Source organism: Coturnix japonica, chromosome 14 (assembly GCF_054131305.1).
Source record: "Coturnix japonica strain WE chromosome 14, WE-NBRP24, whole genome shotgun sequence".
Taxonomy (NCBI): domain Eukaryota; kingdom Metazoa; phylum Chordata; class Aves; order Galliformes; family Phasianidae; genus Coturnix; species Coturnix japonica.
The window spans coordinates 9628839-10768272 of record NC_140676.1 but is presented as its reverse complement, the minus strand read 5'-3'; the positions used below and the strand labels follow the sequence as shown (position 1 = coordinate 10768272).

At 39.4% G+C, this 1139434-nt stretch overlaps 17 protein-coding genes and 8 long non-coding RNA genes across 108 annotated transcripts; 12 read left to right on the top strand and 13 right to left on the bottom strand.

Moving 5' to 3' along the window:
• Positions 1 to 38399: 38399 nt before the first annotated feature.
• LEO1 (LEO1 component of Paf1/RNA polymerase II complex) lies at positions 38400 to 48300 on the bottom strand. Of its 2 annotated transcripts, none has more exons than XM_015872813.3 (12): positions 48221 to 48300; positions 46608 to 47333; positions 46231 to 46344; positions 45430 to 45524; positions 44625 to 44770; positions 44037 to 44121; positions 43599 to 43693; positions 43244 to 43378; positions 42567 to 42702; positions 42048 to 42234; positions 41682 to 41779; positions 38400 to 38673 (listed from the first exon to the last, which is right to left on the bottom strand). In XM_015872813.3, exons 1-12 carry the CDS (start codon positions 48276 to 48278, stop codon positions 38569 to 38571), a joined length of 1980 nt encoding a protein of 659 aa, XP_015728299.2. In that variant the 5' UTR covers positions 48279 to 48300; the 3' UTR covers positions 38400 to 38568. The 2 variants fall into 2 exon arrangements, with proteins under 2 accessions (XP_015728299.2, XP_015728300.2); XM_015872814.3 differs by having other exon boundaries at positions 46237 to 46344.
• Positions 48301 to 48549: 249 nt separating this feature from the next.
• LOC107318689 (tropomodulin-3) lies at positions 48550 to 71401 on the bottom strand. Of its 8 annotated transcripts, none has more exons than XR_001557444.3 (11): positions 71297 to 71401; positions 66531 to 66717; positions 65117 to 65273; positions 57877 to 57999; positions 57188 to 57277; positions 56592 to 56722; positions 55306 to 55413; positions 53924 to 54067; positions 53411 to 53555; positions 52194 to 52331; positions 48550 to 51527 (listed from the first exon to the last, which is right to left on the bottom strand). XR_001557444.3 is itself a non-coding variant. In XM_085515562.1 (10 exons), exons 2-10 carry the CDS (start codon positions 66654 to 66656, stop codon positions 51493 to 51495), a joined length of 1059 nt encoding a protein of 352 aa, XP_085371688.1. In that variant the 5' UTR covers positions 66657 to 66717; positions 71297 to 71401; the 3' UTR covers positions 48550 to 51492. The 8 variants fall into 8 exon arrangements, 4 of the variants coding, with proteins under 4 accessions (XP_085371688.1, XP_015728303.1, XP_085371690.1 ...); XR_001557443.2 differs by having other exon boundaries at positions 71335 to 71401; XR_001557445.2 differs by lacking the exon at positions 71297 to 71401 and adding an exon at positions 67005 to 70726.
• Positions 71402 to 73944: 2543 nt separating this feature from the next.
• TMOD2 (tropomodulin 2) lies at positions 73945 to 102850 on the top strand. Of its 6 annotated transcripts, none has more exons than XM_085515560.1 (10): positions 73945 to 74388; positions 82219 to 82424; positions 84165 to 84321; positions 93638 to 93760; positions 95097 to 95183; positions 97044 to 97174; positions 97791 to 97898; positions 98163 to 98306; positions 98611 to 98755; positions 100383 to 102850. In XM_085515560.1, exons 1-10 carry the CDS (start codon positions 74175 to 74177, stop codon positions 100415 to 100417), a joined length of 1350 nt encoding a protein of 449 aa, XP_085371686.1. In that variant the 5' UTR covers positions 73945 to 74174; the 3' UTR covers positions 100418 to 102850. The 6 variants fall into 6 exon arrangements, with proteins under 6 accessions (XP_085371686.1, XP_015728310.1, XP_015728306.1 ...); XM_015872824.3 differs by lacking the exon at positions 73945 to 74388 and adding an exon at positions 74505 to 74549; XM_015872820.3 differs by lacking the exon at positions 73945 to 74388 and adding an exon at positions 74505 to 74562.
• On the bottom strand, positions 80925 to 81923 carry LOC107318691 (uncharacterized). Its single transcript, XR_004308586.2, has 2 exons — positions 81800 to 81923; positions 80925 to 81495 (listed from the first exon to the last, which is right to left on the bottom strand). It is a non-coding gene; the product is annotated as an uncharacterized LOC107318691 (long non-coding RNA).
• A 12157-nt stretch (positions 102851 to 115007) lies between the features above and the next one.
• On the top strand, positions 115008 to 122929 carry LYSMD2 (LysM domain containing 2). Its single transcript, XM_015872997.2, has 3 exons — positions 115008 to 115272; positions 119422 to 119759; positions 122145 to 122929. Exons 1-3 carry the CDS (start codon positions 115075 to 115077, stop codon positions 122194 to 122196), a joined length of 588 nt encoding a protein of 195 aa, XP_015728483.2. The 5' UTR covers positions 115008 to 115074; the 3' UTR covers positions 122197 to 122929.
• A 4135-nt stretch (positions 122930 to 127064) lies between these two features.
• SCG3 (secretogranin III) lies at positions 127065 to 151349 on the bottom strand. Of its 4 annotated transcripts, none has more exons than XM_015872994.3 (12): positions 151066 to 151349; positions 150410 to 150462; positions 149792 to 149837; positions 149494 to 149709; positions 148343 to 148485; positions 147093 to 147254; positions 146608 to 146785; positions 144640 to 144756; positions 133354 to 133437; positions 132979 to 133107; positions 131705 to 131785; positions 127065 to 127612 (listed from the first exon to the last, which is right to left on the bottom strand). In XM_015872994.3, the coding sequence occupies exons 1-12, from the start codon at positions 151148 to 151150 to the stop codon at positions 127494 to 127496; spliced, it is 1413 nt and encodes a 470-aa protein (XP_015728480.2). In that variant the 5' UTR covers positions 151151 to 151349; the 3' UTR covers positions 127065 to 127493. The 4 variants fall into 4 exon arrangements, with proteins under 4 accessions (XP_015728480.2, XP_015728481.2, XP_015728482.2 ...); XM_015872995.3 differs by having other exon boundaries at positions 131717 to 131785; XM_015872996.3 differs by lacking the exon at positions 149494 to 149709.
• A 1069-nt stretch (positions 151350 to 152418) lies between these two features.
• LOC107318722 (uncharacterized) lies at positions 152419 to 154864 on the bottom strand. Its single transcript, XR_001557456.3, has 3 exons — positions 154730 to 154864; positions 154197 to 154294; positions 152419 to 152885 (listed from the first exon to the last, which is right to left on the bottom strand). It is a non-coding gene; the product is annotated as an uncharacterized LOC107318722 (long non-coding RNA).
• On the top strand, positions 154844 to 172580 carry AP4E1 (adaptor related protein complex 4 subunit epsilon 1). Of its 6 annotated transcripts, none has more exons than XM_085515527.1 (22): positions 154869 to 155081; positions 155273 to 155344; positions 155873 to 155996; positions 156775 to 157063; positions 158174 to 158247; positions 159533 to 159654; positions 160492 to 160651; positions 161112 to 161278; positions 161823 to 161896; positions 162938 to 163060; positions 163150 to 163259; positions 163541 to 163680; positions 164266 to 164378; positions 164503 to 164621; positions 165048 to 165350; positions 165790 to 165904; positions 166900 to 167035; positions 168096 to 168351; positions 168726 to 169286; positions 169653 to 169837; positions 170233 to 170390; positions 170740 to 172580. In XM_085515527.1, exons 6-22 carry the CDS (start codon positions 159566 to 159568, stop codon positions 170898 to 170900), a joined length of 2970 nt encoding a protein of 989 aa, XP_085371653.1. In that variant the 5' UTR covers positions 154869 to 155081; positions 155273 to 155344; positions 155873 to 155996; positions 156775 to 157063; positions 158174 to 158247; positions 159533 to 159565; the 3' UTR covers positions 170901 to 172580. The 6 variants fall into 6 exon arrangements, with proteins under 6 accessions (XP_015728364.2, XP_085371653.1, XP_015728369.2 ...); XM_015872883.2 differs by having other exon boundaries at positions 154887 to 155081; positions 156775 to 157028; positions 158174 to 158272; XM_015872878.3 differs by lacking the exon at positions 156775 to 157063 and having other exon boundaries at positions 154844 to 155081.
• Positions 172581 to 174209: 1629 nt separating this feature from the next.
• TIPE3 (TNF alpha induced protein 8 like 3) lies at positions 174210 to 211546 on the bottom strand. The gene is made up of 2 exons (XM_015872889.3): positions 211383 to 211546; positions 174210 to 177138 (listed from the first exon to the last, which is right to left on the bottom strand). Exons 1-2 carry the CDS (start codon positions 211432 to 211434, stop codon positions 176576 to 176578), a joined length of 615 nt encoding a protein of 204 aa, XP_015728375.1. The 5' UTR covers positions 211435 to 211546; the 3' UTR covers positions 174210 to 176575.
• A 47-nt stretch (positions 211547 to 211593) lies between these two features.
• Positions 211594 to 280421, top strand: GLDN (gliomedin). 6 transcript variants are annotated; one of them, XM_085515530.1, is made up of 11 exons: positions 211594 to 211689; positions 264454 to 264541; positions 267810 to 267861; positions 269103 to 269120; positions 269529 to 269636; positions 270436 to 270582; positions 271409 to 271528; positions 275189 to 275269; positions 275353 to 275478; positions 276167 to 276317; positions 279221 to 280421. In XM_085515530.1, the coding sequence occupies exons 2-11, from the start codon at positions 264503 to 264505 to the stop codon at positions 279678 to 279680; spliced, it is 1302 nt and encodes a 433-aa protein (XP_085371656.1). In that variant the 5' UTR covers positions 211594 to 211689; positions 264454 to 264502; the 3' UTR covers positions 279681 to 280421. The 6 variants fall into 6 exon arrangements, with proteins under 6 accessions (XP_085371656.1, XP_085371658.1, XP_015728372.2 ...); XM_015872886.3 differs by lacking the exon at positions 211594 to 211689 and adding an exon at positions 263647 to 263827; XM_085515532.1 differs by lacking the exon at positions 264454 to 264541 and having other exon boundaries at positions 211672 to 211689.
• Positions 232984 to 253081, bottom strand: CYP19A1 (cytochrome P450 family 19 subfamily A member 1). Its single transcript, XM_015872888.3, has 10 exons — positions 252958 to 253081; positions 247653 to 247817; positions 246397 to 246547; positions 243763 to 243917; positions 242378 to 242554; positions 241633 to 241747; positions 240818 to 240932; positions 240052 to 240214; positions 238202 to 238443; positions 232984 to 235496 (listed from the first exon to the last, which is right to left on the bottom strand). The coding sequence occupies exons 2-10, from the start codon at positions 247792 to 247794 to the stop codon at positions 235248 to 235250; spliced, it is 1509 nt and encodes a 502-aa protein (XP_015728374.1). The 5' UTR covers positions 247795 to 247817; positions 252958 to 253081; the 3' UTR covers positions 232984 to 235247.
• A 1231-nt stretch (positions 280422 to 281652) lies between the features above and the next one.
• Positions 281653 to 327070, bottom strand: DMXL2 (Dmx like 2). 8 transcript variants are annotated; one of them, XM_085515523.1, is made up of 45 exons: positions 326870 to 327070; positions 320749 to 320874; positions 319082 to 319153; positions 318540 to 318618; positions 317773 to 317926; positions 317017 to 317083; positions 315232 to 315410; positions 314341 to 314524; positions 313840 to 314014; positions 312731 to 312967; positions 311881 to 312158; positions 310982 to 311678; positions 310497 to 310618; positions 310180 to 310269; positions 308679 to 308796; positions 308011 to 308130; positions 307380 to 307607; positions 304939 to 306618; positions 304515 to 304625; positions 303638 to 303807; positions 302187 to 302284; positions 301868 to 302033; positions 301361 to 301625; positions 299554 to 300650; positions 298744 to 298935; positions 297211 to 297287; positions 296523 to 296653; positions 295663 to 295911; positions 293869 to 293907; positions 293058 to 293239; positions 292580 to 292710; positions 291601 to 291686; positions 291150 to 291351; positions 290243 to 290360; positions 289371 to 289433; positions 288890 to 288976; positions 288687 to 288808; positions 287805 to 287943; positions 287588 to 287648; positions 287375 to 287502; positions 286271 to 286348; positions 285607 to 285698; positions 284969 to 285021; positions 283754 to 283971; positions 281653 to 283126 (listed from the first exon to the last, which is right to left on the bottom strand). In XM_085515523.1, the coding sequence occupies exons 1-45, from the start codon at positions 326954 to 326956 to the stop codon at positions 282917 to 282919; spliced, it is 9258 nt and encodes a 3085-aa protein (XP_085371649.1). In that variant the 5' UTR covers positions 326957 to 327070; the 3' UTR covers positions 281653 to 282916. The 8 variants fall into 8 exon arrangements, with proteins under 8 accessions (XP_085371649.1, XP_085371650.1, XP_085371651.1 ...); XM_085515524.1 differs by having other exon boundaries at positions 296523 to 296650; XM_085515525.1 differs by lacking the exon at positions 289371 to 289433.
• On the top strand, positions 297670 to 304515 carry LOC107318721 (uncharacterized). The gene is made up of 4 exons (XR_001557455.3): positions 297670 to 297801; positions 299048 to 299115; positions 302659 to 302725; positions 304381 to 304515. It is a non-coding gene; the product is annotated as an uncharacterized LOC107318721 (long non-coding RNA).
• A 61432-nt stretch (positions 327071 to 388502) lies between the features above and the next one.
• Positions 388503 to 389074, top strand: LOC146758461 (uncharacterized). Its single transcript, XR_014934386.1, has 2 exons — positions 388503 to 388557; positions 388961 to 389074. It is a non-coding gene; the product is annotated as an uncharacterized LOC146758461 (long non-coding RNA).
• A 38543-nt stretch (positions 389075 to 427617) lies between these two features.
• On the top strand, positions 427618 to 916293 carry SEMA6D (semaphorin 6D). 23 transcript variants are annotated; one of them, XM_085515489.1, is made up of 27 exons: positions 427618 to 427714; positions 432905 to 432952; positions 437997 to 438082; positions 538133 to 538224; positions 568671 to 568798; positions 642079 to 642240; positions 661111 to 661211; positions 788536 to 788616; positions 873159 to 873303; positions 900774 to 900930; positions 901304 to 901415; positions 902001 to 902061; positions 902643 to 902705; positions 902788 to 902889; positions 903110 to 903200; positions 903482 to 903601; positions 904033 to 904121; positions 904870 to 905087; positions 905196 to 905327; positions 905567 to 905722; positions 905809 to 905982; positions 906715 to 906855; positions 906962 to 907039; positions 907883 to 907974; positions 908319 to 908375; positions 910211 to 910378; positions 912485 to 916293. In XM_085515489.1, exons 10-27 carry the CDS (start codon positions 900822 to 900824, stop codon positions 913786 to 913788), a joined length of 3267 nt encoding a protein of 1088 aa, XP_085371615.1. In that variant the 5' UTR covers positions 427618 to 427714; positions 432905 to 432952; positions 437997 to 438082; positions 538133 to 538224; positions 568671 to 568798; positions 642079 to 642240; positions 661111 to 661211; positions 788536 to 788616; positions 873159 to 873303; positions 900774 to 900821; the 3' UTR covers positions 913789 to 916293. The 23 variants fall into 23 exon arrangements, with proteins under 23 accessions (XP_085371615.1, XP_085371617.1, XP_085371622.1 ...); XM_085515491.1 differs by lacking the exons at positions 427618 to 427714; positions 432905 to 432952; positions 437997 to 438082; ... (2 more) ...; positions 642079 to 642240; positions 661111 to 661211 and adding an exon at positions 704344 to 704432; XM_085515490.1 differs by lacking the exons at positions 427618 to 427714; positions 432905 to 432952; positions 437997 to 438082; ... (2 more) ...; positions 642079 to 642240; positions 661111 to 661211 and adding an exon at positions 704828 to 704940.
• Positions 692369 to 705001, bottom strand: LOC146758460 (uncharacterized). The gene is made up of 3 exons (XM_085514911.1): positions 704312 to 705001; positions 699328 to 699395; positions 692369 to 692621 (listed from the first exon to the last, which is right to left on the bottom strand). The coding sequence occupies exons 1-3, from the start codon at positions 704999 to 705001 to the stop codon at positions 692369 to 692371; spliced, it is 1011 nt and encodes a 336-aa protein (XP_085371037.1).
• Positions 916294 to 916372: 79 nt separating the features above from the next.
• LOC146758459 (uncharacterized) lies at positions 916373 to 1035602 on the bottom strand. Of its 2 annotated transcripts, none has more exons than XR_014934380.1 (3): positions 1035352 to 1035602; positions 1034817 to 1034893; positions 916373 to 916539 (listed from the first exon to the last, which is right to left on the bottom strand). It is a non-coding gene; the product is annotated as an uncharacterized LOC146758459 (long non-coding RNA). The 2 variants fall into 2 exon arrangements; XR_014934381.1 differs by lacking the exon at positions 916373 to 916539 and adding an exon at positions 1020647 to 1020745.
• LOC107318752 (uncharacterized) lies at positions 924868 to 926588 on the top strand. The gene is made up of 3 exons (XR_001557478.3): positions 924868 to 924923; positions 925515 to 925644; positions 926364 to 926588. It is a non-coding gene; the product is annotated as an uncharacterized LOC107318752 (long non-coding RNA).
• A 1709-nt stretch (positions 1035603 to 1037311) lies between the features above and the next one.
• SLC24A5 (solute carrier family 24 member 5) lies at positions 1037312 to 1045278 on the top strand. Its single transcript, XM_015872956.3, has 9 exons — positions 1037312 to 1037581; positions 1037656 to 1037832; positions 1038876 to 1038959; positions 1039042 to 1039145; positions 1039474 to 1039574; positions 1040329 to 1040612; positions 1041330 to 1041536; positions 1044277 to 1044378; positions 1044910 to 1045278. The coding sequence occupies exons 1-9, from the start codon at positions 1037482 to 1037484 to the stop codon at positions 1045230 to 1045232; spliced, it is 1482 nt and encodes a 493-aa protein (XP_015728442.3). The 5' UTR covers positions 1037312 to 1037481; the 3' UTR covers positions 1045233 to 1045278.
• Positions 1039230 to 1062987, bottom strand: MYEF2 (myelin expression factor 2). 13 transcript variants are annotated; one of them, XM_015872945.3, is made up of 17 exons: positions 1062696 to 1062987; positions 1058447 to 1058673; positions 1057196 to 1057248; positions 1055927 to 1055934; positions 1055722 to 1055815; positions 1054701 to 1054892; positions 1053878 to 1054031; positions 1053411 to 1053460; positions 1053261 to 1053324; positions 1052487 to 1052588; positions 1052245 to 1052295; positions 1052101 to 1052169; positions 1051752 to 1051850; positions 1049458 to 1049529; positions 1048354 to 1048556; positions 1048193 to 1048244; positions 1045589 to 1046124 (listed from the first exon to the last, which is right to left on the bottom strand). In XM_015872945.3, exons 1-17 carry the CDS (start codon positions 1062890 to 1062892, stop codon positions 1045961 to 1045963), a joined length of 1851 nt encoding a protein of 616 aa, XP_015728431.1. In that variant the 5' UTR covers positions 1062893 to 1062987; the 3' UTR covers positions 1045589 to 1045960. The 13 variants fall into 13 exon arrangements, 11 of the variants coding, with proteins under 11 accessions (XP_085371640.1, XP_015728431.1, XP_085371648.1 ...); XR_014934363.1 differs by lacking the exons at positions 1058447 to 1058673; positions 1062696 to 1062987 and adding an exon at positions 1045066 to 1045108 and having other exon boundaries at positions 1045909 to 1046124; positions 1055927 to 1057248; XR_014934364.1 differs by lacking the exons at positions 1058447 to 1058673; positions 1062696 to 1062987 and adding an exon at positions 1045066 to 1045108 and having other exon boundaries at positions 1045909 to 1046124; positions 1052101 to 1052142; positions 1055927 to 1057248.
• Positions 1062988 to 1068108: 5121 nt separating this feature from the next.
• On the top strand, positions 1068109 to 1073236 carry CTXN2 (cortexin 2). Its single transcript, XM_015872955.3, has 2 exons — positions 1068109 to 1068246; positions 1072782 to 1073236. Exon 2 carries the CDS (start codon positions 1072836 to 1072838, stop codon positions 1073082 to 1073084), a length of 249 nt encoding a protein of 82 aa, XP_015728441.1. The 5' UTR covers positions 1068109 to 1068246; positions 1072782 to 1072835; the 3' UTR covers positions 1073085 to 1073236.
• Positions 1069753 to 1113885, bottom strand: LOC107318751 (uncharacterized). Of its 13 annotated transcripts, XR_014934377.1 has the most exons (15): positions 1113682 to 1113791; positions 1093219 to 1093447; positions 1092215 to 1092287; positions 1091605 to 1091701; positions 1089356 to 1089551; positions 1088702 to 1088899; positions 1082156 to 1082245; positions 1081290 to 1081393; positions 1079567 to 1079679; positions 1078799 to 1078841; positions 1074208 to 1074312; positions 1073771 to 1073835; positions 1073375 to 1073421; positions 1071615 to 1071681; positions 1069790 to 1069926 (listed from the first exon to the last, which is right to left on the bottom strand). It is a non-coding gene; the product is annotated as an uncharacterized LOC107318751 (long non-coding RNA). The 13 variants fall into 13 exon arrangements; XR_014934370.1 differs by lacking the exon at positions 1073375 to 1073421 and having other exon boundaries at positions 1069753 to 1069926; positions 1092215 to 1092284; positions 1093219 to 1093404; positions 1113682 to 1113885; XR_014934371.1 differs by lacking the exon at positions 1073375 to 1073421 and having other exon boundaries at positions 1069753 to 1069926; positions 1092215 to 1092284; positions 1113682 to 1113879.
• Positions 1075771 to 1122915, top strand: SLC12A1 (solute carrier family 12 member 1). 3 transcript variants are annotated; one of them, XM_015872942.3, is made up of 28 exons: positions 1075771 to 1075963; positions 1078091 to 1078671; positions 1084154 to 1084288; positions 1084499 to 1084574; positions 1088982 to 1089077; positions 1089733 to 1089828; positions 1091056 to 1091195; positions 1091614 to 1091724; positions 1092682 to 1092793; positions 1093283 to 1093410; positions 1095937 to 1096021; positions 1096871 to 1097022; positions 1098604 to 1098711; positions 1099436 to 1099559; positions 1100318 to 1100419; positions 1102250 to 1102405; positions 1103944 to 1104043; positions 1104127 to 1104238; positions 1106922 to 1107062; positions 1109161 to 1109267; positions 1110160 to 1110242; positions 1112820 to 1112963; positions 1115286 to 1115417; positions 1115639 to 1115750; positions 1117206 to 1117292; positions 1119130 to 1119265; positions 1121160 to 1121227; positions 1122228 to 1122915. In XM_015872942.3, exons 2-28 carry the CDS (start codon positions 1078261 to 1078263, stop codon positions 1122361 to 1122363), a joined length of 3390 nt encoding a protein of 1129 aa, XP_015728428.2. In that variant the 5' UTR covers positions 1075771 to 1075963; positions 1078091 to 1078260; the 3' UTR covers positions 1122364 to 1122915. The 3 variants fall into 3 exon arrangements, with proteins under 3 accessions (XP_015728428.2, XP_015728430.2, XP_015728429.2); XM_015872944.3 differs by lacking the exon at positions 1089733 to 1089828; XM_015872943.3 differs by lacking the exon at positions 1088982 to 1089077 and having other exon boundaries at positions 1075790 to 1075963.
• Positions 1122916 to 1127422: 4507 nt separating this feature from the next.
• On the top strand, positions 1127423 to 1135864 carry DUT (deoxyuridine triphosphatase). 2 transcript variants are annotated; one of them, XM_015873016.3, is made up of 7 exons: positions 1127423 to 1127551; positions 1127970 to 1128132; positions 1129008 to 1129099; positions 1129973 to 1130017; positions 1133779 to 1133853; positions 1134337 to 1134407; positions 1135308 to 1135864. In XM_015873016.3, exons 1-7 carry the CDS (start codon positions 1127545 to 1127547, stop codon positions 1135362 to 1135364), a joined length of 510 nt encoding a protein of 169 aa, XP_015728502.1. In that variant the 5' UTR covers positions 1127423 to 1127544; the 3' UTR covers positions 1135365 to 1135864. The 2 variants fall into 2 exon arrangements, with proteins under 2 accessions (XP_015728502.1, XP_015728501.2); XM_015873015.3 differs by having other exon boundaries at positions 1127423 to 1127728.
• LOC146758458 (uncharacterized) lies at positions 1131573 to 1133246 on the bottom strand. The gene is made up of 3 exons (XR_014934384.1): positions 1133112 to 1133246; positions 1132222 to 1132283; positions 1131573 to 1131695 (listed from the first exon to the last, which is right to left on the bottom strand). It is a non-coding gene; the product is annotated as an uncharacterized LOC146758458 (long non-coding RNA).
• Positions 1135865 to 1139434: the final 3570 nt, after the last annotated feature.

The window sequence follows — 1139434 nt, the reverse complement described above, 5'->3', positions numbered from 1 at the left end:
CAAACAGAACTCAGCACTGTTTTTAGAATGAGAAGATTTTTCGCCCTTCTTTCTTTGTCACTGCAGCAATGTACCCTGGGTCGACAGATTTTAATATCTCTGTGGTAAGGAGATATTGTACATTAAATGGAATTCCATGCAAGTGAGGACTCATGACTGAGAAGCTGTTGTTTCTTGCCCAGACGTTTAATTAAAGCCTATAAAATTTCCATTGTTCAAACCTGAATTGTCTCACAGAAGTTGCATGGACAAGGTGAATCCCAGACCCCCATCAGCTGCACTGATATATGGTTCCCAAACATGGGGATGGAAAAGTAACCCAAGACTGCCATAGTAGCAGGTTCTGTCCCTCAGTCTCTGATGGAGGTTTTAAACCCATTAATGGAAGTAAAGACATGGAGAAGTGAAGTCACTTGCCTTGAGGCATGCAGCAATTTAGCTGCAGAGCTGGAAATAAAACTGAGGGATATGAACATGCTGGACCACGCTATCATCAGCAGATGCTATTGCTTCCAAGTTCTAATTAAAGAGCTGTCATTACACAAAAAGCATTTGTAGTGTGCAGTAAAAGCTGATAAAGCTCAATAGTCTGGAGGACTGAAGGGAAGGCATATGTTTTTTAAATCTCCCAAAGATGATAACATGCACTTATTTGTTTATCCTATTTACTTCCCTGCTCTTCAGCCCATCTCAGCCCCAGTAGCTGTTGACAGCCAGGAGGTCTTTTTCTGCTCTACCAAACTCAGGACACTGCCATTCCAAATTAAGAAGTACTAAAAATATGTATATTCTACTGAACAATTTCCTACCTGTGACTGCTTGAGTGAAATAAACTGCATTCTGACACTCTTTGGAACTAGACAGAACAACCAGTGGGAGAAATAACATGTTAGGGGGAAACAGAAGCATTCAAGGTGATGCAGTCATAATTAACACAGCTGGCAATGTTTAAATGCAAGAGAACAGATCATAAGGCAAATATAAATTATCCAATTCGATGTCTTGGTCATACAAGCGTGCACACAGACATGCATGAATTCAGATTTTTCTCTGCAAAGGCAGCTCCTGCTGCAGCTGGCCACCATGCTGAGCACTGCTTCAGCAAATGCTTGGCCTGCCTTTGTGCTGCTGCCTTGTGCTTAGAGCAGAGCTATGCACTGAGCCTTCGCTTCCCCTGCTTGCTGCCCATGGAGGTCCGCAGCTGTTTCCTGTACCTCAGCAGTCGGCTTTGCCGTGGGGAGCACCCAGCCTGCCCATCACAGTGGAACACAGCGTGCCTTCCACCTGTAGTGCCAGGGGATCAGAGCCTGCCAGCCCCTGCTGAACAGCCTGTACTGTGGATGGACCATTTGCATATAATTCACTCTTTCCTGTTCTCTGATTCATAGCCAAAGTCTTGTCTGTATCAGAAGCCTGCCTCTGAACATCAAGACAGCACCTGGGCACATTCCCAATTGGAGGCACAAAAAGCCCAGGTTTCACGAGCTGAGCTCATTCAGACTTCTGCCAGCACAACTCCAGCTTCCCCAGCAGTAGCTAAGGAGGGATGAACAGACAAAGCCTATGACAACAGAGACTGGGGACCCAGAATCTTTGCCGGGAGCCCTCCTGCCACATTCTCAAACCGCACCTCATCTCTTTTGCACAGCAGGGCTGATGCTGTTCAGAAGTGATGGTGAGATTGGAACTTTAAGCCAGAGTTACGCATCCCTGCTGCCATGTGCCACGGTGACCAGAATGCAGCCTGGGCAGAGGGGATGAGTAGGGCATGGGCCTCCTGCAGCTCCCAGTTCAGGATGAAGCACTTTGTGGGGTTGTTCAGGGGAACTTCTCATGGGCATTGCCCTCCATCTGCACAGGGCCTGGGGTGCAGAGAGGGATGGGGGCAAGAGAGAGAGGGATGAGAATTCCTGACCTTGCATTACCGCTATCAAAACAGAAGGCACATGGGAAAATGTATGGAAGCATGTGACTGAGCAGAGCCCTGCAAGCACCATATGACAGCAGAAAGGAAGAGAGGGGAAGGGTGCTGGGAAACAAAATGAAAGTCTCAGGCTGTGCTGGTTGGTTTACTAAAACAGGGCAGCAGTGACAGAACCTTTGCTGAAGCCCGAGTTCAATCTGGAAGCCATCCTGCAAGGGGAACTCAGGGGAAGTGCCTGCACAGGATTCACACAGTAGAGCAGCCCCCATACAAAGAAGCAGGTGGGGGTCATCCCTATTCCAGAGGAGGGGAGCAGTGAGGGACACAGCCTGCCCTGCTGGTATGTGTGCACTGCCAGTCCAGCATCCCTTCTGGAGCTCAGTAGCCCCTGGCAGAGCAGCTCTCCACTGTGCCTCTGCACCGGCCTTCTGCTTGCATCTGCACTGCTAGAAAGTGCCCAGCTCCAGTCTAGAGCCTACAACACCTTGGCTGCAGAGAAGCCAGCTTCTGCCTCTGCTCCTATTTTCTCCCTGTTTGATTGAGGCTGACGCAAGCTGTGCCAGGAGCAGATCTGAGCAATGACTCAAGCTCACGTCAGCCCCGCAAGGCGCAGCATGGGCATGTAGCACCGGGCAGCATTCAGGTCCCAGCGAGCAATCCCACAGCGCTGCCAGCACACACAGCTGAGCTCTGGACACCTCCCCCTCACCTGGGGTTTTATTGCTGGCACTTCAGGAGCACAAGGAAAGACATTCTAGAAGGATCTTTCCAATGGCAAAAGCCCGTACCAGGCTAGAGATTCAGCCAGTGTTTCAATGGGGCTCTACTGATGTTTACCATGGAAAGAAAAAGAAAAAAATGACTTGAAACAACATGACCAGACTTATCTCTAAGGTTCTCTGTGATCAAAGTGTTGTCCTTCTTAAAAACAAGTGGCTGGGCCCATCACAGACTCTAGGAAATAAAAGGATTCTTAAAGGCAAAAAACCACCAAACCCCAAGAACAAACGAACAAACCCAACCCTACCCCCAAACAGGTACAGCTGAGGTCTTCAGCAGAAAAGAGAGATGAGATAAAGGGTTGTGTAATTGCTCTTTAGACAGTGAGAGCAACTCAGGGCAGGTCTCGGTGGAAGGAAAGCCAACCCGCTGCAGTGACACCGGTGAGGTGCAGGTCTTTGCCCTCCAGAACAGTTGGCTCTGACAGCTCTGCTCTGCTCACAGAAGGAGAAGAGGCCAATGGGCAGTGCAGGATATCTTCAGGGAGGCAGAGCTGAACTCCTCACTGTGCCTGGCAGTGCTCATGCCATGACTGCATCACGATGAGCAACTGTTTAAAGTGATAAAAGCTTTTATTCTGAATTAGACAAGGCATAGCAGCAATTCTATCTATACTCGGTCAGAAATCTCCCTCGAGCTGCTGGTTCCAGGGCTCTTCCTACTGAGAACTGAACATACGCATTGCTTGATAACTGCTGTAGCTTTTGGAGACTGTCATGGTTGATCTCAGCCACGTCACAGCCTGCTGCAGCCATCAGGAAGGGGACACAAATCTTTGTATTTTGAGGATATGCAATACCATTGTATTACTATTTTATATGCATGACCAGTGCTCTGTCCACACACCTGCAAATAAATCAGGGCTGCCTGTAGGAAAGTTCATGCTTGGCAAAGAGAATGAGGAGTTTGGTTCTTGCAGCACTGTTTGCTTCATCAGATGAGGGCATCAAGTGAAAGTTACCGAGAGATTGCAGCAGCCAGCAGCACACTCACCCTTTGAGCAATCAAAAGCAGAATGTCTACATGGTCTGCACTCCAAAAAAGGCTCTCAGAGAAGAAAGGACCTTTTCATCTGCCCACTCAGAAATGAAGAGCTCAACCACAAAATCCTGACTGAAGTGCAGTGAGCAGGACTTTGTCCACTGATTCCAGCAGGTCTGGCTTTTCACCCTGAGAGTCTGCTCCGGTGTTGAGTAAAGAGAGAAACTGCCAGCAGTAACATTCTGGCCTCGGAAATCTGGAGGGGTTTGTTGGCTGACTGTGGGAGCAGTGAATGCACAGCTCACCCACAGTGCAGGTGTAACCTGCATGCCTCCTGCTTTCAGAAGAGCTGAGGGCTCCATGTAACCATGTGCAATAAGGAGTCATTAATCATGCCTGGCGATGGTTAAGGGTGGAGATAAAATTCCCTATTATCATGGATTATCGGTTTGTCAAAGGGGATGCCAGCAGAGCTGTGCTGTGATGAGGTTTGCATTTCAATAAGCAAGCTGCACAGAGCTCTCAGCTCCTCCACAGAAGCAGAGTTGTGCTGAAGCATCCTTTCAAGGTGTCCTGCGGTCATCGGGGGAGCCCGGCTCCAGCCAGGTCATGGCAAGGCTCCCAGGGCCAGAAATCATTGACATCCTTAACCTGAGAAGGCACTGCAGTGCTGTTTTAGCAGACATCTCCATACTGTGCAGCTCCTTAGCCCTGCACAGTGCCTGGGAGTGGAATACTCTGAAACAGGTGATTCTTTGAGAGGCAGCAGTACCAGGACAAAACTTCACACGGATCAGAACTCAATACTGATGCTCAGCATGAAAACGGGATTATCACCCTTCATGTGATTTGCTGTAGGTCTTTCTACTCATACCCACTCCATCTCAGAAGTGGTCACAGTTCTACAGAACAACAGTGAGTTCCTCTTTGGCTCCTGACTTTCTGCTTATGTCCTTACATGTTTTCAAGTTTCTCTCAGCAAGCACAAGGGCCTGGAACACTGCTATTCTTGCTTTAAAGAAACATACTGAAGTTGCCTGACATTGCTCATTGAGCAGCTGTCTCTTTGCAAAGCCACCAAGCACCTTGGGTCCCACAGTACAGTCCTAAGAGCTGCTCAAACTGCCTGTGCACGTGGCTGCAGAGTCTCTGAGGGATTAAAGGCAAAGGCATCTCCCTGCTCTGTGCCTTATTTCTACCATCCATGACACCTGCAGAAGACACAACCTTGGCTGCAAAAATTCTTGTGGCCCCAAGGAGCTCAGCACAGGAGCCTTGTAGATAACAAAATAAATTCTTCCCCATGTACATCAGTGCCCCTCTGCCACACTTTAACACATGCTGGAAATGCCAGCAGCCACACCAGTACAGTCCCAAAGCAAACCACGGGCTGCTGGCCAGGACTCAGGCACAAGGCAGCATGGCTGCACATGCAGGGAGCATCTGCTGTGTGCGCACACACCACCACCAGCTCCACACATGCACACACACTTCATGTGCACACACTCCCCATCTACAGTCTTATACTGTAAACACAAGCTGCTGCTCGAGTGCAATGCTTGGCTGAGCTTCCACCTCTATTTCACTCAAGTGTTTCAGAAACAGGCAGACTGCTGGGATAAAAGCAACCAGCCATTATTTCTTCTGCTGCGGGCCTCCTCCTGCAGCTTTAATACCTGACATTTGCAGCGCCGCTTCCCACGGGGCCTCTGAGTGCTACAAAGACAGTCACGCACAGGGAGAAGCATTTGTGCCCATTTCTCACGTGAAGGAAAGCAGCACTTTGCACAACCCTCGCAGAGTGCGTGTCCTGCAGCAGAAAACCAGGAGTGGCAGCTCCCGGCTGCCCCTGCACATGTCAGTCCCTCCTGCTGCCCCCTCTGCCCATTGCTTCACGAGCCACCCATCACTGACTTGCAGAGCAAGTCCCTCTTTGTGACCCTAACTGCAAACCCAGTCTCTTATCTCTCCCTGTCATTCCTCACAGTTGAAGCTGGATACCTCATTTCCTTCAGCTGAACTGGGTGGGAGAATTACTTGTCTGATTCTGACCGGCTCTGTTGCTGTCAGCCTGTACCAGCTGTCCCTGTTGTGCCACAGGGCTCCATGCAGCAGGTGAACATCCAGTTCCACTTCATGGCAGTGCAGGCAATAGGAAACACACAAGCAGGCGCATGGGCTGTTCCATGGTCGCACCACCATTTTTCCCACCTGGGAGAGGATAAGCCCTTCGTAAGCTGCCTGCTGCTTGAAAGCCCCTGGAGAGCTCAGCCCAGTGCAGCTGCCACACCAGACAAAGGGCAGCAATGATTGTGGCTGCAAGTGATACTCTGAGGCAGCAGAGCCTGCATACATTTGATAGGCTTAAACCATAATAGACAAAGCACACAGTGTGGGTTGACTGCTGCCACCCTGTTCCCTATAGCGGTTGGAGCACTTATGGCTGGCAGCAGCAATGTTCAGTAGCAAAGCTGCCACCTCCCTTCACCTGCACCCAGCACCTGGAGGCCAGGGTCATGGCTTGGCCTGTCCTGCTCCCCCTGCCTGGCAGCAGGGCCTGCTCCCAGTTAGCACCAACCATCAGCACGAGTTCCACACTGCTGGTCTTCAGCCAGCCTTCACAGATGGCCACAGGATGGAGTTTTCAATACAAGAAACAGTTGAAACAACAAAAGCCCTGCTGAGGCTGATTCAGCTCATGAGCCTGCATCCCATTATGGCACTCATTTTTTCCAATTGTTCAGCGCAGGAACCGCATGGCACGGCTGTGCACACAGCTGACCTTGTGACACCTCCCCTAGCTGGGGGCAGGCAGTGCTGCTGGGGGTACTGCCTCCTCCTCCGAGGGACTGCACCAAGGGGAGCCTTGGAGATGGGCATCGGGGCACAAACGTGTGTGTGACTCCTGACCTGATGAAGGTCTGAGCAAGGAGATGGGAAGTAAAGGGCTGGACGCATTCAGGAGGCAGACATCAGCTGCAGGTCTTCTCTTGCATTATGCTCCAGAGCCAGAGGAGAAAAATGAAAGCCATCATCTCTCCATCCTTTGCACTGTGGCCTGGGCTTACTCACACTCCCTTGCAGACAGCTTGACATAAACATTGCCCTTTGAGACACCTTAACACAGAGCACCAAAAACATCCTCAAATCCTAGGAAAGCCTAGAGCTGGTAGAACGCCTCTACAGCTGTTTCTCTCTGGAAATTCACTGCTGGGAGACTTCAAACAGGCCTTCCCAAAATAATGCACCTATTTAAGGTGGGTGGACATCCCCAGGGACTGACAAAAGTCTCATAGTAAATTAGGATTGAAATTGCCATCCAAACAGATAGGTGATACGAGCTGAATTCAGCTGCATCTTTAAGTGATTGGCTGCCTTTGGAAATACGTCTGTCAGCCATTTAGATCAAGCCACAGCTGCTTTTAATTTAGCTTCAGGAAATAGCCAGCAATTACTACTGACATATATACTGCTCTCTGAAGTAAGACACACTGAACTGCGAGTTTTAGTAATAATAGAATAAATATTAACTGGCTGAACATTTTGCAATTGTCAAGCAGAGTCGAGTGATATGAGAGTTTGCTTAATAAAACAGTTCAGAGGAGTTGGCCATAGCCCTGGATGCCCTTTCAAGTGAAAGCCATAACCTGAAACTGCTAACCACGTTGCAATGGAATCACATGAAGATGATGGTGCTAGAATTACCAAACCATTTGAGGATTTGACCTCTGGAGCAGACAGATGGAGGTCTTTGAATTGACAACGAAGGCTTTTATCCACTATGCAAACACCTACTTGTTGGAAATGTTAGAGTCAGATAACTCTGCCAAATCTGATAGAGATTAAAGAGCTGATTCAGACATAGATACATGCAGGATCCTCTGTGTTCTGGTATGGTGTGAAATGATGGCCATGAAGCACTGGATGTCCCTGGGGTGTTTCACCAACCTTTCAAAAAACACACTTTCCTGCTTGCTCTCATGGTGCTTGGACTCAGTCCCCAGAGGTTTCTGTTGCCATTTTTTTCCTGTTTTCTATTACATTTAATACATCAAAAGAAGACAGTTAACAGTATATAACAGGGAGCACCCACGTAATGCCAAATCACAATGCTTTGAGTTTGAACGAGCGAGCATCACGTTACAGGACACCATCTAATGTAAATAATCTAAATCAGAAGCAGTGCTAATCTTACACTGAATCCATGTAAACACTCCTACTCACGTCTCCCGAGTTAAGGAACGAGGCACTTTCCCTTCAGTCTGAGGTCTGACCAAAAAAGACTGATACACCAAAGAGACGCCGTCAGAAACTGTAATTAAAGATGAAGCCATCACAAAACCAGCCCTGCGTAAGAACTAGACCGTGCTCCAGCCTTTAAGCGGTCACTGCATTATAACGATTGAGGAAAAGGAGTACAATATTTATCAGCACCACTAGGAGACGGTTACGTTTGTTCCACACCCCCACCACAAAGCACAGGGCTCGCAGGGAGCTCAGTGAGGCTACGGAGCATCACAGTAAAATGAATCTTGGCAAACCCTCCACACTCACAATATTTTTACTTCAACCTGAAACCAAGTTTTACCAATTTCCTGGTGCAGGACAGGACACTTTCAGCCCACGCAAAAACGCACATATTTATTAGCTATAAACTACACAACATTTGGACACTGGGATAAAAACTGAAACACCTCAAGTATTTTTCTTCCTTTGAGTGAAGTGTATTTTGGAGATGATCCATCCGCTTTCCGGTAAACAGTATACTTCACAAAATGAGCTGTTTCCTCCCCATGAGGCCATGCCGTTTAAAGGAGATGTTCGTTTGCTTCCTGTAACTGACACTCATGGAAGAATTTTCCATTGTGAGGGTGTGAGGAGCCAGCAAGGCGCTCTGCAGAGCTGTGCAGAACCCAAGCAGAGGAGCAGGGCAGGGCTGCTGGGGTCCTGCACAGCTCGTCCTACAGCAGCAGGCTCTGAGAGCTGAGCAGCAGAACCAAACCATCTCCGGTGCTGATACATCAGGCAAATTCATTCCTGCTGCTCCCTGCTTCCAGAAGTTCTCATAAGCTCTGCTTAGTCTGTCAGCCATGTGCACCCCTAATCTTCTCCAGGGTTAGCTTGACATCAAGGAAAAATGTCAAATCCTTTGCAGTGCCAGGAATGATGCTGCTGGTGTGCGAGGACTGTTGGCACCACAGCAAAGCATATGACCTTAACAGCACTCAGCCACAGCAGGTCCAGCTGAGTCGGACCAACAGTCCAATCTAGTGTAACCCTTTTCTGACACTTGCTGGTATGCCACAGATGCCAAGGAAAGAGCAAGAGAGGTGGATGAGCACACCAGTACTCCTCCTGAAATAATGAGAAATTCAGTGAAGGGTTTCATCATTCTCTTGGAGAGATGATGCACAAAGACTGGACTACAGAAGAAGGTCCGTAGAGAAAGTACATGATTCACGAAGCTAATCAGACCCTCCATTTTCACCCTGCCTGTCCCCAGTAGCTGCTATTAGGTCAGACAGCAAATGCCCAGCAGACATTGAACAGTACGGTGTCATAGCCCTCGGTGTGTTTGTGGGAGTGTTTGGACAAACCTTGTGAAATGGGTCAAGACTCTGAGCCAACCTGAGGTACAATGAAGAGCGACAGGTCAATACTATTATAATAAAGTTTAGCAGCACCCAGAGATCTGACAGTACTCCTAAATTACAGACAGAATTCAACAATTAAGGCTTTGCAGCGTAAACCAAGAGACACCACACCTTGTCTGCAGAACACTTTCTTCTGTCCAGGATAATGCTCTTAGTCTGCCTTTGCAGCTTTTCTTCCTCCATGAGCAGATTTCATCCAAGCTGTAGCCTCACTGGGGTTGTGATGTGGTCAAACATAATGAAGAACAGCTACAGCAACCTCCAGTGTAATCTTACTGGCATTTAAGTGAAGATCTCCATACCAGCTCAGTGGCTGATGGCAAAGCTAAAAACTAACACAGCTTTTAAAGTCACTAATGTGAAAAGGAGCTGGTAGATAGTTCTGCAACATTTTGGGGAGATTAATGCCGATTATAAAAGGCAGAGTTATCTTAAGAAACATAATGCAAATAAAGATAAACAGTTATAATAGAAGTCAAGAAAGCAGCAGTTCTAAAAACTACTTTAATTCTGTTGTAGTTACTGCTGAACATCAAAGCTCTTTTCCAGCTTTGTTGTCTCAAACAGAGACGTAAATAATATGTTGTGCTATACCATTTGTTCCTCAGGACAAACATGGAATATTATATTTTCATTTGAGATCTGATTTTGAACTCTTCTGAGGTGTTATTCACAGGGAGAAAGCAGGAATAGTAAGAAAAGGCTTACACTGGTAATGATAAATAAAGGAAATATGTCTGAAGTGTTAGAAAAGACTTGCGCAGCTGCAAGGAAAGGAACCTAAATCTTGAAGCATTTTCTGAAAGATTCTTAGAAACGCACTTACAAATACAACCCAATAAATGAGAAGCCTGATTTTCAACTTGTGAGAAAATAATCCTAAAGGAAACATCCCAAGGCTCTGAAAGATGCGTGCTTGTGGAAATAATCCAGTTGTGATCACTACGAGAGAGGCAATATACTCTAAAGAAAATACCGAGCCTATCAGTCTCTGATTTAGGTGAAAATTTATCATCCTCACATTCACTACTAAATAAGTTTCATTGCCTCTTTTGTTTAGATCACGGCTGCCCAGCTTAACCATGCCGCATTGCCCTCAGGAAGGAGGACTGAACCAGAATATTTGGACAAAACTGCAGTGTTTACACAGGGCTTCTTGATATCGTCTCTGAACCCACAGAATCCAGCTGGATTTCTGCTGCCTGCAACATCTGCCACAAGTAGTTTTAGAGACTAACATCCACAAAACCAACCTGCAGTTCTCTGCATCTCACACTGCCCTCTCTGAGTTAAGGGCCCCGTCAGCTGGCGTAGCTTCAAAGAACTTCTAGAGAAAAACTTTATACCCACAGAAGCTAATTACCACAGTCTGCATCCAAGATGAACTCTCATGTATTATTATGTTGTCAAGGAAAAAAAACACTGTTACATCCTTAAAGATCTGAAGAAATTCTCAAACAAATCACTGTTCTATATACCAAGTTACACACTGCAGCATTAAAACACTATGACATTTCAAAGTAAAAAAAGTTTTAAAAAGAAAACCACTACCGATCTAACATAGAAATTCATTATAACACATCAAAAGCAGCTTTAAATTTGATGCTGCTCCACTGTCCTCCCACACACACACTAAGCACACGAAGCCCCTTTGCTGCCAGCCGCCATCCCAGACCTCACCCATCAACATTTAATGCCCATCTTGAAATAGCCTTCCCTTGCCTCAGATAGAACAGCTACACTGCAAGCCACACAAAAGTCACACTCTTTCCTATTTTAGCTTACATACCTCCAGAAGCAGCAGCAGGGAGAGCTGAGGGCCTCGTCCAACTATAGCACTTGCTAGTGATTGCCACATCTCTTGTGCTCCGGCTCCATTACTCTTCACCAAGCACACTGCAAGAGACACAGCTCCATAAAACACACAAGCTCTGCAGCAGAGGTATTAGTGGGTATTAATGTGCTGATTTCCTATGTCATGCATCCAGATGGGGGAAGAAATAGGAAATCATTGTTCAGACTATTTGTAGACTTTGTGTGCATGATACTGCACATTGCAACTTGTGCTGCCCCGTGGCTGAGGCTTTGCTGAGGAGAACATGATGCCCATTGTAGGTACTGAGTGCAGTATTTGCCCCAAGAGAATTCTCTTTATGAGGGTTACTCTTTGCAGCACATTGGAACCAGCAGAGAGAGCAGACAAAATGTTTGGTTTATTCCAACATCAACCCTGACCATCCACTATCAAGGACCAAAGCAGAGCTGGCAGTTTGATACATGGCTCTAACCAAGGTAGATCAGCTCTCCAAAGGGCTACTTAAAAAATATAAGGCAAACAGAATTATATATATACATATAGTTGCTATCAGGTCTATCTATCAAACATAACAGGACAGGATTTACGTTTCCTCACCAAAGCACTGATATCCATCTTTTGAAAATAACTTCTTAATCAGCTACTCAGCCATCTTTCAGTGCAGAGAAAAGGCACAGGGCGTACAAGCATCAAGTTCATTTAGTAGGAAGCAGGACTTCTGCCTGCTTTGTATTTGTGTTCTCCTTTGTTTGTTTCAGGTTACACAGATCAGCATTGTCAGTGGATTATTTTCAACACTGTCTAAAGATCATCCCTGGAGGGGATGGAAAAAGGATCCTCTGCAGCTGTCAACAGCCATAACATAACCAATCTGGAGCTACTACAACTTCCAGAATAAGCAGAGCACAGCGCACAGAGAGAAAGAATTGCAACTTTTTTCTTCCTAAAATGTATTTATCAGAAACATACAAAGTCATGTCTCCCTTCACATAAAAGGAACTTGGCAGCAGCCAGATTCTGTGCTCCAATAAGCTTTCTGAAAGTTACCCATTAACCCAAGAAATTCCTTTTCTTTGGGGAACGTGACTGAAATTAAAGAATACTGCAGTTGTAAAGTGAAATTGTTATTTCTGTTTAATGGTAAAGAGATTGCTGTTCTAGAGGGAAAACACCTCCAGAAACACATGGAAACATTAAGGTTGGAAAGACCACTAAGATCACCCAGTTCAGCCACTAACCCATCCCCACAAGGCCACTCAGTGCCTCATTTACCCAGTCCTTGAACACCTCCAGTGACAGTGACTCCACCACTCCCTGGGCAGCCTGTACCAATGCAGCACCACTCCAGCTGAGCAGAAATTGATCCTAACACCCAACCTGAACCTACCCTGGCATCACTTAAAGCCATTCCCTCTTGTCCTAGAGGACAAGTTCTAGGCTAATCAGAAACAAAATCCACTCAACTTAGAGAATGTCAATGAGACAAGTTAATCAGCAATAGCTTCAGTGGGGCCATCCTTCCAGAATAACCCTTTGAACTCCTATGCCAGCCATAGTTACTTTTCTGCTTCTTTTTCTCTGCCTCTTCTCCTTTAAGCATACAGAATGTTCACATAGCACCCAGCAAATCCTTTCCACGGACCTGTCCTGATTTCTGCATGGTGATACATGTTACATAAGTGGATCAACTACTGCCCCATACAAAAGCTGAACTATTCCCTACAACCTTCTCAAAGGACAATGGCAATATTTCTCTTGAGGCAGCATGGTATCAGTGCTCCAGTTTTAACAGAAGGAAATAGAGATTTCACAAATTCATTTTACATGAAATGACACAACAAGCTGACGTCAAACAGGATTACCACCCTCCTATCTTTGTTCCTTGGTAAATACTTTTAACTAGTCACTTGTGCTAACAACCTGAATTCATTTTTGAAATCATGGGAAATTTTGAAGTGCTTGGGCATAATTCATGATGAAATTAATCTCCTACACACCAAACCCTGAGTAGTAACACACGTGGAGAATACAGAGTGAGGAAGGTAACATTAACCTCCTGGTATGTGAAGGTACCAGCAGCACCAAACCCCAGCTCAGCTCATCACATCAGACACTTCCAGCTGAGCAGACAGCAAGCAGCCTGACCAAAAACCTTAAAAACCAAGTGGAAAGAAATAAATCTACGGCCCCAGCCTAAAAGGAAACAAGACCAAGATGACAAATGTGCTGTGAGTCACATTGAGTCACGTGCCAGGGACTCCCCAGCATTTCTTTTATTAGAGATTTGCATACAGACACACAAAAGGGACGCTCCCTCTTTTGCTCTAACAAGCACCCACTGCTGATGGATGCCTTATGAGCTGTGAGATGCAAATGGCCCTCAAAAGGCTGTGGGCCCATCTGCAAGTCATTTTCCCTGCAAGGGAAGTGACTTACAGCAGCAGTTGTTCTGCTGCGGAGAACAAATCATGTTGCAATCATGTCTCGGTCCTGTGTTGTAATCCTTCAAAACAAAACACACAAAACCCGACAACCTGGGAATTCCAGTGAAAATGCTTTAATTTCACCTGCACATGCTGGAGCAGGCTGGGACAGACAGGGCAGTGCTGTGCTGGGGGAAGGAGTGTGCCAGGAGGTTCTTCTAAAGGCTCCAGCCACACTCATATTGCAAATACATTGCCAGAGCCTAAGGAAAGTGCTGGACAATGGGACATTAATTTACATCCTGACATGCTGTAGTCGTCAAGCAAGAGCCTGGGAGGGCAGTGAAAGCAACCAGAGGGAAAAGTTGCTCAAGGAAGACTTGATGGTTTTATGACTTGCAAGTCCAAAGGGAACCTCACTGCTGAGCAGTTGTTGGCATGGAGAAGCAGAGGAGAAATCAACAAAGCCTGGGAATTACTACTTGCCAAGGCAAGGTAGAAAGCCAGAAAAAAGCTGTCTGCAGCAGAGCTCAGCCAGCCCAGTTTGAACTAAGACAAAAGTTTCCCAAGACATCCATTTCAACTGCTTTGTCTCCTGGGCTTCTGACCCTACACAAAGCTTATCCAACTGCACCGTGCTAGTTCTTTATAAAGCAATTAATACCGCTCAGTTTGTCTGAAGGCAGAGAAGAAGACCAGGTGCACCGAGCTTGGCCTTGTTAATTCAAACAGCAGCAAAGGCTCAGGCAAGACCATGTCAGGTTAGCATTTTTCTGTTTAATGGAAAGTTGTGCTGACTTTAGCAGCCACGTGCATTTATCTCACTCGTAGCCGTATCAGGTTGCTACATGCCACAGAAGAACGAGGCAGAAGGCAACGTGATGCTCGGTGTCACGTTGTGTTGCCGTTCAGTGAAAGTCGACTTTGTTACAGGCAGAAGCAATTAGCTGGGAACAATGGGTTTGTACAGTAACTGAGGCTGGGTGGGAGTGCTGGGCTGGATCCAGCGGCAGCTGTGAAGGCTGACTGACTAGAATAATGCTTGGCTAGTTAGGACAGGAACAGTAAATTGCCTTATCTGGTACTTTTACCTCTGAACGTTACCTCCAAATAATATGTCAACTCATTTTAGTTTTCTTCTTAAAAAGAGTTAAAATTCCTAAATGCCAGAACACCCAGCAGAAGGAAGCAGTGACCAGAGGGCTAAAGGATATTGAAAAGCACCAACATAACTGGATGCAAAGGCAACTACAGGAGCAGTAAACTCAAAATAGCACTGTTTTACAGGGCACCGTGCACTAGGTCTCACTTACACTGCAGGCTCCTCTCACACAAGCACAGCTGCTGGGGTTACAGTAGAAACTTACTGCAACAACATATGAACATATGTTTGTATGTAATTACTCAGCTATTGAGGCCGATTCCAATCACCTGTGCTGAATACCAGGCCGTTCATATGAACTAGAGAGCTATCCTACCTGCACAGGCAGTACAGAGCAGCTGAACTATGCCTGCACTTATAGCTGCCAGGTTGACAACTGCTGACTTATAAGAACACGGGTCTTTTTCATCTTTTGCCTGCTCAGACACGCTGGAAGTGACTTGCTGTATTTCATGCAGCTCCAGATGAGGCTGTAACAGCAAAAAAGGAGTTTTCGTAATGTCTGGTAATGACTGCTCTCGGCTCAGCACAACCCTCCTGATTTGACATATAATCCAAAAAGATTCCTCACAATACTGAAATCAGAGATTAACTGATTTCCTTTTCTTCCTCTTTTCTCAGGAGCCTCACATGAGTTCATCCCACAGTGACAGTCTCCGTACTTACAAAGCACCACCTCGGAGTCTGTCATCACCTACAGAGCAGACTCAGTGTGACAGTGAGGAAGGCATCGCTTGTGAGTCTTTACCAAAAGGGAAACCAATACAGTCATGAGCTCTTTTCCCCAAGTTCATCTACTGAAACCAGTGTCCACTTTGGTGGGAAGAACGTGTTAGCTACTACCTATTCAAGGGTTATGGGTGGGATATAAGTTCATTTGCCAGCCAAGACCACTCTCCCTCTCTACCATTTTGTCCCAAAGCCTCCCACTGCCCTGCAGATGTTGCTTGCACCAGGCAGAACAACCCAGGTCAACGCCAGCATTTGTCCCCACCATGTACCAGGCCTGGACAGGCCCTGATGCACAAACAGGACTTTTCTTTGTGGCAGCACAATGCTTGCTTTGAAGCACAGATCAAATACAAGCCATGATTGTTTCCACTAAGAGCAAAACCTCAGTGCAGTGACAGGAAACGAGATATTCAAGCACAAATTTCAAAACCCGTTGCCACAGAACACTTCCACAGCTTTCCAGCTGCAACCAAGGCTGTCTTAGCTCCTGTAGCTCACCACAGCTCCTGCTCCCAATGAGCACAAAAACAGCCTGGACAGGAGTGCATCGCCTCATGCTGTTTGCAAGGAGCAGACTTAGCAGCTCCAGATGGCCAATTGTTCCTCACCTAGATCTCCCTGGGGCTTATATTGCTTGAGAGGGGCTGATCCTTGCCTGCAGTGTGCAGAGTGGGCCGTCAGCTGACAGCCAGCTTTCTGAGGGCAGCTCTCACATCCAAGCACAGAGGTCACGCTGGGAATGGAAAGCCATGTGAGAGGGGCTGAGGCCAGTTCACACCAGCTGAGTTTTGGACCTTGGAAGCACTTTAAGAAATCTCTGTTTCCTGTTAGCTTAAAAGTGGGGGGCACTTCAGTGGCTATTGAGCTGTATTTGCCTGGATCACAAACAGCAGCCCTGTGCTCCCCCATGGCAATTCATCCAAAGCAAACTAATCCAAACTGATTTTAGGAAGGCTCCGCTATCATGATTCCTTCTAATCTCAAGCTTCGAAATAACAAACCGTGTAAAGCGTTTCTGTGCAAAACCATCAGCAGCACAAGAACTTATTTCTGATGTCAAGGCCATCTGAAGCCACAGGCTAACAGGAGTTGAGCGTGTTAGCTAAAAAGCTCTCTGGTTGTGTTTGCATGAAATAGAAATAAAAACTAAATGTTAACAAAAAGAAGGAGGATGCATTCTGGGAAGGATTTCTGAACTGGCAGACAAGAAAGTGCAATTTAGCACTGAACATAATGGTAACGCAACAAGGAGATTCTTGGAGAGATTCTCTGAGAGATTCTCCAGTTACGCCGATGGGCATTGGAAAGGAATCAAAGAGACAGATTCCTACAGGAGCAAAGCAAACCAACTGTTGAGTATCTCACGTAAATCGATCCTGTGGGCACAAACAGAGCTACTGAATGCAAAGCGTTTGCAAGAATGCAAGCTAGGGCTCTCAGAGGCCCAAAGGCTGCCTGCAACCCATCCAAGACCTACTCAGCGTGCTGCACAGCAGTTCCCATCCTGCATTCACAAACAGGATCTTGGCGGCTCCTCCTGCTAAGGGAGGAGGTCTTTCCTTTAATCAGCCCCTTCACTGCCCTTCCCAGGGTTCAGACAGGCCCGTGTTTTTCCTGAGCACTGATCAGAACTGAAAACACAGACAAACTGCCATTTCACCAACTAAGCAGAACAAAAACCTCCTTCAGTGGGATATGATTTGTGGATTAAAGTTTCTTTTCCCTTGAACTCCACAGAACCCAAAAATCCTTTCCGGTGGCTTATCACAATTAGCTAACCCCAATCCTTAAAAGACTGCTGTATCTCAATACGCCAAGGAAGGTCTTTGTTAGGGACTTTCCAAAAGCCCTCAGCAAACGGGGTATGGCACAGGCCTCTGAATTTCACAGAACACCTGAGGTGTCAGTGAGAACTGGTGGGTTGGATGTCAGAACAAGCCTGGGCACTGCCTCACTCTGAAATCTTCTGCCAGTCATCTGGGAACTCATCACGTTGTTCCAGAAGCATGGAAAACAGAGGACTTGTAATGGAGGATGCTGCTCCTCATATCCCACCTGTATGAGGTCCTCGAGAAGTGGTGGCAGATCTCTTGGGTAAGCTGGAACAGATCAGCGAAACAGAAGTGGCAGAAAACAATTCATAAAATCCCTCCTGACTTTCAGCTGCTTCTTCACAAATGACAGTTCTTTTACCCTCTGAGATATGCATGAAGATGAGATGGTTCAAAAGGGATTATCCAAAGGATGCCATGAATTTGTTAGAAGAAAGCAGAGTAAGCTTGCAGTAACAAAGAACATGACGATACTGCTATTAAACACTGTCACAGGTTTCCTTAGTCATTTTTGTCTACTCATGTTAGTTCTGTGTCGTGGCCCTCTCAAACAAAAAAGAGCACAGGGGAATAATCTTACCAGTTTCACAAAGGAGACCACATTCACGAGAGCACTGGAAAATGTGGATTGGCAAATGGAAGATTTGCATTATATTCAGCTGAAGAGCAGCACACAATGTGTGCACATTAACTTAGTGCAGTGAAGCTATATCTTGCTAATCAAAGATTAGCTGCTGCCTGGAGCTCTCTGAAAACATATCTATGCCTCCTTGTGTAAGTAGAGCAGAACACACAACTGCTCACTAGCACTCACAGAGTTAACCTCTGCGCACTGCCCTCTTGAACAGGACTGGTTTCAAGATGTATTTGTTTAAACAAGTTAACAGAAATGTCAGAGGCCATTTCACCAACTGCCTATGACGACAGCCTTCTTCCTTCTCTATCAGCAGAGAACAATTACACACTCAGAGACAGGAGTTTACTAATGTTGAGTCAGAGTAGGAACATTTGTCCAGAAAACACATGCAAAGGAAAGAAAGATGAGCCTGAATGCAGCAGTCTGTCTCCCTATTCTTCCTCTCCTCCCTCAAATAACGTTGGCTAAGCAGAGAATGCCAATCCAATTCTGGCTTGAAAAGACCCATGGAAGAATTTGGCACATCAACAACCTCATCTGTTCCCAGAGCTCAACATGAGTACTGAGATTAAACTGAAGTCTGGATGAAGGCTAGTGAGGGCTAATGATGGCTGGTCATATCGGTGTACGGGACAGCTTTCCAGGAGCATCAGGAAACAGCAAGCCCTTCAGAGGATGGGCTTGTGCACAAAGCACGGGAGATCTTGGATCTGCTCCAGAATTAGAAGCTCTGAACTTTCTATGACAGCATAGACAAATCACACTGGCATTTCCTTCAAACTGTAGCGGTGACCGCAGGGGATTTGGGTGGCTGCTGTTACTCCTCTTTGTAAAGGGCTTAGGTCAAACAGCCTAAGTGCTGGGCATGGTAGGGGCCTTCACGCAAATCAATCTGATCCAATTGTAGAAGTCATCCCTTCAATGTTTAATGACACATACTCAGTAATACCAGTGCAGAAACAGGAACTTACCAGCACCAAAACCAACCAAGAGCTGCACAACTCCAAACTCTCTCCCTCATACATCTCTCCTCATCACCTGCCCTCTTCTCTAACCAGACGGAACTTCTGCAAAACTTCCATACTACCAACACAACTGACATGTTTCCTCCCAAAGGTTCCTGTTGCAGATGGGCCCAGACCTTGGCCAAGCTTGGCATGCTCCAGCCTCCCACCTTGCCTAGTGAGGTAACATGCAGAGGACGCATTGGTCCAACTCACATGCTTCATCTGGCCTCTGACATTGTGCTAGAATATCAGTGTGATAAATCAACGCCCCTCTTACCTCTTAACTCTCCCCAGGGACCCACTCTGCTTCTAAAACGGATCTCATCTGTCCCAGTAGGACATCACGCTGATGAGGCAGTTAATGCTTGTGAGATGCTTTGAAGATGAAAAGTGCAAAGTACTGGACTAAATGATCTTCTAGGTCTTTTCCAACCTTGATAATTCTGTAATTCTGATTCAGTCATACCATGGGCAGTCATACCAGTGGACTTCAGAGCAGGTGATGGTTTCACTGCAGTTTCTTACCCTTTTGCCTCAGCCTCTAGCACCTGCCATACACGGCCTGTCTTGTCTTACGGCTTAATTACTGACAAGTGATGGCTCATCAGTCATGCACTGAGAATTGCAATGGGGAAAGTCAGCCACTGCAGGCAGAGGGACATGCATTAGACACTGCCATTGTGCACCAGAGCTACCATGCTGCCACCAGGAGCCAGGTGAGGCTGAAGAACAGCAGAGCCCTCTGCCTTCCAGATACGTGGAATAGCAAGACATAATTTTGCATTTCCTTGGTAACCTGGGAAACCCATTAAAACACTTTCCTTCTCCCTGCCAGTGCAAAATTGTTGCTTATTGGTTTTATATAGCTACGCCCTCTTTCCTATGTTTTCTTTGAACTTCCTCTCCTAAAAATATCTCAGCTGCTATTCTTTATGTATGGCACATACTCCAGAGGAAGCAAGCTGCTTGTTGAGCTAATAAACAGGTACATCTGTTATCATACCTTTATTGTAATGAGCTAGGAAGCCTTTTTCAGAACCTGTGATACTACACAATTCCCTAAGACACCGAGCTGCTTTTCTCCTGCTTGAGCACCAGCCTTACAGCACAAGCTTCATGCTGAATTAAGCGACAGAACAAGCAAGGGGAAATTTATTAACAAATGAATTCCTGCTATTACAGACCACTTCCACTGAGGCTTTTAAAGGTTCACAGCAGGGTAAGACATCTCCTTTCTTTCCCAAGAGTACAACTCAAGGCTTGATTTCCATGATTACTAAGCTCTTACCACAGCTCCCATTAACTATGCCAGAAGCTGCAAGTACTCATCTTCCCCAGGACAGCGCAGTTTGATGCGCAGAGAGGGGTTAAGCATCTCCAGCTCTACTGCGGACTCAGAGTGCATTGAGAAAGCATCTTTACCTGATGCGAGGGCAATGTGTGAATATGTACTGAGGGGAAATGGTTATGCACTGTACCAGCGGACCTCCTGCATGCAGAGGTGGCAATGGGTGAACCCTGCCAAAAAAGCTGTGCCTCCACTTCTTGCCCCTATACAAGTAAGAAGGGCAGCCAGAGGGATGCACACACCGGGTCTGTGGCACTTTAGGATGTGCAAGGAGCAGAAGACTGAGGCAGCAGTCTTACCGTGTGCTTGTGGAGGGCTGGACCTCTTGAAGCTCAACACTAGCAGCAACTGCAGCCCTGAATTTGATTGGTGAGAGGCAGATTTGATAGTCATCTGCCCTCAGCAGAAAATACTTTAGAAAGACAGCACATTCCACAAAGGAATTCTCCCGCATCACGTTACAGTCCCTCCTTCTTATCTAAATGCAGCATTAGGCAGACAGATATTGATTCTCCCCAGGGATTTAATTATTTGCAAAAAATCAGTCTGCTGCTGGGTGAGGTCTGCTGGTATCAGACACTGTGCTGTCTTATGGCTTGACATGAGAAGGAGAGCACGTGAAAGTTAGCCTAATTGCACATGATCAGATAAATGGAGTCTCCAGGCAGAGCTGAAAGCTCTTCACTGAAGAGGAGCAGTGTTTTTTTTCTATTGTTGTGGTTGGGGTTTATGTAAACTATTAAGTTAAAATCAAAGCATAAAGAACTTACTTCATCTCTAGTCTCTACTAGATTCTTACAGACAGCTGTGGGAAGACTGTTTGAGGAAGGCTTTTTTCAACAATCCACCTGGAAAAAGATGGAGAAACGAAGAGGGTTTTGTTTGGGCATAATCCATTCCCACCGCATGATGCTGACTGATCCGTGATAAAGCTTTCAGAGCTCGGCAGGTGCTTGGGGAGAGAGAGCAGCCACCCATTCAGAACAGCAGGCAGCCACGAGAGGGGGATCTGAAACAGAGGCCAAAGGAAAAGAACTGTAGGAGGTCAGATGTGAAGGCTGAAGCTAGGTAATGCTTGTGGCAAGTATGATTTACCATAGAGAAATGACTCTGTGTGTGCTAGGACTGTAAAGATCCTCTAAACATGTTTCTCACAGAGGCTGGGTTCATGTTTGCACAGTGGTGAAATGATTTCTGCTTTTCTTTGTCCCGGTTAGTTCCTTGAAAGAAGCACTCAACTCAAGGGGCTGAGGATGACAACAGCAAACTTGGCAAGTCAAGGCCTGAATTCTGTGCATTACATGTGCTGCGGACAAAGCCTGCAGTTGCAGGCTGAAGTTGCATATGTGGCCATCAACCTACTTGCTAGCAACTGGGTAACAGCCTGAGAGTCAAAAGGTACTGACACCTGGGAAAGAAATGAGGGATACTCAGAAAAATGCAATACAAGTCTCTTTCTGGGGGTCAGAGCAAGTAGATTTGTCACTGCTCGAGTACTTCTCTTTGTGGCTGGGAGCTTATGCATATTCAGACACCGTTCACAACACGCTTTGTCCACTTCTTCCACATCAGCATTACTACATTGCTTGCAGCAATGGAAAGCTATTTTCATTCCCTGAGTTCCTATTGTCCTCGAACAGTAACAGCTGAGAAACAACAGCAGGACGATGACAAATACACAGAGAATCAGTTCCTGGCTGTTTATGGAGCCCAGACACTGATTACACAGGAGGAAGTTTCAGCAGTGCAGCTTTAATTGCTGTAAATAATCAGAAGTCAAAGGCACCGCGGCCCAGACCTGTTGGCTGTCAGATGTTTCAGAACCTCATGCTAAGGATAGTAATGACCCTAAATGCACCCCACGTGCTGTCTGCACAGCACAGAACACTACACGTGGACCAGCTCGGTAGCTTTGTATCAGCACTGGTGTATGTGGAGGATAAACAATACCTGCTTGTTCCACACTGCCACACTGGCTGCTGTGCTGCAGAAACCGCATTTCAGAGCTAACTACAAAGAAAGAGGAATTCAAGAGGCAAAGTTGCTCCAGTCTAACCAGCACAGACTAAGTGACATCAAGGAGATAACACAGGCTCGAATTACCAGACAGGAAAGAGGATGGATAAAGAGTCCCTGAGCATAAGCTGGCTTCCCCCTCGGAAAATACAACACGCATCCTTTTGCACTACTCCCTCCTGACTGCTTTGGACACAGAGCTTCCCAACACGCAAGCAGAAAGGCCCGTGCAGCCCAAGGCAGAACATGTCCCCATTCCCGACCTCCCAGAGAGGTGATCGCACCAAACACAAACCTAAAAATCCTTTTTAAGGCTTTCACATACCAAGAGCCTCTTGGTCAAAGGGCAGCAAGTTAAGCTTGAAGGTTTTCCCCACAGAAACTGGGGATCGGGGATTTGTGATACTTAGGTCCTTTGACTTTCTGTATAAACCATTCTCAATTCTTGCAAACCCTGCCCACTTTATTACTGAAATTGGAGCAGCATCTCCCAGGGGAAACAGAGTCAGTAGCTCACCGAGTTCTGCTCCTACAAAGGGTAAAAGACATTCAAATCAAAGAGATTATTTCCTACAAAGAGTGACATTTTTGTCTGAATATGGAATACCAAATATATTAAATGCTTTGGAAGATGTCTAAGTGAATTGGCATGGAAATCTGTTGGTTGAAATGTGACAAAATCATGTTTTTTTGTCTGAATCCTCAAAGCTTTGTGCACTGCTCTATTTTCCAGCATAGGGAAAAACAACTACAGGGAAGCAAACAAAGAACTGATGGCAAAAGCTGGTCCAAAGAAATCTGTGACAAAGCATTTGATCAGCCTTCATGAATGCTGCACTAATTACTGCCATGGCCTGCATACACAAGCCCTTTAAACGTGATTGCTGCTGTAACAACAGGCCATTGCATAACCAAAGTGTCATTTCCAAAGGGATCACCCTGTACTGCTTTTTCCTTTCCCTGCTCGATTTTTCATGGCTGTAACTCAAGTCCCTTGAGAACTATCAGTAATACCCCTAAGGTAATGACCTAGCTAAACAAGGCTGTATTTATAGCACTATTATTTCCCCCGGTAGAACATTTCAGTGCACAGAGAAAGCAGTGGGGTCCCTTGAGGATTATATCTAAACATATCTACTATTAAAAAAAATAATCATCGGAGTGAGTTAATTTTAGCTTCACCTGGGTCCTTCAGGGACACACAGAGGGCCTTAGCCTGGGAAACCAGAGAAGCAACTCAACATGACCTTCTCGTTTTCAAGCCAGTTTCCCCTTGCTATTGCTGGGTTAAATTACCAGTGATTAACCTATCTGGTATGGCATTTTGGTGTCGTTGCTTTCTGCAGAATGAATGTCAGGACTCTCAGTCCTTGCTAGATGCTGCATTTTTTACAGAAGTTGATGGTGGAGAATGTATTACATTTCACCTTATTTTTATGGCATGCCAGACCATCTGCTGTGACACTGAAATGCCTGGTGCTGCCCAAGTTCATTCCATTCCAGAGAGGTAACTCCTTCCTCTCTAACACAGATAGGGTACATTCTCACGTGAGAGAGATGTTCCTCTCTCACAAAAGAAAAAGAATCCTGATTTTGGTACCATCTTGTGGTTGGACTGAATGATCTCAGAGGTCTTTTCTAACCTTGGTGATTCTAGGTTTCTGTGATCTTGGAAGTAAGCTGCAACTGAGGATAACAACATACCTTTCTGGGTCATGAGCGCTGATTTCAGGTGTCTTACAACGATGTGTGCTTCTGTGCTTCACACCTCATCCCTTGAGTCTTGCAAACAGGTGTCTTCTCAGGCACGCTTTCCCAACAGATATTCACACCACCTTGCTTGGAACATCTGCCTGGAACAGCACTGAGGTTTGTGGGAACACAGCCCAGGTTTCCAGCACTGTTCTTCCTGGAACTGTCCTTCCTCAAACAGCCCCAGGGACAGATGCTTTTTTAACCCATCACTGCACATCAATTGTTGGCACAGTGTGCCTCTCCATTTCATGCATCAGATGTTTTGTTTCAAGCATTTGATTTTGGGCAGCCTTTGGGATTGACTGAGCCACACATAAAGGCTGTAGAAGAAGCCAGCAGAACTGCATGAGAACTGCTGCTGTGATTGCTCCCCTAGCTGCTGTGTTCTGAAAGGGAGAACTAGTACTGCACGGTGAGACAATACTGCAGCGCAAATACAAGTTCAACAATAGCTCCAAAACGTTTACCTGAGGGGGCAAAGCTTCAGCTCCAGCCCTGATAAACTTCTGTGGTGCTTTTTTAAGGTTATTACCTGTCATTAACCAGCCTCAAGAATAAACTGCTGTCAGAGCTGGGCTTTTACAGCAGTTTTCCCCAACAGCATTAGGAGCAGCACCACTGACCTGAGGGTGCTGAGGTGGTGTCCTAACAACAAACTGACCCTAGCAATTAAATTGAACACTTGCTCTGGGACAGATATTTAAGTACTGCTTCACTGGAAGGAAGAAAGATCAGGAAGGATCTCAGCTGTTAAACAAAGCAATATTTAAACAGTCTCATAACTGTTTCCCCACTCAGTACTACACAGCTCTGGGGAAAAAGTGGAACTGTATCACTTGGATTTGCCACTGCAGGCAATTTGTCTTAGTAGAACATGTAAACATGTGATGGAACCTTTGCCAAACATACACTGCCTCTCCCTCCATCCTCTCTTCTCACTGGCTTCAGGGTGAAGACAGATTCCTCAAACACACTTGCAAGGCCAGCGATAATCTCTAATGCTTTTCAAGACTGTGAGATGCCAGGAATGATAGAGTTCACAGAGGAAGGAGTTTAGTACAAGAAAAAGCCTTTCTCCTTTTAAGAGGATTTTTTAATCTTTTTAACTCTCTGATTATTTCAATAATCATGGGATTATATGCTGTGGCCTCACAGGTAGATCTACTGGTAAAGCGATGTGAGGGAAAGACCAGGACATTGGAACGGGAATTATTTTTGTCAACTCTTTTTGGCAGAAACTTTTGCTATTAAAGAAAACACGGCATCAAATTACCTTAAGGTCACATTTTGCTAGAGCAAAATCAAAAGTACACCCACATTGGCTCTGTCCTCCACCCCACAGCTTCCCACAGAACAGCCATGAAGGCAGTGGTGGTACTGACTGGGCTGAGGCTCAGATTCTCTGCTGAGCAAGCCAGAAAGGGCCCTCTCAGGCAGCCAGTGAAGCAAAGATCTCAGACTGCAGCAATGTCTTGACTGACTTCAAGAAAAGCCTCATCTCCTTCTTCCAAGTGGAGTAGGTAAGGATGGGAAAGAACAGCAGCACAGGAAGCAGTCATGCCAATGGTGCCTCCTATGAGGACATTTTGGGGCACTACCAGCACTACAGACTTGGGGTTCTGGGGGAACCCTCAGCATGAAAGCTTCTCTCCACTTCCAGAGAGCCAACACTGAGCCCAGCAGCAAGTCTTAAGCAGCTGCTGTGCCCTTCTGCATCCCTAGGGAGCTGTGAGGCAGCTGGGAGAGCTGTCCTGCTGGGAGGACCAGGGGCTAAGTGGTACACAACAGCCAGGAATGGTCAAACACATTACGTGATCAGAAACTGCAACAGGCACTGAATAATGTATGGGATAAACTATTCCTGAAGCGTTTCATCGGCTCTACTGGCTATCATTGCTTTTGCTGAATCAACAGCCCCCATCAAAGCACATGCTCTAGAGAAAACAAGCAGCACTGTGACAGGTTAGGAGAGACATTTACTAAATTAAATTCACGGCCCGCTTGCTCCTCTGAGCCATAATGCAGTGCATACATGGAAATCCACGCAGCTAAACGCAGCTCTCTCTGAAGTGGCTGTCTGTGCATACACAATCTGTCCCCTTCAAGGTTTTTCCATTAACATACCCACATGTAGAGCTATAAATCAAAATGAAAGAGAACAGCACAGGCCAGCAGAAAATAAAGGGAAAGAAATCACAATGCAGAATGTTTAGCAATAGGTGGTGATTAGCTATTATCAGTTAAAAGAGCAGACATGGAGATTCAGAACCTTAGCGGCCAGCAGCAGAGGGCTAAGTGGAAGGTTAGGGGAAAACAATGCTTTCAGCCAGTCCTGAAAACAGAAATGTGTCTAAAAAAAATTAAAACCATTGCTGAATTCACAATTATACGCACAATTTACAGCAAACAGCAATAAGGAGACAACAGCATGGACTTCCTTCACAGTGTCAGAGGACACAAAGGCTGGCAGGGCAGTGCAGTGGTGACCAAAAAGCAGGAGGAAGGCCCTCACAGGTGCACGATAACCTCCTGGGGCCAACCAAAGAGCTGATGTGACACAGCAGGCTGCCCAAAGCAACACAGGAAAGGGATTAATGTGAACGATTCCTGTACTTCACTGAGTAGTTCCTGAGATGCGTAGTGAGGAAATTATCAGGTCTGCACTACAAATACTCCCCACAGACATCACTCACCACAGCAAAAACTTAAATCCTTCCTCACCACCACGTTGCTCCAAATGGCAACTGTTGCTTTACAGGCTTGGTGGATTTACAGAAAGAAAACCTGCCAAGAGGAGTTGTTGCTGAAGAGATGACAATTTGATCACCACAGTGATGAACAAGCTCCTCCTGCTAGCAGATGTGCACCCATGGCCCACAGAGCCCCACACTTAAGCCATCCTGTGGGATCACCTTTGTAGGCCTGGCAGAGATCGCTGCCCAAATTGTTTGCATTCCAGCACATGCTGGGCTCTACAACTCAAAACATGATTTCCTTTCAGATTCAGGGCTAACAACGCACAGGTTCCTGGCTACCAGCTGCACTCAGAAGGCAATCTCACTTCATGCCCTCAATCGCACTGCGATGCCAGCAGGGCTGACAGCAGCACAGCCCATTTTTGGGGCGGTGAATCAGCCCATCGGGCTGTCAGAGCTGGTGCCAGCACACATGACAAGGCAGGAAAGCTTCCAGCTGCCGTTCGGTGCAGGAGCAGTTCCTATCTGGCAACGTCAGATTTTACACTGCTCAGCACTGCTGTTAAATACAGGAATCATTTGAAAGCACTACAACAAGGTTACGCGTAACAGGTTTAACCAAAGCTGCATATTTTCCTGCTATGGAAACCAGTCACATGAACCAAAAAGCTGCCCAAAACAGGAATTTCATGTGCTACTCTCTCCTAATCTGCCCTGTTCCCTTCTGAAGCCCTAAACTGATGAGTGACGACATAGACTGGTTGCAACCGGCCCAAAGCAGCAATCTCAGCTTTTCACATTAAACACTCTGCTAATGCGCATTATCAGGGGTCACACTGAAGTACAAAGGTGTTTCCCCTGCTACTGCCAAATGACCTCCTTAAATACACAGCCATTGCTCCAGGGTTTCCAATATACAAACAGACAATAGAGCAGTCAAGCTGTAAGGCCTTAGGACAGGTTGTTTTTCCAGAAGTGGTAATAATCCACCTTGCTCTAAGTAAATAGGCTCAGCGGTCCACAATGGATTGAGAAAGGCATCATAGAATTTAGAAAAATTCTCAAAATCCAAAAATAATAGCCATAAATTGGCAGTTCGTTCTTGTCTACTAAAAGCAGAAAACACACTGACAAAATGCAACAAAAGGTAAACAGAGACTCAGAAAAACATTAGAAAATTAAAGACAGCTAAGCAGCACAACTGTCACAAAGAGATCACAGATTAACATCTGCCAGGAAAGCCAGAAAGCCAATATCTAGTTAATCCTCTGTCAGAGCATTGAGGTGGACTAGAGAACCTCTCAAGACTTTACGGCTGTAGCAATTGGACAGATCAATACGACGGGAAAGGTGTTACAACAGAGGTGTGATGATAGAAAGGTGCTGTAAGCGAATGGAAGAAGATTGCTCACCCACATCAGAAGATCCCAGGTTTGCAGGGAAAAGCTTCACCAAGGAGGGATCACCAGAAAGAGATCCTTCCCCACTGGCAGTCAGCCCTTAAATGAGGTCTAAGAGAGGTGCCGCCAGGCTCCACCCCTTCTGGTCACTCAGGTGAATTGCCTTCACCTGTGCTCCCTGGGCTGACTGGGTCCTTTCCCCAGGTGCTCCATCAGTGGGTCAGGCTGTGACTCAGTAGTTACCATACAACAGCCATGTCAGTTCTTCTGTGAACCTAAAGTCACTGGCATTTTGTGACAAGCACCAAGAATCAAAGCACTCAGAACTGTATACTGCACAATTTTGCTACATTAACAAATATTTTTCTGCTTTTTAAACACTGAAGTAAATTCTTTACAGGGTTTGTAAGCCATTCAGGTCCTCCAGCTGGTCTTCTTTTGTCACATCACACAATGGGAACCTCTTGAGTCTTCCCTCCCACACAAGGCAAACCCCACTGTTGTCAACAGACAACAGTGTCCACTCAGCCACAGAATAAAACTGCATTCGTTAAAACACCTGGGAGACTTTAACTTTGGTAACATCCAAACATTTTTTGTGTGTAAAGCAGAACGTAGCATTGCAAGATCAGAAATGCACCGCCAACACTGAGCCATTCAGATGGAACAGCTGATGAATGATGATGCACACAGGCAGCCCTGCACCAGGCAGCCCCTTGCAAGAGCAGGGTGCTGCACCAGATCACCCCACGTCCCAGTGAGTGCAGAGATCACAGAATTGAGTTGAAAGGGTCATCTAACCCAACTTCCCTGCACTGAACAGGGACACCTACAGCTCCATCAGGTGCTCAGAGCCCCATCCAGCCTGACCTTTGGTGCCCCAGGAATGGGACATCCACACCTCTGGGCAACCTGTGCGAATGCCTCACAGCCCTTATCATAAAAAAATCCTTTTTCCTTATATCCAATCTAAATCTCACCTGATGCACAGCTTGGCTGAATTGCTGCAGTACAAGGGCATAGAACACCTGTGTGCACAAATACATGAGAAAGATCATGTATTTTATTTGTTGAATCCAAATAACTTTTCAGACTAAATTACACTGCTGTGTGTTCTAAACATTATGCAAGTTTCAGATTTTCTGTTTATTTTAAGATTGTCTTTGTTACTGGTCACAACATACATGTATTTATATCGTCTTAAAAGTACCATCTGGAATCGCATCCCAGGAAACATTCTCCTGGCAGACAACCTGTGTACTGCTGAGTAACGAGTATGCGTTTCAGAAAGACAGAGCACATCTGCTGGTGGTTTTTTTTTGGTTTTTTTTTTGTTTGTTTGTTTTGCTTGCTTTTTATTTAAAATGCAAGCCCACTCTCCATTAATTACATTTCCAAAGAGCAAAAAGTAACATCATGCCTCTCTCAAACCCAGCTACATCAAACCCCTGTGCGCAAGGCCAACACAGAACATATGCTACAGATGCCTCCTGTGCCTTTGCCTTTTGTACAGTTATGCTCCAGCTCTGCCCAAGGGAGGGAGCTTCCTGCAGATGGGCAGTGGCTGGAAGCACTGCAGCTCTCAGGGAGGCCCCTCTGGCTAGATTAAACATCTGCAAAGAGCTCTGCCATTTCTCAGCTTTCAAAACAACACATTTCCATCCATCTATTCCCATACAGACAAGAACTAGTTTTCAAAGTACCCAAGTCCACGCCACAGGGTGGATGTGCGGACTTAGAGAGCCACATACTGCCAAAACAATATGGCATCTAGTACTGAGAAGGTACCAGAAGAAATATCCAAAGTTAATGTACCATGTACACAGAATTCGACTAATTACTGCAGAGATTCAGCATTTTTCAGATCTCCTTGAAATTTAAAACTCTTCCACTTTTCAAACACATACGCAACCTGCTGAAAGATCGATCTAAAAGCCAGACCCCTTCTGGAGCAAAAGTTGTCCAAGTGCCAATTTGCCTAGAGTTTTCTAATAACGCTTGAAATCCATATTTCCTTTTGAAATGTTAAAATCACACATTTAAAAAATAATGCCTTTTTGCTTCTCAAATTCAGGAACCACAGAGAGGTAAGAGCAGATTGTGAATCCCTTCCTATTTGCACCCAGTGCTGAGAATATTTCAGATTTTGATATTCCCAAAGTTGAGCCCCATAGCATGGAATGCATTTTAAACTGCAAGATCTCCAATCCAAACATGAAATCTTGGTTTCCTAACTGTTTTGAAAAGTCTTAAGACTCATCTCTAGGTTCCCTGCAACACAAGCCAACCCACCAGCACACCCTGAGTGATGTTCTCTAACAACAAAACACATTTGTGTAGGAAAGCTTAAAGAGATTTAATAGGACACTGTCAAAAATGAGGGGGAGAGGAGGGATGCAGGGAGGCTCAGAAGTTTACAAAACATGCCTCACAGTAATTTGCTGACTTAAAATTTCCTTCCAATCTACCTGGGAATTGCATCTTCCACAGCAGAGAGATGTATTTCAGCTGCAGGCTACTTTCACACTACGCACAGAAACATAACTATCCCTTGCAGCTGGCTCAGTAGCTCTTCACCTTTTCCAGAATCAATTCTTAACTGGTCTCCCACACACCTGACATAAGCTTTTCATAGCAGGCCAGCTTTTCTTAGTTATGCTGTGTGGATTACTTGCAAAGAAGTTCAAAGACAGAATCAAGTTTTAAACCACTGTTACATGAATATGAGCTTTAAAAATACAGCAGCAGAGGTAGTAAATAACTAAGAAAAATTATGGTCCTGAAGTCCACGAGCATCAAATCACAAAATGGCTCCAGCCTTCAAACTAGCAGTGCTGCATTCATAGATTTAGTTTTCCCCAGCATCTAGTAATGTCATGCTATGGAAAGATTAGATCCTAAGACAGACAAACACACATACGGTGCTGCCTGCCAAATGCTAGCAGCTACTCCGGAGTCAGCGTTTGAGAAAAGTATGAGAGCCAGTATAATCCTATTTAGTTCTGAGAGATCAAACGGGGTTGGTAAGAGGGTAACATATCCACAGATTAGTGAAATGTTCTCAATTTAAGCACGGTCACTTTGAGATCATGTTCAGAAAGCACTTTCATCTGGAGATACACAGTTTTTGACCATATCCCAGACAGATTAGATTTATATATGAATTTCTGAATGTCACATTTAAAACCTGGAAATGGTACTCATAAAACACCACTCCCTCATATCAATCCCTCATAAAAAACTGTGACTCGCTTGTTGATACAGGAAGGCTGGCTCTCCCATAGCCACATAAACAGAGGGAACACACCATTTTTCTTTGCAGTGAAACCCTCATTAATATCCTCCAGCAGTGTGTTTTTCTAAACAAGATCAGAAGGAACAAAATGGTTAAAGACATTATAAAATGCCAATTGTTTAAGCAAACAAGCCCATCCTGGTATCATCTACAATTAATTCTTAGAGAATGTGAAATGATGCACTGATCCAAGTGCTCACAACTCAGCAGATAGCTGTCTGCCTAGCTGAACACACAATTAAAACTGTTAACAGTTCTAAGGAACTGCCCAGAATTCGCTGTTAATGAGGTCCTTAACGAACAGTTGAGACACGAAACTATCAGGTCTTTGCTCTAGTCCCTTGTGCTCTGCCACTGCCCTGAAAACAGCAGTATCACTCAGGTCACAACAGAGAAGCCTTCACTCAAGGCAACCATGAATGAATGGCTTCTGAAAGAACAAGCTGTCCACAGGACTGAGCTGTCTGCTTGCAGCACCTGCCCACACCACTGAATGGTGAGGAGGAATCCTACTGAAGGACAGGAATAAGCCTTCCACCACTGCCTACTCCAAGAGCAGAAAGTCACTGCCAGTGGAGATCCTGGGGAAATGTTATCTAAATGGTTACAGCACACACATTCCTTGTGATCAACCAGAGAAGGATTGTAAGTAACCAAAATAGATACACAGATGTTACTTACGTGTTAAGAACACAGGCAGACAGGGCTGCAGAAAACTCATTCAGCCCACATCAGTCAATTCCTGCTATCCCTGAACATCCCCCTACCCGGTACAATTGAGAACATTTATTGTTTAATATCCAAACAAACATCTGTATTTACAGCAGTATCCCATCTAACACGTACACAGAGTAAAAGCAGCCAGATCAAGACAGCTGGTTGTCAAGATAAAAATCTATTCAGTGTTTATCCCACTACCCATGACTAAGCATGACTGTAAGAGAAAAAAAGTACTCTTGTGTTTTGATGAAGATATAACCCCATATTAGGTCACTTTGACTCAGTGAATAGCAATGTCCTAAGAGTACTGTGGTCAACTGAACTTCTCTTTCCTAAACTAAATGTTAAATAAGCTGGGAGAAACCGACAGGGAGACAGAAATCACTTTATAAAACTGCATTCCTCACTCTGGACTGCAATGGACAGCACTGAGAAGCTGTCGATGCAGTATCTATATTGCAGGTTGCTGGCTCATTCTGTATGTTCTCAGAGAAGTTTCAATACAGAGCTGAAATTAATACTGACTGTGACCAGGCATGTCATGGAACTGCACGCTTTGCTGGGCGCTGAAATTAGGACCAGTTTGTCTTGATAGCTTCAGAGGACAGTAATAAATTCCCCTGTTTTCTATCAAATACATGTGTCTATCTTTTCCTTCCAAGCATGTTTTATTTGCACATCCTACTTAAAATCTCATTTTCTCAGGGAATCTGATCCCCCCTCTTATCTGAAACAAATAAATCTCCTGTTTCTATAGCAATGCCTAATCACACAGTGACAGGTCAAGGCTTCAGTTAGCATTCTACTAGACAACACTTCTCTTCAGCCTTTTACAAACATCCATAAATACTCACAGTGTCTTTATAACATGCTTTATGCCACCCTCATTGGATGAATAGACAGATTTTGTTCCCTAGGACAGCCCTCATATCCTTGACTGTGTTCTTAAAGTTCACTGGGCTAAGAATCCCGTGTGTTTATTCTGGAAGCTATTTCATCTCAGCAGTACTTTAGTTTAGACTGGCTATCGTCACATTACTCAAAGCTTCTATCCTGCTTGTAAATCATAAGGAGGGTTCAGTAAAACGGTTTAAGACTTCCAAGAAAAAAAAAACATCAGCTACATCACAAGAAAATTCACAGAACTGTTGGGTAGAAAAACAGACAAACACTTTTAGTCAGTAAGCTAACACTCCTCTATTTCTGTCCTTGCTATTTAAGCCTCTTGTTTCATCATCAGTCGTGAAGCTGCAAATTATCACCAATACTTTTCAAAATGATTGTAGGTATTCTGCCTGTTTTCTCCAAGGGAAAAATGTTCTCATTTCCTTTCCTGAGCAACAGAAAAAAAAAAAAATAATTAAAAAATGGAGTGCCAAGACAGGAAATTCAATCCAATCTGACACATAACAAGTAGGAACGAGGCTATGGAGAAAGGATAATAACTCAAGTCGTGCTGATGTTAATGTGAAAGATTTATCTATCTACAGACAGATACATTTCAGAGTCTGGATTACGTGTTTCCCTTAAACCTACACTGATTAACTTGTTTGCAAGAAAGAAGAAAACCTCTAACGTTGTAAACTGCTGCTGGTTGAGTTTTTTCCAGTTACTTCTGTGAGGGAAAAACAAGTAAGAAAAAACAACCCACCATGTTTTAGCCATGACACTTTGGCGTGATCCTTCCTTATCTGCTGTGGGATGCACTCCTCCCTTCATAAACAGTATAGTCTGAGTAGCAGTTTATTTTAAGCTGAAAAATAAGACTGGGAGATGACAAGTTTGCATAGTCTAAATACAGTAACCTTATTCCATATTTGTAAACAAAACTTGATGCTGCTGGCGTTAAATACAACCAGCACCAGCACTGGACTTAGTTAGTAGGTTACACATCTGACAATACAACCCTCAGCCAACCAAGCAGGACAACTTCTCAAACACGAGCACTGTGTACAAGTGTACTGAACACCTGAATGAAAGATGCTGAGTACTGCCACTGCCAAAAACTTCAGACTATTTCTGTTACATATGAAAATGAGAGTGGTCCTTGAGTATCCAAGCAAGATCAGAAAAAAGATTTACTGTAGAGCTCAACAATGAATCCTATTCTAAGAGCCCATTCTGTACTGAATGTGTGTTGTGCACCTTTACATTGACAAAGGAGAGAAAAACCCACAAATTAACTGACAAATCATCACGCTAGGATCAGCGTGTCTTTTCCAGTTACATTATGAAGTGTTTTGAGGAAAACAGGAAAAGCCTGAAAACACAAACAGTTATTCAGTCATGGGATAGAAAAAAAGAGGGTGTGATAGTTGATACTTTCACCATTTTTAGGATTTTATTTATGTTTAATTTACAACATGTGAAGAATATAGTGTATATGTGATTCCATGGCTATCAGTAACTGCAGGAATGCCATTCTTTCCCAGAAAATTTCATCATAACTCAAAAGACATGAGGTTGATTTTGTTGGTAAACTGGCTCTACTATCTCTCATTTCTTCACAAAATAATGGAGAAAACAAAGCAACAAATAAGAACTTTCTATTTAAGTTTCCACTTCAATAACTCCTTTTTTTCCCCCCAAGTATCAGTCCATTACAGTTTTGAAACCATAAAAACTCCTCTAGAAAAAAAAAAAAAAAAAAAAAAAAAAAGAAAAGAAAAATGTCAAGAGTCTTGTGAAAGGATTTTTTTGGTCAGATTCTGTCTGAGAATGATTTCAGCAGGGATTTACTTCATTTTATGTCATTTTCTCAGCTACTTAAGCTTATATAATTCATCAGAATGCCCAAGAGTTTTAAAGCAATTAAAGATACAAGCTAGCAGTCAACACTTGCTTGCAGCTTTTCTGTAAGTCTTTCATGTCCAGACAAGCACTAAAAAAACCCCAGCTCAAGTGAAAGGGCATCACTAGGCAACACGAGGTGTTAGTCACATTGCTCTCCACAAGCACTTCCAAGTCAAGCCACAGGCAGGTGTCTAAGTGTTACAACAGCACAGCTACATTTCACACATCTAACATGTAAATACATCTTACAACTAATATTAAAAGAACATTTAACAGAAACAAAATCTTCTCCTTCTTTGCCATGTAACAATCTCTTGATTGAGAGAGACCTTGACCAGCAGCATAAAGCTGTTAAAGAAAAGCAATCCACTAGAATGGGCTGACACCACGGGCTCCTATGCCCACTGCCTGAGAAATAAATACCTATGACTTCACTGGAAAGTCACCATCTCATGTTTAACACATTCCTGTGGCTGCAGTTTCACATCTGAGCTGAGTTAAAACTTGCTGCCACACACAGAACTGCCCTGTTCTACCCCTTGTACCACCTCCAGTCACAACTGACACATAAATGTGCCAGCTGAGGCAGCTACACCAGTAGAAAGCTATCTAAAGTAGACCCTCTACACGGTCCAGCTAAGTTTTCAAAAGGCAGCCAAGTAAATGTTCACAACTCTGCCGAAGAGAGCATCCTTCCACCATAACCCCTTGTGTCTTCATGACACGCTATCTTACTGAGCTGGTCGCCATGTTCACATGGCCAATGAGGTAGTTCTGTTGGCCCATCTGGCACAAAACTCCAGCACGGCAGAAAATTAATGTCCTGGGAGTTTAGCAAATTTACTCTGAGCTAAGCCAGGTATTGCCAAACCTGCTGCTAAAGAGAGGACTGCATGGGCAGCTGCACCCTTCTGAGGGCAGCCCCTGATCCACCAGGCTTGCTTTAGCATGAAAACTGTGTCGACTTGCATGTCTAAGATGGAAGAAAATGCTAGTCAGTGTTAGAAAGAAAATTCCAATCCAGCAATTGGCAAGTATAAAGTTGAACAAGATAGCTGAAACAACAAAACTACATAGCTAGGGACACCTTTCAGTGATGGTTTCAAGACAATTGATCTTACACTCTACCACTGGCCAGAAAATCTAATACTCAGCTCATTATCAGCTCTTCAAACAGATTTTTATGTTTGGAAATTGTTCAAATCATAATCTTTCAGGAAGAAATACTCTGGCCAGTTTGTACAAAAGTCAATACGGTTCATCTACTTGTTCTTTCCTTCTCCTTACACATTTTAGTTTCAGCTTTGTATTTCTGATTTGGGTAAGAAAAAACAATTCCAAGTAATTTTCACATACTTGGAAGCTGGGAAAAGGGAGAGCAAAAAAAAAGTGCCTATGAGTGAAACAAAGCTGTACATCACACTCACAATCAACAAATGTGGATAAGACAAAGTGTGTCCAAGTGACTGTAATTAAAAGGTGATTGTTAAACCAATTTAGGCTGAGAAAACACCTTCTAAAATTCCACGTTTTAATAAGACTTTAAAAGAGCAATTTACAAAAGAAGACAGTAGAAAAAAACACTGCTTTTAATCTTTTAAATCCACAAAAGCCTCATTTTTGGAAGCTAAAGTAGCCCATTTACTAAGTAAAGGCTTAGTCAGCATCAGACCTATAAGAATGATTAAATCCTTTGGAATACAGTAAAAATAACCAATGCTTTAATTAAACTGACATTAAGCAAACACATCAGCAGTAAAAGGTGGTGCATTTCCATACTCCTTGCATTGCTGCTTAGGAGGCACCTGGGAGACTTTGACATGAAAGCTTAGCATCCATATAGCATAAGAAACAACTCCCTTTTTCTACAGCTTCCTGAGCAGGTTACAACAGAAAAGCAGGTAACCACATGTGAGGAGCCAGACTCCAAGCCGAGGTCTAACCTAAGAGGATTACAGGGTCAAAATTCGAGCAGATGGAGAAAGGTTTTATCTGCACGGGGAAGAGAAGCAGGATCTCTTAGTAACAATGACAACAACAACAATGGAACAGTTTCTCAGCACTCAGACTTCAGAGTAGACATTTTTCACTTTGTTTTCGTATTTGTGAGTGTCTACACCGCAGTCAGCTGCTGAGCAGAATATATTAAGGCGTGCAGAGCTCTGTGCCTCTGCAGCTAGAGTGCTTCCCACACAGGCAGGAAAAATGGAGGTAAGAGTACTTCAGTAAACTGTTTGCCTAATTACACATTTCAAAGGCAAGACAGCCAGGTTAAAAGCTGTAACTCAACAGTTTTTATAGAAAAGCATAATTCATCTGGGCAGGAGAGAGATGAGTAACATTTATTCTTACATAACTCTTAGCTACTTTATCTTACGAAACATAAATCCACAAAGCAAACTTTCCATAGCATCACTCAATGCATTTAAAGAGGCATTAAGCTGTACTTTCTGCTTTCTTCCTGCTATCTCTATGAAGCCGCAAGCTTTCTAGGACTATTTGAAAAGCCAGTTAGAAAAACAACATAGATAACACAGAAATGTTATCTCACCAGCAAGGGAAACTACATGTGGGAAACATAATCTTAAAGAGTGGAAAAGATAGACATTTCTTGTAGCCTCTTCTAATCTTGCAATGCTATTTGCATAATCAAATAAGGTGTTTAAAAATAGCATAAAAGCAGCAATGATCTGTCCACAATATTCTCCTCTGCTGTCTTTTCAGCCAAGTAGGAACAAGAGGAAAATGCATCATTAAGGCCTGCATGAGATTACAAAATGGTATTACGAGGGTATGTATTCAGTGTGGCTCACTGCAGTTGTTAAAGAAACCTTTCATGAATTTGAAGAAATTCATTAGTTTTGTATAAACAAGTGCTTCTATTCTGAGTTATGTTGCTAATGTGATTGTTCTTATTGATGCTAACATTCAGCTAAGACCTGGATTTTCGTTCAATCTATGAAAAAATAAACTTCTTACATGGTTGGTTTACTATTCTAACTACAGAAACTTCACAGTTTACTCAGAGCAGATATGATAAGAAAAAATTTCAGTCAAAAATATCAAAATATAACAGCATAGTAACATACCGTCCACAGCCAGCAGTAAATAAGGAAAGAGCAGGAAAAAACAGGATGGCACTGTGCTACTCACATGTTATTCCAAATCTTCTGTACAAATGGTAACCTTCATCTCCATAACTTGGCTGGGAAAACTTATCATTTAGGCATTCTGTATGAAGATTATGATTTTTCCTAATAAACTCAGTGAGACCACTATTTTATTCAGTTTCATTCCATTGTACAACCAGTTTGTATTACAGTTTTCAAAACTGAAATGTTCTGTACAAGATTTAAAAACTGGCGCCGTGATGATCCCTGATCCCCATTGCAGCAGCTGCTGCAGTAAGATGTAAAAATATGAGAAAGTAAAAAGAAAGAAACCGACTTTTATTCACACCAGAAACACAAATTTCAATGGAATTTGCCTGTATCAAAATAACCCCAATAAGGCTACTTACATCTTTCCTGTAAGAGAACTGTACAATTTATATATAAATATGTATATATAAGAAGCAACCTTAGTGCTCCCTCAGTGTTAATCATCATCATCTTCCTCTTCATCACTGATGACATACTTCTTATGCTTCTTACTTGCTTTGTCATCATCCTCTGCTTTTCTCTTTCCAGAAGGCTCCCCTTCCTTGAGGCAAGAAAGAAGAATAAAAAACATACTCAAGCTAAAATAAAAAACAGCTTCAGAACAGACAACAACAAGGATTTTTTTGAAGGAAGAGTAAAATTATTTGTTCTAGTACTTCCACCTCAAGCCTCTCTAGTGCTGCACTTCACTGGTTAGCACTGGTTCCAGTCTCAATCCCCAAAGCCAAGAGGGTCCACAATACAGCTGCACCCCCATTCACCTCAGTGGGAATGCATCAATATCTGCTTCAAAGTAAACTACCGTGCAAGAGTAATTTCCCAATCTGGGTTTATGGCGTATGTAATATCACTATCAGCAGTTAAGAATTAAGGAGATAAGCATAACATTTCCCTGAGATTCCTAACACTGGGGTTCTAAATATGCTCTTCAAAAAGGATGCGCTATTTATACAGTGACAACAGCCTACAAGGCCTATGAGCATGGGTAATTCTTAGAATTCATAGGGAAATTTTCAACACAGAGAAGCTTTCTCTTCAGACAGCCTGGAGAGCTCCCTTCAGTTTTCAGACTGCTGACGCTTGCAAACCTTAAGCTAGAGCTACTGAGAAAAAAGCAACACAAAAATCCCATGAATTGGCAGGTGTTTTTGCCTACCGCATCCTGGCATTAGGGAGAAAGACTGATAAGGAACCACTAGTACTGAGAAACAATCCCACAGCTTATAGACCTAGAAATACAGAGTAGGAGGCTTCAAAGGGTTGGTCATGGGAACTCCAATCAGTGCAACTTCAGTTACTCAGAGGAATTCACAAAGAACCTGACATGAGCCGATCACTTGAGATAACCTACAGCCTGTTTTGTTGGTTCGCTGTTAAAGCACCTCACACCATTTAATTCAAGTGCTAAAATACAGTCTCTAATGCATGATGCAAACTAAAATCTGGTGTTTTCCTACAGATCATAGAATCATAAAATGGACTGGGTTGAAAAGGACCATAAGGATGATTTAGTTTCACCGCAATACTGTGGGCAGGGCTGCTAACTACTAGACCGGATAAAATAGAATACTTGTACATCTCTTTTATTAAATCTTCAAACTTGAGGAAAAACATCTAACTTGGTGACACAGGTCTCGTGTTTGCTGTAAAATCAACCCAAACAGCAAAAACAAGTGAGCGGTTCACAATGCAGGGTGAAAATACTGAAATTATGGAAAAACTGTTTGTGAACAAAAGAACAGGCAAAAACCCAGTTAACAGATTCTGATTAACCAAGTAGCCTACAATACAGGCCCAAATTGCTTCTGGTCACCTTATCAATATATAGAACTCAACTTCTTTTTTTTCCAGTCACACTATTTCTAGATAATCTCCTGTTTGTAACAATACTGCAATGACTTTTTGCAGGCTGGATGACCAATTCCTAACACTTAAACACAGAGCCAACAGTTTGATTGTTAATCTAAACACATTTACACCAGTTCTGTTTAAATCAGCCTGCTAGGCATCACCAGTTCTGAAGACACTTGTTCACACTACAAGTCATTAATTGCTGATGCAAAACTCATCCATTTTGACACAAAGGATGAGTGGCAATCAATTACAGTTTAAAAAGAAGAGTAACTTTGAAAATACCCTCAGGCATAAGTAACCTTATCTCCACTTCCATTAGTTAGTTTTATTTATTAAGAGCAACACACATTAATTGGATTTTAAGAAGCAGCAAGAGACAATGTAGCCTAATTACTTATCACTCAAAACATTTTATTCTATATTAATGTTGAATTAGAATGGTGAGAATCTGAATCAGGAAGGAAATTTAAGCATGGAAAACAAATTAGTACGGGTGGGAATCTCAATCACAGCTACTTCCTCAGAATGTTTGTTCTCTTATAATTTAGCAGGGCTATTGTTAATGACTCACCTTCCTATGTGCAGAATATCCTCATTAATTAGAGTAACGGTAACTTGCCACATAGTGATAAAAGGTATTAATAACAGCCTGACATTCTCAGCACTGCTAACCAACTGCTAGCAGGACAAAGATCTGTGCTGTGCTGTTGACTGACAGTACAGAAAAGCAGTGCTTCATATATACAGATACTGTACTTTCACTGAGCATGTAGGAAGTAAGTTGTGCTCTACTGGCTGGGTTTCATTAACTAGAGCTGCAGCACCCCTCTGTGGTTCTGACAGGAATACTGCCTTTACAGCGTGCAACTGTAAAATGGAGGCTACCATCCTCAAGCAGCAGAGAAACACGGTTAACAAGGCCTTTCTTCTGAGAGACTAGAATTGCAAAATCCCAACATTGCCACATTACAAACTAACAGCCAGCAGTGTCTTGTCCATAAGATGAAAAATAAATCTGCCAGCACCAACAGAGCTCTCAAAATTACAGTTTGGTCCAGCACGGTAGATGTGACTAAGGGGAAGTGACTGAAAAATCCTGGACAAGGGCTGAGATAAAATAATCTCTTAAGGGAAACAGTGATGTAAAACCAAAGTTGAACAAAGCATTGAAAAGCATTCCATAAATTAACACCGACCTACCCAAACTTCTGTTTTTAAACTTCTGTTCGTTATTCTACACATAAACATTTAATTGAAATAAAATATAATTTAAAGTAAAACAGGACTGGAAGATGAATCAAACCGGCATGCCAGCACAAAAACACCTCTTGTAACCTACAAGGTAGCAGGTAGTAAGAATCTAATTAAGCTTAGGAGACAGCACTGCATTAGTGTTCTGGTGCTGGGCCTTCTTCCTGCCTGCATGATTCTGTTGAAGTCACTTTACATTGTACAGCACCTGCTCTTCCATGCAATCAGCAGTGACAATAAGGATCTCCTCCAGGTATCACTCAAATCTGTGAACTAATGCAGTAAATAAGAAATCGGCATGATTAATTAATCAGCCTGCCAACACAAATGTTATGCAAATCACAGCAAAACTGAAACTACAAAAACGTCAGCTTTACAAACTGTATAAAGTGCATGTTCCTGGCTGAAAGCGAGTAGCTTTTTAAGAACAAAGGCATTTTTTACCTCATCACTAGTAAGTTTCTTTGCCTTGAGTAGCCTTTGTGTTTTATCTTCATCTGAGCCTTCGTCACTGTCTGAAGAATAGATTCTAGCACGTTCCTCTACAGAGAAAAATGAGAAGATAAATATTTATCTGAAATTGGTGAGAAAAAGAAAGTATGAAAAATATTCCTCATACATTTAGTCCCAGAAAAAAACAGACAGGATCTAATTTAAATATTATTAAATGACGTAAACTTGCATGAACTGAATTCACATCTCCTCATGTATCAAATTAAGTGGCAAAATGTAATCTTAAAAGGATTCTGTGAAATAAGTCCACCTGAATTGCAAAGGCCCTACTTCAGTACTGGTAAGGTTTACTATTACCTCTGATGCCACCTTTGTATCTGTTTTTGATAGCTGCTAGACTGATGGCATCATCTCCCTCATCCTCTTCTTCATAGCGATCGGGCTCTAAATAATTTGCACTCAGACCACGCTGATGCTGCTTCTCCCTCATTCTTCGCTGCTGAGATTCTCTGCGAATGGAAGCTCTTAATCTCTCCTCTTCTTTCTGTCCAAAGAAAGCAGCAAAATACAAAGGATGAGTCAAACATTATAAAAATCTCAGTAGTCTACTGCAGCTTTTGAAATCCTCTCACAGCAATGGGAAGAGTGTATGTGATTCTGATGTTTTCTGGTGATCTATAAGATTAAGCTATTTTAAACAAGGGAGCTGCACGTACAAGCAGCACACACTGCTAACAATTACTGCTCGTTACTCCAAAATACACCGTATTCCAGAAACGCATCAAAAGTTCTGAAATGTTCAGCTACATTCCAGATGTTTTTCTTTATTTTTGAAACGATTAAATCAGCAGATAAGGAAGTTCCATGTCAGGATACCTTAATCATTTCTGTGCGCTGAGACTCCGGATCACGACCTGCCATTGGCAAAATACGAATTTTCTGGGTCTTTGAACATCTGTCTGCCAGAGACAGAGTCATCTTCCTGTGGGTGGCACTGTCTGTAGAGTGTGGCCTGTTGGAAAATTGCTTTGGGTTAAATACTTATAAAAGGAATCTATCTGTTTTTAAGTGTCGATCACAAGGCAGGCACACTTAAGATTTGAAAGATTAACCTATGCAAGAGTAAAAGCATTACTACTGCTGTGCACAATAATAGCTATTTGAGACATCACTTCCTCTCTCAGCACCCTGCCTGCAGTCCATTACCAGCCATAAAGTCATCCTCACATTTCACTTCAATATCCCAAGTCATAATCACCACCCTGACAGCCACCACTCTGATTCAGATGGAGACCTGCTCTTAACAATACAAACTAAAATACATTAAAAAAGTAAATGAATACATGTTGCCTCGATACTGCACTGAATAACACATCAGCCTTTCAAACTGGGACATCCAGCTTAGGAAAAATCTTTCCCAAACCCTTCAAAAATAGCACATACTTAGTAAACAGCTGAGCTCTGAATGCTTACTAATCGCTATGTCTACGTAGTAGTTACAGTACTTAATTGGAAAAGAAGTAGGACCATTTGATACAGAGGATCATGTTTACCTGAAGGTTAACTTTGTCTTGAAAACAGCCTGTCCTTGCAGACCTGTCCCTTGTCTGATAAACAGATGGTTGTGATCTCCCTGCAGCGGTGCCTTGTACACATCAAAGACCTCATTTCCCAAGTGAAGAGACATGCTTAAAAGAGATTAATGTACCCGTTACTTGATAAAGTCACTACAGTCTATTTTTTGCCTCATTTATAAACAACAAAAGCCTCTGCATTCCCATATACAGCCAATAACTATATTTCACTGCAAACAAAGCAGAGCAAAGCATTTTCAACGCACTGAGACTACAGCATTCCACTGTGAAAACAGGAGCTGTATTCCTCCAAAAGCAAAAAGCTCAAACCAACCTTCCATCCGACCACTTGACTATCCGGGCATTGCTTTCTCTAATCTCATTTCCTTCCTCATCTCGCCGCATCCGCCACCGTATTGTGTTTTCTACCTGTTAGAACAGCAACTTTTTGTTAAGCTCATAGTGGAGTACTGTAAAATACACCCTATGCTTGTCAAGAATTGCAGCTAGAAGGGCTAAATGATTTGCTGTATAATACAAAGAGATGAAGGTGAATGGAACGGCTCTTACAGGGGAAAGGTAGCTGTTAACAGGTTGTTTTTTTAATTTGTTCTTTTTTCAGCATTACTAAAACTCAGCAATATTCCAGCAGTGAACTCACCCATACCCTCGTAACTTAAACCCTAACTCAAAACACCATTATATAATACCTGTAACAGGCTTTGATAACACGTGGTTAGGTGAGCACAGAGAAGGAAAATTCATGTTATACCTTTAGTTTTAATCTCGTTCTCCCTTCTTCATCAAGCATCTCCTCATCTTCAAACTCATCCTCATAGTACTGGGGATCAAATGGTCTGTAATAAATTATACAACACAGTATTAGTGCTCCCACAAGTTAATTTGGATTATTCTTGTGCAAAATAACAGGTGCTTGTGAAGTTTAAATTATACACTGCACACAACAGGAGGCACTGTGCCCGTGAGACAGCCATTTCTGCAGCAATGTAATTTACTGCATTGATTCTGCACTGCAGGAGGCCAACCCAAGTATCTCCACCACCCTCAATTACAGCCACTTTAACATTCACACCCTCTCAATGGCTCCACCTAGAAAAAGCAAGCCTGCTTCAGAACAAAACGTTTCCTCAGAATCAGGATGAAAAGGTCAGGGTTAAGTCTGGAATTAAATGCAGGTAATTTTATAAAAAGGCCCACTCACCAGCCTACATCCTTGACCTTAGTGTGCACCCTAATGTTAACCATTTAAAATACAGCCAGTATAATTGTACTGCTAAAACAAAAGCAAAACACTAAAAAACCCAACAACTTATCAACTGCATATTTAATGTAGAATTACCTGGGCTCCACACTGAGGAAGTTGGGCAGCTTCACAAAATACAAATCGTTACCCAAGTCTGTGTTTACTTTTGGTATTTCTACCTCTATTCTTGTCTCTGGAATAGGCTCTTCCTCCTGCTGTTCTTGGCTCAGCCCATTCTCATCCTAATGGCAAAGGAGCACAATAGGAGCAAAAGTGAAACATATCAGTCTGACTCCTGTTGCTGGAATAAGCGATTCCATTTTGACTGAGAACAATTCCACTGTCATGTAAAGAGAGATCAGAAAGCTTCTTATAAATGCACTCAAACCTTTTCAGTAAAACCAATCCATTTTATATGACACTGAAAGCCATTTCAAATACCAGAGGGAACTCGAGAAAACAAAGATAGAAAGGAAGCAGCAAGAGAGCTGACATACAGTTTTCAGCAAGGAATGAGAAAATAAGCATGGGATGAGATAAAAAAACAACAACACAACAACGTTCTTGAATATCTTCAAGGCTCGAAATGATGATATTTGTCTAACAGCCCTAAGTAGGGTACCAAGAAGACCTATCAATTTGTATTTCACCTGATGGCAATCAAACCTGTAATTTTTTCCATATGGAAGAAGTGCAGCAGGGCTGGGGAAAGGCATATCAATACATCTAATATTGCTGTACATAAAATTTCAATCATTCTTTTGGCCAGGGCAAAATTACCTGTAGGTTCTTACTTAATGCTGTTAACACTTTTTCCAATAAAGTACTATCAAACCCCATTGCCACTGCAGATCCCCAAGTGGAACAATGGGTTCATTACTTCAAAAGTCAGTCTACTCACTATGGGCTGTCCTGGAGTTGGTGGCTTGTCTTCCCCATCGCTCCCTGAAGAAATGTCATCAGCTCCTCCAAACAGGTCCATGACGTCAGCGTGCTCTGGAGAGAAAAGTTCCTGTTTTAAGATACACATACATGCAAACGTACACAGCCCTTCATGCAAAAACAAACACAGAAAAAATAAGCCTTCATTTTTATTACCACTTAAAATCTCCTACAAAGTTTAAGGATCTCTAATTGCTACGAAGCAAACATTATTCTCTTATCCCAAGAAATAAGAAAAAGTTTCCCCTTGTTTTGAAGCTGGAGGGTCAGTGCTTTTCTGGAAAGGCTCCATTACTGAAATTCCAGGTGAAAAATGGCAACAGACAAATCAAGAGTTAAAGTTCATCCTTTACACAAGTGAACAGTTTAAACACACGACAAGCAACCTCACTGCATGCTTTGGAAGTTTTACTTCTCATTAAAAGCAACATGTTCTCTTGGACAGCAAAATATCATGACCAGTAGAGGGTTTCTCAGGCTCCTGTGATAAGGTGCACCTTGAGCCCTGACAACGGGGTGTGAACTAACACTCACAAAAGAAAAGCTCTGTCCCTCGTGGAGGATGGCAAAGCTAAAGAGAAATCACCAGGAAAAATAAAGCACGTGCTGCCTCACAGAGCATGTTTTCTGTGCCACTCTGCCATGCCCATGGCACTGCAGTTACATCACAATGAGAATGCTATCAACTGTATCAAGTACCATAGCAGATGAATGATGGATTAAAAGACAAATGAGCCAAAAGCCATCAAACCAATCCCACCTTTACCTTTCTGGCGTTCTGTATCACTATCTGCCTCTGAATCTGATGCGATTGGTTTCTTCCGCTTCATTCGCAAAACTTCATCTTCGCTATCGCTGCCTCTTGCAGACTCTCCTAAGAAGCATAATTATTCTCAGCAGATTAAGAATTCTGCTTCATATGTTTCAAAATTCCTTTTATTAATCACACTGTTTCAGATTAGGAGTAATTTAAACACACTGTGTAAAAAAAAACATACAACCCATTAAAAAGATGTCCACATTTGAAAGTTGTGCGATTAATGTTTAAGTCTGAATTTTTCAAGCCAATGTAAATGAAACAACAGAAAACAAAGCAGGCTGCAAGAAGCAAACCATTACAACTGCACTGGATCCTACCAGATTTATGCTCCTGCTCCTCCTCATCGGAGTGCTGGGCCCTTTCATCATCGTCAGAGTTCTGCATCTTCTCCTCATCAGAGTGCTGGGCTCTTTCATCATCATCTGAGTTTTGCACCTTCTCCTCGTCTGACACCTGCGGCCTCTCCTCGTCGTCAGAGTTCTGCATCTTCTCCTCGTCAGAGTTCTGGAGCCTCTCCTCATCGTCAGACATCTGCGGCCTCTCATCTTCATCAGAGTTCTGTGCTTTCTCCTCATCGTCTGAGTTCTGCTGTCTCTCCTCATCATCAGAGTTCTGCTGTCGCTCCTCATCATCCGACTGATCGCTTTTGTCCTCCTTCCCCCACTTCTCATCCTCTGAATGGGCCTTTTCTGAACCATCTCCCTCCGAATGGTGACTGCCCTCATCAGACCCATGGCCCCGCTCATCCTCCTCATCGTCATGAGCAGCTTCTGAAGCGCTGTGCTGGTCCACGTCCGACTGATCGTTGTCTTCGTGCTCAGAGTGACCTGAAGCTTCGGAGCGATTGTACGACCTCTCGGAGTGGTTGTCACTGCCCGTGTGATGGGAGGCTCCTTCGTCCTCACTGTCATCTCCAAACAGCTCCTTGTTGCTGGGCTTTGCTGCCTCCCGCTCGTCATCCTGCTCGCTGTCGCTGCCTGAGGCGTTGCTGCCGGAGCCCACATTCTCCTGGTCAGAGTCAGAGTCTGAACCAGAATCACTATCTGAAAAACAAACATAGTCTCTCAAAGTTAAGCCATCCCTATGTGGGGTCAAACAGGGACACAGGCATGCATTACCCAACAGCAGAACTACACAAGGCACACAAGTTACCTACAACAATAAAATGCTTACCAACAACAACGCAAAGAACGACCGCAGGTAGCACCCAATACACCCAGCCAACAGCTATTATCTAAGATTCTAGAGCTGTAGAAGGAATAAGCCGTTACACAAAGCTAAGAACTCCGAGGCAGCGCCCGTAGCCAGGTGCTACATGGCTGTCCCTTATGATGCCAGTTAGCACTTTTCACCTATCACAGAATCACAGAATGACACAGGTTGGAAGGGACCTCAAGGATCATATAGTTCCAACCCCCTGCCTGGCAGGGCCACCAAACATACACCTTTACTAGATCAGGTTGCCCAGGGCCCCGTCCAACCTGGCCTTGAACACCTCCAAGGACGGGGCATCCACAACCTCCCTGGGCAGCCTGTTCCAGGGCCTAACCACTCTCCTAGTGAAGAACTTCCCCCTAACATCCAACCTAAATCTTCCCTCTTTTAACTTAAAACCATTTCCCCGTGTCCTGCTATTGTCAGCCCTTTCAAAGAGTTTACTCCCCTCCTGGGAGTAAGTTCCCTTCAGATATTGAAAGGCTGCAGTGAGGTCACCCCGCAACCTTCTCTTCTCTAGGCTGAACAAACCCAACTCCCTCAGCCTGTCCTCATAGGGGAGGTGGCTCCAGCCCCCTGATCATCAATGAAAAGCAAGGAGCCGGCAGGCGGCACACCCCCACCCCACCCCGGCTGGTAACCCGACCACAGCCCCGCGTTCCGCCCTGCTGTGCCGGAGGGCCTCGGGCCGGTACACAGCAACCTACGGCCGCACCTTTCTGCTCGGCCTCCGAGTCAGCGTCGCTGCCGAACAGCTCCTCCATGTCGGCCATGGCGGCTACACGCGCCGGCGCCGCGCAGTGACGCGATGCGGAGCGCCGGGAGGAGGAGAGGCAGGAAGGGCTCCCTGTGAGCAGGGCCGCGCCCGCAGCTCCCACCGCCCCCTTCCGCCCGCAGAGCTCCGCCCTGAGCTGAAGCGCGGTGCGAGGCGGGCCGCCATCTTGTGAGCTGCGAGCTCTGAGCTGAGGGAGAACTGCACCTCCACACACCGCCACCCCACAATACCGCAATGCTATTCAAGAAACAAACAAAGCGATACAACAGTTTAATCATTCGAAAAATTTTACTGCTTTACAGTCTGACAGCATATAGTGCTGATAAGCTAGAAAACTCAATTCACATTTCCTCAATGGAAATTTAAATTGAATACATGCTCGTTTATAGCCTACAAGGTGTAGAGAGAATGAGGCTATTTCTTTAAAATACGACAGTATGTAGATAATTGTTTTGGAATATAGTCTACATTTCCATGCTTCGAGTGGAGCCAATGGAATCAACAATGCATGGTTATTTGGCTTCTGCATTAAACCTGGAAAAGAATCTAGAAGAGAGTACCACCTCCTTTGGAAAAAGACCTTGCATTTATGTAGCTAGTTATCAAAGTAATACCACTTCTACACTCAAAGTTGTATGCTACACTTGAAACCATTAAATCCCAGCACTCAGCTTGGCTTAAGACTGTTTATGATTCCTGGCTACGGACTGAATTCTTTCATTTATTCCAAAATGGTTATATACTGTAGGTACAAAAGTGTTACAGTCATTTTAACCGTTCCATATTCCATGCCAAATGTCTTTCAACAGTTGAGGGGAAGTTTTCTATGCCCATTGTCAGATACCTACCTTGAAAGGGCCGACAAACAAATTCTGAGCAGTTAACCAGTTAAGAAAGGTCCTCTACTATTGCCTACGACAGGACACCTGAGAGAAATTAGAAGCCTCTACCCTTGGGGTATTAACCAGCTCAACTTGATTCTATAAAGTAATAAAAAAGAGATTTCAGCTATCATTTCCATAATCCAGCCATTCATTTTTCTCCTTCATCTTCAGGTAGGACATAACTGCATAATCCTGTTTTATAGTATAAAACAAGTTGTCACAGAATCACAACACATGAAGAGATTTCATGGACATGCAGCCATTCAGGAAAAGAAGGAAAACATCATAGACTATTTTTTGACACAAAATTATTATGGTGCCTGGCGAATGAGAAGTTCAGCTTTAGGCAACTGAGAACATTACAGGCTTTGGCCATGTTTATACATCATTCCTGTCTGTAAAGAACAAAAAAAAACCAAAACCACTTAACTTGTGAATATACCCATAGTATGTGAGACTTAACATCTAGGAAGCTCTTGAAAACTCATAGAAGCCAAAATCAGAAGCAGCCTTTTTTATTGCTACTAGTCAGATCATTCTTGGTTGCTTCAAACTTACACTCCGTAAAGTCTTTGGTTTTAATAGAATTGATTCCAATAGCTTTTCAGAGCACACATTTATTTGTAATTAGTCAATAAAAGGCCAATTTTGAAACAGGAAAAATATGTTCTTCCTCGGTTAAAAACCAGTTAAATACATCTTCATTGAAGGCACTATAGTTTGGAATTTGCTGTACATGCTGTACAGTTGCAGTAAAATTGGAAGTCATCTGCAGAATAAGGCCTGTCTAAAATCCAAGACATCATTCACAGAAAATTATAACAGAGGCACAGTGTCAGAGGGTTGCTCTGTTAATTCTTATAGTACATACAACGCGATGCAAAAAAAGTTTCAGTCCTATACATCTCCTATATATAAAATGCTCACTGCATGATGATCCTTTGATGAAGAGTTGTCAGTTGAGTTCTCATAAATATATCTGAGCAGTCCTTCACAATGTTTTGTTACTTTATGGTCTCGTGACATAAAATAAGCTTGGTACGGTACAGTCCAAAAGACCCACAGCAAAAAGCCCCTAGATTTTCATTATTTCAAATACGTGTACTTTGATTATGTACAGAAATTTAAGTGATTCTTGCGGCCTTAGCAATTGGCATAGATACAGGCCTTGAAATGCTTGAATAAGTACTGTATTATGCAAATTTGACACTACACATTGGTTAATTTCTGTGAGTCGTAGTGTTCCAAACATCAAGCCTTTCAAGAAAGCGTTACTTCATTGTTTCATGAAAAGTTATACATTTATATGAAGCACTAACAATTTAATGCAATAGCTTGTAAAAAAGAATTTTCCATTTGCCAGAACCCTAGGACCCACTGACTTTTATAATTAAGGTTGTTTCTCCTGTACTAAATTAGGCAAATTTAACAAAAGCTTGTCCATGACATCTAGAGAAATCCATAATAGTTATGCATGTCAATAGGAATTCTTAAACAAAGGCTATGAACTAAATGCTGATGAGCACATGGTAGTCTACAAGTGTCCAGTTTAGATACAGAGCAAGTTACAATTTGGGGACATTTAAAAAGGCTTTTAGGACTTGAGCAGAATAAGGAAGAACCCGATTTGCAGGGATTTTACCTTTTTTTTTTCTCAAGGCTCCCACTTTTTTTTGTTGTTTTTTTAGTTAGTCCCTCAAATCTCTTGGAAAAAAAGTCTATTTTTGCCTGTTTTTAAGGGATGTTTACACTTAATCACAGTATCAAGAACAAATCAAAACAACAAAAAAAAATACAAATAAGACAATTGTGAAAGATTTCCCTTCAGTGCATATGAACAAGGATGAACAGCTCTAAACAATGAGTCCAACTATTGTGTGAAGAATCCGTTATGACTACAGCATTGTTCTCCAGAACATACATACCCCTTCATGTAAATGAGCACCCCTAGATTATCTAACATTTCAATTGGGTCATTATATGCCCAGTGATCTTGAAAGTCCCATTCTTTGACTACAGACAGCTATACAATTGATTTGCGATTACAGTTTTAGTAGAAAGCACAGCCAAGGTCTTAAAATACAAAATAAAAAGTTCTTTTAAAAAACCAAACAAAAACAGTCACAAACTGGATCTGTACACGGATTGGTGTGGTTATGAAAAACGTGATGCATACCAATAGATTATTAATATAGCTTTGCTTTAAAGGAATGGGGTTTCCAGTCTTTTCCCTTCTAACCCAGGTAAATGCAGTCCAAGATTGCCAAAGCCCACCGTGAGGAGCGTGCTTTGAAGACCCTTGAAATCTTCACACAGCTCTAACAAGATCTACTGACTGTCTCCTTCGACCCTTCTCTTGCGAACTGGAACAAAACAGAAAAAGATGTATTTTAAACTATTGTTGTTACTATATTACATATTTCTGCATTATTGGTATGCAGTATGGTTCCCTATTTTGCTGCATAAAGGCTCATGCGGTACAGTCTCAAGTCATCAGCATTTAATATTATCCACCATTTCCATAAGAACAGATTAAAATATTTGTTAGGAGAATCATATAGGAAACATTATTCATTTTACTTTAAGTAAGCAGATGTAACCAGTTAGTCTTTGTTTTTATTGCCATAGTTTACTTGGCTTTGAAGGAAACAATGTAAGGCTTTCAAAAACACCCAATAAGATTTACACACATTTAAACTTATACACACTCAAAAGAACAAAACTAAATTAAAACACCTTTCATGATGCTACGTTCAATAGCCTAAAGCATTCCATTTATTAATACAAATATTCAGTTACCATAAAATGCAAAAGCAACAAAGATCCATGAATAAAATCACCAATGCTCACATGCTGCTCTGGCTTTATGCAGGATTCCCTGAATGCCTTCTAATTCTCCACTCATGCAGTTAAAGGCAATATGCACGCAGTTTCAGACAGAGAAGGAAGGGGAAGCAGTACAGCACAGTGCAGACAAAGGAGAAAGATGCAGAGTTCATTTCTTGTTTTAATATAAAGAAGTCACGTACAAAGACAACTGAAAGAATGAGCATCTCGGTTTTCAGTGCTTGACACCCAAGTGGGCACTCCGAGTAACCTGTCCGCGCAGCTTCAGGGCTGGAGAGGTGAAAAGGTATTTGCAGAATTTTTTACTTGGATACTCCAGACTGAGAAAGCAAGGAAAAACAGGCAAGATATCAGTAGAAATATGGATTTCCAGCAGTCAAACTCCAGAATGAGAACTAGCCAAAAGAGAAGCCTTAAAGGACAGAGACACAGAGAGTGACAAGAAAAAAAAACTCCTCTCTTTCTTTCAGAGATGTTTGCCTCCACTTTAAACTTTACTACAAGGAAAGCAGATCAGGAAACCAAACTCTGACTTCCTAAAAGCATTCTCTGTTATTAGATCTCTTCCTGAGTTCCTGCTACTCCTACTGACCAGCCTGGCTCATTTTTGCACCAAAGGGATGTGTGTCCTTACCACATCACAAAGCATCCAACCCAACAAAGTTTAATGAAATGGAATTTTAAGATGCAATTCTATTTTAATATATTGACCTCCTTTTGCTTGTCATAGTTGAAACCCTTCAAGTATTTGACACTATTATATTAGAGATTTCCATTCACGTGCTATACTGTTAACCAATTTTCTGTTGCTTTGTTTAATTAGTGTTCTAATGTGAGCTCCAAACAAAACTAAATGTAGCAAATTAAAACAGCACTGCTACCATGTATACTTAAGAGAGACAGGGAAGGCACCAGTGCATTAATGGAGCTGTAAGGGAAGAGGTGACTGTGCCAACTTCTGCACATGACTGAGTTCACCCCTCCCTGCTCAAGCATTCCAAATGAGACTGGGCATACTAACATGGAGGAGGGCATCTCACACTAATAAATTTAAATACAGTCTTTAAAAAGGCAATTAGTCTTATTTGAATAAAACCAAATAATCAAAATTTTTTCTTCCCTTGCCACATCACATCTGGAATATGAATGTTCTTCCTGTCTCTAGACTATGATAAAAGTTCTCAACTCATGCATCTGGACATCTTGCAATAACATAAACAGGGAACGTCGAGAAGCAACAGAAGAATAAGAGTGAAAGCACAGGAGAAATCTGAAACTGGTTGACTTATTTTTTTCCTCTCCTGCTTATGTAAAAGGAAAATCTGGAAAAAAACAAACAGCTTTAAATGATTGTGTGTGGCACAAGTTTTAAGAGTTACTCTCGACTGACAGGTCTTACCCAAGTCATTGTTTTTTGTGATAGCTGCAGCTGCCCTGGCTCGAGGTCCCTGTTGTGTGAAATGGTATCCAAATTTAAGGATCTTGGTGTTTTCTTCAAGCATCTTGGCAATTTCTACTTCTGCAAGAGTACCCAGCTGCTGCCTCTATTTAAATGAAAGACACACAGACAGCAGAGCTTAGGTGTATTCACCCCTCATAAAAAAGCAATCAGTATTCCTTCATCATATTAGCCAATAAGTACCTATGTATTTATTAATCTAAAAGGCACAAGCTCATTATTGTATCTTTGTGCACTTTAAAGCACAAAGAAGCACAGAAGTGCTTCTTGAAATAAATGCCTGTGAAAATCTTAAAGACAAACACATACGGCATGAGATAGTTATTCAAAAACATTTTAAATATCACAAGAAACCTAAAACTACTTAGTCTGTCAACCTTACTACTTGTCTGTCAACAAGGACAGGCAGCATGTAAGCACTGATTTTAATTATGCTACCATAGTCTCACTTACCTGATTATCAATTTTGATCTCTGTCAATGTTTCATTGTCTTTCAGTGCATCGACCAGCGCCAGAATTCCAACTCCGGTGATGAAGTTCGATTCTATGTTTAAACTTTTTAATTTTGTGTTTACTCTCAGCATATCTGCAAGAGCCTTTGAATGCAAGAAAGTACCATTAAACTTTTGAACTGTGCTACAGTGCTTCACAGTACAGAGCAATGGCCACTATCACTAACTCATTCAATAGGAGCAATACCTTCACAGACGCATAGTGTAACTTTGCAAGTATTCACTTCTTGAGGCTGAAGTGAGTTTTCAAACCAGGAATTAACTACATTCTCTTTTTAATAGTACTTAGTCAAGAAAAGGCCTGTCTTACTCTTGTTACAAACTAAAAAGCTACACGGAATATAAATTGTCTGAAATTAGCATATTGGACCAATTCCATTTTGTAAGCTTTCACAGCACGCAATAAGTAATGCAAGCTGCTAAGTAGAGGTCACAGAAAGGGGGTTAAGCCAACTGAAGTGAGAATTAGACATGGTTAATTTGTAAACAGGAGATCTGACTCAAAATGCTTGTGTCTACAGGTTTGGTAGGAAGCAAGAACAAAAAACATGTAAAAACAATAAAGTACCGAACCCCAAAAGTCAACCCTCTACGTATGACAAATGTTTCTGTTCCACTGAAAAGGAACCTTTTAATTGACTCAAAACAAAGGATTTGAATGTTTATTTATTTGCTTAACTGAGCAACTGAAGCTAAAACAAGTGCAAAGGATTGTCCCAGCGCATTTGTTAGTGCTGTTTTCTTACCTCTTTATGTGCAAATAAGTATGGAACTACTTTTGATTCTGAGTAGAAAAACAGGACCAAACATAAAGACTTTGGTTTCAATTGTGTTAAACTAAATACTGTTAATGCCAATGCACTGAGCCCATCTGTGGTAGCAGTAAGACCAGGGAGATGGGTATTTTACTATTCTCTTCAACCAAAACTCTACTTAGTTGAAAAATGCAGTGAGCATTTATAGCCTCAGTTGTATTTCCTTTGAAGTTAATTTTGAGTATGCTCCTAATTCATGGCATGAACATTAGTAATTAAACCACTAGGAAAGAAAGCAAAACAGGAAGGAGCTTAGCAAAATGAAATTCCCGTTTATCTCGTGATCTGATGCATTGCTGTATAGTCATCAAGTAATTGTTTACCAAATTTGATACAGCAAAGCTTTGCTAAAGTAAACATACAATACAGAGTAAAAGAAATTAATCACTTTCATATTGAAAATTATACACACACACACACAGAGAATTCTGTTCTATCCCTTACTGACATCTTTCCACCCTAACTTCCCCTTGTATCCCACTGAAGCACATTTGCACAAGTACTTACAACAGCAACAGGATCATTACTTCGGGTGGCTGCAAGGCTAAAATTCTTCACATGTGTGTTGGTTTCTAGTGCCTTTGCAAATTCTTTCAGTGTTGGAATTGGTATGTTCTTGAAATAAAAATAGCATGTCAGTCTCTTGAGATGCATAAGTTTAACCCCCACTCTCCACCCCAAATTCTTCCATTGCCTTATTCTCTTCATACCACAACACACCATATTATTAACCACTGCTGGTCTCCAGCAGTCTCACAGTAAAGGCTTAGATGTGTAGCAGAGCTACATGCAAGATGCAGTAGCAGCCAGTTGGCAACTCTATGAGGCAAAGTCACCTTTATTAAACTAATGCCAATGCCACAATGGAAGGGTTAAAAGATATTTGGTTGTCTTGGAAATGTTACTGAGCTTACATGAACATTCTCCTTACTATCACTACCATAGTAATCTCTCACACAGAGGAAATCACTTAAGAGCTCTAAACTGGCAAAACCAATAGAATTCTATTCTCTGTGTTATACTAAAAATAACCTCAGAATTCACCAATTTACGAAGTAGTACCAACCAACTGTAAAAGGAATACTTTTAGGCAGTTAATTACACTAGCGAGTTTCTCAGTTCAATATAATAGCAGTTTTGTTCTGTTACCTTTTTAAATACTCCGGCCAGTACTTCACTGTTGTGCAATGTTCTTAAACCATGCATTTTTTTAATAGCAACAAATAGCAACTGCCAGTGAGACAGTGCAAAAGCAGTGACAAACAGCTGGTTGCAGCAAGTCAGTTGTGTTACAGTTCTTTTTTCTTACAGGTATATACATATATACACACACAAAAATGTTCAGTCACATTGAAAAGCAATTCTTAAGAGCTGATAATTGCTGACAGCTCTTCTGTACAAGAATCAGAAGAATATTAGGTACAAACACCATTTTGTTTGCACTAGCAGTAACTGAGAGCACACTGCTTCACAAAGCACAAAGGATATAAAGTAGTTAATTCCATGATGGTGAACTGCTGCAACTGTCACCAGCTTGGCAGCAACAGGAACCTGGTTTGACAGTAAGAAAATCTGAGACTTTTAGAGTATGTATTTTGTGAAAGATACCAAGATGGCTTACTGCTTTATCTCAGACCAGAAACATGCAGCTAATGCACACTGCAACATTTTGCAGGAAGGCTTCTATACTTACAATAAGCCCATTGTATCCACTCATTCATAGAGCTGTATAGCTTTAAGTGTCTTCTGCCAAAAAAAAGGCAGCCTATTTCCTGCATAATTCAGGTAATTACCTTGATGTTATTTAGATTAACTTCAACAAGACGGGAATCATTATCTTTAATCCTTTGCAGAGTCTCCTCCACATTTGTGGGATTTGGTGGTTCATCAAAAACAGGTAACATTTTTTCACCTTTTACTATATCTGAAAAGTAAGGGATACAATTGCAATCAAACAGTTGCATACATTCACTGTGCACATGTGATACATATATCAAATGTTTACTGTATTTAAAGATCACTTCCTCAGTCTTCACATCTCTCCCTCACCCAAGAAGTATACCATCATTTCTGACTATATTTTTTATCAAGTTCAGTCCTCCTCCAATGTTCCCACAGCCCTTCTCCTTTTCTTGATCACGAGCTTTTTTCCAGAAAGCACACAGGATTTGAATTACAAACACACACATTAAACCTAAAAGCAACGGCACACAAATGCACTTCTGTGCCCACTTCCATCTCTCCAGAGATATCTCTCCATTAACTATGGAATAGATTTAAGCATAAGTAAGTAATGCCACTCTTGCCAGAACTCAACTAGTAGTTAACACTACAGTAAGGGTTTGCAGTACAAATAACACATTTATTTTGCACTTGTGTAAACACTTACTTGAAAAGCTGTCTTTGCCAACCCCATTACTGGTTCCTACTATATCACAGAACTGATTGTTTGTTATCAAGTTGGACATTCCCAGTATAGCTGTTAATAGGGAAAAAGAAAGAACAATTTTAGTGTCCCTGGCTAATTCAGCTTAGGGGCAGAGTTCCTTTAAGTAATAACAACTCAAGTCCATAAAACACCAGATCACCAGTACAATAACCCACTGAATCTCTTAATTCAAAAAGAAGTAGAAAAACTTCTCATGTGGTAGAAAAGGCTTTTTAGTTAGCTTTCATGCCACAGAAAGTTTCAACCACACCAGGTTCAGGCATCACAGCTGTAAGCACAGTTCAGCCAAAGCATTCTTGTCTGAGGCTTTTGGAATATAAGCACATATCAACACATATGTATGAAAAAGCAGTGATGAACACTAAACAAAAAGCAGCCAGGCCTGAGGAATGTAATGAAAGAGTCTGAGTTTTAAAATTGGGAATCTTAAGCCAAAACGTTCCTATATATCAGCACGAAGCAATAAAGATGATACGCTGCAAATAGACTAGCATTTAATTTGACCTACATAGTAGTTTCTACTACATTTCAGACAACAAACACCCTCTAACATTAATTGTACATCTCTACTTTCTAAACATGCAGCGGCCCAGTCATACTTTCAACATAAAGAAACGCACAGCACTAACCTGCGAGGTCACACAGCTCTGTGTCTGTGGCACTTGTCAAGGCTTCCTCCAGTTCTGGATCAAGAGCAATTTTTTCTTCCGCATAAGACTGGGCAGGCTTTTGCTTTGGGATAAATATTTTCCCTAGAGTAAAGAAAGTGAAAAGTTCTATATTACTTTGCATTTAATAGTTACTTTAAACTTTTCTATTCATAAGGGATACATATAACATTTTAGAAATCCCAAGATAGTGTGGGCAACAAAGGAATGATATCTGTTCCATTTGCTCTTGAAAGCCAGAGATAAGGCTTTAAGGGCATCTTATTAAAGACAAGGATGATCCACCTTGGCTGTCACCATCTGGGCATGTTCAGCCTGCCCGCCTGGGCCACCAGAAGCCAAAGCTGAGGACACAGCTTGCAGCAGCACTTAACTGCTCCCAAGGGTGGAAGGTGATGTCCATAATCCAAGACTTCTCAGTTACTTCAGGAATCCACCCTTCCATACCCACGATAAGGCATTTCCACATCTCCCACGGAGCACTCTAGTTCATCCCCCACCCAGCAGCAGGCCAGCTGGGCAGGAGCCAGGAGCAGAGTATTTTGTTCCTCATACACATACAAGTGTATTTTGTTACATGTTTGGACTAAAACTAACTTTAGCATTTCTAAATGCCTCCCAGCGACAAGATGCTTTAAAGGAATCTTTCAGTTTAAGGCACAAGTGATAAATGCATCTGACTACTTTGATACACCCGACACAGTGAATCTTCTACTCCCATTTCAATGTATCAGTATCACCTTCTGGGGCAGGAATAATTTTCAGCTTAAACTGGAATTTTTAAAAGAGATAACACGTGATAAGGTGTCCACCATCCTCTGAAGCGCTCTGAACAGCACCACACAACCTAAAGCCCTTCATCATCTGCATCTGTGTTGTTTTCCCTCAGTCACATGGACTAGGAAATAAGTGAGGCTGGCAGAGCATGAGAAGGAAGAAAGGGAAATGGTGAGACTGAATGCCCGAGCCTCCACTCACACCACTTTACTTGCAGCATCAGTGCATCTCATGCTATTCTTAAGCTGGCTTCTTCTGTGAACTCCATGTGTTCAACAAAAATAAAAAAATAAAAACCTTACAAGAATGAGAATGAAATTCTGCCTATTGTAAGGTGACCAGTCCTACGAATTCTGCTGTTTAAATTTCTCTTTTACTTTCCAGATGAGAAATGATAATTACACTATGCAAGAAGGCCTGTCAAAAATACCAGGTACAGACTTGTGGCAACAAGTGTCTACACAGCACTGTAAGAAAGCATCTTATAGAACACTTTTCCAAGCCGAGACACTCTGTGATTTTGCAAAAAGCACTGAATGACATTTTCTGATCCTGGCGATGCCTCTTCTGATTATTTCCAGTTAAATCAAACTAAAGATTCTCAAGTTTTCAAGATTTCTGCTTTCAACACGTCTTACAGTGCAGCGTAAGCATCCAAAGAGTGGGTGCTTTGGCAGCACTGTGGGATCTCCCCCAGCCTTAACATCAGCTCTTGACTGAGCCTTCTATTTCTTTTGGGAAAAAACCCAGGAAGGAGCACAGCCTTCTATCCCCAGACCTGTACTAATGCTTTAGTTCCACTCACACTATGCCCTGTTGCTGAACAGTCCAAACCAGAGAAGTTTCACAATCCTTTTTATCTTCTCAAATCCATTCAGCTACTGATTCTTATTCCTCACCACAAGTAGCTGTGCAGCAGATAGGGGGTGGGGGGAGAAGCAACCAGGGCTCAATTAAAAGCAACTTCCTAAATGTTATGCTTTTTAAAACCAACTTCACTTTAACCTAGCTCAGCCCCCTGTCTAGCACATCACACAGTGCCCACAACAAAAGAGAACTACTTCTGATGTTATCTTAAGTAATTCTTCAGTTCACAGGTTAGGACCTTCAGATTCCAAGCATTTACATCCTGAAAAAATGAGACTAAATTTACCCATACTTGTCCAGCTCTTGGGACAAGCTTAAAAAAAGAAGATAAAAAAAAAGTTTCTCTTAAAACCAAAATGTTAAAAGCCGCTCCCTTCCAGAAGTACAAATTACAGCCAACTCCAGGCACATGAACTGGGTCAGGAGCAGTTTTTGTTATAAACCAGGTCACACCCTTGTGTATACAATCTCTCATTCACTCGCCTTAGCCCAGAGTTCAGAGATTCACAGCATGTACATGAGAGCAAGTCCTTCCCTGCTTCCAGCAATCAGCAAATGCTTCAAAAAAACACCTCCCCACCTCTGGGGACCATGATGTAACTCAAAGCCTGCTGCCAAGGCACTTTGGAGATCTCCTCCCCCCACCTCCTCCTCCCCCCTTTTCTTTTTGTTTTGCTTGGTTTTATAATACACATCTGCACAGTCTATACAATGAGCAGCTTCCTTGGCTTTTAGGTGGAACATTTCCAAATAGCACAAAGAAACATGGCATCCTCCTTGCTCTTCAGCCAACAAGGACGCTGCAAAGATTAAACACCACAGCACAAAAAGGCAGGTTTCAGACATGTCCATATGAGCTCTGTAATAATTATATATTCAGGTGTTTCATGGCTTTGGCTAACATCTTAAATGATCTCCATCTTGGGATTAAGTCACAGCCTTTCTTTGCAGCAGAATGAACTCACAGTTCCAAGTTACCAAGCAGCATAACCCACTAAAGGCAGGAGAGCTGAATGATGTGTGTTGAAGCACACAAGACACTGCTTGCAGTACCCAACATGGCATGGAAGGCCTTGAAGAGTGTTCAGGAGTCCTCAGCGCAGCCATGCACTCAGCACTGCCAGCACCATTCCCCCACAGCCCAGGAGGCACCCAGTGACCACGAGCAGGAGGCCAGAACAAAGCTCCACATCAGTTTTGCAGCTCTCTGACGAGGAAGAGGAACCAGATGTCACCTGAGAGCAACCTCCTGTCCTCGGCGACTTCATGAAGAAGGGCGCACAACATCTAACATATCCAATATACCTTTCATTCAGTAAAAATTCAGAGGAACAGAGGTTGTTTTGATCCACAACTCAATCACCAGGTGTTACCACACAACAGGCTCATGCTCATCAACTTGCTTACGAGTGTATGTAAACATTAATCTTCTTGAAATTCAGCTTAGAAAAGTTGTTTTCCTCAGTGTCTTACTGAGGAAATTGCACTGTTATCCATTATTTGTCTACAGAACACGTGGCTGTGAATTACAACACTGTTGTACATTAAGACTGGTATATCACATGCTATTTTGTTCCAGGGCTCTCGTATGGTGAACATCAATTGGACAAGTTGTTTCTTCAAAGCTCATACAATATATTAACTTCATTTCACAACATGTAACACATTTCCTTTAAAGACCAGTGATTGAAAGGCAAACAGGGGAAGCAGCATCCTAAATTCAAATAGTGACCGAGCACAGCACAAACCAGCCAGGCAGGTCAGCACCAAAATAGCTCACACCTATGTCAACCTAACAATACATTCTGGGCAATAGAGCAGAATAAGAAAAAGCAGAAGTCACACAAAAAGCAGAAGAAACACAGCCTGAAGGGAACACTGAGAGAAAGCTGGATAAGTACAACGAGATGAGGGCAAAGTCTAGAAGTAGAAACCTTGATTTATTTAGTACTTTGCTAATGCCTTACACTGCACAGCTGAAAGTACATCACAAATGTCAGGTACACTTCTGCTTTGTATCAGTTGCAATAATTGTCACATTTTGCTGTTCATAGAAGCATGGAACCTGGTTGAGCTGAGTGAGGAGCGTGGGCAGGGCACCAGTGCCCAGAGCTGAAGCCCCACTCCTCTGTTGGGATGGGGCATCCTGCTCACTGCACTGTGCCTTGGGAAATCCTTCTGGCATGGCATGCTCATGGCCACATACCGAGACAAAGCCAGTTCTGTTTAAATTATTACCCCATTGGTTTCATGAATCTCTTGCCTGAATTATTCGTCAGGCAACAATAGTTCACTGTATGGTTCAACACTTAATTGGAATGGAATGTGACTGAAGTCATTACATCTTGTTTAAAAACAAAGTATGTTTTAAAGGATGCTTCTTGAAACCAGGCCAGGAACTGGAAAAATAAAATATAACAATTTAGGGATTGTTAAGCATCACATTCATTCAGCACTATTCATCTCACTATAACAGGGCACTTTATGTGATTTTACATCTTCCACATCTCACAACACAGCAAAAAAACAGTTAAAATCTGGAGAACTCACATTGCCTAGCAGTTAAAAAGATGAACATTGTTTTAATAATATGTTAACTTAAAACGAAGTAGGACGACTGGAAGAGGGAAGTAGGGAAACAAGGTCACCAGGGGTGGTAACAACCCAGGCTGAGCTGCTCGGATAAACCTGCAGGCAGTCACCGTGATAGACACTGGTTCTACTGACAGAGAAGCAGAGAAGGATAGATTCCTCCTTTCTTACTCCATGGAAGGGGTAATTAGACCACATTAGACCAGCGAGAGCAGCCAGACATACACAAATACGATAGCCAACCCTGCCTCACAAAAATGGCACCGAGAAAGTAGCTACAATTCTGATCCCTCTCTCTCCTGAGATCCTTTCTGTCTGAAGCTTAGGGTTGACAGTTTTCTTCTGAATTAGCAGCATAACCAAGCAAAATGTTCCACCCACATCATTCCATAACTTGCCAGCTGCACTTATCTAGTCAAACAGAATAGTAAGGAGCCGGCCCTTTTTTCCCTCCTCTTAACATTACAGAAAATTACATAAGGATGGTTGTTAGTTTTTAGGTTTTTTATCCGCACAGAGTCCTTACCCTAATCCTTACTCTCCTCCCTTTCACACCTTGATGAGAGATCACGAGCTCCTGATTTAATGGATTAAGTGATATAGGATTGCCATTTTTGCACAAACCTGACATGAACGCTGCAACAAGTCAAAACCAAACTGCAGAATTTTCAAGGGCGGAAAAGATTATCCCTCAGCTACCCTGCAATGCAGCCAGCCTTCTTCCCTCTCATTTAACAGGGGCGTGAATTTCCACCTGTATTCACATTATTTCTGTTTGGATGAAAGCAAGCGACATTTCATTTTCAATGTCATTTTCTTCCTTCATGATATTAAAAAAAAGTAGGAAGTTACTATAGTAAATCCTCTTCAAAAGATATGGGAAATTTTATTAACTAAATTTGCATGCCATATTGCAACACCCAGCCTGCTGTTTAGTAATACTTTATTACATAAAGGAAGTGACATTTGAGTTTTCTTAACCAAGATGTGTTACAGTCGGACCCTTCTATTTTCCTACGCAGTTCTCACAGATTTTATCAACCAAAACAAGTAGCTCTGCTGTGTGCATGTATATATAAGCAGGCTTTACAGAACCACAAAGTGGAACGAAGCACTAGTACATCTTGATGGGAAAAGAAACATATGTGCAAAACAACAAAGTGCTCATTAGATGAAATTCTCTCTGGCCAACCTTAGTCCTGAAGGAGCTGAAAGGGATTGCCAAACACCAGAGGCAACGCCACATACTTGGACTCTCCCATCAGACCACTGTGCTGTCTCCAGCACACACGAGCAGGTCTGTCAGGCAAGAAGCTGGCTGGGATGGAAACACAGGAGCCTAGATACTGCCCATGGAGGCAGCAGCACAGGGAGGACCAAAATGGCAGGTACTTTCCTCTGCCATCTGCACCCAGTGCTACCCAGCATCATTCTTTACTTGGGTACTTGCATAGATGCAGTCAGAAAACTCTTCCATCAGCAACTAAGAGCCACAGAAAAGTGTTAAGCTAGACAAGAGAACCATAGAATGGCCTGGGTTGAAAAGGACCACAATGATCATCCAGTTCCAACCCCCTGCTATGTGCAGGGTCACCAACCAGCAGCCCAGGCTGCCCAGAGCTACATCCAGCCTGGCCTTGAATGCCTGCAGGGATGGGGCATCCACAGCCTCCTTGGGCAACCTGTTCCAGTGCGTCACCACCCTTGTGCATGTTATAAAGTGACAATCTCTGTAATCCTTCAGGAAAGAGACTAATGTTGAACAATAGCTACAGCTACAATGCAAATACCCCCACAAAAAAAAAAAACATCACTGGATCTACTGCATGATTACAGTCATGTATACAAATTCAATAATGAATGAGGACTCAAGTCTCAAATAAGCAATGATTCACAACAAATTTCTGCAGAACTACAGGGCTTGGTAGCAAACCCTTACGAAAGGAGGAACAGTTCTTAAGAGAGGAGCCTATTCATCTTGAGCAGTCAGAACACAGTTTATAAGGCAGCTTTGTCAGTTCTTACTGCAACAGACCTGCCATGGCGTGGGGAGGGTTCAGATAAGCTAGGACTCAGGAGCAGCACACAAACACTGGTGAGAGCCAAAAGCCTCCTGCTTTGCATGTGGGGCCAGTGCAGGACTGGGAGCTCCTGTCCCAATCAGTGATACTCAGTAAGGCACAGTAAGTTTGGGAACACATCTTGTGAAAACATAAATGTTGTAAGAATAGATTATTTAAGTGTGCATTCTTTTTTCTTTTCTCCTGAAAGTGAATTCCATTTTGAGCCAGTGAGAATCCTAGAGACCAGAAGATTTAGAATCCCAGGCTTTAATGATGCACCTATTCCATCAGGTCTGTGTTTCCACAGCTTTTACATCATAAGCCACTGCCAGATTTCAAGGCTTCTTGCAATGTTAAGTATATACTTAACTAATAATAACTATGCAGTCTTATTAAAATCTTTCACTAACAATACCAGGAAAACAACATGATTGCTTACACCACTTGCTCAAAAATGCTGTAGGCTAATAATGCCAGACATTACTGGGTATCTACCATGACGCATCATTCTACTGCTGTGTTTCAAATTCAGTCCAGTATTACAAATATCACTGTCTATACTCAGAACCATGAGGCATAAGCTAGAGGCACAACAGTATTCGTTACTATTGAAACAAATCCAGGAGTAGCTCTTATTTGGAAAACGTCATCCCCATCGGAACTTGACAACCTTTGGTAAAATCTTTTGAGTTGTATTTTTTTTCCTGCACTACACACACAGCACACCAGCCCCAGTGCCACAGGAGGCAGGAACAGGAAACACCCTGCCTCTGCACAAAGGCACTCCATGGACTACAAAGCAGTCGAGCTGCCATTGCTTTGCTAAACTTTGGTATAGAGTAGCTCAGGCTGGCCCACTTCACAAATTTCCTAACTACCTACACAGGCAATGGTGTTGTTACCTTTCTTTTCTTTTGTAAAAGGCACGTAGTCTTCCCTGTCTTTGTACTCAAGAGCTTGCTTCTCCAAATACGCAAGGAGACGTTCCCTGTCAAAAGGACCCGAGGCCTTTTTAGCAGTCTGATCCTTCTGTCGGAAGCCTGCAGGCAGAAGCGCATTCTGCAAAACAAAATGGAGCAAATAAATACAGCTTAAAAAGTCTGAGCGAACCTGTTCAGATTCCTCTCCTTCCTCCCCCTCCCTTTCCTCAAAGTTCAAACTCAACATCCTTACATACAACAGAACCCAGTACGAGGCTTGCTAGTTATTTAGTGCTTCTTCTCTAGAATGGGCACTGTTTAATTGAAGAACAAATAAACTTCTGCTATTTACAGTTCTAGACAGTCAGTAAGCAGACTTCTTCCTCCACCGCTAATTTCCCTGTGCTTAAGACAACTGTCCATGCTGCTCTCTATTAACAGCACCAAGTATTTTTACTTTTGACCTGATTCAAGTTGCTGTTTTTTCCCATGGTTTTGCTTTTTTTATTCTTGCTACATCAACATATTTCAGCTAAAGAAAAAAAAAAGATGTGCAAACAGAAATTCAGACTCATAAGAAGACAGTCAATCCCATCTGCCAGTTCTCCTCTAGTAAAACATCTAGAAACCAAAGCAAACCAGAATATCAGGAATAATTTGCTGTACAACAAAATGAGTAATCACAAAATTCTTAAGCAACCCCTGAAGATCAAGTTGAAAGTTAAACCTGGTGCTAAATAAACAAGAACAGAGAGAATCAGGTGCTGAAAATACTGGTCTTGGATTCAGACACTTCCTGCAGAACCTATATAAGACGTCATTCAGCCAGAAGGCTAAAATATTCTTTAACATCCCACACTGACAACTGTCCAGCTGTTGAGAAATTTTTTGCTTCCTCTTTGCAAAGTCAGCAAGGTACAAGAATGGCAATAGGCTGCTAGATACAGGATGAGGAATCCTCCTTTGGAAGAGTTTAGTGCCTTCTCTCTCCCATCCAACAGTAGAAGTAACAAAACTGAAATGGATGCAAAGGGCTGTTTACCATCCAACACCAGAAACAGGAAAGTTGAACAGGTCTTTCTAAGTAATTTCTTTCAAGAAGATCACTTAAGAGCAACTTTTCCTGTATAAATAAATCCCACACAGCTCCTCCTGACAAACCCCTATTTTATTTTCCTTTACTGTGGTTGTGTTCACATAGCAAACAGGAAACAACCCTGTTGAGACATTATATACACATACGTATCCGTAAATAAGACTGCTAGCAGACTAGGAAAAAATTCCATCCAAGACAATACTAACTACAAGCTGAGCTGAAGTAACAGAAAGTCTCAAGTTATTGCACACTAATTTATGAACTAATGCAAAGAAATAACTTCTCTGTGCTAATACCTACCTCAGGGTCGAGATCATCCAAAACTGTTTCCAGCTGTTTCAGTTCTTCTTCTGATAATTTGCCAAGAATGTCATCCTCGTCAAGATCTTTGTACTTGTCCAAGTCTTTTCGAAATGGGAGCGTCATGACTTGGGCAGTAGCAAGTTGCTCAAATGCTTCAGAACCCAACTCTTATTCTTAACCAGACCTATAAAAGGAGGGAGGGAAAAAAGGATTATGAAAAAAATAGCCATAATTAATGTAAATATCCCAATTAAAAAGCATATTCAGCTTCTAAATGCATTTCTGAAAGGTAAGTTGTTAATCCCTTATTCATACTGATCTGCTGGTCTATGAAAGACACAGAGCACTCAGAAGTCTTGCTTCTTCCCTGAGCAGAATCCCACCCTGCAAAGCCCACTTTTCCCATCACATCAACAGCTAAAACAACAACACAGAAGCAAGCTGAACATATTTTAAGATTCACAGCCATACCTAATTCTCTTGAGAACTCCAAAGCTGTATTTCCCACAGAGCAGGGCAGGACATGGGGTGGGAAGGAGACAACAGTTATACCCCAATTTATAAGCCCAGCTTAATGCCACCAGTTTTTACAGATACTCAGTCAAAAGAGCAGCTGTTTTATACTTGCTGCTGCTGTTCAAGGCCAGTAAAGGAGTACGTCAATACAAACAAGATTTGGTTATTAGTGATTCATATCCTCGCCCATTACTTACAGGGGAAGCAGAGGATGTTTATTAATTATATCACTGCAATTGAAGTACCGTTCTGTTCTGTCAGATGAAAATTAAAGCACCTTGATGCAAAGCTTAGGGAACACGATGTCTATGAAACAGCAGTACCAAAAGGACATAACAGGCTGCGTAATTGCTCACTAATATTACTATTGGAAATAGCAAATGCTATTTGTTCTATGGAGCCCAAGTTCCAGTTTGGATGATCACATCACATATAGTAGCTACATGAATTCTAACCTGGGCTTACCCTGTACTTCAAAAGCAGATGAACAAAGTTATTACCTCTTAAGTAAAAAGGCTGCATAGCCATGTTATACCAATGGACTGGGCTTACGGGATTCCTTCTCCTCATTTGTTTACCCCCAGAAAGGTCTCTCTCTGAATGCTGGCAGTGACACAGCCATTGGGATATTTTAATTCAGAGACACTGAACAGAGCTGAGCACGTGAAGGTTCAGCCATGTGAAGGTTCAGCCAGGCCGTCAGGCTGTTCCACCTGTAAAGTCTATCTGGCTTTAGCAGGGGTGGTAAATTTCCAGCTGCCACCAACATCTGCAACCCAGCGAGGACCACATTTACAGCTAATTACCTACTTTTCAAAGTAGTGTTCCATAAGTAACCAGAGAAGCATCTCTGCTGGCTGCTGCACCACGTCCTATAGCCCTACAGTATTTGCTTCTGGAGCTGCACGCCAGCCGAAGAACAACTACACTGCAGCTGCAGCACATGCCACACAATCTGCATGCAAACTTCTCATTCCTACAGCCTTAATGTTTTCCTCTTCTGCACAATTTAAAACACTAAACACTATCATAAGAGAAAAACATTTCCTGCAGCCGCTTACACAGCATTGTCTGTGACCAGGCTGCACAGCCCAAGCCCTAAATCAACGTGCTGCCATTTACCACGTTTCTGCATGGCCATTTGCATCCAAATATTAAAAGGTGTCAATTTAACTGGTAATTACAAGGAGCAGAGTAGTTAGCATGCTGCACGGTAATGCTCCCCTTACTGTGACCGAGGGTAGCACAGCACAACCATACATTACATCCAGGCAGGCTGTGTTTCCGCTCTATAAATAGCTGTAAAATGCTGTCACTCTGAATTAATTACCTTCTATTTACTGGATTTACATCTTTCATATTAGAAAATGACTCATCATTAATGCCCGGGTCATAACCCATAGCTTCACCTGCCTCTACAGCATAATTAAAGTGTCCACTTCAAATCCTGGAATGCTCACACACACACACACAAAGAGGGGAAAAAAAGCATTATAGCAAAAAAACCACATTAATTTGTAACAGAGACTCTTCTTAGCAAGAAGAGAACCACCTGTGACCCAGCAAATTCAAGGCATTTTGGACACGTTTCCTAATATCTATCAAAGTATCAGCCATACGTATGTATAACGTGCTAAAAATCAGGTTTTAAAGCATGGTGCCAGGAATTCTCATTGCCTAAAAAGGACATGAAGGGCAGCCAAAGTCATCAGCAGATCAAACCATCCCCTCCACCTCCCACCAAACACATCTGGTTTTCTCACTTGCCTTCCATTATTCACGGTAACAGTGCTGCTGAGAATCTTTTTATCACGTATATAACAATCATGGAGAGTAAGTGCTTCATTGCAGCAACTTGAGAGTCACATAAGAAACATCTGAGGTAGTGGAAACAACCATCTCTTACAATCAAACAAGTTTTAACTTGCTGGCTATTAGAGAAGATATATTAGAAAGGAAGATATTCTGATGAATCAATGAACAACTGAGGAAGTGAGAAGAGAGCAATTACCTTATTGCAGGCTGTTTTATAACTACCAGACTCATCCCTTGAAGGGCCGTCAAGCAACATCCACGCACTTCATCTACAACTAAGATATTTTTATCTAAATGCACATTAAAAACAAATGAACAAGTTTAAAACCAGTCACTCCCCAGTTTTCTTTGCAAACTTTTGTTATATGTAAGGACATCATTTCTTGCGACCCCAACATGAGTAACTGTAACTGTGGCAAAGCTACATATTAACTGTTGATGAACTGCTTTGCTCTTGAGGTATCCTCATGCACCAAACCAAGAGGAAAAATGACTTTATCTAACTGAATACTCCCACAAGCTCCCTGGGACATCTCGCAGCACCTGAGGACACTGTGGCCAGGCAGCACCACACCAGAAGGCTCTCAGATACCCCCCAGCCCTCTGTGCCCACCTAGCACAGGGCAGATGGACCTGGCACTGCAGCTGACATCCCCTGGCTGGGTGACACGGAGCCAGCAGGTGGCATCTCTCCTGTGCCTGCAGATGTGTCTCCAGGAAGCGAGGAAGAGCTGTTCTGGGCTATTTTCCTACATAAACAAGCCTGAGGCTTCATTCTGCTCACACAAACAATCTGCTCAGTTCTATATGGAGCAAACAGAGCCCTCACAAGTTCACGCATGTCAGCACAGCCACACGGGGACAGAGGTGAGCAGAGAGCAGCACTGAATAACTGAAAGCACAATGAGGGATAGACATTTCCATAGCAAAGGAGATGGGAGAACATCTGCATTCCCGCTCAGTCCTGCTCCATATCAGAGGGCACCCGGGATGCACACAAGACTCGTGACTATGATCTGCATTCCTGTCCAGTTCCACAGCTGTGTGATATTAAGGCAGTAATCTTGCTAACAGGGGCCTGCAGCAACAGCGAGGTCACCAGCTGGTGCTGCTCAATGCAACCTACTCCTGCACACCTTGGGAAAACCTGTCACCTACTACTTGGCAGCAGATCCATGCCCTTGTTGGCCTATGGGATACCAATAGTGGCAGCTGGAGACTAGGAGTGCCTGCCCAGCAGCTCAGCACAGAGCAGAGGTGATGCCCTGGCAGTGCACCCACCTGCAGAACACTGCCAGACCTGATCATCCAACACCTGCAAGGCAGGTGCTGTGATCAGAACCAAACACAGGGCACGGACAGGAGAACAGAGGGATGAACACCTCAGAAGCATCCCAAGGAGGCCTGCTACGTGCCACATACTGGCCAAACGCCCCATTATCACCTATCAGGTGGACATTCCTCCAGCAGAAATCACAGCCCCAGGCAATCCCTGCTCACAGTGCAGCACTGCTGCTGCAGGAGCCTTTGACCTCAGCTTTTCAGGCAACCCCTGGACTCTCTTCACCTCTTCAGAGGCACTGATTCACAGCACTCCATCTCAGAGAAACTTCTACAGACCCTTCAATTAAAGGGAAACAAATCAGCTATACAAGCTGTCTGAAGTCATACATTTATGCTTACTAAATAAAAAAGCTTGCAAAACATACGAGCCTACAGCTTAATAGCAGAAGGAATTCACATATTCACGTTACATTGCTTGTTTTCCTGTCGCCTTTCACCTCGAGCATCAGATGTCACGTTTCTGTGCTCGTCTATCATATGTAATGCTTTAAAGCCCCAGCAGCACGGTGCTCGCTGCCGGAAGACTCTCATGTCAACTCCATTCCGAGCACCCCTGTCAGCCACCGGAAAAGCGTCCTTCCTCACCGAGTGCCACAAACGCTGTGTGAGCTGCACAGAACACACAGCGAGTTGACAGACGCGGCCAGTCCTCCATGCACAGCTCCCACAGCCGCAGCTCAAGGCCCGCACGGCCGAGCGGGGCAGCCCGCAGCGCACCCGGGCCGAGGCAGTCCCCGTTCGGCAGTCCCCGTTCAGCCGCCCCGGGGCCGCCCGGCCGAGAGGAGCGGCGGGAGCCGCCCAGCCGGGCCGGGGAGCGACAGGGAGCGGGCGGGTGCGGCTGGGAGCGGTGCAGGCTGCGGGCACCGCGGGAGGGACGAACGGAGCGGCGGTCGGAGCCGCAAAGGGCAGCGGGGCCCGAGCACCGACCCACCCGGCCCCCTCCCTCCCTCCCTCCCTCCCTCCACGGGCGGCGGAGCTGCTGCAGCGGCCGCTCCCGCTCCCGGGCCGCGCACTGAGCGCTCCGCTCACTCCTCTCCCTTCCCGCCCCGCGTCCCCTTCTCCGGCGCTGCCCGGACAGCACAACCCACCCCCGGCTCCGTCCCGCTCCCGGCCGCTCCCCACTCACCCGGGCGGGCGGCAGCGAGTGAGCTCCCACAGCCACCTCCCAGCACCGCACCGCACCGCGCCTGCGCAACGCCCCCGGGTGTGACGGGAGCTGTAGTGCGGAGCGGGCCGGGCCTCAGAGCGGGGCGGTGCGTCAGGGCGGGCAGTTCCCGAGCTGACAGCGCCGTGTGTATCCGAGGGTTCACAGAGTGTTCTCAAATGGATGAGCACAGGGATGGCTGTTTCAGAGGCTGAGACACGCTTTCATTTAGCCAGCAGTGAGGAAAGCGTGGCCAATGCAACGCAGCGCTGAGCGGACCCTGTGCACGGTGGGAGCTCCACAGAGCTGAGGTGACCCGGTCCCAGCACAGGCAGCGGCTCGGCCCTAATCCTGAACTGATTAAATCGTGCTGTATTTACTGACTGCCTGTGGGGTATAAATGGAGAGCGCCAGCTCGGTGACCGCGGGCTGACACGGAAATATCTCCCTGCCTGATGCAGGATGTAGAGAGGAAGGATACTGCCAGTAAAAGTGTAATGAACAAACACAGCACCTGCACCCTCAGCCCTATAACTCTTGGACCCTCAATCCTTTATAATCTGTGATGAGAGTGGCTCAGTGCAGGCTGAAACAAACCACGAGGGAGGAAATCACGTTCCTTCCAGTGATTCCTTCCTGGTGACTCCATTTGAGATGCAGTTCCACAGATCAGTAAGTACAGGTATTTATTGTTACCATTACTGCCACAGCAAGTGTCATACCCACATCTAAATGCGTGTCTTTAGGATCCAGTGTGCTATGGATACAGAAGGGCTCACAGGAATTAAGCTCTGGAGAAACAACTGTTGAGTTTAAGTTAGTGTTATTCAGTTATCTTGGAGGTCTTTTCAACCTTGTACAATGCTGCCTCTGCCCGAGGTGTGAGGCTTGCTGATCAGTCTCTGAACCAAGAGCTTCTAAGTACAGGTCACTGCATTTGATCAACAGCTGGCCTTAAGAGAAGGGATCAGAACATGCACAGCACAGTAATCAGGAGCAGATGTTGGTCTAAAAGACATACCCCAGTTCAAGCAGGAATTAATTAAGCAAAGTCTTACAAGCCATGCTATGAGGAAAACAGATGAAAAGATCACAGGAGCCCCTCTGCTTTTTTATTAAAAGGAAAAACAAAACATAACAGTTTAGAACAACCGACTGCATTTTGGCTACAAATATCAAGGGAGAGGAGGTTTGCTTTTGTATGCTCCAGTTAGAGATCTGCATAGATGCAAACTGCTGGCATTCAGCTCGGTGCTGGAGAAGCATCAAACCTCAGCACTCACTGGGTGATGGTTTGGTGGGGAGGCAGCAGCCAGACTGCTCGGGGCCTGGAGGCAAAGTGCTGTGTGAAGATTTGTAGCAGGGAGAAAGGAGCACTTTGGGGCTGTACCCTCCAACCAGCACCCTGTGGTCAGTCTTGACAGTCACAGTCATTTGATGCAGGTGTATCTTAGCAGACACCACACATGGGGTATAACACCTCTCAGATATGTGAGCAATATCGTATTATTTTATCTTCTCATAGAATGGAATCATAGAATTGTTTGAGTTGGAGGCAGCCCCCAAAGGCCGTCTATCCCAATTCCTCTGCATTGAACAGGGACACCTACAGCTCCATCAGCAGCTCACAGCCCCTCCAGCCTGACCTCCAGGCATGGAGCACCACCACCTCCCTTGGGCAACCTGTGCTAGTGCCTCACCACCCTCATAGTACAAAGGGTATTTTCATTTTGTAGGTCTAGAAGAAAGAGGGATAAATTATAACATAACCCCTGCTCATGGATGGGACTGAGATGTGATGTGTTTTACCTTGTGTGCTTTGTTTTAAGGAGAACGTTGTTCCCATACACGTCGGTGTGCTGCTGCTGTGTACATTTGTTTGTCAGCAGGTACAACCTAAAGGAAAGGCTGCCATGGGGGGGGCTCTTCCCATTCACTGAAACAGAGTTTCAACTCAAATACATTTTAAGGCGACAGGAAAATCTGAGTACAAAACTCACCCAAGTTTATCAAAAAAACAAACACCCCGAAGCAAACTTCTGTTCTGTGTTGATATCGTCCATTTCCCTTTGCAGTGTTTGTGTAATATGAGTCACTTTCAGTAACTCATTCAAGCCCTGGTCCTACAGGCTGGAGAAAACCCAAAAGGAGTTTTAATCCACATTAATGACAGAGTCCACATCTCCCTGTCTCATGCCTGGACTGGACCATGTTGGCAGTGGAGCTTCTACCCAAACCGAATGATTTTCCATAGGAAAATTCAGCTTCTTCACAAGGGAATGTCTCATTTTCTTGCCAACACGTCATGAAACTTAAAGAGGTTTTAATCACAGGAGCAGTTTTCCTGCTGCTGGTGACTCACTGCTTGGTGCTCAGCACTGACAGCCTCACTTGGACTGAGCGTGTTGTCCTGTGGTTAATTTGCTTGTGGACAGACTGATTGCAGGGGCCGCATTCAAATTGTGTTACGTATTATGAAGGCAGCTTATCAGCAGGAAGGGGGCTGACTTTTGGCATGGTTTGATAGTGATAGGACGAAGGGGAATGGCTTTAAACTATAAGTGGGGAGATGGAAGTTAGATGTTAGGAGGAAAGTCTGCACTCAGAGGGTGGTGAAGCCTGGGCACTGCTGCCCAGAGCTGCGTGTTCCCCATCCCTGGAGGTGCTCAAGGCTGGGTGGGCCCTGGGCAGCCTGAGCTGGGGGGCACCCAGCACCCAGCAGGGGTTGGAGCTCGATGACCTTTAAGGTCCCCTGTAACCCAAGCCATCCTATGAGTCTATGATTATAAGGTCCCCTCCAACCCAAGCCGTCCTATGATTCTATGATTACACACAAACTCCTGGTTAATGATGGCACGGTGTCAAAGCCCAGACAAATTAAATCATTCAAAGGAATGAAAAGAAGAGCAGAAAAGCATCCAAACGATCTCGTCCCTTTCCACCTTCACTCTCATGACAACGATCCGAAGGTGACGGGCAATAACCGTGCTCTGGACATGACTCGGTTGGCCTTTATCGTACAGGGCCGGCAGGCAGGTACCCGGGGGCTGCGGCCGGTGATGCTGCTGGTTGCGGGCGGCCGAACTACGAGTCCCATAGTGCCCGGCAGGGCCGCGGTCACGCTGCGCAGCCGCCGCGCCGGGCACCCACCTGCCGCCGCCGGGCTCGGGGCGCGGAGGGGCGCAGGCGGCGGCGTGGTAAGGCGGCGTGGTAAGGCGGCAGCGGGCGGCGGCTCGGCGCGGTGCGGTTGCGGTGCGGTTGCGGTGCTGTTGCGTTGTGGTTGCGGTGCGGGGTGGCGCGGCGCAGTGCGGTCGGCGGAGCATCCCCCGGTCGGGGCGCGGCTGCCCCAGCGCGGGGCCCGGGCGGTGCCGGGGCGGTGGGGGGGGGGGTGCGGAGAGCACGGTGCGGAGCTGAGCCCCGTCCGTTCGGATGGAGCCGTGGATGTTGTTTTGCAGATCGTTTTATGAGGTGATGCATATGTGTTTATTTCGGTGCTCTCACATCCTTTATGCCGGGCGTTAAATGATGAAGCCGGGCTGAAGCAATGTAATGGAATATGAAGAAAGGAAGGTATTTTTTTTTTGTAAAGGAAGGTGAGAGGGGAGCACAGTGTGTTTGTATGGCAGAAAGGCTGCGGCACCGGAGGAAGGCGTTGCGTTACGCTCCAGTGCGGCAGAGCAGCCCGGAATAAATGTGCCAGCGCCGGGGTGAGGAACAAGATGCTCATCTGGTACCACTGCTAAGCTCTGGGTGAGCAAAATGTGTCCTCAAGGTATCACGAGTACCATTCTTGATCATCTTCTGATGATAAAATGAGCATTAGCTCCTCTGCTAGCTCAGGGTTTTTTAGTTTGATGGAAGCTTTGAGGGAATCCCTATTGCTGGGGGAAAATCTGTAGTCAACCATTGGGAGATATAAGTGAGGAATCCAGCAATGAAAAACGAATGAAAATGGTGATTCGTGTGACTGCACTGCTATTAAGAACAACAAACTTAGGGAAAGCATTGCAACATTAATAATGATGAAACAAACCCAGAAATGCAATAATATAAAACATCTAATAATAATTGGAACGGATCCTATTTTTCTACCTTGAATAACAGACTGTAAATCTACACTTCTAAAAGCATTTGGTAGAGGGAAGCTTCAGTAAGGTGTTGTGTTGTGTTTGAAGTAAATAGATCCGGACTTTGCGATATCTCATCATACAAAAGCTTTGCTTTAGCTGATTATTCTCAGCAGTTGCCCTTGAATCTCTGTTCTGCCCGGAGGTAGGAACGTGTAATGGGAAAGAACACCTGGGACCAGCTGGCCTAATATTGCAGGCATCACCTCCTCCAATCCCTTGTGAGGGAGACGTGAACTCAAATCCAGTGCTGTAGGGAGTTCCTGTGTATGTATTCTAATGACATTATCACCTTCGTGGCATTATTCCACACCCCTTTGCTTGCTAATAGACTCTGCTGTGATGCTGTGTGTTTTCTCCCATTCATCCGGTTCTGTTGGGTTTATCTGAACTTATCCTGTAGCGTCTCATCTTCACAATCTAAATCACTTTGTCCAAAATGGTGCACTTTGCTCTCTTGTTGCATAACTCCCCTCCCCAAACTATTATTGTTTATTTCCTCTGCTTTACTACTTCTGGCAAGCAATGTTTATGCATTCCTGCTGTTACTGATCAGCTCTAGGGTTTTCTGTAGCATTCCTAAGTTACTGAATGTCCCAGCCTGTTGTTTTCCATGGCTGGGTATCCTTTGGGCTGAGGCTGTGGCAGCTCTGCAGAGCTTGGCATTAAGAGGGACCAAGCAGTGTCCTTTAGCCATGTGTACCAACACGTCAGGTTATGGAATGGAACACACAGGTGTAGCCCTGTTTAACTTTGGTTAAATTTGGTCTTTTGGTTTACACAAACCCATAAACTTACTTTTAAAATCCTTCTTAATCTGGATTTTTTCTGGGGGTAATTCCTGACCCCAGCACATGCTTTGCAGAATCAAACCTGCAGGGCCTGGTTGCTATCAAACGAGGCTGAATTATCATAATCATGATGCCAGTTTCCTCCAGTTGCTCTGCCATAGGTTCATACCCATTCAACCAGCATCGCCACATTGGGATCTTGAATCTTAGCCCAGTGGCGCTGGGTGGCAGCTACGTATGGCTCAGCAGCAGGTGCTTCTGGTGCACATCACAGCCAGAGCTCACAGCCTTTGGGTGGGGCTGCCATTTCATAGTCCAACTGTATGAGAAGACTTTGCTCTGCAGGATTTCAGGCTCATGCTTTACACCACCCTTGGTTTCAGACAGTAAATATTTGATGTTTATAATTGTAGAAAAGCTAACTAATAGCATGATTTTATAAAAGAGTTATGTGAGGACAGTAAGGTGTGAAGTTATGGTGTTTTCCCATGGATCTGTTCTGGTCAAACAGCTGCAGGGTGCAATGCAGAGTTCCACTCTGTGCCATCCACTTGGCTGCTGCTGGCTGCAGCCATTGTTCGGTCCAAGCAGTGGTGCAGTCTGAGTTACCCCCCTGCATGGATTTCCTAAGTAAGTTCTCCAGTTCTAAAGATGCAAGAAACCTACATTCCAGTTCTGCAGAGTCACCAGTCACAGTGAGCAGAAATAGAAGCTGTTTGCTTTGTTATTTTATAACCAAAGCTTTACCTCTCTATGACCATGGCAGGGAGTCTTCCTGCAGGAGACGTGACAGAGGGACAGGTCTCTGTATTCCTTCCCATTTCTTACACCTGACACATCACTGGTGTGCCCAGACACCCTAACAGCAATCCCGCTGCTGGCGGGGATGGTTACATTTGTTTGGCCATTCTGTAGGTGGGAAGTGAGCAATTTGTGGTTCGCTGGTTATGGTCAGTGGGCTGCAGACTATCATATGGTCACTGCCTAATTGCTCATTATGTATTTGGTATGGAAACAATTCTAGTGATTATGATCTAAAAATATAACTTCATCCAGAAATAGGCCATAAACTCATCAGCCATTGTAAAGAAAACTAGTTTTTTTCCTAGGACTTGCACTCATGCTTTGAACAGTTATGAGTAGTACTGTTAATGTTATTGTGGAAAGAATCGGAAATTACCGATCATGAAACTTTATTCTGTATTTAAATGGGAGAAGCATGAATGTTTCATCCTCCTCTTATTGCCAGTGAAAACACTCTCATGGTATCTGAATCAAAGGGTCTGCTTCTCTTTATATCGTCAATAATAATGGCACAGTCATATGGATAATTTTGCAATTTACATGATGGCTATTTACTTATAAAGGGCACAGTCAAACTCCAATTGAAATGAATTGATGTCTTGCATTTTGTTGGGTTGTCAGTCTCTCAGTAAAGGAGCTCACTGTAACATAACCTACAGAGTGGCACAAGAGTGATCAATGGCGAGAAAGGCTCACCCAGTTATGAAATGAAGCGTCTGATCACTGCCTGATCCTCCTGAAGGTTCAAGACTAGACTAATATTAGACATCGTAATTGTTAATTATTTACTGGTCTCTTTATTGGACTAAAGCAGTTGCTAGGAACAGAATGTGAACTACCTCTAGATTAGCCCTGGGGAGAAAAAGCATTTATATAAAGTGACATTTTCTGCCAAGCAGGTTTTAATCATACGAATGGAAATGTAATGAGATAATTTGCCAAACATAAAAGCAGGGACCACGCATCATTTTATAGATGAAATATATCCTTGCTAACACACTGCTAGCATTTGGTGGCAGTTTGGGTAATCAAATGGGTATCTAATCTGTTGGATTGTTAATACAGTAGTAAATTAGGATGAAAGGAAAATGGTGCTTTACAGACCAGATAGTGCAAATCTAGAAACTGTACTGGTAGGCAGTAACAGTAACTTGTGGAAACAAACAAATCCCTTCTGTAGTCCTGGGCTGGGCATCTAGAACATTTGTATTGCCTGCTTTGAGCTGGGTGTCTGTAGGTGAAAGGCACATTGCCTCAGCTGACCAGCTCAGCCATTCGTCTCCAAGTATTTCCAGGTGAAGAAGACAGATGTGTGAGGATTTTTTCTGCAGCAAATGAAGTTAAGGACAACTTCTGCAAAGCAGAGAGGTCATCAGCTTGGAGCTGGATTTGAGGCAGTGTTGCTGGGATGGTGCAAAATGATCACCTGAATCTCACAGCATCTGCTTGTGTGGCACAAACACTGCTCTTAATCACAATGGCCCCAATCCTATTTATTTGTTCCAGTATCAATTTAACTCGGGATTTATTCTACCTGTTCCTCACGCTTGTGCTTGGCTACTTGACATGAAACATTTACAGATCAGCTCCAGGGCTGTTTTTCACACAAATAGTCATCACTGTCAATGTGGAGAAAGCTCAAAGGAGATTGTACATTAGGATTTCCTTTATAAATAACAGTTGCTGTGATTTGCAATTCTTGATCACTTTGGAGCAATTTCTTAAATTTGATATATATATATTTTTTTTTTTCTATAGAAATGCAAAGAAGTCTCTAAGATTATTTCCCATCCAGCACATTTCTTGTTAGTTAATAAATGCAGATTGCCGTGCAACTTCATTCTTAGCTTGTGTGCATTATCACAAACGAGGAGCTCACATCATCTGGACCGCAATATTCTCATCTCTGTGATGCTTCAGAGACATGATGGCTTTGTAGGTGTATAGCCTGTGTTACAGGAGGTGTGAGCCTTTGTAGCTGCTGATCCTGGAGGCCAAATTGTTCCAACAAATTCCAACACTTCTCCAGTAGCTTCTCCAGTGGACCACTGACATCAGGCAGTAACTTAGCGGGGGACTGATTCCATCTCGCAATGAAGAGATATCAGCAGTGGAAAATTTTGGCAATGCTGTGGTGTCAGCAGAACCTCAAGCCTATGTACTCTACAGAACCTTTCAGTAGCACATAAGGGTTAAAATAAAAAACTACTTATATAGCATAAGAAAATATAGGAGTTACCGCAGCGTTGGCCACGTAGAGCTGTAATGATTTTATGCAGACTGTGTAATGACACCTCTCTTGTCTTTGAAAATATGTTCTGAATCTTCACATTGATAGCAAAGGGTGAAAAAGCTGCCCCAGATTAAACAGAAATAAGTATTCCTTTCCTTAGAAGCAATCAAAGGCAAAATGATGGCAATGGAGACTTTGAAGCTCTCTATGAAACATCCGTGCTCCACAAATCTTTGCATGTAGCACAGTTAGCAGAAGCACTGCTCCATACAGCTCCGCTCTGCTCTGAGGGCACAAATGGGATCTGCTGGGCATCTAGCAGCATGGCACGCCTTGCAGTTTAGCAATGGGTCTCTGAGCTGTTAAATTCTTCCTCAATACTGAAACTAAATGGAAAAACAAATAGAATATATGCTTTTCTATTCCTTATTCTCAGTGTTCGCTCTTCCCTGTGAGTTTGAACAGAAATTCTGCAGTCTTAGCTATGAACTCTCATTCTTCCCTCAGTATCCCTGATGCAAGGCCATGCTGAGCAGCGCAGTGCCTCTGCAGCTGGATGGAACATCTCCTCCCTTTGACACCTGATCTGCCTTTGCGTGCTCCAGATAAGGGCAGTTAGGAGCTGCTGCTAGTTATGTTTGCTTTTCTTCAGTTTTCTGTATGTTTATTTCCTATGGTAACCATAACAAAGCAACCCACGTGGATATCATCTGTAAAAAGTAAACACTAAGTGTACACTCACAAAGTCAAACTGCACTAAGCAGCACAGACAGCATATGGCCTTGTTTACATACACAAAATTAAGAGAATGGAATCCAATTAGGAAGGTGCAGATAGCAGTCATCACATTACAGCGCCATTTCCAGGGCGTGTGAACTCAGGACTTCAGCACTTCCTTTGCAGACTGATCAATGCTGACTTGTTAGATTCATCTTGTTCCCTTGGTTCCTGATAACACGACTGTGGTGAAAGGTTGAGGCTGAATATGAAGACTGGCACTTCAATAGGGCTCCCTGTGTGAGGGGCAAGCTACTGCCTGCAGGGACTGTGGGCAAAGAATCTCCTTTAGCGGTTCCTTTGCTTTTTGTTCAGTCATTGAAGAGTGAGATGCAGTTGTGAAAGGGAAAGTATCAAGGGAATTTCTGTCATAAACACAAGAAAAGCATCATTTTGAGCTCTTCCATGCACTACTAACATTAACGTGGATTATCGAATAGTGCTTCATGCCACGACAGAAGTGAGACTGATATGTTGAAAAGCGCCTCCTGGCATGCTGCCCTTTATGACTAAACCCTTAAATAGTTCTCAAGGAAATCAGAAACATCTCCAAAACAAACCTGACTCTGCAGTAATTACCCATTAGCGCCTGGGTTCAACTTTACAACCTTTTTCAGGACAGCCCTTATATCCCTTATATCTTATTTTGCTGATAGTGGTAAAACCACTGGAAGCTGCTCTCCGTGCAGAGCAGTGCTGGGCCCAGGCAGGGCAAGTCATGCCGTGTACTTACCTGTTACTTTTCCAACTGTACCCACCAAGCCTGACCTCAGGATTATGCGTCTGTTTTTCCCAGGGTCATGATTTGACTGTAATGAAAGAATCATTTAAACCATTAAAGAGAGTTTTAAGAAGCTTTAATCCCCTCAAATCAATGTTTTCAGCCCTCTTAATGAGTGCCGAGCTGAAATGCCGTGTGTTTAATGAATTTATCCAAAGGAACTTTGAGAAGGCACCTGATCCCTTAGCAGTGCTGTACCGCTCCTCAATTTGTTTTCACAGCTTCTTTTTAACTTGAAATTTGAAATGGTGCTGGTTATTCTCTTCCCTTCCTACAGTCAAATAAATAGAAAAACGAGATATGTTTTAATAACCTGCATGTATTTTGGTGGTGTAGGACAACAGAGGACCTGGCTGAAGGACATCCTGGTTGAAAGATCAGCCATGTGTAGTGCCAGCTGGCTGCTTTCCATCTCAGCCATAACTTAAATCTGTTCATGCAGGAACTCAGCTGCCAAACCCCACCGCTGGCTGTAGGTAATCCACAGAGCTTTGTGCGGAGGTGTGGAACTGAGCACGCTTGTGAAGGCCTGGATCCCATTTAAACTCTGCAGCTGATGCTGTGTCTGATCATGCATTAATTCCCTTTCACTCCATCCACTTTCAGTGGGCTCTAGCTCTCAAATTGCATCTGGGAGGGAAAAAACAAGAGTGAATAAAAAGAGAGAGTTCTTAGTCATATGACAAAGTACGTGACAATGACTAATTGTTGTGCCCATGTGAATGGCAAATGATCTCTTGAGCTCCGAGTAGCACATCCCCCATGCAAGACTTATTTTGATGAGAATTGCTACCATTTGTAGCCAGAGTTTCTGAAATAACACTGCAAACCAGCATAGTCTAAAGCTGCTTAGGTAATCAGAATGTTGGAAAGCCAGCTGAGATGATACGGGTAAGCCTTTAGCCTTCGGCAAAGCTGGAATAAGATAAAATACCTCAAGGCGTAACGTTTTGTTTCTTCTGTATCAGGGCTGGGCTGCTTTCTGTGGCTGCCTCTTTCCTCTGATGCTTTTCATTCCTCTGGCCAAAAGAACAGCAGGTACTGCTGGTTCTGAGCAAATGAAAGAAAACAGATTTATCTCTGCGGAAGGGATCAGTTCCCGATGGTTTTTCTTACATAGGTCTCATAGCTTGTCTCTGCCACTGCACCTGTGAGGCTCCCAAGTGCCATCTGGTCCCTTAGCATCCCTCGGGTAGGGCTGCACAGCCCCAGCGCATCCCACTCCTACAGCTGAGCCAGAGCATCGTGCTGCTTTGTTTTCCTTAATAAACTGTAAATGTGGCTCTCAGCATGCGGGCTCTTCAAGGCTGCAGCAACTAAACCGAGATGCTCATAATGCTTTATTGTTAACAGGGAGTGAAACCGCGAGAAGCTCTGTAGTCCTGCATGGTTGGATACTGGAGGGGAAGCAGCTGAGCAGTGCAGCAGGAGCCATGTCTCTGCCTTTCCGAAAAGAGCTGGAGAAATATAAGAATATCAACGAAGATGAAATTCTCAGCAAACTCTCAGAGGATGAACTGAAGCAGCTAGAGCATGTTCTCGATGACCTTGATCCTGAGGTTAGTAGTGGGGTCAGGGGCTCACAATTGGGAGCTGTTGCTTATAAATGCTGCAGGCTGGGGCACTCAGTGTCTGTAGATTGTCATGGGAGGGGCAGCGCACTCTGAAGGAGGAGCAGCTCTGCTGGGGACATGCTGGTTTCATTCCTGCTGTGATGTGCTCCTTGCTTTTGTAGGAGTCACTGTGTTCCTGTGTTAGACACGAGCTTGTCTGCACCCTAAATCTTTAATCACATTTGCCCACTGCTGTGTGCTGAGAAGTGTTTTATGGCTTTTTATGGCTGCTGTTTCTGAGCACAGAGCAAAAACCAAACAGAATGGGTGTGCGTGAAAATCACGTCTTTTGAACTTCAGAAATCTGTTGTCTGTGTCATTCATCACAGATATATTTAGCAGAAGAGAATATATTTGGGCATGATTAAGGAAAATAAGATTCAGCAACAGAGCTGTCATTTTCTAGAGAATGAGGATAATTTGGATACTTGAAGGCACCCTGACAATAAGTTTAGGGATCTCTGGCCTGGGTACCACCAGTGCTACAAACCTACAGTCACAGTAGGTTTATCTTGCTGGGATTTCTGGTTGTTTCTACCCCCAAACCTTCCAAACTAGTGTAGGAGTTTGGAAATTGTCCAGTAAACTGGCAGATAAAACCCACTCGCTCTGAAGGCAAAAATAACTGGAAATATAACAACATACAGACTGTGAATTTATTGCACAAATTTACCTGGCAATTTAAGGTTGGGCTTTACTGTTCTGAGCCTCCATATGCTGCTTCCCTCGCTACTACCACACACATATAGCACTTTCTGTTATTTCCAGGCATCTCAGATGGAAACAGGAGATGTAAAAAAAAGCCAAGCTGCGCATGTGCTGTAGTTTTGCAGCACTCTGGGCACGTTTGTGCAAGCAGAGATGAAATGTTTGATGTCTGGAGTTCACTTGATATGCTCTGAATTTGATGGTTGTTTGCCATGGAGCAGCTTTGCTGTGCATGTTCTGGCCAGCAGTGAGATGTTCTGTGCTACTCTGAGGGCATCTTCAATGCATGGGCTTTGCTGGGTAAACACAGCCGTGTCCACTTACCTGTATTCCTTTCTGGGTTTTTCCTGGGCAGAAATGTGGGAGCTCTGTGTATCTTCCTATGTTGCAGGAGGCAGAGACAGCACATGGTCATGCAGCTACATGTTTAAAGTGGGGCTTTGTATACTTGCTTCTTGCGTGATCTGAATAGCTGACATCCACATCATTTGCCAGTTACTTTCTGTGCATTCCATTAATTTCTGAACTTCAGGAGAAATCTGCATTAGCTTGAAAAGAGTTCTGGAAAAAACAAAGAGAGAGAGAGAAAAAAAAAGGGAGGATAAAAAAGTAAATAGGGGGAAGAAAATGCAGAGGAAGCTTATCTAGTCTATTTGCCTGGGCTGTAATGTCTATGTATATGTATGTGTAACAGGAAGTGCTCTGATTTTGCTCTGTTCTCTGGTATTATGGCTGTAGATGTAGTTAATGAAGATATTAAGAGGTGTTCCAAATGAGAAGCCTGGATGACACCCTGGTTTTATTGGCTACATTTAGGTAACGTGTGTTACCGCTGTCCTCAAGGAGCACTATATGAAGAAACACGCAAATAATGATTCCACTTAAAAAAATAAATAATAAGATTGAATAACTTGGAAAACTGTATGAGATTGCTTCATCTCCTTTACATGGCACCTTCTGTTCCACATACCTTCACAGAACGCCTTGCTTCCAGCTGGATTTCGGCAAAAGGACCAGACCACCAAACCTGCCACGGGCCCCTTCGACAGAGAACGCCTGCTTTCATACTTGGAGAAGCAAGCGCTTGAGCACAAGGACAGGGAAGACTTTGTTCCATTTACAGGGGAGAAGAAAGGTACGGCCACCTTTTGTGTTGGGGTTGAATCACAGCCTACACCTACGACCCAGCCCTTCAGTCAGGCTGGCAAGGACAGGGAGGTGGAGGCCACAGTGCAGGGCAAGGCTGGTGAGTCAGGCTCGGGGCTGCTGTAGGAGGAGGTGACACGGTGGCTTTGCCCATCACATGGTGTCTGCCTCACTGCCCCATGGCTGCAGCCGCAGGGTTAGGCGTGCTGCCGGCCGGGCCTTGGCTGGAGGCGGGTGCAGGCATGGCTGGCCTCATGCTCAGCACACTGCTCCCAGGCCTTGTGAGGGTGTGTGCTGTGGGAGGAGTTCAGCAGGGAAAGAGATGCCTTTGTACATCAGTACTGCCCGCAGCTACTGTGTGTGATAACTCAGGGAACACGCTTGCAAAAAATAAGTATTTTTCCACTTGTTTACTAGCACATCTGGTAACACTATTCATGCAGATAGCTTCATTGTTTCCCCTTGCCCTGCAGTTACAGGGAAAAAAAAAAAACCAGGAAAACCTAATTCTAAACACCTAAACATAGGTAGGATAACCTGAGGGCAGGAACAATTGCGTCGTATACCAAGCAGTTTTGTATGGAACCATTTCCTCGTCTCTGTGCAGTGGATACAAAGAGCTGCCTGCAGCCACCCCTGCATTCCAGCAGGGACTCAGCCCGGGTCATTCCTGACCATCAGCCCCTGGTTCCAGTGAGACCTGCTTAAAGAAAAGAGGGAATTTCAAGACAGTGGAGTGCAACATTTTTTAATGTATGTGTCACTACTGAAGATACAAATGTTCCTTGCCAGGCAGCAATGGCTGTTACTGTCATTACATTGTATTTTCCTTCTGTGGAAGAATGGTTTCAGATGAAGACAGTTTCCAGCTAGATCTGATCACTGCATTATTTTATCCTGCAGCATATTTATTCATCTCCTTTGTCCTCCATCCATCCCTTGAGCTCCATGCTATTCATTGGGCTGATTCAGAGCCCTGTGGAAATGCAGGAATGCTCCAGAGATCCTGCAGGTAGCAAGGGATCAACCATGTACTGTGCAGAGAGGAGAATGGTTTATTGTTGTGTGGCTATATTGCCAAATGTTTCAGTTTTCCAGTACCACTGTCCCAGAACAGGGTAAGTTACTACTCGCAGGCTGCTGCACATTTGTACCAATGCCTTCAGTCAGGTCTCACCTTATTGATACTTTACTGGCTTTGCCATTTTGCACTGTGATCATGTCTGAAATCTCACACGCAAATACACAAAAGGGTGTTGCATGGAGACGCATGCACCCACAGGACTGGTGCAGCAGCTGTGTGAAGCTGATCCCAGCACCATCCATGGCAGTGAGACTCACACACTGCTTATTCTACTTGAGTTTTCTGTCTATATTACTCACAAGCTTTAAGTAATGATAGTATTCTTCTAAAGCTCAGTAATTAGCTTGGGTTAAATAGCTTACATTTTGAAACTGCATCTTCATAGGAAACTGAGGAAGATAGCTGGGGAAAAGCTTGTTCTTCACCTGCAAGTTGGTGGGCTTCAAAGTGTATTTACAGTTTGGTAAATATTTATGTAATTATGTTATATATGTGCCCGTTAAATCACTTTTTACACTATAGCAGCACGGTAATGCAGGCATATTGTAAATAACCACAAATATATTTTACATCAATTCTGGTAGTTTAAATATTAAGTTCTGGAACAGTTCCAAGATGCCTCTAGTTATGTCTAAGCAGTGGGAGGTGTCGATGCCTGTGTAGCATTTGGCATTATTTACCACCTGAGGATGTTTGCCTGTCAGCAGGGTTAGAAGATGTGAAGTGTTGCTTAAGCTTTTGTTACTCTTTCATATTTTGATATTTGTCATACACTGGGAAATGGTTTATTTTTCCATATTTAGAAAGTGGGATGCTTCTACCAAGTGTTAAATGATGTTTCTACCAGTTCCTATCTTTGTCATGCAGATCTGATACTGACTAGAAAATGTGGTGATGAGCTGAAAGAAGGCAGCATTTAAAATGTCCTCCTTCCAGAACAGTCTGTGATACAGGGTTATTTTGTACATGCTGTCTCTGCCTCTCTTCTTCTGTTGTTAATGTTTTATTGGGGTGTTCTTGACCAAAAAGCAATACCACAATTCAGTTTTGTGTGTGGGTCTCTATAAGCTCAATACAACCATAAGGTTTTGATTGTGCCAGAGAACAAGGCCAAACAAATTCCAAAGCGAAGGGGGATATTCCGAGTGGTTGGAGCACAGGAAGTGTTAAATATGAACTCAAGGTGGGGGGTGGTTGTGTGGGGAATTGCCTTGGTTTTGATTATAATCATGGTTTTGAGGGACTGGAAACGCTTGGCAAAAACAATCAAACATGTGGCATGCATTAGAGCTTTGGCCTTCTGCCAGCTTTCAGCCTGTTAACTTACGACATTAATTGCAGCACAAAAAGGTTTCAAGGCTTGGCTCTCAAATTTCAGTGAAACCCCCAAGTTTTGTGCTGAGCTCGGGGCAGAACATTCCCATCATGGTGTCTGTGTGCCCAGGCTACCACTGAGCAGGTTTGTCAGATTGCTTTGCCCCACATCTTCTCTAACACATGTCGGGGATGGACACTGTCTGAGCGTCCCCATCCAAGTGCTCTCTCCCATGGGCAGCTTTCAGGAATTGGTGCATAACTCTGCTGTTAGTCAGCCGTTCCCACCAGCAGGGCTCATTTCTAATAAGCAGCAGAGGTGTGGGGAGTTAGTGCTGATTAGTGTAGCCATAGTGATTGGCAGCTTCTAAGTGTTTATTTTATGGACGTTTGGATTAGTTCCTGCTTAAGACAGACACTCTAGAAATCCCTACATGGAAGCCAGCGAAATTGCTCAGTGACCCACTGCCCTCTATGCGTGTAGCTGGGACAGCCAATGGTCACACAGAGGTCTCTCTGAAGCCTTTTTATTGTGGTCCGGAAGTAAAGGAGAAGATGAAGAGGGTAAGGGCTGGTGCCACTCATTTCTAAGGTGCAAAATGATAAGTAGCAATATAATAAGAGGAAGCAGGATTGAGACTCTGTATAAGAAAGAAAGTCTGAGAAGTGGAAATGGTGCACTTTGTGTCCTAGGATCTGGACTGGCACTTAAGACCTGCCCCGCTGTTCTCACAGCCCTGTCACCAGTTTTTCCAATCCATCCATTTCAAGAAGGGAACATTATCCTCTGATCTGCACTTACCTTGTTTACTGAGTGGGCCAGCAGCTTTCTCTCACTGAATTTGTACAGCTGACCTTAGTTAAGTACTGCTGTAACACAAGCATGCTCTATTAGCAACATTTCTGTTTCTGCTTTGTTGCAGTGGTTCTCTTACTACATGATACTAATGAAACATAATTGAAAGAAGTTCTATTGTGAAAGATGATCAGATACTAAAAGCTGGCTGCGCCCTTTTGGGTTGCTGTTAAGGATTGCTGTTTCACCACTGTCTCTGTTTTCTGCAAGGTCTTCCACTCTTGGCCAAACCATTTCAGCCTGGATCCAATCCAGTTCTCCTCATGGAAAAACTCCAGTGAATTGGGCTATTATTATTTGTGTCTGGAAGGGGAAGGGGAAAACGCTTGTGTGTGATTAAATACTAACATTTTCAGCCAACTGATAGAAGGAAATCAGGAAGAAAAATGATGATTAGCTGAGAACTTTGGGGCAAACCCCTGTTTTCAGATGCTCTGGCAGAGACCGTCTATCTTGAGAGTTGTGCTGTGCCACGCAGAGTATCAATATTCAGCCTAGTGATAATGAGAATCATTTTCAGAAGGTCAAAGTATTAGAACAGATGCTAATGAGTTCCCATCCTCTGTACCAGACTCTACCTAGAAACATTAGGGTTTAGTTTAGGGACATGGTTTCTTCTTGGACTGACAAAAGCAGTCTTTTCACCCCCAAAGCCGTGATGTTTGTTTCAATTTTTGCCACCTTCTTCCCATTCTTCAAGTCCTTAATTTAAAACTGATGTTTGTCTCTTAAAGCACAAAAAAGGTGCTGCTGCTGACAGTAATTCATGCAGCCAATGTCTTTCATTGCTTGCTTTTGTAAGACCCTGTTTTAGTTGCTCGTGACTTTGCCAAACTTGCACAGTTTACACTGAAATTTCCCATGCTGAGAGTCTGCCTCGGGCTGGATTTTTGGAAAGTGTCAGCAAAAAGGACTCAGCTGTTTCCAAGAACAAGGTTAGGAGAAAACACATTGTTTTAGTCATCTCAAGTAAATTTTTCCAGCTGTTTTTTGTGAGCTACAGTGTCTCCATGCTTTGAGGATGTGACCAGAAATGTATGCGCTTTGCAATCCCCAAGGAAACACTCCTGCATTTGGAATCTTAGTGGTATTCTACTTTTGGCACCTCCAGTTTGTTCCAGTGCTCTCCACATATGCATGATTACCACTTGTGTCCTCAGAGCTTCTGCCTACATGCATAGAGGGCACACGTGCCAACACAGCAGCAATAAGGTGGCAAAATCACTGCGTGCTGACTGAAGCCAAGGATGCTGCTGCAATTTATCTTTGCTCTGTATATATGCACAATAGATTTAACAGCTTTGGAAAGCTGAACTTTGCAACCTTCCTGTTGCGTTCTCCTGATTTAAGGCATGGATGATACAGTCAGTAATCCAAGAGTAACTGCAGCAGCAATTACAACACTGCATTTTAATCTAGCTTTCAGCTTCACACTTACTTGAACTCAGCTGCTTTCTTCTTCATAATACACATTTATTCTCAGTAAGTTTTAATTTAGCTCCATTTTCACAGAATATCTGGAGTGGGAAACTGAAGTAAGCCTCAAAAGAAAAAGAATGGTGCAAAATGGAAAATGTGAATCAAGTGTCTGTGATTTATGCAAGGCAGATTTCCAAGATCATTGAATTTCACTGCTAAGGTCAGTGCTCTGACCTCAGAATTACAACATTCTGTAATGGAGAATAAACAGACACTCACTGTAGTCAGTGATTCACTGAAAAAGAAGAAGCAATAAGTGTAACCAGATATTTTCTTGAAAGTACAATAATCTGAGTTAGAGTTTATAGGAAGAGAAAGTAATTACTTTACAATTATGGCAGAAAATGCCTCTGTATTACAAAGTTAAGTAACTGTCCTTCATGAAACCAATAGAAAGGACATTTTAGAAAAGGCACTTCAGTAAAAACGAAGTTATTTCTCACCGTTGTTCACTTTGTTGAGTTCCTTTGGCTTGTGCACAGCGGGAATAAATATTAAACACTCAGTGAATAAAAATGGTGGCAATTTACATGTATTCACAAGAGCCTGATGAAGGCTAAGAAACAAGGCAAGGAGCAGATACACCACAACACAAGTTGGGTGCCCTGAATGCTGTGAACTTCACGTGACAATGAAATCCTCCAGATGCCTTTTGAGTGTGCTTACTACTACAGTCCCATCTGCTGTGCTGCTCAGTTTTCCCCGTATGTAACAATAAGCAAATATACTCATTTTACCACAATACACTTGACATAGTCACCTCCTCAGTTTTCCTATAGATGTGCATTTGTGCTTATGTAGTTAACTACTATTGCATAAGGAGATGGAAACAGGGATATGTCTCATTTCCTTGCTTTCCTTTGACGTTGCTTTAGGGGAGGCATCAGAGCAGTGCAGGAAATCACAGCTTCCTGAAACCAAGTGACAGAACTACGTCCATGGATTTATGACAGTACCTGGGAGTATTTTTGTTTCCAGAGGGTTTGCTTTCCTTTCATCTCACTCTGCATTTCTAAGTCTGTCTGTGTTTGATTCAGTCCTTTTTACTGAATCCTTCTCTTTGCCTTTCAATAGGCTCCTTTCTTACCCTGAACCTCTTTTGAGTAAAACGTGAACTATATCCTATTTCAATTTGAATAGAACTTTTGCACTGCTTTAAAAAGAATAGGCCTGCTGTAATGCTGAGCCAGTACAGATCTCTGCTCCCCACACTCACAGTCACAAAGTCCCCTGGGTTATAAGCATCCACCCCAGTTGTCATCCAGGTCACCACAGCCAGTTATCCCGGTTTGACTGAAGGAAGGAGAGAATTCCATTGAATGGCGTGTGGAATTTCATGTCAAAAAAAGAGCACTATAAAAGATAAAGATATATATATAATATAATAAATATAATATCATATATATAATATATAATGTAAAATATAAGCTATTATTGTTAAGAAAGACATGAACATATTCTGGAGGCAAAGGTAACCCAGCCAACATTAATCATATCTAAATTCCAAATCACAGCATGAATAGAAAAAGCTTTTTCTTCATAAATCTAACTTCAAAATAATGAAACAATTCCTCCGAGGCTTGGAAGTATTTACAAATAATCCATTTTAAATCTAAGCTGGTCCCCTGGGACAGGCAAGCCTTAATCCTTATTTTTTTGTCAGTGGATTCCACAATAAAATGAATTGCGCTGTAAAATGAATTTACAATGTAGGAATGTGGGACAGGAGGGACCTCCTGCATCTTTGAACTCTGTCCTTAAAATAAAGCAGGAAAATGGACTGACGACTGTCTGTAAACACACACACGCAGTTTTGCTGCTGATGGAAAGGTAATGAATTCTTAATGACATGCTAAATGCATAAGCTCTTCTAAATACCTTTGTGCTGCAAAATCTCCTCCCATCAAGCTAATGCAAAAGAATGTCCTTGTCTAGATAGCAGAAAGAAGAACATTTTTACAAAGCCATTGGATGCCAAAAAGGCTGCCATATATTAAAGATATATATTTTCATCTCTGACATGACCTCACCCCTTTAAATATTTCATATAACCAGTAATAGAATATTCTTTTTCTAAAACATTTGCCAAGAATGCTTTAAATGAAACTCTCATTGAGAGTCATATACACATTTAGAAAGGTTCGGGCTGCCAACCAAGAATTATATATGCCTAAAACAAATGCTTAAGAACTATATTCCTGTATATGTGAAACGTATGAAAAAGGGTAAACCTGTATTGGTTTCTGCTTTCTTTCTGCACAAGGTACTTGGCCTACCTGCTTCCAGAGCTCATAGAGAAGGTCCAACTGAAATATATATCTAATTTACCCAAGACTTGAGGCCCTGTGTCCATTAGCAAGACTTCAGCCCCACTTGTACCAGTCTGAGATTCTGAAATGGAAGCATCACTCTGCCCCAGACAGCCCCACCATTGGGTGCTGACACAGCATGAGGCCTTTCCAAGGCTGCTCACAGGAGCTCTGAGGACCAAGCCAGGCTCCCTTGAATTGCAGAGAGATTCAACCCAAAGACAGCGTTCTGTTGGTGCCTCCAGGAGGTCAGGCTGGGCTCCAGGTTCCCAGCACAGCACTGCCTGCCTTCCTGAGATGGCTGGTACCAGGTGCAGCTCTGAGCATGGCTGGCTGGAATAATGCTGTCAGTCAGGATGAAGATAAGCAGGATTCCCTCTAGGTCTTAAATGAGCTACTGATTACTGAGAACTCAAGGAACTGACACTGATCTGAAAGGAGAATATTTCACAGCCAGTGCTCCTCGTTGTTGATTGTTTACTCAGATTTCCTGGCTCGTTTGGGTCTTGTAGCTTCCAATGGAGTCATGAAATTACTCCTGAGGCATTATCCTAACCAGTCAAGTTGCTTAACTCCTGGTCTGTGGCATCTGGAAGCTGCCATCCCACACTTCAGGTTAAGGAACAGTATGGAGTGACTCTGAAATTGCAGCATCTGCTCCGTTCTGAGCTCTGCAGAGTGTGACTGGTCTGTCTTCACCATACAAGCGTTCCTCACCCCAAGTCTGCCACTTGACTTTGCTGCTGTTGGGACAGCTGTCCATGATTCACCACTGAGTGCAGGCTGAAAGTGAAAACAATCCCTACCCTTGGCCCACAAAGGCTTTTATCTTATAAATGAGTCAAATTCTGCAACAGAAAACCTCGACTGCTTCAGAAATGTCCATTTTTATGTTTGTTTTTCTGAGCCTATTCAGTGACCTCATTCGTGGAAGGTGACAGTACAGAAATTGCAGTAGAAAAAGCTTGTATGAAAGAGATAAATGTGTTGGGTATTATCTACACAGAAATGATGCTTTGGACCATTATGAAGGAGTGGTCAGGTGCTGGATTGGGCTGCCCAGAGAGGTGGTGGAGTCACTGTCTGTGGAGGTGGCTGAGAAACATGTAGCTGTTGTACCAAGGGATGTGGTTTAGTGGGCGAATACTGGTGGTAGGTAGCTGGTTGAACTAGATGGTCTTGGAGGTCTTTCCTAACTGTGGTCATTCTATGATTCTATGATAATGGGAAACAAGCTGTAAGGATGCCAGTGTTGAAAAAAACAGGGGCAGAATGTCTGTAGTTGAACACAAAATAGCAAAACTGCATTTATTAAGGGTAACAATATCACCGAGACCGTGCTACATAAATAAGGCAACTTGAAATTGACAACCGGCCAAAGCCTCCTGCATCCAAAACTCATCCCCGCTTCATTCCATTGGAACTTTAATTTAAGGGATCTTGCTCTGCTCCAGCATCACAGTATTGCTGTTGGCTACAATAATAGCTGAAGGGAGTAAGTTTGATCTCCTGTGTTGTTTCTGGATTTCTCCTGCAGTCTTTTTCATTTCATCAGCAGGGCTGATGGTCTTCATGTGATGCCACTAGGAACCACACACTAACACCCATATGCCGGTTGGGCACGAGGAGGGATGGAGCACAGGAAACAAGCAGGGAACAAACAGGCCTTGGGGAACACAGGGCTTAGTTCAGCCTTTTCAGGCCTGCACAGGTGATCAAGAAAAGGCTGTTTAAGTGAATGATTATCAGGAGATGGGGGGGAAATATTGACAAAAAGGCTGGGAACTAAACTGCGTGTCTGACAGTGATCAGCTTTGCAGAGCTTTAAGGCTCTTGGACAACATTTGTAAACTGAAAGTTACTTGCAATAGAGTGGTTTTAATTGCCTCTGGTGCCTCAGTTAAATACGAGGATGAAATTTCTGCAAGCTTTTGGTGTGGACCTGATTCTGCCTAATATAAGCTCACAGAAACTTCAGAAAAATCCCAGCTGTCACTGCTCCTGGGGATTTATTTTAGGAAATTCACTTCCATAGTAACAATCACCAACACAGAGCAGGAGTCTTCACTGTTTATTTTTAGACCCTTATTAAGATCCTGGTGCTGAGGATAGCATCAAGTAAGAAACAGGAAAACATGCACTTGAGACTTTTCCAAGCAGTTCCATTGTCACAGACCTATTCCCTCCACTGCCAGGAGGCAGATGAGTTGTTACAATAATCCATTAGTCACTCTGTTGGTTTTTTTTTTTTTTCTTCTCCTAGGAAAAATATTTATCCCTAAAGAAAAACCCATAGAAACTCGTACAGAAGAGAAAGTGACCCTGGATCCGGAGCTTGAAGAAGCCCTGGCCAGCGCTTCAGATACGGAGCTCTATGACCTTGCAGGTTAGATGGTACATGGGCACAGTCCCCTGACATGTCCAGCTCTCTGCCTGGACCTGGCACTGGGGTCAGGATCCTCCCCAGCTGCTGCTGTCTCACTGCAGGGACAGGCAGCCAGCCTGGGGCCACGCCGTGCCCATGAGCACCTTGAGCATGACCCGAGAGCTGCTGCAGACCTTTCACCTGTCTCTAATTGATGTGGGGCAGGCAAATGGAGGAGAAGAAGCAGCTAATGGGATCTGGGGAAGGGTCAACAAGTGGGAGACTGCGTGTGCTTTGTTAGAGACCACTGATGTTACTGTGTGCTGAGATGCATGGCCAGTGCTTCGTGGCTCTAATGCATATGAAAACTTTGGTGGGAGAGCTTCAGCTCCATTGATACCTTTCTGTTTTTAATTAAGAAAATCTAAATGAAATATTTCAGTGTTTTCCACTCAGCTGAATCTGTGTTGGATCAACATTAAACCCAAACCTCTTATAGCTGCTCTGTTATCCCATCAAAGGACACGAGCTCACCATTATCTTCTATTAGCTACACCGCACATTTTGGGATGCATTACTCTTGGCTCTGACTGATATGTGGCGCATCACAGGAATCATAGGGCTATAGTTCAGCTGGCATTTCTCATAGAGCCTGAAGTTTATGGAATGAGTTCTGAGTGTTGCTCAGCTCTGGTCAGCATCCAGCCATTCGTGAGTGAGTTTGTAGGTCTCAAAGTCTAACAGAAAGCAGCAGCACAACTACTGCTGAGAGTATGAATGGTGTCTGTAACAGCGAGTATCACCACTTACAGAACAAAGAGTTTCTCTCAGAAGGAAAATATCGTAATAAAGGTAAAAACTGACATTAAGAGCATAAAGCCCAGGTAGATAATTTATGGGAGAAGCATAAGGAAAAAGCACAGTTTATCCTGTGAAGTCAAAACCATCTCCAATGTGCCAAACAATACAACAAGGAGCAGGAAGAGGTTTGGGTTGCGCATGACAGAAAATGAATAAATAAATAGATAATTAGGAAGGTAGCACTGCAACGAGCTACCCAAAGAGACTGTGGGATTTTCATGCCTGGATGCTTTCAGGACCCAGCTAGACAAAGCCATCACTGACCTGATTAATGCTGGCAGCACTCCTGTGAGGGAGGGATGCTGGACAAGGTGACCCTTTGCAGTGCCTTCCAGCTGGCTCTTCCCTGAGTGTAAGCTGCAGCACGCTCAACTCTGAGCTGAAATTCTGTAAACTCTTTGGGGAGCTGAAGTAGAATTTGTAGCATACGTTTTTCTGTGATCTCTTTTCCTGCCATTAACATTGTATCCTGTTGCTGATGTTTACACATTTATAGCTGTTCTTGGTGTGCACAACATGGTCAACAACCCAAAATTTGATGAAGGAGGAGCCCGCAGTAAAGATGGAAAAGGAAGCGTGAGAAGTAAGCAAACATTTCTTTGTGGGTTCTGTACCTGTTATGTGACTCCTTAGGTACACTGGAAGCACAGTCAGCCAAGAAACCCAGAAGCATTTATACTAAATAAAGCAGACCTGCTGTATATAAAATCTCAGAGGTGAGAGTTACGTTTGAACCCCAGATTTTTCTCATCATGGGCTTAGGAGCTGCCAAGCCTCCATCCAGTGCTCAGTGTGCTCTGGGACACCAAGTAAAGTAACTTTGCTGTTGGAGACAAAACTGTGGAATGCTCTTTGCCATGGAAGTGGGACTCAAAAAGCACTTTCTTCTTGCAAGGCCAGGAGAACCGCAGCTGTCCTTACGAAGTACTTTCATTTCCATCCCTTATTACCAAAGAGGAGGTGGGAAAGCAGACAGAATGCTGTGTCACTTCATTTTTCTCAGGATTAAGGCTCTCTGTGAGCCTCCTAAGTGGGGCCCTGTGTGAGCTGCCATCTATCTCCTAGCAGGCAACTGCATATTAGTAATCCACACAGATTTCAAATTATTTTTGTCGCTCGGAGTCACAATGTCAGCTATGTGAGTCAGCTAAACTATGCTCCAAGCACAGACTTACCAGCCAGAAAATTGCCCTGTCACATTGCTTTATTCTTCGGTCCAAAAGCAATGCCTTTCCTTGGCCAGCTGAAAAGGTTCAATACAAGAAAGAGACACAGCTCAGAAGTTGCCTGTCAGTGTGGTGAAACTGCACCATGATTAAAGAAACAAAATAAAACTCATGGGAAGCAACAAGAATGTGAAAAAGGAGAAGACTGCTTAACTCTAGGCTGAGTGACATGCTGTCAAATGTGAGGATGGGGGTGAATCCATGCCCAGGTCCCAGCTTGGCATGGCATTGCTCTGAGTGCAAACTCACTTTGCTGGTTTTACTTTGCTTTCCATCCTTGAATCCAAAGTACAGCAAAGTCTCCACCAACATCCTGATCTTTAGGAAGGCTGGAGTATTCTTCAGGCACATTCATGGTCTCTCAGGGAACTGGTAAATAAGTAAAAATGATACAAAGAGGAATGGAGTGAAAACCAGCTTCAGGTTTGTGAATGTATTTGTCTCTGTTTAGTTCTAAAGTGTATTTGGTTTTGTTTTGGCCCATGATGTGGGATGAACTTTGCACTGAACAGAAGAGCACAGTACACCAAGGCTTGAGAACAAGTCTTCTAAATAACTCACTATGACAAAGTGAAAGGGTTTAAATACATGTCATCCAAAACATACTCCTTTGTTTCCTTTAGTGGCTTGGGTGGTCAGGGCTTACAAATTAATCCTCACAACTGTGTATCTGGAAAGTAGAAGTACTAATTAAGTTCTAAGCTACAACTTTTATGCATTTCAAAGAATATATGTAGCTTATAGCTGCCAATAGTCAAAATTGTATCTCAGAGCAGAACCTGGAGGAGCCTCCTGATCCCAGGCTGTTCTTTTAGCACAGTCTATCTGTAGATGTGGAGGTTTGCTCACTAATGCAGTGGGAATGCTCTGAGCACACCTTCCTCACAGATGTCAGACAAAGAACAAAGCAGCCCTTGCTGTATATTACATCCTATGCAATGATCTTAAAAGCTGCTCTGGCTCAAACTGGTTGTATATACACAAGGGAGGAAGTTGCCCATGATGATACCTCCCAGCTGCTCTGGCTGTTGATGTGCTTCTGGTATGGGAAGGTGCCAGGGACATGCAAGGACACAGGGCTAACACTGCTGCCTCTGAGCTCTGTGATTCATGCCAACCTCTTCCTGAGTGCAGCTGTCCTAAGCAACAACTGAAGAGCCAGGCTCACCCACCGTGCCTGGTCCTGATGTCAGCATTCGATGCATCTTCTATTGCAGATGTGGTCAAAGGTGAAAAGGTGAAGCCCATTTTTGAGGAGCCACCTAATCCAACCAACGTGGAAGCAAGTTTACAAAGGATAAAAGCAAATGATCCTACTCTTGTAGAAGTTAATCTGAACAACATAAAGGTAGATGTCATGGTTTTGTATAAATCCTCACAGATGGGTTCATTCAAATATTTCCAGCACCCTTTTATCTTTATATTTTTACTCTCTGTACTGTGCAGGGAAAGCAGCACACACAGGAAAGGGCAGGAGAGAGAAGTGTTTTAAAGGCTCCCAGGTCATCAATGCCTGATAATGAATTAGAAGCCAATTAAAAGCCAACCGGGTGATTCCCTCTGGCTGCCCTTCTTTAGCAGCTCCTAAAGGAAGACATCTCCTGTGCACTGCATGATCATCACTGCCCTAATTCAATTAGCCCACATATGGAAATGGGGAGGAGCTGGGATGCAGAGACTGAACAGTCAGCAGCAAAATGGGAAAACAGCTCAGATCAGTCACGTGCTGGCCCTGGCCTGACCCAGATACAGGCAGCGCTGACACAGTGTGCCAGCACGGAGCCCCACATGGCTGCTGAGCACCCTGAGCACAAGCGGTCCTTCCTGAGACGCACTTACGGGCGCTGGGGATGGTTCAAGCACACAGTCTGTGGCTGTTAATCCATCAGTCTGATGATAAATAGAACCAGTGTCTACTGACGTGACTGGCTTTCCTAACGATTCACTTTATCTTCTTAATGTAGAATATCCCTATTCCAACACTGAAAGAATTTGCAAAAGCCTTGGAAAGCAACGTACATGTGAAGACATTCAGCCTCGCTGCTACTCGAAGCAATGACCCTGTAGCTATTGTAAGTTACAATGCAGTTTGGAAAATAAAATACAATGTTAAAGTAGGTCTGTATATACTTTAGGGTAGATCCTTCATCTTATCTAGCAGAATTTCCCTGCTACTATGTGTAATAGAAGCATAGTCTATTCTGATCTACCTCCATGCTCTTTTAAGCCTGTTTGTGTTTTATTTCTTTGTACATACTAAGCCATGTTTTGCAGATTTACAGTTATTTCCCTAAGCTTTCAAGAACTTGATCTGTTCCCTCTTTCTAACCCCTCAGGCGTTTGCAGATATGTTGAAAGTGAACAAAACACTGAAGAGTCTGAATGTAGAGTCCAATTTCATCACTGGGACGGGTATTTTGGCACTGATTGATGCGCTGAAGGAGAACGAGTCCCTGACAGAGATTAAAATTGACAACCAGGTAATGAGGCAGCATTGAACTGCAGTCCCCTTCTGTCTCCTTTCTGTGCAGATTCCCAGCAGGCCCTGGGCAAAGCCAAGGCAGCCTCTGGAGCCGTTCTGCAGCTCATGTCCCCTGGAACCACACCATGGAAAACATCCAAATAAAACTAGTCAAAGGAAACATAAAACCCAGAGCTATGTCTCCAGGGAAGGGATTCTCTTTGTAGTTTGAGCACAGTACTGAAATATAAGCTCTTATTTTCTGTGCTTTAAGAACAAATATTTTCTTTTCTTTTGGGGACATTTCACCATGTCTCCAACAGAGGCAGCAGCTGGGGACAGCTGTGGAGATGGAGATTGCCAAGATGCTGGAGGAGAACTCCAAGATCCTCAAGTTTGGATACCAGTTCACAAAGCAAGGCCCACGAACCAGAGTAGCAGCAGCTATCACTAAAAACAACGACCTGGGTAAGATGCTTCTCCATTCACTCCTCATCTGTCCAGGTGAGCCAAGCCTTGGCCTTTACACTCTTCCAGTCTGTACATAAGATTGAATATTAAATTCACAACATCCAGTCCATATGTGAGGGGGATGACATTCAACTCCACAGGCTCTAGAGCACAGAACTCCTAAGGTCTTACTGTGATTCCCCAAGTTGTGCTGGGGAGGGGAGTAACTGCACCCTTTTCCAGGCAATGCCCTGGATCTCCAGATGTCCCATCAGCTTTTCTGGCCAGTAAATAAAGCCAGCCAGCCCCACTGCTTGCTCAAGGACCACAAGATTCCTAACTCTGCTACAGTTGAGCAAACCTTGACGACTAAGGGAAAACAAAAGACTTTGCTGTGACAGGAAAGGATAAGAGAGCTTTGCAAGTTTTAACCTGAGTGTGATGCTCTGCTCTGTGCTTGACTAGGAATAGTTTACAGTAAAAGGAAATAGAATAAAAATAAGCTCTAAGAGGTAGAACTGATTAATAACACAAAGTGTGGTGTCAAACCATGACGTATTTGGTTGGGTTTTACTCTCAAAGAGCAAAGATAAAAATTGAAGTAGAACCTACTTCTTTCCTGCCTAGTGTTACTTTTAGCAGTACTGAACCATCCTCAAAATACACTCTTGTTCCTGAAACTATTAGTTTCCTTAGAAGCTGTCCCTGCTATTTAACCAGCTGCTGTTGGGCACGTATCTTGAGGGTAATCTTCATTTTCCATGGTTTGCACTGTATTATTTTCTTCAAGGTTTAGCAGGGCAGAATATTTTCAAAAAAGAAAATAACTGCAACAAGACACTAGGAGATAAATGATGGATTGTACACTGACAGCCTTGGAGTAATGCAGTGTTTGCCAGGAAAACACTGTGAAATAAACCTCCTGATAGCAAAGTGATGGGATTTTTGCAGTTATATATTATTATTGACTTTCTGTAGTGAAAGGTGAACATTCATCCAGTTTTACTGCCTTTGTGGTCTACTCCAGCAGTTTAATATCAGGTGCAGGACACGACAGTTCAGTGCAACACCACCTGGTATCACACAAACAGAACATCCCTAATCTTACCTGGCCAAGTCAGAGATTTAGTGTTTTTACTGGGTTGTGAAGCAGCAGGTGGGGCCCCATGAGACCTGCTCTATACAGTCTAATGCATCTCAAGTGCTGTGGAAATTCACACGTGTCTCCTTGTCACCCGAATCCTGCCCATAACACCAAGCTGATCACTCTTTGCTCTGCTTACTGGCAATCTCAACCTGCTCTGTTCAGAGTGAGTTAATGCTGGTTAACATTAGTGGCTGATGTCATCATAGCACATGAAGTTTAAACAGAAACTTTAAACAGAAGCTTTGAGGTCTGGTATGTTTTCCTGGTTGCCGGTACTCACTGATATCAGTACTTCAATTTATTTTGTAAAAGCTTACAATTGTTGCTTATCTACAACAGCGACACCTGCAACTAGAAATGTTAATTGTGGCACTTATGGACATAACAGTGCTGAGTATTTGTTAGAAGCTCCCTGCTTCCCGCTCACGTCATGGGAAGGGAGCAGAGAGAAGTGCTCTGGTTGTCCCTGACTGCTCTTTTCTTGTCCTGCCATCCCAGTTCGCAAGAAGCGCGTGGAAGGAGAGCGGCAGTAGCCACACACAGCGGATACACGGCAGAACTGGAGCCCTCCAGCACTGCGATCCCAGAGCGTTCATGGGGAGGGAGGGAAGGCGCTGGAAAACCACTGCAATGGGAGCTGCTCCTTTCTGTTCATGGCTCCTCTTAACCTTAAAAACGCAGCCTGATTGTTTTTAACATCCACAGTTCATTTAATTTTCGTGAGGGAAGATTCATAGTTGGTTTGAGTTTAATCCAGAAGTTTCACAGTATCTGAAGCCAATACGCAGAACCTTAACTGTGTTACTGGGCATAACGTGTAGTGACATTGACCCTTGTTATAGGCACTTTTGGGTATGCTAAAGTATGACCTTGTGTATGGATAAGGGGTTCTCTGCTGAAAATAGAAACCTTAGGGCCAAGTCCTGTAATGCCTTACATTGCAAATAATCCTTACTGGGTGTATCATCTGCTGAGCTGGGTCCTGTAACGGGGCACTCCCATGCACAGAGCTAGATAGAAATGGCAGTGCAGCGTTGCAGGGTCTCACCCTGGGTCCTGCATCGAGCCCTGGGGCTGTGCAGGAGAAACCCTTGTGCAGGGCTCTGCCTGCCTGACTCCACGTGCAGGGTCATGCCTGGATGTGTAAGCACTGTCAAAGCACATCTGTTTACATGAGCTTGGGTTCAGTGGGACGTGTTGCAGTGTTACATTGGTGCTTGTTGTCCTCATCCCAGACAGTAAGTAAGCTTAGTGCTGCCAATCCTATATACTTTGAATGGTAGGTTTTTTTTCCTATGCCAACAAGTTTTTATTTGCTCATAGAATCCGCAGTTTACAGCTATTAATCTGAACAAGCATTTGTTTTGCCTTGAGCCCTGTGTTCTGCTATTTATATATATATATATATATATATTTGTTAGTTTTATAGCAACATTCTCAGGACCTTTTTGCTGAAGGCTAATTAAGTAGTTAATCTCCAGCTGTAGCTGCGCTTCCAGGAAGAACACCAAGAGGGTCTCTGGACCAACTGCAGAACTCACACATACCATATCTGCTGAAGCCTTTCTTTGGAGGTGAAACAACACGGGGGAGTCTTGCTGAGATCTTCCCTGGATACACTGAGGATTTACTGTAGAAAAACTTTGATATTCCTTTAGAAAACAGCAAGTTCTGTGATACAGTCATAACTCTGCAGGGTCTTAAATAGACAGCCCTTAAAAGCCACCTGGAGCAGCAGGGTGACGCTGGGCTTTGCATTCCTAAAGGCAGAAGATGGCTGCTGACCAACCTCAGATCAGAATCACGCTGCCCCTATTTTCTTGTTTTGTTCCAATGAAGGGAATCCCAACTTGTCATTTTTAAAATGCATTTAATTTTTTTTTACACTTTTTCATTAGTAAGGATGGTACGTGCATGTGTGTTTAAGGGAAACAAGTGCAATCCATTTCTCATCTTAACTGCCATTTCAGTGTTGGTGTGTGCATGCAGCGCTCCATAAGGATGGCTGGCGTGGCTGCCCCAGTGCCTGCAGCATGCTGCCCTGTGTCGCTTTGTGCAGAGCTGCACATGTGGCCTCACTGCCCCACGCTGCCTTCAGCTCACATCATGGGCCAGGAACAGTTTGGGAAGGCCCAGGGTCACCTCCTGCCCTTCACATGCCATGTCTTTTGCACCAGCACATGTTCTCCAGGAGGAGGGGTGCTCAAACACTGGGTATCACCCCCAGCCCTAAAAGCTGAGCACCCCATGGCAGGGACCCAGGCTCCTTTAGCATATGGGGGGGGGGGAACCCAGCAGCCTGGCCCTCTGCTCCAGGCGGCCTCTGCCAGCTCTGCTCCTGTCTGTGAGGGATCAGGGACATCCATCCCGCCTCTTCTAAGTGCTTTGCACAAGAGTTTATCATCATCTGGCCCTGAGCATCACATATCAAACACTGCAGCAGTATAAGGATCCGTTCAGTACAATGACAGCACGGTGGTGATGCTTGAAGGAAGAATTTTGCATTTATAGCTCACTTATAGGGTGATTTATCCAGTGGAAATCTCTGCAGGTAACATGAAGGGGTGAGGATGGGACAAGTCCCTGTTAAAGCCACACTTCCCAGCAGCACTGAGCAGGGGACAGGGGCAGAAGAGGCTCTTTTTCTTAAGCAAACCTTCAGGAGTATCTTCGTCTACTTTTGCACATTGCTTCTTGAGTTGACGGCTTCAATTTGGCTCGTGTTTTTTATACAGTTTCCTCATGGAAAAGCTCAACCTTGTGTGTGTCCCAACATGTACGTGAGTGGTGGTGCTGAGGGCAGCGCAGTGTTCATGTTAAGCTCTAGATGAGATGTTACCGTGGGACCATAAGTTGCCGCATGCGCACAGCGTGGTGCATATTGCTCAAGGGGAAGGGAATTGCCGCCCTACGGAACATTGTGACTCCCCAATATTGTGGTTTTTGTAAATAAACCTTCACAAAAATTTGGCTTTTGTGATTTCCTGTAGTGTTGTTCTTCAGATCTGTCAGCATTCACCTCCTCTCCCCACATGACACGCTCAAGTCTGGGGCTCTTTGGTTTATTGACATGACACCCAGAGCACACACTGATTTACTTGCACACACAGCCCTCCAAGCTGCAGGGGAACCAACACGTTGCCTGCTTGTGTCTCCATAGAAGCCTAAAGCCTAGTGAAATCACCACACTGCTGTACACGGACACAAATAATGCTTTCAGTACTAACACCAACATGTCACGGCATCTTTCTACTTCTCTTTTCTTGCATAACCCCCCCAGAAAAGGAAAGCAACAGCAACACAAGGATAAGACACATGAAGAGAAGGGGGAAATATCCCAGTGAGAAAACACAACACGTGTGTGCCCACAATGCAGGGATTGCTCGTGGGAAATAGATTGCAAAATTCCCAGATGTTCAATTAGAACTGAATCAGAGCATACAGCTGCAGAGACACTTGTGAGGTCACGCACTGCATTTCCCATCTCCAAGACAGGATTTGATTTCTACACACTTCTAGCTCTAGCAAAAAGGGAAGGGCAATGTGAAGAGCAGGTCTGCTCCTGCATTGCTGCCTTTACACTGCTCGCCCCGGCCCTGTCATCCCCGCCTTCGGGGGCAGAAGGGACGGCCCCGCAGCCCCGCAGCCCCGCAGCCCCGCTAGGCGGCAACGGCGCTCCGTCCGTGCCGCAACAACCCGCTGCTTTCGGGCTGCGTGGGGGAGGTGGATCAGATCCATTGGAAATTGAAGGATAGCAGCTCAACAACCGCCTTCAGATCCCAGACTGAGCCGACCGCTGTACGGCTGCGGGTTGAAGCTCTCCTTAAGCTCTCCCTTCCATTACGCTGCAGACGCGCAGCGGCTGAGCCGGGTTATCGACTGTGGCATCTTCTTACACGCAGCGCCCGGAGGAGGATGGCAGCGCTTTGCCCAGGAGTGATGGAGAGACACCGGGCAGCTCCGGCACCTGGCAGCAGAGCTCACCTGGAGATCAACTCTGAGATGAGAGAGAGCTCAGTTTATACAAAGCGATGTGACATGTTAATGAAATGCATCTACTTCCTTGAGCAGACATCTTCCATAACAGCAGAACTGCTGTACTTAATATTATTTCCTGTTCTATTTTGTGTCGATGAGAAAATCCAATTTGAACACTGGATTTTCCTTTCCTTTCCTTTCCCTTTCCCTTTCCCTTTCCCTTTCCCTTTCCCTTTCCCTTTCCCTTTCCCTTTCCCTTCCCCTTCCCCTTCCCCTTCCCTTCCAAGCTGTCCAACCGAGTCCATAATTAACAGAGCAGGTCAGACCAAGCTGCCTTCAGCACTGGTGCACTGATAGACATGCAGCTCCCAAGGAGAAAGGCCGTGCTGCTGGGTGCCCCAAAGGTGGAGGGGCTCAGACTTGCAGGATCAGTGCTGGGAGCAGCCACAGACCCCAGCAGCCATAAGGACCTGCAGTGCTCCAAGATCCAGCTGGGTTGTTGGTTAGTGCAGCACTGGGATGAGTAGAGAACAGTCCAGGAGGAGCTCCGGGTGCCGAGGAAAACAGGAATAGACTTGTAAAATAGCTCAGCTTACTCTTTTCCCACTAATGTGCATAGTTATTGTAGCACCCAGCTGTGGTATTCAGTGCCAGATGAGTTATTCCATATCCATGTGTGTATTTGGTCACCCTGTTGCACAGGTCACTTCTTTGCTGTGTCAGTCGCTCCCTTTGCTTGCAAGCAGCCCTTAAACTTCATAATATGATTTTTTGGGGTCATGTTTTTCCATAACATGGGCTATGGGGCCAGCTTGTCCAGCCTATTGTGCATCTGTTGTCCTTAATTTAGCCTATAATTCAATCAGGACAAACACTTGCATCATTCAGAATAAAATAAAGAAGCTGACAGTGTAAAACTGTTGCAGAGAGTAAGCAATACAACGGCAGGAATGAATGCTGCAGAATACATGCAGCTATTACCACATGGTGACAGCAGAAGTGAAAGGCCCGAGGTCTGTGAGCCCAGCAGGGTGCAAGGATAGCAGAGCTCACCTCCGGACACAAGTGGTTTGGCACTCAGGAGCTGTCAGAGATGCTATGAAAGCATTGGCACTGATGGGTCATTCTCTGCTCACACTGAGCTCAGTCATTTGCTCTGCTTGGAGCTTCACAGAGGAGACCTCAGCAGGGAAATTCATTTGAAAACCCTTAAGCTGGTGCCAAGCTACCAGCCCTCTGGCTGACCCTTGGAAATCTCCTCCCCTGAACAAAGCCGTTCGGAAATTCAAGAGAAACTCATCCCCCAAAGAACTCAGATACTAGCCACCTCACAGCAGGCACCTACCTGATGGCACCCAGCAGTGTCAGAGCATGCGGCATCCTCCTTTTAGGGGCTGAGAATGAACGCAGCTGCTGGGCTGAACTAGAGCCTCTCCCATCTATCTGCTGCACAGGACACGGACAGCACTGCCATGTTCAGAAGCAGAAGCTCCCAGCTGTGCACACTGTTGTGCCCCCATGAGGATGTTGGGGCAAGGACCAGGGCTCACCACAGGGGAGGCTCACCCTGCACATACCTGTCATCTTTACAGCTCAGCAACACCTCACTGAGTATTCCAAACAGTCACCATTTACACGTAATTAGGATTGACTCCTTGATTTCTTTATGGAAGTGTTGGAGGGATCCAGCTTAAAGTCATTACGTTTATCACAGCTCCATGCATCCCAAGGGACTCATTCAGACAAAGCACTGAAAGAGATCTGCAGAGCTCTCATCTCCTCAGCAGCTCTTAATGCTTCCTTCCAGGTAATAACTGCTGCTCCCAACCACTTTCACACCACCAGGGAAGGAGCTGCAGATCTACTAGTCATGGCAATGGAGCTGCATTGAGAAACTGCTTTATCCTCAAATAAAAGTACTCAGGTTGATCTCTGCTTTACACATACATAGATCTTATAATAAATGGTGCTGCTAATAGAAACCAGGCCTGTAACAGGATACAGGAGAGCAAGGGCAGCATTTCCCCCTAATTGCCGGATGGCAGCGGTGGGAGGGATGCGCAGTTTGCAGGCAGGTGGCCAGCAGCTGCTCAGGGTGAGGGATGAAAGCAATGCATCTGCGCTTGTAAGGCTTCACAATTCAAGGCTCAGGGTCTGAAGTGCTTTTTTCCCCTGAAGGCAGATGACAAAAGACTTCTGCAGATAAAACCAGGCTTTAGCTAAAAGCACTGACTTGCACAAAGCCGCGTGCGGGGAAGGTGGAAGGAGAAATCGCTGTAAGGTCATCTGAGCACATAAGGAGCAGAAAGCTGACAGGATACAGCCAGTAAGGGCAACGTGGAGGTGCCAAGGTAACAGCCAGAGCCTTAACAGGAAATTTCATGGACTGTCAGTGAAACTCTGAGTCGATTCTGTGCACAGACAAAACACTGACAACAGATGACTAACAGAAATCCTTGTGATGTTCCAATATGGACACAGGGACAGCTCAAGTGAGGATAAGCAGCGGTACCTGCTTTGGATGTGCGTCAAAACCAACCATCACTGAGAGGCTTGGACTGTTAATCTTACGATCTGCAACGCTGTTCAGTTTCAATCATTCAAGGACACAGAGTTATGATTCATAAAGAGGCTTTTAAGATGATGAGTCTGAGCCCCGCACTAGAACAGCTCAGGTAGCACTCACACCATAGATAGATAATCACTCGGGTCAATTAAAGGCTGTAGAACTTAGCTCTAAATCTCACATGTGCATTTGTGGCAGCAATTACATTTTACAGAGCCTGGCAGTCTCAGCTGGATGGGCAGCCCCAGTGTGCTACACAGAGCACAAATGGGAGCAGTGCTGAGGTGCTAGAGGACATCATCCTCTGTATTCACAGCATGGATGCTAAGCAGAATCCAAGATCAGTACCTGGAAAATAACATTTTCTTTAATTTGATTATTAGGTTTTGGATAGAAGCATTTAATTCTTTAGTGGGTATGTCCACTGCTGCAGGTGCTTTCTAGCCTTGAAGCAAGTACAGCAGCTACAAACAGCCCGGAATTCAAAGGTCGCTGCATCATGGAGCCTCAGTGATTACCATTATTTTTCTTTGCAGTTATGACTGTGTTAAAGTTGTGATCTCAATTCATAGGGCCATTAAACACATCCATTCCTGTTGTTTCAGGCACCACTGCACCACTCAGCTGATGCTCACAGCACCTTTTCCCTCATGTAGGTTAATTTCCCAGCTAAGAAGCCATGGTTTTGTTTAAACTCAGTCTTGCACTTTTCAGAGCAGTGACAAAAGATTCCAGTTTTAGCCTCTATTGAGCATCACAGCCAGCGCCTCAGAACCGCTGCTGAACGCTTCCTTCTGCCTGCTGCCAGCAAGGCACAGATCCCTGCCATAGCGGGCAGTCCTGGTTTAGTACAGGAGTTCTCACACTGCCTGAGCCTTTGGTTCAAGGGTGCACTGACACAGCTAAGTGTGCCTGGGACGTGAAAAACACCACAGGAGCCACTTCGTATCTCATTGTTTTTCCTTAAGAATCAAGATTTTAGTGTATTTTTCTCAGTTTAATGCATTTCTCACCAGCACTGGTTTGATTACATGAACTGCCATCTCCCTCAGCCTGAAAAGTAATATGTAATAACCTACCTTAATTAGTTAAATGCCGTACTAATCAATCACTGGTGAGCAGCAATACAGTGGTTATACAAAATCCTACTCTTACCAAAAGATTAATACTCTTACCTGTGACAGATGACTAAAATGATCCTTAGCAGAAGCAAATGGCAACGAGGTCTCTTACAGCACTGAAGAAATTAATATATTCAAATATACCTTGTTTCTCAGCTCATGTATTAAAGTGGCAACCAGCTTGCTGAGTTTAATCTGTGTGATTAAATACTCAGAGCTGCATTGGGGAGAAAAAGAGTCAGGTGGGATCTGTCTGTAAGTCATGCAGAAGGTCTGAACACCCAGATCCCCACAGAGTGAGTGCCAAGCCATAACAAACCCTGCCTCCTCTCTCAGAGCGGCACAGACATGGCTTTACAAAGCATCCATCTCCAGAGGGCTACAACAGTTCCAGTCCCAAGGTGTGCCCGAAGCCTCTGAGCTTTTGGTTCCAGCTCTGAAGAGTCAGGGATGAGTTGTACATTTTGTACTCACAGGGAACAGATAAATCCTCACGGCTTTGCTCTGCAGAGGGATTCTATGGCCCCTGCTCCCTCTCCTTCACCTTCTCTTTCCTTTAGATGGCATGTTCTTCTAGAAGCAAGGAACATACTGCGACATGTATAATGGAGAAAGGCATCTTGCTGCAGTGCCACAATAGTCAGCAGGGAGCAGATGACCCTGAAAACCTGAAGAAAACTTTTTGACCTCACTTGTCTGCTCAGGTGACGTGGAATTTAAGAAGTAGTTTAAAGCAGCCTGAGAAAACTGCTTAGCAGGAACAAAGATGAGGCAAGTTTCAGCAGAACTCTATGACTGAGAACAATACAAGCAGTGCATAAGATGTGTCTGGGTTCTCTATTCATCTCTCAGTGGCTCAGTCACTCTTCTGGAAACATTTGTTCAGCTGCTGAGAATGCCTCAGCAGAGAGGCAGGGCTCCCCACTTGGCTCAGGTGAGTTTGCAACCACGGCAGCTGCTCTGTGCTCCTTCCACTCCATCAGGCTCAAGGCCAGCAGGTTCATCTCAGGGAAATGAAAACCCCCGATGCCAAGGAATAAAGTGACAGATTGGAACAGTCTATTTTAGAAGAGAGCTGCCATGTCTAGTTAGTATCATACACAGATTGGCTGCACACTAAAACATGGGTGCTGGGCTGAGCTGGGAAACCAAAGCCAGAAGAATTGAGCATTTCAGCCAAGAAATAGAAGGAAAAAATAGTCACAAGCTTTTCTGCGTTGGATTGCAAGGAGTGAGCAATCATGTTTTGCCAATGTTCTCCAGTTTTCTTCCATCATTTACATTCAGATGATCTTCCTAAAGGCAAGACACCACTATGATGCTATACATCACCACATTTGAAATTCAAGGGAAGCAACAGTTGTTTGTTGCAAGCAGCAAAGAAATCGATGGATTTCTGTTGCAATTCAAGTTTCTATCTAAACTCCAGCACTCAGAGCATAAGTCTGAACTGACCCACAGCCATAATCTTCTGGACATTTCCTTCCTGTGCTCTCACATTTGGTGCCAGTGCCACAGACAGTCTTTCCATATCTCACTTGAGTTTGGTGGGACTTCAGACAGCACAGGCTATAACCACGAGGTGCCAAAATGATCATCTGGTAAATGCTGTTTTATGGCCAGTACTAGAGTATTAATTAAGGAGCTCTCAGCAACCAGAAAGAGAAATGCAAATCATTTTGAGAGCCCTTCAGAACAGACTGTCATCAGCTGAGCCAAGTCATCACAAAGATGATTTTCCTGGCAATATTTGACAGATATTTCACAGACCGAGGCCTTTGTACACTCATACACACTATATTTCTTATACACAGACACAACAATTACAAAGATTATCAAAGGATGGTGAGCAAGAATGAGCTGCTCATGTCAGCGAGTGCTCTACAGGATGAGTGTTAAGCAATGAGGGCATGGGGAAAACAGCTGAAAAAAAAACCCAACACATTAAACTGACACATAAAGAGACCTAAAAGTAAAGTGAGGCAGGGAAGACTCAGGCACTGAGATGATCAGCCCTGAAGGACTCCCTAGAAGACACTCTGCAAGCAAAATTCTTTGAGGAGAAAGAAATGGTTTAATTATAATGAGCATATATATATTTATGTCTGACTTCACAACCCTCACTGATATTTGAACAAACAAGTCTGTTGCCAATTAGATGTGCTGGTGCAGAAAGTGCAGTGTTTGGACACAGTGCACCAGAATGACAGAGTATTACACTACCTAAGAGCACTACCTTCTGTCCTTCAGAAAACACGAGGACACAAGAACATTTTTCATCATGACACTGGCTCCTCTGATAAATACCAAGGAAAACACGTGGGCAGGATATATATAATCTCTCGGGACAACTGGACTACAGTGGAGAGTGAAAAAATGCAATACACTTTGAATATACTGGAAACATTAAAACAAAGCCCTCCCAAAAGATTCAACTCGCTTCACATAAGGAACTCTTCTCACTTCCTGTTTTTGACTTTCAACTTACAAAACAGGTCACACACTGACACATTTCTCAGCAGCCCAGAGTTAAACTGCTGCACTAAGCTGAGGTCTACTGAGTGAGGAGCCAGCATCCTTTTGCTTCCAGCAACACTGCTCCAGAGACAGCAGCCTCCAGCAGAGAGGCAAAGTATACAGCAGAGCAGCACTGCTGCAAGTTGTCTGCCTACAGGCCACCATTACCCTATCATTAACTCTTCATCTTGTATTCTGGCATAGAGTTGCTTTGGAGCTCACTCGGTGGCCTCCTGCACACCCGAACACGGCTACAGGATGTTTCCCCTGCAGGCGTCACACTGTTGGAGATGTCAGACTTGAGCCTGCTCAGGGTTCAGAATGGGAGACCATGAAATACTGTGGTAAGACCCAGAGAGTGCAAGGGGAAACACTGCTTGGACAGGCATAGGAATCTGAACCTGTTACAGACTAAGTTAAGGAGCAGTACCCAAAAACACTCAGCTGGTCAGGCAACAACCTGCTTCATCCACCACCACTTCTCACTTCCAAGAACACCACTGTAATACCTTGAAGTCCATCTCCTCATTGTGCTGGATGAGAAGCACACTGTGAGCACTGCTGGTTTTGTGCCCTATTTGCAGCTGCTAAAAATAGGCTCAGACCAAAAGCACATTCCTATTTTTGACACCAAGTGACAACATCGGCCACAAGGCTGATTAGGCCCAATTAATGTATTCCCACAGGATGAAAACACACACTAGTAAACAGCTCAGAGGGCACAAAGCTCTTGGAATAGAAACTTGCTGTGCAGCTCCAAACACACCCATGTCACATCTCCCTGCAGTGGGATAGGCAGAAGCCCCACAGGGGTCCTCAAGGTACTGCTGCAGGATGAAGCTCTGAGTCACCTCCGAAATTACCCAGCTGGAGTTGCTCTTTCCAAGTTCAGCTTTGCAAGCACTTTTGTGCGAGGAAAACAAACAAATCTCCCTTACTTTCAACTGCTGCTCTTTATAAGCACTTGCCTGCCCCCTAGACAGAGCAAGCACATAGAGCTGCAAGCACACATGGCAAGAACAAGCATCTGTGTGCTTGCCTGAGCCCTTCTGTCAGCTGGGCAAGGGGCTGGTGGGACATCTGCAGGCTCCAGAGTTGGAGGGTATGTGAAAGAGGCTGCAAGCTCACAGCTTGCATTGTGGAGAAGCTGCACTTGATCACTTGAACAAACTGAAGCAAACTGGAGCCTGGGGGACTGAGCCTACAGGTAGTTCAGACTCTGCCTTGTATGAGCATCTTTAGCTCAGAGCTGAAGCCAGATCCACCTTGAGGATAACAAATGATAGAAATGCGAGATGAGGATGGACAGCTGAAAGAAATAGGGTCAGTGAGCAGGAATAAGGATGAGTTCAGTAGTGCATGGAGGGGAAGGGTTCGATAAGCTGCTCTGGATTTTTGGGCATCAGCTGACTTCATTCACATGTTTAGGGAATTCTGGAGCTTCCCTGGATCCTTGACTGATTGACCGTAGGTACAGTTCAATAGAGGACACATAAGCTATAAGCCTGTGTAGATTCAATGAGTTACTCTTGACCTGCTGAAACAGGACACACAAAGCTGACTGTAAAAAAAAACAAATAGCCTAAAAGTAATCACAGCGATATATAATGTCTTCTCCTCTGTGCTCCTTCCTTTAATTAAGAAAGCTCCCTTTAGCTCAGCTACAACTGGAACTACTTTGGCAAGTGATGCACGTAATGACACTAAAGAAAAAACACCTACTCTGACAAATGAATATTGAGAATATTTATTTCTGTCTGAATAAAGCATTTCTGGTGGTGAATCATCTGTTTACAGGTCTTCTGATAAAATATCCTCCAACCAGAACTGCTCAGACTGAGAAAGCCACACACGGGGAAGCACTGGGCTGAAAAATGATGCTCACTCATTACCAGCCCTCGGCTGCATTGCTCACATCCTTTGTGACAAGGCTGTCTTGCCTACACTTATTGCTGGGTATACACGCCAGGGGAGGTGCCACCAACTATCATATTACAGCCAGATTTATTGTATTCACTGTTTCTTTAATTAAAAGGCTAGAGCAGGGGCTAGCTGTGCTGAATCTGAATTCAGCAGGGGAAGGCAGGCGGTGTTGTTCACTCAGCACACCAGCTGCCGAAGGGCTCAGCAGAGGCAGCAGCTATCACTGCCTGCAAACCTATAAGCCATTTTGGGAGGCAAAAGGTGTGCTGCTAATATCTCCTGTCACGAGCACTTTGAGTAAATGTGAAAGGGACCATTTAGTGATGCACTAAAAGGTAAGTCAACATCCATCCATCCATCCCTCTGTGTCTGGAACAGCAAACTCGGTATAGCAATCAGCAAGGCATGAATTGAGGTTGCAGCCTGATGTACTAGCTGTAAAGTGAGCACATTTAACCCAGGTGTCATTGAGGACAGCAGACACCGTCCCAGGGTGCCATCCTGACAACCACTGCAGCGTAGCACAACGCTTTATGATGCTAATGTTGCGGCTCCAAATGCTTCCTCCTCCTGTGCTGCTGAACTACCTGCCTGACAACTCACTAACCAAGCAGGGCTACAAACAGCTTGATTTCCAAGGTCTTCATGACCTAAAGGAAAAGTTGAAAAACAAGAAGGCTTAAAAAAACACAAACACACCAAAACCTGAACAAAGCCACAGAGTTTGATGGCCAGAGGCTGCCCCTCAAGTCATTGGATAGCTTGCCCCCCACTCCTCCAAAGCAGCATCAGCTGCAACTCCCTGTCTGCGCAGTGCTCTGCTGGGTACAGCTTCTGGCCCCATGATCCAAAGTCTAATAAGGCCACAGATGGTCCACTCCAACATGCAAAACAGCAGTTCCATCGTGCACCTTCACCCCACCTGTTTGCAGTGGAAGTAATGGAGGATTACTCAAAGGCTGCCTGCCTTTCCAGCACACATAGAGAACAAACATCAGCCAGCCGGCACCATCCCCCTCCAGCAGCTCACACCAGAAGGTAAAAACACTTTGAGGAAATGCAGCACCCCTGTGGTAGCACAACCAACCCTTGCCGCAGGACCCAAACCACTTGCACGCCTTCCTGTGTAAGACTGCTTCAATCAGCACAGGGCTTTACAAGACTCGTTACCAAGCAATGCACAAAAACAGCTGTAGGCAATGAAGAAGGCAATGAGAGCCCTTGCACGGATAGTCACACACCTAGGATGCAGCTGAGAAAGACATTCAACTTCTGCAAATGATGAGGAAGGGGAACAAATGAAACTTCACTGGCACTTCATACAGGAAGCCAAAAAAGCTCTGAGAATGTAAACTCGGTACATGGTATTGTAACACTCAAGTAACCTTATTACAGAAGCCCATAGTAACCCCTGCTGAGAGCATTAAATATTAATGCAGGCTCACAGAGGCTACTGCTACATAATGGGCTTATTTTGATGAGGAATACACACAGCTTAAGTAACGTGCATCAGCTCACACAAACCTACTTTCCTTTTGAAATTTATTCAGATCCTTCTCTCTTTGCTGCAATTAATTAGAGAACCCGGGGCTGTTATTTTTAAAGGGCAGGATTTGCCTCTGATCTCTGTCCTACATTGCACTGTTTTCCAGCAGAGGCTGCAGCATGAGCAGAGGCAGGCAGTGTTGCTCCATACAGCTCCATCGCTGGGGGCAGCCCTATTTTGATCTCTTCTGTCCTGGCTGCTGTGAACCAGCCAAACCTTATATGTTCCTGAAGTTAAAGCAGCCCTATTGTGGCTGATCCCTGTACCCACGTTGCTACAAGCGTTATAAGTTGTGAGGTCTCTAACTTGCTTGGTAAGTAACATCAGGTAATGCTCCATTTCATTTAACACCTCACAAGGCAAATTCTGCCCGACACTTCTTTTCTGGTAAAATAACTGCTGACTATCTAACCATTAACAGAATGATTACCCAGCTAAAAGGCACTTTCCTCTCCACTTGGTCATTAAGTTATATGGGCTGTCTTAATAAGGTTCAGCTGATACTGATCTCTAGTTTAGAAGCTTCCTGATTTCAGCTTGTTGACCTATAAAATAAATAAATCAAGACCACTGTGCACTAACTGACCTAGATATGGATTACTTTCGGAGATAAAAGGGCAGCCAGGAGCCCCCAGGAACAGGCAGGCAATGGACTGCATACATTTAATACTGCTAGTTGTGCAGAAAGATTCATCGTGTTCTACTGAAAAGAGAAATATCCTCAGAACTACTTTAGGAAGATGAGACCAATCCCTGCCACAGACACATCACTCATTTCTAGAATTACTTTTGTGAGCAAACACTAAATTACTAAGCTGTAATTCCAGGTAAGTTTGTCCTTAGCCAGTTCCTATACAGTGGTGTTACAGGAGAACACAAGGCCTGTTATCTAGGTCTGAATGCCTCCCAAGGGAAAAAGCAAAGAGAGGTTTCCCCTTCTCCCCACCTACAGCTCTGGGAAACCCTCAGGTGAAGCAAACACTTCACAGAGCTGTGTTGAGGGCTCTGAAATGAAAGCTTTCACTTAAAACAGCTACATTTAAAGCTGGTACAGCTGCAGCAGCAACCTCCATGTGAAATGAGGAATGGATGTAATGATGTCAGCAGACTCAGAGTGATGACTCAGGGGAGGGAACTCCTCAGTCACATACAAGTCTGATTAGAGCATCAAGTCCAATGCCCGATTAGGTGACATCAGAATTACCACTTTAGCTCAAGAAATAGGTCTGGGCAAGCACAGCTCCGCTGAACTGGCAGCTCAAGTGGCAGAGGTCACTCCAGGCTCACACACAGGCCGCAGTCCGGCTCTCAGCATTACAGCGTCTCATCGCTCCCGCCGTGCGGTGCTGCACTGAGCTCACCGCACACCGCGCCTCACACACGGCTGGGCCCCGCACCGCCCCGCTCCAGGCCGCACTGCGCACGCTCCCCGCCGTCACGCAGGCGCCGTTACCGTCACGTTACCGCCGGCCGGGGGGGAAAGATGGCGGCTGCCGAGCGGGCGCGGGGCCGCGGGCGCTGAGACGCGGCGGGGGGAGCATGGCCGAGTCACAGCGCGACGAGCCGCCCGGCGGGCCGGAGTCGGAGGCCGAGCTGTCCCAGCGGCTGGCCCTCATCAAGGCCCGCTCGTACGGCAGCACGGCCAGCGTGGCGGCGCCGTTGGCGGAGCGCTACGTGGAGCATCGTCTCAGCGCCGGGGACACGCTGCAGGGCATCGCCCTCAAGTACGGCGTCACGGTAAGGAACGCGGCTCTGCACGGCGCTGGGTGCGGTTCCGTATCCCCGGCAGTAACGGGATGCGCTTCTCCCCCTGCTCACCCGACTCGCAGCTGGCTCAGGAGCGCTGCTGGTTTTGCATCCCCTAGAAAGGACAGCACGCTCTCATGGAACACATTAAAGGCTTCACTCAGTCTATTCCATGAGGTTCACCAGCAGCCCCGACACACCAGGCTGCTCCCTACCGCACTGACCTTCCCACACACCTGAAGCCCAGCAGGCCGGCAGGATTGCAGTGGTACCAACATACATGGGGCGAAGCAGTTGGTGAGCACAGCCAGCAGCACAGGCATACAATGAACATCAGCTGCAGAGAGCACCCAACAGTTGGGCTCTCTCCTGAAGAGGTACAGCACAGTCCCACATTAGTAGGTTGAATATAATGGGTTTCCTTTCCCTCCTCTAGCTCCAAAAATTGCAGTTCCCTCTCAGCTGAAATGAAGTTGTGGATCAGACCTGTCCCATCTAAAGTGCTTAACTTACAGATGATAACTTTGTACTGTGAGGCATTAAATGAACTTTTGCTGTGCTAATGACACATTTCAAGTATAAATGCTGGTTTTAAGACCTCCTTTGTTGTTTCTTTGTTGCAAGTATCTTGCCTACAAACCAGCGCTGCTTCACTGTAGACTCCAATTCAGAATGGTTAAACTGACATGGAATCTCCCTCAGGGTACTGCCAAGTTAGCTGCAATCAGTCATTTGTTATTGCCCTAATGGTTTCATCCCGAGGTATGAATGCATGCAAACATGCTGGCTTTAAGCAAAACGAAGGCTCTTACACGTTCACACAAGGACAGGGACTGACTTCCTCTGAGGAATAGCTACATTTGCTTCCTACACCCTGTATAGTTGTGTAGGTGCTGAGGGGTGCTGTGCAACATCAGAATTATCTCAGGCTGTCCTTGCCTCCAGCATTACTGTTTCTATAAGTTTCCCCATGTAGTTTTCCTCAAGGGGAGTTACTTTGTAGCAGAAGACATCCTGTCCCATGCCTGAGAGGCCATGACACATAAACAATTTGAGATAGATGGAAATAACATTTTGGAGAGATCTGTATGATTTGTTTGGCCTCACTGACTGCTGCCCTTCTTCCTTCCCCAGCTGCTATTAATCTTGCATGGCTGAGGTTCATGAGATATTCCTTTGAACACTTAATTATTTAACTCTGGGAATTAGTAGCTCACGTGTTCAGTATCATATTTATGGTTCACATAGAGTACCATTTTATTTCTTACAAAGGGGTCCCTTTTAGTGGGGGAAGAATGAGGTCTGCTTGTTAAACTGTGAAGCAGTTTTGATGAATTCAGCACCAGTTTACCTATTAGTGCTGCTTCACATTAAGAGGAAAGGCTTTTTCTATTGCAGATCCAGCTAACAGAAATCAGTTTGTTTTCTAGCACAGAAAAAACTGGCGTTAAATTCAGTTCTCCATACATCTATGAACGTAGGAGTTACAGTTGTAAGAGTAGAATGTAGCACATTAAGTAATGTGTTCAAGACTCTAAAATGATATTCACTTCAGAGACATATTTCTTATTTCATTGTTACTAATGCAGGTTTGCAGCCTTTCCAAATGTCACCAGATAGTATTTAAAGGGTGGTCCAGGAAGAATTAACCAGGGATAGTGTTGCACTGAAGTAGGATAGGGAGTAGCAGTACAATGCATTATTTATCAGCTACTGAAGCATCAGCATCCTAGTTCCCTTGTTAAAGGAATCAAAGGTTGGAATAGGATTTTTTGTCTTTTATTGTTGTTTTCACAGAATAGCTTTACCTTGCATTTTAGATGTGAGTTTTTAGTAGCCTTCAAGAAAGCCATTGACTTTCAGAAGTGTTGAAAATTGTCATTTAAACTTGCACCTGATGCTTTATGAATCTTGCTATCAAGCCAGGCAAAGCTTCCTTTGTGGCATTCCAATAGTACTTTGTTTGGGAGAGAGCTTAGAGATATGCCCTTTACTACATAAGGGACACTAAAGAGAGTTTCTAGTCTTCAAGAGCTGGAACAGTGATGATCTCCTCTTTGAGAGTTTCTCAGACTCAATGCTAGTTACTCAGCTTTTGAAAGATATTAAATCCACTTGTGCCTTCATCTTAGCTAATTACTGCAACTGGCTGCATCATCTCTGAAGATGAGACCATTTTTTTTGTCTATTTGATAGGTAGGAATAATTCAATGCTGAGTTTGATTTCATTGTTCTCTATATTCTCACTGATACACAACCTTTCTAGAGGCAGCCTCTTATTTTGTTTGGCCAGTATTTCATCAGGCTTCCAAGATTCAAGCAAATCATCCACATACAACATAACAGCTGTTACTACTGCACAAACGTGTAACAGCAGTAGAGCAGATGGTCTTATTGCACACAACAGATAAACTTTTCACGTGCAGTAGTTTATTCTAGCTCTGCCAGTGGCCACACATCACTTAGCCTGGAGCATATGAGCATGCTGAGAATTCACATCCTCACCCTTCACTGATTTTCATATGTAAACAGAAGCAGTCTCTGGCCAGAGCAGAACACCTGGAAGCTCTTTCAATTACATCTTTCTCCTACATTTTCTTCTTAAATCTGCTGTGAGGTAGAGCACATTCAGAAGAGGCAGATTAACATCTTCGCTGTAAGAAAGGAACAGGTTTAACACATCAGCAGAGTTGTTCTCTTTTGCCATTGGAAAGGACACCAAGCAGTGGCAGAAGAACGTTTAGAAGAGCTTAAAAATGGTGAACGTAAGATAAGAAGAGCAATTTTTCCATCATCCTTTAGGTAAATTCCAGTTACTTCAGACTGCAGCAGTGAATGGCCAGTGCTTGCAGCTCTCAGCACTTTTCTGGGGAGAAACTGTAGCAGTAAAGTTCCTATTATGACAAGACTTAACATTTTTTTATTCTTGCACAGTTTCACTCTCTCTAGTTTAATAAAAAGTTATAACGCCGCCTCTCTGCACTAGAGGAATATTTGCAGTTTTCTTTCCACTTGTTTTCAAGCAGGTTTTATTCAGAGCATGTCTATCATTGTGCTATAATTATGAATCACTGCCTATTGCAGTCACCAGGTGACTACGACTTTTGCTGGTAAAGTCATTTAATTGTAGACAGTCAATTCTGGTGTGAGGTTTTTTTCTTAATAACTTGCAGTTGAGAAATAGAAAGTCAGCTTAACTCACTGACTTAAAAGGAAATTTTGATGAGTGAGAACTTCATATTCTATACAGGGAGGCAATAATAAGCATACACTACAGCCTTTTCTTTGTAGAGCAACCCAAGATGGTATTATGAACTCACATTAAGTATAGAACAATTGAGGTTCCATGCACATTAGTACTTAGAAAGGTGTGTCTGCTTCATGCTTCTGTTATAATATGGCATTTGATGATGTGTAGGTTACAGAACATTCCAAGAAAAGTTGCATAGAAAATACTTAAGTTATGTAGTTGTTCCTATGCATTCTGATGTAGAAGTGTTTGTTAACCACACCACTGAATTCAGTGTAATGGAGAAGTGTAGCATATAGGCTATTTAGTTGTATTGCAAATTGCTTAGAGGGCCTTGTATCCTTTTCCCAGCTTCTCAATGAATCTTCAGCTGAAATCTGAACTTAATATATATTAACGTTGGGGAAAAAAACAACGTGATGAGGCATACACTGCTCTCCCAGTGTTTGTAGTGCTCCCTGTTCATGACTAACACATCCTAGGATGTTTGATGTAACTATCAGCCCCTTGTTTATACTATGCATGCTTTTCACCAGAATAGTTTCCTTGTAGCAGCTGTTAGCAGCTCTGAGCCTTACTCTAATGGAAATCCAAACCAGCAGCTCTTCTGCTTTTTCCTAAATGTTCATGTGAGTCTGTAATGAGATTGGAAGAGCATTTGAGAAATAGGACTTCAAGAAGGACCAGTAGCGTGGAGTCAATTCTGTATGCAAGGGAGAAGCTACAATGTTGGATTTCTAAAGTCACTTTGAATGTGAAATAATATTTTTGAAATCACTGCTACTGTTAAGTGTTGTCCTATTGGAAGTAGAGGTTACTGCAGTGCCTTAGAAAGGTGACATTTTATACTTCACCAAAACCTAATTTACATTTTTTCCTATCTTTTTCAGATGGAACAAATTAAGAGGGCAAACAAACTGTTCACTAATGACTGTATATTTCTGAGGAAAACCCTGAATATTCCCGTTATATCAGAGAAACCATTACTGTTCAATGGACTTAATTCACTGGAGTCTCCTGAGAATGAAACGGTTGACAGCTCCCCTTCTTGTGAAGAAGGGCCATTGACAGTTCAGGAAGAAAGTAGCTCTTCTCCCAGTCCTCAAGAAGCTGACAATCAGCCCACTGCACCGGAGGAACTGTCTGCCAAAGATTTTCTTCAGAGATTGGACTTGCAGATTAAATTATCCAAACAAGCAGCCAGAAAACTAAAAGATGACAGTGTCAGGTAAATGCCACTTTCAGTATTAAGCATCTTCATTTCATCCTGGAGGCTTTTCAGTCTAAACTGAGCCTTCTTTGTGGTGCATCTCAGACAGCATATATAGTTTTCTCCACAGCATGTCTACATTATCATCATGCACAAGATATATATACAGTATATCACTAGTAGGTGCTTCGACATGGTGGTTAAAGGCTGCCTCAGTATATATTGTTCACAGAATTTCAGTACTACTCTATGGAACCTACAGCGCCAGCATTCTCCAAGATGTTATGCTATGTAAGTAGGCAACTATTTAAGCAAACCTAATTTGCTGCAGAGTACTAAGCCAAAGCCTATGTGGAAGCTGACACAGGAAGCCATTTCTCCTGTCCCAAGCCAACTCACAACATGCTCCACACTACAGTTTCTTTCATTTATTGGTCTTACCTCCTTTCTCTATGCAGTCCCTCCTTCATGGATCCACCTATGTAGACTTTAGTATTTTATACTGCAACCAGAAGTTCCTATGTATTTTAATCCTACAAAAAGTAGTACCTTTTAACATTTGCCAGTGATAGCATTTCTCATGACAATAATAGAAGGAACCCCTGCAGGGAACTAGCACCTCTTCTCTTGCTATGGGGATCTGGAGAGAGGTTGTGCCAGCAAATACAAACTTTGCTTTTGCAAACTTGTATAAAGCAAAGCTTCCACTGTCATCCCAGCTCACTTCAAATACTGATACCTTCAAGGATCAAATCTGTGGAGCTTAGAAACTGAAATTTGGCTTAGCAATGCTTTTGGTATCAGACAGTTGAACTACAGAGATCTAATAGAATCTCTTTGTACTTAATATTTTAGGGTAGTGCGGTAGGCTAGAACACTTAAGGCCATCTGTTGTGCTTCTGGGACAGGTCATGTCTTTCTGCAACTGCATTTCCAGTGACAGATTTGGGAAACACTATAATTGAATACAGCCACTCTAATCGTTATTGCTTATATGAGCCAATGTAATTAACCAGCATGCAGCGCTGGAACAGAGCCTTATGTTGTTATGTGCTCAGTTGCCTAGAACTGAGAGTAGAAAAGAACATGCTGAAGATTTGAAATTTATAACAAGTTCATTTAATTTGTCCAATAATTATTAGCCACCAGCTAAGAAAACATAAATGAAACCTGTGGAAAAAAAATAAATAAATCACATTTTCAGGTTTCTAAAAGCTGAGCTCATGAGCTTAGATTGCTGCCTTGTACCTGTGGATGCTAAAAGCATCTAAGGGTTGGATTAAAGTTTCTCAGTCACAAGTGTGCTACAGATATAGTTATTAGTATGCATCAGCCCATAATAACATGCAATAGCTTGCAGCAGATCTCCTGTGCTTGCATTCTGCTGGGTTAAGTGGCAACAGCATACAAGAAGAGACAGCACTACAAAACATTGTAATGTTTTGCTGTTCCTCTTCCTGAAGGGGGACAGTGCAGTGACTTAATCACTTTGCTGTTTTAAGCATCTTAAAGTGAAAGACGAAAATTGCTCAGTCACTAAACATACACACACTGCCTTGTTGTTGCTTATGGGCTTTAGACCAAAGCTGCTACTATATAATCTTTCTTCATGTAAAGCTTCTTTTTTTGTTGTTTTTAAACCACCTGTAATAAGTTGTATTTACTACAGTACAGTTCTAAAGATCTACAACAGTAGTATTTTCTGACCATTACTTGGGAGATAAGTGTTGTCAGTCTCTTTGTTTAGCACAGTCCTGCAGCCTGAAATAAAAGGCTAGAAGCTGTTCTTGCTAACCCATATCACAGTAGACCTGAGCCTTGGTTAGAAGATTTTTTCCCCCCCTCACATTGTTTCAAGCAGTCCCCTATTTTATGTCCCTGCCACAAAGAGGAGCCTCTCAAAGTTGGCTGTGACCCAAATGCCAGTCTTCTACCAGAGATGAACAGCTTGGACTAGTTTTGTGGTCTTGTTACTTTGGTAGGCTAATTATTTTGGTTCTGCCATCACCACACAGCCCTGCAATAACTACACGTTTAACGAAGCCCTTTCTTTCTTGGAGGCTTAATTTTTTCAGCAAGTTGTTTCAAGACAAAAAGCAGTATCTTGAGAAGCTTTTGGCTGGACTACTCAGAAAAAGGGAAGGTTTGTGCAAATGAGCATAATTTACTAAACTGCTTGATTACTCATTGTTCCCCCTCCCCCCCCTCCCCCCCCATTTCTATTCTGAGAGGATAAGGTATATGAAATTTGAGTTGTAGCTAATGATGTTTAAGAAGTTCACACAAAAGTCTCATCTATTTTGACCCACTGGGAAAACTGGCTATTTGCATTTCTGAGACAGCTTTACTGTTGAAGTATGATATCTGTTCCTAATCTGATGCTTATGGTCATTCTCTTTCTAGAGAGGAGGAGAATGAGGAAGATCCCTATGCAACTTCTTCATATCACCAGTAGAAGACAGATGTGACGACCTGAAAACTTCCCATGAAATCAGTTCTTAAAGAACTAAGTGGTCAGTAATTCAAAAAAGTCTTTTGGACTCATCATCATGATGTACTTTGTATAAGTCATGAATGGGTAATTGCACTGAAATTGACCTCTTCTGCCTTCCGTAGGTTAATGTCCGTATGCTATATCAACAAAGGGTTTAAGCCTTCCAAATCTAGCAATGGCCTTTATGCCCCTTCTGTGCAAACTGTAGCATGGTAGCAACAATATATCCTTGAGGTCACCCTTTAAGCAGGATGTTGATCTTTAGTAAAGATTTTGTAAATACTTGTTAAAGTGAAATTTGTTTTAAGTATTTAAAATGTTAAATAAGTTTGCTTGTAAAAAAACAAACCATAAACAAAGATTTACTTACTCTGCAGACACAGAAAAGTTTGCTGTGGAAGCTGTGTCTACTTCAGGGCGGCAGAAATTGCCTCTGAACTGTGTGTCTGTGTGGGTATAAGAACACTGGTTTATTGCTTGAGAGGGGCATTTGACTTGTTTTGTTTAGTCAAAGCCTTTATCATTACTGAACTGTCGGCAAACTGGATTTTTGCTAATAAAATGGAAGAGTTACAGCAAGAGAGTTTTCTTTTGTGAAATACAGCATTGGAATATCAGATGTGTGTTCTTGTGTGCAGCTGTATATTGTGTGGTTTTAATTTAATAAATAAAGAAATTCCAGTGTGTTTGTTCATTATGAAGTCAGCTTGATTCTAGTCTGGCTCTTGTGAAGAATGACTTATCCAATTACATGACCCGTTAGATGCTAATTTTATGGCAAATATGGTCCTTTACCATACATGAAGCTCTGCCCCTGTTTCTTCCTCTAAATACACAGAAGTTTCTTAACCTGTGGGTTTACTGTTTATGAGAAATATTTACTGCTAATGAGACTCCCAATGACTATTTGATCTACGTAGTTGTGCAGTCAACCAAAACCTTTCATTAAAGTTAACAAGAAACGCTGGGAAGCCTTCACTATTCACTGTGCAGATTGACCCCACCTGAGTTCAGGAAGACAGAATGCAGACCACATTGAGTCTTTGTCCTTTAGCTGACACACGAGCATCATCTTAATCATACAAGATATTTCCCTCAGTCATTCAATAAGCTTTACTAATCTTTTCAGTAAAGAATTGCTGCATCCCTACAACAACAGATGCCGCTTCCTTTTTATTAGCTCCCAGATCCACTAAGACTAGAAATAAGCTGTACCAAAATAACCAACCCCAAACAAAAACGCACATACACCTCGAAATAAAAGTTTTGATCCCAACAGGGATTGGTATTGCCCCAGAGCTTGCAGTAATTCACATCCAGCAGGTTCATTCAAGCTCTCTCTTAACACTGACACTGCAGAAATCTGCAGTGGCACACAAGCTACCAAGGAAGAAGGGAACTTCATAGTAAAGAAAATAAAGCATTGACCTTTAATGAAAGCAGCAATAGAGTTTTAAAATCAGTTTTAAAAAAACGCAGTAGATATTTTGATTGTTGCTCAGAGACACTCATTTCAGCTGTTGTCAGTTGAGTCTAGTAGGACATATCCACATCCAGAATAAACGTTTTCAAAGAGGTCCAGGTTTAAAGATTGGATACATTTTGCAGCCTTTCAGAAAAAAAATATTAAACTTCTCCTTCTGAAGACTTGCAGTTTCAATACCTCCTCCTATCCAGCCCACAGCCCAGGGGTGTTCTGTTAACAGGTCAGAAACACAGGCAGACAGCCATCCCCCACACCTTTCTCCACAGATGGGAGCAACCACAGGTTTCAGTTGGGCCTCAGCACTCTGACAGGGCCCTCTTCTCACAGAGCTGTGCAGAGACAGGCCTCACAGCCACAAAAACACATCTTCAGCACTTGAATCCCCAAACTAGAGAACGCCATCCAACCAAACCATGGGACAGAGTGCTTGTTATGACTTCTTGGGCCTCCTAGCAGGCCATAGGGCCTACAGAGAACAGTTGGGCCTAGCCAAGCCCTCAGGGCTCTATTAGCTCTCCTCAGTGGTGCTGGGAAGTCAGAAGGCTACTCTGTACAGCCAGCTCCTGCCTGAGGCAGCCCTGAGAGAAGCAATGACTGAAAACAATACATCTGCAACGTGTAAAGATTAATACAAGATGGAGTTTATCTACTCTGTAAACAACAGATCCTAAAATAAGCGATTTCAGCATTCCTTGTTATAATGCAATGGAAAGCACAGCAGAGACAGCAGAGCAGCAAGATCCCAGGATGCAGCAGTTAAGGATTAACTCAAACACAATAACCACAAGTAAAGAAATAAAGGAAAGCAGCTGCTTACCTTCAGAAGGCCTCAGGTACGTAAGGATATCCAGCAAAATACCCCTGCTTTCACTGCCAACACTTAAATGAGGTGTGGGAAGGGGTGGATCCTGGCTGCGCCCCTTCCAGTCACTCAGGTGCATTAAATTGCATGCTCCTGAGCTCCCCTGGGTTGGCTCTACTTTCCCACCAGGTGCTCAATCACAAGCCATGATTTAGCATTTCCCCTGCTCCTATTTGGTTTCTGACTCCCAATCTTCCTACACTTGCAAATTCTTTAAACCCTTCTGCCCAACCGACTCAGCTATCAGGTGCTGCAGTTCACCTGGATGTTCTCAGAGTGGGCCTCCCCCTTTCTGCAGCTGTCAGTGAGCAACTCCTATTGCTCTGTGTCAGGGCCTCCTCCAAAGGCTGGGTATTGGGTAGAAAAGATGCATTCTCCTTAAAGCACAAAAGCAGCCTTGTACTACCATGGCTTGTAGTAAAGTGTTTAATAAAGTACAGTATCAGACACAGTAGTCTAATAGAAAAACTCAAAATGTGAATACCATATAAATTGTTACATTTTCAGTGATAATTTTGAGAGTGAAGGCTTTCTGAAGGATCCCGCAGAGATACAAACAACATAGAAACTGCTTTTTGTCATTTTAGAACCAGGGTTGTGCAAGTGTTGAACATACCTTTCTCACCAGGAAAAAGGAAAGCGCTGACAGGATCTGATTTACTGTTTATATACTAAATACCCAATAGCAGACATGCAGTGTTAGTGTGCCTTCAAAATAAGGACTAACAAGGGCTGTAGTGCAGGTTGAAACTCAAGTCACTGCATTTGATTTTATTTAGCATAAGTCAAAGCCTTTCAGAAACGCAGGGTGGTTTATCAGGCAGGCTGTACATTTACACACCAGTTCTGAAAGGTAACTGATAGATATTCATTTGATGTACAATCAAACCAGTATTTGAAGCATTCAAATAACAAGTTCAGTGTCTGGGCTTGGGCAGGATGGAAAGTGAATCTCACCTGAAGAACCATTGCTGGGATTGCTTATCTGAACATCAGAGGACTTGATCAGTTCTCACCTAGACACTGCGTTGGTGGAGTCATGTCTACATATGTTCTAAGTTGTACAGAGCAGCAGGGTAAGCACTGAACAGGTTCAAGAATATGCGTACTCTGAACTGGGATTTGGTCACACCCATTGTTTGGATTTTTTGGTAAATGATGTCATATACATTTTGTTGAGGTTGTAACATTTGACAAGTTGAGAGGTTAAAAATATTGGTCCAGCCTTTGTGGACACAAACTGTTTTGTAATCACAGGTTGTTGGTAGATTATATCTTTCCTTTAGTTTCAGACTCCTGCATTGATGCCTGAGAGGTCAAAGTGAGAAACTAACATGAACATCTAACAAAACTTAATTATTATACTACACATTATATTGACAGAAAAGGAAGCTTGGCATTTTACCAACTATCCATAAGGTTGTTTTGACCACATTTCTGAATACTGTTTTAACAAAAGCATCACCATTAGTGACTGATACTGTAATTCAGTGATCCATATTGGGATGTACTTTTTGGATGCTAGGAAGCATTCATTAGCTTACATGTCATCTGTTTTGAAAGAACTATGTTGTTTCACCTCATTGCTATCACATTCATTTAATGTTTGTTACCGATAATGTTCTATTGATAAAATTCAGTTGATAATTCATGTTTTGCTAGGATACCAAACAGTTGGCTGTGAAACACTCTTCCAATCTTCCCCTCAACTTCAGAGTCCAATTGTGCTGTGGAAACAGGAAACAATCCACTTACTGAACATTGTGCTATGCAGTCAGTACTGTAAGTCTCCCTTCAGTGCTCTTACTTTGTGAGATCTTCAGGCATAGAATCATCCATTCACTTAAATGTGAAAAGATTTCTTACACCGTGATCATAAACTCTGCAAGTTGAGGAAGAGTGGAATTTTTGTTTCCCTTTTTCACCCTTTGCGTACCAACTAATTGCCTACTGACAGCAAGTATGTGACAAGAAAAAATAAATAGTTTTCCAACATGATAGTTACTACTTCAAAACAGAGCCAAGTCAGTAAGCAGACCACAGACTTGATGTTCAGAGATACTGAGATCTGATGGCTTCATTCAGTCCTTCAGAAAAACAGAAAAAGCATCTCCAGTTGCAAACTACTTCCCTGCAAAATGGCTTTCATTGCTATCCTTTTATTCTTTTTATTTTTTTAAATAAGAAAGTAATGGTTATTTACAGTTGGTATCAGGAAACTCACATCAGGAATCCAACTAACGCATGCACAGTCATAAGATGGTGCACTAAAGAGAACTTCTAGACATGCTGAATGAAGCCACTGGGGAGAATGGAGCTCTTTAAAAAGAAAGGCAGTTGTGTCAGGGATGTGTCCATTAGCCTGGGACACTGTGCTCGAAGTTAGAGAACACTATGCAGAAGTCAAGACATGCTATAGGATTTCAAAACAAGATCTCTGGGTGTAAAATATTAAGATTGATAAAAACTTTAATAGGTAAATTATTTTCAAATATTTTATTTAAAGATCTATGAACTATTTCCTAATAATGCCCTTTACATAGTTGCATCTATAGAAAGCTAGTGGAGTGAGAGCGAAACGGTGCGGCATTAAAAGACTTCTCCATAAGAAATGATAGGTTCATCTACAAAGTAAACCAAGCACAAATCAAAGAGAGCATTACGTAAATATTTACCCTGCCAAATAGAAAGTCAGTGTCAGAAGTTGGTGTTTAGATTTGATTTGTGAGTGTAGGAAAATACCGTATGCAGTCAATGTACAGAGCACTATAGCTCTCCATTTCTAAAAAGTTATCAGTACAGTGTAAAGGAATTTCTAACGATATCTTCAAAACAACAGACCATAAGTCATCGAGCTGGGATGGGGAAAAGCTACACTAGTTTTCTACATGGTGGGCAGCCACCAGCTTTTTACAGGCTGCCATATATGCGTTTAATTACATCAGCCTCTTCCTTGTCCAGGATGCCCTTGTCCACATATGCATCTGCTTGCTGATCAATGAAATCTCTCAGCTTTGAAAGATCATAATCTGAAAAATAAGAATTAATTTACACAATTAATTATACCTGTAATATTGCTCTGCTTAATAAACAATGCCATTGAAAATCAGCCCCACGAAGGCACTTATCTAACACAAAGGGAATTCACCACAAGTACAACTTCTGTAGCAGTAAAAAAGAGAACCACCCACACAAAGTCTTCTTCCATCTCTTGGCTGATTTACTACTCAACTCAAGAGCAATAATCATCTCTTGCTCTTGCTTGTTTGATGATAAATACTCAAGTAAGAATATTTTCTGGTGCAGAGATTTGGTGTTCTATTCTGCATGTGAAAGCTGGTGTTAAAGCCCTATTATTTCCACAGTTGTCATGGATTTAAATGAAAGTATTACACTGTTTCCAGTAAAATTCTCACTGCAGACACCTGCATCAAACATGGGCTTTTTAGAAGAGTCGAGAGATTAACCTCCTGAAACTAGATGGCAACAACATAAATATTTACACCAATACAAAACATAACATCCTGATTTGAAAGATATCGCAGAGTAGTCTTTATGACAGTGTTACTGTCAAAGAAGCCTTAGAGAGTCCGTATGTCAATCTGCAATACAGTACAGGAAGATCCTTTCTCCTTTTCTTATAGATGGTTGTATCTGTGCAGCATAACTCATCTTCTATACATTAAAAATATTTTCCTGTGGTAGAAAACATCACTTTTTCCCATGAATAGAATATAAAGCTTCATCTGTTAGAATAACAATTTAGTCTGGAAAACACTGATGTCTTAGGGCTTCATACCAAGTTAAATGAGTTAATATCTTACACAAAACCAGATGCATCCTGAATATTTCAGTATACGCTATGTTAGTACTGATTTTGTAGCATAGCCCAACGCATTTCACCATATAACAACACATGGAAGGACTTCCTTTCAGACTGAATATGGCTAACACAACAAAAAATTATTTTTCTGACTTTTTATAGCTAAGTGGCCAAGAATGTGTAGAAGTGAAAAGATGTTAAATAAGGAAATTTATGTTTGTGGTCATTTTAAAAACAGGACGAGGCAATAACAAGTCACTAATTCAGAAAACATATATTCAAAGCTCCCCAACGTGCTTCATGGATATCTTCTCCACATCTGAGCTAGAAGGAATTTTGCCATTTGCTGCACTGAGGCCAGGATTTAACTTTCATTCTGTTATGGGCTTAAGAAAATTTAACCCATTTGTGGCTTCATCTTATCTCAGTAATATGGCATGAAATAGCAGGTTAGTAATAGCACCGTGAGATTTGATTCAGGCTGACTGAGAGACTCCAGCAAAAGATACCATGGAATCGTGTAATAGTAATGAATGGAACAGAAAATACTAAATTAATTTAACATCCACATTACCCACATCACAATTCCTAGGCTTTTTTTTCCCCATATAGAATTATTAACAATTCCATCATTAAACAGATATGTGAAGGTTGAATTTCAAACACCATCTACATGGGATCATATCCATTAAGATACCAAATTCTGGCTAATTTGTGTATTTTGTGGCAATTTAATTTGATTATTTTTCCAGAAGTCTCTTAATTTCCAATGCTTATTTACAGGCTATTAATTTGTACAAGTAATGAGATAAATAGCCACACCAGCTGCAGCATTACACTGAGTTGTTGAAACAGCTACGGTATATGAAGTGAGGTCTTATTTGCATATTCAAATCAACCCATTTGCTATGCATCCTGCAATTAATTGCAGTCTTTATTTTTATTCCTAAATGGCAACTCGGTGTCATGAAACTACCTAAGTATTCTGTGAAAAATCCAAACGTGCTATTTGCATGTGTTAGATGAGTCACAGCTGTGCTCTTTGGAGACCACGAAGTAACAGAACACACAGCAACTCACAGCCAGCAGTGGGAGAGATGTTATTTTCACACCAGAGTGAAGCACAGGTCTTTAAGGAGTACAGGTTTCATAGATCAGTCCAGGTCTGGGAGACAGGAAGAACAGCAATAGAAACCCAGAGCATCAGAGGGACAGAGTTCTGTTCTTCCTGTATATGCAGACAAACTCTGGACACAAAAGATAGTCAGGCCAACATCTGGGCCTGTGGCACATTTCTCTTTCATGCAGCCAGACCACTGAGGATAACTTGCCTTCTAATGAGACAACTGATATTTTTTAAATGGGAAAATGAAAATAAATGTTTCCAAGGTCATTAGTCATTGAATGAAATCTAACTTCCACTGAAATTCATATATTGATCTACCTGCCTGAAGAAACCTAAACCTCTTTAAGTATATCCAGGGAGTAAAACAATCTATAAGTAAGAATAGAGAAGCCTGGCTCTTTTAATACATGAATTACTTTGTAAATCATCTTCCTGCTGGCTCCCAGATGCTAGATGATAGTAGAGAAGTGATTGATGGGCACAGAAATAACACCTAATCTTGTACTGAAGGAACACACCAATGCATTCACTGACTTTACTTCCCTTATCATCATTGCAAGAGAACTGAATTAGCATTTTACAAGAATGACAATTATGGAAAAAAAATACAATAACTATGATGTATTGAAGACTAAGGACTGTTTTCTAATCTGGTCATAACTTACACTCAATTTAAGGCTCATTTCCATTGCCAGAGGACAGTAAAGATATCTTAGTGTAGATGAAAATCCATTTCCACAGAAAGCCGTGCATTCAGCACTAACCCCGTGGATCCATTTGCTGGAAGTATTAACATCAGTACAACTTAATGCATTTCCAAGCAGATAAAATGCTATCGATCTGCACAGCCATTTTCAGGCTGCAGCAGCACGAGAGGTTACTGATTAGGAAAGGTTACTGATGAGGAGGGGTGAGGGGCTGCTCTGTCAGTATGTGTGATACAGAGGAATAACGACATGTGACTGAGAGCTAATTATTATATTATCATTTTTTAAACAGACATATGTATTAGGAGTGGAAGGAAATATTGAGCAAGAAGTACAACTGTAGTTGTTGCCATTGTGTGGAAATGGTTTTAAGATGGGAAAAAAATAACTGTAGCCTCAAATGAAAAAGTCCTTCCTATTAAATTTCCTGTATAAGAAAATGAACGTGCTGGGCCGTAGGCACACCCTTGTCTCTGAAATGTGATTTATATACACTGTGGCTCACAGAGGGGAAGGCTAGATTACCCCAGGCTAATCTTATCTCAGATCCCCTTCTGCTCGGCTGGCACATGAAGGATTTTTCTCGCCAGGCTCCACTCATACCCGAGGGATGGATCCGTTAGCAAGGAACCGTCACTTACAGAGCGGGTGACAGCACCAGTCCCAGCAATAGCAGAAAGAAAGGATAGGAGGTTTCACAAAAGATCTCAAGGGAAAACATGATATTGATAAATAAAGGTCTGTGAAAAATAGCTAGAAATCCTGCAGCTGTTAGATTCCTCCTTCCAGCTCTCATACAGCCATGTCTCCAAGGAAGAGTCAAATGGTGGAGCAGCTGGTGAGCAGACCCTGTGCAGCTGCTTCAGTCAGTGCTCTCCTTCTACACAGCTTTGCATGTGAGAGATACAAGTCATTAGCTTAGATTTGGGCTGCAATCCAAACTAATATAGTGCTAGTGACATAGATTTTTATTTTAACCACTTAATTCACAATTATAAATCAAAACTCAGTATTTGGGATGGCATGCACAGTGGTAGCCAGATGCAGAGCTTTTCTAGACATATCCAGGCATTTAAACAGATGTTTGCCTCCTGTATAAAATCATAATGAAAAGATATTTTGAACTAACAAATGAAACACTTGATGTGATTAACATACAGCTGTCTACCTGTCACCAACTAATAGTATCTATCTGGGTGGTACACGATAACTTCCAGTGTAGTCACTGCACTTTTTGTGGGCAATGGCAGTTTGAGACAGTTTCCAAGAGTTTGCCTTAGTCTGCTATTTTCATGTATTGATATAAATAACACAGGTCATGTAAAAGTTAACATGTAAGGTAACCCGTCATCACTGCAGTTGACATGCAGTTTTACATTACTGTGATTTAACTGGTAATACAGCGCTAAGTTACACAATTTAAGTTATATGTTTTGCAATGTACATGGTGCATTTTACTTCATACCTTCTTTGTTACCTTGTTTGTTGTGCTTTTTTAGCCATTCTATGTTCTTCTTGATTGCTTCCAAATATGCTTCAGTTTTTCCTAGAGGAAAGGACGAGAGAAATTAAGCACTTACATCAATGATTGATGCAGCCTGTTTAACTGAGCGAAGTTGGTTACAGCAAAGGCAGATTAAAACTATTCTTAGTTTCTGTTTAAAAGCTGAGTCCTGTCAACCTTAGTCAGTGAGAATTCCCACAGACAGCTATGGGTTTTATCTGGACAAGATTAGTCACCCACCAACTTAGAATCAGGTCTTTTTTCCATCTCTGTGCATAACTTTTGGCAGCAACCCCAGGTACTGTGTATGAGAACTGTAGGCAAGCTTTATCTTTTAGATCATAACAACTGTTAAGCAGAAATGAAGCTGTTAAGACAGTAAGAGATGATTTAATAAGACTGAAAGCATTGACTGTCTGCTTGTATACAATGTGTCAGAAATCTTCATTCATCAGTACTAACAGTGTATCATGGATGTAAGATTGTGAATGTTGTGTGAAGACAAGATGAAATACAGCTACTTATACCTGCTGAGAGAAAGGAAACACTAAAAGCATTAAAATGATCATAAGTCTTTTTTATAGCCGAAATTTTAAAGTATGGCTATTTTTGGACCAGAAAGCACACGCGATAGAATTAGTTCCGGGATTACCTAATAAAGCCCCTAAGGAAATATTCCAGCTAATGGATTTTGAATTCTTAACTTGGCTGGAGCTTTATTGATGTAATGCTCTCACATTTGTCAGGGAAAAAATGGAGTGTGATTAGCCTGTAGAAAGCTGCTCCATCAGTAAGAGGGTACAGTACCAGATAGACTGCAAAATTTGAGCTGAGAGCACAGAGATAGCTTTATAGTAAGTCACTCTATGGAAGAGCGTGAGACAAAGAACCAAACACTGAGCTAATTTCAACGTCTAAAAAGGCTGGATGTTTTTGCTTGTTGTTTGTTTGTTTGTTTTCTGAAGGTAAAATAACCCGAACCAAACTGCGCAGATAAATCTTCAATAGACTATCTTCAATATCTTTTCTTATAAGCTTACAAACAAGCCACTTCTAAAGATTATTTCTACTACAAGCTGAGAGAGAGAGAAAAAAAATGTAAGTAGGTATTTGAAAGTTGTGCTGGACGCCACAGAAACTGAATATACTTTTAATGGAAAAGAAGTACTGAAGATAAAAAAAAGATTCTAATCACTTCAGGCACATGTAGCAAAAACAATGGCTATATTTTGTACCTCTGGGCTCTTCGCTGTTTTCTGCTGCATTTTGTTCTTCATTTTTTGTGGAATCCTTTGAGATTTCATATTCCTTCTCCATTTTAGCTGCTTCTTCCTTCGTACTATCTGCTTCTTCACTACTCTTGTCTAAGGAAACATAAATAAGATTAATTTTGTATCCTACATTCCAAAAGCATTTCTACATTAAGTCAGTTAAGCAAAAGTTCTTCTCTTGTCATTTAGACATCCACTCTATGGTTACAGGTCCTTGAGAGACCACCTCTCTAATTAACAGTCTACCTTCTAATGTAACTTACGTGTTTTTAATTGAATGGATTAAACAATGTGTTATTAAATAGCAATTTTTAGGAGAGAAAATTATAGAATAAGTACCTGCTGGTTGCTTTGGTTTGCTTTTAGTGGAAGGATTCTCAAGTTTCTTCTTTGTCTGCACAGCTATCATTGTATCTAAGTTTTCTAGAAATGAAGGCAAAACAAAACCAAACTCCAGTTATTTTTCATCAGATATGATACAGAAACTATACTAGGTTCTCTGCTACACCAGTTTGAATGGTGAGTGGAACTCCATAAGAACAGTTTTCATTCTGTTCTGTAATGAATTAATGCAGAGCTTACACTAAATCTTGATCAATATTTAGTGAGAAAAAACACTAAATCATGACAATAGAGTACCAAATACGGCCAGTATGCATAAATAGAGTGAAACTGTGGATGAGTTATTTTTTAAATCACATCAATCACAAAATTTATATAGCAATCTCTGTTGGCAATTTACTCAGGTGAAAGCAAAGAAGGATTTAACACCAAGACTGTGAAATACATAGTTCATCCTGGTAGGATAATATTCTCCTATTCTCCCATACTGCACCTCTAATAAAAGGTTTTAAATGATACTCAGATTAAATAAATACTTAAACTGAACTGATTTTCAGAGTTCCTGAGGTCAAGCATTTAACTGAACACCCAGAGGATGGTGGAGGCCATACACCCAAAATTTAGCACATCTAAAAACCCCAAATCACCTAAAATCTAGCAAATATTTTTCTATGCTAGTTTTAGGGCTGAACTCAAGTAAAAGCACTTTGTCATCAAAATGTATTTTTCAGATACAATAATCAAATGTCTATGTGGGAAAAAGTCCTTTTTATACAACACATAATAAATCTCAGTCATATTATGCAGAATTTTCGTTTGCTTTATCAGCATTTTTAATAGACTTGATTAAACAGAGGTTGAAAATTTGACAGCAGGTATTTGGTGGAACATTTTTACGATACCTTTTTGAATCATCAGCATTCCCTTTACGCAAGCGGCAGAAATATTCAGTATTAGAGATAGTAACTGTGGCAGAATGGATATTACAGGGATAGTAAATGTTTTAGATCATCTTATGTATTGGGCCAACCTTTCATCCATTGGTTAGAAAAGTGCTTTTCCATCAGAGAGACGCTCAGCACTGAAATGTACAGATTAATTCCCTCAGCAAGCACAGTTCTCATGGCAGCTCAATACAGGCAATTCTGCTTGGCATCTGATGAGAAGTAACACAATCCTGTCTGCCTGCATCATCTACATTTTGTTATTTACATAAAACTGAAATGCAAGCATTTTTTGCTGGCAAGCTGCCTAATTGCAACCTGTCAGTTCCACATCACACTGGATTGGGGCTTTATTTTTGTGCATGTGAAAACAATTTGAATCTGGTACGTGTCATTTTAATGTGATTTTTGACCTTGTGTTATGCCCTAAGCAAAGGTCTGGGCTGGGTTAAAACTGGATCAGGCATGTTGATAAAGAGAAAAAAATGAGCTAATGTTATAGTGGTGGTACTGGTGCCTCACTTATCACTTGATCCAGAGCTTATTGAAAAGACTGTAAACATTTCTTTCAGCTGAACTTAAGATTCTATTTTTTAACCTGAATCAGTACCATACTAACATTCTGGCAGGTATATAAGGATTCCTGTTGCAAAAAGCACAGCATTTAGGATAAGATTACACAGCTAAGAACACTGTGCTCCTTTAAAACATCTTGATGAGTACCAGGCTAATATTCTGCTTTCATTATGTAAATATATTCACTTAAAAACCCTTTCTAAATCCAAGTGAATACATTATTCTCACTAATTCATGCAAATGCATAAATGTCACTCATTTTATGCTTTAATCCAGCAAAATCTGTTAAATCAGGCAAAATGTAGTAAATTAGCCTTAAAAGTAGATGTTAAATATGAAGGAGAATTGAAATGTTTAAAGTGGCACGCATAGGTAAGCACATTGATTGTGAGTGCCTGTCAGATTCGGCCCCTGGAGTAGTCACATTTGGGTGCTGATGCAGAAAGAAACACCTTCACAACTAAAGTCACAGCCAGGCTCCACTATAAGAAGGACTAATAACCCACTTACCAGTCTCTAAATATCTGCATAATGATAGTTTCAAAATATAACGATACAACTGAGAACTGTTTAGTTACAGACTGTGATGTTTAAGAGATCATTATATCCACATCCACATTCCATTTCTGAAGGGAACGGGATTCATTTAATTACTTCTACAGACTCCACCAGAAATTCTACAGTTCCCTGTGCCTTTTTATCTGGCTAACAATTTTGTTTTAGTTCAATATATGAGTGCTAATATACAGGACTACCTCGCCAAGTACAGTAAGGTGGCAAAATGCATTGAATTCCAGGCATATCCATTGAACATCTGTGTATGAATAATACAGCACTAATTGTCCAAGCTTTGTTACTAAAGCCAGACTGAATATGATAACAAAAATATTATATTTTCAAAGTTCCATGTCAACAGTAAAAGTATGGACAAGTTTATACGAACAGCCTTTTAATGAGGAATACATTTTATAGGAGAAATATTGAAGCTGTCCTACTAGCTGGATGGCACATCAGCTTCAAATTCATGACCTCACAAGCAGCTCTATTTCCTGTGTAACAGTGTTCTCTCTGTAAGCCTGTTTATATTTATGGAGATTTACATATATACTTAAGAAAATTTTCCCAGAGAACCCCAATTCTTCTTACTGCTGTTTTTCCCCCTTTAGAATTAACGCCTCTTACAGCTGGTATTGCTCCAAAACGTGTTTGTACTTGACATATGGGGTGAGGCCATAGCTGAACATTTGCTCTGAGTTCCACTAATGGTGTGAGTCATCTTCTGAGCCAAGATGTGCGTGGCAAGCAGCTAAGCAACCAAATGCAGTATCTGGAGGCCTAACAAGAACTGATTGATTACTTTTCCAGTATCATCTCCTTAGCAACACAATTTTTACAGAGTAAAAGTTCAGGAAGGTAATGACCTTTCTGCAGAGCCGGCCACTTATTTGAGATGGCACTAATTAAAACAACGGAACAATAACAAGGGAGCTAATGGAAGCAAACTACGTCAGTAAATAGGTCACGGCTGTGGCGGCTGGCTTTCCGAGGAGCAGATCATCTCATCAGTGGAACCAGACAGCAGCAGTCAGAAGATCTGGTTTCCGCCTCACCTCCCTTTCTGCCTGCTGCTTTGATCTCAAGTGACTCACTCAGGCATCCATTTTTCACGAGGACTCCTATTTTGGGGAGGTGCTGTGAGGCAGCTGAGGCCCAATTTCTGCAGGCACTGTGTGCTGACAGATCCCCTTGACTGAATCTGGAAATGCAAACACCCATCACTTTGGAAACTCTGCTGAAGTTTTTCAAGTGGGGGGATCAAAAAAATCTGGGTCACATAAAAACAGAATGCTTATCTTTGGGAGAATGTACTGTGGTAACACCCTTCAAACCTGTGGAGAAAGATACTATGTGAAAAAATGTACAAATTAAATGACTTTTTTTCCTCATCAGAGAGGCAGAAATTAATGTACTAGTTTGAGTATTGCCATTTGAGTATTTAATGGAATTGGTAATGGAACTCTGACACAGACTCCTCTCTACAGATTCATGGTGTTTTCTGGACTACTGGTAATTTTCCAGCAGAGACTTTTTATCTGCATAATTTTCTTGTGCCCAGGAGGCAGTTTCACATTCTATCCTTGTCAAACTGACTGATGCTGAGATTTCATGTCATTAAACTTCCACAGAAAGGCCTGCTAAAAGGCTACATTTATTAAGGAGCCAAAAAGGATGGCCGTGCAACCCAAGATCAATCTTAACGATAGCTACAAAATGAGTTTACTTAATGAGTTCACACAGTACAGCAGCTTCAGATGGAAAGCTTTGTGCTGATGACTGCTTATAGGAGATGCACATATTTCAGGCATCAATTCTGCCTCCTGCAGTAGGTGATCCTAGAGAGCCCACAAGGCCTTTTTTCAGTGGTGACAGAACTCAGGGTATCAGTGTCTGCTTGTGACTGTTCCATGGGGAATAGCACACCAACTTAATTCTGGGGCCAAATCCTCCTTTTACCATATGAGAGTGTGGGAACTGTCAATATCCAGTGGATTTCCACTAACGAAGCAAAAAGCAATTCAACCTTCAGTCGTCTCCTACCTTAATCCTTCTCATTGCTAGTCAGAAAAGTGGGGAGCTGCTCTACCAGATGAGGCTCACAGTTCATCTGATCAGTATATTTTCAATCACCATGACGGCTCCTTACAGAATTGCCAAGAAGCACAGAAAGATGTTCATATAGCAAACCTTACAAATTTGCCTTGCAAACACCCTGTTCCTTTCCAGCTTCACATCTTACATGTCAAGATATGGCATTTTCTTTTTGAGTCCTTCCATTTGACTGAATTGTCACAATGGTGTGCCATTGATGCCATGAGAAACAACATGCCAGATGACAATCCCCAGGTAGTGGCAAGACTTGTAAATGGGTTACAGGAAGATGGTTGGAGTGATTTGAAATAAAACAGCAGCAATACCACTTGACAATCAGATGAAAGGCAATTTAAACAATAAAATACAATATAGAGAGGGATGTTTTGAGGTAAACAAAGCTCTGGCCATTTATTTCCCTACTTTACAGACTATTTCTCAGGTTTATCTCTTCAGTTCTAGAGGCATTTCCTTTACACTATTTGAGGTCTCCTAGAGCTCTGTGGTACAGCCCTTCCTTAATCCTTGCCCCACCTGAGATTGCCACAAGACCTGTGCACCCACTTTAAATGCTCTGACGTTATGCATTTTATAAACACCATGGTTTGTGGCTACAGCAGCACACAGATGTCTGCATTGCAGGAGTGGGCTGGAGTTTAATTTTAAGAGTTCAGTGACAACTTATGCACCCCACACACATATAATCATCTCAAATCATAACTTAAGATCTCAGTGCTCAGCCATCAGAGAGAGAGTAAATGCAGAAAGTAATTTTTAAAATGCAGATATTAAATACGGTAAGAAAAATAAAGCTTCAGCCTCCTTTCCATAAAAACTGGGTGATATACTTTTTTATCAGCAGACATCTCCAGGAAACCATGACTTCTAACAAAGCTGAGGAAGAACAGGGGAGACAGTAAAGGGATACAAAAGAAGAAGCGAAACATTTGCAGGAACCAATTGCAGATTTAAAGTGTGAATATTGATTAAGAAATGAACTGTAACATATTTGTTGGTTTGCAGACTCATACACACGATTTGATAGTCATGCTATGTGATGAGAGGAAAAAAAACAACCCAGTAAAACTAAAACTACTGAGTATTCCTGAAAAAAGTAGCTGAGAAAATTTAGATCCTATAGATGTTGGAAAGACTATGCTATCATGTACATTGTCCTGCTTAAGTGATGCCCAAAATAACTTACTGTAGTGAGTAGTGGCCCCACTTATTAATAACTCTGAAGTTGTTGGACTCTGTATATCATAGATGTCCCTTTGTTTTTCTATGCAGTCTGAATGAGGGAAAACAGGAGATGACCAAAATAACAGGGGCCAGAAAATCATTTGTGTTTTTGTGCAAATGCAGTAGTAGAACAGGATAGATATGGATGAGGCATAGATGAAGCTACAGAAAGACAAGTTTAACAGCTGGAATGGTGTCTGTGGTTAACACACTTGCTAGATTCCAGTCCCATCAGAGAGCTTTATACTCTCTTTCCGCATTCTTTTATCTCACCTCCATGCAGATTCATCTTGGATTCAACTATTCACATATACTTTACACAATCACTGCTGCTCAGTATTTGGCCCATTGCCCTCATGTGAGGTGCCCTGACTTCTGTTTCTCAGATATTTGAGAGTCCTTGGTTTTTCTAGGAACCATACAGTGCACTGAAATCTGTCACTTGAGTCCATCAGAAACAAAATAAATAACAGAGAAAAGAGAGCTCAATAACTCCCACTGGTCGTTGTGTGTATCAGTCATATGATAATGTAATACTGGGCAAGGAAAATCACCAAAATGAAATTCATATAAAGACAACAAATCAGAGGTTTAAATGCTTATAAAGAAAGCCCACAGTGTGAACAAATGTCTTTGAGAAAAAGGATATTACAAAAAAAGGAAGAAGAAAGCGTAATTATGCATGGATGGTTCCCTGCACTTCATCTTCCAGGTCAAATTGAAGGAACGAACAGAAATTCCACCTGACACTGTCCATATATCATGTGCAACCTCTGGCACTGAACAAGCCACGCCTTCCCTCACCCTTCTCAAAAATCACAGACTCTGTATCAGGAAGCATTTGATTTTGGTGACTGAGAAGGGATGTCACAGATCTGCTCTTTGCCTCATGCTCTTGGCTCAGTGCCTGATCTTACCCAACTAAACAAATATCAGGATCAGACCTTTGGCCTGGAGCATCTGTGCTGATGAGAACTTCAGGGATTAGTCACAGGATTGAAATGAATACTCCTGCCTCCCAGGAAAACTCCAGAATGTGGCTGCTGTGCACTGCTCTATACTAGAGAAACTGAGGAGCTCTGCCTTGCTCAGAGGTGGATCTATGAAAGGTACCAGGCATGAATGTGAGACAGAGCAGCTATTCCACGTGCCTCAGCACAGAGGAGCAGGGCCATATTAAATCAACATGGGGACTGTTTGCCTCTTCTGCTTCCCTCAGAATTCTGCCATGCAGCCTTAGCCTGGCTGAAAGGGAGTATGCCTATGGAATGATATCCCAAAAGTATCTTTAAAAAAGGACCAAACTAATAAGTGCATGTCTACCCAGGCAACAGCTCACCACTGAACCTTCTCTCTGGCACTGGTGTATCCTGCAGATTGTACTCTTCAATTGCCCATGGAAAGCAAGTGACAAGAGGGCAGAAGAGGTAAACAGAGACATATGTCCATGTCCATTTCTAAGCAACACAATCTCCTACTCTGCAGTGGGGGAGAGAGAGGCTCCTGACAGTGAGTCAGAGCTCAGGGGATGCAGACAAGAGGTGGCTTCGGTCTAGGGAAAGAGGCGTCTGTGACTCAAACAGTGCATACTGATGAGCTGCAGCAATCTCTCCATTTCCCCCCTAATTAAAGGAGATTTTGTTCCCAAACCAGTTTGCTGTGATCCAATGAGCTGTACACTGTGGCTACACTAAGCTAAACTCTCTACAAGGAGGTGAGAAGTGGAGTCCCCCTCAGAGACAGCAAATCTCCATGCTTAAACTTAACTTTCTTCCCACAATATTTTCCAGTTGTAGATAATATGGAGGCTTTGATTTAGAAACTGGAAAAAAAATCCAACCCCAAATGGCCAACATCAGTCATAAGATGCAATAAAAAATTCATTACACACAGTATCAAGGTGAAGTCTCTACATATGTGAGATAAAAAAAAAAAGTACCAAGGGCAACAGTTGGTGCTACATGCACTAGTAAATAAATGAGAACTCTGTGCAAGAATAAAATGTGCACACAGCTGATTTACATTTGTAGGGTAACAGTTCATTGGGTAATACAACTTGCATTTGGAATGGGGCGGCCGTGGATAAGTTTGCAGCAAACATACTCTTTTAAGCAGTGTACAGCAGCACAGTATAATCACTGCACTGTGTAAAAAGAATTCATACGTATCTACTGGTGCCTCTGTCTGTCATGTCTGAAAGATCTTTGTTTTAGTTTACCAGAGTCTAATATTTAGATAGGATTAATAGAATAGTTCTAAAATTCACTCACTATTTTGGTCTTATTAGTGGGAGATGATTTACAAATGTATCTGAACAAACTGGCAGAAGGCATTTGTTTCTGTTTCAAAGCTGACAACAATGTTATTAACATTAGTGTATTACAAAACTAGTTTGCTTGATGCATTTAGGCTAAATGGAGCTTTTACTAGGAGGGTAGTGGACTGATACGCCTTCATTTTTAAAATCAGCCAAAAGACAGCTTGGCATGAGGGAAAACTCTCATCACACAAAAAGTTCCTCTTCTCTCTGCAGTGTAGATGGAGCATTTCCTTAACACTTAACTGGCCTGTGATAATTCTGATTGGAACGCCAGGAGTGAAGCTCCACCGTGACTCAAGCACTGAGTACAAAACCAAAGGAAAGCGCCATATTATTCACAAACTAATACTCTAACAGCAGAAACATGTTTGCAGCACATTTCTTACCCTGCTCTACTGAAATCAAAGTGGAGTTTTCCTATTGGCCTGAACAACATTCCCTCTTCTCTCAAGGCACTGAGCACCATGAAGGACACAGACCTCAGTTCTGCATGGGAAATTCAGCATCACCCATTTATTCAAAAGCAACAGCATGAACACCATAAACAGTGAAATAACTTACACTATACCAGTCAACTTCCCTGAGAGCTTCTTGCTGCTTTCTGCTGGTCATTACGTGGAGAGATTCCAGCTCTTTCAGTCTACTCACTTGCCAACAGGAATCATTACTTCAATAACTGACATCCTCTGAACCTGTTCAACAATATCCTGTCCATCCAGCAGGCTGGGGCAAACTGGAAGGATTCAACTGCTTGGGCAGCATTTTCCAGATTCTGAGAAGCTGCCCAAATGCAGCTCAGTTGATACCACCATTGGATTTAATGTACAAGCTACTGGTGTAACTGCGATCCCATGTCATATGACCTTATAACTTCTGTACCAACAGTGTTTGTCCATTCTTATAGTGCAAAAAGACTGTGAAGCAGATTTCTATCTTCAGAGTGCAGACAGGCTTTCTAGAAAGATTTATGAAACCCTCTGAATAGTCTAAAAACGTATCACAGGGCTTCCATTCCACAGACTTTGCTCCCAGTATATCAAAATACATCACCCAAAGCTAAGAAAGTGACAGAAGATAGCAGCATTACACCATCAGCAGGGCACTTATCAAATGGGATGCAATTTGGCTGAACGTACAGTTTATGTCAGTTTGTTACAGCCTCTCATTAACGCTCCCAGAGCTATACTTTCTGAATACAAGCTACAAAAGACAGGTAGTAATTTTTCTCATTTCATATATATTAATGCATTGGTTTCTGCTTTCTGGGTTTTGTGTTACAGGCTATATTTAGCATTTGGAAAGCTTTTAAATACTTATTACATTATACTGTGTGTATTAACACATCAGCTTCCTTTCTCTTGCATTTGTATGAGTACTTGCATGTTTTTCTTGTGCACCACATTGCAACTAGATCCTTTGTACTTAAAGCTAAACCTAATAACATCATGCACTGCAGCAGCAAGATATTTTCCTGTAGAGTAGGACACAATGATGATGACATAATGCTGTGGTATTCAAATCCCAAGCCAGCTGTTACTGGTATATGCATTCAAATTCACTGTTCTCATGTAAAAGGCACAAAAGCCTGTGACTTGATCTAGTAAATGATTTATTATTTTGAATATATAATTCTGGGACATAGCTTATGCATGGCTTCACCCATAGAGCGAGGAAAAATAATTCAGGCAGTTTCCTACCATAATGTAACAGAGTATACTTCCATTTGCCCAGAAACAGTAGTTATTTTCTGCCAAGTAACATGGGATCTGCTAACTAATTCCAGACTGAAGGAGCAATTAAAAGCTGCCATTTTTTGGTAATTATTTATTCTCCCTGTCATATATTCATACTAATTCCTTCATCTGCTGCAGATGAACATAGCAGTGCATCAGTCCCATAACCTAGACTGCACTAAGTGACAGTATGTATACAAGTACTACTAGGTGTATTATATATTGTGAGTTTTAGACAAATAAGGATACAAAACAGCTGAAGCACTTATGGGTGTTGCAAGAAACTGAATTGTTTCTGTGCTTTCATCTCATGAATATTTGAGAGTATTAACTCAATAAATGAAGGTCAGTTTCAAAGTCATTTCTCAACAGCAAGTCTAAAGAAAAAAAATACCACAGAAGCAACTTGAGACCTACGAGAAAGCTTTTTTCACTACAGTGAGTTGCTTGGATGGAGTACAAAATCCACCTCTCCTTAAATCACTAAGTTGCAAGCCAGTGTCTGGCTACATCAGTTGATAGTCTTGCTTTAAGACCGGACTAAATCAGACCTCTTAAATTCTTAAACTAATCCCCACCTTCTGTATTATGTCATTACAGCAATTTGACTCCAAAGTTACAGTATTTATTTACTCAAAGCAAAGATAAATGGAAGAAATATCCTGAATTTTATCAGGCAAAAATGCTTCCCTAGTGTAATTCCATTATCCTGTTACATCAAGAATGAATTCAGCCTATTAAAGTTTGACAACGCTATTAGTGAGAGCAGTATCTACTCAAGTTATGTTGTCTTCCTTTGTAGATTGACATCACTTGTAATCAAGCATTTAATTATGTGCAACTTTCCTTAAGCATACAGGTAGGCAGAGGAATAGAAAATGAACTGTAGAATAAAATGTCCAAATCTTCCAAAATTCAAGGACTTCTCAAAAAAATGAAGAGACATACTTGAGTGCTTTAGAGGGGAGGTACAGCCATGCACTAAATGTGAATCATGAATCACTGGATACATTGCAGCCAAGTAATTGCTAATCAATCTGTACAGTTAGAGTAGCATCAATCAATCCTGCAGCTGCAACCATCCATATGAAACAAGCCTACAGAAGTCATGAAAGATCATCACCAGTCCTGCTGCCACGACAGATTTATTACGACTGATTTATTAAGCTTTGAAATTACCTTGATGTAAACAAAAATTTATCAGGCTAACCCAGAACAGGAATACTTCAGAAAAATAAAAGGGTTGTACAGAGCTTATGCAGGTGTGCTCTTCTGTAGCTCTGCTTCTATAACTAGAAAGGCTATCAACAGTCACCAGAAGAGTTTGTAGAAACCAGAAAGAGAGGTTGGTGAGAAAACAAAACAAAAAATGATGAAAAACAAGACCAGGCTATTCCTAAATCTATCTTTAGGAAATTACAACAATTTTATAAAGTCTGCTCAACCACAGACCCTACCAGATCCAGGAAAGAGCTACAATAGCTCTCACCCAGGTAGTAAACTCCTCCTTCTGGTGTGATTGTTCCATATTTAACCATCATCTTCACAAAATCAATCAGGGTTTTCATGATTTAAGGTCTCTTTCTCTTTCGCCTCTGTCTCTGCATGAGGGGATAAATCAGAATTTGCTTTCCATACATGGAGGGAGTTTTACTTGACACAACCTGGTCAGTCATTTAGAAGTAGAGCTATAAGATTTTGAATGAATAAGTCTGAAACAACACTCATAAGAGCAAGGAAGATGACAACATAATTATCACAGTTGGTAGAGTAAGAACATAGCATTAATAATGCTGCTGCAAAAAGTATGTACTCTCACCCAGGTAGGAAACTCCTTCTTCTGGTGTGATTGTTCCATATTTAACCATCATCTTCACAAAATCAATCAGGGTTTTCATGATGGTTATTAAGGTCTCTTTCTCTTTCGTCTCTGTCTCTGCATGAGGGGATAAATCAGAAGTAGTTCAGAAAGCAGGTCAGTGGGCAGATAAAGGCACAGAACTACTTAGTAGACCGGTCTGGCTTCATATCACAAATAGTTCAGAGACCTTTTGGTTCACTAGAAACGTCTCAGATGACAATGCACCAGATAATGACCAGGGTACTGTGAAAACAGGTAATATGACATGGCTGAGAAGATTGTGACTTCAGAATAGGACAAAAAAAATGTTTTCTATGATAAAAAAATGTTTATTGAACATACTATTTCTGACTATCCTCATGAAAATTGGTTCTTAGCTTTCTTTTTCTACTGTATTTATCTGCTGAGCAATATTACTGCCATTTCTGCATTAGCAGTGTAACACTCTTCCACCACATTGTTGCACAAGCTTCTTCTGCATCTCAGGTTGTCACTGAAGGATCCAACAGAGTCAGGTGCTCTGTTAGACAGGGACAGTCAGAAACATATTCTCAGACTGGCAGAGGACCAATCCCTTTGGAGAGATACTGAAGAGGTTTTTGTATTGCTCTCTGCAATTTTACACAGGTCTATAGGATGCAATTGAATCTCTTCACCTCCAGCTTCTTAAAAGTTGGCAGATAAATAGGATAAAGCAGGAGACAAGGCAATCAGTGGAACCCAGTTTTGTTTGCTTGATAACCTCTTAAATTCAACACGCCTTTCTGCTTTGTGAATAGAAAAAGGGGAAGGAATAGCATGCAAAACTACTAAGGGAAAATGAAAAGAACATGAACAAAATGAGGTTTCTAGACTGGATTTCAGCAAAATATGCCTACGGGTTTTTCATTCTACTTCTCCATTCAAGTGTTTATAGGGACAGTCTCAGGAAAGACTAAGGCTCCTGCAGGACAAGAGACCTACAGAATAAATTGCAGCTGACTGTGCTGAAGGTATGCTGGCTAAAAGTAAGAGTTAGTGTGTGGTAGAGCATGCTGACAAAGGGACTGTGGCAGGGTGCCACAACCTTGTCGGCACTAATTGGAAGGCAATAATGCCTAGCACCGGAATAGGAAGAGACATGCAGAGCTTTCATTGCAATAAACAGCAAACCTGTGGTTTGTGAAAAGGCTGGGAGGCTCAGACTCATTTACTGGTAGCATGACTGCAAGAATTCTACTTTGACTTGCTTGTATTTCTATTGGCATAGAAGACAAGGACATTATGGGAAAGATCTCAGGAGAAAACAATTCTCCAGTTTTTCACGCCATTACAAGAATTAAAAGAGTTTAGGATTTCTGAATCATGTCTCTCAAGATGGGATGGAATACACAGGCATCCCATCATGCAGTTTTGAATACCACTGCTTCTAGTGTTTTGCCATACAAACAAAATGAGTTTCTGCTATGTAACTTAGAGAACATTTAAAAAGAACATGTCTCTAGCAACTAGGGAAGCTACAGGAGAGAAGAGATGAAGAAAACAGAGAATCTCAATATAATGCTATAATGGGATGATAATAGCAGGGTGGTAAAGTCTTTGGCTACAGCAGAAGAGAACGAGCCCAAGTACAGCTGCCACAGATTCAGAAATGAAGGAAAAGAGCTGCTTACCTTCAGAAAGCCTTAGATAGGCAAGGATCTCCAGCAAGAGAGGCTCTTGCCTCCCTTGCCAACCCTTAAATGAGGTCTGGGAAGGGGTGGATCCTGGCTCCACGCTTTCCAGACATTCAGATGCACTGAACTGCATGCACTTGAGCTCCCCTGGGTTGGCTCTACTTTCCCACCATGGGCTCAATCACTGGTTCAAGCCATGACTTAGCATTTCCACTACACTCGGTTTCCTAGTTTTTCCCCAAATATGACTGTAAACACATGACAAACTCACCTGAGTTAAGACTTTTTAATAATGCATAAAAGTTTGGAAAGTACTGGAGGTCTTCAAAATCATCTTCAGAAGGCAGCTCATTTCTTCTTTCCAAGACATTAGATGATGGCCATGTGTTATCCAGGGTATCATCAATTTCCCCATTGGTGAAACTATCCTGATCAGATTTGCTTGATGTCTCCACAACAGACATAAAAATAAATAAATCTGTAAGCACATTGCTTTTAGTGACAGAGTTAATAGAGCAATGAATAGCATCATAATCTTATACTTATGTTTTCCTATTTACCAGGTGAAAATGAGACTTTTTTCTCAAACTTATTACAATTTGGGGTCCGGCTTTAACATTCAACATAATTCACTATTTGTTTTTAGGTCTCATGGTATGTTTTTCTGAACACTGAGCAATTAATTGGCTAAAGCAAAGCAGTTTGTTGGGCTATCTGTATTGTTTTGTGAGTCCAAATTATTAGCTAAGTGATTACCATTTTTTCCTGTTGCTTTTCCTTTGAATCACTGTCTGCTCTGCTTGGAGGGTAATCAAAATCTTCAGGCTCCTTCTCACGATCCTTTGCTTCATTTGCAATTAGCTGTTGTAAAACCTCTGCCACTTCATCTTCCAGAGTATAGGCCTGACTCTCTGTGATCTGTTAAAACATTTGTGCAGAGCACTTATAGAGCATTGTGGTTTTCTTAGAATTAAGATCAATATGAAATCTGAGCTTTTAAAACAAGTTGCTTCTAATCTGTTTGCTGCAAAGTTGAATATAGCCAGGGTAGGTGTAGTAACTTCTCTGTTATGCGTATGTATACACATACATATATTTATATAAAGATATGGACACATGCCTATATATAAATATATGTATATGTATACATATGCAAACACATATCAAATATATGTACATACATACAAACTACTACCTACACATACAGCCTCCAAGAGGAAAATACAACCCCACAGGTGTAAAAGCAATGGAGTCCAGCTTGAAGAACTGCCTGTTTAGTATAACAAAGTATATACATACGTAGTTCTGCAAATGAACATCTATCTCTGAATAATAACAGAATATGGTAATAGAGAAAGGGAATAGCTATGTAGAAAGGTAATAGAGAAAGCAAATAGCTTTCTAGGTCATCTTCAAAATGTTTTGTTTTAATTCTGTGCTTTGTAACAGCTGTCCCTACACACGTTCCTTTGTAATCAATAATCAGCAGTTGCTGATTGCAAAATCTCATGCAGAAAATATAACACTAGTAGATTGAAATATAAGGATTCCATATTGCAGTGGCTAAAACCATTGAGACATCCAGAAATTAAAGTCAAAGTACAGACCAGCAGCAATGAGACATGTACCCTCAGCTAATCACCATGATCATATGTCCACTGATTGAAATAATTAGTAGGTGGGCAAGAATGAGCTCAGACCTTTAATAGAAAATAATGAGAAGAAATAGACATAATGAGGGCAGATATGGGAGGAGTAGAGCTGGTATTTTCTCCACATCGGAAACATTCTGCAGTTTTGCATACTGTGCTGCAAAGCCAACCCATGAATAGCAAAGCTGTTGCAGAAACTGATGTGCCCAAATACTGAATATTAGAGCTTGCTTTGAGTCAGAATCCCATTAATTTTCTCTCAGGTTCACCGGATAGAGTTTGTGCCAACTGTTTCTTAAAAGAGCACTAAGGCATCCCACAAGACAGATTCATGGATATGAACAAGACACTTACTAGCCCCAGATTCAGAAGTTTAGAAACGATCTTGTCAAACACTCCTCTGTCGTTTTCCTCATAAATCCTTGTAGCAATTTTTTGAACAATGTCTTCAGCAGTCAAGGGAGTGCCATCTAATTGATGAAGGCCATCCGGATCATCTAAAAGGATCACAGTTTAACCATGTACTAACTGTTCTTACTCATTTGGATTACATTTCTTCCAAAAATGTCTGTATTTTTTTTTCTTCATCAGAACAAAGCCATGCTCATTAAAACACATTAGGAATACTGTTTGCTACATGCTTTGCAAGGCATTACATCAGTATCAAACAAATGGTGCTCAGGTCCATTTAGTACAGCTGAAAAAAATATCTTTAAGACTGGCTCTTTAGAAAAAGCATAGAAAAATGTCAGGAACAAACCATAAGAAAACTTGTAAGAATGGGAGAATACTGTTCACCCATAGATAACATATCAAATAATATGCTTAACAAGCAGCATATTACAGTCTTATTTGGATCTCAGCAAATTGAGTTTTAATTATTGAATCATTACTTATGGGAAATAATATCATCATGACCACTGAGAAAGTGAATGTGATGAGTAAGCTTTGATCTGTGATTAGCACACCTTGATATAATTAAAAATACCTTGAACTAAATGCTTCTCCCAGCTCTCAGAGGACTCACTTAAACTACAAGTCAATTAAATACTCCCATAGTAAAGGCACATTTCTTTGGCCTTCACTAACTGCTTTTCGCTATAAGATGAGGAGAATCACTTAACAGACTTAACATTTGTAACAAATGTATACAATTTAGCTTTATGTAAAAGTGCTTTTCCCTCTCAAACCAGAATAATCATATCTACGTTTTAAAATGTCCTATCTTTTCCCCCATCAGATCTAAAGCTCTAAAAAACTTAGTGCAAATTACAGTTGGATTTTCCTCCATGAAGAAGACTGTAATAATCAACACTAGCAATTCTTTTGTATTGTATTTCAAAACAAAATCGCAATATGACTATCCTCTACAACTGGAAATAACTGAAATGTCACTGCTGCAATGAATAGAATTCGTGGTTAGTGATGAATGCAATGGCTGTGACTGTAATTACTTTGCAAGAGAAGTCTAACCTAACAGTTACTTAAAGGTTTGTACAAAATACCTTGAAATTTATAATCCAGCCCACTTTTAGTAGAGTCATAGTCATCCACGAGCCTGCGGTTCTTGGTGGAGTCTGCATCATCAATGGCCAATTGCTGTTCATACAAAGAGCTTCTAATTGACTCCCTCTCTTTTTCATTCCTCTCTCTTTCTGCTACTGACTTTAGCAGGTTCAAGTCATCAACAAAGGAATAATTCCTGAACTCTGGCTTATTTTCTGGAAAATACATACAACATGGATTCTTATACCTCTTTGAATACCATTATGAAAAATAACAAAAGATGGAGAGATGCTTTACCTGTGGGAGCTATCTTTCTATTCTTGTCTGCCTCGGCTTCAGCAATCTGATATACAAAAAACAAAGATAATTTAAAAAGCAGAGGCTGAAGGAGTAAATAGACTAAAATGTAAGACATCTTACTTTATCAATAGCAGCCGAAGCCTTAATGCCTGATCTTCATTCTTAGTATGAATTTGGCTTAATGTATTGTACACTCTTAATCTCTTGGCATTTCTTGACAGTAACAAAGCACACGCTATGACTAGAATCAGATAATGCAAGAGACTGCATAGACTTTCAGCTTTAGGGTAAATACCAGTTATGTTTTCCATCTTTAACCCAAGCTCTGAGTGTACTCTCCTTGGATGTGAACACAAGGGAGTTCCTCACATGTGATCAGTTGGAGCTGATGACCTGCTTTGTGGAAAATGAACAGCAATATATATATACATATATAATCGCATACAAATTATTGAAAATCTATTTTGTTCCTAAAATACAGCACTATTTACTGATGAATCTACTTGTTTGTCATTTGCTACGCCAGCAGAATATTCATGCATATTTCATCTGAGTGCTAAAAAGGTTTTGGAAATACAAACAGGAAGCATGTAGAATATCTTTTATGGTACGTACCTGTTCCTCCAAAGGTCTTTCTACACTTAATTCCCTGTTGTGTACAGCTTTATCTAGAATAAACAAGTGTATTCAGTTACATGATGCACACGAATCTCAGGAGGCTGCACATCTTTTCTTAATCTCTACTTTTCTTGCATAAAACCTGGTATCTTAAGTATGCTGCTAACTGCAAGTGCTTGTAAAAATGTCTTGGGGTTCAAAAATAAAAGAAGTCAAACATTTAAACAAAGCACGATTGATTGGGACAGAGAGAGAGGTTCTGAAAACGAGGTAACAGAAACACAGTAACCGCTTTCTGATGAGAAAACTCATAAGGAAACTGGGGGGAGGAATGCAGTAAGAGATTGACTAAAATAGCAATAATCGGATCGGCACAAGGAAGGGCTCAGAAATCTGATAATCCAGAGTGTCGGGAGAGCCGAGCAGAGCGAGAGCCGAGCAGAGCGCCGCAACTCCGCTCCGTGTGCCACCAGCTCTGTCCTCACTCCGGTATCACACTGCAACTCCAGCCACTCACTGGTTTGCTCCGCGAATGATATTCCTCAGGATCTAATCGCTTTCAGCCAACCGAGGGGAAAGTTTTTGCTTTCCTCCACCGATACCCCACAAAACTTTCCTCATCTCGGAGACAACGGGTTCTTGAAGAAGCTTACCTCTTCCCGCCGGCTTCGGGAAGCCGTGAGCCCGGCTTGCCAACAGCGACAGCACCTGCAGCGTGACCACCAGCTTGAGGAGCATCCTGCAGCCGCCCAGCCCCGGGGCCAGCCCGGCTGGGATCCCGCTTTCAGCACCGCACCCCGCACCGCACCGCACCGCCCGGCAGCCGCTCAGCGCCGCGGAGCCGCAGCCCGCCGGGCGCTGTCCAGTGCCGCGGTGCTGAAGCCGCAGGAGCCGCTCCGGCACAACTCGGCCCCGCTCTCTTCCTCGCCCCGCGCCCGCGGAAATGGTGGAGGCCGCCCCGCAGCCCGCCCGGCCGGGGGAGGAGACGGGGGAGGGCTGTGCCGGCAGAGCATGCGCGGCCCGCAACGCGAGCGGGGGGCGGCAGCCGCAGTCACTGGCCGCCCCTGCTTGCTGCCGGCTGGAGGCCTCCGAATGGGGCAGCGTGCCGAACACCGGGGTACACGAAGCAGAGTATGAGGTGGCCTACCCTGCCCTACCCTGCCCTGCCCTGCCCTGCCCTGCCCGCCTTTTGAACAGTTGAAGGCTTCGGAACAGGCCACGATCAAACATCAGCTGGGACACATTGATGCAGAGGCTTTGATGTATCAAACGGGAAATGCTGAGATGCAAACCATGAAAGGGAAACCTGGTCCTGTGCTGAAGGCCAAGGAATCACATACATACCAACGCTTTACAAGGGTTCATTGGCGGAGTAAAGGCACAGCCTTCAATGAATCTTCACTACACAGATGACATCAGAAGTTTAACCGAAGCACATCTAGTTCTGTCAAATTTAGAATTAAAAAAGCACAGATGGCAATAAGCACACGGGCTAATTCTGAACATTTCCATAAATGAAAATGCATCCCTCTGAGGCACAGAGGAGCAGCAAATCCCCAGAGACCTGGGGAAGACATTTTCCCATCTTACAGAAGAACAAAGGATCACAGCAGTGCTTTTCAGAACCGCAGGATCTGCTTCCAGCATGAAAGATAAACAATGGCAGTCGTTCTTTAAAAAAGATCTTTCCACTTTGTAGTCACAAAGACAGACATGCAGGGGTCAGCTGGAAACGTTTTAACAGAGGAATCTCACAGTACCACAGTACTTAGTGCAGTGATTGCTAAAAAATAGCTAAAACTGGCCATATGAAGACATGAAGGGCATCAGTGCACATATAACTGGAATCCAAGACTACAGCCTAACCATTCAGTCTCTTATAATATCATTATAATATAAGTTGGGAAAAACAAAAATTGGGAGAATGAAAGTTAGTTGTACCAAAAAAACAAAAACAAAACAAAACAAAAAACCCAAGCAAACAAAAGCCCAAACAAAACTAGAAATCACTGCAATTCCTTTATTTTCCTGCTAGCAATCACTACGCTTAATACTCATGTCTTTCCATCTTGTTTACATTAGATACTGGCAAGATCCAATGCTCTAGGTTATGTCAGGCTTGCTTTATTAAATTGAAGATCCACAGATTCAGAGGAAAGGAAAGAACTTGCAGTAATAAGTCACGGTCCTCAACTATAGAATAGCTGCTATCTGTGAAGCTGTACCAGAGTTAGAAATTATTGGATATCATAGGTAAGAACATCTCAAGCATGGTTGTATGTAAACATAAAAAAGCCTTTTTTATGCATTGCCTGACAACTCATGGGGAAAATTATCATATTAAACTGTTTTTTTTCCTCTTCTTTGGAGCACAGAAAACAAGCAGATTTCAAAGGAAAGTGTTGTCTTCTTACTCTGCCATCTTCTGCATATATAGACACATCAGCAGAAATCCTGGAAGTGTAGAATGTAACTGAAAAATGAAAACACCATTTTACTTTAATGTGGCTTGACTTTCTACCTCAGTTTTGTATTAATTTGATAGTTCACTGCCTATCAGATGTTCTCAAGAGTCAAAAAAAAAAGACTTTCTCTTTGTTTACTCTTTCTGCCATTTATTTCTATCCCACTTCCAACATTTCCCACCATACATTGAAAAGACACATCCATAAACCTTTAGCCATTCAGAGAAATGTCACCATGCCATACCAAAGCAGTAAATGTACTTTAAATATAATGAAATCAGGATAGCCACAAATATGTGAGATCAGAAAAGGAATTCTAGTTGATAAGAATACTGCAAAAAAGTTGTTGGTTAAAAATACACCTTTTTGTGTCATGTGTACATTTGGCTTTTTGTCTATATTGATATGTCCAAATGCATCCTAATGCATGTTTTATATTATACATTTATGTTTATAATTTAAATGTATCTATTTCTATAATGTAGAAATCTTTTCCACATTATTCCCCAGTTCTACAGTGTCTGTTATTTCCCTGGAGCTAAATCACCTTCTGCTTCGCTGAGCCTCTCTAACAAGAACCAGTGCAGAACTCTGCAGCAGCTGGGAGTGACAGTGGGGTAGAGAAAGGAATTCCAAACCTGCCTTCATCGAAGCCAAGCCTAAGACTTGAGACACTAATCATTTCTGCTCCAGCCAGGCAACACAGATGGTGCATAGAGGTGTACTCAGACACATCTGAGGCAAGCACTGAGCCCATCTGCAATGCCATGCTCTATATTTGCATATCTGACTCAGTACTCCTTTGTAGTGCCTTGGTGAGCTGGCATGACATTATCACTGCTAATTACAAGAAAATGCATTCAATCGTCATAGAGAAATGACAAGTTAAAAGCGCTGTCTTTAGCTCTCGCTATATCCGTTTTTATTTGGCACCATTTACATCACGTACTGTTACACACTCCACAGTGCAGAGAAAATCCAGTGAAACGCATAAGCTCTTCTATTTTTTAGACTCTATTTTGGCTCAAGCGGAACCAACCCTTTTTCTATTCTAGATCTATGTATTCCCAGTAATGACTCATGAGCCAGAAAGAATACTACTCGATATCAGATGCCAAGGAGAGCTTACAAGAATGGCAATTAGAATGTTTTTATTGTGGTGAACGCAGTTGATACAGAGCCTTGAGAAATAGCTGAAATGCAGCTGCTCAGTGCTATTTTTACCGTTGTTTTATAACCACACTTCAAGGCTTCCCATCCAGCTGACGAAAACAGAAAGGAGATGAAAGAAGAAAAAGCAACAAACGCTGCCAATCCACCTTGCCAAGAGCGTGCCTGGATGGTAACATTTCCATCCTGCTGTGGATGTGCTTCTTCTGCTTTATCTCAGATTATGATGTTTCAAGGACTCCATTGCCTAATAGAAAATGAATAAAAAGAGCTAATGGTGATTTTTCTGCGAGGCGTTAGGAATATCTGTAACACCTAACATGTGTCTGCACTATGAATAGCCCTCCTGATTCCAACACAGCCAGCAGCAGCACCAGGAATGAACCCAATGGATGGTGGAGGGCTCGGGCTGTCCTTCTGCAGGGGGTGCTTACTGAGGCACTCGAGGCTCAGAAAAGGATCTGACATAAACGCCAAGCTACTGACATGTTGACGTTTATTTGAGCTCCATCAGCTGCACCACAGCTTTTCCTGGCTGCCTGAGCTCATGTTTTTTGTCTGCGAGGCTCACAAGCTGCTCCAGCTGTGTCTCTGAGTAAGCAATTTTTAACAGAGCTGCAAGCAGGGAACTGTTAGAATGGCATGGGATGGAAGGGGTATCCTCAGCCACCGCACTTCTTACAGGGGAAAAGCTTTACAAACCGCCAGCACAAGCCTTCCAACAAGCAGATCACAGCACGGCACACAGCCGCGATACCCCCTGCCGGACAGCGGTCGCGTAGCACTGCGGGCGCTTCGGAAGTGCGTGTGAGTTGGGCGGCGCTGCGCCCTGCGGTTCCGGCCGTGGTTTATCGGGCAGTGTTGGTGCTGCCATGAGCGACGTGGTGGAGCGCACTCTGGGCGCGTTGCCTGCTTTGCTGGGGCAGCACGAGCCGGGAGTGGGGCCGGGGGGTGCGAGCGGCCCCCATAGACTGTCGGCTTCCTCTCGGCTCGGGAGCCTCATCCGGAACATCACGGCGCTCACCTCTAAGCATGTACGGGCTGCGGGCGGTGCTCCGGGGCGGGCCGGGCCTTTAGCTCCTCCCGGGGAGTACGGGAATAATTGAGAATATTGAGTCCCACTATGTGAATACGTGTCCTCTGATTTTTATGGTTTATTTTAAATCATATCTTGTCTCAAAAAATTACACAGAATTAAGGCAAGTTTAATTATTTTTTTTTCTAGGAGGAAGAAAAATTAATCCAGCAGGAAATAACCAGTTTGAAAGCAATGGTTTCTGCCCCCACCACCTCACTTGTAAGTTCTGTCAGTGGTTGCTTTCGTTCTGCTGCTTTCCCTGCCTATAAACTCTGAGCTTCACTCTTATTGCCCAGTGGAGTGTCTGGTTTTTTACTGCATAGCTGCTCAGTCATCAACGTGAGATGCTGCCAATGTTTGCAGTGTGGTTGTACATTCAGGACACTGTGATTTTGTTCTTTTGCCTCATATATAATGATAACTTAGGACGATGTGGTGACTGGTTAAAGAATGTGTTAACAGTGAGATTGTTTAACACTTCAGGTAACTCAGTAAGTAATTCCGTGCTCAAAACTAGGTAATATCTTTGAGGGAGTTATTGGAAGAGTTCTGTTCTGCTCAGAAATCAATGTTGAGTCACAAAAACATGTTCATAATGGAAAAAAGCGAGAAATAATCTGATGTTAGGAAACTTACAGGAATGTTCGTATGTTCCTATTGCACTTTTTTTGCTTGCATTTTGTTAAAGTGGTGGAGAAAAGTATGAAGCGAGACTGAAAATCTTCAATAATTTATTTGTTCTTCTAGAGACTGATGAAAGAATGTATGGTGAGGCTCATCTATTGTGAAATGCTGGGATATGAATCTTCCTTTGGATATATACATGCAATCAAGCTTGCACAGCAAGGGAATCTTCTGGAGAAAAGAGTTGGTACGTGTACATGGCTGTAGCCTCAATATTTTCAAACAGTGTTATTGACATTTCTTAGGACTTGTAATTCATTTAGAAATACAACTTATTTAAAGTATTCTGATTTCATTGCCTTGTTTTGTAGTCTCTCCTCTTTCTGAAAATAACTACATCCCTAGTTTGTGAGTTTGGAGAGCAGGAGGCAAGAGAAATCACTTTCAGTCACCAGATCTTTCAGTGATTTCGGTGGCAGCACTAATAAGTCATTTACCACAAATGTGGTTAACAACCAGCTCCAAGCTAAATACAAGTTTCTGTCAGGATCTGCCTTTTGTTTTGTTGTTTGTTTTTTTTTTAAGAATTTTGTTACAAAATAAGAAAGAAACTGTGAGTGGAATCATTTCCACAAGCATGGTACTGCCTTCCCAGCATTTCAGTTACAGATAACTTCTTACAGTTTTTATAAGGACCTTGGGCCCTCTTTGCTAATGGCAGTAAGGTTTCTTATTGTCTGTTTTGGTGACGCTGGTATTCTTTAGTTTAGGAACAGCTGTAGGAATTGAGTCAAACTGGGAGATCCTTAGAGTGTGGGTGCACAAGTTCTTGAGGAAATCTGAAAAGATATTTCAGATTTCTTTGAGATTTCATGGGACTGATTTCCTTGCCCTGCCAGCAGCGTGGCTATAGAACTTCTTGCAGTAGATTTTGTTTGAAGTAGCAGTCAGCCTGTCTTGTCTGGAGAATTTTCTTGCAGTTGCTGATTCAACTGCCTAGTGAAGACATTTCTTCTTGTTTGCAGAGCAAATGGTTTAACTCCAAGCAATGCTATGTCTGCATACACAGAAGGAAGGCAGTGTCTTGCGGGATATACTTGTTTGATATCCTTTGTTTGAATTTCATCTGGATCATCCACTCAAGTGTTGGAGTTTCTGAGGAAATGCCTTACGAGTGATGATTTAAAGTTGCTTTTTCCCTGAGTAATGCAAACCAGTGCACAGATGCTCTGGTAGTGATTAAGAAAGTTAATCTTCAGCAAACCTGGGAGGGCAGGTGGTAAGCTGATTTGAAGAAAACTTTGTATGACCTCTGTAAGTGTCAAGAACTGGCGTGTCTTATTATTATCAGTTTGAGACCTTTCCATACCAGGAGTTCCTCTAAGTAGGTTTTGGTGAAGAAGCATTTTTTAATAAAGTTGGCTTAAAGTTCTCCAGACACAAAGTGCATTTAAACTTTGATCTGGTAATAAGATATTATTGAGAGTGTATGTGGGTTTGTTGTTCATTTTATTCTGCAGTTAAATGCGATACATAAGGTTGATCTTGTCTGTTCTTGTTACCATATACCAAAGTCTTTATCAAAGAATTGTTGTCAGCTGATCCAGTCAAGATACATTACTCCCTGTGTTAACCTGAATATGTTTCTACAGGTGTGCTAAACTGATGAAGTGTAGTTTCACAAGCAGATAGATTTGGGACTCTGATAGTCCAGATAGTGCAATTTGGCCTAAGTTACTCATTTTTATATTTAAATTCTAAATGAACCAAGCCCTTTCTGACTAAGATCCATTTCTAAGACAAATAGTAGCACTGTATTTCTGAGTAATGGCACACTCCTCAAGCCTCTGTTTTTTACCCCTTTAGTTTAACTTGAAGAGGGATTTCTTTTTCTGAAGGAAAGGTTTCTGGCATGTTTCTTATCTGGAGTTTGAAGTTTTTTTCTTTATTGTTAAGTAACAAAGGAGTTCTGGCATAGGAAAGGGAAATAATTTTATATTCAACTTGGAGTGCAGAATTATATTTGAAACCAACCTCTAATTTTTAAAGAAAGAGAAACAAATGTGAGGAAGTGCATTTGCAGCGTAGGAATGTGATCTTTGTCAGCAGACAAGACACTCACTTTCCAGGAACTGCTTTCTTACGATGTTCTTGGCTGCTCTTTAGCTCTTAACAGTGTCATATTTCTCACAGGGTGTGATTTCTTGGCTATTATTTATTGAGCTTTATTGCAACTCAAAAATGTTTGCTTGGAAATAAAGTTTTGATATTTAAAACATGAGCTACTTTACCAACATTGGCTTTTTTTTTTAAAAAAAAAAAAAAATTGTTTGAATTAACTCTTCTTGTATTACAGACAGTATTAAGTTTTCTATCTTGAAGTTACTTATTGAGAGTAGTAATGGAGGCTGCTTTTTTTTGTAGGTTACTTGGCAGTTTCTTTATTTCTCCATGAAAATCATGAACTGCTACTTCTGCTTGTGAACACAGTTGTGAAGGTACAGTGTTTTTGGAGGTTTGGAGGTAATCTAACCTTGGACCGCTTCTTCCTAATTTATGTCGTACAATATCTCAGCTGTTTACTCATAAGTTAAATCTTGCTCTCTTAAAGTTCCTGTTTCTTTGGTTAGATCAGAATTTGAAATGTGTTTTTTTTTTAATCTCAGTGCCTCTGAGCACTGAGATTTAAAATTGTAAACAGGTGATAACTCCATTAAAAAATCCATTTGTAAGATACGCTGTTTGTATATTTTCTGAACTTCAGAATGAACGATTCATACATATTTCAGTGTAAAAGTTTGCCTTTAGCCGACAGCAGGTTTCTGTTGGCTTCTTTGAGTTCTTAGAGTTCTTTTGATTGTTTTGATAGAAACTGGAATTATGCTTTGGAATGACACTGAAAATCCATCACAGAGTGATGGTTCATTGTCTTCTTTTCCAGTACCTTTCACAGTAATCAGTTCTAACTTCTTATGTAAGGATTACTTCTACATTACAGTAAGCTCCATTATAGACTGAAAATGGTGCTTGTTTTACTGTTGTGATAAAAAACTTAAGATCCTTAAAAATATAGTTTGAAACTGGTGATATAGAAGGAAGTGAGAAATGAGACTCTTCAAGTAACTAAACCAAAACGAGCACCAAAACTATGTGTTTTGGTGAGCTGGGCATATTAAATGTGTTTAATTTGTTTTGATAAAGGATTCTGATCTTATTTCATGACTCCATCCATGTTTGTATGCTGGGGGGTGTTTTTGGTGTTAAGTTACAATGAGCTGTATCTTCTGTTTTCAGTTGTACTGGGGACAGGTTGTGAATTTACATTCTCTTCTGAGGGCGTGGATAATTACAGTGTAAAATATGTAATTGCCAATATAACTGGGCTTGCTAGTATTCTCTTTTTAAATTCTTGGGGCTAGATAAAAGGCACTGGAGAGAATACTGTTGGCTTCAGTATAAAGTGTGGCTCACCCCACCGATTCAAGTGGGAGCTTGGCATAGTTTTATAATGATTAAACTGTTCCAGTAAGCAAGTATTGATTGTTGAAATCATGTACATTTAAAATATGAGGAGCTCCTTATTCCTACATGAAAGAAGGGAAGAGCTCGGTTAGCTCAGTGAGAGCTGTCACTTCTCAAACACAAGCAGACAGCAGGCTGATTACCAGCAGGTTGCTTGCTGTAGTGGGCTAGATCCATCCTGCTGGCTGAAGGTGGGTGTGTCTGTACAGAACTTAAAGGTCTACATGACAAATGATGGTCTTATTTCAATGATTTCAATAGGACTTACAGAGCACTAATCTAGTAGAGGTGAGCATGGCGTTAACCATTGTCAGCCAGATCTTTCCACGGGAGATGATTCCAGCTGTTCTTCCCTTAATTGAAGACAAGCTCCAGCATTCTAAGTACGTATTCATTTACAGAATTGCACGTGGCCTTGTAAGGTTGAATGACTTAATTTTGTTGGTGGTTTTAGTAAACTGACGTTTTTTCTCTAATTTGGCCTTTATAGTCATTACTTTCAGAAATGGTTCCTCTCCATTTTTCTTTTGTATTTTTATCTCATTTATTTGTACTCTTTGTGGACCAGTATTCATTCCTTTTATATCTGCTTTGAATAGGTCAATATAATTGTCTGCTGGACTCCTTTTAGTAAATATGTGGTTGAAAAGGTATTTGTAGAGTATATGGGGAATCAGATGGGGGGATCCTTGTAGTACTTCACTGTTGCTTCTTTTCTATGAAACTCTTTATTGAAACTTTCTGGTTAAAAGTGTATCTGAAGAGATCCAAAACCTTTATTTGTTTGGTGTATTTGTCATTCCCCACACCCAGAAGATGAAACATTATAAGTGCTGTATTAATTAGAAAGCTCTAAGAAACAGCACAGTCACTCAGTAACTCCTAGGCTTTCTCTTTGAAGCTGCACATGTGACCACCGTGTATTTGTAGTTGTGAATTTCATGGTTTATCTGGTGGCTGCTTTAGTGAATTGTCAGACATTAAACATTACTCAGTTCTTAAGTTTGCTGTGTTGTTTCTTCACTTAGATGGTATTTACAAAGTCATCCGGTCATGCAACTGTAAAACATGGATTCCCCTCTCTATCCATGTCATACTGTTCTGATGGCTGATCCTGTAATTTTACTTTACTGTAGAAATGAGAATAAGTTTTCTGTTTTTCTGAGTCAAGTTCTTGAAATACACAGCTTTGGTTTGTGAAAAATCTTGTTTTCCTTCAGGGAAATTATCCGAAGAAAAGCTGTTCAGGCTTTATATAAATTCTATCTCATTGCTCCTAACCAAGTACAGCATATTCACGACAAGTTCCGGAAAGCCTTATGTGACAGAGATGTTGGAGTCATGGCTGCTTCTTTGCATATTTATCTTGAAATGATTAAGGTAGGCAAAGGATCGTCTCTCAGAGCTACTTATGTATCTTTTGTTTTAAGCAGACAGTGTACTGTAGTTTTGTAGCAAAATATTACGCCTAATTGTTAGAAAAGTTAACGTAGTGATGATGGATGTTATGTTTGCACTTGCTCTCCATTAAGCTTGATTGACACTTCTTGCATATCCAAGTACTTCAGTACCATTGGCATCCTTAGCTGGCAACAAAGTTTGACTTCTACAGAACATTAAAGAATTCAGTGTGTTTTTTTTCCTGTTGCTTTAAAGTTATATTCGCTTTTTTTTTTTGCAAATGTCCAAGAAACTGGCATAGGGAGATGTTGTGGGAAGAGACTAGAAGTTGGGTTTAAAGAAATCAAGTGGTGGCTACTTTGACTGTATTCAAGTCTGTAGATTGTGCTTTTGAGGTGCTGTATTTAAAGTATTTCTGTTGTATTTCTTTGTTACACAGGAAAACTCATCTGGGTATAAAGACTTGACAGAGAGTTTTGTAATCATCCTGAAGCAGGTAGTTGGAGGGAAGCTCCCTATTGATTTCAATTACCACAGCGTGCCAGCGCCATGGTTACAAATTCAGCTTTTAAGAATACTGGGACTGTTAGGAAAAGATGATCCAAGGTAATCAGCTCTTTGTAATTAATATTATGGAAGTACAAAGAATACAGCTGTGATCATTATCTCATAGATAACTTGTCTGTCTTTTTTGTAAGAGGATTTTACCTGAGTTGGACCTCCTATGCATTTTTTTTAATTATTAACCAATATGCTGAGCAAATACCTTCTACATTGAAAAATTACTTTGAGAAGCTGAGAGCTTCTGAATTGGACAGGAAATTAATTATTATGGAATATGCTTGAAATATGTTTTTGCTGGAGTTTCTGTGACTGGGTTACCAAACAACGGGGTGAAAAGCCACAGGAAAGAGTACCTAGTTGTTTGGGTTTTTTTTCTCCTTCTTAGATGCTTTTATTCTCATGGTAGTTGTTTCTTCTGAAAACTGTAAACATTTAGGTGTCATTTAGAGATGGCCTATAGAACTCTTAACACATTAAATTGAATCCATAATTTCTTGTTTTATATTTTTAATTCTGGTGTGTTGGTTGCTCTGAAATTGAGACTACATGCTGTAAATAAGAACTGTAAATGCTTCTTGTTAAACAGGACAAGTGAGCTGATGTATGATGTTCTGGAGGAATCTTTAAGAAGAGCAGAGATAAATCATAATATTACCTATGGTAGGTGAGAGTCTTTATGCATGCTAAAATACGTGTGCAACACTTCTGAAAATCTAGTTGTGTTCTTAGGTGTCTGACTAGTAAATGATGATACAAGTGGTGTCTTCCTTTACAGCATATCTGGTATCCTCATGGCCTGAGAGCTGTTTCATAGTATATTAAGGACCAAAAAACCCCAAACATAACAGTCCTGTTATTTTACCTTTTAAAGTAAAGTTGCACGGATGTTGGCAAAGTACCTGTGCTAATGGAACAGAGGGAGAATTTAAACTTGTTTTAAAAATGACTTTAAAAGGGAATGTGGTCCAGACCTCCACTTCTTGTATAATGCCTACTTCTGTTTTCTAAAACATCGTGTAAGCTCTTTTTCCACAGAAAAGGGAAGTTAGAGAGCAGTACTGACTTTCAGTAATATATGAGGAAGCCTCAGCCAGATGTTCAGTTTATTCAGTTTAATTGCTTCTGTTAGACAAGAACAACAGCAACAAAAAATGGAGTCAATGTGCAACAAAACTGGTCCCCATGTAATTCTCTATTTTATCTTGTTCTCAGTTCATTCCTTTTTTTTTGTATCGAGCTACAATAAATTGTCTTACTCCAAGCTGTTCTGCACTTTTGTGGCACTATTGATCTGTACTGCGTTTTAAACCACCCAAGCCAGAATAATCATAATTTGTTCTTTCACGTTTTATGAAAATGGATGGTAACAAAAGGAATAGTTCTGCTAGGCTGTGTAATTAAAGCTGTACAGCAGCAGTAGCTGTATACTTTCAAGTTTGAGTTGAACACAATGAGAGTATCATTTGTTTGTGAAAAGGGAATCTTCTTGTATACAGAATATCTGCTTGAAAGCCAAGATACAGGTATTTAGTTCTTTAGAAGTAGATGCTTTACTAGCAAGGTGTAAGACTACTTTAAAGTATTCAGTGAGCAGTGCTCAGTCTCATAATGTTATCATACTAGCGTGTATACTTGTGTGCTTGTTTGATTTTGCATAATATAATCATTTCTTACCCACTTACTATGTTTCTTTTCTCTTAGCCATCTTGTTTGAATGTGTCCAAACAATTTATACAGTTTACCCCAAATCTGAATTACTTGAAAAGGCTGCCAAGTGCATTGGAAAATTTGTTTTGTCACCCCAGATTAATTTGAAATACTTAGGTAAGGAAACTGGATTTCATTAAAGACCTTTTAATTTTGTCATGTTAGTGTATACTCTTTTAGATAATTTCCAATTGCTTATATTCTAGGTTTAAAAGCTCTGACCTGTGTTATTCAGCAGGATCCTAATCTGGCACTTGAGCACCAGATGACAATAATTGAATGTCTGGACCATCCGGATCCCATTATTAAAAGGGAGGTCAGTGAAGTTTTAAACAATGCAAATTAAGTTACTTCTAGAGTAGGTAGTAACTTTTCTAAAATGAAGAGTGGGAAAGGTGTTTTATGTCTCAGGTACTGAGAGTGAGCAGTTATGAACAATGTTAATGTGACTCTGTAGATAAGCAGAATGCTTCAATTAAGTCTCATTAAGCAAAGACAGTTGCTCTCACTCTGGTATTGTACTGAAGTGTTTCTATTTCCCTGATTACTGTTTTGAGTCATTAGAACTGATTAAATGTATCTTCCTTTCTCTTTCAGACTTTAGAAATTCTTTATAGAATTACAAATGGACATAATGTGATTGTCATTGTTCAGAAGATGCTTGACTACTTAAAAGAAACCAAGGAAGAATATGCTATTATCACCTTAGCTGGCAAAATAGCAGAACTGGCTGAGAAATATCCTTTTGTTTTTCAGAAGCCTTTTGGAACCTTTCAAAGCATCTTCCATGATCTTTTGAAATATGAAGTGTTACAGTTGTGCTTTTCACTCTTTAAAATGCAAACAAATGAGTGCATGTATTCTTTTTTCAGTACTGTTGAAATTTTCCATTCAGTAAAGTGCATTTTGATTCCTTTGTGGAAAGGCAGAAACAAATAGTTCTTAAACTACAGAGTTAGCAAGTGCTGTTCAAATTTTAGATATAAGGAAGCAGCATTGCTTTCTCTTGAGTACTTCACACCGTTTATTATTTAGTAAAACGGCTGCAGAACTGCTGAAAAGAGCTGATCTATCATTCATTAAGTGCTACTGGATGAATAGACTCTAAAGAATATGTCAGATGGAGCTTGTGTGAGCTTCAAGTATTGTAGAGCAGGTTTCCAGATCTAAATCCTTATAAGCAGGTCTCTTTCTATTGTGTGAAGCCTCATTAAAGCATTCTTTTTCACACTGCCATTTATTCACTCGTTTACAGTTTAAGATGTGCTAATGAAAAGAAGTGAAGTTAGGCCTTAGCGCTTCATTCCTTAACATGTGGACAGGTATGCTCCTAACAATGAGTGGTTCATCCAGACCATGAATGCAGTGTTTTCAGTTGGAGGTGATGTTTTGTATCCTGATATCCCTAACAACTTTCTGAGGCTTTTGGCTGAAGGTAAATCACCATCTGATTTGGAGCATTAAACATGTTATGTAATCATTTGGCTTTCTGAAAACGTGCTTTGATAATAGCAAGTGACATTTGTGTTTCAAGCAAAGCATGCTTTTTTCCATTCCAGGATTTGATGATGGAAAAGAAGATAGACATCTGCGAACATACGCAGTGCGGTCTTATTTAGCTTTACTCGAAGATGAAAATGTGTTCTACCCACAGAAGTTCCTTCAAGTCATGAGTTGGGTAAGGTAGATGTGTGGTCAAAAGTGAATACACGGTTGTGAGTTTAGCAACATCATCAATCTGCCTGCATGCTGAGAGCTCTTCCATCTTTATCAGTTAGGTTATCAAATGCAGTTTTAACCTTGCAGGTAATAATTATCTTTTTCTCTATCTTAGTAAATAGCTTTATCCCAATCCACAAGTTCTACTTTTTTCATCCCCCTCTTCCCCACCCAATTCTTTTTCCCTATCCCATTGGGAGAATAGGGTGTGAACTAACGACTGTGTGGTGCTCAGCTGCTTTCCAGCTTAAACCACAACATTTCAACATCAGTGATTGTTTGCACAATGCATTTCATTTTGTTACTATTTGATACTACACGCTAATTTAAAAACTGAAAGCTCTGCCATGAGTGATAGTGTATTTTCTCTGTTACTTACGCTTAGGTTTTGGGGGAATATTCCAGCCTTGCTACAGATGTTGATCCAGAAATTATTTTGACAAGGTTGCACAACTTGCTGAAGAAGACTTCTGTTACCTCTGAAACTAAAGCATGGATTATGGCTGCAGTCACCAAGATAGCATCACGTGCCTCTTTTTCCAAAACAGTTGACAAGTTAATCCAGGAATTCAGTGGCTCTCTAGATACATGCATGAGACAACATATCTTTGAATTGAAGCATCTGTGTGAAGACAAAGTATCGATGAAGGGCTTGCTACCGTTTGATGCTAGTTGTAATGACATGGTGGTAAGAAAGCTTGTTCTTGAACCTTTCTGTAGTTCTGAGAAGTTAAATATTTTGCTAAAAGGTGGGAAAATAGTATTGATATGGATGGTATCCTTGAGGTTTTTTCCTTCGGTGTTTTCATATAATGGTAGAATCTATTGCTTTAGGACACATCCACTCTGCTTTTTTTTTTGTTTGTTTATGTAAGAAATCAATATTGGACGGGTTGATTTAAGTTACGTATCTCTAGCTCAAAGTTTGTTTCAGTATACTTGAAAAACAATTTCTGTATGTAAAACAATTTTAGTGGATGTGAGGAATACAGCAGTTTTACTGGTAGATATGGCATGTGAGACAAAAGATCCTAATCTTGCTGATAAGACAAAAATATTCTGATAACATCAGGCTTTTGTATAGAAAATGTATTCATCACTTTCTCCTTTTCCTTAATGCTTTGTAGGTGGATGCTTCCTTATCTTTTCTGGATGAGTTTGTGGCTGAGGGACTTGGCCGGGGTGCAGCACCATATAAGCCCCATCACCAGAGACAAGAGGAGAAGCTTTCTCAAGGGAAAGGTGACTACAGAACATCCCTTTCACAGTCCAGCATTTGCAGTGTTCTTAAAATTATACAGAGAAACCACCGTAGGCTGTTTTTTCTCTCAGTTATCACGAGTGTTGATTGGCATCTTCCACTGGTTCAAAAATAACTCTAGGAGATAAGGTGTAGGTTAGGCAGAATGTTCACGAATATTTTACTCTACAAAATTCATTAATTGGAATTTTATTTTTTAGGTAAGTAATTTTTATGTGGTGTTAATGCTTGTATCTGAGTGTTGTTTTTTCAAAGACCTTGTGTCTTTTTAAAAAGTCAAACAAATAAAAAACCAAGAAAGAACAGACATTTTATTAGCTCCTGCATCAGGAGACCTCTTTCTTCTCAGATCTCCAACACTTCTACCCTGCTTCTTGGGAAGGAGGCAGCGTAAGGCTGAGTGGAAGTGAGAGAAAGTAGCCCTGTATAGTTTCAGGGCTGCAGTGGAGGGTCTGTGCTGTATTTCTTGCCTAACCCTGACAGTTTTTGTTAAAGTACTGTTGGAAACAATTTTTAGTAGTTACTCAAACTATATTTTGTTCCAGAAAGCATAGCCGAGGTGGGTGGCCTGAATCCTGATTTGCCAGTTTTGTTGAAAATAAATTTATAGCCCAAAGTGTCAAGAATGCTTGTAAAGCAGATGGTGGTATATGGACATGTTGATGTGAACTCAGAATGTGTTATGTAGGTGCATGAGCAAACGGAAGAGCATAGATCTGATAGAATATTTTGGTCTGCAGATATTAAGAACTGGCAGATATTTTAGTGATATTTGATAGAGTTCATTTATGCTGTTTATCTCACATGTCTAAATGAAACTTAAGTGGACAAATTTGTTTTTAATGCGAATATGATCCGGAATAGGATAGCATGGGAAGTGTAGTAGTGCATTGTATTGATTTTTTTCTTTCAGAAAGAGTTCCTTCTTATCTGTTTGTGCCTTTACTATAATTCTAAAAGATTGCTTGTATTGCAGCTCTGAATTTTGAACCCTATGGATTGTCCTTTGCTTCAAGCGTGTCCTCATCTGGTATTGCTGGTAGACAGTCCCCCACTGGCTTATCATTTGGATCTGATACATCTGGTAATAGTGCTGAGATGGGGCATAAAGAGTGAGTTAATTTGTTTTTAAAATGAAATACATTTAAATTTGTGTTCTTATTGTTTTCCACTTGCTTGTGCTTCATTACATAGAGCTATAAAGAATGCAGTTAAACTTGAAAACTTCTGTCACATAAGAAGTTTAGGATGGTATCTTCTTTGAAATAACTGGAAGCGTAGAATATTGTGAGTTGGAAGGGACCCACAAAGATCGTCATGTCCTACTCATGGCTCTGTACAGGACTACCCAAAAATCAAACCAGACATCAGAGAGCTTTGTCCAAATGCTCCTTGAGCTCTGGCAGGTTTGATATCAGAACCATTTCCTTGGGTTAAACTGTTTCTCATTCTTGGTGAACAATAGATCAAAGCAGAGTTACTGTAATAAAATTGAGACAGGATTAATGGATGGAGTACTTTACTGGCTTTCAGTTTTTTTATAAACCACGTTTACTTTTTATGGAATTAAAATAACACGCCCTTTAAGGAAACCTTTTTAGATTGAAGGTTAAAATAAGCAGTGTAAGATGCTCTGTAAGTTTTAGAACACTGCAAATTTCATATCTGTATTTCCATTAAAAAAATAATAATTACATAAACAAGAACACTTCTTATACAAAATGGCAGCACTTTCTGGGTCTCTTTGATTTTTCCGCCTTAATTTACATTATTGTTGCAGAATCTGGAGTAGAGTCATTTAAAGATGAGTAGGGATTCCTGGAAAGAAAGACTCTGTTGCTTGTGTTCACTTTTAAATTGCTATTCAAATATGTTATAAATATAACCTGAAGCTCTGGATAGAGTTGGCAGACAAGGTTTCTACTGCTGGCTGCAGGAATCTATGCAGACTTTACAGTGTAGTTTGAATTTGTGTTTGCAGGGCGTTGTAAGAGGTGAATAACATTATTAACGCAGAACTTCAAGCAGATTGGAAAGCATTCACTGGTACTCCATTATTCACTGTGTAAATTAAAGTGCCAAAGTGGCAAATGGTTTTTAAAGTAGAATGCTGGCATGCTTTTATGAACATGATGTTCACATAGTTAGTCCTGCTTTTTTTCTCTCTTTTAGGACAAATACTCTGAAATTGGAAGGAGTAAGGAAGCTCTGGGGCAAAGAAGGCTATCTTCCAAAAAAAGAAAGCAAAGTAGGGAAAGAAGATGAGCCGCAGACTGTGTCTTGTAGCAGCTTATTAGCAGGACGGGTGGCTGAAACGCCTGTGTCACAATCTGATCAAGTTTCCAGCCTCTCTGAGGAAGAAAAAGAAAAGCAGCAGCTGGCATCAACATTGTTTGTTGGGCTGGGATCAAATGCTGGTGTCAGTCTGGTAAGTGGTTCTTTGACTTGCCAGTTAGAAGTTTGTATATAACCTTATTTACAATTAGAAATACTTATATGGAAATAGAGATCAAATTGATGTTTTTGGTACAGGTGACATCAAGACACTGGAAAACTATTGGAAATTACCAGTGTAATCTGATCATTTGTTAAGTATGAAACAGGTCGGATATTGATTAAACAATCTCAGGAATACATCCCGTTCAGTAGAACTTCTTTCTTTTTACCTGCTGTTTTTGTTACCAGTTTTCCCTAAGAACTGTTCTTTCACTAGTTTTGTTGTTCTTCTGTTTCGTTGTTAACATTTACACAGCTTATTGGTAGGAGCTCCTTCCATCATCAATTTTCTTTTTCGCTTTTCAGATGGGGAAAGTGGATTTGTCTACTCAGAAGTTCAAAAGAAAATCAAAGGTAGATGAAGCCCAAAGTAATGAGGAGGCACTGGATATGCAAAATAGCACTGCATCAGATTTTGGTCCCTTACTTGATACTGTATCTATTACCAAGGAAGACTGTGATGGAGATAAACGCACAGTGTTAAGGAAACCTTCCCTTTGTTCTTCAGATACTGTGGAAGAAACACTTCAGTCTGTAAAAAAGCCTGGGCTGGATGACAAGCTTTCAGATAGCAGACTGTCTCCACTGTCTTTGTTTGCTGATAGTAATATTGAAATTCTTCAGCCTTCTCCAAGTTCTCAGTGTGAAAATGCCAGTAAAACAGTGCTGCTCCCTTCCTTAGCAGAAGAACTGGAAGAATTACCTCACTCTGAAGTAACAGAACTTTGTCAGAGTGACACCTTAGCTCTGTATTTATGTAAGGTGTGGAAAGATGACTCTTTGCTACTAGTTGTGTTTGTTTCAAATAAAAACACTTCTGCACTTAATGCTGTGAATGTAGTGTTTGAAAAAGAAGAACATTTTAAGGTAAGAAGCTTTCCATTATATTTCGTATTTACTTGGAAGTTCTCGTTTCATTTGCATTTGTGTGTCATATTTAGTTCAATATAGCAGGCATGCCTTTTTCTCTGATCATTTCCTTCATGCCTGTGATATGACTGTTAGGCTTCTCCTAAAAGGTGATGACAGAAATCCCTGTACTAAACTCATAATGTATTTAAATGCTACATCTCATTTTTCCTATTCATCTTGATTTGATTTCCCGCTGCTTTCCTCTCTAAGGAAATATGCGTGAATTTTCAGTTCTGAATTCACTGTCTTCCTTTAGATTGAAAGTGACTGCAAGTCTGATCAGTGATACTCAGATGCTGTTTCTTTTAAAAAATGATGCAGATTTTGGAGAGCCCTGCCTGCCAGTTTTCTGTGATTGAAGCTCAGAGCGTGGGGTGCTGTCAGAAGTGCGTGTGGATGGACAAAATCTGCACACAGGGAGCTATTTCTGGCTTTGTTAATTATCAATCAGAAATGGAAACTCACCTTGAATTTTCAATACCTTTATCACTGTTGGATTTTATCAGGTAAATAAAACTGCAGTTTTAAAGGTGTGTATACTCAAATGAGCACTGGACAATGCAGGATTGTATGAGTGTGGATTATGAAAACACAAGGCTTCATCTTTGGAATTACTTTTAATAACTGTAGTTTAACTTCATGCTTAAAGAAACAACAACAACAAAATGAGGGAGATCTTTTATCTACATAGAATAATCTGTTTTTTAATTTAGAAACCCAAAACAAGACACAGAAACTTCTTAATGATATGTTGGGAAGAGGAGGGCTTTACTTAAACTGCTCTGCACTTGTTTGTTGCTTGCTCTATTCAATTAGTTTTGAATATGGAATGTTGTTTTAGGAGACTAAATTTATTCAGAACAGTGTATCTTATCTTATTGTGATCTGTGGTGAACTGTAGGCCAATGGAAATGACTACAGAAGACTTTGGGAAGCTGTGGTTGTCCCTTTCCAATGATGTGAAACAGAATATTAAAATGCCATCTTCTCAAGATTCCTTCTCAGCAGCTCTCAGTGTACTGCACCAAAAGCTGAAGCTTCACATCGTTGATATTATAGGTGAGTGAAGGTTTGCTGTGAGGCTGTTTACGAACCTATATGTTCTAGAAAAATAAGTACGTGGAAACAGGTAACTTACAGTTCAAAACTAAACATTTGGAAGTGTGGTAAACACATGGACGCATATGAGGATTTTATTGGCCTTATTCAGCTCTCTGCTAAGGTTGCTGTGAAGGTGTAAGTGTAAAACAGTACATTTTACTGGGGAGTGAACTTGTAATTATATTGAAGAGATCTGGAAAGGATGTGAATGTTTGAGGAAAAAAAATCAGAGGTTTGTGAACGATTCTATATCTGTATCTAATTGTTACTTCTTTTTTTTTTCCCCTGTGGCTTCTGTTATTTTAAGGTAATGAGGGAATACTGGCATGCCAGCTGCTTCCATCCGTGCCATGTCTGCTGCACTGTCGTACTCACTCAGGGATGCTGGCTTTGTGGTTCAGATCACCTTGTTCTGCTCTTCCAGATGGTTTGCTCTATCAGTGTCAAAAGGTGATGGAAGAATCCTGATAACAATAGTACCTGCCTTAATATATTTGGGGTGAGAAAAGAAAGCGAAGGATTTACAGAGTCACACTGATAATTACCAAAGTGAATTTAAGGTATGCTTCCCAGAAGTGTTCGTGGCTTTCTTCCAACTGGCACTTGTCTTGGACTTGGAAGGATGATGACCTAAAATATGCCTGCAAAAATGTGCTCAGGACTGTACAGTGACTACCAAATAATCCATTAAAGTACCGTTCTCTGTTTAAGTGAATGTATATTTATTTTGTTGTAAGTGACTGAAAGTATTTATTTTCATTATGCAGCTTTTGTAGGTATCAACAGTCATTCTTTGTAGCGATTATCTAAAGATGACTTTAAAGCCAACAGATCTGTTTTATGCACTCAGACTTGAATGTTTACTGGGGGTTCATCTGATTCTTTTGAGAATTTTTCTAACATTGTTTTTTAAACACTGCTGGTGGCAACAAGCCCCACGCTGGTGGTTGTACAGAGTAACCTATGTAGCAACAAGAGCATGTTTTTAATGAGCACCTGCCATGATCTTGACTTACCACTGGTGTGTAAGTGGTGACATCTGATTAGGACTTTGGTAGGTGACAGGCATGTGGAATTGTGTGAAAGCACTTCATGGGATGGGATCTAAGACACTTCAGGTTGCTTCCTGTCGGCAGTTCTCTGTTCATGTTTCAGTCCTGTTCCCTTTCCTTAGGGGTCAGCAGCACTCCCAGTGTCTGGACCATCTCCACGATCACATTTCATGTGGACCTCGTGAGATCATGGAGGTATCTTTCAGACACCTGTGTATTTAATCTGGCTAGATTCTCTGTCCAAGAAAATTAATGTGAGGAAAACTTCATCTACACTGTAATTATGAATAGCTTGAGTATGACAGATGTGGCTGTACTGTATGTGCATGACCAGGAGCTGCAGTAAGGCACGTGAGGTCTGAGTTGGTCCATGTGGTTTTATTGAAGAACGTGAAAATTGTCCAGATGATTCAGATGTAATGTAAATGGTGTCTATGGAAGGATTCTGTCCTTCATGAATGTTAGTATGGAATTGAGAATTAACAAGCAAGTTTTAACTTCTAGTTTTATTGATTCTTACCCAATAAGCACTGGTTGTAAAGGAAAATAAAGCACTCTTTGCTGTGGTTTGGCAAATGTTTGTGAGACCACCATATCAATGTTAATGTGCTGATAGTTCCTTTTTTTCTTTAAGTCACGCTGCTTGTATCATCACAAGCAAAGCTCCTTTCCTTTCATATTGCTGTTTCAGTACCTTGTTGAGGAATCTGAAGTGCACTGAACCTGTAAATATATTTAATGTTCTGCATACTTTAATGTTTCCTGGTAACTTCAAGAAAGTTTCTGTAGATGAAAGTGGATCAATAGTGGGATAATATCCAGCAAATGATTTTTCTTCTGGTAAATCTGACTTCTGTTATACAGTTGGACTTTTGTAATCATGTGAAATGCGATGGAATATGTTTCTGGCCTATGCATTCAAACTGTTTCAGCATTTCAGTTGTTTGGCCTAGTATTTAAAAAGAGAAAAAACAATGCCTTCTATAACTCATGTAAATGCTTTCTGACCTTTTCCACTGTATGATAATGTATGGTGAGCTACAAATATGCGGTTCTAAGAGAATTATGCTTATATCACATAAAAGGTTTTGCAGAATTTGTACCCTTAGTCTTTATTTCTAGACTGCCAAGCTTATAACTTTCTTAATCTCTCACAGCCTTTACGTTTCTTGTAGTTTAATTAAAAAGCAATCAGTTTGTTTGGTGCCTCGCAAACAGCACCAGAATGCAGCAATGTGGAGCCTTGTTCATAGTTTAAGTGGTATTTTCTGGCCCTTCCCTTCACCCCCACTGCATCGCTTGGCAAAGTGGGGGTGCAGTCCACTTCTGGCCTAGAATTATTAATGACTGTAGATGAGGAAAATGCAGGCATTTTTTTACTTAGGGGAATGTGTGTGGCTTGGTTTCCTTTCTTTGTGACTTAGTGGGTCTGGAATGGCTAATGTGATTTCTGGGAAAGCGAAAGGTGTGTAGAAGTAGGCTGGAAGGAACTGAGCGTGTGATGTAATTAGCATGAAGGGTTTTACTTTCAAGGGATGACTGGTGGCTGCTCAGAGTGTATTGACTTTCTGAACAGGTGGATCAACAGCATTTTGGAGAACCTGAGGGGTACCAGGAGGCTTCACTGGTTCACTCTGGTGTGCTGTGAGCATCTTAGAGTTCAGGGCAAAATCAAATCAACAGAGAAGTTTCATAGGATCAGTATTTTTCCTGTTTTTATCAGCTTGCTCACTCTTGCAGTTCTGTTGCTGTGATGTGAGGAAGTTGTGTTTTACCTTTTGGTCTTCTCAGGGTCATTTGTTTGCCTTTCTATGAGTGTGTTTCTCCAACACCAAGATCACACGCCCAGTGCAATGTTCTGTTCTGTGGTACCTCTGCAACTTCACTAGGATGGCAAACGCAGTCACTCCCGAGGATTTCTTCTGTGTTAATGTCTCTATGTTATAAAGTTGGCAGTGATAAAGCAGAGAATATCAAGTCCTGCCATGGTATGACTAATAAAGTTAACCTAAGGTCAATGTTTTACTGGAAGTGTAACTTAAAGTACCACTTAATAAGATTTCCATTAACTTTTCTCTATTTGTGCCAGCTAGCTTGCAAGTCCTGAACTGCTGACAGTGTATTTTTTGGGGGGGAATAAGGAAAGAAGAACATATGCTTGCTGTTACAGAATTCAGGTAAGTTCTTGCATCTACATGTTTAGGGTTGGGATTTGAATTGTGCCAGGAACATCTTCTAACCTAAATCACATGTAGCTAAACAGGAACTAAATGAAATGATGAAATAGTTGCAAGACATGCTTGCTAAAAAGTCTTAAGCATGTTACAGCTGCTCTGGCCCTGGCACAGAGGTATCTTCTTGGCTGTACCTGAGATGAGACTGGGCCCAGAAGGCAGGTCTTCTGTGTGGTTTGCAGGGAGGTTCTTAGGCTGAAAGCCCCTGAACCACTCTGCAGAACAGATGGTGCAGTATCATCGTTGGCTCATGTGCTAACAATGTACAAGTATGAAAAACAGGGATTTCCTTTGTTGCTGCTTTCCAGTTTTCTTTTAAACACCTGATTTGTCCATCTGCCTTCCTCCTGCATTCACAAAATATGGTTTTCAAACAGCATTGCAGTTGCAAACATTGAAGATGACAAGATTAAACAGATTCCCTCCTCTTGCTGTTTAATTTCAATTTACATCGGGTAGTAGAACAAAGAAATCAAATGAAAGAAAAAAGAGGCAGTAATCACACATTTTTAATCCACAAATATGATAATACATCATATACTGAAGATGACCTGAACATTGCCAGTACTTAGCAATGTTGTTACATACCAAGCTACTAGTACAAAAGTAAACAATGAATATACTGGATATGCAAGTATGATAAATACTCAAAAACATCTTTCCTTAAGGCTACTCTGATTTATAAATAAGATGGCAGATGTTTAGCTGGCTCATCTAAAATATCAGAATCTGGAATATTGGTACTTGCAACACACGAGAATGAAGTCACGATACAGGAGATATCCCTTTTGTTTTGGACATCTTCAGTGTTGAAAAATCTTTTGCTCTGACTTAAAAAATCCAACCAAACCAAACTTACATATTTGCCACAAGAGAAACAAACACGCAGATGTGACCTGTGCACTGGAACAGGAGTGTTGGATATAATAACTACTGTTCAGAAGCATTGGTTGACAGATCCGTGCTCTAAGAAAGAAAGCAGCTAATGGTGTGTGTAAATATGGCTCTGCAAATGTTGGAACTTGCAACCTTGTAAGGCAACTCTTAATAGACTTACAATCCCAAAAGTTCATGTCTCATTATAGTGCTGTGCTGTAAAGGAATAGTCTCCATTCACTGCTACTAAATATACTATATATGGTTGTAGGAAACATGACGGAAAATTACGTCATTATCAAACTGCTCTGGTAATGTTTTGTGCTGCCATTTTCCCTTGCTTCCAAATGCATTCTTTTGGGAATGGACACTTCTAACTGCAGCGAATACATAGTCTAGGTATGGGTGTTCTCAACTGTATGAAGGGAAGTTCAGTGGTTATTCTCAGGGTGAGAAAAGGCAGAAGAATAAGAATAGAATTTACCTCTGTACTGAAGAGTTTAAATGGGAACACCATTTTCTTTTGTTGTCTTAAAATGGTAGGTGACAGTGCTTGGAAGCTCTTAGAGAGGAATGGCTTTCGAATATATGGGATTGTCTGCTCCCTGTGTCATGAGGAAGGAGAAGCCCTGAATGAAGCCTTGGCAGACTGAGGTGAGCCTAGAAGATAAGAGATGGGGCACAGAGAGATTTTTGCACATACTTCCCTTATGTAGGGTCAGCCAGCAGCATCAACCTGGTTGTAAGATTCTGCAAGCAGCAAACTGCCTTATCTACTCTGCTTCTCTTAATCATAGCAAAACTTGACAGAAACCAGTGTTTCTTTGCAAAACATTTTTTTGTTTCAGGCCATCAGTGTATTTTGCTTAAAAAAAAGGAGAACACTCTTAACCCATGGGTTGTTTATGAAGCTCACCAGAGTTAGTAGTGTTCTCATCAAAGGGCTGTGCATATACTGTGCATATACTGCGTTCAGATGGCACTGTGAGCATAGCAGATGGGTTTTTTCTTTGTCACTGTTAGTACAAATTAATACTGCAGACACATTAAAATGTGAGCTTTACCGAGGCTGAATGGTATCGAGGATTTGAGATGTTAATGTTGCTTTGTAGAGCAAGTGGTTACTTAATTGTGTTCCTCTTCCAAAGTGCAAGGAATATTTTGCTCTGACTGACAGAACAGTACGAGTGCAAAGAGCAGCATAACATCCAGCCTAAACTCATCCAATGTTATCAAACACACAGCACCTGAGGCAGGGAGAACTAAGGTACTACTTCATCTGTTTTTTCTGATTGCCTTTGAGCTTCAATCACTGAGCTGTTCTGCAAAATTCAAATGCAACTTTTTAATGAGTGGGTATAAGCCAAAAATTTCTAATGAAAATACTGTTTTATAGAGCGGCTCTTCAAATTTTCTTCTGATTTACTTGTTTGTATTGTTTGTTATCCCTAAAAAGACTTCAGTACCATGTGAATCCAGAGGTGTGTTCTCACACTGATTCCCGATCATTTTAAAAGGAGAGAGCTTAATGCATCTAAGCCTTTTCACTTACTGCTGGAATAATAACAACATACACACCCAGGGCAGCCTGGCTAAATTCCATGCATTGCTCTGTTGCCATCACCTATTTTAACACAGCCATGCGTTTGAGCTTACTTTCTTTTCATGTGTTCAGCCTCGAACACAAAGCTAGTGAGATCATGATGTACAGCAATCTATTTCTGAACAATATATATCAGCGGTTTTTTTTCATGCCACGCCTTGGGAAAGACTCAGTTATCTGTGAACGAAACATTAAAATCAATAGCTTTCTGGTTTAGGGTTTTCCCCTTCATCTTGAGCCAAGTGAGCACTTTCTGGCTCCTACTGGAGACTGCAGTAAGAAGAGCAGGAAGGAGGCTCTCATGCTCACCATGGCCCATGAAGGATGGCCAGTTCTAGACAGAAGTTTTTGGCTGCTTTCTTGCTTCTGAGCACAGTTTCAAAGGATCTTCTCATCAAGTAGTTTGTTGATGCCATCACAGATCTTTTTGAGGTATGGCCGACAATCCCCATCAAGACTGTACAGGGCAGTTAGAAACTCCACATCTGCAAAGTGATTGAAGACGTGGTTGATGCGCCCATGGGATTTCGGGGTCAGGTGCCGATCTACGAGTTCATGCACAAGGTCTTTACACTCATTCAGAAGTTCTGCAAGAACATTTCTGTCAAACGTGTATTCCACCTCATAGAAACTGACAATTGTCATGGCAGTTTGGTTCAGCTTCTTCCGGAACTTGTCTACAATTTCCATCTCTTCGTGGTTGAACTGATTGTTTCGATAGAGGATCCCAATTTTTATTGCCACTTTAATCAGGTCTTTCATAATTTTGTGGGCTTCCTTTTTGTTTCTGGTGTGTTCCTTTGTTACCTTATACAGCTCATCGAAGATTTCACTGCTTGTGTCATCGATGAGCATGTTCGCCATGGTTTTGGTTGCCATTTTACTCAGGATCTTTTTCTGGGCTTGCAGTGCAAGGTTCTTGGAACTGAAGCAATCAGGACCTGTTTCAGGATAGCAGAAAAGAGGGAAAATGTCGGTTTTACTTGGCGAATCATTTTTACCATCAGGTAAAAAAAGCAGCACCCGTGTGTTTAAGCATTAACTATGTTACAGGTCTTGCTGTCACTGAAAAACTGGATGTCCAGGTTGGGGATACCTAGGCCAGGTCGTTGCTAGCCATTGGTTCACTAGCAAAGCTTTTTCTAGGCAGTAGTTCAGTGTTAAAGCTTGCTTGGCAGAGAGATCTCTTGAGATGTTGTGCCTATGGAGCTAAATAAGAACAAAATAATCGCAAATATTTACTCAAACCGGAGGGAATTTTACCTCTTGCCTTTGGGAGGCACTGTTGCTCCACGGTCAGACTGAGCACTGCCCATGAGGGCTACTATGGCAGTCACAAACGTGCATTTGGTTTGCTGCATCTCCAGTAATTGTGCCGTTCTAACTTGCTATCGACTTGCAAAACTCTAGGCTGTGATTATTTTTTTTCCCTCGTGTGATTCCTGCCAGCTGAAAATACTTCAGCTACTTTCTGTACAGTCATCAATAAATACAAGAATAGGTGTTCGGGGAAGTTTTTCACAGAGAAGAGTGGTGAGGCTGTGGATGCCCCATCCCTGCAGGTGTTCAAGGCTGGGCTGCGTGGGGCTATGGGCCACCTGATGTAGTGCTGATGTAGTGATTGGCATGGAATCATGCCAATATATATATGGAATCCCCATAGCAGGGGGTTGGAACTAGATGATCTGTGAGGTCCCTTCTAACCCCAGCCATCCTATGGTAATTACTGGTAGTGATTAATTTGAGCTTTCCCTGCTTTTTATCTTAAAGTTGTTTGTTTTTAACAGACCCTGTGTGGACAAAATAGAGTAAATGAAAAGATTTCATCTGAAATAGGCCCCAGTTTAGTACTGTGTAGTGGAGTTCCCGTTGGCTCCAAGGGCACATTGTCATTGATGAGCATGTGTGTAGCTTGGGGACCTTGGCCTGATGTGAGGCACAGAGCAGTTGGGCCCTTTGCCAGCTGCTGGGGAACCTGAATGCTGAAAGGTTAAAAAAAAGAATTAAAAGCTAACAGTGCTGATTTGATTTTGGAGCCCGAGTGGGTTTTTGGCTGAGCTCACGAGGCCTTTTCCAGCCATTAGCACATTGGCAGTGCCTGCAACAGCAGTGCTGTAATTCAGTTGTGCAGCGGGGATCTGCCAGTGGCTGTGGGAAGTCCAGGGTTTTATATCTATGTACTGGTGTTCTACATGGCCCTCACAACTGTTGTGGTTCACCACAGCCTCTTCTTCCTCTCAGTGCTTTCTACTTTGTCATATGAGGCTGCAGTACTTATGTGCATTTAAACAGCCTTTGAATCATAGATTTGTCTGAGTTGGAAGGGACCCTTAAAGACCATCTTGCTCAATTCCCCGGCACTGAACAGGGACACCTGCAGCTGATAGATCCCCTCCAACCTGACCTTGGGTTGCCCCAAGGTTGGGGCACTCATCACCTCCTTGGGCAATCTGTGCCAGATCCTCACCACTCTTATTATAATCCTCCTTATATCCAATGTAAAACTCCACTCTTTTAGTTTGAAACCATTCCCCCTTGTCCTAGCCCCTCATCCTGTTTAAATTCTGTTTTCCAAGTTCACTAGAATGTCACGTTGAAGTTGTCATCGTTCCTGGTGCACTGTAGCTGTACTAGTGAGCTATACAAAAGAATGCCATTTAATTTCAGCTGAGCCACCACCTGGAAAACATAATTCAATGCGCTTAAAAGAATGGCCTGTCATTGGGAGAGCAAATTGTGGGCCCGGTCTGCTGACTGGAAGAAATAGAAAAACGGTGATTTAATCTAGAAATGATAAAGGCAGGATGAGAGCATTCTTTCACTTTGCAGCATCTTGGAATATAAATAGTATCCATGATGAATAATTATGTGCATTTGACAAAGGAAAATGGAAGATTAATATTAGTGTCTGTTTGCAAGCGTTTGCTATTAATTAAGTGGATGCGGTTGCCCGGTATCTGTTCTGATCAGAACCTGCAAATAATTATGCAGTGGGTATGGAATGGATCCCCAGGGCAGCTGGCACAGCTCTGAGCTGTTGGAACTCAAGGAGCGTTTGGACAGTGCTCTTTGGACAGCAAGAGGTTTGCCACATGAAATCCTAGCTCTCCTGAGGACTGCAGGTTTACGGTGAGACTCTTCCTGCAATACGTTTCTCTTTAAACATCTTTGCCTCCTACAGACAGAGCTTCTATTTTCTGCTTTCTTTCACACAGCAAAATAAATCAGCAACAGCGTTATAGATGCTATTAGCATTCAGAAACATTACACCAAACCTGAAAAAGAAAACCCAACCTCCCAGCACAGTGCTTTGCTGGGTAGTGGTTAACCTCCATTACAGTAATTTGGGTGTCTTAGTTTTCATTTAAATAAGGACTGATTCTGCCTCAGGTTTATTTTTCTCCCTGTTTAATTCACCTAAAGGCCTTGCAAAGGGATTGACCCCTCAGCGCCTTTCTGCTCAGCTCCACAGACCTGTATTTTCATGGCAGGGTCACCGGGGCCTGACCAGCACCAGGCTGGGGGCTGCCTGTATCCAGCCCAGCAGAGCAGCGCTGAGCCCAACTCACTGCACCACCATCTGCTCCTCACGGGGTTGCCTCGCATGCACTAACCCCAATGACAGGGTTACTGGATAACGGACTGCCTCATGGCAGCAGTGTGAAAAGAGTTTGGCAGCTGTAGGGAGGGGAGATAAGATTTTTGTAAGAATTTTAAGAGTTTTTGAGATGAAGAAGTGAGAGCATCTGTAATATTCTCAAAATAATACAATTCCAGATGGCTGTGCCAAGCACAAAATGGCTGGAATTAAATGCTCAGCGACTGCATTTCTGTGTACATATCCATCCAGCCATTACATAAGTGACAGCAGACGTAGCACCTGCCCCCGCTATGCACGGCTGAGGACATATCTGATTATGTGGAAATGAGGATGTGGAAACGACCACCCCAAGCAGATGAATCCAATTCGCCACCTCTACGCCAAAGCCTTAATAAAGTTCTGCAGCCGAGACATTTTCACCCCTGGCAAAAGGCTGAAGTGACATTGCCTTGAACTCTGGAGGGAGTGTTCATTCACAGGTAAAGATCTACTGAGCAGGAGCTGGTCTGCAGAGTTCCTGTGGAGTTTGCCAAGCGCCATTTTAAAAAGTTCTATTAGCTTGCTTGAAGAGCAGGGATATGAAGCAGTTTTGCCCCACCTGTGGAGGTCAGATTGTGTATCTGACACCAGGAGCTGTTACTGAACTGCCTGTTACAGCTTTTGTGCTAATTCATCAATTAGCTGAATGCCAACTCTGCCTCACCTGAAGCAACGACGCCTGCAGCTGTGTGTTACCTCCCTTTGGAACTGGGAGCACCTGACTCTGAGCTGTACTGCTGGCTGTAGGAGCTGTGCTGCTGGACCCACACAGGCCCCATGGAGGTGAGCAGGGCTGCTGAGGGCTGGGAGGTGATGTGAGTCAGGACAGGCCCCTACAGCTGTGCTGCAAGTTACTGAAGGGCTGCATCTTGAACTGAAAAAGAGGGAAGTCCGCAGGAGAATGAAGATGATGAGGAAGCTGAATTATTTTTAATACTCCTGAATCCTCATTTTTTGTTTTTTAAGTGCATTGCAGCCTCTGCAGCAGGAGGCAGCCTTCAAGGAGTCAGCAAAGCTGACGGAAATGTGGGCACCCATCCAGCTGCTGGTGGGCAGCCAAGGGACCGGCATGGCCTCTGATCCGCCACTGTCTGATAGAGCTGCAGTGTGGGAAGTGCAGTGCGGTTGGGCACAGCTGTGCACAAAAGGAACTCACTGTTTTCAGGGCTTGAATGCTTCATGTGCTATCTGTGTATCCTCATGTTGTATGTGTGCACCTGCCCCAGAAACTGTAGAGTTTGGGTGTGATGATGGGAATGAATGGAGCAACAGCATCAAAAGTTGTGGCATTGCATGGAATGTATCATAAGATGTGACTTAGTGGTAGGACTCTTTAGGTCAGGGTGACTCCATAACGCTCCTTCCAGGAGTAAAATAAGCAGCAGGTATCTCTGTGTCTGCTTAAATGTTGCTGCTGTTGTTGATGTCTTGGGCTGACAGCTTGTTGTGGTTACCTGTAATGTCTCTTTATCTGGAGATAAATGGCTTACAAAGCATGGGTAACCTCTGCTGAAAATAAGGGCAGGAAGTTTCATTTGGCTTCTATGGGCAAGAGAAAGCTCGTGTGGGTTTAGAAAGGAGAACATGTAAGAACAAACAAGAAAAGCCTCTGTTGCTTGATTTGCAGCCATTGTATAAAACGTTTAGTGGTATAAAATGCTATACATGCTAGCAGCAAACGCGTGTATTGTACTTATCCTTTGTGTATCATTCACACTATGAAACAGATGAGTCAAAGTGGAAGGCAGAACTTAGGATTTCAAAATAGCTCTCAGACCAGGCAGAAAAAAAGGCAGGAAAAGAACTTCTCCCACAGCATTTTAGTACTGAGCGACCAGCGGAGCTGCTGTAAGTGTGTGTGTTGCTCTTGGACAGCTACAGGATCTGCAGGAGAAACATTCAGTGTTTCCAGTAACTTTAAGCCAAGAAATCCGATAGACCAGATGGAATACATCAGCATTCAGGGAGGGCCAATTTAAACACGTGTAAGCACAGGGGGCCCAGCGCTCAAACTTTTAACACTTCTAAATGGTTACTATGTACATAAGAGGGCTGCTCATTTCTGCGGGGGGAACAGGAGGTTGGGGACTGGTAATTGCACAACCCCAGGGGGAAGTGCTGGTATCCCAGCTTCAGAAGTCAGGCTGAAAATGGCAGCAACAGCTCCAGACAGATGGAATGTAATTGAATGGAGGGGGAAAAAAAAACAACCAAACAAAACAATCCCACTTTTTCATCTTGATACCTCATACAAACAGCAGTCATTGCAAAGAAGCACTTTCTGGCAGCACAGGAATCAGAGATGCTCAAATATGATCTTATTTCAGCTGCTGGCTTGTATTTTGAAAATACTTCGTTAATCCAAGGTTACCACAGTGCCTGCAGCACCTGGCACAGGAGCTGAGGAGCCCCTTCGGTGGGTTAGAGCTGCTGCAGTGCCCCAGCCCCACACCCAGCTGCAGCCAGGGAGGAGCAGCTCAGCTGCTGCTTTCATCAACTTTTTACAAGGACTGGCAGTGATAGGACAAAGAATTGTTTTAAGCTCAGGGAGAGAAGGTTTGGGTTGGATATTGGGGAAGTTCTTCACAGAGAGTGGCGAGGTGCTGGAACAGGCTGCCCGGAGAGGTGGATGCTCTGTCCCTGGAAGGGTTCAAGACCAGGTAGGATGGGGCCCTGGGACACCTGGTGTAGAACTGGATCTGGAGGTTGGTGGCCCTGCCTGTGTAACTCGATGATCCTTGGGGTCCCTTCCAACCCCAGCCATTCTATGATCAGCTCTGACTGCACTGCTAAGCACTCTGCCTGCTGCCCTCATTGGGCATGAACTGAAACACATCCTGTGTCTAAAACCAGCTGGCAAAGGAAGTCCAGCTGTGTGTAGGTGACCAGGTCACAGCTCTGAAAGTGGCTGCCAAAGCCCTGAATTTTATTAGTCTAGTAACCTGCATCAGAAGCCATGTCTAGGACAGGCTATGTAGCTGCCGCACCAGTATCCTTGTAGGCTGACTTTCAAATGCTCAGTTTAAATTTTGCACCTCCTGTTTTGTAACGTGCACACAGCTGTGCCCGAGCAGCAAACACCTGGCTGGCTTCAGGCAGTTGGTGTGTAAGTGAGGCAGAGTGCTCATGCAACACCCCTGCTACACACACAGGCAGCAAACACAGCTCCTCTCTTATCTGGAATTGCTCAGGTATTGTGGTGATGAGTAGGTCTGTCTGCCAGCAGCAATAATAAAGTATTGGTTTTTAAGCTTCGCTATACAACTGAGAAAGGTTTTGATACATCGATCACTGTATTTTCTAAACATTTAAAGTCTTTCAGCATTTCTGCTGTTTGATAGTGAGTGCAAAGTACATCAAAAGTGGTGAACTGTATTTTGGTGACTGCGTAACACTCCAGTTATACAATTCATTATCCCTATAGAAATTATTCTTGTTTGCATGTCAAGCTGTGTGATTTTCCCAACAGCACAGTAGTAAGTTCTTTGATGCATGCTTAGCAACTGCTTTTTGCATAGACAGGAGATAGGCACATAATGAACAGTAAGTTCTTTTTTGCGTGTTCCTTCACACACCCTGCTTGTAGTGAAGGGTGAGATGAGGGCTATGGAGGCATTTGGGCTTCTGTGGGATCTGTGGTTAGTAATTACCGCATTTATTACTCCTGGCTAATGGGATATATAATAAGATAATAAGTCTTGTTGTGCATCCATGGCTCAGATGCTTTGTGGTCCTTCCCCAGCCGTCGCACAGGAGCCAGCAGTTCTCAGTAGGAATATGGTAATGCGTTGCAGTAGAGCAAGGCTTGGCAGTATCATTACTAAGTATTAAACAAGCCCCTTGTGCTGTACACGTGTGCTGCACTGCTGGTACAGCTTCACTGATTTCTCTATCCCCCTCTTATGTGCTCAGGAAGAAAATTCTGCACGTTTATTTCAGTGCTTGAGAAGTTTTCTTGTTGCGGTAACTGCTCCTTTTCCAGAGACGCACCCCTTTGCCTTTAATACGGACTACTTCTATTTCTGGCTGCGATATATTGAGATTGGCATGAAAAATAACCACATCCATGCTCTGGGGATGTACAAAATTCCGTGAGAAAGCAAAGAATCGGGACAGCTGGTCCAAGGTTGCCATGAAACTAAAGATGGCGTTGCTCTGCAGCATAGGACAAGGCCGAAGGAAGGTGTGGGGGGAGGGAAAGCACTTTGCTAAACAAGGTCAAGGTGAGCAAAGATCCAAGAACAAGGAGCTGTGAGTGCAGGAGGTTCGGGGCTGCTGCTGACCAGCTGGGCTCCCTGGGGAGATGGGGAGGGCACAGTGGTGGCTCTGCAGGAATGAACCAGCAGCTCCATCTTCCATACTGCTCAGGTCTGCAGTTTATCCCATGGCTTTTCATTTAGAAAAAGCACTTTTTCATACAGAATACTCTGCAGGTGTGCAAGTCAGTTATGGCAGAAATATACTTTTAGCCTTCGGCTCCAGCCATGCTTAATGGTAGTACTTTGTATGTGTCAGAGCTGCTGCTTATAAGGTGTCTGTGTGCTTCTTGTACATGTATATTTACAAAAGCTTTCCAACAGGATCATGAAGGCCTAGGTTTGCTAAAGTACGTAAGTGCAGCCCCAAACTTCTATTCCTAGTGTGGGAATACTCGAGAGTGAAGGTTAATCTGCCCATTCCCATATGCAGGACCCCTTTGCTCTCTGCCATTTCCCTGGATGTTCCACTCGCAGCACGCTCCCACTCTGCCTGCAGGACGGGGTGCTTTGCACGGCTCCACCAACCTTCAGCCCTCACACTGCCTTTACCATAATAGGTGACAGGACATCAGCCCCTGCTCTGCCCTCATAAACTGCACGAGAACTTCATTGCCATTTGAAGCAGAGAGTTTTATTTCACTCGGCTCCAAGGAGCTGATGTTTTGTGTTGGAGCTTTAGAACAAAAGCGCAGTACCAGATGGGAATTTTGCCTTTGCAAGTCCTCAAGACCTGAGGGTGGCCTTCCTTTCCAAGTAAGAACTGTTGATACTATCAGTGTCTGAGTGGGGCCTGGTTTGCTTTATTGTAACTCATTTTAAGTGCTTTTCCCCCCCTCCCTTCTACTGAATGTTTAAGGATTCCTGGATGTTTGTACCACACAGTCCTCTGTGCAAAAACCAAACCTATTTGCTGTTTAATTATGCTCTCGGTACTGGTAGCATCTTTAATGAGTTAGTTCAGTGGAACAGTGATAAATGAACCAATGGGATTGCAGTTAAAAAAAGAGAAGTTCTCTGCTGATCCTGGCTGAGGAGCCCATGGGTGAATTCCTTTTAGCTCAGTTTTCTTCCTTCAACCAAGAGCAGATGAAGGCCGTTATACCGAAGCAGCTGCCCACGCACACACTGCCTCTATGTGTACCTTTACAAGCAAAATCCAAACTGAATATGTCAGTGCTGTCAATCCAGGGATAAAGCGATGGCTTGTTCTCAGGCTGAAAGTGCTAGAGGAGTACTTAACAGTAAAGCTGAAACTGAAAAGGCAGAAGATGTGAATACTTAAAAAGAGAAGCTTTTTCCCAAAGGAGAGCAATGAAACTAGAAGCTTCTCCATTTACTCTGGGTTTAAAACAATGCTCTACTGTTTGCCCGGTTATATTAAATAAGAAAAAAACTAAAGAAGATTTTACAGTTACAGAACTGTGTGAAAGCCTTTATTTCTTTTTAAGATGTCTCTGGAGGAGAGCAGCTCCTGGGGAGATGGCCAACCCAGATTCTGGATGGAAAACTCCTGCCTGAAGGAAAAAATGAATGCTGGTCAATGCTGTGCAGCTGGGATTCATCACGCTCCCCATTTCTTAACAAGTCTTTGTGCATCTGATCGAGGGTTTACTGGTAGGAAGAGGCACATGTCGCTGCATGCCTCAGCTGTGATCTATGACTCCTTTCCTTTAAGATGAAGCCTGATCTGGACTGCAGTGTATCCTCTGGGCGATCTGCTCTGTGCTGCTCACCTGCAGCATGAGGCCAAGCACCCAGGCAGGATGTGCACGGCACTAAATGGAACAGGAGGTGCAAAAAAGACACACACTGTTAGGCATCCATCCACGTGAACGGGGCCACCTGCTGAGTTCCCTAAAATGCTGTCATAAGGAGTGACCAGTGTTTATCCAGCCTTTTCTTTAACTTAGAGGATGAACTGTTAAACCACAAAGACATTGGTGTACCCTAATGAAAATTAATGAAAATAAGTGCCAAATCTCACAACAAGGACAGCAAAAGAAGATAATTTTGTGTGGCAGGATACAGAGCACAACCAGGTGGATTTTCATTTTGATTCTCTTCCTCCTCAGTATGAGATCTGCATAAATATTGTCTGCTAAGGGTTGGTGTCCTGCTGTCCTGTACTGGTGAGAGAAAAGTCCTGAAGATGTACTGGAAAGAAGAGGAGAGCCTAGATTAAGAATGATGGTTTTCTTGTTCTAGCCTTAAACTGAAAGGATAAGCATGACATTAATGCTTTCACGGCAGTGTAACTCACCCAAGAAGCACGAAGAGTGTCTTACAGCCTTCAGGGGGTAATGCTAAAGGAGATCATCAGGTTTCATGCTTTTATCTTGTTTATTGTCTTTACATGTTGTGGAAATTATCACATCAAGAGGAACATCCTGGGGTCACTTCCTGTCCTCAAGGAGTCTGTCATATAGGCTTAACAGCAGTAGCATTGACTGCCTGTGGTGCAGTTCATTCCAAGTGCAACCTTTTATTTTAGGAAAGCAGAAATGGAAAAGACTTTGGAACAAATCTTGCAGTGGTCAAGATGGCTCTCAGGAGGTCTGTTTCATTATTCTGGTGAGGGATGCGAGTAATAATGATGCCTTCCTTCTACGTATCCTCATACAAAAACAGCCATTTGGATTCAGAACTGAATTTGCAAAGGGAAAATTCCCCTGACTATATGTAACCCAAAGAAAATCCTCAGATAAGCTTCAGTGATAAACACAGATATGCAAAACATGCCATCCTCGTGAGGCTTCAGCTCTGTGAAACCTGAGCACACGTGTCCGGAGCTAATTCCTGCTAATACCTACGCATGTACTGCAAGCATCCAGCTGAATGTTGGTATAATGCAGAAATGTTACCTCTGAATACAGCAGTCATAACAGTCTCCAGAGAGACTCCACACAGCCTGAATCAGGCCCAGCTTAATAATAAGATTAAAATGTGCACAGCCCCCGTGCTGTTCTCATCTCGCTGTTTCAGATGCCAGCAGAGTTGCTGTCTCTGTATCTGTTAAGCAACAGCAATTGAATAGCAGACAATTCCACAGCTCTCCTAAAAGTATTTGTGCTTACTGAAATAATTCATTCCACCAAAACAACTGCTGCCTCTGGATCTATTTGCTCTATTTTGCTGTTTCTAATCTCAGCCATGATTTTTTAGTGTCTCTGGTGCATGCTAAAGAACAGAGCTCAGGACACACTGCCTTTCTTTTGGAGGCAATTATAAAGGGAAGGCCTGGCAGTCTGCAAGATATGCTTGTCTAGAGAAAGAAGGATACCAGGCTTGTGTGTCCTTATGGGTTTCAGCTTTTCCTGAAACAGCATCTATCCCTATTCTTGCACTTGCCATACTATGATCCAGGGTCGTTCAAATCTAATGATATAAACAAGGAGCAAAAGGCTGTGACTGCCACAAAGAGCCCCCAACCAAACCATGTATTTGTATTCATCTCAATGGTGACAGGAGCATGAAGGAGGAATGACCATATGCTTGTCATTCTTTACACCAAAATGATCTCAAGTATTTGCTAGAGGACCAAAAAGCCCAACAAACACAATAACCCAGTGTTTGTGCTCCAAATACAAATACTGCTATACTGCTCACAGGGAATAGAATACTGGCAATAATGTTTAGATTCTTATCATCTAGGAATCTGGCTCTGTAATATTCTGAAATAGAACTAAATCATTTACCTTTTACTAACAGTCATCACTTAATTAAACTTCCTGGATGACTTAAGCCAAAAGACAGAAAGTTTGTAGCCTTGCTCACGCAGACATCACACATCATATTTTCAACATTATCAATTGAATGTCCTTTTTCAGATCTGGAATAGGAGCCTTTCTGTTTATTCTCCTTGCTTCATTTTAATTATTGCTAATTTGAGCTGCTGATGTTGTTATCGAGGCCTTCACTGCCATGGATTTGAAACTTCCCTTGGCAAAGCACTGAGCAGAATGTAACTCAGTTCCACAACAGGGAGGTCAGCTGCACTTGCTGCCAAACTTGCTGCTGGCATGGTTTATTTTTACTCCACCCCCTCCAAGTCTACTCAATGGTTCTTTTCTGCAGCAATCTGTTCTCTTCCTCTGAGCCGGATGGTGCTGCTAAGGATCTCTGCTTTTGGGGTGGGCTCCCTCACCCACGCTCCTCAGCTGCTGGCAGCGCTGGACCCTCCCTAGCTCCAGGCATCTCCACGTTCAATAGAGAAGCGATGCTACCAGCGTCTCCTCATCATCTGGGGAGCCTGTCTATCCTTTCCTCAAACCTAAAGCCTGAAGATGATTTACCATTACCTGCTTTCAATGCCCTCTCCCCAGATATTAAATAATCTCATTCTCACAGAGAAAATGCAAAGTTTTCTGACTGCTTTATTCTTCCATTGTGCCTAATTGCCAGCCCTCCTATGAGAAAGATGATAAAATTTCATTTTCTTACAGCAATGGGCACCCTGGTGAGCCTCTCAGCCCAGCTCCCTGCTTTGTGAGCTCATTAAACGCAGCCCAGTGGTGCCGCTATAATGTTGCAACGGATGACACTCATTTGATTTTAATATGCATGGAAATCACTTGTGGGAAGCTCTTATTAAAGAAATAAAACTCAGTGCCACAACCTGATCTTATATAGAGAGACACTGCCTAGAAACATGAGCGGTGTGTGAGGGCATGTTTGAGTTCTGACAAATGGAGTCAGTGGGTGAAAAGCCTAAAAAATGTCACCTGTCATTGCCAACGTACTGACCCCATGTTTGTGCTTAGAGTCAGCTGGGACTTCTTTTTTTCCCCCTGCAAACTGCATGTAGGATAGGAATCTCTGCTGTTGCTACCTTAGAATAACGGAGAACATCAGTGCTGGTTAAAGTGAATCTATAGATGTGACTCTCCACGGTAATTTATTCAGGGCAGCACTGAGTACACTACAGACATTTCTAGGGACGCTTGAGAATTCTATTGCTGCCTGTGTTATACCAGAATAAAACACGGACCGAAAATCATCAATTTGGCATATTTCAGTACTGGAAAAATATACAGCCAAATTGCTGAGCTTGGATGTGCCTGTATGACTTCTGGTGTTGTGTTGTTACTTCCCTCTTCTACGTTTGCCTGTCGAGGATCATATATTTAAAAACAGAAGAAGCACTATCTAATGGCTGCATATTGATATGAGAATCAGTGAAACTATGTGTGCCTCAAAGTTGTTCTGTCTTTCATTTCCCTTATAAAGATAACTACAAAAATGTGACTAGATGGCCAAGATATGGTAAAAAAAAGTTGTCCCTGAGCCTGCTTAGCTGAAGGCAAAATGTTTAAAAGAAAACATTCACTCTTGTTTTCTTTACTGAGGTTCTCTGTACCCTGCGCAGTACTTATGTGGCTCTATTTATTTATTTGCATATATATACGTGTTTTGAGAAGCAGAGTACCGTGTTTCTCAGACTATATTGGCTCTGTACAGGATGTTTGGTGATATCATTCTAATTTCCTGCTGCGGATGGAGGATAACCATGCATTGCACAGTGGCTGTGGCCTGAATCAATGTCCTGAATTGCAAAATCTCATCACTGTCATCTCCAAGGTTCTGATCCTCCATGTGAGTACAGAAGAATACTTTCTGGCTTCTTTTAGTTATGTTTATTTTTTACTATGACAACTTGATAAACAGAAAAAGCTTGAATCTTACCAGGTCTGTTTTTGCCTCATTCCTCCTTGTTTTAGTAAAATAATAAGTGATTTATATTTCTGTATTCCAGATGAATTGTGTTATGCCTATGGCTGCGTTAGGTGTGACTTTCAGTAGTGTTATCCTTGCTTTAGCTTTAAAAGTGGAAGGACAAAAGGAGAGCTGCTTGTCACCACAGCAGCAGATGAACAGTTTCAGAGATAGGAATGGTGAAATGTGTGCAGTGGATGATGTTTTAAAAACCACAATCAACCAAACAAAACTCAAAATGAATAAGTCCAGCCAGCCAACCAAACCAACAATGTTTTGAAGTGCTGGAATCTAATTTTGCCAAGCTCTCATGACTTATAAGATCTCTGGAACTCTTAGTTCTGTGTCATTTATTGGCTGTCATTCTTACCCCATATGCTAGCTCATGTGTTTTAGTTAAATATGGGCAACTAGAAGCACATTCTGTTCTTAAAGTGTGTAATCTCTTCCTCTCTTTCTTTGTTATAGAAGAAAAATGGACTTTCCTTTACCAAAAAAATGCCCAAACCAGTTTGGACTTCTGACAGTGTCTGCATGTTTCAAACGATAAGGTTATATTTCTATGAAACACAGTATTTTGCTGGGATTTGAATGTGACATTAAAATTTCCCCGTTGATTGTAGGACCATGTAGTTATTTATCTAAATATCTGCTCAAATAGATATGACCTGGGAAACCCAGAACACATCCCTGTTTGGGTGAGGAAAGACAGAGTATTGAACAACATCCAGTGCATCAGCTTGCTCGTTGTTTAACAGACCTTCTGTATTGCATTAATAGCAGCATGGGAAAAAAACAGGTTTACAGCTGCAGCCTCCGCCCTTGGGATAACAAAAGTACAGTGCTGGATTTGGAAGGGTCATCTCTTCCTTTCTACAAGCACATTTTTGTTCCTTGTCAAGTACAGAGCGTATGATGCTTTCTCTCAGAACTGTTTTGTAATTCTAACAATTCCAAAAGTGTCTATTACCTCTTGTTCCGGCCTTCTGCTGTATTTACAGCTTAAGTTGGCCACTGTTGCCTGAGTGCTTCAGGCTTGGTGCTAATTTGGGGAGGGGAAAACGCTCAGCTCAATTTTATGGTAATGGATATATTTGCATGGAGCCTTTATAGCATTCAGTGGAAAACTTCTGCTCTCTGAATCCTTGCAGAATCTGCAGCATTTGGTAGCAGCACGTTGCTAATGAATGAGTTCTGCAGAGTAAAGCTGTTTGGCTTGCTTTTTCTAATTGAGATGTACAGCACTGAGCTAAGCAGTGAGTGGAACAGCCCAAAGCCCTGATAGCTGCAAGAGGTTATTAACACCAGCAATGCCACCTCCACTTGAAAATATACAATCCTCATCCTGTGACCAGGTACAATAACAAACCTATTCTGCTTTGCCAGCCCCCACTAACCCCAACTGTAGTGGGAATAAAAAGAATGAAGGCACTGCAATTTCCTTGTGCAGAGCCAGAGAGCACTCAGAGCAGCGCTGTGCCTGGGAAGGCTCAGGGGAGGCTGCGTTGCCAACCCTGGCACCTTGCTGATTTTCAGCACTATTTGTTGCTTTTTTTAAACCAAAAGTGAGTTGAAACTAATTAAAACACGCTGCTTTGGCAGCCAGGGATTTTAGAGCCAAGCCCAGCTTAAACTTACTGCGTAAATAACTTTGTTACAGGACGCTTTCTGAATAAACTGAGTGGAATTCAGTGTAAAAACAGAATAAAGAATCTTGATTCCCCCCCTCCGCCCCCAATATTTTCTGATGCATCCTAAATTTTTGCCTGTATAAAGGTAACCCTCTTCATGCAAACTAGTGTTTAATGGCCATATTGAATAATGGCCCAGTGATGAGTCAGAGTCTTGCTGAAAGTCGTGCTGAAGCTGTAGAACATAAATGCTGAACCAAAATGTAATTGCAGCCTTTTCTTCTTCTGCCCCAAGGTACAGTTCCAGCCTCTGAAACTCCTGTTTGCTATTCCTTAAATATGAAACCAAATTCTCTGGTGTAAACTGGTGTACTTGTACCTATCCTGATAAACCAGGGTGGTTCTGTAGCAAGGGAGGGAGCTCTGACCTCATCATTGCTTTTTTTTTGTAGATGATTGACTGAAAAACAATATTTACTCTGGTCTGAAAAGGACTTCAGACTGGCTGTATGTTATAGCTGTATCCACTTCTTCAACTGTGGAGAGGGAGATTCATGAATGATGAGCAATCCCAAGCATTAATATAAGCTGGGAAGTTTTTTATTAAACTGCTTTGATAGAACATGTTGAAAGGATGAAATATTATTTGAAATGCATTTATTTCTGATAAAATTCCATAGGATTTCTTGTAACACTTCAAGCTGTCGAACAGCTCTTACTTCCTGTGTCTATTGTTTGCATTAGCTTTGCTGCATAGGATTTTGCTTGAAAAAGTGAGTTTGTGCTGTGCAATAGCAAATCCAGCTTTTTGCTCCTCTTCAGACTAATAGAGCTGATATTGATGTCCATTTTGTAGACACAGCGTCTCTTATACACACACAAAAGATGTGTATATGTGCACATATGTATGTATGTGTGCGCGTAGCATCATTAGATTTGGCTTATTTCTGAGAAATGAGATTTTTGCCTTTTAACCAGGTCTAATCTTGCAAACACTTATGTGGGTTTCCACAATGATTTTGTAATTTCATCTCTGGGACACCACAGGACAGTTGTAATCACTTCAGGTTTTATTATCAGCTGTCTGTGCCTTTGTCATTTCACAGGGTACCAAGTGCATTTATTGGGATATCCTACTTCTATGATAAACTGTGGTTAAATTTTGTTGTCATTAAGTGTAAATGGCTGAAACGCAAAGGGAGCAGTCCTATTTCTCAAACACCGCAGGATGAAATCACATACTTTGGGGAACTGTTGCTTATTAAGAAATTATTTATGAGTTGAATTATATCACTTCTAAATATATAAAGAGTTGGGATGGCTTCCAACAATTACTGAAGAAGTGAGCCAAGTGATGCTTTCCAATTAAATCAGATGGGCTTTTTTTTTTATTAACTTCTCAGCGTTTTGTGTTTGTTCTTCTGCTGCTCATGATTCAAGTAGATAAACGTATTAACCTCATACAACAGAAGTCTCACACATCCCCTCTTTGGTATCCTTTCATGCAGTGGTGATCCATAGGAGTCTCTGTAGGTGCTTTCTACATGAAAGGTTTCTTTCTTGTCCGTATAAATGCTGCTGGTGATGCTTAAGCTCTTGCTTTTATTTAGAATGAGTTGTTATTTGGAGCTTCAAAGCTTCTAACTTCTGATGGCTCATTTAGATCTCTATAGTTCAGTCTTTGATAATGACTGTGATAAAAAATAGAAAACAGAGCAGTGCAGAAAACACTGACCTCTGTGGTAGTGCATATGCAGCCTAGGCTATGGAAGGAAATTGGTGTGACTCCATGACTTCATGTATTAGAAAGGGAATAAAGATGAATTAATTAAAAACAAAAGTGCTAAAGAGAAGAAAAAATCCATTAAAGCACAAAGCACTCGATTTCCCCCTTGCACTGGAAGAAATTCAGAAGCTTACAGAGAGTTTATGAACCACCTATATACTACAGTTTATGTGCTGTACAGCACTTGTACCAGCTCTCTGTAAAGAAATGTCACAACCTCAACAGATGTTAGGCTCTATTTTAAAGGTTAAAATGTTATAGAAAGTTACTGGTCTAGGCTGAATCCTAGGCTGTGTAGACCTGAATGGACATACTCAGACCAAAGCAGCTCATGACCTTTTGTCAAGGTAACAATGAAAAAGGTGGTTAGGAAAAAAACCTGGTCAATTATCTATAAGCTTAAATTTACTACAAAAATGCTCTCAACTGAAGAAATGTTAAATAATCTGCAAAATGACACAAAACACTGCAGGTTCCTGCAGTAGACTATTGGAATGTGAGTGTTCGCTTCTTGGCAGGTAAGCCTTCCCATTGCTGCCTACTGTCAATGCTGCTGCACAGTTGCTTTTGTTCTATGCTGAAGGAGTTTTTCTCCTCTGATCTTCATACTGATTGTCTTTATTGTGGGGTTTGCCTATTTTACCTGTTTGAAGTTTGCCACTCAGGAAAGAATATTTATTCCCCGGTACTTTGGAGTAGACAGCAGGCTCCTGTATCTTTGGCACACTGACCCAGCTGTGTTACTGGTTCATCTAGTCACTGATTGATCGTTCTCAAGATTAAAATAAAGGTTTCTCCTCCACTTAGCTGGAAAATGAAACCAGATTGTGTTACTTGGAAAATCGATTTAAAATGATGGAAACAATTCTTTTACGAGAAAGACAGAAATAACTCATCACAAGGGTATTCCTCAGTTGCCCATTGAAACAGCAGCTTATTGTGCTTTGCTTTTCACTGACGCATTTCTGGAGCTGTTCTCTAAAAAGAATCTACAGTTGGTGGGTCTGAACCGCTGCTTTCTGTCTGGAAACAGAGTGGCTGTTCCAAAAGCTCCTTTTGAAAGCCAAAAAACTGGACCACAGAGATGTGCCAGAAAATGCCAGTGGGAATGTAGGAAGGCAGTCCTTGCCTAGGGTCTGTACATCCTGCCAGCCTTCTCCCTTTCTACTATGTCAGTTCATATGCTGTAATAGTGGCTGTCATTGCTCATGCCATATGTAGGAGCTTCAGCCAGTGGATTCATGAAGCCATATCCATTTGTCACACATCCACACCTCCACCAGCCTTCATGAGATCTTCCCTGAAACAATGTTCAGCAGTTACTTGGACTTGTGGGCAGGATACAGCTCCACCCAAACTGCTCTCCTTCCTACAGAACGGAATTATCCATGGGATCATATATTAAGAAGTTGGCACTCACTGAAAAATCTACTGTTTTCAATAAAGCCTTTTTTCAGGACCTCATGTTTTCAGGGCACAGAGCTTCCATCTAAAAGGATGCTCTTACAAGACTGCAGCTGTCTTCATGGGAGATGGTACAACCTTGCAGAGACAGATAGAATTAAGATACTGAGTGATGCACCTTCAGCAGGGGGAGGACAGCTTCTGGCCATGTCAAATGTATCTCTGCTTTTCCTTTATGTTGTACATGGATAGCAAAAATTATGGCTGTTCCCCATGGTTAGGGCTGTCAGTCCCTTAGATAATATTCCTTATAATCTAACGATGCTTTAGATCAGGGGACGGGGACAAAATCCACCATCCTGGTGAGTTACACACCTCCCTACATCTTCACAATGACATTCAGAGGGCAGCTGAGCACAAAAATACATCTTTCTGTACTTTAAACACATGCCCTTGAACAGACTTTTGTGGAACATCCACCTGCACACTCACAAGCCAATAACTTCTTCAGAACACTTACCAAACAAGACCAACCATTAACAGTCATTTATAGGCAGAATTTAAGGTGATTTTTCTAAAATGCTGTAGTATCCAGGGTAGTGGAACATACAGATAATTGCTAAAGGCCGATGTAAGCCCTTACAAGTACACAGACCATAGGTCCTTACTGAAGTATATTGTATGAATAATTTTTTTACTAGGGCTGGAATAGGGTAAAAAAAGGAGCGGGAGAAGGCAAAGCTTTACTCCCCTCTCAACCATAGATGAGCTCAATCCATTCGTTTCATTATGTTACTGGAGCTGTGCAGTGTGTGCTCCTCTCCCAGACCAGGACTGCAGCCATCCCTGCAGATCATAAAGTTTAACCTTCTCAGCCCCTTTAGCAGCAGCTCACATCCAAAATAGCACTTAGCTGCTCCAAAAATCATCAGAGCTTCTCTTTTTGAGTCACTGCCAGTGTGGGCTTTGTCAAATCAGTTGCTTACAATACATCCTAAAAGCCCTTTGACATCCCAATCAGTAGCAAAATGAAATAATCATTGATTTCTTACAAGATGTATCAGTCTTTATGCCTTTATGGAGAGGAAAGAAAACAGAGGCTTCAGAGATAATCAGAGTAGTAATAACTTATAAATCTCCACCTGGAAATAGCAACACATACACGCATACATTCAACAAATAAGGATTTAAAACATTTTCTTCATTTTGTAATTTGAAAGCTCTCCCCTTAAATCATACTGAACCACAGAATGGTTTGGGTTGGAAGGAACATTGAAGATGATCCAGTTTCAACCCTTTTGATGTGGGTAGAGATGCCACAACTGAAACACAGATATTTTCAGTTCCTGGTGGCAGAATACATCCCACTTAATGAGCCCTCACCATGTAGTGTGTTGCTTCTAGTAAACAGCCATTAAAACAAAGGCTATCTGACAGAGTGCAGACATAGCCAGTTATTAATGATAACACTTAGCGCCTAGATGATCTAAGAGTCTCTGACCCCTCCCCCCCCCCCCCCCCATTCCCATCCAGTTGGGAAAATCATACCAAATTGTACAGAAAATAATTTCTTGGTTGATATCACAGCTGGGATTAGAACTACCTGCCACTTCAGTATTCCAATTCCTTAATCCTTGGAAAGGTAATGTCCTCACTGAAATATTTCCTGTAGGACTATGCTTAGATATCATCTAAGATGAAGAGGCTCAGCCCCATGTATGGACTCCCACCACATTCACTTTAGAAAGTAACTTATCTGTTTCTATGTAACCCAAACATTTGTGTCCTGATATAGTTTGTACAAAATTCCTGTTTGAGATTCCATTCAAAAATGATACCTCTTCAGATAGTCTTCTGAAAAAATACCAGCAGTATCTTCTACTTCTCTTAAACTGCAAACGTCTTTGTGCCATGGAATATGCTGAATATTCTCAGAGAACACCACCGTTATTATTTAATCTATCCAATCACGTAATCCTCATTCTTGTAGCCAGCAGATTTCACACTCAAGCTGAGAATTTTCATTAACGTTGGAAAAAGGACAGATTTTGGGACACAGCTCATCACAATCCCTTTATTACACACAAATATTAAAAAGTAATCTGGTAAACTTGAACTTTCCAAAGCTTTATGCCATTTCAAACTGTGTATTTAGCATGAAACCTCAGTTTTCCAGTTCTATCTTTTTCCGCATCTGAACATAAACTTTCTTGTGCTAGGAAGCCAGCTTCACACACAGGCCAATTAACCACCATTCAGAATGGGGGAGGAAAGATTACTGTACTGGAATGCTGCTGTTTCTTAGCAACCATGAAAGATAGAGTGAAGGATATTCAAGAGAGACCCAAATAACATCTTTTCCAGATGGAGAACTTCCACCTAGATTACCTGTTAGCATGACAGTCAGTTCATTTTCAATGTCCATTTTCCTACTCTGGTGCTGTGTTCCTTGCAGGCTTTAACAGCTTGACTTGCACAGTCAGAGATGGCACTCAGGCACTGAATTTCCACAGAGCTGATACCTACCAGCTACTTGTTGCTACTTTGGAAACACTGTAACATTTGATTAGATAAATATTTTTCTGTATCCTTCCAAAGTAATGGCTGACTTACATCCAAATCATCACCTGGTGGGAGTTTTGCCAGTGTAAAGCTACAAGGTTATGCCCTGTTCCAAAGCTACACAAAAACGAAACTGATTTTATTAATAGCAAGGTGGGAAATTATGATGTTCCTCATAATTCTAATCAAGTATCTTGAGTGCTTAAATTACTGTGTTCTGAAGATGCTTATTTCATATTACCAGTTTTACAGTGCAAGACAAACAATGGAATCGATGGTTTTCAACAATATGAATGGAATCTAAAACACTCCGGCAGCTGAAAACTCCAGTTCTGTGGGAAATACATTTGGCACAGGAAGGGAAGAACAGTAGGGCCAATACATAATGTTGGCACACACCAGGCAGAGGGCTCCCTTTGTGCAGTGAGACCATCTTAGGAGCAGGTCTGCCCCTCATAGCACAGGGGGTTCCTCAGCAGCCAATCAAGGGCATTGATGAGCACCTGCACCTGGAGCTTGAAATGGAAGAGAGGTGGTAGGAAGGCAGTTGGTTTGCTGCAGGGGAGTACAGAGAAGAAGGTGCTTGTGGAAGGCTTGTGCACAACTTGTCAGGTGAGTGCTTGGTGCTACTGGGAGGTCTTGGGGCTGTTGGTTGTTGGAGGCTGTATGAATTTTCCATGATAGTATTGTAGTGTACTTGGTGTTTTTGGTTCTGTGTGGCCTTTTGCTGCTGAGCAGTGTGAGAGGCTGTGTTTTGGGCTGGAGGGAGCTCTTGTCTGTCTCAGAGTGTGCTCTGGGCAGCCCAAATGGCTGTCTTGAAATGTCTACAAACAAAGGTGGTTTTTCATATTGCTGTAGGAAGAAATAAGTGTGTATAGGGTTTCTGCAGTACCTCTGTGTTATCCTGGCTCTTGAGAATGTGGAGAGGAGCCAAAAGCTACAAGTGAAGTTAGTGTTTGGGTGGTCAGTGTATTCCTGGTCTATTATCCTATGGAACTGGGAATGGATTTAACTGGTGATGCAGGCTGATGCTTTTGCTGAAAGAACCCTCCAAACGCATAAACATCTGAAGCTGTAATTTTTCAGTAAAAAAATGATAGTGGCATCTGGAAGGACGTTCTGCAGGGTCCCATGTGAACCCACAAGTCATCTCTGAAAACATTATGTGTGCCTGCCAATCTAACTGATTGTGTGTTTACAAGGCTCTTTAGCAATGGCAGGGAGGGGGGAAAGAAGAGAGAGGAACCAGTTGGGTTAATCAGTAGAAACAAGTATATGCTCCGTGCTCAAGTGGTGCTTGCTGAAAGAGATTTCCCTTACCCTGTAAGCTCAAAGGTGCCCTGGAAATAATGTCATATTATAATTTAATTGCTTTCCGTTGAGGTACTTTATTTTTCTCTAAAAGATAGATGAACGTTTAACCCTCCTAGTATTCAAATGAGTATCATCAAGGCTTGATTAGTTTATTTCTGGCAGCAGAATAGCAGAACATTATGCCAATTGCTTTCTGTGGTAGTCTTATTCATGCATTGTATTTCAATAAGTGTTCTCTGATGTATTCCTCTTGCACAGCCCAATTGACTTTGTAGCCTGCTGACTTCAGAAGAATAAATGCCTTTTCCCTTTGTTCACTTGTTGGTCAGGGTAAGGCTGGCATTCACAGCAGGACTCTGGAATGCTGCATCTGTTAAGGCTTAACCTAAAACCTACCAGACCTCGTTTCTTTCACCTGTTCTTGCTCATGTCAAAGCCTCATTTTAATGCCCTTTGGTCTGCTCAGACTTTTGCAGGGGAAACTTATAGTACTGCAACAAAGGATTAAGGCAACTCATATTTCCCAAGTTCTAACATTCCTTTTTGTTTGCCTGTTTGTTAAAAATCAGATTTCTACAATAGACTAAACAGACCATCTATCTTGAGTCACTTTAGGAACAGTTCTACTTTTCTAAGACTTTTTCCTGCCATATATGGCTTTGTTGTAACAAGACAAAAGCTGCAAAGACCCCAGATGTTTAATGTCTGACATGACATTCTCAGGTTTGCCAGAAAGTGGATCTGCTTCTCAGCAACTGTGCTCGGTATTAATTTGCCTCTTGGCCTCACTGTAGCATTAAGCTGTAGAACAATGTGTAATTGGTCTCTAGGCTTGGAGTAGATGGTGTATTTCTAATTGAGCAGAAATTTGCTTTCCTCCTCCACAGGTGTGATTTATACTCACAAAGTGCTTCTAACCAATAGGCAGGTTTCGTGTACAACTACCTACAGGAGATAGAGGTCCCTTATTTAAAAGCACGTGTGTGTTCATTTAGTTGTCAATTATAACTCTTGTGCTCGAGGCTATGTAATATGAAAATACAAGATATTACTGACAGACCTGCGGGTGCAGTTTGCTGATGACTTAGATGAGCTTTTCAGAGCCAGCTGGCACAGAAGGTGGCTGCACCTGGCTTTGTGGAGGAACATGAGCTTCTGCACAGGTGAGGGCCGTCTGTGGGGCAGTACCTTCTGTATCTGCTATGGACCAGCAGCACCTGAGGTGGTGCTGAGTGTGAGAAGGGGAAATAATCTGAACTGAATCTAGCAAGGCGAGAAGGAACTGTTTTTGGAGACTGCTATATCTTGGGTTAGGCTTCATCATGCTTCCTAGAACTAGAGGTCTGGTGCCAGGTTAATAGAGCTTATCACCTTGCATCATGATTTATTATTCCTTCCGCTAAGGCTTTATCTACAGAAGGTAGACTGTTCCAAAGTGTGAATCACACCATAGAAACCAGCTTTCTGCAGGGAAGTCTTACCAGAAAGGATCAGAAAACCTCTGTATCTCTTGGACTGTGCAATAGTGAGCCTGGCACCATGCAGCCCCTCTCAGGAAGACAGTGCTGTAGGGTTTCATATGGGAAGTCTACACAAATCATGGAAATACAGGAACTCAAGTTATGAAGAAAACTGAATCCAGGTGCTCAGGGGAACACTTGCCACTCAGATTTATAGTAGGCTTCCTGGGGACAATATGGACTTGAGCCATGGTGTGTGCATCACAGCCATGGAAGACAGCCTGAATCCTACCACTGCTGACAGTGCTCTCTTTTCTGATTGATCGCTGTGTTTTAAAAGACTTATAATGGAGATTATGCCAGCAGTCATGAGCACGTTAGTTCTGGCAAACATCTTTTGTTCTGGTAAGTTCTTTCTGGGTGAAAGGCTTTCTTTATTTCAGTAAGCAGCTCATGTATTAAAGGGGAATAGGGGGAAAAAAAAGCCAAACAACCAACATACAAAAAAAGCCCTCCCAATAGAAACTGTAATTTGGAACTATTTTTGACGCATGCTTTCACTGCCAGAGAGCTGGACAGCCTAAATCGGAAGCAAATGGAAAGATGGGGAAGCACATGAGTGTTTTTTCTCCAGTTGAATTCCTAAAAATATAGTAAAAAACTTCTGCTTCTGCCTGTAACGTTCCTTTATTGCTTCATGACAAGCAGTAGCACTACTTAATTAAAACAAACGTATAGAATCATCCGCTTAACAGAAAACCAAGTGTGGCTAAGGAGCAAGTTCTCGTCCTGCAGCCTCTTATGAGACTTCTAAAAGAGCATCGAATGCCACTGTTGTATTTTTCATGCTCCAAATGAAGTCAGCTGCAGAGATGTCCTCAAGGATTGAAGCTTTCTCATACCTGCAAATGCACCTGCAGCAATGATGCACTGCATTGGTATTAGTATTTATTGGTATCTGTACTGCACAGACTCATAGTGAAAGGTATGACCTAAAAAGAGTAGAGGTGACTGGACAAAGCAGACCAGAAGTGGGAGGAGAAATAGACACAACTGAAATACTTGCTTAAGGCTGTGATTAAAACCCTGCTGTCAGTCCAGCACGTTATTCCTCAGACTGCACAACCTCCCGTATGAGATTTTTCAAGAAGAAATTGGACTGTCTTCACAATGTGGTAAACAAATGTCCCTAAATTTCAAGTCTTGTTCACAGGAAAGAGTTACTTAAAAGACTAAAGCAGCAAATTTTGTTTTACAAGATATACAGATGACATCAGGGTATAACAGTGGTGGCAAACAGTTGCTATTTAATTAAAGCACATACTTAATGTGAGCATGGTATCACTTGTTCATAACTACTGGAATATCTCATGAGGAAACAAATCCTGACACAGTTCTAATGATGAAAAACAAAACAGAAGGAAAACTTGGAAAATCTTGATCACAAATACTTTTTTTCCCATTTCCTTCCATTTGAGCATATGGAAACACTGATACTTCTTATATATGGTCTTCCCCCCCCTCCCCCCCCCCCTCTCTCACACTGAACAGAAATGGCCAGTAATGTTCTATTCTTCAGAGCTGCTGTTCTGCACTGTACATCTTGGGATGAAGATCCTGTCCCTTACTAATGTCTTAGAACTGATGTGTCTGTCTACCAGGATAATACCTTCTATTCTGCACAACGCTGTTCTCTTTGATTACTAAACTGCTTCTGATGCTGTCTGTATTTTATGAAGGAAATCACTTTAATATTTCTTGCTGTACTTCTTCCTTTAGACATGAATGTTTACAAAAGAAAACCCAAACCAAGTAACTATTGAAGTCTATGAGTTGAAAGCATTGAGTTCTCTTCTATATATAGTGTATCCATAGCTGAAGAAAACTATTTTTGTCTGCTCTTTAAGGGGAGGGGGGAAAGGTCTAGCTATATTCAACCGCATGCTGTTCATATAAAATGTTTTCAGCCTAAAAAAATTTTAGAGCAAACCCAGTTTCAAACCAAGTGAATTCAAGCAGATAGCTGTAAAGCTTTCAACAAGCAAACTGTTGAGAGTTTTATGAGCTCTGTGATGTCATGTGTGTTTTTATGACTTTCATGGTAAAGAATTGCTTATGTAAGGCTTCATTTCCAAACTCTTTAATAACAGGATCTGTAAAGCAGACAGAACTTATGTGTCACTGATAGTGGTTAAGAATAGTTGTCAGCTCTCCCTAAATTATAAGCCCTGTTAGAAAGTGTAACTATTGCTTTAACCTCTACAGAAATGAGGGAAGAAACAAAGTATTCTAGTAGTTGTTGTTTAATAGAACTGCACATATGCTATCTAAATTTCTTTCAGATACGGCTATGAGTGAAAATGAACTCTATAAACATAGAAAAGCTGTAAGAGCTCTCAAGTAATTGTGGCTGGCTGCATTGGTTTTTGGTTTGTTTTTTTTGTGTGTGTTTTTCTTGCCTATATCTAGTTGTGTTTTACAGTGTGCAGCCCAAAGTATTTCACATGTAGCTTTCTACCTCCTTGTCATTGGTTGTAGCAACGTTAAGGAAATGAAGCTCTACTCAATACTTTCCATATTTTCATTGAACAGTGGTTCTCCAGACCCTCTAAACTCCCTTCCTGTACATCACTTGTCTCTGTCTTAACACTGCTCAGCTGTTGCTAGGGCAGTACATTCCTACAGAAGTTCTAAAAGGTGAATGCACAGAGCTCTAAGCAAAGCAAGAGCAACTGTTACTCCCTTTCTATATATGGATGGGCAACTGTGGACAAAACTCATGTGGGAATGTGGAAGCTGAACAGATGACTTGGTTGCAAGATCACAATAGATGTATATCATTTCTGTTGCCACATGAGAATGGGGGAGGGATGCTGTGTGGGGCTGCGCCTGGGCAGAGCTGTAATCTCCCTACCTGCTGGATATCTACTCCAAACTTGGCCTCAATCAGGCAGGGCAAAACCACAAAGCTAAGGCAGTCTCTAAAAGAAAAGTGAGAGTTTCATCTCTGATGGAGAACAAAACTGAGGTGTCAGGGTGGCTGCTGACCCTGCAAGGGGTGGATTTGCCTCTGGTGCTGGCTGGGTTCAGCTCAGCTGTGTCAGTGGGGCAGTGGCAGGGTGGGTGCAGATGCTGAGTTGGTACTGTGAGGAGCCTGCCACTCCTTTGCTTCATGTTCTTTTCCTTCTGTTTCCCTTGTCTCTCTGCTTCCGTCTTGCTGATGTGAGTTTTGCTTCCACAAACATCTCTCACTTTCATTGCTTCTTAACTGCAGCTGAAAGCTTTTGCTTGCTTCCCAGAGGCAATCTCTGAATCCTCCTACAGTATCTTTTCATTCTGATTTATTAAAACATTAAAGTATGTATTGGCAAACTTGGGAGGGGTTCTGCATACCATTGTTCATCAGAACACTCTTAAAGGGCTAGGCTCCATTTTCCTTTTCCTTTAATTTAAGCTTTGTCTATATAAAGCAGTGTCCTCATTTGATCAGTGATGGTCACAGGTTCTGTCTGGTGAGGGATGAAATTCTGCCCCTGGTCCTGCTGTTCAGACTGAAAGATTTTAACTTAGGAGGTGAAGATATACTGTTCCTTCTAGTAGATGTTCAGAAATGGAAATAAATGAGAAGCTGCTGTTACCTGTGAAAGTAACACGTTCTCCTTTTGGGGCAGATACCCGCTTTGGCGTTTGAAGATCAAACTTTCCTTTACTAGGTATGTCTTATTAATCAGGTTGACAGCCTTTCTCATCTGCAAATGCACTGCTGGGATTGTTTGTTTGCCAGAGTTGGCAGGTTAGTTCTGGCAAGGTGAGTCTGTTTCTAATTTTTCTAAGATGACAATATTTTACTCCCAAGTTTCCCTTTTGAAGGGAACGTCATTTACTTTTCATAACAATAGAAGTTTCAAACCCAAGAGTATTTGAAAAGAAATGAGTTAAGAATGAGACATCAGACCAAGACTGGAAGAGGTGAGGCTTGCAAAAGAGTAGGACAGGCTTGCCCAGCCTGTGGGCCATGTGCACCCAGCACAGTGCAGTCTGGTCCTGCCCTGCACCCCTGTATGGTGTTGCAGCTCTTCCCCCTGGGTGTGCACCTATTGCTCAGCAACAACAAAATATCAGTGTGAGATCAGTATGATTTTCTTTTGACCTTGTTGGGCTAGATATGAGCCATTCAGAAAGATCCCCAGTTATGTTTGGAAATAGTCCTCACAACTGCAAGAGGTATCTTGGTCTGGAGGATAAACTGATACTGGCTGATTCCCAGCTGAGAGCTGGGAGTGTTCTAAGTTCTCAGGAATCTTATTCAATCCAAAATGTAACGTTTGAATCATGGAATTATGGTGAGCGCTGGTATTCATCTGTCTTTAAAAAGATGATTTGTTCTTGGCTTTTCTTCAATTCTGTATGACTTGTGTAAAGGAAGTACTTTTTTGTGGAGCAATACCAGCAGTGGCTGTGCTGGATGAATGTATGGGTCTCTTTTTTTAGTGGGGGAAAGCAGGGGATTGGCAAGAATGAAACCTCAGCTGTGTCTGCTTTAGATGTACAAAGTGCTGTCATTTCTTCCTTACGTAAGACGATATCCAACATCAACCTTTAAGAATTGACATGGGAATATACTCTTAAAAAACAAATACTCCTGGCTGGGAGTTCTCTCTGGCTAGACTTGCACCTTAAAAGTTAGCTTCTGATAGAGACCAGGTACAAACACTGATCAAAAATGGCTTTTATTTATTTATTGTGTGTTATAGAGCCTGATGTATTTGAAGGTCATCAGTTAGTGCAAGTTGCTAAGAAGGGTCAAATTGGCATTCTATGGGGTCTTTACATTTATTTACACCTATGAACTGTTTTATCCTATCCCCAGTTTTGTAACCAAAGTGGTTTTTTTTTCCTCACTGATACTTTATTTTCTAAGAAATCCAGCAGCAATGAGTCACGACTATACTGATAATTTTGGGTCTATGGTTAAACATTTTCCTCAGCAATGGAGATCATTAATGAAGAGATGCCTCACTATTTTGATACTTATAGCTGATGCATCAAAATAGTTCTAACTTGCTTTGAAGTGAACATGAAGGTCGTTCTTAATACCTCTTGCCTATCTCCTTCTGCTTTGAGCGTGAGGGGGAAGTCATGCACAAATACACAGGGTTTAAAATTAAACACGAGGAAACAAAAATCACTGACATTTGCCTGGCATAATGCTACATGGTGCAAAGTTTTTTACTGGAAACATCATCTGAAAGATGGCTATCTGAAAATAAATAACCTCCTCAAAAACTTCACCTTTCAAAGTCCAGGAAACCTGGTTTTCTTTGATCCGCATTTGTCACTGATTTGACAGTGTAAATTAAATGCTCTGAAAGTAAACATAAAACTTCTTGGAGAGGAAACAGTGACACAGTAATAGTGTTAATAAATCTCTTCAAAGAGAGGAAAACTTAAGCTGCTTGGATAAACAAAGTTAACGCCAGAAATAAAACGGTCATTGGTTGTAGAGAGGTGTTCTGAAACACAAATATTATAAATTAGCAGAAGATTACCTTTCATATTAAACCAGCATTGGCAAGAAGACCAAATGTCTTCATGGTGAAGTCATCTCCAGTCTGTTATTATGCTGGCAGATGTTAATGAAACCTGTATCTATATGGAGACAGCTCACTTGGCTTCTCTGTAGGAAGGAGAACTGTAAGTAGCACTGACAGACAGCAGAATCTGCACTGGGAAGGGATAAATGGAAGGAACTGTGGAACTTTTGCCTCTTCGTCAGTCTTTTTCAGTAAAGGCGGCTATTAAAAAGCAGAAAACTACTGGCTATTGAGCAGCTCCTGAGCTCAGCTTGGCTTCTCAAGGGAAAGTTTGGGACTTAAGTACAAAGTTTTGATTATTTCAGTATCTTTGTCCCAGATTTCCATAAGATTCCTAGACCTAGACTTTGTCAGCTTGTAAGATCCCTTCTCATGAGCTAAATGGAAGGAAATTTCTGCAGGTAAGCAGCAGAAAATGTTGCTTTACTTGGATAAGGCTCCAAATCCAGGTCCTGGCCCAGTGTAGCTGCTCTGAGTGCCCTAATACTACCATCTGGATAGAAACTGAATTCTTTCCCACACTCCAAATGTTGTTTAACTCATGCAGGCCACTGTTATCCGCAGTCATGCTGGGACATTTTGTGGGAGGTTATCTTGCGTGGGCTCAAACAGTGCCTAAATCTATATTAATAGATAAACAGTGCAGTTACTGCTGCTGATGCCCACTGCCAAGCTCTGTGTAGTTCATCAGAGAAAACAGTAAGTGCTCTTAAGAAGTTAAAGGGTTCCCTTACTTCGTGGACCTGGGAGGGCCTGTCACCAAGTGATACTGTAGGTAAAATGAACATAGAAAAGGCTTCTCAGACAGGTGAGGACTTCAAGAATTTCTCACCCAGCTGATGTAATCAGGAATCTGTCTGATTTACTGTTTTCCTTTTTACCTAAGGTTTTGCTCTTCCATCTTTCTTCACCAAGACAAATCAGGTGACCTGACTTTTTGAGGGGACATGCATGTAGCTTTATAGGGCATATGCTATGGCCAAAATGTCATATCAAATGGTACCTGCTGTAATTCCAGGCTTATGCAGGGCAGACAGAAACGGTCACTGACTGCTGTGACCGGTTACAGCTTCATATTCCTGCTCCAAGGTTTGTTTTATCCACAGATTTTTTTACTAAATTCCAATTAACATTGGCAAATATTTATGCACAACAATAAGACAAGATTCTTTGCCTGCCCACTGTCCCTGCCTGAAAGTTAGAATCTGCTTCATCCATGATGACTAGTTCTTCAGAGGCCACATGATTCAATATTCCATCCTCTCAAAAGTGGGAAGAAAATCTTGATGACATTTGCCTTTTATTTTTTGACACATGCAGGAGGGATGTTTTACTATGGTACTAATTGCTTACTGGAATGCAACAAAGCTACTGAGAAAGGGTATTACTTCATTTACTATCTACAACTGCTGCTCAGCAGTCTGGTCCACAGATGCACAAACAAGTGGACTTAGATTTCAATCAAGTGATTCATGAATGTTGTATTTGTTGTATTTCCACTTGATTTCTATGAAAACAGAAGCCTGAACAGGTTGACCTGTTCAACCCAATAGCGTACTCAGCTTAACAAGAATGAGATTATTTATGGTGTGTACAACAGACGCAGCGTGACTGGGTTCTTGCCCTCCTGAGGTTTATTTTTTTAGTTGGATGAGGCTCTTAATCTGACAGTCCCCATGCTAAAGATGGGTCTATATGTAAATCAGCAGTGTGTTCTCTGGAGGGAAGAGTAAGGTGGGCCAAGAGAACTCACCCAGACAGGCTTTCAGCTCATGGCCCACCCTGCAGCTGCTGCCCTCACTTCTGACATGTCTTTCACCTGCCCTGTCCTGGCAGAGAACTTGGACATATGCTTTGCCACAGCTTGCAGTTTCACCCATGGAGCCCTGTAAGAGGGTTTGGAGTATGGAATTCTGAGACACTCTACTTCGTGTCTGTCCTTCTCATTTAAAACAGCTTTGCTTTTTTTCCTCATTGGTTTTCCAACAGAGGGGAGAGCCCTTTGTTAAACAGGTGTTAGTAAGCACTTAATTACAGAAGCACTTAGTAGAGTCTGCAGCTTCCAGTAAAAACAGTCTTTTCTTCTCTCTTTCATACTTACAGCATGCTGTTACCTACTGCTTCTGCCTGCTTTCCTGAAGCACAGCAGATATTGTTCCATATGTGACTTTTTTTTTTTCATGTAAAAGCAAAATGGTGTTTTCTTAAATTGAAGCCCTTCCTATTGAAAGTCACAGGAATTCCCTGGGGCAAAGTAGACTTTGTCATGATTTAATAAATAAATATTTGTTCAAATGTCCAGCAGGATATTGCAAAAAGAACTACAATGTGCCTACTTGCACTCAAGCTTGTTACCAATGCCACCAATAACTTTGTAGGTTGCTAAACATCTCACAGTACACCATGAAATTAACATTGTATTTACAAGACTATATTGGCTTTCAAATGGCGTTTAGCTCTGTGAAACAGTGCTAAAATATGCAAAAAGCTCAGAGGATGAATATCACAAAAGTACAGGCAGTTCACACAGCATGGTAAATAATTTTCAGGAAAAAAAAATAAAAATAAAATAAAAAATATATATATTTGCTAAGCATTGTGATGCAGAGAACATTACAGCTCCGGGGGAAAAAAAATATTCATGTCTGTTGGGGCTATTTTACAGTGCTAAATAATGTTTAAATCTGTTGTTGTTTTTACTAAGCACATATTTATTCCTCAGGGTAGAGTTCAGAGAAATTATCAAATATTTTAGAATGCATTAATGTTTTTTGTGCCAGCAGTCGCAGGGTGAGATCTTGGCCCTATTGAGGACTATAAGACTCCCACTGTCTTTATGGATGCAAGCCTGGTGATAAGGGTGTTTTCATCTTGTTCTCCTTGGCATCATGCAAAGCTGTAGCCTCCACAGCGCTAATGTTCCAAGAAATCCTATCGCCAATTTAGAGCTCTACTTGGAGCACAAGCTGCTCTCTTTCTTAGGCCAAATTTCTCTTGACTTCAGTGGGAGGAAAGCCACAGAAGGCACCAGCAACAGTGTACTCTGCAGGATATGTTAAGCTTAATGAAAATAATGGATATTGTTTCAAAGACCTAGCTTCTAGTTACCATATGTTAATAGCATAGCGTAACAGTTCTATTAAACAAACACAGAAACCTCTGTTCTGACCTGGTAGCTTGTAGAAAGACTTAAATCAATATTGTATATAAAACCTATTTGGCTGAATTCCTGCTGTTTCAGCTGAGGGACCGAGGGCAATGAGCACCAAATGAAGGTTTGCTGCCTTTCCCTCGCAAGGAAAATTCCTAAATCCACTGCTAAAGCAGTGCTGTAGGAGATGACCTGGATTTTTGTGAAACGCTGGTCTGAAAGGTGACACGGCGGATCATACCTTCACGTGGTAGGCTGCTGGGAGAGAACTGGGGGGAAAAATGCATTGTTCTCCTGAAGGACTTCAAAAGAAAAAGGAGAGGAAAAAAGAAAAAACCCAACAAACAAAGCCCTCATGCCTCTCAGTAGGTGGACAGGGAAAAAAATGGGAACGGTGTTCTATTTTAAGGTTACTTGCTCAGCTTCCAGAAGCTTATCTATAGGACAAGAAAAGGAATATGACTTGTAGTGTATACAATAAAATTCAAGTAACTTCACTTGAAGATAGTGCTGAATGCATGTGGATTTTTTTATTTTTTTTTATTTTTTTTCTTTGGAATTGCAAAGACCTGTTCAGTGCTTTCAGCAGGGTTCTATCTCATGGGTAATTTTAAGTGTGTGTATATCTAAGTACATATAAATATAATTCCTGACTATATGGACAACTCAATGCAAAGCAGTGATGGATGAGCATAAGCAGGCTGGGCTGGTGGAAGTTGGGGCTGTGGAGCTGGATGCTCTGGTGTGCTGAGCTGTGGTTTCTGTTGTTTTTAAGTAGAGCTAACATCTTGAGCTACTCACATATAAGGAGCTTTTTGCCAGCGCTAAAGAAATATAAAGATGCTATCATGACAACACATTTAGAATACGGAAAAACTACTTCTGCTTCCTTGGAGACTCGGCTTTAAGTGAGCTATTAAAGGAAACGAAGCTGCTGGGATCTAAGTGCAAGCTTCCAGCTGGCTCTTGGTTGCTGAGCACGTGTAACAGATGGCAGGGGCACAAGGAGAAGACCCCTGCCCTGCTCATACCCCTGAGCCTCAGTGATGGGGGAGCAGTTCTGCTCCACCAGGACAGAGCAGAGGGTTGAGTACTGCAGGAGGAGCAGACCCTGAAATAGGTTTAAACATCTGTGTTGCACCAGCAGTGATGTATCACATTGGGTTTGAACAAGTGAACAACTTGAAAACTGGACGGTGGTTGTAAGAGATTTCAGCTGAGAATGCTGGAGTTATTGCTGTACATACTTGGAGCACCACAAGGGCTGCTAAAAGAGTACAAGCTAAATGGTCCCTTTTGGCACGAAGCCCTAGCTGTCCTGAGATCAGTGGCCACAATTGGGCTGTTCCCAGGGCTTCAACCCAAATTATTTCTCCATGGCACTCTGCTTCCCTGCAGTCTGCAGGCAGAGTGCCCCCGGTCACTGGGTGTGTAGGGTTTGGTACAGTGAGTGAAGGCTGTGCTGCAGCCTCTCTGCTTCTGTGCCTGCAGCAGTGACTGACAGCAGGACACCCACGGCCAGCGAGGTACTGTGCTGCACATATGGCACTGTACAGAGAAAGACCAAATGAGATGCAGGGGGGGGAAATCAGGAGAGGATGGGGGGGGATACAAACAGCAAGCGATAACACTTCTATGTAGGAAAAGTGATTGCAGCTGGTTAAGAGAAAAACACAAAGTTTTCACTCTATTCCAATTTTATTCTACTGCATAGGTATCTACCATGTATGGTCAGAATGCCAGGTGGTTCTTCTCTCATACAGTAATAAGAAGTGTAGAGGAGCATGATGAACATCAGCTCTTGGCAGCTAATAAGTGATGACATAAAATGCACTTATGGCAATCTCTAAGTATAGTTACTTTTAATTTATTTAAAAGAAAAATCTATTCGCCGCAGGAGTAGGATGTTGGCATCAGGGGCTACACTATGTTAATTCCTTTATAAACATAATGCTTGTAACTTCAGGCACTGCTCTGTGTATCTGGATGAAAAATTGCAACTGTTGGTGTGATCTCTGTTGATAACTTCAGCTTAACAGAGCTTTGTGTCCATAAGGAGCTGTAGCACCTGTTACCAGTCTTACTAAAAATCTGGGGGAAGAAATAGGAAAACACAAAGCATCTTGTTTCAGGTAGATGCTCCTAATAGATAAAACTGATCAGACTGAAGGTTATAGCGGCTATATGAGATGACACCTATTTATCTTATAGCTTCGTATGGTTGTTCATCCCTTCTGCACTAACAGGATTGTTTAGAGATTTCAGATATCGTTGAATTCTAAAGCAGATTGAGGTGAAAATGTGTTTTTCATACACTGCTTCATAATGTAACGCAGTAACTCTGTTTATGATGATCCCTGCTCCAATTGCACACGCAGGCTGCAGCAGAGCAGCAGCATTAGTCTGCTCTCTTGGTGAAAAGTTAGTGCTTGCAAACCAGCGCTGTGCGGTCCGGGGCAGACCAACCTCCTGCAGCAGGAGCCCAAGCAGTCCCGGACAACTTTCCCCCTCTGGATATAAAGCGCAATGGCTCAGATTAGCGCCAGCACCGCTCATGTAACCGGCTGTCACGCCGCGCGTGGCCGTAACTCTCCCCTTCCCCGGGCGGGCAGCGGCCGGGACAGAGAGCGGCCGGGCTGTTCCCTCTCCCCCACAGTCCGCGCTCCTCTTACCTGCGGGTGAGACCAACTCGCCTTCGCTGAGCTCCCCGGAGTCCGAGTCCATGCTGCAGGTATCGGCGGGGCAGGGGACCGAGGGCGCGGCTCAGGAGCGCCCGGAGCCGGGGAGCGAGCGACGAGCAGCGCCTGCCGCCTCCTCCTCTGCTCCCCGCCCGGCCGCCGCAGGCAGCACCTCCGTGCCATTGGCTGCTGGGGCTCCGGGGAGGGGCTGCGATGGGAGGAGGCAGCGGGGCCGTGGTGGAGGAGCGGGCTGCCTCCACGTTACACAAGTTTGGGGCCGTCCGGCTGCGGCCTCAGTGAGGTGGGTCGGGGGCTGCCCGACGGCTGCAGCCTCCCCCTCAGCTGGGGCCCAGCGCACTTCCTTGCTTGCCACCGTGACTGTACTTGTGGGCATCCCCCAGCTTTCAATCACTGCTTTCCCTTCATGCTCCTTCCTCTTAACGATCCCCGTTTCATCTTCTTTGCAGTCGGTAAAAGGATGACAGAGGCCAACAGAGATGTGCCGCTTGTCATTGCTCAGCAAGTGCCCAGCGGAGCATTAGAGGGGTGAATGTGGCAGCTGTTGGTGGGCTGTTTGCCAGCACCATTTGGTGAATGAAGGCTGTGTTGAAAGATTGCTTTGAACTCTGAGTATGAAAGCTGTAGTTCAGATGTGGTGAGCTCTGTGTATGTCCCACAGCCCGCTGCAGCCTTCACCCATCTCATAGGCCAGGTGCTTGAGGCCACAGGTTCAGCTCTGATGAGTCTAGGACTCTTTCCTTGGCCACCCTTCTCCTCTCCTCACTTTCCTACTATTACAGGCCAAACGTATCTTTAATTCTCATACAGAAGTCACAGCAAGACTACTTTTATAACTGAGAATGAAGTTCTGCCCTATAACAGACCTTGTAGATCTATGACCTGTAGATAAGTTGCATCGTGAGGGTCAGCCAGTGCCATGTCTGCAGATCACTGCAATCTCCAGCCAGTTGCTTGTTCCTATAGCTGTAGAACACAAATCTATCTTTCTTTATTCTGTAATTCATAGAATTATATGAGTTGGAAGGGACCTTTAAAGGCCAGCCAGGCCAACCCCCTGCAGTGTACGGGGACACCTACTGATCCATCAGGTGCTCAGGGCCCTTTACTGCCTGATCTCAAACGTTTCCAGGGATGGGGCACCTGCTGCCTCTCCCATAAAACCATGTGGATCTTTGTGTTGCTGGGGACATTAATACCCAAAAACTGCTTTGGATCTATGTGTGTGAGGTTCCCTGTTGCCATCGGGCTGTGCCTGATGTTCTTGATTAACATGGAAGCTTTTCTCTGTTTTGTGTGTACCATGACAAAAGTTTTTCTAGGCTGAACCAAGAGGCCTTGCCAAGTTTGTTTCAGTGATGTATGGTTATTCCATGCTGTGCAGGTGTGAGAATGACAGTTTAGTTCTCATTAAATGAGAGGCATTTAATGGAACCAGACTTTGCTTCATAGCTGCAGGTGAATCCTGGTATGCTCCTCAGCCATCTCATCTGTCTGAGCTTGAAGAAGCAGCAGACCTGGAGCTTCCTGGCCCTGGATTATACGCACGTTGGTATCCTGAATTTTGCAGGATTTAACTGCATGAAAGGCTCATTTCTATTTCTTCATTATTTTACAAATTTTGAAGATGATCTTCATTGTTCAGAGTAAGGAGTAGATGGAAAACAGTTTGGCAAGTTGTTGTCAGATTCTGGGCCTGTGGTATTATGAAAGTGCCTTTGTTTTCACTTCCATGGAAACAAATTTTGACTTTTGTTTGTAATTGCTTTGATTAAACTGTAAGTGGTATTGCAAACACTGCAGATTGTGGTGCAGGAAGTTAGTATGGGGAAAAACATTGAAATTTTAGTGATTGTGAGGAGCAAATGAAAAATCTGAAGTGTGTGTGTATCACGTTGATTACGGGGCATCTACTTGCATGATGTAAATAACGTAGCAATAGGAAAACACTGAGATTAAGCCACAAAAGTTAATCAGAGATATCATGGCAAGAACAGAATCTGAGAGCTGGAAGGAGTTTAATCTGCATATCTCTCTTTATTTTATTTATTTGCTTTTTACCAGTAAGAGCAGAAGTTAAGAGCACCCCCCCACTGAAACAGTACAGTAGTTTAAGGCTAATGGGAAACGTGGGTTTGTATTTAAAATCAATTTATTTTCTGGACTGTTTTTGATTAAGTGATATTCCAGCAGTAATTTCCAACCCGCACAAATTCTGGGTGAGGTAAACAACACAGGGCAGAAAAGCAAAACACCAAAATGGTTTTTGCAGGGGCGTGCAATGGTGGAATGCATCCTGCCCAAAGAGGGTGTGTGTACTGCCTGGTACAGAGTGCTCTGAGTCATGGAATGAGACTGATGCAATGCAGCTGTCTGTGCTTCCAAGGTGCACTAGGTGCTGGCTTTACCCAGCTTGGTGTGGATTTTTGTTCCCGTCACATTTAGATGTTAAGCTCTGAATTGTCACACCTCTCTGCCCCTGATCATTGCTCAGCTGGTAGAAGGACAGACAAGTTTTCATGATCCTCTGAAATGCAGAAGTGTTTCTTTGTTTGCCTACAAAAGTTCATGTGGAAACTGAATCCCACTTGTTTTAATTCTTGTCCTTTAAAAGAAAGTCCTAATAAATATTGTGATGGAAATGATATAACTTAATATTGTCGTGCGTCAGACTTGTGATATATACATTGCGCATTCTCATTTCTATGCTGTAATTACTTTCTATTCCACAGCAAATGTTATTTCAATATTACTTTCCCTTTTTATTGCTGCTGACTGTAAAGCAGTTATTGAAGTCTTCAGCTATAACAGAAAGAGCATATTGTTTCATTTCAAAACATATGGTTAGAATTCAGTTTCTCCCTCTGCCTGCCCAGCAGAGTCCGGCACTTGGCTTAACATGTGACCTGGAAAATTCCATATGCTTCGAGCTCTGAGCCTCAGAGTTTCCACCCATTGCAATACTGGTGCAGAGAAGAACACACAAGGTTTATTGACGGCAATATACATACTAGTTAGATGCGTATTAAACTCAGCCTCACATAGAGGAAGTTGACATCTCATGATTGGTGGGGTTTTTTTTTTGGTACTTAGTATAAGTTGTGTGTATTAATGATAATATTTAGTGTTATTAACTAAAGTGCTGCCTGTAGCTTTGTGACTTCCCTTTGTTACCAGAGTGCAAACAAAGATTTTCAGGATATGAAGGAACTAGAATGTCTCTTCTCAAGGCTCACTTAATGCACTTACCAGCAAATCCCTACAAACACAGCTGGCCAGGGGAGCTGGCAGCAGAGCTGATGGGAGCTGCCCCATGTGTTGCAGGTACTCCCAGAGGCACCATGCTGTCTGTTGTGACTGTGTTGCTGTATGGCCCCTCCATTCACATCTCTGCTCCATCTGGTCTTGATCTTCACTCCATATGGAACTTATCTGAAGTCTTTCTCATTGTAGCTGGGTGCTGGAGATCTGCCTGAAGGAGCTTTTAGGATCTGTGTTTTTTCTTTTTCCACTGTTCTATCTGTAAATCACACTTACGTGCTCATACAGCTTTATTGTATTCTACCTGTGTAGTCCGGCTACAGTGGCACCTATATATTTATACTTACAGGACTGTTGTGAAATATGGACAATTGTATTATAATCTGATTTTTAAAGTCATATGTGATATGCAGAGTTCTACCTTTACTTTTTGAACCCTACCTGAACTCTTAGATTTTTCTGTTTCTGCTCAGTAGAAAGCTGGCAAGCTGCCCCTGTGTCTTCCTGCCTAACATTTCCTATTGCAAACCAAGCCTTACATCCTATCCCATCAAGCAGGCTTTCATTTCTCTCCATCATTAAATCATAAACCCCCCACTGTACATCACCACCTTTCTGATTCATTGATCTGTTCTAGGCTGTGAAGACACAAGGGTGGGATTCAATCTTTTTGGTTCTAAATGTAGAAATGTAAGATTGTATGTTTTGATCTCACAGATTGCTTTATTAATATTTATATATATATATATATATATAAATATATATATATAGCATCAGGGATGTAATATTTGTAGTACTGATTCCTAATACTTTGCATCACCGCTTGTGAGAGTGCCTTTTAAGTGCTCTTTCTACTGAGTGTATTCAACAGAGCAGCATCTCCCACGGTCTGATATACTCATGGAAAATACTGTATGATGGTCACCTCCATTAAATGGATACCCATATGTTGACATCACAGGGAGACCAGAAGCAGCCTGAAATCTATCTGCACAATGGCTGGCAAAGCATAATTACCAACCAGTACCAAAGACTGGTAGATTCTGTGTCAGTACTTCTGCCATCTCATGGGCTATCAGGTTCTTACTGATGTCTAGAAGCTGCCAATATGAGTACACGTGTGCATGTAAGTTGCTGCAAAAGTAATGCCTCCTGTTTATTTCCACAGAAATAAAAAGAGATACAAAAAGGACAACAACATTATTTGATAGAGAAGATTCTCAGCTACAAAACATTGTTTCTACACAGACACCATCATTAGCCATGTATTTTCATAAGCAGTGAACATGAGTCTGCATGTCGCACTCATTTAGGAAAAAAAATATTTGCACAGCTGTCTGGAACACGGATTGTCTTTCACATTGCTGCCAGCATTGCTGAAATACACCACCTTACTGTGCTCGCGTTCTCTGTCTGGTCTCCATAAATGCTCAGCAAATGTTGATGAATGTCAATAGGTGCTGTTTTTTCCACCTGAAGGTATTCAGTTTCATCCCTTTGCTTCAGATGCCTTTTTGTCTGGTTAGCCCCTCAGCTGTCTTTTGTCACGCGGCAACAAAATGTTATGGAATATTTTGAGAAGGCTCAGCCTCTACTGTCATACCACCAACATAACACCAACATCCTCCTCTTCCGTGATGGTTTAACATGATAAAATAGGAGGTGTTACTTTTGGAGCAGCTCTATGTTTCTGTGCATTTGTAATAAATTTTAGTTGTGATAATACATTTGTGGGTGATCTCACAAATTCAAATTGTAAACTTAGGATTCGCTACTTCAGTTCTTACTCATTAGATACTCAAAGATGTGGAGTTTTGGCTCTTCTCATTTAGGCAGTACTTGTATATCCTGTGTCATGGAGAGAAATTCCAAAGAGTGCGGTTTTTTTGCCTATATTGATATTGCTATTGTAAGGGATGCAGGGCTTCAGTTCTGAATACTTAACGTTGTATGGACATATTTTCAGCAACTGGACTTGAGTTGTGTTCTGCCTTGGTGGTGTGGACTTAAAGAAGAGCTGAGGGAGCAGTTACAACCAGACTGCATCCTGGTACTGGTGCAGAACCATGCTGTGACATTTCTTGGTGCTTTGGATTTTAAGCTTGGGCTGAAGTTTAGCTTCAGTGTGAAAAGAAATAAGGTAGTTGTTGGAAATGCAGTATTGTTTGTTTGTTTTCTTTGTACTGAACTTGGTAGGTTATTTGCAATTAGTAGGTTATGAGAAAGTATAATTTTGTCCGTTGATGTTTTTCACCTGTTTAAAAATAGACTGAGCCTATGGGTTGATGAGCACAGAAGTTTAGTAGAAACAGAAGTTGATAAGATCCAAGTATCTTCCTCTTCCTTAAAACTGCAGGTTATTCTTCTGTCATTGTATAGAAAGAAGTCTTCCATCAAAGCTGAATGACATAAATGTTCATGCGCAATCTTTGTCTATTAGATTTGTTGCTTTTCTATTCCCTTAAAAAGCAGGATTTTGCTTGTTGATTATGGCTTTCAGTATTGAAGCTTAATTTGAATTTCCTGAGCATTCTGTATTTTTGTACTCCTTCAGTGATTATGATTATTATTAAGGTACTTAGCCATTATTTTGAGGGATGGTAATTCTTTCTGTGCTTAGAGGGATGCCCAGCTGGCAAATTGTCTCTGCAGTTTGCTGTGGATTAACAAATTCTTTCCTTCATAACATTCCATTTGAAGTAATGACAGAAATGAAAGCGATCTTCTGGAAATGAAAATGCACCTGTTAGTTCTGTTGGTGGAAAAAGTTCTGATGAAACACTGTGCAAATCACATTGGTTGGGCCGTGACTCTCCTCTGTTTTCATGGCCAGGAAGTGGGCTGTTATTATTTCAAAGGTCTAATAAATTAGATGCTTATTTAGCCTGTAATTTTAAATTTTGTTATTACTGATCTTAAGTGATTAAACTGACTAGCCAGAACATGAATCTTCTTTCTGCTTTCTCTATTCTAGGTTGGGAAAATAAAGACACTGTTTTAAGGGAATCACTTGAAAATAGTGGAGGGAACAGGCTTTGTTTTGACCTCATTCAGGTGCTATCTAAAGAAAGCCAGTGGAGAGCTGCCAGAGAGTTTTCCCTGTACTGCTATACATTAATTTTAATTATTCAGGTGATTGCTGAAGTTATTTTCATGTCACATTCCTCTTCTTTCCATGTTTTGTTGGGTTTTGTTTTTAATTACCTGAGTTGCTTATCTGATTGCTACATTTAACTACTGATCGTGGCTAAGTTGCAAGTAAAATAGAGTTAAAGCAGCAACAGATGCAGCTTGTTGTTGATCTGTGTTTCAGCAGGCTGTGAAAGTGTTTTCAGCTTCTAGCCAGTAAGATGGGTTGTTCTTATGTTTTCATCCTTGATTTCAAATGATGTGTAGGAGGAGGATTCCACAACTTTATGATACTCTGAGAAAGCAGAGAAAATTTTGTTGCTAGGAGACTGAGGAGGACCTATACTGTACTCTTTTCAAGATGGTTTTATGTACCATTATTTTTTCAAGGTTTTCATTTTGTTTTATATGTAAGCAAATAACAAAGTCCTTTTGTTCCTTTTCTTGTACAGCTTTCCTCTGTTCAACAGAGATAAAAGAAACCCTCAAACATTTCATGTTGTGTTTTGGAGGCTGAAGTTTATTCACATCATAGAGTTGCTTAGACCTCTTAAATTACTAGGATTTGGTATGTGGTGCTTTCTCACAAGAAAAATCTGGGATCTGCAAAGGACTGTACATTTAATTTCATAGCACTTCTCAAGTTAGATATTATGAGAAGCCTTAAAGTATGCAGTGATTTGCAGCTGACCAGATGCAGTGCTCCTTTGTGCTGGGTGCTGCCACTCTCATTTTAGAGCCATCTGACATATCTACGCACTAGAAACATCAGAATCGATACTGTGGATTTCAGTCCAGGAATGATTCACCTGTGACTGAAAGAGCAAAACAGGAGCTGAGATCAGTCGTGGTATAGAACTTCTAATAAGCACCCTTCCAGCTAAAGGTTATCATGGCTGATTCTTTTTGTGCATGTGGATCAGTTCACTGACAGCCATGGAATTTACTGCAAACAGTACAACGTTAATAGACTTGTTTGTGGTTTCTACTGAGCTTGATGTGATTTTAAAGGCAGTATGGAAATATCTTCATCTGACAGTGTGTGGGCATTACTTCATGACCATTTCTAAGAGCACGGCAAAAGGCATTCTGCTGGCCACCTATCTGTACATAACTAAATATTATCAACCCAGACTTAAAATTGCATTTTATGGGTAGTCTTAGGAACATGCAACAGAAACAATTAGATTACATGTAGTCCTACAGCATTCCCAGTAAGGAGAATGAAATTACTTAGGAACTTGCTGTCCAGACCACTTCCAGGTGAATTATTTCTCTTGAGTACGCATTTGAGGGATGCAATGTACCTTTAAAATAATATATGAATATCTTGAATTGACACACATCACTGTTGTACATGTTGTGGATAGACAGCATCTCGCTGGGAGTACTCAGCACATAAGCAAAACCTGAGGAGACAATGCTGTGTTTCAAAATGTGAGAATGCAAGGCTAAGAAGTCCACTTCATTACTGAGATCAGAAGTAAGGCAACAGATTTCGGGTAGTATCCTGGAGCTGGTTATATAATGACACTTTCAGTTCTGCGTCAATGGTTAAAATGAGTAGCAAGCTTAGTCACTATAGATTCATTGTGGATATCACAAGCCTAAGGGCAGATCAATTGCTGCAACAGGTGTGATAATGAAAGAATATGAAGAACGAGGGGAAGACATCAAAGGGTCTACAAACATAAATGCCACAGGAGAACATCAGGGACTAAAGCAAGCACGCTCATTGATTAGCTAAAGAAATAAGATTCCTACCACTTTAAACAACAGTTGTTCACAAGATTTCACACACGACAAACCTCAGATCAAATAATGAGACCACATGTCCCTGAAATGCCTCTGCAAAACCTTGTTAAAGCCAGGTACCATGCAGCTCTAATAGCGTACCATGTATTTCAGAAGGATTTATGGTATGTGATGCTGCCCAGGAGTTAAAAATGTTTTATGTGGGGTAAAACTGGACATGGGTAATCTTGGTGGTTTATTAATTTTATTTTTTAAATGAAGGATTAAGTATTCTTTGTTCTAATGAGCTCTAGGAGCGTGTGAGTTCTAAAAAGCACCATTCAGCACCGTCAAAGAGGATCTTGTTGTGTTGCTGCTGCTTCTTCACAGCATTGCAAGGCAGGAGTGAGGACTGATTCTGAGTTTGCTGAGGCACTGTTGCAGTCAAATGATGTGAACTACAGGAACCAGCAGGGAGGAGTTCTCCTTGGCTAAGTGGTTATGCGGATTAATTTTTTTGTCCCCAAAACTAGGGATGAATATTAGAAGTGAAAGCAGATGTAAGAAATGTATGAGCATGGACAGTTAATGCTGTAGATTATGCAGGGTCACACTGAATGCCAGCCAGACTTACTCCAGGACAGCAAATTCAGAAGCAGAAGTGGACTTCTGTTTAAAGTGAGATTGTTTTAATGCAGAGAAAAATATGCGCTGTATGGAAAGGCAACCTTATGAAGTACTGGACAAAGAACATGTGGGCTGGATTTAAGCAGTCCATTTGTTATATCTGTGCCACATGCTATGGTGAAAATCCTAAAATACCTCATGTAATGACTCATCTGATATTAAGATGTGTCAGTGTTCATAAACAATGCTGTTCATCTTGTGTATGTGCAAGTGTAGGTGGAAACTGGAGTTCTGCTTGTGATGACTCAGCCTATGTTCACTGTTTCTCCTACTTCTGATTTATGGAGAACGTCTCTCCTTTCCTGTGCTCTTAGATAGGCCAAGTCCCAGGGTGGAGAGAGGAACGGAATATGGTTGTTTCCTGGAATAATCTCAAGACTGTTCCAGATATTTGGCTATTAAAAACTCAACCTCCTATTGTAGGTGGCGATGTTTTTGTTTGGCTCATGTTTCTTCACTTCCTTTATTTATCTACTCAGGATAATTAGGAACTTTTACCTGCTCCTTTCTCAGGTTTTACCTGTTATTATAAACCCACCTTTATTGGTATAGCTAAGAGGAGTATGCTTTTTATTAATTTCATATGCTGAAAAAAAAAAGATTCTCATTTATCTCCCCAGAGTATTTTGATAAGCTGGTGACCAATTAAGATACAATTCAGAGTGTTTATATAAAAATTATGGGGAAAAGAACAAATAGTTTTGTTAGTACCTCAGGCAATGGTTTCTACATTGGCGTCTATCTAAATTTCCAGCTTTTTGTTTTCTTATGAGGAGCTGTATCATTTATAATCTTGAAACTGTAATTTCAGTAACCTTGCAACTGATACAGTCTCCTTGAACGAGGTATGGACACAGTGTATTACCTTGCATTAGTACCAAGTTTGGACTTTGCTGGTGCTGGATCTAAACTGTTCACCATCGACTTGCAGGCTGCACGCACTAAGTACAGCCAGCAGGTGGAGGGCTGGACTATTTGCTTAAAACTGAAGTTCAGCCATCCATCGCAGATATAAACTAGCTGAAAGCTTTCACAGTTCTGGTGCTTCCTATTGCTTACCAAGGAAAATACTGTGTTTTAAGATGGCCCTCATTAGGATTATCTGAACTATGTTTTCTTCACAATGATACGTAGCTCCATTTGTGACTTTGAAACTTTTGTGGCAGCGTTGAAGAGCAAAGTGATGATTACAAAGTTGGAGCTGGGGAGATGCTGTGTTTCTTTTTTGCAACACAAAAACTCGGATGGTCCCTAGAAGAAATATTTGCTATTCTTGATGCAGTGTGAAGGTCCATGGTATTTTCTAGTCTCTACTCTGGGTGGTTACTGCCTGGTGGGAATCTCCTGTCTTCTCTTTGTTACCTGCTTCCGCTTTGAAAAGCTACAGCTATTGGGTACAGAAACTTATGCAAACTGAAAGCCTAAGCAGAGGGAGCAGCGGTGAGGACAGAAGTACTCGTGCCAAGTGTTTTGGTATGTGAACGCAGTAGGGCTGCCATTTTGTATTTTGCCAATTTCCATTTTGTTCTGATACTTTGTGCTCCAAACAACAGGAGCAACAGAAGAAAGCTGTGCATGATACCCCACAAATTTCCCTCTCTCTTCACAGTGGGTCTTCTGGATCCACTCTCTTTTCTTTTTAGCTGGTCAGCTGTCACCTTGACTTTTCCCTGACTACTTACAGCCTGCCTGTAGACTATTCTCCTTTTGTGTCTCTTTGAAAAACCTGTTATTCAAGGCACTAAGAATCTGCAGTGAAATCCTGAGCATCCATGTGACCTACTGATATTTAGGACAAATGATTGCTCAGAATCATTTAAGAGAGGGCATTTAGAGAGTAAGTATCATGACTTGTAAGGTGGCCATGCTAGCAATGAAAGCTCAGTTTGGCCATGTTTTTTGTAGCTTTGTAATGATGTCCTAATGAATATTTATCATTATTTGTGAGACCCTATTTTCAGCAGTTGTGTATTATAGTAACAGATGACAAAATGTGCATTTTAGTTTTTAATAGAATTGTCTCTATTTTAGCTGTTTATTATGATGGGGATGTCACTCCCATTGCATTGTCTGCCATAGTAACACAGCTGGAGTATTGGCAGGGTAGGAAGTTTAAAAGCATATTTGATTAGTTTGTTTCTTGTGCAGATGAAGGTCTCCCAGTGGAAATGTTAACTCTTTGGATTGTACATTTGTCTTATAGAATAGGTGAACAAAGTTTTCCAAGCTCTTCCTTTTAGCATCAGTAACTAAAATAAAATTCCTTCACTAAAAAGCAATGCAAAAATATTTTCTGAAGAAGTATTTAGTTGTATTAGATCTGTATCTATTTTAAAACAGTTCAGATATCCTAAAAGTGTTGTGTTAAGGAATGCACCTTAGATGTATGCACCATAAGAAATCTGTATGTGATCCTTGCATAATGAAGTTTGAATGATAACAAAGCCCTTTGCTTATGTATCAGATTGTTCCTCACCTTCCCTGTGTCATTACCACACTGGACTGAATTAGTGGAGATGGTTAGTGCTCATGATGTATTCAGGTGGCCTGGAGTTCTCAGCTGTTCTTCAGTCTTATCCTCTTCTTTCAACCCTAGTCAGTGTATTAATTCAGTAAACTTACAGGACCTAGAATATATTTCATTTCACATTCTAGACATTCTTTCACTTGTATTGGACACTTAAAAATAATAATAAAAAAAAAAACTAAAAAACTCAAAACCCTGCCCAAAAACACTACAAACCCATAGAACAAGACAGAATGGAAATGCTCATTAAAGCAAAGGCTTCAACCTAAGTTTCTGCCAACAGAAAGAACAGCTTTAAATAAACCCATCTTGCTTTTAGGATTGCTATTTCCCTTCTGCCAAACAGTGCTGTTGGCCTGAGGTTACATTTTTGGGAGAAAACTTCTGGGGAAGGTGTTCAGTTACAGCAAATGACATTTTCAGATGAAAAGACATCGTAGTAGGGCTGATTGTGAATTCCTAATAGAAGTACCATGTTACGTTGACTTAATGCTGTTTGATGGATGAAGCTGTAACTTTGCCTCTGCAGTGTTAATTTTGAAGCTTCAGACAAGAGGTTCAAAATTCAGCCTCAGTTACATAAACTCATTGAAATTGGAGTGGAATGATTGATTCCACCTTTTCCCAGTCTTTCTCTCGTTTAAAGAAAAAAAATAAAATAGGAGAAACGAGTGTTGATTTTGCTTTAGGAAAATGTTCTGTAAATGTGTTTTGGCTTATAAAGAAATATCTGGAATGATTTGGAGCTGGATCTCATTTATCACTTACACCTTCCAAAGAGTTAACAGGGAACAAGTATTTCCCTTTTGTTCTGTGTAACACAGACCATTAAGTTTGTCACTAAGTGACTAAGTTTCACTGCAGTCCATGTTGCCCTACATCTGGTTTCTTCTTACATCCTCTATTTGGAAATAGAAATCCAGCTGTTACCATAATGAAGAAAGAGGGCTGTGCTGACATTCTCATTTTTTAAAGCACATTCCAAAGTACTTAAAGTGGGGATGTTGTTTCAAAATGATTGTCCTGTAAGAGCATGCAGAAAATGTTAATAATGCACACAAGAACAGATGTCCCATACTAAAGTCTAACTGAAATTGGAAGAGATTAAAACCTAGTTTTCTAATGTGCATCAATGGAAACTTTTCCACATATGGTGGCTCAAGGTTGGATGCTTACATCCCTTCCCCTTCATCACTGAACAGAAAGGAAAACAACACAACAAAAATAGAAACAGATTTTTTTTTTTTTTTTAAGAAGCAATTATATTGTTGTGTTCATTTCTGTCCTTTAGTGGTTTCATTTGCTGATCCGTGTTCTTTGCATAATTGCCAGTGAGTTGAGCTCACCTTTAATCTCTGAAGCACAACTGCCATTTGCATAAATGCAGCATGTAAATGGATGAAATGTAATCCCAGAGCCAATTCCTGAATATTGTTACTTTTGATCTTTCCCTTATCATCTTGTTAACATTTTATTTCAATTAAAATGTTAGAACACAATAAGGCTTGGAAAACTAGGGAGATTAGGTAACTGATATCAGATTTGGCCTGTTTTACTTTAAAAAGAGATGAAGAGAATTTGGAATCAAGTCAAAGCCACTGTATCCAGTCCATGAGTTGCTGTGAGCAGTTTTGCATATATGAACTTTGTGGATCTATGAGTTTTCAGTTTCCTCACAGTTCAGAAAGAAATCCGTGTTACATGATTATCATCCAAATCTATTCTTGAACTATCCCAGGCCAAGCCAGTAATGTCAAATGGAGTTGCAAAAGAAGAGCTGATAAACCAAGTCCCCCCCCCACATTTTTAGTGTGTAGATTTTTACCAGCTGATTGATTTGCTGTGTGTGTGTGTTTTAGGAATGTAATTTGAAGGCCTTGTATTTCTGAACTAACCTGAGATTTAGTTCTTGAAATGAGGTTTATTGAAGTTTTACCTTTCAGTCTATCAAAAATTACGATTCCTTTGGTGAGTGCCATGCATTAGTTATGGTTCTTTCTCATCCAGAAAACAATGGATCAATTATATCAATTATTTTAGTCCTGTGCCTCTGCTTCCCAATTTCTAATAAAATTTAATTACCAGAAGATGCAATGCTCCTTTTTTAAAAAGTTAATTAATTTAGTCTTCATCTGGATTTAATCATTCCGAGCACTTAATTGCTTCCAGTTCGATAATTCAAAATCATACAGTCAAGCAGAGATTATGAACTACGTTAGCATCATTATGTACTTTTTATGTTGTTTCAGAGAAGTTTTGTATTTTACCCTTTCAGCACCTTTGAACACTTGCCTGAGGAAGAAAAAACAGCACAGAAAACCAGAATTCCCAGTTTGATCTGTTGGTTTTGTTGTTGTTGTTTTTGTTTTGTTTGGATTGTCTCATTTTCATTTGGCCAAAGAGTACTCAGAAATTTCTATTTGTGTGCCTGGTTATGAGAAATAGATCCCTCCTAAGTGTGTTTGATTCTTAAGGGAAGCACTATTGGTGTGGGAAAGGACTGGTTCATGCTTCCTAAAATATAGTTGTTATTGAGTTGTGTGTGTGTCTGTCTCCATGTGATTTACCCCTTGAGCCCTGGAGGAAAAGGGACACTTTTGGCAATCAGTCAGTGATATCGCTGTTTTCTGTAGCTTCTGCCACATGTCTCAAACCGTACTTCTGTTTCTGAGATGACTACAGGTACATAAATGCATTTATTGCCATGCCCTGCTTAAACTACTGAGTCCTGCTTAAAGGAAGGTTCAATGTGGGGTCAGTGAAATGGCATTATTTTGGAGGATGGACAAAGCATGCTCAAAACTTAGACGTAAGCATAAAGAGTAAGCAGTGAAGCTAAAAGACTTTGATCCCATAACATTTAAATTTCAACTTGGCTGTGTGTGATGCTGCATGAGAGACAGAGCTGGCACTGCAGTACGCCCTCTTCTCCATAGTATTCAATTCCATCGTAGCCTACACAGTCTGTACTCAAGTTATGCACAATCAACTCATGGAAACTATCACTGAAAATCACATCGTAATGTTATAAATTTATGATCATAATGTGGCTTCATTACAGGCTATTCAGGGCCTCATATTGGATGCACCTGGTGTAAACCATTTGAAGAAAGATGAGTATGGTTTCTCAAAGTGCTTGTGTGTTTCTGGAGAAAGAGATTTTTATTTTTATATCATTTTATCAATATTTTTGTTTGATTTTTCATAAAGAATAAAAACTTCTCTAACTGTAGTAATAGACAAGACTGAATGGGTGAGAAGTTGAAGTGAGAATTCCTCCAGGGAATGGTCTTTAAGAAATACCAAGTGTATTTTTATGAACTATCACAGCAGAGACAAAGGTATTACTTCCACCTTTGCAGCAGTCTACAAGCTCCATTCAAGAGGTAAGAATGCAAATGAGAGAATATCAAGTGGGAGAATAATAATCAAGGAAAGAATTAATTTTTCAGGAGTGGAATGCAGGCTTCATCACTAAATTATTCCTCAAAAGTAGATTTCATTGGGACATCCTATTACCATCTCCCTGACTTCAGAAGTTCAAAAGCAGGTAGTTTCTCTGTGAACAAAACCCTGAGTGAAGAACACACTTCTTTATAAAATATACTGCTGTTCAAGTCCTATTCACTATTATTTTGCATGATACTGTAGATTAATTTATAAGATGATTGAATATGAACATGCATTATTCAAGGACTTGAACAAGGAAAATCTCCTTTTTACTCCCAGAAGGCTTAGTTTAATATTAGTCTACTCAGTGCATCATACTTAACTTCAGCTGCATTGTATGCCACTGCAGTACTTTGTCATATTGATCTGCTGTCTAACCCTTAGAAACAATCTTAATATAAGCATAAAATAGATTAAAACATAATATAATTGTGTCAAATTATGCTGAAAGAAATAAAAGCAGAAGTATTATGTTTTCTTCCCACTGTTCCAATCTTTTAGTTACTTTGAGTGTCTGTCACTTGTATACAGTACAGGGTCTGAGGTTTTTTGTTTTTAATAAAATGTGGTATTTGATATCAGGGAATAAAAACCTTCTATAGAAGCTTCTTTAGACTTTAAGGCAAAATACTTGATGTTATGACAAGTACTTTAATAGAGGTTACAGAGAGAGATTGTATTGACTGCTACGTATTTCTTTCATCAACATTTTCCATAGTCTAATCAACCAATTCAACCTATATATGTTTGTCTTGTCTTCTGGATTCTGTAAATTTTATCAGGTATAAAGAGTGGAAAAATTGCTGAGAATTAAGTGAAATGTGATCACATAAAGCTTGCTGCTGTAACGAAGCAAGTGTCTGAGGTTTGATGGTAGACAAAATATTTATGAATGGTCAAATAGCAGCTTAAACAAAAAGCAAAAGGAGCAAAATTTGCGGTCAGGGTTCGAATCCCCCCTGTGGCGCAAGTGGTAGAAGTGCTGCTCTGCTACATAGGAGGCTTGAATCCCAGGGGTTGGACTCAATGATCTCTAAGGTCCCTTCCAACCCGCATGAGACTGTGACTGTAATTCAGAACCGTATGGGAGCCTGATAAAGCTGAGTATCGAGAATCCTCTCACATCCATTCCAGATGGTTGAGACTTTCCTTGGAACTGGATGTTTCATGTAAAATTAGCTCCCTGTTTGTTCTCAGCTAATAACAGTCACAAAGGTGAAGAGAAAACCAAGCTAGCAGATAAGACACGAGAACAGCAAGATGTCTTTCTTGTAAAATAATTAATCGTGAAAGATATAATTCTGGTGCATTAGCAGAAGGATATGACTGCAAATAAACAGTTTGCTTTATTATATGTATTGAAACAATAAGAAAAATCATAGTTTCCAATAAGGAAAAACTGAAACTGTTAATGATGTGCTCTGAAAAATAGTTTTGGGAGGAACAGATTCTCTTTCAGTGTATTGATATCTTTCATCTTTAGGAGATATTCAAGGAATACTAACCTTGAGGCAAACATTAGTTCTCCCCTAGCGTGTGTACCGCATGTATGGGTCTTTATTCTGCATGTATGATTAATATTCTGTAAATACATTGTGCTGAACAGATTCCTCTTGAATACATAGAGACAGCTGCACAGCAGGCACAGAATGTTCTAAGTATTATAGAGCATATTCCTATAAAACAACCGCCCATCCTCAATAATAATTAGTTCAGTGTTTAATGATGTTACCAGATTTTATTTGCTCACCTGTGTTTTTGTCATGGTGTCTTGATCAAGTATCCTGTGCAGTCTGTCAGGGTTTTGCCATTGACTGCAATGACCATGTGAAAAGTGTGCACCTTCTTTGTGTGTACAAGTACACACTTAGTATAATTACTGCCTTAAAACAATAATTCCTGAGAGATTCTTTAATAATAGCAGCCTAACAGCTTACTTGCTGTGGACAACTCTAACAGTTGTTATCAGCTGTTTATCTAGTGCACAAACATTATTTTTGTGAGTCATTGTTCTAGGCCTGAAGATGTTACAAAGAGTTGGCAAAAACATGTTGCTAATAATACGTGAAACCTGCTCTGTCAATTAATTGAAAACACTTTGCAATGATTGCTTTGTTCTTATTGCTTGACTTTAGAAGAAATTTAATTCTAAAGAGATACTGGAGGCTGGGGATTTAAAGTGGATCTGATGGCACTTGTTCCCCAATTCATTTAAAAAATCCTGATATGGCTTTTTTTGTTCAGCTGATTTTGAATCCACAATCAGATTTATTATCCTATTTATTTATTTTTACTATTGTGGGATTATTAAACTGAAGACTCTTCGGGAAGTGTGTTGTCTAAGCATCACTCCTCATTGTTTTATTTCACGTATGTGTCTTCTGCCCTCCTTGTGAGTGCAGCAAATGTGTTTCAGTGTGCATCCAACTTGATCCCAATAGAAGCAATGCTTTTTGTTTGCTAGATGTAGTGGTTTGGGTTTAGTTTTCCTTAGTTATCTTTGACTTGCTCTGGGGCTTATTTTGTACATACATGCTGCTGTTTCTTGCAAATGAAATAGAAGTCTGTACATCTGATATTTTAAATTTTTAAAATAATTTAAAATAATATATTTGGGATTATTTTTTTCCACGGCTCAGAAGAAACCTTAAGATTTATGCAAAGTCGGAGGGATTTATTTCATTAGATTTGCTCGGAATATTGAAATCAGTTCTTGCAAACTGTACTTTGTAAGTTCTGTGTAAAATGTCTTGTTGAATAAATGTCACGCTTCAATTTATTTTTTGACTCTTCTAACGGTGGGCTGACATATAAATATCACTAGACTTGGAATGGCTTGACTGCAGAAATATTCGTTACAATCTTTTACTCTGATCCAAGTTCAGTCTGTGGTATTTCTTTTGAAAGACTGTGGTGACACAAAAACACCATGCTAATTAAATAGCCTCTTTAGAAATCAGATACTGAAACAGCCTTTTGAGTTGGTTTAACCTTCTATTGCGCTGTTTGTGCTCTATCCCCATGCTCACTTCTTCAGAGTTCCTTGAATATTTAAAGATGGGTAACTCTTCCCTTTCTACTCCTCACCTGCCTGTCAATAAATAAATGGAATCATGTTAGCAGACTTCAACTTTAAAATTCAACAAATTGTTTCTAAATTTAAGAATGCTCAATAGTATGCTTTGAGATATTCACAAACTGCTTTATAACTTAAAGAACATATCTGACTTAGGCTTTCAATATGTTATCTTTGAAGACTGTTCCTGTATATCAATACCACATCATTACCCAAATACAAATATACAAATATGACTCCCTGATTACCTGAACTCAGATCCTGTTGTTTGTGTTTAGCAGCTAAATTTCAGAATGCTGGCTTTCTTAAACTCCAAGACAGTGACTGTGGACTTGATGTGCGTGGAGTAAAACTGGGAGGGAATACTCAGTAAGGAATATAACATTTTTGTGTGGTCCCCACAAACTTCCTTGTCCTGTGAATCCCATCTCTTACTATCTCATGACAATGTTTTTGTATACTGGTGAAAACCTTTTAATCCCGTAAGATCTATTTCTAAAAGCACTTTATCCTTTGTGTCGTAATGCAGTTCCTAGAGTCGTTTTTAGAAATGTTTGATGATGAATGACTCAAATTTAAGTAAAATTCAGAAGTCTGTTATATATTCTAGGTGACCATTTTCTGCTATGGCAGAGCCCTAGTGAGTAGCTAGAACTGACAATGGGGAGCAGTAATTCCTTGATACAATTTTAAGTGAATATTAAAATAAAATTGAGGTTCTAGCACTGGAATATGTTAAGCAGTATACTTCCCAGCAATGAAAGAATATGTGTGGCATGAACCAAAAATTCATTGGCAATCTACATAATAATATGCAAGCCATTACATTTCTGCTATCCTAGAGACTTACTATATGTTTTGACCAAACTACTGCTGCATATTATGTGTTTCCCGCTCTACCAACCTCCAGCTATATTGTTTGGCCATAGAATTTATGTGGTACTAGAAAAATGTTTACTTTATACTCCACCTTATTTATTCACAGTATTAACAGAATCTCGCAGATGCAGAGCAGGCTCTTGCCATATATCCTGACATCTTGGCAAAGGTGTTTTAATTGGATTATGCTCCAAGTGCCAAGTTGGTTTTGGCCAAGTCCTATCTGCTAAGGGTCTCTCAGTTGTTTAGCTACTGAGCTAACCAGTTAATTGTTTTTTAGTTTTTTTCTTTTTTTCTTACCATAACTTCTCTGTAGGGTCTGTGTTTACCAAGTCAGTTCTGCCTTCAGATCTTAATTGATGCTTACAGAGAGCTCTGGGATCCTTAGGTGAAGCAATATAAGAGAATGATAACGTTTCTGTAATACGGCTTCTTTACATTATCTTTTATGCAAGAAGGAATCATAGAATTACCCAGGTTGGAAAAGACCTTGAAGATCATCAAGTCCAACCACAGCCTGACCATAGCACTCTAACTCTAACATCCCTCTGCTAAATCATATCCCTGAGCTCCACAAGGAAGATGAAAGCAGTATAGCTTCATTTTTATTTATACATCTGAGCTAGTGAAATTCCATTTGGAAACATTTCGCTCCCCATCAAACGCACAAAAAAATCACTAAAAACCAAACCCATTTGCAGCTGCTTTTGTTCAGTAGCTGGATCTAATCCTTTTACAGAATTTAATAATGTGCTTTCTGAAATGGAAGTAAGTGGCAATTTTCTTAATGCAGTTAGCACCATACTTAATATTATAATAATACTGATTTATAATCTTCTCATGTCTCTGTTATATTTTTCTTTGTTTAATGATAGTTTCTTCTAATGTTTGTTGGAATGAGTATAAGGACAAATATGCTTACAGGTGTTAAAAGGTGAAGTTTCTGAATATAGATGTTATGATCTTTAATTACTTGCCAAGAATCTTTCAATGGTTGATAAATGGAGAATGAAATTCAGCTCTATTTCCATGTTATTACAAGGTAGGGATAAGTTTATAAAGCATTGAGCTAGATGCAAATTAGCTCTTCTAGAACTAAGGAGGAATGAAATAGCTGAAATCCTATGGGAGGTATTTTCATCTCTAATCGGGCATCTTAATGGTTTTGTGCGTGTTGTGTCAAATCTATCTTTCTTTGCAGTTGAGTTAACTGGTCTTGATTTTGCCCAGCAATTATTTAAAGAATAATGATCTATTATGGAAGTTCTTGGACTGATGAGCTTATAATTACTTGTGATAGTGTGGTGAGGCCACATGGAGTACTGGGGTCTGAATTATTCATTGAAGGATTACCTAATACATAAAAATAAAATTCCTTCAAGAACTGATATTTCATTACAGCTTCCTGTTATACTATGAGCTGTGGAAGAATGCCATAGACACACCAAATTAAATTAAGCAAGCAACAGGGTAAAACAGCATATAAAATTGTCAAATTGAGGGAAAGAGATGTAGTATAAAGGCATTGAATTAAGTTTAGATAAATTATACTTAAAATCCCAAAAGACCTTTGCAATTTTTCAGAAATCATTCTGGCACTTACTATGGTTCTGTCAACCTCGATGCCAAATGATATCTATATAGATAGATAGATTCCACTTGGGTAGATTGGGAGAATGGTTTTAGTATGTGTAGATAATTTTCTAATGCCATTGTCGGTCGGAATAATGCTAGTAAAGTCTGCCTGTTGGTGGTTAGGTTTGTCTCTAACTATTTGTTTTCAACTACTTTGGAATGGCTCCGTCTCTACCTATAACAGCCTTTAGCAATTAAGACGGTGGAAGTCTGGCTCTTTTAGCTTTTGTACGTCATGAGGGACTTTGTTAACAGGTGAAGTTGCTCTTAGTGCATAAATAGATTTTGTGTGTGCCATCTGCTGGACCCTGTTAGTAGTGCAATCCTGACTCGAATTGTATTTGTACATCACTAAAGTTATCAATATCTAATGAGATGATACATGAATATGAACAGCATAATATCATCTCACCTTATGAAAGTAGTAGTTTTATTTAAGTGTGGCGAGTTGTTCACAAAATACACTTATACAAAGGTCCTTTTATTTTATTTTTTTTAACCCCTGGATGCTTTTAAATTGTGTTATTTTTAGAGTGGTGTAGAACTGTTGAGATCTTGTTTACATTCTAAGATTAAAGGTCTGTTTGAAAACACTGGACTTATAAAAGCAGATCGCAGGTCTCTTTTTTTTTTGTATTAAGACTTAGAATAATGGTAGACAGATATTTTGAGCTCTAGCATTCTTGACTTGGCAAATTGAGGGTAACTAAAAAAAAACTGGTATGTTGCAGCAACTTTGAGTCATGAAAGTTCAGTTTCAGTTTATATATATATATATATATATTGTTTTGCATTATCCAAAAATAATACAATCTGTTTAAACTGAGTTTTTTATTTTGAAGTTAAAATTGAGTTTAATGGGCTATTAACTCAGTTGTGTTGGAAAATACAAACAGTTGACAATCTAATAAACTGACAGTTGTTTATTCCTGTTTAAACTGATTTTCACTCCTAGGGCTTGTAGAATTCTGAGATAAATGTTTTTGAGAGTGTCTCATGATATCTGAAAGTGAATAGATTTTTTTTCAAGAATTAACGTTAAAGAGTCCTCATGAGTTGTAGTGTATGCTATTTGCTCCCTCTATCTATTTTAATATTAGAGTATTTTAATAGTCGGTTCATTTCCATACATAGACTTACATGCACACTTTTTTGTCATCTATTTTGCTTTTAGATTAGGAAAACATGATGAAACATAATTTAAAGCACGATTTTGTGCACACAGGCTTTATTTGATGATCACTTATTTTAGAACAAAGTATTACATTTATGTGCTGTGAGCAGCCCATAATCACAGTGAAGTATTAAACAGTCTTCAGGTTTGATCTGTGTTAATAAACAGAACGTAGTCACTTGATAGGAGATTTGATACAGCTGTAAAGGTCACCTATACTTTTACAGTATCTGGTAATAAAACACAGTTTAAAATTAGTTATATACAATGGCATATATACATCTCAAAGATTTAAATCATTTGTGTCCACATGGTAAGCTTTGAAATGCTGTTTCATCAATTACTGTTCTCAAACATACGTGGTGAAATTGGCCTCATCATGCAAATGTTCATGCAAATAGACCACAGTATGACAGCCATAGAACAGGCATGGAGGACTGGGATCAGATTAGATAGCAGCTCTGGTTAACAAACAGGTCCATTGTCAAAATATGGGCAAAAATAACTTCTACAGAAACTTGAGGATCAGAATCACTATTTGCAAAGCATATGAGAGAAAGTGAATCTGAATTACAGTGCAAAATAATTCTGTAGCTTTGCTGACAAAGTAAAAAAATGAAACTGCTTTTCTTTCATAGAATAACAACAGCGTCTGAAATTCCAGCCTTTAAACTTAACAGTATATATTTAAGAAATCAGAGCAGAGTATGATTTTCAACTACCTACATGATTTCATGTAATTAATTTTAAATTCTAATGTAAAAGTAGGGTAAGGAATTTATTATTTTCAACCTTGAGAATAAATTTATTCTGAACCTATAACTCAGAAACTAAAGAGTAAATGATGGCTGTTCAAAATACTTGTGTGTGAAATAAATGAAGGTGTGTAAAACTGCAGGTTATTCCCAAGTGAAAGAAGGTTCAGTGGACTTTTTTCTTTTCCCCAGCTGACTCAGTTTCTTAGTTTAAAAGCTACAAAGGATATAGAATGAGATTACACAAGATATTCCAAATATTCATGCCACTTTGTCTCTTAATGACAAAAAAGATGGAAATTCAACTTATATGCATCTTCAAATAGACGGATTTCTCCATATTCACAGGTGGTAAGAGACTACAATTTTGTTGTGTCATTTTGGGTACTGTGCCAATCACATGGAGAAGCTATAAAAGTAACCTAGCTACAATAATTCATTCTACTTTTAAGTCTGATATATATATATGTATATATAAATTCCTGTAGACTACTTATATGCTGTTTTGATTTAAATGTGCAGCTCTTAAGTTCATCAGCAATTCCATTCTGACCTAATTCATTACCCTTGACTGGAACGAACATTTATTTATTGGTTGTGAGTAGTTTTTGTATGCTACTTGAATAAATCTTTGTCTGTCAGACCTGTACCTGAGAGCAGTGATCCAAGGGACCAGGTTAATTAACATAATTAAGTTTCCTAAATAAGTATATAATTTTTTCTGTTTATAGTTTAAAAAAAATAAGAATTAGATGACTTTGGAGGAAAAGTTGAATATAAAACTTTTGTTCCTTGGTGAGTTTTATCAAGGCACTTTATCCTGAAAATCTCTTTCTTTAGGTTATGTGATAAGCACACTGAAGCTTACTCAAAATGGAAAATCTTTGCCAAAGAATGCTGGCAGTAAACCCAGAAAGTCTTTTTCTTCTTGACCAAAGAAGAAATTCATCATCAGGCTAGCAGAGATGCCAACAAATTTCAAGCTATACCCTACGAATTTCCATGTTTTCCATTTTCAGCAAGAAACTTGGGTATTTACATAGCTCTTCTGGAAAGGACCAAGTTTAAACCATTTCATAGTCTTAAAGTCAAATTTAATACTTTTCAGAAGTTTCCAAAAACAGATGATTAGAACTTTCACACTAAGTACTACTATGTCCATCTGGAGACATTGGGGGGGTGGGGAGGAGGGCAATTGGAAGCCAAAAACGAGTCTTAGAATTTAGCAAGCAGCAGGCAGGGATTTTAGCCTTCAAATATCTGACCTTGTGACGTTTGAAAAGCAAGGCATTACTTCATCTGAACGATGGTTTAAGTGGTCAGGGATAGTGTGGCATCACCTGGCAACAGGACTATTTTGAGAATTTGGTCTTATTACTTTGCAATGGAATTCATGGCCAGAACATGTTGTGTTGTGTAGGCTAACAAGTGGATAGTTGGTGTAGTGGTTTAGTTGCAACAAATGTTTACCTGGGAACAAAGGGCATTTCTTAAAGTGGCTGTGAACACCCTGTAATGTTAATACTGATCCACTTTAGTCACTCTGATCCTTGTCTGTGATTCTTGGTGTAAAAACCATCTCCAGCAGAGGCTGCCTTTCTATTGGGTGCATGGATAAGTCATTCATTTTCTGGATGTTGTTAAGTCCTCTTCCTTTCATTGTCTGTACTCTGCACCGTCTCAGAAGTGTCACCAGGATTGCTTTCATCATTACCATGGCAATAAACTTTCCTACACAACCCCGAGGGCCAAATCCAAATGGCTGGAAATAGCGTGATGGAACCTGCACAGGATAACACAAGGAATACACCTTAAGGCAAAATTTTCTTGATAAGCTCCGAAAAATGATGGAAATCTATACTAAACCTATTATGGAGGGGGAAGAAGCATGGAAAGAACCTCTTTAGGAAAAATTACTTCCCTCCTTATAATGACGGTATGTCGACTTCACACTGCTTTTTCTGTTACTGAATTGTCCTCCCACACAAATCAGGCCAAAATATGGAAATAAATACAGGAAATAACTACTATACCATTTCAAATGCAAAGATAGCAGGAAAGGTGAAGTTGAAGCAGTAGGATTCTGTCATGTATTTCATTTTGCTTGTCCCCTGAGAACTACAGGGATTTTACCACAGGCTGTGAATAGAGGGAAGGTTTCACTCTAATGTATGTTAAAGTACATTTCCGAACTTCTTCTGAATTAATTTCTTATAAAGTTCATACATGTCTAAGCTAAATGTTAATGTGTTATGTAACATTGATCATAAAGCTACATACCAGTTTTCAAAATGTGATCCTGAGGAATGAGCAATTTTCTCATAAATTGTGATGCTAAAAATTTTATCTAACATTTATGAACCAATTATCTCCTGTTCTATCTACTAAAATGTGGAATTTAAGATTCCCGGAACTATTGAAGAGTGCACAGAAAATTTCGGCTAGTTTTGGCAACTCTGAATAGATTACTATCCAACAGACCCCAGAAATGTGCATGTTACTGCTTATGATGTACCAAGGCACTTAGTATGAATAAAGACAAGCAATTAGGTAAATTCTTTCTTCTTCTTTTTAATTGTAAAATACATTAACGAATGTTAGCTGTTTGCTTCTGATTTCCTATTGAATCCTATGTTGGAATACAGAAGGATTCATATTAGATTTTCTAGGGAAATTCTTTCCCCTCATTTTTTACACTGATATTTTTTTTTTTTTCCCATTTAGATAATTTCAAATAAACTGAGATATATACTTTTTGAGAAATGATAGTTAAATACAAATGCTCATAATACAAAGCAAGTGCAGCAGCTGGCAGTACAGCTCAATAGCAAGCGGACAGCCTGTGAAAATGGAAAAATATTTAGATTCTAACAATGTCATCTTATAAATAATGGTGTGGGTTGCTATTCACTTAGAGAACTATGAGAGAATTGTGCTCACTAGAATAATTATGTGGCAAACATCATACATCAAGTCAGTTAGAAAATGTGTGGTTAAATATTTGGTCAAGGGGAAATATTTTTAGAAGCTAAGTGTGCTTATAAAGTAAGCAAGAAATCCATTCTTCTAGAAATGTCTAGAATGAAAACAATGGATGGCAAAATGGAATCTATTCACACTGAGTAGTTACTTCACTAAGCTGAATCAGTTATGCTACCCTTAATTTTTCTGTTTCTGGCTTGAGCATACATAACTTCCCCCCCTCATTTCTTAATTGTCTTCAGGTGTTTGACTATTTTTCAAGTATCACAGTGGCTCTTTATTTCTTTGGAACTGAAACTTCTTGTTGTGAACACTTATGAGAGCATCCTCTAACATCTTAGGGAAAGAAGTTTTGCCTGGTAATAAAATGAATTCAGATTTATTATTCTATTGGTCAAAATGAGTTATGAAAGCCGTAGAAAGGATTAACCCTTTAGCATCATACAACTTTAATTAATACCTGACAGGCCACTAGATCATATAAAGAGGATGCTTATATACCATGAAAATCTGTGCATCTGTGAAAAAAGGCTAACATTGCACAGCTGAGATTTCCTTAATTGGAAAATTGGTAATGCCTTCCACTCCTGCATGGCTGGCTATTTTTTTCTAGATATCTAGCTAACTGCCTCACAGCTGTGCTTTACCAATGGTTAATATTTCATATATTATGACTTATCTTTCATTCTTTCATTTTTACCTGCATGGTTAACAGTCAAAAACAAGGAGCCAAATTTGCTATGGAACTGGTCTGTCTTTCTTCAGTGCATTTTTAATTTCTCCATAAGATTACTGCTGAACAAATGTATTTTTGGATAACAATTTGTTTAATCAGTAATCAGAAGAGCAGAGTTCTGAGTAGAAACAATCTCAATAATGATTTCCAGTAGTAGGGGATTGCAAATAGAAAGAATTCTTTGGGGAATGAAACGTAGATTAAATGGTGTGTTGCACTGGGACAGTATTACCCAGGATTCGTGTTAATGAGCTGATTAAAATTTAGGATTGCCAATTCAGTCTATAAAATGTGTGGTTTTACTTAGTGTTTGCTTATTTTTACTAATAAACAGAATAGGTGCTAGAGTCTGTCTCTTGGGAATTACTATACTGCTTCACTTCACCAGAGACCCCTTGCACCGCCTCAGTTCTTTACGTACTGCTTGCATAGCTGTTGCTCCCTAAAGCCTCTCTATTATACCTAGCATCAGAGATGGTGATAAAGATGTGTGTCTTGGACATTTTTCAGCGAAATTTTTAAACTGAGATGTCTGCAAAAATTTTTGTTTTCAGTGATGTTATTATTTTTGAATGATAAGACTCTTTGACAGGGAAATGTCCATGAACTCTAATAAAAACAACAGTAATAATCAGGATATACACCTGGGTAGAAAGGACCTTAATCAAAGGGAAAAACTTGGTCTCAAAGGTCTTGATCAAAATAGGAGGAAAATGCATTGTCAACAAGTAATATCCAATATCCTGTAGGAAATAAGATGGAATACTTACGTTCTTCTCAAAGTTTTCAAGAGAAAACTCATTTGGTTTTGGGAAGAATTCCAGCTTGTGCATACGTCCAATGTTGAGAATAATGTTTGTCCCCTTTTTCACAGGATAGCCATCAATTACATCATCTTGCAAAGCTTTTCTCATGATTAAGTCCACAACTGGCTGGTATCTCATACTCTCATAAATAAAATTCTCCACAATTTTGAGGTTTGGCATGTCATCACTCTGTACATCTCTGTCACCTTCAGGAATAAAACAAATGGTGATGCGGTTGGTTATGAATTTCTAAGATTCATCATACAAATTCCAAAGTATTTTAGGAAGATTTTCAGTTCCTGAAATGGTAGGAAATACCCATCAGCTTCTGTGTAGTTTTATGTATCCTTTCCTTTTGATAACTAAACCCCAACCAGTGAGCAATACAGGCAGGCTGGTAACAATGGGCAAGGAGAAGGCTGAGGTACTCAACATAATTTTGCCTGTCTTCATTGGCAACTGCTCTTCCCATAATACTTCTGAAGTATAAAGGAAGACCAGGATGCAACTTGGTGTTTTCTGGAATGGTTTGAAATCTGAAGTGTTTCTTGGTAAAAGGATTTAATGTAATTCAGAGTCTATTGTATGTTCTCTCAAATGACATTTGTAAAATCAGAATTTTTTTGCACCAAAGCAACAGAATAGCAGTGGCTGGCAGTTACTCTAGGAAGTTAATCGTGGACAAAGAGTTGTCAGTAAGCCACTTCAAACTATGCACTGTTTGATGAAGAAAACATTACTTTGTAAGGGTAAAAAGCAGATTATTTTAGCTGACTTAAAGATTTATGTACTCTGATTTATAAGGATTTTATAGAGGTTTTATGTAGTGATGAATCTAAGTCTAACCTCTGATATTATATTCCAAGTACAGTAAGAAAAAACCTTTGCACTGTGTACTGGTGGAAGATTTTGCTGCTGTTATGCCTAACAGGATTCAAAGTTTTTGCAAGAGTCAGTAGTGTGTGTGGCATGAAGGCTCACTGATTGGATTTCCTAAATATTTCTGAATTTCCTTCAGTTTCAATGTTTTGGGTCATTCAGAAAAATTTCCATAAGTAGACAAAAGGAAATGCAGTCTCCTAACTCAAGTGGGGGAAATAGAGGCCAAAACATTTACAAGAAGCTTTGATAACTCTTGCTTTTTATTTGAGTCATAAAATACCTTAGAGAATAAGGAATCAATTTTTTTAATATGCTTGCCAGCGCTTAACTGAGCACAGGATTGGATGAAGTTGGTTTCTATGTAGTTCAGTAGAGTTTAAACTTTGAATGAAGGCTAGAGAAAGGGAGGATACAACCTTAAAATATTTCGATTGTTTTGAGTGGTTCATCATTAGTAGTATTTAAAGAGGAGACCTGTTTGAGATTAAAATGGATGACAGCAGAATGATACAACAGGTTTTAGTTTTCTTTAATGTTACCATCCTGGAGTCATAGTGAAACTTCATTTCTGTGCGTACACTGAGAAATGTTGATGTTTAGAAGCATTTGAAATGAGTGTCCCCTTTTACTATTGCAAGGAAAACTGAAAATAATTTCACTGGAAATTCTGAGGTGATTTGTAATGTTGCTTTCATGGGAGAATTTTTTTCCCCTCAGAACTGTCAATTCTGATGAATCCAGTTACAATTTATGTTAAAAATTGTTCATCTTTCTCTTGATCTTGAATAAGTTTGTCCACATAAAGCGGACATATACATTAGAGCAAATAGTTATGTTAGAAGAAAATCCTTAGGATTTTCAGATTTTGAGTGAGGAAGTAGGATACTGCTCAAGCAAAATACATTCCTTCACCACTGGCCTTGCCTGCTTACCCATAACAGTTTCAATTTCTCTCATCATCTTCTCCTCCACTGTGGGGTGCTCTGCAATCAGTATTAGCATAATGAAGAGAGTCACAGACAGAGTATCCGGAGCAGCAATCATCATCTCCAATACACACTGGTTCACGTTCTCAGCAGTCAGATCTCCTCTGTTCTAGAAAAATTGGGGAAAAAAATGGGGAAAATGTTGATTGCTGACCTGATGCCAACAAACATCCCAAAGCAGTATGTTGGAATGGACCTAGTATGCATTTAAATGAAAACGAAGGTCTTGACAGTCTCATCCCTTATCTGCTAAAGAGCATTCTTTTTTCTTTGAGGTAAATATGTGTTTTAATGGGTGTGTATGATCTTACAGAAAAGAGAGGCTTTGTTCTTATCTCAGATTCTCACTGATTTATTACCTTTCCCCACGAAACATGGGAGCTGACAGAGATAATGCAAGATAGGATTTACACAGCACTTAGAGCCTTTGCAACTAAAAGGCAATACATCAGGATAAAACACGGGGGTTAGAGAGCATCCCTGGATGCTCTTCCCTAGGTAGTTTTCAGGATGCTGTTTAAGGTGTAAATAACCAGGATATTGTTTAAGCCACCTGTTTGAGGTACTCCTTCAGGCAGACTAACTTGTATTCCTCCTTGATTATCTGAATTTGATAGGCATGTGATCTCTAAATTGTAAATTCTCTATTGCCATTGAAAGAAAATGGACACAAAAAATCAAAGCTGTCGATATTTTAGTATATTATCAATACCTGTGCAAAAATCAGCTGAGATGCAAAATCCATGTGCTCATCCAACTTCTCAACAGTGGAAAGCTTTTGTCGTTTCTGTTCTATTAAGATTTCCATTGCTCCTTTCAAATCTTTGCTGAAAGTGGATAGAATCCAATATGCTAATTAATATCTGAAGACTTTTAGTGTATGATTAGATATAGATAATGTTTAAAAACATGAAGATTATACCCATGAAAACATTTAAGGATAGAAGTTCAGTATACTTAACAATGGCTACATGGTTATTTGCAGAAGCACCATATTTGAAGGCTACATTCTTGTAGAAAGACTCTTCTTATAGGAGGGTAAATACACCTAAAATACAAGCCTGGTAAGCTTCTCGTTATATGCAGTATAAACCAGCAACACAGAGCATCATAACAGAAGAGGAAGATTGTGCTTTTACAAACAAGAAGGTAACAAAACCTATTTATTCCTTACTTAAGGAAAAAAACAACTGCTATTTGTCTGTACTTGATCATATCAGAAATGTAATTTCTCCCCAGAAGATGGCTTTTCCTTTCTTCTTTGAACTGAATCAGTGATTTCAACTTGGTTTCATATTTTAGCTGGCATGACTAATATTTTGGTAAGTAAATTAGAACTGTGTAGACAAGGAATTTAAATGGCCCCCTGTGATCAGCCTCTTAGCATTTTTCTTTCCTGCGTCTGTAGAAAAGTGGTCTTCAGTCAGACACCATTGAAACAATTAACTTTCTAAGAAAACAGTTTTAAGAAAGGTGTTCTAGAAAGAAAGAATCTTAGGCAAACCTGTAGAAACTGTTGATACTTACGCTGCCTCTTCGTACTTCTTGCAAAGCCAAGAAATCTTAAAAAATATGTCAGGCTTTAATAGAAGAGCTTGCCAAGCATCAAAGTAGCTCTGAATCTTAAGTACTATGGCACTTTCTGAAAATAGATGTAAATAAACAGCAGTATGAAATCTGAACTTCAATAGTGAAACAGCAGAAATGCTTCAGGGAAATTAATAATGAGGCCCTGCTCCTGCTAATTTGACAGGAATTTGATAAACATTTTGTAGTGGATGCCATTAGGAAACAGTTACAGCACATTGCAGATGAGGTATGTTTCTTTGTAAAAGCTCTTGGTAGGTAGGTAAAAGTAGATGGTGCCTCAACCAGAGGTGTTCTCCCATGGGAGAGCAGAAGTAGAACTCTCTTGCAGAGTGTTGAAATGTGTTAATTTGTGTATCGTGGTAATATTATTTTGGTCAAATATGTTTGAGGGTGAAAGAAGCAGAGAGAAGATTGGGTTAATTTAATTGCAACCATTTCATTTGTCTTTTGATTCTTACATGGTGATAATGTTGGAGTTGTAGCATTAAATACCTCTGAAAAGCACAGTATCTATTTTCAATCCAAAAATATTCTTATGATTAGAATTACTTATCAATTTCAATAAATCATTTAGTGATATAATAGTGTGTCCTTGTTCTGTTCTCTGAAACAACAACTCTAAGTGATGTCAATGAACATTTCTTGTTTATGCCTCTGAAGTATAAAAGAAAGCTGATAGTACCATCCAGAGGGACCCCTAGAAAGAGCTTGTTAGATGTGTCGAGCATGATCCTTCTCATAAGGTTCAACACATTGACATTTCCTACTTCAGTGGTCACTTCTTCTAGTTTGTCCAGGTGAACAATTGTTGATTCAACACAAATGGCTATCATGCGCACAAGGCCAGGACCAGACAGGGCTGTAAATACATAGGTGCAAGATGATCAAAAACATGATTAAGTTTTATACCTTATTATTAATTTGCTAGCAATTACAACGTTAGTAAAATAAATAAAATTGTAGTTTAAGTGACTGGAATAAAATCATTCTGCATTTTTAGTTAGAATGGCAACAAACACAAAGACCAAACTTCACTTGCATTCGGCCACTTTGTATTTAGTGCTGGGTTCATGGCACATTAGGTGTTTGGCACTAATAGTGCTGCTTTTTGGTGCAGGAGGTACATATCCACTGTACAGGCACTGTGGGCAGCCTGTCTTGCTCACAAGTACCCTGAGCAGGGATGTTGGCTTGGGGGGCTCACAGGGAGGATAATCAGCATTCCTGGGAACACATCTCCTGGGTAAACGCCATGGAAGCTTTGCAATAAGCTGCTGGCAACCTATGGTGTTACTATGGTGTTTCGGTGGACATATTGAAGCTTGCTCTAGTAGAACACTGTGCATTAGTCAATATTTGTCTGTTCATCTATGGATGCTGGAGATATTGTCATGAGGAATATTTTTTTTCTTTTCATTTCAAGAACCCAAACGTTCTTCTGCTGTATAATTCAGTGGGATTTTATGACAAGCTTTAGCTGGAATAGACTCAGTGCTGAGTGCCCCAGGTACTCTAATTAAATTACTTTTCCATGTAAGAACTTCTGTAATTGCCTGGAGTACGTTATTTTATCAAATACATGTGGAGAGGGGTTGTACATTTGCAGTTGAGAAGAGAGGCTGTCTGCTTTGTAAACTGAGAGAACTAGTACTTCTAGGAATAAGTAGGAAAGTATTTTTTTCTACTGTCTTCAGGTATTACAGAGCTGCTGATAGTTTAAAATTGCAAAATCAAGTAGGAAAGGCCTGAATATCATAGAAAGTATGGACAGAAACTTGGACAGAATCTGCTAAATACATTTATGGAAGTGTCAGCTGAGTTAATGTGAATACTGGACTTGAAATTTCAATTATTTTTATACATTATTTGCGGGCATCATATATATATATATATATTACTTTTCAAATACCATAACAAACACAGTAAATGTGAAAGTACGTGTGAAAAAGTGTTTTGTGATCATAGAGAACTGGCCCTTCTAGTTCAATTATGCAAAGGACACACAACGTTTCAGAAAGAAACAGACTGTGTGATAGAGTGCCATGGTGTTAATGCACACTGATTTACCCTTGGTGAAGAAGGGTCGGATCTCCTTCCAGTGTGCTGGGTTGTTATTAAATATAATCCCATTTTCATACATGCCAATGCACTGTAATCCAAGCTTGCTCCCAAATCGAGAAACATAGTTCCAGTGTTTCATTACGTGGAATACGCTTGAGGATCTGGGAAAGAGAAGTGGGGAGAAAAGAAAATAAAACAGTAAAATGCAATTTCAGTGATTGTTCATAGAATATTTTTTCTGGTGCTCTCAGAAGTGTTGACTTGTATTCTCAGTTTATGCTTCCCCTTCCATTTTGCTCCTATGACATGATTAAAAAAAATGTTTAAATGGCTTCAGAATTTATATTAGAGCAACAATGCATTCTATCTGGATTTAAACCTGGTTTTTTTTTTGTTTTCAGTTAAAATACAAACCGTCACCAAAAGGTTTTAATTTGAATAGTGTTTGTACTTCTGTAACTTGTATTTCTAATAGGGACCCATGCATAGACAATAACCAGTATCAGATATTTTAGAAAATGACGTAAAATAGTGACAGATATATACAGTCTTACATAGTGAAATTCTTTTTCTAACATTTGGTCAGCGGTTTAATCCTACTAACAGCTGATGTATGCTTTTAAAAATCACTACAGGGGATCTCCTCAGACCCTCTAGTGTTCATATCAGGCTGAGTAACACTGCCCTAGAAAATTGCAGATTATATTCTGAGCAAAATTATGATGGATAGCACACATACCAGGGAAAAAATCAAGCAGTGGAACTGAAGATGATGTGTTTTACATCCATGTATATTTTGTGTTCCTTTTATGGTAACATTCACTGCAGTTGATTGTCTGCATTTCCAGATGTATTAACCATTGTATCCTATCAATTTCTGTAATCCTTGGCCAATATTTTGGGTGGAATGGTATATATCCATCAATCTATCCATTCATCTACGCTTCTAATTTGTATGTAGTGGTTTGCTGCAAACAGCATATTATATTTGGAGTGAGATGGGGTTATCTATTACTTCCTTGAGTAAGAAAAAGGCAGTAACTTGGCAGATTTGAGGGATTATGTTTCCTACTTTCATTCTATGCATTTAGTATATGTGCTGGGAGACTTCAGTTTCTCTATGATGAATAAAATTAATCAGGCTGTTAATAAATTCATTGTGATACATGTTAAACTTCAGCTATAATTGTGTAACTATTTGGTCATTCCTGGACATGTACAGAAAGCCTAAATGTAGCTGGATCTTTTGGTATGCAGCATCATAATATTATCGAGTGGAATTATTCATACAAAAATATATTAGATTGAAAAAAGATTTCTTTTTTCTAAAACCAAGTATGTGGGAAGAATATTCCTAAATAGAAATATGGATAAATCCAGCATATACGTATTTCTGTTTTTACAGCTTACAAGGTTTGTTTTCAAATGTGTTGGCCAACATGTTGTGACTAACCTTATTGCTGTGAGATATTTCCTTTAGAGGGAGCTAGCATTTTAGCAATGCCAACATGATGAAGACCTAATTAAATGAAAGCTAACAAAAAAGAAGTAAAATTAGATGGAAATGAAATAATAAGGTTCTAAACTGCTTTGCATTCTCTGTGGACCAAATTTCAATGGGTTAATAATTTTTTTTTTTATTTTTTATTTTTTTTTCCAGCTAGGAAAGATAAATGGGAATTTTGTTAATGATTTCATCGGTGCTGGGTTTTCACCATGGTTTTGCATAAGCAGTGGTTAAAAGATATATGTTATGTGGCACAAGTGAACGAATATAGGATAGGGATAGGAGTCAAGACAGGGAGGATTATGCACTGAAGTTGGGATGTTGTTTAGTTGTGGAGTGAATTTATGAAGCACTCTGAAAAAAGGTGCTTTTTTGTATTTTTTTGGCTTTTTTAAAGTTAGATATTAGTTCTCCATATTGCTTTGTTTCTTCGCAGCACTCCTAGAAAATCCTGTAAGAGTTGCCTTTCCTGCACTGTCTTTCATAAAACTTTACATAATGCTGAATATGCATTGATTGATATTACTAATATTTTTTTTATTCATTTTGCACAGTAAATCTTTTACTACTGTTTTTCTTTAGTGCTATTTATTTAATTATTTATTAGTACTCTATGTAATTGAATTCTAGGAGTAATCTCAGTAATTGCAGTGGAATTACTCATGATCCTGTAATGCTGCTTTTGCTTAATTACCTTGCTGAACTGGAGCCATAATCTTCAAGCATTACTCTCATTTTAAGGAGAATCTTAACACGGGAAACTAAAGTTTGGTTTAAAGCTGTGTGGCAGTCGATCAATCAGCAATCATGTGTAATGTGTCATCCTAATATTAAATGCAATAGTAAGCTGTAAGCATCTTTTAGGTTTGGGTTATAAATCTTTCTGTTCCTTTCCTCTTAGAAAACGAGAGACTCCATCCAGTGGTAGTCTCTAGTAGAGACCTCAATAACAGTCTCTAAAAAACCAAAAGATTAGAAAAAGATCGGTGAGCAACAGGGAATAAAAGGATTATGTTATGATAATTTTGTAAAGCAGTTATTTCAATTCTACATCAGAAAAAATGTAGCAAAAATGCTGTTAAATCTATGAAACCACTTTTTCATATAATTGAAGATAGAAAATAAGGATTTACTTGCTAATTATAAATGTTTCTTCACCGCTGATCCAAACTCTCACAAATTCTCCATATGTCTTGTTGTAGTAGTTGCAGGCGTTACCTACTCCCATCCAGAGAAATCTCCCATGTGAAATGAGAGGCCCAATTCCCATACAGTATCCTGGCCCTAAGGGAAAAGTAAGAAATATTTCTCTTGTCAGAGTTCATGGACAAGAATATGCCACCAAACTTCACCCCTTTGGAAACTGTTTTTGCATTATGGTCAAGGTTTGCACTGGGCACCACATAAAATCCCATTTTGAAGTTTTGTCTTACAGAAACTTGCATCTACATTGCTGGAATCTCATTTAGTATCTCTGAAAACCTACAAGCCATTCAGTGTGAATACAGCAAATTTAATTCAGTATTTCTATACGTGACTTCAAACTGTTGCTTTGAGATTGCTTACAATTGGATGAACAATGGCTAGACACCAGAAGGAAGTGGTGGTAATAACTTATTTATCTGTGATTCTAATGAATCATTTGAGTGACCTTGGCAGTAGCACCTGTAAAGTTGTATATCATCATGATATAATAAAATATAATTAATTTAATTTCTCTTAATATATTTGTCTTAGTCATTAATACTAGAATAAGAAAATAGATATTTAGAGGAAAGAGTATTTTAGTGCTGAAATAGGAGCTGAGAAAGGATTAAAGAGCACTTAAAGATATCAGCTAGAACCTACAGTAACTCAGCACTGAATGTCCTAACAACAAAAAGGAGAAAGTGGAGTGAACATTACAGAATTAACATGGCTATTGAATCCTTTATAAAAGGAGGGTTTTCTTCTTCACAGGATGTTTAACTTGCCTCTACAATGTCTGTAAAAAACAAAAATCTGCTCAAATCTAATTGCCAGATAGTATTGTCTGATTCTAGTGCAGATAATTCAGTGAGCTTTAAGCATGCAATACGTAAAAAGTAGGAATTTGTAATGCACGTGAAAATATGAACATGTAGAATTTGTCAGGTGACACTGTATATTTCTAGCAGATAAACAATAGAAGCAAAACAAAATGATGTATTTACATGGCTAGGCCAGGTTTGTTGGGAAGTGGTAAGGTTAAATAGAGCCTGATTTCTTTCATCAGTTCCTTTAACATCTACATTATTATTAGAAAACTTTGCTGTGTATAATTATTATTCAGCATTCCCTCCTTATTTAAATTTGAAAAACAACAAAAATACTTTGGCAGCTGTTAGGCAATGCCATGGAGTTACCTTACCTGGTATTGATGATGTTCCTTCATGATTCCATATTAGAAACAGAACGCAGATGAGAATGATGATAGGCACTGTGGCAGCTGGTATCAAGTCTGGTACCAGGCTGGTGTAGTAGTTCAGTGGATTCAAAGTTTCTGGTATCATCTTTTCCAAATGATTCTGCTTTGCTTTAGACAGAGGGAGAGAGAGAATGGGAAAAGAGGCAGAGGTTTTTTTTTTTTAAAAGCTCAAAGCTCTATTCAGATCTGCTTGGTACCTTTCAACCTGCTGGAGGCCCTGTAAATGAGCAAATTACCTCTGAGGTAGCTGTGTTTTATAACGAGACTGACTTGGACTGCTTGCCAGGACAGGCTATATCACACGCTGAAAGAGACATGCAGCAAACACTCTCTTTGGCTGGAAATAACAAAACTTCTCTGACCTTGATATGGAAGCTTGCTTTTGGATGCTTTGGCTGTCAGGTCTTTCATCTCCAGCATTAGCTTGGCTGGTCAGTACTGAGGGTTACTCCTTGCAAATTGCTAACCAAAACACAAGAAATTAAACTCTCAGCACACGTGGAAGCATTGAATGAGTTCATCCATGGGCTTTTACCTCTGTTTCTTAGCCTCCTTCCTTACTGAATGCCTCTATAATGCCTGTATTAATACTTGAATTTCCAGAAAGCTTATATTAGTTTTTCACGTTGTAGATCCAGGAGTTTGAAGTAACATATATAAATTTTATAGTCAACCTTTGAGTGGAGTACAGAGTATTGCATTTCTTTGTGGTGATTCTATTGGTGAATGCTTTGAGAAAATTAGTTTCTGCTATAACAAACACGACTATGGATTATCTGGTCCTACAGGTAGTGGCCAGCACTTTGAGCAGCATGGAAAAGTAATCAGGTGGACAGCACTGGGATGTACAGTGGGAGCAGAAGGATTGCTTTGAAAATATTTTGCCAGTTTTTGATTTTAAATCACAACGTATTAGAAGGAGGATGTGATGATATAAGTGAGAAAATTTTGCATAAGATTTGAGAAAGATGCTACCTGCATCTGCTCTGTAATGAGGTAATAAAGCATTTTCTTAATTCTGCTCTAAAAAGAAAAATGTTTTCTTTGTTCCTCCCAGGAGAAATGTAGTTCCTTAATAGGAAGCTTTCTGTTGCCTTACTTTCAGCAAGCGTTCTCTTTTATCTTGTGATTTGGTCTCACAGATGAAAGAACAGCTAACTTTGTAGTAACCCTGGGTGCTATCATCACATTAAACTATGCCAAGAATGCGATAGGTGCTTTCTAGACAGAGAGAAACTGGTATTTTCAGTCAAAATGTTTGCAGTACAGACCAAACCATGCTGAAGGGAGCAGCAGTGGCTCAAAACCCTGTAGGTGTTTGTAACATTCCTGTATTCTGGATAATTGCTATGAAAGTCTTTCCATTTTTATAGTCCATGTTAACCAAGACATGGTGTACCAAGTGACAGAAGTGTGCACAAAGTTCCAATAGCTACCAGCATCCCTCTTGTGATATGTACATACTCTGTATGTGTTCAGCTGTTGTGCTGTCATGCATGATCTGAAAAAGAATTTTGTCATCAGAAAGATTTTAAAATCACGTAACTGTGTGCTACTTTCAACAATAAATACTGCTACACACTAATGGTAATGTTTCCATAATAATACAAGCGAAAATGTTAGCTTTAAATGGTATGGAGTACTATTTTTGTTACCACTTATGTGCGTATGTAGCTAGAATCATAGGGTGGTCTTATCTAATCCAATTCCTTTTACTGAGCTTTGTAGAAATGGCTGTGCTTAAGGCACATAAGTTTGCTTCCTTACTACTTTCCTTACTACTTTCTTTTTTAATCCATTTTATACTCTGGAACCTATTTGAAGCACATGAAGCATTAGGAAATGTGGCTCCATTAGTTTTGAAAACAAGCAATTGACAGTACTTGCACTGAGAAATTCTTAGCCTCGGTTTGATAAATACAATCCAAGAACACTTCCAGGTTTGGAATTTCCAAATATTTTTTTTGTTGGAAAAGTCAGCTTGGCAATGGAAAAATCATCTTGCAAATACTTGAGCTGAACTATTTGTCCTGCCTATATTCATTTTCTATGAAGAAAATCCCTCAAGAAAAACTAAAAATTCAGTAAGTAAACTTTGATAGTAAGCAGAAATGGAACACATCTGAGGTGCACGGAAGAAGCTTTCACTATTCTTGCCTATTTAATCTTGAAATCTTCTCTGGGTCATTTTCTTCCCCTTGCAGCTGGATGAGGTATTTGTCTGATAAGAGGGTTTTGCTGGTTCTGCTTGTTGCTTATACGGGAGCAGGGGATGGAAGGAAGCTTTCAAAGCCAGAGAATGGGAGGAAAGAAGCTTAGAAGGAAATGCTTTTGTGACATAAATTAATTGGAAGCACATACAGGTAATTTTAGAGCTTAACGGCTGTGAAGCACCCGCCAGCAGAGGGACCTATAGATCACAGATCTTTGAGACTGAAACACTGAGAAAGTTCAGGATTCTGTTAAGCACTTTTCTCTGCAAAAGGTGTTTTAGTGAATGATAACAGGATTTCACAGTAAAGAATTCCATGTATTTAAGTAGAAACTGTATTAATCCCCATCCTTACTGCTAGAGCTTGGTGCTCAATGGCTATGTCAGTAGAAGGGCAAGCTGTGTATTTAGTTCATAGTAAAACAGAATATAGAATATTTTACAGAATCAGTGCTGAATTTAATGATAAATTTGAGAAGGAACTGATAAGAGTACTACAAAACCCACTCTTGAGTCCTAGAATCCTTTTTTCAGCAGTATTTCAGCTGTCAGGAAGGGAAGAATCTGCCTTGTTATGAATTTCCAAGTATTAGTGCCCCATAACAGCATCTGAAGCAGTTTAACTGGAGTTTAATTAAGCAGTTTGCAAAAGTGAAATTTTAAATAGACCAATGTCACACAAAAATAACGGTTGGATTTTGCAGGTCAGGTAAGTCTTTATTTTTCCACATAAAACATTGCAGCTTCCTTCTCTTACTAGTGGCTGTGGAATATGAAGTCATTTGTAGTACTACTGTAAAAGTGATCATCTACTCTAAGAACCACAAAAATAAATACACCTCTTTTGTTGTTTGGCTACCCTCCTTTTGAAGAATTAATCCAAAGTGGGAGGTTATTACCAGATGTACTACATGCATAGCATGGATGAACCTTGACACAGAGAGTTGTCTTGTTCTTTTGAAAGTCCATTAGTTCTTTAGCACAAGAACAGAAGTATAACTATGCTAAAATATGCCAATTAGGGAACAAACACACTGCCCATAGTTACCTTTTTTAGCCATTTCTAGGGATTGAGTCAGTGGTCTAGAGTTGGTGTGGCTGGGAAGTTCCATCACACATATCGTGCAGATATCATGGAGGAGCATATTTGAAATTTTTGCAGTGGGCTTTTGTTGCTGTGATTTCAGCAAAGATGTGATCAAATCATATCCAGCTCAGGAGTTGTCTCCCTATTTCTGGACATTATGTGTACTATTTTCTTGTAGCTATTTATACGATGTGAAAATGTGAGGCAAGGTACTCTCTGTGCTGCCCAATTGACTGTACAATAAGGGTTTCTGCTTCCTGAACAATCTATAATTATTTGAATTAGGATTTTTCTTTCAGAAGAGTAATGATCTGAAATTAAATCTTGGACCATGTCCTCCTATGGGCTTTTAATTACAGTCTGACATGATTTGGAAAAATAACTTGCTAGTTCTTGTACCTTTCACAAAGGGTCTTGCTGTTGCTTAGGAACCAACATAATGTCTATGAAAAGTACTATCCACAATAGACAGTAAAAGAGTTTCATTTGGAATGTACATTTCTGAAGCAGAATAAGTATGTCAGTGCACATACAATCAAAAAGATGTACAGAGAGAAACAAACTTCTGCAGTGTTGGTAAGGCTCTGTATTACTGCCTGTCTATCTCAAAAGTTCCCTTAGAACACCAGAAGCTCTGATTGTACTCAAAACCAGAAAATGAGTTGTAATTAGGCAGGAGAGGCATGTTTTCTCTAACATGCTTTCCATCAGATTTGTTATGAGAGTGCAAAACCAGACCCATGTAAAGAATTGATTTTGTTTTGGATTTTTTTTTTTTTTCTGTGCATATAACTATTATCAGTTTGCTACCACTATTAGGCAGGTGGCTTTATTTGTCAATGGTAGATTGAGGGCAGCTCTTTGTGCCACAATTACATCTCTGCTGTGATACTCATATTGTTAGCATATACTTTAGCCCACATATGCAAAAAGTTAGTTGACACAGAAGGGATTGCTGTGTATGGAAAGTAACTCTTCAGTTCTTGACTTCTGGCTAGAAATATCAAGTTTTCTATCAAAGTATGTAAATTAACCTGGAAGAAAAATTATGTTTCTGAGGAAAAAGCAAGATTAAGAAGAATGTATGAATACTCTCAAACCATTTTCCTTTCAAATACCTTTTATCATCAGAAACAATTATTAGCTAAGATGCAGAAGTTTAAAGAAAGTTGGCACTTCCCCACAGCAAGTACTAACCAAGCTAGAGCAAGTCATGAGAGAACAAACCATGTCGAGACCTGTCTCACTTAATGATTTTTTTTTTTAAACTTCACTGATAATTCAGTTTTTCTCTCCTTTGTCAATGAAACCTGGAAATGCTGTTTTTTCCAAATTTGCTGACAAAATTTGCAGCTCCAGCTGTTAACTCGCTGTTTGCCTTTAACAGTTGTCAGTGTCTGTTCTCTCCTATGTATCATACCTTAATTTTGTCATGCTTTGCATCATTACATGAAGTGTAGTGAATGGAGCAAAATTCAGTCCTCTGTGAAGAGAAATCAGAGTCCACAGAGGCAGTGGACATGTTTTCTTTTTTCTGTTTCAAATCAGCAGAGTTAGTACCTAAAAGAACTAAAAAGTTATAGCGCTTGATGCAATAGAAGCACTTTGAAGGTTTGAATCAGGTGGAAAGTTTCTAAGGATTACTGTTCAGCAAGAACGTTGTACTTTCTTTCCTAAACAAGAAACTTTGTAGAAAAATGACCATACACTTAACAGTTTGTAATTTTAATGCCAAGAATTTGGTTTAAAATCTGCAGATCTTCCCATCAAAAAAATCTATTTGGATACTGACAACATCATCCATACAAAGTTAATTACAGAAAGTCGAATCAAATCAGCAGAAAGTATCCTTACTCCACAAAAACAACATTAAAAAATCACACCCACATTTCTGTAATGTCCCATTCACACAGTCTGAAGTAAATACAGCATATGAATTAAAAAATTACCTGTGTCCTCCTCTGGATTTTACCAGCAAAGAGTGCTATCTTTCTTACTGATGTTCTTCTTGTAAAGATCTGAGTAGGTTTTCTGGTGATCACTCTCTGTGGCATCTTTTATGCAGGTGCTTCTTGTTGCTAAGAGATCAGTTGCTTAGAGATGGAAGTTTGTTTTTTGTAATAGATCAGGGGCCACTGCTATTGAAAAGAGAATTTTGTAATTTTACCTCTACAGCTCAGTGTATCAGATGCTAGTGATGGAGATACACATGTCTAGAACTGATTAGAATTGTGACTGGATAGCAAAACAGAAGAGTAAAGTTTCATTATGATTGAAGGCTTAAATATCAGGGAAATAGATGTGGAGTTTAAGCGGAGGTGCAACTATCAGAAATTATACTAAGTTTTTGCCTTGCATGTTTCAGTCTATTTCTAACAGAAAGGAAGGGAAGTTCAAGCGTTTCATTCTGATATTGAGATGGCCAATACTGTAGATAACATTTTGTGAGATCCAATCCTGCACCTGTACTACAGAAATCATAATGGCTATCCTCCATATTTGTGTGTAGACTGTTTCCTTTATATTCCCAGCTGGCCCAGTAACTCTTCAGAATTAATATGCATACTGAAGGCTGGATTCTCTGCTTTGTAGTGCTGTAGCCTTGGTCAACTTGAATAAATGTAGTGTGTGAAGATTAAATGTTTCAAAGAATTGCACTAAACAGTTGCAGGAAGCAGAAATAATGAACAGAGTTTAATAGAAAAGGATGGTGATGTGATTAGAAGATGAGAATAATTCAGAAGTATGAATAAGGTACTTGTGTCTGATATAGTTTTGAAGCACCAACAGAAGTTTGAATTGAGGGTCTCAATTTATGCTGCGACAAATTCTGACTCAGCTGCTTCTTCTATGAAATCTACCTCTATGATTTCCAATGTGTTTCCAGTGTTTTGAGAAATAGATCAAAATCATCTTTTTGCTCAGTGCTGCCAAGTTAAGAAAGCCCAGTTACTCAAAGCTGCTTTCAGCAAGACCGAGTCATGTCCTGTGGCGTAAAGATGTTATTCATCCCTGTCTCTTGCTGTCAGGCCAAGTAAACATTTCTCATAAAGTGCTTTCATTCTTTTTATGGACTCATTCATGGCTTTAGCATCAGTGTTTAAGAGAAATAAGTAAAATAAATCCTAGCGCTTTTACTTGGAAGACCCATCAAGTGGGTAGAAGAGATTTGGTTCTAAGCGGCTATGATGTCACTTGGAACAAAAGTATTTAAGATTTATGCACAACAGTTCCAGTGATAGAGTATTTTTAACTCAGGAGAAGGCTGGAAGAGGCCTAGAGTTTTGATGAATGTGGAACCTCTTCCGAGAAGCCTTTCTAAAATAAATAAATAAATAATGAATGCAGACATTTTTGGAGAATAAGGACTGAATTCATTGGGAAATGCTTCCGGCATGACTGCAACCTCATTGAAGATACACAGCTTACACAATCAGAAGTCAAAATAATTGCAGTCTGAAAATTGAACTCTTGTTCATTTTCCATGTACACACACCCTTCCATATCTATTTGTTATGCAGAGGCTTGTTTGCGGACTCATTTCACTGTATAATTTTCCTGGAATCAAAAGTACAAGCAGAAATGGGCAGAACTTCAGTGAGCAATTCTATTGTGTCTTGCATTTAGAGCTGGTCACAATGCTGTGCGTTAGGGTTCAGCCATTATCTTCTGTTCTAGAAGTGTCTGTTAATATCTTTTTCTTTGATTTCCAAAGGAGACGATGACAGCTGTTTTCAATTTTTAAGCCTGCTTAAAAATTCAGGGGAAGTCAGGCATTAATATGTATATATATAATTTTGTTTTAACAAGATAATTCTATGTTCTTACTTCTTGTAAACTATGTTTTGGAGGAACTAGATCTTGAGACTGATTTTGATCTATTTTTTTGTATGCTATTTAAAGATTTTAAATGTGGATAAACAAATATGAATGGTCAGTTTTGAAGAGGATGGTAACCAAATGGAAAGAGCTTTATGTACCAGCATAAGAAAGTTACCAAAGAGAGTTCCAGCCCTTTCCTGCGCTTTAGACAGATTTACTCATTGCAGTACTGCTTTGGCTTTAGAAACTAAGAAAAACAACTATGTAGAACTTGCTTATTTGCTTTATAAGACATTATGTCAGTCTGTAGCATTAGAGAATGCCACAGCTATCAGAAAAAGTGCTCTGGAAGGTATTACTTTCAAATTGCTAAATCATAGAAATAACAGAAAAAAAAAAGATTAGCACAATATAGAAGCACATCTATCCTGAGGTATTCTTTATTATATAGGCAAATAGAAGAATAAACCACCAAATTCTTCATGTTATTTTTAAAAGCCTCAGAATGAAATGTTTGGTAAAGCAAGAACTAAATATAAGGAAGGTGAAACCATTATAGATTCTTTCTTTGTTAGCATGCGTTGCTTGAGGTTTAAGGGAGTGAAAGATCTAGCCAGTTTCACACAGTGGAATTATTGATTCCTCATACCATAATCATTTGTTTAATCAAAAGGACTCATTTCTAAAAATGGAACATTTGGTAATGTTTTGTTGGGTCTCCTGTCAGAGCTTTATATCTACTTAGTGACGAAAAGAATTTGTGCACGAATTGTAGCTCAGCAGCAATGAGACAGTTTAATTGGTCATGAAGAGAGCATGGGAAAGGTTAAATAATGTAAAAATGCTTGTTTACATTCAAACTGGGTTTTGTCAAGACTGACTTCTGTGGGATATATCTTTAAATCAAATATTATTTCCATATGCCAAAGAAAATGGATTTCAGTTCTTCCATGCCAAAGAATTCCCGGAACTCCGTATAATGCAACCAGAATGATTGGACTTGTTGTTCGCTACAAAGATCTATAGTTAAATACTGCAAATTCTTCAGTGCCTGAGTAGGCACTCAGTGAATTAACAAAGTTCTGTTTTATACAATAAAAATAAGACTTTTTTCCCCCTTAAATATTTTACAATAGACTTTTGTGAAAAGAGGATGCAAAATGCTCTCTGTGGTTGAGCAGGAGGGTCCACATCCTTGCAGAGATCCTGTGGATCATATAATAACATCTGTTAGAATGTTACATTAAAAAAAATGGATCAAATAAGATCTAGCAACAGCATAGAAAGAAAATCAGTTGAATCAGTGAAGACAAAATTACCATGTACAAAATTACTACTTTTGGTACTGTGACACTAGAAGGATAGGGTATGACTTAGGGCTTAATTTTTCATGGTCTTACTGCAGTCAGTAGGGCATGAGGTAAATGTTGGCATTACAGCAAAGCTGATACATATATCCCAAATCTGCTATGTGTCATTCAGTGTAGAAGGAAGCAGAGACGTCTGTGTGGATGCAGACTGTGACTGCATGGCTGAAGAACCATCTAGCTGGGTGCTGCACCTTGGAGATTGGCCTAAATCATTGGCTAGGTGAAGAGTATTGGCAATAGGCAAATACAGATGTAATACTTCCCTCTCATTTACCTCACCATCAGTGTGTTTTCTCTCTGTCTTTTGTAGGCTCTGCAAGAAGGATGATGTATGCTTTTTATTGAGGCATTTAGTTGGGCCTTTTCTCATAATCTCTCATATGTACTGTATTCCAGATATCCTAAACAAGTTAATCATCTAATACTACTAATAGAGCTAAGACTACTGCGAGTATCTGTGTACTCAGGTGCTTCATCTGTTTCTGTCTAATAGAAAAACCATGGGGATATTTAATGGTAAATCTGTGAAGTTTTCTACTTGGTGAAGGAGTTTGGCTTCCACCTCATATCTCTGCCTCATTAAATGGCAAAGAGAAGGTTTGTGCACAAGTGTGCTATAACACTGTTGTGCACAGTTGCTGAGCAGATGGGGTGGCTGCTAATGTGATACATTACATGTAATGATCAAATTGCTGTGTGCTCAGTGCAGTGTTCTTAAATCAGTCTTCCACACGCTTCCCCGAGCTGCATGACATGTCCTCAGAACCTAAGTTCTTTAGAAGTGTTTAAACGGTGCTGAAAGAAAGAAAAGCTTTGGGAGGAGCTCATCATACCTTCAAGTACAGTCTGTACTGCCTTGAGATAGATGCAAGTCTTTGGAGATGATGACCTTGAAGGTGGTTTGTTGGTTTTTTGAAGTATTTTATTTGTTGTGTCTGTCTGGAACAAATGCAGAAAAAACCTCATCAGTAAGTACTATTTATGACTGCTGCTTCTTCAGGAGCCACTTGCGTTTGGTCTCTATTAGTGTCTGTATACTCTGTGCTTTACCAAAGCCATTCCTTCTGTGAAGACTACATGTGTGCAGCTGCACTGGGGCAGTGGGCTCAGCTTTTCTTTTAGTATTGTAGCCCCGAACTCGTAATGCTAACCCTAAAGGAGCAGCTACACATACAAGATAGTGGCTTTGATGCATAAGTATTTTAGTTGCTGATCAAAATCTCACTGTGGCAGTATTTAAAATCAGAATGCTAACTGTTACAAGAGAACTGTCTACATGCATGAGTTAGAGCCAAGTGGGTGCACTGGACTTTGAGATCCTCAAAACAAAAGCAAAAAAATATATCATTGCAGGGTTACGTTGCTGTTGCCTTTAGAAATAGTCATTATATAGTGTATATAAAGTACTGCTCGTGCCTGATTAGAGGATGTAAACATTGTAAAGATGTAAGCTGCATATTTTCAGTAACTTCCTCCCAAATCACTCTTCTCATTCCATCCACATCAGAACTGATAAAACAGTATTAAAAAACAGCCGGTATAAGTCAAAATGGAAAGAGTTAACAATATGTTGAGAGACTAATAGGAGAAAAATATCCATAAGTTCAGATCTTCAGACTACGGTAGGCTTAAACTTGTTAATTCAAGAAGTGCAGCTGGTTGTGAAGATGGGGACAATGTGTTCTTGTCGCACACAGAAGCAGCTGTAATGAAGTATTACAGGAACAGGTCGTGGATGTGTCAAACAAACTCTGAATCTGCTCTTTGGGCATCTACAGTTTCTTGCAGCTTGTTAGCTGTTCAGCTTAGCTACTCTTTTTCCTACTCTTGAGTTGGAATTGCAGCTGGCCGGGAAAAGGAAGAGGTACATGAAAACTTTGCCCTTTCTGGATATACAGGATCTAGGGAGCACTGTCTCAGATTTTTTTTTTTCTCTTTGCCCATGGGCTGACTGCAATAAAGTTGATAGAGAGCTAGAACTTGAAAGGACCAAGGAAGACAGAGTACATTCTGTGGAACTTAAACCATTTTCCCCTGCTTTAATTTCTTTGAAGTAATGTTCATACTTTCCAAGTATTTCTTGTTATTCACAAGGAGCTGAGGTTTGGGGTTATCTGCCTCTCTGAGCTTTCTTTGTACTTCAACTCCAGCCGCCTGGCCTGTTTTTAAAGGAGAAAGATAGGATTGGAACCTTGCAGGACTCCTGAGATCCAGGGCCTTGTTGTTCAGCCAGATAAGCACTGTGTTCCTTAAGGGGCTGGCACTGCTCTCCTACTCATTGGGATCCCTCCAGGCATGGTAGGATACACCGGTCCATTAGGGCCACTGGGCTCCCACCCTCTTCCTTCAGCAGCCTGAACTGACTGGCTGCCTTTTGGTGCCACTTGCAGGAAAGCACACCTGACTTTCTCAGACAAATTTCTGTTATTTGATTATCATAGTCATTCTCTGTCATACTGTTGTTGTATCACATAGAATCCTTTCCAGTGGTACTTGCATAAATTATAGGAAGTGTTAAGCGTTTTCCTTTTTAACAACTAGAGATGATTTCCACCAAAAGTCAAAAAAACATTCAGCCTTCTCCCCCAAACAAACAAAGAAGTTAAACTTTTGTTAAGTGGAAAATGTAGCCAAACCGCTTGTGCGTGCAGTGCTAGCAGTGAAAGCAGACATTTTAAGAGTGCTTACAGAACAGAACAGTTCCAGCACTAAAGGTAATGTAGGTAAATCCATAGTGGACTATAAATACCTAGCATTCAAGTTTAGCTTGTGAAGAAAGTACAAAGCAATCAACTGAAAATTCCTTTTAACTGCTCCTTCAAGTGCTGCTGATGACTTTGCTAATGGTACCTATTGCTCTGTGAATAGAGGAGCCCTGACCTCATGGGCTCTGAAGTGGGAGGGGTTCAGGCATTCCCTCTGTGCCTAACTTCTTTCTCAGCACTGCTCTGCTGGAAGGCCTGGCAGATTTGCCCCTTCTCTCCGTCTTTTTTCCTGTTTGCATTATTTTGGCAAATAGAAGTAGATGTTTTGAAATGGTTTATGGAGAAATAGTAGTATTGTAAAGCATATGTAAAGACATGATTGAAGCTAACTTAAAGCTAAGCAGAATTTCAGGTTGGAAATTCTGCTTTAAAATAATTCTGAGTTGAAAAACATTGTTCTAAGCTTCTGTGTGACCTGCACCTTGTAAGGCCTGGAGCCAGTTTTGTGGAATGAGGTAAACACGTTGCATGGTGAAGCATCTAGTGGAGTATTACAGCCTGTGCTATGCAGCTCTGCAATAGTTGTGGATGACTGCAGAAGGAGCTGCTAGCAAAAGCAAAACAGTTATGAGTGTTTATGGACCGAACAACTGTAATTGCTCTTTGGCTGTGGGCTCTGTGTGAATCCACTGTGTGACTCAGAATATTTCTCAAATGCTGTGATCTTTAAAATTATTTTGGGCCTTAAAGTTATGAAGGGTAAGTATGCTTAATATGTGTCCTTTCTAATAAACTTTGAAATGCAAAGCAGAAATTATCATAGACAGCAAAGGTCAGATTTCTGAATCATCTTTGATTATGCTGAGGCTCTACAGTGAAACGTTAATGCTTCCATTACGTACCTGCTCACTGCTGGTGTCTGTACACCAGTCTATACATTGCTTTCATTGTGAAGTGCAGGATGTAAATGCGAGGCCCTGGGTCAGTATCAGTAATGCTGTTTGATGAGGCAAAAAGTTAATGTTGCATCTTGTAGAGTTGCTTTGTTTTAAGAGGAAGAAAAAAATATATAAAGAGGGCAAGCTTGTAAGAAATAGGATTTTATTGTTGCAAACTAGTTTATGCAGAAACAGTGCAAAACTTTCCAGTGCCATTGCAAAAATAACCCTGTGCTAATAAAGGTAGGGAATCAAAGAAACAGCTGGAAGGGCCGAATGTTTGGGGCGTTCTTGTTTCTGATGTGATTTCTCTTTATGCACTTTCAGGAGAAAAATTCAGGAAAGGACAAGTAATAAAAATAAGAGCCTTGGGATTTACAAAGTGCTTCTGAGGGGAAAAAAAGGAAAACAAAGAGAAGTTTTTTTCTATTTTTAAGATCTGTCTGTCACTGTTGACACAAAGATCCAAATCTTGATTTAGAAGGAGGAACGGAAGTGGACAGAGGACACACTTTCATATCATAGTGACAAAAACTAAGAAGGAATGGCAAGTTAGCAACATTCCTAAGCTATTTTGTTGTGATGCCCGGCGTTGTCTTTCTAGAATGTCTTGCAGATCAGCCAGTAGACTGGAAAATATAATGGTAGTGAAAGAGTAGAAAACAAAATAAATCATGTTGCTGTGCTAATTTCATTTATTTATACTGATATTAAATCCATGTTTTATATATATATATTTGTTAAACTGTAAGTGTTGGTTCTGAATGACAACTGATAGCTACGCTGGGCTCTCTAATTCCTCTTCTATGGAAACTCTGCATTACTATAATATAGGCTAAGAGGCCCTCTGGGTAGAAAAAGCTGTACAGCAGCAAGGTTGGAGGTCAGCTGCCCAAATCTGCTGTTCTATTGTCTGCCATGGAAAATGTACCTCTCAGTACCACGTCTGACTGCAATGGAGGATATTGTTAGAGCTGATGGTTGCTGCCAGCCCCTTCCTGACAAGGAGACCTCTGTGCCCACGAGGCAGCGCAGCATCCAGCCCATCAAAAAACTGATAATACTGCTTTTCTCTTAAAAGTTTCTCTGACTCAATCTTGTTTACTTAGAAGTGCCATTCCTCAGGTTATGCTTTGTGGCATTTATCATCACTTTGTGGTATCTTCACATGGTTTCTTTTCTTTTCTTTTTTTTGTTTTTTCTGTGGAGACCAGGAATAAAAATTCAGACAGTGTGATGTGAGAGGGTTCTTCCCAGACGCAGAATGTGCCAAATTGCTGTAGACGTGGGCAGGAGACACAGTGCCTGTAAAGGAGCCGAGCATTCTGCCAGTGCCCCCTCCATCCTGTATTCCCAGAACAATCTGAATGTTGTGTCACAGCCATGTGCCATTTTGAGATCTGCACAGACTGCGTTTTCTTCTTCTGAAAATGAAGGAGTGCGTGGCTTTGTATCGGGGGCAGCTGGGGGTGAGATGTGGTCTCTCCTCCCCCGGCTAAACTCAGTGCTTTCCACAGCTTCTCCCAGAGTAAGGCAAAAGATTCAAAGTAGTGTTATGAGTGTACATTCCGTGCCTGAGTTACATGAGCAGCTTTCCTGAAAATGGTATGCTTAGAAGATTCATGTTTAAAAACTCCTTGAAGTGCAATAAATCTAAGAATGAAACCTAATAAAGCATTACACCTCAGTCTTCTCTTCTTGTTTCCCACTCCTGTTGTGTGCTGCCTGGAGATGAGATGATAAAACCTTTGAAACGGAGATGATCTTTTATGAAATGTGTCTGAATAAGATCTATCCCAATATCTCAGGCTCCCAAAGAGGTAATATTGCTGTGGATACATTGTCCTTAACTTCAGGCACGTGTATCTGAGCTTGCTTTATTATTAGGAGAGGAAATGCAATCTTTCCTGGAACAGGGTTCATCTTGTTCCACAGGTGTAAGGCTGCTTGGCAACTCAGCCCCCATGTCCCTTTGTAAGCGGGGTTGGATGAGTTTGTTAAGCCATGTAGTGCTATTTATCTCTCTTGGCTTTATAGGGAATCTTAGGATGCGTCCTTACAGTGTGTATAGTGATACATCCAGTGAGTAAGTGCTCAGATAGGAAAATATCTTTTCTGGGAAAGTCACCTTTAGCAGCCAATGGCTGTTGTATGGCAATGAGTTGTGCTGCTGACGCCACCATGTACTGCCTTCTTTGCTGCACTGCTTGCAGAGATTTATGGATTTTGTTCTGGATCTTAAACGGCAGTTTGGCTGACCTAGTAAGAAGCTGATTTTCATTGACCCTTAGTTTGCTTTGATCATTGTCCAGGTATTCCAAAATGTACCAGGATTCCATTGTATATGTGTATTTATTTTTACAACCTTGCATTAAAGTAGAAGTTGCCAAAAATCAGGGGATCTACTTAAAGTATCTGTTGCTGCTACCTTAAAGAGCTTTATGTCCTTGTGCCACTGAAATGCACGATAGAAGCTTGAAGGAGTTGGGTTATAGATGCAGCTTTTTAACTGGTAATTTAAGAATAATCTATCAATTCATGACCTTTCCATGCAGGTGTTTTAGTTTTTTGTTTTTGGTGGTGGTGATGTTTTTTTTTCTTTTTAGTGTAAAATACTTTTTCGAATCGTTAACCTTATCTAATTAAATACTATTCATTCAGACTAAGATTCATTTCAATTACAACCGTAGAACAGTTTGGGTTGGAATGAACCTTAAAGAGGTTGGTCCTTAATCCAGCCCCTCTATCATGGTGGTATTGGGGGCTATATCACGAATATTCTTCTATCTACTATTTGGTATAATTCTTTTTCCTCTTACTCTTAAAAATAACTTTTTGGTGTTATTTTCTCTTTCCCCCCTCTTTTAAACAGAACCTTGTGTATCCAATATGCTACAATGTGTGTGCAGAATGTGAGCGGAATGCATTCTGGCAGCTGTCACTGTTGTGAGCCTGAGGCTATTCTGCAGGACAAGGTTAACGGTGAAGTTTGGTGTGGAGTCTGGATACAATATTTGCTTCAGCTCCAATACTGAATTGCAACCATGATTTGAATGGAGGAACTCTATAGCTGTTTGGCTGCCAATGTGTTGCATGATTCGAATAGTGATAGCAGAGATGAAGAGAAAAGGGCATCTATAGCATCTAGTGTTTCTGTCCTTCTTGAATATATCTATGCTGGACATATAGCTGCAACAGTTACCAGTATGCAGTGCCTCAAAGGAATATCATGGAATATCAGTTATCATGGGAGGCCACGAAAGCTTTTAGAGATTTTTTTTCTCTCTGTTAAGTAGATCAGGGAAAGAAGTGAACTTCTTTCTAATAGCACTCATGAAGATTATCTTCTGTTTTAGCAGCATTTCCGTGTCATAATTGGAGGAAGTTTGGCTATCTGTCTAGCAGAGTACCACCCTCAGCATGCAGTCCATATTTCAGCATTAGTTATTCAAGTGGAAGCAGCGTGCCAATCTGCAGTGTGCTTCATCTTGGGAGAGCTGCCTAAAGAGATGAGGTTTCAGTTATGACAGTTTTTGCAAAGTGAAACATCAGTGGGAGCATTATTTCAGTGTGACACCCTCTGAATACATTGTCTGCCTCAGAATAATCAAGTGATATTCTTTATTATACACAGAACGTGTAATTTGGGTACAAAAATATCTCATGTGGTAAAGCAATGTTTTATCTTCTAACAATTTATTTCAGCTGTGTGACTGAGCTGGAATTGTGCAAAGAATAAATGTGATGTTGTACCTGCAGTCTGCATGTGATACACTGATAGTTTCATTCTACTTCCCACATAGGTTGGGCTGATGTACATCATTGCTATATGCCATGCTTCCCTGCATGTCAGGTATGATGCATGCTTGCTGTAGGACATGCTTTAAGAAAGACAGTTTCCTGGAGTGCCAGAAAATAATTGAGCTGCTGCTTGTTTGCATCTGTCTGATCTACCTGGAGAAAAGGACCAAATGGATATAAGGGGTAATAGTTTTCTTATGCTGGTTTGGATTGTTACTGAGTGTACTTCTTCTGTTCTTATCAGCAGCATTCTCAAACCTTCATTTTGCTTTGCTGTTCATCATTCTGCCATTGGGACCTTTGCTTTCATTATAGAGAAGGAACATAGGAATCAAGAATGGGGCTGTGCTGCAGCTGATGTCAACAAATGGACCAAGGCTTTGGGTGTATTGTACTGGGATGGGAAACGCAGAGGGAAATGTAAAATCAAAGCCCTGAAGTGGGAGTCGTAGAGGATGAAGGGATGTGGAGGCATTCAGATACAGTGCAGCTCTGTTTACATCCTCAGACAGAAATGCTTTAGAATGCAATTATGACAGATTCTAACCTTTTTATTTTTTTAATATCTATGACATGATAAATGAAGCTTGCTTAGGAAATAATGGCTTCGGAGAAGTTCTATGTAAGGTTGTATTTCTTTTTCTTTTCGCCCTCACAAGTTTCATAGAAGCAAAACTTAAATATGTGCTTCATATGCTCCATCCCTATGGAGTTAATGTCTTTTCAATAGCCAAACTGTTTTAAGCATTGTAATGGTTTCTGAAAATACCAATTAATTCAGGGGTTAGATTCCTGATTTTGTTTTATAGGATAGAGAAAGCTGAAAAACACACTGTTCCATGGAAGAAGTTGAGCACAATGGCTTTGATATGGTACAGCCTGCTCCTAAATGATAAGGTAAGGACTTTTGCAATGTGAGCTACCAAAGAGATCTCTGTTATTCCATATTACAATGTAAATGAGAGGAGACTATTAAGACTGCGTGGTGCCAGTCTATCTCTGAGGGAGATGAGCCTTGTTGGTGAGCCTTGCTCCTTTGGGCATGAGTTGATTTTCTTGTCTCATGTGTCATTATGGGATGAGATGGAATGATGCCCTTCCTTGCAAGGAACCAGGCATTCAGAGGCTGTGAATTTCCTGAGATCAATTTGAAATGGCAAGAGAGAAAGAAAGCACAGCTGTTTGTCTTTGAGCTTGAAGTTTCAGCATTTTAAAGAATATTCCTACAAGTTCTTTTTTTTCAGAGTTCTTTTAAGCTTCATGGTCTTTGTGATATCTTCACGTCCAGCCAAATCCTCATAACAGTGTACCAGTGTACTGTATAATTCATTTTCTTATTTTTACTATGAATTAATTAGGAGCAGAATGTATTTTATTGAAGATATCCCACGGCTCACAGGGATTGGCAGGGGGATTTTGGGAAAATGTTCATCCAGAGCTGAGCTTTGGAAGCAGCAGGTTGTGCTGTTGGTGAGAGTGAGTGTTGGTGAATCGAAGCGACCACAGACACTGCAGAATGGCAGTGTGTGTTCAGGGTGGGTGCTAGGCAGAATTCCTTCTCAGAAGGAGTGGTGTGAGGCATTGGCATAGGCTGCCCGGGGGAGTGGTGGTCACTGTCCCTGGAGGTGTTCAAGAAAAGGGTGAACGTGGCACTGAGGGACGTGGCGAATGGGGGCATGATGGGGATGGGCGCGTGGTCAGATTAGATGATCTTAGAGGTCTTTTCTAATCTCGATGACCCTGTACGTAAAGGGGAGCTTTGTTTTACTGCGCAGTATCCCTTACCGGGTGGCCGCCACTCCCCCCCCGCCCATCCCGCGACCCACGGCTCCGGGGCCATAAATCCCTCCCGTCGGCCGCAGCCTCCGGCCCGAAGCACGATGGAGTCGGGCGGCCGTGCGCTGCGCTGCATGCTGGCCGCTGTGGGACTGCTGTCGGCTCTCAGCGCTGCGGGGACGCTGTTCCTGTTGGTGCAATGGCGAGAGCTGAGCGAGGCGCTGCGGGAGTTGGAGGCGGCGCGGATCCCCGCGGCCAACGGCTCCGTGCGGGACCCGATGGGCGCAGCCGGGTCCGGCCTCCCGCCCCCAGCCCGCAGCAGGAGGAGCCGCCGCGGCCACGTGCGTGCCGAGAGCGACGAGATGCTGATGATGCTCACCTACTCCATGGTGCCGGTAGGGCGGCGCGCCGCGCACTCTATGTAGCTCGGTCTGATGCTTAGAACAGCCCCGTGTCGCCAAGCTGGGGGGAAGTGTCGATCTGCCTGAGGGTAGGAAGGTGCTACAGAGGGACCTGGATTGCCGAGCTGGGACCTACTGTGTGCACTTTAACAAGACCAAGTGCCGGGTCCTGCATTTTGGTCACAGCAACTCCATGCTCCACTGCAGGCTTGGGGCAGAGTGGCTGAAAGCTGCACAGAGGAGAATGATTGTCTGGGTGTTAGCAGACTGGTGGAACATGGACCAGCAGTGTGCCCAGGTGGCCAAGAAGGCCAGTGGGCATCCAACAGTATCCTGGCTTGTGTCAGAGATAGTGCAGCCAGCAGGAGCTGGCAGTGATGGTCCCTGTGCACTGGCACTGGTGAGGCCACTGCTCAAGTGCTATGTTTGGTTTGGGCCCCTCTCTGCAAGAAAGACATCGAGGCTCTGGAGTGTGTCCAGAGAAGGGTAACAAAGCTGAGAAGGGCTTGGAGCACAGGTTTTATGGAGAGTGGCTGAGGGAACTGGGATAGGTCAGTCTGGTGAAGAGGAGGCACAGGGAAACCTCATCAGTCTCCACAACTCCCTGACAGATTGAAGATTGTCCATTTGTGTCCCTCCTCTGTTCAAATCAAGATGTGCTCCATCAAAATGTATTGATGGAAAGGCTGCTGGCTCCTTGTGGCTGAGTTGGGGGCTGTGCTGCAGGCTGCTCACTGAAATGTGCTCTCTGAATGCAGTGCTTGTATCTGTCATGTGGATTGCACTTAGTGGCAAATATAATGCTGAGATAATTGCAGGGCTTCAGAGCGAGCTCTAATCACTTCAACAATCTCAACAAAACCACTGAGATTAAAATGCGCTTTGAATTAGAGAATGCTTGGACAAGGTGTGTTTTACAGATTACAGCATAGAAGCCTGGTTTTTGAGATATGAGGGGAAGGAGAACAAGCAGATCCTGACTGCAACAGCAGTTTAGCTAAGTTAGGCTGAATCTGAAGTATCTCAGGATGGCTGGGACTTAGAAAGGCATTGGGGCCAGGTGCCCACTGGGTCAGGGCACAAAGTGTTTGAAATTATAACATGAAGAGAAAAATAATAGAAAGGCCTACAACAGAAGGGAAAAGAACTGCTTTATAATGGCTGAGAGGCTGATTTGTGGAATTATAGCACGGGCATTTCTCTTATAACTCCTTCATCTTTGAAGATGGCAAATGCTGTCAGCTGTCGTTCCAGTCTGGGAAGTCACAGAGCTTACTGCTTTGCAAGGCTGAGAGTTTTGTCCTGAATCTGTATGTCTCTTTACAGGTGTAAAGAGGAAAGAAATACAGGAACAAATACCCAAATCCACACCTTTTTTTTGTAAATGACCTTCTAATTTGTAAAACTTGGTCTGATCCAGATTAGAGGCATCTGTGTGAATGCTGGGTGGTTTTGTAAAGTGCGTCACTGTTTGGCTGAGGTATTTCCAATGGGTAAGGGTCCACTCCAAGACTGCCAGCCTCAGTGATTCCGAAGCAAGACATTTCTTACGTGGAACACAGGATACCTTCCTCATGGTATATGCTATGCTGGAAAAATACCCGTTGTTTATGAACATGCAATTGAATTGAGTGCAGTGTTCACTGGCTGGTGTCAGCTTTGAATACCCCACGCTGGCAGTCAGTACACGCACAGTTGCACATTTGGATTACAGTAACTGGTGAACATACATACTTAGATGATGCGTGGAACTGACTGCCAAGTGTTTTCTTAATGTTTTCAGTAGGGTTTACAGTGAGGTGTACCAAACAGATTCATGTCAGAGAATCACTGCCCAAGGAAGTGGTTGGCGTCTCAATGTAAGAGCAGGTCTACATATTTTATTCTTATAAGCACAGTAATTGTATCTTTGGTTTTGTAAATCAGACCATTTCCTCTGAGCTGTCATGGCCTACCTTGTTTTGAACTTAATTTCTTTACAACCTTAGGTCCGAGTGATGGTGGATTTATGTAACAACACAAAAGGGATATGCTTAACAGGTATGTTAATTGACATGAATGTTAGATTTGTTTTTATCCTCAGATTTACAGAATCACAACATTTTCAAAGAACTTGAAGTAGGTACATTTTTACATGTCAAGTTTTACTGTATCAAAGTTCATATACGCACACACACATGTATATATACGTGTATATATATGTATATATCACTTGCATTATTTACCTAAAAAAGATAACAGGTGCTACTTTGGGACTTACCCACACCTACTTTTAAATCCTGGAAGTTTAGGAGTTTGGTTGAACCTACATTTCCTTGTGCTCCAGTGTTGTGAATTCCCCTATTCAGTACCTCCTGCAGCTTTCTGCTCTCCCAGCTCTCTTAAAATGTTTCTTTAGTCCTGGCTTTCTCTGCTGTTGCCCTTTCTAGCACCTTTCTTACTTCTCTTATGCTGTTACAAGGATAATTAAGATCCTCAGAATCTGAGATGACATTCAAATTCTAGGCACTAAAGCACATAATTCTGTGGTGTGGGAGAGAGATTCAGTCACTGGAAAACTGGCAGTAAGTTTTTAACTGGTGTCACAGTCAGTGCTGATTAAAAGGGATAATCTCTATGATGGCATTATAAAATGGTTTTTACTTTACTTACGGTGTTTTCTTGTTAAAGCTGGAAAGTGTCATCGGTAGGGAAATCCAGGAATTACTGTTATTTTGTCTTAGAGATTTTATTTTTGATGAAGCAAGGCAGTACTCAGTGACTGCATGAAGATGTTCATGGAGCTTATTTGGTCCTTTCATTGCAACTATGACTTTAAAATTTTTATTTGTTTTAAATATGTACTGGGGATCACATAAGACAAATCTTGTAATAGAAACATTTTCAGGTAATACTTTACTCCTGCCTGCTGTTCTTTCTTACTGTAAGGTTCTATACTAAAGTCAGAAGGAATAAGGCAGATGTTACTGTAATACATGTAGAATAAATGAGTAAGTCCAGTTTCTACTGCACCAGGGAATCCTCCAGCCCCAGGTTCTGTAGGGAGTGCGGTGCAGTCCAGAGACCAGATCCATGTAAAAACAGTGATGTTCAAATGTTTGCATTCAGTACAAAAAATGTAAATCCATAGGCTTTCCTTTTGACATGTGATGTGCTTTCCTCCTCTTTTCATTGTTCTGATCTAACGCTCATCACTTTCATCTGGAATTGTTTTTGTTTACTTGCTAGGATAAACTCACTGTTTCTTCTTTCTTGTGTTCTTTTGCATGTTGCTGATGTAGGCCCGCCAGGCCCCCCAGGTAAGACATTTTGACAGCTGCAGTGATGGTTGTGGGTAACTGAAACAGTTGTTGGTACAGATGTTGAACTATAGAAGTGCATCTTTATAGAATAGTCTCCCTCTGCTAAATAGAATGAAGGAGAAAGGAATGACTTTATCACTTTCCTACTAATGTCAACCTGTGCCCCTTGGGGTCAGAAGGGAGGTTCTGCTTTTGTGTTGGAGGCAATAAAATAGTTTAATGTTTGCCAGAGCATATTTGTTCAAAGCTCGATGGAGTTCAGAATTTTTGTGTAGCATTTAGGCAAAGAGCATTATTAAAGAGTAGCTGATTATTTTAACTTAACAGCTCTTAGAAATGTTGATTATTGTTTTCTGATGTTATGGTGAATGGTGACATTTCTGTTGTGCTGTTTGGTTTCTCTAGGGCCCCCCGGGCTTGATGGACTGCCTGGCTACAACGGCTCGGATGGAGCCCCAGGTGTTCCAGGCCAAAAGGGAGAACCAGGACTAAATGGAAAAAGAGGAAAAATGGGTATGCTTTGTTGTTTATAAATAATAAATAAATCCTTTCTGACTGTTTCATTCAGATACAATTACTTGTAGACCTTCGTTACATGGAGAAGGGATTCAGAGTGAATACATAGGCTGTCGCTTTAGTGTTCATCAATGTTCTTTTAGTTTGTTTAATGGGAAATGAAAGTGAAAGCCTATTTTTAGAGTCAGAGGGCAATTGAGCAGGAGGCAAGTTTCAGATTTCACCCCAAAATGGTAATTCTGTTTCTGGTTTCATAATTTTAGTGTACATAGGACACTTACAGTAGTAAATAAAAGGACAAGTGTTTTCTCCTCAAGAACTTACATGTATAATGTGAACTCTTGGGCTGCAAGAACACTTCCATTTATGGCTGTATGGCTGCTCATTTCTCTCTTCTAGAGCATAAAGTACTGACACGAAGGCAGATTTTGGAATGTTTTGGTGTCAGTTGTACAACCACATCGTTGTGTTCCTTGTTGCAAAATGCTCCAGCCGAGGCTACACAGGGACAAATGAATGCGTTGTTTAAAGTGTTACTCTGCTGAATTATCCAGCACAGAGGAGGTGTACAGAGCGATCATGCTTGCAACAAGTCTAGAGGCACGTGGAGATGTTACTGGGTAGTTACTTTAATGTTCTGCTGGGACAAGGGAAAATGCTGAAAGTGCAGTATGTCAAGCCACCAGACAACTAGGGTGAATGTATTTTGTGCTTCAACAGAATGTATTGATTTTAGGAGCTATGTGCTTAACACTGGGCATGTGTTCTTTGTACTGAAATGCTTTTTTGTTTCTAGGTGTGCCTGGACCAAAAGGTGACCAAGGAGAGAAAGGAGAACCTGGAGAAATAGGTTTACCTGGCAAGGATGGTATGCCTGGTGTAAAAGGTGCAAGAGGAGCAAAGGGAGAAAAGGGGGATGCAAACAACGATGTGATATTGGAAGGTAGGAAGAAGCACATTCTCTTGCAATAGTGTACATGGTGGAAAAATAGACACTCTGCTTCTGTAGCATGAACTATTAGAGTAGGACCAACCAATGCACACACTTGATCCACTGTGAAGTTTCTGGGCATTGCTACAGTTCAGATATTAGAATCTTTCAGTAATAGTCTTAAAGGGATGTGCAGCTCCAAAAATAAAAAGGACTGCCCAGGGCACTATTTGCCCTTTATAATGTAGTTCCTCACAAGATGACTTATGTGGGCCTTGGACTGAGGTGCATGTGAATTTAACCCTTTCCAGGATGCTTCCAGACAGCTGATCTCCTTCTGCTCTTTCATGCAGTGTAGTTTTACTTATGTATTAGAAGATGAGAGCAGAATTCTACTCAGGAAAGGAAGCATCATGGCAACTGAACATGTAAGCTGCTAAAACTGTAGCACTGGAGCATTTTAAACTGAAGTCTTAGAGAACACTGTACAGAAGGCAGTTGTGCTTTATAACTTTCTAGTATGCCTTTAATCCAGACACATTAAATTGCATTGATGATCTGGAAACTATAAAGGTCTGGGTGGTTCACCTTCCAGGATCTGGACCCAATAATCCTTATGTGTCCCTTCCAACTTGGGATGTTCTGTGATACTATGATTCTAAGAATTAGCACTGCAGGGAGTTTATTGAGCTGTATTTTTTCTGTACACAAAAACCTCCTCAGAAGACAGAGGCTATTTTAGAGATGTCTAACAGGTCCATCACCTGGACACTCAGTTCTCTGCGGGTTGCATCCTTGCCTGCAGAGCCTGTGGCATTGTGATTTGCTTTTTACACAGGTGCAAAAGGTGACCCTGGACCACCAGGCCCCCCTGGGCCTCCTGGACCCCCAGGACCTCCAGGAAAACGTAAGGGTAAAGCACAGCTTCAGGAGAATGTGTACAGCAACAAATGCACAGGTTGGTTTTTTCCATTGTTCTTTTTAACATTATCAACAGGTTCAAGATTAAGCCCATTTTTCTAAGCGTCATGAAACAGTGATTGGCTGCAAACTTTGCAGTAGATACTGTTATAACCAAGGTATGAACATGCAGACTGCCAGTTCGTAGACTGTCTGCTGAAATACAGCAGCTGCACTGCCTCTTTCCTCTCCCATACAGGGGAGGAGGGACAAGGTACATGCTGATGGTTTGTAAATTTTATTCATTCTGTTGTAAAACTCAGCAGCTGTATTTCATATGTATTTGAAGTACCAAGTCACTGAAGTTTAGACCATTTTGAGCAAAAATGTTACCTCAGAACCTTTCTTATTGGTCACTGATGCAGTATTAGGTGAGATGTGCTGGTCGCTTGGATGCTCTTAATATGGGTTTTATAAACACTGTTGTATTGTGATAACTGGAAAATGTTAGGTCGAGCCATCAGCTGATAGTAGAAAGCAAAGAGAAGCTGCTGCTAGAATAGCATTTGCATTTCTAGCTTGAAAATGGAAGGAAACTTTTGGTTTTGGATCTATATGGATCTATCTATCTATGCTGGATCTGGTCCTGCTGACCTTTAGTCCTTTACTCCAGAAGGTGTTATATTTGATGCCAGAGATATTTTTCAGTTACTGTTGCTCCCTGTGCGGACTTAGGATGAATTTTCCTCCTCACCGAGAAGGTCAGAGTGATAGCAAAGAAAGTCCCAGGTACTGATTTTCTTTCTTTCTCATTTTTCAGGAAAGAAGGGAGTTGTTTGTGACAGTGTTGGTTAAGCGGGGCTTCTTTGGAAACTGGAAATGTATGAACTAGAACAAACAGTGCAAGTGTGAAGTATGCAGAGGGATTCATAAGTTACACCATTAATTGGGTGGTATTGATTTGATGTTGCAATAGTGGAGGAGGAGGAGGATGGTTATTCTCCAGTGCTAGGAATAAAGTCTTTCAGTGGTAATGAATTCATAATACTGTTCTCTCTTCTTCTGCCCATGTGATATTACCAGCCCTTCAACTTGTAGGCAGGGCACCCAGCACTAAGGATGTCTAGCACCTGTATTGTTCAGTACAAGGAGATAACTAGTGATTAGCTACTAGAGTGTCCATTTCAGCTTGTAGGAGATTTGTGTGAGCTAGGACCAGTGTGTATATTAACGTCATCATTTTTTGGTAAGATGAAATCATTTTTATTATAATTGCTATTAACTGGTGAATATTTAATGCTGTCTGGAACATACGTCAGTTATTTCTGCCTCATATCCTTAACATAGAATGTAATTGTATTAGCATGTGAGAATTTCAGTTGGGAGATGCTGGGTATTGGGGCATCAGAATGGAGCCCAAGGTGACCCTTACAATGGAGAGTTGATAGCTGAGCAGAAATTGATGCTATTTGAAACTCAGAAATGTGTGAAGTGCTGTGCAAGATCTAATTAGAGCAATTATTCAGGTAGCCTCTTTCCATTTGTTGGTACTGTCTGAAGTTCTTTGGAGGGATAAACTTTATCTGCTGGATTTCTGGTGGATTTGGAATCCCAGAGTGCAGATGGGAGTTATATTCAAATAACTTTGCATGGAAGAGGAGCTCCTCTGTGAGCATTTAAATGTTATGAGCAGTGAATTGTGTGACCATAATGCAAAAATAAATCATCTATTGTTATATAATAATCATATCCCTTTGAAGATAGAGAACACGTGTCCTGATTTACAGCTGTAATTAACTTACTGCATGAGAATGTAAGAGTGATTTCCAAGAATCAGATTTCACCTGTTTCAAGATTTACTTTCCTTAAGAGAACAGAATAATTAGTTGTTGGGGTTTTTTGCTCCCACAACACTGTTAGCAAATTCTAAAAGAAACAGCACATCCCTCACATCCTCCCCCAGACTGGCCATCCCCGTACTTCTAATGTCCTATAAATTCTGTTAGCGCTCAGCTAGAGTATTTTAGGATCAGAACCACTATGATATTTAATTGTTTATGTATTTTTGTGGAAAGAAAGCAATGGAGATTTCTCATAGCGGTCTCTGATAGAGAACTGTCTTTCTAATCTTAATTGCTTTCTGTTTCATGCAGCTGAAAGTTCCCAGAGTGTTTTGCGAATGTTCTCAATTCCAAACAGTGCATTCATCTTCACAGGAAACATTGACCTGGTCCTTGACTATTCCACAATGTTAGATAAACCACTGTATGAGGAACTGTTCATGCAGTTAATTTTATCAGTTTCCTTGGGCTGAGACTAATAAACTTGTGTATCACAGCTTGTCGTTTCTGTGGGGTGGGTTCCTTTCTTGAGATATTTTGAGAAGACTTTGAGATCAAAACCTGGAAGGGGTCCTTGGGGGATTGCTGGGTTCCAGCTACAGGCACGTCTTCCCACAGCTGGATTGGCTGTTTGTGCCTTTTTTAGGAGAGAACTTGTGATCAGTTACAACTCCAGTGTCACATCAGTAAGTGCTCTAGATAAATGGATGGGATAAATGTGTGGTTTTGGTCTGCCTTGGAGTATTTTCTTTCTGTATGAGCAGAGAGAGGTTATAACCTTACACAGAAAACAATGCAGTGCAATCTGCTCTTTCTTTCCTGAGAGTCATACTGCCCTTTCAGCTTTACTTCATGATTACTTAGTAATTTTGCTACCTTGCTCATTTCAACGTCATCATGGTCCTGCAAAGCCCAGGAATCGGTTCAAAAGTAACAGTGAAATGTGAAAGGAGGTGAATGTTAAGAACGGGATTAGAAAAGAGGGCTGCGATGAAATCAGGATGTCTTCAGCACAGAACTGAGAACTGCTTGTTCTCTGTGGCTTTTCATTGTAACAAAATGGAAATGTGCTGCATTGTTCTAAAGGCAGAAGGTGTATCTTTGTTTGCAGAAAAGGTTTTGTAAGTAATCTCATAAAGGCATCATTTAAATAGTAAATGCTGCAGAAAACCTGACCAGTTAACCTTCAAATCATTGAGTAGTGGGAGAAAATGTTTGCAGTTGTTTATTTGCTTCTTTGGTGAACCATTTCTCTATGCAGAAAGAAGATGGTGTATAATTTCCCTTATTCTTTTATGTTGGTTCTCTAATGGCACAGATGGCTGACCTGCATTCTTAAACATGCAGTGCTCAGTGTGTGCATTAGGAATGGTGTTACTGTTCTGGGGATTCACGGTAAGTGCAGAGCTTCCATGGGTGCTTACAGAGTGCAGCCCCTCTGCTAGTGTGCCCAGGTTGAGGCATGAGGCCTTGAGTTTGGCCACTGGTCCCTCCCAAGGAAGTGGATTTGGTATTACTGATAAGTCAGCCAGCTGGCAGCTGCCTCAGTTATCTGCTGTTATCTGAGGAGAGGGACAGCACTGCCTTTCAAAGCACCTACTCCGAAATTCTCAGCCAGAGGATGAGATCTGCTGAGCAAAACCAGCTCCTCCTCAAAGCAATGTGTCAGCCTGACAGCTTCAAGGGAATGAACTCACCTGAAAACTTCATTTGTTCATTTATTTAGATATCACTGATGACCAGAACCACTTAAATGTTTCTCCAGGTGAAATAAAATCCTAAACATCATTCCTTTAGTTTAGTGAAGCCACTGATGTGCGTCTGTCACGCTGAGTGTAGAAAGATGTCGCATTTCACCGTTTCTCTCTGAAATCCAGGTGAGACGTGTGCTGTACCAAATGATGATACCTTGGCTGGAAAAGCTGAAGACAGACCCTCCGATCGTTCCAAAAAAGATGGTAACCTGCTAGAATGTGAGCCTAACTGCTGCTTGCTGGGTTGCAGTCACACAGGTAACAGACACATGCTTTTTCTCTACCAGAGCGTGTCATAACATCTGTAGGAAGTCCTGTTCACTTTGTCAGCGTACAGCAAACATTTGGAACGTGGATGCGGGAACCTGCAAATGAGAGCGATGAAAGGATTTGGCTTACTATGCACTTCTCAGGTATGGCACTGCTAGTTATCTTCATAAGTCAGGCTGGTATTAACATTGCCTTTGTAATTCCTTCAACCCAAATTAATATTTCAAATAAAGCATGACGGTTTCCCCCCGTCTTTTACTACATAATACTTAGCTATCCATATGGTGATAGGCATTTCTAGTATTTTCTGATGTTTCAGAATCCAATGTTGACTCTGAGTAGCTTGAGGATATATATATATTTTTTAGTGCCCATTGTCCATGTCCTTGTATTCCTGTCCTTTACCGCTTCCTATGGTTTTATTTTAATCCCCTAAATTGTAGCTAGGACTTTACCCTGCCGTTAAGGGAGAGTGTAAGTGAATGAGATACTGTGTGAGCTACATTACTGCAGGATCTTTTCCAGGACATGGGCGGAGGAAGGAAACACTGTCACAGTTTAGCAAGCGCGTTCAACATGAAGGCTGATTTCTCAGTGGGAAGCTGCCCCTTGAAAACCTCTGTGTGCTCTTGGCTTTGCTTCTGGATTATTTTTATAATGTTACAGAATATTAAATCACTGTTGAAAACATACATATGATTATAGTCTGTCACAAACTTGATTCTAATTGTATTTTAACAGATTGATTTTTTTAGGGTAGGGATTTTTGAAACTAGATAAATCAAATGGTAGTCTTTTGTTATTTATTTACTTATTAATTTTCCAATTTAGGAAACTTTATAAAAGAATATGAGAATTCCAATGCCTTGCTGAATGGCAGCTACAGGATCATTAACATCACGGGGTTCTTTTACGGTTGCGGTCACGCAGTACAAAACAATCATCTCTACTACCAAAAGGGAGGAACCAATGTCATTATGAAGTAAGTCAAATGTAATTTGCTTAAGACTAATGATGTGGAAGGAAGAGCAATATGTTAGCAATAGAGATGGACCTCAGAAAACCAGTCCAATTCTTTTGTACTGTTTTGTTTCTTTTTAGAACTATCTAGCATAGGAAGAATGGAAGAAGTTGTTCAGAATTCTTTTTAGAATAGAATAATTAACGCTTTCCTGTCTGTAACTGCAATGTGGGTCAGTGGCCTTCCATACAGTCTGTGTATGCTTCTCAGCCCATTACTCTGTTGTGACAATTTGCTCTTTAATCACTGTGTATCTCTGTGTCCAGGCAGATAACTTTAGCAGTGACTGTATGATGTATGAGATGCAAGACAGTTGGTCCTTCAGATTAAAAGGGTGATGTGTGCAGAGATGGCAATGGATTTTTCTGTTGGAAATCCTTGGGCCCAGTGGGTTCCTATAATGCACTGGGTGTTTTTGTACTTAGATTCTTTCCTGTGTTCATAATTGGCAGAAAGAAATGGGAACTAAATAAGGAATAAAAGTGTCAGAAAAAAGAATATGACTAAAGAAAATAATCTGTGTGTGTACCCGCATCAGTGTATCAATTGGTTCAGTTGTCTGGGGGACACAGATAAGGGGTTATACAACTGAAGCCCCCTTAGGGAACATGTTGGCTTACCAGAGCTTCTTGCTGGGTTGATGCACGTGCCCTGCTCTCAGATAGCACTGTTCTTTGCTGGTAAGGGTTGCGTTAATGCTGCTCATGCACAGGAATGCACCAAGGCACCTGCAGAGGACACAGCGACCTGTGATCGTGTGTTCTGTTGTGGAGGAATCACTCTGCTGTTTGGTTTCCTTCTAATAAATTTCTGTAACTCTCCCAATGCATCTCCCTGAATTTGAACTGGAAATTACTTCCTTATTTCTTCAGTTTCTACTGATGACAGACAATACAAATCAAAAACTAAATCATCCTGTGGGAAGAGCCAAAGAAATACAGCCCAAGGACAAGTGAAAGATTGCATCTTCTTTCAAGCTCTGTTGTGTGACTCTGATGTCTGAGCCAAGAACATTACTGTACTTTGATGTCTCTACCCAAGCAGGTGTGCGTGCCTTCTTCCTATATTCATTTAGATGACAAGGAATGCAAACAAGCTGCTTGGATTCTATAATATTTATTCTGCCAAAGACAAACTCACTTTTTGGCAACCTCCTTTAAATATCTGTAGGGATTTTTGTTTATACATTTTTAATGACCATCTCCGTCTAAACAGTACATAGTGATAGGACAGAAGTTCCACCATTGGCTATTCATGGAATCTTCAGAACCTCTCCAAGAAGATGCTCAGAGTTTACCTTTCTGTTCAGTTTTTCAGCATAGAAAGGATCAGGCAGTGTGAAATTTGTTACAGAAAATCCTTGATTCTTGGCTGCAAAAAAGCTTCTGGGAGCTTTTGTATTGATCTAGAGCAAAGAACAGGTGAGAACCTGGCTACATGATTTTGCCAATGCTGGAAGCATATCTAGAAGTTTCATGTCACATTTACAAGCTGAGATAATTAGGTTTCTCTGACATCCTTAAGTAAGTTTTCTAGTGATGGCTAGATCCCTTGTGTAAGGAAAGCTTCAGTCCTTCCACTTTTGGCTTGTAATGTTTTCCCACTTCTGTTCATTTTGGTCAAGTTACTAATCTCAGTTGATCAGAACACTGCATGTCGCTTGATGTGGTTGATGAGACATTGACCTGTATCTCATCATTTACCTCAAAGTGGTGGAAGATTAAGGACAATATGAAGTGAGAGATAGGTTTAGCTGGGTCGACACATATCTGGAAATCAGTGCCAGCCCCAAAAGTGTGTTTTAATGCAAATGTGCTGCTGGAATATGGAGCTGCTGCAGAGCTGACTTTTAGAAAAGCTGAAGTGAATCACTTGACTGCTTGGTTTTGAGTTTTCTTTGGCTCATTTTCCTGCATAACCTGTCAGTGTTAAGTCTGTCATTTGAGAAAACTCTTGGATAGTGGATTCCTGGGCTTAACAAATTTTCTTCTATTAGAGGAAATTAGCTGTATAGTTACAGAAATGTTAGATGGTGGAACGTGCTTTGTTCCAGAATGCATTACTTAAAAGGATAAAAGCATTCTCTGCACTTACTGGAGCACTACGCTATTCACTGATTAAATACTGACTGCAGATATGCTTTGATAGCAGCTGATTACCTTCTTGCACTTGTAGAACTCAGTTTTAAGGTTCTAAATGACACTGTCTTTGGACTATCATCGTATTGAGGAATTTCAAGGAATAAAACCACTTTTATACATCAGAGAGCAGACATTCAGGCTGTCCTTTTGGAGGCACGAGGTCAGAATTTTGGCTCTGCAAAAGTAGCATTTTTATTCCTTTGATGTTCATTTGAGCAAATCACTGCATTATTTGAACTCCTTTCAAAAAATGAGCTCTAAGACCAGGTGAACCTGCCCAGAATTCATGCAAGTTCGTCAATTGCACTTTCTCTCTTTAGTTCCTGCCTAGTAGAAAGCAGATTTCTGTAGATTTCAGTTCACAAGTTTGGGACTTCAGCTGATATCTCATTTTTTTTCCACACTCATCCTTTCTTTTAGTTTGCTTCTTTCATCCCAGTGATATTGAGGTTCATAGACTAAATAAAACTAAACTTATCAAAGTGAATTCATGCTCTTGTGTGCCTTAAATTGATTATTATCATCAAGTTTTCTCCCAGTGTTTTGGAAGATGCTTTCAGTGGAGTACTTCATTTCAAAAGATATCACTAGAATGGTCCTTAAACTCAAGTATTTTCAACAATGCTTCTATCGGTAATAACATCCTCTGAATCAATTCAATGAACCAGTTGATAAACAAACAAAACTTTTAACACAAGATGTTGATACTTTATTTCCTTTCAGATTTGGGCTTGATAAAACATCGCTGGGTGCACTGCTCATTGAGAATGCCCTGTATCATGGCCGTAACTACCTCTTTTCTAACTCGAAGACATATTTCAATGTAGCAGTGGATGAAAAAGGACTCTGGATTATATATGCCTCAAGCACTGATGAAACTATAATGGTAGCACACATTGATGAAGAAACGTTCTCGGTCATTCGGCATATCAATACTACGTATCCTAAGTCTAAAGCTGGTAATGCATTCATAGCATGCGGAATTATGTATGTTACTGATACTAAGGACATGACCGTAAGTTTTGCTTTTGATTTACTGAAAGAAAAGCAGATTGACGCAAGGTTTGAGTTACGGTCTTCACAGTCTGTTCTTGCTATGCTTTCATATAGTCTAAGAGATAATAATTTGTATACATGGGAAAATGGGAGTTTAATGATATATCCAGTACATTTTGGTGGATGAATATATTTTAAAGAGGGACACTGGGAAGTCCTGTTTGACTAAACAGATTATTTAAAGCTATACGATACACATATTTGAGTCCCTTCACTTGGTATGCCCTTTCTGTTCACTGATGGTGGTTTGCATGTGTGCATAAATCAGACCCCTTTGTATAAATGCACTTAAATCATACAGGCCATTTCTTCTTGTTGTTCAAAGAATAACTGTTCAATATTACAGCTGGAACACAGTTACCACAGACTTGCTTTTGTTTTTCCCATCCTTGAGCCAATTAGATCTAATGCATGTTGTTTATTCCACGGTCCTGTGATCAGCAGTGACTATTTATAACTTTCAGTTGCAATTATCTTATCTGCAATCATTTTCTAGTCAGTGATTATGGTATAGTGTAAGTGTCTAAATAATGAACTTGTGTACAAATACTTTCCTCTGTTATTTTCACTTAATACTTGCCCCAATCCTCTGTGAACATATTTTTGATAAGGATATAGAGCTTTTAAAAGGTTGTTTAAATATCAAAAAGCAAAAAGCTTCACATCTGAAAAGTCCAGCCAATTGTCACATCCTTAAAGGCACAATTCAGCCCCAGTTCCAAGGAGAATGGTAACAATGGTATTATTAAATACCAAAACATGTGAAATGAAACTGTGTTTAGTAAAGATAATGTAGGAAGGAAAGTAACTGGGTATAAAATTGGAAGAAAACATGTAAAATTTTGTATTAAAATTCCTGTTTAAGCAGTGTCGTAGTTGCTTCTATTGTTGGAATCTCTTCCTTCCCCCTCACTGGCAGCCGAAGTCCACCATTTCAGAGAATTACTAAGCATAGCACATTTCTGATAAATTTGCCTCACACTTATTCATAACAATGAAGTCACAAAATGGAGAGTATATTTCTTTGCTGGTATTCTTTGAAAAATGAAAAGCCTGCAGCAGGATGGCCTGTATTTGTTATAGTGCTTAATGACTTGATTTGTTGTTGATGTAGCCACTCACATTCAAACTTTTGGGGAGTTTGAAGTGAAAAATGATAGGAGCCTTTGATTATGATTTTGTTTGTTACTTCAGATTTCTAAATGTAACACTGGAACATCAATTGTGTCTTTGTGTGTTTCAAAGTCACGCCATCTGAAAACTTCAATTCCTAAGTTGTCTGTGTCACTTGGTAAATCCATGGAATCAATCCAAATATTTAAAAACAAAGCCTCTCTTAAACCCGACTGTACTCAACTGTTTAATGCCTACTTGGTATCAAGGAGCCATTGAATGGGTTAAAGGAATTCAGGATGATCTTTGCATGCAGAACTTAATTAAAAGATAGATGCATTAGAAAACAACTTCTGTTGCAGCTGAGCTTTGGTATGTGAGACAGTGATGGCTGGGCCTGGGTAGTATCCTCTCTTCTTAGCATATCTTCTGGTTTTACTAAGGCCAGGATTCAGGGTTCCTGTGCTTAGAGATGCAGATGGAGACAAAAGAGTACTTTGAGCTTAATATACATGTCAGAACTCACGTGGCTTCTACCCACATCAGTAATGCAAATCTTCACAGTCCAGAATTACAGTCTAGGGGGAAGTTGTGGTTTGGTTTTTTTAAATTATGTTACTCATAAAGTAGACTCTTTTTCTTTTTTTTTTTTGTTTTTTAAATTTTCATATAACACCCATATGCTAAAATACATGTTAAATTTCTGAATGCCATTGCTGACCCAGTCAGATCAACTCACTGGAGAAAGGCCAGCAAACTCCATCTCCTGCCCTGTGGCAGAGCCAGGCTCATATATGAGGTGTTTCTTACAGCTGCCTCAGCTGGAGGTGAACAACTACATGTTTGCGTAAGTATTTTCTAGGAAAACTAAAAATGAAATGCAAACATTTTCCTACTCCAGAATGGTCGGGTCAAGTCAGTTCGTGCAGTCTTTAAGAAGTTCAGGTAAGTCTGTTTAAATGTAAGGAAGTTCAGGAACGAACTGCTCCGTGAAATAAAAGTAATTTATTTAACTTACAAAGGGAAAACTAAACGATGACATTTTTTTCTTTTCCTACTTCACAGCCTGCAATTTAAGATTGCCTTTGGAGAAAGGTGCTTTTTATTTCAGTATATTTTACAATACAGCACAGACATCAAAATTTCATTGGAAGAGTAAGACACTTTGTTAACATTTAAATACGCAGACATCTTTTCCAGTGTCTTAAGAACAGTTTTTGTTTACAACAGAAAAATACATCTGACAACAGTAGCTAGTTATATTACAAGCAAACAATATTGAACTCTGCATAGTTTATACAATATGCTGTGGTAATAATTTAATTACCAGTTTTATCCACTATTTACTAGCTGGCCACATAAAGCCTGACATTCATCTGAAATGTGGCATTGTATGTTCTATTGGTATTTTCTTATTAGCTTCATTTAATGAAGTATTTTCTGGACAAATGAATTTCAAAAACTAAAAGCTGACCAGAACCGTGGGCATCTTCACTACAGACATTTAATGCACACAGTACATTCCTAAAGTAAAGGCAGGTGGCCAATAGAGAACGTAGCTGTCATAAAGGAAGGGAAATAGAGTGCAAATTAAAATAACAACAACAAAAAAAGCATTTAAAAATGTTAATGTGCAAGTTCACAGTATCAACTATGTAGTAATACTAACTGGGAAAACAAAAACCTCAGCATAAAATGATATGTCTCACAGTACGCTCTTGATTGCACATTGTTCCACAGCATTTGCATCCATTACACGTTCTTGTGAAAACCAAACACACTGAGTACCCTTAATTAAAACTAAACTATTTCACAATGAGAAGTTGTAGACATGCTTCCATTAGTGGGAAAAACTGGAATAAAAATTATCGGAATCACATTAGAAATGCTTACTGACTTGTAGAGCCACAGTGCTTGTTAAGTGACTGACAGCTGTCAGGACCTTTACAATACACACCTACTTACTAAATGCAGCCCGTGGGTTACTGAGCAATACCCCACCCGTGACTGACTGTACTGGGTTTTATTCTTTGCTTTTACAACGCAGTACTTGCATTTCCATCCCAGTGATCCTTATAGGTGTATTCAAAATATACCTGTTGAAAAAGTACTGTATCTTTCCCCCCCAGTAATACTTAATGTTGCTGTAATTGCTTTGAAAGGCAACGGAAAAATTCCACAGTGCATATCACTGCATGTTTTTGAGACTTAAAGGGACATCATATAAAAACAGGGTTAGCTCGCAGAAAGCTACAGAATGTCAAAAATGCCTGAAGGTATGTTGAAAGCATTGGGAAGAACCCTCATTTTCAGTGTGCCATCTGCTCCACAGGAGAAGATACGATTCCCTTGAATGGTTTCAATCTGGGTGACACCAGCACCGATATTTCTGAAAATGGACTGCTTAGCGTGTTCATTTTTAAATGAATGGATTAAATTGTAGCCAGTCAATCTCCACACCTGTATCAAAAGAATGACAGATGAGATGGAAGGAAATTAGACTTAGGACTTTTATATTTTTTTTCTCTAATGTTTCAGATTCTTGGCTTTTGCAAACCCTCCTCAGCAAAGAGACAGGATATTATAAGCAAGAATTGCCACAAGTCCAAGAGTCTTAAGTGGCTTTTGTTGAAGCATACAGCAAAACAGCTACCATAATGTAGGGCAGCTGGTTACTTCACAGGGCAAAACTGCTGTGCTACCTGATTTGAGGTGCCCTATGGCTTTCTCACCAGGGAAAGTACAAAAAGGTACAGGATGCATTTAAAGCAGAGGCTCTGTTTCTGTTATTATTATTTTTGTCTACCTCCTGTGAAATTTCAGTAGCTGTTTGTTTTGCTTTAACCATTTAATATTGCAACTTATAAAAGACTTCTATCTGTGAACACAGAGATATCAGGATATTTAATCTTACGCTTGCAATATGAAAGTAAGTATCCTGTTTATCAAATATAGAAGTTTTGTGGGCTTTTTTTTTTTTTTTTTGGCACATTCATGTATCTATTTACAGCATGCTGACCAAAATATATCTATGCACTACTTAAGATAAATACTCTTCTATTACAACTCAGCTTCTCTATAGCTTACCTTCATGTTACCTTCTGCTGAGCCTGTAACAAAATAGTCCTCAGAAGGATCCAGTGCAAGGGCCTTAATAGCTGAATCATGTGCTTGGAAGGTATAAAGGATTTGCCTCTGTCTGATGTCAAAGATGCAGATATATCCCTTCCTACCACCAGAAATCAGCAGCTGATGTTTAGGTGCGTACTGTAGTACCGTGGCACCATGATCATGACAAGTGAAGGCTGAAGAAGAAGGATGCCAGAGTTTAATAGGTTTGAAACTGTAAGTAGCTTTTAATCTCCACATGCATTTCTGTTACTAATTGCTTTCTGAATGTTTTCCAACTTGATAGATACATTCCTTCATTTTGATAATATTGTATCAGTTAACAGTTCTTTGCTCTTGTAAAGGCTACCAAAGCCTACTGCACAAGAAATATACAATCTAAATTATCTTTGTTAGTATATACACATTCCTTATTATGTTATAATTTCCTAAACTCTGTTTATTAGGTGCCCTGGCTGGAATCCTTTAAAATGAGACAGAACTTTGGTGCGATCTGCTGGTTTAAGAATATGGATCTAAGAATGTACCTATTGTTTACACAGGTAATTGCCATGTTCATTCCAGTACTGCAGGTATTTGCAGCTGTGTCTGATAGTTAAATTTGCTCTTTTACAAATCCAAGCTCTCATATTAAAATTTGTATTAATTTTTCCTCCACAGTGCAAGGTGAAAGAATTTTGATTTAGTTCTTTTACCTAAAGATGAATTTACTGAACTTGGTCAAATAGATAAAAATATTTGCTAAGAATCCAGCCCTGCTGCTGAAAGATAAAGACTTATTTTTCTGAATTGCTTCTACTGTTACCTACAGTTGTCTTCTCTTGGTAGATTAATAGAGAAGTGGATCTATGAACTGCTTGTTTAATTGAAATTCTGCATACATGCAGTCTTTAATAATGCAACTTTTAATTAGTCACCTGTGTAGACTTTTCAAGATTGCATGCAAATATTTTGAGCCTTTTTGTAACAAAAATAGCTTTAAGTGTGTTCTTCCTACTTTTCTCTGTAATCATGATAATGTTAGAGATGTGTATCAGACCTGGTGCAGGCACATATACAGACACATACATAGATGTTCTCCAGCATTAATTTCTCTCGTTGCCCTGAAGACACATACTGTATTTTTCTTTATTCAGTGAGAAGAAGGCATTATATTTTCATTGCAGCACTTACCATGTACAAGACTGTTACCAGATGAAACCAAAGTGTCCCAGAGGCACACGTTTCTGAAGGAAAAAAAAGTCATTATGGGCTGTTGATGAGTGATTCATAGGGTGACGTGACTCAGAAAGTGCTTATGTTCCTTGTCAAAGATTAGAAGGTAGAACTGAACAAGGAGCCCTTGACTCTTTGCAGTCATTGGAGAGTATATGCAAAGATTTAAGATCTTAACTCTTTCTGTGAGCTTCTGTGCTTCGTAATAGGGACTGTACTTTCTGCCTCTAAGATATATACTAACCCTAGGATGAACCAAGAAGTTATTCAGGTTGCTCTTCTCAAAGAAAAAGAATTATCTTGATTTTACTGTTTTACTGAGCACGATTATTTCCACAGCAGCACATCAGAACTTGCTGAATGTGGAATATACCATGAAAAACTGTTTAATTCTTAACCATCCCTCATAAACTTAAAGTTGGAAATCAAATGACTGAAGGAATGATGTTCAAAGAAATAATCTGTCAAGTCTGAGCAGTAGCTAAACTTGTAATGGTGAGCCTTAAAACATCAGCCACATATTAATGCGTGAGCAGCAGTGGGTTAGTAGACATCAACAGGTAGCTCTGGTGAAATGCCTGTTTCTTTAAACACACCTGTTGTCATTGGACTGTCCCGATGTGGCCACAAGACTTGAAGAGGTTATAAACGCAAAATCACTTGTGGTTTTACTGTGACACTGCCAACTCTATTAAAACAAAGCACAGTAACAGAGAAGAAGCAATCACATCAGTTGTAGTCTGCATCAAATGCTGCTATCAGTATCATGTCACAGCTGTCGTACAGGAAACAGTCTTTAAGGTTTTGAAAGCTGAAATAGTGACACATTTTCTTGACCAATGGATCAAGAGAATATAAAATAAATACTAAAATGATTGAACTATAAAAAAAATCCACAATATATTGTATCACATAAACCTGAATTTCAAATTAAGCATGATATTTTTGTGTTGTTAATTAGCAGTGAAAAGAAGAGAGCATTTTTACTATTTCTTGGGGCTGTAAAGTCCTTACTGCAAGCTCTAATTTTTAATTTAATCAAGGGAAATGCTGATAGCATTTGTAATTACATCACAGCTTACAGTTACTCTACAGTATGATTTTCAAATTAATATCATTGAAAATACACATACTGATGAGGTATGCCAATTAAAAATAAGCAAAATGCCTCAGTGAAACTCTTACTCTCTTGGTTTGTCTGTAGTCCTGAAGACTAAGTTTCCTCTATAGAAACTAAATAACCCACAACTATTAACTCACCAGATAAGGCTTTGGATTTGAGGTGGTTTGGTTTACTTGCCAAATACTTAGAAATCCTTCACCGTCAGCAACCCCACACTGCAAGGAATGAAATGCGGTTAGTAGCATAACTTTGAAAAATGAAGGTGGGTATTTCTCCCAGTTCCCTTCTCTTTGTCCATTGTTTCCTGCAGCTTATCTACCTCACATACTCATCTTTGCCAAAGTGTGTGGCTCTTCTGTACTTTTTTCCTGCTCTCCATTGTAGTGCAGTATATTTACTCTGTTCAACTAATGGGCTGTATGTCTTCTAGGTAACACACTCTGTCAAAACTATATTATAGCCAAAAAGCAAAGTATGAAGGACTTTTTGGACATCTGTATTTAGTTTAACAAAGTTTGCTTCTGCAAAATAGGCAAGTTCCTTTTTTTGGGTTTTTTTTTTTTGGTCTCACCACTTAGAAACAAACTACAGACAAGTCTGAAAATAGGAACATAACATGCAATACTGAGAAGTTTCCTGTCTCAAAATGTATATTATAAGGACTAGCCTGAAATCAACAGACAGATGAGGTGACTTTACAGCTTCCAAAAGCTTCTTTCTGAGAGAATCATATTCAGCTTCTCTTACAAGAACATAAGAAGTTTCAGATCCAACCACGTTCTGTGTCAGATCAGTTAAATTTTAGAGACATTAAATGTGCATGCCTATATGTCAGTTTAAGAATAAATGGCTTTGAGATTGCTTAGAATATGAAGAGAATAAATAGTTCTAGTAAGAGGAATCTGTAAGAGAAGACAATCAAGCTGATATAAATCAGGGCATTTTTTCCTGCAATAGATTTTACTGTTGTAGTGTAAAAACAGGGCAGATAGATTAGTGAAAATCTTGCTTTGTATTAATGTAATCTTATAGGAATCTCTGTGAAACTGACAGGAAAGAAATGAGGATAAAGGTCAGTGTTTATTACAGAGCTTTCATATGCGGTGAAATGAAACCTTACTGTTTATGCCATCATTCTAGGATACCTTAACAGGAGCTTTCTGTATCACCAGATAGAACTGTTCTAGAAGTCACAGCAAGATCAAATATGCTCCATGAAAAATGGTAGATACTGTACTTACCTTATTGCCCTGGGAATTGAAATACATTCTTGTTACCCTGGCGTTCCCAGCCTGCTGAAAGCAGACTAATTGCTGTGGCCTCGTCCACTCAAACATTCGAACACTACCATCCTGTGCTCCTGTAAGATCTAGGTTAAGAAATAAGTGTTAGTTAGTACTACAGAATTGTATAGAACGATGCCTGGTTCATACTGGCAAATGTGATTCACTTACAATACTGATGGACTGGATGTGAAGCCATTCTCTTGACGTTATTCAGATTTCTTTTAATAAGCTTCATTAAAAAAAAAAAAAAAAGAAAAAGAAAAAGAAAAAAATCAAGGAAGAGATAAATTCAGTTTTTCTTTATTCTACTATATGAACTGTGTACTGAATGATGCAGCAAAGAAGACAGTAAGTCTACAGGGCTGTGTGCAACAAAAGTACTTACCACACCAGCTCCAGTGCTAGTTTGACCACTGCCGAGCCATGGCATAGATGAAGATGGTTGTATCTGACTCACTCCAAAAGATGGTGCAGTTGACTGAGTTAGTGTTGTGGTAGAACCACGAAAGTCAATATCATCAGAACTGTAAGAAAACAGCAGTGTTCTGCTTTAAACAAATGTTTCATTGCCACCGATGCTGTTCACTTATCTCGCTGCTGTCAAAAGCCCGGTGGCAATGGACTACAGGAAGTGAATATAATGAAAACTATAAATGTATAATTTCTTCACTTCTGTTATACACAAAAGCTTCCCTGATGCCCCACAGACATCAGTGTTTAACCTCAGCATATGATTCTAAGATGTTGAATGTATGAGCTCCCTTGAAGAGAATATTGATGTTAAAAATATGGACAGATAGATATTACAGAATCTAGTGTTCTTGACCTGAGCATCTGTATGTGTACCAATTCTGTGCAGTGCATTACAGTGCAGGGAAGTGCTTTCTCTCAGCATGTATGACAGAGGAGATCAGGCCATTGCACTACTAGACATCTAGCATCAGGTACCAGAAATAGGCACAACACAGCAGTGATGCAACTACAAGTGTTTCTGATGTAGAGCTTCTTTTATTAGCTCGTACACCGTGAGACTGTATTTCATTGAGCAGTGCAGACATGCCCCAAATACTCAAATCCCTCACAAACATAGTTTAACCACTTGGAAAACATACCAATGTTCCTTTGCATTCTTCTACTGCTACTCCTTTTGAAAGTAGTCTTAAACGTACCAAAGATTATGCAATTAACATTTTTGTGCACTGGAATTACACATACAGACTCACGGTGAACTTGTTTGCTTACTGTATCCACAGAGAAATAATCCTACCTTTTTGACTCTCTGTCATATTCTTCCCCAATCCATATAAATGACTGAGCAGCCAGGAGAGCTGAAATATCAAGTTCTTGAACATCATGTGTGGATGCCAAAACAATTTCATTGCTGTTAGCCTGTGCAGCACAAATAGAAATTTTATCTCAATTTTAATTAAGATTATTCTTCTAGATTTACTAGTAAAATTTGAGGCTTACCTTATTAACTGCAAATGCCATTATCATATCTGATTCTTTGTGTATTACTTTTGCTTTTCCACCAGGATAGCCAAGATCTGCTTCAACCTACAAAACATTTATGAGAAATTTTACTTAGCATGAAAATCCATTTTGTTGTTGTACATTCAGAGTGCAAAAGTCTACACAAAATTCATGCAAGAAAAGTTCAGTGGCCTCAGCATCGTTTAGGAAGCTAAACTTTAGACTTCTCAGACTCTTTTGTGTTCTAGAAGCCAGACAGTGCGTTTGAGTGTAAGAAACACAAAGTTGTGTGTACGACACTATTTACAAGGTGCTCACTCATCCCAATTAAAGGACATCCAAAGTTAATTCACCGATTAAAAGCCTGCCACACAGACTACACAGAACACGGAGCTTCTGTTAGTCACATTAGAAGAAGAAAAGCCAGTTCCACAGAACTTTTAAGAATGTGCCAGAGGTTTGGGAGAAGGGATACTACCTTGTTTTTGTGATCTTCTGCTACGCAGTTTTGTTTGACCTGCTCCACACGATCTTCTACAGACTACATAACATCACACAGTCACAAACACAAAACACATGCACAAACAAATATAAAAAAAGAATGAAACATTCCAAACTAGATTTTAAAGGCCACTCTGTCAGTAAATGATGACAAATGTATTTTTTACTTTTTCTAAAAGGCACAGGAACTAAGACAGGAATCTAAACAAACTCACTCAAAATGTAATGCCTCCCAGATGGACACAAAATGTATGATATAGTAAATAAATGGAGGAGTAATACACACACAAACTCCATACTTACAGGAAATCTTAAAGACATTAGATAATATATTTATTTCCTATGGTATTTATTTTGGTTAAAAACTACAATTACAACTCATTACAGTTGTAAGTGGTACAATTCATAAAATCCCATATTATATATTACTATATAATATAACTTTTATATGTATATATTACTCATGCATATATACATATACACAAAGTAATAGCTCACTTAAATTTATTTTTCAATATGACAACAAGAAATACATGAAGACAAATTTATTTACTTACTACATTTATTGCAAATGTTCTAATTTTTAGAACCGTTTTCAAATATATAAAGTTAAGGTGAAATATGGCTTGTCTAAAAAGATTTGGTCCAGTTGATATTTCAGTAAACAGTATGATTGTCATGTTGATTTGAAAAAACCACCGACAACACAACACTGTTAAATGAAAAGAAATGAACTGAAATGCCACCAGAAAGGTAAGAAAAATTAGAATATATACTGAGGAGACTGAGGTACAGTTATAACTGAGATTTCTTTAAAAACTACAAAAAAAGGTTGTATTTTTTGCTTACCTCACTTTGCTTTCTTTTCTTTGTGAATATGTATCTGATGAAAGTCTCCTGAAGCAGTTCTTGCTTCACAAGAAAATGCCAAAGCCTTTTTGCTGGAAGAGCTGAATAATCCTTTGATCTGGATGATGGAGGAGGAGAAATAAAAAGGAAACAGCTTCTGTTTAACTACAGGTAGATAACTGCTGTCCCGCCTCAAATCTACTTTAGGTTAAATTTCAGCTTGGAAGCAAACCAACTAAATTTAAAGTTCTAAGATCTTCAAGGTAAATTTTAAGGAATACATTTTTTTTCCCTTGTATTTGTAAGAATATTTTAACAAAATCTTCTATAGCAAAAAATGCAGATTCAATTTAACATTTAGCTGATGTAATTGAAGTTGTATTTTAGTATTTCTAGAAAAGTAAACTACTTTTGAGATGACAAAAAAATCCCTCAAGGGATTTAAAGATACTTGCTAACATCACATATGTCTAAAATGGGAGGATTAACTTTATAAGGACTGTACTACAGCCCTTTCTCTCTCCCTGTTGATGTCTTCATGTATGATACAAGTTTTCTTCTGTTGCTGAAGACAGGGTGGGAGATAGCTGCTACTGAAGGAACAGAAAAGGTTGTTGAATAGGTTCTTTCTGACAAGAACCATTGCCCTCGATCTGTAGTGCTTCAAACTTTGCTCATTCCATCTTACTTTTCTTTCTACAGCTGTGAAAGGTGCAGCAGATTAAGTAAAGGCTGCTGCAAGAGACAGCAGCAAAAGAAGAAGAAATAGTGGGATGTGGGAAAATGGTTTCTGTAAAACACTGGCTATAACTAAGACTTAGCCAAAATTCATTTAGCTGCTTACTATTAAATGGAAATACTCTTTAGTATTTTTGCGGTTAAGGTATATGAAAAAATATATAATTACTTGAATGGTGTGTTTTCAGGTTCAATCATTGCTTTATTGCGGAGAATAGCTGGTCCTGCTCCTACTCCAGGGTCACTAGGATATGTATTGATGTAGTTTGGTGGTGGGCCTTCAAACTGGTCCATTCTATCTTGAAGAATCTGTTCCCAGTGCTCCAAATTTTTTATTACAGCGATGCCTAGTGGTGATGTTACAGGCAGTTCTAAACAGAAATATTAATAAAGGCTTAGAGAAAAAAAAGTCATACGAGTTATAGTGTGTACAAAAAAGTAGAGCGATATAACCATTCAACAGAAAGTTTAGCAAGGAGATGTATTTCTTGACAACTGTCAAAAAGAATGTTTGAATTATGTAAATTTTAAAATAAAAATTAAACATCATATTTAAAAGCAAAGTCTGACAGAATGCCACTTACACGGGGAACTAAAAAGTGAACTAGCATTTAACTTACCATTAAATTCCAGACCAGCAATGGGAAAGAAGTTCTTAACGTTGTGCAGAACTAGTTTTACCATTGTCAGATGCAGAAGAGCCCAGCTATATAAAAATAAGTTACAGTTGTGTTAAAACAACAGCAATATCATTATCTGCAAAAAAGTTTCTTCTCCTTCTACCAACTACACAGATCAGAAAAACAACACAGGGAGGTCACTGAAGTTTCTAAGTTTAACAGACACATATGGCAAGATACATACACTGCAACTGTCAAAAGTAAGGCTCTCTCTGAGGGCTTCCCCCTGTAACAGCAAGTATCCTTTGAACTCTTCCTCTAAAAATATGCATTAGATGCAATAGTAAGACTCTGTGAGATTGCCAATTAAGTACAAGCTCTCCAATGAAATCACAGTGAACACAGATAAGCCATTACTTGAGTTCGGTATTCAGACCAGAAGTTTTCCAGCTGACTCTCACAGATATTAAAAATACAAATATTGTAGAGTATAAGGACTAAAGAGAGAGATGAAAGGTAGAACACACAAAAAAAGCCATCGTTTTATCCTCTACTTTTATAACGCTAAGTTCATTTGCTTTATTCCCTTTTTTCTTGCAACACTTTCTCTGTAAGCTGTGTGTTTAGTCTGCCTCTCATTCAGAAACTAAGTGCTCTGAAACATCATTCTAGAGCTGGCACTGTGGAAGATGATAGTAGGGTACTTCTTGTTTGTTCCCCCACCCATAAAAGCCACACAGCTTTGACTTGCTAAACCCATTCTTTTTTTTCCAGGCAAGTTAGTGGGGAAATGCTTGTTACTGCAATCAAAGTTTGTTGTGCCTGCAGTCTCACTGCTACAAATGCCCCCACCCACTGAACTGTGGCCTGTTCATTCAGCCCAAACTGTGGCCTGTTCAGAGCACCTGTATTTTCTTTAATCCTGAAGAAAAGGTAAGTGTGATATTATTATTCTAAAAGAATGGCTATTTCTTCTAACCTGTAAGAATTTGCATCTTTGTGTTCCTGGATCTGTACATCAGAGAGGAAAGCATCATCCTCTTCCTCATCACTGTGAATGCTTTCATCAGAATCATATATAACGCCACTGTCTGACAGAGGAAGAAATGGCTGCAATGCAAAATAAATTCTGATATAAATGCAGTTTTTATCTTTAGCTTTAGTTGTCATTTATACTCTTTGCTAATGATAACAACATAACATAAACAAAGTTCCCTAAAAGAAACAAGTATCAAGGAGAAAAGCCTTCATCTATTATTTGCAAGAACCGTAGTTTTTAAGTTAGGAAATAGCCCTAAGATAAGTCATAGAGCTCTTCAACTTTTATTAAGATGATAATATTTTGCAGCTTAGTTTGAAGAGCACTCAGAATTTTCATGCTATTTTTGCCCTTTAAAGCTTAAATAAGAAGAAATCTGCTTTTTACAAACTCCAACGTATTTTCCATTTTAAATTACCTTTGCCATAAAATAGTCCCACATGCTGAGTTCTGGAGGGATGAACTTTTCTTTGTAAGAGGGTCTCTCTGCAGGTACAGGTGGTGGCACATTGCTGTCTTTCACAGGCCTGCCAGGCACTAACATTCTCATATTAAAACGGCGACGATGTTTATCCATTTCTTCTGAAGGAAGAGGTGGTGCTAAATTCAGATAATTTGAGAAGCTGATATTAACACAGAACCTTCCAAAGCTGCTGTATTTTACAAGTGAAGTAACTAAAAGCAGTATAATTGATAATAACTTCTACCAACTCAGGGATCAAAGCCAGCCTATATAAGTGAAGTGTAATCATACAGAAAGCTCAGTTAAGATAAATTCAGTAGCTGTGGTAGTTACACATTGTGTATGTAATGAGAAATTCATTTTATTATCTGAATCCAGTTTTTTGGGAGACGTAATTTGAAATAAAAGGCATTTTAAATATTTCTTCTCAAATTAAGAGAAAAATTAATGACTTGTTAATAAATAATTATAGAAAATGTTGCTGAAGCGTAAATTGCACAAGTAGCAGAAGTTGGTCAGAACTCTTGAGGCAGTAAGGAAAATTTGAATAGAGCAACTCTTTTTGACAAATGAAATCTGTTAAGATTTAAAAGATCTTAATAGTTATCAAAATATAACTGCGACGTTTGTTTTCCAAGGAGTTTTTGGGCTGGCAGCACTGAAGATTACACTTACTTTGTTACAGAGGAGCTAAATATTTAAAATCAGTTTGTTTTTTCTTAGAAGCCACTACTAACATTCATCTACACGGCAAGTTTTTACAAACCTTCGTTACCATCCTCTGAAACATCAGAAACTGTAGCAGCTTGTAGGTTAAAGGAAAACAGAATACACGTCCAGTGAAAACATGGCTTATATATGTAAGTTGTTCATAATAACACCTTGTTAAAATAATTGATCATTCCTCATATGATTATTCTCAGATGTCCTTAAGTTATTACATAAAAGAGAAATACATAATGCATTCTTGTGATGGTATATTTCAGAATGTTAACTGACTAGTGGTGGCAGTATGATAAAGTCATCAAGGACGGCAATCATTGTGATTGGAAGATGAGAAGCAGTATTTATATTATACCACCTTAGTACTCCTTTGCTTTGTATTTTAAATATGAAACATCAATTTTCTGCATAAGAATTTTCAAACCTGTAGTTTTTAAAGTCAATGTGCCAGAATTTTCAGAATTAATTCTCTATAAATCCAACGCAATTATAGGGCAAACGGTTTCATTTGGATCTCCTGGGCCTGGATTCAGCCTTTACCTTTCAGTATATGGAAGACATTCTGATCTGTCTGAAAGATCCCTGCTTTTAGATGGAGTTTAGCTGTGTATAAAGCATTTTTCTGTCAGAGGAAGCTGTTACTTCTGGCACATGGTGAAGCTGCATATTGCAGCAGAAACAGTTTCAGAAATACTGTTTCCAAATTACTGTAATCATTATTGTTATACAGTAACACTCATACAGGAAAACATTGGTATTAACACTGTTTTGTTCTAATATTTCGCTAAAAAAGATAATGGTTGAAAACACTGGAAAGTGTTATAAACAAGCATCTAATAGGAGTAATATAAAGAAATATGCTACCTTGAGGATGCTTTCTGACTCAGAATGTCTGAATTAAAATTATGTTGTTATAAAATAATTTTATTTCCCTACTGGCTTAACACCAGATGCGAGTTTGATTTACCAGAGTACTGGCAGTACTGTTGGTATGAATATTAGGACAAGTAATGGTGTATACTGGTAATTCTGAAACGTTTATACTGTGAAATGCATGTGGCATTCCACATGCAAGTTGCTTACAAATTCTGGGGTTTAAGTGCTGCATCACTGCACTAATTTAATCACTACTTGACAAAATTACTCAGTGTGATGGCCATTTGTTAATGATAACATGCTTGATATCTTGCTGTTTAAAGCACTTTGTTTTACCTCTGACTGAGAAATTTTTCATTATTGTTTTACAAAGAAGGAAAGAAGAAAGCTTGTGTTTGGGAAGATATACAAACACATACACTCCAAGTGAACTATGTTGAGTTTAACAATAATTAAATGCAGAGGTCATTCTATCTCTATTCTAAGTGGATACTAAAGAAACAAACAAAAAATCCTCTACCTCAACAACATTATTGTTTTTGTTTTATTTTTATAGGGGGGGACAACAGTCTTGTCACAAAGAAGATGAAATCTGTGTTTATTCTTTTATCTAACAATTACTCAGACAATAGTCTTCAAGTCATGAATTAAAATGAATGCAGCTATCAAAAAGCACAGTTAAACTGTAAATGTCAGATTAAAAAACATCTTGAGTAAAAATGTCTGTAGGGTTTCAATGGAAACTTCAAATCATGCCAGGTGTTATCATAAAGGACAATCATGAGAAAAACTAACATTTCTTTCTGCTTTTTAATTAATATCACCATTTTCTTGCCAGTAGGTACTTAAATTCCATTTTAATTTTTGTTTCCTAATCTTTAAAGAAAAGAAAACTCCCCTACTGGGTTACTAAAAGGTATAAAATGCAAATCTTTAGTATGACCTTTAGGAAACAAAGTACCTGGAATATTTTCTGATTGCCTTCGAGGCTTTACAAGAAGTTTCACTCCTCCGCCAAAAACAGCAGCCCACATCCGGCTGTTCAAAGGATGGGCTGCCAGTCGGAATAACTCATTACATGAATTGGTTGCCAGGGCATGGATCAGGAGACTCAGGTAAACAGCTACAACAGCTTCACAAAGAAGGATGTTTAACTTTGGTTGATCTTCATCCTGAGCTGAACTTAAGAGATTTATAAGTGAACTCACACCTGCAGAGAGAAGAGAAAAAGCACTTCGTTAAATAAGTAGGATTACAAACAAGGAAAAATTCAGTGTTACTTCTCTGTCTCTTATGGTGCACACATACCAACAGCCATTTGAAACTTTATTCTTACATATCATGCATTTATGATTTTTCTTAAGGTCTGGACAAAAGGATTTCTGAATTGTGCTTCAGATTAGTTTGCCTCTCAACCTCCTGCACTGTTGGCCAGAGCTGACCTCACAGTACTGCAACTATGCTAGTACAGAAACGGCTTTGCTCGAGGGTGAGGCAGACCAGAAGAAAACATTTTAGGATGACAAATAATCAGCTTATAGAAATTATCCTGAAGATTCTGATCTCTTCCTCAGATAAGATGTTTGCCATATAAAAAGCTTAGATTTTTGTTTTGATCTGTGAAGAAGCTAATGGTTGTTATGCATGTGAAAGCTAAATTTAAAACATTTATCCATCATCGGTCAACCATCATTTCATCCATATTCAGATGAAAGATTACCATCAAGTTGTACTCTGAGTTATCAAGTTACAGAGCAGTGAAAAAAAATCTGAAATGTGGAACTTTCCAGTCATGTTAAAAGTAACTTATTTTTGTCTCACCTGGCCACTGAGCAGGAGATGAGTTTGGAGTTGCATGCTCTTCAATACTTTCTGTCCTCAGTCTGCGTCGATCACTCAAAAGCAGTCCTTGATAAACCATCCCTGTAAACTGATTTGCTTCTGTTTGGCTGCTAAATACAAATCAATTTTTTTTTTTTTTTCTGATGAGAAAGGATTTTAGAATATTTTTGAAATAAAATATAGTATATAGAAGTGCTTCTCTTGTTAATAAAAAAACACAATATTTAAAATTCAATAGGACTACAATTTCATCTCATTGTATATACTTTTTGAATTAAAACTTGCTATATTTTTACAGCATTCTTCTCCAGTTTGGGTTTGAAATAAGATCTGTCTGAAACCTGACTTCATTTAAGCTCAAATATTTTCCATGCACCCCTACCCAGCAATGGATATACTGTGGAAAACAGCACTCAAATGTTTTTTCAGAAGCATCCTAAGATTGATATCAGATTTTCCTCTTTTCATTGGAAAAAAAAAGATTGTTGTTATTTGACCTGTGTGAAATTGGCATGGATTATCAGAACTAATGTGTGAACTGCATAGTTATCTACGTCACACACAGCAATTGAATCTCTTTGCTTAGACAACAGGCACGAAGAATTTCCATTTTGGATGCACAAAAAATTCTTCAAACGCAGGACTGTAAGAAAGCTTCTATTTGTACCTGTAGCTGTGGCTGTCACACAGTGCTTGGTAAATGGATGCAGAAAGAGAAGCTGCTAAAGAATGAAGAGTGTACACCTAAAATAAAAAGAGCTGGTAAGTTATATGCAATTTATACACAAAAGGTATTTAAGCCACACTTCTTTCTAAACAGGTTTTGAAATGTGTTATGCCAGAATGTCCTAGTTTTAAACCATGTGCAGGAAATAGTAACTAAAAAATTATTCTAATGCAGACCTCTCACAGGGTAGTAGTATACTGAAAAAGTGACTGAATACATCCTGCTTTACTAGCAATTTCTATAGTCTGAATGGTTCCTGGAAACAATATAATATAATGCCATGACTCAGTATAGCAGTATGTGCTTTATATGCATGATATAGAAATTTGTGTAATCATTGTGACTGTTAAATTATTTATAATAGCTCTTTTATCTTACTTATGTGCTTAAAATTTTTCAGGAGTCTCCCAGTAACAGGAATAATACTACTATGAGCTTGCAGTGCAACAGGAACACTCCATTTCTTAAAAAGAGGAAGAAATGCAAGGACTTCTTGGTAACACTGATGGAGGCCAAATTGTGTTGAAAGTGGTACTGCTAACTTAAAAACAGAAATGTTTCTTACTCTGCTCATTTCCATCGCCTCCTACTGTCTCTCTACTTAATAAGATGCCATACCTCAGGTTAAAGATAAAACTTATCTAAATAGTTGTTTACAGTTAAGAAGTGTCAGTTCTTTCTGAATTTCCTTTTAATGGAAAATGTGTGTGGAGTTCTCAGAATAAGAATGATGCTTATGCTATGTGGCATAGTTCAGGATGGAAAAGGAGTCAGCTAATGTAAAAAAGTAAATGATCGTGGGTTACAGTTTACAAACTGATATCTAACTACCAATGGGACATTCTGCTTAGTTTCATAGTTTTGATTTACTTTCATTTACTCAATAGAAATTTAAATGAAATTTGAGAAATATAAATACCGATAAAAATGTACAAACCAATGGTTTAGATTTTTACTAATTAACTATTGTATAATCTCAGGCACTTTGTTTCCCCCATCCCCTCTATTTTATGAACAGAATTTGTTTACCCTAGGATATAGAGCCAGATAAAGTAATTAGTCACAATTACATGGGAATCAGTACAACTGGTAAAATCGACTCTGGAATAAGATTTCTAACTGCTATATAAACAGAAGGTTATAACATACTTTGTATCTTTCCACATCTACTTTCATTCATCTTCCCACCAGATTTGACCAAGATGATGATAGTTCACGTATATGATTGTGATATTTTTGGAGTAACAATTCAGTGCTTTAGTGAACATCTATCTACATTTGGAATAGCTTCTCAAGAATGCCTGAATCATTTGGATGAAAGGGAACTAACCATATTCCAAATGATGCCAGAAATCAAGTGCTTGGTTGACTATCATGTTCAATTCTCTAGATTTTAGAGAGGTCAATATTGCGAAAAGGAAAACACAATTTCAGTGTTTAAACTTAGCATCTTCTATAACTTGTTTTCATTACCTTGACATCTTCAACATTAGGGTGTGGTGGTGATTTCATCTGCACAATTGTGTAAAGAATATCATGGATGTGGTTGTTTAAATAAAGCACAGGATTAGCTATCACAGTTTTTGTGGATGCTATGCTTGCAGATAGCAATGGTAGAGTTGTAGGCAATGGAAGTGGAGACTGAAGCTGTTTTACAGTAGTTTCCTGTTTAAAAGAAAATATTGCACTTAATATGATTGCTTTGAGAAAATAAATAATAAAAGCAGTAATTCTACATCTTTTTTTTTTTTTTTCCTTTTTTTTTTTTTTTTTCCAGGGTTATTTATTCTCTTCTACTGCTGTCTACACCGTACAGACAAGATTTCACAAGGACAGATGTTAAAAGTAAGTGCTTCAGTGATTTATTCCATGTCAGAGTATATGCTCTGGTTAGTCACAAACATTTACTGGGAAATATCTTTCTGTATAAAAACTAATGTAGAAAATACCATAACGTGGTAAAAGGGAGCAGTACACTGACTAAGATTATTCCTTACAGCTCCCTTGCATGAATTTAATTTGTTATATAGATACCCAGAATATCAAAACTATCAAGTCTGTAGTAGATAGATCAATATTTATACATTTACAGCTAGCTTAAACCTGACAGATTCTGAAGAACCAAATAACCAGGATGTGGATACACAGCAAACTAGAATAGTAAGTTCTTGCCTCAAGAACATTAGACTTGCATAGCTTAAGGTACAAATTTAAGCATTTGATAAAACTGACAATCTAGAACTGTTAAGATTTGTAAATAGAAATTAGCTGAACTTGTTTTACCTGCTGTGACTCTTGCAGCAAAAATTTCAGCTCCATTCTTACTGATGCTAAACCACCTCCTTGTGCCCCATGGAGACTACAGTAACTTAGAAATACTCGTAGAAGAGCCTGGTTCTTCTGCAGCCACCACTTTCTTCTTTCAGCGTGTTCTCTTTTTGCTTGTAACCGACGCCTTTCGATCTGGTGCCGTTCATAGGAACCAATGTCTGGCTTATCTATAACATTCTCCTGATCAAGTAGATCCCCGTTTACTTTGGTATATGTTTTACAGTAGTCTTTGCCACCTGCTTCGTGGTTGCATATTTCATGCATGGCAGCAATCTCTTTTTCAAGCCAGTTGTACAGTTGAAACCTGAGCTTTCCTCCATCTACTTCATAACCTGTAGCCAAAGTCCTCAGTTCAGTCATTAGGATCTTCAAACAGGCTCTAAACTTCAGTTGTTCAGCAATAACATCAACCTCAGTGTCTCCAACATCAGAAATCTCTCCATGTGGTGTCTGTGGGACATTAGCATCTGGGGTTTTATCTTGGTCTTCACTCTTGGAAGTAGATTTTGAATTTTTCATAATTATACCAACATCTTTGTCCTCTTCATCTGACTCATTTTTGTCTTCACCCCAATCAAGAGTAAGAGGTTCATCATCAAACTTTACTGCTGGTTGGCTCCAGTCAAATTGTGCTGAAGATTCAGCAGTATCCTTCAAAGCAAAGGATGATGAAATCGGCTTTGACCAGTCTATGTCACCACTTCCAGCACCATCCCTTAAGGCTTTGGAATCTGAAACATCAGCCTGAATTGGAGGACTAGATGCATCTTTCTCTGTAGCTACAGCAGTTTTTTTTCTTACTTTTGGTATTTTGGAAAGAACCTCAAGAGCTAGCACAGGACAACCCACTTTAAAGTGAGCATTTGCAGTAGTGAAGAATAATTTTCTTTCTATAAGATTAATTTTATCAACAAAACTTTTCTCAGTTTTTATGCCTAAGGTGGCCAAAGTCCCTTCTGGTGAGCTGAAGTATCTTCGGATCAGCAAAGGATGGGTCCGAAGATAATTGTAAAAACTGAATACCACAGGATTGCATGACTTGACAATAACTAGGGAATTAAGCAGATAAGATTTTTATTGACAACGGATTTCACTCTCGTGTGCATTATTTTCTGCATTACAAAGATCGTTCAAAATACAAAAACTAAGAGTCTAGTTGCCAAAACAAAGCAAAAGAATGACTTGTTCCCCCCAAAAACATTAAAGATATAAGCTGGATGAGTGGAAACGTATGGAATTCTCACATTTGCTTCATTACTGTTTCACCAGCTAGCCTAAAAGAAGCTGAGAAGTCCAGTCAGGTAGATTTAACTAGGGCAGGGAACATACTACAGAAACCAGTGCATCCACTTCTCCATCATTCAACATTAATCTGGCAAGAGATTGGATAGGAAGCCCTGCTTTTGAAAACTGCTAATTCTGAGAAGCAAGAATGAGAATCTGAAGTTGATTAGAATAAAAATTAGCCACCATTAAGAAGAAGAGAGGTATTATAGGAAAAGAAAGAAAAAGTTAGGCCCTCCAGAGTTTATCTGACATTACAGCTAAGTTCAGTAATGGACACTGGAGAGAAGCCTTCGGAAGAAACTGGAAAAAAATATTTTTGAAGAAGAAATTGAGTGGGTGAGTACTTAAGCCTATTAATGATTCCAGCATAATGGCATCTCAAGAGAAGGCACTACATACATCAACAGATAGTTTTACCCCTTCTCTACTGTGTCATAGAGTTTGATCCAATAGACAAATGTTTTTTCCTTACCTGGGTTTTCATCGTCATCTTTAGGTGTTTGCTCCAATAAAGTGTCCAGTGCTCTAGTGTAATCTTTCATTATCCAGTAAGCAATGCTTCTCAGAAAGGGATCAGAATGCAATTTAGTACAGCTGAACCCAGTACCATCTTTATGGCAACCCAAAATCTTTTCGTAAAGAATGGAGGTGTATGTGACAGAGGTTTCAAACTCTGATTCATATAAGCGAGCAATAACCATAGCTAATTGGATGTCGTCCATTTTCTCCAGGCACACCTGTGATAATAAGAGGGGTGAAAAGGTCTCTTTGTGAGGGAAAGTTTTTTAAATGACAGTGAAGTGAACAGCAATGTATGTTTCTATAAGAGATTTTTTTCCTCATGATATCTGATCTTCAAAGCATATATTAATCTTTGAATCAAAACTATGTTGAGACATATATAAGTGAAGCAGCTTTTAAGGATGCATTTACATAGTTTGGACTAGAAACTGAAATTTAATGTCTCAGAAATCAATACCTCTATAGCATCCTTCAGTGAACCTGCTAGCAAGAAGAATGCAGCTGATTGTTCAAAGCGTTGTTTTCCCAACAGAGCAAAAGCATTTTTTAAAGCAGCTTTTCGCCATCTGTCTTCAGTGAAGTTGTGGCTGAAGAAAGCAGTCATCTTTTCATCATGCTGAGACCTGCACAAAGAAATGCAGTGTACACAGGTTTTTATTACATAGCCTTAGGATACAATCACTTCAACAGCACCAATTAAACTCTAATCCTGAATGAGTTATGTTTTTCATTCCTGGTTCAAATATAATTTAATCCAAGTTATAGTTAGAACTCACCTAAACAGACCCCACACCACTGCCTTTTTCTTCATAGCAAGGTAAAAAAGTGCAGCATCTAGGGCATCATTGTTCCTCTGGAATGAAGCTTTTGCAACCTGTAGTAAGCAAAGCCTACTATTACTACTGAAAATTTAAAGCTTGCTTTGAGCTTGAGAACATATGTTTTCTGCTGGGAGGATGCTCTGAGTGACTGCATTATTTATATAAAGCAACAGTAATTTCTTTCTGAATGACTTGCAGAAATTAATTTATTGACAGGGGACAACAGCTCATTTCACTGTTAATGTTCCTATGGTTCAGAAAAAGCAGCACTACTGCACATATTAATACCCTGCCCCAGAAAGATATTACAACTGCACAAATAAAAATATCTTTCTCAGAAGTGTTACAGTAGCTCATAGTATTAGGCAAAGTTCTTCTCATGATTAATTATTTACAGATTTGCAAGCTAATATGAGTATTTCTTTAGTGCCTGCTTTGGGTGTTCTTCTGTGGAGGACTCGGAGATGTAACCGCATCAGATTTGGCTGACTAATGTAAGTAAGTTTTGCTCTGGGATTCAGCAAACTTTCTGCAGCTTTTTAAAAACTCAGTTTTCCAACAAACGACTTAGAAATTCAGTAAACTATCAAGTACTTCTGTTCCACAAACACTGAGAGGGTACATTATTTGTTGTAATCCAAAGCAAGGAGTAGTAATAAATCAAATCCATCAAACTTGGCAAGAAAGCTGAAATTTTTACTAAAGTAAGAATTTAAATCTCATTTGTACCTACAGGAAACATCATAAAGTAGCATCTGAAATGCATACTGCGTGTTATCTATTATCAGAGCTCCCATAAAAACTGCATGAAAATAAGATCTGTTGCTACTTTGTGTTTGTATCATATAGATTTGCATTTCTTTAAAACAGTACTTTTTGTGACTCTTTAAAAGTCAAATCTGAGCTCACCTGTGGTTCTCCAGTTAGTGTGCCATAATCTAAAAACAACTCAATTTACAAGATGAATTCTTAGTTTTTCTTACTAAGTTTTAGAAATAGTTACTCCTTAATTAAGACCCACATCTGAACTCAAAATATAATTCCCTGTTTAACCTGTTAATATATGCCATCACATATCCAAAAAAAAAAAAAAAAGAAAAAAAAGATTCTTCACAAAATAGGGTAAATCAATGTTAAACATATTATAAAATACAGGGGAAAAGATTAAATGCTTCAAAAATGGCTTTTTCCTAGCTCAAACATATTTCATGATACTTCTGGTTTATAAGCTAGACCTGCTGACATCATCTGACAGTACTGGTGTTTGGAAGCTGGCTATATTAAAAAAATAACTAGTGACACAGCCTCCCAGCTGGGCTGGAGTACAAGAGAATCTGCACAAGTTACCTTTTCTGTTAAGGCATAACTAACAACATATAATTATAATTTATAAGCAGTTAGAATACCTTCTCAATGCATCTTCGGAGTGTGTTGATATTCCTGACCCACCAACCTATACCCATAGCTCTTAATTCAGACCACTGTGGGTCTCCCTTCTGGATAGCAGGGATCATGTTGATTAGCTCCTCCTCAGCCTCAGAATGAAAAGCCCACGCAAAATGACAGGTAGATAGGCCTAAACAGTAACGTAATAAAATCCAGATTAATACTCATTAATAAACAGATAGAATACATCAGAGATGCAAAATTAAACCTCTGCAAAGAGTGTTGGTAGAGAGGGATGTTTATTGACAGGAAGTAGAGATGTTCAAGGTGAAGTCAAAACATCTTGCAGTATATGTCCTCTCTTCAGTGCTTCTAGTCAATGCTTCTTTTCCAGCACCCCATGCAATTACATACTAGTTTTATATGGTGTAAAACAGAAGGAAAAACATGATCTCAGTAGCAAACCCATTTTGGGCCAGAAAGCTTTGTGTACACTGTTGGGGTGGTAACTGATTTTCCTTCCTGTTGTGTATTTCAGAACAACATTTACTCAGATTGAGCAAGAAAAAAAACAACAACCCAACACCTGTGATGAAAATGATAAAATTATCTTAGAGGGGAGATAAAAAACATACTTCTGTAAAGCAATACTTTCATTTCTCCAACATAAACAAAGCAACATATAATACAATCAGTAGGTTATCTGGTTGGGGAAATTAGTCATGCTCAAGTGGAATAGCACAGAATCTGTCTTCTATTCTAGAGCTCTGTGTTTTTTCTACATGCAGTGCATGCAGGGAAACATGCACTTTGTAAATTAAAGGCCTTCAAAGAATAGCTGTTATCCTGTCAGCTCAACTGGATCAACTGAAAGTAATACGACGTTCTAAAAATTACCTTGGTGAAGTAGCTGAACTCGATACAGAGGTGGGAGTGATGTCAGAAGGCAGGTGTGCAAGCGCATAGCCAACAAATATCGTAAACCACATTCATCTAAGGTATCTCTTCCTGTAAAATACAAAACACTGACTTTTTGAATAAGGCAGTGACTACAAAGGACATGTAAATGACTTAAGGGCGTGTATATGGCTTACTGCATGCAGCATATAATGAATGTATATTTCTAAATTTGCTGTATGAAATGAAATACTGTGCATGAAATACAGAGAAATTTCTGTATTTAAGTATTCTTTCCTTTGCCATATCAAATCTGAATACTGATACTAGATTTCAGCTTTGTTATCCCCAAGTACTCAAAGACTAAGTTTGCCTTAGCTGGGAAGACCATGAATGTTAATTCAATAATATGCCAGTTACTAACCTGAGTAATTCTTATCTCTGTTCTCATCTAGTTCAGTGCTTGTTGTGGCCACAGTGTCTGCCAAAGCTACAAGGAACATCTGCTCTAGTCGAGTGAGGCCTGGCAGACTTGAGTGCATCAGGTGGCTGGAAAGGACACTGGCGTGTTCTCGGCCAAAGTAAGTTGGACCATACTGTGAGAGATTAATAACTTTAGATTTACTCTCCCTCTTTTCAGGCTCAAAATCAATGAAGTCATCAGTTGTAACAGGCTGAATCTGAAACAGATCTGAGTACTGGTCCTCTGTCTTTTTTTTAGCATCTTCTTCAGAGCCCTGGGGTATTTTAGAAGTTTCTTCAGAAACGTAAGTTGCATCTTGATCTGCAGCAAGAAGTGCATAAAGTGGCAGTGGAGGAATAGAGTCTATCTCTGTGTAGTCTCTAGTACCGTCTTTTCCAGCTGTGATGGTGTCCTTTGCAGTACTGCCACTTACACTAATGGTGCGAGAAAGGTGGCGTTTAGGACCACTTCCTTCTCCAGCTTCTGTGTCTTTTACTATTGCAACTTCTCCTGCAATACATTTAACTAAATGTGATAGAATGGCTTTGGCTCGGCGAACTTTACCCAGATCCATAAGTTCCAGTAGCTGAGTTGGGTGATACTGAGGGAGAGTAGGTGAAAGAACATGAGCAGCTTCAAAAAGGCCTCCGTCTTGAATTACAGTTGGAGTGCCGAAAACATCATCCACAATACCTGCCCCATCAATTATGCTGGTCTTCTTTGATATCAAGCTTGTTTTAAGTGGATCTTGAGTTGCCAAATCTTCAGAAGTAAAAACATCACTTTCACCATCACCAAACTTGACAGTGTGTTTCCACTGTGCGTAAACATGCATTTCACAGTCCATGCCCACCACCAGTATACCATCTCTCACCCAGGAGAGAGAAACAGGCAGTGAAGGAGTGCCATCTACAGATGATACCAAATCAATTGATCTAAGCAGAACCCACTTTGATTTTATACCTTGTTTTATGCTTCCACCTAGTGGTAAAGTAATAACAGCTACACCCTCTTTGCTGCTTGTTTGATCTGTTACAATCCCTGAAAGTCTCCCATACATGAAGATATTGGCACCAACTCCAACAGTCAATATATGTGAACCATCTTCTTTCGATACCCAATCCAAATGTACCAAATGCTTGATATTGGGGACCAGGTATTTGTCTTTATTCAGACATGCATCTGATTTACTGTAAACAAACAAATTACTATCTACACTGACCCTCGAATCAAGCACACTTCCAACTTTAACTAAATCATCTAGATGAATTGTCTGTTCCAAAACCCACTCTGATCCTCCTGTAGACTCACACTCAAGTATACAAACATGCATGGAAAATTCTTTTGAAACATAACCATTATGCTGCACAGGCTGTTTATAAGCCACTGCAAGACGTCCTGTGTAAGAACAACTAACTGCAACTGGCCTTCCTACTATGGTGACAGTACTGCTGTTGTCTTCTCCTTCATCATTCATTAAAGGCCATTTTCTCCAATGATATGTTTCCCTTTCTTCATTTTTGCTGTTTAGATCAGTCTCTACAGTGCACCTCCAGAAACGCACTCTGTTGTCTGAACATGATGTTACTATCAAATAAGGTGCAAGGCAGACTGGGTATATTGATGAAGAACTCAAGTGACCTGAAATTAGAACAAATGTTATTGCTAATAGTGAGAAAGTGTCAAACACCTATAAAAGACAGCTACAACACTGTAACTACTAACAAAGCACTTTTCAATCTGGTATTATTTCTCTAATTTGGAGTAAGATAAAAACAAATGTTTTAAGACCAGTGCTAGTGTTAGCAGCTTGGATGTTACCAATCATTTGCCAGTTCTAGCACTACTCAAAGAGGATGAAGTTTAACTGAACTAATTTAGAAAATGATTGCTGGAATAATGAGAGGAATATAAAGTCTTAATAAGGACATTAAGATTAGGCTTGTGTAGCCTTCCAAAATGAAACCTAAGGGGAGCAGAATAGTACTTCAAAATATCTTGAAAAGAAGAAGAGAGGCACAAATCAAGGGGACAAGTACAGAAAGTTTAAAAAAAAAAAAAAAGAAAGAAAAAAGAAAAAAAAAAAAGAGCTCATAGATCAATGGTGGCAGGGGACAAAGTGGGTATAAATTGTTCTTTAATAAACTAAGTCTAGGAGTTAAATCTCCAACCATTAGAGCAATTAGTTTTACAAGTAGCTTTGCTTTGGGGGACTTGATACATTTCGAAAAGGGATGATGAGATGTTTCAGATTTGAAAGACATGAATGCAGAGGTGAGAGTGTTTTTAGTTCTGTGTTCCCTGTATTATTTAATCAAGAGAGCCACAGGGTTGGGGTTACTATCCTATAAGCCAGGTGGTAAATCTGTAGATCGTTTAGATAGAAAAATAGTTAAATTTACCTGCTGAAGGAGTTGCTCTTATTACTTCTACACCAACAGGAAGATCCAGTGGTTGGCTGTACACAAGTCTGGAGCTCAGAATGAGTTTACTAGCAGTCTGAAGATTAGCAATTGATGAAGATCGTGGAATGGGACTCACACCAGGTGATAAATCTGGAGAAGAATCTACAGTCTTCTGCTCAGGTACACTAAGCTTATTATCTGATAAAGTAGTTTCAGTTGGTTTTGCTATATTGAAAAAAAGTCATTGAAAACAGTTAAAAATACCCTTGTTTATATGTTAGGGCAAAGCATGAGTATGCTCTAATCACATGTTTTTCTTAGTTATGCTTCAGTTGAGAAGAAAATAATTATATCATATTTTGTCTGCTTTAGTTTCATTACAAATAATTTTATGCTAAGACTACTCATTTTAAGACATCCATAACATTCTGAAATACTGATAGTTTAAAATAAAGAATTCAATGATACATTACTTATCATTTCAATGTATTCTTATATTGTCATTAGTATAGAACACAGCCAATGTTTGCATGGAACTTTACTCCTATTGCCTCTAAAACGGCAAGCTTTAAATTCATGACACATCATGATATTTAAAATAAACATCCATCTATAAGAAAATACTCACCTAAACAGGCTTGCACAGATTTGAGATGAAGATGCCACATCTGAAGCACAGAACAGCCAGTGCTATCTTTTTCAATTACTACCAAGTAGAACTTCTCTGAAAAAGGTGGTGGACGATATCCTGTAATTTAAACACATTAATGAACTATCATGAAGTTCCATTCAACAATTGATTAAAAAAAAAAAACAACACAAAATCTGCAAAAAACAGAAAAGATTTTTCCTCTTTGAAATTGATTACAAAATGCTAAATACTTGTAATAACGTTTAAATCAATATTTTGTTTGCTCAGACTTATAGAAGAATTAGTAAAATAGAGAGACTAATTTACAGCCAGCCTGACAGATATGCCCATTTTATCACTTGTAACTACATATTAATTCAGGAAACATACTTCTGTTCTACTTTGTATGCATTTTAAAAGATACAGCATTTTGAAAAATGGATCTTATCATACAAGTTAAAATTTTTTACTCTAAGCAAACAGAATAACTATATTTAATACTGTTATCATGTAGGTGATGATTTATATAAGCAATGTCAGTCACTCAGTTCAGTGAATTCAACAGATTCTCCTTAAAATTGAATCTAATATGTGCCTGCTAAACTTTAGTACTGTTCAAGAACAGTTTTGGTATCTACTTCGTAGTAATTATTTTTATGCTATACCTTGTGATGGTTGGAAAAATATCTCTGTTTCCTTCCCTTCCACATCTTCTTTTTGTGGTTTGTATCCCAAAATGAAGTCTTCTTGAAAGACATGAAGCAATTGAGTATTTGAGCCACACTGAAACATTGAGCAGTAGTAATGCTTTCAGAATGGTTTAACAACATTTTGTACTAAAATAGTTATTTTGTATAATCAGACTATTGATAAGGAAGGATTGCTTTATAATGATGAAACCAAAATATTTTCTATTAGAAAAACAAAACATTTTCAGCTCTACATTGAAACTAGCATGTTCTAGAACCTATTGTTTCTATGTTCAAGCAATTTTACTGAGATTTACCACACTAGACTAATTCTGTAATAATATTTTTGCTGCAAGTATTTAAAGATGATTTTTATTTCTTTAGATGTTGAATAAATGAGCATAGTAAAATATCATAGACTTCTACTACTCCTCTTCATTGGGAAGATGACTGCAATGAATTAAGAAATCTGCTAAAAAAAAAAAGGTAGGAACCTCAGATACTCCCCCTCTCATATCTTTCTTGCAAACAAAGAAAATGTGTCACCCAAAGAGAATCATGGCAAAATTTTCACATTCCTGAATATCTTCTTTTTCCAGAGATCTGTAGAACAATATCTTCCTCCATACATGCATTTTTAAAATCCTACCAGGATGAAATTAGCCAGAGCTAAGTGATTCAATATAAAGGGTGCATTTCTTAGAGCTTCATCGGATGGCCACTTCAGCCACTTCAGCAGTGGCCAGGAACAAAGGAGGTAGTGAAAGGGTTACACAACATTTGTATTATGGGAAAGTATACAGTCACCACTGTGATCTGATCTCTAAGAAAACTGGATTCAGTGTCTTTTCATAGGAGACATTTTGTAAGCCTGAATTGAAGGTCCCATGTGATTAATACTTAAAAGACCTAGAAACTTTCTGAAGAATAGAGAAATGCTTACTTATATTTGTATAAGATACCTCCTTATCTAAGTAAAACATGATTAAAAAAAAGAAATAGTCACAGGCTACTACCTAAAGAAACCAGCTCAGTAACTTCTATGAGTAAATCTGTTATGCAAAGTTATGATTCATTTTAAAAAGACTTAAGTTCTAGATTTTGTCTTTTGATGTTGCTGTTGTTTGTCCATCTGTTACTCTGAGTTTCCGAAAGTGACTGTTATTTTTTTTCCTTTAAATCATGATGGGGGTAAACCAGTCTTCGGTCAAGTTTATTTTAAACAAGATTCATGCCTAGAAAATACTGTTACACCCTATGGCAATGGACTTTGAGATCCAAGCAGCTGAAAGTTGTCTCCTGAAAGTGTTCTGAAAGGTCCTGAAAGGACCTCAACATTCATGGAAATTCATCACTATCATTATCACCATAAAGAAATGTCATTTTGTTTGTGTCTTTTCAACAGATCAGGTTAATTAGCATACAAAGCTGTTAAACACCTTTATGTGATATCCGAAAGAATTAATTAATTATTTACTTTGTTGGTTATTGCATCAAGTTCAATAATGCATCCAGGTCGAGCAGTAGATTGTTGGCTCACAATGTTAAACACTTCCCCGATAAGTTTCTGAAACAAAGCAAAATGAGATGAGTTAGTAGATTTTTCCTTCAGACAACAGAAATTACAACCATTTACAATAAAATGATTGGTTGTTTTTTTTAAATTAAGACCTTATATATGCAACAGCACAAAACTTGATGTGCAGAAATAAATGAAGACAAACCACTGGAGGAGAAAAAAAAGTTAATAAGTTTTAATTTGAAAATTTCAAGCCATCACTGCATAAAACTTACCGATGATTCTGGGTCAGACAGCTCATCCAGAAGCTTTCTTGCATCTACAACAGCTTGATAGAGCCTCAGGTTTTTGCCATCAGATGCAACAAAACAAGCACTAGCAGAGTTGCAGTATGTACCTGGTAGAAAAAAAGAAATTGTAGAGTTAAAGAAAAAATGGGCATCAAATAGCCTCAAGGAGTCATTTATATTCAACTTCAAAATATTTGAATGTTTTTAATAATAATTCATATAAAATACTGAAGTGAAAGAAACCTAAGAAATTATGTGGATTAAAACACCAATATTTAAATTTCAAAATAAGCTTCTGCTCATTTATTTAACTAAAATTCCTCACAGCAGTTAAATAATTTAAGAAAGATTCCCCTTTTGTATATAAATATTGTTCATAAATGCAAAAAAAAACCCCAATAGTTTGCATAATACAAATAAATTCTATGACTATCACTAATTCTACATGGGGTCATGCTAAGAGTACTTACCAAGGCAATAGCTGGGAATAAGTGTGGGGAGCCACGCTACGTTGGAGAAAGCGGAAGTATGAAGAGAGTTAATTCGGGCCAACTCAGACACTCCTCCAGTGTATGACAAAGGTCCTATTGGATCTACACGCCACAGAATCAACTCACTATAGATTGCATTTGGATCATGAAATGTTCGAGTTGCTGCATTTTTAAGTTGTTGCCGAGAAGAACCTTTCAGATGTTTACTAGGATCCATTACCCTGCTTATTCTGTCAGGGACATGAGAACTGTCTGATTCCGGAGTTAATAGAGCATTATGATGAGAAGATGTTAACAGTAATGGTAAAACAGAATGGCAAGCAAGATCATTAAGATGAAAACGGTGACCACAGTACCTAAATTTATGTGATACAGTTAGCACAGTAGTGAAAGCTGATTTATCAGCAAAAGTAACTGCCCACTGATTTAGGGATCCATCTATGTGCTTGGAAATCATCATTACTACGGGAGAAATTATATTCATGTTTGTACTGCTCTGATCAAAGCCTGGTCCTCTATTTTCTAGAGTTTTATCTGAAAAGTCCATTGTTTTCTGATGTACAGCATTACCGGTATCTTTTAATAAGACAGGGCAAGCATACATCATAATATTTTTGCTAAGGGAACTAGCATCTCCTGATGGAAATGCAACAGGAATCCTAGAAGAAAATGAAACCTGAAAGGGAAAAAAAATAAAATTAGAATATAAGAGCTCAATGCAAGTCCAAATAAATGTAAGTAAATTCATGAATAAGTTAAATATAAAGATAAAAATATTAAATATAAGTAAATTCATTCAGATGACCAGGTTTAAATAGCAGGAACACAATGACTCCATTAGGATCATAAAAAATAAGCCAATTTCAAATATACAACACCTGAACTTGGCGAAAGATGCCCGGAGTGTATTCGTCTAAATACTTCACATGCCACAGTAAAAAGGTACCATCGACAGGATGAATAGTGAAAAGCATATCTGGATTTCTGTTCCATTCAGTTAGCAGTAGCTCAATTTTCCGATCTAACAAAACTGTTGGAAGAGGCATCCGTAGGCTTCCTCGTAGAGATGCTTTGGGGCTTCCATCTCGTTCTCCATCTTCATGTTCTGAAGAGCCTGTACCAGTCCCTGTCTCTGATTCTCTATCTATGGACAAGTCTGCAACAGAAAAAAATGTGTTTAATCCATTTCAAATGTTTCCCTACCATAGTTTCTAATACAAACAACAAAATATTTTTAAATCTGTTGACAGCACTACCTCGTAAGAACATTCATGTAAACTAAGGGTAGAAATATCTGTCCGTACAACTCTCAGTTGCTCACACTAGACAGAGTGAGGTTTCATTCAATTGGAAGAATGTCCAACCCTCCTTAAAGCTTACCATCAATTTATGCTTCATTACTGACAATCAGTCTGTACGGTAAATCAAAAGCAAGTCTTAGTCTTAATTTCCTAACTATGAAGTATTTCCAAAACAGATATGAAAAACAATGCAACCTTTCTTTTTCACTGTATAAATCATTATTGCCTTCCAACATGAGATTTTTCATTAAGTTTTTCATGTCACCTAATTATTAGAGGAGGCAAAATTGTAGCTATATCTATTTATTTTAGATTAGTAATAAAATATTATCACTTCTGATTCCTCTGCTAAGTATTTGCATTAATTACTGCACTAAATAAATGTGTTTCCAAATTATTCTGGTGTATAGATCTCAAGACTACTAACCATGATCTAATTTCATGCGCAAACCTCTCTCTTTTTCTTCTTTTTCTTCTTGCTCTTCAACCTCAACATCCTCCAAATCTTCTTCTAGCTGTTGTTCAGAAAGTTTTCTTAGATGCTGCATAAATACTTCAATAGATGATGTAAAATTAAATTCCTTATTATTCAACCAGTGAACGACGAAGCCTCCATTGCCTTCATCTATATTAAAAGCTGTTCCAGCCAAAACAGACGGAATATCTGTGGACAGTTGTAAATAAATAAAAACTCCATACCTTAAAATTTATAGAAATGTATATGTACTTACATAAATACAAACACGAATTTCTTAATTGAATATTTAACTCATTTTTGGTAGAACATAATTTGTTTCTGTAAGTTTAGGAAAAGTAGGATTCAGATCAGGTTTCTACATATGAATCAAAAAAGGTAAGTTTGACATCAGTAAAGTAACAAAAAAATTAATTATGATGAGAATAGTAAATTTACTAGATCTAATTGCTCAGTTTCTTAAGTTGCAATGCTGCCACTTCACCTCCTGGAGTAAGGTAAAGTAGTACCTTTCATCTTTTTCTTCTACAAAAAACAAAGTGGTTTCATCCTAAAAAAGTATTGTACAACTTTTCTTCATTCTGTATATTCTGTAGTTAAAATACTTCATTTATCATATACTGTAGCCTCCCCAAACCCAGCAATCAAGCACTAAGCAGACTTGAAATTTAGGTTGTGAAGTTTCTTTTACCTTCTGATATGGAAAAATAAATTTAATTTAGATTTTTAAAATGCTGAAAGTTTTGGGCAACTGGCTATGGGTGGCCCTGCTAAGCAGGGACATTGGACAAGATTGGCTCCAGAGGTCTCTTTCAACCACAGCTATTTTGTAAGTCTGATTTTTTTGTAAAAAAAACCAACCAAACAGTAATTAAAATAACCAGACCAATTTACTTACAAAATTCTGTGCCAAATAAAAGACTTATGAAATAATATTCTTCCTATGAATATCTTGTACTCAAAGACACAGAACAAAGAACACGGACCTCAGACCCTTCTATTTATTTTTTCCATTCTGTGCAAATATATTATTAAGAATTTGATAAATGGCTGTTTTTTACCTGTATTAGGGTTGATGCTTGCTGCTATGTGGAAGTGACCGAGTGCATTTGCGTGATGAGAAATGTGACGCTGAACTTCATGAGTACCCTGCTGATCTGGCAATACATCTGTGTGAGTAACGAGAACGGAAGATCTCCTTTGTCCTTTTCTCATATTTTTCAAGTGGTGAATTGTCTGGTACGATTAGAAAAAACAATTTAAGAAACACTAAAAAGATTAAGATATAATTGAATATTGATGTAAAACCTATGGCTTTAAGATTTCCTTTCCTGCTACAGAAAAAGCAGACTGAAATTTAAGAACGTGTAGCTTAGGTGCAGAACTACAAATCTCCTATTTCTTCAGCAATTAATAATATAGTTCTATAAATAATTCAAACTATTTTGCTACGCTTATAAGAATTAAATAATACACAATCTTAGAGTTCCACAGTTTAAATTTTCTATTAAATGTTTACAAGTTTTAAAAATCTTGAAATACAAAACTGACAAGTATTGTACCTCTAGTGCATGCTGTATTCTGTCTTTGTGCTTTCCAGATTGAGAAATGGTGCTGCTAATGCTGGAAGTGCTGGTTTCACATATCTGCTCACCAAGAAGAGTATCTTCTGGTAGCAGTGTCTCTGCCCACAGTCGACAGATGCCATCAAGACATGATGTGAGTAACACATTGCAGACTAAACCCCTAAAGAAATACATATCAAAAATATTACCCAATATAGTTAAATTGTGAATAAAGACACAACAAAAATCAGGAGAATATGCAAGTTTTTAGCAGTCATCAGTACTTCATACAATTTTCTTCCTCTCCCTCAACTAAAGGTTTTATAGCAGTAATGATTTTCAACATACTGACTGATAAACTCATAAATTATTAGCAAAAGTGTATGTGAATGTGGAGTTGTTATTGTCTGATAAATGCAACAGTTATTATAAAACTGAAATTATGGAACTGTCTAAGTTATTGTTTTGCTGGATAATGTGAAGAATACGTACATTTTTACTAAATCCTGAAAGGTGAATCAAGCAATGAATTAAACTGCAGCATATACAACAAGGTTCAGAAAAGATCTGATTTAGTGCTAACTGCATAAAGGAAAGTTTTATTTCCAATGTCATTACATCTGTCAAAACTTGAGAAGCTCAGACCATATTTTAGAATAAGTCTCTCCTATTAACGTGACTGTAATTGTTGTAATAAGAAATGGATGTCTTCATATATGTTGGATATGTTCAATTTCTTCAAAGTATAAGCAGCGAAACTGAACCATGTTCTCATGGTCAAACTTTAAGCAGTGCGTTAAAAAACAAAGTAATAAAAAAAACACAACAATTTGGTCAAATATTTGCTTTCTGATTTGTTGGTTGTTTTAAAAATTAAATCTTTCAAACCTGGGCATGTACTTGCTAATATTACGCCATGAAAATCCTGTCACTGCTCGAGGATGAGCTAAATAGGCAAATGAGAAGTTGGCAACCCCTGAGCATTTCTTCTTCTCTTCATTCTCTTGGGGCAGAAGAGATGACTTCCAACCAGTTATAGGATACCAAACCTTTAAGAGGCAATCATCCTAGGCAAAGCAGCAAAATAACATGGGATTAGCTAGCTATAAGTGATAATGGTCACAAAAGAAAATACTAAAATGGCATGAGACTGCTGTTCAGTACCTTTCATGAATACTCAACCTACACCCTGGAACTATTTGCAGTTTAGCAGACAGCCCATTCCTGAGACCAGAAATTTCATAGTCACCCTGGAACGAGTTGCAGGACTAAAAAAATATTCTGCTGGGAACACACCACTCCCAGAAGTAATTTTTCTTGCAGTCCATTTGTCCCCCTACATTCTTCTCAGTTCTTCCGTTTTCTGCATATCACCTATGTGTGCTTAAATCCTACATCCATTCCTCTACCAGAAACAGGCTGCCACTCACAGCACAATATTAAACTCATTACAAGTCAATTTCTCCCTTAGGAAAATTTGTGCTTTAAGTCCCTGGGGGTTCCTATGCACAGGAAGCCTGATTTTTGTGGGAAGTACTATATCTGCTGAGTATAGGCACATGAATGATGAGTGGCTGCACAGTACAGCCTTCCCTCCACATGTGCTACCTTTCCAGTTTGATTGGCTGGATACTACTGATCTAGTTAATTGCAACAAAAGTGAAATGCAGGAATACTCCAAATGCTGGTAAGTGGGACTGGAGTAGGACTACACTGATTTGAACTAAGAGCAACATCACAAGTATGAGCACAGTACACTGTATACATTTGTGAATACATCCTTGAATTTTGGGACTGGAAAGGGAGTGTGGATATGGAATAAACACATAAATTATAAATCTCTGGGAGCTCTTATTTCCTGTCAAACATGTCAAAAGCAGTATTTGACCAGACTCTGCAAGAAGGAAGCCTGAGAGACAGAACTGTTAAATATTATGATGAAAGCTGTGAATATTAAATGTAATATTTTTAAGGTGTCGTTACTAGGTTTTTAGTCTTAAAGTAATGACAGCTTGTGATTTTGTTGTCTTCTTTTGTAACTCCAAGGAGATAAAGGTTTCTAAAATTCTCCTATCATTTGACCAACATTAAGCACAAGCAATAAATGTCCAACTATCCTGACTCTTGAAACTCAAACAAGAGGGTAACATTAAAGAGAATTATTAGTTGAAAACTTAGTTTGAATAGCAATTTCACAAAAAATATGACAAATGGAATTAGAAGTTCAGAACTGATAACTGAACTCAGCCATCACTGTAAACAGAAAATCTTTTCTAATTTGTATGCTGATATGCAGATTACACCTGCTTAAATGCTAATGTTTTTCATCATGATCTAATATTTACCCTAATTATTTCAAACAAAGGATGAAGAATTGTTTAAGCAAATCTGAAAGTTCATCTAAGTATACTTTATCTGTATCACTGTCACTGTATTTTCAGGTCAGTTCTGAAGTATTCAGTAACAGTAAACAGCCAAAGCAAATTTCTTGTTGAAATGCATGGAATTACATGCAAATATAGCATTACATAGGAGATGATTACTTAGCTCAAACTACAGTAGAATACGTGGCTATAGGACTATTCTATATTACTTATTTTCTTCCGTCAAACAAAACTGATGGCATGTAACTGAAGAACTTATCTAGTTTGTTGTTGTTTTTGTTGTTCTTACCTTCCCAGCTGTTGCAAAGTATTCACCATCAGGAGACCATGCCATCAAATGTACTGATACTGCAGTTCTAAAGAGCACAAGAGTAAAGTTTTAAAATGTAAGTAAAGTCTATTTATTCTACATTATTACCCCATGTGTATTTAGTTAATTCAGTGTTTGTTAATTAAACTATATTAGGATATTGCAGTTGTTGTTTTAAGCATACTTTAGATATAGCAGAAGCATAAGAAGTATTTGCAACAAGAAATCATGGTATTTAGCATTTTCATATAGTTTTATTTAGAGAAAAACAGCATGTTAAAAAATCAGTTGTTTTAAATATGGTAAGCCTAGGCTAAATCTAATGAGATCATGGAAGTGAAGTTTGTTTCACTTGCTCTTCCACTACCAGAGGCCAAGACAAATGATAGGAAGGCATCAAACAGCTCTCATCTTGATCAGCAATGCATGTCTGCTTGCTGCTGCTTCTCTGTCACATCCAGTATCTCAGCACAACTTTCAAAGGATGAGAAGACAGGGACAATTTATACATACTGCCAGGGCTTTAGTTAAACCTTTGATGTGGTTATCAGGTGACTGAAGGTCACTTGAAAAAAAGATTTATTTTTTTTTTTGGAGTAACTTCCACAGTTTGAATTTTATGATATTTTAAGCTTATTTAAAAGTGTATTTTAAAATACAGCTTTGGAAAGAAGATAGGGCTGATATACGAGTTGACATTGCAATCTGTCTTAAAATGAGAACTGCCTCACTCACTTGCACTGCCAGACACATTTCCAGTCGTTCAGAACAGGGAGAACTTTATCATCTTTCATCTGACTGTCAGGATCATCTTCATCTTCTTCTAGAATGTCATTGGAAGGTGGGGCCCAGAGTTGCAAATAGTCAGTTGCTGTCAGCAGCCTGTTACCTGAATGTGAGTAGCATTGAAGACGTGAAACCAAACTAATACATGCATAATGATGTTCAATGTCTATAATCATATTTTGATGAAAATAATTAAAAACAGGTTGAACGTTCAAATTTATGAAGTCCATTTTAAATATTATATGATTCAATCATATCATACACCTGTTTTTATCAAAACATTTTGTAATTATAATGCCTTTAAAGAAAAACAGTTAGGGTTTTGATGTTTTTTAGGATGACTTTGAATGACAGTTTTTAATTATGACCTTTGAAGATGCTAAACAGCCATTAATGTCTCAGATAATGCACACTGTTAGATATCTCTCCCTTGGTGGAGTTTTATTATAATTCAGCAATATGTTTAAAATATTATTTGTGGTAATTTAAGGCAGTTATCAGCTTAACACTGTGATTCCCAAACTAAAATCTTACATAAAGCACTCAAATACTTGGCATGGCATCTTCACAAATGCATTTTATTTGATGCTATGTTGCCAAGAATGGATCATCTAAAATGTCTGTATTCATGCTCCCACTTTATTTCAATAAAAGTATTTATTTTCAAGTTTTCTAACTACGAACACTAAACAAATGCATCACAAATTTCACATTACCTTGAGGATCCCAAGCTAGGTTGTAAGTCATAGAACTGAGAAAAAACTGCCCCGTTTTGAGCCACTGACACTTGAGCTGCTGCAGTTTAAAAAAAAGTAAAAATGAATTTTAACATCAATGCCAATGTCAGTATAGATACAACATGTCACAAAACCCACTTGTGAACACAATTAACACTTGATGCTTGGCCATGACTGTGCTGTTTAAACTAGCTTGGTTGAGCTAGCTGGCTGATATACAAGCCCAAGTCCTATTACTGTATTATGGACCTGACACGTCAATTTAAAGGAATTTAAGCTGACTGCTTTGTCACTCTTGCATCAAATATTGTTGTGAACTTGAGAACACTGCAATCCCCCGTTCTGTTTGTACAGTGGAAGATCCTTCTCACCCATTATTATTCTTTTATTATTATTATCCATCATTACAGATGTTGTGAAATGTCTATCCATTAGTTTTTTGTGTGCCAATTTTATAACTGACAGACATACTTTTCATTCAGAACCTAAAATGAATTACAATCATGAAATATAATACTTACACTATTTCTTTTATGAGAATTTATACCAAGTGGCTCAAAAATGCAAACAGCATTTCCATATGATGCTGCAATCTGGAAACAAACAAACAAACAAAAGACTCAAGATACAAGATTAGGAGAGAAGCCTAACTGCTCCATAGTCTTGGGTAGAATCTAGAGAATTTCCACATTACTACTTAAACGTACAGAAATTCAACAAGTAAAATGAATACAAATGTTATTCAGAGTATTATACAAATACTTTCCATAGGAAGATCAGTAATGCAGTCCTTTGAACCAGTCCATCTATAAGATTTTAACTATAAGTATGGAAGATATTTTGTTCAGTGGGATGAGCACTGTCAATCAGATCTAATTCATAATTCTAAGGCAACTACTGTTAATGCATAAGGGAAAACTGATACTTCTGCTCGTTTTCTCTACTTTACAACTACCTAATGAATTAATTATGAGTGTCTGGGTCTCAGTGTGACCCCATGTTCCATTTTGTACCACTAAATAATAATTACTAGAAAAGGGAAAGAAATTTGATTCCATTTTGAATAGTTAAATACACTGTCATGGAAGACGAATAGTAATGGAATAACTGAAGTTCTTGTACCACACAGTTTTCTTCATCTGCTTGTTTTACAGAAACCTCCAGGTACACAATTGCCTTTATTAGGAATATTCGCACTACTCAAATGCTTAGAAGTACTTCTGACAAGCATTTAACTGTCTTCTTGTATAAAAAATTTTTAAAAGAACAGTTGCTTAATGTTCCTCACATCCTCTTCAACACAGAAATGAAGTAAATGTTTCACCACATTTCTTATGAAATCCTACTTCCTCTTCACATGGTGGGGAGAAAATTAAAATAAACACCAAACCAAAAAAGACTCAAGTTCAGAGTCCTGAATGCAGAACCCTGCAGAGGTTCACAGTGGTCTTGCAGAAGCCACCTGTGCAAGATGGAATCTCTCTTCCCACTGGGCCTGCATGGCTGAAGTGCTGGGGCCTTTACAGCAAAAATTTGCCTGAATTGGTAACAGTGGAAGGCAAATACAACTGAAATGAAAAATTTGTGCTCAGTGCTCTACAATACTTCATAGAAAGTTTTCTTTCTTTTTCATGGCAATCTAGTCTGTGTGTAGCCACATAGCCAGTCAAGGGCCACACATTTATGACAGCTCATATTGCAGCACTTTGAAACACTGTAAATGTGCCTGAGCTTTTCTGAAAAAACACAGAATGTTCAATTTATTATTCTGCAGGACGCACAAACACCCATGTACGTATACATGAATTATTTATCCCTGCCCTGCTTTGCTATACACAAGCAGAAAATAATGGGAATCACAGAAGCAGGAATTTTAATACCATTACTATACTGCAACTAATATGTCTTTTGACATTTTGAGAGGCTTGGTATTACACGTATTGGAAAGGTATAAAATCCATTGTTACAATAGAACTCCTGTCTTCTCCCTGCTCCACAACTTTCAATTTTCAAAAAATGAACTGTAGTAAAACAATCCTCTGAATTGTGCTGAAAATCACAGACCAGTAAAAATCTTTGACATTTAATTAGCTCAGGAATAATATTAAAGTTTGTGTTTAATTGTCTCAGAATTCTTTTTTCTTTAGGCCTATATAGAAATGAAGTATAAAATAAAAACAATCCTTACCCTGCCTTGTTGCTGGGAGCACTCCACACAACTGACCTGAATGTTTCCATGTTTAGCACCAGGAATAATTTGTACACATTCAAAGTCATTTGCCAGAATAACAATGTCACAACCAGAACCATAGGCCTGCAATGGTATTTAAATGAAATACAAATTAAAATGTATTAAGAAACAAACACACAAGCAACTAAATCATTTAAAAAGTCAACCAAATCTTTATTAGAATTATGCTTATGAAATAAATGTAAAAATCTCAATTTAAACAAGTAGTGGAACTTATGTTGCTATGTAGGGAGTTCAATGCTCATCAACTTGGTAGCAACAGCAGGATAATCAACAAGTACACATCAACTCCTAGGAGTTACTCTGCCTTTCAGATTAGGAACAATTATCAGGAGGGAAGAGGAATTTGAGCAGACAGTGCTAACATCTGAAGAATTTACAGTTGGGGATGGTTTTGTCCTTCTATAAGTAGATGTGAACATATTGAGGTTTGACTGCTCTATGCGCTAAGTGTGCAATACATTAATACTGTCTTCTTGCTTTAGAGTTCTATGCTTTTGCATTTATTGGACAGTGGAGTATAAGATGCATTGATAAATAATGTCAAATATCAGATGCTGATGTTATTATACTAAAAATGTTCATTCGACTGTCAGATGAGAAAATATGCATATTTTCAATCTTTTCTCCAGCATTTTGGGAAATGCAGGAAAATTCTGTTTGTCTGCAGTGACCACATTGCTAATATCCACATTAGACTTTCCTGACAAAAAAGAAAGCAGAGCCTAAAGATGCTCCTGTCATTTAATGCTGCTGCTCCTGAAAATCAGTGAAAGCCTATTTAATACTGGAACAATTGTATTCTTCTTGAATCATAAAGTTACACGGGTTATTCTTCAAGATCCAGGAGCAGAAGCATTGAGACAGAACTGATTTCAAAATGAAATAGGAAAGTACATATTAAATTTTCCCAGGTTTAAATCCAGGTAAAAAGAAACAGTAAGAAAACTTACTCTAAAACTTCAACTTTGTGTGTTCTTTCACTTAAAAAAACTATATAGAATTTAATTAGAAGTTCCTTAAATTCATCCTGCTGCCACCATTGCACCCCCTTTAAAAAGAATACCAAAGATTGCTTTTCCACAAGGATCCCATTTCCGCACTTCTCTGGGTTTTAAAATAATGCTTGTTACAATACTGCAGAACAAAGATTTGTCTTGGGTACGTTGTATCTCATAGATAACAAACTACAATATAAACAATGTAACAATTCATAGTACAATGATAGATTGCAGCACTATTTTTTTTGGCAGAATAAATACATATGTCTGCCAACCTTTCACCTGTCCTTGTGCACTAGAATAGTCTAAGCCCCATAATCACTCCAGAAGATCTGCTGCACCGAAGTACCATATTCAAGCAAAGAAATCCCTTTCTTTCATCAATCTACTAACAAGCTGCTTTAAAGTCATAGGGCCTCTTTCCTTAAAGGAAGTTTTCCACTGATTGTAATACAGTAGACACAAATTTTATAGCAGTTGAATTAAGCAGGAATGTGTCTGTTCTCAGCAGTCAGTTCCAGACACTATAAAATCATTTTGTCAGTTTCACTTGCCCCTTGCATCTGTCACTATAATTTCTCAATTACTGAGGCCTAGTCCTGTCTTTTGAGGTCACTCATTTTAAAGGCTGTTTAGTGAGTATTTCTGTCGGTTTCCAAGATTAATGCCTGTTGCTGGTCACTGTAAGGTAGTGGCATAGGAAAACCACTGGAACTAGAGAAGTCTAAAGGATCTCACAACCTCACATGTTCACTTCTGATCTTTTCCATGAGAAAAAGCAGATACAGTAGGATTTTTTACTGTACCTCACATTAATTTCAATCTGATTTACAGACCTTTAAACTTCTTCTTGTGCTAACATTTCCCCAAGGCCTTGTGTTCCTTGCAATACAGAAAACATTTAGCTTTTATTTTTATCAGTCACAGCTCTGAAAAAATGTGCTCCTCCAGCTGTCAAGCAGTTGGGCTTGCTAAAGAATCTCAACACGTGGCTCGTCAGACTTGTGGAATTCTGATGCTTGTTTCTAAGGGAAAGGATTGTGGGATTTCATATGAGGATATTATGTCTCCCAGCTTGAGAACTGGCAAATATACAAAGAAAAATGTCAAGACTTCAGAAGTAGGACTGTGATAAAATGTTTTGCTATTAGTTTTCCTGGAGCCTAGAAAATCGTTGTTTCTACAAATGACCTTTTTGCTACTACAATATTTAAAGTAAGTGGTTGTGCAAGTCCTTGGGAAGAAGCTATTAATGAAATGATTATTCTAACTTCCTCTCTTTTTTAATCTTTTTTAACAGCATCTACAGTTTCTCGCTCCAGAGGATGTCTACCAGTACAGTCATTAACTGAGAATATGTTTATGGATTTTACAATCAGAAGATAGTTAGGGTCAATAACCACATTGCTTGCAAACACCTGGTTTTGTGAGTACTATTGTCACTGCTCTAAATACAAACTTTTCATATGGTCTTCTATAATGTGATCCCCTTGCTAAGTATTTATCTGAATGTGAAAGTACACATTGTACCCGTAGATGCAGCAATTAAATGTCCAAAGTAGTCTTGCAACCATGTAGTTGCATGCAAAAATTACAACTGGGTACACAGAGTCTAGAATGAAAGATTTCCAAGGCCATGGCACAAAAATGAAGTAATGCAGTTTTGTCTTTCCGAGTCCTCAGACCTACAGCTGTTGTTCTGGGAAGCTCTGAGGAACTGATACTGAGGTATCAGTGTAATGCAAGCAGGAAGGAGGGGGAACCAACTGCTAGAAGGTGGTTAGAGGGAGATTATTTCAGTAAGAAAATACCTTAAGCTCCTTTGTGTCTAGGCCATGCATTATTACACCCAGTCTGGAAGGGTACAAATTATTACAAAAGATGAATATAATAATTTCCAGAAAGTGGGAGCGAGAGAGACTTGAGATACTGAAGTAACTTCTAGCACTGAACAGAAAATCTTTCTGCTTTGTTGTTGCTCAACTTCTCATCTTGGATTTTGTTGCAAAACAAACTCCATGAGTGGTGTGGAAAGCTGGACAGTTTAGCAAACATTAACAAGTGGGGTGTGAAAGAAATGGGGACTGTGCTATGAATGCCCACAGGAAAACAAAAGTAGGTCCAGGAGTTCCAATATTTTATTTACAATTCTAATATTCACCAGCAGTTGAATCTCGTGCTTCAAAGGGTAAGCAATTAAAACAACAAAGATTAACCTTCAGGTTTTTGTCTCACTGTCTGCCTCGTAATTACTAACAAACTAATGGGCACAATTGAAAATGTTGTTTGATACATTAAGAAGAAAAAAAAAAGGCATTGGTCCACTTAAAGTAAGATCTTAAACTTTGTAAATACCTTATTTTTCTTCATTGTTGCTATTGATAATTTGACTTGAAAGAGATACAGACACGTGTCTCAGAATAATACAGAGAAAGGAAAAGACTTCAACTTCAGTTATGCTTACTGTTGTTAAACATGTATGCCTGCATGTGTGTGTATAGCTGGTAATGGACAAACCAAAAGTGTTAATGCTTGTTATACTTTCCTGCACTGAAAGGTATTTCTATGTATCACCTTGTATTGTTGAAATTCAAGCTTCCCATTTAATTACTTTTATGAAGCATTTCTAATTATCTCGATATATTATCATGCTTATACTAGAACAGAACATGTTCTATAACATCAAACATTGTATAACATCAAATCCTCTTTTTAATTTCTTCTCTCATTCCTTAAGGGGGCTTAACTAGAAGCCCCACCAAAGAATAGGAAAGTGCCATAAGAGTTATAATATTTAACAGTAGTTCCTTCTGAAGGACTCAGCTGACAACATCTTCAAGGAGATCCTTTGTGTCAGCACAGAAATCTCTCCTGCCAGAAGAACAGTGGCCACAGAATTCGTAGCAATACTAATCATCTGCACAGCCTGATGGAAGGAATGGAAAACTGGTAAGCCAAGTGAAAAGGAAAGATGGAAAATAACATGCTGAGAGATACTGTAATGGATCAGCAGTGCAGGGGCCTTAGATAAACAGAGTTGTAAGCTGTTATTGAATGAAACCAGTGCAGCAAAACCACCCACACGGAATACCTGCCAACCTCCATTTCCAATGTCACTGGTAACTTTAAAGAGAAAATTAAATGGATTTGCAAAACTGCCAGAATGCAAGGATGACTTGCAGGATCCACAAGCAGCTAATAAGCTGTGGTTTGCCAATGTTTGCTCCAAATCTGAGCCCATTGAAATGAGCAACGTCAAAGCCCTAATTGAATGCAGGAGTACCAGGCTTAGGGACTGATAATGTAGGACACTGCGCTAAGCTAAGTGAAAGCAAACGTTGTTTGAAAAATGGAGGTAGTTTACAATCTTTAAAAACCATACTGGCAGCAGGTTACTCTGCAATGTTCAGGTAATGAATACGTTTTCTGGTCAGTCAGGGTGTGCGAGTCATAAGACCCCTTTGCATAGCAGTCAACTCTGACCACCTGTAACTTCTGTACTCTGCTGTGTGAGACGTAGTTAGTGGTAACTGCTGAAAGAACACAAAGCCCTGCTCACAGCACTTTGGATAGTGTGCAGAATTACTAGCAGAATGACAAAAGAAAACTGTCATTTACTACTAAAACATAAACAACAACAACAAAAAAAAAACAAAAAACTACTAACTGGGAGGTCCTAGCATCTATTCCTTTGGATTCGTTTCACTTAATGGAGTCACCAATACCTGTTTCTTCTTAGCAAATTAAAAAGGTTTAATAGCAAAATTATTTATTTTCCCTTTCTTATGCTCCGAAAAACTAGATACCATTCACTTAAAGCCCTAAACAAGCACATTTATTAGGCAGAATGTATCATCTGTGCTCTGCCTAAACTGGCCTGGAATTTAAAAGCCTACAATCAAAACCAGAGAAGGGAGAAAAAACAAAAAGGAAAGTTACAGCTGTGGATGTCCAGGAAGCGCATTCATTGTCATAACCCATCCCTGTAGTTCCTTCTTTAATACTTCCTTCTTGGACACAGCAGCCAGATGAGCAAGTGAGGTCTGTTATATGCAGCTCTATAGGTAAAACATGCTACTACAGTATTCTGCCTTTTTGTTTGTTAGTTTTGATAGAAAAACAAAACACAATGACTACAAGAGAAAATCACGATAGAAATTATTCGTGGTAAAGTCTTATGTGAGCTGTAATTTATATTATTATTCATTTTTGATGATATTAAAACTGTCATGAGAAAGAGCATCAAGTTGTTTTTTATTGTATAGACTCTTCAGATTGGTACAGCAAAAGGAAACACAATTCATATATGACTATCACTACTTTATTATTGTGTAAATACCAAAAGAGGCCCTTTAATATCATCACGGCTGCACAGCAGCAAGACAAGGAAAGAAAAAGATGGCACCTTCTATTCCTTATGAATTTCAGCACTAGATAACAAAATCAGACATCTGTGTTAACCTGAAGCAGGCTCAAAACGCTGGACAGGTCAGCTGATGGCTGTCTTGGGCAAGAAATGATGCTCTACATCGTCTATTCGGTTTGTAGTTGAGTTAATATCTCGCAAACGTTGGTATGGAACCCAGCGAGACAACGTATTCACAGCCAGCGCGCACTGCTGGGATGCGCCGTGCCGAGCGCCGCAGCTGTGACCGCTCGCTACAATCCGACCAGCATAGGCTAAAGACGGGAAAACTGACGTGACCACAGACAGAAAACAAACAGCCCTTGGGTGATGAACGCGTTTATTGCGCAAGTTACCAGACTCCTGAAATGTACTTAACGTCTCTCTTTCTCTCCTTAAAGGGAGCAGCAGACGGAGCGAGCCGTGCATCAGCAGCAGCGGGCGGCCCCTACAGCCACGCACCGCCTGACCGAACCGAACCGCCCCCGCACGAAGGGGCTCGCAGTGCGGCGCTGCGGGCCGGGAGCTCCTCCGCCCGCCGCCCTCGCACGGCCCTAAACCCGCAGGCAGCCCCGGCAGGTTAATCCCCTCCGGTCCCTCCCACGGCTTCCATCGGGCCTACAAACCGCCCTCCCCACCCCCCCCACCTTACCGTGAAGGGGATGTCCTCGACGCTGCCCACCGAGTAGCAGTTATCCCCGGGGTTGACGGCGCCCGTGAGCACCTGGTGGAGATGCATCGCGCCCGTTCGCCCGGGGACGAGATAAACGACACCCGGATGGCGCCGCGCTCCCGCACGGGCCCGGGCCCGGCCCTGCCCGCTGCCACCGCTGTGAGCGCGAGAGAGGGAATCGGGAAAGGCGGAGTTGGGGGGGGGGAGGAACGGGGAGAGGCGGCGCAAGCGCCGGGCAGCGCTGGGATCAGGTGAGGAGCGCGCAGGAGCACGAGCGGCAGCCGCTGGGACAGCAATGATGCGCGAGACCGAGGGAGGATGGATCGGACTTGGGGGGGGAGGCGCGTGCAACATCGCGCGGGGCACCTGAATGTACAACGGGGCGGGGGGAACGCTGGGTTCGTGAGCCGCAAGGACCGCTCTGTGCTGGCCAGAAGCTGATGGTCCTGAGTCGTGAATATTCACTTGTGATGGTGAGAACACTATTAATGGTCGGTAGTCAAACCGCTAGGCGAGGTGTGAGGGCTGTCTCGCTTTGGAAACATAGTTGCAACCTCGCTAAGAGTAACGCGAGGCTTTGGCAGTTGTGTCTGTGGGAGCTGCGCGGCGCTGGAACCTGGTGAACGTGTCTGTGTCAGAGGTGTGCAAAAGGCTGAGTGTTGGTTGGGGGGGGGTTCCAAATTTCAGTGGGAATAAAGGTACTCTGTATGCAGCATCCATCATGTAAGGAACATCCTTTGGTGTTTCTCGGTAAGGTTCTCCTGCAGTTGTGCTGGTGGTTATGGACAGCACAAAGATCAACCTCTGAGCTTCCATGTTTCTGACCAACCTTCCACACACAACGTATGCTCACTTACAACTTATTATTATGAATGCAGCAGGACTTAGAGGCAAAACCGGTGTATTTTGGAAACCCATGGAACTCAACCCAACTAATAGTGGAAAAAATATGTAGCTTTTGAACAGATAGTTAGCAGAGGTAGCCATGGTACTAAATGGTAAGGGAGAACAGCATGATACCATCTGGTTTTTTTAGCGTGGAGTCTTAAGTGATCACTTCAGTCTTCCTGGGTGACAGACACAATTGGTGGGAGTTTAGTTTTCAGCCCAGTCTTCTGCTACCAGGCCAGACTAACAGTACCAGTAACTTCTGGCCACGCCAGCTGTGAGAAAGACTTCTATCTTGCTTGGGTTGTTGAGAAACTTTTTAGTGTTTGACTTACGTGGTTCTCTAATTCCACTGGGACTTTGTTCTGGGACAGATAATATGTGTTATTCTTAAGCAGCTAAGATTCCTCTTTAAAGTGGAAATAACACCGGATTAAGGCTTTCCTAGTAAAATACTGTATTTGTGGTTGTGGAAACCTATAGATATGGTCAGCTCTGTGTGCAGACCCTTGAGCAAGAATTGTTCTGCAAGTACCTGCAGATGAGGCCTTCACATTCTTCCTGAAAACAAGTGTTTCCATTTGAGTTTTGCTGACAAATCAAGTTTTATTTACCTTTGTTGATTCATCCTTTTTTATGACTTAAATCCATCATATTGAAGTAGTTTTCAGTGTGTATAGCAGTGATCATTTTGCACAAGAGAACAAAGCAGTCTTTTTTATTCCCTTCTACTTCTCACTGAGAAATTAAAATAGATTAAAAAACCCACAAAGCATAGAGGCCTTCATTCTATTTTTTTCTTGTTTTTCTTCTTTTTTTATCCTTCTTTCTAGCTTGCTGCCTTTTTCAGTTACTTGTTCTTAGGGTTACAGAGAAAGATGTCTGCAATACTGCTGTAAGCTGTTTAACCAGGAATTCCCTGTTTTGTCTGAGATTTATTGGAGTTGTAGGAGAGGAAGCTGTGTTACTGCAGGAGAGCAGAAGTGTACCAAAAGTCCATTTAATTCCTGCTAATACTCCACAGCTGGTGCAGCATCTTAGGCGGAGATCAAAGCACGTGTTAGAAATGTACTTTAACTCCTGGTTATGTCTAGCAAGGTGGATTAGATGACCTCTGAAGACTCTGTTTGCATTGTATATGAGGATGACTGTTTATCTGTTGTATGGTTTTCCAAATTACATAGGAAAAATAAAAGTTTAGGTATTGAAATGTTGGGATTCTCAACTTCCTTTCTGCTTTTCCAAAAGGAGTGAGAGGGAGGCGAATGAAAGATCCCTATTTAGAAAACAGAAATAGAATTACACAGAAGCTGTGGAGAAATGACTTATTTCCATTTGTTGTAGGAAGGGATATTTTCACTTAGCAAAAAAAGATGGTATATGAATAATCAGAAGGATTATATATATATGTTTTGATAAGGAAACAAAACAGAACTAAGTAAACCAAACCAACAGAAAGCTTTTCTTCTGGGTTTGCTTACTGTGAATAGTGGTAGAATGAGAGTAATCCCACCTTTCTGCAAAAGGTGATGTGTTTTATGGGAAGGTTAGATGTGGTTCAAAGGGTTACCATGGAATTTGTGCAGGAAGAAGTTCTAAAGGCTGTATGAAAGGAACGTGCTGAGCACAGGAAAAAACCTAGTATGTAAAGAGATTATGCAAGGTAAATAGCTCTACTGAACTGCCTTTATTGCAAAGGTGAAATGCTGCATGGTGGCCTTGATATCTTTAAATGTGAAGAACACACCCTATCTGCTCTACTCTGTCAGTTTTCTGTGCTGCCGAAGGCCTCCACCTGTTCAGAAGAGACAGAATGTTTCAGCACTGTGTTTTTATGATTCTGTGAATGTTTTCTTCGTGATTTGTGATGACTGCCTCAAACCTTCATAGTGCTATAGAAAAAAGCAGTCTTTATCCCTGGGGAAAAACTACTTGTTTGTGGCTTTTTTATTATTTTTTATTTTTTCTCTAGAACTAAAATTCAGCTGTTAACTTCACTTGGAGAAAATCGTGCACTTCAACCCACAATATGTAACACTTGCTATTAGTCTCTAAACCGGGATGTGTTCTTGTTGCTGTATCGTTGTTATTACTGATAGAACAAGATTACCTCCATGAGAATTTTAATTTGTGAACTGTTGCTCACTGTGCGTTTTTGTAGAAGACGTAAATCTGTGAAGGGTGGTCACTTTAATACTCCTGAAACACCCAGTTACAACACAGTTGTTTACTTGGTTACTTTTAAAAGATCATTTTTTCTCAAAATTGAAAACCTTCCTCCAGGGTGCAGAAGTGCTGAAATGCTTTCTGCAATAGTTGGGTGTCTAAACACTCCCCCCCCCAGTTTAGGCCATTCTTTTCCTGTATTCACCAACACTTCCATTTTAAAGAATGAAGCTGAGTGAAATAAAAATCAATGGCACCAAGAGCTGCACCAAAATTGTAATATTTCAAGGATTCTCTGAATCACAAGAAACTCATGGATGGAACGAGCTGGTGATCAAAAAGTGTAATCCAATTGAGTTGTGGGGTAGGGAGAAGGATGTATATTTGAAGGAGCACAGAGGCTTTGAGGAACTTAGTTTAAAGGTACTGACTCATTCGGTGTCAAAGGCAGGTGATCTCTAGGAGTGCTCAGCCTTAATACCCTCCAGAATGTTCAAGGCATGTCTTTCCAGTCTGTCTAATCATGATGCCAGCTCTGGATGGGTGGAATTTTGGAGGACATTTGGATGGGATTGGATTTTTCCAAGAAACAGTGAGGAGTTTATTTTTCTGTTGTAAATACCTAAGTGCTCAGAAAGCAGAGACAGCATTAATAGGAACTAATTTGAGCAGTGATATGCAGCTTGATGCTGAACAGTAATGATATGAGATTAAGTAGCCCTATTGGATGAGTTGGTTCTTATGTTCTCTCTCCTGAATGCTTCTGTAATAGAAGAATTTAGAGAAATTTTTAGTGGATAAATGTTTGGAATCATTTCCTGTGAATCTAAATATTAATGTACAGCAGGAAGCACTGCTTTAATGTAAATATTTTTCATCAGATGGCAGAATGATGCTTTGTATTTTTTGCTATTTATGATCAGGTTTATCTGGCTTTTCTGTACATTTCCCAAGCACCTGGAAGATGGGATTAAATGCAGGTGTGTTCAGTGGAGGATTCTGTGTACATGTTTTCTTCACTTTAAATGATGATTCAGTAGAATGACAAATAATTTATTGTCAAGAGTATTCAAATGACTTTCCAGAGTCACGAGCAAGCAATCTGTATCAGGCTGAGTATTTTGAAGGCAGTGGAGGTATATTATATGACAGACGTTCTGGGAATTTCCCTCGTCATCTTTTTAAGAATCAAACAAAACCACACATCTGTATTTTCTTAGGAAGGACGAAACCAAACTAAGTTGCATTGTCCCACAGTAAGGATTTCAGCTCTGAGTCTCTCAAAGGCAGATGTTTCTGTGAACTGTTAAACTTACCAGTTTCTTGACTATTCTGGAAATACATCATGAAAAGAGATGTGTAAACCGATATGTGGACTAGTCCTTTGTGCAGCAATTGGTCACTGTAATTGATCTGTATGCAAGCTGCTGGGGTTTAATTTGGTTTGGTAATTCTTGGAGAGTTTAACCATTAACTCTTCAGTGCTCAAGTCAGTAGCATAAATGCTGTGACCTTGCTGATTCTGAAGTTCTGAACTATTGCTAATTAACTCAGTGGCATTTTCTTGTGTTGAGAGGAACAGCATTATGTGCCTATGTATATATACATATGTAAGGGAAACTGTTGGTCACAGCCTGAACCTCTGATTAACCATCTGAGGCAAATGATGAGTCAGCTGTGGGAGCACAGGTGAAGGTAATTCAGCTGTGCACCAAGAAGGGGTGGAGCTTGACTCCACTTTTCCTAGATCCCAATTAAGGGCTGACCACCATTAAGATAGCATCTCTTTCTGAAGATTACTCCTTTGTGGGCTTTTTGTGGTGAGCCTCAACAACGTTGGTGAGCATCCATCTCAGCTGAAAGCCTCAACACTGGTGAGTCTTTTCTTAGATGCCCTTTGGCTATCCATTTACTCTGTAATTACAACTATACGATTGTATTAGTCCAACTATACATTTGATATATGTGTGTGTATACATATATATAGGGCATGGCTTAGGCAATACAAATGTGTTTGCTGTGGGTAGTTTTGGGTTCACGAGTATTTTGTTAGTTTTATGCATTCCTAGTAAGCCTGCCAGGACAGTTATGAACCATTTGAAACGTAGTAAATCAATATCCTTTCTTACTAACGTTACTCTGAGGTATCTCTTATGATGAAATTTATATTTGAAACTTGAGGGAGTTTCTTTTGTCTAATTAACTTTTAAAAAGATAACAATATAGAATTGAGCATAATAGGGATTCTGAGTTTCCTTGCTTTTTAATCACAGTGAACATACATAATCTTTAGTTTATTTGCTGTTGAGCTTGCAGTTGAAGTTGATTTTTTCTTGTATTGTTTCTATGATTTGTTGTTTTCTTTGTACTAAAAAGCCATGTGTAGCTGAAATGCTAAGTCACAGCTGGAACCAGTAATTGTGCACCTGACGGGAAGGCAGGGCAAACCTAGGGGAGCTCAGGTGCATGTGATGCAATGCAATGCCTCTGAGTGACTGGAAGGGGTGCAGCCAGGATCTACCCCTTCCCAAACCAATTTTAAGGGTTGGCAGTGAAAGCAAGGCCATCTTGCTGGATATCCCTCTGTGCTGGAGGCCTCCTGAAGGTAAGCAGTTGCTTTTCCTTATTTCTGTGCCCTCTGCTGTTGCATTTGAGCAAATCCTCACTTGTTGCAGGCTGGGATCCTGCTGCTCTGCTGTCATTGTTGTGCTTGCTATCATGTTACACCATGCAAACAAAATCTGTGTGTGCTTTTTGCCTGACCCTGTTTAGTTGCAGGGTATTTTGCTGCTATCCAAATCTCTTCTTCAGTAAGGTAGAAATTCATCTATTTGTCTTTCTGTGGTTGTGGGAGTTAGTGAATCATAACTGCAGTAGAATTTAGTGGAGATTGCTTGCTTTAACACCTGTTCATAATTTTCTTTCCATAGAAGAACATTTGTAATTTTTTATTTTTTTTATTTTTTTGGCAGTAGTACATAAAGAACTTTATTAATAAATAAGGTATACATGCTACATGTTTGCAAATGATCTCTGTGCCTTGGCATCTAAGACACGTACCTCAAGAGGAAAGTGCTAGTTCTGTATTCAGTTGCTGAAATAAATCTTGCATCACATAAGGTTTCTTAAAGGAAAGTTCAAGGTTGGTGTGTATGATCTGTCAGTCTTCACGGACTAGAGTTTTAAACTGGTGCCTGAGGTTCTGCTGGAATTGTGTTACTTGTAGGAAATAACAGAAAGCAAGTTACTGCTGACAAGCTAAATATAGATCCCAGGAGATTATAAATGTAACAGCTCAGTTCCATACACCTTCTATCCTGTATATGTGATGTCTGCCTGGCTTTTAACTGTGGGGATTCACAGGGCAGGCACACTTAAGGACTGTTGGTTGCCAAGCCAACATAACTGGTAAGGAACCTGTGGAATTTGCCTGAGTCTTCAAAACTGATCTGCACAATGCTGGAGGAAAATGCTAAAATGAAATTTGCTTGTGTCCTTAGAAAGAGTTGAGAATTTCTATGATTATTTTGGGGTGTGAACTGTGTATTCTGATCTTGCAGTCAACTCTGAGATGGTAATAAAGATGTGTGCATATGAAAAACATCATTTTGATTCCTACAACCACAAACAGGATATGAGAAATGAACTGAATGCTAGCCATGATAAATCATACTGTACAAGGTGTTCTCTGGAAGGGCATTCTGACTATCCAGTCATGCACCTTAAATCCAGCTAAGGCAAATCTTGGGCCTAACTAAACCAGTAGTTTTGAGTGGTGACATGATGGGAACAGTATTCCAGGTTTTCTTTAATTTGTGTGTGTCTTTGGGGTTCTGTTGTTATTTATTAGCTTGTTCTACCTCCTAATGTGTTTTTTGCTGTTCTGTCATTTTTTATTTATTTATTTTTTTTTTTTCATCCTCCATTTTGCCACTGTCTTGAACTCCCTCTCAGTTTAATCAAAGCAGAAGTCCCTTAAGAATATTAGGGAAATTTGTGGCAGGGTAGGGATGGGAGCTTTAATTAGGCTTCCACTGATGGAAAGGCTTCAGTGAGAGCCTGATAGTTATGTCTCATTTGGTACAGGAGGAAAACTGGTGTTGTTACCTTTGGATAGAGAAGGCAAGAGGCAGTATTAGAGAGTGCTGATGTCAAAGGGAACATGGAAGGGCAATAAAAGGAGACTAAGAAGGTGGCAGGCTTCATTTTATCCACTGGTTAATTAACAGCTTATGGCTTGGTATGAGCCTTTTAATACTACCACATGAAAGTGGTGGCTGGTTTCTTAACCTGTTATGGCTTCCCATTCAGTTAAGTTAAAATGGTTAAATTGGTGTTATCTGCTTTTGCCTGAGAATTAGAGGGAAACAGTAATTTTGTAGTCATGGAGGGGTGGTGAGGAAACAAGCTGTTCAGCTGATCTTTGTGCAATCCAAGAAGCTAGTAGTGAGCACACTTGCCCATTGCCTTGAATGGTATGTGCCACACACCAGAACAGCAATGCACGTGTGTATTTTGAGGGTGTGCATGGGAATAAATGAGTTAAATGTCAGTGATATTTGCCAGCAGTGTGATATGGAAATGCTGCCCACTGCATCACAGAGATCTGCTACCATCTGTTCACAAAGGTTTGCTGTGTTAAGAGGAGCAGAAAATTGTATAATTTTCCGTATGTTAAACTTGTGGCAAAACTTGCTTTTTTTTTTCTCTCCACAGATATTTATTTCTTCAGAAATCTAAGTCTCTGTTTTTAATATTCAGAGATTTCTATGGGTGTAAGATTCCTTTACATAAGTTTGTAAACACTATTTTCCCCCCATATCTGATCAAAATTATCTTTTTTTCTTTTATTTGCTATTCTGGCAGATATAAAAACCCAGTAATTAATGTAGTAGGACAAACAGTCCGTTATTTGGATCATATGGTATTTCTTGTATCTTACTTATAACAGTTGATCCGAAAAGGATTGATTTCATGATGAACATGTAGTTCTCAGAGCACCTATATTTTGGCTTGCAGAGTTCAGCAGATCAAGTAAAATAGTTGCAATTGCTGCTGTGTTTGTTGCTGATGGTTATTTGCCACCATTCTTGGCCAAATAAACTGTTAAAAACAGAACTGTTATAACACTGACTATAATCCTTATAATGCTATAAGGATTATAGCCAACAAAGGCTATGCATTGGCCCATCTGTATAGGCCTCAGATTACCAGCCTTTGGTATCTGATAGTAAATGTTAAGGTCAGCTGGTCTTAAATAGTGGGTTTTTACTAAGGGGACCAGCAATGTAATAGTATGTGTGTGTAGGGCCATATATTCAACATCATAGATACTGGTTTTCCCATCTGGAAATATGTCTTTGAGCAGCTGTGCCACAGTGCTGAACCTTGCTGGAAGATCTGAAGTACAATGTATTGTGTCTATAAACTGTATTCTGATATTCAATATCTCTCCAGCTTTCTGTCCCAGCAACTCACTGGGACATGTTAACCTGTTCCAATGTCACCAGCTTTCACTTGGCTAAAGAATCTGTCACTTTTGCTGATATTTGCTTGGGATGGGATAGTGATGGGAACAGTAGCTGCTGTCTCTTCTGCCTCTCCTCATTGGAGATCCTCAGAGAAGAAGATATCCAGACTTGAATTTCTTGTTCCCAACTGCTACGAGCCAATAGCAACAGCATAAAGATGTGCTGGGATGCTGCAAGTAGTGGGTTAGATCAGCCTTGGATTTGCTCTGCTTTGTGTCAAAGATCCAAAGTAACCTTGGCAGGCTCAAGAGCAGCCAAGTGCTTGCCATTTGTTTCTTGAACAGGGCTCAGTGCCAGCACAAAGATTAATTATTCCCATTATGTATTGGTCCTTAAAATGGAAAAAATAAATACATTAAAAAATTGACTTTGGAAGGGAGAGATGCCTAGGAGAGGTAGCTGCGTGTTACAATTGGCTTGATTATTTGCTCTTGCCATAATTAAAAAATGCAGTGGGTACAGATCAGGTACTTTGCAGTCTAGCTATACTATCATTAATTACGATTTTAGAAGCTTAATTTGATGCTTGGGTGCTTAGACTTCTAGTGCCATAGTGAGGTTTCCATCTGTGCAGTTGTCCTAGTGATGTAAAGAATTTCAAATGTAGAAACTGGAAGTAACTATTTTTCTAAGGGGAAAGACGAGTGACAGGGTTTATATATTTTTTTTCTGTAGAGGTTAAATGCAGAAGTTATGCTGGTAACTGCACTTCTGTGTGGTCACTTTGTAGTTAGGCTGACCTGGCTATATAATTTGTATTTTTTTTCACTGTAAAATTAATATACACAGTATACAAACGATTGCCAGTGCGTTAAATAAGTCTGTAGTATGGGGTCTTTCTTGAAACTCTGGTCTGTTTACTGCTTTATCTTTCAGAAAACAGCAGTTGAATGTTGCAGACTTTTTCTCTTGTTTCCAGCTGAGAGCAACTGAACAGATGGGAGTGGGAGATAAAAATGACAAGCCAGCACAGCCAGAGTGATTCTTTTTGTAAAAGATTTATTTATTTTAAATTAGGAAGACAGCATATTTAGTGCAGAAGAAGCAGTAAAGACATCGAAGTACCTTTTGAGTATTGTTTGTCTTTGTGTCAAAACCTGATTTAGTCGTTCCCTGGATGTGGTAGGTGAGGAAATAGTCTGTGCTACTATACATAGAAAGAGTCGCCTCCTTTAGGTAATACAAATGCTAGCACTTCACAACTCTGCCAGATGGCCTTAGCTGTGAGAAAGTTCCGTGATTCATTTGGTAAAACGTTTGTCATGGCAACTGATGTGCTTTAGAGTTGTTGGTCCTGTCAGCAGTGGATACTACCTATGGTTTCAGCAGATGTGACTCTGGACACAAAGGGAATTTCCAGCATAGTTACTTTCACCAGTGAGGTGCAGTTGTGATTTTTTATTATTATTATTTGCCTTTAGGTTAATTTTGGAGTTCAGTATACCTTAAATTTGCTATTTTGAAGAAAAAACAAAACAAAAACAAACCAGAAGCATCTAACCAAAATATCAGAATGATTCACAAAATTTTCCCTTAACTTGTGCTTATCCTAACTTGATCAAGGGAGAAAATTAATTTTCACTCACATTGTATTTTCTTCTCCACTTTTTGGAGTGTGCAGTAAAATCAGCACAGAGATAGGATATTTAGTAGAAGAATCAAAAAGAGGGGAGGAGGCTGGGAACAGTGCTGCATTCTTAGCTGTATGTAATATTCTTGGGAAAAAGAGTTTTCTGCAAACTTATTTTCGGGTGATTTATTCTAGCCAAACTTTCAGCTGACCTTAACATTTACTATTCATTTGTATAACCTTGTTCTCAGCTATGTTGCTCTTAAACATTTACTGTTTGGTTTCCAGTTTAGTGTCCCAAAGTGCAAATCTGTTCCTCTTTGCTCGTAATTAGTGAGTAGCAATACTATGAAATAGGTTAGAGTAATTGCCAAAGGAATACTCTTAGCTGCCTTGGAAAGATGACTAAGCATTCTCAAAGGCCACATCACACAACACTTTCTGTTCCAGGAAGAACACATATTAGCAGAATGGATGTCTAGAGAGAGACAACAGTAGCCTTTTAGGCACTTCAGTAAGATTTTATAAGCAAAAGAAAATATCTCCAGAGACACGAATGGTCACAAACCAACTCCCATCTTTCGCTGAAAAACTGAATAATAACAACAACATCAAAAAAAAGGAATATCCAATTTACATAGTCAAAAACACCTGTTTAGGAATAGTGCCTCCTGTAACTTTAGCTTGTCTTGGACTGTGGGCAAATTCTTTCTCAGTCTTGGAAGTAAGATGAGATATTCAGCTTTGTCTTTTCGTGCAAATCAGACTTCAAAATTTGTTTTGCATTTCCAGAAGTGTGTGTTGTGGGGTCAGAGATTATGGTTATAAAACCACTTTTCTAATCACGAATCTTTCTTCTTACCATAATCATGAAAAGTGCAGTTAGAAAGGGCCTTTGCCAAAGAGACACTTTGGACCCTGGTTCAAATCAATCATCAATTCAAATCAATCCTAGTCTGCTGTCTTTGAGAAGATTAATGTGTGCTTGTGTCATTTAAGAATCATTTTCTATCTCATTAAGATGTCATTCAAATATATAACTCCTTAATGCATATGTATGCATTTATTCCTTTTAATAAGAATGTAGAACATTTTAAAACATCTAATTAATAATAGGATAGGAAAAAATAGCAAGATAATTTTGCTGGCTTTCCTGTGCTTTATTGTGACTAGGCTGTTTCTGTTGTTCAGTCAGGTTTCTTAGAGTAACATGGTGAATACTGAAGTTGCATAGTACTAGAGAGGAAGGCACTAATAAACATATATCACAGTTATACTACGTGTGATAGGTATATAAAACATGCATTATCTACATATGATCCATTAGAATTGCATGTCAGATGACATCTGGTATTATAATTAGATGACAGAATAGTAGAGGAAATGGAAATTGTCATTCTGTTGCCCATTTATACTGTCCTTTGAGTCGGTAGTTTAAAATTTAAAGCAATATTCTTATAGCTGGTACTTTCAATACAAAACTGAAAGAACTATTGAGTGCACCTAGAAATATTCATGCATACAGGAATGTTGTTTTCCTCTGTTGGAAACTGCATGCTTAGTAAAGTATATTTTGTTATGAATGATTGATTGCTTGTGTACCTTTTTCTAAGAAGTAATTAGAAGAATGTCAGCCAGACACTTGACACCCCTCTGGTGAAAGAATATCATTTTAATTCATTTCAAGCTGAAGTAGAGTAAGCGTTACTTGTGGAAAGATAATTTACTGATGGCCAACAGAACTGTTTTATAGAGGTTTGCCTTTACACCTCACTTAGAGAACAACCATGTAATGTTAAAAAGGACCCTGAAACTTTTTGTCAGTGCTGGATTTCACTATCAATGATGGCAGTGATAACAAAGGATCTGATTGATTTATTTTATTTTTCCTTTGTGAATTTATTTTCCCCCCACTGTTAGGAGCAAACTTACTTTTTTGTACTGTTTGACACCCACTAAGTACATTGGTCTGTTCTCCGAATAGCAGCAGAGAAGCAGCTGCTTACATGTTTTATTATTCAGTGGCAGGATTTCCTTGCTTGCTAAATTGAAATCTCTTTAGTTAGAGTTGAGTCAGGAATAGTATGGAATCTTGGAAAAGTACACAGAACTCGTGAGATTCTGTGCTCCCACTTATTATTCTGCTTAAATTTAGTTCTGGTCTTAAATATGTGGGTATTTTATGAAGGATTAGAACTTGAGTATTGTCCAATTGAATTGAAGCATTTCCGCCTCAAATATATGCAAATATTAGAATGTTGCTGACTTTTTTTTGTAATGGAATGCTAGTGACACCCAGTGGCTATATTTGATTATATACATCTCAAGGATTATTAGTCTTTTTTCCCTTGTAAAAACTGCACCTTGGAGAAATCACGATTTAAAAACTACTTGTGGTCCATGTGCATTTTATACATGTGTAATCTCTGTGTATTTTAGGATCACAAATTTAAACTAAACTTACTAACTTTATCACATGTTTAATGACCATGGGTAAAGTACACTTTCTGTGATGTAAAGAGCGTTCTTCTCTTTAAGCTTCATGGATTTGGATTCATTTCCTCATTTTAACATACACTTAATGTAATTGCAGTTCTAATTACATTGTTCATCTGTAAGGTGGTACTATTAGTGCTCTCTTGCTTTTGAGGATAAGTATACTTAAGCTCAGGGACAGTATTTGTTTTTTGTAAGCTATGCCAATGCCATGTCCAGGTACTTGAACTTGAGGACCTAAACTTAGTTCTTTCTCGCTGAGAAAGCAGAGTGCATCTTTCACCAACAGGAGATGATTTTGTGGAGAAACCTGTTGGCATTGATTTTAATCAGTAAAAAAAATCCTGCTGCTGTTAGGAAAGACTATGAGACTTCCATCAGAGGCAGGAAGCTTACCAGGTGTAGAAAGCTCAGCAGTTTTAGCTGCATTTTAGAAGGAAAGCTTAGCTAGGATGATTTATGAGCTTTTCATTGTCTCTGTATGAATTTGTTCCAAACTTTTGTTGCGTTCATTTCTTAAAATGAAATCTCTAGATGTGTGCCTTTTTTTTTCCTGGTGGTGTGCCATTCGCTCTGCAGCTGCTGCAGGGTGTATCCTATCATCTGAAAGAGCAGGACTGGACTGCGCTTTGTTAGCATCTGCTTCTCAAGAGTTGGCATTGTTGTTAAGTGGCTGACTTTGAGTCTTGGGATGGGCAGCAAAATTAACTTCTGTAAACCTGAAAATAGTTGCTCAGCCATCAGTATTCCTCACAGGAACTCTTAACCAAGAACGCAGAGACTATTCTGCAGCTTGCTGTGATCTGACTCTGCTGGTCAAGATGGAGTAAGAAAAATAATGCAAGGAGTCAGATTCTTAATTACTTGCAAAGCTGTAAACGTGGCCTGTACTTTCCAAACATCATGAAGAGCATTATGTACAGAGAGATGCAACAGCATCTGTTCCTATTAACTAAACAGTTTAGCAATGCAAAATGAAAAAGATTAACTTATAGTTCTTTCTGAAGTCTGGTATGACTCATGTTATCAGTACTGGCAGGAAGCCTTGTGGAGACTGGAAATAGGAAATGAAATCTTGAAGCAGGCTCCAGTTAACCCTCTTCTACGTATAAAATTCAGAGCATATATTAAGTTAGGCTATGAGGTTTTATGGACAGTCAGTCCTAAGCCTCCAAAAACTCATTATCTTAAGCCTGTTCTGTTTTGTCAGCTCTTCCTTCTGTAGATATGCAATGCATTTTGTTGTGTTGCCTGATAAAGTCAGGCTGGTATAAGTTGAACTTGTGAAGATGTGTGTGTGTGTTTCAGTGTGACAGCATTAGTATACCTGTGCTGAGACACATCTCTTTTGCACTGACATGGCCTTAGGCTACTAGTTTTAACTTAGAACTGTGAGTTCTTTTACATGCAACAGGAATTTTAGTGGAAGCAATGGTGTCATATGGGACCCTTCTTAAAAGCAAGAGATAAGTGAATGGAAGATCAAGTGAGAGATCAAGTATAACAATGTCATGGTAAGATGAAGCAGCAGTGCCTCACAATGACAGCTATAGAAGTTTTGTAGCACAGCATGACATTGCTCAGCGTTGCAAACAGTGTGTTCTGGTTGTCTACAAATCCCATCTGGTTTAGAGACAGGTCTTTCAAGGAAGGACTTTCTAAATGCCATGTCTGCCTGCTACTGTTCACCTGACATCACCAAAAGAGCATATGGATATGTGGAAGCCCTTCAGGTTTGTGTGCCTCAATGTTTTTGCCTCATCTTGGGTTGAGTACAGCATTGTACCAGGAGGCCATAGATGCAAGGCAGAATTTGGACTGGACCACATAGATAGCACAGAGTTTAAGTATTAATAAAATGATACTGCTGGTCTGGCTGATTGCGCATGCATTTTGCAAATTTGAATGAGATTATGATGTTTAAATAAGAGCCACTGATACAAAGAAAAAGTCTTCTTAAATTGGAATTGATCAGAGAAATGTCAATAAACTGATGAGGGAGTTCTTGCTTTTGCATTAAAACCTACAGCTGAGAAGATAGACATGCTTGAAGTTCTTGACTGGGATCAGCTACTTGCAAAAAACCTGATGTGGTTATGAGAGATGTTAGGAGACTGTGTCTGCACCCACATGAATCAGTGGAAAGTATGGAGGAATGTCAGTGTAGAAGAGTAACTGCCAAGAAGAACAGGCATCTTCAACAGTATCTCAACAACAATAATTTTCTCTTTAAAGCAGTATGTTTTGAATAACTTCTCAGGAAGAGATTTTGGCTTGTTTTAAGGGTTTGTTAGGCACTGCCAGAATTGTAAGTCTTAACTAAGGAGCGCTCAGAATATAGTTAAGAGTCTTGTTATTTTTCTGATGCACAAGTCAGATGCAGGCATCAGAGAGGCATCTTCAGAGATGAGGTTTATATTAAGGATACAATTTTCAAGTAGATGTCTCTTTCTGCTGATATGTTTGTAATTCCTTGGCCCTTGTAGGTGAACAGGAGGAATGATGGATTGTGTTTGTTTTTGGATAGAGAAAATGTCTGAAATATTTCAGTCCCAGAATTGATGTTTCCACAAATTATGTAAATGAGAAAGTGTGATATGTAAATAGAAAGTGTGGAGTTGTTCTGCTGGGTTTGAACTGGTATAGTAGTTTTCTCAAATTCACTTAATCTTAACAGCTGTTTGATTTGGTCTTGAATAAAACACCTCTTATTCCCACCTTTGGATGCACGAGTTTAAAGTTATTCAGACAATGGTCATTCAAACACTACTGTAAGGAGAAACAAATACATGGAATGTGTGCTGGATGCTTTTTATTTGAAACTTTTTCTTCTCATCCTTCTGATTTGAGAGTTGTAATTTATATTTTAAAGGGGCAAGTTGGTAAACAATTGCACAATAGTAACTGAGATTGAATAAGAAAAATCAATTCTTGGTCAACGCATTGGCATGAGTGGTCATGCAGATACATATTCAGGGCTCACAATTCATCTTTGCTCAAATTAATAATATTCAATATAGATAATTTAGAAAAAGAAGAATGGGCTAAACTTAGCCAAGGCTTTATTTATTAAAAATAATAGTAACTCCAATTTTGAATGAATCAAAGCTGTTTCCAAGCACTGCCACTTGCAAAGACAGCTGAAGTATATCTTTGAAGTATTTTTCCACTTTAAATATGTATTTCTCAAAGTGAATCAGTGTGGTAACATTATAAAATTAAAAGTTAATATAAATTTTGGAAAATATTAGCATTTACAAAGTACAGCAGTAAATTCTAAGGAAATATGCAAGAGGTAAAATTAAAAATAAAAGTTAACTCTTAAGATTTATAGGTGAAGGAGTTTTGTAGGGAGGGGTAAAGACAGGAGAATAAAATAAATAAAATAAAATCCCCAAGCTGTTCATGCATACATAATTGACTGAAGTCAATAATTACACGTTGAACCTTACTGCTGGTTGTTAGTTCTGAGCTTCTTCTTTGAATGATATGGAAGAAAATATGGAAGATCTGGCCTGGTGTGTAGTCAACGATTTACTCAGCATGGGAGTAGAAGCTGAGTGAGGGAATGCCTTGTAGGAAATAAATATTTCAAGTTTTGTAATTGTACTGTAGGAAGCAGAATGATGGCACTTGAAATGAAGGTAACATTATGCATATTCTTGTATTAAGTAGTGTGGATTTAGGAAATATGTCTTATTTCTATTGTACCTTAAAATATTTGCTAGAACTGCTACAAAGCACAGAGGAGAGAATCTGTTACATGAGCATATTTTGTGGTATGTTCTAGCCTAGCATGCTTGTAACTGATGGCTATTTTCTGCTCTGCAAAAAGAACCTTTGGAAAAAAAAAATAGCCTGTATCAAAGCAGGTCTTCTAAATCTGTGATCATCTGGCATTGTTTCAAGATAAAATTTCTAAAGAGGAGGTCATTTACAGGAAATGTCCAGATTACCTGGGAGTAGATCTGTGCTATTTATGCAGTCTGAAAATGGTTGTTTTGGGGGAAAAGGTACTGATGTTGCCTTTAAAAAACAAAACAAAATCTATGGCGCAAGATTAATGTGAAAAAGTTATCAGAAAAGTGAAAGCTGAAGTAAGGAAGAATTGGCAGTGCATGTGTTGTTTTTTTGTCTACCTTTTTAAAAGAAGTGCTATATGTTGTGAGTGGACTGAGTAAGTGTCCTGTGGAGGTAAAACATAGAATCATAGAATAGAGGGATCCACAAGGATTGAGTCCAGCTTCAGGTTCTGGACAAGAATACCTGCAATCAAACCCAATGTCTGGGAGCAGTGTCCAAATGCTTCTTGAAGTCTGTCAGGCTTGGTGTCGGCCACCCTATTGTTGAAGAACTTTTTCCTAATCCTCAAACTAAATTTTATGATGGAATACACAATATCAGTTCTTGGTGTATTAGGACAGCCAAACAGCCAAAAAGGCCATAATGTTTGTGGCAATTGAGGATGAAGCTATGGACTGACCAATTATTGATACACATATCCCATTTCTCTGCTCATCAGTGCTTACATTCTGTCTTCATGTATTTGTTGTTGGGGAATCACGAGGAAATGAAACTAATGAAATTAGTACTGTTGCTTTGAATAGGTTCCTTTTTTATAAAGAAAATTAAAAGAAGTTAGGTGCGTGTTGCTGACAGACATGGTCAGTGTAGTGACTTAGTAAGAAATGTAGGTAATGATTAGAACTATCTTGTTTCCCAAGAATATGTAAGTATCTCTTTTTTTTTTTTTTTTTTTTGTTGTTGTTCTTCTTCTTCTTCTTGCATTTTGGTCAATGACGTATGGCAGTTAATGCTCAGTTCTGAAACACTTAAAATATTCAGTGAATTTTGATTCCCAGTCAATACCTTATCTGAACAAAACTGCACTAATATTGTTGCAAAAAGAGCCTGAAGAGCAACTACAGCAACATCTTTTATGATCACATTAAAGTGGCAGAAAACCCTGGAAAAAAAACCTCTTAGAATATTTAAATTACAAGTAGAATTCCAAGGTCCAGAGTGCTGCAGAGAAATCAGCCAGCTGGGATTCTCTCTGAAACAGCTTTGCGGAAGTGTCCCCTGCTCAGAGGTTTCTGGTTTTATCACTGATTGTGCAGCTGTGTGTGAAACATGAAGAATAATTTGTTTCCTGTTCCTGTTTGGTTTCTTTTGCATATTTGTGTTGATGATATATCCACTTTCAGATCTTCTGCATTATTCATTATGATCTGCTACTTATTTAGTCTGATTTGAATGAGTATTTGAATATCTTTTGCTATTGTTTCTTGTTTTCAGTCATTAGTCATATATCCAAAATTCATTAGTTTTAAACTCATTCTTAAGAAACATTGCTTGGATTGACAAAGAAATGGCTTCAAAATGCTAACACTTTCAGATTTGCAGGACTTTTTACACTTACCTTATGTACTGCCTACCAGTTCAGGATGCTTGTTTATCAGAGAGCTGTTTTCAAGAGTGTTTTGTTGCCCTGTGTGAATTGGTCACTTGTAAGGGAGGACCTGTGATGTGGTCAGGTTTTAAAATGTAGTTTGGTAGTGTACGGGCTTTTTTTTAAAATAAGACTTCTAGTATGGAGATGAGGTCAGGATTGCTATGCTAAATACAAATTGGCATTTGTCTGTAGGATCATACTAATTTATTGCTGTGATTGTGGTGAGATAGGTTGATGTATTGACATGGGATAGCTAGCCCATACTGCTGAAGTGTTAGTATGCCTGCTACCATGGTTGATGCCAGCTGGCACTAACCCAGATGACACCAGTATGGCACAGGTAGGAATGAGCTACAAGTCTTTAATAACAGAAGAGTTTGGCAGTATGAATACAGACCTCTTTGTGCACTAGAATGGTATGGAGTGAATAATGGTTGAGACTTCTTAAGAAGAATTTGGTTCCCAAAGTATATCAGTTTCATTTATAGTAAAAATGCTTGCATTACAGTAATATTGTGTGTAGATGAAAAGTTATTCTAAATAGATAACTGTAAAGTGCAAAATGTTACTAACGTTAATGGCAGTGCTGCTGTGCTTTCCTCACATAGAATCTAATTCTCATTTTTGATTCTAATTCTAATGTGGAATGAACAGGTTTTGATATAAACAGACATGACAATTTTTATTTGGCTATTCAGATGCACTTGAATTGAAAGTTCAAGCTCCACATGTATCCTCCAGGTCCAAAGACCTGTGATTGTCTTGTTTTGCTGATGAAAATATTTACCTTTCGGGTCAATTGGAACACAAATTGTAGCAAGATGCCTCTGCTATGGTAACGTTACACAGCCAGCTGAGGTAAACAACTGCACATGTGTGCAAAACAAATAATTTAAAGTCCTGTAGAGTTAGGAAGATAGTACATACTACTTTTTTTATTTTATTTTATTTTTTTTTTCCAGAAAGGAAAATACAACTCAGGCGGTGTCTAAATTAGTACCTGCTGATTGAAAACAATTCTCAGGATTTCATGATGTGCTACTTTTCCACTTAATAAGCTTTTTTTGACTTGACAGTAGGCTGCCATTTTGAAAAATCATTACAGTTTGTTCTCTTCATAAAATGGGCTCAATCATGATGCAATTAAGATAACTAAATTGAAGGATGTCATCCCAAAGCGTGTGATGTAGCTGTTAAACAAAATAAATGCCACATTTAAGAAATTGCTTTTTGATGTGTTGTTTATTCTTTCTGATTATTCTTTGTGCAAACTGAATGCAGTGATTGCTGTGCATATAGGAGTTGAACTGATGACTTGAATGAAATTTTGCTAATTGCTTCTTGGAAACACTGGAGTATTTGAGACTGGACAGGTAGCCAGCCCAAATTCATCATTCTCTGCCAGTTGCATTTCAGCAGCAGTTCTGGCAACGTAAGTGTCTTCCTGTCTATGTATGTATTTTCTCTGCATGGAAGTTTATTTGCACACTCTTACCCCACAACCTCTGAGCTCCAATGTGGTTGTGAAACCTCTCTGCAATTTTGAACAATGAAAGAATTTATGATAAGGTGTGAAATATTTATACAGAGCATCTAATTCCAGTTCATCTTAATAGACTGTCTTCTCCAGATTAGCTTTGTTACTTGCTATGCTCTGTTACTGGTGCTAACCATCAGTTTGCACTTAAGCTTTAATTTCAGTATCTCTAGAAGCTGAAATTAGGAGTTTATCTTCTATGTATCTATGTGCAGAAGTTCTTAGTAAATAACTGTGTACTCGTCCTTTTCTTCCACTTTGAGAAACAATGGACTGCCAGAGCTTTGTCCTTATTCAGCATTCCTTCCCTGCTTTCTGGAAGGAAAAAAAATAACTGGAAGGAGGCAATATGTTTATTTATCATGAACATTTTTGAAGTTGCCATCAGCTCCGGCATTTAACAAGTAACTGTGATAATTCATTGACTTCAGATAGCAAGTCACTCACTAAAAAATGAAGCTCCTATCCAAAGAGAAATATAATAAATAATTGAGGCAATACAGCATTCATTATAAAAGCAGTGAGCTGTGTTTAGGTTAAAGTCTTGACCTCTCTCAGCAGGAGGAGTCAGAGAAATATGTGGTAGTCATACTTCATCTTTATGCATCTTAGGATTGTGTAATATGATGGATTTTCCAGCAGAGGGAGAAGTACACTGAATTATCAGAATCCAGGCTATATTATTGCAAAGCTGGTAATTTGTATTTCTTAAAAGACATACTTGTTGCATTTTTTTTTCTTCAGAAATCTCAGTATATCCTTCTCTAAAATCTGTTACCAGTATTTTTTTTTTCATAATCATTGTTTTTGTATTTTTTAAACAGTTGAGTGGTTTTTCACCTCCCTTCTTCCCTCTAACTTCCTCCCTCCCCATATCATAATAATTTGGTCTAATGAGCTTCGCTTTTCACTGATTGTATTGATAGCTGTTCCTTAATTCTTAATTAAACTGTGTTAAAATATGCTTTAAGGGGCATATGTATGATAACATTGTTTGACTACTCATCATCGTAGTAATCTGACAGCTGTAACAAGGAAAAAAGTTACTCTTTATTAGAATAAAATGTTATTTCTTCAGAATGTGAGCGCAGAATACAGTGTGCTCTGGATAAAATCTCATGATATGCCAAATTTGGTGTGTGTGTTTTTTTTATTGCTGTTATTTTACTGGCCACAGGTCTGTTCCCTTTACCTCTTGCTCAGCAATGCATGTTAGCATGTGCTGAGCACTGCTGTTGGTTAGCAGTCTGCTGGTAGTGCATGGTTTCAAGGATTTTCATCTGTGGAGCTGCTGTGCAGCCTTCTAGGTGCTGTTTTATTGAAAAGATTCATGTCCCCCCACAAAGACTTTTAAGTAACAGAACGTTTTGTTACAGAACATGATAAATTTTGATCGTTGCTGTCTCAGCGGTTTCAGCTTTATTTTAAGAGACTCTGTCAGAGAGAGCAGGGGAGGGAGGGGGTAGGGGAAGCAGTTAAAGTTTTAGTGAGGCTGCTTTTAGTCTTTGTAACAAAATTAACCAATATGGAAATAATTATTCTGCAATAACTAAGTTCTCTGTCCTTCTTGTGAAAGTGGCCCTGTTCAGCAGTGAAACTAATGGTGCTGGGAATATTACTGGGTAACAGGTCCTCAGAGACCAATTCATGTAACACTGTCAAATTACACAATGTCAGTGCAAGGTATCGAAGAACACATTACAATGACAAATTAGATGTGCAAGGTCCTTTGAATAATGTAGCTTTGTTGAAGGTGGAAACTCATTTCAGGGTGGCTCGTGGGAATTCAGAGGCTATCTGGGATTTATGAACATAACAGGTATTTTGCTTTTAGGATCTGGGGAAGGGAGAACTAGCTCTATGGTTCAGCTCTTGTTCGTGTTAGATGAATTTGCTTGTTCCTATGAGATGTCAATATATCTGTCTGTCTTCCTTCTGCAGGGAATTTGCATATAACAGTTGTTTAGGTAACTCTGACTGAGCAAAATTTGAGGATTTTTTTTATTTCAATAAGGGGCTACTATAGTTCTATTGGTTGAACTGAGGATGGATAGAAAAAGGCAGCTATAAATCTAAGGCTTTGCAGGGATATTTCCTGTTGTAGCTGATGTTCAATATTGTTGGACTCAGCAGCTTCTGCACTGAAAGGACAGACAGAAAACTTTCATAAGCACATGATACTGGCAGCTGAGACTGAGCAAAATAGGATAAAAAAAGCTGGATGCATAACAAGATTTAAGACCTTCATCTAGAATCATAGTTCTTAAAACTCATTGCTTCCCAAGTTTGAAGGAAATCTTTTCCCACCTCCCCCTCCCCCCAGAAATATTTGTTAGGTATCTTTGGCTGTGCTTTTGGCAGAGCAGCATGGTGCCTCACTCCTGAGCCTAATGTCATACTACTATTTTGGCCTTAGGAGCTTATCTCCAGGTGTATTCTCAGAATACCCTTAGCAGGTAATGTTTTTTGATGTCTCAGAAATATCTCTGTAGATATGTTTCCCAGTGAGCTGACATTTTCTATAAACAGAAGAAACTGTGGTGGGAAACTTGAACAATGACTCAGATGTTGAGAATGTGGAGTCATAGGCTGTTAATATCTGAAATAGGGTGAAGCTCTGGGCAGTACAAAGGCTAAGATAACTAAATACGCTTTGGCAGCTTTTTAATTTGGGAAAGTACTCTGTCTGGGCCGTTTTCAAACAAGATGATGCGTCACTGAATATTGTGAATTCAGGTCTTCAGTAGCAACTTCTAGTTTTTCTGAAATGTTTGAGCAGTGGTTACAAAGTCTATTTTTCAATAGACTTGTGGGATTTGAAAGGGAGGAGCTTTTTTTTCAGTGACTGAGATCAGTGTAAAGTGAAACAATTATTTTGTAGAGATAAAGTTTTTTTTCTTCCTTTTTTTGAAGCTTAGATTTTGCAGTGAATGAACACAGATTTGCTTTAGCAACAGTCAGTTTTATAGACTTTACTTGCTCACATCTCTACCTGCACTGCCAACACTGGGTGGATCCCAGGAACTTTCAGGTGAAACCGTATGAACCTTAAGGTGATCCTATGAAGCTGTAATTCATCTGTGGTTCATTTTACAATAGACCTGGGTGTCAGAAGATTTAGCCTATAAATAACCTGTGTTCATACCCCTAAAAAAGGGCCAGATCTCATGATTTCTTGTTGTTTTCTGTTTAATGAATATTTCATGATGGACTTGTTTGGTTCAGTGGTTAGCAAGTGGGTTGACAGTCAGACGGTGTTTTTACATTGGCGAGTTCATCACTGTGACATCTGCAGTGGCATTTGAAAATGTAAGATTATTTGCTGAAAGCTGTCTGAAATTTTATGTTTGTTTCAGCATCCTAAGAATATTGATGAAAGGTGTTTCTTCACTTTTGTATCTTGATAGCTTTATGAGCAGAAATGCAAGAGCATCTTCGAGTCAGTTGTCGCTGCTGAACTATGTAGCTCACTGTGATCTTAACCCAGCAGCCATGAGGTTGACAGCTTACTCCTTCAGAAAGTTGTCAGCAATGCTGATGTGGCAGCAGCAGGGTGCCTTGACTTAATCCACTTATCTGAGCTGAGAGTCCTTTTGTCTTCTACTTTCCCCTGCATCCCATGGAAAAAGGAGCACTAAGTAGCATGATGCTATTAAGCTCTATATGTTAACTGGAACAAATGAGAGATGATTACATCAGAGGAGCTTTAAACACAAGCAGATATGCACCAAAATAACTGAGACCTGCCCTGGTTAAAACTGTGGCTGGTTGGCATAGGTGATCTTGGGTGAGAATGGATACTTAATCTGCCTGACCTTGGTATAAGGCTGTGGTGGCAGCTCAGCACCAATTCAGAACTATTCCACCCTGGGCAGTTTGCTTCTGCACAGTGGTGGATCTATGCATACTAGCTCAGTGCCCCATTTCCTGCTTCCTCTCAGGCAGCTACTGGCACAAGCTGCTGATCAAATCAGTCCGTGCTGTTATCAATGGTGGAGTTTTCCAGCAGTTTCCTGGTATTGTTCTCCTGTCTCCTATTAAGATAACTATACAGAGATATATAATTTTTTTCTTCTTGATCTTCTCTGAGTTACAGTGCCTGGCATTTGCATTTTGAAATCTTGGCTAAAAAGGCATAATGAACATGTAATCAAATGTCCACCTGTCACATAGAGTAGGGGTTATATTCAGCTCTTGCTTTCTCTTTTGTCAGGCAATGCAAAGCTCTGTTGCTACCAAAGTGATGGCTTCCTGATAGTACAATCCTATCACCTCAATTCAAATGAACTTCAATGTGTTTTATTAATGCTTTGCGCTTTCCCTGTGTGTTTAAACAACTGATACATGACTGAATTCACATACTGCAGAAATGAAATGCATCCACAGCCACCTCCTTTTTGAAATGCCACTATCTGGCATTTCTGTAAATAATCCCAGCAGTGGGTTTCCTCTTTACTAATTTCTAGTCCTAATTCCTCTGTGAAAGCAGAAGGCTGCCAGTGGGGAAATGTGAATCTCTCCTGTGGCCAGTGCTGTTGGGCAGAAAGGGCTGCCACACCAGCACCTTAGGCTGGTAGATTAAGAGAAGGTATTGGCATCTAGCTTGTCTTGGATTCCCTCTGGCAGTGCACAGCCTGGATGAAAGCAGGGCTAGAGGGTCACTTGAATTCCATGTTATTTTACTTGGAATCTATCTTTTTGTGTGTTGACTGAGTCCTTTGGGGCAGAACAATGTATGGACTAAATAGGGTTTATGCCATGTGTTAGACTTGACAAATTATACTATGCTATGTATTATAACTATATGTTTTATTTATACTGTGTTATTGTTGTTTAGCTTCTGGTCTGACTTTATATATTTCTGGGTACTTTTTACCAAAACAATCTATTTTGGTAAGCTTAAGTTACTGGAATTGAACTGGATTACAGCTGTGTGGCATCACAGAGCTCAGGGCATGATACATGGTGTTAATGATTGATTAAATAAATCTTAAATCTTGCACTAATTCTACAGCTGCACTCAGGCACTCAATGATTGTAGAGACTGAGTTGTTATCCATCAGGTTGCTACCTGTTCTGGCTGTAGCCAGAATCAGCTCTGCACCGTCTAGGAGTGGTTGTAGTTGAGGAGCTAGTTCTAGCTGATATTTGCCATCTATATGAGGTAAAACTATTTGGAACCAAGGTGAGTCTTGTGCTCGTTGGTTTTTATTACTGCTGTGAGCAGAGGATATTTCATTAACTTGAATTCAAGTTAGATGACTATTTTGCGAAGAGGAAGATTTTTTTTACTACACTGTAAAGACAGGTCTAGCAATTAGAAGATTACTTTTAATAATCCTCTTCTAATAGGGATGGGCTATCAAGCAGGAATCCTCAAGAAAATAATTAGGTTGATGAGGAGAATAACTAGGCAAGATCACAGTGACAATGAAAATTTTTACTGGGACAAAGAAATTTGTATCAGTTATTGTATCAGTTTAAGCAAGTTTTCTCTTATGTTCACAGCATTACCTCTGCACGGTTTCTTCATTTTATTCGTGCTGGCTTCAGAAGCTGTGCCCTTATTACATATGGGAGAGAAGAAAATGAGATTTCAGATGAACGTAACGTTAAAGACATCTTTTGTTTCTGTCACTGACCTAACAGTTTCTGTTAGTAACCAAACTAGATCTTATCAGTTGCCCAATGCAATATATTTGCTGTGTGAAGATGCCCACACATTGTGTATGACAAAAGAAAGTTACAAATGTGTACCTTTGAAGAAACCAGTTGTTTTAAGTTTAGATAGAGTTGTCTCTGGAGTGTTAAATCACTCCTTGGCAATTACTGCAAAACAAACTATAATAGTTTCCTGTTTCTGGGGGTGCCTCGTCCTTTTTCAGATGAGGGTAATATCTCTGGAAGCAGTTGCCCTTTCTCTTGTCCCTCAGTGCTGGAAGAATAGAGGAGAAGGAAGTGATAAGCGAGGGGAAAAGCATGTGATAGAGATGAATAAAGACGATGAAAAATGAGAAGTTTGCTTGTGACAAATGCATGGACTAGTTATGTCAGTGCTTCAGCTCATTTCTCACTGGCACCACAGAAAGAATAGTTCTCTTGTGGCTTTGATTTTTCTCTTGTGCTTATATAAAGTTCATAGGCTGGATGCTTAACTAGTGTAAATCAGTGCTGTGCTGCTTAAGGTAGGAGACAAGGATGAGGAACTGTTCCAGTAGGAATTATTCTGAAGCCATGTGCTGTAAGCAAGATGAGAATGATAATGTGCACCTTTATTTAACTCAGGCAATGAAATTGGTAACACAAATAGTATTGGTAGCAGTGCCTTCAGCACTCCTTGGCTTCAAAAATAATCAAAGCAATCAAAAAAGCAATAATGTAGAAGTAGGAAGCAGGCAGTGAATGGGTCAGAGTTGCTAAGCAAGGAACACCTTGATGAAAGTGATCAATACCTTAAGGTAAATTACAGTTGATACCAAGGGCCTGGACCCTGAGAAAGTGGGAAGTATCTGGTGGTTTAATACTGTTCTTATTCCAGTGGTATGAGCTCTCTGAATTATCTGGTTCTTTGCCTCAGACAGCATTTGTAATGTGAGCTACTGCTGTCAAAAAATGTTTCCCATGCAATTATATACCACAAAGTGGTTTCCATATAACAAGATGTGTTTCAAGTGCTCATAAAGGGCTAACTACACTGTTTGAATGTATTTAAATGATCCTTCATCTATAATTTATGTACGTCGCTGTTTTCAGGTATGTATTGATTACCATTCTGTTGGATGTCAGCTCACTCAGAGATGCATGAAGCAAGGCGTGGAGGTGGTCCTCCTATTAGTGCTCTATTAAACTGTAATGATTTGTGGCTTTGCATACTGCAGAAGTTGTGTAAGGTCATGAATCTTGGGAAGAGAGTGGATTGATGCAGTGTGAACTTTATCTTCTTGTTGGAAACACTTCTGTGTGAGAACTGTTTTTACATGTCATTGCTGCACAGATTCATATAGGAATATTGCTCTCAAAACTCAGTGGAAATGTATACTTGTGTTACTGAAAGATTATAAATGTAAGCAGTTACTACACAGAGTTAGCAGAGAGCAGTAAATCTCCAAATCTGCCTAGGCAGTCTTATGACCTAGATCAAATCTATGATCACTTTGTGTTTTTTTTTTTTAAAGCATCATGACATTTATACGCTTCTATCTCTTCCTGCTGGGTTTGTCACAACAAATGAAATAAACACTCCTTTTTTTTGTCTTCTTTTTTTATCCTTTTGTTCCTCCCCCCCCCCCCCCCCAGTCAAATGCAGGGAAGGAGAAATATCCTTGAGACAGCATTATTAAAGCTGTGTCTTTAACAGTTATTGGTGGTACTTATTTCAGTAGTACTGGAAGGCTTAAATCAGTATCAGGAATCAGATGTGTTAAGCTTTGTGTAAACGTGAAGCAAAATCGAGCTGATACTCTGAAGTTTTTAAATTTTGGATAAAATTACAAGTCGATCTAGACTCTCTAAATGACATTGACCCTCTGTTGCTAGCTGTTTATAATCAATATATTCCTTATGTAGCTATGACAGGCTACTGCTGATAGTTTTCTCTGCATTGTTCTGGGGGTATTTCTTAGAAACCAAGCTAAGCTCTGTTGGCTGTAATAGTTTTTCCTGTAGAAGCGCAGTAGGTTCAGAGTGCTAAAGGGGAAAGAAGATGTTGTGATGAAAATTTTTGATGGTGCAATAGCTAACCTTATCTCATTATACCTGGGTCACAATCATTTCTCTTTATACTCTTTAACAAGCTAGACTGAAATCTCTGAAGGAGCATCAAGCAGTCAGTGTTTATGGTAGAAAGCTGTAGAGGTCAGAAGGAAGAGTTTTTGAATGTGCTACTGCAGTAACAGTTCCTTGCTGAGTGGTGCTGTGGATCTATTATGCTGTGTAGAAGTGTTGCCTGAATTGGACTAGAGGTGCTGCTGTTCAGGACTGGATTTTCTTCCCGTGCAAGTAGATCTTTAGCTTCCTGTTACTCACTACTAAGGTCCTCTAAGGCTTTTCCCAGATACTCAGCTTGGCAAGTAAGAGAAACGGGCCTTGCACGCAGGAGAAGCAGACCTTGTCAGGGACAGGTGAGCATTTTGTGCCTTTCCACTGCTGAAATACCTTCTAATACAGAATCTGTAGTACTGAATCATGCAGTTTTGTAGCTTTGCACAATCAATAAATTTTGTTTTGCCCCAAGTCTTGAGTGCCAGACTGAAAAGAAAGGTTGAATTAAAAGAATTATAAGAATTTTTCAGAAAATTATCCAAAGGGAACAAATACCACTGATTAACTTAATAGGTGAATGAGCATCACTGTGCTGCAGAAATATGCCTATAAATGGGATTCTCAGTGCAAAAAATCTGAGGAAGTTTGACAATGACAGATGTTTCTGTGTATGGTGTATTTGGAGACAATGAAACTGCTTTCTTCACTTACTTGTCTGTTTGCTTAAATGAATTACCTAAGAAAAGATGGGGGACTATACATTTTATTTACTTATTTGGGTTATAGATGTTCAGACTCAGTCAGACTGTTATTTAAGATGGAATGGAATCAGTATAAGCTGTCTGTAGAGAAAACTGCTTTCCTCTGGTGTCATTCTTGGTGTTTTTGAGACCCATACCATTACTTGCAGCACACTTGCTAGAAGTAGTTTGCTGTTCAAGTTGTGATCCTCTTCTGTCTCTTGGTTTTGTGCCTCACACTGTGCAGTAGAGCTCATGGTATGACTTTCTGGTTTTTAAGTTTGCAAGTATTGGCCTGTTCTGTATTTACAGGTAGATAACATGTAAACTTGGATTCTGCTTCTGTCAAAAAAAAAAACAACATAGTAAATCTTATGTACCCTGACATCAGAGGAAAGCAGCGTATGGGTGCTCCTTTAAGACAGAAGGATCTCATATCTGCATTTCAGAATGATTAAAGGAAGGTGTCCCATGTGTCTTCACATTATCACAGAGGACATGAAAACAGAAAGGCTCTTAGGCTATTCTAGATTTGTGTGTTAAGTCAAAATCTGGCTTCCAAGTTTACATTGTTTATTGCCTCTAGCCTTCCATCTCCTATAAGGCAGCAAATGATATACACTAATGCACTGGGTCATGTTACAATTTCTTAAATTTCAATTCCTTTTACCTTAGTTGTCAACTTATTTCAGAGACAGGTCTTGTTTATATCAAATATCTGTAAACTGATCAAAGATATATAACTTGTTTGTGGTAAACTACCCTGAAGTATCATCGTTTTACTATGATCAGAAAAACCTTTATATCATGTCTGAACAGCTACTGTGACAATTCACATGAGAACTACCAGCATAGATCTTATTTGTAGAAGATCTGCTCTTTTCTTCTGGCTGTATGTCTATAGGTAGTTTTCCATTTCAGGATAGTCAAGCAAGTGGCTGGTGGAAGTTAAAGCTAATCTTTTTTTTTTTTTTTTGTCTCTTTTTACCCTGAGCTTTTGGGATATTGTACCTTGTTGCACTTTGTGAAGATTCAGTGAATTTCCCATTTTTGCCATGTAGGTTTTATTTGCAGCCCTCCTGAGCAAAAGATGTATGTTGATAATTTCTGGTATTTCTGCACTAGTGGATACTCTAGCTAATGTTGCAAACACTTTCATTATACCCCTCTTTTTATCCTCCTCAACTCATATATTTTTTGAAAAATTCTCCTGTCTCAAAACTGCCATCATTAGTCTCAGCTCAAAAGTTTTGAGGAAGATTTCAATTAAATGCATCCATCTATGATGCTAATAGCAGGTGGGGAAAAAAATTCATCACTTTTGTTTTGTAAGTAATACTTTGAATATGGTTCCGTATGTGCTTAAGCTGTGGTGAAATATGAATTACACATGCAAAGCAGTGCCTTATTTCAAAGATTTGAGTTATTTTCTTTCTATCATAATTAAAAACTAAACTAACTTGAAATTCTATCAACTTGTTTCTAAAATATGGGGGAAACGTGGACAGAGTGGCAAATAGCTTCTTTAGCATGGGTGGGTTAGAAAGGCAGTGAGCTATTTATCCGATGGCTCATATCCATTGATGATTTTGACTCTTGATGATAGTGTATCAGCGGGCACATGAAAGCATTCCTGTTTGAATTTTATTTGAAGCAGTATGCTACTGCCAATTAAAATGTCCTTTTGGTATTAAATCACATCAGTCTCAAAGAAATATCTGCTAATTCTCTCTCACGTCAATGATTATTCCACTGTTTTTGTGGAAAACATTTCACTTTACTATTTCATGGTATCTTATGTCAGTTGCATTGGCATAGGAGGTAACATCTTATGTGTTATGTCTAATATGTAAGTAGATCTGTCACAGGAAAGCTTTACCTTATTAAATGGTGAAGGTCATTCATGTTTGAGCACTGGTCTGCATTTTCTTTTTGTTTTATGCTGTGGTCAGGCCTTATGTTCCATGATGGCAAAGTATTTTTACTGATGTTTTGCTTTTGTCTGACCGTGGTTTTATGTTCTATATTCTGTGCCCTATAGTCAGTATCAAAACTTTTCAAGTCAATTGCTGTCCTTGGGGGGAGTGGCTGTTAAATGACAATAAATATTATTTATCTGTCCTTTATTCAGTGCCAGCAGTGCTTTTCCCCCGGACTTCCTGAACAAGTTTGCCAAGTGGCAAAAGCAGTATTAACCATGTTGAGATTCACTGCTGTGAGTCTTGACAAAGCAGGGTTTTCCCCTTGCTGTGCTGTTGCTACCCTGGGTGAGCCAGAGGGTACAGGTAAAGGCAAACATTCCCGTCAAGTCACCAACATATCAAATGTTTCTCTGCTTGCTACACAGAGCCACTGAGTCACATCCATAAAATAAATGCATGAAGTTCACGATTTTTGTTTGTTTAAAAGAGTGGTGATTGCTCCTCCCCATTAGGCTTTGAGCTTCTGTCCATATGAATAATAATTCTGTTAGCTCTGAGCACTTGCATGTGCTTCTTCTTTTGCCTGCAGGCTATGAGAAACAATGCTGCTGGTAGTATCATATAGTTTCAGGACCTGACCTATACTTTTTTTTTTTTAAAGTTCCCTAATGAAATTTGACTCAAAGAAATAAATTTGTACTTCATTAATACATTAACAGATACACTTTAATGATCTGCAATTCCAAAAGAGTCTGTCTTTCAAGTAGAGCTAAACAGAGTGCATGCCAGATGCTGTATGTTTCTGTAGATGAGGCAATCCACAGCTCCACTGCTGAAGTATCTCCCACATGCTGTGTGACTGGAGCAGGTGTTTCTCTTTTTATTGACAGCTGCCCAGCAAACATCTGACTTCCAGATGCTCCAAGATATTGCCTTGTAACAGTTATTTTTTGTACAGGTTTGCTTTTCTTATCTTTGCGATTTTCAGAAAATATATATTTGTTTACTCTGAGGAAAAAGAAGTGATGGATTTGAAATAAACTCAATCCCTTTGTGTAGTAATGCAAATTTACTCATATGCATTCCATCAGGTTGCAACTTTTGAAAGTCATTGCTGTGGGTAGAAATGCTTAGAGGCACTACTTGGAGGGCGTACAGCAGTGCTTACCTGCAGGCTATTAATTTCTGATTTTTGTTTGATTAGTAGTTATTTTTTCCTCCTGGCATCTTGTTATTTTTCTGGCTTTCACCTGTGCTCATCCTCTTGTATTTCCATAATTTCTTTTAATATTCTTGAATTCTAATATCACTGTCTTTGGCCTGAATGCTCTTCAACATGTGCTGCTTTCTTCCAGGTTCCTTTATTTTAAATATCCCATCTTCTACATACTAGAAGAATAATTTTTTACATATTGAGTTCTGTGTAAAGTTATTAGTTTTTTCCCAGTCAATTTCATCCTCCAATCAGAAAAGAATAATTTTCTCCTCCTCATTTCCACTTTTCTTTTCTTTCTTTTTTTTTTTTTCTTTTAATCCTACTGAATAAATGAATAGTGACCAATGAAAAGAGAAATAAGATGGGAAGAAAGACATTTGATTCCTGTAGAAAAAAAGAAAAAAAGACTCTTTTTCCAAGTTTGAAGCAAGGAGAATTACTTTGTTACATCTTGTTTAGGAGAAAGTATAGCAAGTGTGCAGGCTTTTGAAATACTTTTTTTTTCTTGTACTACAACAGATGAAGGCTGAGAATTTGAAGCCCTTCTGTGCTTTATGCAAAGGAATACATCACAGTTGTGTAGTGTGAATGTTGTATTACAGTGAGATTCTGAATAAATAGCTGGTTGTCTGTGGCTCTAGAAGAGATCCACAGAATTAAGATTCTAGATGTGGTAGTAATTACTCTGTAGGATTTAAGGTGTGCAGGGTTCATAGGGGCAGATAAAGTCTTCTATGAGACCTACTAGTATCCTTCTCTTTGTGTCAGTCTCTAATAAATTATCTAATAAAGGGTAGTTTTTTTTATTACAAACCATGTATCTCTGAACTTGGGCCTTTTTCCAGGAAGTTTTCCCATGGACTCAATACATGCCATCAATTCTTTCTATCAGAGCAATATTTTTCAGTGAAAGAGGAATGACAGTTCCCATTGATTTCAGTGATAGCCATATGTGCCTATCACCTCTGCAAAGCCTGTTTCAGGCTGACTGCCTGGGAGTCTGGACCTAATCACTTCTGTTTGAGAATTATAATTTTCCTCTCTGTTGGAAAGCTTTCATTTTAGAGTGTGGGCTTTTCTACTTTGTTTTGTTGTTGTTTTTCAGTGTTGTAGTTGCTTCAGGCTGTTAATCTGTACTTCTCAAACAGAGATTTGAGACAGTTGATTCCAGTGTAAACTTTACCTAAAGTTAATCAATTCTAGATTTATAAAAATAATTGTGTAACTTCTTCATTGTAGTTGTTCTGTTCTCTGGGTCCTCGGCTTTTAGGTCTATATTGCTTTATGAATCTGGGGTGCATACTAATATCTGGGATCACAAAAATTGTCTTCACTTTGTAATCCTTGTAAAATGTATCCAACTCATCTTTTAGTTTTCTATATCAAAGATGTAAGGAAAAGGATTTTTTTCTTTTTTTCAATTTATTTTTACTTGTTCTAATCACTCTTTTTTGGTGAAAATGTATGTTTTGAACATTAAATCTGCAATCTGCGACCAATCCCTTTTCCTTCAAAGTTAGCAGATGCGAGATGTGAAGTAGTTTTAGCCATCAATGAGGGAGAAGCTTTGAAGGTCTGTTCCCAATGGATCTTTTTATAGTACAGAGATGCTTGAGAGAGAGGGAGAAGATCCTCTTTAAAAAAGCCAATAACTCCCATAATCAAAACATAATTTTTCAGTATAGAAATAAACAAGACAGGGATGGACACCAAATCATCAAACTCAGCTCTTATTTTTATCTGAATCATTCAGCTCTAGAGAAACCTTGTTAGAACAGTTTTAGAGTCCCTTATTTTCTCAGAGGGAATATTTCCATTCACAACAATAACTCAAATCTGGACTAACATATGTATCATTGCACATGTTCCCATTTAAATGTTCATAAACAAGGTCCTGTTTTCCCTCAGAGGAAATGTCCTCTCAGTGAACAATGTTCTTGTGAAGGAAGGTCAGTGTGATGTTAGATAAAGACAGGAGGGGTACATTTATAGAGAAAGGGAATGTGAAAAGTAAGGAAAATATTTGCATCGTAGTAGTAGAGTCATTTTTGAGCAACGTGTTTGGTATCTATGTGCAAAGTCAAGTTTTTTTTTCAGAATCTCTGCAAAGAAGTATTTAGAATGATTTATTTTATGAAGGCACTGTGATTTCTCCATCTCCATCAGAAGCAACACGGACATGTAATGTTAGCTTGTGAAAGAAAAGTGTTTTCTGATGTGCCTTAAAGGAAAACAAAATAGTCCCAGTGTTTGATTTGCACCCTTGGAAAGTGTAGGCTCTGTGAGATGTCATTTAAAAATATTTCCTGTGTTTTCTTTTACTTAGTTTCAATACGTCAGGCTCAGCTAAACGAAGAACTAAATTAAAACTGTCATTTCAGCTCATAAATAACAGATGTCTCACCCATTTAATTATTTATAGTCTTGAATCTTTCAAAAATGAAAATGGCTATACACATTTTTAATGTAGTTCTTGGTAATTTGCTGCATGAATGATAAGATTCCAGATAATCCCAGCACACAAACATGAAAAATAAAACTTTGACTGACTCGCTTATCTTATGCAACTGCTTATTCGATCCCCTGTGACTTCTTTTAAATTAAATTTTAAGTGAAATCTAATCACAACAAAATGATGTTCATACACTTGCATTAATAATTTATCTGGTAGAGATCACAGTGCAGGTAGTATGGACATTAGAGATTCATTTGCTTCCTGAAAATCAATGCTTTCTCTTTTTGGTAAGATTCATCTTTTCGTCTGTGTGAACTGTGTTCTGATGGATCACTAGTCTGAAATATTAATGTTGAAAGAAATTGAGATTGTGCCAACATTTAGAAAATATATATATATGCTATCTGATTCTTTTGTGTTCCCTAGCCAGTCACAAAATTATGTTACTTGGCTTAATGATTTATTTTCTTTTTAAGAATATAGCTAATGAACTTACTGTGTTAATAAAGATTTACTGGCAACATGCAAAAACCGAACGAGCAGCTTGGAAAGTGAAAGAGGGTGCAGTGACATAAATACTACAATTTGTTCTGAAGAAAAGCAATCTGTTCCCAGAAAATCTACCTGTTTCTCTCACTTTCTAAACAGCACAAATTTAGGTTTCTTCGTGAGAAATTAAAGGCAATCATGACAACCCTCCCTTAAGGAAGAAGTAGTTGGGTCATCTGGAATTGCTACTATATGGTCTAAGACCATTTCTTTTTTACAGCTGAAGAGATGAAGTATTGTTGCTTGTATGGCCAAAGGACTTTTTTGGGTAGGGGTAAATAAAGAGTGGCAGAAACATCAAAATATGTCTGTTAGGGAGTCATATGTATTGTTAAAAAGCATTTGCAGAGCAATTATGGGGAAAAAAAAAGCGAGTTGGACTTAGCATTTTGATAGGTTGCAGGCTGCTGAGAGTCTTAGAATAGTGACAAAAGGAATTCTTTTGATCTGTGTTTCATAATGTGTCCAGGAGCACAAAACCTTGTTTAAATTCTTTAAATGAGGAATACCAAGCTGTTTGTATATTTTATTTAAAATAGTCCTTGAGACCCTAATATTTGAAAAAATGCTGGAAGATCAAATGGATTGCATATAGAAGGTTTAGGTTGTTAAGGCAAAATGTATTCATTAAAATAAAAAGAAGGATATCTGTCTGGCTTTACCAAATTTATTTTTAAAAGGGATGATTTTACTACTTGTAATCAGTTACAGCAGTGTTTATTAGCTAGACATTTGTTAGCAACCTTTGAAGGCATAAATCAGCACAGATACTTAGAATTAATGGAGTTGCTCTAACTTGTATCTGCAATGCTTTCAGTGAGGCAGTACTCCTTTGGGAGTATCAGTTGACGTGCAGAGGCTGTACATGTACTTGGCCTTGAAGGGCTAAGAGGGAAAGTTGTACCCACAGCTTATTAAGGCCTAACTACTTATAAACATGTTATTGGACTTATTAGTAATTGCATATTTCCTTTTTAGTGGCTGCTTGCATTAAGCATTTTTTATCATGCTTTATCTAGGAGAGAGTCTTGAAAAGCTCTGCTTCTGAGGGGAACATGAGGCAGCAGTCAGAGTTTGTGGAAAGATAAGAAATGCAGGGTGGGGCTGAGTCATACAGACTGCGTGGGCTTGATCTCTGATGTCGCCATGGGTAGCAAGATGGGGGCCATATTGTTTGGAGAGAGAGAAGCAGAAGACTGGAAAACAAAATTGCTGTGTACTGAGAGAAATGGGTATAAGTGGTTCCTGGTGTGTCCAGGAAGCAGTTGAACATGTGGAGCAGCCAAAATTTGGCCTCCTTTACTGTCGGAAGAGTCTATCAATGTGACGGGGCAAGAGGTGAAAGAAGCAGGCTACTGACTGACAACAGAAATCCACAACTGGAGTGCTCTGAGGAAAGGACAAGAGAAATGTTTTGAGCCAAGGAACTGAGGAGAGCTGATGGGTCTGGCTTGCTGATGCAAAAGGCAGCATATATTACTGGAAAACCCATGTCAACTGATTAAGATTTCCTTAGTACTTAATCATCTGAACCAATGATGGTGAATAAATGTATAAAAGCATTTTTATACATGCCAGGTGACAGAGCCAGGAAAATCAATCTTTTGCAAGAACCACTTATCCAAGCTTGGCTTCCAGCTCAGTGTGCATTGTAAATATTATGTCAACATGATAGCATGCTACAAAGGAAGAAGAATATGCTAGCATCCATTTTCTCAGCTTCAGGGAAATCTCACTAGCTGGGTAGCTGGAGAATAAAAAACCAGGATTAAAAACAGATTTCAGGTCTAATGTGTGAGGATTGACAAAGGTAAGTAAGATAATTATTTAAAAAAAAAAAAAAAGCCATGGCAATGTCCATTCAATAATGATATTTTGGACCAGTAGAGAATTACGTATTGCAGCTTTTTACTAGACTCTGTCCTTTGCAAACTTTCTGGAAAATATTTTCCATCATTTTGACATTTCATTTAAAATGAAATATAGAAGATATTAGAAATTCATGTTCATGACAGGTATTATTTGTTTGACTTTGAAATATGCAGGGAACACACATTAATGCACAGTGACTGAAGTGTTAGAGGGGTGTGCGTCTGCATATTCATGGCACACTTCTTTACTCCATGAAAAACAGTTGCAGAATCAGGAGAGTGACCTTTTATAGTACTGAAAATCTCTGTGTGCAACAATGAATAATTTAAAAAGAGGCCAGCTGAAATGACCTTATATAAAAACACATACTTGCATGTGTAGGTAAGTCCAAAAGTAATGCCTCTGTTTATTTCTATGGAAAATACAACAGATACAAAGAGCACAATAATACTATTTCCTACTACAAATTGTCAGCTACAAAATACTATTTTTGAACAGTCATCAGTGTTGATTGATTTGTACAAATGAGCTGGTTGAGATACTCTTAATCTCATAGTGTGACAGCGGTGTGTGGCTGTCCAGATTATGGCTTGTCTTTACCTTCTCTGTTGCCACTGCTAAAACACAACACTCTCTGCTCTCACATCCACTCTTTGGCCTCTAAAACTTCAGCAAGTGTCACTGACTTTAGTGGGTTCTATTTTCTCTACGTAGAGGAATTCAATGACGCACCTTTGCTTCATCTGTACTTCCATGTCAGATGCCATTCTGTCGCACAGCAACAGAATATTGGTGGAAAGGTTCAAATTCCACTGCCATACCACCAACATTCCACCTGTGACATCATAAGCTAACATAATAAAATAGGAGGCATTACTTCTGGAGCAGCCATTGTGTATGTGTGTGCTCATTTCCAAGAAAAGTAGAGCACTATTTTTTTATTTTTTTCCATTTGCAGTAGTACTGCACTGTTTTCTAAGTCTTGTCAGTTTACACATTCAGCACAGACGTTCTTATTTAACTGTTAAATTCATACAGGCGTACCTTTATTTTAGGTATAAACCCAGGATACAAGTTTAGGAACTTGAACAAATGTCTGAGTGCTGCTTGAAACATGGGGAGGCGGAGCCATTTTTTCCAATCATCCTTTTGGAATTCCATTTAGTGTGTATTGAGATCCATAGCTCAGGGTCAGAAAAGGTGTTATCACATGTTTGCACTGAACTTCAGTTCCTGTTGAGTTTTATTATTTGAGAAACTTTGGTTAGGTGTCCTTTTAACATGAAGCTAGATATATTTCTTTTAGAGTAAAGAGGAAAAGAAAAGATGAAGGATTTATGTATGGGGCAGTGAGTGGAGTTGTTTCTTCTTAAGATGCTCATATGCTTATTCATGAGCTGAGCAGCTGTACAGCATTTAAAGCTTTTATGAGATTTTGAGTGCTATTGATTAATAACCCCCTTTGTTGACCAAATGAAAATAAAACCATTTGAATTGGCACTAGTCTGCCTTTATTGTTTAACTGCTGTAGAAAGAACTGCTCTTCATATTTTTAGATGATCCAATTAACTATTTTACAAACCCAAGGCACACTGCAGGTGTGGTGAGGGAGGCATTTTAATCTTTTTTTTTTTTTGTGGAATGTTTCCTGAGGAATATATTGTTATTGAGGAATGTTGTTTTGATTTGTACTTCTTTTGAGGTAGGCTTTATTCACAATTCAAAGTGTTTGCATTGAACTGTAGGCGTAATGGAATTACATATTTAATTCAGTCACAAACTTTAGTATATAATTGTAATGCTTTTGTATTTCTGAACTTGCACTTGTGGGTGTTGAAGTGTCTGACTAAGCATCTGCAATCTTTGTAAAACTGAGAGCAACTAAGATGGATGTGTTGTTTTTTTTGTTTTGTTTTTTGTTTTTAAACAGATAGAAGAACCAAAAACTTTCTTCCTTTAATGGTATAGTTTTAGTTGTCCCTCCAAAAACCCCAGAAACTCTCACCTCTCAACACTGCAACTTAGGTAGTTCCCAGAAAAGTTAGGAAGCACGATTGCTTCTAGCCAGAGTAGATGTGATGTTAATGTGATGATCTTTGTAGTTCTTTGCTCCTGAAACTTCTCTTTAACAGTAGTGACTGTTGTATTTTTAACAGGTTTCATTCTACTTTGTGCAACTTGTTTGCCCATGCAGTCACTGAGAGTGCATGTGAATATCAGAATAGCTTGTTTCTATTATTAACGGCTTATCTGCAACGACTGAGTTTACATGTGCAATTGTACAAGTTGTGCAAAAAACAAGTTTTTGGGATGTGATTTACCTCAGAACAATCTGTACATCCAGAATATAATTGTTTGAACAAGACCTACAAAGATCATTAAATATGTTTGAGGTAATCAAAAATTCAAGCACATTACATCTTGTATACTAACAAGCATGGGGTATTAACTACTTTTCTAGGAAGCCTCTTCCTGTGTTTGACTGCCATCACAGTAAATAAAAAATGATCTGTCTGAACATTCACCCCTGGTGAAGCTCTGTGCTGTTCTCATGCATCCTGTCATTGCTTACAAGGGATAAATCCTTCACCTCTCTCTGCTTCCTCTCCTCAGGAAGTTACAGAGGACAAAGAAGTCACCTCTGAGCCTCCTTTTCTCCTCATAGGGTATGCCTTCCAGTCCTGTAACCAGCTTTAAGGCCCTCCTCTGCTTGCTTCTTAAGAGAATGGTATGAAAACGGTAGTACTAAAATCCAGAGATTACTTCCATTGCTTTCCCTTCATCCATTAAGAAGGTACCTTGTCACAAAAAGATATTTCCCCTCATGAAGCCATGCTGAATTTGATAATTGCTTTAGCTACCTTTTAACAATGTTCAGGATAATTTTCTCCTTAACTTTTCCAGGTAGATTTCTACTGCAGAGTAACAGATTATGTAACTGTAAGGATGTTAAATCCTTAAATAGACATTGGGTTGTACTTCTTTTTAAACAGCTGACATAGAAGTAACCATGCTGTTTTTTTCCTTCAGTCTGATTTTTACCATCTGGAACTGATCTCTGCCTGTAGCTGTCACATCTTATTTGCAGGGTCCCCCATAACTGCTGAATAAAGCTAAAAGAATGAGTAAGGAACTGACAGCCTTCTATTTGGAGTGTTGGTAGAAGTCAAAGATTCAAAATGTGTATTTTACATATATATAATATATATAAATATATATATTCTTATCAGTGGAAATAGCATTTGCATCTATCATCCGTGGAGCCAACTGATTAAATCCATAATCTGTTCTCAGCCTGAGGTATATAAAAACCCCTCTATCAATGTATTTCAAACAAAATAAATTTCCAGCATCCCTTTGGTATTTTCCCTGTAACTTAGAATTGTCACAGCCTTCACACATTTGAATCCTAATGCTGGCTTGTTTTCTCAGGCAAAGTGGTCTTTCATTAAGAGCAACTGATTATGTACTCCCTCCACATGCATCAACATGTGAATTATATGAAATTTCATGAAGAATTATAGCTAGTGCCAATCACTGTCTAGCTAAAGGTCATATTTTACATTTCTCTGCTGATGTCATGGATTTTCCCGTACAAATCTGCAAGCAGTGTAAGGAAGTCGTAGATACATGAATATAACGAATCTGTGCTATCAGCTAGTGTTTTGGCATGAAAAACTGAGCTCTGTTCTTCTTTAACATGCCATTTCTATAATGTTTAATGATAGAGGAGAAAGGAAATATTCAGAAGAGCCCAGAGGTAAGCAACAAAGAGTGAGGGTTTAGCTAGTATGCCCATATCATGGAAGGTTTGCATGTGGGTACTACGGAGTGCATATCTATTCCTTAATTATTAGTCACATTTGTTGTGGAGTATGCTTCAGCTATGCTAGCATCTGGTTGGCCTCAGCACTGCTTTGGGGATCTGGTGCCGTTCTTATACCCTGAAAGTTGCAACAGCACAGCCCGCTGTCTCAAAATAGGTTGGTTCAGATGTCCTGAATCAGTGTTGTATCTTTTCCATTTAAATCTAATTACATTTAACGTATTTGATTAGTTGCTACCAAGTGATTACTTTCCATACTCTTCTGTATGAAGCATTCATATATCTGGCAGATCTAGGCATTCATCACTTTAAAAAGCTCGATCAGTAGAAGCGTATCTATAAAAATCAGACACCAGCTATGGAAATTGCTGTGCGATGTACTAAGCCAGAACAGACTCATCAAATGTTGGCTCAGTTAAACTCCCTGTAAACACCAATTGAGATTGGAAAATAAGATAAAAGCAGAGTAGTTTTTAAAAAATCTAAGAACTATTAATGGTATGAATTTTGTTCCCTGTATTTGGAATATCAAGGCCAGTGGCTTTTAGAAGGCAGTTAAGCTGCACATGTGTTATTTACAGAAAGCTTATCTTATGTTAATGTTGTTCAAATATGGAAAGCTGGATTATAGATGTAGGATACAAAGATTCCATTCAGATTGTATTTCTCCTCATTTGAAATACAAGGTGCTCCCCACTTTTTTCTAGTTATCACCTGTGCAGTAGAAAAAAACAGTAAGTTGCCATATTTAAGATGTACATTTTTATGTATAATCTTTCATTTTGAGATTCCAATATACATCTGCCAATATTCAGAACATAAAAGAAGTAGGAAATTCATTTTGCACTTTATTTTCCCTTGTAAACTAACCGTACTGTGCCTATATGGTAGAACTGCAATGCTTTCCATGTCAAAATACATATACTTCTACTTTACTTTCTTGTGTCCAACTACAACTATGTAAATGGGAAGGCCTGTTAAAGGGCTACTTGAAAACTTTTCCATTGTACATCAGGATAAAAACTGTGTATTGTGTCCCGTGTTGTTGACTGGAGTTAGCATTTCACTAGCAGAAAACTGTCGGTGACAGGAAAGCTGATGGCTCTGGTGTGTCAGTTCTGTCTGTAATTCTTTAGCTATCTTTCCAAAGTATAATTTTGGTGATTCATTACTTGTAAATACATCTTGTGTTTTTTGGTTTTATTTTTTCTCTTGAATTAGCTTATTTTCTTGATGCCATCTTCCCTTCTGGCTGCTTACTTGGTGCTAAAGTTGTATGTTCAGGCTGGTTAGAATGATTGACTAATTCCATGGGAAATAACAGAATTCTGCTAAAAGATGATTTGACCAGATAATTCAATCAAGGGATTCTCTTTTCTGTCTCCTGCAAATTGCTACCAATGCAACTCTCCTAGCTGTGCCATTGTTCTACCTGCCTTTGCTTTGAATTTTTCATCCTCTTTCATCTAGTAATAGTATTCTGCTTTTCTCAGCACTGTTTCATAAGTTAAGCAAGTTCCTCTATGCTGTTTCTAAGAGGGATTATCAGGCCAGGTGTGTACTTTTCACACTGATGAAGCACTTGCTGTCGTGCTTCCACTGAAGCAAGGTAAGGCTTCTGCAAGTTTTTTTTTTGATTCTTTGCAAAATGAACATTCAACATGCCTCTAAAATTCTTCAGACTTGTTTACTTTTATACACCAATGGGAATGTAATTACAGATAAGGCACTATCAAATGCTTCTACTGTTTTTGCATCTTATTGCATGATATGAGTTCTTGCTACCTGTCCAGTATTTTCATTTTTAAATGCAATGAATAAAGCTTGTAGGAATCTCATGTGCCCTCAACTCTTACTGCAAAGATTTGAGAATACTCTTCTTCTAATGAAGCTTTCTTTGTTACTGGGAGTGATTTAAGCAAACTGGACCTGTGATAACTCTGCATTTGGGTCTGTGGAAACTCAGCAGTAAAACCTGCAGCCTGATCTGGAATTAATCTTTTCTGAGTCTCCACCCAGATTTTTAGTTAACTCTGCATTTCCCAATTCTGTTCACGTATAGCAAGATTGTTGCATAGGTCAGCATTTTGGTTTTGGTCTTCGCTTGGGTAGTTTTGTTCTTAAACAGTAACACATGCAAACGTGCTTCAGAACAATGTGCCAGACTTGTGTTGTTTTTCAGTTCTTTTTCTTTTTTAGAGCAGTGGTAGATACCTGTATGTGGAAGTCTATTCTAATAATGCCATGCCAAGAATATGCTTCAAATGGTGTACCTGACAAAATAGTATAACTTTCTCTACATTTTTTTTTTTTTTTTTACTCTACTTTTGCTGCCATGTCTTGTGCCCGTTCTTCTAATCCAAGAATGCTTCATTCCTAGTGTTGCGTGGATAGCATTTGGTATGAGACAGATGCAGTCAATGGCTGTTACTACACAGCGTTTTAAATTTCATTTTCAATTTCATCAAATTAATCTGTTTTGTTGTTTCTTATGAACTATTATTTATATTAAAATCATTGTGTAAGGAAAATTCAGGAAAACTGAGTGGTGTTATAGCTGATTAAAATCTTATATTTTATAAAATTGCAGATGGAAACAGTGTAGTACTATTGTGACAATATGGAACAAGGAATGAATTAAAAAGATCTGAATTTAACATAAGTTAATTTCGCAGAACCTATGTTTTTCTAGTGGGTCATTTGGAACATAACTTATTTATTTCCATAATAATTTATTAATATAATATTAATAATTTATGCTGTATCCATGTATGTGCTATGCAACTTGTAAAATAAGTAGACAGGATAAAATCTCATGGACATAAATGGCCTTATATCAAATGATGTCTTTAATTCCATAATGTTAATGATGGAAGACTGGCTAAATAACATAATGAGATTCTACTAGCTTGCTTTTGGGTTTTTGCTATCTCACTCCCTTTTTCTGCTTTTTCTAATTAGAGCTGTTTTGATATTTTTTCCTAATAAAATACTGGCCTATCACCCTTCTGTGTACATTGTAGGGGGGCATATTAAAGAAGAGCAGTCATTTTTGTAATTACAGCTAGAAGTGCCTTAAAAAATTGCTATTTGGGTGAGAAGTGTGATCAAATCAGGTTATACTCAACTCTTCTTAATCTTATGACATTGGGGAAAAAAATAAGAGTGATTGTGCTGCTATTCCTTTATGTTTGGAATAAAAACAGTATTAAAAGCTGACAGGTTTTTCCTTTTTCTTGGTGTGTATTGCTATTTCCTTTGGAGAAAGGACTAGGGAAAGAAAAAAAAAAAAAAAAAGGAAAGCAATGCATTTTACATTGGTATTTGAATTCAGTGTGTTTTATTTTGTTCAATATAATCATATGAAGAGGCCTTCCTAAAAACCCTCAACCCAAGATACTATTTCTCCCACTGTATTCAAATGTATTTCAGTAATAGTCTTCCTGTTTTTCAAATCCAGCTTTGGTTTACTAAAATGAATGCAGTTAGAATATGTTTGAGCTTTATGTAGCTGTTGCTTTCAACTGATGAGAACACTGGGACTGCTAAATAAACACTTTTCTTCTTGTGGCTTGAGAAATTTCCTGTAAGAACAGATCTTAATGCTTGGATTGTATTGTCTCTGAAGTCCCTTTCAACATTTGCTTTTCTATTCTGTCTACCTTGATATTAAGATGTTGAATTTTATTTATTTTGTATCAGAAGTCTCATTTGGAAATGTTAATAACAAACTTTTTGATCATCTGTTATTAATTTTTTAAATCCACGTTGGTGCTTTTGCTGAAAAGCAGAGGAAAACACTAGACCCTCAGGGCAGGTTAATCATTTGCTTCCCTGTTAGTATACCAACATATGTGCTGTGAGATCAAACTGTTGTCTTTTTGTCCTGTATGGAAATCTTCAACCCAGATATCCACATTCCAGGTAAATTCTTCAAGCGTGGGGCTGTGAGATCAGTTTCTGTGTTTATAGATGTGCTGAAAAAAATGATTCTTCTTATTTGCTCTAAATGTTTACTTTAGGGTGAAATGAATTGCTCACTAGACTCCACTGAGTTTTGACTGGATTTCTATTGATTCTGAATGGAGCCTGGAGTGAATACATTTGTAGCTTGTAGCAGAATTTTTAATCTACTTAGATATCTTTAATTTGTGATCTATAAGTAATGTAAGCTGCATAGGAAACACTATGCATTTTAAATCATATAAATATCCCATTTATTATAAGTATATTATAATAAATATAACACATATATTGTATGTGTTGAAAAAATTTTAATTTGGGAGTGGCTGCCTGATGATTTACTGATTAAACCAAGTCTTACTGAACAGTCTATCCATCCCCTTAACTGCTTACTGGTATCCTCCTGGACTGAAATCCTATTCTATAAGGCTTCTGAAATAAAGATTACATAGCATGTTCACATGTGTGTGTTGGTGATACAGATAGAAAGCCTGTGTATCTTTGAGTCATGGAGTAGACACAGTTTTTGGCCATGTTCTGACAATGCGAGTCACCACATTTGATTGTATAACATGGTCAGTTAACATGGCATCTTAACCTTATTCAGAACAGTTATATAAGCACATCACTAGGCCTGGCAAGGAAGTGGTAGATACTATTTTGATTTTGGGATCTATGTTGCCTAAAAAGGTATAATTGTCCTTTAGTATATATAGAAGTTGTTTGACCTGTTTTTAACTTGTAATTACAAAGATTTTATTTTTGATTTTATTCAAATAACATGAAAATAGAATCTACCTTTTTTCTTTACCTTAAAGTTAAATTGTTTGTGAACCAAAGGCAGATGCAATTAATTGTCTCTTTATCCTTAAACTACTGAGCGTTTTGCAAATAAGAATTTGTTTCTGTGGCCAAAGTTGCCTGAAGCCCAACCTAATCACCATCTTAAAAGGAGTAGTTAGTTTCTCCCTTGCCGAGATGGTAATTCATTTACTCTGTTAACAGACTTTACTGCATACTTACTTTGCTTTAAAATGTTAAACTCTTTTAAATGCCTTTTTTCAATACATGAACGCATGACACCATCTGAGTATAAAGGCATTCTATTGGAAGAAAATTCTTGTTTGCTAGATTGTCTTGACAATAAGTGTGTATAATAAATTGATGTATTGCGTAAATTTAAGCTTCTGTACTATTATGAAATTTAGAACATAAATGGAGGAGAAAATAGTGCTAAGGGATAAACAAGGAATAGAATCAGCAATGTTAGAGCTTTCCTCATATTGGGCATAGGTTTTGATTGTTTTCTGACACTTTGGCTGCTTCTAGCCTCATGTTGTGTTACACTGTAAATAATAGAGAACTTACACAATTCATATAATCATTTAATATGCTAATACCAAGACAAATCTACCTTACAACCTGCATCACAAACCATTTGAGATGTGTCAATCCATCTGTGCTTCAAATGCTCACAGAAAAGATGGACTTTGCAGAGTGTATCTAATATGAATGAATCAATAATGAATCAAGCTCTGAATTATACAAAGTTAGAGTAACTGTAAGCAAACACTGCCCTTGACTGATATAAATCAGTTCAGCTTTAGAAGTCCATCCTCACCAAGTTAGGATTTGACTCCCTTGTCATTGTGACCTACTATATCATTTACTGGATAAAAAAAATGAATGTCTTTCTATTTATCCTGACTCTGGAATCTGACTGTTTTTTTGTTAAGTTACACCACCCTTTGAACGTTTTTAGACAGGTCCAGATCCTCTCATTTAGGCTAAAGATTCTGCAGAATACTTGTCTGTGAATTGCCATAATCAGTGCTTTTTCTGGTCTTAAAAGATGCTTGGGAAGGAAAGTAGAAAGAATGGGATTAACTGGTCTGTACTGTCTGTTGTGCTGCTGCAATGTGCTTCAGGGGTTACTTTGATGTAGGAGGAGAGGAATAGAATAACCGATGCTGCACAGGTCTTTCAGAGGACCAAAGAATGGCAAATGGAAAAGTACTTAAAGGATTTCTAACTCTTCCTTCAGCGACTCACATTTTGAGAGCAGTATGATTCAAAATTCTTTGTTATGAATGCATTCTTCTTTTTCATGTTGCTTCTGTGAACAAAAGTGTTCGTTATTACCACAATGACAATGGTACTGTAGACACAGCAGGACTGTGTGATGAGCTTGACCAAAGAGTGTGATGAAAAAGCATCCCTCATTACACACTAAATTTCACATTTCAATTGTTTCCCGAGGTTGTTTTTAGAGATGGTAGTAGTTTGCAGAGAGTTTTCATCCTAGTTTCTTGAGAATTTGTCTATTTAAAAACAGCTGTCTTAGTAGTTTCTTGGTGATGTTCTTGCAGACATTATTTTTTTTCTTGTTTTCTCATTTTCACTTTAGAATGACAGCCCTGTCTGAGATGCAGATTAGATGTAAAGTGAATGCAGCACAATTTCTGAATTACTGACTGCCAAAAAACAATAACAGAATGCAGTGGGTAAAGAAGTTTTGAGGGCCATGACGTTGAGAATCTTCTGGGGCCTCTGTCAGTACTTCTCAGTGTTACTCAGGTTTGCAGCTTATTTAGCCTTACATCCAGGATCTGGGTAGAACTGGGTGGTACAGGTAAATAAAACTAACTGCTTTCTCTGTCATTGAGTCATGATGAGACTAAGTAATCTCTCATCTTCCTGCTCTTCTAGGTTCCTATATTGAATTAATATTTGTTTTATGTCAATGTACTGAGAACATATAGAACATAGATTCTGATCATACATGGTGAAAGTTTCTGATAAGAATCTGTGTTCTTCATAAATGCAACTTGTGATTAAAGCTTCCCTTGCTGAAGTCACTGAAGTTTAAAAAATAAAATCAAAAGCTGATAATTCAAACATTTGCTACCCCCTCCTCCCCTCCCCCCCCACCAACTTAGTCATTTGTGACTTCAGGCTTACTGTAACACAGCTAGGAATAAAGGCCAGTGTAGAAGAAGAAGAGAGTGTGCTAATAAAGACAATGCAAAAGCCCTTTTTCCCCTTCTTCTTTGTCTTTACATAGTGCAATTAGTGTTATTTTTAGGCAGGCAGAGAAGGTGTTTAGTTGTCAGTACAGTTTCCCACTTATCATAGAATTACCAAGCTTTTCTTGTTGGAAACTCTGCATGTTTTTATCTGAAAGGCATGTGTTTGGGGCATCACAGCAGCCTGTAAATCTTGCTGTGGTAACAAGATTCATCTGCCTTGAGACATTCAGAGTTCACAGTGACAAATACCAGTGTAACTGCCAAACAGACATTACAACCTTTAAAGTCTCTATACAAGAGCAGAAAGGAAATCTAAGAAAGTACTGCTTCTCTCTCTTAATATGGTGAGTGACATCTGTAATGTGAGCAGAAAAGGTAATGCTAAAAAAAAAATAAATTACTATTAATCAGTCGTTCAAACAGTGCTGAATATGCAAGAAATTCAGAAGAAGGAGGAAAAAAAAGAGAATATAGGATTGCCTAGAATGTGGACGTAGGTTCATGGAATCTTATTTAAGATTCATATTTTTAATGGGAATGAACTATAGAACACGAGGCACTAACTGAAATTTCCCTGATCAGTGTAAAGAAACTGTGAATGTTACTGTTTTTTATGTAACCCTGTCAGCTTTCAAGCTTTGTTGTTCCTCATTAGTCTTCTGTATTCCTAATAGGCCTGAACTGGGATGTAATTACAGTGGACAGTTAGACTAACACACAGAGAAGTATTCCTTTATGTGTTAAGAGCTGTTATAGCAAAATGAGACAACATATTAGAAGCCTGCGAAGAAATGAGATGAAACTAGTCCATCTGTTAAGTGAGGTGTCATAGTTCCCCTGTAACCTAAGCATCATGCAACATTCTGCAGACTGCTGAGCACGTGAAGTGCTTATGAAGGACTTGGAGGAAAACTGTGATGGTGTTAATTTCTATACTGTTCAAGAGGAATGTCTTCCATTAGAGAACAGAGACACCCAAATGTGGTTCACTTTTAATTTGAATGCATACTTGGAAGATGGCATCCCTCACTGAAGGTGGAAGCAGCCTCCTGAGACTCTTTGCCAGATGATAAAGTACATTGACATAGTTAACAAAATAGATTAAGAATAGCAGTCTCTCATGCATGGGTTGTTGTTGTTATTATTATTTTTGGTGTGGAAGGGTGGTTCTGCAGTATGTAAACTGCTAGAAAAAGAGAGCTTGGACAAAGAATTTGGCTGAGAAGATGAGCAGGTTATAGAATCATAAAATGTCTTGGGTTGTAATGGACCTTAAAGATCATTATGTTGTGTAGAAATAGTCTGTAAGACTTTCAGGTATCACAGAACATTTGAGTATTTCAGTAATGATTTTCTGGGCTGAATTCATTCCTGTTGATGTCAGTGGAATGATGTAATTTAGCCATTTTTTTTTGGTCCGAGTGCAACAATGTTAGCTAAAACTAATCAGCCAGCTCTTCCTGCTATTGCTGCAAAATAATTCATCACTTTTGTCTGTCCTCTGGCAATGTTCAGTGATTTTTGGTTTCAGTGCTACAGCAGCAATACTCTACTTGCAGTGGAATGCAGCATACTGCAATTACCTTCCCCCCAGCCCCCCAAAAGCAACACAGAACTTGTCAGTTAAGAATATACAACACCTGGCAAGCAACAGATGTTAACACTTTCCTACCAAGAAAGTTAATCTCAGACTTACTACATTTTTTCATATTTTCTAATTGTCCATGCTCCAAAATCTTCCTAGAACAGCCTTCATTGAGAAACTCTGGACAAATCCTTCATCTCACTGTTGTAGATAACTGTGATGTCACCACAGTCCTACCTGTGCTTGAGGTTGCTGATTAATAGGGGTATACTTCAGTAACAACTGAAACCACTTCAGTCTCCAGACTATTAGAAGAGCGGCTGCAATGCCTTCCTAGACAGATGTCGTGTTGGACTGCCCCAGGCAGTAATTGAGTTTTGGTTTCCACCTCATCCAAGATAACACTCCATTTTTTCCCAATGATATTGTGGTAATGCTCCCTGAGGTCAAAGATACCCATTTCACCCTTCAGGTCTTCTGCTAGCTGTGAGTAAATATGTGTTCTGAGAGAAGCCATACTGAAGGAAAATGTATTTCTTCCTATTGCACTGCACTGGTACTTCAGTCCTGAAGTATTCTCAAAGACATGCCTTCCTCTAGATGTACTACAGAGTGTTCTTATATAAATAGGCAATGCAGTGGAGAGTGGGTGACTGTTCAATTGAGCAAACGTCATGATTTCTTCAGAAAATAAGACTTCTAAAGAAAGGTCATGAGGAACAATAGCTATATGGAGTCCTCCTTAAACATCAGTTTGCACACGTGTATTCTCATCTTGCAGGTAGAAGAAGAAAAAGCAGTACAGACAATTGCATAGACTTCCGAATGGTAGCAAGAATAAGGTGACTTGCAGACTATGATAGCCTCTGTTGTACGCTTTGCTTGGAGTCTTTTCTAGCATATGATTCTGTGGTGAAGGAAGATTGTGGAATTCTTGGTTTTGTAATCTGTGCTGACATACTATAATTATTATTTTAACGATACCTACTGAAAAATATGTTCAGTTTAAACTGTCAGTATACAAGCCATCTTCAAAATGGTATTTTACTTTCGTGTCCCTGTACTTAGCAAGACTTTGAGTTGGTCAGCCTTCAATTTTTTAATTTTCTATGGTGTGCTCTTTCCTGAGCTATCTGACATTACTGCTAAATTCACTCTGATATTGCTATTGTGGCAGCTTGGAGCGAAAAAGTGAAGTACTATTGTGGAAATTAAAAGCCACTGTTCTCCTTTTGATCTGTAGGTTGTTTGTTTGTTTGTTTTTTATTGGTTTGATTTAAAAATGATTGTTTTATATCACATTGCTGCTTTCAGTTTGTGTGGTCCTCCATGAACTCTAGCAGTTGTTCTAGAAGACTACTACTGTTATTTGAATTTCTCTGTGTGTAGCATCTCCTAAGGATGTTTTTTTCTGTGTAACACCTTATAGCATTGCAAACAAGATTGTCGCTTGCCAGCAATTCTTGGATGTTTTATAGTATCACTTATCTGAAGAAATAATTCTAGGTTCTGAATCCCCAAATAGAATTGTCCAGGTAATACTTTCTTTTAGAATGTTGAAATAGTCACTCACTTGTGAATTTATAGTCTGAATCAAGCAATAATATTGTATGCGTAGGTAAATGTTACTCTTTGTATTTTGTTGTTGTTGGTTTTTTATTCTCAGCCAGAGCCTGGATTAGCCCATCTTCCCATTCTTATGGCTACACAGGTAGTTAATATTCCTGCCCATATTACCTCTCACATTGGAATCTTTGTCAACTTTTAACTCTTAAGCACATTGTGTAGAAAAAAAATGTTGCCATTTGTAGGAAGTTGGAGTGGTGTTAAAAGAGGTCACAGAATTTGTGAACCTGCAGACCATTATGCCTCCAGCTGTCTCATGATGAAATTGCTTAATCAAGCCTGAAGGGTCGCTGAGCTCTGTGGACTGGATGATCAACATCAGCTAGAGCTGAGGCTGAGGGGAAACTTTTACAGTATTCTCCTCTCCTGCAAAAATAGGATTGTAGCTGAGCAGAAATGCTCTTCATTTCTGAGTTGAATATTTTGACTGTTTGGCTTCCGGTGCTAAATTAACCATGTACTTTCTAGCCTGAGTTTTCTTTGCTTTTAAACTAGGTTGCACATGCCGATAATATCCCTCTTGTGCCTTTTCAACACGTCATGGTGGTAAGTGGGGTTCTCACCACTTTTATCTGTTTTTGCTGTTCTGAAATATTCCAGCGTATGGCCAAGAACAAAAAAAAATGAGCAGCTCTATGTATTTAGACTTTCATCCAGTTCATGGAGCCAGTTTCCATATTACAGGTTTTTCCTATCAGCTGGAGGCTGGATGACCTGCCTCATGAACTACTGTTATGCACTGGAGTTCTTAGTAGTGAGTATAAACATTAGTCTCTTTTTTGGTAGTGAGACTTTCTTTCTTATAACAATTATGTGAAGTCTGCCTCAGAGCTCTTCTGTGGAGATCACTATTAATTTTATTTAACACAATTTGATATTTATCTTAAAAGACAGAATTTACAGAATGCTTCTGTGTTGTTTGTTGTGTATTTTGAAGCATAGTTCTCTGGCCATGAGTGGATTTTGTAGCTGATTCTTTAAGTCTGTAATCAGGGTTTTGAAATTCACTGAAAGAAGCTGTGTCAGGATATGTGAAGGATAAATGCTGGCTTGCTTAAGTCTCACTGCCATACTTAAATTTCTTATTCCATCTTGTAGCTATAGGCAGAGGGAGAGTCTTACATAGAATCTGGAATTGATTTTGACATATTTTGTGGGGGAGAGTGATAGCAATGAAAAATAGTTATTAGTTCACCTGGAATGACTTAGTGACAAACTTAAAAATACAATTTCTCAGCATCCACCATTCCCAACAGTGGGAAAAAAAACAAACAACAAAACTGAATAAAAGCATCTGATTTTATTATTACTATTATTTTTTTTTTTTACAATCACTTCTGTATATAACCACTATTATAATCACTTCAATCCAAAAAGAGAAAAAAAATGAAAAATAATAAAAGTTAGACAAAGGATGTTCCAATAAGAAAGAAAGAAAAGAAGAAAACCAAAAACTTACACCTGTGAAAAATTATTGCAGTGAACCTTTTACCATAAAGCACAGAGGGACACGTGGTAAGGGGTAACTGCCTGAAGGACTGTCAGCTGCCCTCTGAAGTCTTTTTGCAGAAGATGGTGCTAAAAGTTAATTAATCGTTTCCCTTTAAATCTTTCAGGCATTGCAGGAATGGGATTTAGCTGCATAGCTCCTGTGGCTAAATCCCGTACTATGTTGAAAGTGTAAATGGTAATATCTTCATCAAACAGCTCAGTGCCTTGGTGGAAATATTGGAGACAGGACCTGTGGGGAAAATGGTAGTGATCTAAGGGCTGTCAACTGCTATGAGATATCACTCTCATTTTTCTGTCCTTGCATGACTCTCAGGTTTTGGCGGCTGGAGAATGTGGTTTGTCCTGTCTGTTCACTGAGCAGCATTTGGCCATGTGGGAAAAGGAAGAAGACACTTGTAAAGATGTGATGGATCGTTGCTTGAGTTTATTCCTAATTATAGGATACTGTAATCCCATTAAGATTGTTTGTTTCATCCTGTGTCTACCTGAAAGATTAATGCTATCTGACCTCAGCAATGCCTGCAATTGCATAGCATGAAACTGGGAACTTCAATATTATGAACCATAATGTTTTCATATGAAAATATTTTATTATTATTTCAATTAATTTTAACATTTTAAGGCAAGCATGCAATTAAACACTGCAACCAAAACGTAAATCTGAGATGTGGAGTTTCTGTGCCCTGTCATGAGATGGGGACACTCCTCTGAAATTATATTTTTAGTCCTTTCAAATTGCATTATTTCATCTCCAAATTAGCTGGAAAAGAATGCACTACTTGAAAAAATAATGTGCATAGTTAATGGATATACAGGCTGAACTTTGGATCCAGAGGATCTTAAAATCCTTATGAAATGTCAGCTTAATGTCAGTGTCTGGCTTCTAATTGCTTGTTTAGTATTGAAATACAGTCTTGATTATAGATTTCAGTATTTAAATTGACATAAATGTGATAGAAATAATAATGGGGCTAGTAATGGTCAATAGATCAGATGACCTGAGAAGGTATAACCTTATCCTTATGTAGTAGCTAAAATCAGAACAAATTTCCTTACCACACCTCCAAAAGTCTTCCTCTTTAAAATGTCTACTATCTTTGCTTCCAGTTGGCAATGCATTTCTCAGTGTCCATTGCTGTCTCATTTGAGATGGTATAATTTCCTTTATAAAAATGAGTACATAATAAAGGTGATTTAATTAGCATAGTTTTTAAGCATGTGTTAATCTGTGACCTTTGCATTTTCTTTGGCTCACTTGCCTCTATGGACTGGCAGAGGTGTCCTAAATTATTTTTTGTGCACTGCAATGGTTTGATCATATGTGTTGCTATCCTTGGTGTGTGTGTGGACAGGTGAGAGAAAACAAATTCCAAATTACTGCTTGTGTAGTACTTGTACAGTTCCTGATTTACCCTCCAGAGCAGCTCGTCCTGTGAAGGCTGATTAGCTTTTTAGCTAGAAGTACTTTTCTGTTTGGGATGCTGATGACAATATTTTTCACTTTGCTGCTTAAGAGCTGGTGGGAAGCCAGAATCGATCCATTTGCATTGCATGCTGTCCCACAGCTGACATTACTTCATAAATTGTGCTTTGTGTTTAACAGCTGCCATGGGGTCTGCTGAGATTCTGGAAGGTTTTGAAATGAAAGACTGAAGGGAAGCAGTTCTAGAGATTGTTTAAAAAAAAAACAACCCAAACACTGGTGATTGTGCTGGGCTCAAGTCGTAGTGGAGCTGAGATTCTTGCATAAGAAAGCAAAGCTGATTCTCTAGAGGTCAAAACATTTGAGGTGCTTTTTTTTTTTTTTTCTTTTTTAAAAATTTCTTAATTCCCCCAGGGTTCTGATTTGCAGACGTATTTAGTAGGGAGGCAGTGTGCAGTATGACAGTAACTGCTGGCAAAGCAAGGGAAAGACAGCTCAGTGGAAAAGATCTAATGTTACTTTTTATTTCATTAGAAGGAAAACACTGTGTCAGCTCTTTTAAAATTGTATGTTTGAATGAATTTCAGCAAACAGAGCAGTAGTGTTTCTGCAGTGTGGATATTTCTGTGCAGGTGCAAAAAACATGTCTCCATTCTCTAAATGCTGTAATCCATATCGGATTTAAATTTTTCATTCAGTTGCTCATGCAATTCCTTGAAGAGATAAGTGAGCATACTATAGTTAAAGCAGCATGATTGGTTATGACTTCAAAATTCAAGGACCTCAGATACTGGCTAAGATATTACTCAGGAGATTTGTGTTAAGATACTGTTTATTTTTGCCACCTTCTTCTATATGCTCTTTTTAGGCTCTTGAAGGACATCCACTGAATCTAAGATACCCTATGTATTTTTTTAAATTATTTATAATTGTGTGTACATAAAACATATAATTATGTATATGGTTTCTCATATAAGACTTCACAGAATCAGCATGGAAAGGTATCTAAATTTCTGTTCTTGTGACATGATGTTCCAGAAAGGGTAATCATGGTTTTGGACTTGCAAGTTCATATTCTGTTGCAATACTTGAGGATCAGGCTATAGTAAGGGCTGAGATAATGCCATAGAGACATGAGGGTTACTGTCCTGTTTTGAAACCATTGAAAGCAGAAGCTATTACTTGCATCAACCATACCATATTTGTCTATTCTTGCTACCTTCCCCAACTTTTTCAACCTAATAAAAAGAGAAAAAATGCCATATTGCTTAAGCATAACATGTTGAGGCCTTCTGAAAATTCCAAAATCCTTGTTTTCTATTGCTACATAAGTAGCTAATTCTCATTTACAGCTCCAAAAACCTACTATAAAGACCTTAGTATGTTTATAGTTAGAGTGTTCCAATACATTACTTCTGTTTCAAATAGAAGATTCAGGTAATGAGGGCTGTAGACCTGTGTGAAGTGATGCATGATAGTAACTTTAGCATACCTGCATGTAGTTAAGATTGTTTCTGTCTTCAGCTCTGTAGTGAGTCTTATTTCTTTTAAAATAAAGATACAGAAATAGAGCTGCAGGTTCTCAACTAGTGTAAAAACAAAAACAAAACAAACAAACAAAAAAACACACAAAAAAACAAAAACACAAGGAAAGTAAAATAAGAAACGTGAATTTAATTGGTAATCAGTTAACTAAAGAATATTAATTATCAATTATTTGGAGGTAAAGTCTGTCAGTTCCAAATAGCAAGCATTATGAAGTTCTTTACTTGCACAGTAGTGTCTGCTGTTCTAAATGATTGGGACCATTTCCAATGAGTTCAGCCCAGTTTACTTCTGAATTTCATTGTCCTACATAAGGAATGGCTGGAACTGCAGAGATAAAGGCATTGAAATAAATGTTATTAAAGTACTTTCAGAGTTCATAGTAAACTAATTTACATGCAGCAGCTGTTGGGCCAACCGAAGCAGTAATTGACCCCAGTGCCCCCTTCTGGTTGTTCAAGGTGGAGCAATCTCAGGGGAACCCATTCATCTCTGTACCGTAGTACTAGATGACTGCAGAGTAATTACAGAGAATTCAGGTTTAGATTTATAAAGATTTGTCACTAGCCAGTGGATATCATTGGGCTCAATAAAACCAGCAGGCTTATAATTAGACGGAACTATCTAACGGTAACCTAATTTAAAAACGCAAATAATAAAAACATCTACCATAACATCAGAAAAGTCTTTCAGTATTAGAGATTTGAGTTGCAGAGAAGAGTGCTGATCTCAAAAAGCTTGATGCCAATTATGTGCTTCGCTGAGTTAAAATGAACTCGTGTTATTAATAAGACTCAAATGATCTAGTCTGCTAGTCCAGCTTTTTGCCACCTCATACTTTCATTAGAAAGGAATTTTTCAATTAAGGAATGTCTTCCAAAACTTAGTACCGAGTTCCAACAAAATTAAGTTTTCCAGGCTGTGATTCAGTCACATCAATTTAAGTGATACAAACAATCTTGCAGAATTTGACACTGTGACATGTCATTCTCTCATACTGCATCATAGGTCCTTTCACATTAAGTGATCATATTGTTCAGACCGTTGACAGTGAAAAATAGATCCAGCTGAGTAGTGAATTTTAGGAGGATAAAATGCTGAAATAAGCCAGTGAAATACAAAACATAACACCTATCAAAGGCTATATTGAAATCTGTAAATTGAAATGCAGCTGTCAGAGCTACTGTGATGCAAGCCAGAAGCAATGGGTGGAAGGAAAATATTAAAAGAAGCTTTATTTTAATTGTTCAAAGAACATTTTGCCATCAGAATCTTTTATTCTAATAATCCTAAGGAAATCCCATTGATTCACCTGTGAACATTTGGCACTTGAGACACTTTTAGATTTTGAGGGGGATGCTTGTGTTGTGATTATCAGGGCTGGGAATTAGGACACTGGAGTTCTGTGGCTAATTTTGTACTGGAGCTTTTGCTTGACCTTGAATAAAATTTCAAGCAATTTATACATTTATCAGACTAGGTGCTGTGCTTCTCATTACTTTTAACGTCCATTTTTTATTAGTGTCCTTTGTTATTACATGCCAAAGTTGGAGACAGTTGATTAAATGGATAAGATACCACTGATCTGGGAATTGCTTCATTTCTAACTAATCTATTGAAACAAGAACAAATTGAAAATGCAGTTACTTTATTGTATACTGTTATACCTGTATCAGCCATGATGATTAAGTAATTGTAAACATTGAATGGAAATGCCATACTGTTTATAGAGGACTTCTCTCTTCAGAATGACTGCAGTAGCAGTTGAATTTTTTTTCCTCCTATATTGAGGCAGACATAGGATTTGGGTTAGGCAAGATTAGTGCAGTGACTGTTGATCTATACTTATAGTGCTCCTGGAAGTGTCTTGTGTGAGCTGTGTTGCCTTCATGCACACTCATGGAAGTCAAATGTTTGATGGCTATTTATTTATTTATTTTTGTTCATTTGAATATTCTACTTTTTACACATTTTTATTTTCTTCATTAATTTTGTTGTGTCAGAAAAAGTAAAAGACTCCAGAAAATACCCAGGTAACTGTTTCCTCAATGGCAAGAGAAAAATGCAAACCAGGGTTGTTGGTCTATTTTCCCTTTTTATGTAATATTGTTTGGGTTTATCTTTAATAGCTAAGCTTTATTATCTATCAATTAAAATTATTTTGGGGTGCACCATGTGTTATGTAATGGTCATCTATCTTATTTTTCTTACCGTTTAAAATGTAATTGGTTTCTTTGAATATTGTCTTCTACTGCTGCATATTGAACAAACTGAAAACCTTTTGTGAAGCAGCTGTTCCTCGTGCCAGCTCTCCTCTTACAGGTGTGATGAAGTTGTTATTCTCTAAACCATTTGTGTGGTCTGTTAAACCACTAACTACCTTTTTGGTCTCTTGTATGTCAATACTTTGGTTCTGAAAAGATCTCCAGCAGATGTAAAAATAACATTTGGCTTAATTTTCTCTTTACTAGTGATACTAATGGCTTTTGGCAGGTAGTAGATGGTGAGAAGTTGTGTAATTGCACAAGTGTTTGCTTTCCTTCATTTCTTATGTTAAATACACAGAACCCTGAGGAAAATGCATGTTCTTTGAGTGAGCAGTTATGTCTCATTTAAAATGACAAGTTCAGCTGTATTACATGTGGCTACAACTGCTCTTTGCATATGAAACTCCAGATGACACTTTGAGGTTAACTTCATTGCAAGAACTTTAACAGAGGGTGACAAAAGAGGAAAAAAAGGATAGTGGAAGACCAACTGAATGACAGTTTCCCTGGGAATCATGCTGTGATATAATTCTCTAATAAGATTATTCCCCGAACTATTTTATTTATCTGGGCATGGAGAAAATAAACAATTCATAAGCAAGTATTAGTCACCATAGCTTAGGGTTTACTAGGACTTAAAGCAATCATGTCAGACAAAGGTTTGGAAAATCTCAAAAGGGAAAGTGATAGAGAAATTTTGGGGATCTTGTCCCATAGGAAATAAAATATACAAGTAATGAATGCAATAGGAAATAAGAGAAAAGGAAGAGAGAGATTACTTATTGTAGAAGCTTAAACATTATGGAATCATATTACATTGCAAGAGTAGCAAAACCATTTTGTTATTGTGTTTTGCATTTTCAATGATTTAGGTAATTTCCAGTGGCTTTCAAAGGCAATTATGTCAGCAAAGATAGATAAGACCTGGAAATCTGTTTCTATTCTTTCCTATGGGAGTAACTGCGTGCCCTCCAACCTGTCCAGCACTGGCTTTTTCCTTCATTTCTTTATGCATTTTACTAATTCCATCCGTGTCTTCGTACAATAGATTTTTCACTCGCATTTCATTTCTTGCTCCTGACTACTTCCATTTGTTCTCCATCTTCTTTCATTTGAGCCAAGTGGTCCAGGTGTTGGTCTGTCTGTTCTCCATCCTTCTCCAGTTCTTTTTCACCATTTAGGCACGTTCTTCTAGTCTGTTTCCCAGAAGGTTTGATGTTGTCCCTCCTGTTATATATGAGTTCAGAAGCTGCTTCTTCTATATGGCTTCGATTTAGCAAGGAGAACACTGAAAGAGCAGAAAAGTCCTCTGCACTTGTTCAGGTTCCTACCATCGACTGAGCTCTGAGCTGCAATTGCTGAGAGTGACTCAGGCCTCTGGAGCATGTTCAGTACTGACTGAAAGAATGGGCAGTGCAGCAGCTGCAGTCCCAGTAGTACTGGCTGTGCACAAGCCAGAGTGTTCAACTTGTACAACATGTGGCTTTTCAGTGAGAGTGCAAAAGACTCAAGTTTCTCTGCCAATCTGCAAAACTTCATTCTAGTGCATAGAATTTCATAAAGGAAGTCTTCAGAATCTTTTAACATTATAAAATACTGCTCTTCCTTTTTCTCAGGAGTGAATGATTCAGGCCAAGACAAACGTACAGCACAGATGGGCAGAGCTTTTTCAGTGGAATATGTTACTGAAAATAGGATTTTCAGATGAGACACTGCTTCAGGCATAATTGAATAATATTTATGAATGAAAGCTTTTTCTGTCTTTGTGGGTGTATATTGACTTTTGTACTTTCAATAGATTTCCCTTAAAGTTTGCCATTCTTTTCATCTTTCTTCTTATTATTATCATTGAGTTGGCAAGCAGAGATGTGAGAACACTTGACATTTGCAGTTACGTCTATCCATAGTTACATTATTCCACTGTGTATAACTTGTATCCTTGTTTAGGTTTCATATTATTCTTCAGAAAATGAACTAAAATTCCAAATAGAAGTTCATATGTATTGTCAATAAATTTTACAAGTAAGAATATTATTTTGATTTACTTGCATTTGAAGTGGGTTGAACAAAGGTCATCTTAGGTGATGTGAATACTCCTTCTTAGCATCAAATAAGGGAAGTAGGAAAGAAACTGTAGAGAATCTCTTGGTGGATCTTGATTTTTCACAGGCATGTTCTCTCTAAGCTGTAATTATTAAATTCACATTGTCAGGAGGCTTCAGTCAACTGCAGGATCTTTGCGGGAACTCCATAACTGTAGCTGCTGGATCAGAGCCTCCTAACCAAGAATACCAAGAATACGAGTATAAGAATTTATATTCAAAATATTTTCAAAAAGTTGTGCTGATCTGATTCATGTTCCTCAGTCTGTAGCAGATTGAATTATTGCATTCCTGTCACTGATCCATTTGAAAACCAAGAGAGGAAACTAAGGTATCAGGGGCCTTTTGAGGAAGAATTGTACATGGTATAGGAGGAACTCAATACTATTCTTACATTGCTAAGCTTACTATTAAAATTATTCCAGTTTTCAAAAGAGTGGAACTTCAATTTCTCCAGACATACAAAAGCTTATACTGGAGACATCCTTTTATTTGAATTTTAGGATTTTAATGGCACCTTGATTCATAATCACTGTTGTCTTGTTCAGTAAGGTAGCTTCTCTAAAATATCATTAGTAATATTTTTTTATGCTGGTTTAATCTGGTTTTTAGTTCTGGAGATCTGATAAGCAGAACACAATGTAACCTGCTGGGACTTCTCTGAAACAAGGAACTGATACTGAGTTCATTCCTAGATGTCGGGCCTTTGTGTATGCAGTTTTGTGCTTTGCACTCCTTTTTATCTGATACTTGTATTTAGCTCTGGCATTCTGTAGGCTGACTTTCACTCTGCTGGGATGACCCTAACATGGACAATAAAGTTTATTGAAAATGACTGTTCAACCATTTTTTCAATCTATTATCTGTCAGGAGGTTGAGGGAATGTGGGATGGAATTTGTGGATCCTGTAATAGTTCATTATACTTATAGCAATAAATAAATAGTTTTTATAACTTGATTCCCATCCTAGAATGCAGGCATGATTAATCTAAGTCATTAAATACTTAATCTATAGCTGTGCTATTTTTTATTCTTTGTATCCACACACCAATGCAAATCGCTGGGGGAAAAAGTAGTTCATATAACTCATGCTTCTTTCTTTCCTCTCCTTTGTTTTTGGTAAAAATATGAAAACAATTCTAAGCTCATAGAAATGGTCTTGTCACCGTCCAGATATCAGTGAAACAGAATTCCTTAGATTTCATAGTTGTTACATTGTAATGCAAATTCCTGAAGAGGAATTTTTGTTTTATCCTGTCTATGTACTCTATTTTCCTGTTATCTTAGTGTGCCCTTAGTGCCATTTTAAGTGGAAAATAAATAGTCAAAAAGAAGCATTGTCTACAACATTATCTTCCAGCATGGAGGAGTGGTTTTGTAAATCACTAAAAACTTTTGGTGATGTTTTCCTCTTGTGGAAAAAGAATTTGGGATTTTGGAAAGTTGTTAACAGAGAATGGGGAACATATTTGCATCATTGACTGTTTCAGAATTCAATGTTCGTCATTTAGGAGAGTTCATCCAGATAGACTGCAACAGTGAAAATGCTGCATTTTTCTTCTTTCAAATATTTGAACTTTAATAGCAAATAGCTGTGCTGATATGTCTTAGGAAGATGTCTTAGAATATATCATTTGATTCAGTGAAGTCTGTCACTCACTGCAAGTCCTCACTGACCATTGGTTTGTGTGGGTTTGGTTGTTTTGTAGGTACAACACTTGTCTGGATTAGCCATATGAATGAACTTTGTAAGAGAGATAATAAAATATATTTGCAGTTATTTGTAATAATAATATTTCGATGTTTGCAGTATCAAAGGTACTGAATGGAATTGTCGAGGAAGAAATTCATTATTCACAAAACATCTCTTTTTTCTTTATCCTTTGTTTGAAATTATTTGAATGTAGCTAGTAGCTAGGGCTACCTGTTTTTTATCCATGGCTTCTGATGACTCTTTAGCCATACAGTAACATTTATTTCCATTTGTGCTTTTTTATTAGTGAAATATCTTCTAGACCCAACATGAAACTTTCTCTTAGTCTGATTTGTATTTTATTATTTAAGATAATTTTCTGAGATTTGAGTTGGACATGGGCAGTCCTTTTCTATTCCTATTCTGAGATATTGCCATGTCAGTTTGGACTGCAGTTTTGTGTGGTACAGGAAGGCCTCGCTTTCATCGTGGTGTATAAACATAGAAGCTGTTCTCTGAGTTAGTTTTATGTGATTTGCTACACCTGCAGCACCCTTGGGCATGCTTATATTCTGATGTATCCAGCAGGAAATAAAAGTTAGAATGCATTCTTTTTCACTTAGGTATAAGCAGTGTTATCTTTTATGAGGTAAAATCTGGCACGCTTGCTATGAAATAGCAGAAGAAACTGAGCTTCTTCCGTAGTGAATCATGGAATCATAGAATGGCTGGGGTTGAAAAGTCCCACAATGATCATACAGTTTCAACCCCCTTGCTATGTGCAGGGTCACCAGCCACCACACCAGGCAGTCCAGAACCACATCCAGCCTGGCCTTGAATGCCTGCAGGGATGGGGCATCCACAACCTCCTTGGGCAACCTGTTCCAGTGTGTCACCATGCCTCTGAAATGTGCATATGTCTGTTTTCTATCTCTCTGGTAAACTTGCTTCAAAATATAATACCATCAAACAATTAGGGGGAAATAATAATAATAAATGATGAGAATGAAGATTTTTTCCTTTGCTTCTATTAGATGTTACAGAGCAAAGGGCTGCTTATCCTGGATTTACTTATTTATTTTGATGCCTTGAATCTCGAGGATGCATGTTCTTTATTCAGTTATCACTAATAAACTTGTAATTCTCCTCATTATATGCTGATATCTAACCTGTCTAGTTTCTGGTGGGGGGCTTGATAAAGGTTTTTAAAAATTCACTTTGTATTCTTTTCTGCTGATGAAGCTCAATTAAATGACTGTTCATAGAGCAAATATGGGAAAGAAGTAAATGTATCCACAGCAAATTTAATCTTTAAAAATTATTATTTTTTTAATTTTGCAGTGTTTACTCCCTGCAAAATACCAGCAGAGCAAGTCATCAGAAAATGGATGAAAGAGTGCCCTCTAGAGATAGAATTCAACTGAACAAAATTCCAAGATTTGGAGAAGAATTGAAGAACATAAGCATTACGGCCATATGTAGAAGAGTTGGCATTGCTGAAGACTCACGTAAATACAAGCAAGTAAGTACAGCCTGAAAGTTAAAGAAGCTCCTTTAGGCAGAAAAATCTTTGAGTACTGTGATTTTAAAGAAAGTCATTTTTATAAGTATTGAACCTGAATGTCAAAGCAGACTTGATCTGCATAAAATGCAGCCAGAGGATCTCCTGATAAATTCAAAGTAAGGCTTAATGGAATTGTACCTTGATGCAGAAACCTTTGGCATATGGCATTTAAATAAAAACATTGCCAAGGAATTGAACTGCATGAGTTATGGAATACTTTGTTATTTGGCAGCCTTGAAAAGCAGGTGTGGAAAATGTCTGAGTTAACATGAAACAGGCATTAGCCAGTATTTTATTTTTTGTTTTAATTGATTTTGTAATAAAATAAATTGAACTTCTAGGAGTGCTGGAGTGTAAATCAACTCAAATCACTTCCATAAACAAGTATAAACATGAGCTGCTATGTTTGAAACAAGTAAGACGTTTAAAAACAAAGGATTCTGTTTAGATACATTAGGAATCAATACTCAGAATTCTTTTGAAATTTCAGTCTTTTTAATTTTTGTGCTGATATGGACTTTATTTTAGTGAAGTCACAAATGTATTTATTTTGTTTAGCCTTTAACCAATTTGGCAAGGGAAAAAAAGGGAATTTACAGCTGAAGCCATAAACCTGCTTTCTGTAGCTGAGGACATTTACAGCTTTATTTATTTTGATTGGAAAAAGGAGGAGCAGGTAAATTTTTAATAGGAGTTGCACAAAAACTTTGCTATTTTTCTTGTGCTGCTACGTGTGTTCAACGGTACAAATTTGTGCTTTTCAATTTGAAGAGCAGCAGACTATAATCTTGTACTCCACGATGCGAAACAACTTCAAGGTCTTTGCTCTTTAAAACATTTATTTTAAAAGTCCAGTGGCACAGAACATAAGTTTTCAGTCTCTTGAGCACTCTGAACCCAGTCTTCATTCTTTGTTTTTCATCAGAGTTGTTGCTATATCAAACCAGTGAGAACTCAATGAGATGTGATAATAAATTGTTGATAAAGTCACTGAGAGTTGAAAGTGCCAGATTATTTGATTTCTTGCAGTCCATTTTACATTTGAAGGTCTGAGGGAATAGTTTTTTTTTCCACAAGTTGTTCATGTTCTACTTGCTTCCTGTGTGATACCTATTTGTTTTTTGTAGTCCATTGGCATTTGCCATGAAGAGGCACTTACCCTATGCCGGAGTCAATCAGTGATTATTCTAAAGGTGCCGCTGGCACTCTGCTGGCATTAAACTTACATGTAGGAAGAGTATGAAACAGTCTGTTCTGATTTGTACTGTTTTGGATCCCTTAGAAGCATAGACATGGGATACTCATCAAGCAGATTTACCTTAAGGTGCATACTGGCATTTCCCAAAGTGTTTTGTGTCCATTCTTGTGTAATAGGAGAGATGTTGATCAGCTGCATAGTAAGATACAGTCACAGCTTAATCACTTAATTTTGCTCTTTGGGGGATTGTGAGTTCTATTGCTGAGTGTCAGTGCTGTTTCTACTCTTGACAGAGAAATCAGTATCCTGATTCTGCCAGCCTTAAGGTTGCTTTTTTTTTTTTTTCTTAAGTTCTGTTCAGAGCAGAATTTTGCACATAGCTGTAGATTCATAAGAGGTTTTGATGCTCTATTTTTTTTTCCTCAAGCTTGCCCTTCACTTACTTTATATGTTATCTTCTCTGAGGACAGAGTGAACTTTCTACTGCTAAGCGTGTTATCTGCACAGATGATCTATCTGTAGATTTCTGATGAAAAGTCAAATGACAATATGTCAGTTTCTGAGTCCTGGAGAAATTATTCCACGTTACCCTGGCAGTGCTAATGGTTTACAATGCTCTTGGCCTGTAATGGGCTGTTTGCCTTAAACAGCTTTGACAGTTTTGCTGAACTTAACATGTACTCAGCTAAGAGATGATCTTTCTTTGCTACATTACTTGCCATTTGAATAGGTCACATTTTGATGAGATGTGTTTGTTCTGCTGACTGTGAAACCACTGTATAAATCTTTCTTTATGCTTTCATACTTCTTGAAAGATTCAATGTATTATTCTGAGAGCAAATATCTAATTATTTGCCTCTGCAAGTCATGTTAAGAAAACTTCTCTATATTTTTGAAGTTCCTTGGGGACATCTGCCATGGTAAGCTTACACCCGGAATGAAAAATGGGAAGTGATTTCATTCCATCGTCTTGTTGAATGAGAGTCTAGCTGTGTGAAAAGACAAAAAATAGTGGAGGCAGAGTGCCTTGAGGGGAGGCCTTTAGTAACTCTTTTAAGGTTATGTTATTCTGGCTGAGAAAGTAAAGATCTAGTAGAGGCCCACTAAATCATGATGTGGATGTTACCTAATGTCTGTAATTTTAACATCTGCACCCCTGCTCTAGGATCCCTGAATAGAGAGTAAGACCTCTAAATGTCTGCGCAAAGCAAAACAATGTATGGTTAGGAACTGGTACTGTGAAGAAAAAGTTCTCTAGTGGTGGATATTAGTCTGACTTTTCAAGTGCAGAAGGTTTTTTAAGTTTCTCTTGGAGCTGCAGCAAAGCAGTCTGAAGTTGTACCAACAACACTGAGCTCCAGAGCGGTTAAATTTCTGTTTGCCATTTTGAAGGTTATCTTAACTGGATACCACCATGCTGTGAATTTGTATGAACAGGAGTAGCACAGCTTGAGCATTCTGCACAAGTAAAGGTGTAATGGAATACTTTAACACTCAAGGAAAGGTTAATGAACATGGTAATAAAAGAATTCTACAACAAATATATGGAAACTGCTGCCTGAGTTGCTAGCTGAGTTCATGAATAGATCTGCCTTCATCTGTCCTCCAGTTGGCAAAACCACTTAGGAATCATAGTTCTTTGTTTTTGAAATGCATGTAAAACTGATATCCAGACTCTTTTATATGCAAGCAAAGCAGCTGAGCATATCAGCCCCATTGTCTGAGCATCTCAACAAGACCCATAAAGCAGCTTATGAATATGAAGCTAACTCTATTCCACCTCTCAGTTGGATCTGAGAGGAGATTGTCTGAAACTGGGCCTTCTGCCATCAGTGCTCATGTCTGAAAAATGCTAGCAGGCATTCTGGTTATTGTTTGTAATTCTTGCCCTTATGCCATGAGTTTGGTGTCAGGTGGAAACCTCCATACTTCTGGCAGAAACCAGATCTTTCCTGTCTTTGCAGAATTCAATGACAGTGCCCTCAGAGCTGATAATGTATTAAGGATGAATTTTGCTAACTTCTTCCCAAACTTCCATTTTCTTTCTAAAGTATACTGGATGGATTTAATTGCAATAATGAAATACTGTTTCTGGAAGTTAGGGTGGAAGTATTGTGTGTTTTTTCATATGGCTCATGAATAGGTTTAATTCTACATGCATAGATCAGGAATTGGGAATGCTAGAGAGAAACCAGAAAAACTGGAAAAGAGTGAGGTGTTTTTATTTTTAATGTTTTTTAGGTGAATAAAGCACCTTCCTTTCCACTTCTATGACATCCCTAATGGTCTGATATTTACTGTACCAAGCAGATAATCTCTATGAGCTGATGAGTGAATTTCTTTATATACATTTCCATTCACAGTTCTGCATCTGTTTCAGCTTTGGTACATACCTAGTTTTGATGGTGCCAGGTTGTGTTCTCTGCTCTGTTGGGATGTTTTACTCCATATCTGTCTGATATTTCAGTAGTTGTCAAGAATATCTGTTAAATTGGTGAGAGGCCATTTGGTTGTTTCTTGATAAATAATTAAATAAGAGTACTTGAAATACTGTTGTCTTGCTTTTGCCTCATTGAATTATATGGAGAGGACTTTAAACATAACAAACATTATTCATGGATGACTCAGCTGGATTCACTATTCATTTGAATTTTCAGATTGTCCAGCATGAGAATGAATGAATGAAAATCGGGGGGTTGAAGCTTCATGATCCTTGAGGTCCCTTCCAACCCAGGCCATTCTGTGATTCAGTGAAATATTTCCATTCTGAAAATGACTGGTGCCATTCATGTGTCTGTTTTCATTTCTTCTTTTTCTGACACTGCTCAATGTTCTTTTATATCAAAGCTGTCCCCAGCTTGCTTTTTCACGTCTCAGATCAGGGAAAGGTGAGACATTCAGCAAAGAAATAATACATTTATTTTTCAGTTTACTGAATTCATCTACCATCATCTCCAGGAGCATTAAATTTCAGTAAGTGAAAAAGGTTGCAAAGAATATTGAGCATAGAAGGGAAAATGTTAGTGCAAAGCAGTCTTAAAATCACTTGTACCACAGCTAATAGGATGCCCTTGGAAGTGTTCTACAAAAGGGCTGTTTTAAGTTCAGTCCAGGTGTGCTACCACAAGTCATGCTGACTGCGGAGCACTGGCCTATGTAAGCTCTGCAGGCAAATGCTCAAAGTGCAAGGTCAAGCTATAGTTACCTACTGCAGTGATTTGCAGCTACATCCATTGATTTCCCGGTGCACAAATGAGAGATGACATCAGATGAGCTTTGTGCTAGACTTGATTAAATTGGATGCTGCACCAGACAGAAAGGATTACAATGATGTTACAGGTTCTAAGAAAACATGTAGCACAGCTGTACCTCTTTCAGCTGAACCTGACAAAATTGCTTTGTGAGAAAAATCTCTTGTCTGGTGTACTTTGTTTACACCAAGCTTATGGTTGTTTAAAATATGATTTTGTTGCTGCATGTATTTAGATAGAACAGTGTGACTGACAGGATCTTTGAGGTTTCAGATCTTACACTGATACGTCTTATTACATGTGTGCAGTACACTGAGAGTGTATTCCTTTCTATGTACTGTAAACCAGCTACAGTACATGAATCTCTGCGTGTAATATGATAGCTTTTTATTTGTGTTGGAAGTAATGATTGTGTTATGTATTTCTGGCCCAAAGAGAAATCGCATGACTTCAGGCAACAGAAATTAACAGTATGAAACATGATTGTTTGTGATGTTGTTGATGTTTTAATTGCTGATCATTAATCTGTGTTCTTCAGCTCTATTGTTGGTGGAATTATAATTAGTCCGGTGTGTTTTGCTGAGATGTAGAAAACAATCAGTCTGCCACTAATGATAGGGCATGTGGGACTCTGGAACTGAGCATCAAGTTGGTACTTCTGTTCCACTGTGCATATTTTATTAATACTGATATTTCTGGAGAAAATTGTACTTGTCAGAAAAATAACTAAAACTAAAGAAAACTTAATAGAAGTTAAAACAAAGGGAACCTTGCATGTTTTGTTTATTTCCAATTAAATACAGTAATTATGTCCTTATGTAGTTAGTATCAGGGTACAGTGGGAGAAACTGGACATATATTTCTGGAAATGTAAATAATGTCATTATAATTATATATGAACATGACCTTCAATCTCTTGTGTATATATATGTGTCCAGTTAATTAGAAGTATGTTCCATTTGTTGTTAATTTTTGTTATTCAGAAAAGATCAGATTCATTAGAAATTGGCACATGATGCACACGTGCTTTCATGAAATTTAAAAACTGTATATGTTTCACAATTACATTGTAGATCCAAATCCAGCTCTGCTCATGGGCCAAACTTCTTATAAGTTGGAATAATTTCTATTCCTTTTTCAGACATTTATGTCAGAAAAAATGATGACTTGTTATACCAGTCAAAAACAAAACAACCCTGTCCTAACATATCACATTCCCTTGCCTCAATGCAAAAGGTGTTAAGAATTGCACAGTGGTTGGACTCTTGTACAACTTGTACAATATGTCAGATTTTTCACTAGAGTAAGTTTGTAAGGGCCATAAACCAGCTATTACCATTTGGCTTTCTCTGCAGTAGTGGGGCTTTTCCTGTGTGGGGAAGGTGATTCGAGGTATCGTGCCCAAGGAATGGCTGTAAACTTCCTATAACAGAGTTGATAGAAATCCTGGTACCTTATTTCATTTTCTGTCACTTTAGCTGAAATCACCTGGAAACAAGTTTTAAATAAACCAAAAAGAGCCCTTCAGGAACTGTCTCATGAGTGTCCCACCAAGGGTTTTGCACGCTATAACTACATTAACTTTGACTGAATTTAGGTCACACTGACGCATTCCAGTTTTAAAGCATCTATAATCTGATCCCTCCCTGAGGTACTGCCAAATACTACAAAAGTGAGGACTGAATCATCCTCTAATGAGGCAGGGCACAGTTCTCATTTGCCATAAATCAACCTATAAATAATTTATGCTTGCTAAGAATCAGTAACCTTCTGTTTAAAGAATAAACTTATTTCCTAGTTAACAGTGATCTGTGAAACTCCATGAACCAACTTCTTCCCCTGCAGTCTGTATTCAGGTATAGCACAGAAGTGAATGCATGTTTATTCAGAAATTATTTGGTGCAAGTCTAAAACCAGGTGTTGTTTCCACAGTAATCTCTAAAATCAATGATGACATTCCAGTTGCCAGCAGACAGCTGAATGTCAAGCTCTTAATGACTGAATTTTCAATAAGGCTCCATTTCAGCTCTGTTTCACATGCGATGGTATAACAAAATTACAGAAGTTTCATGACTGAATGAAATTCAGTTCTCATTATAGCTGCAGTGGTGGGGGCCATTTTGCGTTTAATGTCATTTTGCTTTGACCATCGTTCTAATTGTGCTAACATTAATGTATGGTGCCTAAACTGATTTTTAGTATCAGTTGAAGAAATAGATGTTTTAAAATCTGGAATGCTCTTTTACAACACAATTTAACTGCCAAGCTCTGATGCATGTTGATGATTTCTAACTAATTCTAAATTACCTTGTAGTAACATAGTCTACAGGTCTTTTCCACCCTTGCTGATTTTGGGTTGCTCCAAAAGTAATGCCTCCTACTTATTTCCATGGAAACTACAAAAGCTACAAAAAGCACAATAATTATATTTCATAGAGCAAATTCTCAGCTACAAAACACTGGTTTTCAACATAGTCACCACCTTTAATTATGCATTTTCTCCAGTGATCAACAAGAGTTTTCATGCTCTGCTCATTAAAATCTGCATCACTGCATGGTCTCCATCAGTGTTCAACAAGCACTGACAGATGTCAATGGGTATGATTTTCTTCACATGGAGGAATTCAATACTATACCTTTGCTTCAGGTGCACTTCCATGTCAGATTTCAATTTACCGGATCAACTCTTTTCTGCTGTGTCCCATAGCAACAAAATGTAATGAAATATTGGTGGAAAGATTCAGTCTGCTGCCATACCACCAACATCTGCCTCTGACATGATAAACATGGTAAAATAAGGAAGCATTACTTTTGAGCAGTCATCATAAATGTCAACATCTGTATGACTAGTAGAACATGCCTGACTTTTAAGCTTGGCCTAAGTCAAGAAATCCCCATGTAAAACTCTTATAGAATTTCAATACACTTTAGAAAACAACACCTATCTTGGCTTTTCTCTTTTGCCAAGCAATGAAATATTTATAGTTCGCAGCAAGATGTGATGAATGTGAAACCAGTGGGTATTTCATATGATCTTCAGAAGAAAGAGAGAAAAGTCCTTCTACTTAAGAACCAGTTGTGTGATGAGTTTTTGTAATGCTGGCAGTCCAGCAAAACTCCCAGAAGGCGTTTTGTTGCAGCCAAAGAATTTTGCATGGAAATTTGTCCAGCCTTATTCTGATGTGTTCTGGTTCAAGGTGCCAAGTGTGTGGGAAAAGTGTTGGCTACTCTGTGGCATGTTTATTAAAACCTGCCTTCAGTTGGTGTAAATCCTTCTGAACTCTAAAGCAGATTGATGCTGGATAGCTATTGAAATGAAAATTAATGTTGAACAAACCTTTACAGCTGCATGACTTCTGCTGGTATTGTTAAGACAGCACCCATCTCATTGTTTCATTCAGTGTTAGTATGCTGATTACAGGTCCTGCTGAATGTCTGTGCAACCCAGTCTGTCTTTCCTTCATTGTTGAGTACATCTGTTGCATTTGTGTGAGATTACCCAGGTCCCTGAGCAATGAACAGTGGCGTTTCTTGGCAGAATTTGCCATTACTTGTAATATGATGCACTACAAAGCGTTGTGCCACACTGCACCCAACTGTGCTCTAAACTAGTATAAGTCCTTTCACTTTAATTTCTTTACTTTTTTTACACCTTATCTTGGAAGCATTAAATGCAAACAGCCTTTTGGCTTGCCTGCCTGCCTGAAGGTGAAAGTAAAACAATTCTGGTGCCAAAATGGCTAAATAATCAGGAAGAGAAGCTTCCTGAATGGAGAAAGGGTGGGAGGATAAACAGGAAAATGAGCAAAGGAAAAGAGGAAAATAGAGCACTGAAGAGAAAATATATTTCTTAATTACTCTATGAACTTTCTCTTGCAAGTCTTGGATCTCATCCTAATTAAAGTAATTGGCATGAAGCAGTATGGTATAGATGGAATTCAGATGCATTCTGTACTGGGCAAAGAGTGCTTACATTTACATTTGCTAGTTAATTTGTGAAAGAGGCTTGTTCTTTTTTTTTTTTTTTTTTTTTTTTTTTTCCTTGTTTGCAAAAGGAAGAGTGGGGTTAAATGTCTGCTAAGAAAGAGGGGACATGGAAATGCAGATCTCTGTGCACTTCTTTAAATCTAACTTCTTGAAACTAATGTTCACCTTGCATTCAAAAGGAGTGTAAGCCTCTGCAGAAATGTCCCTATCAAATCCTCAGAATGTTGTAGAGATTATGTGTTTAAGGGAGGTTCTTTATGATTTAGAAGCAGACAGGAGCTGTAGTCTTCAGGAACTAAATGCTTTTAAAATTATTGGTGTGATACTGGATGAAAGACTGACCTCTTCATTGCTCTTCTTTCTACTCATGGAATTCTCATCAACTTTTGGGTTTGTAAGGTGAAAGCACTGTGAAGGGAAGTGGGTTTACAAGAGAGAAGTTAGCTTCCAGTTCTGGAGAAAAAGGAGCATGTGGTAACTCTTGTAAAGACCTTAGAGCATATTGCTTAATCAAATGGATCATGAAGGCCAAGTACTTTCTTACTGGTTCCCTATAGTTCATCATCTCTCTCCAGACCCAGAAGATTGGACTTAGACTCTGTTCATGCATCCTCTTATTTTTTTATTTTATTTATTTATTTATTTATTTATTTACTTTGAGAAAGGCAAGATTAGTTTAATGTGGTTCAAAACAAGGTTGGTTACCATTTCCACTAGAGAAACCACAAAAACCTAAATCATTTGACTGATGTTGATCCACATCCTATGAAGAACAGCTCCATAAGCTGTTGAAACATCTGAAGGGAATGTGTAGAAGAATGAAATCAGAGTTTACCAGTTGGATAATGATTCCAAGTGGAGTCTTTGAGACAGAGCTGCAAGTATATATGCAATATATACTGCAATATATGAAGATATGCTGATTCCAGGTTTAGATCTATAAAGATTGAACAAATGTCACTGATTTCAAAATGAACTGACTTCTATCCACATCTGAGTATTAGAACAGTCCTGTAAAGATGGATTATAAAGAAGAGAGATTAGCTGCCTTAGAAATTTGTTTCCATATCTGTAAAGCTGGAATAGTAATAGGTACTGTCTTCAGTCTTTTTGTGGGGGAAAAAATCTACTTCTTGAGGCCACAGGGTCAGAATTATCTCTCAGGAACACAAGTTTCTCTTCACAATAGAGAAAAAAAAATGAGGACTTATAAGAATAAATGGAATTCTTATTCAGAATGCCACGCACAGTCTCGGGGCTTATAGTTCCCTAATTCTCTTGTTCACAGTCTGAGGATCACAGTGAGTGAGACACACGGAGACCATTAGGGAGGATGGAAAGCCTTGACTTTCCCTGAGAGGAGAAAAAAATCAGTTCTTCTGACTACTTTAGCTGTTAGTGCGTTCCAATGACATATGCTAATAGCACACAATTGGTGGTGTGTCAGAGTATGCAAAAATTGCTCTGTGGTAATAGCTTCAATGTCTTGCAGGTATTTGGGTGGATGTCATTGAAATGCCACTTATGGGCTGCACTGGCTTTGAGTCTGTGTTATGCAATGTGGTTTTGAGGTTTGAATTTTCTTTATTTACCAGTGAAAGAGCTCAGAGCCTCAAAAAGTGGCTGTTGTTCAGTACGTTGTTGCTCAGGGCTGTCTGTGTTCTGGTAACGGGTATCTGTTGACAGAAATACATTGGTATTTCTGTCTATGCTGGTGTGGCACTTTAGTCCCACAAATTTTCTCTCAGTGATTGTTGCAGTCTGACTTGAAGACGGATAAGTAAGTTAATTGAAAAGGAAGGTGTTAGAAGGTTTTCCCATGCCCTCAGTATTTTTTGATTTATCTTCAGTTCCTGTAGCAAAGTTTTAATAATCTAGAGGCAAAAAGCTTTAGGTCATCTATCCTCACATGTTAAACAGAAAAATTATGATCAAAAACACTGGTGAGTTTCCTGGTAAAAGAGGATTGTTATCTCACAGATGACAGTATCCCTTCCTTTCCTCTTTCATAGAGGTAATGACAGCTGGGAGAACACACCGAATTCTTTGAAATGACAAAGAATTTAAATGTGGTTATGCTATTTCATTTCATCACATCACCTGAACAAAGGGTGAAATCCAAGGAACTGCACCATTGTCTTCTTCCCTTGTCATCCTTTCTATCTGTGCAAGCAAACTTTAGATTTCCCTTCTTCCAGTGAGTCTTTCTCAGACTCTCTGAACCTGTTGCAAGACCAAGGGTGTGGGGGTCATAGGAAAGGACTGAAGCTACAGTGCATGTTTGTCAGCATAGAATCACAAAGACTGGAAAAGTTTTCTAAGATTATCTAGTACGGCTATCAACCCATCACTACCATGCCAATTAAAACACGACCCAACTGCCACATCCTCACATTTCTTGAAATCTCCACAGATGGTGACTTAATGTGAATCAGTGGGACAAAGACTCAGGTGTATTTTTTTAAGGTTTTTTCTAGGATAGAACTGTATATGTAACTGCAGTTTTTCTTCTGGTCATGCTGCACATGTTTCTATAATTACCTTAAAGGCCTCCTGTGTGAAGATTGTTATTTTATTTTAAGAAGCTTAAACTGAGTTAAATGGAAGTAACTCAAATGCTCCATGATACTTAGAGAGAGTGGTTACTGACTCGTTCATGATACGTTACTGCTGAGTTCTTCTGCTTGTGCATCTGAAGGTTTAAGCAAAGCCATGCTGTTTAAAAGACACAATTTCTTATTATGTGCAAAGTGACTATACAGAGCTTTGTAGTTTTTTTTTTCCTTTTTTAAGTATGCTGTCTTTATGGCACTTAGAAGGAGTTCTGAATATGAGAAGGAAAATTGGAGATGAGCATATAGTGCTCTCTGTGCTTTGAGCTGCATTTCCTGTCATCCTTTTGCATGTCTGACAGATCTGATATTTTATGGGGGAAAAGTCATAATTTTTTTTTTTTTTTTTAGGTAAGGAAAATAAGTCCAATGAATCCTACTAAAAGGCAGTCTCATGCTGTTGTCATTAATGGCCTCCCCTGAGAAACTGGCAAATTGATAAATTAAGCTTTCCGCCTGTGACAGCCTTTCATACACTCAAAATGTAGTCCTACTTTAGTCTTCAGCAGCATTAAATCAATCTACTATAGAAATACTTTTCCCTTACTGCCTAGATATAAAATAGACCTAGAAATCTGGTGCATTAGTTCAAGCTGTGAGTCAATCTTTTGGAAATCAGAAGTGGCTTACATTTTGTATTTATGTTGCAGTGCGTCCCTAATTGAGATATCTATACTGCTTCAAGGCTCTGTTCTTGAAAACCAATTAATATACATCATACTGGAACACAGTCTTTTTATTAAGAGTCAATTAAGGAAGATATAATGAGGCCAAACTAGGTGAAGCTTTTAGTGTTTTATGCATAGTAGATCTTGAAAGATAGATGCAAAGTTAAATTTGACTTTGAACTTGCTTTCATCTAGTAGTGAGAAAAATTCTATATGTGCCTGTTCTAACAAGGAGCTCATAATAATAACAATAAAAAATCTAATCAAGCTGAAACAACCTTCTATAGGAGATGGATTTTAGTTATGTCCCTTGTGAATATGGGAAAGTGATATTTTTCTTTCAAACTTTTTTTTTTAAAGACTGATAGTTTTTTTTCATTGACTGTTGCTGGATGCTACTAAACTTTTTTTTTGTGTGTGTGTTATCTTGAACATTATGTCTTGTGATAACTGCAGAGTCAAGGTGATCCTACAGAATTGAAAATATGTTTTGTGTGAGGATAACAGCAGCAGCCAATACTGGCTTGTCCTCGTAGACTAGGAAAACATGTTAAATTTGGCTAATTTTTTTTTTTTTTTTAAAGTAAAAAAAACCAAACAGATTTTAAGAGCCAGCTTTTAAGTTGAAAGTTGTGCAATCACTTATGATGTCATTGAAGATTTTAGACAAAATGTGTCTGAAAAAAACAGTTTTATATATTATAATATGTTTTACAGTGTATATGTTATCAGTGCAAGCTGTAATTAAGTAGAAAAAGAAAGATGATGAGAAACTTCAAAAACAAAAAGCATGTAAGGAATATTGCATAGGTCATTCTTGCAGAAAAGAATCTTAAATTATATAATTGTTGTGGACTCAATGAATCTGACAGTGTCTTTGTTTATAAATAAGGGGCTCATTTGCTCAGCTCTTTAAATGCTGTTTTTCATATTTATAAAGGAGAATAACTTTGTGTCAAATTTTAAAAGATAAATGTGATCCTTCTTTTGAAATTGAGTGAGAATATTTGTTCCCTACTGCTGTTGCTAAGTGCTATTATTTTCCATAACAAAATCTAAAGAAATTGCCAGAATGCCTTAGTTTTTATTGATAAATACAGTACATGAAAACAGTAACTCATCACCAGAATAAGACTGTGACAAGTGGTATTGCCAGAGAAACTGAAGTATTCAGATAAATCATTTATTTTACTATGCATGTGGTTCTCAGAATCTGTCTTAGCTAAGGTTTGGCCCTCAATTACTAGTGTGGAATGACAATTCTAGTCACATATTGAAATATGTGCAGCATCCAGATGCCAATAAGAAAGCATGGAAAATCAGCCACATTCTAGTCCCCAAATCTTCATAGCTTAATTGCTGGCATGTTTCAGTCACTGGAAACAGGATCTTAAACCTTGTCATTAAATAAACTTCCAGTTCTCAAGAATGACCATTCATTTATTGGATTTAGCTAGACTAAATCTTTCTTTGCTCACAAGAGAGGTCGCTGGGCCCTCATCCAGCAAGGCATTAATTACTTTAAATACAAATGACTGATTCTAATCACAACCTTAAGTGTTTTGTTTGGGGGATCTACTGATTGCTTTTTGGCACTGATCTCATTCTTAATAAGAAGTTAGTCAAGAAATTATAAGCTTTAGTTCACTTCCTTGTTCAGAGAACAATACCACATATATGGTTCTGCTGATAGAATGTGAGTCTCAATAAGACCTTTTTAATACTGAAGGAAACAGTTCTGTGCATGATTTCTGTTGGTAAGTGCTTGGTTCAAAGATCCTTATGGTTCCAGCAGCTTGACCTGACCCCAACCATCATTCCATCAATAATAGGATATAGTCATTTAGAGTTCTTATTTTCAAATTCAGTACAGCAATTACTCTTTGCCTTTGATGTCTCCTGTAGACTATGGACGGCAACCAGTTCTTCTCAAGCAGCAGCTGTTGATTGATAACTGAGGCCAGGAAGTCATTCTGAGGCAATAAATGGCTCCTAAAGATGAGATAATAATAGCAAATGTGGATTGTGTTCTCTAAGAGAGAATGCTATCCCACCTCAGTCATGTTCCTGATTGGCCTGGGGGGGGAGGGGACGTAGGGGTGAGTTACCTCAGCTCACACAGAGATGTTCAGAGTGATAGGGAGCCATCTCTGAAGTTACAGGACGTGCCGTGTGGCCTTCCATAGCTCATCATGAAGTTGGAATAGCAGGTTTCTTCCATCCCCCGAGCTCCAGTCATCTTTTACCCTGATCATCATTGCCATAGTGTCTCCTTCAGTGACTGTAGAAGGCATGAAGTAGTTACTAAGATAGTCTGCTTGGCTTCCTTTTCTGATGTTTCTTGTTTGCCTTTTGAACAGCTTTACTTAATTATCTAAATTACCCACGTGAATCAGATTGGAGAATTTGAGGATCTTTCTGTATGATAGAATGTCCAGATATGTTTTCCAACTGGAACAGTGCTCATAGTAAAGAAGGTTCTTGGCTATGGATGTATTCAAAGCCAGGCTGGATGTGCCTCTGGGCAGCCTGGTCTAGTGGTTGGTGACCCTGCTCATAGCAGAGTGTTGAAACTAGGTGATCTTGATCTTTAAGGTCCTTTTCAACCCAAGCCATTCTATGATTCTATGATGATTCTATGAGTATTTTTACATTAACTAAAAAATAAAAAGGTCAAATAAGGAAATCTAGAGTCTTGACAACTGAAGTATGATCACCTGACTGTATATAATGAGTCTAGGAAGCGATTTTATTAATTTACTTATTTACTGAAATATGTATTCTGCAATGCTGTAGGACCTGTTGAACAGTAGCCTACAAAATAATTACTGAAATTATTCTGTCACTAAGCCAGGGAACTCAAATTAGATACTTCCTCAGTTTAGCACTGTAGGCTCACTCTTGTTTTTACCTCTCTTTTAAGTAGGTTTTCATGCAATCCTCATTGATTTTTAACTGATTTAATGAAAGTAGTAATAAGTTGGTGTTTGATTCATAAGTGTTGCTTAATATTTTGACTTATAAGTTTATTTGGGAAGGTTTGCAGATGAGACCTAATGCTGTACAGGAGAGGTGGGAAGCAGTTAATCTGAAAAGATTATTGCAGCTAAACTTATGTTTTTGTAGAGAGATTCTAGGATATCTACAGAGGACTCCAGTAGCTTTAGTTAAACTTCCCTGAAGTTGTTCACACTTGACTGTAGCCAGAATCTCTGCTCTCTGTGGGAAACTTGCCTGGGAAGGTAAAGAAAAAAAAAAAAAAAACTAAAAATGAAGGTAGGTCTAAAAAACATGTGTGGGTAACTTTGAGATTTATGAAAAAATGACTTATTTTGGAGGGTGGTTGTGGAGGTGGACTGTAATTGCAGACATTTCAACAATAAATTGCCATTTAGCTTCTGGATACTAGGCCAACTGTTCATTCCCACTTCTTTGCATTAAATTGGGTGTTAGAAGGAGGCAGTCAATGTCACAAACCACTCTGGGCTCTTATGTGGAAGAAACAACAATGGGAATATTTTTTTTCTTTTACCCCCTACTCCTCTTCCCTTCATGCTGACTGCTGAGAGGTTTTTAAAAGCCTTTTGCCATCATGAGCACATGGTTGGTTTCTACTCTTTATCGGGCACAGAGGAGGCAGGCCAACCTTTTGAAATTTCTCAGCAGTCAGCAAGAATAAAGTGGGCATCCTAGTGGCAGGAGTAATTTTCAGCTTCCTGACAACAATTGGCAGAACGCTGGGAGAAGCTATTAAAAATGAGGTTCGATCACCAAAGTCTGTTTTGGCCTATATTTAATGAGATGTGTCAGCTAGAATTTACAATAAGTGGCTAATTGTTAATAATAGGCCTGTCTAAGACACTCTGTGACTTCAGCAGACCTACACAATAATGCCTGGTGTGCTTGCTGGGCTTTTCTGTTTTGAGTACCATGAGTTGACTTATTTCTGTAGTGAAGGAACATAATGTGACAAGAACAAAAGAACTGTTAAGTTTATTGAAGTGTGTTTATTATATATTATTGAGCATATAATGGGGGTAAATTAAAATGAATAAATTGTAAATTAACAAAAAGTAATCATTAATAAATTATTAATAAATTAATAAAGTTAAAATTGAAGATGCCACTGCTAAATTGAGGTTGTATTCCATGTGAGTTTGAAACTGTGCTCAGCAACAAGGCAGTAGGTCTGTGGAGAAGGACTCCTGTGTTTAAGTGATTCTCTGGCATGTTTGCAAAGGTTGTTTTGTTACTCTGGGCCAGTTACTACATCACTCCTTGCTTTGGTTTTATATCCATAGATGGGAATTTCCCTAGTGGAAGTGGACAGCATGTGCACACTGCAGTGACAGGGATAGTCCAGGTCTTGCTTAAATCTGTTCAACATCATAGACATATAAGAGTCATAAAGAAAAAAAATATAAAGAGTTCAGCTGGCCTTAAGACAATTTAGTGTGAAGAACAATGCAAGCTTCATCCACATAAAGGAAAAAAAGTAGTTCTGCTTGATAATTATTTGAAAATGTATATTTTTTGTATTGCTACTCAGTTATGTGAAATTGTAGCACACTTTTCATAAATTCCTGTGAAGCTGTGGAAGATATCTGGCTAATTTCCCAGTCACTCATGATTACAATTCTGTGCCTTCAGCAGTTTTCACAGAACTAATTTAGCCTTCAGTGGCAAGAGATGTTAAACCTAGGTCAACTGACATCCTTCTTGCACAACAGCATGTCTTTAGTTAAATATGTTGCATCTAAATGTATGTTCTGTGTTGTCATAGTCAGTAAACTATATCTTAAAATACTGAAAAGGAAACACACAACTGGTGAAAATGGATGCACAGACTGCCAGCATGGCTTATTTAATAGCTTCTTCTAAATGCGTTAGTGAGGAGTTTCAGCTCTGAATGTTGTCCAGTGATGCAGCAGTTGTGTCCTACAAGCAAGATCTTACCAAGCATTAATCAAGTTAATACAGTTTTTCAGGTTAAGTTCTACTGGCACATGTACGAAACCATTAAAGTGCAGCAAATCAGCTTGAGATACAGTATGATATGAGGCTTCTGCTGAATTACATGTTCATTTTACCACAGAAGATAAGATGATAGTGGGAATGAGAATTTTTAATTTGTAATTAGTCCTATACAAGAACAGTTGTATACTATTACAGTGTTATATCATTTAAGTAGCACTTCCCTCTAGAAATAGAAGGCCATAAATTATTTCTAGATGATTTATTGTAAGGAAATTTCAATATAGGTAATACTGTACAGATGGAGATGTAGTTCCACAGCGGTATGCCACTCAAAGTAATGTCTCCTATTTATTTTCATATACACTATAAAAGATACAAAGAGCACAATAAAGCTGTTTGATAGAGCAAATCCTAAGCTGCAAAATGTCATTTCTCAATGCAGTCACTACCATTAGCTATGATTTTTCTCCAGCAATGAATAAGAGCCTGGATGCCACACTTGTAAAAATCGACATGACTGTCTGGAGTGTGGCTTGTCTTTCATGTCGCTGTAACCACTACTGAAATGCACCCACTGCCTCACTGTGTTCACATCTACTCTTTGTTCTCCAGCAAGTCAGTGGGTTCCACTTTTCCTACATGGAGAAACTGAGAGACGCACCTTTGCTTCATCCGCACATCCATGTCAGATGCCATTTTGTCAGACTGCCCCTCTGCTGCCATCAGTCACACAGCAACAGAATGTAATGGGATATTGGTGGCAAGAGACCTCTACCAACATATCATCAACATCCACCTCTAATGTCATGGGCCAATGTAATTAAATAGGAGGCATTACTTTTGGAGCTTCCCTCATGTATCTGAGGACTTGTACTACAGGCAAATCTTGTGGTACTATTTGTTTCTTGTATGAATCCTATTCATGCTCGTCTTTGTCTGAATGGTGTCTGCATCACCAGCAACACAGTGCTGTATGCTTAAGAGTATCAGATGAACTGGTCTCTTTACTCTTGCTTGTTCTTTAGCACATAAATTTACAGCAGTCATCATTGCTTGTTCAGATTTGTACATTAAATCTTTTCATACTGATAAACTCAGTGTGGGCCTGTAAGCCCTGTACAATTTGGGGGTATATAATTTGTGTCACTCATCTGCTTTTCTTCCTGATCAGTTTGCATTCTCGCTGCAGGACAGCTACACAATATGGGATGCGACTCCAGATCTCTTGTACAGCTAATCCTATAATTCCACCTTTATATGCGTGCCATCCTCCCTGCTCCATGGCCAGCAGCAGTCCTGCTGAAGGCAGTTATCCATTTTAGCTTTTCTTTCCTCAATGTCAGCCAGATAAGAACAGCTGCATCCTGGGGAGTACCTGGAGCAAGCACTGCAAGCCTTCTGATTCAGCAACTGCATTTTTCTCACCTGCATATACTTTCTGGAGTATATGGCAATGCTTAAGATGGATGGAATGCAGAAGTCTGGAAATTCTGTCTTTGTCTGTCTGCTGTGAAGAGCTGGGTATTTCTTGTCAAGTCTCCAGTTACTCCTGGTGAGAGCCCCAAGCACAAAACTGGCTGCATTCCATAACCCTTTCTACAAAGAAGGTGAATTTTTAGACAAAAAAGACAAAAAAAAAAGTAAAAATTGTGAAGTCTTAGACCCTTGCAAAACCTGAGGTGTTAGCTCTGCATGGGGTGTTGGTCCTCTGGGTATTCCAGGAAGGAAATTCAAGAGACCTGTTTAGCAGTGAATCTAGATGTGCCTTCATGGCATAATGTTTTTGACTAGCTGGAGTATCATTTTCCTGGAATATCATTACTTCATTATTACTTTGTAAGAAACTTATGTGTAAAGAATTCATTTGGAAAATGACTGATGTAAAAAGGGGTATGTGCTGCTCAGATAAAATTTAGATCTGATTTAGTGCAGAAGCCATCTGAGGGGTTTATTCAGGTATTGGAAAGGAGCTCTGGAGATCATTCAGTCCAAACCTCCTTCTAAAGCAGGTTACCTGGAGTGGATTGCACAAGAAAGTGTCTGGGCAGGTTTTGAGGATCCACAACCTGTCTGGGCAGCTTGCTTCAGTGTTCTGCCACCCTCATAGTAAAGAAGCTTTTCATCCTGTTCATATGGAACTTTCAAAATTCCATCCAGTTTGTGCCCATTTCTCTTTGTCATGTCACTGGGCACCACTGGAAAGACCTTGGCCCATCCACTTTGTTCCTGCCCATTAGATATTTATAAGCACTGATAAAATCTCTTCTCAGTCTTCTCTTTTCCAGGCTGAACAGCTACCAGCAGTGGAGACACAAGGCAAAGAGTTGTGCGTTTGAAAGTACTGTACCTGTATTTCTGATTACATTGCACAGTCAGGTGACTTTCAGTGACTGATGCAATACATGTAACATTATGTAAAGAATATAATACGTCCAATACCTATGGATCAGATTAGAAGATTTTGAAAGATACTAAATCCTAAGGCATGTGTTATGATCGACACTGGCAATATTGGTGGTAGATGGATGGTTAGACTAGACGATCTTAGTGGTCTTTTCCCATCTTAATGATTCTAAGACAGTCTGTTAGTACAGAAGAGATTAGTACAGAAGAGATGAGGAGAGAGAATGGTTTCCTAGCAGGAGCATGTTTCTATCTTTGCTCTCTTTAGTGTTTTGTGGAATTTTGCATATAAAGGCAATCAAATCAGACCCATGTAGTTTTTTGCATGTACTATATTAATAAATAGTAAGGAAGGAAATGAGCTAGAGGAGATGCTGCTGAGGTTCTGAGCTGTTGAGTCGGGATTTCAGCATAGATCATTTGCTGCTAGTTTGTTCTGTGATGGAGATTTTTGCAGAAATTTGGGTTATCAGTGGTTGAGCTGCTTTAAGTAACCTTGGTAAAATGTGATACATTTCTTGAAGTGTAGCTGTTTCATGTCGCGTTATATATTATTTTGTTATTATTGTTCTAGGGTTCTTGTTCTCATTTAAAATAACCACCTCTAACCGTGTGGCAGAAGTTATGCCTGGTCCTTTGAGTTACGATACCACAATGAATCTGTTCCTTGCATTACACAGATGTAAATTAACTTTATCCTTTATCCACTCATTATCTTTATTTTATACTTAACTGTCACTCTGTTGTCACTCTGAATATCCTACTTAGCCTTCTGCATGCAAAGCTAACACTACCTCTGATAAGTTTTTTGGCTATAAAATATTTTCTGCTTGCACAATTGGAGCTGTCAGCTTTAGGCAAAGTTCTGAGTGAGGGGCTATGTAGTGTTGCACAGAGGTGTCACCAATGCTTTATCCTGAGGGGTTTTCTGGCTAGCAGGGACTGTGAGCCAGACTTTGATGGGAGCATGTGTCAGACTTTTCTTGATTTTATTTGTTGAGACATCTCCAAGGGCGGAGACAATGGAAATGGTCAATGTGCTGGAGGGGAGAAAAAAAAGATAGGCAAGATGTTCAGACATGCTGAGTCGCTCCCACCCTGTGGTATCCGTAGGAATAGCTGAAGTACTGTACAACAGATTTTAAAGCTGTATTTGGTCTTTCCAACTGAACAAATAGTTCCATGGTAGATATGACAAAATGCATAGCTGTGACAGCCTGAATAATAAATGCCTATATGGAAGAGAAAAAAAAATTCTGTATTTTTGGAATATCATACTAACTATATAAATGTTTCAGAGATAACTGTGTATATATTATATATATATATATATAATGTTTTAAATACACTTGACTCTTTTCTCCTTTGAAGCCTTATAAGTAGCCAGTTCAATTAATTGAGCTTGATCTCAAAGATTTCACTATGAGCAAATTCTATTCATCTAAAAGGTCAAGAGTAGTGTCTCAGTTTATATTAGCAACAATTCTCTTATGTATAATTTAATTATTCATATTTAAGTAGATGTTGTTTGAAATTAATATATACCATGTGTTCGTATCCACAGGTGACCACTGTGCCTTAACACATACAGAACTATTTATTATTTAACAAAATGTAAAACCATAAAGTAACCTTTTTCACAGAATCACAGAATGACCCGGGTTGGAAGGGACCTCAAGGATCATGTAGTTCCAACCCCCTGCCTGGCAGGGCCACCAAACATACACCTTTACTAGATCAGGTTGCCCATGGCCCCGTCCAACCTGGTCCTGAACACCTCCAAGGACGGGGCATCCACAACCTCCTTGGGCAGCCTGTTCCAGGGCCTAACCACTCTCCTAGTAAAGAACTTCCCCCTAACATCGAACCTAAATCTTCCATCTTTTAACTTAAAACCATTTCCCCATGTCCTGCTATTGTCAGCCCTTTCAAAGAGTTTACTCCCCTCCTGGGAGTAAGTTCCCTTCAGGTATTGAAAGGCTGCAATGAGGTCACCCCGCAACCTTCTCTTCTTTAGGCTGAACAAGCCCAACTCCCTCAGCCTGTCCTCATAGGGGAGGTGCTCCAGCCCCCCGATCATTTTCCTGGCCCTCCTCTGGACCCTTTCCAGAATCTCAATGTCTTTTTTGTACTGAGGGCTCCACATCTGGACACAGTACTCCAGATGCGGCCTCACAAGAGCTGAGTAGAGAGGGACAATCACCTCCCTATCGCTGCTGACCACCCCTCTCCTGATGGAGCCTAGGATCCCATTCGCTTTCTGGGCTGCCAGAGTGCACTGCTGACTCATGTTGAGTCTTTCGTCCATCGGAACCCCCAGGTCCTTCTCTGCTGAGCTGCTCTCAAGGACCACTCCTCCCAGCCTGTACAGGTCCCTGGGGTTCTTCCGGCCCAAATGCAAAACCTTGCACTTTGCTGTGTTGAACCTATTCAACATCTTGGTACTCCAATGTTTAAATATTTGATTACTGAAGAACTCTAGTGCTTTTTTAAGAATCTCACACATGAACAAAAGAAAGTTAAAAGGTCGACTTTCTCCAGAGATGCTCCTAGCACTCATTAGCACTAGTATGAAGGATATGTAAACACTGACTTGAATTTCCCCATCTCCCTGATAAGAGGAAATAATACACAGAATGTCACTGACTGATCTTTGCTCCTCCCCAGAAACAGTGTGTGCTTGAATTTTGTTTTGATCTGAGGGAGCCTGGTCTATCAGCTAATCCCAGTTTAGCCTTTTCGAGATCTTTTACAAATTTACTATGTTTAATGTCTTCTGGAAAATGAAACACTAAGTTCTAAAAGTGCATTAAAAATCTAACTCAAGTTTACTCAGGTTCCACTCCAGTCTCAGCTGTGATGTACCTCATGTTACACAGAAATCCAGGAAAGCCAGAACACTTTGATTTACTGCTATTACTTTGTCTCCTCCATCCACGTTTTCCTCTAAGTGTGCTGACTGCAGGCCTGCTGTCATTCATGTTCTATCTATTGCCCCATATTTTTGAGATAATCTGGAATATTCACAACAGGGGCATACATCACTCTTCACGTAATCTGAAAGTGAGGGATGTCTAAGAGGGTTTGTTTCTCTGTGAAAGGCCTGGGAGGAAGGCTTCCTTTTTTCAAAAAGGGTGATTGATACACAGAAAATACAAGAAAACTGCTGAAAAATGATTTTGACACATGATCTTGGTCGTAATGTGCACTTATGCATACAGATTTTCTCTGCAAGTGCAATTGTCGACTATCAAAGCCAGTGTTTAAATAGTCTAACTCCCTGGATAAGCAGGAGAGAGCTGCATTTTGAATGTTTGAAGCAGGATTTAAGCCATGAGCTCCCATCACTTTTTCAGACACACCTCCTCTGATGGTGCTGCCATAAATGTTGCTTGGTTCCCATTTTGCAATTAAACTCGTTTTATTTCTTGAACTGATGATGGGCAACAGGTAACTTTACAGTACAAGTCAGATTAATTGAGCCTAGAGAGATGGAGAGGGAAAGAACTCGGAGGAAATACTTGGGAGCAGAGTTGTTCTATCTTAATAGGTACATGGCAATGTGTATAAAAGTAATACAAAGGTGAAATAGGCTGCCGTGTATCTTTATTGGCACATATTCTCTTTGTTAATCTTCTCATGCAATAAGTGAATAAGATAAGCTATATTGCAAATTAATAAAGCAACAGGTAGATAAAGCAAAATGAATGTGCGTGTGCTAGAAAGGAAATGAAGGACCATGTGATGCTGAGATATGCTGAATATTAATTAATTCTATCTAATGTCTACTTTATAGAGTGTGTAACAAGTATGAAAATTTCTGATTGCCTGGGATTGCTGCTAGTCTTCGATTTCATTTACTCAGCTAAGAAGTATAAATTCTTCTTCATAAATGGGATGGATTGCATAAGCAATGTGGGTGGAAAGTGAGTTAGCATACAACAGAATTACTTTGAGATGCACAGTGTCATTGTTTTTTTCTGTCATAAGAACTCTGTATTATGGGAATGGCCACATATGTACAAGGGCTGCTCTGAAAGAAATGCCTCCTATTTTATGATGTTAACCTTCAGTGCCAGAGGCAGATGTTGATGGTGTGGCACGGAGGTTGAACCTTCCCACCAGTATTCCTTTATGTGATGTTGCTGTGTGACAGCTGGCAGCAGAGGGGCAGTCTGACATGTTGGTGTCTGACATGGATGCAAGGAACTGAATTCCACCATGTGAGAAAAAGATGTTTGGTCCTTTTAGAAGTTATACAGCTAAGCAGCATTATACAAGTAGATCTTTGTTATCTGTTTTGTAACTTTCAAGACATTTCTGAAATTTTGCTTTGGTAACTGTTGCTCTGGGGTTCACTAAGTCTGTTGTTTCTTCTGGCTGAATTGTTGGTTTGAGTTAATGATGACTGAGTCTGCAAAATAAAATCTTGTGTTGTTTAGAACAGGAACTATATTTGCAATTGTAGTAGGAGCTGTGTTAACAAGCTACAGATGAGGAGTTAATGAGTGCATTTAATAAGTAGATGGGTGGGGGAGTGGTTGTACAGGCAGCAAAGAGAGTGGTGACGAAGATGGATACTAGAACAGCTGTGCCTGGCTGGATTGCTAGTATGGTGTGGGACAGAATACTTATTGGCATGGAAGATTTTTTGTATATTTTACTGAAATCTTATACCTGTTTTTCATGTTGTAATAAGTATAATTTGGGGATATATTTAGAAAATTATGATAAAATATTTTTAAAACTAGAAAATTTCTCAGTGGAAAGACCAAGGATTGAACTGAGCTTAGAGACTGAGCAAGTCTCAAAATTGAAACAATGCATCTAATCTTAATAGAACTTTATTGTCCCAAGAATTATAGTAGAACAGATTTTAATAAGGAATTCTGCAAAAGAGAATAGGGATGGAAAATTCTTATTTTGTCCTGAAAGAGGAATCAAAATGCAGGACTTTGGACCTGTAAGAAAGTACCTCCTTTCCCTTGACTAATGTCCCCTACCTGAAATTGGTGTGCATGACTATTTTGTGTATACAGCCATGTAACTAAGAAATGACTGTGGTTTTGAAGTATGATCTCTGTTTTGTGTTGGATAGTAAAGGCTTTTAATTGTTCTGCCTATCTTCATGTTAGAACTCAGAAAATGGTAGTAAAAATCTAATACTAAGAAGTCATCTAATGGAGATAATCTACTCTTTACATACAGTCTCTATAGATGATTTCTCCTTGATAATTTTAATAATTACTTTCTTCCTCAATGGTGAGAAAACCTCACTAATGCAGGTAAAGTACTTGATAGGGTTCCATAATAGTCTGTAGAAAGTGTTAAGACAATTGCCAAGGAAAGAAAAAGGGTAGAAAGATTATTAAAAGGTACTTACTGAAGTGTGATTTTTCTTACGGCTCTTGCAAGCAGCTCAGTCTAGCTTCTTGCTGAGGTGGGACCAAGCTGGCTATTTCTAACTCATGGATATCTGAGAGTAAGTATGTTCCCTGGGATAAGTACAAGAAATTTTTTCCCCTTTTATTTGCAGAAAAATATGGTGTCTATGTTGTTTGTTTTGTCTTTCTTTCTCTCTTTTGGTTTTTTCCCTCCTAGGAGGAAAGAAGGAACAGTGCAGGTGAACATAAAAGACAACCATGTCTTTCAGTAACATCATGGGTTTATGCTGAGGAAAAAATGTAAAATCTTTATTCATAGCAATTATTTAAACTAATAAGACAAATTATACTTCAAGACTAAGGGAATTTCTACCAATGTATTCATAACTTTCTAGCTTTTTAGACTGATGTCACCTTGTAACTTCTTTGGCCACCATACATGATGGAGTGAAGCATGGAAAATAAGTCTTTGTATCTGTCACATGTATATATGAGACAAATCTTCCTGGCAGAGAAAAGGCTTTCATCTGTCCACAGGTGTGTGATTTTAAAAACAACAAAAGTACTTTAACTGTCAGAATTCCACATGTTTGTTTTGGTTTGTAGCTTGCAGTTGCAAGTAAAATGTAAAGAGCTTTCTTCTTAATACTGCTGCCCTGTCTCCTTTCAAGCAAACAAACTTGAAGAACAATGCTTGTACAACAATATGCATTAACTCTAGAACGTAATGTATTTGAGACTTCAGATAATGAAATACAGGCTCAGATTTCTTGAGTAAGTTTTTAACTCTACTATTGTGGCAAAATGCAGTGTTACTTCTCAGCTGCTTTCTCCTTAATTCAGTCCTGGACAATCCTTTTACTAAACTTATACTGTTGTATAGCACCAGGTATTTTGGTTGTTGTTGTTTACTTAACAGGTTCATGAGATTGTCCTGTGTAAGTCCAGCATGGTAGAACAGGATATGGTTCTGACAGACTGAAACTGGCACTTTCAGCCTCCCATAGAGGGAATTATTCTAAAAACCATGGCTTTTAGTGAAAAAGAAGTTTGACTTTTTTTAAGACTATGTAAAACAAATACTGAGGAATTCATATTCTGCTGTGGAGAAACATTTCGTGTGAATGGATGCTTAGAATCACAGGGATTAAAAATTCAGGATACCATCTCTATAAACTGTAATTTGGAGAGCTGTGAGCTGTGTTTTGTAATCAGTGAAATTACAGGCACACAATTGCTGTTTTCTTTATTAAGCTCATATTTCAATGTACTGTTGCAAATCCATCTTGCTCTCCAAATAATGTCAAGAACTCATCCAGCCCATCAACACTCATCAGAGCAGTATTCTAACTCAGAACTCTCAGTGTACTACGGCAGGTTTGTTTAAAATGATATGAGGACAAGAGACGTGTTGGGCAAGGTTATAATGTTGCAAGGGTATGGTTAGTTGGTCTATAATCTTCCAGTATGGCAAGTGAATATCATCAACAGAAAAGCTGCAGAAAAATATGGTATAGAAATTACTGCAGTGTCCAGTGGCTACTACTTTGTCCAAAGTAGTTGAGTACATTTGTCTTCATGGCACAGGTGGGGAAAGCACTTTAATCTTCTGAAATCAGAACCGGCTTTATTGGCTCAGACCTTTCGTTGTGCACTCAGCAACGTATCGGACAAAAAAGATGATCAGTCCTCTGCTGCCTTTTCAAAACTGTCTGCTAACCTTTGTGTGGTTGTGCTCCATAATCCACCAAAGTAAACTTAGCAACCTGTGACGCTTTGAGCAGTTGGAATAAGCCAGCAGACTTATCCTGAAGTAAATTATAAAGCTGTTGCTCACCTACCAACTGGAAATAATGCCTTTAAGTTGCTCCAGATATATCTGAAAGAACATTTCTGTTCATATCCTGAGGAACTGTATTCCTAATAAATCTTCTTACAGGAAAACATCTATGTAGACCAAACCTTAATGTTCAGCAGAAAGTATTCTTCGGACTTCTTGCAGAAGTATGTCTCTGCAGGCATTGCAATCCTTTGCTATTTGTCCAAGATAAGTTCTGAAACTTCTGCAAACTTGTTTTACTATGTGCTGAGCAACCAGTAAACAAGGCACTTAGGATTAATGAATGCTTTTAAATACTCAGTGGTTTATATTCTCTGGAAAGACTGCAAGACCTGCCATAGTCTGCTTCAGGAAGCCTGGCATATATGCAACATTTGTAGTATTTCCTAAGAATAATACACATGGATAGTTTGGATGGATGCTGCTTTTTACCTAGTGTCTGTGTGACTCAGTTTTGTTAGCTGCCATCTTCTTAAAATGCTTTTGAAATCCTGATCTACAGGAGTCAGTGTTTTCAGTATCTTCCACGTACATTAGTCACTAAATTGGTACTTCAGATCTCCAAATGGGAAAGCCACTTGGCTTTTTCAAGGCTTTCTAAGCATGGCCTATGTGAATTAAGCCTGATCTAGTTTATGCTTCTTTTCATAATTATGTACTTTGAAGTTTAGATTTTCTGCTTTGAAAAGTTGCAGTTTTTTCTTGTCTACTTTCAGGAAAATTTTCAGATAATGTTATAAAAGTACAACATGGAGGTATTAAATTAGATTTTTGACTGTAGTGAGAGGTGCTTTAAAATATTAGTATGTCGCCTGTGGTAGTTTCATTGTGGTCACGAGAAGCACCTCAGCTTTGATTGTGTGTCTGCGGAATCTTGTTTGTTTGATCTCGAGTCTCTAGGTTGTTCTTATGAGCAAGTGGAAGTGTTGAATGCTAACAAGGCTGTGGCCTAGTTTAATGTCCTTGGTTGGCATAATCAAATTCTCAGATACCTGAATCTCTTGTGTTGTGCATATACAACAATTCAGTGGCATATGCATATAATATGATCTTTGGCTGCCTGCCTTTGTCGAGGTGGAGATAATTCAAGTGTGTTTGTTGTTTTAGGTAGAGAGAAAAATAGAACGAATTTCTATAAGCAGCGTTAATGATAGCAACATCAGAAAATGTGCAGAGTAGAAAAAGGTTATTTTGAACTATCTATTTTCTCATCCCTTAAAACAATTTGTGGAACAGAGAACATGCTTATGAAATCAGAGACTTTAATTTTTAGATGATAACTTATTTACAGTATATAACTCAAGTGAGTTTTTTTAAGATCCAGTAGAAAATGTTGAAACAGTGATTGACTGAGAGCTGGAATGATACAAATTCAGATTGGATGCTAAATATAAAATGTATGAGGGGAAGTTATCAGGAGCACTGGGGTATGTTGGATTCTCTATCGATATTTCCAAATCGAGTCAGAAAAACTTGTTTTAAATATATGCATGGTCTATGTTTTCGTGTGGTTGGTTTTCTTATTTTATGTTCCCCCTTCTTTGCCCCCAGTCCTTGTATTACCAAAAGGAATATTGAAATTGATAACAGTCTATTCAAAAACATTGGAGAAGGCTTAGTTAATGAAATGAAAATCATGAAGCTTGTAAGTCAGGCTGATTCCCATCCATTGTGTTATATCTATGAAAAAATGGGGAAAGTTAAAATGGAAACATAAACCTGAACATAGTATATTATCATTGAAAGGAAAAATGGAATGACTCAAAATGTGTCATCGCCCAAGTTAAAATGGCTGCGATTTGTTTTTAAGTTGCTTCTCTTGTGTTAGTGTACTCTGAAGTACGAAAAGGCACAGTATGAAATAGCACTTAAGTTGTTCCATTTGAATAGTACTTTCTCACTCATTAGCACAGCTTCTTTGCAAGCTCACTAGATAAGCAGATATATTGGTATTCTCCTATTATTATGGTTTTATTGCAATAGTTATGCTAATATAGCTCATGTGAATGCACTCTTCTGAATTATGAATTCTGAAACCTTCCCATAGGGAAAGTCTAGCTGCGTTAGTAATTTGATATGGATGATTATGCCCATTTCATTTTGAAGGTAAAGTATGAAATAAGTTTGCTATATTCTTAGTTTTACTGGACATCCTCATCATTTCAGCAAATACATTTTTTTCCAAGCAAAACATGAAGAACTCTTCTGATTTGTCTAGGGTTTCCAGGCATTTATTCAAAGTCTGATATTCCATGGTTTGTTGGAGATAATGCAATGAGGCAGGTCACCACCAGTGCAATGATCTAATATAACCTAAGCAGTTTACTTTTGATGTGCATATGCTACATCATTAGATATTAGGATCAGAAATGCAACTCTGGGTCATACTGTAAAAAAAACACCAAAAAAAACCCCCACAAATGATGAGATGAATTCTTTTGCAGAGGGCTGATGAGGGGTTGCTATATTTCTGTACCCAGGATGGGAAGGAGGTATTTTAAGATTCGTGATGTTCAGTGCATGCAGAACTCCTCGACAGAATTATTTTCTTCACTATTTTGATCAGTGAACATTGTATTAAAGGGTGAGAGTTATGTATCCAGATGTAAGCTCCAGTTTACATCTAGATCAAGTGAGCTAGGGATACATTCAAGTTAACTTTAAAATGAAGATGTGTTTATAATCAGTTGTTATTCTAATAATAGAAAAGTTAATAAAAAGAGGATGGAATGCATGTCTGGCTTATCCCATTGCAATTCCCCAGTGGATTGCTTTTTGATTTGTGATGTAAGCAGTATGATCTGCTGGCCAACAGTAGATATGATGATGATGTTTTGATAGGGACATCTGGTCACTAGAGATCCCAGCTTATGAACTAATTTCACACAAGCTACCATAAGAAAGATGTTATTTATTTTAGTGATTCATAGCAGTGATCAATCTGAAATACTAATCTGAAGAGAAAAATCTTAAATCTTTACAAATGTCTTGAGAACCAAGGTGACCCCTAGTAAAGTGGGTTTTAGCTGCTTTTAAGTTTTATGTATTTTTTTTTTTTTCCTATGGGCTTCCTCATTTTCAAGGGAATCAACATTCTTGACAAAATAATTGTTAGTAATTGTGGTACCAGTGTCAGTTTTAATAAACCATTCAAGTAAAAAATACTTTACAGATCCAACCATTACCTATGTGTCACTAGATAAAACTTTCACATTCTTCAGCACCTGGCTCTTATAGCTAGTAGTTGTATTTTTCTTTCATGCTATATATATTTTTTTCTTGTTAATAATAGAGCTGTCATTTCTAATAAAATATGAAACAACCATCTGGGGAAATAACACTGATGATAGATTGAGAAGGCTGAAACACTAGACTGAGTGAACACAAATGCCCAATAGCTTGGAATATAATTCTGTCATTAAATGGAACCTGCAGAGGGACTAGGACTGGATGCTTGGGGGCGAAACTGTTTAATGCTTAGGAGACTGGTTCAGTTTCTGTTGGGACTTTCCAGGTAGCTGAAGTCAGGTCAGACTTCTGAGATGTGAAGGGGGTCCTACAATAAAGAAATTACTGTCAAAATTTCAAACAGCATTTGTGTGTAGGGGGAGATTCCATAGAGGTAGGAAAGATATAAATCTTTTGTCAGCTTCTCTGCCGGAAGATTTCCTCTACTTGCCACCAATCCTATTGAATAAATGGATATCCCATCAGAAAACGTGCGCACAAACAGATCACAGGGAGCTCTACAGATCTTGTTTTTCATCTGATGTTAGCAACCAGAATCAAAGACAGAAGGAACAGTGCTTTAGCCAAACATGACCCATGTAGTAAAGATTTATTTTCTGTGTAGATCTGGGAAGTGTATTTTCTCTTTCCTTCAGTCCTCTTTAATAACGTTTGTCAAATAACTCAGAATATATGCTGTCAACCACCTGGCAAAATTACTCCTCTCTGTTCTTGTTTCCTTTGTTCCAGAAATGGAAATTAACACATTTCTGTTCTATCTTAACAAAATAATAGAGTTCTGGATGGACAGCACATTGGAAGACTTCAGTATCACTGTTATTGTAAGTAATATTGTTTCCTTGGCTGAAAACACTGAAAACAAATACAAGGGGGGCAGAACCAGTGGGGAGAATCCAAGTGGATAAGAAAAGTAAAGCTGCCTATTTAAATGGTAATTATGCTCTTCTCATCCTCCAAATAACAGCTAGAATGACTGTGTTTTTCTCATTGAGCAGTCTGGTTGGCTAATGGACGATGTCTATTTGCAGTTAAAGCTATTGCAATGTTGACAATTAAGCATATACGTGGAACAGGATAATCAGTGTGAATGCAGTTTTATCACCAGTGTTAATTATCTAATATTTTCCAGCTTACAATAATGTGAAAATTCCTTAGGCATAAATGAAAATGAACCTATCAATTACAATTTTTCTCAAGATAATAGCTGGCAGAATATAAACCTCCCCACCAAAAATAAAATAAAATAAAAAAATAAAAAGGATGCAAGAGAAAAATTAACAAAATTAACAGCTTATTTGTTCAGGCTTTATAGTATATAAGTGTAGTCATATATTATGTTATGCACATTCTCATTTCCTCATTGTGACTGGAATTACTCATAAAAATCTTTCTTTATATGAGGCTTGTGCATACAGCCTCTTCTAGTATTTTCAAAAACAAACAAAAACATAAACAAAAAACAAACTAACAACAACAACAAAAACCAAAACAAACAAACAAACAAAACTTCACACCTCTAAAAGCAGTGAAACAAACCCTGGTCTTAAATATATGTTGTGAATGAGAGAAAATTGATCTAAAAGCTATCGTTTAATAATTCTCACAGATTCTCTACATCAGATCCTATGAGAGTCTGCACTGCTTTGTCCAGAAATAAGGCAAATACTCTCAGGCATTTCTCCTTTATATTCCTGAACAACTTGCCCTTTTCATTTTATTTCTTGCAGTAGAGAACTAATCTCAGTTATAGTCATTCCAATCAGATATTCTCAAATGACCTTTAAATACTGGGGTGTCCCTGGAGATTATTTGTTAACCTCCATCTTGAATAAGCAACTTAAGTTAACAGGAAGTGAGGGAAACCATGAATACACAATAATTTTCCGGAAAAATAGTCTTGCAGCCTTATAAACCCCGTGATTAATTTTCATTTTGAAGTTTATATTCAAATGAAAACTGGAAGGATCTAAATTACACTCTTCTAAATAAACAAAGCCAAGGTAGCAATTATTCTTAAAATGGCATCCAGAAACCAGGTGATACATGGCTGTGGGCTTGCTGGGCTTCCAAAGGGTAGTAAGCAATCAGACATCTAGCTTCTGTTTGCATGAAACAAATGCTTAGATTTGAATGCTGTATTCATTGTTAATATTCTACAAGCATTTAGATTTCTTGCACAGACTGCACTAAATGAGCTTGCTCTCAACAAAAGCCCTAAATAGTGAGTACTTTCTACTCTGTTTTTGAAAATAAATTCTATGGAAAGGTCTTCTTGTCCATAGCAGGTATGTTGGAATTAGATAATCTTAGTTTCATTCAAACTGAAACCATTCTATGCTTTTATTAAAATATTTTTTTAATGTTGACTTTATACTGTTCAAAATGTTTTTCCTGCTCAGTATGAAGAAATCTTTATCTACACCCTGCCTTTCTCCAAAATGATTTTTTGTCTAACACATTCTGTACTCAACTTACCCTCTGAAGAAATATTAATTAACTAATCAACTTGTTATTGTTCTTCATTTGCATACCTGGAATCCCATTTAAGCTTTGAAATTCTATGTTCTCAAAGTGGTTGATGTTTTTTTAGTTCATAAGTGCAGCAACTTCATGCCCAGTGATACAAAATCTCTTTGTAGAGGTCTGTATGTTGTCAGCACAGCAAGCAAAATAGAAATGGAAGTGAGTTTGAAGTAATGAATAAAAATTTTTGCTGGACTACGTTCATTTTTGTGAGTTACGGAAGGTGAGCTACAGCAAAGTAGGAGGTCAAGTGACTTCAAGGGCCTGATGAATCCTCCAGGTGATCCTGGGCTCTGGAAGATAGCATGTGGTCCTCATTAGGGGAATACCAGCCATGCTAGAGCTCACCAAAGCAATCTCCTGTCCTTTACCACAGGACTGTGCTTAATATAGACTGAAGACCCTAATTTTAATGGGGATGTTGTCAGTGTGCTGAAGCACTGCATGGACTTGGCAGAGTTCTGGCATTAACATTGCTTGATGTATGGAAATGAAAATCTAAGGAAGGTATCTTTTGCAGTCTCTCTCACTTTAATTCCTTTAATCAAAGTTTTAATCAAGTTATTATGTGGCTACACTGTGACTGTAATTGTGTATGTGGATTTATGTGCAACATATTAAAAATCTTGCCACAAAAGCAACAATTTAAAATCTTACTTTTCATGCAGGTATAGTCTTCCTGCTTTCTGCTATTAAGAAATTGGATGTAATTGCTTGTCAGTAGGTAGTTGCTTGGGAAACACTTACATGAATCTAGGGAACAAAAGATGGAGAAAAAAATACAGCTTGATTTAAGCACAGAAAACCTGTTAGTTGAGCAGAACTCAGAATTAAAAATGTTACAAAATTCCTAGTAAGCATGCTAATTGCCTACAGTGGCTGTGCTGAAGCTTGAATTTCATTGTGTGATAAAAGAACAATATATTGTATTTATTTTTTTCTTAAAAATAAGAATTCTTTCTCATTATATCATAATATTTAGATATGACTGGAACAATACCATGCTCCTCTTTCTTTCACATTGGAAACAATTGTACTCATATGTATTTGAAACTTTCATTTTTAATTATCTGACAAAGCTAAATGTTACCTTCCAAGAATTAAATGTTTTGATCCATAATCATTTTTCATTCTACTTAGCTGATTCCACATAATGCAAAAGAGTTTTGGTTGTTATTAAACTGTGAACAGTGCTTCCCTTAGAGATTAATATACGGTCTTAAATATTTTATAAACATTTATTCATAAATATACGTTAATCCCAGAAACTATGCTAAGGTACATGCATGATGTGGAGGTTGTCTAAGACAGCCAGCATGGCTTCACCAAGGGCAGAATGTGCCTGACTACTTTCTATGGTGGATTGACAGAACTGGTGGATGAAATAAGGGCAACTGATGTCATCTATGTGGGTTTGTGCAAGGCCTTTGTCATGGTCCCACATAGCACCCTTATCTCCAAATTGGAGTAATATGGATTTGAAGGCTGGATTATTCTGTAGATAAAAAATTGGTTGAACATGAACAGCCATAGGATTGTGGTCAACAACTCTATTTCCAGATGGTGGCTGTTCATGAGTGGTATCCCACAGGTCTTGGGAGCTGTGCTCTTCAACATCTTATCAGTGATATTGACTATGGTATCAAGAGCACCCTCTGCAGGTTTGATGACACCAAGCTATGTGCTTCAGTTAATACAATAGAAGGATGGGACGGCCTGCTGAGGGACCTGGGCAGAAGTGGGCCTACATTAATCTAATGAGGTTCAACAATGTTTTCAGTATTATTTGCTCTATGATAGTCAACAGGACTTGTGCTAGTTGCTATGGGAAGAAATATGGAAAAACCATAGGTCTTTGTTTCCCCAAGGCAGACATCCTTAATGCAAATCGTCAACTTTTTTCAGTTTGTGATTGGTGCTCAGAAGCATCATTAGGATATTGGAAAGAACACAGCAGTCTTAGCATAGATCTGTCCTCCTGTTGTGAGTGAAAACATTCAGCTACCTTTTCTTTATCAAGCAGTATATCTGGAGATGTTTCTTCAGTTTGCCATGCTGTCTTTTTGTATTAGACAAAGTTACAACTGGGTAGCTCCATCCAACAATACTTAAGCTTTTCAGGTTTCTACCTCTCCTTTGAGTTACTTTCTCAGTATATGCAGTTGCATTTTTCCAAATTTTTATTTATTTTCTGAAATACTGCTAGGCAACGTGTTTGTGGCTACTATATCAGAATCTTCAAACTTTTAACTGAGAGAATTCCTGATAGTTCCTTGCTGCTGTTGCTTTGGAAGCTATATGACTAATATAACAGATATTAGAAATCACAAGTATTTATTTATTTATTTTTAAGGCAGATACCATAACTGTAAGTGAGATTGCAGTTTGTACTGGAAACTGGAAAACTAAAAGGAGTTTATGCTGATTTGTTGTTTGTAGACAGATTGATGTTTTTTTCTTTTCCCTTAAAGTATGAAATTTCTCATTAAACAAAGGTAAAAATGCCTTGAACAAAAGTAGTTTAGGCCTTCTTTTTTGAGCAATAGTTCCTTAATCTCTTTATGAGTTTTCAGGTCATGTTTTAGTCAGCAAAACAAATACACTGCTCAATGTTGTAGGCAATGATAACACCAGGACAAACACAGGAAATGCTTTTATTAATATGATCTAAGTATTTAATTGCCTTCCTTGTAGTTTAATCTTATCTTTACACATTGAAGCAGTGCATATTGTACACTTCTGATTCTCAAAGGACAGCTTTTCATATGGTGTTATAGAATAAGATGTTATCACCACAACCTGACAGACCTGTAAGGTTGCTTGTCAGCCGAAGGGCGAGAAAGTTTGTTGTAATTATGGAGAAGATGTACAAAAGATCATAGTTTGCAGTGCTGAATGCCTTTATAATTAAAGAAAAGGGATGAAGTTAGGATGTGCTGTGAATGCTGGGTTCCTAAGAGAAATGAAGTGTCAAAATCTAATAAGTCTCAAATAAGAGAGCTTGATCTTCAGATTATACATTTACAAACAGCTTAAAGTTAAAGAAACAAAGCTTTAAATTCTGATTGATGAAAAGACTTATTAAAAAGTCTAAATTCCTCAGTTTTGGTGTCACACACACAAACACACCATGTTTGTGAAAGTCTGGAGTGCAAGTCTCTCATAATTACAGAATCCATTCACTAAGGTAGCAATCTACTGGCAATGTCTGTTACCTATATGATCATTCCCTACAAATATGGCCAGCATTTTTTTCCCATTTTCCCTTACTTTTTAAAAAATTACCTCTGTTCATTCTTTTAAAGCATGTTACAAAGCACTGTGTGCTGTAGAGGTCCCAGAACAAGACAAAAAAAAAAAAAAGTAGGCATAAATTATCACTCTGCCAATAGCTGCTGTACAGCTTGCCTAGGGGTGTGCTATTATTTAGGCTGCTAAAGACAAGAAGTCAGAGTAAGTTGTTATGCTCTTGTATAAACTCTCTCAAAAGACTGTTCTGTTTCAATCTGCATGCAAAATGGCAATTAGTAGGTAATGTGAATACGACTTCATGCATAAGCCTCAAATTAAAATACTATTATGCCATTATACAAAAATATTAATACATACATCTATGAATAATTAAGCAAAAATTCTAACCCTCCTCTAAACTTAGAAATGCCACATAAACATTAATCTCAAATCCCTTACAAAACATAATACCTTTCCCAGTTTTCTGAAGGCAATCCAAAGGGCTATTTTAGAAATACTGTACTAGTCAGCTAAGAAAGATATCCTTTAATAAATTTTGAATTGTGTGTTTCTTAACCTTCTCATCCATAATTTTATTGCAGAAGTAGAATTATGTCACGTTAGTTCTAGCTAAAACCTGCTACAGGCCAATATCAGTGGCATAGTGTATTTTGACCTTGTGTAACACATTTGTTTGATGTAACCAGCTTATATTTTCTCAGTACTGGCACATGCAAGGGAACAGTATACATATTCTGGCATATGTCACTAAATTACACAGGGAATCTTGTTTTATCCTTTTGCTATTTTTAACAAGTCATTGAAAATTGGCATCTTCTTTTCCATCATGAATTTTCCAGATAACAGTGAATATTGCTGTTTTATTGTAGCTGTTGAAAATAGCAGTGAATTTACTTGCATATCCTTTGTAAGACCAACAGTTTATCAGTGTATATTGAACAATTTTTAAAATACTGTTTATTCTACACTAAATTTTACTAGTAGATCTGCAATTGGGCTTCCATCAACTTTTGTAAAAGCTAATTAAATAAAAGAATGTAGTTTCAGTATCATTTATTAACGTAACCACTTTAAATTTTTCAAGGGCAGGAATCCTGTTTCTATATTTTATCCTTACTATAGTGGAATCATTTCTAATTTACAGCAGTTGAAACTGGGCTTTAGGATAGAATTATTTATTTGGTAACAGCATAAAACAATAAGCATCTGCTCCAGTTCATCTTGTGCAGATTTATATATGATAAGAGTGAGCACTTGGGAAAGGTGAAGACAGTATTAGTATTATTATGTGTGTTTTTCTATATGCCCTGTTCTTGGTTTTTGAGCTTGAAGAGTCTACTGGGAAATCTAAGAACTCTTATCAATTACTCTAATAATAAATTCATCGAGACACAGCTCTTGTAATACTTTGTTCTTGGTTTTGATTCAATTATTTTGACATTTCTGAAATGAGCCTAGAAATGTCTCTCCACTGGGGGATACAAAGGCAAAAAGAACAACATAATATAGAAGTCATGAAGAAAGCCTTGTGAAAAGCCAAGATTCGAGAAACAGACAGGTGGAACGTTTCTCATTTCCTGCTGTCCTATCTCAATATACTTCAACAAGTGAACCGTATTTTACCATCAACATCTTCCATACAACTATAGCAGTGTTTGCTCTGATCAGTGATCCTTTGCCTTTTACCGAGCTGAGCATAAAAGATTTTGAAGAATGGAGTGAGGGAAAGAAAAGTTAAGGATTTCTTCAGGGACAAATCATCTTAAAATACTGCAGCTCACAGTTAGCTGGATTACTGGAAAGGTCTATCTGCTTTCAACTGCTTTTTATGTCATTTGATGGAATGTAAAGCAGTGTTGTAAGAATGAAATAGGGTTAATAAAAATGTTATGAGAAAATGTGGATGTTTCTTTCCTTCAGAATTTGAGACTGAAAAGCTTTGTATGCTTTCACATTCTTAATACAATTTAATTGTATTAATCCAGTTGTTAGGTATCAATTTCTTGCTTTCTGTCTCCTAGTTTACAACGAAGTCTTGGTTCAAAACCATGAATTTAACAGGGAAATGACACATAGGAATCACTCTGCACAACAAAATCAATTTCTGTACTTCTTTGATCTCAATAAGGAACTCTTAATCTTGGCTGATGATCTGTGTGACTGTGGGTGCATAGATTACATTGATTTTTTGGGGCATGGGCCATTATAGCCCAGCTTATTGGTGAAGTTTCTGTTCTGTGTGATCTGTATGGCCCACCATTGGAGAGCTTTCATGATAAAAGAGTGTGATAGCACTTAATCTTGGATTGCTTTACTGGGAATTGTAATATATTTGTATGCTTTTGATGTTAATGTTTTTGTTGTTGTTGTTGTTTTAATTATTTGTCCTATATTTTCAATTGTCTTATGTTCATGTTGTTAGTTCTAATGGATAGGCCATGCCAGTTTTGGGCAAGGCTACTGTTCTTCTGGCTTTCCTAGGCAAGTCATTTTGATGTGACACGTACTACCTATATGTGTTTTTCAGTTTTACAGCATTAGGATCTCTGACATCTTTCAGCTTGGTCCATACTCTTCTTTCTCCTTGTTTAGACAAGTGCAACTGTAGAAGCCTTGGAACTGTCCAATTTTGGGCTCTAATTATCTTCTGTTCTCCTGGTTAGATATTGGAATATTGGTCAGCTCTGAGCATCCCTTGCAGACCTGTCATGTACCAAGGAGAAAGAGCAAAGCTCTTAGTCTTGTGGTAAAGCAAGCTAACCTTGTGGTTTACCTGTGCTATATGTGCATGGCAGCTCTGTCAGTCCTAGATTCACGAGTTTCACTGAATATATACTGCATAATGCAGGAGCACAAATTCATGTCTGTTGCATCCTGGTTTTTTCCTTTTTTTTTTTTTTTTTGTTCTGATATGCTTTGAATTTAAGCATCTTGTATTATGTAGTGACTTGCTGGATCCTGTGAAATTGTAACCCGTATGGGAGATGAGAAAACTCAACTCAGGTTTGCTGTTATACTTAGCTTAGTATATCTGATAGAATCATTTTACGCCTGTAGATAAATGTTTCTATTGATTCTATTTTTTGTCAGCTGACTCTAAGTTTAAGTCTGTCAAATGAAAGAAGGATATATTGGAAAAAAAAACCCTAGGATTTACCCTTCCATCAGTGTCACTGCACATCCATAGGTAAGTTGGACAAAAAATCTGTTTTTAAAAATAACAACCTTAACTGAAAAGACGATGCTGTTAGGAGTCTCTAGCATAGTGAAAATCACAAAACTAAGGACAAATCTATGTCACTAGTGAAGAATGTTTCCAATCACAAACGTATTGAGTGCAGCTCAGTATCATTTGAGTATGCTGTCAGGCTGGTTATAGGGTTTTTTTGTTTTGTTTTGTTTTTGTGAAGAGTTCAAGCACTGAGCTCTCAAGGAGATAAAATTCTCTTCTCTATGCATGTCATCTCCACGTCAGGTTAAGGTCACTTGAAAGACAGCACCAGGGGACATTGCATTATGGCTCTGTGTACAGAGAGCTGATCTATTGATAAGCAGAGGATTTTGGCTTATAGACTAGCCATTCTGTGGTGGTGTAAATATTTACTCAGAAGTGGAATATAAAACAGTACATGAAGAGTGAGTTTTTATTTCTTTTGGGACTTTCTTCTTTTCTTCTTTTGGAAAAATCCATTAAAAGTTTTTCTTTCATGTAGCATATAGAGATTGCAGTGGATAAATCAGATCTGAATGTACCTCCAACAACTGAAAAAAAAACTTTATTTTGGATGCTAGTTGAAATTGTTATAACGCTAAAGACTTATGGTTAGTTTTGTAACAAGCTTACAGATCATCCATAGTATTCTAAGAGGTGCACTTTGCCATCTGAAGTGTATAGTAGTGTATAGTGTATGAAGATAACAGAAATCAATGAATCATGTCTAATGGTGTGGAGTATACCAATGATTTGATTTGTAGATGGTCAATTTTTTAAATTTTTTTATTTTTTTTGCATTTCCTGCCCCATACAAAGTGTAGGTACCCAATGGCCTTGTAGCTCAGACCAATGATACTGCATCATAGTCATTTTCTATGGTATTACATTTGTTATTTGGAACCATAGAATGATACAATATTCTGAGCTGGAAAAGACCCATAAGGATTGTGTCCAACTACTGGCTCCATGTATGATCTCCCACTGTTCAAACCATAATTCTAAGGGTGTTGCCTGAGTTCCCTTGAAATCCAGAAGCTTGATGCTGTGACCGCTGCCCTGGGCAGCCTGCTGCATGCCCACCATTGTCTGGTGATGAACCCTTTCCTCACACCCACCTGACCCTCTTGTGATGCATCTCCTTGGGTCTTGTCACCAGAGAAAACAGATCAGTGCCTGCCCTCCCACTCCTCTCATGACTGTCACATGATTTTTGACTTTGAATATAGTTATATATTATGTCCTTGGACATTTTCTAAGAAAGTAGTTCAATTCTGTATCATCTTGATATTATTACTAATTTGATCCAAATATATAATTTTTCAAATGAATTATGAATGCATTTTCACATGTTGAAGATATTAGATTTTAATTCTCTTGAGCTGCATACTTTCTTGCTGCCCCCCGCCTATCTCTGGGAAAGGGGAGCAGAAGGACCATGCCACATTTATCGATTCAGGAGCAACAGCCTTCTCCATGGCGTTTCCTGGGAGGGGATAAGATCTTGCTTTGGTGTCATGTGTTGAATTTGTACTAAACCTGGCAAGGTGCTAAGAGGCATTAAACCTGCTGTGTGGGGGGTTTGCTTCAGTGAAGGAATTGTCAGGACTTGATCTGTATGAAGAGCAGGGCTAGGAATTATGAATGAACCTGTTTGTTTGAATATCCTTCATACTTTTATTGGTGAAAATATGTAGATTTACTGGAGAAATGACTTTGGTATATAGTCTATCTTTCCTTTGTCACTGGAAATTTCTCCCGTTGTTTTCAATCAACTTGTTAGTCTTGCAGTACCACAGTTCTGTTTTTTCAGTTTTTGTTCATTTGTTTCTTCTTATGCTTCTGAACCTTAACTACTATATGTTGTTTTGTTTTTTTTTTTTCCTGTACCAAAAATTTGGATTGTCTTATGCTTCTTGAACACTCATGTAATGTAGCAGATCTGCCGTGTGTAATGGTTGAGCTTGTAATCAATCATGTTGAAGTTACAAAGATAATCCCTGTTTCTATGTTTCTTTAAATGAAGATAAAAACAGTTCTTTACAGTGGAATGATGTCATGAAAAAAAAAAAAAAAGCTAGATATTGTAAGCAAGACAAGGAGATTTGTCATGCTACTTTGTTTTGAGTCTTGAGGATGGCCAAGATGAAGCAGAGATAAGCAGTTTTGATGTCTGCTGTTAGATTCTGTCCTGTGAGAATACATTTTGCTAGCAAACACACTCTTATCTGTCATACAACATACACTGAGCAGAAGACTGGCAATTTTCCTGTGAATGTTGCTTCAGGTTCTCCAAGTTCTTTGCAGATGATGAGTGATCCCTGTAGCAGCTGCAAAATAGAAGTGAAAGGGTACCGTTAGTTATATGCCATCTGGGGATATGGGGTCCTGGGGCAACTGATGTTGCAACTGTGAATTCCCACTAAAGCAGCCTGGCTGGAGTTCTGGAGTTGCTGTTGCTGACTTTTATTTTATGGAAACCTCTTTTTTTTTTTTTTTTTGTTCTAGGAACAGTTGCTTTTTATTAATTTCAACTTATTTGTTGATGGTTGTGGGGATATTAAAAAGCAACACAAAAATTAAAAGCTAATTAAAAGGAAAGAAACCACATGAGTTTCCTATCAGAAATACTTTGGGGATGAAATATGTTTGAAGTGTCTCAGGGGTGCAGGGAAAAAAACAGTCCTTTAAAATCCATTTCCAAAGTAATTTATTTCTTTTAATTCAATTTTTAATTTTTGTTATAAACCAGCATTATTCCTACAAACTCTCTTCTCCAGGTAATATGATGTACTCTGTGTCTCCAGAGACATTTAGAAGTTCCTATCCAAGCCTTCACTGGTGGGTGTGCAACACCAGGCAGTGAGCTTTGCTGAAGGCTAGGCTTAGTGGCTCAGTAAATAAAGCTCCAGTGAAAGCAAGTAGATTCATCCTGTATGCCCAGTAGACTGAGAACAAGTTGACACATTGGTATGTCTTAATATTGGCTCAAGGGTCTTTTCTGAGTCTTTCTTTCTTTGTTTGTTACCATATTATGTATTTGAAAAAGTAACTGAGCAAAAGCAGATCTATCTGAATATGTTATGGAAGAGATGCCCTGCTCATACTCTTCCTTGTTGTCCAAAGTTTGAGTTATTTGAGAAATCTGCAGTTAGCAAACTCTGCTCATACCTTAAGTGCTAATTTTAATATGCACATCATGTTTGAAAAATGTCAGCAGAAAAGACTGAATAATACTTGTTGCGTATTCATCTGAAGTACATAATTGCTCCAGCTGACATGTATGAATGCACTTTCATTATCGTGTCAAGAGGACACTTTGTGCTTGCAAATGAACAATGTTTGGGGTTGGCAATAAAATGGGAAGCACTTGCTTAAATAAAGTTTATTACAGCTTTTTAGAAAAATGTAATTATGAAGTGTTCATACTAGATGAGAACACTGTTTCTGAAGTGTTAACTTTAATACAAAAATAGAGTTATGTTTTAAAGGGGAAGACTGCAAGGTGTTCAGGTTTTACTAAAGCAAGCACAATACAAATGTAGAATAATGCAATTATTTACTTGTCCACACAATCCTCATTGGGTTCATGAGCAAGTCCCACAGATTGTCCAAGGACTGACAACAGCCTGTACCTTCCTAAATCAGTCCACTTGTTTAGTGACTATGGGCAGAAAATGAATGCATATGGTTGTTTATTCAAAGCTCTTTTTGAAATTTGGATATTCAGTGGTCCTGGGTGACCTCTGGCCTGTTGTTTAGCTCTCTGTAGATATTACTCAGTACAAGAAAATAAATAGAATTTTCTTTTTGTCTCAACATAGGTATCCAACTTGCATGGGGTAAACACTTTCAAGGCTGCCAAAATTTCTCTAGGCTCCAAGACATCAAAGCTGGTATTCAAATTTATGAGCTGCTGGCTACCAGTGTTGTGCCTGGCCTATTTATTATACAGAACATATGAGTTAGGTTATGATTCTGACTCATGAGTTGCTCTTCGTTTAAATCAAGGACTGGTGAATTATGGGTTACAGTCTCTGGAGAAGCACTGCATGAGTCTCCTGTGTAATCTGTAAATGTCACCTCTTCTGTAGAGTTAAGCTGCATAGGGAAATGTAGGATGGAAAGTACCAGCTGGTTGAGCAAGAAGGAGAGCTGCTGGAGAGTGTAGACTCAGCTGGTGGTGGACAGAGCAGTCAGGACCAGCTGGCAGCAGTGGGGATCCACCCATCTGGGGGCTGGAGACTGAGTTGAGCAAGAATAGCCAGGATGTGTATTGATTCATCACCTCCATGTGACAACCTCAGCCAGCAAGGCTGTGATGCAGCCTCTGGCATCAAATGAAACCTGAAGCCCTGAGGGAGCACAGATGTCAGCATTATATTTCAGTGTGATGAATTTCCTATTGTAGGTACCGTTTTTGCACTACCTCATGCTAGAAAGAGTGAGTTTGATCCATACCACAGTCAGCGGTTAACAAAAACTTCTTTAACAAGTGATGTAAAGAAAAATGAAAGAATGCTCTCCAAATAGGAGAGTTTCATAATTTGATGTTTTCCTCTGTTCTTTAAGACTTTTTCAGAAATTTCAGCCATACTGTTGTGCTTAAAAGACTAGTGTTTGCCTCAGCAGTGAGGCAGATTTTGCACAGAGGAAATAATAAAAGTCCTGTGAAATCTCTGTTTTATAGTTATAGAGAACTTGTATGTATTACCCTATCACTCCTGTATATTTTGTCTGCATTTGAAAAATTCAGTAATTTTTCTCTGTAGATATGTTAATACTTGTCCTTTGTGTGGAAATAAGAAAAATAATATAAAGCCATTTAAAAAAATTTTTGCTGTTCTTGAGACAGGAACTTCTCTATTAAATCTTGTCTGCTCTGCAACTGTACTCTACATTTATTTTTCTTCTAAGTTTTTAAATAATCTCTTGGTTATTTAGGAATGCTCCTGTAAGGCTTTTCCAGCAGTCCTCATAAGACTTGTAGTATGAGTGCTGCCTTTCAGTGAGGCTTCTCATAAAAGAGCATTTCTGGTTGATGTCTGCAGAATTGCATGTATTCCAATGGCCTTGTAGGGTATTGATGAGTTCTAGCTCTGTGAGATTGCCTTCCCATTTCTTGGCTTTTAACCAGAATTTTCCTTTTACTGTTATTCTTTTCAGTGATTTGACTAGACTATACCTGTAAAGAGGACCAAGTTAAATCTTGAGGTAAGAGATCCAAATGGTGAAAACAAAATCAAAACAAAACCCAAACCACCACCACCACCACCTGGCTACTCATCTCATTCTTGGCTAAAGTATGTTAAGGTCTAATTATCTTCCTGTGGAAATTTTGCTTCTTATTTACAACTTCAACTCTGATTACTCCATTTTCCTGGCGTTGTTGTTGTTTTTGTTTATGTGTGTAACTTTAGAAGGCATTACTACAGACTCAGGAATTCAGCAACTCTGTTTTAATTTCTATAATATTCACTTTTTAAGGTTATGACAGCAAATTATATTGTTGCTTTAGCACCAGAAAAATGTAAGGCTTGGTGGTAGCTGACTGGGATTAAACCTTCATGGAAAACTCACAGCACCTCTAGCTGCTGCTATTTTTCCTTTCTTTGTGGCCTAAGGGGGGAAAAAGGCTCTGTTTCAATGAAAATAACACTGCATTGTATGTATCTGTACAAGACATAAAAGAACAGGAATGTTTAGCCCACACAAAACATGGTTCTGCCACTGACAGAAAAGATTCAAAGCTACTCTGTTGGAAATACAATATTTGTAGAGAAAGAATGGCTGCAAAACTAGCATATAAGCTTAATGACTGTATACTTAATTGTTTCACTACTAGCCCCTAATATGCACTCTGCATTTGTAAGAAGAGCATGATATCCGTGGATATATTCTTTCACTTTCAGCTAATGAAGAGAGATTACAATTCTGTACAGTTTAGTTTTCAGCACATAAACTCTTATGAAAAATGAAAGGCATCACGTACAATTCTGCACTGGTAGGAAAGGAAAAGGGAATTACAGTATTTTGCTTTGGGACAGGAGAAACTGGAAACAGAATCACTGAAGACATGTAAGTAATCTGTTTATTTCACATGCAGGAATGCAGTTGGGAGCATAACTGGATTACAGCTAGTATGCTTCATGGTTTTAATTACAAACTGGTAAGAGGATTGTAGAAGAGTTACTCAAGTCTTTATTTTTAAGTGATATTTTAGATGGTTTGAGTAAGTTCTGTCACAATAAAAATAAATAAGATGTCTGTCATAGCCTTTTGCAAAAATCAAATAACTGTAAGTGTTTTAAATGCAAATTCAGTACTTTCCTGTGGTTAGTTGTACCTCTGGGTAATGTGTCAGCTGCGCCTAAGGTGTGGGTGAAAATTCTAAAGAGAAGGTGATAAAAATAGGTTGTGCCCAGTAGCGATGCGGAGCTCATGCAATGGAGTATATAGTACTTCTGAGATAGGCTTGAGATGTAGTGTGTGTATATATATATATATATATATATATATATACACCAGAGAAGAGGAACAGTGAGAAGGGGCAAGAGAAGATTTTATTTGACTGAAAAGTGAAGAAATGGAAAATGTCAGATTTCTGTTCCATCAAGTATATGAAGACATTTTGTTTTCAGTTTGGCTTATCACCACTGAATTCCTACCGGAAGTTAATGATTTTAAAAGTATAGGATCTTCTGATGCTGATAAACTCTGCACTGACCAAGGAAACTGATGAAATACTTTAATTCCATATATCAGTTTTAATGTTCTGGTCAGAAGTTTAATAGTTTATCTGCAACCTCAGTTAACCTTAAATTTCATTCCAATATTGTGCCACTGGAAGATCTCAGCAGGGATGAAACACAGTGATAGCGGTAAGTGAAAACTGAGTTATGGAATGTGGGCAGAGCAGAGGAACAATGAGTAATACACAGTGGTTACTGAGAAGTTCAGAAGAGCTAGGTAATCTAGGTAAGAGGAATTAGTGTCCTTCAGTAATTGATGTACAAAAAAAGGAAGAGGAGATAAATGTTTTCCAGGTTATGACAGAGAGGGAAAAGACAAGCCAGAGGCAGCAAGCAGTAGTGTCTGGGAAGGTGGATGTGCAGAGGAAGTTTTCAGTGCCAGATTTGGCACTGCTGATGCAGGTTAGGGTGGTCGTTTCAATTTGGTATATTCTTTTTATTTCTGATTAGCTTGGATGTAGTCACTCTATGAATGACTCTCATCAAGTGACTTGAGACTAAGTTGCATTTAGCTTCAACAAATCTGATCTCAGATATTATTCATTCATTCATTTAAATTACACTGTTCACCTGAATGTGGTACTCATTTGCCAAACGCTGAAGTATAATTTCATTCGTAAGTCAAAGGCTGCTCAACTCATTCACGATGGAATAAAAATAGCGAAGGCTGACATAGACTTGGCTATAAGTTCTATACAGGTACACCCCTAGAGACTCTGGGGTTAGAATGTAGTCAAAGTCAGTTATTTTCCCCTCTATTATTTCAATATCCCCTCAAATTTATCATCAGGAATGAGGCCTCTGTCACTCCATATGACTTTAGTCTGATGCTTTGCGATGCACAGGGAACTTTATCCCATCTGGAAAGAGTTTAATTTCTGGTGTTCCTTCAGCAGTCAACAATATTTCCTTGCTGTGTAGTCAGAGCCAGGCCCTTGTTTATAATGATACTTGTCATTGTAATGAAGTACAAAAACAACTGGGTAAACTTGGCATAGCTGGTATGTTTTATTGATATTACTGCCCAAACTAGTGAATGTTTGGGGAACTTGCGATGTTCCATCTTTTCAGTATGTTGAGTCTGATGTTGCATGTATTCTCTTGAAAAGTATTTTGGAGTTCTCACTGTACAGTGATGATGTATGTGTATAAAGGCTATTGTATATGAGACTGATTACTCTCACTGAATGAATGAACAATTCCATAGTCAAAGTGAGAGATATATTAGGCAAAGATGGAAATAACACCTCCAGCAGTGAAGGTTATTGAGTAACCCAAGCTGACTCTCACTGCATTCCTTCATAATGATGTTGGCCATTACAATGAAATAGTCTATTAAGGGAATAAAAGATTATCAATAAGTTATTTAAATGTCTGCTGCTGAACCTATAATAGTTATATGGTACCTTTTAATGTAAAGTAAGATACTTCACCTTATGATGCAATTGGTTAGGAGAAAAACTCTTCCTTTTGTGTTTTATATCAAAATTAGGGTGAAGGCGGAGTTATACTCTTTTGCCTAATGTGCATTTATTCTCATGATAATCTTGCAATTTTTATAAGACTTGCAATCATGAGAGGAATGAGGTGGTGGTACAGAGGTTAAATTACCTCTCACCCTAAAGTTGGCAGAGGATATTGGATGATTGGCTCAGCATGATGCACATTAGGGATGACTAAGGTGTTGCATAATACAGTTCTTGGCTTTTGGCTATGGAAAGAATTATAGCCCTATTTCTAGTGGTATAGCTGTCTGGAAAATAATTTAAGGCTTTTTGGAATGATTCAATTCTACTGGCAGTCTTTAAACTCAGATTGTCCGATTTTATATTGTCTGCTGAGGGCCTACAGGAATTCTTAGTAATAGCTGAAGCCATTAATACAGTGGCTTTTCAGTTGAAGAATGTGTATTTTTGACTTTTTTATGTAATGTACAATTCATTGGAATTTAAGTACTGTTTTTTTGGGTTTTGTTTTTTTGTTTTTTATTAGTCTGTAGAAGAATAAGAGATTAAATTCCTTTTAAACAAAGCAGACAGTCTAAACTTCCCAAAGTCCTCACTTACATGATTAAAGACATGAAGAAACTGACAGGTTTTCAGAGATCAATTAGATTTATTTCAATAATTTAATTTTAAGAAAGAGTGGATATAAAGCACAGTTTGTTTTAAAAATATTTTGCAGTCTTTCTTGATTATATTTTGACGAGAGTATTGATTCTTCCTTTTAGAAATTGTAGTAAGGTAACAGATTGTAAGGGTTTGAATGATAGTCCTTAAGTAACCTGTTGAATGCTTATTATGCAATTATTTTTATCTCACAGAAGATTATTTTTTCATTATTTTCACCCAGTCCATATGACAATAACAAAAAATCTCCAACTCAGCAGAATGCAATGCTATTAAAATGTGCGAGTAGCAATTAAAAGCCTTAAGAGAGGAAAGTATTTCAAGGAAAAGTCTGTACTGAAAGAAATTAGAGTGCCTATTAAAATTATTAGGATACTGCAACTGTGGTTTGTAGTTGAGAATGCAGAGTGTTTTCTGAGTGCGAAATGTCCCTCCAAATTGCCAGTCATGCAGAGTTAAATGCAGAGTTCCACTTCACTTAGTGCTTTTTGATGCATCTATGGAAAAATTAGATGAATCAGGCAGTTTGGGGGCATATTGGTGCTTTGGTTGGAGAGGGAAGACTCAGGGCTCAAAATGGCAAGGGGTTTAGTACCCTGGCAAAATGAATGGAATGATGAAATAGTGATTTTGTAATGTCAGAATAAGGGCTGTAGGCTGATAAGGTCTGCAACAAGCTTATTTTAGAAACTGGCAAATACAGATATCAACAACTTTTGTATAAATTTGTAGGAATATTTATTAAAAAGAATGCTTTGATGGAACATTAAGGCATTAGGAACTGGAATATCTATAATGTTGATTTTAATCTCTAGAGATTTTTAGTTCTGAAACACTTTTGGAAAAAGCTAAGGTGCATATCTACATCTGCAGTTCAGCTTATATATGCACGCATATATGTATGAGCAAGTAGACAGTACAGTCTACAGTTTTATGTTTATGTGAGACTTTGATGTTTATTAAGAATTGTAGAAAGAGCAAATCCATGGCAGATCATCATATGGAAATGAATTCTTTGTTTGGTAAGGATCCATGTAAAAATAAGAATTACAAGGAACTGAATCTCAACAAAGAAACAGGTGGTATTAATAGTTGTATTGCAGTGGCAGCAAATTTAGTGAACAAGATAAATGAAAGATGTTTGTCAGAATGAACTTTACGGCCAGTCAGGAATAAGGCAGAGTAACTTAGACCAGAGAAGAGATCTCAGCATGAACTTTCAATGGTATGAAATAAATGCCTTTGACAGAAAAATGTTTATGAGGATAGAATGTAGTAGGAGAGAAAGGTTGCTTTTGTAGTCCTTTTAGATGTGTGTGTATATATATATATATATTTATAAGCAATGTTTTAATTAGAGCTTTTCTTCCTCTACAGGGAAATGCTTCCTTCTATGACACCTATTACAGCAATGAAACTGTGTGATTTTTGTCCATTATTTCTGCTATTTGAGCTTCGTATAGGTGAGTAGGCATATGAGTTACATATATCTGAGTTTCTTAATTCATTTATTTATGTGATCATGATTATTAAAGGAAATGGCTGGAGGATAACATTTTGGTAATGCATAAACCGTCATATTAGAATGATCTTAGAAGTTAATAATAGCAATGACCTTAAGTCAGGCAAGATCAAGAAATGCTTACCATTGACAAGAATACGCCTTAAGGAGTTGCTGGCATCATCATTCTTATTCTGACTGTAGTTTCTATCATTATAAAAGTAAAAGCTCCTTCTGTAGAGCATCTGTTCTCTGTTTCTATTACTTACAGAAGTAGATAACTTGAGTTCTACATTATCAGACTAATAATACGTCAATTTCATACACCTCGGAAAGGATCTTTGTATGAAGTTCACTGGCTTTGTCATGGCATCCAAAGATTTATTTCTCTTCCCATTTTTTATAATTTCAGTGACATTTCTGATTCCTTTTCTGCCACCTGCTGATGCAGCACTAGCAGCACAAGGAAATTACAGGGATCACTTATCACAGTATTAATGCCCTCAGAAACAAAAAGAACATTTAAAGTTAAAACTCCTCCACACTGGCTTTAGGTCTGTGGTCCTTTGAATTGTCTGAAATCTGATTGTGTGTAAAATCCAAAGAGCTACTTTACCTTGAGAAGTCAGAAACCCTGTTTCCAGAGAAGATGCATGTTTTCAGAACAGTTTTACCCTCTGCAAATCTCTCTCTCACTCCCTAATTTTTATAAGACGTTCTTTGTGTCTGTCACTTTTCTGCTACATGTAGATTGTGCGTGTCAGGGGGCTGACACACAAAAGGCCTCAATCTCTTAAGAAGCTGCCACCAGAGCATCTAATAGACTGTCAGTTTGGATGTTTAAATGAGACATAGCAAGGGAGTGAATAATGCTTTTAACAAAAAGCTGGTGGGCAGACTACAAAAATGCTCAGCTCCTCTGACAAAGTAACTGGAAATGTGGTATTTGAAACAGAAGGTAGGTATAGATGAAAGCATCAGTAACAGGTGAAAAATGATGCTCTCATTGGGGCTGTTAACAAGAAACAGAGAAGGCATTTTTGGCTGAAGAGGAAAGCAGGTAAGGAGGAATAGAATTGCTTTAAGCAGATTGTCTCCATTGTAGGACACAGTGTTGCCTCCCTTTCTGATTGTTGTATATACATATGTCACACTGAAAATAATGCCTCCTATTTATTTCCATGAAAACTCCAGCAGATATAAAGAGCACAATGGGGCAAATTCTCAGTTACAAAATACCATTTCTCAACCTAGTTACCTCTGTTAGCCAATTCCCACAGATAAACTGATTGAGATGCTCTTCGTTTTCTGGTGTGATAGCTGTTCATGACCACTCAGAACATGGCTTGTCTTTCATGTCGCTGTAATCACTGCTGAGATTTACCACCCATGATCTCACTGTACTCACATCAACTGTTTGGTCTCCATAAACATTCAGCAAGCAGTGATGAAAGTCAGTGGGTACCATTTTTTTCTGCACAGAAGAATTCAGCTCAGTTCTTTTGCTTCATCCGCAATTCCATGTCGGATACCAGTTTGTCATATTACTGCTCTGCTGCCATCTGTTGCACAGTAACAAAATGTAACGGAATATTGGTGGGAAGGTTCACCCCCTGACACCATACCACTCATATTCAATTCCGACCTTGTGTGACAACAAAATAAAATAGGAGGCATTACTTTTGGAGTAGCCCTCATCACACATACATGTGCATGTCTGAGCCCTGCAAATTAGCATTTGTATGTCTTGATGATGTTTTATGTCACTACAGGTGACAAAGAATGGATACCTCAGTTATTTAGTTTGGAGTAAGGACTGGTGAACTGGAAAATTCTGTTTGGTGGTGTCTAGCAGTTCTAAGCTATGCCTTCACACAAAGCTGGAGCCTCATGTGGATTAGCTTACTAGTTTTTCTGAGCATTTTTTTGGGTGTGGGAGGGAAGGAGGTTGAGATTTATTTCACTACTTTACAGTACAATCTGTATTAAGTGGATTTTGGCTCTAGAAGAACAAGTAAACTCTTAACATTGTGATTGAAGGTGTTCTTATAGGATATATGAAATTATAATAAAGGAAATACTAAGAAAAGTTCTTTACATTTGCCTGAGAAAGGGCGTATAAAGCAAAAGTTAGTGCTGCTGTAAAGGAGCATGTTCTTATTTTTGTGTCTGTTTTCTGTCTCATTACATGGAAGTTTTCAAGATAAGATGAATTTCAACATGTTAAAAAATCCTGTGAGATAATGATTTTAATTCTATATACACTTCTTCAACATAGCAGCTTTTTCAGATCCCACCTTGAATTTGTTCACTTGTGTAGTAGAGGTGTCTCAGTGGTCTCACTGCATATATGCCAGGCAGAGGGTATGTATCTTCTTGCAGAAGGTATAAAATGAATCTCAGTTATTGGAGGAATGGTATTCTTTAATCAGAATTACTGTTAACATGCAAGTATAACATGATCTATGAAAAGGATAAAGGCTTACAGTATTTCTGCCTACTCTGAACTTCTAAACAACTTCTGCTGTGATATTAGTATTCAAAGGTAATATACCCAAATTGATAGCTTGTTTTTCAACTATGCACTCTCTCATCTGTGTTCAGAACTAGAGTATAAAAATTTCCACCTCTATTTCAAGGTATTAGAGGAAAAATAATCTGCAATTGAACATATTTGTTGGAATTTGAAGCAGAGAAATAACTTAGTATTTATTTATTATGTGCTCTTATATCTTTATTATATATTAAAGAAAAGCACTGCCATAAAAATGTCATCATCTGTTTGTGCTCTGTGTATTTGAGGTGACACACACCTCTGACTGGGATGTTGGACTGAAGCTTCAGATACAAAGCCTAGATGAAGTGGAGGGAAGATTTCCTGGAGTCCCCATATAGTTCACTGCCTTAGTTTAACTCTACAAGGAAAATGCAAGTTGTCTTCTGCACTTGTGCTGCTTCTATAATGCCATACATCAGTGGAGTCAAGGTCACCTTGCAGTATCACATAATGTCACTCTCTGCCCTAAAATGGGAGTTAGGTGCTATGGTAGTAAAAATAACTGCACCTGATCTATCTTTTGGTATTTGGTGGTAGCACCAGAGCATCTCAACTGGGTCTAGAGAACATACTAGACTTAAAGACCGGGTGTATTCCCTAATCTGGTGTAGTTCAGTACAAGTTTCTACAAGCAGCTTCAGGACTGTAGGAAAGGCTCTGGAATGCTTTCCTTGTAGTTGTGTTATGGTGTTGAGGGACAAGTCTAAATACAGTAATGTTGCCCTGTTTACTGTTTGCAGATTGTGTGATTTCTTACTAGAGCTTAGACACTAAGGTGTCAAGATGGAAATGCCAATAGAAGATGTTAGATACTCTCTTCTCTAAAGACTTAAACCCTTCTTAGAAATGTAATTTAAAATCCTGGCCAGGTTCTTTCATCTGTCTTGGTTGTGGGCAGACTTTCTGAACAGGTACCATGTATTTAGATCCTAACAAGGTTTTTATTGAATGTAAAATCCAGTTCATGTTCATTTTGTTCTAGATGATCTTTTTTATGATCACCTAGTTCTGCCAAAAGCTTTCTGTATGAACACTATTAGGACTGTGAGCACAGAACTTCTATTCTGCACTTGGAGGAAATGTTTTCAGTTGTGCAAGGAGGCCATTTCTGAAATTAAGTTAATTAGCATTCAGATGCTGCTTCATGGAGCAGCTCTCAATTGTCAAACTTGTTTGAATGCCTCTTTATGTTGCTATAGTTTTTGTGCTGAAGAACCACCCATGTTCTCAATAATTCACTGCTAGGTCTTCAGAGCTTGCAGCAAAAGTGAGTGACCCAAAGAAGGCATTAGTAGTCAGTTATTGACTCTTCCTTCTTTCCCACCCCTCAATACTGGATCCACCCCCACCTTTGGCTACCTGTTTTGCTGATAATTTGCCAATTAACAGGTGGTGAGCACAATGTTGCTGCATTTCATTAAATAAACAGTTTTCCAGATGGCTATAATATTACATCTTTAAATAAAAGTACACAAGCTCAGTGTCAATGTCTTATTTATGGAATGCTTTTGGCTTCTGAATTGCTTGTTGAAATGGTTGTTAGCCATTTGGTCACCGAGAAGTAATTGTGTATTACTGTAGACAACAAGCTGTTTGCATTAATTAGCAATCAAAGCATATTGTCAAGTGGGGAATAGCATGTCTTTGACATCTCTGCGGATTCTGGTAATTGAAGCAGGACAAAACTGTGGATTTTCCTTTACTGCATGTTTATAGTATGAAAGTCCATCTGTCCACATAATCATCTGCAAAATCACTAGGGCAACAGCTGGTAGAAATCAGGTTGGTGAAACAGTATATGAAGGTATAAGGAGGTTTGTGAAATGACATTGTCTTTCAGTAGCGCAAGTTTCTTTTATGAACATCTCATGACATTTCCAAAAAGGGAAAAGTGCAAAAGTTTTGTTTTCCGCAAGTTAATAAAGAAATGTAGGTGTGATCATAGGTAACTTGAACCAGCTTTAAGGAAAAAATAAAATAATATAGAACAGCAAATGCTCTGAGGGCAGCACAGTTAAATGCTTTAGATGAACATCATACAGACAGCGTGGTTGCATGGCTTTAACCTCAGAAAGGTTTACAGTCTTAACATTCTCTCTCTCTCCTACTGTACTTTTTAAGGCTTTTTGGTGTCAGCAGCCTCTCCAGAGAGACAAGTCTGGATGAAGACTGTGCCTTTAGCTTGAATACTTTGTGATTTTTTGTTAGAATAGTTGAAAGAGTATTAAAAGACTGGAAAAGATCAGAAACTTTGTTCCACGTGGGCTAAGGGAAGTAAAAATTAAAAAAAAAATAAAAAATCTAGAATTGACGTTTTAAATAACGCTATGGGGCTTTTGCCCTTTAGCCAGTTACCTTCCCTTCCCCTTAAGAAATATGAATATCTTCTGATACCACACTTATTCTAAGCAGCAATCATTTATAATACTCAGATTCTGTGCATTTCTCATGTGTTTTCTTTCTTAGCAAAGCTTTTTTTTTTTGAAATGTTCTTAGTCCTAGGAGAGTTCAATAAGTTTTTAAGAGAACCTGGGAGCCTTGCATGCCTTCTTGTTAGCATGGTACCAACTTCACTCAAGACGAAGTTAGAGTGGTCTCTTTCTTGTGTGTCAGTACATGTTGGTGATGAAAGGCAATGAATGGGTGAAATGTTACTGGTTTTCGTGTTGTCCTTTGAAAGTGGAGGCCCTTGTGCCTTGATACAGGAAGACAGAAATGCTGAATGTGTCAAAGATTTTTATAAGAAGTGAACATCTTTTCTTCGAAAAGTACTGAGAAGTGCAGGTTTGACTGCATTTGTGGCATTTTACATTGTCAAGGTCTCAGTAGATTTTGCACTTACAAAGCTCAATGCTAGCCTAGGGGGTCCAAAGCAGCAATATTTTGTGGAGAGGTGAAGAAGTTACACAGAGGTTTCCTCAACTTTTGCTGCTTATGGTCATCATGCTGTCACTTGCTTCCCAATCCACTGCAAATAAAATAGAAGATTTGATTCTCAAAACTTTTTGTCTTGAGCAAGAGAAACACTGTGTTCCTTAGATAGAAACACAGCTGGGCTCCAGTTCTCAGGGAGAAACATTATTAACTACATAGTACCGCTATTTGTCTTTTCAAATCCAATTAATCATATAAGCTTAAAGTGGATTTAAGCATTACGTGTCCGGACCAATGCAAACTAACTGCATGTGTCACTGGGAGCAGTTGCACTATTACAGTGCATTGGAATGATTTTCCATATGTGTTCTATACTGACCAATCTGACTCCAATGCTCTGAAATATTGTGGTATTTTACTTTATTAAGTGGATAGGAATAGAGTGCTTTTTGTAGTTCCTTTTTGTAGTTTGGGTGCTGTGTTTTGTTACAGTAGCTACCAGAAGCCAGGCAAAAGAACAGAATGCACATGAATCTAGGTGTGAATGTTTGTATTTGTTTGTGACCAGGTGAACGGTTATTTGAAGCCAGTTGTGCCTGTTCTGGAGGTGGTTTTTTATTTTTATTTTTTATTTTTATTTGTGCCTGTCTTTTGTGTAGAGAGCAGAGAATGGGAAAGATGGAGGAAAAATGCATTCAAGTGCAAATCAGTGCTTTGCATTTTGATTTCTTCAAGGCAGTGCACGGGTGTGGGAATGCATGCATTCCTTTGTGCTATGCTTAAGAGTTAAAACATATTTGCTACTAAAATTGCCAGATTCTCTGACTTATTAAACACTGTATAATGAAACTTTCACAGAAAATGACTAGAATGTGATCTATGCCTGCAGAGGAAACCAAGGAGGAAAACAGATTAAAAAGTAAATTAATGTAATACCATAAAAACAAAACAACAACAACAAAACCCAACTGAGTTCCACTACACAGAAATTTATACCTGCATTGATCTTGTTAAGCTGCTCTTCAAGAAGATGCTGCACATCCTATGCAGAAATACAGTATAATGATCAGTGCAATTCAAAATTAGCATCTTTCATATTCAGAGTGCTTTGCTTATGCATTTAGCCTGCTTAGATAGGGATATTTCTGTGGAGCAGGAGGTTCCCTAGACAAACTCTTGTAATCAATTCCTAAACCTGCATTTTAGGGCTGTGTTTATTTAGAACTTCTGAATTTGGGCCTTTTTCTTGCTTTTTCTTAGCTCTTGTTAACTGTGTGTTTTATTTTACATTCAGAGGACAATATGCACTGACACAATCTTTTAGGATCTTGAGTTACAGGGAGGACAAGGGCTGCATTCTTTTCTCTTAGTGGCTCACGAGGGAGAAGTATGACTGTAACGGTCATTAAGTCATTCATTGGACTGGATAAGCAAAGCCAAAGCTTCTTCACAAGAAGGCACAAACTCAGCAGAACTGGCCAATAAATAAATAGCTAAAATTCTCTCTTGGTCCTGCTTTAGGTCCCAAAAAGGCAAGAATCATAGAATATCATAAGTTAGAAGATACCCATAAGGATCATCGAGTCCAGCTCGAGGCTCCACGCCGGGCCACCCAAAATTTAAAGCCTGTATCTTAGAGCATTGTCCAAACAGTCCTCTGGCCATACCCCATGCCCTGGGGAGTGCAGGTCTTTCACACACACAGAGAATTCCCAGGCCTTATCTGACTGTTAGTCCAATTACAAATTCAAGACCTGGTACTTAGATTTTAGGGGCAAAATTGTTTCCTGAGTGGTCCCTAGGGAAAATGAGAAAATGCAGCTGTGAGCGGAGGGGTAGCTCTTGATGATGATGGACATTTAATAGCGGATCATTTACTGGAGCATTCCCTGCCATTAGTATGTACATCTGAATGAAAAGTGTGGCTTCGGGCAGTTTTCTTGTCTGCTTGGGGAGATATCCAAAACAATGCCTGTGTGAGCAAGGGAACAGCTTAGCTCATCACGGTGGCTGCTAATTAATGGTAGCAGCTGGCAAAACTCAAATATAGAAAGGGAGGAGACTGGAGTGTGAAGGATAGGCAGCTTGCATTTCAGTGCTGGCTGGAGCCATAGTGTTTGCAGAAGCGGGGTGCTGGTAGGCTCCCTTTAGGTGTGAGCAGCATGGAGGCGTTTGTTTGCGTACACAGGTAGTCTGTTCGAATTAATCGTCCTACCGCGGTGCTACTGAACAATACAACTCATACAGACAAATTGCGTTGGGAATACCAGGGTGGGTGGGGATACAATTTTGGGGGGAGGGATTAAATGTTGACCTAAATTAGAAAGGGAGCAGAGGGGAGGGGAAGTGAAAGAAACGAACTTTTAAAGTTGTTCCAAATTAAGCAAAACGGACTTTTAATTTTGGTTGAATCAAATAAATACATAAATTAGGTTATATTTCACTAAATTTGTGACATTGCGCTTTTTCTTAAAGTCGTGTTTATTTTTGTATGAAGGTTGAGTTGTTGTAAAAGGGAAAGGTGTGCTTATGAATAAAGCTGAGGAAGATGCTTTCAGCTAGTGGGCTTTGATTACCTTTCAGGAGAAAATGTTGCTTTTGAACCAAAGCAGCTAATTTAATTGTTACACAGTTCTGCTCTCTCAGAATACTCCATCAGATTTATTTAGATGTCCTCTAAAATGAAAAACCACAGAAGTAGACAGGAATTCCTCAGCTAACTCCTGCTCTGTTGAGCAGATCCAATTTTGATCTTGAGTCAAGCATGGCATTCTAATCTTATATCTGCATGGTGTTTTATCTTATAAATTTATTTAATCATTTACTAATCGTCTTAGTGCTATTTCCTCAATATGAAGATTTTAGCCTTAAACAATTCATTCAGTAGTTGAGGTATTTCATAAGATCAATGCCTACGATCTTCTGTTACCCTCTGTTTTTTCCTGTCACACTTCATTGTGGTGAAAACAATTTATTTCTATTTCATCCTAATATACTTTGGCCTGACAGTGAAAATAAGATGTCATTTTCTGTGTCGCTTTTGATCATCAGCATAGACAGCCATCAACAAAATATTTACATTTTTTCAGTGATGATTATGGATGAGGATGCATAAATCAAGGGTGCTCTACATTTAATAAGCTGAATTAACAAAGAGGAATTGAATCTGGAGTTTCAATAGGATGAGAAATTGCCAAAATATGACCTCTAGATGTGCTAATAACAACCGGAAATGGTAAAAATTGAGACATTGCCTGCTGACATTAATTTATTTTTCTTACCTTTCATTTATTTCTTGTCAGTGCCCTCACTGATGTGAGGAGTAGAGGAAGGTTAAGTTCACCAATTAAGGTAATAAGTTTACCATGTGCTTCAGTGGTTTTAAAAATATATTCATGAATGAATTAATAAAGTAGCAGTGTTCTGCACTACCACTTGAGTGCTGAAAAGTTTTGGCTTGATTCTAACATCCTTTATGTAATTTTCTGTATTGAACATATCAGCAAATGGGCAAAGTTAATTCTGCTTCCAGTTCTTCAACATTTTTTAATAAAGAATTTCATTGATTCATATAGTTTTCTATGTTTTTTGCATATTTATTTTTATTCCCAGTAGTTAATGTTGTATTCTTAATTCTTTCATGTGAGGTCTTCTCTTCTAAGAGCTTTAAAATCTTTGGTATAAGTCACAACATCGGTTTAGATATATTCTCTCAGCTACTGTTTCCCAGTCAGCAATCCTGTATGCATGTAAACAAACCAAATTCCTCTTGAAACCAGCTTAATTTTTCAATTTGATGGAAGCTTTTTTCCCACAACAGGAAAGCAAAATTTTAAAGCACAGGTTTTTGTGCAATTATGATACAGTACAGTAAATATAGTCAGTATGGAGTGGCTGCCTATCATTTATCACACTAATTGATCAATTTTACAGGAGTTGCAGAAAAACAGGCCAAGCCGGATAAAAGTACTGCAAGTTTCTGAGGGTGGTAGGATTGTCTGCTACATGAGATAAGGTTTGCAAGTTTTTCTGTGCTTTTGTGGCCTTTTTCCTAATAATTAATAATAATAATAATAATACATTTAGTTGAATAAGGAAAAATACTCTTTTTTGGTCATTATGGAACATGGAACATTCAGTAGTGAATGCCATCTTAGAAAAACTGCCAGAGAGCCAAGTTACCTGAATTTATCTATAAAAATGTAAAATAAAAATGTTCAGTGTTTTATTTTAAATAAGTGATTATCTAAACGTTTCACCATCTATAGGAAGGAGTTCTCAGTGCTGGTAATTTTATCTGGTAGTTATTGCCATAATAACATCTCTCCTACGTCTCTTGGTCACAAGTTTGTCTTCCAGTATGCTCCTTAAGGGCTACGCTTTCTTAGTCAGAACTGTGTTTAACTTGAAAACAGTACACATAGTGTCAGTATGCCCAATATGCATCATTTTTATAAAGTATCTGTATGATTCATAAACCATGTTGAAACTTAAATCATTGAAGGCTATAATGAGAGAGAGCTAACATTCCTTACATAAAACTAAAATATGTTATTGTGAAATGACTTTTGACAAGCAACATTCTGTCCTTCCCACAGTAAAATAAAGGCTGTTGTATTTTTTTGTTTTTAATTTCTAACTGATGTGCTGTAAATATCTATTTCAAAAAACAAGGAAAAGTAGGAGAAAGATTGTTACTTTTTCCAGATTGGTTTGATTTCTGTCATTACAAAATAATACCTTTAACAGAAGATGCCTTTCAAAACCAGCCAGCACTATGACAGATAAGTTGTAGCTGATCTGATTATTCATGCAGATATCAGCAGGTTATTCCAAGAGGGCTTTATTTCATATTGTTAAAGCTATTCTCTAAAAGAAATAGTAATCTTTTTGATGAGCATGGGGAACAATTTCTTCAATACCAATCCAATTTATTTGGACTTTCTGATTGGTGCTTTCAGCCAGATCTCTAAGCACAATATTAATTATTCATTAAGGTACTTGAAGGAAGAATATTTGCATAACTGTACTGTCAAAATTGATGAGGCTTCGCATGTGTACCATAGGAATATCGTTCAACCTAGTGCTAAAACTAAAGATGATCATAATAATAATAAAAAAATAAATCTAAAAATCCAACTATAATTTGAACTTTCTCATAAGCATAACTCATTTATTTTTATAGCACCCACATGTCCTATTCAGAGATGATCAAAATATTCTTTTTACGGTTGGTCACACGGGCACAGAATACAAAAATAAATAAAAAAGAAGCAACAATTTGAGCATTTGTATAGTAGAAGGTCATAAGAGGGGTAATAGGTACTGAAAAGGAACAGAGACTTTATGCGACTGGAGGAAAGAGAAGTTATGGCATTTAATAAATTTGTATCCACTTCGAATCACACAGACTGGTTTGATGTGAGATTGTAGTGTTCTGTTATTATATGCAGAGATAGACAGAGGACCATGCAGCACTTGGGCTTATATCAATAAATCACAGGCTGTAAAGATTATTTCTCTTTGTATGTGCATATTATGGTGCAGTTTTGTCTAAAATAGAATCATATTGTGGCTTTCTCCCTAGCAGAGAAGGGAAGAACGCACTTAGTTCTTGAGCTTAGGGAGTGGTGTCATAAATGTAAATGTTGAACTAGCACTGGTTGATTGGTCAAAATACAAATCTAGCAGCATCTCAGTAGACAGCTAAAACTCTGGTAGGAAAGGACGTAATTATATCTGTTGGATCATTCAGGTTGAGCTGAGGGTTGTACTACTCAAGTTATTCCTTCTGCTAAAGCAACTTAAGATTTTAATTTTGATGCTGAAGTGAACTGACTCGACAGCTACTCTAAAGAGATTAATTTGTGTACACCTTGCTGCACTCTACCAGCAAGTAGTGTTCAGGTGTGAGCTCAGAAATATCATAGAATCATAGAACCATAGAATCATACCACATAGTCAAAGGGAGCATCATAACGGAGATATTGCTTACATGGCTTATTTCTGGATAATGCTCTATCTTTCATATCAGTACTCTTTATAGAAGAGGAGGTGATGCATGTATGATGCATCTGAACTCAATATATAGCTTTCCCAGTTTAGAATTAAAACACTATTTGTCAGCAGTGTATCAAGAGCACAGAGCATTCATGAAATGCTAAATATCCACAGCAACTGATAATGTGTAGCTTTATTGAGAGACTCAAGATGTTCTTGAAATTAAAACCAGAGGTTGTCTGGACTACTGATTTTTAAGCCCACGCAGACAGATGCATGTGACTCTACTTAGAAAAGGACTCTTACTTAGAAAAAGATTTTTACCTCATGTTGAATGGATTTGTATATATCTCAATGAGGTGTAGTTTTTAACTAGGATATGAAGTACAATAGTCATTGCAGATCAATTTTAGTAAAATTCCATTCAACCTTAAAATGTACGATTGCACCAGGAAACCATTGCAATATAAACTGAACTGTTGCCATATCAGTTTTGCTTTCCTTATAAAAATGAATTAAATGAAACAGAAAGTAACGTGCATAGGTAATGTTGTAGTTCAGAAACAAGCCCAGAAATTAACAGGGAACTGCAGAGCAAGCACACTTGATGCATCAATGATACAAAGTTTGGAAGTCTTTTAATGCCCCAAGATAGAAAAGTCCAAAGGCCAGAAACTGCAGTAAATCAACTTCAATTTCAAATATTCTTGCTTTTGTACATTTGTCTAGAGTCTTCAATCTCATTGAAAGAATTTGGGTGTTTGGTTTACTTTGTAACTAGAGGAATTCATCATTCCAATCTGCTGAGAGTCTTAGAAACAATCATTTATAAAATCTCATTGACTTTGTTTTTACCTTTATGACAATTCTATATGTAACCTGAGTATTATTAAAATGTTCTTTAAAGTAAGCCTGAAAACATTGGTATACCATATCCAAACAAGGACTGGATGCAATTGAAGAACTGACAGTAATGAATGTTGGAAAAACCATGCACACAAGTCCTGTGCTAGAATCAGAAGGCACCCAACAGTGGAATGGGAAAAATGTAGTACTGTGGTGTAAGCAAAAATGAATTTCATCAGTATTCATAACATGCTGATATTCTATCGGTGGAACGTTGCTGTAAGCATCAGCGCATTTGCATGCAGAGCAATCCTGTCTTAAATAGAAAAGTAAATGAGGAGTTAGTCCTGATATGGGAAATGTTTCAGGCTATTTCCTTATATTCAAATTTCAACACCTTTGATCTGATTGCTGATTTCCAAATTTTAAAGGAATAACCATGAGATGAAGTAAGTAACCACAAATGAAATCAAAATAAATATTTCAAGGAAGATTTGACTATCATTTGGGATTTCATTTGAATGCAGTATTAGGACACTGCGTGCCTTTTCCTTTCCACTTTTTCTCTCTTCCTTTCTCTCTTACTTTCAAAATAAAGCCGTTGGTAAATACATCCCTCCAGGTTTCCACATGCAAACAACCTCAAATACTCAACATATCTTGGATTGCTTTTACTTGGGTTGTATAACTTGAACTGAATCTGTGTTTCTGAGGCATAGTGATTTAAAAGTACAAAACAGCTCTATTTCTCTTGCTTGCACTGATCCTGCTGGCTACATGTCTATGCTTTTATGAAAATCTATTTTCTTAGACACTTCTTAATCACTCATTTTTTACTATGAGAATTTTTTTGTAGCTAAAATTTACAGATACCTTGACCTCTGCTAAATGCATTGGGGTGGTCTTCCTTAGCTTCATCCTCAGCTTTTACTCATTCAGAAATTTAAGATGAATCTCCTACCAGTCAAGGCTGTGCTGATTGGGCTGCTGTTGCTAACACAACTTAATAACATACTTCAAGATTCAAGCTGAGTTTAGTTTACATGGTTGATTTCACCTGTTGAAAGAGCTGCACCAGGTACAGTTGAAATTGAAGCTGATATAAAAAATAATCCGTTAGGTAATAGAAAAGTGTGAGCCAAGTTTACCCATAAGCAAAAGAAATCTGCTTACATAGAGATGCTACAGAATTGCCCTTCGCTTTTCATAAAATGTTGTCTTAAAACAAAACCATCAGTATCCATCAGTATCTAAAGACATATCTGTAATACTAGTGAGCTGCAATTTCAGTGTTCTCTTATGACTATATGAATGAAACATGTTGAAAACTCGAATAATTTAAGAAAGAAAAGGAATAGGTAAGCTTTTGCATATCTTTCATTCCTCTTAATAGAGTGCACTGAATCAGTAGTAGATGAACTGAGAAAGTGATAATTATCTTTCACCAAGGTATGTTAGTGGAGATGATTCAAATTCTGTCGAGACTGTATCTATCTGCTTTAGTAAGTGTTTTTTCTACAGAATATTAAGCAGGTTGTTTTTGTTTTGTTTTGTTGTTGTTGTTGTTTTTTTGCCAATAAGGTTAATGATTGTGCGCATATTAAAGAATCTTTGAATTCTGTTCATTTAGGTGGAATGAATATGATCTGACATGAGATAGTTTGGCAATTTCTGTATGTTACTATACTCTGTATCCAAAGCCTGTACTCAAAACTGGAGCTTCAGGTGTGTTTATGGAAATAATGTCCAGATAACTTTGCATAAAGATACTGTGATGGTCTCTGTTGCTGCTTGAATCTATGGTGTTGTATCTGAAGCCAGTGCTTCGGAACTTTTGGTTAACATTTCCATGGCCAATTGTCCTTATACCATGTTGTAGCATCAGGTTAAATAGGTTATTATTATTATTATTTTCCAACAGAGCTGTACAACGGTTAAGAACATCAATTCTTCTGTTATATGGTTTTTACTTCATGCTTCCTTTCGAATACAAGGTAACGTTGTAGTCTAACAATGCCAAGATTACTGTAACCTCCACAAGATTAGGGTTGTGAACCTACCTGTGGTTGCAGACTATAGATCTCTCTAGTTGCTTGAGCTGATATAGGTTGATTCTGTAGCTGACATGAAATATTAATTCCTATTCCTTAAATCCATTTTAAACAAGAAAAAAATGTTCATGATTATGATCTTCCTGAGCTGCTGTAAATTAGAAGGCATTATGGAGAAACACATAGGAACAATTTTGTTTAAAAATATCAGTTTAAGTACTGTTAAAATAGTAAAATCCAAACAGGAATTGTCTGTATTGTGCAATAAGTATGGATTCTCTCTCTCTCTTTTTTTAATCAGCCAGTAGCTTGTTAGCATTTATTTTATTGGCAGTCATCATTAGAAGTCCCCTTATAAAATACTTGGGAGTTCATTGTATCCAGTCTTTTATGTTGATACTATTTGATGTTTGGTGAACAACAATCTCTTGAGTCTGGTCTCCCCTCACCTGCAGCATAGTTGAGCTCCTTGAGATGCTCTTCCTTCTCTCTGTGGTGCAAAAAATATTTTATTAACCTCATCATCTGAGAGATATAACAGGATAGAGGAGTTCAGTTGGAAGGGACCTAAAGTACATTGAGTCCAATTGTCTAACCTTGTCTGGGCCAACCCAAAATTAAAACATACTATTAAGTACACTGTTTGGAGGAGAGTTACATTTCAAAAATAAAGACTAGTTAATAAATAACATTTTGTTGTTAGATGTATAGCTATAGGTCATGCATAACATATCCATTTCATTTTATACTCAGAAATTACTTATTTCTTTGTATATCTGTTTGAGTCTTTTTTCCTCTGCAATTATACAGCTGCATTTCTCAGCACATCATAGATAACATAACACTGAGATCAGACAAGCATAAGAGGGAAGAATTCCCATAGTATTTGGGAGTCCAACTAAGGCAAAGTTCACATTTAGCATTGTCTACTTATTTCCAAGTAATTTTAATGGTCTTTTTGATTATGGAACTAAGCATTTCCTTGTAATACGTAACATAATTCTAGGATTTTGTTCTCAGTTGGAATAATTCAAAGCCCATTATGTTTTTACATGTAAATATTTATATATGTATAGACACAATTACTTTTCTTATTTGCATTAGTTCACTTTTACTTAAAATGAATGTCAGCTGCTGTGTCATCACTCAGTTGTTCCTAAGAGACTATTTCATGAAGCTGCTCCTAATATTACTACCAAAAATAGAATGTGCAGCAAACACGCATCTCCTTAAAAGTTCTGATTTTTAGACCCTTTGTAAATACACTGGAAAGCGCAGGCCTTAAAAGATTTTTTAAAAGCTTCTAAATATGGCTGCCCTGCATTTCCACAACAGATTCTACATTCCACTTTGTAAGTTTTTATGAATGATTTATTTTAACTGTCATTGCCTAATCAGGGGCTTTCACTAGACTGGACTGGAGAGGTGGGACACAGAAGATCACATGAACTGAATTATCTTTGACTACTTTCTTACGGAGTCCTCCTTAGAACTCAAATGGATTGTTCAAGATGACTTTCCTTTATAAAAGTTACTGTTAGTTCTCCAGAAACTGAAAAATTTTGCCTTATTCTATGCTATGATATAATACATTTATAAGTATTCAGCAGAGACTGTTTTTAAGAATAGAACAGCTATGCCAGTTTCTATTTGTTTGCTTTTTTAAAGTGAAATTGCATATTTTTGCGGCTGTTATGATTATTTTGGATAGTGTATATATCCTACAGACTATATACACTGCTTATGAAGGTTGTCTTAATCAAGTGGTTAATACTTTCCTTAGAAATGTAGTTTGACAGGATGCAAGAAATAAAACAGCTCTATCCCAAAAGCAAAAATCTACTAATTATTGACATAGTAATCACCAAAAACTATTTGCAGGGTACTAAGGTACAAAAATGCCCTACATCTTTTTGATTGACAGTGAGAGATCTGGTTTCAGTTTCTGTTTCCGGTGCTAAGACACAAGAAGTTTTAATTCTGTACATTTAAAAAAACTTTTGAAAATATTTAAAATGGTTTACAAAAGATTTGGCTCTGCAAGGAAGCTGGATGGTGGACATCCTCACTCAGGAATTCTGTTCTCATCCTTGGCATGGGTGAAGCTCCAATCAGCTTTGTGTTGTGCAGCCTCAGGTGCTCTGTGTCTGTTTACTGGATGAAACATAAAGGACTTTGTTGGCAGAAAGTAAAGTAAATAAGTGTGCCTCCGGGGTCTAAAAAAGGTGTCAAGGGACTAAGTTTTGCTTCACACATAAGCACTATAGATGATGGTACAGAATGTTTCTCTTGTGATTGTTGGACACAATGCTTTTTTTCAAGGTACATTTTTATTTTTCCTTCCAACTTGTCCTAACTCGTTACTTCTGAGTGTGATATCTGAAAATGCTGTGGTGCCAGGAGATGTTTTATTTCCAGATTCTGTGTTAACATTACCGGAAATATATTCTGCCACGGGCAGTAATTAACATACTCAGGCAATCTACTGCGTGCATCAGCAATCTCAAATAGTTTGCTGTATTCATTTCTATGATTTAATGAGTCTGCCTGAATCCCATGGAGTGTGGTGAAAATAGCTGCCTTTTGACTCTGGCTCACTATTACTCCTTAGTAGACTGACTTTATGTATCTGTACTGCCTCCTCCTGGGTGAAGTTAATCTGAGGTGGAGAAAATTCAGATAAGAACCTTGGGAGCAGTCAAGGTGTGACTGTGAGTGATTTTCAAAGAGACTTGCAAAGCAAGAACACTCCACAAGCCATGACCTCAGCTGATAAAACCCAGCTGTTCAACTATGTGATTAGAGTGGCATGGTGTTTAGAAGAGAAGGGAACAAGATCATTGAGAAAGATTTGAAGATATTTTCCAGAGAAAATGGAACTTCCAAAAGAGTGTAGCAAGGAACTGAGTGAGCCCATTCCAAACTTTCTTATTTTCCATTCTCTTCTAGGAGAATCTCAGATTTTTGACTTTTCCCAACCAATAGTTTTCAGTTCTTGCTTGGGTACAACTAAAATATTAGACACCAGTTATGAAGTTTAGCTTTCCTTTTCAGAATGCTTTATATTCCAGAAAAACAAATCCTTCCAGTGCATGCTTCAGATTGAGAAATGGATGTAAGTAGAAAGAATTAAGAGGGAGAAATATCCTTTTGTCTCACAACTGAAACTGTGTCTTTCCTTGCCTTGTTCTTGTCGTGGTAGGAAAAAAATGGTATTACAGACTGATTGCTAATGTCTTAGCCCACGTGCATGTGAACACTTATGAGAGACACAAAGGTCTTAACATAATCATTATGTTGCCATGAATAAATATAAATCTAATGTTTGCTTATAAATAAAGATAACATTATAATGTGGGGTTGTGAGTTTTTTACTGGCTTTTTTCTTTACTTTTTTTTTTTTTTTTTTTTTTTACTGTTTTTTTTTACTTTTACCCCAGTATTTGCATACAATGAGTGTTTTTTGATTTCCATGGAATTTTGCATGGAATTTATGCCAACAATAACTTTAAGTTGTGCATCTCAAGATATCTTTCTGTGCATCAGCTGGTATACATTTTCATTTATATTAGGAAGCTATTTCAGCTGTGTGATCAAAATTTGCTGAACTGTGGTTTATAACAGATGATTAACAGCTGTTAAATAGGATTATTGCAGACTGTTATCTTCACATAGCATTGATTCAAATAATAATTTCACTCAATTTACTGCTCATAAGGCCACCCTACTGCCAGGTATGCTCTGCCCATGATGAATGACAATGCACCTGAAGTGAATATATCCAACTTAAGATTCATATAAATGATTTTTTTTTTTTTTGGCCTGGTTTCAGCTTTATTTAAACAGGTCAAAATCTAAGAGTAGAGTATTTTTTGTGTGAAAAAGAGCTCAAGCCCAACAGCAATGTGAGATGAACAGATTTCCTAATGTTCCTTTGTCTGTGATCATAAATGAAATTTTGATAATGTAAAAAAGTCATATATTTTTCCTTTTGATTGTTTTCTACCTGTAAAAGAATGCCATTTAAGCTGTTGGCTGAGCTTATGCATAAATATTATATATAAACAAATCTTTTTCTTCTCCTGTTTAATGCTTACTAAAGCAGCAAAGTATTTTCAGAAGGTATTTCTCTTAAATTTCACTTCTGTGCCATTGTCTCTATTGTTTCATAAATTTCCATACTTGCACATTGGAAAATACTGTTGAAAATGACAGAAGGAGACTTTTAACTTTTCTGTTTAAGAATTAAAATAAGAAAGAAAACATTGTCATACACTTACCAATTCACTGTTGTCTCACAGTATCTATGGGGAAAAGTACCTTAAAATTTAAACAAAGAAACAAGTATCTGTAGTGTAATAGGCTTACTGCTACTGCAGTGAACGCCTTTGCAAGATACATGATATATTCTATCCAGTCTAATTCTTCTGTTAAACAAATTGTAAGGTATGTGTTAGATGTTCTATAAAAGTTTAGACTTGGCTTTCTAGCTAAATCCCTGACAGTAGTTAACAGCAAATGAAAATGTTAAATCCAATTTTATTTTCAATGGTCTTATATAGCCTAGAGACCTCAAAACTGTAGCAATGTTCTTTCATGTAATGCTTCTCAGATTCTTCCTAAGTTTTATTTAACTGAGTCACAACAGGGGAAATTAAAAGCTTATCTGGAAGCTTAAAACAGTAATAAAATTTGAATGAAGTGTCATTGGAAGACATCAGGCATCTCTAGTTTAAATAAACATTATCAATCACGTCAGCATGACATTTTCTTTATCACATAGGCAGTAATACATTGCTCTTAATTACCTCCAGATTTGTAACCCAGGAAAATTAATGATTAAGGGATTAGAGTTATTATTAATGCTTGGAGAGTCTTATTGGGACGAAAGGTTTAAGATCATGCTGTTTTTCATATAGGCCAAAAATGTACTGTGGTCTTATGCTGCTGTGTCTGTTGCATGCATTATAAATGGTGTATGGCCACTTTCATTATGGTGATCAAATATATTTTGCTGTGGGCTTTCAACAGTTAAGCACTGAGACATAAAAAGTGATTAAGAAATGTATTGGTGTCTGATTATAACTACTATAAAATTAATATAGGCATATACAATTTTTCAGAAATATGTTTCATTTCTCATTTGCTCTGTAGAGTAATAATTATTCTAAATAAAAATTATTGTTAAGTAGTCCATAGTTTAGAGGACATAAATTATCATGTCTTTTAGGACTGTGCCATTTGTTCTGCACAAGAGGAAGATATATTGTTCTTAAACCAGCAGTTTGCTGAAAAAATTAGGCCTGTTTTCTATTCACAAAATATCCAGAAGCAGACCTGCATTTTCATTTTTTTGGTAGGCATTTAAAAACCACTTTCTTTAATCTGTGGATTCCTTTATAAATACTTTCATTTTTTCAGAAGTTACTTTTTATCATTAGCAAATATTTTATCATGGTACACTTATTGTTCTTCACATTTGAGAGTAACTTTTTTTGTTCATAGAGGACTATAGTTGCTACTAATGATTGATAGCCATATTCCACTTGAATTTCTCCCTCTTATGCCTGAAGTATAAAGTGTCTGATAGCTACTGTCTGACAATTTTTGAACAATAACTCACTTCTGTACTCCTGAAGATACAAACTATCAAAGGTCAGGAACAGCTGAACAAAGAATTGTCTGGGAATTGACTTAAATAATTGCACATAATTATTTCTTATTTTTATCTCAGTCTTGCTGTTAACTCCATAGGGACTGTTAATGTTCCCATTGAAGGTCCCTGGACTGTGACTTAAGAGAAATTCTTGAGAACAGAATCTCCATGGGAGTGGCTTGCAGCCCGATCAAATCGCAACTGAAGATAATGAAATCCCATGGCAAAGGCTGTTTATACAGAAGTAGTATGTGGCACTTAACCTACTTTATGCAGGCAGAAGTTGTGGGCTTTTGGTGTAGTTTAAATAGTTTACGTTTTTTGGGCCTTCTCAAATGACATATTGCCCGTGGCTGTTTTTGGAACTTAGTCCAAAAATTTGTAGGTAAGCTTTGAGGGCCTAGAGCCTTCAGTTATTTGTGCACAGTTCTCATTGCCTTTGTAGTCTTTGAAATTTAGTCCTTCATAATGTGCAAGTCAAACTTCCTTAACATGATGGAGATTGGCTCTAACACTGAAGACTGGAACAGAAAAAATATTATATGCTTTAGCACCATAAAAATCTCTAAATCTTTATTTGAAATGGAGAAAGTAATAAATACGACTCCAAAAAACTCTACCTTCTCTTCAGTCTGCACACAAACCTAAAAATAGCCTGAACCTTTTCCTTCAATGGTTACAGTGCACATAAGCTTATACTCAATGACACGTTTCCATGATTTCTAAGAGCTATGCCATAGGCAAAACAGTTGAGCTGTAAGGAAATAATCTTTTGGTCCTAGCATTATTCAGAACTGCAGCAATATGATTCTGTCAGCATTAACAATCATTAGAAACATTATATTGTATATGTTCGTTTTAGGTGTTACATGGCATAGCACGTTGTGAAATTATCAGTTGAAAATACCATATGAAATGAGTATGAGCAGAAAGAAGAAGCAATATTGTCAGTTAAGAGTATGAGATAAAACTGGTAGAAGTTTGGATTCGTACTTACTCTTTGACCCATAGAATTCCTTTTTTTTCTTCCAAAGCCTCCCACTCAGTTAATTGAAGCCTGCCATATCCCATACAGTTAATTGAAATGATTAACACTTCCCATTTACTTGGGAATATCTATTTGAAACTTGCCAGAACAGTGATTATTTCCATTACATGTTTGTACAGACCTGACAAAGTCAGGGTCATGCTACCATTCTTTCAGTAAAATTAGAAGATATTCTTTCTTAGAGACACTAAACAGAATCCTTGAATTAGCATATGTTGCATATGATAGTGATAGCTGGCAGATGAAAGATGAAATTTGAGCTCACTTAACTTCATTATCAAATTACCCAGCGATTTCAAGGTGGCCAATATTTCAGTTTATGTACCTCAGAACAATCCTAAAGAACAGTTCAGACCATTATCACAAAATTAATGTTGGTGTTCATTTGTTCTATGGATGAAAAAAGAATGGAGACACCATCCCTTTTGCTTGTATTAGTGATATAAGTGCATACTGTGTTGATGAGGAATTACTATGATTAATCAATTTATCTTTGTTTCTTATACAAATGGTTCTGTTTCTATGCATGGGAGGATGTGTGAAATTCCAAAAGGACATAGTATTACTGTAATCATAGAAAAAATACACTGTAATTTATGAGCAAAGCATTTCTGTTCTGAGCCATTTGTATTGATATTCATGAATAAAGTGGAATGGATATGGCAGTATAACAATCATACAAAATACACTCTCAGGCCCTTGCTTATTTTAGAAACAGCCAATAAAAGATAACGGAGTATAAAAAAAGTATTTTTTCTTGATTAAAGTATTTTGGAACAAGGATATCTTTAAGTAGATCTTTCTATTAGCTCTGTGAAGAAAGGTTAGATAAGATGGAGACGCTTCATTTATAAAGTTTCATCTTTACCAGAAATGATGCTAAAAAGTTAAAAAGCACCTGCCACTATTGTGTCCAGAAGAGTCTTATCAGTGTTCTTTATGTAGAGTATCTATGAATCTAGCCACACCATGCAAAGATATGTAGATAGAAGTCTGTGTTTGTCCTTCATAACCACACATTGAATGCTCACAGTCGGGTTACATACAGTCACAATGCAGTGTTCGCTCCCTGTCCTTTGGATATTGTGCTTTTAGGACTGTTGCATACTGAAACTGTGTAGTAGTGTATGTGGGTACTGCAGACAGCCCAGTGATTCTGCTTGTGAGTAAGGGAACAAACAGCCACGGAATGTGAAACTCCAGAATTGTTTCCCCAGCTGTTTTGGAGAAGCTGCTTAATGTAGAGCGACAAGTCTTTAAATAACTGTAATTTTAAAATATTATTTACAAGTGTCCAGATGATCTCTGACCAGCTCAGACAGACATTTAAAAGAGCGAGCAAAACCCAGGTTATAATTTAACTACTAATTATCATTTTACCAGCATTTAGTTGCTGTCATAGCATAGAGAAAGATAGAAATAATAGAAAGCCAAAAAAGAAAAGAAATGAAATAATGGAAACATAAAATTTGTAAGTAGCAATGTGGATTTCCTTTCTTCTTTCTGAATCCACTCCCTCTCAATAAAGCAAATGGCATATTGGAAGGATCAGCAGTGATTTGTATGCCATTGTATGTAGCTGTTTTGAGAGCCCTGGATGATGTATTTGCTATTTATGTAGTCAATGAGCAGAGTTCTAGGAAGCTTCTAAAGTGGTTAAGAGACAAAGAATGATTTGTCTTTTCACTAATGACAATGAGCATCTCATGCAGCAGCTTCAGAGCTCAGGAAAAGGGACTAATCTCATTTGTTCTTTTCAGAGCCTTAATATTAGGTTGTCTGGAAAGTATAAATTATACTTATGCAGTAAAGTCCTGAAAAAATAAACTGAAATAGGTATAAAAATATCTTCTTGAATGTTAGAAATAGGCAAAAAATAAAAATTCTGGATAGGCTGGCGGTTGAGATGTCATCAGAAAAGAACGGAACAAAAACCTCGGCTCCAAATTCTTACAAACTTTGCAAAAATCTGGATCCAAATGCTATGATTTAAACTACACTTTAGCCAGCTGCAAAAAAAATGCTCAAGTTAGTCAGTCTAGAAATTAATATTTTAAAAAAAAAGAAAAAGAAAAAGAAAAAAGCTCCAAACTTTGAAAACTTGTGGATTTCTCTGTCTCAGAATATTCCTTGCCAAAGCAGCATTAATTTACTTTGCAATTAATGTCCTGTTCTGAAATTCAGAGAGCTAATAGAGGAAGAGCACTGTTCTAATTGAAAAACAAAATATTTAGTAACTGAAACCTCAAAGTTGATTAAGATTTATACTTAAATTGATTGTTACATCAGAAAGAAAGAGTCTTCTAAAAGAATGATTTTGTTTTGGAAAAGTCTAAAGCATTACAAGTCTTTTGAAAGACTTTCTGAACATTTTTGTGTTGGGACTGGCCTGAATTTCCCCAAAAGTGATGACTGTGATTGGGAACAAAGGGAACGGGGACTTTTTTTTAGTCTGAAATATCATCAGAAGTTCTGAAAACAGCATAGCCAGCGTGAAATATTTTTTTCTTCTTAAAGTCTGCAAGTTTCCTCGTTGTCTTGGGGTGAGCTGTGGTTACAAGAAGACATGGGCTTGCTCCTGAAAACAGAAGCTTAACAATTGGAAAGTTCTCTCCTTTGTGTACCTTTGCCTTTCATTAGACCACTTGTTTGTCTGTCAGTGGGTCACAGGTGACTTCCTCAAGAACGTGTGAAACCTGGGTAATTTAGTGTTGTTTTTTCCTTTGAGAAATTAATTATCCTCAAAGCTTCTTGGGATGTTGCCCTGTTCTGTCCAACTGGGAGAAGAGTGAACATAATCTGACAACTAATTTCCACAGCAAATTATGTGCACTGATCTGCATTACTTGCTGGAAGGAGATTGTATGGGATTTTGCCCTGTAGGTGGACTGAGTTTGTCGTTAATTTGTTGGTTTGTTTGTTGTTGTTGTTGTTTTTTGTTTTTTTTTTCTCTTGCCACAGTACAATGATAGACCTTGCCTAAAATGATGAAATGTTGGTTCCTAGCCAAAAATTTAAAGCAACATATGTGTATTTTCCACTAGGAAACTTTATATTAGCTCATTAGCATCTTTCACAGCTGAAATAACACAGAGAGCCAATGTGAATCTAACATTCCCAGGGGGCTAATTTCCACCGACTGATTGGAGAGTGATGAAAACAAAGAATAAGAGGTCAGCCTGCATCTAATTTCATAAAGTGCCCTTTTGATGGAGAGAACATCCAAGATCAAAAAACCATCATACAAGTGTAATCCATACTGACGTGATTTGTGATATCAACAGTAAAATCAGTCATATTAGCACTCATTACTACAGCACATGTAATGTAATAATTTTCCTTTATAGTCTTTTCTTTTTTTAATTTTTTTAATTTTTTTTTTTTTCCCACTCTATACAAAATGAAATCTGTGTTTGTGGATTTGAATGTTTGTTGAAAATTGAGTTGATGAACATCTTACTTGGCAGCTGCTTTGAAGCTGGACTGTGATTATCCACCACTACTAAGACAGAGTTCCAGCTGCTGAGTTATCTGGCTATTTAAATACAATGACTTTGCATTTTGAGTTCCTGAGCAACCTTCCTCTTGAAGCCCAGATCATCCTTAGCATACTTTATTTTTTGGTACAGATCTTTGGCTGTTTAAGTGCTTCTGAATTCAGAAAATAAATAAATAAATAATTTAAAAAACCTGAAGACTAGATTTCAGCATATAACAGATGCACAAATGAATGTTGAGATGAATGAAGCGTGGGCCCAGAACTTAACTGTCATCACTCCCAATTGCATTTTTGTCTGTTCCATGTGCTGTGCACCTGTGGCTTGCAGACAATGGATGTGATTGCACTGCAGAAAACTGTCAGTCAAGTTAAAACTGTTGCTGCCTGTTGTTGTGTCTTTGTTCTCTCTTGTGAGCATTTCTGCATGCTTTTATCCCTTTATAAAAGTTCCAAATGACCTCTTTGGTCCCTTAATTACTAGATCAGTACCATTTGCTGCCGATTTTGAGGTACTGTAAATACAGCAAAGAAAAAAAAATAGTTGTAGAGAGATTTAAGTGAAGGCATTGAAGACTATACAAATGGAAACAGATATTCAGCAGTCTTGGAAGTATGTGGAAATATGGCCAAGGTTATGGTGACTCGAGACTGCTGGGCAGTAGAAATGAGCTAGCTTTACCCTGTCACCTCCCCCCAGATCTTCTCATCAAAATTAAGTGAACACCTGCACTAAATAAAATTCAGCTGAACCAGCCTGAATATTAAGTTCTGAGCCTGATTTACTGCTGTGTTACTCCAGTTTTATGCTGGCATAAATTCCCTTTAAAGCAATAGAGTTACAGTGTTATGAATTGGGAGTAATATGGTTGTGAATCAAGTTGTTCAGGCTCTTTCCAGTGATGTCAGGTCTCGTTTTGCTTTGGATTATCAGTACAGGTGCCATTTTACGTCCTTTCTGCTGGCGCAGAGTGCTAGAGAGAAAGTGAGGACGTTACAGTTTGTGAAAAATATGTTTTTGTAAAATTTTCCACTTAATGCTTATTTCATGAGGATTTTTCAGTTTTGCAGAGCTTTGTCAGGCCTAGGAGAAGCACTGTTTCTCTATCAGCTTATTAACAATTACTTGCTCAGTCCACTTGTTCCAGAAAATGCCATATATGTGACAATTCCTGCGGAGCCAGCCAGCTCCTTGTTGGCACTGTCCTTGTGCAATGGTTTGTGCACAGTTCTTTCGTGGAACAAACTGCAGGATTGCACAGGGCCTGGCACAGTGTGAAATGAAAACCACAGAGCATATGGAGAACTGTACCTGTTTGTATGGCATTGTCTACTGAGATCCACTTGGTGCGGGCGTGCTCAGAGCCAAGTGCACGCGCAGGCTGTGTACTGGTTGGACGTGGCAGAGCTGAATGCTGCCTGGTGGAAGCTCTAAAGCATAAATAGGTGCCAAGTTTTTTCTATTCTGTAGGGCTAGTGCAAAATAACTGCCTCTTGTGTGATAATTGCTCTCAGCCTAACCAGGCCTGGTGTGCCTGTGAACCCAGGATGCTCAGTAGAAGAGATCACCCAGTTGGATACAGTGGGTTTGAGATTCTAGTTGAGTTTTGGGGTAATTATTTTATTGGAACCGTTTTGTCTGTCCTAATGATGAATTGTGTGATTTTCCAAGCTGTCATATCCAGCTAGCCACTTGATCTGTGATAGAACTAGTTGTTTTTAAAGAGGCAAGAAATAAAAAATAGAGCTGTGCGAAAGATGCAAGCAGGAGAGACACACAGCTGCAAGTTGAAATGTTACAAGACAGAAATATGCTGGCATCCTAATCACAGCTCCCTGTCTCTTAGGGCTCAATTTGAGATTCTTTAAAGCTGGTTGAAAGACTTCCATGAACTTCAGTATACTTTGGATTAAGCACTTAATCCTTTACTTTAAACCTGTATTGACCCAGATGTTTCAGTTTTTCAACGGATCGGTGTGATTTTATTTATTTTCTTACAGGTGCTGGGTAAATAATCTCATCTGTTCAGGACTATCTGGATAAGTGTTTGCAATACAAAGTTATCCTGCTAAAAACCCTCCATTTCCCCTTATGGTTTACTCTTTGGTTACAGTTTGCAATCCATTTTTTTGTTTTGTTTTCACATGTTATACTTTTTGGTCCATTGAGCATACAGCTCTATTGCTCTATTGTTAATTCCATGGTGCTCCAACAAATTCTTACTGTATTGCTCTAATGACAATGATACTAAGCCATCCTGCCACTAGCACTGAAGTTCCTTTTGATATTTCAGATGGTAGCAGGCAAAATGTTGCAATTATCTATATGCCACATTTCAGTAATCTTTTGCCTGGTATTCCTCTTGTTCACACATAGTATTGACTGTATGTTATGGTCTTCTGTCAGTGCCTTTAGTATGAAAAAGTATATGTATGGGCTAAGAGAAATCTTTCCCATACATATGTTACTCATCCTTAAATTCCCAAATACTTTTCCCTTATTTAAAAACCTCAGAGCTTTTCCTTTGAAATAAAGAAGCCCTAGTAGGATGTAGGAGCAAGAGACTTCAGTTTTTATGTGGAAGATTGCAGTGTGAGATTGAACAAAGCACACTGGAAATTCTGACTGAAGGTGAAAGTAAATTCAGCTGAATAAAAAGCATTTAAGAATCACAGGAAATTTTGATTTCATCACAATGTTTTAAATACTTTGAAACAAAGGTTTTGCTTGAAACTGAGATTTTGTTTCAGAACTGGGCTTCAAAAAATTTGAAGTGCGTGAAAATAATATGTATTAATAATATTTATTTCATTTCTGCATGGACATGCACACCCACACATAAATTTAATTTAAATTTAAATTTAAATCTTTTTTCATCCTTTCTTTAGTCCAGCTTTCTGCTACAGAAGCACTCAGCAGACAGCCCAGGTAGGTAGCCATTAGCTGTTCCTGCTATTGACTGCATAAATTGCATAGAAGGGGATTAGGAAGAAGTGCAAGTATTGTATCCTGACTTGCTCAAAGCAGCAAGCCAAGCGTGACAGAGCCTCTGACCCAGTGGTTAAAGCAGAAGGTTATTATTATTATTATTATTTAATAGCAATATGTTATCAAAGAGATAAATCAAAAGAGCAAACTATGTGAATGAACTCATTTAGCTGGGTACATAAACCAATGAAATGATGTAAGTTGCGGTATGCAGTACTTGTTCACAAGCTTTCTCTAGTGAGCTCAGCAGATACCTTGTGAGCTGTAGAGACTGCACACTTCAAAGAGAGATTTCTTTGTTCTGGGTGTCCACCAGCTGTTTGATCTTTCTATTTTGTTTCTGCTTTCTGTGTTTTGTCTTTACATGGGGATGGTAGCTTTCATTTACTTCAGCACTTGTTTTTCATCCTCCAGCTGTTATTCTCCTTTCTTTATTCCTCTTTAAGCACTCATCAGTCATACATGGCTTATACTCACCCTATTCTGTACCAGCTAGATGTTTCTTGTCAGGCTGTTTTGCCTCCATCTCACAGTCTCTTTAGCTCTTATGGCTGCACTAGGAAGAAGTGTAGGGAAGATCATCTCCATATCAAAGCTAGGAAATGCAGCAGCAATCTGTGTGCATGTGTGTCCAGATCATTCATTTCATTTCTACACTTGTGCCAGCATGAAATGGTGCTGAGTTTGTGTCTGTGTATTTTTTTTATTTGTGAGATTTGGATTTGGGAATAGTTTGAAATTTTGTGTTTTTATAATTTCAATATCAAAACGAAGGATTCATAGTACAATGCTCATATAATCAAACTTCTGCTTTTCTCTAAACCATTGTTTGTCCAGATTAGTGGGAGGTAATTATGGTGTTATTTGATGCATTAACAGCAATATAATTGGGGTCATCTGTATGTTAGCTGTACTATTTCTGATAGTGAATTGGAAATCACCTAATTCTTTAACAAATACCTTCTTTTCACATATGTAGTTCCGTGCACTGATCTGCAGTGTAAGTTTATCTTGGTTCTGATACTCACCGTCTAGATGCTGATAAAGACTGCAGAAGTCTCCTACAGAAGTGGGGATTTGTGCCTGAAATGTTACCTGAAATCAAGTTATGATTGGATTGACAATAAGCCAACAGATTTTAATTGAGAAAATGTAGCAAAGCAGCTTTTCTTGTTACTCTTCATACACTCTTTCCTGGTTGTAAATGAAGGGCCTTACTCCTTGGACCTGTTAATCCGGAACCTTTTCTAACCACCAGTTTACACAAACATATTTTTTTTTCTCCTAAAGAAGGAGAAATAGAGAACGTAATGTCTTTACTGTATAGCATCTATTTAGCATTTTAATTTCAGAACAACGACTTAATGAAAACTAGGTCATGCTGCTGGGAACCTTTTAAGAGTTCTTCCTACTCCTGACTGCAGGTGGATTTTAACTTTCCAGTCTCAGAACAGATACTAGTACAGACTGTCAATTCCTAGTTGAAAGGAAATTTTTATCAGCCCCCCTTGATACTTACTATCTGACAACTGAACTGCTTCCTCAAAGAGGTTAGATGTACATAACTAAGCAGCAAATGCCCCAGTGACACATCACAATGGATTACAAAAAATAGTGAAGGGAGTGAAAGGCATAACCTACAACACTTTGAAAAGGAATTCTCTATTAATTTTGATATGAATTTCAACCGATTTCCTGAAGGTCAAATTGACCTTACAGATTAAGAATGCTCAAACCTGCTGCCAGTTAAATGAGTGGGAGCACTTCCACATGCCTGTTTTAGCAGTACTAGCTTGTAATTTAATGGCAGTGAACTTTACAGATAATTTTTGTCTTGAAGAGCTGTACAAGATTTTTTGTGCTGTTTCATTTCACCAGATGTACTATGCCAGGAGTTAGAGACTAAGCTGGAATGCTCTTTGCCTGCTGGCTGCTGCACATCCCATAGAAGGGCCTTCCCTCTCAGGCTGGCAGTATAGGCTGCATGGGGTGAACCAGCTGGTGGAGGACGAGTTGATGATGCAGCTGATCTGATGCTAACCCAGCAGTCATTGCAAAAACTTGAGAAGAGCTGTAGGCAGGGTGCTGTTTGGAAGTCTTATTTGGTATATCTGTTGGTATTATATGTTGGCTCTTATGTCAAATTTAAGAATCACAGCTTCTCCAGCTATAGGTATGTAAAACTCATGTTGAATTACTTCTCTGTTCCCTCTTTCTCAGTCTAACCTTACTAACAGTATACTACAACTGAACTTGGCAGTCTGAACTTGCAGTAGGTTCCCTGACGTAAACAACTGTTGCTGTGAAAACAATGCTTCATGTGCATATGGATGAATCTTGCACATGGATTTGCATAAGCAAATTAGATCTACAGTTCATTATTGTTGTTTGTTTTTTTTTAAAGTCAGTAGACAGGTATGTTTGATAAAGTATATATAAAACTGAGGCTTTCCAATGGTGCTTAACAAATAAACAAAATAAAAGCTGTGTGAATCACCTTAGCTGCTCTAGAAAGAGACACCTCACTTTTGATATTAAAATAACCTTTCTTTCCATGCAGTTTTTATATATTCTATGCTTTTTTAGGTAGGCTGACAGCTTCAGGAAACCTTGAGCTATTTGGAAGCAATGGCAAAGATATTTGGATCTCTAATAGGTTCTGTAGCTCATCTGTGGCAGTGAAGGCTTGCAGCTGTGATTATCCTCTGCTCAAAGAATAAATAGCTAGTTTAGTAATCCCATGAATGTCAGAAATGTCATGACTTGACCTAAACTTATTCTCTCTCCATCTCCCCTTCCCATTGCTGTTGGTGATTAGAAAAAATAGGAAATCCCCATTGTTACGATGTCTCTACTAAAGTGCAGAAAGGTTGCATTTTGTCCCCAAAATGTAACGGTTGCTTTTTCAAACACAGATGATGGTTTCGTTGAAGCCCATCTATTCAAATGGTAACTGATAACTAACAATCACATTATCTTTGTTGGTCCAACCAGACAAAATGCTGGGATATGTCGGACAGGGCAAAGGTTAAAAATCTGGAGGAAAAATGTTAAACGCGTTCTTCAGTGAGACTGCTGTGTATTTTTATATGCTTTTAAAATGTCTACTTGATGGTAACAGAATGTGAAAATCAGAAAGCAGCGGTTTCTTGACACTTGAAGAGTTCCTAGAGATATATTAAAATTTTACTAAAACTAAATCCCACAGCTGATCAGTGATATGCAGATGTAAGAAAGTATATTGAGAGCACTGAAGGGACTCTTTAGAAAAGACAGAATCATTATTTGTAAAATCATTAACATAAACCTAAGATCTGTAATATAAGCTTGCTCTTTTATGGATAAAATATTTTTTAAATAGTTGAAATCTGGAACAAACATTTCCCTTAAATTATCAGATTAACAGTCTTCCACTGATGAAGAGCTGTCATTAGTCTGTGGGAACCCTATCTGTTCCAGGGAGTGATTAGACTTACATCATTAAGCATTTTGTATAATTGGAATAGAATGTCGACACAAGATAAATGTCTTCTGTTCTGAATGTGTCTTAGCTTCTCATTAATGTTTATTGAAAATGATAGGTCTAATGATTAAAAAATCCAAATGGATTTTTATAAAATATTTTAAATATTTTACTGTAGATCAGAGAAAGATCCTTTCCCACCAAATATTGGGTCTACTATGCAAAAGTCTGCTCGGGTATAGATGTTACTCAACCTTTGGATTAACAGACACCTGTTTGGCTGTAACTAATTGCAGCAGTACAGCTGAGTGCTTTCATTTTAATCAGAAAGTCCTTGCAAGTCCAACTAGTTGTTTGGGTTTATTTGCCCTACTGGGAAAGGGAGAGAGACTGAATCTATTGACTGGAAGCATTAGCTGGGCAGCAGGAAAGCCTATTCCTGTTTATATACGTATCTAATGTATTATGCATTATGTATATTATGCATAATATACAATGTTGTGAATATATAACTTATGTATACACACAGCAACGTGGGACTGAAATTTATGCACGCATTATTTGCCTTGTGTATTTGGCATTTTTGTTAGATTGTCATAAATACAGGTGTTGCAGTTGCCTGCTTTTCTCCTGAGGCTATTGTCTCTATGATCTGTAGAAGGCAGCCTGCATAGTAACGGTAGGGAAGCCAGATTAATCACAGTGTGACCTGACTCCTCTACGTGAGCTTGCTTTATTCAATCTGTGTGGCTATAGAAGATATTGTAGGGTGGAATGACTTGACAAGGTCCTGTGATACAATGTGGACACTCCTGGTGCTGTGCTCAGTCTGCTGGGAGGTACGTACCCAGCTGGGCAGTAGTCCTAAATGGTCTGTGTCAGCTTGTACTATTGAGATATGGGATAAAATCAACTAAATTTGCTCTGAGGCACTTCAGATTCAGTGCCTGAAAACTCTGTGAATTCAAAGTTTAGTGAATATAACACTGCTTTTGGGGGAGGTTGGGGTGATGTTTTTGGGTAGCTACAAAATTATGTACCTCTTGAGAAGTTTTAGTAAGCTAAATGGGCTGTTATTCACAGACAGTCCAACAGTTTTTGTTTATTTTCCCAATAACTGAAATGAGACATCGATGCTTCTACATTACATCCCCTCAGAACCCGTGACAGCCATTAACTAGTTTTGCGGTATGTCTGCAGAGTAGCTGTTGCACACGTACCTTCTGATCTTTTCTTATTTGGTGGAATGCTCTTCATTCCTTTTGAACCTGTTCTAATTCTGTAGGCATGCACTTAATTGCAATATTCTATTTCAAAATATGTAGATGACTATAAAATATTGCAAACTCATGTTCACCTAATTCCAGAACAAACAAGTTTAAAAAATTAATCTGTCTGCACTAAGAGAATACAATCCCAAGAATATAAATTTAATTCCAATTAGGAAGGGGAATGGGCATGTAATGTCTCTAAAGTAGGTTAGCAATACTGCAGAAAACAACCTGTGCAGTCTTGCAAGTAGTACAAAGATGAGAAATGCTGAACCAAGAAGCAATCTGTGTTCACACATCATGTTGTTCTTAATCACATTAGTCTCAAATATGCCTTGATGATTTTTGTACTTAAAGTTGCTGCTGTTGTTTATTTTCCAATTTCTTCATTAATTCTAGATTCATATGGCATTAGGCAATAATTTGCTGAGGTTCTGGCATAAATTTTACTGCAAAAATATAATCGTGCTTGTCAATTATAAAACTGATTGCATTATATGTCCAAGTTACTTTTGCTTCATATCATTTAGAAGAAAAAGAGAGTATTTAAATCTTCTGCAGCTGTATAGCTTAAAAATTAATGTTTATTTACTAGTCATTCTAACATTAACAGCATGCAATGACTGACAAAACTGCATCCTGTAACAACGTGCAATTGGTATGTACTAAGGGGGATACAATTTTGAGACACCCGCCAATTGATAAACAAAACTTTATTTGTGTATCTTGATTTCAAGTTTCTGTACTCTGGAAGTAATGCACCCACTGCATGACATTCCAGATGACTGATCTGTAGATTCATTGGTGTGTGTAGACAGAAAAATCCAATTTATAAATACTTTAAGATATTTTAAGTTAATTTATTTGAGAAGATTTATTCCATTGTTTTTGTGCTTTATCAGTCTCATTATGCAAGGTTCACAAAAGGGGAACTCTGAGCCTGAGCTTTATAACATAAGTTCTCAGGAGCAACATAAGCGTTCCCAGGGAACCTTTACTTTGTGAGGCTGAATCTCCTGGGACTAATGTTCAAGGATAGCTACAAGACAGTAAATTCAGAGCCTCACTTTGAATCTTTTTTTCTATCAGGCTGTGGCCTCACTGGGGGGGCAGCTGGAATGAGGGATGGGACAGGTATAACTAACGGGGATAGCAGGACTGGAAGGGGAGAAGGTAGTACTGGTGGGATCAGTCAACAGTAGAAATGTCACTATTAAAATTTACTGATCTTAAGATGTAGATTAATGGGTGAAGTGCAAGAGAATCAAGAATACAGTACAATCAAGCCATGGATCCCACATGCATTCATGTAAATTTCACATTTTGAGTACATTGTGTTTTTAAAACTGAAGGAAAAAAACAGAGAATGGATGAGACAGCTCAAGTCAGAAAGTAGGGCAGAATCACTCCACTAGAACGGGCCAATATCATAATATAAATCCTGTGCTTTGAAGCTGGAAAGAGAGCTTGCACTGCAGATGAGTTGTGTGCTGGGATTCTCAAGAATGCTGCACAAGGGAAAGATTCGCATTGCTGAACAGGAAGGTAATATATGTTGGATGTGTCTCACACCTGCTGTGGCATTAAATACTCCTCTAAACGACTGCAGTTTAATTTACAAGGAAGTCTCTTTGTTACAAGAGGTCTTGGTCTGTGGTGATATGTTGCAGATGGAAAAGCCACTAGAAGAGAAGCCTGTATCACCTCTCTTGGCCATAGCTATAAGTAACTTAAAACTTATTCTCTGTATCTTCAATTGCAGTTCTACATCTCAGAAGACAGACAGTAAAGATGGAGTAATAACTTAATCTTCCTCATTGACTTACTCTGTTCTCGAAAGAAAATAATGCATTTGAAGAAATGAATATTAATATGTAGATCTCAAAGCATGTGTCCCTGACTCCTCTGTAGAATTTGAGGTATTACACAGCACTGTACAAAGGGAAAATTCAGACAATCACTGGGATTTTGAACTATGATAGATCCTACAGGCCACAAAAGTGTTTCTGGATGTTGATTTTTATATTGTAAAAAATGTTTATTCCCAACATCCCATGGGTGATTTCATAGGAAGGACAAGCTACTTATTTACCATAAGGAAAACACCTCAGATGACTTATGCTGAGCTTGTTCCTCCTCTCAGAAGTTCAGTTCAAAAGATGAATAAAAAGGGAAACTAAAACATTCCAGCCACACGTTTCTCTATGTGAAGAGTTTGCAGAAAAATGTATTTGCAGAGGGCGTTTGCTCTACAACTCAGGTCAACTTCAGAGAAGTTAGTTTGGTTACTTCTTCCTGAAGAAAGAAAAAGACAGTTATGAGTGAATTGTTATTATACACATGTTTACACAAAGTGTGAAAATTATATGCTACTTGCAGTATTATCTTTCCAACTGATGGCATGCTGCTGGCAAAGCAGATGTTTCTCACAGGGTATAGCTTGGCTGTTTGTAAACAGCTTCTTTCAGAGGCATTCCCAAGAGCCTACACTTCGCTTCTATTCTGGTATCCTTATCCAGTCTGTCACCTGTTGTGATCCTAGCTGTTGCAAGCCTCATTTAAAAGTTCTGTTTCTTCGGAATACCTATCTAGTTTAATTATTATTGTAGTTCTGCAACATGGTTTTTTGTATTTCAAATTATTTCTGGATGTATCTGCAGTAGTAGTATTTAGTAACTAGTGATATCAGACAGTTTCACTGAAATACTAACAGAAGCTACTTCCTTCTGGAAAAAACATTCAGTATATATTAGGAGATGTCTGATTTTGTGGACCTAAAGCAATAATAAAACAAAGGTTTGTCGTATCATACCTAAACAGCACTGTTGGAAAGGAGGAAGTTAAGATTTAAATACAGTTTCATGAAGCTTATTAATGTCTTTCAGCATTTGAGAAGTATAGTAGGAAGGAATTCTATTATTCTTTATTTAGTTACATATTTATTTAACTAATTGAATAATAATTCAAGGTTTCTTTGATTAAATTTCAGCTAGCTTTCACCAGGAGATCTTCTCTTCCAATTTCATCACTTTTACAATATCCTGCTTAATGTCTTGCTTTCCCGCTGTCTAAGATCAGGATAATATCTCACTGTCTTAATAGGACAGTGAACAAGACACGATAGAGCTCTGCAAGTACTTGGAACTTATCAGGCACAGGCTTCTATTGCTTTTCTGATCAGGTTGGATAGCGGACAATGGAATGAATGAAATTCATACAACTGGGATGTTAAAACAAGCTGCAGATTTTAAAATAATAATTTAAAACGTACTTCTACAGCCCCTTTCATCCTTCATGTAAGGTTATCCATACTGAGAAGATCCATAGCAATCTTTAGATTGAATTGGAACTGGAAAACTAGTTCCAAAAACTAGTTCTCAGCACCACTATCATTACAATGAGCTAATAGCTGTAAAACTTGGAACAATAGTCATGTTACGGACTTGCTGTAGGACCCTTGTCTGTAAGGGCGTTCCAAGTGATTTCAGCCTTCTGTGCTCACTGTGTTTATAGTCTCAGAAATAATGGCTGGTCCTGTATTGTTTCTCTAAAGTCCGTATTAGAACAAACTATAATAACATCACTGCTCAATTCAGAAGGTAGTAAGGTAGCAGTGCCTGCAGCATTATTCACTATATGAACTCTGTATATCTCCTGTGTTAGAGCTGACTAGATGCTACTATATCACCAAGTGACAGCAAACTTGCTTGGCTACATTTGCTGTAGACCAGTTCTTTGAGCAGAAGTCCTACAGGAAAGTGCAGGATATTGTAGTTTGTGATTAATGATAACTCAGTTTGCTTGATGATCATTGGAACTAGATGCTGCACCAGCTACTTCTTGGAGATCAAGTATGTGTTAAAATTCTCACCTTTGTGTTTTCAAGTGTTTTGAAGGAGTATCAGAGGCTGTGGTTACACATAATCTTCTCAAGTGATCTTTCAAATGGAAAAGTGGTCAACTTTAACTACTGCTCTTTTTGCATATACAACTGGCATAATGCAAAGGAGATGTGCAGCAAGATCCTTAGATATGAATACTGATGCTCACTGAAGCAGCATAAAATTTTTCTCTTCCTTTCACAGTTTGTTCTGCTGTAGTGTTCTTAAATCACCCAAAATTTCAACCTATTGAAGTCAATAAGTCTACCATTGATTTGCATGGGATCTGAGGGGGCACACATTGCCATAAGCATTTCCTTCTTTTAAAACAAAGGAAAGAGTATATTTGCGTGACCTATGTGTCCCTGTAGCCTCAACAACTGCTACATTTGTGTGTGGAGGGGAAAGAGGAGAGTGGATTAAGCAGAACTACCTCAGGAAAGTTATTGGTGACTATTGTAAGGTTTTGGCTTTTTTCCAGGATAATTCATTCTCAGTGCCATTGGGAGAGATGTCTGCCCCTTCTGAGCAATGAAATCTGCTTACACAAACACACGCAAGCACCCCTCTATGAAAAAGGCAGTACTAATTCAAAAATATCCTTTATGCCCCAGTTTACACGGGTGCAAGAATGAACTTGCTCCTGATCCCTAATTTTGTTATTCAGTTGTAGAATGCCTTCAGCTGAACTGATCAGGGATGATTCAGGCCATGTAGAACTGGATTCCTTTCAACAGTTTTTGTTCACGGGGGATAAAGTAGAATCAATTCTAAACCATCGGGGCCAAACCAATTCATGACTGCGGTTCACAGGAATAACATAAAGCCTTGAAGCTAAAGGATGAGGCATTGGCTATGGTGAATTAATGAGGAAGCCACTCAGGAAAATTAGAAGAAACAATTGGAGGAGCTATAGGAATGTTTTCTTTCTTACATAAGTTAATTAAATGAGGTTGTAGAAAGCATTTTCTGCTCTAAAGAAAACAAATACTCTAAAAAGTGACATTTCTAATTTTCTTCAGTGAGAAGAAATTGCCTGTGTGTGTTTATCCCAATAGTCCCAAAGTCTCTATAGAGAGCCAGAAGATTTATATTTGAGTGAAAACCACTGCATCACACATAGGAGCTTGCAAAAGTACAGTAAACATCCTTCAAACAAATTCCCATGTGCTCTGACTACAGAGTGAATGAAAAGCAATACACAGGGTTGGAAAGGACCCACATTTCTAGGTTGGTTTCAATAGACTCTTAGTTTTCCCAGTGTATTAGTACTCACTATGAGTCTGCTGCATCCTGCTTTCTCCCCCACTACACAGCTGAACTGCACTTTGTCTCTACCACTGTGATGTTTTATGGAGAACATATCAAGAAGCTTTATCTTTAAAATATTAAAAAAAAAAAAAAAAAAAAGAAAGAAAAAAGGTAACTCTTGGTACTTGTGGTCTGGCTAATTTAATCTCTTAGAATGTAGTTGGTAGAGACATAAAAATAACAGTCTTTATCCCCACAGATAAGAAGCAGGAAATAAAGTAGATTTAAAGCAGAGTCTGGGGTTAATTTAAATACCCCAGCCTACTGTGTCATTGATTTTTGAACAGAAATCCCCATTGAGTTCAGTGGAAATTTCTGCTTAAAAATCAATGGTGCAAAATGACACCCTCAGATTGAGATACAAAGATGGAGGATGAGATTTAATTGGTGCATTCCTGTTAGGACAGGCTTCCCCTTTAGAGGGAGTTGCTGCTCTTTTCCTTAAAAAACAAATGGTAAAACCGGGAGAAAATTTCTTGCAAAATTATTCCTGCTACAAATCTTTCCATACATTAGATTGCACTAGTTTCATTGAAACAGAGACCTATTACATGTTTTAAATTTCAGGTAGTGTGAAGGATCTCTGTCAGGGAATAAAGGCAGTGTATCAGATACTGTTGTACCCAACGTGCTGAATAGTCTGAGAAACAAGCTAAATATGTTTTCTTTACTGTTTTCTCTAACATGAGTCTTTTCATATCCAATAATTAACGCATATCTGATTCTGTGAGAAGTAATTACACAGCCTGACTTCACAGATGCGCAAATAAAGCATGGCATCATGGCATAACTTGCTCATGTCTTTTCAGGAAGTGAGTGGCAGTAGTTGGGGATTGTTTCCTTCTCTGGAGGCAGAGGTGTGAAATCTGCTATCTTCTTGGAGGAATGCGTGGCTGTTTTCTAAGAAGGGTGCATTTCATGTAAGGAATAAAGGTGGCCACAGAATACATTTCAGTAAGATTTATTCACAACAACTCTCAGTTACAACTGGTTTAGATGATTAAAGATCTTCCTGAAAATGATACAGTCAAGGAGGGACATGTGAAGAAGTTCCCACTAATGAGTGTCAAACATTGAGATAAAAGCTGACAATAGAATTCCAGATAGAATTCTTGTGAGTTTTGCCTATTCTTATCTGATTGTGATTAAGGTAGCAAGAAGCAATGGTGCTTTAAATTATTGCTGTAATTCATCTTACTTGTCCACAGGGCAAACAAAGTGTTTTGTGACTTCAATTACAAAAAGCAGTTCCAGGCATTATCTGGAAAAAAGGAAAAGTTTACAGATGATGAGGCAAATTTTGACATTAGGCTTGTCCTGTTGAAATTGACAGTGTAACTTAAATACACTTGACTTTAAAAGTAGTGACTTTCGTGAAAAGAAATGAAGATAGATATGCTGGGAGTCGCACAGTTACTATAATCTCGTGATGGGCACCTCGAGACATAACTGATTCTTGAGTAGCCTACTTGGATCTGCTCAGGATTATTTCCTTTAAAAATGACAGCTTTTTTTTTGTTTGTTTGTTTTTATTTTTTGTTTGTTTGTATAAAGAAAATGTTACACATGGTTGGGAGGCTTCTAGTTTCTCTTTGCTATGAAGGCATATTGGTGCTTCGTATTAGTTATTTTCACTAGTGTGACCGTACTGCTGGGACTTTCTCTATTTTTTTCTAGTTTTTAGCTGTATGAATTTGTTTGTGCTCCACCCTATGTTTTATATGAATTGTTTTAAGCTGTGATTGAAGAACTCGTTCATTTGGGGGAAAAAAAATTGGTGGCTTAGCTCTGCTTTTGACATTGGCTCTGATACTTCCTGGTTCACCCGAGGTGATATGGCTATTATTTGGCAGGTCTTCAAATAATTCACTGGTGGCTGATGCAGCTATGCCTGTTTGGCACACAGGTTTTTAATATTGTAACTGACAGCTGGCCAATAACAGCCAGTTTTGTGGATTTTTTTGCAAACGGATGGGGAAGGAATGAGCCACAATCACTGTGTGTGCAAAGAGCGAGCAATGATACTAAAGCTGTAGCCATGCAGGTCTTCGGGATTATGGTGCAGAAGGGGATGTACATCCTGAGAATAGGCAGGCATGAGGGCTGGACAACAAACTTGTTTTTTTCTCTGGTTGTAATGGTTGCAATGGGTTTTAGCAGTAGACGGAAAAATTTGTGGGTATGATAATATGTGGTTTTTATTTTCTGACTGTTTTTTTCTAAGATCCTTTGAAAAAACAGTTGCTTTCCCAACAGCTGCCTTATGAAATAGCGTGGAATTTTAAGAACAGAGGACTTTTGCTTTAGGAAGTACAGGACATAAATCAAAAGTGTGCTAGGACTATTTTGCGATTATTATCTGAATGAATCCTTGAAGTAGTCTTTATGACTCTCTGTTGGAAGCTGCTTTTGTCCAGTACAGGCCTCTTAGTTTGTGTATTTTTTTCCTGTGTTTCTGTAGGCAACATATTCTTCATTTTCTTTTCATCATCTGAATACAGACATCTTGCCATCTTAGTGAATATCAAGGCAGAGCACCATTACCAACTGAAACACACAAAGTGAAGAAGTGAAAAAAATATTTATGTGCGTGGTTGATTCCTTCCAGGTAATGAGCAATGACATGTAGCCTATGCCTTGCTCCAAATGGGAAGGTGATCACTCAGGGATATGCCAGGAGAAGGGGAGGATGTCTGGGTAAAATCCATCTGTCAGCCACAGTTTGTATGTCAAAGATAGACATCTGTCTTTTATGTCTGAAGTTTTGAGTACAGTTTAGCTTTCTGCTATTTATTGCTATTTTCAAGTGTGAATAAATGTTTAAAGGTGAAACATCTTTTTTAAATGTTTGCTTAATTGGAAAGTTTCTCTAGTGATTCCACTCTGCTCATCTTCCTTAGCCATGCTGATGCTCATAAAAAGACCCGAAGCTGTGAAAATGTTCTTTTAAAAGTTAATTCCATCTGAACCATCATGTTTTTTCAGGCTTCTTGGCATTCGAGCCTCAGGTCACAGTGCAGAGAAAAAAATACTCATGTTCATAATTAGCTTATAAATAATGCAGTGTTCTCATTCAGACTTCATCCTTTCAACATGACCATGGATTATTGTTCTATGAGCAGTTTAAATTTCCAAGCATTCTGTAGCTTGATTTTTCTCCAGTTTGCTCAGTTAATTCTCTATTGCAATACAATCAAACCCTGAAGAATGCAGGCTTGGGGAGTTTGGATGGACATGGTATTTGGTTTTTGTTTTCTTTACATTTGCTTTACTGTTGTATAACATAAATGGTATGGTGCTTGTATTCAGGTGTTAGTTTGTGTATCTGGAGTCTAAACTGTGGGAGCCATAAGACTGGTGCTTCACTTCTTTTAATCTTGAAGGTTTTATACTGTAGACAGAACTAGATTGTGGTAATTTGAGGCTAATAAGTAGTTCAATAGAGTAAAATACTTGAAAGAGGTACAAATTTAACACAAAATACTTGTACATAAAAATAAAAGCAGTCTTCTTCCTTGCATTTATTTGGTAAACAACCTCTAATGCCTTTGGAAAAAAAAACCAACCCTGAAAGTTTACCTAATTTAAGAAAGAAGTAACATTTATTAAAGAGATTCCCTTTCTTCAGTGGGTTTTTGCTTCTCAGATTTAACAAAAAAAGAATATTTTTATTGGCTATGGGCAATTTACAGAGAAAAGGAGAGGATATATGAGAAAGCTTGCCTTAATTACCAGTTTGCTCATATTTTTGTTAAATAGGTGCTGTTATTGCTCAGTGTACATGGACCAAGCTGTCATTTTCTATGGAAATTTCTATAGTAAAAGGGCAGAGGGTCAAAAAAACCCACAATTTGATGAGATACCTGGAGATTTTTATTATGTGTCTTTCCAAAAGCAAGGTGATTGGAGGGAGGGAGGGAGGGAGGGAGGGAGGGGGAAAAAACGTCCTATCAAAAGCAAGAATCTGTAATCTGCCTCTGCTCCTACACACCTCCTACGTAAGTCTACATGCATCTCAGCATCACACATTGCCAGAAGCTGTTCTATAAATACAGGAGCCTTCCTCACGCTTTTGAGTATTTATAGGACAGACTATCATTGATATAAACTGAAACCTAGCAAGATGCAATTGCCTTTTTGTTTCCTTTTACTTGTGTAGAAAGGTGTGAGATCTAGTCTAGAATAGGGATACCACAGCAACCTGAGAACACTAACTTTGAAGAGTTATGGAGAACAAGAGAGATAATAAATACTGGAAAATAATAAATGTTAAAACTTTCATTAAAATGAAAGGGGCAAGAGAAAAAAGGAGCCCCTGAGCAATATTCCAGTCCTGTTTTATGAGTATCTGAAATGGAAGGAAAGGAGAAGGGTAATAATCCCAACCTAGGATTTGTCAAGAACAAGTATAATTCTCCTCTGTAACTTTGTAGGAAATGTCTGATAAAAGGAGAGAGAAACTTTCTTGGCTTGTGATTTTAGTAAACCTTTTCTATGCTTTTTGAGAAGGTGTATTTATAAACACAGTTGTATGGGAAATTGGTAATCACAGCCTGAACCTCTGATTAATCAGCTGAGGCAAGTGTTGGGTCAGCTGTGGGAGCACAGCTGAGAGTAATTTCGCTGCACACCCTGAATGGGTGGAGCTTGACTCCACCTCTTCTAGACCTCATTTAAGGGCTGACCACCAGTAAGGCAGCATCTCTTGGAGATTGCTCCTCGGTGGAGATTGCCTCAGTGGTTCCCAGCAGACCGAAGGCTTCCATACAGGTGAGTTTTCCCTGTAAATAACCTTTTGGATATTTACTACCATCTTTTCATTATTGTCACCATACACACAGTACAGAACTATAGTCAAAATGAAACTTACTCTGGAAAACAAAAAGCTGTTTGGATAACAAAAAAATAGTCATAAAATAATAGCTTATTGTCAAAACAAAGAAGTATTGGTTGAAATCCCTTTTCAATTCCTTGTTTTGGTTTGTTCAGTAAAACCTAATGGAAAAGGTCATAATGAAAGACCCAGGGGACATAACAGAATGTTTGTAAGATTTGCTGGAAGGAAACAGTGGAATTGAAGGAACAGACAATACTTTGCAGAACAAATTAAAACCTGAAGTGATCAACTGACAAAAGAACAGCTCAAAAAGGTAGGATGAAATTCAGCAGTGTCAACTGAAGCTGTTATTCCAATTATAAAAACTAACCAACCAAAGGAGAGCAAGATTTGTCCAAAAATCATGAAATCTGAAGGAAGACTAAAAATATTAGAATTTTTAGCTTGAAGAGGGATGTGAGAGTGGACAAGATAAAATTTAAGTACAGTAGGATTGTTGCAAAATTTGAAAGTTTGAGTCCAATTCTATGGTGAGTATAAAATAACACACCTGAATCACAGTAAGAAAGATAGATTTTTTTTTTTTTTAGTTAGTGCTTTGTAAATCAAGGATAATGATGTATGTATGAGAAGTTTAGAAGTTTCAGTTGTTGGAGTTCTCAATAGGAAGGGAAACTGTTTTAGGAATGATAGAAGCATAATTGTTGCTGCCTTTAGGACCACAGCGATCAGTGCTGTGCAGTGACCTCTCAGTCCCCTGGAGTTCCGTGTGTTTGTATCTCCATGCAAAAGTCTGTAGAAAGGATTGTTTTAGCCAGAAACTGCTCATCCATTTCTAAAAGACAGTCTGCTTTGTTCAGAAAGCAAGCATTGCATGTTCCCACTATCTGAATACTAAATGGTTCATTGCACTTTTCAGCATAATCATCATTTCTGATAAAGCATTTCATCCCAGACTTGCTTTGAGTTTCATATCATATGATGAAAGACTTCTTTGTGGTATAATTCTTGGATTAGACAGTAAAATAATTCCTTGAAAGTGTGACACTTAAGTATTTACTGTATCGATATCAATATTCATATGGAGGTTGTATTTCATTTGTTTACATTATGCAGTACATTCGCAAGCTATATTGTGTTTTTGCAGAGATTTCATAGGCATAAAGGAAGACTGAGTGCTCATTTGGTAGTAAGGGATGGTAAAAAAATAAAAATAGCAACCTTTCACATTTTATGCTCTCTTAATCAATAGTTCCACGTTGTTTCAGATGATTTGAGGGCTAAGATTTTCTTAATTATTTATTTAAGTGCTCAACTGCAAGTACAAGACAAAGGGTTCTGTTGTTTCAGAGGGAGAATTAATTCATCAATAAAATTTACAAAGCAGATTAAATTAAATGCAAATGCTAAGTTGTTCATTTGTACAGGGATGCATTCAAAGAGTAAAATGAAACTCCTTGTTAAAAGAAATCCTTTATATACAGTGTGAAACGGCTTTAGATTTCATTGTAGTTGTGGTCCAGACCTTTTAGTCATTTCCTGCTTCTGACATGGCGTTCACAACACTTGCTTCTGAACTAAGCTCCTAGGTCAGATTCTGAGTTGATGTAACTTAAGCATTAAGAATTAAGGCATTCAGATCCAGCAGGCTCTGCTTTAACCTCTCATCTTTTGACACATCAGATGATCGGGGGTTTCTGGTGACAAAAAATTGGTAGATTTTAAAATATTTTTTTCTCAATTTTTCCCCTCCTACCCCCCCTTTTTTTAATGTGATGTGTGTCTTTCTGATAACATGAAAGAAATCATTGGTAGACTTGTAGCCTATGTGACAGCAGTATGGAGATGTAATTGTGCTCCATAGACCATGGTCAGATGTCCTCCCCATTTGTACACCTCTTTCCCCACCTGAAATATACTGTCCATTTCACAGGATAGGGGTTCATTTAATTTAGAATAGAATAGGATTAGTTTAAATGGTTTTAAAAAAAGTGGCATTAGGAAAAAAAGCCAAACAATGGCAAAGAAATATATTAGGCCGAGTGAACCGCAAATGTGGAATAGCATTCTGATGCTCTCAGATGACGTTTTTCTCTTGACTTCTTTGATTTGCATTGTTTTCTTACTTGCACTTCTGTATTTCTGAAAGGGCTTTCACAGACAGAAAACCTCCATAAGAATTTTATTTTCTTTGGTGATCCTCAAAGACTTTTTTGTCAGTTTATTATCACAATAGCAAGATATGCATATACAGTAAATCAATGTAGGTTAACGTTTTAACATGAAAGGTATTCTAAGTTTCTGACAACAGTCTGAATCTTGCTTCAGCTGTATTTCTCACACTGCGTTTTGCTCTCACAGTCATTTGTCTGGTAGGTGTGCATATTGGTGACAACTTAACCTTCAAAGGTCAAGCTGCAAAGAACTGGCCAGTGTGATGGCATTTTTGTTCCTTAATAATCAGATGGGATGTCTGTAATGTCTAGAAGTGCTTCTTCTAGGTGGCAGTGTACCGCTGCAGTAGGTAATTGCCTGTTAGCTTCTTGGATCAATGTAAAAGAGAGATATGAGAATTTTCCCAAGGCTTGCTTTTTCCCACCCAGCACAGTTCTATTTGAGCACTTTACTCTGATTTATTCAAGAATAATCTGAGTATGTGAGAGGAAACTTCAATACCCTATTTAGGTAGCTGCCTGGGAGTTGGCTTTTTTTTGTTGTTTTTTCTTTCTTGTAGTTCAGTGGAGGAAAGTGAGAAGTTCTGCCTTCCCTACCCTAGAGATTGATGATTATTCACTACACAGGGTCACTGTGAAGTCCCATGTTTTCTCAGGTGCCCCAAGATGCCTCACTGCCATGGGGTCAGTGTATATTTCTTAAGTTTTCTCCCAAAAGTGGCTGAATAAACTACTGATGTATTCATGCAAATGTTTTGGAACTGAGAGGACCCAAATAGGCCAGCTTGCACTACTTCCACTCCACCAGCTTCCAGCCTACTCATTGCTCATTTTTTTCTTGACTTCTCTCTGGTTTCCTGCAGATATCACCTGCTGTCACATTGTCTCCTATTGTTTGCATCATGGACTTTCAGGATAAGCTTCACTAAATTGACCCCGACTTAATGACCTTAAGTTTGTTTTAATGCTCAGCCACATACAATAGGAATAATTTATATTGATGTGTATTTCTGTTGCTGTGAGTACTTTCACTATTTCAACATTATGGGGAAAAAGGTAATCTTCACCTCATAACACATTTTATGTTTCGCCCCTTTCAACAACTGCCAGAGCACTATGATAGATGAAACTGCTGGTCAATATTGTAATAACAGTTCTTACCATGATCCCTTTGTGTTCCTTTCCATTACATATGGCTATAGCTTTCCAAATATCTATGACTTGAGAGAGACAGAAAAATTTAAAGTGAATCTAGTGTACTTAGAAGGATGTGCTATAATTTAACAAAAAATAATCTAACTTTCAGTTATCTTATCACTGGGAAACTGATCAAGTACTTTCAGCAAAAGACTCCAGACGCATTAATGTACCTATGTGAAAGCCTGTGAAAAATTAAGGCTGATATGTTGACAGCTGTAATACCAACTTGCTTTTAATCCTTGGTTTCTTTTTTTTTCATTAGTAGGGATTCCAGAACATGGGTAGCAGAAGATTAGGTTTATCCACTAACAATATAAAATCCTGTAATCCTTTGAAAGTTTAAAATCTTCCTTGGGCTGGAGAAGGAAACACTGTATCAATATATACAGCTAGTGGACTCTTTAAAGGATAAAAAGCACATCTCCTAGCTTGGGGGAGGAAGAATCCTTTTATACCAGTCTAAGGAATTTCAGGTTGGAATCTGTGCCTCAATTTGTGAAAAAAATGCATGGGAGAAGCTTCTATTTCTTGTTTCTTTCTTTTTCTTTTATTTTTTTTCTCTCTCTCTTTTTTTTTTTTTTTTCCCCCTCCCTCCTCATTATTTCATATTTAGGGAAATATATGTTGGGTTTTTTGCCCTCATATATTGCTTATTAGAGAATTACAATGATTAACAAATGCTGTGTAACCTTTCAGTCAATCTTTGATGCCAACAGTGGGATTATTTAGAATTCATTTCTGAATAAGAACCCACAAAGACACAAACACCATCCAGAAACCTGGGAAACTACAGTTAATTCCTTCAGTGCTGTCCAGGTGCTACCTTCTCATTCACGTGTTATGAGTTAATCAAATACATTTAAGCAAAAGAAACTTCTGAAGTGCTGGAATGAAAAGGGAAACATGAGAACACATGATGAATGGCTGCTTTTTGCTTCTTCTAAATGTCCCCAATCTGTCCCATCCATGTGGACCTCTACTCTGTGGACTTCTTTTTCCTGCTAACATTCATCTTCATATTACTTTGAGAGACAGAAGACATCTGTCCAATGAATGGAGTTAATTGAACCTAATTCATGAGAGATACCAAATCTTCTGAGCACCTACTTCCGTGCATGGCTTTTAGCTGAAATACCTGAAGGCAGATCTCAGAAGCGTCCATCAGTTTACTTTGTGTAGTAGAAAAACATAACCAGCAAATCAGTGCCACTGTTTTGACCCAGCAGCCACAATGTGTATGAAATAGAGCCAGTTGGCTATTAGATGATTGAGGGCCAAATACATTCCTTTCTTCAGCACAGACTGATCAAAGGGAACCAAGCCTGCTTATCTGCCTTCACCTTAAAGTGACCTTTATTCTTTATAGAAACCTATTTGGTAGATATTCTAATCTGGATATGTTTTGCTATCTGTTTCCTTTACTGATGTTATCCTGTATAGTGTTATTCTTTATGACCAAGATCTGTCCCTATTTATACAAATGCAGAGTGCTAACTGGATTAACTGAAGACTAATGGGAAGTCCATTTTTAATACATTTTTTCCAATGAGTAAGAAAACAAACTTGCTGCTTGATTAGTGGAAAAAACTAGACTTTATAATTTTCTTTTGAAAATCTGATTTTTTATTATTTTTTAATTTTTTTTTTTAAATTAACTTTTAATAAGGCCCTGAGATGGATCTGAGATGAGTTGAAGTGATAGGTCCCCCCAAAATAGTTGTACATTTTCTTAGCCTGAAATTATGTAGTAGGTAATAAGCCAGCATCGTATTTTCATGCACATCAAAACTCAAATATTTGAGTTTTCCCTTATTCTTGGGTAGAAGCATGTGGTTACTTTGCTAAAGCAGTGCCTCAGGCTCTGAACTTGCTATCACATTGTGTGAACTAAAGGTCTTCTTGCTGTAGCCTTTTGAAGAACCGGAGGTTTGGAGAGAAACTGAAAATTCCTTTTTAACCAGAGCTCTACAAATATAGGAGACGTGTACAATTTTCTATCTAAGGAAATTCTAAAAGCTTCATAAAGATTCAGTTTTATTTCTTTGTGTATCTATTTATACCTAAAGATGCAATGACTACAGTTGGAAAGGTCAGAGAAAAATCAATGCCAGCTTACAAAAACATCTTCAAATTTGTTCCTGGAATCTGGAAGTTTAGTTTGCATCAGTAATCTTTATATATGTATGTGTGTGAGTGTGTATATATATATATATATATATATATAATATATATATATATATAATGTCTAAATCTATTGATTTTTATGATAATCGGAGAAAACTCTTTTACTGAATTACAAACCCAATGTAAAATTTGCTGGTGTCGTAATGGAAATTGTTGTATCTGTTCCTAGCAGTGAGTAATTTTTTTTTTTTTCCCCAAGGCTGAGTAATTTTTGAGACATTTGGAAATATGAGCCTGATTAAAAACTATTGGAGTCAATGGGAGTCTTTCCAAAAACTGCAGTGGGCACTGGAATAATTTCATTCAAAACCACCTACTTTTCAGCTCATTACATTGTTTTCTTTTCTTTTTTTTTTTCTTTTCTTTTTTTTTTTTTTTTCTTCACTTTAGTGGGCTAATCTTCTTCAGTTTAGGGAGTGTTTCATCAGTAATGAGCCAGGCTTGCACTTGCTTTTTTTACGCATATATACTTTCAGACATGTGAGCAGTTCTGCTGAGGTCTGGGAGTTATTTGTATGCATAAACATTAGTACATGCACTTTTATTGTTGAGGGATTTAAACCTAAATAAATAAGTGGATCAGGATAATTTTATTAGAAACTATATTGCTTAGTTTTCTTTCCTGAATCTTTTTCCTCGTAAGGCTCTACAAGTGTGTACTTTTAAGGCTTTATCATTTTTTTAAATAGTTCTACCTTGTGTGTTTAAAAAAAAAAAAGCACAAAAAAACCCAAACCACTGCATAGATTTAATAATTGCCCCCAAATGGCATTCTATGACTTAAAAAAAAAAAGTGGAAGAATGTCTGCATATATATATATATATATCACTACGTGGATGATTGGACTGGATGATCTTGTAGGTCTATTCCAATCTTGGTGATTCTGTGATTTAGTTTTTCCAGATCCTCAAAAATTAGGAGTCATGTCTTTTCTGGTATAGATGTGATACCATTTATTTTATGTACAATTTTTATGTACTGCCCTTTACACAGAAAACCATCACTAGAAGAATGGCTTGAGGCTTAGGCTTAGCAGAACTGACTACTGAGGTTATTTCCAAAAGTATTTTACTCTCACAAGCAAACTTTTCTCCAGTTCTTCTTCACTCAGCATGAAAATCATTGGGTTCTACCACAGATTCTGGCCCTAGAATACAAACCTTAACAAAGGATGTTGAAATTTCTATGGAATATTGGTGTCTTTCTACATTATTATCATTGTAGGCAGCACTGTACTACCTTCTGTGCTGCTTAAAGTTTTGGCAAGCTGATACTTCCCTGTTTTGAGCTGTAGAGGAATCAGTTGCTTGCCTCCATTTCTTAATTCCTTGTTTCTCAGTTCTATGTGCATGATATTCTTTTTTTTTTAATATATAGATAGTATGTAATATACATATATGCTTGCACATATGTATACAAAAATGCATATAATCCTCATAGTGTCCAGAAGCACAGAGTGAATAGTGCACATCCAGAACAGCTGACTTCAGAGTATTCAGAAATCGGCAGTCAAGTCTCAGAAAAGTTTAGAATGGCTATAAACGTAACAAGGCTTCAGAAAAAAAAATACACATTTCTGGATCTCTTTCATTGCCTCTGATCTTTGTGGTGTTCGCTGTCAAGTTTTGTAGCTTCTCTGAAACCAAATGACTCTGCAGCAATATTTCCTGAGTCATTATTAATGATGGTTGAGGTTCTGTTATCCTGATTCCCATTAGTGGGGGTATTGTGTAAGCATTACCTATGTTGAACTGAAAATGCTGCATGCCTGGTGCCTATCATGTAATGTCCTACAACATTTCTGCTAACATTTAAAGATTTGAGTGTGCTTTGGTATCATGCGTATTTCTATACATCTTCTAAACACGAGTTGAAGGGATAAATTCTGGCCTTCAAGCATTTAAATCATAAGGTCAAGATTTCCTTTTTTAATGTCAATAAATATTCTTATCTCAGTACATTTAAAAAAAAAAAGCAGATATATATGTTTAATTATCTTGCCCTCTTGAAGTTTATCCTAAGCAAATGTTTGAGCATGTGAGACATTTCTATTTTTAGTGAGTAATAGTGTCAGTCTTTCTTGCTTCATTTGCTTTTCATGTGAGATTCTTGCCAGGCAGGAGAAAAATATTCGGGTCTCATTTACATTGAAAATTACTCTCTCATGGTTTAGGGGAAAAGATAGAGATGTTTATTTTCTGACAGGTGTTCTTTTGTTGATGTTGGTACATGCAGCTATAAAGTGATGTTCTATGAGGCTTTAATGCTTTCTATAAGTGCAAGTCTTGCCTTTAAAACATGTAAATGTTAAAGACCTGTTCTCCAGGAGGGAAGAAAATGTTGCTTAGTCTTTGGAGAAGAAAAGAACTTGTGATTGCAGAATGCTTTGATTGTGTAAGTTCATATCCTTGACAGATTGGGTAACATGAGAAATATAAGAAGTTATAGGTGAATATTGTAATTTTTTCAGGCTGAGCATCTAAAAATTCAGATGATTATGTGTTACAGAGAAAACTTTAACTCTTTTCACTTCAGCTAGTAATGCAGGAGAATTGGGGTTTCACACTTTCTGAAAAGGACTATTTCAAAAGCATTTGAGTGTTTTAAAATCTTATATTAAATTCTGAGCTTTCTCTGATCTTGGATGGCTTAAATTTTGAGTTTGGCAATAGACCTTGATAAGTCTTACTGCTGGATTCTGATTTTTTTACAGCGGATCAGAAATTGAAGGTCATCTGAGATGTGTGAGAAGATTTTACTGTGATAAATGCTGCCTATTTTAATGCTTTGTTCCCATTGCGGGGTCCTATTTAGAAGAGTGAAGTGATGTCTTTGTAGGGTGTGTTTTCAGGATGGACCAGGCTAGGAAATTGACACTTCTTGTGTCTTCCTATCTGTGCCTGGTAGTGTTGTTTTGAGACCTAGCTATTGCCCCTCGAGACATTGACATATTTAATTGGGTTGTGAAAAATGACAGAAGTTCATTTTTCTGGCCTTAATCTTGGGGAGTTTCCAATGTGTACACAGACAGAGCAGTAATTCTCAGTTGTTTCAGAGGTCTAACAGATTCTAAGATCATTAACATTATGTTCTTTGCGGCGCAGAGTTTGACTATAAATTATGCTGGTGTAAGTTGAATGGAACTTTATGAGCTGAATTCTGCTGAGGCCCTGAAACCCTGTGCTGTTCAGTTGTAAGCAAGATGCAGAAACTAATTAAAAGGAGGAATTCCAAAACCAGTGCAATTTCCAACAGGATCTTGTAGTTCATTGGAATTAAAACTTCTTCAAATTACTTTTTGCTATCATTCTGTTCAAAGGCACTTTAATATATATATATATATATATATATATATATATTAATTTCTGCTATTTTTCTTTTCTTGCTTGTGAGTAGCTTTTAAATCATGTGGCTTTCCAGTGATATGGTGCATTAGTAGAAGAATGATTTGGGGCTCCTTTCTCTTTGAAAGCTAGTTAAGTCCCAATCATATTTAAAATATTTTCTCTCATAAGAATGAAGTCTGTTTTTGGATTGTTTTTCACAGAGGATAAGGATTAGTGCCTTCTTATCAGTGTTGTCCATATTCTCACTCTGTATACTTTATTATCACAGCTAGAACGTGCTTCTCCAGGACTGAGTTCTGGAGCTGTAAAATTAAGCTTTCTAAAGCTGAGGAAAATTGAAATGTCACTTCGTACATGAAGTTTTAGGAGTTAGGCTTAACATTTGTTTCAACACAGACCATCCATTCTGATGTCTAGTTTAGAAACCTCCAAAATCAATTGAAAACCTTTTCATTACAGGTTACTTTTCCTCTCCATATCATATATGTGTGTGTGTGTGTGTATGTATATATATTATATATGTGATTACTGAATTTCCACAGCCAGAGGAGTAACTGGGAAAGACAGTGATTTGTTAGCTGCACTGAGTTCAGTTCTTTCTTCCTCTGCACTATCAGGCACCAAATGGGATGCAGAACTTCACGTTTTTGCCAGGTGCATTGGACTGTTGTGCTGTTATCAGGCAGTTCCTTGTATCCATGGAAATAGCACCACTCTTAAAGACCAAATTAGATTTATGTGGAATGGTAGCTGAGCTAGGAGCATTATGTACCTCTAAGTGACTATGTTAATTAGCAACCAAAACATAAATAGTAGCATCTCTGCAAGAAGAACATTGGCATGCTAACTACATCTGTGGCAAATAAAATTAAGAGAAATCCCATTATCTTGCTTGGGATTCTGCTTTCTACTGACTACACGTATTAATGTTACTGCAGGCCAGTTGCTGCAGAGATATTTCATTACGCTGATATGCTCTCTTAGAACAAAGCATGGAGCCATAAGAATGAAAGCCAACCCCTGAGAATGATACTAAATCATTATTTGTAGTTAAACTAAACACACAGACTGCTCTTCTTTTTTCCTTGTGCTTGGCTTGGATGAGAAGACAGTCACCAAAGCTTTTGTTTGCATACTGGTTATTTACTGTTATCATGATAACCAATGAGCTATTTCAAAGGCAATTATTCTTCATAGTGGTCTGAACTCTGTTTTCCTCTGGGGTTTGTTTTTAGTTTATGAATGCTTTCATAGGAACTGAATATGGTCAGCTATCTGTTCATCTCTTAACTTAGTGATCTGTCACTTCATTCTGTAAAAAGCATAGAAACCAGCAGGTTTTCAGTGCTATAACCCAGATTATTCCACTGGTAAATCCTGAGAATAAAGGACGTGAACACAGTCAGAAGCATGTGTATGAAATTCTTATGTACAGTGACCCTGGAGTTTGGGAGACAAAAGCAAATGAAAGCACACATTTATCCCTTCTCACCTTTGCTGAACTATGATTGTTAAATATAGTTTGATGGGCAAGACCTGTCAATTTAGTTGCATACTTAACTAGGCTCTGGCATTGACATTTTCTAACAAGGAAAAAGAGGATGGTTTGATTTCAGTATGTGCTATCTCTATTCTAAAATTAAAGACAATGATGCAAGTTTTTGAATATTGCAATAGCACTGCACTGTAAGCACAGTGTCCTCAGTGGAGCATAAGCCTAGACACCAAGTACTTTACCTTGCTAAATGTTAATTGGACAAACCTGAAAGTAAATTATGGGGTTTTTTTTCCTCTTCTTTCCCCAGATCATTTCCCTCTCTCTCTCTCTTTTAATGCTGTAGCAATGGAAATAAGCCCGATTTTTCTATGTAAAACAGCAGAATAGTTGAGGACTCTATAAAAACCAACCATATCATTTCAAATATTCTGAGTTAATAAGCTACAGGGAATACCTTTTTCCACAGAACCTCAGTTAAGAACATGATATATACTTTAACAATGCTCCTCTGTTATGATCTGGATTTCGAATTATATTCACATTTGCCATCCTGGCTTTTTACATCTTTCATATCTAATTCAATAGAAAAAAACTATAAACATTTTAGAAGAGGAATGTATTTATGTCTGAGAAAGCAGACCATTTCCACCTTCATTATGTGAGCTCAGAAATAGTACATCAAGTACTGGTTTGGTTGTTTTTTTTTTACTTTTCTCCCAATATGGAGGCAAAGATCAACACTGAAAAAATCAATACATCAAAACGTTTCTCCTGCCATTGTATTATTGTATTTATTTGCTTCTATTTAAATGTAATATTTAGTTTTCATACAAATTCCAGGTTGACAGCATTAGAAGCTACTTTACCTGAGAGAAATAAAAAAAGACAAACTTTTGGTGCCAGTTTTCAAGTCTGATTCTGAGAGATTTTCTGTATAGAACAAGGAGGTACGAAAGTCAGCAGTGTTTGCCAGCTGCTGCTATGCAGCAGTCTCTTAGATACTTTTCTCTGTTATGCTGAGTACTGTACAATACGTCTCACTCAGTAGTGTGGTATTTAGCACTGTTGGCATTGATTTCATTTCTTACATTGACCACATTTTTTTTTTCCACTTCCTGTGTCCTTTCAATATTTGGCTTTTGCTTACAGTGCTAATGATAAATAAAATTTACTATTGCCAACTATACTGATTTTTGCAATTTACCATCACAATTTTAAAAATGAAAAAGTGATCAATACAAGTGGCACATCTCCAACAGTTCTTGTCAGTGCAGCAGAATAACCATGTTCTGTCCTTCTGTTTTCATTCTGAAAATTCCAGCTCACCAGAGAGCTGTGCACTGCAGCCAGGAGGCTAATACATATCTCAGTAATGTGGCTTTGGGTTACACAATGTGGATCTCTTCTACTGCAAGAACAGTAAGCCAGGTTCTTGTTGTGGGCAGTAGTTGTGTACTGCAGTACATTTCTGTTAGGTATCTCAGAGCTTTTGGGCAAGTATTCTCAGGTCCTAAGAATTTGCTACCATTCTTTTTATTTCTGTAAAACCCTTATGACTGGAACATTCTCTCATACTCACCCACTGCTGCTAGTACATTCTGATGTTGTCTTCAATGAAGACGCGCAAAAAGAAGGTTTGTTTCTTTGGGAGCGGCAGGGTGCCCTTTCCTGCCTTGATTGCCTCTTGATCACAGCAACTCCCCAGCAAGCTTATTCCTTCTGGTACATTTTGGAAAAAAATTATTGCTAGCTTTTGTGCATGTACTAAGTTATTCACAGAATCATAGAATGGTTTGTGTTGGAAGGGCTTTCAAAGCTCAACCAGTTCCAGCTCCCTGCTGTGGGCTGGCCACCCCCAGTTCAGCTGCCCAGGGCCCACCCAGCCTGGCCTTGGGCACATCCAGGGATGCACAGCTCTTGCAGCCCATACCTGGGCCTCACCACCCTCTCAGTGTTATTCTACATCACCTCTTGCCTATTTTAACAATTCTATATTTAACTTGCCAGAAATTGGGTTTTTTTCTTTTTTAGCATTTAAGTGGGTTTTTTTCTTTTTCTTTTTTTTTTTTTTTTTGATGCATGTTCTTTTACTGCCAATAATTCCCACTACTTAACTGCTAAAGTCTGCTACCTAACTTTTATAGTTCTTCCAGTCTTTAACTCCTGACATACATTTATTCTCAGATTCTAGTATGATACCCTTAAACAATGTCTGTGCTGTTTGCAAGGATTTTACTTTTTCAGATGTTCCCTTATAAAAGCCTTCTCTTTGTTATGTAACTTTTAAAAGCTTGAAGTGTTACTGGAAAGGTAAATATATTTAAAGCAGATCAGTAATTGTTTCTTCCATTAAGTAATGTCCAGTCCTATGAAACATCTCCATAAGTATGAAAAACTGCATTCTACATGATGTATGTATGCATGTGCAGATTCTGAGCTATCAGCAAAGTACCTACAGAAAGAATCATTTCCTGAGACCAACCATGAGGACTTTGTAAGTGGCAAGTTTGATAACCTCATGCATCTGAACCATGTAAAGGTTAATTATATTCCACTCCACTGCAGCTATGGTTACATTGGTAGCACTTTGTGCTTAATGCTGCTTTTTAACTAATGCGTCACTATAGAGATGAGTTGTAATAATACAGATCTGAGATTATTCGCATAAATTACAGTAGGTTGTTATACTTGAAAAATAGAGATAGGAAAGATATTTTTTCTGAATAATTGTGAATATAGGACTTTGTGGTTTGCAAACAGTTTGATAAATTATCTTTATGATACTTCTTAACATTCCCTTGCTTGCCCTGACTGATATTTTCAGTAAACTTTGACTATTTATTGCTATTTATCTTTTGAATGTTAATTTTACAGACAAGTTAGAAAAAGTGGAATTTTCCAATGATAATTGAATGAAACATTCTTAACGTCTATTTTTTGTGGGTGTGGGCAAATTATTATGAGTACTCAGAGCTCCTTTTGGTACCAGTGTCAGTCAAGAGAGTAGAACAAAATCAGTGCCTTTAGAATCAACTTTCAAATGGTTGCTTTTTAGTTAACTCTTTATAATTGTTCACTGCACATCTATAGGATGGTCTAAAGGTAAGAGTGGATCACACAGTCAGATTTCTTAAAGGGCTAAAAATTTCCTACGCTTGTTCTATGTTTAAGTGACACCTTGTTTGAATAAAGGAGCTGGATATCCATTGCAAGTCTGTCTTTACCAGTTTGGCTTTGAGCATTATCATCTCTGTGTTGAGAGGATGCCATCATGCAGAACACACAGAAGGCTCATTAAGGATCTCAGTTCTCAGAAACAATCTTAGGATTTCTGGTCTCTATTTATCTGTAGCTTTGTCATTCAAGTAAGATAGGTTTTCTACTGCTGAGATCCTTGGCTCTAGAACTCAGATACTGAATGCAACACTTTCCTGTGTGCAATCCAGTTTATCTGGATTTATCTGTGGAAAGTTTACTTTCCACAGTAAGGGTGCTCACAATTGAATATGTTGTTCACCAGCACATGTCTTGATGTTGTCATTAATATTAGCGTTATTTTCTCATCTATACTTAAAATCATACATCTTGCATTATAGCTGCCTTTCCCATGGTCAAGTCAGAATGCTGGTAGTGCTTTTCATTTTTCTGTTCGTGTCCGCTGTTATCAGCATCAGGAGATGGAGCATATAGTTTGTCACTTGCTCTGAGATTTTCAGATAAAAGGGAAAATGTGAGGCGAGCTTGTGCTGCAACAGTGCTTAAGGGTAAAGCAAACAATGCAAATCAGTTCTCATTTTACTCTTTTTTTATTTTAGCAACTGTCTTAAAAACAAAAAAAAAACACCCAACCCCCACCTGTTTGAAAGTCTATTTTAGTGGCATGATGTGGAATGTCATGAAGGCAAAAGAGCAGCTACCTGTGGAGATAATAACTGTGATCAAAAAGAAATGCAGCTAAGGCAGGTGCAATTATTAAGTGCATCTGTGGTTCCGCTTTCCAGAATCTTTGTGTGCTTTTCCTCTAGGAAAGGTTCTCTTTTGCTCTTAGCTACTTCATTGATAATTACCAGATTTTCTGTTATGTGATATGAAATATCAGAGCTCACTCCTGTGATCGTGCTGCTACCACATGTTCTCTTGGACTCTTAAATTACCACAGATCAGAACATGATTACTGCGCCTTTTTCTATATTAGAGAAAGTTATATACACAGACATTGAACAGACAGCGTTGATTAACTGGGCCTTGATACAAGGCCTTTGGATCTTACTTACAGGGAGCAGCTAGTTCATGTCTCTGTCCATTTACAGTACAGTCTTCTACCAATATTCCTCTCTGTTTCTCTTAACTTATAAGAATTATTCCTGTTCCTTAAAGGGGTTCTTAAGTGTGTGCTGTGAATGAGAACAGGGGCCTCATTTTGTCCTGCTGAGGCAGTTGTTGGATTTTACATAAGCCCACTGCTTTTCCAGGGAGCCTTGAGTATGCTAAAAATATGGGGAGGTTATGGGGCTCTATTGGTCATTATGGGGATATGAGAGGTCTATTTGGGGATATTATGGGGTTCTATGGTGGTTTTGCTCTTTAAGCATCAAAACAGAAATAGACTAGCCAAAGTTACTTGTGATGGAGCCCCAGAAGTTTAGTTTTCTGGATGTGAAGCATGCCAAATCCAGCCATTTCAGTGTGTGTTACTCAGTCTGCTTCTGAACCACAGAACCTGCTGACTGCTGAAGTTAGGGGACATTTCATTATGTGTGGCATTATGAGCATGCTGTGTTTTGAACAGGAGATTACAGTATTGCTTTAGTTTAAAGCACCCATCTATTTTCTTGTCTAAACGCTTTCATTTGCTAATAAACAAGTAGATCATCCCAGTTTTTCAGAGTGGATAGTTTTTTGCTATTGACAAGTATTGAGTTGTTATTCTGGTAATGACTTGCTCATTCAAGTCCTTTTCTCAGCTGAGCTTTGTGTAGCTTTTATCCAGTTTAACTGTTAGAAGAAATACATTTCCAAGTGTCAATGGAACTTTCCTCTTTACTTAGGAGGCAGTTTTCACATGCCTACACCTTCAGGATCATCACAAAGATGAGCTGAGTGCTCTGAGTTGATTCTGATTTCACAACATTGTTAAACTCTCACATTCCCAAGGACCAGATTCTGAGCTTAGATGTTATGGATTTAAACTAGTGCACCACCATCATTCTGGCTGGGTTTGCCTCCTGCCTGTCTTTCAGTGGTATGCTTAAGAACAGTTAGACCCTTTTTGTATTACATGCAACTCTTGTTTGTGCAATTTAAAATGGCTGAATGGCTCATGGCTCCCCATTCATTTTCTGTATCAGGCAATCCAGGATTTTGTGGCATTCTAGTCACGATACGTAACAGAACCCCAAAGACAGATTATGCAGTCACAACGATGAAAATTGATTACTAAGCACTCAATGAGTCATCTGCCTCAGGAAGTAACTACTTCAATCTATTATTGTCGATGTCCTGATGGGTCAACCAGGACGTGAAAAGGAATTTGCATTAAATTGATTTGAGTGTTTTTTCTAGAAATAACATCACTCAATCAAAGGAAACATTCAGACAGAGCTGGGGAGAACTGACTGAATTTGATTTGGGAAGGCAGAGCAGCAAGGGATGAACAGGTTGATTCAGATAAAAAATATAAATGGGCTTTAGAGCACCATAAATCTCACATTACAGAATAAAGAGATGGAACTGTTGTTCAGAATGTCTGCAATGCAGATTGGGCTGCACATTCTGGAAATCCTTTGTTTGCTTATTGATTTCTGTGTGCGCACTTATCTGTGTACACATATCACCCAGTTATGTGAATAGTGTATTTATGCAAATAGAGTGCATATATATGCACTCACTGTCACAGGCTGCCATTAAATACAACAGCAATGTAGCCTTCTTCCAGTTGTCTTGGTTGATTTGACTGTATTGATCTCATTGGAAAGTGGAATGTTTCTCTTCAAATATTTTTTTTCTTCCTAGAGCTGAAGACTTTCAGAATGAGCAGCCCACCTCTCAATAAAATTCAATAAGTGATGAATCATACCAAAATGTCACTTCCTTCTCATCAGTCTTATTGTTAAAGCAATTCATCCTCTCCCTCATGCTTATAGTATGATGTGGGTGTACTAGCAACTTAAATCACAGTGAGTTTCTGCTATCCTGTTATCCCCAGTAGCTTTGCATCTTCTTCTAAGAGCATTACTTACATCATTTAAGGGTCCAATTAAAACTGCATACTTTAAAGATCCCACTACTTTTTGTATACACGCTTCGTGAATTGTTCTTATTGATTTTTATGTGGTCCATCTTTGTATCCATTCCAATAAGTTTTACTTGAATAACAATTTTGTGATGTGGCTCAAGAAATTACAGCAAGATCTTCAAAAAAGGATTAGTGACTTGGTTTGTGACAGTTCTTGTTCTTGGCTTTCCACTGTGAGGCATGTAGAAAGTTGTGATGGCTGGGGGTGGATATTAGTGTAACAGTTTTAGGCTTCTTGGAGATACATCCAGTTGGAACCTCCAAAATTGTGGTATTTGCAATTGCTGTCACCATTGAAATGGATAACCTTTATTAAATGAGGCTTGATCCTGAAGTGTTGCAAGGAGGAAAAAGGACAGAGAAGAGTGATAGGAAAGTCAGGTACACTTGTCAAACTGTACAAGGATGTGGAAGCACCAGCTTAGTTTGCTGGGGACTAAGCAAAGAACAGAAGAAGCACCACAGCCACAGTTTACTCTGGCTAATCTCTTTCTTTACTGGTCTTACCTTATCCTGCCTGTTTCAGGCAGGCACAAGGAAAACAGAGAGACTTCCCTGTAAGGGAAGGAATTAGGGAGCTGCGTATTCTTTCAGGCCAACAGCTCAGGAGACCAAACTTTATGGCAGTTTTTGCTTTATGTCCCCTCCTCATTTACATGGGCAAATGACTGAAAATTGAAGTTATGTTATTTTGACAACTCTGCAACCGTATCCAATCAGTAGTTAAATGTATGGGCATGAATGGGAAGAGGTTGTCAAAGTGCTTAAAATGTATGCTGGATGGTGTTACTGAATGGTTCAGAAAATACTCATATTTCCAATATTAACTGTGATAGCTTCTTTATTTCTTTTGTAGGAGGACAACTTGTAGTGGTTGAAGTTCCTTATCCTAGTGGTGTATATGAAGAGCCAGTTATGCAGTGTCTTTTAATCTAAATTGTAGCCACTGAAGTAGGATTCTGGAGGAGGCCTTATCATTTTGTTCTGGGCTAAGTGTTTTAGCAGAGTCTGCCTGGAGTTGCGTTGTATATGCCAAAATCAACCTAGGAGCATAAGAGCCCAATCACTGTATTCTGAAGTGGACAGTATAATAATCACTTCTGAAATCTCCACCTGCATAGAATAAATGTGCCAAAAAAAAAAAAAAGAAAAAAAAAAGAAAAGAAAAAAGAAGAAAAGGAAAAAGGAGTGTTAATTTTTCCTTCTTACACTGAGGAGTTGAAATGTGCATCTGTATTGGTATTTCAGCAGTTTGCTTTTGAAGAGGAATCTGCTGACTGTCCACGTTTAGTATGCTTTGGTGTGCATTGGAGGATGCATTCAGATTCCTCTCCACTGAAACTGGATTGAAAATATGTTCCAGAAATGCACCTCTATTAGTCCAATTGCTAATGAGCATTAAATCCATGAGATTAAAATTAGTCCAAATTGAATCTCTAAAGTATGTAGTGCAGTGCTGAGTCCTGGTATCAGCTGTTTCACTCCACGGAAGCACTTCTGCTATCCCAGGTCGGCAAGACAATTAAACACACATACAGTGTTAACAGTTGTACTTTGCAGTACTTTCTGGTATAGAATCCTGGCAGGAACTGCAAAAAACAGGAGCCAAAGTGAAACGTTTTTGAATTTTAACAGAGGACGAGGAGTCAAGGCAGACAGTAATCTGAGGCTGAGCACAAGCTCCAAGATGGAACATGGGCATCGATCAGTTCCTATAAATAACATGGATGAGAGGCTTGAAGTACCTTGAAGGTAATACGTAAAACTTTTAAATTATATCCTTGCTCTTAAAAAAAAGAAAGAAAAGGTCGATGAAGCTTCTTAATCCAAAAGGTAACATGATCAAAATGAATTTCAGGACAGCTAAGTCAGGGCACAACATTCCAAGCAGCTTGAGTCTGTCAGGCTGGGAGTAAAGTAGGTCAAGCAGGAGGCTGCAGTACAGCGATGGGGAGGGACCTCACTGAGGTTTGGACCCAGAATTTTGAATTTCCTGCCCATATTCCTTGACTTAAAAATGCTGTTAATCAAGCTCTGGTTTGTGGAAGAAGTTATAGCCTTCCGAGTGCCCCCATAGAAGCACTGTTTGCTCTCTTTGCGCAAGAGTTATAAGAATAATGTGAAAGTAAGCGGACAGGACAGGTTCTGCACCCTCCTCGCAGTGATGGTAAATAAGATAACTTCTCAAAGCTAAGGAAATGTACCTCTGTGCAGCCAACATGAAATCAGAAGCAATTCCAAAGTACCTCGCAGTCTTAAATGTGTGCCTTAGAGATCACTTACCATTTGAAAACTGCCATCTCCTTCTGAGTAAGGCCAAAGTCCTGTAATAAGACATAGGAAGTTAATAGTCTGCCTTTCCCCCAAACCACCACACTACATGTAAAAAACCAAAAACAAAAAAACACAAAAAACCAATCAGCTGAACAGAGCCCTTATAGTATTTTGATTTAAATCAGTCTCTTCCAATTCATTTACTCTGGAATTCCTTTAAAATTCTATACAGGCTGACCTTGTGGGAGCATAACTTAAATCACTACCTGCACTTTGTTATTGTATCTACAGGCACAGCAATTAATGCAGTAGGCTTTCTTAATGAGGAGAGCATGAAATTTGCATAGGAACAAGTAAATCAACAAGAATTAATAATTCAAAGTTTTGCTCACTTGTATTTAAAAGAATAGAGTTGCGTACTTTTAACTGAAGGCTGCTTAATGAAAATGGGATTGATAAAGCATATGTATTAAATATTTTCACGATTATAATAAGATAAGCATCTGGTTGGGATAGTGACTAACTTCAAATAAGGTAATTCTCATTAAATATGGGCAGTTAGGATGTATTGCCTGTTTGTTAGAGATGCTTTTTCCTGGTTATCTAAACTCAGGCATTAACCATTGAGAAGTCTTGCATGTGGCATCTCTGCAGAGATCCTCCCCCACTGAAGGGTCAGGAGAATCCTATTAGGTCTGCTAGCATCCAAGTTCAGGAAATTCAGGAAAAAAACAAAACTGTTCTCCACCACAGTGTTAATACAAAATGACTAAATATTTATGATACTCAACACTGAGATAAAGGGCTTGGTAAAGTTTGAACACTAAATTATTTGAAGCATGAATTTATTGTTTCCTGATAAAAGCAATGTAATTAGGGGAGCATAACCATGGTTTTGTAATGGCTAGAGTATGAACTCGGATATGAACACTGATGAATTTTAAATTATGTCATTTGAAGCCAGCGAATAGTGGGATTACTATAAATGATTTCTGAAATAAAACATGATTTAAATTCTGTCATTAACTCTGCACGGTTACTATCCAGACAAGTTATTAAAATCATCAGCTACCTGATGCCAAAATTGGATTGCATTTGAAAACAGAAAAAAAATGATGTTAGAGACATAAATTACTTTTGGACTAACTATTCTAAATTCCCTTGTTCTCTTAAGTAAATACAGCCAACCTTTGTGTACCCTTGCATGCTGTCTTGTTTACTAGTAGCAAATATCCAGTGATGACAAGGGAAGCATACACTGATTTGCCAGACTATTATTCACTTGCTCTCAATAATTTCTGTGTTTGAGCCTTCCTGAACCAGAGGTGTGTCTCTGATGGACACTTCTGCTAGTTTTAATTATCTGCAGTGACTTGTACTTGGAAAACTGTAAGGGTCCCATAGTTGTTGTGGTCTAGAAGATGGTAGTGCCCAGAAACAAAGCAATTGAGTTGGAAAATTCTTTGGCAGTTTTAGTTACAACCCTGTTGTCTTTTTCAGACAATCCTATAAGCAACTCTGAAAAAGCGTGGCTATAGCTACTGCTAAGTAATCACATCGTAACAGCTCCGAAGTTCAGCAGCAGCTTGAGGGTTCCTGATTCCAGATGGTAACTTCAGCCACCAAACCCAGTGGGATATGTAACATCTCAGTATGCCACTCTTCACTCCAGAATTGGCTGGAGCAGGGATTTGGGGTGAGATTTGTGTGGTTTTTGGAGCAAAACAATGCACTGTGTACTTAAGTAACTGAAGCAGTTGAAAACGGAAGCTGATTTCTGTATTTAGTCTGTAGAGCACTGATATGAAAAATAAACATGATAAATATAATTATTTCAAATATAAATATTTGAAAACCTAAATAAAAAGGGTTGGTCTGAGATGAGTGAGGTAAAATTCATTGATGACAGAGAAGCTTCTTTGAGAGCAGTATCAGTTATCTTGCGGCTGCCCACTCAGCACAAGTGCCTACCTTGTCCTTAGGACTAGATACATGTAGCTTCCTCTTACCTGTGTTACCTGTGTCACCATCAGTATCACTGGCTCATCATTCATCTGTAAGAGTTGTACCAGAACCTGCAGCACCAGGTGGAAATTGTGGCAGGACACTTCTATAAAATCCAGAATGTTTCAGAAAAAAAGTTGTCTGTGGAGTAAGAATACAGGACTTTTCCTGCCAAGAATAGCTCAGGAGATCATATCTAATGTACTCTTATGGCTACCCTGAAATGTAAATGTTTAAAGTCAGCATAAAGAGAAGGCAAAACTCCTCTTTAGCTCACTTTCTTTAATTGGCAGGATTTCTGTCCCTCAAAGACAAAGGTAAATTAATTCCTCTTTTCAAGATTGCATCTCATCTTACAGCAACTAGATTTCCCAAGGGCAAGTAACAACTTTCCACAGAGAAAAGATAACTCAAGTGGTGGTATTTCAGCATTTCCTGATGAAGCAAAGCTGTCCAATTTTTATTTTTTTTTTAATTTTTTCTTTTTTTAATTATCAGAAGCAGAAAGAGATCAGATTATTTCTCTGTACTTCTTCATGTTGTCTGATTTCCTTTGTGAGCATCCATGCTGGTCCCTAGCCAAGGTTACATTTTTACTGATTCCCTTGAATTGTTATTTTAATTGATTTATTTGAGTGTTTGGAAACAGTTTTCTAGCTATTAACTTTGACAAGTTTATATTAATTAATACAATTATATTTATGGTAGAAGGATTCCTCCTATTGTACCTCTGCTTAAGAAGTTACCTTTTGGAATCTGAATAAGTGAAATACCAGTGAAAGCTGCAGAAATCACAGGGCTATGAAGTGTTTTACATTGCTTTTTCTATCAAAGGAAAGAATGGGGTCTGGAAAGCATTCAGGCCCAAAACCAATTGGCAAAATGAGTAAAGAACAGCTTTATAACAGATCTGAGAGAACAAAGGAAATGCTCTCAATTGGTAGTAATGAGTTTGTTGGTGCAACAAGAAGTACATTCAGAAAGGATGAGTACTGATGGAAACATAGGTTATGTAGTGGGAATATATTATGCAGATGATTTTTGAAAAAAAAGAAAAGAAAAAAAGAAAAAAGCCTTTTATTCTATATATTTCTGTTCTTTAAATTTCTTTAATCAAGGTTAAAAATATCTTAAAATCGGCAACATCAAGTCTCATTTTTCATTCCTCTCCTACCAACAAATAATATCCTTTTCAAGCTAACATGTAAACCTGGTGTTTGTAGGAGTTACTGTAGACATTGCTTTGCTAAATTCAGATACAGAGGAAGTGTATGAATGACCTGTTGGGCCTAGCATTAGGAAAAGAGTGTGAGTGTTTCAGCTTTCAGTTTGGTGTTCAGCTGCAGTGGGTGAACCTGATGTGTGCTGCTGACACAAGCTGACATGACATGAAAACCTGACAATTTCAGAGAGCTGCTGCTTCTTGGCAGGAGGATTTAGGGGCCTAAGCCTGATGCCTCAGACCAAGCTCTGGTTTTTATTAACCTGTCATTAGACTGTGGTCAAAAAAAACAGTGGCAAATTTTCATCAGTTGCTGTAAGGCTCTTTTCTAAAGATATTGATGTTGTCTTTGCTGTTTGCTTCTATATACTGAGTCACTGTCATTTTTTGTTTTTTTTTTTTTTTACTACCTTAATGCTGATTTATCAGCTTCAAAATTATCCTCTGTTCCAGAGAACGAATGTGTATTGTGTCAAGCACTTTTGTTTTGTCCTTTTTATAGATGTTGCCTTTCAATTTTCTGTTTCAGTAGCTCCCATTTTTAGAAATGGTTCAGATTCCAGAAGTCAGAAGTCCCAGGCAACCTGCTTTAGAAGTTATGTTCCCTAAAATGGAGGAGGATTATCCCAAACCTCATCATTATTTTACAAAATTGAATTTTTTTAATGGCTGACCTGAGGCTGAAAACAGGTAACAACTGCCAAGTTTTATGTGTAGAGGCAGTTCAATATATCAAGGTGGCCATTGAAAATTCCATGGGTCATAGTAATTCACTGTTTATTACCTTATACACACTGAGCTAACAAAGAAAAAAAAATAAACAGAACCCAGAATCCTATGAAAAACTTACTGGAACTACAGAATAGATCTTTAAGGTCACTTTGTATTTGAGCCGCAAAGGTAGAAGATGGCAGGTTATATGTCTAATAGGAAGAGAATACAGCTATGCTTGATATTGACTCCCTCTTATTAAAAACAAATATCTGGCTCCAGTAAATAAGTGGAAGTATTTTATTTTCTCTTTTTCTCACATAGAATGAAGCCTGTACGTATGTCTCTGATGCAGTAATGTTACTGTTTTAGAACACTCCAGGAACTTTATAGTAATGTAGATATTCCGGTAAATAAACAAGTAACACAGAAATTGTAGTATTAATAGTATCATGGTAGCAATGGAACAAAAAGAAAGGTGCCTCTGACCTTCCAGAATAATTTGCCTAAATTTTGTTCACACTTTTCTTGCATTCAATTTTCCCCAACAGCTGAGTCCTCTTCATGTGTGACTGCAGAAATGTCTTCATTTTCCAGTTCCCTTTAGCAATGTTCTGTTTTGAGCAACCATATTTTGAATGCAATGCTTCTGCTAGCACAGTCAGACAGAGAACAGACAGTATACTGAATATCTTAACTAAGTAAAATTGTCCTGTTGGTAAACATAATCGATCCATGTATTTCAGTGATTCAAATGACATCATTCATAGACACTAAAATCTTTTATTGATATTCTATAAAAAGAAGAAGAAGAAAGGTTTATTGAATGGTTTATTCTTGTGAAATATTCATTCCAATCAATTATAAATACATTTGACCTGTGACTCTCAAAGCGTACAGAGATTACTATGTATTTAGAGGGGAGCTGTGTGAGATCTGTAAGATAAGTGAAAGTTGTTAAGATTAGTGTTGAGACTCCTGTAGATAAATGAAAGATGACATTCAGGCTTAGTTCAGGGAGGGGGAGGGGGAGGGGGAAAGGAATAACAAAACATAAATGGTTTTAAAAGACAGGCATCCACTGAAAAGCATCCTAGAACTTATCAAGTGTGGAATGACTGGTATTTTTTCATAGTATCAAATTATAATTTAAGGCTTTGTAAAGTATTGCCTTTCTGTCCTGAAATTTCTTTCTTAGTAGTGTTAAAAAGGAGGAAAGGCAAATTAAGCAGAATACTGAACTTGCCAAGGTAAGGGCCAGAATAGCATAGCTCAACTTGAGAAGTGCTAATATTCAGACACTTGTCACCTCTCTCAGAAGAGGAGGAAGGGGTGTTAAGGCATTGTCTCTTGCTACTTATCCTAACCACATCACTGTAAATGATTTGTCTGCAATTTATGAGCTTGTAGGGCTACTTCTTGTGCTGATTAATGGTGAGCAATCGAATCCCTTCCCCTTTCAATCACTCATTAAGCAGCTGAGGAAGATGAGAAGTTTCTGTAAAAGGCATGAATCAGTAAACTCACAGTTTTTGATTTAGAGATATTGTCTACAAGATTATGAGATAATACTGAACATTTAGTTTTTATATTTGAGTTGTTTTTATAAGGCCTGTGATGGTAGTGATTGTACAAGCACCCTGCTTTCTCTGATTATACTGGTGAGGAATTTTCAGAATTACATTCTGGCTGTATGGTGTTAATCAAGTTTTACTTATGTGATTTTTGTAACATTCTCTAAGCACTACTTACTGAAAGCTTACTATCATGTGTGAATATCAGGAGTATAGATGCTGTTAGCATCTTCATAGAAAGAGATGATATACATGGCTCTCTGGATAGTATTTTCTCTTGTGAGGTTGATATCAACGTGAATTATTTGGGAATGTTAAAGACACAGGTTTTGAACTGCATCGTTTTTGAAGGGATTCGCCTGTTCCGGCAAAATATAGAAGTGAAGGTAGAATAGATACATAAATTAAATGGATTTCCTTTTATGGCTATACTTTAGCTTAGCAATCTGAGTTTTGTGTGCTGTCATCATTAATGCAACTTAAATAATCAGTGAACTGGTATTCCCTGGCTGACTTCTTGAAACTGCATTAATCTCTTAGTTGTTTCCACTCAGGTAGTTTATAGCTATATGGAACTTGGAGGGATGCTTTCCATTGTGGTGAAAAAATTGCCCTGCTGCAATCAGAAGTAGGAAATGAAAATGTACCAGTGTAGCTAATCTGTCTCATAGCGGATTTTTCTCATGTAACCTATGAGGTTGTCAAGTTCCCTATCATCCTTTGGGCAAAAGCAGTTAACAGTTGAGTTGAGACCTATTAAGATGACTGGGGGTACACTGAATTTCACAGTGCAGTGATATGACTCCTGAGGAGAGGGCTTTAGTTCCCAAGGATGCCCACAGGATATGTGAAAAGAAGATGAATAAAGATATCAATATGTTGTTGTCAAGTCAAAGCCCCTTGGCTTTTTGTTCACTGGAACTTCACAGAAAAATGCAAGCTTTCAAAAGAAGCTCATGCTAACTTTGACTAGCTTTATAAAGCAGAACACCTTCATAATCTACAAGCTAGCAAATCTGTGATTAATAAGCATGGTACTGATGCTTTCCTTGTGCTGGTTGTTGCATAATCAGTGCGTAATTGTACAAGTTTGTGAGAGGGCATTCATCACCTCCAGTAAAAAGGCAATTTTGGTAAAGCAATTTTCTGAGGCAAACACTGCCAGTCAGTTGGCTTTGCTGCTCATAGTATGACTAATTTAAAAATAATAATAATAATAATAAATTAAACTTCATTTGCAGCCTGATTTTCTGCATTTTACTGTTGATGTTATTGACTAAGTTTCTAATAGCAAGTTAGAATTAAGATAGTGAAATATTTTTATTTCTAATTTGAGTCAATGAAGGGGAAAAATAGAGTAAAAAAATCCTCCACGTGGCTAAGATATCAGATGTTCCTGAGGTTTTCTCTAACCATTAGCAGTAACAAATGAGTATCAGGCATCACCATACTTCTGTTGCTAGTCCTGATAAAAAAAAAAATGTGAATTTAAATTCTTTGTTTGAATAAAGGCAGAGTAAATGTTATATGCAACAGCAATATTAGTGATGCCACAGTTGAAAATGCATTTCAGTTTGTGTTCTTGTCATTATGCATTGGGAAAATTGGATGTTGTAAATCTCAAGTACTGAAAGGATATAAACATTGAGAATAATTGAGTAAATTGCTGAATATTGTTGACAAATCTTTAAAAATACACATTGTTTCAAGGCTTTAGCATTATTTTCAAAAGAAACTTCTTTTTTATTTATTTATTTTAATAGAAAGGAGATTCTTATTTCAGTTTAGGCTTTGCACTACAGTTGAGAAAGAACAAAGTACTGTGCAATGAAAGCCCTTGGCTGTGGTATTCCTGCTGTAAGAAAATGAGATTATTCAAATAAAATTCTGGAAAAGCACTGTTGGAAAAGGGATAGCAGAACTTGGTCAGAAACCTGGTCAGATCCACAATTAGAACATTTTCCATGGAAAAAAAAAATATTTCTTCCATGAAATTAATGGTTATTTTTGTCCTTTGCCTTCACTGCGCTGCCATCTTATATGAAACATTGAACATTTTTAATGTCATAAATAACTTGATGTGTATTCTACAAGGACAGTAGTAAATACGTACAGTTGGGGTGGGATTTGGAGGCGTATGGTTGGTTTTTTTCCAAAAAAAAGAATATATACTATCTAATAGTATGGTCAAACAGTCATTATTAGAATCGCTCAGCAGTCCAAACTTAGGCAACAGACTGTGATTCTTAAAACTTTTTCATTAATTTAGTACTGTTAGTTGTTTTTAGCTCTTTTCTCCTGATATCCATCTGTCAGAAACATTCTCCTTATGGCTACCCATATTAAAGCATTGCTATTATTTCAATATATGCTGGGGTACGGGGAGAATTGAGTCTATCGCGTTTATTTCTTGAGGCATCCTTCATACCCTTGATGCTTCTGATAGCTCTTATGTCACGTGCCAAAGGCATATGTGTCTCGAGTACTATAATACGAGAATTATGTGGGTAGTGAGGAGGGCATTTTTAAATAGCATATTGGAAATTTAAGTATGAGCATGCATTATTCAGGAGGAAAAAGAATAGGTTGTTTTCCCATATACATCAAAGGAATTATACAAAAGAAAGACAGAAGTGAGGCAAAGAAATGAAGCAGTTGATGGGAAATGGACATGATGATTATTTATTTATTTATTATACATTCCTCTGAAGGTAGCAAAATATAGACCCAGAGAATACCATAACATTATCTGATGATCAGAAGGGAGGAAAGTGCAGGTCGTGAGCCACCCACCTATATATGCAGGAAAGGAATCTGGGTGGCCCCATATCTGCTTCAGGTGTTTCCAAGGAGGTTTCAGTTTTTCAGGTATGAAGGAGGAGTCCAAAGAAGGCTTATGGATGGCATTGCGGCCACTGTAAGTGGGCATGTGAAAATGCATACATGAAACATGGGCTGTGTCTGAAATGTTGAGGATTCTTATACAGAGGAAGACAGTGATAAGAAGTTAAAAATACAGGACTTTAAAAAGTGATACTTCAAATCCTTATGATGGTGGTTGGATTCTGTGTCAGTGCAAGAGGAAAGAAATTAAGGATAATTGGCAGCTCCTGAGACAATTTCTAGTAAGGGCACAGACATTAGCTGTACTGATGTGAAGGTTAACTAAATCATGAACTCTTCAAGGGCTTGAACCTCGAAAAGGAATTGTACAGAAGGTGGAAAATAAGACAAATTGCTAAGGAGGACTCTGAGAGAAGTGAAAATAAGTGAGGAAAATATGAGGAAGGCCAAAGACCACCAGCCAGGATTATAAAACTGTAGAAGAAATCTGTGGGGCAAAAACCACATGACTGGTTATTTTACTCCTTAATAACAGAGGAGAAATAGTAGAAGACACTATCTAGCAGGCTGAAATTTATTTTTTGCCTTGTTTTCCTCCAACAGGTATTTAAATCATACGATTAAAGTAATGCGAAATAAGTCACAATAGAAGACCTGTGGATAAAGTTAGGATCTGTCTGGTGAGAGTTTTCTCCGGGGAACTTAGAAATTCTTGGAGCCATTCATGCTTATTTGTGGGAACTTAAAGGATGTATGAGGTTCCAGAAGCCATTTGTAAAGCCCTGGAACAACCCTAATTGAATGGCAGTTAAAAATGGCCTTTTTGAATAGGAGTCAAATTGCCCTTCAGAGTTTGTGGCTACTGGGATATTTATTAAGTTTGCAGATGACACCAGGTGAGGCTGAGCTTCCAAACTATCACAGGATTGCTTTAGAAAAAACACTACAGCAATATGAGAATGTGTAAGAGAGAGCTGAACCCTTCCTGACTCTGAGTGAATTTTCTGTCTGAAATGCATCCCTCTCTTAAGTTCCCTGTTGATTTTGAGGACTTTTATGAAAATTAATGTGCAAATATTTTTGAAGTAATTGCATGTGAGCAACGTACCTCTTGTAATAGAAGAAATTTCTGTTCATTGTACAGGAAAGATTCCAAGTATGTTTATACGGGTACCTTGCAGCCTTAGCTTTGAAGCACAGTGGTGATTAACAGTTACACTGACCCTGTGGCAGACAGATCAGCACTGATGTTATACGGTATTGCGCGTAATGACAACTTTGAATGGTAAAGCAACAAGACCTTGTAGAGGAGCCCTGATTTGTTCTGATTCCATTTATCTCACCGGCAGCTTGCACATATTAGAGGTCCCCAACTGTGCCCATCTCACAGCAGATCTGTTTGGCTGCAGATGTGGATGTTTATTCAATTTGCAGAAATCAGTGGTTTCATTTTTGTATTTTTATCATCCTTTCTGTGCTGCACAAGATGATACACAGTAGTGATGTCTGGAGAAGCTTTTTGCAGTTCCCCCTGTCTTTAAAGGCTATATAATTACAAATTAGGATCAGTCAGAGAGGAGTATGTTTGGATTGTGTATGGGATGCCTGGTGCTGATAACCTAATGGCTAGAAGTTGTTCTTCCTGTCACCTCCTGATACAGCATTTTCATTAGGTAATGAAAAGAATTTTGTTTCTAAATTAAATTATGCTTTAGGGGAGAGAGCAAAAGAAAAAAATAAAAATAAATCAATTTAACGTGCAGGGAAAATTAGGAGTTTGAACCTAATGGTGAAAATACAGAGCTGTGGAGTAATTCAGGGCTTTCAGCATCTTGGGATCCACCTATCTCTGTCTGCTGTGTGCTGGATTTGTTAAAGGAGAATTTCAGCAGGTGACTGCTGTTAATTTATACAAGCAGGCAGGGCATCCTTGTGCTTCGTCAGTTCAGGTGTTGTTCTGTAAAAGCTTCTGTTCCTTTCACACACAAAACCCACTCTTCGGCATCACAAACTTCAAATTCCATGTTTGTGTTATACTTTAGAATCTTTTCATTACAAAATCCACCCAAAGATATTCTGTTATCAAAATTAAATTGTGTTTGATTGTCAACAGATTAAATCCTGAGGGAGAAACACCAACTGAGAAGAACCTTGTTAAAGAACTGTAATGGTTCTGTATCACATTTCATACTGATCTTACCTATAATAAGTCAAATGATCTCTTTTATTGTATCAGGCAAATAACTTCTATACAAAATGCTACCTTTATATTGCTTTTTTTTTTTTTTTTTTGGATTTAATTTGTTTTTATACCATAACTCTTTAGAGCAAATAAATCATGCTCTCAGTTATTTGACTGTCAGCCTGGTAAATGCAAGTGCTTTTCTATCAGAGCAAGACCAAATCACACTTGTATGTATTTATTGTTTTGTTTTGTTTTTCTTCCCAATGGTACAACTGAAATATGGGAAAATAGTGAACAAAAAATGTTTTCTACAAGGATCCTGGTGAAGACTTCAGAATTAAAATAGCATGCTTGGGAACTGTCTTTTCCATAAAACTATTTTGAGAATGAGTTACTGAGTGATAATTAGATATTGAAATGCACCCAGTTTCACATTTCAGTGCTCCTTTCCAATTAGAATGGCATTAGAGTGAAAGTGTAGCTATATAATTGTATGAAGAATAGATCCAATTTTCTCAATGTCACTGCAATATCACCTTTCAGTAGTAACGGCACTGAATGATTACGCATATCATTTAGTAATAGTATTTTATCCATTTCACAGAGAGAGCTGAATTTTTTTAAAGTGGACATGTGATCAGATTATAAATGAGCGTATAGCAAGGAGGCCGTGCTACATGTAAATATGTCAGTGTTAATGTCATTGCATCCTGAACTGCTCTGTGTAACATGGCATTATGTTTGCTAATATTCAGTTTTTGCAGGCAGTTTAACTGGCTTTTAAATGGTCAAAAAAAAAGCAATAGCAAAAAGCTCTTAACCCACAAGTCAAGGAAAAGCTCTTTGTAATTTCTATTTTGGTCTGCTACTGTGTGCAACAACAAAATGAACTCTGATATGGATTTAGGATTAAATACCCCATTAGTTTTGCTGGTTAGAGGACGTTTTCTATGCATCCTTCCTTCTTGGTCTCTCTCATTCCATCTTGCTGCAGAGCAAAGTGGGCTGCAAATAATCCCTGGGAGAAGGTAGAGAATTCAGACATATCAGGCCAAATGCTACCAGAAATATTTGTTATAGATCGTAATTGGAAATGTATCCAGTAGTTTATGTTAAATGGCGGCTACTCCAAGTGGAATATATACAAATAAGTAGATCATGTTTGAACCTTAGTTACACCCCTTGGGATAGGCTCTGGGATGACATGGAGCTTTTTAGTTGAGCACAATAAATATTGGTACAGCAGTGCATTGCACAGTTGGAACCACATTATCAGATTAAGTGGAGGCATCTGAGTGGGTTAAATTTTATATGCTATGTTTTTTTGGGAGTATTTCCAAGATCTGGACAGCCAGAAATCTTTTGCTTTAACAGCTGATGCAAAAGCATATTGAGATTTAACTTTCTACCTAAGCTTTTAGATAAGAGTTATTCACATTTGTGGTATTTTTTCTCTCTCCCTGGTCCCATCTACTTCTCAATCTACCTTTTAAATGCATATGTGCTTGAGGCAGAAACAGTTTCTAATTACATGTGTACTTGTTCCTGGAATTGCCATGACCCTTCTGACTACATTCTGTCTTAGTGTTGATTCTTATGCTTATGCTGGATCTCAAATGCCTCTGAAATAAGTCAGGTGTGAAGGTTGTTTTGGCTTTACCCCAAATTTCACTTTGGCTGGGGCAGCTAATGCTTTATTCATTAAAAAATTCCCAAAAGTCGTATCCTGTGTTTTTGGTGCAATAATAATAATAGTTCTGGTGGAATTTTGATATATTTACTTTGTTTTATTTAATATAGAAGAGGGGAGGGGAATGGGGAAGAAAAAAATGCTATAAAGTTTTAAGAAAGGACTTCAAAAAGTGGTTTTCATCTGTGTCTAGTAGGTTGTTCTGAAAGGCGTGAATAAGCCTGTGGATCTTCTCTTCTAAAAAAAGTAAAATACACCTCTGAATTATCTCTCATTATTTACTGTAATTATTAATGAACTAAACTAAGAGGGTTCAGAAGGATGTTTTCAGAAAATATTAGACCTTTCTACTAAACTGAAATACTTAAATGTATGTAATTCTTCACTCGAAGGTGTTATATAGCAACAAAAATAGAGAGGGAAAATACATTAAATATAAGTTATAACATGAAATGTTATATATTCCATTCCATTCAAATGGAATTTGGCACTCTGTTTTTAACTCCTGTTCGCATTTCTCACCCTCAAACACAACGGTAGTTTGAGGCTACAGGGAATGGGGTTTAGCCTGGATGAATTTTCCACCTTTTCTATTTTGTGATTTGCCTTTTCTGATGTTGTGTGATGTAAAGAATTGGAAGCAGCTGCAGGACTCTTAAATCATTATTTTGTTTGTAAATCATTGAGAAATGAAACAATTTCAAAGCATAGTATATTCAAAGGCCGCCATTACTTCCAAAAGAAGTCATTTCAATGCTCAGTAATGTTCTGTGTTGGTGTCAAAAAGAAGCCTGACATATGATTGTGCCAGATTCATATTAAATACCACATACTCCAATTTTTGTTCTTGTATTCTCTGATAAATACTAATGAGTCCTTCTTAGAGATTCCTTTCATTTATGGAAAAAAAAATTAAGTTTGTTCCAATCATGGTGAGGCTGGTACCTCCGGCAGAATTTGCCTCTTCAGAAATGCTGTGTCAGAAACAGGGACTTCAAAGAGTGTCATTGTATTGCTGCCAGCAGTATTTCTTGTACTTTTCATTCTAGATATCCTTGAACTTAGCAGCAAAAAGCACAGATGGCCATTGGAGGGGACTGGCTGACTTGAACAAATTGAAATTGGACTATCTATATCAATTTGGTTTTTATTTTTCTGAGTTCTGTGGTCAGTTTTTTGGTTACTTGTGATGGAAATGAGGGATGCAAACACACTAGAATAGTTTGACTGATGTGTCATGGGCCACCAGAGCAATGGAGTTTGTCATACAGAAATTGTCCTTAACGTAACAGGGGATTTTCCTAGATAAAATATAGGTGTGGGTGTGTTATCGTGCTTTGCACGCTGCTTTTGTTTTTTGCCAGAGTTAATTTGGGCTTGAAAATTCTATTCATCAGTATTTCCCCCCAGTGGAGCCTGTCCAATGTGCTTTACCTTAATGTATTCTAAACATCTGCATTCAAATAATTTATTCATAGGCTGAAGTCTCTAATCCCAGTTTGAGGTACAGAAATGTTTACTTGGTCACTTATACTCTGTTAATCTGGGACGGTGACAGGCAGGTCACACAACATTGTCCTTTTTCATAAAACTTCTTGAACAATGGATTGTTAGTCATTTTATCAAAGAGCTGGAGGTAGCAGTTGTTGTGGATGTATTGAGAATCAGCTAATGGACAGAAAGTACCTGCTCCGACACATTAATTCCCTTCCCTGTCAGCCTGCATCATTGTAGTGTGTGCATGATGGGAAGCAAGGTCCCATCGCTCTATGGCACCTGCTGCTTTTCCATCTGCCAAGCGCAATAGCTTCTTTGATTGCCCATTTTTCAGCCTAATGACTTTATTCCGTTTCTCTTTGTAAAGAATTTTTTTTTATTATTTTATTGTGATTTCAGTAGTCGTGGTTTGTAGGTTTTTTTTTTTTTAATTTCCTCCTCTCCGGTGGGCACTTAGAGTGCTGATAAAGGAATAACTAACAAAATAATACTCCAAGCCTCTGTCCAAATTCTGTGTGCCCCAAGTGTTGTGTTTCATAATTTATTCTGATAAAGTTGTCATGGTGATCATGTCTCTTGAGAATAAAAGCGCCATGTGCCTGGCTGATTACAGGAAACAGCTCAGATGGTACATAAACTGGTAAATATTGAGCCCCTGGGCAATAGTGCTAGCCATAATTTCTCCGTTTATTTATTTATTTAGAGTAGCTCTGGTCAGCTTGATTAAGGAAAGTGTGTGACAATTCATGTTTTATTTTCTGTATGCTTGGATTTATGAGGATGGAAGACAAGCTTTCGTTGCTTTCTTTTTGAATCCGGTGAAATAAATGTTGGCTGAGTTCCCTGAAATAGCCTTTGAGTTCTGTCTAAAGCTGTTGATTTGGCTGGATTAGTCAAAGCAGCTGATCATTATTACATATCGAACATCTGTCAAAAATAGAACTCGCAATTAACAAATGTGTCCTCTGTAAGTTGTGGCTTCAGATTTCATATGGGAGAGAAGTACCTTTAAGATTTCTGTCAAAAGCTGAGTTCATTTCTTTCAAATGTGGAGATAAAAATCAGACTCTTAAATATAATTCTCTTCCATCATGGAGAAAACAGAATAATGTCTTTCTTATTCCAAACACCAATGGTGTTTTAAATCAAAGTATTCTATGTACTCCTTGGAGTTTCCCTATAAAAAAATCCTACTGTGTTGAAGTTTGAAACTGCACAATCCAACATGAAAACGTTATCTTCTGGTGTGCTTTGGATGCGTTTATTGCACAAGACAATCTTTATTCTGTATTTAAGTAATACTAGGTAATAACATGCAATTTTATATAACTAACAACTGTTGGGAACTGGCAACATTTCAGTTCTTCCTGATTGCCTTCTTATATAGTACTCTTGTTTATTTCTGTTCAGAGAATTAGGAAGACATCAAGTGCATTTCAGTGCTCTGGTTTGGGGGTGGGAGGCTTCTGCACGTGACTCCAAGAAGAGTTTTTAAAAAGCAAAGATTTCTCACTTCTGATTCTGCATAAGTAATTTTACAATTAATTCTAAAGAAAGTAATTTTTATAGTGGTCTTCAAACACATTGGGAAAAGCCTCTCCTTGTGTATAGAAATTTAAGATCCAGAACATAAATTTGAATGCTGTACACTAATGTACTGATCAGTACAGTTTTAAACAGGATCCGCAGCTTAGCCAAACGAAGACCAGCCTATACAGGGACACAGATATAGGGAGCTGGTTGGTGATTGCCCTGGGCAGATGGGAAGCTGTATCAGTGTCTTGTTTTCACCAGCTTAGCATTCATGAGCTGAAAAGAAAATTGCAGAGGGGCTGGTGGACTTGCAGGTGGGGAGGGGAGGCTCCTGAGGAAACTTTTCAACAGCTATACGCTCCTTGCATTGGCAGGAATGGGTGGTCGCTTTTGTTATGCAGGCACGGTCACTCAAGGACACATCTGATGCTAGACCCAAACCCAGGCCTACTGCTGCTCTTCAGATGTGTTGAGCAAAATGGAGCAGACGGAAATCTTCCAAGCAAGCCTGGAAAGTAGGGCAGCAGCAGGGATGCCAAAGACTTTGCACTGAATGAAGTCTTTCAAGGACGTGTCAGTATGTTCACACTCTGCAGTATATTACAGTGGGCACCCATAGGAGGCAGCAGCCCCTGAGTTTCTGGTAGCCACTGAATTCCTGGAAAAGGTCTAGAGGTCAGGATCCTGAGAAATCACTGCAGTATTCCTGGCAAAGCTCCAGAGAAAGTGCTAGAGATTGCTACAAAGCCCCAGAGAATTACTAGATAGGATTCAGATTATACAAAATCCTTGCTTAGGGTCGTAGTTGCAACTTTGTTTATGTTTAGTTAAAATGAGTAACTTGCATTATTATTTTCTTAAAATCAGAATATTGCACTATAATGGATATTTCACTTGCTCTACATCAGAATGATTCAGTCTTCACTATAAAGTTGGAATTTTTATCTTGAAGTTACCACAGCTTTCAGCTGTCTGTTCCCAGCACTGGTCAAGTCAGTATTCCTTGTATAACCTGTAAGATGTTTCCTTTATTTGGAATTTAACCCATTCCCTTTATCTTTCAATACTCAAGGACAGTCATAGTTCCTGCCCTCCCAAGATGTCACTCACAGGCTCCCACAGGATAAGGAGTTCTTAGTAGGGCCAGGATTTCACTTATGGCTAGGCAAGAGAAAATTGATTCACAGCCCTGAGCTACAGCACCAGAGGGGAAAATTAAGTGCTTCTGCAAGTCATCAAATTGTTATTAAAAAAAAAAAAAAAAAAAAAAAAAAAAAGTAAAAAAACCACACAGAAACTTATTATAAAGTCGGTGTGAATGTATTCAGTCACTGACACTTCTATTTCTTGTGAGAACTTGCAGTATAGTTAGCTCTTTGACAAGGCTATACGTTACACCTAGAAAGAAAAGGGAAGGAAACACTCCACACAGCAGACAAAGCCTAGAATTATCTTTAATAGGTGAAAGACAGCTGTGACCCCAGCTCAGGGCTGTGACGGAGATCTGCAGCATGACAGCTCCTCTCTGTACTCTCAGGTGCAAAGAGACAGATGGAAGCAGAGCAGCATTCTCCTACTTCCACATTCTGCAGGAATCAGAGGAAGAGTCAGACTCAGTAAAAGCTGAATGAGGCACTTTCAAGGTACTTTCAAGTAACTTGAAGTGTTTGAAATACTTGAGTTTCTGTGTTATCTGAACACCACTGACAGGAAAAAGGGGAAAAAAAGGAAGAGTTGTTAATTTTTTTCCTACAAATGAATCAAAATGCTGGAATTCACATATTTTAGTTTTTCTGTGTTAGGGTGAATGTTTGAGAATAGGTATACATGCACTGCCAGGGAAGAACAAGCAGGGGGATGAAGTTCCAGAAACTGAAGCAACAATAATACCCTATGAAACCCACCTTGCTTCTGCCCTTAAACGAGTCTCCCAAAAGTGATCCTTCTCAGCTCTTGCAGCCTTCACAAGCTCTACAAGTATGTGCTGAACAGTAAAATGAAGCTGCCCAACAAGTACGCAGCCCACCCACCACAACAAAGCCTTTGGGTTCCTGAAGGCATGGTTTATGGGGGCTCAGTTAACTTGCTAATTACAGAGCCACAAAATCAGTTTAGAACAGTCTATTACTTAAAGATCTATGAATATTAAAACAACAGGGGAGAAAAAAAAGTAGGGAATTTTAAAGGCATTTTTAAGAAATAAAAAATGAAGAAAACAGTCTCAAGCTTGCACAAAGCTGTACATCAAACCGATGTATGTGCATTAATTTGGGCTTGAGTGGCACCTCTCCTGTTGCTTAGTTTCTGAGCTGAGATCTTGTCCCTCTGTATTTTAAAGTCTTTGGTCTCAAAGCTCTTGCTCAGCATTTGAATCAATCCAGTTGCTGTTGCAGTTGCACATGTTGTTTCCAGCAAGTTTCTAGCTGGTTTTGAATCCCAGAGCAGATGTCCCTTTCCTCTAATAGGACATTTTGATTTTCAGTGGTCATAGCAACAAAATGCCCTTGTTGGCCTTTATGAAGAAAACCTCAATAGGAAAAGCATTTTAATTAAGAAAATATACTAATTAGCTACCACCTGAAGTGACAATAAGAATTTCACTTCATTATCGAGGCTGGGTGTGTTTGGAGAAACTCACCTGGCAACAAGGGGACTCATTTTCAGGCTATTTCCAATATTTCTCATCCTGCAGGGAGAAAGCAATCTTAATTAAAACTTGTGAAAATCAGTGAATTTCTAGCTGGTAATTTACAGAAGTTTGAATAAGTCAAAAGAGGAAAAGGCACCTTTTGGCAAGTGGTGCATATAGATGTCTACCAGCAAACCTGCACTTAGCAACAGGATCTTTTTATAAACCTGAGAGAGGCTGCTGTGCTGCTGGAACCATGGGGTTCTTCTGAGATGAAAGGCTGGGGTCGGCAGTGTTTGTGAGTATGTGTCCCCTGACCCAGACAGTGCCTTAAAACCTTCCATCCCATACAGTTTATAATATGTACTATTTGTGTGCCTGTCAGCAATAATCCGTCCTGTTAGTAACCAGAGCTGCATGGTCCTATATGCATTCTGTACCCCAATCTCAGGGCTATTTTGCCTAAATCCACCATCTTTCTGCCTTTGCCTGCAGCCACTTTTTTTCCCCCCAGACATTTTCAGAGTTGCTTGATAGACAAAGAGAAAAACAAAGGTTTGTTTTCAGTATTTAGTGCTTGATTCGTGGGCCCTGGTCTTTCAATCCCTTGCACTGGCACATACAAGCACAGCTCAGACACACTATTCAACCATCCTGCCGACAATGAGATCACAGTGTGGTGTGATCTCATTCTGAGTGATTCTTTCATGTCAATAACTCCATTTGGTGCTTGCCCCTAAATCAGCTTGATTTTTTTTCACTTGTGCGCTTTTCAATAATCTGTGTTTGTGGGATTTTCCTTCTTCCCTCTTTTTTTTCTCAATTAGAAAGGCTTGGTCTTCCTTCCCAGTCAAACAAGCCCATTCAGGTACATGATGGAGGATTTATGGTCCAAAGCTACCATGTTTTGACAAGCCTAACTGCTGGATTAGAAGCATTGCCAGCCTTTTCAAGGAGGCTTGCTAAGAAGCCTGATTAAAAACTTGTACTGTATTGTTGATGCTGGATTAAGGGAGGGTCTTTGATTACTGATTTCCATATGAAGATAATGAGGGAAATACCAGCAAGAGCTGCTACTCAGGTAGGTGATAAAGTGGGCGTTTAGTTGAAGATTTTGGAACTGAGAAAACTGGATTTTTTTTTTTTTTGGTTGTCCTCCTCTATTCTGCTTTTGTGAGGCCTCATCTAGAGTATTGTGGCCAGGTGGAGAGGCTCCAGCACAAGAAGGATGTGGAGCTGTTAGAGAGGAGGGTCCAGAGGAGGGCCACCTAGATAATCAGAGGGCTGGAGTACCTTTCTTATGAAGAAAGGTTGTGGGAGTTTGGCTTGTTTAGCTTTGAGAAAAGAAAGCTCATTGTGGCCTTTCTGTACTTCAGGGGAGCTCACAAGCAAGAGGGGGACTCATTTTACAGTTCAGTAGTGATAGGACAAGTGGCAGTGGCTTTAAACTAAAACCTGGAGGTTTAGGTTCGGTGTTAGGTACTTCTCAGAGGTCATTGTAGGCTCTCATCCTTCTGTAGAGATACAGTGTTGTCTGCTGCAGCCTACCTCCCTCTCAACTGAGAAATAGGACTTCAGTCTAACTGTGGTCCTGGAGTTGCCTGTACCCCATTGTATAAAAAACATAGTAGCAGTGTCAGCCTGCAGCTTTTACAGGATGTAGAGTGGCCAGGCAGCTATGCCTATTCACAGCCCATCTTATTCTAAGGTACTCCATCAGCATGAGCTCTTCAGATGGTTTTGCATAATCACGATAATATTTACTGCGATATCCTTCACATGTAACTTGAAGCATTCACAACTGAAATGCCTTGAAGTGATACATTCCAGTGATTCTTGGAAGAGCAGACTCTGTACTTGGCTAAGTAGGCAAGTGCTGTGGTGCTTTCATTCCTTCCAAAGATGTTGTTATATAGACCCCCAACACTTAACAAGAATGAATAATAATTTTGCATAATTGCTTAAGTATTATTGATGGGTCTGGATGGAGGATACACAGTGCCCTTAATCAGCTTTCTGCATTTAACAGGTAATTGAAATCTTTCATGGGCATAAAATACAAGGCTGGATTGAAGAAGAAGAAAAAAAAAAAAAAAAAAAAGCAAGTTTAGTCTCCTCATGAATAATTTTGTTTCTTTGAGAATGATACAGTTTTGCTGGAAGCTCGTGTTGCAAGCTTGGATATTAGAACAAGCTGTATGAAAAATCTCCCTGCTCTTAACCTTATTTCTTCTCCCTATTTCCATACCTAAGCATAAATCTATATGAAGACAATTTTTCATTATTTTGAGCGAAGCAAGGCTGCTGGTGAGGGTTAATATCTTTTGTTTCTGTAACTGATATGGTTGGGGGAAAATAGATGCTTAAACCTACAATTCCAGAGATTACTAGAGATGGGCTTGGGTTTCTGAAAACTCATCTGTTTTCTTCTAATTAAGTCATTTGGTCTGATGAAAAGATATTAAAACTGTCTACGTACCGGCCATGTTTATATCCTTAGAAGGTAACAACAATTATTTTAACATATCATGATTGTATATAGATTATATATTCTAGAAATATCATACTGAGTTTCCTTGTAGACGCTTTCTTACTCTCTTTCAGTGGGAAGGCAACTCTGTGTGCTATCTGGATTCTTAGCAAACTTTTTCTCTAGCCAGTGTCCAGACTGTTTTCTGTATCTGTGCAGATTTTCAGGATTTAAATTTAACCATCTATTCAGAAAGAATGGATGGAAAGGATGGAAAGCTGGGGTAACCAATGATTCTGGTTTGTAGGGAGGAGTGGTGTCATTATTTAACCTGACTGTCTTTCCATCTGCTCTCCTGTACTATATATTGCCTCCCTCATGTACATCCCACCTTGGAAATCCCAATTGGATTTATTATTATTTCCCCACGCTGTGCTATCCCCCAGCAAACAAAAACACTTGAAAGAAAAAGAGCAGAGGGCAAATTATGAGATTTTTGTTTCAGGATAAATTAAATATTGAACATTATCAAAATGTTTTACTGGACTGAAAATAATCCTGTCAGGCTGAACTTTTAAAACTGCATTCAGTACTAAGACATCCTAATAATAACGTTTCAATTCCGTAACACCTGAAATATTTTAATTGCTATTTAAATATTTGAAGTCCAAACTTAATGAAATTTTTCAATGATTTTTCAGTGTGTGTCATGATAAACCCTTGGAAGTTTTCAGATTCTCTTTGGTTATTTTATGGTGCAAAATATTTATGCAAGAGCGTAAGTTAGTCTTTCCATGAGAACTCTGCCCACGTCTGTCTCTAATGCAGTGTCCTTCTGGCTCCAATGTTGTTGCAGCATGTGCTAATACCATGCACTGGGCATCTAAGAGTTTCAGTAAATCCAGTTTAAAGCCTGGAGAATACTGAAATTTTATGGATTGATATTTATATCCTTTTTCACTCAGCAGATTATGGTGCTTGGCTATATTTTGTTTAATCAGTTTTTGATTTTGACTCAGTCTTGTTTCTGTTCAGTGAAATTGTAAGTGTTCTTATGGCCCAAAACATTCCAGATATACAGAATGTAAAAAATGCAATGGTAAACTTCAAGTATGAAACAAAGCAGATATTTAATTTTACTTTATTCCTGTATACTCTTCCTTCCTTGCATGAAGTGTACTGACAGTGTCTGCTGCATGGTGACTTCTTGTATTTATTTGGTGACTCAGCAACGCGCTGATTCAGTTCAGTCACTGTTAATCCACTGATTTTACCAAATGCATTCCCATTATGACCTTTGCTTGCATCACTTAATTTCAGTGTAGTAGAAGTTTATGGTAGAGAACTGTAGCGTTATATTAGATCTTGAGTATTCTCCTTCAGCTCTTAAAGACTAAAGAATAGACAGAACCAGTTATTGTTACAACATAGCAGCTTGAATGAAAACCTCAAGTATCTAAATAGATGAGGCAAGGAGAGCCATTTGGATATAGAAACTATTGTAACAGGATTATGAGTTCAGTGACTTGCTGTCCAAATAAATGTGGTAAAAAATGCCTTTAGTGGCCCCAGAGCTAAACCAGAAATGCTAAGGCTGTAATGAGTTTATGAAGATTTTGGAGGGATGTAAATCAGGTTTACAAAACTTATTTCCAATTGTAATTACTTCATAAAAACAAATGATACAGTACTGAAACCAGGCAACAATGCCAAACTAACAAGGAAGAATAAAGCATGTAAAAGAGAATGACACATAAGAGATAAGTAGTCATAATTTGTCTGTGGGATTTGTTTCATGATTCTATAACATATTTATCAAGAAAAAACAGGGATTTCAAAGCAACTGTTCTGGGCACTCCTCCAGTGTTAAGTGCAGCTGTTGATGCCTTGAAGTCAATTACCTTTTTTGTGTTTGTTCTCTAATCCTTTATTATTTGTAGGTGCCATAAAACAATATCATGTGTTTAAAGTTTGTATAAGGTAGTTCTATGAACTCAGCAATACTGAAGGTGAGGAGAGTAGCAATGTGCGAATTTATAGCCTTTCAGTGCTTTTAAATGTCCAAGTTTTTTTTATTTTTATACCACTAGTTTTATGTTTTCCCTTTCCTTCCGGTACGTGCTACTGTAGGAATTAATTCATTAAAATATATGTTGAGCCAGTGTGAATCTATTATGCTGTAAGTCTTTTAAGATTAATATTGCAAACATAGATTCATCTCTGTCACTTTAAGGGTACGAGTACCTTTGTCCATTTGACACTGGTTTGTCTGCTGCTGGATCCTCACTTTGAGAATTTCAGTAGAGGATCAATTATTAACAGGGGGCAGATATGATCCTTAGCTGCACAGAGTTTCAGTGAAGAATGCCCACAGTCATCATGGCTTTCAATTTAGTATTATGAGCTTTGTGTAGCTTGAGTAAAAGCCCACGTAATTCACGTTATTTTTAAGTATTAATCTCAGAAATTTGCATTAGATTTATTGCCCGAGATGGATGTAAAAGTTTCTTAGATAGTTTCCTGTGAGCCCATGCTACATAAATAGGATTTATCAGCCAACAAAATTTCAGGTGCCTCTTAGATGACTTGTCTGTATTGCAGAGGTACTTTTCCCTTCAGTAGTTACAGCAGGGTTTCCAGGAATGCCCTATCCAACCTTCTATATAGCATCATGTAGGGCTGGTAGACTGAATGATGCCCATGACAAAAGCTCTCTGTTTAGTTTCCTGCTGCCTCTAGTTCTGTAGAAGCAGAGAGAAATTGGGAAAAGTCAACTGAATTATGCCTGCTTGGTACAGGAAAAGAGAAAAAATATACTGACAAAAGGACAAGAGACACCAATGGAATGTGAGCAGCAATATGGTTGTCCAAGAAAAGAGGCAATACAGGCATAAAACAAACAACAACAACAAAATTGATATTGAGAGAAAGTAAAGATGGCCATTAACAGGGAAACATGCAAGAGAAACAAGAGGGACAACAGGGTAATACCTGCAAAGACTTACTTGTCTGCATCTTAACTGCTGTTGTTAGGATGCAGAGTGGGCCTAATTCTACTGGTTATTTCCATCAAAATTCATAGAAGATTCAGATGAACCAAGATATATTGTCCTTATAGAGGCAAAGAATAAATCCAAGTGACTTGCCTGTGATGTATAAGAGACAGATATTGGCCATATCTGCCATTTTTTTCAGATCCAAATCCCTTTTTCATCCTTCAAAGATGTGTGTGATGACAGCTTTGGCCATAATTGGTCCCATTGTCTTTGCATTTAAATCAAGGATATAACTTTGGATGGAAATAACATGCAATATAGACACAATCAATCTTATTCTATAAAATCTCAAGCATCCAGTTTGTTCACAGTTGTATGCTGTTAGTTTTCTGATTCTGCGTTTAAGGGAGGGTTGGGGTTTAATTTTCATAGGGCTTACAAGCAGTTAAATGCCTTCTAAAAATCTATGTGCTGAGCCACACAGTGGCTCATGGCAGTGACTGACACTGACCCAGGATATATAGTTGTCTTTCGTTCCCAATGAAAACTTGGCGATATCTCATTACTTTAGGCTCTGCTAGATAAGATGATATCTAGGTTGCATACTTGCAAGATGCTTTTTTCTTCTCTCTCTCTCTCTCTTACAATTAGACTAGATAAGACTAGGTATGTTGTAAAATACTGAATATATATATAGTTTACCTGCCATCTAGAGAGTTATTTGGCCGCATATTCAACTTCGAAAATAAGCCGTTGTTGTCAGTAGTAATAACGTTGTTGCCCATATATAGATTTTTACAGTTGAAACTGGCTTATGTCTTTTGGATGGATGAGTATTAGGGAGTACTCTAATCATTTAACCAACCAGCTTAGTCCTTTCCTACCCTCAGAAATTCCAGAAACAAAATGTCCATAAAATACAAGTCTAAGAAATGTCATTGCAGCACTGGACTAGTATAAACTGCTTGATGCAGCAATGTCAGTCTCAGAATGAGTGATTGCTCTGTTGACAAGTGTTTTCATGACTGATAAAAATAGATGGTGGTGGCTGAAGCGCCTGCACAGTGGTGAGCTGATCAAGTACTTACATGTCAGCCCAAGTCTGGTGTATATCAAAGAATCAGTAATGATATTGCTAGGTAAAATATTACAGTAGCAGTCAACATTTGCAGACTGGTTAAATCTACCGGAAATTATACCAGTTTTACGACAGTTCTCATTAAAAACTGGTTTCTACTATTTACCTGCAATGAACGTTAATGTGGGTGTAAATACACAGCCAACTAGCACATAATGGAATGCAATCAGATCAGATGTTGTGGGGAGAGCAATGCTGCTACCTGTCCTCTATCTGTAGGATGGCATTAAATTAGATTCATCTTTTGAAGCTATAACTATAAATCCATCAGTTTTCCTGAAGAGTAGTTTCATTTAAAGTAATAAGTTTTGAAACCCTCGCTATCAGTTTGCCCAACTGCTTGGTGGCATGAGCTGTGCTCATGCAGCAGAAAGTGTTTTTGTGATCTGAGAATTCAGAAACACAGAGACTATAGATTCAGTTCTGCTTATGCTCTAGGTTTAAAACAGGTATAATCCAAGTAATTCATATGAATCAAATTCTAAGCTCAATCTGGAGTTAAACTCCAGTTAAACTGGAGATACTCAGCAAAGGTAGGTGAGTGTAACTGGTGTGCTGGTGTAACTGGAGAACTCAGCCATCTGTGGAACTGTTAAGGAAAGCACGGGAATGATTACAGTCAGATTCAGTGTTGAATGCTTTGTTCAGCTAAACTCATCCCAGAGTTCCTGTGCACACTACTGAGGTCCTAGGAGCAGGGATAGTACCCACCATGCCAATCTTAGATCTGAATTTCTTTGATTTTGCTGGCAGATGTCACGATGACATCATTAAATCTGAAAATAGATTTTATTGTGTGCATGTATGTTAGTTTCCTGTAGCACTGTAGTACATTATCTATAACATTCTAGATGTGGAGTGACTTATCTATTTTCTGTAGAGACGGTTTCATGAATTTTAATGATTAGTCTTTGTTATGACATGAACTTTGTCTTCATTATTCTGATCTATTGTTTGAAACTTCACCTAATCCATTTATGTTTTCAATTTGCTGTGAGCTATTTTTCAACAACTCAGGTCAAGACCTAATTTCTGCAGCAATCTTCAGTATCTTTTATTGTTCACCGGCAACTTGTACATGGAAAAAGAATTTATAAGAAAAATTAATTTTATTCTTTTAATAGTATCACTTCTCTTTACATCCCATTTGCAGGTCTTTGGGTTTGTTTGTTTGTTGTTGTTTAGTATGATAATTGGAAAAAAATAGATGATTAAAAATGGATGCTTTACCTTCCAAATTGGCAAATTCATTTCAACTACCTCCTTTTTCATGTTGCACTTCATGACAACACAGTATTTCAGACTTGTAAAGATGAAAGTCTCATACAAATTGTTGCAATAGTGACTATTGGAGTTGTAATATAGCACTATTGTTTGCATTCAAGCCTAAGTATCCTGCCAAAAATACTCATACTGGCAAATATCTGTGTGAACTGTTTCTCCAATTCATCTATTCGTAAGTTTATTTTTTTTAAATATATATTTAGATGTATGTGTACACATGTGCACATATGCCTATATGTATGTACTTGTATCTCTCCAAAGGACTTTCAGGTTGGATATTAGGAAAAATGTCTTCTCCTAAAGAGTGATCAGGCACTGCAATGAGCTGCCCAGGGCAGTGGTTGAGTTACCATCCCTGGAGACATTCAAGAAATATTTAGATGTTGTAGAAAGGGACTAAGGTAGGCAAAGCAAAGAGGAAGCTGCTCCTGCATACAGACAGGAGTATAATAATGCCTTGGGATCAATGACATTGGGTGTGACAGTAGGGAGATTCCTCATCATCCTCTATCTTCTCAAGCTCCAGGAGACTTTATATGTTCATGACTTTATAGAATCCAAATTAAGTTTAGCACTGTGTGGAGCTGCAGCTTTTTTCTCTTTCTGAGGTCTTGTTACCCAGCACACTCCTAATTTCAGGTGGTCCTCTCTTCCATCCCTTGCAGATCTCACAGGGCATGTGTTTCAAGCAGTGCTCTGAGGCTGATACCTTCTAAAAACTGTAGTGCAAAGGAGTGGGTTACCAGCACAGCATTTATGCAGGTTACAATAAAAATTCCATCTTGGGATTTCTCTGAGAATACACCAGGGAATGCAGGGGATGTTTGCTGAGACAATGTGTAATTACTTTTCTTGTTCTGCCAGAAGAGCTTTAAAAGGCCACATGAATTTTGCTTTAACATTTGCCCCTCTCTTTTCACTCTTGCTGCCTGTGACTCACTTGGACTGCTTTGGAAATGTCTCTGTGCTCAGTTGATGTGACCCCAATTACTCCTTGATGTTTTGTTTCCCTTTTCTTTCCCTCCCTAAATGCCATTGGATTTTCTTCTTTACATTTCCATTATGACTAAGAGATATGACCCCTGCCCTTCCCACTAACACAGTACATGAATCTTCAATCTACCATCCAATAAGAAATATTTTTAGTGGTATAGAACTATTCTGTACCTTGTTGTTTAACTACTCTGTTAATAGAACTGAGTGTAGAAGGTTAAAAATAGATCTGCCGCTTATCATAACAAAAGTTTCATTTTAGATGGAAAAGTAGTTTCATTGATTCTGCTCTTTTCATACTGGAGTCTTGTAATTATGTACATACCTAAATTAATGCAGTTAAAGACTCTTTTGAAGAGTAATGTGTTTCCCACATGTTCCTTGCCATGTCATTCAGATTTGAAAGTTCTTCACCAGAGAGAATGAATGTCTTGTTCATATCATTGATCATTTCTTGACTGATTATCTAAATGGTTGATTAAATAATTTTAATAGTATAATTGTGTTCATCCAGCCAACCAGCTATGATTTCTGTCTAATCCATGTGACCTATACCAGGACCTCCATATGCAGAGTTACATAGAATTGCAAAGGCAGTTAGGAAAGCACTGGTTTGGATCACCTTACCTAAATGTTATGTCTCCAAATTATTATTCTAAAGACAAACATTTATGTTTCAAAATCGTTGCAAGCTTCTGATAAACAGTAATCTATGAGATAGCAGGAAAGACCCCAGAAAAGACTGTCAAAGGGCTGTTCCCTCAGCAGTCACAACCTAATTAAGGATTTTTTTATTTCCAGCTCATTCTGATATCTTACATATTAAAATAAATAAATAAATAAATAAAATCAGCCTGGCAGAAACAGCAACCAGCACTTTTGATTCTGTGTTACCTGTTTTTAAGACCACTCAGCTGGCTGAATTCCTTGTAAAGCTTTGCTGGTAGTCTTTATGCGTAGCATGAAAACTGCTGTATCTCCAGTGGCCTGTGAGAGTACTTGAATGTCCTGTTCTGTTCCCAGTAGAGCTTTTCCTATTGCTTGCTCATCTACTTAATTCTAGAGAGGCAAATCCTATTCTCTTACTCCTGAACTGTATAATGACCAAAACAGATTATAGCATGTGCATACAAAAATAGATGTTCTACAATTCTTTCTTCTCCCGAATCCTTTTTTAATTGATTTTCCTCTAGTCTTTTCTCTCTGTTTTACAGTCTGATTTGTTTGGTGTTACTTATTCTTTGCCCCTTTTTTCCTGTTTATTTCCTGGCAATCTCTTCCAAATGTAACTTAATCCAAATGCCATTTACTTAAAAATAAAACCTCCTCACCCTCAGATTTCCTGGGCTCTTTAATATTAGTTGAAATGAAAGAAAACAGGCCTAACAAGAAATATTTTGAAGTGGCATGTAAACTTCCTGTGCAATTCAGTCTAGTGATGGGGACTAAAGTGATGTTTTGAGCCACCTCCCCAAAAAACCCAGCCTTGATACCAGTACAGGATACAGCTACACTCAGGGTAAGAGGCAGTTGCAGACACTGCTGCAGTGAAGCGCTGCAAATGAATGGGTCTAAGTCCATTAGTAAATACATGCTTATTTGTTAGCAGAAGATAAAGAAGGCTTTTATGTACTTAGAATTACATGTGTACACAGCCACCATGTGTAGCACAGAGGAGATATGTCTGTAGTGTATTGATGGTGCAGTGTATTTTCTTATTTATCTGCTTATTTGGCTGACAGCACAGAGTTAAATAGAAGAGTGGTGTTAGGAAAGGACAGGGTTGCTGTCAGCAGATGAAACAATGAAAGAGAAGTGACTCCAGGGATAATGCCGTTGTCCTTCAGGTAAATTGTAGGTGAGATGATGTTAGTGTTTGAGCATGATGGTTAATGAAAAGAGTTGCAAAATGCACTACATAGGTTAACATGGAGTATGGAACTTTGTTTATAGAGGCAAACAGAGTAAAAGCTAAATTTCTTAACTATTGTGCTGCTGGTATCTTTCTCAGATCTTACAATCCAAGCTAATTTTTCAAGAAGCATTCCTGTTCCAGCACAAGCATTTGAGGTCACCTGCCTGATGTTACCTATGTGGCTGATGTTACCTATGGCAACATCAATCTGTATTCACCAAGAAATGCCTGATACTGGTCTCTAAAACAGATCTGCTTAATATCACACAAAAAGCTAGAATCAAAAGAGCATCAGGGCATGAAACCCACTTGCAAAGATGAACTATGTTTTGGGATGATAGAGAAGTGAACCATTCAGTGAAGCCCTGGAGCTGAGGCTGGTGGTTCTGTAGCATTTATGTGACAAATGTGCTCTTCTCTAAACTTGGACAGAAGCGGTGGGGCATAGGTCTTTCTGGAAAGCCTTGCAGGCCCTTGCTCCTTAATTGTACATGTATTTGGGCATGTAGTGTGCCTATTTTGAAAGATTATCTTGAGTTCCTAGGTGAGCTTCTAGTCACACACAGTGATTTCACTCTATTAATGCCACATAACAAAGTAAGATGCATACATTTTCAACTAGACAGCAGTCAGGTTGGTGAATCGTGCCACTTGAGATCCTACGAGGGAAAATGGGAAGCTTGTAACAGGAGCACATTGCAGGAAGGGTGGGAGATTGCAGACAAGTAATTGTGCCCAAAAGTATAGTACAGAAGAGATGTGAGGTGTTGAAAAAGCCCACATAGAAATTCCTCATGTCAAAGGAGCACATTGTGAAGGGACTCTGTTGCAGAATCCTCTCGGTCCCTGCAAACAGATGTTGTGTGCACCCACAGAAGCAGCTCACATTGCCATTGTGTATACACAAAGGGGACTTTGGAAGCACAATGTCTTATGAAGTTTGTCTCACAGGCACTGCTGTAGTTTTACAGACTTAACAGTTTCTGCTTTTGGGAGTTTTCTTATCAGCTTATATGATCTCATTTGAGTATTTCCAGTGGATTCTCTATTTGCTCACAAGGCTGAGGGAGGAAAGAAGAAAACATTTATGTTTCACACACACTGGTATGTAGATAAAGCCCCATGTTCTTCAATCAGATTTTTAAAATTGGAATTTTGCTGCTGTGCAGTTTAGCCTCAGGCTGGTAATTTGGCGCTTGTTTCAGTCACTTGGGTCCCTAATCAGAAAAAGTACAGAGCTGAAGAAGGAGTTAGGAGGAAAAGGGAGGGAGATCAGGTTTGTACCAAGTAACTACGTCCCCCTGTACTCAAATTCAACTTTAAATATCCTTCCCTCCATACCCCCTGAAGAGAGTAGAAAAGAAACAAAGAAGTTATGTCCAAGTGTCAGTCTCTAGAAAAGCATAAAATACAACAACACTGACTTTCTGTCCAGCCTCTCAAATATGTTTCAAAGGAAAATGTCTCTTGCCAAATGAAATGGAAGTTCACTTGTGAAGGGTAACATTTATTTTTTTTACTGCTTCCATTGCTACACATATGAATGTACTTGTTCTTTCTGTGCACCTATCTATACAGATGATGTATTAGTAGTATATTCACAGGGGCTTAGAGCAAAAATGAAATAATTTTCTCTTTTTTTATTGGCCATTTTTCAAACACCAGTGCCACCCCCAAACTGCTTTTCTTAATGTTGTTTGGAATGGGGGGTGGATGTCACTAGGCTTTAAGCCTCTTTGTACGCTAATAGAGGGCTCCAAGGCTTCCTTTCAGCCTTTAAAAGCTGTCTTGTGAAATAACGTGCTCCTTGGAGCCCAGAATTAAGTGAACAGGGCATCTGTGATGCAAGGAGTGAGGAACACTGTGCCATTGGCTCTCTCACATTGTGATCTTCAGAAAGAAAACTTCTGTATGGGCTACTGCTGTGGCCAGGCAGCTCCTCTGGCCTGTTTTCCCCATTATTTGGCCCTGACTTTCTGATCCTCCCATTTTTAGGAAGCTGTTTCCATGGTGCAGGAGCTGCATCTCTGTGGGTACATACATGTATAAAAAAAAATGATACCCCTGTATCTGCTTTAGCGTGGGGGATAATCTGTTTTAATGCCCTCATCAATGCAGTTTTCAGAGAATATGAGTTGCCATAGTAGGTATAGTAAATGGGATTACTGTAATACACTGTTGGAAGCAGATGGCTTTAGAATCATGGCCTGTTGTATTTTTTGTCATATGTGTTTTTTCACTTAGAAACCTGTATTAATTGAAAAGCAATGCTTTTACTCAGCCAGGAGTTACTGACCACTTTGACAAAAAAAAAGAAAAAGAAAAAAGAAGTGCACTCTCCAAAGCTTCAATTACACAGCTGATCAAGAAGGACTAGTACATACAGTGGCATCGTTAGTTAGAGGGAAGAGATAGTTACATTAATCAGAACTTCTGAGGATGCTGATAATGATAATTCTTTCTTAATGTGCTGCTATAACTCTCAATTGTTTCATATTAAGCCGAGAAAACGAGAAGAGTTAGAAGAAGGTACACATTTTAATAGAAGCAATAATTCTGCTTGAAGGGTTGTCTGGATACTGGGCTGGGGAAATGAAACCAATAGATCCCATTTTACTGAATATAGCTGTGCAGGAAGAAAAGGTCATAGACTTGGGCCTAATTCTGCTTTGTTTTGAAGCTGATGCTGGCATTTTTCGATTCATTTTATGGTTTTAAAATGGGGCAGACATAGACGTTAAGAATTACTGCAAACTATGAAATATTTTCTTTCCTTTGTTTGTATCATATTCTATAGGCGTATTAGCCACTGTGACTCAGACGCTTTGCACAGTCTTCTGTTATCCTCGTTTATACCAGGTGAAGTTCCAGTTAACAATATTTCTTACTGTCAGGACTTCACCTTTAATTTTTTTCACTGAGGGGCTCTTAGCTGTTATAGACTACTCAGTTATCCAGTATGATCTGCATTCATGCCCAGAAGTCTACTTAGGTGAGTAGTAATAAGTAACCGCTTTTGAATTTTCATGACTTGACCATCACAGGCCAGATTCGCATTTAATCTAGAGCTCCCCTAGATGCTGTGGCATTATAAAGTTCCTTTATCATGGATATAAAATAGACCCAACCTTTTGAAGAATGAGACCACATGTTTTCTCATAGCTCTTTCATTTACCGTAAGCACTTTGCAGTCTGATCCCATTTTCCTTTATATTGTTTCCTTTTGGGAAATCTAAGTGGTGAAATTCTTAACACAGACTTGTGGCTTTGTAGCTTCCAAGCACTTCAGAAGAAAGCGATCACTGCCAAACCTCATTTGCAGTGTCTCTTAGTAAGTACTATGTCAGTGTTGCCAGGATGGTTACATAATATGGACCTCTTTTACTACAGAACAAAGCAGTGACAGGTTCAATAAATTATGCGCTATTGATCAAACTACCTGTTGAGAGAGGAGATGTGGACAGCCTTTAACCAGTGTCCTCTAGTATTCTTAGTATTCTCCCCCTACTTTGATAGGAACTGAGTGCTCAGTTACCATTGATGGAAGGATAAATAAACTGTAAAAACCTTCAGAATGTTTATTTCCATGTAGCAAAAAACTTCTAGATTGCAAAAATTCCTGTTCAGAACATTTGAAGCTATAGGCTCTCATTGTAGTCAACCACTTGAATGGCTATGGCTGTCAACATTTTGCAGTCTGATGCTGAAATTTCTACTCATTCTCATTGCTGGAGTGACACACTGCATGTACCAACCTGAAAGCTTGAAGATTTATTAACAGGGTTAACATTCTTGTCAGGGTGTATGTAATTCCCTAAGGAAATTCTTTTCCTCTGTTAATTCTGAAGTAGTGCTGTTGCATATCTTTCACCATTTATAAAGCAGTATGGACTAATTGCTTTCTATGAAAAAAGAACTCAGGTTCTGCTGGCTTAAAATCCCTCATTTATTCCTTGAGCTGAATGTTGGGGAAAACTCAGCTCTACCCTAGAAAAGGAATATCTAATCAGTGGGTTAGATATTGCATTTGCAAAGCTTGTCAGTTGGGCTATTGAAAAGGTATTCATTTTATTATTAAAAAATATTACTATGGAATATAAGTGCTGTGTTACTATAGTAACATCTACTACAATGTTATATGCTTGAGTAAACATAAAAAAACAGTAGATATTGTCCAAACTATATTTATTTCCTAAAAACTAAAATTTTTTAAAAAATATATATTTTCCCACATTGTTCCTCCTGCCTTGTTCAAATAGTAATGCTACTTGCCTTCCCAAAGTTGCTAGTGAGCTCTGACTGAAAAACAAATTTACTGCTATTAACTTATCTGTATTTCTGTGGGTAAACAGGACTAGATTCTTCTGGAATATTAAGCTACTCTATTTTATAAGCATAAAAATGAAATGACTATTTGCAAAGGTCAAGTTACAGTATGTGGCAGGGAATATCATGCCAAAAACAATTACAATTACTAGAGTTGTGAAGGAAAGTCACACGCACCACATATTGCTCACAGGTGCTCTGTGTGAAGTTCAATCCAACAAATGTCAGTCCACTCATTTACACTAGGAGAGTGCCAGTCATGTAAAAAGCAACACAAGAACAGATGCTTTATGAGAAACAAAACCCAATACAAATAAACTAAAAACTGATTATAAAAAATTCACACCAAACAAGTTAAAACCCATTAAAACCCATATGAACTGCATTTGAGATTCAGCAAATGTTTTGCCTACATTTGGGATTCTGTGAATGATTTGTAAGGCAAGAGGCAAGAGAAGAAGTGTTCTGTTGTTGTTGTTCCTAAGTCTTCTGAAACCTTGTCGCTGCATCTCTGTGAAGTATTGTTTTTCCACTTTAGTTCATCTGTTTCTCTCTCCGTGGTCTTTGAACTTTGGCTTTCAAAAGGTCAAAAAGTTTGCACAAGAATGATGAAATTCCGGAATGTGGGGGATTTTTGTTTTGTTTCTATTTTTTTGCTAAAATGCTGAGGACCAAAGGTTTCAATTTAGCATGTATTTTGTAAAAACTAGCCCACCTCTGACACTGGGAGAACTATGACTGGCTTTATAATCTGCTTTAAAAGAAAAAAAAAAACAGTAACCACAAAAAAACCCCACAAGCTATGGGGGTTTAGCATGTAATGCAAACATTTTGTGGTGATCTGGTTTTTTTTTGCTGAAGGTTAAAGCTATTATCATATATATGAGAGAGCCAGGTTCATCAGCTGCCTGTGCTTTCCTTCTCTATTAACAAGTGTTTGCATGTGCCCCAGTTGTAGGTGCAGATACTAGCACAGGTCGAGAGCTACTTGAGTATAAGAGATTGTAAGGTCAGGTAGATGTTTATAACGTCACATCTTTTTAGTTTTGTTTTGGTGTTGTTTCTTTTTAGAAAACTGATGCTCTGCTTCCTGTGAGGAAATCTTAAGATCTCTTAAGAGGCAGTGGATTCTGTTCTGGTGACATTTTCAGTAGTTCAATTTTATGTAAGCCACAACTACTTCTGGATATAGGCACCCTAACCAGATCCAGTTTACATTGCTGCTGGCCAATCCTGGCCTGTGGAGATTTCTGAAACACTGGAATCAAACACAGCTGAGTTGAACAAATATCTAAACGAAAGTTGGATGCAGATTTTATTCTTTTTGTGTGTGTTCTTTTTTTCTTTTAATCCAAAATAAATGTAGGAACTCTAAGGTTCCAAGCATGTACACCTGCAGCCTGAAATTTTATATGCGTCAAGACTACTGCAGAGCAAGCAGCAGTAAAACGCGCCAGATAAATTGTCTCAACTCTGACCATAGAGACCACCCTTTTGGATAAAAAGCTAACTAATGTTCCTTACTCATTTAATCCTCTGCTTTTCTACTGAGAGGGTCAACAAGGGACTCATTCCCACTAGCAGCTAGACTGGAACCACACATTCATTTCACATATGCCACTGAACAGATCAGTGATGATAATGATTTTCAGATGCTATGAACTGGAATTGAATCTGATCCTATGACCAGGAGGTTAAAGGCTCCAAATCCAATTACTGAACCTCAGAGATCTCAAGTCTTTTTCTTAAACATGTCGTCAGCACTGATGAAAACTATAGTGAGGTATTGTACTCAGCCAGGTAGACCAGCAATGTGAGGGCAAGCTGCTAGGATATACACCTTTCAGACAGCACATTTTATCTCTTCTCCCTGTCTAGATGCTTCAGAAAGGGAAGAGAGTAGTTAGGAAAAAAAAATATATATACAGTCCTATCTTCAGCTCTGCATACATTAAGTGTTTGAAAATATTGGGTTATTCCTAAGTGGAAAATTGACTACTGAGCATCTCTTATTCTTGGTCTGTCTACATCTGACATTTGTTATTCAAGATTCGTGATTAACATCTGATTGATGCAACTTCTTGCCAGTTTTCTCTTTGCTGGTGCTGCTGTCTGTCTGAGGGTGACACATACAGGTGGGCAGTGTGGCAAAGCATGTATATACAGGGCAAGAACATGAACAGTTCTGCCTCCAAGTCATCCCTGCTACTCTTCTTCCTCAGTCAAGTAGCTGTGTGATAGTATAGACCCACTTTGTGTGCAAGGAGGACTTCAGCTGCTTTCCAGTTGGCCTCCTGCAGCATGTAGGACTTTTTGTTTCCTCGTGACTTCATGAGAGTACTCTCTGCCAAGTTCTACAGTCTGTCCGTGTCCCTCTGAATGGCAGCATAACATATGGAATATCAAATATCTGGCCCAGTTTTGTATCATTTGCAACTTTACTGAGGGTGCACTCTTTCCTATCATCCAGGTGATTAATGCAGATGTTTAACAGCACTGCTTGACCTGTTGACCCCTGGATACATCACTAGGGATTTGCTTCCAACTGGACTTTACTCAACAGGGCACAATCTTCTGGGCCTGATCATTCATCCAGTTTTCATTTGACTTCAGTGTACACTTTGGAATTTGGAGTGGAACTGGCAATTGCTCATTTACCTCAGAGAGGAAACTATTCAGAATGCAAATAGATTTTCCTTTTTTTTTTCTTTCTTTATTTCTTTTTTATTTTTTTTAAATTTTTTTATTATTTTTCAGAGAGAGGTCTTTCTTTAACACGATGTCCTCTCTGTAAAACATAAAAATATCAAAACAGTATTTAGTGAATATCTGAATTCTGCTGAGAGATATCTAGTAAATGAGACTGTATTGGTTTGATCACATTCTCTTTGGTGAGAGATATAACATAAATAATAAATAATGAATTTTAGTTACTGCCATAAATAGTGTTCAATTATGTTTTAGAAAATAATGTTAAACTCTGTGCTCATAAGAACAGTTTGTGTTTATTTGTGATATAACTCACTATTACTCTGACTGAATTAAGGTAAAGGTCTGTTCCTCACTGGGTGAAAGTAATTTGGCCAATTTATAATCTGGAAAAATTTCCAATAGCTATTACTTTCATGAAAAGAATGGACAAACAAATCTTATCTAGAAAGACATAATACAAGTAAAAAAAGAGTGAAGGCCACAGAAGAGATAAAAGGGCAGTATTAAAACACTTGTTAGCTACAGAGGCTGTTGTTGTTTTTTTTTTCCTCCCTGAAAAACAGGATGTTTCATGCCCAAGTCTTCCCAGAAATGAGCTTATCTACTGGATAAGCTCTATTCCTTTGGAAGAGTTTATTTCCATTGACAATGGACAGCCTAATTTGCCAAATGAATCCTGTGAGTGTTAAATAGTAAATACTGCTTTATTTCCTGCATTCCATCACAACTGAGAGCTGCATGGAACACTGGTAACTGGAATATCAAAGAATGGCAGTTGTGGATGTAATGTTAAATTCATTCAAACATATAACTTATTTATCTTTGTACAAGTCTCAAGCATGCTGCTATGATCAAAACTTCCCTGTTGATGCCATTCTTCATACACGTTTCTTCACTTTGTGTACTTTTATCTACAAGTGTGAAGACCAAGGCAGGCTCAGTCTGAGGAGTCTAGCACAGGCTCTCACGCTGCAGCAAAACTGCAAGTGCTTGTCAGAACTCTACATGCTGCTTGTCAGAATGGAGTGCAGCCTTATATTGTAAAACAATTACAGTAAATACATCTGAACTAAGCTAATGCAATTGAGGATCTTTAGTGATGGCTGTTTGTAGTAAATGTTACATATAGAATAATCGATTCTTAATTTACTTTGTTTAGAAAAATAGAATTCTGTCTTTTGAAAGTGCTATTCTTCAGACAACCTGGATGATAAAGCTTGAATCTATATTAATTATTTCTTAGGCAAAACTGGGACTAGATATCATTTTGCATTAAAAAAAATAATAAATTTCATATATTTATATGCATGTGCATATGTACATTGGATCAGAATTTAAAGAAAACACTGAAGAAAAAAGAACAATAAGTTTTAAAGAGCTAAATGAAGGTAGAGGATTGAATGGGAGGTGAACGTGTCTGGGCTTGGTTTCTTGTTTTGAGATTTTAATGTTAGATACAGCATACAGACTCCTGGGGATTATAAAAAATTGAATTTTTGTGATGAAGGATTTTATGGCATTTCTGAAGTATGAAATCTTCTCAACCATTGCTGCAAGCTCAGGCAAGCTTAACATCACCTCCTCAGCATGATTGGCTATTTCATTATGCAATAGAGAAGCAGTGGAATTTACTTAAGATTTAAAAAGAAAGCTTCATATGCAGGGGGCAATTTACTAGCCTTCAAATATCTCTATAGAAAAGATTTATATCTGTATACGAAAATATAGGCACATTTTCTCTATTACCGTTTCTAACTCTTCATTTATACACAACAAATCTCATGAGAAATATGTGCAGGACTTCATTCTGTACACAGTAGGTTAGTATTATACTTTTTGCCCATGAGAAAAAGTAAAATGTATGCTATTGCCTTCAAAAAGAATTATGCTGAATTCCCAAATTCTATGTTCTGGCATATGTTGTTGCAAAAATGGGGGGGGGGGGGGGAGGAGTATATTGTATGTATTTGATGTCTTCTCTCTAATATGTAAACTTAAAAAAGCTTAAATTGTGCAAATATTCAAATTTTTGTCAGCTAATGCTTGTCATCATTTAATTTGCATGTGGTGGGGTAGTCTCCATAGTCTAGGCAAGTTTTAATGTGTTAACAAGCCATTCTTGAGTTCCACTAGATCTTATGGCTTATGCTGTGTCTGGATCACTTCCAAACCTCATTTGACTAACTAGTATCTGTCTACAGTTATAGGGAGCAAAAATGGTAGAGCCTTGCAGTTTCTCTAACTTGTATTAGATGCATGGTTGCCTATTGACATTTTTGAGACTCCTCCCTTGGAGATTTTCAGCATCTGCACATGGTCCTGGTAAACCTGTTCTGGGTTTACACCCTGTTTGAGCAGGGTGTTGAACTGGGTGACCTCCACAGGTCCCTTCACACTTCAACCATTGTGATCCTGAGAAAGATAACCACTGCTGACCAATCCCAAGTGCATGTATTTGAAAGTCAAAGATGTGAATGTTTGCCCTGTTTGATAAAACAGATGCAGATGACCTGAGCTGAAAACCAGGATGGCTTAAATTGTCACAGATGCTCTGGGCTCTTTCTGGCAGTGCCAGATCGCTGGTGGGAGACAGGTTTCACCTGCAGGCATGGCTTTTAGAGACATTGAATCCATGTACTTATCCCTCTGAACTAAAGATGGGTACAGATGTAAAGTTTGGAACCAAGATTATGAAAGCCTTTTTTTGTTTATGTAGGCAAGTTATTTTAGATATATATTTTTAATGTTAAATCTTGCACAGGGTGATGAAAAAGGCTGCATAATTAATACAGAAGACTCACTGAGAAATTAACCTGTACTCCTTTTTTTCTCCCTTCTTTTGTACATCTGGCTGATGAAAAGGATTTCTTTTACTCTGTGTGAAGTAATGAAGTATGCAGGTTTTAAGGACGTTAATTAAAACTAGTGTTTTGATTCTTTTGCACAGGCTACTTAATCAATTAGCTGTATTTGCAAAGCACTTTTCAGGACTAATTACTGCCAAATAATAAGTGGTTTTTTTTTATTAACTTTCAGAAGCAGGGAATGCCAAGAGAAGAGGAACCTCATGTGAGACCTCAGCAGGAAGCTTCTCTCCTCCCTCATTCTGATTCAACAGGAGCAAGCAGGTCAGTCCTGACACAGCAGCAGGTTTCGTGTAAAGCACGGCAGTTCCACTTGTAATAACTCTTGAGCTCTGCATGTGGAGGTGTGTTCTCTTTCTCTATATAGACTTGGGTTTTTGGTGATTTTTGTGAGACAGTCTGTTCATACTCATGGGAGCACAGAATTTGGATTCATAAGGCCGTGGTCAGTTGTGTGTCTTATCTGCTGTAGAATTAGTCCTTCTCAATACCAAGATGTTGGAGCACTGCACATGTACTGGCACTTAGCCCAAGATGGACAAAGAGGAGGGACTCCTGAGAGAGCTCAGGATAAGCACAACATTCCTTGTTCTTCCCACTCAACACTGAAGTTGGCAAAGGCCAATGGTGTTTCATGGTGCATTAAATACAAACTGAAGAACACTGGAGGAGGAGCTATTATTTATTTATGTACTAATATTAACAGTTCGTGATGGCTGACATATATGATTTTTTGGGCAGTCAAGCTATTGAATCTTTGACAGAATTATTGAAAGCAGAGGTAAAACCAGAGCATAATAGAAACAAAAAATTTAATTACGAAGAACATTTTACAAATCTCTGTCTTCAGTATGTTAAAAAAAAATATGGAAGTGTAAAATTGAGGATAGTGCAAGCACTTCTCTGCTAAAATAGAAAATACTTACCTGCATAAATAAATCTGTGTTTATAGCTCAGGTTTTTAACCTTAGAATGCAATTTCTCTGCTTTTGTGAGAGTTAGTAGGAAGATTAACGTCTCTTAGATACAGCTACTGTGGTTGTTAGCATATTACTTATTTCAGAAAGCATAGGCATGACAGAATATGAACAGGGCAATATACCTTGTGCTGGAAATCAGGGTCATGAATTTACTTACCTTGTGGTCTCATTTTGGCAAAGCACTTCCAGATCTGAAAACTCATCCAGAGGAACTTCACATTTCAGTACTTCTACTCCTCCACATGCATGCTAGACGTGTAATTACCTAGCAAAAAATAAATGGGATCTTGATAAGTTGGTGTTTCTGAGATAGCAGTCTCCCTGGCTAAGCATAAAACCATACTCCTTTCATCTAACTGTCCTCTAAAGAGAACTGCAGATTCCTGTTTTCATGAAATCTATGCATGCCAGGTTTCAGCCTAAGAAACACTTTTATACACAGCTTACAAAGCCTTAGAGACATACTTCCATTGACTACAGCAGTGTGAATTGTGCTTGTCATGGATTTAAGTGCTGCTATTTATAAAAATCTTGGCACTAGAAGCATCCTTCCATTAAGACAGATGTGAAGCAAAAGCATATAAATGGATCAGAGGGGGTGTAAAAAGAGAATCAGTCCCCTGGGTTTATGAAAGGCTGGATATGAGGAAATGCACAAGAAATCCTTGAATCGATATTCAGTTGATTGTTCCCATGTTACATGAACTTTGAGAGTCCATGCATTCAAGGATCATTTGATCTCCTTTTGACTCCATTTGTTTGGTGAACGTTTCATGCAGTGTCTTTGCTGAATAGAATTTCAAAATCTTCATTCAGTATCTTGGAATTACCCCATCTAACAATGGTGTTTTTATATTGTGTGTGGAAAATGGCTATCTAGAGTTATCTTAGTTTCTTTGGAGGAAGAAAGACATATATTTCTGAGTGCCATTCTTTCTCTTTCTCTTTTTCTTGTTTGTTTGGTTTTTTCTTCTGTAGCTGGATAATAACCATCATGACTACGGACGGTTTTGTTCACATTAGTTATTCTTCTCACTTTCTTACTTGCAAAATTAATTTATTACTTTAGTGTAGAAAAAGGATCTTCTCATGAATCCCACTGACTAGATTTCAAACAGAAACCCCTGAATGCTTTTAATGAAAAAAAAAAAGGGACATACTGACTTCAACATTATGTTTGCAACAGACACCTCTGTTGTAAATGTCTCAAGTGAACATCATTCAGTGGAGAAATATTTGTTAGGTTTTACAACTTACTTCATGTTTTTGATCCTCCTAAAGGATGTTCTTTAATGTCTAACATTTGAATTGTCCCCCATTTATTTGAATAGGTATCCTTCCCTGGAATTCAGTAAGGTTTTTTTGTTTGTTTGTTTGTTTTTAAATATGGCAATTCTGAAGAGAAAAATCTTTTTAAAACATCAACAGATAACATGATAACAGATAACAGTAACTGAGTATGAGATTTACCAACAAGTAAACGCAGTATGGATGAAGTAAAAAATTATAATGTGGTATAACCATTTCTTCAAGAGATACAGTTAGCATCCCTTCTTGCATTCAAATACAGTAAAAAAAATAATAAAGCCCTATGTCAAAGGATTCATCCTGAAATCAAAAGAGTAGAGGTAGAAATAGAGTTGCCAACAACTAGCCTATATCTTATGATAAAGTAGTTTATTTATGAAAAGGAAGAAGAAAAATAATGAGAAACTTGGTTTTTATGAACTTGGAATGATGTGTTTCCAAATGATGCAGAAGTTAGTGATTCATATTCACAGTATAGCAATCAAACTTTGATTTGTGCTCAGAAAAAAATGCAATTCAGTGTTAATAGCCAGTGCTATCAGCTACCCCACAATAAACAGGGCTATCCACCTCTGCAGAGATCTGGGAACTGTAGGTAAACCCTTAGTTCCTTTATGGAAAATAAAGCACTTGTTTCCTGCTGTAATGCAGTACTGTTGAGGAGGGTACATAGCTGACTGATTCTATCTCCAAATATAAAGATTTTGATTCTTATTATGAATTGCAATTCCCTATTTTTTAATTTATTTGTTCTTTTTTTTTTTTTTTTCCCCAAAGTAGCTTGGTAAGATATTTTATTTTCACCATGAAACTTTGCATTCTACAGAGAGCCAGAAACATGTCTAGGGAAAAGAATTGTTAATAGTTTACATAATCGACTCTCTGGAAAAGATTATGGTTTCTGATAACCTTGTCTTTAATGAAAGCAGATTCTCAGTTGCTATAGGTAGAATTTGCTATTGAAAACCCAGATGATTTCACTTTATCTGCATCTAGTTGTTTCTACTGAGAGTGAATGAAAAGTGGAAATGTATAAATTGTTGTTATTTTTGTTCCATGCTAACTAGCAACATTAATAGCGAAGCTTCATTTGCATGATCACATGGTTACTAGCAATCTGTGACTTGGGAAAGTTGGACTCTGAACAGGCCTAATTAACAGTGAAATGGAGCTGGAAATTAATTGGCATCAAACTAGGTGGAGAACAGAACTTGGATCTCCGCTCTTGCAGTCTGGTTCCCAACTCACAAATCTGTGTGGACAGCAGGTTTCTTTTTACCTAGATTAGAATAAGATTTCCACCTCGACTATGGATTTTTCCTATCTTTATTTTCATTCTTATTTCCTTAAGCTGTTTGGTGTTTATTTATTTCCCTAATACATGTTAACATTAACTTGAAAGTAAAGAAAGAGGCTAGAAACACTGCAATACATAATTATTTTAGATTGGAGTCTTACATATGAGATGAAATTAAGATTAAAAAAAGAAAAAAAAAAAAAAGCCATGGTGACTTTAGCTGTTGATTAGTTGTCTATAGGCAGGGAGTATTAATTTCTGTTAGTTTTTAAGGCCAGACATTTATTATGGAAATTATGTTGATTCTCTCAAACGGTTTTCTTGGGGCAGCTTAGGATCTTATTTTCTAATGAACTAACACTTAGGCCCAGAGCCCTGTGGTTTGGCATCTCTCTATTTGAACTATAATTTCCAAAGACTTTGTAGCAATTGGATTGTGATGTAGTCTGACATTAGGTACTAGATGAAGTCTTGCAGTTGAAAGAGCAAGGGTCTGAAGATTAGGCGTTACTTTCAGCCAGTGATCATCAAATCTAAATTGTTTTATGTTTGCTGACTCTTGACATTTTTCAGATCCATCCATTCTCTTTCTATTTCTGTTGTTTACTGCACACTTCTAATGTAAGCCGTTCACCCTTTTCTCCTCTGCAAAAATGTATAGCTAGGAGACTGGCATATTTTCACTCAGCCACAGCTTTAATAGAACATCTTAAGTGCAACATTTCTTTTATGCTACATATAAAACCTTGATTTTTTTTTTAGTTTCTTTATATAAGCACAATTTAAAATTTAGTACAAAATGGAACTATTGGGAAATAAGTCATAAAGATGGCACTCTAACACGATCTTGTTTTTAAAATTTATAATTTAAATTATTTCCAGTGATTAAGCAAAGATGAGCATTGCCTGAAGTGCTTGATTTATGGGGAATGATTGAGAAAGTAATTACAGTGAGCTACCTCTTTGGCAGAGGCTGCAAACACTAGGATTGTGCTGATTAAAATCATATTCACATCCCAGAAATTACTACTGTTTTAGAAGGACAGTACTATAGATTTTAGAGAGGAAATAGTGCAAGCCAATTCACGTGTTTAGTATAATTCTATCCATGTTACGTACATATCTATGTAAAATAGTAGTTTGCATACAATTCTAAGAAATACGTCAGCATTTTATTTTATTAGATATAGCATGATCTCAGACATTGTAGGAAAGGAGCTATTGGTCAGAATATTGTTTTTAGGAAGTTTCTTACAGTTTTTAGTCCATCTCATCATGATTAGACAACACAAATTTCTTGATCTGCTGCTTTGAGACAGCAGAGGGCAGAGAGTTGAGTCAGTTATTGGAAACCTGAAGGAGCACACCCCAACTATCCCCTGCATATTGAATCCCTGTGAGATGGTTTTGTTGCTTTTGTTTTGTGTTTTGGAGTTTTTTGTTGTTTTTATTTTCCAGTCAAAGACAGAGCTAGTACTAATGTCAGCAGGACTGAGCAGTAATTACTCTGTATGGAAGCATGGAGCTCTGATACTTGAGAGAAGCAGGGCTTGGTAAGGAGATTGGTGTTCCCCTGCCAGCTCAGTCTGGTGCAATAACACACCTGCTGAAAGAAATATCGGTTAACTTGCTTAAGAATAAGCAAGCAGGTTTGGATGTAAATTCTAACTTTACATCAGAAGTGTCCAACTTTGTTTATCTGGTGACAAAAAGGTTATTTAAAAGAAACAAGGTGTGAATGTTGAATTACCCAGGTCTGATGTGACTGATGAAATCATCACTTTATGAAGCATAAGAACCCCAGTTTAACTTTGTAAAGGCGGGATGCAGCCAGGCTCCATAATACAACAATGATCCATTAAATGAGGCACTTCTATAAAGGTCACTCTTTTTTTTTCTTTTCCAAAACATTGTGCTTTCACTGTGGAGAGAATTAATTATAATAAATACAGTGGCCATAAATTTGTTTTTATAACCCCTTGTCTTCAATCTGGAATAAATTAGTCGTCATCATCATAACAGGCAATGGTATTGAGATTTATGGCCTAACTTTATCACTAGTGTTATTCAGCAATGTTACAATGAGATTGACTTTGATTTAAATGTGTATGCTCTGAATTACATAAAGTGGGGGGCTGCCTCCTTTCTTTTTGTTATTAATTACAGGATATAGCCTCCACGTAAGGAAAAATTGTCTTTCTGTGTTGCTCGTATTCTTCCAGCATTCTTTCCAGTGCACTTGTGAGATTTTCCACTGTGCTGTGTCATTTTGCCTTTAAGGTGGAGGTCCTAGTGTAAAATGCCAACTTCCACAGCTTTCTCTACAATGCAGTCCAGAAGCAGGAGTTTCAAGTGCACTGCTGGGCCATATGTTGTTGAATTCTTCCTACCCTTCACCTGAAAGAAGGAATGTCAGTAGATTCTGTATTTCACTGCCTATTTGAGAGAAGTCCACATTCCTGGCATATTCTAGCTGTGTTGTATAAAGACAAAAGCAAAGAAACAAACAAATTGCTACCTTTTTACTGATATTCAAATGTGGAAGGCAGAAGATGACATTTTAACCTGCCTGAAAGCAAACTGCTGTGGACCAGTCAGGATTACAGGTGTTCAGTTATCTGTAGCCTTCTGTGATTCAACACCTTAGAGAAGTGAGTATGTCTACACACATGCCGAAGAAATTAACGAGTCGTGAGGAAGACTCAGTTTTTTATCAAGAAGGGTCAAGAATCCACTAGTTTTAGTGAGGAGTAGGATTTACTTTTTATTTCTACTGCTTCCTTGTTAGAGCATCTCGATAAAAAGCATAATTTCCCACAATTTTTTTTTCAGGATTTCTCTCTTAATTTGTTTAATATTCAAAAAACCCCTACTTTTCTTAACCAGATTTTGTTATGGCTTTGTATGTGTGTGAGGGTATTTGTTCCTAACAAAACAGAGCTGTCATGAATACTATCCAGTCCAAAAAGTGTTGATTGGAAACCTTATCTTTACTTATAAGGTGTCTACTTTAGTCTGGGTCGATATGGATCAGAAGTGCAAAACAAGTGATAGGATGAAATAGCATTGATACTATTATCAATTATATATCAATTTTTGTTGATTTTAAACAACATAAAAGAATTATGGCAATCTGTCTCCATCAGACAGAAAGAGAAAATCTCTTATGCAATGGCATCACATTGACGTATAAGATACTTCTCTGTTTGTTAATATCCAGATTTTCTGAGCAAACCTGTATTAGCATCAGTAGTGCTAAACATACTTTTAATAACTAGTGCATGGTTCCACAAAAGCAATAACTGTGTAGATTTCTAGCATTGATTATTTTAACTTTCTGGAAATTCTAAATGATTCAATTTGTCCTTTTTTCAAAAATGTGTGAAGGATTAGAAAAAAAGCATTTTTATTTCTGAACCTATTCAGCTCATCCTGTACGACATGCCCAGATCAGCTCTAGCTGAGCATTTTGTTTCACAGTTTTCCTCTGTGATTTTCCTGGGACCTTTGCCATTATGTTGATTAATATGTCAAACCAAATGTTGCCGAGTGAGACTTTTGCTACCTGGAGTGTGAGGCATACTGGCACAAGTTGGAGAAATGAACTTTAAAGTTCACATTGTTTTTGTTTATTAGCTTGTGTGAGTGAAGAAGTGAAACAGAAAGATGTGGTGCTGACTGGGAGACTCATTTGATCAAAATAACTTTCAAGAAATACTGTGCAAAAAGCAGAACTGGGGATGAGACCTATTCCTAATGTGAATGTTCAGCCTATCACTTTAAGTCACAGAGCAGAAAATTCAATGGGAAGAAAACCTCAGTGCACAGAACTGGAGTTGAAATCTTTTAATTAAATTTAATGATTTTCTTCCTCGTGGGAAATGATATAATTAGCTATTTTCTGACAAGTATTTTACCTCCAGATACATGCATGAGCAGTCAGAGGAGTGCGTTCAGAAGTACTTATAGATTATGAGATTTTGGAAAACATTAATTGTTTATGTGAGATCTTGTTTTCTTACTCCTGGGTTAATAAAATAATAAACAAGTATCAGTATCTTATGTAATAATGAAGATGTTTTAAAGTGGTTGTCAGAGTCTGAGGCTGGCTTGAGGAGAGCAGATGCCACGTTCACTGTTACTGTCTTTGCAATGGTACAAACTGCACTACAACTTAGAAAGTGGACAAATATAATGAAGTAAGATATTAAAATTATCTGAATTAAACTTAAAGGACCCTAATTTAAAGGAAATGGTCCATGCATATTCCTTTACAGGCCTTCTAACTTTAGGAAAGTTGAAATTGTTTTGGTCTCTGAACCTCTGAGCTTTGGGCACCCAAGTCACATCGTAATTTTATCTAGTTCAAATATCTACAAGATATTTGAACATATCTTCATTTGTGTTCTGTCTTAGCAGTTGGCCTACTTTTTTTTTTGCATTTGTACTGTAGAAGTTTTGCAGTATCTGTAAACTTAGAAAAGAAGAATAGGAACATTAGTTGGAGCCCTTAAACATGGTATTATTGCCTTATCCATGGCCAGATAGAGAACTGAAGAGCTGAACCACAGATCCATGAGTCTTCTGTGGGTTGAGAATAATACATTTTCCTGGAAAATTTGCTAGAGGACATGGCACTGATAAGAGCTAATAATCTTAAACTAAATTTCACAATTACCTGAGAATTTTATAGCATTGAAAATACTACTTATTATCCTTTAAGGTTTCCACTTGCACAGTTTTCACTTGAACAGATGCAACCGCAGACAAATGTTGGCCTGAAGGTCACAATCATTTAGCAAAAAGGCATTTTAAAGTGAGATGATTTTTAAAACTCTTCAGAACTTCCATTTCCTGCTGGTTTTTGTAATTCCTTTAACCAATAAAGGAAAATTTTTGAAATGTTGCATTTGAATGTAGAACTTGAAATCACTCCTGTTGGTTAACTACATACTTTCTATTAGATAGCCTTGAGACACTGGAAATATTTAGTGCCCCATAGTTTCAGTAAGATACAGTGAAAAGTGACACACTTTCATGAACGGCCATCTGAAAAAATACTGATCTCTTGGGACTCTACAACCCCCATATTAGCAAAGATGTCTCTAGATCTACTGGGTCTAGATGGCTATTGATAGCTGCTTCTGCCCCCCAGTTTCTCAGACATATGACCATGCTACAGCTCATGCACATTTAATATTATTTTTAGGCATTGTAGGCTTGCTTTCTCAAATCAGTTGTACAGCTCTCTGAATTTACTACTTACTTAAATATGCTTGTAAAACTTGTTCAATAGGAACTACCAAAGTACTGTCTTCTGATTTATCTCCTTAAGAGACTGCGTGGCACAAGAGCTTTGTACCAGAAAAAAGGTACAAAGCTTCCTTGAGAAAAGGAACCTTTCCTCAATTTGTTTTTAAAATGTAAAATCAGTTCCAGGACTATGGAAAACAAAATGCTATTGATCTGAGATCTCTGCCACCTGATGAGTTTGAACTAGAATAAACCATTTTTAGAAGTCAGTCTTGCCAACTTACTTTGCTGATCTTGCATTTAAGGTTAGTATTAACCTTAAGTATTAACTTGAAGCTTTGTGCTGTTTGCAACATAAGCAATTACCTGAAGGAAAGCAGTTGTTTCCAAAATTTAGCTCCTCTGTAATTTATTTATTTATTTATTTATTTATTTATTTATTTACCACTCTTATTGATGGAGCATCCTATGTTCATTTAAGAATAAGTAACTCAGCAGTAATGGCTAACAGTTATTTTGCTTCATCTTCTTTCTGTTAAAAACTGAAGCCTCTGCTACAAAATGAACACACAATAGAGCGTGTGGAGATGCAGTCTGAAGGCATCAAGGCATTCATGCCTTGGGCAAACACAAATCCAACAGTTAGTGATATACAGTCATATTCCACTCGGAAATTAGATTAAAATTTCTATTGTCCTCATAAATCAGATGGACTTTTCAATGCCCAAAATTTATTTCAGCTTTTCTGGCTAACCACTACCTAAAGATCTTTGTCTACTGCTGATTTAGAAGAGTGCCATCTACTGAACTGTTAGAATTGCTTAATAGTTTCTGATGAATCTGCAAAATATTGAGTGGATTGACCCCTCTTAATCATCTGAGATCACAGCCATATAATACATTTTAGTTCAATTAATTAAGTATAGTTATCTATATATACATTCACTTTTTTGTGTGCGCATGTATAAAATTAATGAATAGCTGTTGACATATCAAAACTCACCCACCACTGTCACATTAATCATCTCATTTCCTGGAAGATATCTTGCTTTAGACTGTATTTTTTTGTGTATCTCTAAAAGTGAATAGTTAAGATATGGTGAAATACAATTTTCATTACTAAGGAAAACCTTTAAAATATTTACCATCATTGTATAGCAAGCTGTTCCTGCCAGAATAATTCAGGGTAGCTTGGTACTCATAGAATCAATAAGATTGGAAAAGACCTATAGGATCATCTAGTCCAATTGTCCACCTTCCTCTAAACCATGTCCCTTAGTATTGCATCTACCTTTTCCTTAAATACTTCCAGGTATGCTGACTCTACCACTTCCCTGGGCAGCCTGTTACTACACCCAACAACTCTTTCTGAAAATAAATTCTTCGTCAACTTGAATCTTCCCCTCCAGACTGGATGAGTAGATGACATAACTGAACGCTGTCATGTTAAGACGTAAATGTACTTCCTTTGGACAAAGTTGCAGCTGATCTTATTTTCAGTTTCTATAAAGATGAGAAGTTCTGGCAGACAGTAAAATGAACAAGATGTGTGCCCTAAAGCTCTTATTTTCTAGCCTCATTCTTAGCCAAGATGGCTGACTAGCAATATAACTAGGTGCAAGAACAGGATGGCTCAGTATTCCTCTGTGAAGATTCCATGAGAGATTGTTTTTATCCATCAGACCATTGCCATTAAAAGAGAAGCCCTGTGAAATGAGAAGATAATAATATCACTCCCAAGTATTATCCTGCAGTTACACAGGTGTGGGTTCTCCTATACAAAAATTTAATTTTCAAACCTTTTTGCTTTATCAGGGAGCCCGTCAGTCTAGTGTATGTTTTCTGATCAGGGAAGTCACTGGAACATGTTCATCTTTACAACTGGTATCTTTTTTTGACTGACATTCTTTGATAAGAGTATTTGAAAAGTGACAGTTGAAATTGAAGTGCACTCTATGCACCGTTAACTTCTGAAATATTGTTGTACATTAATTTTAACAGTTACTCTTTGAAACCACTTACCAAAATCTTGCATACCAAATAATAAAACATTGCTATTGATATTGTACCAACATTTCCCACAACATGATTCTTGGCATGGTACAGCACCCACCCCTTTACTCCCAAGGGGAAAAAACAGCTGGAGAATATGGTAATATTTTTCTGTTTAAAACTTAAGTGAAATTTAACCACTTGCCCATGTTCTCACACAGTTCCGGGTTGAAAAACATAAGGCTGTATTATAGAAATGATGCTGAGTGTAAGGTCAAATTTCTAAAGAAAAAGTATACTAATTTTTTAAGTGGGTATTTGTAGTAGTTTCTCCTTTTTCCAATGAAGTAATGCATAGTAGCCATGGTTACAATGCCAAGAAACATATACAACAGTCATATATAAGTCCATGACAGCTACTCAGTGAGCTTTCTAAGTAGCTGTCTTTCAGAAGATTTGCTCAATTCAGAAACCTGGTCAAAGTAGCTACTTTTAGTATTAGAGAATTCAAGATGAAAACAGAGTACTGAGATTTATTTAACCTAATTAACTGAAGGGAAAAAATGAAAAGAAGAGAAAAAAATTGATGCAATATTTAAACCTGAAAAATCACTGTAATGACAAATGACAAGCTTGTAGCCTGCAAAATCTTCTAAAAAACTGTCTGTTGCAGTTGTTCTTAAAACTAAACTTATGATCCATTATTATCTAACCATTAAAAGTAAATGAAGACTAAACTGGATATTTTTGTCAGATGATATTTCAGTGCTCTCTGGAATGAGAAAGTTACTCTAAAAATTTGGTTGCTGATGCTTCTCTTCTCTGAAGATTAGCCCCACAAGAAGCTTACAGGCCTTTATAAAGATTACTTCCTACTTTGTGTCTTTTCTTTCTTCAGTAATTATATGGACACTTTTTTAAAGTTTAATTTGTAGAACTTTAAAAATATCTTGCATAGAACAGCTGTGCTGTGGTGGGAACTCCACAGTAGTTCTACATTACCAGAGGAACACCCCACACATTTACATGCAATTACTCTTCTCCGGTGAAAGTTTCCTGACCCTTTATCAGCCATAGTGTGAGTCCTTCCATCAGTCAGGTTGTTTGAGTATGTGGATGCTTTTGCCAGAGTTATATCAATTAAAACAAAGTTAAGAAAGAGGCATATGCAGCTGCAGTGGTATTTGGCACACATTTGACTTTCTTTTGATTGATGTATGATCATTTTTTTATTGTCAAGAAAATTGTTTACACCATTTGACTAATGGGATGGATGGGTTGTTTAGCAGAGAAAATAGTCACATATGGCAATGGAAAAAACTTTTCTTTTGTTGGATTACTGCCCACATACCAACAAAATTTTCCATATGTCTTAAGACCCAGCTCCAACTGGCTTTCACTGTAGCCAACAAGAGTTGCAAATGGTGAAAGTGGTTATGACAAGGATAGAGCATTAGTTAGCGACACCAACAAACTACATTAGTGCTGTGCATTTTACCTTTATTCCTGCTCCTAGAACAGGGTAAAATAAGGACAAAATTTGTTCTATTAATTTATGCATGGCTCCACACCAGCAGATTTCTTTTTAGATGCTCTGCTGTTTTTGCTGCTAGCAAATATCCCTTTAGCAAAACAGTCCAGAGCTGACCTTCAGCTGATGAGGCTGCAAGCATACGACCTTCTTCCAACAATATGGGAAAAAGTGTCATACTAAGTACAAATTCCATAATATGAAACCCTTGTTATAACATGATGGATAGATTTACTAGATAGTTCAGTGATTTAATATAACAAAACTACATCTTAATATAACAAAACTAGAAGAAAAAAATATATATATAAAGAGAAAAGGAGGGTGAGGGAGTGAGAGGTTTTTTGTTGTTGTTTGTTTGTTTTACCGTATAAGGGAAAACATCAGACATAGTAAATTTTGTTTCTTGGCTCAGTGACAGTGGCAGCTCTTTGTCTTTTTTTGGTAGGACAAACTGGAGACTGGAGAAGGTTCTCACCAGTGCAGTTGTGTTCTTTCAGAAACTTTTATTTGTTAGGATATAAGTTGGACTGAGGCTAACTCTTTCCACAGTTCACTTAAAAATAGAGAAGCAATCTGTAACCACGTACCTTGGAGGAGAAAGTCTCTGCCTGTGCTATATTACACCCTTAAACCACTCATATTTGTTTTTCAATTTCTGTATAGCAATCATCTAAATTACAGAGCAAAAGCTTTTATGAATCATGTGCTAAGTACAGACAGGATTCTTTTAAAAATCTAACAGTCAATGAAGTATTCATGCTTTCTGGAATGAAGTTGAGCCTCTATATATCATTGATACTTTATTAATGATTTCATTTTAAATACCACTATCCTGATTCACAAAGGAAGCTTTTTCCATTTTCCATCACTCTTCTGTTAAATATTGAAAGTGAGAATTTTCTGCTTACAGAAAAGGTAATTTCACAGATGACCACAATTGCTGAGGGCCAGAATCAGGAAATGATTATCTTCTTCTCTTCTCTTCTTAGAAAGTCCCTGTCCTTGTTCATTAGCTGTACCCAGCAAGAGATGAAGAAAGTTTTATGAAACATTTTAATTGGGTGTCTCTCACTGATGCCACATTGGTATGTCATTAGACTAATATGTTTTACTGTCGCACAGATACAGTTCAGAATAGATCTGGAAGCCTGGTGGGTGGTATATTGTATTTTAAAAGATTAAAATGATTTATACATGTCTTATGTAAAAATTTTGTAATTTCAAGAGTCCTTTAAAAGCTGTCTGAGACCCAACTACAGAGAGCTGGCTGCAAACGATGTATGTGGTGCAACAGAGAACGGTGGCAGTAGTACTAAGGGTAGTCCAAAAGTCTAAAGCAAATTAATACATATTCCATGTGAACGGGTTGTCTAGAACATACCTGCAGCACATAATGTGTCTGTAGAGGCATTATTTTCTTTACATGAGTACGTATTACTAGAGAAATATAAATTTCTCCTTAAAGTCATCAGGTAATATGCATTCCTATATGAAGACCTAGACTAAAACTCAAGCACCTTGTATTATTCAATTTGGAGCCTTCATGTGAACAAGGAAATGGAAAAATGGACCAGTGCAATAGTGTATGAACTGTGAGTATGTTAGACTTCATTCTAGCACAAGAATAACTGCTCTAAGCCCTTTGTTAGTCAGAAATGATCTGAGAGCAGGCACTTCATGGTTTATGCATGTTCTCAAAAATCTCTGTAGAAAAAGTGCTGGAGATAGAATTTTCTCATTGTTTGAGTTTTTTAGATGAATGGCAAATGGAACTTCTCTCCATGTGAAGTTGGGGCATGGACACTCTTTTAGAGAAAGGAAAGAAAAAGAGAGTACTACAAAGAAAGTTTGGAGAGCCGTATGCTCCTGGAGAGTTGTCTGCCCTTCCTTTTCACAGCATGTGAAGCAAAAATTCAGTTTGAATGATTTTGGCATATCTTTATGCTAAGGAGTTTTGCGTCGCTAAGCAACATTTAGCAGTATGTAAGCACACTGAAGATGCCTTTGGAACTTTACATATCCATGTCTGCTCTGTTAGTTAGATAAAAGGTCCCTCTATGGGCTGATGCAGGATCAAGTTGTAAACGGAGAGTGACATAGTGATCAGAAGCTGAGCTTTTTCAAAGCTAAATAGGTTGTAGCACTGACTACAATCTAAACAAATTGTACGACTCCACTGAAGAACCATGTAAGTGTTCCCTTGTCTTAACTCAGAACTGTTGTCATGTTGCAACTGTAGGGATGTTTACTCTCATTTCCAGTGACAGTAAGAATAAAAATCTATTTAAAGTGTCTAAGGGAGTGAATCACACGTTCAACAGAAATAGCGTTCTGTGAAGAGTGCTGTATTGCTCAAATTGTTATTAAGAAAGTAACTTGAGTAACTTTATTTTCCATCTCAGAAAGCAGACTGAAAAAAAAACAGCTAAAAGCTGTGCCACTCATGAGAAGTTATGCAGAGGCTTGCTATTTAAATAAATTCATGCAACTATATTTTTGTTCCAGACTGCCTAAAATTATAAGAGAATAATGTGATTAGGAGGTAACTTGTTGTCTAATGTAGTTGATCTTGCTACATTTTGTGCTTTGACATAGTGCCTGTATGATCAGATAGGACAGCTGGAGCTTGATTAGATTAGACATTCCAGAAGTGTAAAGTGGAAGCAATTCCAGACAGAGATCTTGAAAACTCAAGGTCGGACTGTGCCAAGTTCACCTTTCCACCTCCAAACATTAGGAGATACCCTGTGAAGGTGAGAGAACAAGCAGAGGGTCTGCTTTCCTTGCTCTTATGCTATGACATCCTCCATGTTAAGGACCATTTTGGCTGTGACACCAAAAGCCTCTCCTTTGCTTCATCGCAGAAAGAGGCCTTTGGTGCTTTTAAACCAACTATGTAGTAATGAATTGAGGTTACTAAATAAAAAATCACTAAAGGTAGCTTTAAACATGATAGCAACACATTGAAAGTTCTGGGAAATATTTTAGGCAGTTGTAACTTAAAGAAACTGTAAGTTACTCTGTACTCTACATGGAGCTGCAGTGGCTTTTTGTAAACTTAGGGGTAGAGGACATAAAATAGCTGCCCCTTGGCTATGGCCTGGAGTTCCCTAGTAGTCATAGCTGTTCTGAGCCCAAGGGCTGATGCCATAACTTAAAATTTTATACATCTTCATTTACTCTAGATGAATTTAAAAAATCAAATGAATTTGTAATTAAAATGATGAAGGGATCCACAGAGATTATAATCAATGAGGCCAACTATTTATTTTTCCTAGTACTGCCTCAGGTGTCAATGTGTGTGTCGATACATGTCAATTTATGTGTAAATACACTCAAACCTAATGAAATTGATTTTACAGCTCTTTAATATAAGGTGAGTGTTTAAACTCTGTGAACATGACATTTAAGCTTTTTAATCTTAGCACTTAATGTGTGCTTATAGTGAAGCCTATAGGTTATTTTTTGTAACAGAGCTTGAAAACAAAGGTCTAAGAAATCTCATGGAAAAAAATTGTCCAGCATCACTGAAATGTAGCAGCAGTTCAGTAGACAACTTACATAGTGTATTTTGTTCAGATTATAAACTTTCTGAGGCAGAGGGCCACTGTTTTATTCTTTATATGACAAGTGACACATGCTTTCTTTCCAGTTATTGTTTCTCTGCTCTAATGCCATTTAAGAATTAAAAAATCACCTAAAATAATGTAGCTGTTAGAATTTGCCAAGTAATAGAAAAAACAGCTAGCAAAACTTTTTGTATGGTTACACATATGTTCCCTTTGCTGTTTGAAGATGGGGATTTACAAGGGGTATAATTACCTACTTGATTGTGTGGATGAATTTCTGTTATCAAGACAAAAAGCCAAAAAATGCTTTGATTTTTCTTTAATTTCAAACTCTTACTGTTCTTGCAATATTAAAATAGGAAGTATTTTTAAGTAATGCTGTTTAATTTGGTTCCAAAAAGGAAATTGTCTGTTCTGGAGATAAGAATATACAGTATGTATTGGCTTTCAGAGAATCATTAAATATGCAACTTCCAGAGAGAGATTTGACTGGAACTTAAATCCGCTGCATGCGTCAAGAACTGTTCATTATAAACTAATTGAGGAACAATTAATTGGTGTTCAAGGACTTAATTTCTTTCTGTTGTTGTTCTAATTCGGCTATTTCTGTCTATAGTGTAGTACGTAAGAGGGATTGGTCAATGCTTCTACACTTTTTGTGCAAATAAATTACAGAAATAATTGTTGGTTGCACTAAGATTAAGGAGATGTCAGTGTTTCAATTACAAACATTTATTTTTGAGGTTTATAAATCAGTTATAAAAGTTATCTCCAAACACAAGAAATAAATTAAGTAGCAGAAGTTGTCTTAGCTGACAAACATGTATTTACATCTTTAATGAGCTCAGGAGCCTTAATCAATTTATATTTTTGAAGTGCCTTGGAGGATGGACATTATTAAGTGCAAAGTGTTATTTACATTCTGATTAATTAATCATGTTAACAATATATATACCATGAGGTCTGTTTCAGCCAATTGTGTGTTAGTTCCCATAGCATCTGGAGATATCTCCTGGAAATTATTGGAGGTCTGATGATGACTTACTTTGACAAGCATCCTTTTAAGTTGAGAGATGAAGTATTCCTCCTTTGAGGAGGGAAGAATGGGAAGAAAGGATTTCTGTTATGTGTACCCTACATTTGGAAAGCCTTGATTCAAGTCACTTATAGAGGTGTCCGTTTTCTCTTCTAATTAAGTTAGCTCCTGCCAGGAGCTCTTTCTCCCTTTTACCCCATGTACCTCCAACTGTGTTTCCAGGTGCATTGTTAGCCTTGGTCTGTGGTTGACGTCTTGCTATGGTATTAGCTGATTTAAGGAGCTAAATGTGACAGGAAAGCTTTCAATTTTTGGATGGCAGGATTTAGTTAACTACCTGAAAGGGCTCACAGTGAGGCCAAACAAGTACTGGAGCAGTCAGGTGAACAGGAGAGGGGTGAATGTAGATTAGTTTAGCTCTAATGTCAGAAGTTACTGGGAGCTGGGCATAATCCCTCTATATTTTCCACAAATTAGGCAGGCCTCAGATTGATTCCAAGTCCCCTCCTTCACTGACCAGAGAGAAAAAAACAAGATGAAAATACCTTTAACATAGACTTTGCTATTTAGTGCTTAGAGTTAGACCCTTTGAAGCTAGGCTAAGCCCAGTCTTGCCTAAATGAAAGGTACATATTTCCCCCTGTATTTTTTACTTTGTTGTTTTGCTGGGACTTTTTTAGGATTTAAGTTAAGGAGGCATAATGCCATTTCTCTTGGATTTGAAAGCCAAATATAAAAAATGTTTATCAAGTTTTGTTTGAAAGCTATTTAAACATCTGAATGAAAGGCGGAAGATGTGTCATTATTTAGCACTCCTTGGAGAAAATCCAAGCTCTAATTGCACTTTACTTTTTACTTTTTTACATAAGAATGAATTTGAATGAAAGTGAGTCAGTCCTGTGGTGCTTATTTAATCCCCACCTTACTGCCTGTGAAAAAGTATACTGGTGCAGTCAAACTCAGCCAGACATAACTCTTGTTGTCAGTTGAGACATCTCTTTTGAATTCTACCTGATTTTCTCTTCTTTTGAGAATAAATTAAAAGCAAGTTTAAAAGTAGCAATGACATTTTTCATATTTATCTGAGACGCTGTGACTATGAATACCAAACTACCTATTAACAAACTATAATCAAGAAAGTTCTCTGGATAATATCTAGGCAAATTGACTTTCTTTCAGTGAATCCAGTGTTTCTCTCTGAGATTTTTTGTCCAGATAATGTGTGCACACTGGGCTCGACATGGTTCTTCTGAGTATGCTGGACATGCTGCTGGTGTGCATGCACAGAAAAATTATTGTTTCCTAAGAACTACCTTTGTTCTCTACAGTCCCTCTGTGCCTTGGCTAACTCTCCAATATCCCCAGATTCCGACACAGCCAAGTTTTCTTTTCAGAAATCATGAGCTGAAAGGGAGTTCTGCAGAAACCCAGGCCTAGTTATCATTTTTATGGCTAATGAGAGAAGACCTTTTTCTCTTTTTTTGCATCTAGCTTCACTTATACTTTTGGCAATTTCCATGGGAAAACTGATGGCTGAATATGTCTTAATTTATGCAGCACTTATTTGATGTACTCTGTGTGTATAATGTCAGGAACTCTTCACCAGCTGAGTAAGAAGTACTTGATGTTGTTAGATGTTGTTTTATTCCCAGGCCTGTTGCTATCAGATTTCCTCTTTCTTCCTACAAAATATAGATTTTCTACAGTTTTCATGTCCTTTGTTTCCTAAAACAGCTGATATCTTTATATGCAGATGTGAAAGTAGGGATAGCAGGAATGGGCTGTAAATTGGATTTGTGTAGTGATGAGCCTACTTGTTTAGTGCACTGGCCAATAAAACTCTGGCCAAAATTTAGGCAGAGAGTGGGAACTGTGAGTATGGGCTGGAGTCAAAATCTGTGTGCTTCATTGCATTGCATTCTAAATGTATATAAACCTGTGAATATCTGCATTTGGCATTTTAATTAATATAAATTAAAGAAGGTTTTATATTTTATGAAGAGTAAAGTTCTCCTTTCTGAAGGTACTTTGCAGCCCCAATTATACTGCATTTGAATTTCTTACACTTAATTGCCTTAGTTTTTTTAACACTTCTTGCCTTAATTTAAAACAAAGCAGTATGATGATTTATTGTTAAAGCTCTAAGTTATAAACAGACACTGACAGTGACCTTTACCATAAAAAAACAAAAACAAAAAAACAGAAAAGATTCTTTTATTTTGATATATTCACTCATTACAGACTGCAAAAAAAAACCACATTCCAAGATGCACCCACACCAACAGATATATTACAAAGATATCTGTGTATTGTCTGATTACACTGTGTCTTGCATAAATTTGGGCTCAAATTGTGTAAGGCTTGTTGAGTGTCAATAGGTATAGATTATACATATATTTTTTAGTTTTTTGTGGGTTTTTTTTTGCATGATTGCTTTAGGATTTTTTCTAGTTGCTCTAATTGCTTTAAAACTGACAGTCTCATTCTTTTTTTACCTTTTCAGAAGCTATGTCACTATTAAAACTTACTTTTAAACTTGAATGAGTTCCTTAAGATTTATATAAAAAAGACTTTTTTCAACCCATGTACAACCTAGTATTTTCTTCACCTGAAAATGAAATAATGAAATAAATGCTTTGTTATTTATTTATTTATTTATAATATTAACATAATGCACACTACAAAGCTACAGTTATTTTATTAGCTATCAATGTATTGTTTGATTCATCTATACGCAGAGATGGGGTAGTGGTATTGGGCTACTTGTGAGAAAGTGTCAATATGAAAATAGTCACTCAGTCTGGACAACAATAGGGCACAGCAGCTGATTTTGTCCCTGGCATTATCTAACCAAACACAGATCCCCAGTCTAGAAACAGGCTTGCTGCATCATCTTCAGCTTTCCATCCTGTCTCCATCCTGCTTATTTTTTTCCTGTCTTTGAAGGGGGGTTGTTTACTAGTGTGTATAATCATAGCTTTGTTTTACTGTGGTATAGCTGTCAAGCTACAGACCAGCAAGACTCCAGAAAAATCCCAAAAGGCCATCCAGAGCGTTCAAGCAAATAATCAACAATGATAAATTTAGCATGAAACATTTTGTCATGTAAACTGCAAACTGAGAACAAAGGATTTCTCCAACTATGATAGAAAGGACTAGCAACCCCACACCTACTAATTATCTGTAAAAATGAGGGTTGGGGTTGTTAGCAGGATTAATTACTTCGCAACTGCTGAAAATTATGGTGATTTTGAGAAAGTATTATTCAAGGAAAACGTCTGTTGTTTTTTTGGTGGTTTTTTTTTTTTTTTTTTTTTTGCCAAAAATAACACAGCTAATACTTGACTGTGTTTTTGAGCAAAATAGATTTATCAATATTGATTGATTGCTGAAGGAGATGAACTTGCTACACAAGCACTATGGCTGCCTGATGCAGTAAAAGCCTTTAAGATATGTGAACATATCAAAGCGTCTGTCATTTTCTCCACTAGTTTTGTGTACTTGTGTATGGATTCCTGACAAAGAGCTGCTCTTCTGGCTACACAGATATGGTAGTTTTCTACCATTTCCTGAAAATGTGTTAATGTAGGTAACGCAGCCAATGGAGGTGAGCAGTGAGAATATTGCAGAGGTTTGCTTGCCAGGGCAGGTTTTCTATGGGGGCTGATAATGTTGTGGGCCTACATTCTGTTCTTACATGTGATAGGATTTTTTTCAGATCATGGAAAAAATAGAGATGGTATTAATGGTTTTAGTGTCATAGACATCAGTATCAGTGGAAATGAATCATGGTCAACCCTTTTACTCTCTAGAATATGCAGCTTTTCCAGAAATTTTTGTTTTCTACTTGAGGCAAACAGGAAATACAGGACTGTGAGCGCTTCAGGTCTTCATGGGCCTGTTCTTATGGAGAGAAAGCTCACCTAGAAGTGTTTATTTTTTCTCCAAAAATTGTGTCATTGATGATTATCACATGCTTATTCCAATTGCTTTTGGAAAAGATTTGTGCAAAACATGCTCGGTCTTTTCTATTGTAGATAGTTGGTATTACACAATGAACTTAGCCTTGGATGCTTAGTAAAGGTGTATTTTAAAAAACAATGAAATTTGAAAAAGACAACAAGACTGAACATTCACAGCTCCTTTGACTACAGTCTTGAAAAAAGTCAACAATATATCTTTATATTACCCTGTATGATATTGCCTTTGAGACAGACATCTTCATCACATGCAGACTGCAGTATATTAGACAGCACGCTGAATTCTGCATTAATGACTTTCAAATAGTCCTCACAACTCATGATATTGCGTGAGCTGAGGGAACAGTTTTCTGTGAGGCTTACTGCCAAATCTTTCACTTTTGTTATTCTCTTATGAAACTGTGGCAATTTAGCAAAAGCCTGGACTAAAAGCTCACATTTTATGTACTCAAGAAGAGAAAAAAAATCAATGCGCGAGCAGGCAGGGAAAGACTGAAATGCTGGTAGTCTGAAAGGGGTCTACTTGCAAACGCATTTGATCAGTTTGGCTAAGTACCCTGAAGTAAGAAAGCTTATCTGATCCATCTAGACTTCTTGATGATGAAAACCTTGCTGAAAAACAAGGAGGATTTCTGGGCCTTCAAGATTCAGTCATTCACAGAACAACACAAGAAGTGCTTATAATTTCATATTGCATATGTTTTACCTGTCTGCAGACAAATAAAAAAAGCAAGAACACTGAACAATTCTCAATGAGGAACCTTTTCTGAAATCCCTCATATTTTAGACCATGTCTAATGACAAGAATGAAATAATTCTCTTCCTGCATTGATAAAGATGGTTGATCCCTGTTGAAAGTGCTTGCTCACAGTTCCTCACTTATGTAGGACAAACATGAAAATGATATCAGGGACCAAATTCCAACCAGATGTAAAGGGGTGAAATTTTACTGAGATGCCTAGAATTCTACTCCAGAGGTTTCTGGAGCCTTTTACAGATGCAAATGAAGTGCCATTTCTGATTGCACTTTACAAATGTTTTGTAAAAGAATTGGAATTGGTATGAAGCTTCTTTATTGAGGCAAAATATTTCATGCTGTGATAAGCCAGCTCCTCAGATTAAATTAAGAAATTGTAAAATAAATGCAAGACTTTTTCCCTAATTGAATGCGAAACAATGCCTTTTCTTCCTAAAGGGTATCAGTGATGAGTTTCTTGACTGTGGGATATTTCCTGATCTGTTTAACACCTATGATCACTGGCCAGTAAGTCCTTTGTTTATGAATACAAGTGTGTTTTGGCATCCTATCATTTTCCCTAGGCATATTTAGTCTTTTGCATTTCAGCTTCCAATATTTACTGCATTGTTTATGTAAAGATTTTTCAAAATATGTTCTCTAGTGAATAAATAAGCATCATAGTGACCGCACCCAAAGTGCACTCCCAGAGGAATTACTGATTCTAACTGTACTGTTTGTAGTGTGGGGAATTCTTTGCTGTCTCTGCTATGTGACAAAACAGGATGAACTCTTTAACTGATAAAGAGCCTGGAGTGCAGCAGGATAGAAAATAAGGGGAAATACATTCATTCCCACATGGTATGCTCCTCTCCACCATCATCTTCCACACTGAAGAGATCCTGGAAAGTAACAAAACCAAAGCATACAGAGTTATTGTTAAATTTTCACCTTTCAAAGCAAAGTTCAAGCCAGATTGCTAACATAAAGAGCTTATAAAAAACGACTCCTCTCTTTGTGTCCCAAAATATATGTAGTTAATACCTTCTGTAAATTTCCCAGATTAGATTTTTATGTGTACCTTTAAGTTAAAGAAGCATCTGAGCTACTTTTTGCTTATCAAAACCAAAGCAAGGCTCTTTTTGCAGTTCAGCCGCCTTTCATCAGTGAAAGTTTAAAGGGCTTTTGAAAGACTGAACAAAGCGCATGTGGCTAAGACGGAGCACTTGTCAACTCCAGGGAGTAATCCAACAGTCACAAGCCAGAGTCAATCTGTTCCTTGCGTGACGGCACAGATACAGCCGCAAGCAAAGGCCATTCAATTTACTGAGAAATGTGGAGTCAGCTATGACCAGTTTCAGGGAAATGTGATCCTTTGTGTTTGAGGTACCTGCTAGAAAGAACTTCTGCCATGGCCATATTTAATGCTCCAGATGGCATAGTTTCTCATGAAACAGTCTTGCTGCAAGCCTTCTACATTCATCTCACAACATATTGCTGCCTTATATGTTTCCTGCAGTAATGTTTTCTTCCAGCAAAATGGAATTTTTAAATTATGCTGAAAGTATTGACAAAGAAAACATAGACAAATATTTTCAATGCTTAATTGCACACAAAAAAAGTGTTACCAAGAGCAAATCGCAGGGATGGAAACTCTGTATTTAGACTTCCCAGAGCCTGGATTGCTGGTTCTCTTTAATATTGTATACTTCCTCCTGGGGCACATACATTATCATTTACTGTAATAGTTTTGCCACTTAGCCTCGCTCAGTGCAGTAGCTGTGAATAGTTCAGTGCTTTGCTCTGTTTTCATGGCTCAGCATCCAGACACTACTCTGAAGATAGAATGGCCTGTTCTGTGATGCAAATAAAATTTCAGACTTAAATGATTCATGTTTGTCAGAGTTTTGAGGGCAGCCACCTGTATCTGGTTCTTTTGCCCATTCCAGAGTGGGTCAGCAGGGTTAACTGAGCAGCAACAGTGTTTAAGGATTGCAAACAACTTTTATCTAGGAATTGCTCTGAATCAAGCTTTAAATCTCATATATACACACAAAAATATCTACCTTCTAATTCCTAGAGTACTCGATGAGACAAAAGCACATGTTTTTTAATGAATTATGGCAAGAAAAGCAGCTACTAAACAGAAGCAGTTGTCACACATTTAAAAAGATAGAGCAAGACATATTCTTTGCTGTAAATGCTCATTCAGTGAAGTGAAAACACAAAGGTAAGTACTGTGACTGTGGCATAAATGAAGGTGGCCTAAACATCATTAGTAAAATGTAGAGAAAGATGTGTAAAATTTCAACTACAAATAGAAAATGTATGTTTCATACTAGGATACATAAATGAATGGGAAGCTGTAGTGCTGTGAATGAGCCTGTCTGTGACTAGTCAGAGGAAGTTAATCCCCCAAATCCAGGGATATTGTAGTTTAAAAATAAGCCTTCCCAAAGTCTTGCTGCTAATGGCATAGCCTAGACAGGGCACTTAGCTCTTCTGGCTCTTTGTGATAATTCACCTCCAGAGCAATATTATAGATCAGTCACTCTGAATCAATAATATTTGCATACACTTATGTGTAGTCCTTGCTAAGAAGGGTAAGCCAGAGCTAATCAAGCTAAAACATCATTTGTATGTTTAGCAGCTCTCTGCTAACTTTCAACAGCACAGTACATTAAAGTATAAGGATCAAAAGATCTAGAACTGACATAGTGAGGACAGCTGATCTTTAAATGGAATAGCTATAAAAGTCAAGTGCCTTGTGAAAGCATATGGGTTATGCAAAGTTAAATGACAGACTTTGCTAATATGCAATAGCAGGCAATAAATTACAAACAACTAGCAGATAGTTCTCAGATCTCTCTGGTTAACAGCGTCTGAACACCTCCAATGTGTTTAAAAATCAAAATAATTCTTTTTCAGAACCAGTAGGAACAGCATGATGGATGTCTATTGTTTGTTTGTTTGTAAATCAGGCAAGATCAGCCTCTATGAAAATCAAGATTTCTTAGTCTCTGTAGAGATTATTTTTCAGGTCAGCCTGATTTATTTTTTTACACATTAAGGGTACAAATCAGATGTTAATCTAGTTGGGGAAGCCCTCCTGGTGAGTCACGAGGCTCAGGAAGGATACCTTTGCTTTCTAAACTTTTTCTGAGAGAGGAGTTTAAGAATGACCGGGTCTACTCTTAGTCCCAGATTTATCAGTAGTTTAAGTCTGAAGGATTATGTGCAGACACTTAACCGAGTCAGAGTTTGCCTGTCAGAACACTCTCAAGGCTGTGTGAGGTGGGGGATGTTCAGAACCTGGTATTTGTCTTCTCAAAAGCTTGCTACTTGTGATGAGCCCTACTTTCCTAGAGGTGGCTGAATATCTGCCATGCTGTTGGGATGGAGTGAATGGATTCTTTGTTTTGCTGTGCATAAGTGTGCAGATTTTGTTTTACCTGTATCTCAACCCATGTTTTCTCACTCTTTTTACCTTCTGATTCTCTCTCTCATCCCACTGTGAAGGGAGCGAGCAGTAGTTTGTGCTGCTTGCTGAGGGTAAATCAGAACAGACAACATGGTCAAATGGATTTCCCAAAGCTGCTTCATTCTTCTGCTCAAACGTCTAAATTGCCATCATCTATGCAAAAATAGCATCATGTTGTTAATGTATGATGCTGCCACTCATCGTACTGACAAATATTATTTCTTGAGGATCGCAGTTCACTCTTCCTGATAGCATTTCATCTCTTTCCTTAAACACAAACTGTAAACTCCTTGGTGTAAGGGCTATGTTCGAGAAGTGGTTAATGGAGTAGAGCACCCATCTGTAACTATTAGCTACAAAAAAAAATGATGATGTAGTAGTGCATATGTTCATATTTTGGTGTTCTGTGATTCTGGATAGGCAATCTATCATCACATGTACGCCCCATCCAAACCTGCCTGCCTCAGTAGTATTTACAGAATAGTGCTTCAGCATTTATGCACGCACACAAAAAAATTACATTTTCACCATGTATGCATATAGCTTTTACTTATAAACACTGGATACAATAGCTATTTATGATAAATTATGCATATGCAAAGGTGGAGAGAAATCTGGTAGGAGAAGAAAATCTGCCTTTATTAGTATGTATAACAATTCTCTGACCATTTTCTGGTTTTTAATATGAAGCACAATAATAGCAATGATTACAAATCTCAAGAAAGCCTTTTTTCATTAGGGAGATGAGGAAAGAGAGACAGAAAACTCAGATCTTTTGCCAGCATTCACCACAATCTTCAACTAATCTGATCTGGGGAAAAATCCAAAATTAATACTGTCAAACTGAGCAGCAGATGTTAAAAAAGAATCAGGAACTGCAAGAAAATTGATGTGCCAATGAAAATTAGACAGACAGAAAATTCTTGCTAAATAAAACCCAGCAGGTTATAGAGGTTCAAAACAACAGCAACAACAAAACTTTAGATCACTTAGCCAGATCATGTTTTTTGGTGGTTTCCTTTTTTTTCACTAGCTATTTGTTTAGTTGTGTAGTAATAAGAAAAGTTATGTGTTATATTTGATCTTTCTGTAAGATGTCATTTCTGTATTCTGTATTCACTGAAGGAAAGTTCAGCCAGCTTGGCTTCACTTTAGTTGAGAGATTGTCTACGTTGTCTTCTGGCTTATCAGCACTCATGTCTCCCCAGCATCCACTGTTTGCCTTTGTGTCTGGGTGTCAACAAAAAGGCTTCAATTTGTTGTTTGCAAGAATATGATGTAAATTTACATTCATCAGAATAATGGGTTTCCATTTCCAGAGGCTGAGCCAATGAACAGCTGAATTTAGAAGCAGACTTGTTTGCTGAATGGCTACAGCATTAGTCTGTAAGTGGTTATGCACTGTGTAGGCACTTTTAGGGTATGGAGTTTATGCTATCCCTACATTGTTCAGACAAGAGCCCAAATATTGGAATAGTGTCTGCAGATTTTAGGATTCTTTTGCCAGCTACAGCTGCTGAGCCTTTCTTTTAAGTTGTCAAAACAGATGTGATTAGGTCAAACATTATTCAGCCAAAAGCTTCACAAACATAATCATTTGAAAACTAAAAAAAGACTAATCTTCTGTGTCTTCTAACTCATCTCGTGTTTTCTCTCAGATAACAGCTGCTGCTTTAAGTTGCACAGCATTATTATTTTTGTTTCCCTGGTTTGACTCATTTCTCTTGGAAATAGATCTCTTAGCTTGTTTTTGGCAAACAGCAAATTTTGGCCCAACTGGATTTTTCTCTTGCTCTCATTCTCTCACACATACTTTGCTTCCATTCCTGTTTTTCCAGCCTTTTAGCTTTTTCTTTCCTCTGCCGTACTTGCTACAAGCACTGAGGGCTTGTGTGCAAGCATCAGGCAGTATCCCTGGGCTGACTCTTCTGGTACCAGTGCACTGACTCTGTTATCATGTTAACAAAAAATAACAAGTTGAACAGATTACTGTGTTCAGGGATGTGAAAAAATACTAAAAAATAAGAGTAAATATTATTTCACTCTGTTTTTGTGTGTGTGCCTGCATGTGTTAAAATGGGAACTGTAGTTAATGTTATTGGCTTTGGACTGAAGAAATGTATATGTTCTTCACAATTCTACTTTGCCTAGTTTTTCTTTGGAGAGTTCATCAGTGGTGAAGTGAGGATAACAGTTGTTCTTTTCCTGATTTGTGTGGATGGCAACTCTGATGAATGGAGCAGCACATACTTCTTGGCTGCTTTGCTTCCCCTTAATCAAGACCAGTGGGCTGGGCTTGTGGACCTTGAGACCAGGTGTGGAGCTCCTGCAGGCTGCTCTGATGTTTGCTCAGAATGCCAAGAGAAAGCAGAAATCATGAAACAGAAACTAACGTTAGTGTTTAGAGTAACTGTACTCAACAGAACTCTAAGGAGCAAGCAGAAACCAATCCAGAGCTCTCAGGAGGTCAGAAAAAGGGTCACAAGAATTCTTCCTGATTCTCATCCCTCCCTCTGGCTCTGATTAGAAACTTAGGTAAACACAGCAGATTTCATTACAAGACTGTTGTAGCTCAATTTGTCTCGTAAAAAACAACAATAAAATCAGTAACTGTATTTTGACTTTTAAAAAATGAATCTCATCTTACTTTCCCAGATGTTTGTTTACTGCAAAATTTTAGGTTCGTATCTGAGTTATTTCTTTTATATGACCCTGGATGTAAAAACAAGCAACCTCAGAGCAGCTGTAAATAAATACCCACACAGTTCTAGGTGAGTCTTAGTGAATTGTCTTTGCCAGACAATCAGGTTCTGAAGTTACTGTCAGGCTTGGAGGAGGTGGCAAGGTGAGTGGATGGTATCAATAAGTTCTCTATTCTCAGTGTAACATTAATTGTTATTGGATGCTTTTCTGAATTGATTGCAGCCTTGTGGAGCTGCTGGATAAGTTAATGGATTTGAGGGGGTAAGAATAATACAAGGGCTGGCAGGGTGGGAGCGGTTTCGATGTATCCAACTTGATATAATGGTAATGTTTTTCCCACTCTGAGATTCAGTCTACTGAATCCTGGACTGAAAAAAGCACATATTTTGTTTAAAGTGTTGCTTTGTGTTAAGCACATACTGAACTATTTTCCCAAACTGGTCCTTCTATCAGGTTTTATTAGCACTCTTAGCACCCTGAATAAGATTGGGGTAAAGAAAGGAAGCAAAATTTCTCTGATGAATATGTCAGCTAAATGACTTTCTTTTTCCCTGAAGAAGGTTCTAATGTTGTTGGGGTTTTTTTGAGATCTGCAGAGGAACTGAAGTGATACATGAGCACTTAGCAATAAACATTTTTAATGGAGACCCCTATCCCCAGCTTAATTTCTGCCCTCAGTCATATCACATTAATCAATACTAGTGATGTTCCTAGTGGTTTCATTGCACTCTGTGAACATCTTTGCTGCTTGAAATTACAGAAATGTGTCTTGAGTGTATTTTGATACTCAGATTTAATAACAGGGGATCCAATATTGATTTTAAAGGGAAATTGTTTGTGTATGCATGCACACATCTGTCTTTTCATGTGCTCCAGTTTCCCTGTGCACTGAATAGTCATGGTTCAATCTAGCACTGTGACTGCTACAATACTGAAAAATTGAACATCAGAAATAGAACAAACCCTGATAATAGTAATTAGAGGAAAGCGATTAACTGATTAATGTGACCTCACTGCAGATTTTATACAATTCCTCAGATGCTGTTATTTTTTTCTGGGGCTACTCACACGTGAAATTTGGCAGTGTGAGTATTGACAAAATTTTAAGCTGTAACACTGTCTGTCAAATGTTATTCTTCTGTGTTTGGATATGTACAGGTCTTAAATCTGAGCTTCCAAAATAAATATTAGTAGTTATTCACAATTCCTTTTCTGGGCAAAGAGTATCCAGATGCAAAGCAGGTAAGTGTAGCTTTAAACAGGCAAATGACATCTGCAGATTTAGAACAGACTTCCATCAGTAATATTTGTAGTTATTCAAGACTGCACAGCTCAATCTGATTTTTAGTGCATTTACTACTTCACTATGACTAAGAAGCAGATGTAGGCGCTATACACACCCATTTCAAGCCTTTATTTTATTTTATTTTATTTTATTTTATTTTATTTTATTTTATTTTATTTTATTTTATTTTATTTTATTTTATTTTATTTTATTATTTTATTTTATTATTTTATTTTTCTGTAGGGCTAACATGGGCCTTCAGGGCCCTGCTGAGAGTTCAGCCCCTAGGAATAGTGTTTGAATGTTATTTTGCATTCATTGCTTTCTTCCCACTGGCACAGAGAGTGTCTCCAGAGTGGAGAAATTGGGCAGTGCATGGTCTTAACTTTTAGCTGGGCTTCATCAAAATACAAATGAAAATTAATTAAAAAAAAAATTCTAGAAGCAATTTCATCACTATATTTAACTATTTTAAGAGGTTTTTTTCTTTTCATACCATGCATCGAACTGCAAATACAAGCCAAAGCATAGAAATGTTTACAAGTATGTGTACGTATTCATTACTTGTGATTCAAGATAAAAAAGTGCTTCTGAAAATTCAGCCTAATTATTTCACAGGCTGATGAGTTGCACTGTGCAAGGAAAGGTTAGGTGTTCTTGAGTGTAGAGGTAGCCAAATTAGGAAGAAAATTAATGTGTCAGGTGAACTTTAATTATTAATGGTTCATAAATTTCCAGACAGTAAACATACCCTTTATTTTTAAAGAGAAAAGAGTATTCCTTGGCATATGGGTTCTGAAGTCCCTCATATGTTCTTAAAGTAACTTTTCTTTAAACAACACACTTTTATTGGGATGCTTTTATGTAGTATTCCAAAATCCTGTTCATCGACACATACCAGGTCAACACACCCTTTGAAGAGGTCAGAAAATATCACCGTCTTTCTTCTCCCAGTCTGTGATGACATGGGAGAAGACAAGGAGAACTGTACTGAAGCTGATGATCTTTCGCAGTGGTACGGCCTTAGACCTTCTGCTTTCAATGGAGGTTAATAGAAACCTTTTCCTTCAAGTAACTTACTTTTTATGTGATTTTTTTGTTATTTTTTTAAAAACAAAAACAGACATCTGAAAACCATATCCACATAAATTACTACAGACCGTTCCTATGGAAAGTACTTAAAATAAAGCATGGATAACTATTTTTATAGTGTTATCAGACATTTATTAAACTTACCTTCAGTTACCAAACCTTTCAATGATTTTTCCCAGCCATAATCTTTCAGCAGAAAGGATTGTAGCCATAACATATGTACCTCCATCCTAAGTATGAAGTATGTGTATTCAATTTTAAAATTATTTTTAAAATGATTGCACAATTAGTAAGTTTCTGAAGCATGTTGGAGTTTGCAGTAACATAATGCGTAAGAAAGATTTATAAGTTGGATATATTCAATGTTCATAAATTTTGTAAATATCTTACTAAATTTTAGCAGATCTACTTTGAAGATGGAGTGTTTTCTTGACTGATATTTTAATGTGTATCTTTGTACACAGACCAAGAAGATGAGATGAATTCATGGACTTTTGGATAATACACAGCAAAGACAGTTTACCATGGAAGCCACTTCTACCACTTTGGATAACACACACTGAGGAAGATATAGCCATTTTTGGTGTCCCAGGTAACAGTTCTCCTGTATCTGCTGCCATTGTGTTATGTCAGCTGCAGGAGCTGCACATGAGAGAGGACTGACTATAGTTTGCCCATGCTGATGGCCTCCCAGGGGAACTTAAAATCTCAGGAGGACTGAATGCTTCTGGGGCAGGACAGAACCAGCCTGTTGATGTGGCCCTATGCCTGGTGACACAAGGCTCTCTGAAAGCTGATCTCACAGAATAACAATTTATTGTAAGCTGTAAAAATAGAGAAAATAACATCTTCTCCACAACTCCAGTGAATGGCAAAAGGACTAACGTGTGATTCTTGCGACTGAATTTAAGGTTAGACATAGAGAAATGTGTTCCAGCAATAAAAGTAGATCGTGAAAAGTGATTACCTGAGGATGGTACAGAGAAGAGAACACTGGAAGTTTTTTAGATACACAGACTACTCACAGTTATGTCAATGAAGAGATGAATGATCCTGTGATTTGGCCTGAAGACTGGATTAAATCACTCTAAGGGTCTTTTGTGGTTTCTGTTCTGTGAGTTCTGGATCAAGAAGTACAAGCTGTGTTATGCCATTTGGCATCAAGGGCACTTCTCTGCTCCATTTTGTCTTCTCTCAGTCTTCACTGGAGTGGCATCTGCCTAGTTGGACAGATGTGTTTATACTCATACATGTAAGGGTGAAAAAGATTTGGAACTTCGTGTTGTTAAACATGACTTAAGGAAATAAAGAGGAGAGCAGTATGAATAATGAGACTGAGCGTCAGGAGATGAAGCAAATTAATACTGCTTTGCTTGAAACTTATGTCAGCGGAGCAGATCCAGAGAGCAGTCACTGATCTGCTGCCAACAGTGAAACAGACCCAGTTGGGGTCACCTCTTCTCCCCAGCCCCAGCCACATATAGAAAGGATGGCCCTCTCCAGGAGTGAGTGGAATCACACAGCATCTGCTTTTCCACATGCCATCTGGGCTGGGGAAGCACTAATCAGAGTCTGGCACATCATTTGCTCGCAACACATACAAGGGCATCAGCACAGCCCTTCCTTCACCTCAGCAGATCATCCCTGCTCTGCGCTTCCAACCATTTCTCCTTCCTCACTCATGCAGTCTGTCGCTCTTGAACCCTGCAGCAAGGGATGCTGTGGCATCAGAGACATTCCTGTTCCATCCACATAAATCATGGGCTCGGTCTGTGTTCACCAGAGATATGGTGAAGGCTAACCTGCGTGATCCTGCTGGGTTACCATGCAGTTCTGTACAGCTCCAGTGCAGGCCCAACATGGCTCAACCACCCTTGTCAGGTATGACAGCTTCAGGTGTGATTCCCTGCCCCTCAGGTGATGTTTTTGAGCACAATAAGCGGCAAGATGACACTTCTCTGAGAAGGAGAAACAAATGGCCCTGGCAGGTGATACAGGCTCAGTGAGAGACTCAAAGCCAGCTTCAAGCCTGAGTTCACCACATACCAGGCCAAAGCTCTGTTCAGTGTGTGCTGGAGCTTTCCTTGTGCAGAGGCAGCCCCAGTGCTGATGCATAGTCCTGGTACCAGGGGCGGGAAAAGCAAAGGGCCCCTCAGCTACTGGTATCTCCCCTCAGGCTGCAGGGAGCTGCTCACCCTCTTCCAGAATGTTCTTGGCATCCCATGGGCTTTCCCAGGATGAAGAGATGACTGTCATCACTGCGTGCCTATTGCACAGGAAAGGGAGGTGACCCAGAGGTCCTAAAGACAGCATTTGCATGGCCACATAGCAATATTTAGCACAAACAACTGAAGTCTTTCAATTGAAGGGAGATTTGGGCCAAGGACACAGTTAAACTTTAGGAGTGGGAGTTTCAGGGAATGACAGAAAGACTGAATCTTCAGCTACTTGAACTGTGTCTGTTCATCCCCACACTGCTCTGCTGCATCTTTGGCAATGCCTGTTGTGACCAAATGCCATGGAATCTGATGTCCCTGTAGCTTTTCCACTCCGGCACCCAGCACCCTTAATGTCTCATAAGGTCCAAATGCCTCTAAAAACCCAAATGCTGATGAAAACTACTGCTAGAAAGCAAGTCAGATTCTGCTTGCAGTGGCACCACCCATCAAAGGACTTCGGGAAAATTCAAAGTCCAGAAAGGTAAAATTCCAGTTATTAACCTACAGATTGTATTTCTTAGGATGAAGAGGAGCCATGGATTACAACTAATTCACTTCTTTTCCAGCTATGCCCTTGGCAGTATAAGTGTCAGCAGACCACCAGTGTGAAAACCTACCCCAGTGAGGCTAGGCTGGAGTGTCTCAGGAGTTCATGCAAATTAAAATAATTTAATTCTCAGGGTGATTTTATTATATTGTATTCAGCCTTTGTGTTACGCATCTTTTACTTCTCCTAGCAAGTCTTGTACATTATGTGGAGTAAACAATTTGTCTTGCTATAATCTGAACTGATAGCTGCACTGTACCTATTTATACGTGGCTTTTGTTCCTGATCTTATTTCCTCATGCCAGGAGTAGTGGGTGTCACGTTGGTTAACAGCTTTTTTTATATAAATCTCTCTTTTGTTTTCAGTCCCACAGCATGCAGTGCCTATGACTGTGGTGCTGTTCCTCTTCTTTAGGTTTCTTGGTAGCAAAATCTAAGTGATTATTTTTTCTTGATGAGTAGTAATGTCACAGACTATGGAATATTGGAGAGATCAGACTTCACACTGCAGGTTAAATTCACAGAACAGTTTAGACCAGAAATTGATTAGTATATGGAAAAGCTGAAATATTTTAAAACAGATATTTGAGGTTTTGAGGGTTTTATTTTTGTTGAAAAAAAAAAAACTGACACAATTCAGTCTAAGCAGAGCCTTATGTCACTGTAAAATACTAAAGGAATGGTTTGTATGAACCACAAAAGATTCTTCCATCCACTCCTTTCCAAAATAAAATGTCAGTTTGACTGGGCTATATTCTGGGGAGAAGGGTCTTGTGGCTGGAGAGAGGAAGGAGGTCTGTGTCACTCGTGTACATACTTAGTCTGCAAGTATCTAGAGGTTTATTGTCCAGAGACAGTTGGCCTTATGCCATCTCTTTGCCACAGTAATTGCCCTCTACCTTTCCAGCTATTTTTACAACCCAGCAAGTAGCTTTTCTTTCATGTGTATTACTGGTGTCACTTTAATTTTGGTCAACATATTTATCAGTATAACATACCTGTCTTAATGTCTGATGCATTTTATATGTCTATAAATAGTCTATTGCAAGAAGTACTGTACTTGTTTGCAGCAGCTTTGTATGTTTGAAGGCATATGCATGAGAAAAAAAATCAGGATAAAATGAAACTAATGCTGTTACATTAATCAGTGTTGGTAGACTCTCCTTGTAAAGACCCCTAGTAGTGTAATGTAGCTGAAATCCATTAGGGTTCAGCTACACTACTATTACACTAAAGTATATTATAGTTAGTGGAGTGGTGGTACTGTTTTCTGGCATCGTTTGCTTTAACAAACTGAGTAAATGTGTCATTTTTTTTCCAATGTCAGTAAAAAAATCACTTTTTCTCAATTGATCGTTTCTCACTCCGATTGAATGATCTTGCTCCAACTTTTCAACTTTCCCTGTTAGACTGTCAAGATTTTACTCTGTTCTCAGTGCAAAAACAAAGTCACTGGTACACAAAAAATATGTAAGAATGCATGTAAAACAAAATACTTGTTTTGCTGCCAGCAGCAAACAAGAGGAGCTGCTGCTGCGTTTGACTTCCTAGTCCAGCTGTGTGTGGTCCATGAATATTCTAGTAAAGAGCTGCCATCAGATCAAGACATAACTTTCAGACAGGACCACAGTTCACATCTCTACATGGAGAGATACATTGGCTTGGAATTTAGTTGCCTAAATCTGGCCTTTAGCCACATGAAGTTGCTGAGCCTCCAACGTTTGTCCCAGAAGTATTGATTTTCCCTGGGTCTCATGCCACATCTGCTGGCTGCATCCAGATGTTTTGAATACTCCAGAACATTTATATGACATTTTCTTAAAGGTAGATTTTCATTCTGTCCATGCTTTATTATTTTTGAGGGAAAACATGCCTACATAACTTCAGTAATAAATATTTGTTTTTGCATATTTTGCTAAAATGTCCCCTCATCCACCTCTGTAATATTTCTGTCATCGTAAGCGCCTATAACTCTGGTTGCTCCTGACTTCAGAGCCCATGGTGCTACACAGCCCCTCCCTATATCTTTTCTCACTCCTCTGGCATTCTGTTCAGGGAAATGTGTTGTGGGATGTTCTGTGATCTAAATCTGGTAGCACAGAGGAAGAGTATGGCAGGGTCAGTCCTCCTCCATGCCTTACTGAGCAAATAGGCTACTAGAGAAGATCAAACAAGATACTTGCAGAGACTGGGTAAATTGACATCTAACAGGAAATAGCCAAAGGCAAGTCTGGAATTGGTAGCTTTACTCCTGAGAGAGGAACACAGTGTAAAATTTCCTAATACTAAAATAAGTTGTTTCATCCCCTTGTCCCCAAAAATGAACTCTGGCTTTAAAAAGCTATCTAAAGGCAGCATTCCTTACTGATAGAATTTGAATCATTAACAGCACTGACATATTTACTCAGCATGTGATTACTATGCCTTTAAATTTGGCAGAGAAACAGCTGCAGTCCTCAGAGGGTTGTTATGAGGCTGGTTTCAACACTGCTGCCTCTTTTTGGTAAGACGTTTTACTTCTTGCTGTGACATTGTTTATGTTCAGGGCAAAAGTTTGTTCGTTCTCATGTGATAATCCTACAAAGACTTGGCATAGAAGGAAGCAACAACTGAATGAGTTATAATTGTTTGTGTTGCTTTCTGAAGGATATAAATCAGCATATATTGCTATTGTGTGTTTCAAGAGCAGTGTTGTAAAACAGTTCACTACAGTTATTATTTTGAATGCTGACTGTGTATGTTGTCTTTTAATCTTTTGCTTCTTCAGTAGTGGACCTCAAATTGATCTGTTGACTAGAAAGTGGATTTAATGTCTGATTTGAAGCAGCTGCTTGTTTGACTCTGGAGCAGAGCGGTGATGATTAAAGGTTCTTATCAGTTGGTTGTCAAATGGCTTAAGTGAATTGACAGTTTTGGATTACCAGTAGATTTTTGTGTGTACTCCTTGGCACGTAATGGTTGACATCCTTGCTGGCCTTCTCTGGCCAGTTTGACATGCCATGCACCTCTTAGCTCATGTGAGATATACTGGCAAAGTATGTGTGAGTGGGTATCTGTATTTTAACATGGCTTGTATTTTTTTTCTGTTGTTTCCATTGTAAAGATTCTATTCTTATGTTTACAAACTAATGAAGAAACTTTACTTCTAGAGTTGTTTTAGAAGTGTTATCAACGCTAAGTAAGGAAGCAGTCTGAAGAACAAGAAGCTCAGTTGATGGTAGTTTAAGTGAAAGCACCACTTACACAAAAGGAATGGGGTACAGTTAACAGAATGGAAAAGGGAAAATTGGTAGAAAAGTAACAGTAGTTATAAGCTGCTGCAAAACAACACAGACTAAAGAAAATTGCATTTATGTTTTGGGTCTTGTTTTTGTTGCTAGTTTATTGTTTTTATAATGAATCACACAGAAATATAACAGAAACCAGCAGAAAAAACCTACAGTGAAATACTGTGCAGATTTATAACGCAGTGCAAATGCACACGAGTGTTAAAATACATTGTCTTATTTTAATTAGGGTCTCATGGCTACAACCTGGCTTATCTCTTTACTTCTCATACCAAGCATATAAGTCTGTAGAGCATAAAACTAGCTGTACATTTTGCTCGAGCACACTTGCAATCAATCTTGAAGGAAAAAAAAAAAAGAACCAAAAACCCACACAAAAAACCCACCAGCCCTCTCAGCTATGGGAATAGTCACAGCCTCGTTAATTTTCAGAAGTCTCCAGTGGGACATCATTTTCTTTTATCTTTTCAGAGATAGCCTGTAGAATCTTATGCATCTTATGCTGGTTTGGTATTGAGTGGGCTATAGTTATGTATTATTTAACACTTTGGCCAAGCCTTGGTTTCATGAACAATTCATCTTCTGCTGTGTGTATCTGCTTTAGTGAGTAATGAAGGCGACCAGCATATGATTGCAAAGTGCCCCGGGTTCTCTCTCTTACCTAATCCTGCTTAAGTGCATTTTGGGCTAATTTTTCTCCAGCCTTTCCTTTGAGATAATAATTCTTTTCTCAGATGCTGAATAATGTCTTCATCTTACGAATTGCCATGACAGTATCCATAGGGAAGCTACAAAGCTCGCTAATGCTGTCATTCCCTCTATTTATTGTTAGGAATTCTGGTAATGTGAAGTGCCTGGGGTCAAAGGGGCTACAGCTTTTAGTTTATATTTACAGGGATCCTACTAGCTATTCTGATTTACTGATTTTTGTGATCGGTTTGACAAATGAAAATATACTGGAACCATACATGAAAAACTAATATTTTCAGCTTCGTCATGAACCTTTGCTAAGTGTTAGGATGTTAAATAATAGCCTGTTGTTCAGCTATTCCTCAGTTTCCATAGACGAAAATAATTAATGCTTCAAAATTAACTTCCTTAGGCTCTGTTTTCATGGAACAGTAGCAGTGTATTTGCCTAACTTCCACAGCTCAGAATTTTCAGAGGGTTTGTCAGGGTAAAAGTGACAATGCCTATGTAATATGATGATTAGACTGAGTATTTCTTGACTTGCAATGAATGGTGATGACATGGAGCTTTTTTAAAAGCATGCGTTTGTTTTTGTTGTTGTGTTTGAGCCTTTGTTTTGTTGAGCTTTTTTGCCTACCTTCTTTGATAGACTTCCTACATTGTCTGTCCAAATATATTCGCTGCTGTGTGGGAGATTTCTGTTATATTGTTCTATAAATTTCTCTCCTTCCAGAATGAAATATCAAGCTGAGGCTAAACTGTAAAAATAATGTGTAAGCCCAATTAGGTTAGATTTCAGCTGGGGCTTATTGGTTAAACTGTAGGAGAGACATGTTCAGTTTGTACTCTTTGGACAGAGTGTGTACATCTCACTTAAAATGGATGAAAGTATATTGATTTGTGCACATTGAGAACAGGGCCCTTGTTTTAGCTCAGCAGCTTCATGGATCTTGAGTAGGACAGAGTTCTCTGTGTGAATTAACTGCAGTGAGAAGGGGGAGAAAGAGGGAACTCATCTTAATGCTGTTATTTGTCAGTGTTCCTTTGCAGAGTACTAAAATGACAAGGGTTGGTCCAGTGACCATCTTGTATAATGTGTTGATACTGAAAAGCAGAACACTACTGCTGCATATTTCTGCTTTCCATTCCTTGTTTTTGTATCAACACAGCACACACATTCTCATGCACACAACATACATTTTTTGCCATTTATGAAGCTGCAGGTAAATGACTCAGTTATGGCTTGAAAGGAGGTGAAAATTTGTGCGTCCATACAAGTATGTGGTAGGAAGATGGAATTTGCAATATTTTTGTTTTATAAGTAAATTTTTATTCTCTTTTTTTTTTACTGAACAGCTAAAAAAATAAATAAATAAATTGATTGCATAACATTGTGTGAGGTGATGTTCACAGCAGCACAGGCTGTTCTAATGGCTGATTTTAATAATAAAGACAACAGGGGACTAAAAGGTGTGGTGTGGTAAACTGAGAAACACATTCCTTTCCCCAGAGGGTGTACTTAGCTTTGTGCCTTTGATCACTTGAGAAGTAGCATCAGAGTGCAAAATGGCAGGCGCTAGGGAACATTACGGCAATTAGAAGGTGATAGTTTTTACAAAATCAAAAGAAGTTTGAACTTATCTGGGAGCTTTTTCCCACTCAGGTCTGCTTGCAGCTGAAGGGTAAGATGCTGTATTAGATAGACATTACAGTGGGACTGTTCTTCAGATATTGACTCCAAGATTTGTTCTGGTGCTGAACAATCTGTACAGAACAGACTGTATTTACAAGTTCAATAAATCTAATCTGTGTACACACATTTTTTTCTGTGCGGGTCAAGGGAGGTGATCCTGCCCCTTTATTTTGTGCTGGTGAGACCTCACTGATAACCGTGTCCACATGTGGCGTCCTCATTAGTAGACAGACACTGCCCTGTTGGACCATGTCCACAGGAGGGCCAGAGAAACAATATAAGGCATCAAACACAAGGCGAGGACAGGCCTAAGGAGCTGGGGCTGGTCAGCCTGATTTAGAGGCCTCTGGAGACCTGAGAACAGCATCTAAGTATCTAAAGGGGAACTAAAAGAAGGATGGAGGCAGATCCTTTATCAGGGTCTGCTGTGACAGGACAAGGGGAAATGGTTTCAGACTAGAAGAAGGAAGATTTAGATTGGATGTAAGAAAAAATGTTCTTTATGATAAAGGTGGTGAGGCACTGGCAGAAGTTGCCCAAAGGTGTGTCAGATACCCCTTCTTGGAGATTTTCAAGATCAAGCTGGACCAGGCTCTGAGTACCTGATGGAGCCATGGACGTCTGTTCATTGCAGCGGAATTCAGCTTGATGGCCCTTAAAATCTCTTCCAACTAAACTATTCTGAATCTTTGTGTGGCTTGGGCTGTTAATGTCTTGTATTCATTTATTCATGTATTTATTTCCTGATACCCACAACTTTTGAATTCTTTCATTTTAAATATGAACTGGCTGAGATCCACAGAGGTCTTTAAATGCTGGGCTTCTGTTTTAGTGTCTAACTTACCACATGTTTCAATAGGGAATTAATTGGCTCCACATCTTTATGGGCCTGGTACTAAATGATTTGCCCAAAGAGACACAGGAAAATATAGTAAGCTGTTTCTCCAAGCTGTTATCTCCTAACTGAACTACTGGATCACACTTCAGCATTCATGGTATTATAACAAGCCTTAATTCATTAATGTTTTTGAAAGATCTTGTAAACCTTTTAGGATCAGAGCTTTGCAAGTGCCAAACACTATTTTATTCCTGAAGTTCTGTAACCTACTGTACTTTGATCTTCATATTTATTAAAAGAAAATAAAAATAGTGACAAAGAATATAATAGAAGGCAAAGTTGAACATTCGCAATCTCAAGATCTCATTATAGTGAGAGGAAGGATAGAGATGGTAGTAAAATATAAAATTTTTCACAAGAAGTCTGAGGCACTAATTAGCAGTGAAACTGAACTGAGTCAAAAGTAAGAAAAGATGTGCTGCAATGTTATCCATACAAATAAACCAGGTGATTTAAACCTAAATTATTTTCTTGTGAATTCACTTTCTCCTAACAGCTTTTAATGGCCATGAGATCCAAGGCCAAATCACCCTGATATGTTTTCTGGAGTGACTGAGGAAAACTAAAGTTTGCCATTTGCAACTTCTACAATTGAATGGTTCAAAGAAAAAAAGGGGTATGGGTTTGGACCTGCTATGCTTGGATCACCAGAAGGGGGGAAAATATAGGAGATATGGGAAAAGCATGCAAATCAGAGGCTGTAGGAAAATAGGAACCAGTAACAAAAATACCCACAGTCCTTGAAAACCAAAAAAGGCATGATCTTGAGACTAGAGGAAGTAATAAGTTGTTTTCTTTGGTGTTTCCTTATCTTAAATAGTTTGCTATAACTTCAGCTTTGGAAACTGTTTCAGCCTTCAGGATTCCTTCTCTAACATGAGTCTATAATAGTAGTACTGGTCTGGCATATAGTAAGCTGATGCCCTTTCTGAGCTATAATATGAAGAATTCATGGGAAAAATCATAAGTGAAATTGACACGGTCTTGGTTCTTTAAATATATTCTTTCTTTAAATCTAATGTGCTGTTCTTCAGTACATGAACTAGGTGAGGAAGATCACTGTGATTTCTCATTTAGAGTACATCAACACTGTCTGGCTGCTTTCACGCAGAAATGCTAATTTGCAGTATCTGCAAATAGGGACTTCACTGTGCAGAGGTGAAATTATGGGATGAAATTCAACCCTGGAGTGATATTTTTCAGCACTACATTCTCAGAGCTGTCAAAAGAGTGAACAGTCATAGAGAGAAGAGACAATCAGGAAAATGGGATTCAGGTATGAGTGCCTGCCCCCATGTTGTGGTCTAGCATTAGCTCATTCCTGTCTACTGTGGAGTGACTTCAAGGTCACTTGAGTACGTGCTATATACAGACTCCAGATTAAATGCTGGATGGCAGTTATGAACAGATTGGAGAATGTACCAACCTGCCAGTTGTGCCTTGTCCTTTTCCAGGCTCGGCATCACTGCAAACTGTTTAGGTTCATTTATTAAAAGTTTTGAAATGGATCACACTGCAGTTCACTTCCACAGTTCCAGCACCTGTCTGAAGTGAGCTTCATCCTCATTTGTACCTCTTGGATTTATTTATGCTTGCGAAGTTGAAGTTAATGCTGTCAGCACCATCATAAAATAAAAAATAGCACCAGCACTTCCCCGTGATACTTTGTAATTTCAACTTGGATGTATATAAATCCCTACATCATTAATCATGGAACAAAACTGTTTGTGATGTTGCATGCAAGTTATGGCTGCTTTGACTAGTAGCTGTAATGGTAGAAAGAATTCTGACTGTGAAATGAGGTGCCGGTGGTGGGAGCTCTGCCAGCATAACAAATCAAGCGGGAGGTCTAAGCACACTGTAAACTGGTGTTCCATATGCTTGAGAGACTTTTGGAGTCTGCCCAGCCTACATATGCTTCTGTTGGCAAGCTCTGGAATAGAAAGAAAGATATTGTCCTCACCCCACCTAACATACATCCCACTCATCTCAAATGCTCACTTGTAAATGGAGAGCATGCAGATCTAAGAATGGTAATGGCACAAACTCACTCTAAAGATGGATAGAAAAACATATATCTAATTGAATAGATAGAAATCAAACTAGAAGATAGATTGATTTCTAAAGACAGTCGTGGAAAAATTGTTCTTCAATCCATGACCTGTGGAACAATAGAACTTCGTTGTTGGTCTGAGACTTCACTTGGCAGTGTGTGGAACTGCCAGTGTGTGGAAGATGTACTGGTGACTGAAGCACTCAAAACAATGTAGTCTTCCACTGCCTATTTGTGATGTAGTGAAGAAACTTTAGTATGAAGTGGGTTTCTCAATAGTGACAGAGATTGTAGTGTAGGCAGCAAAACCTTCTGCTTCTAGATGAGCAGAAGCAGAAGAGACAGAATACTGTGTGAATAGATTATAATGCACAGATTTACTTCCAAAAGACAGGTGGCAGAGCCAACTTAGATCTTTTAGACTTACATGGTGGGATAATGCTGCCCGTGCCTTTTGGGGAATTATTCCAATATAGGTTCAGCACATTCATGTATCCCTGCTAAATGTAACGTGGTTTTACAGTCTTAACAGCTGGAAAGATACATCCAGCAGGAGTGGCCATGAGGCAGCAAGCTGTTAGATATTCATTACTTCTGTTATTTATATCTTCTAATGCAATAGATTTCAGGCAGCAGAAATGAAATAAAAAGTTATTTTACTGAGTGAAGTATTTCTCTACTCAGAATTCTACACTGAATAGTTCTAATGTGAAAAATTCTGCAGAGAAAAGAGTATGTCTGTCATAACCTAATGAAAACAAGTAGAATGACATGAACAGCACAGATGATTCATGATTTGACTCAAGTTGGATTTCATATCATGTTTAATTCCAGCAACTGAATTCTCTCCTATCCTCATACTGTTAGTTCCACTTTTAGCCCCACACAGGAGTGTGAAATTGTAGAAGTTGCCTAGTTAACGGTGGTGATATGACAGGGAGGAAAATAGTCTCAGGCACTTGTCCAGCTGAGGCTCTGACCAGAAATAAGGTACTGAAATTCTGGAATTTTAAGGAGAAATAGATATGTTCAACTCTGTATGTTTTTGGTTAGTGTTATGGGAAACTGAACTTAGAAAATATGCAAACAGGCCTAGCACAAACCTTTCCTGAATTTCCTGGACTGTTGTCTACTATCAGTTTTGCTTATCTACTTTCATAATGAGAATATGTTGGTGCTGTGAAGATTGTTTTTCACCATTCAAAAAGCCACTTAATAGTAAGAGGGCTTCCCCTTAAAGGTGTGGCAGCTTTGGAGGGTTTGGGGAATGGGAAACTTGGGACTGAAGACTTATGTGGAATGGAAGAAACTCTGTAACTCTGTACTGAGACTCCAAGGAGGTTCAGAAAAAAAGTATTTATTTCTTTCTTTTCTAAAAAAGGAGGATTCCAGGCTGAGAAGTGTGGAGGAAAAAAATCTCTGAATAGAGGGATTTGGAAAGATTCAGAAGCAAGGCGGTGAACAGGGGAAAAAAGTGATGGAACATGTTTAAAAAGAATACTGGATATCCAATAGGCTGCTACAACTTTCCCCATCATGAACCAGGGATAACTGTATTGGCTTTCTCTTTGTCTTTACATTCTGTATGGAAACCATTAGATCATGGTTTGAACAAGTGATTCAGCACCTGGTGAAGGGGCATGGCCAGACTTAGGAGCACAGGTGCAAGCAATTTATTTATGCAACCAGAAGGACCAAGGGCCCACCCCCCCAACCTCATTTAAGGGCTGGCAACGAAAAGGGGAATATCTCTATGTGGAGATCAGCACCTGTTAGAGTCTCTAGCAAGCACTGGCTCTTGGAATGGGTAAGCTATTCCTTTTTTTTTTATTACTGAATTGTGATTACTCCCTTTCTTGGGTGATCTGAAGCTGGTTAAAGACAACTGCGTCAACTGCCTCCTATCCTTACATATTATATACTTATGTAAAAGAAGTATGAAGAGATTTACAACAAAGCCATTGCTTCAATTTCACAACTTAAAGTATTTTTATTTATTTATTTATTTATTTTGTGGTAATTTTGGTAGAATTTTAAATTGCTATAGGCTGCTTGGTCTCCTGTTACTTAAACTCTATGGCCCTCTACATGGGCCTACAATGAAGTGCTGTCACCTTAATGTTAGCTGGCAATCTCAGGTGTGAAAAGAACAGGGGAGAGGTCTGTAGATGTGTTGGCTTTCCTTTATATTTGGTTGGTTTGGAGGTTAGAGGGAGGTGTTCTTCTGATCACCATGTAGACACACTGCTTAGCCTTACTGATATGGATAGCTGTGCTAGAAGTATGATTCAGGGATTCAGGGAAATAACGTTAAATGTGTTCATTTTGTTTATGCAAATGCGTTGTGGGCCAGAAATGTTCTGAGAGAGTAGTGTGTTATGGAAATGACCTTCAGTAACACTTATTTTCTTGAGCACAGTTGCATTTACTTGAAGCTATTTGTAAAAATAGTTGTTCAACTTTGTTCTTGGGGGTAAAAAAACTAGGCTGTTCATTTTTTTTATATGATTTACTTGTCCTTTCCTATTCACATTTCCCCTGCATTGGATTAGATTTAAAAATTAAGAAGCTACTGCAACTGTCTCTAGTCTAGGCACCTTGTTGAGAACTTTTTCCTCTTGTTAATACCTCTAACACTTAGGACTTGGATAAATCTTGTGTTCTTGTTACTGGCTTTCAATGAATAAGATGTGTGTGCATATGCATACATAAAGTCCTCCTACTCGTTGCTGTCTCTTTCCTGTCTGTACTTTGCCCTTGTTTATCCTTCATGAGGAGGAGGAAGAAGGGGGGGGGGGGGGAGGAGCAACAAAAACAAAAAAACAAAACAAAAAAAAAAAAACAAACAAAAAACCTGAAGCCATTTGGAAATTTATAATTCTTCCACTCCAAAAAAAGCAGAAGGTTTGGCTTGCTGTTCCTCCTCCTACCCATTGCCTAAGACTTCCCATTCTGGGAGCTAAACACACAAACATATGTCATACAAAAGTGGCATAAATACCATATGCAAACAGATACTTCTGTGTGGGTGGCAAGTGCAAAACATATCTTTTGGCAGGCACAAAAACCTGACCCCACTTCTCTAAAACATTATAAGAAGTAAAGGTTGTACCAGTGAGGGTAAAATGTCATTCTGTTTGTTTTGCAGTCTGAGGAAGATTGAGGTATTCTTCTGGAGCATGGGGTTATTTTTATGTTTTTTGTTTAATGACCTGAACTCTTGCTGAAGTTCACAGGGTCTGCAAAGCTAGTTCAGATCTACACTGTATTATAATTCCTCTTTCCCTGAACTTATAAACCCTTGTGGTTTCCAAGGGCAATTCAATGTAAAAAGGAAGAACTCTACCTAATGGGAGAGCTTCATTGAATTGGAATGGCAGGGAAAAACAAACAAACAAACAAAAAAAGCTGGCACAAGTTTTTAGCTATGTATACATAGGATTTATACTGACAAGCAGACTTATCCTTGCTGGCATGAATCCCAGAAACCAGAGTTGCTGGCATGTCTGCCCAGAAATGGGTTGCACCAATTGTGTGAAATGCCTGTTCCCCATCTCCTGGGGAGGGCTCGAAACATGATAACTGCTGAGTAATGGGATTTGGCTGAAGAAATTAGAAATGACACTATCCCTTGTGGAATTTCCCAAGGGAAATGGAAGATATTTGCATTAGCAGATTCAAGCTGAGTGTCAAATCATTTCTTAATTTGAAAGTTTTCTCCGCTCTGCTGCTGTCTTTTGCTTTGGAGAGGTTTGGTTTTGTTGTTGTTGTTTTTCTTTTTTGTCAAGGTAATAGTGTTTAGCTCCTTATGTGCCTGAAAGAAAGCAAATTGTGAATCTATACCCATAAACCAAATTACAGTCAGCTCCCAGTATGTACAATGTTTGAAGACTTCTGCAATTTAGAAACCAGTAAGCTTAGTTTGAATAATGTCACACACATAGAACAAAAGGCATATTTAGTGCTTCCTCTTGTTTTCTTAAAGTCAACAGCAGATTTTCTATTGATCTCAAGCAAATTTAACAAGAATTTAAATGCAATTATTTTGGGTGGTGGGTTATGATCTATAGATCAGGTGAGAAAATACCTCAGAAAAGATGCTGCAAGTCTGAAATAGTTGTAAGGAGGTTATTTATTTTATGAAGATCCCTGTGATTGATTCTGGTCTATCATTGCATTATTGCATCTACTGGCCCCAGTGAGCAGAGAGGCTGACACAGCATAGCTCCCTGCTGACCTCTCAGCAATGGCTGATTGACTTTGTGAGGATTTTTCATTTCAAAAAGACTTGCAATTTCCTGAGATGACTTGAAAGAATCACATCATCTCATTTCATATTCACATTTGCTTGTATCAGTTATTTTGAGGGGCTGAATGTATAATGTGTGTGTGAAATTATTTCATAGAAGTTGAATATTTTTCATAAAAACCAACGTTCTGACCTTGGCATTATTGTCTGTCTACCCACCTATATTGAAAGAAGATTTCATTGTACCAGGATATAAGGGGTTACTTTAAAATGCAAGCACTTTATTTGTATTCCTGTGAAGAAGTGTCTTTATAGCTAAACCTATGCGTACTGTTGAGAAATAGCATAACTGGGAGTAAAAAATGATTAAGATGTGGATGTTTAGAAGATAGATGATTGTAGGTATGAGAATGAGTTGTCTACCAACAGACTCAGCAGGTTCTGGGGAAACTGGCTAGGAAAGAGTGTATTTCTGGTACACAATCTACAGGTTACTTGGCTTGGTCCATTAGAAATTTGTCCAGAATAAAACAGTAGAGCCCCAGACTGTTACAGTCTGTGAAATACCTTGAATTTCCCAAATAATTATTAATATATTGTACTTTGTCTTCTTCCAGCAAATAAATTGTACAGAACTGTGGAAAACACTATACAGTCTGAAGTGGGTTTGGATACAGAGTTCATGTCCATCTGTCTAAAAGTCAGGGGCTTCCAGAGGGAAATCTGAAACGCAAATAAATGTACATGTGGTTTTCTTTACATGGCAAACTGTTTCTGTTCATCTTCTGCTCACTCCATTGATTCCATTTCATTTTTAAGTTGCGGTTTTCTCTTTTTTGTGGCTGTGAACTTAAAGATTGGTCAGCTTCATTAAGGTGAACTAAGAGAAGGCTATTTCAGAGGATATAAGGCTCAAATGGAAGGTCTTTCCTTCTTCTGTAGACAGGGATGTCTGCTGAGGGAAGGAATTTAGCTGATGTGCCTGCATCAGCTGGAAAAAAAGATAGGAACTGTGACTGCAGAAAGACTGTGTGCACCATCTGAGTGCACCAAGAGTCTAATTCTGTTTTTAATCTTGATCTTAGAAATATTGATTAATTCACTTAAATGAGGACTTGAGCTGAAAATTCTTTGGGTAAAGAGATTGTCAGTTTATTGTCCTGGGACCTAAAGTCCTACTCTGTAAATTTCCTTAATGCTTGATAATGGCAAGTTTTGTTATGGGGGGCTGATAGTGATAGTAGAACTAAGTCTTCCAGAATTCAAAACAAAGGTGGTTACTAATAACCATTATAATTATTCTGCACATTATTCATATGCTGAAAGTTATGTAAGGTATTTTAACAAGCTGGAATCATCATAACATAAGAAAGGGGTATATTCTTGTTTATGGTCTTAAATCTTTATTCATTAACAATCAATTCAAATGTATGGAACATGTGAAGATGAATCTTGGTACCATTTGTGTCCATGACAGAGCTCACATTACTTGATAGCACTAGGATTTCAGAGGAATTAGTGGACAGGATATGCTCCAAGCCCTCCAGTAGTCATTAGCAGTAGGATGGAAGCCACTTTAATCCTGGCTGTAAATTCATCCACAACTCCTGAAATGCTCCAGGTCTTTTCCAGCTCTGCCTGCCCCATGTGCCAGATCTGAGAAGCTGGAAATTTTCTCCAAAGTGAGCAGGTAGGGGTGCTAAGCCTCTGCCCAGGTAGTGTGTTGCCCATTACCACTGGCCTCAATACAGTATCCCAGAACCCCAAATAACAGCTACAGCAAAAGAAAGTCTGATCTGAGAGAAATTAATTGGCCAGTAATTCTTTCTAGAGAAAGGCCAGCTGAATATTAATTGGAATCAATGGCAATTACTGTGCTAGGAAGAAACAAATTAAAATTAAATCAATTAAAGGTAATGCCTTGTAGGAAGGACAATGATATTTAATTTAAATTGTTTTAAAGGGTATTTCACACCTTCAAGTTGTTATTTCCATTAAGACATTTTAAACATTTTGCATTAAAAATTGAATTTTCTCCTCGGAGGCAGAGAGAAAAAGGCATATTGGCAGCATTTTATTCTCAGAAATAGGTCATGAGTTACACAGGTACCACTTAATCCTAGAATTTTTTGCAAGCTTAAAAAAACTAATTGGTCTTGTTGGGTTGGGGGTGTGTGAGAAGGCTGTCTGAATTGTGAATGTCAAAAACTTTTAAAAACAGTACTTTATATTCTAGATTTCCTTGATTTTATTTTTTTTTAAACTTTATTATTTTTCTTAAACTGGAAATCCAAGAAAACAGTTTAATAAAAGGCTTACTTATGTAGTATGTATTTATCGTTAAATATTTTATTTGATTGAGTTTCTAAACATAGAAACCTGGAATGTTAATAGACAAAAATGTTCCTCTAGTTTTCTATTTTTTTATTAAAGAGATGTGGACAGCAAGAAGTAACTGAATTTCTTGTAAGGGTTGTGCTATGTCCTGGGAAAGAAGCACTTCCCATAACTGATGAAGGGTATAACCTGCTCCAGTCTGATTTCTTTTTTTGGTACATGAATAAAATAAGATTTTCAAAATGTGTTAACTACTGCCATCCCATGGTTCCTTTGCAGAGATTTTTAATACCAAAGCAATACATAAGCAATATAGCATACTCCATACAGCGCATCTGCATTTGTGTTATGTTCTCCTTTCTTGAGACCTCTGCTTGTACAGATTGAATAGTAGGTTTTGTAGCAGTAATTTCAAAGAAAATGTTTCCCAAATGGTAAGGGATGCATTTTGTGTGATATTTCTTGTTCTTTCTATTCTAATGGCAAGCCCCTGCCCTCACCCCTTGAGGGGTTATATATCCAGCCTTCCTTTCTGTTGAACTTGATTTAAAAAAACAAACAAACGTATATTTCCCCTGTAACATACATGTGTATATATCAGTACAACATTTTCTATCCTCTGTAATTAGGATGATCATGTTGTTTCTAATAACATATAAGGGGTGCCTTAGTATAAAAGTACTAGTTGCAAATGTGTGACATTGCCTGAAGTTCTGCTGGGGAAGGGAGGGAGAAAACCAGGCCAGCTTCTGCTGGGAGCTATGAGATCAGGATGGGCAGCATTCAGCCTTCAGTAAGGTGAATGCAGCTGATTGGAGGGCATCTCATGCAAACCAGGGCTTTGGATATAGTATTACATGAAAAGGTTGGGAATTGCTATTCTGAGGCATATCAAGCGCATCTTAATCAGATATTTTTTCTTCAGCCCATAAATCTTCAGCAAAGCAGAGCAATAATATCCCATGAAAAAAAGCAACAGTGATTGTAGATGCTCTTTGTCTGAAGCTTTGCATATTCTCTGAAGGATGCCCATTTTGTGTCAGACCATCTGCTTGGGGGATCTCAATAGCTCAGACTGCTTCATGGCTTAAATTACTTGAAGTTATTATTTATAATTTTGTAACTGTCTTGATGTCAGTGCAATACTGTAGAGATTTGATGTGTCTTTCTAGAGAGAGCTATATTTCTGAAGTTTTCTTCCTTTGCTAGCACCTTCTCTCTATGGAATATATCCTCTTGAGTGAGTGTCGTACCTTAAAACACAGACAGTGTTAATCCAAGGACATCAGTGGGGCCAAGGGAGACCTACACAAGCTTTACCAAGAGTTGCTTTGCCTAATGCAGGTGAACTGGAGTTTCAGCTATTTAATCACCTTCAAGATACAGACTGTGCAGATTAGCACTCTGTAATTAATTGTTTATATCAGTGCAGCAGCACTGTATTAGTTTTGGCTGCATTCAGGAAAAAGTTGTGTTTTCTTTTTTTTTTTTCTGTGGGGAGAAATAGAGCTTATCAAATGTTTTTCACCTTCTTCCTTTTATGAGCTTTAAATATATATCAATTTTTTAATTCACTTTCCATGCAAAGTTTCCATCCAGCTCCCTTAACACGTGAGAAAATTGGCTCCAAAATTTGGAAGGCAGTTCTTTTTCCTTATTCATGAAATAGAAATGGCTTTAATACAGTTGGGAAAGTGACTGCTAATTCAATTGCGTTTCAAAATGAGACCTGTAGAACACTCAAGTAAACAACTGAAATTTCAAGAATGATGCTTTTTTTCTGGAGCTCAGTGCAGGCTTTTTTCTGATGCAATCCGTGAGAGCTCCACTGAATTCTTCTGTGGTAGTTAGAAAAAGATCAGATCTTCAACATGTAGTTAGTGGTTTTCCTTTCACTGAAGCTAGGGGGATTCAAGGATGTAGGTGCCTAAACTTCATTGTTAATGCTGATTTAAGCATTGCTTAAATACAAGCATAGTATGCCATAAAGTCTGCATGAAAATCAGTGACCTTTCTTTTAATAGGCTTAACAAGGTGTTTATCAAACTCTCTCAGTAACCATCAATTAGATAAGCCATTTCACAGAATAATCGTCCATAAAACTTATTGCTGTAAGTACTGAAAGTTTCCTCACACCTTTGGTACAATATTTGCCATAGTTTTGAATGGGTTTTGCTTTTAGTCTGTGTAAGAAAAGTGATGTTTACTGCCTGCACAGGCCTCCAGAGAAGCATTTTGTGCAGCTCTAATTCAAACTAGACCAGCTGGGCAGATAAATCATCATGTAAAAATACATCATTGCTATTAAAATTTGCTTGAGAAATGAACAAAGCTGGGTATGCTTCCCTTCCCATGTTTCTCCTAAAAATGCTGAATTTACTATAATTAGTTTTGTTCTCTACAGAAATCTTCATTTAATGATAATACTATTAAACAAGTGAAATACAAATTACAAGTGACATTTAGTGACATATGATCATAATCACTCCTTCCTGGCTGCTGGGATGGTGTTTTTTAGAGAAGAACCTGCATTTTTGCAGATGGCATGAAAAAAAATGAGGCTTGCAGAACACACCATTATTCCTGCGAGGCCGTCAGTTCATTAGTTGAAGCAGCCAAGTCTTGACGAGCTGCAACTGATCAGCAAATGGGAAATGAGCAGGAGTATAAATTCCCAGCAAACCGAATCATTAACATTTGCTGCCTGCATCCTGGAAACACAGTAAATCAAAAGTGTCATGATATATCAAGACAAAATATCATTACTAATTGGGATTAATTTTCTGCTGTGGGATTGATGACCTTTGCTGGAAGAAAATAAAACTGCTCGTTAACTCCTGTTACTTAAGTTCTTCTTTATCTTTTTCTTTGAGGGTGCAATAAGATTTCAGGAGACAGACTCTTCTAAAAGGTGCCATGCTTTTTGCCCTTGCACTCTTTATGTGGTCAGACACTTTCATTTTAAAAGTAACATTATGCATGTGGAGAGATCTATTAGACTAAAAAAGGAGAAAATTTTGTGCAAGGTTAAATTCACATTATTCTTTTTCCAGTTGTGGAATGGAGGAGGATCCACTGTCATATTCATTGAGCATTCTTACCATTTCTCAGAATGCTCAATGATATTTCCGGAAGTGCTCTCCTCTGTAAGCTTGTTTCAGCTATAATCCAGCCCTCTGGTATCTTCTGAGTAACTGGAGCTCTGCTCAGGGATCACTCGAAGTGCTGGGGGCAGCTGAACCTACTGTGATTTTCAGCTTTCCACCACTAAGGGACCTGGGGAAGCAGTTGCTGGCAAATGCATTGTGCGTGCCTTGGGGGCAGGGTAAGAGGGGAAGGAACTCTCCAATTAGCAAGTCTTTCACCCTATATTTCACAACACATATGAGATCTGATTGGGGATAATTAGCTCTTTTATGTAAGGCAGACAGTACTGGGAACAAGTTGAGCGCTGAAGGGAAAAACAGAATTAGACCGTGCTGATATAGAAGCTGAGTTAACGTTTTCAGGGAAGTAATATGATTTCTCATATGGCTGAGCAAGGGTGTTGTAGCTGTGTGGGGGACGAGGTGTTAACAATACACAATAATTGTACAGGAGCGTGACTTGGGTCAGAATGTACCCAACCCAACTGACTTTCCTTCTTTTGCATATTCTACTCCTATTTATAATAAGAAAGTGGGAGGAGAGGAAGAAAACTGTGGAGAGAAATGGAAGAATGGAATAGTGTACCTGGGAGTGGAGTGGAGAATTCCTGACGTATCAACCACTATCAGTTCATCTATTCTTCTATAGTACTACCTGTCAGCATACCTGCTGAATAGCACTAAATGGTTGCCCCAAGGTTGACTGTTTGGACTTTCCCAGATCCCGCTTTCTATCCTTGTGCTTGTATAATTACCTCAGGTGTAGACCCTAAAAATGTTCTTTTGTGGGTCCTTTCTGAGAAGATAGCACATATTTAAGCTGGCAAAATATTCCTATTGCTCTTAACACACCATTAGGCATCTTTGTGCCTGTTTCAGTGCAAAGTCACCATATGCTTGAATACTTGCCTGCTGACAAGTTGCTCCCCAGGTCTGTGTTAATGTGTCCCCAAGCCCTCACCGAATTAGAGCTAAGCATCTATTTAGTCTGCCAGGTTTATACATGTTCTTTGTTAATTTCCGATATTTGCCCCTTTGTAATGATTTCTTGGCTTTATGCAGACTTGACTAAATCACTGTCTCTGTAAATACAGCTCATGAAGTTATTATGGAGCTTCATGACTGCAATGGAAGTAGAGAATAGTACAGTTGCAGCACATTTATCATGTGATCTAGGTTTCTGATCTTGGAACTCTCTCTTTTTTTATGTCTCATAAGTTTTAGTTATACAAGAGGCTTTTACATTTTCTTCCACTCCTGGTCTGAAGTCTTTACCCTGTGTTTGTTTTCTTTTTTTTCCCCAGCTTTCCCCATTTCCCCCTCCGCCCCGCAGTCCCATATAAGGAACTGTTCTGCCTTCATCCCTGTTCTGTTTGTCTGTCTGTTATATTTCTTGGCAAATAGGGGAGAAAGTACTTGTATGCAGAGATCAAACGTGCGCAAATTGTGCTGTCTCCAGGTTCTTGCTCCACAATGAGGCAATATAACAGTTGGAGTACTGCAGTCAGTGTTCCAGTAACATTGATACTAACACTAAAAAAGGAAGGGGACAGTGACCTATAAATAATTAAGGGAGAGGGTGGAAATCATTTGTTCTCTAGTTGATGCTGTATCTAAGCTCATGTTTCAGCTTGAGACATGTTACAGCAAAACTGATAGGCCAAGGTCAGTCTGAATTCTGCACAGAGCTGTCTTTGAAATAACTCTTGCTCAGAGAGCAGGACTTAGCACATATTTGCTGCAAAACTAATGCCATATCTTGTGGAGTTTGTGTTAGCTAATGCTTATATAAAGTTGGAATTGCAATTCTGTAGATCTGTCTTACATCCCTAATTTGATATCTTTTACAGTGAGGTAATGTCAGGCTGAATAATGATAAGGCTTCTGCTATGGCAGAAGTAAGACTGGGCCAGTAAATAACCTTCTTGCAAACACTTGAAGGGGGACACTGACTGGCTAGTAAAGAGAAGGCATATATGAATAATACCAATAGGTACTATGACAGTCTGAGGCCCCTTATAGCATATACTGGTTCTACCTTCAAAGAATACAGGTTCTTGGACTGAAGTGGGATCTTTATAAGGAATTCCCAAGATGAGAAAGGATATATTGCATCAGCAATACATTAAGCCAAAGAAAAATTTTAAGGAAATAAATCCACAGACTTAAGAAATGGCAGGAATAGGCAGGGGAAGAGATGTGTTTTAATGTTGTTGCATATTTGACTTGAATGCAAGGGATAAGTTGGGTTTGATGTGTGTGAAGGTAGCATATTTATTATGATGTACAACACTGTCCTAACAGCCCAGATCTTGGGGCTTGCTTGTTAATGTTTGTATAAGATAGCTTCAGATGGATGATAAAATACCAGCTTGCCTATTGAGCTCAAGCTGGCTTTATTAGTGCTGTCATAAATAGCACGCATACAGTATCCTATTAATTTAAAAGAAAAGTTGCTTCAATTCAATAATGTAATTCATTGTTCCCAGTACTGAACTTTGGATTCAGTCACCTGAATCAAGATCCATAACAAGACTTGCTTTAAAATATGCAGACAAACCCTTGAGTGTACCCTATTGTACTTTTGAATTCATAGTCATGGAGACAGCTATGCATTAGGAAGGTTGTTTAAGTCACTCCCATTATAGTTTAAGCTGATCATGCTTCTTTATATGATGCATAGATTGCTACAGCAAACAATTTATGTTGTGGTTGTGATTTGCAGAGTTTTCCCTAGATCACTTAAAACATATATACATATTTGTGTACATAGTCACTTTAATCTTATAACCCACTAATATTATGATTATTATTTAAAATCCTTGTCTGTCATGGACTTTCTTCTCCTTTTGAACCAAGCATAGCTGTTGACACACATAATTACTTTCTCAGTGGACTTCTGCCTTATCGAACAATAGCAGATGACAGCAGCTGAAAGCTGCCTCAGGTTGGGAAGGCTTCTGGCACTCTGTCTGTCTGCTCTCACTTTGCCGTACTTCAACTTTAAAAAGCTCACAATGAAAAGGAATATAGTTCCCTCACTACTTTTAGAAGCTGAATCTCAGGATAAACTGCCTTATTTTTCATGAACTGCTGAAAATGGATCTGGACAATGACCATTTGTAGTGTTCCTTGAAGGTGTCAGGCCTTCAGGTGAAGCAACAGGCTTTCAGCCCACCTGGGAAATGTCTGTTTGTATTTTCATAAACAAAGTGGAACTCTGCACATTATGACTTCTGTTATTATGGGAAAGATCTCTAAATAAAGGGAATCCACCTGAATAAATTGAAAAGGGAAAAGTAAAAATGAAAATGCAAGCCTTCACGCGAGCATAATATAAACTGAAAGATGGGGAGAAATGGTTTTCCTAATAAATTACTTATGTCTTGCAGGAAGATGCATTGCAGGTTGTTTAAAAACAAAGTGAATAGTTTTATCAAGAAAATAGGAAGATTTTTGCCCCTTTAACAAAGACGGCCAGTAGAAAAAAATACAGAATGGAAACTTCTAGAAATTATTACATGTTGCATACATTGTGGTATGGACAGATGCTTCCTGTATGCAGGCAGGAGCCTCCTAGAAATAGTGATTCACACTGAGGACTTGGCAATGGAACTGTGTACGACTATATGGTTTGTCATGGTAAAGATTCATTGGTGCTGTATCCAAAAAACATCTTCTACCCTGTGAGGGTAGGGTTCCCCAACAGAAGGGGAAGAGTCTGTAACACAATGCAGAGAAAACCACACAAAACTTCAGGACTCTGCCTGTCCACTGCAGTAAGTACAGTACAAAGTTTCCCAACTTGATTAATGATGCTTAAAGCTGAGTGTACAGAAAGGATTCTGACAAAAATTACATCCACTGAGCCGTTAGCATAAAATCCTTTTGATTTCCTTGTTTGCATCTATTTATTTATTTTGTTGGTTTTTTTTGTTTGTATGGTTTTTTTTTTTTTTTTTTTTTTTTTTTTTTTTTTTTAAATCTGAAGAGCAAGAAAGAATCAACTCTTCTACCTAATACTTTTCTTAGATTTTTCTGTAGGCAAAAGAAAACTTGCTTGTCAGGTCTTGCCCTGTCCTCAGTTACTGGGTTACCTATAGCTCCCTTTGTAAGCTGTACTGAAAGGCAGGATTCACCTGGTGTTTCCCACCTCCAGTTGACACCAAAAATACTGCAGTGTCTTTCCATAGTCTTTGTTCATCAACTTGTAGGGGCGTATCTTCTATCCTCACATGTAGAGTAGATGAATACCAGAAAGTGAAAGCAGACTTGTGTTCTGAATCTTCCCACAAATTCCCTATAGCAACTATTACTTCTAATAGGAAAAACAGTTTTTGTTATCTTTATGGGTTAACTCAATTTTATGTAAACAGGGGACATGAAATTAGGACCAAAGTGTCAAGTTTTGAGTTGATCAGAAGTCTGAGCTGATAGTTTTCTGATGTTCTTTGATATATTTCTGTAACTTTAAGACCTACTTGAATACAAGATCACATTGTCACTCTCAGAAACACCATATGAAAATCACTGATGCAGATGCTTACAAAATCAATTGTACTAAGCATTTGTCAGACTAGTCTCCTAAATACAGAGAGCAGCACGATTTCACCCAAACAAAGGGACTGACCCTTCTAAGAGCATCTTCCAAAGTTGTCTCTGTTAGAAGATATATTTAGGTAAGACAGCTTGTATGTATTCATACAGATGTATGTATATGCATGTTTATACACTGGTACAGTCAGTTATTATATCACTTTATTTACAGTGTATCATTACCTAAAACTCATTTGAAACCTTGATGCCTTCCTCTGAAAATACAAAATTCATATTCATTTCTCAATTGCTTTAGGTCAAAAACCCAACAAAGGAAAAGGGCAGACATTAAAAAGGAGGCTACAGACCAAGCACTTCTCTTTTTTATTATTATTTTATTTAATACAGTATCTTGTCACAGTGCTTTCAACAGAGTTATTGTTTGTAGTACAAAGAATTGTCAGGAATGTGCGAGACATCTGGTAACACATTTTGGTAGCACTTTTGTTTTTGCAGCTGTATCCCAATCACAGCATTTAAACATTGTGATCAAATGTAAAAATGTTCATTTTCTATAAAGTAATTAGAGGTAATTTTTATATTGTCAGTTACTTAAGGAGTGATCTAACAAGAAGATGCATCTGTAATTGCAGGCCTTCAAAATCTGATGTCTAAAGTTTTAGCACTAAGTTAAAGTTGCAGATGTTTTAGAAGTATGGAGGGTCTTGAACAACTTTACTGATGTGTAGTCCATAATTTATTAGAATCTTTATTAAAACTTCAGAAGCTTTCCCTGGAATTTTCACTCTCAAATCCTGTTAAACAAGGTCTTTGTCATCAAGTTTCTTCTACACCCAGAGATAAGTAAGCCTCACACAATTAGGTGCAAGCTCATATGTTCTTCAGCACTGTTAACTGACGATCTGACACTGCTAGAGATTTGTTTTATGAAACAAGATGTTGTAATTCTGGTATTTAGGAGTACATACCACTGTTTCTAAAGGGAGAAGGCATGGTGTTAATACAGCTTCAGTCTGTGTGCTGTCTTGCCCTGCTAAAGCTGTTATTGTTTTCGGATCTGCTGCTACTTTTGTTTTCAACCTTGCACTTGCTTTATTAATCTGTTTCTCTAATTACATATTGTGATGATTGCTTCAAGTTTCTAATCCCCTAGAAATTGGAGGCTTACAGCCTAGTCAAGTTACTGAAGTTCTAGCATTAGTTTAACTGGATTTTAGTCTCACTATGTGTCTCTTTAGCTTTTACAAATGAAAACAAACTAGAAAATATGAAGGGAATATTAGACTAGCTAATCTGTCTGCAGTTGCTGCCAAATATGAAAACTATTACGGCAAATGCATGTTTTGAAATGTGTTGGCTACTTGAAATGTAGCCCTACAAATGACTTAACCCTTTTACTGGTATAATTCAGTCGCTGCAAAATTTGCTTATGCTACTACTTTGCATTCATGTATAATACCTTGTTATTTGGTTCATTGTTGTCACTGATATCTCTAAGTAAAAATGGAAATGTTCATTTTGTAATAGCATTACATTAATATCAACATTGGAAAAAAACCAAACAGATATTAACTTTTAGATATTTATCCTACTCTTCAGAAATTGAAGTGCAGTCCCTTTCTTTTGTCTCTTTTGTTCAGTATTATCCTCACATCGGGTAATAAGAACTAAAATTATTGTTATGGCCTTCAAATGGGGCATAATTTGATTCACTATTGAAACTAGTAAATGACAATTTTATCCACGGTTTGTGATATTCATATTACATTTTTGCCAACCATAGATCATTTGAGGGACAAATTGCTTTTGCAAATATATTTAACAATGGATAACATAAACAAGAATGTACTTATGTGACTCTTCTAGATACAATGTTTGATCATTCTATCGGGTATACAGCATGAATTTTAAAGAGGGCAGAGTCTACAGATTGCTTTTGCAACAAAATTTAGTGAACTTTTATTTACAATGTAGCTCATGATAGCTGTTAAGAATCAATTGTTGTCCAGGTTTTGGTATTTAGAGTTTCTATTCTCAATTGCTATACAAGCTTCACTGGAGTAGAACATGTAAAGGAGTAACAGTTTGGAGAAGAGCCTGTAGGTAGGAATAAAACTGAGAAGGGGCAGTTTGGCCTAGATTGACTGCTTGCAGCTGCCTGTGAAGAAAGTTACTTGTAAACATTCCATAGTGAAGGATGCATGCCAAGAGAAAGGGGATTGACATCCAGGAGAGGAAAGATAAATAATTGACTGATGTCTGCAGAAACAAGTCATTAAAACAAAAAAAGTAACTACTATTTCCCATGCCATCAATATAGGTTCTGTTCTTCAAACTTGACTGATTAAAGAGGAGGGGGAAAAAAAAAAAAAAAAAAGATTTATTTTTGTTATGTTTTCTTGTGTGCTGGAGTACTTTTCATTGAGCATGTTAATTTTTTCATTATCACTATATATGTAGCTCTGTGGCACTAAGAGAAGAGTATATTCTACCTGGATTTCTGAACAAAGGAGAATGAGGTCACTATTAGTAAATGTGATGTTAATGATCTGGGTTCACTGGCATTAGCAGTGAAATCCTAAAAGGATACACAGGTGACTTGGGAAACTCTCTTCAACAGGTGGCCAGCTCTAGTCATTGATATTGTACTGGCTGTCCTTCAGTTCCAAACAGTTCTATCTAATGGGAATAGGTGTTCTCTGTTCCCAAGGCTCCAGCAGATGAGGCTACTAGTTATTTATAAATATCTTCTAAATTTCCCTCAATAAATGTTATTGATCCAGCATGAGAATTTGCTCCTTCCCAATACTGTTTATTTACCAATGGCTTCCTCATTATAGGGAACCAGTATTTATGTTGTATCCCAATAATCACATTTGTAAGGCAATTCCTTTATCTTCTGTGTTTTCTATGATACGTGTTTTAAAATATTGACTCCGTCTTACAATTTTGGTCATTGGCTTCTCTTAACCTACTGAAGAATACAGCTAATGCTGAGCCATGTGTCTGTGTTATGGACAACTCTGTACTCATAATTTTAGTGCTGTCTCAATTTTTAGCATGTGTTTTTTTTTTTTAAATGAAAAATATACAAGGAATCCTAATAGGACCTATGCAGAACAGCTATCATCCATGGACTTGCGTTTAACTGATAATTGCAATGAAATTTGAACATTTTAGATAGATTCGCATTGCCATGAATTTTAAACTTGTATTTAGCTCCTGTAATTCCCTGAGCTCAGATTTTCTAATGAACTAACACTTAATGTAAGGATAAATTCTCATCACAAAGCACAGCTCATAACAGTTTAAGTTCAGTTTATGGTCTGTTGATCGGCTAAGGCTGAGTTAATTGAAAGTAATTATAAATAGACTATTTGCAAACCGTGGAAAAAGAAAATCAGAGTGAAAAATTAAGCCTCCATGGTACAATTCAGCGAGTCTTATGATTGGAGAAAATAAGCTGTAATACAAACATAATTCCTCAGCTACAATGTTCTTCCTAGTATTATTATTTGAAAAATAAATGCAAATAAAGCACTTTCTACTAAGCAGCAGGTCCTGGTGCCACTGAATTTCTCCAGAGTAAATAATTATTTTCTTTCTTAGAGTTAAGTCTAAGTGAGATACCTTATTCTGCATCCAGCTAACCTTGGGAAAAAAAAAAATCACCACCACAAATCTTATGAAATATATTTGTTTCAATGAGATTGCATTCCTATTACTGTGGGCTCCTTGTTTATTTATATCTTTCTGAAACTGAGTATTCAAATGGCAGAGTTGGTTTTGGTTAGGAATGGTGATGAACACATACATTGCAGAGCAAACAGACTGGCTTGATTTTGGAGATGTTTGTCCACTGCAGGACTCGCTAACAGGGAGGGAAAAAAGCTGAATGGGAGATTTGTCTTGGCATTGTTTATATGCACAAACAGTTAGAGAGGCAGTAGGATCTAGTGGCTGTAGTGCTACAACAGAAACCAATGAATGTGAAGTATGTCATGAAGCCAGAATGAGAACTGCATTATTTTGCTATTTTTTTTATTTCCCCCCGCCCCCCACCAATATCTTTTTGTGAAAGCTTTTATTTAAAACCTTTCTCTTGGAAAGTTACCCCTCTTTCTCTTGATGTGATACTCAGATGCCCACAGTTTGGACTTGAGCAGGAATTTGGATTTGAATTATCAGAAGTCTCTTCCAACCTAAGTTTTTCAGTTTCAAGGGGAAAGTCTCTGAGAATCTGTGTAACTTAAATAATAGTACTGGTGCTCTTGTCATTTGCTGGTTGCTTGTAAATCTCCAGACTCAAAATAAAAGTGGGATGGTATAGGGCAAATAACCCAGTAGCGTGAGTGCCTATCCAGACTCCAAAGCACTGCAGAAAGTAAGTTGTGTATATACTTAGTTACTCTGGAAGCCAATTTTTAAAGAGCTTTTATGTCTCCATTGTCTATTTGTTGAATTCTCTATCAGAAAATCAACATGAACTTTCATGAATCCTTGTAGGTTCTTGTCTTGCTACTTTCTTTGGAAGTCAGTGTAAATAGAGATAAATCCTTCTAATGATGACCAGCTACCCAGGTTTCCATAGTGCTGAATAGTGTCATCCTTTTCCTACAACAAGGATACCTTCCAGATTCATCCATTAGCCTTGATATCACACAGATAAACAAAAACATTGGCTCAATTCTATGGTTCTTCCAGAAACATTTTTTTTCTTCCAGACATATGGCTTTTTTTTCTTTTTCTTTTTCTTTTTCTTTTTTTTTTTTTTTTTGGTAATCCTATGTGGAGACAGGAGATGGATGATCCTTGTGGGTCTTTTTCAACTTGGAGCACTCTGTTCTAAAATCGATTGCTATAAGAGTAATATATAAACCCACAAGCATGTCTGAAATGCTATTCTTAGACTTTGGAAGGTAAAGCTTTCCCTTTGTGAGGTCTTGCCATCTTTTCTCCTCAGTGTCCCATATATAAACAAGCACAAACTCTTCATAAAGAGAATTCAGTTTCATAGACCATAACCAAAACATTGCTGTGTACATAAGTTATAAGAATAGTTTCAGAATTTAATTTCTTCTGCATCTCTCTCCCTTTTCACAGAACAGTGCAGGGTAAGTAAAGCCCCTTTGTCAACTGGTCGTTTAAGGGCAAAAGCCCAAACACTGCACTTGTGAATGTTTCAGAAGCTTTGTAACAGGGGCTCTTTAAAAGCCAGTTTTGCAAGTAAATTGAATAGTGTGAGGAAATAATGTAATTGCTGGAGGGCATCAAGACTGGATTCTCAGAAACGCAGTCAAAACTAGAGAAAAGCTTAGTTTTACTTGGTCCTATTAACATGAAAGGTCTTACTAGCAAACATTGCACCCAGGACAACACAAAATGCTCCAAATTTAAAACGATAGATTCCAATCCAGGTCTGTAAGAATATTTGCATCAGTGAAAGCAAAAACATTTGAAGTGTCTCCTATAAATGATCATTTCATCAATAAATTTACCTTTATGGAGTAGCTATTATACGTTGTACCAGTATTACTTGTGGAATTTAGTCCTATGTTTTGCTAAAACTAGACTGCTTTTTTTCCTCTTTGGAAAATAATTATGGCATTTCTCTTTGAAGTTTCCATGAGCATTTGAAGTTCAAGATTAATGGACGGCTTATACCTATCTATGTTTGTAATGCATACCATAGTTGAACATTGTATGGAGAGCTGATGAAAGTTATTTTTGGACAAAAAAAAATGACTTGCAAGAGGCATTGGTATTTCAGGTCACTTTAACATTCCAGTTCACACAGATGTGACAAGTAGCTGTCGTTTGAGTAACTTGTTCTGGGACACTTGTATGTCAGAAATAACCTTTGGTATGTCTGAGTGACTATGAGGAACATGCATGCAGCCCTATTAGCATGTTAACCTGTGCACTTGGTTGAGGCCAACCATTCTGAGGATTCATATAACAAATACTTCCGAGCACAATGGCACAGAATCCAAGCATGAAAGTAATAAACTGAAAGAAAAAGGAAAGCTATTTGAGAGGGCTGACTCATTTAGGTGTTATGGAGCTAAAGGATTATCTGAACCCCAATCATTTACTGCCAGATGCTATTAAAAAAATAAATAAATAAATAAAAATGCAGTCTAGTCAAGTGAATGAACACACCACTGAGTTCCAGTCCACAAATATTCAATCAGCATTTTGGTACTCCCTTGTTCATTTGTTCCCAAGAACCTTCTACTCCAGAAAAACATATTTGAGCATTTTGTCTCAACTGAGAAAAAAACAGTACCAGCATGTTAAAATACGTTAATACATATGTTAAATATAATATATATATATATTTATTATATATATATTTATAAAATATACTTTATATGTTACATATAAATAATAAATTCAAATACAAATATATAATGCAGAAATTTTTGGTTTCATCAAATTCTAGGCTTATGTAGGCATGTCTAAAGTATGTAGGTGTGTAAGATAACTGGATGCCTTTGACATTAGTTTGTATCACCAAAATGTATACAGAACAAAATAGGCTCATTATTGTTATGAGAACTAAATGAGGACTTTAATAATAGTTCACTTTTAGGTAAGTATGTAGTGATGTACATAAGAGGCATATTATACCATCTAGGAATTTAAAATGTGAGTTTAAGGCATCAATCTGCAAATACAGCCATCTAATAGCAGGTGAAATGAGAAAGGTGATAAGCGAGTCATGATTCATGGTGTGAGCCACCTGCATTATGAATGATCAATGAACATTATCATCAGAACAATGGCATACTCTTACAATTATGGTACATTATAAATGCAAATACGATGCGCCATAATATTGTTTTGTATGCTGTGAAATACAAAAGACACATTTAAATAATAATGTTAAGGTTGTGATCCAAATTGACAAAACCTTTAATAGTCTGCTAAGCTGACATGATTTCATTCTTAACCTTTTCACTACTGTCAGAAAAGAAATAGGTTTGGAGAATGTGTTTATGAAACATCAGGATTTGCTGATGATATTGGAAATGTGTGTTTGTTCTTAGCGGATGGGAGACCAAAGCAAATAGATGTAATTTCTTCTCGCCTGTTTTGAGGTCGTCTTATTGATTTTGCAGTTGCTTCTGTGTAGCTGAGAGAAGAGGTGAGCCAAGTTATACCGCAGTTGATTGGGGTGGGAGGAGGAGACTGCAAGAGTTACTGTACTGTAACCAAACTAACAGAAATGACAGCAGACACCAAAAATCACTTTGTTCATCTAGTGAATTTCTCTGTTTAATTCTTCAGATTAAGTGGTATTTCAGTAGCTAGTACATCATTTACTCAAAGCACACAGGGCTATGCAGCAGTTTGTGCGTTCTAATTCATCTGGTTCTGCTATGATGCTCCAGTGTAAAGGCAGTAGGCCTGTAGTTTTCATGTTACTTCTGTAGAAAGGCACTGTACATTTCTAGTCTTACTAGGGTGAACAGCATGGGGAAGGGAATGTGGTGGTCAGCAGCACAGAGGCCAGCTGTATTGCATACCTTTTGGTTAATGGTCATGAAGGAGTAATGAAAACACTGTAGATGAAATCTTGGTATCACTTAAGACAGTGACGGAGTTGGTTTTAATAGAATCAGGAATTCAGCTTAATGATCATTTCTGAATGGTACGACCATATCATAGAATGACTTCGAAGAGAACTCAAAGATTATCTAGTTCCAAACCATCTGCTGCAGGCAGGTTTGCCAGCTACTAAGTCAGCACTAGATCAAGCTGTCCAGGTCCCTATCCAACCTGGAGTTGCAGTGTAACTTTATGGATGTTAATAATGCATCTTTCTCTGCATTCTTGAGGTCACTGTACATTCCTCTTTTCTTGTTTATTCTTGTATTTTAATACAAGAAAGTAAAAAACCATTTAAAGGAAGAAGTACTTTATTATAAGAATACGACTTTTTGTTTGTTTGTTTGTTTTGTTGTTGTTGTTTGTTTGTTTGTTTGTTTTTAAAGGCATCTCATATGAAGAGAGCCTTTCAGGAACAGGCTATCATCCAGGAAATTTATGGTCAGCTGCCCTGATCCTGAGTGAGACTAAACTCTTCCTGCATAGTGCAGCCCAATTCTTGCAGGAATCCAAGAGGATACAGATTCTTACCTTGGTGGTGCACGCTGAAGGACAGGTGCATATACAGGCTGGAATGGTAGGAAGAGAAGCAAAAATAGTGAAGGAAACTATGCACAAAGGAACTCAATTTTCTTTACGTTTTTGAAAAAGATTTTACAGAAGGTAATTGTATGGTAGTATTAATTTCATATAAAGATTATATGAATATAAATTCTGCTGTATTCTGCAAATACAGCTGAAAGAAAAATGTGGTAGAATACAGCCAGCTTTGTAGAAGTTAGTCCTAACTGGAAGTTTTTCTTTCTCTCAGACATAAGGTGATCTCTCACTGCTGACTGATAGCAGATAGGGGGGTGTGGGTGTGTGTGAGTGTGACTGTACTGGTTTTGATTACTTCTGTAGCACAGTGGCTGAGCCGTAGGCCTCGCTCTGTTCAATCTCTGGGTTTTGGGTTTTTTTTGTTGTTTTTTTTTTTATGTCAACACCTGTTTCTCTCTACCCTCTCTTACCTTCAAAAATGAAAATTTTTATCTAAAAAGTAGAAGGTAGGGAAGACTGAATTCAATCAACTCGGTAATTCCCAGTAGCAATAAAGCATTTTGTGATTGTTCTCTCTCTGATATGTACTTTTCCCTTAACAAAGATTTTTTCCTGGGAGCTTGCTTATCCTTAATAAAGGAGGGAAGTGGGCTTGCAGACTGTTCTTCACACCTGCTAATTTTCAGTGGCCCTCAGGGGCTGAGCTTTATGCAGCTCCCTGGACTCATAAGGAAAGGTCATCTCCTATGAAATCACAAGGCTCAAAGAGATGGGGCTTACAGATGCATTATCAAAGTGTAAGCTGTAAGAGGTGTGCTTTCACTCCTGTGATTTAGTAGCTTGTTTCCAAAAGCTCCATATTTCTGTAGCTCAGGTGAAATCCACCTGGTAGAGCCATGGGCATCTCACTGAACATATTTTTTTGCTTTCAATTTTGAAAGCAACCATGCTGTGTTATTTATATGGTGTGTAATTGATCCATGCTACCTTTCTACAGAAAGTGTTTATAAGGTACTCTGTCCCTTTGACTTAATGAGTGAGCATTCCTCAGAAAGGAAGTATATTATATCATCAGGTTTTTGTAGTAAATCCATAGCCAGTAAGGAAACATGATGGCTGAAATTAACATGTGCATCCTGGGAAGTTTGTGTTTAGGATGCAGCTTCTGAGGTTCCTTCAAATGTAAACTTTCACCAACTATTCTAAGTTGCTTTAATTTCCTCAGAGTACTACATCAAACAAGTCTCCCTCCTTCTCACCTATCATAGAGAATCTGATATTTCTGATGCTCATAGTGCTGAAGTCTGAAGGTGCATGCCCTCAGTGTCAAATAATATGAGGAAGAAAAAAAATTAACCACTTTAAGGTCCGTTTAATAGGAGTAATGATGCAGTTCCACAAGAACCTGTGATTCAGATCATACATCTATACTGCCATTTTATAGATCATTCACAAAATACGCATCATGATTCATTCCTTTTCTTACAATGAGATTTATGAGAGAATATGAAATAAATGCATTTTTAATAGGGCCTGATAGCAGAAGCATTGTCTCTTCAGGAGAGGCTAGAGTACCAAAATAAACCTCTGCTACCTGTGTGATAATTAAACTGGCCTACTTCTGTTCTCTCTTCTTCCCTTCTACCTCTTACACTGATAATTGTCTGCTGTGAGTTGAAAATGAAATTGGAAACTAGCAAATGTTGAGAATGATAGGAGAAGAAACCAAGTGTTCGTGCATACTGAAGTGATATAGATGCCTTCTTCATATAATTTTCTATAGTTTTGTGAGTTTTTTTTTCTTCCTTCTTTTGTTATACAGTACAGTGAGACAGGTTATTCTGTTATTCTTGGTTCTGCTATGGTCAACCAAATTTTTACCCCATAGAGGCTTGAGAAGTAACATAAACCTAACCTAAAAGTTTTTAAAATATGTATATTTTTTTCTTAGCCTATACTTTTCTCTGTTACGTATTGCTACCTAATCTCCACTTTGTGAGCTTCTGCACAGTATATGTTCCCTTTTTGTCTTTGTGAGTCATTGTTCTAAAGGTCACCGTTTTTGAATGAGCAAGATTGATCTAAATGTAACAAACTGGAGCCCCAGCTGTATATATCCAAGGTTATTGTGTAAGAAATTTAGGTCCCCAAACCTCAGAATGAGTCTAAAGTACGTTTGTTTATGATTCTGCATCCCCACATGTATGACAGTTGTTTAAACTGAGATAAATTTCAAGTCATGAATCTATGGTCATTCAATAGTGGAGGAACAAGTGACTCTTGTTCCATGGCACTGCTATCTATCAGATACAAAGACTGTATCTAAACAGCCATAATTTTGTATAATAGAACTCTAGTCAATAGGAAAAGGGAATTATTTGAGTCTCTGACTCTGAAAACCAACTGTCGTTGCTATGTATCTAGAAACACAGAAGTATTATCCACTGACAGTATTCTATCCATTATTGATATCTCTTCATAATTTCAACTAGCCATCTGTATTACTCAGATTGCTATATGCCTCACTCTGATATCATGTGCTTTTATTATTACTTTCTCTCAAAGTATTGAGCATCTTGCAGAAGAAATATTAAATTCTCCCATCATATGTAATTTGTGTCTTATCCTCCATCCAACATAAAACAGATTTGGTTATATTTTGTGTCCTTACTCAGTTCCAAGTCTGTATGTTTAGCACCTGATCTAATGTCTGTTCAAACCCATGAAAATCTCTGTGGAATTAGGATTCACATAATGCCCATAATAGTGCTAAAATATTAGATTGAAGATGTCTCCGAGTAGTAATTACCAGGGAGGAATAGCAGTAACTGAAGGCTGGGCAGAAACACCTGGAGTTCTTTTGGAGGTACTGGAGCATTCATTATTTACTGTGGGGAAAGTCTGTACTCCCCAAGAGATAAGCAGCCTTAGATTTCATTGTTTGATCCTGCCTTTGAAATTGTATAGCAGATTTCTGTAAATAGATGAAGTTCTTAATTAAATGAGGAAAAGTATACTGCAGTTGGCACCATGGCTGCTGCGCTGTTTTGTAAGCTGCTAAATAGAATCGGTTTTATCCTTCCCCATTTTTGATGCCAGCATGTCTTAAGCATTAGCAATTAATTATTATGTCTCAAAAACTGCTGAGAAGGAGAGAGATTAGCGGGGGAGGGCAGGTTGGTATCTGGGGGGAGGAGTGACATTGTCATGGACTTGTAGGAGGGCCAGGCAGGCCAAATGTTTCCTTAAAATAATTGACAAATGGACTATTTTCTTTTTTCCAGGGCTATCGTTTCAAATAGTTTGCAGGATGGGGGGGGGGAAGCTGAATGAGTTTACATGCAATACATGTTTTTGAGGTTTCAACTAGAGATTTAGGATCTGGAATGCATCTAAAGTAAATAATCAGTATTATGGAATGGTTTTTGTGGAAAAAGAAAATGCATTTTTGCTTGCAAGATGAACAGATTGAAGCACTACTTAATGGTTACTCCCAGTTTCTTTCTCAAAGTTGTTTCCATAGGCTTATGCCACAGTAAGTGCAGAAGACATTATTCCCTGGCATCAATTTTTCTTTATAGCTGGGAGATAGTGGATTTTATTGTTCATGTGGTTTTCAAGGGAACAGCTATGTTAAACACTACAATTGTATGTTGGGAATGAAAGTGCAACCTTCTGGGAAGGGCTTAAAGGTTGAGGCAAACTTTAAGAACTCAGGCTGGACAGGAGTTCAGCTTGCCCAGTCACTTCACACTCCAACAAGAGCAAGTAACTACCACCTCTACAAAGGTTTTGGGATGAAAATGTGAGATGAACTGTAAGAATGAATCAGGCACTATAATAGCAGTAACCTGCCATCCATACAGATGCCATCCAAATACCTCATTCTTTAAGGCAATGCCAAGATTTTATATGGTTATCTTGAATTTTGCCTCAGCAACTTTGAAGAATCGTTCCTTTTTTTTTTTTTTTTGTTTTCCCTAAAACTGCAGAGGTTGATATAACTGTAGAATAGATGAAGCAAAGTAAATGTAATACTTAAGTGTAAATAAAATAATTAAATGTAAGTAACAGCTACAGCTGTTGCCATGTTTCTAGTGCAGCAATTTTTTTGCTTGACTGGAAAGAACATTTGCCTGCCTTTAGATTGGTCCAAAACATGTAAAAGACCTCAAAAACTAGCTTTAATTACAAAACAGGTATAAAAGCTTTTCATTAAATTCTATTAGAAATCTGATGAAGTACCCATTTTGTACAACAGCAGGAATGAGTAAGCTGAGAAGATGGATGGTTTGTGAGAAAGCAGAGATCTCTCATTATGATTTTTAAATCCATTTACCCAAATAATCGAGTAATGCTAGTTTAAAAAGACTGAAAAATAACTGGGAAATCAGTCCATTTTACAAAAGTTGTGTCAGGGAAGAGGACTAAGAAATCAAGCATTCAACCAGTAAATAGAACTAACTGGAGATTGAATTAAACAGGAACTGTTTTACAAATAAAGTGACTTCTTATGTATATATAGTTGTAAAGGCTACCATGTTTGTTTATTACAACTAACTAAATTTTGGAGATAATATTTCTTTTCACTTATTTTATCTCTTCAGAACTCTTGGAATCCCATCACTCTAAATTTTCCATAGAAGTGAAGATTTGTTTGTTCTTACAACTGTATTTCCCCCTTCACTGAGAAGTAAAGGAAAAAAAATATTATTTTTCTTTTTCTCCCTTTTAAACACTTCCCTGTTTTGGATCTTTGCATAACATCACAAGCAGAGATAAAATTAGAATAGATGCATGTTCTACCCAGCCTACCCCAATGCAATTAATAATTAAGATCAAATGGCTTGTAAAATACCTACCAGTATGATTAAAATGCTATGAAAAGGTTGCTGCAAGAATAATTGCTTTTTGTTTAATGTAACCAAAAACAAATCCATGGTTCAATATCTTTTGTATTGTATGTTTTCTGTTTTAAAATTAATGTGACATAAGGCATTCTTTATGCTAATGTTATAGCTCCTTGGATGAGTTTAACACCATTATATTCTTTAATGAATAATTCATTCCCTGTTGAAAACTTAACTATATCATTTTTACAGTGTGTAAATGAAACTTTGAAGTGCAGTTTAAAGAACTTGAGATTATTGAGAATTCTCATAAACCACAAAAAAAAAAAAAGAAAATTCTGTGTTAGTAATACTGTCTTGTACTGAAGTGTAATCATGGTATGCCATGCATGTTTGTAACTTAATTTTTCTGTTGCTCTTAAAAAAATTCTTAGTAAGGATTCCTAGTTATTTTCACTTTATTGGCATTCTTATAGAATTATATTTCTATCTTTTTTTGGAAATATTCATATTACTTGTTAGCACAGCAAAGCTCAACTTCTTACCATCCTTGAATGCTGAGGAAGAACCTACTGAGAGGGTGGGAACAGTACTCTTTTCCACAGCAGATCCTAACCTTCTTATGAGAAAACCTCTGACTGTTAAAATGCTAGTGAGAAGAAAGATGGATGGATAGTTGGAATTTTTCGTATTTGTTTGCGTCTAATAATTTCTTCTTTCTAATCAGGTAGGGCTGTCATTTGCCTTTTTATCCTTACATGTTCTGTGATCTGCTAACTGGAATGCTGGACATAGTGATTTGGTGTAATTTCCTCATTTTCAGAAAGACGAGGCTCTGAACCTAGACTTTTTTTTTCTCCCTAAAAGTGAGATTACTAGTTTTAGTGGAGATGATTATTTAATATAGTATGAAAGAAATAAAATGAGGCATAATGTTAACTAAATGACGATGAGCCAGTTAATTAGGATATCATGTTGAACCTAAAGTTTGCTTACAGTACCTGTAAATCCATTTCAAGTCTTAGGAGGGATATTAAGTTAATGGATCAGTCTTATGCTGTCTTCTTAACGCTCTTCTTTTTTATTTTATTTTTTTAGTTATTAGATGATTGTGTCCAAGGAAAAAAGTTCACTGTAATACATACTTATTTTCACATAACTAACAAGGACTTGTTCTCCAGTGCTTATTGATGGTCACCTGTAGTGAGATATGATTGATTGCTCTGCTTTGATAATAATGTGACTTGAGTAGGGCACTGCAGGGCTGGGGATCAGATATGAGTGCTCTTGGGTGAGGAGGTAAATGATGAAATAGGAATGTTTCAGTAGCAGCATTTCCCATGCACTAATTACACGGTAAGCCATGCCTGTTTTGAAAGTTTCCTGATAGCTCTAAATCAACTCTGGAAGCAGGAGATGAATCTTACTGTGTAAGTTGTTTTTATTCTCAGTGGAAATAATGGCTTCTGGGTACCAGGGATCAGCATGTGCTCCTTCTTCCTAGGGGAGCACATTATCAGCTTTATTTTTATTATGCTCTTCCAACAAGTTTTCATTTTAGACATTCTGAGACTGTGAGCTGCAGTATTTCATAATATCCTACTTAACAAGTGTGCTTGTGCTTACTCTTGTTTTCTGTCTTCCCTCCTCTTCCTTCCAAGGTCTCAGAGCTTGCAAGTCAAAGGGCTCTAAGGAGAGTTTATCCTAAGTCAGAAAATAAATTGGCCCGAATTCAGACAGCTGCATTTAATTGTTTCATTTATTTATTAAATTTCTTTTCCCCATGTTGAAGATTTCTGTATCTTTAACTGATGATGTCCACAGAGAAAACAGGTGCAGCTACAGGTCTGCATTGTTTTCCTGGGTTGTGTGCACTTTCTCATGCAGGGAGTTCTTTGGACACTTCTTTCCAGGAGTCGAAGGGGTACAAGTAAGCAGCGCTGCTGTTCTCAGCTAAAGATAAATCAGATGTGAGGTACATTATCCACAGAAAACAGTAAGACTTTGGGGGAAGAGAGAGGGAGGTATGAATCATAACACTTTACATAATATGCTATGCCTCTGAACATAGCTTGCTGTGGACAGAATACAGTATTTCTTCAAATGAGAAATAAATCCTATGGTATTATTGGTTCCTAACAATGGCAATTCAGCAGTCTTGACTTGATATGTGGATTTGTGATATTTTTGTTATTTTTATGAGCTCTCATTACAGAAAGCTTTGCACTTGTCCTTCTGCATACTGTGAAATGTGAGCATTTTCATCTCAAATCAATTATTTAATATAAGGAATGCTTCTTATTTTTCTGACAGATTTGAATTGCACAAAACATTGACATAATCAGAGTTTATCCTCCTTTTTCAACTCAGAGTTCATGCTCTTGTCTTCTTTGTATTTTTCTCCCTTTCTTTTAGTCAATTGAAATCCTTTGAAGTTGAGTGCACAGAAAAATTCATTTTTACTTTGAATAACACAAGCAGTGATCACCATCAGCTATTACACAGGAGATTAGCTTTGTCATTAAGAGGCATAATCCTTATAATACTCTTATTCATCAGGTAACATTCAAATCAAGAAAATGTGTGCAATTTAGACCATAGCCTTTCCAATTCTTATTAGAATGTTATGTAGAACCCATGTAGACAGACTGAAGAAATAATTAGCACACCAGTTTTCTCTTTGACATTATTTAGCTGAAGATACTCAAATGAAATTTACAATCACTCTTCAATAGCTGTGTTTTCCATTTTGTCATTAAGCATTTCCAGGCCTCTGTATTGTATTTTGTTATTTCTATGCAGTGAGTTTATTGATCTTTGATGCTTTTCAGTCTTTTTCTCAAAGATAAGACAAGGCAGAGCTAGCTTTTGATTGCATAAGGTAATTCATTTTTTTAGCCAGCTTTTTGATATCAAAAACATGCATTCTGTTGTAAATAAAGGTGATGTTCTTGCTTTGTACCATAATACTTTGTTCTAATGTTATGGAGTATCTAATGTTCTGAAAACTGTAGTGGAATGGTGGAACTCAATAAGTTGAGGTAAATGTATGCTGGTAAAACAAATACGCTGAAGACAGCATAATGAGAGCTACAGCAGCCAAGCAGCAAGATGATGTATAAATTGTTTGGAACACTATCTGAATTGAGGCACCGTGTAGTCCAAATAGAAATGAGACATTACTATGTATGCTGCCTCATCTGTCTTTGGTAACTTTTAGATTTGCTGGTCAATTTCAACCAACTTGGAAGGAAGTGCTGAAGTCTTAGAGGTTAAGTTCTTGTGTAGGTCCTGAAAATGAGCTGCAAAATAGGGAGAAGGTAGTACAAGAGAGACTGTAAGACTACAGATGCTGTAGGTTCTGCTTGGCAGCCATCAGGCAGTGACTGCCTGGCACATGCACATCCCGAGGTGGGCTACAAAGCACTCTGCCCTCAGTGGGGAGAATGCTACAGAAAGCACAATAGGAAACTGCAGGGGAACAGGGAAATGATACAGCAGGAGCATGCAAGGTACAAATCCACAGGGGCAACGGAGAATGTTATTCTTACTATATTTTGGCAGAAGTCTTGAGCAACAGGACTGAACTCAGACCTGAAAAACAGCAGAATGAGCAGCGTAGGGCTGTACATTACACATAAGCAACCTGATAGTTTTGCAAGGAATTTCACCCTGCTTAAATCACCCTGGAGTTCCAATTAAATGTGAAAGGAATTACATGTAAGGAAGGGTAGTGCAAGAATAGCAGAACAGCAGCTCAAGCTGGCTGGATCAAAACTGAGTCCTGTTGACCAAGGTATAAGGAGACAGGAGGTATGGGGTAAAAGGAGACAGAGCTTAAGGACAGTGAGAAGAGATCCATAATTTCATGAACACAGGTAAGCAAAAATTGAGGAGATAAACACATTTCATCCATGCCCTGTGCAGTAGTGACCCATTTGAATCAGAATAGGCAGGGAGGAGGAACATTTATTACAATACAAAAACAATAGTCTCAAGTATAAGGAAGAAAGCAAAAAGCATTTTGTTGCCTTTTTCCTCATGTTTTTGCCTCCTTGCTGGTAATGGTGTATTGGTGATTCACTGAATACCTTCTAGATGAGAAGTAATCTTTCACTATTGATTTATAAGGAAGAAACTAATTGAAAAAGTTGGCAAGGTGACTCAGTGGATGGGGAAGGATTCATCTGTTACGCTTTGATACAAGTCCTGGCAGAGCTAATTACATTATTCTTATGTTTTTGGTGTCAAACAGCCAGTTTTTTTTGCTTTTCTCACCCTACTAATATTTTTTTTTATTTGTTAAGAGTTACGTATAGCTTTTGTTGATTGAGTTCAACAACAGAGAAGGCAGCAGTGATCAGTTTTGTCCTAACAGAGAATCATTGCAGTCAATGGGAATTTCTGTAAGAGGTTTCCAGGGACAATCTGCCAGCCAGAAGACAAAGACAGAACTAAATTATCCCAGAAAATTGCAGCAAACCTAATTAAGCTGGGTTTGTGAAGAGAGATATTGGTTTTAACTGCATGAATATCTATTATCTGCAGACACTAAAGATTCTTACAGCAAAGTCCTCTCTAGCAAATCTTACAGTATCTAGGTAAAATCTATAAGGGCTCTCTCTCATGTGCCTCCATATGGTACAAGGTGTTTAATATTAATTCTTAAGATGGCAAGTTATTGTGACATTTGAAAAATGCTCACATATGCTCATGGTGAGCACCAATATGGCTACAGACGATTTGTGCAGTGTGGATGACACAGCAATCTGTTCTTTCACACAGCAATTTTGCAACACAGAAAAGTAAGAGAAGCATCGCCTTAGCAAAGGCAGAATGCAACATATTGTTCCTTCAGGAACTGGTATACAGAACCCACAGAGAATCCCATATACCATTTGATGGCAGTTCTCTGCTTAAAAAAAAATAATGGGGAAGCAGTAAAATCCCAACATAATGTTTTTACTAATGCAGATGAGAGAAAAAATGATGAGGCCTTATGCTAATTGGAGAAGTCTACTGGTGTTGCGCAGCCCTATATCAGTCTCTTCACTGTGTAAATAATTGATTATCTTCTGCATGTTTTTCTTTTTCTTCCAGATATTATTATTATAGTTATTATTGATTAACAATCTTTACTAAAGCTCTGTCCAGAGACCATAGTGAAGTTCAGAGCCTGGCTGCTGTGGGCTCTTAATTCCTGAGGATTTTGCACATCTGCAAAACTGGTTCCTTTCTTAGTAAGTCCTGCTCTGTATTCTGTAGTATGCAGCCATGAGTCCTTGAGAGACTGGTTCTCAACTGTTCTTGTATTTATGCAAATTATAGTGAACAGATAATGCAGCCCTTTAAATGCTCCTTGTATTTGAAGAGATACAATTTGGGTTGGAATTGTTCTGCAGTAAAGGTACACTATATGCTGACTGAATAAAAGATGCATTATTTACCTTCTTCTCACATACAACATTGATTCATCATAAAGATTGGTACTATATCTTCATTCTTCCTTGACTTTAGACATAAATTCCTGTCAAAGCTTACTGAGTTTTAATAAGCTTATGTTTTGAAGTATAGCATTGGAGTTTAGAGTGCAATGCAGTTCTGACAGTGTAGAATTATTTCTCTGCTGAATAATCACATTTTAAAATCTCAGTCCCTATATATACATGAAGATGTATCAGCAGGTATAGGCATCTAAAGGCTAGATATTTGGTCTGCTGTGAGCTACATTGGTATGAGTGGAAGAACTAGAGGTTTTGTTATGCTCTGGCTCTTAATGTGTTTTTGCAGAATCATAATTACAGAAGTTTCCAGTTAAAAAAACAAAACCAAACCATCATAACTGGCATATGGCAGGGTCTGTTAAATAAACTTGATTATATAAATATGAATGATGAGCTAAGGCAACTTTAGCTTCCTGATGGATTTTATCATGGGTGAACTGCACCATCCCTGCTTAGGACTTTGCATTAAATACCGGGCCAACATAAACAGTCTCTGTCACCCTGAAGACAATAGCTGTTAAAAGGAATCAAGGACCAACCCTCTTTTTGTTGCTTTTTTGATTTAAAGGAAGTCATGCTGTGATTATCTATCTTTGGCAAGTAGGAGATTGCTATCACGATATTGGCAACTTATAAGGATGTGAGTGAAATGCAGTAATTATAGGCTGGTTTGAGGGATATCAGGAAAATACATTAAGCAGATGGCAAGCATAATGTTGCAAGAATGTAGTGACTTTCTTTTAGTTAATCTCTTCCCCTGAAAAAAAGAGGAAAAAAAAAAAACCACAACAAAAAAACCCCAAAAACAAGGCTAGATTGTGTGGAATACAGAGAGAAAGTAGCAACGTTTTTTGAGGTCCATATTCCAAAGAGACTTAAGAGGATAGATGTTACAAGATGTTTTGAACTAGTGTCAAATGCAAGAACAAGAAGCATGAACTAAAGCTGAGAAAGGGTCAATTCCTAAAGGAATGTGAGTTGAGTGTGTCTGTGCATGGAGAATAGCTGTCCTGTATTAAAAATATGGCAATGATCTGAAAATGCATCACAGAAAAAATAGGGCTAGGCAAATGTCTTGGGGGAAAAACATAATTGTGGCATGTAGCAATTAGCTCCAGTCAGTGCATTGATGCCAAGAGGATCTGGTGGCTGCTTCTGATTTCATAATTCCCTTGCAAATTGTGTGTTTAGACTAACTATATTTCTGTTAAGCAAGAACTGCTGTTTCTGTTAAGAGATACTAATGTGTTTGTGCTATACTGGAAGCATCAATAGTGTGTGTTTGCATATCTTGATAAGTTGTTAACTTACACTTGTGCTCATGTTGGACAAACCTATGTGTGAGTAGCATGTCTGTGGAGAATGTGTTCACAATTGCCCCTCCTCAGAAGCTGCAATTGCTACATTAGACTTTAGTTTATTTAACTGAAGTAAAAAACAAATGAACAAACCAAAAACAGCAGCAAATTCTCTACCTTATCTTATGCTGAATGTGGGAAAGAAAGGAGGTAACCAGGGAGCTCTTAATGGAGAGCTTATTTCCAGCGAGACAATCAGTGCTCTTGTTCTTTTAAACTTCTGATTTGATGACTGTCACATCCTTCCTCAGTATCACAGAAAATGCCAGAGCTCTGCTGGACTTTGCCTTGCTCACTATCCCAACACAGGAAGTTAGAGATTGCTTCTCTATATATTCCTTGTGAGGTATGCAGGGGTAGACTACAGTCCAGCTGACCATTTTGTGCATTACTAAATTTGTAACAAATTACTTACAACATTTATAACAACTTAAATCAAAGCAATTATGAAGATCTTCCAAGAAACACTGTAATTTCCAAAGACTGACTGTACTAATAAACACTTTGTAAATCAAATTTCATTTCAGTGAAAAGACTGTCCAATTTAATGATTAATTTGCACTAAACATCTCATTAATAGCACAGATTGTCTTACCAGTGCTTCTGAACAAATATAATTGGAAAATTTATCAAAAATTCCTCAACATATATTTTGTGCTGAAAAAGACAAAATAGTAAAATTAATAGCAATGTCTAATGATTTATCTGCATGTCATAGCAAAGTCTTTTTTACCTCTTACATGGTTTAGATCACAGTTCTCAATTTAAATAGACTGCCCAGCAATGTTTCTGTGGTTGTCCATGGAGAATAGATGGTAGTTGCTGTTGTAATGGGAGAAGGTAAACATATAAACATCATAAACACAGATAAGGTGAGCTGTTATCTTTCCTTGTAGAAAAGCCATGTGTGTTTCTTGGGTGGAGTTCTCTGCAGCTGGATGCTATAATGAAATAATTCAGAGACATAATCCAACTCACTGAAACAACAGCTGAGGCAGCAAAAAAATCAGGAAAGAAATTGTCAACTTTGACATACATGTGAAAATATATAGAGAGATGAGATGTCTTGTTTTAAGGAATAAAGAATAATAAGGAAATACTCTTTATTATAAGACTATGCTTTAAATAATTTTAAAGGTGAACAATTCCAGACCTTCTATGACTGATCTGAAGCATGTATGAATAGTATACATGTATGTATATACACTCACAAATATATAAATCTCTATATGCATAGAAATTATGAGCTGTACTATGATGAAATTTTAACATACAACTTAGAGGGTAATACCTGTTGACTGCTAAAATTGAATTATCTGATACCAGCCTAGGATGTCCACACCAATGCCATTTGAACAGCAACTTAAGATTTACTTTTTAAAACTTTTTGTGTTAACAGTTTTTTAAATATCAAACTTTGATAAGCAATACTTTCTCATTTTAGCTGTCCAGAAGCTGTTCATATGTGAATAACAATAAGCCCTTTCCTTACCATTTCTAAATAGTAGTAACAGATTAAAATGAAATAAAATAAAAAGTCTGTTAAAAGTCACATGTATAGAAGAAAATCCTTATATCTAAATTAGGGGGAGATTTTTCCTTTCTTATCTTTGCTGGCCTTTCTCCAAGTCCTTCAGATGATTGGTTCCTCTCTGTAAAAAAAACTATAACAAATCTTAGGTGAAGAGAATTCATTCTTTTGAGTCAAACTCATAAAGGCATTTGTATTTAATTGGAAAAGAGAAAATAATTTCACTGGGTCACTGAAAAAAAAAAAAAAAGTAAAGGGGGTGGAATAAGTGTCTGGGTTTTCTCTGTGCCACTTTCTACACCTTGATTCTGCTTGTTATAAAGATGATATTGAAATAGAAATTTAGTTCTGACATTTTGGAGATGGACTTTGGTTCTACTTTCGTGGTCAAACTGTAGGATTAACTAGACCTTCTTTTAACCTATGGAAATGTAAATGCATTTTGTGTACACAGATAAATGATGATAGGTGTATTGCAGCCATAAACTTTCCAGAAGGAATAGAGGGAGATGTAGGCCCTATTAATACAATCCTGTACAGTGCATGTTTCTTTGTTTTATCATGGGTCTATAGAACCTGGTACCAATACCTTTCATCATTTTAGCAGCTACACTGACCTCTGCTGTGTCTGTGGTTGCTTCCAGATGTTGATCTGAGTACATAGGAAATAAGACAATTTCAGGCATAGTTAATGTTATTTCATTGTTCAAACACGGCGATGCATCTGTATTATATTATTAATGGCTATTTAGGTGAGGGAGATTTAGATGAGGGAGAAGAAACATCCGTACATCATTTAGGTTTACAAGTTTGGCCTTCTGGAGAGACTGTGCATAGCTATTTTAAAGTTGCACTTATCCATCTGAAAGTGTTTTTTTCCACTTGTACAGTATATACCTTTTTCTTTCATTCTTGCCTCCATTTTTATTCCTTCTTCACTTTAATGAAAATCACTCATTAAATCTTTACTCTGTGTAATTCTTTAAACATATATAATATGAGGAGAATATTTCACAGTCGTATTTTATCACACTTGTTCCATAAAATGTTCAAGTCTGTAATGCTGTTCAGCCCCAAGGTGTAGAACATGAACTCTTGAGGTTGAACAGAATGATTCACTTGTTTCACTCTGAATTCAAAGTGGATATGAAGCATAAATCCCCCTTTTCCCTCTGTAATATAGTAGCCATGAATCACAATGTCACGCTGAGTCGATCATAATCTAACACTTCACGCCTCAGCCAACAACTTGATTTGTCAAGAGAACAGGCTTGCAAGCTGCCAATAGCATTGATTCCCATTGGAGAAGAAAGGATAATTAAGCCCTCAGTGAGCTAATTTCTTTTTTCTTTTATAAAAATAACATTTACTTCTATCTTTTAAGTAAACACAAATGGAGAAATACTACATATGTATAGGACCAGTTGCATGTTTACTTTCTCTAAATCACTACTATGAGGTTTTGTTCCATTTTGAGTCTGATAAAATGTATTGGGGAATCATTTTATTTCACTGTACAATAGAGCATTGCGCTACATCTCAATTAGGGAAGTTGAAATGAAAATTAATTACATGCAATCTGTATGCTAACTCACCTATAACAGTGTGCCACCAATCCTTGGTACAAGTGTGAAACTACCTATCTGTGAGCTTGGTGATGTGTATGAATAATCTTTTGTTTTAGTGGAGTTGTCTGTGTCACCAATGTCAAGGAATCAAATGTACTCTTGAGTCCTAAATACCAGTCATGAGTCCTAAATGTATTAAGATCATCAAACATATTTCCAACATACTGTGATATGTTCACCATGTGGAGATGTTGTATATGAAGTCTGTTATGAGCAAATTTCCTGTTATTTCCTGAATAGAAAGGATTCCTTGATGCTTTGTTTTCACTGCTCGTGAATTTAGCCAAGTGAAAGCTTCTTTTCCATACAGGGAAATACTCATACAAGTAAATATCTTACATTAAAATTAGATTTGGTTCTTGCATTTGTATCCCCAGAGTGCTTCAGAATTCATGAAGCACCAGCTGAATAAACCTGTTGAATGAGCTGCAATAGATCCTTCAACTATTTTTTCTTTTCACTGCGTAAGAAAACAGCCAGTGTTATCCATCAGGGCCAAATTACTTCATCCTTTTTGCTTTCTAAGATCCATATTTGGCAGCCCAACAGACTTTCTAGGCGTATGAAATAGGGTTGGATGGTTTGGTCTTGTCATCAACTTTGATTTCCTGCCATCGTAATTGATATTACAGAAGAATCTAGCCTACTAGATTCTCCGCTTGCTGTAGCCACAAATCACTCCCTCGCATCCTGGAAGAAACTCTGCCCATTAAAATAACTGATCAGACAAGTTGTTAAGATGGAAAGCAGTCCCTTAACTTAAATAATGTAGAGGAATCTGCATTTCTTTCTTCTATGGCTCATGTTGTCATGTAGCTGAAATATTGTCTACTGTATTTACAGGAAGGGGCATTTCTAGTAGGTTGCTGTGTTGGGCAGAAGGAACTGTTTGTGTCTGTCATCTCTGAACACTTCCATATATTCCTGAGGGAAGACAAGTCTTCTATGTATTTCTCTCAGCTCTGATCCTAGCAGCAAAAAGGATAGACAGAGAGAGTATCTTCATTTAAAACCTTCTAGAAAAGCCTGAATGATTTGGTTCAGTGTGGTTATTAGAAAAATGCGTGGTGATTTAGGGCCTAAACTTTTACTTCCTAGTACCTTGAAATTGGATATGCTTATAATATCATGAAATACAATAAGCTTTTGTCCTCTAGCTGTTTTGTAACTCTTCATTTAGCTGTCTCTCTTAACAACCACTACCAGGTTTTCCTCTTATGTATTCTGTAGTTGCTGGGATACATGCCATTCATAAGCCTCCTGAAACAAACTCTTTTTTGGCATTGATGGAGCTTAATGTGGTCCAATTGTACTTGCATTTATGCAAGTATTTGCTTGGATTGAATTGCTAAGATACCATGTCTCTGCATCCTCTTCTCTGATCAGCTGGAATAGGAAGAAGTCAGTCTGAGTGTTGTTACTTTTCCACTAATGTGCTACCTAGATGTAGATTCTTTATTCAAAACATAAGTTTTCCTCAGTAACCCAACAGCTATATGCAAATTGTGCTTGGAATGGCTGTTTCTTAAGTGGAAAACTTTTTTTGACATTTGTTTAAATTTTCTCAGATTTTGTTTCTTGCTGAAAGCATTTTAAATCTGTCAGAAAAAGAAAAAGCCACCACAACCCATACCACCTCTTCTTTGTGTCTGTTACTCAGGAAAGGCAAAGTATGTTAAAGAGGATTTATGAACTGTGACCACAATGAGTTTGACTGGTACTTAGAAGCCATAAAATATATTTCTAAATGCTATCTACCTGTTGTCAAGTTAGGATCTCTTTATCCTGACAGAACAGATGTTTTCTAGCACTGTCTTCTTTCCACCCATCAATGTGATGAGTGTACAGGGTTCTTGCAGACACTGCCTTTAGTATTTTAAACTTAGGCAGGCTAACACTGATTTCTGAATGGTCCTGGAAATGGTAATCCATGAATGAAAAGATGTTGGTGATTTTCTTTCAGAAATAAATAATCCTGTAACATTCATAACATATTTCCCTCCTCATTCTCACATGACATATCCCAGAGTAAATGCCCTTCAGAACTGGGCAATATTATCTTTTCTTGTTTGTCAGCTTTAGTTCTCTTGAGTCAGTGAAAACATCTGATTTTGATCCATGACAATAAACTCTTGCAATAAACATTATTCCATACCATGTGGTAGTTAATATATGTGTACCATGTAGTACCTGTGAGTTTTATTACAGCAGATTTTTACTTTTTTATAGTTATGCATGTGTCATAGAGCAGCTAAAGTCACATTGCACACCACTGTTCAGGCAGACCTTCCAGCTTGTATGCATATATTCTCAAATTTGGCACTCCAACAGTTTATTTTATTATTACTGTGTATCAGGATAAACTTTTGATACCATTCTTGACTTAGAATTCTGAGTTGTAGGTGCCAAATAAACTCAGAATAAGTGTGCTGGCTGAGCCAGTAGAAGTTGAGTGTTATAAAACTGACAGTGAGAGAAGAAACACAAGGGAGGACCAACTTGGTGATACCAGTCAGAAGGATAGGAAGCTGTTCAGGTGGCTATTGTAATTTTATCTGTTTCTTTTTAATAGGAATTCTTCTGAAAGGAGGCTTTGTGGCAAATAGAGAGGGAGCTTTGCAGCTGCTCCTGGGATGTGAACAGCAGCTTAAGGGGAACATGATTCCATTTGCTTCAGAAAAGCTACACTGTGTCAGCTAGTGCAGTAGTAGCCCAAAACTTGCTAGAACAAAATAGTCTGGAAGCTGAGATTTCCATTCTGAGTTCTTTTACAAAGAAGCTAAACATCATGGTGGAAAATCTGATCTTCATCAATTTTTAGAAGATATTTTCAAGTAATATCTCTAAAGTATTTTGCACCTAAAAATATTTTATGTACTAGTTGACAACAGCAAATGTCAATTTTGTTTTTCATTTAGTTCCCTCTGAATTTTAACTAAGGCAGGGATCAAAACACAAGTGAGTACTCCATAACTCTAGCAAAACAGCACTTAATAATAATCAAGTTTGTATGTTGTGTAGACATTATAGTTCCCATAACTCATGCATCTTTTCATAGAAAATAAAACAGGAACTTGGAGGTGAGGTGCATTAAAAGGGCTCAGGGTTTTTATCTAATAGACTTTGTGTCTTAACTTACTGTTTTGTGTCTGTTATCACAGATGTTTTTGGGTTTTGTTTTCTGGGAGAAAGCTATATCAGTTTGTTCAGTGCAAAAGTTCAGTGAGCATTAGCATGTAGGAACAAATTTGAATTACATGGAACTCATCCCTGCAGCACCTTTGCTTAATTTGGTTTTAGACTGCAAAAATCTTTGCATTAACTGAAAGTAAAATTTTTGTTCAAAATATGATTTTAGCTAAAATAACATTCTATTTTCTCCTTCAAGACTGCTACTATCTTGTCACTTAAGCAAAGGACGACACAGTATTCTGTAATGCAACATTATAATACAGTGTTGACTCCCTTGACATACATTCATAGTATTATTTATACTTGCTTTCATCTGGGAAAGCCACTCAACTCACATAAAGGCCTCCCAGCAGACAAAGTGGCAGTAAACCTGTACAAGCTAAATATCCTAGAAACCTGAGCATGATATTCTAAATAATAACCTACCTTGTTTGTATCTGATGTTGTCATTTAGGAGTGGTTTTTGTCATCAAGGAATGTAAAAAGGCAACAACTGTTGTGAATCCCTCACAAAAAATCCCTGGATTTTGCTTGGTGAGGCTGAAGAGGTTCTTTAGCAAATGGCTAAGTGGATTTATATAAAAGGTCTTGAGAATCATGTAAGTGTTGTATCTACGAGGGCTGATCTGGAATTAAAATCTGTGCCAGATGGTGATGGTATGGCAGTAGAGGATAAACCTTTCCACCAATACTCGGTTACATTTTGTTGCCATGCGACAGATGGCAGCAGAAGGGCAGTCTGATAGAATGGGGTCTGAGGTGGAAGTACACAGGAAGAAAAGGTGTGAAATTGAATTTCTCCAAGTGGAAAAGTGGAAACCCGTTGACATTCATCAGCTTTTGTTGAATGGAGACCTAACAGTGGATGCAGGGTGGTGGATGATGCACTTCAGAAGCAAAAATGGGTGCAGATTTTTTACAAAAGTGGCAGGTATGTTCTTGTTCATCACTGGTGAAAGTACATAGCTAACGGTAGATACTATGTTGAAACATAGTGCTCTGTAGCGGAGAATTTGCTCTACCAAATATTGCTATTGTGCTCTTTGTTCTAGTCTGCATGGAAATTAATAGATGACATTATTTTCAGAGCAAACTACATATTATGCTAATTTGGATAACAGACTCTTTAGCTATTAATGTCATGTCTTTTAGTGTGTTTCGGGGGAGAAGTATGGTAAATGAGAAAATATGACAGAGACAAAAGAGTGGGAAGAAGGGTTAAAACTAGGTAGCAACAATTTGCACTATTTATTTAGTTTGTATTTGGCTTTTTGTTAATGGGGCCTTGGGCAGACATTAGAGCATCAGGTAAAGGGACTTTACCAAAAGCCCAAAAACTAAGGAAACTATGCCTTGGAGTACAGGCAGTAAACCCAAAATGTGAAAAGCAAACAACACTGCAGTGACTGAAGATTTGATTCTAGCTGAGCAGGCTGGCCTTAATACAGCAAGGAACTTAAACTCATGCTTATCTTTAAGCATGTGAGTAGTCTCATCAAGTTTAAGCAGACACATGCTTGAATGCTTTTGCCTTTCAGAACACCTCTGTTCATATTCTGTGAGGAGTCAGTGTGACTTAATAGGGGAGCTCACACCAAATGAAAATCAGGAGATTCAGTTTCTAAAGTCCCCACAGTACTTTCTGATCTTGGGCAGAATAAATGAAATTGCTTTGTCCTAACAGCAGTATGTCAGTATTCGTAAATTTGTAGCAGAGGAAGAAAGATGCTAAAGCAAGCTACTGCTAGACAGAAGGAGAATCATAGAACAGTTTAGGTTGGAAAAGACCCTTTATATCATTACATCCAACCATCGCTTAATAGTACTAAGTCTACCACTAAATTACATCCCTGAGCACCATGTTCACATATCTATTACATACCTCCAGATGTGGTGACTCCACCAATCACTTCCCTGGTCATGCAGGACATAACTATTTTTGATGCAAACTGGGATGCCATTGGACTTCTTGGCCACCTGGGTACACTGCTGGCTCATGTTCAGTGGGTTTTTTACTAGACCTTTAAGGTTCTTTTCTGCTGGTCAGCTTTCCAGCTATTCTTCCCCAAGTCTATACCACTCTATGGGGTTATTATGTTGCAAGTCCAGCACCTGACACTTATCCCTGTTGCATACCATACGATCAGATGCAGCCCATCAGTTCAGCCTGTTCAAATCCCACTGCAGAGTCTTCTACCCTAAATCAGATCAACACTCCCACCTAACCTGGTTCACTCAAATTCCACATTTGAAAGCTGAGATCAAACTTTAATGAGATGTTCTGATGATGAAGAGCAAAGCTTACTAGTGTCTGGATTATGGCCTACACAAAGTGATGTATGGGCTTTAAATATTCACTGTCCATGTATGTTTTTGGGCATTACAGAATATAATTTCCTAGAACATTTTCATGAAATTAGTACTACAGAGTCTGTAGTTCTGAAAATAAGTGTTATCTATTATATGCCTCTTTTTCCATAAAGCAGTCAAGATGATTTAATTATACTTAAAGTTCCATATAGGAACCACTTTGGACAATGAAGATATTAAAGTGATACATAGCCCATTTCCTAAACTTTGGAGCAGGAGTTAGACTTTAAATTCAAACAGATTAAACTGTTCCCAGTTCTTTTTTTTTATATCTAGGTTTATTCCATAGATTCTTATAGGTGAGTTTAGATTTGCATTGGAGTAATTGAAAGCAGAGAATGAAATATAGGTATATGGAAGCAATAAGAAAGATAATTCTTAAGTATCTTTTAATAGGCTCCTAATGGAAAGCACTTTGGCTGAACCTTGGAAATGTCATAAGCAAATTCTATCACAGAAGTGCAGGTCTATGGATATGGCAAAGACTTTGATTCTGGCAGTTACAGATCAGTCCTTCAGCTCCCATTTATATGGCTAGTCTTTATTTACACAGGAAGTGGAAATTTTAGTCAGTCTGGATAGCTCAAATGGGTTCTTTAGCAACTAGATCTACATTTGTATATTTGTGAGAGAATTTTTACAGCTGTAAGAGTCAACTGCAATCTGTTTTTCTGTGATAACACAGATAAGAATGGAAGTAGGTAGGGTTTTAGTTCAGTACCAAAAAAAAAAAGAAGTTAACTCATTTTCAGCAAGGTGAATTGCAATATTAATTTAATTATGAGAACATTCAGAACTACTACTGATGTTTTTTCCTTCTCTCTATTAAAAATGCTTGAATGTTAAGCCAGATTCTGCTCTCAAACCAGATTTATACCTGAATAACTCCATTGACATCCATGAAATTGCTCCTAATTTGAGTTGGAGCCAACAAGATCAAATAAAGATTAAAAGCTCTCTTAGTAACAGTTTTATGCTGTATTTGGTGAGCTTATTATTTTATTATGTCTCTATTATAGAAAGCTCAATACCTATTTTATTTTTGGTTTGTGTGCTACAGAGCTACAACTGTCTTTTGCTTCTCTCTGAATAACACCATCACTGTCTAAGTCCACATACAAGCTTGTTTCTGAAAGGAAATTTGCCAGGTAAAGAACTGCCATCAGAGGTCAGAGCAAATGACTGAATGGCAATTCATTACACTGCAAAGTATACATGGCAAGGTGCTATTTCTTGTCTTGTGTTTGTACTGAATTTGGTATACCAGAATCCACAAATAAGGGTCCTAAAATTTGTCATATTCTCAAAAACGACTTCTAATTGTCTAAAGAAAAATGACTTGAATGGAAAAAGCACAAATTTTCTAGATATCTGTAGGCCTCTGTAAATCTCAAAACATCTACCAGAACAAAAGCGAGATTCTCCATGAAAGTAATTTTGAAAGACATCAGTGTAATGAAAAATGTTTCTCAGTTTTTCATGAAAAATAGTCACGAGCCTTTTTCTTCTCCATAAAAAAATTTAATGGAAATGTACACAATCCTGGGGATGAGAACAAGTTTGGCAAGTAGTAGGTTGTATCAATAAAAATTTTCTGGTGATTCAAAAGCTTTTAAAGGACACATATACATGTATATATGTACAAATGTACAGTACAACCTGAAGTGGCTGAAATTAGATAATGCTGTTTGTTTTATAGTGAATGACCGCAGATTTGCATGAATTTAAGTGAAAGGGCTGCTTATTTTCTGTTGCTTTTATCCCCAAAACCCGTGAGTTCTTGTAATGCCATTAATCCGTTTTCTGCTTTGATGAAATGAATAATTACTTTCTAAGGTTCATTGAGGAAAATATGTTTCCTTTCATTGAGGAAAATATGTTTCCTTTCACGGTTAAATATATTATACTGTTTTCTTCAGACCAGGCACCTCCTTTAATCATATTTTAGAATCAACTGTATTTAAACCAGACCATCCATATTAATGTTACGCCAAAAGATATGCAAAAAATCCCATCTGATTATCTTACACTGATTATCATAATAAGATACTATGGGCTGCATGGTGTATTTGTTTTCTAGACCGCTTAAAGAGTGGAGCAAAAATATTCATGAGCCAATTCATGGCTTATGGAAGTGTCCAGTTACAAATTTTATTGAAGGAGAGAGAACAAGAAGTTGTACTTTGATGCAATTTGAGAACTGCATACAATCAGACCTGGAAACTATTTGAGAAGGAAAGAGCAGAGAGAAATAAGGAAAGGCAACCACACTTCTGTGAAGGGAGGGAAACAAATCAGCAGCTGCCTGAGGAACCCAGACAATGATAACTGAAAGACTGGGGAAAATTTAGGACAGAATGAGTATTGGTTGTACAGTTCTAGGGGGTGGGAGAAGAGAAGTGGAAGAAGGGGCCAGGCTGGGGTTCAGTTGTGAAAATAGTTAACACCTTTTTTCTTTCTAGATGACAAAAGGGAAAATTTATTATTCTTATTGAAGCTTTACTATATTGGACAGCATATGCTTGTATTAGCTTATCTGAATCTTTCAAATTTGCAAAGCCTTTTTTTTTTTTTTTTTTTCTTGGCATTTGTGTAGCAGCCAAAAATTGTATTTTTTTCTATTTCTAGTATGTATAGCTCTTTGCTGTATCAAATAATCCTGAAAGGTATCACTGAAATAAATCAAATACTTTGATTTAATGCTAAGATTCAAAATTGTATAGTTCCAGTCTCCACTTCTAGACAGCATTGCCATCCATTCAAGTGAAGCAATATGATTTAGAAAAGATACTGGTACCTTTTCTGTACATCGTCTGATTTAGAACAGACCCTTGAGGTTACCATGCTATTGATGGTGCATTTTTACTCATCTCCAATCTAATGCAAAGGCCCATCCTAACGTGTATTTTTATGGAAGCTGCAGCTGGTACATGCACCGTTTCATATCCTTGATAAAGACTCATGAATCTACAAGAATATTCTAACTTAAAATTCACTTTTTTGTCTCTTTTACATGTATTTTTGGTTTTTATGGTCCTGAAATAGTATTTAAAAAAAGAAGAGGGGAAAAAAAAATGTTTACAGCTGTGACAAAGATTCAGGGTTGTCTTCTCTAAAACTGTCACTAAGTCAAGCTGAATAAGGAAGAGCTTAGGGAGATATTTATTTAATAGAATGTCAAAGTATTAATTTGTCCTCGCTGGCTGTGATGCCAATAGAACAGAGAAATAGGAAGCTCCTTTTCCTTCTCCACCACCCACCCTCAAGGCAAGAGCATTCAAATCTTTTCTCTGCAATAAGCAGAGATCAAGCTTTGCACATAGTTAACTTGATGATGTTTTGATTGTCTAAAGGAAATAGCTTGTTTTGGAAACAGCCTCCAAGAGGCTATTAGCATTTTTAATTACATAGATTCTGCTTAATGCCACCCTATTTCCACTTCCCATTCTTCTCATCCTTTTTATTCCCTTGTGTGGAAATGGCATCTTCTTCCGCTCAGAAGCCTTGTTTGTGCATTGTTAGCTTTCCTACTATTACCCAGAATTGGTCTCTCTCCTTGCTTTAAATGTCTTTCAGTTTCTGCCAGGTTCTGCTATATAAATATGCTTCAAGCAGCACTTGTAGCAGAATATTCTCAATCCCTAGCCATGGACTTCTGCTTATTTTGCTATCTCCACCATTGTCATCTGCTGTCCAGCTAGCTGATGTTCTCTGAATAATGAAAATAAAACTCCTGGTTCTCTTATTTTCTAAAATGTTAAGTATGCTCTTTGTCACTCTCCTCCACTTTCTAAATCTGTTTACACAGACTTCTGTTTATGTCCTGTTATTGTAGTATCTCATTAGAATTCATTTTTTCAAGCACTGCAATGATATTGGGAACCAGAAGAGTCATTGCTTGTCAAAACTTTGTAACTGATATCATTGACAACTTACTGAATCAGTATAAAGAAAACAGCACATGGTGTGCTATTGCTTTTCGTATAAGAAATTTCTGCTACCCTTGTAAAGTCACTTGTGTTTGGTCTAGTTCTTAATGAAAAACACAGTAAATTCACTAGTATGATTGTAACGACATGTTATTTAGTGTTATTTCCTTAGTATACACCAGTAAGAAAGGGACTAAATTAGATGTTCTCAGGGCTAAAGATAATCTAAGAGACAAAAGATCTAGTATTGTTCCTGCAAGCTTTCTGTTTGATCCTGGGTCATTTATCTTCTTGCACATAGCTTTCCCAGGAGGTATAACTTATTGTCAGCATTTTCCCTAGCTGAAATGCCATGTATGACCACAATTGCTCCCTGTCCAGTGACAGTCCAAAGATATGTGTGGTGGGTCCAATAGTTCAATACATTTGAAGAGTTTCTGTCAACTGATGCAGGAAATCACTGTTGTGAATTCCCTCAGGAAATGAACTTGTAAAATACTGACCTCAACACTGATACTTACATGTCCTCTTTCTCAAGGCACCTTCCAGACACGTGGGTGGATGCCAGAGAAATGTAATTCGCATTGTGCTTGCTAAAGGAATGCTTTTGCTGTAACTTTCTCCAAAACAAAATGAATTCATGTTAATAAAATCCTACTGTACTCCTGGGAACTTCTTGAGGTTGTGGGTCTTTTTGTCAGGCTTTTTTTTTTCTTTTTTTTCTTTTTTTCTCTTCCTTCATTTGTTTGTTTTTTCCTCAGAGGTGAAAGATGGAAATTTTCTTTTTCACTTGCTCTTCTAAGGAGACGCCATATCTTGGTAAAGCACAGTGTACTGCTTAGATATGTGTCAAGTGGTTTCTTAATGAAGTTTACTAAATATTGACAATTTGACATCTTCACTAGTTCTCTACTTGGTTGGCCTGTGGACTTCGTTTTATCTTCTTGGTGCTCCACGTCAGTGGGTGTCTGAGATGTTTGTTGTTGAGTGGGATGTTCATTGAAAGGAATGTACCTAGTGCTTTTTTAAGGGAAGGGGGGAGAATTCATAATACAAGGCACATGTAGCTATGATGGGAACAGAGTGGGCAGCTCTGAATTTGTAAACGTGTTACTTGAGAGAAGAGTTTCACTTCTCCATTTCCTATAAGGCACGTTCCCTACCAGCAGGGCAGTGGTAGGTTACTTGCAGTGCTTCTGAAAGAAGCACATTCTCCCTGTGCATGGTGTTGAGCTTTACCTTCTCCTCAGCTTTGAACGTTCTTTTCTAGCTTGGATTATGAGAGTAAACACATTCCCAAAATACCAGTGATGGAGGGAATGATTCTGAAAAATACTGGGAGATTGAAAAAAAAATTTAAAAAATTGCTGCTGATAAAGTGTAGTGTTGTTCACAGCAGAGTCAAGATAACAACTTCAGTTGTATTAGCCAGTTGTTGTAAACTGAAGTATCTGGTTGCTTCCCCAGTGTTTAAGACACCAACTACCAAGAGTGGGCATTCACATGAAGGTTGCTAATTAAAGAATTTAAAGCAGATCGAAGAGGCAGACATGTGACTAGTGATGTTAGACTGCTGGGATATAGGGTCTCAGAAGTCTCCAAGAATTTAGAAACTGTTGAAATCCTTTGAAGGTAGCAGTCCGAATACCTACAATCTTGATTCCAAGCACTCTTGGAGTTCTATGAGTATTTTGGAAGGTTGTTTTTGTTAGGATAAAATTTCTCTTTTTGTGGGAAGATCTTGCTATCAAACTTTTCTACAATGGTTGTGCTTCTCCTTCATTCTGGTTTACCAAGAGAAGCCAGAAGAAGTATCAGAGTAGTTAAGCACACAGATGTGATTTAAACTGCCTTTTTTTGTGAACAACCCTGTCAGACTTCCCTTGCCAGCCATTCTGTAGAAGTACACCCCAGTGGTACTGTGAGTTTGTGTGTTTATAACAGTTAGAGGAGAAGCCTTTGTTAATACTGTAACTTGTAACAGATGTTAGCTGCAGACAGACACCGAAGGAGAAGAGCAAGAGCCATACTGCACTGTGAAGGCTTAGTTTGCTATAGGCATTCATCTGTGCACTGGTCAGGATCACTGATTCTAGTCCAGTGTTTCACTTGATTCTGATTATTCGAAGAGACTAGATCAGCATCTGTAAGTGCTTCCATGGAGTCTTCCAGATGTGGAAATAAATTATATTTAAAAAGACCTGGTTTGATACTGCACAAAGTACCTCCAACCACCTTATGTTTTGTAAGAACTTTCATCATCCTGAATTTGACCTTGGAGGCAATATGGGTAAAGAAAATAGAGGAGGCAAGACCATGAACTGTTGGAGATAACAGAGTTAAATACCTGTAGTCACATCTACATGGAAGACATGTAAATTAGTGTCAGCCTCTAGGAGTCCATTTTTTACTGTGTTTGCCTAATATTTAAATAGTTCATTTGGATGTAGCAATAGGCAATTTTTTTCTGTCTCTCTCAAGATGGCAGAGTAGAAATAATTATTCACTTCAAGAAAACAGAATTCTATGCAAGAAGATTTCTAGAATTAAAGGACAAGTATAATAAAAGCAGCAGTTTGCCAAGATAAAAAAAAAATAATTATTTTAAACGTTCATCTATATGTAGTAAAATTGGTTTAGAATGATACTGTTTCAAATTATGAAGAACTCAAGTGAATACATGCATACATCTGTTTCCTTTAAGGGGAAATTTGTGTTTTAAAATATTCAAAATGCATTCCAAATCTGGATCCCAGGAGTCACTGGCACAACTTAAAAACATTAAGAAACAGTAATGGGCAAAACTTGGAAGGAATTCAGTTCAGTTTCACTTCAGATAAGCCTACAGAAGTCTGGAGGATTGCAGTTGCGGCAGTTGAAAAGTTTGCATCTGGGAAAGGTCTGATTCAGCAAAACCCTGTGTTCAGCAAAATGCTTCAAGTTAAGCACAATTTTAATTATTTTGCTAAAAAGGAATAGGCTTAATCAGGTGTTTTAGAGTTTTTCTCTGCCACTGCCCTTGTTATGTTGCAATGTAGCCTGAAATAACTCGGTTTCAACCTCATGCATCAAGAAAGAAATGCAGTTGCATAAAATATATAGGTTTTGTTCATCTTATTTTGAGGAAAAATATGCATTCCAGGTTGTGTTTTGAAGGTACCTTGTGCAATGATGGTGATCTGCAGTATTGTAAGGGACCCATCAAATATAATTGGATTGAAGGATCTGGGACAGTGTTTTCTACTTGGTTAGGTATAGGTCTTATCTGTACTGAAATATTTCATCCATCTCCTCTCAAATATATGTTGTGTGATGTGGTTTCGGTCTTATAAATCAGGATACTACTGAGATGCACTATAATGAACTGGACTTGTGTGAGTTTCTCTTTTGTTGTTGGCTGAATTTTTCTTTTTTTTTAAGAAGTCTGGTTCAAATATATTTGACAAGGCGATAAAACTGTGCCCTTAGATGTCCCAGTCAAGAACATAATTGTCAGTCAAATCATTAATTTTGTCTGTAATTGAGATTGGAATCTTCCTCCTTCCCTTTACTTTTAATGTAGTATAGATTTATTTGACCTTGAGACTTTCACTTGCTCCTTAAGATCTTGCTCTTTTTTCCTCCCCGCACTCCTCTCCTTCTTATTAGTGTTTTCAAAAATAAGTCATGCAACATTTGTGTTGTAACAATTATGCCTTCTCACTTGTCATCTGAGTAGAAAAATGTTGCTGCATCTGGGTGAAATTTAGCTCAATAAGCAAGTAATTTTTACAGCCTTCAAAGTGGTTTAGTTCCTGACTTGGAGAGCACAAAGTATTTTCAGCATTTGTGCTGGCTTGGTTTTTAAACAATTGTATTAATAGTCATGAGGTATGACTCACTTGAGAGTGTGTTTTTGTTAGAAAATAAATTTGTATTCATCATCCCTCCTTTAATCTTTTAATCAGATTGTTTATTGAGTATCATTTCCTGTGTTTTCTTTCTGAGACTAAAGAATGGTTGTTAATGTAGTGAATTTATTAAAGTTTTAAAACATTTAAGCTACTCTTCATAAGCTTAAAAAGTACCATTCTAATGCAGGTGCATCATTAGAAGGAAAATACTTCATGATACTGGAAAATACCCTAAACCCACAGGAACAGAATCCAGTTAATTACTAAAGAATAATCTCCATCTGGTAGATCTATCTTCCCCAGCTCATCTTAAAATAAGTCTCCAGGCAGTCACTGAAATGGTCTCCCTAAACTCATTGAGTGTTCTATGGTTATTAGTAGTAATTGTGTTCCAAAACCAGGGGAATTTTATTTAGCATGGAGGAGGAAGCAATGCCATTATTTGTTGATTAGTGTGAACAATCTTTGACAATATGTAGAACAGCTTTGGTTTCAACCAGTGACACTTCATTATTCTGATTGCAGTTTGATTTGAAGTGTTAAGAAGCATCAGGAAAAAGCAATCACCCAATTCTACCTCCACTACCCCAGAATAACAGAAGGAACACATGTGTTCCACAGAATTCCAGAGACTTTCTGTCCACAAGAAAGCAATGCCTACTAAGCTGACAGATGACTGACACCAGGTAGTAATTTGTACATGTGCTGTGAGGATTCTAACAATCCGTATGCACTTTGTTGTGTTGGAAACTGATAACTAAAAGTGTATATCATTACATATGTTGTATTCTCTTAAAAGATAAATAGTGAGGGCTGTTCTGAAAGTAATGTCTTCTGTTGGGCCACAATGTTGCAGGCAGATGTTGTTGATATGTCCACTTATGTCCCCTTTGTGGAGGGCAACTCCCATGCTGGCACACTGGCTATGCCCATGTGCCAGGGGTCACTGTGCAAACATGCCTGTGCTGCTGGGGCTGTTTTTTGTTGCTATTTGGGTTGAGGCTCTAATCCTCTAATCTGTGTGTCTGATGTAGGCAAGCTGTGTGATATGTGTATTTCACTACAGCCTTTCAAACCAAAGCACATTTTGGTACTTGGATGTGTGCTGTGTGTGAGCTTGCAGAACAGGCAGATCTGTGGTTTTGTTGGTTCATTACATTAGCATTCCCCGTAGAAGTCTCCTGGGCGGTAGGGAACGTGAACTGACCTGTTTAGAGCTCTTTGCTCTGAAAGCTGTTGTGAGATTTTATTTTCACTCAGGGTGGTGTTTCTGCGAAATGAAAATTCTCAAAAGTCATGCTAATTTTAGGATTAGTTTAATGATTAATAAATGCCTCCGATGCTTGTCCTTCTCTCTTCAAAAAGCTCTGATTGGAATACTGTTTAATACTCATTTAATGTGTTTGCCATCATTTAAACAAGTAATTAGAGCACGTGGTACAATCAGTGGCCAAGCAATTGACTCTTTATTAGTAATCTTTGGGGAGAAAGGGAATGAGGACAAGGTGCTTGTATTACTGTCTGTACTAATTTGGATTTAGGAAAAATAGCATCTGTTCAGCCTATACGTATTGGCAGGAGCTAAAGATAAGCTGGGAAACAAAGTGGAAATTTAGCATGAGAAGAGATACAGGATCTTTGTCTTCCACTAATGAAAAGATCATTAAAAGAAATGAAGTTAAAATGGTAAAATGTGCCTCAACTTTCAAAATTGTTTACTGGTGTAAACTCTACTCTCTGATGTTGAATTCCATTAAATTAAACAGAATCAGTCTGGCTCAGCTGCTAAAACAAGCAGAAGCACCCTTTGGACACGTCTCTAAAGTAGGCAGCCCAAAAACCCTGATGCCATAAGTGCATCCTGGCTTCATGGGACACCTGTAGGTTGGGGCTGAGCTCTCAGTGCAGCAACAGAATATCCTCATGCTGCAATAGTGTCTGTATGTCTACATAGTGGTTGATCAGTCAACTGAATAAATGAGCTATTCTTTTGCAGCATTCTGTTTGATTAGAAGATACCTGGATTAATGAGTTAATTGTGTTTATGCAGGTTCCTTAAGACTATGTCATCCTATTTCATATCATCTACTTATTATAAAAAAATAAACACTTAGTAATTTGACTGTCCTTTCAATGGTGGAGTTGCATACAGGGACCACCTTTGGTGTTTAAAGTCAAAATGGGAGGAGCTATTTCTTTAATTTGCTTTGTATGATGCAGTAGACCATTAAAGCTGTTGTAAGTAGCTGCCTGCCAAGAGGCCTGAGTTGCTTGCTAAGAGGCTGGGGCTGCACTGAAAGCAGCAAGCACCTCTGATGCCAAGCCAAATGGGAAACAGTCTAAAGCTGATGGCGTCTCTGCGTGTCCACTGTTGTTTGAAAACAGTGCTGAGTGGAGAAGGAAAGGAGTCTAATGTGTTATTTCCTCATCATCAGTATCTTATTCGAGAAGCTGGACAGTCTTTGAAAAGACATTGTATTCTTTGTTCCTGTTACCAGTTTCCTTCTATTCCAGAATGGTTTGAGTATCTTTCTGCAATTGTGGTAATGTGTGACTGCATCATCTTATGTAGGTAAAATAGTCCAAGTGATTCTGATAAACTTTATATAAAAATCCAGATCTCATAATCCTGCTAATTTGTTTGAAAAGTTTAAGAGGGCGCCTCCAGTGGCGCAGTGGTAGGAATACCGCTTGCAACACTGGAGACCCGGGTTCAAATCCCCCCTGTGGCACAAGTGGTAGAAGTGCCGTTCTGCTACACAGGAGGCTCGAATCCCAGGGGTTGGATTCGATGATCTCTAAGGTCCCTTCCAACCCGCACCAGACTGTGATACTGTGATTTCTGACTGGCTCACAGGGACATTACGCTATTATCCAGTGTTCCTGGCTTCTTGTGTTTATGAACCTGAATTCTGTTATAGAGGACATCCCCCTCTGTGCATTTCTACAGGATTACTGCATCTTTCAGGTGGCAGAATATTCTGGCCTTCAATTTCATACTACATAACAGTACCTGAAGAGTACAGTAATCACTCATTCACCAATGCCTGGTGTATATTATTACTTAAATATGGTGTATGGACTTAGAAATCTGGAGAAAACAAAAGTGGAGTGTAGCTAGGTACATAATGCAGTTTACTTGTTGAAATTGATTCAGTGTGCTCAGATGACAGCAATTGAAAGGCAGAAGAAGGAGACTCGCATCAATTTGACAGGCAGGGAAGTAAATAAATGTGGCAGTCTCTGAACTTGAGATCTCCTGTAGGTGAGCGCAAATGTGTGATGAGATCTGGGTGACTATCCTGGGACACTTTCATGCCACTGGAGTGCTGCAGGGCCCTGTGTACTGAACCCTGGAGGTTAAGTGCAAATCTTGTAGCAGACTTAGTTCATTTTTACTGTAGTTGAAAAATAGTGTGTAGGTTTGTTTTCTTTTCTTTCTTTAAATGGCACTGAATTCATCTGGGATCATGAATCCTATTTTGAAAACTGTTTTTTCTTTGCCTGGGAAGCTTTGCTAACATTTTGAGATTTTTACAATATTGTGGACTTCAGGGTCTTTGGGATTTTGCAAAGTTTGCTACTTGTGCAGAAAGACAAGAGTGCTGTTCAGAAAAGGTTTTCTTTGGCAGCTCAGTGCTGTAGAGTGACTTGAAGTGATTAGGCTATTGGGGATGTGCAATTAAGGACTGGCACCTGTGGAGTGGTGGGAGTGGTGCTGTGTCTGTGTAAGAAACAAAACCCAGAGCTTTCAGCCAAATTTTACTCACACCCAAGTTTATTTGTTGGTTTGAGTGGACCTGAAAACTACGCCACAGTCTTTGGTTTGGGTTGAAACTAAGCCAAACTTAAGGTTTTACTGTGAAATAACTCTAGCACTCAGAAAAATACACAGAGGTGAACTTCCCATTGTAAGGCCATGCTGACCTCTGTCAAAAGCTATATTTTGCTTAAGACAAAGAGCATGAATTTACATAATGCCCCTTTTCCCATGCCCATTCATATTGGCAGAGCATTAGGACCCATCAGGAGCTTTGCTGTCTCTGCCTTAGCATTGTCCCATGCCAGGAGCCAGCCCACACAGAAGCAGCCACATTTACCCTGGTCAAATCTGAGAAGCCTCTGAAGAGCTTTCAGTAGTTTCTGATTCTCAGCGCTTGTGGAGATATTGCCAGGTTCAACAAAATGGCTCAGACCTTCCTCCTGTTGGTTTTCTTGCAGCCCCCAGTCATGATCCACTGAACTGTGCCCCTAAAAGACTGAGCAAGACTTGGGATGGGCATGGATCTGTGCTGACATCAATGTTTGCTAAATGTGAGGTCAGTTTTTGCAGTTCTGATACTTTTTTTTTTTTCCCTAGACTGTATATTCTATGCACATTTTATTGCTGCAGTAGAAGTCTGGGCATGTAGTTTGCTGGATCTGGGCATGATTACCAGAAACCTGGTAATCAAAACAACATGGATATGGGAATGTAGAGCATCAGAACCACCAAATATAGAAGAGAATTGCCTCTGTGTTGTTACATGGACCTTTGTGGGGTTGGTTTTGGGAAGTCTTTGCTTGTCTGTTTGTTTCATTTTTGGTTTGTTGGTTTATTGGGTTTCGCTGTTTGTTTGGAGGATTTTTTATTGTTGTTCTTTTTGTTCAGCTGTATACTGCGTAATCAAATTTAGAGGTAAAAGGTCAGGCATTGATCCCACATTACTGATCATGACATCTACTGATGTTTCCTGAGAATTCAATTGTGAGCACTAATAAAGCCCACTTGCAATTAGCATGCTTGAGAGGACCTGAAAAAAGGTTCAGCACATTTGAGTTTGGAAAGAATAATAAAATGTCTTATCGGCAGAAAAGCCCACGCTGTAGAGCAGGAGAAAGAGAACGCTATATTTGGTATTCTGTGTATATAATAAATATCTGGTTAGGTATGTTACAATCGAAATGCAAAATGTCAGTTTTTATTAATGAAGCAGAAAGTGCGGGAGGAGTGATGAAGGCTGGCTGTGAGTCCTGAGCAGCTGGCACTGCTTTTCAGAGCAAGTATGATCCAATTGAGGGATGTGCATGGGCAGCAAGATTTGTGATTTGGGGGAAAATGCAGGTTTGAGCCTTGCGATAAAGAAGAGAAGAACATAAAAAGAGATTTAAAAAGGAAATAAAGGATGTAATTCACAGCCCATTGAAATCAATGGGAATTATCTCATCTCAGTGGGCGCTGGATTAGGCCTCAAAAGGGTTGAAGCAACATAAAGTAATTCAAGCAAATTTCCTTTAGTAACAGAGCTTGAGAGCTGAGGTGTTCAAAATGAGTGCTTTGGAGTGAGCCAAGCGCAGACGCACCCACGTGGTCTCCATCTGCATCTCCTTCACTTCTTCTCAGCTTGTGCAGAGCACAGAATAAACCATGCCAGTTCTGACAAGCGCCCACATGGCCTGAGCACAGTGGTGGTCCTTTCTGGCTGTTTCTTGGAAGTGGGAATATCCAAAATGATCTTCAGCGCTTACAACTGCATTTTATTAGAACACCAAAGTAAAACATGGCAACAGGAGAATTCTTTAAACAGGAAAAGCTCAGATGCAGTTGGTGAGAAAAACTGAATAAAAGGTTTGCAGACAAACTTATCCTTGCTAAGGACAAAAGGGTGACCTGATTCCTCCAGCTTTGGTTTTCATTCTATCAGCTTTCATTTTCTCCCTGGGTTACAAAAATTCTGCTGTGTCCTTTGAATAGACATTTGCAGAACTCTAGATCCCTAGGGTAGTTTTGTTCTAACAATTGCTTTCCAGGGCACATTTGGTGCTGTGTCCCCCAAACCCCTCTGCATTTCTCAGTGGTGTTCATAGTCTTTTCTCACGTTCCAGCTTTCTTACATACCGGTTTCTGATTTCCTTTTTACCACCTAGCCTGATCTCTGCTCCAGAAGGACTTCCAAAGGCAAATATTCTTAACTGCACTTCATTGAGGTTCACTGTCATCCCTTCCAGACAGTTCTCCAGACTGTAACAGGAAGCAAAACATCTTTTTTTTTTTTTTTTTTAATTATTCCTTGCACACAAACCATAGTCTTTTGAGCAGAATATATGTACAGTGTCTAATTGTAGCCTGTGAAGAAAAAAATAGGAAGAATCAGACTAAACTTTCCAGTAGGTATGTGACACATAATATGTGTCACAGGCAGTGGAGAAGCAGGATACTATGTTTAACATACTCCTAGACGTGAAATACCCTACTGGCATAGGAACGTATGATAGCAGTACACAGTACTTTGGTTTTTCTGTTACAAATTACCTTGGTATTATGATGGAAAGCATAGAGCCATTCCCAGATCAGTGATAATCCCCAGTGTTGTGTTGTGGGCATTACCATGGTGTCATTTGTATGGAAGTGTCTTTGCCCCAAGTGATGCTGTTAATCCTAATGTCCTTCAAGAATTGAAGCTATGGAAATAGAATATCTACAAGAAATGAATAGTAGTGAAATTTCATTTCTTAGAAGGTTGACTGCTTCCTTTTCTGTTCTGGGTAACCTTATGGTGGCTTCTATGTGTCTTTTATGGATACTGAATGTAGAAGTATACCTTTGACACTGATACTGACCAGAGATAATTGCTAAGAGCAGTAAGAAATTACTGTTTCTCATTGATCTATTAAGTGCTCTTTAAAGGCAGATCTTCCTGCAAAATGTAAGGTACACTGCCCTTAGAGGTAGAACAGCAGTCTTAGATTTACTTCTCCCTGTTCTCATTTCAAAACTCGTACTTCTGCAACTGGTGCTGAGGCAGCAGAAACATGATTGCTTGCTGATCTCAGGACAATTTTCTCAGAAGATCTGCTATGGTGTGAGAGCAATCTTAGGAGTGGTAACATCGGTGTGTTCATTGAATCAGAGAGTATGCCAGGTCATGGCTTAATATACTAATCCTAATTAACATTGATGCCATTTTTTGATGAGTTACAAAACTGTCTGCCTTTTACTATATCATCATATAGAGGACGTGTGGCACATAATTATACTATGAGACATTGTAGATTTATGTAGCTGGCTGAGCGCTGAGGGTGCAGTTTGCTCGTGTGAATGTGTAGATTTTCCTTTAGATCAAACAAAAACAAAAGAAAAATGATGATGTTTTTGGGGTGTGGGGAGGGAGAAATGAATCTCACCAGGCTGCATAGCTTTTGAAAAGAAAGGAAATAATGGTCTTAAGCTGAAATAAATGTGTTTTACAACTTTACAAAGTGAGAAAGGGGGAAAATTTTCAAATATGCAGAGGAAGTGCACAGTCTGAGCTGCCAGCACTGTCAGTGCTCAGCTAATATGACTAAATGAGATCAGCCCACCCATCAGAGCATTAGAAAGGGTTCAGAGATTGCTTAAGATAAAACGACTGGTAAAGAAATGAAGTACGGGAGCTTTCGTCTTTTGAAGTACAGTAGGCACACAAATCCCATTATTTTCTAATAGGATTTTACACACACTTTTTCCCTCACCAGCTTGAAACTCATTTGAGCTGCTCATACAGTTCGAAAAATGTCCTTTCCTGGTTGTCATGGGTGGGACATCTGCCTGATTTATTTTGCTGCATGCAAGCTAGTCAAAAGAATCAGGATAAATGGTTCCTGGTGTTTTCAGCAGGTATTTGGTTTATTTTCTGTATATGATGTTGCATTTCTCTAAAAGGAATTTTTTACCAAAAAAAAAAAAAAAAAAAAAAAAGAGAGAGAGATTTTGAAGTCTGATGCTGAAATTCTTAGAAGAGAATCCACAGGTTTCACTGTCTTCATTCAGTGTGCCCTTAAGTCTTTTCCTGAAAAACAGGGAGAAATTAATATTGTTTTATAGACAGGTTCAAGGATATGTTAAACATTTAATAGGTTTGGGGTAAGATCTAATACATTCGAGTGCAATTTTATCCATGTCTTATTCATCTTTACTGTACAGCACATTGCCCTGTTCTTCATATGGCCTTGTAGGTGAATTTACAACCAAAGAATAAATTCACATAAAAAGGAGAAATGAATAGATCCTGTGCAAATTACATGAGTTGAGCTTCAGTAAGTTTCACAAATCACCTCTTATATTGAAATTTTCAGTTGTGTTTATGTATCTTTAGCCCTTGAAAATCTTTTGGTTACAGCTCAGATTTCCCTGTAAGTGGTAAAATTAGTACAGTACATACCAATTGTCTCTGTAGACTCTTTCTTTGGAGGATGCATCAATGTCCTGTAGTTCTTCTTTTCTTGCCAGTCCTAGAAAAGATGATTTTACTGAAAAGCTGTCACTAGAAATTGACACTGACATTGACTTAGGCTGAGGTAGGGTTGTTTTCCCTTGTCATTTCCATAATGGGATTACAAAGATCTAAAGTTGCACTGTTCTACAAGGCCCACTAGCTGGACTTGTGTCAGATCCCTCCATGGGCATGCTGTGAGCTTTGTCACAGAAATGTAATTGCCCTAATGCTTTTGTTTAGGACAGAGAACACTATTTGTGTGAATCCACAGAGAAGATCTTGAAGATATAATGACTTTCAGCTGATGCCTGCTTATTCTTTCCCAATTCCTTTCACACGGGGAAGGCAAATTTTGTGGAGAATTGTTACCTAAACAACTGGGAATAGGAAATGATGAGCTGGGTGCCATCTCTTATCTTCTGACAAACCCAGGTACCCAGACGAGATGTTGTATATGCCCATATTCTTTTCTCAGAGACACAGTAGCTGAAAATAGGACATGGCACAGGATGTTGGTGCCTGGCTTGTGGCAAGACTTCCTCCAGCTTCCTCCCTGCACTTCAACTGTGTGTCCCTGAGGGAAATACATTGTTTTTTTCAATAATAATGCTTAGAAGTGAGAATACTCTTTTTAAGATTATTCTAATCTCTGAGCACTTTGAGCTTTAACACTCCCTGGGTTCACAACACAGTAAACAGAAGTTATAGTCTATGTAGGTACCATCACAGAAATTAGGCTTGGTTGACTTAAGGATCTTAAGGATGTTAAACTACTCAACGGGTGTGGTTTTTGTTTTATTTTGTTTTGAAAAAGCAGACAGTGTAGTGTGTATCTGACATTTAGACTGTCAAAGTCAACTTTATACTAAAGACCAACTATATGATGAAATGATGTATTTGGGACAGAAAACCTGCACTTACAGGACAGCTGTCCACCTACTGGAGACAAAGACAAGGCACAGTGCCTGAGCTCACTGCAGCTCTTACCCTTGTTTGGCAGAAAGGTCAGCATTTCCAGTCTGCCTGAGGGCAGTGAAAAAGTCCCCCTTGTCCCGCAGACATGTGTATACAAACACGTGTTCCATTTGAAATCAGGGAACATTTGCTTAAGTAAAAACAAGACACACACATGTTGTCAATTCCATGTCAGAAACCTTTCAGAAATGCCTCATTGTTTTCTGTAGCCAATGCTACTTGGTCTGGATGCACAGAGCTGCTGAAAGACTTGGAGTTCTGTCAGCATCCTACTGCTGTTGCCTGAAGATTTCAGTGCTATCAGTTTTGATTAAAGCAGTGTCTTCTGCGTTTGTTTCCCTAAATGCTTTATTACCCAAAGTAATAAACGCAAATAGATGTTCTCAACTCTTGTCAAGAACAAAAGAAATATATATATCTGTGCAATAAAAGTCCACCTTTTAAATAGAGAAACTGCAAAAGAGCTCTACATCCCAAGTATTATTTAATGGTAATGAAGAGAGGAAAAGATGAGCTATATTGGAAAAGCAATAAAGGCCAAGTTGCTGTACATGACATCTAATTTCTGTATCAATTGATTCACCTGCTATTGATGTACTGCTGGGTTTATACACCCTGCCCCCCTCAGTGAAGCATTAGGTATGGCCAAGTGCTCCTTGCTTGCTGAGCGCCAGTGCCATCAGACCCTGTGTTCCTTTTTGATTAGCTTGCTAATAGAATCGTCTGGGCAGCACTTTTCCCCCCTAATCTGGAAACACCTATAAACAATTAAGGTCAGCTTCATACTCAGCCAAAAAGCCTGCAAGCACATGACAGTCACTTTGTGGAGAAGCCATGATAAATCTGACATGCTGGGAGGAATGCATCTCAATTTGTGTGCACATTTCAGGCAGGGGCCCGTCCTCAGTGTGGTTGCTGGAGGTTGTTAGATCACCACTAACAACAAGTGTAAAACAGCCTTCCTCCATCTCCTGCAGGTGGAGGCAGAAGGGGGCTGTATGGCTGAGGGTTTTTGTTCATGGGTCGCTGGTGAAAATCTGACTCACTTGGGTTTAATGCTGACCAGTTATTTCTGTGTGATGGCTTGCAGGAGAGTTTCAGTCTTATTCTGGTATCTAACGGATATGAAAAGCTGACAGGAAATCCTGTTAAGTACTACCAGACAGGTCCTCCTCTTGGCAATCACAGCAAAGAGTAGGTTGTAAAAGGAGAGTGAGAACAAGGCTGCAATCTCTCTCACTGCTTGTTATCAGGAAGGTGAGGCTGAGGTGTGGTGCCGGGCAGCACAAGGGCAGCCTGGCTTCCTGAGGAATCTGCTTTGCAAATAAACACAGGCATCTGCTTATCACACTGCCCTGCTGATATCCCTCACACACAGCAGGCTCTTTTGCTTCCTAAATGTAAGAAACATGATTATTTTTTCCTCCTGTATTCCCACCTCTGGTAACAGAGGGCTCAGTGTAATTTTTCTATGCATCCAATCATTGAGCCCAAGGCAGAGGCAGGTGCACTTTAGGTTTACGTGGGCAGCACATCTGGTCAGGGGGCACTGGCCATACCATGTGGCAGAAAGCAACTCAAAATGCCAGCTGCTGCAGGAGGCATGCCAGCCCCTTAGACTGGCACAGAGTGTCCAACCTGCCCTGAAGGCTGCACCAGGGCCACAGCGATGGCTGGAGCTTTATGGACTGCAGAGTAAATTTTTCAGAATACCAACATTTAATTTGTCATTTTAATTTCAAAATCTGGATTCTAAAAAGGTGAAAGTAGGAAAGTTACATCTCCTGAAGTCAGCAGGCCACCAAACCAAGTGTGCTTTAAAATCATCTACCAGGGCTTTCTAAATCAGCCTGTGAAACAGCTGATGAGATGGTATTGCACTGGATCACATTCCCTTCATATGGCAGTAAATTTTAGGAACTCCTGGCTAATCCAAAATTGAGGCTGGAGTAACGAGGGCTTAATTAGAAAGTCACAGGTAGGTTTTTAGCACCACCTACGCTGTTCCAACCTGACATTCACTGGGAAATTATAGGCTGTTGTGTTTACATCTGTAATTGCTTTGCAATGTTTGATGGCTTTCTGATGAATTTATTTATTTATTTATTCAGTTATTCGGTTCAGGAGAGCAAATAGCTCGCATTGCCTTACTCTGTCAAATTCAAGCTGACACAGTCACTCCATAAGGGTTGTCTTACTTTCCAGTATATGTGTGACTAAATGTTTTGGGCACCACAACCAAAAAATGTAAAATAATTCTCTTAAAAGAAAACACAAGTGGGAGGTGTTCCAGCGCTCTGCTGGCAGAGATTACTGGAGATTATGTACAGACATACACAGCGAGCAGTGCTGCTTTTCTAACAAAAGGATAAGGAAGAGACTTTAAATGGTCTGGAATATTTGGATAACCTAAAAATCTGTGGAAGAAAACAAACATGTTCAGAAAAACAATGGATTGAAAATATCAAAGTGAAATGTGTCACTGGTCCTATGCAGAGGCCAGCAGTTGGCACAAGAAACGGAAAGCAGCTTTCAGGGTGGCATTCAGCTTTTCTCATGCAGATTTTTTTCCCCTCAGCTGGCATGAAAACTACAGCCCTTCTCTACTATCCACGTACATCCTGCACTTCCTTGCCAGGGATCAGCTGGACCTCCCTGTGCCTTTTCACATCTCTCCGGCTCAGAAGCTTGCACAAGCTTTCTGTGCTGCTCTGCATTTCTGCTACAGTAACTTCATTAGGTATGTTGATGAATATTACTAATATGCAAATCTTAAAGAAAAGAACGTTGCCTTTAACTCAACTGTTTTCTAACAGATCAGCTATTTTATTTTATTGCTTACTATGTTTCAGCTATATTAACATAATCCTGCAGGCATAAGCATATATATGTTTATATATATTCACACACACACCAATAGAGGGAGATATATAGCTCTGAGTGTATGGATGTATTGAAACAGCCTTATACGTGTGTACACGTAAGGCTGAGATTTACAGAAGCAACTAGATATGGCCGATTTCAATAACAGCATAGTGCCTAACTGCTGTGCTAGGATCTCAATCATCTATAAATGTCTCTGATTTTGTACAGCACCCAGAAAGTTCTGAAAATCACAAATGAGAAACAATGGGTTTTCATGGTGGCTTCAGAGAATTGTTATGAAGACAGGTGATGAATTCTTTTGCTATCAACAGCACACATGCTTTGTGCTCTGCAGCATGTCATCAAATTCTTCAGTTAATTACTCACTAATTATAACACTGTTGAATGGCTACACTGTGGCAACCATGTAATTATGGAGCATAAAGTACTGAGCAGTTGCAAGGCTGAGCATATTGACTGATTACAATAAATCCCCTGCTTATTGTTGATATTTTTCACCTGCTTAACTATTGTAATGTTTGCCTATCGTGCCCTCAAACTCAGAGCAATATATGAAGTGTTAGTAGCAGAAGTTAATTAAAGTCAAAAGCAGGTAAGCAGTGTTGAAATACAAGTGTAAAATGACAAATGTATGTTGAAAAGAAAAATCTGGACACAGCCCTTCGCATCTGCCACAGCATTTCTCTCTCGCCCATGGAATTACTTCCTCTTCGAAAGGGGCAACGGGAGAAACAGGCCACTGATGTTTTACAAGTAATGTGTGGAAAGTCAAAGTCTCAGGGTGTCTCACAAAGACTGGGAAGGAGTTTAACATGTATGTTCTTCCAGTCTTCCAACATCACCAGAGGGAGACGCGATTGAAAGAGCTGCAGAAAGCAGCAAACTAATGAGTCCTGTAGGGCACCACTGGTGTGGGGCTGCCTGGAGCACCATGTGCTCCTGAACACCCAGCAGCTTCCCTGCCTGTGGCTGGCAGAATGCAGGTGATGCACAGCTGGCTGGGAGTATACTTCCCAAACAGCCTCTTATATCACAGGAAATGTCAAAGAACTGTCTTAGGGCACTTTCCTTGGCTGTTTCATGCCCACTGTTACTAAGAACAACTGAGGATCTGCATCTACTTTTTTATGTGTTTAAAGAAAAAAATATATATTATAATCCATGCTCAGAACAAGGTATTTTTCTCTTTGTATTTTCCAGAAATCATTTTTCTGGCCCTTCAAATTACACTAATGTTCAGGATCTGGGAAAGTGTATATTAAGTTGTCACTGCCATTCATATCTAACACTAGCCAAGAACAAGATACAAAGCTGCTTAGCAAAACACTAATTCATTAGAACTCAGTGAAAGCCTTGCTTGCTCATGTTGCTACAAGTAGTTCTTACTTTGTTCTCAAAATGAAATAGCAAAGCAGGAAACATCTGATCAAAGGGGTTTCAACTTGATATTTGGGAAAGTGAGTCACTCAACATTTGTGTGGTTCTTCATTCACTAACAATGCCACCTGCTGTATAAATATGCATTCAGGGGAAAGCTCAATGACTGTGATGTGCAGAATATCTAAATATCTAAATATCTAAATAGTACATGGTCAACTTTTTAGTTCCAAGAAAACGTGAAGGCTTTTTTGTTTGGTGGTTGTTGTTGTTGTTGTTGTTGTTGTTGTTTTTGCAATGACAAACCGCTCTTATAATGTGCTGCTAGTCCTTTCCCTGTCAGTAGAGATTGACTCTCTTGAGCGACCTTGACTTTTTTCTACGTTTAAGAGCTCTGAAAGTTGACAGGAAGCCTATGGTGTCTGCATGAGCTATTAGGGTAAAAGAACTGACAGTTCACTTTGAAGCTGCTGTCTTTATTGTTGGTGTTCATTATCAAAAAGAATAAAATGTTTTAGGGAGATGTGATAAATTAAAGCCATGTGGAAGATCGCAGGAGCTGGTGGGTCTGTTTGGGCTGTGCTAGGAAGAAGAAAACTGCTGGTGTAATTATACTCTGCTCCAGACAGTGGTGTGTCTGACCTGTGGTCAGATGTAATTTTATGCCTATCCTGAAATGATGGTAATAATCCAGCAATTGAATAACACCTTGTTCTCTTTTCAGAGTCCTCTTAGCATTGTTACAACTAAGGATGTATCCGATGTATCCGCAGCCTGTACTTTTTCTCTGAGTGTTTTGTTTGTTTTGGAAATGTTCCATTCCTCAAATGTCATATAACCTTCAGTGTAAGTGATAGCTTGGACCTGGAAGACTTTCAGAACACAACAAGGAGACATTTACTGCCTTTCAATGCCTATTGAGAATGATAGACTGGTAGACTCTTCTGTGGGTGATATATAAAAGTGTGTGGATGTCTGCCAGCATATTCAATGTATTTTAAAAAGCAGATTACTAAAAAGCTGACTGCAGAAAGACAGCAAAAGATTCTTCACTCTTTATTGCTTATCCTGCCATAGCTCTGGTCCCTCTTTTGTTTTAGGTTGTTATTGTTTTGTTTTGGTTTTTTTCCTGTCTGAATTCAGTTATATTTCTTACACTGTTGTAACTGGGCCTGATTCTGGGCAACCTGCTATGAAATTGCTGATTATATTATTGCATCTTTGAGCTTTTTACTCATTTCCTCTGAAACTGTTAAATAATTCATCCTTAGGATAACTTCCCTACATTCATTTCCTTGACATCCCCAGTCACACATGGCCTTCAGAATACTGTCAAGGTGAGGCCAGCTTGAAAGCTACAAATGGGAGGAGATGAACACGTTTCACTTCACGAGCCTTGTGCCTTCAGATTTTGGGCACTTGATAGGCTATTTTGGAGCTGCATCTCCTCATTCCACACCTTCTTTGATCCTTAGAAGCTCTTTCAAATACAAATATTTGGTGGCTTTCTTAGACTTGGAGCAGAGATTTGCAAGCAAATATTGATTTTGATTTGATATTTATTTTATTTTTTCTTTATTTTGCCGAATAAGGTGCAGATACATGTTTTTGATTGTAGGGCACAGAGGAAACCACTGCATTGCAGCCCCCATGTAGGCCCCCATGAAGTGCTGATGATGTGACTCCTTTTAGCATGAAGCCAAATCACACTTGGAAAGCACCACAGAAAGACATGGGGTCAATTCAGTACCACTGCAATAAATATGATCTTTGTAATTTATCCCTCTGTTTTATCCTCACAACATGTAGAAGAAATAAGAACAGTAGACCAAAATGCTGCTTCTGATTCCTATTCCATGACATATGGGTATCAGTCAGGAGTTGTTATGAGCTCTGAAAAGTTCAGTCATCTGAACTTCTGTTTTCAATTGCACAATTCAAAGAAGGCCATTCTTATAAAGAGAGGAGCCAGAGGCATATGTGATGTAAATGTGCAGTTCCATTGACTGCTTGTACTTGGTCAAGAAATATGATGGGAAATGATAAACAAGTGATGGGAAATGAATCACTGTACCCCTAAAAAACATATCAGAATGCAAAAATCTCAATGATGCATACACAACCATAAGTGCATAGGTTTGAACACATGGCTGAGGGTAGGTGTAAGATTAGATTCTAAATCATCTAGAAAATAAGTCTGTAAATGTTAGAAAGGTGATGGGGATCTGTGCTATGGTTGCAGGGAGTTCACTAGGGCCCTGCTTCTCACTCAGGTCTTTTTCACCCTCACAAAGTGCTGTGAAGAGCTGGTGCAGAGGAATGTGGCTTTTTTCAGGTCATGGAGAGGACTCATTTTCTTTGTAAACTTTTTCCTTTAACTGTGCCAAGGATCATTTACCGATTTAAAAGAACATTTCCCACTTCGAAAGGGAACAAACAGCAGCTCTGTTTCATCTATATCAAGAGGTACAGCAGTGTGCAAGGGTAGCCAGGTGACAAATCCAGAGCCTGTGCCTGAGCACTCCCATTGTCAGCTGGGCACGCTGTGCTGAACCCGAGTCAGGAGCTGCAGAAAGCAACCACTTGGTGCACATGCTCTGTTAGTCCCATTATTGGCTTTGTAATGAACAAGCAAGACAGAGCTGGTTTGTGACACAGCTACTAACACTAACACACAGTGTCATTCATGAAGGAAATTCAATCTTGTGCTCACAGTTTAATTCAGAATTAACCATTAATCATTTTTTCCTCACCAGATATGCAAGATTACCTTTGAACTGAGCATGGCTGTGCTCGGTGAGCTCAGCTGGGCATGCAGACACAACGGCAGGGATGCTGCTGAGCCCCTGCACAGGGCTCGGTGCCGTGCCAGGCTGCACTGAGTGCTCAGCAGCTGGTTCCTGCTATTCTTCATAGGCTCGTCTGTCAAACAAGCTGATCATGTTGCTGTAAATCATAGTTCTCCTGAGTCTGTCGCTGTAGTTCACCATGTGAACTAGCCCCCAGCCTTTCTGCCAGACACTCCTTCCTGGGGAAGGGGTCTGGCTCTCACCTGCTGGGGCTGCACATCTGGGCCGCAGCGCAATGTTAGTGAGCACAGAGATGGGACTGGGGGTGGTTCCCCTAAGATATCACAGTAATCCATCCTATCCAGGCAATATGTACGGTGCCTGCACAAACTGACAGAGGTGGGGGTTCCCCGTTGCTTCTCTCACAGAGCCTCACCAATGATGAGCTCTGTCTGGGGCAGAGAGCCAAAGCTACTGGGGATTTAACCAGCTTTTGCCCACTTGCAAGGAGCTAACTGAGGGAGTGTAGTGTTACAGCACTTTTATTTCAGCAGTCTCCTATTTCAGCAATGATTAGAGTTTCTGAGGAATAAAAATACAGTTGGGGACAAGATAAAGCATTTTTATGAATGCCAGAACAGTTTTTTGTTTTGGTTTAACCAGAGCACCATTTTTTTCAGCTTTTCCTTCATTTATTTTTTGTTCCCGTGCTTTCCTCTCCCGTGACTCTGACCTCCTCAGAATCATCCTGTGTTTGTATTAAGCTTGTGCCTGGGCTTGGCATGGGGCAAGTGGAGCCACTTCTTTGACCTGATGGAGGCTTTCAGTGCCAAGTGTATTCTTTAATGAGGGTTAGGTCTGCCCAGTGACCGACCTGAGCTCCATCTGAGCTGATACAACAGGGCCTTAGGGCAATGATGAAATAGGCATAGTATGCTAATCCACATCCTTGCTTACTTTTCACATGTGCGTGTCTGATAAAATCTGAAACCAACTCCCCTCTGCCCTGAAATTCAGACAACAAAGCCAAAGAGCAGTCATACTTCCCATTTCTGCATTTTCATTTCTGGCCAACTAGGTGGAAAAGATATTTCTCTTTAAGTCTATCAAATTGACGTTCTAAAAAATATTTGATAATTTATGATAAAAGCTTTGGATTTGCTACTGTCAGGAGGATCTAAGCTACCTAATGTCCAAGAGAGTCACAAGAGGAATTGCCATAATTCTGTACATTTTTCCGTTTGTTCTTTAAATTTGCAAGACAATTTTTTTGTGTTTCTACCAATGAAAACAATCTCAAACTGGTTAAGACACAGCTATGTAAAGAACAGAGCTGCTTACAATAAGAAAGGGGGGAAAAGATAATAGATGACTGAGCTGTCTTCTTTCATTTTTTGACCTTTAATTGAAAGATTGAAGATAAGTAGTTCCTGGGAGAAAGCAAAAGGCTGATTCACTTACCCTGTAGCTTGAGTGAAAAAGCTTCCTGGAAGCCTTACTATATGTTATGAATCATCCTCTTGTCATTCCAAGAAGTTCATAGCCAAGTAAAATGTTAGAAATGGATTGATAGTGGAGTGATGGGCAGTAGGGCCTAAGTGAGAGGTTAAAGGTCTTGAGATAATACATTCAGGCATCCCTTAGGACATTTCTGTAAAGCTGATGTTTCTGACCTCAGGAATCCTTGTCTCACTGTATTAGGATTCAGTGTTCTCTTTGAATAATGTCATTTTGAAAAGTTCACTTGTTTTATATGAAGTTTTAAAAATGAGAACTGTTTCAGTTTTCTTTCAAGGAAGTCGGATGATTTCCTTGATGCTTCTGGGGTTGTAAAATGTGTGGGTTTGACTGTAGGTGTCCCATTTCAAATCCTGAAACATAAATAAGAGAGGTAGTTATATAAAGGCTTGATCACGTTAAGCTCAAAGGAAACCGTTATTAAACCCTTGAGCCTTGTGCAGCGTACTATGGGTGGGAGGGAACAGGCTTTTGCATCTTATGAGGAAACAGAACAGAGTAGGAGCAGCAATTCCTATACTTGGGATGGGGCTCAAGCATCTTGCAGTATGGCAGCAGTTCAGTTGGCCTTGAAAGCATGTGATCTCCTTACTCTTTTTCCGAATAACATCCTCACAAGCTGCTAGCTAGTACAAAACCTCACTGCTGCTACAGAGCTTGTTACATATATGTATATTTATTTATTTATACATAACTGTTTCCATTTTCTTAAGATACACCGTTTGTTGAGGTGTTAATTCTACAGCTGTTAAGCTGAGTACCATGATGCAGAATCCCACAGAACCATGGATTGAGTTGCTAGATATTCCCGTTATGTTTGTAACCTCATGTAATTGTAAATTGAGGAATGGTACATTTTCTGTCAATTTTGCTTTTAACCAGAGGTTATGATGGGATATGAATGTACCTTTTGCTTTGCTGTGTTCTCCTCCAACATACGTTTGGTCAATGCAGAGTGCTTCCGGACCTCCACAGAAACACTCCTGCAATGTCCTCTGCAGTGAGAGGCAAGGTATAATACAAGGGAGTATGCCAATACTGTCTTGTTCAGGGGCAAAAGTAGCTCAACGATTTAATGCCTTTTTAAAGTGTTGATAATTAGGTCTACCAAAACGTTACAATTTCATTGTGTTCTCAGTTTAAATAACAACTGAGGCAGACAGTCAGATGTTTCTTAGATTGGCTGAGCTCGTAGCATTTAAAATTATCTCAGCCTGGATTTGAAGTGAGCCCTTCACTGGGGTGAATACCCTACTGAAGAGTGAAGGCTTAATATGCCTTTTTCTGCTGATATTGTTTAGCTGGAGACAGCTTTCTGCAAGACTGGATTACCAGGGCAAAAGAGCATTGATTTACATTCTGAAGGTTATCTTTCAGTGGAAAAAGGCACAGCACTGTGTGCATTTTCTGTTTAAGTGAAGATTTTGAAGAAAAATATATGCTAAAATAAGTCTAGAGTTCAGGGGCTATTCTGTTGTGTGGATTTCTAAACACTGTGCTTTAAACCTTTCACTCCTCAGGATTATGCTGTGTTTGCTCATTGTTTTGCTGCTCCTACTAGTGTGCTGGGATGCATCACAATAATGTGTTTTAGCACTTGCATTTTGCTTTGACCACTGACTTGTTGATTTGTTTGTTTGTTTGTAAAAGACTGTCAAGAGGGGATGATATGGTACCTCAGACCACTCTATATGCAATATCATTTGATGGGAATTAGATAGTGAGTACTCCATATGGGATCTTCTTTGGAAGTAATGTGTCCTGTTTTATTATGTTGGCCTGGGATGGTGGAGCTGCGTATTGGTGGTGTGGCAGCAGAGGCTGAAATTTCTCACCAGTATTCCATTACCTGTTGTTGTTGTGTGACAGATGGCAGCAGAGAGGCAGTCTGACAGAATGGTGTCTGACATGGAAATACATATGAAGCAAAGGGTTGGAAATGGATTCTTCTAAGTGGAAAAAACAGCATCCATTGACATTCATGTGTCAAACATCTTTGGAGACCAAACAGGGAAGTGAGCACAGTGAGGCTGTGGGTGATGAGTTTTGGCAGTGGCAACAGGTCATCTCTGCTGATGCAGATTTGTATGAGTATGACATGCAGGCTTTTGATCATGGCTGGTAAAAATGGTGGTGACCATGTTGAAAAAACAGCATTTTCTATCTGAGAACTATTTTATTAAAGTGTTATTGTTCTCTTTGTATCTGTTGTACTCCATGTGGAAATTAATAGGAGGCATTACTTGCAGGAAAACCTACATATATCGTTATTCAAAGTATCTTGTAGGATTGATTTATGTACTTCTACTTTAACAATAATTGGAAATTGTTGTTACCTCTGTAAAGGCCAACTTCTCTGCTTACTCACACAAGTAATATAATTGATTGTGGTGCAGCTGCTCATGACAATAAATGGATCTGGACTTGATGCCGTGTTGAATATAACTGTCTCCAGTAAATCTGTATGTAGATGCTGAATTCATCTTCAGAGTAATACACTTCATCTTTTTCATATCTTACTTTTTCTCCCTTTCTTATTTTGTTTGGTTAGGATACTGTTAAGAATAACTTTTATCTTTTCATATTCACTTTTACAGTTTTCAGCTCTACTTGTCATGAGATAATTCGGGACAATCTCAGTTCCTTCACCAAATGCTCTGTTAGTTGGTCACTGTTTGCCTAGGGTTGAGCTGGACAAATAAGGGTTTTCTAGCCCTGTGTATCTGGTAACTGTGTTGGTTGTACAGTCACAGTAAGTTAATGTCAGGATGGCATTACTCCATCACTCAGCACTGCGCATATTGTGTTGTCAAGCCTTAGAATTTCAGCTCAATATCTAAATACAGAAGTGAAAATTAAGTTTGAAATTTGAAATATAGATACTTAAAGAAGTATGCAAAATTATTTTTTGGGAGACAAGGTCTTTACCTGTACCTGTGCAGCTGGAAATCGATCCTATAATTCTGCCTTCCTATCATTTTTCTGAAGTGAATGAGGTCCATATGCTTATTTTTGTTCAATTATTTCTGACAGTATTTATTTCTGACACATTAACCAATTGCTTGTAGTTACAATTATCTCAAAGGACTGGAATTAACATTTTAATAAGATATAATCTGCTTCCATTCATAACTTCTGAGTTTTAAATTATAACACATATAATACTTCAGCACTGAATCATTTGAGGGATTCTACAGAATATAGAGATAATTGAAATGAGGATTTGAATTTGGATTATTGTAAGGAGGATTAAATTCAATCTCTGAACAGCTTGAAGTATTTTATGTTAATGCAAAACAAGAAAAAGTGTTAGATTTAGAGCATCGAACCCATGGTTCAATGGAAAGCAAGAAATGGATGTATTTTCCTCCAAGTTTGAAATACGTTAGAACTGTAAAGGGAAAGAAAAAGATTTTATTGACAGCTGCAGAGCTATAAGAAAAACAAAGCTTTGGGCTTTAGGAAATCTCATGCCAATTGATAGAATAATGGCATCCGTCAGTTATCCCTTAATTATAGATAAATAGGGTAAAAGGTACCTTAATTCATCTTGCAGTCCATCTGTGTCCTTTGAAGGATGTGCAGGATACTAACATCAGCCCTGACAGACATTCCTCTAAGTTTATGGTCAGGACTTCCAATAGTAAGAACTTTCCAGTCTCACTAAAGAGGCTATTCCCAAGTTTTAGTGTCCTTACTATTAAGAAAAATCTTCCTTCCTGCAATATTACACTATTATATGCACTGTTTCTCTGGATCCAAATGTTATTTCATTCCTTCTGGCAACTGACACTTGTCTTTAAGGCTTTTGCATTCCTCAAACGTCCCATACGCACTTCTTTCCTTGGGCTGAACAAATCAAATTCTTTCTCATAGTTTATGGTCCCTTGGTCGTTTTCACTCTCGCCCTCCTCCAGATTACCTTCAGTCTGTCCACATCTCTCTGCAGTACTCAGGAATGGTGCTAAAACTGAGGCCTCAGAACTGCACATTATTGGTGTGGGGGGGGAGGGAATGCTGATGCAGTTCAGGCAGCAATTCCTGTTTTTTGAGACAGCATGATGCAGTTGGTTCACACTCATTTTGTAATCTACTACCTAGCTCCCTTGCTGTCCTCAGTCCTGCATTTCTGATTCTGCTTGTTCCTGCATAATCAAAGTTCTTCTCTTTGGCCTTGTTCAGCTTTATCTTCTTTCCCTTCCACCTGTATACTACCATTTCAGCTAGTCAGAATTTTGGTTTCTGTTCCCATTCTTCAACATACCTACAGACCTCCCCTCTTTGGTGCCATCTATGAGCTTAGAAAGCATCTCCCTGTTGTGAAGCTTTGAAGACAGCCAGACCTGTGACAAACAGAGCTCAGCTTCTCCCTTAGGTGGTTACCTCCATACAGAAGGAAATGGGATTTGCTGGCCACAATTTGTTCTTGCAAAATGTGCATTGGCTGTTACCTGCCTTCCTTATAATCTTCCAGATGTTTATGGAGGATTTTTACTCTTTTTCTTTTTCCCTAGCAGTTGAACTTAAGCTATTCAATAACATTTTTCTAGCTACTCTTGCCCCCCACAGCCCTCAGCACATACACACACTTTTTAATATTAGAACTGGGTTTATCCTTTTAATATCTCTTTCTCTCCAAGTTCCCATAGATAATCACTTCAGAGATTCCTTCAGCTTATTCTCTGCATATTTTATGATGAAAATCATCAGGTCTAGACTGTCTGGAATCACCTTAATTACCTAAATATTCTCTAACATTTTCTTTTCTTCTCCTCTGGGACCTCAATCTTTTTTTTTACCTTTTCTGTTTAATGCAATAGAATCTTTGTAATCTTAGTCATAGTTGACTTACTCTATTTGTTTACAAAGACATATACCCCTTTCGCCAGGTCTCTGAGCATAATACAGTCACAGTTTTGCCACACTGGTGTTCAGGAGGTTATAATGATGTTGTAGCAGAGATTTTGTGTGTCCTACCCCAGCAGTCTAAGGATTCTCTGAATTGCAGTGTGATGCACCCACAGAGCAGAAGGTGAATGGTGTAACTGCAAATACCTGCCAGGCCATGAAGCGGCAGGCTGAGCCTGCATGCAGGTGCAGCTCAGAGATAGCACTGGTGTGGGAGCTCCCTGGAGGTCTGCTCTGCTTCTGCAGACAGTGCACTCTGATCAGGGCTGTTGCCCTCAGAATAGAGGCAGAATTTTTAACTTACTTGTGTTGCATTACTTCAGTATCCTTCTGTAACACACCTAGTTAGCATGTGATCTGGTTATTAATCATAGCATCACGTGTAGAGGGAATGTGGAGAGGCATCCTAGCCCACTCCTTGGCAGATTAAAATTGAAGTGTTTTTTGCAGATATTTGACTCATCTGCTCTTAAAAGCACATCGGCCCTTCTAAGTAGCTCTTGTAATGTTTAACTGTCCTAATAGCTGAGAAGAGTTTATGCTGTCTAAATAATTCCTTTTGCATTCTAATGCTTTTATTTTCTGTCTTGTCTTATCCTACTTGAAAAGGAGAGAAGTTCTTTATCTTCCTTTTTGTGGCAGTCATGTATGTACTCGTGGTTTGCTATCTCATGCCCAGGCAAGGTAGTTCTTCAATATTTATGGCATTTCCCTTGAAATAATGGTTTAAATGCGTTAAGGACAGCAAATAGCTTGTTGAGTTTTGGAGATGGCAATGTGAAATCATGTATTGATTCTGTTATTAACGTAAAGTACATTTGATCAGCTTTTCTAGATTCTGATTACACAGTCCTCTGCGATGCGAAATTTTATATGTTGTTATGTCTTTATATTGTCACAGTTACAAGTTTAAACAGAACAAAAGCTGAACCCGTGGAAGAATCAAATTTGAAAGCAAATATTTTATTTCCTTATAGCTTCCAAAAAGCAAAATCTATCCCTAATGTGAGCAGATGCAGTTCTTTGCACTTACTGGAGATGTACTGAAATATCAGGAGTCTGTACTGTCTTTTCTCCTCAATATTGGTTATATAATATGTGCAACAGCCACAAATCTCCTGCCAGTAACACTCCATGAAAATGCAAAGCATACAAGGATATGTACGTATGGTTCTATGGAAATATTGTTATAATAGAAAGTAAACTGAGATTGTTAGAGTAGTATTAGTTGCTATACTCCGGTTTGCACAGTTAATAAAACAGAGCATATTTGTGAAACAATTTGTGGGGGATTGGCATTGTGGGATTTTCCAGACTCTGGGTTAGATAAACTGCTCTGTGTTTAGCAAGGGCTGCAAGCTATTGCTCTGAGACACAGTTTGAATCCTCTTATGGAATCAAAAGAAAGAAATACTAGGGTAAGTAGAAATGCATCTTAAAATTTGTAAATTGATGGAGTAACTTAAGAGAAGAAGAATAGTAATGAACAACAGAATCATCATTCAGAAGTGGTAAGGAATAAAGGTCATAGAAAACCAGGACTAACACCTTCTTATTAAAATGAGTTATTGATATTTCACCTTGTGAAGGGTGAAACTGGAATTCAGAAGTCTCAACCAGAAGAGATGAGGACATGCAGAGCGGTATTTGCATGTGGTTCCATCATCCTGTAGTGATAAATCTGAGCACTCCCAGTGGGGTCAGTACCTCTCAGTACACTTCTGAGAAAGGAAGAACAGATACCAAAGGAAATAGTGATGGAATGTGCTTCCATCCACATCACATTTGCTAAGGAGTTGCATGAGCACTGCATTGAGGCCAGTTTCATCCTAGGAGCAAGCTGCTTCCCTGATACAAAAGGTAGAGTGGAGCAATACAGAACCATAATTTGTGTCTGCATAATACCCACACAAGTACAATCTGCATTATATTTGCTGTTCCAAAACTGCAGGAGAACTTGGATCCATCACAGCACGCATGCACAGTGCACCTTCTCAGGTGGTGGTCTGGCACAACTCTGAGCTGGCTTATAGCTCTCAGCATCACATACTGCATGGAATCGCACACATTTCAAGGTGTTAGAGCTTAGCTGTAGTGTTGGAATTAAAAATGAAAGATATGAAAAATGTAGTTCTAGTATGTAATTAAAGTGAAATTGGATCTCATTTTAAATGCAGTTGTCGAGTCAGCATTTAACTTTTTGCAAGGTGCATGTTTTCATGGAGTGATTAGAATATCCATAGCATCTTGTTCCTCTGCATTCTGACTTTTCTTTCCTGTTTTCACTCTGATTAATATCAGTCGTACTACATAATGTGACTTCACTGTTAATCTTAAAATGCAGCATTTCAGGGAGATACAAGAAAGAGCACAAAAGATCTAAGCAATAAATAGCATGTGTAAATTCTGTTGGGCCTGGATAGAGAGAAATTTAGAAGATCCTTTTTGTGATACTATACATATAAGAGCATTGCCAAAAACTGTCATATGGGAAAAGATCTTTGTGGGAAAGGGACATAGCCATTGGCATATTTGAGATGATTGAAACCAATGACCAAATGCTTGTTAAAAGTTAGTTATTAATATTTATGCTGAGACTTTCAAAGAAGCCTAAGGGAGATGTATGCTCCCGACTCATTGAAATTCAAAAGGAGCTGAGTGCCTAACTCCCTTAGCTTCTGCTAAAAATCCCAGCCTTAATCTCTGTATAACAACCAGATTTTGATGTTTTACAAACCATACTCCCAATAATAAAGATATGTTCTGGAGGCTGGCAGAATGCTGTAGCTGCTCATATTTGGTTCCCACATTTTGACATAGTTGTTTAAAGGGCTTCAGATGAAAATTTGTAAAGCAATGCAATTTCCAGCTGAAAGCCTTGTAACACAGGCTTCAGCCTGTATTAGTGATGTAAACGTATGCATTAAACTTTGTAATGAAATTTATGAAACCTAATGAGCAGATTTTTATTGTGCTGTAATACTATGTGGAATCTGTTCTCTCTTCTTCATTTTTCTTTGCCTACAGCTACAAATAAATGTGACATGCCATATTATTATGTTGCCCTACTTCATTGTACATTTATAATATTACCTAAAACCAGGACCTTTATGGGAAATTGCTGCCAGAAGTGATTTTGCATCATGACTTTCAGTCATATGTTGTACAAAAGACATCCAATCATTTGAAAACTAAGTTGAAAAATAAGTATTCATTTTTATTGCTATTGCAGCTGTGAATCTTCAACTAGCCAAGACTGCCTAATCAACTTCTTTCTTCCCAAACTCACTGTAACTTTGTGAACATTTACAAACAGGTAGTGGCAATTTTAACTTACAAATGACTGTTTTTGTTCAAAGTCATCTATTTTGACTGTGCAAATTCAGTCCTCAGTTACACTCCTGTAATCCTACTGTTGTCAAACTGATTGCAAAAGTGTAACTGGGAAAAAGGATAAAGTTCCATTTTATTGATATATCTGCAAGCCTGACTGCATCATTCCAAACTATTTTATTTAGAATGTAGCCAGGGGTGGAAGTAATGTTGTGATCCAGCTAATTTCCTTTCCAAAAATGAAGTGACCCACTTAGTCTGAATCCCCCTGAACAATTGGAAATTCTGCCCCAGTCTTTGCTGTTGGAAGAGTGAGAGGGTTCCTGTCTGTAGCAGCCTTTAGTACCTCGGCGTGTTGCTCATTACTGTTGTTGTAAGCTTGTCTGCTTAAACCACAGGTTGTGTGCTTATAGGCTAATAGAAATAAACTGTAAAAAGTAAGAGTGATTGCTAATCAGTGAACTATTGTAGTTTAGTTAATCTGCGTTGTGTTGTATTACTGGGATCATTGCAGTCTTTCAAATGGCAGGCGGTGTTTTTCAGAATGGTGTTTCTTTGAGCTTGTTTGGTACCCCAAGAGTTGTAACAAAGCAGAAGTGAAAGATGTGAGAAATATGTTAACATCATATTAATGTTTATGGGCATAAGTGGTAAGAAAACGGCAGAGATGTAGACAGTGTACCTAATGAGAGATGAACAGCTCTATCACTCTTCTTGTACATGCCATACTGGTACCTCTGACTCAGGCCACTTGACTCAAATGCCTTGTATGTGACGTAATATTTTGTAATACTCAGCAGTATTCAGTGTCCAGCTGGAAACTGAGGATTCCGTGCTTTCCTGAAGACATGTACACTGAAATAGAGCTTGAAGTTTATCTCACTGCATGACTGAAGAACTAAATACTGATCTTTTTGAGAATTCTTTCTCTAAAGGCAGTGGAACTGTTACTCACATATCTAAGGAAACAGTTGACTCAGACTTTCCAAGAATCCCAAGCAGGGGTAGGATGGTTTGTTTTAGTAAGAAAGTACTGTATTCTCTGTCTCAATTAGCTGTGGGATTTTAATATTCTTATGCTTGATTAGGAATCCGTGCAACAGGTGGAGGTGATTGAACTTCTCTCAATTCCAAAATATATGGAAAATAATTAAACAGAAGAAAATGTCAGGTTTTTTTTGTTAATGTTTTTCCTCCACTCATTTTGCTTAATTATGAAAATTATGTAAATCTCCTTTTTTAAGTTTGAAAGTTTTAAAAATATACATTCCATATTCCACAATTTCATAGCTCTTTTGTCTTTCTAATAAATAACTCTTAAAACCTTTTACTTCCTGTCACCATTTAAGTTTTTCTGCCTAAGGCATGAGAACACAGAATTTAATAGTGACTGTAAATGGTAACATAGATTGTCTTGGCTTCAGAAGCTCCTTTCAGCTCCTCCTGTGAGAGAAAATCTTTGGTACTCAAAGGTTATGTAGTGAAATACTAGACCCACTGAAGGCTCCCGTGGATTCAGTTACACTTCCTGGGAACAGAATTTGATGACAAAAATGCCCCAGTCTGCACCTGTGAAGGTCTTTATAACTAATCTAACTATTCAGCAAGGCAGCTTCCAAGTTGTAGAGAAGCTACTAAGCATCGCCAATCCTGTTAACATCATTGTGATGAACACAAGTGCAGTAGGAGTCATCTGACAACAGGCAGCAGGGTAAAGCCTTGTCTTCCTAAGAAATTCTACCCACACAGTCTAGAGCAGTCTTTTTATCCTTATTTTGTGAGTGGAATGGTACCTTTGTCTTCAGACTCATGTAAACTGTCACTGCCTGAAACATCATGCTGGGCCTTGTCATGCCCGTTTATATGAGGCTGATTGTGTAGTACTAATCTACAGGCTTTGAAACTGCTTCACTTGCTAAATCCAGCTGAAGACTGAAAAGTGCTCAATAAATCCCTAGAGTGCTTTAACTTTGAAGAATTCTTTTGCAAGCGAGACAAACAGGATTAGTACATGTGGCCTCCCATAAGGGATCTCCTTTTCACTGGCAGAGCACCTTTGTCATTTTTGCTCCTATTGGCACCACTTGATTTGAAAGGTAAGAGATCAATAGGTTTATAATAGCACCTTTTTAGCTTGACCCTAATAAAATATCTGTTGAAATCTCTGTATTACAAGATTTTGATTCTGAGGTTTCTAATTTAGCTATAAAATGTGTTCTCAGCAACATTTTCTGATAGAAATGTATGTTGAGGTCAGTATAAGTCTTTCTAATTGATTTCATGACTCATATCAGATCATAAAATGTTTTTTGTTTGTTTTTCTTTCTTTCTTTTTTTTTTTTCCACTTGGGATTCCAGCCCCCGCAACAAATATATTCTACCATTTAAATTAAAAAAAAAAAAAAAAAAAAAAAAAGAAAAATTTCAGATAGACCAAATCTCACATGAGCACAGCAATTAAGGGTTTTGTGATTGTTTTCTATCATAAGTATTTGAAGTGACTGTTCTTAAAATGAAACGGGATGCTAAGGTTTAGCAATCTATGGTCCTGATGCAGGTACTTTCACCTGTGTGCACTAACATCCCAGTTTGTAATAGCAATGGAGAACCATCTTGTGTGCTGAAGATCACCTGCAAGGCTAACAGTAAGGTTTGGCTGCCAGGGAAAATGCCTGGATGGTTACAGTGCCTGGAAATTTAGCTCTTTACATTCAGAAGTGTTTTAAGACCATCAAAAAGAATAAGATGAAAACCTGAATGACTGAATGGCACAAAAGCTCGGCTTAGCCTCTTCAATGCCTTGGGAGCCTTGGCACAGTCTGAAAGGCAGTTTGCCCATTCTGGTTGAGCTGAGCACTTCATCTCCCTGCAGCCATTCTGGAAGGGCACACAAGGTGTTCTTGCACTTGGCTGTTCCAGATGAAGAGCTGTGCAGAGCACAAGCACACAGGGGCATCACTGAGTTTAGCAAGTGATAGCCACTGGCATAGAAATCTTGCTCTGCTATGGCTGCTCCCAGTTTCTATTTATCATTTGAACAGCTGAGAGTGTTGTTTCAGAAAGCATGGGGTTATTCCCTAGGCCTTCTCCAGGGTGAGGAAGATGAAAGCCACATTGTCAATGGAAATACAAACAGCGTCCACACTGCTGGCTGCCTTCACCCCTCAAACAGGGTCTGCTCCACTGTACAGAAAGTTTTCTTTAGGCAGAGAGAAAAATTGTAGAGTCCTTGATGGAGTGGATACACCTGGGCAGAACAGTAACTATGCTGACAAAGGCTTCAGTCTTGAAAAAATGGTAGCAATGATATTTCTCTGCAGAGCTGCTTAGTGAAGATGAAGCAATGCACAAAGTGTGAGCTTAGATAGTCCTTGCTAGTACCTTCATATGTGGAGTTGGTATTCAGAAAGAAGTGGGCCTTCGGAGAGAATTTTCTGTTCAACATTCCCTATTCATTCATTTAGGTGTCTTGTCCTTTGGTCTGCAGTCTCCAGTGAACTCCCTTTTTAACCAAGATTAGTGAGTTGTGTTACCAGGGCTGAGTGCGTTTGTGTCTGAGCCTTAGTCTACTTTCCTTCTGCATGGTCTCTAGCACAAAGTGATTTGTAAATAAGAGCAAATCCTTTGGCTTGTAACATATTTCTTATTGTGTTTAGCACAGAGGAAAAGCATATTTGACAGCTCTGCAGAGTCAATTTTGAGATAAAATAGATTCTTACATTACTATAGTTTAAAAAGTTAATGGTATGCAGCTGTAAAACTGACTACTTGGATAGAGACGTGACGGATTTTAAGTGACTTTAAGCCTGTCTATTACTAACTCCTAATGACTAATGCTAAAAGAAAGTATTTCAAGCTTTTCTTTTTTCTTTCTTTCTCTCTATTATTATTATTTTTTTTCCAAGGAAAAACCTTGAAAAGATGGCAAATATGCGTTAATTAATTTTTCTATCTCTTCATAGATAGACAGCAAAACATACAGAAGGAGAGCCTTTCTCTCTGGCTGATTACCCAAATGTATTTTGAGTTACCAACCACATTTAAGAGGCTGCTGGAGATTCTTTGTACAGGAACAAAGCGCTGAAACAGAAAAAGCATTGAACAGAATATGCAATGACTTTGTCACAATTATGGGCATCAAACACAAGGTTTTCAGACACAATCCTTTATCCTGCAGATGTTTCAGTTCAATGTGTTGATCAGTGCATTGCCCCAGGAAATTGCCTTGCTGACCAAAAAGTGTGTGTGTGCTCCCCTTGCACTTACCCAGCATAACCTTTTCAAAACAACTTCTAGTTTGAATTTATAGGAGCTTGCAAAATTGTAGAAGAGCAATTGAAACATCCCACTGGTACACCTTGACTCCTTTGAGATGCTGCATCTGTAGTAAGCAAAAAATACTCTTTGTTACAAGTGAAATTCAGCACTTATGTGTGTAGAATTGTAACCTTTGCCTCTTTGTTTAATTCTCTCCCTTGGGAAGCAAGTGCCTTTGTAAGACTTGAAGATGTAAGCTCAGTCATGGCAACATTTCGTTTTCCTTTCAATGTGCTGTATATAAAATCTGTCATTATGTGATAACTTTCTTGGTACTATGGACACGGGACAAAATCCTGTTCTAGTACTCTCTCTTTAACTTAGAAGAAGTCATGTCAGAAGAAAATTTAGATTTATCTCTATACAGTCTCCTGAGCAAGAACTGTAACCACTTTATAAAGCTGGAGAAGTGTCATTTGTTTCTATACCAGGAAATATCTCTTCAAGAATGTTAATGCTGAATTTCTGCTTTTTCTTTGCAGATGCCCACCCTGTGTCTTCCTGAATTTGAATTTTGAAGATACTGAGAAAAAACAACAAATCTTATCAACTCCATCGACATCTGGAAGGATCCATCTTATGGGTGAGCACTGAATGGAGTTATTATTACACGAATTCTAATGATCAAAGGCTGAACACATAAGTCAGTTTTCTCAGTTACTCTCTGTGCATTTATCTGATGCTTTAGGTTGATTGTTCAATGCCCAGAATGTCACTGCTATGACTTTATAGCTGTAGTGAAGACTCATTAGTAGCAGACAGCATTGTCTGTCAGAAGAACTTCTTTCCCTCTATCTCCCTGTTGACCATCTCAGACTAATGCCTAAGACTAATAAAAGGGAAGGGAAGAACAAAGTGTGTCTCTCCTAATCACCATGTGGTAGAGCAAAGCAACATGTGGCCATAATTCCAGCCAGGGTTCACTCCCTGCTTTGACAAAGCATTTGTGCTTTTATTCAGAAATTGAATTGGTAGATCTGACATATTCTGTGAAACAGAATGGAAGTTCTTTAAAGAAATTGCAACGCTAAGGCTTTTTTACCTTAGAGCAAGCCTTTGGATTTTGTTAATCAGGTACATTGGTCATTTACACTGATGATAAACATTTGACAAGTAATCAGCTTTGGGAGGAGTATGATTTACTGCTGCAATCTGTGTTTGTTCTATTAATAACAATAATAATGTTTGGTAGTGGTGTAAGCAAAGGATAGAACAGATCTCCCAAGCTCTGGCTGGCTGAGTATGGTTTTTCATGTCCTACTGAGAAGGGTTTGCAGGGGCCAGGCCTGTTGGAATCAAAAAGACACGGAAGAGCAAGAGCAGAGACTCATTGCAAGCTTGTCACTGTGTGTAAGGATGGATTACTGGGTTTGTTAGGATTTCTCCTATTTTATTTCTCTCAGATGGATTTAATTTGAGACTTGGATCTTTTCAATGTAGCACTGTGAAAAGATTTAATTTTTGAAGTGAAATTTGAGTGGAATTCTGTGTAAACCGTGTTGAAAATCGTCTTCAACTTTTTCTCTCACAGAAGGTGTTTGTGTTCCTTCAAAAGTAAAGGAGATCTGTTTTCATTAAAGGAATGAAAACTTGCAAGCTTAAAACATTAATACACTTTGCAAGGATTAGTCATGTCCTGGATCTGTACATGATTTCATTGCAAAACTGTCTTTGATCCATATGTATGACAATTTGCAGTGAAAACAGTTCCTGCTGGGTCCATTTCTTCACTTCTGGGTAGCTGTTACTTTTTCTGTAGCGGTAAACAAAGAACCAATTCCTTTCTAACACAGCTATGCTGGAAATCCAGTCAATATTAGGAGCCGTCTGACTGACAGCTGAGCAGTTAAACAAAGGTGAATCACTCACATAGACAAGAGCCCTTATCTAGAATATAGGAACAGGTGTTCACCAACTTGTGCATCAGAGCAGTGTTTCTTCTTTATGGCTGATTGCTTAAATGGTGCGACTGAGCCCTGTGTAGTCCAGTCAGTGGAACGTGATAGGTCTCAGAGGGCTGCAAAGGTTACATGCTATTTGGATGATTTTATTCAGTTTGACATGTGGCTTTTCAGAGCTGTGGTTTATCCCTTTTCTGAAATCTTTTTGATAGCTACGTCATCTCAAGGAACTATTGCCAAAAATGTATTCATGTATTTACTACCTTATTGAAGAACTGTTTTCAGGTGTACCAGTTTGGAATGAAAATATTACTTTTGTGATGCACTTCAGTGTTTCTCATTTTGTGTGGATACAAAGTTTAGGCTCTCTTTTAATCGTTTCTATCAGAATGAACCTTTGTAATATATTTGATTGATAGATTTGATTACTATGGCTACTTCTATTTTATACAGCAGATTTTCTTAGTGAGAGTAGTACCTACCTCTGCCCTCGATCAGCCTATTTTGTTTGTTACTCTTTATTGTGGTATTTTTTCCATTGCCTTTCATAAAAATAAGCTTGCTATAGAATAAGCAGCTTCTCATGTCTTTAAGCCCCTGGTGTTCTATACTGCTGCTTTTACAGAGTGCGTAATCATGCTCACTGAAATTTTGCTGCCTGGAAGTGTTCAGAAATGAAAATCATAGAGAGCTGCCATCTTAGGAGATGGCTCTATTTTTTTTATGATTTTTTTTTTCTTAATTTGCAAAACTCCTTATTTGAAAAAAAAAAAAAATCTCATTGGGTAAGTCACGGTGATTTACTTGCATGCTGCAGGCTGATTTAAGATGCTTATTCGATCAGTCTGCTTCTAATGACACTAGAAATACTGTAATGGATGGAACATTCCTGGCCTGTTCTAAATTGGATTAGATGGTTTACTAATGTAATACTGGCAAGCCAAATCAGCCTGTGATGCCATGGGGATTAATCTATAGGGAATATTTGATCTCTAATGCCCATGTGCTAGTTGAAGTGCAGCCATATCTTTTGATTTAATAAACCTTTTTTATATTTCCCAACGGTATGTGTGTGTTTGAGCAGGATGAGCTAATTGGTAAAATTACGCCTTTTAAATGAAACTTCATAACGTGCTGCTAAATGGAAGAATACTAAGTACTTCAGTCTGAAAAGATTTAGCTGTTGTATACATGATTTCTCTTTGATAGCTTAAATGCTGAGTACAACAAAGATTTGGTGTTCTCTGTTAAAAGACCAAACTAATTATGCTTCTACATCTTGTAAAATGCTTGTTCCATACTGAACTGAGGAGTCATAAAAGGTACACAGCCCAGTAAGTCAAATATATTAGATCTGATTTTACTCTGGTCATCATGTGATTGCATTAAAATTAACCTTAGATGTTTACAAATTTATAGTCAATGAAATGTTTAGGAAGTAGGTTGAAAACAAGGAAAAATGTCACAGTGTCATGCTTTTGGGTGTCAGTCATTAGCACTGCACTGTCTGATTAGGTGCTGGCTGCAGATATGCCTAACCTGGGCTGGCAGATGGCTTCTGCAAGTAGCACAGAGGCATGGGAGAAGGAATAATGGGAACTGCAGAGTTACAAAGCTAAAACCTCCTCTCTGTTTAGGCGTGTGTCTTAGTGTACTTGTACTCTCGGATAGCTTTTACTAAACTGAGTTTAAAATATCTGCATTATGCACAAGTAAATTTGCTATTAAATAGGTCATTCTGTACCAAATGAAATACACTGTAATTTTGTGACTGGCTTTGATAACATCAGAGGAAGTCTTCTGATTAAATAAGTACATTAGGGTGTGAGTGTGTATGTACGTGTTGTGTGTATGTGTGCCCTGATACCCTGAGTGTATATACATACCTGTGTGTGTGAGTGTGTTTTAACACTGAGGGCATAATTGACTCAGTTTCAATAGTTATGGCATAATGTACAGAGACTTACAATAAGCATTCTTTCATCATCACCTTTCCCACTGGCTTTCCTGATTCTGTGGCCTGTATTACATCCTTCTATGCAAAGGATAAAAATGTGAAACCACAATATTCTTTACCTTCTCCTTAAAATATGTGATATTTCCCACCAAATTATATATGCCACAGACCTAAGGCAGATGCATCTTTCCCTTCTCAGATCTCTGACGGATCCTAAATTGAATATCCCCACTAATACCTGGGTTTGACACATTTATTATATTGCATAACACGGCTGGGATTACAGGATTTCCAGTTTTTCAATCATACAGAAGCATTTGTTTCTAGACTGGGCCATTCAGAAAATACCAGATCATAAAACAATGACAGGCTGGTATACAAGAAAACGATTTTAGATCTGTTTCATGGTTTAAAGAATTTTTTATCATAAATATTTCTGTCATTCCAAGGTCTTTTCACAGTAACTAAATCTCTTTTAAAAATGCTTTGAAAAACAGCATCATAAAAACAATGAGATCACTAAAATTTTGTCCAAAAATCTTTTCCAAGAAGCAACATAAACAGAAAGCATGAAAATCAGATATTCTGGATGACTTGCGCAGTCTCTGTACTGCCAAATATCAAAATGTCAGTACAAACATCAGTTTATCGTTCTGCATCAAAGCTTGGCTCTTCACCTACTGTTTTTTTTATTCTTAATTAGAGTGAGCTTTCAGGTATTTTGTTTCAAATGGTGATCTATCAAATATATCCAAGCAAATCAGGCTGTGTTTAGCTTCCCAGCTGTTCCAGGTAGCAGGAGATCTTTTGACTACCCCTAAAGCACTGAAAGGTGTCATATCTCTCATTAGAACAGTTATCTTCAGCTGACATCTTTAAAACAGAATATTTTTTTTAACTGGTACACACCATGCATTGTGCACCAGATTTCCTTAGATTTTTCTAACAGTCTCATCTCACTGTAACATTAGGTTTCATATTTTGCCTTGGTATGCAGGTGAGAATCTTCTATATGATAGTCCGAGTGTATGAGGTGATAAAATATTACAAAACCCCCTGTAGAGTCTTTCTTTTGGCTGATTTAGTCCATTGTCTTTTTTTCCAGTGGAGAACTTTCTAACAGACATGGACAGCTGTCCATTGACTTATTCTAGTAGCTATAAAACTTTTCCAGCAGTGGTAGGACACTTGTGGTAGTAAATCAAATTTGGGAAAACCAGAACGTATTACTTGATACACAACTGATATGAAGGGACACCTTTTCCAATATAATTGCTTGAATTCTGCACAAATGCTTCTATTTATGAAAAGTACGTGAGTTTCTCAATAGCTTGTCTGTGCATGGACACATGCTGTCTGTTCTGCCTAGAGGAAATACATCTGAGATGCTGATGTGCTGGAAATTTGACACTGATGGATATATATCATATCTGACATGTGAGTGTTGCTGTTACACTGTAAATTTTAGCTGCGGTAGAGTTAGTCAATTTAGAAGAGAAGCACAGTAAAGAATAAGATATTAGTTAACACTTACAAAGCATGACAGATGCAGCTGTGAAATATATTTGAGTAAACTATTGAATAATGAACAATAAGCTAAGTATTAGCTGTAGAGCAATGTTACACATTAAATTATTAAAGCATAGTTTTGCCTGTTGGCATACATCTCTGTAGTGCAGACATTTCTGATGTTTGGACAGAGCAGAGGCTACACAACATTTGTATCATACCTATATACCACCTCAGCAGTCTGACTAACTCTAGATACCTAAAAGCCCCTGCAGGAAGTTCGTGAACGTATCCATTTTATTATTTATCCCATGTACATTGTTGATAAATATACGATTAATGCATTTATTCAGCTTGTCATGTGGTGACTTGTAGTCACCACTTGGAATGGAACTGAAAATTCCAAATGCCACAGCATCAAGACCTTGTGCTGTGACTTCAGTGACTGGGGCACTTTGATCTGTGTCTAGGAACTCCAAGAAGTTGTTCTTTTGAGGGCATGTTTTACAACAACTGTAGCTTCTGAGCATCTGGGATATCTCAAGCTAAAAATGAAAGATCAGTGTGTTTTGGACAGTGATAGAGACTTCCTACATTTCTGACTTAAAATAATAATAAAAGCAATAAAAGTATATATATATGTAGCCTTTACACAGCTATATGTATGCAGGAGATATTTACTTGGAATTTGAGATTCATTTCCCTGTGTACTGTCCAATAGTAGTTCAGACTTCTGAGGCACTTTAAAGACCCTGCCATAAATCCATCCCTGCCATTTTCTACAGCTGTGCAGAGCCATGAGCAATGCTTTGAAACCCCTGCCTGGGGGTGTGTGCAAGTCAGCTGTCAGAAACCTCTCCTAACTTTTCTCACTGTCCAAGCCTTATAACTGCTTCCAGAGATACCTGACTTTACTGATGAACAGCTGTAATAAGCAGTTCCAGAAATATTTTGATGGCTTTCAGAGCCGCATAAAGGTATAGATGGTGAAGAGCTAAAACCATGCAATACTTCACCGTGGCTGAACTGACAGCAAGAGAAGCGTAGCACTCCTGAAAATGTTACAATGCACATTACCAAGCACGCCCTGCCTTGTGCATGAGGAGAAGAAAAACTACAGGATGATGATGATGATGACTTAGAGTACCACAAGAATAATGTCTTGGTTGTGCATTCCACCAGTTTGTATTCCTTGACTTTCAGAAGCGACCATTTCATAGAAGTTGTATTTGCTTTCTTTTGATTTACAATTATTGAAATTTTAATAAGGATTGTGCAGCGACTCCAGACATCACATATTGTCAGTGAGAAATTATAACTTTATTGCCGCACACACTGACAGCCAACTCATAAAAATGAATGACATTCTATATCATAACATCTTGTAGGCTGTTCAGCATGTTAATAGCTCACTTCATCTTTCTTTAGCATAATGAGGCAGACAGTGTACCAATATTCAACATGAAAATGAAGATTAAGAAAATTTGAATTGAAGCAAGAAAGTAGCATTTAGCAGAGGTTCAGGCAACATTCAGATAAAAAGTTTCAATTAAAGTACTGTTTGGGAGTCTTTTATCACTGGAGCAAAGCTTTGTTACCAAAGACCAACATTTACTACAAAAAATGTCTGTTTCCAACTATAGTTAGCTTTTGAAATGCTACTTCTAAAAAGATCTAAAGTCTTTCTCTTATCCCATAGGATAATACCTTTTCCTGTAGTCACGACTGTCTGAGGTTAGATTGAGTTACAATAACTTTTTTTTTGTTGTTGTTGTTGTCATTCAAAGTAAAAATGGAGCAAAGAGAGCAGAAATTTTAAGGGCATATTCAGAGAATGCTTTTCTTTGCTTTTCTTTGTTATTCTAAAAACAAACACAAGCATTTAGTTGCAAACTTACAAAATATTGCTATATAAAACACTGATTACAACGTATGAGTGTCTCTGAAGTAGGATATTAGGAAAAGGATATTCATAGATCTGCTTCAGCTTCAGGAGATGCAGTTACAACAGCAGCTGTATTTATGATACAGAATTACTGCTTGAAAATATAAAGAAATGTAAAGCAAAGCCTCATGTCTGCTTTTCACTCAGACTGCATTACAGACTGTTTACTGCTTGTACTGACAGTTCCCCATGTATCTACCTGAACACAGACACAGCTGTCCAGTTACTATTCCAAGTCCGGGACTAATAATTAATAAGCGACTTATTAGTTACTAAAAGACCTGGTTAAGGCACCACTGCAGACTCGCTACAATCAAGTATGAATGTATCTCTCCATTTTATGAACCTGAATCAATCAACTGTAACTACTTACAGGAGTAAAATTATCCAGCAAAGCTCTTCAGCTAAAGTTGCTGCTGGCTTTAATTTTGGTAATGACCATCTACAGACTCTCACTTTAGCTCTGTAAAGACTCATTCTTTGGCTCCAAAAGTATCAAAAGTTAAGAAATGTGAAGTTTTCTAAAATTCCTAAAACAAAATACTTTTCCTTTTTCAAGTATATGTATGCTTTTGAAAATGTTTGGCAGATCTGTTTCATCTAGTGCAATGCCTGAGCCAAATGCAGCTCTCTTGATTTGGAAGTATGTATTGCATCAGCACCTGGGTAAGAACAGTAGGTTGATATTCCTCACTGGAACCAGACAGCACATTTGATCCTTTGTCACTCTGGAGGGGTCTTTTCTGCATGAAAAATGCCAGACCAGTACAACATTTATTACATCTCAGAAATACTTGTGACTAAGCAGCTTACTTTGGGGTCAACATTCATCAGTGATGAGGGTTGTTTGGTCACCAGGGCATCAGTCCCAGTGAGACTGCCTGCCCCAGGGAGCCCTCTGCTGTTGGAAGTGGCCACAGATTCAGAAGAAAGTGATTTACTTTCAAATTCGTTTGATAAGAGGATAGCTCGATCATCAGGCTTCTTTTTTACCTTTATTTAAATTAAGAGGTAATTTCTTCTGAGCACCCCCATGACGTCTGACACCTGCAATGTTGTCGACTGAGGAACACAAAATAACAGTAACATCTTGGAAGCATCGCTAAAGACACATCCAAGTTCAGCCAATTTAATTGAATTTTCTGTACTTGTTCCAAGTACAAAGAAATTAGCACCGTATGTTCCAGATAAAAAAGACATTCCTAGTGATCTATGCTCTCCATGGAGATCTGTCTACCCATATTTAATGGTGGTCTTCTGCTTGTCTGAACTACTTTGGCCTCTGCATTTTTTCACCCTTTTGCTTTTAATCCGTTCCTCCTTCAGCATTCTTTTTTTGTTCATGCCATTTGGATTTTCTGTCACCAGCCAACCATTCACTCTGGTTTGTTACCTAATGGCCAATGCTGACTCCTGATTTGATTCTTTACTCATAAAGACTTTTCATTATGGCTGATTTTGAAATTTATGCCGATGTGTTGGAACATCCAACACGAATGTTTAATGATTTGTTGAATCTCACATTATGTTCATTTTCCCTCTTGCACAATATGCCTTACATTAGTATTGGGTATGTTACTTAATCCTCATCTCAGTGATACACAGCTCTTTTTTTTTCTTTTTCATTTAGTTAATCCTCATAGCAGCCTGACCGAAGGTTTCTCTCCCTTTCCTTTGCTTTTCCTATGGTATTCAGCAGCTGCCCAGGGCTCAGTGCTGCTTTAAATTCTGCATCTTTGCTGCTGACACATAAGATTTTTAGAATCAATGACCCCACATAAAGATAGCTCTGAGTGAGCTGATGTCCCCTCCATCTCTCCCTTCTGGTTGTGTGCTTTGGGTCTCATCCTTTCCCCAGCTACATGGGGCTCCTCCTTGCAGTTCCTTCTCCATAATTCATTTGGTTCAATGCACTATCAAGCACACAGTGCCTGTGTAGATATTTATTACATTTATTGCCATAAAATTAAGATTCTCATCTCTGCATTTCTGCAAGCAAAAAAGACTGGACTGCTTCACTCTCCTTTGGTGGTTTGCCTCAAGCATGCTGTATCAGTTTCGAAGGCTAATCATCCTTCTGTTGAACATTTCTTTTCACTCAAGGTCAGCTATAAGCTCGCTAGAATACACTGCAATTACTTTTGGAATTAAGAAAGCCTGGACAGTCTGACCAAACGTAGTGAGTTTTAATCCAATCTATACTGTGCCTTTTATTCCACTGGCAGTTGAGAAGGTGGTAGTGAAATAGCTTTTGCAGCAGCTTCGTATATTTGATTTTATCAGTATGTCTTAGTTCCTAGATCTGATTGCTCATTGGAAAAACTCAGAAGTAATTCCATGAAGCTAGTGAGTTTAATTTATCCCTATGTCGTAAGCGAGTTCAGCATAGGACTAGACGTCTGATGCAGATAATTATTACTCTAAAGGTTATCCAGCTTTGTCTTGAATTTAGGATGTACTCTGCAGTGAAGGGTAACCAGAATGCAGAGATGTCTGGCAATATCGTGGGCACAAACAAATTTATTGAAGGAAATGCAGGGCTAGCCATATACATCACTCCTCTCACTGGCAATACGAAGGTGCTGTATACATCAGGGGATGACAGGGAGGGATTGTCTCCTTGGTTGATGAAATCGCCTCTCAGGCTTGCAGTACAAACAGCAAAAATTGTTTGTGTAAATCTAATGCACGTGGGAGGGCTCCAAGTGCCATTTTATTTCATTTGAGGATGATTGCCTTGAATTTATGACTGTTTAACAATGTAAATCTAGGGCAATTTGGGTACAATTGCATGGTTTACCTCATTTTGCATCAATCTGTAGAGTTCAAGCTTCTCAGTTAGTGATGTGTGAACAAACAATCTAACTGATGTCTCTATTTTCCTGTTTACAAACTTCTTTATTTCCATCATGCAGTTATCTGTGATCTTTTCCTCTTCACTTGGGATTTAGAACTGGTTTATCAAATTTTATTTTTCTATATTATGTTACTATTTAGCTAGCGCCATTTGTCTGACAAATTATCTTTGCAACTGCTAAATGCCATTTGTGGTCCCTTTTTATTTTGCTTTTCTTTCCCCCAGGTAACATTGTTCATATGCGTTGTTTGTAGTGTCATTGGCATGCAGGAAATACTCAGATATACTTTGAGTCTTAACTGACCTTATGAAGCAGTTGATATTTTGTATAATTATCTGAGGGATACTTTGAAAAAAGAGGCTTCAGATCCCTTTAAACCATTCAAGCTGTTACTTGATTTCTGATTGCCAAATGAGCAAAAAACTGCTAAATTCTCCACTTTTTGCTTCTTCTTTTATTTATTTATTTCCTAAGTACATATATTTATTATAGACCTAATTCCTGAAGTTATCCTGAGGTGATATGAGCTTTTTATTTGATCTTGCTTGTTAGTGCTCTGATGTGCAAGCTCCTTATTTATAGCTTTTGTGTCATTTTTTTCTGGAAGAAAATTAGTCGGTGTGCCTATCTATCTGTCTATAAACCTATCATGTCCCAAGGAAATGCCTCAGTTCTTGTATGGTGCATGTAGTGTGTTCATGATTACTGGAGTTTAGTGCTATACAGTTTCCAGTTTGTTTTCTTTGATTCAGCTCCTCAGAGGAATAGAGACTGGCAACGAATAGAAGAAATTAAACAAGCTTTTTACTGACAAAGCTTTTCAAGCACAGAACTTGCTCCCAGCAGTTCTGCTCAGCATATAGAGGCAGAGAATTAATGCCATCTGCAAAATTAGAAAAATCATATTCAGAACTGTAGAAAATCATATCCATCATTACTAGGATTCTTCTGAAACACCAACTTTGAAAATGTGCATGATGCAATGGGAGAGGAGCAGTTGTGTAATCTGAGATCAGGCTGTAGAGGGTCCTGAGATTCAAATCTCTGGCACCGAAGCTTCCAAGAATTTGTCAGCAGTAGTTTAGGTCTAATTCATCTTGCCTCCCAGAAGCAGTTGGATTAGATGACCTCAGAAAGTCATTTCAGGCAGCAACTTCTGTGTTCATCAAAGTGTTGGAAGTAACCGCGGGAGACAAGTCTCATGCTATCATGGTCAACAAGCCTCGTTTATTAGGTGTTACAGCATCTTATTTATACAATCAGTAATAAGTTCATGCATATTGCAAAAGTTAAGCTCAGGATTGGTGAATTAGACATTACTTCATCTGACCTTTGTGGTTAGTCTTATGGATACTTTTTCTTTGCAGCTTTGTCTACACCTTGCTACACATCTTGCTTTTCCCTCAGGCCGTCCTTGCTTCTAGATACATATTTCATCTTTAGCTACATACCCTGTCTTTTCACATACTGATTTCTTCTCAGCTGCCTAGCCCGTGACCGTCCCTAGGATAAACCGTCTTTGTCTTTAATCACATTCATTCTTTTACAATTTAACTAGAGGAATCTCTTCATGTCCTTTCTCATGAAGCCATTCTGCATAAACACTCTCCACATTTCCCCCGTTTTCTTTTAAAATGAAAAGGCTCAGTTCAACGACCGATTAATCATATTTAACAAGCAATTCAGTTCAATTGTTCAATCAGTTCTCATGTAGTTTTATCCTGCTCCATAGCTGCTGCTCTGTGAACTTCTCATCTCGATCCATGGCTGCTGCTCCGTAGAATTCTTCTTGTATTACAACAATTCCAAGATACTGCCTATAGAATAACAACACTACTTATATTAATAATGTAACTATTATAACTCAATCAAGACCTCGATTGACAATACTCTAAAAGTGAAAAAAGAGACAAGTCAAATACAACATAACAACATTACTGTTAAACCTACTAAAAAGAACAAACATGTTTGTACTGCAACCTAAGTTTCTGCAACCTAAAAATAAATCCGTGAGGGTCCCATTGTGTTAATCTGTAACTGATCAGGAAAAGTCTTCAATTATTATATACTCTGATATATTGATTTTAATGACCACTAAAATTTGTGCAATAAATGCTTTTAAGATGTTCATAACCATGCTCTACCAACTGAGTTATCCGGGCTAATAATTGATTAATGATCGTGCAATTTAATGAAGTAGCATGTCAAATAGAACCAATTTTAGAGGACAAATGTACTAGAATATCACTAGGGGCATTAATACTTATTGACCCTTGAGAAACAGCAAACCATGTTGGTGGTGGATGTGACAGATAGTGCCAGCAGGGCGTCCCCTGCTTCAAGGTGCACATTTCCTCTCTCACCCATCACAGATTCTCTCCTGCATTCAGGGTCTGAAGGATTTCTTCCAGTTGTACACCATATCCGCATGGCCAGTGCGTGATATAGAGCCCAAGTGGAACACCTGCTTAGAAAATAGAATAAACTATCAAATTTAGTTCTATTAGCGTGCACTTTTGTCTAAAATGATGCATGGTTATATTTTCAGATCCCAATTAATTGGATGTAAAAGAGGTATCTATTCTATGATACAGGGTCATCTCTTTGCCTGGGATTCCTTTCCAGGTTTTGTCTTTGCAAATTAAGAAAAGCTAATTAATAGGCTAATAACATCATAACCAAACAGTACTAAAACATTAAAAGAGCTATTCCTGTAGATTCTAGCATTGATTAGATCAAATCCTGTTTAATACACATCTGATCTATTACTAAAATAGAAGAAGCACACAACATCCTAGCTAATGCCTTAAACTCCAAATCTTGAGACTGCATTGGTAGAACAAAAAATCACACACTATGTCAAACTATTACTAATATTATCTATAACACAGCAAGTTACAAAGCAATACCACTAAGTAAGAAACACACAATTACAATTACTATAAAGGCTGGATGCTATTTTCTGCCTTCAGATGAGACCGAACATATCATGCTGGAACCCACACAGGGCCAGTCCCTGTGGAAATATTCATATTCATATTCATATTCATATTCATATTCACATATTCACAACCCCAAGTTGTCAGTGGTAGAGGACAGTCCCAAAGTCCTGTGGCCATATTCCAAACATTAACCATAGGCTGTTCCTTTAGCACCGGGGAAGCCTCAAAATGACGATCCACATAAGCTGTATCTCTATGAACATTATTCAAAAAATTCAGCACAAACAAAACAAGCAAAACCTTACATAATATTTCTTGTAGTGTGTCACCCATATTCCCCCTTTTTTGTTTAATAATAAGAATGGATTTCAATGTTTGAGAAATGTGATCAGTAATAGCTTGTCCAGTGGGAGAATGAGCAATGGCTGTAGTATGTTTAACACACCCTTCTTGGAGGAAAGTTTGAGTGGCCTTAGAGGTATACGCAGGCCCATTATCTGTTTTTGTAGTATGTGGGATTCCCATAGCAGCATAAGCAGATAACCAGTATTTACGGGTGTCATGACTGAGTTCACCTGTATGTGCTGTGGCAAATATGTAAGAAGAATGAATATCTATTGTTACATGTGCATATTTTACACGGCCAAATTCAGGAATGTGAGTGACATTTGTCTGACACAGTTGAAGAGGTGCTGTGTCACATGGATTTGTCCGAGTCTGAGGCAAAGAGGTATCAGTCAAATTATGTAGCTGATATTCAGTCACAAACACGGTGTATTGCATAGGAGAGAGGATCATTCTTAACACAGTTTTCCAATCGTGAGGGGTCATAGCGTAAGTGTCACTGTTTGTAACCAAAAGATTGTATGTAAAGGCTGACTGAACTCTGTATGTTCTCACTGACTCCCTTAGCTCCTTCACTGCCTCATAAGGCAGGGATTCCCAACAGGGGACCTGATTAGGAAAGGTTTGCAACGTGTCAGCATCACCCCTTAATATTGTTTCTTCTCTGCATTGCTCTAAGACATCACAGTACGCTGTAGGGAAATTTGTCATTCCTGCTTCCTTCAAAGTATCATCAGGAAGAAATGCGTCCGATTCTCTTTCTGGATCTACAGGACCTGGGTCACTACAATCCCCTGGTTTCAGTCCATCCGTGTCTTTAACCACGTTACACACGGGCTGCAGAGACACAGCCGCGCAGGACGAGGGAGGGGCGGCATGGCGAGGTGCAGAGAACGACGTGGGCGAAGCAGAGGGCGGGGGTGCTGTAGAGACCGACAACGCGACGAGCGACGTGTGCGGGGGGGCAGGCGGCCGCTGGCTGGGAACGGCAGCTTGTATCGGAGCGCGGCCGCTGTTCTTTCGTGCGCTGCTTCTCACGTTTCCCGACTTCCTATAGCATACAGCAGCGTTGTGGGTGTTGGATTGACACTTGCTGCGCCAAATCCCAGTGGCTTGGCACTCGTGACGGATGTGGCCAGTTTTTCCACAACGGAAACATTTCATGAGGGAGCTGTTCTGCGAGCGTGGGCTTGTAGCGACTGCAGCTTGGAGGGGTGCAAGGGCTGCTAACACTTGATTCTGAGAAGCCTCAGCCTGTGCCTTTAATCCTGCCCCTAGCTCTTTAATAGCCTCAACTATGAAAGCCTGAGCCCCGGTGGGCACGCTCGATACTCTGTCTAACGCCTCCTCTATTGTCCAGTTACTCCTCAAAGTACTTAGAATGCCACGAGCTGTAGCATTACAATTCTGAAGTGCACAATGTTTTAGCATTATTTCCCTCATGTACTCTGGTACTCCAGCCTTCTCTATGGCTCCAGCTACCTTATCTAGAAACGCTCCAAAATCCTTATTTCTTCCCTGCCGGATTCCCATATAAGACGACAACCCACCTGGTGCCTTGATCTTATCCACAGCCTGTCTGGCCAGATACATTGACTCCCTACATTTAACTGGTCCTAATAAGGCCTGGGCCTCCGTCCGGATGAAAGGACACACCCCTAAAAGTTCTTCAACGGTGACATTATACAGCGGATCTCCAGGCTGCCTAACTATCGCAACTCTCTGTTGGCACATCTCTTCCCAATAAGCATTAAATAGCAGTTGTTGGTGCTGCGAAAAAATCAACCTAGCTATAGCCCGACAATCAGATGGCAACAAAACCTGAGTACTCCAGATATAATCCAGTATCTGTCTCACTGGCTCACTTTTTACTCCAAACTGACTGACCGTAGACCGCAATTGTAACAACAACTTCCAATCTAAAGCACTGATGGCAGCCTGTGTCCCACCTGCAGCATTAGGCGAATACCCCACCGGCAGCACCGCCTGTGGCACCGCTTCCAACGCCTCACCGTCTCCCGTCTCTAAACAAGCCCGCGCCAGCGCAGCCCAAGCCCCCCCCCGCTCCCGCGCGACGGCCTCCGCCAGGTCACTCTGTGCCCCAGGGAGCGGCTCATTGCAAAGGGGGGTCGAGGGGGCCGGCTGTAGCGCCATGGTCGATGCAGGCGGCTCGTCTGATACAGACGTGCAGGGAGACGGAGACGGGGCACTCGGCTCCACAGCCACTGGCAACTCAGGCTCGGCGGCCGGCGGCAACTTTATGGTGGACACTGCAGGGGGCCCCGGGCAATCTGACCATTCATTATAATTCTTATTCCTCCCCTGCGCAGCACTAGCTTTCTCTACCGCTTCCTTTTCTGCCTGATATTGCAACAAATCATTATAAACCACACGCCACCACTTCCCGCATTTTTTAGCCATTTTCTCCCCATCTATCATTCCCTGAAAAATTGCATCTCCAAATTTACACCATTCAGCAAGATCATGCACTAAATGCAGATTCTGAAATAACCCTTTAGCATACCCATACACTAATAACTTAGGGAGTTCCTTTTCCAAGTCTACCCCCTTAAACTGTCTCCGCCTAAGAAAAGCGGAAAATAAATTATATGCTGCTTGCCTGTCCATTTTTACTCACGTCGGTACCGTTGCAGCCCTCCAGGCTTCGGCAGCACGTGTCGGTCGAGCCCACCTGTCGTGGTCGCTCGAGACGCGGAGCTCCAATTTTAGCTCTTTCGTCGTCCGTCGGGCTGTGAAATCCGGACCCGAACCCAACGCAGTTCTTCACCCGTGGCGCCCTTTTTTCCTTATCACGTCGGGGTCACCATTTGTTGGAAGTAACCGCGGGAGACAAGTCTCATGCTATCATGGTCAACAAGCCTCGTTTATTAGGTGTTACAGCATCTTATTTATACAATCAGTAATAAGTTCATGCATATTGCAAAAGTTAAGCTCAGGATTGGTGAATTAGACATTACTTCATCTGACCTTTGTGGTTAGTCTTATGGATACTTTTTCTTTGCAGCTTTGTCTACACCTTGCTACACATCTTGCTTTTCCCTCAGGCCGTCCTTGCTTCTAGATACATATTTCATCTTTAGCTACATACCCTGTCTTTTCACATACTGATTTCTTCTCAGCTGCCTAGCCCGTGACCGTCCCTAGGATAAACCGTCTTTGTCTTTAATCACATTCATTCTTTTACAATTTAACTAGAGGAATCTCTTCATGTCCTTTCTCATGAAGCCATTCTGCATAAACACTCTCCACACAAAGTATGTAACTGACTTTCAGGATTAGTAAGGATTATCATTACATTTCCTATCAGTTTGTAATACCATAGTTTGAGGTTAGGGGAGCACTTTTTCATCTAAAATGTTACAATATTTCTTACTGTATAACTTATGAGCTCTGATATTCCACTTCTGCCTTTGAGCACAGAGAACGATTTTTCATCGGAGAGCATATAAGAATATCTCAAATTAGTCAGCTCCTTACATTTTAATTATTTTTAGAGATATACCAGGTAATTACATTCGTGCTTGAAGTGTGTGTAAGGACAGTGAATGATTTATACCAGTAGGAGTAATAGCATTGAGACATTAGCAAGTGTAATACATGATGCAATGGGTCACTTGCTTACTTTAACTCTCTCTCACACATAAATAAAGAAAAAAATATACCCTAGCCATCTTAGCAACTTTCTTTCACTAAGTCTGTAATCCTGTCTCATTCCATGCATTCAAGGATATATTTCTCACTCTTATTTTAGACATTTTACTTAATATTGCATTGTTGTTCTCAAAAACATTGCGTAAAATTTGAACTGTGAACCTTAACATTGCCCTGTTTATTTCCTTCTTTGTTCTGTGAGGTCAAAGCTCTCAATGTTCCCATTTAAAATATAGGTATATATTAAAAAGCCACTTTAATTCAAAGTGTATCATATGTGTGTGTGTGTGTGTGTGTGTGTGTGAGCATATAGCCTAAAAATATTAAGAAAAACAAACAGATACAACATTTGGTATGGGTAAGTGCTGATCAGATATATTTGTGCTTTATTAAAGCATATTGGGATAGTTGCAAAAATCAGTAATAGATGTCTCAACAGAACATATCACCTGGAAGAAATTCAGCCTCATTTTTCTGTTTTTAAAACAACTGGAATGAAACTGAGACCAACTCAATGAATGTCCTTGTCTGCCCATGTTTGTTTCCTCATGTGTAAAACAGAAATAATAACATTTCCCTCCCCAATATGGTGTTGCAAATCTCAATTAACATGCTTTCATTGCCTTAGCAATAACATGTTTTGTTCTGTTGGTCTAAATCCTTTGTAAAAGCTACACTTGGGCAACAGCAGAATTGGACTCTATGGTATTATTAGAGTTCTAATAATCATAACTCAAATCATAGTTAATTTCACTTAGGGACTTAAATCTACACAGTAAGAGATATGAAGGCACTGTTGTCCACAGACTGAGAAGGCACTGTGGGATTAAAAGTGCAAAATCTATCATGCTGATGAAATACTAGAAGAGCTTGAAACTAGGTAATGATAGTCTTCAAACTGTCTGACTAAAATAAAATAAAATAAGAAACTAATTAAAATAATAAAAATGATAAAATGATAAAATAAAAAGCTTCTGTGTGTTAGTGCAAAGGAATCTTATGCTGCCCTTGTGTCAGAGAGAGGCAAGTCTGCAGATAGGGGACTGTAAGTCTAGCGTTGAAAACATGTGCTCTTGATTCTTTGCACATATTCAATGTTTCTTCCATATATTTCTGCAACTAGATAGGTTTACATCACTATTATCTGAATGAGGCATGCTCTACAAACCAGAACACAATAGATGTTAAATATTGACTTTTCAGTTGGAAAAGTGCATTTATTACCCAACTGGAATAATTTTATCTTAAACACATGCATGAAAACAGAATCTAAATGCTATAGAATTCTTCCACTAAAGTAAGGCTTATAGGGTCATAATGCTTCTGACTTGCCTTTTCTTACTTCCACTGCTGTCAATTATCTGATTTTAGATACACTTTTCCCATTATGGCTTAAATAATGTTGTAATCTGATTTAAAATTGTTGTGCACAATAAACAGTTGTGAAAATCATTGTTACAGGTTTTCTACAGATGGCATCACATTTTCTCATTTTCTGATACCAAATGGAGTCATCAAATAAATACTAAAATCTGCCTTGAAAATATTTTTTCTCTCTCTATTTAAAACATTTTAGGTTGTGTGGAACTTTCATTTCCTCCATTATGAAAGTACTGATCATTTATCTTTCTTCTTTTTTAAAACATGGGACACCTCCAGAACTTGTTTGGTTAGTTCTATACCAAGTTGCTATTTAGCATAGCCAATAGAATACTAAAGGCCATTGTTATGCCTCCTCACATCCTGAGCTGTCTCAAGCTCAAAGTAGGGCAAATCAGGCAGACTTCAATTGTAATGCCAGGACTAGACTTCTAGCCTGCACTGAGCCCTATCAGGCCCTACATCTGCTTTCTGTCATTCCCAGTACACATCTATTCACAGGTGAATTCAGCTACCTCAGCTTTGCCACCAGTCTCTGTGTTGTGGTGCATATAGGACACCATCAAGACCAAATGCCATGTCCATTCTGTATGTTCCTACCTCAGTCAGACCTGAATGCGGTTTAGTTTTGGTCCAACTCTTGTTAACCTTTGAGCAAGTCTGTACTATTACAGAGTCACATTTCAGGTTTAGTTCTGACTGGAAAAAAAATAATATCTGAGACCAGATTTGAGCTGAATTTGATTCCCAGACTCATCTGTACCCTGACCGCTGAGCTGTTGCATCCATCTGTCTTTCTCTGACCCGATAAATATTTATAAAGTAAAAGAAAACAGCTGTCCCATGGGGCAGATGGGGACACTTACCTGAAATATTATCCCTGTTCTGCCTAATCCAAAGCAGAGCTGTAGTCTGGGTCTCCTCTGAGTGTTTCAGCAACTGAGCTGTTTACTGCATGGGTTTTTCCTGCTCACAGTCCACAGCCAACTTCAGAATCATTTCTAGTGAAAATGTTACCTAGCAGAATCCCAGATTTAACCTTCAGCCACAACAGTGACTGGACATTCAGAAGCCCTTCTACCGTTGCAAACTGCTGAGGACAAGCATGCCTCACATCATGAGAGTAATTGCTGCACTTGATAAATCTCTGCAGAAATGCTATCCTTAAAAATCATTATTTCTGTCCTATCTTGAGAGGGCCTCAGGCTATGACCTTCTGTTCAGAAGCTTTTCTGGAGGAAATTAGAGAAAGAAAAATCTAGATTTGATTAAAAGATGTGAAGATGAGTCACTTCAGAAAACTGACAACACTCATGTTTCACAGTCATCTCCTTTGGCATCATTATCAACTTTAGTCAGTTTGGCTCAGGGAGAGGGAAAGAAGCCTTTAGGAGGGTAAGTTTTTTCGTTATGTGAACCAGCAGCTTTATTTCTGATATTTGAGATAGCACTTTTTGGCCTAGTGGAGCTGAAAGTTTTTATTTTTACAGCTTTCCACTTTACTTACCTTCTCGCCAAGTCATAAAAGTTAAGGTACTGCAATATTAAGTCTATTCATGTCTGTATACAGAGCTTATAGCTGCAATATCCAGTATAAAGGTGGTTTTGCATGACTTCCATTTAAGCAGACATTGCAGATCCGCACAATAAGAGAGTATAAGAAGAATCATCCATCGTCTAACTGCTCAAGAGGGTGTAATGCATTTATTTCCTACGTCCAGGCATCTTTAAGTGCTGATTATTCCTGACTGCCAGCATGGCCTTTCGTAGCTACAGGTATTGGATATAATTGAGAACATCCATCAGGTATCTCTGAATTCTGCCACAGAACTAAGCCTGATCAAAATTAAAGCTGGTAAAAAAGAAAACTGTGATGGAGCAGTTTCCCACTGGAAAATGCAGATTTAATTTAAACAGAACATTTCAGAGACATATTTTTCTTTATAAATATTATTAATGATAATATAGAAAATTAGCTTTCAAAACAACACAAACTATTTCATTTTGACTTTTTGTAATAGATGACAATCAAATAAAAATAAGATCAAATTGATAGTGAAATTAGAACTGTTGTTGAGATTAACTGTTTGATTAGGTATTTCTTTTAAACTTAGTCTAAAATTTACAATTAATTGCAAGTTTCCTATTTTTACCTTTTATTTTGTTTTATTTTATTTTATTTATACATTTATTTATTTATTGAAAAAGAGCTGTTGCAATTTTATCAGATATTTTGCCAAAATCCTGCAGTTAAAATCTTTGGTAAAAATCATTGTTAAAATATTTTGAATGTCAGTGAAAGTTGTGGTGAAAAAAAAGCACAGAGTGAAGCTTTCCAGCAGTTTGTGTGATTTCTGTATGAGTGCCTGCCTTGGAACCATCTCATTTTCTGTGGAGATTTAGCAGCTCTCTGGATGGCTATAAGGACACAGAAATGTCAGGACTAAGCCAGAGGCAGAAGCAGGAATCAAGGGTCAGGAGTGCAAATATGAGGCAGATGCAGGAACTAATGCACAGCTGAGTTACAGCTGGAGTAAAAGGCAAGAATGACGGTGAACTCAAGTAGGTTTTGCTCCTTTCAGGTGTCAAGAGTTGGGTGATGTGGGAGTTGCCAAGGCCATCATGCTGGCTTCTGGCATCCAGCAACAGTGCAAGGCCATTTCAGAGTGAATATATGAACATTCACCGCGTGACACCTACTACTGACCCACATGGGAGTGTCTGTTTCTGCAAATGCCCTTGTACTGAAAGATAGCCATGATGCACATGAAATATATCAAAGGAAGTAAGAGGCAAAGATTCTGTATTATGCTAGTCTTGATCTCTGGAAAGAAAGGGACGTGTTTGTATTCCAGCAGTACCAGCATACCTGGGAAGTAAGTTTTACATAATACTGTGTCCAAGGGCAGTTTTGCTGAAAAGTCCTGTAGGGTCACCTTCACACAGAAGTAAAATCTAATTTGTGAGTACACAGTCCGCTAAAAGTTTTGCTTTCCTTTCTACAAAAAGTAAGCAGTGAGGAAAAGAATGCTTTGAGATAACCACTTCTCTACAGATACTTGGAAGATGGCAAAGGATAGTTGAAGAGCTTTGATGATTTTCCCCCTCTCCTAGATTCAGCTGGTTTAAACAAAAAAGGCAGTCATTAATGAAACTTGTTTTTTTTCTTTTTGTTGTTCTTTTTTACAGAATTTCTTTCCAAATGCTTGGGTGCTATTGATAAGGAAAATGTGCTTCAGAAAGGTGTCTGATCTCTGCTTCCCACTGATAACAGAGCTCCAAAGAAAAGAATGACAGTCCTTTCTGGTTAAAATTCAGTCACTTATGGAGCAGTGTAATCTAGGTTATATCTGCATTGCTTGGGATACTCCAGACTATCTTTATTGAGCTGCTTCGACTAGCTAACATAAACGCATCCAGCAACACAGCCAGGAATTAGCGTGCCAGAATAAAATAATGAGAACAGCTGGAGGGCGAAAAGCCTGCCAGAGGAGGGACTGAGGGATGGGAGCCGAGTCCTCAAGAGCAGTGGGGAGAAGAGAAGGGTTATTCAGGGCTGTGGCAATTCTCTTCTTTAAAAAGAAAAAGAAAAAAACCAAAACGGTGCTGTATTTTGGTCTCTGTAAAGCAGAAGGCATTTTCAAAGTAGCTGTGGAAACTTTAATCTTGATTTGATTGTTCCTGGGTTTCTTTTATTTGTGAATATTCCAGCAACCAGCCTTTGATGTTCCCTTTGAGCATAGTCTTATCAGGTCCGGAAAATAGCTGCATAGATGAATTTTTTTCTATTGTATTAGCTCAGTTTGAAAAGAACCTAATTGACCTGCAATAATAATAGGTTTGACTTTAAAGTTTGATCTCAGCTTACAAGGGCTTGCATCTCCTGGTTCTGCCTTTTGAACACTTAATCAAGAGACATTTTTCAGCTTCTAAAAGGCTTTTTCCTCATCCGCATCTATGGACAGTACCTAATGGACCTTATCCATTTATTCATCAGTGTCCAAAACTGTGAAATGTGATACCTTTGCGTTTTACAACTTAAAAATGCTTTTTATTTTTAGGTCAAAATGAAAAAAAAAAAATCCATTAGACTTATTTAGCTTTTTAAATGTTTGTTTTATAGAATTTTACATCCTTTGTGTTCTTGTCCCAAGGCATTTGTATAAAACATGCTTTAACATGTGCAGATGGTTGCTTTGATTTTTGAGGCTGGCAGTAGGAGTCAGGTCTCACTCTCTGTGAAGCTGCAGGAATGTGATGGGGCTGCAATAGAGAAAGGGGATATTGCATTTGCCTTGCAAGGAAGAAGAAAAGTTATATTGAAAGAATGAACATGATGAGACTTTTAAAAGACTCATCAGGGTTCTTTTCTGAGGCTCTGCCAGCTCTACCAGGTGAGAATATGGCCCAGTATTTTTTTTCTGTAGACTCTGGCCCGAGTGAGCCATAAAAAGTCAAGCCAATGACATTTTTATTGCCATACATCTGACTGCCTTGATGGAGAAATATGATGATCTGCTACTGAGATGCAAAATTAGATTCTGTATTTGCAGCGTCTCTCTGACTTCCACTCTGTAGGCCAATATAATCTAACTTACCAGGTCAAAGGATGGAAAATGTTCTTTCTGAAGCAAAGCACTGATAGCACTGCTGCAGCTCAATTCTGCAGGTTGCACTCAGATTCAGTAGTTCCCACTCACAAGTCCATTGATGAGAACCAAAGCCCTGTACTTTCCACACACTGGGCCGGATCTACACAACCTGGCTTCATGCTTGTGTAGTTGAAATTCTCACATCGGTTAATGGGAATTGTGTGAGAACAAGAATTTAGTAAAAAGTGAGGATGGCAGGATTTGGACCTGTACCAAATGCCTGGGAGAAGGCTGTGCTTCCTGCCCTCTCAGTTAGAAGTTGGGTGTTGTGAAACAGCCAGTAAAGCCAAGACAGTTGGCAAGTGAGCAAGGCAGAAATAATGGAATTAAAGAGGAGAAGGACTTTTGCAATTAAAATTGCATGTACTGGCATTTCTAGTATGTGGCAGAGATCCTGCACATTTCACTCCTGAGTAACAAAGAACAGAGCTGTGTATGTCACCATGGAAATGTAAATGGAGCTCCTTTGACAAACAGAGAAATGTATGCCGCTCCTTTATGCTCAAATGAACTGTTTGCAGTGAGATGCAGGAGAAGAATGGGATGTCTGTTACAGAAGAGACAAGAAAATACAATTGTAGTACCTTGTTCTGCATTCTGTTATACTTTTATTAGGAGTTAAATAATACAGAAGTGATTTTTTTTAACTAATTAGTCTGTGCAGTATTTATAGACAGCAGTTGAAAATGGTGATAATCAAACTTGTAGCAAATAGCACAGAAGAGATAGTACTCATTCAAGTGCTATGCCTCTTCTACATACATCATATACCTACTTATCTAAAAGAAAAATGATATGTATTTATGCGTGGGTGAATATTTGGAAGGAGTGGGCAGCTGTTGCAGCTTTGTGAAGTTATTGGGAAAGATTTTTTTGTGTGTGTTACTTTTAATATCCACAAATGTTTGTTAATTTCTGTTCTAATTCTGATTGTGTTTTACTGCTCTTTCTCGGGGTGTGTACAAGGAGCCCGAGATCTCATAACTTTTCTAATATGCTGAAGGTATCTATTTAGACTTTACTATGTTCTTTTTGGAACAATGAGCTAGGTAAATAGCATCAAGTGTTTTCTTTGTTGCTCTTTTAACATACACTTATATTTTCAATACACTTTATTTCTGCAGTGCTTCTAAGTTCAACTCCCACAGTGACTGTGAGCAGTGAGAGTCTAGCTCGATGTTTGGATATTTGAACTAGAAATGTTTTAGGAGATAAGCAGGGGAGATGGAGTTCCTGAGTCAGTCGCTCTAGAGTAAAACACTATGGCAAAGAAAACAGAGATGGATTTAAATCCAAACTCTTTATTTACCTTTTTACTCCCCAAGGAGTTATGCTTTACAACTGTCAAAAGATGAAATAGCTTTAAACACTACAGCAAGCCAATAAACTTTACAATATCCTCTTTTCCTCTTAGGAATAATGCCTTGGACAAGGTTTATGCAGCTCAGAAAGGAAAAGCTTTAACGGTATCTATTACTCACTCTTGTTTCTTTTTTGTTCCTATAGCATCTTTAAGCCATATTTCTGGTTTACATTTATCCATTCAGGGAATAGCTGTGACGTTTCACCCAGCTGATGTTTTAAATATGAAATCTGAAATATTCTCAGGGAACGTGTCATTGTGATACCAGGTTTTCACAAGTCACAAAAGAAGTTCTTCAGTAAAGTTAATTAACAAACTATTGGAAATTACAAACAACCTGAAGATTTTCTAGTAACAAGAGGTCAGTAAATCATTAATTGGCTCTGAGATACATGTCCATAAAGACTTTCTAGTGACTAAATTGGTTTATTAAAATGTGCTCTGGAGTAACCATTACCATATTCTTTATACATTATGAATTAAGTCTCCCCTTTTTTTTTAATTGCTTGAAATAAATGTGTATTTAGGAAAATTAGTGGAAATGCAGCACATTCAAAGATAATAATAATCACCCAAATTGTGATTTTTTTCCCCAGAGCAAGCTAAGGTGTTGCTCCTAGCTTCCTTGGTGTTAAAAATGCAACCACTGATGAAATCTGGAAAGACAGCAACACTTCACAGTAGCTTAGCACAGAGATCATCCATCTGACATTGCAGGGTGCTGGGGAAACGACCATGGTAGGTTACATCATCATGTTTCACAAAAAAAAAGTTGGTACTCCACTTCTAGGATAATAGCTTTTAGGATGACTTCAAGGTAGCTTTTCCCCAGAGGCCCTCTGAAAGATCCACTATTACTACTTCCTGCTTTCTGATCACCATGTCTCACAGTCTAGATTTGATCTTGATTCATGTTAGATAAAAAGATTTCATATAACTTGATGTGATAAAAGACTGTAGCTTCCTCTTCTTCCACTGTATGTGCGCACTACTTCATACTCCTTGCTGTTGTCCTTTGGGCTTGTCTTGATGGAGCACTTGCATGAGATTGGCTTCTCATCTCTCCATACAGTGCTGAACTGTATAGAAACACTACAGAAATTATCATGCTACCTTTATATTGGCTTGCCAGTTAGAGTGAAGTTCTGCACTGATCTTAATATCATGGGAAATATCTCATGATATTTTCTCTGTTACATTTTCCAGACATGATATTGGGTTGTTTTTTATGGTTGTTTCCCCCTCCCCCCTCCCCCCCACCCCTCACTCCCCCCCGCAGTTTATATTGTGCTATGCCTGTGGGGGAAAGGAAGAATTCTAGAATGAGGCAGAATCAGACTAACGGGTGCTTTCCATTATGAAACCCAGCAGTGGTTGTGAGGGGTTTGAGCTGCTATCCCAGCTGTAAAAGCTCTGGGAACATAGCTATTCCTCTGCAAATAGTACTTGGGTTCTCATGAGCAGCTGGATTTGGTGTTGCAGCTTTTCAGGGAGGAGGACACAGTAGGGCTGTGGCTATGGCAGAAGGTGGAGGCACAACTAAATACATTTCAAGAGATATATTTGCAGGCTTTTATATGCAGCAGTTACAATCAGCTGCTTATAAAGTACTCCCCAGTTATCCTGGCATCCCTAGGGAGTCAAGCCATGCACTGTGCATGCCAAAATAAAGCATGCTCCTCAACTCAAGTTCTTTTTTATGACACCTGCAGTTCAACATGAAGCACACTACAAAATTAATAGCATTCAGCAGTAATTGTTTCCAGCCCAAGGGGTTCAGACAACCCCAGCTGTATATAACACCTTAAAATCTCCACAGCTTGAGCCGTCTCTGTAGCCTAATTTGGGTTACTTAGCTCATAAAACCTCATCTTAACACAAAACTAGGTGAATAAACAAAACCGAGAGTCAGTTTTACAGTATATATTTTTTTCTGTATCTGTGGCTGCAATAAACATGTTTGCTTTGCAATATAGTTCATTTTTTCATCCATCTGCCCTCAACTTACAATGAATTCTGCAGTAGGAAGATGAGGAATGCTGGCATTCATCTACGAGTAAGGGAATGTGCTTGGGGAGAATCTCAAGGAGACATATTAAGCAACAAGTGTGCCTTCTGCTTTTAGGATTTGTAACTGCAAGGACATAAAACTTCACAGCGTTAGGTTTATGGTGCTCTTATGCTCTACTGAGTGACTTGAGAATGAGAGGATTAAAAGACAACAGGCGGAAAGAGAGCTCTAACTTCTAACTCTTCCCAAAGTGGTAATGAAGAGCCTGATACAGAAAAATGTAATTTAAATTCCTCCCTGTGCAGTTTATAAGATTATGCAGTTGATTATATTAAATAATAGATCTCCTTCTGTTCTGTAGATTTTTACATAAGGATTTGGTGAGGTATGTATATCTGCTTTAGCTTTCAATTTGTAAGCTAAGAGGAAGAGCCTGCTGGCTTCCATGGGTACTGCAGAGCTGTTCTGGGTCTGATGGTCCCGCCTGCAGGGAGGCTGCAGGGGCAGATAGAACACAGGCATGTACAGCATTATTAATTTGTTGCTAACAGAATACAGTAAAAGTTTCTAATATGTCTTGCTGTGGCCCAGTAGAGTTTTAGCAGTGTTTCTCATGTTCTCAAACATCTTTTGCCAAAGCTGTTCTGCTTTGGCTCACTGCTGAGGTCTGATTTTCATTTATTTTCGCTGAACCTCTTAGGTGCCTTTGGTCTTTGGAAAGGATTGGCTGTGCAGTTTGCCAAAGAGGTAAATTGAATCTAGGGTCTCTAGCATACAGAGAAGCACCTGTAAAACACTGTTTTTAAGGGAATGTGACACTGGTTATATGAACACACTTCTGCCTAAAGTCTAAAATGGGCTTCTGGCTGTCTAGCAGCCTTTGAGTAGTTCCAAGTCAATGAGCCAGAGTTGGTGTGGGTGCGTGTATGCATGAGTATGTAATGTAATACACTGAGAGAATCATCAGAAATAGAGTAGGAATGTGTTCACCTTACCTCTGAAACAAAGAGATGTTAAATGCTGTTGCTCCTGTTCCAGAATCATTACTCACAGAAAAGTAATATGCTGAAGGTAGGACATAGAGTGAAAGGAGATTAAGTAGGGCAAAGAAAAATGCATCCCCAACTCTACTGAAGTAAACTGATATTCTCAGTATGATTCCTGTCGTATTGGTGTCATATCGTGAAAATTATTGGAATTTATAGTAATTGGGTTTCAGTTGTCAGATTAATCAGGTCGAAAGTCATTTGCAAACTTAACTAGTGCCTCATCCAGAATGGAGAGCTCTACTGAACCTGCATGGGCATGGTGTGCAGGTTGCTATGGGCACTCACAAACTTTGCCTGTGAATTTGGTCTCTTTATAAAGAACAACTGAGCTTTCATGCTGTCAGTCAGGTACCATTCACAAGGAGAGACTTTAGTGCAGAAAAGGAGAAAAGAATCTGTCCAGAAAAGGCTGATTTGAGGAGACAAAGAGTATAAAACTTTGTGCATTGTCTTCTAGGAAATGTTGTGGTAAATGAAACAGCGGCATCGGTTTCTGTTCATTGTTGGGAAATCAGCTTTATAACCTGGCTATAAGGCAGCTTTTGTAGGTTTGTTCTTTTGTTTATGAATTCCAATAAAAGATGAAGTTAAAAAAATAATAAAATAAAAGCAAGATAACCATTTTTAGCTAAATCTCACTCTAAGCAAAGTAGGAAAGGAGCAGAGGTTCAGAGAAAGTTACAAGAATGGAAGAACTTGAGCTATTTCAGAAAGTTTATGTAAGAAGACTAAAAATTTGGAAACCTGTCTGTATCAATTTTGGTAATATGTTCTTACAGAACTCCAATATCTCAAAGCAGAAAACAGTATCGAGAGAATAAGCCAGTTCCAGTATATAAGCAAAGGCACAGTAGCTATATGAAATATATGAGATTCCAGAAGAGTAATGTCCAGGAGGAAAACTGCTCTAGCAGGCAGTATAGGAAAGATCTAACATAATCTTGCTAACTTTCTAAAGATAGACAATGTGGTCATCTTAGTAAGCTAGGACAGCTATGCTTGCAGGAAACTGCTGCATGCTGTTATCACTATTCATATAGTTAGTATGTACCATAACATGAGTTGCAGATCTGGATTTAATACTACTGTTTAACAGAGAAGTTATACTACAGTGAATAACATCTTAATTGATATTTTCTGCAACATCAGAAAAAGCTCCTGTATAAGATAAAAAAGATAAATTGATTTTCAAAGCATCCTGCGCCTTTGAAAATAGCGCACAAGCAACTTCCTCCTTTCTCTCTTCTGTAAATAGCAATTCCCTACGTGTGTTGCTTGCCCATCTCTTATCCCTGCAGGATAAGACACAGTGCACAGCGCACTACTCGGTCCCCTGCTGTTCTTTCTTAGTACTGGAAACATCATCTCAGGCATGAGGCTTGCAAGTGTAGACACGCCTGTAAATGATAACCTATTCTACATTCATAAGGTTGGAGAATTCTCAGTGGCAACTAGAGATCTTCTCACAAAATAATTGTATGAAAATATTCCGATTCATCAAACCCTTTTCCCATATGATTGAACAATTGAACATTGATCCCATTCTAATTTACATGCGGAGGAACTTGAGGTAATTTTATTGCAGTCAGAGATGAATTCTAGATTTGCATTGTAAGTTGATTGTATTTGCTTCACTAATCACATTATGATGTTCTGAACAGTACAGTTACAAGCTATTTAAAAATAAAAAAAAAATAATAAAAGATTTCTATGGTGTTATCACAAACAGATACTAAAGTTTTCACCTCCCAGGTTTTTCTTAACTAACCACCCAATCTAAAAAGGTGAGTGAACTGATTCACAGAGAACCAGTAATAAAATAAAAAATACAGCATAGTTATACCAGTTTATCAGAAAAATCTATTTTTTTTAAATTATGTTGGGGTTTTTTTGTGCCAGAGGAGCATAGTGATGTTCTTCATGAGGAGATATTCTTATCTTATAGAAGATTGAACAATGAAATTCATTCATAAAATGAAGATGAAACAATTTTCATGCGTCTCTTCTTCTTTCTGGAAGGTGGATGATGACAGCACTAATGAAGGTTAAGTAGACTGAGGAAGGCTTTGTAGAATATCTGTGGGAGATCTCAGATATGTGTAGCTTATAGAAAAAGCACTGTAGCATCTACCACATCATGTGTCATCTTAAGTGAGAAAAATCTTTCTTCTATTCCCCAGGCGTTTCAAATATAATTATCCTGAATACAATGGATGAAGAATCCTATTAGTAACAAGTGTTCAAACTTGTCCTGTTCTTCTGTTTTATTATACTTGGCTATTTTTCACCACAATTTTGGAAAGTTTTATTTTGTTGAGTAGTATATTGAACCAGTTATTGAAAATGAGGCCATGGGAAAATATAAACATGCACTACCCCAAGTCAGTTAAGCAAGACAGAAGGTAAGGAGTCTTCCCCTGTTGGACACATGGTCCAAGCCCAGTCTGTATCCTGTGTTAAAGTCAAGGCAGTATTAAGACTGTTCTAGCAGATGAAGGCAAGCAAAAATCTTTTGAATCATCTCTCTCTATCCATCAGTATACTTGTCTTAATGTGAAACTGAGGCTATAAGAATAGTTCATCTCTTTGCGAAGACTTGAGAGGTAATGATTATTTTTTGTTGTTTCTGTGTGGCTGGAACCTGCAAAACTTGTTTTCTTCAGTAATTAAAAACAAACTAAACTGTGGCTGAAGGAAGGACACTTACTTATTGCAAAAAAAACACCATCAAGGAACCAAACTTAAAAGAGATTGATTGATGTCTATTCTTTTCACCATTGGAATAAAAACTTACTTTATTGGCCCTGATGTAGTATAGGAGTCAGTCATAAACACTATACCAGTATCAACTATTAGCTCAATCTGTGAAGAAAGATGAACAAGACTAGTTAAAAAGGAAATTCCAGCAAATTAAAACCAGTGTTGAGAAAATATATCCTTCAAGCCCAGGTGCCAGGCAAAATAGTCACACTGGGAGGCAGCATACAAGAGCATTCATAGCTGCTAACAGAGAATTCAAGGGAAATCATATTAAAAATAGGAAATATATTTGTAGAAGAAAATAGAAATGTAGCAAAATATAGAAACGAAAGCTATGTAGCACTACAAGAGTGAGAATTTTAAACTCAGTGCTAACATATGGCTATGGGAGCTGGAGCTACCCGAAGTGTAAAATCAGACACCTTAAAAAAAAACGCAAATGTCTGTAAAAGATTCTGATTCTGGATGAATATACTTCTAACCAAAATGGGGAGATAAGAAATCAAAATCATCAGCCAGCAGCTTATCTCCATCAGTATGAAGAGCACACTTGTTCAGCAGCTGAGTGTGTGCTTCAGATGCCAGGACACAGGCACTTACCCAGAGCTGTCAAATGCAAACTGGCCAATGGCATGAAAAGAGGCTGTGCAAGAAGAAAAAAAAAAAAAGCCCTTGGAAAGCCCATTAGCAAGCAGGTGGCATTAGCAAGGCAGTCACAGCTCCATAGAGCACTGGGAAACAGCAGCAGCAAATGGCAAAAGTAGAGAAGACTTGTTCTGACCCATTCACCAGAACTTGTCAGTAACATCAAAATGCTTTAATAGTATAAAGGAAGCTAGCACATAAGGCTCTTGGGCTCACTGTAACCCAATTTATTTGCTGTATATATTCTGAGATGCATTACTCTTCATGGTTTTGAGGGACAAGAAATCTGTATAAAAAATAGGAAATCTTACCTTCCCCTTTAGCTATTGCAAGTTGGTGATGTGTTGCTCCTGCATGGAGAGGGACGAGAATGCCCATCATTCTGCATGTGGAGAGCTCTACCCCGCAGGTCCAGGTAACCAGGGAGGCAGGGGCAGGGTGATGTGTGCTGCAGAGCTGCCTGCAGCTGGGTGGGCACCTGCCTCAGGTTTGGGCACCTGCACCCAGGGTAATGAGGAAAAGCACTTTAAATCTGGCTGTCCTCCATCTCTGTAACCTCTGTTAAGGTATTTTCAGTTTATTCATCTGATAAATAAAAGGTATCAGTACAAGAGTCAGTTGCCTTTAGAAGCTGGGCTAAGTAATTCTGCTTTGGAAGAATTTATTCCATGGGGAAATAAATAAATAAATCTTACAAACATTTTTTTCAAAACTCTGAGGAACTGCACATCGCCTGCTGGCACTTCTGGATTTAGAGTGCTGCATATCGAATTGTTTCTGCTCTCCAGTATTTTGCTTCCCTTTCAAAAGCTTTTTTTACTGCAATTTGTAGAACATCTTGTGGGCAATTCCTCTGCTTGCAGCCTTGCCTGTCACATTGCTTTTCCTTCACAAATAGTATAAGGAAATAGAGAATGACTGCCTGGGATGATATAGGTTCTTTTGTTGCTGTTACATATGGACCAACTCGTATGGTGAACTGTCCGTCTGCCACCTGTTTTCTTCTGGAAGCAGGAAAAGCAGTTTTCTTCTTTCTTATAAAATGCATGAAATATCTAATTAATTTTGCACATATCCACTCATTTACATAATAAATCCTCCTAGGAAAACATGCTGAAATCTGAGTCAAAATTCTCAGTAATCCGTTAAGACTTTGCATGTGTTTTATTGCAGTGATTTTATGAGTGGGCAAGCTGGGGAAAACGGGGGGTGTGATATAGTGATACTAAATCAAAGCAATCCTGGAAAGCATTCACACTAGGTTTTAGAGTGATATCTCTGTTTTGCCACTATTATGCTGTATCTCAGATCAAGTTGTCTGGAACATTTGCTTCTCAAGTCTTCATGGTTTGTAGGTTTGGCATCGTTGGGTTGTTCCTCTTACAAATGGGCTGGACCACATTGCTTCCAGTCTTTTTACATGTTCTTCTTCCGAGGAAACTTAGAGTTTGATACAGGTTGCCCTGCAGACACTGGCAGACTGTACTCATATTCTGTATCTGCAGAAATCAGTGAGCTCTGTTTTAGGTGGGCTGAAGGTGTTACGATAACTTTAGAAATATGGTCTTCATTCTGCCTATCTCCCAAAAGGCAAAAATGTGATCAAATAATGTTGTTTCCTGCTGCCTCTTAAAGAAGTCAAAGCCTCTGTCTGTAGTGTCTCAAGTAATTACTTACTATGTTAAGAATTATAAGTCATTTGTGCCACAAATACCATTCTTAACCACATTTATTTTTTGATCAGGAAAGTACCAAGTCAACAGCATTCTTGTTTCGGATCCCTTGGGAAACTGGGCACTGCTGAGCAATTCAGCACCAGAAGACTTTGGGGTTTCATTACAATTAAATTCAGGCATATAAAACCTTTGGCTTTTCATTTAGAACTTCATCAGGTATGCTCTATTTCTCAGCATCTTGACATGTATGAGAATAAAATATGTGGTCATGGTCATGCTTCGAGGAGATTTTATGTAAATCTGTGCACATTTATAAATCCAGGTGTAATGCCCTGCATGCTTACGTGATAAATAATTGTCATTTACTTCCCTCATTTTTTAATTTCAGTGACAAAGGGCTTGTTGTACATTTGAATTACAGAAAGAAAAACAAGGCACTACTGAATACAGTGGTGGTGGTTGTTGTTTGAATACTGGATATGGAATATGCTTCTGAAGCTTTGTTAAGAGCATTTCTCCATGGAAAGTTTAAGGAGAAAATGAGTGTAAGATGTGGTGTTTAATAATTCTATTTATTCACTGGCATTCTGAGTATGAGGAGCACTGACCAGATAGTGTAGCCTTGACAAGAGCCTTGAATAGTTGGACTTCTTTATTCCCAAGCAATTGCTGGTCTTATTTATGCCTTGTGTGCACAGGGAGCAGAGACAACTGACTCTGTCATCATTTGTGGGGTCTGATAAAGCAGAGAAGGGAGCATCTTTTCAGCAGTGGTGTTTATTGTAGATTCTTTGGACATAAGTGGAACTGGTGGTGTCTAGCACCTTAAAGAATCAAACAGTGGCCCATGAACAGCAAAGGAGATAATTTAATTAAAAATAGGATGCAAATAACAATAAAAAAATACAGAGAAAAAAGCAGTGAGGCAGTTGAAGCCTGTGAGGAAGCCCATAATGGGGGGCTATAATGGATTTTGGATGAGGTCTTACGTGACCAAAATCATCTGCAGCAAAATTCAATTTTTCATTAAAAATCTGTTTTTAGTCTGATTTTTTTTTTCTTCAGATAAAATGAGTGGAAGAACTGTCACTTTTACAAAAGAAAAAGGCTGTTGGTTTTGTGAAGGAAGTCACCACCTCCTGCAATTCTTTTATTGCTTTTCTGAAACCACTATTCTCCAATGAAAAAGGTTGCCAATTATGAATCATTATCTAACACTTATGCCAACTTCTCTTGTTGGCCTGAATTCTTAGGAGGTACAGTACTGCAATGACTGGGACCGAGTCTTATACTTCTGCACAAAACCATTTTGCCAAGAGAAGATTCATTTGCTCGGTGCCTGTCAAGTGACTTCTGTTTTCATCAAATTTTACTCCTTCTTGGGAATAAAAGGGCCTGTGTCTTTTTGCTTGCTTAGCTGCAGTGACAAATTCTCTGAGTTTTCAGCCCCCCTACTCTCTCTCTGTGAGATTCCATGTCTCAACATTCATTGCATTGAATTAATGTTATTAATACTCTAACAGCTCAAACTAAGAAACAGAGCTGTATTGTGACAGCTACTGAGACAATACATGTCCCTGAGACGTTGTGGTCTAAACAGTCTATCTGAAGAGTAGGCTGGGAAACACAGGCACATGTGTGAGAGCAGTTCAATGCCAGGGATGCTTTTTAGATCGTGCTGGCTTCTCTCTGGAACAAATCACAGCCTCGCTCATTGAGTCCTTCCATTGCCTGCCAAGAGAATCTGCACAGATAGTGATTTTGGCAGCCATCTTCTAAATTACTAAGAAAATTATGAAATGGGTGATAACTGTGGTGTCTGAGTGCAAGTAAAGATTTTTAATGTCCTATAATATGTAGCTACCCTGAAGTAATTCCAACAAGGTAACTGGTTAATTACATATTTCTAACTAAATACTTGTGTGATTTTAAGGGAGTATTTTTCCCAAGTTGGTCATAAAGTGCAAAGATAGATAGCATTAGGCAATTACCATTTTGAAGAATAGATGTTGTCACCATTAGAAGTGGGTACTTAGGACGTATAATAGCAGTGTCACATTCATCACAGCATCTAAGAGAGAGGATACTTAAATGCAGAGAGAAGGCTATTAATGCAGACAGGTTTTAAAACTTCCATCAGATCTCATGGAGTCAATATTTGTGCTTTACATAAAAATTGCCTTCACTGATGATAAGGTAACTTGACTGAGTTCAAATCATTGAGAACAATAAAATACGATCAATGTTTGCCAGGTGCTGCCATTTGCAAAGCAGGGACCCCAACTTATGACAATGGCGTTAAGACAAATGACAGAAACTTCAAGAGGGTGACCCGTGTGGTATTGTGTGATTCCTGGCACTCAATCAATGTAAATGATTCCTGATTTTTATAGGCAATGGCAGGTTTGTTTTCAATACACCCCAAGCCATCTATCCATCTATATGAAATAGACGTAGTCTATGGGAAAAAAAGCAAGCACAAAGCACCACGGCTTTATATGTCTAACATCCCTATCTATTATTTAGAATTGCTACACATTTTAGAGACTTGTAAAATATTATCAGACCATCTGAGATTTTCTGACATGCTGAGCAATTACAGTTGTTAACTTTGCACAGCACTGTCGAAAATAAAAGAGACAAGGCGAAGTACAAATTCAGTGCATTAGCAGAATAAGCATTTAAGGTGAAGTATAATTTGGATCTTATAAAACAAAATTTTTGTGAATACTGTTATTGTGAATATTATTTTGTGAATATTGTTATTCTTGGGATATTTCCATGAGCTCACATGCAGCAGGGTGCAAATCTATCTAATTTTTTTTTTTTTTTTTTTTTCAAAAAGAAAGGAAACACCTGTTTGGGAACAATTATGAAGTTCATAGAACTATCAGTCTTAATTACTAAATATCTTCAGGATTCTCATTTAAGCAAAATCAACCATACTTGAAAACTAAACATAGAATGTAAATGATGCAATCATTCATAATTCATTCTGCCACAGTACACAAAAGTAAAGGCTACAGCAGGATGTTTCTAAATCGTTTCTGCAAATTAATACAGCCAAGGCTAAATTTTAAAAAGTTGTCACAGATAAATAGATCTCTTAAGGCTACTATTTGTTCTCCAGCATTTTAATACTGATCTTAAAATTGAATGTATCTGAATTTAAAAATAAAATAAACAAATAAACTAAAAATAGGCCTTGGCAGAAGAGGGAATGTTACTAGTACTTTTTGAGGAAAGTGATCTGTTACTCCACAGAAATATTAGCTGCTCACTAGAGAACATGTATTGCCATTTGCAAGACCTATCCTTACTTCTAACTGGTAAGTTAAATCTGGCAGTAGTTATTATCTACTGCCCATACATTAGTGGAATCAATGATCCAAGGTAATCCAAGGATAATTTCTCAGTTAAACTAACTGAGGGCAAGACCTCGAGATCTCAACAAAACTACAGCTCTCTTGGGGAAAAAGAGAAGACTCTCCATATCAATTCTTGGTTTGCAGCTCTTTGCCTATTTCCAAGCTAGAATGACTGCACTAATTTTTTGTCCAAGCTCAGTCTGGGGTTTGCTGCCATTACTCTTATCAATGGAAACTCATTATAAAGACTAGGTGTGAATTCATTGTGTATGTCATTTTCATGTAAAACTACCTTCTGTGCTCAAATAAATACCACCCTATGCACACATAAATTTTAGCTCCACAGAAAATGGGTTACTTAGTACAATAAACTCCAAAGCAGCAGTTCTGTGGTTTATAGTGTTATTCATCTATGTGCAGAGTTGATCTTGGAGCTGAGCAGGTTAATGTCTATGGTATTTCTGTGTACTTTGTAAGCCACTATTAATCCTGTGAGCAGCTTGGGAAAGAATTTGCAGTAAAAATATATTAATCAAATGTGGTCCTTCTTGCTGTTTGCAAATTGCTTGAACAGATTGTTAGATCTACTTATTTGTTTGCTGTCAGTTATTCTTTACCAAATATTATAGTGAGGAAAATTGAGTTTACTGATTGTTTGCTGATATAGTAAAAATACATATATATGTGTGTGTGTGTGTGTATAATGTATTCCTATATATAACAATTTCATATGCCATCTGTGTGATCAGTCACTTGAGAAAATATTATTAAATTCCCTGTGCATTAACCTTTTCCAACACAAAATTATACGTATTTTCCAAAATCCACAGACATTCCTAGCAATAAAACTGTTTCTCATGTGAGTTCCACACTATCTAATCATTTGAAGTCTGTCTGTTTATGTTTCAGTGACAGTCTCCACTCTAGTGTTGATCAGATCCATGCTGGGCTGGCAGTTTCAGTGGTCCATGTGTATATAGCACTTACAGAGAACAGTAATGAATCACAAGCAGGGTTGTTCAGATTTCCTTCCTCAAGAATGATTCTGTCCTCTCAGTCATTAAAAATGGACTAGGAGCTTCTTACATCAATGTCTAATTGACTGACCAGTAGATTAACTACTGGGGAGTTGAACATTGTTGCCATGGATAGAAGTTATGATATCATCGCCTTTTTGCTCATTTTTTTTAAACACAGAATTCATATTAAGATTCTGGAATTTGTTCTTGGGAAATCAAAAGAACATAAAATAGAATGAATTTTGTGCTTAATTCTTTATTTCTTCAAGTTTTTGCCACTTAGTCTTAGTCTTTCATCAGAGTAGGAGGTACTTAAAAAACTGATACTTTGAAGCAGACTGCAATAAGTGTGTAAATCAATTTACTCCATTTATCCTTGTTTATGCAATTTAAGTCTGGTAATACTTTATATTGCTTCTGTCTTTATTCACACTGGCAAATGGGACTAAATGTGTGAGTACATCTGCTGTAGGTAGAATTTCCTCTGTTGCCTTCTAGACTGTCACAGGACATGGATTCCTTTCTTTCCTGGCATACTGAATGCCTGTATATCACTTTAACCTGAAGTTAGGTCTGGGAAGAGTTGAATTCCCAAGAGGCTCTGATGAGATTTTTAATTTAACTGTAATTACTTTAATAAACATACTGCATCTGCATTTTCACATAAATGTAGTGGGGTAGGAAGATCAATGCTTAGTTGAAACTTCAACTCACATTTAGGTAATCTGCAAATTATTTGAACTCGATTACTGGTGACTTCAGATTTTATTAAAGAATCGTGGTATAAATAAGGTAGCAAGCCACAGTATTCCTTCATAATTTGAAAATACAATATTACAGATAATCGAATGTAATTGTCCAGTGGTTCAAGGAAGGGTTTCCACACACATTAATTTACATAGCAAGAAAGAAAGCCCTATTGCCTGCTTAAAAGGGTTAAAGGTGAGGAAGTGGGAATATAAACTATGCTGTGCAATCTAATTCTTGACATAATTGCATTTGTTTTGTGCTTTATGCAAAAGCCTCATGCAGCCTTGTGCTCTAAGAGCAGCATCTACTTTAAAATCTTCTTTCTGTATATGTATTAGAAACAGTGGAAGAAACTTTGTAAAAGTTCAACCATTCAGCATGTTTAGCCATTTATGAGTTATTTATTAATATTTTATTAACTATTGCTTAAAAGAACAGGCAAAAATTGTGTTCACCAATTCAGAGAAAGTAAATGATCTTTAGTTTAATGATTTAACATACAAACTTTAAGAAATCATCAGTGTTGGTTGCTCTAGTGTACATGCATTTCTCAGGCAGAATAGTAACATAATATACATTGAGAATATAAATCCTTCTGGATCCGTCTGGCTTCTTTTCTTCTATAGACCTCATTTTCAGCCTTTACAAGTACTGTGTCCAGTTTTGGGCCCCTCACTGCAAAAAAGACATCAAGGGCCTGGAGCATGTTCAAAGAAGGGCAACAAAGCTGGTGAGGGGTCTGGAGCACAGGCCATATGAGGAGCAGCTGAAGGAGCTGGGATTGTTCAGTCTGTTATATAACTGTCTATAACTACCTGAAAGGAGGTTGTAGTGAGCTGGGGGTCGGCCTCTTCTCTCTTGTAACTGGTGACAGGACTAGAGGGAATGGCTTCAAACTGTGCCAGGAGAGGTTCAGGCTGGATGTTAAGAAATACTACTTCTCTGAAAGAGTGGTCAGGCAGTGGAATGAGCTGCTCAGGGAGGTGGTGGAGTCACTGACCCTGGAGGTATTCAAGGAACATTTGGACGTTGTGTTAGTGACATGGTTTAGTGAGAACTATTGGTGATGAATGGATGGTTGGACTGGATGATCTTGTAGGTCTTTTCCAACCTTGGTGGTTCTGTGATTCTGTGATTCCATGATACTCTTTTTTACGAGACAGCATTCTTTGCTCTTGGTAGATATGCTCCCAGCAGTAGAATCACCACCTGCTTGGGAGTGGACAACCTTGTGATGTGCTTTTTAAAAATACACATTGTATTTACATGAGTTGAACTGTAACGAACTTTGAAAGATTGTGAAAAAAATATGGGTATTCTTGCCAGCAGGAATTATTTCATGGATGCAACGTCTGTACAGGAAATAGAGCTCAATTTTCTGCTACTTTAAGCATTCCGACACCATGTATATAGCACAATATACATTATAATAACCCCCTAATTTCTGTTTTACTCTACAAGGTATATACTTTTATGAACCATTCCATAATAACAATAACTAAAACAAATAGATGTTATTTTCACTGTGATTGCTTTAAAGCAATCAGGCAAGCATGGCAGATTGTGCTGTTTGCCTTTGTGTACTCTGAAACAAATTCTCAGTAAAAGGTGTAAAACAGAATTCAGTTACTGGTAGTCATCAAATCATCAGTATGATTGGAACACTAAAATTAGAGCATAATCTGAGAGGTATAAAGTTGATAGGAAAAAAGTATATCTTTAATATTAAGTACAAATGTATAGACAACTGAGAAAAGAATCTGGGAATAGTAAAGAAAAAAATGTGCCAGCTAGCAAAGGCCGAAAGCATACTATTGTCAGCTTGTACCAAACAGCAAATGCAACTGAAGAAGAGCTGGACATACCCTTAGCACAGAACTGAAGAACAAGAATTAGAGGTTTAGAGCAATACAAAACCAAGGTCAGTGCCATGCAAAGAAATTTTAGGACAGGGACTGAGACTGAAAGCCTAAGCCAGAATGTTTGCAGTAGAAGGAAATGAAGTATATATAAATACAAATACTGCTTGAGAATATTGAGAATTCTAGGGAGCAGGCAATATTTGCCATAAGACCTTAACTGCTTCACAAACTCTTGATATACATGCTCTGTAGAAAAAAATAAAAAAGCAGCTATATTGGCAATCAAGATATTAGATCACCAGCCGATTCAATTACAGCTGAATCATAGGACCAGCTGCAATATGAGCCCCAGAAATATTGATAACATTACGAATAGTACACTAGAGAAATGTAGGTGAAAGCCAGTGAAATACCGCCTATGTACTCTGAGTTCAGTAAGCAAAAACAAGTTGTTAATAAGGAATCTGTGAAACAAGCAATGTAATCTCTTGGAGTCTGTAACAGCTGACAGGCAGGAAAGCCTTATTGAGCAGCAGTGTTGCATGAGAAAGATGAAAAAGAGCAATTTGCTCTCCAAGTACCATCAAAAATACTCCACGCTGAAAGAGAGAGGACAGCAGCATCCTGGTGCTATAGAGGTCACCCACTCTTCCAGCATCCCTAACAAAGTAATTGTGGAAGGAAATGACATGTCTTGAAAGAAACAGCCTTGCTGCATCTTTTGAATCCAGTGCAGTGGATCTGCCTCTGAACAGTGGTGACAAAGGCTTTGGTAAGCCAGAGACTGTCATTAACTCAGAAACACTTAACACTGAAGAATAGCTTCTCTCATGATCATGCTCAGAGGCTTTTGCCTGCTTTTGCTAGCATTCAGGAATAACAATTTCAAATTAAACAACACCAGCACTCCCATCACTTGACAGTTTTCTTCATCTTGTGGAAAGTAACTTCAAAAATGAGTAACTGTGGTCATACATGCCCTCCAGGAAATAGTTTAAACTGAGTGAGGCACCTTCTACGTGTTCAGTGAAAAAGCAATTGGTGAGAGTACATAGGAAACAGCTTTCAAGGTATCTGCTGCTATGATTTGAGGAGAAAACTTGTGCCTAGAAAAGTCACTGATAGCAGAACTCAGTTCTGAGTTGCCATTCCAGCAGTTCACTGGAAGAAGAGATAACTTGTAACTGGTTCTTGCAACTGTATATTAACACTGCATAGTAGCAGTGTTGATACTGGGCTCCAGAAAAGCTGCATGGGTGTAGAGGGGCATGGCCTTATCTCAAGGAGCACACACTGCCCCTCACCAACAGCTGGTGGGTGTTTCATGTACTGACAAACAGATTTTTGGTGTTGGTTTTACATATGATTCTTTTGGAGGGTTTCATGAGGGCACCAGAAGCCCCAGGATATTATTCCACACTGAACAAGACATTCCATTGGATTGGCAGGTCAATATTTCATTTGTAGGTACTTGAAAGAAAACTGAAAGAAAGGGTTGGTGGCATTCAGGACGCACTGTGAGGCCCCATTTTACCATACAGCCCAGCTGTTTGGGCACTTGCACTGCATGTTAACACACTGAGCTCAGATCACTTTCCTGTCAGTGATTTGTACCCACATTCCTGTCCTAGGTGAGAACCATCCACAGGATTTCAGAACAGGGCTCCTCCACTTTCTTTTGCTGCAGCCTTATTGAACTCCACATCAAAGCAAATGCTGATGGAAAAGCGTGAGCACAAAGCTCTAATCTACTGGTTCTCACGTGGCAAAGAGAAGAATCTGATCTAATTCCTGCTCCACTTATTGTTCTTTGTACACATGGAAACAGTATTGACAGGAAAACAATATTCTCTTATCTCTTCTTATACCCCCCAAATAACCTACAATTTCATTGATCAGCAAAGTGAACTGGAATCACTCAGGTAGAAGACAGTGCTAGAAGTGGACATCATACATGTTTCAGAATTTCCCTAGCCTTTAAGGTACTGGAAGAAGAAAGACTGGTGAAAACCTCCCTGGCACATTTGCGAATCTCATCCTAAACATACTCAGCCAAAACTATTCAGCAAAGATAATTCAAGACTTATTTGAAGATAAACTAAACTGCATTTTTGTTGAATTTGCTGCGTGGAAAAAATAAATCACCCAGCTTTTATCTATGATTTTGTTTAAAGAGAACTAAGCAGAAATCCCAGGCAATTTAATCATTGATATTATAAGACAGACACATGCTCACAACTCGAAACAGAGACATTATTAAGAAGAAGCAGGAGGGGGGGAGCTTTCTATTTTCCAGTAATGAGTGTTCAATTGAGATCACTTATGGGACTGTAAAGAGTGTACTTTGATTGACAGTAAAAAGGGATTTCTGCCCCACAGACTCACAGTGCAATTCTGCAGAGGGACTAGGGAATACAAATGCCCAAGCTGACCTTGCTCCCGCATATGCAGACAAAAAACATATCCAGAAATGTTAAGGTGCTACAGTCTGTGAAATGCCCTTCTCAGACAATGGGCACCCAACGGGACACTGCACTGAAATGCAAATTATTTGTTGCCAGGTGGGAATTTCAGCAAAAATTCTTCTCAGTATCTTCAAAGCCTTCTGCAAAGTCAGCAGGAATAGCAGCCATGGGTATGGCATGGTATAGATAGAAAATGGTCCCCCTCTGAAAGCGTTGTTCCATCACAATAAATGGAAGTTCATAATGCAGCCCATGATGGAGCCAGTGGGTCTCGGAGCGGGGCTCTGCTTCCTCTCCACTGTCTCCAGCCATGTGCAGGGCTGACCGCAGTGCTGCCAGCTCCCTGCCTGCTGTGCTCACTGCCCTCCTCAGCAGGGTGGGAGGAACCAAGATTGAAAAGCTTGTAAAGGAAGGGAGACCACTCCAGAACATGCTAGAAGTTGTTATACTCAGCCCAGGGCAACCTTGGTCTCTTCTCCCCAGCATGGAGCAGGCTACCCAGCACAGCAAAGCAAAGCAAAGCAGCTGGTCAGGAAGGAGAGTTAATAGGTGTGCACGAGCCTCCAAACAGAGCAGCTGCTGAGCAGGCCTGGCTTTCTCACTGGAGGTGAATCCTGGTAGCAGCAACAAGAAAATTCAGTGTGCTCACAGGGCAGTGGCAAGCAGTGAGTGTTTTCCCAGATCCAAGGGCAGTGCAGGGAGAAACAAGGTTAGAGAACTTGCAGGATGTCACCTAGAAAATGTAGAACAGTCACAGTTCTGGAGCAATTCACTTACTGCAACTGAGAACACAGTGACAGGCTGAGCCTGAGCAAACATTTTTAGCAGACAGATCCTAAACAGAGCGCGAAGGGCTGAGGGAAGGCTGTCCTTCAGCAGGGCACTGAGGAGAGGGAAGAGGAGGAAATGTCAGGTGGGGCACAAGGCCATGCTCTCGTTGCAGAACCTGAGAAAGACCTGGTTCTGCTGGCACATGTGCCAAATAACGGGGGACGTATGCATCCCTGCACAGGGATCCTTTCCAGCAATCCCATTCCCCTTTTGTAGAGACTTCTGTAGCCAAAGAAGGATGCGATTATCTCCTTAGTCGATGTGACTGATGAAGATAAATCGCAAAATATTTCCTCTTCTGCATGCATTCGTTTCCAGTTGTTTCCAGGATAAACCTATAGGTTCTGAGCTCAGATTTGAGCACCCAACTCATCTGTTTAGTTGGGGTCTTGTTTGTTTCTTCAATGAAAGGGAAACAAAGAAATTCAGACCGGACATTGTCAGCCTCCAAAACACGACAGGATAAAAAACAACAGAAACAGCAAAACAATAGAAATAAAACAAACTGCAGAAAAGCAGCTTATTTTTTTTTTCTCATTTATTTATTTCAAGATTCAAATTGGAAGCCAACCACCTCTGACACTGGATGAGAACCGGAGCGTTCTGAGCTGTCAGCATTGCAACGATGCACAAATAATAACAAAAGCAAAACAATTTAAAAAGAAAGAAAGAAGCGAAAGGTTCTGAGCCCCGCCCTGCAGTCAGTCAATCAGGCAGGGACACTCGCAGGTGCGCTCGGACCCCTCGGGCGTGACCCGCACCACCCCCCTCCTGCTGCGGCTTCTCTGGTCCGGTGCGCACCTCGGGTTCCGCGGAGCTGGGAAGGAGCAGCGGCTGTGAGCAGGTACCGGGAAAGTTCGCCGGGCCGCCGAAGTAAAACAATTTATTTTCAGGGGGGGAAATGTCCGCTTGACACCTTTCCCCACCGCTCGGACGAACGACCGCTTTACGGATCGCTGAGCGCCGGAGCCGGGCGGGAGGGGCTGGGCTGGCCGCCGGGCCGAGCGACGGCGGTGGGGACGGTGCTGCCCGGCGGCGGGGGCCGCGGGAGACAAAGGACGGGGGAAGGAGAACGAGGGGAGGAGGACGCGGAGATAGAAGAGGGCGCGAGGGAGCGCCGGCGACGCGGCCGGAGCGCTCGGGAGGGAGCGGCGCGGCCCGGGGCCAGGCAGGTGCGGGGCGGCGTGGCCGGGCCGTGGGGCGGGGGCGGGCAGGTGCGGGGCGGCGCGGGGCGGAGCGCGGAGCGGAGCGGCCGCTCGGGGCGGGCCCAGCCGTACCGCGGAGTTTGCCGCGCCGCCAGCCGCGCCCGGAGCTGCGTTCTGCCCCGCTCCGCCCGGCCCTGCCGCAGCCCAGTAAGTGCCTCCTGCCGCCCGCCCGCCCGAGCCGGGAGCCGCATGGGGCGGGTCTGCCCATTGTTCGCTGTGCCCGGGGCTGGGGCGAGAGGAGCCGGGGGAGATGCGGGGAGTGGGGCGGCTCGGGGGTGGCTCCCCGCGATGAGCTCCGGCCGCAGGCGGCCCGCTGCTGCGCGGCTGGTGGGGAGCCGGGCGGCGGGAGCTCGGTGCTACCGGGGCTACTCGTTCCTCTCAGGTGTTCCTACTTGCCGTTATTCTATCAGCTGCCTCTACTCGGTGGAGTGAGGGCTTTATTATTGTATGTATATATTTAACGGTGTGATGCACTTCTCGGCTATCTCCGAGTCTAAACGGGCGTGCGCGGTTCCCCTTTGCTTTGGGAAGCCGTGAGCACGCGGAGCGGAGCGCGGTACCCAGGCGGGGTACGGCCGCACTGCTGGCTCGGGGTCTCAGCCCACGCGGACACCCGCGAGCTCCCTTTCGCGTTTCGGCTCCGTGTCCGTATCCCGGCCGCCTCGTTCGCTGCTCGCACAAAGGAGGATTTATTGGCTGCGCCAGATAGCGGTGATTCCAAAGATGTCTGTTATAGGGACCGCTACAACTCCTGCCCCTGAACTGCTCGCGTGCATCGAGTGATGCCGGCTGTTCACTGGGGACCAGGCGCCTTTCTCTGCTTTGCTCTCCTTCGGCCCAGGAGGAGCGCTCCGCGCGCACCTCGTGCAGACTCGGAGTTTGGGTTCAAAGGGAGGACCCGTGGTGCGCTGGGTGCTTGTGGAAAGCGGTACGAAATTTCCACGAGGAGGGAAGCTTGAAGTATTTATCAAACGGAAGATGAGCTTTGTGCGGGAATAAAATGTTTACGTTGTCTGTCATCAGCATAATCGTTTATTAGCTGTTTGCTGCTGTAGCAATTTGTTTTCATTTCCCAGTTTTACTGACCTTTCCTCATTGATTTTCTATTGATTAAATTCCTTCCTTTGCTATCGCTATAGATGTTAGTCGCTAACCCAATCATTAGCAGCGCTTGTAGCTACAGTTCAGTCTCTGCCCTCAACCTATGGAGAAAAAATAACCATAATCATGCAGGCAGTGCCCGTATTCCTTTCACAACTTTGAATTTATAGGAGTCACTCAACATTGGTTTTTCTATCTGTTTGTATTGTCATCCAAACATTAAAATAACTTGGTCCATTTTGGACAGGTCATGGTTAAGGGAGAAGGTGAAATAGGAAGGCTTGGCTGTGCCCTGCTACTCCCATTGTGTGCTCCACAGTTATGAAAAAATGTGAGTTGCGAGTCTCTTTTAAAGCATCTCCCCCACCCGCTTCCTTGGTGGTGTATTTCTCTGCTTTGCCAAAATATTTAGCAAACAGCAAGACCAGTTCTTACAGAATTCAAATGGTGCTATAATGCGCAGGGTTCTTGTGATATGTATCTTTTTCCATGAGAGAGGAGTTTGGATGCATGCGTTGTTTTAAAGAGGTTTAATAGACTGTGCAGAACCAGAGATTTCTGTCTTTTTCAAAAGAACCCTTACCAATGTTTATTGAATTTGCTCGTTTGCATGAAGAAAAGAACTGTTGTTTTGTTATCTAGCAGCTGTAGGAAGATTGACAGCTACAAATTGCAAATCTTCAAGGATCTGTCCGTGTCACAGTTTTTAGTTCATTTAGATAGTTGTCCTACACATCTCATCATTTGCAAAATTATATAAACAAGATCACTAAGTTTGTGGAGGAGATATCAACGCAGTAAATATACTGCAAAGATCTTGAGGCTCTCTGGGATAATTAGCAGAGCATGGTCTTGCTTCAAATATGATGTTAATATGGTTAATTTGAATTCAAATATGAGCATCCCACTGTAAACATCGTACTGTAGAGCAGAAATACATATTTTCAAACATGGTAGTTCTGTCAGAAGAACATGAAGTGTAATCGTCTTTGTTAAGATAAAGAGAACATTGCTGATGTCATGGCGTGCTTTGCATTTTTAAACAGAATCTAATGAATTACAAACATTCATTATGCTACGAGCAATTGCCGAAACTTCTCAGGACCCCCAGATAGAGAGTTATTTGTATACTGATACTTGCATCTATTCTGGTTATGGCTTAACTGCAGAAGCAAAAATAGCCAAAAAAAAGCCATTGTTCTGAGATGAATCCTCTGCTTGCTCCAAATTGCCTGCTGATTTGCTTCCACCTTGTAAATTTATCTTTAAAAAACCTTAGTATGTTCAGGTTTAGGGCACTTGCTGTTGGGAAGTGTGGGAAGCTATGGGAGAGGGTTGGGGGAGCCTTTGTTGGATGTGGGGAGAGCTGAGGGCACACAGCGTGCCAGGCAGGCCAGGTCTGCCAAGTGTCTGAGAAGGGAGGGAGCAAATTTTCAAAGGTCAAAAAGAGCAATGGTCTGACTTTAACAGATACATTTTGTACCTATTGCTTATCTTAGCGTGTCAAGATGCAAAGAGTAAATATCTCGCAGTCTGTGCTGTTATCTGGATGTTATCTTTACCAGTTTGCTCTTACTTAAATATGGCACATGTAACAGCTACTGTTCTAATGCAATTTCATTCTCTATGAGTTCAAGAAGAGCCTATGGAAATGGACAGTATTTGTAGATTCCCACCAGCTTACAGCTGCTGAATGCCTTGGCTTATAACTCTTTTTGGGACTGCACACTGTGAGCTGTTGCTTCCTAAGAAGTGAGTTCTTTGAAACCTGTGGGTATCTGAAGTCCTGTTTTGTTTCCTGCTGTCTTTAGTTCTCTTGTGCATGTGGCAGAGGTGATGGGCATGGTCAGCAGGAGGTGACAAGGACATTGCTGCTGCCTGCCTTCACCACCAGTGCTGCAGGTCAGCCTGCATGAAGTCCAGAAAGCTGATGGTGTGGGTCAATATGGATCAAGCTGGTTGGGTCCTCAGGGGCAGACCAGCAGGCTGACCTCTTCTGCTCACTGGGATACGTACTGGCAATTTCTTAGTGAACTCTGCTGCTAGTTGCAGCTGTTTAAAATTAATTTTAAATGCCCTCTCTTAATCTTGTATTTTAAGGTGTAATTCCTGCTGTGGCATTATGTTTTTAGATGAACACAAACCTAAGTGGAGTCCAAATGCTGGAGACCCTTTTAGAAATGAAGTGTTTGTTTTCCAGGGGTAGGAGGATTCATACCAGCTTATCTGTTGGTTCATAATGCTTCCTTGCCATGCTGCTGTTATGCTGATTATCCTCAGGTGGTTCTCCTTGGCTGAACTGCAGTGGGACTGAGCTGCAGTGGGAATTGCAGCAGAGTGTACAGCTGCTGGAGCTGCATGTCATTTTACGAGTTCTGAGCTTGATTGGAAGTAATTGGATATCATTGATTTCCAAGCACTTGATGCCTATCTTGTTTGCAGGACAGAAAGCTGTAAGTTGTTTATTACATGGGAAGTGATGTCTTACTGGGGAAAAATCTGGATCTCAAACAGTGACATGGATTATTTAATTGTGAACTAATGTAAATGGCATCTGGAAAATCAGACAAATCTTCCAAATTATAAATCAAAGTAAAAGAAGAAGAAAGAAAGATGCACTATGTCTAAAGACTGCAAAATTAAAAGTCTTGAGATATGAGTTAGTTGTGAATCAATGTGTCCAAAATGTTTTAAAACTAAAGTTTTCTGCACAGTCTCCAGTTGGAGACTCTCAATTGCACAATGACAACTTTTCTCCACAAATCTTACAGTGAGCTTCCCATCCTGCTTGATGTGCCACTCTTCCCTCTTTGCCATTTCCTGACCCTGCTACTAAATCAGATGTGTTACAATTCAAATCTGTGTTCTTGCTGTACTTCACAGCTACTCAATGAGTTTTTCAGCATAGTGGTATTGCTGATATTATGTAGGAGCAATCTGTGCTGTGGTCCTGTATGGGCACTATGTCTGTTTGTGCCCACCTCACAGTGGGTACAGGCATTGTAGCCTCTACAGACTGTAGTTATTGTTTTGGATGCTGGGAAGATGGAGGAAGACAAAGTTATTGATCATATCTGCCAAGTCTGGATGGAGTGATATTCTTTGTGCTTCTGTTGTAGATACAGAATTACAATTGTGTTCTCTTGAGTAACTTTGACCAGACACTCATTGGTAAAACCTTCCTTCCATCTTCTCTCTCAATCAATGCAAACATTGTATGCAAACTCATTTTATTTTATTCAATGAGTTGCAGTGTAAGGCTTGGCTAGACAAGAACAAGTAAAGTGAAACTATCAGCAGGCTTGTCACTCTCTGTCTGTGAACGTATGACGTCACTAATAACTTTTAAATATTGATTTTATGTTGCTTTGTATTTTAGTCTACTTAGAAAAGATAAAGGGATTTCTGCTTGGTTCCTTGATCTCCAAGTAGGATTCAAACCCTTGGATCATCACGCAAGTCTGAGTCACCAGAAACAAGTATTAAGGAAAATAAGCTGTTCTGCTTGAACTATATTAGTAGAGAATATGGCTCATGCTTTGGAAGATTTACCGGTATTCTATTCTTTATCCCAGCAATTTTGTAGCTCGCTCAGATCTGGAAGAATGTTCCAATCTGTTCATCAAGATGCAATCCTGGCTGCTGGGTGTGTTACCCACAAAGCACATGCTTGTCTCTACCGCCCTGTACACATGTAGGCTTGGTTCTCATTCTAGACCATCCATCGCTCACCCTCATCATGCCAGTTCTGTCTCCAATTCCAAGGCATCTTGCCTGGTCACTGATCTCTCCTAACAGCCTCTCAGTCCCAGTTTCCACTTTCTACACCAGTTCACTACTCTTAGTTTCATTATTCTCTCTTTCACTTCCCACACAGTCTCACTTGTTTGCTGTATGGCGTCCTTACTGCTATTGCATTCTGGTAGGCTGTCAACTCTTACTCTCATTTAAAAAAAAACAGAACAACAAAACCCAACAAAAACCTCTGTCCAGGTTGCTTGAATTTAGGAGAAGAGTTCTAACTGCTCTTTGCCTGGGTAGATGAAGCCATTCTGGATTCAACAACTTGGGGGGGAAGGGCAAGAGTACTGCCATGTCCCTGGGCCCATGAGATAAAATATGTTGAACGTATGCTGAATTTCTAGAGAGCACAGCTGTTAAACTGTAAATCTCTGCAGAGAATTTCACATACTTACAAACAAAGTAGTCAAGCTTATCTTTTTCCTGTGGAAAAAATTTGTCTCCTTCATTAGTCCATGTTAGAAATGTTGTCACTTCTATCAAATGCCAAGTCTCTCCACCAATGTAGGAAAGCCTCTGATTTTCTCAGGAAAACATGTTTTGTCCAGGTTAAAGCGTTCTCACTTTCTCTTAGTAACCTCTGCAGTGTTGATGAAGTGTTTATTTGAAAAAGAGTATTTTTCCCCCAATAATGACGCTTTCACAAAGCTCTAACAAGCTGTACTTCACAACATCCTCCTCTAGTAGGAAATGCTGGACAACATCAGATCAGGACACAGCTCCCATCCTGCCTTTGGTGCATCACAGGTAGTCCTGAATGTTTTTTGCTGGTTAATTAAGAAAGAAAACTAATTAATGCCAATGGAGAGCTGTGCCACCAGGCCTTCTGCATTCACAGTAGTCCAGGAATTGCCACAGAATACACCTATACACAGTCTACCTGTGAATGTAGTGGAAAATGGGATTATGCAGTGCAAAAGGATGATATCTCTGGGCATGCAATAGGTCTACAAGTGCGTGGGTGAGAGAGAGGAAAATATGCAGTAATGTTTATGTCAAATATTTCATTAGCAATCCAGCTTATGACGATGCATTACTCACAACTGGAAGAGTTCTCTGAAGGATGGATGCAAAGACTGAGAAATGAGTATGTATGTAGATACCTTGCTTGGTAATACAATGGAGAGAAAACAAAATCTTACCAAGAACTTCAGTCTGGGAAGTAGCACCACTCAAACTTTTTTTTGTCTTGTAGAAATGATCACATATACGGGTTAGCTCATTTTCTAGGAGCATCAGGTTTTGAAGATTGTAACTAATCACTAAATGGGGACTTACCTTGTTAAGTTTTCATTTCTTTTATTATTATTTTATACATATATGTATATATATAAGTTTTACAACTTAATTTTCTATATGAATAGAAAGGAAGTACTTAGCTTTCACGAGACTTGTTTTTCTTATTTGAACAGTAAATGTAAAAATTCTTCTAACCAGTGCATTATTTCAGTGTGCTGTGAGTGTTTAACAGACACATTCATTGAGAAATTGTTGGAAAAGCTGTTACCACTTTAATTTCTGGCAGACAGTCTGTAATCCAGTTTGTCAAATGAATTTTCTTGATTGCTTTGCTGCATATGCAAAGTACTTAAAAATGTCATAATTACTTCTCTAAAGAGTTGTGGAGAGGGGAGGACACAAAAGAAAACAGGAGAAAATTGAGCTTTCTTAAGCATAAAGAAAATGGTACTGTTCAGTGGTAGCACAAAAGATAGAACAGCAATGTTATAATGAGAGCAATCAAGTTCTTCGAAGTGCTGGGTAGTTGGTTGTGCTGTTGGGGGAAAAAAAGAACAGATTACTGTTTAAAACATTGAATGTGGCCTTGTTTTATTCAGCAAGCTGAACTTAAGCAATTGAACCTGCTGTCAGGTTTTCACCTGTGTTCAGGTATGTAAGTAGTCAGTTCTGCAGGATTTTTGAGTGTGCAGTGCTTGCTGAATGTAGTAGGTGTCCCTCTGCCTGTAAGTCCACTGCTCAGAGTTGCAAGGATCAGGAGTAATTTATTTTGCTTCTACTGCTATGGTGTTTAATGTAGTTTAGAATGCACGTAAACAGCTGTTATGTTTGCTTCTTGCAGAATTTTTAACTTACACTGGATTTGTTAACTACATCAAAAACGGTTTTTTCCTATGTATTATTAAATTTGGATTACAGCCACTCATAAGCCTTTTCTTCTTCTTTCTATGCTAGTTTCTATTATTCTTACCAAAATAATGCTAACAATATTTGTAGGGAATCTGCAGAGGGCAAAGAGCAAACAGACAGGGTTTCACAGAGAAGTGAGGAAACGCTTTGCAAATTCATAGTATGAATGAAGCTGCTCATTGATTAGCTTTTGCAGCTATTTTTCCAACTGCTCAAGAAAGGCCAACGTGTGGCACAATAAATCTGGAGATCTTTGAGGATGATATTCCTGTATCTTAGCCTCTCGATTTCAGAAATGTCAGTAGTGCTTATAAATCAGAAACGTCTACTTGGTATTCTGAGCACTGTGCCTTTGAAGCCAGGCTGGAGGAAGTACCATAGTTTGGCTGAAACCCTCAAAGATTGTCTGGAGGAAAAGTTGTTATATGGGAAAAGACCTTCTCGGTCTGTTGCCAGGAGGTGTCACTACAGCTCAGGAGGAACTGTTTCATCCCTTGAGAGACACTTCAGGAGTTTCAGGGTTTTGTTAGGTACAAGTAGTGCTGGTGTCATCAGGGATGGTGATGCACTGCCCGCTATGGATCGCGCCTTAAGAAAGCACTAATATGGTACAGTCTACTAATAAATGTATAAACAAATAGAGTTGATGGAATGTATGCTAAATGCATTGTCTCTCAAAAATACACTTACTGCTCTGATATAGTAATATACATGTAATGTGATATTATGTATGCCCTTCTGTGGGGAATTAGTGCTTACATGGTGCTATCTGATGCGGTTGTTTGTACTCCCTTGGTCCTTGCAGTATTGGAGCAGAATTCTAGCAGCCACTGATCAAACACGCTGCACCGGAATCAGCATGGCAAGGTATCTTTTGAAAACCAAGAGGGTGAAAGTGCCAGCATGAAGCAGGTGGAATCATGAGTAGGTTTGGGAACCATAGCCTTAAGCGCTTCTGATACTGCTTTTACAAAACAATTTAAATCATTTATTTTAATGTATGAGATACTTTTTATTCTCAATCAGTTTCGCACAGCGTATTATGTGTATTTTATATAGCCTCCTAATGAGCTGAAGACTTGTTAATTATATGTGAGCGGAATAGCATAGCTGTTGAATTATGCACATTATTTTTCCTTACAATGAAGTGTTCCTCTTAACTGTATCCATCCTGGCTGAAAACATATGCCTCAAGGAAGGGCCAATGAGTTGGTAACCTAAGGATCACCAGTCTTAGGGCTCTGGTGATACAAAGAGTGGGTCTGAAAGCTTAAAGGGTAGGCCAGGCAACAGCAAATGCAGTCTTTAAAAGCAGCTTCCTATGTTGTGTAAAATAGCTGTTGAGATTTTTATATCCCCTGAAATAAAAAGGGAAAAAAAGTCTAATGAGGGAGTGTAAAATCCAGAGTGGTTCACTTCATTTTCTTTTGTTGGCTGTCTGGTTGGTAGTGCATTAGTTTTCCTATTTAATATTGTCTTCTTGATGTGGGAAAAAACATCAGACTGAAGTTATATGTTAATTACAACAAAAATTCTATTACACCACATCAGTGTTGTGAGAACGGAAATCTAAGTAGAGATATGTGCAATATTTCCTGAATTTATTGCCCTTACAAAGAGCATAAAATGTAACAGTGAAGCTAATCATCTGTTTCTTACCTTGGGTAATTCCAGTAAGGCACACAAATTGCAATACTGGTGATATCAGCTACTAAGAGTGTGTTTTATATGTAGATATGTTGTCTGGTATATAACCTAAATTGTTATGTGGAAATTTTCAAAATGCCTATCTTTTTACTATGAACTACTTTACAGTTAGCTGAATGGGAATGCTTAACATGTTGCCAATCTTTCTCATAATCTGGGGAAGCAGGGATGGCAGGAGGGAACTGCTGTACCTTTACTTTGTATCCAAAGCTTTAACCTCCATTCACGTTTACATTGTGAATTTGCTGCTGGAGTCTGTCTGTATTCAGTGCATAGATGTGATCAGAGCAGTGCGAGCAAATCCTAAGCCTCCACTGGTGATGGATATACCAAAAAAGTGAAAACATTTGTGGGAGTACTCATGAAATTATGTTTTCTGGAAGTTGGTAGCTTCATTACTTATTAATTCCATTCCCTTCTTGACATTCATTACTTTTATTCTTATGCTTAAACTGGTGCTTTTGAGCTATGAACTTTAAATGACTGGAGATCAGCTTCTGTTAGTGGTTCTCTCTAATTGCTATCGCATACCCGTGCCAGAAGCATCAGATGTTCTAAGTCCTCGTTCTCAGCTGTGTGTCCTTTAAAGTGCCTTTGAATTGCGCTGCGCTGTCCCATTCCCAAAGCGTGGGCTGTGGGTTCTACCGCAGGCCATGGGTTTGTGTTGGTACTGTTGGAAAGCAGGTGTGCTTTAAATCAGAATTCCCATCAAGCTGAAATTTATAATCTTGATGTCATGATTGCAGCAGGACTGCTAGGCTGAAAGTCCATCTAAACTACTTTTCAGATAAAAACATCACTTCTTTCAAAGAACAAAGGAGCAAAAAAGAAATCAAACCAGTACTGAAATCGCCATTTGCTCTTTAGAAAATAAGTATGTGGTTGGGTTTCTTAAGTTTTTTGGTGGTTTTTCTTTTTTCCTTAACCCCCACCCTTAACAGAATTTTGTTGGAAATGTGAAAGATGTAAAGTGGAATTGGGTAATGGAAAGTCATTTTGCTTTGGGTTTTTAACATTTCGATGGGAATGGAGTAAACGGAGCTTGAATGTTGATATAATGCACAGTAACAAAAGGAATCATGGCTTTATTTAGTACCTTGTACTTTTGTCTGTGTTTATGTGGGTGAAGGAGCTGTGTATGGCTAAAATGAGCAGCAGAAAGTTGTTGGACCATCTACATTCCTAGTCTACAAGGCTGCATAAATCAGTATTACCTACAACAGTTGAGAACATTTGCAACAGTGCCTCATGAAAGCATGATCAGAAATCGCATTTGTGCAGACGCTGCACTGCATTCATAAACTTGGGACTGGGGGGGACTTATGTATTTTTCTTCAATTATTGTATGATTTTGTGATCCAAAAGTATCACACAAAAAATGTCACGGTGCGTCAGAGTATACATAGCTCAGACATACGCTCCAGGAGAGAGGGACAGGTCCAAAGAAAAATCTTAATTTAGTTTGAAAGCTCTGTCAGTCTTCTTTGTTGTTTATGCAAAGGGTGTTCAAGAGATTTCATTTATTGCTTTAACATCAGCTTGTTTCAAATAAGCTGTGAAATGACTATTAAACAGATTACCGGCCTTAAAGGATTATATGCATCTTTCATCTTAGGTGCTGCTGCAATATAAACACAATAACAATAATCAGCTTAGTTAAGTTCAAGCAGGTGGTCTGAAGGAAAAAGGCACTTTTCCTTCCAAATTCAACAGCTGAACATGTGATTACGTAGACAATTAAAGATATTGCTTAGAGGTGTTTTGAAGTTCTAAGTTCCAAGTAACCAGAGTTGGATGGTTTTTGTTTTCTGTGGGTATTCTCCTAACCTGCTTGATTTTTCTTATTTGCCTTAAGAAAAAGGAGTGACCTATCATAGGAAGAAGGTGGGTGCATTTCTCTTTCTAACTAACTGATGAGCTTACAGTTATTCCAGTTCTTTAATGAAAATGAGTAGTTTTCCTCCATTCTAATACACAGCATAGGTTTGCTTCTGCTGCCCTTGAAATGCAGTGCATGTGCTAGTGAAGAGTCTTTATGGGTGCTGGTTCTGTGGTATAGATCTGAAGTATGATGAACATGGTAGCAATAGAGCTGAGTCTGTAGCTCTCTGGCTGTTTTATGTGACCTCTCAGCTGGGCTGGCTTCTACAGAGCAGTGGGATTCATGAGGCATTGGGATGCATGAGGTTGTGTCAGATCTTCATGGTTGGGACTTAGTATTGGGTTCAAAATAACTTGAACTATTGTGTGTTCCCAGTATCTTGAGATTTGTCCCTCCATAGCAGAGATATTCATTTTTTTTCTCAGGTTATTCAATGTCTACATGTGTTTGTTTGTTTTTAATAAATGGTGTGTTTACTGGTGTTTGCAGTAGTAAATATATCGGCCAAGCTCTTAGGTGGATATTAGTATTATGCAAAACATTTTTGGGTATAAAAATAACTGTAAAACCAGAAAGGAAAATGGAGCTGCACAACTACTTGTGGAGATCCAGGGGCTGAATTTATTATTTGTTCAGTGTTTCATCACAAAGCTAATTAATGCTTGCCAGAATTTGTGGAGTAATGCCAGTTGTTCATAAACAATTTGGAGTACAAGTTGTTGTACTGTCCTAAGGTGGCCAAGGAAGTGTCTCAGTAAGCAAACATTTCCATTGTCATTCAAACAGATTTCCCTTTCTATAAATTTCCTTTGGATGTTTTCATTGACAAGTATAAAAGCACAATAGCTTTAATTTTGTCTGAAGGTATTATTAAAGACTTGTATGGCAAACTGTTACAATCCTATGCCTACAGAAATAAATACGTGAATGAAGCACCATTTAAGTCAGTGAAATAAAGGTGGGGGTTATGATCAACTAGAATCTTATGTTTTGTTGTTGTTTGAAGCCTTTTTGTTGTGCGCTGTGTTGATTTTTGTCTGTTGTTTGTTTTGTTCTTTCTGTGACAGTTTAAACCTATGAAGGTGGTGAAGGATCTTGAGGGCAATACATGGGAGGCAGAGGGGAAGCCTCAGTGCCAGTAGATAGACTTCATGTCTTTGTGGGCCCCTTCCAGCTCAGGATATTGATCCTTTGTGCTTGAAGTCTGAATATGGCAACAAGGATCAGCTCACAGTATTGTAGTAAATAAATAGCTAGTCACTGTAGCTCAGGCTGACATGGAAGTACATACAAGACAGTGAATTTTCAGACTTAGTAGTGACCTTGGTTTTGATTCTTGTTTCTGGACTGTCCAGACAGAGGTGTCAAGCTGGAGTTATATTGCAGAGTGCGCCAATATTTAATAAATGTAGGGGATTTTTTCCCTCCATGCTGTGCCACAAATAAATTGCAAGCAGAATGAGCAACAGACAGCTTCCACTTGAATTGTGGATGGAGGGTGGTATTTCATCCTTCTGTCTCTTGTTAATCCCATTTGATTTTGGAACTGAAAAGCTATTTACTCGTACAAAAATCTGTACCAGCTTTCCTCGTTGCAAAAGGTTTTCCTTGTAATAATCCACAGCATCCTGTATGCTATGCCACAGATTGATTTGCTCAGAATAGAGTGGAAATGTACATCAGTGAGACAATGTAAAGATTTCACACTTGTGTTGCTTCTGTAGTGCTTGTGTTTGAGATAAACGGCAGACTCCAGGACACCAATTCTACTCTTCATTTGCGCTTTCTCTAGGCACCAAGGGAAAGAGTCAAAGCCTAACCATAGACATGTAATGTCATTTTGGATGCTTTGTATACCTGAGACATTTGTCAGATCTAGCAGGTGTGACACATGATTTAATGCCCTCTGCAGCAACACTTGAAATCTGTGGTGGGATGCTCTCAGACATCTGAAATGGCACTAGATGTCTGTTTAGGTATCTGTGTTGCTCCTTATTGCTTTTTGTAATGAATTAAATAAGATAAAGATGATTGAAGCAAGTGTACAGGTGTGTTTGTATGTGTTTAAGACATTACCTGGAGTACTCTGGTGGTGGAAGTTGGTGATACAAGATTTAAGCTAAATTCCTTTTTCTGTAAGTTGATTTAAAAATTGCTTGTAGCACAGCCTCTACACAAATTTGCAATTGTTTAACTAGATGGAAGCCTTGCTTTTACAATTCTAAGCTACACTGCTGTAGATCACTGTGCTTTGTAAATCTGTAGGTGATCTTGCTTTGCTGTGAGAGTGCCTTCATGCACCCCCATACAATACTGTTATCTTCCAGCTTTTATCACAGGAAAATGTGTGGGGATTGGGAGAACGAAAAGTCATGTTCTCTCTTATGATATGTTCCTCATTATTTATTTTTTAACCTATCTGCCACTTCAAAGACATACTATTAGTTTAGAAATAATGGCAGCATTTCTCATTTTGAGGCATTCAGTAACCAGGTTGATGTAGGTATTTAGATTCCATAAATACTAAGTAATGGTGTTCTGGAAGTGGTAGTTACCCATTGAGCTCTATGATCAAAAAGAAATTGAGTCTTCCAGCATTATATTATGAATTCACATTCTCCACAGTCAGTGTGTAGTTAAACAATAAGGCACAACAGGCATTAATCCCTTTGAAATGTACTCCTGATGTCAGAGGTGTTTTTGAGAATGAGGCCGAAGGGTGTGTTATTTTAACTATGTGAACATTACAGTAATCTTTTATTACCATGCCGTACTATATTTTATTAGCTGGGGTGTTTCATTGTTGTTCTGAAATGGTAATTTAAATAAATAAAACTCATGCAGGAGTTGCTCCTCAATTTCCAGGGGATTTTGACAGAAATTGGACCTCACTGGTAGGTCGTGGAGAAGTGTATTTATTTACTGCGCTCTAAAGGTGTTTGATTCATTTCCGTCAAGCCAAGTGTACAGCATGGTCATAGCTCCCAGGACTGTCAAAACCCACCAAGTACACACACAACTGTGTACATTATCCAAGTAGCTTTTTCTTGATGTGGTATCCATAATTTATCCTGAGCAAAACCAGAAATAATTTGTTTTAAAATCAGATGGAATAGTGGAAACCATAACGCTGTAAAAACTAAGATTTTGTGTTGTTTGTTTTTTTTGTTTTGTTTTGTTTTTTTGTTTTTTTTACTTCATTTTTCCTTAGGAAGATGGAAAACAAGTTTCAGTAGAATTGGACAATTTCCAGCAGGGAACATCAAGTTAAACAGTGCAGTATGAGCAGACTTGTTTCTTCTTTTGTCTAATACGCCATCACAGCTAGAAGATGACATTTTTATTTTAAAATATGGAAATCTATATATTCATAGATCTTAACATCTGTTCTTTTCCAATTGTTTTCTTACCAGCTATTCTTAAAGATTTCACAGAAAACTCTCGGGCTTATTAAAATTTTAGTAGGAAAGTAGATTTTCATTGTTTTTTCAGGGCGCACAAGATGTTACCTCTAAAGAAATATTAGTGAGTTACGTCTCTCCTTCGACTGTAATGATTTCATAATTATGTTTTGCCATAAAAGAAATCTACACAGGTTCATTGTTTTTTCTTCTTTCTTGGGCAAAGTTTTAATTGTGCTCTTGGAATGTGGGCAGATGGGAATAACCTCTGTAAGCATTCGTCACGATGACTCTGTGCAAAAATGATGCGAGTTGTTGCCGTTGTTTTTTAGCTTGATCTTATTCTGAAAAAAAAAAAAAAAAAAAAAAAAAAAAAAAAAATTAAGGAAAAAGCCCACATTACTTCTTACCATGTTTTGGTGCCTTTGTGTATGTTGATGAACTGGAGAACAATGACACAAAATACTGGAAGAACAGAAGTGGTGTCTGTAAAATTTATTTTTTGTGGATTAATACCACACCTTCCTAGGTACGGACTTGGGAAGGAATTCATTTCTGATAGAATGACTGGGACAAATGGGAGTTCTTTTTCATGTTTACTGTTGAGTATGGTCTGTTTCCCAACGCTATCTAGAATATTTCTTATAATTTATTCTCTGCTCATAAAGATGAAATACATGCAGTGCCTTTGGTTTTTTTCCATGCAGTGTTTATTTCTGACACTTTGGCTTTTAGCTCTACAAAAAATCTCAGTTTTTATTCCATGATTGAGTTGCCTGTAGAGTGTTTTTGTGGTAGACAAAGGGAGGGGGTCCCCATGTGGAACAGCCTTGATGATGACTGCGGTGAGCTGTCTGTGATCCCACAAATCCAGAAGCTATTTCTAGTTCTACATTTGTACTCCTGGGTTTTGGCATCTCACAGCAAGTACTGGGAAGAAAGAGAGGGGGAAATAAAATAGCCTGCAAAACCATCCCACTCATAAGTGAGTAATGCAAGACCAAATTTTTACGTCAAATTTAATGTCAAACAGAGTCATCATAAAAATTTATAGTATCTCATAAACAGTGGTTAATCCAAAATAATTAGAATAAAATGCCTCCCTTACCTTTGTTAGTAAGCAGCTGAACAAAGTGTAAAAATGTACTTATCATCCTTAAGTTTATTTAAATCAACTAGACAGCAGATACTGTATTGCTGTTGGTTTATTCAAATATTTAATTCTCTTCAAGTCAGATGAAGATCTTGGCTGGCAGTTTCTCTTGCAGCAAACAGCCCAAGTTAGTCACGATCTGTGCAGAAATGTCTTCACTCAGTTGTGCATTTTTGCCTTCCAATTGGACCTACTTGCTCTGCAAGAAACCGTCTGAAATAGCCCATATACAATTTGCTATTCTACAAAGCTCTATTCTATCCAATCTTCTGTATTCATCACTTATAGAACCTGAATATTCCTTGTCTTCAGCTCCTTCTGTCTCTAATCATTTTTATTGCCCATCACTGGCTTCCTTTGTAATTTCTAGTGCTGACTTGTATAATTACATTATTGTATTTTCAATGTTTGTTTATAGAAATACTTTGTCTTCCTTTTTCTTTTTTATTTGGCTGTTTCTGTGCAAGGATTTGTAACCTCATCTTCCTGACACATACCCCACAGCTTTTTCCCTCCACATTTGCAGTACAGGTTCAAGCCATATGTGTGAGCAAGCCTACACAGGAGAGATGGTTCTAGCAAATGCACTGAGCCCACTTTAAGGAAATGTTTTTGAAAACCATCTGTAGCAAGCTGTGCTGCCTGACAGGTCTTCACTGCTCCCTCTCACTTCTGGTTTAAACCAAAACCTCTTAACCTCCAGTACAGGAAGAAGGAGCCAGTTATCGATCCCTGATCCCTGGGGGTGTCACTGGCAGGGCCACTCACAGACAGTCCAGTGCCCGCAGGTAAGATGGTCACTGGAGGAATTCTCAAATGTCTGGAAAACTGGCACATGCAAAAAAAAAGCCAACAGTGTAGAGCTCTGAAATGGCTCACTGCTTGGGTCAGGCCAGGGTAAGGGGTGAATAACTGCAGATAACAGCTAGTTGTAAAAACTTGCTTGTTGTTGTTCAGCTGCACTCCAAGAGCAGTCCTTATTTTACTTTCTGGAGTTTGTGACTTTTGTTTGAGTCAATTATGTTACAATTTTTACCATGTTCAGAGACAGAGCAATTCTTCTTTATGTCACCCTGCCTTCAGCTCTTCTTGCCTTGGTAAGCAGGATCAGGACCTATGTGGCAAAGGAAGGACCTAGAGATGCACTTACTGTGGGCTTGGTAAGTGCCCACAATCTGGTTAGATCACACAGGCTCTGGTGATCACTTGTGCTTTCCTCCACTGACTCAATTCAGTGGGTCTTTGAGGTTTTTTCCTTTATTCTTTCCAGAACAAGAATGTAGTATCTATTACCTCTGTTCCTTTGGTATAGTTTAGATCTTTCAAATCTTCTCAGAGCTGCAGAAGTAAAATAATGAATGCTTGTAGAACCTGAAAAACTTCTTTCCAGATGACAGAAACCGGTTAAGTGTCAGAACTTTGGTACAGATTCTGAGAGCTCACTCAAGACAGTCAAATCCATGGTGCTGGAGCTCTCTGTAAAGATAAACAGTCATATCAGTCTTATGTCAACCTTGAAATCCACCTTTCATTAAAACAAAAGAGCTTTTCTGTATCTCTTATGTATGAAGTGAGTTCAAAATAATTACAGAAATACTACAGTAGCTTATATACCAACATGTGTCAGATTAATTCTTTAAACTTAGTTGAAGGCTGTTAAATTATTGTGCACTTTTAAAATTGGATTTTTTTTTTCAGGGAGGAACAAGGATAAAGGGTTGAAACTTAGTGAATGTGATTAACCGTAGCTTACAGTGCTATTTACTTGCTTTTATGCAGCCAGCTCTAATTCGTTTACCCCACAGCTGATGATATTACCAGTACTAAAGGAGTTTATGAGGAATTCACATATTATTAAGTGCTTGAGTGGTGGGAATTTCTGAAGCATTTAAAAGAGAGGAAATGTAAGAGGAAAATGGGTTATTTATCAATGAAATGTAAAGCTTGGTACCTTTGTCAAGTGTCATAAGAGTTTAAGAAATAATTCTTTTCATGACATGATGCTGTCCTTTTTGAGATCGATCTTTAAGGCACAGGATACCTTATAATATTGCATTTACAGCAGGATTAGTAAAATAATGGTTGGATATTTATATATTATTAGATATATTCAGGTATTTCTTTAAGTACGTGTTTTAAGCATGTGCACAAACAAAAGTAATAGTTGAAATAACACACTAAAGGTGTTCTCCTGAGTTCGTCATTGCAGTATTGAAGTGGATAATGGATAAAAGTACTTTCAGCTTTTGAATGTGAATCTTATGTGTTGCTAGTAGGTCTGCAAGAACTGTCCTGTTTTGTATATACATGTATACAGTCTACAGTTCAGTGGAGAAAAAGGCAAAAGCCTTACTGTAAGCACTGAACAAACACCCACTTCTATACAGTAATACTGAGTGTTTATGGGTGAAGAAAGAATCATAGCTGGAGGAGGGAATACATATTGTCCTCCTCTAATCTAGTGCTTGTATAACCCTTACTCTAATAACCGTGGGTGAAAATACAAAGATCGACGGGCAATGCCATGGACTACTTAGAAATGCAGGAATAGTTTTTGCATGTACAAGTCTTGAATTTTTTATCAGGCTTCCCTAATACTTATTGATCTGCTAAAGAAGTGATAAAAGAATTTAGACCCTAGACTAAAATACAAAAACTCTACTCATGCACTTTTTATGTAATCAATAGGTGCCTTTTAACATTTTCTCCATTGGAATCAAGTGTGCATTATATAACAGTTCTAGATCCTCTGCTTGGAGCTTACATTTAGTGCAAGCTAGCAAGGAAGCGTGTTAATAGATGAGGAAGGGAGCTGAATGCAAAAAGGTTGCAGATGTACTATTAGGCACAGGGTCATCCGTGCAAAGCACTTTGTAGCGTTTGCACTTCATATCCTCTGTAGGAGGTAACTACACAGTAAACTTGTATGTAATGCCTGAAGACAGCACACCAAAGTCCTTGTTGATGTAAGGACATACAACTACACTGACACGTCTTCTGTGATTTGTCATATCAAGGGTTAGTATTAACTCTAAACGGAGCTAACAAAGCCAGACGAACAGAAAGCAGAATGGCACAAGAAATTGATTTTTGAAAAGTGAAAAACTGCTCATACAGCAAGAACTTCATGTACACATTGCTTCTTTCTCTTCAGCCTCACGCACAGAAATGCTCCACCAACAGCTTTCCTTCAGGTGATAAATCATTTTGGAGCCTCATCCACTTACAGACTTCTGGTGTCTGTAGAATAAGGTAGCAGAATCTATCCCTGGCAAACCCTATTATATCTCTCTCTGACTGTAAGGAATCATCCTTTGGTTTCAGAAAAGTTTGCTTTATGAAACCACAGAAAACCCAGACGGGGAAAACAGAACAAAAAATTTGTGCAGAAACATAATGTTGCATGCTTAAGAAGGAAGGAGAGAGGCACTGGCAAGTCTTCATCACTCTTATCTTCATGGTTCTCACAATAACTTCATAGTATCCTGATAACGTCAGTCATTTGTGACCAAATGTATCCCATTCTAAGGAAATCTGCAGCAGATGTGAATTTCAGGAAGCAGTAAATCTTAATTGACAAAACATTTTGTGTGCCATGAGTGACTGCATTTGTTAAGTTGTATGCTAGTTTATTCTAACCTGATATAAAAATCAAACTTTTGTTAAGGAGAATGGCCAAACTGACTTCAGCTGGGTCATCTTTCATACTCATTCTCTATGCTGCCTGGAAGGTAGGAAAATAGCCTCCAGGGAAGAAGTGCATGCCTTATGCCACTACTGAACTTGGTGCTGAAGGAGATTCAGACTTGGTGTTTTTACCAATTGTTCTATGTTTTTCTAAAGATTATTTTTTTTTTAATCTGCTTTTAATCCTGTTAATGTATTGCATTCAATGCAGTCTAAAGAACTTGTGCAACTTGCGTGTTTGACTATGGATTGAAATTAAAGTTAAAATATAGCTGCAAAGCTTATTATGGATTGAAATTAAAGTTAAAATATAGCTGCAAAGCTTAAAGCATCGTATTTTAGGGATTTTTCCATTCAAATAGTTTTATTTTTCTTAATATCTCTCGTATCTGTCAAATTTCTTCCCACTGCCAGTCATCACAGGCATAACCTTTGGGCTACTACTGCAGGAGCAAATAGTTCCATTCAAGAGACAAAGTGACTTGGTTTGTCTTGTGAAAACATATGCCAGTTTTCCACATTAGCTGCAAATAGAAAGAAATATTTTGCTAAGCAGAGCTACTAATAAGAGCTATATTAATAATAAAAGATAATTTTAAAGCATGACTGTACAACCAGAACAAGCCTTTGAAAAGGTCCAAATTTATGACTGACTGAATAAACCCATTAATTCCTTAGACATTTCCATTCTCACTCCAGGCGATCAAAATGAAAATATGCTACCCTTTATTACAGGGAAGGAAGATGTGCTGTATTCAGAATACCAGGGGACATTCGTGGGCCTCTACTTTAGAAATAAAATAAAAAGCAAACTGGGGCCACTATGCTTTTGGATCAGAAAAGAAAGCATTTATTATGAAGCGAGTCTTTTGCTTATGGATCTTCTGTGATTGATGATCTTTCAGGTATACCATGCTGAAACTATTTAGCAAGTTAGAGTAAATTAAAGCAAAGAAATCATATCTTCTTGTTGCTTTCTTAGGTGCAGTGGAGGAAAAAAACGCTGCAGCATTACTGCTTTTGTTCTACTCTTGCTCAAACTGCTCTTTTGTGCTTTCAGATGTACCATTGGAGGCATTATCAGCAAATATATAAAAATATATCTGAGGTGCTGTAGGGATATGTTGATGTGCCTTTTTTTTTTTTCTTTTTTCTTTTTGCACAGTCTTTGTGGAGAAGTTCTGTCATTTGGCAGTAGACAAAGGATGGGTATTGCATAAAGACAAAAGAACTCATAAATTGCTGGCACTGGATCTGCTAGGAAAGAGTACAGGTGAAGGAAGAAACCTGTAGCTGCTTCCGTGATCCTTCTCTGTTCATCTCTTACCTGCTTTAACTGAAGCAAGATGTGTGGTGACTTAAAATCTGCACATAATTGGGGTTTGTGTTGCTGTTTTCTACCTGCAGCAATCTCTTCAGAGCGTAATGAGGAAAAAATCCTAGTCCAGCTCTTCTTTATTGCTTCTTAGAGCAATTCTGTAAACATGGGAATTTGTCACTTGATCTCCCCTGCCACACCAAAGCTGTGCTATGTGATGGAATAGGCTGCATGAGTGCTTGGTAGATCTGAATAAATTTGATATGGAGGCAAAATGCAAGGAAAGAATATATAGCAAGGGTTTTTTTAAGGGGAGAAATGTCCTATAGGGGAACAAAGGAGAAGAAAACAATAAAAGTTTACTATGGGTGGAGGGAAAATAAGATGCTAATAGGAAGAAAGGCAGTTTTGAAAGAGATAGAGTAGGAGTTCTACATTGAAACCTGTAAAGGAAAGCAACAAAAAAAAAAAAAAAAAAAAAGGCAGAGAAGCTGCAAGAGAATGGTCACTTCAATCTCTTAAGCTAATAACTTCAGACTCTTCCTTAAAGCTTCCTCTTAATGTCAGGGTAACTAAATAAATGAATACATCAAAAAGTGAAAGTGGCAGACAGAAATCAGGAAAGTCATAGTTAATGTTAACATTACCTCTACTAGCTATTGTACTGCATTGTTACTGGGGCTGGCTTACTCTCATTGTCCTAATCTTTAATACGAGATGTATTGTGCTTCCTATCAGAAATATTACATAGTACCCAAATTGTTACACCAATTATTTCTCTTATCGTCCCCTGTTTAGACTTTGCTTCAGGTGCTTTTAAATGAGAATTTCTGAAATCTGGAAATTAAACCTCTAGTTATTAGACATGATCCTTCAGACCTTGCACAGGGAGTAGCTCCTTTTCATTCTGTGTTTATGATAGACACTTCCTTGCATAAATAATACAATGGCCCTGAATGAATTCACATTGGCTTTTGCCTCAGGGAGAACAAGAAGACTGGTTGATGACTCTGAGTGTGATCCTTTGTCTATTGACATTATTTTTAAACTTTTCTTCCTCAGGCTCTGGCAATGTGTATTAAATAAATGATAAACATCATACCTAGCAAAGAGCTTGCTAACCATTTGAACTACAGAGGGTGCTTCCCAGGTCGTTGGGTTGTTTGTGAATTATTTACTGGGGGCAAGGAAGGAGGGGAATGTTATCCTGTCCCCAGTTCTCTGGAAATGACACTCAGATACTCAGCTGAGGGGACTGATAGTATTTAATAGCATTGTTACTTCAAGTGTATTTCAAAAATAAAAATAAACACCACTGCTGTAAATCATTAATTACATTATCTGAAGTATCTCTGACTCCAAAATGAGAGAGACTGTTTTTTTCCAGCCTGCTGTACTGCTGGTCCTCTAAGTCCTGTCACAGCAATTTGTCCTGCAATGTATGAGCCTGGTAATGGTCAAACTGTTAATTTCTTCCCTGACAAACTCCAATGTGGTAGCTGATGAAAAACTCACGATGGCTCTCTAAGGGCCTTTTCCTACTGCTTGCATTTGATAGACAGATTATGAGCAGTCAGGGACGCAACCACATCTAGCAATCAGCTTTTATTAAAGAAAAGGAGTAACTTGATTCCAGCCTAAACTAATGAGGATATTATCTGTATGCAGGATGTGGTTGTTCTTACTTTTCTTTGGATGCCAAACCAATTATTGTAATTTGCTCACTTGCTACTTTTAAAGCAAAAGAAAAGCTTCAGATGAAATAGTGATAACTGTGTTGTCCTTGTAACGAAATCGATCCGTTAAAGTGAAGCTGAGAAGGTTACTGGGAGGAGGCATGTGCATCGACCAGTTCAGGCTGATGCTACTGGGAGAACTGGGTATGAAGATGGAGCTGTTGAGCAGAGCTGAAATGACTCCTGGCTCTGAGGGGATTGATCATTCCACAGAGTGCCCTACATGCTTTAGTTTTTCTGCTGTAAATATTTATTACTCTCATATTTTGTTTGTTGTCTCTAAAAGTAATGAGCTTTTGTAACATGCACAGTGTCGTCCTCTGCCAGCTCAAAGAGAGACAGTGAGTGAAGGGTAAGTGTTGGGAGAAACCCAGCCCGCCTGCGATGTGACACTTTGTCTAATACGCTGCTGTGTTACTTCTGCAGAAGTTTGCTAATTAGTCATTAAACTAAAGTTATCCCTACAATTTTGTCCAAAATGTCACATGAATAACATTCATTCAGCACCACCAGACTGAGATGATGACTTTTTCTCAAGCTGTCTGCATAATGCTGTGTTATTTTATGTGGTGCTTTTCAGTCTCTGTGCATAGAAAGCACTCTTTTAAGAAGCTGTTTTGTTCTCGATTTTAAGTGAAGAAAAACTGCCCCAGGACGTAGGCACTGGATTGACAGACCTGTGTGCAGCTGCAATTGCTTTGGAGCCGCAGATCCTTCAAGTTCTGCAGCAGATCTCACTATACTGTGCAGGACTTGAATGGACAAGTGACTGGGATTGGAGGGAGGTCAGGGAATACAAAACAAAATCACTCTGTCCTGATTGTGCTAAGGTCAGAAAGAGATGGCATGCACTCCTCCTTGTATTCTGCTGTATCTTTCAAAACATTTACATTGTTTATATAGTGCTGTAAACAAGTATGGCTTTGGAGGAAAGGGGCATTATGTACCAGCCTCATGACCTGGCTGTGTAGAGATTTGGTAGCAGATGCAGAGTGTCTACAGATGATGGGATTTCTTTCTGTTTTTAGTATTGTTTTTAACTGAATTAATAGCCAGTTAATTTGCTGCAAGCTGCAAATGTTTGTAGACTGCCCTAGGGAACAGATATTTGGAGAACGCCCAGTTGCCTGGTGTAACCTTTAGAGAGATGTTAACTCCTCTTAATTATTTGGCTGTTACTTAAGCACGTGAGTCTTGAAAATTGTGAGCCAGCAGGCACTTCCTGAGTGATGCACAGGTCTCTGGTGGGAAGCCAGGGTGTTCATCTCTTCCCTGGATTTGTGGCCAGACCTCTTTCTCTGTTAACCAATGCCAATTTTGTGGCCATTGTTGGAGAGCAGTGAACTTCCCAGTCATCTCGATAGTTGGAATTTTGGCACAGTTTTGTGTAGTATTGTCTCAGGGAAAAGATGGAGAAGTAGCCATCATTGAAAAGGCGTGATTGAGTTAAATGGGAAATGCTCAATGAGTGAATTATTTTTCAACACTAATCATTTTATGGAGGTGATTCCACAAAATCTGGAAGAAAAATGTTTTCCTCTTCTTCCATGAGGAGGGAACAGGATGCTGAAGTCCCAAATCTATCTGAGCACCTGCTAAGCAAGTAGAATGCACAACATCCAGGCAGAAGCATTTCAACAGAATCCATGTTCCTGAGTTAACAGTGTTGTTGGTGCAGTCTACTTTGACAGCTTGTTTGGGCAGGTAGTAGCTTGCCAGTTTTCTGTTTTCTTGCCTTGTACCTTTTATCAGTATCTCATTGGTGTGTGGCTGTGTCAGTGTTCCCCCTATTTTATTTCCTGAAATAGCTGTTAGTTGCTGATGTGCCCGCTGTGAGACTCGGATGCTGATATTCCTCCTATCCTGTGTCTTGCACGCAGTATTGTTCATTCCATAGTTGTACCTTACCAGATGAATACTCCCCTTCCCTGCTCTTTGATTCCAGGAAAGCTTTGGTTCTTTTATGGCCAATTCTACTCATAAAAGAAAACTTTTGTAGCTGATTTTATCTATTTATTTTTAATTTTATTGTTTCTCTCTTGAATCGAGCCTCTCTGGCCACCTTATTTGTCAAAGAAAATTGAAACTGAGATTTTGTTTTTACAACCTAGTTCATACCTTCATTTATGCTGACCTATATTCAGGTGGGATGGTAGCCTGATCATTTAAATGGCCTAAAGGTAAAAGCTGTGGACAGCTGTACCTCACATCTTGAGAAAAATTGGATCCTAAAAACTTCTTTTGTGATTGATTATCCGTCGCAGGCCAGGCCTTCATAACGGTTTGAGGATCTGCTGTTGTGGGAAAAATTGAGCATTTATTATGTTGTTATGTATGGTAATGCCAACCAATATGTTTTAGTGCTTTCCAGACTTAAAATATGGTGTCTGCTAGGTAAAGATTAGGCTCTACCTTGGCTTTATTGGAGTTTCAGCATCATCTTCAATGAGATCAGGATTGGGCCCTTTGTGCATAGCTATTTCACTGTTTATCAAAAGATTTGAGCAGTCATCTGGGCATCTGGCTTCAGCAAATGGTTATGGGATGAGAAGCTTGCAGTGCATTCCCAATATTTCTTTCAAAGGCAGAGTCTGCTTATCAGTAAGTGACGTATTATGCTCTTTATATAATTACTTTGGGGCCTCAACCAACAGCCATTGAGTATGAGGGAAAGCTCCCATTGACTTTAATTAGGGCTGGCTTAGTTGCATACTGAAGAAGACTTAATTGCTGTCTGAAGCTAAAGTTAAACTAAAAAACTAAAGCAGAGACATAGAACTACCAGAAATGAACTGATACTATTGGACTAAATTTATTCGTATATAAGTAAGAAGTACAGTTGCTGATAAAAAATTTCTTACTGTCTTTATTACTTATTACTTACTAATAAATTATCATTTAAACTGTTGAGTACACCGTGATTGATTTTACTGTAACATAAGAGAGTGATGCCATAATACTGCTTGATTTTGATTTTCAAAGGTGAAAGTCCAAGTAGTTCTTTTCTTTTGGTTTTTGGCTGTCTTTGTATTAAATACTTTAAAAGTGCTTTGTGTGCAGCTGCATACACTTTCTAAAAAGACCTTTTCATTACTTGCATTATTACTTTTAATGAGACTTTTTAGTAAAAATATCAGATAATTTCAATAATTTGCAGTGAAATGGAAGAGATGGGTAACTTAGTGCAGTTCTCCAAGTAGTCTGAACTGTCCTGGATTTACCTGTTGGGTATCACAAGGCCTTACTCAGATTTTGCCAGGAGGAGGAGGCTGTTCCCACACCATGCAACTGTTGAAGAGACTGCAGGGTCATGTGCATGTAAAATTCTTTTTAACTCAATCATAATTACAACTGTGCATTGTAAAGCTGATAAACTACTCAATATGCTTTCAGATATTTTTTAGATAAATTCCACATATTTTTTTCCTCACAGGAATGCCCTGAACTTTTGCAAACAGTAGCTGTTTTTCCAAAGTGCATATTCATATATTGCTTGGGTCTAACCAGTGATGGCAAACTTGTTAGTGAATGCAAGTAGGATTGTATGAGCAGAGTGAAAATAAGGAAGATAATTTTTGCTACATTGTTATTGATGACTAAATTTAGTGAAATGATAGATCCTCTAGGAAGAGGAATGGTGCAAAATGAAAGTGCAAGCCCAACTTTTTGATTGGTGTTGTTTCAAACGTGTTTGAAAAATAATGTTGAAAATAAAAATGCCAGAGAATGGATTTTCCATCTTGGTGGCTGAGAAGATCTGACTGTAGCAGATTAGTTTGTGACTCATTGGAGCAGCTATGGTGCCCCAGTGGCGCAGTGGTTAAAGACGCCGCCTTGCAACACTGGGGCCCGGAGTTCGAATCCCCCTGTGGCGCAAGTGGTAGAAGTGCCGCTCTGCTACACAGAGGCTCGAATCCCGGGGGCTGGACTCAATGATCTCTAAGGTCCCTTCCAACCCGCATGAAACTATGAAACTATGAAACCTCTTCCCAACAGCAGAGGTAGCTGTTCAGAGGCAAGATATGGAATGAAAAGAGATTCAGAGGCTGAAGCATAACATTGTTATGAAAAATGTACTAGAAGAGAGAATTAGAAGACAGGTTCGTAGAGTGAGGAGTATGCGAGCAGTGGCTTTAAGCTAGGCCTGAGGGTAAAATGAAAGGCTAAAATATTGACTATTCCTGGTCTTTTTACTAGGAAGTATGTTTTTTTAATTCCAAGGAGAGCTGTGTTTAATAAAAGACAAAAGAGCAGTATGGATGTGAGTTAGTGGGGGAAAAATGGTCTGGGGAGGGTAGTGAGACTGAGGAGATATTGCGTTGAGAAAGGGTTTCTGAAACAAACCGTGGATAAAGTATGAAGTGTGATGAAAAACACACCTTGAAAAAAGGTTATATATCTCTGCAGAACTCATTAGATATACAAGCAAAAGAGAGAAAAGTTTTGAGAAGAAAAATGACCAAAATATAATAAAGAAGTCTAGGACTACAAACATAGTATTTTGCCAGGCCAGAGAAGTAGGGCAGTTTATATAGGAAGATGTCAGAGTTGGGGTGGAAAGCATTTGTAGAAAAAGATGTCAACTTGGTCAGTACTTTCCTGCCAGGAGTGCCCACAGCAGCCCATAATAGATGTGGATGAACTGGACCTGCAGACTGGCAAAGCAGGCATTGCCTGTATATGGGGAGAAGAGAAAGTTGTTGTTAAAAGCACAGCCTGGAGAAAATCAAAAGCTCAGAAAGAGGTCTGGAAGAAAAGAGGGAAGAAAATGTTTGGAGCAGAAGTCAGCATTGTGCATGAACTGGAAGTTACTGCACAAATGTATGTGTGAGAAAGAGAGAAGTAGGAAATGTTTAGCATATTAATTTGGCATTTCTGTCAGAGCCTTTTTAATGTGGGTACATGTTGCATGTCAACATGCACCAAACAATAGCCAATACAATGTGGAGCTGCTTTATGGGACCAAAAATGTAGCCATGTGTTATAGCGGATGTATATTTATTTAGTATCTGTTGGCTGTATAAAATTGCTTTTGGACCGTTTTTATGACTCTTCATAAAACAAAAACTTATTAAATTTACTTGGCAGCTGGTAGGGTACAGCAAAAATGAAATAAACTGTGCCTGTTGGGTTCGTTGTTGTTGTGGGATGTTTTGAGTGTGCTTTTTTCCTCTGTAAAGCAGCCTGTGGCAGTTCTCCATCTTTTATTTCAATCAGACGAGACTCAGGAACAGTGATTACATTTAACATCTTTGGAAACTTTTGATCACATTTGCCTATCACGAACTGTAGTAGAGAGTGTCCTGGAGGCCAGTTTGTGACCCAGTTCAGTGCAGGTTTAGGAAATGAGATCTGCTGTCTGAATTGGATGTGGCTGCAGCGGTAATTAAGGCACTGAGAGGTAGCATGGTTTCCCTTATTGCGTGACATGGAGAGTGTGCCATACTGAGGAGTGATAATGAGAAGGGAAGTGCACCAAGCATACTACTGCTGTTGAGCCTTCAATACTAAAATAATGGAATTCTAAGTAATAGTTACGTTGTTGAAATGTCACTGCTTGGATCCTGTACCAAGGTTTTAAATGCAAATGGGTATATTGGCGGGACCAAAATACGTATAATATATGCATTTTTTAAGTGATATATGTCAGAAAACTTTTATTCAGCCTCTAGGGAGTCTCATCCAACTTTCCTTCTTTCTCCTTTCCAGAACCTTTCAGATTGTTTTCTCAAAACAGGTAGCAAGACTATAAACCGTAGTTTCTATGCATAAGGAACATGCCACTATTTTTTGATGGTGTTAAAGAAAAAAGCAAAACAAAACCCTTTCATTTATTTCCACATCTCCTTAATTCTGCTTAGCTTTCTTTGCTGACAGCAGCTTTGCTTTCATCACAGCAGTTCAGTTCTCCAGTGGATGTCTATGACTGCTGGTGTCTGTCTGCCTGAGCCCCCAGTAGGGACAGAAATGGGGGGCTGCAGTGCTGTGGGAAGGTACGGTCAGTACCTGAGTGGTAGCATTGTTCTTCCCTTTCATCCTGCTTTCTTCTCCCTTCTAAAGACTGCGTCCTCTCTTGCCTTGTCACTTGCATCTGTTTCTTATATTATGAACCTTTTGTCCATGCTTTATTTTTCTTCCCAGGACTGTTGTCCGTTTGTCCTAATGTAGCAGGGCAGGCAATATATTACCCAGCTGTCAATTCCAGGTATTGGTTTTCTAGAGTAATGCCGAGAATATGTATTATAATATCTAGCATTACTGTACAAGCATTGGAGGATTTTTTCTGGTAAATGGTTTTTTAGGACAACTTAGTCATTTCTGCCTAACATCTTAATGAAGAAGTTAAGATTTAAAGAGCTTTTGTTCAATTTCTGTGACGGACAAAGCAGTATTAAATTCGCATGCTTTTCCAATAGGTGTAGCATTCAATAAATAATAATAATAAAAAGTTAATATATAACTTGCCTTCCCCTCATTGTCTAAAAGATTTATCACAGGGCAAGCTCAAAACTTTGTAACCCAATTTGCTATTCTACACACTTAGCTATTTTGTTCTTGACACTTAAAACACAGGGGGCAAATATAAAGGCAGACTCATTGAATAATGGCCTCCAGCTCCTGAAGCCAATAATTCTGATGACTAACTAAAACAAAAATGGGATTTTAGGACTGAGCGAACATTACATAGTGACAGCATATAATTCAGAAAGGGCATCTGTGAGATGAAGCAGATGTCAGGAAAGGGAGGCAGAAAGAAACCAAGAAGTAGAGAGTGTGTGCCAGTGAGGAGAAGAGGGAGTGATGAAGTACTCGATTTTTAGCAAAAGGTTTGAAGATAGAGCTGCATTAATAGCATAATGTCTCTATGTGTATGCAGCCTACATACCAAATATTATGTATGACCTCTTAAAAGTGAGAGAACTTATAGAATGCCCAGTAGTTATCCATCTAGAAATTCAGGCAGTGAAAAAACAATCATCTGGAAATTGTCTGATATGAGATAGATTAAAGGAAAATGTTTTTTCAGAGGAGATTGGATTTGTTTTTCCCCACTATATGTGCCAATTATCACAGAAAAAGAGGTGAACCTTAGTTCCAATAAAGGGTAATAGCTGAGCAGACTTGCAACTGGGCTCTTTTTCTTTACCCATCTATCAGCTCGCTGCAACCAGCTGAGCTATGGGTGCACAAGCAACACAAAATATCATCATCCCAGGATTGTGGATGTTCAGAAAGATTGAATCATTCATTTGAAAACAGAGAAAAGTACTGTCCTTGTATGCATGCCAGTCATTTCTGGCTTTTAGGGTTCAATAGGATGAAAATAACTCATGACAATACTGATAGTTGGCTTATGTGGTACTATAAATGCAAAGGTCTGAAAATTGTTTCAACTGTATCTCTTGGTACACTGTTTCAATGTGGTGTAAAAATGGTGTTTTGCACTGAAGAAATCTGTGTTCTATTCATTTTTGTGCATTTCTATTCAGCAAGAATGGCATTTTCACTCCTCTCCTTCAGGGGGCTGGATAGAGAATGTTATTTATAGCTGTTATCATGCCAGGTGCTTCTGGACATGTAAAATGGGTAATACCTATCTCTTGTATGTCTCAGAGTAGCTGGTTGTTGGCAGCTGCTTTGCCTTTCCATGATCACCTCTCAGCCCTTTCTTTTCAGTTGACCCCTTTAGAATCATAGAATCATTAAGGTTGGAAAAGACTACTAGATCATCTAGTTTTAATTGTGTCATTTGGGTATGAAGTGACTACTTAGTGTACTTGAAGGCCTGATGGGTCTGCAGAATAAACTTATCTGTTTTCCCTGGTTTAGCTTCATTTTGGGACCTAGCAATTAGTGGATTGGGGAGGGAAGTTGAGGAGCATCAAGGGGCAGACAGAGTTTGCCTTGTTAGCTGGTAACAGCAGGATGTTTCTGAGGGACAATAGATGTGGTACCACATTTGGCTGTTTTTAAATAAGTATTTTTATAAATGTAACCATACTCCAAGTTCTGAATATTAAAATTGCTGTCTGAATGTGTTAACCTGGATATCACCAGGGGTTCTCCTCTGTTTTGTACCACATCTATAATTTCTTTATTACATCAGTAGTAATAAACTAAATGAGAAGTAACGGCAAAAAATGGAAGGTAGGGAGTACAGCCCAGTAGCAGTATGGAAACAAACATTACTACTGGTGTTGAACTGTGTAAGCTTTTGATGCTTTAAATTCTCAGTGCTATCCCTACATTGACGTAGTTTTCCTACTTGAGTCTAGAAATTGTAGGGAAGAGTTGTCCATGCATATTCACGTATGGAATGTGGCCCCTCAGTACTAGAAAGACACCAAGGCACTGGAACACGTCCAGAGAAAGGCTACAAAGTCTGGAGCAGTATAAAACTCTCAAGTTTTATGAGGAGCAATTGAAGGAACTGGGATTGTTCGGAGGAGAGAATGCTCTGGGGAGACCTTATTGGTCTCTACAGCTGCATGGAAGGAGGTTGTGGTGAGGTAGATGTTGGCCTCTTCTCCTGTGTAACTAGTGATAGAACCTAGAGGGAATGGCCTCAAGTTATGCCACAGGAGGTTCAGGTTGGATATTAGGAAAAATTTCTTCTGGTGCTGGAATGGGCTGCCAGGGAAGGGAGGTAGTGAAGTCACCAGCCCTGGAGGTGTTGAACAGTACTAAGGGGCATGGTTTAGTGGGGATATATTGGTGGTAGGTGGATGGTTGTACTAGATGGTCTTAGAGTCTTTTCCAAGCATGGTGATTCTATGTATACTTATATAAGTATCCAACGTTCCCCACTGCTGAAGTATAGCAAGGTCTACTGAACTCCAGCCACACTTTTCCATGTAAACTGTCATTCTCAAATGAGGAGCATAGTAACTCTTTAAGAAATAATGTTTATCAGCTAGTTGGTTTCTTCTTTCTTCTTCTTTTTTTTTTTTTTTTTTTTTTTTTTTCATGCAATTCATGTAGGTTAACTGAAAGATCCTGAGTTTACAAAGCCTGTACATAAAAGCATCAAACAGTTCTGAACTCCTTCCCATCACAGTATTCCAAGCAGGTCAAAATCCATCTTAATTATACAACCTTAACTCTTAATCAGTGTCAGTAGATCTTGAATGCATTAAGTTTACAGGGACAAATCCCCATACAAAAATATCAGTCAGTAATGACATTAACAGCTCTAACATTGCTGGTTGCAAAATAAATAAATAAATAAAGCCCATACAAGTTTTCCTCCGTCATTAGATTCTATTTTAATTCTTTTAGCTCTTGTGACTTCACAGCTGGTTGCTAATATGATCCATCCTCTGACAGAATAATAATTCTATCCTCTGACAGAAGCTGATACTCAGTATCTGCCTTGCCTAACCAAACTAATCAAGTTTGATTTGCAATAGTTTACATTATAAATTGGGCATTATAAGTAAAAGCTTTTGTCAGATCGGAATGGGATCTTCCACTTTCAGGGAGAAACAGTGTCTGGACAGAAAATTAAATGCATGTGTGCTTTTGGCTGTATGCTAAAACCAAGGAGGAACCTCATAAGACTTTTCCTTTTTATAGCATAGAAAGCCTAGTAGCTGCATAGACACATAATCCATAACCAACTCATTGAAACCTGAGAAGGTGAAATAAAAAATAATCTGAGAGAAAATGTTAATTGAAAAACAATTTATGTGTCCCTATGTAGTTTACAGCAAGGTATGAAATCCAGATCTGCATACGGTATTTTAATGAGTATGCCCTTTTAGAACAGAACAATATATTGCTTTGGTAGCATTTTACCAGCATACAAGACTTACAAGAGGAAATATTCCCTTTTGTTTAAGAGAAGAGTAAATAGTGCAGTAAATATCTGTACAAACACTCATCAAATGTAACCTATATACCTGTGGCAGACAATTATCCTTACAGTTTTTTAGCACCTTCACTTTTTTCAAGAACAGATCTGAAACCAGGGAACTGTGAACAAGCTGAAAATGCAAAGGAAGTATTTTCTTTTTTGCCCCTAAGTGGTAGTGAGATCTAATGAATAGCAAGACATGGAAGACACTGTAGTCTTGTAATCAAGCTTCACAAGTTTTGAGTAATTATCTCAGGCTTGTAATAGCAGAAACTTTTATTTGTATGTTCTCCAAAATATCTCAGTCTGCACAAATATAAAGTGATTTTAACATGTTGGGGCACTGCTAACTGTCACACCACACCTCTGTGTGAGGCCTTGAGGGGAAGAGAGCCAGGCTCCCCAGTAGTCTTGTGGCAGTTCCTTAATTGAAGCTGTCCTGGCTGACAGGAGGTACCTGGCAACAAGTATGGTGTGAGCCTGAGGAGCCCTGCAAGACAGGAGCTTCCTTATGGGGGGATGTAACCCTTTCAGAGCCTTCCACAACTTGCAGGTGAGATGCGTGAGGTCCACCTGGCCATCAAGTTCTCTGTGGTGTGTGTGTATGTGTGTAAGAGGTGTCTGGCTGGGATCTGGGGAGAGGACTGGATGCCATGTCCCCATGTCCTGGCTTTCCGCACTAACTCTATGACATGGGAACACAGATAGAAAACTTGGTGGTGATTGGAAACCTTTACTAGTTTGTGCTGTTTTTGCACAGAGAGATTTGCTGCAATGTATCCTACACTAAGTTTTCCAGCTAAATAATGTTCATAAATACCATTGGATTTGATTCAGGGCAGAATTGGTTGAGCAGTCAACAGTGAAAGGGAGAGCCCTGTGCCTTGAACCATGAGGGATAAAGCTAAATGAAAGCAGTCCCTCAGGTCCCCAGTATATAATCTGAATTATAGAAGTTGAAAAACAATATTTTTTTCTATTTTTCAATGTGATTATTTTATTTACTTTCAGAGCACGGATCTCCAAACAGAGCTGAATATAAAAATAGTTATTTTTTCTGACCGTGAAAGTAGTTGTATTTTCCGCTCTTAGCAAGGCGTATATGTGTATGTCGCTCCAAAAGTAATGCCAGCTACTTATTTCCATGGAAGACTGCACTTTATATTTGCGCCAGAGGAGGTGAGCCAGTGTCTCACAGCATCTATGATGGCATAATTGCTAGGAAAGTACCTGTACAGTCCATCTTTCATCAGAAAGATGTCAGAAGCTGCCAAATATGGTAGACACCAGACTATATGGTGGGTGTGGCAGGGCAGTCCAGCTGAGATTGGCAATATGCTCCACTGTCTTCAAATTGGCAGGAGAAGGGTTATCTTCTCTGGCCTGACTCTGGAAGTTCCAGCCTTTGGTTTAGTCAGCATCGTCATGGAGTGGTTAGGGCTGATGGTTTGTCCAGGTTCTGGGAAATCCAGAAGGATCACCCCTTTCCTATTCCAAAAGATAACAAGCATTGCTGAGAGCTGCATCCTGAATTTTCTCCTTGGTGGCAAATTCACATCACCATTTCACATGGACCGTTGTTTAGACTCCAGCTCAAAGTGGTGACTCTTTTGATCTTGTCACTTGTTATGGGATAATCCAGGAAACTGTTACCTTCAGCTTCATCATCCTCACAAATCTGTATACAATGTATTATCTGTTCCTTTATGAGTATTCATGGGACCAAGCTGGCACAAACATTGTGATTTTCCAACGTTTCCACCATTGTTTCTGATACATTGAAGCCAGTGTTCAGCTCTGTACCCAGTTCCCTGGTTAAAATCTGCTTATTCATGTGGATGAGATACAGAGTTACACACTTCATTTCATGGTGTGACAGTTGTGCGTGGCCCTCTGGAACATTGTTTGTCTTTTGTGTTGCTGTCACCATTGCTGAAACTTACTGCTCACCACCTCACTGTGCTCGGTGTTTGGTCTCCATAAAAGTCAAGCAGGCATCAGTGAATGTCAGCAAGTGCGATCTTTTCTGCACTGAGCAATTCAGTGACGCACCTTTGCTTCACCCACACTTCCATGTCAGACACCAGTCTGTCAGACTGCCCCTCTGCTGCCATCTGTTGTACAGCAACAAAATGCAATGGAATATTGGTGGGAAGGTTCAACTTCCACTACTGTACCACTAGCATTCTCCTCTGACTTCGTGGGCCAACATCATAAAATAGGAGGCATTACTTTTGGAGCAGACCTCATGTAGTGGTATTGTGGAAATTTAAAAGCTACTTCTATAAAACTAACCATCACTAACAGGTGAGTATGTAACCTCAGTAGGCTGCATTTACCCAAATTAAGGAACAAGTTCTGCACATTCAGATTTTTATTCAGTGCAGTTATGATTGCTCTGGGACATGTATCTTTGGCAGGAAGAGTGAGGTTGATCAGCACAGCCGAGAAACAACAAGTTCTTCAGTTTTATAAGCAGCAGAGCTTTGTTATGGGTAACAACTTCAGAAATATCTCAGGGGATGGGGATTAATCTGGGGAAATGAAACTAGTTAAATAGATTTAATGAGGTTCAAGTAAATTAAAGACAGGAAATTATTTTACTCTTTCAGATTGCGTGGCAGTTTTGTTCTTGTAATATAGAACTGGAAAAAAATATGAGCTCTCACTTGAATAACCTTGTGTTCTCCAGAAAGGTCTGCTTTTATCTTATGATGTATTAGTTAACAAAAACACTTATGCAAAATATTGAGTATATTAGTGCTAGCCAGAGAGCTTCTTATTTTGTGCAGCTGTACAGAAAACAAATACAAAGTTAATGTTTAAATTTATCAGATATTTTCCATTAACTCTATTTAACAAATGATCAGCTATTGCATGTAATATCCAATCTCCTAAGGTCTTAATGATCGTGGATGTGCACAGTAAGAGATTAGCATAAAATTAGCACTGATGCTGCTATTAAAGAATCTCAAAAGATTCTGATATCCTGGTAGATAAATGGGGCTGCAGAATATATCTAAGCATTGTTGAATCCCCCAGGCTAGCTGGATTCAAGCATACTCGTGTTTGCCTGGGTTGTAGTCTACGTACTCCTACCTCCATTTACTACCTTGTACTCTAAATTCAGTGGAATCATTTATAAATCTGTAGGGAAAATGCTCCCACCTGGTGCATCTTGTAGGATTAAACCACAGAAAGGATGCAGGTTGCTGAGCAAGTCCTGGGCAAGAGGTATTACGTGTTTCCATTGCCATGTTAGCTTTTCCAGCACAATGCTCTATGCATGGCAGGGACAATGAAGAAGCCGGTCTTGTTTTGCAGTTGTTGGGGTTGGTTTGTTTCTTTTGGCTTTATTTTACATTTCCTGAAGTCTGAATTTCTTGCAGGGGTACACAGCAATTGTGCTGTGTATCATGTCAGGCTATGCAGGTGCATTATGTCTTTGTGTTATCTGGCATTTACTATAAATCAATCTTCTTTAATTTAAGAAGCGAGTTAACTGCTTTGTGATAATGCCCTGTTTCCAGTGATTTCCTCACCTCTGCTCATGTCACAGGGTCGCTCTGAAATGCAGCTCGTTTCTGTTTTCTCACTTGAATGAATGCTGCAATTTTTAAGATGTCTATGAAGGCTCCCAGGGAGCCAAACATATTTTTAAAAGGATTTGTAAGCCCTGTAGGAATATTGTCACCAAAATGAATATTTCCACGATGAAGCAAATTCTTTAAATAGTCTGAAATTAATTCTGAATCTTTTCAGAGCTGGAGTTTGGGATGATGTGTTTCCTTTCATATTCCTCCCCCATCTCTTCAAACTGGCTCACTTGTCCCTACTGGATACAACTTCCTGCTACTTGCAAAGCAGTAATTATACTAATTACACTTCAGTATTTAAAGCCATCTTCTGGAAGATGATTTACAAGAATTACATAAAAGAGATCTATATACAATGACACACTTGCTTGTTTGGCCTGAAGCATTTTATGTTTTCCAGCTTAATCAGAATTCTTATGATGAGTCGAGAAGTTCTAATGAGTTTCTGCTTGAGTCTGTGCCTGAAGATGTGTTCAGAATTGTACTTGACTGGTTTTTAGTCTATGAAGAACTAGGGTAGTCAATCAATCCTTTATTACTCTGGCTTGTTATAGGTGTTTATTGCAGGCACATAAGCTCACAATCACCACCAAAGTGTGCAACTGCTTCCACCAGTTGAAAAGGTAAAAATGGGGAAATACTGAATGGTGTCTAAAAATGGTATCAGAAATAGGCAGATCGATACAGTGATATGTATCAACACATGGATCTTTTCACAAGGGAATTCAAAGAAAATACAAAAGGATCTATGAAAAGCACTGCAGGTTTGCCACCTCTTTTTGATACCTCCCAGTTGGAGCTTGGGACTGGTCAGGCATGTGGGTGGAGGGAGGAGAAGCAGCACCATTTCGCTCTTCTCTCTTTGTAGTCATTTGTTTTGTAGCTTTGTAGTCATTCCCATTTAGAGTCAACTTTGTTCTTTATGTGCATCTTGGAAAGTTCGCTAATTACACGGAGAACTTACATGCATGGTAAGTGGATACTGTGCGATAGCATAGTAATGAGTGTGATTCAGAGAGCTTGAATCAGTTTTAAGAAATCCACATGATCATGACAACATACCTGAAGATTCAAATTATAAGCCCATTCCAAAACACACCAGTTGAAGATGGAACACTTTCCATGTGAAACACATTTTGAGTTATTTTTGTTAAGTTTCCAAACTAATTCTTGCAGTATTTCTCAGGTACAATGCTTACTGCTGTGCAGCACTAAAAGAAAAGGGTGATCTTTAAGAGCTGATTAATCTTCACCCTTCAGAAGTCTCATGAAAAATATATTAGCGTATATTCTGATATTATGATACAGCAGGTTAGTGTACGTCTTAAACTGATTCTGTACTCTTTTAGGAGCTTTGCTTTTGCCTCTCACTCTAAACTAGTGAGTGAAAAGTGGTAGAGCAGAAAATCTGGTGGCTTCTCATTGGTAAGACGTTTTTTACAGAAGTGGTTGTAATGAAGGGGAAAGTAATTGAATCATCTACCATAACATATTTTACTTTCAAAATGTTGAGGTTATGATGATATGTAATCTAGCTCTATAAAACAGTTAAACACTTTCTTTAGATGAAACAGGATGTGCCAAGCTGTTCTATCAAGCAAAATGCCCTCCTCAAAGGCCTCACTCTGTGTTACTGCTAGTACTGGGGAATGGCTCATAAAAAAATAAAAGATTGGCTCATGCTTTCTTAAAATACAACTTTCTTTCAAGCATATAATGACTCATTTTTTCTCATTGCCTTTAATAGTAAGAAGTGTATTGCATTTAGTTTTTCACAGAATGCTTATCATCAAATATTAAACCTTTCTTACAGGGCAGATTTTTGAACAGGCTCTTAAGTGAATTTGTAGAACTACAAAAATACTTCAGCTGCTGACCAAGCAACTGAAACCTTTCTCCTGCATTTCAGCAGTGCTTCAAATGCTGTTCCTACCAACTGTAACCCAATGTTACTGGATCAGGTTACTTTCCATGTGAATGGCTGTGCCTTTATATGACGAGGTTGTGGTCTTAACTGAGTTTCTAGGTAGATATTTAGCTAGATATCCCCATATCAGGCAAGGATGATATTGTTAATTCTATAACTATATTACTGTCTATAAATAAAGAAAAATCTGCAAAGTAATTGAGATATGAACTTGGATGTGCATTTTGTATGGACACAAATCTTGTGAGAGCCAAAAGGTAAAAGAAATGACTTCTAACTATAGAAGGACTCTTCATGAATACTAAATTGGATTGGAAAAGAAGTAGGTCCTCTGATACAGTGTGTAATATTTTTCAAGTCAAATATGACCTGAGAAACTTAGCAACCAAATTGCTTTCCAATTGCTTTGATGCTTGTGTGTGTTATTTGCTAGCAGTGGGTCATTCTGTCTTGTGTGTATTGTGGAAAAAAATAGGTGGAAAATAGTGAATTTTCAAATCATGCATTTATTTAGTAAAGTTGAGACTGAAAAAGACTGTGCGGCTTAAAGGCAAGCTAGTGGTCAGTGCAATGGAATGTGAAATGTGTTATTGACTGATGCAAAGTAATGCATATTAACATAATTTAAACTACTCATAGAGATTACAGACGTGTAATTGACTATAATCATTCTGTGAAAAGGCCTGGGTATGTTTGTAGAAAGGTTAAGTAGAAATCCCTTTGAATTAAAACCAGTGGTCAGGAAAAGTTCATGAAGTTGGATAAGCCTGGAGAATGGGATGTGAGACATTGAATCTGAAAATATTGTAATTTATTTTGGATCAATTACCTGCCATGGTTTTAAATGTTGCATTAGGTTGTGATCTGCCAGTATAAAATGATACTGTAAAAAAGATAAGGGCTGCTGGATTGATATTCACTGCTGTAGGATGCCATTGTAGCAAAAAGCTTAGCAGGATTCAAGAAAGGATTAGACATTTCCTTTTAAAATGAGAACACCCGTGTTTACAAAATACAGGATAAAACATTTATAAGAAATATACCCTAAAGCTGAATGACTGAGGAGTCAGCCGCTGACTGGAGGGAGATAGAAAGCAATTTCTCTTAGGACTTTTTCTTCCGCTGTAGGATTTCTCTTGTATTTACTGGAACCACTGTAGGAAGTTGTATTGTGGGCTGACAAAATATTATTTTATTTAGCATAGCAAACATTGTTTGCAACTCTTTCCCTCCAGTGCACAAAAGATGTACATCTGTGACAGAATTCATTGTAATGAAAAATACATTACTTTGACTGCAGACATTATATGTTTTCATTTGAAAAAAATAAAAATAAAAATCAAGCATACATTCTTCATGGTAGGGATTATCAAAACGATCAAGGAAGCTCACCATGAAGCTCACATATTGTAGTGAGGGTTTTGAGGTCTCTCACTGAGGGCTTTGGTGTTACTACTGCTTTTGTTGGAGATAAATTCTAGTGAAGAAAATGCGTCAACATAAAATCATACAGCCTAGTCAGATTTTTAATAGAAAAGGTGGGTTTTTTTTTTTGGAATTATCAAGGAAGTCCTCCTGCCACCGTTTTTGGGGCTTTCTTGTTTTTTACATACAGAATATGTGTATTATATTTTATGCAGCTTCAAAACTGCATAGGGAGACAAGTGCATGCTGTATTGATGCAGTTAATTCTAGTTAGAATTTTTAGAAATTTTATTTTTATTGGAAAAAAAAACAAAACACTTTGTTTCTGACCAACTAGGCCCTCATTTTTGAAACTGACAACTGGTGTCTGTGAGCTCATCTAGCAGTGCATGTTTCACCTGTCTGGAAATAAAAGCCAGGTACAGAACCTGACATGTTGTTCCCTGGTCCTGGTTCTGTGAAACGATAAGATTGGTTTGAGCCTTAAGTTCCATTGGCAAGAAGAGTTCTCAGCCCTTCATTGAATGTACCAAACTTATGCATAGACACCTGATCATGGGCAAGATGGAAGAACATATATGCTGCTCTTCCTAGTTCATATATGGTCCCCTTATGATCTCGATGCGTTTAGACAACTGTGGTATTGAGAGCTGGGACCAATGATAGCCGCTTGCACTCCTTTGTTTTCTGCACCCAGCACATTTTAGGAGGATTCTTGCCCATCTGCAGTAAAAGAACAAGCTTATATTTCTCTAAATGGTTGTTGTTTGTGGGGTGGTTTGTTTTTTTTGTTTCTTTGTTTGTTTTTTTCCCTCTGCTGTGTAAACTGAAGTTTTCTAAATCTACATATGACACCACAAAATTGGAAAAGGTAGTGGCAATGAGTAGATTCTTCCTACTTGTGGCCGTCTAAATTCATTAGCAGTGACTGAGCTTCTGGAAGAAGAATGTGGAGCTCCTTCTTTTGCTTTTACTTTTTGTTTTGTCTTTCTGTGGCCAACTGCCTATATTAGAGAGTTTTCTCTTAGCATTTGTATATTGAGAGAAAAGAGGGAGTGGAGGGTTACAGATACACGATACAGATACTGTTTAAATGATCCTTTATAATGTTTTTGTTTCTCATGCTCATTCCTGTACAGTGAGATCCCTTTTCTGCTGAATTAGCTTTCCTGGAAACAATAAGCAATACTTGCTGTCAATCAGTTGCCAAGAGTTGTTTTCAAGAAAGCTGATTTAAGCAACACATGGATCCAGAGCCCGTAGGAATTGCTTAGAAAAGATTTCAGTAAGGACCTTTTATGAAAATGCTTCTGGTTTGAGATTTTTAAAATGAAACATTGGGGATGAGGGAGAGGAAAGGTGACTGAAATGGAGAGCAAGGCTTGGAAGAATAAGGCAAGTAAGGTAGGAATGTAAAGAGGTGATCATTTTTCTGTTTAATTTACCCTTGTGTTTTTCCTTTGTCTCGAAAACTGAATTTTCCCGTTTTCCCCAGAAAGCTGTTATGGATTCATGTTGTTGCCTTTTTTGTTAACAGTGATTATAATCTTTCTGTAAGTCTGTCAGCATCCTGATAATATCACAGCTTGACACCCTACCAGAAGAGAAATCAATGATGCAGAATTTTTATAACTTATTTTATTACACACAAATGCTCAAGCCATGGAAAGGAAGCAGCCGCAATCACCACACAGACATTCTTGTCTTCTAGAAGTCTCACTTCCCAGCACCCAGTTTCCAGGAATTACTTACAAATAAGTAGAATTTCCCCACTATTTCTCTCAGAGTGCCCTTGCATTAGAAAGAAAAGCACCTTCCTTCCTGCAGAGGCTAAATATTGCTCACACTGTGGTAAACCCCATGTATAATTGCAATTTTTAAAAATTTCTGAAGATAGAGGTTATTCTTAATGCTATGTTGAATAAGGATGGCTGTGTGAAGCTCTGTTAGGAAATTACATGTAAATTATTCAGTTCTATAGCTGTATTTATCTTCTTTCAAAGAGACAGGTAAGATCCTGCTCCTGCAAATCGCCTACTGCTTCATGCCCAGTACCTTCACACTCTTGCCTTTAAAAACACATCTATGTGTTTTTGTGTTGCCCTCAGTTTACACTCCTCAGACATACAGCCACACAAAGCAGTTTATCACTCATGTTTTGCGTGCAGGCCGTAGCTGTTCAAGGAATTCAAGGAATTCCTAGGAGTTCAAGCTATTCAAGGAATAGTTTGGAGTGTCGGCCCTGGCCTGTAATCAAGAGAGCATTTGTAGGGAGCACAAACCAAGAATTTCCAGAGCAAGAGGAAGATCTGTGCCAGGAGAAAATGCAGGGCACTAACTGACAAATTCAGGTTGGTAAACTCTATGGGGAAAATGAGATAGATGGGGATAGCAGAATTTGTAGCAGGTGAAGACTATTGAATGTGGCAACCAGGAGAAAATCTCTTCCACTCTCTCTCTTTTCTCAGTGATCATAAAGTTTTGATTTTATGAGTTAGGAAGGAGCAGACAAGTGAGGCTGTACCTTATTTAGTGCAAGTAGTTTATGAACTTGTTGTGATCTAGACTAAGTTTGTGTTTTCTTCAGCAGTTCAATGGAGTGGTTAGGTCATCAGACTGCTGGAAAAAGGATGGAAATGGGAGTTGTTAGTGTAGAAGAAAAAATGTTGGGCTCTTTGGGGGCTTGTGAAATTGAGTGTGATGATGGATTTCCCATAGCTAAAGAGTTTGGAAAATATCAGATTTTGGAAGGTTTTATTTGGATGAGGTAAGACTTCCCCAAGTAAAGTCTTTGGTAGTCAGGAGAGCCACTTCTGTACATCAGCATACCTGAAATCAAACAGGGAAGAGGCTTGCTGTATTGATAGACACAGCATTTTAGTATGCTAATTTGTGAAGCATTATATAGCAGGGCTTCAGCCAATGGAAATCTACAGGCCACAGCTCCACCTGCTATTCATTCAAGTTCTAATTAATGAGTTTGGAAAATCAGCAAATTATTAGACTCCAAAATGAGGCTGATTTGGAGTATTGCATGTCTACAAAATCAGAGGAAACATGGAGCATCTTCTTCTGAATAAGCAAACCACATTTTCACTTTCTGCACATCTTAGAAAGCTAATGCCTTTCCCAGGTTTAAATTTGCAATATCAAATAAGTTGCAATTGCCAGAAGTCCACAGTATAAAAATGTATTCAATAAAATCCTCTAAAATTATTAGAGGGAACAAGATTTTTAAACCGGTTGTATGTAATGACTACATTATGTACCTTTGCACGGAGAGGCTTACCCTTATTGTAGTTCAATCATTTATTTTTGTTTCCTCAGAGGAGAAGAATAATGGGTGTTTGTTTTTCACAGAAAAAAATCAGAACCGTTTTTCAACCCTTGGCTAAAGAAGAGCTGATGCCAGGTTTGTGACAGGCTTTGTCTTAAATGGATAAGGTTTCCTGGCTTTTTATTGGGAACAGAGGGAGCCCAGAACTAGGCTCCAAACTAGGTCCTGATACTGAGTGATAGATGACGCTGTCTGAAGTGCCTGAAGCTTCTCCTATGCTTTCCCTCCAGCGACAGAGAGAACATTAATTTTCTGTAAGTGTATTGCTACAAATGCAACTTTAATATAATTCTCAGATGTTTGAGTAAAACCCTAATGTCTTCCAGTAATTTTCTTCTATAATCCTGTGTCACTGATGATTGTAGACGATGACAAATGGCAGGTTGTGTCTGATGGCTGATTTCTTTGTCTCCTGCCGCCTCCAGTTACCTTACTGGTTTGGATAATGCAATGTTCTTCGTTAGACTCTTATAAGTTTATTATCCTTCACATAAAAGGGGTACAGGCACTTGATGGATAGGCATATCCAGCAGCAGATCGAGAGCTGCGAACCACCAGAGAAGGGCACACAAGTAGCTGGAGGCAGCAAATGCTGCAGCCGAAGATATGAACAGATGTGTGTTTGTGGCCTCTTTGTGCATGTTCTTCCCCAAACCATTACTTCACAGGAGACGGCTTTTTTTTTTTTCCATTCCTTTCTCTTTCATGTATGTAATATACATCTTAATATTGTTCATCTGATGCATCACTAGGCTTCATTATCTATATTTATACTGTCCATTACTGAAATGTAAATGGTCTTGCATGCCTTTATAGGGTCCTGAAATCCCCATGGTCTTCTTGGACTGTTCTGTTCTTGTATGTGCATTTCAGCCTCCATTTTATTCACTGTCTGTAGCTGGCAAATAAATGTAGATGAGGGGCAGATCTGCGAGGGCTAAGATTGTCTGCTGCAAGTCTTCTATGTTTTAGCATCCCTTACAGAGAAGAATACTTAAAAGTGATGCATCTATGGCTCTAAACAGTATCCCAGATACTGAGAGACTACTTGTGTAGTCACTGACTAGACTCCACTTGTGTAATTGAATTTGGATTTGTAGGAAATTTTGAAGGCTTTCAGGAACGGTATTTGGCATTAAATTGCTTTGAACATTAGGAATCCAGGCAAGTGCAGCTGCCCATTTGCCGTTATGAAAAACCTCTATAAGCAGTCCAGCATCTGAGAGGCACTACTTTGTGGGAAAAAAAAACATTAAAGGGAATGGATTTTCAAATGCAATTGCCACTAATTTCTAAGCTGCTGGGCAGAAAAATAACTGGAACTAAATTTCTATATGATCACACTTACAATGTGAAGTCAGAAGCCACTGCCAGTGTATTGCTTCAGAGAATGTAATCATAAATGCTATTTTGATTTTGACCAAAGTAAATTTATTTGGCTTAATAAAAAAATACTGTGCATTCTGCTGTCTGAAGAGGAAAGACACTGTTTAGATAGAAACAAACTGTGAGACTGTGAATGTTGTGAGGATTGTGAAGTTTGACCGGGTTTCTTAATAATTAATCTAATTTTGTTGCTGGAGAATTCACTGAGTCCTCTGTGTGCAGGTATATCTAAGTCAGTTCTTTTTTTGTTTTAGTTTCTATATTGAAGAGAACACAATGAGTATGCTAAAGTGCGTTTGGCATATTTTGAAGTTGTTATTAGGATATACTGATGGACATGCATGTTGCCCCCACCTCTGCTGTTCATGTCTTACCATAGCTGTGTGACAGAGGGAGGAGACAATAAGGGAAGCATGTCTGGTTGGACAATAGTCTTGTCTGCCAGACAGTGCGAGTGTGTTAAATGAGTCACGTGAAGGTAAGGGAAAATGAGCATTGGCCTTCCAAACCAACAGGAACTGGCCTGTTATGGTAGAGTTAGTGTTCCTTTGGAGTTTAGGAGCATCTGATGTGATAAGAAAGTTATCAGGAACAGAGGAGTGGTCATAATGATGAGATGTGGCTTCCTGTTAAAGTTTATTCTAGCTTTTGCAGATTTTTCCAGTGCTGCTTTTTCTACACGCACACCCCTACCTCTCCCATCATTGGGACTACAAGAATGAGAGTGACAGAGGGAATTTGGGCTAACATCACCATCCAGATCATGGGTATTGTGTCAGAAAAGAGTTGGCAGAAAAAGAGAACAAGAGAGAATATATAGAGGGCCAGGTGTTCTCTAAAGAAACCTAAAGCATTTCATCACTGAGAAAAGGGGTTCATGCTGTTTGGAGACAGCATTATTTCTGTCATTGGCAATCTTTCTTACAACCTCTCTGTGTCTCTCTCGTTAACTTGTCTCCTATCCACTCTTTGGGCAAGAAGACATTCTGTTCTCCATTGATGCTGAAATAATTTTGGAGGCAAAGTCAGAAGGGAATCTATGACTTCTGTCAGGCAGAAGTCAGAGAGCAGCTCTAGGCATTGACAGATGTCATACATTGCTTTACACTGCAAATCTGCTCATAACTAGGAAAGCAGTAAAGATGGCAGTTCATTAAGAAAAGAAATATTTAGAGAGAATGAAACACATAATCAAATTTCTAGCAAGGAAAAAGGGTTCCCTTTCTACCTGTAAGCACTGACCAAAGAAAAATGTTTCCTTTCTAGAACTTCTGTCAATAACTTGAATTTCATGGCTTCATATTTTAGAGATAGCTGGTGCTCTTACTGATAATGTTGTTGATCTGTGTTTTGTTTTGTTTTATTAGGGACAGTAGAGTTGCTACTGGCTTTGTATCTATCTAAAATGGGAATGCCTTTCTGTCTGCCCTTGTGATGTTTGTCCTGTGGTTCTGTTAGTACCATGATGCCATGAGATTAAAGAAGTCCATCACCTTGTTGTTGACTGATACCCTTAAGCTGGTCCTGATATCTGAGTACCTTACAGACATTGTTTCCTTGGCATAAGACTGCTCCCAGAAAAATGGGGCAATCATGCCATGGTTGAATACCAGTTTCAATCCTTTAATTTCCATGAGCTGGCAAACAATAGCCCTCTGTAAACTGAGATGTGTAATTTAATTCAAAGCATATCTTCTGTAGAATTGACATGTACCGTGTAAGTACGGAAGCTGATAATCTTTACGATGACAATTCTAGAGACTCTATGGATGTGTTCATTAAAGCTGTCACCATTCTTTCACTGAATGGCATCATTTTATGCATGTAGTCCTATTGCACTTAATTGAATAATTTAATGAATGGGGAGGTAAAGAGCTTTCTTCAGGAGGACTAAGATAGCAGAATCAAGCACATAACTGAACAATGATGCTTTAGGGAGGAGCATTAGAGCTTAATAGTTGTGATATTGCCACCAAGATAAGCATCTTAAGCTAAATTCTCAAAGGTTTGCAAGGGGTTTAACCACATGTCCCATTCAAATCAAGGGGAGTCACAGAACTAAAACCCCATGTAATGTTTTGAGAATGCATCTCTGGGGTGATAATTTCATCATCTAAAACATATAGCATAATGGACAGTTGCTGCATGAAAACGGAGTTTTAAGTCCCTCTAGGGGCTCTGCTAACAGCAGAAACCATGAGAGTGTATCTGAGTTGTTTATGAGCAGAAGCAGAGTCCCAAGAGTGATACACAAATATAAATTCACTACAGTCTGTGCCTATCTTTTGTTACTTGTAATAGCAGAAAGAGCAGTTTTCCTCTAAAACTACTTCCTTTAAGAGCCTTAACTGAGGAGCTCTGCTTGAAAATCAGATCTGGCAGCTGAGGTTTTTAGCTGGTGAAAAGACTCCATTTTCTCTATCAACATTTGTGTATTTTATCACACTTTAATTTGAATCTAACATAGTTATTGAGTGAACTCACATGACTGTACCAAGTATTTGCAAATAATTTTAGGAAAATGTTTAATTTACTTACTGGACCTGACTTGATAATAGATATTCTATGAGATAATTGGAAGTCTCTTTAAAATATAACATCAACATAACAGCTATAATGACCTAATTAGGAGACCTCTTTATGCAACCAAAATTTTGTGTTGTGAGGTTTTTTGTTATCTAAGAAAAATTAGATGAAAAGCCAAATGATATTTTTGGTTGTGACACGCAGGAGGAAATTTCTTGTGCTTTATAGCCCACATGAACTTCATGAAGTTCAGCAAGGCTAAATGAAAGGTGCTGCACCTGGGCTGAGGCAATGCCAGCTATAAGAACAGCGTGGGAGAAAAACTTCTTGAGAGCAGCCCTTTGGAGAAGCACCTGGGAGATCAAAAAACTTGACATGATCCAGCAGCATATGCTGGCAGCATGAAATGCCAACTGTATCCTGGGCTGCATTAGCAGAAGGGTAGCAGCAGAGTAGGGGGGGTTGTCCCACTCTGCTTTGCCCTCACATGTCCTTGTCTGGAGTACTGCATCCAGACTGACACACCAAGCACAGGAAAGATGAGTGGTTTTCAGAGCTGGTCCAGAGGTGGACCGTGAAGATGATCAAAGGCTGGAGCACCTCTCCTATGAAGAAATGCTGAGGGAGCTGGGCTTGTTTAGTTAGAGAAGGGTCTAGAAAGACCTTGTTTCAGCCTTCTAGTACTTAAAGGGAGCTTATGAGCAGGAGGTCCTTTCCAACTCAAACCATTCTATTCTATGAACTGGAGGGTTCTGTTATTTTCAATTGAGAAATACTTGCATCCTTTTCTTTATACCAAACCCATCTTTGATCCAGTCAAAGAAAAGGAATAATGTTAGAATGGACAAATTGATTCTTAACCTTAGAATTTTCTATTACAAGTTTCTGACAAGAGATTTTATGAACACAGAATTTTATATAAGATGTAATTTGTATTAAAATGATCAAATGCTGCTGTGGCTGTCATGGTGACCTAACTAGTAGCATGTTATTACTTTAATTGGTGTTATATATAGATATAAAAATAGATATTATTCAGTGTGTGACACTGTGCATGAGTGCTGCTTAAATTCATAATGCTGGCTGACAGCCATAGCTGTGCAGGAGGGAAAGCCATGCCTTGTCATGGGGCTATGGACAGGGAGGAAGCAGCACTAACCTGCTCTGTGAAACACCAGATAGAGAAAATGTAGTACATCAGCGATTGCAAGTAGCAAAGAAAGCTTACAGTGCTGGTAAGACCCTCAGGGAAACAAACAAGCAGTTATACACACCACTTCCATATTTGATTGGGAAGAGGGTCTTTGTTCTCATCCTGCAGTTTTGGCTGCAGCCTGGAAGAATTTACCAGGTCTTGCATTTCCAGCATTTTGGGGGGTTGCTGGGAGGGTAAGTTCCCACAGCGTACTTATTTTTAAAAATGAGGCTCTTTGGAGCTGGGAATAGGCTGTGCTTTTAACAAACAAATGTAGTCATTGAAGTTCCGTCTTCAGCAGATAAAACAAAGGAGGCTTTAAACTCGTTCTAGGTCAGTGACAGTAAGAAACTTGTGTGTTTTAGAGTAGATACGATTCTGTTTCATCAGGACTAGGAGCTTTGAGTAAAATGTGTCTCTGCAGTAGTCCTTGAGATTGTTTAAGTTAAGAGCCCATGCAGTTGCCAGTTATCAAAACAAACTTGCATTTACTGTGAAGCTGCATAGTAGGAAGCAACTCACAAATGTTTCATGTATTCTGGAAGTTATTTTTGAAAACTAACTGCAAAGGTTTCCACTGTGCCCCTGTGTTTTGTTGGTGGTGGTTTTTGTGTTTTTGTTTTTTTTTTAAGTCATTTCACAGAAATAACCAAAATATGGTCTTTTCAAAACCTTATTTTGGACTGCTGTGTTTAGTTTGATGGAGAGAAATTTTCCTAAAGAGGTTTCTGTGATAGCAATGCAGCTGAGCACACAGCATAGGCAGCATCTCTTTTAAGCAGCCTGTTTTTTTTTGTTTTTTTTTTGTTTTTTTTTTCCTTTAGTGAAAAATAGCAATTGAAAAGAGCAAGTTCATGTAATACACATTGCAATCAAATTACCCTGGGAAATTTCATCTCTAGCTTAATATTAAGACAATGCAAAAAGCAGTAAGGTTAAAAACATGGTAGACGTTTCCCTCAGACCATAATCCATTGCAGATTTGCAGTGCCAAAGGAACCAGGACAGGAGCTGTTCTTTACAACTTGCCTCCATCTTGTCTAGGACCTTTTTAAAAGGAAGTCTAATTCTTCAAAGAAGGCATCTGAAACCGTTCTGTCACCAAAGATGCAGTCAGCAGACAAAAATGTAAGCCAGCTGATGTCATCCCATTCAGTTCAGTGTTTATTAGATTGGGCTGCATGGCATGTGGCTTTTTTTTTTTTCATGCCAGTGAAATTTACTTTCAGTATTTCTGGAAAGAAATATAAAGTGTAATAGTAGAAAACACTGGTGCGTAACAATATTCTGATGTAACACTAAAACCTGTGTTGAAAAGCTGTTATCCTAGCTGTGTTTTTTACCGTGTTAGGATCAAAGCTGTAAATATTCAACAAGATTGAGAGACTTAAGGCTTTTCTTTATGGATCTGCTTGTATCGTATGTCATTTAATCTGAAACCGTCTTCTTGTTTTCCCCTAAACACAGGTCAGAACTTCAGGCTACAGTATCATTCTAGGGGCGCTAGCACCTTCTCAATTAAAATAAATAAGTACCTTGTCCACTTTGCTTTCCAAAGTGAGCTATGGATTTTTTCCCAACATCTGTTTTTGGCATCTTTGCTAATTTCTTGAAGAAAATAAATGGCATATTAATGCATTTACAGACGATATCATATGATGAAGTATTTTGTATAATTGAGAGGGATATGATTAACATGAATCTAAAATGATGGTTCTTTGATTTAAAATGGAGACTTTAGCAAGAAATTTGCAGTGTGCCATCAGCTGTCAGTGTGCGCAGTGCAGTGTGTTAGCAGGTAAAGCCATGTTCCTCAGAGGCAAACCAAGGTACAAAATTGGGCAACGTGTCTGTTGCTCGGTGTCTGGCATTGACCACAACACAGGGCTTTGCTCTTGGAACCTGATTCCTTTTCATGTGCAGCCAGCAGCAGCTCCTGGTAGGTTGGGCAGGTGATGGCGCCGTCCTGCTCAGCATGCACCCACTGCTGCCCAGGCAGAGGCCGTGGCCTTGGCACAAAGCACCACTTCCCAGGCTCGTGCCAGGGCTGTTCATCCTGGAGCTGGGCTGACGCAGTCATTTTCCGTGCTTCAACGTAACTGTGAAAAGCAGTTTTGTGCTTCTGCTTAAAAGGAAAAAAGAAAAGTCTTTCAGTGTCTTCAGGGTGTGAGGCAGGAAGTGTCTGCTTGGTTCCTACAAACGCATGTGAAGTCTGAGAACTGAGCGAAGCACGGTTGAATCCAGGGGCGGTGACTGTATGACCTGCGAAGCCAAAGCTGCGGCACCGTGAGAGTTCAACTCTAAACCATTGCATTCAGATTTACTTCTCTTAATTGAGGCAAGTAACATAATGAGAAAGGTTAAGCTGACTATTATGCATAGCAGATCTTAAGAACATGTGTTCCGAAGTCTATCTGAAAGTCCACAAAATGTGGCTTAAAGAAGCCAATTCATAAAATATTATTTGGTCTGTTTCCATGGGATTTCCAAGTATTTCCTACTGATAACTGCTCTTTGTTTACAGTTTCTAAGACAGTTTTCACTCTCTTGGAGTTCTTCCACAGTTCTTTGTGCTCCTATTTTTAAATAAGCTTTTATTTCCGTTTTCTTGAGGGATTCCTTTTTGAAAATCTGGGAGTACGCAGCAGGGAAAGTCTTTCCTCTCTTTGCATTCAGTGACTTCTGACCTCAAAAAAGAAAAATAAATAAATAAATAAAAGTCATTATCTTTAATTACATTTTGTAAAACTTTGCCATCTATTGCATAATAGGTATTCCTTTAAACAAACAATTTACTTTGGAGTTTATTAACAGAAGCTCCCAATGACATTCAGTGCGGTGGCAGCGTAGTGGTTGGCATGAAGCAGGAAATGAGATTGTACGGCAGAACAGCAAAGCAGCGTGGCATTTGCCAATATTCAATCTTTTGGTTCATCGGACTTGGAAAAAATATTGTTCTGCTCCACTGCTCATTTATTTTACATTCACTAAAATTTTAATGTAATGTGAACAACTATTCGCACCTTTTTGGTTCTGTCTTGAACAGATATAGGTACCTGTGCGTATCATACATAATGCTGATAAAGCTGGAATCTAAATGGACATATGAGCAACGTGACAGAAAGGGAATTTTTGAGAAATAGAGCTATGTATGAGAGCTCATTTTAGCAATAGGAGCTTCTTTTGGAATTAAACAGTCCAAGCTACTTAAGGAGTTTTGTAACTAACTGAATAGAAAAATCACATATGAGGAATATCACAGGTTTTGTCCAGCTATATGTAAATAACAAAACCCACAGCATTCTATGGTCTCTGCCATATGATTTTGTCTCTATTTATGTGATATTGCTAATGAAAATATCTAATGTGCTATCATATTTTGCACATTAAAAATTATACTTTATGAAGATATTTCTTTATCTTTTTTTTTGGACAATTTTTACTAAAAGGAAATGAAAATGTTTACCCCAGAAATGTTATTTCCTGCTTAAGTGTGAGCTGAACTTAATGTTACTTACTCAGAAGACGTCTTACATGGTTGTCATCTGAGATAAAGGCAGATAGTCGTCATAGTTAGAAATGGCTGCTTGCCATTCTGTTTAAAAGAACAACTTGTGCAGTTTCTCTAAAGGGCTTAAAATCCACATTGAACCAACCTCTAAGGCTGGCAGCATCCGTATAGAAAAGAAAAACCAAGTAGGTTTATTTAACCATTTAATCTGCCCAAAATGTGCGTGTCCAGTTGTTCATCTCCTTGGAATAAAAATGCTCAGAAAACAGGTTCTGAATTCATTCTGAGTTCATCATCAAGATTCTGCACATCCCTTCAAACCTATTTAAGCTAAGAAACAGCAGGAATTAAACCGAAGTTGGATCTGATTAAAGATGGCAAAGGTTTAGCTTTTCCCATGAACAGGACCCATCTACCTTGTCCTGCCAACTAGTGTTCCGTATTCTCTTCTTTTATACAGAAATGACCTCAAATATGCATGAGGTGATAAAAAGTGAGCTTTTGATAAGTTAGATGTTAGGAGAGGACAAAATCTAGAGGTTTATAGTATTAATATTTATACAGAATTAAGTCTCCCTTGCAATTTCCATCAATTTCAAGATTTACTGCAATCTTCTTTTTCCCCTCCCTTGTTCTCCTGGAACAAAAGGAAAATCACTCTATCTGTCAGTGATCGTTTTCCCACATTGAACAGTATCTAGCTCTGTGAAATTGTCATATTGAAATTAGAATCGAGACTGACAAATATGCAGTGAAAGCACAACTTGACATATCTATTTTTATACTTTATTCTAATCAGTTAAAGAAGTATGACTTTATCTGTGAACTGTTTATCATAGGCAGCCTGAGCCTTAATCGGCGAGCAGTTAACTGTGTGTTTTTTTGCTTATAAAAATAACACCATTTCTGCAATTAACAAACCATGGTGAAAATGAAGGAAATCAATGAATATTTAAAGCTTAGGTTAATGTTCATGTGGCTGTAAGTGAGGATGGCTGTATAAAGAGATCCAAGGACTTTTGTTATGTAGATTACAAGCTAGTGGCTTGAAGTACACCTACTAGTGAAATTTCTAGGTATTGCAATACTATTTGAGAATACAAAAATCACAAGTTTAAAATATAGATATTCTCATGAACTCTCTGCAGGGCAGTATTTCACTGTATGCTGACATTTTTTTCTGATGACTGATTTTTGATCCTAAGTTTTGTTATGATGCTGTACAGGTATAGTAGTTCAGGTATCTCGGGATGCCTCAACACTTTTGAAGTGAATCTGCCAGTTGTTCTCTGTGTGTTTTCATTGGGTGACTGATGACAACTGTGACGTGTAAAGTGAATCTTTTCTGCATGAAACTAGAGGATGCAGGCAGGGAGCAGGCCTTCTGCCTAGAATGCTAGCAGGCGGTGAGCCTATGGGACCAGACTAGAACACCTGAAATTAAACAACCCAAGGCATATGTTGTGTAGCTGTGAAGTTCTCCTTATGAACCACAGCTTCATGCATACATGGAAAGAAAACAGACTTTTCTCACTCTGGTGTCTGCAAGTTTCATACTTCAGGGTTTCTTGTTTCTCTACAAGCTGAGGGGGAAAATGGCTTAAAGTAGGCTTTTCTCAGAACAGATTTTGTTTTGATGAGAATTCAACTTCATTTACTGTTTTGGTGGAACATTTGAGCAACCAGTCCGGTTACATATCAAGTTCAAAAGTACTCAGGTGCTTAGTTTCCATTCCATACTGTATCCATTGCACTAACAGTAATGGGAAGGCTAGAACTTGTGTGGAGTTTCTTCTTATTGTCTGAGTGTTACTGTGAAAACAGTATTTGCATGAGTTATCCTGACTTAGTCTGTTCCCCAGCTTTTGTAATGGGGGCATATTTGGTTGCTTGGTTACCTATTTCAAGGTGCTGTATTTTAGATGATCTTTGATGGAACAGTTCTCTAGAAGGTGACTAAGGAGTGTGATGCAGATCTTCAGCAGGTCTCAAATGTAAATACATATATATGCAAGCAGCCATGAAATTGTAATCAATAATTACAATTTGCATATTTGCTCTCCCATACTGGATTGTTTATACATTGTTTATATATGCTGCTTCATTGTTCCTGTATCCTTAAGCTAAAAGAAAGAAGATGTTACAGAAATGTGTGCTTTGCACCAGCAGAAGCAGTGACAGTGGGTATCCCATAAGATTTTAAGAGGAGAAATTGACAGTGTGCAATGGAGAAATCAAGCTCTTGTACTTGATTAGCAATCCCTTTATTCTAGAGCGAGCAGCAGCTCAACTGATCTTTATTTTATAAGGAAAAGTTTGATTTGTTTACAAAACATGACAAGTGCAATTTGGAGCATGTGAAATAAAAGATTCACTGAAATGTTGTTTGTGATGAGAGCTGCCAGCTGTTTGACACGACATGGGGCAGCAGTTTAAGATCAAGCCAGCTTAGAAGTGAAGTTGCGCTGTTTGGTGCAGTGACATGGAGTATTTATATGAGTAACATCTGTTTAATTCATTTCATCAAGTTTCAATAAATGTGTCTGCTAATTTTGCTGTTATAATGGAATTTCTGCTGGCACGGCTCAAAAGAATTAAGCAGAATGGCATATACGTGTATTCCAGGTGATCATTTTAAACTGTTTTCACTGCATTAAACCTCAGAACCACAGTGTGGTCAGTGCTTATGACAGTGGGTTTTTCTCCCTAAGGTTTAGCTTCCTATAATAATTATGGATCTGAGTGAGCATTTAGAAAGTAAAAGGAGAATTCTCCCTGTCATGATTGCATCAGTTCTTGAGAAGATACATAAAACATGACCAGAAGATGGAAAATGATAAGGAAACAAACAAAGAATAAATATGGTGGGCTTAAAAGCAATCTGAAAATATTTATAGAGATCTTCAGTGTCTCTTTGGGCCCAAGGGCCATTAAATGCCCATTAATATTTAAATGTTGTAAATCTCATATTATTTTGATCTGAAATTAATGTTTCAGTTTTTAAGCTGAGATGTGGGTGTTAACTGATTACTTTTTCCCCTCAGAAATGCTGATCATGAGTAATTAATAAGAACCAGAATGGCAGCTCCCAGTGCTTTCATGAGGGCTGACAGTTATAGTAGCAGCTCCTGCATTCTCCATCCAGGTCTGAGCCTTACAATATGCTAAGAACTGTGCCAGTGTCTAGCATAAGATAGTCTTCATTTGAAAGACTCTGCCATCTGGTGAAAGCTAAAGGCAATTTATAGCATAAACAAAATGGGTATAATAGGGAGAATAGCATAAAAGTGATTGTGGTTGTCAGCATTTTAATTTTTGGAAGGGAGAAGTAGTGGAGTGTGTGGGTGAATGCAGCCATGACTGTAGGTTATCGCTCTGTGTTATTTCCAGGGAATGAAGTTAAAAAGTTTTCTTCTCTGCAGTTCTGCATATTTGAAGGCATATATGTTGTTGCCCAGATTGCCTCAGATTTGCTGGGTTTTTCTTGTTTATTTTTTTCTCTCCAGATAGGAATTGTTTGCGTTCAGGCTCTCAAAGTTATAATCTGAAATTTTCAGGCTTCTGTCTCATGCATACAAGAGCCAGTCATTTTCTGCTTTGCTGTTTGCAGTGGGGTTAGGATTTTTTTTTGTTTTAAAGAAAGCAGAGGTGCTTCTTCCGTCGCTTCTCTCCAGGACTGTGAGTTTTCAGGAAACAAACCTGTAGAGATAGAAGTTAAAAACTGCAAGTTAGCAGTTAAGACGGATTCTAATTACTGCACAGTCCTTGAAAACATATTCGGGGGGAAGATGAAGAGTCTGATGCTGGGGATGGCCTTAGGTAATAAGGCAGATGAGGTAATAGTATTAGATCAAAACAGGGATACTTATTCTTTTGGAATACAGAAACCTCTTGAGTCACAGCTAATTCAGATGTGTACTGCTAGATTTCCCACCGACTGGGACAGAGTGATTTCTTGTTGGCAATGTTTGGATGTTTTGCGTGCACTTCCTTTCAGGAAGAGATGAAAAGGGAAGGTGGTGTAAGCTTGAGCTGAACACAGCCAGCGCGGTTCGTCATCTTCAAATATGCCTGAATCTTTCTGACCTACTTCTGTTATGTTAATTCATTTTCTTCCTTAAAAGCATGTAATAATTTACTCTCTTCTTTAACATATATCTTGTTTTCCTTTCGGTCTCTACAATGGTAGGAAAAGATTTCTGTCTAAAACACATCTTTTCAGTCACTGGAAACTCTACTGCCAGACAGCAACTATTTAGCGTTCGAACTGCCATGGTACTTCTGCCTTGTGGGTCTTTGTATTGATTTTCCATGTGGGAAATTTAACCCTACCATTCAAGAGTAAACAGTGGAACCAACTGTTTACAAAGTCAAACCACTTCTTTGACATCAGAAAGGGCAGTGTACATTGTGGCTGGACTCCTGCAAATTACTGATACCATTTTGAAGAGCAGTGGTTTGTATGTGCAGCTGTCAAGACTAGCAACTAAAATGACTTTTCAAGTGCATCTAACACCAGGTTGTGTTGTTGAATGATCTTGAGTACAGATACAGTACTGGGCAGTGCTGCCACCAGGCAGATGACAACTTTGCTCCTAGGGACAGGAGCTTGGTTGTTAACACGGTGTGTGTAGACAATGGTACTGCACTCAACTCTGAATCATGATGGAAAATTCTGCTGTGTAACTTCAAAGTGGTTTTTGTTACTTGATAATGTAACTAAACCAGCTCTATCAGTACGATTTTGAATCTTTTGTTCAGCAAAGCCCCACTGTTTGTAGTAGAGTTGCTCTTTGTTGGCCCTTTGTATAATTTTGTTGCTCTTAATGTGGTGCTTATATATAGAAAGCTATCTATATGCAGGTTTCAGTTTAATATGCTTTGCCTTTTTGTACTGCAGCTGAACATTTAACAGATGTCACTTGTTTTCCATACCAATGTGGTAACAAACATATGCCTCCGTTTTTTAGCAAAGGAATATTAGAGTATTTATATATGTGTGATATTAGATAGAGGAGTTTTGTTTTAGCAAAAGCACATTTCACTTCTGCTTTAAACTCTTTTCTCATTATAAAGTCTGAATTTACTGATCATTCAGCTCATCTTGGAAGAGACTTTACCTGGAATTTGCTTCCTCTGGGCTGTATAAAAATAGGATTATGGAACATCTGGCTGCACAGTAGGAATATTTCATTCTAAAGTACAAAAATAAAGCTACAAAAGATAAAGAGAATAGCATTCCTGGCAAGAAGTTATCCTTTCTTTATGTTCCTTGTATCCATCAGGCTGTAGCATCTTGGAGATAGAAGGCAGGAGACAACAAAAGGAAAACTGAGAGAATCAAGGAGCCACATCATATCATTAATACTTGAGCAGTTTTGACAGTCATGCATATTCCTGTAAAACGGTGTTGTTTCAAAGTCTGCGATTAATAAGGAGCTTGGGGCAACCTCAGAATCAGACCTTCAGCACAAATTCATGGGAAAGGAGCGTCCCACGCTGCCGGTGGATGATGTACTCAAGAGCAGAAAATTTAAATGATCAAATGGGTTTATGAAATAATTCCCAAAAATATATATTTGAAAGTCTGTAAGTACCACTGAGAGTCCTTGTTTGTTTGCTTGTTTTATCAGTTCAATGGAAGTTTTATTTAAAACAAGAAGTCTGACTTTCAGGAGTCGTTTGTTGACATCTCGTTTGGTAATTTTCTGTAGCTCTTAGTTTTTGAAGAAGACAGCAACGGGAGCATTTTTTTGGAGGTGAGCAAATGTATTTATTCTCCCATTTCTACATTTCATTAATCAGAAAGATATTACAAAGATATGTGCTTTGTTCTATTTTCATTAACACTTTGTCAGCCCAAGAGAAACTTGTCACTGACAGTTGCTGATAGCGTAATATAGTTGCTGAAGTCTTGGATATTGGTTAAATGCTGGGTATATGATGATGGAGCTAAGAAGCATTTTGATCATTTTTTAAAAATCATTATTTAATTGCAATATAAAAAACCCTATGAAAATGGGAAATATTATAAAACTTTTAATTACAGCCTTGAAATACCCATTTGAATTAAATAGGAAACATCACATTGGGAACAAAAATTATTTATGGGTAGATGTATTCTGTGTACAGAGAAACAAGTAACTACTATATTTTGTGTTTATGAAAATAACTTGTACCTCAGATTTACACAGAAATGACTGTAAAGGAGAAATACGGTCGAGATGTGCTTTAGACAACATAGCCTAACAGTATCGTATAACAAAACCATATAATGTACATGATTAAAAAGGACTTAAATAATGGGACAATCCAGATAAAAATACCCTTTGTACTCACGTATTGGTGAAGCTGAGTTCAACAGCCTGGGCTAAGATATGTTGGCTCAAGATATGAGAGCACTCAGGGAATTAGCTCCTGTTTATAGGCTTTCTTGCCTGCTGGGTGCTACACACCACCTTTCAGCAGTACATGTGTTTAAAGCTCATGCTCCAAAGCTTTGCCCACAGACAGGCCGCTGGTCCTGCTGTTGCCCTCCACTGGCTTTCTGGCTGCTTCTACTGTCTGTGTAGAGAGAGCATAAATGCCATAACTCAGTCTGGTAAAAAGCAAGAGCTCCTTGTCTTGTATCTTCTGTGTTAACTTGCTTCAAAAGCTGTTTTATTTGGCTCTTTAATTGGAGTTTGTTGATACTCCAGAGGCCAAGCTTGTTGTTATTGCTGTTTTTAAAGAAGGTTCTTGTAGGATAATGGCTTTCCAGCACTTGCACCTGTGCAATGCTGACTGAATTTACCAGTCATCTGCTTTGAATGAAGGGAGATTAGAAGCTATCATCATATGTTTATCTGGTGATCTTCAGTGCCTCCTCATCTTCATCATTAGTAAGTGGGAAGCTGATGCTGGACTCTGTCATTTTCCTCTGTTGTTTAATGTCTTCTGTTTTCAGGGAAGGAGGAACACATGTCCTTCTTCGCTGTCAACAGCTCTGACATTCCATTAAACATTTCAATTAAATAAAGTTGAAGCGATCTTCTGGTTATTCACGAATGGCTGACAGCATCTGGCTCGCAACTACTTCTGCTGGACAGAATTCCCACACTGCTGTGTTTGCTGCCCACAGCAGCTGCTGGGGACATCGTTCAGCCTGATGGGAAATCTGCAGAGGACTTTGGCAGAGCCAGTGTTCCTCTCTGCATAGCAGTGCTTCAGTAGTGCAAAACGTCCAGTTGATTTTAGGCAAGCCTTTGTTACTCCCAAAACAGACAGGATCTTTTAGAGTTATGAGGAACTTTGTGTAATTTCTTAAAAATTGTTTGACATGTTTATAATATATTAAGGGCTTGCTAAGACAATAATCATCAGTAATAGATGTAATATCTTCTTAGCAAATTTCCTTGCTGTATGTTTTAATGTTCCGTGGTGTTTCACCCACACTACTTAGTTGGGCAAAACCTAAAGCTGCTGTAGTGATTTTAAATTCTTTTCAATTGAAGTTGAAAAGATAGGTTTTTCTTCAATACTAAAAGATGGCAATTATCTTGATATGACATTCAGACTGAATCTTGCTGATTATTGCAGTGATCACAGACTGCATTTTAATGCAAGCATAAAAGTTAACATATTAGAACACTTTTTTTGGATTTTACCTCTATCTTAAAACACACTATATAGTACAAATATCTCTTATTTTTTGTTGTTGTTCTTGGAAAATGGACAGTTTTCATTATTAAGCTTTTTCTTGTTAGTGATAAGAGGGTCTTAAATATTTAGTGCACATAGGTCAGAATCTGCTATATACATGTAACACACCAGAAGGGTTTCAGTTATAATACAGCTATGAAAAAAATAGTTTGTGTTTTACACTTATTCTCTCTATATTAAATGTCATTACAGTCCTCTGTGTTCTAACACTAAGGACTTGTGTTCTGGAGACCTATGTGTGAAATAGGTGAGAGAGTAATTTAACAGCACAGCCATTTTCCAGATGAATGCTCTGCAATGCTGAGATACTCTGTATGAAAGATATTTACTTTAGACAGAGATTATTACAGGGGATTTTCATGCAAGATGATCATTTGTAGTGTGGAAAAAAATATATCATTCCATATTAACTATTAGCTATAATTAAAATAGACAAACATTAGATTTTCACATAGCTACTTATATTACAACAGCTCACAGAAGTCCTACAGGGACTGGGGTCCAGATGTCCTAGATACTGTGAAAAGTTGTCATAAATGATGATCCTCACTCATAATCACACAAAAGGTAAATGAGTCATAAAGCTAGATGGGGCACAAAGATACCAAAGTGACTTGTTCAGAGTTGCACTGGGACCATGTGGAAGATCTCACTATAGAATTTAGGTTTCTGTAATGTAGTAGTCCAGTGCTGCAGGCAGTTTTGTCTTTGCCCTAGATACAGCATAGCGTTAGCTTCTGTTGCTTACCCACAGCTTTCTGCAATGGCCTTTTGAAGAAATGTGCCGTGTGACAACACACTGCCTGCATTACACCATCTCCTTTTACCCTAGTAACTCCTGGACCAATGAGTCTATTCCAGTGAAATTAAGCAAAGAGCTCAAGGTCTTCAGGCTTAGACAGTTCTTCAAATGGCTAAAGAGAAATGCTGTGACACTGCGTGAAAAGCTGTGTAAGGAAATACTGCTCAGAAGATGAAGATCACAGTTTTATAAGGTCTGTGCCCTGACGTGAGAGAGATTAGTTAGCAGTTGCACCTTACTAGACAGATAAAAGTTGAAGAAAAATATCTGCAGAAAAGCAGATTTCCTTAGCTCAAAACTTCTGTTAGTTTTTTAAGCAAATGGAATGTAAATAGTATGGATTGGGTTAGGCAGATCCTTATGTAGCAGCAGAAATTAAGCCTATGTGGGGAAAGATTTATTTCAAGTGATGCAGGTTCAGCTCTCCCTTGCTTTTGGGTATTGACCAAGAAGCAGGATATGCCATCCTGATACTGCGTGTAAGAAGCAGAAGTTTCGTCTTTTAGTTGTCCATAACTGCACCAAGAAGAGAAACGTGTGGGAACACGTAGCACGGAATGAAAAGGAAAAAGTCCATTCAAATGAGCAGCCCTGATGTTCTCATTAAAACAGACATTTACAGCCTTCTAGTTTCCTGCTCCTACAGCAGAAATGAGGTTATACTGATCAAGTGCTCAGTACTGTCATGAAATGGTCCTGAGAGAAGTTCTCACCAATATGACCATTGGAGTCACATGGATGTTTCTGAAGAGAGGATCTGTAAGTTGAAACTGATCAGTGAAATAACCAAGGAGTCACTTAATACCCAATTTATGTTCCTTGGACTCATAATTTCCAGTTTTTGTATTAGTTGAGTTAAGTGAGTACACCGAAGAACTATTTTGCTAGCTTACAGAAGTAATATTAGCAGGGAAAAATGTGTGACTAATCACATAATAAAAACATGAACTCCAAAGTAGCTTCCTGAAGACAGCCATCTAAACCATCATTAACAGCACCACCATTTCTGTTTCAAGTCTTTATCAAGAAAGGCTTTAGCATCATATAACTGCAATTAACTTATTTATTTTTATCCTCTGCTGTTACTTGTAATTAACTCTCAGTGAACAGACTCTACTGTTTAAGGGCTGAGTGTTGATGTTGTGTTTAAAAGGTTTTTTCCTTTGGCAGCTGAATAATTTCAGCCATACATTGGATGCTCTACAGTTTCCAGAGCATCTACTCTGTGCCATGGTTTTTGTACAACTCTTCCTCTATGCATTTTAAACCTAGAAATGACATATTTTTCAGCAAAGAAATTGGACAGTTCAGACGTACTAAAAATGCTAAAAGTGCTGCAAAGTTAAATACATGTTGCAGCAGTGGTATCACAAGTTTAAGAGTTGTGGAAAGATCTATTTATACTTGGAGCATAGAGGACAATGTGGTCCTTTGGCTTTGCCTTCAAAAGTTTTTGTAGTTGTCAATGTTTCCAGGCTGGCTGCAGTGAAGAGTGGTACTTCCTATCGCATCAGGGCACAGAAGTCTTGCACTGACCTTGCCAGATTCAGTTTGTATATATACTCACTTCAGTCTTCTCCCCTCCTTTTTTGCCTTCTGTAGAGGCTCAGTGCTATTATACATGTGGTCATAATGTTGCAAATTGCTGTTTCCAGATCAGTTGAAGTATCATTGTCAGAAGTTTGGAAAATGTGTAACAGGCCGTAAGTAGCACAGAGCCACCCTTCCTGCAGCCCCCTTACAGTTGCAGGGCTCTTCATCTAATGTGGTCCTGAACAAAACATTTTGAGGGAATTAAGTTGCTGCCAAGAAGGAATTGTTGTGATCTCCTTTTCTAACCAAGTTGGATCTGTTAATTATAGTGTTCTGTGGTATTTGTGTCTGTCTTTTTCTTGAGGCTTTGACTTTGTGGGGAGTTGCTCAATAGCAGCATTTCTGAATACTGATTGCAATCTAAACATTCTGGTTAACATAGGGCATCTCTGACAGAGTAGGAACAAGCAATAGACATCATTTATAGAGGGAGAGGAGACGCTGGTGCTATCTTTTATTCTGTGTAGAAGAGAAAGGATGGACTGATAGCATAGAAGCAGTCATTTCTCATAACATCTGGACTTCAGCCTCTTGTTCTGTGTCTATTGAAATGTTTTGTATGAAGACAAGTGCTTTCAATAGAGCAGCTGGAGAAAAAAAGCTCCATTCCTCAGTACTGTCCTAACATGAAGGCTCAGCTTGTTTCTAGGGTCTCTCTCAAATCAGGAAGAATGGAACTTTGGAATGGGGTTCCTCCATCTGGCATTATTGCCCTGACTGCTAGTCTGAAAAAAATAATGGAAGGATCCCTGCTTTCCCTTCCAGTTTTATGAGCAGCATCCAGGCTGTCCTGGGAAGGTGTCAGCACTAGGCTGTGCGGTCATACACTCAGGCTTCTGATGAGCATTGGGCAGATACATCACGGTTTCCAGAGTGTGTTTTAATGTCACTGGATGTGGACTGATCTGTATTAGGCCAGTGCCAGCACCACTGGCACTGTCTGTAGACTGCATTAGTTGCTCTAGGGTTGTTTTTGCCTTTGCTCCCCAATCAGAGGGAGGTTGATGGATGGTATGTTAACTGCCCAGAGCTTTGCAGATCTTCTGCTGTGGTTGGTTAGCCCAGCTTCAGGGCAGCAATTTGCTTACAAGAGGAGTGCTCAAGTCTCCATGTTGAAACCTAGCTGATGTCTCTCACTGTTACTAATGTTGCTAATACTTATCACTGAGATTCTTATTCGATCCATAAACATAATAATAAGTTTTGAGTGTAGAAATGTGAGCTGATAAGGCTGAATGTGTTTAGATTGCAAGCTGTTTTTTTTTTTTTTTTTTTTTTTTTTACATAAGTGAAGAGGTCAAAGATGCAGTGATGCTGTTGCTTCAGAAGTGACGCCAGATCCCTAGATAGTGTCTGCCCTTGTGAAATGCAAGATGCATCTGAGAAGGATAACAGCAAAGTGCAGCAGAGATAAAGGATTGACATGGTTTGAAAGGGATATCCATTATCATTTTCTAAAAGAGGAGATAACGTGAGCTTCAAGACAAACACGGAAGATAGTGATCTTTTTTATAAAAGAGTTAATCGTGTATTTAGCAGCTGATCGATTCACTATGGTTCAAAGAATTAGTAGGAGAAAATTAGGAAAAAGAGAGAAGCTTTCCTTGCCTAATGCATGCTCTTTTTGTGCATCTTTCTAATTCAGATCTCCATTTTATATTACCAATTTGTTGCTCTTTACTGTGCTGTTACCTTTATTTCAGTAGCATTAATTCATTTTGGTCTTGAGCACAGTTGGTTGCAAATTGCTGTATCTCTGTTACAAATTAACTTGTCCTTTTTTTAAAAAAAGAGACGGCCAGAAATGTCAAATTTGTTTCACAACGGAAATGTTGAATATAGAAGTTGGCTCCAATACAGTGTCCACCCAGTGGTTCTATGAATAAGTGTTTATAGACTGCACTGAGCTTTCCAGCCAACTCCTAGTGTCCCCTATAATTGCTACTGTAGGAAACAAAATTGTTAATCTCAAAAAGCAAACTCTTCATCTGAGCTGTGTAAAGCTATTATTCTTCTTTTTGTGCAGTTTGCTGAAGTACAACAAACTTACGTATTTAAAGAATACAGAAATACAAGATGGACTCACTGTAAGTCTTATTCCGACTCCAGTGATTGTTGAGAACAGCACTCCGATCTTCTTGACTTCTCTTAGAGCCCTTTGGGTTTGTTTGGTAGTTCTGTAGGGGTTGGAGGAGGTGGTCCTTATATCTATTTTGGTGGCTGTGTGGGTTTTTTGGCTTTAAGAGCTGGACTTTTTTGTGTGTTTGTGTTTAGTTTTTTGGTTTGGGTTGGGTATTTCTTGTCTGTGATTTTGTTTATCCACAATGTGTTCTGAGCTCTGGGCTGTTTTGGTGCAATTGTGCTCTTTTCTCAGAACTCATTAATCCTCCTCTCTGTGCACATGTGCATTTTTTCTATGCTTTTTCCTGCTTTTTAAAAAAGGTAGAAGGAATAGCTCGGGAAAAAAATTAAAAAATAAAAAAAATTAAAAAAGGAAAAGAAATCCCAACTCTATTGACAAAGGTGAGCATTTGCAGTGGTCAAAGTAGAAAAAAAAAAATCTGTAAAACTGCCTGGTAGCTACTGGAATAGTGCTCAGAGGCGTGGATTTTTGCCTATCCTATGGGATCATGCAAGGGATAATTTCCTTCTCTACCGTTCATATCATGCAGTTACACATGAACTGGTTAGTACTGCTGTAGCTGACTGATATTGGTAATTGCTCTTTGACTGTATTAATATGGCACACATGCTATATCTTTCACTAGCTCATAGCTATAGCCTCTGTGAGTAGAAAACAGTTACTAAATGATATACAGGCAAGAGTCATTAAAAACTCTGAAATACACGCTGTAGAATCTGGCATTGTCCTGCAGTACCACTCTGCTTCTGCTCCTTAAATATGATGGTCCTATTTAAACACACAATGTGCTATACAGCAATAGAGGGGGAAAAATAAGGAAAAATTGTGCACCACCTGCTGATGTGTGAATTGGATAGCTATGCAGGAAACGACGTGCTAAATTACTCTGATAGAAAGAAGAAAAGTTTGAAAGTAAAGGATTTATTTTGAAACACTGAATTAGAACATAATATGTGTTCAAATTGAAATACAATAGCTCAATTCAATGTAACACTGGCTGCTGACATTTAAAGTTTGAACAAATTTAATGGGTCTAGATCTTCGACATGAAATGATAGTCAGAGCATACTGCTATAATGCATGCAAAAGATTAAAGATTATACTTTATTAAATTGGAACTACAATTCTGAAAGGCTTTCAGCATTAATGTCCATGTGTGTAGGAAAATGTGTGCCTGGATAAGTGTACTTGTACGTTTGGAATGCAGTCAGCTTTTCCAAAGTTCCTTGGACAATGTACTTGTGCTGAGTGTCAGATAGAGAGATCTTTGCACTATATTTGACTACGTGGGGTTAGTAGATCTTTTACTTTGCAATATGTACACATTTTTTGGGTACAAAACTAAAGTAGCATTCCAGATACTAAAATATTCATTCATGCTGTGTGATTCCTTATATACCCTATATTTTTGTGACCCTTTAACTGAGGCATGTTGCTATGTGTCAAAAATGTCAAACTTGTCTTTTTTTTAATTAGAAATTTTAATCACAAAACAAGCAGCTTTTCTTAATATGTTACTAAGGGAGATACTCTTGGTTACAGAAGAACTTCAATACAAGTCTGTTTGCTAGGAATTTGTTATTATGAAATTGCAGAGGAGTGGGGATGCAGAAAAACAGGCAAAAAACAGAAAATTAAAACAAGACTTATTAGGGAAGAATGCATTTAGTGGTCAGAGAGACCCAGAAGCTCTTTCAAGAATAAAGGAAACTGTGCATTAAAGGTTATTCTGACTTAGCTCTGAACTGAGGCCCAGAATTGATAAGAAATTAATAACAGGTATGTGACAGTGGGGAGAAAAAAAAAAAAGAAAGTGATAGTAATCCACATGAAGGAACTATGAAACAGAGAAAAATGACATGGAAAGAGAGGTCTACAAGGAGAAGACATATAGTGGATACAGTCACAGAAAGGTATGAATTAGGAACAGGTCACATTCTGGATGCAGTTTTGACCTGTTGGTAGATTGATGGCAAGGTCATCAACAAAATGACAAAATGAAGAGTGAAGTGTGTGCTTACTATTAGTTTTCTGTTCTGGGAAGGATGCAAGATAATATACTTTTAGTATATAAAGAAAACTAATAGTTTGAAGTCAGATAATAAGCAAGCAAAAATATTAAATGGTATTTCTGTCTCAACAATCTGTGCAGCTGCTATTTCATGCTCTATCCAGTTCTGAAGCCCAAAATTTTAAGTGATGCAGATAAATCAAGGAAGGTGCTGAAAAGAGAAATGACATGGTTTATAGTGTTTCCTCTTCACAAGAGAGACTTCTCTTTATTCCATGTAGTTATGTCATCCAGGAGGCAAAATCATAACAAGAATCATCAGTTGGAAACTGAAACATAATAAATTCAAATGAGAAATCAAACAACAGCTGAACAGTGCTGCTGATTAACCTTGAACAAATCCAAGGGAGGTACCGAGCTTTTCCTGCTCTTGATAGACTGAGGTCAGGAGTCGGGGCCTTTTTGGAAGGTCATGCAAGTTTTTAAGCCCAATTGTGGAGCAGCTGAGGAAAGTAATGATTTGTCATCTCATAACTGCTTTTAATTTATAAACACTGGAATTTATTACTCTTGGAGTGCTGATGAAAGTTGAAACTCTGTATTGGTCCATATATGATGGTGTATCAAAAGGATTGAGCTCCAAGGCTGTTTCCCCATCACCTGTTGAAGGGAGGTTGTCAGCAAAATGGTTGCCCAGGAGCAATGCTGGGCCACACTGCCACTGCAGAGGTAACCAACTGGCATTTCAAGGTGTAGTCTGCAGAATCTCTCTTCTAGTGGCCACCCCTTGGGGCTGCCACATTCTCCTTCAAATTCAGTTTGTAGTAATGCTGAAAGAGCTGCTGTCTTGATGCATATTTGGTAATGGAAAACTTTTGAAGCAAACATCTGCCAGCAGCATATTTTTTGTGGTTGTCCTAGCCATGAATTTTTCACATTGCTCTGCCTTCACTCTTGCACACTGCTAATCTCTGATCATGCTTCTCTCTTCCCTTTATTCGCTGGCGTTCAGCTCAGTTTTAATGTAGAGAACATCTTGCACTGCTGATCACTGATGTGTTTTTTTCTCTATCAAATGGAAAGACTAGGTCAGGTTGTTATTCCTACACTGGCTGGTTATGTTCAGTATGTGACGTTCTCTGCAGTTGTTCTGATTATGCCACGTCCTACTTCATTCCTCAGACTGCATGAAGAGCCAGGTTTGCAATAGTCTCATTTTTCCTATGCCTTGCTCCATTGAGAAAAGCAGATCTGCCCCATCTTTTTAGATGGTAAAAACTGTCATATATACAGCACTAGTAATTGGACTTTTTACTGCTGTCAGCAGCTAGTAACTACTAGCAACTCTCACACTGATATGTTGTACAACTGGCATTAGGAAAATGAGGAAACCACAGAAATTCAGCTGTGTTCCAAAGTAACTCTTGTGTACTATTCTGTATAAACATGTGTAGCTTATCTGTTTAGTTTGTACAACAGACCACAGGAAGAGCACTTTGAATTGTATAAATAAAACTGGCTGTTCAATTCTAGCACCTGGAATGGTAAAAAAAAAAAAAAAAAAAAAAAAAAGAAAAAAAAAAAAAGAAGTTTAATAAATTGATATATATATAAATACACTTTTTTACTTAGATGGATATATTTTTTTAACCCATAATGAAATGAAGCATATATACCAAAATGGTTTGGAAATGGACAGGAATCTTTCATGGATTCTTCTGGCAATATGATAAAAATGGGCACACTGCATCACACTGAGCTGAGTGGTTTGATGCTTAACTCATGAAATAGAAGGAAAATATATTCAAATAGACTGATAAAAGAAACTGGATGCAAATCTGGGATGGGTAAAAGAGAGGAAGGATTTTCATCTCCTTGGGGGCCTGTATCCAAAACAGAAAGATGGATTGACACAAGAGGAATAGCGTGCTAAGGAATGCGTTGGACTGAAGTATTGTTCTTTTTGTACAAGAGAAGTGTAGAGGCTGCTTGATACAGTGAAGGGAATACAAAAAACAGAGAAATAAGTGATTGAGAAGCAGGCATACTGAAACAATAACATCAATACACTGCTGTTCCAATGAGGTGGAAAAGCAAGCTGTAATTTTGATACCACTAAAAATGACAGCAAGTTTATTGAAACAGTGGAAATGAGAGGGGGTTGGGGGAAGGGGAGGGAAGGAGGGGGGAATAGAAAGGAGCATTGATGGTGAGGGGTGTTTCTTGTTTTTTGGTTTTGATTATTTGTTTTTCAGAAAATGTGTTATGTCTGGGAATCATTCTGAGGTTAATGACCATAGGATGATTTGAAGAAGGTACTCTGTGTGAGGCCTTTTTTGGAAAGGTGATGAAATTGTCACTTCTAACAGAATATCCATGTTTCCTTTTGTTAGTGGCAGAGTACACAGAGTCCTGCATCACAGTACTCAGCTCAGGAGGGGGCCTGTGCATCTTGAATTTTTTTAGTACTGTAATGATCCAGTCTGAGATAGCAATTCATGTTTAGCAATTCTGATTTAATTTACAACTCAGCTAGAATATAATTATTTGCTGATTATACTTTAGATTTTGTGGTAGAAGAAAGATTGTTTTTGAAGTCTGTGGGAAGAGGAAAGACTCATAACTTTACATAGTCAACATTTATTTCCAGAAAACTGATTTTTCCACTAATGAAGGGCAAACAATGAATTTTTGGAGTTTTATTTATTCTAAAGTGAGAACTGATGCCAAGCTGAAGCACGGGTTAATGGAAGTCTTCATAATAAACCTGAAATCCTAATGCCTACACAAAAGATCTCTGTTAATTTGTACTGATGACTGAAAGATTTGCAAATTAGACAGTAAATAAGATTAGGAAAAGAACAAGCTTATTCACTGTAAAGTTCAATGCATTCATTGACAGATACTCCATAGGATTTGGATATTTATAATAAATATACTTATTACCAAACATGGAACGTAGATGCTGGAGATGTCAGTTCAGCACTATGTTTTTACTTGAAGCAGCTGGTTATATTCATGTAGCTTTAGTAGTGGGAGTATGTTGTGTGGCTTTCCTGTCAGTTACTGGCAAGCAGTATCCCTGAGGGATTCATTCAGCTTTATAGACTTTCTACATTGTACAAAGAATGTGGAAGACCATGTGTGCCTTCTCTGTGCTGGCAGCTGTCTTCAGGTTCAGGCTTTCTATTCACGAAAACTCCATTGTTCTACCATACAACTTCTCTCCCTTAATTGCAATTCATTTCATATATTTAACATATTCTTGCTTTGCTTTGTAAGTTATAGAATCACAGAACAGCTTAGTTTGGAAGGCATATCAGATCATCTAGTTCCAGCTCCCTTGCTATGAGTAGTGTTGCCAACCACTAAATCCAGCACCAAATCAGGTTGCTCAAAGCCTCATCCAACCCAGCCTTGAGCCTCCAGGGATGGGACATCCACATCTCTGGGCAGCCTGTGCCATGGACTCACCACTCTCTCAGTTAAAAATTTCCCTCTGATAACTAATTTAAATCTCCCCTCTTTTACTTTAAAACTGTTCCTCCTTGTTTTATCACTAACTACCCATGTAAGAAGTTAATTTCCATTCAATTTATAATCTTCCTTTAAGTATTGTAAGACTACCATTAGATCTCCCATGAGCCTTCTCCAGAACAAGCCCAAGCTTCCTCAACCTGTCTTTGCTTTTTGCCATACCCCTCCTCTTCAAGATCACAAACGACCAGGGCATGGTCTCTGCAGTCTACAGTGCCACAAATCTTAACCCTTTAATAATCTACTCTGCAGTGGTCAGCACCTGGTCTAGTAATACTTCTCTGGTGGTTCTCTCTAATACCTGGACCAGGAAGTTACCGTCAGTGGGCTCCAAAAGCCTTCTGCACTGCTTCAGCTCTCCATTCTGGTTGAAATCCTGCATCAGGATGAGAGTCTGCAAGCACAACACTTCCTGCAGTTGAAGCGAGGCAGCTCTTCACACTCTATCCACCGGTTAATGTAGAGGGCAGCTCCCCCATATCGCCTTCCCTGCTTATCTCTTCTGAAAAGCTTGTAGCCTTAATCTCATTATCAAGGCCACTAGCATCATTTCAAAATGGCTGGACCAGTTCAAAGCAGATGCTGTATGCAACTCTGGTTCTTGGGAGAAACTAGTGGCTGGACAGCACATTTACCTGCTTATCAGAAGGCATCACACAGAATACTAGGACTCCCCAATTGCTACTCAGGAGTCGAAGTTACAATGACGGGTTTATTGTCCAATGAAAAACCTTCATCTGTTCTGTGGATGTGCATCAGTATGGCTGAGAAATCTTCATCGGAGAATATGAGGAACAGATGGATTTTCAGAGAGACATCCTCCTGAAATTTTCCTCTTCTGGAATAAGATTTCTCTCCTCACACTCTGATCCTACTCCATTGTCTTGGTCTCAAATCACTTCTGGCAGGTGGTACATGTAGTGTTGGAACTGTTGCTGCAGCTTCTGCTCTGAACCTCTGACCTCTGCTGGCACAAGAGCCAGAGATAGTACAGGTCCATACAGTGTTAATTCATCGCTGCAATCATATGGCACTTGTTAGCCCATGGAAATGAGAAATCACAATGCTGGCAGACATGTTTCTTGCTCAGAATCCTGTTTTTGGGCTGCTCTTTTGGCTTTGCATTACCTGTGATGCCAGGGTTGCCAGTCCCGGGCTGGAAGACTGAGGCAGGGATTACTGATGCTTCCTTAGCCTTTCGACAGCTTCTCTATCTGTTTCCTCCATCATAGTTGGCCTATGCTCTCCTCTGTGGAGAGAGGGTTCTGTTGCATGTATAACTGTTTTTGAGAGTTATCACTGACCAAAACAAAGATGGAGAGATTTCTTCATTCAACCAATGCATATTCTGTATTTACTGATAGAATCACTGTGTTCAGGGCAGGGTTTGTTCTCCTCAGGTACCTCCAATGCAGTGAAGGTCCCTGACCTGCTGTGCCAGGAAACTTCAGCATCTAAAGGGTGTGCTGGGCTGGGTGAGGAGGTGCTCCTGCCCTGCACAGACAGCTGCACAGCCTTGTAATCACTGAGAGCAGAGGGTATGGGGGCAGTTACTCAGAAGTCAGGATGCAGTTAGTTGTAGTATCTTGTAATTTCTGTAAGAGGTAACACTGTGCATGTAACTTAGGTTCTTTTACACGCTAGAAATTTGCAGCTGAAGTAAAGCAGGGAAAAGAGAGCTAATTTTGAGGAGGACTAATTCTGCTACAGCAATTAATGCCTGAGGTACCTGCAGCCCAAGTTCTGGGCCAGGTGGTGGGGCTGAGTATGCCCAGCTGTGTGAGTAGAGCCTGATTCCAGCTGGGTTGGGGCGGTTCTGGTGGGCCTTACCTCAGGCACAGGTGGATTCATCAGCAAGGCTAGAGCTCTGCAGCAATCTGTGGGAGAAAGGGCAGAATCCAGCATGGCAGCGAAGGGTGAGGAGTGGTGTGAGAGAGCAGCTCTGCAGCACCCATCTCAGAGGGACAGCAGGTAGGAGTAAGGTGTTATAGTCTTTGTTTCTTGTTCTGAAGTCTTTTCTACTTGTGCTTGTACCTGTTATGTGATCTCATCCACCCTCTCCTGCCTTGCTGAGCAGAGGAGTAAGAATGGCTGGTCAGGTCAGCCTGTCTTTAGTTCTTAAAGGCTGATCTCCAAAGCTTTCACAATTTGCATCAAAATATGCCTGTGGTTTCTGCAGATGGTACAAATAGTGTGTAGTTATTACAGCTTTGAAGCAATGCAAACAGGAATGAGTATGATGGCAAAACCCTTGTGCTGATGACTGATTTGGGGGTAAGGTCTGTTGCCTGCCCAGTGCTACTGCCCTGTTCATAGAAAAGAAGGTCTGGTCTGCTGCTACAGCCCATAGGGGCTGCTGTTGGTTTTGGATCTAGGTCTGCTCTGCTGGAGATCAGAACTGAGAGCCTGGGAGCTGTACCGTTGGTTTAACAGCAGAGCTGGCTCAGGGACTCCCATAGATAAAAGTAAAAGCTGTTGCACTTGAAGAGCAGCGTTTATGTGCACTAGCAACATATCTTCTCTGTGAATTGGTGCTGAGGGAGGTTGTGATACACGCTAATGGCTTCCGCCAGCACTTTCCCCTTCTTGGTCCAGTCGGGTTAATTGGTCACACTTTACTGTAACATCCAGCTGCAGAAGCTGAGAAATTCACCCTTTTGCGACACTCAAATGAAATTTGAGGCCTTTCTTCACAGAACTGAACTTAACCCTGGAGGAGTAACAGCTTTGCAGATTACGCCAAAGTACTTTGATTTCCAGGCTATATAGCAACAGGAAAACAAATCAGTTAGAAATTGGGGGAGGAAAACAGCCAACTACTGTTAAAGCTTTTTGAATGTAAAAGTAGTTAAAAGTCTTGCTATGTGGATGAAATTGAAGTTCGCGATGACTCAATAATGTAATCCCATATTTAATAAATATTTGGAAGAGTGTGGCTATGACGGTATTGTTTATCACTTACTAGAGGCTTGTAAAAGCTTTCTAGGCATGGGACAGTTAGATGAGCAGATCTGCTCAATTAGGTTCCAATTTCACATCATTGTTGGTGTTTCTGTGTTATGGAAATACGCAGTCATTCCATCCATGTAAAGGGGGAGTGCCTACTCAGCATGTGTTTCCTGTTGATTTGATGGCAAATGTAAGGATTAGAAAGAAAGCCTGCAGAAATACTTAATTTTACCTTTCATAGTAATGTCTTGAATTTCTTGACTTATGTTTTCTTGACAGATAAACTTGATTGAAATTTGTAGTGTAGGACCGTGAGTTGTATAAACAATTTTATTAAGTGTATATTTAAATACACTTTGAAATACACTGTGAAAGTGATGTCAATGGAAAAAAAAATCATTTGATCACGTTCTTCTTTTGAAATAAAGTTAATTTGCAGAAAAAAAGATGTGAAGGAGTAAGAGAGATAGCATAAGAAGGTAATAGAGGTTAGAACACCTTTCATTTCAGTAATACTAGTCTTTCTCCTGTTCTCCTGTTTAAAAGCTGGAATTAGATTACTAATGTCTCTCAAAGGATACTTAAACTAATCAGGAAGTATATGAAAGAGCTTCTCTCCTCCCAGAAGGATCTGATAGGTTTGTCCCATCTGCCATGTATTATTTGCAATAGCAAAAAGCTTCTAGGACTGCTTAACAAGAAAAGATAATGGAATCATATATATTAATGGTCAGAAGCTGGGTAAGAGCGGATGCCCCTTAAAACAAGTGTGCTGTGTGTCATTTGGGAAATGTTTCTTACATAGTTTTGTGTTATTTTATTTTTAATGTGCATAGAAAATGTAATAGGCAAAATCATTTCTAACGCTGAGAGGTTTGCACATGCTAGTTAGGTAGTGAATCCTGGCACCCAGATTATCCGTAGCCTACGGCTTGTACTAGTTCCATTAAATGTAGAGGATTTAATTCAAGATAGATCTAGTTATTTATCTCCTTGTATATCATAAATCCCTGAATTCCACTTGGTTACAGCAGCATGGGTTTTAATATGTTTCCTTAACTAAAACATATTACTGAACCATACCCAGTCCAATTTGCTAGTGAATGCATCAGTCCTCTTCACAGTCTCTAATGATTAAGAAAAAAGGAGCTGTGTTCTTCAATTTATCTTCTTTCAGCTTCTGGCTTTCTGTTTTCCACAATACTAAAGAACCTCTTTGTAACGTATATTCTCTCCTCAGTTCTGGTCACTTTTTATTTTTCTTTTGTAAAAACATGACAGGTAGAGCTCTTAGAACACTTGAGGCCTAAGACATTCTCTCTTGCTCAAAGCATTTCTTTGGTTCATTTTTGCATTTCTTGAGCTATGGCTTAACAGTGGATTCCTCCTCTAATCTTGGAGTGGAGAAATAACTAATTCTTTACATGCATGCTGTTTGGAAGCCCTCACCTCAGACTCTGGCAGAATAGAATTTGCCAGGATTGATTATTAATGTTGACTAATTATAATTAACTTTCACAAGGGACCAATGCATCTAAAACAAGAATATTCATTTTTATAGGACATGTTTTATGTTTTTTTTTCTTCAGTTTTGTTATCCTAAAAGCATTTTTAGACAGCAAAAGTACATCTTGATTATAACATCAAGAATACAAAGGTAACATTGCTATAACTTACCCTTCTTCCTCTCCTCACCCCACATGCGCTTAAATCTTGCTCCTTCCCTTGTCACCATCTGTTACCATTACTCCATAGCTGCATACCTGGCCCCTAGTTTCATCCACTCCTGTGTGTCCCAAAGAAAGCCTTTAAAGACAATTCTCAGTGCATATGGTTTTGGATTATGTATGGGAAACAGCCTGAACCTCTGATTAACCATCTAAGGCATGTGATGGGTCAGCTGTGGGAGCACAGGTGAAGGTAATTCAGCTGTGCTCCTGGAAGGGGTGGAGCCTGACTCCATCTCTCTTAGATCCCATTTAAGGGCTGACCACCACTAAAGCAGCATCTTTCTGGAGATTGTTTCTGTGTGGAGTTTTTGTGGCCAGCCTCAACACTGGCGATCATCCATCTTGACTGTGAGTCTTTTCTTACATACCTTCTGGCTATCCATTTACTTTGTAATTGCAACTATACATTTGTATAATTACAACTATACAAATTATTTCAATTTTAAAAGCTAAAAGTATATCCCCACTGATCTTACACAAATAAGAGTTTTTTTCATATAGCCAAACTTTCATTTTCTCAGAAATGGCAAAAGGTATCTGTTTAAACACAGCTTAAGCCTTATGTTCCCTGCACCAAAGCTTTTAATTCAGTAATTGTTTGAAAATGTATTTATCTTGTGACATACTGAAGTGTTTTCTGAGAAGTTTACTTCTGGAAGTGAGTATGGCACACAAAATTTCTCTCATGTTTTGAGAAGTAATGGGTCAGTGACATAAACCCCTTGGCCCTCCTGAGATAAGAAGCAACCAGGTATTTGCAGCTGTAAAACTGTAGGCAATGGGATTGTTGAGAACTGTGAAGTTTAGGTGCCTTTGGAGTGTACTGGCCACTAAATGAGGATTTTCAGATTTTTTATGGATGGTTCCAGGCTTTCACAAATCACTGGGCTTCTCACAGCTCCTTAGTCATTCATTGTAATTTCACAGAACAAAAGAGACTATTCTTCACAGGAGGAACAGTTGATGGAATCCCAGATGAAATACATAATTAGAACACCCGTAACATTCACAGTCTGCTGCTCTTTCACCATTTGTCTACTTCCAAAATATAACTGATTAGTAAAGTAATTTTCATTTTCTTTTAAACTTGCATTTTCCACATTGTGTAGCAGTCAGTTTCTTCTTTTCCCCTTTCATTTCCATGTGAATTTTGGTATATGCTTTTGGGAGTCACCACAGAACTTTTTAAGGAATTATATGGACTTGATGCCCTAACAACTACAGCTATAGAACAGTATTGAAATAGTTTTCTTTTCAATCTGTAAGACGATGACCAGGCTTGTACTTTAGGATTTTCATTTTATTCCAACCTTAGGTTTTGTTTCCCAGGCCAGCTTGTGACACTTCATTTTCACTGCCTGACAAATGTCAGATGCATCTGTTTCTTTGTGGTGCAAATCTCAAGATTTGCATAAATAAATATCTTACTGCATTATTGAAACCACAACAGTGTATGTACGTGCTGGAAGCTGGTGAGCTGGAAATTATATTTGGCTGCCCTGTCATGAGAAAAGATTTAAAGGACTAAAAATGTTATTAATGATATCAGTGTAATGTCTCATTACTGGTGTGTTCAGATTGACTGGTTTATCTGATGTAAGTCAGATCCTTTATTTTTAGAAGCTTCACCTGAGAGGTATAGAATAGGGCAGAGATACAACTGCATGCTGAATATACCTGGCACATAACTCACAGGCTTTCAGGAGAAAAACGGAAACAAAATAGTAGGGAGTCAGGAAATGTCTGTGGGGAGAACATTATCACATGAGATGTTCTGGACTCTTCAAATGGCTGTCTTCCTCTTATTTCTTCCTTGAAACCTGTTGTGAGTGTATCTGGCAGTGTCTGTATATCTTCCTATTTCCATGCAGAGAGAAAGAGCCTCAATACTGTGTATGTGAAGATACAATATAACTACTGTTAAAACTTTATTTTTGCCCGCTGCTACACGACCATGGTATTTAACTTGTCCTCTTGCCTTTCCTGCAACTATCTGTTGCTTTTTTAGTCTCTTATTTAGTAAGCTAATTTAAGAGATGATGCCTCTAATGATGTTCTAAAGGTAGCTGTCAGATGTGGGGGAAGCTGTGTATGGTGACAACCAGCCCCAAAGCCTGAAATGATGTGATGATAAATGGGAAGCCTGTAGAGCCCCAGTGTCTCTGAAGGATGTCAGTTATCTTTAATCTTTAAGCAAGGAGCAGAATTGTAGAAAGAGTTTCATGTGAGAGCTGCAGAAGGGATTTGAATTCGAAGATAGTAAAATAAATGTGTCTAATATCCACATTACTTGACAGATATGAAAAAGCTGAAATAACTGTTTACAAGTCCAATTTAGCAGTCTGTTTACAGAGACTTGCTGCTTTGTTAGTGCAGTGTATGAATGCAGTGTATGAATGCAAATTCGTCCTAAGTGATTTTGCTGATAATTATTTTCATTTACTACTTAGCTATATATACTGCACATCACCAATTGCTTGTTGAAGATAAAGATCTTTGAAAAACCTGTACTGGTATCAGGAGGAACAAATACACTCTTTTGTGTGTTCAGCCTTTAACTTAATTTGCAAATCATTGCATGAAAGTGGTGGGTATCACAAGTCAGCTACACACGCTAATCACTGCCTCAGCAAAAGGCATTGACTTTGTTGCTAGCTGGCTACAGGATGAATAAATAGCAAATCACTTCATACACTTTACATTTATTCATTTCACAGCTTGATCACTGTTTCACCTTTCCTCTGCAAAATGGGAGCACTCTTTGCTTTGTCCAAGAAGTAGAAATTGCTCATGGAATCTCCTAACTATTTGTTTTAAGTGAATGAGCAATACAGTTTGTGCCCACTGGGTCTTGAAATGAAGCGCTGTCATAGCATGGTGGCTGCAGTGAATATTTATATGGAAAAATTTTTAAGAGAGCCTCTGACAGATTATTGTGCTGCTTTGTGCATTCCAGTTTCAGTACTTTGTTATCTGTGAAGACGGCCATAATATAACTTTGCAGGTAGAAATGCAGGCAGGAATCTTGTGAAGGATGAGCCTCCTGGGATACTGATTGCATTACCATGCTCAACAAAATTGCTCTAACAAAAAATGTTTAGCTAAATCTCCACGGAAAAGGGCAACGCTCATCCAAATGAATTTTCAAAGGGGATCTTCTGAAATGGGGAGGAGTAGCACATAAAAATACCTTTGAAATAATAAGTGTACAGAGCAAAAATAAACATTTGACATACCTTCTGGCTTTCAAGCTGTAATGTGGAGTTTTAACTTTATTAAAAAAATAGAGCAATGCCCTAAATACTTATTGACATCAATACTTCTCTGTACCAAAAGGGCAACTCTCTGTCTAGAGCCAGGTTTGGAAAGACAGATTTGGAGGAAGAACTGAGCCTACAGCACAGAGCTGTTGTGTTGTGGCTTCGGGACAGTTTCTGCAGGAGAGGCTTGAGATGCAGTCATTGGTGCTAGAGCCAATACCTTGCTCTGTTGACTTAATTGGCTCAGGCTTATATCTTACAAAGGAAACGGGCTGCTTCAAGTCTGTAGGGTTTAGGTCTCTTTCACTAAGTTTTGTTGTACGCTACATTCTTTTGTAGCCTATCATTAGGTGAAACTAAGTTTTAATGCATTGCTTTGATTGTAGGTGTTTCTTTATCTCTTAACCTAACAAGTTCTGAGTTCTAATTTGAATGCTATTATCATCTAGTTATGTGAGCTGACTGTCTTGGAAAGAGGAAGATGTTATTTTAATGCAGAGGTGTTCAGGCTCACAAAATGGGATTTGGAAGGTGCTGAATCCTTGCCTGCATAAATATTTCAGATCCTGTTATCTGAATAACTTACTGCTATTAACAATGAATTCAAAGGTTTATGGTAGTCCTATGTAAATAAGTTGCAAGAAAAATCAAAGTACAACAAGCACATTACCTTAAACCAGAATGTTCAAAACCATCACGCATACGTCTGCGATTAAATAAGCATGTTCTAGGCATGCAGATAAGTCAGCCGTGGTGCTGCTAATGAAATGCAAGCATTGTTTTCTGCATATATCCTCCCAATCATACAATTTTTTGCATATTCTTGTGCTTACAGCAGGGCCTTGAAATAGGCAGGAAAAAAAGTTACTGCTTATTAGGATCAGAGGTAGAAGAGCATAATACTGCTATAAAACACTAAGGATATTTCGATACAGAGGCGATAAAATAAAAGCTGTTTGATTAATTATAATTTTAAATGATAAATTATAGCATATCTTTTCCAACATAAGCAAGTAATGACTGTTAATAAAAGTGTTTTTTCACGCTTTTTGTAATCATGTTGTTCTTTAAAATTAACTATCAATGCACTTTCCTGAGCTTGTAGGGGTATGGATCACTGTTTTTGGTGTCACACAACATCTTTCAGGAGTTTTCCTTCATAAGGGTTTTTCCTGCGTTAATATTTTGATGTTCCTCCAGGATCCTGCCTGACTGCCCTGTGTGTCATGTTAAGCTTTGTACTCATTAGTCAGGGGCTCTGAACTTTGCATCTTTTTTGAAATAGTAGCTAGATAGAGAATATAGCTAAAGAGGCTGCATGATATTGGAAAGGACTAATAGCTGGGGAACTAGGGATGGGTATGTTGTGGAGAAGACTGCTAATATAATAATAATAAATGGAAAAGAATACAGTTACAAAAAGGCTCATCTGTACCTAGCCTGGGCTATTAGCAGCTTCGTGCTGTCAGGGCCAGCTTTGCAGGCAGCCTGAGCATTTCACCACTTCAGGTGGATAAAAGCACAGAAGGAGCACTCCTAGAGGACAGAGGCTGACTGTGCACCTCTGCGAGTGCAGAGGTGCTGAGGCAGAGGAGCTGCTGCATCAAGTCCTCTGCCTCACCAGTGAGGTGACTATATAGTGGAGTCCAGGTGTTCTTATCTCTCATCTCTGGCTCCAAAAACCACCCCTTCTGGCCTAAGAGGGAATGTTAATCATAGCCAACAAGAAGCTTTGACAAAAGGAGAAGAGGTTCTTAGTGTTCTCTGGGATGGGAAGAATAGGTGATCTATCAGAAGTTTCCATGCTGGTGATTTTTCTCTGTTCCGGGCATTCAGAATATTCCAGTTTAGTAATACCTATTATCTACTTCTACTTCTTCATTTCTGCAACTAATGTGCACTGAAAATGTTCGCTTATCCACCTGGGCTCAATGGAGCTTTATGCACCATATGTATTCCTGTTAAAAGCTGAACTTATTTTTATATTACTTCAGGTTTTCAATTAACCTTGCTTTCACGTATTTCACAGCGTTAAGAGCAATGCAGTGTTAGGCATAACTTACATCTCCTCACACCTCCTCCCCTCCCCCCCATAAAATTTTAAAATGCAGCTTTTCTCCACTGTACTGAAGCCTTGTGATATGTGAGTTATGTAACCAATTCAATATTGGATTTCCATTATTTCTAGGAAATAACACCAGGGAAATTTTCCAGTATTTTATACCATGGTTAGATGTACTAGCAGGAGTTGCTATACTGAGCTGCATTCATTCTCAGTAAAGCACGGGCATCAACTTTTATTCAAGGTAGATAAGATAGGCAATTTGTTCATATATGTGTATACATCTAAATAAATACAAATTATTATTTTTAACTATTCTGTTAGAATCAATGCATTTACACGGAAATGGAGTAACAGTACATTTGTGAAGGTGAGCTAAAATAGCTAGAAAGGTTACATTTGGCCCCACTGGATTTCTTGAGCTGCTACACAAGTATTTCACACAGACCAGGCTAACAGATATATAAATTAATGAGTATTTTATAGTAACTCATTACTGTAGGTTGACTATATTAAGATGTAAAATTAAGCACTGGGTTATTATCAAATTTTAGGACATTATCAATTCTACCATTTGTTATTCTTTCTCATCTCTAACTTCTTGAAGCTCAGTGTTTGGTCAAGACTACTGTTTCTCTTGCTAAAGCATTTCTCTTTGTTGTGCTTGAGGCCGTCTTCTGTGATGTATAACTTAAAAAGCTGAAGTCATTGGTGCCATCACAGACCCTATTGATTTGCAGTATAAATCGCATCTTTAGGGAATCATCTATTCAGTCCTCTGGGCTGATTGTTCTCATCTGAATGCACATTTGGATGTCTCTTAAGATTGAGGACATCATTCTTAAAGCCGTTTAATTTAGATTCCCCTTTAGTCTAAATTCCTGACTCTGCAAATATAGTTAAATTTTTGCCCTAGTCATTGAAAATATTTTCATCCAAAAAGAATCCATTCTTAATGTATTACAATAGTTCACTTTCACTAAGCTTTCTTGAACATAAGTGCTTATATTTTCCTTAAGATCTTCCTTGCTTCTCAGGACTATGAAGTTGCCTGACATAAATCATAGCACCAGCTTTCTGTACCAGCCATTTGTCTACCAGTGCTCTGGAGGATGTAAAGCTACCTGTACTCAAAATGCCAAAATCCTTCTGCATTATAGAAGTGTGCTAAGATAGCTACCATGCATCTTTCTTGATGGACCAGATCCTTGAATTCACTGAGTGAAGAAAACAGAGATTTCAACTCAAATTGTCTAATATTAAGGACTTTACACTGAAATTTATGTGCCGTGAATGTGAAATATTTCATGTTTTTCTTCAAAGTGCAAATTATAGGAGGTTTGCTTTGGCTGTGATTATTTCTGTTTGATTGGTTATTGTTTGGGTTGTTCTCTTTGTTTCTTTGTTTTAAGATTAAAACCCTACTGGGATAAGTATGCCTGTATCTTGAGCCTGGTCAGATGGTTGAAAGTAAGCAAGGTGTTCAAAGACCTTTTATAGATTTGAAATGATTTTTGAAGTGCTGCAGCTCCATGGTAAACTCAACTCATCCATTTGTCAAGTTGCTTCCATTGGTGACAGGCACCATGAGTTTAAAATAGCTTCACTCCTGACTGGGTCTAGCCAGGGTTTAAAAAGTTCAGCAACTTCTTCCTTGTGCCTTCCGTCTCTGTCTCCCCACACTGAAGTAAGTGATGTTCTTGAACTGATTAATTTCAACACTTGGCTTCTTCATGAAGTCATCATTGCCACAGCTCTTGCAGATACTTTCTATCTTGTCTTGTGTAACAGAGTGTTTCAAGTCTTGTGACCAAGCTGACTTCTTCCTCTGCCATTGCCCTCCTCTCAATTCTACCAAATGCCTATAGCTACGTAACTATAATCTGCACCCACAGCCCTAACCTCCTCTTTTCCTCTTTAAATTCATTCCTCAAACCATATTCTTCTACCAGTTTTTTTTTATCTGATGTGCCTTGACAATTTCTTCACATTGAAAACTGATGAATGTAAAATCCTCATCTTGGTAACTCATCCTGTCCTAAAACAGTCCTCTAGTCTGCCACAAATGATGTTCTGCATCTGCTTTCTTCTTCTGCTCATCCATTTGATGAAATGACCCCATCTGATCCCTTTCTTTCCTCGCTTTTCTTTCTCTTTTTGTTTGCAATTCAACTTGCATTGATCTTTCACTTCAAAATGTCTTGATCTTTACCCTGCTTGCTCTTCTAATAAGTTCTCATCATTTAATGCATGGACCACACTTTACAGTCACTGTCCTCTAATTCCCTCTCTTTGTAGTAGACAGAAACTGCTCAAACAAGTCTCTAATAACTTTCTCCAGTCTGCAGAGGATCAGTGCTGCGCCGTTGGGCACCTGAACCTATCAGATGTTTCAACTTCAGTAATATTCTGATGGCTACCTGGACTCTGTCCTTCCCTTTCTGTGCCTTTTGAATTTGCATTCTCACTTTTCCAGTTTCAGGAGCTTATAGGAGAGTGAGCTTTTGACTTCTCTTCTAGTTTAGCCATGATTCACACTTGCAAGCACAAGTTCAGCTGTCCTGTTTATAAGGTTGATTCAAAAACATATGAACCTCTGTACTTTGTCTGCCTCTCTATTCAAGGTAAAATCCAAGTCTCTTTCTAAGCAAACACCAAAGTGATATTTAAAGTGAACATCACTAAAACACTGGTACTCGATCTTTCTGCAGAAGCCCTCTCAGTTACTCTATTTTGTAATGTCTATAAATAGCCCGTCATCTATCATCCATATTTGTTTCTTGAGTATTGTCTTCAACTGAAATTTCTTATCCACCTCAAAACCAGCTGACATCTAAAGTCTTTTAGGTGGTGTTTCTTGGCCATCTGTGTTGGCTCTTAGATTTCTCCCACTGTGAATTTCCTTTCTTAGATACCAAGAAATGTAATCTTACCAAGCTCGAATAATGCTCTAAGGAAAGTCATTCTCCTAGCTTCTTTTTTGGCCCTATCGCTTTCTGACCATAGCGCTCAAGTGGTATCTGACTTCCCTTTCCTGTTCTTCACATTTGATCTTTTCTTTTTCTAGTCTGTCATCCCTTTGACAGTATAAAAGCAGAAGCTACCGCCTCACCTTGATTCATGGTGTCCATTTCTACCTCAGCTCTCACCTTCAAGCCAGCACCTTCCTGCTTTCTCCTGTCAAAACTCTTAAGAATGTCTGCAAAACTGATTCTTCAAGTTTCTTCTCAAACTGTGCCTTTACTGTTCTACTTATGAAAAAATTATTGCCTGTCATAATGACTATTATTTTCATATTTTTTCCCATCCTACATATTGCATTCTGTCCTGAACTTGTTTTATAAATTCTTATAGGTTTTTTCCACTGTGCTTTGGATAGGGTTCATGCTGTGAAGTCCTGGTCCAAGAGTAGGACTCAGAGGTGCTGTGGTAAAGTAAACAGCACTGAAGGGAACAGTAAAGGCCAGGAGGAGCTGAAGTCATGGCTGTATCCCTGCAGAAAGGGCCTGGCACACTATTCCAGCAGTTAATATTTTTTGGCAAAAAAACACAGATACGGAAACTATGTCCATAGCCAGATGTGCACACAGAAAGCTGCCAAAGAAGAGTAGTATACACTGTAAGATGTGTTGTTTTCCCCGGCAGAGTTTGCAGAGATACTGGTCCTTACCTCGGAAAATGTGAAGCATTGAAAAAACTGATATCTGAGGCTAAAATTCTGGAGTGATTTACAGTATTGCAAACTGATGCTTAAGCAGCTAAGTCATTCCCTCCAGCACCCATTTGTTGTAATCTCCCTCCAAAGATATTAAAAATGCAGAAACCTTGGCTAGGTTGTAGTTGATCTAATTTATAAAACATTTTCTGGGTATTAAAAGCTAGGGCAATGCACTAGTAGTTTTTAAATTGTGTTAAATATACTGTAAACTCCCAGAAAGTACCTTTCATTGAAGATTATTGTATGAAGATCTGAAGATTAAAGTGTCTAGATTAAAGATTAATGTGAAGTGCACTGGGAAATGGTTTGATGTATAAGGAGCTATATAAGATATTAATCTTGCACTTTTCAAAACTGCCTGAGGGAATTAGACACCCAGTTCTTGTCTGTGGCTTTGAAAATCTCACTAGAAGGAGTTTGTTTTTATAAAGTGAAAATGGCAGTATATTCTTTGGAAGCTTGAATGGAAGAGGAATGAGGAGATAGGAGATGCTCTGTTCTACTCTAGAGCTTGGTGTTAACTCAGCTACCTTACAGTTTTGGTTTTGTTTTGTTTTTTCTGGTTCTGAATTTGTTCCATAGGTTTTAATGGTTTTTATATCTTCTGTAATTATATGGGGGCAACTTGGGTTTCGGTGCTGCTAGTTGGTGAAACTGGTCTGATCCACCGGTCTACATATTTCTTGTCTTCAAGTCCTTTGCTACTTTGCTTTCACTCAAAACAGTTTTCATGTTCTAGTAAATATGAGTAATTTGAATAAGTTGGTAAATAACTATTTAAACCTCTAGGGAACACATTTATATGTAGTTAGATTTACAAAATAGTGTGCATGAATTAAAAATAACACTTTTATTGGGGGGGGGGGGGGGGGGGGAAGTTGCTATGTATATATTTAGTAAGGTACTCTTCCTGCTGGAGTTTCTCTCAGTCATAGTTCTTGTATAGGAACCTCATTACTGTTATAAAAGCATTCCACATATGGTAGAAACTGCAAGTTTGTTTGTTCCTGAAGTGATGCAGTACAAATAAGGTGTTAAATGCCAACCCTGAATGTTATTTTTGAGATGTTAAGAGGGATAATCTTGTACTAAAACTATTTGGAGGCAAATTTATTTGAACTTCAAAACGTCTTTGATCTGGAATAAAAATCAACTGTGTCTGAGTGTATACTTCCCAACTTTGGGTTGGGCAATTGTGTGTATTTTTGTTTGATTGTTTTTGTTGTTGTTTTTTAATGAGACACCTTTCCAATATAGCTTATGAAATAGATCATGCTCTGTTATTTCTCCTGGTAAAATTTGTTGAATTGCCTTTGTGAAAAGACAGATTTTTGTATAGAAAGAGCCACATGGGAGCCAGTGTTCAGGTTTACAGTCATCTGAAGGTTCAGTATGCTTAGGTTGTTGCATTCAGATCTATTTTAGTTGTCTTACTATTAAGGCTCCAGTAAGCATTTATAATGTAAATCTTCCATTGGTATTGCGAAGGTGTGATTAGGAATGATTATCTGTCTAATGAATATTTTCCTCTGATTTTTGGCAGGATCACCCATTTGAATTCATGCCAGTCTCTACAGAGTTACTGATGCCAGCAATTTAAGGATCTTCGCATCCAGTCTCAAAGGTAAGATCTAAAGCCATAGTAAAAACACATTAGAATACTGCTGTTCTCTTTCATGTTGCACTAAAACTGAATGTGTGTGGGGGGGGAGGGAAAATGAAGTACTTCTCCTTGATCAATACAGAGATATGAGAACATGCATTGATCTGTGCGAGGTTGAGCTCAGGACATGAGATCTGAGCAATTTTCATCAGAGTAAAATCAGAAAGGTCACTTTTTTTTGTCCTCTCTACTAAAGTAAATGCTCTCAAAAGGTTTGATATTGTACATTTTGAAGTATATAACCATTTACACAAGGATGGTGGACAGGCTCTGAAGAGAAAGTAAAATGCACAAAAAGGAAGTTCAGTGGTTTCTTCTTGCTGAAATCTGAGCAAACAAGTTGTGAAATTACAAATTATTTTCATCTCTGATGCTGTCTTCATTGTAACTGGTCTGTTCAAACCTTGAGTCATGTTCTTAGATGCTGCCCTTACACATTGTGCTGCTGTGGAGATTTTGCAAAGGAATGTAATGTTGTTGCACTTTAATGCTCAGAATTTCCTACCGTAGAGGGAAGCTTAGTGCTGTTGTAAAAGAGAAAAGGAGGAGGTTATGGCGGAGTCCTACAGTACTTTTCATTTGGAAGATACTGTATAGGAAACTGTAGTTGGTTACTTTGGAGTAGTATATATGGGCAATATGCACTTCGTATGTGTTTGGATTTTCAGGCAGGAAAGATGTAATTTTTAGATTATAATACTATCCTTCATGACTTTTTTGTGAAAATTATTCCCACTGTTATGCCACACGTTGCATTAATTATTTCTGGACTTGGAGAGGTCAGGAGATATATCAATGCATGCATATTCCTCCCCTTAGCATCAAATCTCATGTGGCGTTAGAGGCACAATATGGACAGCCCTTTGACTTCACCTAGGCTGGCTGGCTTTAGTTCACTGTGGAGACATTCACAAGTACCACCACTTCCAAATCCTGTCCACTCTTGGCTACAGAAAAATAAATCTTTTTTTAATAGATTGCCCCCTCAAGATTTAAGATTCTTCTAATGTGGAAACAAAACATTTGTTCATCATTCCTCAAGTAATTTGTTGTCATTAGCCAAGTAGTTCAGTAAGATCTCTGCTTTGGTTTGAAGATGTATTCAACAAAATAGCAACCCTGACCAATCTTCCTATTTTTTTTTATTTTTTATTTTTTTATAAAAATGAGCAAAGTAATGTGTTATAATGAATCTTCAGGACAGATTGCATTTCATTACTGCTGGGTAACTTTTATAATGTTGAAATGTGTCCCTAATAAAGGATGGTGACTTTCTCAGAGCCTACTGCTCTGTATAGGAAGTAAAAGAATACAACGTTTATATCATGTTACTTGATCATGCAACCAAGGTGAAGAGCAACAAATTACCAAGGCCGTTTTGTGAGGAAATGATCCCTGTAGCACTATTCTAATTTTTTCAAATTATTTTTTGACATTGCTGAATTCTGTATGCAGCTGAAAGTCAGTGTAGCTCTGACAGAGTTCATGGCAGCTAGAAGTGGCTAGAGATGAACCACTGGATCTTTTTCCCCTGAAAACAGGAGACACTAATGACCTGGTAAATGAAAGCTAAAGTGTGTCTTAGCTTAGTGTAAGGCAAATGAAAATCCACTACAAGTCATCAAAAGCCAAGCCCTGTGACAGAACTCCTGTTTGCTGTAGCAGTACCAACTCAAGTAACATATATTTAAGCACTAATAACAGTCTTTAGCTAAAGTTTGTTAGAATAGAGGAGAAAAAGTTGATCATCTGTATGTTTGTAAGCGTATAATAGGAGAGGGGGAAAATTTCCATGTTGGTGTTTTCTGTAAATGTGTAGCACGTGTCTTGGAAGGATTAGTGATCTTCAGGGCGTAAGGATGACCAGTTCACTTTTGGAGTCAAAAAATACTTCAGTACAATACACTGTACTATGTATTATCTGGGTATAATACAGGTAAAGGCACACCTGTGTGCTTAAGTGTATGATGGGGGGAAAAAAGAGAGAGCTCCTTTTGACTGCATTTCTTTTTTTTGACCATCCCTTCACACTTCATTTCAGCCTTTATATGGTTTTTGTATTCACACTTTATTATATTTTCTTGAGGCAAAAAAAGCTTTTCAATGAGAACTTGATGAATGTCCATATTAAAGTGGATCCTCTTTTTTAATTAAGTTCATCTAAATTTAATTTTGCAATTTTACTTCAGTAAACTCATATGACTCCAGATGTTGAATGTGTTTTTCCCATTGCTGCTCTCATTTAATTGTACCTGTAAAAGATTTATGACTTAGAGAGGCATTTCTGAAAACTTCTGTGTTTTCAGCATATGTTTCATGGATGGCTAGAAACATGAGCAATTAGTATCCTGAAATACTGTTCTGCATCCAGGACTTCTTCTAATAGGATATTATTGTTATTAGCTTAAAAGCTAATAACTTAGCTTAACTTAAAAGGAATAATCATTTAAACAAAACAAAACCATCGTTATCAAAGCATTTCAAATGATATGGGGCTATTGCCCCCTGCAGAAATGTTAGAGGTGAAAGAGAAGTCTTCAGAAGGTATGGGATGACATCAGGTGTAACTAAGAATTACTTGTTTTGATTACAGAAAACCCCAAGCAGTTCATGTGTTTTGGGGTATTTTCATTAAAACTTTGGTGGTAATTTGTTTAGTGGCATTAAAGACATTCAAGGGCTTTACTGGTCTTAAAGACATCCAAAAACTTTTCACTACTTTTGGTAAAACAAGCAATAACTTTGCATATTAATTTAATGTCACATACATTTTTATTCTGTTACCAGTATAAATGATTCTTAAGAACTACCTGGACTTTATCCCTTAAATCTAGGCTTATCCAGTAACATTGTACATAAGTTACTCTGAAAGTAATGCCTCCTATTTATTTCCATGGAAACTACAACAGATACAAAGAGCACAATAACACTGTTTGATATAGTAAATTCTCAGATACAAAAAGCTTTTTTTCAACACCTTCACCACTATTAGCTATGCATTTTTGCCAGTGATGGGCAAGAACCTATATGCCATACTTATAAAAGACTGCATGGCCATCTGGAATGTTGCTTGTCTTTCACATTGCTGAAGCACATTGCTCATTGTGCTCATATCTTCTGTATGGTCTCCAGAAATGTTCTGCAAGCATCAATGAATGTCAGTGGGTGCTGTTTTTTCCACCTGGAAGAATTCAGTTCCACACCTTTGCTTCATTCACACTTCAGTGTCAAATGCTGTTCTGTCAGACTGCCCCTCTGCTGCCATCTGTCACATGGTAACAGAATGTATTGAAATGTTGATGGGAAGGTTTACCCTGTACTGCTATACCACCACCATCTGCCTCTGACACCCTGGGCCAACATACTAAAATAGCAGACATTACTTTTGGAGCAACCCTAAGATATGATAAACATCCAAGTATAATGAAGGCTCAAATTCAAATCAAAGAAGCATACTCTAATCTTTGTGATAACGTTGTAAAGAAAATAATTCAATTTTTATCCTTCAAAACAAAATCACTGTCCTCAAGATTATTTTTTTTTTGCTGTTATGAGCACTTAGTATATTAATTTAAAATATTTATCTGTCTAGTAAATCCAGTTTTGATCATTGTGTCAATTCTTATAGAACGTGAACTGCTCTAAGTGGGATCAACAGTCTGTGATCCCAGGTTCTTTTGGAGATCTCTTAAAACAAATAGAATTACCAGTGCCAAGCATTGGTAATATAAATATCAATCTGTTTTTTATATTCCTACCAGCCTCCATCATGTAACTTGGCATTTACTAAAGAGTTCTAAGTTGTGTTGCTATTCCTTGGTCCATTTGTGAGGTAGGATTATGTGCCCTATACATCCATTTGCCCTAGAGATTTTGACAGAAAGGATAGCTGCAAAGCAGCATCTTCAGTGACCTGTAGGCTGTGGAGGAATTAAGTTGGGAGAGTTTCGTCAGTCAGAGTAAGACTGTGAGTCCTGGACATTTGGCTCTTCTTTTGTGCTTTCTTGTAAAAGATGGCCTTCTAGTTAAAATTTTACTTCTGTGAGAGTTAGTCTAGGCTTCTTTCTCCCAAGAATGATCTTTTGGCAAGTTTCCTAACAGAACTTTTCTCCATACATCAACAAAGGGTGAGATTTTTCCATCATTTTCATGTCCCCAAGAATTCTCAGTGATGCTGGGTTAAAATAAATGCAGACTGCAAAGCAAGACTGTGCTTATAAAATTGTAGTGAAGAAACTTGAATACGTCACTTAATTTCCAATAAAAGAAAGAAACATAACAATCCTCCATTGGATGAAATGATTCTGAGCCTTGAAGGCTTTATGTAGGAGTCTGGATGGGACCTAAAGAAGGAACACTTCAAAATTACAAAATGACACAGTTTATGTTATTGTTAAATTGTCAAGATTTGCTATATATTTGTGAGATTGTAACCACACAAGATGTTTTCAAAGACATTAACTAGAGAAGGATATGTTAAACCTGCTAAGTCTTAAGAATGGTTAATGACTGCCTGCCAATACAGTAGAATCCCACTGGGTAATGGGGGAATGCCTACCATGTAAATATAAAGGGGGTTATTTAGGAGACCAAGTGAGCTGTGAATTATTACCTGGGTTGTCACCAAAAAAAAAAAAAAAAAAAAAAAGGAAAAGAAAAATGAATTGTGAAGAGGAAGAAACGTGTACTGAGTCCGGAATAGCTTTGTGAGACTTTTTTTTTTTTTTTAATAGATGAGGAAACTTAGATACACTCTCTGCAAGCAGAGATATCTGTTTTGTCAGATTGCAGATGCACCAACTGGCTAGATTGCTGTGAAAAAACATTAGAGAAATAAAGCTGGGTTATTTTTGTGCTTGATAGATGTGTGCATTGGAGAAAATAATATTTTTCTAATAACTGAAGTATCATCTGTGTTGATCCAGGTTCCAGTGATGTAACTGGGAACCCTTCCTCTGGTTTTAAGGGAATATGGACTGAATCCTTGGGGGATAAGACAGTTAAGAGCTGGAATGACAGGAGAGGTTGCAATGAATACCTTCAAAGTTCAGTTGATTTGTGCATCATTATCACAGAGCTGATAATCTTGGAAATGCTTAAAAATGATTTGTTACTGAATATGCTAAAGCTCGTATCATGAATCTCAGATGAGTTTTCTGAAAATCCATACTACTACTGTAATATTATATATACATAAATGGATCTTTAAAAATGGAAAGAAGTTCACCTGAATTATGTAGCTTATCTTTCTGTTCTGCTCAGATGCTCATTGCAGACCAGGGGAAAAAATACCTGGGGTGTTTGGGTAGGGATGTCTTGAGTTAGAACTTCCTGGAAATGCAGTAAATTTAGATCCAAGTACCCAGTGTATTAGGACCTAGAGAGCACATTGCTTCTACTGTATTAAACTAGAAGAACAGTCTTCATATGTTCTGTTCTAGTATATAGTAACTGGAACTTAAGACTCTTAATCTCTTTAAAGAGAGTTTACAAGTTGTGTAAGTATGGTGAAAGAAAGGGCGCAGGGAATAAAGTAATGTAGGTCAGCCATGTTAATTTTCGGTAGCTTTTTGTACAGCTATTTCCTTTAAGCAGGTGAAGCTGGAAACAATGTTTTGTTTCTGAAAAAGGTAAATGGCTTTTCAAATTAGAGCTTTATATATATATATCTCCTGTTTTCAGCTGAAAATAATATATTATGCAAACAAGAGCTGAAGAAAAGAGGAACCAATACATGGTTGCTAAGGCCACAGAAAATAACACTTGTCAAGGGATTGGCTTTATATTTTTAATTAAAAAAATGTTTGAGATTTCAGTGCTGAAAATGATGAAATGAATGAAAAAATGAATGAAAAAAAATGAAAAAGATGAAATTAGCAGGAAAAAATAAGTGTTTCATTACCCGTATCTGGAGGTAGAGTAGAATTCTTCTGATCTCCTAACAGTTGTTGTTAGTAAAGACTTTTGCTGCTGAGCTGAGTAATTCCAAATTAAATGATTTGTTTTTCAATATGAATAAGATTGTCTTACCAGCCAGCTTACATGTAATCAACTTAAATGGCAGTTTTAGAAAGAGATGAAACATGTTAATGTAATTCCCAAAATGAGAAATGAATACCTGATCAACCTCATTTTTCTACCATAGAAAATTAATACAGTGTTTTAGCATTTTGGTTTTCGTGATTCTGTTAAGTGGAAGACATGAGGTGTGTCTTTCTGGTACTGTATGGAAAATATTATCCATATAGGTACACGCTTTTCTTATACTATAATTCCATTAATACTGAAATTTCCCTGAATATACCAAGGATTTTTCAAACTGACCTATTTCAGAGCACTGAAAGATAAATTTAAGAGAGTGCATTAGGCTAACCAAATGGGGAGGGTGGGTCTTGAACAAAAATGATTGTGTAGTCAAATGTGATAGGTGGACACACATTTTGAATCATTGCCTTACTTTCGTTTTGCCTGACAAAGGTGAATGTGGAAAAAATAGTCCAAAAGTAAACCCGGTCTCCAGAGAGGAGAGAGATACTTGTGGTAGTAAAGAAAGACAGATAGGGTAGAGGTGGATTTTCTTCATATAGATTGTGTGATGTCAACACAATCAGTGAGATCTTGGAGAGGGCTGCAGGCAGTCATGTGGGTGCCTTCTGCCCAATTTGGGGCTGCTAGTCCTTAAACATGCTGCTAAGAAAAATACCAAAAATGCTGTTTGGGAGAAATTATAATGTAAAGGTAAATCAGTAAGAAATTTTTCCAGCACGTGGTGTGTATTCATAAACTATTGTGTTGAACAACCTTTTAAAACAAAAAAAAATAAAAATAAAAAATCAATTTTTAGCAGGATCCAGGTTAATGGCCTGCTGTCTCTCCATGACATGGACTGATGTGTTATTGTAACCTATAAAAATAGAATATTTTTTCATCCATGAGAATTAACAATACACAATACAGTAAAGTGATTTCTTATTTTTATTACTAAATGTTCATAGTCAAAGTGCAAACAATGAATAGTAACAAAAAAAAAAAAAAAACAACCAGCCAAGTGGTCCTTCAATTGTGTCCATTACATGTTAGTGCAGAATTACTAATGACAAGATATTTATGTATAAATAAATCTTTTATCCTCATTATAACTGCACTGTGTTCCTACAGTGAAGTCATCTACCCAGAGCTCCTTATGGGTTGAAAGCCTCAATAGCCTCTTTTATTTACTATAAATATTGCATACTAATGTTAACAATGTCATTGTGTGATGTCTCAATGGAGGATTATGACTTCATGTAATCAGCTTGATTTCACTTCTCTCCTGTCATGGAGTCAATTTTCCATACAAAGTAGACGAGAATCACTTATTCACAAACCATCTAACAAACGTTCAGTATATATATGGTACTAACACAAAACTAAGGTATAGAAAGCCATAAAATACAATGTTAAAATAAATTCAGTGCTTAATCTATCCCTTTTGTATGCACTGAAATTTATTTTAAAGTTAGAAATCCTCATTTTCCCCCGAGTAGTACTTCAGGTGTGAAATATACAATTTTCAAGTGTATTTCCAGATACGGTTATATGGAATATTCCTGAAATGCGCATGACTATAAATAACATAATCATAAAAATGGTTTTGCAGCACATAGCTAGTGCAAAGCGAGGTTAAAATGTATTTATATTAATGAGCAAAGAGAAAAGCAATCTTCCATCATCTACCGGAGATGAACGGCACGCTGGGGAATAGGAGTCCATCTCGAACAGCACTTATGCACATGCTTAACCTCAATTATTGCATCCACGGGACTTCGGTGCAATCTTAAACTTAAACACCAAGGGGGAAAAAGGAACTAACGCATTGGCATAAAGACTCATATTTATATAATAATGCAAAATATTAAGTAAACTGTAGCACAGTCATTTGTGATGCATGAATATAGATATCTTGTAATATTAACATAATACAATTGGATGCTTAGCTCTTGAACGCCTTCAAAATAATTTATCTGAATGCTCATGAGAGAAGTTCAGGCAAAGATGAAAAGCATAAATCCACCTAACAGCCAACAAATAATTCATATGACTGTCTGAAGACATGTTCAGAATGCAAGATTTTATGATAACAAAAGAGCAGAATATTCCAGCTCTCATAGAAATAACACCTCTTCATTTGTGTGTTTGTGGCTTAACATTAAGAAAAAAAAATAAAAATCAAGTTAAACAAGAGTTATGGTAGAACGAAACTCAGAAATTGAGTTCTCTGTAGTGGAATGGGTCAGCTCTGATAGGAAATAATGTCAGAACCAATGCTATCATCCCATCTGTTGACACCTATATAAGATAGTGGTTGTGTCATCAGATAGGACAGTACAGGCTCTGAAAATGCATGGGTACTTCTTAGGACAAAAGAATGTGTGATAGAGAAAAGAATTTCTCAACTCAATTATCCCAAATCTGTAGTATTTTCATCACAGTATTTCTTCTATCTGCTGCGTAATCCTTTATGATGCGCCTGGAAAATCTGCCACATGCAAATATTTTTACCTGGTCTGTAACCTGTTCCTCAAGAGCTATTACTTCATTTAGTAAAAGAGATTATTTGTTGCTGCCTGCACAAAGTGAGTTAGGTTAGGAATCACGTGTGGTATTTTTGCCTGTGGTCACTGTGACAATGTGCACCAGTTTGAAATGTGAATGAAGCGAAGGGTAGAAAGGAGGAGTTGCTATTGACAATGCGGGTGTCAGCAGGTACCGTGGCAGGGACACTATTGTGCTCTTGGTCCCAAAGTTGGTGTAGAAGTGTTTACCTGATGAATTTGTTACCTCTGTTGATAGTTCAACCACAAAAATCTAGACATTGTTCAATTAAGTCCAAAATGAGTCACTTCTGGGCTTGCACAGGGCTTGCTGTACTACTGAGGGAGAACTGAACAATTCTGTTACATATAAACAAAACTAAAATTTCCATTACCTCTAACTTAATTTCATTTTTGTGCTACTTCCATGGGGACTGTCTGCCTTCATACAGTCAGATATATTGTAAATATCTACAGGATTGGAGCATTTGATCACATTTCTTTGAGACTGCACCATGCTCAGTGTGGGCAGGGACAAGCAGAACAGTGCTTGAAGTTTTACTGTAATGTAAACAAGTGAAATGTCTGGCTCTGAACTTAGCCAGCTTCAGAATAGTGGTCTGGGAAAATCACTATTTCAGTCATTGAAATTTCAACATTAAAAAGTCTAAAGAGATTTTTCCTTTGAATTTCACAAATATTGGTTGAAACCATCTAATAATTGCAGTTTTGCGAATTCAAAAATGATTGAAAACAGATTTTTGCTGACACCCCCATATTTCAGTTTATGGGATGATTTTCTAACTGGATTTCCATGTGTCATAACAAGCAAGGGCACCAAGCTTCCCATCTGTGAGGGAATTCCCTATTTGTATGGGCTCACTGGCTACCTTTGCAGACATGGAAGTAAAGCCTGAGTGGGAGGGCCTGGAGCTTTCACCCACTGGGCTTTGCTTCAAATGGAGGCCCATCTCGGATTGCCCCCAGCCTGCATGGCAGGGCTGTGGCTCTGCGGGACCCTCCTGCCTGGCAGAGGTGTTGGCATTGGGCTGAGATTACAGCCTGACTGCACAGCCTCTCTGCAGTGAAAGCCATGCATTAAGAGACTTATAAACAGATAATTAACTTCTCGCTTAATTATGTATCCAAAAATTGTCTGAAAAATGATGTTCTAAAAATTAAAAATTAAAAACTAATTGAAATTTCTTAGCTGCTCTCACCACGCTCATTAGGAAAATCCTCCCCCCCCAAAAAATCTCTCTGAAATAAATAAGCCTCTACTTTCATAAGTAAAGGAGCCATATTTAGAATCCAGCTCAACATGCAGGAGAGTCTAATAGTGCTTTCAGATCAGCTTGGTGTCTGTTATGAGAATAACATCAGCAGAAAGGTCACTTTTTGTTATTTTTTTTTTTTAATCTTTAAGAATGTAAAGGAGAAAGAAGAAAAAACTCCTTGATAAAGGAGGAAGGCAGTGCTTTAAATAACTAGAACAGTGATAACGCAAAGAGCTTCTAAGTATGAGGTGTGAAGATTTTCTTAAATGCCAAATGAAAATTATATATTCACCAGGGCAGCTTTAAATTTTGTGAAACAGGACTGCAGTATATACGAGAGTTGTGAGCGAGGAAGCACAGTCTTGCCATCATTGAATATGTACAACATCCTAGATGAAGAGTAAAAATAACAGCAATATTGAAAATGTTTTCACCTTGACCAAAAGACTTTGATAAGCTAGCTGTAACTTTGACTTTGCCACAATAAAAGAAGCTCAGAATTTGGACTTTGATAAAATTGCTCTGTTGGCTGGGAAATTTGCCTTTCAACTGTGTTTGATGTGATATTCGGTTAATTTTGCCAAAATCTTTTATGCCAAGTACTGCTATTAAATCTTTTATGTTGCGGAGATTTTTGTCAACAGACACCCAAGAATTAGGTTGTAAGCGGAGTTAATGATTGAACTTGGAGAAGGGAAACACTGGGGGAGTACTTCACTTAACACAAACAAACCACCACGCAAGCTTTAGCCACTTCTGTAATTATTACTCTTTTCAAAATTGTTTAGGCAAAACATAAAATCTGGCTCCCCCTCTGATCTCCATTCATGCTTAAGACTTGTAGAACCTATTAGAAGAAAGGGGTAATTAAAAGAGAAAAAGCCACGCGTTTGCTGTGGCTGCTGGTATATCAAGGCTTTTGAAGTCTGCTTTAAGCAATTACATCTGAGTGCTTCTTTTGGAAGCCTAAGAAATAACACAGGACTCTCTAAGATATCATTGTTTTCTGAATCTTTCAGATCTCTGTAAATACCATCTATCAGTAGAACGATAGATTAAATGCTAATTCTTTTTTTCCTTCAAAAATGAAGCTTAAAAGCAAAAACGGTCTCAATGGAAGAAAGTAGTGCCCTGTCTCTTTTCTCTATACCCTTTACTGTGTCCACAACAGTTACGTTTTAAAACAATGTTTTTAATTGCTGTTTGTGGTTTTGTTTTACTGTTTGATTTCTGCTGCGAAGTGAAGTCTCTTATATGTGCAAAGGTAAACGTATATTGTGAAGGTGTGGTGCAGTGTTTTTGTTATTACTGTGTACTCAGGTGTATGTAATCACTGAGTTGGATGAGGTCTGTAATGGGAGCTGCCATTAACTGTAGGGTTTCAGCAAGAGATCCCTTTCTGTGCAAGAGAGAAGCAGTAAGGGCTTTCTTGTACATGGAGAAAACTGAGTAATGTTTAGCAAATATTACTGTGGTGTTACTGAAACTCTAGCCTGTAATTCTTAAAGCAGGATCTATCCATCATTACCTAAAGCAGTCATGTGCAGTAGTGGAGTGATTGGGATGTGGGAGAGAGAGTATGTGACACAATCCAAGATAAGAAATAGATCACAGCCTGACAACAGGCAGCTCTTGCTGCCTAATGAAGGTATCATTCTGAATGAGCTTGTCCTCCTGCACCATAGTGGATAATGGATCTATGCAATTCTGGGCTCCTTTCCTCGTTTCACTAGGTTCTGGTCCAGCTAGGAGGCACTCGGGCAGGAAGGGAAGAATGCCATTTTCCAGTGCAGATTCTTCAGTGAAAATGATTTGCCTTTTGTTTCTTACTCTCCATAATAATCAGTATCATAACTCTGTGAGTGGCATCTGGCTGTGAAAGTGACACCCGTGCTGGGGAGTATGCCTACAAATGGAGCAGATGATGTGACAGTCGGTGCTATAGCAGTATCATTCCTAATAAGCTTGTAGCACACCATCTCAAACAGTGACAGAAACTTAGAACATGGAGCAGAGACAATATGCCCAGGCCCTACAGTTTACAAGGATCAGCTGCAGGCCATGCCCAGCTTGGGTTTTGCATGTGGCAATGGGGAATGTCTGTTCATTTCATAACAGACCCTGAATCAGAAGGGCCATGGAGGGCTGAAATGCACAATGGGATCCCAGATATTGGTTAGGAACCAGCAGCAGGGTACAACAAGGAATGCTGATGTTTGTAGGCTTTTTCTGGTATGCTCATGGCTCCTTGATAAAGCTGGCATGTAGAGGTGGCTTGGCAACACAATGTAAAACCTCCCAGCACAAATTTCACAAGTAATCATTATTCCCAGATGCTGGGAGTTTTACAGGAATAGTAGCTCTGGTCTGGCCTGGTAGCACCCAGAAATATTAGTTTTCTCACTGCTTCTCTTTGGCTGCCACCATTCTTCAAAACAAGCCAGCAGCTAAGGTGGCCAGACCCTCCACCAGGGAGCTCACTGTTCTGCTAAAGGCTAAAGTCAGGCAAGGAGCAATCCCAGCAAGGCAGTGGGTAAGAAATCTTTGGGCCCAGAGAGGATAGAACAGACATAAGATTCATTCTTCTGCTCCATTGCTTCTTAAGGAAGGCGGTGTGACTGCCTTCAGGACTGTGTATTAAGGAGTATAAATATAACAGCTTTCTGAGCTGTTTTAAGCATTTTAAACGTTGTGCTAATCAGGAAGAATTTTTTTCTAGGAAAATTCTTCCAGCAGAGATACATCTATCAATTACTTTAAAATAGATCCCTGAACTGAATTTTTCAAGGTAAATGTTTTATTTCAAAATAAAACATTTGGACTCATTAACCCTGAGTTAGCTCTGACATTCATACTTGGTTTGAGTTGTAAGGGCAGTGGTGGTGTGGGGGATGGAGCTCCCTACACTGCTCATGTCCACAGTTGTTGGCTCCAGCTAGTGCGTAAAAGCAACACAGTTCACTATTTGTCCCAACAGTATCTGTTATGGGGACATTACAAAGGCAGAAATGAGGGATACAATGCAGAAAATACATGGTTACTTTTTAGCTGAGAACGTTTTCTTCCTTGTACACGTGGGCAGTGGTGTGTGATCAAGGCTCCTTTAGCTGCTGTTGCTGTGGAAGGACACTTGTGATGATAAATTCCTGGACCCAAGTCCTGAGTAGTCCAGACAAGCCAGGAGTGTCTGCATTGTGCCCCCATCTGAGTCCGCAGAAACTGAGGCTTGAGTCTATCACTAAAACCTGTCACTGATGTTCCCATTTTTGCCTGGATCCTAATGTTCAGCCTCTTTTCTAACTAGATGTCCAGCAGATGCAGCAGTACTATCCTGGCACAGATACATAAGGAGTATTTTTCCATCCAGAAGTGGAAACAGGTGCTCAGTAATGGCTCTGAGTTCCCTTGAAAGAAGAGCGAGAAAAATTGCTGTGTGTCCCCTTGCCTGTAGAGTCCCTCTGAGACTTTAACTTTGTTCACATCAAAAGGTTTTACCCTCCAAAATTACTCCTCAGTTAAAAAGAGGAAAGATGGCCTTTGCTACTTTTGCTTGAAGCCCAATATCTTCCTGCATTCAATAGCAGCTGTGGCAACGCTCTGCTTAATACAGAGAACATCTGGGCTGCCTGCAGTTCTGCAGAGAGGTGTCAGAAGTGTCATAGACATCCTTGAGCGAAGAAGGATCTTCACTTTTATTGCACAGAAGTGTCAAAAACAGCATTATTGAACATCAGGTTCCAATTTGGCACACAGAGTATAACTCTGAAAAGATGTGACAAAATCCCTTCTAGGAAATTGCTACTTAGCATTATTTTTTCATAGCTTCAAATTTGCATTTAAAGGAGAGAACAAATGGGGAGCAGCTAGGTAACCCTGACAATGAAAGATGCTGTCATTCAGTTTTTTGGTGCTTGCTTTTCAACCTCATTGCCGTCCCCTGTGTGACTGAGATTGATTAAATCATTGTCATCATCAGTGTGATGTGCTGCATTGATCCAGCCTCGCTCCCAAAGCCAACCTATGTGGTGCAGCTAATTCGGCATAATTGAAAGTTCCAACTCCAGAAGGTCACTGGGCTGGACTGGGACACAAGTTATCATTTTATCCTTGGAACAGGGTCAGTTCTCCTGATCAGATGTGATGGGTTTGTGTCACACTCTTAATTGCTTTTTCATGGTTCATGTAGGGTAAACCCAGGCTTTTATATTTTGATTGAGTTTTTGTGGTGGGCAGAAAATAATTGCCACCTCTTTTTTTTCACTTTAGCCCAAAACATATGGGTCAGTTCTTATTTCTTAACTCAAGTACAATTCCTTTAATAAAACATTCAGATCAGGACAACCAGCATCTTTAGATGGAGGATGGCATTATGATACACATCTTAAGTATATATATATAAGGAAAGTATGGCACTAATTAGAAGTTGTTTGGAACAATATTGAGGAGAGCCTCCTGTCTTCTCTTACCACATCTCTGTTTCCCATCCCTTCATCCATTTTCTACAATTCTTTCCTGTAGTTGGAATGCTGCAGTTGTGTTCTGAACCAAATCTGAGACCATCAAGTTAAGTAAACTCAAAGATCACACAGTCAGAGGACAGAGGAGTTGCAAGAAGACGTACAGACAGGAATCAAGATTGAGCTATCAGGTTATTAGGAACAGCAAATGTTGCTGCTGAAATGCCTCTGAACAGCGGCCAGATTCTGGATGAAAGGTTGAGCCTTTGGGAAAATGGCTATCAGGTCATTCACTTCATGCTTAAAGATGGAACTTAAAATCCAAAGCTGCTTTCAAAACGTGCAGTTTATGTAAGCAGTACAGTGTGTGTGCATATTTTAAACTTATTTCTTATAAAGAAAAGCAGTCGAACATTGAAGTGTTTGGCAAAAGCTGTTTCTTTATACTGCAGAGAATCAAGTAGGCAAAGCACAGAATTTAGGTGGGTCTATCAAGCTGTGTGATTGCTTTGTTGGCCCTTTGCTCATAGTGAAATTAGCAGCATATCTTTTATTTCCTTCCCTTTGTTTACTGTTAAAAAGTCAGCATATTCCAATAGCTTCCATTGCTTTCTGTTCCAAGTGCAGGTCGACACGCCAGCTTTCTAATTATGAATGTCATAATTATGAATGTCACGCATACTTCAACATAGAAGAAGCGCTTGATAGAATCTCTTGAGCAGGTTTGGCTTGGGGTTGTTTGGGGTTGTTTTTGGTTGGTTGTTTTTTTGGAAGCGTGTCTTCTATCAGCTATAGGGAAAGCAAAAAAATGCTAATGTGCTGGTAAAGACGATAAAGGACAGCTGTGGTACTCTGGTGGGATGCTGGCTTGATGCTCTTTTTGTAACAGATTAGTGTGCCTTAGTGTTGGAGTCGTTCAAATGTGATTTGTGGGGAAGGCTTTTCACAGAGCAAGCAACATACAATTTTCATGAGTTTGAGGAAACATTTTTTACGGTGTTGAACAAAACAGTGAGTTAAGACAGCTGGCTTAATGACAGAGTGTAAGATATTAAAAAATAATAATAATCTTTCTATAGAGTTTTAAAACCCCAGTGTTTGGGCATTGGAATAGAAATAGGAGATAGATCTATGCCAAATCTGTAACTCTTTGCTAAAGTCAAAGTCCGATCAGTGCCAAAGGGAAATAAGCATCGTAATGCAATAGTTCTGATTGGTTTATGTTTTGTAAGTCTTTCAAAAGTTTAATCCTAGCAGCTTTTAAAATAAAACTTGCAATCGACAAATCTCACTGGGCTCCTATTTATAGCATCATAATTTTCAAAGAAAGCAAATCAGGCAACAGTTTTGAACATGAATAATACTGCTCCCAGCACTCTGCCTGCAGCCCACACAATGTGTTTTTTGGCACCATCGTGGCAATTAAAAAAAAATAAACAGCTCTTTTTAATATTTTTTTATACATAAGCTATTAAAGTCAGCGCTGACACAGCTGGCAGAGAAACACAGCAAAAGGTAAACAGTCAGCTCCAAAGGTAATACAACATATTGTTGTGTTTGATGGTTAAAATGTGATCTACCCAAATGTATGTTTTAAAAGTAGGTGTATTTTATTGATTTCCTTACAGAATTTCAAATATGTTGATAATTGTGTTTAGTTTTTAAATCACTCTGTAAAAGAAATGGCACAGCACTGTCCATTCCAGCCAATGGTTTGTTGAGTTTTTAAAAATACCCTTACCAAAAATCAGGGATGAAAATGAGGTGTGGTGCTTTATCCTTCAGCAGAGTGCAATATTCTCAGCCAATAACATCAATTCACTTTAATAAAATTCTGTCAAAAGCAGGAAGTTCAGTAATAAATGTCTCAGAGTACTTTAAAGGAAGAAAACTTCCTTTGAAAACAACAGAATTAAGATTAGCGTGAGACTTGCTTCGGCGACAGCTAGAGATTGTCTGATTCCTTGATCTAATTACTATGAGCATGTGTGAAATGAGATTGTGGAATTATGGCATGTGCCTTGTCAGAACAAAGAATGCAAAGATGTGTCCTTTAGGTAAGAACAATAAATGAAAATTATTCGTCTCATATGTCCTGAAGTCCTCAAACTCCTTTTATTTTATATTCCCCTGTGTGTGACGACTTAACAATGAAGATGTGCTTTTGGTGTTTTATTCCCTGTGGGAGGGAATGCAGAGGGAACCAAGACAGCTGGGGGCAGGCAGGCCTCTGATGTGGTCCTCATGTAGGGAAAGATGGGAAGCTTTTCCAGACACCATGGGTTTCAGTACAGCCTAAGCTGCTCGGATATGAGTTTGGAGGGGCATTGCATGTAGTTTTTCTGTCAATTCCATAATCTTGATGGGCGTGCTACACAGTATTCTGATGAGTGTGTTGGTAGGCTTGAGAGAAGTCATATACACTGGAGCAATGGCCAGCATTTTGCTGTTCTGAGTTGCAGGGCAAACTCCCTGCCACATGCAAACTGATGGTGACTAAGTAATGAACAGTGCTATATCAATCAACTGCATTACAGACCCTCCAGGAGCAGGGCAAGTGCCCCCTTCTGCTGTTGGCAGTGCATATGGGTTAGACTTCTGGAGCCACTGGTATTTGTTTGTCTGTGCTCTGCCAGTATTGGTGGCATCCCATGGTGGCCTGTAGGCAGGGAAAGGTCCTCTCTTGGCTTAGTCCTGGTGAGCAGATCCCTGTAACTCTTCCCTCAGAGCTCAAGGTGAGCTTCTGGAGATACTTGCAGGGCTGCCATTGAGCACTGCATGGCGTGGGTGGCAAGTTCTGCATTGCTGCTTTACTCTAAATTCAGTAGGAAAGAAAGTATTGTGCTGTTAAAAAAATATATGTATATATATACACGTATATATATGTCCAAGATCATTTTATGCCTGTTCAAAACAAGGAGGAGAGGAGGGGGGAAAAAATGGGGGGGGGAGGGGGGAGAAATGCAAAAGATCAATGTTTGCTTAATAGGAAAAGGCAGGGTCCATGGGCATGAAATTATAATTCCAAGTTTTCTAAGACTGTTAAAAAGAATAAAAATAGAGAGGTGGAAAAAGCAATAAAATCTATAAACATTAATTCATAGCCTGCTTTTTTTGAAGCGTATGACTTTTTTTTTTTTCCACAAACCCACTAATAGAGTTCTAAATATGAGCAAAAATAGCAGATTGCTTTTTCCATTTCTGGAATCTATATCTTTACCTCTACACTTGAATAAAAACATTAACCAAGAGAAAAATACTTATTTCTTTTGTTTATGCTCAGCCTCAGGAACTTTTCAGCTGAAATCAATAATTAAAATGTTTATTAGCCATTGTAAGTGTTACGAATGCAACTTCGTTATACACAGATTGTATATATTATCATGGATATATGAGGTGTTTATGCCTAGCCTTTTTAGCAAATTAACAGAATTTGGGGGGAAAAATAATGTATAGCATATTTACTCAGTAGATACTGTGTTACTTGAGATTCACACACAGATATATATATATTTCTTTCCAGAATTTTAAGCAGTAGTCTGTTCTTAAGATGAAACAGATTCACACCGAGTTTATTTAAAAATCATTATAGCAAGCATGGGGTTTAATGTAAAAGCTTCTAAAAGATCACAGAAGAAAGGTACTAAATGATTGCAGGAAGTAGAACTCCTGGTACAACCAGAACTTCAAACACTATCTTGAATGAATATGTCTCTGATAAATCAAAAATACTTATAATGCCTACCTGAGGTTACGTATGTACGTATATACATACAGAACAAAACAATTTCAGCATGTGTTTTTAAAAGACAAATACTGAGGCCTCAATCTAAATATATATCTTGGGTTATAATGTCTGTGCTGTTGTCTGTCTCTATTATTTCTCAGCTATTGTCTGCTGTCTCTACTGTTGTCTCTGATGTTAACAAAAGAAAAGTGTTATTATAAAAATCTCTTAATTAGATAAATGCCATCTCTGTGTCAGATGTATGCAGTATCAGCATGTGAAGTGATATTCAAACTGAGTGTTTGGGGGCATGTTTTGGATAGAAGAAGAAAAATTGTATGTACGTACACAGCTCTCTTTCATAGAGACAAAGGTTAAATAGAGCCGTGCTTCTGATTCTCTTCTTCCCCTGTTGCTCTGACCAGGAATGCTTTTCTTAAGTGAATACTGTATCTACCAGGTAAACGTGATACTATACGCTGTTTTTCCCAACAAATTCTATTAATTTGTTTAAAAATCTAGGCATTAATATCTCTTATATCCAGCTGGCAAGGTGTTGACAGGCGTTACTGCTCTGGCAGGCAGCTGATGTCACAGGCAGCTGATGTCCCCTATGTCCAGACACAGTCCTTAGTGAGAGTCTCTCAAGCACTGCTGGATTCCTCCTCCAGACACAGCTCTAAATCTGCAAAGCAAGTTGATTCACAGACTGGGCTGCCCCCATGCTCTTCTCCAGATGCTGTGGGCTCTGCCTTAGAGTACTTCATTCTTGCATGCACACCCATTTTTCACTCCATGACTTTTCAAATGAAATGCCTCAGATTAACGAACACTTGAGAAGCTCTTCTCTGAACCCCTCCTCAAAGCGGCATCTGCTATGATACCTCAAGAAGTCACATCCAGGGACAGCAGGGGTTCTGTGATAGCCAAAATGAAAGGTGGAGATTTTGTTAAACTTTCAGATGATTTTGGAATCATTAAACTGTGAAATAGCTTATGGTAGTAATAGCTTACCATTTATTCCTCTTCATCATTCCCTCTTTTTGCTTCTCACGGCTATCTGTTGCATCTTGCTTCAGATGAAAGTCTAAATTCTGAATAAGCCTTATCTTTTTTGCTCACTAACCTAGCACGGTGAAGCCAATGGCAGCATGACTGCAAATAAATCAGCTCAATCAGAGAGGATGTAGGTGAGTTATACCCTTCTCAATGTGAGCAGTCACCAGATATAGGTGTGGCTTATGCTGTGGTCCAGCATATTTCTTAGGAATTTTACTCTGTGAACTGTGTTCGGGATTAATTTCTTATGTTAAAGCTTATGTTATTCTAGAGGCCAAGTGAATATGTCCACATTTTTAAAGGAATTTAAACTGATTTGAAAAGATCTAAATACTCAACCCTGTGTTTGCAAGAGTGGAGTATATTGAGTCTAATAGGAAGCTCATGATTAGATATCTGGTGTAATGAACAGAAATGAGAAATTTCTAAAGGCTATCCAGAATTTGCAGTAATATCCCCTGTTTTTCATTGTTGGTTATGGCAATGATAATACAAATAACATTTTTCTGGCTCTGTGGGTGGGTTCATTCCACACTGTGATCAGATCTGGGCATTTTGTTTGCACTGATAGTAACCTGCCAAAGTTCCTGACTGGCAAGAAGCTCCTTCAGGTTTTATGAAGGACCAGAGTACTGCATGCTTCTGTTCAAGGGCACTTTGTAGGCAATGACTCCTTGTAGCAAGCAGTTAATTTTGCATCCCTAGATTAGCTTCTGGTTAGATTTCTGTAGGCTTCTGAAAGGATAAGTTTTAAATTAGATGTATTAGAAGCTGGGCATGCTAACAGTATGCCCTTCTCTTTGTTTTATTCACTGTTGCAATTTGAAAGTAAGTAGCGCAGCTAAAAATGCCTGCTATTTTGAGTCTGATAAAGGAAAAGTATCATGGTAGAACAAGGTTGTTATTTCTGTGTTTGCATGTAATTGTCAGAAAGTTTAGCTAGAATGTGGAAAAAAGCATTAATGCTGTATAGAGACTATGAGATGAGTGCCATTTAATACTCATCCTCCCTTTTTCTTCTCAGCCATAAAGGACAGGCTTAATGCAATACTGATAGACTTAGATGTACCAATGCCAATAGACTTAGACTGATTTTCACTGTCCTGGATATGTTGCATGCATCTGTCAAAAAACTTTGAAGGAAGAAAAGTAAGGAGACATTCTAACAACAAATAATAATTTTCAGCTTCAGGAAGAAACCATAACTGGTGAAACCATAAGTTGCAAAGATTACTGAGCTCCTGCTCTGCCAGTTGGAGAGAAGATGGCTTTAGATTTGCCATGGTGTTCAGTACTTGTCCAGGAAGGTACAGTGCTATTTAAAGCAGGCCTTGTGCTGGTGAATTCACGTGCCAGAGTTCCTTTTTGAGGAATATGATCAAAGCCTGTTATATGTTAGTGTCTAATTATATAAAAAAATATCACAGGAACTCTTTTTCTGCCAAAACACAAAGTCTGGGAGAGGGAAAGTTAGTCCAGAATTCTGGCACCCAAGTTTGAGATGCCATGGCTAGGAGCAGCTCCTTCTAACCTAAATATTGCTTGTATTAGCCCCAAGGGTCCTCTGCGCCCATAGAGCTGGTCTGCTTCCTGTCCAGCAAAACTCTGTTATGTCTGCCGAGCACAAGGGGAACGTACTTGCCATAGGGCACTGGTCAGCTCTTAGGCTTCTCAGTATTACAGAAATACAAATAACGCATTCTGTGAGGAGGCTTTGAAAAAGAAATGTTTGACTGTATTGAGCAAGTCAAGATGTTTGATGTACCTCCAAGGTGGCAGTCAGTTGGTGAGCCTTGCAAAACTCAGCTGCTTGTCTCTCAGCAAGTTTCTGCCTTGTAAACAGCGCCTTTGTTTTCTGTCAATGTGGGCTCCATCGCCTTAGATTTCCCTTTGATGTAGAAATGAATCCAGTGCTTCAAACCGAAACTCAAACTGGAGCTGGAAGGGCACAGAGGGAGAGGAGAAAGAAGGGGGAAGGAAAATGCAGCCTTGAGAACCCACATTAACTAAAGTTGGTAAAATGATCCACGTACATATAATATGGCTGTGTACTTCCTATTTGTGACCATTTGGGGCAGTTCAGGCATGTGGATATACTTGAAGGGTATATGAGGTTTTGTCTGCTCATTAACACACGTGTATGTGAATAGTGGCAACATAAAACAATAATTATGACTGATTTCTCATCCAGAAACAGCCTGATTTGCAGTGATTATTTGAGGCATGCAGTTGTGCAGACAGTGTGCAAATGACCACAGTGAGCTATCTGTAACCAGGTCAGAGCGAGGACTTTGTACAAAGTGTTTATAAAATCAATCAAAATGGCTTCTAATTCAGGTGAAAACAGTAATTTTGTCTTGGACAGTCTACAGACAGCCGCAGGGCCAAAGACAAGGTTGTGGGTTGTGTAATGGATAACAACCTGACTGCCCCTACAGGGGAAGGAGGGTGCAGCTTTCTTAGCTTTCATTCATCCCATGGCACTTGGTTTCTAAGGACCTGATCCATCACCCGTATGGAAATAAGATGGAGGGATATCCCCTCTCTTGCTATTGCGTGCCAGTCTGCATGGAAGGTGGGGTTTGTTTCCAGGGCTCGGGGTCTGGCAAGGCCACACACTGCAGTGTGCAGGACAAGCTGCCCTTCTTCATTTCACTGAGCTGTGAAAGGAGGCCCAGCTATATCTGGCCCTCAGCTGGGCTAGTAAAGTCACGTACTATAAATGGAGAAGCCAGTTGGGACTGGAACCACAATCCTCAGGGAACCTTTCAACAAATCTGGTTTGAGTTTCAGATTGCAGTGAAATGTGAAACGAGGTGGGTTTTGTGCGGTTTCAGGTTTTGTTGAAAACCTTTCAACCAGCTCTAGTCAGTAGCTGTGGCTTTTTCAGTTTCCTCCTTCTAATGTGTCTCTGGTATTTCTAACTGAATGTGCCTCGGGCTGAGGGCAGTTATGAGAAGGGGCGGAAGTAAAATCTCCGAACATCACTCAGCACGTTGAGAGCTGAAGAAGAGGGCAGCGGGTGCCTCCCCTTGCAGAGCTCCTCTTTTGGTCGTCCCAAAAGATCCCCTTGCGGATTTTACCCAAAGCTTGGTGGAGATTTCTGGAGCATTTAGCTGACTGTGATAACGGTACTGCAGGCCCCTGACCGGCTGCGGCGGGTGGAAGAGGAGCCCCGCAGGCTGTGTTTGGCACGTGGACAGGCGGTCTGGAGAAGCAGTCGCATTCCCAGCTGGCCCGCAGCGCTCACAGCCGGGAAGGCCGTCTGCACGCGGCCTGTGTGGAGCCAGCAGGGCCAGGCTTCCCAGCTGGCGAGGGGAGCCGAGGCCTGCAGGAGCGGGATGCTTTCCGTTTGGCTTCCCAGGTTGTGCAGGAGGCCAAGAAATGAGGTTCAGTTCCCATTAGCCTGTCTGGTTCTTGATTTGCTTCCTTAGTTAAGAGGCAGAGAATACTGATGTTGTTTTGCCAGGCACAGGATTGAAGCTGAGTGGCATGGAAGAATAGAGACTTAAATAAGCACGGCTTGCTGTCTCCACTTGCTTTTGTCAGTTCGTGTAACAACCTTGCTGCCAGCAACCTTCCTTACTTAATGGAGGAAAGAACAGGGGTCACAGGGAGGTGATTGTACAGTTCTGCGCTTGGTATTAAGGGTTGCCTTAAGTTATTACGGAACGGTTTATATCGCCAGAAACACACTGTTAGCCTAGGCAGCATATTGATGGTTTAAATGTTTAGGAAAAAATAAGTATTTAGTGATTCCTTCCCAGGTGTGTAGGAAAATATCTTTAATAGTGTGCCTGTTAGAAGGTTATTTAAATATATCACAGGTACTTTATGCGGCAGACAACTCTAGCTTCATCTCCCCTGAAAAGCATATTTGTGGCATAATAATTTTTTTTAAGGCACGGTAGTTATGAAAAAGACAACAATAGATCTTTTGGTAATATGCAGCTAGCTCCATTTAAAACCTGATTATTTTTTTTCCTCATTGTCTGTAGTTATTCCTTTGGAATTGGTGGTCTGTTTTTAAAAATCATTTCTGATTTCTGTGCCAGTCTTTGCTGCAGATTGTAATAACACACTATAATTTAGGCAGTGCTCCGAAGTCCCATGTGTAAAGTTATCTGTGTAGTGCTTGCATGACCAGCATCCAAGGCAGCCCCATTTTCAGCAAGTGCCAGATATTAACATTTTTAAATGATTTCAGACCCATGATTCAGTAGAAGCCAATGGAACCTGAACTTCAGGCTGTCTGCACAGCAGGCAGTAGCACATCTGTTACCTCACTTGTAACACAGTGCTAATAGCCCGGGCTGTAGAGCACATACTGCAGCAGAGAAGCATCCAAAGCCTTTGGAAGGTGCAAACAACTTGGGCTAAGGCTGGGGCTGATGCTGCTTCTTTCCCTATTGGTATCTGAATCAGCAAATTAGTCCATTTGGTGCATCTGCAGGTGCAATTTTTGGTGTAGATGCAGCGTGAGTTCCTTTTGAGTTTTACTATAGGTTTTTAACAGGTTAATCCATATATGAGTCCAGGGCACCTTTTGGTGGTAGGCATACTCTTAAACTGGTCTCCCAGTTTCACTTCACCACAGCCAAATTTGTAACTGCAGATGAACTTGCAAATGCAGTGAATCAGTGATGTGCTCCTAAACTGTCAGCACATCTTGGGAAACACATGAATCTAAGGGTATGTCTCCAGAAAGCTACAGGAAATTCAATGGAAATAGTCCATGCTGGTCCAGATACTACCAGAGGTACAGTCACATTTCTCTGTCAGTCCGTCTGGGCTCACTAATTGTACTGTCATGTTACAGCTGGGCTGCTGGGCCCTCCTTGTGGGTCACTAGTGTTTCCTGTAGCTTTCTGGAGAGATGACTCCGGCATCTGCCTGGGGAAGATGGGTCTGTTCTCAGTGCATGGCTCACCCTCAGTAGGAAACATGTATTTGGACTGCCTTTACTGCCATAGAATTCCATTTCTTTCAAAACCATAATTTCAATCATAGTATTTACAAGTTAGTCCATTTTATTTTCTGTAATAGCAGTTGATTGCCATGTTATGTGAGTGCTAACATATAAGCAGCGATTGTTTTACTCTCATAAAGGCTTAAAATAGCAAGACTAATTTGTTTATAAAAAGTGATATATAAAAAGAGGCAATGCCCTATGCTGAGTATTTGTACGCCACCTTTCATTCTGGAGTACATCTTTATAGTTGTGTTATAAACTTCCTCATAATGGGTTTTGTGGTGAAAGTGCTGACACAACTTCAGCTATAGAGACTTGAACAACAGCACTGCAGTAAAAGGTCGAACAGTAATGCTACAATATAAGTACATATATGAAAAAAAGCAAAAAGTTTTCTAAGTAACTAGTTTCTAAATTTTCTAAGATTCTAAAGCAAGGAACCACAATATGGACAAAAGAAATACTCTGACAGTCTTAAACCATTCCCAGGAACATTTTCCATTTGGCTTTTAGAATGCCTGCCCAGAAGAAACTGGGCTGTTTGGTATTAACTGACCAGAGAACTACTGGAGCTCAGCTCCCTGTGGCAGGCTTCTGTCATCCACTGTTGGCATGAGCAGCTGACCATACATGAACAATAGTCTATTTGCATTGCACTAAGTAATCAGTAATCTAGGGACCTGTGAGAATAAGTGCATCTGTAAAGTGTCTTTACTGAGACAAATCCAGTGTAAGACAATCATGCTGCGATGTAAGCTAGTTGCTGTCCCTGCTCTTGACAGCAGCTAAAACAGCATCCAAGTCAACAGCAGCTGTTTGTTGTAAGAGAATCCTTCTGGGGTACCATATGCCAAACAAATTTTTAGTATTGCTTTGCATTTAGCAGACTAAAGGTCTGTTTGAATTAGCGGAAATTATGAGGAAGATTATGAGTTTTGCCAAAGAAAGATGTATAGCAATTGCATATTGTACCTGAAATGGCTGGGGTGCAGTTTCAGAAGCAGTCAGTGTCAAGATGCTTTGTTGATGTTCAGCTTGGATGTACCTGTAACTTACTGTACCTCAAGCAGCTGCAAATCAATTTGTTCTGTCTCAATTCTAAGCTCTCTCTCAAATTAAACCCTATAAAACATTGCAAATAGAACAAAGAAACCTGACTGAAATAATATTTCATCTTCTGAAATATGGATTTGCCAAAGCCAGTTGCATTACAAATGGCTGAGGAGGACACTGCTCATTTGAAAGGCTATTGAGAATCTGAGAGCTCATAAGTTCAAGTCCATCTGCTGCAGACTTCATGCACTACTAGATATTACAGTAGCTTGACAATAATCTGAGCATCATCTTTTATTCCAGTCACAAATGGCTGTCAGAAAGCAAATAGTTAGAATTACTATAAACAGCAATGATTCAGCCTCAAAGGCAATGGCTCTCTATATTCTAGCAGTGTAATCTACTGCTCTACCCTTAAATTGGATATAGCATATGAAGTCCGTCAGCCATGCAGAAAGTGAAAATGTATATTGCCAAGGCCTTTGCTGTCTGGAAAACTGCTGATGAAGAGTCACAAAAGGAGTTTTAAATGCCCTAAAAGAAATTCCAAGAAACATTAAAGTCACAAATAGCAAATTTGACAACTCCCTCTGGACTAAGAAACTGCCTTCAAAAGTTTTATATTAGCTTCATGCATCATTGTTATAATTTATTAATGTACAATTTTGAGTTTTTTCAGTCTGCATGGCTGGGGAATGGTAACTGTAACTTCTTTTTCATGATAAACAGCTGTTGAAAGATTTGCCAATATTCTCTCCTCTTATAATTCAAAAATGCATGCATTGCTTTTCATATTTCAGTTTCCCCAAACGCGTAATAAGATACTATATTTATGATTTAATCAATGAAACCTGTTCTCTGTGGATATTACTACATTGTTTAGATTGCTAATGTGCATATTTGCACCTAACCTATTAAAAATCATATATCAGGGCCATAATAGAGCATCTATTGGGTGAAAGGCATCTTTAACACTTTGCCTTTTTCAGTATTCAGTAATTCTCTGGCTATTTCTGTTCATCTTTGATTACAATCTCAGGAGCTTGGAAGAAAGAGAGAAAACTGATAGGCAGTAAAAATACAGAATTTTGAAAAGGTCACCTGCTAGAAGGATTAAAACTTTTATTCCACCTGCTCTTTATAAAGAATGTACCAAACATGAAATGGTATAACTCGAATCCAGCAGTGACTGGTTTATACAACTAGGAAATGCCACATACCATTCTCATGGCAATCTACACACAGGAAAAATTTGGCTGGGTGTTTTTTGAGCACGCCAATGTCTGATGTGTGTGCTGCTCTATGGAAGGACATCTTTTATTCTCTAGCCCCTGTAGTTGCTGAAATTTGCAGTGGAAAGCTGTTCCTACAGCCTAAAAGTACCACGTCTGCCATGTTGTTTTGCATCTGAGTTTCTCTGTGACCTGTAACGTACCATTGCCGATGTCCATATGTGTATAATCTGTACTTGATGTTTTGTTCATTTCTGTGTGGCGTGACAACCAAAACACCTCAGAGTTGTTTGAACTGTGGGATCCTTAATGTAGTGACACAATGAGACTACACATCCTGATGCATTTGCCACGTTTTCTTCAGGGGAAAAAAAAAACAAAAAAAGAAAAAAGAAAGTGTTGTTTGGTTAAGGACTTGACAAAAAAAAGACTTAAAAAATTAATTAATGATCTTCTTAGTATTCATTATAGGCAAATCCTTCATTTGATCCTAAGCAAGCCTCAGAGCACATCTGGGTAAATGAGGAGAGATCATTCAGGAAAACAATTTTGTTCTAAATTCTATCCAAAGCACTGTAGAGGCTGGTAATGCCTACATCGTGTTCTTCCCACTGAACTCTGTGACAAAATTCCTGATTTTATTTTACCTTTTGTGTACCGGTTATTACAAGCAATCTGCTTTTTGGTAATAGTTATTTGAAATCCTTATCTCTGTTCCTGAAATTGAGTGCTGTAACTGGCAATAGTAGATCCTGGTACAGTGTGATTTAGCTACTGATAAAAAAAAAAACGTAACGCTTTTCTGCTTCCTTGCATCAGTGCACATAACAACACTTTGTGCTGCTTCTTGTTCTTCCCTCGAAGATGGATTCTTCTTGTGTTCTTGAAACCTCTTCTAGTGCAGGGAAGTTCAGGAGACAGACCAAAGGGTCCCGCATTGCAAACTTTGCTGTTTACATACAAGATCACCTTGCCCTTAAGTTTGGAGCAAAACTCATCTGTATCAGAGAAGCGTTAGAAAAGAAGCAGAAATGGAGTTACTGGGTGAGGAAATATACCGTGGGAATGTGCATGAAATATGAAGAGTGGCAAATATTTTTGTGATTGTCATTTTCATGATTTATGTGCGTGTTTTTAAATAGCTTTCAGTTCATGATATCTTTACAAAAAATGAAAGGCAGAACAACCCCCACTTTGGGAGTCTGACACTAAGTCATTGTTCTGTAAAGGCGGTTAACTAATAGTCCCATCCCTAGACTGTTCCAGCACATATCATTACAGTGATACTGTAGAACAAAGATAGAAGTCATTTTGGCTTCTGCTCTGCCATAAGTGGAGCAATTGAAAATGTTTCAAAATGTTTGCCTAGTACCTTAGAACAGCATGGTAACAGCGGCTATCTTAATTACGCAGGAACAGAGGAAATGTTTGCTGTGTAGGCATTTAGGTAACTGTTACAGTGAGTAGTAACAAAATAAAGTAATATTGCATTTTGTTTTGCTGGCACTGGCTTCACTGAAACGCCTCTCTCTACCTGCTCACAGGTCCTCATGCATCACATCTGCTTATTAAGCACATTCACCCCAGATAGGCTGGCATTTCTGGCCTGAGTTCACATTCTATTAACACTGGCCTAAAGTTAGGATAATCTTATTGATTTCACTGAACCTTCAGTAATTTAAACTGAATGGATCTTCCATAACTTTATCTTCAGGTTACAAACTTTGCAGTACTTTAGAAGATCCTTAAGTTTTATATGGACATTGTATTGCATCTGGGACCCAGTATGTTTTGGTTTAACTGACGAGATGAAAGTAAGAGAAAAAGGAATGGTGCCATTTCAATTTTAGTATGACTTCATTTATAGTGTGCCTTGGGAAAGGGCTATCTAAATCTGAACATAGCATGGAGATCATAAGGAGTTTTAATTATTTCTTCCTAAAGCACTCTGGTCAGAAATGGGATTCTTCTTACACTATAGTTATGCAAGAAATTAGTCTCTTTGTTTTCTTGAGGATATGGGTAAATCACAGAGAGGCCAGTAACGATGCGCAACTGAATTAAGATGGTTTGGCATTTTGTTTTCCACATGTTCTGGCTGTTTATTGTCTTAGAGCTCATCACTTCCTTTCTTTCTAGCATATGTTATTACTTTAGAGGGGCAGGAAGCACTGTCTGCTTTGATATGAGTTCCATTCTGTCCTTATTTCTGATATTGCTACATCACTAGTGGATACAAAAGAAATGAAGGCCATAATCCGCTCACAATTGCAAGTTAGGTAAAATAAATGAAAAGACTCTATTCATACAAGAGGAAGTAGCTTTGGTCCCCATTATGAGGCAATTAAAAATAAAGAGAAAGGGAGATTCTGATATTTAAGCTATGTAGAATGCTTATTTTTAGAAATAAAAGAAGTACCATTGAATCCATCTCAGTGAAGTAGCATGAGAATCTGAGCTCAGATGGCATACGTTCTTTAATATGCAAAGTAAATTATTCTTGACATTTACTGTCAAAGGAGCATCTGACGCTGCCTCTTATTTAAGTTCTCACCACTCTTCCCCTACTTCCCAAGACAGACAATGCATGGATTACACCTACACCTAAGTGGCAGTTACAGTGAGTGTAAGGAATACCCTTACAGGGTATCTGAAAGCAGAGGAAAGATTTACATCAGACATTCAGGCACTCTCAGAATAATAGTTCCAGGGAAGATGAGTTTTCTCAGGCAATTCCTTCTTCCATTCGGCTTTGCTCTATCCTGCTGCCCGACTGAAGTCTAGCCACCCATATGGTATGAAGATGTCTGGCTGGGCACAGTTGCACACAGCTGGAAATTGTTCATCTTTTCTTGCCCACTTTTCAGAACTTTTGTGCTGCCATGAATTACCTGGGAGGAGTCTTAGATTAGGTGAGGACCTTATGAAGGTCAGGATACATAATTCCCTTGAGAAACCCTTATTAAATACTTAAATATCCTTATTAAAGGGAGCAAAGCTTTTGAATGAATAGAATTAAGAATCCAGGCAGACATCAGAGATTAATTAATGGTGCAAGAAACACAATAACTGCTTTTTTGCACATGTGACCTGGAGTACAACCACAGCTCTTGGTATCATAGCCAAGGTCTTTTTCAATGAATCCAGCCTTCAGTAAGAAACCTCGGGATGGTCTCTGCTCTTAATTTTCCATGTTAAGAATTTTATTTGTTTGAACCAAGCAGCTGAAACTATACACATCTTTGGGCCCTTTTTTAAGCTTTCAAGCCACATTACAGACAAGATAGAGACTGCCCATGGTACTGGGAGGAGGTTTAGAAAGTGACTCACTGTTTTATTTCTGATTTAGTAATGTATCATTTTTCCCCCACCTGCACTAGGGGGCCATTGCAGGCAGCTGCAGTGATTGCCTGAGTGAATGGACTGGTGTCAGATTTCCAGAGCTAATAAATGAAAATTCGCAATGGTTCCAAAGTATGAATTATATTAGAGAAAAATATTGTCTTTCCCTTAATAGAATGATTTTTCCATCTAAAAACCATGTCCCAGAAATGAACATCACCCAGTTACCCAGGCTTGAGTTGGTCCTTGCTTACATCACTTGGTCTCCCCACCACGTGGGCAAAAAGCTGTATGCCAGTAAGCTTGATTTTAGACTGCTTTGTTCCTTTCTCTAAGGCTTTATTGCAGGCAAATGTACGTGAGCTATTACAATTCTTTCCACAGATAATTAGCATTAATGGCATTCTTAGTTGTAATTACAAAACAGCACTTTGCTCATACGACAGCTGTAGGTACAGTAGTAGCAAGAATCCTCTAATCTGACTTTAAAGTAATTCTTTCATGTTAAGCTTTCATGATTGCTATGACAGTACTTCGTTTTGTGGTCTTCTACCTTATAGAAGAGGAAACACCCACTGGGCTTTGTGGCGTTAGTCATTCACAGAGTAACATCTATTTGTTCAGACTAAATGAATGTAGTTCTTATATTGGTTTACGGTATTTATTACTCTGACTGTAACTGCTTTACTACATTTCAAATGCCTATTTCAGTAGGTTTGAATCACTGAAACTACTGACAACTTGTTAAAATTGGTCCCATAAACAAGGCTTTGGTTTCAGCCGGGCTTTTGGAGCAGTAGATACAAATAATACAAAGGAAAAAGCTTTTATACTTCTTTCTCAACTTACCCTGAATAATGCTCAAACTAATATCGCTTCTTATTATTTCCAGTTGTTTTACACAAAGGCTGTTATATTTAAAGCCAGAATATGTGCAGCATATGCTAAGCTATTTATAGATTTACAATTACCTCATCAGACAGAATAAGGCAGATGGTAAACATTACTACTAGGCATAAGTACATTTAGAATCAGACATTTAAATAAATTCAGATCTGTCTCAAGCTTATTTAAAGGGTTTTATCTCTTAAGCCATTTGAGATGTCTGGTTCTACTGAGTATTTGTATCCCATTCAGATATCAGGCTATATGATCAACAGCGTACTGTAGCGTAGCTGTAGAAATCAGGTAACGTTAATTCTTGCATGTGTTTTGTTTGGTGTTTTTTTAACCTGACACAGGCAATTGAACCAGAAAGCTAAATTAATTTGAGAATAAAGAGAATGAAACTTTTAGATTGGAATTGACAATGGTTGACGACTTTTACAGTGTTGAAAGAATATGCATGCTTCAGGGAACATCAATTGGTCTCTCTCTAAAGCTGGAAGGCTTCATATAGAGATTAAAAAACTGACAAAGATACATGCCAGAAGGCCAAATTATAATCTTTCAACTTCAAAACCCCAGGCTATGGTGGCTTTTCACATCAATCTTACTGAAGAACAAAATAGGAGTTCAAACTTCATCTGAGAATTGGCTGAGCGCTTTAGTTTGAATGAGATTAAACTTCCCCTGGCCTGTATGAAAACATCTTGGATTCTTTAGAATTGTTATTTTTAGATAGTTTAAGAATATACATACAGTTAGTTAAACAGTGTTGCCAAATGGAACCAAACTGAAAAACAGACTTTGATATCTGGGCCACAGTGATACAAACCTGTTAAAATGATTTTTCTACCATTTGTTGCTACACTGCTAATCATTCCCAACAATTGGATTGTAGCTGAGAACAGGACTTGGCCTGAGGTTTCTTCCAGGCACCTCTAGGGACTAAAGAAACACAAAGCAGAGGGAATACAGATTGATGCATCTAAAAATCCACTCTTCTCAGGTAGATAGCAGATACTGCTGCACATCCCCTCAAAGGTTGTCTGCAGGAAGGAGCCATGTGACCTGCATCGCAGCACTGCTGGATTGTCCTCACCAATGCAACACTTCATACAGAGGTCTGAGGCAGTTTCATGCCAGGAGGGAATAGCTGCCATCCTTGGGGACAACACTGAATCTGTAGGCTATAGGGTCCTGGCACCCAGTGGAGCTCCCCAGTGCAGCAACCTCAGCTGCTACTCAAAGGTGACCATGCCAGTCCCAGCCCTGGCACAGCTATGGACACCTGGTAGCTTTTTTTTCCTGAAGCACTGTAAGGGTTAAGCTCTAGTGTAGTGTGCATTGATGTGCCTTGTGTGCAACTATGGATGGATGATCGTTTTCCTTGCCTTGCATAATGTAGCTCATCTACAAAATGGATATCCACTAAGGCATGGCCATGTGCTGGAGGTATACCAAAATGAATCTTCAAGTTTCTCAGCCTTGTGAGATATCCTCTGGGATATTTCAGTACTGAACTTCACTGCAAGCTTCAAGATGTACTCTGCTCTCCACTTATAAATGTCTTGCTTTTCTCCAAGTGTTTTATGGGACTGCTCTGCTTGCTTCTGAAAGATCTTATTGGTATCAAAGAATTATTAGGCACAGAGTAATTCTGCACACCTAGAAGAAAAGTAGCAGTGATGTATTCAGAGCCATTTCTAAAATGATGATGATAATTTGCTGTGGTAATTGCCACATAATTGCTAGGGTGGTGGTTGTGTGGTTGGTTTTTTGTTTTTTTTTTTTCAATTTGCCATGTAACTATTCTAGAAGCAAAGGGCTTTTTGTACAACTTAACCTTTAGCTTTTAAAGATGAAAAGTAAGTCTCTGAAACACGACGCCTATCTAAATGTGTGGGAGGACACTGAACACTTTCTTGACTGTACTGAGGTTGGATTGAGAAGGAAGATTAGGAAGAAGAGCATGAGTGGGGTCACTGCTGCCTGGTGCAGCAGTCCCCACATCTCAGTGCTTTGCTATGGATGCCTACAGAACATCGTTGTTAACAATCTTATTTCTATTACACATTGATACAGTCTGCACAGGACACAAAGCCATCTGAGACACACTGTGGACTTACGCATTCAACACCAGATACATATTACCATCACACTTTCTGCACGTTATGAGATAACAAACAGGATATCTTTATTTGGTCCATGAGTGTGTTAAATCCTAGGCAGAATTGAGTCTGAATACAAATAATCTTCATACTGCAGCAAGTGATAAATATAAATTGTTTGTCCAGCACTGTCATATCTATCAAACTCTATTGTTAAAAATACAAGCTGGAGTTGCTGCAGAACTCAATAATGTGTTTAGATGTTATGCTTGGTTTCATTAAAGGACTCGCAGCTCAGCCTTTAGATATATAGAATTGTCTGGAGGCTTTAAACCTCTTTATTACATACAGCATTAACATGCTAAACCTAATCTCTGCTGCCAAAGATGAAGAGTGAGCATAACTCTTACTGCAGGTGGCTCAGTCCTCATTTCTTGTTGTTTGAAATTCATTCTGCTCCTGTACTGCTGTACCTTGAAACTTCTCTTTCTTCTTACGTTGCCTTTTTAATAACTGAAACCATATCAGAAAGGGCAAAAAAAAACCCCAACCTAATGAAACTTCTACAGATAAAAAAGCAATAATCAGCTTGCCTTCAAAATGCCGTCAGATAGTAGAGATAAATCATGGAGAAATAGAAAGCATGGTGTTGTCTGCCTAATTATAGATGGATTAATACTGAATGTAGTCAAATCCTAAATATTTGGTTTTGTGATCGTGGTAAAATGTAATTACTTCTACTGCAGTTTGTTGCTATAGAATCAATAGGATCACTGTGCTAATATGCAGAAGGCTTTCAGAGATGTACTTTATGGAGTCATGTTTTGCAGTGGCCAGATTATTTCTGATAAGTGTGCTGCTTTCCCTTTGCTGGTTAGGAAGATCTTGGTAAATAAGCAAACTGTAATTTCCTGCATCATGTAAATGTAGCGAGCTTTAATTTAGAAAAAAAATGGTCAGCCTTCCTTTAATAAGTTGTCAAAATAATTGCTAAATGTAAGTTAATCATTTAGGTCCTTGATGTGTTTAGCCCATTTCTTATTAGTTGGTTGAGTTTGTTTTTATGATGTAGTTAAGAGCAGGCTCCTTTGATCTGAGATTGCTGTATTTCATTCAGTATCTTTAACTTCTAATGAGTGTAATTTTAGTGATAAAAGTGGTTCCTAGCCAAAGTGCTGTATCAAAGCCTTTATAAGGAAATAAAGGAACTCGCTGTTTGTGAAGAGAGCTAATCTTAGTTTTCTTTCTGAATCTGGAAGAGAAAGGGGGGAAGATACTCCAGTTGTCAGTGAGCTGGCAAAGGCTGTCTTGTCAGAGCCTTTTGGATGAGAGCACAGAAAGGAAAATCTCTGTTTATAGATTCATAAGTTTTAAGAAGAATGCAGGAAAACTGTTCGTGGACAAATTGAAGGAAACATTTGTGTTTTATCAAGTAATTATTATAAATACTTAAATATTGTGGTGTCTGGACTACATTCAATACTATATAGTTTTGAAGTGTCCAAAACCAATAAGTGTTTTCAAAGGAGTTCAGATCACTTCTAGGCTCTTGAGTGAGTGGAAATTTTGGAAATCTGGCCAGTGGTGTCACACTGAGAACTTCAAATGGCTAAATGCTTTGAAAGTCTGTCCTTAATCTTGTGCCAGATGGGAGGTGAACTCTTTGATAATTTGGCCCAGGGTTTCGTTGTGAAAAGTTTGGTTGTGAGTCCACTTGGAAAAGTGGCCTTTGATGAAGTTTTCTGTATTCACCAAATGCAAAGATGGGAACAGGAAATCCTCTCTAGTGCTAAGATTTTAAAGCTAGTGATATTGGGAGAATAATTGTGTTTATTTTCAGATTGTTTTTGCAATATATGTACTGGAAAAGAACTGTCAAGGGGGGGCACAGCGATGAGATACTGGGGAAACATTTTCAGTCATTGTATATTACTTTCTAAACTTCAAGGAAAACTACTTTTTTACAATTACACTGGCTCCGCATAGAACATAAAGCATAAATCAGGAGAAGAGTTTGCATATATCATGTGTCAGGAGCAGACATGTGCAAGAACAATTTAGGGAAATTCTGGGACATGAAGCCAGAAAAGTGACTCCTTGCCTCTAGCACAAGTGTTTGATTCTAGATGAAAATTGGTAAGAAGAGATGAAGGAACAAAAGAGCTACGAGCAATCCCATGCTCTCTCTGCCACAGAATCTTGGGAAAGTCCCTAGAGATATTATGTTTCTTTGCACTGTGAAGAGTCTTTTGGTTGTTGTTGCTGGAAGTTCTGGTGCTATCTTTTGCCAAAAAAGGATCTAGTACAATAAAAGTAACTTTCTGCTCCCCCCTCACCAAAGCGATCGCTTGATGTTGGCAGAAGGAAGCTGGTGCTCTTCCATGTAGGTGCCTCATGTATGAATTAGGTTGTATGTATGGGGTACACTAAGCTGGCACAACACCAGCTATGTGCTAAAATATGCAACATGGTATATATGTAGAGAGTTATCAGAAAAGGGAAATATTCACCCTTCCGTAAGGAAAAATATGTGACAGGAGCATGTCTTTCTACATAGAGATTTCACAGCTGAGAAAAGTTGAGCGCAGTTCCCAGAGGCATGGCTGCTTTTCAGAGTCCTGTAGACTGCAAGTCTACTGCTTCATTTCCCAGAAAGCTGCACAGGCAGCAATGAATTCAGCCCTAGGATGGGTAATTCTGTTAATTGGGATTGGCAGGCACAATGGGGCTATGATCACAGTCACATTAAAATGATGCATACTGACTGGGCTGAAAAAACACCCACATTATGACATCCCCCCAGTGACATTCCTCGTTTTTAAGGATATCTGAGGGGACACCAGTAAATGTCTTCCTATGTTCCCATCACAATTATTAAATAAGCTAATTAGACATATTAGATGTAGGCTATTTGATTACTAGGGATTTAGCATCACCTGCAAATAATTTATATGAAGAGGGGCATATGTTATCCTGCAAAATATGTGTACAGTAAACAGTACCCATAAACTTTGCAGTCAACATGTGATCGCTGAATTTCAGCTCCTTAAGGGTTTAATGGCTCTGTTTGAAAAGTTCAACAAGGAAAATGTAGACTGCATTGGGAGCCTGTTGTATACATACTGTATTCCACGAGGAAGCCTGAAATGTCCAGATAGCTGGGATAGGCTTCCATGTGGGAATTCCCCTCAGTGCAAGTCCCATTTCATTTAAAACTAGCCTTGCTGGGTAACACCATGTCAGATGTATCTTTAGGGCTTCCAAAGGGCTGGAAACTACAGCACCGAGGGCAAGCTGCATGCTTAGGCAAGGGAGCAATGGAACCATCTGAAGTCAGCGTTGCCCATAGGAACTCTCTCATGTGAGGCTGCTCCAGGGCTCTCAGCAAGTACAGTTTGACATTTGAAAAATGCATGTTTCTCTAAACAAAATTCCAAACTCCATCCTAATACATCTTACTAGAAAAAAAAAATATATGATTTGCTGACATAAAAACAATAAAATTACAATAATTTATTTGGAATGAGGTGAAAACAGCCAATATCTCCTGACATTTATGTAAGTATCATCGAACTAGTTACTGTGATCCACACAGTATAACTATGTTATGGGATTTCTCTACAGGAAATGATAATGTTATGAATAGATCAGTGCCATTTCAGTTTTACTACTTGGTAAGTGCAGAAATCTGCAGCAGCAGCAAACAATAAGTTCTCCAGTGGTCTATTACTTGGGAGTGAGCATTCCAGCAGACACCTTGCTGCATGAGCAGCAGGGACTTGCCCTACTGTGCAGTCCTTGTGCATAGTCTTGCTTCCATGGAAATGAGCCAGTTCTTTTTATAATCTCTGGGTGACTCTATGCAGAAATGCTGTGATATTGCTACAGTATCACTGTGCCAGTAGCTGACTCCGGTGCTTTTGTTTCAATAGCTCTTCTTCATACTGCACAGAAGGTGTGTATTCTGTAGTATCCATTTGCTGCACAGTCTTTTCCATGCAGACTCTGAACAGATCTAATTTCTACTTAGTGGAGAAGATCTGATAAAGACAGGTGTAGGTTAAACATTTCCATCCCATTGTCCCCTGAATTTCTAGCATGGAATAGTGACACTTGGATTCCATTTAATGTCTCCACCAACTGCAGAAGACCTATAAAAAGCTACACAAACATAAAATATGTGAAATAATTGCAGACATGGTTGACGTATCTGTAAGTGTTCTCTCAGCCAAGCCCTGCACAGCTTCCAATTCCTTAGCTTATGAAACAAGATACCTTTGTGAACAAGCCACCTCCTCATGCGGGTGCTGGTAGAACATGCTCCACACTGGCAGGTGAATTGGCCATAGGGGGGTGTCTTGATGGCAGTAGGTGGGTGTGCTTACCCCCAGCCCTGAGCCCCACACATGCTCTCACATCCAAGGTATGGGAGGTCAATCTGTTGGTAAAGTTGCCCAATGATGGGACAGAGAAATGATGCTGCTGACTGAGGGTACAGAGTGCATACAGCATTGGAGGCCATCTGTCAGCAAAGCTGTACGTGGGATCTGGGATCCTTCAGCAGGTTGAGCTCAGGGTCCTACAGTCCTTCCTATTCCAACATGACCACAAGCACAGAAGAGTGCTGGCTTCTGTAACGTAATGTGAATGCTCTAATGTTCTTTTTAAGCTTACAATTGCACCACAGAATAAAATTAGACCACATTAAAAATTAAGTTCGTGCTAAATTTCAATTACATGAGTAATCTCTGTGAAGATTTAAGTACTTTGCAGAACTGGGATCTTAAAAAGCTTGTTTTTCTGGGAAAGAGTTTCCCTACTTCATCTACAAAGTTAACTAGATCCACTAACATGGGAACAATGAAGCAGCTCAACTTATTCCAAGTAAGGACAGCAGTGTACAGCGCACAGTTACACTATGATACAGTATGATCTTTAAACACCAAAGTGATTATGTTACCGGCAAAAATGAAGATGTTCCCATCTCTCCCTCTCCCAAAGAAGATAGTTGAAAAGAAACCGGATGTTTTTACTTCTGCCTTTCTCCGGGCTATGGCCAAACATGAAAAGAGGTAGCATAAAAGGTGTTTTAGAATGTGTGAAGTAACAAGGTAGAGCTGAAGTGTTGTCTCAGATTTAACTCTCAAGTCTTTGCTGAGATAAATCTTGAATTTGTTTTTAATTTCTGTTAATTGGAAAGTGTCAATGTTAGTGTTTTCAATTATAAAGAAAATGTTTGGTTTGACATATTTACTAAGATCTTATATCAACAGCCTGTCTAATTTGTTAATAGTTACCATAGCAACTTCACAATTTTCCTCTCTATCATCATTTGCAGCCTTTGGTCACATCATTTCAAAAGTTTGGTTTCTGTGTTGGCATAGCTTACTTGCAGATTTATTCCTACCTTTCTTTTTCTTTAAAGGGCTACTCATGTTTCTGCAGAAGAGTCAAAGTTTTCAGCAACTGAAAGCAAACTTGCTGCCATTCTTAAAGCATTACACAGGCAGTGGCTAAAACAGTGGGCTGGGACCGAGCAGAACATGAGCTGAGTTCATGATTTGTGCATAACTTTGTTTGAGAACCTTGAAAAGCTTCAGGTCTGAACTGGGTGAATACCAGGTTTAGCCTTGAATGTCTGTGGCTTTAAATTCTTTATAATTGTTTAAATGGATAACTCTTTCTGTGGGTAACTGTTTTTTTTTCCCTTCGCTCTCTGTTGTGTATATGTAGTCCAGCCAAAAAAATTCTCTTCTGTACAAAGGTGTAGCACCCACTTCAGGTGATCCCTACTTCCACCTCCTCTCTGGGTGGTTCTCCACCTCTCAATCCAAGTTCCAGTTACTGAATATACAATTTCTCCCTGTGATGTTATCATGCAGTTGAGATCATTGTTAATACCCAGGATTCATTGTCAAAGGTTACTGAAGGGGGAAGACTTGGCAGTAATTAAAGAACACATCTGAATGGCTTTTGCTAAATTACTTATGTCTTAGGATAGTCGTTTCTTGTCATCTGAGAGAATCCCAGCTCACTGACCTCCATGGGATGTGCTGTCCAGATTTCTCTGTCTGGGCTGTTGTTTTTGTTGTTGAAGGTGAAGTAAAGGTGGTAGTTGTGTTTTGTTTATTTTTGTTTAGCTATTATTGGTAATTATGGGTAAGAAAGGGTTTAATAATTAATCTGAGAGATTCACAAATTTTTTACTTGGACACATGCCAGCAATGAATGGATGGCTGCAGCTGAAAGTAAATATCTGAAGCAAATAAATGGCACCGTCAGTAGGCTTTGCTTGTTGTTTCACCTCAAATGATTCTTTCTTTGGCTCAGTTCCACTCCTCAGGGTGACAGGACACTCAATCCCTCGAGTCCTTATGTTTTTCAGCCTTCCTCCCCCAAATGTGTTAGTACTTAGATCTAAGTAATGCACTTCCATATACATAGTGCTTCTGGCGCATCCCACAAAACCCCTCTGTATTAATTTACTCTTGCCTTTTATTCTGTGTCCTTTCATCTATGCCTGCCATCTTCCAATAATGACCTCAACATCCATCCACCTCTTATCTACTCCATCTACTTCTCTCAAAATATTTTTGTGCTTTTAGACAAAATGGTCAGAACATGGTTATATAAACTTAGCTCAGCCACGTGGACAATCTTATTCTAATGATCTGGATTTGCTTTAAAGCTTTTGATTTAACAACATTTAACCATTTTTTGCAAGTAGAAATGTGTGAAGTCCAGAAATAGTTACAAATGCGTATAATTTTTCTTCATATTTTTTCTTTATATATTTGTACCGAACTTCTTAAGGTTACTTTTAATAAGTAGCATAATAAGAAGAAATAAACATACATTTGGGGCACCCTTTTCACCCTAAAAAGATAATAATTTTAAAGAAAAGTAATGCTTCTGGGAGCATTTGAAGGCAAGTCAAATATCCTGCACTAAGTGTTGTACCTGTTAGTACATGTCACAGTGAACTTCTATTGCATGGTGATTTCTTATTGACCTCCCACTGACACATTAGTTAAATCAGAAAACTGAATGAGTCTTGCTTTACCAAGATTAGCAGGACTGACAGAATAGTGAGGTGCTGTGTCTTAGAAAGGTATGATGCTTGAGGAAAGAAAACCGGACTGACCTCAAACTGCACTGCCTGTTGCTCACTGATCCTGTCCTTCCCCTGGCAGAAGGCCATCTCAGCATCATTGCAATCCTCCAGTGGATGCTGCTATGGACACGGGCAGAAAAGAGCCAAGTGTGAGACAGAGAAAAGGCAAAGACAAAAAAAGGGAAACCCTTGAATGAAACAAAGAACAAAAATGTGATGGGTGCTATGGGTACTAAAGGAACAGCTCTACAATTTCAGCTTAAGCCCTGCCACAAACAAGATTTTCTCTTCCAAAAGCATTGAAAAAGCCTCTAGTCTTTAAATAGCTGAATGTTACATCTGCAAATCATCTGTGGAAATAATCCATCTGTATTTTTAAAATGAAGACATATTATCCTCATATGTATCAAGAGCTCAAGCTTTAAACTGTTCCTCTACAGCTGTATTCTCCTTCTCTGAAAGAACAGCCAAGAGTGAAAGGAGATGGATGAACTCTGGTCTGGTTTGCGTGTGTGTTGTAAAGTGCTGCTCTGGGATGGACACAGAAGAGCATCTGAGTATTTTAACAGATCTGATCTTCTTCCTGAAAATCTTCATTCTTACAGCTGCTTTCCCTTTAAAATCCTCACACAGGAAATACTTTTCATGTGCTTTGAAATCTGTTTCCTCCTTCACCCTCGCTCTAAAGCACTTCTAGGGATTTGCTGGTTAAAAGTCTGCAGTAATTACTTCTGTTGCTACAGAACTGTGATAGATGAGTCTGTGTGTAGCTCTCATACAGATTCACCACAAAAAAGTACTGTTCGTTTTCTCATATTCATGGATGTTTTGAGGGTTGTTTTCTGAATGTAAAATCCCACAGCACTCCATGCATCAGGTCTTGTAATTTTGTGTCTCAGAATAATATTGACAAAAAGGTTTGACATGGCTCAGCTGGCCTCCCACCAAGGAGAGGGCTCTGTGCTCTGCCCCTGTGCAAAATGTTACAGGCTGGAGTAGTGAGAGCAGTGCCAGCTGCAGAAAAGCAGCTATGTAGAGCCTGTGAAATGGGCAGTGCAGCCTCAGAGATCTGCCTGGGAATAATCAGTTCCTTGAGCCATCCATGTCTCTCTTTGCTGATCTGCATATCTTTGCTGATATGCCCCAGGCAGGGCTGAGCCACAGTGGAGAGTTGGTCCCCTGCCCTCCCCGAGAGCAGAGCTCGCCCACCCGCTGGGCCCTGTCGGTCACCACCCAGATATGATGCTTTGCATATGATGTCACAACAGAGAGAACCTAACAGCAGAGGACTGGGTTTGTGGAGTAACAGAGAGGGGCAAGGGCAGCCTACGGTTTGGCTGTTGATCAGATCTGCTTGCATTGTGGTGCTTTGGTAGCAATGGAGATGAGAGCTCACATGTTGACACTCCAGCTCATCCATACGATCCATCAGCCCGGTGCCAGGCAGCACACAGGGCTTTTCAGAGGTGAGTTTGTTGGTAATGGTGTGCAGTTGTGCCCCATGTCCCAGTAGTTGCCTGGTCTCATTCACTGCCCAGGCTGCCTTAGGGCTGCCATGCTGAGGGCACAGCCATGTAGGTGGGGCCAGCAGCTCCTGCTGCCCTTCAGTCTATTTGATCTCAAATTGATTAGTGGGTTTTTGTGTTGTTGGTTTATTCTTTTTTTTCTTCTTCTTCTTTTTTTTCCTTTTTCCTTTTTTTTTTCAAAAAAAAAAACAAAAAACAAGTGTAGCAAATTGATTTGCAAATTAAGGTAAATCTAGGCAGCCTGCTGCATTATCCATCATTTTGTGAATAAAGTGGACATGTATTGATTCATATTGTATCCTCCTGTTGTGGTTAGCAACTCAAAAGTCTCTGTGACTGGGTAGTAGGTGTTCTGTTCTTGAAGATGTAAGTTCTTGAGGCTTTTTGTAGCTTGTTATGTTGGTGATTGCCTTGTGTCACACCCTTTCACGTTGCATCAGTTCCTCTACCAATGTGACTCAAGGTCAGCAAAATAATACGAGATAGTGGTAAAACTGGAAGGCAAATAGGCCTGTCTTTGGATGAAATATTGCACCTTCTATGAGCTCAGATAGCGTATGGTCAATCCTAGTTTAAGGCAGATAGTTTGGATTCTGTTATTGGCTAAAAGTGGGTAATTTTCTCTAACCTTGAACCATCGATGGAGGCTGAATGCCAGCCCTCTCTGTCTCTAATTGGTGCACCGCAGATGTGGACAGTGGTTTTGTATGATATTTTTCCCTCTCAGAAAAGATAAAGGAAAAATGTTACTGCATAACAATAGTCATTCCAGCTCCATCCTCAGCTTCCCACTACTGCCCAGGCAGCCTGAAGGAGCCCCTGTGTAAAGGAGGGGGAATCTGTCCCTTTCTTTCAGCAAAAGAACAGGAAATTGGGCAGAATGGTTACCTTGAATGCATGCTGCAAATGGAAAATGGTTTGCAATGATGCTTCTCCCATTAGGGGGAATTCAGGAACAATTTGTAATGTAAAAGTCATTTCTGATGATTGCTTACTTATTATTTTTTCTGCTGCATGTACATTAGCAAGCATTTTTAATACATGCACAGTGGGTTCTTTGGGGTCAGGTTGATTTGTTTGAGCATTTGCTTTGTTTCATTCAGGGATGAGGTAGGAGGGAAAACTGTTTGTTTGCTGTGGTCACAGATTTGAAATAATGTAAACACATCTAATGGACTCAGTAGCACACCTAGGTCCCCACAGCCCAGCAACATCCAGAACCACACCTTCAAGAGTCAGGTTGCTTTTTGAACTTAGTAGAACCCAATTTCAGCCCCTTTTTTACCCTCAGTCAAAACAGACTTCACAGAAACCTTCCCAGCAGACAGTCAGTTCCTCAGCCTTTATGGGAACCACCTGACATTTCCCACCTGGACCTGATAATTGAAAAGAGCTGGCTGGCACTGAGCCTCATGTCTCTTTATAAGGCAGACCACCCCCAAAACTCAGGCCTTCTCCTCAAAGCAAGATAGTTTTTGGAGGAGGAAAAAAACTTTTAAATGGGAGATTGCAAACACTATAAAAAATACATAGCTCCAAAAACACATCTATGTTTTCAGAAGCTGTGAGATCTTCACAACTGTCTTTTGGAACACAGACATATACAACGTCTGTGCCTGCATATCTGTGTACACACAGACACACCTGCCTGACTGCACCAAACAGGTTCCCATGGGGGAGCATCAGGTGGAAAAGCAGGAATCGTGTAATCCTCCTGGTGCTTCAGGAATACAGATTTGTACCTGCTTATCTCTTTCCATTACCTCTCTCCTCCACCCCTGGAGGTACCCAAGGCCATGCTGGATGGGGCCCTGGGCAGCCTGAGCTGGTGGTGACAGCCTGCCCACGGCAGGAGTTGGGAAAGAATGGGCTTTAAGGTCACACAGAATCACAGAATGACCCGGGTTGGAAGGGACCTCAAGGATCATGTAGTTCCAACCCCCCTGCCTGGCAGGGCCACCAAACATACACCTTTACTAGATCAGGTTGCCCAGAGCCCCATCCCACCTAAGCCATTTTATGTGAAAGAGTTCAGAAAAGCAGAGCCTGAGTGATTAAAAGGTAGTAAAATTTATTCAGAGCTGTCCCACTCATTCCCTGTGTTTCTGAATCTTCTCAGCAATGACTTTCCTGGCACCAATATAAATGGGGAATGCTGTTCTTTGGTTCTAGGAGAGCAGTGTTGCCTTATTTTTTGTAACCTGCTTGTTTTCCCATGTCAGTCTTGGGGTTCTGCTCTTTGTATGGACCACTGTATGCTCAACAAGGAAAAAAAAGACATGAATTCTTTATATCTTTATACATAAATCATATATAATGAAGAGTTTTCTAGAGTTAGAAAACACCCAGTTCTGATCTTGGTAATATTCCTCTAAAATACCCAGGACCAAAGAAAAGGATAGATTTAACTGGGCTGTTTGCTAACTCTTGAGAAAGAAAAAAAGAAAAAAGCAACATAAAGAATGCAGCTGAAAGTCAGTTAAGATGACTTTCAAAGTGCAAAGAAGACAGGAGGTCACTAGTCAACAAAATGGCATTTTGGCTGTAAAGAGTCTTTATTGCACCTTGCTCCTGTATCACTTGAGGAGTGATAAAGGCTCTTTTCAGTGGGAATGTCAGCTTTGCTCATCTCTGTTGGTTTTTTGTGGTTTTTTTTTTTCACCTTGTTGTAAGTACTTCTGTGCTGTGATTCTTCCACAGAGGGGACCTGAGCTCTCTGTGAGTCACTGGCTGATATAACTTTGCCTCACGTCATTTCTTTTCTAGGCCGTAAACCCAGAATATCCTTTAAGTTATGTGTGAAGATGAAAAGTTTTTTCCCATCCTTGCAACCCCTTTCCCACTAATTCAGGCTATTGCATGAGACTTTGTGAAGGTATCACAGAGCAGAGCTCATTGGGATGTGTCTGCACAGTGATATTTGCTAAAAACACTGGTAAGAGAGGAAGTTGGTATGTGATGGAGATTCTCAGATATCCCTCACTGGGATATCTCCGTTCTTTTTGCTGGCAAAGTCAACAATGGCCACTTGTTCCTTTTTTCTTTTTCTTTCTCTTTTTTTTTCCCCCTAAAGGAAATGAAATGTAAAAGATATGTTAGCACAGTCTTAAGACTGAGATTTAGATGTGTTTTTCAGTGTTACAGTTCCCACAGCATTCATAATTCAATGCCCTTTCTACTGTAAGGCATAAAAATTAACATCCGAGTGTATACAGAATATATTACCATTGCACTGTGAGAAATACTGTGGCAATTTAAGAACAGCGTTAGGTTGTGTCTACACCAAGCTCCTGGATGAGTGTGTCACTCGAAGCATTACTGTAGAAGTTGCTTGATTCAGGCTCATGTTTACAGTCCCGGGCTATCAAGGTTTCATTACCTGCTTGGCATCAGCAGCGTATGATGTGGGATTTTTTGTTTCTTGGGGATTGCTTAAGTGCTTAAAATCACATGCCAGCTTAAATACCAACCTCCTCAGCTCATGGCCATTTCCACTCCAGGGTTATTTGAGCAGCTGCGTATATCTTCTGAATCTTTCACTTTTAAAGCAAAAATTTCCTGTCCTTGCTGACTCTTTATGTTTAAAAATTAATTTTAATAAAGCTTGAGCAAGAAAATGGCTCATTGTTTTTGAGAATAAGGTGAAGGAAAAAGGTCGCTTTTCCCGTTATAAAAATTGCATGTGGCTGTTATTGAACAGCTCTAAAGCCACAGTGGCGAGGCCAGGAAGCTCTGCTTTGGCAGGACAACAGGTGCAGGGGGAAGAGGGGCCTTTAACTGTTCCGGTAAAAATGCATTTTGCATTGCTTAGCACTCGGAAACCATTGCTCACTCATACTCTATAGTCCTTCAGCAGAGACCTTCTTTTTCCGCTGATACTCCTGCAGCAAATGGGCTCCATGGGTAGGGGGCAATGACTCAATTAATGGCTCTGGGAAAATGTGATAAATTTATGTACTGGAAGATGCAGTGTTGTGTGTTGCTGTACTCACTTTTACTACTACTTCAACTCTTTCCTCCACTCTTAATCTACTGTGGCATCAGACCTTCTGCTAAGTGTGATTTTACACTCCATAACCATGCCTAGCATGTTACTCTAGTTAAAAGGGTATGAAATATGGAAGAGTGAAAATTTCTGGAGATATAAGCCATTGCTGCTCTAGCAGACAGAACCTGAAAGTACTTGCAAAACAAAGACAGCAGCATCAGGTCAGGGTTGTTTCCTTTTGTGCATCAGCAACTGTATGGAAACTCAGATCCACAGATGTGGCTGTTAGCAGTTTGTAGAGCAGTCAGTGATTGTATACATGATGTACAAGACATGGAAGCCCAGGATTTTAGAGCAGAGCTTATTACTGTAGCAAGTGGAGCCAGCTGGTGCTCTACTCAGAGGACTGGTGGTTTCTGCATCTTTTATTACCACAAAATGCATACTATAGCCAGAAACACCTCTGTCTGGACTAACTTCATTTGTTCTTCTGACCTCTTTATCCTTGAAGTGTATGAATATCCTGGGGAATGTGCACACTTGGCAGCTGAGGAGGCTGGATGTGCGTGATGTTGGGTTGTGCTGGCGGTCTGGGCAGTGGCTGAGCCTGGGCTGCTGGAAGGGATTTCCTGATCCCACAGAATGCACTGCATGGACAGCGTGAGGCTGGGCACTGAGCTGCTGTGGGGAGCTCAGCCACTGTGAAATATGCTGCCACTTGCTGTGTGGGTGTTAGCCTCATCTGGGCCTGGCTGGAAGGAGTGAGGGTTAAGGAGAAAGCTCAAGCACTTCTCCAGAGGGTCATCTTGCTGTGCATTCAGTACAGCAACTGTGAGAATGCAGTGTGTGGGAGCTGTTGGGTCTTGGTACATGATGGTGTGAACCCTTTCCCATCTGAAAAAGTAGCTTCTTCTGTAACAATCACCAGCAAACAAATAACTCTGATGTTTCTCTGTGCATTGTTTGGTAAACTGGAGTATTTAATATTAAGATAGTGAGTAGTTAACAGTTTTCATTTAGACTTCTCTGCAAATAGGATAGAGGATTTCAGCCATCTATAGACTGAGGAGTTCACAAACACATGAGCAAATGGTGCTTTTCTACAGTGGGATACAATGTTTCTGGAATTGCAATAGCGTATGAATTTAATATCTCCAAAAATAACACTTTCATTACTGGGTGGATATAAAAAATCTGGATTTCTCGGAAAGGGCTGAGAGCATGACAGTTTACAAGAGCAGGCTCAGAAGGAGGTTTGTAGAGCTGTAGTTTCCTCTGGCGACACCCCAGAGCTTGCTCCTGACCATAGTTTTACATACAGCTTTAAATAAATGCCAATTTGAACCCTCTCGAGGCTGATAAAAGCACTGATTGTCATTTGGGTTGTTCAGAGTATCATCTGCAGTAGGCAAGGCCCAGCCTCCCATGCCCAACAGCTGGTAGAAGAGCCAGATGCTTCAAGAGCTCCTGTGCTCCAGTGGCTGAGCACAAGGGAAGGCTCTCCAAAGAAGCTCACACTGTGGCACCTTCACAGCAAAGACAGGGAGGCTCCAGAGCCCACTCAGCTTTCCAGGAAACCAAATCAGAGGGGATTGTTGTAGTCAGGCAGAAATTTCGTGGCTACAGATGAGAACGGTGTACATCTCATTTTTTTTCTAACTGTTCTGGAATTTCTAAGCTCTGTGCTGACCAACAAAAAACCTCCCATGGTGGCACACTGGACGAGATTAGTGATACAGTTCCAACCTTGTTTTCTCAAGGAGTTGCCACATCATCTAAGAAAACAAAAATTACTGCATTTGTATTTTTATCACAGATTTTTCACATTCAAGTTGTCAATCAGAACTGTTGAACCAGAGACTTTTGGCCATGTGTCAGTGCCATTACAAGCCAGAGAATCTGCAGGTATCTGTTCCTGATGTACAGTTTGGGCCTTAAGCTCAAATAATGCCTGTGCTGTAGGTTTTAGTCTTTTCTTCAGCAGTTATTTTGATACCACTTGTACTTTGAAGGGATTCCTTCTGAAAGACGTTTTTATAGCAGTATTTATGCTGTAAGTCAATATTTATTCCATGGTGTTCTATGATATGTTGGTATATACAGATTTTTCAAAATTGTATTTCTTATTAGTGTTGGAAGTGCAGCGAGTGGGGCAGACAAGGAATCATTAGATTTAGGGAGTCTTCAATATTCAGACCCCTGAATAAACAGCTGCACTCTTCAGCAGATTATTATAATAATAAATACAGTTTTATGGAACATCTGTGCCCAAAGGCCTCTTCAAAAACACATTTAAAATGTTAGTGTATTGCAATTTCTTCTGCTTCCCATCACATTGCTTTTGCTGAATTGAGAAAGAACTGCCACAAAACAGACCTGCCTAGATGTCACAGTAATCTGAGTTTACAGGGAAAATGGTAAGGAAAGAGAATAATGGGTGAAACATATATGATTACCGAAAGTTCTTGATTTCCTTTATTAGTGTCAAGCCAAAACAAATTGTTAATGTAGGCCTAAGGTTGCCCTGTAATGCTTTACCTTGCTGAGAGTACAACTGGCTGGAGGCCCAGTGAGGCGAGGGAATTGATCTTTCCCTTCTGCTTGGAGTATCTGAGTCTGCATCTTGAATACTGACAATGAGTGTGGGGTGCCCGTGTACAAGACAGTCCAGTGGAGAGCCACTGCAGTAGTCAGGGGCTAGAGTTGATGGTGTAAGAGAGAGCTGGATTTGTTTATAAGGAGAAAGCTCAGAAGGATATAATCCATCTTTCTTGTCTAAGAAGTGGTGGGTGCCCTATCCCTGGTGACACCCAAGGTCAGGCTGGAGGGCTCTGAGCACCTGATGGAGCTGTAGTTGCCCCTGTTCATTGCAGGGGAGTTTGACCAGATGGTCTTTAGAGGTCCCTTCCAACTCAGTTCTATGACTGACTGTCTAAAGAAGGGGGTTGTATAAAAGGTGGTGCCAAATTCTTAGGATTGCACAGCGAAATGACAAGAAACTATAAACACAAGCTGCAATAGGAGTTTTAGCTGGACATAAGAAAATAATTTTTCATGGTGAGAGCACCACAGCAGAGAATGTGCTGCCCAGAGAGGTTCTGAGATCACTATGCTAGGAGGTTTTCAAAAAGCATCTGGCCAAATCCTTGAGAAGCAGGATGCAGTTTTGAAGTTAGACCTGCTCAATAAGAGTTTGGACTAGGTGGTGGTCCTGCAGAAGGCCATGCCTAACCCCAGTTTTAATGTGTTCAATTCAGTTAAGGTCCTGTTTGCCCTGCTAGCTGTATAGTTGTGCCTAAAGTGAGTCAGTAAATAAGTCTCCAAAAGCACAGAGGGAAGGACCAATATGAGCAACTACAAACATTGTTTTGATCACCTGCACTGGTACACCTCTGTTGTAATAATGGTGCGGGGAAGTAAACACAAAAGTGTAGGGGGCTACTTCAAATCCATCAGACATGCCTGATTTTATTGATAGTGCTCCTGTAGATGAAACTTCATATAGTTTTATCATGGTTCAGACTGTAATTCTGCGACTTTCTTTAATGGGCATAGAGATGTGAATATTCGGTTTTATCTGAGATCTCGTTGATGATAGCAGATTCTTAACTAATCAGTTTGAATCTCAGGTTGTAAAAGTATTTTATAGAAAAACTAATTTGGTGGAATCGTGCAGCCTATCAAAGTTCATAGCAACAGTTAGTGACTTTTTATCACTATTTCTCTGCTATACTCATGCCAGTGATACAATCACTAAGCAAGCCTAGCATCTTACCTCTAGACTAAACTGTGCCAACTATCATACTTGAGACTGTGAGTTAAAGAAGGATTCCTATCATAAAAAGTCAGTCATTCTAAGCAGAGAATATTGCCTGCTTTCAAATATCGTGTCCAAAAATGAAGTATAATTTCAAAATATTTTGAAATTATCTTTCCTAACATAGAATATTCCTGAGTGGCAGTGAAGGTGCGCCTGTAATTCGTGATTCATTTGCCCAAGCTAGTATCAAGTTAATCAGATGTGACATAAATCCAAAAGGGGCTCCAATTCAGGCACAGATCTGTTGTGCTGCTAAATCCCTGCCCTAAGCTGCCACAGTACTGCTGTTGGAAGCATCTCTACATTATGTGTTTTGTTATAGAAAGACCAGTTTACACAGTTTCTGACAGGAAAAATAAAGGTAAATATACTATGGTAATGCATTTACTTTACCAGTTGTTTTTTTTTATCAAGTGGGTGATATTTGTTGCAATCAAAATAAACATGATTTGTGGAGTCTGTGGATTACAAAAGGTGATAATAATAATGAAGGCTGGATGGAGCAGCCTCCATCAGTTTACAGATATCAGCTCATTGTAGCAGCATACCTTGTAATTTCTCTTAAATAAAGGCATCAGGCCCTCCTGATCTGGTAGCCTTTGGCACTGGCTTTGCAGTAGCTGGGGCAGAGAGGTGGTAAATTAATCTCCCAGTATTTTTTGATAGACTGGAGCTACATAAAGGCCAGTAAACCAATTAGCTCAAGAGCTTCTAAATCACTGAAACATACTTTACTTTAGAACACAGCTATGTGAAATTGTTGCTTAAAATTTTAGTATTTACTTAACTACCTCACCAAGCAACTCCCTGGGAAAGTAATCAATGTGATATGCACAAGAAGGAGATGAAACACTGCCTTCATAAACGCGGCAAAGAACCAAGACAGCTAAAGCTATCACTCTGTGGAAGACTCTTTTTGTTTTTTTTGTTTGTTTGTTATTTAATTATTTATTTTGCAAGGCATTTTGCAAGTGGCAGCCTAGGTTTTAGGAAGCAATATTTTACCTTCCACTTCTGCAGGATACGGTATTTTCAAACTCTCAGATGAAAGCAAGCAGGGTCTGAGAATCTGCTGCCTCGCTTATGAAATCAGCTATAGATGTGTAGATAAGGTTTTGCTTAAAAACGAAGGCACGCCTGCTGCCTCATTAAGTATAGCCCATGTAAGCTCTGAATTAACTGAGTAATGCACAGCAGAATGCCAAATGGAGTCTAATCAGAGTGGATTCCAATTTATAGAAGAGATGAGCCAGCGACTTGAGGTTGCCCTCATCAAAGAGTGCTGATATTGTCATTAAATCTTATTTACTCATTGCTGACCTTAAATTATAATCTGAACTGGGCTGTTTTCTCTGGTTTTGTGAAGGAAATCAGATATGGTTTGGATGGACATCAAGGTGTTTCCTTGATGAAAACCTTACAAGCTAGTAAAGGTTCCTACTTTAACTGCACAGCAGATGCACTGTGTTGCAATTAAAACAAGGTATGTGTGCACACAGCATCGTACACTGCAGAATAGGAATGAAAGGGAAATGTCTATAAGCAGAATGCTGGAAAGGACCAGTAATGTGACACCCATCTCTGACTTTATTTTTGTCCCGGTGTAGTATTACCAGTCACCCAAGTTTGTCAGCTCATAAATGGTCCCTGTAGCCACAGATATTGAGAGCGCAGAATACCTCCTAATGGGTCACGACAGGCTGTCAGTTTTCCAGTAGGAAAACTTGATTAATCTCTTTTTACATGGCACATTATGTTTGCATTAGCATGAGCTGTTAGGCAGCCTATGTTGTTATTGCCCTCTTGAGCTATTAGTCAACGATATATTTAGTGCATCTTAAATGCAAACTTTTATGACTTGAGCTTTACCTTTCATTGAAAAGGTCATGAGTTCACTTCCCAGAGAGAACGACTTTTCAACCCACTTACCTGAAATACAGCGTTGCCATTTTTAGCTCCACTGCCATGTTCATTCCACCAGAGAGAAAAAAAACATCTTGGAAAAGCACTTAGAAATAAAACAAAGAGCTGACCTTATCATATTCTGCTTTGTAAGAGCTTACCTGGTATCTGTGTAAATAGTCCCAATACCCACAGATATTGAGAGCACAGAATACCTCCTAATGGGTCACGACAGGCTGTCAGGTTTCCAGTAGGATGCTAATTGATTATAAAGCTTTCAGGCTTACAATATGTTCATCCAGAGCCCAGCATTCCACCTTTCTGTGCTGAGCACTTTTCAGCCAAACTGTGCAAGTTTTTATGTTTGAGCGCAAGAAAGCAGAAGGAGGGGCATTTCAGGAGTTCTAAAGAGTATATATTATTTGAACCTAAATTACGTGTTTTTACAGTCAGCCACAGTGAAACTAATTATAAGGAGTCTATGTGCATTCAGTTCTGCTTCTTTGAACATGCAAATAGCTCCCTTGTCATTATTATGGTTCAGTGAATAGGAACAGGGGTAAGGAGGGAGTTTAGCTATTGATTTTCGTGGGGCAGGAACTTCACTACAGAGCACTCACTATTCTGGGTTGGATGGAAATTGTGTAGGACCATGACAGTAATAATTTTCATCTCTGCCACTTCAGCAGTGTTTAAACCTGGGCTTCAGGTTCCCTAATTGCTGAATGGGGATGGTGATCTATGCATCCCACTGAGAAGAGGTTAGGGATGATGGGTGAATTGCATGCGTGCCAGCAGTTACAACTCAGATGAACAAGGTGAGCAGGGTGCTTAATTGCTCAATGTGAAATGGCAGGCTGTTTTGCTGTCTGACTAGCTATTTCCTTTTAGTGTAGTGCACACGCTATCTCTTGCCACGAACAATCCAAAGATGCTGTGAATTAAATACAGTTGTTGTAACAGCCACAATTAACAGTATTCAATTTGCATGCTTTTCTGAGAATTTCTTCTGGGGATTTTTATTTCCAGCAGCACCTGACTTCATCATTAATTCCAGAAACCTGGCATAGATGAGAGTGTGTGCAAAGTGATTACTGGTCTCTAATGGGGGAGCAGGCAGTGGGAACCACAGCCTCACCCTGGCTGGGATCCCACATCGCGGGTTTGCTTCCTCAGCTGACCCCTTGCATTGTCCAAGTGTTGCTTTTCCCAGTATTAGTTGGTCCAAATCAGAACAGGAATTGCTGACCCAGCAACACCCTTTATTGGAAATGAATTGGGAAGCTTCCGTTGCACTAGAGAGAGACCCAGTACTGCAGAATGTCCTGCTTTGCCTGTCTGGTGAGAGCCTTTCACACAAAAATGGGAAATACTTTTCAGTCTGCCTCATCATTTAAATTCTTTGGTGTTGACTGTCAGGTTTGTTGCAGCACTGAAATATGTGGCACCATGTTCTCTCCATTGGGGGCACAGAGGCAGGTGGTGGGTGGGATGTGCAGAGTTGCCTGCTGGCCTAGGGCAGGCCTGGTCATCCTGGACATTATTGGCTTGGAACTGGCTTCTTCCTTGTTAGCCGTCAACAGCTATGAATACAGGATAAGTCCTAATTTCAAGTAGTGTGGAAACATTTTAATATACCCACACTTAAGGGCTAGATGCTTAGTGACCCTTTTTTCTGTGGATGCACAGGCTAAAGAAAAGTGAGAGCCCCATGATAAATAAACAGTACAGAACAATAGTTAAACCTGAATAATAAGACCACCTGGTGTCTCTTTGAATCCATATTACTAAATGTTCTGAGTTTTGTCTTTCACATCTGTTTATGTCAGGCCTGAGCCATTGCCTGAAGGAAGTGTGATGTGACGTGACACCTGGTAACATGCTCCAGAAGGGACTCTGATTTTTTGAATGTGCTATAGTTGGAGATTATTAATTGCGATGCTTAGTTGCTGCATTGTGCTGCTGCCAGTCACAGCTGTAACAAAAGCATCTGAGATTTTATGGCTAGTACAGTTCAGCTTTAAATTTATACATTCTATAAATGCCACAACATTGTTATTTTAATCTGTAAATCAGGTTTGTCAAGGGCTATCCATTAACATGGCTCCTGTGCCCAATATAAATCCTAGCAGCCCCAGTTTTGGTGAATCGATGTTGATTTTTAAAAGTACTCTTATGCCCTGAGCTCATCATACTCCTGACTGCCATGGAGCAGCCATGCTATAGAAAACCAAGGGAGGAAAGTATTTCTTAGAAATTCAAAGTACAATTAGTATGAGAACTGTAGGGAAACTGTACATGTCCCATCTGGAGTATTGTGTCCAGGCCTGGGGCCCCTGACACAATAAGGATGCAGAGCTGTTGGAGTGGGTCCAGAGGAGGGTCACAAAGATGGTCAGAAGGCACGGGACCTTTCAGTCCTCTCTAGAACTAAGAGAACTAAGTCTTTCCTTGGGAAGTTGGAATGGACAGAAGTGGTGTAACCAGCCCAAGCAGTTCTGCGCACTGCATGAAGCTCCTCTGGGCTCCTCCACAAGAAACCATAAGGCAGGGGACCCACCATAGACACCCTCTTTCTGGCCATTGGCAGCCCAGCTCACTCTAGAGTGTGTGAGCAGAACCCTGAGCTCCAACAACTCTGCGCTCTGAGGCAGCAGCACCTCAGCACTGCACTGACACTGGCATGGAGCCTTGAGACTAGAGCTGGCCTGAGCAAAGCCCTGCAAGGGGCTATTGGGAAAAAAAGGCTGGTGGAGCTTTTCCTCCATTTCCCAAGTTGAATGTGGCCTTAGTTACTAGGGGAAAGTTCCACTTAGTTCAATTGTTTCCTTCCTTGGAAGGACAAAGAAGGTGTTCTGCAGCTGTTGATGAATGTTGCTTTGGTCATAGCTGAGTAGAGCAGACTACCATTCACTGGAGCAGCGAAACTAATCCTATTACTTAAGACAGGGGCCCTTGGTCACTCAGGCTGAAGGAAGATTACCCTCCCACAAGTGATGGCAGATCAGGGGCAGTGGCAGCATGGGACAGACTGGGTCTGGCACATATTTGTGTGGTTCAGGAGCAGCACTGGGCAGGGGCCATCTTTCTTTTACAGCCTCAGGTAGTATTTTCTTGCCACTCTTAGCCTAAAGACAAAAACAGGTATTTCTTTCTGTATCATTTCATTTTAAGTATAGTTTCAGCAATGTCAAATGACACTGAAGTAGCACCTTTGAGATAGTCTGTTCCTGGGGAGGAATAAAAACTTAGTCCTAATGTAAGACAAACTTTAGGTGTTTGAAACTAGGAAGGAGCCTCAGTTGCCTCCTTGAAACTTGTGAAAAGTAGAAATCAGTGCAGTGCAATGGTCTGCAATTGGAAAAGTTCTGATAATAAATAAGATGTGATGGTATTAAAACAGATTGTGCCCTCTCTGTGCATCCAGCTCTCAAATGCTTTAGGATTGTTCCTTGACTTTTGAAGTCAGTGTTTCTAGCCTAGAACTTAATACTGCAGACAGATTTCAGAGAAAGATGTAAGAACAGATAGGTACGTGGTTATCTCTGTTTACAGAGTAATCTCTCCTTGCATATTGGAGTAAGAAACATGCAGATCTGTTGTGAGGTAGTCAGTGAGAAATGTTGAATGGGCACATGTGGTGTTTAGCTCTGCAGAGAATGGGGGAGAGCGTAAGTGTCAAGAACCCAAAGCGGGCACACTGGCTCACAGCGCAAGGAGGCATATATATAACCTGCACTGCTCTGCTCTGCGGTTGTTCTGGTCAAATCTTGTTCCCTTTGACTTAAGTGCAATTAGCTAGAGCAAAGTTTGACTTCTGACCTGCAGAAACCTATGTGTGGGAGTCTTTTTAAAGACCTCCTCAGATCTGTGTGTGTGGATAATTTTGATATTTTAACGCTGTGCTCTGGTGCTGGAAGATCTGTCTAACCTTAGCCCTCTAATTGTGCAGTAATTAGCATCTAAATACTATGCAGAACTCCCTGCAAATCAACCAATTGGAATATTAATTCTTAGACCAAATATATCCTTAAAAAAATTGTACAAGCACAGATTCAATCAGTATTTTCTGGCTTTTTTCTGCATGTGGTGTTTCTGTTCAGTGAGGTGGGAAAGTGCCTCTGAAATGGAGTGAGAGAGAGCTGATGCTCCTCCCCCCCCCCCCCCCCCCCCCCCCAATTCATGGGTTTAGGCCCAGAGCCCTAAACAGTCTTATTCTGTATATGCACTGCAAGCAAGAAAATCAAATGTGCATCATGTCAGATCTCAGATTCCATTATTATTGACCAAAACCATACGGCATATCACAAGTCTTTTTTGATTTAGTAGAACAGCATCAGGGGTAGCGATACATTTTATGTTAGACAGCTTTGTGACAAGCTATAGTCATGAGTACTAATCTCCCAGGACATATCCAAGCAATGAATAATTAAAACTAGGGCTCCTCATCTTACAGACCACAGGAAGGTTGGCATGTCCTTCCCGCTGCCTGCCCAGGAGCTAGAGGAGCTCTCACCTGGTGAATGGCCTGGCTCCTTGTGTGGTCTGGATTCAAAGAATACCATGTCTGCTTTGTTTTAATACTGCAAAGGCAACATTTAATCCAGTAATGATATGAGCGGAGAATTTTAATTCTGCATTTTAAAATGACAGGCGTTTCAGCTGTTCAGGGTAAAGCTATCAAAGATATTGGAAAAGAGAGGACACGGGGAAAAGAAATTAACCACAAAGGTAAATCAGCCTCAGAACAGATAGTGCCTAAAGGAATTTTCCTCACTGAATACCAGGTTAATCCTAAAATCTACAACTGAAAATGGGGAGAACATACCACAAAAGACAAGCTGTAAATAAGAATATTCCTTTCTATTTCGGGCATGTGTTGCTATTTTATCAGGAGGCACAGCTAACATTCATTACCATTTATGTAAACCCATCCCACTTCTCCAAAAAAAAAAAACCAACGGTGGAGACAAATACAATGATCCATGTGTACATTATGATAATCATGAAGGGTCGGGAACTTTGGTCGCCTTAGTGCTGTGATTGTATTTAACATATACAGGACTGAAAGTTTTGCGTTGTCAGTAGCCAAACATGAAATACTGTATGAATTAGGAAAAATCCAATAACAAACAGCAGGATGCCCCATGCATACATATCACTGTTGTGGTTATGAGAAAATACAAGACTGTACATGATTAACCACGATTTATTCTTACTATAAACTCAGCAGACGGATGCAGAAGACAGACTATAATTGCATACACATTTCCTTGCAGAGCTCAGAACCCATAAAAATATGGTAATTTCTTATAACTTAAGACACATTCTTTACCATTTTTTATAAAAATAATAGGGTTTTAACAGGCTTCCATTGTTCTGCTTTTGCAGTTTTTGAAATAAACTGTTTTGAATGTTGATGTGTAATAAATTAGGAATGTTATTACCTACAGGGACACTGATACCATTTGTAGAGAATGATACTCTGAATCAAATGTATCAACTCGTTTCTTTATTTCGTGCAGTCTCAGCTATTTTAACACTTTCTGGTTTATTCAGTATTCAGAATTCTGAATGAAATGGGTTTTTTACAAGACATTTTATCATCTGCACAAATGATACTTTTATTTGCACAAAATGTCTTTAAATAAAAGCAAAACAAGCATACAAGCCAAAGTCAGCCTCTGGAGCTCAGAAAATGGGCACAGATTTTGGCAATAATTAAAACAATGGGAAACACCAATAGTCGCAGTGGTATTTTAAACAAAACATTTCTATACAGTGTCCAAACGCGTTATAAGAGTATAACTAAAGATACAGTTAATTGCTTCAAAATAGCGCATCCATCCGTGAGCTTTGTTCCAAGCTTGCTGAGCGAGTTGGAGATAAGGAATGTGATGAGCAGACCAAGCAAGTTACTGAGTAGCCATGGAGAACCTTATCTAAAGAAGTTGTGTGCCAAAGTTACCCACTGCGGTTCTCACTGCAGCCACAATAAGTAATTCCAAGACAGTCTCAACAAAACCAGCCACTACCATGTAAGTCAGTACTTGAACTTGACCTTCCTTTCAATTTCCCTGCCAATTTTGTCTTCCCCTTAAGGTAAATGCTCCTGAATATTCATTGCCTTGGACCTGTGTACTTGAAAGCCTTTCACTGGCCACCCCTGTTGTGCTGCTGTGCCAGAGGCTCACATCTTTGGGTATCAGGGGGAGCCTTCTGGAGCCCCCATGTTACTTCTGTTTGTGTTGGTGAGCTGGGAATCCAAACAAATCAAACGGAATGTAGGGGCTGAATACTCAGATCCTTAGCTGGAGGAAGCCAGTTTTTGTCTCTGGTTTTCCAGCCTGATTAATCCTTTTACGAAGCTGAAAGCTGTTAACCTCTGTAGCTGGATCCCATGGCAGAGCTCCTTTGTCTGCCCCTCTGAGCCACTGAGCACTTCTAGGAAAGTGTGGGCTTAGGGGTCAGAGCAGGTTGCCTCTGCAGACCCCTGTAATGCTATCTTTTAATTATGGGTTGCAGTGCACTTCAGGCACTCCAGCAGGACTACCTAATTAACAAGGTTGTTCAGCTTTCACATAGTATCAATCAACTAGTTGCTGAAAATGTCTTGATCTCATTTTCTAAGATTAAAGTATAAGCGAAGGACACTTTGCTCCATTGTTACTAAACTAAGGCAGTACCATCTGGTTTGCAAATGTGATATTAAAATCTCTGGAAATGTCTGAGGCCCCAGCTCAACAAAGCAGTAAGTACAAGCTTACCTTTGAATATGTAAGTGGAACCATTTATTTCAAGGGAAATCACATGCTTAAGGTTGAACCTTTGCTTAGGCGTTTTCCTTTAATCAGAATTTCATGGACTCCTTCTGAAATATAAAACAGAACTTTTCAAAATGAACAATAAGGAACTAACTGTTTGCAGCACTGGGGAAATCATCGCTTAAACAGTAGCTTAAATAAATTGAATATCCCCAATAGCTTGTATCCTGTGAGGTTCTGTAGCACCGCCTGATAAGATAATGTCATTTTAATTCCAAAATCTTCCACAAACTGTTAAAAGAAGCAATTGCAAGATATACACAGGGAAAAAAAAATATGATAGTTATAATTAGAAATAATTTTTATCTAGAATTTTTGATATTCAAACATTTACTTTCACTATCTATTTGAAAAAGTGAAACTGTGTTGAGGATTGTTCCTATACTGATAGTTGAATGATGTTTTAATTAGGTTCAGACCAGAGTTGAACTGAGCTAGAGAACTAGTCTTTCCCTTCACCTTTTCTTCTTTGCTGCCACTTGCTGAGCCAAAGTTCAGGCTGCTCAATCCCAGCCACTGTTCCTTGATGCTAGCTCAGGTAGACCTTTAAAGTCCCTTCCAACCTATGCTGTTCTATGATTCTGTGAGAATCTGGAGCAGCGGCAAGCATAGCTGCCTCCCGCAAGGACTACACTTTCTTCCCATTGTGAAGCATTATGCAGTGGGGACAGATGGTGTTCACTTTCTCTATGGTGCCATCACTTGGCACTTGCAGAGGAGATTGAGATGGCTGCGTGAATGCAAAACTGTGGATTTAAATGCTAGAAATTCACATTCACCCCTCTGAAAAGAACAGGAGCAGGACCTCTTCCCCACCAACATGCCACTTCAGTTCTGTTGGGATGACATATGTGAGCTTAAGTGGTGCTCAGGGAGAGATTTTACTTATAAAATCATAAACGGATTTCATTAGGCCTATCTGGTCTCTAATATATCAGGCATAGTTGAGCTTGGGTGTTTAACAAAAAAAAAAAAAAAAAGGAGAGAAAAAGATATATTGATTCTTTCCTTCTGCCCCAAATATGAACCACTGATACTTCTAAATAAGCATTAAAAAAAATAAGCAAAATTTGAGAAAGAGCACCACAGAAGCAAAGTTTTGTGGCTCTCCTGAGAAACGAAATAAGTTATTATATGTATGTAGGGGTGAATTCAAATAATCAGTAACATTTAATAACCTAATTAGTGAGATATATATTGCCCCACTTTGGAGCTATTGAGAAAAGCCAGCACTCACCAAAGGCTGAGTTTTCAATGAAGCAGAATAGAGCACCATCTTTACTAGTTTTGGTAGTTTGAAAAGCAGTGCTTCAGCATCCTTTTGCCTTGAAACATGCTCCTTTTCCTGTAAGTTACATTCATTGTTAATGTGTTGCAAAACTAAAGCAAAGGATAAATCCCTGCAGTTTCCTCATTGTTTGTCCTTGAACAAGTTCTTACAGGCGTGGTGTTAACTTCCATACTGCAACTGAGCTAAAGACAGAATTTGTTGTTCCTATGGTTTTGAAAGGAGAGGTTTTCCTTATGAACTGATACTTTATTAATGTTCTGCAGATGAATATCAGAGCAAGTACTGGCAGTATATGCTGAATAGCTAGTAACTATTTTGGTTTAAAAAAAGACGTGTTTTCATGGAGTGGTTATCTTGAAAAACCATGCAGCGGTAAAGCTTTGTGGATTAATGCCTTTGAATCAGCAAAACTGCTTCAGATTAACAATTCTTTCAGCTGGTGCCATATTTTTTAATTCTATATAACAACAAACACGATTAGCACAGACATGCAGTGCTCTCCATAACCTGTTTGTGACAGGGAGGATCTGCAGTATGTGTACTACAGTCCAGCTCACATTGAAGATTGAAATGTAATTACAGTATAGGCAGTCTCATCTCCAGTAATTACAATTATTGCCATCGATTCAATTAACCAGGATAACTAATGCTGCTGAGCCAGTGATGACAAATTTTTCTGGCCAGATTGCTTTAAGAGTTTTCTTGTGGTTTGAGATGTTTTGATTGCCAAAATTCTGGTGCTTGGAAAAAAACTAGAAAACAAATGTTGTGGATTATGGCTTTAGAAACCAAAAGTAAAATCTGCTTTCACTTCACTCTCAAGACTGAAATTTGTACGTGCACCTTACAAGGTAAACAACAGAAATGGAAACCAAACCCTTACAGAAATGAGATAGGCATAGAAGAAGGAAGAGGGACTATAAGGGGCCTGCCTTTTGCACACTGGTTCCCCTGACATGTTTTGGGGACTCGTATGCCACATTCCAAGGAGGAAGACAGATCTCAGTGTAAAGGTCAGAGTTTTAACATGGAGGTCTTAGGCTTAGGCTGAAAACAAAACCCAGAAGATAACACAGTTCTGACCAGGATAGGAAATGTACAGATGCCTTCTCAAAAGCAAATGAATGTTTTACAGATTCTTAGTAGCATGAGAACAGCTTCTTCCTTCTGTTGCAGTAGAGTTGCTTCATTTTGTGCTGTAACCCAAAGGCAGATGAAAACTTCCCTTATATTCAGTTCAACTTAACCTCTACTGTAGATTCTGCTCTGTTAGAAATGTCTGCCTGGCTCCCTGCTTGGTTGTTGGCCCTCCCCATTATGACAAGATGGCAGAATTTCATGCAGCTCCACAGCAGTTCCTTCACAGGGGACCTTGGGGAGATCTCTGGGTCCACTTGAGATATGAAGAACTCTCAGTGTGTTTGAAATGTTCACAGACCAGCTTTCAGATAACTGAGAAATGTTCCTTTCTCACGTGTCAGGCACTTTTCCAAAGCCAAGCTGAACTGTTAAAGTATGATATAACCAGGCTGCCTGCCTGCCTTTTTGTAAAAACAAGTCATGAAGATGTAAGTGGGCCACAAGCTTTGTAACTTACTTCTTTCAGAAGACTCCACAGCATTGCTAGAGTAGGCTAAAAGATTCAGTGTTGGGCAGCCTTCAGGGCTTGTAGGAAAAAATGCCAGTTTTGTGGGGGCTTTTAGTTTTCAGATTTTTTCTTGGATTTCAAGAGTACAACTTGACAGAAGGTTTCAAACAAAACAGCAATTTAGCGTTTTTCACAGAGTTTTGTCTAGATCTTTCCTGACCTCAGCAACACTCCTGAATACGTGAAATGGCCGCTCTGCCAGTGTTAGCAATGAGAGTGACAACTGTAAGCTGTGAAGCTGGAAAGTTCCAAACAGTTCACCGTCAGGCTTAACACATATCAGAAAACTTCTTTCTGAAATGTCACCACAAAAATGCAGAAGTAAGTGGCAGACCTTACTAAAATTTGTCTTAACCGTGTTGCAGATCATAGTCGTAGCAGGGCAAAATGCACTGTTGGTAGGCAGTTGTAATTGATGCCTATGAGGGTTTCTTTTTGCAGCAAGCTGGCCATGAAGAAATTCATCTTTCCAAGAACAGACAAAGATATCAATTTTTTCTGTATGCTGTAAGAGAGAATGAACCCACAGAACCAAAATCCATGGCATCTTTCGCTCTTCACTAAAGCAAAATACGGGTCCTTATGTGCAGTACTTTGCTTTTAGTTGTATTTATGGCCCCATTGAAGGAAAAAAGCCTATTGGATGTATTCACTACGGGACCATATATACTCAAGCATGTGAGCAGGATATGAAATTATCCACCTGGTGCAGGGACTGCAAGTGCACTATACGCATTCCTCTCTGTGTACTGTCAAAAAGAGTAAAACATATTAAAAAAGAACAGTGAAGCCATGTCCCATCAATAATACAAGGTGTTGTAAAAGGGACATAAATTGATAGGACAGCTTGTTGGTTTGGGCTTTGGCTTGATTTTGTTTTGTTTCTTCAGTGAACATGTTTGTCCAAGAAAAACCTTGCAGTGAATCAGTCTTTTGGTTGTAGGGTTTTTTAAGAAATGTTTTCTAGCATTTTTTCCCCACAGCAAAACTAGCAGCCAGGTTTATTGTGTTGGTGTTTTAATATCCAGTGAAGCTTTTTTTTTTTTCTTTTTTTTTTTCCGGTCTTCTATATTTGCATGTAGAACACTTCTAATACAAAGGACACCTCAGGGGGTGTGTTTGCTGTCAATGACAAACTGTGCAGTCTTGTCTTCTTCTGTTCAACCCTTTGCTGTACTGCTGTGGCATCAGTCAGTGGGGCCTGAAGTCTTCAGGGAGCACTGATTAGTTAGCTAGTTCTCCTCCTGTGGAAGTCTGTGGTAAAACTCCCATTTACTTTAGTAGAAGCAGAAGTTGAGGCATGTTTAGCACTGTGGAAAATCCTTTTCCAGACAGAAAAGACAAATGCATGGTCCCATTCTGAAATGGCTGAACACAGCACAGTGATTGATTAGGTCTGAAAATCACATGTGAAGGATGTCGCAATACAGAGCTGAGCCCATGCTGTCGTACATTAACCATTGTCTCTAAGAGATCACCAGGGCAGATACTCAGCTGCCTTTTTTTTTCTTTGTTTGAGGCTCCCTTTGGTTTACATCAGCTAGTCCTGCTCATTGCTATTTCTCAGGATGGAGTCTTTACATATGTACCTCCTTCTTAGGCTTTTTCATGTATGTTGACTGTTTTACATAATATGTGTGGATCACAGCTAGCACAGCAAACTGCCTCTGCAACACCCTGTTCTGCTGTGCGTCTGAATGACACATTTTCTGGCTGTACAGCTTAGTATGCGTGTTTTATTAATATTCGGAATTAGATCTGTAAACATCTTAACAAATCTGGGGGAAAAAATTGCGATCCAATATCTCTTTGTTCAGGGTTTCATTAAAGAAAAAAAAATCTTTCCTGACTGACTTTCTTTCTCCCGAACTGTGGATCGATAGCCTCTGTGAAAAAAATACTGTCTTTCCTCATTCTGCACAGCTCATTAGCACTTCCCTCTATACACGTATTTCTGGTGCCATTTATTTCTTCTGATATCATATTATGCAAATGTAATATGCAGCCTCTCTGTATAAATAAGAAGCTTTCCTTAGCACCTATTCCCTTTTCCACGCTCTGCAAAGTGCATTTCCCTAGCACAGTTGCTCTGAAACAATTGCACAGACTGGATAATGGATAAAAAATGGGTGAGAAGAAAATCCCCAAACAGTTAATCTTAAAGGTCACAGACTAAAGTAACTGAAGTTCCTAAAATGGGACCCTGTGTTCTGAAGGCAGGCCAGGAGGGCCTTGGAACATCTTGTATGAGGAGAGGTGCAAATCTTTGCGTGTCTAATGGCAGATTTGTGGCTAGACAGAAGCTCTATGGAAGTCTGGTTGTTTTTTGTAATCCTAAACACAGCTGTTTTGTTAATTGGAAAGACCTTTTAATAAAACTGAATGACGGGTGCTTTTCAAATAATTCAATTCAACAACAAAATCCTTGCTGGAAAGCTGAAGCAACGATGCTGCTTTTCCAATAGTATTCATACATGGAAACAATTGTTTGGTTTTGTACTTGTACCAGAATGTGTTAAGATTAGAGCTGCATTTTTCTGCTCATGTCTAGGCTGGAAAAAGTATATTTAAATGTCAGTCCCAGCTGATGCAAGACATTTTTACCTGAGACAAAGAACTTTATTTCCATTGAGGGCTATTTAGCTGTTTCTTAAACTGCCATCAATAACCCCCACCCCAAAAAAAAAACCCAACAACCTGTCAGTTTCAGATTGTAACTGGAACAATAAGCCAAAATATTTTGGAACAAAAAGTCAAAATATTTCACCTCGAAAATGTCAATGAATAACATTTATACTTTGCTGGTTTTACTTGTTTTGGCCAAACTATTTTCTATCGTGATCTGACTTACTGAGTAGTTGAACTCCCTCTGAAGCTGCCTATCTGCAAGTTTTATATACCCAGAAAGCATTTTCGAGCTCCTCTTGTTGTCACGCAGGTGCTACTTAGGTTTGCATGAATTCGAATATCACTGTACTAAGGCCCATCTTTATGCGGTGCCTGGGAGACGTGCACTAATGGGAGGCATGTACAGTCTTGCACAGGCTGCCCAAAGGGCATCACCGCGGGCAAGCAGAACAACAGCTCATCTGCAGCCAAGCGGGGTCAGGCCCGGGTGAGCATCTCTCGCTTTCACGATGCATGTGCCAGCTTGCTCTGTGATTCGCAGCCTGTTATCTCTAGCCAAAGTTTTGTTTTTCGCTCATATCTACACATATCTAGGACCTTATCCTGGAAATTCTTGCTCATACCAGTAGATTTCATTGCCAGGAGATTCCCTTTGAAGGCAAGGCAACTGTTTCCGATATGCCCAGAAGTAAGTGCAGACGGGAGCAGGCCTACAATCAATATGCAACTCTTGTGCAGTCAAACACTGTATTTGTATATGTTAATCTTTTACAACGTTGAGGAAGTTGTGCTAGAAAAGCTCATTTTCCCTGAAGATTGTCAGCCTTAATAAGAACTAAGAAACTAGAACAAAGTCATCATGAATTCTAATGTATTTGAACATATGGCCCTAGGACCTGTTATTACCATATCAGTCAGATAAAGGAGTGGGAGAGTGGTTGCAAAAGCACAGAATGAAAAATGTTAACACAGCAAAAGGACTCTATTAATTTTAAAGAAATACTCCAACCATGAATTTAGTTTCCAATTTTGAGAAAGTCTTGCTTGTGGGTAATATAAAATTCTTACGCTTCTTGTTTAAATAGTATTTTTGTCATCACTGGTGAAACACTCCTTTGCTCTTTAAAATTGTGTGGTTTGTTTTGTGTTGTTTTTTTGGTTTTTGTTTTTTTCTCTAAATCTACTTCTAGAGCGAATGAGAATGTTTTGGCATAGAAATACTTGATTTATTCATGCCTGTTTAACAGGATAAGTAAAATAATCTCAGAGAGAAAGGAAATCAGGTCAGAGTCCATTTCCAAGGCCCATCTAAAAACCTAATCAGGTCATTTAGTCTCTGTCCTCCAGTTCTCAAATGTATATCAGCACAGGCAGACGTACAGTTCCCAGACCTCCAAAGAGTAATCAAATGACGCTACCAGTTGCATGTGTGTCTATGTGAGAGAGGGAAATGTATGAAACCATTTAATTAATGTATCTGAGCTAGAATGGGACCTAGGGTTGCTACAGACATAATGCAAAGTTTCATCAGGCTTACCAGTAACTCAAGATCATTGAGAACTCCAGGCCATCTTAGACAAGTACAACATGACTTCTGCTGTTAATTTGTTGTAGACACTATGATATTCACAGAATTTATTGAGGAAGCAGAAGAGGCTTTGTATAAATTCATTTGCTGTTTGCATACAATTAGCAGTCAGCATGGGTGCCTGGCAGCAGGTTAGTGAGTCAAGATGAGAGGTCAGTTTGGGTTTCATGAATGCAGATGGCGCAGAAGAGACAGGATGGATGGTAGTGTCTTGTGATGAGCTACTACCGCCATGTTCTAAAGTACATTACACCATCTGGATTGTGATCATTTGAAAATTTCTTGGTTTGTATGTCATTAAAGTATTTCTGAAGCTTTATTTGAGGTATATCCATTTTTCTGATAACTTTACAGCTGAGCAGATATAGAAACATATGACAAATAATCTTAAATAATTTAGTTAGCTTCCATCGCTTTTTTTCTTTTAAGGATTTTGCTTTGATAATGTTCAAGTGTTTTCCATCTTTCCTTCTACAAATAGTCACATAAATTGGCTGAAATTTGTCCTGTGTAGAGGGCCATCACAATACCTATATATCATTTAAGTATCGTGTTCATCTTTGAAATAAAGCTGAAATGACATCCAAATGCATCCTAAGTGTAGATGTTTTGAGATGGCCTTCTCCTTTCAGCTGCATTTCATTGACGTGACTGTCTGAGTAGAAGCAGAATTTTCCTGAATCACTGGTAAAACTGAGAAACTTGGGGTAATTGTTGTGAACTATAGTTGTCTCTTTATATATAAGATGTTTTGGCAAATCAAGAATACTTAAGGAGCCTGTAAGTATTTGGGAAGGGTGCATGAAGTACTTCTAGCATGCAGGCCATTAGTGCATGGTATGACCAAGTACAGACAGCAAGCTGTGTGTTTTCAGTTGTTATCCTATTGTGATTTTTTTTTTTAATTTTTTTTAATATTTCATATTATAGCTTTTGCAAAAGAAAATGCAGTGAGGTAGGAGCCTGGAAAGAGCTCAACTTGTCCTGGCATTAGAGCTGCTCATCCAACAGCTATAGTGAATAGGAGAGCTGATGGTGAATTCTCACTCTGGGTTTTCCAGACTTGCTGGGAGTGGTGATGCTGGCATCACTTTGACTTTTCCAGTAGCAACATCTACCACCGGAAAACATAACTTTTGTACTGAGATACATTTGCCTACTCAGTCCAAGTTTTCCTCAATAGGATTTTCAGTCCTGTTTTTTTGTCAATAGGATTTAGGTTTATGTAGAAAGGAATGTAATTTTAGATGGAGGAGGGAAAATGTGAGTTATTTTCTGCTATACTAAGGGCTGTACTCAACAGCCAAGCACTTTCTTCTGTTAAGATTTAGTCCACTAGGGTTCACAAAAAGCTGAAAGCTGGCTCTAGGAACAACCGCTAGGCTACAGCTTTGTCTTCCTGCTTGTCATACAGTTTTGAAGCGAAGTCTTCTTGCAGTGGCTGTTTTTTTTAGTGGGCTTATTTTCCTTTGGTAGCTGCTTTTAGAATGTACATCTGTGCCTATATAGTGTCATAAGGAAAATCTCTCATTACTCCACAAAATGGCAGGTAGAAACTTCTGCAAAATGCTGAGTATGAACAAGTTTAATACTAATAGTAATTGTTGCTTAGTCAAAAGAAAGAAAGGGATACAAACCTGTGCCTCCATCAGAATTTGTTAGCACTTCAAGACTTCAGAATCCCAAAGATCTGCTAAAAACTCGCTACATGCATACAGGTTATTTCCTGAAAAGCTTTGCCAAAAGATTTTAAACTGTGAATGAAGCAAAACAAGTTGTAAACTCTTCGCTGACAGATCAGAAACAGAATGAGAGGCTAAATTCGTACACTATAAATTCACTATTATTTGTTTACGCAGCTCCAGCCAGTGTATAGGTTGCACTGGAAATCTGCCAGGTTCTGGTAGGGCTGAGTCTCGTAATTCAAGAAGAAACCTTGTTACCACTTGTGATAAGAGGTTCTCAGTGCTTCTGTTGATAGGAAGTCAAATGAAATGAAAGTAGATCTCGATATACTCTGCGCTGAATTTCAATACAACTTGTGGGCAACTAGGTCAAAACATCAAGTCACTGGCCTTGTGCCACAACATTGTCCATGGTCTGGGCTGGCAGGGTGGGATCGGATGTCAAATGCTGATGACTGGGAAAGAACAGTGCTGCCCGCACAGAAACCACAGAAGCAAGAGCCTGGCAATGAGGGATGGATAGGGATGTCTGAACAGCAGTTTCCTAGAATTACAAGGCCACTTGGTTAAAAAAATTCTGCACATAAACTGTTCAGAAACTTCTCTTTAAGCCCCTTGACTCGTGCCCAGTTTCTGCAAATGCTGGGGAACAGATTGCTGGTAATACAGCAGGGGGCAGCAATGGAAAATGACCCTCTGAGATTCCACGCTCTGCATATTTTGCAAACAATAAACATGTACAGGGTAAATAAAACATAAAAAGACCAGACCAGAACCAACCCTAAATAGATCCTCTAGGAGTAATCCTACAAAAGCATTCAGGCAATGGCATAACTTGAAAAATGTCAGTGTAAATATCATCCTTCCTCCTGATTCTCAGCCTTAAGCAAATTTTGTGCTAAAGAGTGGTGTTTTGTTGGTTGATTTTTATTTATTTGCTTTACTCCAGCCATCAGGAAAAGGGATGCAACAAATCAGATGCCTCTGAGGCACTTGGAAGCCTGACAGTTAGGTATCTTGCTGTTACGTGAAAAGTATCATGTACAAAAGCCTGTTTGTTTTCCATTGTCTAAGCAGGAACAATGAAGAAAGCTTACTTATAGCAATGAGAAACAGAAATTTGGCATTTAACCTCCTTACATAGCAGTAACTGAAGAGGGTGTTGGCACAGATGACCAACTGATGCCACTTCTGTGGCTCTGGTGTTTTCAGTGGCTGAGGAGCTACTCCAGTGCTGCTACAATGTCCTTAAAAATCCATTCTTTTTAATGAGACAATGGCACTTGGTTAATTAACAGAAATTAATTTTATTCTAACTATCTGAGGTCTTCAAGTTTCAAAAACACTTCCTTGTCTAAAACCCAATTTTTGAGGGCTAAACAAGTTTCTGTGAGTCAGCTGAGAGCAATTTGCTGCAATCAGAGCTCTGGGTAATGGCTGTATTTCAGACATGCATTATGTGCACTTTAAGCAGATAAGCGTTAGAACACAAAGTTGAAATAGCCTTCCTGTGAACTGTGCTAATAGAGAATGGGAAGGATGGTCTAAATGAAACGTGAACAAAGGGGGAAAGAGATCATTGGAAGGACTTAATTCTGAAATGGTTAAGTCTGCGTGAGGGACACAGGAAGACAGAATTATTACTATGTCCAAGCACTTCATGCCCTGCAGAAGTGAAAAGGGTAATTTGGATCCATTTTCATTTACCAATCATGCTTTTTGAAGTGATGGAGTTTGGCAAGGATGTTTATGACTTGTTTAACAATTACTAAATGAGCCTTTCTGTTAAAAAAAAAAAAATCAAGCTGACTGTGCAGTGGACTCACCTTTCTCTCAAACATGACTGCTCTTTGATTGTATTAGATTAAATGATGTCTTGAGACTAGCATAGCCCTCAGAGAACTGTCATTTACAGTATTTAACATTTTTTCAATGAAGAAAGATTATACTGATCTAAAAAACAGTAAGCAAAAAAAAAGGCCTGGGTGATTATAAAGATAAGTGCACTGGTATTTGATTTGGAGAGCTCTGACCTGTCTGCTCTGACATGCAGCCGAGATTTACACTTCCTTCCCAAATGTTCTTTTGGAGATATTTACTGTACCTACAGCGGGCTTTGCTGAAGCTGCAATCTGAAGGATAAATGTAATGTGATTTGAAATCAATAAGATAACTCCAGTGTTTCATTTTAAAGATGAAACTTTATGAATTTTAAACAAACTGTGAGTAAAATGCAATCATGCGGCAAATAACGCATAAATTGTTCCCCAATTTTTTCTTAATTGGATGGCAACTTGTTAGGATCACTATTCCCCAGCACATTTGTTTCATAATCACATGAATAACAGTGGCAAATGATGCTTGTTAGATATATGCATGGGTCTCCCCGAAAGTAATGCCTCCTATTTATTTCCACAGAAATTACAACGGATACATAAAGCATAATAACACTGTTTGATAGAGCAAATTCTTGGCTAAAGAGTGTTATGTTTCAACATAGTTACAACCACCAGCTATGTTTTTGCCAGTAATGGACAGGACCCTGCATGCCATACTCCTAACAGTCTGCTGCAGAGGTGACCCACCACCTCACTGCGCTCACATCCACTGCTGGGTCTCCATAAACATTCAGCAAACATTGATAAATGTTAGTAGGTGCCATTTTTGCATGTGGAGGAAGTCAGTTTCATACCTTCGCTTCTTCTGCACTTCCACAACAGATGTCATTCTGTCAGACTACCTCTGTAGTCCCATCTGTCTCTAAGGGCTATGCTAGTCTCAAGACATCATTTAATCTAATACAATCAAAGAGCAGTCATGTTTGAGAGAAAGGTGAGTCCGTTGCACTTGCAACAAAATGCTGGTGGAAAGATTCAACCTCTATTGCCATACCACCAATATTTGCCTCTGCTGTTGTGGGCCAGGGCCATAATGGAGGCATTACTTCCAGATCAGCCCTTGCACATGGATATTTTTTACCTTCTGTAGCTATTTAATGGAAGCTTAAAATACATGCCTTGCCTTCACATGTGACAGCTGTGTGTTTTGTTTCATATTTAGAACTTCAGCCCATATTAGATTAGTCAGTCTGTAGTGTTATGCGGAAGCTTCCTGTACTTCAGGCTGCTAAAACAAAGAGCATTTTGCACTTCGCATATTAAAGTTGGCTTATTAAAAATCAAACACAGTATCATCTTTACAATATAAAACGTGTGAATCATTTATACGTTTTTTGCTGTCAAATGATGTTTGACAATAATCATATGATAATGAAATGTATAATTAATAATAAAAATGCCAACATCTGTTAGCTTGTTATTACAGACTGATTCTAAGTGTACTATTTGGAATATGTCATCATTAGCTTCATTCATATTAAAATCCCTTAAATACAATCTGTTTTCTGTAGTTGCTAATTTAGGTAGGTACAAGGCACACAGAGGAGGTTCTATTTATTCTCTTTGTCAACAACCAAATTTTAAAAATGCTTTAAAAACTCTTTAATTAACATACATGTCCCATTGGCAGATGAATCCAGTTAGATCCATGCATTTGATTCAGCTGTGATGGACTCAGCTGTATTCTTGGCAAGGTTTGCCCATTGGTTTGCCTGCTGTCTGCCCACCAGCCTCCCTCCCCAGTTGTTCTTTCTGCTCTCTTGCTGCCAAAGGAGCATGCATTCAGGTGCTCCTGCTGTTGGTAGCTGCAGTGTCCATTGAGTTCACTGTATGCAGTCATAATGTGCTTGTGCATAACCCTGAGACCCTCTCCTACTCATTTAGGAGAAATGTCCTCAGGTCAGGCCCCAGGAGAGCCCTCATCAGCAACAGATGGCTTTAATGAAAGAAAAAAATTCCCTGTAATGTATACATATATACATATGCATGTGAGTGTATACATATGCATGTCTTTGTGCATATTAACTATATTAACACTTGCCGAGCAAGTATCTTACACTTGGAAAATTTGTGTCGTGAGCAAACAGAGGCTGTTGTAGAAAAGAAAATCCCATTCCTTCTATCTGCCATCTGCAGGGAAGATCTTATCTACCAGGCAAAGAGGGACTGCAGAAAAGCAGCCTATAAAACAAGTCTGTCCCTCTTTAAGCATGCAAATTAAAGTCATCCTCCAGTAGTCTGAAAACACTCTCGGGACATGCAGAGGCCATCCAAAAGCTGCAAAGCTTCACAGTAATGGGGGTGAAAACATCTGGCCATGGATGGAGATCTCCCAGAAACATCCCATTCTTCCGGCCACAGCTGCACTGGGAGGCATTCTGTTGTTGGTCTGCTCAGATCTGTGGGTAGTGTGTCCCTGTAGCTTTTCCCTGTAAAGTTACTAAGTCTATTCGAAAGGGCAGAACTGGCTGCTCAGCACATAAATGCACTTCATTTTGCCTTATTGAAGCCAGTATCTAAAAATTTATGAGAAACGATAATTAGTTTTTTAAGTAATCCCTGCATTTGAGCTGTAATCAATAAACGAATGTTGCAAATTTTCTTATGAACGACACATAGAGCGGAGATTGATTACATTCTTCTTATCATGCAATTAACGCCATCTACAACATGCCCAGTTCTCCATTTTCTGCCTGGGAAGGGCTTGAGCTGAAGTGAGAACCCACGTTTTGTCACATCTCTTTTCTCTTCATTAAATTTTTCATTTACTATTCTAAGCAGCTTTGCTTCGCTGACTGCAACAGAAAGCAACTAAGGCTGTTTTTGTGGAGTTTGCAGCATGCAATTCACAAGTTAGAATTAACGGATTGTAAAAAGACACTAATTATAAAATTGAAGGGGAAAAAAAAAAATTAAAAAAAGGAGGAAAACCAGTGTTTCTTCTGACCACAGAAACAGGACGGCTTGCTTCCGTTCGCAGTGGGGTGAAGGAAATTAAAATCATCAGCGAGGCTTTGCATGTAGCTTAACAAGATCAACACCAAATGTGGTCTGTAATAGTTCCATCTCCTATAGTTTCTTGTTATTTGTAGCCTTCTACAGCAGAAGTAAGTTGGAACCTTCTGACACAAAACTTTCCAAGCTAACCTGGCTTATCTTAGTTGGTACAAATTTGGGGCTGCTCCCACATGTGGTTGCCCTGGGGGATCAGTAGCTGATGGGGAAGCTGCAGTGTGGCTAGATACCCATAGCTGAGACCAGCCCTAATGGCTGCGTGGCTCCTTCTTCTCCGTGTATCTAGCCAGTGCCTGAGGCAGATGTGAGGTGAGATGAAATCACACCACTCAGCTTTATCATGCACGTGAAGAGAGAGTAATTTCTGCTAACTTCGCATGCGTGCAGCCAAGTGGAGTTTAAGACTACCATAATTTGTAGCAGCTTTTGTGAACTTTAGAACAAAGAAGCCAATGCTAAAAGCAAACAAAAGAAATGAGTGCAACAAGCAGGTTGCTTCTAGGCTTTGCTTTCCCATGAACAGCTTGTTTATGATTTGTTGGATGGAATAATATTTCAGGCTGATACGGTGCTATTAGCATCAGGCCAGAGGTTTGGAGCGGGTTCCACTCCAGAAATTTTTAATAATGCATTTAATGATTATTGAAGCTATTGATTTTAATGAACTTTAGAGTGGGTTTTTATGTGGAAATGTGAAGAAAGAATTATATATATTTTTTTGCATTCTGTGCAGAGTTGAAGGGTTCAACATGGAAGGGGAGTACCATAGTAACTCAGCTGGATGGTCAGAGAAAGTTGTAACTTGAAATGGTAGCATGTGCATGTCCAAATTAACAGCTCAGAGACAGGCTGAGGCTGTGATGCTCCCAGTGCCAGTCCTGGTCAATGCTATCTGCCTTGGACTTCTCCCTGCCATCACTTCATTTGAGTGGCAGCTGCTTGATTCACTGCAAGTGACATTGTTTGTGCTACTGTTGCAGTCTAGTTGTGCTTGTGCTAAAATGGAGAAATTCAGGCAATTGTCTTAAAATGTCTGGTATTGCTAAATATCCTTTGGGCACATTTGATATACTTTAGCTTTTAACAGTTCAGTGAGTAAAACATGCTCAGTTTTCATGGAGATGAACATCCTTTAGCTGGCCATGTTCTAGATGCAGAAGAATCATCAGTGTGGACTGAATTGCCAAAAGTATAGAATACTGCAGGTAGACAGGCCATACTGTGTCCATATGCTGATCCCACAGAAGCCAAATCCAAGATACACTTGTATTTATGTAAACAAACTGTGGCCAGTTTAGCCATAAAAATATGGCCAAAGATAAATCTTTTAGGTATTCTTCAAAGAAGGAGCATTATGAAACAGAATGCTTATTGTAAATGATAATATTAATAATACCAAAATTGCGCTGTATTCTCTAATAAGTGGAATATACCAATGTAAATAGAATATTTGCATTGCCTCACGTATCTACTTTATCTCAGACATGCAGTAGCTGCATATGCCTAATAATCTGTGCTTTCATAGTAAGAGAGAAGCCGTGTGTAGTCTGGCTTCTTTTGAGGAGAAGAGTCTATTCACTCTACTGTTGCTACTGGAATCATTAGTTGTACGTCAGATTCCCAACATAAAAAATGAAAGCAAAATAGCTTTTATTTCTACATTTAATTTTATAAAACTCTGCATCTTCTGCCATTTCGCTAGTCCAATCAAGATTGTTGTTTTAAATAATGTTGTTTAATCAGCATTTGAAATGTAAATAGATTGCTTTTTCCCCTTGTGCTGTTAATGGTTGCAGTGAGTCTTTGCAGAGTTATGTCATGTTGGAAGACTACGAATAGTCTGTATGCAGGAAGTGGAACATTACACTTTAAGTAGGCACTGTAACCAGTTTTGGACGTCATAAAACATCCAGGAGGTCTGGAGGAGAGAGCCCATCACGTGAAGGGCTGTAGCCATTGTATCAGGCTTCATTTGTGGGTGTTCTGCAAACCATCTAAAATATGAGTCCTGGCAGTTCCAGAGTATGATGGTTTTATTTTTCTTTTCTACCTCCTTATGCTGTCCTAAGATTTATTATTCCCAATGTATCTTTTCATATAAGAAAAAACAAAAGCAAAAAAAAAAAAAAAAAAACAGTATTTGGATGGAGTCAACCAAAAGATGCATTTACTAAGAATTCTTTCTTTTATCTAAAAGTTTGCTAATAGGACAGTTATTCAGGTGAGTAGGGCAAAGGGAAGAGCCATGAATTAAGAAACCTGCATGGTCTTTTTAGTATCAGGTTTGATCAGTGCTCATAAAATACAATACTCTGCAGCTCTGCACTACATACAAAGATTCCAGATACCTGCAGAGGTAAACATACCAATGGACTACCTACTAAATTTAGTAATTTTGAGAGAATCTTCACCTCCATATCTTTCATGTAGTTTATTTAATTGGGGCTTTCCTGGTTTGTAGGCTGGTTTGCAGCATAACTAGTTCTTTGGTTAGAAGTATGCAGTATGAAAACAAAGGGATCCCTAAATGAGGCATTCTCCATCTTGGAATGGCCCATCAGCCCATCCCCTTCTCTACAACTCTAGGTAGATGTAGCTCATGTATTTCTAATGCTGAATGTATTCAAATTGAAGACACCATTTTCCCAGGACTCTTAGGCATTATCTCTGTTCTGAAAGGAGTGAAATCAGATGTTTAAGTGGCAAAGGTTCGGTTATTTTCAGAGATGGCACTAAGTCTTACAGAGAGATAGATGCGAATGCAATCAGACAAAGAATAGGTACATCAGTGAGATGTGCTAGTGCCAGGCAAGTCTGTCTGGTATCAGCAATCTCTGTGTTGCCCCCTCTGCATCTGGACTCTGGGAATGAATTTTGATTCATCTGGTAATTGGAAGACCCCCCTCTGATCAGACTGAAAGCCACAATACAATAATAGCTGTGTGGGTAGAAGAGAGGTCAGAGGTGCATTAAAATAAGATTTCTTGGGTGTTTTGATGTTCCGTAACAAAAGCAGCAAGTGTAGCAAGCCACATCAAACTTATTCAGCTGAACCAATTAAAAACATCAGTAAGTCACCCAGGCACTAAGGCCCCTAAAGGTTAGTGAGGTATATAATTTCCTTCTGGGCTTTAAGGACCACAACTTGGAGGAAACTGTATGATCTTCATAAACTAGAGATATTTTCTATACCACTGGGTTGGCATGGCAGCATGGAGCAGAAGCAGAGGAGAAAGGAGCAGAGTGCCAATATTCATCATTGCAGATATATTTATTGCATTGCTAGACCAATGCACACCCTTCACATGAAAGCGGTATTAACTGGGGCAAGCATTCCTCATCTCCGTTGTTTGACACAGACTATGAATCTGGTCTAAACTCTGCTTAAAAGAAATCATTTTTGAGGGTTAAGTAAAACAACATCTTGGTTTGTTTTCACAAAGGCTGCAGTCAGGCCACAAATAACTAATAGAATACCATTTTAATTGCTTTGTAACTGACAGCACATTGTATTCCCCAAGCTCCAAAGCTGTGTCTTGGGCTACTCACATCTGATTCAGTCACACACATCTAGCTTATCATACTTATTCAAAGATAAGGCAGTTAGCAGTACTGTATTTTTTAGTCTAAATTTTGTGATTACAGTTTTCCTAAGAGAGTAATATTTTCTATGTAAAGTGTGCTTTACAATGTATTGGAATTTAACTACAAAGATATACACCTGCATAAGTACGGGCTATTAAAACAATTTACTAGTGTGTCAACAAGTACCGATATGTACATAAAAACAGCATAATTTGGTTTGTTTTAATGCACTGAGCCAATCCAGCAGTGCGCCGTCAAGTGCTGTTGAGAATCACTTTGCACTAACAGGATGACATGACTGGAATCCCATTCACTGCACATCTTACTTCTATTGAGTGATCCAGAGTCAAAATGAATGACTGACACTTCATGAATGAAGGAATAAAGCAATTGTGCCATTCACACGACACCGGGGGTGAAAATTTGCTTTCATTATATTGGATATTAAGATTCACTATGTTAGAGTTCATTAAAGTGGGTGGGAGAACAGAACTCAATAAATAATTAACAGTAAGACATTTATCAGGGAAATTTTGTTTATCCCTCTGCTTGTAGAAAATCCATAAGCAGATTATGGTTGCCTCAGAAGTGCTCGCTGTTCAAACCTGCCTTGGAAATAAGATTTTTCTCTTTTTTCTATTTTTTTTAGCAGATTGCATTGATTGTAATTGTCTCTGAGGCTGTAAGATGCTTTTTAGTCACATAGCAATGATCAGCTGTAGTTTGTCGTATAGATATATGATTATCTTGCTCCCTCCTAGTTGGACGTGTCCATCTGCTTTTCCAGGGTAAATATAAGTATGTAAACATGCAAATGCAAATTTGTTATTCACCAAAATCTCTTCAATGACACATTGAAGGCCATTTACCATGAATGCTGGTGCCAGAAGAATGAAGTTTCTTACATTTCTATGAAATGTGAACTAAAGATCTGGTATACAAGTAAATCCACTTGAAATTATGGCAGTATTTGCAGAGTATTTTTGCAGTATTCTAGTTTCATTACTTGGTTGCATTGATGAATACTCAAATTAAGAAGAAATTATATTGACTGTACTATGGATAGTCATCAACAATAATGCTGACACACAAGATATGCAATACATAGCAAATATGTGCATTACAGTTTGCAATGCTTTGCTACAAAGGTATATTTTAAATACAAGGACCACGATACTCTTCACAAAACCTTTCTGTCTGTATGGCTCCGTGAAGTCATTTTGCCATTCACTGCAGTGAAATCAGTGTTTTACCTATTTACCTAACACAATTGACCACTGTCCTTTGTAATAGCCCAGTGCACAGTTCTGAGGATAGGATCTCTCATGCCATGTGTTTAACTTTCCTCAAGTAGCAAGTGCTGGTGGATGCTTTGAGATCTGTGGATTCAAAGCTTTACCAGAGTGCTGAGACCTATTATTATCTTAGTTATCACAATTTTTCAGAAGTATTTCCCAGGAGAGCAGAAATTCCGGGCCTCTGAATTGCAGGGTCAGACAGTGCTGAGTACCTGACACTGTAATAACAGGAGGGTTCATTCAAATAGAAATGGTGGTTGCCTCCTACCAGTTCTGATAGCACTCAGGTGAAGGAGGGATGTCTGAGGTGCCAATGGGAAGAGATCTGTCTCTAATCAAAAGCCAACCAAAAAGTCAATACAGTTAATTTCTCATTCATAGCTGATAGAGGAAAAGGTGTGCCTACACTAAAACTGAGGTACCAAATATAGAAGAGGAGGTTCAGAGAGGCTGCAGTGAGGTGGAGGTCAGCCTCTTTTCCCTGGTATCAGCCATAGGACAAGCACTAAAGGCCTTAAATTACATCAGGGGAGGATCAGGTTGGATATAAAGAACAATTTCTTCTTAGAAAGAGTGGTGCTGCATTGGCACAGGCTGCCCAGGGAGGGGTGGAGTCACCATCCCTGGAGGTGTTCAAGAAGAGGGTAAAGTGGCACAATGGGACATGGCTAGTGGGCACAGTGGGAATGGGCTGATAATTGGACTGGAGCAACTTAGTGGTGTTTTCCAACCTTAAATAATTCTATAACACCATTAGAAAAACAGCACACACCTTATAGGTAAGAATATAGAAAGATCTCTTTGAATGCCTGTTCAGAGTTTGTGTGCCGCCAAAGGTTACGCCATACCTCTCAGTGTGATGGCTGCCCGCACACCTGGCAAGCAGCGAGCAGTGCTCCCCGGAGGGGGGATTGTGTTACATGAGGGGGCAGTGCCGGGAAATTCTCGGGAGGGACGGCTGAATAATTATTTTTTTTTTTTAAGAAGAAAAGCTTCAAATGGAAAGTGTAACCCAATGCTTTCTAAATGCGGAGGCATGCTTAAAGAGCAGTGCTATTTGGTTTCTTTTTACTTTAGAGAAATTTAAATCCTCAGTAAATAACTCCTGCTCTTCAAGTGCTGAACAAATGAAAATCACCTGATCGAGATTTAGACAAGCTTGTGCCCATGCTGCAATTTCCAAGAGCAGGAGGAACAAGGGAAGGAGCTAAACTAGCTAAGGCAGAACCAGCTCAGCCTCCAGCAACAGAGCTTACAATGAGCTGACTTCTATCCCTGGCGTAGAGCTGGTCAGGTGTAAGAGGAGAGTGCAGCCTCTCCTTCCTGGAGGCACACTGCAGCCACAAACACCCCTTCCCACATTAGCAACAGTCACCTTCAGCATCAGGGTCTTTCTGACTTTGAAGCCTCCAGGCGTGACAAGCACAGGCTTGGCAAAAAAAAAAAAAAAAAAAAAAAAAAAAAAAAGACAAGGGGAGAAAACCAAGAGAACAGAAACTTATTGGAAATTTTTTAGAAGTACCTAATGTGAAAAAAGATCTTTCATGTTCTTTTGTGATTGTGATCTCCAGACACAGGTGTGAGCACAAATGCGTTTCCCCTGCAGCGGAGGCTGTCAGCAGGGAGAGGAAGGAACGCTGCCCCAGCTGATCGCTCTCTGAAACACTGCTGGCTGGGACCTATTCCTACAGTGTTTTTCTTGAATAAGATCAGGTCTGTGGTCAGAGAAGTGACAGGGATGTGGTAGGGCTCGTGCAGAGCTGGTCAGCTGTCTTTCAGCAGTTTGTCTTGGGGTTTCTATTTTTTTCCTTATTTTCTGGAAAATATCAGTCAAGCAAAAGCAATCCCAGTCCATCATTTCAGCCATGCCCACTGCCTCTGAGGAGTCATTGGAGCAAACCTGCAGCATGACACTGGAGGTGAATGCTCAAACTGATGGACCATAGAATCCATCTCTTATTAAGTTCAGTGAACACTTAATTGTTCTTACAAATTGGAACAGCTTAAGGGTGTCAAGAGAAATCCTCCTTTTGGGTGACCAGTTCGTAGTAGTCAGAGCACATAAGTGGAATGTGAAATTTCAGGGTTTGACTTCTTGCTTTCACCCATTCTGGGCAGTCTTGGGTAGTCATAAGGCAAAATTTCTCAACCATGGAGCTTATTAGCTAATCCATTGCAGCTCTATTTTCATCTTTGTACAACAGAGGTCATTTGATCATTTGGAAACTTCCAAATATCTGATAGATAGAAAATCTTCTAGCATCTGCTTGTTCTGGACAAGAGCACAAACACATACTGATACTAAGCATAAGTGTTTCAGGTGCAGGGTAGCCAGGTCCCAGCTAAGTCCCAGATTGCAAAAGCCATACTAGTGCAACTGGGATAACGTCAGCCCTATGCAAAGGGCTCAGAAACTGGGTTCTTTACTGCTTGCCACATATTTAAAGCCACAAAGGGGTTTCACTCTTTCACTGCAAGGTCTTTTGCCCTCATTCCTTGACTCATTTTATCTACGATTGCAATTCTTTTCATATTTCATCTGCTATCACTATTTAAGCAGAAAGTAGTTAGGGATTAAAACATGGAAAGAAGATGCAGAAATAGAGTTTGTGTATGCAGCAAAGCATATACAAACTAAACTTAGTCTGCCTCCTCTTATGGCCTTTAGAGACTATGGAAAGAGAGCCAAAAGGAGTCTCAGAAGAGCAAGGAGCCTTTAGTGTATTCTTCAAATTTCTCCCACAGATAATTTGGAAGAAATACAGTGTACTTTTGTGTGCCCCGAAAGTAAAATTGCAACCAGCTGATGGAACAATCTCAGCAGCAGCATCGAGAGTCAACTCAGAAAGGCAGGATTTGTTGCCAAATAACACAGATTGTTTATAATGAATATAAACAATTACACTGCTGACCAGATTCCCACTACACTTCCATCTCCAGAATATACAAAATACTGCTCTGGCACTGATCTCCCAAATATTTGCCGTATATTGAGCATTTTCACTAAATGAAATACAGTGAAATTGCAACAGAGAGAAGCCCACACCACAGTGTTCCCATCCCCAACACCTTTTGTTCTGCACCTTTACTTTTGTCTTTCCTATTATAACCATACATAAGTAAAATGGTTCTTGGTCCATCACAGTCTCCCCCTAATTCTTTAATTCCACATTTTTGTTGTCCTCTCGTGTAATAAGTTTAACACTGAGGATGGACACAAAGAAAAGGGGAGATGCTGGGAGATGATCATCACTTTGCAGTTTCCTTGCCCACGTGGTTTCTCTTACTTCTTTCTCTGTCACATACATGACTTGTCTTCCCAGAGCTGAAATCATACGTAAGTAGTGAAGGTAGTTTAAAGTAGGGTTGTTTTTTTTAAAGCAGTGTCCATCCAAGTTGACTGAGCCAAGCATTTACCTGAAAGCAGAAACTTATGAGCTTTTTGGTGTGCTGTACAATTTGAACCCTCCTTCAAGATAATACTGATAGAACAAAAATATTCACAACAGACAAGAGGAGGGTCTTGCAAAAGATTCTTCCAAAGGTCTAGTGGTAGAAATATGTTGTATATAATGTTAACACAATAAATTTGCAAGAAAACATCCATAAATCACCATTTCAATGGGCTATGAACTTCAAACTGTGCATTCAGCTCAGCGATTTCATTAGGGCTGAATAACTGTATTTCCATATGAAGAACAGCCACGGTGCTAATTCTGAAGTAACAAATTGTTCTTTTATTTCCAAATGTATTAGTACTAGAGGAAAAAAATCAAATAACTAAAACAAGAAAAGGTGGCCTTTCCAAACATTGTCATAGAGGGGAAGGTGAAGACAATGGCAGTTTTCTGATGCCTTCAAAGGAATGTGTTTTTTTGGCAGGAGATAAGTTGCTTTAGTTAGTACTCTTAGTAGTTATTTGCTATTGCTGGAGCCAAAGTCAAACTCTGCACATCCCAGTTTGGAGCACAGCTTCCATCAGCTGCTACAGATTTCAGTACAGTGGTTACTGAATCACTCATCACATTTACCACAAGCATTAGGAAGGTACCTGCTTGCTGAGTTATGGATAAAAGCTGTATTTCTGGGAAGCAGTATTTCTGATGAAGCCGCATCATCTCACTGTTACCCTCTCCACACCCACTCACATCAACCACCCTACTATGGTTGGCTGCTGCCAACAACAGACCTGAAGTTCTCACTCTTAATATTAAAGAGGTTTCCCAGCTTTCAGTTTTCTTGACTGCTGACGCAGTTGTGCACCTACAAAAGCAGATGACATTGACTTCAACTTAATCCAAAACAGGACTGGGCCTGTGATGCTGTGATGAAAGTTTCAGGGGGAAGACACGGAATCTAATGAAACAATGAACTGTCATACAGTATCGAGTTTCAGACGGTCCGTCAGGTTGTTTTCTTGGATTCCCTGCAAAAGACTTGATGGCCTTGGGCAGAGCAAACATGAAAACTGATGATAAAGTACAATGCATTTGAGTCCAGCCTTGAAAATCTGAAGCTACTACAGCTGTGGGTCCCTTACACTAACTACATCCTGTTTATAAACAGCCACCACAAAAATGTCACTTTTCTGATTTGGAGCCATTTGCATTAGCCAAATGTATTTCACAATAACAAAAATGTCTCAGCCAATTAGAATTCATTTCTCCCCCAGCCCAATAAACACTAATCAGCTCACCCATTAGTGCCAGTGGTTCAGTCTTCATGTGTTGCTGCCTTCCTCCTGCTATGAATATGCAGATCTCTTCATCCCTGTTAGTTTCTGAGGTGCCTCTGCTTTCTGTAGCTGACATTTCTGTGCTGTTTGGGTAACAATACCAGAGCTTATCGCTCTCTACTGAAGACAGAGATAACTTTAAAATGTATACAAAGGGAAAAAAAATACCCCGTACCACAAAGCAAGTAAAGCTGACTGATGAATTTTGTGTCTTAGCAGTGGATTTGTGAAGCTCAGAAAAAGCAGTAAGATGACACTTCTTATAGATGGGGTGCTGTTGTTTGTAAGCATTGGTTCCAGCACTGAGATTGTCCCATGGCAGCCAGCCTGGCACAGTAAATTTGTGGGGCTGCAGCTGAGTGGGGCATGTTCACAGAAATGAAGTTTCTGAACACAGACTCATGTTCTCAATGCAATGGGCCGCCTTCGCAGCATCAGCTGGTGCTGTGCTTTTTGCGTTGTTACGGTTTATTTTCAGAGGATAGTTTAGCAGACTGCATTAGATTCCAAAGCTTAAGGTCCAAAAAATATGTTTGTGTTACTAAGAAAAACCTGAATCAACAGCTCTTTGTAGGCTCATATGAAGGCTGCGTGAGCAGGTTTGTGAAGGGTGTGTACATGCTGATCTTGCAGAGATTTACATCGAAGTGTAACCTCCCTCTCTCCTAGTAGTCCTAGAGAAGTGTCTGTGAGCCCACAGCGTTAACAAACCATTACAGTGGTTTAAGATCTATCTGCTCTGCTTTTCCCAGTCACCAGTCCAGTAGCAGACATTTCCCCGCGTTTCTTTGGCTGAGTGGCCTCCAAGACTCCTCCCTGATTTTCCTCTAGGCTGTCATGGATCCAAAACTACAGTAGGTTTAAATAGTTTAAGCAGGTGGCTGCCTGATTTTGCCCGCAGGGCACATGGAAGAAGCACATGATCCCTTCTCCGGTAGAGTTACAGGGCAGGAACGGTTGGCAGAGGGGCAGTAAAAAGCAGCTGGGCCTGGCAATGAGCGTCAGCACACAGGAGGGGACGTGTGTTCACACTGACACCTGGTCCCGCACAGCACGCGGCTGGCTGTCTCTGCCCAACCACAAGCTCAATGGCTGCCCAGGACAGGTTTGGAAGTCCTGTGGTGTATCTCATCACAGGACTGGAAGCTCTGGTTTCGGTCAGGAAAACTGCTCAGACCAGTAGTATTTCCAGTCCACCTCACTGGGCTTTAAGTGTATGTTTGAGGCTTAGCCATCTGCAAATGGGAGGGAGTGTGTCCAGGGAATTTAGCTTAAGCAACAGGACTGCAATGAAGCAGCTCCCGAAGCGTCACGTGGTCTGGTCCATCCAGTCCTTGGTGGGACGCAGCGTCTGACAAACAGGTGGTAACAAACAGCTTGAGGAAATTGCTGCATCTGCTTTGCTAAATGAGCATGTGTCTGAGCCCTGAATCCATCTTTCAATCAAGCCTTCAGTAGAAAAACAGAATCCTGAAAATGGCATTTCTGAGTGGGACCCAGTAAGGAATAGATGGAAACATAGGTATGGTTTACAATGAGATCAAAACAAAAAGTCAGAATGCTGTAAGAAAAGCCACATGGTTCTGAAGGCAATCGTAATTGCAACAGTCTATTATGAAACTGTAAAGTGAAGTCTGCAATTGGCCAGTCTCCCGTCTAGTTTCACTTGTGAGGTTGAGTCTATCTTGAAATAGTTACAAAAGTGGCAGCAAACCAGAGACAAACCATAGGGAGCCATGGACCCAGTATTTATATCGCCATCCCTTTCACTGGGCTATGACAAGAAAAATACAATCTTACCTCATTATTTCCCTTTCAGAATTGATGAGTAATAAAAACAATTAGCCAGGAATGTTTTTTAAAACTTGCTGAATGCATTATTTGACAAACATGTTCATAAATAGTGTATCTAATTACAAACTGAGCCGAGCACTGAAAACTACCTCATCATTTGTGAAGAACTTGAAAATCTCATTTCATCCATTGATGAGTCACTGCAGCCCATTAGCAGTAATCTGGCACAAGCAACACAGACGTTTTTATCCCTCTCATTGTAGTAAGTGCATTTCAGGACTGACGTGGGACATTCACACTTTGCTGAATTTGAGCAAAGATAAAAAAGAAAAAAAAAAGGACGTGTGTTTTGAGACAGGGGCTGGTTTGGGGCAATTCTCTATATCTGTGCAAGCTCCCACTCTGGTTTCTCTGCAAGGAGTATTCTTTGTGTGGGAAGCTGTGGGGAGCCATGGGCACAAAGGAAGCTGAATCTCTCTCAGCAGTTCCCAGCCAATCTGTAGCTGAGTTGGGAGAAGACCTGCTTAGTCCTTTAGGCACCAGAGAAAGAAATTATCATAGGTCAGACCTTGCGCAACACCAGCTTTAGCCTTAAGTGGTCAGGTAGCTCCATGCACAGTCCATGCAAAGAGCCTCTTTTGGCCTCCAGTAATTCAAGGTGCCTTGCTCAGCACAGAACCCTTCCTCCACCCATGCAATCTGCACTGGCTGGCGCTGAGAAGCTCATTGCACCCTCACCGTCTCCCACTCCCTTCCCATAGGCCCCGAAACAGCTGAAATCATTAAAAGAAGGAATAACTTTAAAATCTGTGTTTATTCAACTGTCTTGCTAATAAGCAAAAGCATTTGTCCTGTTACCTGACAGTGTCTTTCAGGTATGGTGGATTCCATCTGGCAACTGTTACTTGCCTTATGTAGTGCTTGCAACCATGCATTATCATTTAATTAGGCTGAAACTAAATAGATCCAATCCAGTTCTCCAAGGCTATAGACCCATATGACTCATAGGCTGTGCATTGGGCTGTCAGGACAGGTCACTCTGCACTGCCAGAAAATGTAAACTGTGTGCTTGATTCGGTACCTACTTGGCATACCCAGCCCTGAACCAAAACATGCTCCTCATGCAGTCCACAAGCTGTGGCCAAATCCAGCCTCACCAAGTGCTTCTCCAAAAGAAAAGTTGAACTTTCAGTTCCTTGCTGTCTAAAATACACTCAGTCATGACACACCTTGAATCACAGTCTGTTGATGGTGTTTCTATTATCAGTAGCGAGGTTATACTTCCATGCTTTTTCACCATATACTCAGTGGTATTTGCAGAGGAGCTGGAAGGATGGTGGAAGCTTTGGGGTAGCAGAAACCACTTCCAGAGATGTACTGCTTTTTCACAACAATTTCAGCTGAACAGTATTTGGCTCTGGGACAAAGGGGAAAAAAGGCAGAAACATGAGATATCTGAAAGTATTGCTTTGGTTGCAGGGTTGAGGGGGAGCACACTGCTAAGCCTTGGAAGTTGCTGCACAGTGAAGGTATTGCGTGCTGGATCATTTTCTCCATTTCACAGACTACGAATGCCAGGTCTCAGCTGAAAAAGGAACCTGAGGCTCCCCATTTTGAAGTCAAGGTACATATTCTTTCTTGCTTTCTCCTGAGCATTGTTCTGGCTCATCTCTTAATTCACAAGAAGCTATACTATATATTAATAGGCAAGTTCGCCTGGAAATTTATTTTGCAGGAGATTTTGTTATTGCCTCATAAACACAGAGCTCCCTTAAATTGTCGTCAAAATACATCACCATAAAATTACTGAAGCAATAAAAGAAAAAACCTAGAACATTGCTACACCAAATTCTTCTCTGAGTATTATGCTATTCTTCCGTGAAATCTGCGGTACCTGCAGGGACCTGGTAGCATTCTTTAGCTGGTATGTGTAGTCCAAAAGAAGCAATCACACTTTCAGTAAAAGGTGATTTGATTTGTATGGGGCTGTGGGCTCCGATCTAGCAGGACCACCTTAACTCTCCTCAGATGCAGCCAGCACTAGCAGCTGTTCTTCACCATTTTGCACCTTCAAAAGGCATTTATGTCTATCTAAAGTAGCCATCATTTATCTCTGGGTATAGCAGGACTCCTGGTCTGGAATTGCTTTCTATGGGCATCAATGACAAGCCCAAGCCAACAGCAAACTCAGCTCAGAAGATGCAGAACCCCATTTAGGGAGCAGGGGGGCACAAATGAGGCTTCGATGGCTGTGATCCATGCATGGTGGATGTGTACAGCTGCATGCTGCTTTGCAGGATGGGAGAGGTCTCTGCTGAGGGGCAGTGTCTGGGTTCTCCCTCCTGCCCCATGTGCTGCAAGTGGGAGGGAGCCCACTGCTTCTGTGGGACTTGGGGAACCTCATGGATATGAGATATGAGCAGTGTTATGACATGAATGCTGCACTTCCAGTAAACAAAGAGTTGGAAAATGGCAGTACCAAATTAAATGGCAGTGAAGCTTTTGTTGTTTCGGTTTTATGCAGATTTTAAGGGAGAATCTGTGATGAACTGCATTGTGCATGTTCACACCCAAATAAGGACGGAAGCATGGCATATAAATAAGTTTGGCACTGGGCTGGTATCTTTTTTGAATTCTAGCTCACCAGAAGAGTTTTACAGAAATCTGATTATAATTTTACTGCACAGACGATGCTTTTGCATCTGTTCCACAGATATCCACCTTTTAAATGTTATTTAATTTGTATTGATTTTTCCTGCACTTTCATGAGCAGACATCACACATCTGAGCACACACAAAAATGATTACTTAAGTGACGATTTAAAAATAATGGATGTACATTAGCACATGAATGATTAATTCCTCTCTGTGAGTACAAGCATCCAGGCTATGGCTGAGTAAAATATTGATGGTACAAAGGAAATGAGCTGTTTCTTAATTTGGTTTTGTTCTGGTAATGTGTAACTAATGTTGTTTCCTTCTAGCAGTATGCATTTAGTGACCCTTTTAAATTTTAATACCTAGTGATAGCTAAACTAATAGCTTCATGGGATGTACAAGAGGGGATTCTGAAAAGACGCAGATATAGTTAACATGCATTAATTTGAGACTCCCTGTAACACATTTAATACAAACAGGTACTACAAAAGGACCTGGCCAAAAGTTACCACAAAAGGACAAGCTGGCATTTCGCTAGAAAGCTGAGGCTTCTTTTTGTACAAGGCATTGAAGATTTCATTGTTGTATTAGTCTCAGGGGGCTACAGCACAGGAATCCCAGTTCATCAGGGCCTGATGCTCTCATGACGCATCTGGGAGTGTGGGAGTTTGTCTGTGTTGTACAAAATGAGAGTGTGGCTGCTTTTACCACCTGATACTTGGGCATGTGTTTACACTGAAGGCAGCTCAACCTGAATACTAGGATTAACTTTGTGCTGGACTCCTACAGCCTTAGTTAGAGATACTTAGAGATACATTGTATTTTCCAGATGCTCCCATAGCTGTGGAATTGTTTCTGGAGGGTTTTTTTTGCCAGGATTAGGTGTCAAAGTGCTTTCCCATACTACTTCTGGGCCGTGCCACAGTGAGGAGAAAAGCACAACTCAGGCAGTGCTGCCCACTCCTTCACTGCAGAGCCTGGTGAGCCACACTCACCCCTCCAAAACATGAAATTAGTGCCCAGCTGAGCAGAGCAGTATGGGCTCAACGTTAAATAGAAATGTCTAAAATGCTCCGTAGGTGTAACTGGGCAGCAACACATGTAAGGACGTAGATTATGGTAGAGTGCAGCTACAGGTTTTGACATTCTCCAGTGGGAATACAACCTTGTTAGTGACATACAGACCGAGTCACTGGCAGTGCCAAGCCATTGTCCATCTGTTGGGATGGCACCTTGCCCACCAACGTGGGGACATGCCAGGTTTCAGTTGAAGTAGGTGCCTTCTAACAATGAGTTTAGAAAAGCAGCCTGTTGAAGACAGCAACTGACACTTCTTTCTTCAATAGACTATTTTTGGAGTGGGAACACTTGCTGGCAGCAAGTGCAAAGGGCCTAAATCGGCTTCTGTTAGTCAGCTGCAAAAAAATCATATTTGCTACAGTAACAGAAGTTTGGGCTAAAAAGTAAAGTGATTGCTTCCATTTGGACTTGCTGGCCTCACAAGGATCTGCTTACTGTGTTACTTATTCCCATTTTACTGTAGTGCACAGTAGTTTGCAGGTAGGAAAGGAAGAGGAGGAAGAGGAACAGTATATTGCCTTTGAGATGAGAAAGAATGCTTTTTGTTTAATTTTAAACCATGATCCTTTGATATTTTCCACTGCTGCAATGGATGTTACATGGTAATCCTGACAGGATGTTTTTACGTGTGAGGAAGAGTTTGAGTGTTGGCTCCCCAGGATGACATTTGAAGAATGTCAGTTGACAACTGAGTGAAAAGAGGGATCTTCAGGCAGTCCCAACAAAAATCATCAGGCTCTCCATCATCACATCAGGTCTTTTTCAGAGTGTTGTGAAGATCCCAGGGAAAACACAGACTTAGCTGTCAGAACTCCCAGTAGGGGTGTAGACCAGAAAGCAAGGTAACGTGTGTGCTTCTCCCTTGTGACTTTTTGGATACAGGACGCCTGGCACGTGGGCAGGGTGTAAAACCACACAGCTTTAAGAGCAGCCCAGATGGCCAGCAAACCCAGGAACACATGTACACATAATATCCTGATCCTTCTAGGAAGGATTTTCAATCTAAATTGTCAGCCTGACATCAGCCCCATGACATTAGTGATGTGCAGGAGTGATATATGATCCACCTCGCAGATAGCTATTTGTTCAGGACTGTGGTAAGGAGTAATATGGCTTAATGTGCCTCTTTTGACATGTCCTGTGCTCGTCTGAGCTTCATTTCTGGCAGTGTGATGTGATCATAGAATTACAGAAAGGCTTTGATTGGAAGGGACCTTAAAGATCACCTTGTTCCAACCCTCTTGCTGCGGGCTGCTTTCCACCCACCAGATCAGGCTGCCCAGAGCCCCATCCAACCCAGGTCTGGAACACTTGCAAGTGATGGGTGTCTGAGTTTGACCATGGCCCATCCCTATTACATGGCTGAGCACCAGGACAGTGCTTTCTCTCACCACAACCTTTACCATCTTATGCAACTCCACTCCCTTTGTCACTCCAGCAGGACAAAGCTGTCCTCCCTGGTGATGCACTCGGTCCTCAGACAGTGCAGGGGGACTTGCCAGGCACCAGTGTGCCAACAAAACCTGTGCTCTGTGCAGCTGGGTCCCATCTGACATATGGAGGGCGGTTTTGGATGGTCTGGCTACCTGGGGAGGTAGATACTTCTCCATCCTTCTCTGGTTCAGTGCTGCACTCTTGGCCTGATGCATGTATGAGGCTATAGATGACAGGGGAAAGACTAGCTAGGCATTCTCTGCCAGCATACAGAGGACATATGAGCAAAATAAACAGTCAGTCATTGAGATTCCTCTGAGCACAGGAAACTATTCAAGCAGCATCTGAAGTACTCAGATAAAATATCCATCTCTAAATCAGCTTTTGATAGGAAAGCTGAGAATAACCTGTAGTTATGTTTGGCTGCTGGACAGTAGAGACATTATTAGAAAATGATTTGTTTTCTGTAACATGGCTGCTAAAGTCCTGGCACCTCATTATGCAACTAATTAAAAAGAGTCAAAGCTATAAAAGGAGCTGGAAAACTCTGGCTAGAGCCACAAATGCCATTTCTTCCACTGCTTCCCAGATGGAGAATCACTTTTCATGCCCTCCTCTTATCCACAAAGACACAAAGAGAGGAGTTCTGTCTCTAACAGCCACAGCATCTAGGACTGCCTCACTGCAGGCAACAGAGTAGTCTCTGTGCCTTGCTGAGAACGGAGATGTCATAGCTTACTTTTCTCTTTTGAGCCATATTATATAACAGTGCTTGCATTCCTACCTGAGCCTATTTTTCAAAGTCAAGGACTGTCCAGAGGATTTCATGATGACCTGATGATCACTGGCTGCTTCTTTGTTGTATATTTTTGCTATACTAATTCTTCAAATATGAGCTGAAAATGGGAGATTTTGTAATATATGCTAGGTACCATTGTTACATTACATTGCCTTCGAGCTGAAGTGCTTTCTGCACTTTTGACCCCACACACACCTCTCTTCTCCTAGACCAAGCCTCCTCCCTGACAGCTCCTTTGCATGACTGTTTGCTGCATGACTTGTCACAGACAATGGTGTTTCCCCAGACTCTGTGGAGCTTTGCATCACTCAAGATTAGTGGGCTGACATGCACAGTCGTGCAAGCAGCTGGCAGACTGCGGTCACTGAAACAACATGGAGATGAAATGGGCATCTATCTCCTTGTGACATACGGTCACCTCAAAAGTGAAAACTCTCTCATCTTGCACCTCCCAAAGAAAAGTACTGAAATGTGCCTGAGGTTCAGTAAGGATGTAGGACATGGTGCACCATCTTAAGTGTTGATGGGGGAGAAAGTGCAGCAGTAACTTGAAATGATCAGAGCCACTTGCACTCACTTCTGCCTCTTAGCTTTCATGATGTGTTATATAGAGTATAACAAGTGCTTTATCTTGTTTGTACTCACCTTCCATAAGCAGATTTTTTTTCTTCTGCAGTAACCTGCAAAGCACAGAACAGAGGAGCAAACCCTCCTGCAGATGGCTCTGCTACAGCCACTCAGCAGAAAGGACCTCACAGCCCACAGCCAGTGCACAGGAGGGAACACCAGGGTTCACCAAAGCTAGAAGTCACTCTCCAAACAAACTGTAATGTTAGATAAGGCTCGAAGTGTTAAAAAAAAATAATAATGGTACGCACCCCAAATCCCACAAACAAATATTCGAGGTTAGTCAGCTACCAAGATGTCAGGGGGCAGACACTGAACAGAAATTCAAGTTAGCATGCCAAAGGCAGCAGCTTCTGTCATCACTGATGGTGTGTGGGCTGTAGACTTTCTGTATGTGTGACAGAGGTACAAGTAAATAGTTTGATCATCTTTTTTCAAACCTAGGGTGAGAGTCTGTGCTCCTTCTGGGTAGGAATGTGTCAGAGAAATGAGGCAAGGTTTTATTTCAGAGTTCAAACAGATACAAATTTACAAGCAGTTTGTTTATCTTTCTATCTTTAGTGATTACTGGCGTTAGCTATTTTCTAAGCAACCCCCTACATCAAACATGGAAAATGTCTGTCTGATCCTTTACAACTGTTTTACTGTCACCCAAATGAGGCAGGTTTTTGGCTCCTGAGTCAGGGTTATGCTGGACAGCTGCTTGCTGTGGCAGCCCAAGGAGCCACCTCAGGCTTGCCCAAGGGAGATTCAGGCTGTACTGGATTACATTCTTAGGGTCATATTTAAGGCCTTAATCCGTGGAGTTATATTTGGTGGGACGGCGAAGGAGCAAGGTTTGTGTGCGTCTGCGGACGTGTCTGTGTGAGTCTGTACATGCACGCATGCCTAATTGCTTGTTTTCTGCAATACTGAAACTTTCATGGCCATCATCAGCTGATACCTGTGGACTCACCTTTGTGTAGGTTGTGATTGTTGATGTATGGAGCCAAGCTGGTTCATGTTGGATTTTATGGACTCTGGCATGAGTAATGTGATACTAATCTATAGATAAACGAATCTGCTGGTATTTATAACCAGTATGCAATTGCCTCACCCACTAACTGCGAGTTTGGGGACGTGACAGTTACAGTAGATAGTACTTTACTGTAGCTCTGAGCTCTTTGAGAACCTGCAGGATTGCCTAAATTTCTAAGGGAATATTTGATTTACCTTAAAGAAAACATCGGCCTTGCCTCTGGTCATTCTTACTGACAGGGAGCAGTGTGTCATCTGAGCCAGGACATAAAACACTTAAAGCCTGAGCCCAGTCAGTTAAATAAAACAATAAAATTATAATCTGTTCCTATCCTACATTATCTGGTAATTAACACATAAATAACAGTGAAATCGTAGCATGTTTTTTTGGGCCTTTTTCTGTTCTGAAGGTCACTGGGTCTCCATAGGACAAGGGGGATTCATCACACAGAATCAATTACAGGATTAGGTAATCCTCTAAAATGGGATTGAAAAGTGATTTTGTGTAGCAGAAGTTGCTATATATAATTATATATAGATAGCATTAAGTGTCTTGTCATCTTGCGATTATGTACTGTGGGCATAGATTTGTTGCTAATATGTCTTTTCAACCGTCTGTGCCTGGAAAAGGCGGTACAGAGAAGTGTAGGTAAACAGCGCAGATGGTGAATCTGTACTGACTGAGTAGCTGTATGACAAATGAAATTTGGGAAATTAAAATTGTAGGCTGTGAGGAGGATCACCTATTAATCTTGGAAGTATGCCATTAAATCTAATTACAGTGTTTTGTTGATATTACCTTAGATGTTTGAAATGAATTCCCCATCAAATGATAGGTGATGAAATATACCTAACTGAAAAGCTAATCATTGGAAGAAAAGGGAGTTTTCTTGCTCTCAGTGATTGCTGGAGACATTGCAGGGGCTGAGGACCCAGCGGCACCCACCATGCTAAACCTGGTCCCAGCAGACACCACAGCATTGCCCTCACCTGGGCTCCTCCAATCCCAGTTCCCAGCCCAGTACAGCCCAACCCTCTCTGGGATGTTTATTAACAAGGTTATTCTTTTGCAAAGGCCAAGAATTAGTCACATTTTACCACTGCAGGAAAGTGACATGGCCAGAATTGTTGGCCTGAAAGAGTTTGCTTTTCAAAGTGATGACTGATGGAGAGCCTACAGGCAGGAAAGACCAGTTTTACAGCATGACTCTGCCCAATTTTGTTCCCTGCTCGAATCCCTTTTATTATCTTTGACATCCAGTCATCCAGATTTCACTATAAGCACATTTCAAGTAGTAAAATATGCAAGATACCGCATTATGAGTATTGTGCCTGTGGCTTGTCCTTGCTATGCAGGGTTCCTTTTGGCAGCCCCACAGCTGGAGCAGGGCAGGAGCTCCCAGCCTTCACCACCCTGCGTCCATGAGGGCAGAGCCTGCATGAGCCCTGCGGGCTGACCCATGCAGAGCTGCCAAAGCAGAAAAAAGTTATTCGTTTTCCAATTATTTTATCAATTACTGGAGTATCTCCTTTGCATCCCAATGGATATGGTGGAACTGAAGAGCCAGCGGATTGAATTTCAGTCAGACTTTTGCCTAAGTAAGAACTGAGAGCAGCTATTAGATTTATCATGCAAATACTCAGTACCGAGATAGTGCTTGGTATGCTTCACGAGGCAAACTGATGTCTGGTGATCGTGGGTATGCACAGAACTGCAGAGCGCACCCATTTCTTCCACCAGCCAGAAAGATAAATGACAAGAGCGGAAGCACATGCAGATGTTGATGTAGTGCAAAGCCAGGATAAAGTTGCCAAGTTGAGGTGCACAGCCCATTGGTGCTAGCAGAACATCATCGCTACGCCTCCAAGCTGACAGGCGTTCCACCTGAGGCTTCTACACATCCCCCTAAATGAGGAGGCAGGCTAGAAAGATAGAAAACAGAGAGAACAATGATATAAAAATTGAGGTTTTGACAGTCAGAAATACTTTAAAAACAACTCTCAACACAGTGCGCAAAAAGATGCTGAAAGAAAGTGATAAAATGGTTCTGTGTCTACCTATATTTTACCAAATGCTAATCGCTTAAAAGCACCTCCTGTAATTTACTGAGAGCTGGCAAGGGTGGAAGAGGAGGTTTCACGTCATTTGGAAAATATGAGAAAATTATTTTCTTTTCTTTAAGCATTGTAAAGAAATATGCTTGTGTGCTACCTGAATGGGATACTATTTACGGAGACAAAATTATGACATCTTTTGTTACACTTACCACCTTCATACAGCACTTGACTTATAACCAATTATTTGCCTGTATCAACACAGCGCAGGCCCATTACATTGGCAGTTTGCTATTTTTAGCCAATTGGTGTAAATCATGAGCGACAACTGTTCTGAAATGTCTCACTTCTGACTTGTGTTGATACTGCTGCAAGCTCAGGACGTGAGCAAGGAAAATGGCTGGCTCCGTTTTTACCTTTATTTCCCATGCAACAAGGGCTAGGGGGACTGAACGGAGGGGACTGAATGTTGTTCAGGCAGATAAAAGATCCATCTTCTTGGAATCTAAACCATGGGAGATGGAGGTGAATAAGTGGCCATAAACAGGGCAATAGCTAAAGTAAATGTTTGTGTAGATGACTGTTAAAGCAGTAGGCATCCATCTAATGGAGGCAGGCATTACTTTCGTGTCATTCTGCATTGTGCAACTTAATAGTGCAAGACCGTAACAAGCTACCAGCTTCAGCTGGTGTGGCTTCAGCCTCCTTCTGGTGATACGCTGTGAAACATTACAGCTTGAGCTTCATATTTTCCATATTTGTATTCTAAAGTATCCCAAGGATTCTTTACCAAGCAGCAGAGACAAAAAGCCAGCTTCTTTGGAAATCGTTCCAAATTTATTCACACACTATACAGGCTTGCCCTGCGTGTGCAATGGCTCCCCTGACAGTGAGAAGGCACTGAGGCTCCAGAGCTGTATGAGCATAACGTTTTTGGATGGTTCATAGAAACCAACATTATCAGGCAGACCAATATTTACCCCTGCAATGGGAGCATTACTCATTGAATAGCATCTTAAACTGTCCAACTAATTTTATACACTCACAATAAATAAATTCTGCTCTCTTTTATTATCAAAATTAATTACAGACAAGGTAAGTCGTAACAGCCTCACTTTCAGCTTAGATTTAAGGACATTGAATATAAAAACTGTGCATATCTGATTCATCAGAAATGAAGTGCCTAACCCACAGTAAATTACCCTGTCTGCTGCCATGCGGGGGCAGATGTCTATACACAATGTTGCAATGTGGTGCCTTTTGGAGGGACGAAACAGGAGGGAGGAAGAAAACAGTTAGCTAAAATATAATGACTCTTAGGATATAGCATCATCACATCCTGACACTACTGTGATGTGGCCATTCTTCTGGAACTGACATTTGCTGTTTTTATTGGAAATGACATAACTTAAATGAATAGGTCCTCAAAATATATGTTTCAATTTCATTGAAATTGAGGAGCCATCGCTCCCGCAGTAGTTGTGTTGAGTCACCCACTGAGCCCTGGCAGAGGCCAAGGGAACCCGGCTGTGCCATCCTGCGTGGTTGGCCCTAGGGATGTGCCATGTGAGCAGAGTTCCCCAAGCTGCTGCCCCAGCCCATGCAGTGTGCCCCATCCCACCACACCACTGCCTGGTGATGGGGGATGCTATCAATCAGCTGTGCTTCCTCAGCTCAGCTCAGCCTTGGCTATGAACCCAATGGAGGAATTCAAGTGGAATGAAATGTCTGCTTTAAGCACACGTTAGTTTTATATTATCTGTGTTTTAATGAAGCAAAATCTCAATTTGTTGTTCTAACAGATGGTGGTTCTTCTATCTATATGTAAATTTTGAATATTCTGCTTACATTTTCAGATTTGTGAACATGAGTGTTGCTTAAGTCTGTAAAACACTTAGAGGGTGAAAAATCCCTTAGATTATAGGAATAATCCGTAAGATACACTTCTGAGATGGGGTCGGGAAGCGCCGTCCTTACAGTTCAGTACCCAGGGACAGTCTGGCCGGAGCCGGGCGGCTCTCAGGCACTGCTGGCCCCGCTCTGGGCTCAGTCCTTCTGGAGGTGACTGTGCTGTTAGATTCCGCTGATGTGCTTCTTTTACAAATCAATCATTGTAGGGGTAATTAACATTTAAAAGCCAGGTTTCTTTTAATTCCATTAATATATTTGTGACAAGAAATGTGTTGGCAGAATCCAAAGGTTAAGAGTTACAATGAAGAACAAGTTTTAGAATAAATGAAAGTTAAGGCCTAAAAGGGGCTGACAGTACCCCATTAATCTGCACACTATTGACACAATAGTGCTCTGTTGTGTCAGTGAGGGTTTAAGAAGCTTTGCGGCACATGTAACTGATGGTTTATCATATCAATAGGAGCCTGCGTGTATTGGTGCTTAAAAACCTGTGGCTGTATAATTCCCTGCCGGCACCCGCTGTAAGTGCCACATACTTTAAATCCCCACAGAAAGTGGCTCGAGCCGTACTGCAAGTTTTGAAACTGGAATAAACCACCATCTTTAAAATTCCAGCGTAGATCTGCCTACGCTCGACTATCCCAAAGCTCCGTACTTCAAATCAAAAGCCTTCACCACACAGCGGTGTGATCCGATGCTCTGCATCGCATTCATCACACCTCGGTGTCTGGGACGGGCAATGAGAGAGAGATCACGCAGGTTGGGACGGCAGCCCCGATCCCAGTCTGGGGTGACTGCCCGTGGACAGGCACCGAGCAGCTCTGGGAGCCAAGCGCTTCTTTTAGGGGTGGTCACATTTGTGCTCTGAGCCTTTTTGTCTTCACGTTGCAATCCATTTCACAACGCAGTGAATAGCCTCTATCGTAGCATTTTCCTGTGCTGTATAAATGTCCGTGCTCTTAGACGAGGGCTGTGTCTGAGGAGAAAATCAGGTCCTTGCACCTTTAACCAAGCAGCAGCACTTGGGGTGCAACATAGCAGCGCTGTGTTTGCTGTGAGGAAGCCCATAATGATCTCGCCTTTAGCCTGTCACCACTAGGAAACATCAGAGAGAGACAGCCAAGGGACGGACTTGCCAAAAACGTCCTATTCCCATGGCTGAGAGATTTTGTTGGCACCATCTCTAAAGAGAATTTACTATGGGCCGCATCCTGGCGCCCTCGCACAGAGGAGTCGGTTCCCGAGAGGCAGCGCTCCCCCTGCAAGGAGCACAGAGCCCGCAGGGGCCGCTCGCTGCCACCCGGTGCCACGCAACCCACCGCCCACAGGGCACAGGGCAGGGGCTCGGGCTCCCACAGGCTGGGAGCGACCGACAAGCGATGGTTTCTGTTACTTAAATATATTTCGTTGCCCTTTAAGCCTTAATTAATTAGCGTTTCACGTGAAAAAAACATCACCAACAATAACATAACCCTAATGAATGTGATGTGTGACAGCTGTTCCCCGGACTTCACGTCTGGGATCCAGCCCTTTGTTTCTGGAATAGACGTGGGCATTTCGGACGGGCACTTAAGGATGTCATTTCAAGGACGTTCCCCCCCACCACCCTCGAAGTACTCATCTGCAAAATTGACTCTCATTAGGCTGCAAAATTGCACTGCGAGCGATGGCTTTGGAAGTACGAAAGCACCGTCTGTGTCGAGGCGCAGAGCTGGCCACGCTCCGGCCGCACCTCCGCCGCCCGTTCCCCTCGGGCCACCCGAGCCGCGGGGCCGGACCGACGGAGCGCGCACATCACGCGGAGCTCCGCGGGGCCGCCCGTAGGCAGCGGTGTGAGCGGGGCGCGTCCGGCGCTGCCCGAGGCGGGGGCGGGCGGAGGCGGGAGCCGGGGCGGCGCCGGGGCCGGTACCGGGGTAGGGCCGCCCCCACCCCCCGTACGGCGCTGCTCTGCGCGGGGCTCGGCCGGGGGCCGCCGGGCCGCTCCCCGGAGCGGTGAGGGCTGCTCGGGACGGGGCGGTGGGGAGAGGGCGGCGGGGCGCGGGCTTTGCGCGGAGGCGGAGCGAGGCTGGGCGCGGCGAGGGGCGGGTGAAAACAAACACATTAAAGGGAGGAGAAAAGGGAAAAAAAAGAGAGAGAAACAGGGGGAAAAAAAAATAATAAGGCAGGAGGGGGGCGGGAAGGGGTGGGCTCTGTGCGGCGCGCCGCCCCCGCGCTGGCTGGGCAGCGAGCGGAGCGCCGGGATGGGGCGGCCGGCGGGGGGCAGCGGGCGCAGGAGGCAGCCCCGCCGGCGGGCGGCGGCCCCGGGCAGCGACAGCGGCAGGTAGAGGCACCGCGACGGGCACGGGGCGGGGGGACGGAGCGACGGCGCGGGTCCGTCCCCGGCAGATCGCAGCGGGAGCTCGGGGCGGCTCAGCGGCGGGGACTCGGTGGGGAGCGGTGATTTACGGGCTCCCGGCGGCTGTCGGGCACTGGGAGGCAGAGGGAGCTGCGCTCCGCTTTCCGATCTGTTACGGAGGGACGCAAACCCGAGAGTCGGCTCTGAATTGTACCCGCTCGTGGCTGGGCGGCCGCGCTCCGTCCTCGGCTCCTGCGGAAGCGGCGCTCAGGTGCGGAGCGGGGAAACTTTGTGCGGGAGCGGGCAGCGGCCGGGCGGCGGCGTGCGGGCTCCGGGGGAACGCCTGCTTTGTTGTTTGTAAGCGCTGGACGGATATTAAAGGTCACGCCGATATTTCCAGGTGGATATTCTCCCTGCGCTTTAAAGGTTTCGCTGCTTGTTTTCTTCCTGGTTGCTTTTTTATGTTTCTTTTCGGATGATTTCCATTGCGTTTTGTCTCGCAAGCTGGAAAACGCAATTAAGTGTGCTTTAGGCTGACATGTTGAAAATCCTGTCGTTCCGGCGGGTATCCCACTTGTTAGCATGAATACAGAGCCGTGCTGGTCTGCAATTAGTGGCTTTTCCCGTCGTGGAGTTGTTTCTCACTTCAGGTCCGGGTGATGTCTGTGGCACAGCGTTTCCCTGCGAGGAGCTGAGCAGAGCCATTTGTATTTAGATGCGTGCGTGGCTCGGAATACATTGGCTGTTGAGCGTAGCAGCAGCTCTGATGGTTCATCATGCTCACATATGTGGTGCTTGCTGTACAGATGGTATTGTGGCTTCTCCGTGTACACACGCACACATTTCACACGTAATGTGCAGGAATTACAGCAAACTTCCTCTGGAACGCTGCTCAGGGCTCTGTAAATGGGTGGCATTCTTCCCGTGGTTATTTCCTTTGAGGAAAACGCGCCTCTTTCTGGGGGTACCTTTGTGCCCGGAGCTGGTTGTGTTTCTCTCCCAACTTAAATTCACTTAAATATATTTGAGGGAACAGCTTCCCGCTGTCTCTTAGTGCTGCTGAACGGCTCTCACATACAGATACTTTCACAGAGGACGTTCCGAGGTTCTTTCCTTCCAAGTCCAACAGGAAGTTCATTGTAAATCCCTGCGATCACTTTTGTGGCAGAAGAGAATAGACTTTCACCCCCCCCCCCCAGCTTAATTCACAGCATAAAATTCTCTGCACCTCTAAAGTCTGCTTAAGTCACTATTCAGTAAATTAAGCCGTATGTAATCACATTTAATGTAGTAAGTGATGGGCACGTTGTGTTGTGTTGGCAGATGCTGTACAAACATTTACTCTGGCTTAGATAAATACAAATTGCCAGTGGAGTGCTCTGACTCTTTTTCTGCATAACCGTGAACTTTAACATTTTTTATATTAAGCAACATAAAGCTCAGTTGTTTGGAAAACAGGAAGAGAAAGTTTGCAGTTGGAATTTATTACTATTCTGAATTATGCGGCTCGGTCTCCAAAAGGACAGCCAAGAAGCATAATCCAGAGGTCTGAACTGCTTTGCTTAACAAGCTTCTTGCTTCCATCTGCATCTTTGGTTCCAGCGAGCAGACACCCTCCTCCCTGCATCCTGTGCTCTGTTGGTACCTGCTCTCATTTATGGTTGAGATGGAACAAAGATAACATCATCTAACAGTGCTTTGTGTGATGCAGGAGTGTGTGCCAGGAATACAGCCGTGGTCCCATCACAACCAGCTGTGTGCCTGCAGCTCCGTCTCGCGCCCTTTTGCTGGACCACCTGAAGGGCTCCGCTGCTGCAGTCAGTGCTCAGCCCTGGGAGCTGCTGGGACTTGGATGGAGAATTGTGAGGAGCACACGGTTAGATAGGATGCTTAATTACACATGCAATTAATTCTGACTAAATGGGTCTTCGATCCGATCAGTCCCATCGTGGGAGATACGTGGAAGTAAAGAGAAGAAGTCATAGAAGCTCCCTTCAGAGCATGTGTTAGGCGTTTGTAATAACTCATCTGACTGTCACACACTGACTGCAGCTCTTGGTTATTATGGTTATCTTTTTATTGTCTTAGAAACATTATAGCACTTAGCACAGGATTCAGCATTCCTTGAAGTGGAGTGAAGCTAATTTAGCTGCACGGAGCTTCCATACAAACGTTGAAATGCTCTGGTTGTGCTTCCTTCTGAAAAGCAGAAATGTGAAGTCAAGTGGAGATCCTGGGTGTGGAGGTGGCCAGTTCTCATCAGGTGTCATGCGAGTGATGTGACAGGGACCCCTCTGGTTGTGGTCTGCCTTTGTAAGACAAAGGAAACGGCTAAATGAGCAGCTTCTGTGCTTATACAAGCTTATGTTGGGCTTAATTATGTTGCACTCTGGTATTTTTCAGAGAATGCTCTGTGTGTTTGCATTGCTTACTGAATAGAGATGGTGGTTGATTACATATTTGTATGTTAAACCTACCAATATTTCCAGTTAAGAAAAATCAGATGTCTTTCCATTGGAAAAGGTAGTAATCTGCTCCATAAGTAATTAAGAAAAGATGGAAGGTATATTATTTGCATTGGTTAGTGTAAGTTATTTTCAGTCTTAGCAGCTCTGTGTGTAATTAAAACAGTTCAAATGTTGCTTTCGTCAAAACTGCTGCTAGAACAGATGATGCCTTTTCTTATGCATCAGATAAGCTACTGCAGTTACCACTGAAATTCGTCTGAGCCATTTTATTAAGTTGTTACTCGCTCTGTGAATAGCTGCCAGCCTTGAGTTCAAAAGAAAGTAGGTTCTGATTTGTTCCCATGTCACATGGAGATGTGCAGCAAAAAATCGTACTATTGCCCTTCCGATGCCGTTTCCAGGAGCTCTGTGTGCCATACCCACTTTCCCTGGCAGTGGTGTGATAGTAATTACAGTGGGCTCACTGTAATTCCTCCAAACAGGAAAGCTGTCGAGTGGTCCCACTTCCAAAGTCAAATGTTGGTGGAACCACAGAGCTCAGAGCTGCAGCTCACATACATAGATAACATATGAATTGTGCTGATTTCCCAAACTCTTCTGTGCCTTTCGGCCTTTGTTAAGTAACCCAGATTAGCATTTTAACAACCCTGAAGTGAACTCCTGCCATTCTCCCCGCTTGGACAGTGCGTGCAGGCCATCCATCACCCTGTCCTTGGCCACAACAGCCTACTGCCTCCACAGCCATTTGGAGCTGCACAGAAACCACCCAACTGTGAACAGCACAGCTGGCCACAGCAATTTTTCCTTCCACGCCACTGGCAGCATTGTCTGGCTATGGTAACTAAAGCTAACACCCAGAACAGGGAGCTGTTTTGTGCTGGCACCCAGACTCCATGGGCACAACTGGACAGCCCGCAAGATGGTTGATTGCTGGGGTGGTGAGAGGAGGTGGCCATGGGGCTCCTTCTCACCTGAGCCCAGCATGCAGGATGCAACCTGTTGTGAGAGGGGATGGTGCTCACCCTGAGGGAGCCTGCTGGCTGCACCAGCTCCTTCAGCATGAAGGCTGGGCTGCCAGCTGTGGAAACACAACCTGTGGCTTCAACTTAGCCACGCAAACAGGCAGAGAGCACGGAGGATTTCAGCTGTGTGTTTCACACATTCTTGGAGAAGCCTTTTTAGTTCCACAACGGAAACCATGTGATTTCACAGGATCCGTGCCCAGACTCTTAAGACTTGCTACAGATGAGTTCCTTGGGTTGTTTTGCAGATGTACAAATGCAATAGGGAAGAAGTTGTGGGATTTATTGCTTAATGGTGACCTGAGCTCTAAGTGGCAGGTAACTTTTCCTCGTGGTCCTGTGTTAATCTCTCTTGTGGTGATTTTTGCATAATTTAAGCAAATTGGCTTTGCCTGACTGCCTGCCCTGTGAGCCACAGCTTGCTTGCTAGGAGGGAGCCTTGCTTCAAGAGCAAAGGAGGTCAGGAGGTGTTGCCAGGCAGGAGGGGCTGGTGGACATGGGCTGGAAGAGGAGGAGCTCAAGCAAGCAAGTGACATTTGTTCTGTCCAGAATGGTTACAAACCTTGTAAATGAAATCAGTCCCTCGACAGCTTTGATTTATATTCTCACGCAGCAGATTGGCCTTGGTCTGCCTGACCTTGGTAACATTACAGAGGTTGCATTTGCACACAGATACTCCTCTTGCAGACAGGTTTGTTGTTGCTGTTATTTTTGTTAGCCATTGTGTCCAAGAGCCAAATCCCAGCCTGGGTTTCCAATTGGACAGGCCTCAGAGAGACACAGAATGAGAAGGAGGGACCCTGTTACCCACCAGGGATGGCTGCAGGGATGAGTAGCAGATGGGTGCTGTCAGGCAAGGCTGTAGGTTGACCTGTATACCCAGCAGCCAGGATGGTGTTGGTGTGGGGCGCAAATGCTGGCAGGTGTCAGAGGCAAGGAGGACTTCGATGAGGGTTTGTGCTGCAAGTGAGGATTAATTGGCTGGTGTGAACCGGTGGGCTCCACAAGTGTGTGGGGGCAGCAGGGAAGCAAACAGAGCTGCTTGTCTGTGAAGGGAACAAGCAAGCCGTGGAGACCAGCAGCACAGCACTTGCTGTCAGTACTGGGAGCAAACCCTCGGCAGAGATGAGAGGTGATCAGCTGGTCACTCAGCTCAGCTATTACTGGGATAATAGGCTTTTCTTAACATGAGCCGCATAGTTCATCACGCTCGTGCCAAATGGTCCCGACAGCTGGGCCTCAGCTCTCTGAGCAGCAGCGAAGTGCCAGCCCACGCCACCTGCTGGGGGGTGGCAGGTAGGGGTGTAGGACCTTCCCCCAGCCTTGCCGTGCTTCAGAACACGAGGCTTTTCCCTGAAGTCCCACTGCTGTGCTTCCCAGGCACTTCAGTGAGCACCGGTGGGGGACGAGGATAGTGGTGGCTCCTTGCAGCACTGACAGAAGGTGTTGCTGCTATTTCTGTATATGTCTATCATGACAGATGTGCTTTGAGGTCAGAAGAACATTGTCTGCTGGTATTTCCAGCCCCTGTTTATGTATCCCTTTCTTTGGGCACCCCTTCCCATGCTGTGTGTGAACAGTTGTGCATCCATCGGACCACTCAACAACCCTGGTTTGGGAGGCTGCGGAGAAAATTACACGTGTATTTAGCTTGCAGGAGCCTCAGTGTATACTTAAGTCTCCAGCTTTAAAATTTTAGATAGTGTTAGAATGAAGTCTACTGTCAGTAAGGGGCTGTGGCTCTGCCTGTTAGTGAAATGGTGGGTAAAAGCAAGAAAGAGTCATGAATGCTCAGCACATTCCCCGCACAGTGCAGTGCCCAGGTGTTAAGTACCAGGGTACCCAGTGCCTGGTGGCTCGGGGCCGTGTCCTACAGAAGCGACTCAGAGCTACCAGGCAGAAGCAGGAGAGGGGCCATTTACTTTCAAACAGTTGGCCAAGAGCCAGCGTTGGCACCCCTTGCAAATATAGCTATATTTGGTGTATTGCCGCCCAGAGACAAGTGCTGAAGGGAAGGGTAAGGATAAGAGGAAAAGCAGTGGTGTGAAAGCTGTCAACAGCGTGCGAACAACGTCCCCAGGTGTCTCATGAAAGGAGTAATAAGGGGTAAAAAATCATCTTGTGGAGTTGAATGGGTTCTTTCAATTTACAAAGTTCTGCTCTCCACGGCAGTTTCTTAAACCCAGCACGTGTTTATCAAAGATTAACACTGAGAAGCCGGTAATTTGTTTTTGCTCAGCGAATCATGTTTCCTCATGAAGTGAGTGCTATGTGGATATTTTTAGCAATGTATAGATGGTTTTGGTTTTTTCCTTAATGATAACCTCAAACTAAAATTCAGATCCCATGTTTTGGGGATTAATCTGCTTCCCTGCAAGGGTATAGATAGATGTTATTATTATTTTTGTTCTTTGTAGCACGGTGCAGGTTTTACTTTGAGAGTCGATTATGGTTTTTCCTCCTGCTAAAGCATCAGGTTTTCATCCTTGCCAGATATGTAACAAGCACCGTTCATGATTGAACAGTGGTCTTACTTGGCAAACTATGCCAACACAAACCTCAGTGTACTTAGTGCAGCTGGAGAGAAAAACAGAACTGCAGATATGTACTGTGTGTGGTTCAGATATGATCCTTTAGTCACATTCTTGCACTGGCCCAGTGCTACCAGGGATAACACTAAGGTTTTGGGAAACATTGTAGCTGTCTTGGGGTCCTGGGAAGCCAGAATGGAAGGGGAGAGGGGGAAAGCTGTAATCCAGAGCTCTAAAGCCTCAGGTCCTTCCTGATCTGCCACAGATTTCCTTATGACCTTGATTCAAGCTTCGTGAACAGTACACTAATAATTTAATGTTTTTAACTTCTAAAGCACTGATTTGTGGCTTACAAACCCAAGCATTGGAAGTAGTGTGGCAAAAATATGACAATGCATGTTGCTATGGGGTGATACAGCTCAGGCAGAAGATGGGGACAGAGGGCTGGTGCCAGCACCATGTTCTGTGCCAGGGCTGGTGTGGGCTGGCACCTTCCCATGGGAAACAGGCATTTCTGAAGGGCTGAGATTTACCTGGAGTGGTGTGATATGGCACAGGGATGTGTCACAGTGTGGGGCCCAAAGCAGGCAGCCTCCAACCTCAAACTGTCAGAGAGGAGCCAGGGAGCAGCAATGGGGCAATAAGTTACCTGACTGCTTTTATATCCATTTAATAACTTCTACTGAATGTAAGGTGAGGAGTCAAGCTGGCTCGAACCCTGCAGTTATACCTCTGACTTTAAAGTAAATAAAAGCAAACCAAGCCCTCCCCAGTGCCCTGCTGTGATGCCCCCGGTGCTCTCGAGCATCAGTGCACAGACCTCTCTCCAGGAGCCCCTTGTGCTGCCCTAGGCTTGCAGCAGCACCCCTGTAGCCCCTCTCCCCCACCAGTTCCCATGTCTGTGCATACACTTACAGATGCTCACTCACAGACTACAAAAGCAGCAAATATAATAATGTGATCCAACTGTTCGGTGCTAGGCTAGAAAGAAGTGTTTTTCTGCCATTATGTGAAAATTTAGCGTGACTGGAACAGAGTCTGCATTTGATTAGGCAATTTAAGAAATGTAAGAGACTTCATACTGTAGGGCAGTGCTGCAAAACAATTGCTCAGAACATGTTCTAAAATTGGTTTGCCTTCACCAGATTTCCATGTGTTTCTGCACGGCATCTCAAATGAAAATATGAAGAGTCACGTGGCAAGGGGCTGCATTTTGATATTGTAGTAAATAAAAGCAGCAGTTTAAACAATTATTCTAAATGCTGAATTGCTTTTGAGGGGAGAAAACACAAAACTCTCCCTTTATTTGTTTTCCAGCCTGGGAAGGACGTTTCATAACACATCCTTTGACTGATGTTAGTTAATCTTTAATGCTTAACAAGATAATAGTACTCGTAACTTTGAGCTCAGGCTTCCTCTGGTTTTCCATGCCTGCATTTGTACACGTAATTGATTGTGGCCAGGAAAGTGGCAAAGCACATGCTCTGCATGTACAAAGAAGGAATGGGGTGGCCAGCTACCAGACTTGTCCATGCAGAAAAACCAAGACTGGCTAAAACCCCCCTGTTCACTGGTCTCCGGAGGCATTATTTCTGTGGGCAGGGCTAGCTGGCTGCTCCAGCATACTGATAATACCAGCGTGGTGCTTAGGATGCCCTGATGTGTTTCTTGCCAGCTGATAGTCTTGCTCTCCCCTCCCATTTTCCAGCAGCCATTTACTATCTCTTTGAAGTGAGCTGCGTCACTTTGCCGAGCAGCTTGAGCCAACAACCCCATGCCCAGCGAGGTGTAACTCTGCTGTACTCCACATGGGGAGTGCTGATGGGAAGAGGAGATGCTTTCTGGAGTGAGGTTGATGCCAGCATTGTCTGGGGCATGACCTGTTAGCTGGATATCTTAAAGACCCTAGCACTGGAGTTACTCTGTGTGAAGGGAGCTTTGGCATAGCTGTGCTCATGCACATCAGGGCTGAGACCTTCACTGTGCTCACACCTGCACATACCGGCTCCTACCTGTCTCAGCACTGCCTTATCAGGTGCTGCCTAATGGTGCTGAAAGGAGTGGCAGTCTTGCTGTTTAAATCACATTGGCCTATGGGCAGAGTGGGTTCTTGCTTCCCTTACAGCCCATGTTTGTAGCGGACTCTTAGAGGATGGAATAGGAGATACTTTTGTCTAGGTTTAGGGTTTTGTTTGAGGCTGTGTTGGGGTGGTTTGTTTGTTTTTGTATCCAAGCCTGTATGTATTATAAGTAGCGAGATCTTTGCCATCTCAGTTTGAGATATCTCTGGTTTTCAGGATAAACTCTAGATTTCAGACTCAAAAGCACACAGAAAATGCCTGACACCCCACGCCCAACTGTGGGCTGGCAGTATACCCTGCATGATGGGCTAAAGCCACCTGCCCCAGTGGGATGGCATTGTATTCTGTGCTTTGGGGTTGGAGCTTGCATTACCAGTTCTGCCCACAGACTGGAATTAATGGGGTCAGTGCTGAGAGTGCAGCACAAACCCCAACATCCCTCTCCTCTGCACCCCTCCTTGAGCACTTCTGTGAATAAACACAGCCTTTGCTCGGGTGGTCACAGCTGGGCATAAGCAGTTTGAATTGATGGAACACAAGGCCTGCTAAAGTGGTGAATCCAGAGCAGGGCATGAGCTGAAGTGTCTGCGCTTTATCTCTTGCAGCTCAAGCCCAGCACACTTTCTAAGGAGCGTGTGCTTGCAGGAGTTCTGCACAACAGCAGATCTGTCCATAGATATGAGCTGAAATCAAAGGTTGTTTGCAGCTGGAGGACTTTTGTATCACCCTGGTAAAGGAAGGTAGTTAACATTCACTCTCAAAAATTAACTCAAAATAAACATAATTGAAGCAATCACTTATGGTTTGCTCAGCATTTTATTTCCTTTCCTGCTGAAACTATCTTGCATTTGAGTAAATTTTTAATCGCAGGAGAATTTAGCCCTCAACATGCACCTAATCAGCCACTAAGCATTTGCATCATTAAAAGTCACCCTATCCATTTTGCAAGTGTTGTCAGCTTGTTCAGAGAAGAGGGGTGTGCATTCTGTAATGTTAAAAGCCTGCAAACAACTGAGGTGTAACCAGCAATACCATAAGGCAATTAAGATGAAAGCTGTGATGCTCAGTGGTGAGGTTTCATCGCTAAATATTAAACTTTTTTTTTGTACTTAGTCAGATCAAGAGGTGTTAATTCAGCAGTCCTTAAAAGAAGTCGTGTTATCTTAAAATAGCACGTTTGCTATTTGCACTTTTGTGCTCAATTAATGTCAGAGCTCTAAACATCCTAAATTTTTCTTCAGAGCTGCAGATGTTCAGACTGTTGTTAGAAGTTTGGATGGTGCAGAGCACAGGTTACAAGCTGAGCGTGCCTTTGTAGGGCAGAAACGTTTTTTTCTTATCTATTTATTTATACATAACAGTGCTGTAAGTTTTTAAAGTGATGTCAGTAATAATTTAATCATGCTTCTGTTGTTACAACCACAAATATTTTCCTGTGTTATTTGATAATTAGCTGAAGCAATTTGTCACCAAGCTCCACAATATGGATTTACCACATCATAGCAAGTCTGTAGATTTAAATGTACATTAAATCTCTGTGTCAGGCAGTGCCTGCAGGATGTTACTGAAGTCAGCCTTCATCAACAGAAACATGTTTACAGGAGAACACATCTGAAAAAACAAGTTGCAATTGCATCATTAGGAAATCTGTGTGAATATATGACCTAAAATGGGAGAATGATCCCCTGCTCCTCACATACCTGCACCTACATACCCACATGGATTAATAAGGCTGTTGTTGTTGTTGCATTGTATGTATAGAGCTTTCTGGCGTGTAAACAAAAGGCAGTTTGACACAGTGAGACATAGGGGGACTAAAAATAGAGAGATGACAGAATTTTTTCTCCCTTTTGGTAGAGTTCAAGCCTATAGAGTTCAATGCAACCCTGGGCTGTGTTGGTCATATATTTTGGCTCAGATCATACAAAATTGCTGCATTTTCCTGTTCTGATGACCATCGCACTTTGCTCTGCGAGGCCCTCAGGTGGCAGCGCTGTGGGTGCTTCAGGCCCTGCCTGGCTGAGGGATGTGACACATCCACGGTGCCGATGTGTGCATTTTTACAGAGGACTCAGGGCTTCGTGGGAGGCCTGCACCATGTTTGTGTGTTTTGTGCTAAATGTTTCATCTTCCAAAAAGATGGACTCGTTTGACAAGTTCAGCAAGAGCCTGCCTGCCTTTGCTTTACTACTGCTGGTCAAGGCAGAGCACCAGCACGGTACCAGGGAGCCAGTCTGTGCCTCCTCCCACATGGGAGCAGGTCCCACCAGCAGCGAGCCACCTGCAGAGCCTCACTCCCATAAGCATGAATCCCTGCCAGTGCTTCTGCTAACCTGGTGAGGGCCAGAATCTGAACCAGACCTTTTGCAGCTTGTGGTTCTCAGCACATGAGCAATCTGAATATCAAAAGATAAGCCCTGAGGCTTATTATTTAAACCTAACTAGTGCTTGGGATACAAAAAAGTTTTGGAGGGAATTGATTAATAGTAGGTTCCCATTCACAGACTGACAGAACTGTTACTTGGTTCCAAGAGGAGCTGTCTGTTACCTGCTCTCACCTGGCTGAGAGATCTTGTTTGTGGTCAGGAAACTTCACGGCACTAATAGGAGAAACTTCCTGAGTCACCTGTGCGCAGGAAGTAATGGAGGATTTCTCTGTATCTGCCTTCTTGGTAGAGTGGTCTCATGCTCAAGCTTGCAGAGGTTTCATGTCAGAAGGGCTGGTTCATGCCATCAGAGCTGCTGGCAGGGAGCTTCTCATGCAGGGTCAGGACCACAGGACAGTGGGGATTTCCTGCTTAGTCAGCACCCACAGCCCTGTGGGACTGAGGGAAGCCACATCTCCAAACGTGACCAAGCTCACGGAGCAGCTCTGCCTGGTGCTCAGCATCACTGTTAGCACATGGCTGTGGGTGCCAAGGAGGTGCTGTGTCTCACCTGGGAGCCTGGTTCCAGCCTGTGGGAAGGGAGGCAGTGCAGTCATTGAAGCCTCTTTGTGTTACGTGTCTGTTTTTCAGCTTGTTTTTTTATTGCAGCCTTATTCTCTTTTGCCTCACCAACTTCTCCCAAAGTAACTTTCAAGATACATTTTCCACTCTGACCTATCTCAAACTTCTGCCTGGATTTGCCATACCACGCTCCCATCTGTGCTTAGCATTTTGCGAAACATTTATTGTGTTAAGGAGACTTATAATTTTGTTTTGAGCAAATAGAAGATATTGCATCAGTCTGGGTTGAAGCTATTTTGTGCAGCTTCTCTCCAGCTGGCTGAGTGCCCTTTCCCTTCCCCCTCCTCCTACGTGGCAGCGCACGCAGAGCTGACTGATGGAGTGTCACCCGCGCCTTGTCAGAGGCTGCAGAGATTAATGGGCAGGGAACAGCGGCCTCTTCCCCTTCATGTGTGATTGTTTGAAGGAAGGGCTCATATTTTAACAGAAGCGATACCCTTCTCCTCTGGGTTCCCCCAGTCAGTTGAAGGATGGGACTCGTTTCTGAGATTGAAGGGTGCCAGGCATAGGGTCTGTGGGTATCTGGGCCCACTGCTGGCCTTCCTCTTACCCAGCAGCACTCAGCCTGAAGCTCATTTCACTCAGGCTGCTCCCTCTGCACCAGCATGGGTTTGTGCCAGCAGCAAACATCACTAGCTCTGCTCCTTTGTATTTGCAGACATGATGAGTGGTGGCACAGAACAGATGCCAGAAGGCCTCTGGTCTGTTCCTTTCCTTCCTCCCTCGGTGCCCATGGCCAACTCTCCCGTGCTGCAGGGAGAGCTTCTGCAACCCAGAGCAGCTCAGGTGCTTTGAGCACTTTGCTTGTTGGCCTTGGTCACAAATTCAGCCTTGGTCTGCACCTCAATTGCCCAGCTGCAGAACAGGCAGAGCAGTGTGGTAATTTCCAAAAGATTGCATTTGCCATGAACTATTTCCTAGCATTTCTAAATTTATAAGAGAAATTAATTAAAGACTGGTCTGGATCCTGGCTGCGGAAAAACAATCAGACCCAGAGTATGATTGTTTGCTACATTTTCTTGAGGGTAGAGATTGCCAGCATTTCATAATCAACTCTTCTGGTCCAAAGAGATACTTATTTGTAGTCCACAGTAGTGACTTCCATAATAGGTTTGACTGAAACAGGAATTATGCCTTTCACACCAGCATATCTGTGCGTACCAGAAGCACACACCTGGCTGTCATAAAGCCCTGTTCCAAAGGCTTCTCTGATTATCTGCAGAACAGCTGCTCGCCAAGTTCATTATCTTTGCAGTGGCAAAGTCTGTGTCCAGCCAGCTAAAAGATGCATTTAAGTGCCTCTTAAAGCAGGTGCCTTTGTGTCTGTATGTAAGAAATCAGGGTAGTGGTTCATTTTCTGGTAATATTTTAATAAGCAAAACATCAAGGAAACCTGTGCTGACCTGGCTGGGTATGGGCTGCTGACCCCATCCGGTCAGCATAAGTGTTACCACCTCTTCTGTGTTCTCACAGTTCATATCTTGTGTATATTCAGAGTTTTGGGGTTTGTTTCTGTTCTTGATGCAGTCTCAGGGGAAACACATCCTGTGGTTTGACATTTATGAAAGTTTGCCTTGTTTTCTAGGGACTAAAAGTTGGGATTACAGCATACTGGATAGTGACCCTAACAGAGAACAGTCTCGTTCATGGTATACCTGGCATTTTGGTTGTTTCCTTTCTGGTTTTGTAACGGTGATATTTTTGGGTCATGGCTGTAGTGGTCCATACACAACAAACTGCCCTTTTGTCCTCAGCCACCTTCTGAGTCCAGAAGGCAGTATTTGCTTTTGTAAAGGAAGTTGCATGCAAGTTTGAATTTGTTGCCCCATTGAATTCTTCCTCGGTGAGGTGCAGGGAGGAAGGAGGGAATAAAGAAACTCTTCCTACTACATGCTCATGCTAGCAGAAGTTGTACAACTTCCAGGCTGTGTGCATTTTGCAGCCAGGATAAGGGCTCTTTGAGTCACCGTGTGTGGCCATGAACTGCCTCATCTTCTGTACTAACTAAAGTTTCCATGGCTGGGTGACCATCTTGTTGCATCCCTGTTTGTATTCATTCATTCTCTAAGAAAGCAAGGCTTCAGGGAGGGCTTTTACTTGGCACTGGACAGATGTTCCTGCCCAGCATATGCCAGTTAGGTGCCTCCATGCCTCTCCTCTCCTTGGGACAGCAGTGAGGCAAATATTTGGAGTCTGCTCCAGAAAAGGGACCATATAACCATTAATGATCTGTTATTGTGTCTGGGAGCTGCTGTGCTGCAGGACTTTGCTGAAATGTGCTTTCACAAGAAAGAACTAATTTGACTAACTTTATTAATTCCAGTTTGTTTTAAGATTGCTCATTAGTAATTTAATGCAAGATGCTTCAGCTGGAGAGGCCATGTCAGGACAAGGAGGAGCAGAGGGAAAGTGCCAGGAATCATTAGTGTTTATTAACCACTCCGCTCATCAATCTTGAGTGAGAGTTCAGCCCATCCGTTCTGGACGGGTGGACTGGGATACAGGAATATCATTAACAGGGGAAAATGCTCCTTTTCAGGTCAGTCTGTGATGGCCACGCATTCAGACAACACCCACAGCCACAACTGCCCTCACCAAACAGCGCCTGTACTGCTGCTGGTCTCCTCGCAGCCTGACCTGAACTCAGAGAGCTCGTCAGCTCTGTGGATGGAAAGAGCCTTGCCCCTAGCCAGCTGTAGGATTAATTAACAAATACAGTTTTCTCAACCCAAGTAAACATTACTAAAAGGTTAAGTGTTGTTATGAAGGGGTTTTTTAATTGCTTTTCAAATTATTAAATGATTAATACTTAAGTGCTTTGCTGGATCAGGCCTGGCACTTTGTGCTGGCGATGGATGCATCTCACAGCAATTGTAACACTAAAATCAAAAGGCTTTTTTTTATTTTTTATTTTTTTTTCTGTTTAGAGAACTCATTTAATAACTGATTCCAGCAACTGCATGGCATTGGAGTGGTGACTCAAAGCTCTGACCTGTGAATCGGGGCTGAATGAGTGCTTCCAAAAGGTTGGAGGAGGGAATAGTACTGCATTTGCCAGGTTTCTAATGAGAAATATAACCCCTGCCCAGACCACTTGTGGTTGTTACGGATCGCATTTCACTTTGAGATGTTTTCTTGCATCCTACCCAAATTGCAACTTGAGTAGCTGAATTCTGCTCACTAAAATATCTCTGCAATTTAATTGGAGAAGCAATGTTTCCATTCCCCCTCTTAAAAACTTTGCTGTATAACGCTTTGCTGCTATCACAGTATGTGCTGTGCAATATATAGAGCACACATCAAACAAGTGGAGAGCAAACAAAGCAAACCCTGAAAGCTGCTGGTGAGTTGCAAGCTTTTGGTGGCAGCAGTTGGAACCAGGAGAAGGCAGGATCTTAGGCAGCCCGTACAGCACCATGATCAGAGTCTCTTTGCCACACGTGCAAATCATGCATCAAATGCTGTTGCACTACCAAGGCGGTGTTTATACATCTACTGTGCATGTGTGTGAACCGCAGCACCAGGCATCTGGTCCCAGACAGAAGGGCTTTTGCAATGAGCACGTTAGGCTTAGAAACAAGCAATAATTTTAAAACATGGAATGGCTGTGGAGACAGATTGTGTGTGTCATGACTTTTGTTGGATAAGATTTAGGCATTTTATGGGGAATGGATGTTATTGGATGACATTCGGTGATAGAGGGGATGGAGAGAGATTGCAGTTTAATTAAAATTCTAATCCGAAGTTTGACAATTTTTCTTGCCAGGTCAGCAGCCTGCATGTTCTGTTTATTATTCCTGTGAATTAAATGGGCTGGCAATCATCAGCTTCTTCAGAAATGCCTGTAAATCCACCTAAAAATTAGCAAACACACAGATGTTTCAGAGCAGCTTTGAGCAGGGATATGACATGCAGGGTTTTCCACCAGCGTGCGCACAGGAACCTCTCATAAGCACCATTTCAGTCAGCTGGTGCCAGCGCTCAAATGGAGATGCACTATTTGCAGTAAGAAGTCACCGTGCTTGTCCTGCACTGCTGCAATCTCATGGTCCTGTTCCTGTTTTCCAGGTAGCTTGACAGTGTCTCCAGGAAGGCAGCGCCCATTGGTCACCAGCCATGAGGCTTCCTCTGCTGTGCGCCTCGGTGATGCTAATGAGTCTGTCCCAGTGCCGAGCTGTCAGCTTTCCTGAAGATGAGGACCCTATTAACGTTGTTGACTACCACTGTAAGTAATCTGCAAATGGTGCCAGCCACTGGGGGAAGGCTTGTAGTGCTTGCTTTTTTTTTTCTTCTTTAAATCCCTGGGAAGTTAAGAAAAAGATCTGTTTCCTTTCAAATGGAGATATGTTTACTGGCTTTGTATCTTTAATAGAACACTTAATCATTTTCTTAAAAAAGCAATCAGAAATACAGCAATAACTTCAGGAAAAAGAACATTTGCTGACGTTAGCCATCTTTTTTTCATTTATATTCAAGACATTACTCAAGGAATTTAGTTTAAACCCTTCTACACCTAGTATATACAGCTAATCAATGCCATGTATTGATTCTTTAGCTCTATAATCCTGAGTGATGGTGTAGCCCACTTTTACTTGCAGATTCAAGGCAATATCCAGTATTTAGAGGACGCCCTTCAGGCAATGAATCTCAGCACAGACTGGACTTCCAACTGATGCTGAAAATTCGAGACACACTTTATATCGCTGGCAGGTAATCTTCCTTCAGTCAGTTCATTAGATTAAAATTCTTTTCTCTTCTGGTTTTGCATTAATGTGTAAAATTCATTTAGAAAAATCTGCAGAATATGATAAAAATTAGAACTGGGGGAGGACTTCCCAGAGAAATACACCATATCTATGACCAGCACATGGAAATTGGATTTGAAGGCTGCAGTTACTGTAGTTACACTAAACCCAGTGATCAAATACTCTTTTCCCTCTTTTATATTACTGCCCTGATAAAACCTCTCCTGATTACTTTAAACTGGGACCGACACATCAGGGGCACAGGAAATGAGTATGAAACACTTCAATGTTTAGAGACTGGATTAGTCTTCAGCATAATGGAAAAGCAGTACAGTAAGGAAGAACTGGACAGTGTAAGTGCTATCTAAGGACTACACCGACAAGTCACCACCGCCCTGTGCTGCCTGTGTCCAAACCTCTCACATTTGCGTTACACACAGAAAATCCATGAATATTTTGTAAAAGCTTCTTGTCTAATAAAGTAGATTTATCAAAACTAAGCCCAATTAATTAATTAACTGACTTGTGTCTCTTTACTGCTTGCAAACAGGGATCAAGTTTACACTGTAAACTTAAATGAAGTTCCCAAATCAGAAGTTACTCCAAGCAGGGTGAGTAGATCAAAGAATGGCAAGGGAGGGCTGGTCTTTCCTTTTCTTTCCTCTTTCCTTTTCTTTCCTCTTTCCTTTTCTTTCCTCTTTCCTTTTCTTTCCTCTTTCCTTTTCTTTCCTCTTTCCTTTTCTTTCCTCTTTCCTTTTCTTTCCTCTTTCCTTTTCTTTCCTCTTTCCTTTTCTTTCCTCTTTCCTTTTCTTTCCTCTTTCCTTTTCTTTCCTCTTTCCTTTTCTTTCCTCTTTCCTTTTCTTTCCTCTTTCCTTTTCTTTCCTCTTTCCTTTTCTTTCCTCTTTCCTTTTCTTTCCTCTTTCCTTTTCTTTCCTCTTTCCTTTTCTTTCCTCTTTCCTTTTCTTTCCTCTTTCCTTTTCTTTCCTCTTTCCTTTTCTTTCCTCTTTCCTTTTCTTTCCTCTTTCCTTTTCTTTCCTCTTTCCTTTTCTTTCCTCTTTCCTTTTCTTTCCTCTTTCCTTTTCTTTCCTCTTTCCTTTTCTTTCCTCTTTCCTTTTCTTTCCTCTTTCCTTTTCTGTCTTTCTTTTTTTTTTTTTTTTAAATGAAATTTTCTTTTCTGCTTTGATTTCAACAGAAATTAACATGGAGGTCAAGGCAGCAGGACAGAGAGAACTGTGCAATGAAAGGAAAACATAAAGTAAGTTTATCCACGCATTGTCATATACACATGTGAATTATGTATCAAGATATGCGATTAATACGTTTTAATCTCTTTTCAGGATGAATGCCATAACTTCATTAAAGTCTTTGTTCCAAGAAATGACGAGATGGTGTTTGTCTGTGGAACAAATGCATTTAATCCTATGTGCAGATACTATCGGGTAAGAAAATTGAATATGTCATTAATGTGTTGCTGGTCTTGCTTGCACCAATTATGCTGTAGCAAATATAGCTGGTGTGACTGGAGAGTGTTCCAAGGTGAAATCAAACCAGACGGAAGCCAATTTGCCAAATTAAGTTTTGTGAAAGGACAATATTATGTTTTTATGCCAATATACAAAACAGAAATGACAGTACCACCCATTTATTTTTCTTCTCTAGCTGAGTACCTTAGAGTATGATGGGGAGGAAATTAGTGGTTTGGCAAGATGCCCATTTGATGCCAGACAAACCAATGTCGCCCTCTTTGCTGGTAAGAACTTTTGCTTGTAATGAGTCTAAATGATTAATGACACTAAAGGAGCCAGGGAGCTTTTAAAGCTAGCACAGGAAAGCTAAAGGTGTCAAGGTGCCTCTGCTCTTAAATTTTTTAAAGGGCCTCCAAAGGATTAGAAGCTGACCTGTTAATAAATAGGTTAGATCAATTTGGGGAAGAATGGCAGTAAAAAAAGGGGGGGAAAGGAATACAGACTAGTCAGAATTCTGTAGATTATTAAAGGCCTTTTAATACTACATTTTCAACTTCTATTTTAGATGGAAAATTGTATTCAGCAACAGTAGCGGATTTCCTGGCAAGTGATGCTGTTATTTATCGCAGCATGGGAGATGGGTCTGCCCTAAGGACAATAAAGTATGATTCCAAGTGGATAAAAGGTAATTTGGGGGGAGTATCTTCACATATACATGGTAAATGTAATTTCAGCAGCACAGAGGTCAGATAATTCACAGCCAGCACGCTTTACACACATGCCACAGCATCAGCAAATGTGCAGCTTTCAATGCAGCATGATCACAGTAAGAAAGAATCTGATTACCAATAAAATAATTTGTTGTTGTTGTTAAATTCATTAATGAGTGATACCTGAGCTGAAATGCAATTCTTATGAGGCTTTTTTATGGTCTATTAGCCTTATGGTTCATTTGAGTGCACTCATATTTGGACATCCTAAAGTATCTGGAGGGGTGGAGACAACATTAGCTGGTATGGACCTATGGGAGAAGCCACTGAGTCACACAGCACAGCCAGTGTTGTGTGCTGACTGAACAGTTCTTGGAAGTAACTTTCTCCTTGCTCTTTATTACAGAGCCACACTTTCTCCATGCCATAGAATATGGGAACTACGTGTATTTCTTCTTTCGAGAAATTGCTGTAGAGCACAATAATTTAGGCAAGGTGGGTATTTTTCCAGCAAGCTCTCATTAGCCATGAGCCTTGGAAGAATGAAATCATCTGAAAAGTAGCAGTAACAATGACTGCTTGCAATGTGAAATAAGGCTGTAGTACTGAATTTATGCAGTTATTCCAAAACTATAGTTTACAGGCAGAGGGGAAAAAAAACACAAGGTTGCATTCTTCTACCAAAAAGCTAATGGTATTCCTCATGCCGTGCAGTTAGGACAGCTCTATGCAGGTAGCTTTTGGTGTAGCTGTTGCCTTAACACTTGCAACAGTGAATGGAATATCTGAGCGTTTTTTTTCCATGCCTATGAAAGAAACAAAAGAACACAAAAGGAGAGTTTCAAAGAAGATTCTCTAATGTCCGTAGATAGTGAATAATTCAGTCATACCACTGCAGAGTATAATGCTAATGCCTCACCATGGAAGGATATTCTATAATAAATTATTAACTTCTTTACACGTGGTTAATTAAAGTCTTTAAATCTCACTATGATTTTGAATGGGAAAAAAAAAGATGGTTGGGGGGGGACAAGCTGGCAGAGTTGCATTTGCTTGGTGATGCATTAAGATGCCTATGCACTAGCAGCTAAACATTGTTTGCTTTCTTCCTTTCTGCACAGATAAATAACAGCTGTCTTGCTGTTAAAATTATCTGCTTTTTTTTATTAACAGCTCAGAAACAAGCACTTTGCCCTTCAATCTCTCAAGCCTTCCTTCCTTTTCCTTTTTCCGCCCTTCACAGGCCGTGTATTCCCGTGTGGCACGCATATGCAAAAATGACATGGGGGGTTCCCAGAGAGTTCTGGAAAAACACTGGACATCCTTTCTGAAAGCTCGGCTCAACTGCTCCGTTCCTGGGGATTCGTTTTTCTACTTTGATGTCCTACAGTCTATCACGGACATAATAGAAATCAATGGAATCCCCACGGTTGTCGGTGTATTCACTACACAGCTTAACAGGTGAGAGATGAGCAACTTTACATCAAAGGTAGTTCTCTGGTTCTCTCTTGCACTGAGATTGGTGCTATTGTAGGCTGAGTTCTTGCAACTCTTTTTCTTATTTTACAGCATCCCTGGTTCAGCAGTGTGTGCTTTCAGCATGGATGACATTGAGAAGGTCTTCAAAGGGAGATTTAAAGAACAAAAAACTCCTGACTCTGTTTGGACAGCCGTACCTGAAGACAAGGTGCCAAAGCCAAGGTAAAAAGTTTTTCCTTGTGGTACTATAATGTTGTCCTTGTAAAGAGCTACTTTAAATCAGCTGCACTCTTGAGTGTTGTATTGGGTTTTTTTTAAAAAAAAAAGAAGAAGAAGAAGAAGAAAAAAAAAAAAACAAGCAGAGCTTTACTCTTCAACCATAAGGATGCTCATTAGCAGGCTGCCTTCTCTCATTAACTGAAATACCAAGAGGGGAAAAAACAATGTTGTTCTCCTTTCAGACCTGGCTGCTGTGCAAAACATGGCCTAGCAGAAGCTTACAAAACCTCCATTGATTTCCCAGACGAAACATTGTCCTTCATCAAATCTCATCCGCTGATGGATTCAGCTGTTCCCTCAATCATTGAGGAGCCTTGGTTTACCAAAACACGCGTCAGGTATGACGTCATTCAAAAAATGAAGCATGTGAGAAGGAAAACAAGAAAACACTGTTTGTTAATGTTGCATCTTTTGGCCTTGATAGATACAGATTGACAGCAATTGCTGTAGACCACGCTGCTGGACCACACCAGAACTACACAGTCATATTTGTTGGCTCAGAAGCAGGAGTAGTACTTAAAATCTTGGCAAAGACCAGACCTTTCTCTTTGAATGACAGTGTATTACTGGAAGAGATTGAAGCATATAATCATGCAAAGTAAGTATTACGAGGACACCTGAAATATGTAGCTTTTTATCTAGTGTGGTACCAAGCTAAACAAAAATGATAGTGAACAAAAACTAATTCATTAATGCCAACTTCATTGGTTGTTTGTCATTTCGCAGTGTCTCTCGTGTTGAATAACCTGAAAATATTTGGTTATTTGCCATTTTGCTTGGGTTGAGTGAACATCGTAATTCCACTGCAGTGACGTCAGTGATACAGTCTAATTCTTCCACAAATACACTTCTTCCTGAATATCAAACATCAGAACAATCTGCTGCTGTTAAAAAGAAATGATGAGAGCTTATCTCGAGTGTTTCTCAACAGTAACCAATAATATATAAACTATATCTAATCATTGTAAACTTGTTTATTCTGGAGTGAAGAATTTGGGAGTGGAAGCATTCCAGTTCAGCTGGCACCCAGTTAGAACTCTTGTTCTGCTCTGTTGGGATATTTATGCCAAGCCTGAGAACAAAAAAAAAGAAAGTTGTTTTTTTCCTACATGCTCAAAAGTCACCTAGCTGTAGCTAGGAGCCAGCATCTGATAACCCATAGGCATGTTTGCAAATCACTCAGAAGAGACTAGTAAGTTACATTTCTATATGTAAGAGCTCTAATTTCAGTATCTACATGGACAATAGTAAACAAGACGTTTTCAATACAAACTGTGACCAAAGTACTACAGTTGTAAAACAATGGCTTCCCGTTCTTTTTGCTGTCTAGGTGTAATGCTGAGAGCGAGGAAGACAGAAGAGTCATTTCCCTTCAGCTGGATAGAGACCACCATGCTCTGTTTGTGGCGTTCTCCAGCTGTGTCATCAGAATTCCTCTGAGCCGGTGTGAGCGTCACGGGTCATGTAAAAAGTACGGCCCCGTTCCTGAACTCCCCTTAAAGGAAGGTTGCCAACATCTCTAGGGAAGGAAGTAAAAACAAAAAATGCATGATTTTTTGGGTTTTTTCTCTTGCAAGGGCGTGTATTGCCTCTCGGGATCCATACTGTGGCTGGTTAGACCACGAGGCGTGTGGGAGAGTGACACCAGGCATGCCGTAAGTACTTCTTTTTCAATTAGGTCAACATCTCTACTATGTATTTATAGAGTACACGGGGCTGTATCCTGTGCCTGTTCCCTTGCACTTTATTAATAAATCTCCATTTTTCCTAGAGCTGTTTTTCCTAGGTACTGTACATATAAAGAGAACAGAATGCTTAAGTCTGACCTAATTATGCAATCTCTGGGTGAAGACTTCTTTTCAGTGGGAGATTTACACGTGTGTGCGTGTGTGAGGACAAGCAGACTCATAGGATGAGATGTTGGAAGCAGGAAATAAACAAATTGCTGCCTGTAAACCTGCACAGTTCAGACAGGGCAGTACACACCATCTCCTGCCAGGCATGCTCACAGTAAATTGCAAATAGGAAAACACAGGTTTCAGACTTGGAAAAAAAAAAAAAAGTAAGGTTTTGCCTCCATGCTGAAGCTAGGGTGATACATATACATATCAAAGGCTCTTTGCACAAATCTAGTGAGTAATATGGAGTGCCTTAGCAGCTGTATCTTAAAAGGAAGCCTTTGTAGCAGGGCAGCAAACTTCAGCCAATATAATTGCATATTTGTACACAAAACCAAGAGTACACCCAGTGTAGAAGATCCAGTGAGGCTGCTATGAAGAAAACATGATCTTTTTGGTTTCCTGCCATAAGCACATGTATATGAAGTGTTAAAGCCTGAATGTAATTAATTTGAATATTGTGTAAAACATGGGTTTTGGTCATACGCTGTAGCTCTTGCTTTTCTAAGGTGACAGAACAAGTATGATTCAATTTCTTGCTTCCAGAAAAAAGAAAAAAAAAATCACCATTTGTTTCTATATTAATACTGTTAATTGCAGGTTCTCTTTGTTTGTTTCATACAACCACAGCACTGGAGGATATGTACAAGATGTAGAATATGGCAACACAGCGCAGCTTGGGGACTGCCATGGTAAGACATAGCCATTGCTTCTCATTTGTAATGTCTCAGCAATAGTCTGTGGCCACACTTCACTGTAGATGTTAAATTTATTATGAGCTTTTCAGTAACATGAACGCATCACCTGGTGTAACTGTGAATGTTCACAAAGCTGAGCTTTTTTGGTCCTGTGTGGCAGTTTTGTCTTTCTTCTCCTTCACCTATTTGCAACTATTTGGGGTCTACAGGAAAGTATTGAAGAATTGATTTTGAAAAGCAGTAATATTTCCGGTTTTATTTCCCGTCACTCAGCTCTGAGATCTTTTGCTTTCTTTTTGTTACTTTTTACTGATTACTTGTTCCTTTAATTCTTTTAGAAATTTTGCCTACTACAGCTACACCAGATTACAAAATATTTGGCGACCCAACATCTGGTTAGTTTTTTTTAATTTTTTGAATTAATGACCTTTACTTTCCTTCAGTTCAGCATTTTCAGCCCTTTTTTCCTTCCTTTTGCACAGTTGGCAATCCTTCATTTTTGTGCTTTTACTCATGTTCCCACTGATGGTAAAGATAGTGAGACTCTTCTCACTCAGCACTTCACCCTGTGTAGTCGCATGTTAACAGCTCATTATTTATTGAGACATCTTTTATTAAAGAGCCTGATTAACATAGATGACATCTTCACTGCACGAAAGTCCACTGAGCTTTACTCTGTACCCCCAGCCATGCATTTGTGAATGCCCCTGTTGGTCATCTCTAGTAGATGAATGGCAGAATTTCATCATCTTCCTCCTTGCCTCTCCTTTTCTCCTTCCTCCTTTCCCAGCAAGCTTTTGGCACAAATACACATTCTCTAAAATGTGTATTTTCTATTTTTAAAGTGTTTTAAGTAGTTGGTGCTAATGGGAAAAATAAATATAACATCACAGACTGTCATGTTTAATGAGAAGTTGTGCAGACAGAGGTGGCTTAGAAAATTTTAGGCATTGTTGTTGAATGGACTTTCACATCCTTTCTACCTTCACTGATCTTTTTCTAAGAGTGTTTTCGCTGTCAGCCCTTGGTGTGTTCCAGGAGTCAGGACCCAATGCTCTTCTGTTGAACTCAAAAGCAGAATCTTGTTGTTGACTTCAACAGGAGCAAGACTGAGCCCTGATCTTCTACTGCCTGCTCCCAGAACTTGGTCTCTGTTTTCAAACCAAGGGAACATTCCTGACTGGCAAATCTGAAAAGAACCTGTTTGTATGTTTAATTTGTAAAAGAGAGACAAATTATTTCTGGTTGTTTTAGCTTCTGATTATATTTCTGTAACTTGAAGTAATGTCTGAGACAAAATCTTCCATAGATACATATAGATATATGTATACACACACACCCATAATGTAACTTAGAGGTTCAGTTAGGAAAGCAAAACAAAACTGTATTATTTGGAAATGCTACTTTGCTTGCATTAGTGGTTATCAAGCAATTTTTCAACCTGGTATTTTATAATAGATACAATTGAACCTGTTTTTCAAGTCCTGATTGAGCGTGCTTTTGGAGTACTGTCAGATTTCGAGCTGCAGCCATTCATGCCTAGATGTACTGGGACAGTGAACACAAAATACTTGAGTGTGCAAAGTAGGCTTTGGATTGTAAACCCAATTTGTTTCCTCCTCATGCATTTTCACATAGGCAATAGTAATCCTGTTCAGTAAGTGTACTACAAAGAAGCCAAGATCTATACAGTACTGTTCCTTAGGAGCCATTACAAAATAGAGGTTAAAAAAATTCCTTTCATCATCCCCTCAAGAAATGGCTTATTCAACAGTTCCTGGTGTACTGTAACAGCACTAATGGAGCCGATCTGGTTTCTCAGGAGTAACCTGTAGTAAGCATGTATCTTTCTAAGTAATTTTTTTTTTAAGATGTGTAGAAGGTAATGGAATATGTTGTCTCCAGTGAACAGTATAGCAATTAAGTAGAGTAAGTTCTGCTTTTCATCTCCACCAGTTGCTTACGTTAACTTTTGCATTGCTTTCATGTTTGACTTCTCTGGCTTTTTGGCTAGCAGCTGTTGATGTTTTAATGTATTTTTGTCATACTTTACTTAAAAGTTTTGAACCAATTGATTTTAATCAGCCCTCTGTACTTCCGTGGGCTGCATTTTGCTCTGTCAAGTAACCTCCCGTTAAAAGCTGTCTGCAGCTATAGCTTAGATATACCGTGAAACAGTGAGGAAAGCCTGACTGTAATACACATTAATAAAATCTGTTTACCACCACAGACATGAAGTTCTCCTCAGCTTCCATTACCACAATGGCAAGTATCCCAGTTATATCACCTAGAGTGATTGGTTCCTGGAAACCTAAAGTGACTGGCTCTCGGAAATTTGTAGTTCAAGATGACCCAAACACTTCTGATTATTCTGATCCATTATCAGGTGTCCCAAAGGGTAAGGCCTTACCAGGGAATACATTGCAGCTGAATGGAAACCTGATAGTCTCAGCATTTTGTAAGGCTTAAATGTAACAGCCGTGATTGTTGGGCTATGCTTTATACCCATTTCCTGTGAATATGCAGACAGTGCAATCATGGTTCTCATACCTATTTAACCAGCATACAGAGTGCTGCTTAAAGGTTATAATGAGGAGATGCAGATAATAAGCTCAGCATCTTGGTATTGGGGTGCTCCAAAACTCCCACTAAAATTAGTGGATGCACTAAAAAAGAAAAAAGATGTATCTGCACCTCTGGTGGTTGTTTCCAGATAAGTCTAGTTTGGAAAAGACTGTTAGTCCTTGTGAGCAGTTGCTTACAAGAGCTCAATTTTCTTGTTTTGCTTTTGGGGTTCTTTTGGGGGGAAGAGGATGTTGGGAGTAGGGGAGGAATTGAGGCAAAACTCAACAGATTCATGTTTTAAATGGGGCACATCCCAAACTCCATTCTCTGGATATGAGGATCCAATTAGAAATGATCTCCTCCGTACTTGGAGACACAGGCACAGTTTTTAATCTGAACACAGAAAGAAACATGTACTGCATGTAATTCATCTTTCTGTAGCCGTTCTTTCAGCTAAGTGAAGCTTTGATTAGGCTCTTAAAGCAACAAAGATTTCAATTCAGCAGGACTATTGCAGTCAATCAAAGACTCAAGAAGCTTCCAACCCCATAAAGGAAACTTAAAAGAAGTCTTCATCAGCGCACAGAATAGCAGGGTGACAGGCATGTTTGCACAATTCTGTATTCTGAAAAATCTCTCTAGCCAAAAAACATTTCTGTTTTTATTACCATTCACCAAAACATATCAGGTTTCCTATCAGCCATTACAGCAGTGCATTTGTCATTTTAATTTGTTGCAGTTATTTTCCATTTTGCTTTAAGTTTTTTTTTTTTTGTTATCATTTGCTCTTGGTTCTGAATCACCTTTTGTGTCATAGCTATTAGTGAACTTTACTCATGTTCTTTCTTCTTCTGCACAGTACCATTAAAACCTATAGCCCTGAAAGTTTAACAGTGTCCAAAGGCCTCGCCTCTAACAAAAATGAATCTGTAGCTTCAGTCTTGCTCTTTTGTTTGAATGCCCTTTGGGATAGTTAACAGAGTTACTTCCATTAAGAACTAACATTATCTTAGCTGCAAGATGTCTGTGGTTGCTTTAAAAAATCTCAAGAAACAAAGGGAGCTGGTTAATACGTGAATCACAAACTAATCCAATATTCAACTATGTCTAAGCAAAAAGTTCTCTAAATTTTAACACTCTGTAGTAACTTAACCTTGCAAGGTGTGTGTGTGGTGTTGTTTTTTTTTTCTATATTATGCAAATATTTGTGTTTGTTATCGACTACAAGTAGAAAGGAAAACTTGTGTTTTATTAGAATACTGTAATCTTTAACTTAAAGAAGTGTATGCTTACCTGATCAAACTGCACTATTCCAGGGCGAGCGAGCTGTGGATGCATTAGTTCACAAGTTTTGCACCATATTATATTGGTGTGGTTTTAACAATGCAGTACGTAAGTTAAGCTATACAGTTCTATGTAGCATTTGCATAATCCTGTCTCTCTTTTGATACTGATTTATGAGTTGGGCAGAAAATTGAGAGAGAAATCCATCTATGAGTTATTAATTGCTGTCTGGCCCAGTAGCACCTTCTAACCTCAATTTTCCAGCAGAAATCGTTAATGTTAATAGCATTCAGGCCCCCTATTTGTAAGCCTTAAAGGAAACTTGGGGACAGGCTAAACAGATAGCATACAGTGTACAGCCAAATGTAGTATGAGGTGCGAAGCTCTGACAAACATCAGAGCTTGTCCAAAGAAAGTAGACAGTCTAAATAGAGTCTAAACAGTCTAAATAGAGCTGATCAATGCTAACTTGGTCCTACTTATTTATAAAATTATTAGCATGCAGAAATGCTGTGGATTGCAAAGATATACTAACAGTGGGCACAGAGTACTCACAAACTTAAGGCTGCTGCTGTCCTTCTCCAAGGCAGGCTAACTACTTCTGATATAGATTTGCGTACGTGTAAATTTATGATTCACTGCATGTCTTTTACAGGTGTAAGGTGGGAAGTGCAGTCGGGAGAGTCCAACCAAATGGTACACATGAATGTCCTAATCACGTGTGTCTTTGCTGCTTTTGTCCTGGGAGCCTTTATTGCGGGAGTGGCCGTGTACTGTTATCGGGATGTGTTTGTACGGAAATCCAGAAAAATACACAAAGATGCAGAATCTGCCCAGTCCTGTACGGACTCCAGTGGGAGCTTTGCTAAACTGAATGGGCTTTTTGATAGTCCCGTCAAAGAATATCAACAAAACATTGATTCGCCCAAACTCTACACCAACCTGCTGACAAGCAGAAAGGAATTGCCACCAAATGGTGACATGAAGTCGATGATGATGGACCACAGGGGCCAGCCTCCAGAATTAGCTGCACTTCCAACTCCTGAATCCACACCAGTTCTTCAGCAAAAGACTCTGCAAGCCATGAAAAGTCAGTCAGACAAAGCACATGGTAACCTGAATGCTTCACGAAAGGAAACCCCGCTAAAAAGCCCACAGTTTTTTCCTTCCAGTCCTCCACCCCACTCTCCTCTGAGTCACGGACATATACCCAGTGCTATCGTTCTTCCCAATGCTACTCATGATTACAATACTTCTTTCTCAAATTCTAATGCGCACAAGGCAGACAAAAAGATGCAACATATTGATCATCCACTTACAAAACCATCCAGCAAAAGAGACCACAGGAGGTCTGTTGATTCCAGGAACACCCTGAATGATTTTCTGAAACACTTAAATGAAACTACTAGTAATCCCAAAGCAATCATGGGAGATATTCAAGTGGCCCACCAGACTTTAATGCTGGATCCAATGGGAAATATGTCTGAGATCCCACCTAAAGTCCCCAACAGGGAGGCATCTTTATACTCTCCACCATCAACTCTTCCAAGAAACAGCCCCACAAAACGGGTGGACGTTCCCACCACACCTGCAGTACCGATGACCTCTTTGGAAAGGCAGAGAGGTTATCACAAAAATTCTTCACAAAGGCATTCAATATCTGCCCTTCCTAAAAACTTAAACTCACCAAATGGTGTTTTGTTATCCAGACAGCCCAGTATTAATCGGGGGGGTTATGTGACTCCCACAGCAGGCACAAAGATGGACTACATGCAAGGAACCCCTGTCAGTGTTCACCTCCAGCCTTCCTTGTCCAGGCAAAGCAGTTACACAAGCAACGGCACTCTTCCTCGTACAGGAATAAAGAGGACACCCTCGTTAAAACCTGATGTGCCACCAAAACCCTCATTTGTCCCTCAAACAACATCAGTCAGACCACTGAACAAATACAGTTACTAGGACATGTCTGTCCTAAAAATGAGCGTGGCATTGACCTGTACAGGTTGTGAGATGGTTTTGTGGTAGACACATAAGACAGAGACTTGCTTGTAATTAAAGAGAACAAAGTGGCCAAAGAAACTGTCTTTACTTCAGCAACATCTGTGTCTTGCCACAGGTAGCTACAGCAAGACTTTGTGTACTTGCTAAGAGCAAATGAAAAAAGAAAAACAAAACAAAGGAAAGTGCTGGTCATTACATTTCTTTTGTTTGGAGCTAAGGAGACATGTAGCACAATGGGGTGGGGGCTACTTTACTGTTCTGAATAGCTAAAAAAAAAATGGAAAAAAAAATTTAAAAAAAAAATATCTTGGGAAAAGAAATCTGTAAGCAAATACTTGAAAAATGGGTTCCATTTTAGACTGCCATTAAGCGTGGTCCTTCCCATTAAATGTGAACATTTTAATATGTATGCATTCACCTTGCCTCTTGCACAAATGTCAGAAAATGGTAATGTCTCATTGAATATCTGGGTTAATAATCAATTTGCTGGAATTCAGTCTCTGGCCCAACTGTAGCATTTATTTTTATTTCTTTTTTTCTCCTTGTGTGTGGCATTTTGTTTGTGCCACAGATAAAGCTGTGTGTGTGTGTGGGTGTATGTGTGTACCGTACACACTAGGATGTACTTAGATTCCCATTGCATCTTTTATGCTATGGAATTGTTTACATTGAGCATGACTGAACAAACAGATGACTCTGCCTTCTGCAGCCCATTGGGTTCAGTTTGGCGACAGCCAAGGAAGAACTGCGCGTTGCCGCCAGCCTTGTGCATGACAGCCTCGATGAAGTAATCGCCCAGCAAAAGAGTGCATATAGATACCTTTAATTCTCTATAACTCTGTTATGCTGCTATCGATTCAGAGCTGTACATTTCAAATCTAGTTGTTTGGGCTGGAATGGGGGAGTTCTGCTGTGTTTCCACAGTGCCTCCATCCAATACCTGGCCACTGTGAACCTGAGCCCCTGTACTTCTCATTGAAGGCAGCTAATAACAATTCATTTGGCAAAGGCCTGCGTAACTGGAGAAGGTTACACTTATTTTTTGTTGCATTTAAAGATGCCCTGCAGTCTGATGGACTCTTGTCAGTGAAAAAAAGAGAAAGAAAGACACATCATTAATTGGCCCAGCAGAAGCAGTCTGTGAAAAATCAACAGTAGTGCAATCAATTTGTTTTTGTTGTGTAATGTAAGGGTTTGTTTTTGGTTTGTTTTAGTTTTTTTTCTTCCAAAGTCATGCAGGTAATGACAATATTCTGTAAATATTATGTGTGAGTTTACCTGAATCTGTGCATTTTGTGCCTTATTCATGCAAATGATAAAAGTACTAAAAAAAAAAAATATATCTGTCAAGTGTTCTCACTGTAGCACACATCTCCTGAGTGCCAGTTGTAAAACCTCTCAACAGCACCCCCCCTCCCATATCCTCCTCTCCCCCCCCCCCCCAAAAAAAAAAAAGATAATAAGCAAGGATAATTAACGATAACTAAAGGCAGCCTACAATCCAAGAAGACAGCAGCATTAAATCACCTTGCCATGATAAACATTCCACTCCAGCTCTCCGAAGGATCAAACAGTTATAATGTGAAATCAAATGAGGTTTCTAGGGTAATGGAACACCTGCTAAAGTTGTGTAAGCTATTTAGTAGGTTTTACAGTATCCACTTGCAGCTGATGTTCAACACAGATGGCTATTTTAGCTTGCAAACTACACACTACCACATTGTTTATTGAACATAACTATAGAAATAACCGTGGCAGAGGAATATTCATGAATTAGCGGGACAAATAACTGCAATGGTTTTCAGAGATGGTGGAGATTTATGTTATGTGTTCGAAGGGGAGAAAAGGTTAGTCACTGAAAACTGGATCTCTTTTACAGAACAAAGAATAAAGGACAGAAGTAGTCATTTTTCCTTGTAAGGCTGTAAGGGACATTTATTTCCTGAGACCTCTGGATCCAAAAAAATCAATGATCTCTCTTCCTAAACACTTCTGTCTTGCAACTAAAACACTACAGATTAATAACATAAAAATGTACTCGGTTGTCAAAAGACAAAAACTGATCTGAGTTCACTCTACAAATATTAATTAATAAAGACTTGTGTGAAATCAAAAGATAAATGTATGTGAACCCTGATAACCTCCTGTAACATTGTGCTGCCTTGTAGATGGTAATGTGAGTTCTCTCAGTATTTATGTTGAAATTTCTAACATTCAACCTAGTCTTTATTCTGTTAATTTAATAATAAAAGATGCTTTATCCATTTGTGCAAAGGTAAACGCAGATTGTATCTTTTTTAATGGTACGGCATAAAAAAGTAACCCTTAAATGAAGCTGCTCTATACTATAGAGTACTTTAACATGTATAGATATCTTGTAAACTTGTATTGTGGATGTGTAAATAATACGTTCTTTGGGTTTTTAACACCGCATGTAAAGTGAAAATAAAATATTCCAATGTACCAAACGTGTAAATTCATTGTTGTTAAGGCGAGTTTTAGGTGTGCTTGTTGGAATTTTAATAGGAATAAATCTGCTTACCTTTGGTAGCTCAGTAAGGAAGGCAGAGAGACATCCTCTCATCAGCATTACAGGCATCAAACGGCTTGCAGCAGGTGATGGTGATGCACACAGGTGTACTGCCATTTTCAGTGCAGCTGCATGCCCTCATGCATGTTTCTGAGGTTCTGCAGATGAGTGTTGGCATCCTGAGTGAAATACAAAACATCACAGTGACTGCCATGCATTGAGAGAGTGTAGGGCAGCCAGGGCAGCCACGCCAAACAGATGCATTTGGTTTGAAAACTATGTAATAGACCTCCACACGAAGCCTCCATTGGAGCTTGATCCAATTTGAGCTCTGTTACCTATCAGCCTCCTTTGTTAGAGTCAGAAATACACCAGCTTCAGTGGAGCTTCGGGAGTGGGTCCACAGGAGGGCCACTAAGATGATCAGAGGGGCTGGAACACCTCTCCCACGAGGAAAGGTTGAGGGAACTGGACTTGTTTAGCTTGGAGAAGGATCCGGGGAGACCTCATTGTGGCCTTCCAGTACTTGAAGGGAGAGTATAAATAGGAGGGGGAACATCTGTTCACAGGGGTGGATAGTGATGGGACAAGGGGGAGTGGTTTTAACTAAGACAGGGGTGGTTTAGGTTGGATATTAGGAGGAAGTGGAACGGGTTGCCCAAGGAGGCTGTGGATCCCCCATCCCTGCAGGCATTCAAGGCCAGGCTGGATGTGACTCTGGGCAGCCTGGTCTGGTGGCTGGAAACCCTGCACATAGCAGGGGGGTTGGAACTGGACGGTCATTGTGGTCCTTCTCAACCCAGGCCATTCTGTGATTCAATTACGGAAAACTACTGAAACAGGATGGATTTTTCTTCCTTAAACGTAGGCTACAAAAAGATAGAGATCATTCATGGCAAAATTAATTACAGACCTACACAGAGCAGGACATTCCTACATACTTAGTAATGCTTGATACTTGAAATTCACCTTTCAGGCAGACAATAAAGCCCAACAGAAAGATACATGCTCTACATTTAGGATGTGCCAACAGCACAGATAATTTTAAAATAATCAGGGTCATTTAGTATCACAATACAAATATGAAATATTCTTTTAATTAAAAGCTGATTTTAGATAATGGATAAAAATGATTTCTTATGAGATTACAGTGTCACAGTATTAATCATCTGAAATTACTGTGCACGTTAGAACAATGCAGTGACACCTGGTTCCTTCTTACTGAGAAGAAAAAATTAAAGGGAAAGGAAACAGTGCTAAAAAAATCCCTAAACATAAAGCACAATGTGTATTTTTCCAGTATAGAAGCAAATATTTCTTTTTACTAATTTTTTGTAAGCCTGTGCAGCTTTTCTACTATGCCTACATTAAGAAGGTGTCAGCCAGGAGTGCCAGAGGTGTTCGCTATGGAGGGGCACTGCCTTTTGAAGTTCATCCACCTGAGTGATTAGCAGCCTTTGAGGGTTGGGTTGTGAGACATTGCAAACAGTGCACACAAAGAGTCCATCCAGGACACAGAATGGAGTATGAGCATTCGTTTTGATGCCCACTGAAGCAGCCTTCACAACCCACATGATGTGGTGGCTGGCTAGGTCAGGCAGCCCAGTATACCCTCCTGGGGTATCCAGTGGGTGCATTCACACACATGGAAAAGCACTACTGAGAGAGAAAGGGAAAGTATGAGACAGGATGACCCGTGCATCATCACAGCCTGCTGTCCTGCACCAGGACAGAGTGAGGCCCTGCTCCTCTCAGACTTCCTTCATCTTTTTGCAGCCAATCACAACATAAATAACTGTCAGGAGCACACAAGCCAGAAAAAAAGACAAGACATAACCAAAAACACTGCCGGCACATAGTAGCAAGATGATGATTGCAAGAAAACCAATTTGTAAGGCTGTAAGTAGCTATCTGTATGACTATGCTGCCAGCACAAACCTATGGCCTTTTAAATTGGGGTCTTAAAGTAATCAGTGCAGTTACAAAATTCAGGATGCCTCTGTCTTAGTGCTGTCTTGCTAATGGCTCACTCTGTGACCCCAGGAAGATTATGTAGGGCTTAGTCACTGTAATGGAACCAGGGAAGGCAGCGCTCAGCTGGAGTAGGCACAGTTTTTCTGTTAGTAATGCTTTCCACTTACTGAGGTTTTATTATATTTCCTTTCCTTTTGTGATTCTGAGCACTAGCGAGGATATCTTGCAGGTAAATAAAGGGAAGAAGAAGTCTCTTCCCGCCTGGGAAAGGTTAACATCGGCAGGAACGGGGAGGAGCTGCCATTTCTCCAGACACCCATTAATTTCATGGATAGGAAAACGTTCTTTTAAAAATTGATCAGGACAAAATACTGTCATAAATGCAGCATCTGGACTTCAGCTGGGAAGTGTGAGCTTTTCATATAGAAAGCAGTACCAGGAGACCCACCTACCAAGGCTGCATTTGTTGTTCAAATGTCATCGTAGCACAGTATGAAAGAGCAAGAAACCAAAGGACTGGGGAGGAAAGAAAACATTAAATATTTAATTAGGTTCAGCTCAGAGAGCCGTAGACACTCATCTTTTTATTCACTCATACTAACATGCGGCTGGTGTGAGGGCCTGACTCCACACCAGCCACTGCTGTTTGCCTGCAAATGCTTTGTAGACACATTGCACTGGCCAGACACACATCTGAAATTATCATCTATCCTGAACTCTCAACCAAGAAAACGTTTCTGCTCTGCCTGAAATGAAATTTATTGGAAGCTCTGATTTTATTAGTGCATTCTGAATTCATCCGATGACCTGATTTATGGTCTGCTTTTTTGGTGTTTTTTTTTTTCCTACAGTCGCAAACAACTTTTCCAAGCTCTGCTTGTTAAAACTGTAACTAAATCCAAGCAGCAAAAGCCACTGACCAGAGCAGGGATGTCTCAGGGTGCCCACATCTAGGTAACATCTTGGACCCCAGCAGGGATGGTGAGACCTCTCTACCAGAACAGTGTCTCTGTCCTCTGTGTCAGCCAGACAGCAGCAGCTCCTGTGGGGCTCCAGCTGCTAAAAAACTGCAGGGGAATGAAAGCAGAAGAAAATCTACCACATGAATAGGCTGTCCTGACTATTGGTATGAATGGTCCCATATCAATAAAAAGAAGCTTACTACAGAAAAACCTGAATGGCAAATAAGTAAATAAATACTCCAACCCTCACAGATCTCACTGTCCTTGTTTTGTGAGTCACAGGCTGTTTTTCCAAGGAAGAGTCCCTCCAGCTTGAAAGAAAATGAGCAAAGAATGCCAGTTCTCTATAAAGGCTCTTCTGTAGGATCATACCTGGCTGTAAAAGCTGTTCTGTAACTTTTTCCAGTAGCTGACCTTGCCATTGGCAAAGGCAGACCATGAGCTAACTGGTTTGCTTCTGTAGCTGTCTGACAGCCATCAGCATGTGTCTATTCCTGCACAAAAAAATGGACAGCTGCCTAGTAAGAGAAGAAAGGTGGCAATTGGCTTTTAATGTGGGTCACTTTAAGCACAGCCTTATTCCTCCACTCTTTGATTTACAATGCTGGTCCCACATGAGGAAAAAAAAAAAAAAAAATCAAAAGTAGACCAGAGCAGATGAATCATAAAAGCAATGCACACGCTAACTGTGCTTCCCTTTCTGTGCAATGAATATCCATGTGATTACTCTGATTTCCTCCAGAATACATATTGGTCAATTAACAGCTTGAGATTTTTTTTGTTACGGACTAATGACAAATTTTTATAATCAGGCCGTGCTGTATAACCATGAATGGCTATTAGTCACAGGTTATTGTGCCTGGCCAACGATTAGGTGAGCAAGAAGCACTTCCAATATTAATGCTGTGCGTGAGAATTGATTTCTGTGAAGGCTTGTGCATGCAGCTCTCACATTTAGTCGCTGCCACTGCTAGCACGGGTGAAATACTGACTCCATCAAATGCAATGGCAGAGCTGCATGAGGCCAGGCCCTCACCTTTAATCATTTAGATGTTCCCAGGAAGCAAATGGTAAGGTGTGAGCAAGGTCACAGCAAGATGGGTGAACACCTACAGGAAGGCATTTTCTGTACAAGGACAGGACCCTCCTTAGCAGGGGTTGGACCTGGTGACCTCCAGAATTCCCTTCCAACCCCTACAATTCTGTGATGCCTTGACAGAATCCCATCAGCAGCTCTGTCCATGCATGATGGATAAGGAGACTTCAGAGTAAGAAAAATGGCAGTGTGCAAACAGCCTCCGAGGGAGTTCCAGCAAGTCCTGCAATAGCAGCTGGGCAAACCTGCTTAGACCAGCCAACTTTTGGCATGTGCAGGGATGGCACCATCTCTGGACAACAGTGTGTGGTTGTATGTTTTCCCAGTGCTAAATTTGCTGGGAAAGTCCATGACGTATTACATTGAACCACAGCATTAGGCTCCAGATGCTGAGCTCTCAGGCAGGTTGTGCTCCCTGAGCACACTGACACCAGCCTGGGGGGAGCAGATCATGGCAATGGAGGCAGAAGCAGACATTTTAGAGGATTTTTTCACTTCCATTTGTAACAGCCCAGGTAAAGAGTATCAAAATGCCAAAATTTACTGAAGGAAACCTACTCAGTGAGTCTGGAAATCACTGAGCAGAACTGAGAACCAGAGATGAATGGCGGTAAAAATGATTACTCATCCTTTAAATCCTTCCTAGGAGAGCTTTCAGATTAAGCAGATCTCACACAAAGGTGAAGGCTTCCTTGTCCCCAGACTGAGTTTGCATAGCCAACTACTATTTTTATTGCAGCACGCACTTCTCTCTGACACGCGTTGAGTGCACATCTCAAACAGTCCTTCGCTGTTCAGATCCTGGAGGATATGGGCAGACCCTAACACACAACGCACCCCTCTCCATGCAAGTCTTTCATCTGAAGTGACACGGTGATCAAAGGCGAGGTTACACGGCATGCAGCACACTGAGAGAAAATCACAAGGTATTTCAGAGCTGCTTCATTGCTGGATGGGTAGTTCAGAGAGCACTTGCAAATGAAATTTTACTATATGTGATATATCCCATATTACAAGCATTCCTTGCTGGATCCTGCTGCATCAGTTAAACTGCAGTGCTTGGGAAGAGGCTGCATTTCCTCCTCCACAGGAATGGCACCTCCAGACAGAATTTCTCCCCATCATCTGAGGGACGGGATGGTCCACAATGGGCTCTATCTGCATCAGGTACTCCAGACCAAGAGACACGGAGCATCACATAGGACACAAACTAAGAACAGTTGCCAAAAATGCACTTTTTGTCACATTTCAGACTACAACCACTTAGAAACCTGTCATCTCAGTTTGATGGGGGAGGAGTAAATATCTGCCCTGAAACCGGTTGACAGAACAGACAGTTTTATGATGTTGGCTTCTAACAATAACTTGCACAAGTGCCACACAGTTAACAGTGTCAGCAGTTTCTATCTAAATCCAATACTGCATTTTTTATAGTCCTCCCTGTGCTCTCTAAAACAGTTCCACTTGTCCTGCCCAGGATCATAACTAACCTGCCTTGAAGCCTCATTTTGATATTTTACTGCTCATTTGCTTTTCATAAACTCCTGCCAATGAAGCCTTCTCCCCTTTCTGCTGCTTCCCTGGATACTTTCACCCCACTCCTCCCTGCTTCACATCCAAGGTCAAGCCAAAGTCAGAGGAGTCCCACCCCAAACAGTTTGCCTTTCTTGTGTCATCTGATCGCACCTCCAAGCCCATCCGCATGAATCACAAGGCAGACTTCCCTGGGGATGGTTCTATTAGCTCCTTCCAACCTAGCATGGACTCCTCCATCCCACTGATGTCACTTGGATGTTCACATTTGCAACTGTGAATGTTTCTTTCAGACACCCATCAAATACCCATAAGTAGGTCGGCCACAGTAAGGCCAGGCAGAGCAGTAGAAAGTCCCACACTGAACCAGGAACATGGAAGCAAGTCTGGAAAACCAGTAGCAACCGGCATGAGATACATGTCTGAATGCCACTCATGCCTCTGAAAAGCCTCTCAGCTGTTAGGTGCATTTAATCCTCCCCCTGTTCAGACATTAACAAAGACGCCAGCTGTGATGTGTAGGCACAGGGAAGAACCATGGCACCTCTGGACAGCATGCCCCTAATTCCAACATGAAGACGCTATAAATGCCAGCTAGCTAAAAGCTTGGGATGAAGAGAGGGTTCCAACCAATTACCTCAGACCTTTAAGTCCACAATACCTGACTTAAGTATTTCTGAACTATTAAAGTTGCAGTATGTGTTTTCATTCGGGGATCTATTTTCCTAGCTGGATTGCTTTGCTTTTCTGGCTGCTGTTTTTAAATAAAGCAATTCTGGAATAGTCGTCACAGAATTGCAGGTGTTGGAAGGGATCTCTGGAGATCACTGGGTCCAACTGCCTGCTAAAGCAGGTTCCCTACAATGGGACACACAGGAGTGTCCAGATAGATACTGAATATCTCCAGAGAAAGGACTACACCACGTCTCTGAGTGCTTTCTTACTATAGCACTCTAATGTGATGGGATGTACACCGAGAGTAGCACAATCCTAGACTACAGCAAATGAAAACAAACCCAGATACAGCAGCTCTGGACACAGAAACAAAGGTAGAAAAACTGCTTACCTTCAGAAGGCTTCAGGTAGACAGGCTTCTCCAGTGAGATGCCCTTGCCTCTACTGACAACCCTTAAATGAGGTCTGGGAAGGGGTGCATCCTGGCTGCAGCCCTTCCAGTCTCTCAGGTGCATTGAATTGTATTGCATGCACCTGAACTCCCCTGGGTTGGCCCTGCCAAGGTGCTCAATCACTGCTTCAAGCTGTGACTTTGCATATCAGCTATACTCACTCTCACATTAAAGAAGTTCTTACCCATGTTTGCATGGAACTTAATAAGTCAATGTGGACTTATTCCCAAGAATATTAGAAAAGTTTATATGAAATGCACCAGTTTGAACTCCGTTTCTGTCTAATTTAATAAATTTATGTGAGCCAATTGGTGATATATATATATATTTTTAATTAACCTTGGAGGTTAAATGGAAGTTTACTAAAATCGGAACATGTTAAATGAATAATTTCTCTTGGCCTCTTTCAGGAAGTCTCTATCTTAACCCAATAATCAGTTCAGCTGCAAAGAGATCGATAAGGTCTTTCAATGCTGTGAGTAGAAGGCATACATTAAAAAGTTAGTAACAAACGTGATAGACTGTAGAAACTATTACATCCCTTTATGCTGGGTTTTTTTGACATTAAATCTATCTGCTAAAAATTCCTGAGAAAAGGTTACTGCCCAGACACTAATGTTGCCAAATGGAATAATTTGTTAGCATTGCTTGAGAAGATTTCCTGGCACTTGGCCCTAAAATACAAGTCCTGTGTGTTAAATCCTCATTACAGAAGAAGCCATAGTTTTAATCATGAAACCAAAAATAGCCTCAGACATTAAACACTGCTGGGTCTTCCCATCCCATAAACAGACAAAGCACATTATCATTCCCTAGACTGTAAAATCCCAGTTCAGAATTTGCCCCTTCCTCATAAGACTCCCAGTCTAGCTGCCCATCAGCTGCAGCACACACAGCCCACAGCCCTGGGCCGCTTTCACCGGGAACATCTCCACACAGCCACCACCACATTTCCATCAATCTCTTCAGCCAAATGTGCAAACTCCTAGCAAAGAGGGGTGACTTTTTAATGACAGAGCACCTGTGGCAATGCACAGGAGCTGAGCTGCACTGCTCCCAGGGGAGCAGCACGCAGCTGTACAGCCATTGCAGGAGGCACAGCTAACGTGCAAGAAGAACTTCACGTCACAGAAACCCCTCCATGGATTTAAATCCTCAGAGAAAAGAGTCTCAACTGATTCCCATGATACTCCTGCAGAACAGAAATCACCTGGTAAATGACATGTGGTCATGTAAGGGATTTACCAGTAGCTGGGTTCTCATCACCAACTCAGAGCTTCCTTGGTGGCCCCATTTTGTTCCTGTTAGGTAAACAAGACTGGCATGCAGAAAAGCTCTCCGACTAAAGCGCTTTATATTAGGTGCCCGATTGAAATAAGCATTTCAATTACATTCATTAAGGAAGTTATTACTTGTTAATTGAATAGCAACAGACTGCTAAGGATCACTTATTGAGGTCTAATAAGTATGTAAGAGCAAATTCTACTCTTCATGTAATTCCATCAGCAATAAACTAGAGTAATTAGCTTCTTACTAACAAACTTCAATTGTGGGGAATGTTGAGGCAGATAATTGGCACTTAGGAAGATACCTATAGTAAGTTAGTGCCGTATCAATTAGCATACTTACTAAATGTCAGTTTAAACTCTGAACAAATAATTGATACCAATGTGTGGTGGGTTACTTGGCTAAATGCTATTTAAATGCTTAACCTGTCATATTCAGAGAAAATAAAACAAGTCATCTGACTGTGCTATTCCAAAATGCCTATAGATGCTTCGTTACCAGGCTACAGGTAACTAGGTAACCTACAGGCTACAGACAACAACCACCAGTAAGGACACTGGGGTGCTGGCTACACACCGACACATGTGAGTGACTGAAGATGCCCTCTTGCCTGCTCAGGAGACTGCCCTGATACTTCACTGCTTCACACTGTGTGCAGGTGGTTCAGGACCACCCAATTCCCTGCTGCTTGCACTTCAGCAGAACCACCCCAAGACCTCAGTCCCGTTCCAGTTCAATCAAATTGAAGTTCGTGCCTCATGACAGGGAAGTTTCATTTAATAGATAAAGATTCTGAGGCACCAAAGCAGTCCCTGCCCTACCTGAAGGTGACTCAGAAAGCTCACAGCAGCTCTGGGATCAACACCTTCTGTAGGAAGCAGCATGTATGAGATATCTTCCTATGGCGCTTGGGCTCCAATACCAATCTGAGCTGATGGAAGGAGGTGAACATCAGTGACTGGTGAAAACAAGTAGCAGCAGAATCGACCCTTCATGTCTGTAATTTTATCACAGCTCTGTGTCCTTCGCCAAATATTTTCCAGATGTTCTGGAAAGGCTCAGCCTCCCTGTTTGAAATGGAAATGCCTCTGCTTTCTGACTTGATGTGCAGTTTCTTTGCCAGAAATAAAGAATTCTGCCGTGGCACAGAGCATATGAAGGACTTCTGTTTGCAGGCAGACCTCGAGCCCTTGCTCCCAGCAGCAACCACAGAAGCAGCAGTTGAAGGGGAAGGAAAGAAACACACACCTCAGGGAGGACATCAGCCCTTGGTGGCAGAGGGAATGGACAGGAGCTGCAGTGCAGGTGTCTGGAGGGGGATAGAAGCACATATGAGGTGGGATGCTGTCAAGGTAGAACCAAAGCTGAAGAAGGGAAGGCAAGTGAGAATTCCAGGTGGGACACATTGGGAAATGGGGCAGATGGGAGGGAAGCAAGGAGCACACAGAGCTGGGGCCTGGGAGCCTGCGAGAGGGAGGCAGGAAGCTGCTGGCAGGGCAATGCTTGTCATTTTAAGGGATCTCTGCAAATCAATTTTAGAAACTTCTATTTTAAAACAGATTCTCCCCTCCCCTGTCTCCACACAAACAAATACACACGGATCCATCATGTGGAAATACTTCAGACTCATCTATTTAAAAAAATTGACAGCATATCCATGTCAGCTACGAGTGTGATTTTTTTTCAGCTATGCCAGCAAAAGCCCTAATGTAGACACAGCTGTAATATGAGCAAAAGGGGGGAAAAAAAAGTTTATTTTTGCCAATACAGCTTCTTTTGCTCAGGCAAGTGATACAAGCTATATTTTCTACAGGTTTTTTCCTTGTGTAAGCTTCTGCAGAGTGACTGCACTGTCAGAGTAGCCTTGCCTGAATAACTAGGGTGGAAAAAAGTGTCCACAAGGCCTTAAATTGTGCTGGAGAAAGGACAGTGCCTAGCACTGTGAAATCCTGTTAGTGCCTGAAGTGGTAGGTATGGGTGCAATACAGCTACATCATAATAATGAATTATCAACTTTTTCCCAGCTCCGGAAGAATGACAGCTGAATCCTTCTCACCCCCAGCCTTTCAAACAAGCAGCTCCAACCCACTGCAGCGTTATGGGTAATCAGTGTCTGCTTAGAGTAAATCATATCTCAAAATTTAGAGCTGGCTCCTCGTCCACGGACGCCTCAGGAAGTTGAGAAGTGTGGGAAGGACTTTTCTGTTCTGAATGAATGGAAAAAAATCAAATATTTGGAGGAAAGGCAGTCTCAAATAATAAATAATGCAGAAACTCCAATATAGCTTTTAAAGCTTCAGTGCCCTTATAATTTAATGTTTAAATGCTATGCTGTTCCTTTGGAAGCCTTTTCTATCTCACTGCTGATGATGGTCTGTCTTCTCAGACACTTGAATAATGTCTCTCTTCCTCTTCTAACATCTTCCTTGACTACCCCTCATGCATAGTAATGCTAATAATCGTGCAGCTTTCGGTGACATTTTTCTTCTTTTAAATTAATGCCTAGTTTTATGCAGGGCTGCTCTGCTCAGCGCCTCGCCTCCTGCACACCTCCTTCTCTTCACAGCGTACCTGTGTACGTACAAAAGTCTATTTACTGCTGCCCATTATGAGCTGTTCATGTTCCATTTAGCAGTATGCAGGAGAATCAAGCTAATTGATTACTTATATTGAATAAATTGTGGTGAAGCACTAACGATGCAGTTGAGATTAGCTCGCTATTATGATGCAAACATATACAAATATATAAGTAATCATAATTCCTCCTGAAAGAACTTTGTCATTTTCATCATTAAATAGGGACCTTTTGCATCTGAAACGGACTTGATATGCAGCAATGACACAGCGGATAACGCTACGTGCAGTCATGCAGAAGGACACATTTTGTACGACCTGATCAGCACGAAGTTTTACAGTTCTTTCCTCAGAGGCGTATTCAGATTCATTCAATCATCTCCTAAATGTAATAATGTAAATATGGACAATAGATAAGCACTAAGCTCATTTGTCAAGGAGAACTAGGAAATTCATCTCAAGTCCTGAATGAAAGAAGGACCGAACACACAAATAGAATCCAAGATGTAACTGTTAGTCCAGTCCTTTCATCAGCAGGGAGCACACAAATGTGCTTTGTGCTTCTAAGTTATTTTTAAGCACCTTCACAGCCATCATTAAATGTTAAAAAGATCTTGTATCTTCGGGAGAGAGAGCAGTTGAAGATCCTGGCTGTTTCCAGAGCTTCCTGAAATAGACATGCTCACGTGTAAATGGCCAATATAGAATTTCAAATGCATTTTATATAAATAATTCTGGTAGGAACCCTGGACTAAAATCATTCTCATGGCACTGATACAAGTGCACAGTTGGTCTATGAACGTGCAGCCATTGCAAAGAGCAATCACACACATCTGAGCACTATTCCAGCAGTAGTTGATAAAGAAACCACCACCACCTCAGCCTACTCTATCCTTGCCCTCCTGCCTACCCACTCAGTTCTGCTGCCGCGCTCTGTATTGCCACTGTAAAATCCACAGAGAATTTTTCTGCTTAAGCATAGTCTCAAAACAAAGTCATATCCCACACTCTCAGGAGTCACGCTATTAAGCATCAGAAGCAAATTATAAGCAAGCGCTTAAAATAAAGGTGAAACATACAGGCATCTTCAGAACTTTGAACACGATTACAGCAAATGCCATCGTTTGCTTTTCCTTTGAACAGATGTTAACAAGTAAAGCATTTTACTTGTCTTTGTTTTCCGGGGAAACATAAATACTGCATAAAATACACCTCCTTGCCAGCTAAGCTTTGTTTACAGGATGGCAGCTTGTTCTAACCATGCGTATACTTTCCAAGAGCTGAAAGCTGATGGCTGAGCAGGAACAGTTTGGGATGCTATATACATGTGAAATGCGCTTTTCATCAAGAGCTTGAGAAAACCTTAAATGTCTCAGATTGCTTGAAGATCTGCAGCACAGCTCAGCAGAATGGAGCTCCAACAAGGGTTGTGCAAAACACCTAAAATACTACTGGAGCTAACACACTAGTATAAGCAGCAGCTTCCAAAGGGACTCAGTGCTACCTTTGCCTTGGTAAGGAAGGATTGTGGCAGACACCTAGCAAGAGGTTACTGAAAGCACCCATGTCTATGCAAGGTGCTAATGCACAATCAAGACACATCCTACTTAGGGCTTCCAGTTGTTCCAGCTCCCCTAACTGTGCACACAGAAGCACCTCTTGCTCAGGGGCTGAGCAACTGCTCACAGCCCTGCAGATCCCTTCAACAAGGTACCCCAGACCTTGGTGCTGCAACACCATCTTTCCCAGTGCTGGGCTCCCAGTGGCACCTTCCTGGTGCAGGTTCACTGTACACCAGAAAATACAGCACAGACTGATACTGCTGTGGGCACACAAAAAGTCTGGGGAAGATTTTATGCAAAAATTCAAGACCCTTCTGCATGTCAGCTCCGCTGTGGTGCTAGGTGTGCTTTGTGCAGAGCAAACACCGAGTGATGTTGCAGGAGATGAGTCTCCCAGCATTGTGTGCAGTTTCGTGAGGATAGAAAAAGCTTTGTCCTCACTCTCCCACCAGGAAAATGTGGGGACTTCTGCCAATTCAACATGCATTGATCCAAAGTTAACTGTTTCAATATGTCCATGATGGGATTGTTCTGCCTCTAAAGCTGCAAGCTGGCTGGATATCCATTGCGAGGACCTACAGATTGAATGGAAACTGAAATGGTTTCCACTGTTTTTGTGTAAGTCTGCCTTGTGAAAGAAATGAGAGCACAAGATCTAAACAAATCTCTCAGTCAGTCCGAGGAAGAAATGCCCTGGGTGCTTCTGTTTCGCTTGAATGTCCCAACTCTGATTTCTCATTTCTTCTAGATGCAAAACAAGAAAATTATATGTCTACGAGTGCTTGTACAGTCTGGCTAGTACAAACTGGGCTGTGCATTATAGATTAGCAAATGAAATATTAGCATCAAGTAACTCCACGCAGTGTGCAACATCTGGGAAAAAGTCATAGAGCAATTTTCATTATTTTTATAGGAGAAAACTGCAAATGGTAGAAGGTAGAAGGGGGAATTCTAACAGATTGTACATTGCCAGAGACTCTCTTTCCAGCTGTAGCAAACCTGATAATAAAACCCACAATCACCTCAGAGCTCAAACATCAGCAGAAACAAGGCAGCCCCCGCGGAGAGCTTCCATGCATGATAGGCTTTAAAAATTGCAGCTCCCTACAGGTAAGGAGTAGTCTGGGTGCTTTGGAGAAAGCCTGCAAACATCTAAAGGATCAAGGCGTAGCCTTAAGTGAGAGGTTTCTTTTTTGGTTTCCTTGGGGGAGGTTTTTCTGGCATAGTGCATTATATAAAACAGAGAGCAAACACTTTACTTATGAGAAAAGGAAGAGGATATCCTCGATAAGCATATATTCATAGGATTATAAAGTAGAGATGATTAGAAAGCTAAAACAAAGGAGACAGGAGGAATTGTAGGGACAAAACGTTCTTGACTGGCTGCAGGGGGGAAAAAAATGGAGAACTGCAAAACAGCAGCCCCTGTTATTTGCAAACACGTACCAAGGAGGCTGAGAATAGATCCAATGACAGCTGCAGCCTAATTGATAGGAGACTCGCCTAACAGGTTGTCAGACTGCTGCGTGGCTTCAGTCCAGGCCACGTTGCTGGAGGCACAATGTTAGAAACACTGACAAACGTTTACTAAAAATAAATAAAAAAGTATTCCAGGGCAAAGGGAAATATGGCTCCAAGTGACTACTTGCAAAATTGCGTTAGATCTCTAGGAAAGAGGAAAGTAAGCAGCAGAACGTGTGAGAGTCCCCCCAGGGCCCACAGGACAGATGCAGGCAGGCTGCCAAGGCACTCCAGGATTGTGCTGCCTGTCAGGAGCATTGGCTCTGGGTGTACTGAGAGCAGACCTCCACAGAAGCAACGAAAATAACCACCAGATCAGCAAAGAGCACAATCAAGAGAGCTGACTAGCTGCAGAAGAAAATTAGATTTGATCTATAGAGATGGATTTGTTTAATGGTAGGAAGGAAACCACAGAGGCGAGTCTCTGAACTCTCCTGTTACCCACCAGGAAAAGGATGTTGGGTTTCCTTGGCCGGTGGGGACAGGAAGCACTGCAAGAGACTTGAAAGTATCTTAGGTACAGCCCTCCACCCATCCCATGCAATGCACACAGCAAGAGTGTCACATTCAGTGTTCTTTGAAAATATTCAGCTACACACAAGGACAGAAGGCTTGGAAGATTCTTTGGTCTTGAGCTCCCAAGTCAGCAATGCATCCAAGCAAGCTGCAGAGCCAACGGGAGAACAAGAGAATGTGAAAGCAGAGGGTGGGGGGTGGGAAAAAAAAGAGAAACCATATGGATGAAAGTCTGTTAGGAGTATGATGGCTGCTCTCTTTGAAGGAGATCCAACCTTGGTAAAGCTGGGACTCTACGTGGGAGGGAAACAATCTTCTGAGTATAACACCTGACGTTTTAAGCAGCACCTACGGCAGAGTTGTTACTGTGCATGTGTGCACAGTCAGACCTTGAGCCATCAATACACATTTCCTCTGGACTTACTAGCACTGTTACAGACAAGCCAGGCAAGCAGCACAGAAGAAAACAGTGCTGGCTAACCAGTGTAGCTTCAGCTGCTCTCCCGTTCTCCTCACTGACTTGGCGTTACTGTGCTTGGTATCTCTTGGTCAATCTCTGGTTACTAGTGAAAATAATCAGTGAATTAACACCTTTGGAATTCATCCCCAAGAATACTTCATTAATTCCTATGGCAGGGAACTTCAGAACAAGCACTTTCTTGGTTACATCAGCATATTCATTTCTGTCTCCAAGAATGCCTGAAGAAATTGTGAAATGCCTATAAACAATGTTTTGCAGAAATAAGCAAGTGACTCAACATAACAACCTGTAAACTGTACACTGTAAAATAAGAGCAAAATGAACCAAGGAATCATTTGTTCCTCTCTCCTTTATGGAGAAGTGACATCAGGTCTTTATGATCCCTGATTTAAAACTCAGAGGGAGCTTTTTTCTTCCACGTCACCATACAAAGGTACACTGGGCTACCATGAAAATTAATGGAGCGGCCACATGACTAACAACCCTCTGGAGTACTTTCAATATATGTTTCTCAGCACTTAGCAAACCCATGGGCAGACTCAGCTGCAGGAGAAGAGACAGTTATTCACCAGCCAGGTGTATCTGGATGATGGCAGCTCACTTCAGCCAGTGGTGCTGCTGCACAAGGGCAAGATGTTGTGAGAAATGGGCTTCAGAAGCAGCGCTCCCTGAAATCCCTGACTGCTCAATACAGTCCGCCACTGAAGAGCAACTATTACCAGACGGTTCTCCTTCATTAGGTCAGTTCTGCAACACAGTTTCCAGTGTGGGTAATAGGGAATACAAATAAGAAATTCAGAGCAAGGATCATGAAACACAAAGTTTCCAGTAAAAGGAGCCCAAATTCTCAAGAGGCTTCTGCTTAGTGGACGCATGTGTACTCTTAAAAATATCCAGCTTCTGCATGCAGGCATAATATAAGTCTTTCAGATAATTACATTAGGAGGTGCGTCTATTTCCAAGCTTCACCACCAAGCATCTCTGGATTATGCGCATTCTGAGAGCATCAAATCAGGAAAATTAAATCATTCAGAACTCTGTAACGCATTCACAGCTCACAGTCCAGTTTAAAATATTATTTACATTGCCTCCCGAGATGTAAACTCAAGTCCTGGACTGTGAGAAGTGTAAAGCCCTGCTCAAGTTTTGCCTTCTGCTTCACAAGGCCTGGAACTCAATGTTAGTTCAAGGTGCTCTGTGAGAGAACGGACTATAGACAGAAACACTGTTTTTGTATCATCTGCAAAAGTAAATGCTCTGAAGGGCATAATGCATTGCATTACAGCAACAGTCTGTGCTTGCCCTGGAGACCAAGAGTCTCAATTTTTCATATAAAAAATCGCACCCTCCTATACAAGATCCCATGCCATACTGGGTGAAATTTAGAAGCACAATTCCCTTCTTGTCCGTAATAACAAAAGAACTGAGCTCTATAAACAGTTTTCATATAAGGCAAACGTGCTCATTTGTAATGTGCTTTTGTAACTTCACTAGACCTTATAAAGCATTAATCTGTTCTGAATTCACAACACTGCTTCTTAAACAGTGGACTCTCACCCCAGAAACTAAGGACTCTGGAACACTGACCTCCCGCATCCAGCAATTTTTGATCATACGTTTGCATCCCAGAATTGCAGATCAGGTTTAGATCTAAGCTCAGTATATGTGCACATAGTGGGAGCAAGGAGTTATTTTCTAGGGCACATGAGTCAAATGCTCCATGCTGATAGAGAAAATTGTATGGTTATAGAATATAAAGGAGTAGCTGCTTCTTTACAGCCAGCCCACTTCAGCAGAAACCTCTGTAGGAAATAGGGTAGGATCATTTTCTTACTGAGCAAACCACCAAATGATCTTGCTTAGTGACTGGGAGAAGGAGATGGGAGGTAGCAGAGCCCAGGAATATTCAGTTGTAGTTTGGGGCTTTACAGTAAAAACAACTTTCTGCTTTTAAATGGAACAAACTATGGTTAGCTCATTTCTCCAGACAAGAAAGGAATTTTTGAAATGTCATAAGTTATTTGTAAATTGCATGTGTCACCTCAAGAAGCCCACTGAGCCACTGTGTGCAAAACTCACAAAAGGGCTGAGAATATCGGAATGAGATCCAAAGACCCCCAAAACCAAACTACCATAGTGAACATCAGACTTTTGCCCATCTGAAACTTCATCCCCTCTTTGTGTGTGAATCCTGGGCAAAGGCTGCAGGCACCTTCAGCAGGGTTTCTGCACCCAAATGACACAGTCATGTTCTGTATGGGCACCTGAACTTCTGAGCACTCATCTGGGATTCAGTTTGCTTTTCAGGTGAAAGTAAATCATTCCTACTCTGGTCATAGCATTACAGTTTCCAATTCATTTCTAACTCAAATTCAAGTAATCTGAGTGTCAGTTATTATTATTCAGGGCTGATATGCAGCAGGCATTAGGACCACAGGTCAAGGCCATTTGTTGACCATTCCTGATGCTATTCAACATAGCAACAGAATTACTCAAGAATGTCTTTGCAATGTGAGGATCACCAGCTATGCTCCTTTAGCAGAGTCACAATTCTCTTCTGCTACAATACTAAAATTCATCTTTGCAGGATACTGTCCAGGGCAAAACTGAAAAGACCTCCCCAGAACCAGGCCCTGTCACCCTCACCGAGCATATTTCCAACATTAAAAACAAACCTCAGCACAGATGGCAACAGCAACAACCTTGTTATGAAAATCCTCCGCAACCCTCCTTAACTCAAGTGGCTGCTGTGGGAAGGTAATACTTGATTATACCAACTGTTGGTGACAAGTAACAGCAGTCTCAAGCATGGAGCTTAATAGCTCAAGGGTCAGAAAGTGGCAGAGCAGAGCACCACCATATCACCACCATGATGCTCTACCTCTGTCCTTCAACATCAATCCCTCTCAGTTCTTATTAAATTAAACTAGCTGTAAAAACAAGTTCCCACTCACCATTGTAACATTACCAAGTACATACACTGTGTTCTACCAAACAAAGGAGGAGGAAGCTCTGTGCAACCAAGGACACCAAAGGGAGAGCCCCAGGGTGCATCCCCAGCTGCCAGACGGCCCAACCAGCAAGTCATAAATGCATCTCTGCTCACACTGCTCTACACTACTCACAGGAGATACTGGGCAGTGATGCACATCTACAGTCCTGTATGAAATGAATAGAAGCTGTAGATTATCTGTCAATATTTTGGCACCAATTGCAGGGCTGGAGTCAAAGAGCTTTTGTTTGCCTGCCATTCACCACTCCCCAATTAGTGTTTTTGCTAATCATGTGAATAACAGTCGTTTTGTCAAGAAGCCTTTTTAGCTCCCTGTCAATTTAAATAAAGACCTTGTTAATTCTCAAAGCCATGGAAAATAGGCAGGTTGCATGTTCCAGGGGAACATTTATACTTTAGCGCTAGCAGGAAGCGATGCTTTACTGTAATTAGCCAATACCGGGACTCTTACTGTTCCAAATGGTCAGCTAGGAACTATCTCACTCACAGCTGCTACAAAAACAGGGATTATAGGCTGGCTGCAAAATTTCAAGTGCCCCAGGAAAAGATGTGTATTAAGCCTATGTGCTAAATACCATTTTGTACAGGTTATATCTTAGAAGATACAAGTAACTGTCTGTTAATGAACAAGTTGTTACTGAAAACAAACACTATAGTACAAAACAGAGGGAGATGAAAAGGTGTACACCTTTCCCCACTGAGATCCAGAGCAAAGATTTAATCATTTGGCCTTGCTGAAGAACTTGAAGGGACTAAAGAAAAGGTAACTGGATTTTTGTGGGGATCGTGCATAGAAAAATTCAGTGACAAAGTGCACTTTCAGAGGTTGAAAGACAGATTTATCAATGATACCTCTTTTGTAACTTTCAATACATAGCAATCATAGCCAGTTGCATTTAACCTGATAAGAAATATGAGACATTCCTAAAACAACAGACCTAAAACTTTTTGAGCAGACAGGTAAGCTCTTTCTGATCACTCTGGCCCACCTTACACCCACACTTGTAAGCCCTTGTGAAGGTCCAAGCTGGCAGACCTGAAGAAGAGCATTCAAGGCAAACCTTTGAGAGAAGAGCAGCAACGTCCTCAGAACCCACTTCCCAACAGGGTCATTGCAAGGAGGAACAGCCAAAGAATCAGTAAAGAAAAGGCAACCAAGAAACTAATGTCTACTCTTCATTTAACAAAGTGCTTTGCCCTTGTGTGGTTTTCCTTCCCCATTTGGTAAACAAGGACCAACAAGGAGAAAACACTGTGTGACAACCCAGTGAGCTAACAAGACATTTTACAGGTGTCCTACAGACAGAAGCATACTGCAACATGCCCACTTTAACATACACCTCTTAATTTTGTTTCCTTTTTATTTTTTTTCCTGCTCTCTACAATACAATTATGGATCAGCACTCTGACACATGAACGCAGTCCATCATTCTAGATTACAGTGGTACCTTGCAATGCGTTGTATGACAGCTCAGTCATTACTCTCTGAAAATAATGACTATATTTGCAAAAAAGACTCCCCAAAAATAAAATGAAAATTATTATTGAAGTTATTTTCTCTGCATGTGTCAATTCACTTAATCCAGTGTAAAATTCAGCAAGCCTTAATCCTTCTTCTTATTTCCAATTCAGCAATATCATCCTTTTAGTTATTGCGTTTGCTCTTAATAGAAATTTTCCCCTGTGGATCATTTATATTCAAGAGACTGTTCAGGTCAACCAGTGCAAATATTTTTGGATCACCGGCGATGTCATCATCCAGAGTCACATTTACTCTATTTCCCCTATTCACAGTGTGAATTTACTGGGTATGGGATGCTGAAAAAAGCTCTTGTTCTCATTCAAATCATATTTAACTGAAGAAGCAAAGCAGAACATCAATTAAGTCTGATTTGCATGAAATTGTGCATTCTGTATCCCAGCATTGAACAAAAGCACAGACTTTCTTTGAGCTCTGACATGTCTTGCTTCTGTGTTTAATTTTTCTCCTTGGTTCCTTCTGTTGAATTCACGTAATAAGTTTTCCATCACTTCACATCTGGTACTCTACCTGGCCACCATCCTACCCTAACAATAGCAGTTGCCTTCTATCTGCAGGTGCTGCATTTTCTCTGCCCGTACTTACAACCCTTAACAACCGAATCCAATTTAACCTGTTGAGAAACTGCCAGAAGGAGAGAAAGCAGGGAAATACAGCCTCACTGCTGGCTTCCCAGCTGAGAGCAGCACTGCATTTATATTTTGCAGCTCCTGCTTAAGCAGAGGACGCTGTGCCGCTTTGCTCACAGCTGCACTTTGATCCCCCAGGCTGAGCAGCGCTTTGCTCAGCTGCTTCCAAACTCCGCTGCAGAGATAGCCCCAGACAAGCCTCTCTCCAGGAATCAGCCAAGTGAGAGATCAAAGCCAGAAAATTGCCCTTGTTTCCAACGCTCCTCCTGCGTTTAACACTTTGCGCGCTTCCCTGCAGGCACCGCAAGGCCTCCCTGGCTGCTCCCAGCACCATGCAGAGCCCCAAGTGCTGCTGCTGGGAGAGGCAACACCGAGCAGGCCCCAAGACACGGCCGTGTGCCAAGTTATAGGAAATTAGGCCCCTTGTTTCTCTTACAAGAGACAAAGGAAATGAAAGACGAGCTCGAAGCAAGGCCGTGCGTACCCCCTATTCTTTATCCACCCCCTTCCAGACATTATTTACAGCCGCGCTGGAAGTGCTGGAGCCTGCCTTTAGCGCTCACTGAAGAAGGCAGTGGGAACCCTTCCAACGACTCTGTGGCCTCGCTGAAAACTGCTGAGGTTTGGTTTGTGCTCCTTTAAGGTTGCAGTGAGAGTATGAGTGGTGGGACACTAGCTAAACTGAAACTGCTGTTAGAAGCAGTGGGGGGAAGTTAACTATTCTCAAAGCTGAGAAAATAATAATAATAATAAACCTTTCCAATAAGGAGTGGTTTTTTTTCAACTTTAAAGAGCAGCTGCAGCTGGAGGGGTGCCAACAATGCAGACTCACTCAGCAGACACAAGCTGAACATCACAATAGCTTCTCGTATTGACGGGTTTAAGACCTGAGGAGTTGGAGGGCAGTCAATGCTCCCTTTTCCAGCTCTTTAACCCTCAAGATTCTGTTTCATTTTCAGAATCCTGGTTTAGGGATTCATGGTTCCAAGCATGGGCCAAGAATCTCAGGTTTAATTCCAGCACAGCCAGCTCAGCTCTTCATCTCATACAGACAGATAACTTGAGCACCATGCAAATTCATTGAGCACGGGCTGTTCAGACAGAGCATAAAAAATGGAGTAAATGGCTTTACAGCATTTCTCTAAGTGTAGCAATTTACTGTTGCAGTCCTGGGTTAGAAACTCTCTTTCTCCCTGTCCCACTGTAACATGCCGGATGAGACAGCTACCATTACTGCCAAATGAAAAATCTCAGTGACCTATCAGGATGGAAGCAGCTGTATAAAGGTAAAATGACAGATAATCACAAATGTCTGCAATCTTCAGATAAAGACAACACGCAGAAGAATATAACTTGCTTAAATAACATGACCGTGATTAAAAATACACTTTTTTACCTGACACTGATATTCAGATGGACAAACAGCATTTAAAATCAATATGGATTTTGTAGGTCCAGGCATGTCCTTCCTTTTATTTAAAGAAAACATTCCCATCTTGAGTGTCTTGATTCCAGAGCTCTTCATTGTTTGTTGGTACCGCTGCCACCTTGATGTGAGCAAGAATTGTCAAAAATAGCCCTATGGGAGCAGCAGCATCATGAGCCCTGTGCCAGGCATGGGATGTAACAGCAGTGAGGGTCTAGGGGCACATCGATTTTGTCTTTCCCAACAAGAGTAGAGAGACAAGGTGCTGTGCCGTCATCCAAAGCCTCCTGTGTCCAAGCAGACCAAGTATTGCTAGCACAAGTGCTGCTTCACTATAGGCTTCACTAAAGGGTTTGATACATGCTTTCCTGCTGCAGCCAGACAAACAGGAACAGTATTTCCTTTATCATTTTATTTGCTTGGAAGATGGTACAGAAATTTAAGATGCTCTTTCCTGATATGTGGGGAGAAAAGAGAGAAAGAAAAGAGTATCTAGAAAGCTGGTAAATGTACAGTAAGAGCAAACATAAGCAAGAATAGAGAACAAAAGCAGATATCAAGTCAACAGAGGATTAAGTGGCACAAACCTGAAAAAACAGTGTTTTTTCAGTTCAGTAAACTGAATCAGTTACTGTAAGAGACACTGAAAGGGGAGCAGAAATGTGATTTAAAACAGTTTTGTGTGGTTAACACACACAATGCAAGGTCCTAAAGGAAGAGTGTCTTCTACAGGAGGTACCCAAGGAACTGGCAGAGCTCTGCTGGGTAGAGCAGCAGAGAAGCAAAGAGATTAGGAAAGACTGCATGAAGCCAAAGAGTGGGATAGAGGAGTGGAAGAGAAGGAGATGGATGAGGAAGAGAATATTGTTTTGAAGCACAACACAGCTAGCCTCTGAATGCATCTTAAACTCTTATTTCCCATTTTCTCCCAGCTGGATGGGTAATTGCCTGACTATAGAATTATATTCATCACTTTCAAGTCTACAGTCTCCAATACCAGCACAAGAAGTGCTTTTAGACAAAGCTATGTCTCACCATAGGCTACAAGAACAGAACAGGACCCCCTTCCCCTCGTGAATATGAGATCAGTCTCTAAGAAAAGCACAGGAAACATCAGGAATTCCCAAGGATCGATGGGGTAAGATATTCCTATGGTTTCAGGCATATATATTGTATTCCTTCCCCAAGCCTTCCTTGTGCAGCCTGATTTATTAGCCTTAGTCAGCATTCTGTCTTAGAGAGCTGCCAGAAAAGTGCATTGGGATGAAACATCTGGTAAATTTGCTCAAATTCTATTATGAAATAACTTCAAGATTCAAGGAAAAGCAAACAAGTCATTGTCTTTAAAAAGTGATTCACTTTGCTGTCAGAAAACACCGGCAATCAGCAGTATGCATTAGTTCTCTTTTCAGGTCTGTCAAGGGAGAATAGCTCCAATTGTGAAGCGCTCTGGACCAGGTGGAAGGCCACATGATTCACTGCTAGTTTAGCAAAATTCTTCTTGTTCACCGATGTTCATTGTCCAACTGCCACGCAACATTTCCTTATATTTTATATTACCCAGGGGGAGAACAGTGAGTGTGGGACACAGTAGGTTTGCATCCCTCCCACAAGATACAGTGCAGTTCTGCATGAGGTTTAGCACTGTATAGGTGCAAGCCTCCTCAGAGTCAGTCTGGGGATTCCTAAAGCAGTTTGGCATTGCACCCTGCAAAAGAAACCAAATGAGAAAATGCTCAGTGTGGCGGTAAACAGACCCAGCCCATCCACCTACAGTCAAAAAGAGGAGGAACTCACAGCACTATATTTCTCTGTGTTGTCTCCACACTTACACAAACCCATTGACCTTAAACTCCCATGTCACCCATCCATGTTGGGTAGGGGACAGAGGCCAATATTTCTGTCTCTAAATTGGAACAACACCTACAGAGAAATTGCTCTTCATTTCTACATGTGAATTCCAGCCCTCCCCAATCACTTGGGCTGTTTGTGGTGAACAGTGAACGCCTCCCACAAAAGAACTCTTCAGCAGTAGTTTAATTTCTACAGAAGACCATTCCTCTCTTACCATCAGAAGCTTTAATAAGTGAATGTGCTGTAGGAAAAGAATGTATTGGTAGATCAAACTATAGCTCTTGACTGTATTCATCCACAGGGGATATTTTTTAATTGGTGAGGAGCCCTTACAGAGACACCTGACTTTCATATATACCTGTGGTGCGCGGCACATTTGAGACAGATTTAGCTAGGAAAAGACAGATCAAAAGATAGTGAACACATTATAGATCATTACAGGAAACAACTGCACTAAGAACTAGACCATCTATCTGTAAAGGAGTAGATACCTGCATTTAGGGTAGGTAATGCACTGGATGATGGTATAGGAGGAAATATGCTTATCTGTGCAATCCACACAACACTCTGCCTGCAGTCAGCACATTCTTGTGTGTACTGGCATGAGCCATTTGAAACTGATTTTCCATCTGTGCCAGTTCTCATGTTACACCATGCCAGGCTGTTGGAGCTTGGACACTGAATGAGGCAAATCCCTGCCACCCTGTTTGGCTCGGGGTGATTTCAGGACAAGACAAAGCACTGACAGTAAAACCAGATAAGACAAAGTGAAAAAACACAGCAATTAGAAATGCCGTCAGAGCTGGAATTCTCTGGGAATGCATGATAGAATAGATGAAGGCTTAAAAGCACTGCAGACAGTAACATGTCTGCCAAAAGGAGAACAATTGTCAGAGCAGGGAATTCTTCAGGCCAGGGCTAGTCATGAAGAAGTTGATGCTTTTTGCAGTTCTCAGTTAATCTGTGCAAAGAAGTCTGAACAGAAAGAAGTCATACGGAGACAGGAGCAGAGCCATAGCCACAAAAGATTTAAACATCTCAGAGAGCTTTTGAAGCAGAAGCTGCAGATGAGACTTCTGGCAACAGAGAGAGCTTTTGGACCATCTCATAGAGTAAGGCACCAGTCTTAGTGTGGCGGGTGCTTCTGAGAATGCCATCTGAACCTGCCAAGAAGGGGAAGTCAGTGAGTCTGGGGGCTGGGGGATTGTAGGCAGGTGAGAGAGTATAGACAACATGAAAAAAAGAGAAAGGTGAACAAAGGTGCAAGAAACTCATCATTGGATCTGACTGAAAAGCAACACATCAAGCTATGAACAATGCCTATCACATGGAGAAGAGGCACAAGAATGTCAAGGAGCTTTTCTGAATGAGACCACAGCATGGAAGTCGCAGCAGTGCCAGAAATAGTGACTTCACCAATGAAAGAACCACCACAGATAAAAAGTGGGTAAAAAAGCCTTCCCATTTACCAAGCTAGACCCTCTACTAATCCCCACTGTGGGAGGATGTGAACTGCATGCCTGAATAAATAATGAACTGGAAAAGAAAGAAAATGCAATAAAGAGAACCATGGGGAAAAGACTACACCCTGGGGTAGGACCCACGCCAAGACCGCATCCTCATTGGGGTGAGCTGGGCACGGGGGCAGCAGGAAAGAGCAGTGGGAGAGCTGGGCAGCAGGCTGACCACTGGCTGGCACAGTGTCCAGGGCCTGCAAAAAACAGAGACAAAAGCTGGGGGGTGCAGATAACAAAGCTTTTACAGAATGTGTCTGTTGGGAAGAGCCAGAAAGGAGCAGTCACACTGGCCTGTCAGTACATGGACTGGACAGAAAACCGGTGTTTCCCCAGTGAAGCATGTACCTGAAGTTGTCACAGATTTAACAGAGAATAGGACTAAACTATTGCCCATTATGCAGAAGTAGTGAGTTCTGTTTCAAATGACCTTAAAACACGTTTTCTCATTTTCTATCAGAAAACATGCAGCAACTGCTACATTTACCATCACACTGCACTCAAAAACAAATGTGTCCTGATCATCACATTTGGAGGAGACAGAGCTCTGCAAGAGCAGACACTAGTTCACTGCAAACACCTCAGCTAGATAAAGTCCACTTTTGAAATGTTAAAATTAGACAAATAGTTATTCCCTGGTTCAAGCTAACACAATTCCCCTCTGCCAAGCAGCACTAACAGAGCAACATCAGGCCTGTCACCTACTTGTCCATTCTGACAAAGCAAAGGACAGCTGCAGCCTCACTGCCCCAAGTAGTCTGCAGGAGCCTCTCTCTCTTTCCCTGTTCTTCACCTTTTTGCCCTGTTAGGGAGAAAAGGCCATGAAGAAAACTAGCAGAAAGAGCGCAAGCTGTCAGAGACATCTCTTAGGACTCCTGTAGTTCACCCAGATCCAGCACATCAGCAGAAATCCAACCTCAATTCCAGCCTCAGAGACTCCTAAACACAGCAGGAAGAAAGGGACAGACACAGGGTGGGGAATGAGTAACCGTGAAAAGGTGGGAGCAGTGTAGAACAGCTTTTTCAGCAGCTCCTGTCAATATGGTGCTACCTCCTCGCTCTAGTTGACAGACTGACTTTTTAGTTCTGAGGGCTCTTGCAAGCTTTATTTTCTTTTTAACATTTATTTCTCTACTTGTCATCTTGACAGAACATTGTTTTCATGACTTTCACCATAATGGCTCTTTATTCTAGCCATAAAATCCAACAATGAATGATCCTGAAAATATAGTGGAGAAAGCCCTTCCCTACACTTCTATGGGTTTTGGTGAGACAAGGGGTAGAAAAGGAGACAAGCAAACTGATTTCTCCAGATGCTCAAACTCTCTCCATTCACTTTCTACAGCGTGATTCTTACCCCAGTAGACCAGACCCACCTTCTGCTGAGATGAGTTCTCCTGAGAATTCAGTGTTGCTGGGACAGAGCTGATAACAGTTCCTTGTGGCCGTTTCAGTGTATCCAGCTGATACTGCAAATGAAGCAGGGAGAAAACCTGGAAGATACAAGGTGCACATCTTTCTGGAGGCTGCTTGGTAAGACCTAGCAAGGGGGCTGCCAAAAACCTTGTAGGAATTTCAGTGCTGGGACCTTGTGCTGCAGTGCCCTTGACAGCCCTATCCAAACCACAGCCCTTAGCCCAGTCCTCACTGCAAATGCCTTCTGGCAGTGCTTGAGGAATATAGAGGTCTCAAGCATCAGCTGGGAATTAGGGCCATCACTGGCAGACTGTAGCCCAGCCCCAGCCATGAGAATGCAGCCCCTCAGCTGCCCACACATTTTCCTCCACTCCCCCAGTTCCTTTTGTGGTGCTCAGCTCGCACAAGCTTTGGGTATAGCAGTGCCACAAGGAGTGACAAGATAAGCGTGAGGCGGATTGAGAACAGAAGGGGCGGCAAGCTGCATTTTCTCTCCTCTTTTCCTTGTAAAGCTACCATTGCTTTGCTCTTTGTTGCCTACCATGCTTTTCTTTATGACTCAGAAGCAGCAAGATTTGAACAAGAGAGGAAAAAAAAAAAAATCTTTTAAAACACTTTAGGGATATAATCAATATAAATTAATGGATTTTTTTTTTTCCTCCAGGGAAGCACAGGCTCCACACTTCCTTCTGTCTTTTTTTTTTTGCTACCCCAGGCCTTTTGTTCTCTGGCAAAAGCTCCTCATTGAAGTGCATGGCATTTTCTGGGCACTATATCTTCAGTATATTCTTTGCAGCAGTGTAATTTTTTTGATAGTCACTTGAATAATCAGCAGTCAGTGTTAAAATACAGCATTGTACATTGACACCCTTAACCCTCAGGAAGCAGCAGAAGATGAAGAGGGAAGCCTGCAGTTCTTACTGGCCTCATTTTCTTTCCTTGAAAACTAACTCTTTCTTTCCTACAGACAAGTATCGCACACAGTTAAAGCCAACCCTAGTTATCTATAGTCAGCTCTTGTTCCTGTTCCTAATAGCACACAACTGCAGTACCGGAGCTGCTTAAGCCAGTAAGGGACTAACAAAGCTTCTAAGGTTGTTGCAAAATGAATTGTTTCCGAAACAGCTCTCTGTGCTCTTAACCTGAACACATCCTCAGATGTGGTGACACTTAAAAAGAGCTGTAAAATTGCTCATTTACTTAATTTTTTTAGTTAATGTGTTAAGCATTGAGCACAAGGCTAGTCTAGAAGCCGGTTACTTTAGCTCCTGCTCTTTCAATACCAGGATGTACTTTATAAATATATTAACAGGACAGAAGAAATTAAGGAAGGAGACACAGAGCTAAGTCTGGAGGAAGGAAAGCCTGTTCTATTATCACATCTGAAACCATTTACTTTTGTTACATGTAGTTACATTATGTTTTAAGTACTCAGCTTTTTTAATGCTAATTCAAGCTGACTGCTTCTTGCTGACAGCCAGCCATATGTGACCCCTGTTCTGTATAAATATTACACACCGTGCAAGTCTACGTAGTTGCAGACAATGGGATTTTTCCTTCCTGTAAAACAAAAATCCTGTCAGTCTGTACCAATAGCTTACTGTCTCTTCACTCTTGCTTTGAACTTGCAGTGTGAGAGACTCAGATATAAAGGATTTTACAGTCAGAAGTGTGTCCTGCTGGAGGCTCCTCCTGCTTCAACCTATATTGCACTTGTCCTCTTGCAGGAGTACTGTCATTGCCACCAAAAGTTAAACTGAAAACCAGAAGTGGTGGTAATCTCTCCTGAGACAGTGTAATGGCTTTCAAAGGGCTTGCAGAAGAACTGTCAGCCTCCTTCATTCTTGCCTACCTCATGAGCAGGAACACTTCTGAAGTTCTTGAGTCATCCTTAATCAGCTGCATTGATGGAAAATATGTTTGCGGCCTACTGTGATAACTGTCAAGACAATAAAATCACAAAAAGAAGCCATAGAGGCATTTTAACTCAGGACTTTTGAGCCTTCCTGTTGGCTAAGGTGATACAGGAAAATGATGGCTCTGCAAGCACATACGCATAGAGAGGCTTTGTCCAGGGAGAAGTGAAGAATCTACCAGTGCAGTGGAATGGGATGTTCAGCACTTTAGGCAAGACCCTGCACAACAAGCAGAACCAGATGCAGAAATCACAGAGATAAGGCTTAGGCTGAAACTGGGTAAAGAAATGAGGCCAAATGGGAGCTCTGGCTTACCACAGTTAAGAGTCTGTTGCTTGCTGAAATGCTGTCCATCCTTCTGAAGGTGCTCTCTTTAGATATATAGCAGACACTGTAACAAATTTTCACTATCCCCTTTCCATCAGGTTTGTTACTTGGACTTGGAAAAGCCAAAACTGGAATACAGTATTTTGTGATTCAGCACATATAGAATCATAAAATGCTTTAGGTTGGTAGGGACTTTTAATAATCTGCTTCTAAATCCCTGCTGTGGGCAGGGCTGCCACCCCCAGATCATCACAGGCCTCCATCTGGACACAGAGCCATTGAGTGCAACTCACTGGTTGCAACCATTCAACCAGTTCTTTACCCACCAAACAGTCCAGCTTTCAAATCCATCTCTCACCAATTTAGAGATAAGAACATGGTGGGGGACCATATCAAAGGCATTACACAAGTCCAGATAAATTACATCAGTTGCCTTTCTTATGTCTACCTATGCCATAAAGCCATCACAGAGGGCAGCCAGATTGGTCAGCCATGATCTGCCCTTAGAAAAGCCATGCTAGTTGTCTCAGATCAGTCCTCATTTCACATGTGCCTTAACATGTCTTCCAGTAGGATCTGTTCCACAGTCTTTCCAGACACATAGACAAGGCTTGTCACTCCGTAGATCACCAGGTCTTCCTTTCTTAAAAATAGGGCTGATGTTTTCCTTTTTTTCCACAACTTCTCCTGACAGCTATGACTTTTCAGATATGATGGAGAGTGTCTCAACAACTGCCATCAGCCAGTTCCTTCAAACTCTGGGAGGCATGTTATCTAGTCCCATAAACTTGAACATATTCAGCCTCATGAGGCAGTCATGAACTTGTTCTGCTCCTACAGTGGTAGAGGATTTCTATGTCCTTAAGGACAGTTTCCCAGGGGATGCCATGCAGTAATTCCTTAAACAGCCTAAAGTTAGAAGAATGAGGGCAATCCAGTGGGATAAATCACTGGGAGAAAGGACGCAAAAATTACTGGGAGAAAGGACACAAAAAGGGAAATGAATGAGCACTTAACTGAAAGATATGAAAAAGGTATTTGAGACAAGAAGTGGTCAAGGAAGTATGGGAACAAAGCTAAAAGAATAACGCTTGGCAAGGAAAGGCTGAAAGGACGAGTGGGAAAAGGTTTTTAAGGAATAAAGACAAATAAGAATTTTTCAAGCGAATAAGAAGCAAAATGTCAGCAGGGTATCTAAGAGAGTGCCAGGGTTATTTCATAACAGAAGGAAAAGATTGCAGAAAACTGAAATGAAATCTTTAGCAAGTGTTTATAAAGAAAGAATGTAGGACTGAGGTAGGAGAGAGAATTACTTTTTTTCCATGAGAGGGGAACAGTACTCAAAGAACTCCAGGTCAGAAATAGAAAGGATAAAGAAATTACAGCTCTACATAGTACAGTCTCCCACACAGAGTCATATGTGAGGTGGTGAGGTCCCCTAACAGAGAATTTTAAACATATTCTATGAGAAACAAAAAGCAGAAAAAAATTGGGACTCATGTGTTCTACACAAGGCAGAAACCTATATAACCTCCCAACCTTAGGTACTGTGAGAGCAAAGATCATCGTCAAGAATTCATTCTTAAACTATTTTAATCTCCCTGTTGTTGCAAGGGTCTTACAGGGAAAGACAGATTGTGTGAGCATGCACACTACAGCTCACAGCACCAGGCACTAGCCCCGCTTCATAACTCAGGCCTGCTACAGGAATAACAACCAACAGCAGGATCTTTTATCAGCATCTGTAATTCAGGCAGGGATTTCTGGAAATCACAAGATGGCCAAGCTCACCTATGGGGACAGTCAGTGACTTGCACTGGAAGCATTCACCAGAACTATGAGGATCAGAATTAGAAAGGAAGTAGCATCATTGAGATGGGAAAGACTTCAGGCAAAAACCATTGGAACGTCACAGTCAAACTCTACCCACTGTTCTCATTCTCATACAAACAGAATAATCCTTTTACAGCTATGAGTACATGACCAGAAAAGGAACTCAACACGTGTCCCTTTAAGTGGGTAAGTTATGCAGCCACACGGCTGATGTGTTTTGAATAAACCTCATCTGGATGCTTGTCCCAAAGGACAGTCAGTGCCAAACAGCTGGCAACAGCATGCACTCTGAGCTGCCTAGACTTCACCTTGTATTCAGTCTCATACTTTATTCAGTCTTTAAAAACAAAATATATGAGCATAGGGCTAGAATCAATAAATTGCAGCAGCTAGGGGAACACTGGAGAAGTAATAAATACTGTCAAATGCTGATGCTTTCTACTTAAATTGTTTTTGTTCAACTTAGCTTTCCTCTCTGCCATCTCTTCATGATTGCTATTAGAACACAAGGTGACCTTTCCATGCTTAATTACCCAAACAAAATACACAGAACTTTAATGCTTAAAATGCCCCTTGTGCATTCTACTGCTCTTGCAGATGTTTGAAATAATCTTACCTAATCTCTTCCTTTTCAGGTTAGAATGAATGTGGTGTGAAATATTTGAAGAAAATAAACAAGAGAAAGAAGGAAGAATAATATGTTGACTTATGCAAGCTAAGTGATAGAGTCAGTATTTCTGTATCTGTATATACAGGAAAGCATTCTCCAGCACTTCGGCTCTTTTGAAACAGCTGTTTGATGACAGTGCTCTGCCTTTATGTACCCATATTCATGCAAGGATCTGAAGGCGTCCCTCAAAGTGTCACACAGAGCTCAGTGTGGCAACCAGAAACTTCCAGTATCATCATTTTACACAAGAGTAAATTGGGTCCTATGACCTGGATAACTTATCTCTGCTCATCACAGAAAAAATCAGTGAAAAACCTCGGAGTACAACACAACACTACTCATTAGGCTCTAATCATCATCTGTGGGCACCCCTGCAGATTGTTAATACTGTGCAGTGGGAAGTCCTCCTTGACCATAAGCATGTGGGGAAGAAGCAGTCCCTCAGGCAGGAGCAGGGCAAGAGTGGAGCTCAACCTGAGCACTGCTCAGAGCACGTGTTCACAGATGCTCCTCTGCCCGTAGGACTGAAACACTGCCCACTGACCTCACTGCCTGTCCCTTGAGGCACATTCAGCCATGCTGTGCATCTAAGCATTTCACCTGCTGCTCCTGTGATGAGGTTATGTCACTGTCTGTCGATGTAGCTGTGCTGGTACAGGGGCAAATGAGGTTCTAAATCAATTGTTCAAGGAAGAGATTGTAGGTATACCCTGAAATCCATTCGGATTGAACCTGCCTTCACCACTGGAAAAGGAGAAGCTATTAAAGCCATCACCACATCCCTTCTGTGAACAACTTCCAGAGTCCTCAGCTGGATGAAGAGTCAGATCACAACTCAAAACACCACACAGATCCGCAGGCAGAGGCCTAATAAAACCTTACAATAGGCTAGAAGTATGGAAATGTTAGGCACACTTTGAAGGAGCTAAGCTATGGCAAACAAAATGTTAAAACCTGCTTCTATATGATGAGGCACTGAAATAGTTCAGCCAATTAGACTGCTTGATTGGCTGACATTCCTAACACTATCATTTTGCGTGCAGGGTGCCTCATGCATGAATGAAGATAGTGTTTGAAGGTTTTGATTTTGCCAGTGCTTTTATGTTTCTTTCTGGAATAAACAAGTTAAAATTAATTTCACTAGTATTTCGACTATAAATGCCCTAGTGCACCTAATGAATTATTATTTATTTAGTAACTGTTTGGTTATTTAAAAACTTAATAACAGATAGATGTAGTGACCTGAACCACTTTCCCTCTGAATTACTGAATTCCTCATTTGCAGTTTAGATAGCAAGATAGAATTGCTCAGCTTCACTTCACAGCCCTCTGGCCTGGCACCCAAATGGACACAGAGGCAATTGAGATCATTCAAATGGTGATACCCCCAGGGTGCACTGTGCATTTAAAGAGAATAACTGAGAAATGAGATGAACATTTAATACAGGCCAAAAAATGTCCCTTAGGCAAAGATTTCACTAGTCGCTAGAGAGACTTGTGGGATCATCCTTTTCCCACACAGACAGGCCACACAAATGACATGATGGTGTTTTCAGCTCCCTATTGTGCAAGCAGTCCTAGAATCATAACTAAACCTGCCCTCTATCCCACACACAAGAGTCAAGGTGCTGTAATTATACATTTAATTCCCCAACCTTTCACTAAAATGCTACTAAGCATTTACACTCTATCCTTCACTGAAGACATCTATGACACTTCTAGAAGTAGACAATCATCAGCTCTCTTTCACTGATGACAAGAGGTATAGAATGGAAACAGCTAAAATTAGGAGTTACCTTTAGTAATCAGGAGTTACCTTTAGTACTTCTAAACTAAACTCAAAATAATTGTCTCCTCTTTCCCAGTGCAGACAGAGGGGTCTGCCTTTATTTATATCTCAGTGATTCCACAAGAGAATGAAATTTGGTGCAAGTGATGTACTCAGTTTCCCAGACATGTTCTTGGGTACCCTTGTACAAACACAGGAGCACATGAACCTCTTCTATTTCTGCTTTCAATGGCTAGTGAGAGGGAAACAAACTTCAGAAACCAGTCCACAGCAGTTTGAGCCAGTCAGGGTCAGCAGCACTCACTCTGTGAACCTGTGAGATTGTGATGAGCATGACTTAGCAACCCATGTGAACTACAGCTTTTCCCTCTGACTGGAATAACAGTCTTGAAAAAAACCTGGTTGTTCCATGAGGATGTAATCACAGGCCTTGATGTATTCTCTGGAGTGACAGAAGTCCTGGGGGTGATGATAGATATATCCTGACCAACCACTATCAGATTATCCACACAGGTTTAAGCGTTATTAGCCTGACTCACCTTTGAATCAGTCCATTTCCATGCTGGTAGAAAGGAAGAGGCTCCAGTGCCACCATCAGCTAAGAGCTGGAGTGAGGCAGACCTCAGACCTCCTGTCTGAAATGCAGCTGGAACAACAAGGCACTTGGGAAGGAACAGTAAGGAAATGCATTCATTCAGTGGGGCCAGAACTTCAGTTGTCCTTGCTTGGGTACTATGCTCTTTGAAGGGTCAGGACTGCATAAAATTACAGAGGCAGAGAGGACCTCCAGAAATCACCTACTGCCCTCTCTCTCCCTCCAGAACCAGTGCACCTCTGACATTGCTGACAGATGTTTTTCCAAGCTGTTCAGCAGTGCTCCAAGCCAAGTAGAACTCTCGGTCCTTGACTTTATCTCAATGCCCAAGATAAGTGAGAAATCAGGCATGTTCTCTGTACACACTGACATGTCAGAGAAATTAAAAATGTGATGGATTTTCATATCAGACTGTTGAAGACTAATTACAACAGTGCTTTCCAGCAAACCAGTGATTGCAGGCTAATTTTCTGTTATGAAACAGAAACCAGGGTTAATGAGGCTAATTGTGTTTACCAGTGTTTCGAACAAAAAGGAAGCCAACTCAATTTTGAAGCGAGTTCTTTGTCAGGAACAAATTGAGGAAAATTGCTACAGTTGTATCAGCATTTCCTAAAATTGCTTAGTATCATGCTTGGGAAACTAACACTACAGAACACAAGCTACTGGTACAGAAAGTGAAGCTTATAAGACAGCAACTATGTTGCGTTTCGGATGTGCAACTGCGTGATGGGCAGCGATGGCTGAGTTGTTGAAAAATATGCAACAAAGAGTCATTAATAAACTCAGTGACCCTCAGTCCAGTTCTACCGAGTTATTACAAAGAGAAAAATTAAGAAATCAAGGTATGCAGCAATATCTGCCCAGAAAAAAATAAAAAGTAAAAAAATAAATATCTTCTAGTTCTACGTCTCATCCATGACTGATTAATTAATTATACAAGCTGGACTAGTAAAAAAATGAGTACACCTCTGCAAAGCCAAATTCATAAGCAGTTATAAGTCCTTCAGGAAAAAAATAAAAAGAAACCTCAGTTTAGGCTCTCTTGCTACAAGCTGATAATTCTAATTACTCAAGAGTGGAGTCATTTCAGTTAACAAAAGACATATCTGCAGCACAGCACAGGCAGATGCTGCTGGGGAAGCCTTGTCCCTGTCAAACACACCTCAGCATTAGCACTCCTGCTACCCCATTCAGTCTCCATTGAACTCCCAGCCAAGCCGAACAGTAACGCATTGGTTTTGCTATGTAACCAACTGGAACTAAAATGCAGCCACATTCATTTGCACTTCAGATTGTTGCCCAAATCAAGCTGGCATGTGCTCATGTGCTAGAAAGAATACCAAGGCTTTCAGCTGCAAAATACACTGCACAACGCCCGTGGTTTGAGTCTACTGCAGCATCCATGCTGCCCTGTCCCTCTAGGCAACTATGGCAGAAGTGTCCTGGGGTTCCAGGAATGCCATGGGAAAGATCTGAAGAAAATCCACATCTATACATTTGTCTGTCCAAAGACAGCTCCACAGGAGGACAGTGAGTATGAGAAAGGAAATAGTAATATGCCAGACAGCAGGGACAGTACACAAGAAAACAGGCAAGTGGGAGAGGTCCTATGGGGAAATCTGTGGAGCTCAGGAAGGAAAGGAATTAATATAATAATACATCAACAGAAGAGAGGATATAAAACAGATGGAAGACAGGGAGAATCTGAAGACTAGGCTCAAGCAGGATGACATTCTGGACAAAAAAGACAATAAAAATGTGCATTACTGTTAAGGTCAGTAAAGATCACCAAGCCCTTGGCCTACATTTCCTATCAGAAAATCAGTTCTGGGAGAAAGAGGGTGAGAGGAAGAAAAGGGAGTCTCAAGACAGGAGTGCAGAGCACATCAGCACCTGGCTAGGATCTCAACTTTAACAGCAAAAAGCCCATTTGATGTCTTTCAGTTTAAAGTTACAGCCAGCGGCTATCCAGCACCGGCACTCTGCTGATCTGGGGCCTTTTGCAGACTGTAATGTGTTCACTGGAATTGAAGCTTCCCTTTAGAAAAATGATGTCTGCAGCCCTTCTGGTTTGCCAAGATATAGCCCTCGCTATGTAAATCAATGCTCTGCTGTCTTGTTGAATCTACAGCCTGAGGTATGAACATCTCCCATTCATCTTAATGGGATGTTAACCTCAAAGCCTCATTGTGACTATCTGAATGCTAATACTATATTAAACAAGTTGTTTAACATACAAATGGTGGGCTTAAGTCACTCACATTTGTATAGGAGAACTGGACTGACTTTGATTTTGCAGCTGAGGATCTACAGAAAAATAGTCTGAAGAAAATGACTCCCTGACTTTCCATTCACTGTAGTCATTTTTTTTTTAATTATTTTTATTTTGGTTTAGAGTTGCAGAGAGGAATTGCTGCTTTTCCTATTGATCTTCTCCAGGTAGGCAAGTGATTGCTGTTTTTGCTTTCAGAGTTTCTCTCCCCTCTCCCAGTTCTGGTGTCAGTACCACCTGGGTTTACAAAGCTTTCGATTCACGTTTATGGGCCAGCCTCTGCCTTCTCTGTTCACATTCTCTGCTCTGTAAGAAGACCTCAGTAAGGACGTGGTAGAAAAAGTTCAATAATGAGGCCCAGCAGGACCATCAGAAGGCACGCTGTGCCCTTGGTTCTCGCATGCTGACTAACCCTGCTGCAGCGCAGGCAGAGAGATACGATGCCGTGAGGTGTATGCTGGAGCAAGGCAGTGCTCACCTGAAGGGTGGAAGCTCTGGGTTTTCACAAACAGCTGGCAGCTACCAAAGCTCCCATTGTTCAGCTCTCTACAGGAATCACCCTGAAGTTTAGAAACTGCTAATATCCTTCTTGCAAAAGTTTTGCAAGCCTCACCATGAGGCAACCAACATCTCTGGTCCCCCAAGCTCCCCAGTAGTTGTAGCAAATCTTACGTATGGGACCTTACCCAGAAGTCACAGTCAGGTCCCCACACTTTGGCTTTGAATGTGGATTTCAATACTGGGCTTACTACCAGGAATGAATATATATCCATCAAAAAATAGATCAAAAGACAAATGAAACTGCCTGCTTAGATGAAGCTCTTTTCAAAAAGGTATAAGGGGGAGGGGAAGAACAGGCGAGAGGATTTGAAGAAATATCCGTTGAAAGATAAAATAGGCAAGATACTGTGATGAAGAAAGTGAACAATGAAACAGAATCTACTACAGACAGATCAAGTGAAGGGAAATTGCATTACTATTTACAGTAGAGATCACTCGTCTAACATGTATAATTAGAAATTCACACACACAAAGATAAAAGCGACCAGTGAATGCTGCTGTAATCAAAAATAATATAGCATTGTATGTATTTTTAAAAAAATCTAGCACTCTCCAAAAATAGGAATAATAGGGTTCATTAATAGAGACTCCATCTGAACTAAACAAGTTCCCTTTATTCACATCGTCATTTTTCCGAGACTGCCAAAAGAAACCCTCAAGATAAGTCATCCCAGAGCAGCCCCCCCGCCCCACACATCTGTGCCTTGCTGAAGTTCAGTGGCAGAAAGGACAATGATACTCAAAGAAACCCATTCACGTTTCAAAGACTTTCATTTTCTCCTTCGCTTATGTTGCTTGGCCTACATCTGCAAATACAGCACAGCACCTGGGTTTGTGCAAAACAGAGCTGACGACACTCCTACACTCAGTGCACACGTAAATTTGGCTACAGTAAAAACGTTTGGTGATGATGTGGGCTGACACACTACAGCAGAGAAGTGAGAAGATGTATTAACACTGCAATAAAAATGTTAAGGCCAAAACTATGTGCTTAGGAAATTCTCTTTCTCAACACATGGACACGCACGCACACACAAAACAGGTTTCAGCAACAGAAACAAGAATTTTCTCTTGATTTCACAGAAGTTTAGTTATAATCTATCATTATTATTTGCAAACAAGTGCCCAAAGTGGAGACACTGTCAGGAATGGTTGGTATTTTGAACTTGGAATTTGTTAAATAATCAGATTTCTATGTGGACAGTAGGGTTCCTACCTACCCAATGCCCCAAAACAGTCACTGAAACTTCATCTGTGAAAGTGAGCAACTCTACAAAAGGGGATGTGATCAGGATGCAAATGGATTATCACAACACAAGAAAATTACAAGTTAGTATGTTATCTACTACTATTTCCAATTCAGGTTATATGTTAATGGTACCCTGCCCTTACTAAGGTACTGTCAAGGATATTCGTGACTGCCAATATTACACAATGAAATCTCTATAGGATAAAATTATTCTGGCAAGCCCATAACCTACTGAGCTGGTCTGCTTCTAGTCTCTCTGGACCTACCAAAAATAGTGTGATCTAGAAACCTGCCTCTGAGCAATCACCGGACTTCCTGTTGTGCTATAAAGGACAATAAATATTGCTACACTGCACTAGATTTATTCTTATTTTGTCTCTTAGGTGCCTTTTTATGTCACATGGAAAAACATCAAGAGAAAGAAGGAAAAGCAAAGACAAGAGTTCAATGCCAAGTCCACAGTTCTTAGATTGACTTAGCTTCCTATACAGGTTTGTTCAGTTTGGGGTTTAAAGAAGCAGACAAATGTTTTGCGGATTCAGATATGAAGCAAGGAAATGTCAGATCCCAAACCCTCTAAAAAGTCAACTTAAGAACCTCATTCAAGTCCTACAGGTTTAACTTTTTGGACTCGTTACAAAAACAAAGTGCCATTAAGTTTCCTGTTCAAAAGGCAGTACTGATTTTAAACATGAACTTCTTCCTAAAGAGAAACTTTTTTCTATCCCCTGAAGTGGTTATTAATAATTATAAAACAGAGACTAACATAAGACAGGAACTGAAGTCCTAAACCCTCCAAATATTATATTTATATATTATTTATTACCTATATATTATTTATCTCTTATTAAATATACATTTCAGGTACTTTATCTCATTATTATTATTCACAACAGCCAGGCTAACAAATAATCACCAAACTCACACATTAAAAAACAGGAAGAAAAAAAGAGAAGAGAGACAGACATCTGAGTGCTACAAAACCAGCTGTCTTCTTTAACCAGGGTAGGTGAAGTGCCCTTATTTTCCTAAGCTGTTCACAGCATACCAACAATTGTCAGCAATCTTCCCCATAGTAAGACTTTATATGTATTTTCTTTACCTCTGAAAATCTGTGCACAATTTATGATCAAGAAGCAATAAGAACAGAGGAAGATAGGCAGTATATGAAGACAGGCATGGCAGTTTTATGTAAGAGTTTTACAAAACTGAGTAAAAAACACCTGAAGTTGCATATACTCTCCAAGAAACACCATAAAGTCTAAATAGCAACATATGAAGATAATGGGACTTATGATTTTCTTCCTGAAGTCAACAACAGTTTTACCACTGACATTAATATAAGCAGGACTGGGGCCAATAAGTTACTATAGACACCCATGAGAGAAGCATTCCCAGCAATTACCTGTAGTGGATGGGCTAAGAAGCTCTAAATAAAGACCTTGCTCTTCCAAGTTACTTGCCCTGAAAAATCAATTAGAGCATTTTGCTGGGACAGGAGAAAAGTTCTAAGTCATTAAAACACCTACCTCCAAACAACAGTTAGACTGTCTTTACATTTTTCAGGCTAGAAAAGAAAAAAGGTATATTTAACAGAAACAAATTCAATTGTTATTTCTTTTTCACCATCATACTGAAACATCTGCCCATGTTGGTCTGAATTTATGCATACAATGTGGGTTTAAATTAGCATATGATCAGTCACCAAAGATGTCAAGTGCGTTATTAAGATTAGTCAAGTATGAAATACTATGGAGGGAAAAGATATTTCAAAGATGTAAACTGACCTAGTTTCACAGCCCGTTGTTCTGAATTTTGAGGATTTCACTAACGACTGCATTTGTTTCATCTTGTCAGAATGACTTGCAGCTTATGAAATGCATTGATCTACTGGTGAGAATTAATTGTAGAACCCGGTGACTTCTGTCAAAGTAATATACTTACTTAAAACCTTTCTGTTGTATATCTTTGTTGGTGTCTCTAAAATTAAAATTCAAAACTTAACAAAAGTAGATTTCCCCAGGAATCTCAAAGTGTCAGCTGGAACTTTTCTATCTTCTGGAACAATTCTATCTCATTTTGTATTCTAAGCTAAACTCAAGGTCAGTTAACAAAATATATTCTGCGAATAAAAGTATAATTATTGGTGTAATTTGCAGTGCAAATGAAAGAAAATCATTACTGCCTAATTAACAGTACATATGTCAAGAATCCTGTAAGAAAAATAGAAATAAAATAATCATAACTTTAAGATCTGGAAGCTTTTTATCTCCTGCTCTGAACAGAAACCATGCACGCTGTATGTTGCCTAATTTCTTCCATAAATTATTCACTCCTAATTTTTAACGATGATTTCTTGCTGAGGAGAACATATTCTTTACTTTAAAGTTTTGCATGATCATTTTTTAATAACATCTTCTCTAGAATGTCTGAGACTTCTTTTTTTTTTAAAAAAAAAAATTTTTAAATAAAATGGAGTGCATTTCTTGTAAGGCCAAAGTGTTCCATGGAAGCCTCAGCACAGAGGGTTCACTTCTCGAGTCACTGCTCTACCAGGAGTCTCAGATAAATCAGTAGGAGTGCAGGAACAAGTTGCTGGTTCAGTTCAGGATAACCAAAAGCAAACACTCATTTACTAATTGGTATTTTGGAGTTGAATAGAAAACTGAACAGTTTATCTTGCAGATGCAGCATAAGACACCTGACCTCCACCTGTCTGCTCTTCTGCAAAGTGATGTATCCTCAGCATTAAAGTTCTACTCACCAACATTGTGGTGCCTGGTGCAGAGCTCCAAACCATGGTAGCACTGCACCCAGCTATCAGGAGACCACACATTCATCAAGGAGGCATCATTCCAAGTCTCATCAGTTCACAGGTCCTGTCCCCAAACTGACAAACTTAAAAAAAAAAAAAAAAAGCTTTTTAAAATGTATTGTTTTCAAGTGCAGAAAAATAATTATACAGCTGATATGAGCTGATATTCACTCAAAGGGTGGTGATGCACTGGTGGGGATGAGCTGATGGTTGAACTAGATTATCTTAGTGGCCTTTTCCAATCTTAATGATTCTTTGATTACTAAGCTAAAGTGGGAGTATACCAAGCAGGTGACACCCAAGATAATTTATTCCCACAAGTGTACGTGTTACTTAAGGTTTGCTTTGCTACCATGTGTTGCAGGGACTCCAAAGATCCCAAGTACCACAAGGACCTGGAACATTACTTTCAATTTCCCTGTAGGTAAGCGTTCAGGGATTTTGTCTATTTTTAGGTTCCCCACCCAACGGGGTCAAAAGCTTCATTATTCAGAGAGACTATGAAGAAATCAGGAACAATAGAAAGCCCAATAAAACCATCAGTTCTGAAACAAAAGGCCATTTAAGCACCTCCACCCAACATTACTGCTCCAGATCTAACGGGCCATAAGGCAGAGGAGAGCAGACTGAGGAAGCCAACAGGCCTGAAGAGGCAATGCTCCCTGGGTGAAGTCACAGGGTGGCTCTGGATCATTAAAGCCTTGTCTGGAGATACTGAACTCTTCAGAGGACAGACACAGCACTGGGAATAATTAACTGCATTAACATTCACTACACTGCCAAGCATTGTTCATCTCCTGGTAAAATGAACTTTGTTTTTTGCCTTGATTAGCAGCCACAATCAAGGAAAACAAGTCTGAAATTTGCAGACAATTTTCATGCTTGAGGAGAGAGCGCTGTCTTATTCTGCAGCACAAGTGCTGTATTATCCTTCACTTCTACAGAAGAAGATGTCAGTATGAGACACACTATATGTGACAATTTAAATGCGTGCCCTAAGGCTTAAAAGCAGCACAGTGCCACAGTCGAGTGATCCCCGCAATCACAGACAGGCTGACCTCAGCTGCAAGGCTCAGAAAATAGGCGACATTTCCTAAATTCTGAGTGGGACAAGGCCTCTTTAGAAAAGATCCTGGGAAAAAAAACTCACTTTCATTTTCTCAAGAAAAAATTGCATGTCCATTACTAAAGTTCCCAAAAGCCTGAAAGGAAACAAAATTTTTGTCGCCTAAAATCAGTCGTTTTTCTTTGAATAAAAATGACTTTTTTTTTTTGACAACTGTTTGAATTCTTTCTATTTGAACAAGGTATAACATATGAGAATTCTCTGTGGTGCGCTCAGACAACATGGGGCAGAGCAAGCACAGAAGATAAGTCAGCTGCTAAGCACCATTCAGCCCTTCCAGGGGGATCTAGGAGACAGGACATAGTGAGTGGCATTGGGGTGAACATCTTTACTGATGTTCCTGGAAAACTCTCCATGATTCCAGTAGAAGTTGGGTTGCAATCAGACTTGAGAACAGAGGGCTGAAGCCCCTCAACAGCACCATCCCAGCAAATGGTGCTCAGCACGGTGGTAGTGCAGGCCCATCTGTCACACTGGGTTTGCATGGTCTGAAGACAGCTCCTCCACAAGCACAGCTATTTCTGTTAGGTGTGCAATCTGGAGCAGCAATGGAACCATGTCTCCTAAAACAGAAATAGTGTCATGCAGATGGAAAAATGGCCTTAATCCATCATCACAGCTCCTTCCCCCAGGTGAGATCACCACCCGGACATACTGTATTGAGGTGGCACAGGCCTCCCAGCACACCTAGAGCTCAACAGTTACTGCAACATGCTCCGGCTGTTCTCACTCAAGAACCAGGCTATACCTTTTCCATGCAAAGCCCTCCTAGCTCTGCCAGCTAACCATGTCATACTGTCAGACAGCTATAGTCAAATACTGCTTGTTTTGCTTTGCAGTTTGAATGGAGCTTGGATTAACTTTTCCCTGTATTACTTCACATTTCTAATTGCTTGCACCTCAAAAAAGGAATCAGTATCTACCCACATTACTTCTGTTAAAAGCCATTGTGTTGCTACCAACGTGCCAGTGAGCGTGCTGATACCTGAATACCATGGCAGTTCCCACCACTTGCTGGCTTTTTGCAGGCTTTAGATAGGGGATTTGCAAGTGCTTGTTAAGGCATATGATCTGGGGTCAGCAAAAAGAAACTTTACTATCATAAATCTGCTGCTGTTGGCTCCTCGTCTTTGAAACACGTACAACATGGGGGAGGGCTCTTTGCCTTGAAAACAACAGCTTTGGATACCAAACATACAAATGCATATAGGTCTCTGTACAGATTCAACATAGAGGAGAAATCCATTTAGAATCCATAAGACCTTCGATAGGTCTTAGAGCAGGGTTTGGAAATCAGAGCTCAGCAGCTGGAGCTTTCTGATTGCATTCTGTTTTGTCAAACCCCAGAGCATTTTTCACTATCTCGCTGCCGGCACCAATGTGCAATTCTGCATTCCGCAGGTTCTGCCAATGCAAGCTTCTGCCCTGGACCGCGCTTGTCCTTGGCTGCACAGCTATGCAAAATGCATATTAGTGGCAGCTCAGTCCTACAAAGTGCAGCAATGCAGCAAAGCCAAAGTGCTCAGCACCTTCCAGAAGACAGGCATTACTATTCCATTATTTTAAGGCACTGCAGCCAACAGGCTTGGCCATTTCCACGGGCATGCGTGTCAGCTGCTCGAGACAAACGGGCTGCCTGCTCCACATTCCTTCTGTTCTTGCCAGCCTCTGTCTATCATCTGTTTTCCATTTCATTCCTTTACCTCCCATTCTTTAAAAGTATCTGTGGGGCTCAAAAGTATCCACTAGCTTCTTGGTCTCTGCTGCTGGAATTGGAGTGTTTCTGTTACTTGTTCCAGGGAGCTGGCCAGAAACAGCCAGTCAGGGAAAGCACCAAGCCAAGAGGTGGGGTTTTACAGGCTTCCTAGGTTGTTATTTTTCTTATAATTTCTTCCTCCTGCCTCAAGATTTTCCAGGCAAACCCAGAGCTGTGGCCCTGGTTGTGACGTGTGCTCCTGGTCAGGTCTCAGTGGTCACAGATGCTGTGAATCACTGAGCTGGGGATGACTTTTCCTTCCTGCACGCACCGTTGCTCTGAATTCTGATAAGAAATTCAATTGATTTTAATTAAAATAGTGCGAACTCCTGCATGACGCTCTCAATTTAGTCTAAGAATAGCTTATTTAGATTTACTTTACACTTGTGCCTAATTGATTAAACCCAAGTAAGCCATTTTCATGCTAGAGTCGGTGCACAGGTTTAACTAACCCAGAGCTAGTTTGTCCTTCCCAATGTGTGCAATAACAAAGAGCACACGAAGGCATGCAGTGAGTATTCGCTTGGACTGTGAAACACAACATTAATCTGTCACCCCCTGACCCTGTGCTGTATTGCCAATACGTCAAACATCTTCACTCTGCTTAGCCCAAGCACATTCCATGCACTGTGCTCTTTGTCAATAACCATTCAAATATTTCTCTGCCAGTAAAAGTCACCGTGTTTTCCTGCTCCCTCCAGCATCAGCAGAGTTTCTTAGCTCTTCATGAAAATTCAAATGAAAAATATCGACAAGTTTTCCTTGTTTTTAAGCACACACAACAAGCAACTCCTTCTGCTTTTTTTCCCATCTTTGCAAAGGCAATGCAGTGCCTGTAAATTTTTAATTCCACCTTGATGTTTGAGTCAGACTTGGAAAACTGAGAACCTGTTTTTATGTGGGCTTTAGAAGGGTGATTTTGGAGCATCTTGAGAACAGCTTAGCTGAATTTCTGCAGACATATGCTTTAGCTGTTTTATGGGGACTTTGGGATCCTTCAGGACTGAAGATGCTCTCACAAGGGCAATAATTTGTCATCATTGCCAAAACATGCACACAAACACAAAACTGACAGAGAGGATCTGTTATCTATAAGACAGGATGCTACCTGCTTCTGAAGCTCAGCTCCACACCAGTGTTCCTCAGTACACCCTACCACCTCCTAACAAAGCTAAAAAGCTATCCTGAGCCAGGAAGAGGTCACTAGAAACAGACATCATGTGCTGCCTTTGCAATGTGGGGAAGGACTGCAGCAAAGCCCTGGCAGGACCAAGTGTGGAGCCCAGCATAAAAGAGGTGCCCCAGCAACAACCAGGCCACAGTGGTAGATGCCCCTGGGCAGCTGAGTTACCATCTGCAAAGATAAGAAAATAAATTGTTAAAAGGGGAAGAAGAGTAAAGTATTTGAGGAGGTTTTTGCTTGGTCTTTTGACACTTTTATTATTTGGAGAATGCGGAGAGAACATGCAGGAAAAGAGTGCAAAGAAACCCACTAACCAAAGTCTCTTCCAAATGCAGTCAGTTATTTCTGGAACATCCTTCCAGAGACATTTGGGTTTATTGCCGTTCTAGACCCAGTCCCACAACAGATGTCTGCAAAGTCTTGCTGACTTCAGCAAGACATAGCAAGTCTAGAGGGACTGCTGTTGTTAGACTATGTTCTGGGACAATGGCTCTACTGAATTATTTGCTCTTCTGTTGGTATGCATGTAATGATTTCTAAATCAAGAATTTTGGATTCACAAAGGATTTGCAACTGTAGAGATATTAATTTCCTCAAACCTTTAACACTGCCCTTGTAAAGGGATAACTATTGAACTTTCTCCATACTTTCTAATCCTGCTCTTACAGTCTACTCACGAAAAGAACAAACTGGTGAGAGAAGAGGCACAGACTACGTTTCTCCTAAATTTTTATATGAGCTTCCTTAACACCAGCATCCTATTTCCCTCATGATGCTCCTTTTTGTCCTTTTGTACACATTTGCCAAATAGAAAACACATCACAGAAGCTCCAGTGGCTCTGCCTCACATGCTGCCCTGGAATACCTTCTGACTGGCCATGATTTATCTGGCTGGTCAGAGGTTACAGTACACAGAAATGCAATTTCTTCCTTGCACCCGATCTATCCTTCTTTGGCAACTCCAGGTGTCATCAACAATCTACTGCATGCCATTTCATGGCCTTTCTTCCAGTATTTCATTGAACTAATATCCCTTTTGCTGCGCAGTGCTGCCTAGAAAATGCTAGAGCTCTTTTCTTAATTGTCTGATTTAAGTATTAAAGAGTTTAAGATCCATCCACAATAGCTATGTTCTTGCAATGCCATCAGCACGTTGCCTCAGTTTACTAGATGAAGCTCAACTAGCTAGACAAACCTTCTACCCATTTCTCCTAATAAGTGCCCTAAGATGCCCCAAAGCCTGATGTTTCTTACAGCACTCAAAAACCTTATCTGCTCAGGTGCCTTTTATTTTTATTTTGAGTCCTTTATCCCCATATTTGAAATTAAACCGAAGTTTGATTATCATCTGCAGTACATTTTTATGCCAACATTCATCAAATTAGGCCACTATGTACACTGTTTGCTCATTTTCAAACTGTTTCCAGCTTGAGTTGCCTGGTACTTTTATCAAAGCAGATTCACAATTAAATCTTTGCAATTAAATTAAATGAGTAAGCTCATTTCTGATCACCAAGAACTGAAAATATTAGTCTAACAAGAAGTCAAGAATAGTATTCCCTGTCTGTTAGGGCTAGCTGAGTTAGAATGAAGATGGAATGAAGAAGTGATCCAGTCCACAATCCCATTTAAGAACATGATCCTGTTCTAGGAGCACACTGTGGAGGAAACAAAAGCACTGAGCAATGCAGACCCACTAAGGAAATAATGATAGACAATTCTAGCACCAAATATTACTTTTAAAAAGATTTGAATCCAAGCAATTTCAAAACTTTGCAGACATTCTTTACTCTGACGTGTATTTTATATAATAATTTCCAAGACTATAAATAAAATTTTCTCTAAGTCTCTCTGGGAAAAGAGAAGGAGGGATCAACCAACATAGCACTGGGCACTGTTTTACAGTGGATCAAGAAATCAAGCAGGAAAGTGAACACAGGAGATCTTGCATAAAGCAATTAACTTCATGGGACCTAACGTTTACCTTAATTGCTTTATCTAGATAAATACCAATAAATATTTGCAGTGATATCTTCAATGACAGATCTTCACAGATGTGCATGTAATCAGCTTTCTATTCCAAAAATTCCAAAGACTGCAATGAATTGATACCCAGTGCTCCCACTGCACTCTCACACTCCTGTCCCAGTTACTGAGGTGTCAATAGGGATAGAGTCTCTTCTAGCAGATCAGTTGCAGACCCATATTAAGCCGATTAGCATCTTTTACTAACTCTCACAGAAACAACAGTCTAGCATTTGCCCCACTTCTGGCTCTCTGTTGGTTTTGGTTGTTAGCTCAGACACATGCTGCTCAGATTGCCTGAGGAACAGGGGGCAAATCCATACAATACACTCTTCAAAACCTTTGCTATGTTCACAGATAATAACCTGAGATTAACATTAAGCACATGATACACTGGCTCACGTTACATTACTTCAACTGTAGCATGTCATGTTATGTCAGCCAAGGTCAACATTCAGTGTGACATGATATGATCTAACACGATGCAGGGTTATTGCCTCCTGTGTTAAGAATCTCAGACTAAGAAACAGAAATAGAACAAGCAGATGCACATAACAGATCACTTCATAATACTCCTGGGAAAAGGAATCACTATTGAATGCTCTCTAAATTTTTCCCTGTATCCTTCTCACTGGATTCACTTGGGCCTCCAAAGTACCACGACATGTCTCTTTTTCCCTTTTTTTGGTTTTGGTTTTTTGTTTTGGTGCTTGGATTGCACCACACAAAGAATTTCAACTAATTCAGTGGACTGCATGAGCTGTGATCACTAGAAGTGCCTTCTGCTCTCCTGGACTTCACTGACCTCTGTTTCATGAATATCATGAGTGACAGCACCGGCGGTCCCAGAGGAGCACTGAGCAATGTGTAGTTTCTGGCCTGCAGAGTGACAAGCCATAGGAAAGAAATGTTTCGCTGCTGTACCAGGCTCAGTGTGTATCAGAAGAGGATAAAACTTTAAAAGGACTGATAAGTCTTTCAGAGGTTTTAGCTTGCTTTCACACGCTGCATAGCTTCCAAGTTGCAAACTGTTCACTCATCAGTTACACCCCCAGAACTGCATCTGTGCTTTGAGGACAAAGTGACACAAAGTTAAATTCAGCCATATGAGTCAAAGTGACTGATTTTACTCCTGCAGTTCTGTTGTGGGGCTGTAACCTCCCGATTTTACTCTTTGTGCCTACTACAAGCATAGCCAATATGTGAAGTGTGAGGATGATACTCACACAGCTTTACTCGTACAAATGCCAGCCAGATCCACAAAGAAGACAGACAAGAAGTTCTCATATTAGGTTAAACCTTTGGTTTTAAAGTAGAAGTAATAAACTCCCATAAACTACAGTACAGCTATCGGTGGCCACTGAGATCATTTAATAGCTGGCAAAACAAAAAGTGCAGCTTCAAGAGCCCATCCTGTCCCTGATGCAACACGAGGAAGTATCATTTTGAGAACAAAAGCTGAGCTAATCACAGACGACACCATATTTCTCTATTTTCTGTTTGCCTTTGTAAACATGAAGGCAATGTTTTCCTCTTAGTATTCTGAGACAACAGAAAACACAAGCATTATTTTATTAACCTTTAAATGCGATTCAGTTGTTCTCTTTCCATTTCAGCTTTGGAGCTTTGATGTCTCAGTGACATTGGATATACCTTAAGGGCTCAAAAAAAAAAAGAAAAAAGTTCAATAGGCTTCATAGCCTCAGCATAAAATACAGAACAGGGAGAGAAAAATAAATAAATAAGTACACGCACACATATTTTCCTCTTTTATGACTTTGAAAAGCCACAGCTGTCATTTGGTTCCTCACTCTTTCCTCAGGCTAAAAGATCATCTGATGAGATAGGAATAAGTGTGGTAGAATCCTTAGATTGGATGTGGAGAAGCCAATATTTTTACCTAGTCAGCTAGCAGAGCTTAAAAAAATCAGGAGGGAAAAAAAGGCACCTCTTAAGCCCTCAGCTACATCCTCAGATATACCCTAAGAACTGCTCCCCAAACTCAGGGAATGCTGACATCAGCACTAACCCACAGCAGCTGCCTTTTATCCCTGCATACTCTCCAGAATCCAGCAATAAACTGGATATAAAATCCAGAATCTTGGAATCTGATTGTCTCTAAATGAGGTCAATTTTCCAAAATCTATAACCAAAGCAAACACTAATTCAAGACAAAAACAAATAAACAAACAAAAAAAAAAAAAGAACAATCCTTGGAGCAAAACATAAGGGATTCCATATTCTGAGAAACCTTCAGAACCACAGTCCCAAACCTTAGTCCTAAATCTAACCCCATAACTGCATTAAGACAGCCTGACACTACAGAAGACACAACATGGGTTTAAGACCTCCATCAACAGCAGCCTCTTTGAACTCTGCAAGAAATAACCTGGATTCTTGCCACCCTCGGTATCAAATCTGTAACAGAAATGCTAAAAAAATCCCAAAAGTTTTGAGTACTATTTAAATCTTTTTACTCCCTCATCCTGAGTCCAACCCTAACGCAGACCTTCACAGCAGCAGAAATGCTCAGAGAAACAAGAAGATATCAGTGTATGAAAAACACTTTGGGTTGAGTCTATAAAGGAAAATAGTACGGGGCACTGCCTTGTACCAGCACCAGAGCACCTCCAGCTCTGTGCATTTGCAGGGTCCAGCACTCCACTGAGTTACATAAAGGCACCGTCCCTCCTTTCTTTACTCAATTATTTGCTTGCATTGAGCTATTTTTTCACGTAGCTCCCGCCCTGATCAAAACAAACAGAGCCAAGTTACATATTGTACTGTTCTGCCACTTGTCAGCTAGTAAAGGCGGAAAGTAAAGTAACAGGGTAATGTAGTGACTGTAACTAATGTTGCTAAATATCACAACTTTTTTAGCAAGTCTGGCTTCTCCCTTCAGTAAGCAAGAGACAGTAACTGAGCTTGGTGACAATGAAGAAAAATCTGCTTGTTGGGAGACGTGGGTGTATTTCACTGTCAGAATTAAGGGAGATCCAGGAGCAACAAGGTGTTCTGATTTAAGCTAAAGCCAATTTTCTCCGGAGAGCTGGTAAATTCCCAAATACTCTACGCCCAGGCAAAAGCTAATGTAAAGCACAGTTCAATTTCTTGCAAGGGATTAAAGAAGGAAATGGACATTTACATTTCAATTCCACAATAATATTCACTGCAGGTCTTTGCTCTCTTGAAAATAAACCTGACAAAAAGGCATCTTTTTCTTTTTCTTTTTTTTTTTTTCCAAGGCTTCTGCCAGATCTAAGCATGCTATGATTTTGAAAGAGCATGCTGAACCTCTAGAATTGCTTTGTAAAAATCTGGACTACAAAATACTGTTCAGAAAAACCACAGAGCTGCAACAAGAAGTCAGATTAAAGTGCAAATGGAGAAAGATCCAGTATAGAAAAGCTGTAACAAAAGGCAAAAAAGGGCCAAAAGCACCAGCCATCCCATAGGGAAAAAAGCCTGTGGTCAATCTGCCTGCATTGCTAATTGGGTAGGGTAGTGCCAGTGCAGAAGTGAATAGGAGCATCGCTGTTAAGTGCCTGCCTGAGCAATTTAGCATACTTCAAATATTCCAAATCCATTACACTTTGAATTAAGAGCATTTTTTAACCTACAGAAGGTTTCAAGAAGGAATGAATAATCATGGTATACTTTCTCCGCACACAGAATTTTTTTGGCTCAAATGCCACATACCCTAAATCTCTTTATTTTCTCATCTGTCAATCTCTATTATAAAAATTCCCACTCAAGCTGAACAGTTGCCTTCCGAGACCTCGTCTGCTCATGGCACCGATTCCCCAGCTGAAGCCAGGCCTCTGCTGAAGATGTCATTATCATCTGTTCACCAAACAGCTTTGTCATATGAAAAAGACTGCAGCATCACATAGGAGACTTTAAGATAGTATAGATGTGATTTAAAGAAATTTTCCTTCCATGTAAATGTCCCAAGCCAATGGACAGTAGCATAGAGAGGTGCGGCACATAAAAGTCAGTATGTGTAGAAGGATTTAAAAATAGATTTGTTTCTTAAAAATACCATAGAAAAAATGAGCAATCTTTTAATAAAGTTCTTGGAAAATCACACTTTACTGAAGGAAAAACTATAAACTGGGTTTTTAGGTTACAGATAGAGAAAAGAAAAATGAGATTATATGTGGTTCAGATGAAGCTATTCTTGATGTCAATTTGGATGATGCTATTGGAAAACACATAACAATGATCTGATCGTGTGGAAGTTGGGGCCCTGTGTTGTCTTTCCAGCCACTAATTGGGCTAAGAAATTTTGATATTGGTTTGACTGATATTTGATATAACGACCTTCAAAGCATGAAAAAACTGCCTTCACCAATACCACTTAAGTAAAGGCAGCATTGTCAGAAGATAAGCTGCAATACAGCAACAACCTCCAGGTTATTTCACCTAATGAGGACTGTCCCACAGCAACAACGAGGGACTGTGGCATTCTGATACGTCGAGAGAACCATCTTGCTGGCCTTGGAGTGGAAAAACTGAAGCAGTGCCGTGAACAAGGCTTAGATTGGCAAAGGGAGGGAGAGATGGGGGATTCCAAGAATCGGATTAGCTTTAACTGGAATCCTTTCATATCGCCAGGATAGATGAACAAGCAGAAAAACAGAAATTGGGTAAACTCTGCCAAAAAGCATCCTGTCCTGGTAGCAATCTGCACAGCAAACTTGACACTCCTGCTTCATCATACAGTTTCCAATTCCAGTATCATTAAACAGTAATTGTTCTGCTCTACTTCCTGTTCTGAAAAATGCCGCATTTTGCTCTGCCTTCATAACAGTCTCTTAAGTCACTGCAGTTTTAATACTCTCACAGCGAATGGCAATGAGAGCGAACCTTGCTGAACTGTATACATTTATTTCTGGACTTTGAAGATGCCACCATTTATGTTAGTTCGTAATTATTGGAGCTGTCACTTCCAAATGCCTCATAATACCTCCATGAAAAAGGGAAGTATTAAAAGGAACATTTTCAAAAGGATTCTGAGCTCCTATTGTGGTTGCTGGATACAGCCAGTACCACATTTAAGTGGCTGAAGAGAAAGCAGAAAGCTCTTTTAAAAGCATGACCGTGAATGACTTTTTCTCACTAACACCCAAGCCAGAACTAAGAGCAGACCATGCACCCACACCTCTGAAAGGACCACCTTTAAACTCAACTCACAGCTCCTTCAAGCCACAGAATGGCAATGGCACTTTGTAACATCTCAGCATTTTGCCTCTGCAGGACATAAGAGAACTAAAGCAGACAGTTTTATCATCCAAGCTCAAAAATATCAAGTGAGGGCATGTGAATTCAGGTGAGAGCAATGCTTTAGTTTATAGAAAACAGAATGTGTGATATATTCAGAGGTGGGAAAGCACGAGGTAGGACATGGTGAGAAAACGACACAATAAAAGTAAGACTGAACAATCTAAACATAGCTCTGATAAGATAGGTTGGAAAGAGAAACAGTAAACATGCACATAAGTAAGCAATCTTCCACAGTTACCTTGATATTCAAATGTTCTCTGCATGCTGCTTGCTGTGCTTGGTTCGTTTTGGTGCTATAAGGCAGATTTGCCGAGCTATGTCCCTTCTTACAGAACTATGCTGCGTACATGAAGGATTGCATTTTTTTGCTGCACCTGATGAAAAAAGGTTTTCGACAAACCCAACAGAGCGAAATGAAAGAATCAGGCACATCAACTGTATGAAGACTGCCCAGAAACAGGGTGGATACCCCATCCCTGTAGACATACAAGGTCAGGCTGGAGAGGCTCTGAGCTCCTGGTGGAGCTGAAGGTGCCCTTGTTCATTGCAGGGAAGTTGGACCAAAGTCCTTTAACAGTCCCTTCCAACTCAAATGATTCTATGCTTCTGGGAACTGGAAGGAAGGTGGAACTGGAGGGTAGGCTGCACTACACAGTCAGTGTCTCAGCAGGGTAACAAGAATAGAAAGCACTACACCAACATTTTTTGTTGCCACTATATTCAGGAAATTTATAACCACCTTGCATTGATACACAGTTCATAACTACACTGCTTTGTAGCCATCCTGTCCCAGTAACGTCAGGCAATGAGAACACATCATCACAGCTCATCTCCAATGACCACTGGTCCACTCAGTCCAAGCTTCACTCCCAGCATCACATTTCCTGCTGACCTTGCCAGCAGTCAGAGTCCTCACTCCCAAGTTCAGCAAAGTTCCTGCTGCCGAGAGGGCTGTTACACCCGCTTCAGTGGTGACATCTAATTGCTAGACTAACCACACACATCTGACAGATGCACTGCCTGCTGCTCTCTCCCACTCTCTCAGCTCCAGACTGGAAACTTTGCAGCACCAATACCCTTACACAGAAGTGCAGAGAACCCCCAAAACCTTTTTGCTGTGATTCCTGCAGGACTCCAACTTGTCCCTGGGGAGGTCAGTAAGCAGGAAGGGGGTTCACAAGCTTCAGTGGAAGGTAAAAGATTTCCTATTGCAGTTAACAGAAAGGCTGAAACCTACAAGAGGACCCAGAAGTAGGACCTAAGGCTGCTCAACCTAGAATAAGTTGTGGGTATTTATTGGAAAGACACTATAGACCAAAAGAAATAAGTTCAGACCATTTCAGGCATTGTCTCAAATCCCAGGCAAATTAACAACAGTGCATGTGCAGAAATGCCACCACAGCACACAACAAACCTCTCAGGAGCTTCCAGAACAGGGCAATTACCTCAAAACTGGGAAATCCTGTCTTCAGCACGAAGGTCACTAACACTGTGCCACCTTATTTCCTGCAGAGTGTTTTTAAGAGCCTTTAGTAAGAGTAAAAAGCTGGACTGCACACAACACATCAGCATGTTCACACTTCCTAAGACAAAGAAGAGCTGCAAAAAGCCTCTGTGGTGAAACCGTCTCTGCAAAAAGAACATTCCCTGGGGGCTGGGGGCCTGTGCAGGTGACCTGCTACCCTTCAGTCATTACTTCTCACACAGGTGACCTGCTACCCTTCAGTCATTACTTCTCACAGTATCTAGCTAGTTACATAGGTTTCTTCTTCTTCTCATCTCAGACCAAAGTGCAATAGAGACTGAATACCATAGGAACAGGTTGCCTGGAGAAGCTCTGGGTGTTCCATCCCTGGAAGCATTCAAGGTTGGATGGGGCCTTGGGCAGCCTGATCTTGTGGATGACAACCTTGCACACAGCAGGGGGTTGGAATTAGCTGATCTTCAAGGTCTCCTCCAACCTACCAATCTGTGATTCCCCATACCTGAGTCACTTGGAGCACGAGGCACATGAAGGGGACAGGAACAAAGGAGCAAAATTGAGCCTGAGAAAAAGGGTAGAGGAAGATTATTTAGTCTTTGTTTCTCACCATCCAACTCTACCTTAATTGACAATAAATTATTTTTCTGCAGACTGAGGCTGTTCTGACCCTGAAGGCAATTGGTAAGTGATCTTCCTGGCTTTATCCTCACCCGTGAGCTTTTCTATCTCATTTTCTCCCGGTCCTGTTGAGAAGGACAGTGAGAGCAGCTGGCAGCTGGTCAAGGTCAGCCCAGCACCCCCAGGCTTAGTAAATCCAGGGGAAATGGTTAGATAAGAAAAAAACACAGAGGTATTATTATTTCCTCTCAGAAATAAAATTAATTCTAATCAGATATTCCTGGAAAACCCAGTTCTGTCAGTGTTACAGCAAACATGAACTCTGTATCTGTATACTTCTTGATAAAAGGAAAATATCAAGCTAAAAGAAAAGAAGACTTAAAAACCTTAGGCAGAGCATTCAACTGGACAGGCATCCAACAGGATCCTAGTGACAGGATAAATGGCAAAAGGGATCGCTTTGCTCAGAAGTGAACAGAACTACAGTGAATTCTATGTTCATTTTAATAATGGCAACTACAGGGAACAATTATTTGTTCTTCCTCTTAAAATAAAACAGCCATGTAAATTCGATTCCCATATCTTGAGTAGTTGTGCAAAAGGACTAAAGTCATGCAGTCTTTTCTTACAACTACTCACTTCTCAACAGATAAATACAGGACTACTAAGGAAGGCTGAAGATCCATTAAGATCTCTGCTATGCTAAATCCTTGTTCTACTGTGAATAACTTCTAAGTAGCATTTCCCATTACAAATAGTGTATTTTTTCATTCTAGTGTGTCCCTAGTTGTTTCAGTTGTTTGTAAACTCAGCCTTGCTTTTATGAAGATTGCCCCAGTAAGCAGTTTTATTCTCCATCACCTGGACAAAGATCATCCACTTATAACTTCAAGTCAAATTCAACTGCCAGGTAGAAAATACCTTCTAGAGAACCAACAGAACAGTGAAAAACATATTTTCACTCAGAAAACAGGCTGTCTAGCTAAAAGTCTTCAGGTGGACACGATTTTCCTAATTTTGGGCTAGCCACAGCATGGAGGTCCTCAAGAGGCAGAGTGGGATTGACTGGTTTCTGGCCAGCCTACATGGTACAAGGTGCTGGGACAAGCAGCAGGGCTCTGGGAGAGCAGTGGCTGAGTGTTGCAGCTTATGAGGGACTGCCTCAGGTAATCTGAAAGGGGCACTGAGTTGGTAGGCCAATTGAAGGGCTGTGAAGGAGAAATAGTACTTTGGAAAGAGAAGAATGCTGTCAGGGTGCAATAAGATATGGAGGAAGCAGCAAGAAACCTCTAAGTCCCACTGGCAAGAGCAGGGTTACCGGAAGGATACTCTGCCTCCTGACACTTTCCAAAGCATTTTCTCTGCCGCAGCCCACCTGCAAGTCCCTCCCTCCCCACCCACCTCCTTGGGCCAAAAGGAATGAGAGAAAGCAATAAGGCATCTGATCTTGCAGGACAGAAAAAGAGGAAAAGGAAGGGCTGTGGAACATCCGTAAAGGAAAGGGTGTTCTCTTTCATTGCTGATGAATAAGGAGATGGAAGCTGCTTCAGAGAAGAGCTGCTCTTGATGCAGTAAAACTGCTCCCCACCTTGCCACTCCTTCCACCCCTTCCTTGTGCAGGCAGGACGGAATAAGCACAGCACAAGCCAAACAGCCAATTTTCATCTCTTCAGCCCCAGGCATGCCCGGCAGACAGCCACAGGCTGATGAAGTAGGCAGTGTCCTGTTCTTCCAACACCCAGAACTGGCTCTGCTATTTCCCTCTTGGAAAGTGAGCACAAACGCCCAAGTGTTAGCAATTAAAATGATGCAATACATGACACAGTCAGAAATAACCTAGTAATTGGATGCTTATATGCCGTACTGCAGATAAGCCTGTGCTGATAATACTTGAACTTTTATGTATTTCACTGAGATATTTGCCACAGTGCCCATTTTGTTCTCCTCTCTCAAACAGCGTGATGAGTTAGTCTTATCACTGGTCATGGGAATCCTGTGTGGAAAGAGGGGATTTGCCAAAGCCAAGAATATTGTAACGTGCTTGAAGATAGATTTTGCTGCGTTCTTCTTTTTTTTCATTAATCTTCAAAGCTATGCAATAATATTAAAAACTGAGTCACCTCAAACAGCATGGTAAAGTGGACTAGAGGAAGACACAAACTATTTTAAGAACTTGTCTCTACTGCAGAGTATTAACATTTAAATAAGGCAAGAAGTCTGATGGAGCACTGACCACAAGCTGATAAGTGCCAGTGTGAGGCACTGAAGAAGACAAGAGGTCAAGCATGGCTTGGCATCCAGAGCTAGAGAGCTGGTTGCTTTTGCAGGCAGAGCTGCTCATTGCATGGCATGGGCAGCTCTTCCTTGCAATACCAGGTGTGTCTGTACAGGCCAAGATGGAGCAAAGTGAAGAAATATGACTCAGTCTCTGCCCAGCCCCTTCACAGCTACTTCAGATCCTAACAACAGTCACCTTAATGTGACGCTCCTGCCTGGGCATGGCTAATCAGCCTTCTAGAGTATTTTGCAACACTGCTGTTTTACTGCCTGCTTCACAAGAACTGGTCATACAGACATATCACCTTGTCTCCTTTTTCTGCCTTGCTGGTTTAGTTCTGATGCATTGTCAGACAGGGAGCACAGGGCTGTTTCAACACACCAGGTGCCAGGCTCGGCACTACCAGCTGGACAAGGCAAACAGAAGCAAGAAGCCAGCACTGCAGCAGCACTTGGAGCAGAAGAGAATGAATGCAGATTTCTCAGCCTGAGTAAAGTTACGTGACTCCAAAGTTACTAAGAAAGTGAGAATGATGCAATTGTAAAAAGCATAAAAATCCTCAGATCTGCACATGAATGGAAAATACACATCAGAGAAGCCGATGGCTGAGTAGGTGTCTATGTGCTATGTAACAAGCGCTTGATTTCTGTTAGAGTAGCCCATGTAAAAATAGATGTTTTCTCAGGTCATATTTACTAGTGCTCCCACTTCAAATAAAACACCCACAGTAGCTATTTTGGGGAACAATTTATCTGTGTGTATATGGTGTCCTACTACTACCCCACACTTTGAAATCTTGGCAATATCACCCAGTCAAAACACTTAGAGGTCTTGCCCAGAGCTTTTTTCTCATGCAGATAAGGCTTACTCATGCTCGGTGCTCACAGGGATTTGAATGACATTTATATGAGTTATGGTCCTCAAGAAAAGATCTTAAGGATGGTCACGGAGAAGTCAGTATTTTCTAATTAAATAAATTTGGATAGGTATATTTATGAATAGGATCAGACTAGTATTAATACAGCATTTTGGCATTGGAAGCATACACTTTAATAATCGAGGAGTTTTTGGATAGGATTTAGTCACCATAGAAATTCTGCACTTTGATATATTGCATACTGTCAGGGTGGTTTCTGCTTTTTCTTTGCCTAGGTCAACCAACTACACACTATGCCTCCAGCAAAAAGCAGTCATTGAACTGATCGCTCCTTAAATTTCATTTCCCAGTCACACTTAATAACTGTCTATCCCCAGTCCCTGCAAGGGACAGAAGAGCATCATAGAGATACAGAGCTCACATCTATTTCTGTGACACTGACTTGGGTACTGCTGGCACTAGAAATGTTCTACTTTGGGATGGGGTGCCTACAAGCCCAGAGCAGTGTTCAGGAACTGTAAGATTAGATAAGGGAAATGTAGGGAAGTGGGACTCTGCCAGTTTGTCTCTGTTGTTTTTAAATCTGACTTCAAACACAAGTGTCTGATGTTTTTAAAGATAAAGCTAACAAGAAACTGAGAAAGATACTCTATTCCTATCAATGCACACAAAACTCACCCTTCAGGTGCTTCCTTGAATGCTACAAAAAGTGATTTTGATTAATCCAGTCACATGTACTCAACTTAGATACAAGTTCTTTCCAGTCTGTCTTCAGTACATTTTTATCAAGTCTGCTTGTTAGGGAAAGCAAGTGATCCCCCATAGTCATCAGCACCAGACAACACAATGTGGACTTTGGTAAGATGAAATTAGCAGCTTTATAGTGAATTTTCTCCCTATTGGTTTATAAGAAGTTATATCAATGAAAGTAGAAACTACTGAATACATTGTTCAAACATCATAGTAGCGACCTTGTTACAGAAAGAAATAGTGAATTAACCGTGTCCAGAAAGCCCTGGACTGCCTTCAAACAAGTCTGTTGGCTCCTGAACATTATAATATTAATACAGCTGCATTAGCTTGTTCACATTAACAAACATGTGTGTGGGAAGATTTAGCTCTCTGCCTGGCAAAGTAGTTCTGCCTCTTTGGTTTCCAATGGGGCATTGTTTTAGGCTCAGTCCTGAAAGAAGATCAAAGTTTGTGAGAGCCTTGGCGTAGGCGTCCAGTGCCTGCTGGTGGGCTGTTCCTCCAGCTCCCACTGCAGAGAAAAGGCATCTTGTGAAGAAACGACACTGTATTTCATCGATGTCATTTGTAATCCTTTTCAACAGATAAAAATTATGGGCTGCCTGGTTTTCAAACACAGCATCATCCAATTTGCATGGTCCAGATCCTCTTCCACAGTGAATGATGGGCTCAGTAAGTGATATTTACTGGTCCGTCATGCCACCGCACTGCAGCTAATACGCACTGAACCTTCACCAAGGCAGTGTGGAATTAATTCTCAGAAGCAATCAACATTCATTTGACTCTTTTCCTAATTTACCTCTGCATCTCTAACTCCAGTGATTTCACATCAGGAGAAATAGGCAAACCCTTGAGCACTCACAAAAACATGAAAATGCAAACTGCTAGAACTCTACAAGCACCAAGATACACCCAAGGATTAAATTTTCACTCATGATCCATGATCTCAAAGCCAGCAAGCATAGGCTAACTTCTCTAGTATTCTAATCTTTGAAAATCTCTCCTTGTTGCCAGTTACATGTGTTTACACTTCTATACTGCAAGACCAAGGGCCACTCTAAGCTATCCACTCCTATCAAGTCACACACTTGCACAGGTTACGCAGAATCACATTGACCAAATGACTATTTCTGTCCCCCAGATGTCTCAGGGGCTTTCAACTACCAAAATTAACCCTCAGCCTCCAGCTCAACCCCATAGTTTCACAGAGCTCAACAGCATCTAAGATATCACCACCTACATTTCCCAGAATAGAAATGACTTAAAATGCAATACTGAGGTTTTAAAACAATCACTTCAGAATCCACATCACAGCAATTCCTCCTGACAGTGCGACTGTGATACATAACAAAGAAAGCATCACAACTCTGCTGCTGTTGACATCTGCCTGAAAGATCTGTGGATCCTATATCACGCCAAATGTGACATTTAGATAGATAAATGTATGTCTTTAAGTTTCACTTGTTTGTATACACACAGGTAATATATGCACAGTACTCCCACATAAAGACTTCCCTTTGGAACCAAAGCGTTATGAATGTAACTGCTGTTCCAATGTCAGAGGAGCCAGTATCTTCCTTGCTATGTACAACAGCTCATTGGATCCCACCAAGACAGCACACACACCTCTGCTGGAGCTGCTGTGAGCAGTAGGCTGTTTGTTGCCCCTGGGTACCTGGCAGGGTGGCCTCCAAAACAACTGACACCCTGTCCTCAGGCAATCTCCCAGCAGAGGGACAGGCAGCTCAGTCCTCTGTGTGATATGGACACTGACATTTCCTGCAGATGGGAAATTTTTAAGCAATCTCTTAGAAAAAAAACAGTGCTTCATTTACATAATTTCAGAACATAGTTGAGCCTGAAAGCGCCATCTCTGCAGCTTCAGGACTCCTTGCTCAGCAGTGGCTCCAAGCGCTGCTGGGCATCCCCTGCCCCATCAGCCCCAGTGAACTGACAAGGAGCTCAAAGACCTGGGAGCCATAAAATAGCAAGAAGCCACAGAAATTAGGAATTGAGGCTCCTGTGCTTCCAGTTGTGTGGCACGCTGCCCAGAAGTCCTCAGAGCACCCATGGCATATGCCAGGTCTTCAGGGATCTCTGAAGGCATCCAGCATGTCAAGGCTATCCCAGAGCCACAGACCTCACAGCTCGCCAGGAGCCATGCAATGAGGCATGAAGCCTGTCAGAACCCATCGCGTGTCTCTGCAGAAAGTCACTGAAACTGATGTTTCTGCAGAATAATTTGGTATCAATGAATACGTCTTTTCTGATGGAAAAATATTTTGTCAGAAAGTTCCCAGCTAGCTCCAGTCTGTCAATGATCCCTTAGGGAAGTGAAACATCAGCAGAGCTACTGCAATGATGTCCAAAGTTCTTGTAAAAAAAACCAACAAAACTACTTAAAGGGAATTGATTTCAAATGTTATGCAAAAAAAAGAGTAATTAAAAGTAAAAACAAGCAAACAAAATCAGACTTGTGTTTTTCACTTCAGAAAATACAACTGCCCAGTTAATGAGGTGCAGGCCTGGCCCCACATTTCATCCTTCACAATAATGTGTGTAATCTGAAGCCCCATTGGCTGTAACATTTTCCTTCCCTTTGTCCTGGCTGCATGTTCTTTGCAGCAGGGTCCTTTTCCTTCTTTATTCCTGACAAGCAGCTTGTGCAGCTACGTAAGCAACAAGTTCCTATCAGTAGCAGCCCTGGCATGTTCTACTTCAGAGGAGTGACCTCAGCAGTGTATTTCCACAGTGATTTGGTCCTTAAGTATCAAGTAAGTCCCCTATAGACTTAAAAGCGTTTTGCATAAACAGTTCTCTCTATAAGGCTCAGAAAAAAAATCTCTCATGTAATGTTTTGGGCTCATTTAAGGCACGCTTACAATGCAAGTAAAAAGAGGGTGGTTTTATAAGTTTAATTCCCCCACTGCTTTTAAAACACTAGATAGACACCTTCTTGTCATCACCACTGCACTGTCATTAGATATATTTTGCCTTGCTTCTGTAATCAGCACAGGCACTCAGGCAACATCAGGAAAGAAAAGTTTCCCTCAAAATATTTAAGTAAAAAATGGAGTAAGGTATCATCTTTGTGTTCCAATGAATCCTCATAAAAGGTCTAAGCAATATTTTCTCAGTTCTGATTGTTGCAGACAAAAAGCATCTAATTCATTTTGTAACATCACAGAGCGCTACTGCAAAGCATCCCTAGTGAATCCAAGCTATACAAACTAGCTCTAAAGCTTTTAATTTGTCTAAAGAGATGCTTAAGCTGGATCAAGCATACTCAGGTGTTACAAATCAACAAAGGAGTTTGGAAATTAATCCTTCGAGAGAATGGGAATTGCACCAACTAGTATCACTTTCATCTCCAGGGATTTAACATGCAATACATATTGCAGCAATAATTAATTTGCCCCATATTTTCATTATTTTTAATAGTTAGAAGAGTATTGTTTTAGAATTTTATTATTATTCAACTTCTGGAATAATTTATCCAACATTTAGAACAACATTACTACCTCTATTGCACACAGCCAGTGTTTGCCATGATCTAAAATCCACGTATGTAATTACTGATTTTCTTGTGTATGTGCAACCTACTCATGCACACTACCTGAAATTTTATTTCTGCTTCCTGCTGAATTAAAGTAGAAGAGCATCCTTTGTTATGCTAACACATTCATAGCTCAAGAAGTGAGATGAGTTAGTGTTTTATAGCCTCAGACACCTCCTTCAGACAATTACTTCATAAGCAGGAAAACTAAACTAATGAAGGCAGACAGTTTGAAACATATTGCAGATCCTGAGCTAAAGCCCACTGAAAACAAGATGAAAACAAGAATTCCTTTGACATCTACAGTTTTGGGTCCACACTCAGTAAATGAGCTAATAAAGATATTGATATATAACCACATCTTCTGATTCTTTGTGTTACCTTGAGTAGGAATCTTTCTGATCCTCTGGGACACTAAAGATACCAGGGAATCTGATGGACTCTGGCAGAATGTCATCCTAGCAGTTTTGGATTCTCTGTGACCTGACGAGCAGAAGTCTCCAGCAAGATCTGAACAGCCAAACTCTTGCCGCCATCTGGCAAAGTTCTGTCTTGGCATACATCTACCAGCAGTATTCCCTGTTTTACAGTTCAGAATAGGCTCTACGTTATTCCCCATAAAACACCAACAGCATTCCCCCCAGAATGTTCAAATTACACAGGAGGTTCTTTACTACAGGCAGCAAATGTTGCTTTGGATTCCATCATAAATGACCAGCAATCAGTATCTACAGAAAGGCACCATCTTCATAGCTTTTTTCCTCTTACAGTCTAATAATGAATTGTTTCTACTTTCCTTTTCAAACCCCTGATTTAAACACATTCAAAAGGTAAGCAGCATGTATACAGTACTCAGAACAGTATTATACTACCTATATCTTTAGGCACCAACTTGCTCCTTTTTTTACAGCCATAACATCAAAAGACTCATGATATTAACCACAATTAAATGGCTGATGAGCTTCCACCACTGCATACTGTATAGCCTGACAGTTTTCTTGAGTCCTTCCACTCTCCCATCTGTACTTCAAGACTGCCTCATTGCATGCTCACCTGAGCTTGTACACCACCTGTCTCTGGGGGCTGTGGTCAAGAACCAGAGCTCTTTGCTATTGCTAGACTACAGGAAAAACACATATCAGGCTGATGCACGAGTTTATTCATATGGAAAAGGATTAACAGTTTGCCACTTTTTTTCATTTTATACTGGTTGGTAAAATTTTTGTGAACTTGCAAGGAAATATTGAGTTAATTACCCTTTAGAAGCTATTGAATTCCATTTGGGAAGAGAACAGTTCCATGGGTATAAATAAGGTGATCCTTCAAATCTCTAGCTATAAAAGGAAACCTGGCCATATCCTGATCTGTGTTAAAATAGTATTTGTAAAGTATGCAAGGATTACAGTCACAGTAAGTAAAGCATAAGTAAACATTCCACTGATTCAAAACACTTCTCAACACAAGGGTCACTCCAGAAGCAACACCTCTGTTTTTTTTTATGTTGGCCCACAATGTCTGAAGCAGATGCTGGTTGTACAGCAGTAGAGGGTAAACCTTCCCACCAACATTCCATTACATGATGTTGTCATGTGACAGATAGGAGCAGAAGGGCAGTTGGACCAAATGGCATCCAATGTGAGAGTGTAGATGAAGCAAGGGTGTGCCACTGAATTCCTCCATGTAAAAAAAAAAAATGGCATCCACTGGCATTCACTGCCACTTACTCAGCATTTATGAAGACCAAACTTTGGATATGATCACAGTGAGGCAGTAGGTGGTGAATTCCAGCAGTGACAACAGTGGTTCACCTCCTCTGCTACAGATTTTTTACAAGTTCAGCATGCAGACCTTTGTTTTCTCTGGTAAAAATTCATAACTAATGGTGGTGACTATGTTGAAACAGTAGCATTTGTAGCTGAGGATTTGGTCTACCAAACAATGTTATTGTACTCTTTGTTGTAATTTCCATGGAAATAAGTGAGAGGCTTTACTTTTGGAGCAACCTACATACTTAACCTGACTAGTGTTTCAAAGAATAAAAGTAAACATGCAGCCACGATAGTACTGGAAAAATAAATAAAAATCTAATTATTGCAGGTATAGTCAGTAAAAAATGCTGCTAGCTATAGTACTGCCTGATGGAAGGAAAAGATTATGCTTTGTTGGAAGAATTAGGTTTCCTAATGATTCTAAAATCTATATAGCAGCACAGGTCACACAGAGCTTTCCACTGAATTTCGTGACTGGAAAATTTGATCCCCCATTTAATTTGATTTAGAACTCTGGAACCAAAGCATTTGTGTGTGCAACAATTTCCAACCTTTTATTTTGATCAGTTTTCAGCACTTGTGTCAACAGTAACTACTTTGCAACTGCAGTTCAGCCACTGACTTGCAGAAAGGAGACATCTAATTAAAAATGCCAATATTAAAAGAGTCCAAGAACATTCCATTGAAAGTTATTTGGGTCAGTGGTGCCACTACAGATACTTTCCTGCTGTTATATAGGCTGCATGAAGTAACTTAATGCCCATACACGGAAAACACAAACCAACTACTTCTACTGATCAATGAAATAGGAGCAGATGTTTTCAAAGCAGGAGAAAATACAAAGTGCACATACAAATTGAGTTATTCTAGGCAACTGAGATCTACTCCTGCACTGCATGGGTTTGTTTTCTGAGAATTTGACAGCTGTTACTCTGGCAAATACATATTCACTGCTGTGGTGTCCTGAATCTGTTTTCCTGAGTGAGAATTTGACAGCTGTACAATTATTTCTAGTGCAGAACAAGGAAATGCACTGATTATTGCCTTCATCCTGCTTTATGAAATTCAGTGTCAGTACGATGCAACATAGCTGCTATCCTTCCACGTCAGCTACTTGCTGGAACAGATATTTGGCAATGGAAACTCAAGAGTAAATGGGCCTTAGGTTAAGAACACACAAAGAAGTAGAAACTTGTTAATTATCTCAAAGAGTTGCTTTTTCCATCCAGGCAGAATGAGCTCAAGATGAGCTGCTTTCCTGGAAATGAGGCTGCTGTGAATTCAGTCCAGAAGGTTTGTCAGTGGTCTTGGAGTTCCAATCAGTTTTCTGATTACTAGCTTTTTACTGGCAATGCCCCTCAAAGAGTGTTGATCAAGAAATGCCTCTTTCCTATTCCACACTAATTGCCTTGCACCAGCAGCTCTTGGAACAGCTACCTGCTACCAATATATTTCTCTCAGTCTCACACCTTGTATCTCCTTTGTCTCCATCCACACTCCTCCAATTTCTTAATTCACTGGAGGGTTATTAGTTTGCAATTAGTTTTCTGTCTGCAGTGACTGTTCTCTCCCTCTCCACCACCTCCTCCGAGCCTTCCTCCCACTCCAACTCAAGAGGAGCTGCATGTTGCAACTGGTGAAACACTGATGTGGTTGATGGTTGAGCCAAGAGCTCTGGAGAGAATAGAAGCTGAGACTGGCAGGAAAAGGGAAGCTGGATGATTTTCAAGAAGCTGACTACTGTTTTGTTCGTAACAAAGAAGTGATTACAGAGCGATCACCTGCTACGTGGCTCTTCCCAGGCCCAAATCCCAGACAGAAGAAATAAAACGACATATTTGCATAGTGTTTCTTATTCATAGGTTTCATAGCAAATACTATCACCTTTTCACTTACAGGAAGAACTAAGTTAGATTATTTCCCTATTCCTATTCAGTAAAGGAAAAGCAGAACCCTGGCTAAGATCTTCTGGCTGCCAGTGTCACAATAACCCCAACAAGGTCTCTGCAAGGCTCTCCTGCTCACGACAGCTCAGAGCAAATCTGTGTATCAAAAGCATGGTAGCACAAGAGCTACCATGTGTACCAATGTAACACATGCGGTGTCACAGCTAACTTTGGTGAGCCAATAACATAGCACTGGAACACGTGAAGTAGCTTAGACACCAGCAGCACAGATCAAACAGTGAAGAAGGCTAAACTGGCCAGGCTCAGTGCTCTTCTACCTGTAATCTCCAGGGAGCACACATCTCAGCTCTGCCCTGCTGGGTGGACACTGCTGCCCACCTCTCAGCTCACCACTTCCAAGGCCACTCGGGCAAACCCAATGGCTGTAATGTGGTTTCCTAGATTTCCTGTCAGAAAAAGATAAGAAACTGCAACAAATAAACAGATTTCCCAACTCGCCAGTGTGGCTTTTTCTAAAGGATTATTCAGGATCTGTCATCAATTTACTGCCTGCCTCTGTCTGTCTTAAATTGTATGTGATTACTTTGTTTAGTTTTGCTGACACTTGTGTTTTGTTTAAGGGTCTCTTTGTGCAATCTTTTGTGTCTGCTTTAAATAAGCACTCTTCCTGTGCTTGTAGCAGCATGCTTGGGTTCAGCAAGATGTCTATCACTTAATAACCAAATGAAAAGTTTAATCACCCAAAAGCTAGCTTTCAACCTGCAGTTAACAAAACAGAAAAGCAAAGGGTGTTCCATATGCTTTTTTCTCTCCATTTCTTCTGTTATCACATTTGCTAGTCCAAGCAAGTTTTGGCGCTGTGTATTCAGTCCTGTAAATAACAGCTCAGTGTGCGGAAACAGGCAGCAGGTACTTTTACTTTGCAGTCAGAATCAGTCCAATAAAACAAAGCAGTTACTCACTGCAGTCCTTCAAAAACTGTTGGGTTATTGTTACTAATCACCAAGAATGTAAGAAATCAAAAGGATGTACACTAAATGGCTTGCTGAGCACATTGACTGCAGTACACCGGGCAAGCATATCCAAGCAAACATGACACAAAAACCAAACAGGAAAGCTACAAGTCATACCAAGGTGCCATTTTTACAAAGTGACTTTAAAATAAAAACAAAAAACAAACAAAAAGAGACGACAAGTTAATATCCCAACATGGGACAATATAGCTACGTTAAAAACACTTGCCATTAACAGCCATCTGTTCCCTGCAATTTGGGGGTAATTTTTATGTACAACTGACAGCTTTGTATCGTCTTTTCTCTTCTGTGAAGGATCCTCTCTGCCCTTAGTGTAACAAGCCCCAGAGAAGCAGGATCTGCCCAGTACCTTGTGGCTCACAATATGTTGATGCTGCTAATAAACATGTAGCACCCTGCAACAGATTTCCTAACACAAACTGGGCACAAGATTTGGAGGGAAGGATATGTATATTATTATTATATATATTATTATGCTAATAATATTCCAGTTCTCTCTAACAATATTCTGCTCATGTCAGCACTGCCTGTAAAAATCAAGAGACAAAATGTGCTGGCTGCCCTTGACATATTGTGATGGCATGAAAAAAATCAAGACTGCTTCCTCACTATTTTCTGAGTACAAGGATGGATTTCTACTTAAGCCTATCTTCTCGATCAGAATGTCTCTAGTGTCCTTACGCCTTTTCCTCCTGTTTGAACTTGTTTCTTCAGACTATTTAGTAAATACATTTCATGTTCACACCTAAAGTAAAGCTACCTCCCTTTGTTTTGTTATGTGTTGGAAGTCTTAAAATATATACTCCCAACAAACAGCAGGGTTGCACTTCCTTCATTTGCAATCCTTGCAAAGAACAGTTGCACAAGAAAAGTGCAGAGAAAACTAGAATTCTATTAACATTCAAATCATATTCTCACCACCATTTCCATTCCTCAGATCTGATATAATTTTAATATACATTAGGAATAAGTCTGGAAAAAGAGAAATTGGAGCAGCTAGAAGTGATTTATCTATTGCTTTATAGTGCTTCCTTCAATACACAAGAGAGATGGTGGTCAAACTCTTCCACTAAATCTAGAGCAGCCCTGTGACTGTTGCCCACCAAGCACCCACCTTGTAAACACAAAGCATACTTACAGAGTATCTAACAGTGGACTACATGGATTGGCCAGGAACTCTGTTTCAGTCCTAACTGTAGATACACTGAATTTGAGCCTATTCCATGTTTTAACCATTCAAAAGTGAAGAGGTCGATTTTAGGCTTCGTGCACTGGGACAAGAAAAAGGACATTTTCTATAATTATCACTAGCATTCAAGTTATAAACACCTACAGTTAACAAAGACACACCCTGAGTACTGACTCACATGGACCCATTTAAAGTGAAGCCATCCCAGTGCCTTTTCCTCTCAAACACATTTGCCTAAGTCTAAATTCCTACTCAAGAGAATTATGTACATTCTATAGGTCTATTTCTGAACTGGCTGTTATCTTGTCATGATCTACCAAATGGGATCCATATCATCATATTGGTTTTGTTTTGTGCCTTCAGCTTTCTTCTACTTGGGTGTGATCCAAGCCCAGAAGAATAGCAGTGGAAAGACATGCAGTTTTGACTTGAGCAGGCTCCAGATCAGTATCAAGATCCAGTATTTTTGCTCTGTGCTATACCTGACTGAGTCTTAGTGCAGATGACCTAAGAGAAAGTTTCAGGAGATAATCCTCCATGTAAACCATGAGGCTGGTGTTCATCAGTTGTGGAGTAGACACAGAACTTCTGCCTGTCCTGTCACTGAGGAAATGTATCATATACCTTAGAGCTGAACTTTTCTTTAGGTAGGACTTGTACTGCACTGTTAGAACAGCCATTCCTGCTGCACAATCTTCTACATGTCCTGCTTCTGAATTGTATTGCAAAAGTACTGCAGTTGTTCCTGATTAATGACAGTGCCACCCCACAAAGTCCCGTTTATGAATATTATACCCTCCTAACTCCACATTCTGCTCTTAAGAATCAGCCTACCAAGATTCAATCATTCCAGCTAAGCTCTTATTCCCCTTCCCCTTTGCTGATGGTTCTGCAGTAGCCCTTTTCATACGCTGAGATTATCATCACATCGCTGCCTCTCAGTGTGATATTCTGCAGTTCCAAATGCTCCTAACCAACATCCATCACTCAGTTCCTATGTCAGCTTTCCTTAGCTCCTCCTGTACATAGTCACAAGATTTCCAATGCCCCTGCATTCAATCTGAATTCTCTCTGTTTTCCTTGTGTGGCTGAGCACTCCAATGGTTTCAATTCACAGGAAGGAGCACCATTACCGTAATTGCTCTGTTCTCTCACATGGCAGGTGCTGAATTATGGTATTCTCTGTGTAAGAGCCAAAGGTGTTTTCAGCCCTGGTGCTTTCCCTCTGCAAAGTCACCAGTGTAGTGCTGGCTGTGTTGGGCTGATCCCATCTTTAGTTATCATCCCCACACCAATGGGCTGAATACTAATTATCTCTGGCTTGTCTGAATCTCTGTATTACAGTGCTTGGGGTTAAGCAAAAAAAGGATAAATGGCATCATTGCTATTTCAATCTTTTCTGTCTCTCCAACTCCAGTTTGTAGTGTTGTTTTGTTTTGCTTTTTTTAAAACCACCACTAAACTTCTCTAAAATCACATTTGTCCATCTCATTTCCCTGCCTATGTTGTCTCTCCCAGACGTTGTATGTTGCTTCATACACTGTTTTATTTATTTTGAAGCATTCTGAACAAAAGAAAATCTGGCTTTGCATTTCTATAAGTGCAGAATAAATAAGAATGCATGTGCCTCACATTAGAGTGCCTTGAATATTTAGTCATCCATTCTAGCAATAAATATATCTTACTTCCTTAGGCCTCTTGCTGACTATCCATGAGGACTGAAGGACTTGCTGCTTACATTTCTACTTTTCACTGATGAAAATTACGTATTGTGTTTTGGTGTGTCATTCAGTTCCTGTCTCCCATTCAAATGAGAAACATCAGAAACTATTTTCGACCAGATTTGCAGTACAGAATATTTCAAAAAAATCTTTGCAGATCCTGAGCTGAGGAGTACAGCTGGTACAGGCAAAACCACTCTGATAGTGCAAAAAAAAAAAGCTTACCAGCTAAGCAGTACTTTGCAGACCAAAACAGTACTGAAACCCATGAGCTCAAAAAGAATACTCTCTGCAGTTTCATGTAGCTGGCTTGTGTTTGGCCATTTTCTGGATAGAATTGTAACTGTACCGATGACTGAATGGGGTTAAAAAGCTCACCTCAACCCACGTCTTCCCTGCAAATTAAGCTCAGAGTTTACATGTCTATTTTTCCTGAGATTTTCTTACTGCTCTCATCAGCCTCTTCCTGTGGGGCCTGCAGACACACTGCAGGAAAGAAACTTGCCAGGATATAAGAGAAATCTCATGAGAAATTCTGTTGTTGGTTCATTTCCAGGAAAATTCTGCAGACTCAAAGACACATAAGTAAATTTCTCCGAAGCTGGGAGACAATACCTGCGATATCTCCAACAGCAACTGTGATCACTTCCTGAAGGTTGCTCTTAATAGACTCATTTTTCAGACCTTAGTTAGATGTGAAAATGTCATTGCCAGTCTGAGCAACACAGACACAACAAAAACTTCATCTAAAATAATGAATTTGTCTTGAATTCTACAGAGGGACAAAGAGACTGTTATGTAATATTTTTAATTTTTTTTTAATTAGATGAAAAAAAAGCCTTTATTATTCCCTCCTTTCCTTATTTCTTTGGGCATAGAACCTGAATGTTTTGGAGTTCAGCAAAAACCAATTATTCTGCTAGGGCCTGAATCTGCAGATCCACAGACATTTCTTTAGCAACAACATTAACCTTATTATCTCCTGCATTAGGCAGAAGGCTCTTCTCCTGAGACTGCATGAGGAAAAACAAGGGCCTCTGGACCACTCTGCTAAACACAGAGCACTTCTGCAAAACTATCCAAAAGGAAATAGAAAGGACAGATAGGTACCTGAAAAGCAGGAAAGCTTTCCTCTGGATTGAATCAAAACTATCTGTCAGCTCATGGTCCACAGCTTAGAATGCTCCTGCAATAGCAACATGCTATTCCATCTTAATAAGACACAGCTAAAAACAAACAACCAAGAAAACCCACCAACATTAAAATGCTCGTTAGATAAAATCCCCGGGTAGGAACCACAACTCTAGTTTCCCTAATCCTGATACCAAGATAGCATCCATACCCTCAGCTCAGTTATTTTGCCTAACAGATTATACCATACACACAGGCATCCCTCTCTGAATCCAGTTGGGTCAGGGGTGAGGTTACTGCTCACAGCTGCCCTCCCTATTCCTACTACCTTGATTCAGCTAGCATTGTGGATGACACCTAAGACCAATTAGAAAATGCACTTACACACAGTTCTCTCAACTTGATTAAGAAATTCACTGTCTTCCTTGGTCATCATACCCAGCAGGGAGTCCAGCACTCTCACTGTGTGCTACATGTACTAAAAACCTCAGCTGAAGCAGCGTGCTCCAGAGAAGACAGATGAAGAACTCCAATGTCTGCTTCTGGTCAGAAATGTCAATACTATAAATATGGTATCAATGGAATTCAGGTAGCTCCACAGACAGATGGCACCTGAGGTGGATCAGAAGGTTGTTTTGGTTTGGCTGTTTATTTGTTTTTTTAAACTTAAATCCAACCTTGGGCACCCACACTTGTGATAAAATCTGTTTCCAAGTCACACCCATTATCTGTTGAACATGGGTGAGGGGAACGCTTCCCTGTTCAGTATTCTAATGCTGTTTGCATAAAATACATGCTAAATAATTCAGGAGAATATTTGTAAAAGGCAAAGTCTTCACAAATAACGAAGGCTAAAAACAGGATTCATTGAAAATGCTCCAGAGTTCCCCAGCTCTTCTGCTGTTGAGCCTCTACTATTCTCTTATTGTTATTTTTAAAGTAAGAAAGGGATTTTTAGAACACATCCCTTGGACAAACATACCTCTGTATATCACTAAGAATATTTTCTTTTTCTTTTAAATGAAACATTTTCTTTGCCTTTAGTTGACAATTTCTGTCCACCTGCCAGCCACAACTGCAATCTATCATTTCACTTACAGCGGGGTCCTTACACACACTCCCAGCCAATGCAAAACTGAGCACTGATCTATTCATCCACTGAAGCCAAAGGAAAAACATCCTCTAGTTTCAGTGGAGTGAGGACCAAGCAGATAGAGAAATGTTGCCAGCTATTCGCCAACTCACCTTGGTAATTTAAAATATATTAAGTTTACACTGAGGGTTAATTTTCTACTGAATTAAAGAAGATTGAACCCTTCACTCAAAGAAAAGCAGCATATCCAGAACACAATCACACAAGTTCTAATTTATGAAATATAAGCTGGTGTGGCCAAAGAGTTTCCTGAACAAAGATAAACACATCAGTGTTTTATGTACTTCAGACTTTTTTAAAATGATTTTTTGTTGGTATCTAGTGAGATAACAATCAAGTTCACCAGGTCAAAGGACCATCTACATTGCTGATCTAATCCTAACTACTCCAGCCCACATCCGTAACAACATCTTTCCAGAACTGAACACAGTTTGTGCACTATTCCAGATGAGAAATTCATCCCTACACCCCAGGCTCCCATTCTTGGTTGCCTGTTTGTAACCTGGATCTCTGCAAATTGGAGTACTCACATTTCAACAATAAAGCTCTCAGAGATAATCTGATTTTGCACTGCCAGCCAGGACTTCATTGCTAATACTTACTATGCATTACGTATTTCTCTGAGAGAATTAGCACTCAGATAATTAACTCTTCTGGGTGCTGAGTTTATGCTGTTCAGTGAAAACACACTGCACCCACAGAGACATGTTTGTATAGAGGCAAATCTAATCTCTAAATCTCTTATGTGGTCAGTGAATTAAAATCTAGGTTGTAGCAATTAAATGGATTCTCTTTTCCTCGCTTTTTTCTTCTTTTTGGCACTTTCTAGCAAAATAGTTCACATACAATCACTCAATGGCTGGAAAGGAGGCTTGGCAGAAGGAGCCGGCTCAGCGTGACTCCAGTCAAGACAAACAGCTGAATTATTGTGACGTTCGTAAACAGGTAATTAGTTTTGCATGTCATTGTTCACCACCTCAAGCTCATTACTCAAGTCTTACAACACCCTCTTTAAAAATTCAGACCTGTTTGACCTGCTACTGGCAATAGTGCATTTCAAGCATCCATGGATAAAGTGCAACCTTGTCAAACTGAAGACACCTGCTCTCAGCAGGAGCCCTGCTTATGAACTGCCAAGTCTTTTGTTACAGTGCCTCGAGAGGCAATGATCTTTCCATCTGGAATAACCAGCACCAACTTGGCTGCAGCCTTTAAATATTTACTGCCACACAAAATACATATAGGTATAAAGGCAGGAGATGCACAAATGCAAAAAGGCAGAAGACCACTTCAGTTAACTTCTGCTCTTTGCCACACAAGCTTTTGGAATTCATTTTATTTGGAAACCTGCTTCTGGCAAAATTTGTCTCTTTTATCTCTGACACCAGGTCTGTCAGAGGGAAAGTCACTTCCCTGTTCAGGGGTCTATGTAACTTATTTCACAGGTGACAAAGTAAGCTCAACATGTTTCCCTTTCCGTTACTCTCATGCTCAGATTTCCTCCACTGTGGTGGATAATTTGTGTTATATGGGTTAATCAGGCTCTGCCCTTGTTTCCTCCTTAAGCCCCCACTACAGCACAGCCCCACACAGCATACTGCTGCTTCAGGTTCCGCTTAGCACACTGCTGCCCCTACTGCCTCCTTCATAGACAGTACAGAGAAGGTGGATATTCTTGCTCAGGGGTTTTGCCTGATGTCATTTCTTCAGCTACACGTCCTCACGGACAGCAGGCTGTTTATCTCAGTTTACCTCTAGATTAACAGTTGCCCTTAATCCCTTTTGTTGTGGAGGGAAAAAATAGAAAAAAAAAAAAAGAGAGAGAGAAGGACAAGCACTCAGATAATTCCTTCCTTCTCATATTTACTTTGTGAGAGTGCAAATGGTAATTTAACCTAATTACTTTTTAGCACACTGGCCACTAAAGATCCAGTAAAAGACAGTCTAAGTCTTGGGTGAAGGTATCATAGCATTTAGGCTTATTTTCAGCATGTTTTCTACAGCATCTTCTGCAAGGACAATGCACAGCCCAGTCATGGGCTCAGTGTTCCTCACACTCCCACAGGCAGTTTAATTCAGCAAGAAACGTGTTGTTGTCTTCACTGCCCTTAAGAGATTTCATTGAGCAAAGTCCATTTTGTGGTACTTAATCATATATATGCAAATGTTACATTTAGAATTTGGAGCCCATTACAAGCCTGTTTTTCTTGAGCTGTTATTTTTAAAACGTGCTTTAAATCAATTTTGCAGTAAACATGGGGTATGTTTCAGTAACAACCATTTTTCTCCTGATTAGTAAATTACTGTTGTTTCCAATGTTTCATTCTAACTACTACTTGCTCAGAGTCACAGGAAAACAGAGCACTTAGTCAAGACAAACTTCCCTTTATTTCCATCTCAGCAAAGAGAGGTCTAGATTACTTTTAGAAAAACAGTTTTCAGCTGACAAAGTGAAAAATGTTGCATAACAGCAAACTTATAACACGGTAAGAAAGTTTTAATAGAAGGATTACCACTTTCTGTTGTAACTAGTTTAAAAGTCCTTTAAGAGTTTCTGTTAAGAACAGAAGATTATGTTTGCAGTATTTATGTAATTTCTATTGGCTGGCTGTGTAATAATTTATGAAAGTTGTGACAACACAGAGCTTTAATACAGATTAAACCACATTGAGGGAGGAAAATAGAGCACAGTGCCACTCTGCTACATAGAATACCAACCCCAGGATCATTTAGATTTTTAAAACAATTCACTTCAGAAATATAAATTGTGTTTTCCCAACCAATGGAAAATCTGTCTCAAGCACATATTTTTCTGGGTAGCTATGCATTACTTCTATCTCATTACGTGATGTTATCTGTGTTTCAGATTCCATTTGTACAGGCTTAGGAAGACACAACCAAGTCATTCATATCATCCTCCTCCGGGGACGATAAATATCCTTAATGTTATATCATTCTGTATTCAGCGTTGGTCATGCATCTTCAAACTTATCAGAATGCTGTCTGTATGCATTTCTATTCACAAAGCTGAGCAATCATCATGAAAGTATGAGAGGAAGAAGATGGTTTTAGCTTCCTAGTTCACAAAATAGCTTCCAACAATCAATACAGAATAGCTGGTGTTCTATCAGGACATCACATGCAAAAAAGAAGCAAGGGCTGGCTTACTGGACAGGTAGGTAACACCTCTTTTCAGTGGCACATAGCTCTCACCTACCAGCCTGATAATTACTGGGGGGGAGGAAGAAATGGCTTTCCCATGAAGTCTATTTTGAACACTAACTGGAAGACAATCTAAACCTTCACTTTTCATCTGGTCAAGAATTTTGGTGTCCACGAGATCAGCGAGCAAATTAACAGTGAACTGATATGATACAGATATGAAACCTTCATATCTGTACACCTATGGATACATGTCTGAAATGTACATGTAAACACAAAACCTCCAGATCTGCTTTTTGCATTTGCTGTGTCTCCATTTTAATTAACATCAATCATAAGCATATGGTAAACTAGGCATAATAACAGTAATTAAGGCCTTGGCCTATTAAAACACATCAGACACACACACACACACAGGCAAAATCCAATTTGGAAAAAATATATGGAGCATTCAGAGGTCAGTACTGAGATTCTATCTGGGACAACTAAACAAATGGGCAAATCAGCTCGATTTAACAATAAGTGTTTTTCTTGAGATCTCAGGAGTATTTCCAATTACTCACAAATGACTAGCCATGCAGTCCTTTCACAGAACTATAAACGAGTTACCACAATATACCAAGTTTGACAAAACTGTCCAATAGCCCATTAGCTGTACAACTGTGCTAAATAGCCAGAGACAAGTCTAAATCTGCCAGAATCAGTGTCTCTTGAGTCTGCTGGGCAAAAGATACTTGAACTGCAAGAATATCCATTTGCAGCTTGCCACCATCTGGATCTTGTGAACTAAACAGTGAAGTGATGAGCTGGCATGATCCAGCTCAGTAACAGCCCTTCCTTCAGTCCTTAAGAAACACAAACACAGCAAACAAGGAAGGGACATGGCAGGGCAGCAGCCCTAATGACGCTGTAACTCATACAAAGCATGTTTCAAAAAGCCAAAATCTCTAAATTCCAGTGAATCTTTTAAAAGAAGGTCATCAACTTTGTTGGATAGTCTCTACTTCTAAAAATACTTTTTGTGAATGAGAGAGAAAAAAACACCCCACAGCACTGATTTTGGAAGAAGATTTGACTATGGCAGACTTTGAGTTGAAGCAGTTTATGGGCATGAAAAAACAGGGACACAATCACTACAGCCTGTATTAAGTAATATTATTATATAAGTTTTTTGTTTGTTTGTTTTACTACTAAATCTGCCTTAGGATATTTTTAGCAGTGCACCTGCTGCTTTATTACTATGAAGATAGGGAGATAATGTGTGGCCTCATAATCCTTTCATGTGTTGGGTACAAATGCTTCTACAGTTCACTAAGTCACAGTTCTCCAAAGTTTGTCCAATTTTGTAACATCCCTACAGAAAACTGTCATACAGATCAGCAGTTTGAGTTTACATTGCAGCAACAAGACGCACTGATTTGTAAGCCAGCAAATTGGTTCTACTGTTTATCTACAGCAAAATAATTCCAATTGATTACAATCCTCATATCAAAGGCTCCCAGTGGTCTTTAAACCATCAGAGAAGCAGCTATTTCATCATCATCACGATCAAAGTACTTTTGTTAAGTCTTGCGAAATCAACTTATTTCTACTTGTTATCTCCTGAAAAAGCCAAGTAGTCAGCCTCCCTTGAGACTCTACACTTGACCTGACTTCAGTGAAACAAGAAATACTTCAGCTCACACCTGAAGTTTGTTCTTGAGCCATCCAACAAGTCCTATATAGTCTCTCCAGAGTTGAATGCTATCAAACAGCATCCCTTATCTCTGCTGCGGATGAGACATACATAAAAATGAAAGTCAGATGCAAATTCAGGTTATTATCTATAGGAATATCATTCCCAGGTTTACTTCCTTGAGTATTACAGGGCTTAAGAACCATCTTTAGAGTTCTGGAGATGTATCTGTATTTGCATTCACTAGTCACTTACAAACCTGGACTACTGAGCAGTCTTTAAGCACTCAAAGTCATTAACCATTTCTGTCTTGATACTTTCGTGTAGCTCTTTAGTAAAACCTCACATTCAAAGTCACTTAGGAACCAAGTTCCTGATAAATCCACAGGACTCCAAACATCTAAAAATCGGTCACAGCATTAAAAAGGGCCACACTCCTATGCCAGTTGACAGGCACTTACACAATGGCTACTAGCTATAGATTAATCCTTTTCCTGACTTCAAGAAGCATTTCATTGTTTATCGGCAAAAGCTTAGCGGTGTGATTGAAAGGAACAGATACTGCCCCTTAGGGCCTTGGCCTTCCTCTAAAGACATTTTATCAATTTCTTTAATTATCACAATGACAGGAAAACTTGGTGAAATATTTAAAAGAGGGAGGGAAGAAAATGTGTTTATGTTCATCTAGGAACACTTGAAAACAGATTACTCTGAAGACGGAAGGGGAATAATTGGATATTTAAATAATTAATTTTGAAAGATCCATTAAACAGGAATCGGTGTAACATTCTGACTGATTCAGCACAACGAGCTTCCACTGATCAGCCTCCCTCCGAATTGCTGTTTCCAAATTACCACTTGCAGAAACGTCAGCATGGAGCAGAGTAAATCACTAGTCAGTCACGTGCCTCTTGTACCAGGCAGAGAGCTGACCTACAAGCAGTGTGGTGGCAGCCTACCTACAATAATAGGATAAAAAGCAAGCAAACAAACACAGAACTATCATCTTCAACTCTGTGAACAGTTTCACTGCCTCTAAAATGCTAAACCCTGGACGAAAACTTCAGGTAGTTAAGATTCACAGCAAATCCTCTAAAATATTGTTGAGCACTAATAGGTTTCCATAGTTGAAAAGCAGAAAGAATAATTTCTGAAGATTCAATGTTTTCTGGAAAACAACACCAGAAGCAGTAGTCTGGTTAAGATTGCTCTTACGAGTGTCTTTATCAAAGCAACAGTGCAGGATGAGAAGCAGCTTTTGCTCGTTCAGATCAGCTACATCAATTCTCTGCTGCAGAGAGCAGAATGCTTTGAAACCAGACAGCTGCACAAGGTCAAATGCAAAAGAGACAACTTCTTAAAAACTTGTCAACTTTTCTTCATGCTTGATTTTATTTATTAAGATGAAATATAACTGTAAAAGCATGCACACATCTTTGAAATGCAAGCGTATAGCCATGTACTGCAAACCCAGCTCAGTCAAGCTCAATAGGGTTAGAAAAGAGAACACCTTTCAAAGGCATTGCTGCTGCAAATGCTCTGCACAGTCTGGTAAGCAGCACTTTTTGTCAATGATGTAAGAGTTTAAAATGCATGGGTTTTGTGATGTTATGCTGACAAACAGGCAGCTGTGATTCTTTTATATGAAACATTATTTAACCTGCATCCCAGCAAATTGCTTGTCCCTGAAGTTGCAATTTCTCCACACAAACTATAACAGCATTTCTAGACCCTTAAGCCCAGACCCCTATTCACTTGATACATTATGTGGGAAAAGAAGCTGCATCTCCAATTCCCTGCCAGTTTCCGATGATTACATCCTCTCTCTCTCTACATTCCCCCTCTATTTTAACACTGTAGTTTTCCATTTTCTATCACGTTGTTTAGTTTCACTGGGTTTACCAAATAGTACCCCTAACCTGACAGAACTGCTATAATCTACATGTGATTTGCATACTAACTCCTGTAGTACTTTGAGATCCTTCAGATAGAAAGTTATCACAATACAGGATTCTCTCATTTGTCTTTTAAGGTAACCTTTAAAAGCAACAGAATTCAATTCAGCCCAGATGTTTATCCAAACTGCTCTAAGTCTCTGGTGTCTGGAGATCCGGAAGGAACAGGTTTTTTGAGAGACTTTCAGCATTGTGTACTTAATACCAATTCAGACAAACTACCATATCATCCTGTCACCATAATCACATGGGATGCTAATAACGTCTACTATTTCTGCAGAGCTTTATAAAGATGAATCACCACAACAAAGTCCTTTGCAGTATTATTCCCATTTTATTACTGAGGAAAAGAGGGTGTCTGGTAATTTGTTATACCCTTAAGTGACCTGTTCCTTCCACGTAAAAATAAAAAGTAAAACACGGAGACGAAAGATTCAGAAACTATTACTGTAACTTCCCCAGCTTTTGTTTGGCTAAATGCTGTTTAAATATTTACATCCCACAGATTCTTTTATCATCGTAGCTCACTGTTAAAAAAGCAGGCCACTGAATAAGCAAAGTGACACCGCTCTGAGCTGCGAATCAGCAGCCATATTTCACTTTACTGCATTTCAATCATGAGAGAAAATGCAGCCGAATGCAAAAACAAAGAAACACCATTGTTCGCTATTTCCTCATACAGTTTCAAATGCATGATCCTATCATTTAAACAGGGCATCAACTCCTTGAAATCAAAACAATCCCCTAAAGAAAAATAACAGTGTTCATTGTGTCTGTATCACAGACTGTAATATAATCCGTTATTTGATCAATGGAAATACTTCCTAGTTCCTGGTCTCCACAGGAAAGCTCAGTGATGTTGGAAAATAGGGGAGTTGTTTTTTTCCATTTTACTTTTCTCCCTGTTTTGGAGGGAGATTTTGGAGCATTTTGAGTTCACTGCCAAAATCCCAGCTGTTATGACTGACCGGATAACCTTGGGGAAAGCACCACATGAAAAACATTTGCATCTCCACCAGAACTCTTAAGGATTTGAATCCAAGAGATGCTGTGGTAACTTCACTACCATAGAAGCCAGGAAGAAAAACAACAAGAGCATTCAGCAAAGTCTTGACCTCACTTCCAACTGAACATGCATTATACAGACCTAACCATACACAACCCCAAAGAATTTCTACAGTAAAAATTGGTGTATGGAATTAACTGAGGGCATGTTTGACTCTACTGTGCATTCAGCAGTCACCTAAGGAAAAGAAAAAAAGAACTAGAATCTGCCACCATTTTACTTCCAGTTCCCAGGAATCACAATCTGTGACTTAACCTGAAGTATTTCACAGTTAATTCATGTTAATTACACTCCACATTGTGAAAGGGGCCAAACACCTCCCTGTTGACAAAGCATGATTTCCAATCAATTTCTGATTTGATTAACCACCACCAGTGACTATCACTGATGATTCATGATTTTGGCAAAAGCTCTTTGGGTAAAGACCATTTTGAGATTTCTTTCACCTTCTAGAACAAATCCATTTACAAGAAATGGGCCTCAGTGCTACAGTTCTGTCCCTTACAGCAAACCATAGCAGCACCAAAAAGGACTTCATTTGTGCTGTAGATGGATAGAAAAATTAGTATCAAGTGCTATACACAGACCAAAAGAAGCTGCACACTCAATTTCAACTCAAATGCTCTGCACAGTCTGGTGCAGACTGTGAAATTTTAACAGGAAATCTTAACTCTCAATTCAGTTGATCAATAAATAAATCACAGAACACAGCATTCCACCATGCCACATTCAAGGAAAAAAACAAACAAACAAACAACAAAAAAAATTAAATATAATTTAAAAAGAAGTAATGTGAGGTTTTCCAAAAGATTGTTTTATTTAAAATATTTTCACTCTGTTTTAGTAGCATCTTTGATACCAAATCGCAGCAAAAACAGAATATCTTCAGCTTCATCAGAGGGCCTGGCCCATTCTCATGTCTCTATAGTCACAGCAAAATAGGGTTTTTTTCCCCCTTTAACTTACATTTGTGGAAGATGGGCTTTATCATTCCTACACTAGCACTCAGAAAACCCAGCTGCATCATCAGTTGAACGCACAAAGATTTTCCTACACATAATTAGAAAAGGAAGCCTAGGTGAATTCTAGATATCAGAAGAGAAACAGAATTGACAAAGGTGACAGGATGGATGACTTTGGATGACTTTGTGAATTAACTGACAGAATTCCATGATACAGTGACAAAGAGCAGCAAAAGACTACATTCCATCAAGGAACCTGGTCTAGTCACTCCCACCTCACACCCCTGTGATAAAGCCCTGGTGATAGAACAAGTTACAAAAGGGGACTGAAAATGGCCGGGAGGGAAAGGGCACAACACTTTTCAGTACAATGATCCCCAAACTTTTATTCTTTTCAACACGGAACTGTCACATCTTTAGCACTCTACTGATGGCACGTAACACAAAGGAACTAGACACGAACAGTGATGTTCAAATAACCACAGCTAGTAACTGTAGTCATCCTTCAAGACTTATCTTCTGCATGCATGCAGATTGCTGTGCCAGGAGGGTGCTGGGAGCTTTGAATAATCAAGATAGCAAGGGTAAAGATAAGCTGTGCAGATTCTTCAGTTCTAGCAGAAAATATTGAAGGATTTTCCCTGCTAAAGGTAAACTAAGAATTAATCTATAGTTTTGTTTAATCTTTCCAGCCTGAATTTGGCCATCATTCATGTACACACTGAACTGATGCATCACAGTAATATTACTATGAGACCACAAACAAAGGTGGAGGACCAGACTCTCCAACTCCATTTTTGTTTGGGAGTCATTAAGACATCTAAAGAGTCCAGCTTTCAGCAACTTCACTAATACAAACAGGGCAGCCTCATCCTGATAGGCACCTTCACAGTCCATTCCCACCAAACAGGAAACCTCTCAGTTTTGTGTTCTGGAAAGGATACCAACAATCAGTTGTACCGGGGAGAAGAGAGGGGGTGGGGACGGAAAGTCTTGTAAACAAAACAAAGCAAACTCTCAAATGCTGCATATGGTATTGTATTAACTTTGATGTCAATTACTAGTGGCAGAACACATCCCCACACATAGCCTACTTTCTAGGCACAACACTAAAACTGGCCAGGGGTATTATTTCAATTTCTAGAGAGCACAGTTGATATAGATGAGAGTCAGTGCTGTTAGCAGAGGAGACAGCGGCACTGACCCACACATTTTAACAAGGATATGTGCACACAGAAATAATTCTAGTAATTCAGATCAAAGTAGCATGCACAAGAGGTGCAGGATTGGGCAGATGATGGTAATTGAACATGAAAACTACAGCAGTAGGTTTTCATAGTGTGTTTGAAGACATGAGAATAAGAGGTTTAACTACATGGACAGTGAGGGAACTTCTACTTCAGTCACCCTCCTGAGGATTCTACAGTCCATGTCTGAAGCCAAATCTCCAGTCTGTTACAGCCTAGACTGAAATGCATCAGACAAAAATCACGTTACATTAGACAAAAATGCCTTCTTTGCATAATTAGTGTTTTGCTGTGTATTAATAAGATTCCTAGCAGGCTTCAGTGGGCCCACTTTAGAAGTTAGTCCACTGAGCTATCAGATGGCTGCAGCCACTCTATGGCATGCAGATGCATTCCCATTCTTCAGCCCTGCCATCTTACTGTGCCACTCCAATGGCCACAGTCACAGGACAAGACATTTGAGTGATCTATTAAAAAAAGACCATACTACAGATTAGCTGCAAAACATGAAAAAAAGGAAGACAAGGTACTTGACTGACTTCATATTTCTAGGTGAGCTCTGAAGAAAGACAAATATCTTTGGTCTGGGTCTAGAGTTGCAATTTATTTCAGGAAAACATTCAGAATTCTGCAGGTATCCTACAAGTCACACAGTACCTTTAGTTGATGGCATTTTTGGTGCAAAATAAAAGCATTGTCACTGAAATTCCACAGATGAACCAAAGCGTTTCAAAAAAACATTACAAAAAGCTATCAATTACTATACAGTCTTCTGATATGGAAGATCATCACTTTCTACAAACACCCCAGAAGTCAATCTATCACCAGACTTGTTAGTAACTGACTGGAGCAAGTGCTTTAAATAGCAGTGATCAAGGCCTCTTTTGTAAAGGAACAGTTCAGCATTTCATGAAGCTCTGCACAGAATTGTAAATGGCTTCAGGTACCCTGAAATCCCACTGCTCAATTCTGATCACACCAGTTTTAGAGCAGTATCTCTCACTGCTATCAAGGAGCCAAGTACAAGTATCCGTTAAATGAATAAACTATAGTGCGTGTGTGCATGCGTACACACGTGCATGTATAAAAGCATGTACCACCTCAATAGTTGCCTCATTTTCCTGATCCCAGAGCTAATACAGGATTGTAGGTAATACATCCACCAAATATATACAGCTGTAAAATCCAATACACGTACATTCTTATAGCTCTATGGAAAACATTCTGGTGTTCAGAAAAAGAGGCAGCTGGCAGCTAAAAGCCCAAAGATAGCTTTCTAGAAGGACTCCAATGGACCTTCACCCCCAGAACTCCATTGAAACAGAAGGAAAAACCCATAACACACAACACTGAAAATCCCCAAACACTCGTGCTGTAGTAGCAGAAGATACATCCTGAGCTGATTCTGAAACAACATCATAGTGACTGTCCACACTGTTGAGGGAAAACAAGGTCGCTGCAAAGCATTAAAGACATCTGAAATCCTACATACAGTCAGAAGTAACAGATATCCTAAATTTATATTTGATGTCAAAAACTGTGGCATTTCTCAGTTTCATCTAACAGAAGTCAAGCTGTAAAGAAGCATTGCTGGTCCTTTGCACAAGAAAAAGGCATTATTCATGTTCCTTTAGAGAAAAGATTTAGCGTATAAGATATCCAAATATAGTTATAGAAAACACACACGGGCCTCATTTTCCAATGCAAAGGGCAAATCAAGATGCAGTCTGCCATCATTGCTGAGATAAGCAGTGGTTACTGGACAGCAGCCAGGCAGATAAAGCTACAGTATTATCTGAAGCAATATTGGTAGTGTCCTTCTGGAACGGTGACTTTAATACCACCAGAAGAAAAACACAGTGAATTGAATACCTCTCTACCTGCTTCATGCACTGGAAAGCTGCTCTAATTGTGCAGCTGTGAATCCTCCATGAAAAGGGAATCCCTAGGTAGAGAAAACAAATACAAGAGACACTGGGCACCTGCTTTCATCTCTTTCTTGGCTGATTGGGCTTATTGTGAGTGGTCACATGAGCATCTTTCCATCCCCTCTGCCTCTGGCCATTGCCTACACCTGGTCCTTTGGCAGGCTCTGATTTCAACACCCAGCAGTGAGGTATGGCAGCAGTTGTCCTCTCTCAGAAGAGAATCCTTGAAAGAGAGCGCTCAAGTACAAGTTCTACAGACTGTCAACACAAACTAGAGATTTGATTACACATTTTGATGGAAAAAAGCCCAAGTTTAATAGTAGTTCTTACTGGGGGGGGGGGGGGGGGGGGGGGATGGGGAGCTTTCCTCGGGATTTTCTAGGACCATTTCTCTATTCTTCTGACTTCTACCACTGTTCCGCTGTTACTCTGTTGGCTTTTTATCTTGCTAGAACAAATTTAGGAATTTAATTTCTCTTATTAATATTCATGTTAATGCAACATACATTTCTATTTCAAGCTGATAACAATGTATCTTTTTCTAGCAGCCTTAATTCAGAGAATGAAAAAAACTAGGGAAATCAGAATGACGTTATTAAAAGTTAGAACATTACTTGATTTGTTTGCAGCTACTTTGGACCTTTTCAATGTTCAACAACCACATCTGTATTTCATCAGAAAGGATGCACAGCTTCTCAATACCCATTAACTGCTCTTTCTCACAGTGTTACCAGTACAGCACTTGAGAGACCTTCTCCACATCCTCAGTTCTACCTTCAAGCAGATCTTAGACCTCGGAAGTCTGAGAACAGATTGAAACTAATCAAATAAAAGAAAAACAGACCCAGAACCAAAAGGGAGAAGCCATGATTAAAAGCAAATGGCAAAAGAGCCAGCTAGTGCGGCAGATGCGCCAAACAGGCACTGCCGCTCATCTACATCATCGCAAAGGAGAATGTGAACCTCAGGAGGGGGGCGGGAAGGTCTGGCTTCTAATTTCCAGCTCCCTGCCCACGGTGGAAGCCCCGGCACTGCCCCCGTGCCATACAACAGGGAGATGCTGCCACCTACAGGCGTGAACGCCGGGAAGGCACTAAATCACAGCTGCTCCCAACTAGGTGCGGCGAACAACGCGGTAGGAAAAGCCAGAAACCGCACTCAGAGCAGTGAAACTTCATCCTGTTTCTTAATGCTCCTTCATTGTTCAGAGAGCCATACACACCAAGGAGCACCTTCTGGGCAGAAACATCCAGAGGTCTTGCTGTGTAGCTGTTAGAGACCCAGAATCCACTCCAGTAAATGCAAGCCCCCTTTCCCTCCTCACAGTATGTTTCCTCTCCCACCATACTAAGTTTACATAAGTTATCCTTGCAAAGAAGCCCGTCAGATCAACTTGTTTACATTCAGAGAGCTCAAAATACCTCATCTGGCTGTGTTTTGGCTTGCAGGTCATAGAAGTCTGGATTTTTAGCTTCACAGCATTTATTCTTAGTTGCTTGACAGGTTCATAAGTAAAACAGGAGCTTGAGAAAGACTACGCTGAAGACATTTTTAGAAGAAGCTTGAAGAGATACAAAAACAGCTTTACACAGAGGAGAACAGTAGCCCACTGTCACTCCCATGGTATCAGGGAGTTGGCACACATCTCCTGTACTCATAAAACACAGCTGGAGTTTTACAGAGCTCTCAGGGAAATGGAAATTCTCACCTCCTGCATCCAGGTAGCTCACAAGTTTACATTTCTCTGGCTGTGCAATACTAGCAGAAAATGAAAATTAATTGTTTTTAAAAATATAAAAGCTTTTAGGGAAAAAAAATATCATGTCTTGCTCTATTGACCATCATCATGGCAAAAGAGAGTAAAACAAGAAATCTATAAATGCAGAAGGCAACTCCTTCCCATGTTGCCTGTTTCAAACAAATGCAGCCAAATTATTCCATCTGTGTAAATAGTGATTGAGCTACAACAGTCACTGGAGCTTAGTCTGCTGCAACAGCCACATCTTGTGCTCCAAGATACACTTCTAAGAAGTAAATAAACCCATTAGTAGCCTTAACTTCCAGAGAAGCAAAGAGACTTCTAATGCTGAATGAGATCTATCTGCAAAGGCAACTCAGACTTTATAGACTCTCCAGAAGCCAACAAGAACAGTACTCCTCTGATGGAGATGGACAACTGTACCAGGTCACCCGTTTGCATGTTGAGCAGGGCAAGCAGCAGCCAGTTCTGCTCTGCATCTTGCAGATACATACAGCATCCTGTAGGTGCTCCCCATGAGTGCATTCCCAGGGCAGCATACACCAATGCCAGAACACCAGCAGTGCACCAGTTTGCAATATGCTCACCCTGGGTGAGCTGGTTTCAGTTCACTGCTGCAAAAGCCAAAGTAATGTTGAACCAACTACATTCCTTGTCCCACCCTTCAGTCTAGTCCTCTAGTAAGTTTACACATCAGTCCTTTCAAAGCTTATAAAAAAATATCTGACACCAACAGAAAATTGCCACCCATGAACAACACACAGGGGAATCCATTGCTAAAAGCAGGTCATGCATCAACTTGTTTCTTGTGAGGCTTGTTTCCAGTGCCTATAATAATTCAAAGGCCTTCTGTATCAGACACAGAAGGCTCCCTGAGATGCACTCATGCCAGTGGGCTACCCATGCAAATCACTCCTTGCTGGGCAAAAACATGTGGCATATAGCAACTTAGGGGTTGATTTTTGTCTGTTTTTGAATTGGTTTTCCTTAAGTGCTTATATACATTTTTTATTTCACTACATTTATCAAGTGCTATCGATGCAACAGCACACTGAACACACTAATTGTAGTAGCAGAAAAAAACAGTCATTCTGCTGCGATGGGTGAACCCTAGGCTGGGAGAAGCTGCCAGTTATATTGGCAGGAAGGCAAAGAAGAACTAGGTTTGATGCATAGAAATTAAGAAAAATTAGGATAACAAATTATAGGTTTAAAATTCACCTTTACTGCATTGGAACAAAACAAGAGCAGCTCATACATCAGCATCGCTGAGAACAGCTTACAGATTTGGTTTAGAAAATCTCTACTTGGTTCCTATTCTCCTCATCTTGTCCAGCTGAGCAGGGCTGAAAAGCAGTTTTGCAAACAAAATTCAGGAAAATGAATCAATTCATCTCAGCAAATGTAAGAATACGACATTGGTCACATCTTCCCCATATGCAACAAGCAATACATTTTATTTTCAATCTAGAGGATTTATTTCCAATCATGGATGATAAAATGAAAAAAAACAAAACAAAAAAAAACAACAGCTCCAGATCTTGCAAGCAGCCCTATGCAAACAGGCCACTGTGTCTGCATGAGTCTACTGGAAGAATCATGGTCAAAAATCTAAGAAAAATAACAATTGCTTCAACTCATTCTCAGTCTGAGCTGGGATATTTGGGAGAAGACCACCTGAATTTACATCCCTGTAATTCACCAGGTTTAGATCTACAGCGAAAGAACCCACCACCATCACCCCTCAGAAGAAAGAAAGAAAAAGAATTCAACCCACATCCCCAAAGAAAGAGGTTTTGTTTTGCTTCCCTTTCTTCATACACCACGTGTTCAGACGAACATAAGAATTCTTTGCTGATCCAATTCATTGCTGCTGTACATCACTGAGTGCTTTCATCATTTATATCCAATTGCAGAAATAAAGCATTCTTGTTTGCTTCTTATGGCACCTACTGTAGCCAAAAATCAATTCCTCTTGATCCCAGCAGCCAGTCGGCGTGTGATCTAAAGCTCCAGTTCTTAACAATTCTTGCTTTGTAAGTTCAGTGAGAGACACTAAAATATCAAGACTTCTTTATTCTGTCTATCATTTAGTACCACTTAATACCACGGGACCATCTAAGCATTGTTATCATGCTGAAAGATTGTATCAGCATTTTTCCATGATGTCCCATCACTAAGAGCTCATTTATCCCCAGCTGAGCAGCAAGCCGGATGTCCGAATATGGCTGCCAAAGATTCAGTCTCCCCCTTAGACTGGCATCTTCTGAAATGCAGGGGGATAGCAATACTTCAACAACAGCCCTCCTACCCCAAAAAATAAAGAAGTTCATCTGACCTCCTCTACATGACTGTCAATTCCTAAGCAGGAATTAGCTCAGTTCTGAGAACTATTGGGGTGCACCCAGGCTGTCTGCACTCAACTTGGACTACAGCTTAGCGCTGCTGGGTGCTTTCCTTGGACTGTCTGCACAGATGACCAGAGCAGCTGCAGAGTCAGGTCTTGGGGAACTGAAAAAAATCACAAGTAGGGATGCTACCTTGGGTTAAGTTGTTCCAGCATTTAGTCAGTAGTGACTGCCATTAACAGGAGTCAGGCACAAGTATCCAGAATATAAAACAAGTACTGGAGTTAAATCTCCAGATGTGACCCTGAGACATGCATGGCCAGCTGATAAATTGACCAAGTGCTTGGTGGAGGGGAAGCAGCATGAAGAGAGAGACTTACTGGTTTATTATTGGGGTTGTTTCTTCAGACTTACATCACCTCAAAGATCTCACCTTGTGGTAATACGAAAAAAGTTTAAATGCTGCCACTGCCACATCTTTCAGTGACCAGAACTAAAAACATAGATGAAGTTGCTGCAATACAAAGCATTTCCTCAGTTCTAGAAGTCAAACTATACTGTTCACTTCATAGTAGTATCAGCAGAAAGGGGGTAAAGCCAGCTACTAATCTGCCCTTGGGTAAAAGGCAGGAAAATGATACTGAGAAGTCTCCAGTCGGATCTAATAGATCCCCAGGGGAAGTCATCTAAGCCTTATCTTCAACTCAGTTGAACCATAAAATAGGATGAAAGCAGACCTGAACAGAAAACAAATTCTGTACCTAAGCTGCTTACTACAAAATTGTCACACGATTTAAATCTGAATTTATGTCAATATTTTACAAAATAAATGGAGCTGAAAATAGAGGGGAAAAATGCAATGCAAATGAGTTCAGAGAAAAACAGATGCTAGAATTACAACATTCTTCTCTCATTAATTTCCATACCCCAATCTTCTTTAAAGATTTCTAAAAGGTTTAAGATTTCAAAAATCAAGTTCAAGTAAATTATTACCAGCAGCTTCACGCTGATTAAAATTAATCTACTAATGCTAGGAAAGAAAAGTCACTGTACACAGCTTCTGTAACAGCCACGCTCCTATCTGCAGTTCAGGATCTTTTTGTGAGTACTTCTCAGGTGCAAATTTCCCATTGGGAATCCACCAGCAAAACACACGGCTTGTCCCAGCTGCTCTCAAGCCAATGGCTTGCCAACTCAGATCAAGGATATTTTGCATCTACCTTTATTTAAGAAGGAAAGCCATTCGGGGCTGTTTTTTTGTTTCTTTGTTTTGATGAAAGTTCAGCCCTGGCTTTCCTGCTCTCTGCCCTTATGCCATCTGCTAATTGACTGTTTCTGAAAGACATCTAACTCAAGCCCACTTTGCATAAAAACTTACATTTTTAATAACATTAAACCTTAGTGCTCCAGAATCAGGACTTAAGCCTAAGTACGTTTTTAAAAGCACCACTGAAGGGTTTAGGATTTAAAAGAAAACCTGAAAGTTATCATGACATTTGCAGAAGAACACCCACTCCTCACTCATCCATTTGAGGCAACACTCACTGATGCTCTAAGGATTACACCTTTATCAGTAAGTCACCTACATATTGCACAATTCATGTTAAGTTTTGCACTGCTCATTCGTGCTGCTGAAAAGTTGTGTTATGAACGCACACAACTAAGAAGCAAAAGAATAAACTGGTACAAACTCTGTCAATAAATACACACTTTGAAAAATGGCTTCCTAGCTTATAGCAGATTTATAGTTCTTATCTCAAGTTTCCAAAGTTCATCTGAATCTCCAATACAGGGAATTTCAATATATCAGTAAATCTTTCAAGTCAAGAAGGAAACTCACTCAAAGAAGCAATGTCCCTTATCAGTGGAAGAAATGATAAATCTGAAATAATATATAATTCATGATGACACGTATCAAGACATTACACCAAACACTGACAGAAGACCTATTTATGACATTGCTCTGCTATGCGTATTCCCTACAGAACCGTCTCTTTTCTTATTCTGAACCAAACACCGGCTTTGATAACACACATCTCTTCAGAGCTCAGAAGGAAAAAAAAGCAAATCTAATTCAGCAACCATTTCTCATGTTAGAAAAACTAGTGGCCCTCAGCCAGAAACATATAAAAGTAAATGAAAATTTAAGCTCAGATCAAGAACAAATGCAGCACAGTACGGCTACTTTAGAAAATTTACAACCTCAGACCATCAAGCCATCCATTGTCTAAAACATGCTAACATCACTGTTAAACCGCCCTTGAATGGAAAAACGAAGTTCTAAGTTTGGTTCCTTCACAGCAACTTCCTCAGCCTTAGTAATTTAGCACAAGTGGACTGATAAGCTCTGCAGAAATGCAGAGCCTCCTCAGACCTTTTTAAGACCATCCAGTTCCAGTCAGGACAAATTTACAATTCAAACCCAAAATTCATAACATGGACGCACTATGCAAATATTTAACTGAAACTTGCAACACCCTTGGGAGTAAAGTCACTATCAGACAAACTCAAAAAGGGCATTAAATTCAGTAACGATGAGTGACATGATCAGTATAATACACTGTGTGTCAGTATCACAGCCCTCTGATTACTTAAAATATCACTCAACAAAACCACCAGGATAAAGTTAAAATAAAGATCATATTATATATTTGATAAATCAGAGACTATTTTCCTCCAAGGCCGTTACTGCAGTTCACATTTGACTTAAAAATAATGTCACAAAGCAAAAAAAAAGGTAGCTTTACTTGCACAAATGCTTCTAAAGGAACTCCACAGGATAAATGATTTCTTCTCAAGACACAGAACAAGTAACCATGTATATCCTTAATTTCCCTTACACCTCAAAACAACATACCCTCAATGGTTGGCAAACTAAGAAGAAACGAAAAGCTGGCACACATGCCTAACAGGAGCTGAGTGTTGTTGTACCAATAGCTATTTTCCCTCCAACCTTTTTAGGTCAACCATACAGAATAACAACATCCCAAACCGTTTGTATTTTTGGCCTGAATAGAGAAAATTAAACCAAGCCCAGCTGAGGTTGTGTCACAGCAGTAGATACGCTGTTTGCAAAGCCTGCTCAGGCAGGTCACCAACCTGTGATACCAGGGTGGCTCCAGACTGGAGAGGATTACATTCTAATGAAATGGTTTATAACATATTTATTTATTTAAAGACCAAAGAATTGCCAAGTTGGGTGGAGGCTAATGGCAAAGACATGCAGACTAAAAAGGTTTAGAGAAGTCATACAAGGGGAAGAACAAACAATAGAAGAACACATGCCTGGGTAAACACCACAGTAATTGAAGCGCTGCAGCAGGAATCAATATCACGTCTGCAAACAAGAACAGAACAATAATTTTATACATATACACACACAAAAATTTATGTAGGTGCATAAACACACACACACTTGTCCAGTGTAGTTAGGTCAAGGGTTGCCTAAATCAGATAACTCTTCCCTTCCCCCCTCCCCAACCCTAGCCCACTTCTTACCCACAAATACAAAGCCTGAAAATGATTCCCTAAACACAAGCCACAAAATGAAGCAGCAGCCTAGCAATTCAGTATGTTCATTCTATACATTAATCTTCCATTTTTAAGATGAATTTTCACCCATCTCCCTCCTGAAGGCATATAAGAAACAGCTGAATACAGAAATCTGAACTGACTGAACATATCCGTTCCCCAGGTCCCAGGGCTGCCTTGACAGCCTTTTCTAAGACTCCCAACCTCTGGGCTGCATTACTGTGGATGTCACAATTTCCCTTTGGCTTACTGAAGGCCTTGTCCTTTCTGGCAGGGTCTTGAGAAAGGTCTTCTCCAACTACCATGGGCCACATTCTCCTTAATAATATATATAACGCTGGCAACCACATCAGTGGATCAATCTGCAGCCTCGGGGACACCCAGAGAAAAACCTCAGCACAAAGTTTCAGTTATAATGCAGAATACCAAAACTTAATACCGACATGTTCCTGCAGACAGAAGCAGCCCACACCTTGCTAGGGCAACAACCACACCATTTCACTCTCCTGTCTGATTCTACCAAATGAGGCACAAAGGCTCATTGCCAAACAAGACATTCAGATGTCCACAGATGCATACTCAGGTTCCAGCTGCTGCTCAACCAGCAGACCAGAAAAGCAAAGCACCACACAATAGAGACAATCTTCCAGCCAGGACTATGAGCTCTTGGCTCTTTTGTTGCTTGCCTGTGGGCAGTCTACAGATGGCAGTTTCAATCACTATCTACATTACTGAACTTAAATTTAGCATTTATTGGTATATCTAAACTACACACAGAGAGTGGGTAAACTAAATAATGTCCTTAACCAGTCAAGCGATCCTATTTATTTTCCATCTTCAGAATGGCCCGTTAATAAGCATGCTTCAGTTAGACCCTGCGATAAAGCAGGTTTTACAACACAGATAAGAAAAGGCTAAGGCATATGGCAATAGGGAAACTACCCACCTCCCTCACAAGCAGAGAGAAATTAAAGGGTTCTGAAGAGGAAAAAAAAAAAAAAATTGCACTTACAAATACAGTTTCATTGACATCAATACTTTCAAAACAAGAACATGTGATTTTATTGATTCTGCTACTCAGATTCATTATTCTATTTCTTCTCTTTTTTTTTTCCTTACAGAGTGAACAGAACCTCTTGTTCTCAAATGAGAAGGAAAAAAAAGCAAGTGTTCTCTTGACCCCCAGCAATAGATAGAAACAGATAGGTTTGTAAGAGTAAAATTATATTGAGTTTCAGCCTGGACATTTTAAGGACACTGTCAAGAAACAGCCCACCCCACCTCCTCTTTCGCAATAAATGAAATATATCTTTGAATAATTTGATTAAAACGGAGGACCATCACCACTGAAACAGCTATGACAGACTTGAAATATAATGCTCTAAACCATCGTCCTTTTCAGCAAATACTGTGCAGATGCTACATAAATGACACGTCCCTTATACCACTGTAAAAATGATAAGAGGCCCACAATGGAGGTATTCAAACAAACAATAACAAGAGATCACCTTCACCGAACACTAGGAGAGACTTTTCTTTTTTTGGAGTAGTTATTTATATGCAAGGAAATGAACTAAGAACTAACCCAATATGAAGTACTTATAAGATTTGAGATAATTACAACACTAAATAGCGCAAAGACATTCAGCATTTTCCTTTAGCTTCACTAATGTGGGGTGCTTCCCTTTTTCTTATTGATTTGCTTGTCCTTCTGATATAATAGAACCACACTAATTCACACTAACCTAACGACTGAGAGGCCAATCGCAAATTACCAGACCTTGCAAATTAGCAAGTAAGCAAACAAACACTATTAAAAAGCCCAGTCAAGTATATCACAGCACATCACTTACATTGTTCATTTGTTTGCAAAAGTAATTTAGTCCTCTAACACTCCACAGCTCCCCATAAGAAAAGTGAGCAGAACAAGCACAGAAGCCCCATCAATACTTGTTTCTTATTTTTCACACCCTTTTCCACTCAGCCTGTTTGAAGGACCAAGATCCCGGGGGTGCTCAGAAGGAAGTCACCATGGCACTGCTGCTCACACAGGCACAACAGCCGTATAAAAATTCATGCATATGTAAGAAGCCTCCCAGCCCACAGGCAGACATAAGATGCTCCATCCAACCAATAAACCAGTGTCTGCCATGAGCAATTCAGTTTCTGTAATGCTAAAGTCAACACAAAGGGGTTATAGGAAACCAGGTCAGCATAACCTACCTGTTGATTAATTCTCAGCACAACTGAGTGTTATGAGAGAAGGTCATTTTGCAGATCATCTGCAGTAGGACAAACAGAGCAGACTCACAGTGTCTGTGCCAAGTCTTCCACTGCTCTGACTGCAATATAACTGAAAATGAAACTATGAAAGACACTTGCATGCATGAAAGGTGCAACACAAACAGGGAGGGAGTTGCAAGAATATCACTTTTGCAAGGCTAGAGATGTTTTTACCATATGCATTTCACATGAAGTATTAAATTCAGGCAGTTTTGTTCTTATTACTCCTCCCTGATCTCCACTGGATTTTTAACACTAAATTTATATTTAGTGCTATAATTTCCTGCTTGGTGTGACACCAACACAGTCTGTGCCCCACCTTCAGCACCTGCAGCCTGGTAGGAGACCCAGACTTTGGCTGCATTAATGCACTGTCCTGCCACCCTAGTAAAAACAGGAAACCTCACAGCTGCTCTCCTGTAGGCAAGATCAAGTGGGTTTTCCTCTCTTTCAACAGCTACAATAGCCTTTTTAGCTATCTATTCTGCACACCTGGACCCTGGAGACCAGGCAGGTACAAATCAGCACAGCAGGCAGCAAAGGTGCTATGCACCAGGGACCTGTGAGCTCAGGGTGAGACCTGGCTCTTCAGAGCCACTTCCTGAGCTGCTGTGTTATCACACGGGGCTCTGCCTCAGCCCTGCCCTGCCGTTTTCAGCCAATTTGCTCCACAGCAAATTATTATTCTGCTCACAGTTTCTTTGTGAAAGGGCCACATTAACCTTTCTGCTTTTTCCACTTCCAGCACAAAGCTTGAAGAATCTCACAGTGCACACATTTCCTTTATACTTTTCTGTTCAGGGGTCCAGACCATGACTCCGGCTGGTTTGTACTTTCTTGGCCCCTCCCAGGCACGCAAGGAGCTTTCTCTTCCATGTTCCAGCTTAAGAAAAGGGAGCAAAATAACCAAAGCAATATCTCCTCCATTTATCTACCTTCCTCTTTTTCCCATTTTTTTTTTCCTCTTTTCCTTTAGCAGTGATGGTGGTTTTGCCTTACTGTACTCACAAAATGCATTTTCCCTCAATGTTACCCCCTCCTTGGATGTTGCCAGTCTCTAGGAAAAACAAACATTTCTCCCCTCTTAAGTCTTTACAGCACCCATACAACTCAGCATTGCCCAAATCCGAGTTCCTATCAGAACGGCCAATTCTTGATCTCAGTCAGCTTCCTCCTGTGTTTGGTTCATCATTTTAAGCTCCAAGTAGCTGCCACTAAGAGCGATGAGCCTCACATCTCCTGGTCCTACTTGATTCACACTGCAATCCTCTTCTAGCCCACTGCATTAGAAGCTAAATGTGCTTTACAATATATTTTTAGGAAAAAATGCCATATAAACAATTGTTTCCTATATCCTTTTTCCTCCTCTACAGTTACTCTCCACTGTATTTTGGAGCTTGTAGCATTAAAATTCAAATTAAAACATCAGAATAGTGACTCACAACACTTTCAGGAAAAACAACACCCGTAGCCTTCCACCCCATGCCCACAAAGCAAACAAATTCAGATCCCATAGGACCAGGACTGAGGTCCCCAAATTAGTACTAAGCATTGCCTCAAGTGATTGGAATGGGTGGGGGAAGATGTGCTAATCCCTCCATCAATTCAGTCCTCTAAAACTGCCTATTTTCCAAACTGATAGCACTGCCAGGATGCAGCCAGCTGATAAGGCACTGCAACTCCCAAGTAAGATTGCAACCAAGAAAGGATTTATTTGTTTTCTCCTTTGGGTTCTACTCTGAAGTAACTTTCGCGCTGAGCCAGCATTGCCTATTTGTAGCTGGAAGAGCTCTTCTCATTAGCCATGATAATCTCATTATCCATAAAGTTTGATCACCTTTTGCCTACTCTAAAATAGCTTATACCAAAGCAGGACTGAATGAATGCCAAATATAAAACATCAGTGACGCACTGGGTGAATAACTCCTAGTTCTGCCAAGCCCATCATTTTACTATCCTTCCTGAGACACCATGCAGCAGATCGCTACCGTTTATGTGCTTACAGACTTTTTATTTTAGTCTTAAAGTAGCCCTGAATATGCTTTAAAATCTCTTTTTTTTTTTTTCCTCAGAACTTGAAAAATAGCTGAAAAATGCAAAGGGCAAGTTCTGTACCTTCTAAGCACTTAGAGGGCTTTTGTAGTCCAAGTTATCATCCTTCAAAGGCATTGCAAGGTGAGGTACCCCCTCCCTCGGTGCCTAGCGATACATCTTTAAACAAGCTGCCACATGTTTCCTGTGACATCTCCTTCACAAATACATTCCTATATAGTTGTCACTATAACTCTGCACACTTCCAAGACAAAACAGCCCTACATGATTCTGTCAAAGGAAGCTTCTTGCTATGATCTTCCAGCAGCTGTTTGTTTCTTGTAGGTTGAAAATATTTGTCTCCTCTCTTCTGCTTTTTTTGTTGTTTTTTTTTTTTATTATTTGCTCTGCAACTCACTGTATTTTTAATATCACCAGCACTACCACAACATATCAACATTGAATCCAGCTTTCAGACTGAAAACATCTGATTTCTTTAGGTTATATTAGGGTCACCTCAAAAACAAAAGGCAAGAGATGCTCTTTTTGTGCACCTCTCCTTGGAGGTCATCACACACTGGGGAGCACACACAGAGCCAGACACCCCCAGGACACTTCCATTTGCTGCAGCCCCAGGCAGATGTAAACTTAGTTATAAAGCATTCCTTGAACTTTTAAACCCATAAGCTTCTAGACCTTCTCACTCCTCAGAAGCCCACCATGTGTCCAATAGATAAACACCGCTTTCTTCCTAAAATGCATGCAGATGATACCGGGCAGCAAAGGCACTGGTAAAGAAATAGCACTGAGCTACACCTCCTATATCACCACAGCCCTCTGAGCTACTGCTGTGCTTTTGTGTAGTTCTAAGGGGAAGCTGGAAGAGCTGGGAACTATTGCAACAGATTAAAACTTATCTATTTACAATTCACATTTACAGATCTTTCTTAAAAAGAAAGGAAAAAATAAATCCTAATAAAGACAAAGTAGAACTTCAACTCAGAAACTTATGGACTTGGGTAAAACAGCAAAAACATGCACTTCTGGAGAAAGGGTTAAAATTAGCATGGTTTATCATTTCAGCTTAATTGGGCCAGATTCTTGGCTGGCATAAACTAACACAGCCTCATCACTGACTCAAATTAGTCTGTGGAAACAGGCATAGCTTCAGCTATTCTTCTGCCAGAAGGGGCCCATTACATATATCCAAGTCCCTTTCCATGACATGCCGGAGGAAGATACCTATTAATTCCTTCATCAAGGCCAATAAAATGTATTTCTCATACTATCCTAGAACCTGGCTCACACATACAGGGTATGAAAATCTGGTAGAACAAATGGCTGACATACTTCCCCAGTTTACATGGGGCACCGCTCAGTGTTGAGCATCATAGTATGGAAGGCAAAAGAGGCAGTGATGGATCCCAGTCTGATCCTCTTTTATCTCTCATAGCATTTCCATGGTATTCACACACATTCTGCCCAGCAGCACTGTAACTGTTGTACAGTTGTCCAGGATGTATCTCAAGGGACATCTATGATGGATTTCCTTGTTCAGCCATTTGAGCAGAAATCCCAGGCTTTGCTACACAGCTGGATTTTCTCTGAGACCGACTGTTAGTATCCCTGTGGAAGAAGCTGGGCTACAAAGCGAAGCTCAGGATATACACCATCATTCCTCTCAGCACTACAGCAACAGGAGAAAAATTGGGGTGTAGAGGGCACAATTTCATTCAGCTCATACAGTAGATTGAGTCAGATTTTAGGAAGAGGGCTGGCTATTTTGGGAACAGACACCACGATGATAGCATAGTCTTGCCTGCACGTTGAAGTCTGACCTGTGGGTTTATCTTTGTAACAGTATATTCATCCAACATGATAACAATTCTGAAGTCAACCAGGGAAAGTTTGTTGTGTTTTGGGTTTTTTTTGTTTTTGTTTTTTAATATATATTGGATTCCTGATATCCTTGAGGAAATTATTTTGACCTTATATTGCTGAAAGTTCTCCCCAAGTAATACTGCCAGAGCTCCTTTGTGGCATATAAGTTTATTAAAAAAATGCCTGTTGCAGATTTTCTGATCAGAACCCAGTAATGCAAGTCAGAGGCTTCTGTTCAGCTGATTCAGTGATAGCTCTCTTCAGAAGGGAGAAATTACTTTTGTGTAAGAAGCAATACCCAGCTTGTTTCAAACCTCAGCCTCTGGCAAATCTGTCATAGCAGGAGACATTCCCTGTTTCTTTGACAGATTGGCCTGTGGCTGAAAGTTAATCTAACATGTCAGAAAAAGTATACAGTAGGTAAAGAAAAAAGCCAAAACTAACACTCTCAGCATTTTACATCAGGGCGCATTTGAAAGAATTGCTCATTTATAGATAGTAAAAATATTGCTCCTAGTCCTTAAATTAAAAGAAAGAGAAGCCATAAAGGTATGCCAGCAATGAAAAATAAGCTTTCAGATTCAGCGGACCAGAATCCGTAACCTACACCAGGGATTTAAAACTACTACTACCGGCTAAGAACTAAGACCACTCCTTTTTGCTATTGCACATCAATTTTCTTTCTCCTTATCTTTCAGAGTGCTAAATTAATAACTGGTTCCAGCCACCACAATGTATAAAAACATGATTTTGGGCTTCTCCAACAATAAAAAGAATTATGCTTGCCAATGCTATCAATATGCAATTTTGTTGGCATTGCTATATAATATATATATCACTCCACTCAGCAGCACAAATCTGCTTCAGACTCTGTACATCTCCATGCTGATAAGGTCCCTGAAGTTACATAAACCATCATTTTTAAAAGTACACAAACATGCAAACATACTGAAATTTTTGCTTTAAACTCTGTCCCAGATCTTAAATAAAGCCAACAGAATCGCTGCTGGCTAACACTAGCCTGGGAAAGCCAAAGTGAGCCAGAGCCACAGTCTCTATGGGAAATGTAGTTTTATCAAAAGTCTAAATATTTTGCAGGAATAATTCAATGACTAAGCTCCCTTGACAAGCATGGAAGCAAGAAATTTTTATACTACTTTGTTCCACTGATTTGATTTTCAGTTGTACCACGGCTGCAAGATTATATTTTCATTTTACTAATGTAAAATCATAAATACTCAATGTCTCAGAAATTACTTTCCTTTCAGTGAAAAACATCTTAGAACTGTGGGGAGGAGAGGGCTGGGGAGAAGTAGGGACCAATATAGAAAGAAAACACAGTTAGCAATGCGAGATTTTCCCCAGGGGGTTTTATTTCCAGTCAGCCACATGCAGACCATTAAAACAGGATGAAATTCTGCGTGCTTATTGCTATTCTAAACGTGTCAGGAAAATTTCATAAAAACTTCTCAAATTGCCAACTTTCCTGGGCAAAGTAACACTCCTGATTCATCTGTAAAGTGTTTATATCAAACTGCTACAACTGTGAGGAAGGAGTGTGATAATATTTAATCCCTGCACTGCTTCATAAACTGGAAAACATATAAAGAAAGAGGCAGCTCCCTGATCAGTCTGAAAGTTGTGCTAAGGCTCTGAATGCCCTGACTTAGTGCCACCTGAAGCATCATCTTCCACTTTTCAGGTCTTTTGCTCCGTATTCTGGTACCATGGTAGTTTCCTCTCTCCACTCACTGATGCTAGAATAAGGACAACTGATACAACCTTGTTTTTTGTTCCAGGTGCCATCTAACAGTTCGTCCCTGCACTGCCTGGCAGTGCTGCTAGAGCAACCCATCTCCACAGCTCTGCTCCCTGCTGGACACTCCTGCACTCACACTTTGTTGTAACTGATATGGAAAGAACGTTTTTCACAGCAAGATTTGTTTCTCAGCACAATTCTTTACACAGAAACAGGCTGGATGTGAAAGGAGGCAGCAGAGTTACATGAGGAGATGAAGCAGCCAAGACAACAAAAGGCAGTATTTAGAGGGAAAGGCAGCACCTCGAGCCCCTTTCCTGCTTTTTCCTCTCACATACCTCCTGACTTGGAGGAACTCCCAGTCCCTCTGACACTAGGTCAGCATCACTGCCTGCTCCACTGTCTCTCCTGGCATCTTAGTCCTAGGTGAAATAGAAAGTGGAAAGTGAAGAAAGTGAGCTATTCTAAAGCAAGCGTGACAGCAGAGTACTGGCTCACACAAGCTGGAAAGCTACACCAGACACTGCCTGCCAGAGTGGGGGATCAGGCCAAGACAGATGAGGAGCAACACTCCTGATAAATGTGTAACGTTTCTAATACAACCAGCCCTCACAACTGTACTACCACCTGCTCCCAGCATCTCTGCAGCTGTGCATCAGCTGGGCACCCCTCCTGCAGTTATAAGTCTCAACTAAGGATGATCCTGGTGGCAATGAAAGGCAAAGAAAGCTGAAAATGTTCAAGAACCACAGTCACATTAGTTTATACCATGACTAAATAAATCTCAAATTAAACACTTTGCAAACTCTGCGTAAGCACATCTTTCATGTCTCAGAGGATGATTTCATGAATGGCTGAAAGTACCTTGAAAACAAAGCACTAAGCATCGCTCTTTTTATAGCATATGTTTTGAAAAATAGACCAGGCTCATATTAATCTAGTAAATGGCAGCTTTCCAGCCTGATAGCTTCATAATGGGCATCTTGGCCTTTCAAGAGTCTTTTTTTAATCCCTCAGAAAGCATATATTTGCAATTGCATGTGAACTATCGTCCTCAGGTAGGAGGTTCCACATTGTATTTTGCTTCTAGCAAGCTTCTTCGCATGATGAATGAACCAATCTTCATATTTCCCATTCTGATTTTTCATAAGTATTTGTGACAGCAAGCATGAAGAACTGCATCTGATTTTGCATGCATTTTACTCTCCCAAAGTAGTAGGGGATGCTACAATATACTAAGGGCGGGGGGCGGGGGGGGGAAGAAGTTTCCTCTTCAGTTAACAAGAAAGAAATCCCAGCATTGTTAACAGTTACCCATCAGTGCAGCTTCCATAAAACAGTCATAATTAAGTCCCACTTGCAGACCATGTGAAATAACTTCCACAAGTTAAACTGAAGCTACAAGAGACAAAACTTCAGTCCCCTTAATCATATAAAAAAAATCCAGCTTCCTCTGCTGTGTACTGATAGGTGATTTTAATGAGTCTGTATTGTAGGGTTTGGGGATTCCTCAAGCTTTGTTTCGCACGATTGCTCAAAATAATACTAAATACTTTAGTCAAACTCCAGGCGTGACAATCAAAAACTTGGACAGCATCATCAGCAAGTAACACCATCATATCATCAGCTAATCAGCACTGTCAGACTGCAGCATCAACAAGTAAATGCACAGGTGTTCACAGGGAGAGGACCAGACACTACACACAAGGCTGAAGGCTTTGCTGATCTTCCTGTGTGTTTCTCACTGCGATACACCATGGTAACACAGGTAGAAGTCACAGTGGAATAAGAATGAAAGCTGGATAAAGAAGAGAGGTTTGATCTTATGAAAGATCCTGGTTCTGGGCTTTGAAACTTTTGGCCTTCTGACAAAACTGAATGGAAATTTATGGAACTGTTTCCCATAAAATTATTACAACTCAATCTAAATGTCTGCTTTCACTTCAGTTCTATGCTGTGCATGAGACACATACACAAAAAAAGGGGGGCCCTTTAAAATGAAAAGCTGCTTCCAATTTAAAAAGCATACATAAAGAAAGGAACTCTCAGTCTCTAGAAGGTGACATGGGAATGACGTTACCAGATTCTAATTTTCTTCTAAAACAATATCCCAAAGTTCCTAATCAATCCAATTTGGCAAGACATTTTGGTTCATATAGATCACTTACCCCAGGAAAATGTGCTTCTGTCAAAGTCTCAGAGCCACGCAAGCTACCTAACCCCAAATGAGCAAAAGGGAACTAAACCAAGGCCTCTCATGTAGCTGCTCGGTGCCACCGTAACCCTCAGCTACTCAGTCCATTTGCCCCACATGTAAATTCCAACCACCAAAACACAAGCTATGGGAACACACTGGATGGGGAGCCACACAGTGCTCATGGATGCTGTAACACTGGGTTGACTCTCAAGGGAATATCCAAGTGAATACAGTCCCAAAACACAACATTTTTAGGTTGTGATCTTCGACATGAGGATGGACTACAGCTTCCGACGTTTTAGGAACAAGCTGTTCTATTCTTCAGACATACAAAGAGCACAGTCTAGTTAATGTTCCCCACTTCCCCATGTGAGGCATGGGGTTACCAAACTTGCCCTTCCCACCGGTCCATGTCATTTGGGTTAGAAATACCAGCTCTATAAACTGCTTCCATCTGAACAAGCAAGTCAGATTGGCATCAACAGATGAAAAAATGCTTCCCCTTAGGATACTGTTCCCAAATGCTCACATCATAAACCTTTATAAGAAAAAGACTCCTTCTTGGAATTAAACAAGCCCAGCTCTTTGTCCCCTGTGAGCTGGCATTTGCAGCAAGACCAGAGGAGTTCATATGAGGAGCTCTTTGATTACAGGAGAACAGTTATAGTGCTGTCAGAACAGCACATGTGATTTCACATGTGCCTAAGGAAGAAGGGAATAACAGAAGTGAAGGGAAGATGACTGCAATAGCAGAAGGATCTTGTTACTAGCTTGAATGCACAGAAGGTGTCACAGCACAGATTGCCCTCTGTATCAGCGCTTCTTGATTTTGCTTTCTAACATCACAGGCTAAATCAATTTCCTCCTTCTGGACTGAGCTGGAAAAAAACCTTAAGTAAAATGTCTCTGTCATAAAGGATATTATTCCCCTGCAGTGCCAGATGGGTCCAAAGACATGCAATTTATCCAATATCATGAGGTGAATATGAGGTTACCAAAACCATTTTCTCACAACTCTCAAGTCTGTTTTACTTTTGCTTTCCTAGGCTAAGGCTTGCGATTTCAGGTTTTTCCCCATATTACAAGAACTAGAACACTGCACAAGTACACAGTACAGGAAGAAAGAATGACACCTGCAAGAGAATATTAACCTGAATTAGCTTTTGAAACAGAATCGTTAAAGAAAGCCCGTCTGCAAGCAGTCTCAGACCTGATTTATTTGTGAAAGGAACTCAAACACATCACAACCACTTTAATTCTGAACAAGTGATTAACTAGATTGAGTTTAAGACTAGCAGCAGACAAACAAGTGAAATGACATCCAGGGGAAGTGAGCAAAGCTTGCCTGCACGCAGGGAGGGAGACTGTTCAGGACATGGTGTGGATCCACAATGCTCTGCAGAGCCTGCCCAGGGGAACCTGCCAGCTCCAGGGCACAGTCCCAAGTACCCAGAAAACAGAGGAGATGCTGCCTCCTAAATGTCCAAGACTCTGGTAGCCAGCAACTTCAGCTGAGACTGGGAGGATGCATAACTTCAGCCAGGTGTGGGAATAAAAGACAATAATAAAATCAGACTGTTTAAGAGAGCCAGCATTAGAGATTTGTGACCCAGACTTCAGGGCACATGAGCTGGAAATTACAGACCACTAATTAAATGCAGGTCCACATGTTCTAGCCTTCCCCACCACTCCAGTCACAAATGAATATACAGTTCACACACACTAACATCAGAAAGGGGAAGGACAGCAGAAAGGAGACAGCCAGGAACAAGCGATCCCAGCTAAAGAACCGCTTCTGCCTACAAATCTGTTCCAAGTTCTCCTGGGAAGCTAGCCAGATTAATTACCCTGGTAGACCACACACAGCCCATGGGTAAGCAGCCCTTGCTTTGAGTAACTGACTTGAATTATGAAACATTCTGGAAAGCATTGTCAAAGGTGCCAATCTTGAACAAATAACACTGCACAACCCCACCTTCATCCAGCTGCTGCAGTTTGAGTCGCGCTATTTTAGGATTCAGCCTATTGCACCATGTTAGGAGACTTCTATTGAAGGGGGAGGACTGACAGTAGCAGGAAAGTCACTAAACTAAGTAGATCCTGGCCTGTTTGCTGGGGAACTTCCAGAACACAGACTCTTTTAATCACAGACACACATACACATTTCCCACCATCCTTCAAACCTCCCTGCCAGATCCCCCTTTGAATGAATGAGCAAGGTATTGAAACCAGCAGGAATCCTGCTTTCTCAAGGCCTGTGAACACAATTCTTACAAATCTCAAACCCTGCTGGGTAAGAGAAGCCAAGGGACCACACAGTACACACAGGATGGGGACTGAGATTATTGCTAACTCAGACTGTTGCAGAGCCAGGATTTCATCAGTTCCACATTTCAGTAAGCATCTTTTAAATACCATGAAAAAAAGGAGTAGAATGTGACTGCAATAAAGTCATGCTTTCTTTGGGTATCCAGAGCACTAGATGACCTTGCAAGTGCCAGAAACAGTGCCAGAAGGTATTGCTAGAGTCTCTCAGGTACCTTTGTGTGGTAGAGATGCTGTTTCTCTACAGCTGTACAGCCTCCAGGCATCATCTGCCTGATTTGGTGTGGGTGCTTTGAGGTATACCTAACTTCCAGCCCTCTGTCTTGACAATACAGCCCACAGAACACCACACACACCATGCCTATATCATGGTGATGTGAGTTAGCTTGATCAAAAAGCAGATTTGCTCTAAGGTGCAGGACAGTGAAGCAGAGAGGTTGTGTTCCCAGAATAAGCTCTACTGTGGAAAGGCAGCCTCTAACAAGCAGGACAGTAGCAAACCACTGAAGGTCAAAGAAATGATGGACTGTTGCAGCTGTTTGTTCAGCAGAAGTCAGAGCTACAAGCCTTGTGCAAGTGCAACAATAGGACTGAAGACTCAGAAGTGGGCAATGCAGGCCACAGCAGAAGAATAAACCCAGGTTCTCTGAGGAGCAGGGTTAAACAAATCTGCTGTTAGAAGGATTAGACATCTTCCATGGCTGCCTTCTTAGACATGGAGGAGGTTTGCTGCGGGGGACGTCTGGACCACTTCCCATCTTTATTTTCCACACCCTTCTGGAAAGTTTTTCCCCTGTCTATCTGAATTCATCTCCACAGAGCAGCTGACAGCCTGGCATAAGCCTGATATACTTAGCTTCACTATCACCAATTACATAACACCTCAGCAACTGATACACACCAGTCAGATCCACCAAGACGTTATCTCAGCAAGCAACTGTTCACAGCACAACAATTAGTAAAACTGAAATCAGTGCTTCTAATACTTTTCATGTTGCTGGTAAAATTGCAGGCAACATTACTGTGTAGTCTACCGTGTTATAAACTGAGCAAAGCCCACTGCCAGGAAGGCATCCTGCAGCAAATCCATCCATCAAATAAAAGCTATTTTCTTTATATATGTACACTATATATTCTTACATAAAGGTAAATCTCTCTCTCTGATGCAGGACAGTTTAAAACTATTAAGGTCAGAAGCAGAAACATGCAGGAAATCTTAATAGAAATTTTACCTTAGGGTGGTTAAGAAACACCCAAAACACAGACCTGGTAGTGCAACATACAGCTCCAGAGTTCTTCACAGAGCTCCGCATGAACACAGCCATCAACATCAGTCTTTCCATCCAGTCCTGAATTACTTTCTTCCACCAAACATTATTCTAGTAGAACATTAGAGATTATTTGCAAAAAAAAAAAAAAAAATAAAAAAAATGATGTTTATGAAACATTGCAGATCCAGATGGCATTTCCAAACAGCAGAATACTGTCAGTGTTTCTAAGTAAATTACCACGTATTTATAGCACTCAGTATTGTAGCATTTCAGAGGCACAATTTCAAGCATGTAAGTGAAAATGGACCAGCATTTATACTGCTAATTACTATGCTCCACATCAAGCATGCACAGGTTCTCCAGTTAAAAATAATAATAATAATAATAGCAACAACAATGATGTTGTAACAGAATGAGACCTTCCCAGATATACACAGGTACCCTTCAAAACTGTGGACTACTGACACTTTGCCCTTTAGTTCAACTTCACTAATGAACTTGTCCAGATGTTAAATACAAATATTTAGGTAACACGCACACTATGCAGACAACAGAAACCGAGAAACATAACCCCACAATACATAACTCACCAAGGCTGCACTGATTTTCAAAGCAAGATTCTGAACACACTGTATTTTTGATAGATTTAAAGATACCAACAGCCACTCAACAACTACAGCTCATATTACAAGGGAAAAGACATGCAAATAGAAGTACCACTCACCAATTCTACTGACTGCTTCTGCCTTCAAAATGAATGACCTTTAGGACCCTGAAAGGGCATCAGACACATGCTGGCATGTATCCACTGCTTTGACCAACCAGGAATTTACAACATAACCATCCACATCAAAAACTGAATGCCTTTTTTCCAAAAGTAAAGCTCCACCATTTAAACAAACTACAGTCACATGTTAAGTAACCATACTGCTTTTGCTGTTTCTGCCATGTGTGTTCAATCAGTCCTTATCCACTTACATTTATAAGGAATCCATATAGCAATAGTGAGCAGCAGACACATAATTAATGAAGCGCTGTTGTTAGTTCATCTAACTTACAAATACAGACTGTACAGAATACCAAGTGAGAATGTGAGAGAGAAAGAGAAGAAGAAGATAATGAATTATAAATGCATTTAATTTGGCTATAATGCAAGCTGCACATGTGGACTGAGAAGAGCCTGTGTCTCACTGTGTGTAAGCTGTCACCAAGCTGTATTTTGCAAATAATTCATTTCTGTGGCCAACAAATCAAGACAGACAAAATGTCATCTTCCCAGGTAGATATCTGTGTTTAGATATTGTTTAACCACAGTTTGTTTTTGATTAATACAGTTTCTTTTAAAATACTGACAGCTGCCTGAATACTCTAATAGTTTTTAGGCAAATTATTACCAGGTACATAGCCATATTACTCAAATAACCAGAGCTTTCAAGGACAGCAGAGGAAAATGTTCCAGAGAACCGTGCAAAACAAACATACACAGGAAGCCTTAAGCACATACTAGTTCTAATTTATTTCATGCTGATGCTCAACAACGTTGGTCAAACAAATGCTGTTTTGTTGTCATTGCTACCACTCATTTTGGTTTCCCAAGGTGTTGTTGGCAACCAAAGGCGAATATTAGTTGTGTGTCACTTGCTCTCAGGAACTCTTAAATTCCCCAATATTCTCATACCTTGGGTATGTGCTGGTAAAGATGACCCTCAAGCAACCAAACCCCAGAAGAATGACACCTGTTCTTCACATACCATTTTACTGTCTATTCATACAAGCTGATAACAAGAGAGATACAATACTTAAGAGTATCTGACTACAATTGCTTTGCTTTGAAAAAGCACTATGGCCAGTAAGCATTATAGGAAGATGGCTAGATGGACAGTGACCCAGAAACTCAAGCATTTTATTAACAAAGTAGATTATAACCTCCCAGAACCTGATGGGAGTACACAATTCTTTCTGCTGCAAACACACAGGACCCATCGCTTTGATTAAAGATAGATGCTCTCATAATGTCAGCTTGATGTATATAAGTGGTAAAAGATGCAATACAACAGATGATAGCAGTACTCCCACAGCAGTCAGCTTGTGGACCATATTATTATCTAAACACCCCCAAAACCCTCCCCTTCACCTTCTTTCTCTCCTTCCCCTCCCCCCAGAAAATATCCAACCCCTATCTGTATTAATCCAGTGTGGTTAAATACTTGTTTTTGTACTATAAAAAAAAAAAAAATTGAGTATCTACAAGCATTCATAAGCACAACTGCTAATTAATAACCACTGTACGCCTGAGATTTGTCTGCAGCTGGATACAGCATCTGGATCTAAAATTGCAGCTCTGAGATTAACAATGAAACATTGACAGGTCAAATTTTCTCTCAATGAATGTATTAATTATACAGTGTATCAAGCTCACTATAGATGTAAACCACAAGTAAGGTACTTAAGTATATGAATCTAATCCTCTGATGATCTTGATATACATTCTATCTATATAAAATCTTACATGTGCATGCCCATTATCAATACTTGTATAGAAATAAGAACTATTATCCCTTAAAACTATTGGTTACAAAATATATTGGTTACCCTCTACAGTTGTATATGCTCCAGTGGGGAGCACAGAATGAGGGAGCATGCTTTAGTGAGTCAGGTTTAATCCACTAACAAATTCACCTGGACTCCAAAGATGCCATCTCCTGTCAAAGCCATCAGAAAATGCTTGATCATTCATTCCTGCTTTGGTTGCCTTGTACAGCAATAAGCAAGAACATCACTTAAGTAACACCTGTCTTTCTACCTTATCATCTTAATATAGATAGATAGATAGCCTCTTTAGAGAAAGGAGACAGTACCTCCCTTTTGAAGGTCACCAATATAGGAAGGAATCGCTAAGTACTTCCATCGTGGCATGAGCAGAGCCAGCTAACTACTCTCCTGAGTCCCATCCAGCCATGGTGTATTTGTCACATTGCTGTCTGCACTTTGTGCAGCTCTGTCTCCAGGTATCTGTGAAGAATCCATCTGCACACACATACAGGCTTACATAGAATGTCTGTGTAACTGCTTCAAGTCTCTACTCCTAGCACTGGATTTTAAAGACAATCGTAGCATCTAGCTGAATATCTGAACATGCACAGCCTGCATGAACACCAGCTAAACAAATCGCAGCTACAATATTCAGTCACACGTTGGTCATTGCACTGAGACCTTGCTAGGCTGAAAAAGATAACAACAGAATAACCTTGGGCTTTTAAGAAAACCAATCACCAGTTGTTAGAGGGCAGGATCAGTCAGCATCCAAGTGCTTTGATTTTTTGATATATTATCTCAAGAGTCATCACTAACCCTATCATCATGTTTTTTTTCAGTTGCTCATACTGCAATGACAATGCTCATCAGCACCTTACCGTGAGCTCACAAGTCCCTGCTCTTGGTATGGGACATCACAAGGAGATATTACAAACCACAGCTGGACACTATCCACCATGTACCTGTCAGACAAAGTTATTTCAGCTTCCTTCCCACCCCAGAATGAAGCAAGAACAAATTAAATGGGAAAAAAAAAAACAAACTAGTACATAATTACTTCCATAATCACCTTCAGTTATCTCATTCTTCCTTATGACTGCATACACAACTGTTCATAAGCATCAATGGGGAGTACATGGCAATGACCTGGGGAGGTGGGATGGAGAAAGCAGCTTTTAAAGCATACCTTTTTCCACTTTGTTTTGGGCAATCTATGCAGGCATAAGTTATTTAAAAGTAGTTGTAACCTTTAAACACTGAGAAAGTAAGTTGTTCTGTGTTCTCTTCTAACAAAGGATACTACCTCATTAAGCTGGCTTTCAGACCAACATACTTTAATGCCAGCAAGCATTGCTAAGAGGGTGGATGATGTTGTCGTCAGTGACATTAATGGGCTTTAGGGAATTGTACAACATAAGGAAAGCACAAGTGCTCTACAATCAGTTTGTACTTAACCACTAGCACCTGGATGAGAGTCTTTCAGTCCTGAGGAAAAAAAAAAAAAAAAAGGAAAAAACACCAAAAAAAAACTGCAAAGAACAGAGCAGCTGTTTACACACGCACTGGACTCTGCTTGACTTATCACAAGACGCAGGCAAAGGTGGCATTACAAATGTGTAAAAACAAAAGAAAGAAGGCAGTTGACCTGTGCCACACAAATGCATAAGGTACCATGCTCTCATTAGGAGAGAAGAAACAAGAACAGGACATTCCGAAAACTTGCAGCACAGTAAATACATAAGAACATCCACATAACAGGGAAATTTGTACTATTAAGTACTGTTGCAGATTGACACAGTCAGCTGTAAAAGATCTAATTGAGATGTTTGTTTCTCAACTCCAATACAAATAGAGTACGATGTTCTGCAAGATGCAACAAAGTGAGAAACACCCATATCACTTTACCAATACTTTGCATAGTTCTGTTTGATTGCCAAGACAGACAGCTTGCTATAGGTAAGATCAAAGAGGGCTGTAGGAGGAATCTGACAGGAAAGAAAAGCTGTGACCTACATAAGGAGCATCCCAGCAAACATTCAAAATACAGCAGACAGTTTACTAGCTGTGAAGAAACAACCTGCCTGCAGCCAGAGAAGTTACACTGCTGCTATTCCAAAGCTAAAGGAAGAAACATGAGATGAATAAACATAACAAAACACTGATCTATCACAGGAAAGGATGAGCAGGGCCAACACGCTCACACTTTCAGAGCATGCTGCAGTCAGCAGCCAGTCCAACTCCAAGAGCTGGAGTGAACTGGCACGCAACCACCACCCAGAACAGTGAAAGACAGTGACTTTCAACCTTTGGTGACTTTGTGTCCAACTTACTTTTGGGTCAAGAAATAAATGAATGCTTTCAGTTTTCCCACTTGGCTTCCCAATCTAGGACCAACTGCTGGAGCAATGCACCTCAGCAGATGGGGAGGGTTGTCTTCAACAAAATGCATGAGCAAATCAACAGTACACACAGCTTCATAACAACCATGCTTGAGACACACCAACAGTCCAACAAAGCAGAGAGGAGTGAGCCAGAGCCAGTTAACATGGTTTAAAAATACTGCCTTTGCACCAAAGCTGAGCTGCACAAGCCAGTGCAGCCCACAGGATTCCCCATGAGCTGGTCAGGAGCCAAACTGTGGTTCTAACCTCCCAGTTGATGCCTTGTATCTCTCCACACCAGCTGGCATAGTAACAGCTGAGCAGCATCCACACAATTTCTTACACATTTCCAAAGAGGTACAAGGATATTAACTATTCTCTTCCCATATGCTTGACTTCTGCAATAAAAAACACTTTATGCGAGGACCACTTCACACCTCCTCTGGCACAGGAGCAAGTTATTGCTGGATCAACAGGATCAGTCAAACACATCCTAAAGACCTTTAGAGTGCTTCTTAATGTAGTGCAAATTGATGCTGCCCAGAACAGTCAAATGCTTGGCCAGTTTTTCTTTGCATGCAAGTTTGCATAATACTTTATTTTAAAATAATAAAGTCTTCATAAATATATAGGGAAGAAAAAAAAAAAGTGCTCCCTTGTGCACCTCCCCATCATGCTCTTTTGCTTAGGGCACAAGGCCAGAATAATTCAGCTCTCCAGATTACAATCTCATTCTCCTTTGGATATGTATTGGAGTGAGTAGATCGACAAAGGACAGCAGTGAAACCCTCTTCAGGAAGGAGGAAGGTCAAAGCATCACGTGGGAACAAGTTTCCTGGTCTGCCAGCAGCAGCAACAGTGACATGTTCTGCATAGATAATGACTGCAGTTTACATTCACATACTCACATTTCCAAACACTGTCCCAGTCCTATGATGAACAACACATGCAGTTTCTCTCAATGAACTAAGTTTTGGAAGTTGTCATCTCTGAACAGCTGGAGGGATGCTGGTTTCCCAGACCTCAGGCAGGTCATAAAAATAAAAGACTACAGACAGCAAAGGGAAAAAAAATAACCCCACACAAAACCACACACACCACAACTCTGTTGTGGTTCTGCATTGAACCAGCTTCTTACAAACAACTCCTATCCCCATGTTACAGGGAGATTTTTATTCCGTCAACTTAATAATGCAATAAAAGGCAGAGGAGAGCCTTGGTTATAAGTATCAAAATACAACATTCTACCCCAGATAGTGCTGGGAAGATAAAGCCTTTTCTCACAGACCAGAAGTGACAGCTCCACATTAGAAAGCAGCAGCAGATATTCAAAACCTCCAGGAAAACCTGTAGCAAAGGCACCGAAAATCAAAGTGCAGCTGCTCTTTTTACTGTTTAAATCATTATATATTAGCAACAAATCTTGTTGTTGGCCAACAGTCAGAAATGGCATATGGCCAATAAAAGGTTCAGTGGAGCTTTCCATCTGTCACTGAAATCGGCTATGGCTCCAGCTCATACATAGTAAGTTTAGTGTCATAATTATTTGTGTACTAGACATCAACCATTCATTCTAACATAATCATTTGACTACCCAATTTGCTGAATATACTGCCCAAGCATAGCAGTACATAACTGCAGGATTGAAATACACACAGTATATACTGCTAGCACACGGTTAGAGGTGGTGTCTTTCACAGGAGGTTAAGCAGACAGAAACACACCGAAGGATCCTGTCAATATGCAGCAAAGACATTGAGAGGCAGCCATGCTCTTATTGGAAATCAAAGCACACATGATAGCAAGCCAGTGAGTGGTCACCCCATCTCTTCTACCCCTGCTTACTTATTACAAGTACTAAGCAGATGGATTTACTTTGCTGTCTTTACTGCCCTGCCAGCATAAGAGTGCTGAAAGACAAAACTTAAACTGTTTTGTCTCACCAGCTTCAGGATATGTTAAAAGTATCATTTGAGTTTTTGTAACATCGTTACTACAGCATTTCTACCTTTACCACCATCAATACACAACATTTCTCCTCCCTTCCCTGTAGCACCCAAGCGGTATGACTCCCGCACCAATAGGTCTGTAGGGCTTTATCTAGATCTTGATTTACCAGATACCAAGATTTAAACTTCAACCAGCCAGGAATCACAGACTCCTTGGCCTCAGACTTGACTGCAGGCACAAATGTACTTCTATTTCCAAAAAAAAAAAAACCATAATATTCATGAATACAGAACTTCAGCATGGTAGGGGAAGGAGAAAGATGGTGTTCTAAATCATGTTGTAAGCCAAAAGCAAAAACTTCCTTGTTTGTGCAAGTCTGTTACAATTATTTCTCTTCCTTTAGCATGACTGCTCCACATCTTCTACAAAACAACAATGAAAGAAGCCTAGAGCCCCTGGACCCACAGCTGGCTCTTAATGGTTAGAACTAGGAAATCTTGGAGCACAGCAAAGAGGGATGCAGGAATTCACTACAACTTCTTCTATCATTTAGTAATCTTTTATTGTTTGGTCAGAGCTGGCACAGCTGCAATAAGCTGATTTGCACAGAAATGGGTTTACAGCTCCAACAGAAGACCGCAGTTCACAGGGACACTTTTTTTTCTTGCAAACAAGATCCTATGCATAGTAATGTTTTGTTGCTCAGAACATGGAGGATGGTTGAAGCAGATTATGTTTATTTTTCAAAAAGATAAAGAAATACAGCAAGAACTCGAGTACTCAACTCAAATGATCAGACGCTCGTTACTTAGATTGGTACTGGGTCCATAGGCTACCCAAGACATTTGTATGAAGTAAGCAGACGCAGTCAAACCAGTTCCAGGGCAGACAGAAATCAGACAGGGAAGCCTCAGGTACCCAACGGTCAAAAACCTCCAGTTATGGAAAAGTGAACTGGAACCCAACCCATTCAAACTCCTGCAAAGAAGATACCCATGGAGCAGATCCAGTACTCAGCAAAAACAATAAACTGAACATATTCAAAAGTTTGCTTAAGTTCACACAATTTTTTTTTTATTGCTTCTGTTAATGGAAAGAAATATTCAAATCAGAAAACACCCCGTCCCCCCCAGAAAAAAACCCAGAAGCATTTCTATGCAGGGCTCTGAAAAGTCTGGAGTCTTACATAAATCCCCAAATGTTTGTCTTGAAGGTTAGAAATCTGCACAAATTTGCTTACCAACAGCAGCAACTCACTGAGCAGACAGACAAAAAGAGTTCAAGAAGTCCTTCAGGACAAGACAGCTGTAAACAGACCACAGGAAGAGCTGAAGACCACACAGCATGCGCTGGAAAGCAGCCTCTCTCACCTTGAATTAGAGGAGCCTTCAAAACTAGGAACTGTAGGACTGAGGAGAATCAGCAGGCATGCTCAAAGGGCCCATCAAGAGAGGAGAAAGACTGTACCCTTTGTTTACACATGTGTGTGAATGCACCACATGCCCCTTGAATCCAAACCAGCAGAGAAGGTAAAAATAGAGTTTTTCACTACCTGAAAAATGGTAAATTCTGGAACAGCTGAATTCAAAAATATCCTATGTTTGATCCATAAGTAAAGGTCAGGTCAGCTAAAATCCAAAGGAGCACAAACACACACGTTCAACTCTTCTCTAGGAGGTCCTGGTTCCTCCTTCACATTGACCATAAGACTAAGGCTGCATACCGACACAGTACAACATATTTATGCTATTCCATAATTCAATGGAATACCTACACCTCAAATGTTACTTTGAACTACAAACTTCCTTTCACAAAGGGCATGACAGACTTAGAAAAGGTACCGAGGCCAGTAATGATACCTAAAGGAATAGAGTGACTTCTACTCAATGCACAATTACACATACTCTGGAAAACTGATGGCTGAGGGGAAATGCTGCAGAAGCTGCATGTTGTGGAGAACAACTGTAATGCAGGGAGAACAAGGACAGTGGCTTAGATGGTGAAAGGGCAGGATGAAAGCTAAAAGAGAAAGATGTTGCTTCATACTGCTTATAGGCAACCATGGGATTTGTTGCCTCAGGGGTTCTACAAAGAGTAAGCCTATCAAAATAGCTACTAAATACAAATATACAAACCCTGGGCTGCAGCTCAGTATTGAGAGCAGACTGTTGAAGTATCCAAACATGTCTGCCACCCACTTGCACTCTGTTAGAAATTCACTACTATTGCTGCCAGAAACAGGGCCAGACCAATCTGGGCTGTGACATGATCCACTAAGTATGCTCTCATCTTAATAAGTGTCTGCAGAAATATCTAAGGGGACACAGGATTCTGCTGCACAAGGCTGACTGCCACACAGCTCTTCAGATCCACCATGTACTTTGGCCACAGAAGAAAGTGATCTCACAGCTTGTTCCAGATGAGCTTTGTTGGCTTTGCCTGATAGGCACAAATAGCATCAGCAAAGGAAGTGAAGGGGCAGGGAGGGAAAGTTATCACCATGTTTTCCTCCCCACCAGACATCTTTGTCTCCTCCAGCACATACAAACCAATAACTTGCTCTAGTTGAAAAGTCTGTGGCAAATGATGGGAGCTTTCAAAAATGGTCCAGAAAAAGGTAAGCCAGAAATCATTTGTACAAATATTATCAGTAAAGCAGTTAGCAGTGAAATAGCCCTCTTTTAAGACAGAAGCAGGACAGCAGCTGGAGACCTGGCTGCCATTTCAGAGCCCTGCTTACAAGGACAGTTCACAGAACAAGTCTTGCAAACTTGCACATACTATGCACATCATCTTCCTGATTGCCAATTATGTGGTCAATTATCACTTATGAAGAAAGAAACGATGCTTCTAGTGGTCAGGAAAAGCATAAGCTGGAAACTTTTAAAATGGATGGAGAAAGCCCTAAGTTATATGGAATTCATGATATCTGATAACACAAGGAAGAGGTTTTAGCAACAAGGACATAACAGTTGCTCTCAGCTGAGGGAGAAAATTTCAGCCCTGTTGCATCAAGTCCCATCGTAGCCACAACACCCTTCTTGCTAAAAATACAGCATTACCTATATGTTCTATGTTAGCAATTAAGCTATCAACATGTTTATTATTTAAGGCCTAATAAAACCTCAACATTTGCCTTAGAAAATTAAAAGTGTTATGTGTACATATATAGCAATGACAGAATTCCTATAAAACGTGTAAGCCTTTAAATAACCTTCACTTCACAGTGGAGCATTTTAATGTTAGCATTGTGAAGGAATAATTAGTAGTGACTCACCATCAGTTTATGAGAGCCTGAGAGAAGCTAAGTCCTCATATAAAAAACACAAACAGCATTTATGGTGATGAGATCTCTCATGAGGAAGCAGCGGGGGACTGCACCAAAGCTTTCTAAAGAGACACATTCTCAGAGTCTGCAAGAATTTTATGCTTCAGTTGCCTGCACTGCTCAGTTTGAACAGTAATAGTTCTGTCATCTCCTCAATAGAGGCAGAGAATTGATTTTCTTCCTTCATCTTCACATAGAGCTCACGGTGTTTCCAGTGGATAGACAGGCACCTGTATACGTAACTTGTATATTAGGCCAGATATAATTTACATGAACTCTACCCAAAACATAAACCAGCAGAAACAATTAATCAAGGAGCTTCCAATGAATTTAAGCTTGATTCTTTTAAACTCCACGTTCACAGAGCTATCTATCCACACCATCTTTTTTGGCACACAGCCACTCTGTTGTATTTCACCAGAAGTTTCTCTTCTTCAATTTGCTGCCCTCTCTTTTCTTTGCAGAAGAGGCAGCAGGTTGCCACAGAGGGCCCTGCTCCAGCTCCTGTGGGGCAGGAGAATGTAAAAAGAAAAAGCATCCTCTGATCTCTTATTCTCCACTCCTAGAGAAAAGGGCACCCATAGAGCAGCCAAACTGCCTCCTCCTCACTGCCCTCACCCCTGGGGCTGCACAGGGTTTTTGGAAGGGAATGGGAATTTCAAGGAACATATTACAACAGTAAAAGTAACAAGAGGTAAGTATCGCAGGCACTGCCCCAAAATCTGCAGGTACTTTAAATTGCAAGGGCTCTCTTCTAAGCTGATGCATAACATAACCATCACAGCCATGCAGTATGTTTTGCGACACATTCTCTTTTACCAATCAATTTCTGAAAAGGAGAAACAGCCTCAATTACATTGTAAATAATGCTAGAACACACTGATGCTATCTGGTGGAACAACTTGGTAGCCTGTAAAACGGAATTAAGTGTGTCACTTCTCTAGTATGTCAATAACAATTATTTCTCTAACGCTTGTTCAGTTATAGGAATACATGAAAAGAAGCAATCACATTACAGAAGACATGATTTGATGTTGTTTGTATACATACACTCATGTACTGAGAGTTTGTTTCATCTCCTGAGATTATGGTTATGGCCTGCAAGTTCTGTATAAGAACAGTATAATCCTAAGAATAATAACTTCTACTTTATTTACATAGAATGTAAATTTCTAAGTACTTACAACTCAAGGTCAGCTGAAAGTTGCCAGAGAAGCAACACCATTTCATTAGCAATGCAAGGGAAATAAAAGACAAAAAACAGCAACAAAGCTGTAACAAGCCCTGGAGACTCACTAAAACCACAGAGGCTGCAGTGCAGCCATCACACAGCTCCAACCCCAAAATGGGACCAGAGCAGCACACCAAAACAATGGTATGCTGTGGGTGAAGCCCAGCCTCAAGGCAGCCAAAAGTGGAAAAGTCATAGCAAATAGACTTGAGAAGGGGAGAGGGATAAAGCATATAACCCCAGTGTAAGATCAGGCACGAGGTTTTGTTTCAGTGCCTGCGTCAAGAGGAAGAATAACAAGCAGCACCCAAATACATATATAAAAATACATTACATAGTAATACAAAAAACTCAGAAGCTGAAGTGAAAGTCACCCTGAGAGGTACCAGAACTCCTTGGGGCAGGAGAAGGAAAGTTATTATAATCCATGGGATTATTAATTCATTTCATCTCTCTGTTTTAGTCACCCTGCACACTGGCTGTATTTGCAGAGCGCCCACAGTCTCCCAACCTTTTTAGACTATGTGTAACCTTCTGACTTTCACAGCCTTAAGACATTCCAAAGAACATATCAAGAAATATACCAAAGAACTACACAAAATCATCTGATAAAACCTATTACCAGCCGTGCTCTCTTGGTAGCCATTTCACTTCTGAAAAGGACAGCAGTACCCAGACTTACCAGATAAGGTTTTCTGCTGTGGTCTGTCTAGGTACATCCTAATTGTTTTAATAAGGACTTGCAATTAAAAAAAGAACAAAATCAGCATTTCAAATACTATCAGAGAAATCCTTTCTAACTTAAGTCAGAAGAAAATAAGTCTGGAAAGTTACATTTTCAGTTTGAAGATTCCTTTGACACCCTGATCAAACCACTCAGTGACCAAGCTAAGACCATCAGAACTAAAGTTCTACTAGAGAGAAGAAACAAATAGTCTTGGGGCTCAAGGATGAGAGGCACAAATTTATGTAGTTAAACCTGTGGGAAAACAGAAACCCTCAGGCACCAAAACAAACAGATTCAAACCTCTCCAGGTAACAGGACCGTGTGCTTATTTTATTAGGTACTCATTTTGAGAACAAGCAAGCAAAATGTTGATCAATGAATTCCTACCTGTTTGACAATGTGGGTAGCCTACATCACTCTATGCCTTTATCAGGCTAGAACACAAGCAAGGCTCCAAAGCAAAGAAGACTCACAACCCACCAGGAATGATTTCATTGCACAGCTTACATTTGAGATCATAGCTGTGGAATATCTTTAAAGACAGCAGCTTCAATTGCCTCATCACACACACCTGCCTCCCTCTGACTACATAACTTGAATGCCTTTATGGTCTGGCTGCCACTAACCTCACCACTCACTCTTAGGGACTGAAATACAACTAGAGACAGCCAGAGAGAGCAGATGATAGCTTGGAAGCTCCCCACATTTAGTTCAGACATTAGCACTGAAGTCTAGTTATGACCCATCTAAACACATACACTGTTCACAGCTTCACAGCCTAGAGCAAATAAAGGAACATTCATCACATCTGCAAGGCAGAAGACCAGCATGAATAACTGGTTTGCATTGGCCACCACAAACCATTCCTTCAAAGCTCAGCAGATTTTCTGGTTATCAGCAGTGACTGCAGTTGTTGAGTGATCTCCTGAAGCATTCACAGCAGAAAGTCTCACTCTTCACACACTTCAGTGAGCTGAGGGTCAGAAATCAAACCCTTCCCTTTTTCTCTGTGTAATGTTATAATGGGATGATAATAGCAGAGTGGCAAAGTCTTTGGCTACAGTGAATGAGAACAAGCCCAAATGCAGCAACCACAAATACAGGAATGAAGGAAAAGAGCTGCTTACCTTTGGAAGACCTCAGGTAGGCAAGGATTTCTGGCAAGAGATGCCCACACTTGCACTGCCAAACCTTAAGTGAGGTCTGGGTCACTCAGGTGTATTGCATTGAATCATAGAATGGCCTGGGTTGAAACCCCCCTGCTAAGTGCATAAACACCTGGGATTGCCCTGACCTAAGTGCAGCACCTGTGCTCAGCCTTATTGAGCCTCATTAGTTTTTCATGGGCCCATTGAATGCACCTGAGCTTCCTTGATTTGACTGTGCCTTCCTTCCAGATGCTCAATCACTGGTTCAGGCCATGACTTAACATTTCTGCTACACTCTGGTCTAAAACTATGAAATAGCCCACCTGCTCCTTCCTCAAGTCATGAGAAAATATAATTTCCAAGATAACCTCATGTATTTAATTGCCTCAGGACTGGAAACTGAGATTCACATTTTTAAGTTTTCTCTGCACCTCCTTATTTGAGAGAAAGAGAAAGCAAGACAGGGCTCCAGTGCAGCAAACACACCTGGAAAAGCTGATACTTAAAGAAAAACAGCAACCATCATGAGAGCTGGTAACTCTCAAATCACCAGTTGTAAAGGAAAGAATATTAAGCAGCTATCATCAATCTATCTGGATCCAGGAAGCGAGCCGTGAAATGCTGACAAAGGGGAATATCTGGTCTGACAATGAAGGTATATTTAACTTTTAAATGAAGAATAATGGAGTTACACGGAAGAGACATATTTTAACTCTGCAAGTATCAGTCCCATCACCTTATGGTGATATTTGAACACCTCCAGGGTAGGAAAACTTATTTTATCAGCTCTTTTAGAGACCACCATTTTACACAGAGTTACTGTAGTCTCCAAAGGAACCACATGAGCAGCACAATCAGAACAGCAGCGTGGAAACCAACCTTCTGAAAAGCTCTAGCATGTCCCATCACAGCAGCAGCCCAGGTAGTCAGCTTCCTTTTCATCCTCTGCTTCTTTTCTGCCAATAGAGATAATGTCAGATTATCAAAAGGATGTTCGGGGCTTTGTTGAGAATGAAGATTTTTTCACTTGATTTGCTTCCCAACACATTAGGCCTCACAACCAGGGGTATAACCAGCACATACTTACACAGGGCTTCACTCAAGCAGTGCCCTGGGACACAGGCTGGGACAGAAGGCATAGCACTAGGGTACAGATAACAGCAAGATACACTCCTAGCAGCTCTGGGGCTGTCCAAGTGCACTTAACACCAGACCGTGCTAATTTTATACAGACTACTCTCCAAGAAACAAAAGAAAGAAAGAAAGAAGAGATAAACAACTAAAATCCTTATCCGAACACCTTCCTGCCTGCTGAGTGAGCTGAGATAGCCTCACCTCATTATATCTCTTTCATCTGAAGACCAAATTCCACCACCAAGGACTTGGGATTACCCTCCAGTCCTGATGCACTTACCTGCTTCTTTCTCCCCGTATCCACGTCCTGCCTGCTGATGTTATGAAGAAAATGAGGAGAAAAGAAAAAAAAAACCTCAAAAAACCCACAAAGCAAATTCACTGCTTATCGAAAAACTCCTTAGCACCACACATAAGTACTGACGTCCTACCTCACTCTGAGCCAAATGAGCACCTGCTGCCTGGAGACAGAGCAGCTGCTCCCAACACACAATTCCTCCCACCTGCCCCATCAGCCTGTCCTTCAAACCCTGCACCCTAATTGCATACAGGTGGAGTCAGACCTCAAGGCAGCCCAGCCTCCTTTTGCTTAAAGTGGTAGTAAAATAAAACAGTCCTGAGTTGAAAAGGGGCATTCGGACATATATAATAGTTCGGTTACATCAGAACATGGACAGTGGGAAAGAACTACAGCTGCTGCAGTTGCCCTGTAAGAGGTTTGTGCTTGAGCGGCCCAAGAGTTGCAGGTTGTTAATGCTGGCAACCTGAAAACCTCTGCCCTTCTCTCCGCTTTGCAAGCTCCAAACAAATATTTAAGTATTATTTTTTACTACTAAGGGCTTTATCTTAACAGCTACAGCACGTGTAAATCTGAACTACTAATTGACTCACCTCCACTTTGCAGAATGCTCCTACAGACCAAAAATGCCCAGGCCATGCAGCCAGCCATCCAAGGCCAAAGCACAGTCTGCCTGGCAGCACTTTCATGCTGGGTCAAACACACAGATATGCAGCGCGTGGTTCCTCCTGCTGTGAGACTTTGGGGCTTTTGCTCTCATTGGGGAAACACTTTGCAGACAGAGCACAAACACAGCAACCCCCCACCCAGCTCCATGGCAAAATGAGCAGGCTTCTGGCTCCACTAAAATGAAAGGTCTGATATGCTTCAGCTGTGCAGGAAAAGGGGGCTGCCTGTAGAAAGGAATTAGAGCTTGAATGCGTAGCAAAAATAGACCACAGCGAAACCTCTAAATCCTGGAAGCACATGACTGAGCTTTCCTAATTCCACAGCCAGCAGTGCGCGGTGCTGCAGAGCCTGCTCCCATCAGAACAGCACTCAAATGAGTAATTAAAGCCATGAAAAAAAGGAGCATGCTCTCAAAAAATTCCTAAATTGAAATAGCAGATATCGGAAAACTGTGGTTGGGTTCTAAGAGCAGGGAAGCAATCGGCTCAGGGAAAGACAGACACATAATGGCAAGGAAGGCACTTACCTCCATAACAAAACTCGTCCTGTTGACGTTCCCATGTTGGGAAACAGGTATCAGTAATTTTGGCTGTTTCATTATGATGGGAAAGTGGGGTTTAGAAGAAAATCCTATCCATAAGTCTTTCAGAGCCACCATGGTTTATTTCCTCCTGCAGAGCGGGAGCAGCAGCTGCCATGGCTCCCCTTCCCTCTGCTTTCAGACAGCCTCCAAAAGGTACCCATACCCATCTCCTCCATGACTTCGGGTGATTGAAGCCGTTTCTACTGTGTTAAAAAGCATTTCAGGCCACGGAGGGGTCAAAAAAAGGCCAAAGCAATTGCTGCAAAATGTGTTGTTCCAGAACGTTCTCTCCAGGAACATGTGTTCGTATTGTAACGGTGGGTGGCTTTAGGATGCTTTTTTTTTTCGTTCTACCACAGAAGAAGAGCCATGTTATCACCCCATCTCATCTCCTTTGTGCTACAGGGATGGGTCACATGTTGAGCAAGCAACACAGGTGCAGGGAAGGAGCAGTGGGAAGCGTTGGACACCTCATAAACAATGAGCAGAACGTGGGACTGCCATTGTGCATAACGGGATTGAGGTGTTTGTGGACACGTCTGAGAGGGACCCAATGGAAAAGGAACTCCTCCTGTGGGAGTGGGGAACGGCCACGCGAAGACATTCTGCAAGAGGCCGCGTTTTACCGTTTAATCCTCAATTACACACATGACTTCGCTGCGGAAAGGTCACCAGACAAAGAATGTTAGTCAACTGTGCAGCAGGGAGGGGCGGTGCGGCAGCGCTCAGCTTTGCTCAGGTCGAACGGCTCCATCTCAGCAGCACGGACGGCCCAGCAGAGGACGATCGAGCAGGGGGCTCGTGCTGCTCGGGGTCACGCTGCTCTCCCGGCCCTAACCCCGGCCCTCAGAGCCGTAGAGATGCTGTGGAGGCGGCGGGCGGCGCTGCTGCTGCTGCTGCTGGCGCTGCGGGGCTGGGAGCTGCGGGGAGCGAGAGCGCAGCGCCCGGCAGCGGACACAGGTGCGGGGGGGAACGAGCCGGGCACATGCCGGCAGCCCCCGACTCGATGTAACGGCTCTGCGCTCGTTTTTCAGACAACAGCACGGACTGCGTCCCCCCTTCGTCTGAGTTCCCCGAGGGATTTTTTACACCGCAGGAGAGAAAGGATGGAGGGATCGTTATCTATTTCCTAATTATACTTTACATGTTTTTGGCCGCGTCCATCGTGTGCGACGATTACTTCCTGCCGTCTCTAGAGATCATCACGGAATGTAAGTGTCTTGTTCTCCCTTTCCCTGTAGCGCTGGGCTCAGAGTTGGGGCGCTGCAGGGCAAAGCTGCAGCCCACCCACACACACAGACCTTACCAGCGTACCAGGCTTCTTTATGCTTAATACAGACAGTAGGGGTTTGGAATGAGCACTCTTAAGTCCAGAGGAAAAGCCAACCCCGAGCTCTCCATCTGAAACCACAGGGATTCATTTCCTTGCTGAAGTTTTGCTGTTTCTCAATGTAGTGCAGGAGTATCAGCGCAAGCTGCTGCCACTCAGTAGTTGTGTCAGAGGAAGGGACAGTTAGAACAGCCCTGTGAAATCCCATCGTCCTGCAGTAACACTGAGCAAAAAGGTGGTCCTGGCTGAGTTCAGCTCTGCATTAGAACAGATTCTCCAGGGAAACTCATTCCTGGACACTGGAAAACATCCTCCAGACCTGAACGCTTACAGGAAATGTAAGTTCAAACATTGCCATAGAGCTAATACTTAAATTGATGTTAGATCGTTGTTCCATAGTAAGCGATACTCCCCTGCTCTTAGTGCAGACCCCTGTCCAAACAGCAGTGTATCATAAACAGCTTACTAGAAGTCTTACAGCATTCATGGAAGAGGCTCATCCCAGCACTGGTTTAAATCTACTGGTTTTAGTGTGATAAGGCACAGGAGCGTGGATCTCCCTCGCAATAGACTTGACATGAATCATCACCAAGTGTTCCCACACTAAGTTTTTATCCTCATGGAGCAGCATCAAGGCCTACACAAACATGGCTATTTTACATCTTAAGATCATATTGTAATGCCCTCTATTACAGGTGCTCCTTCTCTAGTATTTAAATGAGGTTGGGAACAAGTGAGCTCCATTAACAAGGCCACATTTTCAGTGTTTTAGACGTTTTGAATAATTGCATTAACTGTACGAAAGCGAGCAGAGTTCATTCCAGTAATTGTCGTAGCTTCTAACATTACATGTTAATGTAAGACTACTGAAGCATTTGGGGTTTTTAATGCTTTTTAAAAGCAATTCTCTCACTGTATCCTCAGGCCTTGGCCTCTCTCAGGATGTTGCTGGAGCAACTTTTATGGCTGCTGGAAGCTCTGCTCCAGAACTTGTCACTGCTTTTCTAGGTAAGAGAGACGCGCTCTGACTCCTCGTAACCTACAGCTCCTTACCTCAAAGAGGAACATACCAGAGTCATTTTCCCTGCAGGAGTCTTTGTGACAAAAGGAGACATCGGCGTCAGCACCATCCTTGGATCAGCCATCTATAATCTTCTTGGGATCTGTGCAGCATGCGGGCTGCTCTCTAGCGTGGTAAGAATCAACCCGGATGGTTCTGCACCTGAAAGCCAGATGGTTCTTCTTCTGTTTTGCCAACAAAAGTCAAGAGAGACTTGCTATGACAACCGTCAAGTTTATTATTTCGTAGCAAAACCAGCATGTAATCAGATTTCAGATAAGTTGCTATGAAAGTTTTTAAAAACACTTAAAGTTGTTAAATATCATACTTGAGTCATTCCTAAGAATCTCGGATCTTTACATAATATAGAAACAACATACCGATGCAGCATTTACAGCACTTGGTGAAAGTATTACAGACACATTAAAAAAAAAACCAAGTCAATGGATCTGTGATCTGCAGGTTTCGAGGCTGTCCTGTTGGCCGCTGTTCAGAGACTGCCTGGCATATACAATTAGTGCAGCGGCCGTCCTTGCGATGATATCTGACAGCAGAATTTACTGGTAAGAGCACAAGTAGTGTTTAGTTACCGTTGAGTGGAGATTAGTGAAACAGTGTTAAAAAAACAAACAAACTTCAGCTGCCATTCACTAACAGAAATATACATCCTGTTGGCTTTAAAAACGTAGAAAGTCACAATGCTTGTAAAGATTGTTACCTAACCATTCAAACCCTGCATGTTTATAGTCTGGTCTGCATAGGTTGCTTTGTACAAACTTCACAACATCTATCTGACCTGTTTTGGCATAGCAGTTAGCCTTCAGAGTTAACTTCTTTTAGAGCTTTTCCTTAATAGCACTTCCATTAAGAAACACATTGCTCTGTTAGAAGCAGATCGTGATTCTCTGGTGTCAGCTCTGTTCCATCACCACTGAAACTCCTGTTGTCCCAAAACAGTCAGGTCCGGTGCCACCTCTCTGAAGTTTCTGACTCGAAATAACACACTCTGTCCCCCTCTTTAACCACCACATGAGACTCAGTTTTGCAGACATCAGTTGTTCAGTAAGTTCCCCTGGAAAACATGCAGCTGTACAACACACAGACAAGATTCTGCAGGGGGTGGGGAATTAAACTGCTGAAAGACATGGAGAAACTTACAAACTTCCATGACATTGCCCATACAAGTGCAAAAAGATGCTTTTGTTTTTTCCTTTCACTACCATGCAATTTTTTTTTGTCTTCTCATGTCAGTCACTTTAGTTATTATATATTAATCTATATTACACATTATGTAATTATTATTATTTTTCATTCTAGGTATGAAAGTGCTTCCTTATTATTAATCTACGGGTGTTATATTCTGGTACTATGTTTTGACATTAAAATCAACCGGTGCCTCATGAGAAAGCTCAGTCCCTGCTGTTGGTGCTTTACAAAAGCTGCGGAACAGAGCAGTGAGCAGCAGCCATTAGCTGGATGGAGAGAAGAGAGCGGGCCTCTCATTCGACAACAGTCAAGAACAGATAGTGGAATCTTTCAAGATGAGCTGGATTATTCTCAGCTTTCAACAAGCTTGCATGGGCTTGATGAAATCTCTGAAGGTATAAGTGTCCTTACAGTTGTCTCTAGCAATCTCTATGCCTGTTTACATAAGTTCTAACAAAGAGCAAGTTTTCAGATATTATGAAGACTTTGCTCAGAAGATATTGTGGTATTTAAGCACATTGTTATTCTGTGCTGGAATATAACATTAAATGAAACTGTAGTTGTGATGTTTGTATGAAGTTATTTGCTAGAGGAATGCTCGGACAGTTGCTTATTGGTGCCAGTAACAGAACTTCCATCATTTGCTGCTGTGCACATTTGAAACCTCCCAGCAACTCAGTCTGTAAAACACAGTATCAGCTGAAAGACACACTGCTACCGTACTAAGATATCCTGTTTTGTCATGACAGTGGCCAGTTTGTAACCCAAAATATGCATTATAGCAGAAGGAATATGGAGCCACGGACCATGCTTCCTCTTCACTTAGACCAATCATCAGTTGGTGCTAAATCTTGTAAACATTTTGCATAAACCTTATAGACAAGTTCATTTTTCATCCACCTTGGTTGTCTCCTAGTGACACAGTAATAAAGAACATCTGATTTCAGAGATCAGTCCAGTGTGATGGAGGCACTAGTAAGACAACAGTTACAACATCACAGTTATTTTTTGTACCTTTTTCCAGTATTCTCACAAGCAAAAGCAAATAGCATGACTTAGTGCTAAGGGTTCAAACTTAATGCTACAGTTTAAAACAGTTACTTCTCCAGCAGATCATCCAAGTGTCTTCACCATGCCTGAAGAAGATATGAAGAGAATTCTGTGGGTGTTGTCCCTTCCTATTACTACGCTGCTCTATTTGACTATACCAGATTGCAGAAGGCGCTTTTGGAGGAACTGGTTCATGGTAACATTTTTCATGTCAGCAGCATGGATTTCTGCAATCACTTACGTCCTTGTGTGGATGATAACAATAGCAGGTAGGTACCTCAAGTGCTGCACCAAAGCAACCCATCAACAGTGGCTGACAAAGTTTTCTCCGTGTGAAGATTTTCCTTTTTCACATTCAGCAGTCAATATAGCAAGACGTATTTCACTTAAACAATCCCTTATTTGTGATCGCTTCCTTTGGCTCCTTCCATCTAATGAAAACCTCTGTAGAATTTAGCTATTTTTGACTGCTTACCATCATGTGAAAGAGAATTTGTTTACAAAGCTACAAGAAACAGCTTATATTTAAAAAGATTGTTTCACTTCATCAAGCAATTTAATGGAACTAATTAGGTATGCAGGAATAAACTCATCAAGCCAAAGTCTGGCAAACATGGAATCCACCAGGACTGAAATCAAAGGTTCAGATTTTTGGAAGAGATCCGTTATTTCTACACCTAAACTGCCAAAAATTATGTCCAAACTTTTATTTTATTCCAACCTTAGTGTCATATGATTCTTAGATTTCCTTACGTGTGTGTGTAGCTCTTAAAAATCTGCATTGTAAAGATGAAAAAGCACTGGATTTAAGAGAGAGAGAGGATGTGAACGAATGCAAAAACAGTTTTAAATATCTTAAAGTACTAAGATATTTCACTGTTTCTCCAGTCAGCTCAAGGAAAACAAAGCAAGTTTTAATTTTAAGAACAAGTACAAGACAGATCTGTAAATGAGGAATAGCACAAACCTTGCCATTTCTACATCCTAGCTCACTAATACCACTTCAGTATTCTGCTAGTTCAGCATCCTAAACTTGTTTTCAAATTAAAGTCGGTGAATAACTCCTCATTAGGTGCAGACACAGACCTACACAAAGGTAGACTTGTGAGAAGTGACCAACATTGCTGGATACAACACCCATCAGGTTCACTCCTTCGTCACTATTTTCTACTTTTATCTAAAAATCAAAGGTTTACCATCTGAATGCTAGAAGCCTCTGTGACAGGATCCAGATGAAAATTATTGCCCATCTACTAGAAGAAACACTAATTCATATGAAAGTAGGTACAGTGGAGTTTTAAATAGCACATTAGTGTTAGTCCACTCTGAAGAGTCATTACAAGCAGCACTGGGGTCTTTGTCCCACTACTTCAAGGTCAAATATGTTCTATTTACACATTAAAACTCTAAAAATTACATATATTTGTATATATATATATTCAAGTCTAGGTTCTTTGATGAATGTTGACCCAAAAATATTCTATTGTTGCATAAAAATGGCCTATCAAACGTGCCAAAAGTTTCATCGCAGGGGGCTACGTTTTGATGGTCAAGAGCAAACCTAATTTAGTTCACATTTTTTTTTGTCACTAGCAAGGAAATTTTCATTACTCTAGCAAGATATTGCTACCAATACACAAAATGAACTGAAGGCTAGAAAAATAAGACCATTCTCTCTTTATGGTCAATTGCCAGAAAAAAAACCTACAGTTCAACTAGAAGACGAATCTATCTAATAATTAAAAAAGAAAAGAAAAATCAGCTTCACCTGAGTTTAGATTCTATCTTATAAACTTCAGAGGGCTAGAAACTACTATTGGGTGCATAACACTGGTTCAATTCATATTTCACCTTTGTTTAGCTTATAAAAGCTGATCATATTGGTCCCTCCATCCTACCAATCTCTTACATTAGAAGCAATGAAAAAATAAATACCGCTACAGATTTTACAAGAGGATGACATAACTGCCTTTGAACAGGAAAAATTTCAAACAACTTGAAGGAGTTGATCTAGAAAGCTGTTACGTCCTAGGCAATTACTGCTAACCTAAGTTATAGCACACTGCCTCTTATTCTAAGAAAATGATGCTTAGTAGTGTCAACATACTCTAAGCAAGAATTCAGGCTTTAACATAAGACAAGTTTTAAATACTTAACAGCCTGAATAGAATAATGAAGAACTTCAAGGTATTGATGCTCATGAATGGTACATAAAACTAAAGGCTGCTACAACAGTTTTGAAAATGATATGAAACCCTGTATTCTAAGAAACCTGTATTCTTTCAGAACATACAGGGCTAAAAACAGGTAGGCAGGAAGCTTCTGTTCTGATAAACATTATTATTATTATTTTAATTTAAGTCAGTGTTGATCTAAAGAAACTCATCATTCTAAAGGAATACTTGTGCTAAGAAGTCATTTTGCATCTTCCAAATCCAACAGACTGAAAAACTTCTATTTCCTTCTAACTGGAATGAAGCGTTAGAGCCACTTAGTTGATACAATACTGTAGTAATACCCTTAATGTCCTTATTTCCTAACAATGTCATGCGATGGTGGGGTTTTTTTCCCCCTCCCCTTTGAAGAGTATGTGTCTCCAGAACACTTAGGAGTGATAATGACGAGATGTTTCAAACCAAAGGAAACTTAACATTTTCCAGGAGTCAAGAAAAGGGAATAAATAAGTATTTAAACTTGAACTGTATCTGAAATGACAATCCATAGTTAAATATCATCTTGAACACAGAAAACCTTCCATCCACTCAGGCTCTGAAAAGCTGCAAATAAGATGGTTACTATCCTGTAGTTCCTTGATTGAGAAACAAAAGCAATATAACATTTCATTGTTGTTTTTGTCCCTGTTAAATTGGTGAACAGATTCTACAGATTTTAGAATTACTATTATTAATAATCCTTTTTTTTCCAGCAAAGGAAGCCTGAAGAAATTTCTTTGCATGAAACAACATAAAAATCTTACTCATGTTTTCTACCATTATTTATAAACTACAGGTGAAACACTGGGAATTCCAGAGTCAGTAATGGGCCTCACATTACTAGCAGCAGGAACAAGTGTACCAGATACAGTTGCAAGTGTGCTGGTAGCTCGAAAAGGTAAAGATTTTGGTGTTCAGACTCATTCCAATTGATGCATTTAAAAAGTATTATGACAAAGTCAGCATTTCGAGAAATTCAAGGAGTAACTTCAAAACTTGCTCGTTTCTAAGGTTACCACTAATAAATCAGATAGCTTACCTTAAAAAATAATAATAATAAAAAAGCTGTGGTTCAGACATTTTAAAACCTCCCAGTATCTCAGATAAGTGTTCTAGATTGGTATGATTTGCTGTCGATCACCTCACAGCTTTACTGCAAAGCACAACTTGTCTTGGTATTTTAAACATGACTGTGGATTTTATAATGTCCTGTTTAGTTTATCTTAAGACCAGCTTTGCAGGTTCTGATGTAGAGAGACACTTTTTAGTCTTGTGGTACCAAAACCATCATCTATAGAATCATATTTACCGTTTGTGCAAAGAAAAAGGCTAAAAAGGGTGTTTCACATGAAGTTGAGGGCTGGCAGCCTGTTCCTCCAAAACAGTATAACACAACATATCAGGCTTATTTGTACTTCTTCTTTTACAGGAAATGGAGATATGGCTATGTCTAACATTGTGGGATCCAACGTATTTGATATGCTGTGTCTGGGAATACCCTGGTTTATAAAAACTGCCTTCATAAATACATCCGGACCCATAGAAGTGAACAGCGGTGGTTTGACATACACAGCCACTTCTCTCATCTGTTCAGTTGTTTTTATTTTTCTGGCAATTCACCTGAATGGCTGGAAAATAGATAAAAAATTGGGAGCAATTTGTCTTATACTCTACTTAGTATTTACTGTATTATCAATTTTATATGAACTTGGCATCATAGGGAACAATCCTACAAGGGTCTGTGGCAACTAGTTTTAATCAGTGATTATACTGATGAAAAATAAAAGCCAGAGAAAAAGATCAGTTTCTTCATTTAGTCAAATAAAAAAAAAAAAAATCCAAGACTTCCATTGGACTCTTAATCTTATTTACAGAACTAAGTCATGGCATTAAAGTAATATTAAGTAGAACAAAAACATCACAGCCTAATTGGAGCCCTTTCCTTTAGAGTCAAGAATTACATTATGACAACAACAAGCACATAAAACTAGAATTCTGGAAGGAAAAAAAAACCAAACACCTAGTTTTTACATTACAATGTTGATACAAGAGCTTGGGAAAAAATAAAATAAAATCAGGAAACACTAAACAAATCCCACTATGCAATCTTAACAGAGAAAATGGCTTATTTTATTAAAAACAGTATAACCATTCATTTAAACTGAATGACTAGAGAGAGACACTTGGCCTAATTTTCCAAAGGCGCCAAGCATCCAAAGTTCCCATAGTCTAACGGAACCTACAGGTGCTCAGTGCCTCTTAAAAAAACAACAAAAATCAGGCTAATTGTCTTTAAAAACCAAACATCGTAAGATTCAGTTAACAAGTATCACAGTATATTAAACACTATACTGTTAAAGGCTGGTGGGATTTAAAAGTTCCTTTTTACAGCTTTCGTAAGCATACAATGTTACTAAAAATGACTTACTAGGATAGAGAAGCTAAACAGACATAGGAATGTTCCTGAACACAGTTTTAAATTATGCATTGCGATCCAAGCGTACATCAATTTCTCTGCCACTGATTTTTATGCCGTTCATTATCCTACAGGCCTTTTCAGCAGATTCTGGCGAGTCAAATCTGACTGTTCCACAGCCTTTTGATTTTCCATTCTCCATTTTTATTTCTGCAAACATTACATGACCTGAATAAACAAGTTAAACAGCAGTTATTTTAAGCCTTCAGCATACTGTAAACTTTAAGAACTAATTAGAAGTGATAAAAGAGCAGATTAAATATAATTCGGGGAACATGCAATAATAGCATTTTTAGACTCAAAGCATATTCACTGATTGAGGGAATGAGACACAAATCAGAACAGAAGCGAAGAATCCAAATTATGACCCACTCTTTGCTTCAAACTTAGAACTAAGTCCAAGTATGCCATAATTTGACATCAAGTTGGAAACAATGCACCCTATAAAAAGCTAAGGAAAATGTCCACATTTCATTCATGGAGTCATATTGCCAGAAGAGTGACTAATGGATGTACTCTGAATGAATGACAGTTCAATCCAGTCCACCTTGTTCCCTCTAGCTTGCCAATCACAGTAATATTATCTAACCAGCCACAACCACCTTGTAATCTTGCAAAGAAGTTGCAGAGCAAAAAAACAGCATGAGCTTTCCAATTCTTTTATGTTTACTCGAGTTTGGATACTTGACCCCAGAGGCAACATGCCTACGTAGATGCCAGAGTTACACTCCACTCCTGATCCCTCATTTGGCAGTTGGAACAAGAAATTCTTCCCTAAAATACGTGGCTTTTTATATTTAAATGTCATAGAAGTCTGTCCTTTCATTGAAAGAAACTGCTTTCATTCCAGTGTCATAAGGAAATATGGAGATATGGACTTCGTATGTTTAATTTGTTATCAGTCTTAAAAAACATTCAACGAAATCACTGCACCTGACAGTAGCCAGAAAGAACAAACAAATTCCAGTAACTCTGAAAGTTGCCGAGTCTTTAGGACAAAAAAGGTGAACCGGTTTACCTGTATCCATTCCTCAGAAAACAATCTAATTCCTTAGCATAACTGCAAATATGTTACCGGGTTGATGACAGCAGAGTACAAATAACCATAAAGAAACACAGATGTTCCTATCATATATCACTTCATGCTACAATTGTATCTGCACAAGAAGTTGCACTTAAAGAATTCTTCCTAACTACTGGTATGTATTTTAGTAGAGAACAGCTAAATCCATTTGCACAAGAACTTATTTCACATATCCACCCAAACAAAGGCAGGTGGATGGCAAGAAAAGGGAACACAAAATAATCCCTGAAAAATTTCTGAAGCAAAATCAAAAGTGAACAACAGCTTGTTGGTTTCAAATTGAATTATTAATCAAGTTTACATAACTGGATAAGTTCAATATTGAACATGAATTAAACAACTCTGCTGCATGCTCTGTTTTTAAAAGAGGTGAAGGTTTATGTGTTCCTTTATCAGAGTAGTTTCCCAGTATAATACTAGGATAATGACTTTCAGCTCCCAGAATTTTAACAGCAGCACGCAGTCCTGATAATAGGGGGAAAACGGAGCTTCTCTCTAACAAGCTGGTGCACTAGACCTGGCTATAATTCAAGAAGAACTTTTAGACCTGGAACAAAAGCACACTAAGTTCCTGTAGCTACTACATACATCTGAACACTGAGCTTTTTTCAAGGTACTACTGCAAGGTCTAAAATATTTCTCTGCACTATACGAGTAGCTGTATGAAGGCTTCCTTAGATAGCAGCAGAACATTTTAAATTCTTTCTTTCCTGTCTCCCAAAGCAAGTAAAGCCATCCACAATTCAGTTATTTAATACCAAAGTGTTATGTTCATGTTCAGTTACATCAAGTTACACCATGCTTATCAGGATCCCCTACTTGCACTAAAACAATCTGCTGCTTTAGCAAAGTTCTTAACTCTGCTTCAATACAGCACCATTATTGGAAATTATGCATGGCCTGGACACACTGACACCCCTTCTGAGCATTTGTCTCAAAATAAGCATAACCAAACTAAAAGGGTAATTTCATTTATAGAATGGGTTAAAGTTGATAGCAGACCAGCACTCTCAGTCAGCGCAGCCCATGTTATAATTTAGACTCACGTGTTGTCAAACCTAAAAATTATTTATAAAACTGTCCTTATCTAAAGAACATCATACAAAATGTGACGTCAGTGGAGCTGAGTAGAGGTAAGAGTTGCATACGTACCACACTGACTGAATTTCTCCTTTAGCTTCTGCCAGGTCAAGTCAAAAGGGAGCTAGAATTCAAAAAAATGTATTAATAGCAAAAGATTACAATAAGAGAGAGCATGTAGTCAGACATGCACAAAAAATAAGCTTATAGTTTCCCCGTATGCAAACACTTACATTTCTCACAAATATCTGGTTGCCTTTAGAGCCCAATCTCTCTTTCATGGCACCTCCCATTGGGCCGGGCACAAACCCTCGGTCTATATCAATGTTCCTGTCCAGGCCTCCACCCATAGCTGGTCCCATTCGATCAAAGCCAGCACTCATCCGATCCATTCCCATTCCTCCGGGCATACTGTTCATACCGCCCATTCCACCACCTACAGAAAGAGAATAATAATATTAATGTATTTTATTACTAATAAATGCATAAGCATATATATATCATAAAAGTTATTTTTCTTCTGTCACAAAAGAACTTGTACAGGCACAGTTATTCACACACACTTCTGTCAGTTGAAGCAAAATAAACATTCAGCTTTACTTGATGCAGTCACACCACATTCAGTGACAGTCTTGGAGAAAAAGCACATTATGCAAAGAACAGACATGACTGCAAGTCTTGTGAAGAGTTTGGATTTTCCCATGATACGTGCGGTGGAATATATTCAAGTACATTACATAAGGAACCAAGATCAATGGCATTCAAATATCTTGTACGCTCATTTTTCTGGATTCATAATTAAAAATTAATGTAAAACAAGCTTATCAAGATCACAAGGGGCCTCCTAACTCTTATGTCTCTTGAGATTGCCACTAGCAAGATTTTAGTTTCTCATGTGCCCCAGCTTGAGGAACTAAGATTTTTGCCTTGTACAAACTTAGTATTTGAGCTTTGCACAAAGCTGAACTGGGTGACAGCCTGCAAGTCAATAGATTACTGGAGTAACTAAACTCAGCTTCATCAGGTTCACACAATTCATTTTGTCCATTCATCCTTTCTCTAGAACTCAAGTTTACTTCAATCACTTCTCCCTCCACAACAGAAGCTCAAACTATTTCAAACCTCCATGTTTAGGGAAAAGACTAGAGAGGAAAACCTGCTAAGTGAATTTGCACCTTAACAGAACAGTTTTAATTATTAGACTTGCAGTCACACACAACAGAGTTCTGACACTGAGCAAACACTGCAGTACAAATCCACTGAAACAACTGCATGTGCAACAACCACATCATTACATTGCCTGAGCATTTACATGCTACGAAAACAAGTAAACCTACTCATTCCAGATCCCACTGGGCCCATTCTAGGTGCTCCCATTCCTCCGGCAAAAACACCAATCATTGCACCACCTAAACAGATAAAAAAATAAAGTGACATACACTGAAACTGCCAGATAGCGACAACAGCAAGGCACACAATGATACAGCACACTGATCTCAGTGTTTCCCATCAGTTCTTTTACACAGAACGCTTTAGCTGGTGCCTTTGTTACACAAACTAAATAGGAAATACCCAGCAAGTAACTTCACCTTTTCCTTCCCTATTACAGGAAGTAAACTACCCTGATTTTCTCTACTCCGATAGCAGTGCAAACACTTTAAATGAGCCATTTCCCAGATTGGGACTAACAGCCCCATTTGTCAAGGTTGAAGGGTTCATCCTATTGAACCTTACTGTGTAGATATGTCCTAGCTTCTCCCACCCTAAAGAAACTCACGTAAAAGCTAGAATTGTCTCTCAAGGCCTGTCTTAACTGTATATGAATGCAGAGTTCATGGAATTGGGAGGGGAAAAAAGAGAAAAGCAGCAATACTTTAATTAAAAAGTGCCAGGTAAAACCATGAAAACTTCAGAACAGTGACAGAAACTGATTCTAGAAAGTGGATTTTAATGGATAAAAAATGAAAACTTGCTGATGTTATTGAAGTGCTATGATTCAGTAAAGTAAGTAACCCTGAGGGAATTGTAGGAACTCAAAGAAATACATTCATGTCAATGCCTAACAGAGTAGGGGGCTGTGCAGACTGCATAAAAAAAACTCCCATTTGTTCTGTGGAACAAACCTGACAAAATTTGTTCCAACAAACCTTGTTTCTAGAGAAAGAGCATTCAGGAGACCACAGGTCTAACAGCAGCACCAGACTGATAAAAGAGCTTCCAATAACAATAGGCAATGTTTCTGGATATAGGTAGCATAATCATTTCAGAAAGTAAACTGCTGATATTTTCTACAAAGGCTTTTCATCTTCCATCAGATTCATTTTCTGTATATAGTTCAGAACAGCAGCAGGGGTTCTCTGCTGGTCTCTCGGGAGAAAGCTTCCTCCTCACAGAAAACATGCTGTCAGAGAGACTTCAAAAACATATGGACCAACCTGTTCAAGATACTATGGTTGTTCAACAGCAGCAGGATTACTCCCAATAGTCTGCGTATGAGGAAGCCCTCAGTACTTATTCATTAGGCCTAAGAGGATGTAGTACAAGTAACAGACTTTTGAGTCCTCTTGTACAAACACTTCTAACTGTACTGGCTCTGGATTTTCACTGAAGAAACAGATGTTCATCCTAAGCTGCAAGTACATATAGTGAAAGATTATACTCAATTTTTAAAGACCTTAATTCCAAGCCACCAAGTCTAATTTAACTGATAACCTCACTACATACCTACTGCTTGCTACACAATTACCAGTAGTTGTAGAGAAGCAAATAACAGTTACCCTTCATTGAGACTTGCCCAAATTAACAACCCTCTTTCTCCCCCAAAAGCCTACAAGTTGCATGTTTCCTAGAGCCCATGAATCTTATGGTTTTAACACACCTGCACTTTCACATTAGTGAGCTGAGGTGTGGAGCATAATGAGGGGCAGGGAAGAAAAGAAAGGCTGGCTCCTATGTGTTCACCCAGGTAAGCATATAGTAACAAAGTGAAGAAGGTTCCACTACTAACCATTTCCAGGCCACTCAACCTCTATACAGATAGAAGAGCATCACACATTTGAGGGAAGCAAAAAGTAGCAAAAATGAACCCAGCCAACAAGGCATTATTTATACTTTAAAAAAAAAAAAAAAAAACCAACAACAAAGCTGGCCCAGTTTCAGAAGAGGCCAGGATACCCTGTCCTGAGCTGCATGAGAAAAGGTTGGCAGAAAACAGAGGGAATCAAAATCCACCATTCATCTACAATGCTGCATGATTCGCAGCAAGAACCATTTTCCAGCATGTCTTTGCAAAAGAAGTCTCCTGGAAGTTGCAAAGGTAGTGAATGAACAGCTTGTTCAGGACTGCCAATATACGTTTCAATATCCAAATGACATAATGTCTGGCACAGTTAACAGCCTGAAGCTCAATACTTTCCTCAAATCATTACTTCTATGCCACAGATTAAAAAAACATTTTAACTTCTATCTCCAGAGACGGACATAAACACATAAATATCCTTAAATAAATAAACATCCTTATAATAACAACCAGTGAGACAGAGGAAGATGGCCAAATGAAACCACACCTCTTATTTTTACCCCCCTACTTAAAACTCTTCCAAATACACAGAGACTTGAACAGTTACCATACCCATCCTTCCAAAAGAATCTCCAAAACCACGGTTCAGTGCCATTTCACTACGAGCAAAGTCTCTGTCCATGTTTCCTCCCATTCCACCACGGAACATTTCTGCAGAGAATAATGCACAAACCAGAAAAATTCTGTCATATTCATCGAAGTTGATGTTGATACAGCACTTGTTTCATCACTGCTTGTTTAGATAGAAGTGGGTTTAATCCACCAGTCAAAGGCACCTTTCATATCAGCTCCTATGTTTCCATTCATGCCACCACCCACATTTCCTTTGAATTCATCTACATTACTCATCTCTATCTGAAGAAAGAGCTTTTAAAACAGCAAACTAATAGCGTTCACCCACCTCCCATCCGGCTGACTCCAAATCCTCCCATATTAGGCATTCCTTCCATTCCGCGAAATCCAGGTAGCCCTGCAAAATAAGGAAGAATGTTCTTCTATCCAGTAGTTTAAAAAGACATAATACAAAGATGTTCACTGCACGTACCGCCTCCCATTCTATTCATTCCGCCAAAACCAGGACCATCTATTCCCATACCTTTAAATCAAAAAAACAAATGCCATTTAGAACACAGGTAAGATCCTACTGTATTTCTAAAAGCAAAATGTGTCTCAAAAACACACTATGCAAGGATGGCCTTGACAAGAACGTGCCATTCTTCCAAACACGGAAATGACAATTATAAACTTAAAAGCTCTGAAACTTAAAAATGAAGAACATGGCTTTACCTCCTGGACCCATGTTCCCCATTCCACCACCCATGCTCAACTGTGTTGCACTAATGGGCTGCCCACCTGGTCCAAGTCCCATACCAATGCCACCAAGACCACCTTCAAAAATAAAAAGAAAAATAAAGCTATCAACATAAGAAAGACTTTCAGTGTAAGAAGACTGCTGTAAGCAAAACTATTACTGAACAGTTCCAAGGCCATATCAACATGTGAGCTGCTCTCAAGGTAATGCCTTCTATTTTATTACACTGGCCCATGATGTCAGAGGCGGATGTTGGTGGTATGGCAGTCAGGGTCAAACCTTCCCACCAATATTCTCTTATACTTTGTTGCCGTGTGACAGGTGGCAGCAGAGGGGTAGTCTGACAAAAGGGTGCCTGACATGGAAGTGTACATGAAGGAAAAGTTTGTCACTGAACTTGCCCATGCAGAAAAAATAGCACCCATTGACATTCACTGACACTAGCTGAATGTTTACAGAGACCAAACAGCAGACGTTAGCATAGCAAGGAGGTGGTGGTGTGTTTCAGCAGTGGCAATAGCTATCTGAAAGATAAGCTACATTTTGGATGGCCACAGAAATTTTGACAAGCACAAAATGCACACCTAATGGTGGCAACTATGCAAAAAAAAATAGTGCTTTGGAGTTGAGAATTTGAATAGCATTACTGTGCTCCCTTATATTTTTTGCAGTTTTCATAGAAATAAATAGGAGGCAGTACTTACAGAGAAACATACGTAAGTGCAAAGAGTAAAGAAGAATTTACTCACGAGGTAACTGAGGAGCTTTGCTGTCCACACCGCGGAAATCTTCGTGAGGGACTGATTTGTCATCCTGATTAAAAACAAGGATGCTATACTATGATTCGTTCAACACTGTGGCAGAGAGATGTAAGGTAAAAAGAAATGAGAGCAACTTACCATTTTTACGTGCATAGGTCTATCGAACAGGAATTGTCCGTTGAACATAGCTTAAGAAACACAAGTCAAGGAATCTAACCGCACAGGACAATTTAACTATTTCTAAAGAACCACAGTAAAAAATTATGTCTGTATCACTTTTGGAGGTCTCCTGTTCCTTATCTTGTCTTCAGAATGCCAATTCAGAGGCCAATACTAAGGCTGTTAGGAATACAAAGCTGATATCACATGTGTCATGTTTCCAGGTATTTTACATTTGTTCAATATCATCACAGACACCTTTTTACAATCTAGAAGTAAATACAGTCAGTATGATAAAAATCAATTTGCATAGTATAAAATCTAGACCCTTATAGTAGCTACAAAGCAAGTAAGCACAATTTGCAAAACTGGGCTATAAGGAGCCTTAAATAAAGACTAAGCCACATTTGATCCTTCTTTATTTTTTCCCAAAAAACCAAGGATACATATTGCTTGAACAGCTTCAATTGCTTGTTCAAAGGTAACTGTTCCCATTCCTCGACTCTTGCCATCTTTATCTTCTTTGATGTCTGCACGCTTTACAGTTCCAGCAATGCTGAATACCTCTTTTAGCTTCTTCCAACCAACTTTAAAGTCAAGCTTACACATAGAAATACGTAAGTGATTTCACTGCACACTCCTGTTCTACGATTAAATTTGGAATATTTCCTACGCTGTAGGAAATCTTCAGATTCTCAAAATGCTTGATATAAACAGCAAGGATTTTTGAACATACACACATTACAACAAAGTCTGACAAAAATGATACCTAGAAGCACCAAGTTATACTATGTATACCTGTTTTACTGTTCTGATTATCATTCTAACACCGGGAAATTGATGGGTTATTGAGAAGGGCAAACACACACCCATACGTCCCCCTGCAGACATACAGCTTCTCTCTTACATTCATGCAAATAAAGAGCTGATGAAGTAATCATCCCTGACAGTTTAAGTTCGTCTAAAGTAAATAGCAAGAAATAAACAAATTGTATATTGAATTTTAAAAAAATAATGAATACGTATTAAATACACTCTTAAATTAAGATATATGACCGTGCAATAATTAAAAATACATGCCAATTTTAAGACTGGAAAGCATCTTTTGTGTCCAAAATCTGGATAACATTTCTAATTTTTAGTTGAATATACTGACTGCAAACTAAGACTTCTCATTTCCTCTTATTATTAAAACTGGATTACATATGAATAAAAGATATGTTTAAAAAGATCAAGTACTATAGTTTTAGAAAACATTTTTAAACTTACATTTGCAACAAAAATAGTGGACCCAAGCCTGCCTGCCTGCAAGTTACTGATAACCTCAGGAGGAATGTTTGGATTATTGACAATAGAAGGTGGTAAATTCATCAATCCAGGTGCAATATCAGGTCCATGTCCTCCTGCAAATTGTCCTCCTCCGCGCTGCAATGCCCTGCGAGCGTGTTCACCTTCAGGATCCTGCAACACGTGCAGCAATTAAGCCAACTTAATAATCAGTAACAAGACAGGTAACAAGCAAAAACGCACTATTTGAAATTCTACATAGACCCATCAAAATTATCAACTAATATCTTTGTCCATATCAGAGGGATCAAGAACTGAATTAGCATGGAGACCTAATTCCCTCACCTCTAGAGGTGGGTCCTTTCAGATGAGGGTTGAGTCATATTGGCAAAGCACTTGTTGAGGAAGCGTGCACTGCCACTTCACATGCTGTACCTAGCCTATGGACAAGTAGAAAAGATTTCAATCTAAAGGACTGTCAGTCTAGCACCTTTTTCCAAGAACTGAATAAATTTAAATAGCTTTTTTGATTTGTTGATACCATTATTAAAGCTGCAGCGGGACAAAGAACTGTGCCAGATACTGTCATATGCTACAACACTACAATAAAAACACTGTCATTAATTTCAGTTTCCAAATCAGCATAAATTCCCTACTTTCAATCCCATTTGTACAAGTACCTAGCAGTTTGACAACCAGCTCATTCTTCTCCAACTCCTACTGTGAAGCAGGTAAGGAATACAAACATAGCAGTAGACGACAACACAGGTAAGAATATGAAGTTAAAGTTGTTTAAAAGGAGAATAGCATTAGATAGTTTTGGCTTTAGGACACACTTTTTGTGTCACTCAGCATCGTATCAAGACCTTCCGCAAGCCAGTGGGTCCATTCAAAAGTGTCATAAAGAAATTAAATTGAAAGTTACACAGCTGAGACTCTCGTGTCACTAGAACAGAAGACTATCTTCAGAATTTGATATTAAAAGCAACAGCAATAATCATACCTCTTTAATATTCAGTGGTCTTCCACTAAGATCATATTTGTTCATAGTTTCTAACGCTTTCTTAACAAATTCTTCATCTTTGAATTCAACCACACTTAGAGGGAACAAAAACATTTGGAGTATTAAAATAAAGTTCAAAAATATTAAAATTGACAGAATGTTTGGTTAATAGTGCATTTAAATGCACATAGAAAGAGAAACTTACCCACAACCCTACAGCCACGATGATTTGTAATTATATGTAAAGAGGAAAAAAAAAAAGAAAGAAGTCAGTCAGCACATATGTTAGTGTATTATAGATTAAAGTTCCTGTTAAATAACTATTCGTCAAGTTATTTTCAGCTTCAAAAATCATAATAAATGTTCTTAACTGGTAGCCAAGCTGAATTTCTCCTCCTTTCTCAACATACATATTATTCAAATGCATTATACTACATTTGGTCCTCTTTGAGCCAAACCAGAATTGGACTATAGAAAAATGCCACACAGATCTGTGTAAGGAAAACTGGGGGGGAGGGAGGGAAGGGGTGGAAGGAAAAAAAAACCCAGAACGTAACCAAAAACCAATCAAAACACTAATTGGGCCATTAAACACTGCCCACTGACTGCAACATTCAACTCCACATACGTCAAATATAAAAGTACAATGAACAAGGTGTCTGCGTACCTCTTCAGTATTACTAGCATACTTGAGAGATTGCTTTGTAAGAAAATAACGTTTTTGGCTGCACCAGAATCCCTCTAATAAACCACAGAGTTTAGGATTGCTTTAAGGGAAGCAAAGCTGAAAGCATGATTTTGTTTTAGCAAGCATTGAAGAAAGTCATTTGCAACTACTGTTACAACTTCAGTTAAGACTCAAACCTGCGTTTCTCATGTTCTCACTGCAGGTTCAGATCTACTATTGGCCAAACTTTAGACTAGTTTTAAGACAGAGGAGCTTTAACAATCTTCACTCTTAGTACCTCATTGCTGCTGGTACTCTGTTGGCTACCAACCATCGCCATCCATTTGGTTTTTAAAAAAGCAAATGCATTAATCCAGAGTTTAGAGTACCAACCGTACAAAGCTGTCAAATCAGGCACTTCAAACAGTATATTCTTAGCTAACATATTATACTTCTTGTTCCCAGGAAGAGAATGCTACCCGAGTAAAATTTAAGTAGAATCAGTGATTTACTGAGCATCCTTTAACTAAAAGGCATTTGTACCAAAACAAAGATGTTGGGTAAAAAGAAGAGTTAAGTAAATGCCATTTGTTAACATTTACTGAAGTATTTTGTCCTTTACAGCCAGCTAGTTTGAGTTGCGTGAATGCGTCAGACTATTTCTAATACAGGAAACCTCAAAGCTATCTTAATGACATCAGTGTGAAAATGAAACTTACTTTCCAATAACTGGTACAGGTATTATACAAAAATAAAACTGCTGAGGAACTTTTAAACCTCTAGCAGATTGTTGCCCACGGCACTTACCCTTGATTTTCCTTCAGCATCCTTAAACAGCTCCACGTATGTAACCTCACCAACTACATAAGACATACAAAGGGAAAATACCAAGAGACAATGCATTTAAACACCAGTATCTTTCTTTTCTGTGCCCCTGTGCACAACTCTACAGAGAAACACCTATTATTCACCAACAATCAAAACCAGACCAACATACCTCCTCTCAAAGGCTATAGAATTTAGCTAATTTTCAGAAATATGCAGCAGCCACATTCTCAAAATCTAAAAACAAACAACTATATTTAACCTAATTCATACTACAGATCATATTTTGGCCAGTATGATATAGTTGGTGAACAAATTCAGATATACACAGTCCCTTAACCTAACAAATGAAACGTCAACGTTCACTGGAAAGTGTAACATTTGTCATCCTACTCACAACACCTGTTTTAAGGTGACTTTCTACCTGAATATCTTCAATCATAAGTTTGCCTTCAATAATAACCAAATTTACGCATCAAATATTTCACAGCAAGACACTCACTTTCTAACGTAGGAAGTTTCAGTAAGTAAACCAATCAAATAGTCACGTCACCTTACAACAGATACACCAGCAGTTACAGAAGAGGGTTTTTGGCATTTTTCACAGCCTAAAAGCCAGGTGTGCTTTGCATTACTTTTAAAGAATCTATTTTTTCAAGAAAGAACACAGAACTAGCTTTTTACAGAAGTCAAATATTAGCATTAGATCCCCCAAAACTGTCAATAAAAAGCTTGGGGTATCAAGATTACTCTATCAGAACTGCAACAGTAATAACAAGCTTTTAATATAAATCTCCAGACAAACAGTCGTGGCAGTAGTGACAATGCAGACAAAGTTAATGCCACAGCCAGATTCCACCAAAGAAATACAAAACAACTTTTGAAAGACATCCTTTATTATATGTTAACACACTAAACGTGTTGCTTAGATGCAGTAGCCCTTTAAAAAAAATCTACGAGACTACAACTAAATGAAACAATCTCTTTAAGAAGACATGAGGTCATGCATATACTCTCTACTGTCACACTAGAATGGCAGAAGATTGTGAATACCTTGTTTACCAGTCCTACTCTGCAATGCAATTGTCTCAGATGAAAGAGGGGGAAGGAAGATAGATGTGCCAAGTAGAGGCCAAAAAAAAAAAAAGTCAAATCAAATCTGTGTGGCTCAAAGGACATATACATTATATTTCGTCTCCTTCTACATGGAGTGCATTATAAGGAATAAGTTACCTTTCTCTCTCATAAGATCTTTAATAGCTTGCCATTTCATGTCATATGGGATGTTGCTAATGAAAACTCTATTACGATTAATAGTCTTCTTCTCTGCACTGCCTGCGTTCTTCTCCTTCGAATAAGGGTGGAATCTATTCTTGTTTCCCAGAGAAGGGATTGCCTTCGGTTTTGCATGCTTCTCTTTCACTGGTGCTTTCTCTTCTTTTGCCGTCTCATCATTATCCCTACATTCCAAATACATAAATAAATACATAAATATTAGTCTCACCTTGGATTACAAAACTACTGAAGCATCAATACACCCAGCTCTATAACTCTATACTATTAGAACTCCCAGGATGTTGCCCTTCTTTTAAATGTATAACAATACGTTAATTCTATCAGTGTAGTTTCAAAATAGGTTGCTTTACCTAGAATGAAAATGAATGTTACAAGAGACCCAGGCACTATTATAAGTTCAGAAATCACATCTTACTACTTCTGTTACATCCTTTTTCCATTCAGTCTGTCAATACTGAGGAATATGGTGCTATGAAACTACTACAAAGAGCAAAATTCAAGAAATCAGATGAAAAATATCCTACAGTACCCATACTTTGGAACTTCAACTTTCAATTCAGACTTGGCAAAGCTGCACAATATATGCCACAGCCAAGAGTTGAAATATCAAGTTTATGGAACAGCCTGGTATACTTCATTCAGTGTATTAACAGGTACATACATACAATCAACTCTGGGAGGCAAATTACTTTCTATTTTGCACACAAAATTTTTATTCACAATTTTGGTCTGACTACTTTTAGAGAAATTACAATTTAATTTAGAACAAATGCTCTTTTTATTTCCACTGCTTAACACTAGTATAACTTGAAAACATTCTAAAGGCATAGGAAATAGGCTTATTAAGACACGCTTTGACTCTAAGACTAATTAAGTCACCAGGAATTATCCATTAAAAACAACAAAGATTTTTTTTCTTGCCCTCAGTCTTTCAAAAACCAAGCAATAACAGCTGCCTTCCATTTAAAAATGTTTCATATTTGTAGATGAAAAACCACAGGACAGTATGTTTCCTCTCTTCTGATGCAGCACATCTCACAACCTCAGTAGTACACAGTAGTTCTATGTACAGAATTACACAAAACACCCAAACCAAAACCCAAACCTCTTCAGCACTTGACAAAGTGTTACTATGGTGAGGTGGTTCAGCATGCTAACAGAGCATCGAGGTGCCCAAACCACTGCACTGAAAGCCTCCAGTAACGAAGCCAGACAAATACAATCCACTAAACAGATGCTATATATGACTCGTTCAAATCTCACTGCAGTTAACAATAAACTTGGAAGCATTTGCAAGAGGACTTTTTATATTAAAGACCTGTCACCAGCCACTCAAATTAGAACATGGCAGTGTCTCACAGAAGACTGTCCAAGCGATGGACCGGGAGCCCTCCTTCTCAATTACCAGCACTATCTTTACAGTTCCTCCTGCTTTTCAGAAGGCTCCGCTTCCATTTCATTTTGACCACAGATCGTTCCTAGTGTAAAATAAGCCAAACAAGCGTTTCAATTTTACAACTACAGTACATGGCAAGATTACCAACCTTTACGTACTGAAATTATTATTTTCAGCTCTTTTTGCATAATTATTAACAAACAATGAGTGACAGTTTTGCACCCTGAGCATGTGCAAATGGCCTTTCAGTAAGTTAAAAGTATTATCTACTCAAACTTGGACACATCTCAGGGAGGAATAACTTCAAACAGGCACATTTTCCTCCCACAGGTTTTCTCAACTGTTGAAGTACTGATATGATATTAACCTCATAGTCCTTCTGTTTACAAGTGGATTAAAAGAGGATTAGCAACTGAGAAATGCAAGGACACGGCTCGGGTGAAGTATTTGTAAAATTTAAAACATTCAAGTCAACAACACATTATCAAGCCCAAGCATTCTCCAGCTTCCACTACACCACTCCTCCACACCATCCTGTGTGCTACGGCAATAGAACTCCTGTGTGGATGTGTAATGAAGTGAAATGGGTGGAACAATGCAGGGAACTGGTAGGAGCAAAGGGGACCTAAGAGGGAAAGAGTCAAGTTTCAGCTTTCTAGTCAGGCCTGTTCCTTCCAAGGCAGTTCCACTTGTGAAGATAAAACTGATGTACTGTGATACCCCCAGTAAAATCAGAGCTCTTCCTCGGGTTTCAGGATTAGACCAACAGATTCTCTTTAGCCTTTTAAGCTCGTTCCTGCTTAAAGGATTATGAAGCAGCCCCGGCATGTTCAATGTGGTACACAGGAAGTGCCAGCTCTCCAAAGACAGAATCCACTACTCTATGACATCTGCCTGTATGAACCAGTAGGATGCAAGCCTGGCATAAACTCTTACATTTGGGAAAGAGAAGATGCTTCATTTAGTCTAGGAACTGCAACCAATCTCCTGAAAATAAGAGATTAAGAAAAACAAAAATCAATCCTTACAAAATTCATCTGCCAAAATCAATGGGCAAGTGAACAACCTGGAGGTAGAGCCCATTTTGTGGTTGCAGCTCTCACATGAAAAGTACTTCCAATAAAAGAATACATTTAAAACAATGCCCCCTTCATTACCTACAGGCTGCAGAAAAGAGGCTTGGAAACTATGAGCTGCCATTTTCACAAAGAAAAAACAATAGTAATTGTTACTCTTCATGCTTTGCATTAACTAAACATTTTATATGTTTACTTTATTCCTCTGCTTATAAGCACCTGTATGCTCATACAGATAACTAGCTCAGCAGAGATGGAAATGCAAAGTCCACAAATGAACATGTGATTCCAATACACACACATCAAGTCTGTTGTGTTCAACAGTTCCCTTGCTCGATATAGTAAACGTAGGGAGGTGAGAAAGCTGAAAGCAAGATTCCTCTTCAACTCAACCTGATCACCATGCAAACCTGGCACTGAAACACACTTTCAGGCAGCACATTTCAACTCCACGGATGGATGGATGGATGGATGATGGCTTCATCCCTTGTCCACCTGTTTCAGGAAAGACTGGAAACTGTACACAAAACACTAAGATTTGAAACTCTGTTACCAAGAACGTCCCTTATTTTCAGACTAGACCCTGCTGACTCCTATCTTGCAGACTGACGGAGATTGTTCATCTGCATGCAACTAGTTTTGAAGAGAAAATAATAGAACTGTTGAATTGAGAAGGGACACGGTAAAATTAATGTTAACAGTCCCAATGACAACAGGTAATAAAATACTTCATGCCTTAAAGAATGCAAAAAGGTCACAATCTTCTGGTCAAGGTAGAATAATTAAGGTACTCTGAATGCTGATGGTCAGATTCAGGGGACGAAAAAAGCAAAAGAAATGCTGTTTTACTGAAATGCAGAGCTCACAAACACTGAATTTCCCAGAAAGCCAAGTAAAGGCATGGAGTGTGTATGGGCTGCTTAGAGCACGTTAAAAGATCACAGATCTCAACAGTCTTGATGTATTCTAACACAAGGCCTCCTAAAACACGTATTTTGCCTGAAGATGCAAACAAAATTGTAAGAGAGGCTGAAACTTCAATAATAAGAGGCCAAAACCTACTTCATCTATAGAATTACAACCCCTGAAGCCTGATATCAAAAGCAAGCAAACCCATACAGGGCCACTCGTTGTTTTTTAATGGAGACCTGGCATTTCTGGCTCTCCTGCACTATGTTTCTTCTGGACTTACTATATAAGAGACAGTTTACGTACCCTGTATATGGTTATTTTGTTATTTACAGGAAAAAATCGTAGTTTTTTGGTATGTTTTGTAAAGAAGTCACTACAGGGCTTTCTTCAAAAAAAAATTTAAAAAAAAGAAAAAAAGGAACCCAAAGGCTTTACAAATTACACTATGAGAAGTCTGGAAAGGTAAACACAAATATAAACGGCCCAGAACGCTTCTAGACACGGTTCCTGCCACACCGTACCGACCCAGAGCCCATCACAGCACCCTCAAGGCCCGGCCCACCGCTCATCCTCCGGCCGCACACACCGGGCGGGCACCCAGATCCCGGAGATCCCCGAGCACCCGGCCGCCTCACCCGGCCCCAAGTCCCAGCTCCTCAGGTCCCCGAGCGGCCCACGGCGGGGGAGGAGCCCGGCGAGTCGCGGTCATTACAGGCCCCGCCGCCCCCCGGCCCCGTTCCCGCCGCCGCGGCCTAGTGTCGTGCCCGCCGCTCCCCGCCCCCCGGCCCGGCCCGGCACACACATTTTGACGCCATTTGCGCTGCCCCCGCCGCTCTCGGTCGCCGCCGCGGCCTCCTCACGTTGCGGCGGCTGTTGTTGCGGCTGTTGTTGCGGTGGCGGTTGCTGCTGTTGCGGTGGCGGCTGACCGGCCATGGCGGCCTCCTCGGCCCCTCGCTGCAGCGCAGCAGCCGCAGCCTCCGGTTTGTCGTTCTCCGCCATTTCGTGGCCGGGCCGCAGCCCCGCGATGCTCGGTTTGAAAACGGCCCGGAGCGCTTCGGCCTCGCCGCGCCGGGCCGGCCGAGTCTCGCGAGAACGAGGTTTGAGGCGGGGGAAGGGGACGCACCGGCGGCATATGGCGTCGCTATGGCGATAACAGCCGGGCCCGCCCCGCCCCGCGAGGAACCCGACGGGAGCTCGGGCTGAGCCTCAGCGCTGCTCCCGTGGGGATAAGGGCACTAAACCCGTCCGTGGAGGTGTTCAAGGCCAGGTTGGACGGGGCCCTGGGCAACCTGATCTAGTAAAGGTGTATGTTTGGTGGCCCTGCCAGGCAGGGGGTTGGAACTACATGATCCTTGAGGTCCCTTCCAACCCGAGTCATTCTGTGATACTACACTGTGCCAACAATAACTCCTAGTGCACAGCTTCAGCTCTTCACCTCTCTATTTCTAATATATAAGCTTCCAGGACTCTTTTTTTTATCCCTCATACCAGGTGTTGGTAGCACCTGGGGTTGTTTTACAGAGCTCTAAAATGCTGTGAAACCCCCCTCCATCGTAACCCGATGAAGGTTAAAAAGGCACGTTAATGAGTTCAGATGGGAGGAGCGATGGTTTGTGTTCACACATTAATTAGAAGGAAAAAATAACGTGGTATTTGCCACAATAATAATAACTGAAATAGTTAATATTTACTTTAAATTGCTGTCATTACTTTTTACAGCTGTCGGTTCTACAGGAAGAGAGGAAGTAATTCACATGCCCGAGTTACTGTGTTGTGTTAGTGAGAGCTCTGCTCAGCTGGGCTTTGCACACAGCATCTCAAGTGTTGGAAGCCCATTGCTCCCAGTTTGCTGGTGATAAAACACATCTTCTTGTTCTTTCTAACAACAAATGTGCTTCCTGAACACATTATCGTTTGCAGTCCATTTAAAGATTCCTTTCCGCAAAGCCACAAGTATTTCCAAACCAGTTTGTCTCGCCTGAGGCTGCACCCAACATACACTGCTTTACTTGGTAAATAACGACTCTGCAAATGAAACCCTCTCTTACAGAGCTGTAATGGGCCTGAAATAAAACAAATATCTTCCCTGAATGCTCTCTTTTGCAATTAAATGCTATCTTCCTACTCTGGGAAACGTGATGGTGGTTTTTAACTCAGGAAAAGAAAATATTTTACGCTTCAAAAGGGCAAACTATCAAATGCAACAGCCTGTGTGCCAGCAGGCATCTTGCAAAGCAGAGCTCAGCCACTGCACAGCTAGAGCCCACCTACTGCACAGCCCTTCACACCTGCAGCTGCCATGTTGACTGCTCCCCCTCGCAGAGAAGTTTGCCTTCTCTGGCTTTCTTCCTCCTCTGACCAGAATAAATAAACAGCACTTACTGACTGAGCCCCCCCCCCAGGTAAAAGAGTGTACAGATGCCTGATACAGGAATGAAACTGCATGCTGAGCCTTTAGTTCAGTGTGTTGTACACTCATAACCAGAAAAACAGCACCGCATCCTATGCCCAGAACATGGGATCAGCGACACAGGAGACCTGCCCTACTTGACCTGCAGGGATACAACCACTTCTTCCCCTAACGGGGGTTTAAATCTCCCTAGTCATCATCATTTATATACATATTTTTAATATATTATATATATATATATTATATATATATATATATATATATATATATATATATATATATATATATATATATATATAATATATATTCCCCGGGGTTATGCAATCCTTAACCACAGCTTAGGAACCTAAATTTCATCACTTATTGATTTTTAGAAGCCTGTATAACAACGTCAGACCCTTGATAGCAATTTTACTGGACCTACATTGAAACAATTCACATCATCTGCACTCCCTCCAGATCGTTACTTTAACTGCTGAAATTACTAAAGAAAACAAAACTGAGCAATCTGCATGTTGGTCCTTCCTTCCTCAACACAGTCTCCAGTGATGGACTGAGTGCCCCTTAACATACCCAGCACCTTTTCATGGTGAGGCAGAAAATACCTCCTGCACGTCTAAAGGGAGCCCATCTCACCTAAGGCTTTAGAAACCTCTGCCCTCTCCTTGTTGACCAGAGAGGCCTTCCCTGAGCTCAGTAGAGGAGGGACCCAGATAGAAACACCTGCCCTCTACTGGTGCACTCACAGCAGGTGGCACTGTTGCTTTTCACTGTATTCACGCACTGTTCCACCCTCCCCAGCACTAACACACAACCTCAGTTTCTGAATCCCAAACCCCTTCCTACTGGAGCTGTGAGCCCATTCAGATCCTTCATATAAGGAAGATTGCCATGTAGAACTTGCTTTCCTGCCTCATTCTTGGCAGTACCCCACATATCCCCAGGACTGCAGACTGAACATTTAAGAAGCAGATGTAGTCAGGATCTGGTAAAAGCGCAGCCGTTGGATGAAACAAACATACAAACAAGCAAAAAAAGCCACCATGATAGAACAAAGGTGTTTATCCTTTTTAAAACATTAAGAACCCTGGAATAAATTACATAAAACATTTTCCATCTGCAATTCTGTTCAATGCGTGCATTTATATATAGCCATTTTTCAATGCCCACCCCCAGCTCTATTACTGCTTTTATCTCCCTCGTATATTAAAGTCTTCTGCTGATAAATGTTCTCGTGAGTTTGTTTACACTTGCTTAAATTTGCTTAGGAAGGAAGTTCTGAATTGATGTGTTTCTAAGGGTACTCTTCTGCACAATGCTCTTCAATGACTCTTCCCCCCCCCCACACCCCCTCCCTTCCCCTGAGAGCTCATTTTGAATTTCAAGCCACTAAGGGGAGGATTTGTTTGTGCAGGAACAATCAGAAAGCTATTTGAAGCTACAGGGAAAAGGTGCTACAACGGAGTTAGTTGTCCTTCAAAACAGTTACATTTCATTGACACTCCACTCAAATGATCCTTAAACACGAAAAAGTCAAAGTCATAACAGATAATAGCTCTAAGAGCTCCCTGTTGCCTCTTCCTCCCTGGCACCCACTTGGCTTTAAGTGCCCAGCCTAAAGCTAGGCCAGTTCATTTTGCAGGGGAACGTACCAAATCACTGGTGATAACATCTCTCTTTCCCTTTGAGGGTTCTCCACTGAAGACACACTTGATACCCCCTAACATAAGGACCAAACCAATCTGAAATATGACTGAAGTCACTGATAACAGTTGTTATTCTATTGAACTCACAGATGGGTGTGATAAAGAAACAGAAAGCGGAAAGCAGTGAACGCTCCATTTGTCTTGGAATGGTCCACAGACACATACGCTGCTAGCTCTTTTGCCTCGTGTCTGGCTCCTAATGAAAAAAAATTAGTGATCCTTAAGTGAAAGAAACGATGAAATACAGGAATAAATAAAGTTATTCCATTGTTTTTCCATTTTAAAATGCATCAGCCTGGACAGAAAAACAAATGAACAACAACAAAGTGTTATCTGTCTGATGACCAATAGTGGCTGAAGAGCAACATTCTCTGTCTGTGGCTCCTGTTCCCACTTTCATATCCATGAAAAGTGGATCTCCAGCACAAACACAACTGAAAGCTCTTTTAAATTGAACAGTGATTCCTAAAAATGGCCACACGGTTCCAACAACCTCTGCTCTGTAATAGAACAAGAGAAACTCTGCCTTCACAGCTTAAAAAAAAAAAACAATACAAAAACCCAAACTCAAAATCTCTTAAATTCACAGATGACAGAAAAATACATTTATAGGAAGGAAGATACTACAACTAAATCGTTTCCAGGAGAAAAGACCTTCTTACAGGAAGGCTCTCCAAATATAGCAGTGCTCAATGATTATCAGGAACAAATGGGTATGTGCCACTCCAAACCAGTTCTGGTAGGTTGGGATGGGGTGGACTGTGACCTTGTGCCCCACATCCCAAAGCACAGCCATTCCTCTAGCAAGAAACCTTCATGGGCCCCAAGCTAATCAGGGACAAGGCTAAAAAAGAAATCTAGAGCTCATTAGGAACAGAAGAGGCTCCTTATATACATATTCTGAAAGCACAGTCGTACTATTTGAAACAATCTATTTATAAGCTTTTCGTGGGTCTTTAAAGACGAGAGGCACTTCAAAAATTAGCTTGGCTTGTAATTTCAGCAGCAGACATTGTTTACCAAATCACTGACACTGCAACATTAGATGATCAAACCAGCGATCATTGGTGAGCACGACGTTAACCAGCCGTTTAACCACCGGTTCTACCAGAGGGACACAGTGTGGTGTGTGATTCCCCATTGCTAAACTGCAGACACAACAGAGCTATCAGGTATTAAAACGCCTTATAAGGCAAAACTTTTCCCCCACCTTGTATTAGGATAATAGAGATTTAACCTCTCCTAGTGCCGTTGTATGTATAAAGAAACACGTGGGGTTTTCAAATTATTTTCTGCAGAACAAATTCTTCCAACAGCTCTGGAGCCGCCTTCAACAAATCTCTTCGTGCCTGGTACTAAATACAGCACCGTCTCACCGGCCCACGTGCACCCTTCCAGGGCTGCATTCACCAGGGTGGCATCCAAATACCGCATCGCTATCATTTAAAAACAGATTTGCTGTTTATTAGTGCAATACACAGATCCAGCTTTGGGAAAAGAAATCCTCTTTCCTTATCCACCTTAAACACCTGCTGCTGCTGTGGCAAACGGAAGCCTCTTTAATATACAATCGGCATCAGCTAAACACAGCTAATGAAAGGCTATAAAGCGAGGGCCAGGCTGCGGCCCCAGCCGTACGTCGCCACATGTTCCGCACTTTAATCGTTATTACCGCTGAAGCCGCAGGGAGGGACCGAGCCCTCGCCGCAGGATGCTGCTGCTGCTGCTGCTGCGGATGCAGGAGGCGTTCGGCCCCCGCGCACCGCGACTCGGCAGCGCTGCTCGCCGCCCGCCCGGGCTCTACAGGTCGCGGGGCTCCTGGATGCTGCGGCACCGCAGCCTGAGCGCGGGGAGGGCCGCCCCCGCAGGGCCCCGCTTAGCGATGCGCCGCACGTAGTGTTTTGCAGGAAGTTTCCACGCTCCCCAGTTTAATCCGCGCGAGGGGGGTTGGAGGGGAGCGCGGCTGAACGGCGATGGAAGGGGGCGGGCGGGCGGCGAGAAGGAGGCGGCGGCAGCGGCCGTGTTTAATTTTTTAACGAGGGCGGCTCGAGCAGCTCCCGGCGGGGTCGCGGCGCCGGGCGGCGAGGGGAAGCGCGGCAGAGCCGCCCCCGCCGCCCGGGACTCCGCGCAGCCCCAGGGGCCGGAGCCGCGCCAGCCGTCGGGGCTCCCACCTGGGCTTCGGCCGGCCGGGCCCGGAGCTCCGCCGTCCGCCACCATGGGCAACGCGGAGGAGACGGGTCGGTAGCGCGGGCGGTTCGGCGGGGCCGGGCGGGGCGGTGGGGCGGTGGAGGCGGCCGAGAGCCCCGGGCTGCGGGCAGCGCCTCGGGGGGGAGCGCGGAGCCGGAGAAAGTAGGGGCTGCTGCGCATGCAGCGGCGTGGAAACGATCGCTCGGAGGGTGCTCGGTGTCCTGCATGCCCCAGGGAAACAGGTAGCGGCTTTCCACATTCACAAGTTAAGGGTGGCACCGGCGAACGTTTTATTTTCTTGCCTCCGTTATCCGGACCTTGATCGCATATACATGAATTCACAGCACAATGCATAGCGCAGGGGCTCTTGTTCCTCGGAGACTCCAGGCTTGTCTATCTACTAAGGATAAAATCTCATTTCTGCAATTCATTGCTTGCCTGGAGGCTGCAAATGTCACTGCCCAGCTGCTGCTTCTCTGCAGGGGAATGCAGTTTATGCGAAAAAGTGTCGTTTCTACTCTGAATTACGTGCTGCAAAAAACCTGCATGTCGGGGGGTGCTTTGCTACACTCACACAACAGTTAAATGTGTTCCATTTGCTGGGCATCCATGCCCTGGCCTTTCCACCTTACACCTACCTGTCTGCTGCCTTAGAAACCTTACACACAGGGAACACGGGCATGCAGCTCATGAACATGGCAGGTTGGCTGTGCGCTCAGAGCTGCTTCTGCAGCATTTCTGGCCATTTGTTGTTAAATCAGTTAAGATCCCTTAGAAAATCCCAAATTCATGCTGATCTCTATTTAATTTACCCTACCACCTCCCATGCCCAATTCCTGTAACAGCACTCCCAAAATTCAGTATCTTTGAACAAATAGTTGAGTGCAAATATGATGCTTCTGAAACTCACAGAAGATGCCAGTTTCTGTCCCTAAGCACACAGACACCTTTCCAGGTTAGGTTTGCTGTCACTCAGAAACACAAACCTTGGACTGAAACTATCTGAAGTACCTTTAGAATGGCCAGAGCCAGCAGCTGGACCTGCAGCACATCCAAAGGGAGAACAGATGGCCACTGATTTAGTGAATTCTGTAACACATTCCAGTTTACGAACTGAGTTTTCAGGACCTGAGGCTTAATCCTGCCAAGGGGATGAATGCTTCCAGTTTGAGCAGCTATTAAAGGTACTCCTTTCCACTACCTAGCCACTATAAAACACAACAAAAATACACCAACCAAACCAGAACCCAAGGGGGTTCTGTGGAAGAAAGGCTGAAACTCAAAAAAGTAAGGGAAATTCCTGCCTTTCTCAGGATAGTCCACAATTATTTAATCTTCTCGGTATCTCTCAAAACATGAGTATCTGAAAAAGGTGACCAAAGAGCTGGGACTGGGAATCTCAATCCACACCAAACACTGATGGAGTTAGTCTCGAGATCCACTGGACTAGTGAGAGTTTCAACAGTTTTCTTCCAGCTGATTCTGTGTGTAATGCCATGGTACTCCTGTTCATCCTGCACAGGTACAGCCAGCATCCCCACCTCCATTCTCCTTACCTTCATGGTCTCTGTGCCAAGCTATTTTCCTCATCGCAATTTTCTCTTGGACTTGTTTTTCCAGTCTCACAGGCGCCTCCAATGGCCTCTCTACTCACAGCAAGATGTTAAGGAGCTTTTCTTTACACCAGTGTTTTTATACGGGCAGTGAATCAAAAGATGAGTAGTCTTCACCTATAAAAAAAGTCAAGAGCCATCAGTCTGAAGCCAGCCCCTACAAAATGACTCTGCAGAATCTAACTGATTTAATGCCTGTCCCCATCACACAGCCCTAGAGGTTATCTTCAAGAACTTTTGGATGCAGGCCATGTTAGTTAGCATTCAAAGTCTTCTGACTCATGATTTGTCACATACTCAGCAGCAACTGAGAGAATATCTGACTAAGTGGGAGAGGACATCTAACCTGTATGCAGCGCTAAAGTGTGAAAACAATGGAAGTGCACTCAAGGTCAATTTGGTACCACAGTGTTGGGGATATGTAATTAGAGCAGAATGTTCTGTGAACTTCAAAGCTTCAATTACAAGTTATGAAATTCAGGACAGGGGAAAGAAGCACACAAAGTCATGTATTAGAGTTGCCCAGATCTCATTTCCCCGGGAAGAAAATACCCAGTTTTCTCATGCAGCCATTTCAGACAAACTCTTACAAGATAAGGCTAAGAGAACCATTTCTTAGCACTCCAGGTTTCAGTGTCAGTCAAACCTTGCAGAGATTTGTCCCAGAATGTCTGATAAACAAATCCAACTAATTTCAGTGCATAACCTGCAAAATTAGTGTGACGACTCAGCTCCAATGCAGGGCTCCCCACGACCATCTCTGAAACTTTTTCTATGTATCTTTCAAGACAGCAATGCTCCAATGGGTTTTGTGCATTTGTTTATTTTTGGTTGTGGTGTTGTTTTGTTTGTTTTGGGTTATTTGTTTCAGGGGGACATGTTACCTCTGTCTTTCCCAGGTAGCATCTACATTTCTTTTTCCCATACAAGCCTTTCATTTAGTTTTTAAAACCCAGTGTCCTAGGATTTCTGGAAGGATAACTTTTCTTGACTGGCTCTTGTTCAAATCAACTGACTCCTGACACCAATTTGTGATATTTTTTCTGCACAAGGTCAGACTTACAGAAAAACTGTAAGGATGAACAATGAAAACCTGTGCAGCATGTGATATTATATTTCCAGAAAGTAAATATTGATTACTGTTGATGTTACTTTTCTTGCAGGTTATATCCAGACTTTTTCTCCAACTTAACAGGAATTAAAACAGTGTTGACCCAAAGGGCAGAATGTCATTCAAAAGAAGGATTGCATATAACTCTATAGAATAGACTGTTGGTTGGTATGCTCTAGAAAATATATACAGAAAGTAATAGAAAGTCATGCTATTTAATACCTACTGTGTTGAGGGTTAAGGCATAAAGAGAAGAAGGAAGAGCTGTGTCCCATCCTTTTAATTTTCACTTTAAAATTTTCATTCTCTATGATGACATAAAAATCCCACCAGTTTCTGAAGTAAGAAATGATACGTAGGCAACATAAAAGTTGTGCCTGTTTCTATAATCTCAGGAATACTAAATCTTATTTTCACTTCTGTTGCTATTAATTCTAGACTTAGTCGAGATATGGCTATAGTGCAGCACCAAGTAGAGGTACTGGAACTCTCTTTGAACTGGCTAGGGCAGGTAGGACAGTGTAGTCATGGCAGTGCAGAGCTCTGAGTGGCCTAATTACTCTGCCAAGAAATAAATGGATGCCTGGAAATCCCTGGGGAAAGAGGTGGTTGAATTGTTAACAAAAAGACTTTTCCCCTGAGGCATGTTAGTTAAATAGGTGTTAACAAGAGCCAAAAAACCCCAAGCTCCAACCTTAGAATAAAAACGCCTTTGTCCTTTGGTAGATCAGATGTCCCAGGACTTCCAATCTTCCTGCTGTCTACCGAGAGAGTAGTATAAGAGAGAGGGGATTTCAGTATCTGACAGAAAACCTAAAATAAAGCAAAACAATTCCCCCCCCCACCTCCCCCCAACTTAAATCTATATATCAGATCACCTTAAAACTATAAAAACAAAAGTCTTTCATGTCTGGAAATACACAAAACTCTCTTGGTGGTGATGACAGGGTGGGTCAGACCCCTGAGCTCAGCACGTTCTGAGCTGATGCTCGAAATGCCTGTGAAAATGTTGAGACTAAGGAGAAAAAACAAATGACAGTAAGACTGGGAAAGGGAATTTGGGTAATTTCTTCTCCCACTAATCTTTCCTTGCACACAAGAGAATACTGTGATTTCTGGTTGTTTTTTTTCCTGTTACATTAAGACCATGTAACCATGCCCATATACAAGACATACATACTGTGGGCACACAGCTGCAACATCACTACAGTGGCTCAACTGGTAAATTCAAACATATGTTTCAACAGTGTATGATCCTAGGCATGCTTGGATCACATACTGAGTGGCACCCACTGCATGGACACATGTAGAGGAAGGTAAAGGAGCAGTTTTACCAGTACATTCACTTCCAGTTCTTGAACAGCTCAAAATGGAGCCCAAGACTAGAACTGCACACACCATTTTATTTTGCAGGTCATATGTATTTATTTAGATTTCTAAGCTAAATTACATGACCAAAATTCATATTACTTGTCTGAAATTCCCTTTGAGATCAATATTGAGTTTAACTAGTTTAAGGACTGAGGTAAAGCCATTTCAGAAAATGTATCTGTTTATCCAGGTGGATACCTTGTGAGTATTGTCTAATTAAAATCTGCAGGCTTATGCCCAGTCTGACAAAATGCTGTTTGCAACAGCCATGTGCGAAATTACTGCGTTGAGGAGATAGAACACCAGAAAACTGTGAGTTTGCTCTCAGGGGCTAAAAGTTTCAATTTCATCACATTAGCTTAAATGTGAAAAAAACAAAACAACGGGACACTACAAAAATCCAAGCTGTTTTTGATTGCAAACTGTTCATATGCTACAGAGCTCAGGCATACACACCCCATTTAGTAACTGATTTCACTTTTCTATGCAGGCAAAGAAGCAATAGAGGTGAAAATCCCACAGAGTCACCAAGATGTGATGTCCAATGATGAGCAGTAATTACTGTGGCAACACTTCAGCCAGCATGAGCGTCAATGAAATGTCTGCCTTCCCTCTGACTCTGGAACAAAAGACTGGTTTTGCCTTTGTAGGGATTCTGTGTGTTTTCTTAGGACTCCTAATTATCAGATGCTTCAAAATCTTGCTAGACCCCTACAGCAGTATGCCTTCGTCTACATGGGAAGATGAAGTTGAGGGGTTGGATAAAGGGACATTTGAATATGCTCTTGCATGAAAAGTCATGTGATATCCTGCCTTAAATTTGATGTTGATTTCATTTTGGAAACCAACTGTTGGTACATTTATTACACATGCATACATACATTTTGGAGATGTGTTGGTATCTGTGGCATTCATTTTGTTAAATAAATGTTTGTTGCAAACTCAGAAGGCACTTCACATTGCTTTTCTTTGACGAACAGTGGAATGGAGGATATTAAATGGCTAACAGCAAAGAAGTACTGCATCGAACAATTCACAAGAAAGTCATCACAGTAAAAAAGTATTTTAAGAATCAAATGTTACCTGGATTTTCAGAGGAGGGTCTCATTTCTACTGTGCCTTATGATAAGCTGGGTAGAAAGGCAATGGATGAAAGGCAGGTTCATGTATAGTGAATTCACCAGTGGTTATCCCCTCCCTCTCCTCTTACATAATTTTCTGAAAAAATATTGTACACTGAGAATACAGAAGGGGACAACAAATGGTTGTTGCTCAAAGAGGTGCCAGCAAAAAGCAGCTCGTGTGTGTCCACGTTGCTGAGATGAGAGGAACATCAACTGATAACTCCATTCTTGCCTCTCAAGAAGAGAATGTGCTGTACTAATGACTTCTTGTAAGGAACCTGTACTTTGCAACTCCCTGTGAAACATTTAAGTGGTCTTCTGCAAACAATGCAGACTTCTATTTCTTCCCACTCACCTAATAGTACATCTTGATAGAAAAGGTCTTCCTTCTGTTCTACACCAGTGGAAAGACAAACAGAACTAGAGGAAAGCAAACAAACATCATTAAGGATATTTTGTATTCTACACATTCAATATTTCAAAGTATATTACCTACTCAAAAGTCCAGTAGAAATCAAGAACACCACAGTTGACTCTGCCAAAGTCAGGAAGTTAAAACCTTAAGGTGAAAGAGACCAAGTAAACATTATGCAACTAACCTGATAATCCTACTGAACTGGTCAAGGCATGTCAGTTTTTACTCTCCTTGGGTACAGAAGATGAGTCAGTTTAAACTGGAACTTCACCTGTTGTACTATTAGCTGCAATCTGTTCTGTCTGGTTAACAGCTCCCAGTAGTAATTAGACCGACTTGTCAAGGCCAACAGAGACACGCACGCTGCACATACTCACTTATGCCCAGGGTCCAAGAGCTACGTGGAAATCTTTGTACCCTTTGTCTCCTCTCCTCAGCTGTTTCTTTTCATTGTGTTCCCACATCTGTGCACAGTGTACGATCTTGAGTGCCAAATGGGAAAAATGGTCACAGGAGATCTTATCAAGACAGAAGAACTGACAGTGAAAGCGGAGACTAAAACCACAAGGTCACCCTCAAATACACAGCTGTTTAGCAAGTATGATAGTACTTGACAGAAATTCAATTTCACTTTTAAGAAAGTTGTCAACAAAATTTTAAGCACTGCCATTTTTGCTAAGCAGCTGTTCGCAACAAGCAGCAAAGAAAGAGACCAGTTACAGAGATCGCTTTCTTTTGCACATAGTACACGTGCAAAATACATGTTGTCCCTTTTGCTGTGTATACTCGGCAGAGGCAGCCAGTGCAACAGTGAACCTCAAATGCCATTTGGAACATGAAATATCGGACTGCACAGGGAAGGACACGATCTCCTGTCTGAGGAATGAGATAGGTACAGACAACACTCATCTGCACTGGCTTATCTAAATTATAAATAACCGTATGAATGTTAGAGCTTTAAAACTGCTTCAGAGTCTGCCAAAGAAAAAAGTGCCAGACACTCAGAGATTCAGTACATTGCATTTATCCTGGTTTATTTAATCACAAGCCCAAAGACAGACACTGATACACTGTCTCACATGGTCTGTTCTTGCTGGAGAGGATCATCCACTGCAGAGATCTGACACTGTCATTCTTTTTATGTACACCTAATCAGCAAAACTGAGCCCTGAGCCCTGTGCTGTCAGGTTAGCATGCTGAAGGTTATCTGGGATAAATATAGTTCAGTTATCTCTAAACTACATGGCAAGTACAGCAAACATACCTGAAGAACCCCACTACTTACCGTCTTCTTCTGTTTTTGACCCTAATCTGTTGCTGAAAGCAATTACCCAATTCCCTTGTGATTAAAAAGCTTTGCCATTTCTTTCTTGCCTTACCTGTATCCATGAGAAACATCACAGTCAGCCTTCCCAGAAGAAATGCACAAAACCTAATTTTTCAAAGGCTTTCCTTAAGTATACAGAGTAAAACTTCACACAGGGTCAGGTGTAATTGGTTCAAGTGGGACAAGGAAAACCACCAATGGCTCTTAAATAGCACAGGGGTGATCCCACTGACTTCACCAGAACCTCTTCTGCATAAAAGCACTCTGCATTTTATAAACTCCTGTCACCTGCACTACAACATAAGCATGATTGAAAAATAAGATCATGATCTGTGAGCAACATCACACACAGCTGGGAGGGAAATGCAGATAACAAAAGTATTTTTGGGCCTCCTTGGAAATTTTGCAATACCATAAAGCCAGTAATTGTAATGGATAGGTACATTTGCTGGTTAATAGTTAACAAGCTAGATTGCTTCTCTAAATCATCATCTAGAAACCTTTTGAAAGTGAGGGATTGGACAGTTTATTCAATGTATTAAGCGAGAGAAAAATCTGGCCAATAAGGCAGAGTCTGCAATACTTCAAAGTGAGGGACACGCTATGTGCATGAATAAAAGAGGCAGTTTGTCCTTCCCTAACAACACAAGGTTGAGTGGCAAGTTAAATTATCCTGAATAAGGTAAATCTGAAAAATTTGGCATAATGATAGAATATTAAATGCAAAATTAATGGCAAGTAACAGTTGAGGGACTCCTGGAAATACACTGAAAAAATCAAGTATTGTTTTGAAGAACAACAGAAAGGTAAGGAGTTTTATTTTCCTATCCAAATAGCAATGTTATGGAAATAAGACAGTGATACTACAGAATTATTTTATTTGGTAGCAAAAGCCTCATTGCCATCAAAGAATCATGATTTCATTCAGTCACGGGGACAGAAACAAACTTAATTTCACTGACCTTAGAGACAAAAGATTTGTTTTCACTTTTTCATGCCTGAAGATGAAACGCTTTCTTAGAAAATGATGAGAAATTGTGTAATAATGGTAATAATAGTAATGCAGATCAACTAAAATCAGAAATGAATTAAATAGACGCAACATATTGCTGGGAAGCTTACAAAATGTTATGCAGGGAAACCAACAAATATGAGAGGGTTGTAAAGTGGTATCATTTCAGGGAGGTTACAGCAGAGTATCATTTATAGCAGATGCAAGAAGGGAGGTAATATGCCTTAGCTGTACCTCATACTCAATTTGGAGGACATCTGATTATCTGCTCTTCAAATCATAGTTTTGATATATGATTTTAGACAAAATACACACTGCCAAGGTCTAAATATCAGTGCAGTGCTTTATCTTGCAGTGCCAGAGCTAAATGCATTTCACAGAATCACAGGACATTGTAAATTGGAAGCAATATCTTGAGGGTGCTTAGTCCAACCTCATGCTGAAAGTTTAAAATTCTAAGAGAATTATTCTGATGGGCTTGTTTACCCACATTTTCAGTTCATGTGTTCTTTTTTTTTTTAAGGATATATTTTGTTTCTAGAACTTTCTGGTATTATGCAAACTTGCAAATTTTTAGTATCGAAAATAGGCTTTTAGTCAGTTTTAGTCAGAACGGAATGAAACTGTTAGACCCAGACTCCTACTGAATTATACAGGTCTATACAATCACACTCCTGTATCTCCTTAGAAAAGAGATTTGAAACATATGCACTGCCATCGCTTCCTATATAATTTCAGTTTCTCAAAAATAACAGGTGATGCACGCCACTCCAGGGCCACGTAGGCCATCCCACAAGTTACTGCAGTGATACTTAACCCACTAAAGGTCTTAAATATTAGTACCCCTTTCGTTCTTGGGGTTTTTTATTTGTTAGCCTGTTTTTGAGGGATCTGCATGGAAAAGCGGAGGTGGGAAGCAGATAGTGCAGGTATTACATGTCACAGGCTGCCATTCAGAGAGGCCTAGACAGGCTAACAGGAATCTCTTGACATTCAACAAGGACAAATGCAAATCCTGCACCTGGGACAGAAAATCTCCTGCACTGCAGAAGATGGGGCCTCACTGGCAGGTAGCAGCACTGCAGGCAGGGACCTGGTGAGCCTGCACCGTCTGCAACATGCCCTGGGAGCATGTTCAGTCTGCTTTGAGCAGGACACTGGACTAAATAAAGCTCCTAAATTCCCAGTCTGTAGGATCCTATGACCTGCTACACTTCCTATCAAACTTTCTTAATGGGTGTCTTGAGTGTACGAGTGTAAAACAGTAAAACTCTATGAACCTTTCAACATCTAAGCCTACTGTTAATCTTTCTTAATAATTAATAATTCACCATAGATTTATATTTCAACTATTTCGTTTGGCAGACCCAGTGCTATTTTTGGATATGTTTCAGCTGTTGATTTATTCTTTCCTACGTCATTAATTTTATTTACATAAATAAATAAATGAATTGCAGTATATTAATTGTCTGCTTATAAATTGTTGCCATCCTGGATTGGCTGAAACTTTAAGTCTAACATTTGTAACTAATTTCAACAAGTGTGTTTGATTTGAGCTTTTCAGGCCAATGTACATCTAGACTGTGGGAGGATTACAATGTCATATATAACTGGAACATGAACAGTAGATAGACTCCATGCTATCTCTCATACTGCCAGACTTTCACTGGCTTCGGTTCAAAATTTGCATTATTAGGAAAAGTACTGTATCTGAAATACAGTTTTAAGCACTTAAAATCTGATCAATAGTCCATTTTATTTAGATAGAAAAATCTCCACAAATTTAGTCTCTGACGTAACTACTGATTCTTTGACATGTCAAAGGATGACAGTCTCATGGAAGAGGGAGCTTCAGGTGGAAAATTTACCTTACTGTACAAGTTAACAGAAATGTTTTACTCATAAATGTTTTTCATGGCAGAACCACAGAGGACAAATTTAGGAAGATTGCTTAGGAAGCTTATTACTTTATGAACAAAGACTTCATATGCAACAGCACTAGACCCCCTGTTGCAGCTAGAAGAGCAGTCAGTACCTGCACCCACAGAAGATCAGAAGACTCAGTAACCTAAGTCTGTCTCATTCCTGAAGATGTCAATGAATAATTCTTCAAATGTATTCTTGGATCCAAATGCAAATCGGTTTCAAGTTAACATAATTAATGAAAGCCATGACAGCAATGAAGCATCCCAAGAGGACGTGGGCTCTGACCCACCACATTATGAAGAAACATCTTTTACCGAGGAAGCGCACAACAGACTGAGAATCAGCTACAGACCAGGAAAAAGAGAATTATATGACAATTTTCTTCAAAATGGGGAGAAAACAGAAGCCAGCTTACATCCCTGTGATACGCACAATAAAATGTATTATCTACAAACTTTTGGCCATAACACCATGGATCCTGTTCCTAAAATTGATTATTACCGAAACACTGGCAGCGTCAGTGGGAATAAGCTCAACAGACCAAGCTTATTAGAAATTCATGAACAACTGGCAAAGGTAAGTGAAAAGGAAACGTTCGATTTTTCTCTGTCCCATTTCCAGGCTATTCATTCCATTTATTAATATGAAAAAGTCCTTAAATTTGTGGATCTTACCCGATACAAAAGTACAACTAATCACTTACCATATTTCCTATGGTAGCTGCAGTATGTCTTCTGCCCTGCAGCCTACTTAAAGATTTTTATTAAAAAGCAGATAGTAATGAACTTGATTAGCAGAAAATCATAGCTTAATCTTCTCTAGAAGTATAAAACTACCAAATTTCTTCTGTTTCAATCACCACAGTAGTCGATGAATATCAACCCGTAATTTAAACAAATTACATGATTCACATTTATTCCAAATTTAAATTTAACATCAATGCATAACAAAGGTTCACAAACTCCTGCTGTATTCATTAAAATATATAGCTATAGCTATTATAAAACATATTACGTGCAATAAAAGCAATTTCAACTAATCAGAAATCAAAGCACTGCCTGTTTATTGCAGTAAGAAACCATTCAAATAGTAAAAAGGAATTGAGAACAAGTGTGCCGAGGTGGAAACTGTTGTATCAGAAGTGAGAAAAGCAGACAACAATTTTCAGGTACCAATTCAGTGAATGACTTCAGTCCATCATGGTCATTATACCAATGATTTTGGGAAGAATCTGGAATTTCTTGAATGACCACATACAAAGTATTTGTGGAAGAATAATCTGGCTGAATTGCTTCTAACCTATCATGCAGAAGAGCTCTTCAGCTTTTAGGCTTGTCACCCTCTCTAGCTTCTTACCAGAAGAAAATACAATGGTCACATAAAACCTTTGGGGTTTGCACATTCAAAATTTCCACTGCAAATAATTTGATAAGCTAGCAACATTAGATATCAGATTTCAGAATTTCACTACCTTGTGTGATCCTGATCAGCAAAATCCACCTATCCATAGAGCTTTTAAGGCTCAAACTCCAAATGTGGAAGAATCATCTCCATGCAAAATAGCGTGGAAAACTGTAATGAGAACTTTTGGAAGATAAGAACAACTAGATTAAGCACTTTGAAACAATTAAACTATTCAACAACCTACTGCTAAGCATTACTGGAATAATTGCAATACTCAACTGACTTTGATGAAATTAGATTCTTTCCCCTCAAGCCATAATAAAAAGTTCTTCATAGAAAAGCAGAGATGAGACCCCAGGATACTCCCACTTACAGAACTAAAATCAAATCTCTCTTGAGTTTCTTTTGTGTGCCTGTCAGGACAGGGCTGGAAAGAGATCACCACTATATTCAAACTCACACTGAAAGTGTCAAGAGGCAGACAAAACAAAACAAAATAAAACAAACAAACAAACAAACCACTCACTCTCCTTCTGTGTCAGGCAATACTGAAATGACAGATCTCCAGAAAAGAAAATGCCCTCATTGCCTGTCCACTCTGTTTTACATACTTCTAAGGTCTGAATAATTCAGATAAACATCTGGTTTTTGGTACAGATCTTACTCAAACTCTGGTTGTGTTGTTTTTTTTTTTGGAGATTCACCTGTCCTAAAAAGGATCAATACAAACAAATGAAATCAAGCACAAAAATAGTCATTAGGAAAATTAGGACCCGATTCTTCAGTATCCAGCTAAGACAGCTAACTGTCCACAGTCCGACACAAGCCTGCATACAATGGTTTACATAGAAAGGAGAAACAGGTTAACTGAGTAATCATTTCTATTTCCATAAATGAATGCAAAGTGGATGTGAATAGGGGTGAATATAAATTCTGCTCTGCCACATTCAGATGTGCAGATGAGTAAGCTGATACTCAAGGAACTAAGCACATTTCCATGCTCAAAAGAAAATTCCTGTTACAGAAATAATTTACATCGATGTTAGTCAGATAGAGGGAAAAATAGTGTATTTTGGTTCTGAACACAGGGCTAAATGAACTTATATTGAACATCAGCATATTAAGGGATTTTCAGTTTTGACCACTACCAGACAACAGATTTTTTTGCTGTTGCATATCTCATTTGGGCTAGCAGATTGGTTTATTTATTTTAAACAAACAGACAAATTGCTTGGGGTTTGTTACAATTTTCATTTAGAGAAGGTTAGAAAGAAAGCAGCTTCCATTCTAGAATAAAGTGAATGGAAAATTGCTTCACAGGTTGAGACTGCAAGGGATGAGAGAAGAGCATCGTCTACAGCTCACTTGTCCCCATACTTTTTCTATTATCCATCTTACAGAAGAATAACCTTAATGCTTCTCACAATACAAAGGTGAATGTCAGAGGTAATGAGATTTTTGTTATGCAGGCAATCTGCTGTGCCCTTATGTGCAGTGAGGCCCTGGGTTGAGAACTACTGGCCCCAGCACTGGAACAAACAACCCACCATTAGCATGGCTGGAGTCCATTCCTGGATGTCCCACAGACTCATTTTGTGACCTACGATTGACAGACCTCTGTGGTGTTTTCAAGCTAGTGCTGAACAGGATAGTTCATAGTTCCTAAGATAGAAGAAATTCTGCAGCTGCCAAGATTAAAAAGTTCAGGGATATTCCAAAAATGGCTCTGTTTCTGGAAATAGTGCAGGAGGTGTTAGGCACTACCAGAAGTATTACTTGCCTATGCATACCAAAGTGCTTTGAGGTCTTTCATGTAGTCCTGCCTTAAATTTCCAGAGGGATTCCATAAAATCTAATTTTCTAATGTTTTTGCTGAGTGTTTCCAGATTTCCCCCTGAAAAGCACCACAGAAAGAAAAATGCAATCAAAGGTAATTTAGGCATTCTGAAGAATAAGTAAATCTGAGATCACCAAAGAGTAGATTAGTAGAGATGAGCATTATGACAGCATGAAAATACTGAGCTCCTATTAGCAGGCGAGAGCAGCATGTGCAGCTGAACCTGTGTGTAGCAGGCTCTCTAACAATCCCTAAGGGGAGGATGAAATGCCACGGTGTGTGGTGGGGGTTCGGCTAATATCCCAGGATGCACATCTAGAGATGATGCTTTAATCCTTCTTTCTTTATGCTAAAGTCTAGATTTACCATACCATACCCCAAGGCAATCCCTTCTCTCCCCAGCTTTTTTGAAACTCAAATTGTTGAAGACAGCTGTCTTGTCAAAAACCATTGCCAAATTTTGATAAGAAATTGCATATGTTTGACTTCAGATTTCTAAACATAACATAACCATTCCCGTTGTGCTTTGATGCTGGCTTAACTTCAGAAGATAAATATTAATATTTAATACATTTTAATATGTAAGTTTTCAAATGTCAGAATCTAAGGCAGGCTGAAAGGAACTTCAGACATCTAGTTCCCACAACTGCTGGAATCAAATGTGAGTCTTCTTTTAGCAAGATGTGTCAATTTTTGCACATATTAAGCCACAAAACACCAATTAAATCCCTAAAAAATAGTCTAAGTGCTATTTCACAGCTGATGGCTGGTGATAATTACTTGGGTTTAATATTTACCCTACATAAGAAATTATCTAACCTTTCTTCATCTTGGCTATTCTCCACACTTGTTATGAAGACTTGATGAATTCATCATCTTTTCCCCAGGAGAGATGGAGGCTCAACTGCTCTGAAACATGAAAAGAAAAATGTTGTGTTTGATTTTTTCTGCTTTTTTAATAAAACAAAAACAAAAAAAACCACAAAAAATCCAACAACAACAAAGTTAACTTCTGATTTTGGTAGATTTTCAAATTATCCCGTCACTTTTATTCCACATACTTAATGCATAAGGGGCATGGGTACATCTAGTTGGTAAATAACCAATCATTGACTAAAACACACCCATTTAAAATGTATTTATGGAAGGTTTAAGGCCATAATTTATGATAATGACGTGTGAGAGCACAAATTAATTCAAAGTGTAAATGAAACAACTTGTTCCAAGTGCAAACACTGAACCCTGCTATTTTTTTTTTCTTTGAAATTCTAACCACCTTATGTGTAAATAAGCCAACAAACAAACAAACATTATTCTGATAATTCTCCATAATTCATTTTAATTATTTACTGTGTCTAGAGCAAACACAGCATGGCTATTTTAGGGTGAGAATCGTCAAAAATAAATATTTCAGGATCTCAAAGTCACAGGTTTTCAATAGATCTTGTATTCCCACTGCACTTAGAGTCAAAAAGGTCATATTCACCAACTTGAGTATATGTCAAAATGCATTATCCAGTCACTTATTTCTCATTTGTGAGCATTAGACTAAATTCACTGTGTCAAGCGCACTCTAAAATTTTCCATTGTAATGGCTGGAGACCCATCCATGAGGATTCCAAACACAAGCATTAACATCATATACTACTGGTCTTTATGCCTGCGTCATATTTCATTTTTTAAAGTCTATGTATGAACACAGAATGAGCTTTAAAGCTTAAACAAGATCCAAAAACCTCATTTGTTTCCCAGAATCACAGATGTTTCCCCTCCTTGACTTTTTTAGTTCATCTGGAAACATCTTCATCCCTCTCCAAACCCTAAAAACACCCTGATTCCTCTCCAGAAGTGATGTACGCTTCTGAGCATCTGCCAGGCAGTGAAAATGCACACAGCCCTTCCTGAAGTTCTTTGCTCAGGACCCACACAACATTTAGCAACGGTTAATCTAATTCTGACTTTGTGCAAAACCAGTCAGAACTTTGTATAAACATTTTTACAAGAAAGAAAACAGCAGTGACAGAAAGTATAAACCTCAGCACTGTGACTGATTCCCGGTCAAGCCACAAGAAGCACATCATGGTGCTAAACAGAACTGATGAGATAAAGTACAGATTTAAGTCTGTAACTGAATGTCAATGATCCACAATTCTGGGCTATTTATTCTCGTTATATGGCGAATATGCCAATTTTTAATCCTACCTAGGACGGGTAAACTAGAGCTGAATAAAACACAGACAGGGTTATTAATCTAACACATTATTAATCACATCTCACCCGTATTTCTGTTTGTTTTCAAGAATACATTGCTGTTTCAAGGACATTTGCTGCTGGAATTATTTTTGTATTTTATCCAATGGAAAATACCAGAGTTCACCTCACAACTTATTTGTAATGCAGGTAGATCTCTTTTCACCAGTCAGCCATTATCCTGACTGGTTATCTTGACTGGTTATATCCACTTTCTATGCTTATTGACATTCATAAATTGTTGCAGCAGAATATGAAGGACAGGAATGAGACCCTGATTACATTAGGTGACCCGCTATCATATCAGCTCAACATAGTATACACTGAATGGAGTTTATAATAAAACCAATTTAGTATCAGGTAATGATGCACTTAAGTAATTCTATCATCTTTTCTCAGCTAGCCAGCCCACCTGTAGATGCCCGATATCAGCAGAGTACTGCTCTCTATTCTTGAGACACTAAAGCCTAATTTTCTTTGGATTTCCCTTATTCCATGTCTTTCTAATAAAAAGAAGTTTCTTCTGCTTGACACTAAAATGCGTTTGTTTTCTGTGTGATCCTTCAGAACATAGCCGTGAGCACCGGCTCAGTGGAGAGGCTGGCTAATGGAGAAAGCACTGCTGGAGAAGAGACAGCAGCCAGCAAGGAAGAAGAAAAGAAAACAGGATTTGTCAAGTTTGGATGGGTGAAGGGTGTGCTGGTGAGAAACCTATCTGTGTTTTCAAAATATAAAATAAAACAAAATAAAATGTAAGATTAGTTGTACACTAGCAAGCTCTTTGAAGAGAGGGAGGTATACTAGAAGGATGCTTGGGGTGGTCTTAAAGAGCCTTCATTGCATACCATCGTGTTTCTGATTAACACTACTTTCAGTATTACGCTAATGCAATATTATTCGTTTAAAACCTAGGTAAGGTGCATGCTCAATATCTGGGGTGTGATGCTTTTTATTCGACTTTCCTGGATTGTAGGTCAAGCAGGAATTGGTACGTATCTTATTTAATACCATTTTCAACAGTGAAAGGGATAAAGAGGATAAACTATACACGACTGTGATTAATATATAATCTGAGATGTGCATTTGCATGTTGAAATAAATAATGTTTTCAAATGCTTGCCAGGGTAAAATATGTTAATCCTCCAAACTATTGGAATTTTCCAGACTACCAGCCAAATTACTGCTTAGAGGCATAGATCTGTTAACTGTGCATATGATCATCACATTTGAATATTTCTGAGCTTTGGTGAAATTTGTATTTAGATCCTGTAGCAGATGTAAACTTTAGGACTCAAGCCAACTTCTAATACGTGTGTACAGAATTAACCTGTAAGAGTTCACACTTCGCTTATCTGTGAATCCCAAACCTTGTCATCTGCATATTAAAAACAACACTTCTTCACACTTCTCTGCAAAGATGAAAACAGAATTGGAAGGGGGTCTCATCTCATCAGGGTTTTATTTTTAACTATAGAGGAGCACTAGATACTAGTGTACTTTGAAAGGCTTATTAAATCTTTGTTACCACTTTTGTTAACAAAGTACACTTCACAGCCCGCTGTATCTTTGCTGTACTTTAAGTAACCCAATTCCCATATCTCACGCCTGGGAGACTTGGCCCCAGGGGGTCCATTCAATATGTTGAGCATTCAATGCAAAAGTGCTCAAAACACAGCAAGAACCTCCCGCAATTAGAAGTGGCCCAGGAAGGTATCAATAACTCTTGTGTGGCACAACTTCCTTTTCGTAGCTGCTGTTGTGAGGAAACACAAACCGAACCAAGACAGCAGTGTCACTGTGTAACAATCTTAAAATTAAAACACTGAAATATCATAAATAGCAGCAATCCAAATGGCTGATGGGCAAGTATTTCAGTTCGCATTCTCACAGAATGGGAATACTAAGTAGACACGAGCTGGAGGCCAAACTCTGGCTTCTGGGCACCAGCATCTTGGACAAAACTCAGTGCTAAATTCAGACTGAATGCGACCACCACTGACTGCTTTGTTATTGGCTGAACTAAACACTGAACAGAAACAGCTCCAGAATTTTGCCTCGCTGAGGTGTAACTTCCAGCAAAACACATTAACTTTACAGAAGTTTTGTTTGAGGAAGACTGAGCTTTAAAAAACAGATGCAAGTGAAATACTCATTAAAGAAAAATAAAAAATAAAAAATCCAGCCACAAGGAGGAAAAAAAGCCAACACAATAAAAGTTCCAGAACTAAGCAGAAGAACTTTACCTACTTTTGCAGTGCTCCATGCATGGCTCTAGCACTGTGCCTGACAAAGGGGTGCTTGCTGGCTTTATGATGCATACCAAATGAGAGCATGCAGCCCAGGGCATTCATAACTATATGCCTTGCCATGAAAATTCTGCATCTTAATACTGCCAAGACTTTGCTCTGGGGTTTCATGCAAAATTAGTTTTTAAGGGCAGTTTAGTAACTTATTGAGATCATCAAGAAGTATTACTTTGTTTTGAGGTGTGAGAATAGCCATAGGCAAGAGTAATTCATTTTAGACCAACTTACTTAACAGCCATACGCCTAGGTTTCAATCTAAACTTTAATCAGATTTTAGTGTTAATTTGCACCAACATCAGTAGCAGATTTCTGCTTCCATGTTCAATTCTACCATTTTAATTCATTGATAAGCAGATGCTCTTTTCTTATGGTTTATTGCCCTGCTATTGCTTTTTAAAAATGCATATCTTATTTAAGGAGGTTAGTCCTGCTTCTGAAAATGAGACATCACATACTATTTGGATAACCTCTCAGTATGTTTTCTGAATGTCTTGCAAACAATGAGTTTAAATCTGTAGCCAAGACTTAAAGAGAACAGTGATAGAAGCTCATCATCATGGTAACCCGGGGATTTCACATAGTGTTACTACTAACATGAAAATTAAATGTCAATCAACCATCCAGGCACCATTTATATTCCCATCATTATGGGGCCAAGGAGAGAAAACCCATTATTTCCATATCCTGGTAGTCTGTCTTGGGCAAAAGCTCTAAGAAAGGAAAAACCAGGGTCCTAAGTCCTGTCTGGTTCTGATAAGAATCAAGTCTCACGACCAGCCTGGTATTTTCATGTAACATCTGGGTACTCTCCAGTCTGTGTTTGTACCTATACATAGAATGGTTAACCAAAGACACCAAGTTTATGTTAAGTGAAAATCTGCCCCCAAATATTACAGTTACGTAATGTATAATGTATTACAATAATGTTTTGGTTGTGTCACTTGAATTTTCTTCTTCTTAACTGTAAATATTTATTTTTTTAATTAATGTTAAGGTCTTCCCAAGCAGATACTATTCATCAGATTAGCAAAGTATCTGCCTCAAATTAACATACACATTTACAATATGACCTGTGAATTCTAATAAAAAAATCCAGAAAAACAGTCCTCAAGATGAACGTGTACATGCCAAATAATCTTGGCACAATTTTAAGAATAATGTGTCCGTCTTAAATGTTCCATTTAAGATTTAACAGCTGATTAATAGTCATATTCAGCTACTTCTTGAGCTAAAAATGGACACAGTTCAACAATATCCTTTGAAGCATGTGGTGGTAACTGACCAAAAGAAATGCTCATTTCGATTATAATTATTATTTTTTTAATGTGGACTACATACAAAATAAGTGTATGACTTGTTTTAAAATGATTCAGAAATCAGTAGGGTAGAAGTGATTTATTAGAGGCTCAAAACACTTTATATATCCTATGTTGTGCTATAAAACACTTATAGCTCTGTTTTATGTTGTTTTATAGGATTGCGATAACAAGTCTGTAATTTAAGCAGCAAAGAACATTCATTCACAGGCCGGATGCTCATAACGATACAGTGTGAATAGAAGTTAGGAATCTGATCTAGAAACCAGGAGGAAGAAATACAGCAGATAAATCAGTGTATTTGTAGTTCTAGCTGAATGTCAGTTGAAGGATCCAAATTTCAATCTGGAGGAGCCCTAGTCAATAAATTTTGCTATAGGCAATATATTATCTTCAGTTCTGCACTGAAGACCTCTATACTTTACAAAAACAGGAGAGCTACTGCATAAGGGTTTGTGAGTTCAGATAAAAGTAAGAACCAACCCAATGTTTTCCACCAAATGATAATTGTTTCAACTTTTTTTTTTTTTTCTCTCATAGTTAGAAATGGGAATATAAGCTATAAATTTAAGAGAAAGTATCTTACTTCTTCATCAGACTTGAAAGAATAAAGTACTCTACACATACAGAGACAAACTTTTCTCCATAGTTCCAGAAAGCATAGCAAAAGCAGAAGCCATAATTGTAGTTCAGGAGGTCCAGACAGGACAAAGACATTATTTCAGTGGGTCGTCTAGCACTCTAACATGTAACCCCAAAGAGGCTGGGGGACCTTAATCCATGCCAGTTTTTGGGAACCAACTATTCAAAGCTATCACTGAGTTAATCCTGTATTGGTGATAGTTCAGCTCTGGTTGAGAGGCTGAACTCCAGACCTTCAGAAGTCACTTCCAGCTGATATTTCTAGGAATCTAAATCAAACTAGACACCTAGCACAGTTTCACAAAGTTAACATAAATTTTATCATGTAGCTGAAGATTGGAAACATTCTCAAATTTCAGAGTCTTACTGAAATTTAGTTCACTTGTCAGTAATATTGATCTTCAGATGTTTGATTGTTTCTATTTAATTATATAATTTTCCAATGTCAGCTAAAAAAAGGATGCTAAATTTTCAAAGATTATCCATTACAGGCTACTTGTTAAAGTGAATGACATCTAGAAGGCAACATTTCCACTTTTGAATGCTGGTCTTGTGTTATAGTAAAATTGCTTTTTGCAGGGAAAGAAGGAGATGAAAAGACTGGTTTAGCACAGCACTTGACAGCCTAGCAAATAAGAATGTTGAAGGATCATACTCAGGTCTTGTTTCTCTACCTGATAGATTCCTTGTTCTGGCTCACTCTGAAACTATACAGCCAGTCTGTCTCGAATTCAATATTTAACTAACTGATGAAAGACAGAAACATTCTTACAAGAAATCTGGTTAATCTCCTGAACAGCCAAGATGTATATTAAAGGCACATAGAAACATTCAGACCAAGGAATACTTACTTGGTCATTTCACGTGGCTATTGAAGAAAAATTTGAAAATCATAAGAGAGCTTCTGGCAAGTGTACTCCTATCAGAAATCATCATTGCTTGGAGACTGATGGGAATAATTTACTACTGGCACGTGGACTCCTTGGAAACGTTCTGCAAATTCCAAATGGTCAACAAACCAACTTTCTGTTTATTGCTCTGATTCTGGCCTGAAAATTCCATTAAAACAGAAAATGATTTGTAAGAATCATGGAACATGAGTAAAATATTTTATCTTCTTATTACTGACAGGTCTTGGAGTAATCATAATTCTCCTCGCCACGATGGTAACCTCAATTACTGGGTTGTCAACTTCTGCAATAGCAACTAATGGGTTTGTCCGTGGAGGTAAAATCTTTAGGGTTACTAATGCATTCAAGTTCCAAAAGATCTTTATGTATTATTTTTCATATGATGCAAACCAGAGGGATGATAATCCAAACAATGGATCTACAGAACCCAGAGGTAACAATTCTAGACAACTCTAATCACAATAAATTGCATGTTTGAGTTGTCTCTTTTCCTAAATTCCACATTTCAGTTCAGTCTCTGAAGTACATTTCAGATGTTCCTGCCAAATGCAGCATGAGGAGTGGCATCCAGCTTTTCACTTTTTTCACTCTTACCTTTCAGCAGGTCTTTCTTATTCAGAGCTTTTCAAGTTGGACATCCTTGGACAAAACAAGCACGAGGCACTCTTCCTCTTATTTTTAAGTCTGATGCAGATCAGTGGATATCTTCAATTCAGTTCTTTCCAGTATAAGTCTTTATAACTGCCCTTACATTTCAGCTGCCTCCTTAGAGGACGAGTAAGTATTTTCACTGGAAAAATAAAATGCACATCAGATATTTTATCAAAGCATGTTTCAGTACATTTCAGAGCCTTAAAGTTATAACCAGACCATGCTAACCTCTGTGGAAAACAACAAGTTTTTACTACATCATTTAAGCAGAACAGGTATTTGAATACTCTTGAATATACTCTCTTTTTCGAATCTTTCAGGTCTTGGAATCATAGTTATTGCTCTGAGCGTAGTAGTAACAACTTTAACAGGTATCTCCATGTCTGCCATTTGCACTAATGGAGTAGTAAGAGGAGGTAAGTGAAAATCATTTCATGAAAAATACAGAATTCTACAGATCTGAATTAGCAAAAAGTGGGAATTAGGATCTTAGAAACAAAATAAGAATAAATAAATATATCTGGAATGATTTCTCTCAATGGAACAACAGTAATTTAAAACATTTATAGTCTTAAACATTTCTTGGCAAAAAAAAAATATTGAGCAGGGATGAAATAATTAACTGGCAAAGTAATATGCTCCATTTACAGTGACACACAAAAAAGGATTAATGACTCACTGCATTCCTCTGTGGGAACTTTAAAAATGTATCACACTATAAGATTATACATGCTAAATTGGGATGGATCTAAATAAGGCAGAACTTATCCTGAGGTGATGTTTCCTCTACTCTGTGCAACTATGAAGGCTGCTCCAAAAGTAATGTATTCTGTTTTAATATACTGTCCCACAGTGCAAGAGGCAGATGTTGGTTGTATGACAGTAGAGGATAAACCTTCTCACCAATATTCCATTACAAACTCCTGCTGTGCAACAGATGGCAGCAGAGGGGCAGTCTGACAAAATGGTGCCTGACATGGAAGTGCATATGAAGGAAAGGTGTGGAATTGAATTCCTCCACATGGAAAAAATTGCACCCATCGAAATTCATCAGTGCTCACTGGACATTTATTGAGCCTAAAAACTGCAAGTGAACACAGTGAAGTCGTAGGTGATACATTTCAGCAATGATGCCACCATAGCATCTGTGAAACAGTGGGTCACTTCTGCTGGTGCCATTTTTACAAGCATGGCATGTACTCTTGTTCATCACTGGTGAAAACGCATAGTTAATGTTGATGACTGTGTCAAAAAATAGTGTTCTGTAGCTGAGAATTTTCCCTATCAAATAGCGTTATTGTGCTCTTTGCATTTGCTGTAGTCTCCATGGAAACAAATAAATGGAAACAAATAAGAGGCATTACTTTCAGAGCAACCTACGTATATTATGTATCATGAAAAATTGTTTGAAGATCTAGCTTTGCAAACTAGCATGTCCTAAAGGATTACTGCAGTGGAAGGACATTCAGAATAGTCTGAAGGCAGAGTTGGTGCAAAGCCCATTCCTTGTTTTTCCGTGTTCTCTATTAATCTTTATTATGTTTGTTAGGTTTAAAGTAGAGATTCCTGTGGTATTATGTGAGAAAAATAAGCAAACACTGAGCATTTAGTTGTGCTGAAATAACAGTAATTTCTGCCTGCAGGTGGAGCATATTATCTTATCTCAAGAAGTCTAGGCCCAGAGTTTGGTGGATCTATAGGACTTATCTTTGCTTTTGCAAACGCTGTGGCAGTTGCTATGTATGTAGTTGGATTTGCTGAAACAGTTGTAGAGCTTCTTAAGGTAAATATAGATGTTTTGTGTTCACTGTTAAGTTGGGTTTTGGTTTTTTTTTCCTTTTTTTTTTTTTTTTTCAGTATTTGTTTAAATTGTGATACTTTTTAGCAATGTCTTTACCAGGAAAGATGTTGGTCTGCCTAACTGTGAGAGGGCACTTCAAAATTAATTCTATCTTATGAAAATGCCAATGATTTCTCACCAAAAGCCTCAAAAATCAGGAAAGGAGATAGATATCCATCCAGATAGTCAAATAACCCCAGCTAAGTGCAAGCTGGAGCATGAAATATGAATACTTAGCCCCAAAAAGTGTTGAAACTAATTAAACTATGACAACTTGTTCCCTTTTATTTCACCTTGTTACTTAAACCTACCAGCTTGATAGAGAAAGTTTAGTTTTAATAATATTTCTTACTCTTTTCAGGAGAGTGATACGATAATGGTAGATGAGTCCAATGATATCAGAATAATAGGTACCATAACTGTTGTATGTCTTCTTGGCATCTCTGTTGCTGGCATGGAATGGGAAGCAAAGGTAATGTTTTATGAGTAAATACAAGCAAAGAATATATTAAAATACTAAGCAGGGTTAACATGTGAGGAATGCTGTACAACAGGTGGGATTTTCAAAAGCATTCCTTCAATTTATGCCTAACCTTTCTAAAAGCAATAACAGCTTAATCATTACATTCAATGAAAACACTACTACTCTATGCTCTTCCTTGAACATTCAATTAAGAGGGAAAAGGGAAGTTTATGTTCCACAGACAGCTTGATTATATTGATTTTCATAATCCATGGCATCATTTAAAGCCTTGAGTAAGTGCCCCTTTTGCCCTTACTTTTGATGCAGTCTGACAGAATAAGTAGCTGTTAGAACAGTATTTTTGTCATTGTACCCTCCAAAAATCTGCCTAGCAGGAAATCTCTATTTTCTGTCCATTCCATAATCTCTGATGATTTTATCTCTGCTATTCCTTTACCTTAAAATAAAAAATAAAAAATGGAAATACAAACGGAAATACCTCAGAATGTAGGAATCAGGTCTAGAATAGGACTCCCCTTTTCATATTCTGCTGTGACAAAAGCTTAGAACTGCTTATAAAAGAGATCAAAAAACCAATTAGATATTATAATGCTTCAAGTGACAACACATTGCAACTAAACAATTTATATAACAATATAAAAATGTCTCATACATGATATTTATGCATTAATTTTTTCACTTTCCTTTTTCCTCTAAAGAAAAAAAGTAAAATTAAATTACAACTATCTACTTTATAAAGGCTGTTAGTAAAAACTGTCTGCTGTTTTAATTAGCTGATAGCAGTTTGTTTTCTTCAGCTGTCTCAATTCCTGGTGTTCTCCAGGTCTATAAAAATTTGTAATCCGCCATAGGGAACACAAACATCACTTATTCACTTACTATTTAGCCATCTCCATTGTCAATGTAAATTAAAATCATTGGGGAAATCTTTGTTTCTATTAACAGGCTCAAGTTATTCTTCTAATTGTTCTCCTTATTGCCATTGCAAACTTCTTTATTGGGACAGTTATTCCTACCAACAACGAAAAGAAGGCAAGAGGCTTTTTTAATTACCAAGGCAAGTACTGCTTGTCTATCATAGAACATTAACTTCACCCTTCATGGTTGCATACTGAGTTGAGGACTCTACTGAAAAAGGTCACAAGATCAGGATCTTTGGCCCAAGTTTAAATAGGTTTGCAAACCAAGGGAATTTATTTCATCTTTAATTTTGAGTCTGTCTCTCTGCTGCTGAAGCTGACAGAATAGTTAGCTGCAGTTCGAGTCACATATATATCAGCAGAGCGCAGACAAACCTTTACACAGAGCTAAGTGCAACTGCTGTAGTGACACTGCTGTCACTTCAATACGGAGCTGTAGCTCTGAGATGCAGACAAGCACATCCTACTGGGGATCAGACTGAGGAAATCAAATTCGCTTTGCTATGATATGAGACAGATTCAAACCCAAATGTACAGACGTGAAAGACTAGATTACTCATACCATTCATTAAGTAACTTTGGAATCAAATCCCATCAGCTTCTTTCATCTTCACCTGTATTTGCAGCATCAATATTTGCAGAAAACTTTGGACCAGATTTCAGAAGTGGAGAAGGATTTTTCTCAGTGTTTGCCATCTTTTTCCCAGCTGCCACTGGCATCCTTGCAGGAGCCAACATCTCAGGAGATCTGGAAGTATGTATTTCATTAATTTCATAATACCAGCTGTGGGCTGAAAAAAGAACAAGAAAACTAATTATGAATCAGCGCTGTATTCAGTTTTAAATCATGCCTCATTTGGGGAAGCAAAACTCTCTTTTAACTATCTGCCATGTTATTTAAAAATACCAGTTCACATTTTCTTTCCTAATACATTACGATTATTTACACAAATTACTGCATTCAGATTTGTGTTTCTATATAATTTAAAAGCATAGTTCCACATGCTGCAGTAATGTAGTATTAATGGACCATTTGCAGAACATTAAACAGAGAAACTGTGTATATCTCCTGGTGCACTTTTGCAAAATCTATAACATCATCCCCAAAAACACACCTGTAAAGATTTGTTTGTCCTCATAAGAATCAGGGGAGATCAGCTTTTTCTATTCAGGGTCATAGCAGAATAAATAGAGCATTTACTGAAAGCAAATATGTCCCAATCCCTTGTCACTACATCTGCTCAAAAGAAAAGATGCAGGTTTACAGCTGTGACAGAAGAAAAGAGTCTGAGGAGAAAGGGAAAGGAGGTCCAAGGGCACTTAAATGTCTTACTGGGGCGGCTTTGTCTAGCTCACTCTCCTCTTGCAATGCAGCAGTTATATAAGATGGTACTTCCAGTACCCAAACAAACTGGTAAGTCAGAGACAAGAAATTAGTTATAACTTTGAGTGCTCTCTAGTTTTCATGACCGCACAGTGAGTATAATGCAGAGTATTTACGGCCAAATACAAAAATGAACAAATTCAAAGCTCAGCAAAGCATTTTGTAAAACATCTCTAGTAAATATACAGCAACACAATACTACACAGCATTACAATAAACTACAAAATGCACCAGGGTGGGTATCCATGACCCAAGTATTGCCATCTAGTGTTTAAAATAAAACAAAATAAAACACCACAAACAAGCATGTAAACCAAAACACAAAGGGCTCAGCAAAAGAACACAACTCAAACCTAGCTTCCAGCAGCATATCCACTGATGGCTTTGGGCTTTATCACATAGACCCATTGTTCCTGATGCTGTAAGGATTCAACCAAGTATCTATTATTTCTGTACTGGCACAGCAGACACAAGTTCATCAGAATCCTACCATCCTTGACAGACAGTTTTGTTTCCCTCCCTTACAGTGACTGTGTGCCTCATCTCCTTAGTTTCCAGAGGACTGCTTTTGAAGCCAAGCACAGAGCGAAATAGGTGGAATTGGAGCCACTAATAATAATGTTTATGAGATTCCATTTTTAATTAAAAACAAAACAAAACAAATCATTGTACTTCTGCCCCCTGAGACTGAATCAGCCTCACAGTCTCCATCTTTTCAGCAAACAAAAATAATTATTTTGCCATATATGGTGCTCTCTATCTATGGTAAACTCCCGAAGTAGCAGCACTTCTTTCATATGCTATTTGAAAGAGTTTGAACAGACCAAAGGAACCAACTCTCCTGTTGGCTCCCTGCAGTTGTTCCAATCTGTCAGTAGGTTGAGGTCTATGACCAGCTCCTCCAGGCTGTAGATTCCCCACTGAGCATGTTTAGATGCATTAGACAGGTCTAATTAAATTAACCACCCTCTCCAGAAGTCTAAAGGGCAAGCTAAGAATTATTTTAAACATAAAATTGTTAAATCAAATTTCCTGCAAACAGCTATGTACAGGCTTCTGTAGACACTACACATTCAAGTGGTGAGCTAATACAAAGCCTACTCATAGAAAGAGTCCGTCTTACTAGGGACTGCAGAGGACTTAGGAGAAGTTAAGATGATAGCAACTCATTAAATATGTTTATTTGTTAACATAACTTAGAAGTTGTAAAGCAGTAAAGCTTAAATCCTAAGATTTAAGGTTATGGTGTTTAAGACTGCAACATAAGATTTGGCAAAAACAGTGGCACACACACCAAAACTGTATGTATTAAAGCTACCATGATTTAAAGGGCTGAAGGTCTTACAGAGTTGAAATGACTTTGAAATTATTTTTCAGTTCAATAAATCCTTACCTCATTAAAATTATGTTAATTGCTAAACGCAGTTAAGCCATTCATCCCCATTTCACACAACTCACCAAATTATACTTCTTTTCCATTCAATGAGCATTGTTGTTATAACAGCACAACAACTTGTGGCTTAAAATGTATTCCAGGCATCTACGACTAAAAAAAACCTCACTGAAGAAACTTGAGAAGACAGTTCACCAAGTGCTTCCTAGCAGAAACAAACATGCACTAAATTATAACGCAGATCATTGGACTCACTCACAGTAGAGGGAGTTTAGAGCACTCAGAAATGCAGAGTTAGCCCCACTCCTGCAGAATATCCTACAGGGTAAGAGCACTGCACCAACAAATGTTAAGTGGCTATATATGCATAGGGACAGGAGCTATGGGTGCATTTCTAAGTGATAAAAATCTACCTTCTACATATCACAGTGTGATAGGACTCACGAGTCTACAGAATGCAGCATGTGAACTCAGTGTTTTTTGTATCACTGCTTTATTTTAAGGATCCGCAGGGTGCGATACCCAAAGGAACAATGCTGGCCATTCTGATAACAACAGTTGCTTACATAGCCGTTGCAGTATGTGCAGGTAAGCAAAGAAGCTCTATTTGACGTCTTAATTGATACAGTTAAGAAAATTTGAAAACCTGGTATGCAAAGGAGTGATTAACCTCAACAGTTTTTAATCCTGTGGATTTATTATGTAGAGGTAGTTGCTTTGATTTTATTGCATGTAAAAACAGTGAGTAAGAAGAAATAAACAGCAGAAACTAAGGTCTCTGTTTCAGAAGCCAAGTGGCATTTGTCCTGTCTGACTTCACATAGAAGAGGGATTTTCATGTTATTTGGTTGCTTTTGCATTTGATTTAGCATCAAAGACAACTATCTGATAGCACCCATGGTTGCTCATCTTTGTTTTTCCTTCATACTGAGGTTTCACATGGCTTCTACTTGCTCTCCTTAGTCTTACAGAGCACTCACAAGTGATGTGGCAACATGTTTGTTTTATCTGTTGTGTGTCAACATTAACCAATTGTATCTCTTCATGAAGATGTGCGATGTCACTAAGATTCTCACTGCAATGGTACTTTTGAATACTGACTCCTGGAACAGTGGCCTCAGACTGACAATGTACTTCTTAGTTAATTTATTGTTGATCTCTAAAGCATCTGGTTCTCTACCCTTAGACAAATGCATGTCTTCTTTAGTCAACTGGATTATTATTTTAAGAGTAACAGGAGAAAATAGCTGCCTATAAATAACATGAAAAACTGTAATACATGGAAGTAAATTGGGCCTATCACAAAACATTACTTTTTGGGATGATGCCAGAGCAGAGATTGAACAAAATGTATGCAGACCAATAATCACAGTATGGCAAGAACATTCTTCTGTTCTCATGAGGAAGGAATGTAATGATGTATCGTTGTTTCCACAGCCTCCTGTGTTGTGCGAGATGCTACTGGGAACATCAATGATACAGTTATACCTGGGATGAGCTGCAACGGATCATCTGCCTGCAACCTGGGCTATGATTTTTCCAGATGCAGAAGTCAGCCATGTGATTACGGGCTGATGAATAATTTTCAGGTTTTAATAACATATACAACAATAAGCGACTCACAAATACTTTAGTACAAACATGCAAAGATATTATTTACTGCCAAGTGACAGCAACAGGAAGTTCACTTTTATCTAAAAAAAATGAAAAATTTTTTTTTAGAGTAAAGTGAAAAGTCTGCACACTTCGTGTCAGCTTCATGGAAGCTATCCGATGCCACTAGTCTTCCCAGTACTCTGGTTACATCCTAACCTCCTCTTTCAACAAGTACCATGCAGGAGTATATCCTCCAACACCTTCGAACTCAAAGACTTAACAGAGACATCTGGAACTCCTGCCAGATGAGCAGCTCATCTCACTTTCCTTAAAACGTGGATGTGGCTTCACCTCAGGGGTGCTGTGGATGCTTTTAAAGGTTTACACCACAATACAAAAGCCAAAGTTCAGACTCCTTCTAAAAAAGTATCTGAAATAGTCAAGTGAAAAATCAAGTGAAAAGTAACGAGATATTTCTCTTAGGCCAGACAGAGTGCCATTTCTATTCTTCAAAACAAAGCTTAGGCAAAGGATCAAAGTAAAGCAGTTCTGCAGGACCACGACCATAACTCCCAGATGTCTGTGCAGCCCCTCTGCTTCACAGCCACCAGAGGAGCTCACCGCCTACCTGCACATGCTTTTCAACTAGCCATTTGGAGCTTTGAAAGTCACTTGCTTTTTTTCCCCAGCAGCTTCTGCTAAATGGCAGGGCTGGGTAAAAACCTTTAAAGGGATATACCATCTGTATTGCAGACTGCTTTCCTTCTACCCTCATTCCCACGAGTTCAGCTGCTCAAACCCTGTGGAAGCCTTCAAAAAAGGACCTCACCAAAAGCATTAACAGAATTTCATTTCTACATTTATTCTTGCCAGACTGATGTCAGAAAATCTACGTTTTCAGTTGACAAATCTCTAGAATTAACTGTTCTCTTTCCTGGTCTGCTTCTAACACACCAAAAGCACTGGGCAATTGCATCCATCTGCTTCATCTTTTTACTTCCTTCTCTGCTGCTTCTGAACTTAACAACTCTTAATGGTTTAACAGCGGTGAAGGCCAGGAAAAGCCCCAGGAAAGAAAGGCCTTATGGTGCCCACCACTGCTGTTTGCAGAACTGCTACTGTGCCAGCACAGATACACATTCTCTTCCTTTTTTAGCTGTGGTAAATAATATTAAGACCCAAACAAACACAAATCCCTTTGACCACGCTAAGTACTTCAGGGTTCTTTCCTGTTGTTTCCACTTTCCCTTCTTGCTACAAGCGTTCATCTGTCAAGCAAAGGCTGTTACTTATGGCATTAAGTTAGTGAAGGAGGTAAGAAAATCTCAGAGAGTACACATACGCCCCTGCACACAGATGGAGGTTTGTATTCACATTTGGCTGTGGCTTGGTTGCTTTCCACTAAAAAAAGAATAGTAGTATTTCAATACCTCCAGCAGCTTTGTAGTATATTGGCTTTAGGACTACTAAAAGCTGAGACACACAGAAAAATACTACTTAAACAGATCTGTGATAAAAAATGTATTCAAATGTAAGCCCAGCTATTATTTTTCCTTCTTTTTTTTCCTCTACAGGTGATGAGTATGGTGTCTGGCTTTGGTCCTCTTATCACAGCAGGCATCTTTTCTGCTACTCTGTCATCAGCTCTGGCATCTCTCGTCAGTGCACCAAAAGTTTTCCAGGTAGAAATCCAAGTATTCATTTCTTTATACTCCACTTTACTTCAAAAATGAGCAATTTAGTTGAACTCTATGTGCCAAATGCAGTAGATATTCGAATAGCGCTGACATATGTATTTCTACAGAAATAGGCAGGTCTTATCACCTTCCTACAGATGTGGGCATTTAGGATTGCAGCATTCCTTCGGTCAGAGCTCAGCTTGGTGGCAGGAGAGGGGGATGCACACGTATTTGTTTTGTTAGCTTCAAGGCTACTTTCAGGACCACTATCTCCTAACAGAAAGCCTGTCTGTACCTCAGGAATGCCTGGAATCTACAGAAGCTCTCATTCCTGTGCTGGCAGGTGTGCTGAGACTTGCTGTCCACAAGCTGCTGGAAGCAGCAATGCACACAGAATGGCAATGGAGGGCATGGGACAGACAAATAACTTGCACAGATCTGATTTCTGCTTCAGTTTCCATCAATTTAGACTCTGTTTAGGAACTCTGTTAATGTCTCTTTAAAACACTGAATAAGTGTTAAATGTCTGTGATTTTTGATGCTATAATTTAGCAAGATATTGGCTTATCGCCTTATTTGAATGTTTACATGCCATTACGGTAGACATATGTGAACTACTAAGATAGATTAAATTTTTGTTTAGCTGTCTAGTAAGCTGTCACTCACAGAGAATTTCTTCTGATGCAGGAACATCCTGCTTAGCATTTCTCCCTGATTTGTTCATCAGGCTCTTTGCAAGGACAATGTCTACAAAGGACTACACTTCTTTGCCAAAGGATATGGAAAAAACAACGAGCCAATCAGAGGATATGTACTCACTTTTGTGATTGCTATGGCATTCATTTTGATCGGTTTGTATACAGTTACACAAATGCAACAATCTGATGTTTTGAAATTCTATAAACTGATATTTCAATATGATGATTAGCTATAGTTAGAAAAGATTCTAACCAAGTTAGCACACCCAAACTATGTCAAATATGGCAAACTTTGAAAATATATTTCTAGTTGATACTGCATACAGAGGTGAAATAATTTTGACGTAATTAGGAGGCCTGCTCTGCTTAGACTTCTCCATAATTAGCTCAAATTACCAGCACTGGCATCAGAAAATCCCAGTATTGAGTGTTCTATCACTGTTAGCAGTACATTTGGAGGTGTTGAAATTTTAAAATTAGTTTTTCCAGGACTTGAAATTGTGTGACGCTATCAATAAATGGAAAGCATAGTTGAGACAATTCAGATTGCCATTTAAAAAGCAAAACAATACGTTTTAACTACAGATTAATAGTAGCCTTTTTAGAATCACATCTGTCCTCTAAATCACATATTTGAAGTTCTGAAACTTACACCAGCTCCACATCATTAAGAGGCAATCTGCAGAATCAGGGTCAAGTATAACCTTGCATAGCGTATAGATGATATAAATGAGCAGACACATTGGTATGAAATGAGGTATATCAAGGTGATCTTAGATTAGCACCACAGAAAAATACTGGAACTCTCTCTGGACAACAAATCCAGCCAATAAACAGATTTAAGGTATTATCAGGAAAAAGCTGTACACAACTTAGGAAACCAGTACCTGTGCCTGAATTGTGTCTTGCAGCTCAACTGAACACCATTGCTCCAATCATCTCCAATTTCTTCCTGGCTTCATACGCTTTGATTAATTTCTCCTGCTTTCATGCCTCATATGCAAAATCTCCAGGTGAGTCAGCATTCACCACTGATTTAAGTGCGGGCTTCACAAACTCATCTCTGCGAGTTTTTGACTGCGTGTCAGAGAAAGCTGCGGTACCTGTAAAACATCTAAACTATGTGATCTGAAGTTTTACTGCTCCCACTGAATATGATGACATTTTATTTATCTCCAAAAGACAAAAATAATGGCTCTTTCTCTTAAGTTCCCTGCAGTTCTGTAAGACAAAAGAGGCTTTAGTGGATTCCACTGGAGCAAGAAAGCTCCTCCTTAGGGTGTTTTTCCCATTCAACAGGGATAAAAAACCTATAGTATCTCTGATCACATAAAGCAAGCAAGGTGTAGTGGGGTCTTTATGCCCTCCACTGCCAAAACTATAGTGACATTTGAAGAAAGTTCAAAAGAATGGTAATTGTGATGGAAGTGATACTGCCAGGAAGAAAACACACAGAACAAGAACAGGTCCCCAAACCAACATCGAGATAGCACTGAAGTGGCTAGTAGCAGAACTGTAGGGCAGAGTACAATGAGGTCCTGTACAAGGATATCTAGGGAGTCACTCTCTATATTTGCACAGCAAGGGAAAACATAGGCTTACAGGCATATGCATCGCCATTCACCTCAACATCATCATTGAGAACTAAAGTCAATCAGCTGAGCTGCATGACTGTGAGCAAAGAGGAAAGACAATTTCCTGCTACCATGAATCAATTATTCAATTCTAGAAGCAAGGAATACATTTTTGATTTCCAGTGTGAAGAAACCTGTAGTGGTAGCATAAATGCCTACATCAACTTCCTTCCTACAGATCTGCAAGGTGCCATTTGTTCAGAGGGCAGAAGAGATGAGCACTTCTGCTAATTACCTGCACAGCTGAATAAACGCAGATCTGCTCTACGTGGCCTTAGAGCTGAGTAAAAATTATTTTTACAGACTTCATGTATGTGCATCTGATTCAACTCTGCCACTACTCAACATTTTCTGACAAAACTGCAGCCACTTTTTTTCTTTTCTCATTTCCAACAGTTAATTTCTGCCAATTCACAGTGATAGATTATTATAATTGCAAGGCTGCAGGACAGCAAATTTCTTCTCAGCAGGACATTCCCATTCCCTCATTACAAAGACGATTCCAGACAGGGTTTCTCAGCCTCTCCTTGTATCTTCAGTGTTTTGTCCTCACTCCAAAAGAGAGGAAAAAAGGTCTGCTGAACACCTGGCAGAGAACTGCAAACCATGGAGGCTCACTGCTTGTCTCATTTTAATTGCTAGCAAGGGAAGGATTCAATACTGCAGCTGAAAAGCAGCAGGAATAATATCTCTTTAAAGTCAACTGCAAATTATTTTATTTTTATGCATCAAGGCCAGACAATTTCCAAGTTTAAAGGACATGTGTACTTAGAATATTAGTATATACTCTCCTCTCAGCAAGCATTTAGCTCCCATTAATAAGTTCTATACATATGCATCAAAAGGACATAATAGCCTATTACTTGGAGTTAAAGGAAAACCAATTTTCAGTTCCGAACCAGTGAACTTTAATTTGGCAAAAACATGTATAAAAAGAACAGCCATTCAAAGCCAAGCTGGACATAGGAGAAAACAGATTATAGTGAAAGGTTTGCAAGCTCCAGTGCTCAGTGCAGATAGAAATCTACATCAGTCAATACCTGGAAGCAACTGTTGATACACTGCCTGAGAATATGCATGAATCTCTCCCATCCATTCTGACAGAACCTGAAATAAACTGCATGTGGGTCCGTATGTGCAAAGTCAATGGAGTGCCATTTGCTCAATGTATTTTCTACATTTTCAATTCCCTCTATTCTCTTTATACAGGTTGGAGACCTGCATTCAGATATTATAACATGTGGATATCACTTTTCGGAGCCCTGTTGTGCTGTGGCGTTATGTTTGTCATCAACTGGTGGGCAGCTCTCATCACTTACGTCATTGAACTCTTTCTATATATTTACGTAACATATAAGAAACCAGGTAAGGCCATGAGACTTATTTTGTGTATGTTAAGCAGCCTCACTGGACTTTATCAGCATTAATTCTGCTTATAGAAACAGACCTTCCTCTTTCTTCAACACAATCCTTTAGAAGAAAGCCCGACTACCACATTAAACCCCACTTTACATAGAGTAAGACAATATCCTGGTGAACTTTTGACTGTTTAACACTCATTTCAAAGATGGTTCAGGGCTTTGTACAAACATCCCAGTACATCAGTTTACTCCCGCATCTTCAATAAGACTGAATTTGGGCTTTTGCATTACTACTACTTATGATTTTTCTCCACCCATTCACAAAAACTTGCTTGGATTTTGCTGTGCTCGTAGCTGTCTCATCTAGGACCATCACTCAAAAGAGAAACTTGCTGCCCATTATACAACAAAAGTACAAGCTGCATTATTTGTGAACGGACCATTTTCCACGGCCTTCCTATAATTTCTCCCTAAATTAAGAAAGATAGGAACATTTTACTGTTGAAAAAGATTAGTTAGTAGCAAGTTGGGAGCAGTGCACTAATGTAGTACAGCATCAGTACGAGACCATTTAGTCTTTTTTTTCTAAATTAACCCATGTTCAGATTTCAGCGCTAACCATCTGATTTACCTGTTTGGTAGAATAAATAACTCAAAGAAAAAAGATGAGTTTCCTAACATAAGATGTACTTTCACTGCCCATCTTGGGATAGCAGCACCTGGTCTGTGCCTAAGTTTTCTTTTACTCAATTTTCTCTACTTCCGCTTGCTCTCATACCTATTGAGATTGTATGTGGATCTCTTCCTGTAAACATCATCAGCGGGAGGGAATCATCTGTGAAAAGACAGTGTCAGAAAGGCATTTGAAGACTGTTGTCCTTCTCCTAGTATACTGCAATGTCCTTGCTGCAAAGTAGCAGCTTAAGGTCTGGTTAAATTCACTGAAGACACTGTACAAAAGCTATGAATTTCCAGCTCCCCAAGGAGAATAACTTCTGTTCAGTACTCACCTACCAGCAACTGAGTGGTTCAGAACAGTCTAATATTCCTCAAAAGTTGTTTCTCATCTATCTCCTCCACCAAATGGCTGTACAATAGAGAAGAAAGGATATGTATGCCAAAATTGGTTCTGGAAAGCAACTTTTGAGCCATATAGTAGAACAGAACTAATTGGAGCTGGTCACGATGCTTCCTAATGGATTAATTTGAACTTCCTAAAGTTACACACCAAATGCATTACTTGGCATTGTCCATTTTATACATGGGAGAAGGGTACAAACTCTATGAAGCTGAGAAGAAAACACTTACTGAGCAGAGGAAAAATATTGCTTATGATTTACATTAAAAGAATGACATGATTTATTTGTATGTTTGCATAACCAAACCTATTCTCACGAAGCACAAAGAATGATAGATCTGTATCTACGAAGCACAACAGAATATGCTCTGCTTTGGCTCAGGGGTAACATGACTGCTGACTCTGAAACAGAGCAGAGAAAAGCCCATGATTTAACATGCATTATTTGTCTTTATTATATGCAGAAGTAAATTGGGGCTCTTCTACACAGGCTCTTTGCTATATTAAGGCCTTAGATAGTGCGCTGGCATTAACTACAGTGGAAGATCACGTGAAAAACTTCAGGTAAGATTTCCAGTGAAAAATAGAATGGTTTATTCAGAATAAGTACATCTACCAATTAAATACAACCTTTTCCCTCCTTACAGACCCCAGTGCATAGCATTAACAGGAGCTCCTATGATCAGGCCTGCTCTGCTAGACATCACGCACACTTTCACAAAGAACAATGGGCTGTGCATCTGTTGTGAAGTGTACACGGTAAGGTCAACTCATATAAATCTGAAAATTCAGCACCAGTGGGTGCTGCGGATCCCCATTACACATTCCACTCTCACTTGGCACACAATGTTCCCACTGGTGCTGATGGGCTTCTATGCAGACCGTGGAAAAGATTCGTACTGAGAATGAATTTTGTCATAAGCCTTGACAAGAGAGCTATCGGCTGATAAAGAGCCTGCTGGTAAATGCCTCATTGAGATGCATTTCAGAGTTCATAGCAGACGGACCAAAAATGATAAAGGTTTGAAAAAATAAAGCATTACAAGACATATATATATATATATATATTTGAATGGATACAGTAAGGTTAAAATGTAAAAGAAAATTAGGGAGGCAGGATTCTGTCAGGAATACAGCAGAAGAGTCAAATTAACTAAGCTATATTTCCAGCTTTGTCACTGACGTGCAGCACTGGGATTTGGCACGTAATTCAGATCTCTGTGCAGTGGTTTCTCCAAAACTGTAACAAAGCTAATTTTTGAGGATAAACACGCTTTTCTTAGATCTTCTTAGAACCAAAGTATATTCTAGCTCTAAGTAGACAGGAAATTATGAACTTTAAAGGATGATCACCTAGACTCTCATTAGGACAGAACTAAAATAGATGGGCTCTAGTGTAGAAGAGAAGATATATTTTAAATATTACAACAACCTTTTGAGGGGGAAAAAAAGCCTCATGGCACCAAAACGTGCTGCAGAATCTAATACACAGAACCAGCCCAGACAAGATAATGTATTCTTCCACGAGTATAAGAATAATTCATTTGATGCTGTCACTTTGAAGAAAGGGATTATAGAAGAGCTACATGTGACTCTTTCCAAACTGAACGAATCTATAAAAAGTGAATGGCTCTAATCCCTTTGTACTGTAATTACTTGTAGCCTCTCCTGCATCCACTAAGTACAGAATCGAACCCAGCAACATCCTGAAACTAAACAGTTTTATAAAGTTGTGTTTCAGCATGTTTCCTGATTTATCAGATGTTTCTCTACTATTAGCACTTCCTACATAAAACTAAGACTTCACTGTAGTCTATTTAAAAAAAAAACAACAAACAACTACATTTATTTAGCTAGCATAAGCATTTTTTACTATTATTATTTCTCCATTAACACAAGGTAAATTTAATTTGGTTAGTCATAATATCGTGACGCGGTGAACCTTCATAAATTGCAAAACTGTGATGGCAAGCAAATAATAAAATTCCTGGGAGTGGGAATGCCAAGCACTTAGAAGCAGTTTGCTGATACTGTACAAGCTTGTGAGATGTCTTACTGCCAAAGAAGCCTGCAGGGCTCCAGAAAGAGCCATGACCGGGAACCTTCCTAAATCTTCCTTAGCTTTTCTAGCTTGTCAGGAGAAGCTACCATATAATAAGTTATTTTAAATGTGAAAGATTTACATATGAATTTTGAAATACAGTCTCCTGAGCATGAATTTAAGAGCCTTTCTAGTTTTGTACTGTGCGAAGCTTTTAACAATTTCTTTCATTTTTCTGTTCCTTTGGAATCAAAATGGCAGCTTGTCAGCATCCTCAGAAACAGAGATTTAAAAAAGAGCGAAGGAACAACTTCTGCATAAAACGAGTCTCTGTAGCAAACTAAAGTTCTAAGCTACCTGTTTGTGATGAACCAAATTGGTACCACTCCCTGAGTTGCATACAAGGAAACAAAGAGGGTATTCTAAGTGCCTCCAAGTCAACTGTGTCATGTCTTGTGACATGTCTCATTACTACTTCTGTCTGCTGGACACACTTCCAGAGTTTGTAACTCCACTCTTCCATTCTTCCATGGGAAACAAAGACTACTAATCCCACCAATAACATTCCAAAGCCAGTATATGAGCCTCCTGAATGTAATTCTCTGAGTCTCATCTTCACTGCAGAAGAGCAAAACTACTGCTTCAGCTTCCTAAAGACAAGATGAAAGAGAATAAACCAGGCCTCACAAACCCTAATCTCAAGCTTAAGAGCACAGATTTTTGAAATCAACTAAGTTTCAGATAAATGCTCCCACCCTCCTCTCTGTCTTTCTAAATACCTTGCTTACAAACTTGACATCTTCCCTGGGCCAGATTCTTTGGGGTACCAACTGCCAACACATACTCCACTGATAAATCAGCGTACCAGGTCTCGTGACTTGAATACAGAGGTGGATCTTGTCCCATTAAATTAGTGGATGACCACTGGAAGGACCTGACAACAAATGCATTTACACCTCTAATTGTACTGCAACAACACTGTCTTTTTATTAACAGGTAGTAGCATAACAATGTGCATTGAGATCTGCTGAGCTTTGTTTACATCATCAAGTGAGGGAGGGAGTTTATTCACTCTTAGATTCTTCATCATAACTTCGATATTTTTCTAAGACATCGCAGCCCAGAATAGTCCCTCTTTCTGTCGGAATCACTGTTTTTAAGTAATACTAACAGCCTCAGCCTTCTTGAGAAGAATGTGAATCCTGTTAGTACAACAGTACAGCTCTTTTCAAAGTATTGAATCCCTGTGAACTCTTTTTTTGGAAATGTTTTGTTGGTTTTTTTTGGTTTTTTTTTTTACTCTCTCCATTCAGTCCCACAGCAGACTAGGTAACACCTTAAAAATCACTCTATGATGTACACTACAAAGCTTTCTTAGTAATATGTTATTGTATCATGCAGGGACCACGCAAGCTGTGTGTTAAGGAGATGAACAGTGGCATGGCAAAAAAGCAGGCCTGGCTTACAAAGAACAAAAGAAAAGCCTTTTATGCAGCAGTGGCAGCTGACAGCTTCAGAGATGGAGTCAAAAGTCTTCTTCAAGTAAGCTTTTTGTTTACAGAACGCACACAAGAGTGATACATCAAAGCATCCTTTTATGGGAAGCATTTCTGTTTGCTTGTTAAGAAATCCCATGTATATATGGAAAATGTTGTAAATAGAGAGGGCATTCTGAGGGTACATATATTTATAACACAGGTTATTTCATAATAAGATATAGTTCTGGACTATGGAATTATGAGACTAGGGTGGCTGATTCTTTCCTAAATGAACAAAACAGGATTATTTAAAAAGTGTGAGATAGGTATCTACAGAACAATATGAATCTCTGCGCAGCTCTCATGTGATACATTTTAAATCAATTTGATTGCTTGGCATTACACAACAGTTTAAGTAACTAAGAATGTTACTGTGCTCACTGAAATCTTTGTGTAATAAACAAAGAAACAAAAAACCAAATGCTTAAAAGCAAAGGCTACCTAAATAAGCATGCAGTATTTTTCTCCTATTCTAAGAATACAACAGACCACTTCCAAAAGTTCATTTAAATTAAATTTTTAAACTTAAAATGGTTTCAATAAAAATAGCACAGAGATACTGTCTTTGTATTTACCATCTCCCTCTCTCTCATAAATCTGAATATTTAAATATGTAGATACTGACACAAAACGTAGAGAAAATTCATTCTATGATGATGTTTCACCGTCAGTTTATGTACTGTCTCAGTAGGAGATCCCTCTAATGCTTCTGAGAACTGTCATAGTCAGGTCATTCCCTTTCTGTTACTATTTAAGCCACATATAATTCCCTTCCAGCAGACAAAAGGATAACTTTATCATCACTATGATATCCTAAGGACATCTGTATTGGCTTGCCAAGCAGTCAATTGCTTAAAGCAATGCAAATGCAACAGTACTATTCTATCATGCAGTTGTTCTGAAAGTAATACCGCCTTTTTGCTTCCATGGAAACCACAACTGATGCAAAGAGCACAGTTACACTATTAGAGCAAATTCTCAGCTACAAGATTCTGTTTCTCAATATACCTACCACCTCACTATGCTCACCTCCACTGTTTGGTCTTCATAAGTGTTCAGCAAGTGTCAGTGAATGTCAATGGGTGCAATTTTTTTCAGCAAGGGGGAATTCAATTCCACGCCTTTGCTTTATCTGCACTTCCATGTCAAACACCATTTTACCAGACTGCCCCTCTACTGTCATCTGTTGCACAGCAACAACATGTAATGAAATATCAGCAGGAAGGTTCAGCTTCTACTGCTGTACCACCACCATTTGCCTCCTGTGGGCCAATGTACTAACATAGGAGGGATGAGCTTTGGAGCAGTCCTCATGAAAACAAACTCCAAGACTCTACATTTCTACCTATTTTCTTTTTACATACAGTAAAAATAGGCTAGGGTAGTAACTTCATAAGCTGGTGTATCTGTGGGTCTCCTCCTGGAAGTTCCCCATACACTGAGTACTTAGATTTCTGTGAGAGTTAAGTTACCTGAATATAGATCTGATAGCCCTTATTTTGGGGGGCTCTAGCATTCAGACTCAGTTTTGGGGACAATCTAATATCTTGACAAACCATTTGTTCTTATAAGTTGTACTTTTATCTATAAAGCATGCCCAGCTAGTTTGGATAGACAATCCTTTGGAAAGAATATAACAAACAGAATAGAAACAGTCTGTAATCCCAAGGTAAAAAAAAGATTACTAAGGGGGTATGCCTTCTCTGCATATCTGAGGTGTTTAAAAAGAAGACAGGCCATCTATTGGGTATTCCAAATCTGGAAAAAGCTTTATGCTATTACGTTAGAATGAGCGTACAAACAGCACTTGAACTCTCTCTTGATTCCAAGTTATTGAACCATTTTAATAAGATCATGTCAGAAGAAATGCAAATGAATGCTAATTTAGCAAAACTACATTTCTGACATCTGAAAATCATTTTTAGTTGGAATGATTTAGAGCTAATCTTTTTACACGGGTATGAGCATGAAGGACATTCATGAAATGCAATCTAGTCACAAGCTTCCCCAGTACATTACTTCAGTTATCTTTCACCATTACTTCTCATTTACAGTAAGAGCATGTGTGTGTATGTTCTCAAGAAGTGTTTTAATATTGACAGGCCTCAGGATTGGGTAGAATGAAACCAAATACCTTGGTGATTGGATTTAAGAAGGACTGGAGAAACGCTGCTGTCACACAAGTTGAAAACTATGTGGGTGTTATACAGTAAGTAACAGATCAGCATCATCCCCTTTTTTACTCCCTCTATTCTGGAGCATTTCCACACAGAATTCAACAAGTAGAAACAATGAATATACCTAGAGATCTGGGTTCACAAATACTAGCTCTAAAACAGAAGTTCCTGTTCATTTCAAATAGCTCCATGGCTTCACCACGCACCTAGTGAGATCTGCTTAGCAAACATCTGGCACAGAGATTATGTGGCTTGACAACGTTACATAAAGAAGCTGGAGTGCTGTCAGCAGTGCTTTTGCAGAACTATATTTTCCCCTTTTTTTTTTTTTTTCCTCTTTTTTTTTTTTTTTCCATAGGCAGGAGCTCAGTGAAAAACAACCGTAATGCACATACTTAGGGAATAAGAGAACATCATGGAATTCTTCTTTTAAGCCTAGGAGACAGAGAAAGAGCCTTGCATCAAATCTCTTGTGTGCCAAAGGCTCAGCAGCTCTGTGGGTTGGGATTTAGCCAGAAACAGTCATTTAGAAACAGTCTTCTTGGATTCTTGCTCAAAATTCACCTGCAAAGCTGCAGCAAAACCCACCCCAGCTTTGTTATTTCCTCAGAGCAGGGAGAAAAAACTACCTACTGGCAACCTACCTCCTACAAAGCATTGTATGAAAGACCCTTTTTAAGAAATAGCCTATCTTTTCCCATACCCAGTGGTAGTACTCTTACCTTTTTTCTTTTTTTTTTTAAATGAAGATTGTTTATAGAATAATACTTAACCTTGGACAATACTTCCGGCAATTTAATCCAGAACAGCCCAGCACATGGCAGTAATAACTCCCACTGAGCACTAACACTTGAGCAGATGCTCAAGGTAGCTTTCCCTCACCAACACACACGATACAAAAGTATATATTCTCTTCTTTTGCAGTGATGCCTTTGATTTTGAACTTGGCACCATTATTGTCAGAATTAGCCAAGGATTTGATATATCTCAGGTTCTCCAGGTTCAAGGTATGTGTTATATCAACATCTGAATTGTATTTCACATGCACAGTTGTTACAGGTTCTGCACAAGGAAGATTGATGAATGCATTTAGTGTCACCACCCAGTTTCTAGAGTAGTTTCTACACATGTAACCTCTACAGTTCCTCATTGCTTCTGCTCTTTCAATTCTGCCAAAAATCCTCGCTAAAGCCAATGTCCACTGACAGTTACAGAGAAGGCCAAGCCTCACAAAGTTGTGCACACCAGAGAACTCAGCTTCCAAAGCACTTCTGGTACAGGCACAAGCTAAAGCAGGAAAATCATGCCATGCCAGAGCAACCTGTCACTGTGCAGCATAGCTGCTTCCTACTTTTGACACATCTTCCTCAGTGCCTACCTGACACCTCTGGGCTGCTGGGAATTGGGAAGCTGTGCTTTCAGTGACCCAGAAAGCCACAAAAATCTTGAGATCACCAGGAAGCATCAACCCTCCTTTCCACTTTTTTGTTCATTCTTCCTTAGATTAGCAGTACATACCCCTCAAGAGGTGGGAAAACCTTTCCCCATGCAGTTCAGGGGTCATATGGGTTGAAAATGTAGAGAGAAAGCAGACAGCTGTATCTAAACAAAGGGCTTTCAAGAATGACATACAGTGCTGGCCTTGTTTTTCCTCTTTGGGACACAAGAGTCCTACTGGTTCTTCATGGATGCTGGGAAGGGAACGGCTCCATTTAGGGACCCCATTAGAACAATAATTATGTTTTCAGTATGATAACTTTCCCACTTTCTATAAGCTTGTCTACTAGAGCAGACAGATACAACCAAAACCTGGAGGTTCCTCCCAGTGTCCCATGTTCTCCTCACCAGAGAAAGATTTCGTGTTACAAGTTAGATGATATCTATAGACAAGATGCTCTCTGGATGCTCATAGGAAAGGAGAATGGCGACTCTCTGCTGCCGCCTGCTGCAAATTGCCTCCAGCTTCTTCCCACAGCATCCCTGAGCTGCTGACAGACCATGCTCCCGGCTGCTGAAATAACACCCGGAAAAGACATAGGAATCCTAACTCAGCTAAATGAAACTGAATCTAGCTCCTGTCCAACCTTTCTCCCTCCCTCCAAAGAGGATGGGTTCTAGGATAAGGCAGCCCTCCAAAGCAAATCACCTAAGAATTAAAACGATCCAGAAAAACCTTTATATATATACATATATATATATATATATATATATATATATATACACACACACACACACACGAATGTTCACCCTAGCAGCCTGATATGGATGGAGAGCAGCAGTACAAAACAAGACCTTAAGAAAATAGCCCAAAAAGATTTATGCTTTCCTCATCTGCTGTAACACCTACAATAGAACTTCCTATCCACTTCGCATGCCATAAGTCAGAAACTGACTCATGAATAAATACATTAGTTAAAATACCAGTGAGTGAAACTATTAGCAAGTACCAATTGTTAAAAGAGTAGAAATGAGAAAGAGGTAGAAACAACAGAGGAAAAAAAAATCCTCAAATATACAGAAGTGTTTTGAATCAGATGCAGTCTCTGAAGTGGAAAAAAAATGATTATTTTCTATTTGCTATGAAATTCTGTTCAAGAGGGAAACTGAAAATCTATTTTTGAATAACCATTAAGTTAGTGGTTATCATCAGCTCTAATAATTAGAAGCATATGGTTGTCATGGATTATAAAGTAAAAGAAATTATATTCATTTATGCTGACAACTGAGAGTGCCAGCAGTGCTTATGACGTCTAGCTGATCAGGTTTTTTCTTTGTTTTTAAAACTAAAAAAAAAAAAATCCTAAAATTTACCTCATTCTTAGCCCACACACAACTCAAACAGGCATCCCTCCCTCTTGATAAAAGCCTTCTGCAGGTAAATGCTTGTATCATATTAATTAGCTCTTCACCATAACATATTCCGCAATAACACATGGTACTTATTCCTCAGCAGAAGTCTAATTGTGTAAGATAGAATTATATTTTACACTACTGAATTTATAGAGCTGTTCAGCTAAATCTTAAGTCTTTGCAGCAAATGCTAAAAAACATAAATAAGAAATATTTCAGCATTGAAACTGATCGCATATTCAGTATCCTTACATTTTTCCATGAATCTTGAGTTCAAATTGATGCAGCCTTGTTCTTAAACCAGAGGCCCAAGGGCTTAAACTGAATAAATCAGCTTTCTCACTTTAGGAAAACAGCTTTCCTAAAGAGTTTCCTTTATAAAAACAGCCCATAAACATAACCAAATACATAGTGTACTTCAGGTGACCATGAAATACAGTAATACTGATTTTGGCCTGGAAAAGGAATTATGAGAAGACTTAACTAGCACTTTAGTACACACCACTGCTGCAAAAGGCATGGACACTCCATGCTAAGGATTCCAGAGATTAATTCAGTTTCCTCTTCCCTACTGGTACAAGAACAAAGTACTTAAAGACTTTTCTCCCAGCAGCTTTACATTTTGTATTATGAGCTACAAGAGCAATTATAACATTACTATTATTGAAATAAGTGATTTTATTTAAATTAGAAAATGATGTGTTCACGATTCCCTTATGTTTTCCAATATACAGAGGAATTAGAGAAGCTCGAGCAGGAGAGACTGGCACTGGAAGCTACAATTAAAGAAAATGAATTTGAAGAAGAAAAAAGTGGCATCTGTGGATTCTTCAGAAAAGCCAGAAAGCTCAATATCACAAAACACGAAATGAAAAACGGTAAGTTTCAAAAGGAGAACTTCTCCCTGACACTTCAAGTCATCACATTCTCGATATACACTCTGCAAAAACTGGACTTCAGCTCCAAGGCCAAAGCTCCTGAGCCACACAGAAGCTCCTGGGATGAGGCCCTTCCCTGCAAACATACCTTGGCAGCCACACTATAGTCCAGAATAGCACATCCTCCTGAGGTAGAAGATCCTACCTTGTACAACACAACTCCTGCCTGCTCCCATTTGCTACATAGGTATAAAAACAAGCTCTCAGTTGAAAAGTCCATCCGTCAAAAATAGTATGTAATTATTAATGTTTAAGAAACACAGATCAAGTCTTATTTTATACAGGTGTTTTTTCTTTTTAAATAAAGACACTTTCTTCCCCCTCTATAGAAAACAGGAGTATGTGCAACACACTCAGGTAATGAAGCAATCCCATTTTGTTCAACATTAACACACACACACTATCCAGCTGGAAAACAGGTAAAAACAGCACTAATAGTCTATATTCTAAGCATAATTTCACAGAAATGTACAAATGAAAATGGTAAAAATACTGAAAATACATATACAGCATGTGGTAAAATAACTAATTAACACAACATAAATGTACAGCTTATGAAATCAGAATTACACTTCAGATATAGTAAAATGAGACAGAAGTACAGACAAAATTAAAGGTCTCATTTCAGAATTGCCAGGCTGCAATGATAATGACCCACCTGAAGCTATGCTGGTATGCAGATAAGTATTTTCAGAATTTTCACCTGCAGAGTCTATTACATCTGGCTGTGCATGCAGCTCCTGGAGGTATCAAGAAGATCCACAGACTGAAAACACAAAATGTTGTTATTCTTTACTTCTCAGACTTCATTTTGCAGCCTTCAGTAGAATATATTTTTATTAAAAAAAAAAAAAAAAAAAAAGCCAAGAAATGCACCCTTTCTTCAAATACCCTGCTTATTTAGTTCAGAAAGGTATAAAATACGTAACATGCTTTGGCTCTATATTTGAGATAAATTATGTCAATATTCCTGTGTCTTCATTTTGCTTAAGCTCTCATCATCCCCAGAGTTGCTGCACCTTCCAGCACAAACGTTACAACTGTAGAGGAAAGCCCACAGCTTCTTTAGAACTGCTGTGTACATGCTTTAGAAATATAGGAAACAGAACAAAGCAATCTGGCAAAGTAAAATCTCCACAGAAGCCTGTCTGCTCCATTTATAATACTGTTCTGACATTGTCTTTTTTTAAGTCATTGGAAGAGAAGCAGTACTAAAACCACAGGCTTCAAAAGATGGAATTAGAGATGCTGTTAGTGCATAGACAGTACCATAGCTTTCAACAACAGCCAAGCAAAGAGTAGAAAGCAAAGTTTATTTTCAGTTAATATCAACCCTCTCAAGCACACAGAAGCTGCCATCCATGCTTATGTTTTCTGCCTTCTAGTCTTAATCTAACGTGTTCAAGCTATAACCAATTAGCTCTTTGTCTTTACTGTTCATTTTATGAAATTCTGTACTTTACAACAGACAGATAAGCTTGTAAACAAAGCAAACACCAAGAAATAGGTATTTATTTCTAAAATCTATTCAGTACCAGTAAAATCTAGGACAGTTAACAAGATCCAGAGAACAAATAATAAGATAAACCTGTTGAAGACATTACAATCTAGTGACACACTATTACAAAAGCTTTGTTTCCTGTGTGTGTTCTGGTATATTAGGAGTCCATATTATTTGTGTTGTCAACTTACCTAGTTTTAGAGTATAGGTATTATAGCAGAAGCAGGTCAAGTCTTTAAACAAATACTTCACATCCGTTGAATTTTTAACAAGACAGACTAATAGAAGAAAACAAATCCACAGGACAGCAAACAGGTATTCTTCTAGTTTCCCACCCTGATTCAGGCAACAGAAGGCAACCACACATTTCTGGAAGATGAGTTCTTGTTCTTTACGAGGACAACAGTCAATGCTACTTCCATAAGTTTGTAGAAGCACTCACAGATCTGAGGAATCAATTAGTTTAACACCTTTAGAATCTGAAGGTGAACATCATAGAACCATGCCAGGTTAGAGAAGCAATTGGCTGAGTTTAGATAAACCCAAACATACAGCTTGCTCCTAAGTAAAAGGTGAACTACAGCAAAGTTAAACAAAACTTCACATTTTTTTTTCTCCTTTACTTTTGTAAAAGGAATTGAAAAAAAAAAAATAAAATACAGTGAATGTGACAAAAAAAGTCCAGATGTTTTTCTTCAATGGCTCCCTACAGCTATTCAGCTTCTCAGAAACCCTGCCTCATCTTCTCTTTCTCATTTCAGAGAGCACCATTAACACAGTACAGTCAATGCATATGGGAGAATTCAACCAGAAGCTTCTAGAAGCCAGCACTCAATTTAAAAAGAAACAAGGAAAAGGCACAATTGACATTTGGTGGCTGTTTGATGATGGAGGTAAGGAATTAATGTAAGAACCACAGGAAGAGCGATTTCTATGTTACCATGCAAAAACGTTTGGGAATTTGCACAAAATTGTTTTGCAATTATGTAGTTAAGTTTATCTGGAAATACTTTAAACAGACAAAAAGCATCTCCAGCACTGGCAGTGCTAAGGACAGCATTTTTACCATACAATGCACTAATTTTGTCTTCCTGCAATTTTTATCTTTGTCTAGGTCTAACAATCCTAATTCCTTACATTCTAACTATCAGGAAGAAGTGGAAAAACTGCAAATTAAGGATCTTCACTGGAGGAAAAGTCAATAGGATTGAAGAAGAAAAACTAGTGTAAATATACCTACTTTGCCTCGCTGTTTAAAGAGTTTGAATTGAGGAACATAATGCTCCGCCTATATGAGCAGGAAGCTGGAATTATTCAGCACAACTGGTTTGCTGTAGCACATGCAGTTCTAAAAGAAAAACATAAGTACCCTACAGAAAGATGCTGAGTTTATGGCATGACCCTTAAGACTCAGTGTAATTGGTGATTACCAAAGAAAACTCGCATCCAGATATTTTCCCATTAACAGCTCATATTGCCTTCTCTGAGAAGAGCACTCTGCTCACTGTAACGAGATCATCCTTTGTCTTATGGGATTTACATGAGATTATCTAGTTAACAGTAAGCGAAACTGCACGTGATGCTTCTCATATACAGTTGCACATAACCCATGAGAATATAATTGTAAGGAAGGTAAAGATCAAGTTAATCAATTTAAGACCAACTTAGTTAACTTTTTAAAGAAGTCTAGATTGCCTTCAAGCAAATGAAAGGTACTCATATAAGCTTATTATCATCACTGTATATGTAGAACCTTTCCTTCTAAAGCAGTTTACACACTAGAGGCACAGCCATTTCACTCCTAGCTGAAGTAGGCAATTTAGGATGAAAATCTGGGACGGATGCTGCTTCTTAAAGAAATATTAGTCCTATGTAGTTAGTCATCTCCATTTAAAACTCCAGTGGAAAGCAGGCAAGATAGATGCAAGAACAGGAGTAAGAATTTAGCCAGTATCACTAGGAATACAGCACTGTGCCCCATCAAGACAGCTGCCACAGGTTTTGCTTTCACATAAAGGAAGCCTTAACAGAATAGAGTTCCTCCTCATTGCTGTGGTACTGCCAGTTGTAAGAACTACCCTAAAGTTAACATCCTTAATCCTTAAATAGAACAGATATGTACACGTTTGTTAAAAAGAAAAAAAAGAAATAAATATAGGAGTTCCCCCAACCATACTTATTCCAAAGGCAAAACTGACATAACTGATTCTTTACTCTCTGCATGAGCACACAAAGCTGTAAACTATTCCTACTATTAACTGGTGCAGAAGAGCACTGTATTTTCTGTTATGAAAATATGGAAAGACAACATTTGATTAGATCAATATAAATGCATACATTAAAATATTTTAATTATTTCATATCAACATTCAGCACCACGTCTTCACTAGAACAGACACTACCAGAATTGCTCTCACTCCATGTATTTCTCCAAAATGTAAACACTCTTCAGATTTTGTTATTTTCATAGTTCATCATTTAAATAAATTATACTAAAGCTATCACATCAATCCAGTTCTGTAATTGGAAACTGAAACACTAACTAGGGCATTTAAAGTACTTTGTCATATAGTTAAAGATAATGAGACAAGTGCATTTGATATCTTAACTCATTTACAAGAGCTCTTTGATGCAAGGCACTCAGAAATACAGTGATAATATTTTATCTCTTTTGTTTTCAGGATGGCTTCACTTCTAAGCAAATTTAGAATAAAATTTGCTGACATTAATATCATTTGTGATATCAATATGAAACCCAACAAAGAGAGGTAAGAAACATTACCAAAATGCATTATTTAGCAGCAGGCATTTATCAAGAGCTTGTTTCTTGTATGTTGAGCTTTTAAAAATGAAGAAGAAATAACAGTCACTTTATTGCAGTCATTTCCCAAGTATGTAGAGCAGGAGAAAAGAGAATAACATTTTAACAATCACAATTCGAGGTGTCAAAACTATAGACAGCCTTTTTCTTCATGTTGCAATGATAAGACATAATTTTAATGAAGACTAACTAGACATTATACTTAAGAGCCACTACATTTAACAGGCATTTTATAATGGCTTCTCATATCCATTAGTTTGCAATACACTACATCATATTATCCAGTCAGTCACAGTTCTCTTCTCTGCTAACTCACTTTTCTGCATGTTACCATGCATTAGTAAACTTAACTTTCTGGTCAAAAATAAGCATACTTTTGCCTTTCTCCTGAGAAAAATATTATAATACACCCCCATAACTCAAATATAATGAAGTTCAAATGCATTTTTAAAAAAAATTGTATTTATGTATGGAATTAATGTTCTCAGGTAAGTTAGAAAGTTGGTAAGATAGTGCTCAGGAAACTCCACCTCCGAATGTATTAGCTACACTTGTTTTCATGTCTGTGCCACTACTAAGCATTTTGCTCTCCATAGCAAATTATAGAAAATCGTAACAATAATTATTATCTGACCTTCACAGATGTCTCCTGGTTTCCTAGGTTTGTATTCTGGCAGTTTATATAGTGATGCCGTCCATATACACATTACCAGAAGCCCTTATTTCAGAAACTGTTGTAAAAAAGCCCAATGCGAAGGGTAAATGCACTTTCTTTTTCTCAGGGGTGCTCTGCTCACCCATATAACCTACAGATTTATCCTTCCATGCATTGGAGATTATACAATATATTAAAGAGTCCCTGCTTTCTAAAGCATCTCTCTCTCGCAACAGCCTATTTCTTCTATTTTGTGCATACAAAAGCATATAGTGATTTGCTTGTGGAACAACAGAATCCTAATTTATAATATTGTTCTTGGTCCTAAATCTCTGAGAACGTTCTCATCTTACCGTCCTCTCTTCCAACCCATCCCTTCCTCAATAGTCCATAAACACTTCATAGTCAAAGGGCTCCTCTTCTCCCTCCAGAGCCTTCCACCAAGCTGGGGTGCAACCTAAGGTTAGTCTCTTAATTCTTTTAGGCCCCAGCATTCCCCACACATAGCAAGGAATACAAAACACACATATGTAAACAAAAACAGAAACAGATTTGCATTTACATAAGATAAACTTCCTGGAGTCTCTGTGGGATTACAGAAATTTTCAACAAATGGACAAGCAGGGATGTACGGCAGGATGATAAACTGCTCCACATAATCAAAAGCTTCAAGAACAAATTAAGAGCAAGGAACTGTGGAAAAGGTGGAAAATGAATAATCTGATCTTCATACAGGAAAAATAAACAACAACAAAACAAAACCAAAAACCCCCAAACTGGCAGCATTTCCCTCAACCCCTTGCTACAGGAGATTTATATCGTCTGTTTTTCATTACATCTGTGACAGGAAAACTGAATAACCAGGAAAATGCAGCAAATTTTCTGCAACTGTAACAGGCTAAACACAGTGTTTCATTATCCTCAAATAACCTTTTAGTCATCCTCAAATTACCTCAACATATTGAAGAAGTACAGATAAAACCTGAGGCATAATGCAGCAAAGAAAAGTTAAAGTTTTTGCATGTTTTTATGCTACATTTATAGTCAGCGGGGCCTGCCATACACAGTGTCTATAAAATAAGTTAGCGCGTATCCTGAAGCAAGGCCTTCTTTGTAACTCCTGTTTCAGTTGGAAGTTCTTTGAAGAGATGATTGAACCATATCGTCTGCGTGAAAGCTGCAAAGATATAACAACTGCTGAGAAATTAAAGCGAGAGACTCCATGGAAAATTACAGATGCAGAGCTGGAAGCATTCAAAGAAAAGGTAAAGCCTTGCCTACCTTTTTACTCTTGTACCTATTCTTATGCTTCAGACCAGATGTTTTGAGTTATTAGTAAGAAAATGCGAAATATGAGATATGAAGTTAGAAACATGACATATAATAACCTGTATTTTCTACTTGAAAATTGGATTTATGTTGTGAACACTGGAGGTGTGTTATGACTGCCTTATTCAGCACTCATTTAGACCTTGGCATGTTTACAAAGTATCTTCCAGGCCACTGAGAAGCTCAGCCTACATTCAAAGCCACTTCCAAACCAGAAGCCGGAGTACTGTGCTAAGCCTGAGCTAATAAGATCTGCTGAGAGGCTTATTAGACAGTTTCACTGTTTATAGTTTGAGCGTCTTAAAAAGAGAATAGTTCCAAATATTAACCACTTTGGGGAATTTAGAGTTGAACCCAGACCCTACAACCAGCTCTAAGAACTTGCCCAAAAGGCAAAATTTAACACAGATTCTTATTTCAGTGGCAGAGCTAAGTTTAAACCTGCCAGCAACGCAGGAACTCTCCCACAGTTTGGAGACATTTTAAGGCTTATGCTGGCTGATCCACTGGGTAAATTGGAGACTGGGATGCACTTTAACATTGTTGGAATGCACCTTTTTAGCAGTGATCTGCCAGGCTTCATCAGGCCAGTGCTGACAGGTTATTGAGAAGGGTTCATTCTTAAGAGACAAGTTGTGCTGCAACTCTCACAGAACGAATCTAGCAATCTCATTTATGGCTCCTGCTGGATTAACCTGAGTGCACTTGGAGTTTAGTTATCTCCGCTTTATGGTGCTGGCAACTTCCTCAAGTGGAGCCAGGATTGTGAGTCAGAGCTCAGAGCTGTCAAGGGTCACAGCCTGACATATTAACATAAGCTGAAATCAATGGCGATTTAAGATTACAGACCATACCACTGATTGCAGCAGCTGGGAAGCAGACTGGCTGCTCACTGTATTACCCTCTTCGCAGATTTGATAGCCAGCATAAAGTTACAGCACTCAGCTGCCTGCAGAAAACTTTGAAAAACAATCTTGGCATAAATCAAAACCCGAGCGTCCTTAGAACACCTCCATAATAAAAGACTTCCAGATGTAAGCACTTGTATGCAGAAACAATGCAACAGGAGAAAAAAAATAAATATCAACACACAAATATTTATATCATGGTTAAACTTGGTCCTGCCTGGTCACTGACTAAAGAACCAAGACAAAAACCTTCATGTTTAAAGTAGTCAGCAATATCATAAAGGCTAAATCTCTCTATAAAATAACAGCAGCAAAAAGAGTTTAGCTTACACCCCCAGAAAGACATGCCTGTTAGCTCCAGCAGTAAGGTAGCTCTGGGAATGTAATGGAGGACATTAGAACATGCTTACAATTCAAAAAAGGACTGAAAAGTTGCCTTTTCTTTCACTGAAAGAAAAAGGTTAATTTATGACATCAGTTTAGGCGCATCTACATCTAACACTGCAATGCCTCTGCTCTGCAGCCCAGCACTGGAAAACAGAAGAATTAGTACATTATCCACCATCAAACAATATTACAAGATTCTCTGAACAGTTCCCAAACACCTATAACACACAGCCAAACAAATACTTAAAAACTATGTCTGGCCCAACTATGGTACCGTGCCAGTACTATAAACCAGTCTCCATTCCCAGGAAATCTTAAACAGATGTGAATGATTCTGGCTCCTGGGTAACAAGGCAAATCAAGAACATCATCCTAGGATAGGCTCATATTTTGCTATCTCTGGCAGCTCTGGGTCATAGAGTAGACTTGGCTTCCAGAGCTGCCAATGCAGTAAGAGAAAACATTGTGTGCAATGGGCAGGTCTGCAGATGACTGACTGAATCTTGTTCTTTAACCCATGTTTTGGTTTAAACAGAGTTATCGCCAAGTTCGTTTGAATGAACTCTTACAAGAGCATTCGAGGGCTGCTAACCTCATTGTCCTGTGAGTAGCACAATTTTATCTTTAATTTGGAGAATAAGCTGATGTGAGCAGGGATTCTGGAGTAGATCAACAGAAATACCTTGTACTAACTCACTGAGGGGAAAGCTACTTATTAAGCATATTTTGAGAGCTTAAATCCAGTTCTCTGGGACTACACTAAATATGACTCTTTCCTCATACTTCATCATAGCTTCAAGTAAATCTCTGAAAATGTATCAAAAATGTAACCTTCACATCCCACTCTATGTGCTGAGTATTACACCTGCTTACCCATCTGCAGGAAATACTCATTATGCTTCCTTTCCTTTCTCCTGTTCTCCCCCAAGATATTAAGAATGCGAAGTGTGAGAAAAGATTCTTTTGGTTTGCACATAATCAATAGAGTTGTTAGCCAAGACTTCAAGCTATGTGAAACTGAATGAGCTGATGATAAAGAAAAATCTCACCAATAATGAGTTTTTGTATCATTCTCAGACCAGTTTGCAGAAAGTTTAGACAGTTTCCTAAACATAGTCAATAAATAAGTATTTCTGATGCAGAGATAAACCTCTTTAGCCCTCTTAACTGGGTCTCAAAGTAGGAGTGATTCTGTAATATTTCCCATAAATGGCATCACACATCCAAACTTCCATCTTACAGTATGTACACATCAGGAGATACTGATGAACTGCAAAAAAAGTGCATGCACTGTACCTTTCGTTTTTCCATTTCACTATGTGTGGGGCTTTGTGGTGCTCAAAATGCTTCTTTACCTATTAGGGAGAAAGATATTCTCAAGCAGTTCATTTTCACTATAAATATCCATGATAAGCCAAGAGTTTGTAAGATTAAGATCCAGTGTTAGCTCTGTGCTTTCTAAGATGAAAATAATCCTACAGACTAATTATGAACATTCTGAGTTGCACATAACAGCCAACATTGTATGCTTAATATTTAGTGAGAATGCATGTCTCCTTGTTTCTTAATAACATTAATACTGATTTTCTGTCCATCCAAACAGGAGTCTTCCAGTGGCAAGAAAAGGAGTAGTGTCTGATTACCTGTATATGGCTTGGCTAGAAATTCTCTCCAAGAACCTTCCTCCAGTCTTAATGGTCAGGGGCAACCACAAGAATGTACTGACTTTCTATTCTTAAATCTATAAATAAATACTTCTCCCAAATTGCACAGTCATAGTTGCTAGAAAACACAAAAGAGAATGAAAATCAAATGCACCAACTTGGACAAGAGGAAAAAAAACTATGGTATCCATTAGGTCAGAGCCATAAAGTGATATAAAGCAAGCAGAATACACACAGTGCTGTTTAATTATAATATTGCCAAATTAAAACCTATGCCTAGAGCAGATGCCTTTACCTAAATTGTAATGCTAATTTAATGCAATGTTAATTCAAATGTTTCTAATTAACTTGCAAACAAAAAAAGTTGCATAGATAATGAGATGTATTCTATATGAGAAGGGCTGATAATGAATTTTCAAGCTCTGACATGGACTGGAATATATGATTGCAATAACTAAAGGTGGTATGTAAATTTCAAAAGGAAATTAGTGAGATACTAAATATTCAGACAATTTCTGCTATGAATGTTATGAGTTAAGAAAATCTGAGATTATACTTTGGGATAATATATACAGTGATTCATGCAAGTGATTAGAGAACAAAATAAATTTGATTAGCTGAGTTGAATTGAGTTATTCTTTATTTATATAAAGTTTTATATAGTTTTATATTTCCTAGACTTTCTTAATAATACTCATTATACATCAACTTGAAGTAAAATAAATCCATTAAGCTGTGCATTTTTCTATTTTCTATTCTGCAACATTATAGCACTTCATCATTTCAGCTGTCAATAGAAGTAGATTCTCCTTTTAATGGGGAAAGCTATATCCAATGGGTAAGCATTATTTAAATTAAAGACCATTAAGGAGTACAGCTCCTTTGGAGAGATTAACGGAAATCTAAGCCCCAGGAAAGCCAGCAGACCCTGATTTTCACTAAATGCTTATCACAAAGCAGGCCTCAGATTCCATCTTTCCTTGAATTATGAGAACATAACTTGTGGAGGACCTGGTACTTCATCTCCAAAAACACCAAATGCTTGATATTCATATTTTTCAAGTTTAGCAGCAGCAATTCAGCAGAACATGGTAATGTAGTCCAATAATCCATGTTTTATTTTCTCCAGCTATTGAAGGCATAGTATGAAATAGTGATATTTTCTCCTAATGTTCTTCCTTTGCCCCTTCTTACACATTTACAACCAGGGTGAAGGATCACTTTGCAGTTTAACTGCAAGACACAGATATACGAGTTTCCTGGATACAATAAGACTTCACAGCTCTGAGCAAACCAAACCTCAAATTCTGCACTTGCAAAACACGGAAATTATTGCCATCCTTCACACTGACATCAGCAATACTAAAGGAGCTTGTTACATGCCGTCAGGTCCTCCTGCATTTGTAGAACTGCAATGGCCACCATCCTTTCCATCTCTCATTGCAGACAATAAGCAGATCTAATCTAAAAACAGTTTAGTGAAGCTCTAATTAAACCTTCTGCAAGAGCCTCTTATCACAAGATATGGAAGGACTACGGGCTACTATGCAATTGCATTAAGCCATTCAATTATGCACATGAGCAAGGATAGCTTCCTAAATATTCTCAGCTACCACAGATTCTCAGTCAATTGGGAACATTGCCCCAAAGTGAGACCTAAGAAGGTCTAAAAAGAGAAAAAGCACAATACACATTAGCAACGGCACTTTCAGTACTATAAGCACACACAGAATCACAGAATGACCCGGGTTGGAAGGGACCTCAAGGATCATGTAGTTCCAACCCCCCTGCCTGGCAGGGCCACCAAACATACACATTTACTAGATCAGGTTGCCCAGGGCCCCGTCCAACCTGGCTTTGAACACCTCCAAGGACGGGGCATCCACAACCTCCCTGGGCAGCCTGTTCCAGGGCCTAACCACTCTCCTAGTGAAGAACTTCCCCCTAACATCCAACCTAAATCTTCCCTCTTTTAACTTAAAACCATTTCCCCGTGTCCTGCTATTGTCAGCCCTTTTGAAGAGTTTACTCCCCTCCTGGGAGTAAGTTCCCTTCAAGTATTGAAAGGCTGCAATGAGGTCAACGCAGCTTCTTCACAAACATCACTGTGGGCACTGCAAAAACAAATCCCATGAGGTTCATTTCTAAATGAACAGCCATCAAAAACTAAGTACTGCCACACATGTCAGTGTGTGCTCAGACTACTGAGATAAATTAAAGATGCATCTACACTACAGTGCTGTGGAGTGTATAACTAGCAACACAAACTACATACAACATTGCTTAGCCATTTTAAAGTGAAGCATTATTTCCACAAATTGACAAGTAATTTCAACACAGCAGTTTCCAAGGAGCTTCCACTACATCGTCCTCATCATAATTTTCAACACATTTGCACAATTAATTTGGTGAACACGTTAATTATGAACTCTCAAATTGCAACTTGCAGAATTTTACCAGTCCACCTCCCTTCCCACTCTGAAACAGATACTTCCTTTTTTTAACATACATTATGCATAAAACAACTGCTGAATTTTAATTGCTATGTTAGTAACTGAATTCTAATTACACGTTTGACAACTCTAGGAAAAAGTGGCTCTAAGACTGTCTAGCACATTTTGAACATATATCACATTACCAACTCTACACATTTTACAGCCTGGTGTTGATTTGATCAAATACAACAAAAACAAGCATTGATAAGGTGACCAAAGACACACAAAATGGAAAATAACCTTCTGTGAAGCCAGAGCAAACATATTCTGAAGTTCCTTCAAAAGCCGGCACATCCCACACTTCAGACAGCCAAGCTAGAGCCCAAGGGCTCAAGCATACGGCTCAGCCACTCATGGAGGTTTAAGAATGGGGAAATATACCTTGCTTGTCCCGTCTGAAAGGTAGATTCATTAACTGGTGTGCAGTCAGCCAGCCTCACACACACAGATGAGACACTGACTTACTGCATGCTAGCTGATCTGCCACAAAGTTTGCACACTGCAACACTTCTTTATACGTGTTCTTCTTGCTTGACCACTACCCTGACACAGCCTCTGGCCTTCAATGGGTCAATTAAAGATAAGGCACATCTCACAACTTGCAGGCTAACCAGCCATGCTAATGAACTACATGCATTCTGAAGATGTCCCTACCTTCAAAGCCAAGTTTAGTCACCACACCATGATTAGAGCTTCTCTACTTATTCAGCCTACAAGCAGGTGCCTGGTGGGGCCACAAGGCAGAGGAACACCTTTGGCTACCTCAGCTGCAGGGAAACACAGAATATAGAGCTGTGTCAGTGCAACCACAAACAAATGTAACAGATTTTAGCTTGCACTCTCCACAAAAAATAAAAGCAATAATTCACAGCTACACCATTGCTGTCATTTCATCAGAGGAAGTTTTGTTTCAAGCGAAACAAAGCACTAAAGTTGTTCTGGAACAGCACTGACAAAGTCCTATAGCCCTCTGTGCAGCACAGCAAAACACAAGATCAAAAATAAACTTAATTGCAAATAAACTCCCCCATGGCAGCCTTTTAAATTACACATCTTAATCACAGAGAGAGAGGCAGCTATTTTAAGTGAGACTGGGGTGGCAGCGAGGAAATGTCTATTTTAAAGGCACACTTTTCTCCTAATAAAAGTTAGAACTGTTCTAACAGCAAAAACTTCAGTGCAAAGAATTTTAGGGATTAGTATCCATAAAAGAAGCTGGCACCTCTTTCTGTGTACAAGAAAGCAGCTTCCACTCTTTCAGGGAAAAGGCAGGTAATTTCAGTTTATCTCAGTATTACTCCTCAAAGCCAGTAGGACATGCCTAACAGGACAGCACAAGTCAGAAGTCAAGAATGCAGAAATGTTGACCAAATAAGTGCTTATCTCCAGAGCAAACAGCACATCCCTGGTACCAAGGCAAACTTGTCACGCTTTAAGCACTGATCCAGAAAAAGAAAAGCATTGGGCAGTTGAGAACTTTCTGCTGATGACAACAGGAGCTCCTCCATATCATGCACGGAGCTTCAGGCTACCTCAGCTGCAGCCAGAACTGAGCCAACCCCATGGAGGCAGCCACTCACAAACCAGGCCTTGCCCTCACTATAATGCAGGATGTAGTTTTAATCATTATGAAGTTCCGCTTGCATAAATAACCTCTTATAATTAGGTGTTCATTTCATAGAACTCAGAAATCTAGTCAACTTCCAATTTGTCAATTATATGAGAAGTGAAATATTCTACGCTTTTTTCCATACACATCTACAACACTCACACATTCTTCTTCAAACCATGCACATATATTAAGGCTGAAAGTGCTGAACACCAATAAAGAAACCCACATTAGCATGTTTGTCTAAATACCATTTTCCACAGCCAATTCACAGTGTGCAGCAATGGTTTCACTGCCATCTGGCTGCATTTAGGAACTGTAACAGCAAGAACAACCTCATACACTCCATCTCACGCAGAGAATACATCCGAAGTGTCCAACCATGGGTATTGTAGCCACAAATCCAGCAGGAGCTGCTTCCACATCAGGAAAGCTTAAAGAGGGCTTGGGAGATTTCCTCATGGCCTTCTAGTACTTGAGGGGAGCTTGTAAGCAGAAAGGATAGCACCTTTTTATAGATAGTGATAGGAACTAGGAGGAAGGGCTACAGACTAGAAGGGAGATAGGGGTTAGATGTGAGATCTTTACTTGGAGGGCAGTGAGGCCCGGGCATGGGCTGACAGAGCTGTGGGTGCCCCAGGCCAGGCTGGGTGGGCCCTGGGCAGACGAGCTGGGGGGGCACACAGCCCAAAGCAGCAGCTGGGGCTGTAGGGTCCCCTCCAACCTAAGCTTATGATTCTCTGCGTGAAGAAGGCAAGTCCTTTAGAAAGGATGGTACAGGTGCAGTGATTATCACAACTATACGCCCCTAAAATCTGACCAGGGTGGCGCCTAAGTTGAGACGTGGGCAGTGTGGACACCAAGGGGGTTTCCCTATCTCCAGCCTCCTCAGGGAGCGCACCTTTATACCGGGCGAAGCTGAGGCGACCCGGACCTCAGCTCGCTCCTTCCCCATGCACGCAGCCCTTCTAGGCGCTCTCCCCCCCTCCTTCCCGGCTCCCTTCCTGGCTCCTCCCGCCGTGCAGCCGCCATCGCTTCCCCCGGCAACGCTGCGAGCCCCGCGGGGTCCGCCCGGCCCTGCGCGGCGCCGCCGCTCTTCAGCCCGGGAAGCCCAACATCGTTGTGCCGCTGCCAGGGCCCCCGCCGCGCCTCATGGCAGGTACGGCCGGGGCGTAGCGACAGCGGGGCCGCTTACAGCCCAACTGAGCCCCGGGGGGCTGTTACCGCCGGACAGCGGTAGAAAGCACAACCATCCTGACGCGTTCCGCCGCCCGCATGGCGGCCGCAATGAGGGCCGCCTCGAGCCTCGCACAGCAGCTACGGCTCCGCGGGCTCAGTAAGGGGGGAAGGGGATAAGAGGGAACCGCGCTCCGCCCCGCACTGTGCGCAGAAACGGCGGGGAGCGCAGCGGGGCGGGAGCTGACAACGGGAAGAGCCCCGCGCTGGGGAGGGCTCGGGCGAGGCCATTCCGACAGGGGGGGGGGTTGTGGGATCGGGGCTCCCCTCCGCCCGCAGTGGGCGCTGCCGCTTTTTCGCGCCTCTTTTTTACCTCACGGTGCTGGTTTCCCGCCGTGCAGCCATGCCGTGCTCTGAGGCCGCCCTGCAGCCATCCCCCAGCAAGAGGCAGAAGGGCTCGGCAGCCGGGGAGCCGACAGCCCTGCTCCGCTTCACCAAGCTGTCCGAGAACGCCTGCGCTCCGTCCAAGGGCTCCGCGCGAGCCGCGGGCTACGACTTGTACAGGTGAGGGAGGAACCGCGCCTACAGTGCGCGGCAATTTCAAATTGAACTTGTGTGCTATATCTCTCTTACCACTTAAAGGCAGATAGAAATAGCAATCTCATGATCACGCTATATCTGAATGATGCTACGGGATTATCTCTGTAAGGACCTGTATTGTCGATCCATAACAGTTTCTTGTATGATAACCCCGGTGGTAGGTCGTGCTCTCACATCCCAGCAGCAGTAATTCTGAGTAGCTTTGTACCTTTAGATAAAGAATTCACTATTATTTTTTAAAGTATTCCATATAAACTAGTGAAGAGTGAGCAAAGCCTCAAAATGGTGGTAAGGTAACACTTTGCTATAGAAAGGGAAAGGGGAACTTCACAGAAACCAAGACAAAGGGTAACTGTAGATAGTTTAAAAGGGCAGGGAAAAGGGGAATTACAGACAGTCAAAAGAAGACCAGAGAAGAGGGCAATAAAGATAAGAAGAAACTGTCTGGAGACCTCTGACAAGAAGAAGGATTAGATACGCCAGGTCAAGATGTTGCTGACGTGGGAGAACGATAGCAGCAGATAACACCAAGAAGAAAACAGAAGAATTTCACCCCAAAACAACGGCAAGGGTCGTGGGGAATGAGGGAATGGGGTTGTGAGGAATGGGGCCATAGGGAATGTAATGAATATGTAATCAAACTGAGGAGGATGCTATTGATTATGTATTAGCTTGACCTATATCTATAACACACTTTTCTCCTTACGGTGTGCAAGTTTGGAGGAGCTATCCCCCTTGTACCCGGCGCTGCGCAATGCTGGAATAAACATACCTGCTTTATAACCCATCTCTGGATTATAGAGTTTGATTCCGCAAGTCACTAGTGTTTCTTCACACAGTGCCTACGACTACGTGATCCCACCCATGGAGAAGGCTGTAGTGAAAACAGACATTCAGATTGCGCTTCCTTCAGGATGCTATGGCCGAGTGGGTAAGCAAAAAGGCTATAAAAAAAACACCTGTGAACTCATAGCAGAGAGGTTTGGGGTTACCTTTACATTTAGGTTTTGCTTTCAGCATTACTCTACACACATACGGAAGTTCACATGCATAAGCAATCTATTAAACCTCATGCTAGAGAGCTGTATCCTGCATACAGCTTTGTAGGTGATGTGATCGCTGATTATTTCTCTGCAGTTTTATAGTTAAAAAGGTGAAGACCAATAGGTAAGGGACATATGGAAGATGCAGTGATTGTCCTGAGCTAAGAACTCAAAAGAATAGACTACTTGTAGAGACAATTATGGAGAGAACCCATACAAGATATTCTACCACAGTGAAAGGAAATACTCAGTTTGCTGTGTTCTTTCTTTTAAGAAGAGAGCGTTTGTTCATTACTTCATCCTAAACAAAGCAAATTTTGAAGAGAGTGACATCTAAGCATCTCATCAAAGTAGGCCAAGGAATATAAAAAGCCCACACATAAATTATCTGTATGCAGTGTTCTCAGTAAATGGACAAATAGTGTTTTCAATCACAACTAGAATGGATTGCCAGAATAGTCTTTTGAGACCAGTCCAGAGCAGTGGAATAGCATCCTACTCCAGCATTCTTTGGAGAAACCTGTTCTGTATTTGGTGGTCTAATCAAGGATAAGTTTATATCACCTAAAGATACCAATTTTATTGTAGGCTGTAGCAGCTGGTTTTATTTATATATACAATACTGCTTATAACCGTTCCTCTAAAGCCACATTTATTTTAGATAGACTGTGGGAACAGTTCTTGCTATCACAACTTGGTATAAACACACTTATCTATAAATGTTTTCTTTTGCACTTACAAGAATAATTCTTGTTTTCCAGCACCACGATCTGGTTTAGCTGCAAAGCACTTCATAGATGTCGGTGGTAAGATTTTTTTTGTTACTTTTATTATAACTTTGTAAATCTTAATTGTAAAATGCCTTAATTTCATACTGTGGTAGGTATAAATAATGGTAGCTTCACTAGGGGTCTAGCAAAAGGATATAACTGATTAATTTCCAAAGAGACTCAACAAATCACAATTAGTTTAAGACTTGATGAATTATAAAATACTATAAGGTTACTATAGGAGAATCACTAATAATGTTCTTGTAAGCAATGTCTGACAATCTATATTTTGGTTTAGGCTTTAAAGATTGCTTTTGGTCTGTTTTTCTCCATTTAACTAAAGAGCTATGTGTGATTTTATTTTTTTTTTTTCAGTCTGGTGTAAGATTTGAATTAATTAAATGAAGGCATATAGAATAACAGCTCTAACTTGGTGCATTAATTCAAGCCTGAAAGTAAAACTGAATACTCACTTCCTACCAGGTTGCATTACCACACTTATTTTATAATATGTTTTTCCTTATATCAAATCTAAATCTCCCCTCTCACAGCTTCAGAACATTTCCTCTTGTCCTCCAACAGCAGAGCCCACTGAGGAGTCTTTTCTTCCTTTCTTGTTGCCACCCCTTAAATACTGAAAGGTCACTCTCAGGTCTCCCCAGAGCCTTCTTTTATCCAGGTTGAACAGCCCCAGGTATCTCAACCTGTCCTCATAGGGGAGCTCACATCCATCTTGCCTTCCACCAGTTCCCCACATCCTCTTCAGCAGAGCTGTACTCAATTATTTTGTCACACAGCTTGTAGCTATAGTGAGACATAAATACAACCTGTGTGTAAGTACTGAATGACTTACAAGCACAGACAAATATAGGAATTATATTTAGCCTATATTTGCTTACAGGCAGGGCTCTGGTGGATATTAGGGATGGTAACTGTGGGCATCCTTCTCTCTGATGCCAGGCTAGCCATAAAGCAAAGACAGCTCCAAGTAAATATAGAGCTGCTGCAGAACTGCTTTGTTGGGTTTGCTTTGTGGCATATGAAAGTCTGGCTTCATCTGAGATATGCTTCTGGTATCAGATTAAAGGGGAACATCTGTGCCAGCTTTAGGTCATTCAGGTTTTGTCTTATATCAGAATCGATTATTTTAGGTCTACTGACCTTGGGTGCATTTAGGGTTTCCTGAGTAACCAAAAAAAACCACCAAAAATCACTAAAATGGGAATCAAAGCTTCTCCGTTCTATACCCAAGACACCATAGCATACATCATCTACTATAGTGTGTTTCTTACTGATAAAATTTTTCATTTTAAAGAAAAAGTATACATATTCTCTTGTAATGCTATAATGTGATAAAAAGCACAGCAATAACAGCAAGATAGCAAAGCCCTAGGTTGCAAGAAGTGAGGATTAGTCCAAATGCAGCAGCCACGAACACACAAACAAAGGAAAAATAAATCTGCTTACCCTTGGAAAACCTCAGAAATAGGCAGGAATCTCCAGTGAGATCCTTTTGCCTCCACTGCCGACCCTTAAATGAGGTCTGGGAAGGGGTGGATCCTGGTTGCAGCCCTTCCAGTCACTCAGGTGCATTGAATTGCATTGCATACACCTGAGCTCCCCTGGGTTGGCCCTGCCTTCCTGCCAGGTGCTCAATCACTGCTTCTATCCATGACTTAGTATTTCTGCTACACCTTTGTAACAATGTTTCCATCTGAAAGATAGACAAGGAAGTGCTTGAAGGAAATAAACAGTGCTTAGCAGGATGACTTGCATTCAGTTGGTCAAAAAAACAGCTTAAAAATCCTGAGTAAAATTAGTACTGACAGTAGAGGATTTCTGGAAAAACAAAACCAAAACAGATTATAGTGTTGTTTTAATTGTCCTGCCCAAGTACTAATTTCACGATGAAAACCATTATCCACTTAAGGAAAAATACACAAAAAGAAGTTGTGAGAATCACTGGGTTGGAGAAAAAAATATGGGATCATGCAAGAACACATTCAGAATTCACATCTGTTAGGTGTGGATGCTTTCCCAACAAATGGCGTACCAAACTTCTGACAGAGTAAGACCATACGTCAGAGTGCCAGTTCTAATGCACAGTTTTTCCAAAAATGACTTAGATGATTTCCACCCATTACACGTGTTCTAGAAAAGTCTTGGTGCTCAGCACTGTGTATCGTTACTGCAACTTGCTGGTCTGGAATAACAGAATGACAAGAGAGAAAACTTGTTACCACGTTTTGCCAGTGTGCCCAAAACATTGAATTTCTGGTCAGGTCTTCGTGGATCATATATTCTGTAATAAAAATATCATAGTTTAAACTCAAAATGTAGATGGTGGTGGTGAATAAATTTAGTAAGACCACTTGAATATAATATATGTAAGGAGAAAATGTTTGGAAGGCAATTACTTTCACAAAATCTCTACAAGAATTTGAAATGATCATAACTTTGTAAGTATTATGGCCATTCAGCACAACATTTAGACTAGTGGTTTTGGCCACAAAGCCGGTTTTTTTTTGTTTCTTTCTAAAATTATTTCTTAATACAAATTTTCAAGTCTGAATGCAAGTTCTGTTTAGATTAGATATACAGCTGAGGAAGATTATCCTTCCTCTGTATCCTCTGGGAAGCTTTCATCCTCAGAATTGTGTGGGAAGTGCAGTTCTTGCCTGCTAGAAAACAAGTCTGAAGCAATCTGTAGATTCATTATGAGTGTTGTTTACTTTATAGCTAAGCTTACAAAATTTGAATGCTTAGTGAAAGTTTTTCTCCCTCTAGTGAATAATACAAGTGACTTAACGTTTCTGACTTCAGTTTAGCCACTAAAATATTCATCAGTTGTTTCTATCTTAAGTATCACGCAGTTTTCAATTCCTAGAGAGTTAACCTATGTCTCTTTTTACATATCATTCCATTTTGGGGGGCTGGATCATCCTCCCCAATGGTAAGCTTGCTGAAACGAAGAAGGAAGCCTGAATTCTGAAGTGACATTTACAAAGTAATTGAACGTTTCTCAAATTAAAGGAAGTAAAAGTGGCCACAGCTTTTTCAGAAAGCAGTGCTAAGGTCTAGAATTTCTTGTAGATGCTGCTGCTAAATATAAAAGCTACCTTTTACTTACCTTTTTAGCCAACAAAGAAAGATGTATACTGCCTGAGGAGCCATGTTTTATTGAGGTCATTTGGCAAGATTCAGTGGCGCTCAAGCTCTTCCTACAACATATCTGTTAACCCTGCATGTTGGACATTGAAAGGATGGAGTGGGATGCTCAACAGTCATCTTCAGACTTCAGTATTTGCAGCAAGATCTTTATGTAACTGGCATATAATTAACTGGTGCCTGTTCTAAAATAAATGAAAATGGTCACTTCTGCAGGTCCAGAGACCATACAGTAACATAACAAACAATATATAATGCAATATTTTCACACAATTGAAGAAACTAAGAAAAAAAACCCATTTTCTGTTCTTCAGTATATATGTTCAATAATAACACTTCAGGGCGTAGTCATACTACAATTTTCTATGGCATCTATATTATCTAAAGGTAGTATTTTGTATGTATGGTATCTGGAATATCTAGAAAGGACATGTAACTTCAGTATTTATGTAAGCAGAATTCAAAATATATGCACTGAAAACTGGACTTCCCTGTGTTTAATTGTGCATGAGCAGCATAAAGTATACCAGCATGAGACACTGCAGTTGTTACCAATCTAAACCTGCATTGTTTAAAATACTGGCAACATCTAGTAATTGCATATCCCTTTTAATTCTTCCATTTTTCAGCTGGTGTTATTGATGAGGATTACAGGGGAAACGTTGGTGTGGTGCTCTTCAACTTCGGCAAGGAGACTTTTGAAGGTAAGTATTAAGTTAAGCAAAGCCTGTTTTTAGATATCTGATGGGAGACGAGAATTTAAGTATTCTTTAAAAATCTGTGAAATGGCAAATTTATCTGAGACTGTTTTTACAGGTAACTAAATCTTGGTAACTTAACGATCTGTTACAAAGGAAGTCTGAGAAGTTTTTGGATTGAATCCACAGGGGAGCTGCATCATACAAGCAACTGTCTCAGCAGTATTTATGCATAATGATACTTAGGGTGCTACAGTATAGCAGCAGGAATGAGGGGATGTCCCTTGAGCTGGTATTGCTGCTGGAACTTCATTTAAAAGGGCTATGCACGAGTTTATCATAGCCTGTATTTTTTCTGCGGTTTCTAATATTTGTTTAACAAAATTTCAAATAAGTATTTTATTACATTCTGAAACTCTTGGAAAGAGATTATCTAAACTTGTATGGATTTTTTTTTAAGGAAATAATAATAATTTAACTTCTTTGCAGTTAAAAAAGGAGATAGAATTGCCCAGCTCATCTGTGAACGCATTTTCTATCCTGAGCTAGAAGAAGTTCAAGTAAGTTGCCAAGGGGAATATTGCCTTTTTTTCAACAATTAGTAGTTTAAGATAGTTTTAGATAAATGAAATTTCTGCTTTAGGTACATACTTTCATTTAAAACTATGTTAACTATTAAGCAGTAATTCTGTTATGGTTTGTGTAAAACCCTTTATGCTTTGCATGCATTATCTGATATTTTTTTAATTATTTCAAAGTGTTTCAGAGATAACAAGCAGATGAGAAATGCTTGAATTTGTATATGCTTGAATTGAAACATGCTAGAAATTGTTGTCCCTTAGTGTGGGATTTGTTTAAGCTCTTAAGGAAGGCATTGAAAACTGACTTTAAAATATTTTGGTTTAGTTTGAGTTACTGACAGTTCTGATCTACTGTGAGAAGCCAAGTACATAGGTCACTCTGAAAGTAATGCCTCCTATTTATTTCCATTGAAACTACCACAGATACAAAGAGCTTAACAACACTGTTTGATAGAGCAAATTCTCAGGTGCAAAACATTATTTTTCAACATAGTCACCACTATTTTTGACAGCAATGAGTAAAATTTTGTATGCCATACTTATAAAAATCCGCACTAGCAGAATGACCCGCTGTCACCACAGCTGAGATGCACCACTTGCTGCCTCACTGTGCTGCTGATATGCTCTTTGTCAGACTGCCCCTCTGCTGCCATCTGTCACACAGCAACAAAACGTGACAGCATATTGGTGGGAAGGTTCAATGCCTCCTGCCATACCACCAACATCTGCCTCTGATGCCATGAGCCAACATAATAAGAGGGCATAACTTTCAGGGCAGCCCTTGTAAGTGCACTGTCCTCTGATAAACAATATTAGTTATATGGGACTTGAAGACAAGTTAAAAATCTAAACAAGCTTGTTATAATTGTTGTCTTTCAGGCTCTAGATGATACAGAACGTGGTGAAGGTGGCTTTGGTTCTACTGGAAAGAACTGAAAATGATGTGAATGTGCTTTCTGTTGCTTTTTTTTTTTATTGTTATACTTCGAAATTTCCATTTGAATTAGATGCAATATTTGAATTTGAATTACATGTAATATTTTAAATTTCTTGGTCAGTTAGTTTTGGTTTTTTTTTAAACATTTTGTCATCATTAATATTATTTATGTTAATCTCCTGAAAGAAAGCTTTCATGTGTATCAGTATTTTATACTGAGAATTTACTTTGTACAGAGTTGGCAATAATATGTATATTGATATGAGTTTCTACTGTAATCCCTAAGTCGCAATAAGGTGAAGATATTCAATATTGCATCTTCTATGACTTGTCAGAAATGGCTGTTTCAAAGGCAGTGTTCTAACTTTGATCCTTATCTGGTTCTCAAGTAGTCATTTCTTCAGCTCACTAGATATATAGCAGGGAATACGGAGCGTAAAGTAAATGTTACAACTCATCTGGAAATCACTTCAATATAATAAAAAAATGCTATGAAGCATGCTGCTGTTCAATACCATTCATGAATAAGGTACTGTATGGAGAACATACTGCTTTCACGATTCAGAATCAAACCTTTTTTCTCCAGTTGGAGTACTTAATCCATTTTGACCTGTTAACAGAAAAACTCTTTTGGGATGGATCTCAGTGGTGGGGTAGAAGGGTTTTTGTAGACCCAGATGTTCACAGAATTCTCTCCTTCCTGGTCTCAGGTTATAGTTTTTTGTCCTTGTTTTGCATCCTTATCTACCATTAGCCATTTGACACATTATATATGTTGTCCCACTACCCTAAAGAGCTAGAAAACAAAGAGCAGTGTGACAGCATTCTGATTCCATCAACCATAGACATTACTTTGAGTTTGCAGTGGTGAAACTTCAAGTACATCTATCTTTGACCAGGGTAAAAACCTTTCCCCTTAGTTGCATTACCAGCTAAGCAGTGCTTTTTTCCCCTTAAAGCCTTACTACAACATTGTTCTATCTGTATATACAGGCTTACCATGCCAATGGCTGTTGTGAGTGAGAAGCACATCATGGTAATAAGGTTCTCAGCCTGTTGGAAAAACAATCTTGACATTAAGCATCTTCCTTTATATAATCTGCCAGAAAGGATCTACAGTTATCAACAACTATTTAAATGTCTTAAAATCAGAATAAATCCTTTTCTGTAAACCCATTTCTTGCTGGAGTTTGAGAGCAGGTTTTGCTGCTCCTCTTCTGTCCTAGCACAAAAAAGAAAATAAAAAGAAAAAAAAGCAAGGGCTAAACTGACTTAAGTCCATAAAAGATACTGAATGATCTTACTTGAGGCAGCAACCTACGAGAACAACATTGAGCTTTATTGATATTGTGCATCGTTTGCTGTAACTTGGAAAATATTAATTTACATATTTGAACAACAGTGATACTCTAGATTCTGAGATAGGAAGAAATGTGCAAATACTAGCAAATAGCAATCTGAGAAGCAAGAATATATGAGGAGGAAACATGGCAGTAAATGCATAGATCCATGTTTTGTCAGCATACAGGCTGATAAGTGTCTTTACGAAAATTATTCTTATTCTCACTTATTCTGAAGAGTATTTTTATTTAGAAGTATTTTAAGACTGGTGCAAGGTTCCTGCCAGTAAGATTCTTGGAAAATAAACACGTATTTGAGTCAGTGGAAATGCTTTCAAGATCACCTGTGCACTGAACTCCCCATATACATCAAACCACAGCATTATTGTAATAAATTCCAGATAATTTCTTTAGGAGATGAAGTCTTGCTTTAGTATGAGTAGCAAAGATACTGAAGATAAATACTTATTTCTTAGAAGGTAGCAAGAGTTACACATCAATGTATTGAATGCTCTAAAGTTCTTACTTGCTATCACAGACCAGAACCTGTATCAAAACCTGTTATTTTTGTTTTGTTCATTACCATGAACATGGAGAGCCCTCCATTTATTTTAATGTTTCCTTTTTATCATGAAAGTATTTTGTCTTCCTGTCTGGCAAATGAGAGGCACAGTACTGTGCTTTAGAGAATTTTACGTTCTTAATTTCCTGACTCTTATAAACTTACATTCGTGTGAACAGAGATAAGATGATAGACAGGTACTTTTCCCCCTCCTTATAATTGTAAGCTTGACTTAGCACATTTGATCCTATTAACATTAAAATGTGGCATGTTTAAGAATTTTTGCATTAGCAGAAAGAAGAAAGGGCTGGTAGATACATTGATACTGTTCATTACTTCATCTGAGATCTAGCCTATCTAAATTCAGTAGCTATTAATTAGTTTTGTGATCCAGCATCAGGCTGGTTTAAGTATGTCATTGGCTGGATGACATTAGAGCAAGTAGTTCCACAAGAAGCTAGAAGCTAACATGCATCAAGTCTTATGTCAAATACATCTATCTATACAGGTTCTTTCCTCCAGAAGCTCCCTGAGAAATAATTCCCAAGGCTCATTGTATGACACCGAAGAAAACTGAAAGCTCTGAAGCAACTTGAAAGTAAAAGTGCTATACTTATATATATAAAATAACTGTGTTGTTGGTCTGCTCTCCATTATCACTAAACAGGTTCAAATTGAGCTATTAAAGTTTATACTGTTAATTACTGGTTATATGTAGAAGGGACACTTGTCCAAGAAGAATTGTCTAAAACTTGAGGAATTTTACAGCTGTCTCCTTGGAACATGGAGCTTTTCTATTGTAAGATAGTTACCTCCAAGTAAGGCCAAAAATCTTGAAAGTTACTCTAAAGATACTATTTATCTTTAGTCCTTTCCCTGATTCCCCAGTTATTAACCAGGTCCTTGCTGGTTGTGAATTCAAGCACTCCTTCATTTCAGCTGGTCAGGTTACATCGGCATGTTCCGATTTTTTTTAATCTAATGTTTTTTAATAATCAGCCACTAGATGGCACTTAAGGTTTGCTTTCTTTTCTACTTTTTTTTTTTTTTTTTTTTTTTTTTTCTTTCCAGAGGTATTTTTCAGAGATCTGTTCATCTGTAATTAAGAGTTGATGACTCCCATTGGGACTAAGTTGGCGGAAAGCAAGATGCAGCAATATTTGAGTGAAAGCAGGCAAAAGTATAACCATTAAAGGGGGAACAATGACTATAATTTAAATAAGATTTGGGTGGTTGCAGTGTTTGCATAATCCCTCCTGGCATGCAAGAGCAGTAGAGAAGCCTGTGGCTTTGCTCTCCTGCTGTGTTTCAACAAAAATGGAAAATTGTAATGAACAGCAACATTTTTCCTATCTTTCATATTCTGCTCTTCCTCCTCCTTCATTCCTTTAAGAGAAATGCAGTTTACTTAAAGATTGGATTGTAATGGAAATAGTGTATAGCCTGGTAAAATGCATTGGATTCTCTAAATCGGATTCCTCTTGCTGCAGTTTCAGGACATAAGTTAAAACTTAGTTAATGCATGTTAACCCAGTCGAGACAGGTGATGTACAGCAACCTGAATTACATGAACTTTTGTTAAAGCTCCCCAGCTTCTGTATTGGCTATTGCTCCTGTAATAGCTTACTTGTATTTATCTCCCTCACCCCCCCCCCAATATATACATACAAATATATATGAAAAAATAACATTATATTTTGGCTTAAAGATGGTTAAATAAGCTTCGGTATTAAGTAAACTTCTATGACCCTGCCTATTTCCTGTCCTGTCAAACCTTTCCTTGTAAGAATAACAGTGTCCTTTTATTTGGTAGAGTGTAGCATGATGTTTTTGGCAGGCTCAACATTTTTGACTTGCATAAATTTGTGACCTCAAGTGCAAGAAAAGTGAATGCTTGCTTCAGTGCCTCATGGTTTCTGCCTAAAGAGAAAAGTGTCCACATCGCTAATCATTACAGTTTCTGAAGGAAAATTATCAGCACACTTATTCCACCTGATTGCACATGACTGCACTTCCAAAGAAAAGAATCAGAAATAAAACTGTGTATTTTGTACCTAGTTATGTAAGGTACCAAAAGTCTGGAAATATAGGGCAGACTGTACTGCCTTACTGATTTCTGGAATTGGCACACAGGGCACTTCCCTCACTAACAGCTCCTTGGCAATCC

Excerpts from the sequence above, each read along its gene's own strand:
- MYEF2 (XM_015872945.3), bottom strand. The coding sequence starts at position 1,062,892 with ATGGCGGAGAACGACAAACCGGAGGCTGCGGCTGCTGCGCTGCAGCGA. Across the intron at positions 1,054,893-1,055,721 it reads GACCACTGAATATTAAAGAG|GATCCTGAAGGTGAACACGC; the intron begins GTATGATTATTG and ends CACGTGTTGCAG. Across the intron at positions 1,046,125-1,048,192 it reads GGAGAAATTCAGTCAGTGTG|GTCATGTAATGTTTGCAGAA; the intron begins GTACGTATGCAA and ends TTGTTTATTCAG.
- SLC12A1 (XM_015872942.3), top strand. The coding sequence starts at position 1,078,261 with ATGTCAATGAATAATTCTTCAAATGTATTCTTGGATCCAAATGCAAAT. Across the intron at positions 1,117,293-1,119,129 it reads ATGAAACCCAACAAAGAGAG|TTGGAAGTTCTTTGAAGAGA; the intron begins GTAAGAAACATT and ends CTCCTGTTTCAG. Across the intron at positions 1,119,266-1,121,159 it reads TGGAAGCATTCAAAGAAAAG|AGTTATCGCCAAGTTCGTTT; the intron begins GTAAAGCCTTGC and ends TGGTTTAAACAG.
- LYSMD2 (XM_015872997.2), top strand. The coding sequence starts at position 115,075 with ATGGCCGAGTCACAGCGCGACGAGCCGCCCGGCGGGCCGGAGTCGGAG. Across the intron at positions 115,273-119,421 it reads CCCTCAAGTACGGCGTCACG|ATGGAACAAATTAAGAGGGC; the intron begins GTAAGGAACGCG and ends TATCTTTTTCAG. Across the intron at positions 119,760-122,144 it reads CTAAAAGATGACAGTGTCAG|AGAGGAGGAGAATGAGGAAG; the intron begins GTAAATGCCACT and ends TTCTCTTTCTAG.
- LEO1 (XM_015872813.3), bottom strand. The coding sequence starts at position 48,278 with ATGGCCGACATGGAGGAGCTGTTCGGCAGCGACGCTGACTCGGAGGCC. Across the intron at positions 46,345-46,607 it reads GGAGCAGGAGCATAAATCTG|GAGAGTCTGCAAGAGGCAGC; the intron begins GTAGGATCCAGT and ends TATGCTTCTTAG. Across the intron at positions 41,780-42,047 it reads ATACAAAGGTGGCATCAGAG|AGGAACGTGCTAGAATCTAT; the intron begins GTAATAGTAAAC and ends TTTTCTCTGTAG.
- SLC24A5 (XM_015872956.3), top strand. The coding sequence starts at position 1,037,482 with ATGCTGTGGAGGCGGCGGGCGGCGCTGCTGCTGCTGCTGCTGGCGCTG. Across the intron at positions 1,039,575-1,040,328 it reads TCTGACAGCAGAATTTACTG|GTATGAAAGTGCTTCCTTAT; the intron begins GTAAGAGCACAA and ends TTTTCATTCTAG. Across the intron at positions 1,041,537-1,044,276 it reads GTGGATGATAACAATAGCAG|GTGAAACACTGGGAATTCCA; the intron begins GTAGGTACCTCA and ends TATAAACTACAG.
- CTXN2 (XM_015872955.3), top strand. The coding sequence starts at position 1,072,836 with ATGATGAGCAGTAATTACTGTGGCAACACTTCAGCCAGCATGAGCGTC.
- GLDN (XM_015872885.3), top strand. The coding sequence starts at position 265,351 with ATGATCTTAGAGGTCTTTTCTAATCTCGATGACCCTGTACGTAAAGGG. Across the intron at positions 271,529-275,188 it reads GTACAGCAACAAATGCACAG|GTGAGACGTGTGCTGTACCA; the intron begins GTTGGTTTTTTC and ends TCTGAAATCCAG. Across the intron at positions 275,479-276,166 it reads GCTTACTATGCACTTCTCAG|GAAACTTTATAAAAGAATAT; the intron begins GTATGGCACTGC and ends TTTCCAATTTAG.
- DMXL2 (XM_085515523.1), bottom strand. The coding sequence starts at position 326,956 with ATGCATCTCCACCAGGTGCTCACGGGCGCCGTCAACCCCGGGGATAAC. Across the intron at positions 290,361-291,149 it reads CCTGAAAACACACCATTCAA|ATCAAAGGATTATTCAGCTC; the intron begins GTAATTATATAT and ends TCCATCATCCAG. Across the intron at positions 286,349-287,374 it reads TCAATTCCCAGGGCAATAAG|TGTGGGGTTGCTGACGGTGA; the intron begins GTAAGTACAGTA and ends CATTCCTTGCAG.
- LOC146758460 (XM_085514911.1), bottom strand. The coding sequence starts at position 705,001 with ATGGGCAGACCCGCCCCATGCGGCTCCCGGCTCGGGCGGGCGGGCGGC. Across the intron at positions 699,396-704,311 it reads GGGTCCGAGCGCACCTGCGA|CCACTGCCTGACCACTCTTT; the intron begins GTGTCCCTGCCT and ends GAGCAGCTCATT. Across the intron at positions 692,622-699,327 it reads CCTGAACCTCTCCTGGCACA|AAGAAAACAGGTGGCAGACG; the intron begins GTTTGAAGCCAT and ends TCCTGCTTCCAG.
- SEMA6D (XM_085515489.1), top strand. The coding sequence starts at position 900,822 with ATGAGGCTTCCTCTGCTGTGCGCCTCGGTGATGCTAATGAGTCTGTCC. Across the intron at positions 902,706-902,787 it reads CAATGAAAGGAAAACATAAA|GATGAATGCCATAACTTCAT; the intron begins GTAAGTTTATCC and ends ATCTCTTTTCAG. Across the intron at positions 907,040-907,882 it reads AGAGTGACACCAGGCATGCC|GTTCTCTTTGTTTGTTTCAT; the intron begins GTAAGTACTTCT and ends TGTTAATTGCAG.
- TMOD2 (XM_085515560.1), top strand. The coding sequence starts at position 74,175 with ATGATTACACACAAACTCCTGGTTAATGATGGCACGGTGTCAAAGCCC. Across the intron at positions 84,322-93,637 it reads ATTTACAGGGGAGAAGAAAG|GAAAAATATTTATCCCTAAA; the intron begins GTACGGCCACCT and ends TTCTTCTCCTAG. Across the intron at positions 98,307-98,610 it reads AGATTAAAATTGACAACCAG|AGGCAGCAGCTGGGGACAGC; the intron begins GTAATGAGGCAG and ends TGTCTCCAACAG.
- CYP19A1 (XM_015872888.3), bottom strand. The coding sequence starts at position 247,794 with ATGATACCAGAAACTTTGAATCCACTGAACTACTACACCAGCCTGGTA. Across the intron at positions 246,548-247,652 it reads AGGAACATCATCAATACCAG|GGCCAGGATACTGTATGGGA; the intron begins GTAAGGTAACTC and ends CTTTTCCCTTAG. Across the intron at positions 240,215-240,817 it reads CTCAGCTGATTTTTGCACAG|AACAGAGGAGATCTGACTGC; the intron begins GTATTGATAATA and ends CAATTTTTCTAG.
- DUT (XM_015873015.3), top strand. The coding sequence starts at position 1,127,668 with ATGGCGGCCGCAATGAGGGCCGCCTCGAGCCTCGCACAGCAGCTACGG. Across the intron at positions 1,129,100-1,129,972 it reads AGGATGCTATGGCCGAGTGG|CACCACGATCTGGTTTAGCT; the intron begins GTAAGCAAAAAG and ends CTTGTTTTCCAG. Across the intron at positions 1,133,854-1,134,336 it reads CGGCAAGGAGACTTTTGAAG|TTAAAAAAGGAGATAGAATT; the intron begins GTAAGTATTAAG and ends ACTTCTTTGCAG.
- AP4E1 (XM_015872878.3), top strand. The coding sequence starts at position 154,920 with ATGAGCGACGTGGTGGAGCGCACTCTGGGCGCGTTGCCTGCTTTGCTG. Across the intron at positions 155,082-155,272 it reads CGGCGCTCACCTCTAAGCAT|GAGGAAGAAAAATTAATCCA; the intron begins GTACGGGCTGCG and ends TTTTTTTTCTAG. Across the intron at positions 165,351-165,789 it reads CTAGTTGTAATGACATGGTG|GTGGATGCTTCCTTATCTTT; the intron begins GTAAGAAAGCTT and ends AATGCTTTGTAG.
- LOC107318689 (XM_085515562.1), bottom strand. The coding sequence starts at position 66,656 with ATGACGCTCCCATTTCGAAAAGACTTGGACAAGTACAAAGATCTTGAC. Across the intron at positions 55,414-56,591 it reads TTAATCTAAATAACATCAAG|AACATACCAATTCCAACACT; the intron begins GTAATTACCTGA and ends TTTTATTTCAAG. Across the intron at positions 51,528-53,410 it reads CACAAAAAACAATGACTTGG|TTCGCAAGAGAAGGGTCGAA; the intron begins GTAAGACCTGTC and ends GTTTTGTTCCAG.
- TIPE3 (XM_015872889.3), bottom strand. The coding sequence starts at position 211,434 with ATGGACTCGGACTCCGGGGAGCTCAGCGAAGGCGAGTTGGTCTCACCC. Across the intron at positions 177,139-211,382 it reads CGAGTTGGTCTCACCCGCAG|GTCCTGATTGCTTCAGTTCC; the intron begins GTAAGAGGAGCG and ends ATCCTGAAACAG.
- SCG3 (XM_015872994.3), bottom strand. The coding sequence starts at position 151,150 with ATGCTCCTCAAGCTGGTGGTCACGCTGCAGGTGCTGTCGCTGTTGGCA. Across the intron at positions 144,757-146,607 it reads ATTAAAAAGTCTTAACTCAG|AGACAGAGACGAAAGAGAAA; the intron begins GTGAGTTTGTCA and ends CCCCTCATGCAG. Across the intron at positions 133,438-144,639 it reads AGAAGGAGTTTCCTACCTGG|AAAACTTAGATACAATGATA; the intron begins GTGAGAGTACAT and ends CTTCATTTCTAG.